Source organism: Pogona vitticeps, chromosome 2, assembly GCF_051106095.1.
Source record: "Pogona vitticeps strain Pit_001003342236 chromosome 2, PviZW2.1, whole genome shotgun sequence".
Lineage (NCBI taxonomy): Eukaryota > Metazoa > Chordata > Lepidosauria > Squamata > Agamidae > Pogona > Pogona vitticeps.
Window position 1 is genome coordinate 182,053,671 of NC_135784.1, and position 1,153,433 is coordinate 183,207,103.

A 1,153,433-nucleotide genomic window follows, 5' to 3' on the forward strand; every position below is an offset into this window, starting at 1 on the left:
TGAAAATTCTGGTCTTGTTGGATTGCAATGTAATCTTAAATAAATGCCAAATCAGACCTTGGAAATAGATGAAGAATCTTTCTTGGCCCTACAATCAAACTGAAATGGTGATCTTGCTGAACAGGAGGAGGCACTTCTTCCAAAGATCAGTGAGCCTTGGTTTAAACTTGTCACAAAAATTGGGGAAGAACTGGAGAACCAGGTCCTGCCACTGCTTTTTTTCCCCTTCAGGTGGGGAAGGAGGAAGGGATCAAAGGGACAAGTTGCAAAGCCATCGCTTTTCCCTCCTGGGCTCATCATTTTTTCCTTCCTCCTGATGACAACAGCATGTGAAATAGCTTCCATGCAGTGCATTTCATTCCGTTTTCAAAGTGATTCACTTCCCATGTATATTTTTTTATAACCTATATAAGGTACGACTAAACAACAACATATAAGGTACACCTGCTTAACCAATTATAGGGATTCCGTGGTAAAAGTAATAGATACTTATAGTTACTAAAGATGGAAGAGGAGTGAGCTATTGGTTAGAACTGAAAAGAGGCAGGATCCATCCAAGGTTGCAGAATGTGTGCCCTTCCAGGGGATGTTGACTGCCATGCCCATCAGCAGCAAATAGTGAGGGATTATGGGAGTAGCAGTCCAACAACGTCCATACTTTAACCCTCAACTGTTCTAACCCTTAGGTCAAAGGATGTGACAGGGCGTTAGCCATTATTTTTCAAACTGACCTACCTTACAGGTTGGTTGTTGCTGTGAGGACAAAATAGGAAGTACTTTATCTTGCACTTATTAGAGAAAAGGCAGGATAATGTAATAACTAAATAATACAATAAATATATTTTAAAGGTACATTTTCCAGCATAGAAAGGTGCTTCTTAAACTACAGCTTAGCCCCTCCAGAGCTGGCACAGACACCTGGAGGTAATGCATCTTCTGATAGCTGAGATTTCTCTCTTTATTAATAAATATTAATGATGATAATAGTTATGCTGTCAAGTCAATTCTGACTTATGGCAACCTTTTTCCAGGGTTTTCTAAGAAGAGGATACAGTACTCTGAAGTGGTTTGCCATTCCTTTTCTTCTGAGGGGTGCCTTGGGACTGTGCAGCTTGTCCAAGGCCACCCAGGCTGGCTCTTCTCCTACAAGGTTCAGTAAGAAATTCAATTCCCAACCTCTGGTTCCTCAGCCAGATACCGAAACCACTGAGCTATATTAGTTATTTATAGTGAGCTGATATCTACCCCCTATGCTTCCGCACTTTATCTTTACACCAACAGCTCTGTGAAGTAAATCAGGCTGAAAGACAGCAGTTGGGCCAGGATCACCCTATGCACTTACTGGTCTCTGAAAGGGCATTTAGAGACCAACCAAATGCATTATGGATAGCTATGCAAAACGTGTAGGATGCAGATAAATGCTCCCCCCCCACCCCGCCCCCAGTCTTTGAGGGTTCCCTTTTAGGAAGGCTTCCACTGGATCAGTCATTGTGGCCCTGGCCCACGCATCCTTATGTACCACATTCCACAGTGTTACATGAGACATACTGTGCCATGGCTGGATTCTGTGTCCTCACTGCTTGCCAGAAAAATGGCTGCTGAGGGGGGAGTGAGGGACTTGCAAGGTAGGGCAGATTCAAAAGTCTGCCCTCCACCCACTTTACATTTTTGAAAAACCGAGACATCACTGAGGAGTGTTTACTGGGAGCCTTCCTTAGCTGGCTCAAAGGGTGAAGAAGGTCTTCTTGGATGTGCGCGGGGGGGGGGGGGTCTGAGGCTGGGGGCGGCAATCCTAACCCGGGCCTGCTTGACCTAACTTCCACAGTTCAAAACCATCCCTACAAACAGACTTTGCCCATGCTTCGCTTCGGGAGAAACCAAGCTCCGAGAGTGCCCCAGCCCACGTGCAGAGAGCGTGCGGCTCTCCCCTCCCCCCTCCCCCAAAATCGACGAAGCTTTCCCTACACCTCCCAGGTTAGGCTTTTGAAAATGAAGTCGTCGCCGTCGGAGGAAAAATCGATGCTTAACTTGGAAGCTCCTCGGGGCAAGGACCTTTGTTTTATCCCGTTTCGTTTAGTCACGTCCAAGGAGGGGCAACGCAACAAACACACTCATTTTCCACGGGCAGACTTTGGACTTGGGCGTCTGCCCACTTCCCCATACTACTGGCTCGGGCCCAGGGCGGCCGGCCGCGGGGAAGAAGCCAGGGTGGCTTTGAGGGAAAGGAGCTCTCCGGCTCCGGTAGTTTCCCGGCGGCAGGGCCGCACCTCCCGCCGGGCTCTCGGCTCGCTCGTCTGGCTCGGGCCCAGCCCGCCTCTCCCTCCGCTCTCTCTCCCTCTCTCCCTCCCCTCCTCCCCCTCCCTCTTCCCTCCCCTCCCCTCGCTCTGTTTTGTGCGGCGACTCCGCGAGCGTGACGGAGGCGCTGCCAGAAGCGCTTATGCAATCGCCTGACCTACTAACACACATTCCCGGGCTAAGGAAGTAGGGCGGCGGCGGCAGCAGCAGCGGCGGCGGCGGCGGGATAGCGGGGCTGGAAGGAGGCGGAGAAGACGAGGACGCGCGGCGGTAGTAGGAGCCGCCACCGCCACCGGGTGAGAGCAATCCACGGCCGGTTCCCCGGACTGCCCCATCGGGCGAGGCTTCGTCTTGGAAAAGGAACCGGGCAGCGCCAGCAAACAAGGAGAAGGCAAGGAGCGGCTCTGGGGGAAGCGCGCCGCGGTCGCGACCCTCCCTGCCTGCCTGCGAGGGGGGACCGTGCGGAGCGAGAGGCTGAGGTGCTTCCCTCGCCCGCGGGAAAGTCCCCTTCCCGGATCGATGGTGGTGTTGCCTTGTCTGGATCTCTCTCTCTCTCTCTCTCTCTCTCTCTCTCTCTCTCTCTCTCTCTCTGTGTGACGCGTATGTGTATGTGTGTGGTGTGTGCGCGCGTTAGCTACTGTGCGCCCGGGTGCGCTTTGTTTGTGGGAAAGCGCTCTTCGCGGGCCGGGGTTCTCCTTTGCGTGGGTCCCGCTGGCGACCCGGCGGCGCTCCGGCCTCCTCCTCCTCCTCCCCCCCCCGGGGGCGCTCCGACAGGCACGCGCCAGCCACCCCGGGGAAGTTCTCCGGCGCTCGCGACCCCACGAGGAGCCCGCTCGGCCACGGAGCGTGGAGCAGGAGGGGCGGGGTGGCCGCTTGCGCAGGAGCTTTCTCCCGGCTGGCTCTTGCACACACCCCCTGCGCGGACGTACACATGACAACACAAACATGCCAGCCCTTCCTCTCCCTGCTCGCCTGACCTACTTCTCCCTTCCCTTCCCTTCCTCCCTTCCTTTCGGTGAGGCTTGCGTGTTTGGTGTGCTCGTGTGAAGCAGCCATGCCCAGGAGGTTTAGGAAGGAAAGGATGGGAGAGAGGGAAACCGAGAGAGAGCACGCTTCCAGATTTTATTTTTAATACAGTAGAGGGGCGGGGTTCGGTAATTCAGGGGGCAACATAGATGAAGAGCGACGGGATGGGGAAAATGAGATGTTGGCGTTTTTTTTAAAATCTGCCATGTTGACCAGAGGACCTGAATATCATGAGGCATAAGTTTTTAATTTGCGTTGAGCCCTAAACCTATTTTTGACTCTTAGCTTTGAGAGTGTGTTCCCGAGCATGTGCAGAGTTCTTCCTTAATAACAAAGAAGCACAGCCTGAGGGCCCCCATGACGAGGGAGGCAGGAAGCTGAACAAGGCAGGCTTCTCTCAGGACAGGGAGCCTCGCTGCAAAGGCCATCTTCCTGCAAAGGAAGGTGACCAGCTGACCACAGGAATGTCTACCGGGAAGTGTGTAATCTACTTGACCCCTTGACCCAGCAGTCAATATCCGCCCCCAACCACCTCCACACAAAGGTGCCTTTGCACTCATGGAAGCACCCCCCCCGCACATCCTTTATTTTTCAGGGGGTTGGGCAGAAGATAGAGCAGTTCTACCTGTCAGATCCAGGTGAAACCCTTGGGCTTGTGGGTTGGTGGGATTCGCACAAAGGGCGCTTGGTACTTGCTGGGACTTGCTCTGTTCCTGAAATGACCTATTTATGACCTTAATTGAGAGTGCAGACTCAGGAGGATTGCTCAGCACATAATTCCTTTTTTAAAAAAAATTATTAGGAAATCCCTAATATACTGTTTTGCTTTCTACCTTTGAAACAGAGGGATGGGCTCCTCCAGTGGTTCCAATTAAAAATGAAAGAAAGTAGAAGCCATGTAGGACTAAAATTGTCACAGAGTCTGTACTAAAATTAAACTATCTTGCCCAGGTAACCCAGATGCTGTGCCAAAATAAATATACATGCTGTTTAAAGTATTTCTGTAATCTGCATTTGTTTGATATCATTTGCATGCATTTACTGTAATTGAGAGTACTAATATTACCCACCAGCACTAAAGCACAAATGAAAATCTGGCCTCATTCCATCTCTTATTGCAGTTCAATCAGCGCTTGCAACTGTTTGAATTACACAGAAGTATGTCGTAGCTAACGGAAGTTTGTTTCCCCTTTCAGAGAAGGGTGGGGTGTGTGAAGGTGTTTCTGTTTATTGCCACTCTTGAGACATTCCATCTGAAATGTCTTAATAATACAATAAAAGGAAGAGTTCAGTGTAACTCCGAAGCTGGCAAACTGTGTTTGGAACACTGGTTGATGTAATCCTTAGATTTCAATACAAAGTATATCTCAGACCACTTTTGTGAGATAACAGGGCCATTTGATTTTAGAATTTGGGAAATCACTATAAAGAATATGTAAATTAAAGCCTCTACCCACACAGAACTTTAAATTACTACAAATATCGATCACAAATATAAATTACATTCTGCACATACATATCCATGCTCTGTACAAAAAAATCGGATAAATATACATGGTGAGGAAAGTATATCTTTCCCATGTATCCCATGCTGATTAAAGTGGAATAGCCACCATTTTGTAGACCTGTAGCAACAATCACTGAAGTGAATTATGAAATGTATCCTGCTAGGACATGAGATTCGACCTTTTGGCCGTGCTGCAATTATGTTGTCCCATTTATATGCTGTTTTTCCTCCAAGATGCTAAGAGCAGTTGATGTAGTGAGTCTCCCTCCATCCCATCCTGATTTTATCCTCAGGACTCACCTTGCCAGGTGAGCTGAGAATGGGTGGCTGACCTGATGTCACACAATGAATGTCACAGGGGAACAGGATTTGAACTCTGAACATGCACCATAGTATTATCACTTAAATAAACTGAGGCTCAATGCAGACAAGTCTGAAGTGCTGCTGGTAGGTGCCCCGCCAGATAGGTTAAAGGGCCATTTCCCTACCTTAGACGGGATTACACTCCCCCTAAAGGACAGGGCCTGCAGCCTGGGGGTGCTCCTTGACCCCGGTCTGACCTTGGAAGCCCAGGTGGACTCGGTGTAAAGGGATGCCTTCTTACAGCTGCGGAGAATATATCAACTTCGCCCTTACCTGGATGAGCGGAGCCTGGCAACAGTCACACACGCACTGGTAACAACCAGACTGGACTACTGCAATGCGCTATACGTGGGGCAGCCTTTGAAGACGGTCCGACGACTGCAACTGGCACAGAACTGGGCTGCGTGGCTGGTAAGTGGTGCCGCCGCACGGACTCATCACGCCGGTTCTGAAAAATTTACACTGGCTGCCGGTTGCTGCTTGGGACCAATTCAAAGTGCTTACTTTGACATATAAAGCCCTAAACGGCTTAGGACCTGGTTACCTAAAGGACCGCCTTCTTCCATATAAGCCTGCCCATCCTCTAAGATCAGGCCAAGAGGCCCTTCTGAATATGCCATCCCTGAAAGAGATGAGGGGGATGGCATGTCGAAGTAGGGCCTTCTCGGCTGTTGCCCCCCAACTTTGGAATGCCCTCCCTGTAGAGATCTGCCTGGCTCCGACACTCTTGGCTTTTCGGCGACAGGCAAAGATCTTTCTGTTCAGCCAGCATTTTAATTAAACAGTATTCCCTAGCTGGCCACATGAGCAGCAGGACTTATTAATTTTTAATGTTTTAAAATTGTTTTCATATACTGTATGACATTTTATATTGTCTTTTAAAATGTTTTTAATGTTTTTAAGTTTTAATGTTGTACACCGGCCAGAAGCCACTGGTAATGGTGCGGCTAAAAAATACTGTAAATAAAAAAAAAAAAGTAGGTCAGGGGGAAGGGAATTCAGATTAAGCGACCTCTTGGTCATGTATTCTGGGTCATGTGTGCTGGAATGGATTGTGGGCTTGGTAGGAGGGACAAGGAGCATCAGGGCTTCTGAGTGAAGCCTCTGATCCCATGGGTGAAAACGAAACATACAGCAAATAGTCTCTCTCTCTCTCTCTCTCTCTCTCTCTCTCTCTCTCTCTCTGTGTGTGTGTGTGTGTGTGTGTGTGTTTTCCATTCATAGCAATCACCGGGCCCCTCTCTTTTATGCTAAAGGTTGGACGCAGGGCTTGGAGAGGTCATTCACTATCAGAGCATTGGACTTACATACATTCCCTTGCTCCTTCATGTGTCCTGTCCCCACAAGGCCCAGCGTTCTAGACCTGGAACTACCTGGAACTCTCTTCCTGATTGGTCACCCTTTTCTTCCCTGACCTAAGAACAGGATAGAAGAATTCTTGGTCCCCGCCACCCCCACCTGTTCCCAGCCACCCCCACCCCTGGCCGCCACTTGGTGTGCTAAGCGTTGGAGACCTTGGTTGCTTTGCCAGGCCAAACTCAATTACATTATGGGTATCTTGAGTCATTTCAACAGGCGTGCAAAATACCCAGCCCTCATCATGTCCAAGAGTTCTTTTGGAGGCTGTTGGGGGAGATCAGTATGTTCTTTAGCAGTGGAAGGAAATAATTGCACAAAGTCTGAGAGGGAGAGAGAGAGAGAGAGAATGTATATGTGTATGTGTACGTGCCGTTGTGTAGCACAGAACAGCTTGCTTGCTGCCACATGTGTAGCCTCTCCCCGAGGTTGAGCAATCTTTGCTTTAGGAAGCCATTCTCTACACTGGGGAGAATGCGCTGGGGAGGCCAAGTGCTGGCAAAGACTACAGTGAGGGGGGGTCGGGTGGGTGGCTGAGCGGGCTGAAGGCATCCAGTGGGGAGGCGAGGGTGGCAGAGCCACTTGTGAGATGTGAGCAAGCAGGAGACCAACCAGCGATAAGAGGACAGCTTGCTTTATTCCTCGGCTGCCTGGCTCTTTGGGTTGCTGGCTGGTTTCTTCCGGGCCAGAGTTCTGGCAGCAGGCATAAGCTCCAGGCGACCAGTAAGGGATAAGAGTTTGTATTTCCATGATTGCAAAGCAGTCCTTGCTGATGATCACAGAGTAAATTGTTGCTGAAAAGCACTACTTTTTTTGGTCAGTTCGCAGCCTTACCCGCTCCTGCTTTTTAAAAAAGTGATGACAGGCAGAAGATAAGTGGCAAGATTTCTAAAGTGTTTTATCCAAGGGGAGAAAATTCTCCTGTTTATTTTCTGTGTCCCAGGGTGCTATTTAAGGCTTCTAAGGAGTTCGGGGGGTGGTGGAATAGCATGAATTTCTCACTGGTAGTCTGTGCATTTTGCATGCAGTTGTGATTTTTCCAGGTTCACTCTGTGGCATGCCTTAGGGGAGAATCCTCCCTGAAACCAAGGAGCGCTATTGCCCGTCCATTGGGCTAGGTGGCTGAATCATCTGACTGAGTATAAAGCATCTTCCTGTCTTCTCTTCCCATTCACTTGAACATTATTTGCATGTGTAGAATCAAAATGAAGCTTTACTGCATGCTTAGGATTTATTTTATTTTAATTTTGCTGATGTGCTGGGATGAGGGATGAGAAGGAATGGCAGATTTTGGTAAGATTGTAGAGTTGGATAATTCACTAGGACCAAAATGTGAGAGGCACCAGTTTTTGGAAGTCCCCTTCAGCCTATGAAACCTGTCAGGACTTGCCAAAGGATGGCTACAGGGTCCTTGGCTCTCGGCTGTTCTGGAAACCATTGGTAGCAAAGAGAGGTTGGAGGGTGCAGTCGGCCACTGATGCAGGAAAGCCTCCCCCATGGAGTAACACAATCCTTGTGTTGCTAGTTGAGGCTTAGAGACTCCAACCATGGCACTGGCTGGGTGTCTGCTTACTAAAACAACCGAGTCCCATGACATGGCAAAGTTCAGTAGTTTTATTATACCATTAGCATGCATGGTCTCTATAGCCCACTTTGTCAAATGCACAAAATATGTAAGTACATATAGATGTCATACACATAGTGGGCTTCTAAGCAGTTCAGTCAGAGGGAGACGATACACCAGAGTATTGTCAATGCTGGTCATTCACAAAACTTTGGCTGTAACAAGAGCACAAAATATCCTGGCACTAGGTGAGCCAGTTAACATGGGTTGTGTGATGGGAAGCCATTGGGTCTTCCTCTCCACAGTGGCTCATCCATTGGCTGTGCCGGGCATTATCCCCCTAGCTGGCCGAGAAATGCCGCCCTGTGAAGGCAGGCAGGAAGGCAGTTCAAAGAGAGAGAAAAAGGGGCCCTCCTTGCTTTCCTCTCCTTCCTCCTCTCTTGGTGAGTATTGCTGTACACGAGTGCTGCCCAGGTAAAGAAACACTCCCTGACTGTGAGCAGGAGGCTGGCCTTTGTCTTGATGATGGCATGGGTTTTGTTCTTGTCGTCATTTCTGCTGCCACAGAGTAACACAGCTGTCTCTTAGAAAATGATTGTTTGCTGAGTGGGAATGCTGAAGAAAGCACCCTTTGGGCTTCCTTTTTCTAAGACCTTTTTTCATTTATTTATCACCCATGTCTCTCAGTCTTCCTCCCAGGGTCTAGGATGTTGTATAGAAGCGCATCCCATTTTTCTCTTCATGATCCTATGAGGTAGATACATTTATAGCATTTGAAATAGTGACTCACTTGTTGTGTGTGTGTGTGTGTGGGGAAGACTACAACACCTTGAATCTCCTGGACAGCAGCCATTTTTCCATCCTCTGGTTTACAGCCAGAGATAATGTCTTACACACAAGGCCATCCAGTGGTTAGCGGGCGATTTTAAATCCAAATCTGTTCTTTCTTCCTTTGACTTTTGTCTGGGAATAAAAACGAGCCTGGCCATCTCTTATGCCTGGCCCACCTGCTTAACTCAGCCCATTTTGATGACTCTGTTTCTGTGCCTTTAAGAGGCAGCCTGTCCTGCACCTGTTTTGATTTTGGCATGTTGACCTATTCATGGAACTCCCTGCTACCTGCCAAGAGCAAAATGTCTAAGCGTTGCATCTTTGCTTAGTTTTCTCTTGAGTACTCCTAAGAATCCCTGTGTCTTTTTCAATTCTCCACAAGGTGTTTTCAGATGCTGTATGTTTTGTCCATCTTTCTTTCTTTTTAAAACATTTTTTTAATCCAGAGAGAAACGAGCTGCTTGACAGGCAGCAGTCCAACAGGCACAACATGTCCCCCATGGCCACACCGTTAAGTTACACTAGTTAAATCCCCCCCCCACACTGTGCAGGTTGTTGAAGGGTTTATGTTAAGAGGAAAATGGAAACTCTATGATGTGATTGCAGGGATTTTGATTACGTGGAGTGTTGTCTATGACAAAAACGGAAGAAGAAGAAGAAGTAGAAGAAGAAGGGGGGAAAGTGGTGGTGTCTGCTTGGAGGACAAAGACGAATTAGAGTGGCTGAGCTCCAGCACAGAGAGGAACAGAACATTCTTGCCTGAAAAGCACAGCCGCTGTCATAGCATAACGTTACATCATTAAGTGGTTGTGTGGGAAGCCCTGCAGGGAGGGAGCAGAAAGAGAGAGAGAGAGAGGAGGACGGGATCTCAGTTGGAAACGTGCAAGTCGTAGGGTTAGAAGAAGGACACCTCCCGAGCAAGCGAGAAGGGAACCCTTTTTTTGGGGGGGGGGCAACTTCTATGCTAGCAGCCTGGGGTTGCTCTGCAGAATAATTCCACCCTTGATGAGAAACGGTTGAAATCCCTGCCAGGAGGAACCAGATAGGATACATTCAACCCCTTGCCACCTTTGGGGTCGTGGTTTCTGGAGATAAAGTAGTGAGACGTTAAGCTGCCTTAACTTGTGTACGTAAGGCTGCTCTTAAAGGCCTGGGAACAGGATAGAGTGGAGAATGCAAGGCAGCTTCTCTGGAAGTGCTTGAAGAATCTTGGTGGTCCATCCCAGTTTCTTAGGCTCTGTCGAGTTCTGCAGTTTTCTCCTCCCACGTTACATCCCATGCTTGGAGAAAAGAGGCTTTTTGGGTTGCAGCTCTCAGGAGGTGGCAGGCAGCATGGCCACTAACTAGGCCACTTCAGGCTGTGAGCATGCATTGCGTAATACATCTACAGTATTTTGAGATGCAATAATACTCTTTATTTGCTTGGTTTTCAGTGAATCAGAGCTTTGAACACTTTAATTGATTGGACCACAACTCCAAGAATCCCTCCAACAGGCATGGCCAGTGGTTGGAATGGGTGGATTTTGTAATTTGTAGCCCCAAGGCCTTACCTTTTGCAGACGCTGAGACAAGGACCGTGCCTCTCTGCCCCAGAAGGTGGCTTTCTGTAAAACCAACAGGGACGTCCCTTTCTTGACCAGTGTTTCAGGAAAGCAGTTCACCTCTCGACCTCTGATGAAGGCTTCCAGGAGACTCAGAGCTTGGAAAACTTCCTCATTTTTTGGACTGCAGGTCCCAAAATCTCTTGACATTGTTGGTTGGGAGGTGGAGGTGGGAACCTGGGAGCGATTGTCCAAAAATGTGACTTTTCCAAGCTCTGCCAGGACTGCTGTGGAGGTGGGGGCATGGAGGAAGGGAATCCCACATCTGCCATTTGGTCTTTTTTGTTGGCATCTTTAAAGGAGAGAATCGATCTGCAGAAAAATCGGTAGTTGAAGGTACAGTATTGAGGGCACAAGGCCAAACTTGCTTGCTTGCTTGCTTGTTGCTGCAACTGTTTCAAAAGTTGGCAGCTTTTCCTTTGTTGTGATGAGCTAAAGACTCCATGCAAGAAAGCCTGTCTTAAGCCTTCCTGTATTTCCAAAACCTTTCCATCCCCAGCACCTGTTGATCACTGAGACTTTGTATTCCCTCCCTCAGGTTTCTCAAGCACTTGTTTCGTAGATGTCATGCACACTTTCCTCTGAGTTCTTGAAGATTTTTGCACAAAACAATTCTAAGTGGAATACAAACCTTCTTTAAGCATCTGCAGGCTTGTAGGTTTCAGTGATCAGTGACTCTTTTTGCTTGCTTTTTTATTTTATTTTATTTTCTTGCTTTGGAGAATGGAGAATCAGGAGCCTTTTTTTACCCATATTACCTGATCAGTTGCTTGATTTAGACTTAGAGCATCTCTCTCTCTCTCTCTCTCTCTCTCTCTCTCTCTCTCTCTCTCTCTCTCTCTCACACACACACACACACACACACACACACACACACTTACACACAGATCTACAAAGAAACACACATTCTTCCAGAGCAAAACAATCTCTATTTTCTTTTCTAACTGAATGTGAACGAGAACTTAATATGTAAAATTAAAGGCGTTTGTATCTTATATGAAGGTATAGTACCTTTTAATTTGGAAACCGTTTCCTCCTAACCCTCAAAATATACACATTGTCTGTGAGTCTGTTTGTGACTAAAAAGTAATCTGCACAGACACACTATTACATTTAGGATAGCTTTCATCCCAGCCTGTAAGTGGGCGGAGAGGGGGCTGAAAGGGTGGTGTGCGGTGCTCTCTTGGTATCTATCTACAAGCTGCCCAAAGGTTGCTTTATGTCTTCCAGGGCAGTGTTTGTCAACACAGGATGTGTTGATTTCTAAATGATACCAAAGAATTCTAAGATGCGGGCCCTCTTAAGCCAAGGGTACCGAGTGTGTTTGCAGCCCTTGTAGGTGACCTCCTTTGCAGACTATGTAAGCCCTACTGCCCCAGGGCTGTGATGCAGACTGGGAAGTAGGTCATGGTGCCCTTCATGCCCAAGCTCGCCACATCCTGGTTGCACACGCCCATCCCATCCTTGCTGGCAGCTCCACGTGTTCTCCAAGACACGAGGCTCAGGCCCTGCAGGCGGATCAGGGCGTGGGATTTGGGTTGTTTAGATGAAACATTATTTTCCTCCTTGACCCAGAATGAAAGAGAAATGTGTAGGGCAAAGAAGGAGCTGGGTAGAGAAGCCTGTTTCTTCCAGATCAGTAGCTCTGGTAAAACTACTGGGAAGAAATAAGAGCAGGGAATTCAGTAGATAAAGAAAATAAAAATAATATATAAACTGCTAGGATCTTTCTTCCAGGGTTAGACTGCTGTGACAGCAGCTCTTGCAGTATTATGGAGAAACGGAGACTAGTGTGGAATGAGAGGCAAAATAAAAATTAAAGCAAACCTGACAAAGTAGAATTTGAAAATCCTGGCTCTAGTCTTCATCCCATAAAAGCTAGCGCACCCTCTTTCTTTGGTGGAATAACCCGTGTCTGTGCAGTGAACAGGATGAAACCTTTTCAGATCTTGCATACATGTATAGAGAGGAGGGGGGGCTCATGATCACTAACAATTCATATCCTTCACTTGGACAGAATATCCCTGGAAACTGTTGATTTCAATTATTTCAATGGGTTTCAGTGGGAAGGCTTGTTTCTTTTCCAGTGCAGCACTGGGAATTGTTCAACAACATCTCCAGTGTATAGGCCAATAAATAAATAAATGAATAAAAATAAAAAAATGAAAATGAAAATAAAGACAGAAACATTGTGGCATCTTAACTGCTATACTTTAATGTGAGCTTTTGTAGACCAGTTTACTTCTTCAGACACATACACAGCTACCTCTTCTAAAACCTGAGTATATACAGTAGTTAGATTTCCTTCCACAGGGATTTCTGTCACATATACTGTACTGTATATCCTAGTCCATCCCACTGCCTGGCCTTTGCTTTCTAGAGAGTAATTTCCCGATGGTACTGCTTTCTGTATCTAGTTGGAGGAGAGCTTATGTGGGGGTGGCAGAGTGTTATGACTGTCTGCACAACATTGTTTCATATATGATATTCCAGTGGTCATCAGATTTCAGACTGTCTCATTTTCTCAACTGAGGACTCTTTTTTCCCATTTTGGTGTGTGTGTGTGTGTGAGAACAGCTTCTTAAAAAACATTTGATTTTTTAATATTTTTTAAAAATCATACTCTGGGGCATAAATTCCTTTTTTTCAAAAATGAAACGCAGACCATTTTCTTTCTTAGTGTGTTTTAATTCTCCCCAAAATATAACCATTTAAAAAAAAACTGCAATATGTTTGCACTTGTTCTGCATGGCACAAGTGACGGTGTGCTGGTGGCTTTCATCATAGAAACTATGTGTGTCAAGAAAGCAGATGTAGCCCATAGCAACCTCCAAACAAGCCGGGAGTCGGGTGGAATGCTCTGGCTCACTTCTGCTGTGGGCAAATGGACTGCCAACATGCCAGCCACCGAGAAAAAGGGATGAGGCCTCGAGTCCTTTGCAGCTTCCTTCTCTTACTGCCTCCACATCACCTCTTCCCTGCCTCTCAGCTCCTATTGTTTCTTTGTGCTGAGACAGTTTATAGGCCAGTAGGTTTGCTGGCATTGTGCCTGTGCTCCATTTTTTCCCTTTCTTTCTTTCTGGGGCTGTTGTGCAATCTGTAATCATCAGACCTGTTTTGACTGCCTCACTTGATAAATATTCAGTGTTTACTGACCTATATTCCTGCTGCTTGAGCCTGATGCGGGTAGATCACATGCAAAGGGAAAGGGAGGGGGGGTGTAACATCATCATGGGAGAGCGTGCTTCTTTGTACACATGGCCCTGCTTTCTTGACAAAGGGAAGCTTCAGCATTCCCTTGTATGTGTCATGGGAAGGGTGGTGGTTATATTGGCGTTTCTTATGCAACCGGCTTGCTCAGTGGCCTTATTCCTCCTCCTTAGTCAAATGGGACCAGGAGCGAGCTTGCCTTTCGATCTGTAGGTTTCAAGGTTAAAGTTCCCAGTTGGGCTTCAAGCACCGTATTTCCAGCATCACTGCGCTCCCCACCCCCAGCAAAGCCCTCCAAGGAGAAACAGAGATTGAGGATGTATGAAAGAAATCGGCCGGATTAGTCATCTGTGAGTAGGGAGGGGGAACAGTAGTGGAGCTAAGTCCATGCCGATATAACAAAGTGTTTCTGCGAGTGAAATTGTCCTTCGGTTTGTTGCAGGGGCATATAACATGATGGACAGATGTTGGAACTGATTTGAAGTGGGGAGGAGGTGAGATGGAGGATTGAGCCCTTGATTTGTGAGAGTAAAAACGAGTGTGAAACATGATGTGTATCCATGCATGCATGCAGGTGGTGAAGTAGAATGAGTTTTGTCCGTGTGCAGTAAAGCCATCTCTGTGCCATACAGATTTTATATACTCTTCTCTTTTTGATTGTTCTATACCATTTTATGTATGTCTCCATAGGACGTCACGGCATGCAGTCTATGCAACACAAAATATGGGTTATGTAGGAGGAGGTGGTGTACAGGATATGTGCATGTACTTTGGGCTAAACCTCCCGTTAGTCCCAGCTAGAGATTATTCATAGAATCAGTGAGACTTAACATAAATGTTGTCTTAACAAGGCCCATTTACTCAGTGGGTTTACTCTGTGCAAGGACATAGCCCTGTGTGCTTGCATGTTGACCAGAAGTCAGAACCAGATGGCATTAGATGTAAGGTTTTGTGGGGTGGGGTGACCCTATCCTTTGTGTGCAACTGCAGATCTCTTTCAGCATGAACTAGAATGCAGGGTGTGGCCCATACATGCCAGGATTCTCCACAACACTGTCTGAACCTGCTGGATTATGTAAGCAGTGCCTGGGGTGTGTGACAGCACTGGGCAGAGATGTTTAACACCTTCCTTTTGTGTCCTTCCTCCTTAGGCGTTTCTGGTACCTTCTGGGCCCGGCACAGCGGTTGACAGTGACTCCCTTCACTTCACATCACACTTGCCGCCCTGTCGCATCTCTGCTCTTGCCGTCCGTCTGTCCGTGGGAGTCTAGCTGCAAAGCCTCACCGTTTTCCAGGGAAGGAAAGGAGAAGAAGCCTCCCAGCCCTGTACAGAGACCGGCAGAATCCTGAACTGCCTCAGCCTCTGCGAGTCAGAAGGAAAGCACCGTCCCAGTGGGTCTCCTGGAAGATGATCTCCTTGCACGAGAGAGTTCCTTTCACATCGCTGGGAGCCCGTAGCCCGTTTGACTGGAGGACGGCTCAAGGCCAAACTGGAAACTGCACCCCCTGGTTCTAAGGCTTTGGTAACAGCTTTGGACACAGGGCAGGAAAGAACCATTTGATCCGGCAAAGGTTGCTGCCACCGCGGACGCTGCCAGAGGTGAAACGGAGCGAAGCACATTTGGGCGTTGGGTGTTCCTGCCCCTTCTCTCCACCCGATGGAGAGCCTCAGCTCACCTACTCTGTGCGTAGCAGGGAGCTTTCCTGGATTCCCTCACGAGGGCATGATCCAGCGAGCCCGGACACTGAAAAGCAAGCCCAATGCCAACTGTAGGCGAAAGCGAGAGTTTATTTCTGACGAGAAGAAGGACGCCAGCTACTGGGAAAAGCGTCGGAAGAACAACGAGGCTGCTAAACGCTCCCGGGAGAAGCGCCGTTTCAATGACCTGGTCCTGGAAAACCGAGTGCTGGCCCTCAATGAGGAGAATGTGCGGCTAAAGACTGAGTTGCTGCAACTCAAGCTGCGGTTCGGCCTCATCAGCACGGCAGCCTTTATGGAGAAGAGCCAGCAGCTGAGCACCGCCAGCACCAACGCCACTGCACACTTATACGGGAGCAACGACAGCAGCATGTACGCCGGCCCTCTCTCCCGGGCCCACCACTCAGAGGACTCTTCAGAAACTGAGCAGTCCAGCCGGGACAGCGGCAGCGTGTCTGTCTCCAAGTATTCCCCACGGGGCTCCCTCTCCGACATGTCGGATGGCTCGTCTCGGGACAGCCCGGTGCCCCAAACGCTTGGGGAGGCCCAGGCAGTAAGCCGAGCCTACGGGGAGGCCCCATTACAGCACCCTCTGGAGCCCAAGGGCCCAGTTCCTCGGGGTGTAATCCTCTTCAGTGCCAATGGCTTTACAGCAGTGGCAGCTCCCCAGCCCTTGCTTCTTGAACAGGAGGAGCAGGCAGAAGGCTGTACTGCTGAGGCACCAACAAGCCCCTGCATGGACCGTGAGGCCCAGTGCCAACAGGAAGAGCTACAGGGTCACCACAGCTACTGCTCCAAGTCCCAGAGCTATAGTGCGTCCTCCGGTTATTTGGAAGGGGGGGAGCTGTCCCAGACTGACCACATAAGGAAAGTTCCAGAGCCCAGATCCCCCTTCGAGGGCTACACCAGTGAGGACAGCGGCGAGGAGCCCAGTTGGGGATGTTCACCTACACCCTTTCCAGTACCGCTGGATACCCATCCCGACGTGAAGACAGCGGCTCTGCCTCACAAGCTCCGACTTAAGTGCCGGGCACATAGCAGCGGCATTCAGGAGCCATTCCCTGGCTCTAGCACTACCCCAACTGGCTGCTGTCAGGAGACTCCCACCACACCAGAATGGGATACCAGTCAGCACGAGGAGATGTCAGCCCTGGTGCGGCAAGCGTTGCTTCTCAATGAGCAGCCCCCCGCCTCAGGCAGTACGTTGGAGAGACTTTTGGGCCGCACCGCTGGGCTCCCCTTGGAGAACTCGGTTCCAAAGGACCACGTCAACCGGTGGGAGGATGGTTGCCACGGGGACGGCTCCAGGCCCACTTGAAGAGGACTCCGTTGTGGGTAACGATTTCGGGTTATTTTTTAATGTTTTTTTTTCTTAAAACTGACCTTGGGTGTTGTATAAGAAAAGAATTCAACCTGAAGACCAGGTGAGCCTTGGATTTGGGGAGGAGAGGAGCCGCCCTCGATTGGCTTAGACTCCAGCACTGTAGACTGCAGCATCTCGGGAGTCGGAACTGTGGAGCACGATGGGACTTAAGAAAGGGGTCCTGTGAGAAGCGAGACTGTGGAACTACAGAGTTCTGGGTGAGGCAACATCTTTATAGGATCACTGGAAGGATGCATGGGACGGTGAGATCCCCAGTTCATTAGGTCCCAGGATTGGGGAGTATGTAGGCAGAATACATTTCATGGAGCTCAAGTGCAAGATACTGCAAGATAACTGTTACTTGAGAGCAGATTTGATGTTTGTAATCAACCAAGAGCACTGAAAAGTGGGTACCTCGTCCATCCTGGCTGGCATGGGGGCCCCTGGATTCCTACACCCAGGACTGCTGGTGGATTGCCAGTGGACTACATTGTTTTTCTCTGTCAGGAACTGTTTGATTGAACAGCGATATTTGTGTTTTTGAATATTGAAATAAATGATTTTAAAAAAAACAAACCTTGGCTTAAGAAATCCTTAGATGTTGTTGAGTATTGCTTGGGAGTGGGAAGGGATTGGCACAGAGGGTAAGAGAGATGAAGCAGTGCATTGAAGCAAGGGAAAAAAAAAGGCAGGCAGGACTTCACTATACTTTGGTGTTTGCCTCTTTCCATGCACTTGCATCATGCCTTTTTGTCCAACAGGCCCACAGTATGGTTAACATGAAAATGTATACCAAAAGAGAGAGAGAGAAACGGGGGTGGGTGGGAGAAGAATGTGGAAGTAATAAGTTACCGGTATTTGAAATGTTTGAACTAAAAGATACATAGAAGAACATTGTAAAGCTCAGAATTTATTCCGAAAATGCCTGATAGCAATAAGGATGTCTTAATCTGTGGATGAAAAATTGAGGCAGGGACTAGCAATAAGATGAGTGTGATAGAAAAAAAAAAAACAACAAATCCCGTGTTGAGGAGCTGCAACAGCTGGGGCTCTTCTTGTGGAAGATTCTGATTTCACCCCACTTGGCATAACTCCAGCTGGACATGGTAAAGGATGTTTCCTGGTCCCAAGCCATGCAGGGCGTTAGAGGTCAGCGTTTAGTCCCGTACAGGATGAGTCAGCAGGGCAGTTCTCTCGGTGCTATTGGCACAACATGGTCTGTCCATCTGACATCACCTAGTAGCAGCATACTTGCTGCGTAGAGTTCAAAGTCGGACCTGCTTTTGTGGAGAGAGCTTGATCTGTGACTTTGTTCCCTGCGCTTTGGGTGCAAAATTTAATCTCCTGGTGTGCTGAGGATACAGAATGCTGAGAAAGCTTAGTGGTATTGGTGGTGCTACTGGCGTTAGAGAGGAGTATTTGAGAAGGTGATGGGGAAGAATGGGGTATGGATTCTTGTCTCCTGGACTCTGCTTCCAGCCACTTAAACCCAATGTAGGTTGATTTTATTTTTGAGACAAACTCTCTTAATCTCAGGAAAAGGTTTCTGATGGTATAGCATTCAGAAAATGTAGAGGGTAATCCGATTATATTTTAAATTACAAGGGAAAAGCCAAGCTCCACAGTTGGGTACAGAATTCTGGGTGGCTGCTTCTACGAGTTGCATAGACCACGAGAGCCGGGAGGAGTCCAGCTGGATCAAACACACTGCGTTCAGCCGGGTATCCTGTCTCCAGCAGCAGCTAGTCAAATGGCCACATGCCTGAGGTCACTCAGACTCCCTTTTTGTTCTTCCCATAACATTTGAGATGCAGAGGTGCCCTATATCTCAATATGGGCATTCTGTTTAGCTATGGCGTATGATTTCTACAGTTACTCCTTTCTTGCAGGTGGTGAATGGATGAAGGGTATTGTGATCTAATCCTGGAGGCACACAATATTTTGTAGACACTATGCACCAAGGGCCATTAACAGCTCATGCCTGAAATGAGGGGGTGCCTTCCCAATGTTAGGATAGACAATCCCCCCCCCAAAGGATATATGAATGTGGGACAAGTATGTCAAATGGCCTGTGGGCTTCATTGCCTGTGACTCCTTGGATGCTGAAGAGTCAGCTTTATATATCAAGAGCTGACCTCCATTGGAAGTCTTTGGTGTCCTTCTAAGGTGGCCACAGGTAGGGCAAGACACTTGCAACATGGTGGGAAGCTTGAACCATGGTCATGCTGGCCCCTCCCTTAAACTCTGCACTCGTCATCTGGCTTCTTGCAAGGCGACGGGCTTCTTGCTCAGAACTATATCCTCCTCATTCAGCTGTGTCTCTGGGTCAGGCTATGATTATCCATGATTAGCAGGGCTGAGAAGAAAGTGCCATCAAAAGTAGGTCATCCACTCCTCCTCCCCTCCCTGCCTGCACATAACACACAGGCATATGCGCGCACACAGCGCTTGAGGGTGCTGGGAAGCCAGCATAGTACCATGAAAGCTGGCCCATCGGAAAGCCTAGTCTACGTTGCCATGGTAGCAGCAGCAACAGCAGCAGCTGCTGCCTGGGGTAAAAGACTTGAGTGGCGAAGAGGATAACCAGGAAGAGGCAATGTAGGATTGGGAACCACGTGCTTTTTGTAGTGCTCAATATTGACAGCTTGATAGACCAGCAAGCTGTTGTTTTTTCTTTTCTTGTTTCTTTTTGGTGAGCTGCCTGATTCCAAGGGCATTGCTGGGCTGGCACTGTCTTTTTGCTTCTAAGAGGTGAGGCAACAAGGCCACTCAACTTGTTTCCTGTAACCTTTTATCAGCAGTCTATATGCAGGCAGTTCGGAAGCAGTCTTCCCCTTAACAGGGATAAAATTGTGTTGGAAAGCTACAGCCATTTAGCTTCTAGATGTTAGGAGCAGAGCTAATTCAGTTCTTCAAAAACGCACACTCTGGTTTATGAATGTGGGACATTGTGCTTCTGTATCAGGAAATGGCCCAGTATGGCTGCACAATATCATACCTGCACTGTCAGCTAAAAAAAAAAAAAGGATGCCGAACTTTACCTAGCAAAGGGGCAGCCTGAATGCTGATGACATCCATACTAGCAGTCAAGATGGTCTACAGGATACCCTCTTGTGCTCACCACCATTTCTTCTATGCATTTGACACCTAGGGAGCTTACTGAAAAAGAGCCCCTGACAATTGAATAGTGTTTGGGCAAGAAGTGGTTAACTGATGAAAATAGGAGACAGGTTCTGGGATTTTCTTGGTGTCTTTTTGTGAATGGCAATAAACATAAGAGCATCCTATAGTCCTTATTGAGTGCTGACATGGGTGTCATCAACATTCAGGCTGCCCTTTGTCCAAGCTGGCATCCTTTTCTCTGTTGACAATCTGAGCATGATATTGTGCAGCAATATTGAGCTATTTCCTGTCATTTTGAATCATGGATACAGAAGCACAATACCCCATATTTATAAACAGGAGGTGTTTTTCTGAAGCACTGAATTTCCTATCTTTTTAAAATGGAAATTTTACGTGTACATAAACTACATAAAATCCTAACAGAAACCAAAAACAGCTGGGAGGTTACTGTGGGCCCTTTGTGCCAAAATATTTTGAAGGAGTGTTTTGGACTTAATGAAAAGGTGGAACGAAAGTGTGAATGTTTACAACACATATGATGTGATCATAGAATAGTGAAGTTGAAAGGGGCCTATAAGGCCATCGAGTCCAACCCCCTGCTCGATGCAGGAATACAAAATCAAATCAAAGGATATCTGCCAGGTGGTTGTCTAAATTTCCCTTGAATGCTTCCAGTGCTGGAGTACTGATAAAGAAACATACACACCCTTTCTCATCTCAGGTAAACTCACGTTACCATGCCCACTCTGCATGAATCTAGTCAAGAAAAATATATTCCAGTTTCCAAACCATTGCTCTACAAACATGTTGCTTGTATGTTTTCCAAAATATGTTCCCTCGCCTTTTGAAATAAAAAGGAGGAGATGGGAGTTAGCAAAGACTGTTACTTGAAACCAAGGCTAAAATCATCTATACTACATAAAAGATACATAGCAAAGACAGAGGAAAGAAAACCAACTCATTTGAAATGTGGTGTTGGAGGAGAGCTGTACAGATGCGAAAGCCAGAGAAGCAGAAAAGTAGATGCTCAATCAAGTCAACTCTGAACTTTCACTAGAGCAAAAATTAATAAAAAATCTTTGCACTGATAATGAGAATATAGAACTGACTGGAAAAGACAATGTTGCTTGGGAAAGTGAAGGAGGCGGTAGGAAAAGAGGAAGACCTAACCTGGGGTAGGTTGACTTGACAAAAGAATCTATAGCTGTTAGTTTGCAAGATCTGAACAGAACTTACAGGAAAAGACAATATTGCTGGTGAAGAGGCAGTAGGAAGACAAAACAAAGTAACACAAGATGTTGGTTTGCAAGATCTAAGTAGAGCTGTGAATGATAGGAAATTTTGGAAGTCATTAAGTCATATGGTCACGACATATCAAAAGTTACTTGATGGGACATAACATCTTTGAAGTTTATCTTTAATTGTCACGCAATTGTATAGTGACAAGATGGATGGAATGGAGACTTTGACAGGAGACTACGACAGGATATAGGCACCAAAGCTCTGCTAACATCATGTAAGCCCATCCCCAGCCACAAAGCAAAAAGCATTAATTCCACAGCTTAAACAAGTGAGCTTCTGAATATTTGTTCTGGATTATTTTAAAATACATATTTAGAAATATTTGCATTATTTTTTAAAATAATCTTTTTGTATCTCCGTTTTCATAACGAGACACAGAACCCTCTTGGAAACATGATTCTGATAAGCCTGTTTGGCCAGGAAGGAGTTAAAAGAGTCAGCTACTTACATCCTGATTGACAGGGTCAAAAGTTCAGATTGCCCCAGATATATAGATCTGATCGCCCATTTGAAAACATATATGAGGAGATTGGTTTCAGAAATCTAGGGATTTACTGAAGATACACAGCAAAATACCATATCCCCCTTTCTAGAGGACTGTCACTCCATTACTTTCTATAAAGCAGAGTTTTTTAAAAAAACTTTTAAAATAAAATCTGTTTTTTCAGTTTGTTTCTGCAACCTTTCTTTCTACCGTATTTGCCGCCGTACAAGGCGACTGGGCATATTAGACGACCCCCCCCCCCACTTGGAGGCATGTTTTTGGGGCAAGGGCGAGAAGGGAAGGGAAGCAGGCGGCGGAGGAGGAAGAGGGGAAGGAGAAGCAGCTTTCCGGCAGCAAGTGGGCGAGCTGGCTCAGCGGCAATGGCGAGAAGGGAAGGGAAGTGGGCGGCAGAGGAGGAGGAGGGGAAGGAGAAGCAGCTCTCCGGCAGCGCGCAGGCGAGCAGAACAGCTCGCTCAGCTGCAACGGCGAGAAGGGAAGGGAAGCGGGTGGTGGAGGAGGAGGAGGGGAAGGAGAAGCAGCTCTCCAGCGGCGTGTGGTCGAGCGGGCTCAGTGGCGTGGGGCAGCGGGCTCTGGCTGCTCAGGCATGGCCGGCTTTGCTTCCCTTCCTCCCTCCGGACCGACCGCCTGCCTGCCCACCTGCCTTCCTCTCCGGCTGGCGCAGCCCCGCGTCACTTACTCAGTGATGGCGGCAGTGGCGGCACCTCCTTCCTGGCCCAAATGAAGTGCACCCAGCGTACAAGACGACCCTCCACTTGGAGGAACGTTTTTGGGGCCAAAAAAGTCATCTTGTACACTGGCATATACGGCAAATATCTCTCTCCCCCATCTCATGAATGTATACAATGATTCATATGGTGAAGCTCCTGCTGGCTAGCCTTTGGCAGACCTGCTCAGTCTTCTAACAAAGTAGCTGTTTTTCGTTTTTAAAGCCCCTTTTTGAGAATCAGTATTTCAGCCCCTGCAGCCTGAATTCTTTCTAAATTAAAAAAACCAGTGGGGCCAACTATTCTCTTTCAAAATAAGCAAGATTGGTCTTTTTCAATTTATGTGATCTGTTTGAAATCTGGGGATGTTTAGTGCCATCTATTTCTAAATAGGGGAAAGCTTTACTTTAAAAAATCCATACCTCAAAAACCCTTGGCCCAAACATATTCAAATTTGGCACAGAGCAAGGTGTTTGCTTACACCTGTGCCTAATTTGTTGCTGATCCAAAGTCTGGTTTTAAAGCTATAATTTTGGGGAGAGCTGTCCTCATTTTTAGAATTTCTGATAGAATGTTGATTTGCTCTACCAGCTCAATATCATTGTTGCACTCTTGTGCAGCAATATTTAATAAACATGGTGGCAGGCATCTAGGTAAATGGCATAGGAATGAGAGCTGGGATTTAACATGACCAAAGAAACAGAACTTCCTAGTCCTTTTGTAACCCAGCCTCTGAATTTTGTATTATAGCTACTGTAAAACTGTAGCATCAGTTGGCCATTTGTGCCTTGTGGTTCACACACTCTTAGAAAGAACTGTTTATTTAATTTCTGTTCAACTTCCTTTGTTCTCTGAAGTTCAGAGAGGAAGGCTGAAGATTGTCTTAAGCCCTCACCAATCATAGAATAAGTCAGTAAAACTGCCACACTGGGAAGATTAAGGAGCAGCTTCATGCCACATTAATTTAGGTAAAGAAGCTTTTGTGTTTTCATAGTGCAGATTTCATTCTTCATTTTTGTTAATTAAATCATATTGTACTAGGTTAAACAAATTCAGTTCGTACTCATCCCATTTCAGGCTTCGTTCAGATTAAATAACCCTGCTGCAAATGTTTTGAAATATTGCTTTCGAAACATCAGGTATATCTGGGATTGCCCCTACATTACCTTCTCTTTGTTTCTCAAAGAGGTGTGCCCCCTCAGTTCTTCCTGAATAGTCTGGGTGGACTGGTCTATCGTGTTAATTACCTAAGTGTTGTTTTGAAACATATCTTGCCTTTCAGCAGTGTATTCCTCTGGTAGGCATGCAACTCAAAATGACACAAGATTGAATAAAATATGCTGTGATGCATTCCCCAACCCACAGGTCACTTCCAGTCTTTCCTTGATGGTGATGACAATTGGCTTTAGATGTCTTTCAACAGTTAGTTCTGGATACTTTTGTCACAAGTTACACTGTAAGGCTGAGGATGACATGAGCTGAAGCAGTGTTTGGAAATTTTAAAATTTCTTATTCTCTCTCACCCACCCACAAAGGTTCTGAGGCTCCTTTGAGATCCCTTTCGTCATGGAGAAGCCATTGAGGACTGGGAGGTGGCGGAGTCTTCAATTTCTGAAAATTGGCACCACCAAGATGATTTTACTGGCAATGGCAATTTATGGAAATTGTAGATGGTCCTCCACCGCAGGGCCCCCCAATGGTTTCCTCATGATGACAGGGATTTCCAAGGGAGTCTTTCACACCGTTAGTGGGGACTGGGAATTTTTAATTTCTGAAAAATTAGCCTTATGTGGGGTAAGTTATGTAACAGAATTTCAGCTACTGAAAGCAATGCTATCTTCTCCATAATGAAACCTCCAACTACAGAAGTAGTTTACCCTTGACTGTAAGCTGCTGGGGACAGAAATTGAGAATTGCTGCCTTTTTGCCCTATTTCAGAGGAAACTGGTTGGAAATGTGATGCTACATGAGGTGGACATGTAGTCCATTTCTTCTCAGAACAGGGCAGCATATGACCTACAACCACTGGAGGAACTGATCAATTTTCCCCCATTGCTTATTTTACATATTCTGGGAATCAGACTCAAATATCTGGAGAGCCATAAATTACTCATTCCGGTCTTATGAGATTAGTAATGTAGGCAAGGTTCTGAACAAATTATACAAAGTATATATCGGATTATGTGTATTTAACCTATATGCTCACCTTGTGAATCTGGTGATCTGAGTAGTTCTGTGAAATGTTGCTGCAGTGGGAAAAGCTAGCAAAACACTAGTTTAAAACACTGGTCTGAGTGTGGACGTAGGTGTCCTTTGTAGATTTGCACAGAAAGCAGGATAGGTGCGGCAGGGAGGAGGATGTGTGTGCTTCCTGTCTATTTTTGAAAGTCAGAAACATTCACAATTAAGCTGATTCACATGAAAAGTTGACCATGCATGGTCTTTGCCTATGCTGTGCAGGTTATAGTGTTTTAGACAATCTTATTACCAGTGTGGTAGTGTTGTTCTTGTTCACTGCCTCTCTGAAACTTGTATTGAGAATCTGGGCCATGAGGCAGTAGTGAGCAGAAGCACCATGAACCAAGAGAAGATGAATGACCCAATAACAGGATGAAGTCACCCCCGCATGCTGCTAGGATCCAGGTGACTGCATGGTCACCTTTTCTCTTCAGAAGTGGCAGCCTTCCAGGCACTGCTGAGTCACCCTGGAAGTCAAGGAGCTGGTGACAGCTCAGTCTGCATTTTTCTGTAAGTACCGTACTTAATGGGTGTCTACAGAGAAGCCTTGGCAACTTAATCATTCCTGGTGGACTGCATCTTAACCAACACCCCTGTGGAAATGTTGCTATTATGAACTGCATCATGTGCTCAGGAATTCATACTTTCCAGAGTGTAGGGCTAGCTTAGGAAAGAGATCAAGGCGGAATGGGATTAGAGAATGCAGGTGAGAACAAGACCTTCTGTCTTATTGAAGATGACTGGAAATTTCAGAGTTGGCACAAAAAGTAAATTGAGACACCATATTATGTCCAGTAGTACTGCTTTCTTATATACAGAATTAATGAGTACCAAATCTTGCTCGTTTGTTGCAGGGTGAACTTTGCAATTTCAAGTGAAAGGCTGGCTTGTGCCAGATGATATACATCTGAATTTTGCTCTTAGGGCTCCCTATAAGTAATGATCATCTCCAACTACAAAACTGATTTTTCACTTTTCAATTCATTTATATCAGTGGTTCCCAACGTTAGATAACCCAGGTGTTCTTGGACTAAGACTTCCAGAAACCTTCACCACCAGGTGTGCAGCCAAGATTTCTGGATTTTGCAGTCTAAGGATACCTGGGTTACCTAAGGTTGATGGAAACCATTTGATCGATATGAACTGGGGATATATTGGAACCGGGGCAGGGCCCACACTATTAATATATTGTATCTTGTTAATTTTCCCTTTGGAGAGTAGAGTCCAAAAGAGGTATGTCCTCTTTACACACATATAATTTCAACAGTGCACTGAAGCTGTCTGGGAAAATCAGCTGGTAATGGCAATATCTGCAGTGGAGAAACCTGCATGCAAGGCCAGCTCAAGGCATTTTGGTCCTCTAGGTTGACATGTCCACTGATCAACACAGAGCACAATACACTAGGGAATTCTCTGAGAAGCAGGCAAAAATTGTGGGCTCTTGTACAATTTCAATTCTTTTGTCAGATCATTTCCAGGCATATTAGGTTCCACAGATCATATGGGTTCTTAGTACCCCAAGATGTACCACTGTAAACGGCTGACATTTCTCATTGTAGGGCTGTCCTTTAATTTGTTAAGAAGTTTGCTTAGGGCTAGTGGTGAGGTATTTATAAAACAAGTAAGTAGTCTTCTGTTTCTTAGAGATAATAGGAGTCCTTTAAAATGGGAGCACCAAGGCAAACCTTGGATAATGAGCCCGACCCTTTGGGAAGTTCTGCCTTGGTGTCTCCCCCACCCCACCCCCAGGATTGGGAATACAATGCACAATAAGGAGCAAAGGGCACACATTCCTTCTCCCCTCCTGATCAATTGCACACTGCCCTTATTCCTATGATGGCCCCATATGTTTTTGTTGTTTAGTCATTAAGCCGTGCCCGACTCTTTGTGACCCCATGGACCTGAGCACGCCAGGCCCCCCTGTCTTCCACTGCCTCCTGGAGTTTGGTCAGATTCATGTTGGTAGCTCCAATGACACTGTCCAACCATCTCACCCTCTGACATCCCCTTCTCCTCTTGCCTTCACACTTTCCCAACATCAGGGTCTTTTCCAGGGAGTCTTCTCATGAGATGGCCTTCCAGTGAGCACTCAGGGTTGTTTTCCTTCAGAATGGACAGGTTTGTTCTCTTTGCAGTCCAGGGGATTCTCAAGAGTCTTCTCCAGCACCACAATTCAAAAGCATCCATTCTTTGGCGGTCAGCCTTCTTTATGGTCCAGCTCTCACTTCCTTACATTGCTACTGGAAAAACCAGAGCGTTGACTATGCGGACCTTTGTTGGCAAGGTGATGTCTCTGCTTTTTAAGACACTGTCTAGGTTTGTCATGGCTTTTCTCCCAAGAAGCAGGCGTCTTTTAATTTCGTGGCTGTTGTCACCATCTGCAGTGATCATGGAGCCCAAGAAAGTAAAATCTGTCACTGCCTCCATATCCTCCCCTTCTATTTGCCAGGACGTGATGGGACCAGTGGCCATGATCTTTTTTTTTTTTTTTTTTTGAGCTTCAGACCATTTTTTGTGCTCTCCTCTTTCACCCTCAGTAAGAGATTCTTTAAGTCCTTGCTTTCTGCCATCAGAGTGGTATCGCATATCTGAGGTTGTTGACATTTCTTCCGGTAATCTTTATTCCGGCCTGGTCCTGGCCAAACATGGCAGTTGGAGACCAAGTGGCTAGAAAGGGGCTGGTGTGCATTAGGTAACTAAACACAGGGCTAGCCCAAGACATTTAGCTGACTAAAGAAAAAAAAATCCCACTAAGAATAACACCACCGCCTCCCAGTCCATATGCAAAGTAAATTGGTTCATCCGTCCAACCTTCCTTTAACACGGGCAGTGGGAGAGTGTCCTGCCATGTCATGGCGCCCTCAGGCTAATTCAAAGAGAACAGGACAAGTGTGGCAGAGGACTAGTGGAGTCCAGGCCAGGAGGTTGCCAGGTCGGCTGTTACCACCCCCACCCCCAGTGTGCTCTGCAGAGCAGTAGGGCTGACCTGGACGACGTCCTATAGAGTGCCATGGCATAGTTAAGAATGGGCAGAGATTGGACCTAATCAAGCCCCACTGCTTATCTAAGCAGGCAACTCCAGAGTCACCAGGCTGACTCAGCAGAGCTCGTTCTTTACCGCAAGAGGCCTCGATGAACCGTGCCAGATCATCTATGCTGCTGCTGAGGGAGTCCACTCACTCGCTCTGCTGTACGGGCAGCCCAGGCCTCAAACTGGGCCCCACAAAACAAAAAAGCTGTCAATGAGCTGGGCCTTGGCTGCTGCTGCATCGGTCATTCTGCCCCAGTTTCCTTGTTTTGGCTCTGAGGGCCGTGTGAGAGGAGTCTCACATGCACAATGGCTGCCTTGTTTGTATTACTAACGTCCTGGCACACCGCCCTCACTGTTATATAATCACTGGGCTGTAGGCTGCTGGATGGAAGCCAGACCCACACAAGAGGGAGGAGGCCTGAGGGCTGAAGAGGGGAAATTGTTAGGGAGCCATGTGACGAGGGCAGCACATGGGAGGGAGAAAGCAGCTTGGGGGGCATCAACCAACCCCCTGACTCCTAGGGCCCTTGGTCAGGCCGAACTGAGGCAACTTTTCTTTTGAGCCCAATTCCACACCCTTGAGGACAGAAGGGTGAAGACCCCCTCCACCCCAAACCAATGTGTCTGGTCTCTCCTGAATCTGCTTCTCCCATGTGGACTTTGGGGAGTAAGAGGATGGGAATTCTCTGATGCCCACTGATCCCTTTTTCCTCACCCATGCCACTCCCCATCCCACAGGCTCAGCAATTAGAGATGGTAAAAGGCCAGGCGTCCTGTACAGGTTGGTTTATTAACATAACAAGTTGTCTGCCTGAAGAAGCCTGGAAACACATATGACGGCCCAGAAGAGACTCTGCAGGCAGACTGCGGCTGTCCACTTTTTATGTTCTTGACCTGGGAAGTGGGATACATACCTTTATTCATATTACAGACAGATGCCAACATGGCTGGGTTCCTCCACCAAACATTCATGCATGTCCAATCTCGAGGAGCCAGCAATCATGTACACAGACTCCCTGCAAGGTAGCCCAACTTGGTGGAGAGTTTAGGCTGGAGTGGGGTTTTCCTCCTGCTCCCCAGGTGCTTTCTTCCCTTGTAATTATGGACCAGGAGCTCTGGATTAAGGGAGAAAATGAGTCTTGCCAATAAAATGCTTTCCACACTCGCCTGTGCCTACCTCAGCCATTTAAGGGTTGTGCCCCTCAGCTCCACAACACAACTCCTGCTCCGTCCCTACACTCAATTGGAGAAAACCCGTGGGGCCTACCCATTGCACTAGATCACAGTCACTTTGTAGAGAGAGGATGCCTATGGGCCAGGCATATGTCTTCATGCCCACAAAGCCCACCACAGCTCAGCTGCCATGTACTAAGGATCTTTTTAACTGGCTAATAAAGGAAAGGATGAAGCCCGTGTCTGGCTGCATTTGGCTTGACCGGATGACAATGGCAGCATGTAAGGTGTGAGGTTTCAAAGGAAGCAGATCTGACATACCACTGAATCTCCTGTTCTGATCCTATTATTTCTCAGTGGAAGATCTGATGAGCTGGAATCTGTCTCTCTTCAGGAAAACAAGCAAATTTTGTCATCAGGATGGGTGAGGCAGAACAGGTCAATCATGGCTGTTGTTGCAGGAGAACAGAAATGGAATTGGCAGGGAGAACAGAAGGGGGAGGGGAAAGACCAACTACCAGGTAGTGATTGCATAGAGTCCTTCTCCTTTCAGAGGGACTTCGATTGAGGAGAGCACCAGTGGGAAACAGGACAGGAGATAGGTTGAAGTCTGGACCCAGCAGAAGCTCCATCCGAGTAATGACAACTATCATCAAGACCACCCGTGCTATACTCCTACTAGTAACAATTCAGTCTTGCTACTTGTGGCAGGGTTGCCAAATCTCAGGATTTGATCCAAAGTTTCAGGGGTTTTAGTTTAGCTTCCTTCCCAAGTTGGCAAATCAAATTTCATGGTGAAGGTCCAGAAGCAACAGGATCATGACAATGTGGGGGGGGGGGGAATGTATTCTTCCCAAAGTTCCTCTGATTGATCCCATCCTTTCCCTATGTTTTCAAATTTTAAGCAAGACTTTCAAAGTAAACTGAGCACTAGAAGAGGTCTAGGGATATAAGATGTATTGGGAACGTTTTGCTGTTGGCTCTCTTGCCTTCTCTATCAGAATTCACTTCTGGGGCAACAGGCATACATGAAGGTGTGAGCCTCAGAAACTCTGAAAACCGTAGACTGTGGACAGAACTGCCTAACAGTAGCAAGCGTACTCTGGAGTCAGGATTGCACGTCTAGACATGATAGTGACATTGCAAATTTACAACACCATCATCATGTATGATGACATCACTGCCCACAAGCAACAATGACATAAATGCATGACCTGGGCATTACAGTAGGTCTCATGCATTTTGATCTCTTGGCAGCTCAAAGAGAAGGGTTTTCTCTTGTAGAAGCTGCTAACCCAAAGATGTAACAATGGCACTAGCCACAGCACTCTTTACTGCAGGCTGGTGTAGAGGAAGTGTAGCTTCAAACTCCTGGTGCCAGCTCTTACCACTGAAGCGCAAGAGCAAAGTAAGTCAAGGACCACCAGAGCTGTTTTATATAATAAGGGAGCACACAGCAAATGGCTGGGACAGGTCACCTGGTCTGTCAGCAAAAAGGCAAAGCTTGTGCTTTCCAACTTATTCACAATTATTTGACGAGGCCAACATCTGGAGATCACTGATTGTTCCAGCTACACTACTTCAATATTTCTATAGACTAGGAAGAGAAAATAGATTTTTTTTTTCATATTAACGTTTTTGGGAAATAGCTCTCTCTTCCTCTAAAATGTGTCAACAGTGCATATCTATGTAGGTATCTCCCCATGAGCTCTGACTGTAGTATTGCAATCGTCTATAAGCCTCAAAGACGGCTTTGAGCCATATGCAGAATCACAACAGGAGGACTATCTGTCTCCAAAGTACTACATGTTTCATCTCACCAGTACTTCATACCCACCAGTGTGCTAAAACTTTAGGTAAATGATGCAGCTTCGATTAGGAAGCTGCTTTATCCCAGGTCAGATTATCTGTTCATTTGGCCAAGGGCTGCCTAATCTAAGGGATAGAATCTGTCTGTGAATCAAGCACATACTGCGGCCCACCCAGGACACTTTGATATCCAAGGTGGAAAATCCATATTGTCTATTCCTTTCCATTACCAGACACAAGACACCCACCCTCCTGGGGAGTTCTCCAGCAAAAAAACCCATTTCAACTGAGCTTCTGCAGTGAGGTTCCCCAGGGGATGGTTCCCACCTTGGGTCAGCTCTCCTTACCTCCTCTCACTCTGCCACCTTTAACTGTGCCCCAGATGTACCACTTGAGGGGACCACCCGACCTGGACTTCCTGGCAAAGGCCACATCTGGATTCCCAAGAGATGGAAGCACGGTAGACCTTTTCACTTGCGCATAATCACATCTCAGCTCTTGCTTAATTTGAAAGAGACTGAAAGCACCCCCAAGAACTGACTGATGAGCCATTTGCTTTGCTAGATCGCTCAACCTGATAAATTGCTCACTTTAGGGAGATGTATTAAACCTAGTACTTGATATTGCATTCAAGGATTCAGTATCTCCCCTCCACACCTACTTCAGACAAAAAAAATAGCCTGCATGGATATGTGCTACAAGCAAGCTGACAGAGCTGGGGCAATCTTGGCAGTGAAGGACAGCTTCTCAATCCCAACTGATCAATGACCTATTTTCATGGACACCCCTTTCGCATGCATTTCTCACCTGTAAAGATCCAGGTGCAATGGCAATTATTACTGGGGTTTTGCACTGCGAATTAGGCAAAATCCTCTGTTTTCAAGGATTCTAGTTCTAACCTCATTTTCCTATACAATCATCCCCTCTTTTTTTGGGCTACAGACTTCAAGGAGGAGCCCGAAGCTTCGAAAGTAGGCTTTGAGTGGGAGGGACTGATCACAGTATTAACCTTTTCATGTATAGAGTAGTCTTGCTCATATATATATATATTTATATTTATATATTTATATAAATAATATAATATAATATATATAGTGAGAGATATGTATAGATACTTTACAAGGCCTAGCCACCAGACATGCCATTCATGGGAGAGGGGATGGCAGGGGAAGGGGGAGATGTCATTGCCTCTGCCCTTCATATTTACTGGGAGCTTCAGGACCAGCCCCCCTCCAGCTTTCATGATGGTTGGTAGGACTGGGTTACCCTACTGGCACCACCACAGCCATGGCGGCCACTGTCACCATGGAGGCTGGAAGGCAATGACAGGGAGGGTGTTCTAGGACTGTAGTCCTGGTGGCCAGCAGAGTGAGAAAGGCCATCCTCTCGTTGTTCAGTGTGCTGCCCCCTTTTTTTCTAGGGCAGGAGGTGGGGGCCGAGGGGTGTCTCCTGCACACTTGCTCCCAGACCCCAAAACAGGCACCTCTTCTTGTCCCCGTTTCCCCTTGGCCTCAGAAGAAGAGCCTCGCTTCAGTCCGTTCTTGGTTCCCTCTGGGCACAGGCAACTGGGGGTCTTAGCACAGGTTCCTAGTGTGGTGTGCTCTTCCACAACCTCCAGGATCCACTTCTCCTTGGGAGAGCCGGCCTTGTCCTGGGAACGCTCTACGGCGGGCTTCCCTGGGGGGTCAGGCTCTTGGGCTTCCTTCGGCTCTAGCACAATGGGAACAGGTCCTCGTGGGGTCACCTCTGCTTCCACACTGCCCTTTCGCCCTTGCTCGTGCTCTTGAACAGGGCTCAGGGCTTTTGCTAGGGCCCGATTTGCTCCCGAAAATGCCTCCTCGGTCTGAACTGCTTGGCTCCTTCGGCAATCCCCAACCAGAGATTCTGCCCCCCTTGTCTTGGTGCTTGCCTCGGCAGCGACCTCCCCATCTCCTACCCCAAAGCTAAGCGGGGACTCCTGCCTGCCCAGGCGCCGGGTGGCGAGGGGCTTTGGAGCTCCCGATTCGCTGGGGCTCTCGCCATCAGACTCGGCCAGACTGTGGAGGCCAGGCTCCCCATAGAAGTCTTTCCGATACTCAGAGTGCACCACCTCCAGGCTGTGTTTCCTCACCACGACCTTCTTCTCGGCACTGAGCGGCGAGCCCAGCTTCTCCGCTGACTGCACCCGCTTCAGCAAGGGTGAGCGAGGGGGTTCGGCACTCTTGGGACGGGGGCGCACCACAGGAGGCGAGGAGTGGAGCTTCGCTGGAAAGCTCTGCGTAGTGTTGGAGCTGCCCACCGTGTGGCCAGGCAGCGGCGGTGGCGAGGACTGGGTGGGAGAAGGGGTGTGCGCCAGAGGCGAAAGGGGGATGTTTCCGGCTGACTTGCAGCGGGCAGAGCGGTACTGACGGTGCAGTTTGGGTGACAGGCCGTGCAGAGTGCTGGGTCGCATGTGGTGGGAGGAGGTGGCAGGCGAATTAGGTGTGCTGGAGGCTGGGGAACTGCTTTGTGAAGAGGCACCTGCAAGGAGGCAGAGAAAAAAAGAGACGCATCCTGAGACCCATCAGAACCTCTCAACTGCTGACAGACCCAGGCAGGGAAGAGTGATATCGCCTCCCCCCCATCCTGCAGCCCCACTGGAGGAGCACCTATCAGAGACCCTGCCCACACTGCAGCTATTCACAGCAGAGAATTCTTCTGCACCGATTCAGCCCTGCCTTTCCCAACCTAAAGCCACAGCATATGGAAAGTTACTTTTTAAAAGCAATTTGTTCCTCTTATTTGTTACAATATTTAAGAAATGAGTCAGTAAGTAGTCACTACTTGCATGGGCTCATTACTTTTCCATTGCTAGACAAAGAAAGCCTTAAGACTGATGAAAATGGCACAAAACTTTAAAAATTCCTGCCAAGATGCCCCTAAACGTATTTTTAAATGCCCTTAAGAATTAACTTTTATTAAAAAAGGTTAGTCATCCTTACCCCAAAGAGTAACTTCACTTCCACTCATTAACCTTTGCAGTGTAACTTCATTATGCCCTACGTGTTATGAAAGGGTGTTATCTCAGCATAGATTCTTTCTTTCTTTCTTTCTTTCTTTCTTTCTTTCTTTCTTTCTTTCTTTCTTTCTTTCTTTCTTTCTTTCTTTCTTTCTTTCTTTCTTTCTTTCTTTCTTTCTTTCTTTCTCTCTCTCTCTCTCTCTTTCTTTCTCTCTCTCTCTCTCTCTCTCTCTCTCTCTCTCTCTCTCTCTCTCTTTCTTTCTCACCTTTCTTCTTGAAAAGAACCCAAGTTGCTTGCAATGTGTTCCTTCCAAGTTCTGCTTGTTATAATTCCCATAATTCCATGGCGAGCACAAGTCCAGGGAAGGCAATAGGAATGTGCAGATCTGTGTTTTTGGAGTAAAACCCCTGGGGTTCCCTACATAGCAATGCTGCCTAGGGAATCCTGTGAGTTGCGGCTCAAAAGCACAGATCTGTACACTCCTAGAAGGCAAAGCATGATGACAGTCACCCTTGCTTGCCTCCAGCCCTCATGGACTAGTGGTCTGCCACCTCCATATTTGGGGATCAGCAATACCGGAAGCCTTTTCACTCTGCTTCTAGACTTTTCTTGGGGATATTTATCAAGATACTATTGCAAGCAGAATGCTAGGCTAGAAGAGTGCTTGCCCTCATACAGTACAGGTAGTGCTTACTATGATCCAAAATCTGACATCTAGAAAGCAGACGTCTAAAAAAGAGTTGCTGAATTGCTTTGAGTGCGGTGCAACAATTCTACATCTAGACTCATCCTATGATCGTCAGAGGTCTGCTGAGTGGGGCCATAGGGCATGATCACCAGTCAATATGTGTTGCCTGCAGAGATGAGGTGCATAAACCCAGTTTCAAGGCCCTCCTTGCAAGGATTTCTCACAAGTCAATCCTGAAGAGGAATCAGTCGCCGTGCCATCCCTTTCTAGGGGAGCCAAGCCTGGTGAGACATGGAGCTACAGTGGGGTCTCTACTTAAGAACGTCTCTACTTAAGAACAATCCAACTTAAGAACAGCTCCATTTGCTAAATTTTGCTTCTACTTGAGAACAGAAATCCAAGATAAGAACAGGAAAAAAAACAACCTTTCCTGCTCTTTTTTTAACCTTAGGTCATCTTAGGTTAAAAAAAATTCTCCCCCTAGTGGTAGAGTACGTATTAACCAGCTTTGCATTAGTTCGGAACTAATGCTTCAACGTACGAATGCACCTCTACATAACAAAAAAACAGCCAAAACGGATTAATTGGTTTTCAGTCCATTCCTATGGGAAATTTTGCTTCAACTTAAGAACACCATTCCAAAATGGATTAAGTTCTTAAGTAGAGGTTCCACTGTAGTTTCTATGGACGGAAAAGAGCAGATACGGATTAAATGGTTTTCAATGCATTCCTATGGGAAATGCAGATTCAACATAAGAACTTTTCAACTTGAGAACCACCTTCCAATACGGATTAAGTTCTTAAGTAGAGACCCCACTGTAGTCCCTGTTATCCCAGCTCAGCTCCACCCCAAGAAGCAAGCATTCCCAGCATGCCAATGGTCGGTCAATCCATCTTTCCATGAAGGCCAACCAGGAGTGAACGTGCTATATCACCCTCCTCCCACAATTGCCCTAGGCCACCTACCTAAGTAGGCAGAGTCTGGTGTGGAGCGCAGGCTCTGGGTAGGTGAGCGGGCACCCAAGCCATGGGTGGGCGAGCCCGGCAAGCTGTCACTGGAGGAGAGTGAACGGTTCAGGGATGACAAGCTGCGGCTCGTGTGGAGCAGATTCGACTGCTTGGTGATCTTGCGGAAGAGGGAACTGCGCTTCTTACTGACAAGGAAGAAAGGAAGGAAGGAAGGAGGTTAACTTCTAGTGGCTTGTGGTCTGAGCAAGGAGGAGCCTCACCTCACCTTGCCATTTATGGGTGAGACATTCCCCTGCTTTGACCACAGGCTACCCCTGAGGTTAACCACAAAGGGGATTCAGTTGTATTTCACAGACCAAATCTCAATGCTCTCTTTCCTCCTCTTCTTTCCCCCTCTCTCCGTGTCTCACCTCTCCTGCCCTTCTTTGCTGGTGCTCCTCTTGTTCCTCCTGGCCATCTTGGACTTGTAGCTGCTTTTGCGGGCTGGCCCGATCCGGATGGAGGTATTCTCAAAAGGCGTGGTGGTCACCATCACCTTGTTTCCACTCTAATAGAAGAAAAGAGAAATTAGTGGCGACACCACAGCAGAAGCATATGGTTCTTCTTCCATCAGCATGCAGCACCTGTCGGGTGCCACTCCTGCTTACCTTCAGGATGAGCTCCACCACCTCAGTGTGCACCAGCCCATGCACAGGCTCTCCGTTGACATGGGTGATGAGGTCTCCTGCACACAAACCGGCTTCATGGGCTGGACCTCCTTCCTCCACGTGCTGCCAGGGGAAGACAGAGATTTAGGGAAAGAAGGAAATAGACAGAGAATCTCAAGGCGGTTGTGTGCCATGGAATCCCATGACTTGGCCCTTATCACCGCCACTTGCCTCCAGAAGCTCACCAACCACTGAAGAAAGAGAGGGCAGCTTTTTTTGTGCTGTGGCCGACCAAGCCTGGCCAACTGGGACGCCCAGCAAGGCACCCGGGCAGGCTTACCCAGACAATGTGGTGCACGCTGTAGACATCGCTGTCACCCATGTACACTCGGATGGCACGCAGCGTGAAGCCATACTTCTTCCCCGAACGCTGGATTGTAATGGGCGAGCGCAAGCTGGTGACAGCTGGCGAATAGTCCCGTGACGGAGAGGAATCCCGGGATGACGGGTTAGAGGAGAGAGAACGGGGAGACATGGGGCTGGCCAAAGGAGAGCTGCTGTGCTGTTCCACTGCAGGGAGAGAGAGGAAGAATGGAAGATAAGGAAAAGGTCCTCGGCAGATTTATGGGACATGCATACAAGAGCAGCCTCCCTTGCTCTAGCCCCACAGTTGTTGTTGGCAGCCTGTTTTGCTCTGGCCTCCTGTTACTTTTGCTCATTTCTCAGGACCTGCCGGCAGCAGGGAAACACTAAAGAACCTAGTACATGGGGAGTGGGGGTGGGTGGGTATTCTAGAGCACATTCAATTTTGCTGGAGCAGTATTTTAGGGATGTCACATGAGGATCCGTATCCAGCGGGACAGAGCTATGTGCTTCTGGTGGCCCCCCCAAAGGCAAATGAAGCCCAGTGTTGTATTCTTCCCACTGATAAAGGGATTATATATCCTAACAGTGGTGCGCCCTGGAACTCTTGTCCTCTCCCTCTCTCTTGAGCACCCAAGGTGGACCACGGTCACAGAAAGGCAAGGGCTGCGTGCATATTGCAATGTCCTCTTTCAGCCTTCTGAGAACTTCAGCTTTTATTTTACAATAAAAGCACATTTCTAGCTCTTGCTGCTCCTGAAATATGCTGATCGTATAAGGGCAAGGCCTGCTCCACGAGGGGACTCAACGAGATGCCCCAGGGGTCAGGAGAAGGCCTTCCACTTGCCTGTCCTCCTCAATAACCGAAGAAAGCATAAGCTATGTAAAATAGTTAAAAGCTGTGAGGTATAAATCATGCAAAGGACAAGGTATCATGCAAATTTGCTCCATTTGCATAGATAGCACAGGTTGCAGAATTCCACTTTTCCAGTGGGAGAAGTTTTTTTTTAAATTGCAGAATACACACAGCCCAGCAACTACGTGAAAGGGTGGGTAGGGCATGCAGGGCAGCAAGGCAGAGATCTGCTGAGGATGGGGAAGCTGTGCTTGCCACAATGTATGTTTAGTCTTGCTAGCATGGGGTCAGAGGACCTATGTGGTACTGGGCTTGATCAGGATGCAGCCTGCATAGGCAGGCCAGTCTCTGCTGGAGCAGTTCTGTGCAAGGGTCAGTGGAAGGCAGGAACAACAGAGGAGAGGAGAGGGTTTAGGGTGGAGGTCTGTGTGTGATGAACAAACAGCTAGTGCCATCAGAGGTGGGAAGGGTTGAGAGTGTGTAGGGGGTCAGGCTCAGAGTGGAAGGCCATTTGTACAGGAGGGTGCTATGCCTGCCAGTGTTGGGATGTGTGTGTGGGGGGGTGGAGGGGCAAGGAGAGGAGGGCCGTACCTGTGGGGATAATGACGGACAGCGCAGTAGCTGAGGCAGATTTGATGACCTTGCCCCCTGTGCGGGAGCTGCGCTTCTCAGCCGTAGAGTCCCCTGAGAGCTGTTGGTGCCGGGCCCGACGCAGCACCAAGTCATTGGTAGCTTTGGGGGCTGATGGGTCCAGCTCCTTTGGGGGCTGTAGGTCACCCGCTTTTGATTTATCGCCTAGTGGGGAGTGGAGAGAGAGGGAGGATGACTCAAGCCCTACATCACAGGACCAAGCTTCAGGACCCCCTGCCGTCAAACAAGGTCCAAAGGGCCAAGGGAGGGACTACCCACCCCCACCACATCCCAGAGGACTTGGTCAGGCGCACTGCCCACAGAATCATCTCTCCTCTTCATACGGCTGGTAGACACCCTTCCCTCAGGGCCATCTTGCCCATCCCTATCTTCTCATCTGGTGAGACTAGGGCCTCCAGTCGCGTCTTCTGGTGGAGCTCTGAGGAGTCCCTGGTCCAAGCCTCACTTTGGCCACCAGGGAGGGTGAGAAAAAGGAAGGAGAAGATGATTGTGAACGTCCAAGGATACTACTGTAGGCACCAGACATTGCTGCTGCCATGCTGCAAGGCTGCCGTCACTGGCCTCTGCCAAGCTGTGAGCTTGCTACCATTTTCATAGGCAACTCAATGGCATGGGCTAGATTAAGCTGCTACAGCACAACGGGGGGCATCACACCACGGATGTGAAGGCATGCCATTAGGTTCTGGGGTTACAAGAATCTGCTGTTCTGTCTAGGGAACCACAGACCCCCCCCCTTTCTCTCTGTATACATAACCCCTTAGAGATAGAGCTGTAAAAATGGACTTTTCTGGGCAAAAATATCCCAGGATCTCCAGCCCACATGGTCATTGGCGCATTGGCTGGAGCCTTTGGAAAACTGTAGCCCCCAAAATCAATTTTTCCAAATGTCGTCTTGGATGTCATCCAAAGGCATCCCTTATCCCATCCTCTTATTCTCTCCAAGTGCCTCATAAAGGGCCTGGGTGAAATCACCATGGGTCTGAAAGGGTGTTGGGCCTGGCAGCGGTCCCTGTACCCTATTTACTGCCTTGCTGTGTTATACGTCAGTAGCTGAAGAACATGCCCGACTGACCCCCAGCTCTTCCCAAGAATTCCATCTCAAAAGCCTGGGTTCTAAAGACATTCACAATTCTAAAATTTCCCAGATACCCAAAGCTGTAGAACCTCATACAATATTAGATAAGGCTTGGCATGCAAACTAGCCATTGGCCGACTTTCCTACATACACTCAAGTCACAATAAGAATAAATGCAGTATATGCTCTTCTGAACATTTTATGACTTCAAAGAGCCCTTGGATTACTTAACAATGACTGTCTCTGGCGGGGGGGGGGGGGGAGAGAACCAGGCCAACTGCCCAGCTGCAACTGAATGGCAGGTCCAACATACAAACATAGGCTTGCTGTTAGCAGGCTGCAAGTAGCTCAGATTGGCAGGTGTAGGTGTGCTTGTTAATCACTGTCTGGTCTTCACACCAAAGTGCTCCCCACCACCATCAAAGTGTGTTAGCACAGCACCATCATTAGAAGATTACAGCTACTAGTGCCAGTTGTATCAAATCAGAATCCTACATAATGCACAGGATGAAGAGAATGCTCTTGCGTTGAGAAAATGGGGGTGTCTACACTCTTGCTTTAGACTGGTGAAGTGCACAAACTTTCCAAAATTGCATTACAATAAGTTTATCAACTGTGTACCAAAAAAAGAAGAAGAAAAAGAAAAGGAAGGTGAATGGAAAGGAAAAGGAAAAAGAAAGGAAAGGAAAGAAAAACTTAACTTAAAAAAAAAAGCTTACTGAAATGTTGGGGCATTCGTGTAGGAAAGAGACAGTCACCATTGTCTGTTTGGTTCTTTGGAAAGGAAATGCATGCGTGTTGCCTCTTTTTGGTGGCACAATGGAGGCAGCACACAAGCTCTTGCACATAAACAAGTGGAAAAAAATGGAAATAAAGAAAGTGGAGGGGAACCTCAGCAGAGACAGTTGTGTCACTCATTGCCGCTTTGTTGGCGGCATTATGCAGTCAGAACCACCTCAACCATTAATCAAATGAAGCAGCAGTTTTGAGAAAGCAGATGATTTTCAAGTGCTAGTCAAGGGAGCAAAGTAAGACACACACACACACATATCTAATCCATGAGTCACAATCCAAAATGAAATGTTTTAAATCCAAACCCCACAGATATGATCAAAAGTTGTCCAACAGAGAAAACGCTGGCAGAGGAGGCAAGTGGGGGTGGCAGCGGTGTCATTCCTGCATAAGGTATCAAAATAATTTCCCCCGAGTTTTGTGTCAAATACAGTCAATCAGACACATTGCCTTGTTGCTCTCCTTACTGCAATAAATGTGCAAAAAGGGTAATGGAAGGTGGGAGAGAGTCTAGAATTTCTCAGGAACAAAACACGGCAACTTCATTTGGGAAACTGCAACCCCTGTAAAAGACATGTTTACTGGGAGAACAGAAGTGTGTCTCCCCTGTAAAAAGAAGGACCTGTAGACATAAATGGAGTTTCCCGCTGATTGCGCAACATCTACTGCAGAGCTTCTCAAACCCCAAATATCCATTTGTGGTTTACACGGAAACTGAACCAGAGTATCTGGAACTATTCAGTGGTTGAATGGGGCGAGCTACTGCCTCCTCCACAACACATTCAGGCCATCTGACATCTATTCATTAGAGGACGGGAGGGAGAATACATTTTGTCCTGGAAAACAGATGTGGAGGTGATGTGCCAAGACCCTAACAAGCGGACGAAGCTTCCAAGAGTGGCTTCTTTCCTTAACCTACCAGAGCAAGGGCTTCTTGGAAGAGACCACCTGGGCTCACCTTCATCCAAAACTCACCTGCCTCGGTCTCCGCAGGGGCAGGGCATGCTCCAGCATCTCCTGCTGCTGCTCCTTCCTTGCCTTCCTTGATTTCAGCTGGTGGGGCAGCTCCCACTGGCCCATTCTCTGCAGGAGCCTTGGTTCCCTTGCTGAGGTTCTCATTCTCACTTTCCAGTGGCACAGCAAAGCGGTTGGTGTCCATCAGGGCTGAAAAGCGCCGGCGCGCTCCCAGTGGGGGGCTCGAATCACTCTCAGTGTACGATGACTCTGAGGCTGAGAGACGCTTCCTACAAGACAGAAACAAGCACGCTGGCTGAGCCCCAAATATCTGGGGCCGGACCCATCACCCAGAAATTAGCTATATATATAAAAGAATCCTTTAGTTCATTGATATATATAGTTTTAATAAGTCATGGCAAATTTTAATCACTGAGGTTGAAACCTAAGATCCTGCTAGTGTTTATTTGGGGTTGTTTTGTGCCTAGCATGTTACTGTGCTAGGGAATGAAGACAGATATTCCATCCTTTGAAGAAAAGGTAACATTCATTTATTAAACTTTAAGTTATCTCCTACTTTTTTCACTATTCATTTTTTTTAAAAAAAATCATTGTGCAGCTATTCCATCTTTCCCTCCTTAACAGATTTTCTTTGGTAAGGAAAAAAGACAGCAGAAATTGTATGAAAACATGAAATGGTTACACACAGAAAATAAAATTGATGGATCCCCTTGTAGAATCCTCTGAGGCAGTGTGATTACACAATATGAAAATAATGCTTTACTAAGAAAATACAGTTTAATTTAGTAGGTGAATAGTATGAAAATACAGTTTAATTTAATAGCTGAATTAACCAATTGCGTTGCTTAGACAGATGATGAACTTACTAAATATCCCAGGTTCATCACTGATAAGGTGATCAAATTTAAAAGGGGATAGGATTACTGTACCTTTAATAATTGCTGAGAAGAGGAGATTTCAGTACAGTTTTAATACAATCTGTGCTTGTTGAAATTTCCTCCACCACAGTATTATTGTTCATCTAGTCACCCTAATAATTCACAGCTCCAGTTTTCTTTTCTAAGTCCTTAGGATATATTAAAAAAGCCAAACAAACCCAGGGCTTAGACCATTTAATTTGTTTTAGGACTACAGCTCCCAGAATTCCTCAGCTGTCCGTCATTCTGGCTGGAGGATTCTGGGAGCTGTAGTTCAAAAAAGTAGGCCCTCTTTGAAAGAACCCTGGTCTAGAGACTTCCTTTTACCCACTGCTGGTTAACAGCAGCAAAAATCGGAACATCGGATAGGCAGAAAGGGTGGGGCTGGAAGTCTGGAGATTCCGAAGGTCCCCTCTCTCAATGTTCTCTCTTGGAGATGGGAAGAGGATAGAAAAGGCCTATCCCTCCCCTACTCTTGTGGAAATCTCCTCCAGCCCCGAAGAAGAAACAGCCACTGTAAGTAAGGGCCAGAGTGGGGCTCACATTTCTGGGGAGTTGGTGCGCCAGCTCTTGTCTCGAAGGGTGAAACTGCCAAGGCTTTCGCGTTTGCCTAGCTTCTCATCCTTGTGCTTGTTGCTTTGGTCCCGCTTGGTGACTCCGGGCGTCTTCTGCTCATGCTGGGACAGGTGCTCCATGCTGCTGTACACCTGGAGATTGTGGTGGTGGTGGTGGTGGTGGGGGGACGTCAGGGAGGGTCACACATGCAAATGAAAAATGCATTAGGGACATATTTGCCATTAAGGCCCTACCTACAGAAACATGTCTCAGGGACAGAAATGGCATTATCAAACCACATGGCCACCCAAACATACATGCAGTGCCCCAGATGAAAATCAGAATGGCTCCTGACTCCCCACTTAAAAGAATTAACATGAGACACAACTAGTAATTATATTCCACCAACTTATTTCTCAGTTAGAGTGACCCTCAAAGGTTTTCTAGGTATAAAGTATTCAGAAGTGGTTTAGCACTCCCTCTTGGTGGTGCTCTGGGAACATACAGCTTGCCCAAAGCTGCACTGGTAGAACTGCACATAACCCCATAATGCTCAGGTGATGACACCCCAGGTGATCTTGGCTGTTTTCTCTCCCAGAAAGCAGAGAGGGATTCAAACTCCCAGTCCCAGCTTCACAGCCAACCCACCGAGTTCCAGTAGCTTTCCCTGCAGCGTCCTCATAGGATACTAGCTCTAAAGTTGTAAGATGATGATGATGATGATTGCACTCTTAACAATTTTCACATTCACTGTGTAGGAAAGGAAGTGAGATATACTGATTGAGCCAGCTGACTATAGGAGGTTTGGTTTTTAAGACTCAACTATGTGCATCAGATTGTAGACATTTTTTATGTGATGAGGCAGCAGGAATGTGGATAGCAGCAACTTTCTTTTGGGAATGACTAATTAGACTTCATGTCCACTATTTTTCTTGGATTGCCCCTCTTTAGTATGTACTTAGGAAACACTGCAATGGAGAAACAAAAAGGATATTTTATTTTAATGAAATGCAAATAGAAATGTTTTAAATGAAGTATCCCTCCCTCCAATCAAAATAAAAGCAGTTCTACCATTCACTTGTTCCCTCTTCTATCCAAAGTCAGTTAAAATAATGGTTATCTCCAAGTAGGGAAGAAATAGGAAGGAGTGTGTGTAAGGAACTGGCCAATGTGGAGTGATTTTGTCCTCTTTCTTCCTCCCGAGCGTCCCCTGAAAGCAGCCAACACCCCATACTGTTTCATCCAGCATGAAAGTACAAATATGTAGTCCTGCGGGGAGGCTGCTAACCTGTGAATAAATGTGCAGAGAGGGTTGGGCTGCTGATGACAGTGTCTCCCCATTTGTACTCCTGCGCCGATGGACAAGAGCTTTTGTCTCACGCTTCTGTGGCGTCATTTGGTTCAGCACTCATCTCCTGCAACATTTATACTCTGTTTCCACCTTACCCTGTGCTTCTGAATGCAAATAACCTTTCAGAGATGAAGAACCAATAATTTTGCAATATCAGCAGCTGCAGTACAGTCTGAATGTTGGTCGTATTTACTATAAAGTAGCTGGTTCCAAATATCCAGGCTTTGCTTATGCGCATGGACTTTAGGCACCCACATACAGTTGCTCTGCTTTTCTCTTCTTACAAGCAATGAAACAAGTAAAAAAAGCTGAAGCCACTTTGTTTTTCTGTTTTTAATCTTTTTAAATTTCTTCAAAGTTTTGTAATACTGTACTAAGTCATCTCGGGAGGTCTTTCCTGGCCCAAAAGGCGACATGCAAATAATTTAATAAATGAACAAATAAGATTATTTAGATTTGGCTTCTGTATCATCAGCTCTTGGAAATCATGAACCATAATTTCTGGATTGAACATAACAGGACACTGTGGTCCATTGTGATATCCTGGCTTGTTTTGTCATTTGCACAAAAGGAAGAGCACAGGAGCTGAGTGAGTACCTGAAGCTCATGGACATCTATCTTGGCTTCTTAAACCAAGATTTATTTATCCAAACATACCTGTTATTTCATTAATCTTTACAGCAGCCCCAAAAGGTAGACGAGAAACATCTTCCTATTTGCAGACAAGGAAGGCCAATTTTGAAATGCTTATCAAGGGCCACACTGCCAGTTTGTGGCTGAGGCAAATATTTCAAATAGGGACTTGCCCAATCATTCTCTTATTAGAAAATTGCACTGCACCCATTCTGAGATATAAAAAGGGAAAAATCAAATCAAAATGTAGTTAGTGTGAGGACCCTACCTTGCTGAATCTGGGGGAGCAAGATGAAAACTGCCGTATCTCCACCGGTTCATCTTCGGTTGTGTCATCATCATCATAAGAATTAATGTGATGGTAGCGATCGGAACGAGCTGGAAAGGGAAACATTGGCTCATGGAGGTCACTGAGGTGTGGGAGAAGCGTGACTTCTTTCAGACTGATGGGAGTTCTCTCTAATTCTGGCCAAACTTTCTGAAAAAGGAGACTGGGCATGGAGGTAGCTGCATTTCTGCACCCGATAGGGCCTCTGGGTCAGTCAATGGCAATACCCCTCAAGGTTTAAACTACAAATTTAGTTGCCAGCCCTGTCTAGATAATCTGGAATCTTGTAGATCCTAAGGATGTGCTCTCCTATAATGCCAAAAAGGTAAAGGTAAAGGTTCCCCTTGACAATTTTTTGTCCAGTCGTGTTCGACTCTAGGGGGCAGTGCTCATCCCCGTTTCCAAGCCATAGAGCCAGCGTTTTTGTCCGAAGACAATCTTCCGTGGTCACATGGCCAGTGCGACTTAGACACGGAACACTGTTACCTTCCCACCAAGGTGGTCCCTATTTATCTACTTGCACTTGCATGCTTTCGAACTGCTAGGTTGGTGGGAGCTGGGACAAGCGACGGGCGCTCACTCCGTCACGTGGATTCGATCTTACGACTGCTTGGTCTTCTGACCCTGCAGCACAGGCTTCTGCGGTTTAGCCCGCAGTGCCACCACGTCCCTTTTATAATGCCAAAGCCCTCTTCTAAAGTCACTGTTTGCACTGGGAGGACATACCCTGATGGAAAAACTGGGATATCCCTTAAGTATACAAGGAAGCAAAGAAATAGCATTTTGTAGGGTAAATAGACTCAACTTAGGTGTATGGGCATCTGGAAAGTAGAGCAGGCCTCATTCAGTGTATGACTACGACTGGAAAATACTTGATTCCAGAAATGGCATAGGTGAATTTGAATTATTTTTCAATGACCACACAGTGTAAAGGTCAAAGCAAATCAACCTCCTCTATTTTTCTCCCTGATGGCCTCTAAGCATTTCTTTAAAAAAAAAAAAAAGCAAACTACTGAGTCTAGTGTTAGATCACCTTGTCACTGCATTACTACATTCATTTAGCGGTATATCAGGTCCGCACATACAAAAAAAAATGATAAAAATGGATGCAAATTGAAACAACTGCCCTTAAACAGACCCAACAGCTTGATGACGGCCCATAAAAGATGAGCCAGGGATCAGCAGGAGGGCAGTATCAAAGGAACTGGAGCTGTGGACATGGATCAAGCCACACTGGATTGAGAGTACAGTGTGGACATTGGCACTGAAACAACCCAGGGTCTAAATCACCTAAATCAAATGCAGTTGCAGAAGAAACTGAGAATCAAGCCGATGCAAAACCAAATCACTTCAATTCAGCTTGCCTATGTCTGTTAAAGCAAAGTGCTCTGGAGCTGGGACAGAGAAATAAAAAACTTAACACTTGCTGTCAAAGTAGCTGGTGTCTTCCTCGGATTCCAGGTGGGGGATGAACTCAGCTTTCTGCCTCAGAAGTCCGTTCCAATCCAGATCTTTGAAAAATGCATGTTGTTTTACCTCATAGGCACCACCTGCAGAAACACAAAGGCTAAGGTGTTGCTCTCCTCGGCTGGAAGTTGCTACAGATCAGTGGGCGGGGGCAGGCGGGTGGCGCTCTGGCCTGGAAATAATGTGTGACAGAGATTTCAGGCAAAGAGGGGTGAGATGGCGGGGAAAGGCTTGTGCAACACAGGGAGCATCACCAGGGTCATGTCAAGGCCGCAGCAAGTCCACAGTTTCATGTTCCCAAATTGCAAAAATTTCACAATAACCGTTGGAGAACTCGGAAAGAGACAATGGAAATAAACCACACTGAAACACCACCTATGCCACATAGATCCCTACCTGCCCCTAGTCGGAGAAGGGGGTTGGTCTGCAGGAGGCAGGAGATAAGATGCTGAGCATCTGCTGGGAGAGCCTCCTCCCCTTCTGGCCACAAGATGTCATCTGAAAGCAACAGAGAAAGGAGGAGCCATGGCAACTTGACTAGAATGGCCGGAACGAGTGGGGGTGAGGAGAAGAGTGGCAGGAAAGAGTCTGCTCACCACAGGAATTAAGATTACAGCTTTAATCAGAAGGACTGCAACGTACATGATGAATAACTCTATCTATTTATTGACAAGAAAATAAAACGACAGTCCATGTTTCATTAATATAGTTCATGTACAATATTTAGTTGCAATGGGAAGGGTAGGATAGCAACCCAACATTTTTGAGCCCAAAGACTTTAGCTTCATCCCAAGGCCTTGCTCTCTGCTCTGCGATGTTCTATCTAATTCTTTCTTCACTCCTAGTCCAGTCCCTCTTTTTCAACCCTTGTGTTTGCCCACAGGACAGCAGGAGCCACCTCATCCCCTTAGGCAAACCTGGAGCAAATCATAAGGCCATTGAGTACTAAACTGAGTGGACCATAATCACCCACACTTGTCCTCCACGTACCAGTGATGACTTGACCAAAGAGCTCCTCAGGGGTGTCTCCAAAGAAAGGAACGCAGCCCACCAAGAACTCGTAGAGGATGATGCCCATGGCCCACCAGTCTACTGGTTTCCCGTAGCCTTGACGGAGGATCACTTCAGGTGCAATGTATTCCGGAGTCCCGCACACCTATGAAGGCATATGTCTTAATTCAGCTAGCACTGGCATTGTCTTTACTGAGTTCAGGTATCTCACCTAGCACACAATCCTTGCCACCTTTCAGTGGGCTAAATGGTCTAGAAAGAATGTGATGCTGCACTATAGCTGACGTTAAACAGGGTTGGACCTAATCAATATGTATGTAAACTGCTCTGAGGCTTCCAAAATAAAGAGCAAACAATATATGTTTGCAGTTTATAAAAACACTACTGTGCTTTTGCGATTGTTTTGTTTCCTTCAACTAATGATGTGAATTACAAAAAAAGTTGTTGATTTTTTAAAAGAGCTAAGTTGTTGATTTTTTAAAGAGCATAAAGTTTCAACTGGCGACCCTAAGGCTGCCCTATGCCTTTTCCAAGATTTACTATTTTATCTTTACTAGTGCTCTTTATTTCTACCTTAAGATCAGCATATAGAAATTGAAGGCTGGGACAAGGGAAGGTGGACTGTCTCCTGGCTCAAGGAACACAGGAAGCTGGGGATAACTCTGGTTTGGGCCTGTTTTGGGTTAATTTCCTTAGTTCCATTTTAATGGTCCTTGATCAGAGAACAAAAGAAAAATAACAGAAATAAAAGAAATTAATTTATCCCCACTGTAACTATAGCACACAGGGCAACTGTTTAGGTGATACATCTTTTTGCCACATAATATAAAAGTTTGTTTCTGAAAAAGCAGGTTCCTTATGGAGAAGACAGAAATATATTCATTATAGAGGTAACAAGAAAATAAAGAGAAAGTGTCTAAGATTTATGATTAGCTTCAAAGTACAGCATCAGTACAGAGTACAGAGTTTATGGAGGTCAAATGACGTGTCTACAGTTTGTTTGGCATCGTTACTTGCTTTTTTTTTAAAAAGGTGCTATTCCTTGTCTGTTTAAAACATTTGCAACTTCTTAGTTGACTAGGGGGAAAAAACCCAGGCAGGTGAGTTTCTAAAAGGGTATATGAAATTATCAGAACAAGTCAGGATTTGCAGCCTCAGGCAATTGTATTAATATTTTTAAAAAACAGTGACAAAATTAAAAACACCCCACAGAATACTAGGATACTAAATTAATTGGTGACAGTTTCTTCAAAATGCAGGAGAATGGGTATATGGCAACCATAGGACACTCACAAAAAAGACACAGTAGATCTCTTAAAGTCTGGATAACAATTGGGAAATCCACATCCCAGCTTACAGGAGCTAAGCAATGCCTGGCAGATCTAAGAGCCATTTCCCTGGAAGCACCCACCTGTTGATTGTAGAACTTCTAATAATATTGATGGTCTGATTTTTAAAAATATAAATAAGGAAAATTCTCTATAAATTCTCCTCCATATGGATAATATCAATCTGTATTGTGTTTTCTTACATTACTCTTTTAAGACATTGATTGGGTAGCAATGCGAAAAAGATCTTCCTGTTGATATAATGTTTAATGTGGTAATTAGTTCCAATTTCAAGTCCACAGTGGAGTTTAAGTCAACAAGACAAGAGTTTGGGCCCAGCTGCAGGGTCATTTTGTGGCATGTTTTACCTGGTTGTGTCGTTTGAAGACACTGAAGTATACTCTCTAGATGACAATGTGGCCTCATTCGGTGTGATGGTAAACTGAGATTTGAAACCATGTGCTGCCTGTTGCTATTGCTGTTTGGAAGGGGGGAAATGGTTCACTGGGTGGGAAGAGGTAAACAGTAATCTCTCTGCCTTTCCCCGGCCCTTTCTGAAGAGGAAGGAAAAAACAAGGGAGAGAAGGGACTCTTTTGCTAACAAACCCAGGATCCTTTATCCCTCCTTCCCCTGCACCTGTGGCACCTCCTACAAGCCCTGCCACTTCTGAAGGTGGCTTACAGGTAAGATAAAGCTCCTCTCTCTCTCTTATTCACCCTCCTGGGCACTGCAGTGTGTGTGTGTGGGGGGGCTGAGAACGGAGAGGGGAAGGTTGGATCAGGGAGGTTTCAACCTACTTGTGCAGGAGGAAGACCATGGTCCAGATGACCATCACTTCATATGAATTTGTCAACATTTGAAATGCTGTATTTAAGAGTGTTGAAATGATTATAAGGGGTGCAGGGGAAAAGTGCCCTGAAAGTGAAAGTTCTTTTTTAAAAAGTGCACCTTGGAAGAATAGTATCCATTAATTGTTTCAAAGCAGAATTAACAGTTTTCCAGTTAATTCTGAGAACAAGGTCATGCTGCTTTGAAGAATTTCATTCAGGTCTGCCAGTTTTAGCATGGAAGTGAATTGAAGTAACGGACGTTTGTCATAATAATAATAATAATAATAATAATAATAATAATAATAATAATAATAATAATAATAATAATAAAATTTATTGTCATCGTAGGTATATACACAGTATATCATACAACGAAATTCACAGACACCCAGAGACCAGACACATGCACACACATAACATTCCCCAAACACTCCCCACCCACTAGAAATCCCCCACTAAAAATACAAACATCTACACCTCAGGCCAAGTAACACAGTCCAACTAATTATTCACTACTGGTGGTCTTTAAGCTCATTATTAATTGCAATTATAGCTCTAGGATAAAAACTATTTAGAAAACGTGTGGTCCGAGTCTTAATTGTTCTATATCTTCTGCCAGACGGTAACAGTTCAAAAAAGTTATAAGCAGGATGGGAAGAGTCTCTCAGGATGCTGTGTGACTTCCTCAGACAGCGGGATGTGAAGATGTCATCCAGGGTTGGTAGCTGGAGCCCGATGATATTCTGGGCAATTTTAATGGTTCTCTGTAGAGCTTTTTTGTCCGCTACAGAGCTACTCCCAAACCATGCCAGAATGCCATAAGTTAGGACACTCTCAATGGTGCTACGGTAGTAGGACAGAAGTAAATGCTGTGATAAATTTAACTTCCCGAGCATTCTCAGGAAATACAGCCTCTTCTGTGCCTTCTTTATTAGCATGTTGGCATTTATAGTCCATGAGAGGTCCTCTGAGATGTAAGTGCCCAGAAATTTAAAACTACCAACTCTCTCCACTTCCTCACCGTTTATGTACAGTGGTAAATGTACATTTCTCTTCCTCCTAAAATCAATTATGAGTTCTTTAGTTTTTTTGATGTTAAGTGTGAGATGATTTTCTTTACACCATAGTATCAATCTTTGTACTTCCTTTCTATAAGCAGACTCATTGTTCTTATTTATGAGTCCCACCACTGTTGTATCATCCGCAAATTTAATAATTGCATTGGTGTTATATAGTGGGGTGCAATCATGTGTGTACAGGGAATAGAGGAAGGGACTTAGCACGCAGCCCTGGGGAGCTCCTGTACTTAGTACCAGGGTAGAAGAATGGTGGGATCCCATCCTTACTGACTGTGGCCTATCTGTCAGAAAATCCTTTATCCACATGCAGATCTCCTGAGGTAATCCCAGGTTGATCATTTTTAAAAACAACCTATTTGGTAGAATGGTGTTAAAAGCAGAGCTATAATCCACAAACAACAGCCTCGCATAAGTTCCCTGTTGTTCTAAGTGGCTCAATACAGTATGGAGTACGATGGACACAGCATCATCAGTAGATCTATTTCTCCTGTATGCAAATTGCCATGAATCCAAAGAAGGTGGAAGACTAGCCTTAATGTAATCCAGCACCAATCTCTCAAAACATTTCATAATAACAGATGTTAAAGCTACTGGTCTATAATCATTGGGAGATACCACAGCTGACTGCTTCGGGACTGGCACTATAATAGATGTCTTCAGGCAAGTGGGGACAGAACACTGCAACAAGGATAGATTGAAAATATCCGTAAAAACTCCAGCTAATTCTGCAGCACAGCCCCTAACAACTCGTCCCATGATTCCATCTGGTCCAGCTGCCTTTCGAATATTAATATTCTGGAAAGCGCGTCTCACATCTGAAATCTGCAGTACTAGTGGTTGTCTGTCGATGGTAGATTCTAGTGATGTATTATGGACAGTAGGTTCTGGAATAATGGTTGTTCCTGTTTCCACCTCAAAACGGCTGAAAAATTGATTTAACTGCTCAGCCAAAAAATCACTGCTGCTACACAGACTGTTTTTGTTACTCTGACCAGTGATTTGTCGTAGGCCGTGCCACACTCGGCGAGTGTCAGAACTTTCAAGGTGTTGTTCAATTCTCTGGCTGTACATAGCTTTGGCATCCCTAATGCCCCTTTTCAGTTTAGCTCTGGCCTCTCTATACTGTAGTTCATCACCAGAATGAAAAGCAGTATTTCTGGCTTTTAATAAAAGGCGCACTTCTCTATTTAGCCAAGGCTTGTTGTTAGAAAACACTCGTACTTGTCTTGTAGTAGCAATAACATCGATGCAGCTTTTGATATAAAACAGTACTGTCGAGGCATAAGTATCAACACTGTCCTCCTCAAACAGTGTCCAATCAGTGCTCCTAAAGCAATCTTGAAGTTGCTCAGTTGCATCCACTGGCCACACTTGTATTTCTCTAATTGATGGTCTGATTCTTTTAACAAGGGGTCTGTACGATGGAATCAAAAAAAGAGATATATGATCTGACTGTCCCAAGCTAGGCAATGGCTTCGTCTTATATCCATGCATGATGTTACAATATACCTGATCCAAGGTATTTTCCCCTCTAGTGGGACAGTCCACATACTGATAAAAGTTAGGGAGGACGGTCTTTAAATTGGCTTGATTGAAATCACCTGCTACCACCAGCACTCCATCTGGGTAGGCCTGCTGCTGTTTGCTGATAGCAGTTAACAAACAACTCAAAGCTGTGGTTGTGTTAGCATCAGGAGGTATATATATTGCTGTTATTATAACAACATTAAACTCACGAGGCAGGTAAAAGGGGCGGCATTTCACTGCCAAATACTCCAAATCAGGAGAACAGTGAATGTCCATTATTTTAACATCTGTGCTCCAATTATCGTTTGTGTAAACACAAACCCCTCCACCTCTGCTCTTCCCAGATTCAATAGACCTGTCTGCTCGATGTACTCTGCGTCCTTGTAGTTCAATTACCTCCCCTGGGATGGAAGAATCAAGCCATGTCTCTGTAAAGATCATAACGCAACAGTCTCGAATATTTTTCTGTAGGGAGATAGTAAGTTCCAACTCCTCAATCTTGTTGGGTAGAGATCTAACATTTGAGACAAAAAGACTTGGCAATGCAGGCTTGTGAGGATTTTTGCCTAACCTCACTCGTAGACCAGCCCTGCAACCTCTTTTCTGCTTGCGTTTTCTCCGTGTTCTTTTCTTCCTGACAGGGAGAGCAGGGGGAGTAACCCCCCGATATGCAGGCCGTCTTAAAAGCTCAGCTGGGATGTTGTAAGTTGAGACCCTCGATTCAAAGTTGCAACAGTCTCTGCCAATAGATAATAATTCTTGTCGACTGTAAGTTACTTGTGCCTGAGCACGTAGAGTCCATAATAAGGACCGATCTCTGGAATGCCTAGCCGCTGCAAATACTTGCGCCGCCATCTTGACCAACTGTCAATATCTTCAGATATCTGTCATCATGCCGTGGGGAGCTGAATTATGGTTTATCTTTCAATGAAATTGTTTATTATAAATTGACAATTGTAAGTCCAATAACACACTCTACCAGTGACCTTAATAATACAGTGGTGCCTCGCATAGCGACGATAATCCGTGCAGCAAAAATCACTGCACAGCGATTTCGTCACTATGCAATATTAAAAAGCCCATAGGAATGCATTGAAACCCCTTCAATGCGTTCCTATGGGCTTAAAACTCACCTTAAAGCGAAAATCCTCCATACGGTGGCCATTTTCGTTGCCCGGGAAGCGAGGAATCCGTCCCAGAAAACAGCAGGCGGCCATTTTAGAACCGCCAATCAGCTGTTAAAAAATCATCGCTTTGCGATGATCGGTAAGCGAAACAGGGTACCGATCATTGCAAAGCGATTTTTCCCCATAGGGAACATTGCAATGCGATTGCTTTTGCGATCGCAAAAAGTTCGTTGGTATGCGATTTCATCGTTAAACTGGGCGCCCGTTAACCGAGGCACCACTGTACTCTCACTTTACAAGAGTCTAATGTCCTAACCCAGTGGTGTCGAACTGTGGCCCTCCAGATGTTCTTGGCCTTCAACTCCCAGAAATCCTGGCCAGCAGAGGTGGTGGTGAAGGCTTCCGGGAGTTGAAGTCCAAGAACATCTGGACGGCCACAGTTCGACACCACTGTCCTAACCCATTGTTACCGTAATGTCTTATTCCTCGGCTTAGAATAATAGAATGCTAGAGTTCTGGAGACTTGCAAAAATCAAGAGCCACAACGAAAATGTTACCAGTAAGATGGCAAATTTTTCAGATTTCAGGTTAACAGATTTCTAGAGTCACAAAGAAATTTTCATAGAAAAAAAATGATGGTAGATAAATAAAGCATGTAGAAATTAGACATGCTGATGGTGCCCGGAATTACTGCAACAGTGAAAACTGTGCAACTTTGATACTCAGACAAATTTTAATATGATTATCAAAGATTATTAGTTTTCATTCTGGAGTTAACCCTTTACCGGGATAAATGCCAGCTGTGATGAACACAGGCTTCAGATTTTTCCCCAGGAGGTTTACAAATTTCCACGAAGGTATGTGTGTGACAAATATCAGTTCTCTGATCTGTCAACTTAGTAACAAAAAAAGAAAGTAAGGCTCAGCTGCACACTATGTATTACATGTAACCCATAGTTTAATCCTGCAAGGAATAGGGACAGAACTCCATTAGATCACATTATTTTGTACATAGTTCTACCCTGCATACTTCATATAACATTCCAACTTGGTTTTGACTTAGTTCCTTTTTTGGACTACAGCTCCCAGAATCCATCTTTTCATGCACCCTCTAACCCCTACAATCCGGATCCCACCTGCTTGTCCAGAAACTCCCGGGCATCCTTTTCAATATGACCTTCATACAGGTTGGTAGTGAGGCTCATGAGCCCCATCTTGGAGAGGCCAAAGTCTGTCAACTTGATGTGCCCCATGGAAGTGATGAGTAGGCTGGGGGGAAAAAACAGAGAGACAACCATCTGAAGAGAACAGATCACAGCCACTCCTACTCCAAGTCCTGGTACTGTAAGCTGTGAAAAGGTCAGGAGGATGGGCAAAAATCCACCCCAGCCTCCCTCTTGGCAATCTGACCCAAGGGACACCCAGCTTCGAGCTTCTTACTTGTCAGGCTTGAGATCCCTGTGGACAATGCCATAGTTGTGCAGATACTCCAGGGCAAGGACTGTCTCAGCAAAGTACATGCGGGCCATCTCCACCGGCAGGGCTCCAATGTTCTTCAACAGGGTGGCACAGTCCCCACCTGAAGGAAGCCAGGCATCAAGGTAGAGAGAGGGTTAGGGTGCTCTTTTACTCATATAGTGGGTTACAATTCTGTCCTGTTTTTTTTTTATCTGAAGTTTGTGATCTTAAGAACATTAGGTGCCTCAGATCAAAGGCTTCTCTTGACCAACTTTATGCTGCCACAGTGGCCCATCAGGCACTGGTTGGGGAAGGCAAAGAAAACACAAAGGCAACCCCCCCACACACACTCTACATCTGTGCCCCAGGAATTTAAAAGTGCATTTTCTCCCAAGGCAGCTTCTATCATTAAAAGTCAATATTTAAAGCTAAAAACAGTAAGTATACAAATACTAAAAAGAAAGTCAAACAAATACCACCCTGAGAAATGGGTAAACAAAAGCAATACTAAAAATACATTCAAAGTAGTAAGGTACAATAATCCATTTAAAGTTCCCACTCAAGCAGTCAGTTACTAAGAGAAAGCCTGCCTGAAGAGAAAAGTCTTTGCCTGCTTGCGGAAGGACAGCAAAGATGGGGTCAGTCTAGCCTCCTGTGGGAGGGAGTTCCAAAGTCTGGGAGCAGCAACGGACAACGCCTCTCCAGTGTACCCACTTGTGAAGGTGGTGGGACTGAGAGAAAGGCCTCCCCTGATGATCTTAACACCTAAGCAGACTCATATCGGCTATTGTAGTTGCTCTAGTCCCTTGATAATTTTGATTGTTTTTTTCTGCATTCACTTATTTAATAATAATAATAATAATAATAATAATAATAATAATAATAATAATAATAATAATAATAATAATAATAATAATAATAATAATAATAATAATAATAATAATAATAATGTGCCACTGAGTCAATTCCGACCCATGGCAACACTTTCTAAGGTTTTCTAGTTATAGAATACTTAGAAGCGGTTTACTGTGTGACTGTGCAGCTTGCCCAAGGCTACACAGGCTGGCTCCTAGTCTCAGATTCTGTGGCCAAATGCCAAATTCACTGAGCTACCCAGCTATTCACTTATTTATTTATTTTAATATAGAGTTCATTTATCCCACATCAGTGAGGTTTGCCTCAGGAGCCTCTGGAGAGTCAAAATACTTTTGGAAATCCAAGTAAATAAGGACTACTGTGTCCTTACTATCTACCTGCTTCCTGACAGTTTCAAAGGACTCTAAAAGAGAATTTAAAGGATGATGTACCTTCTTCAGCAAGGCCTTTCCCTCAATTTAATATAACATAATATAGATAAAAGTTAATATAATATTATATAAAATTTATATAATATAAAGTTCAATAAGTTTATATTTAAAAATGCTTTCCATCAGATACCTGGAACTGATATCGAAGTAACCTGTCAGGAGCTGTCCGGGGCTGAATCTGGAATCCTTTAAATGCCAAGTGTGTGGTTAGCTAATTTGAATGTGATGTAGTAGCAGACATGTGCACTATTGCATTTACTAGATCATTGATAAACTGTATGATCTTTACTAAATTACAACACTAACTGTATAAAACTATGCACTATAAGCTCTCTGGTCACGATCCCCTGGTCCAGTGAATGCCAATGCAACTGCTCTTTGTATACTATTAGCAAAGGTGCAATAGAGGTCAAAGCTTCCCCCCGAAATAATGTGCCACAGAGCTGCCAGCTCCTCCTCCTCCATCACCTGCGTACCTTCAACATACTCCATGACCATGCAGAGGTAACGTTTGGTCTCAAAGGAGCAGAACATGCTGACCACAAAAGGGTTCTCTGCAAACGTCAGGATGTCACGCTCCACAAAGGCCTGCTGGATCTGGTTGCGCAGAATGAGGTTTTGCTTGTTGATCTTCTTCATGGCAAAGCGCTGGCGGGTCTCTTTGTGCCGCACCAGATACACAGCTCTGAGAGAGAGGAAGGGAAGCAGCAAAGACATGGGGTCAGCGAGAGGACACTTCCTGGGTTCTGGCCTGTAGGCCTTCACGACTTTGCCAAGATCAGGAGAAGCAGAATACACAAATTCTTAGACTTTAACCCTTCTCTTATTCCTCTTTCTCTCCCACAAATCACTCCAAGATCACACTCTCCAACAACAAGGGAGAGAACTGGAAGATCTAGAGACATTCTAACGCTACCCTTCACTCCCTAATTATTCTTGAAAATGGGCTAGTGCTCAGAATCAGATCTGCTTACATTTGTTCTTCTATTCTATGATAGATATTTATAGATCTACTGTATTGGTGTGACTGCCTAGCTCCAAGATCAAACTGGAAACCCGACTGCAATAAATCCAGGTAGTCAGTATCAGCAAAGACCACCTTGAATTCAGAAGCCATAACCTCTTCCTGCATATTGATACAATGATAATTACAGAGTCAGATCTTTTTCAAGATTTGAACACATGGCGTATGTATGTCAACTGAGCACAGAGACCAACCTGGATCACTTTTCACTGAAGTTTATGCTTAGATATTTAGTTGGACAGTGTAACTTTTTAAATGAAACGGTTGCTTTTCTTTTTCTGTTCTTGTCCCTCATCTTGCCTTGCCCCCCCAACCCCATTATTAAAATTTGGATAATTTGTTTCTAGTTTTTTATTTGGGGTGATTTTCTTTTCTCCACTTGCATGCGTTCATACTCCCTTGTTCTTTAATGGGTTAAGCACGATAGATATGAATGTTTAAAGAGCAACGGTGCAAGACCATCAGCCCAGGAGTCCTCACCCCACCTCTGCCAGCTTAGACTGGGCGACTGTCCGATGGTGGATGGCTCTACACACCCGAAGGACCTGTCCCAAGTCTCCAGGGCCAGGTAAACACATCAAAACAATGAGACGATGGAGTGACATATCTGATTTTGGCAGTCCTTAGGTCCAAAGCCAAGAAAGAGTGTTCTTATGGGCTGGGGACCTGGGTAGCACCTACCCTCACATCAGGTGGCCCACATGCTTCAGCAGTCATCTGTCCAGGGAACTGTCTATCCTGAAGAACTATGTGTGTTTTTAAATTTAAATTTTTAGCGTGGGTGCCTGCAAAGACACTTGTCTTACAGTCACCTACTATCTCAATTTTCTTTCCCCAGAATATCTTTGGGCCCTGTGTGCGTGCAGAGATATTCTTAGGAGCAAAGAAGGTGGGGGGTAGCACGAGGTCAGGCCCTTTGCCTTCCTATCACACAGGGCTGCCTGCTCAACCTGCTTGTGTCAATTCCTTTTGGCTCTGAAGGGCGCATGTGCTATTGGCTTCGGGGGTTGAGGGATACATGCACATGCGCACATGTCTCCATATCTCTGCCACTGTCTCACTTTCTTGGGATGGTGACCCTTCTCCTCACTTTCTCTCCAGTCCTCTCACAATGTATCTCTGGAGGAGCCAAGAAAGAGCAGTCTTTGTTATCTAAGCCGGATGGCAGGAAACCAACTGGGATAAGGGTCAGGGCACCTTAAGGGCCACATCTACTGCCTTGAAGGCAAGATAAGCTCCCTCTACTCAGGTTCCTGAGAAAGTTGTCTTTTCAAGGGTTATCCTTCCTGGGGGATGTTTGCGATGTTTGAACTCTTATTATATTATGATTTTATTGTTAATTGTGCTTGTTCCCTGTAAACGTCTTACAAAGCAAAGCTGAAAGATTGTATACATTTAAAAATATATGCATAGATTTGTCATTTTAGAGCAGTGGTGTCGAACTGTGGCCCTCCAGATGTTCTTGGACTTCAATTCCCAGAAGCCTTCACCACCACCTCTGCTGGCCAGGATTTCTGGGAGTTGAAGGCCAAGAACATCTGGAGGGCCACAGTTTGACACCACAGTTTTAGAGTAATAGCTCCTGAATTTTTGAGCCTCGTTCAGATATTCCTCCATATTAAAGATCCTACTCACATCACAGAAATGAAAGGTCCCTGCACTGTCTCTTCTGCTGTAATGAGACACAGATGTTCAAGAGGGGGAGAGATTGAATGATTTGGAAGACTGTGCAGAGCGATTGTATTAGACATTTTCCTGGCAGTGGGGAGAAGATTGCATAGGTGTACTCCTCCATCATGCACACAAAATCTTTGGCTCAGGTAAGCATTTAAACCAGATTTGATTTGAAGCTACAGCCCTGAACCAGGAACAAAGGGATCCTTCTTTAGAGACAGACTCAGGGAGTGTGATATCTCGCTAAACTTACTACTCACCCATAAGCCCCATTGCTTATAAGTTTAATAGTTTCAAAGTCTCCTTCTCCTGGCGGCTTCTTTGGCTTTGGAGTAGTTCCACGACTCTGTAATAGTAAGCATATTAGGTGTGAAGGTATAAGTAGTTTACAAGGAAGTGGGTAATAGAAGGCCAACATCTTAAAAGGTTTTTTCCTGCAAAGGGCAGGACTACCGCCCAGAGTAGACCTTTCGTCTAGATGGGCGGGACAGAAATCCAATCAATCAATCAATCAAATAAATAAATACATGTCACTTCTGAACACTGTAAATTGTGGCACCAGAAAGTTGTAGAGAGCCATCCTGAAATGCTCTATGAACTCCTGGTCAATGCAGCTTTTTCTTTCGATTTATAGCTGTAGGAAGTGCAAAAACTGGAGACAAGCCAAGGCTGCAAATGGACAGTGAGGGAACCCCTGACTGTGTAGCAGCATTGGCAATATACAGCCTTGGTGGGGGAGCCAGTCCCTAATCCAGAAACTTATCAAGAATTTCAGGTTGGGTCCCTTTAATTCAAGAAAGAGTCCAAGCCATGCCTTGGCCAGACGGATGAGAACTTAGCAGCAAAGAACTGGAGGCATGTGATATTTCTAGCTTCCTTTTGCAATCAGCATTGCTTTGTTCTTCATGAAAATTACATTTGGGTCCACTTTTCCTTTAGGGAGCTCAAGAAAGAATATAGGAACCTCTCTCTCCTGCCCACCCATACTGTACACATTTCATCCTCACAACAACCATAGCAGACAGGGCTGGATTCTGAGGGAGTGACCGGCCCAAGGTCACCCAGGAAATTTCATGGCTGAGTGAGGAGGCTAGCCCAGGTGCCCTAAATCCCAGTCTGACATGGCAACCATTATATGTCCGACATGGCTCCACATTCTCTTACCCTCTGCCCAGCAATGGTGCAAATTATGCTCTATGAATGATATTTGCTGACTTTCTGGCAGCAAGCGAACTCACCAAAGGTAAAGAAATACCACAAAGACACACCTTCCTTCCTTTCTTGGGAATGCTTTGAGCACTCAGAGCTTGTCTACACTGGCATATAGTTATTATATATATGATTCTCTGCTAGCACTGTCTGGCATAGAAAAAACAGATTTCATCGGCTCGAACCTTCCCCTTTAAGAGTTGGCCCATACCTTTCTGGCACAGGGCTAGGGCATGAAATTATTTGGGGACAAATCATTGAGATGCAAAATCGCTCTTTCTTCTGCCTTCCCAGATTGGTACTTGAGTTAGAATAGATTGCACTGAAGATAAAGTCCTTTTAAGCCAGATCACACTATATTTCAGAGTGTGGATAGGCCTCACAAAGAATAGTTAGTTTCTTCTGCATTTCTGTATGTCGGCTCTGCTGAAAGCAAACATTTTGTCCCCTCACCTCCACCCCTGCTTGCTTCCTTCCCAATGGGAAAAAAAAGCTGCCAACATTTAGAGGAGCAGGAGAGGCATTCCTTCAGTTTCCTGCCTCTGCACCAATCAAATGTGGCTTCGCACTAGTGCTCCATTTATTGCCTTAGTTTAATTTTAATATGCTTGTACCATCCTTCCTACCCTAAAACTCACAATGGCGTAAAAATCAAGCAAAAAAAATTCCGTTCAAATTCAGCAGACCAATATGTACATAATTCATACTGAAAATACCAAACTCTTTCCAGCTTAAGACTGCTGCCCCAAGAATGCTTCAGGTGCCTTGTCATTTTTCTGAAAGAGCCCCACACTCTTTTAGTGTTATTTTTCAAAAAGGAGGAGGAATAGGCGGCACAAGAGATTCCTTCACTGTAGGACAACACCAAGAACGATCCCCTATGCATACCTCGCCACCAAATGCGACACATGGCTGCCATCACTGTATCATTATCAGATTGTGGTACGACAGGAGGGAACGGAGACCAGAGTGCCCCCAGCAAGTTTGAGAACCAGCTCTCCTTTCACTTTGTAAGAGCCGAATTGTCCTTTCTTGGACTTCCCCTCTCCCTTTCTTCTACCTGCACCCTTTGTCTGGGCCTTCCCACCTGCGTACCCAGGACCCTCCTCCAAGCCTCTTTCAACCCTCGCCTCTTCCATCTGCCCAGTGCCCTCCATGTGAAATCCTTCCCCTGCTGCTATTCTCCTTTTTTCTTATCTTCCTCTCTCACCCACCTACCATACTTCAAACCCTCCCCTTTTTTCTACCCTTGTGTGGGCTCCTTTCCCTTTCCACTGTATCCGTCCCATCTTCCACCTCTCACTAAACACTTTTCACATCAGGGATGAGGGAAGTGCAGCCCTCTGGATGTTGCTGAGCTGCTACTCCCAGAGGTCTAAGAAGCACAGCCAATGATGAAGGATGAGAGGAGATGTACTGTAACACCACTTAGAGGGTCCCAAGTTGCCCACACCTCATCTGTCCCTTTTCATATAACGTTTTGAATCCATCATAACAGAGGAAGGAGGAGTCAGGGAGGGCTATTCATAGCTTCATCCCCGTTACTCTCACATTTGCCTCACTCTTTCCCACTGGGCTTTCCCCATTAGTCTGTCACTGTGTTGAGCTGGCTCCAGAAGGACTGCTGGCCCCGGGAGTACTTGTGCCATCTAATCCAAACAACGCAACCAGCATAATCTACTGCACTGCAAAGAAGCTTGTGGTGTATCTCTGCAGCAGCACATAGCTTTGTTGGCACTGTTTACAGTGTTGTCATCTCTAGCAGCTACTGGGGAATGCCACCTTTGCCCCTGTTGCCACCTCTACTGAACTGAGGGCAGGCAGGCAGGCATCAGCTGCTTCTACAACCCCAGAGAAGCAACTGGTATGTGAGTTGTAATTGATTCCACCAGGAATTAATCAAGGTTTGCTTAACTAGTGAGGATCCAAGGTGAAGGGATGTATAGCTCAATGGCAGAGCACAGCTTTGGGGCTAGCAAAGGATACTACCTCAAAGACCTGGAGAGCTGCTGCCCGTCAGTGTGCAGGAATACTAACCCTTATGAACCAATGGTCTGATTCCATCTGCTGCAGTATATTCAATAGTCTCATTGCGTGTAAGGCAGTAACTGCTTCCTGGGTTCTTTTGGAAGGACTTGTTTCACTGTTTTGGACCCAACATATGGGGAATTAAAAAGCAGATATTCTTCTTCTATGTCTAAACATAATATTCTTAATTTTTCTAGGAGACATCTCAAGAAGCACGATGCAAAAAAGAACCCCCACATTAGGACCAAAAGCTTGCTTTTTCTATATGTTTGTGTGCATATATGTGCATGTATGTGTTTATGTGCATATATGAGACTATGAAGTTTATGGGGGGGGGCTGCTGCTATTTAAACATTATCAACAACAAAAGGCAGGACAATTGTCTTCCCACAATCAGTGTCTGATTTGGCCATTCAGTTCCAGTTGCTGCCAAAAGGAGCAGGTATACCCAATCTTAAATGCATAGCTTTGAAAACACATACAAAGCCATTCGCCTCTGCTGCCATTCTTCCTCTTGTTTGTTTTCCTCCACAAGCGCCTGCCATATTGGATATTACTTGGAAGGCCAGCAGCAGCAGCAGCAACAACAACTTGCCTTCTTTGATGGCAACCCAATGGCCTTGGCTGTGGCAGCTGGAGCAGAACCAGTGGGAAGACAAGGACACAGATCTGTGCACATGATGTGCGTGTGAGAACAGCTGGGGCAGATGCTGCACGTGGGATAGGCACAGCTGCTCCCCCATGTACTGACCTCGGTGAACTCCTCTGTCTCAGGTGTGTTGGATCCTCCGCTATCCTGCTCCTCCACATACAGCACATCTGACGACAACAGGGTTTGGAAAGAGCCAAAGGGAAAGCCAAGGGAACAAGGCTTTAGCAACCCCATTGTCATTCATGAAAGCACAGAAAGGGCAAAACCGAGACGTATACATAGCCATGCACCAGCACAAAGGCACACACATGGGTTACATAGATGAACACACAGCGACATGCGAAGGTATGTGTGTTTATGTAAGAATGCCACATGCATCTATCTAACAAATTAGGGGATACAACCATGCACTTGTTAACACTAATTACAGGCAAACGACATGTACATGCATCTTTCTACACACCTTTGCAAAAGATGTGCAAACAATTTTGTGCATGCAGGTGTGTTTATTCACTGGTATAGAAAGGCTGCTGTGAAGCCCAGTTCATATGTGTGCAAGCAAACACTGACATATACATAGATCCCCATTCAGATTCTTAACACAGATGCAGACAGAAGTACGTGCTAAGTTGCAGGCATGAAGATGACAAGCAAACTAAGAGGCATGTGAAACTTATGTTGATCATCTTTGCAAGAAACAAATTCTCTTGATTCAAAATGTCTGATGAGCCTTCTGGCATCTGGGACCTTAGAAACTATTCCGCTCAGCCACAAATTAGCATCTGGGCTCCATGCTTTCCTTACATGAGTAAGGAAAGGGCTCTGATCCCAGGGAGAATTTGTTTGACCAGCTATCCGCCCTGATGGGTCAAATGACACAGGACAAGCCCATGCAATTTCCCTAGACAAAAATAGCCTGGGTGTGTGTGTGTGTGGGGGGGAAATGAATTTTTATTAGAAAACCAGTTTGAGGGAAAGGGTTTAAATGCCCCTTCCTCCCACATTGCTGTACTCAAGTAAAGAGTACCCCCGACACCATCCCTGCAATAATCCCTAACTCCTTAACACTGGAACACGATCCATGTATCCCCTGCATCATGTTCTTTGTCAGTTTGCCTAGAGGGAAGGAGAACCCCAGGCTGACGATTGGTAACTGACATTGTTGGTAGCTCAGCATTCGTGACTTTATAGAATCAAGGCATAACATGTTAGCTACTTTTGTCTGTTTAAGATAAAACAACATAAAGATTGTTGAAGGAGATCAGCAGTATAGGAGTGAGGCTGGGACCAGAATAAGCAAAACCAGGAAAACACAGTTCTTCACCTGCAATTTAATCTATTTCCTACCCTTTAGCTTTTTTATCGTAAGAGAGATTCACACACACAGAGTGATCTGCCTTTTGCCCTGTAGGCGATCAGCTAACTGTAAGTGTGATCATGGAGCTCACTATTTGGTTCTCTTCTGGTGCAGTTGGGTTCGCCTTATTTTCCAGTGAACACATGTGTTTTCAATAAAAGTGATCCATCCTGCCCCTTTTATAAGCTGTCCTGTTTCTTTCTAGCACAGTGCTAAGGATGCAGTCTATTTGGTGTCATTGAGAGTGCTCCTGATTCTCCTGTTCTATAGCCTGTGCAGTTGGCAAATGTATACCCAAACTGTGGGCAATGTTAGTTGAGATGTCAACCCTGTGATATATTCAGCAGTTTGTGACATTAAAAGATAGGATGTAGAAATGCCCTCCTTCATTTTCATCTCCTTTTTAAATATTTCCCTAACTGATGCAACATGGGAGATGTCTTTCAGTACAATATATATAATATCATGCTAGGATAATGGATCGCTGCAGCGCTATGTCACTTTATTTAACAAAAAAAGGGGGGGGGAATCGCCATAGCCTGTGTAATGATGGCTGTGAAAAAAGGCAGGGAAGGGACAAGGATGGGGGCATAAAAAATCAATAGGAGGACAAATTGGAGTAACCAGAAGAGCTATCTGAATCTTTCTCATGGGGCGAGGAACATCTCCCAGGTGAATGGAAGGAGAGCTCACATGCAAGATAAAACAGAAGATAAGAAATTTTAAAGCATGAATTGGATCACTCCAGCTTCCCCTTTATGGTCAGGTCTTATGAGACACCAGGAGCTGCTGATGTGTGCAAAGTGCCAAGACCATACTAATTGCAAGTCAATGGGAGACTTGGGTGCTTCTGCCTGTGCACCCAGGAAGCAGGGCCTGGCTGTAAAATCAGCCTTCTGGTGCACTGGATGCTGCTCCAGGATGTCAGATTCAGGTGCGGATATCAATCTTGGTCCCCGGCCTAGTTCTCAGTGGGAAGCCTGTGTCTGGGTTATGCCACTTCACATTGCAGATGGGGTCTTACATAACTGAACCTCCCTCCATACAACAGTAATGTTTCCACAAAGAATGTTAGTGTGTCAAAGACGTGATATGCCTATCGCTGGGAATGATTAGGAGGAAACCCGAGCCCCTTCTTAGGGTAAACCTCCACTTGTTACTCTTTTTGGAGACTCTACAGGGGACGCCATTGTTTTGTTAAAAGAAGGGAAACTCAGGCTGTCTGCGCATTCCCTGGAGCCTCCCTCCCTCCCCCTCCCAATGCCTTTTGCTTTATAAATTCAAGCACTCACAGCTGACCTATGGAAAAAAAGGAACTTCTTCAGTGAGCCTCTCCTACATGTACTGAGCACACATGCTTTCTATGTGGAGGGAACTGGACCAGCTTTTTCTCACCTGGCACTCTTCGGATATGTGTTACTACAGCTCTCATCATTCCCAGCCATGGGAGTCTTAGTGCTACACATCTGCAGGCCTTTCTGCAGTTTTAGAAGAAAGGCTCTTATGTGGCTCTTTTGTAAGAAAGGCTCTTGTCCTGCTCTGGGCACAAGATTATTCTCTCTGTAAAAACTAGGCCTCAGGGTCAAGATGTCATGGGTTTGTTGGCTCAGAGATTAATACACTCTGTTCTCCATGAAAAGGATCCCAGTCCCTTAGAACAGCCCTTCTTCTACAGTAAAAGCAGAGAAGCTGATTCGAATCTTGCATGGTCCAATTCAGAGCTTTTATTTTTATTTTTTAAGTGGGGAGAAATAGAATCTCCACAGTCTATGGGCATGATTTTAAATTTACACAGTAAGTGGATGCTTGGGAAGCTAAATTTAAACGCTATTTTTTTTTCTGGACTGTGTTCAGGAATCCTGAAAGTACAGTCTTGCTTGTCATCAGCAGTACCTTGCTATGTCAGACTAATGTAGATGCAGGGAATATACAGTGGTTCCCCACTTGACGACTATAATCCGTTCCAGGAAAATCGCTGTTAAGCGAAATCGTCAAGCGGGAAAAAACCCATTGGAATGCAGTGAAAACAGGTTAATGCGTTCCAATGGGGAAATACCTCATCGTCCAGCAAAGATCGCCCATAGAGAACCGCTGATCAGCTGTTTAAAATTGCTGTCTTCCAAAGGAGGGGTCCGGAAAACAGCCATTTTGCGAAGGGAAGCCAGCCATTTTGCGGAGCCGGAAAAAACATTGTTTTGCGAACAAACGGTTCGCGAAGCAAGGACCTAATCAACGTAATGCGAAAAAAAACCCATAGGAACCATCGTTTTGTGATTGCAATAGCGATCACAAAAAAACTCATTGTTAAGCGATTTCATCGTCAGGCGGGGCACCACTGTTTAACCTTTCAAGTGTTGTTAGACTGCTGCTCTTAGAATCCTTCAGTGCTAGATATGGTGGGTCAGGGGTGATGGGAATTATAGTCTTGCAACATCTGGAAGGACACATATTCCCCACCCTGGACAAAAGTCTAACTACTCAGAAAGTGGCTCTAAGGATGCCTGCTTTCTCCCCCACTACTAGCCCATTAATGACTCGGAATTCTTTCCTAAGTTCTTGGAAGTTTTATGATCCTGCCAAAACTAGAAGCTGTCCTAGCCAGCCAACCACCCCACTCCCCTTAGTGATATCACACTGTCTGTATCTCCAGCTTAATAAGTTGACCTGCTTACACTATAGGAACTCTTCATATGAAGAGGTGAGCCTGAATGTTGCAGAGAAAACAAGGTTGTTCCAGTCATGAGGGATCCTCCCCTCAAAAAACCATTTAGCTCTGTGCTTTGCCAAACTCAGCAGCCCGTATGAAGGGTGATTTGCTACGTATTTACAGGAGTAACAAGATGAGCATGCTAAGACATGCATGAAGTCACACACACACACACACAGAGTCACGTAACGGAACAGGTATCATGGCTCAGGTGCAAATGTATACAGCTGCCTGGTTGCCGGCAGCTGCTTTTGCTACATTACCTGGGAAGGGGTCTCGGGTGAGTCCAAGCTGGCTGATGATGTAGCGGGGGATGTCTGTCTTCACCAGATGTCCCTCTTTGGCATGGTCCTCAGCTGCTTCTAACAGGTGGTAAAACTCCTCTGGATTGAACTCCTAGAAAGTAACATCCATAGGCCAGAATTAGGGCCTGGACTTGTCCCATCAACAGTTCTGCCTTGGAGCAAAAAAATTTCTTGGGATAGCTGGAGGCTGGCAATTATAAGCTGTTTTCACTTTCTCAGGGAAGTCACAAAAGAGAGACCTATTGTGGTGTAGTTGTACATTTGCTGGACTTGCACCAGAAGGGCTGGCCCTTCCATTTGGAAGCAAGAGGCAAAATGCTCTGTGATGTAAAGGGGACAGCAATGGCAATGACTGGCTCTTCCCTGACCTCGAACAGACGACATCAGGCAGTTGTCTCTGCATCCCCTAAACTAGGCTGATGCCCTTGGACAAGGTGGAACATTCCACTCAATTGCCAGTGTTGACAAGGCCTTTCTTGCCAGGCAAGCTTTCTCTCAGTGACTGGCTGCCTGAGTGGTGTTTTTAAATAGGCTGTTGTACCTTACTGCTGTGAATGTGTTTTGGTGTTGCTTTAGCTTACTGTTTCTTAGAGTGTTACTTGTCTGATCTTTTTTAACATTTGTATACTCACTGGTTTAGCTTTAAATGTTGTCTTTTAACGTTGTAAGCCACCTTGGGCCCTTTTAAAGGAGAAAGGTGGGTTAAAAATTGGATGGATGGATGGATGGATGGATGAATGGATGGATGGATGGATGGATGGATGGATGGATGGATGGATGGATGGATGGATGGATGGATGGATGGATGGATGGATGGATGGATGGATGGATGGATGGATGGATGGAGGTACCAATTGTGTCTTTTGCCACTAGAAGCAAAATGTTTTGGACTAGCTCATAGGGTTAGGCTGACCAAGGATAAAATCCTATCAACCTCAATCTCAGTCTCAACTTCAGATTCAATCTTTCCCTCTCCCTCTCTCTCAGTCTCTTTCTGCTGAACCTACCTCACAGGGTAACTGTGAAAAATAAGGACATTAAGGCCCTATGTACATTTGCCTGATATCCTTGTAGGAAGGTGAGAAAAGGATATAAATGGGATATCTAGAGATGGGATGGACAGTCTTTGGCCCCCTAGATAATCTGGTCTTCAACTTCGGGAATCATGGCCAAAGGGAAGGTATTGCTATGGACTGATGGTAGGCCACCAGCTGGTGCTACATGACTGGAGGCCCTTCTGTTTCACAGTTTCTCTCCTATATATCAAGCAAATAACAAGTTTGCAATGTTGCTACACTAAGTACTGGGAATTTCTAAGCTTGCAATATGGGGAATAAACGAAGAGTAATACATGTGAGAAGAATGCATCATTGCAGTTTTAATTTCAAGTACTCACATGAGCCTGTGAGTTAGACTGCAACCTCTCTAAATTTGACTTTTTACAACCACTTGATGAATCAAGAATCAAGATTGGAATGACTTCATGTAGATGACAGAATTAGTTGTGACTCTTAGGAGAGATATCACAAAACCAGACAAGAAGTGGGTGGGGTCTGAACTCACTTTTCCTCCAGCAGTTATTTACAAGACAACAGCTGCTGGAGAAAACCCCCTCCCCCAATAATTAACACAATTTAACAGCTCCCGCAATGCACATCCTTTAATAGACTGATTGAGGGGGAAAAGTACCCACAAACCAAATAACTTCAACAGCTAATTAAATATATCCAATTATTCAATCCATTTTTGTTGTTCTTTAATACATTTTAAAAGCACATTTTGTTTTTAAACACAATTCTTTCTATGCCAGAATAGTGTGGGCATGGAATGAGGGGCTTAGGCTTTCTCCCACCCCTCCACTGCCACTCTCATCCTTTAGACGCCTTCAATGCTTCTATGCGCAGCAACAGATACCACATTAAGGGCAGCACAAGCCTCTGCTTGTGGAGCCAGATGGCAATGGGCCAGGTTGACAAAGCGCTCCCTGCGATTGGCTGGTGTGTTGTCAGGGAAACGCACCAGGCACCTTCAAAGCTAACCAGCACAGGTGGAGAAAAGCTGATGATCCTGTGCTCTCCCAGATGACAAAGAGCAGAGCCAGAGTCGGGAGGCAGAAGGCAAAAGGCCTCATCTGAGTCAAGGTGCCATGGGATTCATCTCAGAGAAGCCATTTTCAGTGTGACAGCTTAGTCCTAGAATACACACATCAAAAACAAGCAGCTCTGAGCACCTCCACACAGGAACTCAGCTGGAAAAAACACAATTTTTTTAGCTCATCATAACCTTCACTGAGATGGGCTGGGCCGAAGATCTTTGGGGGCCACAGTTGAAAAACTGAAGCAGTCTCACCGTGAATCAGAACAGAATATAAACTCAGGCCTTCTTCTGCACATTTATTTAACTTAACAAATCCACAAATCTATTAATAGAAACTCTAGTTCATTAAGATACAGCATGCTAGAACATTTCACTTGTTTGAAAGTGGCATCAGATTTGTCTTGCCATCTTCAATTATCTCCCAAATCCTTTGCCCAACAAGCTGCTTCTTCCTCCCCTAAAGCTACCTGTTTCATTTGTCTCTCTTACATCAATGGGTCTAAAAGAGCCAGCTCCTGCTGGGTGCCACCCAGCTGTCTTGGACTCTATCCAGACTGCAAAAATGGTGCAAAACAATTAACACTGTTACTTGTCATGCATTGAAAGTACTTGTAATTACTTATCAGCCAATAACAGCAGAATGATGCTATTTTTAAGAAGTAATGTAATAGCTAACAACTTCGCTGTTTTACAAAATGTAATGAGTAACTGCTCTGAAAAGCTTTGGGGGCAGAATCTGGAGCCATTCTGTGCTAACTTTTATTCCCCCCCACCCCATTCGCCTGTAATCCTCTGGCTGGGCCATTCTTTGGAAATCTCCTGGCCTGAAAGCCCTTTCCCTTAATTTCTCATGTGGGCTCTGCTAAGGCCTATGGAGTGGAGAGTGCATGCCTACGCATCTTAATTTTCTCAATTTTTAAAGACATGACTGGTGTTGAAAACAAGTTTAATAACAGTGAGCCATGGCTGAATTAAGGCACCGACGGTGGACATTGGGGGTTGAGAAAAAACTCACATCCAAAAGTGGTGCTCACTGTGAGTTCCTAGGCTAGCTAGAATTGTTTCATTACTGTTGATGGCAATTAGTTTAAACAATTTTACGTATTTTCTGGCAGACTGCATGAGATGAAGATTAGAAGTGGGGGTCACAGCAGCAGACCTGCTGAAAGACTCTCCACAGGAAAGCTTCTTGTGTCAGCTGTCACCCATTAGCACTATCTCATCAGGCTGCATCGGAGGGAGTGGAGGTGGGAAGCAGGGCTACTTGCTTTTCTCTTTCCTGCCCCTCTCTTTCTTCCTTTTGCGTTATGTGTTTCTAGACTGTAAATACGAGGGCAGGGATTGTTATATTTAACAAGAACAAACAACAGTATAGTTCAATGGTTAGGCATCTGGCTGTAGAGTCAGAGGTTGGGAGTACAATTCTTCACTGGAATTGACAGGAGCTGGTGACTTGGTGATCCATAGGGGCCCTTCCAGTTTTGCAGTTCTAAGGATATTATATATATATAGTTATTAATAGACTGTATGCAAACCATTCTGAGGTCTTTTTCAGCTAAAGAAATGCTGGAGGGAGGGCGGAAGAAGGATGTGGTAAATGAATGAATGAATAAATAAATTAAAATGCGATGTTCCATCTGTCCCTAGCAGGGATTCTCAACATAGTGTATAGTAAAGCAGAATCAATCAGTCAACTATGTGAATGTCCAGTGTGCATGGCAGGTAAGTACAGCACAAAGCAGATCCTCTTAAAATATGAAGTTTTTGAAAGTGTATTTTGCTAGGAACAAAATAACCTCAGAGACCCCACTGGGAAGACAAATGAGCCTTGAACAAGGACAAAACGTTCCAATTGATATAGTTACTGAGTTAATGCAGTCAAGCCTGTTACACTTGACCCATGCATTTTAAAGGCCTCTCTTCAATTCAGGATTTTCTTAATTAAAATATATATTGCTTTTTCATAGTTCTCTGGAGAATTCAAATTACATTTCTCCTGCAAGGACACCATCTATTTTTAGCACAGTATTTTACATCTAGAGGAACTCTTTCCAATGGAACATTCAAAGCAACTGGGGTTATTGCTTGCAAGTCAGCTGGATTCTAAATCAGTTGCGATATTTGATGACAAAAGCTCACCACTTGCTACTCTCTGGATGTTCCACACGTATGCTTAGAGTTTTCTGGTGGCTCCACACAACTCTAACTGCACGACGCCTTCGCACACCATGCAGGGGTAGGCAAACCGGTATTCTCCATATACAGTGGTGCCTCGCATTACGATGTTAATTCGTCCCAGCGAAATCGCTGTAGAACTAAAACATCGTAAAGCGAAATTTAAAAGCCCATAGAAACGCATTAAAACCTGTTTAATGCGTTCCGATGGGCTTAAAACTCACCGTCCAGCGAAGATCCTCCATAGGGTGGCCATTTTCGCTGCCTGTCTTGTGAGGAATCTGTCCCTAAACACAGCGGGGAGCCATTTTATTTACCCAGTGGCCATTTTGAAACCGCCGATCAGTTGTTGGAAAATCGTTGTTTTGTGAAGAATCGGTTCCCGAAGCAGGGAACCAATCATCGCAAAGCAAAATTCCCCCATAGGAAACATCAGTTCATCGTTATGCGATTTCGTTGTTAAACAAAGCGATCGTAAAGCGAGGCACCACTGTATTGTGGATTACAGCATCCGTGGGCCTTAACCAACATCACCAATAGTCACACTACGGCAGTTCTAGACAAAAACATGTGGAGGACACGAGGATGCCTAGAACTGAAAATGAAGGAGAGGTGGAGGTGGAGAACAACACCTCTCCCTCTACCCAAATGCTGTACTCCCCTGTTCATCATATATCCATTTAGGGGAATCACTGCCATATATTGATGGCATGCTGGCTGTCAAGAAAATCAAGAAAGGACAGGGGCGTGCACTATGTGGGAGTGCAGGCACAAATATATGCTTAAACACTTCCCAGTATCTCACCAGGCATTCTAGTAGGCGGGCTGGGCGTGAGATGATAATCAGCAGCTTCTTCACCAACTGAGTGACAAAAGTTACCTCTTCACTTTCAGAGCGTTCATAAGCCTAGAAGCAATCAAAATTGTGGTTCATTTAAAAATGTGCTGCTTACATATTGCCCCATAGTGCTTAAAGCACTCTCTAGGCAAGTTTACAATTTTATTATGCAGGCTACCTATTTGCCCCCCCCCCCAAGCAAGCTGGGTACTCAATTTACCAACCTCAGAAGGATGGAAGGCCGAGTCAACAGTTTGTTTGTGATCGCCTCCATGGAATGTTATTGCACTCATGGGGCATGTTTACCTCTCCAGGGCCTCATTTCCAGACCCTGGATTCTCATGACTTACCTTGCCCAAAATGGATGCTTCCTTCTTAACTTCCCATCACTTACTTGTAAATCCAATTTCACCCAAAAATTATTCCAAGCCAACCCAGTTTCATGCACCCTTTTTGAATGCCATTCCCTGTATCTTTCATCCGTTTCCACAATGTTTGACTTCTTTATACCTCTGCCTAAATGCCACTGACTGATTGGGATGCTTACATCTTTCAGCAGCTTCTCCATGTTCTCCTGCAGCTCATAGAAGTAGACAGTGGTGATGAGACCTTCCTGGGACTTGGCTAGGCAGTCACGTGCTAGCTCAATGACCTGGTGATGGATAAAACTGAGTGCTCCATCAGCCAAGGGCAACACACTCTCTGGCTCATAACTCTTAATGAAATCTTTTAGCTTCTCTTCCATTTGTGCCGTAGCCTGTTGGTACAAGAAATGGAGGATACTATGTCAGAGCAGATAGCCTTGACTGGATGCTGCTCCTTTCCCAAAGCCAGGAGGAAAGTCAGCAAATCCTGAGTGCTAACAAATCCCCGCCATAACTCAACTCAGCACATTCTCTACACTCCTCCAATTAAAAAATGTTTCTGAGTTCTAGATCATGAGAACCCCCTCCTTTATCACTTTCCTATGTAAGGAGATTACTTGCTGTGTTTAGAGTTGAACCTCAGTCCACTGTAAAACTGGGAGAAGGGAAAAGGGATATCTATTAGTCTGGCTAAACTAGCTAGCTTGCTATCTGACCCTCTTTCTCTTTTTAGGCATCTAATAATATACATCCAGTCCCAGAGATCCCTTTCTTTCTCAGTCTTTCAAGGAGTAAAACCTTTCTATTTGTCATTCAATCCATTTATATATGAATAATAATTGTACATGCCATTCAGATATCAAAGTACATACTTGGTTCTAACCTTGGGTACAATCCTGGTTTTCTGTTGTTCTGCCACTGTCTCATTTTCAAGCTCTTGTTTTTTTTTACTGTACTTGTTTAAAATATTGAAACAATTGTGAGAATGAGACAATTAAGGCAATCAAGATACTACTGTGGGTTGAGTTTTAAAGTAGCTTCCCCAAGCATTTGGGTTTTAAAATGGCCTTTCCTAAGCTGGCACTTTTGACATGAGTTGAATGACAAATCCAGTCATCTTCAGCTTGCATAGATATTGACCATGCTATATGGGTATGATGGCAAGAGCAATCCAACACATTTCGAAAGCATTCTTACGTGGAAAACTGCTTTCAAGTATTAATTAATCTGTAATTGTCAAAATAGAAAAAGACTGTCTCTCTTCTTTGCCAGTAAAAGGTGATTCACTGAAACAGAGTGCTTGAACTCTAGTAATGTGGCTGGACATTTTTCAAGTTCTTAGACAAAGTGGCCACCATAGGAGGGTCTTTGATAAAAGTGATATCTTTAGGTTCCACCTTGGTCCTTACCTTGGGGAATCGCTCCTTGTAAACATGATTCATCATTACTATCTCATTGTCATAGGAGGATGGAGACCGGCCCGGGCTGCAAAGGAAGAACAATGCATCAGCTCCTGGGCGTGACCTCTTCCCTATCCAGGAGCCTTTTGGGGTTGGATTGGTTTACTCGCTCTTCCTGTCTCCCAGCCTGGAACATCTCAGTGCAAAAAATTAATATTGTAGCCCTAACCATGTCTTCTCAAGGCAAGCCCCCATGGGGATTCATCCATGCAGACTGTGTATAGGAGAACAGGTTTACAATTTTTTTATCAAATTAAAAATATAGCAGAAAATCTTATCTGTTGTGTCCCCTTTTTCCACAGGCCAATTTCAGTTTCTTAACACTATTGCTTTGCTTTGAGCTATTCAGGAGCCAGGCCTGAAACAAATGACATAAGCTTGGGACTCATTGACTTCACTGTTCTTTAGGCCAGAAGACAATAGGACTGGATTTTAACTATATCCTACTGCCCTGATCTATAGATGTGTAATCAAGATCAGCAGGCCCTATAATGAGGCTGAGGAGCAGGAGGGCCATTTGGCCTGGGCCTCATCTTATGCCATTCTTTGCATTAACATACTGTATTTTTACCCCTCTTCTCAAAAAATGAGGTGGTCTTAAAATGAAAAATGGCCTAGGCCTCATTTAAGTTCTTGGAGGACCTGGAATAAACTTATTGTGTCTTCAGTGGTAAAGGTTATTGCAGAGTTTGAGAAGTATGCTGGTTCAAACAACCCATGAGGACATGTAGGGTTTGAAGAGGATTATAGGAGAAAGAAGGAGTTTGTCACACAGAAAGGAGAAGTAAAATGCAGTATTAAAATGGAGGTCATAATGATGCAGCTACTGGTAACTTAGTTCTTTATAGCATTTAATAGATGCCTCTCTGAATCACACTGTAAAGCCTTCTAGTCAACCACTGTCAACCACTCTCTCACCAATTATGACAGCCAGCCCAACTTAGCTGCTGTACAGATAGTTTACAAGCAAAGATCACTGCACTAAGAAAACAGTTCTCAAAGTTTTTCCGTCTGATTATTTCAGCAGTCTTAGCCCCCAACCATATATCCAAAATGTTGCTAGCAAGGCCTAGCTCAGAATCAATTGAAATGCTGGACTTTTAGAAATAATAATCCCATTCTGTAGCTTAGTGTTCCCCAACTTACCACCTTCCATATATGTGGGACTACAACTCCCATGATCCCTAAATGAAATGTCCATAGTGCTGTTGGCTGGAGGTGATGGAAGTAGTAGTGCAATACATCTGGTGGGAGCTACCATAGTTTGGCAATACATTCATTGCAGATCCCATTTTTAATTATATTTCTAGGAAAGCTGAATATGTAATGCACACACTGGTCACAAAAGTGTGTTGGTTTTTAAAGGTATCTTTACTTCTATCTCCTTACCTGAGGCTCCGGGACCGGGGCCGCACTGCAGGGGACCGCCGCCCCCCATCATCATCAGTAATGCTCTCAGTGCTTCCAAAATGCTTGGAAAGGAAATGCAGTTCATCCACAGTGGGCTGATAAGGCAGCTGGTGAAGGCGCTCTTGGGAGGAGCAGGATGACTACAAGGAAAAGAAGGAACAGAACTGGCTACAGGCCCTGAGTGGATGCTGATATGCAGCAGGATCCAGAGAGGGGCACAGTTGCCATTTATTTACACATATCGGGCAGTGTAGTGCAGCCAATTTTGGGAAACAGACACATTCTTGTATATGTACTATACAGCCTTCTAAAACATGCAACTGTTTAGAAAGAGAAATAAAATATAATTAAACTGGCAATTAAACATGATCGCTTGCGAAACTCAACTTTGCCCCCCACAAAAAGTGGTAAGAAGCTGCCTTATTCTGCCAACTGATCAGGAATACTCTGTCTACATTGAGTGTCCCATGAGCCTTTCATAAAGACCTCTCTTTTCTGCCATGCTGGAAATGCCAGGGATCAAAGATAGAACATTTTGCATGCAAAGCTACCTCAACCCAGCATGCAAGAGCATCATGTTACTGGGAGCAAAGATGTCCATGTGTATAGGGTGAACTACACATATGCATCTCCATTTCCTAAAGCAGAGCACAAGAGAATATGTAGGAGACTGAGGTCAGCATGACACAGTTGCAGGGAAACATTCACAGCCAGTCCCAACATCTGCTTCCTGTGATGTGTCTTTTCACCTATAGACTCAGAGCATTTAACACTACATGGACTTCATTCAGGAAATCTCTACCATCTGGCAAAGTGAAGTGATTGCCGCAGGCAGCAGGCTCTTGGGGGCAGCAGTGCCAAACACCAACTGTTCTTCTGCAGCCCCTCAAGTACTCCCTACATTTGGAAGAAAAATCTGTCCAATGCAAAATATTGTCTCACCAACGCTTTAGACGTAATACTCACAGCCAGGTCAGTCAGCTTCTGTCCATGGAACTGAGAGAGGATACTGTACTTCTCTTCAAGCACAATCCTCTACCAGGGGTACCCCAGAGGAACCATAGCAACCCAGATTATCATTCACGGTCTCCTCCATCCCATATTTCCCATTCTTCATCCTCAACCTCACTAAGATCTCTGCAGTATATATGCTATATATTCGTATATATGAAGAGCAACAATATGGGGATTAGCTGGCCAATTGTAGCCATATTTTACTCTATGTACCACGTACAACTGCAGGAACGTGGCTGCTTTCAGTCACTCCAATCTGGCTTCCCAACCTTTGTCCAATAAAAAAGATTCCTTAAAATTGTCAGCTCTTGTTTGCCCCCAAAGTCTTCTTAGCAGCAAGAAGCTCTTACCGATACAGTGGAGCTGGGAGTGTTGGTTCCATACCCAGACGAAGGCAGGGAAGCCAAGGACCAACGACGGCCATCTGCCCTGAAAGCACCAAGAGGAATACGAATTGAGAGGGGCGCAGTGTCAGAACCAGAAAAGACTATTCTTGTCACAAAGATTAGAATTCAGTCAGCTGTGCCACAATTGTTGGTTTCTCTACAAATCTCACTAGAGATGTTCAAGGCATGACAGCACATATAAGGCCCAGATAAGCTTCTTGATTCTAACTCATCTCCTTATAGATGTCTCAAGCTATTTAGGAGTTTGCTATAAAAACCAGTTTACTAAGCCTAGTTACGATCATGCCTGACCAAGCAGAATGAAGCAGCCACCTCAGGTAGCAGATGTTGGATGGGTGGTGAAGGCCAGAGAGATGTTCAAGGGCAGAGCTTCATGCAGTAGGGCAGTGGTCCCAAACCTTGGGCCTCCAGATGTTCTTGGACGTTAACTCCCAGAAATCCTGGCCAGCAGAGGTGGTGATGAAGGCTTCTGGGAGTTGTAGTCCAAGAACATCTGGAAGCCCAAGGTTGGGGACCAATGCAGTAGGGTACACTGCTTTGCATCCTTTATGCTGGCCTTCTGCTCTCCGATGCAGTGAAGGACACACTCTCATCACCATCACAGAGAGTGATTATTTTGCACCTGTGTGCTGTCCCTAGGAGAGATCTATTTATTCCCTTTGGTACTGGAAAGTACCCTCCACAGGATATCTAGCATTTAGATAACAGTGATTGGGTTTCACTCTTGCAATAGAATCTGTACAGACCTGAAGCTATTTCTTTAATGCTTTATCTTATTCCTTTCGTCCCCAGTACCTGTTACTCCAAAGCACACGGCTTCTGAATGTGAAAGGTCCATGGCTCTGTCGGACCTGTTAGGCAGAAGTGGACAACATCTTTGTGACCGTGTGTCTGGGGAGGAAGTGCTTTCTTTTGTCTCGTCTGAACCTGCTGTCAATAAACTTTATGGGTAGCTTCAGCTTCAGCATCTGCCAGGAAGAAAAAGACTTCTCTTTCCTTTTTTTTTTTTTTACACTTATAATTTTGGACACCTTTTTGACAGTGAATTCCTCCATTCTAGGTGGAGTGAGACTGGGGCGGGGAGTGGAGGGACGACCTGGAATCTCCAGTGGGCTGGCTTCTGTTGCTCCCTGGCAGGATTAAGTTGAAAGGGAAGAGTGCCCCTCTCCCCTTTATATTATGTCCTGTGTCTTTCACTCTGCACTGAAACAATACAAAGACACAGGCCTTTTCTGGTAGGGGAGGTGGTCAAAATCATTTGTCACATGCAAAAGTTTATACAGGGCAAGCCTCCTCCACTCTTCCCTGTTTCCTTCCATAAGCTACATAACCACACTCAAGCATGTCATCCATGAAGGAGCCAACTGTACGAGCTCAGAAATGTGCACTGTGTGAACTTATCATATGTGTGCTTCACTGTAAGTGCATCTTGAATACAGACCAAAGAGAATAGACCGGTTACATACATGACAATTGTGGAAGCTTAGTGTCTCATGGAATGCTACGTATAAACAAACGAACAGGAGTTGTAAGGCTGTTGGATTTAGTGACAATTGATTTTTATTGTATTGAATAATGAATTAATCTTTCACATCATAATTACTGGTCCATTCCAGGCTATGTTGTTTGGAGCCATCCTAAAAAAGGACCAATTATTGTCATGCACTGTGCAGGAAGGAGTTCTTTTACCCTGCATAAAACAGGTCTCACTGTGTAATCTGTTTCAATGTGAAATTGTCTGGAACCAGAGGGACATTGTGCCAAGACCTACAGAAGAAGTGTGATGACACAGCATGTATTATACTTTTCCAAATGGTAATTCACACATGGCTTTTGTGCCTGTTTAAAGACCCGCTCAGAACCTTCTAGAGCTGAGTAGCTGCTTTAGCAAGAACCTCTCCCTTCTGAATACACATGTTGCAGGCAGTGCCCGACAGGCCCCTTTCCCTATCAAAACCACACCTCCAGAAAGAGACAGGAGAGTACGTATTGCTAAGAGCATCCACTGTTCCACCATTATAATAGCTGGACTTTCTGCAATAAGAGAACAAAAACAAAACCAACGGTGGTACAACAAGAGAAGTGCAGGAAAAGATTTGAAATGGATGAACATGTCCTCTGAATCTCTTGTAGAAATTTTACAGGAAAGGCTCATTTGGTAGCAGTTACTGTTTGTATATTTATCCAAAGAAGATCTGAAGCAATACTGTGGAGGGTGCTGAGTGTAACGGCTGTTGGTTTGACAATACTGGAAGGGACCATCTAACCTACATCTTTCAGAGGTAAAATTTCAAACCTACCACCTCTTACTCTGTAATCTCCATTTTGGAACTATAGTAAACACAGGAAAGTTCAGCGATAATTTTTGGAACTTCTATGTTTCTTCTGCACCACTTTCAGTTCCTCAATTCCCTGCCTGATGAAGACTCGGGAGCTGAAAGCTAGTTTCTATTTGAAAGATTTTAGTGGTCCAGTAAAGGTGTTCCCCCCCTGCCCCACCCCATCTTGTCTTCAGGTTACATACAAGGGCCACACAGCCTTTTTCTTTTTTTGTTTGAATACTTATGTTTCTCACATTGAAGCAAGGCACAATGGGCACAAGCAACTTTCCAGAGCTGGACATAATGGACCCATGAGACCATTTGGAACCATGGGCTCACAAAAATGGCTTTGGGAACTGCATGCAGCCTCAGGCCTCCTGGACCTGACTCCCATTCCTCACCAGATACAATCTTAGCCCCATCTTCAAATGGCATTGGTTTATCACCCTCTGGGCTATCTATTATACTTTCAGGTCAGTCTTGGGTCTTTTCTTTGGTCTTAGCTTTCCGAACTCTCTCATGTTATATGTACTTAGTCCCTGCAACCTACATCCAGTCTCTTTGGAAAGCTGCCTTATCTTTGATTCCACTTCCTGAATGACTATATTTTGAAATTCTCTCACAAAACTGGTCGTTGACCCTTCACCTGCAATATCTGGATTCTTCTGTCTGTTTACTGGCTGCAGACACTTTGTCACTCAACTCTGATGGTTATTCCATTTGTTATGAATCACCACTACAACCAGCAATCATCATGCAGGAGAGAGCAGATGCACTGGGAATGCAAAGTACATACATCTTGACTGTCTCACCTATTTCTTGGTCTATGAAGAATTTTGGGGAACCCAAATGTGCGCACAGTGTTTCATAATCTTTCTGAATGGGCCTTAAAAACTTGTTACTCTAATATGAATATTACCTCAATGCAGCCTTTATTTTTTGGGTTTCTTGCTGAAAGAACAGGAATCAGTCAGCCACAGATTAATCTCTATGTAGAAAATTGTAATGTATGATGTAACCCTTATGAGAGAACATTACATGTGGCTACAGTTAGACCACCAACTTTTTAATACCATGAATTAGGCAAACCTAGTCAATCACAGATTGTACTGAATGGGTTTGTTCCAATTCATCCCATGTAAGAATGCCCTTTTTATGATTACACATGTCTAACAGGAGAGTCTTTTGAAAATTCTACAGCATAAGGTAATTTCTAATCAAGCTCTTGTTATAAAACCACTCATGCTTTTTGGTCTAATGTTGAAGAGATGTAAACAGCCCAGAGTGGATTCACTCAACACTTTGTTGACAGCAAGATAGAACTTCACAATCTGTTCCTTCACTTTTGTGGGGTGGAGGTGGGAGGGAGAAGTGGTATGTGCATGACTATAAAAAGAGCAGAGAGCAGATGGGGTGTGGGGAGCAGCAGCTGTAGATTCTTCCCTTGCTGCAAACATTCTCTCTATGTTGCAGCCAGCCAGCATGGCCTGGTGGATCATACGCCACAGGGAGAGCAAAGAGCCCACAGTTCTCTTCCCAAGCCTATATGAGACACAGGGCTATCCTGGGGTAAGGTGGGGAGCTTAGAGGTGGAAGGGGAGAACTGAAGCAAGAAGAGAGTCCCAGTTATGAGTGGGCTGTTGTCCTGCTTTGGGCACAGCACAACTGATCTTTACCCCAGATGAGCTCCTTTCCTTCTGAAGACTCATGGCCTCTGCTCAGATGACCCTACTTGTGGAGACAGATATGGGAAGAAGGCAAATCAACCAAGCTGTTACACATTGCATGGATGTTTGCTCCATGTATTATCAATCCAGGAGAGTCTTGACCTGCGTCTGAGAAAGGTCATGCCCACAGGCTTGAAAAGATGATGCTGCCTCATGTGGAGAGGGCCAGGGTGAAAAAAAAGGAATATGTAGGACTGCTGGCTGTGCCACCAATGACAACCTGACTTGTACTTTAACTGGGCCAAGCCCCAAATACTTCCCTTTGACCACTGCCTGTTTAGGAGGCCTTTAAGAATAGGGTACCCATAGTGAAAAGAGAAGAATAAAGGGAGAGGAAAAAACTGCAGGCAGGTGACATTTCATAGTGCATTACAGCCAATGCCGATAATACAATTCTAGATTTCACACTTGTGGCATTTCTTCATAGAATAGCTTGGAGACCCTTGACCTGCTAAGATTGAACACAACTCTGAATTTGTGGTGTAAGTTAAGAGGACAATAACTAGTGATATGTTCCATTTTAAGTTGCTTGACCTGATAGCTTTATTGTCTTAATTGTGCAAATAAATCAATGGAATCTATTTGTTTCTTCCTAATACAAAACTTAGGATATCTTTGTCTTCTTCGAGTTCCCTCTTTTTTTTTGAAAAAAAAAAAAGGTTTATTACAGAATGCTCTATGCTTAAGGCTAGGATGATAGCTAGGTACTACTCCCCCACTTTCACTCTGGCATTAGTGTCTACTGGTTATTTGGGACTGCAGCCTTTGCAGATGGCCTCAACACCAGGTCAGTCAAGGAGTGAAAATGTGCCATGGAGCTTCTGCAAAACCAGTTTTTACACCTGGGTCCCAAAGAGTGCTCTTACCTGCGTGAAGAAGCGAAGGAGAAGTGGGCTGGTGTGTTAGGGGAGAAGTTCCGAGGGCTGTCAAGAGGGCTGCTACCTGTGGACATGGTGGGAGAAGAACACACAAAAGACATCAAGGCGTTGCTTAATGAGCTTGCTCAGACACCATAACTATGTAAAACACTTGACCCTATCTTGGGGAGCCAGCATATCCTACTGAGGGCCTGACGTATTGATAAACATTGTCGCAGAAACTCCAGTAGGCTTGTAAGAGGAGAGGAGAGACACAGAAGTATATTAAACAAGAAAACAAAAGATGGAAGGAGGTCTGGAAATAGAAAGGTGAATTGATAAACAAATAGACAGCAGAAGACAAAGAATCTAATAAACCAACCCAGCAGATGGACCAATGGATGATCAAGCATGAATGGCCTACTAGACTGTTAATCAGAGGAAAAGATGAACAGTTGGATAGATGGACAGAAAACACGTGTGGATAGTTAGTAAGAAGGACAGATGAGAAGGGTGACTCAACAGTCACACTCCTAAATATATGTACAGTATGCAGTAAAAGACAGATGGCCTGAATACACAGAGAGATGGGGTCAGGGGATAAGAAGACTGTGGGGAAAATTAGAGCTTGGACGTAATGAAGGACAGGAAAATGGATCAATCTCATGAGTCAAAAATTGGTTATCAATCAATCCAACAGGTCTCTTTTAGAGTCAATTTTTGTTTGCTGCTAAACACACATAAACCCACTGGGATGGATTCTGGGTGGGAGGACATGTAGTGGGATATGATTTATGCATGGGCTTTTGTGGACACCCTGCCACATTGCAGCAAATCGTTATATGCATAAGACTAGCCATGAAACAACCATATATATTTAAATAATGTTGCCCAGGAACTTCACATTTGAGAAGAATGGGGTATGTCAAGAGTGAAAGAATTACTTCAATAAGTCCCTGGTAAGGACCAAGGTTTCCTGAGAAATGACAGTAAAGTAAGTACAGGGATCCAAGATGTGCTTTCTCAGAGCAAGTCTGTGAGAGAACTAGCCCTGGTTTGAAGAATGGGCCATGGTTTGGGCAGGGTTTAGAAGACAGAGCCTAGGCTGATTGGTTAGTTTTGTGGATCATATCTTTATCCAGTGATGGATGAGACTGGCATTCTTGAAAGCAAGACGATGGGGCAGGTGGCCAAGGGCTTAACTCACCAATATGACCTGGGAGTGGAGAGTGAGGCCGTGGCAGCGTCGGCGAGGTACTTGTCAGGATCAGGCTTTTTCTGTTACTGGTTCGGCAGCTGTACAAAGGGCAGGAAAGAAGGAGAGGCAAATAAGACAGTCCCAGATTGTGATATGCAAGGATAAAGAAGGTCAGACTAAAGCACACCTCATTTCCCTAATTTGCTTTCCTTGAAAAGTCACCACTGGGAAGCTTGGCAAGTCTGTTCTCCTTCTTGATCAGTTTGTTTGACTATTCCAAACTGTTGAGCGTGTTTACTTTTTGTGGTCTCTCACAAGTCATTGGCCCCTTAGTGAAATAGGAAGCCATGTTTCGACTGAATCAGGCCCCTGATATATCTAGACTGCTGCTTCTTACTCGGGTTGGTAAGTTTCAAGCAGGTGTCCTTCCCAACCCTATTGCCTGAGATCCAATTAACGGCTGCTGCTGAAGACTAAACTTTAGATGTTTCACAGTCAAATTGTATGTTTTGTAGGCAAATCATGGAGATCTCCCCTTAGGACAGGCCAACTTAGTTGGCTGTTTTTTGTTTCACAAAGGGCTGGGGGGAAAGTAGGAAAGTGATCGATTCAGGACCGGTTAGGCTGTCCAAGTGGAGCAATGGGACTGGACTAAAGATGGGAGAGGAGTTATCTCTCATCTGAACATAGTCACACATACAACACAGTCTCTCCATCTCCCACATCTGCACACTTTCCAACACACAATGGCATACATCACTTCCCCTATCCTCCCTTTTCTCCCTCACCCTACAACAGTCCTAGTTCAGGATAGAGATTCTGGAGTGGAATGACCACTGGATACAGGTAGGGAGACAAATATAATCCCAAGGTTGCCATAGTTCAGATATGTTACCTTGACAATTAAGGCACAGGTAGCTGGACTGCACCCAGTTCATATGGCTGAGATTTGACTTTAATTTGCCAACAAATACTTGGCTGATGTGCAGAGACTAGGATGTAGATAACTAGCCATCCACACAGATGGACATCTGCCCACACATTTGTTGTACCAGATCTTCGGGCCCAAAAGTTGCCTGAGTGTTTGTTACCAACAATGGTTTGGTGTTGTGTGTCAACCTCTGTCTAATGCATGCCGTGAATCATAAGCCACCAAAGCAGGGAAGGAATGTCTCTCCACACTCTTTTGCCCTTTCTAAACATTGAAACGAAAGGCCCCCAGCACTACACATATACATTTGAAAGAAGGACCATGAGCATCAATTTCTTATAAAATAGTTCCCACTGGGGAAAAGAAAATCTAATGAGAGCAATGTGTTGGTAAAAGTTTTTTGGTTTTTTGGTGGGGTGCTGCTGGTGGTGATTGCCTCACTGCCTGAATGTCAGACATCTCCTGCATAAAAGCTCTGCAATAAAACCTATATTTAAAAGTCTGTTCTGCTGTCCCTGTTCTTCTCTTCTTGTTGATAAGATCTGAGGTTACAGGCAAAAATAAACTTTGCGATTATAGGCAAAAATAAGTGTCATTCAAGAATGCACAAGAACCTGGATGGCTCAAGTAGCAAGAGCAGAGGTAGAAGGTTACAATAATTACTTTGGCTACATATTGTGCTGTCCTCTTATAAATGAGTACAAATTAAAACAATCAGTGAGGACAAAAAAAAATCCATGATCTATCCATGATCAGGCAGGTGGAAACTGCAAGCGCACTGAAACAGCAGCAGTTCTATGCCACCCCAGGTGGAACGTAAGCAGGAACAGAGCCTGAGGGGGAGTGGAGGCACAAGATCAGTATAACTAGTGCCTCTGAATGGGTCCAGATGAGGCTTTTATCATGCCATTACTCCACCTCATTCACCCAGTTTTACTGTGTTTTCTCATTGCTAGCAGGAAGAGCTTTCTGTCTAGAAGTGCCCTTTCAGTATCACGAGGAGCAGCTTTGGTGTCTCCCCCCCTCCCCCTTTTGAGAACAACAAGGCATCTTATGGTACCTTAGACTGACAATTTGATGATGATGATGATAATGATGCGCCGTCAAGTCAATTCTGACTTAGGGCGACTCCTTTCAGGGTTTTCCTGGGTAGAAAATACTCAGCAGTGATTTACGATTCCCTTCTACTGGGGGTGCCCTGGGGACTGTGCAGCTTGCCCAAAGCCACACGGTCTGGCTCTTCTCCCTGGATTCGCACAGTGGCAAATCGAATGGCCAACTTCTGGCTCAACAGACAGATACTTAACTCATTGGTAATTAGTTTACCAATATCACGTTCCAGTCATTACTAGCATTCCTTTGTCAATAACTACAGCAATCTAAGGTTTAACATTACCTATGAATATCTATTTTAAAGTCTGTACTCTTCTCTTTGACTTTGCTATTTACAACTCCACCCCATTCGTTGCAGTAGATGCACCGTATACATCTGGCAACCTTGAATCACTGTTGGTGTATCTGTTGAAGTGGACTCTCAACCACATATGATTATACCTCCATCTATTTCTCAAGTCTTTTAAGGTGCCACAAGTGCCTTTGTTGCTCTTCAGTATCACGAGCGGCTTACCAAAACAGATCTAGAGCTTCCGGGTTTCAATCCTTACCATGCAGGCATGCGATCCAATCAAAAAGAAAGAAAACACACTTCATCTGAAGCTGCCTTTCAATGACTTAGACTATTAGTCCATATAAGCAGAAATGAGGACAGTTCAGCTCTCCAGATTTTGATGGACTACAAATCTCATCCCTATTAGATGTGCTTGCTAGGGATGATGAGGAGATGCTGTCCAACACTATCTGGAGGGCCAAGAGCCTGAAAAATGTGATGTTTTGGACTACAATCTTCATGCTGTCTAGGGAATTCTGGGAGCTATAGTATAAAAAGGTCATTTAAAAAAAGATCTGGGAGGGCCATGTATTCCCAGGCCTACTGTATAGTTCTGTCCATTGTGAGTGGTGAGACTTCCCTGAGACATTTTCAGTTGTGGATTTTCTTAGCCTTACTTATGTGATCTTTTAGCTGCCGTGGGCAAAATGATACCCTGGGGCCACATATAGGCCTTGAATGCTGTTTCTGTGAGCTCTCAGCCCTCCTTAGCCCCTTCTTTTTCTGGCAAAAAAGGGTGAGTTGCTGCTCTCAAAAATCTCCAGGTATGGTGGTTCACCTTTGAAGTGTACGAAGGCCTGCTTTTACCACTTAATTCCCCCCAAAACCTATTTTTCAAAACTGGAAGTGGATTTATAGCCATTCCAGATTTAACTTTTCAAAAGTTTTAAGGATTTTTGGTAGTCTGTATCATCCCAAGAAGTTTCAAGGGACAGAAAACTGATTCCCAGATCCACCAAATATTTTAATCTTGTAAAGATTTTAAATCTAGAATCCACTGTGCGCGCGCACACACACAAACACAAAAATGCTCTGCTAGTAACTCATGGGTCCTCCCTGTTTATTTTAAGTGGTCCACTAGCCCTCTTAAAGTTCTCAGACTTGGGAAATCTCTTCCACATTGTTATTTGAGATTCTTTGAAACAGAGGGGCCAGGAACTAACATGCAATATTGTGTATCTAGAGCATTTTTCTGCTACATGCTACAAGTCTTTCATTCACAGATGGCAGTATGTATAGGGCCAAAGGCAGAGTTTGTTTATAAATCACTGCCAAATATGGGGGAACTTTTGAAATGTAATTTCAGAGAATGGCGGTGATGGTGAGAATGCTGCATTCCAGTGGGGCCAGGGCCAAAGGCATAAGAGTTAGGCTTTAAATGCCAGCACATTTGAGGTTTAAAGTTCTGATAGCTCAGTAATTTATGTATATGGATGTGAAACAAAAGGTTGGGAGTTCAATTCCCCACTGTGCCTCTTGTAAGTAAAACCAGCCTGTGTAGCCTTGGCCAAGCTGCACAGCCCCAAGGCACCCCCAAAAGAAGAGAATGTCAAACCACTTCTGAGTATTCTCTTCCTGGAAAACCCTGGAAAAAGGCTACTGTAAGTCAGAATTAACTTGACAGCATATGATGATGGTGGTGGTGGTGATTAATGCCAGTAATGTTAGTCTTTTAAAATTGCCAGTAATCAATTTTACTTTTACAATTGCTGGTAACTTTTTAAGCATTTCAATCTTTTAAAATGAGGGGTAGGGAATCCATCCTGAGGGGAGAAACCACTCAGTAATGGTGTCATGAGGAAGACAGTGTTGCTGTCTTTTTTCTTTTTCATTAATTGACTGCCTATGAGGGGGCTTTAAAAACAGGGCTGTTGTGTCTTGTTCATTTTTCAATGTGCTTTAATAATGTTTTCAACCATACTGGTTATTTGCTTTTCAGTATTGTCATAACCTACTTAATTTTTAAGTGGTTACTTTGTTTTAATATTGCAAGTTGACTTGGGTCCTCTTGGGGAGGAAGACAAGGGTACAAACATTAAAAAATGAATGAATGGCCCTGAAAAGTCTCGATTAAGCCCCCAGAGGGAATGAATTGGGTCCCACTGCCTGAGTTCCCTTCAAGTGTGCCAAAGGTAGCCAAGAACCAGAACAAGCTACACTATTCAACTACAGATCATAGCCACCTCCTGCTCAATTAGGAGGTAAGCCCACTCTGAAGATGTGGGGTGAAGCATTGTGAACACCCTTCTCTCCCCCCCCCCCAGCAGTGGGACCGGGATTTAAACTGTCCCCAGTAACCAACTCCATGGGCTCCAAGCTGCTGGTGCAAATAGTCCTTATGTTTATTGACCGTTGGCTCCATGCTATCGAGGCAGAGGCATCAGTCTTCTCCCAGGTGAATGGTCCTATGAGGGGCTCAGCTGCTTTACCAGCTCCTCAGGTAAAGTCCCTTCTGTCTCTCCCCTCATTAAAATCCTTCCCGACCACCAAGTCCAAAAATCTCAGGTGCTCCAGCATCCCGCTGCTCTCAGAGATGTTTGGTCAAGGCAGCTGAGCAACATTCACAGGCGCTTCCTGCCTTCACCTAAAGCTGCCATGCTGGATTGTGGTCAGGACTGTGGGGTTTAGGCACCACTACCTCTACCAGGATGCCTCGCCAGGCCTCCTTCTAGCCACTGCTGTAGAAGATGGTCTCCAGATGTCGGGCAGCTCCCCCTCCCACATCCCCTCCTCTTCTGAGGTCCTTGTGCTGTTGTTTGCTGCCCCCAAGCAACTTGCCCCGCCCCTTTCTTCTCATTGGTCCCAGCTTCCTGTCTCCATTCTCCATTTATCTCCCCCTGATCCTCCCAGCCATTCTTTCTTACCAGGCCCCTCGGCAGCCACCGGCTCTGCTTCCACTTCACCTTCTGGGGGCTCACAAATTGCTCACATCTCTGAGGGGCCACCAGGGTAGGGTTGCCAGATGTCATGCAAAAGGAGGACATGTCCTCCTTTTTAGCCTAATGTCCTCCGTCAGGCAGGCAAAGATAAAAACCTTTAAAATGTCAGGCTTTTGTATATTTTATGTTATAATTTTGGATGGGAGGGGGAGAGGTGGAAGGACCCCCTTCACCCTGGCTTTCCCCGCCCCTACCTGCCCGCCCATCCCCAGTATTTTGAAAAACAGCCTCCATTGAATTTATTTTTAATTTTTAACATGACTGTTTCTTGGTCGGTTCACTAAGAGATATTTATTGGCAGCTATTGTAATAAAATTGTATTGATTGTGGGTTTAATCTGGAATAATTCAAATGAAACATTCAATAGGTCCTCCTTTATCCTCCTTTTTGTCTTTCTATGTCCTCCTTTTAGTACCCGTGTATCTGGCAACCCTACCCCAGGGGGTGTGAGGCAAGGGTAGGAAGCTTGACCCAGTTGCTGGCAGCAGCGCTCTCACAGGTACTAGTTGGCGCAAAGCTGCCCATGTTGTAGGTTCAACCTAGGGGAATTGGAGGCGGTAGCCATGGCACTCCTCTCTCCCAGTATGTGTTTCCCCAAGTTCCTGAACTGGACCCCTCTGCACAGAAGCCATCTAAGGACTCTTGGGTTTCCCTTTTTAATTCTATCTGAACACAGAACCGAGGGATGTGCTGTCTGGGCTTCTCATTGCTGCTGCTGCTTTTGAAGACATAGGGAGTATATTCATTGCTCTGAGCAGATTGGTCTGAGCATGGCATTTAGTAAGCTGCCTTGCCAGACTTGTCACCTGACTACCTGTCAGGTTTTCTCAAGCTTGGATTATGCAGTTTTGCTCCTTTCCCACCCCACCCCACCCGTCCACTGCATCTGCTCCGGCTTCACCTGCAACCTAAGCCTCATTCATACAGCAGATGCACTCCCTGTGTCAGCCCCAATTAGCTACAATTGCTGTTGTTCGGCCTGTGGCTGTTTCAAGACTGGTTTGGGAAGAAGGAGTCTGTAAATAGGATCGCTCATGCATCACAAAAAGGGGGAAAGTGGCAGGAGAAAGGGGAGCAGGCAGAGGAAAATGCATACAATGTGCATCAATTTATTTCAGTCTACGGATGCAAAATGTTGAAATAATTACCATAATTTAAAAATAAATTCAAGGAGAACACTGTCAGCTCTGTGTGCCTATGAAGACTGCTGCCCAGGTTTTAACCTGATGGGCACCTTCCAGATTCTCACAATGCTTTAACTTTAAAAAAGACTTGGCCAGGGCAAACCTTCAAACAGTGCCCTGTCTAAGTGAGGACTCCCTTGCCTGCACTTTGTAAATGTCCACCCTAGGTTCTGTCGCTTCATGTCAGATGATACTGCTGAAGGGACTGCTGTTGTTGTTTAGTCATTAATTCGGGTCCGACTCTTCGTGACCCCATGGACCAGAGCACGCCAGGCCCTCCTGTCTTCCACTGCCTCCCGGAGTTGGGTCAAATTCATGTTGGCAGCTTCAGTGACACTGTCCAACCATCTCGTCCGCTGTCGTCCCCTTCTCCTCTTGCCTTCACACTTTCCTAACATCAGGGTCTTTTCCAGGGAGTTCTCTCTTCTCATGAGATGGCCAAAGTATTGGAGCCACAGCTTCAGGATCTGTTCTTCCAGTGAGCACTCAGGGTTGATTTCCTTTTGAATGGATAGGTTTGTTCTCCTTGCAGTCCAGGGGACTCTCAAGAGTCTCCTCCAGCACCACAGTTCAAAAGTATAATTTCTTTGGCGGTCTGCCTTTTTTAGGGTCCAGCTCTCACTTCCATACATCACTACTGGAAAAACCATAGCTTTGACTATGCAGACCTTTGTAGGCAAGGTGATGTCTCTGCTTTTTAAGATGCTGCCTAGGTTTGTCATCGCTTTCCTCCCAAGAAGCAGCTGTCTTTTAATTTCATGGCTGCTGTCACCATCTGCGGTGATCATGGAGCCCAAGAAAATAAAATCTGTCACTGCCTCCATATCTTCCCCTTCTATTTGCCATGAGGTGATGCGACCAGTGGCCATGACCTTAGGGTTTTTTTGGATGTTGAACTTCAGACCATTTTTTGCGCTCTCCTCTTTCACCCTCATTAAGAAGTTCTTTAATTCCTCCTTGCTTTCTTCCATCAGAGTGGTATAATCTGCATATCTGAGGTTGTTGATATTTCTTCTGCCAATCTTAATTCCGGTTTGGGATTCCTCCAGTCCAGCCTTCCGCATGATGTATTCTGCATATAAGTTAAATAAGCTGGGGGACAATATACAGCCTTGTCATACTCCTTTCCCAGTTTTGAACCAATCAGCGTTTCCATATCCAGTTCTAACTGTTGCTTCCTGTCCCACATACAGGTTTCTCAGGAGGTAGATAAGGTGGTCAGGCACTCCCATTTCTTGAAGGACTTGCCATAGTTTTTTGTGGTTCACACGGTCAAAGGCTTTTGCATAGTCAATGAAGCAGAAGTCGATGTTTTTCTGGAACTCTCTGGCTTTCTCCATAATCCAGTGCATGTTAGCAATTTGGTCTCTAGTTCCTCTGCCCCTTCAAAATCCAGCTTGTACTTCTGGGAGTTCTCGGTCCACATACTGCTGAAGCCTACCTTGTAGGATTTTTCGCATAATCTTGCTAGAGTGTGAAATGAGTGCAATTGTATGGTAGTTGGAGCATTCTTTGGCACTGCCCTTCTTTGGGATTGGTATGTAGACTGATCTTTTCCAATCCTCTGGCCACTGATGAGTTTTCCAAACTTGCTGGCACATTGAGTGTAGCACCTTAACGGCGTCATCTTTTAAGATTTTAAGTAGTTCAACTGGAATGCCATTCCCTCCACTGGCCTTGTTGTTAGCCATGCTTTCAAAGGCCCACTTGACTTCACTCTCCAGGATGTCTGCCTCAAGGTCAGCAACCACACTATCTGGGTTGTCCAGGACATCCAGATCTTTTTGGTATAATTCCTCTGTGTATTCTGGCCACCTCTTCTTGATGTCTTCTGCTTCTGTGAGGTCCCTACCATTTTTGTCCTTTATCATGTCTATCTTTGCACAAAATGTTCCTTTAATAGCTCCAATTTTCTTGAACAGATCTCTGGTTTTTCCCTTTCTATTATTTTCTTCTATATCTTTGCACTGTTCATTTAAGAAGGCCCTCTTGTCTCTCCTTGCTATTCTCTGGAAATCTGCATTCAATTTTCTGTAACTTTCCCTATCTCCCTTGCATTTTGTTTCCCTTCTCTTATCTGCTATTTGTAAGGCTTCGTTGGACAGCCACTTTGCTTTCTTGCATTTCCTTTTCTTTGGGATGGTTTTTGTTGCTACTTCCTGTACAGTGTTACAAGTCTCCATACATAGAGACTGAGGTGCTATCTACAAGAATATGTCTTCGTTTACCACTACTACTAAACATGTGCTGTCAAGTCAGTTCTGACTTATTATGACCCTTTTCAGGGTTTTCCAGTAGAGAGTACTCAGAAGTGGTTTGTTATTCCCCTCTTCCATGGGGTGCCCTGGGACTGCGCAGCTTGCCCAAGGCCACACAGGCTGGCTCTACTCGCAGAAGGCACCATGGGGGAATCGAACTCCCCAACCTCTAGCTCCACAGCCAGATACTGAAACCACTGAGCTATCCAGCCAGCTGCTCTTGATATACTTTCCCGTCCTTATTTTTATCAGCTTCCATCTCCCTTCACCCTGGTATGGGTGGTTATGTGTTGCTGCTTCAAGCACTCTCTGGGCAGTTTACAAGTTAATTATGCAGGCTACACATTCCCCCCCCCCCCCCCGCGAGCTAGGTACTCATTTTACCGACCTCGGAAGGATAGAAGGCTGAGTCAACCTTGAGCTGGCTACCTGGGATTGAACCCAGAGTCGTGAACACAGTTTTAGCTGCAGTACAGCAGTCTAACCACTGTACCACCAGTGTTTGATGTGCAATGCCTCATTCACATGTGCAAGTCACCACAAGATGGTGTGCCTATCAGGTAGTGAACTCTGGAGTAGTGGTAAATTATTTCATAGCAGAGTATTGCCAAGTTGCTCTGGAGCAAGTACTATCCATATTACATCTCTTCAGTGGCTTCTCAAGCAGGGCTCAAAAATAGTAAAATCACATCCTTGTCCTTTGTATTATTTCATATAGAATCAAGACTGTTCCTTAGCAGCAAGCTCACATTTGCAGGCACAAATAATCACTCTCTCTCTCTTACACATGCACACAATGTGAAGTGTGGTTTGTCTCTTTCTCATCTGTGAGAACAAGAAATCACAAAATTTTCTGCTTGTCTGTGAGGCAGAGATAACGTCTAGCCATCTCAGCAAAATTTCTTTCATCTCTGAGAAGCTATGACAATTGCTGCCTTGTTGAATGGACTTCTAAAAGTCAGAAACAAAGGATGGGTTATTTATGTCTTTTGGATCAACACTCTTCTGTGCTTTTTTTTCCACAAAGAGAAAAGACAAGTTTTTAAATTTTAAAAAATATTTGAATAATTTACTGTTTTTAGCTGCTATTATGTTTTTGATTATATAAGCTGCCTTGAGTCCTTTTTAGGAGAACAGTGGGGTAATGATACAATTTAAAATAAGGCATACTGAAAAGCATGAATCAATGTTCTAGCGTAAATTAAAAATTCAGAGACAAATCCACTCTTCAGCTACTCTCATTGTAAATGTATCAAGGTGATTAAGGGGAAGGGAACAAATCTTTTATAAGTTTTATACTTCCTGAAATTCATTCTACCCTGCTCTCCCTACATATGCCATATTTAATGGAAAAGAAATTTCCAAACTCATAAAGATAACAAATGATATATAAAAGTATAGTCCAGGTATAGGTGCCGTACCAAGAGTTGAGATGCCATACCAGAATTAATTGTACAACCCTACATACTTTTATGTACTTTGAAGACATCTTCCTTTTGTTAGGAAGGATATATCAGAGGGATTCCTAAGATACCCTAGTGAGTTTTTTTACATTATTATACATAATTTTATTGCTTTTCTCAGTTATGCAACAGATTGCGTTGGACTGGATTTGCTATAAAATTCTATAAGCTGCCTTGGAAGTACTTGTTTGAAAAGGCAGGATACAAATATATAAGTAAATATATAAACACATAAACTGTTCTTCTGAAATGGAAGTCACCTTGTTTTTTAACAAATTATTTGAGATGAGGTTGTGTGCTGCAATTAAAGTTCACCACTTAGGGTGCATTTTATAAACTTTACAGTTAACACACCAAAGGACATCCAACTGTACTGTACGGATTATACAAAAAGGTTCATTAGCATGACAGCTTGAAACATGAGTTACCAAACAAAAAGGAACACAGATGTTCAAATAATATGAGCAACCTCCAGACCACCATGTAAATTTTCTAATAAGGATTGATGAGATGCATCCAGACAAGATCCGTCTCCACAGGGCTGGCCCAACAGTCCCACATCCTGATATTGAGTTGCTCAAACCCCCCACATCCTGATATTGAGTTGCTCAAAGCCACATCACAAAAAGCCAACTCAGGTGTTTTGAGACAAAAGGCAGAAAAATCACAGGATTTAATCCTCAATTAAAGAGTTTGCTGCCATTCTCTGACACCTAACCTACAATTTGAAATGGCTGCCTTGCCCTGCATAACTATAGGGCCAGCCCTCAGACGCCATGTTTCAGGCAAACCCTTTGACTTTTCTCCCAAGAAGTTTTAGGAAGATCAGGTGGAAAAAGCACAGAAGTCAAATCCTGATCTAGGGTCAGGGTCACACTGAACATGGAAGGAGAAGCTGTGGTCCCTCTTTCTTCTCTCAGGTCATCCTTGTACAAAGTGATGGTGGTGGAATCTGTTTGTCATATGAAAAGGGGGCATGTGCATTGCAAGAAACCAGCCCTTGTACCACCTCCCTTCCTTTACCTCAGTATCAGAATTGAGCAGAGAGAAAAAAGCTGAGGTGATGGCACATATGATGGAGCGAAGGGCTGCCTTCCTTTATGCATCCTTGCTTAGTTTAAAAAAATCTCACCCCAGCCTCTTCCAATGTACAATATATGAATACACAAATACACACAAACAAGAAACATGGCCAGTCTTATCATGTCTCAGGGAGTCCTCATTCTGCACCCTGAGTGGTTCTCTTTTTGCTCTACAATTTTTTTTAAAAAAAAACAAGCAAATATTCCACAAACCTGTCAGAAAAACCATGTCGCCTATCTGAACGGCAGCAGGATCTGTTTTCTAGCAATGGCAAAACTCTTTAAAAGGACAGATTTAGATTCCTGCTCATTTTGAAAGCCCTCTGGATGACCTTGGGACCAAATCTCTGTCAGCTCTACCTCACAAGAGTCTTGTAGAACAAAAGAGGATGATCCTCTTCTAGGCTGCTCAAAGCTCCTTAGACAAAGGGAAGGATAAAAATGTAGATTCACTGTTTCAGCGAACCTACAAATGTGAAATCTACTTCAGTGAGGTTATTCCTTAACTGAGAAGATGAGAACACAACTTTCCTATAGGTGGAGCAATAGGGCAGAATATGCCTCTCTGTCTCCCTCCTCTGCAGCTCAACCAATATAGTGCAAGTTTCCCAGGGATTTGTTGTTCAGAGAAAAGCCCTGGTAAAACGATACCTCTGAAAGTATCTTCTGAGTGCTGCAGTTCTGTGAAAGGAATCATCATAAACCACCTGCTTACTGGTCTGAATACACCACTGCATTCAGACCAGTACTAACCATTCACCGTTGTGTTCACTATGAATGCATCTGGATTCTGGAAGCTAAATAGGATCAGGCCCGTTGCATAATTGCATAGGGAAAAACCTGCAGGCAAAACCAGAAGCCTCCAGGGAGGAATAAGAACTAGTCCTGCCTGAAACCCTGGAGAGCTGCTGCCAATTAGAACTGACAATATTGGCCTAGAGTGACTAATGGTCTGGCTCAGTCTAAGACAGCTCCCTGTTTCTCTATTGTTCTGCTACCTAGACAGACTGACACACAATGACAACACACTATGCCTCTGTCCGAAGCACCCTCCCTTCCCTCCTGACACACTTCCCTCCATTAGTCCCCTATCTGTCATCTCTCCAACTCATCCCTCCTCTGAATGATCAATCTCACCATTTATCCCTCGAGTAACCAGCATTCAAAAGAGCAGCCCCAGATTACACATGCATTTATGCCATACATACAGAAACTGCTGATAGGAGCAGCTAAGTCTAACAAACATAATCTAGCTTCTTCTTTTTTCTTTTATTTATTTATTTCTTTTCTTCTTCTTCTTCTTCTTCTTCTTCTTCTTCTTCTTTTTTTTTTGGTTTTTTTTGGTAACTTCTCTAAATGGACATGACCTTTAGTGCTCTGGATGTATATATCTGAAAACGAAGCTCTGGAGCCCAGCAGTTTCGGAAGGTAGTGGGGATATAAAGAAGACAGCAGGTACTCCAGCATTATGATTAACAGTGGGCTTGGGTAGGAAAAACTGAACAAAAGGATGAATATTATAATTATATATTCAGTTGTCTACCACTACAACAGATGGGCGAGGAAAGATTTTCCCTGTCATCTTAGATCACATTTTCATGCAATTACCTCCAGGGTCTAGAATGTATTTCAAATTACTTGCTGGCAGCACTAAGTATTAAGTATGCAGGCGCTTTTAAAAAATTCACAGCCATGAGCATCATCAGGCAGAAGATGAAAGCAACACCAGAATCTAGCAGTCTGCCTCAGTGTGGATCTCCTTCTATTTTATTCTCCATTCATACCCCTTCCCACTTCCTCTACAAAATACATACCCATGTCCCTTTCATTCCAGAGTCCAGAATATGTTCTTCTACCCTAACCTCTGGCGCTGCATCTTCTTTCTACTGAGTCAGCTCCCTCCTATCCCTGTTTTCTTTGCTGCACCTAATACTCCCAGCCTTCATCTCGTCTCTCTCTCTCTCTCTCTCTCCCACAGATATATTCTCCATGTGCACCCTCTGGTCTGTCTGCCCAACAGCCACAAGCTTGTCAAGGATCAAGTGACCCAGAAGGAACGGCATCTCTAGAGCCTAAGTCAGTGAGCCCGACAGACAGCTGAGAGGACAGATGGGTGGACCAAAAGAGAGGACACATCCTTTACCCCAATGGCAGTCATGCCAATTCATATACAGTACATTCATGTCCCTGGCAGTTGCCATGGCATCCTAGTCTTCGTGAATCTTTCCCCTGCAACCCCAACTGCGCCACAACCTTACCAGCCACTGCAAGGCAGCTCTCTTCTTCCCCCCCCCCCCCCCCCGCCAGCAGCCACCTCCCAAGGCGTCTTTTAGGCTACTTGGCTCCCACAAAGGAGGGGAGGGGAGATGATCACACCCTTGCAATTCCCACAGGCACAAACGGCACAGAATTCTTGTTCCCCAAAGCCATTTCTGGGAAGAAGGTGGCAAAAGGGGGGGGGGGTGAGCAAGGGATACAGGAGATGGAGGAGAAATGAAGTGGGGGTGGATGGGAGAGAGGGGGAGCAGAGAGGCTAGAGAGAGGAAAGAGGAGGGAGAGAGAGAGAGAGATGGAGACAAGGAACAGAATGGAGAGATGGAGGAGGAAGTAACGATGGAGGAACAGAAGTAGAGAGGTGAATGGGGAGGGGCTAGAGAGGGATGGAGAAGGAAAGAAGATGGAAGGCGACAAAGCTTCCTTTCTTGGTACCTTTTAGTGCGGCGAAACATGCTGCTGTCAAGGAAATCGGGCATAGAGAAATTAGAGAGCGCTGTCCACAAGGACTCAGACATCATCCCCCAGGGGGGTCATGGTGGCAAGCGGGGAGGGGCAGTCTACCTATGCTGCTGAAGCACCTTCTCTCAGCCCCCACAGGAGGAAAAAGCAGAGGAGGGCAGGTCTGTGGTGAGGTTTCCCCTTTGAAGAAGAAAGGAGAACTGGAATGGAGGGGAAAGCGAGAAGCAGGGAGAGAGAGAGAGAGAGAGAGGGAGGGAGGGAGGGAGATGGAAAGCGAGGAGGAAGAGCAGGGAGAGGAGGGGGAGGCGTGAGGGGGCGGCGCTGTGTGAGTGCCAGTGTGTGCATGAGCGCACGCTGAAAGTGCCTCTGCTCTGCATAGGGGTGTGGACAGCGTGAACACACTTCTGCTGTGCACAAACACCTGCATGCTGGGTGGGCACACACTAGTGCATTAGTTCTCTCACAAGCATATAGGGCACAAATACACATGGTTTTGGACAAAAAGTATATGTATTTTTTGTCCTTCCTTCCTTCCTTCCTTCCTTCCTTCCTTCCTTCCTTCCTTCCTTCCTTCCTTCCTTCCTTCCTTCCTTCCTTCCTTCCTGTCTGTCTGTCTGTCTGTCTGTCTGTCTGTCTGTCTGTCTGTCTGTCTGTCTGTCTGTCTGTCTGTCTACCTGTTTATCCATCCACCCATCCATCCAAATGTGGCATGTAAATGTTTCTATAATTCTGAACTGTATGAATGATAAAGAATATCTCTTTGGGCATTTTTATAACAACATGCTCACCCTATTTCACTGTAGGCATCATCATCAGCTATAAAATGGCACATACCGATGCCTGAGCAGGCAGAAGCACACAGAGGGCGGCTCTACATTGGGGTGGGCAAAATTCAGCCTGTCAGTATTCCTCAGCATTGGGGATACTGGCTAGGGTTGATGAGAGTTACAGGTCAACATGGAGAGGGCTATACATCACCCACCACTGCGCTGCACTACAATTGTCAAAGTAGGCCAGGGCTGGGCTGAAGGCGATTTAAGTAGCCACCATCAGTTTTCCTACACATTAATGTGGAATCTAGAAAACAAGATCTGCATCACAGTGCATGATGTTTTTGCTGCAAGCAAGCTGCTCAGTTTTAGAGAGAATCAGATGACCTTAGCAACCTGTCAGAATATCATCTGGAGACAGGTGCATCAAGCCTATGCTCAAGACCACAGTTCGCAATGGGTCCAGTTTGTGATGGCTATTCTCATCTTCTGACTATAGCACCTTTCCACAAGCTGCTGATGGAGAGGAAGGTGAATTATAAACAGGGAAGCCTTGGCTCAAATTTTGCCTGGGCTATGCTATAAAATCCCTTTCAGCCTCAGAGTCCTATTTGCAAAGAGGGATTACAATATAGCTCTAATTGATAAGGTTACTGTATTTCTGATGTGCTTATGAATACTGAAAAATACTATATAAACAGTAAGTATGACTGTAATTGGCAACTCAGGCATATGACTCATCTCTTATCCAAAACAAACACCACAGTTCTCCACGGCATTGCAACCCTTCTGAACGTAATCTGAGCGCCGGCATGCAGCAACACGGCGGCTTCTGAGTGTAGCTGATGAATCAGATTTGTTTGCCACAAGAAACACACAGAGTGCACCAGCACCAGCTTTTGGCCACAACGGCTACCGTGCACTGGCTTAGCTGGCTAATCTTTGTACTTGACCTTCACCCTCCCCACCCAGCCCTTTCTGCCACCACCACAAACCGCCTTCTCCCTTTGTCAACAGGTGCAAAAGGTGAACAGGTGACAGGCAAGCCACCAAACTCATTTTCAATCTACTGGGTAGATTTTCTTCTGTCATTAGATTTCTGCATGCTTTGCTCTATTTTCTCTGGGTTTTTTTTTTTTTTGTCTGTACATATTTCTGACTTGCATATGATTTTCTTAAAAATACTGTGAAAGAAAAGCAATTCTTAGAAATGTGAAGGCCAGGAGATGAGAGGGAAACCAACGAACAAAGAAACAACAATACTGAAGCCTGAGGACTGCCTTTTTGTCAAGATAACCACAGTCCTGGCTGTTTCAAACATTCGGTAGAGTCATGCATGCAGCATCATCCTCCACACAGCCATGGCACTTTAGGATGCAAATGAAGGGAATGGGGTTTGCATGAGGAAGTCCCACCCCAAGCAGATTGTGTCCTGGTGAACATGTTCGACTAAAACCCTTCTCTTTTCTCATGCACTCCTACTCAGATAAAAAAAGCCCAAGTGAGCTCAATGGGGCTTATTCCCGGGTAAGAGGGTGCTGAAACTGGGGCTGTCTAGCCAGTTGTTCCAAGTGGCACAGTCAAATGATGAGGAATGTGCTGTGGGCTCCCTCACAATGACTCTTGCAATACATGCAAATGTTTGAATGAATTTTGACTGCTGTGTCAAAACTTGGTCCATAGGTAGTTTTCACCTATGATTGCTACACATTTCTGCTACTTAGGATGCAGTGAATGCAACCACTCACATGAATTTTGATTATTCCACATACACACACCCTGTAATGTTTTCATATTCTCTTGTTGTCTCCAGATGAATGCTTGCTTTAATGTAGCACATATAGAGTACACTGACAGCTGAAGAAACGCAGCCACATGTACCAATAACACACATACATATGAATGCTCGTATACACAGTTTTAAACATCTGAATTAACACACCCGCATTCTCAGAATGAATGAGGCCAGTCTTCTGAAACACATGATTCATAACCGGGAGTTTGGCTTGGCCTAGTCTACTTCTCTGTGTCATGTGTGTCCATCTTATGACATGCAAGTGTACCCTGGAGCATGGTAGAGCAATATCCCCCTTCATTTCAGTTTCTAGTCCTCATGGTAGCAAAGACAGGGAAATGAGCAAAAACATCCAGTTCAGTTCTCAGGAATGCAGCTCCACTTTTATAGCTTCTGTTGCATATACAGTGGTGCCTCGCACTGCGACATTAATTCGTTCCGCAAAAATCATTGTTGCACGAAAACGTCGCAATGCGAAATAAAAAGCCCATAGAAACGCATTAAAACACGATTAATGCGTTCCTATGGGCTTAAAGCTCACAGTTCAGTGAAGATCCTCCATAGCGTGGCCATTTCTGGTGCCTCTTAAGTAAGGAATCTGTCCCATAAAACAGGGACGGCCATGTTTTCTCCCGGCGGCCATTTTGAAACCACCAATCAGCTGTGCGAAAATACCCCACAGGGAACATCGCAAAGCGATCGCAAAAGCGATTGTAAAATCTTTGTCGCAAAACTATTTCATCACTAAACGGAGCGCTTGCTAAGCGAGGCACCACTGTAGTACCTATCAACCCCTAATTATCTGTGCTTTTCATGCCAGCTACACTCAGCACTGCTGCCCTTCCCTCAGCAACATTTCAAGGTAGAACTTTGCTGGAAGGTGCTTTTAAAAACTGGGGAGCCAAACTCAGCTCTAGGATCTGTTTTTGCAAATGTAAGGTGAAGTGAGCACTGGCTGTGTCTGTTGGGAAGAAATATCACCCTTTAGCCCCTCCTTTCCCTTAGTCTGATCCATAACTAAGGCACAGTTCTTCACCTCATATAAGTAAATTGCTAAACACTGCAAAAATCACTGCCCAGTAATTTCTTGTGACGGAGCAGATTCAGCAAAAGACATGGTGGTTCTGCCTGATCAAAGAGAAGGTCAACCCAAGGACAATTTGTTAAAGTCACCCATATAGAAGTTCATATTGGTCTAGGCTAACAATTTGGTAGCTCCAGTGGATGTACACACATCAATGAGAAAAGCACTCTTCTGCATAATAATGCGAACACTGATCTGGTCTGCCCACGTCTTCTCCTGAATGCAACTGTCAGTCTGGGAGGCACCATCATTCAGTTTTAATGTGCATATATGTAGGTTCTTATAACTCAGGGATGCTATCTGAAAATTGAGAGAGCAGGAAAGGTCACAGATATTATTAGAGAAAATTTATCAGCTTTCACTCATGAGACAGCCTGCTTTATTTCCCCCTTAGGAACTGACTGAGGAGGAACGGGAGGGTTTCCCCCTCTGTTAGAGAGCAATGAGTGATTGTGTCACATAAGCAGCCTTTATTTCAATCCCCAGCTTCCTTTCAGATGTATTTGCATTCCTAATTATTAACAAGAATGGCCAAAACCCTATTGCATATTTACACACTTGGACCAGCAATTATGGGAATTGACATGACCATCTTGTCTTTTGACTGGAGCAACATCCATGACCGTTTTTGTACGTGCATAAATATCCATAGGATATCAGCCAATGTGCTTAACAGATCCAGAAGAAAAAGTTGAAGGATGAGTTGTGGATGTGCAAAGACAAGCAAGAACTAATGCAGCTGTATTTTGCCCATCCTCTCTATTTGAGAGACATTTTGCTGGTCAAATATTACATTTATGGGGAGATCCATGAGCAGAGAACTCAGTCTTCTAGCAAGCCTTTCCTGCACAAATCATGTGAATCAGGAATTCCAGAAGAATGGATTCCCCTCCCCCACCCAATTAGGCATTTTCCCATACACTCTTCCATGGAGACCAAACATGGTGATGAACCCAATCATAATGTATAGGAATGCTGGGAAAAATTTACTTCTGTGGACTACAATTCCAACCCCTATCTTTCCCAGCCATGATGGACCAGGTGATGAGAACTGTAGTCAAACGCATCAGGAAGTATGACTGATATAAACTGTAAAAACAGGTTTTCAGGGTGAATTACAATACTGTGATATATTAAGACAATCCGCAAGTGGAGTCTCCTGACGTTCTCCTCCTGACAGTGGTGCTCTGCGTGATGGAGGTTCATGCCCGAAGTGTCCATGCTCTGGACATGGCCATTCCACTTATGTGCAACATCTGTATCCAAGTCCTACTGCCACCAAGAAGACGTTGCATGCAAAGAAGACCATGCACACAGTAAGGAGCTTTTAACATCGTTTGCCATGCCAAATATCACCTCAGGGAAGGGCTTGGAGCCTCCTGTAGATCAGGGTCATGATACTTCAGTCAGCCCTTCCACTGAGGAGACAGCCTATATCCGAGGAAAATCCCTCCCTTTTAAGCCTGACAAAGTGAATAAAAAGGGAGGAAAATTATCTCACCTTGGGGTTCTGCTGAACGTATACTACAGACATGAAAATACTGTGCCTACCTGCTGCTTTTCCTGGGCAAAGGAAGGTCTTTCTGCAAATTAAAAAAGAGAAGGAATCCCATTAGTTATAGTAAGGCAAAAAGTAGATTGGAATCTACTGGTAGATCTCTGTGCAACTCATTTATTTTTATTTATTTTATTTGAATGCCACCTTTATCTTGATGGGCAAGGATTTCAAACTTCCAAGTAATACAGTTGCAACTCAAAATACTTTTTCTTCTAAATCAGCTGGTTGGGAAAAACAAACAAACAAACAAGCAGAACAATCTGGAGTTGATTAGTATCTAAACAGGGTTCCGGTACCAATGAAAAATTCCTGAGCTATTTCCTTAACACCTGACAAATGTCCACTTGCCTGAGCTACAACTTTGCCCAGGACAACCATTGTTGGACCTCAGGGTTCTGGTTATTTATGAATGAATGAATGAATGAATGAATGAATGAATGAATGAATGAATGAATGAATGAATGAATGAATGAATAAGAGAGAAGCAAAGTAGATCTTGCAAGACTCCAGCTCCATACCCGAGTTACAGACCCAATTTGTGAATGAGGATAGGGAGCCTGTCCTTTGCTTGCACACCTCGCTCTTCATAAAGAAATCTTACTCTGAGGACACCAGCCTCAGCATTTCAAAAATACACTTCCCGTGTGAGATCCTTTCTGCCTTTCAGTTTTTAACAATACAGAGAAAAGGAATCATATGTATGGAATGCAGCTCCCCTGGAGGTGGTGCGTCATAGCAGTCGATCACCAATTCTTTATTTCAACAAGCACCACATTTACCTTTGAGAAATTTGCACAGGACTGGAAGTGTGAATGAGCAGGATATGCAGCGCAGCCTTGCCCAATCTGGCACCACCAGTTGTTGTTGTTGCTGCTTCTGTTGTTGCTATTATTATTAGCTACCAGATGTGGAGGGCTATCATTCCTATCATACTCAGCCAACATTTGTCCATGGTCAGAAGTGCAAAAGTTGAAGAGTGAGTCAGGCAGACTTGTGTCTGGAGAGAGCACAAAGCAGGTGTCTCAGAGGATCCCAGAAAACCTTTCCAGATTAAGCAATGGTCAGGATGTGCATTTCCAACGATTCCATAATGCCACAGGGGAGGGAGGGGTTAGGATGCAAAGATGTGCATAAAACTCTCATTGCTTAGAATGCAGCTTTCTTTTTAAAGAAATAAGAAAAGAAAAGGCCAAGGTTCCCAACCCCCCGGGGTGAGCGGTGCACTATTGTTTTGTTTTTGGTTATTTTGTATGTAAACAAATGAAATTTAATAAACATTAAAAAAAAAAAAACCAAGATTCTACGCTTTATGGCTACACAGATGATTTAAAATACAAATAGGCAAGCTTGGAAGATTCAGGGAACATTTTTTTTCCTCTTTAGATTTTTTTCCTTTTAGACCTGCATGGTTCCATCGGTGTGTGTCTCTGTGTCACCAGTTCTGGTTTTAGGAAAGAAAGATATTGGTCTAAAACAAGATCTCAGGGAGAACCCTACGGGAGGAGAATCACAGGCCTGGAAGCGCTCTCCTAATGTTTTGGAGGGAAGATGTAAACATGTGGGGCTTTGGAGGCCACAAAATACCCTTGAGGGGAGTACTGTACTTCATTTCTACCCCTGATTTAAAGTATGTGATCACTGAATGCTTAATGAAATCTCAAAAGCCATAAGTATTTTATATTAAGATTTCTGGTTGCCACAGGGAGTGGCTTCCATTCCTGCTACAGCTCCCTCCTTCCGGCCTGAATAAATTATGCATAATTTAAATAGTATAAATAACAAGCTAGAATAGGGTAAAATGAGGGAGGTAAGGCATATGTATTCAATTTACACAGTGTTCCCAAGCTGTAAAATTTAGTTTTTCCTGCTGCAGCGCTTTGAATATCTCAGATGCAGAAATTTAATTGTAGCAGACTGAGGAAAGCCCTGTTGAAGGAGTGATGGGCTGACAGACAAAGGGGAGGAAGACTTTTATTAGAACTGTCATGGTAGAAGTGGAGCCAAAGCATGGAGCAGAGAGGTGTAGGTGCTGTGAAGGGCAAAAGTCAGAGATAAGGGTAGTCGGAGAAGCTACAGAAAGATGACAGACAGTCACTCAAAATCTAAGCTGCTTTCCAGTAATAGATTGCTTGAAGGCCTGAAAGCATTTTGATTTTCCGAATGCAACAGACAGTGCTATATATGGTTCTCAATGAGTTGTTTTGACAGGCATATTGGATTTTTCCAAATTGTCCAAGTGCCAAGATACATACCTGTAAAACACTAGGTCAACTGTCAGAAAACTTATTTATGGCACCCTGCTTCAGTCTGGATCACTCAAGCATCGTAGGCAGCCCCAGGGGTTCCTGGTCCTAGTGGGGAGGGGGCCCTCATCCTGCCATGATGGGGTGAAGTGTTCCCCAGCTAGGACAACAGGATGTCCTTAATAGGTAGACTTGCAGTATCCAGCTCCATTGTACATACTCTTCTCTTTGAACACCACTGAAATATCTGCAATTTCCACGTTAAAGTAAACAGGTTCCCCCTGTTAAGCTGCTGGAGCACTTACACTGAATTTTCTAATAGCCCTGTGGCACCTTTAAGACACACACATTTTATTTGTCATGCACTTCTATGGACTGCAGTCGACATCTATCTATCTATCTATCTATCTATCTATCTATCTATCTATCTATCTATCTATCTATCTATCTATCTATCTATCTATCTATCTGTCTATCTGTCTGTCTGTCTGTCTGTCTGTCTGTCTGTCTGTCTATCTATCTATCTATCTATCTATCTATCTATCTATCTATCTATCTATCTATCTATCTATCTATCTAGTTAATTTGTACCCCACCCATTTAGTCACCTGACTACTCTGGGCGGCTAACAACATATAAAATAAACAATTTAAAATATAGGAACAAAGTACAGTAATACATCAATAGACAAGAACTCAAGATGGAAGAATAAAATAAATCAAGAAGGCAAATGTAGACAGACATTCATACAACTGCAGAGAAGGAATGGCAGATGAAGGTATACAAATTGCTGTCTACTCAGGTTATAGTCCATGGCTGAAATACCGATGTACGTTGCAACTAGAATAGGTTCCTTTAATCACTGGAGATGTGGCGAGTCAGCTCCTCTGTAAATTCCACTGATTCGATGGACCTACTCTGCTTGTGACCTAACTACTGGATTTTCAGCCTATGCATCCAAAGAGGTGGACAGCAGTGCATGGAAGCTTATTTCAAATCAACTTTCTTACCTTTAAAGGTCCCATATGACTTTTTGTTGCTTTTTTACCTCCCTGCAATCAATGTGTGTGTATATATGTGTGTGTTTTGGATTTCTGTTCTATGAAGAAGTGCATATTGTTGTGATAATTTAAGATTAAAAAAAGAAATGGACTGTTAGAATCTTCCCCTTGTTTACATTAAGAATTTATGTCAACTCCTCCTCCTATTTAAAATACTGTACCTCACAAAATGCAAAATAAAATGATAAAATCTATCTTAAAATTATTAAACATGCTATAACTAATAATTAACTGTGAAGCAGACAACTGGGAGGACAGGACCCCTGTTGGCGGCAGCTCAACCTCTTCTGTTGATTGGGGAGAATCTCTTAATTATCCGGGAGAAAGAAGCAGGGAAAGGATATGGAGGGGATAATGGGGGAAAGGAGGGGAGTAAAGATCAGCTCCCAGAGGAAGAGAAAGTGATGACAGATGAGGATATAAAAAGGGGAGGAAAAAGTGGGAGAAGAGGGACTGAACAGGAAGGTTGGTGAGAACCAAGGAAAGGTCTGGAAAGACACAGTTGAAGAGAGGTGGCAGACATAAAACTTGGTCAAGATAAGAGAGATGAAAGAAAGAAGAATGGGAACGGAGAGTGAAGGAAGACCCCTGGGCAGGGAACCCATGACCTTTGGAATCCCTGAAGTAGAGGCACAGAAACCCTCATACTGGGGAGAATGAGGCAAGCAGGGAAGAGTGGGGACAGGAGCATAGTTTGCTGGTGACATCTGAAGGGCAAATATACCCTGAGCCAAAACCCAGGAGAGGGGGTTGCCAATTACCCCTGGCTCAAGAAGGTTGAGCGAAGGAGGGAAAAGAGCTGACAACCTATATCTACTGGGGCTGTATAAGTTGCCCCTGCTGTTAGACCCTCTGCCTTGCTTATATGAAGCCCCTGCTACACCCCCAAAGGAAGCCGGAGACTTTACCACTGAGAGATTTTAAACTTTTTTTTTGGGGGGGGTAGGGAATGGACTAGTAAGTTACCTCGAAGAAGTCGTGTTGTAAATTCTTGTTGTTGGATGTTGCATATGTTAAAAGTTTAGACCATTGTACAATAAAAGTAGTTGTTTGGCAAATCACAGACTCCTGCAACATGGAAGTAAGCCTGGGTGAAGGAGGCCTGACAGGCATAGCAGTTAAAGGAGAGAACTAACCCGAAATGCAGGGAAAGAAGAAGAGACAGGGAGGGAGGGAAGTTTGCAATCTTTCTTTTTAAAATGTTGTATTAAATGTTCACTTCACACTTACAGCCATAAGTTCTGTCCAGAAGCCTGTTGGTGACTTACATATATTTTCATTTCTATCCAGCCTTGGCATTTTATTTGGATTTATTGCAGATGGAGTAACGGCTTCATCCTTTACACTTCATCCATATTTCAAGCTGCTGGATAGCTCAGTGGTTTAGAGGTTGGGAGTTCGATTCCCCAGTGTGCCTTCTTGACAGGGGCTGGACTTGATGATCCGTAGGGTCCCATCCAGCTCTGCAGTTCTAAGGTTTCCTATTGTTAAAAGCTACCAAATTCTCTCTGACTTGGCTCCTCTCAGGTCAATAATTTCTCTTCAGTTAACTCTTTTTATAGGACTGTCCTATAAAAGAATGGGGGTCATGGTGGCGCTGTGGGCTAAACTGCAGAAGCCTGTGCTGCAGGGTCAGAAGACCAAGCAGTCGTAAGATTGAATCCACACAACGGAGTGAGCGCCTGTCACTTGTCCCAGCTCCTGCCAACCTAGCGGTTCGAAAGCATGTAAATGCAAGTAGATAAATAGGGACCACCTTGGTGGGAAGGTAACAGCGTTCCGTGTCTGAGTGGCACTGGCCATGTGACCACGGAAGATTGTCTTCGGACAAAACGCTGGCTCTATGGCTTGGAAATGGGGATGAGCACCGCCCCCTAGAGTTGAACACGACTGGCCAAAAATTGTCAAGGGGAACCTTTACCTTATAAAAGAATATTCCTCACACCATCTACAAACACAAAGCTTTTCTTGGTACAGTATTTCTAGAAGGATCACCATGGGTTTGCCCAACCTTGTGGTAGAATTATTTCAAGAAATTCACAACATTTAACTTGATCTTATGGATAACAAGTTTCAGATATGCCCCAGTGCAGTTCACTGATAGGGGACAGGTTGACATTCCTACATAAAGGCTTGAATTCATGTGGTAAGTTAGGAGCCTCAGTTTAAATTGATCACTAGTTAGATGAAAAACATTTACACTGCTGGGCCAGCCCTACTATTAGGGAGAGTGAATTAGTCACAGCACAGAGGCAGCAGGAAGGTGTTGGAGGAGATAACTGCATGCCATACATCCTGCTCAACATCTCCTTAGCATCAAAGTACGAGTCCGCTGCCAGTCAACTTGTCTTTTAAAGATGGAATGGAAAGGGGAGCCATCTTGTCCATCACTTTCAGGTTTGTTACCCATGTGGCATTCCATGTTTAAGTTAAGGCTGAGTTGCCATGTGACAGCTACCATGTCAGGGACCTGTAGCTACAGTGGGAATGACACTGCTATACTGGCCTTTCAGATACAGCAGGTGAGGACCAACTCAACATAGAACTGGCAAGGTGGAAAAGTAAAGTGACTTTAAACTACCTGGCATCAGTTTTTTTTGATAAGTCTTGGACTAAGCAATATGGCATGATTACCCCATTTCGCAGAATGTGGTAGGAATCTAGAAGGTCTAATGTGGACAGTTTTATTTCAGATCAAACGTGAGGAGAGCCATTTGTGAACTGGGTGCTCTACCACATACAGTAATTCCTTGCTAGCAAACAACTAGCATGATCAGGGAAAAACCCACATGATCGCATGCCAGTTCACTGCTTGCAGAGAGTGCTGTTATGATGTTAACATAATGGAGAGTTCAAAATCCAGAAGTTTATTCCACTTCTCTACTCAGTATATCCTAGAGCCACCATTTACCACCTCATTCTGTCATTCCTCTCACAGGGTCCTGTAGTTTCACACAGATCTCCAGCACATTTGTTCCCTCTTCTCTGTGTGTTTCCCAAGACATCGCTTGTCTCTCTGAGGGTGACAGCAGATGCAGACAAATAAACAGCGAGTCCTAAATCCTCCTTCACTGGGACAGGTACAAGTAGACCCAGAAGGAAGGAAAGGCTCTAATGTGGCCCACGTTCATTTCAATGATGCTTGGAAATATAAGAGAATATCCCGGTGGGCATGACTCCTCTGAGATTAGGGGGAAGAATATGTCATTTGGCATTTCTGCCCAGACTGCCAGACTTTCTCATGCTTATTACATCACCTTTGCACAGCACATTAACCAAAGGGTGGCTATTGCAAAACAGCTGGACAAGATCACATTTCACTTTTGTTGATTTGGAACCTGCTGGGGAATCTGCAATCAGACTCTTGAAAGGCCACCATGATTTCCACCCAGCTGGCTCTTTGGAAGTATATACTGGAGAGGCACACAAGCATATTAGATTATGATGTAAAATCACTACATCACACTTATTTCTCTAGGCAGAGTGATTCGAGAAGAATGCAGTGTTGATTCATTTGTAAGGAGGCCATACTTCCTGCTCCTTTTATATCAGGGCACTGGGGAGGGTCGGGTCCAGGGGCCACAGTCAATCCATTTCCCACCCAATTCCCTGGAACCTCCATCGGTTGCACCAACACTATTTTCCAAAATGTGGCCAAATGAAAGGCTATTTTCTTGGGGATTGGGAGAAGTTACAGAAGACTTACAGTGAATTAAACTGGATAAAATCGCACGCCTTGGAGGCCTCTGGGGGTCAATTGGTCAAAATATTTTCTCAGCACTGGTATTATTGGTTCCAGACCAATAAAACTGAGAACAGGTCTTGCCTAGAAGCTTTTCTGCAGCTAGCCATGATCCACATAATGCTCATAATTCAAAAGAGTGCTCACCCACTTTCAGCCTTATGATGCAATTCAATTTTAGAGAATTTCTCTGGGGAGACATCTCTGTGGGGGTGTTGGGCCAAAGGCCAAAGGGGTAGTGATTTAAAAACGAACATTTATTAGCTTAATTTAAGTTCCTACTGCAGTAATCATGCTTTAAAGGCCATTTAATCTTTTGGAATGAGAAGACAACCCATACAAAACTGTGAAACTACCCAATATGGTGTCACACACAAGGATGTGGTATAGCCTGCTAGAGAACTTCCACAGACCTGGATTCAGTCCCACAGACAGTTCCTTGTCCTGTTCATACCCAGAGTTTAAGCTGGAGCTGCTTGTAGAAAGTAATGGAGAAAACATATTTTTTAGTGTAACTGATTGGGCAATCATATGTCCACCCAGAAACAAAGGATAGTAGCAGAGGCAGGAGTCAGGGAAATTTTTTAAAAAAAAAATTCTTTAAAAATATTTCTGAATTTGCTCTAGCTATGCTAATATAGAACATTTATTTCCATTTGACGGGGAAGAGGATTCTGTGGCTGAGAGTCAGTAACTTATGGCAAACCTGCTTTAGATTTCCAAACACTTCCTTCCCCATTTGAAACAAACATTAGATCACAGTATTCAATCTCCTTAAAAGAAGGCTCAAGTCTACTCCAAACTAAAATTCAATTATCAGTGGTATACAGGAGAATTATGCCCCAGTGTTTTGCATGCAGAAACATAATCAGAAATCAGAATGAGAGACTAGGTCTCAGGATGTAGAAAGATGAAAATAATTTTTATTCTGATTTAAAAATGCACACAGCCTTCCTCAGGAGCTGTGTATAAAAACAGAAATAAATTATTTATAAACAACAAGCTCAGGACAACCATAAACGTCTATAACTACTGCTCATTTTTGTATTCATACAGACAGTATTGTATCAATTAATATGCATTCTATTTTTATATGAATTCTTCACAGCACGATCTTTATGCTTCTAGTAATTTTGATTATAAAACCTTGGTATGTATCATGCATGTTGTTATAAATTGGCAAACTGCTTTCTGGTACCATTGGATGTACCAGTGTCTTGTGTTTTTGCTGCAAGCAGAAACATACTAAGGCTAATTCTGAATTTCTCTATTGTTCTCTATGAGCAGGGCCTACTTCGGATGTGGGAGAGACAATAAAGGGCAAGAAAAGTCAACCCAGATGATGGGCACTGTATGTGATGATGAACCCTCACCACATTTGGACCCAAAATGGTTGCAGCCCATGGAGAAGTCATAGTACATCAACTCCTCCTCAGAACTCAAACTACAGGTAACAGAGAAGGAAAAAATGTAAATGGAGAGTATTCAGATTTGTTCAATTCATAAAGCAGAATGAAGGCTGCAATCTCATATATCAGGGTGAGCAATGTATGGTCCTCCAGATGGTATCGGACAGCAATTCCCATTCAGCTCTTGCCAATGGTAAGGGATTTTGGGAGCTGTAGTTTTAAGGGCCACATAATCCCCATACTGATATTTATGAGGAAGTAGATTCTACTGAACTTAGGAGAACTTCCATATATAAGATTGCACTGTAAGTAATGCGGACCCAGAATAAATTAGTCACAGGGTAAAGTAACTAGATCCAGTGTGGTGTAGTAGATAGAATGGTGGACTACAGTAGGTCTTGAGAGACCTGGATTCAATTACCTGGCTCTGTCATGGGAATTCACTGGTGTGGAACTGGTAGAACCACTCTAAATATCTCACGTACCTGGAAAACCCTATTAGGGTTGCTATAAGTCCGTTCCAACTTGACAGGACATAACTAACTTAAGTAACTAGAAGCTAATCCATTTTAAGTTTCCTTTGGAGAGAAGAGATGGACAGCTCTAGTAACTTCCTGCATCACTGGGGGGGGGGAGAGGTATATTTATAAATAAAAAGCTTAAGACAGAATAGTAAATGAGCAACAGGAGTTCAAACACTCTGTCAGTTCAAAGCCTGGGCTATCAGCCTGCATATAAGAGACCAAACCTCTTAGTCTTTTCCTCTATCCCACCATCTCCACTGCTCTGGATGTTTATGCCTTCCAAACACTGGCTGAAATCTTGTTGCTTTGTGTAGTAGGTCACAGCTAGAGTAGGCCCATCCAAATCAACAGAACTTTTCAAGGGGCAGACTCCCTAAACCTCCACTGATTCAATGTGTTGACTCTAGTGTGAATTACTACCCTAAGCAACAGGATTTCAGCCAGCGTACGTGCCACTCATACTTTGCAAAGAAGCCTTCTTTCAACAAAAGGCTGCACATCTGACTTCAATGGGAGGGTGTGCTCAAGGGAGAAAGTCTTAGCCCAGTACTTCAGACCTCTATACTGCAGGTTAATGCTACAGAAATAAGAGGAAATAGAAATGCATGTCCTCTCCAAACCATGCCTGTGTCTCAGAGGATGCTGAGATACATTGTGAAACTGCCAGGAAGGTGAAGCCAATTTAACTTCCAAGAAGAGTCAATCAGAAGGACTAAGCAACAAAATGCCATTCTAGGAAACAGTGTCAGCCACAGCAACATAAGAGATTTTCTCCTAGGATTTCCTTTAGAAGCAACCAACAACTTAATGTTTAACTTAAACAGTAACTTAATCAATTGAACACTCTATGAACAAATGTTAATCTAAGTTAATTAGGTTTTTGGTCCCTCTAAAATCTTGACTAATTAGGTCTTTTGTACTAATATCCCAAGCTGCAACTTCAGATTACCACAAAGGACGGACTACTTTCAGCACTGGCAAACCAACCAACCAACCAACCACCAAAAAACAAATCAAATCAAAATCAAAATGAGAACATGGCTGAATGCAATTTTGCTTTTAAGGGCAGAGGCAGATGGTCTAGATAGCCCATGATAAGAGCAGTGTAGAATGTATGTTTTTCTTGTACTGTATATGTGATTCAGCCGGACATCCCTGTTTGAGAATTCAGACTTGAAACAGATGTTGTGCTTTAGTTCTGAACATTAATCACAAAACAAAGCAAGTCAATTTGCAAATTACACAAAGTAACAATAGTTCTTCCTGGGCATTCAGATGCTTTCAATAATTAAGGGATTTCTTCTTCTAGTGACCAATTGTGTATAATGTCTGTTTCTACCCTAAGTCTTCCTGACTACACTCCTGCATCATGACAGTTCTCTACGGTCAGGAGACTATGCTTCTTAGGATAAAACACACTGCTACTTACTGCTCTCCTACCAGAATCAGAATGATCATATAACCACTTGTTAAGCTAGTTGCCTTTTTCATTTGGCCATGTGGAGGAAGATAATTTTGGCCTATTTTCACTTCTCATTGGAAATACAAGGAAAACTTTTCCCTTTCATGTTTAAGCCTTTTCCTTGAAGTTTTTTTAAAGTTCTGCTTTGTGATAAAACTGTTGATAATTTATGTACAGCTGACAGAAATACAGGATTAAAGAATACCAGTTCCTTATCCTGATGTGCTCACTAACTTTAGCATCTCAAATTACAACAGGTCCAGATCAATTCAAATTCCACTTGCCATTCCTGTTAAATCAAGCTAGTCTTATTTGTAGTTGTTTGACCTGCAGGAAAACTATATAGCGATCTTATCTATCATATCCTGTCTAACTGCTAGTGCCGAAGCCAAGACAGCATTTCAGAAACAACTTGATAGCATTCATTTAATTGGGCTCTACAACAGTTTGCCACATTGATATGCTAAATAAGGTGCAGCAAAAATTGAAGTTCATTGCAATTCTGCATTGCCCGTCAATGTTGCTCTCCAATTAGAATAAAGATATTCCTATCCATTTCAAGCAGAGTTTGCAAATAATAATAATACTAATAAAATAAAACTTTTTTGTTCTGTTCCGCTCTAAATCTCCCAGCTAGCATGGTCAGATCCTGGCAGGTGTCATCCAAAAAAGAAACATTTGCAAGCTGCGATTGCAAACCCAAAAGCCAATCCAGAAAAAGAACACTACTAATAGTTTCTCAAATTACTGTTTGTGTGCAGGATTTCTCCCTAAATACATCCGTGACTTGGGCAGTGTTTTTGTTTGTGTACTTAGTGTCTTCCAGTTCTTCTCTCTCTCCCCAGTATGGCAGCACATGCGGCACCAAGCATAAAAGCAGCCCTAGGCAGGCCCCTGTGGCACACCGAGGTCTACTTGTAATGGCTTTCGGTACGCTGCTGAGTGAACACAGAAAGCCCTGCTTGGAGTGACATGCCAAAAGCCACCACATGCAGCCTCCTGCAGCTGCAGCTGGCTCACATGGCTGACTGACTCTGTATGTGAGCTACATAAAAGTTACTATGAAGAGCAGTTGCCTCTTGGGAGGCAGAATCAACTAATTCTGTATCTCTGGTACGAGATATATACGTTACTAACTCAGTTTGTTATTGATTCCGTCTTGCAGAGAGTGCCTATTGTATTCATAAAAAGCACGTGCATAATGCTGCAGTGGAAATTATTATTATGATTATTCAAAAACTCCAGGCACAGTCAAATTATAAAAAACATTGACTGGTATTATATAATAGATCCAAGTTTTAACCAAAATCCTAGGTAAAGGTAAAGGTTCCCCTTGAAAATTTTTGTCCAGTCGTGTTCGACTCTAGGGGGCGGTGCTCATTCCTGTTTCCAAGCCATAGAGACAGCGTTTTGTCCGAAGACAATCTTCCGTGGTCACGTGGCCAGTGTGACTTAGACACGGAACACTGTTACCTTCCCACCGAGGTGGTCCCTATTGATCTACTTGCATTTGCATGCTTTCGAACCGCTAGGTTGGCGGGAGATGGGACAAGCGACGGGCGCTCACTCCGTCACGTGGATTCGATCTTACGACTGCTTGGTCTTCTGACCCTGCAGCACAGGCTTCTGCGGTTTAGCCCACAGCGCCACCACGTCCCTCGACAGCGCCACCACTTCCCTCAAACCAAAATCCTACGTATCTGTTAAATATCGACGCAGTATGTATGCTGTTCCTAATATTGCCGTTTTTTGTAGCTCTGATGGTGGTGTGAGTTCTAAGATCTGCAACTGCTTATACTACTGTGTGAAATGGCTTGATATTGTTCCCAAAGCCCCAATGACTATGAGGATGACAAGTGTGTTTCTTCCAGAGGCAAGACGTTTTGATTGCCAGCTGTCTGTCCTTTGTTAGTCTTTCCAATTCTTTATTGCAGTGTCAATGATCTAGACATTTCTTTTGTTTTATTACTACTCTGTCTGGTGTGTTATGTTCTAGGTGTCTTTGTCCGTTTGGATTGATGTTGCAACTCCGTGAGATGCCAGAGCTGAAGATAAAGAATCGAAACATCTTGATTGTGGATGAAACCCGCTTCAGTGGCCCCTATAGTCACTGAAGCTTTAGGAACAATATCAAGAAATTTCACACAGTAGTATAAGCAGTTGTAGATCTTAGAAATAACACCATCAGAGCTGGGGGGAAAAAGGGCAATAGGAACAAAATATATAAAACCTATATCTGTTATATAATACCAGTCAATGTTTTTAAAATTTTGATCGACTGTGCCTGGTGTTTTTGAATCATCATCTGTCAAGTCAATCCTGACCTTTTTCAAGGCTTTCTAGGTACCAAGTACACTACTCAGAAGTGGCTTATTCTACCCTTCTTGTGTGGGCACTTCTGGGACTGTACAGCTTTCCCACGGCCGCACAGGCAAGCACCACTCCTAGGAAGCACGGTGGAAAGTTAATTTGCAAAAGAAATATCTCTAAGTGACCTCTCATTTCAGTAACTAGGAGGATGGAATGTGATATTTTAAAGAGAGCTATTATGGAGGCAGTACCAGATGAGTTTTGAAAAAAGTGACCCAATACAACCAGAAAGACAAAAGAAGCAGATTTAAAATGGGACAGAGGATGGCACTGTAACACATGTTTCACAATGACATGGCTTTCTAAAATTTCAGGTAACATTTATGTTCTTTTGAATTATATGGGTCACTCTATATATGTAGCACAAGAGAAAGATTTCAGATCTTAATGTTGGATAGGATGAATAAATAATAATGTGGGTCTTTTTCCTTATACTGTAATTCTTTACCTCTGTGCATTATGAGCACAAACTTACGTTGCAATCCTATACATGTGTACTTGGGGAAAAAATCCCACTGAGTTTAATGGGTTTATTCCCAGGTAAGTGGAGGTAGGGTTGCCGCCACTGTGACCCTTGCTATTTAGGCAATTTGCCAACACCAGCATCACCAATTAGGGAGGGCGGTGCAGTAGATATATCTCACCCACTACCTTCTAGAAAGCTGGAATTTATCAAATTGACAAATGCGACTTACCTAATAAAATACAAATATTAACTACTGTATTAATATCAAGGCTATGAAATTTTAAACATAATGAAGGAAATTTAGGCAATTATCAAGTAGCAGAAAGGGGTGTGTGTTAAATCTTACTATTATGATGACTGGGCTACCCGGTTCTACCAAGTAACTCAAAAAAGTGTGGCACTCCAAATAAAAAAATTTGAAGACAAAAACTAGGTGGCAGTCAACACCAAATTTTGCACACTGGGAGAAGGATGTTTGCTCTTGATCGGTGCTAAATTTGGGACTGTTTGGGCAAAAAAAATTTAGAGTTTTCACATTTTTAATAGCAACACTGTTTTACCCCCGTGCAGAAGCAAGCAACCTGGAGCTCTGGCTGACTGAAAAAAGATGAAATACATACTGGCGGTACCAGAACACAAAATTTTGGACAACATCTTTCAGTTTTTTCATGTATATGTGAAGTAGTGTGGAGAATATATTCGCAAAGGCTTTCCCGGCCTGAATCTAATGGTTGTTGTGGGTTTTTTGGGCTCTTTGGCCGTGTTCTGAAGGTTGTTCTTCCTAACGTTTCGCCAGTCTCTGAAGATGCCAGCACTCTGTGCTCTGGTGTAGTTGGCTTGGGAGTGCAGTATTTATGGCTGTGAGATAGGCTTTTGTCTTTTTCTGTAGATGGGTGATTAGTGTGTATTGTTGTGGGTGTATTGTTGTGCTAAGGAGAAGAGATTATCTGTTCCTGTGGTTGACGGGTGTCATTAGCTCGTCTTTCGTGTGTAGTGATCCCCTATCCTTGTGGCAGGGTAGAGTTCGTTGACCTTTTGCACGCTGTATTTTTGAGAGCTAGGAGCCAAGTTTTGTTGAGCTTCACACTTTCCTCTTTTTTGTTGAAACTGTGCTGGTGCTTGTGGATTTCAATGGCTTCCCTGTGCAGTCTGACGTAATGATTGCTGGTGTTGTCCAGTATTTCAGTATTTTGAAATAGAATTTCATGTCCAGCTTGGTTTAGGGCATGTTCAGCTCCTGCTGATTTTTCTGGTTGTTTTAGTCTGCACTGTCTCTCATGTTCTTTGATTCTGGTGTGGATGCTTCATTTTGTGGTTCCAATATATACCTGGCCACAACTGCAAGGTATCCAGTATACTCCTGCAGTGGTGAGGGGGTCTGTTCTGTCCTTTGCTGACCGTAACATTTGTTGTATTTTTGTGGTGGGTTTGAATACTGTTTGAAGGTTGTGTTTTTTCAAAAGTTTCCCCATGCAGTCCGTGACCCCTTTGATGTATGGCAGAAATACTTTATTTGTGGGTGGCTGTTTTTCTTCTTCAGTTCGTTGTTGTCTTCTTGGTTTGATGGCTCTTGTGATTTCATTTTTGGAGTAGCCATTTGCCTGTAGGGCCCAGTTCAGATGGTTGAGTTCAGTGCTGAGAAACTGAGCTTCACAGTTCCGATTTGCACGGTCTACCAGTGTTTTGATTATGCCTCTTTTTTGCTGTGGGTGGTGGTTGGAGTTTTTGTGTAGGTATCGGTCTGTGTGGGTGGGTTTTTGTAGACCTTGTGTCCCAGTCGGTCAGTTTTGCGTAGGACCATGACATCTAAGAACGGGAGTTGGCCCTCTATTTCTTTTTCCATTGTGAATTGTATATTTGGGTGGATGCTGTTGAGATGGTTGAGAAATTCTTCCATTTTTTCTTCACCATGACTCCAAATTGCAAAGGTGTCATCCACATATCGGAACCAGACTGTGGGTGCGAGGGGTGCCGAAGTCAAGGCAAGTTTTTCAAAATGCTCCATGTAGAAGTTTGCTATAACCAGGCTGAGGGGGCTGCCCATGGCCACTCCATCTGTCTGTTCATAGAATTCATTATCCCACTGGAAATAGCTGGTCATTAGGCAGTGTTGGAAGACGGCCTTGATGTCTTCTGGAAATATCTGCTGGATGAGTGTCAGGGTGTCCTTTATCAGTACCTTAGTGAACAGGGATACTACGTTAAAGCTGATCAGTCTGTCCCCGGGGTTGAGTTTTAGGGTGCTGATCTTGCTTATGAAATGTCCTGAGTCTCTGATGTAGGATGAGGTTTGTCCAATGTGGGTCTGTAGGAGGGTCGCTAGGTGTTTGGCTAATTCATATGTTGGGGGGCTGATGGCACTTGCAATGGGCCTGAGTGGGATTGAGTCCTTGTGGATTTTGGGGAGTCCGTATAGTCTTGGTGGGAGAGCTTCTATCTTGCAGATACGTTGAAGGACGTTGGGGTGCAGGGAGGAACTCCTGATCAGCATGTTTGTTTGTTTTGTGATTTTGTTGGTTGGGTCCCGTTTCAGTTTTCTGTAGGTGGTGGGGTCTAGAAGTTCTCTGATTTTGTCCTTGTATATTTCCGTTTCCATGATTACTGTGGCATTGCCTTTGTCTGCTGGCAAGATGAAGATGTCTGGGTCTGAGTTCAGGGACTTGATAGCATTTCTCTCCTTTCTTATTATGTTGCTTTTGGGGGGTTTTGCTTTCTGTAGGATCCTAGTCACTTCCCCTTTTATTTCCCCTGCTTTTTCTTCTGGAAGATGATATAATGCTGATTCCACGTTGGCAATTATGTCTTCCACAGGAATTTTACTGGGTGTGATAGCAAAATTTCCTCCTTTGCTTAAGACAAGGTTTCTTCTGGGGAGAGTTGGCGTCCCGATAAAAAAGTTGATGGTGATGCGTGTGGTGTCTAGTGTAGGTTTCTGTTGGCTTGTTTGGCATTTGTTGAATTTCTGTTTTTGTCTGGTTGCGTGGTTCATAAATTCTTTTTCCATCTTTTTGTAAGAGAGGGTATCAGTCTTGTCCCAATCTTGACTTCTCATTTTTTGGCTGGTAGTGATGTGTAGGCCTAGTAGTTCTTTGTCTGTGGAGTCCAGTTTTTTCCGGGTTGTGTGGATTCTTTCCCTTAGGAGGGCATGTTCCAGGCGGTCATAGATGCGTCTGGCCTGTGGGGAAATGATGGTCCTTTTTGTCCTGAGGAAGGCTGGTATGGTTTGTGTGTCTCTGCAGCGTAGTAGAAATGTTAAGCTGGCGCCCAGCTCTCAAAAATACAGCGTGCAAAAGGTCAACGAACTCTACCCCGCCACAAGGACAGGGATCACTAGAGGTAGCATATGCACGCCCCTCACGCACGTGCCTGACACACCCACCTGTTGGGCGAGCCCAGGGGAGGAGGCAGGCTCACAAGGGAGAGCGGACGGGCTGTCAGGGCCACGTGGAGCCCTCCTCGCCTTTGCCCCATCGCCCTGCGCTCCCGGCCAACAGAGCCCAGGAAATTCAAATGGCTTCCCCACCGGGCTCCTGCCTCCTGTCACAGGGTCTCTCCATGCTGCTGGCTTTCCAGCCAGGCTCCGGGAGGCTGCACCGCCATTTGCGTAGGTGTACGAGCAAGCACGCAGGCGCAAACAACCTTTGCGGGGGTGGGAAGTGCATGCGGGGGGGGGCGAGAGGTCTGTCTTGGCGGCCTGGTTGGGCTTAAGCCATGGACTGGCAATGGGCTGCGGACCAGGGGTTGATGACCTCTGTTTTAAAGGACAAACCACGCCAATAAATAAATAGTTTTCCTTTCACAGATAAACTGAACTGGTAAGAATAGAAGAGACAATGAACAAAGCATGCTTACAAGAAGTATCCATGCAAATCTCTTGCAGCAAAGTCGAGTATTGCAAGCACTTAAAAATTAACAGATCTAAGGTAGCATATGTTTATGTGGGCCCACTACATCCAACACATGAACTGTTGTCGTTAGCATCTACATACACAGTTAAGTACACAGCTACAAGAAAGGCGAAACATGGAAACATCGATTACCATATAATAATGCAGAGGTGACAGCATAAAGAAGCACCAGTATAACTTCTATATTCAGAAGAATGATATTTTCAACCAGCAAAGCAACCTGACATGACTTTTCTGGGCATGCTTGAAACATTTGCTCTGTTTTCTTTTTTCCCCCTCAGGGATCAGATGCTGTTGCCACTATGTGGGTAGACATTTTTTGCAAATCTGTTGTAAAGTGTGGTAACCATTGGATAATTTATCAAAAGGTGAGGAGGTGTAAAATAGACATGTTTTTTGTCTCAAAATGACCACGTGCAAGTATCAGAAAATTTCCCCCACAATCTGGCAAAACCATCTTCATCCGTTTGACAACACCGGAATTGTGTGTGCTCACGTATTTTTGTGCAGCTGGTTTACTTCAAATCCACAACTATGAGCAAGTGAGTAGCTGATGACACTTTCTGGATTCTACTTGGATATGTTTTAAGACATGAAAGCAGCTAAACGCATGTCCATTAATTGTTCTAGTATGACACAGGCATTTTATGGGCAACCCAGATCTTTTTCAGGGGCTTCAGATGCTTGTGGGGGGAGGGAGAGATTACTACAATATAATCCATAACAGCAGCACCTACTGAGCATGAGGAGAAGTGGAAACAACCAATGGGAGGTGCCACATTGGACTGGCACTTTCTTTGGAGTAGACAGTAAGGAAAAAGTCCAAACTACAGTATTTTCAACTTGTGATCAATTATTCAATTTGTATCTCTGAAGGAAATCATACCTTCCCTCTGTTTCCTGCTATTGATCTTTACTTTTCCCCCTCACTTATTCCTGGTACTCAGATGGGAGTGTGTCAATCGTGAGGGATTTTTATGGTCTTTTCATGGCTGTGTAGTTTCTTTGCTTTTTTTTTGGCATCAGTAAAAGCTGAGGACAAAACCCTACAAGCCATCTAAATGAGAATTATCACCAGAAGCCTTGTGGCATCACGAAATATCATTACGTATTTATTTACACACACTGGCAATGTATGGGTCCTCTCTTCCCCTTTCCCCCTGAAAGCAACAAGTTCTGACTGAGGTCTACGGATTTGCCCAAGGACACCCATTGAAGTTTGCAACTAAGCTGGGATTGGAACTTGGGTCTCCCTGTTCCAACCCATCAGGCTGTTCTTGGACATTTCAAACTAATCTAGTTTGAGATGCTTAGAACAGATATAACCTCCCCGATTGTCTGTTTTTTTCCCCCTTTTGTTTTGTTTTGCTTTCTTTTATTTTATTTTCTCGTTTCTTTCACCGTATTTATCAACTTCATCTTGAGTTAATATTTTATCTCAAAACTCTGGATGTTATATGTGGAGTGTAGGAAAATGTATTTTTTTATCCTTTATCTAGATTCATAGGTGACTGTTCTTCAGATCTTTTCTTCAGATTAGGTACACATAAAGGAACAATCAGATTAGGCGACTGTTCTTCAGATCTCTTATCTAGATTAGCTACAATTAAAGGTTTCTGTGTCTCCATTGAATTGTTAGCTTAAGTTAGTTTGAAACATTAGGACCCACATTTAACTGATCTGGAGTAGTAAGAGCTGAGATGGATTTTCTGATTTATTTCTCTCTCTCTCTCTCATAACCATCAGCAAAAAAGAAACTACACTTTTCTCTTCATGTTATAATTTCTCCATATTACAGTTACATAGCCCTATGGTTTATCGTAACAAGTTTATTTTTTCTGCTATTATGGCATTTTCCATTTTCTACTTCATCACGGAAAGTTTTTCCATATTCTTTCCTCTCCAGGAATCAGGTACATGTATTTCCTTTCGTTATTACTTGTGCATTATGTTCCCATTTTTTCACAAAATGAACTGCAGTCACAAATCTTTCATAGTTACTGCACCTGAAAAAAATAGTCTTGGTTGTCACTAGTTAAGACCCGATTTTCTACTGGAGCATCTTATTTACATTATGGCAATCCTGATTTAACCCAGGAAAGAGAGCCTGAAAAGGGATCCCAGTTAGATTCTTTTCTTCGTCAATGTCCATCTCAAGATTGCTCTAATTTTTAAAAAAACTATTACGACAATAACCTACCACTTTTTACAAAGATAAGTAAACACAAGAACAGCAGTGGGTCTGGACACACACACACACACAGAGCACAAGGAGACCTTGTGGACATTCCGGTTATTGCTCCTCCAGCAAGCCAGAGAAAGGAACCAGAGCTCCAACGGCGGCTGTGTTCGGATGCCATAATAAGCAAACTAAGAACTGGACATCTGTGGTTTGTTCAGCTCAGGGATGAGATCTGTGGCCCTCCGGATGCTGCTGGCCTATAATGACCATCGCCCCCCCCCAGCCAGCATATACAGTAGTGAGGAGCAATAGGTGTGGCATCCCAAAGCATCAAGGGAGGGTCATGGTTGCCCATCCTGGTTCAGTGGCTTGTGCTGCCAGTGGGATTGAGCCATATGTAGCAGCGCCCTGCCCTTGCTTCATAGGGCACTGTTCCCATGGGTCCTTGGTCCCAGATATCTGAATGCCACCCAAACGATTATGCCAGCCACTGATACGGAGCGATCGCCAAGTGTGCTGAGTTGGCTCTGCTTGGTCACTGCCGAGGTCCCATCCATCTCCTGTGAAGCACTGCCGTGTGACAGCAACGCTTGAATGCTGCACCGAAGGAGGAGGCTGGAGGCACCTCTATCCGTACGAGGAGGACAACTCATACAGTGCTGCCACTACAACCAAAAATATATGTTGTCTGTCTGTCTGTCTGTCTGTCTGTCTGTCTTCCTTCCTTCCAATAACCTTAGAACGGCAGAGGTAGACGCGACTGTGTCTATCAAAGACTGTATCTATCAGATTCCTAACAAGAATATGCCAACAAATATGGAAAACGAAACAATGGCCCACAGCACTCAAATGTTCAATATATATTTCACTTCCCAAGGAAAGCGACATCAAGGAGTACAGTAACTATAGCACCATTGCATTATTTTCCCATATATGTAAAGTGATGCTCAAGGTATTGCAACAAAGACTTTTACCATATATGGAGCAAGAAATCCCTGTTGTTCAAGCTGGATTCTGAAAAAGAAGAGTCCCGTGAGATTGTATCTCAAACATACTCTGGCTACTGGAACATGTCATTGTGTTTCAGAAAAAGATCAGTCTGTTTTATAAGCTACAATAAAGCCTTTGACTGTGTGGATAACGAGAAGCTATGGATTGTTTTAAAAGAAGTGCCCATGTCTCAACACTTGATTGTCCTGATGTGCAACTTATATTGTAGATGAGAAGCCAATATTAGGATATAAGATGAGGAAATAAGCAGAGGTGTTTGTTTTACAAGTGTGTACTTTATCTCCCCTTCTGTTCAATCTGGATGCAGAACATATCATATCGAAAGATGGATTAGATTCAGGTGAGGAAGGAATGAAGACTGGTGGAAAAACATCAATAATTTATGATGTGTTGTTGGTGAAATTTGTTCATGTGTATATATTTCATTTTGATTTTATAATTATTATGTTTATTGTTTTTAATTCTGGCTTGATGATATATTTGTTTAATCTGTAAACTGCCCAGAGTGGCCTTGGCAGCCAGATGGGCAGTACAAAAGCGAAACAAATAAATAAATATGCAGATAACAATGACCTGACATGACATCTAATGAAAGTCACAGAGGAAAATGCAAAAACAGCACTGAAGGTGAACAAGAGGACAAAAATCATGATTACAGAAGAACTACATTAATGTTGACAATAAAGAAATTGAAATAGTTAAAGATTTTGTATTCTTTGATGCCATCATCAAACCAACTAGATACTGCAGCCAAGACATCACTGAGACTTGAAAGGGCCGAAATGATGGCTCATGAAGTGTAAGGATATGTCACGGCAGAACATGGCCAAGATGACTCACAGTGATGTAGTCTCAATTTCTACGTACAGATGTGAAAACTGGACAGTGAGGAAAATTGACAAGAAAAAAAATCTATTCATTCAAAATACGATATTGGAGGACAACTTTGCGGATGCCATGGACTGCCAGACAAACATGTGAGTCCTAGATCAAATCAAGCATCAGCTCTCTGTCATACTTTCAGCACCTCTCAAGACAAGTTGGACTTGGAAAAAACAATAATGCTAGGAAAAGATGAAGGCAACAGGAAAAGAAGACTAAATATGAGATGGACTGATTTCATATACTGTATAATGACCTCTTCAACATTTCAGATGGCCTTGGGTTTGCAAGAACTGAGCAGGGCTGTTGATGACAGCACTTTTTAGAACTCATTAATCTATAGGTTTGCCATGCATTGGAAATGGCATGATGACAAACAATAACGAGAACATGTTATTTCCCTCCTCATGCAACACGACAGTGCAGGTTATCCTTGAAGCTGGGGCTTCTGTATGCCAAGCATGCGCTATTCTGTCCACAATCCCTCTCCCATTATACATAGTAGAATTAGCACAAGATATCACACTCTGTACCAATACTGCTTTGTGCCTCTCTAATTCTAGTCAGGAAGTGCATTCAGAAGAGTAAATCACACAGAAATAAAGAGAATAGGCACTAACTGTCTCTTGTACCCATTCTGAGATAAATTTGTTCAAGTTTAAAGAACAAAGAGTGCCTTAAATTTTAAATCAGGAAAAAGAACAGTTTTGGAAAAGCATCAACCTTCACTAAGCCAATGAGATAGGTCTCTAGGGTAAGTTAATAAACATATTTCCAAGAAGCAATGGCAAACACTTCAGGCTGTGTTAGCATACAGCGCACACAGAGTGGTACTACTACCGTGTTTCCCTGAAAATAAGACAGAATTTTATATTAATTTTTGCTCCAGAAAACGCATTAGGGCTTATTTTTAGTGGATTTTTTTTTCATGTACAACAATCTACATCTATTCAAATACAGTCATGCCATCATCTTCTGGTTGCTGCACAAGGGTGGAGGGCAGGGTTTCACTTAATGGGGGCTTGTTTTGGGGGTAGGTCTTATATTACGAACATCCTGAAAAATCATATTAGGGCTTATTTTCAGATTTTCAGGGAAACAGGGTACAAAGCATGGCCCATAGGTAGCAGCTGTTTTATTCAAGGTAAAAAAAAAGACAGCTATTTCAACATTCACTTGTTCTGCATTTTTAATAGGGGTATTAGGACATATTGCAAAGTGATGTGCAGGGCTCCATTTGCCACTATCTTTATTTATTCCAGAATGATTTCTACGAAACTGGTGTTCTGTTACAGGTGATAGTCCCAGTGCTGCATCATTTTTGTGAACAGGGGTGCTGTCCATGGCAGCCATTTTGTAACAATATCCAGATGACCTCTTCTATGCTCCAGATGGCACACAGACCCAAGAAGTTTGCGGACCTCAGCCTTAATGGATTCCAAGCACACGCACACACCCCAATTGACGGGGAAGACTCAAGAAATCAGTAGCCATAGGCTATGTCAGAGTGGTATGTTGCAGCACCACTGCCTTCATGAATGAACTGCAGGAACCCCCATCATGATACTGGAAGTAGAATACATAAACCTGCTCCTCATCCGGCACCTTCTCACCTTGTGGGAGAAGTGAAAATATCAAAACCCAAAGGCATCATCAGGGAGTCCCCTATGAAATGACAGAAGTGGGTAATCCATTTTTCTTCCAGCAAGTGTTTCAAAGTCACACACATTGTGTGCGTGCATGCATGTGCATGTGTGCGTGTGCATGCGTGCATGCGTGCATGAGCACATGCACACACCCTTCTCCACAAGTAGGCGCCGATGAAGTGATTTGTTTTTTCTCTCTGAATTAATCAGCATCCTCTTTTCTGTATGCAATCCAAAGTCCCTTATTTATTTCTTTTAAAAAAATTCTTTATTATTTATGTCTTTATCTATTAAATATTTTTTATTCACAGGTGAAACACAGAAGACTCTAATCTGGAGGGGGACCCCCTCTAAACAGGTAGGGGAAAGATTGCCGTTTCTTCCCGGGGCCTTTTTATGCTAAATTTTAACACACACACACACCCCTTCCAACATTAGGGTTAAGAAAGTGCCTGACCCCTGTTTTTGGCACCAACTGCAATTGGACAGTGACTTCTGTAACTTAATTTAGTCTTCTCCTGGAGGATTCTGGGAGCCCGCGTCCAACGCATCAGGAGGGGTAAACTCATGCTGCTTCTTTTGAAGCAACACTTTATTTTGTCTGTCCTGAATCTCCTGCCAGTCCGCCAAGAGCCCTGCATTCTCCTCCGGCACTGGCGATAGTCCCAGAAGAATCAGCCAAGTGGAGCTCCCCTCCTCCTCCTCCAGCAATCTCCAGCTACCCACTTCCTCATTTCTTCTCCCACCATGTCATCCCTCACCTACCGGGAACTTCCTGCTGCAGATGGTACTTACTTGGAAGAAGGACAATAGTTATTAGAGCAGAGAGGGCGAAGCACATGCGGCATTTGCATTCTATTCGGGCACCCTGGGCCTCCGAATGTCACCCGCTATTTACTCATCAGCTGCCAGCCCTGGAAGGTGGGTCAGGAGATACAACAGAGAGGGGGAGTTGCTGCTAGGGATAAACTAAAACCAACTGGACATGAGTTCAAGTCCCCACATCCAGCCACAAAGATTACTGGATGAATCTGATCTAGTTGTTACATATTTTTGTCCACCCTATGGTACCTCACATGAATATTGTGTGAGGAAACACTGGAAAAGCAAACATCTTGAACTCCTTGGAAGAAGGGCGATATAAAAATTTAACAAAGCATTTCTAGGCATCACTGAATATTGCTAAATATAGACTGAGCTGTGAACAAGAGGTCCCCAGTTTAAGTTTCAAATTTACTAGCCAGCTTTAATGAAGCCCTGTCCAAACAAATACTGGACGATAGTGCAGGTTGGTGCTGGAGCTCATGATTGTAACCTACCTCTTGTTAAGGTAATTGAGAAAAGATACATGAATTGCTATGACTGACCGATCACAAACACGTAACAAGAAATATTATTATGAAACCGTGTGTGTGTTTATAGATAATAAATGGTTGACGTTGAAAGGCACGAGGACTGCTGCGAAATTCAAGTTACATTTAGAACAGTGCTATGCAGACTATTTATATCTGCAGCTTCACAGATAATACTGAAAGCGCTGCATAATAGGGGGTGACATTTCGTCTGTAGCGTCCGAACATCCAGCACTCTAAATCTTTTGCTCTCCCAGGTTTTTGGGCTTCAGATCTCATTAGCCCCACTCAGCACGGCCAACAGTAAGCGACTGTGCAGGAGCAAACACATCACCTGGAGACCCAAATGTTCTTCGCCACATTTCTAACCACTTCAGTTTCTGCATCAACACCCAGCCACAGCTCCCCTGGAAATAAACATGCAGAAACGGTATACATCCTTCTACACAAGCCCAGCCACATGTAGCAGAGAGGTGTGTCAGCGCTACTTAAAAGACTGCTTTAAAAATATATGTAAAATAAGTCACTGGGTATTAAAACAGTGCCTGTGGCAACATACCAAAACAATCCTAGAGGTTCTCGCTGCTTGCTCAACCTCAGGCAGCACATGCCACTAAAGCATTTTTTCTTTTTCTTTCTTGTCCCTCTTCCCCCCACCCCTTCTCCCTCACTAGTGTCATCAGAAGGGAAGCTCAGTACTGTGCACCAATAGTGATGGTTTCCCCTCTCCCCTGACTAGTTCTTAGCATGAGTCACAGGTACGGCTGGGCTGTGGGTTCTGCAAAGCCACAGCTTCTCCCGGTGCTTGCAGAGAATCAGGGTGGATTCGATTTAAATCACAATTAAAATTTTAAAAAGTGGATTTCATTGAAAATTTCAATAGAAAATGATTTTTTTTAAAAAAAAATAAATTGTGATTTAAATTGTGCTTTAAATTAACTTGATTTTTTTAAAAAAATCATTAATTTTTATCTACCCTGCTCAGAATGTATCGTGCTCTTTTTCTCTCTACTGCTGATTACAACTTATACAGCTCTATAGGACTTAGCTGCAGTCTGGAAGACCTCCGTATCTCCCATATGAGCCTTCCCAGCTTTTAAGATCTTCTGAGGAGGGCCCTTCTCTCAGCTCCACCACCTTCCCAAGCTCAATTGGTGAGGACATACGACAGGGCCTTTTCAGTGGCTGCTCTCTGGCTTTAGAATGTACTGCCCTGAGAAGCCAGGTTGCCCCCCCCCCCCGTCCTTCCATCCTTAGGCAAAAACACTCCTCTTCAAGCAGGCTTTTAAGCAATACAGTGGGGTCTTGACTTGAGAACTTAATCCGTATTGGAAGGTGGTTCTCAAGTCAAAAAGTCTGTAAGTCAAGTCTCCATTGACCTACAGTGCATTGAAAACCCATTAATCCCGTAACAGGCCGTTTTTGTTCCATTTTGGTTTTTTTCTGGTCTGTAAGTCAATTCTCAGGCTGCAAGTCAAACCTAAATTTTGCGGCCAGAGAAGTCTGTAACTCAAAAAGTCTGTAAGTCAAGCCGTCTGTAAGTCAAGGGTCCACTGTACATTGTATCAGGAAGGCTGGTTTTTAACTTACAGATTTTTAAATTTTCAATGTTGTATTTCATCTTGGCTTTTAATCTTAATATAGGTTTAATTGTTTTTAATAAAATATTTATATAGTATTTTCAAACTGTGTTTGTTTTTATAGTTTCATTTGTTGTGATCCACCTTGGGTCCCCCCATGGGGGAAAAGGTGGCATATAAATATATATTATTTATAGTATTTATATTATTTATATTTATATGCCAAGGTAGGCTCTGCAGCCTGTCAAAGTCCAATGTGGTGAACATCAAGCACAATAACTTAGGTATGGAAAGGAGAGCATGAATATACCTACAATAATTAGGCAGAAAGGCTATTGTATTCTCACTCAGGTATAAGCTCAGCACCTATCTTGCTTGGATTCAGAGATGGAACACCATTAGAGTCCTTTGGATTTATCAGTGTGCAACCCATGTTACTATTTTTCACATACTTTTGAGCTTTGACCAATTATGGATATAAACTAAAGCTGGTGGATGATGGGAGTTGTGGTTCAACACACCTGAAGAAAGCCAGTTAGGAGAAGGCTGACACACTGAATTCCCTTTATTTCAATACTTGGCAACTTACAGAATCTCTCAGATAAACCAGGGTTCCAAATAAATCTGGGAGAGGAGGGTGAATGCTTGAGCTGTGCTTCTTAAAAAGCAAATACAAAGCTATGAGCTCCATTCTTCTTTCCTCTATGCCTCATATCAGATGGTGAAAGGGCAGCATGGCATTTCAAAGGAAGCAGAAGAAAGTTATGGCTTTGCCCTAGTACAAGGATGGTAGTCAAGGCATCAATTCAGATCCTTATTTACGTAGCCCTGTACTAACGTTATCTCCCAGAGATACAAAAATAAAATCTGGGAAAACAGTAAGAACGCAGCTGCAAGACACCATTTAGTATTCAGCACGTATTTTGCAGAATGAGTTGCAGAAATGATTTGCAACAGGAACATGAAAAAATATTGTTATCTTGGCCATAGGTACAACTTCAGGAAAGGTGGGACGCTGCCCCCCCCCATGAAAGGAAATCCCATGCCATCTTCTCCTTTCCTCATAGTCCACTGTTATGGAAATGCATGATGGGATGTCATCATCATAATATAATTCCCCCTATTCCACTGCAGATTTCTGTAAGTATGCATTGGAGAACTGCTGGATAGCTCAGTGGTTTAGGCATCTGGTGGTGAAACCAAAGGTTGGGAGTTCAGTTCCCCACTCGGCCTCCTTGACAGGTACTGGACTTCATGATCCATAGGGTCCCTTCTAGCTCTGCAGTTCTAAAGTAATAGAAAGAAAGAAAGACTACATATGTTTTTTGGTTGTAGTGGCAGCACCGTATGAGTTGTCCTCCTCGTACGCACAGAGGTGCCTCCAGCCTCCTCCTTCGGTGCAGCATGCAAGGGCTGTTGTCACACGGCAGTGCTTCACAGGAGATGGATGGGACCTCGGCAGTGACCAAGCAGAGCCAACTCAGCACACTTGGTGATCGCTCCGTATCAGTGCCTGGCATAATTGTTTGGGCGGCATCCAGATATCTGGGACCAAGGAACCATAGGAACAGTGCCCTCTGAAGCAAGGGCAGGGCGCTGCTACATACGGCTCAATCCTACTGGCAGCACAAGCCACTGAACCAGGGATGGGCAACCATGACCCCCCCCTGATGTTTTGGGATGCCACACCTATCGCCCCTCACTACTGTATATGCTGGCTGGGGGGGGGGTGATGGTCATTATAGGCCAGCAGCATCCGGAGGGCCACAGATCTCATCCCTGAGCTGAACAAACCACAGATGTCCAGTCCTTAGTTTGCTTATTATGGCATCCGAACGCAGCTGCCGTTGGAGCTTTGGTTCCTTTCTCTGGCTTGCTGGAGGAGCAGTAACCGGAATGCCCATCTTCTGTCAGGTTTGGACATCAGAGTAAACAAATCCGAGCTTGGAAGCAACAAGTTAATTTAACGCATTAGCCTCTAAAACCATGCCTTCCACATGAAGTAGGAGGAAAGATCAACGGATGCATCTGAAGAGTTGTGTTTTAACATTAACGAGATATGTTCAAACATTACTTTTTAAAGACCAGAATCATCGATTCTGCCTGATATGAAACTTATGTTAAAGAACTGTATTAAATCAATGTGTTACTCCCAAACTTGGAAAGAAACTGTGGACCACCTCCTGGTGTTTGTTTGGCCACTACGGTGGGGTCTTGACTTGAGAACTTAATCCGTATTGGAAGGCGGTTCTCAAATCAAAATGTCTGTAAGTCAAGTCTCCATTGACCTACAGTGCATTGAAAACCCATTAATCCCGTAACAGGCCGTTTTTGTTCCATTTTGGTTTTTTTCTGGTCTGTAAGTCAAATCTCAGTCTGCAAGTCAAACCTAAATTTTGCGGCCAGAGAAGTCTGTAACTCAAAAAGTCTGTAAGTCAAGCCGTCTGTAAGTCAAGGGTCCACTGTACTGTACAAACTAGGAGCAACTGGGCAGCATGATGTTCCTCACTCTTGAAAAGCCATGTTTCCCCCAGGCTCACTCTGATGTCAACGCAGCTCATTGTGAACGTGAGACTGTAACCCATAAGGCTACAATTTGATCTTTTCTTCAGCCTTCGTAAATCACAGAACCAGTGTGGCATAGTTGGTATCAGCGATGTCATATTAATTCCTCCTTACATTTCTTAGCCACCATTCAAGGCCATAGTGTTCTTCAACGAAAAATACCAAAAAATCAGTACTTTCGATTTCAGTCATTTTAAAATGCTAGCTACAATAACATACAAATATTTAAGAGCAAAACATTTCAACTTTAATCATTTCGACTGCAAACTAGAGAGGACAAAGAAATCTTGAAAGCCCACTTAAAAGCTCCCGCAGATAAATCCACATGGAATGAGCGGCATACAGTAGACGCCACCACTGTGAAGGCCTCTTTCTCCTGTGTTCAATTACCATACGGATCCTAGTGGATTAGACCTTTGGTCTAGATGGGCGGGATAGAAATCTAATAAATAAATAAATAAATAAATAAATAAATAAATAAATAAATAAATAAATAAATAAATAAATAAAAAAATAGCCATAAACAGGGTCTGAAAATATGTTCTGAAAGTACAAACAGGTTAATCCAGGTGTTGGAAGTCCTAGAGGACAATCCTGCCTCTCAGTGGGAACTGGGAGTTTGTTCCACAAACTGTATAGCTTCCCAAAATGATGGAACTCAGAAGTCCATTATATCTCGTAAAATTAATTCAGTAGGCACAGAGCAAACATTTCATGGCTAAGGCTCTACTTTCAGGAGACTATATTTCATTCATGAAGACCTAAACTGAAATTTGGTACCAGAGGTCCATGCAGAAAGGAAGTAAGCAGGAGAAATAATAACACCACATATCTAAGTATACTGTACTAGCATTGCTCCTTCTACTGGTTGTCACCAGCAAGTGAACTGAGAGGGAACTGGGTTCAAATCCCCTCTTCTCAATGATGTTCAGTGAGAAAGCAGAGGACAGATGACGCCTCCTTTAGGAGGACCTGTAACTCAGTTTCAGATCACCTGTTTTGTGTGCCAAGGTTTTCTGCTCAGCCCTTTGGTGCAAAACATCCAAGACCTAATCAAACGAACTGCTACCTTCAGTTTAAAGGATCTGACTGTCCCTTTCCTATATCCATCAGCTCAGGGATACAGAGGACAGGAAAATAATTTTATCTGCCAGAAAGCCTAGACAGCTGCTAACCCCTCAGGGTAATCATCGTTGAGCTAGCTGTACCAATGAATTAGTTAAGGACAAAGGAACTTGCTGCGAAAAGGATATATACACTCTGTGCCCAATTAGCCTTGAGGGGCACAAATGGGATCTTACCTACCCACCTGCCCGTACTATGCTACTAGCGGCCCATGGTCTAGGGGGCCAGTCACAAATCAAACAATCTGTGGGGGGCACTCCCGCATCTCTTCCAGCCTTGCACTGTGGCAAGAGATCCCAGGGCACAAGAGCTGGGCTGCGTCTTGCTCCACTGCTGCCTTCAGACATGTTACTGTTTGTGTAGTTGGGCCAGTTTAGGGACAGCATGGAATGGGAGGATTACCAAGCCAAGATTTTTTTTTTCTTGCTTCCGTGCAAGCTTCCTTGTAGGTCTTCTCTCAATTCACTCCACAAGAAATTGGCACCAGAGGGGGACAGCCAAGGAAGGTGTAGCAATTGGTGTGCTGGACTTGGGCCAGGGTTCAAATCAGCAACAAGGCTTGCTTTTTGCGGGGGGAGAGACCACTTTCACCCAAACAATACTGCTCGATAAGACTAGGGTGGAGAGGGGGGTGAGATACACTTTGCAAGAACACCTCCTATCCTGCCATGAGCTCCATGGAAGCAGGATAAGCAATACATAGTCATAACCACCATCTAAAGTCATCGGCTCAGGGGTGCATCTATTTAATAATGAGTGTTGGGTATTTATTTATTTATTTATTGAATTTATACCCGGCCCATCTAGTCAACTGACTATTCTGGGTGGCTAACAACATATAATACTGTATAAACAATTTAAAATATAGAAACACAGTAGTACATCAATAGACAGTGCACAGTGAAAAGAATCTTGGAACCAAGCAAAGCCAGTTATGTTGAAGGAAGATAAATTCTGAATTGCACATTGGAATTTGGCTAGAACCAGAATGATAACGTCATGATGATGCTTCCAAATAACTAGACCAGCCTCCAGACAGCAGGCTGAGAAAATGGAGAAAACACACACACACACACACGGCCATTGGCAGTCTTGTCAGAGCTGCTGATAGGTTGGCCTCCAGAGGTTTTCCTTAAGAGCTCTGGCAAGGGAGATTTCCACTGCAGGCTTTCATGCTGTGGAACATTTCCTAATAATGACGGGGTGGAAGCAGGGTGGGAATGAAATGTAATGCCCTAAAGCACAGCAGAGACCACAAAGGTGTGCAGTGGAGAGCACAACCACAACACACCCACTGTAGAGACTACTTAGTCCCCTCCTTTTATGAATACAACTCTCAGCAGCAGACACAGGGAAAGAAAGGATATCTCTGGCTCAAAAGATAAATAAGATAAAGAGTGTGGAAAGGGAGAGCAGTGTTTTAGATGCAGAGAACATATTGGCCAGAATCCTGTTACTCAAACACACTGACATGCGTGTAAATTGCAGCAGCAAATTGCTGCTAGCTAAGAAGTCAGTGTTAGTATTCCTCACTGCACATCATTTTCACATGACCGGCATAAGAGAAGGAACACAAACACTGACTCTTTACTAGTAGTAATTTACTCCTACATTCATGCTAGCATATGTAAGTACAGTAATAGGATTCTAACCAGTACACCCTTCTGAAACGGGGCAGAAAGCAGATAAAACCAATGAAGGCTTTGCACTATGCTTTCTTCATCATTAATCCCTGGAATTCATTGCCATGGGGTGCTCTGTTGATTTGTAATAGAAATGGCTCCATAGAAGAAACAGATGAATAGGGATGAGACACAGTTGCCTGATACTAACCAGAAATATAACTGCTATATTCAGATCCTCTGAGCATCAGATAATGGTGCATAACTAGACCCAGAGATTGAAGTCATGCCTGGTTTTCCCTCCCAGAATATCTGTATGATACTTTCTCTGGGCCTTCTCTGCTGTTTTTTTCTTAAAACTGGACTGTTCCATGAAGCTATTCCATGATTTCCTGTTCGACTTGCATTTACAAAAAGAGAAAGAACCAAGCTTGGGGGCATGCAAATGCACATGGTTTGAAGGCACACATCGGTGCCAGCCTGTTGAAGGTCTGCAGGTCTGGGAAACCAGTACAGTATTCCCTACTTTTGAGTCCTAGGAGAGAAAGTCTAGACACAAGGCTTTGTTTAAGGCCCTATCCAGAAAGGCTTGCCTGGAGCTCATTTCTGATACCTTTCCAGCATTACGCAAAACTCTTTTTTTTTCCTTCCAGGCTTTAAAACTTGGGTTGATACTTTTCTAGTTGCTGTGCTCCTTTTTTTCAGGTTGCTGGTTTTATATTATTTATGTGAAAGCTGTTGTAGGTTATTAAAGATTTTATTGCAAGCTGATCCTCTAATGCATCTGAAGAGCATTTAGAACACAAGACATAAATAAACAAAGCACATCCACTCTCACCCAATCTCCCTCACTATACATGCCCTTACTCACTTCCCAAGGCAGATCTTCCCCTGGAAGTATGTAAGCTCCTTGGAACAGAGATACATCTTTTGAAATTTTATTTTGCATGCCATAAAACCCAGTGCACATTGATAACTATGGTAAAACTTTCCCAGAAGGATAGCCATGTCAGTGGGTTACACCAAAACCACAAGCAGTCTTGCAGCACTTTGAAGCATTAAGCAGCTTTATTTGGCATACCTTTCTCATGGCCTGTAGCCCACTGCTTCAGATGCCTCTCTGCATTTTCTGATGAAGTGGGCTACCATCCACGGACCGGCTAATGCCAAATAACAGCTATTAATCCTAAACGTACATCATACTGCATGGCAAGCTAGGGAGACATCAGCCTCACACCCTGCATGGGAAATTCCTCCGTGCCTGCCCGGGGCCTTGCAGGAGAAAAGCCAGTAACCTGGCTGGGAAAGAGGAAAACTCCTCCTCCACTTCCCCCCCCCTCGCCGCCGCCCCCCCGGCTCTCTCTCTCTCCATTCACAGGGAGGAGAAGGTAGGAAAGAGTGAATGAATCTCTTCCTAGACCTGGCGACCGATCCGATTCCCAACTGCAAAGCGGTCGGGGCACGGGGCGCCTCTGATACCCTACTGGCAATGCCCAGGGACTTGATGGATCACCCTTGGCTCCCGTAGCGGGATCGGCGCAGGGCACCCACTCCTTTCCTCTTGCCCGCCTTGGCTCCCTGCCATGCCATCTCCCTCCTCCCCCCCCCTTGGGATTTCTCCCTCCTTCTCGCACGATACCCCCCCCCCCACCGCCCGAGAGAGCAGCGCAGGATTTGTTCGGGTCTGGCGCCCAAACGACTCCCCCGCCCTCCCCCTTCCGCACCTCCACGGACACCCTCCTCTCCCTTCTCCTCCTGGCAGGAAAAAGTGCTGGCCCGACTCAGTTGGCACAGAAACCTCCGTACCCACCTGTGCCCTGCAGGAAAAATAAACTCATTGTTGTCTCCCTGCCAGGAGGCTCCCAGAAGGGCGAGGGGAGCCGAGGAGGAGGAGGAGGAGGAAGAAGTGTCCCCCCCCCCTCGGCTGCCCCGCTCCCCCCGCCCTGCCCCCAGCTCCCCCCCCCGAGGAGAGCGCTTCAGGGCCCCCCCCCGGAGACGCGCGGACAGATGTTCAGGCTGGGCGCCCGGATGGGTCGCTGAGCGGGTGGGTGGGTGGGTGGCGGGGCCACCCCGGTGGCGAGAGCGACGGGGAAGGAGGCTGGGCACCGCGGGGCGGGCAGGGCGAGCGCGCCCAGATCCCCCCGCAGCCGTTTACCTGGAGTCGCCTCCGGCGGATGATCCCGGAGTCGTCCATCGCTTCCCGGCGCTAAGAGCGAGAGCAGCTGGCCCCATCGACCCGCCGCCGCGCCTCCCGCGAGCCGAAGCGTGGCTCCCGCGCAGCCCGCAAGGCCCCGGCGGCCGAGGGGCGGGCCGGCCGCAGAGGCGGGAGCGGCCGCGGCAGCGCAGGGCGGGGCGGGGCTGCCCAGGTGGGCTGCGCCGGTGGGTCGCCTCGCCTCTCTGCCTCTCTGCCTCTCGCGACTGCGGCGGAAGGGGAGGAAGGGAGGGAGGGAGCTCCAGCCCGCCCGCCCGCTCGCCGGCCCGTCTGCTGGCCGGCCACCCGGCCTCTTGCTGGCTCCTCTCGCCTCGCCCGTTCCTTCCCTAGGACCGGGCGGCAGGCTGGCTTCTCCGCGCCGGGGCCGCGCTGCGCCCTGCGGGCTCTCCGGCTGCCTGCATGGCCGAGGAGGCTGCAAGAGCTGGAGGGCGGCCCGCGAGGAGGAGGAGGAGGCGGCGGCCGCAGGCGCTTCTCCCCGGCTCCTCGCTTTCCGCGCCGCGGGCGGGGCTCGTACACCCTCCGGCGGCGCCCGACCCGACCTTGGGGATGGGTAGGTGGGGGATCGGCGGGCCGGGAAGGCTGTGTGGGCCCCCCTCCCCGTCGCTGGCCCAGCCCTGCCCCCCCCCCCTCGACCCTTCTCCTTCGGCCTGCTTGAAGCTCCAGCAGCTTTTCCGGCAGCAACAGCTGCACCCGCCTGGACTTCGCGCCTCCTCCAGTAGCTGGGCTTGGGGGGGGTGAGAGGGTGGGATGCGCAGGAATCCAGTAAACCGCCCCCACCCACCTACCGCACACACACACTTTTGGGCAAAAAGGATCCTTCCTGAGAACGATGATCTTTGCACCCCGCCTTTTTTGGGGGGGAGCAAGATCGTCGTTAAGGGAGGAGGCCCACCGCCTATTCTAGAGACCCTGCAAAAGTCGTCGGTAAGTAAGCCTGGCTTGCGGCGCTTCCTTCATGCAGTCGCCCGATCCTCTCACTTTTTACTGAAGTAAGCCCGGTGGAGTCCTATTTGCAAAGGAAATGGGGCATAGGGATGTTGTCAAACCGTGAGGAGCTTTGGAGGAGTATAGTCTGTTTCCCTCAGATTGGTAAATTAGATCTCTTAAGGCCTGTCCACACAACTAGGTATACACGAATACCCCCGTTTCAGGCATCAGAAAGTTGGTCCCCAGAGAGTAGCTGGAACCAACCCATGTAGAAGTAACGTTTGACCTGGAAAAACTACAGGTGGTGATGAAGGCAGTGACCCATATTGTTGCTCCTGCAACTCTTTAATGTGGCAAAGCAGTGCCTGTAAGCTGTGGGGAGGGCAGAACATGATTGCCTTGCGGTGCCTCCTCAGGTCCAGTCTGGTCACACTACCCTTGGTGGCTCCATCAAACCGCAAAGGATCATCAGATGTGATACAGAGGCGTCCTCTTTCCCTATTCATATCAGAGTGTTGCACAATTTAAAATGATGGATGTATATGAAATATACTGTACTGTTCTGAGTATAGACCACACCTGATTATAAGCTGCACCCATTAAGTTTGGTGCTATTTTTTTTAAAAAAAAAATTAAATTCGCAACATCCTGATTGTAGGCCGCACCGCTAAAGACTTACATTGGGGAGGGGGGAGTGTCTCCTATACTCGGGACAATATGGTACGTAAAATTAAAAAGAAATTGAAATGTTAAGATAATCGGAATGTATTTGGAAGGAAGGGGGCTACTTCAGTAGCATTATCTCAGCCATTTGCTAGATCTTCCTTTGTACACATGATGGGGCATAAATTGCATGCACATAAGTGCTGCGCTAATTGAATTTCTCCACAGTCACAGAAAATTTGTCCTGCATTCAAGTAGCCCCATTTTACTTGGTTGTTCTTTGAACATCCTACTTCACTTTAAAGTTTTAAGTGACTTCCAGATGGCCCACCTAGAGTCTTATCCTGGTGCGAGTGACTCTTAAGCATTCATCCATTTGGCAAGGTGTGTTAATTTTGTTCTCCATAAGTTTAGCCTCGCCTCTTCTGGTTTAATATTGAGATCTTGACATGCATGCAGAGAACTTTTCCTTGATTTTAGCTGCCATCTGGGAGATGGGTGTCCATGAAGTGGATGAGTTTGGCGTTGTATTACCAGTCATGTCCTGGACCTTGATGGCCGTGGCTTGAAATTCCCGGGGCTGTTGTTCTTAATGTTTATGAGTGGGCACCCCAGTCCAATCCAGCTAGTTCCCTAAGAATGTTGTTTCTGGCAGCAATTTTCTGTTTAGACATAGGAGGAATCTCCCTGAAGAGTGGGAAAGCATTGCAAGTACAGTTGGGAGTCCCTCAGGCAAAGGAGTGCAGCTGGCCAACCCTTCACTTCAGAAACGCTGCACTGTAGACTTGCTGATGAGCAAAATATAGACTTCATATGTCCTGGGACATCCAGCTATAACATCACAGTGCTGCGTTGTCAGCAAATGGGAGACAAACATAATGCCCCCACTATTTAGCAAGTACAATGACCTTTTTGTGTGTGGAGATACCCAAAATAACAGAGTGGTCCCTCTGTAACAACTCTTGTTACAGAGGGACAAGAGTGTTAAACACACACACACACACACACACAAATGCGTGTGTATGTTCTGTGGTGTCAAGTCAGAACCAGCTTACAAGAACCCTAATACAACTTTCAAAGTAAGTGAGATACAGTATTTAAGAAGTCATTTTACCAATTACGCATACCACCATGATTTTCTATGGCTCAGCAGGGATTCAAACCTAGTTCTCTTCTTAGTTCATCACTCTGTCTGGGTCATGCACACTTGTGGGGAAAATGTGCTATGCATCATCAGTTTCATCCTGATATTGACATTTTTGCTGCTCTGTCTGATTTACTTAAAGTTGCTTCATCTAACTCAAATAATTGCTCTAGTCCAGTTCTGTCCACTCTGACTGGTAGTAGTCCTCCAAAATCCTTCTCATTCCTTTAACGTAGAAGGGGCTCTGTTGTACAGTTTGGGTACAGTTAAAGGCAGAAGAGTAGATGGCAGGCAGTTTGTTCGTTTATTTACCACTTTTAAGGGTTTATTTCCAACTTCTTCCATCCCCAAGAAAGATTTGCCCAAAGTGGCTAGCAGAATATATGAAAAACAACAACAAATAGCAAAGAGAACACGAGAAGGCAACACACGTGTCAAGAGATGAAAACAACAGAAGTAAACACTTGTTCAAAGGGAATCATTTTGAATAGCCAGTTGAATTGCACTCAGAAAATAAATGGCACCCAATCCAGAAGATGTAATAAAGGTGTCTGATTGTTCCATTACTTTCCCCCCCCACCCCCCCGGTCAAAATTCTACCAATAGGATTCTGCATTAGTTGATGTTTCTGCATGGTTTTCATGAGCAGCCCCATGTGGAATGTGTTGAAGTAGGCCAGTCAAACTGCAACTAATGCTTGATATCATAGAGCTGTAGGATTTGTTCCGACTGTACCAAGAACACATGCGAGTGCAAGACAAGCTGAACCTGGGCAAAAAAACACAACTCTCTACAATTGATACCTGAACATCTAACAATTAAATTTGGTCCAGGAATACTCCTCAGTTGCAAATCTGGCTTTTTATGGGAATGCACTTCTTTTACGAATAGCTGGAACAGCAGGGTCCCTAACCTAAAACACTTCTTTCTCATCCAAATTGACAGTTCGGTGGCCAGAATCCTGTTGGCAATTTATGCTTGGGGAAGGAAAATCACATCAGCAAATTGTGGCTCAAATTCTTTTAAGCATGTTCATTGCAATAGACATGATCTGCAGAAAAACAGCTTTTCTTTTTCTTTTTTTTAAAAAAAGCCTGCAGGAGCCCCCCACAGTACCCATAATTGCTGGGAAGGGGCTGTCTTTTTGGATTTTACCATATAAAGTAAGAACGTCATCAGCCTGTTTTGTCCCATTTGCTCATGTGAAGAGTCAGAGGTCTGACTGACATAGATAGTTTTGGGTCTGCTATTTAATTCCCAGAATATCTCAGCTAGTGGTGTGTACTGAATTTATATCTGACATAAAAGGTTTTCCACCCACTCTGTAGCCAGCCAAGCTGCCCTGATATAGACTGTCTTGAAGATCAAACCTCACAGCTTTGCTAATGTATGTGGGTGGGGTTGAGATGGTAAAAATGTTCATATTGGTGGTAGATGATAACAGAAATGTCAATATTTGTTGACATTTAAAGATGAAGAACATTCTTTCTTGGCTGTCTATTTTCAAATATTTTGAACATGTTCTTCATCAAGGCATGCCATCAGACGCCATGGAGCAACCGGGTTATTTCCTCTGATAGCTCGTTGGCCATAGAATGAACCCCTACGTCATTTAAAACAACACGTAGAAACTGAGAACAAACAGCTGTTTAGCTGATACAGTGATTTTACTCCATCATAAAGAAGCACATCAGACAGTGGATTCCTTTTCATGCTGTTGGCCTAACAATATATAGTCAACAATATAAAATTTAACATTGTTAAGACTCTCCCTACAGAAAACCTGGGCAAAATGTATCTATCATATTTCTGGGACAAATCAGTCCAGGAGGCATGAACTGATCTAATAATAATCATCATATGCCGTCAAGTCAGTTCTGACTTATGGTGACCCTTTTCAGGGTTTTCTAGGTAGCAAATACTCAGAAGTGATTTACCATTCTTCTGGGGGCGCCGTGGGACTGTGCAGCTTGCTCGCAGCCATACAGGCTGCTGCTTCTCCCAGGAAGCACAGTGGGAAATCTAGCTCCTAACCTCTGGCTCCACAGCTAGATACCTAAACCACTGAGCCAGCCAGCTGCCCTCCGTTTACTAGCCTGTCCATTTGAGGTGCATGCCTGGCAAATCCATCTTTGATGAGCTTTTGGGACTCTTAAGTTCTTTGCAGTAATGACAAGACACCAGTGTGTGCCTGAAGAAGTGCACATTGATCTACGAAAGCTAGCAGACTGTATGATTTTTTTTAAGTGGTCTATAAAAGTATTGCCTGTTCCTCCATTGTCTTGTGTAAGGACTACATGGCTTTCTTTGATTCTACTGAATTCTGTATTTCATATGAATATGAGTGGGTCTGCCACCAGACTTAGAAGGCTGAGCAACTAATATTGGGATGGGTTGTTTTCAGTTTAATGCTCCATAGAAAGGGTCAGCAAACTGTTGCCTTCTAGGTTTTGTTGCATTACAGTTCCCATCAACCCTTGCCTACAGAAACTACAGTTGTAGTCCAACAACATCTGGAGGGGTTGCACTTTGTCTAGCCATACTTACGAAGTTGTTCTGCCACCATATGCTTCATATGAACAGATGTAACTGCTGCTTCGGCTTTTGGTCCAGAGGCAAAACGACCTTGAAGACCAATTAATGTATTATGTTATGGACATTTTCCACTTCCTTGTTGAGATGCTTTCCTCAGTGATCATCTCAGGGCAACTATAGAAGTGAGATATTGGCATGTGGAAAGCATGTGCTGTTTAACTAGGCTACAGTCCCTCTTTTAAGTAAAGGAGGGAATCATGGAGAAGTTTAAATTTAGCAAAAATCGTCAAGGTTTCCAGCTTCCTCCACTTCAGTGTTTAATTTCCTTTTCTTTGATTTTCTTCTTTCTTCACCAGAGTCTTTGCTGAACTTTCCCTTGAAACTATCCTTGTTTAACCATTTAAAAGAAATTGCTTTCTCAGTGGCACTCTCTGCTGAGGAAGGCTGGATGGCTCCCATCCGGTTGTCTTCCTGCCAGCAGGCAAACCCCTTTGTATTCAGGCAGACCTTTGGCAACTGACCTTATTTGCTGCAGATCAGCCTTCTAAGTAGGCGAGTGCTGCGTTTTCTTTTATAGGTAAATTTTAAAAACTCTTGCTAAATTTATAAGATGTTTTTAATTCATTTTATGCTTTAGCTGTGCTTGTTATTTAATTGTAAGCTGTCATGAGTCCTGTTCTTTTTAGAAAGACATGGGAGAAGCAAGCCAAAGTAAAAAAAAAAAAAAAAACAGAAAAGCATTCAGGTTTATAATATTGTAGGGAACAAACACACATTTTGAAATGTAGGCAAATATAACCATTTTTCTGTGCCTTCAATTATTTTCTGATTTACAGTGACCCTCCCATGGTTTTCTAGGTATCAAGTACTCAGAGGTAGTTCACTAGTCCCTCTTTTGGGTGGTGCTCTGAGATGGTGCGGCTTGCCCATGGTTGCACAGATGGCAGGGCGTTTATCCCCATCAGCCACACACCCTTCTCTAGATCTTAGCTGGTTCCTCACCTGGGAGGCACTGGGCATACCTGAACTCCCAGCCCCAGCTCTGCAGCTGGATGCCCCCAACGGACTGAGCTATATTAGTTCCCACAGTCAAAGACACTGTCTGAAAATACACCCATAGGCAAATATCCCGCAGAGAGAACAGATAGAGACTTTGGGAGAAGTTCTCACCATCAATCAGTCCAACAAGTAGTCCCCAGGAATGCCGCCAGCTGATGTGAGAAGGAATGTACTGTACCTGTGCATAATAAAGGTGTGTCTGCATCACCGTGCTCATAAGGGTCTGAGCAATGTGGCTATGGAGGGAGATGTGCAGAGGCAGCTCTGCTGTGGTGCCAAATGAGACACTGGCCTCACACTGCAGATTTTGAGTGCCATTAAAAGCAGCATAGCAGAAGACAGACATCTGACCTATATGGGGCCATTCTGCACAAAACCATCTCAACATTGACAGCTGCTGCTGTGTAAAGCTCATCTAGGAGAACAATCCATGGGACTGTGCTCCATTTTGGTCAACAAGAAGGTTGCCATTTTCTGCCTCTGGTGGCAGATATTGGGCACTATGGAGAAACTGCAGGGGTGGGATTGGCTACATGACATTAGAAAGTGTGGCTCATCTATTAACCTGGGAGCATGCATGTGCTGGGAAGAACAAATGGAGGAAATCATATGTTTGAAATGCCCACCGTCAACTGTGATTGCTAGGAAGAATTGGCCAGAAAGCATTTCAAAAGGGGCTGATCTATGGCTCCCTTATTTATTCACTGTATAGGTTAGTTCAAAGCAGGCTTTGACTTGGTGTACAGCTTGAAGAAGATAAATTATCGAAAGCTCACTGATTGGTTGTTATTTTTCTTAATGATCCAATAAAGGTACGTACCACCTGCTTCTGCATTTGTATTGTTTTGGGGACCACAACTCCTTTTCTTGATTTGATCTGATCTGATCTGATTTGATATGTCTTGTTAAATTTCACTGGGGAAGTTTCTCCCTTCCTGAGGGTGTGATAATTTGTACTGAGGGATGAAGCCCCATTACAGAAGCAATGCATTAGCCCCTGGATACTTGAAAGGGATTAACAACAATAACAGGCGATTAAAGCATCTACTGTATAACATCAACCATGCTCTGTATAAAGTGAGCCTTTGAATCAAGAGAAAACTTAGCATCCTTTGTAAGGGCTGACATTATCTCTCCAGAACAGGTTTGCATGCATTCAAGGAGATCAGGTTACAACGTGAGTTAGGAATAAATTACAGAGCTAGGTTAGCTAAAACTTTCTTCTTTTTCTAAGTGTGTACCTTATTTGAGATTATCCAAGATTGGTTTTGTAACTTCCTCTAGTCTATTTTACCAAGGATTTTTTTAAATTAACTTTCACATTTCTACTTTTCTGTAACCATTTTATCCCCTCTTTTTTTGCTTAATGTATTTTCTTTTTAATAAAATATATAAACCCCTATCCAGATGTTGGTTGGATTTTGAGTGCAGAGCAAATCTAGGTACTAACTGTTAGTGTCTTACCCTCACTTTGCTACCAGGACTTTGAGGCAAGGAGAACAATTGTAGGGATGATATCAGCTATTCTGTGTGCATTGAGCACTGTTGGGTAATGCTTTCCTATTGATTTCATTGACTCTCAAAGGGATTATTTCCTGAATAGTTGTCTCCCATCTTAATTGGAAGACAGGGACAGTAATCTAGATTATCCACTTTGGGTAGCAAAATGTCTCAGGCCAGACGTGGGATTGTCCATCTCATATAGAGCCAGAAGTATCATATTGCCAATGGATTGGGGCCAGAGGGGAAAACACAGCTCAGCCCAACAAGAGCAGCTGGGCTGAGCCAAGTATCAACTCATCCGGACACAGCGTTTCTTCCTCCTCTTTGTGCTAGTGGATGTTGGTTGGCGCTGAACAAATATGGATCTTGCTGGGATTTATGTCAAGACCTATTCCTAAAACACAGTATTTTGCTAAGAAATTGACATCTTTTGAAGATGGCTTGAAAATATTTCAGAAAAGCTTTGAAAAGGATCTTACATGGTCGTGGTTTGTTTGTTTTTTAAAAGAAAAGTAAGTTATTACTCTTATTGAAAGCTTCTGATCCGAGTCCTTTTCAACAGACACTCACATCATGCTAATACCTTGGAAATCAGCTGTGTTTCACAAACACTTTCAAAATGGCAAGAAACCACTTTAAATCCCTTAAAGAATGGTCTTCCATACTGATATTTCATTTTGTTTGTTTGTTTATACAGTAGTTAGTGCTAACGCTTTCATTCTAAAACACTTTTGCCACCTGAGTTCCCCGTGATACAAAGGAAAACAAACAAACAACCCAAAACCCTGCGCGGTAGGTGGTTTAAATAACCCCAGAAAATCGGAGTTTTTGTTACCTTGGTACCATTTCAAGCCTTCCATTGTTCCAACAGCAAGAATATATATATCCTGAGTGCCCAGTCATGTACCAAACAGGGGAACAAATGCACCATCTAGATGAGCCCTGTGTCCCATGATTTCTATCTTCATGGCTTTCTGTCTTCTGTTAAAGTTTAGCAGGAACAGGGAGATCTTACTTATTGTCTTTTAAAGTATTAAAAACATTTTCAGTGCAGTGCTGTTCACCAGGGCTGGGGGAACTTTTCTAACTACTAACTTTTGGCCCTCCACAGGTTTTGTACTAACACTCAGTGCTTCTGGGAGTTGGAAGTCCAGAGCCCCTGAAAGCTGAAGGGTTCCCATCCCTGTTTTCTGCACTCATGCTCAAATGGAATGCAAATGCCCTGTCGAAAGTCAAGTCTGGCTGAGAAACGACCTTTCATTTTAGTACTATGGGAAACTGTGGGAAAGAGTAGCCATATCTCTTTTCTCCACAACAGTGGTTCTTAACCTTTGTTACTCAGGTGTTTTTGAACTGCAACTCCCAAAAACCTCAGCCAGCAGAGTTGATGGTGAAGGCTTCTGGGAGTTGCAGTCCAAAAACATCTGAATAACAAAGGTTAAGAACCAGTGCTCCACAACATGCATAGTTTTAGAAAGTCTTATTGTGCTCCCTTTTGACAATATTCCTTCCCCTCCAGCAATATTTTGGCAATTTTCCTTCCCCAATATTCCTTCCCCCAACAAACACCTTTCCTCACAAAAGGTACTCCCGCAGGCCCCCTTAATAATTTCAGTCCTTCTTTTCTGTAATCCTTACAATCCCGTCCTTGTCATAACTGCAACTTGTCCTTCTGCTTGGCTTCTTCTGTTCAGAATCAACACAAGTACATCCAAGTTAGGGAATCTGCCGCCCTTGGTCATGGATTAGAAGAGCTGAAATCCAAGATCTCTGGAGGCCAGCATTGCCCCCCCCCCTTTCAATGCATTTGGCATCCTGAAAAGTGGGGCCCTGTGGTTGCTTGAGCATGGGCACCCCAAGACCTCTTGCCATGTTGAAGCTGAATCAGCTGTTGCTTGTCCCCCACCCCGATTTTTAATTGTATTGACTCCCCTGAAAATACTACGTGGAAAAGAGAGAAAAGAAAGAGTGGAGGTTGCAGCTGAACCAGTACAGGCGGGATTAGAAGTCAGGTAGATCTGTGACCTTATCATGCTCTCTGCTGCTGGTTACTGTAGGACATGAAAGTTATCATATATTGAGTCAGACCATTGGCTAGCCCCATGTTGTCAGCACTGACTGGCAGCAGTCACCACTGGGAGTTTTGTGCAGGATTCTTTCTTATTGCTACCTGGAGATCAAAACTTCCACATAGCAAACTAGTAACGGGTGGGTTTGATGTGGAGGAGATTAGAAGGGGTGTGGTCGGGCATCCCATTATTTCTTTAAGTCCACTCTTCCCAGTTCTTCTTTCAGCCTGAAGCACTGCAGCTCAGATATACATACCACCTCTGGTGAGAGCCAAATCTTTATGAAGGATATTCTTCTCTAGACACTAATTGCCTGGGGATTAAGGACAAGATGAATCATTAGCCCTTATACATTTCAATCTCCAAACTCTTGACTTCTCTCTCTCTCCACCCCCCTCTTTATTTATGTCTTTTATATCTCTCCTTTTTTTGGCTTTTTCCTTTATTTCCTGGGGAAACCACTGCCTATTATTTTCTTCAGGGTCACCCTATAAAAAGGGAAGGGCATGAGGGTGTCTGAAGCCTTAACGGATCTGACAAGAAAGATCTCAGAAGAGGAATTTAATAAAATGTTAATTTTTAAAAAGTCCTATCTATGCCCTGTCCCCTACGTCAGTATCCTGACATATGTGAAGAAGGGTGCTGCATTATTGAACAGTCTTTGCTTCCAAGTCTCAGGCGAAACAGAGGCTGAAAAGGTGGGGGGCCGGACTGCCAAACTGCCCATATTGCTTGCTCTCTATCTGCCAGGCAAGTCTGGGTGTGTGGGTGTGTAAGTATATGTAAGCGGTGTGGGAAAAGGAATGGTTCTTTCCCTCGTCCGGCATTATCAGATTCCCTCCCAGGCTTCTGGTTGGGGGAGAAAAATCATCGTCTCTGATGGTTCACACAGGCTTTAATAAAGGAAGGAGTTGAGGTTGCAGGATTGCTTGTAAGGGACTAACCGGTAGAAGTAAACTAGGGCAAGGCCGGATTGTAATGAGGACAGTGGCCACGAGCCAAGGATAGACTTTAGCAGCTCCTAAAAGCTTGAGTAACCTGGTGGGAGTTTTGACTAGACTAGCCAAAAGTGTATGGCCAGGGGTAGGAATAGGGGTTAGAGTAGCATCCTTTGGACAAAGAGGTAAAATACAGAAATCATCAGATGGTGGAACTTCTAATTGCATGGAGTAGCTCAGCAACGTTTCTTGCTAGCAGCCATAGTTCAGGCTGCTTTTATATAAAGAACAATTACCCTGTTTAGAAATTTGTGACTAGCCAAGTGGTTACTGTTTTTGGATTTTGGTGCAAGAAAGGAGTAGCAGTGGGGGGAGAAAGACTGAGGAGATGTAGTGATTGCAGGTATATGAAAATCACTGGAAAATATTCTTTAAAGTCTACTTATATCTCCCAGAGATCAGCAGTCACGTAGAGGCTGTCAAGCAGCTTATCAACGTGACTACTTACACACTATAGTAAGATGCTTTATGGTAAATGATTGTCTTTATTTATCTACTAGCTGCCTTAGGGAGATGTTCTAAGTGACAATAATAAGATCTCCATAATAAAAATGTTCCTATAATACAGACTTTAAGCCTTTGGTACAGCCGTATGCAACTAACATATAACAAATACAATGAATGGAAATATATTCACATTGTATATACAGAAGCAGACCGGGGAGTCTTCATCTTCATGGCAATGACATCTCTCAAGAAGAAGATGGGGATGCTGTCAAATGTGCAGCATATTGGATGAAATGCTGGCCATTTAACCATTACATCCCCATTCGTCTGTCATTCAGCCAGCACAGAATGATGTAATGTTGTTCTCTGCCATTCAGAGAGGCACAACAAATGCATGTGTGTGTGTATGTGCGTGCGGGCGCGAGCGCACACATGCACACATGCACACACACAATTGCAGAGACAGGACAATTTTGGAACATGCTGAAGTGAAGGAGCATAATTAAGAAAAAAGCACGTTTGTAACATTTTGAGGATTCAAAAGTAATTTAGAATAAAAACTCTGCAATACAGACTAGTAAAATTAACCTCCTAATGCAGGCAGAGGGTTGTTAGACTGTGGCCTGACAACGACCATTTACAGTAGTGACATGATGTTGGATTTGAATCTTAGATAACCTGGCTCAGGTCCTTCAGGAGCTACATTTTGCTACCCCAGCCCAATTGACATGATGTCTTAGATTAAAAGACAAGTTGATCGAACCTCCTGAGTATGGCAATGTCTTTAAAGTGAGTGAGTTCTGGACAGCAGTGAGAGTGATGGAAGTTGGCCATCACTTCCCTCTGCATTCTTCTACGCTTGGTGACTTGTTTGTGCCCCAGAAAAATCAAGACTTCTACGCCCCTAGCAAATGGAGTCATCTGTACAGTCCCAGCAAAATTAGCTTTGATGAAATATTCATGCAGGTGATTTATTATTAAAGTCAGAAGAGAAGGCAGAGCAGACTCTGTAGTGGAAGAAAGTGAGCTTGGCCTCTGACCCAGCATTACAGCAACAGGGGAGGGATGCAGACAAGGAGGTAGCCAGTCTGCTCTGCTCCCGTATGCTGAATAGTGTTCTTGGCTGACGGAGGCGGCATGGCCCCTTGTTGCAGCTGCTCCATTTGACAAAGGTTGCTCATACTTGCAATTCTGCAAGCACATCAGCTAGGCATTAATTTTTTAGCAGAAAGAATAAAATGTTGACAGCCCTTCCATTTTATCAAGAGGGGCTGGGCAAGTAGGAAGAAGAGATGTACTGTATGTGCTCACACACTACATTGTTATGTATGCACTGCACATTACATACATGCATCTGGGGATGTCTGCTCTTCTGTGCCTCTAGCGCCTCAAAGTAATTTGTTTTTTTATTGATTTAATACACAAAAATGTAACAAAAACAGAAGACCTCCGACCACACACCCTGTAACACAGAGAATAACCTCTTAGGCTGAGCTAACCCATTAATTCCTAATTTATGCATTGCAGTAACTTTGTTAAATAATTTTTCATATATTGATGAGGGAACACTGTTTTCATATAGTTTGTTCAGTGTTTAGTGCAAGCTGTAAAAGTCATTATTCAATGGAAGAAAAAGTCATTCTTCACCCATAAACTCAAACATAGGTTGTTGAGGAAAAAACAGAAATCCTCCCCCTCGTTATGATTGTTGTACTGTGATAATTAACTGTATAAAATAAAGAAATATATATTTCTTGGCCTTCAGACTTAGCTGACAGTGCCCCCCTCTTCTCTCTCTCTCCTCTCTCTCTCTCTCTCTCTCTGTGTGTGTGTGTGTGTGTGAGAGAGAGAGAGAGAGAGAGAGATGGAACATGCAATGGTCCTCATTTCTTCTCGTTTGCCTCTGCCTGGCATTCTAAAGAGGAGTGATCGGCTGGATAGTTCCTTGCTCTTCCTGTCTGGCCTCCTAGAACCACAGACCTTCTGTGGTGGAGATCCAATACTTGCACATCAATAAGTCATAATCTAAATGGCTCTCTGGGGGAAGATGTACTAGCTGGAATCTTCAGTCATTTTTTGTCTCCTACACAGAAGCTTCCATGCCGTTATCTAACGCCCAGGCATATCATATTAAATTGCCCTGCTGTGGAACATTACATGGTCATAGGATTCAATCCATTTCAGTGAAAGCAAGCTGTTTCTGCTTTAGCTTCCAAAAAGAAAAGAAAAACCAGCACTCAAGCCTTTTCAGACAGTGACAGTCCCTCCCCTGCGAAGCAAGTCAAAGACCAGGTCAGAATCAAAGCCACCAGCCAACTCTTTCTTTCAAAAAGAACAGCAACAAAGGCTCTGGTGAGGGACTGGGTGACATCATTTCTAGCCAATCCTGTATCTTCTTTCTGAGAGGATCTGAGTATTACATTTCCAAAGTGTAAACTGATTTCCGGTAGAAACTGGCACATGTATCAGGACTACACAGCTAACAAAGAAACTAGCTTGAAACTCTAGGCAGGTGGTTTAGCTAATGATACTTGCACAAAAGAGAAGTGTATTTGATGCACTGTATAAAACAGTTAACTCTTCCACTTAGGTGGTAGAATTAACTGTTACATGTGGCAAAGATCAGGGAAGAAGTATGTATGTTATTACTTGTGTGTTTATAGTCACCTACAGCAAGCAGTCCTTTCCTGTGAGTAAATCAGAACATGGCTGCCATCTTGCTATTACCATGCCAAAACAATAAAAACAACAAGGAGTCTTGTCTTGTGGAATTTTAACTGTCAACAAATTGATTATGGCATGAGCTTTTATGGACAGTCTACATTCTGTTGTTGTTAATGTGCCATTAAGCCAGATCTGACTTATGGTGACCCAAATAGGATTTCCAAGTGAGTTTGCAAATCTGAACCCCAGTCTCTTGAATCTTCATCTGACACTCTGTCCACTACATCACCGTAGCTCTCACAGTCCACATTTACTGCAGTATATATTCCTCTGCATATATTCCTGCTGTTCCACACAACACTCATGTATCTGATGAACTGCACAGTACTCTTCAAAAACTCACCACATTAAACATTTGTTGGCCTTTCAAGAGCCACAATCATCACTTTTCCTTTCATCAACAAATGCAGGTATCCCTCTGGAAATTGAGTCAATGAAATAATTTTATGATTATGTAGCTGAATTTTCTCTCCTTGTACCTTGGGTAAATCTAAGGTTATGCAATGTGAAACGTTAATGGTGCTTTCTAGAACATCTTGTTCCAAGTGGCCAGTTTTATTCTGGAAAAACAAGAGCCATGGGACACAATGTGAAATGTTTTTCCAGTCTGGATTAGGGTCTCCCGTGGCAGTTTGTTACTGAAAGATTCCACCTCATCCCACCTCCATTGGCTGCTATTGCTTTGCAAAAATATTTCATTGCGTCCTCAGTGGTATGCTGCTCTTTTGTTCAAAGCAGAAGTCTTATGAGGCTACAGGTCATCACCTGATTGAGAAGTTACAGACTATGGGTTGGCCTCACACACACACACACACACAAATATAAGCTTCCAGTCTGAGGGAAAGCTCTCAGAGACCACAGGTGTTGTTGTCCAGGAGCAAGATGTTAACTAAGCAGTAAGTTCCACTTCACATGTGTGAGCCATGAGGTTCTTGAAGAGGCAAAAGTAGAAATGTTTGCCTCAACATCTTTAAATGGCATCTAGGTACAACTTTGGTTACCTGGAGTGGGGGTACCAGTGTGTCTGAGTGGTTGGTATGCTGATGGGGAAGTATAATTAGATTTTTGTGGGAGATCAAATTTGCTAGCAGTGAAGGGAAATATTGCATCTGAGGCCAGCCTACGAGGTGTTGTCTTCCAGGTTGTTTCTTGGCTAAGCAGGAGATCTACAAAATGGGCTTCTTCCGCATCAGGATTACTTACCAACAACTGATCCCTGAGGACTTTTCTATCTAAATTTATACACCAGAGGTAGGACCTTGAAACTCAGGAGAGGGTACTCTTTGGTCATTTCCAAGCTGATTTTACCTGTTGTAGCCATTTTGATTTGCGCACACACATATATGGAGGGTTTACCCAGTGTGGTGTAGTAGCGAATAGAATGACAGACTAGGACTCTGGAGGACAGGGTTTGAATCCCCACTCAGCCATGGAAACTTGCTGGGAGTGCGCAACTGGTAAAGCCTTAAGTACCTCACTTACTTTGAAAACCCTATTAGGGTTGCTATAACTCTGTTCTGATTCAACAACACATAATATGTGTATCAAATTGATAATAGCAGCTGTGTGTTGGGGAAGGGGGTGAAAATACAGGGAAAGGGTGATAGGAACAAGAATGCAAGAGAATGGCATCTTTGCATTCCTGTTTTCCTGCATTGAGCAGGGGGTGGACTTGATGATCTCATAGGCGCCTTCCAACTTTTATGATTCTATGAGAATGAAATAGTCTGAAAGCTTGCTTGAAGAGTCTAGTTTCAGCCTTGATGTGCAGAGGCATACCATCTTCCCCTCAGCTAGTCTTTTTTCTTCCACAAAGCATGATTATGAGAGGGAGTGCTGCAACACCAGGATATTGCTATGCAGGCAAATAAAGCTTGTATCCTAATATTTGTGGCTATTATGGAACTTTCCACACATGTTTCTAAGAAATATTTAGACACAGCAAATCTAGTTGTCATAGAAATTAAAAACCATAGGTCTCTAGCTGAGGAGTAGATTTCAGAACATGGGTTTCTCATTGTCAAGGAGACAAGAGTGGATGTGTATCTGCTTGCCAGCAATCTCTTGTCCCTAGGGAAAATAGGAGTAATAGGCTTGCCAAAGACATCTGAGACCACAGATCTATTATCACTGTAGAGCCTCAAGCTTCTATTATGTTCCATATTAGCTACAGTCTTCAACCATTTACCCTGAGGTTGTATCACTGAAGTCACTGGGTGTAACCAATTTCACGGCAGCCCTAATGTGTCTGGGATCTGAGATATATTATTTGGAAAGGATTCCAGTCCAGGGCCGCAGAAAGGGCTGGCCCAATGTGTGGTGGCTGCTTCAGGTGACAGATCTGGAAGCGTGAGAAGAGGAGAGAGCAGTCTGTCATGCTTGGCCTGTCTTGAACTCCATCAGGTAACCAGGTGTGTCCTTTGCTCCATCTCAGTGTGCTTTCCCATCCTCAGTGTCTATGTAGTGTTCAACTGTGAGGTAGGCAGAGATGGGTGTTGCACACAAAATAGTGGAAGGTGACACCTTGTCCTTCACATTGGACAACAAATTGTCTTGGGGTGGGAGGGTGCCACTGTACTAAAGAAAATAAAAAAAGGCTTTGACTTGTATGGAAATATGTTCCATGTAAGTTCAGTTCTAACTTCATTTTCTTAGGAACATCAATGTTTCTGATGGAGAAGTGAAGGAAAGTCAAATGTTGATGTGGAAAGATGCGGTCAGAGGACATTTTCCTGTCTAAAATATATTCACATTCACAGGCCTCTAGATGTTACAGGTACAGAGGTGTTCCGCAAGATGATGCTAATTTGTTCAGCTAAAATCGCTGTTTAGCGAAAACATCGTCTTGCGAAATGTGGTTCCCCATTGGAATGCATTGAAATCTGTTTAATGCGTTCCAATGGGGAAAAATCATCATCGTTTTGCGAAAATCGCCCATAGAGAAACCGTTTTGCGAAGCGCGGATCAGCTGTAAAAATTGCTGTCTTGTGAAAAACGGTCCTGAAAACACCCATTTTGCGAGTCGCAGACTCAGCTGTCAAAATAATCCTCTTGCGAAAATCAGTCCCGGGAAAAACAAAACCATCTTGCGAAGCACAGTCCGAAACATCATCTAGCAAAAATCGCCCATAGGAAACACCGTTTTGTGAAGTGCTGTAGGGATCATCTAGCGAATTAACCATTTTGCGAGGTAATCGTCTAGTGGGGCACCACTGTACTAGCAACTAAGCCAGTAGCCTATTTTTAATTAAAGATGAGGAGATTGCAAAATAAATTTTTCATTAAAAAGGAGAATCTAGTCCTTGTGGCCACAAAGCTGATATTGTCTCATGAAATCACAGTTGTTGCTGAATAAGGTTTCCAATGGTACTAAGGTTATGGTTTCAATGACTATTGTTGTCCCTTTCTTTCTCTTTATTAGGAGCAGACGGAGGGTGTGATCAACCTCTGGCTGCAGTGTGCAGCTTGACTATGAGGAAACTCCAGCACAATCCCACTAATGCCATGGTCAAAATGGAGCTGGAATATGTGCAGGATGGGGGGGAGGGGCAGATTTATGCCAAACCTTCTTAAGATTGGAGTCCTACCTTGACAATTTGGAAGTAAATTGACAGGGGACAAAGACGGAATGGATGAGGAGGGCTGCTGAGAAGCTATTCAACCGGGCTGGCCTGTCATTCAGAATAGTGTGTTGGGAGTGAGGTGTGTCTGTGATTAGTCATATCCACTACCAGAATGAGAACAAATATTCATAAATTAACCAAAAAATAATGCATTCTCTCTGGTCAGAATTCCAAAATGCAAGCACACTTTAGGGCAGCAGTGTTTGTTCTATTCATCTTTCAGCCACAAGGTGGCAAAAGTCCTGAACCTGAGGGAGTATGTTGGATATACATACCTCAGGACCAGATGGGGCCTACACTGATGATGAGTGGAAGAGCCAAGTCTCAGAGCCCTTGATGAAGAGTCAAAGCACCACCATGCTTCTCTTGGTCTCCTGTGGAAAACAGGAAAAGAGTTACTAGAGACATCCTGAACAGATGATGCTACTCTCGACGTCTTGGTTTGTCTTCAGAAGCACAAGTCCTTCAGGATGGATCTGTTGTCTCTCGAAATGTCCAGGTGGGGGGACGAGTCTAAGGCTGACCGAAGAAGGAGGAGGAAGAAATCTGAACTCCTATAGGAGTTTTAAAGCCAAAGTGTCCATTGTTGCCCATTCTCAGTTGACTCTAGGACTGAAGCATGAAGGTCTTCCTGTGTATATTGTGTGCTACCTCAATATGGACACACCAAAAGCCAGATGTAGGGGAAGAAGACTGCGGAGAGACCTGGTGCGTGCATGTGGTTGGGCCCACGGTACCATTAGGAGTAAAGCAGCAGGTGGCATGTTAGTGTTGCGACTTGTAAGCCCGTGTATATTATGCAGGTCTGGCAACAACAGTATTACAGGCTAGGGATTTTCCCATAGTGTCATGTGTACTGTAGGTAAGGATGCACAAGATAGAAGCCCCAGAAGGAATGCCAGCACCGTTTGCCTTTGCTGTGTCATCTTGCTGCCTGCTTAGCTACAAGAAATCTGGATCTCTCCCCTGACTCAGGGTTTTCGTAAAACCTGTTTTTCTGGAATCTGTAATCAGCTGGCCCAGGAGCACTTTGGTAGCTACTTCCAACCCTTGCAACGATGACCATTTAAGAACCTGCTCCTGGTGACAGCTTTAAATAAAAAATAGATTTCTGACAGGTCTTAATGTTTTATTTTAAGGTGTAAACATTCATATAAAATTCCAAATAAATTCAGAGTGTGACTCTCCTTGGCAACTCGGCAACTTTTCTTTTGAATTTCACATGTGTCCTTGAAGCGAGGAAAATGGACGTTTGGGCTTTTGGTGCTCAGCCATTAGAGGAGGGCTGAAGTGGGTCACAGAAAGGTCCCTCAGCAAAAGCACACACCAAACAAAGCAGCACTACTGTATATCGGCAGCCTTGACACATCGGGCCAGAAGATGGCCGAGATCAATATATTGAATAGAATTAAAGGGGTGAGAAAAGCAAGACTAATGCAGGGCATTTAAGAAAATCAATTGGCATTGATGGGTCCAAGAAGCGCAGCCAGCTCTTGCGTAGCTACTGAGAACAATCCCCCAGCAATCTAATTTCATCAGGGATATAGGGAACAAGCCAAATCTTTGTGGTAGCGAGTTGTACAGCTACAAGGTTAGCATGCCCCTGTTGCTGTGGGTGCTTTCTGTCCCTTAACTCTTTGTTGCAAGAGATAAATTTCTAGGCAGGCTTTTGCCAGATGACTGGCTGTTGCCAAAGGGAGTTTTAATGTGGGTACTGTTGTATATTTTTTACTTACAACTTTTAAAATTGCTTTTTAATATAATTACACTACCATTTATTTAATTGTGTTTCAATACTATACCCTTTATGACTTTTTCTTACCTTTCAAAAATCTTGTTTTGTGCCACCTTGTGTGCATGTTCTGGGAGAAATGTGGGAGATAAATAAGAAAGATTACATTAATACCAAGTGCATCTGTGGAAATGTGGTTGTCTATGCTAGCTAGTTAACCTGTGCCTTGTGTGTTGGAGAACAAAGTTGTGGTAGCTGGCTTTTCCTCCATGGGTCAAGACTACATTTTGAAAGAGTGACATTTCAGAGATGGACTGCAAGGATTCCACCACCACCACCACCACCCCATTATTTCTGCAACAAATACACTCTCAGGTCACTTTGTCTCCTAAGCAGCACTGTTGCCTTGTGTTGAACCCTTGGCTATGCAAGTATGGAACACTTTAGTCCTCCACTGTCAATGAGCACTACAGAATCCACAAGGAAATCGATCTATATTCTAGGCATTCTGCAACATTGGCAGCTGAACAATTATAAAACAATTTCTCCAGGTTTTAGCCACTTGTCATATTTGATATTTTTAAAATGAGCAAAAACACCCAGGATGAAAAAACAAGAAAATAGTTTTCTTCTTCTTCTTCTTCTTCTTCTTCTTCTTCTTCTTCTTCTTCTTCTTCTTCTTCTTCTTCTTCTTCTTCTTCTTCTTCTTCTTCTTCTTCTTCTTCTTCTTCTTCCCCAGACAATATAAGATATAAGGAGAAGTGCCCCCATGCTGTATAATCATGCAGTAAAGCAGCAGTGATGTGTTTTTCCATTGGGAGTTGGGATGGGGGAGTCCAGAAATGTCCCACATTAAAAGAACTGTATACAATATTCTAACACCTGATTGTAACCCTCGGCTGAAGTTCTCATGGGGTTAAAAAAATGAACAAAACTCCACAATTCATTCAGTGCAGTGAAAACAAAACAAAAACCCACAGAAACAAAAACCAAGCCCATGAGCATTAAGCTGGGTCTACAAAGAGACAATAAACACCTATTTTTTAAAAATAAGTGACAGAGCATTATAAATAAAGGAAGCCAGGTGTGATTTTTTCCAAGTAAGATTACTGCTGGCTCCCAAATACATCTGCACACCAAGAAGAATTAGTAGGCAAGAGAAGATGTGTTTACAGTTCTTGATACACTGCAGTTGTTTTCCTTAACTTAACAGGGTTTCAAAACCTGTGTTCATATCTGTGGCGTGCAATCCAAGTACACAGACGTTTTTCCCAGATGGCATTTGCAATTATTCCCCCAAACCCTTCTGATGGTGTCGCCGTCATTCAGATGCAAATCCTATTTTATCTCAAATGTTCATTTATATTTTTTTTAAATGATCCCCACTTCTTACTCTGCAAGGACACCGTTCCTAAGTCTAAAGCAGAGAGCGTTTGTCACAGGATCTCTAGCGAAAATGCCTCAAGGCTCTGCTTCAGAGCCTTTTCAGTGAATTCGCTTAGACTAGAGCCAAGACAGGCTAGTAAGTGTCGCTTATTTCTGAGTCCTTATTTTGGCGAAGCAAAGCCAGAGGGGTTGAGAAAACCCCAGGAGGACGTCCTCCCAGCGAGGAAGGGAGAGAGGGAGAGAGACAGAGGCCCGACTGACTTCAGTCGCTGTCCATGGTGACGGAACCCGCTTTGCCCTCCCCCGAGGAGCTCTCCAGTCAGATGGAGCCCTTTCCTCACGTGGCTTTGCCTGCATCTCCCCCCCCCCCCCCCCAAGCGACGCGTGTTGTTGAGGGAACATAGCTAGGCTGTTCTTGTCTCTACATGAAAACATTAGAGGACGAGAAAGGACTTCTGCTGGGAAATCTGCATGAAGTCTGGTGTTAGCTGCCTCATTCAGGAAGGCTTGCAGGGGTAGAAATACATCGAGAGGAAAGCAGTGCTGTCTTCATAGGTTCAGTATATGTTTTTATGCTCTTTGATGCTGCACTGAGGGGATTTGAGGTCCGCAAATTGCCTTGTGTATCTGCCATGCATGCAGAGAAAACAGCAGGGGGCGGGATATTTACCCGTTAGCTCATTTAAAAGGAATTATCTAAAATGTAATATGCAGGTGCCAATCACAGTCTCACAAATAATAATGCACTGTTGATCTTTGTAAACCAAGAGAATACTGCTGGATTGCTCAGTGGCTTCAGTGTCTGGCTGTGGAGCCAGAGGCTGGGAGTTCAATTCCCTGCTGTGCCTCCCTAGTAGGGTCTGGACTCAGCGATCCATAGAGTCCCTTCCAGCTCTGAAGTTCTAAGATAGGGTTAGGGTTGGGGGTTGGTTTCCCCTCTTTCTTGGCAGGCCCTCCTTTATTTTCTTTTTATTCCATTCAGTCCACCACGTAACACTTTTCTCTGCATGGTTAATCATTATTTTTCAATACTCTCCCCCTTGATCAGTTTCTTCTATTCCCTCAGAATTTGAATTTTAGCCAGCTATTTTTTTGCTCCTGGTTCTTCTCTGTTGTTATCTGGAAATTTTAAACTGGGTATCCTTAATCCAAGAGCCAGGGCAGTGTTGTGGATAGCGTGTTGGCGTAGGATTCAGGGAGACCTGGACTCAGTTTCCCACTTGGCAATGGAAACTGCCTGGGAGGTGAGTGGGAATAGTAGACCTTGAACATCCCACATACCTCAAAAGCTTATTAAGGTCACTGTAAATCAGAAGGGGCTTAACAATATATAACAAACAATAACAACTCCAGATTCCACTTAACATGATCTTCTCTTCCTCCTTGTGAAGTGACTCTGACAAGGGAACCAGAAGAAATTCCCTCACAAAATTCCCAACACAGTTCCCCAGGGGAAATGCCCATTCCAATGACTTCAGCATGTTAATGCCATCTTGGGACAGCCTTGTGGTTGGCATGGTGGCAATGCCATCCTAAGCTGTCCTTGACAAAGCAGTCGAGGGCTGGGTGTTCAGGTTTCCCAAGACCTCAGTACTGAGACTATATCCATCCAATCTGAGAAAGTTCTAGCTTCCCTTTCTTTTCTGTCTTTCTATGCACACCCAACACTCTTTCCTTGCATCTTTCCTTGTTTTCCCAAGGGTAGGGGGAAAGCTCTTATATTTCCTCTTTCACGACGTATTCACTCCTTCTGCCAAAGCTGCTCTTTGATTCATTGACAGGGCTGTTTCTCCCATGAAGTCTCCTGCTTCTTCATTTTGTGCTACAGGGCAGTCCAATTGTTGAAGCTCAGTGAAAGAGAAGGATGTTATTATGGAGAACAGCCGGAAATCAGATAGGAAATCCTGGTATAGTGTAAATAGTGGTGAAGTCCAGTAGTGCTTAACCTTTGGCCCTGAAGTTGTGTTGGATTCCAAATCCCAACATCCCTGATCGTTGGCCATTTAGGATGGGGCCCGTGGGAGCTGAAGCCCAAAATTACCAGAGAACCAAAGGTAGCGATTCCACTAGCTTCGAGGATATCCTTTGTTCAAACCCTGTTTCTGCATAATATAACAAGATGTTAATCTGAATGAATAAGAAATGCCTGAAGAATCAGGATGTTATAAGATGTTGTTACTGAAAAGTCAACCTTCCTGAAGTGTAGCCTCCAAACATTTTAATAATAATCCTAATCTAGTGTAAATTAGAATTCTTTCTTTCATGTCTTTCCGTGGTTCTGCTGTATGGCATGGGATTGTGGATTTTAGTACAGACAGGTGCAAAAATAGCAGAAGCATTTGAAAGGTGATTTTACTGGAGGATGGCTAGAATACTTGAGGCAAGTGATGAGAAAAAAATAATACAGATGGCTACATCTGATTATTCAAGGTAAAATAAATCAGAAAATATGAACAGGTAGAAGGACAGTGTATCGGCTAAAGAACATGGGAGCCTGGTTTAGATTAAGCACAAGACTGATGTTTAGATCTAATGTATCCTAAGTCGGTATGGTCATGATACCATCCAGTGTCCAGTAAGAAGAAATCAAAAAAATACCTTTAAGTTTTCATGGAATAAAACTTCTTCACATGGGCAAAGTGCTTGTCAGCTTAAACTCCATGCACATCTACCTATAGTTGGATGAGAAGTCAATGTGGTGATGTGAATAGACTGTCAGATTAGGACTCAGTGTTCGAATCTTTGCTCAGCCATAGAAACTCACCAGGGGGTGAAACCGGTAAACTCACTTCTTAAATATCTTAATTACCTTGAAAATCCTATTAGGCTCACTGTTAAGTCGGAAGTGACTTGACAGTACATGGCATATACAGAGAAAGGTAAGAGATGAGTGTGGTCAGAAAGAAGTGACATCCAGAGAATAAAGGAAGTGATAACTATTTTATTAATAGTGGGCATTCACAAAGGAGTCATTGCTAATAACATAACTGCCCCATTCTGGGGCTAAGCTTATCATTACATATAGTATGTTAAGAACAAAACTTGGAAATAGCATGTTAAAAGCAACGATGCTACCATCGTTTTAACTTTTTTAATTTATATATATATATTTACTAACAAGGGCCAATAGTAAATTTTATCAGGAAAATGATGTCATTATAATTTTTTTGTAGTGATCTTTGGTTATTTTTTCAAAAATAATGTTGACAATAGCACATTAATAAGATGTTATTTTTTAAAAATGACAAATGTATCATTGTTTTAATAACATAATATCTTTTAGTAATATTTCCAAGAACATCTAGTTCTTGGAAATCTTAAAAACAGAAATTGATATTCTGTTATCTTATTAAAAGAAGATTAAGATAACAGAATATTAACTGTTTTCTTAACTGTTATTAAGATATCAGAAATTATCCCAGCTGGTTTGGAAACGTGTCTCCTGATCCAAGCTATGGCGATATAGCAAGTACAGGCCTAACCCAAGGCTCAAATATGGGGTTGTCATTGTGCTTCGTTGGCAAGATGTGGGTGGGGGAGAGCCAACAGCAGAGGCAAAGCACCATAAAAAGCAGAGACACTGGGCTCATGGACAGTGGGAGCCCACCCTGCTCATGGGATTTGTAGTCTCAAGTAGTGAGGAAAAGGCGCATTCCACACAAGCAAACACCATGTTTTCATGACAGAACATTTGAATCGGAGGAGAAATATAAGGGAGTTTCGTTTGAAATAGTCAAAACAGAAACATTTATTTCACAACTCCTTTGCATGGGATGAGGCTGTGGAATATGGATGGAAGGGCTCTGTTCCAAGAAGCCTGCGGCACACACACGCATACCCACCGTCCCGCCAGTAATTGTAATTACTAATGAGAAGTAATTGACAGCCTTTGACGTGGCTGGTGTCCTATAAGAGAAATGAAATGCACGTTTGCACGCGGGTCTGGGAATCACGGGTTGCCCTCCTTTTTCTGGGTGCCGCGTGTCCTCCTTTCAGGCCATCCCCAAAGACTGGACCCGTCGCAGGGGTTACAAGAGAAGCAGGTCCGTCCACGGGGCTAAGCGAAGCCGCTGCTACGCTTCGAGGCAGAGAAGCAAAGTGGCGCCCTCTGGCGCCCGTATGCGATGCGAGCAGCTGCTCCACTTCTCTAGAGGCGCCGGAGACTCTCTTGATCCATTCCAGAGGCTGCGTTTTCGTCAGGGCGCGGAGGAGGAGGGGCGCATGCGCATGTTCAGAAAAACGCGTGGGGTGGGGAGAGGAAGAGGCAGAAAACAATCGGGCTTAGTAACGGTCTGACGCATGCGTATTGAGCGATGAGGATGGCCGCTGGGGTGAGGTCGATCACAGACATAAGAAAAAACAGAGTGGGACAACTCAAGTTCCGGCACAAAGTGTCCGAATCCCTTCGAGTGGCGTCCTTTCACAGCTTGGTATCTTGTAGGTTGAAAAGATTCTACGCTATATACCCGAAAGGGAAGGCAAAAACCGGCTAGGTTTACGACTGAATTTGTCTCCTAGGGAAATGTATTTGTCTGCAAAGACTGCTGCGGAGGATGACTCTTCTCTTTCTATTTCTATACAGAGGAAAGATGGCGCGAGGCAGCGCCGGCTGGCTCGGGTGACGTACGTCATTATCTCAGGCGGCGGCCAGAGGCTGCAAATGGACCAATCAGCTCTTTGCGAGGCCTGGTGGCGCCCAATAAGGGCGCAATCGCCGCTTAGCTCCAGTGGCGCCGATTTGGAATCCCCTGTTAGAGGCGGCGGTGGGTAAGTGGCTGCGGGAGGCTTATCCTGGAGGGAGTGGGGGCGAGCAAGCCCTGAAGGGACATGGCGAGGGTTCGGGTGGGATGAGACTCCCTAACAGCCCGCTTGGGAAGGAAGGCGCAGAAGAGAGCGCCTGCAATGAGGACTGGGCTGGGGCACCTCCCTTATGAGGAAAGGCTACAGCGTTTGGGGCTCTTGAGTTTGGAGAAAAGGCGCCTGGGGGGGGACATGATTGAGAGGTATAAAATTATGCAGGGGGTGGATAAAGTGGAACGAGGGAGGCTCTTTTCTCTCCCAAGCAATACCAGAACCAGGGGACATCCACTCCAATTAAGTGTTGGGAGAGTGAGAACATATCAAAGAAAAGATTTCTTTACCCGGCAGGTTGTTAGTCTGTGGAACCCCTTGCCACAGGATGTGGTGATGGCATCTGGCCTAGATGCCTTCAAAAGGGGATTAGACAGATTTCTGGAGGAAAAGTCCATCACAGGTTACAAGCTGTGGTGGTGATGTATAATCTTCAGGCTTAAAAGGAAGGTACCTCAAAATGCCAGAGGCAGGGGGAGTGGTATCGGGAGACAGGGATCTAGTTGTCTCATGTGCTCCCCGAGGCCTCTGGTGTCCCTGTGAGATACAGGAAGCTGGATTAGAGGGGCCCTTGGCCTGATTCAGCAGGGCTCTTATGTTATTTCCTGAGACTACAGTTCCCAGAACCCCAGTGATCATGGCCATTGGCTTTTTTTTTTAAGTGTCTTTTCCCAGTTCTGCTTTATATTATCTGCAGAGTGCAACGGGCTGCCGTGTGATATATTTTAGACATGTATCTTGATCCATGCATGCATAAGATATCTAACAAAAAGGAGGGTAATCAGAACAATGAAATTCAAAGGACGCAGGGAAAAATAGGTGCAAAGAGGCACAAGCTGAGGGTGTGCATGTGTCCCAAAAAGAGCACATTTCAAATTTATGCCTTTGCTCTTTGTGTGTGTTTGTTTGTTTGTTTTAAAGTCATGAATAAAAACTTGCTTTGGATAACAGCAATTTGAAAAACGTATACAGACATGTTGTTGTTATAATATGCAACATTGGACTCCCGTCCTCCCATCTGTGCCTGTAAATTCCCGTGTAAGAAACTACTTGGGAGAAATGATGCAAGCAAGGTGGGCTGAAGGAGGGGGCATTAATCCGGGTTGGAGCAGGGAGTACTGTGCCAACTCCAACTTGACTGGCACGGTCAAGGACATAGAATGGTAGCTGGAGGAAGCAGGAGGGGGAAGGCTGCACCTAAACTTAACAAATCATTTTAAACAATAAAATTGATGTGGAACTAGCCAAACTTTGGCCTGTAGGCTGCTAGCGGCAGGGGACTGACCATTTGCAAAACTGACAGATGTGCCTGTATGACTGCATTATGGACTTTTCTATCTCTTTCTTTTCTAATTACAGTTAAGTTCTTTAATCAGTTGTTAGTTTGTAATGATAAGTGTATTCACTGTTTTGAAACAAAGCCTGTAGAAGAGTCTTCACAGCTAGTGAACAATTGCAATTTGAGGAGGGCCCGCGGTAATAGTAGAATGTTTGTGTTTAGTGATGGAATTTAGCAATTTCCCAGCTGTACAACCATCTTTGTCTATTCCACTTTCATGGGGCCTTAAACTAAGCTTGTTCTTTATTGAATGGAACAAGTTCTGAAACTAGAGTCCCCTAGTTTACAAACTAGATATCGCCCTGTAAAAAGAAAGGATCCTGCGCAGCTGATTCACTCATTATAAGGCAAGTTCCACCTGGCCACATGTTATTGGTGTCTCCAAATACTGTAAAGTCTAAAGGAAAGCCTATATATGAGACAGCAGGCCCACATGTTGTTTTGCTGTATAAAAATAAGGTTCTGGGTAGCAAAATAAAACAAGGTACTTGTGCTGCCCCCATTACTTACATATTCTGCTTCAGGTAAGATGTTAGCAGTACTGGGGTAAGGTGTAGGCAGGAGTTTACGCTCTCTCTCTGGCAACTACTTGGAAACCAAAAGTTCATCCCCCCCACACACTCAGATTTTTTTGTGTCTTTTCTACAGCTTGGCACATCAACCAGCAATGGCGGCCATCAGTGAACAGTTGCAAAATATGGAGAAGGTGAGCAAGGATTTGCTGAAACTAATGGCCGGAGGCAAGGCAACAGAGATGCTGAAGGACAACCTAGCTAAACAGGAGCAGATGATAGACAAGATGCTGGAGACTCAGAAAACCACAAAACAGCTGATCAGAGGTACTTTTACTGCCTTGCCTCTTACAGCTGTTGACAACTTGCATGGCATTGATCTTCTTTAGCACATTTGTTTCTCAGTTATGAAAGGAGAGTTATCACAAGATGTTGACTGGATTAATGCCCTTATGAGAGGAAATTCTGTATAAGTTACTAGCAGCTTAAAAAAATAGTGCATGTGCTCACAAACATGTGCATTCATGCTCACTAAAGATAACACCACTATCTTTTTCTCTCAGGTTGCATTAGTATATCCATAAGTAGATGTATGGCATATTTGTATGAATATCAGCACCAGAGATGCCTGGGAAAACCAGATCCCCTCCCTGAACAAGCAGGTCCATTTACTGCTCGCTGTGTGGTGTGCGTGGCCGGTGTAATTCTCATCGCATCAATCTGGGAAGCAGCCAGGCCATTGCTTCCCCGCCTCCCCATACAGCCGACCCCTCAACAGCTGAGTGGGGAGACTCGTCATCCCACCTCTTTGCTGGAGTGGTCAGCTGTCTGGGGAGGCGAGGAAGTGCTGGCCGGGCTGCTTCCTGGATTTGTGCACAGTGTGGGTAAGTGGTCCTGCTGGTTTGGGGGGAGGGGAGGATTTTCCCAGTCACCTCTGATGCTGGTATTCGTATCAAAAGGATAGTGTTGCTTGGGCCTTCAATATGACTGACGTGTTGCTTCTTTTTCTCCAGTTGGGGACATTCTTCATGAAAGAGCCTGTTAGCTGGTTGGGGATAATGGAGATAGGCGGATTCCAAATCAGCACCAGCGGGGGTGGGGACTGATGTGGGCTTTACCCGTCATCATAGGGCTAAGCTAAAAAACCTGAGCTACTCTGTCATTCTTTGCTTAGCAGGCACTTTGCTGTTGCTCTCTGCCTTTTGCACGTAGCCAGGTTTTGGACTGTGAATAAAGCTGTCATGTAGGCATAGTGCGGGCTGACAACAAGCAGGCCTCTTACACATCCAGCCAGAGTGTATGCATACGTGTGTCAAAAAGAATGAATGAAATAATGCTTGACTAGCAGTGCTGCAAAAAGTGTGTTGGCTTGGCTTGTTAGTCATTGTGCTGGTCACCAGCATCTTATCCCCTTCAGCCCTCTATGAATAAGAGAGGAAGTGGAAACTGCCTTGTGTTTCATTTTCAGTGCGGTTTTGCAGAAGCAGTGCCAGTCTGGCTTGCTGCAAAGGAAAAGTGAAGGGCTAAGGGCGTAAGAAGGGTGCTTGCTTCACTCTTCCAAATATAACAGTGTCTTTGGTTAAATTTCCCTGGTGACTTACAGATATAAAGAACACCACAAACTCAACATGCCATAGATATGAACAACAGCGTGTGTAATGGCACGAAGAAAGGGGAGAAATAAATAAAAGCACGTCGTAGGTATCAAAGAACAATCAGACTGTCCCTAGGTTCTTTTAGTAGAAGGAATGTTTTGGATCACTTTCCAAAGCAGAAGTGGACATCTCCAGGGAGATTATCATAGTTGCTGGCATCAAGTAAGATACTAGTGGTGCTTTAGATGGTGAGGGCACACAGAGGAGGCCTCTGAAGATATTAGCATCTGGATAGATCAATGTAGAAAGCTTTTTCCTTTTATTGGCCCTAAGGAATATGTGTGATAGTGGTGGTTTAAATGTGTGTCTGCAAGTGTGTGTATGAACATACATCTACACAAATAATTCAGACTAGTTTGGACATTGTCCACCAAGCAAAATATGGTCCCATTATGTCAATTCAGAAACATTTGGGCATAAAAAAATACACTTGGGTCTTTTTATGTATAAAGTTTTAAAATGCTGGGTTTTAACTGTACAGTGGTGCCTCGCATAGCGAGGTTAATTGGTTCCAAAAAAAACATCGCTATGGGAAAACATCGTTAAGTGAAACGTGTTTTCCCATAGAGATGCATTGAAAACCGGATAATCCGTTCCAATAGGAACGGATTATCCGGTTTTCTCCCCCACTATCGGGCGCAGCCCTTTGGGAGAAGCCTCGGGGGAGGGGGGAAGATAGCATCGGCTCCTGCCTTCTCCCCCACCACCTGGCTTCTCCCAAAGGGCTGCCCCGACTGTGCTTGCAGCAGCGGAGGAGGTGCCCGGTGGAGGAGAAGGCAGGAGCCGATCTGTCATTTCTCCTCCACCGGGCACCTCTTCCGCTGCTGCAAGCAACTTCGGGGCAGCCCTTTGGAAGGAGCCGGGCTGTGGAGAAGAAAGGGAGAAGCCGATCTGATCTCCCCTCCCAACCATCGGGAGCAGCGGGAGAAGCTGCCCGGTGTGGAGGGGGGGGGGAGATCGGATGGGCTTCTGCCTTTCTTCTCCACAGCCCGGCTTCTCCCAAAGGACTGCCCCGACTGTGCTTGCAGCAGCCGAAGAGGTGCCCGGTGGAGGAGAAATGACAGATCGGCTCCTGCCTTCTCCTCCACCAGGCACCTCTTCCGCTGCTGCAAGCAACTTCGGGGCAGCCCTTTGGAAGGAGCCGGGCTGTGGAGAAGGCAGAAGCCGATCTGATCTCCCCTCCCAACCATCGGGAGCAGCGGGAGAAGCTGCCCGGTGTGTGGGGGGGGAGATTGGATGGGCTTCTGCCTTTCTTCTCCACAGCCCGGCTTCTCCCAAAGGACTGCCCCGAAGGTGGGGGGGGGGGAGAGATCGGAAGTCCAGCCATGGCTGGGGTAACCGCAGCGGCTGGGATCCAAGCCGCGAGAGGAGGGTGGGAGGGTGGGGTGATCCGGATGCCTTTCAGGCATCCAAGCGCTTGGATCCCACCCGCCGCCGGTTACCCATGGCTTGGGTAACCGGCGGCGGGTGGGATCCAAGCGCTTGGATGCCTGAAAGGCATCCGGATCCCACCACCCTCCCCGCGCGGCTCGGATCCAAGCTGCGGGGGGAGGGTGGGAGGCATGGCCGGACTCTTTGGCAGCCACCGCGGCTCGGATCGGATCCGAGCCGCGGTGCCTGCCGAGGAGTCCGGCCATGCCTCCCACCCTTCTCAAGCCGCAGGTGGTGGGTGGGAGGCATAGCCGGACTCCTTGGCAGGCACCGCGGCTCGGATCGGATCCGAGCCGCGGTGCCTGCCGAGGAGTCAGGCCATGCCTCCCACCCTTCTCAAGCCGCAGGAGGTGGGTGGTGGGTGGGAGGCATAGCCGGACTCCTTGGCAGGCACCGCGGCTCGGATCGGATCCGAGCCGCGGTGGCTGCCGAGGAGTCCGGCCATGCCTCCCACCCTTCTCAAGCCACAGGAGGTGGGGGGTGGGAGGCATGGCCGGACTCTTCAGCAGCCGCCGCGGCTCGGATCCGAGCCGCGGTGGCTGCCAAAGAGTCCGGCCATGCCTCCCACCCTCCTCAGGCCGCGGGGGTCCGGCCATGGCTCCCACCCTCCTCAGGCCGTGGGGGGAGGGTGGTGGGATCCATCCGGATCCCCCCACCCTCTCCCCGCGGCTTGGATCTGACCCGCCGCAGGCTACCCCATGCATGGTCGGACTCCTGAGAGTCCGACCATGGCCGGGGAAGCCGGCCGCGGGGAAGGGGAATCCCAGCGGTGGCCTCGGAAGGACCCTTCGGAAGGGTCCTTCCGAGGCCACCACAGGCATTTTCCCCCAGCTGAGCTGCGGGAGCACTCCTTCGGAGGCTCCCGCCGCTCAGCTGGGGGAAAATGGTGCCTATGGGGAAAACATCGCAAAGCGATTTTTCCCCATAGGCAACATCGGTATACGATCGCAAAAGCGATGGCAAAAATGCCATCGCTATGCGAATTCATCGTTAAACGGGGCACTCGTTGTACGAGGCACCACTGTAGATGCTTAAAAGTTTAAATGTCGTTAAACTACTCATATCTCTAACCACTGACTGGAGATGGGATGTGTGGGGCTTTTTAGTTCTGCTTTTGCTGAGCTCCACAGAAAGCCTGCCTGCCCACCCACCTTGCTCCAGTCTCAATTTAGCTCCGTATAGCAGTGGCCTTCTCCCTGCAACCAGCTCATCTGCGCTTGACTGACTGGGCATGCTAGCTGGCGCTGGTGGGAGTTGTCTGGAGGGCCAGAGTTGTCCTAGTTGTCCTCTTCTGAGCTACACTGTTCATGGCTTTAAAGGCCACACCCAGCACTTCAAATGAAGCCCAGGTTTGCGAGGGGATTTGGGGAGCTTTCTTCATTCACCATGAGGAATGAGAAGGCGCCTGCATCACCCCTGCGGCACCCTAACATAAGTTCTGCCAGCAACCAAAAAACATCCAAAAAAACACATTTTAAATAGGGAATGAGGGAGTTCTGTTCTTTTCCCGTTTCAGAACTTATGACTACAGAGGAGAACGTGGCTCAGAAACTTTCTGACAGGGAAGAAGAGCTGAAGGCGAGCCTCCAGAAGCTACAGAAAATTGAAGCTGAATTGCATCAGGCAAGGGAAGATGAGGCCACACTGAAGACCAGAACGAAATATCCTTCCATGGCTGTATATGGGGCCAAATCCAGCATTCACTGGGGTGTGTTCATTCCCTACAAACGTGTCGGTCATTTAGTCAGTCTCGTAAGGGTGGTGGAATTCCAGCACAGGTCAGGCCAGTTTTTGTCACTATTGTATGGGAAGCTTCCCCCCCCCCCCCCCAAATCTCTGGTCAGCCAGACAAGTATGCTGCAGTTGGCCTCTAGCAGGCTGAGTGAATTAATTGGACAGGAAGCCTTTCCCTTGGCATGACTATACAACTGGGATTTAGAGGTTATCCTAGGGCTTTCTTTGGTAAATAAGGCAATCCAAAGTGTCTTTTGGTTGTATGCCTTTGCTAATGTAACGGAGCTTATTACTGATGCTTGTTTTCCAGAACTGGAAATTCCACCCAGCAAAGATAGGAACAAGTGTTTTCACAGTGGCCAGGACACTCTTTCCCTCTCCTTGCTGTGTGTTTAACTCATTGTGGAGCATATACTTTAAATACAGAAAGACCCATGTTCAGTGGCTGGGCTTTGTGTAGCTGGGCTGAGAAAAGATTTCCCACCTAAGATCCAGAGGAGGCACTGTCATTCAAAATAAGCTATTTTAGGCTTGATGGAGCAACTTCCATTTTTTAAAAAAGTTTTTTCACCCACCCACCCCCTTCTACATACACTATCATTGCTCCTGGACTAAACAAGAGTCAAGAGGACCTGCTGCTGAAGATTCTTGGTGCTTTCCGCTCATCTGGTTAGTTAAATGGTGGGCAACTGTGGCTTTCCAGATGTTCCTCGGCTGTTCCTGTCTGCCCCAGCAACACAGCAAGTAGTTGAGATTATAGTTATGGGAGTATCAACTCAACATCTGGAAGGCCACACACTTCCCACTCTAGATAAGTCTTTTGAGCAGCAACAGCTCAACCCACTTCCCGCTTGTCTAAACTGGCCGATGGAGAGTTTTCCCCAACTTAGTTGCCTACAGCACAAAGTAGAGGCCGTTCGCATCATTTAACTTAGTGGAAGATTCTTATCTGCGATACTGGAAGGAGAACAAGTAGGTCAGGCAGTTCAGGGTAGCCTGATGCCTGAACAGGCAAATGCAGAAGGTGGGAGTGAAGTGGCTACAGATCAATTTTGTTCTGGTATTGGACCACTAGCATCCACAACGGTCTGTCATATTAGTAAAACCAATCGTTTTTTGGTATAAGGGAGCAACTGGAAGCAAAATTCCTTCACTCACAGGGTATACTGAATTAAGGAAGGAGCTAGAGGCCCTCAAAGAAGAAATCAGGCAGCAAGAGAGGAATGAGGCTGAAGAAGCCGACTCGTCCACAACAGCAAAGTGAGTATAAAACCTCCCCCTGTTCCTTTGATTTTCAGGCTTACTCTGGAGAATACGGCGGGGTGGGGTGGGGTGAATAGCTTATGGCATGAAGTACGGTTTATCAACTTGAAGCTATCCAGCCAAGCCAGTGACAAAAGATTTTTGCCCATGTTTTATAGGGCTGAAGGTGGTTGTGGTTTAAAATCTTTTTAAAAAAGAGTAGGATACCTGTGTGTTTTATATATATATATATATATACACTCTCTCTCTCTCTCTCTCTCTCTCTCTCTCTCTCTCTCTCTCTCTCTCTCTCTGCTGAGAGATGGCACATCATACTTGGGAGGACATGGGATGTGGGGGATAAGCAGGAGGAAATTTAGTACATTTTATGAAAACCCTTTCTGTCAAATGTATTATATGGTAGAAAACAATTCCTCCATCTACGTCCTTGCTTTCTACACTCAAAAGGAAGTCAGGGAAAGGAGGGAAAGCAGAAGGGGATGGACTTTGACTAAAACATACAGCTTTCTGAGGTATGTGTTAGTGAGCCGTGTTCATGTAGGCTTTCAGTACATTGTTGGTCCATCAAAGTCCTCACAGCTCGAGGCCAGGTGCCCAAGAAAAAGTGACTATTTTGCTATTGCAAAGAGGGAGCTTTCTTTGCCATCCTTTTTTTCCTTTTACAATGGCACTCAGCACCATGGAGACTAACCTATGGATGGGGCAGCCCCTCTTTTCCCTCCACATCTCATCTAAGCTGTGAACATACTGGCTAGCTTGTGGCATACTATTCTCAGTCTGAGTTTCCCACAACTGCCATAGAGAAATATCAATTCATCTTACAAGGTTGCTATAACACTGTTGACAGCTTGCTCACTCCTATTGGGGTGAGACACACACACACACATGGATTGTGGGCCATGCCTCTGTTTTAAGGATTACAGAAACACATGAAACTTTTACATGCAAAAACCCTGACATCCTAGCCCCTGCATTTGAATCAAGCCCCTGGAAAGTTGTTACTAACCAGAATGGCCATTGCTAACAGTCTCAGTATAAGCTAGCATCATATGTTCAATTATCCCTTGCAGGTACCGTGTACATCTTTATTACCTGATCTGCCACATTGATTGGGACTACTCTTGTGAGCCAACAGTTATCAAAGGAAGTATCCTTTTATTATAAGCAAAAAGGCACGTTTTCTTGCTTGGGTTGAGGGATAGGGAAACATGAACTGATTTTTCCTTAACCTTTTTTTTTTGCCTTCAGCCCATTATGGACCTGACATTGCTCAAGCTATCAATCTTGACAGCAGCCAACACTCCCGTTGCTTTATCAGTGACTTCCTGTGGAGCCTGGTGAATACCTCCTGGTGAACAATTTGGCTCCTGGCAAAGGGAAGCATGTGTGCATTTGGACCATCCTTTCGGCAGCAAAATATTTAGGAAGCAGATTTTTCTTTCCTAGTTACTGTTTTTCTGTACTCTGGTATATCTAATTTGAATAAATACACAGGAGAAATTAATACTAACGAGAAAAGGTATTTTATTTGTGTGTGACGTGTAGTTCAAAAATCAGTTCTCTTCTGATTCCTCCCCCGCATGTCTGCTGGAAGGTTGCACCAATGTAAGAAAAAAAAACCCAATGCAGGTGAGCACTTTCCCGTGGGGCTAAGATAAAAAGCGGCTTAGGCTAGGGCTCACCTGAAGTGTTGTGTTTATGGTGATCCATGGTAACTTACCTGGAGATCCTTATTTAGAAGAGCAGCCATAACAAGCTCCCCTTCCCACAGCTGTCTCCGGTTCTGCACCTTGACAAATTTCCCAAGAATCTGCCAATGCGATCAGAGCACAGAAAGAGGACTTCAGAGCTAAGCTTGAAGTTCATTGTCAAAAATGTCTGTACAACAGATTTCAAAGGAGCAGGAATGGTTTATGTACAAGATCCCCATCCATGCAAAAGAGGCTCCCGGGTTCAAACTACTCCCTGCAGGCTCGTTAACTCCCAGGGAGCTTAAAAGAAGTGTGCAGTGAGCATCAAATCCTCGTCTTCTGCATCTCCTTGGTTGAAACATCAGTCCCAAGCCCAGAACCGGGCTGGGGCAACACGGAGAGGTGACAATGAATCCAGTCCAGCTATTATAAAAAAACACTGCAGGAGCTGTTTCCTCCCCCTTAAGATCACCTTACAGATAGTTTAAATTGGGTTATGACGTTTCACCCGTTCTTGGCACTTTTCCTTACTTCTGGCAGAACAGAACTTGGCATCTCATAACAGTGAATCCTCTCCGATTTGTCTCCTTTCTTCTGCGTTCAGGGCAACTCGGTTCCTGTTTGTTGCCCTTAACAATGGCACTTCTGCTCATCAGTCTGTTTGCAGCACGGCTCCATGGTGATCGCCACGCCCACCCCACTGCGGCCTGAAGTCATACGGGTCACCTCTGTCCAAGTGTCAGTGGTGGGATCGTAACATTCAACACTATCCAGGAAGGTCTGGCCACCGTAGCCGCCTGCAGGACAGAACGAGCAGTTTAGAAAAAGGAGGGGGCTGAGCCCATGCCATGCCAGGGCCAGCTCACCGACCCTCGGGAGTAATGCCTGTACAGAGACAAGGGTCTGGGATCTCATTTTTGCTGTGGGAATACAGGGATGCTAAAAGTTCACAAGTTGCCAGTTCCAGCCTTAAAAGGGCACGGTGACCCACAAATGGAGCCTCAGCAAAAAGGGGAAGAAGCATGGGAAGAACAGCCATGTGGAGCCTCATCTTCCTCAGCAGCTGAGGAATATACTGAGCAATACTGCACATGTACTGGTTTTCTGATACTGGAGACAATAGATAATCACCATGACTCAGAAATTATACATAGAGATCCTACTGACAGCCTTATCCCCTAAAAAGACTCATAGAAGTTATTTCCAGCTTGGCATGTGGGAAGCCTCTAGCTATGGCCTACAGGGATCCTTCTCTGGTTTAGTGATATCTCAACTCCAGTGGCTTGCACTTCTTGTCCAGAGTTAAGGTGTAAATATTTTTGGCACCACACAAGCCCACACTACATTTTATAGAGTATTGTAAGAAAAAGAAATAGGCCCCTACTCCAAAGGGTCTGCAGTCCAAAGTCAACCAAGGGTGATGTGCACAGGGAACGAGTGAATATGTATTAGTGTAATGTGACAGCCCTGAGCTGTTGCTCAACCAGATAAAACATTTCTGAAGCAGCTTTGGAAAGACCGGACCCACATTATGCAATGCAGGTATTTTTTTAACTCTCCAGGTGCCAGGCTGGGTAGGGATGAGGAAGATTTCAGTCCAAGACATCTGAGGGACAGGAAGGTGGGAAGAATGTTTGTCTCATAAGATGCAGACACCCTTCCCCAACATTCAGTTAGGTGTAACAGTAATGTACAGTGGTGCCTCGCACAACGAGTGCCTCACACAACGATGAATTCACACAACGATGCCTTTTTCTGTTAAATTTGCTGCCTCACACAGCGATGTTTCCTATGGGGGATTTTCACACAACGATCTCCCTTTTCGCTCCTGTAAAAGTGTCTTACAATGTTTGGACGCTGTTTTAAATGATTGCAATGGTTAGTCCACCTCCTGAAACCTACGCAAACTGATTTTGGTGTTGTTCTGACACTTTGTTAATTTATGATGATATTTTGTTTTTTTCCATTGGAAACCATTAGACAGACCATCCAATGGTTTCCAATGGAGAAAATTCAAAAAATCATCATAAATTAACGAAGTGTCAGAACAACACCAAAATCAGTTTGCATAGGTTTCAGGAGGTGGACTAACCATTGCAATCATTTAAAACAGCTTCCAAACATTGTAAGACACTTTTACAGGAGCAAAAAAGGACTTTGCAAAGGCATTGAAATGTATTGAGTCGGCTTCAATACATTCCAATATAGGAAACATTGTTTTACTCAGCAATGTTTCCTATGGGGATTTTCACTGAACGATGGCAATCCGTTCCAATTGGAATGGATTAACCGGTTTTCAATGCATTCCTATGAGAAATGGTGTTTCACAGAACGATGTTTCACACAACGTTGATTTTTTTGGAACCAATTAACATCGTTGTGTGAGGCACCACTGTACTAATAATCAACCTTTCTGCCACCTGGAAGGAGAGCAAGCTCTTCTTTCTGAACCTTCTGGCGTGCTAACTCCAATAATCCAGAGCTTGGGGGGGAAAATCTCTTTTTGACAATTCATAATTTTCCCAGTCAACAGGGAGACTGGGAAGCTGTCTGGACTATTCCAGGAACTACAGTCCAAAATGAAATTTCTGAAGTAAAAGGAATAAATGCATATACAGTGGTGCCTCGCTTAGCGATCGCTCCGTTGAGCGACGAAATCGCTTAGCGACGGGGTTAAAGCGATCGCAAAAGCGATCGCTTAGTGATGGTCCCTATGGGGAAAATTCGCTTTGTGATGATCACGGGGAAGCGATCATCGCAAAGCCCCCATTTTCGGCCAGCTGATTGGCGGTTTCAAAATGGCCACCGGGAAAAAAATGGCTGCCCGCTGTGTTGCCTCATTTTAGAGGCACCGAAAATGGCCGCCCCGTGGAGGATTTTCTCTTAAGGTTAGTTTTGAAGCCCATAGGAATGCATTAATGGTGTTTTAATGCGTTTCTATGGGCTTTTAAAATCTGTTTAGCGATGAAATCACTTAGCAACGTTTTTTCCTGCACGGATTAACATCGCTAAGTGAGGCACCACTGTAATTTTTTAAAGCCTAAAGCTTTTCTCTGATAATTGTATCAATATTTCTCAAGAATTAATTCCATACACAGTAGAACTAGGAGGCTGCACTCTGGATAATTCTTCACAAATTACAGCTCTTGTTTGCAACGAGGGTGAAGGTTCAGCACCTGAGACAACTCAGGCATTCATGCCTCTTCCTGTGGTCATAGGCATCGTGAACATATAGGGGACATGGACAATTCCAATCATTGCTCTGGGATGTGTATGGTAAGTGCTCCTATGTGACCCTTTGGCCCCGGCTTCACTCATTCAGAGTTTTATTGCATTTATGACCTGTTGGAATTATACAACCTGTTCAAGCACCATTGTTTCCCTTCTAGCCTGGGATCGAAATCTACACACTAAAAATGGAAACACAGTCTGGAACTGATGAATGGTGGTTCAAGTCAACAGAAAGATAAAGTGCAATTTTCCCCTTGCAGCTTAATAATTCCTTGTGATACATTCAGATGCACATTCATCTCTCCACATCACATGCACAAATCAAATCAGTGTTGGAACTGTACTTTAGTTAACCTGCTATTTTTGTTTTTATGTTCCTCAGGCATTTGATTTCATATTCCATAATATGGTTCGTGAACAAACAGTTTCCAAGACGTTTTTCCTAAAAAAAACCCACAAAAAATAAACAGCGGCTTTTCACTGCAAGCAAGCAGAATGAATATACTCTTATATATATATGGCGGGAGATGTGGGGTAAGATGGATGATGAAGTTGAGAAAGAACAGAGCACACTGGCTCTGCACAAATTCTGTATCTCTGTGAGCTAGCTCTTTCTACCTATGTAGAGCACTGGAGTAGGGAGAAAATATCGTGGACTAGGGCAGTAGTCCTCTGTTAACATGCCGGTGAAGAAGCCCAAGGAGTGCACTGAGACATACTTCCATGCAAATAGTACAAAGGAGCAAAGAGCTTAAGCCTCACCAGCTGAAGCCTCGTTAGTGAAAATACCAAAGCCCAAATACCTTGCTTAGGCCAGCCTAAAGGGGCACTAAAATGTGTAAAATTTCCAGAGACCATTGTCAGCCAGGATATTGCAAAGAGCGGGGGAGGATACCCCAACTTGATCATGGGTCATTCGCATTCTTTCTTATAAATGATACAATCTGCTCTGATCTTTAGCAAAAGGGACTGAAACCAGTTCTGCCCCAAGCAAACACAATGGCTGCTCCCCAGGCCTTGGCCATCTCTCACCTAACAGGGAGAGCTGCCGTTCAGTCTAGCAATACTTACCCAGCACATAGATCTTGCCCTGGTATACTGTAACCCCAAGTGCACTCCGGCGGTGTTTCATGGGCGTGACAAAGGACCAGGTGCCAGCTTCCACATCATAGCGCTCCACGCTGTTAAGCTGATCCGTGCCATCGTAGCCCCCCATGGCATAGATGCAGTTATTTAGAGCGCAGACGCCTGCATTAGAGATAGCCATGTTAAGACAGACCCACCGACTGACCCTGCCAGCTACCCCATCAGTACACCTTGTTTGGAGACCCCCACAAAGGTTACAAGCCTTAGCTTACGAATGTGGAATACGTGGCCCTCAAGATGCTGTTGGACCCCCACCTCTCATCATCCTTGACCACTGGCCACCCTGCTTAGGCTGAAGGGAGTTGGAAGGCCATACATTCCATATCCCTGTCTTAACTGCCTATAGAAGAGCCAGAGAGGTGTCATGATTAGGGGAAGGGGGGCCAATTACTTTCTCTCAGCCTGATCTACTTCACTTGGAAAGAAAGAGCCATCCATACTGAAGGAAAAGAGGGATACACATGTAATCGGCAAATAAATGAGTAAATGAATTGGTGCAACTTTTTCATAACATAACAGACTCTTGCCCTAGTCTCTTGTGCTACTTTTCAGGCATAGTGGTGATAGTAAGCAAGACCGACTGCTAAATGTACTGTTTATCGGGAGAAGGTGGCCAACTGGCCCACCAGCTAACAAATGGCAGAATGCCATGCCACTGGCAGGCCTTCTGTGGCCCTCATCAATGCCGCAGCTGAATTCCATTCTCCGACTTACCACCAACTTTACTTCAGTCCAAAAAAGCACTGGGATACTCTTTCCCCCTCACTGCTAATTATTATATAACTGTATTTTTTAAATAGTTAAGACATCCTTGCCAGGGCCAAGAGCCGACAAGAAAATTCAACACTTCCACTCATGCCTACAAAACATAGAGCCTAGCCTTGAGACAAGAGGGAGAGAAAGAAAAAGGCAAGGAGAGCCGGGTGCCCTTTGACGGCTGCAAAACCGACGGACACGGCAGCCACAGTGAAGGATCTTGGTCAAAGCCCCCCCCCGCCCCCCGCCCCGTTGGCCTCGCTACCCTCACCTGCTCCACTCCGGATGGTTTTCATCGGGGCAATCATCTCCCATTCATCCCGTTCAGGGTAGTAGCACTCCACCGAGTTGTGGCGGCAATTGCCATCGTAGCCTCCCACCGCGTACAAGAGGCGGTTCAGCACGGCCACCCCAACGCCAATCCGGGGCGTGAGCATGGGCGCCACTAGCTTCCATTCGTCCCGCTCTGGCTCGTACCTGGAGGGAAAGAAGCAGCCACCTAAGGGTTAATGGTTAGCAAAGACATGGGGGGGGGAGTGAGGCCACTTGCAGGGATGCAAACCACCACAAACAGGGAGAGAAAGTTGGTTCATCAACTCGAGAGGCCAGACTTGGGCAGCATGAAGAGAGAGATGGCTGTGAGAACAGGTGGGGTTTTTTTCGGGGGGGGGGGGAACCTACCACTCACTCAATGTCGGAGCCCCAGAGTTTAGAGCTATAGGGCTTCAATGAGAGCACAAGGAGCTCCAACGGCAGAAGAAGCAGACACGAAAAAGCCAGCACCTTCTCTGAGAAGAAACCCAGTCCTTTAACTAAGCAAGGCCAGTCGGCAGGCAGAGCCCTTTTGATGGACCCCCACGGCTCAAGGCAAGGTCACTAGGAGTCAGGATGGCACTACAACTTTTGGCTTTCATGGGGAGGGGAGTAGGACAGAAACAAACAAGAGAATATAGATGTTTGTAGCCTCCTGTTGTGAAGGAGCAACAACAAAAGAGTGCTTTACATCAGTGGTCCCCAACCTTGGGCCTCCAGCTGTTTTTGGACTACAACTCCCAGGAGCTTTCACCACCACCTCTGCTGGCCAGGATTTCTGGGAGTTGAAGTCCAAGAACATCTGGAGGCCCAAGGTTGGGGACCACTGCTTTACACAGAACGTGTTTGCTCTTCAGATTCAGAAAGCAGAACTGCCCCCCCAGCACTGCTGAGGGCCTCCCAGCCTCAAGGCTTCCAACCTTTGTCAACCTCACCCTGCATCCCTTTTTCTTTGAGCTGTAAGACAACACTGTCAGCTTGTTTCTTCAACTTAGAAATTGTACATTTTTAGACTGGAGAGAGAGAGAGAGAGAGAGAGAGAGAGAGAGAGAGGGAGGGAGGGAGGGAGAGGGGATGATCAGTATAGCCACTATTCTCTCAGTCTTGGCTTCTCACATTGCGTCCTTATAGCCTCTGATGGAAGGAAGCTGGGTAGTTTTGCCATAAGTTTAAGGAGAAGCCTGAGAATATGCCACAATGTGTTACAGTCAATGATTTACTTGTTATTAATTTCCCCTCACTTTTGTTTTACAGTAGCTAACTCATGTATTTTGCAATATGATTACTATGCTGTGAGAGATAACTTTACTCCTTTTGTGGTATAATTTTGAATTGTTAAGAGTTAAGACTGCTTGTGGTCTTGCTACTTAGATATGTTTTGTCCCATGCACTGAGTGGCCCCTAACATTCTGCTATGAAGAATTCCAAACTAAATAAAATCCTCATTATTTTAGTTACATTTTAATAACGAATAAAACTCTGTTTGAAAATGCAGTGGTGCCTTGCTTGACGTTAATCCGTTCCAGCCAAATTGCTATAGAACTAAATTGTCGTCAAGCAAAAGTAAAAAGCCCATTGAAACGCATTGAAAACCGCTCAATGTGTTCCAATGGGCGAAATACCTCAGCGTCCTGCGAAGATTCTCCATAGGGCGGCCATTTTCTGGTGCCTGTAATGCGAGGAATCCGTCCTAAAACACAGTGGGGAGCCATTTTGCACAGCGAGCGGCCATTTTGAAGACCCGATGATTAGCTGTAAAGATTGTCATTAAGCGAAAAATCGGTTCCTGAAGCAGGGGACCGACAGTCGGGAAGCAAAAAAAGCCCTTTGAAACGTCATTTTGCGATCACAATAGTGATCGCATAAACATCGTCGTGAAGCGATTTTGTCGTTAAATGCAGTAATCGTTAAGCGGGGCACAACTGCAGTGCAACTATAATGCCAGTTTAATTTGGTGGGGAGCATGGAAAGCCAACTACTTACCTTTTAAGGTAGCTTTCTAAACTCTGGGGAGACAGAAGCCTCTCCTTCCCTATTCTACCAATAACTCCTGAACCAATCTACTCCTCATTTCTTTTCTATATTTGGGACTATGATTCTTGTTGCTTTTTCTTAACTATGTGTAGTGTCCTGTTGTCTCTACAAGGAGGCTATCTTCCCACAACAAGCTTCTGATTGCCTCTGCCACTGGCACACACGGCAACAGCACAGAAAGCATCCGTCTGGGAACATCCATGGGTTTCCGCCGTGCTTTCAGGATCCCAGCGGGAGTGGGCTGAGCTGGCAGACACACCGTTTTTAAAAGGGGAATCACAGCTGGGCTTGAGTCACACACGTTCTCTGACTTGACTCTCACGGATTTCAAGAAAGGAGGAGAAAGTACCTTAAGGTGGCAGCTTCTAAGGAAGCCAGGATTGTGCCCAGTCTCCTGAAGTGCTTTGAAAAGTTTATGAGGGACAAATAAACAGGGCAATTTGAAGTTGCTCAGTTTCAACTGATAAAACGCTCCATCTGGTCACCTTCCAACTGATAACACACGAGAATCCCGTCTGCTGTTTCAACACATTTGATATCATCAGCTCTCTGTTACTCTTCTGTTCTGTTTGATAAAAGTATTGTGGACAGTCCAAAGGCTCTCCTCTAAAAACCTTAGCAAATTAAAATGTGCCAGCTGAGGGAGTTATGTAATTTCAGACAGTAAACTTCCCCGAGTTCATTCCTGAACCAGGCAGAGCAATCGAATCATCTATGCAGGTATCCCACACTTATTTTATCCCCCAGAACAAAGAGAAAAGTAAGTGAGCAGGCCCAATGGGTGACTCGTTTCCCAGAAGACCACATCGTAACTCTAGTATCTTTATGAAGCCAAACTCCCTGGGAATCTTCATGTAGTTATTCAATACTTGTGTAGACCAGAGCAAGGGTAGAATAGAATATCAAGAGGTCAGAAAGCCCATGTGACTAGAAAGTTTGTGTGGTGCAATGGTTAAACATTAGCCTCTCCCTTAGGAAATCCAAGTTCTAGACCACTGGTTCTTAACCTTTGTTACTCAGATGCTTTTGAACTGCAACTCCCAGAAACCCCAGTCAGGACAGCTGGTGGTGAAGGCTTCTGGGAGTTGCAGTCCAAAACTCCTGAGTAACCTAAGGTTAAGAACCAGTGTTCTAGATCACACTGAACAGTCAAACTCAGTGAGTGACTCTGGGCCAATTACCTTCTCCTGGCTTGACCTACCTTGTAGGGCTGTTGTGAGAATAAGGTGGGGAGAAGAGAAACATGTGTACCATCCTGTGCTAACGAAATAAATACAGTGGTGCCCCGCACAGTGAGGTTAATCCGTTCCGGATTAACCTTCGCTGTGGAAAACATCGCACTACGGAACACAAAAAGGCATTGGAACGCATTAAACAGCGTTTAATGCGTTCCAATGCCATAGAATACTCACCGTTGTGTGATGTTTCCCAGGGGCCAGCAGCCATTTTCGCGCCCTCCCCTCACACAACGAGGGGGCCAAAATGGCTGCCATCAGCTGTTCCGCGGCTTCAAAATGGCCGCCGGAACAGCCGAAAGGGGCCGGGGCGCAGCATTTTCGCGCCCTTGGTAAGCAAGGGGAGCGCGCGAAAACGCTGCCAGAAGCCCCAAAATCGTTGCGCGCAGCCATTTCAGGGCTTCCGCAGCATTTTCGCACGCTCCCCTTGCTTACCAAGGGTGCGAAAACGCTGCGCCCGGCCCCTTTCGGCTGTTCCGGTGGCCATTTTGAAGCCGCGGAACAGCTGATTGCCGGGTCACAAAGCGAAGGTCAGTAAGCGAGCAGGTTACCGACCTTCGTTCTGCGATTTCCCAACTATATGGGCACCGTTTTGCAATCGCATTTGCGATCGCAAAAACGGCCTCGTAGAGCGAATTCATCGCTCTACGAGGCGCCCGTTGTGCGAGGCACCACTGTATGTTTTCACAGGAGCAGCTGTCTATAGTCAGTTGTAGCAAACCTACAAAGAGCATTATGGAACTTCAAAGATCCATAAGATTTATTTGCCACTGTTTCTGATGCAGGTGAAGAATTGGGTTGCAATGTATAAAAGCTTAGGCCAAACAGAGTTCACTCGTCTTTAAAGAGCCAGTAGTCTCTGTTATTTATGCTGCAAGTGGGACATAAGTAATAACTGTGGAAGTGAGCAAACAAACGGAGAAACACACAACTCTCCTTTCCACCTTTGGAACAAGGTGCACTTACCACACACCCCTCCCCCCCTTCTCACCTCTCCACGCTGTTATGATGGGAGCTCCCAAAAGAGCCGCCCACGGCGTAGATCATGCCGTCAATCACACCAACACCAATCCGGTTCCGGGGCACACTCATCGAAGTACAAGGAGTCCAGCGGTTGGTCATGGGGTTATAGCAGTCAATAGCATCTGAGTCCATGTTGCCGTCAGGGGAATTGTTCCTCCCGCCCACGGCGTAGAAAAGCCCGCCCACCACGCAGCCGGCCAGGCCACTGCGGGGCACTTGCAGATCAGCGAGCCGGATCCAGGAACCATCACAGGGATTGTAGGCCTCCAGGTAACTGAGCGAGTGCCGGAAGTAGCCCCCGGCCGTGTAGATGAGCTGGCCCACTTTGGGGGTCCGGCAGGGCACATCCTTGGTGGGCTTGTGCAAAGTGAGGTCCTGGAAGATCTTGACCAAGTAGTCCTTGCAGCGGGAGTCCGACTTCAGGATCTCACACTTTTGCAGCTGCATCTGAAGGAAGTGCGGGGTGAGCGAGTGGCAGCGCACCGCCTTCAGCAGGGCCTGGATGTAGAGCCGCCGGTTCTCACAATCGTATTTCACCCAGTTGATGCAGGCGTGGAAAACCTCCGACTCGCAGCGCACGTTCAGCTCATCCCGGCTGATCAGGGTCACCAGCTGGCAGTGGGAGAGGTTGAAGAACTCGTCCTGTTTGGACACCTGCAAAGGGAGCAAGCGGAGCAGGGGGTGCCGTGAGCATGACCGTCTCACCTCCCAAGGCTTGGGGGTAAGGAGAGAAGACTCCTAAGGCCAGAACCATTCAAACAGTGCCGGGGGCCCCGAGGCACTCTCTCTCGCACGTCACTCGATGGCTGCTGCTCTATGCAGGAGGAAGTGACGTGGATGGTGATGCTCGTACAGTTCAGTGGCGTCAAGAAAACAAGGTTTAGGGCTGCATTTTTCGACCTTTCCTATCTTCACGCCACACCAGTCAGCCTTGTCAACAAACCAGGCTTACACCATGACCGAAACAAAAAAAGGACGTACTTTTTGTGAGAAGGATCTTTGAATGTTTTACAGCCATTCTCTTATTATATTCATCCCAGCCAGTTTTAAGGACATTTAAAAGTGCAGTGAATTTGTTGGAAGTAGAGCTAAACAAAAAGAATAATTTCTCCGCGCTCAGCAGAACATAGCTGTTGGAAGGTACCAGAGTGACCTGCACTACAAGGCTCTCTTTTTTTTTTTTTTTACAGTTTTTACTTTTAGGAGGGCCCTGGTTTATGAGTAAAAATCAAGAAAACCTATTTTCAAGCAGGTTAAGATGTTTTGGTAGGCCTAGCATCTGCTGGAGTCAATACGTTAACTCTTAGAATTTCAGTGCTTCTTATCAAAAACATGACCATTTTTAAAGGAGATATATAATAAAATATTCAGTTAAGAATAATGGCTGAGGGAGCAGCACTGAGCTAATGGGATCAGGCTTATAAGCAATGGTGTCATAACTGCATTTATGAAATGCTCACTCATATACAGTCAGGTAAAAACAAAAAGTACACCCTCTTAGAATTCTATGGTTTGACATATCAGGACATAACAAAAACTATCCAGTCCTCAGCAGGCCTGAAAATTAAGTCAATACAAGCTCAGATGAACAACAACACATGACATATTACACCACGTCAAAAATGTATTTAACAGAAATAAAGCCAAAATGGAGAAGCCACATGTGAAAAACTAAGTATGCCTTATGATTCAACAGCTTGTAAAACCATCTTTAGCAGCAATAACCTGAAGAAATAAGTTTTCTGTCATACATTTTTTTTTTGAGAGGCTGGCTGGCTGCCTCTGCACATGCGCCCTCATCTGAGAGGCAGGCGCATGCACAAAGGGAGGTTGCCGGAAGCCAGCCAGGCTGCCTCTCAAAAAATTATTATTTTTTTTTTTTAAGGCAGTCTTTTTTTAAAAAAAATCCTGGCTGCTTCAGCTAAGAGGTGGGATCAGCTGAGGCAGGCATTTTTTTTAAAAAAGAGGCTGGCACATGGACAGAAGCAGCTGCCATGCAGAAGCCAGCAGGGCTGTTTCTCAAGTTGGCGGCAGCAGCCCTGGTGGCAGAGGCAGCCAAAGGTAGGGAGGCGACGGGGACAGTGGGAAAGGCTGTGGAGGCAGGAGAAATGAACCCGGAAGTTCAGTAAATCACTTTAAAAAAATTGTGTTGGGGAATTTTGGGTTTTCAGGTTTGGACAAACCCAAAGCAACAGAAAGCAACAAACCAGTGATTTTCAATGGGTTGCAATCTATAAAAGCACAGACCAGAGCACAGAGCTCTAACTCCTGTCCTCTGAAGATGCCGGCCACAGAGACTGGTGAAACGTTAGGAAGAACAACCTTCAGAACACGGCCAAAGAGCCCGAAAAACCCACAAGAACCAACGATTTTCGATGAACTTCCTGGTTTGTTTTTCTGGTTCCTGCCCATCTCTGTAGTTAACCACTTCTCTCCAAATCACAAAGCAATTGTCATGGTTATTTTTAATTTTCAAATTGAAAAAAAAAGCAGGTGGAGCCAATCATTCTCTTTCAAGATAGGGTAGTCTTTTCAATTTATATGAGCTCAACATACCCTCTAATTTTCAGCCCTGCTGGGCGGGGCTCTGCCTCCCTCCCTCCCTCCCTCCACTTTGCCCCTCTGTGCGCGCGCGCATGTGTGAAGTTCTGTCACAACCAGAACCAAAGGGGCTGACCACAATCGCTGTGCAGAAGAGGAAAGCTGCGTGGAGGGAGACGGACTTGCACACACAGGTGCGCACCTTACAGGGAACCTTGCATGAGCTATTTTAAATCTGAGGATGTTTAGGGTCATCTATTTCTCAATGGGAGTGGAAGTTTTACTTTTAAAAAATACAAATTCAAAAATCCTTTACTCAAACTTCCCCAAATTTGGCACAGAACAAGAGCAGAGTCGGTCAGCTACACCTGTGCTATGTTTGGTGCTGATCTGAAGTCCAATTTCAAAATCATAATTGTTTCTTTGGGTTGCCCTCATGTTATTTTTTTTTTAAGGCCTTGTTGAATACTGCTTTGCTGTGCAATAACACATGATAACATATAATTCTCCTTGATTCCTTTTTCATTCTGTTCTCTTTAGTCAGACCCTGGCTCCTCAGTTTTCAGACACTATTGTTGTGGGTAATGATTACTTTCATGTTTTCCCTCAAGCCTAGAAAACAGGCAGAATGTGACAGTGGCCACCAATGTAAGCTCCCCAGATTTCCTTAGTCCCAACAAGTCTCTAGCCCCTGGCAAATGTAGAGATAAGGCATGGCAGTATGAAGGCACTGCCTTGTGAGTTTCGTAAACCAAATAAGATTTCCAGGGGCGCAATCAGACTTGAGTGCTTACCTTCTTCCCAAGGTGAGGAAAGAAAAGGTTTCCTGATGAGGAAAGCAGCAAAATAAATTAAGAATGACCATTAAATGACCCCCCCCAACTATGCTGAATTCTGGTCTTGGCACAATAATAACCACTCTCCAGCAAAGGCTGGGCAACATGGAAGTTATATATGCCTCGGTGCATTTTTGATGCCCTTGATGCTAAATTTTCCACCACATGACTGAATTTTGGTGATGCAAGAGTGGCAGAGCCTCCAGTCTAAATCATGGGGAAGAACAAGCAATGAGTATCTTGTTTTTAAAAACTGATTCATCCTCAAAGGAACACAAGCTGGATTAAAATAAGGTACATGTTCTTCATATGCCTTCCTTTAAAGTGAAGTGGAGGGGTTATCAACAATGCACCACCAGATCTGGCAATGTGGTGGCAAATTCTATTGTGCTTTAACTGTCGGGGGTGGGATGCTTGTCCCTGTTGGGTTAAGGAGGAAGAATCAGTCCCTTCCAACACTGGAAGTGCCCCACTTCTGTCCTAGTACAAGACTTCCCCTGACACATGACACAGTCCTTTCCCACCCCTGGTGCTCTCTTCCTGGTGCTCACCTCCCCAAAATGCATGTAGATGTATTCTCGTGCCCGTTGGTGCAGTTCGGCGCAGCCAATCTGCTCGGCAAAGTTGGCAATGCCAATGGCATTGCTGGGGTCCAGCTGCTGCACCAGGAAGTCACTGCAGGCTTTGACCACACTGTCAATCTGGTACATTACTGCCCCGTTCATGACGTGCAACACACAATGCTCCCCCACTGAGATGGAGGCCGTGTAGGCAAACTCAATGAGGCGCTCCATGACTTTAGGGTGGATGCCCTCGATGGGCACAATTTCCATGCCTTGCTCCCGAAGGCCCATGGTGAACATAGCCTTGAAGACAGGGCTGGAGGAAGCCAGCACCACCTTGTGGGCCTGGAATTCGGCTGGGGGAAGATCTTTGTATATGACCCGCAAAGTGACGTCGCAAAGCTGCTGGTTCAGGCGCAGCTGGTTCATGATGCTGAAGGCTTGCTTGGTGTGGTCTTCCAGCGTGTAGCTGAAAGTGCGATGGCCATCGTGTGAGGGAGTCACCTCCGCCTTGCACTCTGGGTCGTACATCACAAAAGCAGCCACACATTCATTGCATGAAGGAACCGGAGAAAAAAAGCAGGGGTGACGGCAGCAGCTGCAGAATCAGTTATGTGGGGAGCCTGGCTACAGAACTCTGACACACAGGAAAGACTCCACACCTGCAGAGGAGACAGACAACAGAAAGGTCTGGTTAGAGGCAAAACTACCACGATGCTTCCTTTTCAAAGTTACAGCATTGTTTTCACCCCAAGTTTGGCAAGAATCATGCAAGGCACCATGAACTTGAGCTACTAAGGTTCCCTAACCACTGCCTTAATTAAAAACATTCCCCTTAACTGTGATGGCTGGTGTTCAGGTATGTGTTCACGCATGCGTGTAAATGCATGCGCAGTCTGATATAATTATTTTATATTTGTTTTATAAGGCCAAGAAGCAATTGCTATGGAGAAGAAGACAGCCCTAGGGTGCAGGATCAGCTCTTTACTCCTCTGTTGCATCCGTGGTAGCCTGCCAGGCTCAGAATGTCCTTCAGAAGCACCCAGTCTTTTGATTCTTATGAATCCCTTTTTCCGCATCTAGCTCTGCTGGGTCGATCTTGGGCTTCTAGTGGAAAAACCACCTGAAAATATATACAAGAGGCCTCAAGTCTGCCCACCCTGGTTGATGCTATAAATCAAGGAAAGTAACTACTGTACTCAGGAGGACATCTTGCCTTGACGTTTCATGCATCTTGTTGGCTCACTTGCTAAACAAAATGGAAAAAGGAATCAAGGTGCCAAGGGCTACTGCTGTTATGGCTACGCTACCCAATAATACCACCCTCTTGCCGAGGGGGCCCTAGGATGAATTTAACCTCTTGAGCACTGGAGGCTAAGCCTGACTTTGCTTCAGAGGTTCTCTGGTCTCTTAGTCCTCCTGAAGCTCAGCTCATCCCCATTTCCCACAGACATCATGCTGATTCATTAGCAGTATTCATTTCCTGAGCTTGCAGCCATTCCACCACCTCATTCCCTCCAAGGCCACTCCAGCTAATCAAGAGGCCCTATTACGATAGGAGAAAAATGAGCAAACATATGACCAAGACAATTTGCTGAATTCTGAAATTTAAGCAAATAAAGGCTTGCTCTTGGGAGACAAGAACACGGTGTGTGTAACCTGGGGCAAAGTCAGCAATTTTGCTAAGGCAGTGTTTGTCATGCTGCTGAAGGGTATATCTCACTCCCTGAAGTGTACTTACGGAGATAACTCTGGAGCCATACATTTTTCTGTACCTAGCTAGGCCATCTAGCACAGATGGGGAAAGAATTCATTGGATTTGGCTCTTCCAAATAAATTTACCCATTTTATATTTCCTATGAGCAACGGTAGAGTGGAATCCCCCTGGTCTGGGAAATCTGAATGTCTCTGATGCATCTTATGGGGATGAGGATGCACACGTGTGCATTCTAGGAATGTATGAGGCTAAAAATGGGAACACTTCAAAAATAGGCACAAAGGCTTTCTGTCAATGCAATGAAGAGTACAACAATATATATTACAGAAAAAGTGTACGTTTTGAAAAAAGCTCACCAAAATATTCACAAACTCCTGTGCAGAAAAAGGAAGTCTGAACAACCCAAAATGCAAATTTATGCAAATAAGGATATATCTTTGGGAACAGAATTGTGGCCAGAAACATTTTGGAGAACAAGAGGAGGGGGCTTGAAAAGCCTACTGCATGCCACAATACTCTGGGGAGGGTGTATTTGCTTCCCCTTCCTCAAGCAGAAGGAAAACTCGCTTGGGAAACTAGCCAGCCCCAATGCAGAAATGTAGGGGAGGAGGTCCACAGCCCATGAAGCAACAAAATGAACTTCTTATGGTAGCTATAAAAGGGAATACTGTACTGTTACAGTACAGATATTTTCAAATGGGAGCAGGCAATATAAAATCAGAGTAACTGAACATCCAAAATTACAATAGTGTCCAAATGAACAAACACTGGGATTCTGAAATAAATGTCAGCATGCCTAATGTTATTTTGGTCATCTGGCTTCCACTGCAGACGAAGCAGCTGGCTCTACAAATTAAATGATACATTTATGAAAAGTCTAGCAAAGTAATGCATATTTAGATTTTTCTCCAGCCTCAAATATGGACAACACATTTGGCGGGAAGCCCAAAGCTTTTTGCTAGCGAACGTTTAGGGAGGCCAAAGAGCCGATGGCAAGGAATCAATGATTCCCCCCCACCAAGTCTCCAGAACAAGTTCCCGAGATACACTACACCAGGCTCCTTCCTTCCTTAATTTAGCAAATTGTTCAAAATAGAACTATTCAAAGCTGCCTTCAGCATCTCCATGATGCTGTAATTTCTCTCTCTCTCTCTTTGTATGAATTTTTGACTATACAGTTACGTATTGCCATGTTGTTTGAATGTATGTTCTTATCCGGGCTCTTGTGGAGCTTTAAGTTTCAACCTGTAAACTGCCCACAGTGCTTATGGGACAGTATATAAATCAAATAAATAAATATATAAATAAATTTCTTCAAGGGGACTCTTTGAGAATTAGCATCAACAAAAGACAACAAAACAAAACAAAAAGTTGACCAGCACATCACAGCTCCTGCTTTATCTGTACTGGATTCACAAAAAGCAAAACAAGAATGAAGTCTTTAAAAAGCTAGTAGTCAAATATAAGACAGGCTTTTCTGATGGAGCACACAGACACTAAGAAGTCATGTACAGTACACTGAACTTTGGATGCACCCCCGAACACAGCAGAACATATGCTTCTTTAACGGTATACCAACAGGGCTGCCCTGGGATATTTTGCTGATTTGTTGGGTATCAAGAAGCGATACAGTGGTGCCCCACTTGACAACGATAATCCGTCCAGCAAAATCGCTGTAGAACGAAATCGTCATCAAGCGAAAGTAAAAAGCCCATTGAAATGCATTGAAAACCGCTCAATGTGTTCCAATGGGCGAAATACCTCACCGTAAAGCGAAGATCCTCCATAGGGCGGCCATTTTCCGGTGCCTGTAAAGTGAGGAAACACAGCAGGGAGCCATTTTGAAACTGCAGGTGGCCATTTTGAAACCCAACGATCAGCTGTTTTGATCGTTGTAAAGAGAAAAATCGGTTCCCGAAGCAGGGAACCGATCGTCGTCAAGTGGATTTTCCCCATCTAAACACCGTTTTGCGATCGCAATAGTGATCGCAAAATACTCATTGTGAAGCGATTTCGTCATCTACTGGGATAAGCGTCTAGCAAGGCACCACTGTATAAATATTGGGAATGTAAAGAACAGGAAAAGGAATAACAGGATCTCAAAAATCAGCATGCATAGTTGATTAAAATCATTTTTTTAAAAAAAATTCTGAATGTTTTAAGTTTAAATCATAGTTTTAGATTTTTATTGTGAATGCCTCATTTCTTTTTTAAAGCACCATGTAATGGTAGCTTTAATTTAAAATGAATTAAAGCTCAAACAGCTCACTATGGAATGCACATTATAAATTCTAATTCTATATTATGGGACAATTTACTTTAGTCACCCATGATCCTGTGGGTGATTTACACCAACCACCTGTCACACCGAGTATACAGCTGAACTTACTGACATTAAATTGTCAACTGATCCTTGTCTCCCCAACTATCAATTCCTTCTGAATAACTTCCTACCTAGGAACCCCTGGAAGGAGTCACTATGACTCAAAATTGACTTGATGGCAGTGGAGAGGAGATAAAAAGCAAACCTTACGAATTTTTATCAAATTCATTTAAATCACATTTTTTTAAGACTGGGAATTTATCCACCCTTCTGCAGAGAGAGATCAGATACTCACTTCAGATAGGGTTGGGTTGTAATTCCTGTAAGCCCTCACCACTGGCTGTTCTGATGGGAGTTTTAGTCAAATAGCATCTGGAAGACAACATGTTCCTCATTCTTAATAAAATCGTAATTCAATGTATGCAGCTACAACTTTGGTTCTAAAATGGAAATGAATACACATACAGTAGTCAGAACTGGGCCAGAGGGGAATAAGTTATGACTACAACTAAGGACCATAGAATGGGAGACCCAAAAATCCGACATACACATCATTCTCTGTTTGCAAGATGTCCTGTTCAAGGCCTACCTAAATGAATTGGAGCTGTGCAACAGTGGGGAAAGAACAAGAATTTTTTTCCCAGTCTAGGTACCAACTCTTCACATAACGAAGAAGCCACTGAAAACTGTTTAAAGGTCAAGCATTGCAATTTTGGGGCCGAGGCCTTAAGACATTTATCTAGCTTCACACACAATTCTCTATAAAGGTTTAGAATGATAGGACTTTTGTAGACTACATAGGAAAAGGACATTGTGTTCTCTCCAGAGTTAATGTGCTGGACTGGGATTTGGAAGATCTCAATTCAAGACCCCAGTGGGCCATGAAAACTCTGCTTTAGCACAACCTCCATCATAGGTCTGTTCTGATAATTAAAGTGAAGTGGAGGAAATTCCTTCACTGGAGAAACGTTGGGATGTAAAGCTGGATTTAAAAAAAAAACACACCAATACGTTATGCACTTACCACATGTCTGTGTTTAAAGCTTGTATCTATTGTTGTGATACAAGCTTTATTTAAAAAATAAATCAAGGGTCCCCCCCCCCCAAATTGCTAGGATTGCAGTTTTAGAATTTTGTAGTCTGTGTTGTTTCAATTTAATCAATGATTTGAGCTATTATGTCTCTATCACAGTTCTAATATAATTTATTGCAACGTTTCCTTCCTCGCTTTGAGCTTTAGCACCACCTCCCAGGAAAAAATGCAGAAGTCACAACCCCTGATACAAGAACCATAAAACAGTGGAACCCAATGCAGGAAGCCAACGGCATCAATGGCATTTAGTTTTAAGCAAGCACGGCACGATGCTGAAAAGCCAGATCCCTGCTGCATTTATCAAGTCAAAGAGCATACCAGAGTCCCATTTTATCACCCCAGGTAAACAGCACCACCTTACCCCCATCACCATTATTTTTCACAAAAGATCAGGAAGGCTGACCGCCTTTGGAATTGGCACCCTGTCCTGGTGTTCTGTGCAACAAAGCCTTATTTTTCCACCACTTCTGGGTGCAAAGGGGTGCCAGGATTTCAACCGTCGACATGCCTGTTGAAAACAAATGCTCCCAGCCTGAACTTGGCCAGCTTGTTTCAGGAGAGGGCAGTGTGCAAATTCAGCCGGAAGAGGCAGAGGGTTGTTTAAAAACATGCCAGGGAACCTAGCCAACTACCACCTCTGTGCTACGCACAGTTGCTGCTGCTCTGCCACATGTTGCAATCCCGGTTGACACAGGAAGGTGGCTATCTCTTCCTCCTCCTCCTCCTTTCCATGTCCCACCTGCGACTGCAGAGCAGAGGAACTGCGAAACGGGCCTTTTTTTATCCAGAACCCCGATTGATGCTGTGCGTGGCCTGGGGTGCTGCTGAAGGGAACTGTCTATTCCATTCACATTCACAGGACATTGCTAGGAAGGGCCTGTTCTGCATCAAGCCAATCTTAACCACGCAGCCACCTCCCTTACGTTGCCCGGCTACAACCATCTCTTTGGACCTACCAGCCAAACTGACTTTCCAAACAGTAACCGGCTCCCCTTTTCTGGGCTCAGCCACTCTCCGTCGGCACTTTGGGATGATGGTTGGCCACACCGCCACGTCAAGCATGATTCCTCTCGCCAAAGGCAATACACAGAACACCTCGTTACCTCGAAGCAGCACTTCCCTCAGCCTGATTTCGTTTTTCTTTTTAATCAGTTAAATAGGAAAACACAAACACGGCTGCAAACTTGATCAGGGAGATCAACGAAAAGTTTCACTTGACCTATCAGCTCCTCAGGGCCAGTTCAAAAAACCGTGAGCTAGGAGATAGACCATGCATACATTTTTAAAAAAAAATCTACTGGCACAGTAATGAAAATGAAAGTATGAGTGATGTTTTCTCGAACATATGAGTGATGTTCTTTGCCCTCAAAGAGGAGTGGCTATTTGTCTTATTTATTTAGTAAAACAATACTTCCTTCATTCTTTCACAATGGGACAATAAGGAAGCCAAGTTAACTGTGGAATGATCTTTCCCCCAAAGTACAAAGTTCTGGAGTGCCTCTGTCAAGAACTGTGGCACATTCCTTCTCCAGCTGGCTTCCAGCCAGCCAGTTTTAAAAACAGTCTCTCCCAATCTAGACTGCACCAGATGTGTTAAAACTACAATTCCCATCAGCTCCAGCCTGAGGCACAGCGTCCCTGGAGTACACCGAGATGGGGCAAGTCTGAGCAAAATGCTGTGAACTAAAGTGGGTGAACTGGAAGACCGACAGTGTTGCTTGGTACAAATACTGCTCATTTTGCTTATAATTTGACGGTTGTATCCTTGGTTCCCACTGTTGTTTAAAAACTTAATAAACTAAAAGGGAAGGGCCCAAACCACTAAGAAGTATTTTCCTTTTGCCAACCAATGAAGGGAAACATCACTTCCTCTTTCAAGTTTTAATTGTCCCATAGGATCCAAGCCAGTGATCCCAGGATCCTTACAAGAATGCACCCTCTTGGGAGCGGCGCACGCAAGCCGACCTCCTGGTAACATTGCCCGCGAGATCCTGAGCCATTTTTATATTTTTCCGGGCAGCCTTACTCGCTCTATTCAAGGCCCCACCGCTCTTCCCAGTGGAATAGCTTTTCCCTTCCAATCTCCGAGGTACTTCTAACCCCCCCCAGCCCACCCCCTATTTACTTGCCTTATTAGGGTTATTCTTGAAAATCTCCGAGCGCAATCACAAAGGCGCTTCACCCAACCCAGCAAAGCTACCGTGCCTGCTGCACGAACAAAGGCAGCGGATACTCGGGCGGCGCGGGATCCGAACCCGGCCCTTGAGACGCAAACCCCCAAACCCAACCCAACCCAACCACCTGTCCGTCCCTGCCAAAGAATTCCAAGCAAGCAAGCAAGCGAGCAAGTCCTGCGAGAATCGGGCCGGGGCGCCGGAGCCAGAGGCGCAGGCCCTCGCTTCTCCTCCTCTTCAGGGCGTCTGGGGAGCCAAGAAGGGCGGCCTTCGCCAGGATTGCAGCGTCTGGCGTGCCTGCTGCCGACCCCGCCGAGAGAGGGGCTCCTCCGGGGAAAGAGCGGGCGCTCGGGGAGCCCACCCACTCCCACCCCCCGTCTTCCGACCGCGCCGTCTGGGCGCGGGTCTGCGCGCGCGCGCTGCCCGGGCAGAAGGCAGGGGCGCGAGGGAGGCGCGCAGGCCGCCTCTGTGCATGTGCAGAAAGCGGGAGCCGCGGCTCCCTCGGGGGGGCCCGGGAGGGCGGCTACTCACCCCTCCATGGCTGGCCCCTCGGCCCTTTCCTCCGTCTTCCCCCTCCGCCTCTTCCCCCCGCGCCCCGCCGAGCGCTCCTCCTCCTCCTCGGTGCCTCCATAGTGCAGGCAGCCACCGCGGCCACTGCTGCGGCGGGAGGTGGGGAAGCAGGCGGCCAGGCAGGGAGGGAGGGAGGAAAGGAGGGAGGAGAGGCTGATGGGTGTGTAAGTCACCATGACTAAGCAAGAGAAAGGAGGGGGAGGGAAGAAAAACCCGGCCGACCCACTTTCAGAATAAGAGTCCCCCCATGGCCAGCCATGGTGGGGAGGCTTGGCCCGGCCGGGGAGGGCCGGCGGCGGGAGAGGGCGCAGGCTGAGGCGGGCGCTGCTCGGGCAGAGTCAGGAGGAGCAGGGGGTGAAAGGAGGCTGGGGTGCTTTTGGGGGGGGGGAGGGGCGGGTGTCGGGAGACCAAAACCTCTTCGGGGGAGGGGGGTTAGACTGACTCGTGTGTGGCCCTTCCCGGGTCCTGACGTGCCAAGGCCACACGTAGCCAGAACTCCGAGGAGGGGAGGGGGGGAAATGGGGCAAAGGGCAGCGCCTGGGAACGTTGCTTTTTAGGACGACGACGACGACTCTCCGTATCTCGTGGCTCAAAGGGAGGCTCAGGAAGGAGCGCTCCCGAGTTGTGGTCGGAGGAGCACCGGCTCCGCCCGGGAAAGGAGCGAGGGGGTGTGTGTGTCCCCCGCTTCCCCAGCGCCCCTCCTCTGAAGTAACTGTGACACCCTCTATGGGGGCTCCTCCACGGATCGGGGTCTTCCAACGCCGCCCTGCGTACACGGGTTTCTAACTGGGCTCCAAGACATGGGTGGGGAATGTGCCGGACGCTGGCTGTGTTGGGACTGCAACTCCCATCAAGACTTGTCTTTAGCCGCTGGGGAGGAATGATGGGAGTTGCAGTCCAAGGAGGTCTGGTTGAGCTGGAGCCATCTAGCAGCACCCCATTAGTCTAGATGCCCACTAGCCAGCGAGGCCCGTCAGAGTCGGATGGGGCTTGTGGGGAGGGCTGCAGCCTTGGCCTGACCCCTCCCGCCCCGGTTTCTCTCTTTTCACTTCCTTTAAAAAGGATGGTAATAATAATATGCTAACAGTTACTTGATATTTTTAATTTTTCTTTTTCCAGCCAAACAGGCTCTCGTTTAAAAGCACTTAAAACTGGGGCAGTTTCAGTGGGGGGAGGGCTTGCCGCTCAGAGGAGTTGGAAGCAAATTTATGGGGGGGAGGGGAGCAGGGAGCGGGGAACTCTGTGTACCTTGGGTGATGATGCACAAGAGGAAAGTTCAGGGGTGGTTTGCACAACAAATGACGGAGGGCTGAAACTCCCATCTGTACACTCTCACAGAGCCCGGCCCTCTTTTTCATGTGGTGACTCTGTTCAGCCTGTAGCCCAAATTTGGGCTACCCTGCCCACCTCTGGAACCAGGTGCTCCTCCCATGTCATTTCCCAGCAAGGAAGAAGTTAGTGGACTTTGGCTGGAGCTCTTGGCTCTGCCCCCATTTCCAGCCACCCAAAGGGTGCCTTAAAAAGCTAGTGGCCCATCTCCTGGCTACATGGAATAAAGAAAAAAAAACATTGCATTCCATAGGGCTCACAATGAAGTGCTTGGAGAATAGCAACCTAACAGGCTTGGAAGCTTTAAAAAACGGCCCGCAGAATGTAATAAATGTTCATTTTGCACTCGGAAGAAATCCAGTGTAATGTCAAGATGAGCAGACATAAACTATTGAGTTAAATTGAGTTCTTTCTTGGCAAAGATCAATTTGGAATTTGATTTATGCATCACCCCTTACCAATTTAGCAATGCTAATTCTCTAAAAAAGAGCTACCAGAGACAATTGGAAACAAAAAATTTAAATAAATAATTTGGCCTCCCCTAAAAAAAAGAAAAAAAAAGATGAGCAGACATGAGGAGGGCATTGCAGAGCTGACGTGGAACACACAAAGAAGCCCTAAACGGTGCCCACCATGTATTCTCGAAGGTGCCCACCATGCTTTCAGAGGCAGGGTAGCTGCCACAAGGCCTCTGAGGATGCTTTTAATGTCTGGGGAGGTTCATGCAACGGGGGCCAGTTTTTGGCATTTAGGTCCTTGAGTTGCATAAATCATGTGGAAGCTTGAGCACTCCATTTAATGAAGATAGGCTATAAACACCCTAATGGAGAATGACCATGTATATTACCAGTTAAGAGCAAGTTAATATATGGCCTTCTAGATGTTATTGAATTATCACTTCTGTCATACCAGCCCACTGGCCATTCTTGACTAGGTGGTGGGAATTGGGAGCCCCACAAGTTCTGGAGAGCCAGAAGTTCTTCATTCTTGCAATGAGAACAGGGTTTGGAACGGGGACTCAAGCACCAGTGTAGTTGTTTAAAGCTGGCAAGACAGATTCCATTCATTTGGTCCCACCTGGCAAACTAGCTGCTGTCTGTTTTGCTAGTTGCCATCTTTAAAGGTCAATTCTTTTGATCTGATTTGTTGCAGTTACCTTTGCTCTAGAAAAGGTAATCCCAGTATCTGGATAATCCCAGCCAAGCACCCTCTCGTGTCTTCAGTAGGGGCTGCAGTTGTTGCATTGGTCTTAGCTGGTTGAATAATATGTGGATTTGAAAGGATGAATCATTATAATGAGCAGAACCCCTGGTACCCTCAACTAAAAAGTTTTTTTTTTTTTAACCAGACTGCAGTTCTGCCCAGAGGTGGTTTGTTGGGTACAACCTCCCCACATAAATGGGCAACTCACCAGCAGAATCTCCATCTTGTCTAAATTGAGCTTCAACTCAGTCTGGCTTCAGCTTGGTCCCTTTTGCCATCCTTTAATTGTCTCAGACGCTGATTCTGTCTTTCCGCTACAGCAGAACATGAATTTGATGGAAAGCAGAGGCAGAACTCTGCAGGCAGTTGATGTCTCACTCCAAAACTCTGTATAGCCTCACTTAGCTGTTTCATGTAGATTATAGATCTTAAAGGGGCAAAAGAGACCTGCCCCGCTTACCAAGATGTAGCAGTCGTACCGAATCGAAGGGGTCCCACAGCAAGGCCCTCCACATTTTATTATTGTTTCTGTTACTGTAATTGTATTAGTGGCTCTCTCTTAATCTCAGGGCCTAAACTGTAGTTGACGTGGCCATTGCACCATGGGCAAGGTTGAGCAACAATCCTTTGGCACCATTTTCTGGAAGCAGCCACTCCCACAGGAGTGGAATCACTGTTCGCCAGTCCTGTTCGTGGAGGGATGGCTATGGCTGATTACATCAGAAGGCTCTGAGATGTTCACGAGATAAGCAGAGTCGTACTCTGCCTATCCTGGTTCCTTCAAAGGTTATCAAGTCAGGACAATTAAAGCCATTTCAGCCCTGATCCAAGACAGGAAACCAAACTAGATCAGAGTACATAGATAATGTTGTCATTCATTGAGGTTCATGAGAGTTAACAAGGACTGATAATCACATTGTAATGGTGACCATTGGCCTGTCACTCTTGTAGAGCCTTCCAGAGGTGGTGTACTATAATTGGTTGTTCCGGGTAGGGGTTGTGGAAATTTTAGTCCAATAGATCTGAAGAGTGCCTGGTTAGAGAGAGTCAGTTTCACACTTGTTTCCTCTGTAAGGCCTTTAAACTCTGCTAATGCCTTGTGTTTTTTGCTTTTTGTTTTGTTAGCACAGAGAAGAACTAGTGAAACTGGCAGTGCCATATAACACATCCAGCAATGCCTGTCCTTTGGACCCACATCTTTCTGTAAATATATATTAACTAATAAACCCCATTCAGCAAGGGTCCCCTGCAGTTTCAATTAGATGCTTCCTCTTTGCCACTGCTGTCTCTTTAATAGCTTCCTTTTGGGGTAGCTGCAGGATTCATGATGAATTGCTTCTTAACTGCCAATTAATTAATTCCCCTCTTAATTCCTAGCTATTTCTCAGCAAACTGTATGTACGGATCAGGCTGTATATGTTGTAGATTTCCTTGGGAGTTATTTCAGTGTCAATGCACTCACTGTATTGTAGCCTTTATGTGAAACACAGCTGCTGGAGCCCAGCCAGAGACCTACTTGGCACACACACACATTGAGCTAGGAAGGAATGAGTAACCAAAGAACCTCTGGATCTATACAGAATGCATGTCTCATTGTCACTCAGCAGCAGTCGGAAGAGTTGGACTGTACATCTCTAGGATCAGATAGGGTTTCCGCCCAAGCAGTCCAGAGGCTGGACTATGCATCCTTGAATTGCAGCAGCTCTAGTTTCAAAATAATTATTGACTTGTTTCCAGAAGATTTAGAGAACTCGCAGTGAGGGAAAGGATGTCTCATTTTCTGTAGGAAGAAGCCCATCCTGCAGCTTCCTCCCGGCTGCTATATTGGCGATCGATGTTGCAGATCAGGGGAGGGGAACCTCTCAGCCTCTGGACCCCATCCCACCTGCAGAGTGTCTAGAGAAGCCCACTCCCAAATTCTGTCCCTCAATGGGGAGAGATTCTCAGAGCACCACCGATCTTCCCAGGGTGGTGGTGCTATGAGGAAGGCAATCCTGCTCTTATTTCTGGCCAGCGGTAACCATGGACTTCTCTTCTTAATTTTTACAGATTGGAAAATAATTACAGGAGAAGACTGCGTGGCTTATGCAGTCAAGACTTAATTCTTGCTAGGTTGCCCTCAATAGGAGAAGGCCTGGCGAGGGCAATGTTGGCTCCTAGCCCGTCAGTTGATGATGACCCCCTGAGGTTTGCTACCCTGCCCACCATGATTCTCTACTCCTGTCCTCTATGGTGATGGTGCAGAGACTATAACCGCTTCAGCCCATTCGGCCCCCTTGTTATCCTGGGACGGTGACACAAGCCAAAGGCAAGGTCAGGTCCTTGGTGGAGAGCCAGGTAGGGTGATGGAGTTGTCTTCCATTTTAGGAATTCATGGGAAGGATGGCCCAAACTCCCACAGCAGAAGAATCTGAAGAGTGCCCTGACCCATTATTTTGTTTCTATTTTCCCACTTCTAATATTTGGCAGGTCTCCCTCTTTCCGGGCAAAAAAAATTCTGTGCAGCGTGACCTTAACATCGGTGAGATGGCGCTGCTGTCTGGACCAGCTGGCAAGCTGAGCCAACAATTCACAGTCGAAAAGAGGGGCTCTTTTTCTCCCGACTCCGGACAGTCCTCTTGTGAAGGAAAGGAGGCGGCTTGAGCTTCCTCTCCCTTTAACCGACCTCCGCCTCTGCTCCCTTGCTGTAACCATTTACATTGAAATATCCACTGCATGCTCACTGTACTAGAAAATGCCTCTCTGTCCCCATTTGTTGGTTCTCTAGGAGTTGTTAATGTTTAATCGCATGGTGGGTCTAGTTGGGCACATGCTGTACATATCGAGACTTGGTAGGTAGCAATTTTCTTTGCAATAGATGCCTTGCTCCCAAATGTTTTAATGTATCAACAGCCGAAGGATGCATAATATACCTGTAGATTAGTCTGCTGAAAGGAAGAAAGCTTGAGGTGTCTGGGATTGGTGCGTTGAAGGACTGTGAGTTTCCATGTAGCTCTGGAACTTGACAGGGTACAACTTAACGGATCAGGGCTCGGAGGATGGGCCCTAGGGTTCAGGTTAGAAAACAAGAGTAGACATTTCCCAAGGCTGGTCCCTGCTGGTCTCTGCTATAAATAATTATAACTCAAAACACAGCAACATTTCACTGTCCTGAATCAAATTTGATCTGCTAGGCTGGCCTTGGGACCCAAATTTGGGAAAGTTACTCTTTTGCATGAGAGCTGCCAGGATCCACAGTCACTTTGCTCACTGGGGGAATTCTTGGGGGGGGGGGCTGTAATCTAAAAGAAGGTAACTTTTTCAGGAATAAATACCCTGTCTCCCATCAGCTCCCTATTCAGAAGGGAGAAGGAGGCAACAGCAGCAGTACTGTGACCTTGAGAACAAAGGTGAATGAGAAGGAACGAGGAAGACCACATCCGCCAGCTCCTCAAAGTGGGGGCTGGACTTTTTTTCCACTGTTTGCCTCCAGACAGAGCTTCGGACCAGGGGCCGGGTGATGTCAGGGAGTAGGGCATTATCCTGCAATTACATCTTCCCTGCAGGAGTGGGAATTTTGCACTCTGACTCTTCCAGACTTCCCTAACCTAAGCTCGGTTGTTACTGGACTATGTGGTAGGGCAGTTGTGCACATCATTTCCCACTTTTAGTCATCCTCTAAATTTTCCTCAAAGACTAGACGGACTGTAGGTTGAGTAACTTAATGAGACCATCCAGCCAGAAGAAAAAGTGAATAGGAGTCCGTCCTGTTGAGTCACCGTGGGGATTCTTCAAGGTTGCATGGCTGGGTTGGCCCGTTGTCATGCCTCTGCTGCCCTTTAGCGCAAGGAACCAGAAAGAGGCCTCACAGGTAGGGAGGGCTTGTGTTACAAAAACTTTCCCAGGAGTTGTGTGTGAAAAATACAGTTAGCCAAGAAAAAGGAAAATCTGTTTTGTTTTTGAAGGAGCAGTGCAAGCCTAACAGACCAAAAAACCAAAAAAAAAAAAAGAAAGAAAAAGAAAAACAAGATACCAAAATGTTCTGCTACCATAAAGACTAACAGCTAAATTTTAATGTGAGCATTCGTGGAAATGGACTTGATTCACAAAACCTTGCATTAAAATAGAGTCAATAGTCTTTAAAGTATCACAATGTCTTTGTCTTTATTTCCTTTTGTTGTTGTTGTCTGATAAGCCTGTTTGTGTGGCTGGGACCATCAAGATCTCCAGAGGACTCTTGGGGAGGAAGAGTTCCTTTCCTCCTTCCTTTCCCTAACATTCCTTTCCCTTCCCTTTCTTCCTCTTTCTTTTCTTTCAAAGTATGCTGTCAAGCCATTTGTTTTGGATAGAGCTGTACTGGAAAAAGGTGCAACATTCCAAAGTTCTTCTTAAAGTGAACAGAAATACCAGATAGCACAGGACGGTCTTTTATTTTGTTTGGGTTGTTGGTTGTTTCTCGTTTGTTTGTAATTTTTCTTTCCTCGTCTGAATGTGATGTAGCACTAAACTAGTGTACTCAAGGTTGGATCAGTATGTGCAGTTTTTTTCTTTCCTTTTTCTATCATGTTAATGTAATTGTATGATATTTGGGATATGTTTTGTTTATTGTCTTTGTGACTAATAAAAAAATTAGAATTTAAAAAATAAACTAGGATATTAATATTAATGTTAACTAAGGTGATCTAGTCTAGAGCGAATCTCATGTTAAAGAAAATTAATACCACTAGGGATGGGAAAAACATGAAGGTGTGTATTTTTTTCATAGTCCTGAACATCATGCTTCAACTGTCTATGTCGCCAAAAGAAACACAACACACACACACCTCCACTTTTACAAGAATGAACGATCACAGTTGGACTGATTCAAATTGGCCTTTGTGTCATGTGATCAGGGAGAAAACCCACTCTGAATCTATGCATCCTATAACCATGACAAATCTGACAGTATTTAATTGTGTAGTCACAGCCTTTGTCTGGCATTAACTAGGAAAGCCTGCTGCAAATGCTAACTGCTGTTAAATTTGACAATACCAACTTTGTGTGTGTGTGTGTGTGTGTGTGTGTGTGTGTGTGTGTGTGTGTGAGAGAGAGAGAGAGAGAGAGAGAGAGAGAGAGAGAGAGAGGATCGTGAACTTCTTACTGTTGTGGACTTCTATAACCCAGTCCAATTTTCCATTGTCCATTTGGTGTCTTAGACTGAGGATGGGACTGGGGCTTGGGAGATCTAGATTAGAACTATACAGAGGTCTGACACTCAACTCTCAGGGTTGCCAGAAGGATAAAATGGGGAGGAAGAGATCTGCGTCTGCCAGCTTCAACTTCTTGGAGGAGAATGAAGGTGTAAAGATAAATCACAACCAGCCCTTTGAACCTTTTCAGAATACAGAGCAACACTTTGTTAGGAGGAGGACCCGTCGTCTGATGATCCCTTAAGATGCTTGGCTGTGAAGCCATCTTCAGAGAGGTATGTTTGATGGGTGTGACAAGGGATGCTCCCTGTTCCTTAAGTCTCTCAAACCCTTGGTTATAAGAAACAGTTCAGAGGAGCTGCACTGAGAAAGCAACATGGTCCTCTTTGTGTCTGATGGGGAATAGAAATTTGGGACCAAAGGTATGTATGTACACATGTATGAACATTTTAGAACTCAGAATGGTTAGGTTACATCCAGTGACGATCTATTGAAGTTTGAGTCCCTTTTTTGAGGGTGGTGGTGACTTCTCCTATAAGCCTTAGTGCAGCCACTCTTTATACTAGAAATTGTAGTTCATAAATATTCTTTCCAAGATCACAGACCTGCTCATTATTTTACTCCTTTTACCCCCTTTTCTCACTCATGAAGAACAAGTCTCGCTTTGAAGCAAAGGACACAGCAGAGGCTGTTGGGGAATATCAGAGTAGATATTTCTGGGCTTAAGAGACTTAGTTGAAGGCATGTTTACACCTTGTTCCGTAGCAGGATCTCCTGCAGCTGTGTAGATTCTTATGCTACAGGTAGACTGCTCCTTATGCAATGCCACTTGTACAAGGTAACTTTGCAAGGACTCTTACAGAACTTTCTCCTTCTTACCTGCCCTTAATAGTGATCATGAGGTGAAGGAGGTGGTTTAATCCTTTTCCTTGCATTCTTTTCTCAGTCGACCCTTCCTTCCACCCCCAACCATGTGGCCTGCAGGCGATAATGCATTAAAGAGCAGTTTAGCACTTTCCGCTTCAGTTTTACATCCACCTCCGCTGTCCCATCTAAGGAGGGGAGTCCCTTTGTTGGAACACATCAGTTGACTACCACAGGGTGCCGACAGATCAAAGCTGGGGGCGAGGTGGAGGTGCAGAGATAAAACATTTTTCTACTGCCCTTCCCAGTGTCCCTAATCTGGCTAGTGGATTATGGGAGCCATAGTAAGAAAAACAACAAAAACACACCAAAGACCAATAACAAAAGGCTTTTCCAAGTTGTGCTTGTCACATTACAGTCAAAAGGTAGTGTGCAGCCATGCTGTTTCTCTATACCATGATTTTTGCATGGTGAGAAGTCTGAAGCAGAAATGGATATCATGCGGAAGGTTCTCAATAGAAGCTAAAGTCATGTGAACACCCCCCAATACATGAATTAAGGAGAGTTGGTTATGCAATAAAAGGCTCATCTACAAGCACACATAGTTATATCTGCACAGTTAATTTCAAGCTGCAACTTCAGAAAATAGAAGTCATATTTAAAAAAAGCTGAAATTTCAAAGAGTGTCCAGCAGGTGGTAAAATGAGCTTCCAGGTTGCATAGCCTGGTTTAATGAAACCCAGCACAATGCTCAGGAACCAGGGCGGTTGTTGCAGGAAATGTCAAGGAGGTGGCAGCAGAGACAATGCTGTTAAAACAAGAGAAGACCATGTGTTCCTTAAGATCACACAAGATGGTACCTTCTACTGGACCACTAAAACATTCAAAGAAACGGCAAGCTTTTGTGGAGAAAAAGCTTCAACAGGCTAAGCACCACCACTTTAAGGATAATGGAGAAAAACTGTAGATAGGCGTCCCAAAATGACAGATGCCTGTACCAAGTCTGTTTGGAGAGATGATTTCAGACTCAGGTCACAAATGTTATGGGGGGGGGGGGTTAACACCATCTCTTGCAAGCATGGTTAGAATTTTCCACCCCATTCTAAAGACAAAGAGGTTTGCTAATTACTCTGCGATTGCTTGCTCCCCTCTCCCATGTACCCATATTATCTGCTTCCAAAACACAGCATTTCACTTTGGCCGTAGGGCTGGGAAAAGGACAACACAGAGACATTGCAGCCTCTAGCAGAAGGTTGGGGTTAGGATCTGGTTTAATCACCAGGCAGGAGGAGCCAATTAGAGTCAGACTGAAGTCAAATTAATGGTTTTACCTGGTGAGCATAAGCAGTTTCAAGTTTGTTGTCCCTTCTGGCTGAGGTCAAGAGCGTTGAGACTAAACTAGATAGCAAGCAGAGAAACAAGATTTGGAAGTAGTATTTCTGAGCTTGGAAAATACTACCACTCCCAGAAGCCCCCAGCCAGCTTGGCCACTTGCTTCCAGTGTTTTTCACCGATTGCTGCTAAATTCAGATAGTTGTGTGAGTGTAGGTTACAGCATGCCCAGGAGAGACAAAAATTGCCCCCCCTCGACCCGTGTATTCCACCCCTCTAAAGCAACACTTGACTTCTGCTATCAAAATGTACGAATAAAAAGATCCTGAGCATAACTAATGTGGAGTAAGGTTGGCGTTGGCTTTCACCCGAGTGTTTATTAGAGACTGGACGATAGCCCAACAGGCGTTTTGCAGTTTGGACCTCGCGCCCTCTGGTGGGCGCCCACTCTGAACCTGGCTTCCCTGCCTTGCTTCCTCCGGGCCCTGCCTCCAGGTGAGCGCCTGCCAAAAAGAGTGGGGTGCTAAACCCATAGAACACCTGTTCGGCCATCGTCCGAACTGGCACAAACCACTGAACCGATGGCTCATGCCCATCTCTAGTGGCTATATCAGCGAAAGCCCTGCATTTTGACTGGAAGGACAGGATGCCATTTGGACTTGGGGGTTCTGGGAATTGTAATAGTAAAACAATAAACGCCCTTCTGTTTCACAGCCTGCCTTAACTTTGGAGACCTTTGGCTTCAGGAGAATGGATCAGCAGCGTGAACCCTGATCCAGGTCACTTTGGCTTAGTTTGCATTTTTCCAACTGAAAGATGGCCTGGTGATATTTTGCCTGGAGCATTCCGTGACATGACAGCTAAATTGCTCACTGAGCCTGGGAAAATATATATAATCCCAGCATTTGGAAACAGATACTGCAGTTTCCAGTTTGCTTCCAAGAAAGAGTGGGATTGTTCTTCTCTTTGGCAACCTTGGACAAGTCAGCTTTTTGTACTGCAGCTCCCAGAATCCACCAGCCAGTATAACCACTGGCCAGATAAAGGCTTCTGATCATTCATCTGACCAGGCTTGCCTCCAAATTGTGACAACACTGTAAATGAGCAAATACCAGAACGTCCTACCCTGCTCAACTATTGTAAACAAAAGCCTATGGCGCCCTTAAGAGTCAATCTGTCTCGTATTTGGCCTTCTACTTTTCCTGCTACCTTCAACCTTTCCCAACATTATTGTATTTTCTAGAGAATCTTGACTTCTCATGATGTGCACAAATAGGAAAGCCTTAAACATTTTTGTCTCCCGAAAGAGTTCAGGCTTGATTTTATCTAGGGCCCACTTGTTGGGTCTTTCTGGCAGTCCAGAGTATCTGCAAAGCTTTCCTCCAGCACCAAATTTCAAATGAATTTTTCCCCCTAAGTTTTCTAAACTCTCCAGCTTTCAGGTTTTTAATGAGTTTTAAGGGTGTGAAACCACTTTATCTTATTTGCATTCTGTTTAGATTCTGTGTAAACTCACTCTGGGAATTGTTTGGTTGAAGAATAAGCTAAGACATTTGCTAGAGAAAAGAATGAAGGCATACTGGGGAGCACAGATACCCACCTACAAGGGGAAGGCATGGAAATGCAGTTTAGATTTGCCAAATCCTTTGAAGCTCAGATGCTGAGATCCTGAGACTGGAGCCTGTGACCAAGAGGTGGTGCATCATACACAAGGGAGTGTGAATGAGACTACTAATAAAGCCAATCAAAAACTAGCCCAGCTCACATTATTTAGCCTTATTTTTGAGGCAACAAGAAGTAGTTTAAGGCAATTGCTTTGATTCTGCCTCCTCTGCCTCTCTTGAGATTTTGCTCCTCCTGGAGATCCTGCATAGGCTATAATTCCAGGTGTTCAAGTTAAATTCTGAGAACTGGGGAGAACTTTGGGTCAGTTACCCTTTTTAGGACCAAAACTCCCTCTACTAGGCAAGGGAGTTGGGAAACCTTTCTGGAGCCTCTGCCTTCAAAAGAGGCTAGCCACAAGCTCCAGGGAGTCCCCCGACTGGTTGCTACAGTCCAGTTTCATGGCCATTGCTGTTTGGTGCTTGCATCCAGCTGCTGGGTGGGAGTGGGGAAGTGTGGGAAAGTGTGGCTTTGGTGCTGGTCTTATCCCTGTGCTTCTGGCACTGGTATCGTGTGTTTCACTAACCACCACCAGCTGTTCCTGTTCAGATGTGGGGCTTCCACATGGAGCATTTATTGTGCAATTGCCCCACCTCCTTCACAGAATTTCAAGGGCAGTCTAGATTACAACGTCTTCACTGTCTAACTCTCTTGTGCTTCTTTCTGTCTCTCCCTCCCTGCCTACCTGTAGAAAACCCTGCTGCAGAGGGAAAGATAGACTTGAAGCACCATGCTTTGGCGGCACTAAAAGCAAGCCCTCAGTCTAGCAGGGAGCTGCCCGACCTGCCTCCCCCCGGGCATGGCAAAAAAAAAAAAAAAAAAAAAAAAGACTTCTCGTAGTCTTCCACTGAACAGACAAGGAGGTGGGGGTGATGTAAGGGTGGAGTCCAGTACAGTCGGTTGGTGCTCTCAGACCAAACAGGTGTCCATTGTGCACAGCGGTGCCCCGTTTGGGTGGTTCATGCCTTTTCATGCTAACCGCCATGAACTTTAATGTGGGGCTGCCTTCGATAAGAGCCTTCAAGGCAGACACAGAATGAGTGCTCCTCACCATATGAAGGCAGATGGGTGACCCTTTATTTTAGAAACTTTCCCACAGGGGACATGGTGGGGGTTAAACTGCAGAGGCATCTGTGCTGCAAGGTCAGAAGACCATTAGTCGTAAGATCGAATCCACGCGACGGAGTGAGCTCCCGTTGCTTGTCCCAGCTCCTCGCCAACCTAGCAGTTCGAAAGCTTGTAAAAATGTGAGTAGATAAATAGGGACCACCTTGGTGGGAAGGTAAACAGTGTCTAAGTTGCGCTGGCCACGTGACCACGGAAGATTGTCTTCGAACAAACGCTGGCTCTACGGCTTGGAAACAGGGATAAGCACCGCCCCCTAGAGTTGGACACGATTGCACTTCTTTAGCATCCAGGCATGAGTGAAGTTGTTGAGCCTTTAAGCCTTTTCCCTCTGGATTCCTAAGAAAGGATGAGACTGCTTCTTTCTCTCTCTTCACCAAACTTGGAAAAGTTTGATTTTTTTTTTTTTTTTTTTTTTTTTTGCGTCTGAATGATTCTTGAGATACAGAGTGCCCTCAGAAAAGGAAAGTCTCCAAGCATTAGACTAGCAATGGGCAATTTTCCAGAGGGCTGCATTATGCCCATTCCTCCACCTTGAAGGATTGCAGCAAACCCGCCCCCCCCCCCCCCAAATTATATAAAAGCCCTTTCAGGACTTCTGTTACCTAAATAAATACATTATTTCAATACTAAACAATTTTGGTTTGGGGAGGTCAGAAGTCACTCTCCCCAAAACATGGCAACATTGGGTAATATTTTAAGCTTTTTTTTTTTTTTTTTTTAAATGAGGGTGGGAGCCCTAAGGCTGGTGACCTACATTTTATTGACCACTGTGCTAAACCTTTGTTTGGAGGATTGCTTATGGTTGATATTTTTGTGAATTGGTCATGTTCTCTGCTCTCTGTTAGTTGTTCTGATTACAGTAGTGCTTTTTATTTATATCAATATTTTTGTGCTTTTAAATTCTCTCTCTCTCTCTCTCTCTCTCTCTCTCTCTCGTTTCCGACAGTAAAGACACAGGCTGGGGACAGAAACTTTTAAAAGTAGTTACAGTTTGTAACTGAGGTACCCTGAGAGAGAACTGCTGTGACTACACAGACAAACCAAGAGGGACATTTTTCCAATCAAAAGAAAAACAGAAATTGTGGATCAAGGTGTAGACTAAAAGGCAACATTCCTGAATATTGCCCACTCCTATGCTGGCTGTGGAGGTGGGGGGAGGGCTGTACAAGCTCTTGTCTGGTAGGAGGGAAGAATGGGCATTCTGTGGGTTAAATTAAAAGACAGCGTGCTGTAGAGGTGGGTGTGAACTGCAGGTTTGGCAGTGCAGTGCAGTTTGTTTCCTGGCCAAACACCTGATCCACGTCTTGGCACCCCAACCCCTCCAGTGGGCACCTGCTCAGTGGCAGTGCCTGGAGGTGGTGGGCAGGGTGCTGCCGCTGAGTGGGTGCCCACTGGAGGGGGAAGGACGCCAGTCCGCAGATCAGCTGTTCAGCAGGGAAACAAACTGCACAGCCCTGCCGAACCAGCAGTTTGTACCCATCTCTAGTGATTGATTTCTTTTTTTTAAAGCAGTGCTTCTAAGAAGAATCCAAAAATGCAATTATACCAGATCTAGAAGTTTAAATCCATGCCAAGAGCAGGACTTGTATAAAGTTAAAGAGTCTTAATTGCTTTTTCAAGATTAATCTTTCCCTCAAACACTCTGTGTTACAACCAGGATAGCGTGCAACACTAATTGTTGCTGTTGGGGGGGGGGGCGGGATCCTGTGTCCCAGTCCAGCTACTGTGAGGATTGCTGCTAACCTGAGAGAGAACAAGGATATATTAGGAAGGGTTTTTGTCTTGTATACCTCACCAAACTAAAAGTCATGGTGTTTTGACTCCCAGAGTCCTGGCTCCTCTGTGCTACTGCTCTTTGACTTTTTTTTTTTGGGTGCTCCTGTTCATGGCACCAAGAAAATGAAATTTGAGAGCACGTTTCACTCTACTTCTTCCCACCCACCCACCCAGCCTTGCAAAGAAGCCAGGTCAATGTCACAGCCACAGAGAATCCCTTCCTCCTGGTTTATTGTGAGCTCGGCTGCTGAACGGTTTTGGTAACATTCGAAAGAGAGAGAACATTGCAACAGCTGATTTAACGACACCGCAAGGAAAAAATGACAACTCTAACAATTTCCAGTGTGTCTATATTACACCATAAATACACAGACAGGAGAAACTGGGGAGGAGAGGGGAGGGCCTGCGTCCCAGAGCTCTCTCGAGGAGAGAAATGCAGCTAGAGAATCTCCCAGAGACCTCGTTGCTCTCCACGGAGGCTCTCACACAAAGGAAACCCGGCCCCTTACCCCCAGCAAAGAGTTTTGGCGGTGGGTGGAGAAGGGAAAGGGTGGGAGGGACAAGGGGATATTATTTGCAAGATTCTTTTACTCTTTTAGAATAATTTACAATCTTCTTATTCACAATTATGTACAGTCCAAACCCAACCCAGCAAACTTGTGGAACAGAACGGCATACAAAAATAAAAGCTATACAGAAATCTGAAAGAGGTTCTCTCTTTCTTACTTTTTTTTTCCTTTTTGTTTTACTTCATTTGAGGCTTAAGAGAAAGAAACGTGAAACAAAGTACAAAGAAAATGGCTACAGTACTGTGTTCAGAAATGGCCATGTTCTCCTCGGGTTGGAAAGGAGATTCCCTTACATTGGCTTTCAAGTGGAAACTGGTCATGTGGGGTGGGGGGTTGGCAGATGGCTTGTCACAGAGCTGCCATTTTGCCGAGGGTCTCCTCCACACAGCTGTCCTTCCAAGAGCGCAACACGGCATGCCACGGCTCCTAAGCTTTGGCACGGCAGCTCTGGGGCGAGATGAGGTCGAGCATCACTGGCCGCAGCAGTAGCAGCAGAAACACACCACCTTCTCTTCCCAGTTGGGTGCCTACAATCCACTCGAAAGAGCTCGGCTTGCGAATGGGTTCCTGGAAGGATCCGTCCACTCTCACATCACCCCCCACCCCACCGCCCCCTGCCTAGGTGGTGATGCTGGGAGAGAGATGGCCCAGAAACCAATGTAAAGTGGGGTGGTGGGTGGAATGGCAACATTGTAAAAGAGGATACAGTACTTGGCTTTGGTTCCAAAGCTCAGCATCACGATGGTCCGGGGGGGGGAGAATGGCAAAGGGGGATTGCACATGTTATTGCTTCACCTGGTGCATGGAGGGGAGGGAGCAGGGCCGGCACCTCCCAGTCTTGCCTGGCTGTGTCAGACAAGACGAAAGAGGTCCTGGCCTTGTCCTTTTCCCCACCCAGTTGGGACACGCCTGCTTCCTCAGCCTCACATGGTTCCCCTCTTCTAGACCTCAGCCTGCTCAAGACCCCCCCTGCTTTGCACTTGCCCCTCTCCAACACCCACCGAGAGGACAGCCCCTGTAGGCAATAGGGCAGAAAGGGTGAGTTGCCCAGAGGTATCCATTGGCCAGCTAGCCAAAGAGGAGGCCCTAGGACTCCACCACCCCCAGTGGGCAGAGGCACAACACACAAGGGGACATGGGTCTGCTGTGGTTCTGAAGACTGGGTTTCCTAGCGCTGCTTTGTCTGCGGGGGGGGGGGGGGAGGTGTCCTTGGACCAAAGGAGAAAGTCCATCCAGGGGGTTGGGGAGGAGAGCATTTTGGAGGGAGATTGCCCTTCTGGAGGTCAGAAGAACAACTCTGCAGCGTATTGCTCACAAGTCCATCATCCATCAGCTGGTTAAGGCAAAAAATAAAAGCCACCCCCCCTAAAAAAATATCTCCTTTGGAACTCCACACAGGAGGTCCGATAGGAGGCAGTATTTTTTTACTCACACCCACACTGATTTCTGTTAGGGCCCCCTTCTGCTGCAGACTTGCTTAGGAGACCAGCATTTGGCCTAGCAGCTGGGAGATCAAAGATTGGGCGTGCTGACCTTACCATACCCAGCTGGAGCCCCTTCGCCTATGAAACAGGTTCAAGGGACAAAGAGGGTTCCCTATGGGATATCAAGGCAAAATGACCTTCCATTTTACCACTTTGACTTCCTAGAGTTGGAGGTTCCCCAAAACTAGACTGAGGGTTTTAAAACAATTGGTTTTATATTATAATAAAGGGAGATTGCTGTGTGATTTCTGGGCAGATGAAACAATGTCCCCTACCTGTCAGTCCACTAGCGTTTTTTTTTTTGGGGGGGGAGCAGTTGGGAGGCTGAGGCGAATCCACACCTCTAGAACTGAGGCCGTGCCTCCTACGTTTGAACTAAGAAAAAAACTCTCACTCGCACCGTATCAACTTGATAAATCAATCTATGTGTTCCAGCCACATTATAACACATTGCACAGAAACAGAGACTTGGGGGGTTTGTTTGTACAGAATCTGCTTGTTTCAGTGGAAAAATTCCTGTGCGTGGACATGGCGTGTGTCTATGTGCACATGAATACACGTGCCTTGTCTAGTTGACAAAAACCTGTGACATGCAAGAGGAAATTATGAGCTACTGCAGTTCAAGTATTTGTCAACTAACAAGCCAGATGCATTGAGACACGGATGAAGAACGTAACTTGCAAATTAGTGCTAAAAAACAATTAGTGCCATTTTCATTGCCTTTTGGGCTGTGAAGGAGGCTGCAAGCCCACCCCGTTCTTTCCTCTCCTCATGTCTGCTGCTCCCTTTCCCATCCTTGGGAGAGAAATCCTGGCATCTGAGGACCTGCCCCCCCCCCCCCCGGCTGGAGCTGTCTCAGCAAGTTGTCCCCTTCTACCCATGCCATCGTGGCTGTATTGCCTTTTTGTGTGCAAAACGATGAGCGGAGGAAGACTTGGCTATTTGGAAACTCAGACAAAATGTTTTGCTTTTTTTTAAAAAAAATCTTGTTCCCTTTTGTTTTCTGTTTTGCTTGAAAGTAATGTCTTCTTCCACTTGCTTCTGGAAGAATTATATGGCATCATAGGCAAAAAGAAAAAAAGAAAAAAAAGGGGGGGGAAACCCACCTCCCCACCTGCGAACTGTATTAAAAAAATATTTCTGCTCCAGAAAGAAGGAACAAAACAGAATAAAAAGGCAAAGTCTTTTCTTCTCATCAGTCCATAATAAAATCAAATCTATGTAAACGCACAAAAATAAATTAGGGCTACCTTCGAAAAATAACTTTTAAAAAATCAAAATTAAACAACCTACCCACCATTTCCTAACTTTGAACGCCTTGTTTTCCATCCAGGAGGGCTATGCTGTGATAGGCAAAGGAATAAAGCAGAAGTGGGGGATCTGAGAACCTTCAAATGCAATGGGATTCTAACCCTCATCAGCCTCAGCTACTATAAGGAGTGTGGTCAAGGATGATGAGAGGCGCGATCTCACCAACACCTGGAGGACCAGTGATTCCAAACCAGTCACAAAGGCACCAGTCTACGAGCCAAAACTGGAGGGGTTATCTCCAGAACTAGGGAGCAGTATGAACACAGGGGTTTAAATTGTCACTAGCTTCTTGTGTTAAAGTCCAGCTGTTTCTGCTTTGCTTGACTACAAATGGCTTTAAATACTATTTATTTTTTTAAAAAATCCATCTGATTTTCTTCTGCCACTACAACACACATGCTTCATGCCGACACCCTCCTCCTCCTGTTTCTGGTTACACCAGTCTTTTAAAATTTAACAAAATAAAAAAATAAAAAAAACAGAACGACCACCCAGCCACACGAAAAGGGAGGGAGGGGGAGGGAGGGGGAGGGAAGCAAATTAATGGTAAAGATTATTTCTGGAGTGCTCGGGCTGGTCACGGCAGCAGCAGGCTTCTGCCCCCTGCTGGGCCAACCTGGTTCTACAGTTGCTGTGTGTATTTTCCCACCCCAACCCTCTTTTTTTGTTGTTGATTTTCTTTTTATAAAAAATACAATAAAAATAAAAAAATGAGTTTTTTCTTCTTTTCTTTTATCCCCACCCCTCCCTCGTGAAAACTTCCGCGTAAGTGTGTTGTACGTGTGGTTTTGCTTCTTTCCCCCCCCCCCCCGGTCCCTTTCCCCACAGTCATGACGCGCCAGGGGACGTGTCATTCACTGTGTCGTCTGCCAGTCTGTCTTGCCCTTCTGGGGACTCATGCGGGGGCTCCTCCACGGCTGTATAGTAGCTGTTGTCACCGGGGCTGCTGTGGTCCTTGTCAGACTGCTCCGAGTCCTCACCCTCCTCCTCCAAGGTCAGTTCAAACTGGAACTTCTCTAGGCAGGCTTCGTCATCCTTCTCTGCGTCGTCTGGAGGCGGGGAGGGGCTCTGGGGGATCATGCTGTGGTACCAGTCCCTGTTGTCCTCGAGGGTATCCAAAATTTCTTGTGCGTCAGGATGGACCAGGTCTGCCCATGTCTCCCACAGCGGGTGTACGATGTAGTCAATGAATCCCACCTGGAAAGCAGTGGGGCAGAAAGGAGGGAAAGAAGAGAGTTAGTAAGGGGGAAAAAAGACACTGCGGGATAGCTCTTATTACAACAACTGAAGATCACACAGCTAAATGCTTTCCTTGAAATCACCCTGCGGCTTTCACAGAGGGAGCCCTGCAGATAATATTGTTCAGATATTAGAGCTGGCTCTCTTGCAAAGCAGAGTCAGGTGGCTGCCTTGGATGGCAGATGTGCAGAAGCAGCAGCTAAACGTCGCGCACGCGTGTGTGTCTTGTTCGCACTAAACTAGCCCATTGCTTGTAAGTGTGGTGGTGGATGCTTGGTCTCCTGTTGATACTGTTCTTGGCCTTTTGTATATGGAATGGGTAAGGTCCTCAAGGGAGAAGACAGTGCATAAAAAGACAGGACGAGATCGGGCCAATCAGGAATACTGGCTGAATGTATTTCCCTATTGATGTCCATTAGAGCTTTAGTCTGTGTTTTCTATCCATTTCAGAGGTTTCCTGTATAAAAACCCTAAGAGTTAACCCTTAAAAAAAAAGATTTCCCTCATAATGACCGTATCATTTGTAAGCCAAATCTGAGGAATGGTTGTGGCAGAAAAAGGATTTTTCTAGGTGGCCCTGTGACCAACAAATCCCATAACCTGGAAGAATTGAAGCCAAATAACACAGAGGCTAGCTCTGGGCAAGGATAATGGGGGTTGTTAGTTTTCCAAGTTCTGCCCCCAAGTGTCATGTTTCCCAGAAGCACCCTAAGAGCTCCTGACTGGGATCAGCAGATGCTGATTCAAGGTGAGGGAGAAAAATAGTTTTTATGACCTGAAAAGAGGCACTCCGTGTTTTATGTTACTCTTTTCATTCTTCTAAGATAGGAACTGGCCTTAAGAAAGGATGAAAGGGGGAGGAGGAAATAAAGATTTTATTTACTGTAGTATGTCTGACTTGATTAGGTGTGGTTTATGAATAAATGTGGCACATTTCCTTTTCTATGATACTCCAGAGGGCTAGACAGGGAGACTCTTGTGGAGACTTTCAGGGTCCTTACCTTCCTTGCAACAACTGTTATCCCTTAGTGCTAAAACAAGCACAATTTTTTCCCCACTAACCAGCCTCCCTCAACCCAAAGAATGAAAGAGCTGTGCTCTCCAGTGCTGAGAATTAAATAAAAATCTATGGTAAAAGAAGCAATAATAAGGGGCAGTGGCCCAGTGCTGCCAGGGAGTCTGTGAAAGGATGGGCTGGGGTTGTAAAGGGAGAAGGCAGCCCTGCTGGCATTTACCACATAAATTCTCTCTCTCTCTCTCTTCTCCTTCAGACATACACAGACGTGCTTTAAAAAGGCTGCAACTCATACTCCCACCCGAACCGTAGGACAGACAGGTTCTAAAGCCAATACATATTTAGAACTGGTGGAGGCATAGTGTGCGATGTCAGGATTGCCAGCGGCGACTCTCATACAACCCAAGGAAACCCATAACCGGATCTGGCCTCATACCTGGAGGAAAGAGCACCTGGAGAGCTGCAAGAAGGGACACGGACCAGCCACTTAGGGGCAACTCAGCCCCTGTAATACAACTAAGAGCACCGGATTCCTTGCAAGATGAAATACTGGCCAGCAGAAAGCCTAACCATGGATAGAGCTCCCCATAATCTGCTGGCTTGTGTTCTTGGGGAATGCGTGAGCCTCCCCCTCTCCTACCAGTTCCAGGTCCCACACTTTATCTCGCAGCCATTGCAGGGGCCCTCCCTTCCCATCCCTTCTCTCCGGTTGTGCCTATTCCCTGTTTCTGCCTCCAACAATGCAGTACTTGTCCAGGTACGTTGAACTGCAACTCCCATCAGCCCCAGCTTGCAAGGCTGCTGGTTGAAATGGGTTCAGATTAGGGGAACTGGAGTCCGGCGCAACTGGAGCATGCTGGACCAGGGAAGGCTGCCCGAGTCCCTTGGGATGGAAGTCTTCTTCCCCCCCCCCTTCTGCTTCCAAAGCACCCTCCTCCTCCGCCTCCTCCTGCCGGAGGGAAGACCTTCCCTCGTCACCTGCAGGGCAACGGGATCCCACACCTGACCGTCACCCACCTGCGACTTCTCCACGGAGGCTGTGTGCTTGTCGCACATGGGGCTGATCTCCATGCCCCGCTCCCGTTCTTTGTCACCCTGCCTGAAGAATTCCTCCATGATCCGGTCTGTCCATTGCCGGTAGAGCTCCAGAGGCTTGGTGGGGTTACTCAAGTCCGCACAGTGGACCATGTTCCGCAGGACCTGGTGGGGGCGGGAAAGAAACAAGACCGTCCTCAGGTACTGCTGCTCTACCCAAGCAGGGTTTGCAAAGCTCTGTGCACAGAAGGAAAACTCCTAGAAAGGGAAGCAATGAGTAAGACTGGCCCTTCCATTAGGTGTCTGCCTTGGGGGGGGCAAACATTGGGAGGCAGGGTGTGCCCCCCCCCCCAGATGCTGGGTGACAGACTCGTGTATGGGTGTCCCCTAAGCTAGTCTGCTCTCAGGTCTGGAAGAAGGTGCCGCCTTCAGTAGGGTCAGTATTGTATCAACATTCATCTACTTTTCCCAGTTTGCTTCTATGGCTAAAATGGAATGGAATCGCTGGGGAGAAGAGTGGGCAGTTTTTGCCTCAGGCAGCAAAAAGGTCTTGCACTGGCCCATGGTGTGTGATCTCCTCTGGAGGGTGTGCAACATAGAAAATGGCTATAAAGTCGCATGGAGATGGGACTTAGCAGCTGTGAAAATGAATTTATTAAATGAAAGGGTATTGTCTTTACGCTAGGGATGCAAAAAAAGGGGGGGACCTGCTTACCCATCTGGTGAAAAGAGAAAAAAAAGGAGTAGTTACAATTTTTTTAAAGAGATAAATGGACGATTGGGCAAGGCTGTACAAATGTACTCAAGGATAGCCCTGTTGAATAAAGTAAGCAAGAACCAATTAAGTTGGGAAGAAAAATAACTTAATTGTTTTCAGGGTGACTGTGGCAAGCTTAATTATTGCAAAGAACTGGAAATATAGATGATTTAACATGGAAAATTAATATAAAGAAATGTGGGATACGGCCATCAATGAGCTTAAAATAGAAAAGGAAAGCACTCCTGACTTTAAAGATATACGGAAACCATTCTTGTATTTGAGAAAGGGTAAGGTTTCACCTCCTGTGAAGACTCATACTTCTGAAGAGAAATGGGGCAATAATACAAAAGGTAAGAACAAGCAAATTAATAATAATATAATTATTGAATAGAGAAATAGTCCCGGGTAGTGAAGGAACAAGGTTATATATATATGTGTGCATAGGTTTTTTTTTCCTCTTTTCTCCTTTAATTTTATTCCACTCTTTTCTTCTTCTTTCTTATTTCTACTGTATTGTGTTAATGTGATTGTATGATATTTTGGACATCTTGTTTATTTCATTTGTTATTAATATTATATTAATATATAATTTTTTTTATATAAAAGAGGAAATGCACAACATATTGTGAATAGGATGAAAAGGCTAGATCAGTGATTCTCAGTTTCGATCCTGCAGGTATTCTGGATGTGTTGGGCAGGCAACTCCGAGAAGCCACAGCCAGCATGAAGTCTAAAATGTCTGGAGGACCAAAGGTTGAGAACCTAGGACCTCGAGCTTCCACCAGCTGATTTCAGACAACAATAATGTCTTCCATCTGCAGAAGACAGGCGCCTCACCTGTATTCTGTCAGTATAGTTGTCCAGCAGTAGGACCCCTGAGCTGGTCACCTTCTTGGTTTCCACCATGGTCTTCAGGTCAGCCAACAGACTCATATGTTTGGACATGTCAGTAGCCAGGACCTGCAGGGAGACAGATACCATATACTGTAAACACAAGAATGGGCTGCTCCTTATTTGCAGAGGCTCCAAAGTTTCGCTCCTGCCCTTCCCAGACAAGTTCAACACTTTTGTGGATACACACTATTGCCAGTGTAGTATAGTTTTTCTTTTTTTTAACATCCACCAATGCAGTGAAAGCCAGCATTTAATCAGTGGCCTTTGGATGGATTATTTTAACCAGATAAATTTATATTTTATACTAAGTGTATATATATATTTGCATACTACCAGAATATCAGTGAAATAAAACTTCCATCCTGCCTGACTCCACTTGGTAAGCATCTCCTCTGAAATTGTAATGGAAGTGGCAAGCCTGGTACAGTATTTAAATAGATCATGCCCTGTTTTGAAGGCATTTGGAAGGAATTAGCTTTTCCTCCACTTGGCGATCTGTTTCAAACCTTACAGAGAGCCAGCTATGATGCCCGTTTCGGGCACAGTTTGGAAATATTACTTCACTGTACTACCTCTCGCACAATACCCCCGGCAGTGAGGCCATACTGATTGGGGGATTTGGGGAGCTTTAGTCTAAAAAAAGTAACTTTCCCAAGGTTAGGGGCAGGTGGGAGACACGGTCACGGATGTGCTGGACCTCTAGTCCCACTGCTCTCTCACTGTCTGCCAAGTGTTCTGCTTGCAAGGCTTGCACTAAGAGCTTTCCCCACGGTTCACTGGCCAAACCCACCCCACCCTTTTGGGGGCAGGGATTGTTCCAGGGGGACTACTATCCACTCACAGGCGAACCAACACAGTCTTCAGTGCCAATAACTCTTGGGGGAGATAGTACCGTAAGTGACTTCTGGTGCTATGCAGGTGGAATAGGCCCAGTGCTTTCTACCTGAGAACTGTTGTTTCTTATTTGAAGTGCAATGTGTTCTCCTAAACCAGAGTCACAGCCTGTGTCCCAAATTATATATCTCTCCTTTATAAAAAAACCACAGCAGAAAGTGTGGAAGCCAGTGGGAGAAAGACTGCTTTCCTACCAAGGCCAAAAAAAACAAAAATAAAATCAGCCTCCCATGCAGCCCACCTCTCTGCCTCAGGTAGCCTTCTTTCCTCCACTCTCCCTGTTATTCTCTTCTCTTGTTGGCTCTGTGCACAGCGACTGCTGAATCAAGGTCCGCATCACAGGCAGCAGAGAAACTAAACAATACAGTGGTACTCACAGCCAAGGTCCACTAGCTCGCCATTTCAGGAAGAAAAAAGAGACGTGTTTCTTCCTCAGGAGGGATCATTATGAGAAACTGGGGCAAAATTCAGACCTTGAGTCACCCAAAAAAAAAGCCCAGGGATGGAACCTCTTGACCCAGGAGGCACCTCCCGGCCCCTGCTACGGAGAGACGTGCCCTTGAAAGAAGGTTGACCGAGGCTCACCATGTCGATAACCATCTTGCGCAAGGTCTGTCGCTGCCGCTTGGTCAGGTTCTGGAAGATGTCGCAGTTCTCTTCCTGCAGCAGCTTGAACCCCACGGCCAGGTGATGGTTCTCCAGCACAGACTCATCGTTGTACATGAGCGCCAGCTCTGAATCTGCCAGCAGGGGGGAAGAATCATGTTGGAGTGCATCACACAGCAGCGGGCAAACAAAGGGTTGGGTTTTAAAAAACAGTTTTTGCTTCTAGAGACTATAAAGGGGGAGGTTATCGAAAGATAAACAACCTCTTATCACCTGTATTATAGCTAGCAGGAAGTTACTTACCCGCTCACTTGCTTTACATAAGATATTTCCTACACTGCTCTTCATTAAAAAGTAATAATAATCCCAAAGTAATTTACATATAACAAATACAATAAAGCTAGCAGCTAAAACACCAAAATACAGTAACGAAACAATAAAAAAAAGCTGATGGGAGTAAAAATTCTAACACACACCTGGTGCGGGGGGTTGAATGCATTACAGCCACCAGAAGAATATACAGTGGTGCCTCGCTTAACGAGTGCCTCGTTTAGCGATGAATTCGCATAACGATGTGTTTTTTTAGAAAATAATATGCACTGTATAATGATGTTTCGCTTAGCGAAGTTTGGGATCATGCTTCGCATAACGAATGCGATTTTAGGTCCCCTGCTTCACTTAACGATGTTTCTTTTTTCAATTTAAAAAGTGTCTTAGAAGGGTCAAAAACGGTTCTAAATGCTTGGATTCGTTAGAGGACCCCCTAAGTCATGTGCAAACCTGATTTGGCTTTGATCTGACTTTTCGTTAATTTATGGTGAATTTTTTTTCCAGCCCATAGGAACCAATGGACCTGTCGAAATCTGATAGCTCCATGCTTTCCTATGGGAGAGAAAACAATTCACCATAAATTAACGAAAGTTCAGATCAAAGCCAAATCAGGTTTGCACAAGACTTAGGGGGTCCTCTAACGAACCCAAGCATTTAGAACAGTTGCTGAGTCTTCGTTAATTTTTTGTGAATTTTTTCTTCCCCCATAGGAAACAATGGAGCTGTCAGATTTTGACAGCTGTCAAAAGTTGGGGGGAAAAAATTCACCATAAATCAACGAAAAGTCAGATCAAAGCCAAATTAACTTTTGCATCCGTTTTAGAGGGTGCAGAAGCTAATCCAAGCATTTAAAACCATTTTTGACCCTTTTATGACACACTTAAATTTGCAAAAATTGACTTCGCAAAGCCATTGAAATGTATTGAGTCGGCTTCAATATATTCCAATGGAGGAAACATTGTATCGTTTAACGATGTTTCCTATGGGTTTTTTCGCTTAAGGACGGCAATCCGTGCCTATTGGAACGGATTAACCGGTTTCCAATGCATTCCTATGGAAAATGGTGTTTCACATAACAATGTTTCACATAACATTTTTTTTTGAACCAATTAAAATCGTTATGCAAGGCACCACTATATATCACACCAGCTTTCTCCACATGTCCTCCACAGACATGTTGGCCTACAACTCCCACCCATTCAGCAAGCATTGGCTATACTTCCACATGATGGGAATGGTAGCCCAACACATCTTGCGGGCACTGGCACGAGGAAGGCTGCATTATACTGGATTATACTGTGGAAAGGAAATCATACGTTTTCCAAATTCAGATCATCAGGAGAGTCCTTTCTCTCAGTCCCACCACCCTCACTGCTGTGCTTGGTGGGGACATGGGAGAGGGGCCTTCTCTGTGGCGGCTCCCAGACTCTGAAACTCTCTCACATGGGAGGCCAGGCTGGCCCCATCTTTGCTGTCCTTCTGCAAGCAGGCAAAGACCTTTCTCTTCAGGCAAGCTGTCCCTTAGTGACTGGCTGCGACGGAGGAGTTTTTAAATGCAGTGTTATGCCTTATTGCTTTTAAATGTGTTTTTAGTATTGTTTTTATTTACTGTTCTTAATATAATATTTGTTTAATTCTTTAAAACATTTCTATACTTACTGTTTTTAGCTTTTAAATATTGCCTTTTTAATGATATAAGCTGCCTTGGGTCCATTTTAAGGAGAAAGGTGGGGAGTAGCAGTATTTTTAAAAAAATAAAAAAATAAAAAATTCCCTTCTCAGTACCCTCTGCATCTCAGGGGCATGCCTTCCTCATTGCCCTGCATTCATCATGGCCCCCTTATCACACCTTTTTGCACATTGTTTCAATGCCCTACTCACTAGTGTTGATCAAGAACTGGTTGGAGACACCAGGGTGGTCCACGTCGTGAATGGCAGCAGCAAATATTGCAGCCAGGATCTCCAGATCAGTAAAGACAGCCTGTAAAAGCAAGCAGGCAGGGATGAGAGAACCTGTCTCTGCTAGCTTTCAACGTTAATCTGCCTTCCTCAAGCTGTGTACCAAGATTGTGTGGATACTGCAGAAAAAAAATATATATAAGAGTCCCAAAATTTCATGGCAGATAATTGTGCCACCTCTGCTTCTTAAGGTGGGTTCAAATGCAAGTTGCAAATGCCATGGGGGGGGTCTGGTTTCAAACTCCCCCCCAGGTGGTAGTTGGTTGGATTCCCCCTCCCAACTCTCCAAACAAAGAACTGACATATAGTCTGCACACACACCCCAACATTCATTACTGGAGGTCTGTAGCCAAGATTTGGCTGCCTGTTCCAACACAATAGGCAAACACTGGATCTCCTCACATGTACAATTCTTGGCCGTGTGTACTTTGCCTCTCTGCTCATTTTCTCTCCCTATTTGCCTTTCAGACTCCTGGCTCTTGCCATCTCTCCTGTCCCAGCTGGGGAAGAAAACTGCTTTGTGGACTACAATCCCCAAAATCCTTCATTTTGGGGTTACGGGAATTGTAATCCAAAAAGATAACTTTTCCAAGTGCTGTCCATTCCATTCTCAAGGAAAAAGGGGACTTGTTTGTTTTTTTAAGGCCTCTGTTTTATTCTCACCCCAACCTCCACCTTTTTCTATAAGCATCCAAATTATCCAGCCTATCTAAAAATCTGAGCTGCTCAGCCAATGTGCAGAGGCCCTACTGATCATATATAAAAAGCCAGCAGCTCAGCCAGTCATGGCCAGTGGCATTACCTCCCCCACCACACCAGTTAGTGCATATACACATCTTTGGAAGCTACACAGGCCTGTGAGATAAATTAGGATGGGAGCTAGCTGCTCCACCATGGTGTCACGGGTTAGTGTGTTCTGGACTTGGAACAAGGAGATCCAGGTCCAAATCTCACCTTGGGCCAATAAGTAAGTAAATATATATCAGGTCTGTGCCTCAGCATGGATCCAAAGGCTGAACCTGTCAAGGGCAACCTCCAGCACGGATGCTTCAACCACAAATCTCCTATTGCACGCAGAGGCATCTCTGTCGAAAGGCATCCTCCCAGGGGAGCAGACAGAAAGCCAGAATCAGAATCCCTACCCCCTCTCCCACTCCTCATTGATCAACCTCAGGGGACAGAAACTTACATCCAGGGCTGGCGTGGACAGGAGGACATGGGTGGACTGTGTGACGTCAGCAGCGTGGAGGCTGTTGTGGTAGGCCACGTCGGCATGGTAGTGGTCTTCTAGCGTCATGATGTAAGTGACTAATGTGTCCACGGGGATCTTGAAAGTTTTCAGCAAGTCCCTTTCCTAAAGAGGGATCAAAGCATTCATTGAAAGTGAGCTCAGGAAGGAGGTCGCCCTGCTTCTTCTATGGGAGCTGGCGGGCTCCCTATATTAGGGCAGATTTTCTTTGCCTTCCTCGCCGTGACTGGCAGAGGAGCTTTGGCTTCATTTTGAAGAAGGGAACAAAAAAAGCCAGTTACTGACTATACTGTAAACTAGCGGAGGATAAATAAGAGGGATCTACCCAAGCCCACGGCACTCCCTTCCATCTGCCAGAGTCCTTTCTCAGACCCTGCTGTCATCTAATGTTTGGTGCATCTCCCACACAGCATGTGAGGTGCTATAATTCCCTAAGAGTAAAATATATACACAGTATATAAATAAATCCCTTCATGGTTTCCAACTCTTAGGGCAAAAATAAATCGCCTCATCATCACACAGAAACATCACCAGGCAAAGAGACCTGCCTTCTGCCCAGGTTGGACAGGCCATTCCATTCCACGGGGTAGCACCTGTGTTCCTCGGCTGCTGGAAACACCCAACCACCCAGGGCTGCCTGGCAGGTGGGTGGACGCGTGGCACTGGGATTTAAGGGTCTGGGAGTCTGACCAAGCCCACTTGGGTAGGGAACATGCAGCCTTCCACACGCTGTTGGGATGCAGCTCGCAGGAGTCCCAGCCACCAAAGCCACCGGGGGTTGATGCAATCCAAACAAAATCTGGACGGGATGCACTTCGCCCATCTCTGCTTTGGTCTGTGGCTAATAAATGTACTGATCTTGTAAGTTTTATTTATTTTATTTATTAATTATTGGATTTTTATCCTGCCCTTCTAGACAGGAGTCTACTCTGGGCGGCTCACAATATATTATACACCAACAGATTTTAAAACAATTAAAATCTACTATAATAATAATAATATAACCAAGACGGGAGAATAAACAACAACAACCTAAAAAAAGAAAGTAAAAATCAAGTATTGGCAGGAGGGAAGGCCTGCCTAAAGAGCCAAGTTTTTAATTGGCTCTTAAAGACACCCAGCGAGGGTGCCAGGCAGATCTCTGGTGGCAAGCTGTTCCAAAGTCAAGGGGCCACTGCCGAGAAGGCCCAGTTTCTTGTTCTTTCTTTCCAGACATCTCTCGGCGTCAGGCCCCTCAGCTGTCTTTCCTGGCTATGGCAAGTGACTCAGGTAGATCTAGGTGGGAAAAGGCATTCTGCCAGGTATCGAGGTCCTAAACCATTTAGGGTTTTGTATGTCATCATTAACACTTTGAAGTCAATGCGGAAACGAATGGGCAGTCAATGCAAAGCAGCCAGAATGGGAGAGATATGCTGGAATTTTCTCATTCCACTAAGTAATCTGGCTGGCGCATTCTGCACCACTTGAAGCTTCCGCATCAACCTCAAAGGTAGCCCCACATAGAGCGCATTACAGTGGTCTAATCTTGAGATTACAAGCACATGGACCAGAGTGGTGGTCCATTCATACGAAAGGAAGTTGCCATCAGACTTCTTGCTTTTTCCTCCTACATCCCATTTCCCTTCTTCAGACGGAATCTGCCACTCAGCCAGTTCTCCCTTTATATTCCTCCTCTCAAAACAGAGAATCAAGAAGTTTGATCTTCTGCTAAATAAGACCAACTTTTTTCAAACTTTTATGGCAATTAAATTATGCCTTATATCCAAAAACTAGCTAGGGAGATGGGGACTTGTCACCTAGAAAAAAGTATCTTCAAATCATACTCCATCCCCTTTTATTAGCTGTTATCAATACCTTTTGCAATAATGAAAATATAAGTACACATTATTTTAAAAAATCTGTAGAAATTAGATTTCAAGCTGCAACCCAACTTACACTGCTTTGTAGACTGACCCAGTGGTTTAAAGGTTCCTTAAGTCTAAGCCAGAAGAGGAGGACGAAGTGGCCAGGCAGTGCCAGGGTGGAGGTGAAGAGAGATGGGGGAATTCTGCAACTTGACAACACATACCTGGAATATCGTATACATGATGCAGCTGAGCGACCGATTGACAGAGTACTCAGCAACCCGGAAAATATTAAGGCCCCATTTGTTCAGGTATTCCAGTTCCTGGGAAACAAGTCAAGGGAAAAAGTTGGTGCACCTTTCCCACAATGGGTTTCAAGATGATAGAAGGAAGTGTCTTGTAAGGGAAGCTATCACTCTTTTTTTTTATATTTCAGAACATGCTTCAGTAAGACGGATATTACTGAAGCATTCCCTTTAGTTAACATCGCCATTATACAGAATGAGGATGTCACACAGATACATATCCTGGTATTTGGTGGAAATTTCATCCTGATTACTCATGGGCTGGCTTCATAAAATGAGATAGGAATAGAACGCTTTTTGTCTAAGTTGGGAAACAAGCCATGAAGTCTTTAATCAATCACAGTGTACCATTATAGGCACATAGGGAGATTAGCGCTAGAAGCTTCTAAAGAAAGCAGCGTTAAGCTAACTTTAAACAACGGTTATGCAGGATTGATTGAAAATTGTTAGCCACCGTTTCCTGGAGTGATTGATGAATAGGAAACTACTATGGAACATGTCTGGTTTCTTGACAGCCTGACATAAAAGGAGTAGTGAAACAGAATGAGTGCATAAGGCTTGTTTCTATCTCTACTCATTAAAGTGAGATACGAAGGCAGCCATGTGGTTTGAATCTTGGGCTCAGCCAGCATAGACTGCATATTTTCTTCTTGTTAATTCAGTCAGAGTGACTACTGAAAGGTGGCTTCTTATTATCTTACAATAGCAAAAGGGAATAAAGATTATTTCATGGACAAAGCTCTAATTTGTACAACTGATCTTAATTTTTCAATTTTAGAGTTAAATAGGCCAGGATCATAAACTGCCATGCATTAACAAGGTGCTGTAGTTTCTCTGCGTATGCATCTGACTAGCTGTGCAACGAACAATGAAACCAACACCTTGCTAATGAACAGTAATTTGCCATCAGGACTTGTGTGATTTCCCTAATGCAAGTATAATTCAGCAACAGGATTCTGGCCATAGTCTTTTCTGGATTAAAAATTCTTGTTTTGTTTTGTTTTGTAATGAGATTGATTGCCTTAAGAAGATCAGTCTGTGCAGTCTATCTGGAACAACGCCAAAGGTTTATGACTATGCTTAGTTTAGCACTTATTATTAATTCTTTGCAGTGCTCTGGCATATGGCCAAGACAAAATCATTACAGATGAGTCCACTTATGTATTCCTTATTTAATTTTTTTGGATTTATATCTTGCCTTTCTCCCATAGAATGGCACTCCAAATGGCTAACTATGGTAAAATCAAACAAAACAAACACAGTTAAAAGATAAAAACAGATTAGATATACAATGAAAAACCGTTGTTTAAAGTTAGCTTAACGCTGTTTTCTTTAGAAGCTTCTAGCGCTAATCTCCCTATGTGCCTATAATGGGACACTGTGATTGATTAAAGACTTCATGGCTTGTTTCCCAACTTAGACAAAAAGCGTTCTATTCCTATCTCATTTTATGAAGCCAGCCCATGATTAGAAGCCCCTTCTAGAGCAACCTAGCTTAAGGTGCAATTATAGAGTGGGGGAAATGCAAATCATTCCACTGTGAAGTTGCACTGAGGAAATCAGATTTTCCAAGATTATTTCGCTTCAGCGTCACACAGAAGTCATAAGACAGAGGGAAGGAAATCAGCCTTGTTTGCAGCTTGTTAACAATTTGATTCTTCTCTTCTACACAGCTGGGGGCTGAGTCCGCTTATTTCCCTCATCCCTTCCTGTTCCCTTTCTTTGTTCTTATTTTTTTAAAAGGCTTGCTGTTCTAGCACTAGGACAGCTAGGTAACTAAAGAAAGAATAAAAGCAAGAAATCAGCAGAGAGAGAGGCAAGGAAGTTTTAAGATGGCTCTGCTCTGGCTATCTAGATTTGTAGCAGACACAGAACAAAGCTACCCTAAAACTTCATCCTCTCTCTCTCTCTCTGTCCAGTCCTTGCTCCTCCCCTTCCCCTCCAGGCACCTAGCTGCCCTGATGCTAGATTACCAAGCCTCTAAAAGAAAGAAATGAAAGGGGAAAGGAAGGTGAAAGCAGACCCAGGCACCAAGTGCAGGGAGAAGAGGATTCAACAGGCAGTCAGTCTCCCTGCTGCCCTGCCATTCTCACTGTTGCTACAGCCATCAAGAATGGCTTCAAATACAATGGTTACAAACCCCTTTACATCAGCTCAACCAATGTGACAGCATTTAATTCCACAAAAGTAGAAGTCCCAGTGGTGGAGGGGAAAAAGAAACTATGGATTCTGGGAACTCTGGGCTAATTTACATAGACTTTTACATCACATAGTCAATGGAAAATAGAGTGAATCAGGCCATCCTAATCCTGGAGCATTCTCCACATTTTTTGTCAATGTGCTTTCATTCTGAATTGCCAAAGGCTTACCTAAGTTTTTTTAAAAAGGTATCTGTTTATTAGACAACCAGGTGTAGGGCTGTCCAGCCTTTCTTGGAAGGACATGCTACCACGTGGGCATGTGATCCCTGTGTGTTTGATGTCTAAGCATGGGACACAACAAATGTATGCTTCAATCCAACAAACATATAAACTTGTTACCAAAAAGGTATGTTTGGTGACATGGACTCCTGCTGCGAATGTGGTGCATGAACTGTTGCAGAGCTGCATGCGTCTGCAAAGAGTTATTGGGGCCAGTTCAGACACCACACAACAGACAGAACGCCTGCCTTCTTTTCCCCTAGTACACTGGCTTCAGCTGTTGGAAGCCTGTTCTTTTAAAATCAGAGATGTCTCCTGCATCTGAAACAGATGCTGATTCTGGAAGTCATGGAAAATTCTGATGAAAGAGGTCAGCACTGAAACACTTGAAGGCACTAAATGAGTGGATTGGTGAGGCTACGCTCTTTGTTCCTAGCTCAATAATGTATGATGTACTCAGACAAGAATGTTATTTTCAAACTGGCCCTTTATGCTGTTTCAAGGTGACTAGTTATGGCTTTGATTGGATGATGAAATACAAAATGAGATCTAAATAAAAACTGGCTACAAGTAAATCACCTTTCTGGCCAGGTGCACTACATGAATAAAACACAAAATGGGAGGAAGTGCTTACTCACTTCTGTTAGAATATTATCTATCTTTTTGCTAATTGCAAGGGCGACAGTAACTCTTTATGCATCTATCTCTTTTGGACCTTATTCCTATCTCTGCCGGACTGAGGCACTCAGAGAATATGTGAGGAGGAAGCGCCTTCTAGCCTTGGGCTTCTGCTCACTGTTCTCTTCATCCAAGAGTATACCTTGAAGAAGGATGCCTCTCCTACACATGGAGCCACTCTATGCAATGGAGAGCTCAAAGCATCAACCAACCAACCAACCAACCAGTAAAATTGATCTCTATGTAATAAAAGAATTGGAAATCAGCTCAAAACTGGATAGCAGGTACTGAGAAATAAAAACTTTGAAACGCATGTGTGGCTATATCAGCATATACGTCCCAGTCACAGAAAAGGAGAGTGCTGGCTCAAGCACAAATATATATATATTTTCTGAGATGAAGCTGCTCCTCTGTTTCAAAGCCAAAGGGCACTGTTGCTGCTGACATGTGAACTGGGTAAACCAGGGGAAATAAAAAGAAAGGCTGCCTCTCCCTGTCCGGAATCCTGCTGGAGACCCTTAGTGGTGACCTGTAACTTACTGTCCATCTGCTTCAAATTTAGACAGAAATGTTGCCCTGGTGGGGTCTACAGTCTCAAGTTTCTTTCAACAAAGAAGGAGAAACAGAACCCAGTCAGCATAAAAAAAAGAGGACGAAAAGCCTGGTGCCCGATGAACTAACTTGTATCCCTGCAGTACTTCCCTTTCTTTTTTTAAAGACTTTTTTAAAAATCACCAGGTAGCAGGAAAGTTTTACTTTAACTGTTGCTCAATCTCTCAGAAGTCTCCATTCATGAAAACAAGGTGTTTCACTATGGAACCCTTCAGCTGTTTATAAAGAGCCAGGACACTCCTCTCACTTGGCAACAAGACTTTTGTCGTCTCTCCTTCTCTTTCCCACCGGAGGGCGCCAGCTTCCTGCAGCTGCAAAACTCACCTTACTGAGCAGCTCTTCCTGGTCAGTTTTGACCCCAAAGCGGGGAATGCTGGAATTGGTCAGGCTGGAACTATGCATGAGTTTCTTGACCCCACTGATCTGGCACATGGGTTGCTGCCGCTTCTTCTTCTCCCGCTCTTTCTGTGTTGGGGATGGGATCTCCACATCATTCTGCTTGTCTGAGGATGAAAAGAGACTGCATTTGAGGAGGGGGGGCACAAGTTGCAGAAGGGGCCACGTCTGACACAAGCCACGCGCAGGTGTCTTCCCTACAAATAGAAAGCCGGACCCTACAGAGCTTCACTGTTAGCGCAGGAAGACCAGCTCAGTGCTTTTGGAAGGAAAGTGCCCCGTGAACCCACTGCTCACACCTACAGTGCCCTCTCAGAGGGATTGGCAAACGACAAGAACAGAGGGGAATCCAACATCTATCGGTGCTGTGCACGGATAACAACATTTTCAATATTCAGGATGATTCTAGAGGAACCTTTCATTGCTTCTTCGCACTCCTTGTTCGTGGAATTTTACATGGTTCCCAAGCAATGCCTCCTTGATGTCTACCAACCCAACAGTCTTTTCTCACTTCTTATTCAACTCTTTCCCTTTCTATAGAATTTTTGTTCAGGAGGGGAAGATGAAAGAGCTGCACAATGCTTTTAAGTGTCGAGTTCTCTGCCTAGCAGCACCCTTGCAGGTGGTGGTAAAGAGCCATCCGTCTCCATGGCACACACGTGGATTAGGTTTGTCCCACTCTGACCTCCAGCCTTCTCACTGCTGCTAGATTTAATGTTTTGTTTTTGCTTTTGCTGTGCTTTCAGTTCCTATCCAGGATAAGCAGAAGCAAAACTCCTGAACCACTGCAGTAAACATGCATAGGCTTTGGAATGTGAGTTGCCAGAACCCACTGGAGAGTACCGGGGGTTTTACAAATTATTATTGTGATTACTATTACTAACAGTAGCGCTAAAGAATAAGTGTTCATCTGCATAAACACTGATCTCTGTCAGTGTTTCTTTACAACATGGTGGTGCAAGGTTAAGGTAAAGATAAAGGTTCCCCTTGACAAATGTCCAGCCGTGTCCCACTCTAGGGCACGGTGCTCATCCCTGTTTCCAAGCCGTAGAGCTAGTGTTTGTCCAAAGACAGTTTCTGTGGTCACGTGGCCAGCATGACTAGACACAGAACGCCATTACCTTCCCACTGAGGTGGTACCTATTTATCTACTCGCATTTTACATGCTTTTGAACTGCTAGATTGGCAGGAGCTGGGACAAGCGACGGGTGCGTGGATTCGAACTGCTGGTCTTTCGACCTTGCAGCCCAGAGGCTTTTTGCGGTTTAACCCACAGCACCACCCACATCAAGGGTTAGTTGCTCCCAAATGCAATGTCATTCCAAAGTCTGACTGTGTTGGAGGGGTATTCAGGCATGGGTGCTTAAACAGTAAACAAACAAGTAAACAAATAAGGCTTGCTCACCTCTTTATTATGAATTAAGGCTGTCAAGCCACACAGACAGGACGACTAAGGTTTCTTCAGCCATTAGAGAAGTTTGTTTGAGATTACAATCCCCCAAAAGCCCAAAGCAAGGATGACTCCACATACTGGCTGTGTGATTCTGGGAGCTGGAGTCCACAAAAGTAACTTTTAAAAGTATCCGGGTTTTTTGCTACAGATTCCAGGATGACTGAGGCAAATTTAGGTTTCGCTAGAATCCTGTCCCTTAGCAATTCAGATGCCATTCAGCTCCCTAAAAGGGAGGGAGGGGAAGGAAGAAGTGAAATGAGGACAGCTCGATGGTTGGGAGCAAATCGTGCTCACCACTGGGGTGGGAACCTGAATCCTGCAGAAACCTGGAAATTGTATTTTTTAAAATTACACTTTCTAAAATCCTCTGGCCAAGATGATCATACCGGCTGACTATTTTGGGTTAGTTGTAAAACAATAACAAAAAAGCATTTCCACCCCTAAAGTTCTTCCTCTCCTGATGGACAGTCTACCTTTTCACATTTAATTTGACCTCCAGCACTCCCTCAATCTGATTATATGGCTTTTGGTCCTCAAAGAGGAAGGGGGAATTGCTTCCTAATTCGCAAAACAGAGTTCATTTCAGAAAGTGATGCTATCTTCTCTTAACTCTCTCTCTCTCTCTCTTATTCTGAAAGCATCTTCCATGGTCCTGAGGTACTTTTCAAAGAAAGGGGTTGGTGGCTGGAGACCACGATCAACTTGTGGGATGGAAGAACAGGTCAGGAGAAGCAGGCCTGGGTGTCTGGCTCTGCTTGAATGAAGCACGGGATGAATAGGAAGGAAGATGAGGAACTGGAGTGAGCATGGCAAGTCCAAATAAGAATGAGAAAGGATGGAAAGGTCCACTCCGGACAAGTACGACAGCCTTCAAGTAGTTAAAAATAATACTGTATTAAAAAGCAGAGAGCTGATGGTAGACACCAGTAGAAAGCCTCCCATAACAGCACCGTCTCATAGATTTAGTTCTCTTTATACTCCCTTTCCCAGTACAGAGGCTAAAATCCTGTTGTACAGCTGCACACGCACAACAGGGATGATGTCAGCAGCAGGAAATTGCTATTGATTAAAGGAAATTCACCACTGACTAAAGACAATTTCAAGGTGCATGAAACTTGTCCACAGTGTGATGCAAAAATGTTAAAGGAATCCTTTAAGTAACAGCAGTTTGGTGGTGCCAAAGATGTCATCTGCACTTTGCATCCTGAGCTACACAACAGGATTTCAGCCATTTTGGAGCACCACAGCTTCCTAACCCACTGAGACATGTGCATTCACATAGATACATATGATCACACAAGGACCATCCCTTGAAGGACCCAGTGTGGTGTAATAGCTAGAAGACAAGATATAGAACACATGGGCTCAATAGCCCCAATTAGCCATGAAACTTTCCGGCAGACCTTAGGCCAATCATAGTCTCTCAACCTGACCTTCTGTACAGGGTTGTTGTGAATGTGGACACAAGACCCATGTGTACAGCTTCAAACTCACTGGAGGAAAGGTAAGGTGTAAATGTAGCAAAAATGTAACAAATAAATAAAATAAAAATAAATAAAATCTATTACCTGTGAACAAGGTATCATGCAGCTGTATTCTGCCAACACTAGAGGGCTCCACTGAGTTTGAGGGGGGGAAGAGGGGGAATATGTACCCTCCTGCTTCATGTGTGTCCTGAGAGGGGCAGGCCATAGGGCTTCACACTGGAGGGCTCTGAGCACAGTGTCCAACAGTTGCGCAGAGAAGACTCACCCTCAGGAGTGCAGGGCCTTGTTCCCCCACCTTCTTCTAGAACCGTCTCCAAGGGCAGGAAGTCATGGGTGGGTGGCACCCACTGAGAGAAGAGAGGGGGTGGTGGAGACAGCCTGCCCAGGGGTAGGTGGTGGACACTGGGAGAGCCCAGTGGGGGTAGGAAATGGGGAGGACGCATGGTGATGGGGAATTGAGAGTGGGTCACATCATGACAGGACAAAGCTATGCCCCAGTGGTACCTGCGGGAGCAGCAGTGGCAGGGGGGCCTCATGGCAGAGTGTGGGGGTGGGCAAGAAGCTCCAGGAGGAAGCAGAAGTTGAGTCGTAGTTTGCATTCTAGAGTGCTGGGGCTCTGTGTTGCTAGGAAATCGGACTGTTGCATCACAAAACACCCAAACCAATCAATACGCCATTGGGCACTTTGAACAGATGACGTACAGAGCCTCTCTCTCCCTCCTTGCACCCCGAACATTTTCACAGCAAGAGGCAGTGCAAAGCATTGTGGAACCTCCCACATCTGGCTGGGTTCTCCTAACTATGACCATATCATCGGAGTTGATTTTCTACCACGCTTGGCAGAGCCCGAGGACATTCCTCGTGCAAGTGAGGTGGTGCTCAAGGACCACCAGGCAAAAGGAAACGCCTTCCTACAGAAAGACCCACGCCCCAGTTCAATCTGCAGCTTCCTTAACTAGCCAGTTCCTTGCATGACCCAAAGGATTCTGGACTTTATATGGGAACGGGACTTAGTTGAATGCCGTTTAAGAACCAATCTGGTGCTCTTTAGAAGTCAGGAGCAGTTGTACCACCCATCCCTTTATACCTCAGCACTAAGCATGTGGGCTGAGGCTCTCAGGAGTTGTTGTCCAAAACATCTGTAAGGTGCCAGGTTGAGGAAGTCACTCCTAGGCACACAAACAGCCTCCAGGATGGCACTAGTCCACATGTAGTTTACAATAGAGCTGGTTGAGGTGCGCACATGTGCTTATCTGAGGCACGTGCTATGCCAAGCAGGAAAGGCAAGGAGGCACTGGCAGAGGAGGAAAGAGAGCCAGGAGCTCTGGTTGCCTTCTCTATTCCCCACTGCAAGTTAACAAGTGTTGCCCTGCTTGTTTTCTGTGGTTATCCACACCTGCTCTGCAGCCAAGCATGGGATCCAGATGTGCAGCCTACGTTCCCCGTCTGGCTTGCTAGACAAAAACCTCCTCTGCCAACTTCAGAAACCATCTAGGAATGCCAGTGTCTGTGGCCGAGCTCCGTCGTGCTGGCAATGTATGACTCCGGATGACCCGCCAGGCACATTATCAGACAAGTTACTCTTCCTGCAGCAACTGGCTTTCCGCTAGGCTTCGCTGGGCTGGCTGTAGGCCCAACAGCTGAACACGAAGTGGTCTAAAGGGTGTGATGTCTTTCCTTTTCTCTCACCTTTTGCACCTCAAGGGCCGGGCCTGGCCTTGGCTCGGGCACACAACAGCTGGTCAGGATGATGAGGAGTGTGAATTCTGGCTCTTGCCTAAAGTTACGCTTGGCCCGAGTCTTCACAGCTTAAGTCCCATCGCTCTCGCACACAAGGCTCCCATTGAAGAGGCAGTTTGCATCAACATTTGCTTAAGGCTGGGTATTTGCATCTGCTGACGTCAACAGAGGCCTGGCTTCTGTCTGGAGAACTCAGCAGACAAAGGCATTTGCTTCGGATGTCTTCAGCCACCGCCTTTCCTTTCTGGTTGAAGGCTGTGCAGACAAGATTGGCAGGAGTGCCAGGCTACACAGAGAGGTCTCGAACTTGGCAAATAGCCACCTGGACATATGCCTCTCTGTACACAAAAGTGGAGGATGCACCGCTGTTTTCATGTTGTCACTGTGTGTGCAAGAAGAGTTTAGGTATCTGCACAGCATAGTCTGTAGACATTACAGTGCAGGGATACAGTATGGGATGAACAGGGAGATGTTTGCATATGATAGTCTTTTTATGAGATGTTGAAGCATCTGGCAATCCTATGGATGTTTACTTTGGAGCGAGTCCTACTGAGACTGGCTCACAAGTAAATGTGCACAGAACTGAAACTTTAGATTGCAGTCCTATAAACACTTAGGAATAAGTCCCATTGAACTCAACGGAAGCTTACTTCTGGGTGGACCTATACAGGACTGCCGTGCTAATCTGTAAAAGGGAAGAGGGTGAAATTAACTCGGCCAGCCTCTTGTGGCATGACTAAGCTGCCAAACCTAGGAGCCTGGATTCAGAATTCTCGAGAGCTGGTTCCAGATGTTACAGAGTGAAATGAAAATACAATAAAATTAGATTATTTGATACTAGATTTGAGATGAGTGAGAAGAAGGGACTGCCAAACATTTAACCTTTCTGCAAGGTAGGCTTAGCTGGCAGCACAGCTACATATTACCCATCCCTTCATGTACAGTACTTACTTTGACAGAAAGTTAAGATTACACCCCACTTGCAACTCACTAACTGAAGCAGATGCTTATGAAGCAAGATCATGACCCTCCCCGAAAGGCTGAAAGAACTGGTGAGTTAACATAATAGTGTGTGTGTGTGTGTGTGTGGAGGGGGAAATCGGCACTGAAATGTTGTGCTTTGAGTTTTAAGGAAAGAGAAACACATTTCCCACATCTCACTCATGTAAGCCGCCCCCGAGTAGACTTTATCTACAGGGGCGGGGTATAAGTCCAAATAAAGTAAAGTAAAGTAAAGATACCTGCAATCCTTAGGATGCCTATAGCCCTTGGAAGCGGTCAGTGCCCAAGCTTCCCTCACCCTTCCACCTCCCCCGCTCCACTCCAAAAACTACCACTGTTACGACAATGGTGTCAGAGCTGACAATGGATGAGGAGAGTCATCCTAGTGTCATGTCCTTCCCAGCAGAATCAATGGTGAGGCTGAGAGGAACGTGTCCTTAAGCTGGGAGGAAGGTGCATAGGGAGAGTGATCTGTACCTTGCAGTCTTGCCCACAGAAATGGCAGGACACCCTCGGCTGGCTGGCTGGCTGGCTGGGGTAGAGTGCGAACTGTCAGTTTATGGCTTAATCCTGCTCAAACCAGGAAGGAGGAAGTGTATGAGTGTGAGGCAGGAGCAAGAGAGAAGTGGTTTCCATGTGTGTCTATGGGCCTGCATCATTGACAGGAGCGATGAGATTGCTTGCTGGTGTCCTAACAATACCCTTTTTGTCTTTTGGCTCCCCTTTGCAGCAAATCACAGCTCTTGTTTTCATGCTCAGTTCTCATTCTCTCCCCAAGCAGGACTATTCATTTCCATTACTGATAACAGCCCATCAAAGTTCTCCCGATAACTCCAGTGATCCCAGCCAATTGAGGCTGATGACATAAGGGCAAACAGAGCCAGTGGGGCACTCTCCTCTGTTCTCAAGAAAACCATGGTCCTTGAACCAGGGCCCAGAAGGCTCTTTTTCTTTCCAGACAGCAGAACTGGATGCCAAAGCATTTTGGGGCCATACCTGCATCTGGATGGCCTCCACTAGACATGGGCTATTCATATCCATGGGAATTAGGGATGTGGTGGCGCTGCGGGTTAAACTGCAGAAGCCTCTGTGCTGCAAGGTCAGAAGACCAGCAGTCGAAAGATCGAATCCATGCAAGGAGTGAGCTCCTGTTGCTTGTCCCAGCTCCTGCCAACCTAGCCGTTTGAAAGCATGTAAAAATGCAAGCAGATAAATAGGTACCACCACGGTGGGAAGGTAACGGCATTCCGTGTCTAGTCGCACTGGCCACGTGACCACAGAAACTGTCTTCGGACAAACGCTGGCTCTACGGCTTGGAAACGGAGATGAGCACTGTAACGTTCAGCCCTGTCCTCACCTGTCCGTCACAGCTGGACAGTGAATCATCAGCCAATGGTGTGACGGAGGGTGGAACTGAAGGGGATGAGCTGGTATAAAAAGGGGGGTGAAGAGTGTGTGAGAGTAGATTGATTGAGTGAGAGAGTGAGATCTGGAGAGATCTGGTGTGAGAGAGAAAGAGGCCTGCGTGCCTGAGTGTCAGTGAGGGAATATCTATGTGGTTGATTTAAAATAAGAAAGTGATTTACGAAGTGATTATCTTTCTGTGATTCTCATATTTTATTTTTGTAATCAATAAACCAAGTTTTATTTTTTTTAAAAAAAGAAACCCTTGTCCTTTTTATTTAAAGGAAAGGTTGGTGGCAACAAGAGTGTTTAGTGGCGTGGTGGGCATTCCGAGAGGCCTGAGTAGGAGGTGACCTCAGAGTGGCTCAGCCACGTTACAAGCACCATGCCCTAGAATCAGACACGACTGGACTAAATGTCAAGGGGAACCTATACATGGAGATACGAATACAAACTGTGGCACCATAGTGCCATGGACGCCATTCCCTCCCCCCTGGAAGGCAAAGATTAAAAGTCTGGAAACATTTCAATCACACTCTGCAGCAATCAACTGAAGAAATTTATTCTATAGCCTTCAGAGTCAATTCCTGAAATATTTAACTACAAAGAAATTTCAAGATTAAAGAACTTCAGAGTTTTCATGATTTTTTAAAAAATGCAAAATAAGGAACTAATGGGATATCCTCTTAAGTTAATTATTTTCTCACACATGCCACACAAGCACATGTTTCCACCCTAGAAGAAGGTAATCTTTGGTTGTTTTTTTTAAAAGCCCTGATAAGCTGAAAATCAACAATTGATGCCAGTTACATTTTGTAAATCTTGTGGAGGAGTACTGTGTAAAAGAACATCATATCTGACACTGACATATTAGTAGATAGGTTTCTTTTGTATTTCTAATCTTCCTGATTCTACTGGACTGGAATGTCTTGTTCACAGATGCTGCCTCCAGTTTCCCGTCCCCTGCCATTTGGAGAACCAGTTTTATCTTACAACACTGCTTTATGTATCGTAATAAAAAAATGTAAGAGCATACACGGATATAGGAGCAGAGCCTTGGCAATCCGAAGTTATGGTTCCATTGTACTCACCTAAGAAGGTGTTGGAAATGTATTCAGAGACCTGGTTTCCAGAGCGGCTCATTTCAGAGAGGTGGGTTAGTTCACGGTTCAGCATTCTTTTGAACTATCAGACAGAGACCAAGAAAGAGAGGTTTAATATATATAGGTCTTCTCTCACACACCCATTGGTGTGAATGATTGTGTACAAATGTGCAGATGTATGTATACATTTTGGTACAGAGGCAATTCTGTATGGCTATATGCATTTTACAGTCTGTACAAGGACAGTCCCACAAATGGAGAGTGGATGCATATGTAGCCTCATGTGCGTATATGCAAATAAGAATAACTCCAAGAGCAAGAGTGAGTGAAAGTAGCTAAACCAACATGTATCTTACATCTTGAACATGTGTGTGCCACTTTAGTGCTACAGGGTTTTAAATGATAAATTAGCCGTTCCCAATCCCAACCATTAGCCTTCCCAGATGTGCAGGGCCATAGTATCCATCATCTCATGGCAGAACATTTCCATGGAATAGCCCTATTTGTTGAGGGTGATGAAACATTGCTGTTCAACACACCTGGAAGGTACCAAGTGGGAGAAGGCTGGTCTAAATTATGATGACATTTTTAAAAAAATAAAACACTCTTAAAACATACTCCTTTTCTGGCAGTCGAATCTTGGATTAGATATTAAAGAATATGGCTTTGAGCCTACTCAGAATTATGCCTCCCTTTTAGTGGAATGGTATCCCAGCTGCTAATAATACCAACGTTAGCAGTAATAATAATTTGAAATTGCTTTAAAATAGAGTTCCCATGGTCTTCCACCCAGTTGCATAACAGACAACATCTATATAAGCTCTCTGATGTTCTTGGTCCGGTTACAGAGCCCATGGCAGTCTAACCATGAAACCCCCTACCCTCCACTGCATATAAGCTCTGGTTTAGGAATGACGCATCTCCCCATAGCTCTGATTACTTCACGATTACCACCATGAGTTTCCCAGTATGCTTATAACATATAGACATTGGCCTGTTGAAGATGCAATGTGGCTTCAGTTGCACAGAAAATAGGGGTTGAGGTGAAGAGGGATGCCAGGCCTAAATCCAGTTTGTGTGCCACCTCTTTGTCCTGCCTGATGAGGAAGGGAAAGGGGCAGGGAAACCAGCCGCTCTGGTACAGAAGCCCCTTCAAACTAATTGACCAGGGTAGGTCAAGAGATACATCCTCACTCATAAACAGAGAGGCTTGTGGTTCAAGCTGACTTGCCTATCAACATTATGGTCCCAAATATCTAAGGGACAAAAGGTTTCGAACATCTCAGCGATGCCATGAAATTCTAACACATTCTTTCCGACCAAACTTCTACTCTGATGCCAGACCTGGGGGCATTTTGAGACTTCATCAGTTCCAATGCTTGCCCAAACCATGATTATACCTATAATGGCCAACTAGAACAAAATGGAAGCCTCATTTGTATGCCAGGCAAGGTGCCTTTGGAATCTAAAGTGCAGAAAATTTGCAGTGCAAGAACCTTCTGCAAAAACTGAAGACAGAGGAGGACTTGGATCAACAGAGGATGGGTGGGGGTCAGAAACAAGAAGTTATTTGCTCTTCCGTCTTCTTTCGCACACAAGGAGGGATGAGGAGGAAAGAAGTCAGGTTTCTGACCAAAGCAACAAGTAGAAGAGATGGAAGAAGTGGTGGTAGTGCTGACCTGAGGACCCAATAAGTACATTGGGTACATTCCCTAATGTCTTTGGGTTTACAGAGAACTACCTGAGAGGATCTGTTGACCCACATCTGTGGGTTGACCACTACTGCGGGAGAGGGCATGGTGATAGGCTTTTATCCTCTGGCTGAAAAAAAAGGTTATGCTCAAAGGGTATTGAAGTCTCTGAAGATTTTACGGGGGCGAGAGGAACAATGTTGATGTGATCAACTTCATTTCACCTCATCTTATTTAGAACCTGGGCTTCCTTTGGTTCTAAAAACCTAAATTTCCCCTTTTGTGGCCTAGTGGCAGAAAACTCAGTACCGTGTACTTGAAGTAAAAGGACAGGCTCGCTTTCCCCAGTTCTGCGTTTGACATTGCTCTCATTTAAAAACCCACTTTGTCCTTGAGAAAACTCCCGGATGTTGCTCCCCAGCAGAAGAGTTGAGGTGACTCATCGGCTTATCAGCCGAGATGGGAAATGCTAGAGACTGCCGCCACAATGCTGCAGCCTTGGGGAAAAACTAAAGGGAAAAGCCACTTTCTGGGGAGGAGGGAAGGGCTTCCACGAGGCTGCTTCAGCTGTTCCAGTGTCAGCTGGAAGCATGATCCAAGGTCCACACTTTTCCGTTCCAGAGCCACTGACTTCTTTTGCTGCAGGGACTCATCCAGCCATATAGCAATGCTGCAGGCTGGCGCTCTTGCCCTGGCCCTGACAATCCCAGAAGTAGACTGTTACAGTCCTCACTGAAAGGCTGTTCCTTACCCTGTGCCTTTTATACCTTGGCCCATCCTTGCAGTTCCCACTTGTCTCTTCCTTACAGCAGAAGAGGGAAATGTATGACCCCACACCATGGAGGACTTGAAGGTGACCACTCCTGGAGTCCCAGTTGAGAAGTGAGACCATTGGGGCAGGGGAATTTTTATCAACAACCAAGCAGTAGGGGCATTAGGAATCTGCCTTATACTAAGTCAGGCCATTGATTCATCTAGCCCAGGACTGTCAACACTACCAACTAGTAGTGGTTCTCCAGGGGTTCAAGTAGAATCCTTTCCTAGTCCTACCTGGAGATGCTGGGAATTTAACACAGGACCTTCTGCATCCAATGCATAGCCTCTAGCTCAAAGCCACAGTCTCTTACTTATTTTTATTCCATGAGTTAACATAGGGGTTATCTCCCTCTTGTTGTTCACACTCATAACTGGGAAAGCAAGTTCGTGTGGAATCAATCGCCTGGCTTTCCTCTCTTTGCACTGAAACACCCATAGTGTCTTAGGCACTGGGGTCTGGAAGGTGATCCAGTTCACCCCCGTACAATGGTTATTTCAATTTTGCCTTAAGAGTGAGGTCAAAATGATCCTCTGAGCTTTCTGGAGGAAGGGTAGAAAGCAAATTTAATAAAACAACTGGTGCATGAATAACTAAAATAATTCTTTATTTGACTATGGAGCTGTTAAGAAAATCAGCTTGTAAAGAAGTACAGAGAAGCAGAGAGACCATTTGGGGCTTGTCCAAAAGGCCCTTAAAGAGCAGGAAAGGTAAATTCTTTTGATATATCACAGGGATAAACAATGTATAACCCACCAGATATTGCTGGGCTATAACACTTGTCAGCATCCCTAGCAGCATCACCTATGATGGGAACTGCAGTCTAACAACATCTTGTTCCCCATTCCACATGTGTCTGATTCCCAGAAACCGTTTGCTACAAGTCAGACCACTCTTTCTCAAGTCCCAATGCTGATAGCTATTGCAGCTTGCCCAAGGTGGCTTCCCAAGGGGATTGTGGAGGCTAGAGGGAAAACAGTATCTAACTTTTTCCATTGAAATACTTCTCCCAAGATACTTTCCACATCACAGAAGAGTAATTAACTTGAAGAACAGGCAGCTGCCACTCAGGCACACGTCCTCAGCGTAAGAATTAAATAGCCGAAGACTGTCACATGTTTTTTCTGCGCAAGGGAAGCTAGATGATAGTAATACATAAATGCTGTGCCACAGTCAGCTGAATGTATATTTAACCAAGACTTGCTCTCTGCATCAGATATACTGTATGACAAAATCACCAGGGGGACAACACTCGTGAGCACTTTGGGAGACAAATTTTCTTGCAACCGGAATCTTGACCCTGGGTTCAAAACTTCCTGCACACAGAGTCTATCTGTGCAGCTTGCCAGATTCATTCCTGTCTATTCCTTTTCATTATCGACTAACTAGCCTCCCAGAGCACAGGCTGAGTGATCACCGTACAACATCACTACAAACTAAAAAGTACATCCCTTTTCCGATACTCCCCACTCCCTCCAAACATAGTTTTGCAGGTGGTCTCAACAAACAGGTTTCGTGTATGCCACATAAAGTGCTCACAACTAACTGAAGTGAGGGAAGATTTCCAAGTGATAATTGAAGTGCTTTAAAATATATGTTTAATTTCAGCCTTAGCGTCCTGAACAGCATGAATATTCTGTATGATTAAAACAAAAGGAACAAAACTCCATCACCATCAACAAGTGTCTGTTGCTGCCAGAAAAAAAAATTACAATGTGGACTAAAGGCTACTTTCCTTTGGGAACAATCTGTTAGGTCCTACAATGTCAATGACAGCCAGGGCCAGAAGTAAGAATCAATGAGGCCATTCCCTCCCTCCCTCCCTCCCTCCCTGTGTGTTATCCTCAATACTTTCTCCTTCCTGAACTTGCATGCTGCAACAGGGCCAGATCAATTTTACCAGAGATCTGGATTGACTGCTTGCAGAGACCTTTTGTAATTACATTGAGGGCTGCCTCAGGGCACTGGCCTGATCTACCACTTTACAGGGGGTTGAATTAGCAGAGCAGGGAGAAAGGCTTGGACTCCAATCCCAGATCTACTGTGGAAGCCACAACCAAATTGTGGCTGGGCCCTTTAACTAGGTGTTTCGTTCAACAGGAGGCCCCACTTCATGCAAAGTAAAGAGTGAGCATTGGTTCTCTAACCCTAACTCTATCTTTAGCCTGAATCAAATAAAGAATCCAGAGCTTGGAGAATTTATTTAACCAAAAAACCCTCTGACGTTGGCATTAGTTGTTATTTAACACACTTACTCATTACCTTAACAGTAAGTTAACAGTGAGTTTGCTATTTTTTGAAACGTTTTTACAAAACTTTTAAAGATAGAAAAGGAGCCCACTGGGCCAATATTCTCCTCAAATGATGTTTTAGAAGTATTTTATAAGGAAGTAACTTGCACCTTGAGGGGAACAAGGGCAGAAAAAGTATTATTTGCTTATCACACACTGTTACAAAACAGCATTAAAGGCCATTATCTCACTTTGCAACAGAGTTGCTTTTGTGCCCTCACAACCACACCTCCCCTCCAGAAGTAATTACAGGTGAATTGTAACAGGTTACTTCCAACTCTGGGCCTGACCTAACAGTACAGGCTTACAGTTGTTTCCTATCCCAATTTCCCTCAGAATTGGGGCCATACTTTCCTCACCCTCAGGCCTTGCTATATCCCAGATGCTGGTGAATGGCAGTTCACTGAGTGCTCACCTACCAAGGCAGGCTTCTGGCTGAAGAAGGGGGAACTCTCTGGCCCTTGGCCTAGTTTCAAAAGCCCTGCCCAAGCCATCAGGCAAGGCCCTGCAGGTGTGATCTGTCCTCTTCCAGCAGCCTGCTAGAGAGTGGTGGGTGGGTGAGAGAAAGTGCATGAGAAGGATGTGGGGAAAGAGAGACAGAAGAGAATGGCAAGAAAGAGAAGAAAGATGCAGATGGCAGAGAAAGGAAGAGAGAAAAAGAAGGCTCTGGACCCACCCACCATTGCCACGTGGTTCCTGTCGTATTGCCTCTGGTAGAATTGATTCTCAACAGAAAAACAGGTCCCCAACAGGTTCATCAGTATTTTCCTTACCACAGTAGAAAGGAGACTTTAAAAAAAGCCATAGAAGAGTTCCTGACTATAGGACTGCAGAAGCAGAGGCGAGCAGTATAGGATTTTGTTTTTTTGTTTTTGCCACTGGACAAGTCACTATAGACAACTGGCTTCCCATGTCATTGAATGTGCCTCGTTGAAATTACCATTCAGTAAAAAAAAATCAGCTGTAGCCTCTCATAATAGAAGAGGCAGTCAGACTTTGAGCTGTAACACTTCAAAATAAACACGAGAGGATACTTTGCTGTAAACAAAAGAACACAAAACAAAAAAAGAAACAGAAAACAAAAATCCAGGCATACAGAAAAGATGCATGGCAATGAAAAGCATTCTATCCTAGCCCTATTTTATTTTATTTACAGAGTTTCTATGCCCTCTTTATCTCATAAAGTGACTCAAGGCAGCTCACAATAGTTAAAATACAAGTAAAGTTAAAAGCACAATAACTTATTCAATTTCAAAATCAATTAGAAGGACAACAGAACAAAAACAGCCATCTCAAAATGGAAGATATACTTTAAAACATGCCTGAAAATACAGTAGTCAAAATCTCAGGGAGAGTTCAACTTTAATGCCTAATATACTGTGACGGCCTCCTCTCACGTCACAAAGGAGGTGTCACATCACTCTTACATACACACACTTTGTTCACGCTGCCACCAACCATTCCTTCATCTGAGACTCTTCAGGCAAATAAATGACTTTTAAAATAAAAACTTGTGTTTATTTAGAATAACAGAAGAAATGGTAAATCACTGTATCAACGAAATAATATGGCAATCAATATAAAGTATCACACACACACTCTCTTTCAGACCTTCTCTCAAAATATAGCACAGTACTACACGACGGGTATAAGCCCTAACTCCCTAAGTCCCTAACCAGACCCTAACCAAGTCCCTATCTAAACCCTATCTGACTCACACCTCATTCACTCCCCCCTTAAATACCATGGCTCCACCCTCTGAAGTCCCACCTCCCGTCATGCTATAGGCAGATGAACTCCAGCCACAGCAATGACAGGCGGATGACATCATCGCTACCATAACAATACCTATAGAAAGCCTGTTAAACAGAAACATCTTTTACCTCTTGCAGAAGGGAAGGAAAGGAGGGGTCAACCTAGCCCCTCACAGGAGGGCGTTCCAACCTGGGAGCAGACACAGAGAAGGCCCTTCCTCACATTCCCATGAAACATGCTGGTGAAGGCAGTGGGGCTGAGAGAAGGCCCTCCACTGAAAATCTCAGGAGCCTTCTTCCTGACATGCTAGGTTTTTCTTTTTGTATGCAGATTAATTTTCTCTATGGGGAAGCCTTCCATCATGTGTGCCCCTACCCACAGCCTGAAGCAGTACCATCCATGACACAGTTTACCATCCCAGCTGCTAACTGTGAGAACTTGGTCAGCATCTCACTCTCCTACTATAGTCCGGAACTGTCAGCACAATTTCTGTTCAAGCGGGAGCGGGCACTGGGGCAGAAATTGGGAGGGCAGTGTTTGTATATTTCCAGCACAACCTCACATTTTCACTATCAGAGATCAGGTTCCCAATGGGAGAGAGGAATCGGTAAAAGCAGTGCAACACGGAGGTCTCATCCTAATTCTCTGTCTTTTTATATTTGGGATTTCTCGGAATGATTTTGCCACCTGATACGGCTGTACCTTGAGATGCCTGATACGGCACAGTCCCTTGCCCAGCGACAGAACAACCCCAGTCTTTTCCACACTATGTTTACCCATCCCTTTCTTTTCTCACTGTTCAGCCATTCTAAACATTTTCCTCATTTCCTCTCATTTCACCTGTTTTTCCCTCAGGAAAGCTGCCTACCCCATTCCTGCCCCACCTCCAGCTTTCCACAGCCCATTTCCTGAAAAGCTGCATGTAGCAGAACCACTGTGGGGATGATGAGGTGGGGAGAGAACAAGCATTTGGGGGGGGGGAGAGAATAGATGTGGCATCTTCGTCATTCGCTGGCAGCCAATCAGCTATGCCTCAGAGCTGTCTCCATAGCAACAAAAGTCTCCTTAGCAACTGCCCTCCTCTTCAGAGGACTGGGACTCTGGGAAACCCTCCATAAGAGGACAGAGTCCCCTGGATTTAACCCGTTCTCTCCTGAGACCAAATGCATATATACTTTATGTAATCCAAAAACCAACTTTCACCCTGTAATTTGCTCTTTCCATTCAGACAGGATTAACTCTTCCCTCTACTTTACTTTTACCCTTAACAGTTTCCAGCGATCCACATCTGCACCAACCACATGATTTCTGAAGCCATTTTAGCCCCATTCAGCAACTCCTTCCCCTATTTCCATTCCCATCATTTCCCTCTCCAAGAGGGTTTGCTCTCACAGGACAACATTTGCAAATAAGCCCGGCAGCCCAGTCTGGACTGGCTCTGAATGTCAGAAGGCCCTCATCATAATGCCTTCCTGTCCGTGTTCCCCATTCCTTGCGACCCTAGGCCTATCTGGTACTGGCAGCAGTCGCAGCAGCAACTAGCAAAAGGCTACCAATTAGACGTCTCCATGGTACGTCCAATATATGGCTACCCAGGTGAGAAACATAAGCTGGATCCTTGTAGCTCCCTGGCTGGGGAAGCCCAGAACAGGCAGCAATGCCAGTAAGGCTCCAACAGTTTCCCTGGGGTATCATTTACCGACACCAGACTTCTTCCTAGTGTTGAAAGTGGTCGCACAGCTCAAAAACTGGCAAGTTTTTAAATACACTGAACCAGCTCATTGCCTAGGACAGACATCTCCAATCTAGTGTCTTCCAGATGTGAGAGTACAATACTCAGCATTCCAAATCGGCCATTTTAGCAGGGGTGCAAGTCAGTTGAAGTCACAAGCACCTGTAGGGCACCATGTTGAGGAAAGCTACTCTAAGGGCAGAACCAGCCCAAGATATTTTCCTGCTTGAGACAAGATGGCGTCATCCCATCACACCGTTCCTTGCTTGAAAGCTGAGTGAACTGGCAGCTTCAGTGGCAATGGGACCCTGTTCTCTATCACAGCTGAGGGGAGAGACTGGCTGAGGGTGTATGGGACAGCCAAGGGATCACCCAAATCAGCTCTTTCTTCCAAGAGAGAGGGATGGGTGGGATGGGGCTCAGAGAGAATGGCCAGGGGACCTGTGTTATCTGCAAGTTGCTCAGCCTGGAAGGGAAGCACTGACATAAGCTTCAAGTACTGCCTCATTTCTGATAAAGAAGGAAAGCAGTCACGCTTCTCAAGAAAGAAGAACATCTACAAAGCCAGGATAAAGGTGAAGGAATAATTGGACAACCTGAATTAATTGAAATCAACAGGACCAGGCAGCTATTCATACAAAGATCTGTAGAAGCCGTCAATTTTAAGCAATATTACATGCAGAAGAGTAGGAGTCAGACCTAAGTCATAATATCGCACTACAACATGGTGAACAAGAACACCACCAAAACCAGTAAGACACAGTCTGTTGAATACCCCACTCAGGCAGCCAGTCACTGAGGGAAAGCTTGCCTGAAGAGAAAGGTCTTCACCTGCTTGTGGAAGGACAGAAAAGACGGGGCCTGCTTTGCCTTTTGTGGGAGTTCCAATGTCTGGGAGCACCAACAGAGAAGGCCTTATCCTGTGTCTCCATCAAATGCACCTTTGGCAATAGTGGGATCACGAGAAAAGGTTCTCCTGATGATCTTAAAGGGAAATGCAGCCCTTTAGATAGTGTGGACCCAAGCTGTTTAGGGTTAGAACCAGCACTTTGAATTCAGCTCCGAAATGGATCAGCAGCCAGTACATGGGGCTGTACATGTTCTCCTGCACAAGCATATCTGAAAGGAACAGAAGCTGAACAGCAATGTCGTAAAGCTCCTGCACATCTCTTGCTCACATTGAAGAAATCTGCACAGTTAAACTTCTGGGCAGGTTGTACTCCATTTTAGTTAGTGCCACCAGATGAGGAGAGTATTTTGATTTTCTATGTCAAGCACCAAAACACAGTATCTTTGGATGAACTTAAGAGTTTATTGAGCAATTCTCAGAAATAATACCTGTTCTACTGAAAACCTAGGAAAAATATTTGTGACCTTAAAGTAATGGAAAAAACCAACTGCAGGATTTATCTTTTGAAAAGGAAAGGGGAATGCTGTATGAAATTACACGTTTGCAAACTTCAGCACTGGAAAAGTAGCCAGTATAATGGCTTAACTTCTGTTACTTAGCATAGTAAGTCACACTAGAGTAGAGCCACTGGGTCACTGGCAATTTGTTAAGTCAATTCCTTCTTGTTCCATTGATTCAAATTGGCATACTTTAGTTATAACTTACTACACTAAAGTAAGTCACAAACAGAGTAGGCCCATTAGCATCAATGGAATTTATGGAGGCACTGACTCACCAAACTTTCTCTAGTGTGACTTACTATGCTAAAGCAATACGATTTCAGCTAATGTTTAGAATGGAGCATTAGGAATCAATGTGATTTTTGAGACAGTTCCCAAAACTGACCTAGACATTTACTAAAGAATAAAAAAATAAGAATAAGAATAAAAATAATTTTGTATGTAAGATGAATATACTGTAGTTAATATTAAATCCTTGACCGAAGCTCTGGGGAGTTAGTTCATCATGATAGACTGGTTAAAAAAAAAAACTATGACTTTGTATTAGCGAAGGCTTTCACGGCCAGGATCTAATGGTTGTTGTGGGTTTTTCGGGCTCTTTGGCCATGTTCTGAAGGTTATTCTTCCTACCTTCACGTAGGAAGAACAACCTTCAAAACACGGCCAAAGAACCCAAAAAACTCACAACAACCAAACGATGAATTATCACCAGAAGTCTGTGGTCCAAGTATGGGAGGGGTCATTTTGCTGTGGGGCCCACAGGCTGCTAGTGGGGCATATGAACTAGGAAAAAAGTACAGTAATATGAAAATGAATGAAGAAATGACACATAGAAGAAGATCAGACTGGAACAAAGTTCAGGGCAGCATATACTGCCACCAGCCCTCACTCAAATGATTAAAAAGGTCTGTTCGAGGTGTCTGAAGACTGGTCGCTCTGGAATATACTAATCTAACTCCTTGCTCTAGGGCAGACTTCTCAAGGTAGCACCTTCCAGATATTTTGGGCTATAGCTCCCATTATATGCAACTGTTGACTAAATTGGCTGTGATTCATAGGATTTGACCTCCTAAGTAGGGCACCAGATCAGGTAAATCTGCCTTAGAGGTAAAATACAAGATGGAGTTTTTACAGTGCTATATCTGGAAGTACTACAGTCCAATCTGTTGATAAGAGTAATTTTATTTAAACTAAATTGGTTTAAATTACAATTTAAAATAAATTAGGACAAATTAGAAGTTGATTCACTATTAAAAACATTCAGTTTAATTATATGACCCCTCCCTCCACCCGTATACCTTGCTTGTTACAGCTTATTACATATATTTTTAACAATTTCTTGACCTAGATTGACTCTACCTTTAAATCATCCAGGAAATCTGCAGCTAGCTTCAAGGAGAGACAGAGAAAGAGATAAGGACTTGACTCTGTCTGCACAGATTGGCAGAGGAATGAGAGCTAGGGTTACTATTCTAAAAGAATCAGCATCTCTCAGGAAACTACTGAAAGCAATCCTAGAGATTGCAACAAGGCCCCCAGTGATTTCCAACGTTATGTCAGGCTGAGAGAAATATGAGGAGAAAAGTCTCCCTAAATAACTTCAGAGTTGGAAAATACGGCTGATCAGGTCTGGTTTTTGTTTGTTTTTTTGCACAGCTGTTAACAAGAATATATGGTTTCTCTCAAGGCACACCCCAAAATCCAAATTCTTCTGACAATGTCCAGTAAGTAGAGTGGAGTGACTGGAGACACTCAGGTCTAGTAGATTAACCCAAATAATATATATATAAAAATTCTCTCTGCCTATTGATCAGATAACATTGTGAAGGACTGCAAACAACTTAAGAGGTGACCAACTAGAAGTGATGAGTTGGGCACACAGTTACAAATGATATTGTCCAAGGACACCATAAAAAGCATTTCACATAGGACTGGGGGGGGGGGGGGAGAGTGACATTTTAAGAAGGGAATGCGGCTCCTGATAAGGCTTTAAGAGTTGGAGCTGATAACAAACTTAATGTGAGTTAGATGGGGAGAGTTTACACATTCATCAAAACTGAGTGGTAAAGCTTACCATATGCACAACACAATGTCAGGCAGAGAACAGGGTTCAGATTACCTTTCCCACTACGTGAAAGCTGTTTCTTATGAAGGGTATTCAAATAAAAAGCCCCTCCCACGGTACAGTGTAAAGTGACATTGCCTTGGAGTAATTTTACTATTTGATCCAGTTGGAAATCTAACCCCTTCAAAGATGCATGTACTCTTCTAGTTCTTTCAGTCCTTTATCGTAGGATTTATCTTCAAGTCCCTTCCAGCTGCTATGTAACCTGCTTGACTTACGCCCAGATACTACTGGGTTCTGACAATACCCAATTCATGCTTTTCACATTTTGGTAGTAATACTCCTATTTAATGGAACCTAAAATGGCATTGACACTTCATGTCCCACACTTATTAGAGCATAAGCCCCTTTGAACTCAATGGGACACCCGAGTAAATATTTTTCGGACTGTCCCCTTATGGAGCTAACCATGTGGCACATTCAAAGCACATCCTTACCCTATTTTAGCTTTGACAGAACACCAGTTCTGATTGAAAAGCAACCATAAAATACAGTATAGGATTTCCAAGTAATAGATAGGAGTTGAGGAAAGCTATGAGTTCACTACACCCTGGTTTTAAGGCTAGATTATTGATGCACCAGGACACAAAAAGAGAAATATTCAGAAGTACTCAAACTGGCAAGTCTGAACAACAAAATATAGGAAAATATCTTTTCCAGTTTAACTTCAGGAGGAAGCTCTTTTGAGGTCTTAAACCCAAGTCTGAATTCTATTGCTTTCTGGGCTTCTTCTGTGTAATGAGGCAATACACAGGCTTCTCTCTGCTGGTATCTTTTGCTTTACACTCAACGTAAGCCTCTCTTTACAGTTGAAGTGCTACTTAAGATCATGATACATCCATGGTGGGGAGGGGTTATGTCATAAATTACATCATCACTGAATAACAACACAGCCATCTATCAAGGATGCTTTAGCTGTGGATTCCTTGCACTGTCAGTGGGCCGGACTCAGTGACCTTTCCGGTCGCCATCCAGCTCTACCATACTATGATTCTATGATCCAAACACTTATGCAGCTACATTCCAGACAGCTCCAGAATGAATCACTATTTTTCCAGTAAATTATACTTGTCTGATATGCTCTCAGGCAAAGGGTAGATAAATCAGATCTCCCTGAAACAGAAGTTACTTCCTGAGAGATATTATATTCATCCCATGCAACTAACATATAGTGAGAATGTCTGGAAGTTGAGTCATGTCAACTGGACTTCTTTCTTATTAGACTGAAATGTTTCACTACTCATCCAAGTAGCTTCTTCAGTCTGAGGACAATTGGTAGGAGATCCCTGATATATCCTCCATATTGGTTTCACTTCCCCCTGGTCTGAATAGGCTTGTTAGATGGACAAAGGACTGGGAGTGAGTGAAAATCCCACTTTTGCAGTCCTTCTCCACCCATTATGGGCTGTTAACAGTTGTTAACCTTAACAGCGGTCTTTCTGGTAGGTGTGGTCCTGATCTTTCTGGGGATGGATGAAAAGGCATCCTTTTAGACACCATCTGTCTAAGGGCCTTAGACAGATTGTGTCTAAGGCCTCCACCCCTGTTGAGTGAGATTTTCTATATGCACATGTATGGCCTCCCTGACCCCTCTCTCAAACCACCTATCTTCTCATTCCAAAATGAGTACATCTTGGTTATCAAACGAGTGTGGTTTATCCTTCATAGGAGAAAGCAAACAGCCACTGAACAGGAGAATGGCCAAGACCACATTCAGCAGTGTTCCTTAAATTTGGGTGGAGAAGGTGAAACCAATGTGGAGGTTATATCAGGGATCTCCTACCAACTCTCCTCAGACTGAAGAAGCTACTTGGATGAGTGGTAAAATGTTTTAACCTAATAAGAAAGAAGTTCAGTTGCCATGACTCAACTTCCAGATAATCTGGATGACTGAGGATCTTCAAGGATTTATTTATTTATTTATTTATTTATTTATTTATTTATTTATTTATTTATTTATTTATTTATTTATTTATTTATTTATTTTTACTTTATTTTATTTTATTTTATTTTATTTTATTTTATTTTATTTTATTTATATCCCGCCTATCTGGTCGGTTAAGACCACTCTACGTGGCTAACAGCATAAAATAGTATAAAAATTTTTAAATAGAAAAAACTTTAGGAGAGGGAGGAAACAATAGGAAAGGGAGAGGAGAGGGCATCAGGAATTGTCTGGAGGGAAGGCCTGCCGAAACATCCATGCTTTTAGTTGATTTTTAAAGATACCCAGCGAGGGTGCCACGCGAATCTCAGGAGGTAGGTTGTTCCAAAGGTGAGGAGCCACCGCCGAGAAGGCGGTGAGAGTGGTTTTGTTACTCTGTAAAATGATAACCTGAAATGAAATAGTATGTAAACTAAACAGAAGGTACTATCTATAGGTGTGATTCAGCAAAGGAATATACTGATGCATACATATACGTATGCATACACCCCTTCTTTGGCGGCATGTTGTATTCAAGTCTTAAGAGACTAAAGTCACTAAAGTATTTTCTTTCCCTTGAGGAGCATTCCCATACCCACTGTAGAAAGACATCTGTAAGTACCAGTCCATTTACAGTGTCAGTGGTAGTGGGAGGTTTGTGAGAAGTATATTCCTTTTCTTGATGCTTTTCTTTACAGCCCGCGCAACCCCTTCTTGGGAGCTGAAATTCAAAATACCTGGAGGTGAAAATATTTCCTATTTCTGGTGTTAGATGCAAGGACCTAGTATTCTCCATGGACAAAAGCAAGCTGCATCACACAGAACATTTGGGTTGCAGGGAAAAGAGGGCTAGAATATATTTCTGACTCCTGAAATAAGGGTATCTTCCGGTTTTGGGAATAGCTTTCAATATATACCAATTTATTTGAGGGCAAACAGGCTTTTGATTTCTCCTTTTGGTATGCTGTAGCCAAGGTGGACCCTCTTGTGGTTTTCTGATGTACACTGGCTCTCAAAGAAAAGCACTATGTTTAAATATTTTTCAGTATGACGCAGAGAACCGGTGGCCTGAAAGAGACACAAAGTTGACATCAACAACCATCTATCAGATCCCAAAACTCTGGCTCGGCAGACAAAGCAAAACAAACTAAGGCAACCCGAGCACCTGGAGTGGTCTCGGAAGCAGTACAGTCTGTCATCAGAGAAGGGAATTACCTTCTGATCTTAAAAGGCAATCCTTTATCACACTTGGGTATCCTCCAGGATACATCCCTGAGCCTGGATGCCTATGTCTCAGCAGTGGCCAGAAGGATTTTGAGCTAGTTAAAACCAGCTGTACCTGTTCAAGTCTGATCGAGCCACAGTGACACATGCCTTTATTACATCCTGCTTGGACTACTATTAGTATTTCTATGTAAGGATGTCTTTGGATGGTATTCAGAAACTTTAGCATGTCCAAATGGTGCAGTAAGATGGCTAATAAAAATTGGTTACAAAGAGAACCAAAATCTCCTGTTATAACAGTTTCACTGACTACTCATCTGTTTCTAGGCCCAAATCGAAATGCTGGTTAATGTTATCAGATGTACAGACTTAGGTCTAGGGCTATATGAAGGACTGTCTCTCCCCATATAAGCCTCCCCAGGTTTTAAGATCTTCAGTATAGCTCCTGCCCCTGCAACACAATGTTTCCATCAGGTGCCCCTACCTTTCCGCCACTGGTGTTCATGGTGACTAAATGGCGCCAGTCCAGACTCAAATGCCCTGCAGTCTTCTAACAAAACATGCCCACTCTTGGGAGCAGACCCCTCATTTCATGAAACCCCATAAATGGGCCCATGGTTCAATGCACAAGGAGTCCAAAAGCTGCAACAAGAAGACAGACATCCCAAGCCATAGCAGCTTCCAGAAAGTACTAGACAACACATCGTCTGTGCTGTGAGAGGTTCTGCACACAGTAAATCAGGTCAAATTTTACAGTAGAAAACACAGCTCAGAAGAAGCACCTCACAGAAATAATGGGAGAGAGGGAGGGGGTGGAGCAGGAAGCTCAGTAAACATGCTACCTGCTGATCAATAGGAAAGGTCAGATTTGAGAGGTCAGCTTGATAAGAATTAGCCCAGATATGGCTCCTTTGATCCTGGGTAAGGGGATTCAGAGGGCAAACCCAACATGCCCTATAGTTTCAAGGCAATATAAGCAAGCTGACAAGAGAACCTCCTTCCATACCTCTGTATTGAGGGTGGAACAAGGCCTTTCCATAAACAATGAACCTAGCTGACAGTATAATACTGTATATTGACCTTGAGCCTCAGGTAGGCTAAAGGTCAATATACAGTATGACAGCTTTTTTTTCTTTTCCTTATAGTTAAGGGAGTTTCATGCCAAGAAGAAAGAAACAAAGAAAAGGCAGAAATGCAAAGATGGAAAATGAAATATCAACTCATTTCAAGCTAAATTTCCTGTGACTTCAGATTACTAAAGTGTGATTTGCATTGACTGGGCCCATGCAGTGATAATATCACAGTGGATCAACCCTTCCAGTCTCTTCAGGTGTCTCTAGCAAGCTTTGAGCGTGAAAGGTCTCATATGATGGGACAGAGAAAGGCCACAAACCAAGGTTAAACAAATGGGCAAGAGGAAACGTTTATCTTAAGTGGCAGATGTTGAGCATCAATTAAAAACAGCAAAATGAAAATACAACAGAACATGAGAAAAACTGAAAATCCGTGGGAAAATTCTGTAGTGCAAGCCTCACCAAAATGAAAAAGAAGCCTGTTAATTTCAATGGGGCTTGAACAGGAGAACATCTTGGTGATCTTTTCGGCCTCATATTAGGGAACGGGGTTGCCATCGCTATTTTTCTGCCTTAAACAGTTTTGGTCTGCCCTGTCCTAGACTAGTTCTTCAAATCTTGATAAAGTCGATGAACACCCTGCAAATCAGTGTCATCCTTCTCCCTTGACTGGCTACAAGAACCTTGGATTTCCAGGATTCTGTTCAGAACACTACTGGAAGAAGCAAGCCTTGCTGAAGTTTAACACATGGTGATTTTCAAAGTCCAGACTTTTAAGACTCAGGGGCATCACTGGAACTCAAGACTCAGCAGAACCGGGGGGGGGGGGATTTCTTGCCATTGTAGTACAAGTTTAGTAACAACAAAGACAAGGAAGATGCAGAGTGATGTTGGGGGTGGGGGCAGGGGGAGTGGCAGAGGGCTGAAGGCCAGGTAACTGACAAATACTGTAATATGTTATTGGGATAGGTCAGACACCTACACCTCACCCCAAAAGCACTGGATACCCAGATTTTGTTCAAAACCGGACTTACAACTTTTCATATCAGAGTTTTTGCAGTTAAAGAAGACCACTTCTCGTCATTATTGATCTTTTCTCTGGCACTTAAAGGTGGGAGAAGAGGGTCAGTATGGGTCCCAAAAAGAGGGGGGTCTAATACATCTTGGAAAACAAAGTCTTAGAGAAGAATGTGTGGTTTTCAACGCTGGCACAGACTTTGCTTTAGCATGGGTACTGACATTCCCAGAATTGGCCATTTTTGTGAAATGCTCTGTCTCCCTGGTTAGAGATGAACTGTGCTACAGCTGCCCAGCTTTTTGTTCAATGTTTGAACTAACATAAAATGTAAGAATACCCAACCCGTTATTGTATTTAAACATCAGAGAAAGTGTCAATTTTTCAAAACAATGGAACTCTTCCAAAAGTCTAAACCCACAACACTTGTACAATTTGATATTTATGTTGTTGTCACCACCATCTGAATGGAGGACTTGTTTCTTCTGAGAGCCTTGATTCACTAACAACTATGATCTAACAGTCAAGCAAGTCTGAGGCTGCTAAATGGGTGAGTCTAAAGCCATTAATGATATTCTTGGGACAGAAAGAGAACTGATACCAAATTTCTCAGATGGTGCTTTGGGGGTGCTTAGGGGCTGTTCACTCTAACTGCATTTCCTATGCTACTGTCGTGGGTTCACAAAAACTGTTGCTTTTCTCTGCTTTCTTGTGCTGTTCTTCAGTTATCATATAGTGTCAGGATGACAGAACAAGGGAATGTGGGACTATTGAAGGCCTAATGAAGGCCAGTATAATTCAGTGGATAGCCTTAAAGGCCCTGCACTGAAATCTACCCTTAAGCCATGAACTTCCTCTGTAGATTCAGGCTGAATAATGTGGCAACAATCTGTCTCAGAGGTTTGTTACGAAAGTAAGCCAAGAGCTATCCTTCTACTATTAGCTGTATAGCCACAAACAGAGCCTCCCCATCTCCCTAACACACAACTTGGAGAAATGTAATTTAGCAAACACGTCTCCCTCACCACACCCAATGCTACACACCCAAATATTCCTGGCACATGGCCCTCTCATGCAGACAAACCTTTCCATCTACACTGCTCCTGACTGCCCCGACAAATCACATGAAAGTACACAATGCCATTGATAACCCTGAACACCCACACAGTTCTGTGGAAGCACATGTGCAGGCACCGCAGCCACGTACCCTTCCTCTTAGACACAAACACCACTCTCACAGTGACCTCTATCTACACAATGACATTCAGACCCCCAAAGATCTACAGCTCCATCACTTGGGCAGATACCTTGCAAATGCTAAAGCAAGCTATAGGCAAACACATACACATACGTATGTGTGCGTACACCCAAGGCAAAAATGCAACAGTACCTTAACCAAGTTAAGGAAACAGAAGACATATGGACTTGTGTCTTCCATAAGCACAATTGGTCCATAGTCCTGAAAAACAACAATTCTTGGGGGGGGGGGGAGTAGGTAGTGTCTGCAAAAACTGCATAACCCCAAATAAAGAAAACTGATCCAGAGTTCTAAAGCATACAAAGAGACCACCATGTTCTGCAACCTTGTGGTTCAATTGACACAGACAAGCACAACAAATCACAGCCCTGGAGCTCATATCCCAGAGACAGGCAAGTTCTTCAGCCCTGTAGCAAAGAACCTGCCCAGTGCCATCACATTGGTCCATGCAACACAGATTATACAGCTATGATAAAGGACAGCAGCCACACTACATGTGACCCCTTCTCTAATGCCTATAGATCAGGAGAGTATCTGATACAGAAAGCTATCAAAGCTTTCCTGACTGTATAGCCACAAAGACAAGGGGCAATACAGAAGTGGCAACAGCTCCAATGTGACATTGCAGGCAGCCAGGAAGGACATAGGCCTCCTCCAGTCTCTCTTGGCAGGCAAAGCACTCCACATGCAGGGGGGCTTAGCTGTTGCAAGTACTGTAGTGCCCTCAACCAGCCATACCCATTTCTGATCTTGCCAGCACGCACACTACATGGGGGAGCCTGCAAAGACTAGGCATTGCTGTTCTTAGGCATGCAGTCAAAGTTAATGATTGCTGACTTGCCTCTTCATCCTCCTTAAACTGTCTCACAAAGTCACCAGATGTGCCAGTAAGGGTTAGGGTACTGCCCACCCAAAACCTCATCTACCTTCTCCACCGAATGGTTTCTTTACCCACCTACCCACATCTCCCACCACAGGTACATCTAGATTACCTGGTCCCACCAGCCAACCAGCCATGGTTTCGCACAGGTCTCGCAGAAAAAATCCACTAAGGGCATCTTCTGTTCTCCACCAGGGGGCGGCAGAGGTTCTGAGTTACCCACCAACGTGGTATTCCTTCTCTCTCTCGCTCTCTCGAGGAGAGCTTGCGTGGTTCCCTCTTCCTTTGATGTTGGTAGGAGAGGAAGGGGTTAAAATCTCAAAGTCGTTCTTTCCATGAGCGGGTTTGGGCCTGGCCTGGCTCTTGCTAGCCAACCCGCCCTGTGCGAGGCCCCTCACATCTCTGCTGCTTCCCTCGGGGACCCCCACGAGGGGGCCACGAATAGGGCGAAGAGAAGATGTGCAGGACAGGCCGAAGCCCGAGAAAGTCCCACGTCTCTGGCTGTACTGCAGATGAGGAGGGAAGTACCCACAGTGCAACGCTGCTCTCCGGCTACCAGCAAAACACAGCCCCCGCTCCTCAACTCCTTATACGTGCCTCTCCTCCTCCTCCTCCTTCTCCTCCTCAGGTCACATCTTCCGTGGATGGAAGGGAGAGAAGAAAAAAGTCCAGCAGCCGAGGAAGAAGAGAAGAGGGGCAGCCGGGGAAAGCAGTGCTGGCGGCAGCGGCGGCGGCAGCAGACGACGAAGACGACCACGACCCAGGAGCGGTTTCATCCAGGTGGAGCAGTCGGGAGATTCCCAGCCATTTCTGGGTACCACATGGCAGCTCTCCAGCTAAGCAGGCAGAAACTGCATTGCTAAGAGGCACGTCCTCTCTCTCTCTCTCTCTCTCTCTCTCTCTGGTATGTGTGTTTGAAGGCAGCGGTCACCACGGAGACGACAGAGACCAGGGTACTTCCTCAGATGGCCTCAGCTGCAGCTGCATCCCCAGCTTTGTCGTCTGTGTGTGTATGTGTGAGCGCATTTCTCTCACTGCAGTACTGGGTGGATGGGATATGATGTCAGGTAGTGGGGAGAGAGGGAGACACACACAGAGAGAGAGGGGGGGGAGAGGGAGTGGAAGTGGAAGTGAAGGGAGGGGAGGGAAGAGGAGTGGCCTGAAAGAGGAGGTGGCTACGAAAACACCTACAAGGAGAGCTGGCTAAAACAAACAGGTGAAAAGGGGTGGGGAGGGGAGGCAGAACAGGGAGGGGGAGGGCTGCCCCTGCAAGGGTCCCAATTAAATCCAGAGCTTGGGGGGGGGGCTTGGAGGGAAGGCTGTCTGAGCCCCCCCGGCCTGCCTGCCTCCCTCCTCCCATCTGCAGCAGCCCACAGAACACATGGTGAGGCTACAGAATGCTCTACAGATAGTGACCGGGTAACCCAGCTCCGCTTTGCGTGGTGGAAGAAACAGAGGAAAAAACGAGGCATCGAGAAATCCATTTGGCGTCTTGGAGAGCTGCCTCTCTGACAAGCCGCTGCCTTACATCCCCGGCAGCTCCCGGCTCCAACTCCCGGACAAGAGGTTGGGAGAAAGAACGGAGATGCTCTAACTCGGGATGGGGCCGACCAAACCCATCACAGCTGCCTTTGCTCAGCTCCGTGGTCTGCCAGGCGGGGGGGGGGAGGGGAGGAGGAGGGATGGCATGTATCTGAGAAGCAGGCGAGGGCCAGTCTACCGTTCTGTTCACTAGTTATGATCAGCAGCTACCTTATCCTCACACTTGTGGTTTGCAAATCTAATTTCCCGTTCTCCGAAGGACATACAATCTGGCAAAATGACACTGAAGGGAAGAGAGAGCGAGGAGGAGGAGGAGGAAGAGAAGGATGCAGGGAGAAGCTAAGAATCAAAGGACCAGGTTTTCGAGATGTGAGAAGGCAGCAGCGACAGCAGTTGCAGCAATGGCCTACTTCGCAAGCACGTCCTCCCTCCCTGGCTGTGTTCACACAAGCATGCCGACACCCAGATCTAGACAGGCTCTGATTATATGTGTCAAAAACTCTGCCTCATTGCTACCAGACTTCCAGTTATTATCAGACACTTCCTTTATTTTGCTTCCAAAAACATCACTATGGCACTTTATTTTTTTGTGACCGAGAAGAAGAAATTATCTTAGTAATCCCAAGGGCATTCCAGACTGCCCTTCCTTTGGAGGCACTGCTGGCAATTAATTAAAAATTAGACTTGGACAGTAGTAAGAGATTCTCACACAGGGAGTGGTTGTTAGAGGCAGTTATCTACAAAAGGGCCTGCCGTTTCTGGGCCATATGGGTTCTCCATCGTCTCCCTGTGGATACCTATGAACCATCTGCACCCCTGCGCATGCACACACAATTACCAATGGTGGGGACTTTGTTCTCTCTCTCTCTCCCCTCCCCAAAGGAAGTTGGGCATCAGGCATCTCACCTTCTGCTACGTACAGCCCTAAAACATCCTGCACTGGGGCTCCATGTTCCTGACCACAGCACCATGAAAGCCACAAAGCACAGAGGTAGGACAAGAGGTCCTTCAAAAGGACACTCTACTCTGCCATCTTACTCCTTGAGTGGGACTAAATGAACAGCTGACCAGAACATCGAACCCATTCCAGCCTACACAAATCCAGTGATTCACTTTTCACCTTGAGGACATAATCATTTGCTCACATCCACTGGGAGAAAGTGGGTAGGGGACCGACAGACTGAAAGGCAGGCAAGACAGAGACACAGACACACTTCTCATTTGCCAGAAGCTACACAGGATATCAAAAGACAGGCTCTCTTTCCCCATCTTCAAAAGAAACGTTACAGACTGTCTCCTCGCACTCTCCCCCACCCCCGCGCCAGCACTCTCACTTGCTGTACTCAGGAAGAAAACAACCTCTATTTCATGCAGCATCCAGAGCTTAAGGTGAGCTGCATGACCTACTTCAGTGCAAATATACCAACCAGGAAAAAAATAATTCTTCCTCTCAAACACAGGCATGAATTTCTGTGCAGGGAATCCGAAAGCTAAACTTACTTAAGATTTAACTTCTTAAACACAGCCCAGACAGAACATGTTGCTCCTTCAAGCAATTGCACCCTAAGATCTGGGAGGAGCATCCTAGCATCCGTTGTTATTTCACAAAGAATGCCAGAAATTAAGGGACAAAGCACAGAAATCAGTTCCCAGAAAGTACACTTCCCTGGTGAAAAATGTACAATTCTAGAAATATGTATGTGATCTAGAATATCTCTGAAATCTAAATGACATCTTCCTTTGCACATCTAGTCCTGGAGTCACACATAACACAGTGGATCATGTTATAGATGAGATGATGTGTTTGAGCAATCATTCCCAACCTTGGATGAGCCAGGTGTTCTTAGACCACAACTCCCAGAAACCCTGGCCAGCACAGCTAGTGGTGAAGGCTTCTGGGAATTGCAGTCCAAGAACTAGGTTAACCAAGGCTGGGGACCACTGTGTTAGAGCAAGAAACACACACTTATCACCTGTCTTTCAGACCTGGAAGCTATGCACTGGTATTCCCAGTGACAGTGCAAGGAAACACAGAGCACGTTCCTTGATCCAGGAGCATATCTTTGTTGGTTGTTTGGTTTGCTACTAGCACTGTGAAGATCCTGCAGTTAATGTGCCCTCTAGAATACAGCTGTTCACAACTTAAGACCAGCCAGCTATGGGGAAACGCTTTTTACTGAGAATAAAAGAATCACGAATTGAGATCATCTCTCTCTCTCTCTTGCTTGAAGTAAGGTGGGAACATCTCAGGGGCAAAAGGTTCTCCAACAATGGCTCAGAGAAGAATCACTATGAGAAGCCTGGTCTAGTATTCTTGAAGGCTTTCAAAGCTGGGATACAATGATTGTTGTAGGTTTTTTGGGCTGTTTGGCCGTGTTCTGGATGTTTTTCTTCCTAACGTTTCACCAGTCTCTGTGGCCGGCGTCTTCAGAGGACAGGAGCTAGAACACAGTCCTAGCTTCTAACTCCAGTCCTCTGAAGATGACGGCCACAGAGACTGGTGAAACGTTAGGAAGAAAAATCTTCAGAACACGGCCAAAGAGCCCGAAAAACCTACAAGAACCATCAGTCTGGTCTAGATTCAAAACCCAAAACAAAAATAGGCAGGGGCACCATTTATTTATTTCATTTACATTCTGCCTTTCTTCCAATAAGTCAGAATCAATTTGATGGCACATGGTTATTATTTCTTCAATGAAACTGAAGCCTTTGCTGAGTTTCATAGCCCAGTGAAAATTTGGACCCAGGTCCTCCACACCCTGGTCCAATTAACTAATCCCTGCATCTCACAGGCAGGGATTAGTTATCATAAAGCCCGAGGGAGCTGGGAGATGTACATAGCTTTTGCATAGGACTTCGCAACAACAGAAGTGGTAATATAGTAGACAGCTGACAACTAACACAGAGATCAGTGGCTTTGATCTCACACAGTTTGCATTGTCCCAATTAGCAGCTGTTTAAAGGTGGGAGCAGAGAAGTGGAAAGGAGTTGCAGGAATATTTTAATTTTGATCTCTCATGTTCTTCCTTCAACGTAAACCCATGCCTTCTTGTGCTAAAAGCTGTTAGTAGCTTCATGGAGTAGGGAAGAAAACTCAGAAATCCCACTATGATGTTTCTCATTTTCTATATGCAGCACAGCTGATCATGGATCTTCTATACAGTGTTGACTAGGGATGGGACTTTCAGGTTAACCTCATTGGGAAAAAAAACCTATGGAAGAGGAGCTTTCTTTCGTTTTCAGAGTCTTTCGTGGTTTCACGATAGAAAGCCTCTGGAAAACAAATGATTTAGGATTGCAAAAGAGATGGTAACAAAACTTGTCATATTTCATTCGTATTTCCTCACTTATATTACCCTTGTTTCACCCTTGTATGCAAAATTGCCTCATTGATATTCCAGATTTGATGACTGATGATGTGATAAAATAACATAGTTCTGCCCTAGTCTGGCGAAAGAGATGATGATGATCTGATGAATCTGCCTGATGCTTCTCTTTCTCATCTGTACGGTTTCCTAATGATGATGTAAAAGTGCTGCCTGCTGCCTAAGTCTGATGATGATTTGTCTTTCTCAGGCACCCTTGTGCTGCCTGCTTTTGGAGCAGATGATTGTCTGTTGCCCTTGAGCCTGCTTTCTTGGAATTGTTTTGAGTGTCCTGTCAGGCTTAACCTGGGCTAGTGGCAGAAAAACAAATGGGGGGAAAATGAAATGAAAGCATCACAAAAAGCTGGGTACTTTTGCTGTTACTGACAGAACCAGCAGTCTTAAAGACCTATAAATGAATGAGGACCCCTCCCCCAAAAAGAATTCAAAATGGTTTTTCCCTTCACATTCCTAGTATTTATTATGGCCCTCACATTCATTCATTCATTCAGTCAGTCAGTGCGGATCTACTGTTCATTTAAAACACAAACTTATTGGGACAAGAAGTGAAAGAAAGAAAAGACGAGGCATGGAAAAAGCGGGGGTGGCGGAAGAGAGTGAGGATCCCTGGGGATTGTATAGAGGCTCTCAGTACAGCAACTGTATGGATGACAGGCAGGCGAGTCTGGCATTTGGAATGGAAGACTTTGGCCCAGGATTATCCATACTCATCACTTTCAAAGACACGCACCATATGTAATCAGGGAGGGTGAGAGAGAGGCTTGGAGGTGCAGTCCAACAACAAGTGTGGCTACTTGCTTTAAAAAAAACAAATATGAAACTAAGCATCCGCATTGGATGCTGGCTACAGAAGATATTCCACAGGCCAAGCATCATACAAACCACTGAGGACCAGTCATCAGTAAATATGCAAGAACACTGAACTGCTCACCTAGGTATGGGGTCACTCACATGGAGCCATCCACTGCTGTACCCCTGCAAGGGTGCATCTTGTATAAAGCACTGCCCGTTCACATACTCTGCCACCTTAGCAGAACACTCCCAAGCAATGCGTTGCATCCCAGGTGCTCTTCCCACCCCACTAAGTGAGAGTCACCCACCTCCAGCTGCAAGACATTGTACGAGTGCTTTCAACCTAGTACTCTGCAACAATCCTAAAACAACACAGAAGGACCCCCCTCAGCAACAAAGCAAAAGGTGGGAGCAGAGCAAGAATCATACAGCCCCGGGGATAAGCACTGAGCCCTGCACCCGGTAACAGAGGCACTCTTCCCAGGTAAATCTCGGTTGTTGCTACTGCACCATCCATCGTAATAGCATTATGCTAGACGAAAAGAGAGACAGATAGATCAAACGTACACACACTCGTACATTGCGCGTGCACACAAAAACTTTACGTTTTCATATGCAGCAAAAATTTGATATGTTTTCATTGAGTAAGACTGACATTTACCACACTGTTGTTTAACAAGCAGACTGTACTCTTGTCCGGTGGGTTCACAGAATATATTTGTTCGTCGGGTTCAAAACACATGCCCTACAGTCTTCGGCTGAAAGTCTTCTAAACTTCCCTGGGGCAGAAGGTGGTGTGATTCTCCACTGGCAGCAGCTACCCTTTTCACCCAGAAGTTACCCCTTTTCTGTCCCACAAAAACCATTCCCCAGATGGTCAAAGAACGCAACATTAAACTCACTTAAATCCTCGACTAGGGGGCAGCTGCATCCAAAAGCATGGCGGGAGATGGCGGCCAAAGGCACTACCAATGTGTATAACCCACAGAGATGGATGCATCTGTGGGTGCTACTTTATCCTGTTTCCTTCATTTTCAAACATTTAGCCTATGAGGTTGTTTATGTAACCAAAATGTCACGACGTAACACACAAAAGGAAGAAATCACCAGACTCAGAGGAAACCCAGAGTTTATAGAACTACAAGAAATGTCCGAGGGGTAGGGGACAAACTACAAGGGTTAAAAAAGGCCCAGTATAGCCCAATGAAAACTGAGATTATTCAGTAGCTACTGAGTGGTAAAGGGGAAGAGAGTAGAATCCTGTGGAGTGAACATGCCATGTTTGTGGCATGTTTTATGTTTAGGTAACTTGGGGAAGCCCACAACCAGGGCAGTGGCTCAGCCTGAGATGATGATACCTTGGCCCTGCTCCGATCTCAGGCCTCCAGTACTTGTACTATAGGGGTGTTTAGGGATGGGGAACATTAAAAGTGGGCCAGTGTTTGCATGAATATATAATGGCAGACAGATATTGGCATCAGCCCGGAAGCCAGGGTGAGATTTCGGAATATGGTACATGTTTATCCCTACCTTGTTGGATGCCATCTCACTGACAGAGCGGTAGGTCTGGATGGTCTCCAGCTGATCAAGGCACCAGTCAAGCTCTTCCAAGGTCTCTCTGGCCATCTGCTGGTATGTCTCCTCTGTCAGAGTAGAGGGTGGAAAGGAGAAACCGTTTGCTTAAAAAGTGACCATTCAAGCATCCTATATCAAGACCGAAGTAGCTCCTGTTCCCTTGGCTTCTGCATACAAGTAACCGCCTGGCGAAACGGATATGAAAGCCACTTTTGTCAAAATTATTCATGTACAGAGTTGACAATAGTGGTTAAGAGGGAATTGCTAGACTGGAAAGTACACGTTAGCCTCTATGCGACCGGCAACTCTTGTAACCTACCAGTCTTCCATTTCAGCTCACCAGGGGCTCAATGAGATTTCTGGTTTTGGCACCACCCTGTGACCACAAAGGTAAAGAGTAGGGAAAGAAAGCGCCTATGAAGCTCCTGGCAAGCTACAGCACACACAAATATGTGGTTAGTAATAAGTTGCACAGAACTGGTTTAAAGGCAAAATAATGTCTGGCACCTGGAGTGTAGTCCTGTACCCAAGAATCTAGAGATGGGGCAAGTTTTCTGGACTACAGCTCTTGAGGATCCACAAGGCAGTTTTTCAGCCTGCAAAGGTACCTTTCAAAGCTCTGACTCTTTTCTCCTTCCCTGCCTTCTTGGCAGTGCAGTTTGCTCCAACCTGACTCACTTGGCACTACTAGGTCTTTTCATGTACTCAAAGCACAGAAAATGCTACAGTTTACTCCATACCACAGCTCAACACCCTCATGATGGGCCTCTAGTCCTTTTGGGAGCATAGGGTTTAATGGATAGATTTTGGGTCTCAATAACACAGCATTGCTACAAAGTGATTAATGGATTTAGCAACACAGGAACACAGCTCAGATACTTTACTTTTCTGCATTATAGTTCCCAGAATCCTCCCAGCCAACAGGGTCATGCTGGTTGGGGGGATTTTGGGCGATGTAGTCCATAAGAGCAACATTCCCTTTCTTTGCCACCCACACCGAGCTCCTCTTCTGCCTATGCTCCAGTACCTGAGTCGGCTGCCCTCATCTTGCCTTGTGGTAATGCCCACCTCTACACAGGTTGCCTCTGCTAACCCTAACCGTGATTTTCCCCATAGAAAGAAGGTGTGGGCTGTAGATGCCTCCTCCAAAGAATTCAGCTGGTCTGCATATGTACTCCATGGAAGTCTGAAGAAAGTGGGGAGGGAAGAGGAACTGACTGAACCTCTATTTGACTTCAGGAACCTCATGCCAGGCCTGTGAAGTTGACTTTGTGCTTCCCCACATTTTCCCTTCCGGAATTTGTCCTCCCTTGGGGCTAAACATCAAACTTCTATTACCTGAAAGGGTGGCTTTGCAAACGCTTGGCTGGCTGCCCATGGGTGACCTCCTAAGGAGAAAGAAAAGAGACACTAGATCAAATATGGGGATCTCGCTTCTGACATAAAAGACCTGTGGCTTTCCCCCAGGTGAGCCCACTCTCTCATGCACCAAAATATATCCTATCTGTGGGCTTGCAAGCAGCAACTTCCCTTGATGAGAGTGCGTGGACTCCAGAGCAAGGCAGAACTCCAGGAGGTTATAAGTGGAAAATGTGAATAGGAGCTTCGAAAACCTGCTTTTGTAAGTCCTTCATTACTTGCTACAACATTTGAAAAGTAATCCATTGTCTTTACTCACTTTAATATTGAACAAGTGATTCATTACATGAGTTTTTGCACTGCTCATCATTACTTCTTTTTTAAAATTCCATTACCATTTTAGAAAAACCATGCAGTCTACTGACTGCATTGCTTTTGAAATATAACTTTGTTACACATACATTTTCCAAAAATGTAACTGGTTAAAGGTAGCTACATGAGTTGTTACTTCCAAGCTTTGGAAATGAGAGAGAGAGAGAGAGAGAGAGAGAGAGAGAATGAATTCTTAAGACCATGGGATCCTGCCTCTTTACATCCGCACTCTAAAAATCTCAGAGTAAGAGTCCATCAAGTCCAGTCCTATGTTGGGCCACAGCAGGTACTTGCAAGAAGGCCACAAGCAGGCACAGATCACCCGGATTTAGAGTTATCAGCCTGCTACTGCAGCTGTGTGCACCACAGGATTTCCCCCTCTGATGACATCTGTGCTAGCATGATCACTGAGTAAACTCTGTGCTGTCTACACTTCCTCTCTTGCCTAACTGAAGAGGAAGAAGCAGAGGCAACACTTGCTGGACTACAACTCCCAGAATCCTACAGCAAGGAGCTACAGCCCATTGCTCCATCTTGGGAAATGTATGTGTGCAAAGATCAAGGAGGGTGCAGTACGTGCTAGGTGGTCTGCAGGATTCTGAACACCTTATTCTTCTGCCTCCCCAAATCTATTAACCTAAAAGGTCTGAACTGACTCTACCACAGTCCAAGAACAGGCAATAAAATTTAATTGTGTTGGGGGCCAGATACAGGTATTTCTTGAAATTACTTGTAATGGTTACTTACTTATTAGATGTTGGAGTGGGCACATTGGCCAGGATGGAGAAATTATTACGCACGCTCCTCAAGCTTGCCAGGACCTGCAGGAAGAAAATAGGCAGAGAGGGTTTCAGCTGGGCAATCAAACTTTGTATCCAGAAAAAAGTCATCAGAACAGTAAAAGTTGCACAAAACCAAATCCTATTCTCCCACTTTAAGAATCAAGGGTGAATAAAAGGTGTACTGGAATAATGGGCTGTGAAATAAGTTATTTCGAAGAAGAAGAAGAAGAAGAAAGAAGAAAGAAGAAAGAAGAAAGAAAGAAGAAGAAGAAGAAGAAGAAGAAGAAGAAGAAGAAGAAGAAGAAGAAGAAGAAGAAGAAGAAGAAGAAGAAGAAGAAGAAGAAGAAGAAGAAGAAACGTTTTATTTCTTAACAGGAATTCTTTCTTAACATACAGGTTGAATAGAAGAACTGAAAATCTTTGGAACTACTATTATTTTTTTTCTTTTAAAAATGATCCTAATACAGATACCATAGACAGGAACTTTTCAAAGCAAAGAACTCTGCTGAGGATAATTTTCTCCCTTAAAACACAGAGCAATCTGGGACATACCTGGGCAAATGGCGTGACTATCAGGTCTTCAGCGTGCCTGTAAAGGGAAAAAAAAAACCCACAAGTCTATGTATTGGCTGAGAGGAATGAGACACAGACCATAATGACATGATAAGCCCAAATTACAGCTCCCAAACTGAAAGAATCAGATAACATATATCAAATGACATTTTAAGGCTGGTGGATCATTTTGCTGAGTGGAAGAACCAATTGTTCCAATCCCCAAACCATTTATACTTGATAAGGATAGAATGGGAGGCCTGTTAATGATATTCCACTCTATATTCTGGATATTATCACTATGCTTTCACCTTTATATTAAACACTGGAAAGTGTAAAAACTTGACAGCTGCCAATCATAACTTTGCACAGGAGATGGGATTTTTCCCAAGCACCTGCAATTCAACTGGCTATTTCTGTGGGGAAGAATCTAATAAAAAAACCTGTCACTTCATTTAAACTGCTAAGCAAGCCTCCATGTGGCTACCAGTGACCTGCCATCCTGGTCCTGAACAGATCCAGTTATATTTCAAGATCACAGCCACTACTTCCAGACCATTTCCTTGGGGCAAACACTATCAGGGCCTTTAGACCTTCCCATTAGGTAGAATGAACCAGCTGCTTTAGGCTGCAGATGCCTAAAGTCTCGTCGCTGTCGTTGAGTCGTTTAGTCGTGTCCGACTCTTTGTGACCCCATGGACCAGAGCACGCCAGGCCCTCCTATCTTCCACTGCCTCCCGTAGTTGTGTCAATTTCATGTTGGTTGCTTCGCAGACACTGTCCAGCCATCTCATCCTCTGTCGTCCCCTTCTCCTCTTGCCATCACACTTTCCTAACATCAAGGTTTTTTCCAAGGAGTCTTCTCTTCTCATGAGATGGCCAAAGTATTGGAGCCTTAGCTTCAGGATCTGTCCTTCCAGTGAGCACTCAGGGTCGATTTCCTTCAAAATGGATAGGGTTGTTCTCCTTGCAGTCCAGGGGACTCTCAAGAGTCTAAAGAGCCTAAAGTCTACTAGTTCCCAAAGGTAGCTCATTCTGTGCCTTCCAAAGTGGCAGGCGGCCTTGGAGGACAGTAGAGAACACTGTTTCACCGCCCGTTATGAAGCCAGATTCCAATGCCAATCCAACTGGCTCCTGTATATATAACTGGAGGTAGAGGGCGCCATCATGTCCTTTGCCTCTGGCAGTGAAATGTCTTGGCCTGGCACTAATCACAATGCATTTATATCAGGCATCAGAAGGTCCAGACTGGGAGCATCATAGATCAGTCACTGGACTCCTCACAACATTCAAAGTTGATAGGCAAGGGAAGAAACAAAAGGCAGCTGCAGCTCAGTCATTCCCACGACAGCCCATAATCCTCATGGCCTGAAGAAGAGCATCCATTTTCCCACTATGTCACCAAATAACCACCTTCTTTCTGGCCTGTCATCCATGCCATTCACCCACCCTCAGGCTGACGACTGGTGTCCTTAAATAAGGGCCAAACTACATATTACAGGTAACCCATTCACTAGAAGTGAAATAAATTTGGCCTCTCAGAGACATGATTTAGGTCTTTAGTGGAAGAGAAGGTCTCAGACTTTTGTGCCCAAGAAATGAGACTTGGAAATAAACCCTGTATTAAGCTCATGAAGATCAAATGCAAAACAATGCCAGGTAATTTGAAAACTAAATCTGTAAGGTAAGAAAAGCTCCCGTTTTGACACTCAGTTGCCAGCAGCTAAGGAATTCCTTCTTCTAATGGTGAGTTATCTGTAATATATAGTAGGTCAGTCTAAGTGTACGGAAAGGTACCACATCAGCCCTGAACTGTGGCCCTTCCAGCATACACTATGGGTGTCCATGTACTTCTTCTGAGAAAGGACAGAAACTCACGCTTCACTGGCAATGGAGGAGTTGCGTGACATGGTCTTTGGTGACATGTCATAGTCACTGTCCGAACGGTATAGGAAGGACTCGCGCCTCTGGCTCTGTGGGAAGCTGGGGTGAAGCACCAGGCCTGGGCTGGCCTGGGAATCCAGTGGGCTGCGTCCAGGTGATGGGCCATTCTCCACCTCAAAGCTGCATGAGAAGAAAGAGGGAAATCGGTTAAGGAAGAACTTGCACTTTCCACGGATGGACAGAAACCATCTCTCATGGTTGCGGAAACATGTTTACCGCAGTAGTAAAATCTGAGAGTGGGGAAACAGCCAGTCCTCACTGTATCCAGTTGCTGTGTGCAGTGTCCCATCCTATTTGTGGAGCACAATCTGCCTAGACTTTTTGGTCATGATGCCTTTTATTTTGCTCAAACTGCCTCCCCATGAAAGCCAACCACCTAAATCCACTGCCTCCCTTCTTACACTAGCTTAAGGAACACTCAAAAGATTCCACACAGCATTTCACTGTCAGGCATTTCAGATTATTCTTTGGCTATGGATGTTTGGAACAATCCGTATTATCAGTATGCACATTTTGATTGCTTTTTGCTGTTGTTTTTCTTTCTTTCAATCTTGCTAAGCCACTTTAGGTTGCTTGCACCGGAAAGACGGCCAGTAAAACACTGCAAATAAATCAAGTCAAATACAGATCTGTGTACCTCATACAACTCTCTGTGAGCCAATCCTGCACTGAATTTGCTACTTGATCAATAGTGGGGTGGGGTGGGGGGAAGATATTCCCCATTCAATTGCTTGGCCCAGTCGTGCACAACCAAGGAAGCAGGTAGCTAACAACGAAAAATATGCCCCAAAGCCACTGTACTTCTTAAAATCTTTTCTTTCTCTTTTTTTTTTAAAAAGGAAGCAGCAAGCTTTTGTTTGCAAATGCAACTCTTCCACTATGCAAAGAACCCATATGCCTTAGCAGAAAGTGCCTCTCAGCCCTACACAACAGCCTCCTCACACACCCTTCTGTAATAATTCCAATACAACTCCTTCTTCCACCATCAAACAACGTCTTGTTCCAGCTCTCAAATTCTGGTCCAGCTCAAGTGCTGGATTTTGCATAAAAGCTGCAAACAGAGCGTGTTTATACAAGATATGCACATTTGCATCAATCTGATTAACCTGTTTTATTTATTTAAGGCACAATGAAGTAGACATTTCAATGCAGAACTTGGGATGAAAAATTTGAGGTTATTAAAGTACACAACATAAACACCGTCTTGACAACACACACACACACGCACACACACTCTCCCCCTCCTTTCCTCCTTTCTTAATCATGTCACCAACTCCCTCTACTGGTAAACATATTGCTATCTCTATCTATGTTTACAGTTTACTTTAGGTGAAACGTAAAATAACTTCCTCTCCTACCAGAGCCTTATTTGAAGGTACGCAGCCCTCTCCTTGTCACTATAGTTCAAAAATAAGACCGTACAGACATGATGATGACACCTTCAAGCCAGCTCCCCCACCAGACTTTGGTAAGATCTTGCCTGATGAAGAGACCTAGAGGCCTTGAAAAGCTTGCACATAATTTTGTGCCGTTTTGGCTAGCCTACTATTCTAATCTGGATTCTGGAATTCTTTTAACCAGGGGAAGGGCAACCTGTTGGGGGTAGGGGATCATAAGGCATCCTTCCAACCCATGTGGGTTGGCATTCTGTTCCACTGCTGAATGCAGGCATCACAGTGGTGGTTTCCTATTTGCTTGTTAAAGTTGCACCTTCTCATGGACAAGGTGAATAGGAGCACATGTATCTTGTTTTAATGCAGGCCTGCATTTCTGGGGGACTTGAAGAAGACTAATTCTGCTTGAAAACAAAGTGTACACTCCTTACTTATCTTGTTTTCAAAGAAAACTGCACCTTTTTGGGGGGTAACTGGTAACTGCTGCACAGCCGAAGTCCACTGAAGTGGCAAGTACAAAAATGGGCAGAAGGTGTCCACATGACTCTAGAGCAATGGCCTCAACCTTGAGTCTCCAGGTGTGCTTGGACAAAAAGTCCCAGAAGCCTTTAAAACTAGCTGTGCTGCTCAGCATTTCTGGGAGTTGCAGTCCAAGAACATCTGGAGACCCAAGGTTGGGAATCACTGCTCTAGAGGGATGTCCTCTAGTATTAGCACTCAAAATACATGGAGCTACCGGTACTATTCTCCCTTTTCCTCCAAAAACTATTTGTTGGAACAAAAGAAAAAGAAACAAGTGTTACAAGTGGAAAACAGTATTGTCCCCCCCACCCTATAAATGAGGTTAGACTGAACAATAAAAGTTTTGTTTGAAAGCACTGCTGGTCCTTAAGTGATTTAAGTGCAATTGCACGTGTCTTTACTCAGCAGTCAAGTCCCACCATTTCCAGTAGGTGTTACTTTTACGTAAGAATCTACAGGAACCAGCATCAATACATTTGTATCAGCAAACTGTCAACAGATGTGAACAACACTCTCATCTTGTCCAACAGTGAACAGCTGTGCAACTTGAAGGCTGTTCTAGAATAAACATCAATAAAGATAGAATCCTGCCTCTGTGGCCAGAAAGCAAAAATGCCACCTGCATCATTGCCTCAAAATGTTTCTTCTTTTATGGATACAACAGTGGCCGCACTGTCTAGGGAATTCAGGTAGTTGGGAGTTGCAGACTGGTAACTTTTCCAAACTGCGGTCACTGAGGGAACCTATGCAGAGCCTGAGATGACCCTTCAAAGTTTGAATAATCAAAGTACAACACACCATCGGGAAAAGGCTCCTCCAGCCTTAGCTTTTGTCCCTGCAAACTCCCGAATCTTGCAATTGAGAGGCGTTCAGCTTGGCTATCCAGCGCCCAGAGGATTGGACCTAGCACACAGATAATCACTCCTAGTTGTTACCCACAAACTCCTCCCCAACGTTTCAAAGCTCTTCCCAATGATGGGCTGCCCTTTCCAAAATGCTGTTCTACAAGTTTGTTTCCCTCCATTGCCAGCTCCCCATTGCCATCTAAAAGTAACAGAATAAACCAGTCATGAGAGAGAAAGAGAGAGAGAAAAAATATTCAATTGGACAGCCCCCCCTTCTCTCTCTCTCTCTCTCTCTCTCTCTCTCTCTCTCTCTCTCTCTCTCTCTCTCTCTCTCTCTCTCACACACACACACACACACACACACACACACACACACACACACACACACACACACACACACACACACACACACACACACACACACACACACACACACACACACACACACAGAGGGTTCCCTAGTGCCCTTCTAGATCTGACTGGAAGGAAGAGGCAAAGAGAATTTTTGCCCAGTGCAGCTCCCTGTGCCAACATGAGCAGTCACTTCTTGGCCAACTAACCTTCGGGTGGACAGATGGAGGGTGGGCAGAGCCATGACGCGATCGGACATGGCCTACAGCGCAGGCCATGTGGACGTGGGCCGTCCTCCCTGCTACCTCAGAGTCGGGAGGCCAACGTTTCAAACCCTCCGACCCAGATACCTGCAGAAGTCAAAGAGCTTTTTTCTACAGTTAGTCCCGCCCAGTGCCGTCCTGGGGGATGTTGGTGCAATCCAGTTGAGAAATGCAGCTTAAGAGAAAAGGGACTGACTCATCATCACTCAGCAACCAGGACTCAGAGTGGAGTGGTTGGAAGCACACTGGCAAGCCCCCTCCCCAGGATACCCAGAGAAAAGGGGAAGCCACATTAGGGGCTTGAGAGGGGAATAAACAGACCCATCAGCCTGTTCCTCAAGGAGGAGGCTGGATTTCTCATTTACTGTCGTTTCAGCATGTTATGGTTTCAACGGACGCTAAAAAATAGTTCTTCCTCTATTCTCTCTCTCTCTCTCACTCTCTCTCTCACTCTCACTCACACACACACACACACATTCACTCGCTCTCCTTTAGGGCTTTGCAATAGGATGTCCCCCTTCTGAGATAAAGGGATTGCCAAAGAGAGCTACTGAAATCAAACATGCATGGCATGTTTGATTTCAGTAGTTCACTTCAATATAAGCAAATTTTAAAGTGCTTAGTGTCTAGGAAACAGAAAAAAAATAAAATCATGAGACCAATGGTGGTAACACAGAGAAAAAAGTTTCATATCAGTCAAGCAAAAAGCTCATTTTGCAAAACCTTCTCTGCTCCAAAACATGGTGTGCAAGGCAATCTTGACTGGCACATGTCAATCAGACAACAGCTCAAACCCTTCCAAAAAAAGGAAAATCAATGATCAGACTATCCTGTCTCCTTAGAATTTTATAAGTCCCTCCAGCTCACCCATGGTCACTGTTAACGGTTGAACAGATGTGACCGTAGACCAGTTCCTTTCTACTAGCTTGCGTCAGAGGGGTGTTATAAGGAAGCAAAAGGGAATCCTTGAAATACGTTGCCTTGAGATCAATGGAGAAAGGACAAGATAGGAAAAATCTGTTGGGCTCTTTTATGAATCATGCTATTATTTTTTGCATTATGTTAACATTTCAGTTCACAAGCCACCATACACATGAAATAAAAATAATTGAATCCATTAATTTTCCCAAATGAAGCTCAGAAAATGACAATCCAAGCCTTTTATCCCCATGACAGATTTGCTAACTGGGAGATTCTAACAGATGTAGTCCAGAAAAAGTAACTTTTTCCTAATTCTGCCTAAACAGGATTTGGAATGGGACTTTGCACATCAGGGCAAAACTGATGTTAATTCTGAAATGGACAATAGTGGGGCTGCCTCCCTCCCCCGCATCTATATATATGGTGATTCCCAAGTAAAAACAGGTTTATAATTTTTAAGTACTCTTTACCAGATCTTAGGTAAAGGTAAAGGTTCCCCTTGACATTTTCAGTCCAGTTGTGTCCGACTTTAGGGGGTGCACTCATCCCGCTTTTCAAGCCATAGGGCCAGGCGCCTGTCCAAAGACAGTTTTCCGTTGTCACGTGGCCAGTGTGACTAGGGAATGCCGTTTTACCTTCCCACCGAGATGGTACCTATTTTATCTAACTCACATTTACATGCTTTAGAACTGCTAGGTTGGCAGGAGCTGGGACAAGTGACTGAGCTCACTCTGTCGCGTGGATTCGATCTTACGACTGCTGGTCTTCTGACCCTGCAGCACAGGCTTCTGCGGTTTAGCCCACAGCGCCACCACATACCTTCTTACCAGATCTTAACACAGTGTTAATACCTCTACCGCATTCCCTTGGGGTATGTATAGCACACACTTCATGCTAAGAAACGCCTTTAAAAGGTACACGGCCATTACAAAAGCAACCTAGAATCCACAGGGGCTACAAGCATCTCTCTCAGCTTAGTGTCTGGGATCACACAGGCCTAGATGTTGTGTGCTTCTCTTTATCAGCGGAGCCTTTTCCCTTTCGGCTGGGGATCACCGTTGTCACCTGCTGGGCAGCCCAGAGGAAGCCGCCCTCAACCTCTCGGGGGCAGCTGTGTCGCATCAGCGTGTGGTAACTCCGGAGACAGAGGGAACACCTCCTCCGTGTCCTTCTCCCTTCCTCCCCAATAGACAAAGCCGAGAAAGGGAGACACCGAAGCCACACAATTCAAAGGTTTAGCTCCCGGTTCACCAATCAGGAAGCCTTAAACCACACTTGGCATAAACTGAAAAGCAGTACAAGGCTAGCTTATTTCAAAAGCAAGGCAAAAGGGTATGTGGGGGTGGGGGATAATTAATTTATTCTTGCATCTCCTGTGAAATGTGAACCAGTGCTGTTTCTGTCCCCCTTCCCCTCAACACAGCAGGCAACTGCTCCTGTTTCAAGGAAGGTGGGGCTGCCCTGGGCTGTGGCAGGGGCTTGCAGGAGTAAAACACATTACGCAACATTTCTGCCTAAGCGGATTTGGGTCTCCCCACTGGATGGATGGAAACTCCTGCCAAAAAAGGTGGGGCAGTAGGGCTTAAAACAATCAACTGCTGGCCTGGCACACAGGGAGGGGGAGGATGGTATCTTGTGTATTTTCCTTTCTCACCACAACAGTGAATGATAAGCAACAACCTGAATTTTGCATATGAAAAAGAAATGCAACAATGCAGAGGGAGACTAGGAATTTAAATGGCCTTCTGAGTGGTGTGGGGATCAACAGATGTGGTCTACAGCTCAGCATGTCTGTCACTGACAGATAAAACACTCACACAAGAAGTCTGTGATTAAAGCAAGCCTTCTGTACCTCTCGGTTTGGAAAGTGTCAAAGCACAGTTCCTATGGACTTTCATATTCTATTAATTCTGCTTGGCTTCTCTCTGGGGGTAAGGAAGCGCTTTGCACACATATGTGTTGAACGGATGCAGGCCGCCAGGCCCAAGAATGAATGCCACATTCCAGCACCAGGTTGTATGTGTGTGGGGGGGGGTAGCCTTGGGCAAGCTTTCCTAAGTGGGCTCTCTCCTCCTCCTCCTCCTCCTCCCTGCTTGTGGCTACTGCCTATTTGCTTGCCTTCTTTCTTTGGGCTCAATCATGTGCAGCTCCACAGACAAAAAGGTTAGGGCAAGTATCAGAGGTTATCAGTGGCAATGAGAAAAATAAAAAGCCGGGCTACGAGGTTCCCAGGGCTGGCAACGGGTTTTCTGGTAGGGTGAGGCCGAAGCAAATGCTCACCACCTCATTCCACGCTTGAACAGGACTTTGGGATTTCTCTCTCTTCCCTGACTGGCTGGCTTACTGTTACTAAGCGTAGTACTGTACGTCACGCTAAAGCAGGCCCATTGAATCAACAGGGATTTGGTGAGTTAGCTCCTCCATAAGTCCTGTTGATTCAAATGGGTCTACTCCAGCGCGACTCACTAGCTAAGCAATAGGATTTCAGCACTGATTGACTGGTTAATTCCCCTTATTTATTTAGGCAACTTTTTTCTTCACACTAAATGCTTGCTTCACTGCAGAGCAGACCTTCCATTTCAAGCTATTTGCTACAACCATTTAGTGGCAGATGATCCAAGCACAGTATTTTAATTCCAGCCCATCTTGGCTATTGCTGCACAACTATACTGCTCAAGAGTTTTTGTTTGACATGCATGAAATGCTTCCCCCCCCCCCCCCGGTATTTATGCTTTTGTAGTTGACTTAGTTGGCAAACCATTTCTCAGGCAGTTCCAGGGTTCACACACTGAGAGTTGTCCATCTCATCATTCCCTAATAAGAAGGGGATCTGATAAAAATTAAGGAGACCAAACCTAGGGGCAAGGAAGGTCATAGGGGCCTTATCAGTGCCTGGACAGGCAAGGGATGAGAGTAAGGAACGCTTTGCACCGGCAAGCAAATGTCTAGGTCAGCGGGCACACCCACATGGTGGAGCGTCATGGCACTTCCTATCTTGGACCACCGAGTCCGTTCAACACCTTCTCCTTGGGAAGGAGAAAATTTTAAAATATTATCTTTCCTCTCCTTCCTTCTTTTTGCATCTCAGCAGTGGCAACTTGTAAACCAAGCTATGGGGAGAGGGCTCACCCCCACCAGCCACACAATCTAACATGACCCAGAAGTTTGTGACATATTGCTAGAATACACATATATTCATCTGTAAACCCCACCCCCTTTAGCTGGCTGGTTAGCTCAACGAAATGGAGCAGCAGCCTGCAAGCGAGAGGTCGGGAGTTCAATTCCCCAATATGCCTTGCAGGAGAAAAGCCATCCTGTGTGGCCCTGGACAAGCTGCACAGTCCCAGGGTACCCCCCCCCCCGGGGAGAAGGGGATGGTAAACTACTGTACTTCTGAGTGCTCTGTACTACTTAGGAAACCTTGAAGACCGTTCCCATAAGTTTGAAATGAACTTCACAGCCCATAATTATCACTGTTATAAGCCACCTTGTAAGTCCAAGTTTTCCCAAGGCAGCTTCTAATTGTATAATTAATTACACAGTGTAACATCAATAATAGATTTAACATTGTAAGTTAGGATAAGAACACCATTAATAACCAAACGTAAAACTAATCACAAGCAACAGTATAAAAAGTAGAACTGGATAACCTAACGAAACAACAACAGCAACAAAAGCTCTTCAATAAAATCTTCACCAAAGAGAAGGCAGATGTAGCTGGAAATGAATACTGCAGCTATGGGGCCAGTGCTGAGAAGGCCTTGTTCCTTGGGCCTCCCAGCCTGATTGCTCTTACAAGTAAACTCTGAAAGATGTTTTCTGAAGCTGATAGAAAAGGGCAGGAAGACTGGTATGAAAGTGATACGTCAGGTAAACTGGGATAAATCATGGTAAGTCAACTTGGTCTTGGAAACCTACTGTTACAATCTTGTAAACATAATCTCTTGGGAGTTACACTCCCTAAATTCAGAAGGAATTACTTTCCAGAAAACATATACAGGATTGCACTGTATCACTGCAAACAGACATGAACTAACCTGGGTATAAGTCCAAGTGGAACTACTACTGTGTTTCCCCAAGAATAAGACAGGGTCTTATATTAATTTTTGCTCCAAAAACGCATTAGGGCTTATTTTCAGGGGATTTTTTATTTTTTTCATGTATTACAATCTACATTTATTCAAACACAGTCATGTCATCTTCTTCTGGTTGCTGCACAATGGTGGAGGGCAGGGTTTCATTTAAGTGGGGCTTTTTTGGGGGGGGTAGGGCTTATATTACAGGCATCTTGAAAAATTATACTCGGGCTTATTTTCGGGGAAACAGGGTAGAATTAACTTTTGAATAAGCAGAGGATCAGGCAACATGGCTCCACTCTTACATACACTTATTTAAGACTTGGCTGCACTGCAATTACTGCTGAATAAATATTCATACGAACCAGCGACTGCTGGCCAGTGACCCTGCCCAGTTTACTACACCACCCCTATGTGATTATGTCTATGCCACTTCTAAGCAGTAATTCTGTTCAAAGTGGCTTACAAGCAATGGCAGGAGAAAGGTATCTGATCAAACTCAGCAATATTTCAAGATAATCAATTCAATAACAATTATGAGAGTTAACTAATTATACAAACAGGCTAAAATCCTTCATCAATAAATACCGATTATGATTAGGCAACCCAGTAATAATCCACGCGAAGGTCTAAAATGAACTTTGGTGAAACAGACACCCCCTTCATAATCCTAGTCAAAAAGCAACATTCTCCATAACACATTGGAATATGCAGATCTGTCTGCCCAGAATATAACACAACTTCATAAACTTTTTTTCTCTCTCTTTCTTAAATAGCCTAAGAGGCTAGAAGCCTGTACAGTGGTGCCTCGCTAGACAGTTACCCTGCATGACAGTTTTTTCGCTAGACATGGGCTTTTTGCAATCGCTATAGTGATTCGCAAAACAGTGGTCCCTATGGGGGAATTTCGCTGGACAATGTTTGGTCCCTGCTTCGCAAACCGATTTTCGCTAGACGACGATTTTGACAGCTCCCTCCGCGCTCGCAAACAGGTGTTTTCGGGACCTAAGCTTCGCAAGACAGCGATTTAAACAGCTGATCGGCAGTTCGCAAAGCGGCTTTCCTATGGCCGATCTTTGCTAGACAACGACAATTCTTCCCCATTGGAACGCATTAAACAGGTTTCAATGCATTCCAATGGGGAAATGCTTTTCACTAGACAATGATTTCAGTAAACAGCGATTTCAGTGGAATGGATTATCATCGTCTAGCGAGGCACCACTGTATTTCTCTCATGCAGCAGCAAAGGAAAGGACACCCCTTCCTCCTTAAGGGCTTAGCAAGGTAATGCAGGCTACAGTATTAGGTTCTTTTAAAGAGCTTTTTAAAAAGTCTGCAACAAAAGCATGCTGGTCACAGAGAAAGAGACTTCCCTTCCTTTGTGGCTAGAGGACCACCGCTGAAACAGAGATCTGTCCCTACCATGCCATTACTTGCCACCATAGAATTCCTGGTTGTTTATGGCTACCCAGTGATTTGTCAGAAATAAGGCTGATCTATAATACTACAAAGAGGAGGGACAGGACATTTCAACCTTTCTGATTTTTTCACCCATGCCTTCCACAACCCCATGTCAATGAGCTTTGCTAGGTAGGGAGGACTGGCCAAAATAACTGGACAGTGAAAGGATTCCCAGCTCTGAGCTAAGAGTTCTATGAGAAACTGCACTGTATGCTGTTCTCGGTACAGTGCTGCATTTTATGAAGAGATAAAAATGATAGGTATGAGATACTGGTCTGGAGTGCCTGGCCTCACAATCACACCAGCTATCCCCCTAGGTATCAGAGGGGCACTCCCTAACTTCTGGTACTTGTTGGTAAAACCGTTTTGTTGTACTGCATTTGGGATGCAAGGCCATTGGGGCTTACTCCAAAATAAGCGCCCAAGAACCTGCAGTCCTATGATTTTTTTAAAAAAGGACAAGGCAGCCCCGCTGGTGTTACAAACAGCTGCCTTCTGGTACAGATGGATGCCCAAGATCACACTGCAAGCCTGTACGCTACCCAAACACCCTTATGTTAGAAATGAATGCTACGGGCACCACTTTGCTAACACCCCCCCCCCCCGCTGTTGAACTCAGCAGAGAACAAAGGCAACCACACCGAAAAGAAACTCCGTGTGTGTTTGCCGAAAGAGAAAAAACCCCTCGGGGACTTGGAAAGAAGGCAAACCACAGAAAGCTCTTCGATTGGATTTAGTGATACTGTACTAGTAACAGCATCTAGGTGTCTCTCCCCCCCCCATTTTTTTTAAAATATGTAAAAAATAAATAGGTGGCTATGGATTATTTTCTAGATGAGTGATAGTGTCTGTTTGCATTTTGTTTAAATTATTCTGCCCGTTGGTTTCCAGTTATAGCATGTCGCTGTAGTATGCCAACAGGTGGGCACCAATGTACAGCAATCCTAACAGGGCTTTCAAGGCAAGTGCAATGTTTTGTGAACTGACTTTACTATTTCTACATTCCCAGTGAGTTTCCATGGCTGTGAGGGGATTTGAACCCAAGCCTTCAAAGTCCTAATCTGTACCTCTGTACACCACACTGGGTATCTTACAGCACTTTACCCTGTATTTTGACTGCTTTAATCCAGAGCTGTGTCAATATGGAACTACCTAATGTACACTGTATTAAGTGGTGGTATTAACTTATTTCAGGGCATTATTTTTGAGGGTAAAAATTGAAGAGCACAATTCTATGCATCTTTACTCAGAGGAAAATCTCACTGGGTCTAATAGCATGATTCTCAGTTGGGTGTGTTTAGGATTTTCTCATGTTTTCCTAGATTTACAGTATTTCTGTTGATTAAGAATGTTGCTGGTTACTCTTTTAGACATGTATGTGTTGAACAATAACTTAACTTTTTAATACTACATTTTATTGTGCATATATGTACTTGTATACCACCCTTGTAAATTCTTTTGCTAATGGATACAAATTTATCTCTAAATAAGAAAACAAACGTTGTGTCTACAGCAGAAACTAGAACACATTACTGTACATGCGTCAGTAGATAGGCACCTACCTATACTGCAGTTTAGGACACTGTGAAATACACACAAACCTAGTTGCAATTGCAGAAGAGTTCCCCCCCCCCCAGAAACCTATTCCTAAAAAGTCAAAGAACCAGATATTGGGAGTACTGTATTAGTTTTGAGGACTACGTTTCCCAGATTCCCCCGAGAGCACAGCCACGGGGCGTATTTGCTTGGAAGATTCTGGAAGTTATAACCCACAAGAAAGCCTCTTTTCCACACTCTGTTTTAGATGACACCCAGTCTAGGGCCTGCCTTCACAGGCAGAAGACCCCTGCCATCACTGAGCTAAGAGAATCCCAGCTAATGGGGCCAGGAAAGATCCTTGGAAGAGCTGCCCACAGTTGAAGGAGATGTCATTCAGCTAGGTGGACCAAGGGTACAGAGTAACTTCATATGTTTGAGAATGATACCCAAATGCCCTCCACGTTACTTACGGAAAAAGCCCATAGCTCCATGCTAGATGTTTACATAGACCTCTGTCCAAATGCCCTCAAGTTCTGCCCCTGTCCAAGACTGCCTTGGAGTGTTGATGGCAATCAGAAAAGAGAATACTGGGCTAGATGAACCTATTGTAGAAATTACATAAACAGTGGTCCGTACTGGAAAGCCTTCAAATGCAACTAGATTGCACAAAAGGGACTACTACACCCAGCGTATGCAACATTTGCACATCAGCAACCTTGGCACCTGAGAACGCTGCACAAGCAGAGAGAAGAGACTGGCTGAATGTACCATGTAAGAGCATCCCGTGTGAAGAGGCTCCTTTGAACATCACATTCCCTGTGTGCAAGTACAGTGTAAACAAGGGTTTTCTGGTGTCCTTTGTACTGGTCAAATTTTTTTTTGTTTTTTTTTTTGTTTTTTTTTTTGTTTTTTTTTTGTTTTTTGTATTTTTTATAAGGGATAACAAAAAGGAAAAGGGAATTGGGATTGATGAGGAAGAGGGGAGACAATAACATACTTTCATCCATTCTGTACCTATTGCCATATCAAGATTTTAAATTATTCTATTTACTCTTTTCTGCCTTCTAGATTCAGTTCTCTTTTCAATATGTACTGTTCACAAGCTGCCTGTTGATTCTGTCCACTTGTTAAATAGATCCCATCTTTCTGTTGCCTTTTGCAAGGGATAGTCCTTCATAACTTCTGATAAAATGTCCATTTCGGCTATTTCCCGTATCTTTTCAATAAGATCTTCTTGTTTCGGTACCGTTGATCTTTTCCAATTTTTAGCATATAAAATTCTAGCTGCCGTAACTATGTATATAACTATATAATTCTTTGACTTATCTATATTTTCAGGTATCATACTCAATAAAAACAGTTCTGGGGTTAATGGCACTTTACAGAGCAATATTTGTTCCAACATTACATGTACTCTTTTCCAATATTGTTTCGCTACTCGTACTGGTCAAATTTTTTGAGGCTTACTGTGGTTATATTCTTAAACAGAGAATTCTAGAGACACCAGCTTCTGCTGCCGTCTGCTTATGTGACCAAGTCTCTCTGAAACCCCAAAAAGTCTGCATGCATATAAAAACACAGAGTATGCGCACACGTGTGCGTGCGTGCATGCATGCATGCATAAACACATGCAGCTCCCCCGGAACTGTGTAAATGAGTAAAGCTGAGACTCATGTTGGTAAAATCCACAGTTACTTTTCTGTTTCCAAATAGGGCTGGGTGTGGCTCTTCCACTGGAAGGGTTGTGGTGTGCAAAATTCTTTGCCCAGAGTTCATTTAAGGTTAGGGCACACAAATGTGGGACATCACCTTGGCAGCTGGGCGACACAAGAAGTGTGGGTCCAGAGGAGCCTTCTAAACATTGAAGAGGGGGCAAAAACTTGGGGGGTGGTGTGGAAAAAGGAGACTTCTAGTCCAAATACAGCACCACTATGTAAACAGAGGTGGGAGAAAGATGCTTGAGAATTCATTGAAGGGAGAAATGTGTGCTATTCATTTGCAAGGAAGAACGTTAATATTGTAGATAACTATTTTCCTGCCTGAATCACTTGTCTCATTCTTAAAAAAACAAATTGGCTTCTCCACCCATTCAAATCTTTTCTGCGGAATTCAAGGAAGGATCCATGCTGTACCATCACAAGGCCAGGAACTGGGTTATCGCAGGAGCCAAAGTTCAGAGCTGTTTCACATTCAAAATGGCAGAAAATTTGATTTGAATACTTGACATGGTCTTATAGTAGACTGAGCTCCTCAGCAAGTGGGTCTGAACTTGAGTATGGAGAAGTTTGGGGTTTTTTTGGCCTCAGATTCCTTGAAAATTCAGTCATGGACTATGCTACTTGAGAGATTCTGGGAGTCCCAGTCCAATAAAGGAATGTCCAGGTTCTGGTGTGCACGACAAGAGAATTGTTCGCCAACATGCGTTTACTCTATTCCTCCTGCTCAGTTTTATACTGAAAACACTGCAAAAGAGCGGAGGACAAGTACAAGTAGCTCCAGAACTAATGAAGTAGTTGGGCCAAAGCCCAAAGGATGCTCAGCTGCGGATGCGTCTGGAAGTGAAAGGAAAGTCCAATGCTGCAAAGAAAAATACTGCATAGGAACCTGGAATGTAAGATCTAATGAACTTTGGTAAGCTGGATGTGGTCAAACAGGAGATGGCAAGAATAAACTTTGACATCCTGGGCGTCAGTGAACTAAAATGGACGGGAATGGGCAAATTCAATTCAGACGAATATCGTATCTACTATTGTGGGCAAGAATCCCATAGAAGAAATGGAGTAGCCCTCATAGTCAACAAAAGAGTGGGAAAAGCTGTACTGGGATACAATCTCAAAAATGATAGACTGATTTCAATACGAATCCAAGGCAGACCTTTCAACATCACAGTAATTCCAAGTTTATGCACAAACCACCGATGCTGAAGAGGCTGAAATTGACCAATTCTATGAGGACTTACAACACCTTCTAGAACTGACACCAAAGAAAGATGTTCTTCTCATTCTAGGGGGTTGGAATGCTAAAGTAGGGAGTCAAGAGATAAAAGGAACAACAGAGAAGTTTGGCCTTGGAGTTCAAAACGAAGCAGGGCAAAGGCTAATAGAGTTTTGTCAAGAGAACAAGCTGATCAACACAAACACTTTTCCAACAACACAAGAGGTGACTCTACACATGGACATCACCAGATGGGCAATACCGAAATCAGATTGATTACGTTCTCTGTAGCCATAGATGGAGAAGCTCTATGCAGTCAGCAAAAACAAGACCTGGAGCTGATTGTAGCTCTGATCATCAGCTTCTTATAGCAAAACACAAGCTTAAACTGAAGGAAGTAGGAAAAACTGCCGGGCTAGTCAGGTATAATCTAAACCAAATCCCTTATGAATGTACAGTGGAACTGAAGAACAGATTTGAGGAATTAGATTTGGTGGACAGAGTGCCGGAAGAACTATGGTTAGAGGCTCGTAACATTGTACAGGAGGCAGCAACAAAAACCATCCCAAAGAAAAGGAAATGCAAAAAAGCAAAGTGGCTGTCCAATGAGGCCTTAGAAATAGCAGAGAGGAGAAGGGAAACAAAATGCAAGGGAGATAGGGAAAGTTACAGAACATTGAATGCATACTTCCAAAGAACAGCAAGGAGAGACAAGAGGGCCTTCTTAAATGAACAGTGCAAAGATATAGAAGAAAATAATAGAAAGGGAAAAACCAGAGATCTGTGCAAGAAAATTGGAGATATTAAAGGAACATTCTGTACAAAGATGGATAAGATAAAGGACAAAAATAGTAGGGATATTTCAGAAGCAGAAGACATCAAGAAGAGGTGGCAAGAATACACAGAGGAATTATACCAGAAAGATCTGGAGGTCCTGGATAACCCAGATAGTGTGGTTGCTGACCTTGAGCCAGACATCCTGGAGAGTGAAGTCAAGTGGGCCTAAGAAAGCATGGCTAAAAACAAGGTCAGTGGAGGTGATGACATTCCAGCTGAACTATTTAAAATCTTAAAATATGACGCTGTTAAGGTACTACACTCAATATGCCAGCAAGTTTGGGAAACTCAGCAGTGGCCAGAGGATTGGGAAAGATCAGTCTACATCCCAATCCCAAAGAAGGGCAGTGCCAAAGAATGCTCCAACTACCATACAATTGCACTCATTTCACATGCTAGCAAGGTTAGCCTCAAAATCCTACAAGGTATGCTTCAGCAGTATGTGGACCAAGAACTCCCAGAAGTACAAGCTGGATTTCGAAGGGGCAGAGGAACTAGAGACCAAATTGCTAACATGCGCTTGTTTATGGAGAAAGCCAGAGAGTTCCAGAGAAACATCTGCTTCATTGACTGCCCAAAAGCCTTTGACTGTGTGGATCACAGCAAACTATGGCAAGTTCTTAAAGAAATGGGAGTGCCTGACCACCTTATCTATCTCCTGAGAAACCTATATGTGAGTCAGGAAACAACAGTTAGAACTGGATATGGAATACCTGATTGGTTCAAAATTGGGAAAAGCGTACAGTACGACAAGGCTGTATATTGTCCCCCTGTTTATTTAAGTTGTATGCCGAATACATGACATAAAAGGCTGGACTGGAGGAATCCCAAGCCGGAACTAAGATTGCCAGAAGAAATATCAACAACCTCAGATATGCAGATGATACCACTCTGATGGAAGAAAGCGAGGAGGAATTAAAGAACCTCTTAATGAGGGTGAAAGAGGAGTGCACCAAAAATGGTCTGAAGCTCAACATCAAAAAGACTAAGATAATTGCTACTGGTTCCATCACCTCCTGGCAAATTGAAGGGGAAGATATGGAGGCAGGGACAGTAACTTTCTTGGGCTCCATAATGACTGCAGATGGTGACAGCAGCCACAAAATTAAAAGACACCTGCTTCTTGGGAGGAAAGTGATGACAAACCTAGACAGCATCTTAAAAAGCAGAGACATCACCTTGCCGACAAAGGTCCACATAGTCAAAGCTATGGTTTTTCCAGTAGCGATGTATTGAAGTGAGAGCTGGACCATAAAGAAGGCTGACTGCCGAAGAATTGATGCTTTTGAATTGTGGTGCTGGTGGAGGCTCTTGAGAGTCCCCTGGACTGCAAGGGGAACAAACCTATCAATTCTGAAGGAAATCAACCCTGAGTGCTCACTGGAGGAACAGATCCTGAAGCTGAGGCTCCAATACTTTGGCCATCTTGTGAGAAGAGAAGACTCCCAGGAAAAGATCCTAATGTTGGGAAAGTGTGAGGGCAATTGGAGAAGGGGACAACAGAGGATGAGATGGTTGGAGAGTGTCATCGAAGGACCAGCATGAATTTGACCCAACTCTGGGAGGCAGTGGAAGACAGGAGGGCCTGGAGTGCTCTGGTCCATGGAGTCACGAAGAGTCGGACACAACTTAATGACTTAACACGAAGCAGGGTATCAGCCAAGGACTGCAGGGAGCAACATGTAAAGAGGGTGAGGTTTAGGACAACGGAGCTGTGGCAGACAAAATGGTCACAATTGCTAAGATCTACATGGGACTGGCCAAAGGTATTTGGCCATCTAAAGCAAAGGATCGAAACAGCACCTCTGCCAGTTCTGTGTTCAAGAGCCGACTGGATTGGCAGCTGAATCTTTTTTCAGTACTGAAGGGGGACTGCGACATCCATCACATCTGAGGACAACAGATTAGGGTATGCAGGAGAGTCAACCTGGCGTACAAGACCATGTCTTCCAGCATCTTCCTTCTGTTCCCTGGCCCTTGGTATATGCTGCCTGAGCTGCAGAGTAGGGAAGCAACTAATTTCAAGTGATATCATTACCTCTAGCTAGTTCTGCTTTGGCTAATAGGCAACGTAACTAGTTCTCACAAAATGTAACTAGTTACCGAAGGCACTGTCAAAAATGACTTTGTAAGGTTATTTGTAGGAGCATTCTGACAATAATTTTTCATGTTTTAAGTCATTCTGTTACCTATCCTATACGGCAAGAGAAGTACTATCACTTGTTTTTCCAAGGTGCAATAACAGAATTGACCACTTACATAAGAACATATGAAAAGCCCTGCTGGATCAGGCCAAGGGCCCACCTAGTCCAGCTTCCTGCATCTCACGGTGGCCCCGCCAGAGGCCTCGGGGACCACACAAGACAACTAGATCCTTGTCTCCTGATACCACTCACCCTGCATCTGGCATTTGGAGGTCCCTTCCTTTAAAGCTTGGAGATTATATATTTCCATCACAGCTTATAACCTCCAATCCCCTTTTAAAGGCATCTAGGCCAGACGCCATCATCACATCCTGTGGCAAGGAGTTCCACAGACTAACAACACACTGGGTAAAGAATTTTTTTCTTTTGTCTGTTCTCACTCTCCCAATACTCAATTTCAGTGGATGTCCCCTGGTTCTGGTATTGTAGTACAAGGAACTAGAGTATTTCCATGTTATTGTGGCCTATTGATAAAATAAAACACGATAAATTATGTGCACGGTCAGGTCACTGATAGTGGCAAGCTGACTGCTAAGATATAATGAGGAATGCAATAATGAGTAATGTAAAAAGTAACATCCTAAATTCTGATGAGGCACTTTCCTCACTTTGCCCAGCAGCAGAACTGGTCCTGGTTTTAAGCTTTGTTTTAGTTAAGAAGTGGTGCATAAAGCACAGTACCCGAGGACTCCTATGACCCTCTTCTGGTGTGGCCAGAAAAAACATGGTGAGGGGGAACCCTCTCTGATCAGTTGAGTTCCAATGAAAATGAAAGCAATTATAGTTCCCATAACAAACATTCACCTTCTGCATTTAAACCATGGCAATTGTGTACATTGAACACCCCTAATAGGGAACCATCAATTTAGACTGGTTAGCAGACAAGTTAAAAAAAAGGGACAATTGAGAGAAAGGGCAAGGTAAGGATCTTTCATTGTCTGTATCAAGCAGACTTGGTGGCTAGTGTGTTTCTTGCTGGGAAGGGACACGAGTGTGCATTTAAGTGTGCTATGGCTGGGCAAAGAATACTGTATAACAGTTTTGAGTTATGTAGTGGGTCAGCGTGGGCAACGTGCCCGGGGTGGAGAGTGAACACTAACTGGTCTGAACAAAAGGATATGCATGGAGAAGTGTGGAGAGAATTGCATGCCCATGTGAGTGAGCATCACCAATCCTGCACACACCCCTTACCTATAGAGTTAATCAGGTAATCAGGGCTACGTAGTGAATGTGCCAGATGTCCCCTGCAAACAAATAAACCCTCAGAAAGCTCCTCTCAATGGACTGCAATGTACCATACTCTCAGGCCTGCCTCCTGCTTCGAGTCAGATTAACACCCCAGTGGTTAATTAAAACGCAGTATAAACTTTTTGTTTTGAAGGTCGTTCTGCAAAACTGGAGATAAGACTGTTCCAAAGGTGTGACACCAGGATAAAGCGCCATTTGTGACTGTAGGTCAGAAGATACTGTGTCTGGGTGCAAATGCTGGATCCTAATGCAAGCAAACCCCATAATGTAACACCGGAAGGGTGGAAGGTCACGGAGAGGCATGCGTGCTGGACCAAAAAGCAAGGCAGACATTAGTTTTGTTAACCAGCTGCCAATATTGCAGCCCATTCAAACTGAGGAAGTGGTGCGATTAGGCCAGGATGATAGCTACCATGGTGTATTTCCATGTTTGGTTTAAGAAGGGAAGAATCCAGGGCTTTGCCCAGGAAATCTTATTTCCTTCTCTTTTCAGCTAAGAATTTTGTCTTCCAGTCTTAAACAGATGCAAACTGATACAAGCTTTATTTATCAAACACAAAGATGGAGAAGAAGCCAGCTCCACTCTACATCATTTAAAGCAGCGGTCCCCAACCTTGGGCCTCCAGATGTTCTTGGACTGCAACTCCCAAAAGCCTTTACCACCACCTCTGCTGGCCAGGATTTCTGGGAGTTAAAGTCCAAGAACATCTGGAGGCCCAAAGTTGGGGACTGCTGCTTTAAAGGACAGTAACTCAAAGACTTATTGGCTTCTGAATTATTTCACTGGTGGGCAAGCCACATATTTCACCACTTCCATCGTCCAGCTACTTTTTTAGGACACTGGAAGCTATCTTAATCTGGACAAAAAGACCAGCCTTCAAGTGGGCGTTGAGATCCACCATCACGGTGAAGCCTGACCTAAGGTGAGCAACAAACAGCACCACCACTACCACCACAAATGTATGATTGAAAAAACGAAAGCAAGACAGACAGAAAAGCATATATAAAAGTGTGTTTGGGTTAAAGATGGATCTTGCGTAGAGCTTGGAAAATTCAGAGGGTTTTAGATCAGTGGTTCCCAACCTTAGATAACCCAGCTGTTCTTAGATGGCAATTCCCAGAAGCCTTCACCGAAAGATGTGCTGGCTGGGGTTTCTGGAAACTGTAGTCCAAGAACGCCTGGGTTACCCAAGACTCTGGGAACCAAGGTTTTAGATCACAACTCCAAGTACTCCCCCGGGTCACCACTGCTAGTGACTCGTGCTTGCTGGGTGACTCTGATAGTTTTGTTCTCCCCAAACCCTAATTTCTCTAAGTTCTGATCTGGATCTAAAGAGGTTGTTTACTTTCAACAGCCCAATTATTTTTGTGCACCAATGGAGGTCTTTCCCTGCACTTTTCCAACCCAAACTGCTCCTCAAAATGCTCTGCTACAGACCGAAACAAGGAAACTGAACATACAAAACTGCCATACATGGAATTCGGCCACTGGCCCACCTAGTCCAGTCTTCCTGAATCTAAACAGGGCCATTAGAACTTCTCTGGGGGCAATCTTGTTCCCTTCGTTGCTGACTGGAATTAAAGCTGGCAATCTTTTGCATGTAAAGCGACTGCCTTTTTTGGGGTGGCATTGGAAGGGGGCAGATGAGGACAGAATCCCAGCTTGAAAACAGTGGATCAGCTTGTAGATAGAATGATCAAGGCCCTTCCTCCATGGCTGCAGTCACAAAGTGAGGGTGCAGGGAAGGGGAAATGCCACGCTGAGTAGTAGTTCAGGTCCTTTCCCTGAAACTTATTTTAAAAGGAAAGAGTCTTTTTATCTTTCTATGCAGAAGGAGAAAAACCTACAGGCAAGGGCTTCATCCAAATGCTCAGCCAGCCAGCGGGCCACTTGCCAGCGTTCCGGCCAATTAGCAGGAAGTCAATGGGGTTGGCTGTCTAGGGCTTGGTTGCTTACTTCTAATTGTGTTACCATTCCTTAATAAATCAAGGAGAGAAACGGGAGCAATTTCTCTTGTCTGTTGAAGGAGGTTTTGAAACAGGGACCTCTGCCGAGTATGTGCACTCATCCACTTTTGTCCCTGGTGGAGAAAGTACAGCGGGCGACTGGATTATTTCCCATACCAATCTGACCGGAGGCAGCAATGGGGCAAAATAAACATGTGCCTTTGTGCACTGTAGGAAGTGATGCCTTGCTCATACCACCGTCACCCCCTGTAAAAATAGCCAGTCGTCTCTGTTCTAGCTTTCACCTGTTTATTTTTTTTAGTATTGACTTTTGCTGCCCTGCCTCCTGCAATGCCCTCTTAAGCCTGACCTTCACAAGATTTCTGGCAACTGGCCTGTGTATTAACGGGACACCAGAGAGAGAGAGAACTCGGCAGCCGCGGATGAATGCGTCATGAATCCTCTTGGGCGTACTCAAAGCGGGATCTTGGTTCCATTCATGAGCTCAGCTGGGATGGCAAGATGTGCTCTTTTGCTTACTCTAGGGGTCAGGGAGGAGCAAACGGGGACAGTGGCCCTGAAACCTTTTCCCATGTCTGCAAGCCAAGCATTAACCACTTCTGATCCATGTGCATATACGGAATGAATAGCAATCCTACGCCGACCCCTCTCAAACTCCTAGGCACATCAGGCACAGAGATAAGGATACAGCAATACTACTTTGGTTCCACAGGAGGGTTTGCAGCCAGCCCAACTTCTGAAGAAACCGAGAAGCACTGAAAGTTGGGACGCAACGTTACCACACCAGGCTGCTTCCCCTGGAGCTTAAATATAGCTTGCTCTTCTCTGGTTTCTTAGCTGACATTTCTGCCCTGGCAGATTTTAAGCATGCCGGCAAGCAGTGACAACTCCCTCTGAACTGGTGTGTAGCTGGCAAGAAAAAAACGGTTGGAGAGGGAAAAGGGACTTGGGACCTGCTTCAGCAACTCCATCTAGATTTGGGGTACATTTATGCAGGAAAATCCTTCAGAAAAAAAACACCCCTCTTTTCCATCCTCATGTTGCACAGAGCAATCCCACGTATAATGAACCCAGTCCTAAGGAGTTAAAGGGGACTTTACTGACTAGCAAGGGTGCACTTGCCGTGGTCACCTTAAGAGAATGTTTCATAGCAGAACGAGAGCCTACATAGTATGTCATGTGAGTGAAACAATTAAATCTACTCCCTAACGACCTGCGGTAGAGGGACATCCCCTAGCCCGCAATGGCAGCATGAAGCTCCCTTCCCATTCAGTTCATGAATTGCCTACATTGACACAGAAAATGCGGGAAATCCTGTGCAAACACCTGCCCTTGCAATATAGTCCTGACTGAGGCTGAGTTTAATTAACTGGACTGCATCTTCCCATTAAGGCAAAAGGAGTTTTGTTTTCACCCATTTATTATCAATGTCTAGGAAGGGCTCTAGTGGTGGTGGCAGCAGCAGCCCTGAAGACCCTGGTCGTCCAATGAACTAGCCATCCAGTTAGGCTACCAAACTCCAGGGGTGCCTCCTCAGCTGCATAAGGGTCTTTGGGGGGGGGAAGCATTGTTGTTCGCCCTACGGGGTGGGGTGGGGTGGGAGCAGTGTGCAGAGGCAGCTGAAGAGCTTCTCAGAGGCGTGACTCCCCCTGTGCTCCAGGGGGTGCCATCATATACTTCTGGATTTCTACTCAACTGCCCACCCAACAGAGATTGTGATAAAAGAGAAGAGATGGATAAGAAATACTGTACAGTAGTCTGTTATTAATGGAAAATAAGGAAAAAGAATCTTTCTGAATCCTTGACTGCTTGAAGGGTGCTGTTGTAGGGTGCTCAATCTAAGATGAGTCCACAGGACAGCAAGCTCTGCCAGACAATGTCTCGTTATCATTAATCCATAAGGAAGACATCTGGAGATGAAAGACATACTGTATCATCTCCACTGCTCCCAGTTAACTTCTACTGACAAAAGTTCAGCTTTCCAGTTTAATGTTTAGGGCAGAGATTTAATCATGTTTCTTTGTCTGTTTATTTGTTTAACCAAATTGTACACTGTTGTTATTATGTGTCACTCAGTTACTTCTGACTCATGGTGACCCTATAAGTTAATGATCTCGAAAAATCTTATTAAGAAGAGTCCTGTTCATATCTTGCACTGATATTATTAGAGTGCTTTTTCTGCACACCCACCTTTCTGAAAGCAAGCGTGGCGTACTGTAGTGGGAGAGTGGCAGACTAGGATCCAGGGGATCTGGGTTCAAATCCTGCTGAGCCTTGGAAACACACTGGGAATGGCAATGGTAAACTACTCCTTGAACCATTTACATACCTTGAAAACCCTATGAGGGCTGCTGCAAATTGGAAATGACTGGATAATACACAACGACGACACCCAACCATGATGAACGATAAGAAATATGTAGCTCTCCAGATATAATTTGGATTGCATCTCCCAGCAGTTCTAACCCGTGTGGCAAACAGTGGGATATGAAGGATAATACTGGACTACAGTAATTCTCTATCTCTGTTCTGGATGGTCACTGAATAAGGAACGAGCCTTCTCTTTTATAAACTCGGCAACCTCACTGTGCATGTGCATAAATGACATAGGCTTATTAGTGCTGAATATTTGTAGCTGGTTTTAGATGCCCAAAACGCTTAACTTTTTTTCTCTCCTTACTCCACAAGAACACACAGAAGGTGGGCTCTGATATTTTGATTTGCGGATGGAGAGCTGCGGCTAAGAGGCGGATGGCACACCCAGGAAGACCACCCAGGGAGTTGCTGACTCTAGTGGGATTTTGGTCCTACTGTCTCGTCTACTGGACCACAATGAAAACCTGATGCTGTCATCATCTCCCCAACTGTTCAACTCTGAGCCCGGTTTGTGAGTGCTGCAGGAAGTCTCTCCGGACAGCTGCAACAACTCTGATCCTGTCTTTTGCCCTCATGTGACCCTGAAAATAAGGGCTGTTTATCATTATGTTCTGTTTCATGTTGCAAACCTCACCCAAAAAAAAAAAAAAGCTGCATACAGACCTAATGCCAGCTGTGACACATGGTTTGGAGGTCCAAACCAGTTTGTACAAAAAGCAGGGGCACTCCTGTGTGTCTGAAATGTGAAAATGGTAAACTAGAGAGGCAAAACACAGAATTTTTCCTTCACTCTGGCCCAAAAGTCATACAGAGAAAAAGCCGGGGGTTGGTGGTGTTTAAACCCTGCAGCCTGATTGCTCCCATGGCCCCACAGACTCTCTCGCTCAGGGCAGGTAGAGGCAGACAGACCTTCCCCTTTGCACTTGGCCTGGAGATTTCCTGCCCAACACCCATGCAGGAAAAGGGTGGCGCCTCACAGAGCCGAGATCAAAACCAGAAGCAGACACAGACAGATGCCCTGCCACCCCTCAGCCCCTGCTTCTGCCAGTTCTCATCCCTTTCTACTAAAGGGCAAAGGGAAAGCCACAGTGGGCTCTTGAGGGGAAGTATTTGACACAGCAGAGCAGGAATCTGCACCAAACAAATCCTGGAACAGCAAGATCAATATGGGAGGAGCAGCACCAAAATACGAGGACATCACCATGCATGCAACTCTTTGAACGGAGCAACATAGATTTACTACACACACACACACCTTGCCTTCAATACACTCCCTTTTCCAGGACAGCTAACAATGCTATTAAAAGCCATGTACAATAAACAACACCACAACAAACAAACTATCCACCCTAAGGCAAGGAGCACATCCCTGGTCTGATCACATGAGCCACACAGTGTCATCGGGACTGGCTGCATTATCCAGGGTGCCAGAGAGAGAGAGCTGTTCCCGACAGGGGCACAGGAGTTTTTCTAGGAGCCTCGGCTGGCCAACCTCCAAGAGGGTGCTGGGACCAACCAAACTTCAGGAAATTTTATGGGTGTCGAGAAACAGCCTGTTGTTGGAAAGGCGCGCGCGCAGGCACCAGTATCCCCCCCCAAAAGGCGACAGTGAGGGTGGGAGGTGTTGGAGTGAACTGGTTCACAGCTACAGAAGGTATTTTTTATGGGGAACAAGGAACAGTGCTCCACCCGGTTCGCACGTGCTGGGTCTTCCCTGTGCTTCCTTCTTCAGGATCGGGGCCACCGCAACTCTAGAGGAGTTCCAGGCTTCGGGGAAACCGGGAGAGACAGGAATCTGGGGGCATGGCTCTCCAACGGAGAGAAGCAACACTTGAGGTCTTCTTGAGTTCACTTCAGCTCTTCTCTTACTCCTCCAGCTGCCTGCAGACCGAGGTTGCCCCCACCCCACCGACCCACCCCCCGCATCTGCCCCATATCCCTTGGCAAGCCAGGCTCGGCGGCCACAGCCTTGCCCCCTCCCCTCCTCCTTCTCCTCTCTGCCCCCTTTCCCTTTCCCTCTCCCCCTCCCAAACCCTACCAGGACGCCGGAAAGGGTGAGGAGGGAGGGGTGGGGTGTGTGCAAGCGGCGCCCCCCCCCTCACCTGACCGTCTTGGCCAGCAGCCGGTGCCGCTTAATGTCCTCCTCGCTGAACGAGAAATGCATGTCCCCCTCGGCGGCAGGCGGGTGGCCCGGCGGGAGCCCAAGGAGGAACCGAGGCGCCGCGAAGGCCTGGGCTGGCATGAAAAGAGCCCGGGAGGGAGACCGCGCATGGAGGAAGAGCGGCGGGAAGAAAAAAAACCCCCTCGAAGTCGCTCTCCCAACTCCCGGCAAGTCGACGGCAAGCCCCGAGTCCGCGAGCGGGCGGGCGGGCAGGCGGCTCTTTCTGAGAAGAATCAGCAGCGGCGGCAGCAGCAGCAGCGCCCGGGAGCTCAGACGGGGCGGGAGGACGGGGGGGGGGGAAGAGGAGGAGGAGGAGCTGCGAGCTGCAAAGCCCGGCGCCGGATTTGGGGAGTGGGGTGTCCTGCCAAGCACGGTGGTTACCCGAAGGGGGGTGGTGAAGGGGAAAGGGGTTTCTACAAGGGCCGCTTCCCCCCACCCCCACCCCCGTGGGACAACCTGACCGGGCGCTTGTGCCTGCTCTCGCCCTCTGTAGGGAAACTTCAAAGGGAAAGCGATAGTCTGGAAAAGTTCCTTCCCCCCCCCCCCCGCTTCGACCGGAGCTCTACCGCTTCACAGCTCGCCTGGCCGGCTTGCGGGGGGGGGGGGGCGAGGGCACGCCTTTTGGGATCCATAGATGGAAAACCCCCAACTCCAACAAGAGGAGCCCGGCGCTTTCCTCCCTTGGCCTCTTCAGGGGGAGGAGGGGGAGGCAGGGCGAAATCCTCAGTCTGAAGCCCCAGAATAAGCCGGCAGTCAAGGGGTTGGGGATGGATGTAAGGCTGCTTCCTAAGTTTCTGTGTGGAAACATATCCTGTTCAAGTCTGTGGTGCACTTTTCCACATTGGGGCCCACAGGGGATGCCAGCCTTCTGCTGTGGTCAGTACTCCTGATCCACCGTCGTCACCTCAGCCGGACTGATTATTCTAGATCCAAGGATAATAATGCCTTAATAATATAATCAGCATCAAGGCCAGGCAAAGGAGTTCTTGGATCCTTCAGGAGAAGGCCTATTTCTCTCTCACATAACGTGGCGATAAACAAGTACCTGTACCACTGAGCATACACAGATGGCTCCGTCCTCACTGGCAGGTTGACACAAACATCCTTCTGCACTGGGGTTTTGCAAACAAGTTCTCGGCTCACGAGGAAGCGCAGGGTCAGCTCCAGGGCAGGTATCAAAAACACTCTGTGCTGAGCCCTCTCCAACAGCCCCCGCTAGAAAAGCCAATCACGTCAACTTGCCTACAATCCTCCTATAGTCCACAATCTTGCAGGTGTGTAACCACCAGCCCAGAGACCACCCTACTCTACGTCAGGTTGAGCCAGGGTGGTGTAGCTAAAAGAGCATCGAACTAGGACTGAGGAGTTCTAGGGTTGAATCCTTGCACATCCATGCCATGGATGAGGGTGTGGCACTGGCGAAACCTCTCCTTCTATATCTCAGACGCCTGCTGGGGTCACCTTAAGTTGGATATGCCTGGATAGCATAAAACATGTTACCCACTCATTGACATGCTGATTCCATTTAGACATTCCCCATTACCTGAGACCTTGAATTGTAGCTTCTTTATCTTATGGGCAAATCCAGCCTAGTCAAGAAAGCAATGGAAGGTCTCCATTAATGTTGGACTGCCCAGACTTGCTACAGGAAAACATGCCTGTCTTTTCAAATACGTGGGACTGAATGCAGATAACAATACAATAGTTTAAAACAAAAAAAGCGAAAGACTGTGCCATTTTTAAACACAGAAAAAATAATAATTTACCAAGGCATCCTGATCAGAGTACTTCAAGATCAGTAAGAGCATGGATTTTTTTTAAAAAAAAGTCCTTCACACAATGCCTCTCACCTGACCGACTTCGCAATGGTATATTGTAATTATAAATAAGCATACAAGAAATGCTTTGGTCTCAGTAAGCCAAAAAAACCACAAAAAAGGGGGCTTCGCACTAAGAGGCCGCCTCTGAATATTCAAAACAAACACTTCTAGTTTAACAGCAGTGATCAGCCATATTCCTCTGGGAACTTGGAAAGCAGGGCAGTCAAACCATATGCAGCCACCCTGGCAGGGTGAAGTGAAGTGGACGGCCATTGGGGGGGGGCAGCTGCTCCAAGCTATTCCTCTGAACTCCTGCCAAGCAGATCACATCAGTAATGTACAAGTAACTCCTCGTGAGTATAGACTGTAGTGTATAACAAAAGAGATGGATCGCCCAGGCGTAAACCAGTAAGATCTGTTCTATGTCACAGCACATTTGTTTATTTATTTTGTTAAGCCCATACTCCGCCTTTTTTAGTGGACTCAGGGCAGCATACATTGAGCTCCCCTTCCCACCTAATCCTCACAACCACCTGGTGGAGGAAGTGAGATCTCAACCCTTGATATTCAAAGGCTTTGGATGTTTCCCTTCTCCATCTTCGGCTCTATGGGAAGAGAGGGTAGCTGGGACAGCCACATGGATTAGGTTTGCTCTGTCTACAGGTCTAAAATGGGACATTTCTTGCAAGCCTACACTATGTCACTTGGAGGGCAGTACAGACCATGACAAAATGGGGGACAGGATGCTCTTTGATGGCCCATCTTAGGCAGGAAAATATCTTGGGTCAACCCTACCTTCTTGCTGACTGCAGCCCCCTGGATTCAGTGCCCAGCAGCTAATAGGAATTCGTCCAGTTCCCTGGTCAATGCCACAGAAGCAGAGATCCTTCACCAGATCTTTCAGTACCGAATTGCAGTACAAGTTATTTTACTGGCCCTTTTCTTTGGAGCAATGTTGCCATGATACTTCTCTAAACCACTAAAGCAAAGCTCAGAAAAGTTACTTTTTCAGTTACTACAGCTCCCAGAATCACACACCGGCCATGGCCACCTGATTGACTGGAGAGGAGGTGACACTACTGGAGACTGGGCACCATCAAGCCAAAGAGGTGGAGCTATTCAGGTTGGCTACCATGACCTTCTTCATCTAATCCACCTTTTAAAAATAACTCCACCATAGACAACGTAGAGACTGACTTGTGGCTTTCTGGTTTGCCACTGAGCTGTGCGACGGGGCAAAATGGATGCAGCGTTGAGGTCACAAGAAGGACTTTTATTGCCTACAAGGCAAGGGTAAATGTTTATAACTTTACAGCTCTATAGACTGTATAAGGCGGGATATCCAGCATCATTAACATCCCACCCAGCTCTTTGTCTGCAGGGACCCTCCTGCATTTGCACCTTGTAACACTGTGCAGACATGGGGGATTTAAGACACAACCTCCCCACCCCCATCTCTCTTTTCTCCCATCCTGCTCACTTTTAGCATCTCCCTGATCAAGAGAGCTGGCTCCTTCAAAAATTTGCATAGCTGCTTTCTACAGTCGTCTCTGAAACTTTTTTGCGCCTTTCTGACTGGCTTAATAAAGGTATTGCCTTAATATGCATTCTGGAATTTGTCTCTTACCTCTTGAGGGGAACTGCAGAGAACAGATCAAGCTACAATTCTCATCTATGACAAGTGCAGAGAACTTCCATGGACAGGCAGTGTATCTCTGAATACCAGCAGCCAGGACAATCGACATGGGTTGAAATTTTACATTTCTGCATTTTAATCTCCCAGAGGCACCTGGCTGGCTTTACTGCTACTAGAGACAGAGCAGGGGGGAGTGGGGTACATAGGACTACAACTGCCACTAGTGCTGGCCATATGCTGTCTGGGGATGATGGGGATTGTATTTTAGCAACATCAGAGGTCCACACATTCCCAAACAACATATCTGATGCACAAAAGGAAAGCTATTCCATGCTGTGGCACTGGCCAGGACTTCATCCCCTGGGCAACGCTGCCTTTCAGTGGTAACCTTGCTACTTAAATTCAGGTGCCAGGTGAAGTATTTTTGGCTTCCAGGCCTTCTTCCATGTATTTCCACTGAAAGCTGGGATATAAAGGAGGTAAATGAATACGGAGCTAAATGGCACCATGGCCTGGAAGACCAATGCAGTTCAAGAGCCTGGATTTCCCATCAGTAGTGCTTGCTTTCTGTTGCCCAAAGATTATAGGGGACATTCTCTACCACAGAGAAACTGCCTGAGGCGGCAGGCGGCTCTTTCATTCATCCTCTGCTTTCCCCTGAGCTGACTTGGCCCCTGTGAGTCCTTGCCTTTCCAGCAGCAGGAAACACCCCCACACCTCCACTCAGCTGTGACAAGTCCATGTGGGCGATCATGTGCTGGTGGCTTAAACTTTGTGTGAAGTCCTCTGCAGGGAGGGGGGACGTTCCAGAAACCATGCACGTCTTAAACATTTTTGAAGAGCTAGACTTATTGAAAGGAAGGTGCTCTGTCTATGCTCAGATGCACTCCTTCATCTTGGTTTCATATATACTGCAGAACCAAAACTTGGTATCACAAGAAGGAAAACTGATTCCTGAACTAACATTGTTTCCCAACTTCTAGAGACAAAAGCCCCAAGGGTAAAAAATCACATCCCAGAACATGATCATATGGGATAAATCTGAACATCCCTACTTGGCTAGACCTTGGATCTGGGGACATGGGGATCACATAACCCCTCTGTTACAGCAGCTCCGCTAGCTGTTGATTCGTTCCCTGGAGAATTCAAAGTGATGGTCCTAATCCATAAAGCCCCAAATGGCTTGGGCCCAAGCATCGCAAGGAACAGATCTCCCTTGATGAGCCTATTCAAGTGTAAAGATCACCAGGAGGGTCCTTTCTCTTGGTCCTGCCACCTTCAGAGCTGTGTTTGGTGCGGACACAGGAGAAGACCTTCTCGGTTGCTGCCCCCAGACTTTGGAACTCTCTTCCACTGGAGACTAGGCTGGCCCCATTTTTATTGTCCTTCCACAAGCAGGAGAAGACCTTTCTCTGCAGGCAAACGTTCCCTGAGTGAAAGCTACTGAGTGGGTTTTTAAAAATTAAGACTGTTGTACTTTACTGCACTGAATATATTTTGGTGTTGCTTCTGTTTTTTTTGTTTTGTATTCAGTGATCCTTGTAGTATTGTATATTCATTGTTAACTAACTTAAATACTGTCTTTTAATTGTGCTGTAAGCTGCCTTGGGTCCTTTTTGAAGGAGAAAAGTGGTGTAAAACTATCTGAATATATAAATGGGGGCAGGTATTAAGGATGGTTGAATTATTTCCTAGAACAACTGGAGAAAGAGGAGGAGCCTTAATTCCTGAATGAATTTCCTAGCCTGCCATTGAGTCACCCTGTGAATCTTTGCGAGTCACTTCCTTTGATTGTGCATCATAGTTTTGCCTTAAAAGCAAGCAAGCAAGCAAGAAAAAGAGAAAAAGCCCCACCGTTCCCTCTCTCTCCTTAATTCGACCCCACCCAACCTTCTTCCTGTTCTTTTATAAATGGTTCTCTTCATCCCAGAGCAGGAGGCAGCTGGGAAGGGAAGAAGGGACCAGAGGTGGAACTAAAGCCAAATCCAGCTTCTTGGTCTGCCAGAGTATTTAAGGAATCAAGAGAGGATCAAGTGGACGAAGGCTACAAGTTCTCTGGAATTGCTCAACCTTCTCCAAAATCGCTGCTCAGACAACATTTCATAAGTCAGAAGAAAAAAGGATGGCTTCAATCATGCATTTGATCTGGGACAAATTTCACTTAAAGTCTTGCTCAATTGTTTTTCACACACTGGGCACCAAGACACATTACACAACTGTGTCTGTGTAGGCATGTGAAACTTTAAAAGGAACTTTATAGATTCCTTTTACAAGGAGTTAGTATAATGCCATTCTAAAGCTACTCAAAACGGAGCTTTGGGAGGATGATGGCCTGGGATCCCAGAGCATCATTCTAATCCCTGCTTAGTTACAAGACGTCATATTGTTGTGGTCAACTCTTTGCTTTTTGGCCCATCATCACTCCCAAAGGGATCCAGAATAAAATATATTACAACATTCTTTGAAAAAAAACCCAAATTAAAAGCTATTTTAAAAAAAAAACATGTTTAAAATCCGCTATAAAGACCAAATGTGTTCCAGAAAGAACTAGTATATGGCTTTGGCAGCTGGCTAGAAGCCCAGGAGAGATGGAACACACACACAATGTAACACTGCTGCCCCCCCAGCCCCAAAAGGGAGTTCTACTTCTAAAACATAAATCTCTAAGCCCTGCAATTTTGGTACCTAATTCTGTCATTCATTTAAAAAAAAAAAAGGTCTGGGGTGAGCCCTAAAAACTATTATATAATTTCATGTGTGCATTCAGCTATGTCCCTAAAAAGAGGAAAGCTGGGGGACACATACTCGGTATTTAGACGTTTCTCCAGGCTCATTTCCAGTCCTATCTGTGTCTTTATAGACAGAATAAAGGGATAAGGTTTACTGTATTTTATTGTCATTTAAAAAAAATTATACAATGTTCTTAGTTATTTTTTTTTACCTGTGAACTGCCCTGAGAGTGACAACAGTAATGGGGCCATTTAGAAATGGAAATAGTAAGTAAGTAAGTAAGTAAGTAAGTAAGTAAGTAAGTAAGTAAGTAAGTAAGTAAGTAAGTAAAGGAATGCAAAGAGAAGACAGGCATAATCACATACTGGGAGCCTCAGTCCAGGAAAAGCACAGTGCTTCGCAGAAGATTTGCTTTACAGCCCCAATCTGCAAGCCATCTATCTTTTTCTGTATTTCAAGATAAAAGTGGAGGTTCAAAGAGGGCATTTTTTTGGGGGGGGGATAATTACGAGGCTCCTCCTCGTGCAATCCTGTGCAGAAAAATAAACAGGGTGCATCTGAGGCAGAGGGTTGGAGCAAACCTTTCCCCTTTTCTGTTCCTGCAAGCCCAGAGAAGGCAGACGAGAGCCTGGACAAGACCTGTGTGTTCCCAAAGAAATCCAGCTGCGAGACAGGGATGGAAGAAAGGAAGGAAGGAAAAGAGAAAGCCACAGGAGCAGCTGTTTGACTGAACATCTCGTAGGTCATGGGAGACGGGAGGAAGGCTCTGACCTTTCCCATACAGCTTTCTTTTCTGGTAGAACAGACCAAATGGACTGCTTCAATTTGAATGCACAGTCACAGCTCACTGAGAATGCAAGCATGAAAAGCAAGGTATTTTCTCATATAATACTCACAGGGGGAAGCACTGATAAAATAGGTCAACACTATGTTGACTCCTGAAGTGAGAAATCCACACAGCAAACCTGCCCCCCCGCCCCGCTCCCAGCAATCACCTCAGTCTTGCTAAGTCACACTGGGTATCGGATGCAGCCACCCTTCCTGCTCTCAGATCGATCCCCGTTCATTTCAGGAAAAAGAGGCCCAGGGACCATTGGGCTGGCCTTTAGCAGGCCGGACCACTACCCTATCCTTAAAGGTGTCTAAATATTTGCCACTCTGTCTTGCCTCAGCTAGGGCACATCTAGGGCACTGTATCATATACACTAGGACTGCAATATATGTGGGCGGTTCGGTTCCATGCCCCTCTGTGAGGGCTGAAAAATGTGGAAATCACAAATGCTATACATAGCATGGTCGCTGGCTCCCTCTAGCATCCGGTTCTGCTAAATATATCATGGATATGCACATGGGTACGTATTTCTAGGTGTTTTATTTAATATTTTCAGGCAGCAGGGTAAGTGAATCCATGGATACCGATTCTGTGGATCAGGAGTTCAAGGCCATGTGCTAATAATAAAGCTATCATCTTCCAGATCCCTTTTCACACTCATCCCATCCTCATGACCCTAAATCAAACCCTCACAATACTTTCACGTAACTCATACCTTGACTATTGTACTCCACGCGTCTGAAGTAGTGGAAAACGTGCTGTGAAATCTCAAGCTGAAACAAATCAGTTAGCCTTGATGGTGCCACAAGTCCCTTCTCCTCCCTACCCCCTTTTATTGGGTTGCATTCTCCCTGGAGCAGTGACAACATTTGTGAGAGTGAGAAAGGCACTACAATAAGTGCAGCTCAGAGTGGCTTTTTAAAAACAGATTTTCCAAATGAACAAGGATGTTGCCAGACCCCCTTCCTTCGACACTACTCTGAATGGTTGCTTTAGTCTCACTTACACTGCAATCAATCAGGCTTTTGGTTATTCTGTACTGCAGAAGGTGAGGAAGAGGAGACTCTGGCCAAAAACAAGAAATTACTTTAATATGACTTGGGCAGTTTAAGCATGAATGCCAAGTGAGCACTTCCTAACCTTTATATAAATTCTGTTACATGATAAAAGAGATACACGTGATCTGTTTAATTTGTTCTCTATTTCTCCAGCTGCATATCTATCAGTTGCCAACCACACATTTTTTTTCTTAACTGTATGCTAAAAAATCCACTCTGGTACTGCTGAATTTTTTTAAAAAAGTTAACAGACACATTAATTGATCAACAAGATTTTCGTCCTTGTGCAATAAGGGAGTAAAAAGTGTGTGTTAAGACCAAGATCATCCATACTCTTGTATGGGAGTGAAACTGAATAGCTAAGGAAGCCGAAAGAAAGAAAGAAAAAGATTTGGTCAAGGTGTGGTGACAGAGGAGAGCTTTGCAGATACCCTGGATTGCAGATAGATGAACAACTGGGTCCTAGATCAAACTAAGCCTGAAATATCTCTGGATGCAAAAATGTAGAAGCTGAGGCTGTCCTACTCTGAGCACATCATGAGAAGGCAGGATTCTTTGGAAAAGGCAATAATGCGGGAAAGGTTGAAGGTAATAAGGAAATAAGAAGACCAAATACAAGATGGTCTGACTTATTAAAGGAAGGCACAGGCTTTTGTTTACAAGAATTGAGAGGGCTGTTGAGGAGAAGACATTTTGGCGATCACCTATTCACAGGGTGGCCGTACGTCAGAGGCAACTTGATGGCAGGGAACAACAATAAAGCTATAGCAATTTCACTTTTCTTTGTAACCTATACTTTACCATCCATGAACAAAGTTAAAATAACAGGCAGCTTGAGAAAGATGCAAAAGTCTGTAGAAGCAAACTCTGCCAACAGCGTGGGTTAATGATGCTTCACTAAAGGAAGTTCAACAGGGACAGCACTTCCACACACCAGCAGAGGAGAGGTGCTCTTTCCCGCTGTCTCTCTTACTCTTACTCCACATTTCTTGTCCTCTGCCCTCTTCCATGTCCACAAGCAGCTTCCGGGGAGACCTCTGATAGATATTCCCCCCCCTTTATTTCTGAGGGTTAAACATACTTCTAAAGGGTGGGGCAACTGGATTAAGGTCACACAGCTCAGGGTCGTTTAGTTTGAGTTGGTTCCAAACCCTCCCCCTCCAGTTCTTCCCCACTCATCCCTCAAATGGCTGTGATAGGTTTTCTCCTTTGGGTGAAAACACGAATGACGATTTGGGGCACAGCGACGACAGCAGGGGTGGGAGCTCAAACCTGCTCCCCTGCCCCACCAACCTGAGCTGCTTGTTAATGTGAAACCAGTCACCCAAGGAGATCCCCCTCACAGAAAGATCTTTCCCTCACCCTCTCCTTCATTTGCAACCTTGCTGGTAACAGCATACATTCCCTCGCGGGGCTCCTAGGCAAGGCTTGGACAACGGGTCTGCAGCAATCCGCTGACCTCAGTCCAGTCTTTCCTCAGCCCCTCGTTCACCACCGCCCATGCTAGCCAAGGTTCAGTTTTATTCAGTGTCTGCCATCAGACGCAAGCGGAGCTCAGATTCCGGCTACAACCGATGCCCTTTGCAGGCAAGGGGAGTGCCGAGGCTCTCCCTTCCGCAGAGTGAAAACAGGGTGGGGCGAGGCACGCCATGCTCTCCTCTCCTCTTGTAGTTAGACCCTCCTCACCCCATGTGGATCAGAAGCACGCAAGGCAGAGGCAGGATGAAATCACTCCAGAACTTGGAACAAAAGGAGAGAACCAACAGAATGTGGCTGAGCTGTGAAATTATTTGCTTTGTACCTGCCACCAAACTGCCCAAATGGTGGTCCTGTTCAAAGAAGGGATCAAAGAACCCTCTCTCCCTTTGACAGCAGCCGCAGCCGCCGTGCAGACAGAGAAGATCCTAATGGAAGGGGCAGGTCCCTGGTTGAAGGTTTGCTCTTCTTCCTCCAGCAGCCAGCTGTTGTGCATCTTCCCCTCTGCACACCATCCTCCAGGCAGGCACCTGGGCCACATCCAAAGAACACACTCCTTTGCCTCTCCCTCCAACATGTGTTCCATATAACTAGGCCACCCTTGTTTTCCAAAACACACAAGAGAGGGGCTTGGCTTAACTTAGCAGCCACATGGAGGGGAAATTCTGGGGTGGATTTGTTCCCATGTAGATCACTCCCATAGCTGACCTCTCTTTTCAAAGGGTCGGATAGCAGAGCTGGTTGTGAGGCCTACACTAAGCTGCCTGATCTGACAATTCCAAAATCTTTTTTTATTCATATCAGAGTGTTGCACAATTAAAAAAGATAAGCGTATATGAAATATAGGTAAAATCAAAACAATTTAAAATGTTAAAATAATTAGACTATTTTTGACCAGAAACGGGAACTTCAATAGCATTATCTCAGACATTTGCTAAATCCTCCTTTGTACAACTTATGGGGCATAAATTCCATGCGTATAAGTGCTGCATCGATTTAATTTCTCCACAGTCACAGAAAATTTGTCCTGCATTCAAGTATCCCCATTTTACTTGATTATTCTTTGATCCCCCTACTTCTGGTCTAGCCAGAATCTTGTCCTGGAGAGAGACAATCTTCAGCATTCAACCATTTGGCAAGGAGTGCTGATTTTATTCTCCATAAGTTTAGCCTAGCCCCTTCTGATTTAATATTGAGAACTTGACATGTGTGCATAAAACATATCCTCAATTTTAGCTGTCATCTAGGGGATTGGTGTCAATGAAGTAAATGGGTTTGGTGATATATTGCTTTATTTTGTTCATTATTTACTAACACCTCTCAACATACCTCTGGAGGAGCAATGCCAAATAATAGATTTTTCCAATGGGGAAGGTTTCAGACAGTCAGTAATAATCCTGCATGATTCATTAACAACTACATCCACTTGTTTGGCATGTGCTGATTTATACCATTTGGCACTAGCATATTCTGCTGTGGCATAGCACAGGGACAAAACTGTTGTTCTTATTGATTGTGGGTGGATCCCCAGTTTGATCCAGCCAGTTTTCTAAGTATGTTATTTCTGGTGGCAACTTTCTGTTTGGTGTTCAGACAGTTTTTTGTAAGCCAGGGTTTGATCGTGATGCCCAAATACTTTGGGGTAGGGCAATGTTCCAAAATCTTGCCTTCCCAGGTAACTCAGAGCTTCCTCTGCTTCTCTGTTCTTTATGGGGAAGCATAGAGCTGTGTTTTTAAAGGGTTTGGCTCCAGCTGGTTCTTTTTATAATGCAGTATAAGGAAAGATCCTCTAAAGCAGAGTTTATCTGGTGGACAATGGCCTCAATGCTTTCCCCCTGGACTTTTAATGCAAGATCATCAGCATAGATGAAAACTCCTGGAATACGAGAATGTTGGTCAATCATTTCTATACATGTTAAAAATGGAGCCAGAATACTACACTGCGGGACACCATTTTTTGATTTCTCCAGCAACTGGGCCTCCCTTGAAATTCAACAAAGAATCTTCACTTTTGAAGTAGAACAGCATCCATTTCTTTTATCTAATGATCTTTTCTTTTATGCCATGAAGGAAGTAGAGGTTTTTGAGCAAATCCAAATGAACAGGTGGTCTAAGCCGAAGGAGAAACACTATCACATAAATCACTCAGGGCTTTTTAAGCCACAAAAACCTCAAATTATATCCTATATACTTCATTTTTTTTCATTTATTGCTTTCAAGAGTACAGTGGTGCCTCGCAAGACAATGTTAATTCGTTCCGTGAAAATCGCTATCTTGCGAAAACATCGTCTTGCGAAACACGGTTCCCCACTGGAATGCATTAAAATCTATTTAATGCATTCCAATGGGAAAAAATTGTCTTGTGAAAATCGTCCATAGAAAACATCGTCTTGCGAAACGCGGTTGCCCATTGGAATGCACTGAAATCTATTTAATGCGTTCCAATGGGGGGGGAACCGTCTTGCGAAGCATAGACCCAAACATCATCTTGCAAAAATTGTCCATAGGAAAAACTGTCTTGCGAAGCACAACAGCAATCGCAAAAACCCATCGTCTTGTGGATTAATCGTCCTGCGAGGCAATTGTCTTGCGAGGCACCACTGTAGTTTCTCTCCCTCATGGACTAGAAATAGGACATCACTGTCACGAGAGATGGCTATGAAAACTGTGCTTGGGAGAGAGAAAGACAACACTTAACATATTTTCCCATGTATAAGACACCCCCCCCACTTTTCTAACCCCGAATTAGAAAATTTGATTGCCGCTTTCCTCGCCACTTCCTAAACCCAGGGCTTAGCAAAAGGAAGAGGAAAACAGCCGTCAAAGGGCTGCACGATCACTGAGCCCGCTATCAGCGAGTAGCAGGAGGCGGAGACAAAGGAGCAGCAGCGCTCGGTTGCCTCACACGGCTGCCCATGGACTCCCATCGCTGCCACCCGATCGCCCCTCCAGCGGTCGTCTTCTTCAGGCAGAGGAGAAGGCAGCAACATGAGCTCGAGGTAACCCTCGGCCCTGGTGCTGAAGGGGGTGATTGGGCAGCCGTGAGAGGCAGCCGAGCACAGCTGCTTCTTTGCCTCCGTCTCTGCCTCCTGGCTGCTGCCTTCCATGTATAAAATGACCCTCAATTTTTCCTCTATTTTAGGAAAAAATGTCACTTTATACATGGAAAAATACGGTACTTTCTTATATCGCTCCACTTCCAGCCTCATGGACTAGAAACTTGTGACTCTGAAGAAGGGAAACTTACAAACACTGGTATCTCAGGGTGGTCCTTTTTGTTCCCAGTACAGAACTCGACATTTACATTTGAAGGTGTGCATACCTTAAAATTCCATGCTGGAGCCAATTCACCGTTAAAGATCATTGTGTGCCATCAGGTCAATTCTGACTTACGGCGACTCTTTTTAGGGTTTCCCAGGTAGAGAACACTCAGAAGTGATTTACCATTGCCTTCTTCTTGGGGGTGCCCTGGGATAGCGCAGTTTGCCCAAGGGCAGACAGGCTGGCTCTACTCACAGGAGGCACCATGGGGGGAATCGAACTCCCAACCTTTGGCTCTGCAGCCAGATTCACCCTCAGTTCCACAAAGTGTTCTAAAAGAAAATGCTCAGTGCTCTCTTCTAGGGGCTGTTCAAAGACCAGTCGTATAAGTTCATTTATTAACAAACAGACAACTGTTAAGTAAGGGGACAGCTGGATGTTATCATATACAGTACTGTACCATGGTTTGTAGTAATTGCGATGGTTACATTACATAGTAGGTAACTAAAGCAGAGCTTGCCCTCCCCATTTCTCATTTCTTTTTCTACGGTCTCTTTTGGCAGCTTTTGTTTCAAGGTGAGCAATAGGTGAAACAAGCCAGATACCTAAACCACTGGGCTTCCTGCTTCCGTACTGAGAAAGGTGGGCATTCAGTGTCATTGTTTAACCAGCTGCCAAATCCCCAAGGTAAGAAGAACAGAGAAATATATTTTTGTGGAAGTAACAGTGTCATAAATGCAATACATTTTACATGAACTAAGATTTTCTGGGCTTATTGCATCAGTTGCATATTAGCTGTGTTTTCACACATGACATTGTACTGCCCTCTTGTGGACAGTTTTGGGTACTATTAATTATCTAAGACTGAAAGTCAATGTTAATTAAGTTCTAGGGAATCCTGAAATTGCTTGGAACTTCCGCAGGGAGTTCCTTAATGAGAAGATCTGTAACAACATCCTTGAAAGACAGCTGGCACATTAGTGCCAGTCTCCCCCAGCAATATACTGCTGAAAGGCATGCTTTAAGCTGCACTCTGCTGTCATATGAGGGCCACGAAGGCTGGGCAGCCTATGTATCGTTGTTAGAAAAGTTACTTTTCTCAACTACAGCTCCCAGCACTGGATTTACTCCAGAGCCAGCATGACCTACTTTTGATATCTGCAAATAAATACTTCGTTTTTCAAAAAGTAACTTAAAGGTAATTGCAACTAATTACTTTTTTTAAAAATAATTTATGTTCCAAATTCAGAAACAGAGGCAGCTGTGTATTAAAACACATGAATCTGAGTGAACCCCTGTCCAGAAGAAGAGACTCTGTGCCCCTGGGAAACCAGCCTGTTCAACTATAGCACCAATTCCCAACCTTGGGTAACCCAGGTGTTCTTGGACTGCAATTCCCAGAAGCCTTCACCACCAGCTGTGCTGCACAGGATTTCTGGGAGTTGCAATCCAAGAACATCTGGGTCACTCAAGGGTGGGAATCACTGGACTACAGGCTGGAGGTCCCTCCCGCTGCCCTCAATGGCTAAGGGCCCCCACAGAAGAAAGAGCTTGTCAGAAGCGCCGTTCCTCTGGTACTCTCAAGGCGGGAATGGGACAGAAAGCTGCTTTTGTACCACCCCACGTTAGTAAAGTCCACCACCCCAATACAAGGATCACTCATCTACTATCACTATTACGCCACCCCACCCTCAATATGCCAAGCTGTCACAAGCAGGCCACAGGAAAGCACTCCAGGCCGAGCAGCTTACAGGGCCAGAACGCTAGATCATTTAACTAGTAAAGCAAGCCACACAGTATATGGAATTCAACACACACACAGAGAGACACACACACACCCCATGAGCACACAGAGGCTGTTCTATCTAGGAATAAATAACTTTTGGAAGGAGTAATTTGAGATTAGTGCTAAACCGCTCCTTGGCCAGTCTGCCTCTGGCATGGCTACCAACGGATGGTGGGGGGTGAGGAGCAGTGGGGAGAGAAGAGCCCCAGTTGCTGAGGCTACCGCCTCACTGTGTCCGGGTTTGAGAAAACCAAGGACACAGCTGTTTCCCCTAAGCCAGGACTGGGAAGGGGCCGCCCTCCCGAGCTAATCGACGGCAAGCATTATCATCCCCAGTCACTGGTTATACTGGCCAGGTTGCTTTGGATTGATGGGAATTCCAGCCCAACAACCTCCTGAGAGCAACATACATATTGCAGAGTTGTGCGCGTTATGCAGTGTCAACTTCAATTTGACCTACAGTAATCTTAATAGGGTTTTTCAAGGTATGTGAAATATTTTAGGAGTGGCGTTTCCAATCTCACCTCCCCCATCTATGACATTCCATAGCCAAGCGGGGATTTGAACCCAGGCCTCCTGAGTCTTAGTCCTTCACTCTATCCATTATGCCGCAGTGGCTCTCACTTTTTAAGCTCTGATTAAAATGGCTGAGTTCTGCTTCAGATCCAGAGGGCTCTCTCTGTTCAGGGCCCTGCCAAGGGAGAAGACCTTTATTTCAGGAGTTGGTAAAATCTCTTAGGACCAGAAGTTTCTCTTGTCCTGCCAGCAGAAACTCCTTTTTCTTGAGTTCTTCTTAACACTTGCCCTACAGCTTTCCAATAGGAGATGGGCAGGCCTCTCCAGATATTATTGGATGGTCACACCCATTAGCGGGTGCTGAAAGATGCCATCTAAGAACATCTGGGGAAGCACTAAGCTACACTGCCTTGGTCTAGGAAAAGCAGCAGTTAAGCATGCCTTACCCCAAGCACCTGGGAAGAAGGGAACCTAATGCCACTTGGTGCACATGGTAAGTAATTTACTGCTCACTTATTGCTAACTGAGGTGACTTCCACAGCAAGTGTCCTTTGGGCAAAGACTCCCCCCCCCCCGACTCTTAGATTTCATGACTTAGTAGAAAAGCTACTATTGCTAATGAACCTTTTGATGCTAAGTAGGAACAATGGCCAACAGCTGCACATGAAAAACCGAAGGCATTTTTGGAATGCCAGAACAGATTCCAATTTTAGATTACCGTATCAAGATGAGGAGATTCCCAACTGCAACATGCCACACTCAAAGAAATACTGTACTTTTTTTTTCTCGGACTGTCAAGAAAGGTTTAAAAAAAGAAAGAAGGAAAAAAGAGAAGAAAAATCCCTTTGCAAAAAGAAGTTTTAGAAAAATTAGCATTAGACTTTTGTCCCGTCTTCTATCCCGTCCCCCCCTTGATCAGGAAGGGAGAAAGCTGCCATAGATTCATGTAAGGCAACAGAGGGTTTGGAACACAATGCCGCCACTTGGGAATTCAAGAGATCCATTTGGTGTTTTGTTGTTGTTTTTGTTGTTAAAAGAATTCCCACCGCCAGCATGGCCAGTGGGCTCTGGGAGCTTCAGTCCAAAAGGCAAGCATCTCCCATCTCTGTTCCAGACCTGTAATGTTCCTAACCGCACAGGAGAGCAACTCCTTGCTCAGGCACAAATTACGAATAAAGCCAGAGGTGACCTTGGCTATGCTTGCCTTGGCTAGCCCCGATAAGATTACAGCAAAACTGCAGAGAACAAATTAAAAGAGCCATTTGAACAAAAAGGAAAAACGGGACCCATCGAGTTGAAGGGCCTTTCTAAAGCAACTTGGTTTCTGTGCAAAAGGTCTGCCTATACAAACAGTTTTTGTCTGCTGGTAAAAAAAAAAAATAGGGCAACGAGGGTGTGTTTGTGCCCCTTAGCCTCCCCTTCGTAAGCAGCCTATGACAGGCAATGGAGACAGCCCTGCAAGTGAATTGCTGCAGACTTCACCCAGCTGGTGCTCTCCACATGGCATGCATGCTGTCCGGGGATGATGGAAGCTACAGCCCAAAATATCTGGAAGGCAATGGGCTGGGGAAGTCCAAGGTATCAGGGGAAGTTTTATTTTTTAAGAAAATGACTGCTGAAGACAGGTGGGGGCAGATGGGCTTTAATGCTCACCTTTCCCTTGGTAGACACGATCCCAATCACTTCTTCTGCCATCTTCATGGCTGTTGCTGGCGTTGAGAGGAAAGCTGCCGGTGGCTCTGATGGGAGCCCTCCCTTCGGGGCAAAAGGCAAGGGCCCTGTGGAGGAGAGATTGAGACCAAGGCTCCAAGGGGAAAAATCTGTTTTTTTAAAAAATGGGCTGCCATTTAATAAGAATAAGTGCCGTCAAGTCAGTTCTGACTCATGGCGACTCTTTTCAGGCTCTTCTAGATTAAAAAGCACTCAGAAGTGGTTTCCCTTTTCCTCCCCCCCCCCCAAAAAAAACCTTGGGACTGTGCAGCTGGCTCAAGGCCACAAAGGCTGGCTCTACCCTTTAATGAAAAAAAAATAACCCACACCATGGCTAGGTGTGCAAGAAATGTCACATTCAGTTTGGCCCTGAGCTGCTTCCAGCCTCTGTTTACCAGCTTAACAACCTGCCTGTTTCCTGGTTCAGCTCCTGCCCAAGCAGAGACTCGTTTACTGGACTGCCAGCCTTGACAGATGGTAAAGCAGGGAAAACAGGTGCAACTTTACCGACAGACAGAATGAGATGTCTGCCTCAGGCAGCATGTGCCGTTGGGCAGTGACCACTGTCCTGCTTGTCCTTCCTTAGGATGCCTGGTTGTTCCCTCTGTAGGTAGCCTATATGGAGACTCTTTCAAGCCTACCAAGCTAGCCTGCTGCTGCTGCTCTAGCACCAGAACTGAGCTAAGACTGGCCAGCGAGCCTGCTCTCTGCAAAGAACAAGGAAGTCAGCAACAGGTCCCCTTAAAGACAGCCGCAGGCAAGGCAGCCTTCCAAAGACATAGACTCTTTATGGGCAAACAAGCAGAGAAACCTAGGACACGGGAGTGGATGGAACAACAGAGGACCTCTGGTCAACTTGGCCAATTCCCTGGTGGTGTCCTGGATACCTTTTAAACTGTTTTGAGGGTCCACGGCAATGCAGAGGTGGCAAAGCAGGCATCAGCACGGGTAGACTTCCCCATCCCTGATTTCTCTCCCTGTGGTTCCTCATCTTTAAATAAGGCTTCAACGGAACTGCCATGCACACGGAGGATATACTGTCAAAAGGAGGACTGTTCATTGGCAACCCTTCAAACAAAGAAATACTAATAGAACTTTTCAAGCCATGGAGAACGAATGTTCTCTGTGGCTTAAAAATCCTAACAAGGTTGGTTGTCGTGGGTTTTTCGGGCTCTTTGGCCATGTTCTGAAGGTTGTTCCTCCTGACTTTTCGCCAGTCTCTGTGGCCGGCATCTTCAGAGGACCAGAGTACAGAGTGCTGTCCTCTGAAGGTGCCGGCCACAGAGACTGGCGGAACGTTAGGAAGAACAACCTTAAGAACACGGCCAAAGAGCCCGAAAAACCCACAACAACCATTAGATCCCGACCGTGAAAGCCTTCGTGAATACACCTAACAAGGATGTCTGAAAATCCAAACAAGGGTATGTCAACAAATATGGAAAACAAAACAATGACCCACAGGCTGGAAATGCTCTATATGCATTCCAGTCCCTAAGAAAAGATATGCAAGGAGTGCAGTAGCTATAAGACCATTGCTTTAATATCTAATGCAAGCGAAGTGATGCTTAAGGTGTTGCAACATGGGCTTTTACCTTATATGGATTGAGAAATGCCTGACGTTCAAGCTGGATTTTGAAAAGGAAGAGGCACTTGTGATCATATTGCAAATATCCACTAGTTCCTGGAGTACACCAAAGAATTTATAGACAACAATAAACCCTTTGACTGTGTAGATCATGAGAAACCATGGCTTGTTCTGAAAGAAATGATCGTGCCTCAGCACTTGATTGTCCTGATGTGTAATCTGTATTATGGATAAGAAGCTACCATTAGGATAGAATATGGAGAGACAGAAAGGTTTCCTATAGGCAAAACTGACAGGCAAGAGTGCCTCTTATTCCCTTATCTGTTCTATTTGTACGCAGAACGTCTATGGAAAGTCGGATTAGATTCAGATGAAGGAGCAGTGAAAATTGGTAGAAGAAACACCAGTAATTTAAGATATACATATGACACCATCTTACTGGCTTAAAGTGGCAATGACTTGAAACAACTGTTAGGGAAAGTGAAAGAAGAAAATGCCAAAGTAAGACTGCAGTTGAATGTTAAGAAAACAAAAACCATGACTATGGAAGAACAACTTTAATGCAGACAAATAAGAAATTGAAATGGTTAAAGATAGTGTGTACCTTGGTTCAATCATCAACTGAAATGGAAACTGCAGGCAAGAAATCAGAAGAAAACAGACTAGAAAAGGGAGCAATGAAGGAATTAGAAAAGATCAAGTGTAAGGATGTGTCACTGGAGATCATCCACCCTCTTGTATTTCTGATCATCATGGGTAGATGTGAAAGCTGGACAGCTAAGCTGGCAGAAAAGAGATTGATATGTTTAAAATGTGGTGCTGGATGGGAGCTTCGCGGATACCCTGGACTGCCAGAAAGACAAACAAGTACTGTAAGTCCTAGATCAAATCAAGCTTGAACCATCTCTGGAGGCAAAAATGATGAAACTGTTCTGTTTGGGGCAGGAAAAAAAAGGCCCTTTAAGATTTTCAGACAGGCACGTGCGTTTGTTCTCATGAGATAAGTCAGCATATCCAGGTACAGATGCCAATACATACTTAGATGGATGTGGGAGGGGCTGTAAATAGTGACAACAGAGGGAAACAAAAGGCAAAAAGTACCAGCAGTTAAACATCTGTGATTAAGGGTAGCCATTCACAGAACAGTTGTTGGCAATAACAGAACTGACCTAGTGTTAGTGACCTCATTAACATATATTTTCCCCATGTGAGAGTAATTTCCTGATATACCACGGCTGGAAACAAATTTAATTTAAAGGAGTTGGAGACCAGATTAATGAAGATTTATTGGCTAAGCACAAGAACTAAATTGTTCATGGATGAGCAAACCCTTTTTCCTGTGGGAGCGACATGTGGGTACGGCTGACAGATCAGTGGCCACACGGTGCATGTGACTAGAGGCAATAGTGGGAAGTCAAAGGGGCTGGGGCCAGAATCCCATCAAGATCCTTTCTTTCTTTCTTTCTTTCTTTCTTCTCATCTTCTGAGAAAACCGACCACAGGACACTAACGTATAAATCAAAAGGACAACAAACACACAGAAAGTGGCTGGTCCAGTGTTGTGTGCAGGCAGAGTTAGGGACAAGAAGTCCTGTGGAGTCTGTGTCCTTAGAGTGCTTTCAAGCGCAGGACGCTGACAATCAGGCTGGATGATTATCTCTACTGATGCATCCCAAAATAACATCCCTCCAGAGATCTAGCAGTCCTGCAAGGGCCTGGGCACTGGGACATCTCTCTTCACACGTTGAATACGCGGCACCCAACCCATCGTCAATTTGTCTGCTCACTCACATGCCAAGTTTCCTATGACAGATTTTCCACAGAAGCCGTTTGCCAAACTCTGTTGAACCAGGAGGTGGTGCTAAGATTGTCTGAAGTTTTCCAGTTCTGTGTCATATGCTGCTTGACTGAAGGGACACAGTCCGGCAGGGTCTTTATGTGACAGAGTTCTGTTTTACTCAGTAAAGGACAGTAACACCAAGACACTTAATTTTTTTTTTGTCATGGCTGCTTTAACTGTGCATTTCCTGCACTGGCAGGAGGTTGGAGCATACGAGATCACTTCCACTGTTACAGTTCTGTCACCCTATATGTCCCTTTCACGCGTACAGAACTGCACAGGTGCACACAAGCTTCCCCCTTTATTCCCAAACAGCTGTGTGTATGCGCTCAAAGCCTTCCCTCCACACTCCTTCGTGTACACACATCCGTTTCCTCATGCAGAGACAGACATATCCAGGTAGGCCTCTCCTTTGTGTACAGTAATGGCAAGGTGTCAACTTTTCCTTTCTAGTGGGCTCAGACGTCACACATCTTTGTCTGCTGTCCAGCTGACTGATGCTGGGAACAGCTGGAAAGGGTGCTGTGCTGTTCAGATTCCTTGCCCCCCCCATCAGTCAGTCAGTGAGGGCGGAAAGAGGGGACACACTTGTACCAAGGAGTTTGACACATGGTGCTGGTGGCACTGCTTGCACATCCTCCTCCCCATCATATTTCTGCTCCAAGCAGACGGCTGAAACAAGCGGCAGTGACAGAGAGTTTAGCAGTGGCTTGGGGACCCAAGACAGCGGGCATGAAATGCCTCTGAAGACTATCTTTATGGCTCACAGCCTGCCCACATGATTTAAGCCCAAACACTCACTTCTTCAACACTTGAGCAAAATGTTAACGCGCACAGAGGAGTCCCATGAGCCTGTAACCAATTCTTACAACTGGGTAAAGTCCTATCTGTAGTGACAGAAACAAAAAAGTGCACTGGTATCTCATCAAGCATTACATCAGTCGCAACAAATGGGGAACTTCATTTAACCCTAAAAGCAGAATCCTATGCCTGACGAACAAGAACTAAGTCACTGAGTTCATAATTCCCAGTGCAGGCTTAAATTCAACTGAGCTCTTCTCAGCAACTTACTTATAAGGGCTGAGAAGTTTGTTTGTTTTGTTTGTTTTCTAAAACATAAGGCATAAGTACATGAAGTGTATACATTTCAGACTGTTATGAGAACACTCAGAAGCAACATGGTAAAAGCAATGTTGCTTTTTGGTAATCTTGTTGAGGGCGGGGGCTGCCAGTGAGGTGCCCCTCTGAAAAAAAACATCAAGTAACACTGAGAAACTTGAAAAACCTTTTCTCCCCTCCCCATGCAGGTAGGAAGTGAAAAAGACAAAGAAGGAGAAGGCATGATTACGATATTCTCTATTACTGTATTTTGGCTACTCTCAGACAGGAAACCAGGCTGGATTTATCTGAGAAGGATAAGGATTTATTTTATTACATTTACACCCTTCTCTTCCTGTATGGGGCTCAAGGCAGTACACCTTCTTCCTAACTCCCATTTATACTCAAACCAGCTGTATCAGGCAAGTGTGGTGGAGGGGCAATAGTGGCTGGCCCAATATCACTTAGAGGTGAGTTGGGCTTTGATTCTGGTTTTCTCCTATTTAACCCCCACCCACCCCCGTGTTTTAACCACTAGACCACACTGCCTCAAAGGACTGTGAGCTTAGCCCCTTTAAAAGGTAAACTGCTTAAGGATTTATATAGCTAACTTGCTTCTCAGGGCTGTCAGTGTGAGAAAAATAAGAAACTGCAATTACTGAAAGATGAGGGGAAAGCACTCTGCCTACGCTCAGAGGTACAGTAGTTTTCTTTTTGTACCCAGGACTCAACTTTGGTACTGAAAGACTCATAGCTTGATGGGGCACCTAGTTTTTAGCAGGACAATAAAGGGACGGAGGAGTTATAAAATCATCTGCCTGACTTGGTTGGAGAAGAGGCATCTAAACGGTAGTTGTCAGACAGAATCCTCTCGGTGTTTGCTTCAGGTTTGCAGAATTTGCCACAGGGAACTAACTGCGGCCAACGGACAGGTTGCCAGGGTGCATTTTGGCTGCACACCCAGGCTCGCCGCCAAGACATGCTCCGACACCTTGTAAATTAGCCGCTGCAAATTATGCAGACTGTATGTGAACACCAAGGGGATTCTGGCCATTAAAATGAAGGTGGCGGCAGCTGCACCACCGACATACAGCCACCCCCGCCCCCCAAGTAGAAGGACAAACGTCTCCAGCCAGGTTAGGTGGCAGACTGCAAACTGTGGCCAATTCTTCTTTTTGTCTTCTGAACTCCTGCTACAGGCTCAGCCTTGCCTCCCTTCCTCCCTCTTGTAGGAATTTCTGAGTTATAGCTCAGTCCTGGCCTGACCTGGCTCTTTCCTGGAGATAAAAAGCCCTGCCCCCTTCTTGCTCTGTAGGACTGTCTCCATGGAAAATCCTTCCCTTAGGAAAAGCCAGTTCAGTTAATCAGAATCCTTAACCTCACACAAAGCAGATGGGGTTGACGGCAGGGCAAGTAAACAAAAGGGCTAATCCAGGATCCCACCCTCTCAAAGTGTGTTGCTTGCCAATTCTCCTAACAAGGCATAAGAACCAAGGGACCTGGCACCTGGGTTGTGAGGTGTCTGAAGACCAAATGCTAGAAAGAGTGGCTAAAAGAACTAGGCCTGTTTACCCTGGAGAAGACAAAATGGAAGGCGAGACATGACAGTGGCCTTTACATTTCTGAATGCCTCTTAACACAGAAGGTGGGGCAGCCTTGTCCTCTGTCAGGAGACACTTCCTAACAGCAAAGCTGCTCAACCACGAAGCTGACTGTCTCAAGATAGGGCTTTCTCAGGGCTGTTGTTCTGAAAATGACATTTTCAAGGGTCTAGGCTGGACAATGGGTACAGGTGGCTTGCTGTTTTCTGCAGAGGGGGCAGCGTCCTTATTTGGGAGCTTCTCCCTTGTGTATATAAAGATGCCATCAGATGGTGGAAAAGGCATACATCCGATCACATCAGAAAAGGTCACTTTTTAGGGAACAACCGGCCTTAAAGCAGACCTTCCGTCTGCTGGGGAATGCCTCCAGCTTGGGCCCAAAGTTGCCATGCAGGTATATACTTTTCAGTGCCTCTGTTTTCCTGGAATACACTGTCTGTGTGTGTGTAGGGGGGTGGTGTGTGGGTTTTCCTGGAATACACAGTGCGTCCGTCCGTCCGTCCGTCCGTCCGTCCGTGTGTGCGTGCGTGCGTGTGTGTGTGTAGAGTTTGACTTTCAAGAATCCTTAGTTTAACTTCATACACATCTATATTGGACTTGCCATACCTTTTGTTGCTTTGTGTCATAAAGTGAGAACTGACTTTAGAGAGACCCTAACAGGGCTTTTAAGATCAGTAAGATATTTAAGGAGTGGCTTTTCCAATGCCAGACCTTCAGTGAGTTTCCATGGCTGAGGGGTGAATTTGTACCCAGGCCACCTGAATCCTAGTTCTTCTCTCTATCCAGTACACACCTTTGGCAAAGTTAACATTTCCTGAATTGGGAGTTGAGGAGGGAAAGAGGCAGGCTGATGGATTCAAATGTGCAGGACGCATGTCTGTGGCATGCACACTAACCCATCATAGAATGCTTAGACTCTTACTTCACACATTGTAGAATGAGACTCATTGTGAATAGTAAAGTATGATTTTATAAGAGTTAGGTAATACTACTACTAATAATTAGTAACAGTAATGGATTACTACAAAAGGGGGCCTTATGTTCATCTGTGACTTATTAGAGGATGTTTGAGAGTGGCAGGCTCTCCTAGTTTCTTATCTGTTCATTACACTCAGGGGAAATAGTAATAGGATTATTTCACGGGCAATGAAAAACTTTGTTCCTTTCTCACACTAACACAGAAATCCATCTAATTTTCTAAAATGGGATATAGGTCCCACTCCACCCACCCCCATCCCCACCAAACAACAGCAGATGGATAAATAGAGAGCTCTTTGTGTGTATCCAAGGTATGTATAATTTTGCTTCTGGCGAAATAGGCTTGGTAAGTTTGTGTTCCATTTTTAAAATCTGCAAAACCTCTTTGATCCAGTGTGTGGTGAGACAAAGGATGCACATGTCGAAGAACTTCCGAGCCTTAGAAAAACTCACAGTCTACCCCCATCTTACATTAGTGCAAGGTTTCCCAAATGGCAGGTAAGAACATAAGAAACAATAGGCCAGGTTCTTAGTTAAACCCCCAGATCTAAAACCCTCTCAATGGAAACACAAAGCTTTGGGTCTAAGGCTCAGTGCATTTTAAAAATATCAGGGTTGTTTTTCTTAATTCCTGGCCAAAAAAAGGTAAGAACAAAACAGTACTACTGGATAGAGTTGAAAGAACATACTCACTCATTGTCATCCTGGAGGCTAACATAATCAACACCATAAAATAAGCTTAAAAAAAATTAGACCAAACTTGCCTGTCAAAACCGGAAGTTCGCTCCCTTTCTTAGCACCCGATGCTTCTATCAGACACAGAAATGCAGCAGGCGAAGCGCTTTCCATCACTTTCTTTCCCTGGGCCAAGGAAAGCATCTTTGGTGAGATGGCCAAGTACCAGGCAGCTGATAAAAGGGCCAGAAAAGAAACTAGCAGCTGCTCCTGCAAGAGGAAGCACCGACTCTTTCTCAGATGCCTTCATTTGGCCACAGCTTTCAGTTTCCTCCCTTTTGGGGAAGAACATAGCATGCCTTGAGATTTATATTTAGACACTTGGATGATTCCCCCCCCTTCAGTTTGCCTTACTGCTAAAAACACAAGAGTAACCCTCTCATAGCCGAAAAACAACTTTCGGCTATATGTGGGGGATAACCTTTGGGGGAATTTTGTAGTCATATTGTGTCCTTTTTTTTTTTTTTTTTTTTAAATGCTAAATGTTGTTTAATTGATATTGTCAATATTTTTTGTTTTCTGTTAGATTACTTTTGTATATTTTATAATTGTATATGTAATTTATTTTGGGTTAACTTGATTGTTTGCACTTATCTGTCTTTTTTTTTTTTTTTTTTTTTGATATGGTTTGGAAGGCCTGCCTTCCCAGCGAGGGGCCCCAGAATATTTCTGTGATTACGGGTAGGGGGAGATATGGCGTTGGCTCCGTCCCTGCTCGTGTTAGAAGAACTAGGGACAGATGTTTAAAGGCTGTTCCTTGTTCTGAGACGGAGACCAGCCTCCAGTATCGAGGTAGCCAGACCAGCCTACCTTCCACTCTACGCCTGGTGTTGTTGAATGCCAGGTCTGTATCCAATAAGGCCCAGGTAATTCAAGACCTTATTCTGGAGGAGGATACAGACCTGGCTTGCATAACCAAAACTTGGATCGGCGGAGAGGGGGGTCCCCCTCTAGCTCTCATCTGTCCGCCCGGTTATGCTGTCCAACACCAGGGCAGACTGGAGGGTCGGGGGGGGGGAGTAGCCATTGTCCATAAGTCCAGCTTGGAGGTCACTAGGCGCTCCTCGGTGATAAAGCCGGGTCTTGAGGCCCTCCACGTGTCTGTCGGGGCCAGGGACGGTATTGGGATCTTGCTGGGCTACCGTGCTCCCCGCGACCCAGCCACCTCCCTACCGGAGCTGGTGGACTTCGTCTCCGCGACACTGTTGGGTTCCCCGAACCTATTGGTGCTGGGGGATTTCAACGTGCGCGCGGGGGCGGAGACATCTGGTCCAGCTCTTGAGTTCTTGGAGACCATGGCCTTCTTGAACATGTCCCAACATGTCAAAGGCCCCACTCACGTGGGGGGTCATACACTCGACCTGGTTTTTTCTACCAATGGGAGCGAGAGTGGTCCGATGGTGACTGACTTTGAGTCGGTACCCTTGTCATGGTCGGATCACCACCTAATAAAGTGTACCATTAAAATGGCTCTCCCCCCCTGCAGGGAGCAGGGATCTATTGTTATGGTCCGCCCTCGAAGGCTACTGGATCCTGTTGGATTCCAGGATGCCATGAGAGGTGTTACGGCTGACCTGGCTGGCGCTCCTGTCGAGGCTCTGGTGGATGGCTGGTTTGCTGCCGCGACTAGGGCTGCTGACATGATCGCACCTAAACGCCCTCTCCGGCGCAGAGACCGCCCGGCACCCTGGTTTAACCGGGACCTCCGGGCGAGGAAGCGGGTCAGGAGACGGCTAGAGCGCAGGTGGAGAAGGGCCCCGACGGATTTCAATAGGATAGCTGTCAGGGTCGCTACTAACCTTTATCTTGCTAAGGTAAAGGCTGCTAGTAGATCATACCTCGCTAACCGGATAAGCGAGGCGTCCAACCAGCAGGCGGAGTTATTCCGTATAGTATGCGACCTTTCCGGAGTTGGTCCGGGTGATGGGCCTCCCCCTAGTTTTTCGCCGGACCAATTTGCAGCATTTTTTAAATCAAAAGTGGAGGCCATCCGCCGGGACCTCTCTCCTTTTTTGAGTACAGTGAGTCGAGCTGAGATGTCCAGCGCTCCGTCTTGCCCGGTGATTTTGGACACCTTTCAGCCTGTTACGCCTGATACTGTCTCCAGGGCGCTTGATCGCTGTCGTGCCACCACCTCCTCTTTGGACCCTTGCCCGGCCTGGCTAATCAAAGCGGCCAGGCCGTTAACAACGGAGTGGGCCACGGCTATTATAAATGGGTCTCTCCTTGAGGGCAGATTTCCATCTGCCCTGAAGGACACACTCATTAGGCCCATTAGGAAGAAACCTAGTTTGGCGGCGGACGAAATTGGCAACTACAGGCCCGTCGCCAATGTTTCCTTCCTTAGCAAGGTAGTCGAGAGGGTGGTGGCCGATCAGCTTCAGGCGCTCTTGGAAGAAACAGATGCCCTGGATCCATTCCAGTCGGGCTTCAGGCCGCGCCACGGCACAGAAACGGCTTTGGTCGCCCTGTGTGATGACCTACTGAGGGAGGCCGACAGGGGTAAAGTGTCCCTGTTGGTCCTCCTCGACATCTCAGCGGCCTTTGATACCATTGACCACGGTATCCTCCTGGGGAGGCTCTCCGAGTTGGGAATAGGTGGCCTGGCATTGTCCTGGCTCCGTTCCTTCTTGGAGGACCGTCCCCAGAGAGTCCAGCTTGGGGAGAGGGTCTCGGCCCCGTGGAGCCTCAATTGTGGGGTTCCACAGGGGTCGATTATCTCCCCAATGCTATTTAACATATATATGAGGCCGCTGGGTGGGGTCATCAGGGGGTGTGGAGCTTCGTGCCACCAGTATGCGGACGACACGCAGCTCTACATCTCCTTTTTGCCAACCGCAGGAGAAGCCGTCCTGTGCCTCCAGCGCTGCCTGGGGACTATACTGGAATGGATGCAGGAGAACGGGCTCAGGCTGAACCCGGACAAGACGGAAGTGCTGAGGGCGGGCCCCCCCACAGTCGGGGATTTGGGTAACTCCCTCTCTTTTGGGGGGGTGACTCTCCCTGCTAGGGATGGGGTACGCAGCTTGGGGATCCATCTGGACCCGGTGCTCTCCATGGAGTCACAGGTGGCATCGGTGGTCCGCACCGCCTTTTTTCACCTTAGGCGGATAGCCCAGCTGCGGCCCTACCTGGAAGTGGGGGCGCTCACCACCTTAGTACACGCGCTCGTAATCTCAAGATTAGACCACTGTAATGCGCTCTACGTGGGGCTTCCTTTGAGGCTGCTGCGGAAATTATAGGTGGTGCAGAATGCGGCGGCCAGATTACTTAGTGGAGTGAAAAAATTCCAACATATTTCGCCCACTCTGGCCGCATTGCATTGGCTGCCCATCAGGTTCCGCATCGACTTCAAAGTGCTAATGCTTACGTATAAAGCCCTAAACGGTTTAGGGCCTCGATACCTGGCGGAACGCCTACTCCCACCAAGTTCTACCCGGATCACACGGGCGAGCCAGGAGGTGAGGCTGAGGAGCCTAACCCCGAGGGAGGCCCGGAAAGAGAAAACAAGAAATAGGGCCTTCTCGGCGGTGGCTCCTCGCCTGTGGAATAACTTACCTCCTGACATTCGCGGAGCTCCCTCGCTGGGCACTTTCAAGAATCTATTAAAGACCTGGATGTTTCGGCAGGCCTTCTCATAAAACTACTTTTTGATTCTCTTATCTCTTTATCGTCTTTTTTCTTTTACCTGTTTTTGTATTGGTTGTTTATTCTTATTGTATTTTAACATTGTTGTAAGCCGCCTAGAGTAGTCCTCGCGACTAGATAGGCGGGATATAAATAAAATAAATAAATAAATAAATAAATAAATAAATATCACCCCGAGGGTGGGGTGGGGGAAGCTGGTTCACAGATCCCACTGCCAGGTCCTTCCTTCTAGAGATGTAGACATAAGCCTTGGCCTCCAAATACACTCCTTTGCTTGGAAACATCTTGGGTTCTGTTGGAAGCGATGCCAGTTCTAGCGTTGCAAAAAGTCCTCAGGTTCTGACCTGGAGACTCAGGGCCCCATCACCTGATACTTCAGGAAAGGAGCCGGATGGGTATGCAGAGTGTGGAAGCAACACACTACAAGGAACAATGTTTTGTGCGGGATGCTATCTGTGGGAATGGGGGAGTACAACAATGGTTCCTTTTATGTAATAATGCAGTTACAAGCACAGCTGTTACTCTTCTCTGCATATCTAGTCGCAGTTACTTGTCCCTTTGGCGTAGGGTGGGTGAAAGCTTTTAGAGCAACATTCTGAGGGGCTCCCCCATGTTTTTGCCATATTCTTATTTTAAAAAGTAATGTTCTACATTGTTTTTGATTAACCACGAGTGAGGCAAACAAGGTCCCCCATGAGCCAATCAGAAACAGCCTTGGGTTCTAGCTCCCAGTTTTACACCACCCCATGGAGAACCTTAAAATGTAAGGTAACATCCAGAAAGTCTCAGCAAAATCTTGGGACATGGAAACCACGACACACAATTTCCCAAACCAATCAGAAACCTGGACATAGCATGGCTAGCTAAAAAAAAAAATGTCTGAAAAGTATACCTGCTCAGTCCTTGAAAAACTCTGGGGTCAACTTTCAATTGCATACAGCAAGATGTTTAACACTTGCTAATTTCTGCATGGCAAGCTCCTCTTAAAAGACACAGCTCTACAGACTGACCAAAATACAAAACAAAACACAAAACCCACAACCACAACAAAAGGAATTGGTATGTTAATTTTTTTTTTTAAAATCTGATTGTGAAAGAACTTAAGTCTCAGGATGTAAGAAAATAAGTCACATTTAATTTCAATTTAAAACTGCCCAACACATTTCAGCCTGAATTTATAGCCTTCTTCAAGGGCATTCATTTCTTCTTCCTCCTCTTCTTCTTTCGGTCTGTACCCAGCTTCAATAGAATCACCTACCCCATGTCAGGAAAAAATGAACACCCCTGACATTTAGGCTGCAATGCATTAGGCCGTTTTAAATTGAAACAAAATGTGAGAGAAATGCAACCAATCTGCTGTTTGATGAGAAAACAGAGTAAATGTGAGCACTGAGCATGGACGGACCAAGATACAGTATTTTACTGCTTAAGGTGGAAGAGCAAATGACACTTCCCACTTCCCTAGTCAAAGCACACAATACTCTGAGCTAGTGGTTCCTTGGCACCTCAGAGAATGTCCCAGAAGTACCTCTCAACCCTCCTGGCAGGAATAATCCAATAACGATAAATTAAGCAAATCATTACATGCTGCCCTTTCATTGTACCCCAAAGCATCCATCTCAGGCAGTTGCCTCTTTCTGTCTGAAGACAGGACTGGCCCTGACCAAGAAGAACACCGGTCTATCTCAGAGTGCTTCCTTTACTTTACAGAAAATAATGAATATCATCATCTATCAGCAGCTGAGAGATAAAACCGAGCAAACCATTCAGCAAATAGATAACATCCACAAGATGAAGGCTAAAGATAAGGCAGGGGAAGTGCAGCTCAATCTGCTGGCAAGAATGCTTAACCTCCCCTCCCCCCACAAGCATGCAATGCTCAGACCAGTAAGAACCCCTGTGTTATTTTGTTTGTTTGCAGAGTAAACAACTTTCGCTTAAGCTTCATGAGGTGGTTTATGCTGAAGCATTCCAGTTCTACATGCTTGCTTCTCATTCTCTTAAAGGTTCCCCTCAAGTACATGGACCTTCATGGGAGGGATAGGATTCCTAGCAGGACTGGCCCTGCTATGGAAGCAGAGTGAGGCAGCCGCCTTGGGCCGCGATGGGGAAAGGAGCACGAAACGCAGGGTAGGGTTCATTGTATGCGGCATACCCCCCCACCCCACCCCCACCTAGGCTACTGCCCTCAGGTGCCATGGAGGAGGCAATCCCATCGTGCATGGGCAACTGTCCCTCCAAATAACTACTGCAAGGAGAAAGGGAAGGGCACTACAGCATCTTGTCCTTCTTTTTCAAGCAGTGAAATGTCTTCTTGGACCAGCCCTAGTTTTAAGCATGACTTAAACCCCTTCTAAACCTTTCTAAAAGGGACGTGGTGGCGCTGCGGGCTAAGCCGCAGAAGCCTCTGTGATGCAGGGTCAGAAGACCAGCTGTCATAAGATCGAATCCACGTGACGGAGTGAGCTCCCATCGCTTTGTCCCAGCTCCTGCCAAACTAGCAGTTTGAAAGCATGTAAATGCGAGTAGATAAATAGGTACCACCTCGGTGGGAAGGTAAAACGGCGTTCCCTAGTCACACTGGCCACGTGACAATGGAAACTGTCTTCAGACAAGCACTGGCTCTACGGCTTGAAAACGGGATGAGCACCGCCGCCTAGAATTGGACACGACTGGACTAAAAACATCAAGGGGAACCTTTACCTTTACCTTAAACCCTTTCTGGTTTTCCTACTTTCCCATTTTTAGTCCTTTAATGAGTCACAGGCCTGGACATACAGAGTGTTCTGTGATGCCCCATCCATCCATTCATGCCTGTAGAAGCAAACAATATGTATAAATCTGACCAGTCTCTTCAGACCAGCGAGAGTTCCTGGTAAGAAAGGGAGACAAAGCGAAGCCTTTTTAAAATGGAGACTCTGGTTCGTAACACTTCATGGAGGAAAAATTAAAAGTTTCACTCACTGAAGCAGAGGGGAAATTATGGGGAAAACTACTAATGAAAGAGCTGATAAAATCTTTAGAAATCAGAAAAGGGCCACAAGCCACCCCTGGTGCATCACTGGATCCAGGAAGGAAGGCTCCTTTCCTCCTAGAGACCGTCTAACACCACTGACGGTTGAAAATAAGTCGTATTTAATGTGAAACAATGGCCAGCCGTTAACAGCATGCTTGAGCAACGTTCACAGCATAGCTCTGGGTCAAAACCATTTATAATTTGTGTAATTTGTATTAGACGGGAAGGAAAGAGAACAATCTAGGCTGGCAATTTAGCAGCCAGAAGCTCGGTTCAGTTAGGTGGCAACAGAAATACAGGGAACACGAAAAAGCACAGTTTTCCTGCAAAAGGAGAACCCAGAGGAGGAGAGAAGTGATTTGGCTGATGGGGAAGAAGCATAGACTGTTCCAGGCAGGGGGAGCTGGAAAGTCCAAGGCTTGGAAATCTGAGTGAAACAGGACCACGAAATGTATAGCAGGCAAGCTTCAGTGGAACGGATGGGGCGAGAAGTAAAGGGAGAAGAGGAGGTGACGTGCCTTACAAGTGGCCTAGAAGTGCAGGGACAAGACATTTGAACTTGGAATGACTAGAAACCTCTACAGAACCTGAGGAACAGAGATGGAACCAAGAGGAATTTTGCAGAGGTGTTTTTTAGAGAGACTCTAGTGTTGTAGTACAGATGGTATAGTGAAGAGACTGGACTAGGGTTGCCCTGGGGAACTTGGCCCAGGGATCACTCCCTGAAGACCCAGAGTGCCACCACAACAGAAACAAAAAGACCCACTTTTCCTAAGAGGGACACTGATATGCAATAGTGTCGTGTTAAATATGGAAGTGCAGAGGCTCATCATGGCAAGACCCGTAACGAGAGCCCTGCCTGGAAGGCTCCAAAATTGCAGGCAGCTGCATCCATCCACATAAAATGAAGAGCAGGCTGTTTGTCAAGATACTGGCTCTTCATTTCCCATTCAAGCAACAACATGCCTCAAATTAGGTTGCATTACAGCAGAGATGGCGAGAAACAACCCAGGGTTCCAGCTGCTCTCTCTTCTAAACTCTCGCTCTCTCTTCTAAACTCTCGTTCTCTCTTCTAAACTCTCGCTCTCTAGGAAGAAAGGAGGTGTGCTCGCTCTCGGAAACAAAAAAATGAACTAGAAAACAAGCAGGTGATTGTTGGCCACAGGAGCCTCTCTCCCTCTGGTGCCCTCCAGATTCCTCCCTCTTCTAGTCAGCAGCAACCCCCGCTGGGTAGGATGCTGACTTCCAAAATCTCACAGGCAGCACAGCAATGCACAGGAAGCTAAAGGAGGCAGAGAAAACCATTTGACGTATTTTGTACATTCATCTTCCCAGGCTCCTAGAAGTCTATTCTATGTTGTCACAACCCTACTCTAGAAATATACTCCCAGATAGATTTCTATCACTGAAAAATACTGCCATGTCCACCAAGGAAGTTCTGTTTTTGGCTCCCAGCCGTTCTGCCTCTGAGAAATGTTGTGTTAGATGATGTGATTGCACAACAATATTGTGTGGGTCACTCTGGCCTTAGAGAAATATATCTGTGTCCTGATCTTAGGCTCTCCTTTGAATCTCAGCTCAAACCTTTGTTTGATACAATGGAGGAAGAAAGGAGTTCCCAACCGCAGGGATTTTATAAGTTACTGCATTTTGGACAGTAAGGAAAAATGTCCTAAACTGTACTGTAAATGCTATAAAGAGGCAGTGATCTGTGCAAAATATATAGTCTTTCTTCTTCTAATAAAGGAGGACAGTCATGTCTTGGTGTGGAAGACCTATACACAGGGTCTGCTTTCCATCTTTTCTCAACCATGAAGGTTTTGGAAAATGACCGTAGAATTTTCAGGACCACGTACATCCCCCAGAAATTAAGCCCACCATACAGTGAAAAGGCAACGTTTGATATCCTGTACAGATTTAGGCCATCTTCATGCTCAGCCTTCACCTTCTAGAAACAAAATGCCTACCTTTTGTGGCTGGAAAGATATCGATCTGTGTCCAAGAGAACTGCAAGAGCCGGAACAGCTTCTTGCTGACCAGTACAGAACCTGTTCCAGGCCTAAGTGGCCCTGCTACCTTCTTCTGCAATGACTAGCTTATGTGGTGCAGTGGTTAAAGCATCGATCAGAAGACCCAGTAGATAACCCAGGCTCTTTCTTTCAGCTTTGCCTAAATTTACATCTCCATTGCGATAATAAAGTGGTGGTGGTGGTGGAAGGAGACATGTCTAACCTGGAACTCCATGAATGGGGGATATTATTTATTCAGTTGTAGCTTCCCCTTCCTCATGAGAACCCATGTGGCAAACAATTTGTATTAAAAAAAAAAACCTAGTTAAAATACACGAAACCCAAATATCTAAAGTTCAAATTCACAAAGAGCTGAAATCACAAATGCAGTCATACCTGAAACTACAAACACCTGAAATATCTGCTAAGAGAATCTGTTAAAAATAAACAGAATAAATGCAATACAAACAAGAAGTACCCAGAGCCCAACAGAACACTTGCTTATTACCTTCAAGCTTGCATAAATTGATTTTTTTTTTTAACTGGTCCCTAAAAGACAAAATATGCAGAAGCGGATCTCAAATGGAAGAGAGTTCTGTAACCGAGGTGCCACCACTGAGAAGTCCTTACCAGATGTGATAATCCCATATACAGGCTACCATGTAAAGGTAACAAATGTGAAAATAAGGTAAGGAAAAGTAGGGTGAAGTGAGATACCACCACCACCCCCACCACCCCCACTCCCATTCCCTATATCCCCAACCTTCACTGCCATCTTGTCCCAAGAAATTGAGCCAATTCCCTTCCAGCAACACTATTGCCACCTTTCTCCTTGATTCCATTTCAGGTTCTTCTTGGGAACAGCCAAATGAAAGAGAAGGTGGATCTGAAGGCCAAAAGGGCCACCTGTTGGAGGGGACACTTGTTTGGGCCTTGAGTGGTCTTGCTGCTAAACTGTTTTGACAGCTGTTTCAACCGGAGATGGGAAAAGTTAGACGACAACTTCCAGAATCCCGCTGGTACGCCAACAGGAGCCTTTGGGGAGTCGTAGTCTTAAGAGAGTCACTTTTCCCATTTCAAGTTGAAATGTGGCCCCTGCAATGGGATTTTCAAACCCCCTTGTGGGTTTAAAACAACTTCTTACCCTGAGTAACCCCTGGCTCTCCGAGCGAAATCCTGGATGCTCCTGTTGACCTTGAGCTTCATGAGGTAGGTTGGGGAGTGAACAGCAAACGAGACAGGAGAGTGGGGTGACCTGGAGCAGGAGGAAGAGGAGGAAGAGGAGGAGGAGAAATTCTGCCTGGCTGGCATCTGGGAACTACTGGAGTCATTGGGCAAGAAGGCCTCATCATCCTCGAGATTGTCAGCTGTGTCTATCTCAGGAATGCTAGGCAAGTGGGACGATTTTTCCACAGACATGGCCCTCGGTCTTCCACAAGGTTTCGTGAGATCCATTGCCCAGCCTCTCACTGAGAGTGAGGGAAAGGGCTCCAGTAGCAGGTCATAGTTTGGACTGATGCCGGGGGTGGGGGTTGTTGCAGTGGTTGTGGTGGTAATCGTGGGAATGCTACAGGAGTGCCGCTGGCTTTTTAGTAACCCAAAGAGGGCATCAACGCAGGTAAGTCTGTGTGGCAGAGGAGCCCTGCCAGCCTCCCTGATTCTCTTGTTCTGTCTGACTGTCCGGAGGAAAATTCAGACTCCTTCCCAGATCTTTTGAGAGCTGGCGCCTGTGGGAGCCGGAAGAGCGGGAGGCAACATCCTAGCCTGTTCGGTGCACGCCAGGTTGGTGGAAGGTGAGAGGCAGTGGTGGTGAGGCGGACGAGAGAGGGGCTCTGCAGGTTGTTGTACGCCTCAAAGGGAAGGGGCTCCCAGACGCCAAGCACCACACAAGATTCCGGCTGCCTCTCTGCCTGCAGAGCTCCCTCCTTCCCTGCGCCCAAATTCCAGGTTGTTAGCTGCAGCCCACACACGCCTCCTTCCTGCTGATGTCTCTGCGCAGTGTCCACTGATTCTCTGGCGATCTCACCAGGTTGGTTCTCTCCCCAAGGGAGTGGAGGGGGGAGTCCTGAAAGCACAGAGAGAGACCCTCTGCACCAACATCAAACAGTCCCAACCAGCTTACAAACGTCTCAACGGCGGGAGCAGCAGCCTAGAAGAGCCAAGGACAGAAAGAGCTAGCCTTCTAACGTTTGTGCCAGACGTCCCTTCCTCTGGTATGTCGTTTAAGGCTAATCATAAAACACTTATCTAGATCTCTAGGCACTCCCCGTCAGCACAGCTAGTCATGCAACTTGCAGGCAGTGTAAGCAAGGGAGAGGCTGGGTTTCCGGCGAGCGGCTTGACCAGCTGATGGCCCCCTCAGCAGATCCTCTTGTAAATGGTGGAAGAGTGAGCTTGGAAAAGTTACTTTTTCACCCTTGAGCTCCTAGAATCTCTCAGCGTCCATGCCGGCTGGAGGGTTTAGTTTTTTTTTCTTTCCTAAAAATGAAATTAAATGAAAACGTGTCCAAGTTCAAGGGTGGGGTAGGGTTGGAGGAACCAAATAAACTCAAAACTGTCCAACCAGAACGGGCAGGAGATTTATTTCTCCTTTTCTAACAGCACTACACAAAAGACCTGGCTTCAAGCCAAGGCGCTGCAAGAGGAACAGATCTCAATTTCCTATGAACAAAGATGGTGCCCTGTGAAAAAGCACCCCACGAACAAGAATGAGACGTAAGGTTGTCTAGTCTGTTGATGGGGTTATTTTCATGCATAGGCTTGAAACATCACCTCTGAAACAAAAACTTACAGGGGAAGGAATTTCTGCCTACATTTCTCTATAATTCAATAAGAGTCAAGAACAGAATTAAAACAACAACCTTTAAAAACCACCAGCATAAAGGCCATTATAATTAAAATCTAAAAAAAAAAATTCTACTGGTTTCCTGATTTGTTTCCAAGTTGGAAACAACACAACTTATTAGGGAGCCAAATTTTTCTCAGTCTCTCTCTTCTCCAACAACAGTAGGGGTGCAAAAATATTGATCCAATCTATAAGATTAAAGCCAGATAATATATGAAAAGGAGAATGAAGACTCAGCTCTACATAATACATATTTTGCAGGAGTTGGGGGTTCAAGAGGAAGACGAGTAAAGGTACAACCTTGAGGAAAGGCACCTTGAAGTTTGCGATTAAAGCATCTGCCTAGGTCCCACTGGCATAAAGTCCCTGGGATCACAGTCCTTTGGCAGGCAGGACTGAAGGTCAAAGCGTAGGGCCATGTTTTAATTTACATTACAATATATTTTACTGTGTGTAACTAGGCCTTATGCAAAGGTGCTTTAACTTTTGGGAATTGGGATGGAGGGGAACCTATTCAAAAGCTGGGAAACTCCTAAAGCAATGTTATCATGGGAGAAGGGGAAGTCCAGAAAGGCTCAGTTCAGCCCCAGGGCGCTTTCCTACTCATGGCTGATATAAAATGGCAAAGGATAGCCACCCATTCCCTCCTCTGCTCACCTGAGAGCTCTGCCCATCCCTAAAATGTCAGTTTCAACCTAGGGAAGGTTTTTTCGGGCGGGGTTTTTTAACCTGATCACGTGGGCGCAGCATCACTTCCAGTATGGAATAGACCATCTTTATGCTGGGATAGTGGACTGCCCTCGCATTTCTTGTGACATCATACTTTGCTATTGTGAGTCTATGGCGCTGTCACCCACTTTCACAGAAGCAGTTGAGCTGGGAAGCAGGCAGCTGTTTAAACAATCTTAATTATCAGAAGCAGCCTGGGAAAGGGGGGGGGGGACAGGAAGATGCCTGGAGAGAGCTTGGCAGGAGATCCGGGCGGGCGGGGGGAGCTCATGCTATAACAGAAGTCTCTCATGTGCTTATGAGCTCTGTCTATATCAAGAGCAAACTGGATACTCTCTGCCATCAGGTAAAATTCCTGGGCTAAGAACAAACACAACAACCTGGATTCTTCTGGCCGTTATGAAGCAGGCACCAGCATGTCAGCTTTTGAGTTACAGAGGACTCTTCATCAGATCAAAGGAAGAGTTCTATGCTACTCCAAAGCCTATACGTTCTTAAGCTTGTGTGTTTCATCTAATAATCACTTATCTCTTTACTGATTTCACGACCTGTAATCTCTGGGCGCAGCACAGCAATAACGGATCATTTATTGTTGCACAAGCTGCCTGAGTGATAAATGCAGGAAAAGTTGCAAAGTGCTGATTGCAGAATTTGCTGATCACTGTCTTCAAAGATAACAGCGGCAGAGAAAGATAAGTATGTAGGAAGTGCCTCTGCCCAGCAATTCCCATGACTTTTATTCTATAAAAAGTAGTTCACAGCTTACTTATTTATTCTAATATCCCAAAGCATGCCTTATTTTTACACAGTGAGCTATTCGGGGGAAAACCCCCAATAATAATAAACAACTCATCCTATGATAGTGTTAAACTCTAAAGCAGGGAGGAGCAAAATGCACCTCATTGTTGGACTGCAATTCCCATCGGCCCCAGCTAGCACAGCCAAAGAGGTTGTTAGAGCCCAACAGCATCTGGAAGGTAGCACACTGCCCAGCTATGCTCTAAACAGATAACACGCACAAATCCAGTGAGAGATGAAGTAGGAAGGAATAATGATAAGAATCGTGTGCTTGCAAATTAAATAATTCTGTGCCTTCAAGTCAATGGACGTAAGAAGCAATACTAATTAATGATTGTGCGCCATCAAATCAATTCTGACTTACGGCAGATCTTTTCAGAGTTTTCTAGGTAAGGCGCCCACAGGTTACCCTTCCCTTCAGAGGGGTGCCCTGGGACTGTGCAGCTTGCCCAAGGCCACACAGGCTGGCTCTTTTCTGGGGTGCACAGTGGGGAACTGAACTCCCAACCTCTGGCTCCATTGCCAGACGCCTAAGAACTCATGGAGCCAGCCAACCAGCCAGCCAGCCAGCCTCAGATTAAGCAAAGCCCAGGAAAATGGTACGGTGACAAGGAAGAAGATAGAGTGCTAGCAGACAGAATTCCTTAAGCCCAGGGAGTAGGGTTGCCACTCTGGGTTTTGTTTTCTGTTGGTTTTTGGGTGGCACACCTGCTGTGCCCAAAGAGCAGAAATCTAGCAAATGAAGCTTTACATATCACTGCATAGGATGCAAAGGTACCCATGAAACGTTTCACCCAAGAAGTTTCTGCCAGTTAAGCCTAGGGACACGGGATTTGTGTTGGCTATTTAGGATAGGTCAGGTAGTCAGTCAATTTATATTTATATATTGTTTGCATTTACTTTTTCTAGTTATATGTTTTGCGGTACACTGCCAAGAGGGTGCATTACAACAATAATAAATAAGCAGAAACAAATGGAAACAACCAATTAATCTCTGCTGCCACCTGCTGGAGTGGAAAAAGAGTGCTACCCTGTACAAGCACAAACTGAAATGCAGAAAAAAGAAGAAAAAAGCGGTACAGCAGGTCACTAAATAGACAGTCTTTAAGCAGATACGCCCATTTCATAAACACTGCTGGAAATATATTAACCTAGCCATGACGAGTGTGTTTTACTTTTAAAAAAAAACCAACAACAACAACAATGACCAAGGCAATTATTTCTATTGCACAGAGATAGCTACTCTTCCACTCTACCTGGGGAAAAAAACCCACACAGTTCCCAATGTTTTGGTGGTGGGTACTTGAGAGTTCCCATTGCTGCACCCATGCAATTATTCTGTCATTCCTCCTGAACAGGTTTCTTTTTCTAGTTATAAAATAATGTGGTGGGGGGGAGTGAATCCAAAAGGGAATATAAGGGGAAGGTTGCAAATGGAAGGCGAGAATGACATTTGCACCCCTGCGTGGTGCACGATTACGAGAGCTTGACTAGGGCAAGGGAGAGGCCGGGCACGGTCCCAACGGAGCCAGGAGACCCGTCGGGTGGCCTTGGGACTCTTATTCTCTCTCTCTCTCTCTCCCCAGGGCCTCCTTCTCAGGGTTTGTTGGGAAGTTCCAGTGAGGAAGAGTTGAGCTTCACAGACAAAGTGCCTTGGACTCAGTAGAGAAAAAGCAAGATAGAAACACTCACTAATTAGATAACTGATAAATCTGCCAACCGACGAGCTCCAGTTACACGGGCCGTGCCAGAGCCACAGTCAGTGTCACCTGGAAGCAGGCTCCCTTCTCGTAGCCATCCACGCGCTGCTTTCGCTTCTACCCACCCCTGTCCCCAATGAGAAAGGAAGGGGATGCGGGCACCTCCCGTCGCTCTCAAGAGCACACACCGGCAGGAGGCGCAGAGGCCGGCTGCACTCGCCAGCCACAGCTTGCCAGCGGTGAGCTGCGTGCCAGGCTTGAGAAGCGCACCTCGGCTTGTGCTGCCCCCTGACCACAGGGACCCTGACTGTAGATGCTGGCTCCCACAATCGGTCAAGGGCACGGCTGGTGGGAGTGACCGTATTCTTCCTCTCGACACACAGACGGAGTTTATTTCAACCCGTTTCTAACATCACCCTGATTCAAACCTCATCTCAGCCAGGAACTCGCTGGAAGCTCTTACGCCAAAAGCTTTGCCTTAGCCTCGGTTCTACCATCTGCCGAGCCTGCTGGCAGCACCAACTTTTTCTGGGTGACAAGAAGAGAGCCTCCATAGTGTTAGCAGAGAAAGAGTTGGGCTAGAAGACTCAGAAAACCTGAATTCAAATCCTGATCAGCCACAGAAACTCACTGGGCGAGACAGAAATAGAGAAGCACTTGCGGAACTGATCACCTACCTCAAAACCCCCATCAGGGCCACCAGAAGTTGGAAGTGACTTGACAGCCCAGAATATACACACAAGAACAGATGCCAAATGGTTCAGACTTAGATTTCAGAAACCCGAGTTCAAATCTCCACAAAGCCAAAGAATTCACTGGCCAGAGCCTCTCGTTCTTTCTTCCTCACTAGCTTGTTGGTAGGATAAAGTGGGAAGTAGGAAAGCCATGTACACAATCAGAACTCAGTGGAGGAAATGCAAGACAAAAATAAAATTGCAAATGTGGTTCAGGGTAAGTGGCTGCAGAGTGAGAAATTTTGAGACATGACATCCTTATATGACATAGGCAGGAATTGCACCTTTGCCATAATCCACAGCAAAGTTTTATATTATGGCAAACAGAACATGAACCCACTTGCAACACATGTCTCTTTTAATATGACTTGTCATATTGTGGCAGGGTGTGTAGCTCCATCCACCTGGCCATTGCTAGGATGCTTCCCAGCTATTAACAGCACCAGAGTCAGGGCAGTAGCTTGACACATGGTGAAAATGGAGTCATTGGACTGCCCTCCCCCCGTGGCAGTACAGCAGGACTGCCGTATCCACGGGATCAGTACCCGCAGTTTCACTGCTGCCTGAAAATAGTAAATAAAAACCCCCAGAAATATGCCTTTCCAAGTTGTAATACCAGAACTGGCCACTAGAGGGAACCAGAGACTATACACACACTCTCTCTGGTTTCTACTTACTGTATATGCCTTTCAGCATCTGCAGGGGGTAAGCTTGGAGGTGACACTGCAGTCCTCTTAACACTGTCACCACCTGCTCAGTGCCAAGATAGCTGGAAAGCCTCCCAGCACTGGCCAGGCAGTGATGGAAGCCCTAATGTAGTTTTTAAAAAGGCAGATTAATGTCACATTTAATCTGCAATAAGGCCTGTGTCATGTGCAGTGACAGTAGTTGCTGCAGATTCAATCTGATTTTTTCCCCCTGGCAATATAGTTTTGGCTATTGTTGCTCATAGAATCTGAACTGGTGGTGAGTAACCAAGAAAAACACCTTGGGTTCGTAGTGAATAAGGGGTTCATTAGGAAAGGAACTGAAAATAAAATTGCTGCCATCATAAAGGCATTGTATAAAACTACAGTGCAATGACCTGTGGAACACTGTGTATGGTTGTATTCTGTGCTCCTGTGAGAAAAAACAGCGCAGAGCTGGGAAAGGTACAAAAAAGGGTCATGGTGCACATCCCCCTTGTGAAGAGGTTTGATAGTGTTAAACTTGGGGGGAAATGGTGACTAACAGTGGGGTGAGGAGGACATATCAGAGATGAAGAAAATGCTGCACAGTGGGAAGAGTGGGGGGAAAAGGAGTTCTCTCTCTTTCATTAGACCCGATCTCCATGTGATGCAATGAATCCTGTGGGGGGGGGGATGAGGGTGGATAAAAGGAAGCATAATGCAGAGACGGACTAGGGGACTGGTTCCCGCAAGATGTGATGACAGCCGCCAACTTAAGTGGCTTTAAAAGAGGATCTGGCAAATTCAAAGAAGAAATGCATATCAATAAGAAACAAAATAAAACCAGGCCCACCCACCCCCAACAAAAGACAAAAAACATTGTGGCATCTATAATGACTGACTACTATATTTTAATGGGAGCTTTCATAGAATAAGTCCACTTCTTCAGACTAGCACGTCAACGGTTACTAGTCCTGTGACCTACAGAGAGCCACCAGTACCAGAGTGAATGTGCTTTTCTATACCAGTTCTTGGTGCGGGGAAGGGAACATGACGTGAGGGTGCTGCTGTCCCCAAGGTCCTGCTTTTGCCTTTTAATCTTTGCTTATTGTTTTGCCTGATAGGATGTGTCTGTGTGTGGGATCCCAAACTGCATTTTGACTTCGACATGTGGTGAAAGCAAATCCAACCCTTCTGTCCACACTTCTGCTTTTACCAGCAATGAGTCACAACTATTCTGTATAGGTCTAAGCATATTCTTGGGTACATTTCTGGAAATTCAGGGTGCATAAACACTGTACAGTATCTTCAAAACAACGCTTCTCTGAGTTGGGAGTTAAAGGGCAGCACAATAAGGAGGAGAGACCTTGGTTTTCTTATTTTTATTCCACTCATCAAGCCACAAGTAAGACGATGAAACTTCACTCAAAATCATTCTGACCGTCTTGAGGGTCGCTCTGCTTCGACAATCAGCACCAAGGAGGCTGAAATTCTACATGGACTGTATCACATCTGTTGACATTTTCAGATGCATGGGAAAATTGTCCATCACAGGTGTATTTATAATAGTCACATGAACACCTGCTGGTAGCTAGGGGCCTGCAGGTGGAAAGTAGCTTAGCGAAGGGCTGTTAAATCTGGGCTCTTCCTTTTTGAGGAGACTGGGGAAACATTTATGTTCCCAACTGCTAATGGCTGTTTAAAGTGACATATGATAATTGCAGCTGCCTTCTACCCTTCCCATCCTAACCAGGCCAGTCAGGATTAAGTTTAAAAAGAGACAGAGGCAGAAATTGGGGGTTTGCATGCATGGGGGTGCTAGGCTGCGGCTTGGAAAAATCAATTCTTGGACTTCCATTCCCAGAATCCTCAATCAGCCAGAGGATTTTAGGAGCCAAAGGCCAAAAAAGTAATTTTTCCAAGCTCAATACTTGGAATATTTGGTTCCTTATCCCATGACTGTCCTGCTACATTTACCTCTTATTTTACCACACACCATAAGTACCTCATCCCAGCCAACATGGTCAGCTTGAATGAGGCTGGAGGGGGGGGGGACTAGGTGGCTGCCATCTCATCTACAGTTTAGCTAAAAGCAGCAAGAGCGTCAAAGGTAAAAACATGAACACCAAACCCCTCCTGCTGATGGGCAGCTTTCCTGAGAGTTGGGATGGGGTGACAAAGAAAGCCAGGCTTAGCCCATCAAGGCAGCAGTTGGGGATGAACTGGCTCAGTGGCCAAGCTAGTTGCCAGTCACTGAGGCCTATGCCAAGAGCATGGCTGTGCTTCAGAGAATGAGGCAGTACAATGATCCCCAACCCGGCAACTTCCAGATGCTGTGGACTTAAGAGCTGCCCTCATTCTCAGTCACTACAGTTAATAGGAACGACTGATGCGTTGGTAGCAGAAGATGAGATGCTGCTCAGAAAAGGGCAAAAACAGGCAGGTGGAGTTCTTGCCAGAGATGCTTCATAGAGTTGCTAGCTGCCCATAAAATAACCAACCTGATCTGCTCTTGCACCTTGAACAGTATATTGATTTGTAGAACTTGGCTGAAACTTTTCACACGGTGGAAAATATACCATTGCTTGCTAATGTCTTTAGAGTCTCTGCTATTGGAGGTTCTAAGTACGTAGAGTAGATTCACTGAATCAATGGAACTTACATGAATGTTGCCCTACCAAGCCCTCTTTGATTCTGTGGGTCTAACTCTGGTTGTAAATAAAAATGAGATTTGGAGCTCTTTTTTTTTTTTTTAATTCTTTTCTAGCACGTACTGAAAAATGGAAAGAACTGAAGATTTAAAAAAACACATAGAAAACGGAAGCCTCATATGTAACCCTTAATTGAGGGCATAGGAGGCAAGAGTGCTCAAACGATAATGGTCGTTTGAGGGCAAATAAAGATATCAGTGCCCACATTACTATTACAAGAGGCTCCCAGGAGGCCCAGAAGTAATTCATCCGTCAAAGAAGGGGCTTTTGAAGGAGCAGAGAAATCAATGACCTCAGATCCTGGCATGTAGTCAAATCATCTGTGACTAATCTTGCTCATTACGGGTGTCTCCATGAGTTATTGTCACTGAGCAGGCCAGCTCACACTGCTTTGTGAAGGCGGTGGGAGGTGTAAAGGCTAGCTAATAGCCAGCATCTTAACCATCATGGAAATGCAGGAGAAAAGAGGTACTAGCTCCTGGCATTGCTTCTCCCCCTCAATCTAGCCTCTAAGTTGACACTCACCAACCCCATCATCTTCCCCAAGATGGGAACTGTTGGCTTTCCACAGGCCCAAAGCCATTGCCATTCTTGCCGTGGGGCTCCACGAGCTGAGCTGTAGTATATAAAAGGACTGTGTCCCATCTTTGGCGAAGGCATTCATAGGTTCCAAAGTTCCCAGACTCTCCAGCTTTTCCTGTTTGACTGCACTGGTACATTCAATGTGGTTGGCATAGCTATTTATGGGTGCTGCTGAAACCTACGATGCTCCTTGGAGAAAGAAGTAGGTGGCATACTGAGAAAAGAAGCAACCGAGCCAGCACTGCTAGCAAGCATGATTGAGACGAATACATGATGGCCTTTTCATCTCCCCCTACAATGGAAAGTCCTCCTCTTCTCTTGGTCTAGCATCATTGGCCCCATCTTGCCTGGAGCTGCAACCTCTTCCCACTGACTGAGCAACACCTCACCTGGTTTCCATTGTGGCATGTCCACTTTTGGACAAGAGCCCACCTTAGTGCTTGGTCCTGGACTGTCAGCAGCAAGCGGCCCTCATTTTTAACCCTCTACAGTGCCATGCCCAATGTGAAACTGATTTCCCTATTGCACACTGAGTTCTAGGCTTCTAAGGTGGGGACTGCTTGCTATGCTGTATGTGCTTGCTTGACTCTCAAACGGGAGGCAAGCAGCAGGCAGATGGCCGAGACCATGGCGGGTGAGCGCGTCAATGCTCGCCTGCTTGGGCTGCCTGAGGCAAGAGGCTCAGCCTGCTGCTGGGAGAGCTACTACAGGCCAACCAAGTGGAACAGCCTTGTGCTTAACGGCTGTTGCCTGATGACGTCCTCTCCTCCTACTCACTCTGCACGGGGAATAAACGGTTTGAAATGTTGCTGTCTTGAGCCTCTGCCACAAGTCAACATCTTCTTCATCCTTCTAGTGTTTTGCCAGCTCTTCTCTTTGGGTTCGGATGACAACAAGCATGTTTTTCAAGTTACATTCCTTTGTGTCACCTGATGATCAGATCCACAATAAAAGTCTGCCTTAGGTCCCCGCACCACCACCTTGTTTAGATGACAAGGGAGCGTAAAGAACATGAGATTACTTCAGTCAGGGACAAGGAACCCTGTAGAAATCTAGCAATGGGATATGCTTTGGGGGAATGTGTGCACATGGGCAACAAAGCAAGGAGCATGTTTCCCGCCAAGGTACTTCTGTGCTCTGCAATCAATACTCTTGACTCCCTCCCGTTACTTTCTTCATGGATGCTTATGAGAAACAGGCGTATCCCTTGTTTTGCTTTGTTCTCCCCTTCTAGTGACTCAGACAGGAGTGAGCTTTGTGATCTCTGTAACAAGGGAGAAGGTAGCTGAGAAATAACATGAGTCGGGTGCACAGCATCATCCTTGGGCTGCTGTAGTTAGCAGGCACCTGCAGTTGTGCCACAGAGTAGACAGCTGACACCATCTGAATTCCTTCTGGAATTTCCGTGACTTCTCTACTCCGGACAATGCTCAGTTCCTTCCCTTTGGCAAACTGAAGCTCTGCTTCCTCCATGCCTATTGAGCCTCATTCATCACCTCTTTCTCTTTACCCTGATCCTTTTACTTTATGGTGTGTAAAGGTACCACCTACTTTCCTAAGAAAGGCTTCGCGTGTTCCTAATAGCTGGAACAACAACAGGAAGAAAGGCAATAGATGCAGTAGCTGAAAGCAAAGAAGAAAGCATGAACACTCTTGCGAGCCACTCCAATCTACATTCAGATTGCTTGTGGGGCTGGACTAGCAGAGATGGTGGGTGGGGCTGGAGCCAGTAGAGGGCACAAGGAGAGTCTCTGGCTACCCACCACGCTTGCTCCCCAAACAAACAGAGGGGCATGCATATGGACGGTCTACAACTTAAAACCCTCTTCCTGGGAAGGAAATATGAAATAAAATAAAGAAGGAAAAGACAAAGAACATTTTAAAATTGCACTTATTGTGTTTGTGGCAGAGAAGGGAGTTGTGCTATGCCCTGCTGGTCATCAGAAACAATCGCTGGCCTCAACGTGTACACACCTGGCTGCATACATGGATAAAGGGTCTTAACACTCTGAGCAGGACATGCTCTTTATCCTATTTTCTTGAGCAAATGTTCGTCCCCAAAGCAAGTGTAATGAGTTCACTCTTCTCCTTTACCCCCAAGAGTAACAATGTGATCGATCGCAGTCATGCCCTATTTGCAGTCCCCCCCCCCACATGAGGTGGAAGTACCTTCGCTGGCGGTTCTGGGGAGAAGCTGTCCAGGGAGCAACAGACATCAAGGTACAGGTGTATATCTTCGCATTATCTCATGCTCCTAGGCAAGGAAGAGCCATTATAACTTGTCAAGGTCCTGTCCTGTCCTGTCTCCACCTGCCTTCTGCATATAAGAGGGCTTCCCCCTTTATTTTGCTATGATTTAACTTCTTCTACCTTGCCTGGAGGCGACACCCAACTAGAGTCAGACTCACTAAATGGATGAGGCTTCTTCAATCGATACTTAAACAGGAGCCCCACGGATTCAATGGGTCTACTCTACGTGGGTTTCATATTCACCTATAAAATTTGCACCTTGCCTTTTGCCTATTGCCAATTTCTCCAGCATGGCTTCCAACGTAATAAAACTTACAGAATATGCAATAAAATCATGGGCGGGGGGAGGAGTAGGAGAGAGCAAAAGCATTTTAAAAATCTAGAACTCAAACCAGCATTAACACCTCTGTTAGGAACGCGTCACATAACACAAACACCCGAGGAAGTGACATCTTAACTAGGAGTCAAAAGCAAATGTGGTGCAGCTATGGCCTTCTAAGTTGTTGGATTCTTGTTCCTGTCAGCTGCAGTAGTTGAGATGATAGCAGCTATTGTCCAACGCCCTCTTGAGGACTGCCAATCTCCCTACCCTGGCCTGAAGGGTGCTGCACACGAGTCAAGAAGCATGATGTATAATATCTGGCCAGTAGAGGGCACTGTTACCTCGTATCTGACATCCAAGCCCACACACGCACTCAGATAAGTCTCCCATTCTGCCTCAGCTGAGCACTGCTTAGGACCGTGAATTCTAAATGTTCCTGCCCAAGCTTCAACCAATTTCAGCTCTTTTAAGAGCCTGTCTATCTTTTTGCAAGGCAAGGTGATGGATACATCTCAGCAATGAAGAGTGGCCATATGCATGCGCCCATATCATTGGCAAAATTTTCCCTAGCAAACAAAATAGTCACACACTGATCAATATTCTCTTTTGAAGGTGAAGGTAATTAAAGAAAAGAGATCAGGAAGTAAGGGGGGAAATGATTATCTAAAGATGTTGACTGGGGGGGGGGTGTCCCCTCCAAAATAAATTTTTTGAATAGGACTTTTAATTTGTTCTGAAATGAACTGGAGTTAAGGTTGCAGATGCCAAGGGTGCAAATGATACCAAACTATTCAGGTTGCTTAAGACAAAGACAGATAGACAAAGAACTCTAAAAGGATCTCTCTGAAATGGGCAAAAGGGCAATAAATGTTTGTTATTTAGTAAGCACACAGAGATCAACAGGTTACCCACCGTAATTGTAGTTCTTCAAGTGGACCTCTGTGATTCACATCCTGGGTGATCTGCGCCTGCACAGATTGGAAAGTTCTAGAGCTTGTCCGGTAGCAAAAAGCACATTAGAATAATGCCCATCCCCCCCTTGTATAAGTGCCATGGTGCCAAGGCTCCCCTTTCAGTTGTGTCAGCCACTGCTACATTAAGCAGAAAGGCGTGACAGTGGGGAAGACGGGCGGGATGTGTGAATCACGGAGGTCCCCTCGAAGAACTACAATTACAGGTGGGTAATCTGTCATTCTTTTTCATGGCCTCTGTGAATCACACCCTGGGTGACTAAAAAGCTATCTTACCCAGAGGCAGGGTGTCATGGCAAGGTAGAGGCTAGAACAGCACATACAGTGGTGCCCTGCATAGTGACGATAATCCATTCTGGAAAAATCGTCGCTATCCAGAATTGTCTCTATCCAAAACAAAAAAGCCCATAGGAATGCATTGAAACCCCTCCTATGGGCTTAAAACTCACCGTTATGCGGAAATCCTCCATACGGCCGCCATTTTCGCTGCCCGGTAAGGAAGGAAAGGGCATGAAAACACAGCGGGCGGCCATTTTTTCCAGCGGCCATTTTGGAACCGCCGATCCGCTGTTTTTAAAACATCGCTATGTCAAAATCGGTAAGCGAAATGCTTACTGATCATCGCAAAGCGATTTTTTGCCATTAAAAACATCGCAATGCGATCGCTTTTGCGATCGCAAAAAACATCGCTATGCGGATTTGTCATTAAACGAATTGCTCATTATGCGGGGCGCCACTGTACAAAGGCCACATCAGACTTTTGCTGGAGATCAAGTCTATAATCAAGTCTATAATCCGGATGAAAGCGGATGGCTGTGCCCAGGTGGTGGAGGAGCAGACGTCTGGAAGAGATATGAGATAGACCTTTAAGAAAACGTTTAATGTTGGCTGTTTGAAGAAATCAGCTGCCAGAGCATTAGGGGGCTGATAAGAAACTATGGAGGAGATGTAAACTCTCAAGGAAGAGAGGGAAATGCCGCTAGACTTGAGATGAAGAAAAAAAGTAGGACATTAGCAAGTGATGGGTTGGTAGAAGGCAATGAAGAAGCTTCAGTGAAAGATTTGAATCTCTTCCATTTATACAGGTAAGCCTTTCTAGTCGAGGCCTCCTTTGATTGACGTAGAACGTTAACTAGCGAGGCAGAATCCTCCACGCTGCCAGGTGCAGAACAGGTAAGTCTGGGTGGAGTACTTGGGAGTTGTTCTGCATGAGGAGGTTGGGCGGGCAAGGGAGGTGGTGAATGTCTGACAAGAGATTGTGAAGGACTGGAAATGAGGGTTGTCTCAGCCACCAAGGAGCTATAATGATGGCATTGGGTTTGTCTTGTTGTAGGCGAACCACAACCTTGTGGAGAAGCAGGAATGGTGGAAAAAGGTAAGTGAGGGTCTTGGGCCATCGGCCGACGAACACATCTCCTTGGGAGTGTTTGCCAATGCCGGCTCGGGAGCAGTATTGTTTGCACTTCCGATTCACATGGGAGGCGAAGAGGTCGAGAATTGGTTTGCCCCATCGTTTGCATAGGCGGGGAAAAAAACTTATTGGTCTAACTCCCATTTGTGAGCTTGAGAGTTTGTGTGGCTGAGTAGATCGGCCAAGTCATTGTCGTGGCCAGCAATGTGTAAAGCTGTGAGGCAGATATGATGTGCTAGGCACCACTCACAGAGGTCGATCGCTAAATAGAGGAGACTTGGAGAGTGGGTGCCACCTTATTTCAGAATATAGTACATCGCTGTGGTGTTGTCGGTGGCAATTTGTACCATCTTGCCAGCGAGGAGATTTCTGAAAGCTCTGAAAGCTTTTATAACCACCAACAGCTCTAATTTGTTGATGTGAAGCAATTTCTCTCTGGAAGACCACTTGGCGTGGATTTTGAAAGATCTGCAGTGAGCTCCCCAGCCTGTGAGGCTGGCATCGGTGATGACCTATATTTGTGGTTGTGGTTGTGGTTGTTGAAACGGCCACCTGACAGATAGGATGGGAGGAAAACGCCACCATTGAAGTTGGGAGGCAAGTTCTGGGGTGACCCTTAAAAGAGTGTGAGGAGGATCTGTGAGTGGGTCGAAGAGGGTGAGAAACCATGACTGAAGAGATCTCATCTTGAGACGTATATACTGCACTACTGAAGTCATACAGGCCATGGTGCCTAGTACGCGTTGCACAGTTAAGGCGGGCACCATAGCACGAGGAGTGAAAACTTGAAGTAATTCAATGAGATTTTCTCTCTTGTCTGGAGGAAGAAAGGCATGAGCTTGTGTGGAATCTATGCATGTGCCTATACAGGGGTGCTCCGCGTAGCGATGATAATCCGTTCTGGAAAAATCATGTGGGACAAAGAAGCCCATAGAAATGCATTAAAACATGTTTAATGCGTTCCTATGGGCTGTAAACTCACCCTTCTGCGAAAATCCTCCATGCAGCCGCCATTTTCACTGGCCGGTAAGCGAGGAATCCAGGCAAAAACACAGCGGGCGGCCTTTTTGTTTTACCCGGCGGCCATTTTGGAACCGCCGATCAGCTGTTCTTAAAACATCGCTATGCGAAAATCGGTAAGCGAAACGCTTACCGATCATCGCAAGGCGGTTTTACCATCTAAAACATTGCAATGCGATCACTTTTGCGATTGCAAAAAACACATCGCTATGCGGATTCGTCGTTAAACAAAGCGCTCGTTATGCGGGGCACCACTGTATAATGAATAATCATTCTAGGTTTCAAATTTGACTTTTGTTCGTTGACAGCAAGACCGAGATCACAAAGGAGGGTAAGGGTGAAGTGAGAGTCTCATTGGGCCTTGCAATGGGAATGAGCTACAAGGAGCCAATCATCGATATATGGAAATATGAGATTTTTTTGCAACCTGAGGTAAGCAGCTACTAGTGCCATGCACTTGGTGAATACTCTTGGAGCTGCTGCAAGGCCGAAAGGGAGCCTTCTGAATTGGTAGGCTTGTGATTCTAGCTGAAATTGAAGGAATTTTCTGTGTGATGGATGTATGGAAATATGGAAGTATGAGTCTTTGAGATCTATGACAATGAGCCAGTCATTTTTGTGGACTAAAGGGAAAACTGATTTGAGGGTAACCATATGGAACTTTGGGCTAATGATGTATTTGTTTAACTCTCATAGGTCTAAGATAGGGCAAAGACCTCAGTCCTTTTTGGGTACGGTGAAATAGCGAGAGAGAAACCCTTTGTTGTGTTGTGAGATGGGTTTTAGGGCATCTTTGAGGAGTACATTTTTTATTTCCTCTTGTAGGGTTGGAAATGGTGGAGTGATGACATGTATTGTTGGAGGAAGTTGGAAGAAATGGATGTGGTAGCCGTCGCGGATGATGGACAGTACCCAGGCATCTGTAGTGATGGATTCCCAGACAGGTAGGTGTTTCCAGAGGGCAGGATGGGTGGAGTGGTGTCTGATCTTGGTCATGGGAGCTTCAAATGTGATGTTTGGGACTGCAGTCGTTGCGCCTAGTAATGGGTTGTTGACAGGGTTTATTTCTTTGATTTCTGAAATAGGGTGCATAAGATGTTTGTTTTGGAGGATCACGTGGGAATTTTTGATATGAGTTGTACAGTCGTCTCCACTGATTTTGTTGGGGGCATTGTTGGTAAGATGGATAAACTCCCCAACGTCTAGCTGCTGATCTTTTCTTCTGCACGTTTTCCAAAATATAATAAATTTCAGCATTAAAGAGTCCTGCCCCATCAAATGGAAGGTATTTGATACGTGTGCAGGCATCCTCAGCCAGGCTAGCTGTCCTTAGCCAAGAGAAACATCATAAGGCTACTGAAGTGGCCATTGACTTTGCTGTGGCATCTACCGTGTGCCTTGCAGAAATCATCTGTTGTTTGGCAACGGAAAGGCCTTCTTGTTGAAAGGTATGGACGAGTACTTTTTAATCTTCTGGTAAAGATTCAACAAAGGTTGACATATTGTCCCAAAGGAAACATTGTTATGCACCCATGGCTCCCTGGTAGTTAGCGACACGCATGGTGAACGCTGCTGACGAATAAAGCCATCTTCCCATTGAGTCAATCTTTCTACTGTCTTTATTTGGTGGCATGAGGGTCTGTCGATGTTGAGATCTGGATTATGAGGCTTCGACAAAAACAGAGTTTGGAGTTGTTTGTTTTTGAAGAAGGAGCTCCAGGATCATGGACTCGTGCTTTATTTTTTTTAATATTTTTTTTTACTCATTTTGCCATGCATGAAGGCCTGTGTTGAAATAAAGAGTGCCTGTGGGGGTCTACAGGGTTGGCTGAAACAGGTGCCAAGTACAAAGGGTTATAGACTGCTTGGCACCTTGCAGTCTGAATGCTGCTTTTATCCCCCTATCCGTTTCTGTTGTTTTGGTGCTTCGATCTAGCGCTATACCAGTTCAAAACCTGTATTAAAAATTAAATATTAAAAAGCACAAGCAGACTGGGGACGGGCGGCTGCTGCTGTCTCCCCCTGCAGATCCACTAAAACGTGCAATTCATTCTCCTCTGACCTCCTCCAGTGCACCACCAAAGGGAGACTGGAATCTGCCTCTCTCACAGAGTGTGGGTGGCTTTTTGTCTTGCTGGGAACCTGCTCTGCTCTCCTCCCTGGCTGATGCCACTTCCTGGAAATTCCCTCTTACTGGAAGGCAGGACTGTGTCCTCCCTCTTGCCTCTGCAGAGTTCCCAGTGGTTAGAGAAAGCCAGCTCCCACGGCAATGCACACACCGACACAAAACCACCTGACACAAAATATGGGTTTCTTAAAAACCTAAACCAACTCCTGATGTAATTCAACAGGGTAGCCGTGCCCTCACTGTGCTGCCCTCAATCAGGCAAAATATTTGTTCTCTGAAAATGTACCTGACCAGTCGCTGAAATTCTTCTCCTCCTCCCCCTGCACTGCCCCCAGCCAAGATGAGGAAGGTCTCTCTCAGGAAGAACAGCAACAGATCATGACAAAAACCTTGATTTTCTTGGAATGTTGGTACTAAAAGCACAAGCCAAGGCAACTATAACTTTCCCTTTCTCTCTTCCCACAACCTGATCCCTCTCCTCCTCCCCATCCTCCTCTCTTTCCCTCTTCTAGAGTCTAGGGCTAGTGGCACCCTGTCTGCCCGCCTCCAGAAAAGGGAGGGAGTCTGTGCTACAGTGGCTGGCACTCCCCCAATCAAATTAAAGCCGGGGGGGGGATTGAAGGGAAGGTGTATTTTATGCATTTTATCTGTGCATTTGGCAAAGGAAGCAGAATAGAGTAACAGCACTGATGTTCAGGGAGAAGCCTCCCTCCCACTCTTCCCATCATGGATGCTAAGATTTGTGTATGTTTTACGATTATAGCATAAACCTGCCTGCACAAAAAAAGGGAGGGGGAAGGGGGAATCAGAGAATCCCTTCCTGCTTTGCCTCCTCCTCCATTTTTCAGGATCCCTGTATGGACACAGATAATAATAAACCACATGTTTGGAAGGCAAGAGAAAACTCGAGGGACTGAAAAAAATAAGCTCTGAAAGATGGTGCAAACCAGCCTGAAACCAGAACCGCGCTTAGCTGCTCCAGCTGCTGCAAACATTAAGGTGGCTTTCCCTGGAAAGGCTCTTCTGCAGGCAAGTTGGTCTCCTTTGTTCTTTGGCAACCTGCAGAACCCGCTTTGCTACCCAAGAGCTGCTGATTTTTACTGAACGGGTGAAGTCACGTATGAAGAAGTCGGAATAACGCCTTCTAGCTCTCTTGCAGAAACCATGAAGATCATGACTATGTACTGTAAGTCCTGGTTTTGGAAAGAAATGAACTGCATAGGATGACATTAAAAGCTGTATTTTGGAAGATCTCTCTGGGCAAAACTAAATATAGGATACACAGTAATTCCTCCTTTTCTTATTTGTACCATATTTATCTTGACAGGTGTAATCAATTCTGCCCTTTAAAGATCTGAGAACTGCCTACTGCATGAGGTGTTGAATGAAATCTAGTAACTTCCCCGTGGTTGCGCTGCGGGCTAAACCGCAGAAGCCTCTGTGTGCTGGAAGGTCAGAAGACCTGCAGTCATAAGATTGAATCCATGCAACGGAGTGAGCTCCCGTCGCTTGTCCCAGCTCCTGCCAACCTAGCAGTTCGAAAGCATGTAAATGAGAGTAGATAAACAGGTATCACCACGGTGGGAAGGTAACGGTGTTTCGTGTCTAGTCGCGCTGGCCATGTGACCATGGAAACTTTCTACGGACAAATGCCGGCTCTACGGCTTGGAGATGGGGATGAACAGACACGACTGGACTAAATGTCAAGGGGAACCTTTACCTAACTTCCTTCTACACTCTGGCTAGCAAAAGAATGGCCAGCTCAACCCCGTATGATGCGAGCAAAAGAACCGCCCACTTGGACTGGGCCAAAGCTCCAGCTAGCCCTGTGATCTGTTCCCAACAGTCAGGTCAACCAGCTGCTCTAAAAGCTTACAAACACACTTCAACAACAACTATCCAACAAAGTGTACTGAGCTGTGCTTTGTTAGACATCATGGCTAATACCTGCTAACAGACTTGGTCACTGGTGAACATATTTAGTCCTTTAAAAATGCAATCATAGCAACTTGTGCCAGCTAGTTGGCAGGCCAGCCCGGCCCTTCTCCAGACACTCCATTCCCTAACTCCCAACCTCCAGCTTTGGGGAAGCAAAACAAAACAAAACTTCAAAATCCCAGACAGCCATGGAATGTCTTCAGCTTTCTTCTCCACTGGTGCATTTCCCTAAACTTCTGGGTTCCCTGAAGCCTGCTGATACCATTTCCCCTTCTAGGTGTGGTGGATGCCTTTTTTGGATTATTTTAAGGGCACACAGGAGAGAGGCTCAAAGGAGAGAGGAATTTCCATCCACTCTAATGGTGAAACCCATCCCATCCACTCAGTAGAAGGGGTTAACTGGAGTCCACCTCTTGTTATCTTTCTGCTCACTCCTGCCAATTAATTAATTAATTAATTAATTATCTCACCTATCTGGTCTTGCGGCCACTCTAGGTGGCTTCCAAACAAATAAAAAACAACATATAAGTATAACAAGATAAAGAAAACATTTCAAATCAATAAACAGATTCTTCAAGATGGGAAAAATAACAAAAGATAAATGAAGGAGGGAAAATTAAGTATTAACTGGAGGGAAGGCCTGCTTAAACATCCAAGTTTTAAATTGGTTCTTAAAAATACCCAGCGACGGGACCGCACGAATCTCTGGAGGGAGGTTGTTCCAGAGGCGAGGCAACTTTTATCCAAACCAGCCACAGAAGGGGAGCCCGGATTCTCAGTTCCCACCTCACTCGCCCACTTCAGGGACGCTGTGGTTTATTGGGGCGGAGATGTTTTGTAGGGACCGCCTTTTACAGGCAGTGCGTTTGTTTGATTTTTGTGACAAGCAGCTGCCACAGTCCAAGAGACTAGGCACAGGACAAGCGGTTCTTTCAAGGAGCCAACGCTTCACCAGGTGACAAAAGGGAGCGGGCATCCCCAAGTCAATCATCCAAGAATCCCAACTGAAATGCTTCCTGAGCTGGAGGTGGGAGAGCATGCAACGTCATGCCTGTCTGCGGAAAACCGCCACCAACAGTCTCTCACTATTGTGCTGGAGGCATTGTTACTTCGCAGAGGAGCAAGTCTCTTCAGGCACTATGCCCAACCATTTCAAGAGCTTCCTCATAAAGGCAGATGCTGCCAACTCAGTGAGCTGTCCAGCTCTTTGTTCTCATGCGCACACACACACAGAGAGAGAGAGAGGGGGGGGGCAGTGTTACATACAGCACTGATGTTACCTGTCTGTCATGGGTTTGGAGGGAAAGTTCCATCCTATGGGGAGTGGAAGGCGGGACATCAGGAGGAGGGGCTGTACTGTATAAATATGTGGAGCGTGTGTGGTGAAGAGAGACACTGTGAGAGACACTGGGTTGTGACGAAGCAGCAGCTGGGAAGAAGAAGCTGTTGTGGGAGTCTGTGTGTCAGACAGGGTACTACTGTGTGTCAGAGTACCAACCTGATAGGTTCAGGTGTCTGTTGGTTAGCCAGAACTGATAGGTTCAGGGTCTGTGCTTCAAGTTAAGGGTTCTGGGTGAACCAAACTGTATGCATGTATGAGTGAGAGTAAGCCACGTTACTTTATCTATTCACCTGATTGTTTTATTTTTCCCTGTGTGTATTTAAAATAAACCTTATTCTTTTATTGTTTAAAAATCCATCCCTGGTCTGTGTGACTTCTTACAGGGAATGGTTGGTGGCAGCTTAGTGTAACTGTGTGACATATCCCAGTAGGTCTGGGTTTGTCACATTGATTGGTGTCCAGCGTGTGGGATACGACTGGTCCAGTTGTCCAGCGGTCCAGCAAAGCCTTGGCAAGTGTGCCCAGAGCAAGGGGGGTCTAGTCAGGGACAATCTGAGGCGCGTAGGTAATCTTCTAGGTGTACCTCACGGGGAGGTGCGCTAGTGGAAGAACGTGCCAAGTGGGAAGACTAGATTAGGGTGCTCTGAGGCAACTTGTTTTGGCGGGAAAAAAGCTGAGGCAAAACTGTGTAAAGTAGCAGTGATTTAGCCTGCCTGCTGAGAGGCCTAGCAGAGGGGGGTAGACTCTGGCTCGCAACTGTTGCAAGATTAGTGCTGAAGAACAGCAGTAATCTATAGCAAGCTGGTTCTGAAGAAAAAAAAAAAAGTGGTCGTTTTATTTTGAGGCTTGACTTTTTAAAGCAGCTTGTTCTGAGGGGGGATTATGCCCTTGACTCGAAGCCAGATGGCCGAAATGAGTGAAGTGAAAGACCCCCAGATTGACCAAGGTTCTGAGGATGAATTTGGCTCAGTGCAGGGTGACAGCACAGGAGAGCAGAACCCAGAACTCAGAAAAATACTCCTAGCCCAACAGCATGAACTGAGGGTGAGGGAAATGGAGGAAAGATTAGAGAGGGAGAAAATGGCATTTGAATTAGAGAGAGAGAGAGAGAGAATGGAGAGGGAAGAAAGAATGGAGAGAGAGAAAATTGCTCTGGAAAAAGAAAGGATGGCGTATGAGTTAAGAAAATTGGAAATGATGAACCAGAACAATAATAACAATAGGGATTCTGAGGGAGGCCAACTGTCTAAAGCTGACCTGAAGAAATTCCCTGTGTACCACAAGGGAGATTGTCCTGAGGTGTTCTTTTCCTTAGTGGAAAGAGCGTTTGTGGACTTCTCAGTGAGGGAGACTGAGAAGATGACCATCATGCGATCTTTAATCAGTGGTAGCCTGGCTGAGGTCTATGCCGAGATGCCTGAGGAACTGATGAAAGATTTTGCAGAGTTTAAAAAACTGGTGTTTGCCAGACATGGGATAAATGCAGAGCAGCTGAGACAAAGATTCAGGTCCCTCACAAAAAAACCAGAACAGACTTTTACCCAAGTGGGGGCCCAATTGGTGAGGCTGCTTGAGAAATGGCTATCGCAGGAGGGAACAGAGACCTATGAGCAGCTTAAAGACTTGATAGCACTGGAACAGTTCTATTCAGTCCTGCATGGGGAATTGAAATTCCAGGTGAGGGAAAGGAAACCGAGGTCTGTGGCAGCAGCCGCAGAGATCGCAGATTTTATTTCCCAAATAAGAAAGCCCTTGGGTGAGGGGAAATCTGTAGGTAAACCCAAAGAAACCTACAGCAAGTACCCTCAGGGACCAGGGAAAAGCCAGCAAGGGGGAGGGGCCCATGGTGAAGGGAAGCCCTCAGACATGAAACTAAGACCTCAGATTTTGGAGGGAAAACCAAAACAAGATGAGAGAGAATCAAAATACACCAGAAAATGTTATTTCTGTCAGGGAAAGGGTCATCTAATCTCAGAGTGTGAGAAATTAAAGCAGCTAAAAGGAATGGTGCCTCAGGAGTCTAGTGAAACCAAGCCAAAAGCTGTGTTCTGTGTCCAGAAAGAGCAAGGCTCAGTGTCACTGAGGGAGCCTGTTGCCATGGCTACTCAGTCTGGAACAGCTACCTCTGCTGATCAGGCTGAGGAAAATGGTCCTCTTGTGGAGGTAAAGCGCTGCTTGCTGGTGAAAACAGATTCTCAGTTGTTTGAGACAGCTGGGGTGGACGTAGGAATACTTGACCGTCAGTATAGGGGGCTGCGGGACACTTGTTCCCAGGTAACCCTGTGCCATCCAGATATTATTCCTAGGGAGTTTATAATCCCAAATGAGAGCATGAAGGTGGCAGGGATTGAGGGGCAGGTAATCTCTCTGCCAGTAGCAGAGGTACCTGTCAACTTTCAAGGCTGGAGGGGAGCTTGGCGGCTAGCGATTTCATCGACTCTGCCAGCAGCCGTGCTCGTGGGAAATGACCTGGCTGAACATGTGAAACGGGTGCTAGTGATTACACGCTCACAAGCCACCACAGGGACAGTTCAGGGGGGTAATGATGAGCCAGAGACGGAAGCAGAGGGGAGTTCAGAAGCTGTGGTGGAAACCTTAACCACAGACAGCAGATTTGGACAGGAGCAAAAGGCAGATGCCACTCTCCAAAAGTGTTTTGAACAGGTGACTGACGCCCAGCTAACACCTGAAACCCCAGTGAGATTTCTGGAGAAAAAGGGGATTTTATATAGAGAAACCCTGAGGAATATCTCAAAAGGGGGAGATGGGATCAGAAGTCAGCTGGTGGTACCTGAAAAGTATCGCCCCATGATTTTACAAAGGGGTCACTCTGACATGTTTGCTGCACACTTAGGGGTGAACAAAACACAGCAGAGAATCACACAGAATTTCTACTGGCCTGACATAGGGAAGCAGATCAGGGAGTTCTGTAAACAATGCGATGTGTGTCAAAGGCAGGGGAATAACCGCGACAGGACCAAAGCAAAGTTGTGCCCTTTGCCTGTGATTGACACTCCGTTCAAATGCATAGGGGTGGATATTGTGGGACCTTTGCCCAAGGCCACAAAGAGGGGGAACAGGTTCATTCTAACAATTGTGGACCATGCCACAAGGTATCCTGAAGCCATACCCTTGACTAACATTGAAACTAACACAGTGGCCGATGCTTTGGTGGGGTATATATCCAGGATGGGATTTGCCTCAGAGATAATCACAGATTTGGGCGCATCGTTCACATCAAAGCTCATGAAACGCTTATGGCAAATCTGTGGAATTAAGCACAAGGAAACCACTGCCTATCATCCGGAAAGTAATGGGTTAACTGAGAAGTTCAATGGGACTCTAATGCGCATGATTAGGGCTTACTTGGCAGAGAATCCAAACAATTGGGACCAGAAGCTGCAATCCCTTTTGTTTGCTTATCGATCAGTGCCACAAGCCAGTACCGGGTTCAGTCCGTTTGAACTTTTATTTGGGAGAAGGGTGAAAGGGCCCCTTGATTTGATCAAACAAAATTGGGAGCAGATCACCCAGGATGACCCACAAGACGTTGTGACTTACATAGACACCTTGATGAATGACCTAAAGAGAAATCTAGAGCTGGCAGCAGAAAACCTGCAAGCTCAGAAGGTCAGACAGAAAACATGGTATGACCACAAAGCTAGAGAGAGGCACTTTGACCCAGGGGAGGAAGTGCTTTGGCTTAGGCCCTGCAGAGAGAATAAACTGCAGCTCAAATGGGCAGGACCATATAGGGTCATTTCCAAGATGTCAGACCTGAACTACCTAATAGAGCAGGAGGAGAACCAAGCAAGGAGGGTGGTTCATGTGAATGCCCTAAAACCCTACTACAGAGGGGAACAGAGGGTTTTATTCGCGATAAAAGCAGCTGAGAGTGAGGAAGCGGAATTACCCTTCTGGGAGGGTAGAGGGGAAGTAAAATACAACCCAGAGGAGGTAAAGATCAGTCCTGCACTCACCCAAGACCAGCAGCAAGAACTAAAAATGCTGCTTAGTAAATATCAACAGGTGTTTTCCAACAAGCCGGGGATAGTGAAGGGAGTGATGCATCGGATCCACACAGGGGATGCACCCCCGCAGGCAGTATCCCCATACCGAGTAACGGGACCCTATAGGGACAAGGTGCGGAAGGAGCTGGACGAGATGCTTAGGGAGAACATAATCGTCCCCTCTTCTAGTCCTTGGTCCTCTCCGATAGTCCTTGTGGACAAGCCTGATGGGAGCATTAGGTTTTGTGTCGATTACAGGAAATTAAACCGTGTAACCACTCCTGATGCCTACCCAATGCCCAGGCTAGACAACCTGATTGAAACCATAGGGGGTTGTCGGTTCATCTCATCATTGGACCTGGTAAAGGGATATTGGCAATTAAGAATTGATCCCAGGGATCAAGAAAAGACTGCCTTTTGCAGCCCTTTTGGTCTCTATGAGTTTCGAGTCCTGAGCTTTGGTCTCAGAAATGCACCAGCCACATTCCAAAGGCTGATGGACCAGACCTTGGCAGGGCTCAGTGACTTTACAGTGGCCTACATTGACGACATAGGGATCTTCAGTAATACCTGGGAAGATCACCTGATACACCTGGAGTTAGTGCTGCAGAGGTTAAGTGCAGCAGGGCTAACAGTAAAGGCCAGCAAGTGTCAGCTGGGTAGCCCAGAAATAAAATACTTGGGTCACATGGTAGGGGGAGGAATGATAAAACCCCTGGAGGCCAAAATAGAAGCTGTTCGTGATTGGCCTAGACCCAACACCAAGAAAAAAGTCAAATCATTTCTTGGGTTGGTGGGCTACTACAGAAAGTTCATCCCGAGGTTTAGCGAGATTGCGGCTCCGCTGACCGATCTGACGAGGAAGAAGGCTGATGACCGCATCCCGTGGACCAGCGACTGTGAGGCGGCGTTCCAGAGGTTGAAGGAGGCGTTAATCAACTATCCAGTCCTGCGTGCTCCAGACTTCGACCGGGAGTTCATCATCTACACCGATGCGTCTAACAGCGGGGTAGGAGCAGTTCTGTGCCAGGAGGATGAGAATGGTGACCAGCATCCAGTGTCCTACCTGAGTAGGAAACTTCAAAAAGGTGAGAGACATTTGGCAACCGTGGAGAAGGAGTGTTTGGCCATAGTCTACGCGATCCAGAAGGCCAAGCCTTACATCTGGGGAAGACATTTTGTTCTGTGTACTGACCATTCACCATTGCAATGGTTAAAGACAATGAAAACCCACAATAGCAAACTTATGAGGTGGGCTTTAAACTTACAGGACTATGACTTTGAAGTGAAGGTGGTCAGAGGGTCAGTGAACTGTGTTGCTGACGCCTTATCAAGAAGACCTGAAGAATGAAGACGGCGAAAGAAACATGGACTATGTGTATATAATGATGACAAAAAGTAAAATGTACCTGTTTTTTTTCGAATTTGGTTTGTATGAATAAAGGTAAATTGATGTAATGTTAATGGTAAATGTTTAAATGCATAATTGCTATGGTTAACTTAGAGTGTAAGTATGAGTAAGTATAATATGGTATGTATAACTGTTGTTGTGTATTTTATTCAGGTTGTTTTTTTGGTGAAAAGCACGTTAGCTTTCCCCCTACAAAACAACTTATAAAGAGGGGAGGTGTTACATACAGCACTGATGTTACCTGTCTGTCATGGGTTTGGAGGGAAAGTTCCATCCTATGGGGAGTGGAAGGCGGGACATCAGGAGGAGGGGCTGTACTGTATAAATATGTGGAGCGTGTGTGGTGAAGAGAGACACTGTGAGAGACACTGGGTTGTGACGAAGCAGCAGCTGGGAAGAAGAAGCTGTTGTGGGAGTCTGTGTGTCAGACAGGGTACTACTGTGTGTCAGAGTACCAACCTGATAGGTTCAGGTGTCTGTTGGTTAGCCAGAACTGATAGGTTCAGGGTCTGTGCTTCAAGTTAAGGGTTCTGGGTGAACCAAACTGTATGCATGTATGAGTGAGAGTAAGCCACGTTACTTTATCTATTCACCTGATTGTTTTATTTTTCCCTGTGTGTATTTAAAATAAACCTTATTCTTTTATTGTTTAAAAATCCATCCCTGGTCTGTGTGACTTCTTACAGGGAATGGTTGGTGGCAGCTTAGTGTAACTGTGTGACATATCCCAGTAGGTCTGGGTTTGTCACAGGCAGCTTTCCAGTCTGAACCAAGGGAACCTAGCCAGCACTGAGGAACAGTCACAGCAAGAACTTGTGGGGCCAGAGGGCTCTCCTGGAATGGCAAAGGGGGGGGGGAATCCTGACAGGAATCTTGGCAAGTCTGTGTGTCCAAGTCCTGAGTTCGAGCCTGAGTCTCGGGGTCTGAGTCCTGAGTCTCAAGTTGTTTGCCCTGTCTCCCTCCTCTGCCCCCAGGGAGGGCAAGTGCAGAGACAGCGGGCCTGGAAGAGAAGCCAGGTGGACACACGTGCATGTCCGGAGACATCAGACCACCTTCCTTTCCCGGAGCCAGCCCCTATTGGTGCCAGTCTATCACCTGGGCAGTGGGTTACCTGGGCAGAGGCAGCAGCCAGCTCCTGGAAGGGAAGCCAGGCCTGCTGCTGCCTCTGAGGAGGGGTGGCGGTGGCGGTGTCACTGATGGTGGTGGCAGGAGCAGGTAGGGAGGCTCCAAAATGCAGCTGGGAAAAATCAATTCAAGTCACAAGTCAAGTCCGAGTCTTTCCAAAATACACCCGAGTCAAGTCGCCACTGCGATGTCAGTTGGACTCCGCCGTGTCCCCCATCCCTGAAAGGAACCAATCGAGAGAGAGAGAGAGAGAGAGAGGTTCCCAAGCCATGGACGGCTACTCCGCAGGAATCCTGAGGACCCCCGAGAGCCCTCCTAGTTCAGCCAACCATCACCCACACTGGCTTTGCCATCACCCTCTCAAAGAGCTCGGAACAACTGCCGCCCCCTGCCCCCCCCCCCCGGGTCTTAGGACTACAGCTTGCCACTAGCCATGCAAGCGTTGGGATTCTTGGACCTGCCGTGCAAGGAAAGGAACGATTTCCAAACCCTGCTCTGAAAGGTACACAGTGATCCTTGGCTATATGGAGAAAAAGGCCGGCCGGCCGGCCAGCCTCCCGCCTCTACCGGCCCTTAATTAATATTTGGCAGTATGATGACGGAGAGGGCAGCTGTGCTCTTAATAGTTCTTGGGAAGAAGAGAGCAAGCAGCTTCTCATGCCATGATTGCAGGCAATGTGAGTAAAGATGCCCTTTTTACTACTCTGGCTAATGAAATTCTTCACTGCAGAAGAGACCATGAACACAAGAAGAGATCTGCAGGACCGACCACAGGGCTTACCTTTCCAGCACGAGGTTCCCACAGAGGACAACCGGTTTCCTTAAGGCCGATCACAAACAGGACGCGAGAGTCAAGATGCTCTTCCATTCACCTTCCCTACCATCCAGGACTCAGAAAGACGCTGCCTCTGAGCCTGTAAGGACTATGAAACTATCAAGATCAGGGCCGGCTGAGAACATACAAATTTGGCCCCTCTTCTTTGGAGGCCACCCACTTCCAAAGAAGAGGGATTTGGCAATCATCATTACATCTAGTGGTACCAAATCCGTGGCACTCGGAGACTCCCCCTCGTTGCAGATTTCAGGATGTAGCCATAGGTGATAGAATTTAGCAATTATATAAATGCACTAAATAGCAAATGTAATTTACCCTGTAGTACTCTATAGGATACCACAATTTCTTACAAAACATACCCTAACCCTGTAACAAAGAAGGTATCATGAAACAGTTAACTCAGACATCTTATCCTTTGAACAAACAAGCTAACCCTATCCATCACTGGGCCAGATGGGAAGGAAATGTTATCAAAACATCCTGTAAGGAAGGACCTTCAAAGAAAGATTCTGTGAAAAAGGAAGTGTGAAAGGCGTACTCATTCTAATTACCTTATTTATGGTGCTTTGCATAACCATCGATAAAAGCTGCTCTATGCATGCTAAAATCTGAACTTCTATACAGACATACCTTAGGGTATGTATGCATTGATTTTCCCTGCTAGCATTAATAAATGCTTTCCTCACTTTTTAATACGCCTCCTGGCAGTTTTCTAAAAAAAAGTCTTTCCTAAGAAAAGGCTCCACACCTGGTCTAATGAAGTGCTAGGGGAAGACAACAAGCTTAACTCCTTTTTCCTCCAGCCTGAAGGCCAATTAGGAGTGCAGCCTCTCCTACTTACTTATTTGATGTATATACCACCCATTAGTGCATGCACTACTCAGAGCCATTAACAAGTTTAAACTTACAAATCCTGGAGACCTCACATAGCAATACATAAAACAATATGGAGATTTTTTTAAAAAATCATTTAAAAAGAAAGGGAGAAAAACAAGAAAAGAGAAATAAAATATTAATTGCATTTAGGAGACTCCGTTGTTAAAGGTAGCTTTGAAAAGTTCTGTTCTTAATAATTTCCTGAACATAAGGAAGGAAGAAGCCTATCACATGTCCACTGGTGAACCATTACAGACACTGGGGGACACCACCAAAAAAGCCCAATTCCTTGTCTTCACCTTTCTAGCCTCCCTCAGTGTGTTCTGATGAGTTTCAAGGTCCTAAACTATCAAAGGCTTTATAGGCCATAACCAACACCTGGAACTGAGCACAGACACAGCCAGAGAAAGAGTGCTGAGAATGGGGATATGCGTTCCAACTTACTAATCTCCAAAATCAGTCTGGCTGCCACATTTTGGAGCTGCTGAAGTTTCTGTACTGTTTTCAAGGGCAGCCCTAGGTAGAGAGCATTACGGCGTTCTATTTTTGAGATTACTAATGTATGGACCACTGTTACTACACATTTCTTATCTAGGTAGGGAAGCAACTGGGTGATCAACCAGAATTGATAAAAGTCAATCTTGGCCACAGATAATGTTTGAGCCTCCATGGAGAGTGTCAGGTCTAAGAATACCCCAAGCTATGTACTGATCCTTCAGAGGAGTGTAACCCCGCCAAGGCCAGGTAGGTTTCCTCTAACTAGTCCCATGATCCTCCTAACATTAGGATCTCCACCTTATTTAGACTGAGTTTTACTCCAGTCCATTACTGATGCTAGGCAGTACACAAGTACCTGTACAGCATCACCTGCAGATCAAGCAAATGTGAGACAGAACTGTGTATCACCAGCATACTGGTGGCAGCATGCCCCAAATTTCTCCCAGTTGTTAAAACTGGGGAGGTGGTCGATCCTGATGGTAGCCCACATCAGAGGTCTCAAGGGGTATAGACAGCATCCCCAAGCTGTAACATCTGCGATCAGCCATCAAGGAAGGGATAGAATCAGCAGAGAACAGAGGCCCCAATCCTAAACTTGATCGCCTTCCCAGAAGGATAATGTGGTCAATGGTATCAAAGGCCACAGAAAGATCCAGGGGGACCAGTAAGGTCAAACTCCCCAGTCTGCCTCTCTTAGGGGATTGTTCTGCAGGCCAATCAGTGCTGTTTCATTACCATGCCACAGTCTAAGTCCCAACTGGAATAGATCCAGACTATCCATTTCTTCCAAGAACACCTACAACAGATCAACTACCACCCTCTCAATTAGCTTGACCCAAAACAGGAGATGTAAGAAGGGTCTATAATTGTTCAAATTACCCATTTGTCAATTTAGTTTTCTTAAGAATGGGCCTTATTATAGTTTCTTTTCAACAGGGAGGGACATAGCTTTCCTGAAGGGAGGCATTGATGACATGGGAGGCCCATTCTACCCTAGTGTCCTTGGCAGATTTCAACAGCCATGGTGGGCAAGGATCTAAGGCAGAGGTAGTAGCTTTACAGCATGCAAGAGCCTTGTCAACATCATCAGGCCTTACTAACTGAAACCGATCCCATGAAACCTGACAAGGCAGTGCATTAGGCTTCTCAATCTGATCTACTAAGATAAATGTCAAAATCACCTTGAATGAATGGATCATTCAATCTTTGATGTGAAATTGGCTGCCGGTTGATTGAAAGTCTCTATACTTGGTTGTAATGTTTGCATCTGTAACGCTGAGGACCACTTGGAAAAGTTCTGCCTGTTGGTTAGAGGCCACATTAATCAATTTAGTGTTATAACCTCTTTTTGCTGCCTTATATCAATTACAATTCTTGCCAGGCATCTCCTTGACTGCAGCCAGATTGCATTCCAAGAGACCTTTTCTCCATCTGCTCTCTAGCCGTCTTCCTAATTGCTTCATTGCCCTCAACTCTTCCATAAAATACAGTGAGGGTTGGGCTCTGCAATGAAAAGGATGTTTAGGAGCCTTCCTGTCTACTGCCTGGGTCACTTCTGAGTACCAATGAGTGATCTGGGCTTTGATAGGAGTACCCACCAGATGAGCCAGAAGACACCCCCCCAAAGGCATTCTGAAAGTCAATTGGATCCATCAATCTGTGGGGCAGGCCACTCTAAAAGGTCCATCCACTCTGCACAAGGGCACAGCTGTGCACAGTCTTGTTCTCAGCAGGTGATGATCTGACCATGACAAGGCCAAAGACTCAAGAGTTTATCACCTTCACATCATCTGTTCTCTGCCCAGACATGAAGACCAGGTCTAAGGTATGACCTGCCACATATGTAGGTCCTGTGACATGTTGGGACAGACCTATGGATGTCATAGTGTCCATGAAGTCCAAGGCCACCCTGACAAGCTGCATCTCAGCATGGGTGTTGAAGCCTCCCAGAAGTAAAAGTCTGGGGGATCTAAACAGGGCACCCAAGATGAATTCCATTCACCCTGGAGGGAAAGCACTGTGTTGTGTGTGTGGGGGGAGTACACCATCACGATTCCCACTCTATCCTGCTGGCCCAACATCAGGAGAAGGAATTCCAGACCTGGGCCCAAATGGGCAGAGATCCTGCAGACCTTAATAGATATCCTACGAACTATGAGAACACCCCCTTCCCACCCCTCTGTTCTGCCATGATGCTGGATGGAATATTCTGGGGACCGTATCTGAGAAAGGGTGGCCCCATCTTCCACACCCGTCCAGGTTTCAGTTACACAAACCAGTTCCCTTTTGAAGAGGATCTATCTCCAGAGCCGTAACTATAAGTCCAAGAAAACCGAAAGCGCAATTGCAACCACTGCTTCTAGCACAAAGATTACTGTGGGTGATTTGAAAATGCCAGACATGAGACTTGGCCACTCTTCAAGTTTCCCTCTTAAAGCCCTTCCACCCGTTCTACTTCCTGCCTGAACTAGAGAGGTGGATCTTGCCCACCCTCTCAGCCACAGTGTGGGCTATAGTGCCTCCTTGGGGGGAAAATGAGGTTGACTCCAAAGCATCACCACTGAGGAAAGGAAGGATATTGTGTAGGGTTTATTTACGATTTCTTCGTGGCCTGGCAGATAGCATTCTGTGTTATAGAGAACTGCATCCTTTGGAGGCAGTTTGACACACACACCCCACTACCACTTTTGCAAAAAATAAAAATAAAAACAAAAACAAGGGGAATGCTTGGGGGACTGCAAAAAATGGGGAGTTCTGGCAGGGCCAAATGCAGCTCATGGGCCACCGGACAGCCACCACGGCCCCTCCCCCCAAATCCATCTCCCATTGGATAGCAAAATTCAAAGCATTTTTTTTCTCCAAGTAATTGACAAAATGCAATGAACATAACACTGCAAAGGTATTCAAATAGCTAGCTGTTCATGGCAAAATATCATCAAGAAAAACCCATACTGCTAATTGTGCACAGTTTTCCTAGCATGTAGATTCTATAATTGCCTTTGCTAAATGGGCTCCAGCTGCAGAACTTGGTTCTGTGCCTGGCTGTCGCCTAATTTGAGATTTCAGAGCTGGGCTGCGTTTAGTGCTGGGTGGCAGCCCAATCTGGCCCATGTTTACTCAGAAGTAAGTCATGCTTACTTGTGCGGTCTTGGTCTTCCATATGTGCCAAACAGGCAGCCACCCAGTTTAATTTAGTCGTCTCAGAGCAAGGCTCGATTTTTAGTCTGTTCCCAGCAATTGTATGTGCTAAACCAGTGGTTCTTAACCTTTGTTACTCTGATGTTTTTGAACTGCAACTCCCAGAAACCCCAGGCAGCACAGCTGGTGGTGAAGGCTTCTGGGAGTTGCAGTCCAAAACTCCTGAGTAACCCAAGGTTAAGAACCAGTGTGCTAAACTAGAGCACACTAACTCTCTCTCACACACACAAAAAGGAGATGCCTCAGACAGGCACTCAGAACGGTCCAAACTGGGATGCCCTGGGGGCAAATCGGTCTGCTTGTTGCATGGGGGGGGGGAGAAAGAGAGAGCAAACCAATCCACCACCCCAACAAACTAAACAGCAGGACAAATGCCCATCTAAATGAGCCCAAACTTGTGTGTCATGCACTGGAAACCCATGTGGGGAGAGGCTTTTCCCAGCAAACCTTGTTTAAAAAGCAAAAAAGGAATGTGAAGGACAGGCAGAACCAAAAACGAAACAGTAAGAACGGTACTGTGCTATGGTCAAACGTAGCCAATTTAAGAATAACAGAGTTGTGAGCTTTCAAGGACTAATTCTTCAGACACCTATCTAGATGTCCAAGTAAGGACAAAGGTGAGGGCAGATGCCCTTGTCTGAAAGGTGCTACTTCATCCTTGTTGTTTTTAAACCCACTTTAGAAACCTCAGGGAAACATCACCGCACACACCAATTTCAAGTTGCAGTTTTATATCCTCCTGCCTCAGCGAATAAAATTTTGGCCCTATGAGCAGTGGAGACAAAGGGCACACAGGTTTTGTGCTGTTCCTTTTAACAGATCCCTTCTAATGCAGCACAGCCTAATCCAAGTATTTTTGCAAGGAATTTTCCTTAAATCACATAGTGTATGTTTATTTATTTCAAGTATTTTTACCTTGCTTTTCTCCTCAAAATGAACCCAAGGCAGGTTACATCACTGAAAAGACAATCTTTAAAAGCGGAAAACAGTAAGTATACAAATACTAAAGAAGAATTAAGCAAATATTATATTTAAAAAGTAAATAAAATCAAGACTAAAAAGAAATTTAAAAGCAACAAGGCCCAACAATCCATTAAAAACCCCCCACTCAGGCAGTCAGTCACTGAAGGACTGAAGAAGAAGGCCAGATTGCAGATGGATAGCAAAGATGGGGCCAGCCTGGCTTCCCATAGGAGGGCATTCCAGAGTCTGGGAGCAGGGATAGCAAAAAGTCCTCTCCTGCATCTCCACCTAGTGTACCTGTGAGGATTATCTTTAACACCCAGGCAGGCTCATAACGTGAGATGCAGTCCTAGAGATAGCTTGGACTCAAGCTATTTAGGGCTTTACAGGTTAAATCTTAAATGTTCTTTCTGGGAATGTAACCCTACTATTTTTGTGCACATTTTTCTTTCATAGTCATCCATTATAGATGGATTTTTTTTGTTAATCGGGAGGAATCCTATTATCAAATTTCAGAGAAGTGCAGATTTCAAAAAAAACACAATGGCATGCCATTTTACATATTGCTCATTCGTTTAGTCGTGTCCGACTCTTCGTGACCCCACGGACCAGAGCACGCCAGGCCTTCCTATCTTCCACGGAGTTGGGTCAGATTCATGTTGGTTGCTTCGGTGACACTGTCCAACCATCTCATCCTCTGTCGTCCCCTTCTCCTCTTGCCTTCACACTTCCCCAACATTCAGTTCTTTTCCACGGAGTCCTCTCTTCTCATGAGATGGCCAAAGTATTTGAGCCTCAGCTTCAGGATCTGTCCTTCCAGTGAGCACTCAGGGTTGATTTCCTTTAGAATTCATAGGTTTGTTCTCCTTGCAGTCCAGGGGATTCTCAAGAGCCTCCTCCAGCACCACAATTCAAAGGCATCAATTCTTCGGCGGTCAGCTTTCTTTATGGTCCAGCTCTCACTTCCATACATCACGACAGGAAAAACCATAGCTTTGACTATCTGGACTTTTGTTGTCAAGGTGATATCTCTGCTTTTTAAGATGCTGTCAAGGTTTGTCATCGCTTTCCTCCCAAGAAGCAGGCAGCTTTTAATTTCGTGGCTGCTGTCTCCATCTGCAGTGATTATGGAGCCCAAGAAAGTAAACTCTCTCACTGCCTCCATATCTTCCCCTTCTATTTGCCAGGACGTGATGGGACCAGTGGCCATGATCTTAGTCTTTTTGATGTTGAGCTTCAGACCATTTTTTGCACTCTCCCCTTTCACCCTCATTACAAGGTTCTTTAATTCCTCCTCACTTTCTGCCATCAGAGTGGTATCATCTGCATATCGGAGGTTGTTGATATTTCTTCTGGCAATCTTAATTCCGGCTTGGGATTCCTCCAGTCCAGCCTTCCGCATGATGTATTCTGCATATAAATTAAATAAGCCGGGGGACAACATACAGCCTTGTCGTACTCCTTGTCGTACATATTGCTCAGAAACACGCAAAATTAGGTAAATTCACATTCAGTTGCAAACTGAGCCAGAGTTTCCCCCATTATTCCTAGCTGGAAGTTCTCTCCGCTGACCCCGAATCCCTCTTCACTGCAGCTGAGACACGCAGAGGCAAACACACTCCTCTCTCCACTGCCATCAAGCGCTAGGCATGCCAACCCCATGAGGAGGATGCAGCTTGACAGGTAGAGTCAAGGCTACTGTTTCTCTTGTCACCACAAAGGTCATGTCATCGCCTTCCAAGGGTACTACTTGCTGCCATGATTTATTGAACAGACCCTGCGGCTGCTTCCTAAACTCCCAGTAGGCAGGGACTGACTCATCTCTCTCTCTCTCTCTCTCTCCCTCTCCTTTTCCCACACGGCCCCACAGCCCCATCACTTCTCCCCACCACATTCTTTTGCACAGTGATGCCTGTTCCAAGGAATTCTGGGTTTGTGCGCATAGAATGGTTCGTATATCGAGAGGCCTGCCTGAGTTTTTGCTCACAGCTGGAAGAACGGAGTCTTGTAACCACGCAACAAAAGCTACAAACGAGACAGCCTTTGGTGCTTCTGCGTCATTTCCTGGGCTGAGAGGAATGGATGTACAAAGACCAGAGTGGAGAACCGGATAAAGAGGCTAGAGGAGAGGAAATCCAGGGCATGGCAGTAGAGCTGCTTCCCCCAATATTGCTCCCTCCAGATGCGCTGCCTCCTACTATCCCCACCCTCCCCAGCCTCCAGGCTACTTCTGGCCCAGAGGTTTCCAAGTTGGAGAAGGCTGAAGTTGGGTTTGGCAGAAGGGTTGGGCAAAGAGTGGCCCTACCAGGTATTGTTGCCACTACATTTCCCAAAATGCCTTGCCTTGGTGCTGATGGCCAGGAGTTGCCACCTAAGAACAACTAGAAGGTCACCCTTTCCCCCACCCCACCCCACCCCTCTTGCTGGCTTTAAAGGGCTTTTTATGCCAGGGAAGGGGGCTGCAGAGAAAGACTAAATATCTCCACTATCAGTACAACAAAACTGATTGCTCCTCACCTCTCAACGCATAGCTAAGCAGTTGTCCCATCCCCCCCCCCCCCGGCTGCTTTATATGACAGGCATTCGGAAGCAGATCCCAAAGCATGGCAGAGCCAAGCTGTCTCAACTGCCACCATTATCGCCATCCAGAGGACAATAGCTGTGAACAGACAGGACAAAATGGGTGGAGACGTAGACGGTAGAGGCAGGGTTTTTTGTGCAATGTACCCACAGTCCCCCATGGGAGCAAAGCAGAGGTGTTGAATATTCCTTCTAGAACCCCAGACCACAAGAATAGGAGGTCCTGCTTACAACCAGGCCGTGCTGGTTGGGGGCTTCTGGGAGGTGTGATCCAGAACTATGAGGCTTCCAAGCTGTACACCCAAGCTAACAACTCTTTGTGGTTCAGGACAGGAGCTTAAAAAACATTATTATCTTTCTGACTGAGCTATTGCAATGGGCAAACAGTACCCCCCCTCTCTCTCTCTCTCACACACACACACACACACACACACACACACGAGTACAGCTTGCCCAGTGCAATAGCTTGGTCAGAAAAATAATAATGGAACGTAATACTGTAAAATAAAGTGATATACTGTACTGTATATACTCCAAGCTGTGCTCAGGACATCCTGTCAACCCTCATGCTTTAGAAACAGTCCAATTATACTAGTTAACACTATGCAAATCTTCTCAGGCAGATGAGGTGCAGGGCTATATGACAGGATGGCGCATAGGCTGACAAGTTATTAATAAAATTTCTCTGCCCTCATTAATCACTGATTTCTCACTTGGCTAGCAGGAGGAGAAAAGCCAAGCAAAGGAGTGTGCCACAGACAAATTCTAACAGCATTATTGTTACTACAAAACTACTACTTGTTCCTTTAACTGCTGTTGAGGTTACATTTTCACTGTCTGTGGTGGGGATGCAATACCCAGAGGAAGAACATTTCCCCCTAGCCCTGCTATATGCAAAAGATTCTATGATTCTTTGAACTTCTTTCTGCTGATTCAATGAGATCAATAAAAACAGGCTTATTTCATGCATATTACGGGCAATGCCCTTTTTGTTTTTCCCCCTTTAGTAATTTGCCACAAATAGTTTTTAGTGAATTGAGAGCCAAGAAGAGAGACCACAGCTTCACTTTTTCAACAAAAACAGGGATTATGATGACAAGCTTACTTGAGATAATTAGGCTTTTGATTGAAACGAAGTCTCTCTCCTATCCCTTATCTTTTCATAAGCAAGTCAGATTTTGTGGCTAGGAGATCTGTTGGACTGTCAGCTGATTTTCTTTAGTTTCTCCCTAAATATACCACAGAATCACATTTTAAAATCAATATCTTCATTTATTTTGATTTTTAAACGTGTGTGTATTGTGTGTGTGTATTTTGCTGTTATATGCTGCCTTGAGTCCCTTCAGTGGTAGAAAGGTGAATAAAACAAACAAATAAATACAAAAGTAAAATCAAAAGCATGGCGACTCAGAATATGAAACAGATGTCTCATCCGACCAGTTGCACTAAACTTTAGGGTTTTTATTTTTACTAAATGAATGGGGGGGAAATGATTGAAAAGTTCCCAAGATCAGTCCTGTTCATCCTTTCAGGACTCAGAAGTAACATATTTTTAATGGAGATAGAAACACATCATTATCCTGACTGACAAATAATGAGGGATATTGTCACTCCTTTTTAAGGTAAACTGTGGTCACACTGTTTAGCAGGTTCTAGAAGTTTTAGTTTTTTAAACACACACTCACACACACACACACACTTATAAACTCTGTGATAGATGAAAGGGACGTGGTGGCGCTGCAGGTTAAACCGCAGAAGCCTCTGTGTTGTAAGATCTGTAGATCTTCAGCTGTAAGATCGAATCCACGCGACGGAGAGAGCGCCCGTCGCTCATCCCAGCTCCCGCCAACCTAGCGGTTCGAAAGCATGCAAATGCAAGTAGATCAATAGGGACCACCTCGGTGGGAAGATTGTCTTCGGACAAAACACTGGCTCTATGGCTTGGAAACGGGGATGAGCACCGCCCCTTAGAGTCGAACACGACTGGACAAAAATTGTCAAGGGGAACCTTCACCTTGCTGCTGTAGGCAAAAAGGACAAGATGGCTCCCGTCAGTTCAACTGGATTGGCACTTGAATGTTTCCTCAAAGCGCGCAGCAAAGTTGACCAAGCTGAAGGCAACATGCTGATTGAGGGGGGGGCAGGGCAGGTTTCCTAGCATACAACATGCCGTCTGCCAAGAGAACAGAGTGGTGGGGCTGCTCCTGTCCCCCAACATGGGACAAACTAAGGCAGGTGCCTGACTCTTCCATAACAGTATGGCTGGCTATGGGTGACACCCGTGTCTTCATTGCCCGGTAACAAGCGAAACCTGTTAAGAAACAGCTCGTCGAGCCATGACTGTTCCAAATGTGCTGCTTTTGGTTTGGGAGGTGCCGACAGTGACCGGGGCAAATACCGCCTTTGTGCTTGCTTCGGCAGCTCCCTGTGAGCTTCTCAGCTGTGGATTTGGAGGCGATGATGAAGACGTAATTAAAAAATGGTACAAGTAAACCTTCTAAATTTGAATTTGCCCCTAAACATTCTCCATCTCCCATTGCTTTTTCTGTTTCTTTTGCTTGTTTGCGTTTTTCATTTATATCCCAGTACACACAGTGTAGCGTACCAGGCTCTCTTCTCTACTTTATTTTCACAAAACACCTGTAAAGGGAGGACAGACTGAGAGGGAGTGACCCACCCTTGATATGATCTGTGGCTCATGGGGGATGTGAACCTGTACTTCCCATACTCCAGTCCCAAAACTGGGGGGGGAAGAGATGTTTCTGGACAGCAAATCCTATAATCCTATGCCACTGGCTATGGCCTTCTGGCAGCTGCACCCCTGCCTACCCTTGCTGTAACCACTATACCATACTGTTTCTATGGTGGGCCTTCTGAATGATGCCTTGTTTTCCTGACAGAGTGATCTGCATTTTAATAAAGCAGCTTACCACTTGTCGATTAAGCACTCTTTACACAGAGCAGCATACAGGGAAAGGCGTTATATATGGACGGGCAGTAGTTTGTGAGGAGCTCACATAAAACCCCAAGAAGGACATTAGAAGTCTCTTTGAACAAGAGAGTCACCGGCTGTTTTGGAAACCCTGGAAGCCTTCGATCAAACAGGAGTCTTTCCTCCAAAACCTGCAAAGCAGGGGTTTCCCTGTTGCCCTAAGAGAATTCTCACTCTCCTCACACTCCTCAATTCAGAGCATGTTACCATAGTCTCTCGAGACTGAAGGATGCCTATGCTATGCACTTTCTCAAAATGATGGAGGTGTTGGATCTTGGCCACTTCATTACAGCAAATGACTCCAGTGTGGGAGTGGGGATGTGTGGGCATAACATGTGTAGATTGAGTTTAACAGCAGCTGCCCCCCTAAAGCATCATTCATACCACACACAAAAAGAAAAGAGATTTGTGCTTGTGTGTAAGAGCAGGCAATCAATATGCTTTCCTGATGCTGGATTAGTTGAGAGAGAGCTCAAGGCTGGAGCTATGCCCATACATCATTGGCCTTGCAGGAACGGAGGTAGCTTTCTGGTCTAACTTCTCTCTCTCTTTTTCTCTTTGTGCTGTGCGTGGGAAGAGGTGAATTTACTGCACAGTATTTCAAAATAGTTGATTGAATTGCAACGACCAGTTTGTATGTTGTAAGGTGATCACTTTAAAACTACACGTGTAGGATTGTGCAGGTTTAAGAGGCACACAGAAGTGCCAAGCAGGAAGGTTCTTTGTTCATTTTAAAGCTTCCATAGTTTAAACAAAAGTGGTCATAACTCAACGGTCACTTCTATATTTCCCCTCAAGGGACAAACAGCAGACGGGCAGCCCTGGCGTTGGGTGGGTGGAGGATTAGCTGGAATATCTCTGAAGGGGAGGACAGCTGAACCTCCCTCAACTCTACAGGAAAGGACATATACAACTGAAGAAGAACAATAAATGCTTATCAGAGTAACAGAAGTCAAAGCAATCAGGGAAAATCACAAAATAAAGCTAGCTAGGTAAAACCATGGAAGGCCTGGAAAATCAAAAGGATTTTTCTCCTGGTGACAACACAAAGCAAAACATGGTATCACGAGCAAGGATAACCCAAGACACTTTGCTGTTAAGCCACATTCCGAACAAAACCAAGCCTAAGCAGATGCGGCTCAATTGACCCATACACATCTCTTGTTATCTTTGCACTTCCCTCTGCCAGCTCCTCCAGAGGACATTTAAATTGTTAGTTTCTTGTGACAGTGGCATCTCCCTTTTTACTTACATTATAACAAAAATATATAATTTTGGAATAGCAGAGCTGGAAGGAATCCTATGGATCATCAAGGCCAGTCCCTATATCAAGGAGGCACAGTGTAGAATCAAGCTCCCAACATCTGGCTCAGATACCTAAACCACTGAGCTATCCAGCAGTTCATTACTCTCCATTAAGCACCATGTACAGTAACGAAACTGCAAAAATAAGTAAGACCATACTCCTCTTGTACTGTATTATGTACCTCCAGACTCCAAGTGTGTAGGATGGTTTCCCGCTCCTAGTGCTCCACAGATGTACTAGACCACTGGTTCTTAACCTTTGTTACTCGGATGCTTTTGAACTGCAACTCCCAGAAACCCCAGTCAGGACAGCTGGTGGTGAAGGCTTCTGGGAGTTGCAGTCCAAAACTCCTGAGTAACCCAAGGTTAAGAACCAGTGTACTAGACTACAACTCTCACAGTCCCAATGATTACCACTCTGGCTAGGAATGATTGGATTTGTAGCCTGTCCAGCACATTTGGGCAGCCCAAATGGACAGCCCCAGGTGGGGGAAGGCTAGTACAGAGTGCAGCGTCCCATCCTCTTCTCATGCAACCAATAGTCTGCAACTGTAAGATAGATCTAAAAACCTAGCTCCCACTTTTTGCCTAACCAACTACAGTATAAGTGTGTTAAACAGGGATATTCCAAGCAAAGGCTGTCAGCCTTAGTGCGGTGCTGTCATGGAATGTTTAGCTCAAGGGAACACCCAGAGCTCAGAAAGCCAGACAACAATGGCCTTGACTTGTGTTAACAAGGACCGCATGGCAGTAAGAAATGCCTGACTCTACCCAGGTATAACTAAGTTCACTGCCCCCACCACCCCCGGAGACTGAACTATATATAATAACACTGTCCACTCCTGTGCTAATTTGTATAAAAGTGACCTGCAAGAGAACAGCTCCTACTCTTTCTAGAAGAGGACAATAGCAGACAAAATGCTACTGTCTGCTTCTGGCCAAGAATCTGCTCTCCTTTCCTAGGTACAGGACCAAGAAATCCATTACTTCTAATGGTAAAAAAGAAAGTACCAGGAATCATATGCCAAGAGAAAAAAGAAGAAACGCTCTTACTAGCTTGCTATATACAGACAACATCACAGTGCTATGTTGTCATCAATGATGGGAGTGCTTGAACTTTAATCAGTTTAATTGCCTCAAATATCTATACTTCCCAGGAAAAGCTGCAACAGTCAAATGGAGAGAAAAGCAACAAATTCAGGGAAAAGCCAATGTTAAACACTCTTGCATTAATTCTATAAAGGCTTGGGCTACTTAAGACCCTGAAAAACACACACATATATCAAAACTTTGTATACTGATTTTGTCACAGCAGTTTTTCTAACTATTGAGGCAGGAGCCTGTTTCAGTTTGTCTTTTCAACAGTAAGAAATGCTGCAGTGAAAACAACAGAGAAAGGTCCAGCTGTGCATAGTTTCCTCCTCTTGAACATGGAATTTATCATTCATCTTAGAAATCTATAGGCAGGGTAGCTATTAAATATGCACATCACAAATCCATGCAGATGTTTATGAGCCACAAAAGATGCTCACATAATAACAGCCTTGCAGGCTTTGTTAGACTGGGTTGTAAAAAGAAGGAGCCTTTTAACACCTAAAAAGATTCTCTCCTTTCCATTAAACTATTGCTAAAGTTCTTTTTCTCCTGCTTCTGGCTTGCCCCTCCTCTCTTCCTGTTTGGTTTACTTTGCTTCCTTTTGTTAGTCTCCTGCTCCTGATCTTCAATAATGCAGCAAGCATGGAGGGTCTGTCTCCCACATGGTTGAGACTCACCTCTCATTTTTTTATCATTCTGATTGTAACTACAGACTGTAAGTAAAGCAACTGTAAGTAAAGATACCTTTTTTCTACTTTAAATGCTTCTAGAGAGATACAAGTTTCTAGTCTGTGTGGTGGGGGTAGAGATGAGACCGGGCTGATCTCTCCATATTTCTTACTCTGGTCACAAAGGCAAAAATATACAGTACTTTCAAATGATCACAGAATCATGATGTCTTTGAATTAAATAGCAATCATTTTCGGCAGCACATACATGGAAGTCCTTTTACAAACTGCTGATATGTGGACCTGAGATGACAGATACCAAAATGAGATACAGGTATTAGGTCTTATTATATTTTAGAATTTTGGTCAGATTTAAGAACACAGAGGCAATGATGACAACTCAGGACCAGAGGATAGGCCTCTCCCATTTTAGGCGCAACTCTTTTTGGTCTACAAACCACCTAAGATCATCTCCTATTTGCTATGCAAACTCTGAAAGAAAATAAAATTGACGAACCAATTACAATGAATTTCCAGGAGAAATTCTCATTTCCAGGAGACACCGATGACAAGAGTATACTGGAATATGAAACAAGTGCTGAATGACAGGAAACCTCTCTTCAAAATAGGACCAGAATAATGTAGTAAGCAGAGTCTTGGATAAACCAAGAGAAATACCAGTTTCAGATCTATGGAAAAGACAACAAATTCCTTTTTTTTAAATAAAAAATCCCAAAACAAAAAACAAAAAAACCCCTCCAAAAAACCCTCCAAACCTCAGCCTTCTGAAATTTTGGAAATGCTACCTGGGAGGGAACAATTCATTTGGCTCAGAATCTTTTATTTCTGCCAGCTTCTTCAGCTGTGAATAGCAGACTGATTAGGAAGGACGGGGACGTGGTGGCGCTGTGGGCTAAACCGCAGAAGCCTCTGTGTGCTGCAGGGTCAGAAGACCAGCAGTTGTAAGATCGACGGAGTGAGCTCCCGTCGCTTTGTCCTAGCTCCTTGCTAACCTAGCAGTTCGAAAGCATGTAAATGCGAGTAGATAAATAGGTACCATCTTGGTGGGAAGGTAAACAGTGTTCCAAATCTAAGTCGTGCTGGCCACGTGACAATGGAAACTGTCTTCGGACAAACGCTAGCTCTACGGCTTGGAAACGGGGATGAGCCGAACATGACTGACTAAAATGTCAAGGGGAACCTTCACCTTTTACACTAAATATCAAAAGGTGAACAGATGAGAATCTTTTTCCACTAGCCACTCACTCATTCCCTTTCTTATTTCCCCATCTTCCCATGCATTTAAAAGAGAAAATTGTTACCTTGCAGAACTAACGAGCTTTTAAGCAGCACGAAACATGCAAAAGGTTTTTCACATCCCAGCTCAGAGGGTCCAATTTGCCAGTGCAATGGTTCCCTCCGGCCCATTGCTGCAAACTGCAGCTGAGAAGATGCTAATGAAATGCAAAGAGGCAATGCTGGGGAGTTTTCTAAATAAATTATTAACACACCAGGCCTGAATTGGCCCCTCAAGGCCACCGCTTGCAATCTTTCCCTTAACAAAGTGGCACTAGGCTTCACAGTCAGATGGGGAGAACAAGCGCAGGGTCTGGCCACAGCAGAGATCCTTGTGCAGTTTGACAGCTGAAGGCAAGGATCTCTTCTGTACAAAATGATTTGGCACCTTGCCACACACCCTGTGGAGAAAACAAATAGATGAAAAAGCCCCCCCCCCCCCAGCTATCACAGCATAGTGGTTTGGAAAAGTTCTTTCTGGGAAACAGATCTCCTAGAATCCCTCCATGGTCACATCGGCTAGAGTCTCCCCAGAAGTAACCACTCTAATTTTGGCCAAGAGACTAAAAGAAATTAATCAATCAGGAATCGTCAGCTTTAAAGCCTGTGTCTCTGGGCCACAAAACATTTTCAGACTCAGTCCTTTATCTGCCAGATGGGAAGAAAAATATTGTTCTCACTCTCCAGAATGATTATAAGGATGATATACAAAGGATTTGAACAGCTAAGCGTGCTTTATACATGCTCAATGCTATTATTTAGTTACATTATGTATATATTTCGTCTAAGGATTGTGCACAATTGGTGTATATTGTCCTTCCTATTCTAGCTGATATTCGCAACTTTACTGTGAGGTAGGCCGTGCTGAAATATAATGAAGAACCCAAGGTTACCCAGTCAGTTCTGTGACTGACTGGGAATGTGAATTTAGGCCCCTCTCGGTCCTCCAATTACTAGGCCATGTTCTTTTCTTCTAAGAACAACTAGCAGTGCCGATTGTTCATGAGCTTCATTGACAACAATATATTATCAATATATATCGACGATGATGGTGATGGTCAATTTATGCAGAATGCCACTGAGTAAGAGTTATCAGCCAACAAATTAAGGGGACGAAGAGAAAGAGCACCTGATCTAGAAGGTACAACTTCCAAGGAGGTCTCAACACACACACACACCCCAGAGACTACTTTCACAGAGGTGTAACTGGAAAGGAGAAAGAGAATGTGCTGTTCCCCTGAGAGAATAAGAACGTTTACGCCTTCAAAATGGTTTTGTGGTTCATGTGGTTTGGGACCTCTGGGTCCCAAACACGACCGTAGGATGGTCGCCGTGTGAGTTAGAGATGCCAAACTCTCAACAAGTCTTCAGCTGACTCTCCTCCCCAATCCCTCCAAGTTTGGCAAAGATTGGGTTTGGGACATGCAAGTTATAGCTTCCCAAACAGCCCACCCCCCTTTTTATGCTGTCACCATACTTCATTGCAATGATTATTCTAACATTCACACAAGTTACTGAAAAATTGTCTGAAGTAGCCAGGCCTACTTGGTGCCCATGGTGTGCCGGGACCTATACCAAAAGCTGCTGAAAATCTGAATTCAGGGTTCGAATCCTATTTGTGCTACATTTTACTTTCACCTCTTGTCAGTTATAAACACATTTAAGGATTTGTTCAATCATCCATAGAGGTTTTTCTTTTCTTTCAGTGACAGGAATACTGTAATCTCTAAACATTGTTATCTGATAGCATCTCAGGTTTCAATCTGCAGTTGTTCTGGTTCATGATCAGCTGAGTTTACTGTGCTGTAAATGGTCTCTAAATTCTTCAGAAATATTATTAAAATTTCTCATTATGATTATCTGAGATTTTTTCTTCAGTTTTACTCTAATTTTGATATTCATAGTTTGTAACACAGTCCTTTATGAAAGCTATTTCTTTTGCAAGGAGAATACAGTTGCTCCATCTTCTGCTTCTAGTGATATACTGTAGTCTATTTGATTTCTGTAGTGGCTATTTGGAAATTTACTGTGAACTGGTACAAACATTCCTTCAATATCTCATTTACCTTGAGAGCCATGTTAGGGTTGCTTATAGGTCGGTTCCAACTTGACATAATACGTAAGAACAACAATAACAATATATGACATTTTCAGGAATTATTCCAGGGCTTCCATATTTCACACGCTCTTTTCCTGTTGCATTATTGTGAAGAATGCCAAGGGACTGTGTTTCGGTGGCACCTTTATGGAAGATACTGGCAGTGACCCCTGAAAATATAAGTTGTCATTGCTCTGTGTGTGTGTGTGTGAGAGAGAGAGAGTGAGAGAGACAGAGTGCGTGAGAGTGAGTTTGACCTAAGAGTTAGAAATGAAGTAGAACAGCAACTCAGAGAATTCTGTGACACTAAAAATTTGTTGATTCCCAGAAAAGTGTAGTACATAAATCTGTGAAGATTCTCAGTCATCTAGGTATGGTTATCTGGAGGCTGAGTCATGACAAGTGGACTTTTTTCTTATTAGGTTTGAGCGGTTCACTACTTATCCAAGTAGCTTCTTCAGTCTGAGGAGAGCTGGTAGAGCCCGTTATATATACTCCACATTGGTTTCACTCCCCCCTGATCTGAATAGGCTTGTTAGATGGACAAAGGATTGGGGGAGTGAGTGAAAATCCCACTTCTGCAATCCATACTACTTCTGTAGTAGATAAAGTGAGGATCTCTGTTGGACAGTATTCGAATCCCCACTTGGCCATGTAAACTCACTAGGTAGGAGAATGAAACTGGTAAAACCACTCATTATCTCACTTACATTGAAAGCCCTATTTGGGTCACTATAAGCTGGTTCTTGATGGCATGTGCGTGCATGCACACACCCCACAGATTTGTTTACCACAAATACATGATTGAAGATTTTTGGAAATTTTTACAGTAAAATTATTTGTATTACTTCTACTATGTTATTTCTGTAGTATATTCTTACATTAAGGTCTGGCAGCAACATATCCTATTTACTGATAATATAGATGCACTCATTTGGTTTAATTGCCACTGAGTGTACTGTCACACTAGACTTTCTATCTTAAATTTGACGGAAACATTAAAAAAAATTACTGATGACACAAATCCAGTTGGCCCTAATCTAATCTAGGGCAGTGGCTAGAATATCGGGTTGGGAAATGCATAGTCAAAAGCTATGAAGCTTGCCTGATGCTCTGGGAAAAGTCTTGGGCTGCAGGTACAGCAACCAGTTGAGTTCATGTGTGCAAAATTCTATCTGACACTGAGATATACACAGGCTACATCTGGATAATTCAGAACTACAGGATAGAAGAGAAAGAGGTCTGAAGTTGCTCGTTCCATTTCAGACTAGTATATCATATGCACCTTACACTGATTAAATTTAAATAAAATCAGAATAAGACAACTTCTCTGGCTATGGTTTGAAGGTGGTGACTTTCTGCAACCCACAGTGAACATTAAACACATTTCTTGGTTTGGAGACCAGGGCAAACTTCAGTTAACCAGAATTAATTGGAGTGTGGCAGACTGAACATGTGGGCTAAGATTATTTTCATTATATGGTTCTTTAAAATTACATCAAAGCAAACTGGATTCACCCAGAAGATACTCTGCCCTATAAGCAGAGTAATACAATAGCAAGTGAAAATATAACCTAAGATCAAATGAAAACGATAAAAATGTAAATTAGATGCAGCAGACCATCATGTTCCTTTCTGTAGTTAATACTTGATGACCGACAATGGGTGGGGAATACTAATTAGCAACATTCTTTACGACTGCATTGTTATGCTCTTGTTCTGAATAGTGTTTCCTTTCAGCACTGAACAGTATCTTTCCAGACAGATTCCTGGGGTATAATGAAGGTCCTAAGGTACACAAGGATGACTGCAAGACCTGTCATTGAGAGCTTCTCTATACAGCATTTCAGGAGTCTACTGTGCTCCTAAGAACCGCGTTTGCACTTCTTCTGTTCTGTGGAGCCCCACCACCACAAAGAACATGGAAAAGCCTAATAGTTACAGTATTTGATGTGCCTATTGTTACAAATAGTGTATATACCTTATTTTTCCATGCATATGGCCCCTCATTGTATACGACAACCCCCTAATTTTGTCCCTTGCTGAAGGTGAACGAGCAAGTCAATAGGCAGCCGCAAGGGGTGGCTCCGCCACCACCTCCTGCCGCCGCCTTGTCTCCTGCCCAAAGGGAGCCCATAAGCACCGGAGGAGGCAATCCGGCAGCAGAGGCAGCAGCAGGAGAAGACGGAAGCAAAGGAGCAACCGCGCTCGGCCACCTCTCACTGCTGCCCATTCACCACCGGGGCCAGATCGCCTCCTCCAGCACCAATCTCAGGCTCCCTTCAGGCAGGGGACAAGGTGGCGATGTGAACTAGAGGTAAGCCCTGGCTGGAGGAGGCAGTGATTGGATGGTGGCGGCAGCAGTCAATGGGCAGCTGGGAGAGGCAGCCAAGCACAGCTGCTCCTTTGACTCCGCCTCCTTCTGTGTACAAAAGGACCCTCAATTTTTCCTCTAATGATTTTAGGAAAAAGTGTTGTTTTATACACGGAAAAATACGGTATTCCTTGATAACCAAATGTGCATTTTTTTTCTTTCTAGGTGACTTTAAAAAAATCTCCCAATGAATTAAAAGACATCCACCACCCAATCATATACTGTAGCAAACACCAGATAATAGCACAGATCTGAATAAAGCATGGGGAAATGAGCATATATTGCTAAATTATTCGCTAGTTGAAATTCAGTCGTTGTAACTTTATGCTGCACAAGGGTTACATCCTCATCTAAATTAATTAAAAACTTCCTATCCCCCTCCCTTCAGGTCCAAGGTTCCACAGGGATGCCTTTGGCCCTATGGAAGACTTTGGGAACCTTGAAGTGGAAGGGGAGACTTTCATATTGCAAAATTAACATGGGCTTGCTGCTAGCATTCCCAATCTGGTGGCAGGACCACTTGCCATGATTTTCTGATGTTAAAGGCTACCTTCTCCTGTCTGAGGCTCCCAAAGTCTTCCTTAGAATCAAAGGAAACTTAGGACCTGAATCAGGGGATAGGAAGTTTTAAATTAAATTAAATCAAATTACAGTGGTGCCTCGCTTAACGATTGCCTCATTTAGCGATGAATTCGCATAACGATGTGTTTTTTAAGAAAATAATATGCCCCGTATAATGATGTTTCCTATGGGCGATTTTCGCTTAGCGAAGTTTGGGACCATGCTTCGCATAACGAATGCGATTTTAGGTCCCCTGCTTCACTTAACGATGTTTCTTTTTTCATTTAAAAAAGTGTCTTAGAAGGGTCAAAAACGGTTCTAAATGCTTGGATTCGTTAGTGGACCCCCTAAGTCATGTGCAAACCTGATTTGGCTTTGATCTGACTTTTCGTTAATTTATGGTAAAAAAAAATTTTCCAGCCCATAGGAACCAATGGACCTGTCAAAATCTGACAGCTCCATGCTTTCCTATGGGGGAAGAAAAAATTCACACAAAATTAACGAAAGTTCAGATCAAAGCCAAATCAGGTTTGCACACAACTTAGGGGGTCCTCTAACGAACCCAAGCATTTAGAACAGTTGCTGAGTCTTCGCTAATTTTATGTGAATTTTTTCTTCCCCCATAGGAAATAATGGAGCTGTCAGATTTTGACAGCTGTCAAAAGTTGGGGGGGGGAATTCACCATAAATTAACGAAAAGTCAGATCAAAGCCAAATTAACTTTTGCATCCGTTTTAGAGGGTGCAGAAGCTAATCCAAGCATTTAAAACCATTTTTGACCCTTTTATGACACACTTAATTTTGCAAAAATTGACTTCGCAAAGCCATTGAAATGTATTGAGTCAGCTTCAATACATTCCAATGGAGGAAACATTGTTTCGCTTAGCGATGTTTCCTATGGGTTTTTTCGCTTAACAACGGCAATCCGTTCCAATTGGAACGGATTAACCGGTTTCCAATGCATTCCTATGGGAAATGGTGTTTCGCATAGCGATGGTTTCACATAGCTATGTTTTTTTTGGAACGAATTAACATCGCTATGCGAGGCACCACTGTAATGATTTCTGTTGCCAATTGATAATGTCATTCTTCTTGTGTGACATAGAGTTGTGCAACAGGATTTCAACCACCAAGTTTGATCCTCTACTTTTTCCTTGCCTCGTGGTCTGGACTTGGAAGGAAGGGCAGCTTCAAGAAACCATTTCCTCACACCCTGCTGTAAAGTAAGTTTTGAAAAAGTTATTTTATTGGACTGCAACTCCCAGAATCTCAATGGAAAGCTCTGGACTTGCAGTCCAAAAAGTCCCAGAGGTTGGGAGTGATATTAAAGAAAAACAAATTTCCAAAATGTAACCAAAATTTAACACAAGCTGAATTTATAAGATCATCATACCACTCTCACTTTCAGAAGGACAGATCCAGTGTATCAATTATATTTAACAAGATTTCCTACCCCCTTAACTCTTTAAATCTCATATCGGCTGGTGGGCACCCCTTTTAGCAGAGTTGTTTACTTGCGTAAACAATGCAGGCTATATTCCAGCTGCATGGGAAGTTCTTATTATTGTCCCTATACATAAGAAGGGAGAAAAAGACAATCGAAATAACTGTAGGCCGAAAAGTCGTATTGGAATTGTGGCTAAAATGTAAGCTAAACATCTGCTGAGCAAAATACTGTAGAAGATTGGATTTTAGATAGAAATCTGCTAGTGGAAGAACAAGTGGGCTTCAGGCCTGAGAGATGCACAATAGATAATAGCTTTGTCTTATATCCTCTTATAACTAAGCAATTACCTAATGACAAGAAATTGCATACAGTACTGCTTTTATTGACCTCAGTGCGGCCTTTGACCCCATAAACAGAGACATACTATGGAGAAAATTGGCCACCTTAAGTATGGAATTCAGGCTCTTAACTCTGATCAATATTCTCTACTCAAATATCCATCTGAAAGTCTGTATAGGTGCAAACAGTTCACTTACCAAGAAAATACCCACTCATAAGGGTGTTAGACAGGGTTGTATTCTGGCCCCTATACTTTTCAATCTCTATGTTAATGATACGCCAAGATACCAGTTTGACACCAATACTCACATACGTAAAATACATGACAAACTTCTGAATATCTTGCTATATGCTGATGATATGGTGTTGATGGCACACTCACAAATCAGTCTAAGAAGATTGCTGCAAAAACTTAACTATTGCACTAACAAATGTCTAAACATCAATAAACCAAATCCAAAGTGTTGGTTTGCAACAAGCAAAATAGGATATATAATTGGCAAATAAATTGTGACCCTATCGAACAGGTAAGTACCTTTAATTATTTAGGAGTAGTTTTCAACTATACAGTGCCGTGGGTAACTATACAGTGTTGTGCTATGCGAGGCATCACTATTAAAAAATTGCCCTAAAGGCTGAACTAAGCATAAAACAGCTATACAAAGTATTTAAATTACCGTTATCTTGGTACTTTACTCCCAATAATGAAAGTATTCAAGGCCAAAATTATTCCAGTGCTGACCTAAACGGCAGAATTATGGGATCTAAGTAAAGCTACCCCTTTGGAACAAGTTCACACTCATTTTATGAGAAGTATCCTGGGGACTAATAAAAATACTGCCACTTGTGTGTTTAGGGCAGAAACAGGTTCTCACTCTCTCTGTAGTTACTCAGTGACTAAGATTATCACCTATTGGATGAGAATTCAGAAAATGGATTCATATAGATGTCCCAAGCTCTGCTTAGTAGAACAGATGGGTTTGACTTTGCCCAATTCTTGGCTTGGCCAACTTACCAAACTAATTGCTCAATAAGGATTCTCCAATGAATATTTATTTTCAAAAGGCCCTCAGGCAGAAGAAATATTCAAACAGAGAGTCCAGGATATTAGTGCTCGAACAGATATACAGTGGTGCCTCACTTAGCGACGTTAATCCGTGAAGCAAAAATCGCTGCTAAGCGATTTTGTCGCTAAGCGATTTAAAAAAGCCCATAGAAACGCATTGAAACTCCTTCAATGCGTTCCTATGGGCTCCAAAACTCACCTTAAGCAAAAATCCTCCATTGCGACGGCCATTTTCGGTGCCTCTAAAGCGAGGTAAAACAGCGGGTGGCCATTTTGGAACCACCGATCAGCTGTGCGTAAATGGGGGCTTTGCAATGATCGCAGGGAAACGATCATCGCAAAGCCCCCATTTTCGGCCAGCTGATCGGCGGGGCTTTGCGATGATCGCTTCCCCGCGATCATTTCAAAGCCCCGCCAATCAGCTGGCCGAAAATGGGAGCTTTGCAATGATTGCTTCCCTGCGATCATCGCAAAGCGAATTTTCCCCATAGGGGCCATCGCAAAGCGATCGCTTTTGTGATCGCAAAAACAGCGCCGCAAAGCGATTTCTTCGCTATGCGGAGCGATTGCTATGCGAGGCACCACTGTAGAACTGCTTTCTAAGAACAAGTCCTTCGGTTGGGAACAAAATTGTTTTTCAGACCAGGAAATATTTAGAAATAAACCTGTCTCAATCTCTTAGAAAGGCTATTACCAGACTCAGATTCAAACTGATGGACACCCTGACCAAACATGGTCACTTCCTTCAGTTGCCTTACCATGAAATAATTTGTATCAGCGGTGCCCCCACTATTGAAGATATTATTTGATTGTGAGCTATATTCCACTGCTAGGCAAAACTATTTATCCATCCTGTTGGGGAAAACAGTCCATTGGAATGTGAACTTCAGACTTTCATATTTTCTTCAGAGTGCCAATACGAAAATTGTCCACAATATAGTAAAATTCATATATAAGGTGGTGGGCATAAGACCTCACTACATTGATCAAATAGGGGTTCCATGCAAGGGTGACAACACTCAATTAAATTATGTACATGTGCCTGTGCTGCAGGGTCAGATCGTAAGATTCGTAAGATCGAATCCATGCGATGGAGTGAGAGCCTGTCGCTTGTCCCAGCTCCCGCCAACCTAGCGGTTCGAAAGCATGCAAATGCAAGTAGATCAATAGGGACCACCTTGGTGGGAAGGTAACAGTGTTCCGTGTCTAAGTCGCATTGGCCATGTGACTACGGAAGATTGTCTTTGGACAAAACACTGGCTCTATGGCTTCGAAAAGGGGATGAGCACCGCCCCCTAGAGTCGAACACAACTGGACAAAAATTGTCAAGGAGAACCTTTACCTTTACCTTTATATTTTACTATTGAAATGGATTTTATCTCTTTTCAGCTGCTTACTTTGGATCTGTGTGATTTGTACGCTTTTTGATATGTTCGAAATGACTAATCAAATAAATAAATAAATAAATAAATAAATAAATAAATAAATAAATAAATAAATAAATAAATAAATAAATAAATAAATAAATAAATAAATAAATAAATAAAATGTATTTAACAGCTCATTGATTTAATGCTATAAAAATTAACCCCTGCTTGTTGCTGCAGCTCCAGACAGGCAGCAAAGAAAACAAACAAACAAAACAAAACAAGAAAAACAAAACAAACAAAAAGAAAAAAGAGAGAAAAAAACCAACCCCCCCAAAACAAAAACCAAATGCCCTCCCCACAAACAGCAAACTAACCAGTAAAAATACAATTATCCTGCCCTTCAGTGGCCACCACATGTGGCTGGTGAGTTGGTAGCTCACATCTTTCACCACCAACTTACATACAGGGTGATACACAGATGGCTCCCATGTACAAAGCAGGAGAGGCCCACATGTGGTAGAATGTGGCATACGTGAGGAAAAAAAAATTAGTGTGAAGCAGCCTGTGCACAGACACATCCACAGGGACTCCCTGTGATCACACTAACACCCTTCAAGGTGACAACAGACATGCATTTGTAAAGGAAAGGGAATGGTGCCGAATTGACCTGAGAAAGCAAGAGTGCTATTTTCAGCACCTAGCAACACTTAACAGCACTGAGTATTACTGCAATATGCAGTAAACGCTAGATCATCACATTCACTTATCTCCCCAAACATCAGGGAGCATGAAATTCTGCCACTCAACAGAGTGGAGAGAATTAGCAGGACTGTAAGTTGAAACAGACTGAGCTGGGAAACAGAAAAACAACGGATGAGCATTTAGCAGGTCACAGAAATAGAATAATTATCTGCAAATGTTTCAGACACACACACACACACAAATGTACTCAGACTATAATTTATGTGATACAGCATTTTCAGAACCAACTCATGCGTTGAACCTGAAATAGTTTACAATGGTTAATTTTTCCCTGTTCTGCTCAGCACAGTAGCCTCCAGAGATAAAGTAGATCAACATTATCTAACCATAGCTAACTGATTTGCAAATCACACTCTAGTTACAGATTCTGGGTTTGTCAATCTATCAGGAACTACAACAGGGTATCAAGCCAGACACCGTTCCAAACCATTATCAAACATTGTAGACCATGATTGAGAGTGATTCCTGCATTGACCAATGGTGTATTGAGACAGTTTTAAGGGAATTTGACCAATGCCAGAAACTGATCACATTTTACAGAAATGACAAGGTTTTCTGACATGACACTGAGTAAAACTAGTACACAGTCTTCAGCCTCTTATGGTCACACTTTTAAAAAGAGCATTATTTCTAATACTCATGGGGAAGGAAGCATTAAGGAGCTGACGCAATGTCTGGGATTTTTAACATAGAGACACAACAGAAGTATATAAAACTAGGTCTGATGTGGAAAAAATGGCCAGTGAGAAGTTTACTTCCCCATTCTCAAATACTAAGACTCAAGAGGTCACTCACTGACGCTGAATGGTGTGAGAGTCAGGACAAACAGAAAGAAGCTCTTCGTCACACAGCACGCAGTTAAAACTATGAAGTTTCATTTTCACCTGAAGGAGTGACAACCACCTGCTTGCGCAGCTTTGAGAGGGGGCTGGACCCCATTCATTTAGATTAAGGCCATCAATGACCACCATTTATGACGGCCAGATCGTCCCTTCAGTATCAGAGAGAGGTATGGTTGTTGTGGGTTTTTCGGGCTCTTTGGCCGTGTTCTGAAGGTTGCTCTTCCTAACGTTTCGCCAGTCTTTGTGGCTGGCATCTTCAAAGGACAGCACTCTGTGCTCTGGTGCAGTTGGCTGGGGAGTTATTGTGCCTCTACATATCAGCTGCTGCAGCCCACTAATGGAAGGGTTCTGTTGCCCTCCTATCCTGCTTCTGTGGCTTTCCCATGGGCAACCGAATGCCCATTGCACAAGCTGGACTGGCTTTTGGTCTGATCCATTTGACCTTTCCCCCATGTTCTTACAGACATGTACTCCCCCCAGTACCAGATGCAGTGGGTCTCCGTAGGCCAGTTACAGGTGTGCATATAAACCAAGAGGTGCTACTGCATCCATGTCCTGTGGATGGACTCCCCCCAGGCATCTGGTTGGCCGCCTGGGGAACACCACACTGGACCAATTAGGCCTTTAGCCAAATCCAGCAGGGCTCTCCTTATGCTCTTAGTTCTTTCCAAAAACACACACCTTTCAATGTGTCTCCTATATGGCAGCCACGATGGAAGTTAATGTCTGAATCCAAAAGATCAGCCAAGCTAAGGTTCTACAACTCAACAAGGTTTAAGGCAGCAACCCAAATCTCCCTGGGGGACTCCAAAGCTCTGTCTGCAAGAACCCACTCTGTTTGCCTTTTCTGTTACAGCTGAACTCAATGTGCTCTCTAGACAAGAAATACCCCTTCACGCTCCATCTGTCCCCTGAAAGAAATGTCAATAAGTCAATATGATACTGTTTTAGCAAGGGAAAATAAGGATAAAAACACATATGCAGGGGTAACATAGGCTTAACTGTTTCAATTTTTTACAAGTATCTAAATATTGCCCTACCTATAGCCAGTTATCAAAAGTTCAATTATTTTGTTACATTTTTTTTCAAACAACTGTTTATAATCCACATTATATCAATGCTATAGCAAAGGGAGGGAGGTTTGTTAGAAGTTGTGGCGTATTTCCACATCTCCTTCATCTTATTTTTACAAGCTTCAAGGTGTAAGGAGCTTATAAACACTCTCCATAAAAACTTTCCACCAGAGTCTTGAGTTAGCAATGTTACCTGTGAACACTGTACTCCTGAGAAGAACATGGGCATGCAGCCATTTATTTACTGAAAGAACATCCTGATTAGCAGGTTTGGATGGGGCTGTGGGTATAATGAGTAATGCATATCCGTTGCTCCCCCAAAATTATTTTTTGCAGGATGCTTTGGGAGGAAGTTGACCATTTTTAAGAGTTTCAAAAGTAAATTAGAATTTATTTACATCCATGAGACATTGCCTGCAAAGTAACAAATATCAAGTTATCCTTTCAAAAGGCAACACAAACGCTAATGAGTTCACTTAAAAAAAATATTCCAAGTTTAGCCTTCTCTATCAAAGGACATACTGGCTTTTGGACCTGACACAAAAGTATGTGTATGTGAAGCAAATGGGACATATGTTGGGAGGGAAAATTCCTATTCATCTACATTGTTATGTAGAATCTATTAACACCAGGCATAATTTCTCCACAGTCTTCCCACTGATGTTTCTCTCTCTTGCATTCCTGGTGAAACAATAACCAATAATTTTATTTTGAACACACACAAAAATTATGTTGTGGCCAAGTCTGCGTTCACAGATAAGTACATCAAAAAGGTTAATGGGATTTCTATGTTGTTTTATTTGCTGCTCTTCTCTGCTTGTTGCTGTCATTCTATTTTACTGGTTCATATGAATATCTTTTATTGCTACACTATGTTAGGTGCCTTGAAGACAAGATAAATTGAAAAATAAGTATATTACACTAAATTTATAGGGTGTGACTAGTCTGGATGGCATTGCAGTTTTTATAATTACTAGTACACCACAACAAAAGGTTATTTAAAAAAAAACCACCATGAAGAATAGCCCAAAACATTTCAAGCAAATGGAATTCATCCTTTGTTGAACTAGAAACAAGAAAAAGTGGAAATGGAGAACTCTATGATATAACACTACACACAGGAAGCACTGCAGATGGCAAGCCATGAAAGTATTGCAAAGCAAATTAACTGGGAAGTACTGAGGGCTCTTCAGATCATAGCAGACGTGGAGAACCCTCCAGATCTTTCTGTATTGTAGATTCTACCTTCCCTTACCACTGGTCTTACTGGCTAGGACTGATGGGAAATGGTCCCATCTATACAGTATACTTTAGCTCAGTAGTGTAGTTGCAACCTAATTTCAGCATCACTACTGTGGCAGCATTTTCACAATGACTGTCACGCTAAGTATAAATGACACCACCCACAGGGTTTAATCTGAACAGAACCATCTTCAAACCACACCCTCAGCTCCTGAATGTGGAGCATCATAACAAAAAAAAAAATGACTTCCTTTGAGAATCTGCAGAATGTGCAACCATGCTTAGTCTTATTCACACATTTGAGGTGAGGGGATTGTCCACACTGGGCCATAAGCCGTACTTGCAAGGTCAGGTGACAATATTCCTTGGGAGATACAGAAGTTTCTTAATGGAAGACTAATACAGTACAGTATGCAAAAAGGATAGTTTCAAAAGCAAGGGACTGTGTTACGTGTGTGTATGTGTCACACTTGATGACTTTCCAAGAAGGATGGGAACAAACTACAGATAGAAATGGACAACATGGTACCAAATACAGCAAGGAGAGGGAGGAACCATGGGCTGGGCAGTGCCAAAGAGACCTACGTGGTGACTGTGATCCAGATCTATTCACATAAGGTCAGGAAGGAAGGAAGGGTATGGCCATGCAAGTACTAAGGAGAGGGGGAAATAGTGTCCCCTTCAATTTCTTTCACTTTACAACTGGAATTCAGTCCTGGATGTATTAACTGTACAGTACCTACTAGGAACTTCCTGATTCAGAGCCCAGGAAACTGGGGAGTGGGGGAGAGGGTGACTGCACAGTGATTTATCTCAAACAGCTCAGATTCTCTCCCGCTTCTCTTTTCTAGTTTGGGCAGATTAACTGTTGTTTCAGACCATTCGCTACTCAGGATTGCCCATCCTCCTCAGGCCATGTACAGCAGGCACATTCCCCGCCTCTTCGGCTGGGTCCGCTGATATCTGCTCTATCTGAAGCAGCGCTGTGCCAGGTAAGTGCTGTGTCAGATGTGTTAAGGTAAGTGCTGCGTTTTACAAATATGAAAGGAATTCAACACTTAACCGCAATGAACCAAGGGGGTGAAAGAAAGGGTGGGGAAAAGGTGAGGAAGAGGGAAAATGACTGAGGAAAATGTGAACAGTGGCAGCTTGAGGTCTCCTGCATGTGGTCTCTTGCCTCAAAACTACCAGGGATAAGTAAACACTTCCATGTGAACAAAAACATTGATCTAAATGTTAATTTGATTGGCCCTGTTGCTCCAACTGAGCTTGATTCAACTCAGCACAGCTCTTAGTTCCACCCTGACTCTGACAGGGTTATTGGGCAGGGCAAACCAAGCTTTCATGGCAGCTTCTACAGCAGATACCAAGCACTGCCAGGACATGCGATAAAAGAGACATCGTTCCTGTGTGCTTGTAGAACATATGAGTCCAATAATTCTTCTCCTTTCCTCATTATTCCCTATTCTTTCTGTGCCATTCTTCAAATCAGAATGTCAGCCTGCAGGCAGAGAACTGCCACCATGTTAGCTACTGTGGGAGCCATTTTGGATTAAAGAGCACAGTAAGGACAGGGCATATGTATTTTAGCTGTCTGGATAGCTCAGGGAATTGTCTACCTAGCTGCTGAATTAGATATTCAATGTGCCTCCCAAGACAAAAAACCCAGCTTGTGTAGCATTGAGCAAACTGTGCGGTCCCCAGAGCACCCACAGAAGAAGGGAATGGCAAACGGTTTCCGAGTATTCCATACCTTGAAAACTCTGGAAAGCGTCTCCATAACTCAGAATCAACTTGAGAGCATATTATTCTCATTCTTATACATATCTGAAATAGTCTAGAATTGAGTGGGACAACTTGTTGCCTTCAGATGTTGTTGGGACTGCAATTCCCATCAGCCCCAGCCAGCATAGTGAGTGTCAAAGGATCACGGGAGTTGCTGCCTAATAACATCAGGACGTCCACAGGTTGCCATCCACTCCAAGGGTGCCTGAGGAATTACTGGTGTCTCCCTATCTTCCCCTCCATTCCTGTTTTTTGCTTAGGTTCAACTGGGTAGGAGAGAAGAACGGCGTGCAGTCAGAGACACTTGGGAGCATCTCTCCCCTGAGCACAGCAAGAGGCAACTCAAGTGCCTTATTTTTTTTTCCGTACTGCACTAACATTGCCTGAAATTGCCAATTCATCCAGACAGGATGCTGAACTGTAGAGAAGTCACTCCAATGCAAACTGATTGCCACCAGCTCCTCTGTTTTGGTTACGCTAGGCTGCTAAAATGACCTCTCAGGGGAGTGAGGAGAACAGCAACTAGTCAGGTAGGTTATCAGGAGAGAGTCACAAAACATGACAACTTGATCTATTTCATCCGGCTTCTGAATTCTTCAGCACCGAGACATTAAAGCTGGCTCGGCCATCCAGCTACTGGATTAACAACCCTCTGGGGGGCCTGTGCGTGTGGCACTGGAAGCAGGACTTTAAGCTTTAAATGCAGCCATCTGTCGAAATGAAAACAACACAGCCAAGAGACAGAAAACAAGTCTGGCTTGATTTAATCCATCAGCTGGAGTCACTTTAACATGGGCCTGAGACTCTTCTGAAGCACAATGGAATATTATATAAATTAGGCCAACAAATTGCAAATTGTGGTTGTTGATATGGCTGGGCATTCAGATGGAGATAAAAATACTGGCTTAGGCCAAGAACAGTGAGTGGGAAAGTTGTGTTTTGGACTACAACTCCTGGAAACCCCCAGGTACTGTGGCCACCGCTGGCTGGGGGATTTTGCAAATTCCATTCCAAAAAAGTAACTTCACAGGCTCTTCAACAACCCTTTCTCCTGACTTCAAAGGCATAGCACATGAACTGAGCCTGGGAATCCATGCTTCACAGTTTTCAGTGAAACTTAGAAAGTTAAGGTGTTTGGTTATGCCTCAGAAGAAGCTTAAAACCAGGATTATGGTTGCTGTTATGGGCCATTAAATAGCCTCTGATTTATGGCAATCCTATGAATGAGCAATCTCCAAAATGTCCTGTTCTCAACAGGCCTGTCCAGCTCTTGTAAACTCAACCTTGTAGCTTCCTTTAGAGAGGCAGACATTTCCTGTTTAGTCTTCCTCATTACCCAGCATCATTGTCTTTTCCAGAGAACGCTGCCTTCTCATGATGTAACCAAAGTAGGGCAGCCTCAGTGTTGTCCTTTTGCCTCTAGAGATCATTCCAGCTTGATTTACTCTTAGACCCACTAGTTTGTCTTTCTTGCAGTCCATGGTATATACACAGCTGTCTTCCAGCACCAACTCTCAAACAGATCATTTTTGTCCTGTCAGTCTTCTTAGCTGTTCAGTTTTCCTACCCATAACAGCAGGACACAGTTGTTCTAACTGTACAAATGGTACCATTGGTCATTATGAGTGTAATCTTGCTTTTCCATATGTGTGGTAAGGCTTACTAACCTTCAGGCATGAGTAAGTATTAAAAGAATGTACAAATCAAATTGTGTTACAATTAAAGTATTAAAAACAATAAGTATGATATGTGATGCACTTATCCCCATATACAGTGGTGCCTACAGATGTTAATTTGTTCCAGTGAAATCACTGTAGAACGAAGTCGTAATGCGAAAATAAAAAGCCCACTGAAACACATTGAAACCCCTTCAATGCGTTCCAGTGGGCTAGAAACTAACCATCCAGCGAAGATCCTCCATAGGGCGGCCATTTTTGGTGCCTGTGCAGCGAGGAATCTATCCCAGTAAACAGCGGGGAGCCATTTTATTTACCCGGCGGCCATTTTGAAACTGCAGATCAGCTGGAGGAAAATCGTTGTTTTACAAAGAATCGGTTCCCGAAGCAGGGAACCGATCATCACGAAGCGAAATTCCCCCATTCAGACCATCGTTTTGCCATAGCAAAAAGATCATTGTAATGCGGGGCAATCGTAAAGCAAGGCACCACTGTAGAGATAAAACAGAGGCCTCTCCATATTTCAAGGAACATTTCTCCCCATATAAACCTGCCTGTGTTTTAAGATCACGTTCTTCTATCCTGCCACCCTCACAGGCATGTCTTGAGGAGGATGAGGAAGGGCCTTTTCAGTGGCTACTTCTGGGCTAATGAAGGTGTCTTTCTGTCAGAAAGAAGAATGTTTTTATTGAGGTAGGCCTTTGATCTCTTAATTGTGGATTAGCTAGTTGGTTATGTGCTTTCAAATCAGAACTGAGTTACAGCAACCCTAGTAGGGCTTTCAAGGCAAGCAAGACATTTAAGGAGTGATTTTACCAATCCCACTCCTCCAGTGAGTTTTTATGGTCAAGAGTTTTATGATCTCCAGAGTTTTAATCTGCAACTCTATGCACTACAGCACACTAGGTACTCAATTTATGGATTAGGAAGGGTGTTTTAATGATGGGTGTTGTACTTGGGCTCTCTCTGTGTCTAAATCATTTGAGTATTTTAAAATTCCATCATTAAAACAAGATGTTTTAAATGACTGTTGATCCAGTGCTTGTTATCACTGTATTTTTTTAAAATCATGTTGATTCAGTATTTGTTTTAATGTGATGATCTATTGAATAGTGCTTTAATGATGTGATTTATTGTTGTTCTTATCCTGTACTGTTTATTTTGAAATTCATGTTATAAGCCGTCTTGGGATCTACAAGGAGGAAAAGTGGGATACGGAAGGAAGGAAGGTCCTATGATAGCAAAGAGTTGGGCAGGGTCAAAGTGACATGTGTACAGTCCATAAGAGCATTCATAGTGCTTCACATAATTTCCTCCCTGTATCACATGGAAGGACAAGAGCTTTGTAAGCAGAAGGTGCTGTTTTCAACCCCTGACATTCTTCCCCTTTCTTTTTCCCTCTGAATCTCTTGTAATCAGATGGGTTGGATTCATAGGTGCTTATTTTGTAAATGAAAGAGATCCTTCTGTATGTGAACAGAAATTCAGGCCAGTGGGGAACTCCTGCTGAAGGAAGTGGTGTTTCCTCACTGGTAGTAGCACAGGGGTAGAATGGCCTCCTCACAGAGGCTTGCCTAGCAACATATTTATGATCTTTTCAACACCAGATTAAGACTTTTTTTTCTCACTCTGACTTTACTAATACTGCTTCCACTCAAGCTGATTTAGTACAGCTTTAATCTGATTTGCTACATCTTATGTGCAGTCTTTATTAGAAGGAAATCCGCTATGCTTTATTGTCATTTCTAGAATCATAGAATAATAATGGAATTGGAAGGAACCAATAATGGCAACGAGTCAGTGTTTTTTTAATCATGGAACTTTGAAATAATTTTGAACATTTTCCTTTATTTATCTTCACTTACAAGCAGCTTAACAAACACATGTTGAGGTACAGTCATACGGATGGTCCTCAATCTAATTAACATTATAGGGCTTTTAAAAACATTTATTATATATTTATTACTTTATTGTCAAATACCTTTCTGTTCTGAAGCTTCTAGGGCCTCTTCCTGTGCCCTTCTGGGGGGTCCTGCAACAATCTGAAGCCTCTTTTCAGGAGGTGAAAGGAGCTCGAGAAACTGGTAGCCTGGCCTCTCCTTCCTCCAACCACCCTACGCACAGTTCAGGATCTAGTCCGGTGTCTGTCTAGATCAAGGTGGCCAACTGGGCGTATCTGAGGGGCATTTATTGCCTTCAGATTACTCCAGGGATTTCACAGGCTGCCCAAAATGCCCCCCCCCCAAAAACCCAAATCAAACCAAAAACAACAACAAAGGCAAAAGTGGTAGAAAACCTGGTACTAGAAATATGGACCTGTTTTGGAGGGAATTCTGCTACAACCTATTTCTAAGGTGCACTGCCACTCATTCAAATCTCAAGGAGCAGCAATTCACCTATTTTTGCTGGGGATGGGATTTAGGGAGCAGGAGGTACAGGAGAGTACAGTGGGGGGTGCCTCCCCCCTGGGCTACAATTTGTCCGGACAGATTTAATTCAAGCCCGCTTCCATTGTTCCCAGTCATTCAAGTATTTTACATAGGAAACCAGAAATACCACCCCAACCTTCCACACTTGTGTATGTGTGTGACAAAGGTGAAATAATAGCTCTTGGCTGAGGCCAGTTCAAGAGTGGACCTCCTGGTTCGCTATTCTTAGCTACTGTCACCACACCAGTTCTTTTCTTCATTTTTATTAATAGCCTTCCAGGCACAATTCTAAAACGAGGCATCTTGGAGCAGCACAGCTCTCAATTTATTGGCAGCCTAAAACATTTTACTGGCCGAGAGCTTAACTATCATAAAACCAAGGTTGTATCATTTGGCAGGAGACCTTTAAAAAGGGCGTGGAGAATTAACGGACACAGGACTGAACAGGTAACTACTTACAAATACCTGGGGGTTATATGCTGCACTCAACTGGGGCACGGACAGTCCACCATGAACACGCAGCTTCAGTTGGTCATAAGTCGGCCCAAGCTGTTGCAAAGTTCCAACGAACTAAAGGCGGCCACCACATCCCTGCGGCAATCAAATTATATCAAGCCAAAGCCCTGCCCCAACTACTATATGGGACCTTACTGGGCCCTCCTTTCACTAGCTTTGCCCCATTAAAACGAGTTCAACCAAAATTCCTAAGGTCCATCTTCCAGGTCTCCAGTTATGCATCTAATGCTAGTCTACGACCAGAGACAGGGATGATAAAAGTTGAGGTCAGAGTTTCACTTTCCTCCATCAATCTGTGGCTCAAACTTAATCACACAACATCAGATCTAGCATCCCTGGTCCTATGTGACAACTTTCAATCTTCTTGGACCAAGATGGTACAAGCAAAGCTAAGATACCTGGGAATTTCCCCAGACGCTATTCTGACTATGGACATAATTCAAGCAAAAACTGCTGTGAGACAAAGAGTACTGTACATAGAGAGACAGAGTGATATTAATCAATGCCCTAATTTCTTAGCTGCAGAGGATAAGAACTATGCAGCTCAGCAAACTACACACCTCTCATTATTAGAAATCCCACAACATAGGAGGACCTTCTTCCTAGCCAGATGGGCCTCGGCCACACCTGGAGGCTGTTTTAAAAAGACACCTCATTCAGAACAGGTATGCCCATGTGGCTCGGGAGAGGTTGAGTCAATGGAGCACATTCTGCTCCAGTACCCATCCTATCAGGGCATACGGGGAAAATATATTACCCATAACCAGGAAAATGTCGGGCCCTACAGATGCAGAAAGGGCCAAGCTGCTGCTTATAGGATCCAACCCACAGACAACAAAGCAGTGTGCCAGTTTTCTGGCAGCAGCCTGTAAAATACTGTGGGTGTTCCGAACTCATCGGAGCATTTCCTTTTGAGGTGTGTGCCGTATTTCTGTATACTCTGTTAGGTTTTGTTGGTCTTTGACCACAATAAACTTTTTTACTTGCAAAGTGGAGGCTCTGTTTCTCCAGAGCCTTGTTTGCCTTCCTGAGTATATACCACTTGAGAAGGCTGCCTCGTGGTGGTAGGGTTGGACCTGCACACGCTATAGTTTGGGTTATATGGGCTTAATTAGGGTGAACCCATTTTTGGTATCTAAAGCAGAGGTCCACAGGTAGGGGAAAGACTATAAGAATCTTACTCCACCATTCAAACACCAGTTCCTGCTTGCTTTTGTCTCCATCAATGCCATCACAGTTCATTTTATCTGTGGTTAAACCACTGTACTGCAGCCAAAACTGTGCTCACGACCTGGGGTTCAATCCCAGGTAGCCGGCTCAAGGTTGACTCAGCCTTCTATCCTTCTGAGGTCGGTAAAATGAGTACCCAGCTTGCTGGGGGGTGGGGGCAATGTGTAGCCTGCATAATTAACTTGTAAACCGCCCACAGAGTATTTGAAGTGCTATAGGGCGGTATATAAGCAGCACTTTTTGCTTTTTTAATCCCCTACTGTTCAGCTCCAATGGAGAATCCTGGGTTCTGACATTAAAAAAAGAGATTCCCCCTATCCACTCGTTCTCTTTCACTGGGTATCATCTCAGTTGCTCAGGTTAGTTACCACTACAGCATATCTCCACCACTCTCTCACTGTGTGGATTTGTTGTTTTATATGAGATTCCAACCAGCCCATATTGTTATTCATCCAAGAAATCCATCTTATACCTCTTCCACATTTATCCTCAAACTTCCCTTCAGTGATGTATTGCACTATATTACATTTGTTATGATGAATTATGTGTTCAAGGTCTAGAAGCTTGTGTTTGTTAATAATCAACTCTGTTCCATTTTGTTTTCCTATCCAATTAAGTACCTCTTCATTCTTTATCCTGTCAGCTCATGGGACGTGAAGGACTCTTCTGTATGTCCACATTTTATTGAGCACCTCCTTTTTAATAGGGCAAACCTCACACATGAATAGGAGGCATAACCATATGTAATGCTTCAACATCTTCAGTCTCAAAGATTTATTAAGCTGTTTTATTACAGCATTTTATTCTGCTTCATAATCGTTGTAGTTATTTCAGTTCTTCACTTTATTTCTATATTGCAGTCTATGTGGTTGTTAATTAAATGACCCTCTGGGCAAATGTGAAGTACATGTGGGAAAGACAGGATTGAAGCCTCAGATTGATTGAAAGAAACAAACAACCAGGGAATAACTTATTACTTTGAATGAGTTCAAAATTCCAGGGCTGGGTGAACTGCATCCAAGAGTATTGAAGGAACTGGTTGAAGAACTCTGAGACACTGGTTAGGCCTCATCTTGAGTACTCTGTCCAGTTCTGGACACCACACTTTAAAAAGGACAAATCGGATCAAGTTCAGAGGAGGGCAATAAAGATGATTAAGGGGCTGGAAACCAAGTCTTATGAGGAAAGACTTCAAGAACTGGGAATATTTAGCTTTGTGAAAAGATGATTGAGGGGAGATATAATAGCATTTTTCAAATATCTGAAAGGCTGTCATACAGAGGAGGGGCGAGATTTGTTCTCTATCATCCCCAAGTGTAGGACACACTGCAATGGGTTCAAATTACAGGAAGCCAGATTTCGGTTGAGTATCAGGAAAAACTTCCTAACTGTTAGAGCGCTATGGCAACGGAACCAATGAGTGTACCTTGAGAGGTGGTGAGTGCTCCAACACTGGAGGCATTCAAGAGAAATTTAGACAAGCATCTGGCGGCAGATATGCTTTGATTTGTATTCCTGCATTAATATTGGGATTGGACTTGATAGCCTCCATTATTCTATGCTTCTATAATCTGGGTTGTACCCTTTCAGACTGTAGGTGAAGGGTCTTATTATGGAATACTCCTACAAACACACAAAAAAACTGGCCTATGAAGAAAAATATCCCATTGAATCTATCCTATGAATTCTAATCCATTAGTTTTCTGCTTGCAGACCATTCAGTCCCATACATTTTCATCTATAGTCCGAAGTGGTGTAGCGCAGATGTACCACCACAAGGAGCACAAGCCCTTGAATGTAGGAAGCTGATCAGGTTGGCCAGGAAAAGAGCTTTAAAGAATTATCCATTTCCATTACAGTTTAGTGATCGGATTGACTGGGAAATTCTGGAAGCTGTAATACAAAGAAGTAATTACTCCAAGACTCGGCCGTGGACAACAAGAACAAAACTGTTCATCAGCATTGTATATCTGCTGGAACTCGATAGGCTTTTTGCAACTTTTAGCTTTCTACCTCTCTCATACAAAGTCTGTACACGTCCATGGCAGAATCTTAACACCCTAGGTTAATTAAATTCTAGCCAGGTGTTAAGTTCTGAGGCATTCTGTGAATGGTTTCACTTCTAATTCCTATGATCTCCTAAGAGGAAGATGGCAAAGCGTCAGAGGTTTAAGCCTGCCCTTGAGCTTCCCTATATCATATGAAAACTCTGGGATGGACGTTGCATGGAGACATACTCTGGCTCATCCTTCCCCAGACCCAGGAAGTGTTAACTGCACCTCTTCAATCATTTTGAAATTGAATTACTTACAAACTTCACAGAAAACCCTGGTTCAGGGGAGCTGACAGAGGAATATACTGTATATCTAATCTGCCTCATCTGCAAAGCCAACAGTAATAATGATGGCTATATCAAGACATTTACTGTTGGCAGTCAACGCATTCATCACCCTTCAGAAGGTGAATAGATCCTTTGTAAGGGGAGGATGGGGTGACACTAAAAATGGACAAGATCTCAAGTGCTTCCCACACAGGAAATGAACCTATTCTTTCTCATCCTCTAAGTCTATTCCTGATTTGTTCCTGACTGAGATCCAAAGAGGGAATCCTTCATAAACAAAGGAAAAGGGATGCGATATCACCAAGGAGGTGATGCTGAGTTTCAAAATTTTCTGAGAGGATCGGAAGAAAGCTGCAGGAACCAAAGTATAACGGACTCCTTGGAAATGTCATTACTATGAGAGAACATAAGGAAATATCTACGTTCACTTTGATATCAGGAATCAGCGAGGTGAGCCTCATTTCAAATGCTTAGCTCAAATCAGGGATGAGCAATGTCTAGGTCTCCAAATGCTGCTGGACCATAATCCCATCAGCCCCAGCCACTGTACCCAGCAAGGGATGATGAGAGCTATAATCCAACAACATTAAGAAGGCCACAAGTCGTTTAGGTGAGAATCCCACATGCTGTCTGAAGAGCTCTTTCAGATGAATTAGGGAAATGACTCCATTTTTATAAACATTAAGGTTCATATTATTCACTACATTTGCTGCTAAATTCATGCTGCATGCCTGAGCACATAAAACAGTGAGAGTGGAGTTTTCAAGCTGTGATGACTTTGCGTCCCCCTCCCAACCTAATCTTCTGCAACCCTTAAGGCCCTAGCCTCCTACCTATGTTATCGTCTATGTCTCCTGCTCTACTGCTGGATGGAAAATTCAGTGCTGCTTGGGCAACACGATTAAAAATTTATCCGGGCACGCTCTGCCGCTTTGTGGCATGCTGGAAGGCAAGGAAGCAAATGTGGGTAGCTCTGCCGTGCCTTGGAGACCATGAAAATCCTCTTACCCTGGATCACTACACCTGCAGAGGACCTCCGACTGTTCCGTTCTGACTACACGGAGCAATTTTCTGCTCGCTGAATAAAAGCACAGTACAATTGTGGGAGCTGGATGTTTGGCTTGGAGGAGGAGGGAGGATGCATGGTCCTGTAGATGTTTTCTGATCTGAGACTCTCATCCGTCTGTCCAGCCTACCCAGTGACAAGTGATTATGGGAGCTACAGTCCAAGAAAATATGCAGGGCCAGAGAATCCCTCTTACTAGCCTAGTGTTAGAGGCTGACCCTATACCTGAACCTGTAGCAGGCACTGCAGACACAAGGGCTGGTCAAGGGCAAAAGAATAAAACCCTGCTTTCCCACGTGGTCAAAGTAGCTTATGAGGCTCACCTTCTTTTCCCACACATTTTACCTTGCACTGAAATATGTATGGCAAAATATTAATGAGTAAAGAGTCTGTAAGAAATCTAAACTAGGGGCATTTAGCCTACTAGAGCGGGACACTGATTTGACAAGCACACTAAAGTGATTTCTGGTGCCATCAACATGAAGTATGTTCTTGTTGTTATGTATTACTAAGTCTCTTCTGACTTATGGCAACCCTAATAGGATTCCTGAGCTATATGGGAGATCTACCATTACAACTCTCTAAGTAGTTCCATGGTTGAGCAGTGATTTGGATGCAGGTCTAGGTATTCTGGCCACTGCACTCCCCTGGCTTTCTTATACTATACCTGATCTTGGATATATATACTGTATATGCTTGCTTTTTTTGGTCCTACTTTCTTCTAATTTAAAAACATTATGTGGGTATTTTTAATTTACAACATGCAAAACTAGACACAACTATGCAGTGAGTGTAGCCTATAGGTGCAATGGTACTCTTTTCCAATACAGTACATTACAAATTCTGGACACAAAAACAAAACGGGGAAAAAAGTTATGAAAATCCTGGGATACCACCTCAGATAGTTTTGCTTTCTTGACAGTGGGGCTAACTCTCTCTAAATTGCATGTCTCTGCTTACTCAAGTGCCTCCTGAGCCATAATCATGATAGCTGTGTCTCAAATACGGAGGACAGCCACTGGCTTATGTCATGCCAAAACAGGCCCTTTCAGGCCCCTCTTTCAGCACCAGTTATTTTACAGTAAAATTAGGTGGTTTCCAGGGTCTTGTCTCTTAAAACTACCTCAACAACATTTTTACCTGAACTCTCTTCAGGTAAGGTAAAGGTTCCCCTTAACATTTAGTCCAGTTGTGTCTGACTCTCAGGCATGGTGCTCCTCCCCATTTTCAAGCTGTAGAGCCAGCGTTTGTCTGAAGACAATTTCCGTGGTCACGTGGCAAGCGCGACTAGACACGGAACGCCGTTACCTTCCCATTGAGATGGTACCTATTTATCTACTCTCATTTTTACATGCTTTCAAATGGCTAGGTTGGCAGGAGGAACTCTCTTCAGAGGCAAACAAAACAAAGGCATTTATCAGCTTGTCACCTAAACAAACAGCTTTTCTTAGGTAAATGTACACATTCTCATGACCAGCAGGGGCTTGCTGGTCAGTTATAAAGTTTGGACAAGAAGCGGTTTACAGAGGAGAGTCAGTGGGTAGGAAGCGCTTGCCCTGCTCCTCTCCTACAATCCCTCCTTACCACTCAATTTGTTAATTAATCTCCCAACTAGCTTGGGGACAGAGGTCAAATGCAGACAAAGTGTGCTGTTGGGGAAGTTGCCGAGCAGACAGACTGGCTAGAGAGGAGGGAAAGGTAAGCATCTGCTTCTCACCTGCTGATTTTCCACTGCAGCTTAATTCACCAAGTTGGGGGAATACCTGGGTAGAAATGTGATAAAGGCAGAGAAAGTTGAAAGGAAGCAGAAGGAAGAATTCAGTGACAGGTGTGGACTAAACACAATGCAAGTGTGCATAGTGTAAGCATGAATAGCCCTGGCTGACCCCCCCAACAAACAAACAAAGAAACAAACACTTGAAAGTCCAAATACAATAGAGACTTCTACGGGTGATTTTCACTCATAGCTAAGAGAACGGGTGATTTTTCCCTCATAGCCAAGAGATTAGTATTTGTAGGAATACAGTAATTATTAGATACAGGCAGACCACTGAACCAAAAGCACTGACAGAAGGAGTCCATGCCTAATGGTGTGGTGGAAAATATATTTCTATAAGCTGCAGCTTTTGTATGGAAATGATAGCATAAAGCTCTAGGCAATGAACCCTCATGGCCCACAAATCAAACAGGCAACCTCAATTTCTCTTTCCTATATTTACAGCCTAGTTGCTCTTAACAATTCTCAACAGCAAAGCACAATTTATAGGACCTGTCCAGTCAGTGCAGGAGAGATGTGGGCATGGGTCTGCGTTCTGTACAGCCCAAGTTTTGATAGAAACCTGGTAACTGGCAACAAAACAGATTTATTCATGGGTAGTTCCTTAATTTCAGCAGAATTTACTTCCAGTACTTATGGAGTTTGGCTGCCCCCACCCCCCACCCCATTTTTCTACACATGTCCATATCTATGCCATTTTTATCTGCGCTATGCAGCTGATGTAAATTTTCCCTGTTCCCACTGCAGCTTTGGGGCTGAAGCCAAGATGTGACTCACCAAGAGAAACATCCATAGGACTGTTAACGTTCAGTACAAGGCTGAGGGTGGGGGCAAGGAAAACAACAAAGAGGAAGTTTAAAACAAATCAAAGGCCTTCTCTATTCCATACAATGCTATATGTAGGCAAACTGTGGGAAAAAAGACAACACTCTTTACTTCCTCCTTTCTGCTTGTCAGAAGTTATATCTGCTAGGGGGCAGCCATATTTCTTGTTCATCTGATCCACAGGCACAGAAAAAGTGTGTGTGAGGGGGGTGTGGCAATCAGATTTTTACAACAAAGAATAGACAGTTGGTTTCTTCTAGTGGTTAGCGCATGGGCCTGACATATGAGAGGTCAGGATTCCAACCCCCTTTGCACCATGAAACTCACGAAGTGGTCTTGGGGTGGTGACTCCCTCACTTTGAGCCATCCCTGAGGTAGATGTGAAGATCGGGGGGGGGGGCACATCCCTGAAGTACACGAACCTTGAACTTAATAGAAGGAAGGCAGCATGCTAAGTTTAACCAATACATAATTAAACTTCCCTTTTTCATGCCCTCTCTTCTCGTGGTTCACAAAGCCCAGGCACTTTTCTCCCATTCCATCCTCCAATGCTAGAAGAGAACTGGGTAGAAAAGTGCTTGAATTAATGGAAGGTGGGGAGGAGGAGGAGGGCTCCCACATGCACTTTATTTAAAGTTTGCTTGATTTTTTGATGGTTCTAAAATCCAAGCCCTCTCAGAACAGCTTTCATTGTATAAATATAAAATCACTATGTTCAGTATACACAAAGCCACCTTTAATGCATGAAGTGACCATCTCTAAAAGATACAAGCAACAGCAATAGCAGGAAAACAAAAACAGCCAGAAATGTTCATAAATAAATACACAGTTGTGTGTTAAGAAGAGATCTCCAACTCTCGGCTCCCTGCTTTATACATGAATGGGGCAGGCTTATGAATAAAACAGCACGACTGCTCTCATCACATCTAGTCTGGCCCTTGGTTGCATGCTTAAATCCATCTACCACTGCCTATTTTCTCTTCACCTAGTCACTCCAGCTGTGGCTGCTTTTGCATCTGTAACTCCAGGAACAGTCATCCCAGACAAACAACTCATACTGACAATCCATTATTAATTAAGCCGTCTGGCAGCCTCTGATGGATGGCTTTAATACTTGGGCAAAGCGGGAAGATGCGGTAAGCACTCTAGGAAGATGCTGCTTTCATCTCAGTGGAGACCCTTTGCCCTACCAGGAGCCAAGGATCTGCGGTTTAGAGACCAAAGCCAGAAACAGAAGTTAAGAGACAAACTATGGTTAGTGGAGGAAAATCTTGGTCTATGAAAGTGTAGGAGTGTGACACCAAGACCATCTTTCACCTTTAGGAGTAAGCAAGTAAGCTTACTTTGTATAGTCATTTTCCTCGAGGACTCAGGTACAGTTCCTTTGAAGTTTTAATGGGATAAACCCAAAAGACAGTCTCAGACTGGCTCTCAGGAACACCAGTGTGCTTTCAGCTCTACGTCAGTTTCTCGCCTAGCTCGCAAAACACAGCTACACCTGGCATCCCCTAGGGGCACTGATGATGCTATCACCACGTCCACCTTGAAACTTTTAAAAACACCCTTTCACCCTTATGAAAACACATTTTCTTCAGTTGGGAATTTTAGCCAGTTCCCTCCGACCCCCTCTACTAGAAATCTGTTTGTTTCCTCACTTGCTCATTCATCTGCCCATTCTTTTGTCCGATTTATATCCTGCCTTTCTCCCCAATCTAAAGTCCAAGGCAGCTCACAATAAAATTAGGACAGATACAGATACTAGATCAAACCAGGTACAGTACGGCTAAAAACATGATTATTATGAAAACATGACTAAGCAAACTACAATATTACTGAATTAAAACACAATTCAAAATAACATCTATCTATCTATCTATCTATCTATCTATCTATCTATCTATCTATCTATCTATCTATCTTTGATGTTTTATATATATGTTATATACTGTATATATAAGCTAAGCACCGATCCATTAAAAGCCTTTTCCTCAATAGCCTGTCAACTGCTGAAAGCCTGCCAAGAGAACAAGGCCTTTGCTTGAGAGTGGAAGAACTGCCTGGCCTCCCTTGGCAGGGAGCTTCACAACCTGGGAATACTCACTCGAAAGGCCCCATGACAGATCTCCATTGGTTTGTGGGCAATCACTCCTCTCCAAACATGGTGGTCACCCTCCGATTCTGTGCCTTCATTTTGCCTCAAAGCAGCTATGATCCAAAGGGAAACTGCCCAAGGATTTGCCACAATTACATAAAAAGAAATGCTGGGGTACAAAACTGCCTGCAGACTCTGGAATATCACTAAGGGCCATGAGAAACAACTACAGTATCTGAAAGAAGGCCCCTTAGGCTCATATTCATGCGACTGCTAAGCTTGCCACTGTGCCCCACTCAGGCCCTCTTCAGTCATTAGCACAGTGTGCTTCATCAACACACAAGGAGCGGCTGCACAAGCTCCACCCCTCGGTTCCTCCTTTACTCACACAAAGTGAACAGGTCTGAAGAGGGAAAGATGTCTACCCTGTTTCACCAAAAATAAGACCTAACCTGAAAATAAGCCCTAGTATGATTTTTCAGGATGCTTGTGTTATGCCAAACAATTTACCTTAAACAAAAGACTGAGACACGAAGGCTTTTCTATTGAAGTTCATTTTATTTACATAAAAAGGAAAAACAAAAATAGAACGCCACTGCAGTTTGGCGGGAAGGAACACCATTTCACCTTAATTTGTGGGTGATTAGGGTTTCTTCAAAGAACAAAGGAATTGGTACAGTCTTATAGCTGTCCCCTCAGGGCGAGAGGGGTGGGCCTTTGAGGTCATTAAGTTAGTTAGCAACAATTCATTGGATTAGTGAAAACACATTTTAGACATGCGCAAAACAATCACTTTCCCTAAAGGGCCTCTTGTCTCAACATTCCATGCTTATCTGGCTTTTAGCCTTGAGTTATGAAGAAAGAAAGCAAGGAGAAGGGGGGTCGAGGAGCCTGTTTTTACAAGGCTGGATAATCTCTTCTGAATACACACACAAACAGCTTGTTTTTCTTTTTCAAGTAAGAACAATCTTTTATGAGGCAATTGCCTCATTTGAATAAGTCAAACCTTCACTTCTATCAATTCCCCCGTTTTCTTTTTATAATTTCATTTGACTTATTCACAATTATGAAAACTTCCCCCCCTCCCCCAGACCAACCTAAGGTGTCTTTCACTTGGACAATTTTCATAGGAGCCCCAGGTACAATCGAACTTTACAGGCACCTTCCTGAGGCTTGCAGGGCGTGGTAGATCAGGTGGCTAACTTCACACAGTTTCATACAGAAACAAACAGGTGAGTTTCTAACCTGCACTTGCTGCTATTCTCCATACCATGTTGTGCTGAACCCAGCCTATTCCACCACATTTAATTCTAGTCCAGCCTCCATTACCAATTACTGTAACACGGAATTCAATCCAAATTCTCTCGGGGATTTCTCTAGGGTCATAACAAGTTTGAGTTTCAAGGGAGTCCTGACAAATTTTGTACTCTACCTTGTCAAATGCACAGGAGGTAATATTATCAACACAATTGAAGATGGACTTATAGGTTAAGGTCTGCTGTTCCCTGCTTCCCTGCCTTGTCGTTATTACACAGGGGCAGGTGGATCCTGTAGCTTGTAGCACAAGGCTCAAGAAGAGCCCTAACACTATCCTTATTTTGCCATCAACCCGTGGTCTGCCAATAAACAATTGCCTGATATTTCTCCAAGACATTAGAGGGGTGGGCTTTACCTCCGCTTGTAGTGGGAATTCCATTCCTCGTCCTCTGAATCTAGACTGGGCATTGACCAGGGGCTTGCGTTCTTGCACTTCTAACACGTTTCGTGGTGCACCGAAGATGCGTAACGGAGCCATCCCTTGGGAATTGGTCTCTGCCTGCGCCGAGCTATCAGATTGAATTCTCCACGGACAGCTTGCAATTTGGCGTTTTTACAGCCTACAAGCTTCAGTCCACAACCCTTCAGGATATCTCACCTTAAGCACATACCACCTCAAAGCCGGGTTTTCGTCAAATTTAGTTATTCTGGCACTCCAATGGTGAGGGCAAAAATGGCAATACAAATAACAGTAAGGCTCAAAAGGATCCAATCCTATCAGGGGGTCTTTAAGTTTCAGATATTACCTGATACTCCGAGTAAACTGCCGGGAGGTGAAAGTATGAGAGTAGAAAGACCACTTTCTTCGGGGAATGACCTAGTCGGAGTCTGACTCTGATCCAGGGCTGATGTTGCTATCTCTGATTTTAATGAGGGGGCACTGCTTGCAATCTCGGTTATGCCAGAACTCTAGACTTGAAGCCAACTCAGTGCTGGTATACAAAGTTCCACGGCCCTTACCTCGTACCTCTTTGCGTACCATCAATTGGTTACCACAGGCCAACCCTTTGTATTCAGTGTCCCAATAGGAAGTGGTTTGTATCTGTACCTTCCACTCTTCCACCTCCCCTTTTGGTGTTCGACTAATTGAACAGGAAAACCAGGGACAAATTCTACCTGTTATATAGGGAGTTATAGACATTACTCTGACAGCAATTTCCCAAATAGTTCTTGATCTTTAAAGATTTTCCTTTCCTCCTCCCAATCAATGGTCCCCTCGTCCTCCAACACTACTTGATCACCAATTGAATATCCTTTAAAGAAATAGAGTCCCCTACCCGCTTCTGTCTACTTTTAAATTCACCTTCCGAGTTTGGACCAGATTATTAACTTTTCTTACTTCTATATACATACTAAAGAAGGGACAATATTTATACGCTAACCGACTAATGGACATTACATATGTCATTTAAAACAGTCTTTTAGTCCGTCCTTGGACACAGGCACAACTTTTCACCGTCCCTCAGGGTCGACTGTGCGCTTGGCTCTGGTATAATGAGTCCAACCAGCTTCCTCAGTTTGGATGACAGTCTCTGTTGTCAACAGTATCTGGAACAGACCAAGCCATCTTGGGGCGAGCGGTTCACTCTCCCATGCCTTGATATAAGCCCAATCCCCGGGGTGGAAGGAATGCACTGCTACCTCCAATGGCGTCTGTTGCACTGAGATGCCTCGCTCCCTGTTATCGGAGAGAATAGAGAATAGGGCCAGCAAATACTTTCTTATAAAGGCATCCTTGAACAAATCTAAATTAAGGCTCACTCTCTGTGTATCTCTGTGCATTAACATCCCAAATTTCCATTCTGCACAGGCTTCAAAGGGCGAGAGTCCTGTAATGCTATGCAGCTTATAAAGCTAGGGGCAAAACCCTTCGGTCAGGGCAACTGCGCTAGTTGCATCAACTTATTAATTTGCTCTTTCAAAGTCTGGTTCATCCTTTCAGTTTTTACCCCTGTTGCTAACCATTGATTGGATTAACCCATATCTACAAATAATTTGTTCCAATAAGATTTTACAAACTGTCCCTGCCGTTGCCCGAGCCGTAGGGTATGTCTCCACCCAGCCAGTGAGCTGATCAGTTATTATCAAACACTGATTCCAAAGTCCTGACTTTGGCATACCAATAAAATCACATTGCAAATGTTCAAAGGGGTGGATGGCCAGAAGTCGTCCTCCCATTTCTGTTTTTCTCGGGTTATTCTTATTTACTCTCTGGCAAGGAATGCAGTGGGCTAAAATGGTGTTGGCGTGTGACCACACTTTTCTTCCCTGTATATTTTTGCAGAAAGGCTGAGACCAGAGCCTTAACTCCCCAGTGTCCTCCCTCGTGCAATGCCTTGAGGACTTCCCTGACCACCCCCTCGGGCAGCCATTGTCTTCCATCTCTCAACTTTAGCGTGCCATTCACCATTGTAGCTCCCTGCTCCTCTGCTAATTCAAGCTCCTTTGTGAATACACCAAAGGGGCAGTGATCTCTTTACTGGTAGGAATAAGGGCTGCTAAGAGGGCGGGATTCAATTCTTTTCCTGCCACCTTTCTTGCCACTTCGTCAGCCAGCCGGTTTCCTACTACCTCCGGGGAGTTTCCCTTCTGGTGCCCTGGAATGTGGATAATAGCTACCTTGGACTGGAGGCTCAACGCTTCCAGGGTGTCCAGTATCAACTGATGGTGGGCCAGATTCTTTCCCTGGGATGTAAGTAGTCCTCTTTTACTCCAATTTTTTTTTCTAAAAACGTGGACTACTCCACATGCATACTTAGAGTCTGTCCAGATATTTACAGATTTTCCTGTGCTTTTTTTTTAAAGCTCCTTTAGGGCATATAATTCTGCTGTCTAAGCTGACATGGACGGGGGAAGGGGTCCAGATTCAACTTCGAACCCCTTATCCTGTCTACCACTGCATATCCCGTTATTCTTTTCCCATTCACTACTCTAGAGGAACCGTCAGTGTACAGGTTCCATATTCCCCCTATTGCCTCTTCCTGTAGGTCTTCCCTAAACTTTATCTGTAGACCAGTCAGGGCAATACCATCATGTTCATTACACAGTTCCTTCCTGACAGTTTCTGATAAACCCTCAGTATTAGATCGAGTTTTTCAAGGAGAATAGCCTCGATCTGTAGCAGCCTACTGACCATCATCCACCGCCAAGGATAGTCCTATGCTGGTGTGAAGAATGCAGGACAATCGCTTCCTATGTTGCATTTACTCCTGTTCTCAAATTCTTCACCTTAAAACTGGAATATATTTTCTCCTAACGATTTCCGGATTTAGGCTCGATGTAGTTGTTTGTTATAGGAATTAAACCATAACCCATAGTTTGCAAGGCATCCATGCCAATGATTAGATCCTCTGTGGCTTCTAGATAATTCACTCTCAATAAAAATACTACACATTTTAATCTCTTAAAACTGGTAGTGACCCCTGAATGCAAAAGTGACTTCTAAGGAATTCCCACAGAAAGTGCCTATGTAAAACAGGCAAACCATTCCTGGTGTGAAATCAACCCCCCTTGTCTCTCCAGCTCCCACTTTGTGCATCTGGAGAAGCAAGGAGGGGGATCTGAACATTCCCAGCAATTCTGCTTGCTATCTCTTATCTACTAACCTATTTCTTTCTCCTGTCTCCAAATTCTCTTCAATTCAGGCTTTTTAAACACGTACTTCTGCCAATCAATCCACATACTGCATCTGTCATTTTCCTGCATGTTTTTCTGTGGGATTCCATAGTCAACAATTCCCCTAGTGTCTTTTGTGTGTGTGTGTGATTTTCCCCATTTTCTAACTACAAATTTTACAGATCTGCATGTGTTTATACAGTCCTAAGCTGGCCGAGATCTCCCTCCCTCAACACCAGGCGATTTTTTTTTTTTTTTTCCTACTCTGTGCCTACTCTTAACCCTTTATACCCCAGTAAGTTTAACAAGCCAAAAGAGCTTTTTCTCACTCCCTGTTCTCCATTCGCTCCTATTTCTCTTAGGACTCCTCCTGAGGATTCCATTTCATATACACTTTTGGATAATATTCTCTGTGTTTTTCATGAACTTTGAGAAAGTTACGTTCCTTCTTCTCTTTTTAATCCTTTTTCCTGTCAGCTAACTGTAGTGCTCAGCTTAGAGCAAACAGTTCTGCTGTCCGAGCTGGCATGCACTATTAGTTTTGTTAAGGACTCCTTTCCTGAATCTCCTTTCTCCTCTAGCTGCATCGCTTGTTACACACTTATTTTTCCCTCCTTTATAGCCTTTCCTTTCCCATTTCCCCTCAAAACTCTTTACCTGATCTTGCAACAACTTTCCTTGCCTTCTTTACAACATACTCTCTCTCTCTTTGCCTAGCTTCACCTAAGCATTTCCTGAGCCACCTTAAAAGTGAACACAGTCAGGGCCCCTTGCCCCTCCTTTCTCTTCCCCCCCCCCCGCTTCTTCATTCCCTTCTCTTCTGAGCGGGTAGGGCAGAGAAAAACTCCTCCTGTTTTCTCTTCTTGCTACCACTTTTGAGCTTTTCGCTAGCAACTGTCCTATGGGTTTGGTTGTCATGTCATCCATTTTCTGTAACTTGGACTTTATATCTGGGTAACACCCTGACACAAATTCCAATCTCAGAATATTTTCATTTCTGCACTTTGCCCTCTGATATTTTCATCCTGGAAATCCCAATCTCCAGGGGTTACTTCTGGAAGTGCTTCCCCGGCCGCCTGTTCTGTTCGAGCGGCAATTGCCAGAGTCTCCTATGTGACTCCGGCCAGCTGCTTACAAATGTGCAGCAGCTCTGTGGGCTTGTAAATCATAATCCCTAAAGCATCTCTGAGACTTCTCTGAGTGGATACTGGGCACTAACTCCCTGCTCTTTTATCTGCCGTGCCTGAGAACGGGTCACTGGTCCCTTGGACAGCGTCCCGTCTTTATTTTCGCCATCCCCCTCCTTTTCTTTTACTGAGGTGGAGCAGTCCAATTTACAAACTCCAATTTTGTCATTTCCTCACCTTGTAACTTAGAACCTATCAAGTCTCTACTCACTGCCAGTTTTATTTCTTCTCCAAATTTGATTAGGTACCATATCCAAAATCTACATAGGGACACGGGGCGGATGGGCCAAATTTTGGCCCTTTAGAACGAATATCAAATTGTGTCTAAACTCCAGAGCACATGGACCATTCCCTTCTCTGTCTGAAACTCCTGTACCTTTTTACAGACTCCCAATGCAGCAACAGCTTGCCCACCGCACTGTTGCCAGGAATTCCTAACTCATTACCACCCCCCCACAAGGAGGCCTGGAGTCGGGGCGTCCCCCTCGAAATTCCTCCTGAGGTCCCCACCGGACCTTTTTCCCTTTTTGGAAGTCTGTATTCCCATCCCACGGGAGACAAAGACATAAGGATAGGGAGGTTGCGTAGAGAGTAAGGGGTCTCTCTGACGCAGACACAAGGAGGGTACAGACAACAGTCGCACACCTTGGCCCAGGGTCCCGGACTACTTCAACGGCCACCTCTGGGAACCGCAAGGTCACTCACTCTTCATTCACACAACAACAACCAACCCTTTCAGAGTTTCCCACTACGACTTACCAGGTCCGTTGATCTGCTGGCTCGTTGATTCGTTGGCCGGCCGGCTTAAAAAAAAAAACTCTCACATTCGTGCCTCTTTCCGAGTTCTTGATGCCAAGCAGCCAAAGCGTCGGCAAGGAAGCGGCTGCCTTAAAAGAAGGCAGAGGCGCCTTCCGATTCACTTCACCGCTGCCTGTTCTGCCTGACCTCAACTGGATAAAAATCCAGCCCCAATCGGGGCGTTTAGGGATCCCGGACGAGCCCCCAAATTGTTATGCCAAACAATTTACCTTAAACAAAAGACTGAGACACGAAGGCTTTTCTATTGAAGTTCATTTTATTTACATAAAAAGGAAAAACAAAAATAGAACGCCACTGCAGTTTGGCGGGAAGGAACACCATTTCACCTTAATTTGTGGGTGATTAGGGTTTCTTCAAAGAACAAAGGAATTGGTACAGTCTTATAGCTGTCCCCTCAGGGCGAGAGGGGTGGGCCTTTGAGGTCATTAAGTTAGTTAGCAACAATTCATTGGATTAGTGAAAACACATTTTAGACATGCGCAAAACAATCACTTTCCCTAAAGGGCCTCTTGTCTCAACATTCCATGCTTATCTGGCTTTTAGCCTTGAGTTATGAAGAAAGAAAGCAAGGAGAAGGGGGGTCGAGGAGCCTGTTTTTACAAGGCTGGATAATCTCTTCTGAATACACACACAAACAGCTTGTTTTTCTTTTTCAAGTAAGAACAATCTTTTATGAGGCAATTGCCTCATTTGAATAAGTCAAACCTTCACTTCTATCAATTGTAATAGAAGCCCTACCCCCCAAACATAAGCCCCCGTTAAGTGAAACCCCACCCTCCACCGTTGTGCAGCAACCAGAAGAAGCTGACATGACTGCATTTGAATAAATGTAGATTGTTGTACATTAAAACATCCCCTGAAAATAAGCCCCAATGCTTTTTTTGAACAAAAATTAATATAAGACCCTGTCTTATTTTGGGAGGAACACGGTACTTATAAATGCTCTCCATGCGAGCCAGATTCTTGATCCGAGTCCCTGCATTCTCCACTCCTGTGTGGAGAGCCAGATCCTGGCCAGATTGCTGGCTTTCATGCGTGCTGAGCAACAACGGAGGGGGCAAGTGTAGGGTGCTCCCCTTCTTCTGGGCTGAAGAGACGGGCTGCCCTAAGGACTGAACAGGACTTGGTTTAGTGATGATATTTTGTGTTAAGGTTGCAAATGGAACACAGAAGCGATACAAGCCTGATGGCAGAAGTGTATTAACAATGTTCCTAGCACACCTCCCCATTGGCTATGTTGGCTCGTGGGTGATGAGATTTATAGTCTAATAACATCTACAAGGTTCCACATAGCAGGGCTTTCATGTTAATAATGAGAATGATAACTGTGTTCCATCAAATTGATTCTGACTTGTGGCAATGCTTACCAGTGTATCTTGGCTATAAAGTACTTGGAGGTGGCCTACGATTCCTTTTTTTTCCTGAAGCTGCTCTGAGAGTGTGCAGCTTGTTCAAGGATACACAGGTTGGCTCTTGTCCTAGGAGGCTCAGTAGGAAATCAAACTCCTGACCCCTGGATCTTTAACCAGGTACTACATTTCACTAGGCTGTGCAGTGTATATGTTAATTGATATGTTTGTTTGTTATGTACTATCAAGTTGCATCTTATGGTGACCCTCATAAGGTTACAGAGTAGTTTTACTATGGCCATCCCTCTTTCCAGTGAGTTTAAATGGCTGAACAGGGTTTTGAACCCAGACTTCCTCTGTCCTTGTCCATCATCATACCACACTGGCTCTCAGCTTCTTGCTGCACAGTCCAAAACCAACTATGGCACCGTACTTTTTTAAAAAACTCTTCCTATGTTAACTCACTCTGCCCCATTTTGGTTTCCAAAGACAAGAGAAAGCAATGGTATTATGATATTTTATAATTCTTCTCTTCTATAACCCTTCCAACCACAGTGAGAGATAACTAAGGCACATACCCAAGATTCAATGTCCAATATCCAGCCATAAGCGTTTAGCTTCCAAAGCAAGAATCAGCACTAGAAACGTTACACTTCTCTTTCTGAGAGAAAAGCAATAATATACACTTCACTGAAGAAATGTGCCGACCCAATTCTTAGGAAAATTAGCATTTGGGGTTCTAGCTAGGAAAAATGTTCCACAGAATGTAGATGCAGATGTGCAGTCCTACAAGGAATTGCTCAGTCTGTATCTAGAAAGAGGTCTCCCTCACTCTTGTCTGTAACTCAAATCTGGTATTAACTCTGCCCAAGAGATCAAAAATACCTGGTTTTTGGACGACAACTTATCCCCTTCTTCAAGGGGGTGGGAGAAGGGGTAGAGTGAGAGGGAGCCGAGTTATGATTGATCCAAACCTCCTCTAGATCACAGATGCAGCCGTTAAACAGGCAAAGGTGTGGACAGTCCTAAACAATTTACAGCATCTCGAGGTGATGAGGAATTAGGATACAGCACACAATCAGCTGGCCTAATATCAGCTTTCTGCCATTTTGGCTACTTAGGATTGCTCTGTTAGTACAAAAAAGCCTCACTGCATCAAGTTTACTTTTTTGCAAAATACTCAAGATAGCCTTTGAAACATGTTGCCTACATCTATTGCTTATTTCAGCCACATCCCTACTTAATATCAACCATCAGGCAGGCAGCAGCAATCAAACACTTGCCCACTTCCTCTGGCCTGCCTCTCTCCCCAGTGCGCAAGAGTTACAGACAAATAGGGCTAAAACAGTGCCTGACTGGCAGGGTGAAATGGATATTCATTTCAATTTTTAAACACAACACTATTTTATACTAATATATATTGCCTTCCTCTTAGGAGGAGGAAGTGAAGGCAGTTTTTAATGCCTGCAAGGAAGATATGAAATGAAAATGGTTGGTGCTTTATTCCTTTGACAGCACAAAGTTGTTTTAACAGCTTCTCTCACTGCAGGCCCAGTTACAAGGGCGAGAGGGGGACTCTGGGCCTCAGGAGGAAATGGGGAGCCCTACCGACTAGTTAAGCAGAGTGGGGTGGCTGCTCAGAGTGCAGCAGGATGGGAGCAGGATCTGCATCTCATAAAACGGCAGCAAATTGTTATTTAATTGGTTGCAACTGTATTTTTAGCAGGGTAGGTGGGAGAGGTGCTTGCTACGGGGACCAAACAAGTTGCCTGGCTTTTGCTAATACGTACAGTACAATATGAAATGCAAACTTTGGTAGATGGGTGGAGCCACTGGATGCTCCAGAGTTGCTTCAACTTTGGAGCACCAAATGGCTCGACAAAGTGCTTGTATTCACCAGGAGACAGTACAAAGCTGGCTTCACACCAGTCTTGGACTAATACCACCACCACCATTAAAGAAGCTTATACTGTATAACTATCAGCATCACCTCATGGACTGCAGGTCTAGTTAAGGCATTCTCAAATTCAGATTCATTCATCCTTTTATAAACTATCTCCCTTGCCTTTTTTTTGTAGACACAACTGGAAGGTACCTCCGAAGTCATCTAGTCTAATGCAGGTGGTCTGCTTGTATACTACATATGACCAGATAAACAAATCCCATGGGTAGATTGTTGCAGCAAAAAGAATCTAATGGATTTATGCAGCAAAAGCTTTCAGTTAAGCAGATCTCATCAAATGCAAGGTGGTTAGTCCTCAGTTGAAAAAATTCTTTATATGCCAGCACATGAATGCATACCATGGATTCAGAAAAAACAAAGTAGAAACACTCATTTCAAAATGCCACAATATGAAAGCAAGACACAAGGTTTGTGATATTCTGTGCAAAACTCAAGGGAGTATACAATGAGAACATCTGATGAGCTCTAGCCCATAAAAGCTAATGGCACGATAAATCTGTCAATTTTCAACAACATGTTATTGTTTTTCTTGCAAAAGACTAATGTGATTGCTGTTCTGGAAACTGACCACAATAGTAGTACAGTAGCTGCTAAATATTATCCTCCTAGAATCCCAATGCTAACCTAACACCTATTGGAGAGGAGACTAGACCTTAGTTTAAAAGACATTCTGCACGTGACCTAACAGAATGTCTGTGAATATGTACAGAATGCCTTCCTTGAATAAAATGGGGCTTTATGGAATCTCATTCATCAAATGTCCATTCCCCATCCTCTGTTTTTCAATGTTAGTACTCAACCACTGTCAAGCATGATCGAAGCAACTACTCTATGAATGGGCTGTGATGTACAACACGGGCAAGATGCAGGACTCGATCATCACCAGCAGGGCCAGCTCTACCATTGGGCAGAGTGAGGCACATGCCTCAAGTGGCAGGTCCTGGGAGTGCGGACTAGAAGAGCTGCTGAAGAACAGAGCGGTACATGCACCACATGGCCAGCCTTGTGTCTCTTAAGGTCGCCTGCCACTCTCAATTGAAATAAGAGATGGCCAGCACTGAAGGCTGGCTTCTGCAAAAGGAATAGGGGCCACCCTTTGCCTCGTGAAGCAAAACATCTTGCACTAACAAGGCAACTAGGCTAGGAAACATTTCTACACCTAGGCAATTCTGAGGCACATATTTTGGTAACAGGATCCTATGGATGGCAGAAGAATGAGGCCGTCAGGCACGCAGTTAACAAGACACTGAGCTAGATCACAGTTTCATTTAGCTCCAGGGGTGCGGAATGTTTGTATTTCATGTGTTGGGTTTCAGTTTCCACAATCCTTTAGCACTTGCTATTTTGAGTGGGGCTTATGGGAGTAGAAGTCTAAACCATTTATAGGGCTGAAGACTCTCCAGTTCTGGTTGATACGCTGACTGACAGAAGACATCAAGGGTTTTAGACACACGTCCTTCCCAGCGCTATGGCAGGGATTGTACCCAGGAACTTGAGATACAAAATTCGTAGATAAGCATAGAATGACAACTGTCAAAGTATCCTCATTAAGGTCCTGGTTTCAGCATACAACCTCGGGCCCATCTCCTTTTTGCTTGGCTACAGGACCTTACCTGGATATGTCCCTGGTTCCAGGAGTGGTACTGAAGAAGACATTTAAGTGAGTCACAAAGGATTTCTGGCAGCAGCAGAAGTTTAATGGATCTAATGAGAAACTTCTCCACATCCTGATAAACTGAAACTGCCCTTTCATAAACATTCACATGAAGCAATAACTGGAATGGATGTTTCCGTTTCAAATGTTATTCTAATCTGTTCCAAAAGTGCTCATTGCCTATCTCCCACTCCATCTTCTTCTAGCTCCAACCGTCCATGATATTTCCTGCCATGGAAATGTGCTTCATTAATTTACTTTCATCCATAGAAGCAGCAAGGAGCTGCAAGATTAAGAAGATAAATGTGCTATCACCTTCAAACAGATTGAAAATTAAGCAAAAGCTGAAAATTAAATACATGGATGGTGGCAAAGTTTGGGAATATTGTTTAAGACCACAATTCTTACAATCTCTCTGCCACAGGATTATGAGATTTATAGTCCAAAAATGTAACTTCTCCAGGCTGCATGTAGTGGTAGTCGGAAGTTCATCATCATCCTGAAAAGTGGAGGCATTCAGAAGGGAGTATCAGGAAGGTGCAAAAATACACAGGGAAGCTACAGGATGACATGGAGGAGACCTAGGAGCTAGCCGAGATCATAATGCATTTTTAGAGCCACTTCATCTTTTGCCACAGCAAGGTCCCATTCTAGAAGGAGAAGAAAATCCACCACTGCCTTTCTCAACTTGATTATCCCCTACTTCTTCAAAAGACAGATCCCATAATCTCTAGCCAGCACACTTGTCTTTTTAGGTTTAATCAGGATTTCTGGGTGGTAGGGACCATATATATATGGTTGGGATGGGAGTTGCATTCCAGCAACATCTGAAGAATTGTATGTTCTCCCACACTGCTTAAGGGCAACCCACGATAATGGTACAGATATATATCTGTACCATTAACGTGGTTTGCCCTTAAGCAGTGTGGGAGAACATACAATTCTTCAGATGTTGCTGGAATGCAACTCCCATCCGCTCTAACCAGCAGAGCCAATGAACCCCATGCTTCCCACCCCTTCTGTAAAACCACCGTCAAACCCTGGGAATCATAACATGGAGGAGGACTTCAGAATTGTCTGTTTGGGTCATCAAAATCCGGAGTCCCAGAGTTGCTTGCCAAGAACAAACAATCACCAAACCAGCTTACGTGTGTGCTGTTTAAACATTTCAAAGCATACCGTCTTTGCCTTTGTGTGTACTCAGTAGCTTGCCCTGCTTTTAATTCTCTCTAGGATTATGTGCATATGTATTTTTGAAACAATAATCCTTTCACCTTCCCCACCACCACAGCTACATACACACAAACACACCCCACCATTTCATTTCCGAAGGCAAGCAAGAGGAATCGAACATGTTCCCCAAAAAGCAGGTTGGTGCAGAAGGCTGGGACTTTGTTTGTTTACTTCTGCCTCTATTTATCCTGAAACCTCAAAAAGAAACAGATTGAGAACAGAAATGATGCAGCTTACTAACAATAATATGCACCCTCCCTCTCTCACACGCACGCATACACACTGGGCATGCTTATTAACAATTCTCTGCCAGTCTGTCACTGACTGCTGAGCTAGATTTCAAAGTTGCCTGGTAATCGCTCATTCCAAACTTCTTCAGACCATCTGCTCTGAAAAGCTGCTAAGCAAGCAACAGCAGCAGCATGTTCCCCCCCTCCCAGGTATGTGCCAGTACCTTGTACCACCACCCCCCATATGCAATATTCATGGTTACACAGAGAAGATTACCAGGGGAAGGAAGTTGCAACTCTCTCTAGGACTACGCAAAGGTGTGCCTGCAGGAGCTAATCCTATCTTTATGTAAGTGTTTCAGGAAGCAGGTGCTGGGGGGGAGGGCAGCTGTTCCTCCTAATTCCCTGATGGATCCTTTTTGTCTCTGCAGACAGAGCTGCACATGCTACACATCCAGTCCTCAGTCCCAGAAAAAGCCTGCCAATCTCTCAGGTGCGCTTGGAGAAAACTATTCCCTCCATAGTACTGATGTCACATTATTTGGCCAGTTCACACAGGAGAGGTGGCGCTCTCTTGTCACCTGCCTCGAAAAGCAAAATGTTAAGCCCTTGGCACATGCATCTCCACAAGTAAAACCAGACTGGCAATGGGCATCCCCAGTTTTTGTTTTTTAAATGTTGGCTGGTGCCCATTGGGGCTGGCAGGAAGGATGGCAAGGGAGGCTTTAGTGGGTGGTGCCAAGGGGCCACAGTTGGTAAAGCAGAGGACTTTCTGCCCAGCTCTACCCCAGGAACTCAGTGCAGAGGCACACAAATTTGTTTCAGGATCATGAGTGCCAAGCAAATGTTTCAGGGTGTGGGGCAATGTCTCGAGACCCAGATTTTAATGTTATACAGCAGCACACGGTTGGACAGAAAGGACAAAGTGAGGAATGCAAATGAACTCATGAGATTTTTTTTTTTTTTACGAAGTCCTTTTCCTTTCTTTCCCCTCTTCCTCTCCTGTTTGGCTCTCTGTACTGTACAGCATCTTGTTGCTGGGGTCAGAAAGTCACTCCTCTCCTTTGGCTCTGCCCTTAAGATTTTCCAGGGAGGAGGAGGAGGAGGCATTTCTGACCCGGGCATCACATAGAAGAGTCAAAGAGACATCGCATAGAAGAGCCAAATGGCATATGTCTGTCTTCATGTGGAGAGATGGGAGAAATAAGGGGAAACATTTTTTAATTGGAGAAATTAAAACATTGGGGGGGGGGGGTTGGAATGACAAGGGAATAAATGTTCACAGGTTATTTTGTAGAAGCCCCCATGCACCCCAGGCCACTAGTTTAAGAATGGAAAGAACTGTTGAAATCAATGAAGAAAGGAAAGACTCCTATCCCCTGCTTACACAAACTGATTTCTGTACAGATATGAGTGTTTTCACACCAAAAACAACTGAAACAGCAAAGCAGGAAACTTGCTGCTGTTTCCCTCCAGTCTTTGGATTCTAGAGTCAATGCACCAGCTGCTACCCTCCCCCCACAACTTTCTTTCCCTCTTCCATCATATAACATTTACAGAAACAAGAAAATACACAGTTTGAGCATTACTAACCCACTCATAGAAGGTTCATACTCATTCTCTGCTGCATCTTCTCATAAGGTAAAGTGAGGTATGTGGTGATCAGTGAGAGGGTGTAAAATTACATTAACAGCTTTAGTTGTGATGTTCTGAAAGGGTATGGAAATTTACAATACAGTTAGTTGAGGCAGGCCTACGCAAGGTGAAAACACATCAACTGAGAAAGAGTTGCAACAATATTTTGGAGTGAGTGGATTAATAGCGATACTGACCTGAGCCAGAATTACAAGTATTTCATACCGTCAAAAATAGTGCCAAGTTTTTAGTATTGGGAGTAACGATATTATAGAACAGTAGCCCCAAATGGCATTTTCTCCTAGAAAGGAACTGGGTGGAAAAGGAGCATGTTAAAAATGGGCGTGATAACCCTCATCTCAGAACAATGTACAGAACTGGAATAAGTTGCTTTCTTGCTTACAAAGCAACAATAAAGTTTTATACTCGCCTACTCCAAAATAAGTCCCACTACATTTAATGGGACGGGCTTACTGTTGGGAAAGGGGATATGAGACAGTTGACAACTCAGAGCACAAGGTAACTCTCCTGCAAACCCCAAGCCCTTCCCTTCTCTCTCTCCCTCAACTCTTTAACCCTCTCGTCTTCTCGCTCTCTCTTTCACAATATTTTCTCTCATGCACTTAAAACTCTACCACCAACACTATCTGCAGGGGAAAATTATTATACAGTAATTTTGTTTTCACTATGAACAAATGAGAAGCCACCCCTCCCAAAAAAAGCCACACAGGTATATGTATGTGTGTGAAAAAACAGAAATCCTCATTTAAGAAGTTTAGAGAAATGGACAACAAGAAAATAACCTGGAATTGTGCAGAATAACAGATGTTTATAAAGCAATATGCAGGGCAAGGATACTGAGAAATGTTCCTGCATTTATTGTAATCACACTGATTAACAGCAGATTCAAAAGATGCATTTGTGCAGTGCACAACTAACTGGACAGCCAGGGCGATACACTGCTTAGACTAGGCTTGGGAGATACAGATTTCAATTAATCCCTGAAACTGACTAGGGCATCTCAGGCCAGCTACACTTCCACCTGCATCAATGCTGGGAAGATAACAGAGTGAGTAAAGTAATTAAATACCTTAACACTTTGGCTGCTGTTCTGGTTCTGTAGCACGTTTCTCTCTCTTTGTCCCTCATTCTCTGTCCTGCACACACAGTCACAAAAGTTAATAGTTGAATAAAGTTATAACTCAAGAGAGAAGAAAGTTTCCACTGGCTACAGTAGGTGGAGCTGGCTTAAGCAATGCAAATAAATAGTGGGCGTAATTTAAGGGAAGAAAATGCCCCAATATTTTAAAAAATCCACCTAAAAAAAATAAAAATCCTAGTGGTCCAAAGAACATCCTCTGTGACTCCTTCTGTGATTACCTTTGCCTCTGGAGTAGTGTTGATGATGAGCGGGAGGAAGAGAGAGCTCTCACAATGTTCTAAGACCTTCTGTCATTTACTTTTAATGAGTGAAGGATTTCTCACTAGTGGAACATATGTACCAGATAAATGCATACTGCCCTTTCTTCCTTGGCTTCAATACTGATGTCCTGAGCATGTGCAGGAATGGTGCTCAACATTTTCAGCATGCCCAGAATGTCAGAATGATGCCAAGGAAGGACAGTTGCCACAACAACATTCTAACTTCCATTTTGAAATGTACGACTACAGGGCATATACACTGAGTGCCCTTCCTACCTGAAATGATAAGCTACCAGTAGTTGCACACACTATCAGATAAAGGGATCAAAAGCACCACAGTAATAACTTACGGTAGGATCTTAGCAACAGCAAGTCAGCATTAAATGATCAGAATCAACAGGCACATGGAGGGTACCCCAACAGCATGGCTTTCTTTATAGGTGTATGAAAGTTCTAACTGCTGTGTGATGTTGCTATTTTACTACTCATCCTTTCTATCTGTCTGGCATAACAGCATGGGGACATGTAAGGTCCTCACATTGATACTGCTTGTTTGCTATACCAATTTAGCTGGTTGGCCCCCTGCAAAACCATTCCTCTTGGAAGCACATTTAAAATGCATGCTCAAATTCATGAAGGCTAATAGAAGTAAACCTTTTGGTTTCCCACGCCTCAATTCCCACAGCAAGCACAGGTGGTAGGGAGCATCTCATAGCACCGGAACAATTGATTGTCTCTAAACAGAAATATGCATGTCTATCATGGTAAACAAGCATTATCCATTCAATTCTAACTTTTTTTTTCTTCCATTCATTTCTTCTAAAACCAGCCCCCTCTCCTGACGAGTCACACAAAAAGCATGCTGACATATTTAATGCAGCATCTCTCCACTGGCAGCCCCAGGAAGGCAGAAGGACCATTGAGAGGCAAGCTCCCTTGCGGGCCTTCGTGTTCCATTTTTACAACCTCATGGCCTGTTATACTAAGCACATCCATCAATGTGTCAATGGCCTGTGTGCATTCCTTCCCAAAGCACTTGAGGCCAGCAAAGACCCCTTAAATAAGCATCCTACCTTGATTCTGTTCACATCCAGCCTACCTTCTGAAGGATGTGCATTTCCCTCTTCCCCAAGGCTGCTCTAGCCATCTGTTGATCGGCAAAACTTGCAGCTTTGAAAGCAGCAGGTTCAGCTAAACTATAACTACTACAACAACCACCACCCTCTGCAGAAAATCTTTGTATTACTCAACCCCAGGACTAAGGGGCACCTGAGGGTGAATAGATTTTTCTGCCTAACTATCCACCACACCTTGATACTCTGGGCATGTGGCAGGTGCTTACTGAAATCGGAGTGAAAATGTTGTGCCTCCACCAATTTCAAGAGGACCATCCAGGATTTATGTCCATTTTTTTCCATGCACTTGAAAAAGCCTTTTGAGTTTTAACAGGCACTTTGAAGGCCATGTTAAAACTTCCAGCCACTAGTGAGCCCAGCACAGGGTTCTGTGCAACCAAACCAAGGTCTGGAAGCATCATCATCATCATCTTGGAACAACGACAAGTCCCTGTACCCATGCTGACTGAAGGATTCTGGGCGTTACTGTCCCAACAAGCTACTTCTCCAGGCTCCAATTTCTTACTGGGTTTTGCTATGGCTAGATGAATAGATTTAGAACTTGCTGCCTACAGCACAAATTATTCAGTGTCAGACAAGTCAAGTTGATGCAATTGCTCTTCAATAAAGAAAACCCAAACAAGGAGCCTTGTTAATTTGCTGCAGCTGAAAACAAGGAACCCTATTGCACTTTCAGGTCAACCCCATTTGTTGAGCCACAGGAATCAGCCAGCATCAAAAATTGAGCTTTCCCTTCAGTGAGCCATATATGGTAATTTTTCTTTCAGGAGAGTGCCGTTCATCTTTTATTTTCCTCTTCTAAAATAGGCATGCCTGCTCTTTGTGTGCACGAACACAAGGCAATTACCTGCTTCATGCATCTGTGTGAGTAAAGGAACTCACAACCTGTTTAGCGCAGACAAACCTAGAATCCAGAGGGGGAGAGAGAGAGGATTGTCAGTAGTCAGAAAAAAAAAATCCCTATCTGGCTAAGGATTTGCACTGTGATAAATGTCCCTAAATGACAATGATTTTCTAGAGATCCTGATTGCTTCTCTTCGTGCAGGAACAATAAACTTAAAAAGATGCAGAAGTGCAAAGACTATAGAAGCAGATGGTTTTTGAAACTAGTTCTGGATATGTGCAGTTTATCTCGTTATTGGTAACCTAGGATAAATGTCACAACAAACATTTCCAGAATTATTTGTTAAGGACCAGCCCAGAACAAAGAAAGATATCTCACTAACAATCTGTGCTACATAATTATATAACTGCAAAGCCGGAAGGAACCTCAAGGGTCATCAATTCAACCTCTCACAAGGGGGAAAAATCTCCTTTAAAGCATCCTGAGTGATGAACATCCAACCTTTGATTAAAAACGGTCTATGAAGGAGAGTTCACCACCTTCTGAGGTAATCCATTCTTTTGCCAAGTAGGTCTTACTAGGTAGGACTTCCTAAATTTTTAGACAAATTCTTTACCTGCAATTTAAATCCATTGCTTCAGGTGCTATGTAACAAAACAGCAATAACAACCGCTTCCTTGCTGTGAGAACACCTCAAATACTTTGCAGATGGCTACCATGGCCCTTCTCAGCCTTCTCTTTTCCAGGCTAAATATATCAGACTCCCTTAAATGCTCCTCGCAGGGGTCATTTTCCAGACCTCTTACCAGCGTAGTCACCCTCCTCTGGACACATTTCAGCTTCTCAACATCCTTCTAAAATGGTGATGCCCAGAACTGGATGTAGTACTGCAGGTGAGGTCAGACCAAAGAGGAAGACATTGGTGCCAGGTGTTTCCATATGAATTTTTTTTTTTTGCCTATGACAGCAATCCCCTTAATGCCTCCTTTATACCACTTCCACTACACTGAATGCTTTCCTCCTTTCACAGAAGACAGAGGCCAGTAGGTATTCAACAGTTCTGCCTTCACTCTGAACAGAATGGTTGAGCAGAGGACGGCAAGTAACAGAGGTGTGCCACCTGTTTTTGTTCTACCCTAACTCCGAAAATTCTCCAGGTAAATTCTAGGAGTTCCAGCCCACAGACACCTACATTTCATTCACTTGGACTGAGACCTACCACAGGCTTTGATTCCTGTTCAAAACAGAAATGGCACCCTTGGTTCCTGGGAGGCCTATGTCTTCAGGGGAAGCGTTGACTCTGAGAATGGGATTTTTGGAATCCAAGGACTCCCATCCCCATAATTCTGTGGGAACTCCCCAGGCTGAATTATAGCACTGGGAGTGCTCAAACTGGCAAGAAGTAAAACAGCCCTCTCACCTCCGCGCTACACCTGTGGTGCGTCTTTGAACCATGAGAAAAGTGATTCACTGCATCATGTGAATTGTGAGGATTCTCTGTGACTCAGAGGTCACCTCCTTTGAATCCCCTGCAAGGGATCTTCATGATTTGCATGCTTTAGTGGAGTACTTTTCTAACATTGGAACAGCATGGAGGTGAGCAGGCTGCTCTACCTCCTGCCAGCTTGAGGGCTCCCATTCCCATAGTTTAGTTTTGGGGGTTCCCTCTGAATTGTGCAACTGGGAGTCCTTAAATTCCAAAAATCCCATCTGCAGTAGTTTTGCTACCAATCAGGTTCTACAGAAGACTAATCCCAAAGAACTACACCTCCCACAAAGAGCTAGGCATTCCAGGAACTATGGGGGCTATTTCCTTTTTGAACAGAAAGCAAGCCCTGAAGGAGGCCTCAGTCAGGTGAGTGCAACGTAGGTGTCCACTGCTGTCTTGTCTATGGACCGAACCTCAAGAATTCTTCTTGTCTCAGGTCTTCAAGAGTTCTGGGAGCTGGAGTTCAAAAAAGTAAAGCAAACATGGTCACAACTCTAACAATATAACAACATAGGCATCCATAATGCCTATTTTATCACAATTTGCCTTCTTGCATCATGAGTTCAAGATCATCAAGTTTTTTCCTCCCTGCTCTATGCATTGGAATAGAGACATGTGAAACAATGGGCCACTCCCTAGGTGTTTTCACAGACCGCTGAAATTACAAACTCTGCAGGAGCAACTGAGATTCCTATTGAATAATTTCTCTTAGAGCTAAAGGACCTGTAAAACAGATTGTTTACAAATTGGGAAGAAGTGTGACTATCTGTTAGAATTCTATATATATGGAGATAAGATATACACAAACACACATACACACAATACAGGCATTCATGAATTCAACGCATCATCACAACTCCATGCCACTTTTAGCGCCCGACACATCATCACAACTCTATGCCGTTTTGAGTGGCAGACATCACAGAACAAGTCATCATTGATTTCCCTCCATAGATGCAAACTGGCACACGGTACAAGGGTTGGCTTGGCGAGAACATAATTTAGTAATTTTCCAGTGTTCCTGCAGTTTCTCCATAGCTGTAAGCTTTTTAATGCTTATGGAACATAGAAGTACTGTAGATAAAGCTTGTAGGAATAGAAAAACTGATGTTTCCTGGAATTATTGTAACAATGAACTGACTAATGTATCTTGATTCTCAGATTAATTTTAATATGGCCATCAATGATTGTCTGGTTTCATTCTGGAATTAACTTTTAACTGGGATAAATGCCAGCTGTGATTAACATGGGCTTCTGATTTCTCCCTAGAGGTCTAATAAAGTTATGTAGGGCTCCTGAGGAGATGTTCAGGTGTCAAAATCCCTGACCTGATAGCTGTTTCAATCACAGCCTGCGGGGGGGGGGGGAACTTGATTAATGTCCCTCTTCCCATCTTCTCTTAATTTTTCTTTAAAAGACAAGCATTCCAGAAAAGGGAATGAAGTACCGGTATGTATAAGGAGGGAAATAGTTATACTCCCTGTTCTCCAAGCCATAAATCCCTTTCTCAAAAAACTTTTCCTAATTGTATCATCCATCAGAGCTGAAATGTATATGTTTGTATGTAGCCTGTAGCTTCACCTTAAATACTGCCCTTCCAGCCACATATACCTTCCAATCTTCCTTTTCTCTTTATGCAAAAAACACCTCAGAGATACACTAAGCATCTGTAATGCACAAAATGCATCTCAAAGGTTTGCTCTTTGTCTACCCCAGATTAAGCAAACGAAGATGAAAAATAAAGGGGGGGGGAGGGGAGTCACGAAAATGACAGCTCCTCATCACCAGACACACATTTCCACCGATGCATATGCTGTGTGCTGCATCCCATATGACTGTTTGAGCCATCATCTCTTCTTAACCTTTAAGTGGGATGTTGTAAAAAGGCAACTGTCCGTCAGTGGTGAGAAAAGAGGAGGGGGGGGGTGTCCTCTTGAAATGTCAAAGGCTCAGTGCAATTTGCATTGGGGAGCCATTAGCTGGTTGTGTTGCAAATAACAAACAATTCGTGTCCGGTGACCTTTACCATCAATGGGAAACAGCAGCACATCTTCATTTCAGTGCCAAGAACATGTGGTGAGTTCACTCAGACTCTTTGTGTGCATTTACTTCCTGCTCAAGAAATGCAATGATTAATTTATTTTTCTCTGCCCCTAAAACTTGTCTAGATGCTCTAGATCCAGGGGCTTATGTTTCCTATAAGCTCCTAGAGCAAATAGATAAGTTTCAGGAGCAGAGAAAAATAGAATAATGGATTAAGAGAGAATTTTTACCCAAAGAGTAATTTTGGTGAACCTCTCTGTGTGTCTTAATCCATTATTCTAACTAAAATAGATTCATCTTGATTTTTAGAAATCTTCATTTATTTTTAGTTCTTATTTGCAGACTATTTTTGCTCTATGGAGACTCTAAGGAAGGGGGGCATTAATAGTGTTCTTAGGTGATCTTCCTCCCTGGCATTAACCATACCCTTTCACAGAGATGGTGAGCATGTGACCCTCCAGATGTTTCTTGACTACAACACCCAGCATCCCGTTCCATTGGATCTGCCAGCGGGGCCAAATATTCTCCAGCCTCTTTCTCCAGTTGCTACTCTCAGGCCACAAACTATGGTATGTGGGCCCCTTATTAGGTGGGCAAATAAAGACAGCAGGCCTTAAGATGGGGATTAATTACCTTCAAATCACTATATTTTTTAAAAAAATAATACTGCCAAGAAAAATGCTCTATGGAACATCCAGGGATATTATTTCAGGTGTTAAGACAGCTTCATTGGTATTTCCCCACTTCTCTCTTTTTTTCAAAGGATTTGTGAATTATGAGGGAGAGAGGTGAGATAATTTTAATTAATCATCACAGGAGGGCCTGTGCCATGTTCAGAACTACATGTTGCTCAGCAGTCACAGAGCTAGAATGAAAGTAGACTCTAATCTTCCCCATGCCGAAATGTTGAAGAAACGGTATATCATACGAAAATAATTTAAGGTGCTAACAACAAATATCCATCAGCAAACAAGGCAAAACCAGCTGAAGAAGTGGAGTGTGGACAGGCTGTTCCTCTCTTAAACCAGGAACCACTGATAAATTCACTCAATTTAAGCATTAGCAAAGATGTGGCAGGCTTATCACCTTCAGTTTCCTCCTAATGGACTAATAACACGAGAGAACAACCTGCTGAAAGCAGTGCCAAACAGGCTCTCCTCCTTTGCTGCCTTATATCAGGTGCTAATCTCTCTCTCACTCCCTCTCTCTTCCCCTCCCCACAGATACCCATTACTGCACAGCCTCTGCTGTACAAAATGAAATGTGCTAAATTCCTGGACATGCCAAAACTGCTACAGCTGTGAGGCACAGTTTTAAGTGTCACAGGAGGTCTCGTCCAGAGATGGCAGATTGCTTACATCAACTTCAGCCCATTAAGCCAGGAAGAAATTCAAGGCAATCAAGCTTGCAGAACATTTGATATATACCAGATGTGCAGGTGTGGTGAGCAGCTAGAAAGCAGAAAAGCCCCTGGAAGCCACATCATACCCATCTCTTGGCCAGCATCTTTGTGCCAGCCTCTGGACTACCTTGCTCCACCTCAGAAACACACAGCGTTATTCCAGTTGAGAATTTAACAAATGGTGGGTGACTAAATGCAGAGTGACAAAACAACGTTCTGTGAAATCTGGCACAGGAGGAAGGTGAGGCCAGAAAAGGTTCAAAACTAGCAAAGAGAACTGAAAAGTACCCCATTATTTCTGAGCCCCACATAGCAATACGTTTCACCTTCTCAGCCTTCAGTCTTTGCTTATACATTTGCACCCGTGATGATCTTCATTTTCACTTTAACCCAAGCTAAGGAATTCTAAACTTGACCAATGCTAACCTTATAGATTTGGAATAAATACAGACTACTAAATCCACTCTAGTTGGGATTAACAATAGGATTTAGTCCAAAAACTACAGTGACTCACTCAATCAACTACTGTATTAATCTGGAGCAATGTTGTTTGTTGCTGCATGTTTAGATTTTCATTCTACAGGAACCTCACATTTGTCTGGAATAGACCACAGAAGCTCGTGATATAATTCTGATTTGCAAAGTTTTCATTACATGGATGTGATGTGATAACAGAGAAGTCTTTTTGGAATCCCTATCTCTTCCAAATGTTTGTGCTAGTTTAAGAAATACCAGGTCCCTCTCAAAATTGGATGCTTCTGTTTTATATTCTTGTTTCTCTCCAAAACAACAGGCTCTTCTCCAGATGCATATGTAAACTGACAAGGGAATTTCCCAGCCCAAGGGAAGAGTTGTCAGGTATGTGAAAATGTCACTTGTTAAAGGACCACAGAATAGATTCAATATACTTCTGCTATGTGACACATCCCAGCAGCTCTAGGGAACATCTACATCCAAAGCAGCATAGCATCTAACAATAAGCTGGAAAACAAACAAGAGATTTTTTTTACATCAATATGAAGATCAAAACCTAAAAGGGCCCAGACTGAGCCAAAACAGAACTGGAGGAAGCAAAAACATGACAACCTACTTCACACTGACACAATAAACTTGTATCTGAGCGACTTTGTCTCAGACTGCAAAGTGGGAATGGCGGTTTGTGTATGGGAAAATTACATACATAGAAAACTAACAATGTTTGGATGCTGCCTAGATTTTCTCCTTACCATATGTTAGCTTTCTGTGTGGATGGAAATTCAAATTTATGGACTAATACTAATCTCTCTCACATACACACACACTCCCCCGTAATCTGAAATAATTCACAGATACTCAACTTCAGGAAAAGTGAGCCAGTGCTCACCAAAGATAAAGAATGGAGTTTGTGCCTTGTGTGGTCATACTTCAGAAAAAGAGGCCTAGTGTTCCAATAACTAATTAAGAACATGATCTACCACAAGGAATTCAGAATGCAGCACCACAAACCCAGAGGACGATGAAATCAAAAGCAGGTGGAACTTCAACAGCTTTCCTCCTCAGAACACTTTGCAATGGGCTGTGGGAAGCACCCGAATTCTCTCTAGACTTGAAATGAGATGTTAGCAGTCCAAATAACCACCTCCAAGGGGATCCTGGAGTGGGGTGAGCATGGGGAATGGCTACTCCTAGGTGGTGAGCCTAGTTTCGGGAAAGAGCTGGGGTCTAGGATCGCTGAGGCGCATTGATAGCTTCAGGAGAGCAGTAATCAAAGGGATGGAGATATGTGGCTTGTGTTTCTCTGTCAGAGTTTTGTCTCCAAAAAGTAATGATCCCTCGGCTTGGGGAAAAGACAGAAAATGCTTCTTCTACCTTGCATTGTAGAGTTTGTAAAGTACCTTTTGAAAGAATGATATAACCACATGCTGAAGCCACCCTTAACTGGGCAATGCTAGGATGAGGCCTAAAGCATTATCCTACCATGGCTCAGTTATGGATTATCTCAATACAAGTAGACCCTCTACTTAAGGAATTAATCCGTATTGGAATGGTGGCTGCAAGTCGAAAAGTCTGTAAATCGAATCTCCATTGACCTACAATGCACTGAAAACCGATTAATCCCATAACCAGTGGTTTTTATTCTATTTTTATTCCATTTTGGTTTTTTTTCTGGTCTGTAAGTCGATTCTCTGGCTGCAAGTCAAAACTAAATTTTGCAGCCAGAGAAGTCTGTAACTCGAAAAGTCTGTAAGTCGAGCCGTCTGTAAGTCGAGGGTCCACTGTATGCCTTTACAGTGGGGTCTCTACTTAAGAACTTAATCCGTTTTGGAAGGTGGTTCTCAAGTTGAAAAGTTCTTATGTTGAATCTGCATTTCCCATAGGAATGCATTGAAAACCATTTAATCCGTATCTGCTCTTTTCCGTCCATAGAAACTACTGTGGAACCTCTACTTAAGAACTTAATCCATTTTGGAATGGTGTTCTTAAGTTGAAACGTTCTTAAGTTGAAGCAAAATTTCCCATAGGAATGGACTGAAAACCAATTAATTCGTTCTGGCTGTTTTTTTGTTATGTAGAGGTGCGTTCGTACATTGAAGCATTAATTCCCATAGGAACTACGTAATGCAAAGCTGGTTAATACGTACTCTACCACTAGGGGGAGAATTTTTTTTTAACCTAAGATGACCTAAGGTTAAAAAAAGAGCAGGAAAGGTTTTTTTTCCTGTTCTTATCTTGGATTTCTGTTCTCAAGTAGAAGCAAAATTTAGCAAATGGAGCTGTTCTTAAGTTGAATTGTTCTTAAGTAGGGACGTTCTTAAGTAGAGACCCCACTGTATATTTATTCTTCTTGGAAGAGACTTCGCATGCACTGATCCAGTCCCAATGAAGCAGACATAGGCCGGGAACAGTTACCAGACCATGAACCAAGGAATATCTACACAAGGGGAAGGCGTAACAAAAAGCATCTGCTTTGAATTTTGCATGAAATGTTTCCAGGAACAGGGTTGTTTAACATCTATTTCCTACCCACACAAAGAGGAATAGGGAGACTCCTGTTTTTTTCTCCATTTCCCCTCATATGAGTTGATATTACTATATCAAATTCTGTCTGGTTCTGAGATACAGTCCCACTATATCTCACAACTATATTGAATTAGCTGCATACAAGGCAAGAATCTTTTGACAGGTAGGAAGAGCTAGAGTCAAACAACAATGCATTTAGCATATTTTTATTATTCCTCCACAATATGGAATATGTTTGTCATAGTATGAGATTTTCCTCAACTACATTATCTCACATTTAGCGTGCTTTTGTCTTGTGACTGCTCGCCGAAAAGGAAATACTGTATGGCAGCATGCATCCCTGAGAAAAATCACTTTGTGGAAGGAAAATAAACTAATCACAGGAAACACACTTCCCTCTTAAAGTCTAGCTAGCTACTGCAGGGAATCAACCAGACAAGTTACAAATCCCTGGGGTCTTCTCCCTCAGAAGCTTCTTTGAAATGAATAGGATTTCTGCAAGGGTGTTCATACATTTGAACAAGGTTGCTAATTAGTGGGTGGTTGACATTTGGATTTTCATTTCTGGTATTAAAAAAATGATTTGTTATAGCCCTGCTGTGCATAGCTCTTGTACTCTACGCAGGCAAGGACTTATTGTTATCGCATCCAAAGCTGGAACACAGATGTTCAAGAAGTGCTTTGTTTGAGGAAGGGAGGCACAAATGCCACTGGAGGGAAGCCAAGGAGTTAAAAATTAGCAAAGCATGCATTTAAATGATCAGCACATTTTATAATTTCAAAGGGAAGTGCTTCAACCAGGCTTTCCCCCTGCAAAATCCAATTCCTATTGTGCAGTTAGTTCATAATGTTGCTTTTGCAGGGTTTTACACCAACAGTGAATATTTACATTCCAATAGCCCTTTATAATTCACGTAATTCTTTGCAGCTTTTAGCACTTGTCTTCATAAGAGCTCTGGCAGAAAGGTTACCACTGATCCCATTTTACCCATAGAAAACAGAGGCCAAAAGGCGATAATTTAACCAAAGCCAACCCTCCAGCCACTGATCTATTTCTGTTCTGTTGGCAACTCGCCTGGTAGTAACTGCCACTGTTGTTTGCTCCAACCAACTGCTATTATTAAATCAAATGCTATCTTTAACCTTTGGGTATCCAAAGGTTTAAACCTATTGGAGTTTTATTTACAACCTTGCATGCTGTCTGTAGTTTGAGTGACTGGGAGGGACTGGGGTGAGATGACTTTATGTCTATTCAGCACTAGCCAATCATGCCTTCCAGCTTTTGAAATTCAAAGAGAGCTCCACCTCTGCTGAGCATTCTATCCCTCTCTTTCGTCAATTGATGGCAACCGTTTGTTGCAGTTGATTTGTTCAGTTGGTTGCTTGTATGTATGTGTGCAGTAAAGAAAAGAGTATACACAAGTCTGACTTCAAGCAACTGTTAAATAAAGAAACTTTTAAATTCTTTCCCCTACAAATGTGTCGGAGCAAGTTGTTGAGACTTTAAGTGCCAGTTAATAAGAAAGGGGTGGCCTCTGGGGAACTATGTAGCTATTCTCCTCTGTGGACCTCTGTACTTCGACTGTGTAGCAAAAAGAAAAATTTTACCAGAAATTCAAAATTCTGCAACAAAACCTATGTCATGTAGGTTGAGCAAGAAATCTCCATTTCCCTCCTCTTACTCCTAAGAGAGCTTGTGTTGACTTGATCCAGTCTGAGCACAATGCACAAGGCTAAGTCAGGCTTTCATCTTCCCTACTCTCCACGATCATAAAAAAAAATGCCAAGTTCATGGCAAGGAATTCCCCTCCTCCTTTTTAAGATAAAGGTGAAGTTAGTAGGACACAGCAGGGTCTCACTTTGATACAAACTGAGAGTAGGAAAGAATCTGGAGTTTCCCTACTTACAGTATTTTTAATGTACCATCTGGTTCTACTTTAGGCTAACCTATGAGCAAGATCAAAGCACTTTTGTCACAGTCACCACTTATTCGTTCTTAGTTCTTCAAGAAAATGTGTTTTGCACATCATGGTGTGTTGCACATACATTGCATGAGCCCTGATGACAGATTTGGGGCACAATTAAGGCCAAGACAGAAGGCAGCATGAACAGATTTGACCCGTGGGCATAACATATTGGGAAATCAGCCCAATCAGAATCTTCTAAACAGAATGGGAGGGAAGTACCCCTAGGTATTCTTACACGCCTTTGGGATTTATTCACAGACAGCAAGAAACTGTTCCTTTCTGCATATGGTGTATATCCACTGAACATCAATTTCAACCAAAAAAAGGTGTTAGGGTTGCATCAGTGTGTACCTCAGATCCATATAAAACTATACCTTGGGCTACTCAGGAGTTTTGGACTGCAACTCCCAGAAGCCTTCGCCACCAACTATGCTGGCTGGGGTTTCTGGGAGTTGCAGTTCAAAAACATCCGAGTAACAAAGGTTAAGAACCACTGAACTATACATTAAGCCACCACCGCAGAAAAAGCTACAGATGGGAAGCCCTGGAAAAAAAATGGGGGGGGGGAACATTTGGAAAAAAGGTTTTTTTCCAAAGCCCTTTTTTTGGTTTTTTTCCCCAGAACAATGGGGGAAAATGGAGCATGGAATATGGTATTTTACAATGGTAAATAATATGTCTATGACATGGTATTCAAACTATGTAGCAGGAAGACCTTAATGAAAGCCTTCTGAGACTTAAGTTCTCTCTAAAGTAGTAATATTTCCAGAAAAAAACTGGTGAAAAAAACATTTTTTTCCTGAAATTTTTTCCCCCAGAAAGTTTACATTACTAGACAAGGCTGAAAGTTTCAGGAGGCTGAAAGTCCATATTCTCACTCTGACATTTATCACACAGAATAATTCTCTACCCAGCTTTAGACCTCCAATCACATGCAAGAGTAAACATTGCGCAATGCTATGTGATTAGAGATGTACTTCAGCCCTCACATAGATTCTTTAAGTGATAATACCAGAATAAATGAAGAGTACAGGCATTGGTTTATATTTCCTGATTTGGTCACATCATGACATTGTTTAGCCTACAGTTTTCTCACAGTTTCTCAAAACTACCACTCTGAACACCTAACTCCTGTCTTTCTCCATAAGCAAAGGCAGGGTGAGGCCTAGCTAGCATTTGCATGGGAGGCGACTAGAAATACCAGCAATGGGCCACTGGGCAAGTTTAGAAAAGAATCCTCTCTACATCCTTGGAGAGCTGCTGCCAGTCAGAACTGCCAATACTGGGCAAGATGGACCCACAGTCTGCATCAGCTAACCTCACATGTTCCTCATTTCAGACAACTTGGCCACCAAGTGGTAGATAATGGCGTGTTCTGTCCCATCCTTTCAGCCCTAACCAGCAATCCAAAGGGTTTCCACCAATGCTGATCCAGAGAAGAAACTCGCCTCTTTAATTGTGGATTTCCTGCACTGGAAGGGGGTGGATTCAACAAATTCCATTCCCTTCCATTTCTACAAGTTCACGATTATAGTGGTGCCTCGAAAGACTATTTTAATTCGTTCTGCAAGAATTGTCATCTTGTGAAAAAATCATCTTGTGAGGTTCCCTATGGAAACCTTGCAAGACAAATGAAATTTACTTATCTTGCGAAGCACTGGTCTCGGGGGGGAAAAGTCTTGCAAAGCACGGCCACAGAAAAAAACATCTTGCGAGGCACCATAGGGATCGCAAAAACTAATCGTCTTGCGGGTTTTTCGTCCCACGAGACAATCGTCTTGCAAGGCACCACTGTATATGTTCTGAAGTTCAGTCAAAACTCAACTGAAAGAAATATTCAAGAATGAAGCAAACAAAGACTGAGGCCCTGCAGTAAGCCGCCGGGAAATCAAATGCTCAAAATTCTTCACTCTTTTGTCAGCTTGTGAATGCCATGATACACAGTTACAACAGGGGCCACAGCTGGACATTTTTCATTGTGGTCTGTGGCCTCCCTTTAGCACTGTGTGCAATCAAGCATCTTCTCTGGTGCCTTGGAGAAATCTCTCGTACTTCAGATCCTGCTTCCTACCTCAGCTCTCCTACTCATCTGCTACTCCAGTGGGTCTCAAGCTTTAATCCTCTGGGTCAGTGGTTCCCAACACCTTGAGTCTTTAGACATTCTGGACTAAAACTACCAGAACCTGTCACCACTAGCTGTGCTGGCCAAGATTTCTGGGACTTGTAGTCCAAGAACATCAGGGGACCCAAGGTTGGGAACCACTACTTTATATGATTTGGACTTCAGCTCTCCTGAGCCCCAAGAAACATAGACAAAGATTCTGAGAGACATTGTTCCAGGTCTCCAAATGAGAATTACTCTGTTCCCTGTTCTTTCAGTGAATCACCATTACGTTGCTGCCACTCAGGCTCTTCAAGGCTGTGTTTAACATCTTGTGGGCCTGTGCCACCTTGATCCCTCAGAAAGAAAAGCTGTTTATCTCATAGAACTGTCTCATTGTCCTAGACCTGAGGGTCAGCCAATAAAAATCAGTTCACACTAGCTTCAGTAAAAACAACATACTGTGTAATCTGTTTACAGAATTTACTCCCACAAAACTTAGTCATCATGACCACTCAGATGCTTTGGGAGATGGGGAAAATTTGTGGAGAACAGGTCTATCAGTCCCCTGGGTCAGGAGAAACATTTTTCATCACTGTTAAGACACTGTCTAGAATAGCAGCAGTTCCATTAGACATGTAAACAAAACCAAACAAGAAAATGGCCGTTCATTTCATACTTCAATCAAAATATTGGACAATATTGATCAATCCCACATCCATGGTGTGCCTTGTTAATTCCATAGGAAATCCAAAAGATTTTTTTTAATCTGTTTTAGGGATAGTATATTTTCAGATATTTTTGGACTCCCATTCCCAGAATTATCCCAGAATCCCCTAGACCTACTGTAATTCTGCAAGTAGAAACCCAAACACATACCTTCAAGGGAGTTTTCTGTATTTCCATTACTGTCCTTGCATTTTGCCTTTAAAAATAAAAGAAACTACCCCGGTGATCCCTGGGAGTCACAAGACTCCCCAGGAGTTGCCAGCCTCCATGGGTGGTGTGGTATCGGCACCCATTAGGCTCTACAGAGGAAGCCTCCCACAGAACTACAGGGTCCAGGTTTCCGGGAAGGCCTGTTGTTACCTTTGTGTTCAGTCTGTAAATTTCCCAGAAGCGGCTTGGCCATTGTTACAAATAATTTAGATCAGATCCAGGGTGGGCAAAAAAAAATGTGGGAGCATTTGTGCCTCCCTCAGGTTCTCATCGCTGTGGTTTCTGCCGCTGTCAAAACCCTGAGTAACTCTGTGGAGAAACACAGAGTCCCGAATCTTGTTTTTCCGCAGAACTGCTGCATTCTTTTGGCAGTGATGGACATTTTCACAGCAGCAGTGGGGTTTCAGTAGAACGACTGGGAGGGTGTCGCCCTGATTGGCTCAGGGAAATACAGGTCCTCAGCCTCAGGTAGTCATCCCCCCCCCCCCCGGACTGGATGGACCTTTGGTCTTGTTCTTAAGTCATTCCATGAGAACAAAGAGAAAGGCTGTATCTTTACCTGTTCTTCCCCCTCCCCTACACAGGTACTTTATTAGGGTTTCTATCTGGACAGAGCACATGTAAACAGGGGAAGAGATTCTAAAGAAGCTGTACTGGCCCACAGCACCTCTTGGGAATTTACTGACCTACAGGTGTGGTATTCTTGAACAATGCAAATGAATTCAACTCCAAGGGTGAATACAGGAAGCAAGGCAAGGGGGTGACTGGATGAGTATTTCAAATCACATGAATGTGGATCCTTCTCACATTTCTTAACTCTGGGAAAGAAATACCTGACCCCAGGAAACACAAGAACATTTTTAGCCTGTTACTTCCCCCCTGAGAGTCCATTTTGCCATAAGCTACTGGGCGCTATTCTGCTAACCATGAAAAATAAAAAAAAAGCTGTTAATCTCCTCACTCTCAGCATGGTGCAGCATGAGTCACTGCTGTTTAGGGCTTTGATCGCATGCTGTTCTTCTCCCCACATCCCCCACATCTTCCAAGGTTCGGTTCCTCTGACAAATCTTTTTTTAGCAGCATCTCAAGCATCCTCTGATCCAATTTAAAATTTTGCTCTACAGACTAGCGCTACATTCATTCTTTCATTTAAAAATGCATCCTTTTTGTACTGATGTACTGGTACAGACTGCTTTGCAGGTATTCTGTCCAGAGAACACTGAATTCTCAAGAAGCCACCGTTGGAAAACGACAGGAATTGCCTGAAACAGTCATACAGTTGTTTTTTTTTAAAAAAAGAAGCATCAATTCTGTACAAGCTTTTGGGTGACTGGCTATCACGATGCAGCTGCTGTCCAAGTAGCAGGCATCCCTAGAAGGCAGACCTATTACTAAGGCTAAAAGATGATTTAATTTCTATATATTATTTACCATATTTTACCCAAAAACAAATGTTTTCATACTTAACATTTTTTTAAAAAAATGTAGATATGGGAAAATTGAGGTGCATTGCTTTGGACGTTCCCTCTTAAGAAATCAGAGTTGCCATCTTACACCCACCCACTCAAATGCCTGGAACCTTTCAGTCCCGTGTGGGAATTTGTTTCTGTATGTGGAACAAGACCCTCTCCGTGAGAGGGATAACTGGACCTGCCAAATTTGGCAGAGGGGATGGGGCAGAGTTTCTGGGCTCCTTGCTTAGGTGTAAAAATTATGTGCAAATGTGTGTTTCTGTTCTTCCAACAAATGGAGAGTGCTTGGGGAGGGGGGATCTTCCAGCTTTGCACACTTAATGGAGGTACTGGAGGCAAGCAAGTCTACTAAGCCTGCCACTTCGTATCCCATGGCTTCTGAAAATGGTCTGCTCCCCTGAAGGAGGAGAGGAAGGCAAATACATTTTGAAAACCAGTTCTCAAGGTTCTGCTCCTCCTCCTTGTCTCATCAAAGTGGGGCAACTTTTTAATCTCTTCTACCATCCCTGCTATGATGTTACCAAAAAAGAAAAAAGAACATCCTCCCAAATAATACCAGCTCTCCATTCCTCTCTCCAGACTAAAAAGGACCCGTGTACGTCAGGTGCCATCTCTTCATTTCTTATGCTCCTTCATGCCAAGTGCAAATATATATTTCTTTCTAATGGGGCTATTGTTTTCACCTGCCACTTTAAAAACACATTAAAAATGACTAATGTTTTATTATTAATGGCTGAGAGCTGGCTGCCTTTTCCTTTTTGCCTTGATGGAGTATCCGGAGGATTGTTTGTATCCACCTTTCTGACTGAAATCCTTAAACTGACTCACTATGTTAATAAAATACAGATAACATGTTCGAAGTTCTACACTTAGAACAAAAACAAGACACTATCGTTCCTAGAGCAGAAACAAAATACCTCTGTGCAGGCTGAAACGCTGGTCCTGGTCACTGAGAGAGAAAATCAGATTCCAACCTTGTGCCATGTTATACCAAGGGAGTGAGGTATCAGAGAGAGAGAAATATGGGTGCACGAGGGTGCATTCACACAAATGTCTCAGAATATTTTTGTTTTCTGGGGGAAAATATCCTAGCATGGGAGAGCGAAATGCAGGCTGGAGTCCTCCTGCTTCACTTGGCAATTTTTTATGTAAATGTACAGATTTTGCATGGAGGAGCACTCTATCATGCAAACCCTGCACCTGCCATCAAAATTCAACACTATGGATTTACTTCTACTATAAGAACTAGGGGTGGAATAATATTTTAAAAATAGCCCATCCCCATAAGAAGGTATTCCTTAAATGCAGAAATTGTGTGATGTTACACACAATTTCTTCTTGCCTTCCACAATTTACAAATTAGCTTGCTTTGTTTTGTACTCATTTAAACATATTTGTTTGCAAACTATAAGTGTGGGGTTTTTTCGGGGACAGGAAATTTTATGTGGATCACACCAATGTGATTTCAGATCACATGACAGATTAACAATGACACACATTCTGACCCTAGGTCATCTGAGGGACGTGGTGGCGCTGTGGGCTAAACCGCAGAAGCCTGTGCTGCAGGGTCAGAAGACCAGCGACAGAGTGAGCACCCGTCACTTGTCCCTGCTCCCGCCAACCTAGCGGTTCGAAAGCATGCAAATGCAAGTAGATAAATAGGGACCACCTCAGTGGGAAGGTAACAGTGTTCTGTGTCTAAGTCTCACTGGCCATGTGAACACGGAAGATTGTCTTTGGACAAAAACGCTGGCTCTATGGCTTGGAAACGGGGATGAGCACCGCCCCCTAGAGTCGAACACGACTGGACAAACTGTCAAGGGGAACCTTTACCTTTACCATCTGGATTCAAGGGACCCTTGTCTCAAGCCAAGACAGTGATATAGGCCCAAACTGTATATTACAAATGACCTGTCATGCAATCCGAATCATTTTAGGTGTGCAGAGACTGGCACATTTCACTAAAGTCACACTTTTGCATACCAACAGCCCAATTCCTGGGTTAAAGAAAAGCCAAAGGTGCGACACTATTGCAATTGTAGCTGTTACTGACATATATAACAGAAGGAAAAAACATGCACCAGTCAGCCTAAGAAAGACTGCATGTGCACATATTGACTTATGTGATTACCCATATATATATATATATATATATATATATATATATATATGCGCACGCATACACACTTAAAGATCTCTAAACAATAAAGTAGGCAGCTGAGAGATAAATGGATAGAGTTGAACATTTCTTCTATTTCCCTCACATGCATCACAGCTCTTGGATCAGACTATTTTGAATGCAGACACTTACATCCCCATGTCTCTGGAATATTTGCCTTAGATTCCAAGGCACCATCAGACTTTGGATTACTAAATTGTGAACCCTGCCCTGCAGGAAGCTAAGCTTTGTTTTTGCTTCGCTGGAAACTAAACTCTTGCTGAAACCCCATTGTTTGCTAAAACCAAGATCTGAGAGGGAAAGGTCTGAAGTTTTAAATGTAAGCCCTCTCCTGGCTCTCTTTGAAAATTAGTATTGAACTGAGAAGCAAACTCCACAGATCCATCTATAGTGAAGAATAGCCACTGCATCAAAGTGAACTAAGATCAATTCGAATATTAATTGAAGAACCCAGCTTTGTGGCTGGAAGTTTCTAGCGGTACCTCTGATAAATGTTACACAAGTGGCAAATAGGAGCATGATGCTGACAGATAGGAGCATGCACAGGGATGCTGTGCTCCATCCTGTGAGTGACAGCGACCAGCAGCTGACATTTCAGAGGTGCTTATACGAATGAACTTTTCTATTTCTGTCATGTCTTTCATTTCAAGAAAAACTCAGTAGGTGGTGAGAGCCCTCCTCACGTTGTCACTAATTTAAGAAAGCAAATGGCAACAGTCAAAGGAAATGTAAGAAAGAACCAGGGTTACAGCCCATGTTTGCCCATTTCGGTGGTGAGATCTTTAAAAAAAGGTACTCAGACAGGAGAACAAATTTTCCCAGAAATCACCAAAACCTGCAAATATTTCTCTTTACCTGTGCACATGGTTTGCTATTGGGGTTGATGGATTTTCATCAAATTCGGACAGTATTTTTAGTGTGCTGTTACTTAAAACACAGACTATGTGATACACACAAAAATCTCCTAGGGGGGCCCTTGGGGAGCCCTCAATTATATCTGATTGCCTACAGTTCCGTGACACATCATGTTCGAGATGTTGCCAACTTGAGTTAAGAAATTTACATGTTTTAAATGATGCCATAACTTTCTGGATAAGGTCGGGAGCTCCAAAAGTTAATTAAGGTGTGCTGACTAGAGGATTCTGGGAGAGTTTTATTCTTTCATAAGCTGAAGCAGCACCATCATGATGATGAAAGAGGTGGGGGAGATAGAGAAAATGAGACCAGTGAAAGAGAAGGTGGAGGATCCACAGAAAAGAAACAGGAAACAATAAACTTGAAATCTCCTGCCTGCAAAGCATATATTCCACAGCAGAGTATCAATCAGAGATGTCCTCCCAATGGAAAGAACAGCTTCAGAGGAAGGGTTTTACTTGGGATTGGATAAAGAGAGGTTAAGGTTAAAATCCCACTTCCCTGTCTGCTTCAGTTACCGCCTCCACTCAGTTGACATTATCTGCATTTTAATAACATAACATGCACACATTTAAATATTATGTCTAGATCGTGCCAGATCTTCCCACTGAGATCATCAGCCATTAGTGGATGGGGAAGTTGTTGTTTTCAAGATGTGACAGGTCTGCAAGTACCATCAGCTCTAGCTGGCAAAACTATCAGTGAGAGATGGGAGCTACAGCATCCGGAGTGTCACCTGCCCCCTACCTTTAACATAGGAGGTGGCTGTGTGAGGCTTCCGCACAGATCTCCCTACTCAGCATTAGTTTCTGCCCCACCAAGTGTCGCTTCAGTCCAGCAAAAAACAAACATCTCCAAATAAAGTCCCACTTGCAAACTGGCTACAACCACAGATACAGTATGTATTTATTTACTCTCAAATTTCCCTTCGCACATAAATCCAGTCTTGACTTTTCTCCTCAAGACTTGTTACCAGGATGGTATGTTTGGGAGAGTTTTAACTATTGCTTCCAGCAGTCTAGAAAACAGCAATAGCCATTACTGGAACCTTCCAAAAATGTTCTGTTCAGTGAGTTTGCATGAGAGAGTGAGTCAGCCAGCCAGCCAGCCAGCATGGGGGCAGGAACTGAGCCTATGATGACAACCAGCCTGCCTTTATTCTGCTTCTTTGTGAAGCACAGATGAATTAAGGAGGCATTACTCACTGCAGAGAAAGGAAGGCCTTTGCACACGGCTTACCTAAAAGAAACACTGTCAGTGTTGCACCTCTGCTCCATTCCTATTGGCATTCTTTTACCAAGGTCCTTAAAAATAAAGGAAGGAAAGCAGTGGGAGTAAGCCTTGGATCAGATATGCGGGGGTGGGCAAAAGGGAACTTCCCAGAGGCTGGCAGGCTGAGACTTCCATCAGCCCAAGCAAGGACAGCAAAAGATGAGGTACGCAGGATCAGGAAGACTGGGCTTTCGTTCCACCGTGGAAAGAGGGATGGAATGAGATGGTCCAGGGCAGAGCAAGCATGCATTACTGCATCAAAAGAGAATCAATTCTTCAAATGTTCCAAAGGAAAAACAGAAGTTTTCCTTCGGAACAAAGGAAGCCTGGCTCCCAGCACTGAAAATGACGCCATGCAAATAAATAAATAAATAAATAATAAAAAAATCAATGAATTCAACCCAGACACAAGGACCAGTGATCACTGCATACTAAACACTAGCCAACGACATCCATCAGCCACAGTGACAGGTCATCCCCCCTTATCACAACAAAACACCCATAACAAAAACACAAACAAACAAAAAACCCTGACCACAAGAAAGACCAAATATCCTAAAAGAACAAAAAACCTTGATCCCACAGCTACAAATACTCAACAATCCCACACACTACACCAGAACCCAGACAGAGTTCTAACTCCTGTCCTCTGAAGATGCCAGCCACAGAGACTGGCAAAACGTTCGGAAGAAAAACCTCCAGAACACAACCAAAGAGCCCAAAAAAACCTCCACCATCAAAAGCTAAAGCCACCGCCTCTCCCTCACAAGCACAAAAGTAACACAGTGAGAAAGAAGACTTTGCCATAATTTTTCCTACTCATTTGCTTGCATTCATACATCTGTATTCAACCCGCCTCCTTCTTCTCTCTCCCCCCCCCCACCCGGGGCAAAGGACACACAAGTAAGGCAGCTCTTTCCCATACAGTTGGAAGCTTTCCAGACCACTTCAACACCTGAGCATTCTTTTGCCACTTCATTCTGTTGCATATGGGAGATCAGGGATATTCTACCCCGGTTAAGTGCAGTGGCTGAATTTGTCAGGCAGCTCCGCTCTCCATTCTAAATGCCAAACAACCAGTTCCAATCAATAAATAAGAATAGCCAAGCAGAGACAAAAAGCCTCTGCCTGATAATTCTTACTCAGTGTTTCGACAACTGTTCTGGGAACAAACATGTTGGAAATTATTTTCAATATATTCTGTTTAGGGGAGGGAGTGGATTAGTTGCTGCAATTTAAATTCCGGCACACAGAAAAAGAAGAAGAAAGACAAAATGGCGATAGATGCCTGCAGCTGAATATACAGCATGACATTCTTCTACTTCTTTTTTAAATGGGATTTGACCCAAGTAGACTTTCCATCTTTTCACTGTTTCACATACGGCAGTGATGGCTCTCAGAATGGTTTATAACTGTTCTAGCTGCTCACAGAAGGAAGTGGTGAGAACATTCACAATCCAGCTTCTAACAAGAGAAAAGAACATTGTCCACTGCTACTTAAACTTCTATTCCCTCTATCTGCACCTCTTTTTTGCTTTCAAAAACCAGGGCCTCCCCTGCCTCTCTTTTACAGGGATTAAGGAGAAGAAATCAATCTCACCCACCACAGCCACCATTTCAAGGTACACAATCAAACTGGTCCACAAGTGGCACTTGACTTGGATCCAACTGGCCACGCCACCAATTTGTGCTTCCCTAACTGTTGGAAGAGCTGTATGACCTACACACATTCTCCATCCTCCCACCCCAAACCCAGTTGGTAGCTGTGCACTGCAAGGACCACTTCTTGGTCTTCACTTGAAACTGAAAACAAGGCTATTATGAATCAGACCTTTATCCTGATATCCACAGTGGCATCCTTATCAAGCATCCTCAATGGTAACTGAAAATATATCAATGACAAGGGCCTTATTATTTTGCTATTAGAGGCAGAAAGGTTAGAAGTCACCAAAAGATGGAAATACCCAGGAGCTGTATCAACTAGGCAAAGCTACCCAGCTTGGCTCACATGGACGTGCTCTATCTGATCCAGCATCTAAAATAATCTCCAGCCTTGATAGTACAGAAATGGCTGAAGCCCCCGATTTGTTCCTATAAAGACAAGATTGGTTCTGCACTGGAAAGAGACAGCTCTGAATTGCACAGGAGTTCTTTTACCGGCAAAATGGAGATTCAAAGTTTATTCCTTTTGGTGGCATTTCTTGTTCCCAGCAAAGGCAGAGACCAGTCAGGGCCCCCCCTCCTGAACAGCCCACTGTCACAGTTAAAGATATCACAGGCAGCCTCTCACCAGGGGCAAGGGCACCAGGACCCAGCCCACCAGACTAGAGTATTGAGAAAGAAACTCACTGCACAGTTGGTTATGACCAGGTGGAGGCGGAAGCAGAGGTCTGGGAGGAACAACCCAGAATCGGGCACCGAGATGCAGGAGGCCAGCAGAAAGAAGCAGGGAGCAAGGCAGGGGCAACAGGTGCAGGAACACTGGAGTCCAGATGTAGAGGTACAGGAGGCAAGAGACAAGGCAGGAACACTGACATACAGGGGCTCCGGAGCAGCCAGGCACTAAGACTAGTCAGCACAACCAAAAATCTTTGTTACTGAGGCAAGCTCTGGGAGGGAGAACCACTCCTTAAATAGGCCTTTCCTCTGGGTTTCCAGGTGAGCCTCATGAGTGGCCCAGCAGCTGCTACACAGGCCAGGGCCTCAGTCTGCAAACACCAGGCCACTCCTGGCTCAGGTTGGCCCTGATCCTGCAGCTACCAAGGTGGTGTGGGCAAGATCCTGACACCTGCCATCTGCACGTTTTTCTTCAAGTATCTACTGCAGGGTAATTGAACATTTTTCCAAGGAGATCAATTGAAAGGCAAGTGATCAAATGTTCACGGATTCAGATTTTTGCACTGAGGCTGCACTGAATTCAGATCACGGTGGCAGAGCTTGGGCAATGCTTGATGGTTGCTGTCCTTGCTAATGTCATGGTGCGTTACAGGTTACTGGTGTATACTGGTCAGAGGATGATTTTTAACCTTTTTTTACAAAACATGCTATGCAGCTATGTATCTGTGCATTCATGGATATCAAAGGCAAAAAATATATTAAAAATTAAACATTGGCTTGTAAATAGGAGCATCCTGAGTGGAAGAGACAGGCCATGGAAATGGAAATGAAAACAAATGAGTCCAGAATGACTTGAATAGGAAAGAACATAAAGGAAAGAGGTGGCTAGAGTGGGTGTTGTGACCCTTAGGGTGGGAAACACTGGATCACCCACTGATCCAATAATCCAAGGCAATTTTGGTCCCTCTCCTGGATCTGTTGCAAACTGAAGTATCCCTGAAAGTGAGTCTATACATGGCAGGAAGAAAACAGGGCATAGAGGATTTTCTGCCAGGTTCTTTTTGTGTGTGTTGTCGGGAAGCACTAATGGCAGACATTGCATAGACTCTGTCCATACTGGCTGAGTAGAGGTGTTTGGTTTTTTTTTTTAACTCAAAATATTGTGTTTTTTAGGGGGATGAGATCATCACAACATGTATTTTGGAATTTGTTACATGGCCAATTCAGCTTCCCCTGAACTTTTAATCAATAAACGCCTAGTTCAAAAAGGTCTGGAAGAGGACTCTCACTACACCACTCACTTGGTGAACACTCAACAGTGTGTTTCCATTCACTGGTTGCTTGCATTTTTGTTGTGCAAGAACCTTTCTGGTTATTAATTTTTATACTTCCTATTTTTTTTCCTTTCAGTTCTTTAATCCTTGCATCATGGTTGTTAAAATCTAACCTTTCGAATAAATTAATTAAAAGCAAGCCAACAAATGAACAACGAGTCCATTGCTGCCACTGCTACTTTGGGCATTCACCAAAGACAAGGGAATCTGTAGTTCTCAGATGTTACTGGATTGCACCTCCCATCTTCTCGTGGCCTCCTGGGCGGATGATGGGAATGGTAGTCCAACAACATCTGCCTCTGTGGCATCACACAGTGAGGCCTCCAGTTGACTTCTCTGCTTCATCCAGGACACAGACAGAACCCTTCTTCAGTGAACAGACTCAGAAGAAAGCCACAGGGGGGGGGGCATGCAGAGTGGCTCAAAAGACTCTTCAGGCAGCCTCTCCAGCTGGAAGCACCAAGCCTCTCTAGAACATATTGTGTGGGAAGGGGTGAGGCAAAGAAAGCAGCCTATTTGCCATACATTCAAAAGCCACATATTCACAGCTAAATCTTGCTTCCCCTCCTTACAGCCCTAGACACCAATTAATGATGTATTGATTATGCCTCCAGCAGCTTAAGAGTGGGAGAGAAACGGAAATACTGGAACTGAGCATAGATCTTGACCCCAGGCATCTTTAACTGACAGTTGTGAAAAGGCAGCTTGAAGTGCGAAATGGAAGAGTAAGATGTGTGGGGTGCTATCTTAATCACACTGTTATTGTACCACAGTTCTGCTGTATCCGCTGAATTCTGAGGGGTCCAAGAATCGTATAACCTGCCCCCAAGGAAGAACAGGAGAGAGGGAGAGTGGGGGGGGGGGAGAGAGAAAGAGAGGGAGAGAGAATGAGAATGGTGGATGCAGCCAACCAGCATTCCTAAATGTTTATGGGTTTTCCAATTGTTTCTTCGGCACAGTGCCTCTTCATCAGCAGTACTATCAGCGGCCTACCTAGAAGCACTTGTAATCATTTTACGTGTTGTTAGAGATGGGATCTGCAACCCAAAAATTCTTATTTTTTAACCACAAAAAAATCATGACAACACACAGTCAAAATGACTGGTTATTTGTATATGCTGTATGCATAGATGGCACTATGTTTATTTTGCTGCCCAGCTTGATGTCATGGATAGAGTGGCAGACTACAGCTCAGGAAACGTGGGGTCAAACCCCCACTTGGCTGTGGAAACTCGTGGGAGTGGTGCTGGTTGGCACTGGTAAAGCCCCTCGTCAAATATCTCACTTACCTTAAAGTCACTGTAAGTTCGTTCTGACTTGATGGCACATAACATATTTATGTTATTTTTATTAGGATATTTTTATCCTTTATTCTATCTGCAGATCTATATTAAAATATTAGTCATAATGGCACAATAAACCAATTCATCGGATGACTTCAGGCCAGTTACTTTCTCTTATTCTGCTGTAAAAGGATTGTTGTGAGGATAAAAGATGGGAAAGGGGAGCTAGGCAGGCAACGTTAAAACTTGCTGGAGGGAAGGCAAGACAGAAATGTAACTAATGTGACTAATAAAATAAAATAAGAAATGAAAAGGTTATACTCTGAAGTATTAGGAGCTCTTATCACCCTAATCTAATGTGTGTATCTGTCTATCTAAGAATATGACAAATGCCGAGAAAAAAGGAGTCCAGTGTTTCAGCCCAGACTCAAGGAGCAGAGCAGGCCCTGGCTTTGCAATAGCCATCTGCACCACCACCCCAATCGGGGTGTAGAGCAGTGGTTCCCACCCTTGGGTAACTCAGGTGTTCTTGGACTACAACTCCCAGAAATCCTGGCCAATACTGCTAGTGGTGAAAGATTCTGGGAGTTGTAATCCAAGAACAGCTGGAGACCCAAGGTTGAGAACCACTGTTGTAAAGGAATATATAGAAAAGAAGCCTAGTTTGCCCCCAATACAAGTAGGACGGAAGGTTGGAGCAGCTGACAGGAAGAATAATTTGGCTGAGATCATGGTGCAGGAGGATGCTGCTGTGTTAATGTCATGGGTGCTTCCGAAGACCTGGACCCAGAAGGGTTAACTGTGGCTGAGGAGAATGTGGAGAGATCAGAAACACCTGAACCGCCTCCAGATTCTCCCTCCACAGCAGACAGGCTTCGGGGCAGGCTTCGGGAAAGACTTAGGACAAGAAGATCAGAGGATTGCTCAAAGGCTTTCCACAGAGACCTACGTTCATCTAGTCCTGAGTACTAGCAGGATAGAAAGCTTTCTAGCAGCTCAAGGAGCTGTTTCATTATAAAACAAGCTTCCAGTGGAAGCAAGGAGTCAAAACCTTGGCTTGAATCCATGTTTCTTGCATCTTGTTTCTGAACTCTGGACTTTGGCCCTGGACTACGCTGGTATTGGACTCTGACCCTGAACTACACTGTGTATTGGACCCTGGACTTTGACATTGGACTTCATTCTGTAAGTTGGTTTCTGGACTTTGGCTTTGCATTCTTGATATCTCTGACCTTGGACTGGTTTATCGGACTTCGGCTATTGTGATCTCCGGGAATGTGACAGTTAAGGATTCTAATAACCTGAAATCTGGGTGTCATAATAAACTCTCTTGTTGGAGACTTAAATATACATGGCAACTCTCTTGTTGGAGACTTAAATATACATGGCAACTCTGGAGGTATAAGGGACAATTTTGCTCCATTGAGATCTATATTCTACTTCCAACAAAACCAAAAGAGATTAGAAGTCTACTTTTGGATGAAAAAATTCCCAGGTGATTTGACAAAGAGTGAAAGAAAGGTTAAATGAAAGAGGGAAACACAAAAGGGTACAACACTTTCATGTTCCCCTCTTTTGTTAATACTAAAGAATATAAAAATGAAAATAAATAATTAGCCTCTTTCATTTCCTTCCCTCCCCCCTTTTTGTTAAATACTGTACAAAAGTTCCATCTTTATTCTTGGTTGCTTTTGTGCCACCATTAAAAGAGCAGAAGCAGCAGGACTGGTGGCTAGGGTAGTCAAAGGTGGAAGAGGTCCTCCTCCTTTCAAATAAGTCGCCATCATGACTTTAGCTAATAAATAATACATTAGTTCCATTAGCAGTACAGAAGCAGCGCCTTCTTCGTTGTCTGGAGAAGGAAAAGGCTCCTCACCACTTGAGTGATCCCAAACATTATAAACTGCTGCCATTAAAAATGAGTTGCTTTTATACAGAACCTTTTGTTTAAAAGTTTTTAAAAAAAACAGTTTTTAGAGTCTTTAACTGCTGCCCTTTATAATACCGTGGAATATTTTTTAAGAGAAAACCTGGAAATTTTACCATTTGGTACTACAATTCCCAGAATCCCCCGTGCTCTTTAGGGATTCTGGCAACTGGAATAAAAGAAAACTTTTTCCAAATTCTCCTTCAAGGTTTGTTTGGAAAGGGTGTGAGTCGTGCAACTGCAGCATCCTACACAGTTGGTTTCCTGCTCTGCCCAGGCAGGTCATAAATTCCTGAAAAGGGAATTTATTCCCTCCCAGACCTGATCCTGAACTGCTGCCGGCAGAGAACTTTTTTCTTCTTCTGTGTGTTCCAGTCTAAACTGTAGTGATCTCCCTTCCTACACGCCTCCACATCATGCCCAATTTCCCATTTGCTTAATTGACAATTAGTCTCAGATGAAGACTGGGAAGTGAGTTCTCAGCAGGGAACAGCTTGTTCTGATACAGAAACTTATAGTCCAATAGCATCTGTTGTGAACCAGCTTTCAGCTGCTTTCTGTAAGCCTTGCCCAACTCCTGGGTATCATCTCAAGGCTTGATTGTACTGTGAATCTCTAATGGGTCAGTACTAGATTGGCCTTTGCAACAGCTGACTTTTGGTAACCATGCTGGAAAGATGTGCAGATGTCAGCAGAAGATGCTTCCAAACAACAGGTTCTATTCTCCCAAGAAGAATTTCTGCCAAGGTATCAAATAGCATAAAAGTGGCCTTCCGCAAGCTGGACAATCCCAAGAAGGCTGTTGAAAAAGGGAATGATAAAGCACTTCAGAGTATTCTCTATCTGGGAAACCCTGAAAAGGGTCACCGTTAAATCAGAACTGACTTGATAACACACAATTATTACTATTTAGCATTAATGACTGGAGATACAGATTCATTTAAGAAATCATGATTAAAGAAGCTTCAGTTTGGATTAAGGTACAAGGTCCAAACTGACAAACTATATTTTACAGTTGTAAGATCAAAACAAAACAAACTATGGTGCGAGGAAGGTTTGCAAACCATAGACTATACTGCACATGGTTTCGTATGATCTATGGACAGTCAAAGCACAGCTGAGATGGTTTCTATGCACCAGAGGCTCCAGCAGCTAAGAGTGGAAGAGCTGACCAGAAAAAAAAGGAAAGCAAGCCAACAGCACTAAACCATGATTTGCCCACATTAACAGAAGCTTAAATCACAGTTATGGTTAGTACAAACCATGGCTTGAAGACTCCTCTAGGAAAGGCAAGCCCAACACTCAGGAATGCATTTTTCATGGGTAGAGTATATGTAGCCCTCCAGATGCTGCTAGACCACCATTCACATCAGCCCGAGCCACCACTGCCAACAGTGAGGGATGTTGGAAGTTGGATTCCAGCAACACCTGGAGGACTGCACATTTCCCACCACTGGCATACTTTTTTCTCTGCCCACAGCAACCTTCTCTCTCTCCTCCTTTGAGAGTGTTAAGCATGGTATAAGCCAAATCTCCTCCCAACATGCAAGGAAGTAAAAGCAGAGACCACTGAAACCTGCACCCACATGGTTGCCTAACTCCCCTGTGTTCTTCTGCAACATGGCACCATAGCATAGGGAAGCTGTTCCCATGTAGTTGTGGATGTATGCGGTTGAAAGGGACCTTTTGGCTTCCAAAGAGGTAGAAGCAACTGCAGAGGGGAGTCAGGGGGAGGAAAAACAATTCCCAGATCAAACTGCACCTGCACCTCTTTGCTGCAGACCAGGAACTGACTATGACTGCATTCTGAAGGGTAAACAGAAAGAAAGAGAGAGACAGAGAGGGAGAGGGAGGGAGACTCCCTCACCTTAAAAAAAAAATAAAGCCAAAGAAATCCTGCCTGTCATTAGTTCTTTTAACATGCTTAGCTAGTTCGGGGGTGAGGGGGAAGGTATGTGCCTTCAGCTAGGGCTTGAGAAGAAAAACATGCTACAACTGATTTGAGGACAGACCAGGTTGCTTGGCAGCCACGTGGGCACTGGGAGACGGTTACCTTGGTCTCCTGACTGGCAATTAATCTTGAGGGAGGTTCTGCATCACAAGTCCAAGCTCAAGTGATCTGCCAGAAGGGGTGTGCCCCATTGATCAGGGTGATGGATGGCAAACGTACAGCCTCGCTCTGCTGCAAAAATCAATCGAGTCCAAGGAAACCCCTGTGCTTGTTCAACGGCTGGTTTTCTCCTGCCTCACTGCAACCCTCCCTCTGCCACGCTTGGCATTTATCTTTCAGAAGCTCTTCTACTCACTGACAGACAACAAGCACACATCCACGCCACTGTACGGACTGGGAGGCGGTTTATGTGTGATTATCTACATACCAAGGATAGAACTACTGTAACTCAGGATGCAATAGGCAAGGCACTATACGTATAAGCCAGCCTTCCCCAAAGGCGGGGGGTGGGGGAGAGTTGATTCATATGAAATTGTATGAGAGGGTTTTTTTCAAATCGGATTGTTTTGCTCCGTTGCTTTTAAATGAGTTTTTAATATCAATTTTATTTACCATTTTTAATATGATGCATTTAAAAAATTCTTTTTAAAACATTTGTACACTTACTGTTTTTAGCTTTTAAATATTGTCCTTTTAATGACGTCAGCCACCTTGGGTCCTTTTGCGGAGGAAGGTGGGGTAAAAATATTTTAAATAAATAAACGGACACCTGGCTACAGCCTGTGTTGTCCCTGGTCTCTGCTGCCCGAGAGACTATTTCCTGGATATCCTCCTGCCATTTGTCAAAATGACAGCGTTCTCCACATCGGTCAAGAGAAGTAATGTAGAACATGATTGCCAAATGGAATTCTAATAGCGTGGGAAGCTGTATCTGGCTTGCGTACAACTTCCTAGCTTAAAGTAATTAAAATCTGGGGAGGTAATACAAAGAAGCCCAGATTGTGAAAGCCGTGTTTTAATTTATAACACTTAATTTTTACATTCATGCCCATGAACTGGCTGCCAAGGTGTGAACATTTTTATCACCTGCGTCTGAACTGAGTTACTCATAGATAATTTCGGGATTAAAATGCCATTAAGCGTTCCTTCTCAAGTGTGATTATGACCTCCTACAAAATGCAGCGCATGCTTCAAGGTGCACAACACTTGGCCTTGCGAATCAAAAGGCATCACTCAGCTATCCTGCTTTCCCCCTCTTTGACAGATTCTCTGGGGGAAGGGGGTGAAGAAACATGGGGAGGGCGACACATAGATAACAGCAATTTTCAGACCTACGGTAAAATTCCATATTTCAGGCAGAACAATTGTGTAAGAAAGTCCTCCAAGACTCAGGCAGCATACTGTGTGTGTTTAGTCATTTAGTCGTGTCCGACTCTTCGTGACCCCATGGACCAGAGCACGCCAGGCCCTCCTATCTTCCACTACCTCCCGGAGTTGTGTCAAATTTATGTTGGTTGCTTCGCAGATACTACCAGGAGCAAACTCTGATAGTGGACCCTCCCAGTAAACCCTGGGTATATTTTTGATTTCTTTTGGCTGTTGCCATCATGCCTCTCCGTCACCATTTTGTCCTCTCTCCTCACTGTCTGCTCCTAACCAATCAAGGATCACACAAAGACAGGATCTCTGAAGACAACTATTGGCCTCAAAGGACTCAGGGTGGGCAGGAGAGTGGTCAAGAGCTACAGCACCTAAACAGATCGCCCTTCCTCTCACAGCCAAAGCTTAACAGAGTTATGTCTTTGTGCTACACTTCCCCAAAGATAGACCAAAAGTAACTTCCCCAAGCTCTGTTCAAGGCACAGCCCAGCCAGAAAGGAGGACACTGGCCCTGGGTAGTGCAGGCAAGATTCCCCCCTATGTTTTTTCTGCCTGCAAAATTCCCCCTACGTTGGTGTGCCTGCAAAGTGGAAGGCAAAGTTTGGGGTAGAAAGGCAGCGGCAATGACTCAGTGGCTTACATGGCCTAAGGACACGATTCCCTTCCCCTGTCTCCATGCAATAGGCAAGCATTTAGCCTAGTTTTCTAGCCCTCTACTCCCATCTCAAAGCCCAAAGAAAGGTGGGCTGTTTGTTGCAGCCTTTGAACCAGAGGGGAGAGTAAAGCAGGCTTGTCAAGCCCTGCTCATGACATGTGGAATCTGCCACATATAGCAACCCTAGTGGCAGATACCTCTAAGTTCATGTGGTTACCACCCAAGGTAGTTAATACATCACCACAGAGGTTAACAATTTGTGGTTAACCTCTGTAGTGGCCTGTTTGTTGCAGAATTAACATGCCAAATCAAAATCACATTTCCTATTAATATCCACAATCTGACATTCAGATTACTCATCGGGATTCTTGTGTGTGTTACGTATGTGTGTTAATTTAAATCTCCAAAATAAGAAAATCCGAGATTTCAAATGCTTTGAATAAACTCCTACACATTTCAAACGTATAATTTTAATTCACTTTAACTGCAATACAAGTCCTGCTTTGCAACGGATCTCCTTGGCCTGGCTGCGTGCTCCTATCCAAAGTTCAAGTCTGCCAGAAGCGCCCATGTGGAGGGAACTGAGAGATAACAAAGGCAGGAAAGGCAAGCACCTTTTCTGTCCCTAATTCTTATGGGGCAATGTTTTCCATGTGTACAACAGAGGTGAGGACACATTAACAAGAAGGAGTTTGTTTATCTGAAGTCTCTTTGGAGTTCTCCCTTTCTCTCTCCTCCCTGCCTCAACACACCCACATCCACATAAAATGGGTGAGGAGGGATAATTTTTTTGGACTACAACTATTCTGGGATACTTTCTTAGTATTATTCTGTGAGCTGTGCCAAAAACATGTGGCTTTTTTCATCTCTCTGCAGACATGTGTGGACAGAGAGAGAGAAAGAGAGAGAGAGAGAGGGAGAGAGGTATTATTTGATCAACCTCATACAGTACTATTTTATTCCAATGCACCAGGTTCACCAGCCTGAAAGTGTGATGTCAAGTAAGGGACACTGATGTGTGATTTCTTCCTGGAAAGATCCAGCCAGCCAGCTGTCCCCAGGTGACTGTGAGGGAAGAGCCAGAATTAAGAAGGGGCCAGTGCTTCTGAGCCCCAAGACTTTAAAAAGGTAGCATAATCACTCTTCCACAAAAGGTGCCCAATGCAATGGACTAGCTTGCACATGTGCAGTGAAACTTAGGAGATTCCAAGCAGCTAGAATTTCGGTATGGCCTTGATCAAGAGGCATCTTCCTGTGTATTCTGACTGCTCATATTTGTTTGAGTGCTAAAGAGGAGCTACAGGTTTGCCCATGAACAATTTAAATGATTCCCCCTTACAGGAACATCCAGCCTAATGCAAAGGGATGACCATGGAGGCAAATGGAAGGTTGCCTTGTTGTTTCTCCTTGCCAACAGCCAGAACTAGGAAGGGTTACTTTCTCTGGAAAGAAATTGCCAACATCGTCCAGTCAGCACGGCCACTCAGCTGGAGATAATAGGACTTGCAGTTCAAAAACTAACATTTTCAGAAAACAAAATGGTACCTGGAGAGGTTATTTCCATCCCAGAGGGGCAGGGAGGTGAATGGAATGGCTCTCTTAACAATTTCCAGGCATCACCAATTGGAAGAGCCAACGGTCCCCCTTCCCATCATTTCCTCGCCTCTCCTCGCCTCTCCTCGCCTCTGCTTAATGCTGCATATTTCTTTTTAGTCTGAGACTGTCTCAGGATGACTTTACAGGACAAAACTGCCCCCACCCCAAAAAATAAGCCTATATATTTTTTGATAAATGGCAGAGAGGAAAAAATTGCAGACAACCAAATAGCCATTTTGAAGGGTTAATTTGCTCAGCTCTGTCTTGAGCGGCAAAGCCGAAAAACAAAACGAAATTGATAATGTGCTATATAAATAGAAAATCAGCACAAGGTACAGAACAAATTGCCTAGGCAGGGCTGAAGTGGCAAACTACCAACCTCTCCCAGGCTGTCACACAGAGGGCAATAATTGGCTCCTATTTCCCAGTGGCTTTATTACAGCTCCTGCCTTTCAACACGGCTTCCCTCGCATCTGCTCAAGTGGGGGAAGAAAAGAAAGCCGGATTTATAGGTCAGATTTTACATTTTAAACTATGTTTTTATTCTTAAAAAGGGATTTTTGTTACTTGTTTTCTCCCTGATTTATACATATGCCAAGTGGCATACTTTCTGCCTGCAGTTTGCAGCCATGACAAACCCTCTATAGACAAAAGGGGCCTTTAGAAGTACTGTAGCTAGTTCAGTTCCTAGATAACAGTGACAAGAGAGCTATTCCTCACTTCCTATAGATTCCACATGATTCTTTTTAAAAAAAGGATGTCTCTAGAATTGAACCATGAGCAAAGCAACAAACAAACACAATGAAACACACCAAAACAAGTTCCTCAATGCATCTGAGTTAAAGACTGTCGTGCTTCTGAAAACACGATAGTTTCTCTTTTATACAGATTCTGGGCAGGTGAGGTCACAGCCATTACTTGTAGAAAAACAGAACGAAACCTGTCTTCCATGCCCAATAAAAGAAAGGGGTAATGGAAGGCACTCAGCTCCATTCTGAGGGAGAGCAACTGAAAAAGGTCTTCCCTAATTTTACTTAGTGGGGATGAAACTAACACTGGGGTGGGTGGGTTAGGGAAACAGAGTAAACAACAGTTCAAAGCAAAGCAGCTCCCCCTGCATGGATTTTAGAAGGGGAGACACTTGTCCTGCATGGTAGGGAACCCCGGGGGGGGGGGGGTAACTGTAATGCAGGAGAGGCTTACTTGCATGCAACCAGGAATCATTCTAGAGGCAGAAAAAGAGGGTCAAAGAGTGATGACAGTGAAATAGGTTCTGCTCTAGTCAGCCCTTACCCCAAATCCTAGCACCAAATTAGAAGTTGACACAGAGATTTCTGCACCCTTTGTATCTCTTCCTTTTTAATGCCAATAAGCCTGTTTTTTTAACCAGGATGAGCAGGAGGAAGGGAGAAGTTGGCCACTCCTTAACCCTGCTACAGTGGATCCTCGACTTACAGACGGCTCGACTTACAGACTTTTCGAGGTACAGACTTCTCTGGCTGCAAAATTTAGATTCGACTTGCAGCCAGAGAATCGACTTACAGACCAGAAAAAAACCAAAATGGAATAAAAATAGAATAAAAACCACTGGTTATGGGATTAATTGGTTTTCAGTGCATTGTAGGTGAATGGAGATTCGACTTACAGACTTTTCGACTTGCAGCCACCATTCCAATATGGATTAATTCCTTAAGTAGAGGGTCCACTGTACATGGTAAAGCAGGGTTAGTGAGATCACACTCGGGGCTGAAGAAGTTGGCTGTCCCTGACCTTGCCACTTTGAACTATGCCATTATGCACGCTTCCTACATAACCAAAGGGAACAAATGCACAGCTCGGAGCCAACGCAGGCATCCCCTCCTCTCCATGCCATATAAAAGTTAGCTAATGAAAAAATGGGCAGTAATACAATGTATTTGCCTTTATTCATTAGCTGGTTATAATTACCTGCCACTTGCTGCCTGGATAGCTGAGTGAGTTGGAGCACTTGGCCGGGAGTTTGGTTCCCCTCTGTGCCTCCTAGGAAAAAGGCCAGTTCGTGCAGCTGTAGGCAAACGGCACAGTGCTGGGGTGCCCCCAGAAGAAGGGAACGCTAAACCATTTCTGAGACCACTGTACCCCTCAGAAGGGTCACCCTAAGTCAAAACTGACTTGAAGCCATATTGTTGCTGTTGTTTCCTCCACTGAACTCAAGGCTACATACGCGAACCTCGTCCACCCCATATTATCCTGATCTACTTCATAACAATGTCGTGATGTAGGTCAGGTGAGACAGCATGATAGGGCCAAGGTTACCCAGGGAACATCAGGGCCAACTGGGCATTTGAACCTTACTCTCCTGGAGTTCCAGTCCAGCACTCTAGCTATAACATTACAATGGCTCTGAGCTCATATTTTACCGTCTGCCTTTCCCTCTACATTGCCACCAAACGTACAAGACCACAATGAAAATCCGAGCCAGTGCCTTTTTTTCCTAACCATCGGTGAGGTTTTGCAGTAAGATGTCGTAACACCTGCAACACTACTGAAAACAATCGAGGTTCCAGCTGCACTTAGGAAGGAACCACGTGATCACTACAAAGATCACACACACGCAGAGATGCTCGTACCAGGGAACAATCTACAAATGGCGTTGCATTATTGCTAGGAAAGGCAGGTTCAAGCTATCCTTGGTTCATGCAAGGGTCCTAGCAGCTAGGGCTGGAGGTACTGCAATGAAGTCCCTTGGTACTGTCCATCAAATTATGAGGCAGGTGACAAATAGCTGTCAACAGTACCATGCATAAAAAAGTAGAGACCATCACTGAGTCAAGGTACAAAAAAGGGTGGGAAAGAAGAAACTGGGCCAGGAAGAAATTTCATCTTTTACTCATATTATTCACAGACATGGATGAATGGCTGACCAAATCTCTTGTTAGCTGGATATTTCATTCATTCATTCATTCATTCATTCATTCATTCATTCATTCATTCATTCATTCATTCTCTCTTTCTCTCTTCCTTTCAGTTGTCAGGAGGATGGCAGAGAATTCCTGCTGTCTTAACACTCCGTCCCTGTTGTAGCAGAAACACAGAAGCGTTGATGTACGGTATATGCCATTTTATTATAAATTTCATCAGTGGGCCAGAGGAAAATTGAACTACCTGATTTTGATATCCCTTCCAGCTGTCCTGTTGAGCTGACTTTTAATATATACAGCAGGACATAATATAAAAATTGCTGATAAGATTGCTGTGTTTTTAATTTCAATTTTGAAAACCAGGCCAAAATACGCAAACTTTCTCAACCTGAGTGTTATTGTTGTTACGATTAGCTATTACTGAGGTGATTTATTGTTTTCGTGACCTGATGTTATTATGCAGCTCTTCAGAATAGTTTCTATCTCCTCTGTAGAAACCAAATGGTCTGTGGACTAAATAAACTGAGTACAGTACAGCTTAATGATATTCAATAATGTATAGCCATTAGCGTGCACAGTACTTGATAGAGCAAAAGAGGTCCCAGCACCAAAGGAGCTCAGAGTCTAGAATTTAACAGTGGAAGGGAGGGAGACAGAGTGCACAGATGAACTGCTGCAGAAAGATAAATACATCTGTACTAAATGTATATGTTTTCTTTGCTCTAAAAATTGTTCTCAGGGCAGCTAATGATTAAAAAAATGCAGATAAAAAAAACTATGAAAGCATAAAGATGCATAATTAAAAACAGATCAATTAAAAAATACATTGTTTCATTTACATATAACATAATCTAGTTAAATGCTTTCTAGCTGGCAGGCATGGGAAGCAGGGTGGTGGGGATGGTTAGAGCCACAGGATCCATAGAGAAAGTGAGTGAATGTGGGGGAATCCAGAAACTGTTTTCAGCATAGCTACCTGCCTTCGCCTGGGTTTTCTTCATTTTACCGGTGACTTCCAAATGCAGAGAAATGTCACGTTCTGGTCATTCCTCCTCTTTGTGCAATGGCTGGGCGTTTCCTAGCCAGGCCTGCCTTCTTCCTCCCACACCTGCCTTTCCTCCACCTTGTCTGACACCCCCTGCTCTCTCACTCTCTCTCTCTCTCTCTCCTTGCCACCCACTATTAGGAGAAGAGGAGGGAATAATGAGAGAAAGAAGGATAGACTGGAGAGAGATGGTTGAGCTGATTACTCTGCAGTCCAAATTCATCCCATTTATTTTCTTTTCAAGTTGCCATTCCAGTTTACCCCAAACAGTGTAGGGCAAGGCAAGGAGATCGGACTTCCAACACACCTATTTTTAGCTCACCACTGCTCAGGTTCCTCTTTCTATTACTCAGTATTTGCAGGAAGGAGGCCTTTGTGTCAACAGCACTATCACTTCGATGTCTTCCACATTTTTCGTAACCACATTTTATTTTCTGTCTGCATGGTTTTTACATATCAGACGGTCAGCTGTCCAATGCAGCAGTGACTCCACAGCTTTACAAACACTCTTCTTTATTACATATCCTGAGGTGGCCGGTGCTCCAAATGTCTCTCTGCCTTTCAGTGGAGACACAAACTTGCGGCAGATAGAGTAGTTTTTCACTTGCAGAGGAGTGGCCACACAACGTGTCACCGTTATGCAGCAATCAGGAGGAGCTTAAGTGACCCTTATTTCTTTAGAAACATTTCCATCCTGCTAATCCATTAGCTGTCCATTCCTCTGCTAGCATATGAGCACATTCAACAGCCTCATCTTTCTGCTTTTAGAACTTCTTATATGCTGCAGTGATGAAGGCTTGATGAAAGTTTGTGTCTGCAAGGTAATCTAATGATCAAAATGGCACTTGGACCTGCTAGTTTCTGGTCTCCCTGTCTTTACTGCCATGGATCCGCTGTCATTATCTGTATCAATGAGATGTGACCTTGCAGCTGTTGATTGTAATGACTGACATAGCGGCAGCCCACTGCCAGGCATCTCTGCACAGTCAGCACTGACGTCGCAAGAAGATACAGACAACCATATTGATGCTCTGTAAGCACATTAGCAGGAGGAGATGGGCAATGTTTTGCAATACTCTTGCACGGGGCATATACTCTTAATGAATGACAGTTCAATGCTAGGCATCTGAAACTCTGTAAAGATGCGCAAACAGGGCTGGGCTTATTGATGGGCAGGGAGTTGTGTCTTAATGAAGTTCTTTGTTTTTGCAAGGACAATGTGTGGTTAGCCAGCTTCCAAATCAACATTTTGAGATTGCTGAAATGTTGCACTCTCATTCAGAGTGGCAAAATACCACTACCTAGGAACCTATCTCTGTGAATGAATATTGGGCAATTAGAATTAAGTGGCTTTGTAGCAAATGACTGCTACCATTAGGTGAGTGATCTGTTTGCTTTAAGGAAATCTATCTTTTGCGAAATTATGGTGACGGGTGATGGTGGTGGTGTATTTAGCTGTTTTATATAGATATATCTTGCTATGAAGGATGTTCACACTGGATTACTACAAGAAGGTATCTGAAAGCATATTGATTGGACATGGCCTTTTCTGTGGTGGGCTTCATATGCAGACACACTACTGACCAGCAATAACTGTGAAGATAGCTGATTTAAGCAACTCACTCCTCCTGTTATGGTGGGATACATTTTTCAAGATACATGTCCAAGTATTATCCTTCATACCAATACAAGGTATAGTCATCACCCATGTACTACCACATGCAGCATATACTGTACACTATTACAGTTGTGGGTCTGGGACAAACAAGTACAGTACATTGCTCTAGTTTCCTATCACATAATTATCTGTCCATACCTATGTTCACCTTCTGCAAATGTCCTAGTGGAAAATTAACAGGCATGATATGGGTGGGCTGGGATGGGAGAGATCATCCGTTGACGACTGAGAAAAGTCTGAGGGTTCCCTAGACCGGTGGTGGGACACTGTGTGCCACCTCTGTATATGTTTGTATTATTCTATGAATAATGATAGAATGCCTGATGGGTGGTTCTATATTAAAAACAAACTCTCCGTTCTGCTTTCATCATCAAGAGTGCCAGGTTGTCTGCAGGTCAGGATGCCCCAAGAGTAGGGAAGAAACCTTTTCTGCAGACTAGCCCTGTTGTAAGGAAGAAGGCAACGTGTGGGAGGCACAGGAGCAATAAGATTCTAGAAGGGGGCACCTTCAGTAGAACTGAAAAGGCTGTCGACATTCATCACAGCAAGAATTCCCTCACCTCATCACAAATGGGGAAGTCGTGCATGAAGAAAGTGCATAATCAATAAGGAGACCAAAATGCATGGCTAGCTGTCACAAGGAATCTGTCAAGAGTCAGGCAGAAAAGGTACACACTATCTGTAGCCCTCAGCAAATGAATTCTGGGGAGGATGTGGTTCACACAGATACCTCAACACCACCATTCTTTCTTGAATCAAGCATAATAAAACAGAACCATCATGTCTTCCATTTTCTAATACAGAAACCAGGAATGCACTAGCTCTCCAGATGTTATTTGTCTGCAGCTTCAACCCTCCTTTTTCTCCCCACTGACTATGCTGAGCAGGGCAACTGAACAACATCTGGACAACCACATATATTCCCCACCCTTTCAGCATGGATGTTCTAAGTGGCAGGATTGAACACAATTAACAAAGACATAATAGGTCTCCATTCACATAGATTATATCATGATCTCCTGTTGGGTTAAATGAATGGGCCAGTCCAGCAAGATGGCAGGAAAAGTAGAAGATGAGCTTTCTGGCACAGTGGGAGCCCAGCTGTATTGCACCAAAAGCTGGCATTAAAAAAAGTTTAGCTATAATGCATGCTACTCGTCGTGCAAAGCAATCCCATGTGTTTACTCACTAATCCTATTAGATTCAATCAGGTTTACCCCCTGATATGTTCAGGATCAAAGTGCTGATGATTTAGTCACTGGCACACCCACCCCACCTCAGCCCAAGATGCACTTCTCACTGCCAGCTTGCAATCTCATGCATTTTGGTTTTCAACAGTGTCTAGAGAAGCGGCAATATTTTGGTCCTTCTAGCAGAATACCAGGTCTCGTTAATTCCTCCAAGGGTTTTAGAAGAAAAGAAGTAGGCCAGCACTCTTAAAAATACAAGGATTAGTAAAGTCTTCACTAGGAAACAAAGCTGTCTTTATGTTACAGATCAGGAGTCTGGATTCCCAGAAGTTTGCTAGGGAATGAGAAATGTGGACACCCAAGTAGAATATACTTAATAGGTAAGGAAATCACACAAGACATTGGCTCAATGCACACGCAATGCTAAATCATAGTTAATCCTTATATGCACAAGCAAAGAGAACCCCACAAGAAAACCAGGTTTAGATACTCTCCTTCCTTCCTTCCTTCCCTCCCTCCCTCCCTCCCTCCCTGATGGGAAAATAAGCCAGAATTCAGTTTCATTTTATCCACTTCCTGGCTTCTTGTCCATTGTAAATCAGGTTTCAAGGATAAAATAACACTTCACTCCTAAACAATCTAGCTAAGCAACCAAGTTGCCTTATTTAGTAATTGACTAACACTTCAATTACTAAATAAGGCAACTCGGTTGCTTAGTTAGATTGTATAGGAAAGAAGTGTTATTTTAAACCATGATTTATGATTTCCAATTGACAAAAAGCCAGGAAGTGGATAAAATGCAAAGAAAACCAAATTTTAGTTTATTTGTTCTTCTGACTGCACAGAAAGATGAAAGAATGGGGTAAGGGAAGCAAATGACCCAAGGGGCCACCATGAGAAAATGTGTTCCTACAGATGTTTCTGGACTGCAGATTCAGTAATCCCTCATCATTAGCTACAATGGCCAAGGTTAATGGGAGCTGTAGGCCAACAACATCTGGAAGACCACTATCTGCCCCTGTCCCAAGGTTTTGCTTGGGCCTTTTTCTGCTTATGCATGGAGCTTAACTACAACTTAGCATTATGTGTACATCAGCCCCCCCACCCAGCTAATGAGCCCCAGATCCTCAGCTGATGATGTCCTGACCCCGTTTCTGGCATTAACAAAACTGAATCATTTTACTGCCTATGGGTCTTGAGTAACACACTGAATTACATGTTCACTGCTGATTATTTTATTATTTATTTGTTTATTTAAATTATTTTTAATTCACCTTTCTCCTTAAAAAGGACCCAAGGTGGCTTACATCATTAAAAAGACAAAATATGAAAGGTAAAAACAATAAGTATACAAACATACAAGGAGAATTAAACAAATTTAAAATAGTGTATCAAAACAATTGTAAAAACACATTTAAAAACAAGGCTCAATGATCCATTAAAAAAACTCCACACACATTTCAGACAGCCAGTCACTAAGGGAAAGCTTGCTTGAAGAGACAGGTCTTTGTCTGCTTGCAGAGAGACAACAAAGATGGGACCAGCCTGGCCTCCCATGGGACTGAGCTCCAGAATCTGGAAGCACTGGCAGAAAAGGTCCTGTCTCCTGTCTCATTGTCCCCACTATCACTGAGGAAAAGGCACAGCTGAAGCTGTTGGTAGAAGATTTCAGTAAAAGGTTTACTGCCTGATAATTAATGATAACCCTAAGTTACTAGCTGGACAGCTCAGTGAGTTGGATTATTGCCTGAGAAGCCAAAGGTTGGGAGTTTGATTCTGCACTGTGCCTCTAGGGAGAACAGCCAGCCTATGTAGCCTTGGGGAACTGCACAGTCCTAAAAAAAGAAGAAGGGACTGGTGAACCACTTTACACCTAGGAAACCCTGGCAAGGGTCACCACAAGTCAAGGTTCAGTTGATGGCACAAAACGAAATTAAATTTAAAATGTTCGAAACTTGTCTCAGAATCAGCTCAGAAATCAAAACAATTGGAAAAGGAGTATTTGTTTTCCAGTAATTGTCTCCCACCTCACAATGCTGATGCATGCATGTTACTCCTGCACACGTGTACACCAATTATCATACAGCTTTCTAGGAGCTGCATATTATTTCCAACTCCCTTTCACCCATTTCACAACATAGTTTACCAGCATGTTTTTTTTTAAATCAAGCATTTTAAATTGGCTTTAATTTTTTAAACGGATTAAGGTTTGTTTGGTTTTTTTGCATTCTCTTCGTTTAATCCTATTTTCACGTTAACATCCTAATTCATTGTGATTTTATACATGCATTTTTTAAATTGTTGTACACTGCCTTGTGTCCTTTATTGGAAGTGTGATATCAATAAAGTAAGTAAAATAAGTAAAATAAACACTAGCCATGGCAGAGAGCCATCTAAGAACTTCAGCTAATTCTCCCACCTGTTCCTTAGATCTGCATGTGGGACCATCATTTGCAGCATCTAACAGAGTTCCCTTAAACAAACAGGAGCAAAACAACTAAAAATTCAGGCATTCAGAGACCAAGAACAAATATTCATGAATGTACGGAGCAGAGGAGGCAAATGCCCTCTGCCCACACCCCAGTGACGAGATCAGAAGGCATCACAGATCGCAGAGACTTCCTTCCAAAGGTGGAGAAGCATCGCCTCATTCCTCCCTAGGCCTGATCCGGCTCCTTAATGGGCCAGATTTGGGTTTGCAGGCAAGAGGTGCCCCTACTTGGATCTCCCACAAGAGTGAAAGAACGCCTGCATGTTCTGCTACAAAGCAACAGGATTTGAAAGCCGAGTGTTATAAAAGGATGCCTTCATAGGCTACGTTTTGAAGAATTTATGATGAAACTAACCTTTTGTAATACGCTCCATATCGGAAGCTAGACCGATTCTTGGGCAGAACCAGATAATGAGCAAATTTTGGTGGTAGGTATGTGTATTGAAAATATAAGGTTGGACAGCATTCAATGACTAAACTCTCAAAGAGAGGGAGGCAAGGTTTTTGAGTCCTGTAAGATTTTAATCAGTCTGGGCTTTTCAGTCTTTGTTGTTGTTTGTTTGTTTGTTTTCTTTTTGTTTTGACTATTGACACTAGCTTCCTTACTCACAGGAGCTGTGTCAGAATTTAATAAAGGGATGATTTTCAAAGTTCAGGACATAAACATTTTTAGTACATATGTAACAGTTAATGTCTACGGAGAGTTCTCAACTAATGGCAACTCACTTCCAAAGTTCACACTTTGTGTGTAACTATACAAGAGGATTTCAGCTAATATACTGTATCTGAATAAGTGCTTTTCTGTACAAACTTATATACAGTTGAAACCTTGCTGAAATCCTGTTGCGTAGCATAATAAAGTTAGACTAAAGCGGGGATATGTGGTGAGTCAACTCCACTGTACATTTGATTGATTCAAATGGGCCTACTCTAGCTGTGACTTACTATGCTAAAGTAGAGTAGGCCCATTTGAATCAACAGGTCCATTTGAATCAATGGGACATACAGAAGAGTTGACACATCACATCCCCATAGATTTGACAAGCCTGCTCTACTATGCTAAGCAACAGGATTTTGGCCATGGTTTTTTTTCTGACAAAACTCTGGCCTCAGTGTTAGCATTTCTGGAAAGCAACAACTATTTGCATATTCACTTCAAAACAGCAGCCTAATCATTGTCTTCTAGATACAGTTTAGTAGCTGACAGACAAGCCAATTACTTTACCCACTGCCAGAATGTAATCAACACTCTGAATATTAATTGCCTGTATTAATAATGCTATTGTCACTATGGAAATATTAAAATCCAGTTATCAGCTTCTGTATCCTATTTCATTTGATCCCCACGTCTGCAACTGTGGCTTTTGTACATAAAACTGTGGTTTTGTTTCCAGTGTACATACCTATTCCAGAGAAAAACAGAACACCCTTGCAATAGTAGGTTGTGTTAATTGGCTGATGCCCATCTGCAGAGCTCCCAGAATCCCTGGTCATTATGGCTAGCATAGGGATTCTGGGAACTATATTCCCCTAGAAAATAACTTTTCAAAGTTATGTCATGTATCTATAAGAGACTTACAGAGAGTGTCAACATGGACGCTGCAGGCTGAGTGAATTCACGTCTACTAGATGCTGCAGGAATCAGGTTATTCCTCAGCATCCTAGAATCGGGATACAATAGCTGACCCCACCCTCACCCCACTCCACTTCCAAAAACACAAAGACCGGCTGATACACAGATATGTCTCCAGCCTCAACAAAAACAGGCAAACCTTTGGTTGGCAAAGAGCAGAAATCAAGAGAAAGATGACGATCTTTATTTATTAAATTTTCGTTTCAAACGGGCTGCCACCGAAAATTAATCTCCAGCATTGCCAATATATATATATAAGTTGGGTCAGACCAAAGGCCTATCTGCAGTAGAGTTCTGTTTTCAGACAATAGTCAGCCATTGCCTGTAGGAAGTCAACAAGCAAGGCAGGAAGGCAACCACCCTCTCCGGTTGTTTTTCCACAGGAACAGGCACACAGAGACATATGGTCTGTGAGATTGGAGGTAACACATTGCAGTTATGACTTGTAGCCATTGATAGCTTTATCCCTTTTGAATCTGTCAAATCCCCTTTTAAAGCTGCTCAAGCTAGCAGCCAGCACCACATATCTGTGGGGAGTTTGCTGCCACAGTAAATTCTTTCTGTTTGTCCTGAATCTCCCACTATTCAGCTTCAGTTCATGGCCCAGGGTTTAGCATTATGAGACGAGAGGAGGAGACAAATCCCTCCCCTCCCCTCGCTCTGCTCTGTGTATAACTGCTTATACCTCCATAATGTCTTCTTTCATTTGCCTTCAAAATAAGCTAAGAAGGCTCAAACACGGTAATCTTCACAGGGAAAACGAATCACTTTGGCTGCCCTTTTCTACCTGTATAATATCTATTTTCAGGTGGAACTGTACATTCGAGCATCGTAGCAGTCCATGTGTCGAAACCGTGGACCTATACAAAACCACTATGATACTGGCAGATTAATTTTCTACTCACTTCCTTACAATCCCTAAGATGGAATTTATCTTTCCCAGCGTTCGTGTACACAGGACCACCTTTTTCATTAAGCTAACCACAGCAGCCGCAAGAACCCTTCACCTGCTCATTACCAGTTCAGAACCCCATCAGAAAATATGTGAGCGTGAGGTTTCTGACACAGCATACATCACTTCACACCTGCTTATACTGAACCACACTTGTCATTTCAGTGCCTGTTTTCCCTCCAGGCAGAGGCTTCCTGCTCTGTCTGTCACGCAAACTATGAAGATGGGAAAAAAGATCAGACTCATATCAGGAACCAGAACTTCGAAGGTTATGTTAATGGACTATCTTGTGGGAGACAGGATGAAAAGTAACTTAAGCTCTACAACAAAGTGGTAACATGCTTTTCCTCCAGGACCACGTGTGGCAATGGACAGCAGGTCAAGCACTGCCTGTTGGCAGAGATGGGCTTCCTCTCCTGCCTTTCATGCACATAACAGCCTCCCCCAACCCCAATTTTTTTCACTTTCTTTCCCTCTCTCACACACACACATACACATCCTTGCAGGTGGGTGCAACTCAACTTATACTGAGGAGGATGTATATCTTTGCATGAGAAGGAGCAGATAAGAGAGGAAAGGACCCATTGATTTCCTATGTCTCCTCAGGCAGAGAATGAAATAGATCGGTATCCTTCTATCACGGATTCTGCCGCCTGACTTGTCTCCTATAGCCACTCCGTCATGCTACCTGGGCCCTTGTTCTGGGTGGGAGCATTCACAGGCAGCAGGAGGAAACAGCACTATGAGCTCTGGGTTGGATCCAGTTAGGCCCCAATATGTTTTCCACCTGCAACAGCCGTGTCCTCCAGGGTTCACTTCAAATTTTGGTAGGCTGCCACCAGTTCCCATTGATTTCAATAATACCAGGGTTCAGGACTGGAAAGTTAGTGCTAGGACTGCGCATCCATCTTCATACACAAGGACTGAAAGGGTTTATAAAGTTTATTTTAAAAGAAAAGGAAAAGCAAGAGAAGAAAAGAATAACTCAAAACATTAAAAATTAGTTCTAGATACAAAACAATGGTAGACATAGGATTACAGGATACAAACAACAACCAAAAATAATAAAATATAAGGCTATCCTTCTCTTTCCAAGGCACTTCAGGGGAAGCCTTGCCTGGATTCACCCTCTGAAGGACCAAGGATGAGACAAAGGAATCGCTTTCCCAGAGTTCCCTTTATACTAGTTGAGGGGGATATTTTCTTAATAGCTCTTAATCCATTTTGTTCACCCTGCAGAACAAAAGGCATCCTGCTACAAGAGTGTGACAATCGACAGTTTCTTTGGCTGACTGCCTTAATCTGCATACCCTCTGGTGAGCAGCACAGCAACCTCCTGATTCACAGATAGAGATAAACAAAATATAAAGTTGGAGGGTGACATTTCTCTTTGGAAGTCTTCTTAATCTCAGAAGTAATATAGATTGGGATCCAGGAAAGAGTGATCATGGAGAGAGGTGTGAACTAGTTGCCTTCCAGGCAGTCATAAAATTTTATACAATATATTTCATGTTCTGAATTTCTTCACACCTAGCTATATAAGTTTGTACCAGAATGAGTCAGTCACTTTCTAACGACACTCCCTCCCACTTGCTGTGGCACTGCAACTCCCAGTACCCCCAAGCTGGGGATGCTTGATGCTGTAGGGTGCCAGAACGGGGAAGGATGGACTAAACTATAAAAGGCAGACTTTTTTTTTTTTTTTGGTTTTAATAGCAAAGGTTTTGGCAACAAGCAAGTAAATACACTTATTACATGACTGAGGCTTTGAAATGCCCAACCATTCACTCCCTGCGTCTTTTTTGAAGTTTTCAACTGACTGATTGGTCTTGGTCTTATACAGCTAAGGCTGTAACGAGCTGCTGATGAGAAGGATTCCTTCCGCCCCCCCCTTTTTTTCCAGACCGGAAGGCTCAGCTCTGCACTTGCCATGAAGAATTTCTTTGGCCACTGTGCAATCAATCAATCAATCACTTCAGCGAACCCTTTTAACACATGGTACAATTTGTAAGAGTGAATCGTTTTTAAAAATAAAAAAAGTTAGGAGGCAGCACCTTCTCCTTCCGGCATTTTTGACACGCAGGCAAAAAAGAAAGAAAGAAAGAAAAAGAAAAAAAGAGCCGGGGGCTTGAGGGGAAATATCAGCGCCTGGCCGCCGCCTCCTCAGCTGCTATTTTTGGAAGGCAGGGAGTGTGCATCATGCCGGCTGGCGTGGGATTTTCTAGTAAACTGGATATTATCCGGGTGGTTTTAAAACAAATGTGAATCACTTTTAATGGATGTAGGTGACTCATCAAGCATTTGGAAGAAAAGGAGAGAGAAAAGGAGAGAGAGGGAGAGGGAGAGAAAAGAGAAGAAAAGAAAGAGATTAAGTCACTTTATAACTGTGCCAAAATTATCTCTTCAACATCCATCAAGAGCAAGGGAAGACAGTTAATCTTTATGGAGCTCCATTTGTGGCAATGACTGACTCAAAGCTGTGCAGCCACGGTAGACTACAAAAAGATGGCACATTTTGCTTAAATGCAAAGGGAAATCATCAGTCATGTAAATCTATTAAAGTTAATGATATTTTAATGCAATGTGGGCCTCAGAAGCACTGATTACCCAAGAGGAGCAATTACCAAGAACAGGGGGAAGGAGCTAGCAAAGCAGAACCAAAAAAGTACAGTGGCACCTTTGATGGTGTAAAGCTCCCCTCCTTAACTTTGTCTCATTCAGCTTTTAGGATCCCCAACATTTCCCAACAGAGTCCACCGACTCCATGGGGATCAGGCCACTGGCTGGAATACAGGTGCAGGGGAAAAGTTTTGTTGCGTTGTGTTATGTGTGTGTGTGTTTTGAGAAGCTTCAGGGGTTGTGTTTGTTTATATCCTGCCTTTTATCCCCCCAAATCAAAACCTGTTGTTGGCACTATGTCATCCACTCAAGAGCTATGTGAAGCAGTTGAGGCTCAAAGATAGAGCACAATGTCACTCAATGAGTTTAAAGCCTGGGCACGGGTTTGAGCCTCGCTCTCCACAATCTTGGTGAAAACCATAACCTTTGTTCGTTTGTTCCTTCGTTCCTTCCTTTTCTTACTGACTGTCTGACTTGCTTGCTTAAAATACTTCTATACCACCTTTCTTCCCAAAAGAACCCAAGTCAGCTTATTTATACCACCCATCTAACCAAAGGTCACTTGGGGCAGTTTATAACCAAGTCAACAATAAACCAGTTTACAACTATAAACAAAACACCAACCCTAACCAATAATCAAAACATCCACACTAATATAAAACAAATGCAGTGTAATAGAACATAATCATATAATACATCATTTACACATTTAAGCATTTAAAACAGCGGTATTGTGGTCTTATGAATAATGAAATTATTAATCAGTTCTGTTCAATGTCTGGCTGATTCTGACTCCCATTAGCCTGTACGAAATTATTGGCTTAACCGACAAAAGGGATCCACCATGACCTAACTGAAAACAAAGGCAAGACTTGCTAGGTGCAGTAGTAAAACGGCAGGGCCAAGGCCCTCCAACAGCAACATGGCCACAATCCGCAGTGCTGTTCTGAGCACTACAGACGTCAGGCTGTCCTGAAGCCAAAGTTTGCAACACTTTGCTTTCCACAGCCCCTGCAGCGTTTTTCAGCAGGAAATCATCTCTGTTTGTTCAGCTTGCAGGGGTTGGTTCATTTTGCTCTGGTTTAACTGGGATCACTTTTTCTCTGCCTTCTGCCACAAGGGATCGCCTGATCCCATGCAAAGGGGCTGTCACAGGAGTCTCCATTCCTCTCAACTGTTGTCTCCAAACAAGGTTTCTTTTCTTTTCTTTTTTAAAACTGCTTTCCAAAGCTACAGGGCTTCATCGGAGTACTGCTATATCACTTGGAAAAACAAAATAAAAAAAAACCTGAAGTGAAACAGTGGTTCAGGAAGAAACCGGCAAGCTCACCGCACAGCTTTCTGCCTCTGCTCTTACTGGATTCTGCAACATAACTACCTGTGATCATCTGGGCGGCGACAGTGATTTCACGGGCAGAAACCCGGCAGGGACCTGTTTTGGAAAACTTCAAATCCAACTGGATTTTTCCTGCTGTGTAGTCGCACCCTGAGATGGTTCGGAGTGTAGCTTATGAGATATTGTACGGCAATGGTGGGGGAGAGGGAGGACGGTGTGGTCTTCAAGAGTGTCACTCCTAGCTTTCCTCACTCCTGTCTCAAAACAGATATGCTAGCTGGGCAGGAGGGAGTGAGATTCCCAGAACCTTCGGAGAGCTCTACCCATACTCTCCATCCAACTGGAGCCTCTACAGACAGGGCCTTAACCAAGTGCCCCACTCCCTCTGCCCATCTGCAGTTGGCCTACCTATTACATGTATATCTATAGTTTATCCCAAGTGCTCAAAGTGACAGCACACAGCCATGCCCGCTCAAACTTCAGCACAGTCTTGCCAGGCAGGTTGGGGTCAGACATAGTGATTGGGCCAATATTACTGAATGGCTTTTAGCATTAGTCCAGCCCCTCTGACCACTGGACACACTGGCTCTTGCCTGTGGGAATGAGAGGCCTATTCTTTACCGGCTGCAACACTAACTCTGTACATCAGTGGTCCTCAACCTTGGGCCTCCAGATGTTCTTGGACTACAACTCCCAGAAGCTTTCACCACCACATCTGCTGGCCCAGATTTCTGGGAGTTGAAGTCCAAGAACATCTGGAGGCCCAAGGTTGGGGACCACTGCTGTACATGACTAGGAAGCTCTTCATTTTGATCTCACAACACCTTGCCAGTTAGGCCAGACTGAGAGCAAGGCAGCTGGAACAAGATCAGCGGAGTCCCATTCTGACTTGCTAACTATTACCTGTTCTCTAGTATATTCCAGAATATTTAAATTTGAAAATGACATTTTAAAAGAGAAGAGAAGACACTGATAACAATGCATCTCTTTTGAAAATACAGACAAATACAAGAATATGAAAACAGCACCATTGATAGGGAGCATATGTCTCAAATGTATAATTATCTTGTTGAAATAGACAAGACTTGAGTAATGATTCTGTGTTAGGAAAAACAAGGTATCAACATAATGTTCATGCCCTTTTATAACAACATGAAGTAATTGTAGAGTAATGACAACTTTCATATCATGGAAAAATCATTTTCTGTGTTCTGAGTGTCCTCTGAATCAACACTTATGAGGCTGAAAAGGCACTGAATGTTTTTATACATTTTATAGGACTAATTTTCTTTTTGACTATTTTGGAATTTTGACTTTTCTGTCACTGTTATTAAAGCCTTGCTCTCACGGAGACTGTAAAACTGTGTCGGGACTAGAACTTGGAAGTCGCTAGTTACAAATAATACTGTAATCGGTAAGACATTCCTTTTGTGTAACATAATGGCATGCATAGTTACAAAGTCACCTTTTAAATGTAACAAGTAACACATACTTACATTCAGAAATTACTTATAAAGGGCATTTTGACACTTTCAGAGGCATTTTGGCACAGGAACTTTCCACATTTTATGTCAGTCTCCTATCAGTCCTAAATGGCCATGGAAAAACTCTTTGATTTTGTCTCTTGTATTTTTAAAAATATTTCCAAGGTACAATTGCAGAATCTGTTACCAGAAGGAAACAGAGATCCTATCCCTGTAATATTCTGGCCTGTTGGTAAGGCTGCTGCAACAAATTAATTATATGCAATGTAATGAATTACTTAAGGAATTGGAGCAATAATAATAAAAGTAATTAGAGTGATAATAATAAAAAACAATTAGAACAATATTGATAGCTGCCACCTGTTTCCTGAGAACTAATGAGTAACATGATGAATTTCTTCTAAACTATAACATATGGAGCTCTGTTTAAGACTATTCTGTTTAAGATGAACTCTCAGTAAAGCTATGTTTCCTACTGTTGTGTTCCTGTCAGCCAGCAAAAACACTTTTATTCTCTCTCTCTCTCTCTTTTGGTAACTGACTCAGTTGCTGAGGAAGAGGCTTTTTGCATCTCCTAATCTCCTTTGGAAATCATCTGGTTTGTATACCTCCTTTTTAAAAAAAAAAAAAAAAAGAAAATAAGATCTAACCAGGGGGCCCTTTTGAAAGCGCCGTCCCTTAAGGAGATAAGAGGAAGGGCTTGTAGAGAAAGGGCCTTTTCGGCAGCTGCCCCCAAACTATGAAATGCCCTCCCGACTGAGATTCGTCTGGCGCCGACACTGATGACATTTCGGCACCAGGTCAAAACTTTCCTATTCCAGAAGGCTTTAAACTGAAATAATATCAGCTGTGGGTCTGATGGCAATTTTTAGAATATATATTTTAATTGAATTTTAATTATTTTGCCCTTTTATTTTGCCTTTTTATTGTATTTTAAATGATGTAAGCCGCCCAGAGACCTTCGGGTAGTGTGGGCGGCATATAAGTTAAATAAATAAATGAAATAAAATACAATAAAATATTGAGAAAATCTTTGAAATCCTTCTATTTGTTATTATTACTTATTCAAATTGTTTATACCTTGCTTTTATCCTCAAGATAACCCAATATTAAAGCAAACAGTATTAAAGGCTAAAAACAATCATTTATTACACGATTCAAAAAGATTCAAACAAGCCTCAGATTAAGAACTAGTGAACAAAAACAGTTTAAAACCATTCTCAAAATGCATTAAAACAACAAACAAAAATAATATAAACACAGACACTCCATTTTTAAGGACCCCTGTTAGAAACCAAGTCTGCCTGCTAGTGAAAAGAGAATAAAGAAGGGGTCAACACGTATATACCCCGATTCCCCAAAAAATACGACAGTGTATATTAATTTTTGCTCCACAAATGCATTAGGGCTTATTTTCAGGGGAGATTTTATTTTTTTTCCTGTACAACAATCTACATTTATTCAAATACAGTCATGTCATCTTCTTCTGGTTGCTGCCCAATGGTGGAGGGTGGGGTTTCACTTAATGGGGGCTTATTTTGGGGGGGGGGGTAGGGCTTATATTACGAGCATCCTGAACAATCATACCAGGTCTTATTTTTCAGGTTAGGTCTTATTTTCAGGGAAACAATTAGTGTTAATGTTGACTCAATAAGCAACCTCTACCTGAATTCTGTGCTGGTACAAAGTGGGGGGGGGGGAGAACAAACAAGCAAAGACACAGCACCTTCTGGAGGGTTTTATTTTTAAATGCAGAAAACCAGGGTTTTCCTCACTCTTTGTCACTGTTGTTACTGACTTGAGGCTTGCTGGATGACAGGGAAAAATAGTGTTATCATAAAAATACAACCAGGTACATACATACAGGGGAACATACTCTCCATCTGGGTAAGTCTTCAGTAAAAACTTGACAACGCCTGCCTACTTCCAGCTGCTGCCAGGGTAACCACATTCTTGGCTTCAAGAGTCAGGTGTGGTTCAGACCCACGGTCTTTAGCCCGCTCTGATCTTTATCCATAGTTTACTCACAATGTGGACAAGCTTCCCTCCCTCACCCCAATCTATAGATTCCCACCGCCTCAATGCATTGATGACTAACACAATAGCCCTGATGGTGGTCGGAAGACCAGATGGGCAGGGTATAAATTAAATAAATAAATAAAAATAAATAAATACTGTCCGGCTATTTCAGGGAAAAAGTCAGCTTGGTCCTATATTAGTTACTGAATGTTCGCGACACACCTGAACCTAGAAAGGCTGAAGAACTTTCAGACACACACATCTATATGTTTAGGAGCACTGCAATATATTTCTTTATTCTTTACAGATTTACAAAGCATTTAATATATGCAGATGCAGAAACCCCAAAAGGTAGATAGTCCATCTTTACAGGTCTACATACTGCAGTTTATGTAACAGGGCTTTTAAAAGTAGTGTAACTGCATCTTAGGATTCCTTCTTCAGCCCGTGAAGCTACAAGAACAAGTTTGTGAAGTTCCACACAGTCTGTTCTGCCTTGTCCCATTACTGCTGCCCATCACAGAATCTGAAGGGTGTAGAAGTAGACTAGAGCAGTGGTCCCCAACCTTGGGCCTCCAGATGTTCTTGGACTTCAACTCCCAGAAATCCTGGCCAGCAGAGGTGGTGGTGAAGGCTTCTGGGAGTTGTAGTCTAAGAGCAACTGGAGGCCCAAGGTTGGGGACCAATGGACTAGAGGGCTCAGCGACAACATCCCTGGAGCACTGTCAGGTTGGCCAAGGTGTGCCTTTCTGTGGGAGTCAGTGATAGCAAGGCAGGCCTGCAGGATCAATTCCCAACAGGACAAGGACCCAACAGAAGCAAAATGTAAGAGGCCACACATCTGCCCTGCACAAGAAAGATGGTATGGCTAGCAACCAAAGCTCTGATTATAGCTGCCAAACTGCAGCAGCCAAACAAGAAGGAAATTAGCTCCTCGGGATCCTAATAAATCTAATTATATTTCTGCCTGCTCAGAATGCTTGCTTTCATTAATTTCCTAGAGAACGAAGAAGGGGTCAGGGATGCATATGGACCTACCAGGCATCCTTTCAGCTCACAGAGAAAGAAGAAGCAATGCCTTCAACCCAGTCCTCATGTTGCTTTGTGTCAGCCCAGAGGCAGTTCAAAGTATTTTGCTGCAGCATCTGGACTATGTACGCAGGATTCCGTGATGCTACACTGGTCAACAAATTCATCCTCCTACGCATCTCACTTCTAAGAAACCGAAGGGACAACTGTTTCATTTTTGCAACAACAACAAAAAAAAGGCTAAGGAGGAACCACTGGAAGGCAGGATAACTGAATAAGACGACCAGTAGTCAGCGAGTGGGTATTCATGACTCTGTGTAATACTGGTACACCTTCATAAATAGCGTGAAGTGAAGAAAATATGCAAAGAATAGAAAGCATGTACAGTGGTGCCTAGCGACGTTAATCCGTGCAGGAAAAAACATCGCTAAACGATTTAATCGCTAAGCGATTTTAAAAAGCCCATAAGAACACATTAAAATGTGTTTAATGCGTTCCTATGGGCTAAAAACTTACCTGTAAGCGAAAATCCTCCATAGCGGCGGCCATTTTGGGTGCCTCTAAAGTGAGGCAAAACAGCGGTTGCCATTTTGTTTTTCCGGCGGCCATTTTGGAACCGCCGATCAGCTGTTAAAAATGGGCGCTTTGCCATAATCGCGTCCCTGCGATGATCGCAAAGCGATTTTTACTCATAGGGGCCACCGCTAAGCAATCACTCTGGTGATGGCAAAAAGTCCATCGCTAAGCAATTTCGCCGTAAAATGGAGCGATCGCTAAGCGAGGCACCACTGTAGATTGTTGATCTGCAAAATGTTCCAGCTTATAGACTTCAGCTTGGTTTAAATCATCTGATTCATATTCTAATTTCATTTTTTCAAACAATAGATTGCACCTAGTCCCGGTTATGTTTTGTGATTAAAGAACACTCAAATTTCTGTTTTCAGCACCTTCCTTTTCATAATCACAGGCTTTCTGCCCCATCATTAAAAATGCCCCTGTGGGTAACAAACAGTTGAGTCCTTGGCACACACCATGCTAGAATGTAGCTTATATAGGTCTGAACGTATCCATTACCTCTACCCAATAATGTATAAATGTATTAGTATACCTCCCACAGACTACCTGAAGTTTCTGCTGTCCAGAGAGAACCAATTAATAACGCAGTCGGTGACTAGGTTTTTATTCTCAGTTTTAAGAATTTGTAAAATGTTATATTAAGACAACCACATGACTCAAGTTTTATACTGCTGATATGTTCTTACAACTTACTTATTCTGTATATCTTATATAATGTTTTTATCTTTGTATTTTCGGGTCTATGACCATATAATAATAATAATATAATTAACCCATTATTAAAATAATCTAGAAACAACTAGATAACAAATTTATTTTCACTCAAATAAAACTTCAGAGCCAATAATTCACAGTTGATAAATAGCTAACGGGACTACTGGCAACCTGATCCTGTAGCCCACATGCCACCAGCAAATTCAATACTTGATTGTTCTTTTCTGGTGGTATGCAAAGCTGCAGACTGTGAGAATGACACAAGACTCCACAAAAACATTCTGAGCCCAGGTTGGACAGATGGGAATTCCATGATGACCATTAGTGCCCCAGTGACGTTAAATCTCAGGCCAAGAGTATCTGAGAATAGCTGTGGCACATTGCTCTTGAGATCAATGAAGGACCCCAATGGTGTGTTGCTCAACAGCAGGGCACACACACTCTCCCTGCCACAGGTCACAAGTTCCATCCCTAGAATCCTCAATTGGGGTACAGCACATTCCCCTCTGAAAACCTCAGAGGGGAGCTGGAGTGAGTGTAAACAATGCCAAGCCAGATAAGCCAATGGGTCTGATTAACTATAACATATCCCTGCCTACACTCTTAACAAGAGTGTTTCCTATGAGTTAGTAAATTAGCATGCCTCCTCACAAACTGAAGATACTTCCCTCCCCTTTGTGCCCACCAGCATTTGACTCTGCAAAATGCAGTGATCTGGAGAGGCATGTGCTGTTCACCCAAGGCAGTGGCTCCTTCCAAAATCATGCACCCCCAGACATTGCAGGGTTACAGCTGCCAGAATCTCTGGCCACTGGGGCTGCTGAAAGTTGTAGTCCAAGAACATATGGGACCCCAGTTAGGGAACCACTATTAATTAGTGACCCAAGGCATCCTTTTCAGTTATAAATTTGTAGCAAGGACAGGAATATGCTTCGTCTGTACATAAATATTGAAACCACCTTGGCTGTAACATACTGTACTTACAGGGAGGAGACACAGAATTAAAGAGCTAACCTTCTAGAAACTGCTGTTCTTTGGGCTTGAAAAGTAATACTTCACCCCCATTGATGATCCCCATTGAATCTGCTCTTAGCTGACAGATACCTTTCTAGAGGCACTGGCATTAGTGAGATTTCTAGCATGCAATTTCCTTTCTCAGATGCAGGCTCAGCATTTAATAAGTTCCTTATTACTTCAAATGTCAAATGATTGGAGATAGCACATTAACTCCATACAGAACTGCCATGTCACACACAACATTGAAGAACTATTTTCTTCAATTAAGAGGCACGATCTTCTAAGCCATGATCAAATGACTGCCTTGGCTTACACCAAGACAAGAACCTGGCTGCAATTACAATTATCTTAGCTGAGATGGGGCTTCCCACACTTAGCATTGCATCACATAAGGACCCGTTTTTAAGTCTGGTTTCACATGTGCCAAATCCAACACAAAGTGTGGGGTTGATGGCCAATGTTGTACCTTCTCTAACTCTAAATAAATATTGCTGGCTTCATCTCTCTGCCCTCACTGTGGTCCCAATCTGGAGTCCAGTTTTCTGGAACTGTTATTTCTGGTTTCTGGGACAGTAATTGTTCAGTTTCAGGCCATACCAATCACAGGCATAGCCATTCCAATCAGAGCATTTACACCAAGATTATTATTTTTAAAAAGTTTAAATACTGTACTTTCTTTCCCACAAGCTGGGGTCATCATCCTGACTGGGTGTACTGCACATAGTTTTTTTTAAAAAAATCTGTTAGCTATGTCTTTAAAACGAACTAGTAGCTTGATGCCATTTAAGCTGCTATTCTAAACGCACTTGCTAGGGAATAAGATCTACTCAGCTGGGTGGCTTACTCCTAGATAAACCGGCACAGAACGACACTGCTTTTTCCTCAACTTGCTCAACATCAGTTTCATCCTAGCATTTGGTAAACTGCTTGAACAATGTCACTTCTGATATAAATTATCGGAAGGGGGGTGGAATATACACTGGGATCCCATTTTCCAAAACAAACTCCCTCCCAGACACACAGGGACCATTAAGGTATTCAGGTTGTAGCTTTGATGTTGTTGATGAAGCTGAAGAGGCCTGCTCTCTTACATGTCTTTAAGGCTCTAAGAAGATATTCCTCTGTCCATAGGTTTCTTGCGATGGGGAGTTTTATGTTTCTGTGGATAGCTTTTATTATCGTATTATTTCAAGAAGACCGGGGTGGGGTGGGGTTTGGCCTCACCTACTCTGGTTTCATTTTTGTTGCTGCTGCCACTCCACTGCTAGAGTGTGTGTGTGTGTGTGTGTGTGTGTGTGTGTGTGTGTGTCTGTGTGTGTGTGTGTGTGTGTGTTTTATAAATATATATTACTGCAGTAACCCACTATGATGGCATGGATGAGGTTTCTGGTGGGAATAAACATTTCAAAGTACTGTAAAATGTTAAGACAAGCCATAAATTTGAGGGTGGAGATCAAGAATCACATGAGTTGACATTATAAAAATGTGCACAGACCTACTAATGAAAAAATAATGGAGGGAGAAAGAGTGACTCAGGTCTTAGTCACACAAGGGAAATATTCTATAGTTTTTCTAATACTTTCCATATCTCTGTTGTACTGAGTTGAGGTCAAAATGATATATCTATACCGGTATCAATGTCCTAAGCTCTTTTAGTGGCAGTGGTCTATTTTCTCCTGTTTGAATCTATATGTTACCAGCTTATTTTCTCTCTATCTTCAGTGGTCCATTTATGCCTTCAATTTTTAAAAAAATATTATTCACTTTATCAATATATCAATATAAATCTAAGGGGTGTTCTGTTTTGAGAAGTATCCTCTGTTGCACTGGTTGATCCTGCAGAAACACCTTGTGCACAATGGACACAGGACCAGCATAGGTGGGGACAAGCCTGCAAGAGGCAAGGTGCAGAGATGGAACACACAAGTCAGGCCACATGGGTCTCATCTAATTTAGAAACCGAGGCATGGGTTCACCCGATTATCAAGCTATGGGGCAATGAATTAAAAAAAAAAGCAGGAAGGGCAGCAGGCTGTGCCTAGGCATAGGAACATGGAGGCTGTTAGCAGGGGGTGACTATAAAACTCTTTTCTTTCTGTGTGGCTGATAAGGGTGACCACCCTCAGCTCAATGAATCATTGATATTGATTTCAAAAAAACAAACAAATCCTGGCTGTAATGTACATTTAGCAACGGACAGGACAGGGGAAAAATTATATACAAGCTGCAATAATGGCCACAATGTTACAGCCTTCACCTCAGAAAAGAAGTGAGGCGTGTCGTGCCCACAGGCAAACCTGGCAAAGAAGGCACTGGTACAACAGATGTAAAAAATAACACAAGCCTCTCAAGGAGTGGGAAATAAACTGCAGTTACACCGCTGGCAGGAAAAATTTTTCAATCTTGACTGTGCATCATGTGACCTGAAAAACAATAACAACAACATAACTGGTGGATAACTAGAGAACATTTCCCTTGTGTGAACACGGCCTTACATGGAACCAAAACAGCAGAAAACAAAAGTCTGTTGTAAACTATTGTAGTAAAATAAGTAACAACCAACGTTCCCTCTAATTTTCTGTCCTGCTGCTTGGGAGCCTTCCTCCCTGTGCGAGGGGGGTGGGGCTACATTCAAAACAAGAAGCAAACAAACTGGCTGCCCCAATGGAGTTCTGGGCAGACACATACACACACACACACACACACACACACACACACAGAGAGAGAGAGAGAGAGAGAGAGAGAGTGATTAAAGGGAAGATTGGTAATAACCTTTGTTTCCCCCTCGAAAATATTCAGTGCACTTGGCGTGCAATATCAGTACAGTATCCAGTAGTACCACCACCACTACAAGATCACAATGATCTGTGTAAATATTTTTTTTGGAGGGGGAATGGAGTGGGGAGGGTCAGAGGATGATAAGTAGAATATATAATATATATTCATAGTTATTTGAAGAGCCAGAGATTCAGGCTCCTTTAATCCAACCTTTCATATAATTATATACTGCAGTGACTGGATCCTTGACAGTGATGTCAATGACAAAGGTAAGCTGCTGTTCTTGGGGGCTCTTTTTTCTTCTCTTTTTCTGCTTCATAAATGTGCCATTACTATCTGTGGCTCGTAATCCAGTTGGCTTCCCTCGTGGAGCTGCCATCACTGTAGTGATAACACATTTCCCAAGCATTCAACACCACATTTTGTAGCCTGGAAAATTAGACTCCATGCTCAACCACTCTTACTGCTATTATGTGACTGAGGTAGACAGCTGCTAGCAGTATTGCCTGTAACATGAAAGTAATAAGTGGTACCACACTTTCTCCTCGCTCATCTGCATCAGTCGAACTATTTCTCTACCTCCCCAACCACCCACCCACATGGCCTCCTGATTTTCCTCCCTTCCTACAGCTTCGCAGACTATTCATTGAGGCCTCTTTTTAAAATTAGCAGTGATAAATCTGCTCCATCAGGAATCAATCACACAGCAAAAATGAAGACATCATTGTTACACAACCTATCAGGTTTGGCTTTGTAATAACATCACTGTGTACAAAATAAACAGCAGACAAGAAAACATCCAGGAAAGGGAAGCCTCTTTTGGCACTGCTGAAAAACGATTGCAAAACACAAACAGGGCCAGCCAGAACAGATGGAAATTAGGCAATGGTTTTCATTGCCAATATTTCTTTGGATGTCCCAGGGAATGTTCAGCTAAGGAAAAGTTAAGAAAGGAATGGCAAGACTGAAAGAAAGAATGACTGCCTGCCCTACTGTGTGTAGGAACCGCATATTAGCAGGGCTGGCCTGATACCGCTGGCATTCTGGGTCTATAGTCTTTTCATTACCAAGCACATTGTTTTAATAAATGTTTTCATTCTTTATTTGATATCATTGATGTGAGCTGCCCCAGGCTTTTAATAAACAGAAGGGAGTCATGCAAATTTTATAAAAAGACAATGTATTCTTCCAAGTGTTCCCCAAAGCATTGCTCCCGCTCTCACATACTTAAGGAGATGGACAACAGAAACAAGAGGGATTTCTTTCCCTTTGTTGCATTAATCACCCCTTTAAGCCAGGTACCCAACTCATATAAGTGGTGCAAACTGGTGTAAGGCTGCATTCTACAACCACTCTTTATCTTTCCTTCCTTGGTGGTACCATTTCACATGTGTCTGAATCCACAGGAATGGAAAGAAATGGTCTGGGCACATGTTCACTGATTGGTTGGATGCATTCTTAGAATCCGCTGCTTTCTTCTTCAGTGAGCACTGTTACATACAGCACTGATGTTACCTGTCTGTCATGGGTTTGGAGGGAAAGTTCCATCCTATGGGGAGTGGAAGGCGGGACATCAGGAGGAGGGGCTGTACTGTATATAAATGTGAAGCCTGTGTGGTGAAGTGGAGACGCTGGGATGTGACGAAGCAGCAGCTGGGAAGAAGAAGCTGGTGTGGGAGTCTGTGTGTCAGACAGGGTACTACTGTGTGTCAGAGTACCAACCTGATAGGTTCAGGTGTCTGTTGGTTAGCCAGAACTGATAGGTTCAGGGTCTGTGCTTCAAGTTAAGGGTTCTGTGTGAACCAAACTGTGTGTATGTATGAGTGAGAATAAGCCACGTTACTTTATCTTATTCACCTGATCGTTTTATTTTTCCCTGTGTGTATTTAAATAAACCTTATTCTTTTTATTTGTTGAAAATCCATCCCTGGTCTGTGTGACTTCTTACAGGGAATGGTTGGTGGCAGCTTAGTTAACGTGTGGCAGATCCCAGTAGGTCTGGGTTTGTCACATTGATTGGTGTCCAGCGTGTGGGATACGACTGGTCCAGTTGTCCAGTGGTCCAGCAAAGCCTTGGCAAGTGTGCCCAGAGCAAGGGGGGTCTAGTCAGGGACAATCTGAGGCGCGTAGGTAATCTTCTAGGTGTACCTCACGGGGAGGTGCGCTAGTGGAAGAACGTGCCAACTGGGGAGACTAGATTAGGGTGCTCTGAGGCAGCCTGTTTTTGGCGGGAAAAAAGCTGAGGCAAAACTGTGTAGTAGAAGTGAGCTAGCTTGCCTGCTGAGAGGCCCAGCAGAGGGGGGTAGACTCCAACTTGCTACAGTTGCAAGTTAAGTGCTGAAGGACAGCAGCATTCTAGGGAAAGCTGCTTCTGAGGCAAAAGAAAAGAAAAAAAAAAGTGGTCGTTTTATTTTGAGGCTTGACTTTTGAAAGCAGCCTGTTCTGGGGGGGGGATTATGCCCTTGACTCGAAGCCAGATAGCAGAAATGGGTGAAGTGAAAGACCCCCAGGCTGACCAAGGTTCTGAGGATGAATTTGGCTCAGTGCAAGGTGACAGCACGGGAGAACAGAACCCAGAACTCAGAAAATTGCTCATAGCCCAACAGCATGAACTGAGGATGAGGCAATTTGAAATGGAGGAAAGATTAGAGAGGGAAAAAATGGAGGAAAGGGAAAGAGAGAAACAACGGCAATTTGAATTAGAGAGAGAGAGAGAGAGAATGGAGAGGGAAGAAAGAATGGAGAGAGAGAAAATTGCTCTGGAAAAAGAAAGGATGGCGTTTGAATTAAGGAAATTGGAAATGATGAACCAGAACAATAATAACAATAGGGATTCTGAGGGAGGCCAATTGTCTAAAGCTGACCTGAAGAAATTCCCTGTGTACCACAAGGGAGATTGTCCTGAGGTGTTCTTTTCCTTAGTGGAAAGAGCGTTTGTGGACTTCTCAGTGAGGGAAACTGAGAAGATGACCATCATGCGATCTTTAATCAGTGGTAGCCTGGCTGAGGTTTATTCAGAGATGCCACAGGAACTGATGAGAGATTTTGCAGAGTTTAAAAAACTGGTGTTTGCAAGACATGGGATAAATGCGGAACAGCTGAGGCAAAGATTCAGGTCCCTCACAAAGAAACCAGAGCAGACTTTTACCCAGGTGGGGGCTCAATTGGTGAGGCTGCTTGAGAAATGGCTATCTCAGGAGGGGACAGAGACCTTTCAGCAGCTTAAAGATTTGATAGCGCTGGAACAGTTCTATTCAGTCCTGCATGGGGAACTGAAATTCCAGGTGAGGGAAAGGAACCCAAAATCTGTGGCAGAAGCAGCCGAGATCGCAGATTTTATTTCCCAAATAAGAAAGCCCTTGGGTGAGGGGAAAGCGATGGGAAAACCTAAAGAAACCTACAGCAAGTACTCTCAGGGACCAGGGAAAAACCAGCAAGGGGGAGGGGCCCATGGTGCAGGGAAGCCCTCAGAAATGAAACCAAGACCTCAGATTTTGGAGGGAAAACCAAAACAAGATGAGAGAGAATCAAAATACACCAGAAAATGTTATTTCTGTCAGGGAAAGGGCCATCTAATCTCAGAGTGTGAGAAATTAAAGCAGCTAAAAGGAATTGTGCCTCAGGATTCTAGTGGAACCAAGCCAAAAGCTGTGTTCTGTGTCCAGAAAGAGCAAGGCTCATTGTCACTGAGGGAGCCTGTTGCCATGGCTACTCAATCTGGAACAGCTACATCTGCTGATCAGGCTGAGGAAAATGGTCCTCTTGTAGAGGTCAGGCGCTGCCTGCTGGTGAGGACAGATTCTCAGTTGTTTGAGACAGCAGGGGTGGACGTAGGAATACTTGACCGTCAGTATCGGGGGCTGCGGGACACTTGTTCTCAGGTGACCCTGTGCCATCCAGATATTATTCCTAGGGAATATCTAATCCCAAATGAGAGCATGAAGGTGGCAGGGATTGAGGGGCAGGTGATCTCTCTGCCAGTCGCAGAGGTACCTGTCAACTTTCAAGGCTGGAGGGGAGTTTGGCGGCTAGCAATTTCATCGACTCTGCCAGCAGCCGTGCTCGTGGGAAATGACCTGGCTGAACATGTGAAACGGGTGCTAGTGATTACACGTTCACAAGCCACCACGGGGACAGTTCAGGGGGGTGATGATGAGCCAGAGACGGAAGCAGGTGGGGGGAGTTCAGAAGCTGTGGTGGAAACCTTAACCACAGACAGCAGGTTTGGACAAGAGCAAAAGGCAGACGCCACTCTCCAAAAGTGTTTTGAACAGGTGACTGACGCCCAGCTAACACCTGAAACCCCAGTGAGATTTCTAGAGAAAAAGGGGATTTTGTATAGAGAGACCCTGAGGAATATCTCAAAAGGGGGAGATGGGATCAGAAGTCAGCTGGTGGTACCTGAAAAGTATCGCCCCATGATCTTACAAAGGGGGCACTCTGACATGTTTGCTGCACACTTAGGGGTGAACAAAACACAGCAGAGAATCACACAGAATTTTTACTGGCCTGACATAGGGAAGCAGATCAGGGAGTTCGGTAAACAATGTGATGTGTGTCAAAGGCAGGGGAATAGCCGTGACAGGACCAAAGCAAAGTTGTGCCCTTTGCCTGTGATTGACACTCCGTTCAAATGCATAGGGGTGGATATTGTGGGACCTTTGCCCAAGGCCACAAAGAGGGGGAACAGGTTCATTCTCACCATTGTGGACCATGCCACGAGGTACCCTGAAGCCATACCCTTGACTAACATTGAAACTAACACAGTGGCAGATGCCTTGGTGGGGTATATGTCCAGGATGGGATTTGCCTCAGAAATAATCACAGATTTGGGCGCATCGTTCACATCAAAGCTCATGAAACGCTTATGGCAAATCTGTGGAATTAAGCACAAGGAAACCACTGCTTATCACCCTGAAAGTAATGGGTTAACTGAGAAGTTCAATGGGACTCTAATGCGCATGATTAGGGCTTACTTGGCAGAGAATCCAGACAATTGGGACCAGAAGCTGCAATCCCTTTTGTTTGCTTATCGATCAGTGCCACAAGCCAGTACCGGGTTCAGTCCATTTGAACTTTTATTTGGGAGAAGGGTGAAAGGGCCCCTTGATTTGATCAAACAAAATTGGGAGCAGATCACCCAGGATGACCCACAAGACGTTGTGACAGATAGAGACTCTTTAAGGAAAGACCTAAAGAGAAACCTAGAGCTAGCAACAGAGACCCTGCAAGCTCAAAAGGTCAGAAAGAAAGTTTGGGATGACCAGAAAGCCGGGGAGAGGCACTTTAACCCAGGGGAGGGAGTGCTTTGGCCTAGGCTCTGCAAAGAGAACAAACTGCAGCTGGGTAGCCCAGAAGTAAAGTGCTTGGGTCACATGGTAGGGGGAGGAGTGATAAAACCCCTGGAGGCCAAAATAGAAGCTGTTCGTGATTGGCCCAGACCCAACACCAAGAAAAAAGTCAAATCATTTCTTGGGTTGGTGGGCTACTACAGAAAGTTCATCCCGAGGTTTAGCGAGATTGCGGCTCCGCTGACCGATCTGACGAGGAAGAAGACTGATGACAGCATCCCGTGGACCAGCGACTGTGAGGCGGCGTTCCAGAGGTTGAAGGAGGCGCTCGTCCAGTATCCAGTGCTGCGTGCTCCAGACTTCGACCGGGAGTTCATCATCTACACCGATGCGTCTAACAGCGGGGTAGGAGCAGTTCTTTGCCAGGAGGATGAGAATGGTGACCAGCATCCAGTGTCCTACCTGAGTAGGAAACTTCAAAAAGGTGAGAGACATTTGGCAACCGTGGAGAAGGAGTGTTTGGCCATAGTCTACGCGATCCAGAAGGCCAAGCCTTACATCTGGGGAAGACATTTTGTTCTGTGCACTGACCATTCACCATTGCAATGGTTAAAGACAATGAAAACCCACAATAGCAAACTTATGAGGTGGGCTTTAAACCTACAGGACTATGACTTTGAAGTGAAGGTGGTCAGAGGGTCAGTGAACTGTGTTGCTGACGCCTTGTCAAGAAGACCTAAAGAATGAAGACGGCGAAAGAAACATGGACTATGTATATATATTGATGACAAAAAGTTAAATGTACCTATTTTTTGAACTTGGTTTGTATGAATAAAGGTAAATTGATGTAATGTATATGGTAAATGTTTAAATGCATAATTGATATGGTTAACTTGGAATGTAAGTATAAGTAAGTATGATATTGTATGTATAACTGTTGTTGTGTGTTTTATCCAGGTTGTTTTTTGGTGAAAAGCACCTTAGCTTTCCCCCTACAAAACAACTTATAAAGAGGGGAGGTGTTACATACAGCACTGATGTTACCTGTCTGTCATGGGTTTGGAGGGAAAGTTCCATCCTATGGGGAGTGGAAGGCGGGACATCAGGAGGAGGGGCTGTACTGTATATAAATGTGAAGCCTGTGTGGTGAAGTGGAGACGCTGGGATGTGACGAAGCAGCAGCTGGGAAGAAGAAGCTGGTGTGGGAGTCTGTGTGTCAGACAGGGTACTACTGTGTGTCAGAGTACCAACCTGATAGGTTCAGGTGTCTGTTGGTTAGCCAGAACTGATAGGTTCAGGGTCTGTGCTTCAAGTTAAGGGTTCTGTGTGAACCAAACTGTGTGTATGTATGAGTGAGAATAAGCCACGTTACTTTATCTTATTCACCTGATCGTTTTATTTTTCCCTGTGTGTATTTAAATAAACCTTATTCTTTTTATTTGTTGAAAATCCATCCCTGGTCTGTGTGACTTCTTACAGGGAATGGTTGGTGGCAGCTTAGTTAACGTGTGGCAGATCCCAGTAGGTCTGGGTTTGTCACAAGCACAAAATCTGTTTTCAGCAGCAGCAACAACAAATGGGAGATCAAGCCGCTAGCAAAAAGGTTATTCAATTATTTACTCATGGGTCAGCCCTTGAATGCCATCGCTCCCTTGTGCTTTGGAATTCTATAAATTATGTGCCTGTTTTGATGGATGGTCAAGGTCTGGATGAGTGCTACACTGCAGCATCTGCTAAAAGAGTCATTCATAGCTACAGTTTGGATGACTCGGGGCTCAAAAGCCTTGGCTTCTCTTAGGAAGCAAGCCAACATGGGACAGAAGAGAAGAACAATCTGTCCTGAGTCTATCAAACATATACAGTATTCTGCAGCACAGCAGATGACTTGACAGACTTTTCACCAAATCCAGAATTAGTATCAAGTACCAAGCCTACTTGGGTGGAAAAGCCAGTGGATCTCCCTTTTCATTCAAAGGGGAAAAAAAATCCCTTCACCCCACATATACTTGAGTCAATGCCTAGCATCTGTAAAGGATCTTCTCCAGAGAATATTTGAATGTTAAATGCTACCTTACATCTTTTGCAAGTTGGAACTCTTGAGTTAAGGAAAACAGCTTGCCAAGCAAAAGCAAAACTGGTCCAATGTTCCAATATAAGTGGAAATAGGTGGTGGTTCTACCACTACTAACCAGTTATACTCACAAAATCATTGGTGATATTATGATACCCTTATTACTTCTCCCACAGAGTTTTGTATAAAATTGACAACTAGGTGTATTTGCTAATTTGAGAGAGGCTTTCTTCCAAGACTTCCCCTTTCCCTTTGTCTGATTGACATTGATGAATATAGAAGGCTACTTTTCATGGAGTCAACCCATTGGTACATCTAACCCAGCACTGGCGGGTCTGACCACCAGCATCCCTCTATCATTTCAGGCAAAGGTATTTGCTAGTCACTTATGGAGATCCTTAGTGCACCCTCACAATCTCCAGTCTGAGTACTATACAGGCCAACTCGATTGAACTTCTGAAATCAGACCAGCTAGATGGACTTCTAAGCAGCAATTCAAAGTAACAAATCACTTGCTTTTCCACCCACCCCTTCCTTTCCTTGGAGCAGGTCTTCACTGACGAGAGCTTCCATTCATGGAAATGAGAGCGCTGAGCCATACAATAACAGCACTATGATACTGTGGGAGAAGCGGTTCTTAAAACCATCCTTACCCAGTAGTCATACTGTGAGGTTTAATCCACCTTTCAATTTCATTTTGGAGACAATATGAGCAAAATCAGCTAGGGATTAGTAACATTTAAATCTTTCCCAGCACAAGATTGGCCATTACATTAATTGAATATACTGCTCTTACACACATACAGGCTGGTTCAAAGGGTGAAACATCAGTTCTACCCACCCCCCTTCAAATTTGTGTCTCTGGAGCAGTCTCAGTTGAAAATAAAACACGTTTATTGGGGCTCTAAGTGAGACCTGTATTTTTCAGGGGCTACAGTGACTGTCCTAGCAGGGCTTTGTTGTTCTTCTTGTTGCTATGTGCTGTCAAATCACTCCTGACTTATGCCAACCTTATGAATGAACAATCTCAAAAATGTTCTGTTCACAACAGCCCTGCTAAGACCTTGAAAACTCGGGCCTGTAGCTTTCTTAAGGGAGTTAATCCACCTCGTATTTGGTCTTCCTCTTTTCCTGCTGCCTTCAAGCTTTCCCAGCATCATTGTTTTTTCCAACAGACAATATTGCCTTTTCATTATGTACCCAAGGTAGGGCAGCCTCAGTTTCAATATTTTTGCCCCCAGATTTTGGGCTTGATTTGATCTAGGACCCAATAGTTCGTCTTTCTGACAGTCCAGGGTATCCTCAAAGCTCTCCTTCAGCACCATATTTCAAACAAATCATTTTTTTTTCCTGCCAGCTTTCTTAATTGTTCAGCTTTCACATTTAATACATATTGATTTAATATGATAGCGTGGATGATGTCGGCCTTCATTTCCAGTGACACATCCTTAATACTTGATGATATTTTCTAGTTCCTTCCAGCCCTTTGGAGTCTCTTCCTTCTTCTGATTTCTTGAGCGCAGTCTCCCTTTGGACTGAGGGCTGAATGGAGGTATACAAAATCTCTATTTCAATTTCTTCATTACCAATGCCAAAGGCCTTAGTACAACATAAACTCAATTTACCAGTACCAGTCCTGCTGTAAGATGATAAGAAGAAAGTAGAGGTTAATTACAATGCAGGGGAAGAAGCTGTTATGAAGATTAGGAGAAAATGCTCTTTCTATAAATCCACTTCAAAGAACAACAGATTTGTAATTAGAGGGGGGGAGGTGGGGAACAATATCCAGCACAACTAGGAATTCTCCTATTTTATTTGTGAATAAATTAATCTGCTGCGTCTTATCAATGTTCACTAAAACAATAGGGTATATAAATAGATTCCACTCTGTGCATTTACCCCCTTATTAAATAATACAACAATTCCTACGGTTGATTAAAGTAATTGTTATAAAAAAAGGTACCTATATAAACAAAATACAACATGTTAGTTCTTAAACAAAGCAAATCTTTTACACACAAAGACTTCTTAGCTCCTTGTCAGCACTATCCAGGGAAACACCCTGACCAGCCTTCATGCAATAACAGGTAGTTTACTTGTCAACAGCTCCTGTGGTTGATTAGAAGCGGTGCCTCGACCCAACCAGGCGCTTACAGGCTCCAAGGCATTTACAACGGATAGCAGAGCCCTCACAGCAGACCAACCCCCCCTGCTCTGTTATCAGTAACTGTCAAATATCCATACCTTTCTGCATTTGTCAGATAACAACAGACAATCTTGTTTTGCACGAGGGAAATGAACAGCTCTTGACTTTAAGATACATGGGTGGGAGGCACTGCCGACTCCCTTAGCGTGCTGTAGGACTAGCTCAGCCTCATAGGAATGTAGAGCGATTCTTTTAGCGGGGGGGGGGAGAAGCAGGGTAATAAGGTGAGCGTTAGGCTCTGAATTAGGAGCAATCACTTTGGATGTTCATTGCAGGGTGAGATGTAAAAAGTCTGTTTATTATTCCAAGAAATTCACCCAGGATAAAAAGAGGATGAAACCCAGATTTGAGTAGAGAATCCCCTACAGCTGGCTGCTGTGTGCGCTCAAGTGTGCCAAAAGCCGGTGTGGATAGAGATGTCCTCCCAAACAGCCTTCCACTACAGATGAGGAAGAATGAAGGAATTAATTATTTCCTTGAAGAAAAGGGAAGTCTTCTAGGGGGAAGAGCCCAAATGGCAGCCATCTACCGGGAGTCACTTATGGAAAACCATGGGAACTCAAAGAATGCAGTTCCACCTCACTATCTGTCTATTTCCCCCCAACCCCACTAGTTAATTTAAATGGGGTGGACCTATGAGCTGCCCACAGACCCATCTCTCTCTCTCTCTCTCTCTCTCTCTCTCTCTCTGTGTGTGTGTGTACAAATACATCCTCCCCAGCAACCCCCCCAAGTTTTTTTTTAAGAAATTTTGTTTAAAACAAACTAGGGCTTTAAAAGTTCCCTTGTGCCCTCTAGTGGGTGCAGGGGGCAAGTCTGCCCCTCAGCCCCCAAATTATTATTCTTTTTATTGACATAAGTGAGCTTAGGAAAAATGAAGCATTTTGGCAGACAAAAAACAAAAAACAAAAACCCGGGGTGGATGATCATGGGGGAGGTTAGCCATCCAAAGTCTAGGAATGGTGTGTGTCTGTGTGGAGTGGAACTCTGATGATTGCCCAGCTCTACTTTAAATACAATATTGAAGCCTTATTTTAACAAATCTAGTGTCTGCCAGGTATGGTGGACTACAATTTCTTTATGCTGAGACAGCATGATGGATGGGATGATGGGAGCTGTAGTCAAACACATATGGGGTGTGTGCGTGTGTGTGTGCCAGATTAAGGAAGGCTGGCACAAGAACACAGCAGGGTCCCTTATACCATGCGAGGCTAATCTGTCCACTTACCCTAACTCTGCCAACTCTGACAGGCAACAGTTCCGCAAGCCTTTGGAGGAGGCCGTTCACATCACTCCACTCCCTCATCTCTTTAGAAACAAACTGGAGATTGACAGGGCTTGAACCAGGAACCTTTGCCACACGAGGAGGGGTCCAATCTATATTTAAGCCATAAACCCTTTCCTACTTTAATGAAACTGCCACCTTGCCTGCTACTTCTGTTTCCATTTCAAAGCTCAGGAAAAGAGCTTTTCCATTTCAAAGCATCATGAAAAGAGCCACACAAAAGATTTTTGAAATGTTACAAGTTCATCAGATTTGCAAACACTCTTAAGGCCAGTACTTGTGGCTACAACACCTGGGAAGGATGTGGGAGGAAAGGCTTGTCACCTTTGCTACTCTCACCACATTTCTCTTTTTCTCTTGTTAATCTCCTTGGGGAGATGGAGGAGGAAGCCCTCCCAAGGAACACCCAGCCAGCTGAAGAGATGTTGCCTTTGCTGTGAGCCACTGTACTGAAGCCAGACTCCTTGGGTCCCTCTGAGGGTGAAAGAGGAGAGTGCAAAAAATGGTCTGAAACTCAACATCAAAAAAACTAAGATGATGGCCACTGGTCCCATCACCTCCTGGCAAATATAAGGGAAGATATGGAGGCAGTGACAGATTTTACTTTCTTGGGATCCGTGATCACTGCAGATGGAGACAGCAGCCACAAAATTAAAAGACGCCTGCTCCTTGGGAGGAAAGCCATGGCAAACCTTGACAGCATCTTAAAAAGCAGAGACATCACCTTGCCAACCAAAGTCCCAATAGTCAAAGCTATGCTTTTTCCTGTAGCGATGTAGGGAAGTGAGAGATGGACGATAAAGAAAGCTGACCGCCAAAGAATTGATGGTTTTGAATTGTGGTGCTGGAGGAGGCTCTTGAGAGTCCCCTGGACTGCAAGGAGAACAAACCTATCAATTCTAAAGGAAATCAACCCTGAGTGCTCACTGGAAGGACAGATCCTGAAGCTGAGGCTCCAGTACTTTGGCCATCTCATGAGAAGAGAAGACTCCTTGGAAAAGACCTTGATGTTAGGAAAGTGTGAAAGCAAGAGGAGAAGGGGACGACAGAGGACGAGATGGTTGGACAGTGTCATTGAAGCAACCAACATGAATTTGACACAACTCCGGGAGGCAGTGGAAGATAGGAAGGCCTGGCGTGCTCTGGTCCGTGGGGTCACGAAGAGTCGGACACAACTAACTGACGGCGATCAGTAAGTCTGTGTGGATTCGGTTTGTTTGATTTGTTTCACTTGCTACAAAATTTGTTCATAATATTCTATCATAGTATGAAATTTAATCTACATTTGTTCAGTGGTTTGTATTTTATTTGAATGTACTCATATGCTTTTAACAGATTGGTTTCCACACAGCTCGTTTATTTTAAGTTCATTGTTTATTAACAGCTGCTTTGGGCTCTCTCCACTGTGGAAAAGCAATAGATAAACTTAAATTTTTCTGTTTGGTCCATTTAGCTTACTGATCCATACCTAGCTCCCAAAGACTAAAGCTTCCAGAATTTCAAGAGTGTTCTGTCTTAGTACAAGATGTTTGATATGGAAGCAACACAAAGAAGCTGAGCACTGGAACGACGGATAGGAAAAAACCTGGCCATTTCACTTTCTTCTGCATTTGGATTTCCCCCCCTAAACAACACATTCTTTCTGCCCTCGATATGAAGACATTTGCAACTATTTATAAATGCTTCAATTAATAAATTGAACTGAAACAATTCTGTTTGTTTTGAATTCTTGAGGATACCTAGAAAAAAGTGTGCCAGCAACACCGAGGGAAGTACATGGACTGATGGAGTTTAGACATCATCACACTGGGGAATAACATCATCAACTGAAAATAACATCTACTTGCAAAACTCACCAAGCAACACAATAATTTGGAATTTATTTGGCTGTGATTAGCTATTTACTATATGGTAAGTTAACCAAAATTTATCCCAGCTTTAGAATGAGGATGGCTGAGCCTCTGTGTGGCCTCCCGCCCCCCCCCCCCGGCCAATAAAGAAACTTGATTTCCAAATGGGCAATATGGAGAAGAAGGTATCTGCATGCCTCCATTCTTGCCTGGAGGCTCAGTGGAGGCTTTTAAACACACACACACACCTAACTGGCTGAAACCAGCTATCAAGTCAACTTGAGCAACAAGCCTGGCGGATCATCTCTGCCATGACCATCTTGGGTCCTTCATTCATATATTTTTTTTTTACTCTAAGCTTGAGGACGTGAGTTTTATTCACTAAAGCTTGCATTTAATGTTTGATTTTTAGTGATCTAAATAAAGATGTCACCTCTTCTACTTTTAAAATAAACTTGTTCCTCTTTTACATTGGCCATTTACAGAGTGCCTAGAGTGGTCCTCACCCGACCAGATAGGCGGGATATTAATTAATTAATTAATTAATTAATTAATTAATTAAATATTTGCATTGGCAAATGATCAAACTGAAATGGCAAGTTATAGAATGCAAAGACCATGCTTTACTTGCATGCAAGTATATTAAAACCAGAGACTCCATTAACAAGGAGGCTATTTTAATTCTGTGTTAAGATGGAGCGGCACCACAACCAACATTTAATCAAATATGTATTTCTGGATGAGGAACCAAACAGGAATGGGGAACCCTTGGCCCTCTAGGTCAGCGGTTCCCACCCTTGGGTCCTGAGATGTTCCTGGATAAAACTCCCAGAAGCCTTCACAACCAGCTGTGCTGGCCAGGGTTTTGGGGAGTTAAAGTTGAAGAAAATCTGGGGACCCAAGGTAGGGAACCACTGCTCTAGGTCAAAGCCAGCCCAACTATAAGGATGCATAAGGCAGTTAGCTTAGATGGCAGACATGGCAAACATCGCGCACACGCACGCACACATGCACACACACACCACATAAATGCTGCTCTGGAAGGTCCTGACAAGACTTGAATGTGAAGAGAAGGGTGAAGTACTGTTGTGCCTCCTCTGATAAAGACAGAGAGGTGGAACAGGAGAAAGTGGCTTACTCCAGAGCAGTCGTTCCCAACCTTAGGTCCCTAGATGTTCTTGGACTAAAACTCCCCAAAGACCTTTCCACTAGGCTGTGTTGCCCAGGATTTCTGGGAGTTACAGTCCAAGAACATCTGGGGGTCTGAGGTTGGGAACTACTACTCTTGAGGAAAGATAAATGGTAGGCAGCTTTTGGCAGGAGGCATGCAGCCATCCAAGGTTCCCCATTCTCCTCTGGCAGCAGGAGTGGGCAACATACGCCTGTGGTCACAGCCCGCCTGTCATCACTGCTGTGGCTTGTTTTTTCTTCAACTTATTCTGCTACCCCTCCTTCTCTCTGTCCTGAGGGAAGCGGTACTGGTCCCTTCTGCCCTTCGTTAACCTACAATAAGGAAGGGGTACCACTTCACTCTTCCTGCTACTGGCTGTGGAAGGAGGCAGGGAAATACTGCAAAGCCTGCAGGGCACATGGCTAGTTGTGGAGAGCAGCGCATGGCTTCCCACTTCAAGGAATGAGACAGCCTAGCTATTCATCCTTGAAGTGTTTCAGCTTACAATGCCCAGAAGCCCCCTTCCCCAGCACGGCCATTAGTAAGGAGATATGGGAGATATCCACAACATCTAGAGGGCAAAAAGGTGCTGACCCTGTGGTACAGGTTTTGGTGAAGAACCACGATGAAATACCAAAATCATCAAGGTAGCAAGCTGTTATGTCTAAGCAGTCATCCTGGAAGAGCTTTGCCAATTCTGATGTAGAGACTTGATTAAAAACACCGCTTTGTACTTGCTTTGCTCCCTGTTGATTCTTAGCACTGAATTACAATCCAGTGCTTTGGAAGATAAAAACTAATTAAGATCATGGCCTGTTGGGCTTTGAGCGCCTGCAGTTAAAGAAGTGTCAACTCTAACATGATAAGTACAAGCATTACATCCAGTGACAGTCTCTCGTTTCCCTGGATCTCCTAGCACCTTACAAAACATAAAACTAATTAGTGATTGTTTGCACAGCAGTTACAAGATGCTCAGGCATGCACCAGTGAGCTCAATGTACATTCATTAGCCTTTAAGGACCACAAAACAGCAGGGTGAGGAGGAGGTGAAGCAGAGGGATGGAAGCCACCCAGAGACTGTGCCAGCGCAATGGCAGTATGACACAGGGAGACCCGTGAAGCTATTCTCCTGTAGCTCCCAAGGTACAGGCCAACATTTGATGGGTCACCCTTTGCTCACTGCCATTGTCATGATCTCAGCAGAGGAGTACTCCAGTGAGAGCGAGCCTGGAGACTCCAAAGCATAGTGGGGTGGAGAACCTCCTTGACCCCAGAGATCCTGCACCCTGAAGGAACCAAGAACTTAAACCAGCAGATCCTGGACCTTCAGAGAACCAGGAGCCTGAGGGTAATGGGGGCTGAGGAGTCTAAGAAGAAGCTGGGATGTTCTCCCAGCCCTCAGGAGCAAAAAAGGCTGAAGGCACAAGCCTGCCTAAAGCCCCAAGATGGAGTGTGTGTCTGCAAAGATGGTCTCCTGTTGAGTAGGGTTCTCCTCATGATTGTTCTCCGTCTTCCAGAGAGACTCAGGGGCCAAGCTCTGCATCTGGGGTCTTCCCTTCCTGCCTGAATACCTGCAGCTGTGTGCTGGGTGGGGCTCCAGCAGCCCAGCCTTCGGTGGATACTGGAAACGACTTGTCTGAGAGCCCCCACTCTCAGTTGCTGGATCCCTTGCTCTGGATTGCATCGACCTTGTCAGACTAATTGGACTGCTTCTCAGACTTTGACTTTGGATTGCCACACCTGTTTGTCTGCTACAATGAACTTCACAGTCCCTGTTCCTCCTGCTTCATCTTTTCTGCGGTCTGGGGCTTTACCAGCCAGCAGTTTTGCTTGCCTCACCAAGCGGGGAACGGGAGAGTAATTTGACTATCTCAGCTTGGTGGGACCAATAGTCCAATGGTGGCATTTAAAGAGTTAAGAAATTTATTGTGCAAAAGGTTTTGCACAGGAGAGTCCACTTCATCAGTTGCAATTCTTCCCACCTGAGAAACAGGACAGCAAGATTGGCCTTCTTGAATTTGTCCCATTCCTCTCTATTTAAAGTTCATTCTGGCTTGGACAGATGCACCTCTGGATGTTCTGTTCAAGCAACTGGTATCATTACTAAATTGGTATTATTACTATAATCCCAGTGTGCAGAAATCAAGATAATCAGTTGAGCATAATGAAGGCAATTTGAGAGGCTTCTTTCAAGGCCAGCCAACATTTTCCACAATAGTAAAAGCTTTTAAATGAAGGATTTCACTGTTCACTGTTGAAGATGGGGAAAGTGCTTTTTCAGGATGGGGGCGGTGGTCTTTATTTGAAGAAGTAACCTTCAGTCATGAGGCAGCACTGTAATAATGAATAAATACCTTTACGTCTGCAAACCCTTTTGTTTTCTTCTCTCATTTTAAAACAGGACATGTGATTATGTGCATTGTACTCGAACACTTACCTTTAAATTGGAAGACACTTCAAATCCATTCTGCAAACAGTAGGAAAGCTGTTCTGGGATCATGGAGAGCATGAGACCCCATTCATTGGCCATACATAGCTTCCCAGGGCCCCAAAGACAGCTTTCCATCTTCTCCTAATTTTTTATTGTTACTTCAGAAGCACGGGAGGCAATTCTATCAAGGTTGTGGGACTCCCCAACATCACCCCCACATATGTTGACTTTAAAAAAAATTGTGGCCACTAGGACAGTTTCCCACATTAAAAACCCTTTAAAAAAAGAAAAATATTTTGGAGGTCACTGGAGTATTTGGGGGGGAGGGGAAGGGGGAGGGGAACATACAGGCCTCCAAGGTGCAGAGGTGAAATTTTATGGCTTCAGACCTCTGGAGAGGGCTCCCTCCAACACAGAAGGAAATGTTTGTGGCGGCAGAAGAGAAAGCCAACAGGAGCACCCCACAACTGTGAGACAACCAGTGTTTAGTTTCCTTTCAGAAGACACTGAGCTTTTTATTCTGCCCCCAGCAGAACCCCACCTCAAAACCTGCTGACATTTTTTTTATTCTAAACCCTCTCTGGAAGAGAAGTAGGTGAGAGCAACCACCTCAACCTTCACTCAGGACTGGAAGTGGACCCAACAGGCTGCCATCTCTGTCACTCCCTTCCTATAGCCTTGAAGAGCTCCTGGCTTAGTCATCATCCCCCTTCTCCAACACTACGTGAAAAAGTGCCCATGAACCTTGCTTTTCAGACTGAGCATGCTTCTGCCATGCTTCTGCAACGTTGACACTTTACCCTGCCATGTTCTCCATGGTAGCGCTGCCCTTGAAAATCAAGAGCAGTTTGTGGGGGATTGCTAGTTTGTGGGTATCTACTGTTGCTTTAAATTTTTTTTAAAAATTATGTTCTTAAAAACCTAGTTGTGGATTTAAAATGTTTTCTAGCCAGAAATGGCAACGAACAAACAGATTAAAAATCCGAGCTAATACTCTTGAAGTCCAGCTTAAAATACAGAGCAGCTGCAGCATAATATTCAAGAAGCAACCTCATGTAAAGGACTGGCACAATACTCGCAGGTCTGTGTTATTCTACATCTAAACTTCAATGCATGGATGGAGCCAACAGGGATTTCTTTTAATAAGACTGGCATCACCGTTACCAGCCTGACCAATGGAAAGGGGTGACTGGAGAACTGGCTCATTGACACCTAGTGGGTAGACCAATGAACTCCCCACCCACCCAGCCCCAGATTCAAGTGTTCTTCTGTGCAAACCCATTTCAGGGATGCTTTCCTTTCAGCAGAAGTTCTCCACGGGCTCTAATTCCAGCTGAGATATGTACCGTTCCCCTTGTGGCACATGTGCAGTGCCACCTAAACCATAGAATTGCCTCCAGTCGTTGCTTCCCCCTTGCCTCCCAGCAGGGCTGCTACAGCTAAAGAGGCAGAACCGCCCAGCAGAGAAAAGACCACAGAGAACTCACAAGAACATGGTGCTCTCTCTCTGTCAGCAAAGAGGGACTGTGCAGCTCTCCCTCCTTCAGCTTGGGCTTGATTCCTGCTATATTTAGACTTTTATTCTTGCAAGCTCAAAAGCTGTCACTAGCGTATGTGGGAGGCAAGGCCACTGGCTGGCAAAGCCTTGAAAACACTTCCCATCTAATTTCCCAAGGATCACTTGTGCAAGGATGAAGATGTTTCCTGCCACGTGTTTGCAGGGGAAGGGATCTGGCAGTAATCCTTGAAACTGATGATGCTTCTCCTTGTCCAACTTAAAGTTCCCTTTTTTATAAATGGTTAAAAACAAACCCACACGAAAATGTCTTCCTAGTTTTGAAAACAGCTGGAGGATGCTGAACACGCTCGTCCTGAACCACACTGTAGCAAGATAACTTTTGGCTATTTCCCATTCTCCTGGCAAGGCACTAGAGGCAGAACTCAGCTCCAGTTCTTAAACAAACCAGATTATCTAGATTAATTTCTCTTTGGCTTCAAGCCTGGTTACAGAACAGTGGTGGCTTTAGTTACTTTGGTAGCTGATCTTGCAATGGGAACAGGGCAGAAGGATTGAGTCCTTGTTGGTTCTGCTGAGCCTCTTGGCCGCATTTGATACCATCAACCCTGGTATCCTTCTGGGCTGCCTGTGTCTGATGAGACTTGGAGGCACAGTTTTGCACTGGCTTCAGTTCTTCCTGGAAGGCAGAAGCTCAGAGACACCTTTCACAGGGTGATTTGATTCACAGCCTGTATTATATTTGAAACTGCAGTCAGTGCTCACCACACAGGGGCTGTGGACTCATTCGGGGGTTCACTGTTCATTCTGGATGCAATGCATTCCAGTCCAAAACCTCTTCCTTCCTTCCTTCCTTCCTTCCTTCCTTCCTCCCTCCCTCCCTCCCTCCCTCCCTCCCTCCCTCCCTCTGGTCTCACCTCTGCTGATCTGATAGGGGAGGTTAATACAGGAAATAATAATAACGATGACTAAGATGACTGGGTGATCTAGTGCTAATCTCATGTATGTAAGAAATTGTTTAATTTTGTTTTTTAAAAAATCAGACAATCAGGGGAGAAGCAAGATAGGTGGACGTGTTCCCCTGGTCCTGAACATCACATTCCAACTGCCTATGTCATCAAAACATCACCTACAGACATACCCTTCATATTTACAACAACGTATCACAACTAACCGCATGGAAAAGCCCATCTGTGTCGCTCTGGTGTGAATACGTAGGAGCCCCCCAGTGACAGAGGGGGGAAAAGCCATTTTAGAGCAAAAAGACCTGGAGTAGTGTTGGAGTGTTGGGAGTTGAGAGGCCTAGGTTCAAATCCCCACTTGGCCACAAAGTTAACTGGATGACCTCAGGACACACGTGGCCTCTGAGGAGAAGGAGTGGAGAAGCGGAGAAGAGAAGAGGCAAGTATGCCCCATTCAAAACACTTGAGGAAAAGGTGTGATAGAAAAATAACACTTTTTGAAAAACATTATTTGTCCCCTGAAGGATATGGAATTCGTTCTTGAAGACGGAGGAGAGACTAAAGCTACACTGAAATGTCTGAGGTCTCAAGGCATTTTTATGCCTGCTCTTTATTTATTTACATGGAATCTTCATCATCCATGGTATTTTTCAGAGAAAAGGTATGACTGACAGAGTCAGCCCCAAGGGATTTACAGTCAAAAATAGACATAGGGAAACAACACGGGAAAGGGAAAGTAGCTAAGTAGGAGGCAGAATATAGGATTATTTCAGCTGCAAATACTTTGGCTTGAAGCATCCTTTCCCAATTCAGAGAAAACCGGCTATACTCACATAAGAGCAGAAACACTTGATTTGTGATTATTACTTGAGGCAATAAATGTGTGACACATTTACTTGTCTTAAACATTAAAACAAATAAGGAGGTGACTTTAATCAGGACATCTTATGATGGCACAAAGGCAACTAGATCTAGCAAGGAAGAACCATCCCTAAAAATGAAGAAAAGTTGCCTGTTGTCAGTTCTTTTTGTGTCCTGGTTACATCCCATTTCCTGTATTCACTCATTTACCACAGATCAGTTACCACTTTTCTAATTAGCGATGTGAGGAAGATAAATTTCTGGAATTTTTTGTAGTATTTTATTTTTCCATGGAACTTTTCAGCTTAAAAATAGTCCACATACAGGATGAAATCCTCTTGTGCAGTTATGCAAAAGAAAGAAAGCTGCTATAAGTTAAGAAATCTCAGCAGGCATTGTCTGTTGCATATCAAGTTTCCAATTATTCAGTGTACACCAAATAATGCCTACGGAGATCTCATTAAACCCAATAGTAACAATGAGAAGATGAAAAAATTATATTAGATAAGCTTAGTGATTTCAAAGTTGTCTGAACCTGAAAACACACACACACACACACACACACACACACACACACACACACACACACACACACACACACACACACACACACACACACACACACACACACACACACACCTCTCAAACTGATTGGCTCTGAGCTCGAATTAAGAAATATACTTGTTAGACTTTTGCCATGAAAATTTTGGGACATTCATGTATAATTTTTTCTATATTCTTCACAAGATAGTGGTTATGCCTGAGGAAGTGAATTTATTCCTGAAAGCTTGCACTGTTTGATTTTTATTGGTCTGAATGAATGTATCACTTCTCCTACATTTTTATTATATGTTTAAGTAACAATTAAATTACAACCCAGATTAATTGCTCACTAGCTATTATGAAATCAATATTCTTCAGGTGGATATCCTTGGAAATGTATGTGATAGTACAATAATGTTTTACTGGTTTGTAAATAAGGGATAACAATCCCCTTCACAGATTGCTGCCTTGTCGTGGTGAAGGGGCTTGAGTAATTCAGAGAAGCTATGGGCTATGCTGTGCAGGGACACCCAAGACGGACAGGTCATAGTGGAGAGTTCTGACTAAACGCGATCCAACTGGAGCAGGAACTGGCAAGCCACTCCAGTATCTTTGCCAAGAACGCCCCATGATCAGAAACAAAAGGCTAAAAGATATGACGCTGGAAGATGAGCCCCTCAGGTCGGAAGGCGTCCAACATGCTACTGAGTAAGAGCGGAGGACAAATACAAGTAGCTCCAGAGCTAATGAAGTGGTTGAGCCAAAGCTGAAAGGACACTCAGCTGCGGACGTGCCTGGAAGTGAAAGGAAAGTCCGATGCTGCAAATAAAAATACTGCATAGGAACTTGGAATGTAAGATTTATAAACCATGGTAAGCTGAATGTGGTCAAACAAGAGATGACAAGAATAAACATTGACATCCTGGGCATTAGTGAGCTAAAGTGGACGGGAATGGGCAAATTCATTTCAGACGATTATCATATCTACTATTGTAGGCAAGAATCCCGTAAAAGAAATGGATTAGCCCTCATAGTCAACAAAAGAGTGGAAAAAGCTGTACTGGGATACAATCTCAAAAATGATAGAATGATTTCAATACAAATCCAGAGTAGACCTTTCAACAGAGTTTTGTCAAGAGAACAAGCTTGTCATCACAAACACTCTTATCCAACAACACAAGAGACGACTCTACACATGGACATCACCAGATGGGCAGTACCAAAATCAGATTGATTATGTTCTCTGCAGCCATAGATGGAGAAGCTCTTTACAGTCAGCAAAAACAAGACCTGGAACTGATTGTGGCTCTGATCATCAGTTTCTCATAGCAAAATTCAAGTTTAAACTGAAGAAAGTAGGAAAAAAACACTGGGCTTGTTGTTTAGTTGTTTAGTCGTGTCCGACTCTTCGTGACCCCATGGGCCAGCCAGAGCACCCCAGGCCCTCCTGTCTTCCACTGCCTCCCGGAGTTGGGTCAAATTCATTTTGGTTGCTTTGATGACACTGTCCAACCATCTTATCTTCTGTCGTCCCCTTCTCCTCTTCCCTTCACACTTTCCCAATGTCAGGGTCTTTTTCAGGGAGTCTTCTCTTTTCATGAAATGGCCAAAGTATTGCAGCCTCAGCTTCAGGATCTGTCCTTCCAGTGAGCACTCAGTGTTGATTTTCTTCAGAATGGATAGGTTTGTTCTCCTTGCAGTCCAGGGAACTCTCAAGAGCCTCCTCCTGCATCACAATTCAAAAGCATCAATTCTTCGGCGATCAGCTTTCTTTATGGTCCAGCTCTCACTTCCATACATCACGACAGGAAAAACCATAGCTTTGACTATGTGTACTTTGGTTGGCAAGGTTATGTCTCTGCTTTTTAAGAGGCTATCAAGGTTTCTCATCGTGTTCCTCCCAAGAAGCAGGCGTCTTTTAATTTCGTGGCTGCTGTCACCATCTGCAATGATCATGGAGCCCAAGAAGGTAAAATCTGTCACTGCCTCCATATCTTCCCCTTCTATTTGCCAGGAGACGATGGGACCGGTGGTCTGCTTCTTGAGAGGAAAGCGATGACAATCCTAGACAGTATCTTAAAAAGCAGAGACATCACCTTACCGATAAAGATCTGCATAGTCAAAGCATAGTCAAAGATCCTTGTGAGCAAGGTGAACTTAACAGAGAATCAAGCCTGAGATCATAGAATGAGCTTCACAGCTACCATATTTTTCTGTATATAAGATACTTTTGTCTAAAATATTTAGACTAAAAATTGAGTGTCATCTTATACTGTACATAGAAGTAAGCTGAGGAGAAAACAAAATGGCACATACCTTGCCTCTGCAAACAGGCTGCCTCCAATCAGAAAGCTTAGCTTCCTACAGTCAGTAGACTTAGCTTCCTCCAATCACAAGCATTATGGAACTGATGTCAGCTGATGCTGTACAAACCAACTGGAACACACCTCATTGGAAGAGAAGCCTGTAGGCAGTGCTCAGATTCAACAGGGACTCGTAATGTCCCAGCATTCTGAGCCCTGAGGCTGAATACTCAAGGCTACGTTTTGGGGTTAGAAGGGGGGGGAGATCTTATACACGGGGGTGTCTTATAGATGGAAAAATACGGTAAGTCAGCATTTCAGCTCTTCTAGTTGCTTCACAGCTGTCCAGTCAAGTCCACATCTTCTGTTTTCTTGCTACAGTCTACATCTGGATTAATCATTGGCCAAGGTATAGTTTTTTATGGTCTTTTTAAGAACTTCAGATTTTTTCATTTTCAATATTTTTGTTTTTACAGGTCTTGAGAGCTTTTTTGGACTTGCAGTAGAAAACACAGTGATATAAAGAAATGGTCCCTTTCACATGAAATAAGAGGACTGGTGCATAAAGAACACACATAAAAAAAGAGTCACCCTCTGAAACACCCAAAACAACACAAAAATGCTTTTGAATGCAAAATCACTAAACTATGGCAAACCATTCTGTTTCTTCATATCCCGTTGCAAGGGTAATTTCTTGTCCTGAATATATGTTATGTATTAGGACAACCATATATTATGGCACATCCATTCCTTTTAGAATGAGCCATAGCTTTTTATTTATGTATTTATTTGATTTATATACCACCCAATTAGTGCAATGCACTATTTTGAGCAGTTTATACAGGAGCCAAAAAATCCAAGGCTTTCCTGTAATCTATAAAGCAGAGAGGGATTTTCTTCTGAAATTCTGTGGCACTATTGTTACTGCACTCTTTGGCACCTCATTTCTTAGGGACTAGAAAATATATTTAACGTTTCCAGTCTGTAGGCCATAGGCTTTCCCCCAGATTTGTTGGTATATTCTTCTGAGGATTTTGATAGTCTCAGCATCTTAAAATAGTTCTATGGCTCACCAATCTAATTCTACTTATTTCTTCCAAGTGTTTCGAGAGCAGTGTTCACCTTCTAAAATTGCAGCTCTTAATCAGTGGACAGTTCTTCAAAGTAATCTGTTATCCTTGTATTTCTTCAGTACAGTTCTTCAGGATATTGTCTCTAATTTCTCTTTGTTTTATCTTGGTAAGATAATTCATTCCCCTTTTGATTTTTCAGCATCCAGAATTTAGTTTTAAATTTCCCTTTGATTTTCTGTATCTCATGGAAGAATACTCTTGTTTTTTCTCTTATTATTCTTTGTTTGTATTGATTATTGTAATAGCACCACTCATCCTCTCTGCCATTCTTCTGCTTCATTTATGACTCTTATGTTAAATTCTCCAACAATATTGGGTTCTGCTTTACGTCCTACTTTTGCATTCTAGTTACCTATGATCATCCGTACATTCTTTTTTAGTATGCTTTTAGTTTCTTTTTTTCCCCCTCAGGCTTCTGTAGTTGGAGTATAGACTTCAATGAGAGTTACACCGGTAAGTTTTCCAAGAAGTGTGATTGATATTATGTGGTCAGACTTTTCTTTATAACCTTTAACTGCCTGTGCTACGTATATCTTAACTCATAATTATAAGCCACACCACTTATTCTGAGTTTGTCATTGGCAGGGTAAAACATTTTGCAACTGTTTGATCAAAAATGTCTTATTCTAATCCATTTTGTTCATTTACACCAAGTACTACAATGTTTAAACACACCATTCCTCACTCTGCATTTTGAATTTTAACCTGATTCATATTTATGTTCCATGTTCCAATTTTATGTGTCATACAGTATCAGACTTTCCTTTGCCTCTGTGCACATCAGCAGCTATATTTCGGCTTTAATCAAGTTGCTTTGTTAGTGACAAAGCTACTTGTCCTTCTCCTTTTCCTTTCTCCTTGGCAGTAGTTGACTAAGAGCATTTTGACATGGCAGTTTCATATTCCAGCACTAACTCTTGTTGGATTATTTACCATAAGCTTTCCATGATATTAAATATTGAGTAGTTTACCATAGAATTTTTCTGTACAGTACTAATAAAACTTAGCTTGAATGTCACTGTCACCTTTTTCTAGTGCTACTATCCAGTAGCTGAGTTTCAGGAATTTTTCCATCCCTATCATGACTGGATAGGGGTTGAAATTTTTCTTCTGACAGCATTATTATTAATTTGAAGAGAATGGAAGCCTTCTTCCTCTGGTTTTTCATAATTGACCATTCTGCCTTGTGTGACCCTGCTATGAGTCCAGACTCACAATGGAGCCTAGCCTCCTGATGTCATTGATCTCCATTTCCCTGATACACTCAACTCCCTCACTATTTTGTGTATCCAAGAGGGAGTTGTTTTGTTTTATTTCCCAGTTTTCCATTCTGGGACGTAGTGGTGCTGTGGGCTAAATAAACCACAGAAGCCTGTGCTGCAGGGTCAGAAGACCAGCAGTCATAAGATCGAATCCACATGACGGAGTGAGCTCCCATCGCTTTGTCCCAGCTCCTCGCCAACCTAGCAGTTCGAAAGCATGCAAATGTGAGTAGATAAATAGGTACCCCTTCGGTGGGAAGGTAAAACAGCGCTCCCTAGTCATGCTGGCCACGTGACAACAGAAACTGTTTTCGGACAAGCGCTGGCTCTACGGCTTGAAAACGGGATGAGCACCGCCCCCTAGAGTCAGACACGACTGGACTAAAAATGTCAAGGTGAACCTTTACCTTTGCATTCTAGTCAGTGGTGATTCTCAACTCATCATGTTCTGGTGTATGAGCAACATCCTCTCTATACTCCATTTAGGACAGTAGAATTTTTTTTCACCTGAAATATTTCCAGTTACTTGTCCCGACTTTGTGGAACATGCTACCGCAAAATATACCCCTAGTTCCCTTCTGCAGTGTTTCTAAAGCAAGGCTTAAAATTCTGGATGCTGTGGCCTATTTTTAAATGAATCGATATCTATTTGTGTTTCTTTCTTCTTTCCTTGCAGTTGCTGTTATTTCAAATATTTTATGCTACTTTTTTTAGTTAGCGGAATTAAATATTCAGTTGTTTCAAAATTCTATCTCGTGTAAAGTACCCTAAAAAAGATTCTTCCGGAGAGAAAACACAGTAATATTTTAAATAAAATACATAAAACTTGCATTTGTACAAGACTCAACATCCTAGTTAAGAGCAACACTTGTCCACATTGTTCTGAAACCCCCTAGCTTTGCTTTTGCTACCACTTTTTCCACGGCAGAAAAAAAGAGAGGGATTTAGATAACTTCCTCTTTTCCCATGTACTGCAAGGTAAACTGAGATGTGAGCTATCAAAATTTATAACCACGAAATTATTTTACTAGAGGTAGCGTGGGGAAAGAGAGCTCTGATGTTTCTTTCAAGCACCATCATCATAGAGAAAAGAATTACTGTAATCGCAACACATACAGCAGGTTGGATATGATTTAAATCAACAGCTCACGATTTAAATAAAAAATTGGGATTTTTTTTTATCCACCCGACATACAGCTAATGAGGCTCCAGTGAGTTTTCAATTCAAGCCATAAAAAATTTACCCTAAAGCAACTAAACACCATGGGAGCAGCAATATTCAGACACATACAGTATGCAAGGCAGTTAGAGTTAAACAACAGCGCATCTGACAACCTTTAAAAGAAATTTCAGCAAGATAAAAACCTGCAGATAGGAGCACAAAATACACCAAGAAAAAAAGGGGGTAAACCTTACTACTTGCCTGGTAATTAATAGGAAGATAGCACTAATATTACAAAAAGCACATTCGGTGGGAAAGGATCATAGTCCAGCAGCAGAACAAGAGATTGGACATATTATTTTGGGGAGCAGCAGCTGTCATAACCCTCCAGTTGTGATAATTAGCAATTTCAGGAGTTGAAGCTAAGACTTTTTTTTTTCTGATTTCTGGACACAAGACAGTCTTGGTATGGTAGGGCTGGAGACCCCTGTGTCAGCCCTACTTTTATATAGCTTGGGTCCCAGCTATCTCAAGGACTGCATCTCCCTTTATGGGCCTGCCTGGGTGTTAAGATAAGAGGCCTTTCTCTCAGTCGCACTACCTTCCCAGGTGTGCTTGGTGGGGACACGGGAGAGGGGCCTTCTCTGTCGCTGCTCCCAGACTCTGGAACTCCCTCCCACGGGAAGCCAGGCTGGCCCCATCTTTGCTGTCCTTCCGCAAGCAGGCAGCTGTTCTTTTCAGGAAGGCTTTCCCTTAGTGACTGGCTATCTGAGAGAGGTTTTTAAAGGGACTGTTGTCCCTTGTTGCTTGGTATGTGGTTTTAGTGTTGATTTTGTTTACAGTTTTAGTGTGGCCTTTGCTTGGCTCTTTTTAAACATCTCTGTATGTCCTGCTTTTAGCTTTTAAATATTGTCTTTTATTGATGTAAGCCTCCTTTGGTCCTTTTAAAGGAGAAAAGTGAGGTAAAAATATTTCAAATAAATCCATCCATCCATCTCTAAGCCCTGCCTGAGATGCTATGCTGCAACGCTGCCACTACATCAATATGGAACACGGAGCGAGTGAGGACAAAGGGCTGATTTGGCATAAGGCAGCCTCCTAGGTTCCCCTCTTTCCTGCTAGGATACTCTCAGAATCAGCATCCCTCAACTCTCCCTAGTGACAGAAGGCTAGCTATCCACTTCTTCCATATGATCTGGGATCATTGCTGGCTTTCTTTTTAAAAGAAGGTCCAAGGTTGTTCTTGTTTTTTAATTGTCGTTTTATTTGTCTTTCAACAAAAACTAGAAGTTGGAGTAAAAACTGGGGAATTGAGGACAAACAAAAACTTAAAGTGTTCTGACCACATAAGAAGAATCAAACAGATACTGGATTCCCAACTACGATGCACAAGTTTCAAGAAAAGCTAACCCAACATTCTCATACTTCTCTACTTTGGCCTCAAACTGACACATGGCAAGCTCCTTTAAAAAATAATAATAATGGGTGCACATTGTTTATCTCTTGTAGCATTAGCTGATGCTATTCCACCTTTCATTGTCAAAGTCCCATGACTCTGGCTGACCCTAGATGGCCTGGTAACAGGTTCAACAACAACAACAAAAGATCAGAAAAAAGCTGTGTGGTCTCCAAAACAACACAAGTGCAGGAGCAGGTGATACCTTTATTAAATCACTTTTAAAAAAATCAAACAACAAACAGCAAGCTTTCAATGATAATTCATCTTCTGGTTGTGCACCAAATTCTTATGGGTAGTTCCAAAAATCATATGCTTTTAGTAAAGTCCCAAATTTCATGGCCATTGTTGGAGTCAGGTTAGCTTCTCTAAATGGATACAGATGCAGTCTGCAAAATGCTTGCAGAGGGGAGGGTGTGGTTTCAAACTTCTCATCGACCAGCAGTTTGGAATTTTATCACTCAATTCTTTAAATGAAAGGCCACCAAGCACTCTGCATCTTCTTACTCTCCTCCTGTGCCTTCTTTTTGAAACCCAAAGAATTTCAATCATGCATATAGTTGGTGAGGTTGTCTAGATTAGTAAATTGTCTAGATTGGAAAATATCCTGAACTAAAATTATTTACTAGGAAAACTATGTGCCAAAGAGTCAAACCTGTGAATCTTCACATTAGTATCGTCAGGCATATAATTTCTACCTCACTGTTACCAGCACTGCAGAGACAGAAATAAAGGCCTGAATCCAATTTATTGTCCCAGTACAGCAGACCCACTGAATCTGTGGGATTTATGTAAGTGCTGACTCACCACTTAGTAACTGATTCAGAGTTTGATTTAATCAGTCTACTCTGTTTGGGAAAAACAATTGTGTTTGGGCCAATAATTTACATCATTAAAAGCACGTGCTGCAAGTTTCTTGCTTTCTCCCCTTCCTCACCATCTCCTTTTCTCTGGGTGAAGATGAATTATCATTGAAAGTCAGCTGCCTGCATTTTTTTTAGTGGTCTAATAAAGGTATCTTGCATTTGTATTATTCTTTTTAGAATGTAATTTAAGGTCTGTCTTGTTTTTGTCAGTATGTAAGGCATCCTGAGAGCTCTTTTTCCTATAAAGCAGAGAAGAATATTAAAACCAAACATTTACACTGAAGTCCCTTTGTGACATCCAGAACATTAGATGCATGCTAAAGTCAAGGGAGGGATGCCTTACATCTTCAGAGGTGAATCAATGTTATTTTGTGAATATACGCTGCCAACTAATTTTGTAGAGTCTACACAGTTAATCATACGTGCTATAAATATTCTATTATTGACTTCAAATTAATGTACTGTACTGTGTTCTATCACTTTGGTATCTGTTTCATACAGTGGCTAAATGTCTGTTGTTTGCTTAGCAAGTCACAGTACAGTGGACCCTCTACTTACGGAATTAATCCGTATTGGAACGGTGGCTGCAAGTCGAAAAGTCTGTAGGTCGAATCTCCATTGAAAACCGATTAATCCCATAGTTGGCAGTTTTTATTCTATTTTTGTTCCATTTTGTTTTTTTTTCTGGTCTGTAAGTTGATTCTCTGGCTGCAAGTCGAATCCAAATTTTGCGGCCAGAGAAGTCTGTAACTTGAAAAGTCTGTAAGTCGAGCCGTCTGTAAATCGAGGGTCCACTGTAGAGTTGGCCCAATGAGACAGTGAGGATTTGGTGAGTCGATTCCTCTGTACATTCTACTGATTCAAATGGGCTTGCTCTAGATGTGCCTTATTTCACTAAGCAACAGGATTTCAGCCACTCTATACACTCCAGGAAGCCAAATGCTGAGCAGCCCTCCAGCCTTCACTTCCTGTAACATAGAGCCTCATATTTGCTAACAGAAAGTTCCTCATGAAAAACAACCTTCTCAGATCAGGATGAAGCAGCTGACAAATAAACCAGCCATATAAACCACTACACAAATTGCACTGGGTGATGAGGGGGGAAAATCAACTTTTCCAGTTCATCAAACATAAGCCTAACACTGATGTTTTGCAGTAACACAATAAGGCATTAAATCTAGTAGACAAAAAGGCTGACCTAAATCTTACTACTGTCAAATTTAACAAATAATATAGTGCACAGTGCCTGAGTGGGCTTTTTTTTTAAATAACTCTATCCTGGACATAGCAGATAGATCAGGGATAGGGTTCCTTACTTGTCCATGCATGGGCAACCTGCAGCCCTGCCTCTTTTTATAATCCAGAGGATTAAATGTTAGCTAACAGTGAGGTTTCCCTGACATTTTCAATGTATGATAATGGACAGTCCTGAAATAGGAGCCTGATCGGCCTGACGGCTTATGTATTTAAAGAGAGAGAATAAAATTTGAATCAAGTGAAAAAGTGTAAACTGAGTATTTTATCTGACACTGTTAAATCTTATGAGCAGAGGTTGGGGAAAAAAGTGAGTTACAAGCAATGTAGCCACCTATGACTAGTCACCTCCCACCCCTTTCCTTTGCAACAAAGGTAGAACCAAGTTATATTTCAAAAGTAATGTGATTAGTACTTTTAGTTCTTCCATAACTGCATTTTTAGAGGCTTTTTTTCCAATTTGTGAGTCCCCCAGCCTTATGAATTGCTTTATTTGTTACTTTTCTATTATTTAAAAAAAGGAAAATAATGAGCAATGGTACAGTCCAGATTTATAAAACTATCCTCAAGTTATTAATGGTGACAAATTACCTGTGGGGCTTGTAGTTAAGTTATTCTGAACAAATAAATTTCTGAGCTCTGCCTAAGAAGTGTTGTTGTTTTCTTCAGCCTACTTGATAGCTGTAAGGTCAGAGCAATGGCAGAGGCTGTGGGGAATCTAAGAGCAGCCTCCTAAATCCAAGCAAAACATTCAAACAGGGAACTAATGGTGGTCTCCGTTTCCATGTAGCCCAGAAAAGCTCAAAAACATGACACCAATTGAAACTTTCCACTTCAAGGAAACACCTACCTATGCAGCAAAACAACTGTTAGCATTCATGCCATCTGTTAATCAGGAGATACAGCTTGTGCCATGCTTATTTTCCTGCCAGTGTTATAAAAATGGGAAGCTGGAAGGAAGCCTTTATTCTGTTGCTAACTGCACAGTAATCTTGGGGCTCCTTAATGTGTGTCTTTCATCAAACCCTCCAATTAGTGCCTAATCAGGTATTTAATATGTATCTGGCTCCTTAGCAAGACACGAAGCTCCTGCAATAAGGATATGAAATTATAGCAGAAATGTTACCAACCTTCACTGTTGATTGCAAAACAGACAAACACAAACAAAATCACCCAGTTCATGAGAAGAACATCCACACTGTTACCCACTGCTTCTCTTTTGTTTTCATAATTCCAAAATGGAATTCAGCAAGAGGCCCATTCAACTGGCCTACCAGACAGGAATGATACCCTTTTAGACAGCAACTGACAGCACAGGTCAAAAGACCGTAAAATATATTCTGGTTGCCCATAACATCTGGAACTGACAACCCTTTCAAGATATCACATTTTTCTTACTGGTGCTGGCTTCCCAAAGGTAAGGAAAATCTGCTCTTCTCAGTTCCTGATGACCCTTATTCTGGGTGCTTCAAAGGGCAGAAGCACAAATTAGTTGAAGTGGAACATTTTCAATCAAGAGCAGCATCACAGGGAATCAACAGAACTCATAACTGCTACCAGACACAATGTTCGTTCCCACACAGGATTTGTGACAATTTGCAAAGCAAAGTGTGCCACTTATATACTGCCCCATGGTGCTTACAGCACTCTCTGGATGGTTTACAATATACTGTAATTATGAAGGTTACACACTGGCCCCCTCCCCCAGTAAGCTGGGTACCCAATTTTCCTGGAGCTGGCTACCTAGGATTGAACCCAGGTTATAAGCAGAGTTTCCCCAACTGTACCACAAAGCTCATTAGATAGAATTAAAGTGTTCAGCTGCCTAGCAGAATGCTTTGATGGACCCAATCCCTATTTTTTAAAAAGTTAGAATGGTAAAACAGGCAGGCCAGGATTTGGCCAACTCACTGATGCTCAGTGATGTAGAAGGGATGGGATATTGTGTAACGAGGGAATCTGAAACATGCCTTGGCATTCTATTGGGCACATCCACCATTCTGCGCCCACCACAACAGGGAAATGTAGCACTAATGCCTCCCCTGCAATGTCATGATCTTGACAATGCAACAGGAACCCCTGGTGTAGACTTTGCTAAAGCTGAAGAGAAAAAGAGAATCCGAAATGGGTCATCATAGGTGGCCCACTGGGGCAACTGGGGCATTTGTCCAACCTTGGAACTGGATACAAGAGGAAGCAGCCATTGGTAGGAACATTTCTAACTTGTGGCATGACGTGTTTTGGACTACTGTGCCTTCTTTCTGCCTTGCCCACCACAGAAAGGACCAGCTGCCATCCCTGGAACTGACTGATTGGGAAGGGCTTAGGTATGATAGAGAGGAAGGCAAGATTCTGGAGACAGCATCATGGAGCTACTCCTGCTGTTATAAGAAAAAGGCCTGCTCATTGATTTGGAAGCTGTTACACACAAGGTAGTCTCATATAAATCTTCTCCTTGTATTTTCTGTTATGTGAAATGGTTTTATATGTATATAATTGTATTATTGTTATGTTTTTAGCCGCCTAGAGTGGTCCTAACAAGACTAGATAGGCGGGATATAAATTAAATAAATAAATAAATAAATAAATAAATAAATAAATAAATAAATAAATAAATAAATAAATAATCAGCCACCCAATGTTCACATTGCGCCCCAGAACAGCATAGGGCTTGTGCTGTCCTAAACTAGGCCTTGGGAGAGCTTCCTGCCACCTTGCAACCCTATCTGTTGTACTTCCATTTCATTCGCATCATACATTAATACTGACTTGACCCACTATAACTAGATCATGCCACTGGTAACACAGAACCCTAGTTGGCATTCTGTGACATCAGAGCAGCGCAGCCAATAGCACAGGCAGAAATGGTTATGATATAAGAGGAAAACATGTTTACAAGCAGTCTTCTGGCATATCCTGCCAGCAGCTCAGAAGCGTTACCTCAAACTCTCTGATCTCTTTCTGCCTCTTCTCACCTCTACATGGATACCCTCCTTTCAAAAATCCATTATAGCTTGAAACTGATCATTATTTTTCTCACAGAGAGACTGTTTCAGTCACTGAAAATCTTCATTTGCCCAGACAGAAACTGCCAGGATCACATTCCTTCCTAGCTAGTTTGGCCTAAATGACTCACTAGAATGGTAACAAATCTCCCCTAATGGACAGAAGCAACACTGGCTTATTTTACCTGCATGCTACTCCCTAGCAGGATCGGATTTTGCTTTTTAAAGATTACACATTTTGTCTTGCTTATTGCTTGGCCATCGCCTAGGCACAGAAAATTGCCTGAGCTCGGCAATAATTTTTTTTTAGAGAGAGTCATTTTTAAAAGGAGAAATAAATCATGTTCTCCAACATCGAAGCTTAAAAACACTATAAATCCATTAATTACCTAGAATGATCTGAGAGAGACATGTACACACATGCAAACAACTCAGGTATCATAAACCTACAGGGACAGTCGGCCACCATTGTTCAAAACTACAATTTCAAAATTACATTTTATTTACCTAGTGCTACATTGTTATTTTTCAAGCATGTGCAATATATTCAGTGCCTCATCAGAGACATACAGTATTATGTTCTAATGGGGTGAAGCATGTATCATTTCTAATAAAAAAATCACACAGAGACTTCTAAATTGATTTCCCCAACTTTTTTTAAAAAAGTATTGTGTCAGAACATTTTTTGCTTACATTAGCAAACAATTATATTTGCTTACATTTAGGTTTGCAGCACCCCCACTCTCTGTCCGTGCTTAGCTATCTAAACATTCCCACCTAAGAGTTGGCAGCCACATGTTTCAGCCTTTTACTTCTTTAGACAACCTCTGGACCGGAGAAATAAGTGACATTACTGCTTCCTTGGAAACAGCCACGGTATAGAAAAGAACTAGCACTGAACTGACTTGTTCAGTTCCTTGTTCCGATACAAGAGGAGAAGGGGAGGAACAGGAATGAATGAATGAATGAATGAATGAATGAATGAATAGAACGAATGAATGAATTTCCAAAATCTTCCCAATACTGGCCATGCTGGCTGAGGCATTCTGGGAACTGTAACCCAAAGCAGTACTTTATTTAGCCTTTATCTCTACTCCTCTCTTGTATTCACACCCACCCACCCGCAAACAGAAGGGAAGCAGCATTGCTCCATCCACAGGATGCTCGTTATTTACACCAGCAATAGCCCAGGTGTAAACACTGGGCCAAATTGGGCATTTGTTGTTGTTTTTCTTGGGCTTTCTTGCATTTGCCTTCACCTCTTAATCACCTCTCTGCTTCCAGAGACTTGGCTTTGTATAGTTCAGCTACAGTCTTCCCTTCCCGTATGGCCCCATGAAATTTTACCTACATTTCTGAAGCTTTGAGTATCAGGCCCTAACACTGAAGACATGTCGGCAAAACTTCTTCTGGGTTCCCCCACTTGAGACCACAGACAGGGGCTCCACTACACAAGAATGTTCCCCACGCAACAAAAACATAGCAAGCCGGGGAGGAGGTTAGGCTAGAACTCTTCTCTTTTTTTATGATTTCATGAGTGCTGAAAACTATATTTGAGTGTTCCTCTATTAAAAGGCAATAAAAGCTCAATTCACCTAGGAAATTAGTAACATGTTTGCTTCGCCATGGAGTCTGGGAAGATGAAAGCCTTTGGGCCATTGCCATAGACATATTTCACTAAATTGGATTTTTAAAACAAAATATCCCAGAGGCTTAGAGCAGCTTATAATAGAAAGACAAAACTTGCAAGAAAAACACGATACAATATTTCCATTGTTCTGAGGCTCCCCACCACCACCACCCAAAGAATAAAGGCAAAAACCTTCCACCGGTAAAAGCTTTCTTCTACTGGACAAAAGAACAACAGCAGACATGGAGTACCAAAGGCGTGTTAGGTGCGTGGAGAGCACTCTTCCCCCTAGGCTTACAGAGTTCAAACTGACATAGCGGTAACAGAGGACAGGTTTTAATAAAGGGATTTGTGGGTGGGTGGAGAGTAGAGGAAAAGGCAGAGAATCATATTTCTACAGCAGGTCAGGAAAATGCTTTATGAGAGCAAAAGACTTTTGAAAGAAGGATTTCAGTCAGAAGAGGGAATTGGTTTGGCAGAAAGGAAGCAAAGGATTCAGAGCTAAGCACCGCAAGCAGCAACACAGAACACACAAAGCCAAGAAGAGGACGAAACAGGTCAAGAGAACCCCAAAGAAGATGAGAATCCGTGTACAGACGAGTACAGAAGATGAGTACCGGGGGAGGGGGAAATGGAGGAGAGGCTCTGGGGAACAGTGATCACGTTTGCAATTTCAAGAGGATACAGTAAGTGTGCTGACAAAATGGCTGCATTTTACAACAAAATATGAATGCACAATTTTAAACAAAAAAAAAAGAAAAGCCTCACCCCAACTTCCCATATGACAAGCATACAAACACTGATCCCAAGATGGTGGCAACAATAACATGCATTCAACAATAAAAAGCTCAGATGATTAGATTAGATTAGATTTAACTGGGAAAATTTCCAAAAGTCTGCTTGAAGAGCAATGCTTTTATTTGCCTTCTAAATATTAGGGGGGTGGGGATTGCCACACTTCTACTGATAGGATATTCCCTAATGAGGTGGCCACCACGGAGAAGGCCCGGTTCCTAGTTGTAGACTAAGATCAGGAGGTATGGGTGGGATGGGTGGTTGATCTGAAGGAGAGGTGCTATGCCAAGTAGCCAACTCCCAAATCATTCAGGGCACTGTATGTCCTTGAACACCTTGAAGCATATGGGCAGTCAGTGCAAAAAGAGCAGGACAGGGAAGACACAATCATATTTCGATATCGCCAATACAAGCCTGGATGCCAGATTTTGCACCCGCTGCAGCTTCCATTACCACAGTGTTTATTTCTCCCATCACTGGGCAAAAAGGTTTGGGAGATGTTTAGAAAACTGTAAAATGGCACTGCGCCCATCACAAACTTGTTAAGCATAGGAATGTATCATTCAACAGCATGAGAAAATTGCTATATGTGAACACCAGGATCAGTTACCGTAGCAAACAAACACAGTGAATGCGGAGGAATGCCAGGGCAGGCTGAGGGTGAGCAGGAGGAGGAGGAGGAGGAGGAGGAGGAAATAGACTGCCACTACCTTGCGTCCCACATTACTTTTGTCTGGCTGTGGCAGAGGAAGAGATTCCATCTGGTCCTTCCCGTGGGTGCCCATCCCAACCCCACTTTGATGGTATGTTCAGCTGAGAACAAAGACTGGAGAGGGTGTGCACACCTCTGAGAATTTACACAATCACTCTTGTATTTGCAGGAAATCTGTTCTGTTTACATGCACAAGGAAGGAAATATGCAAATACGTCGAAGAGCATGCCTGAGTCAAACAGATTGCAGACAAATCTACAGAGGTACCACGTAACCCAAAGGCCCAGAACAATTTCCCCAGCCCCCGCACATTGTTTGGGAACAAGGAGCCCTGAACGGAATTGATTCTCTGATGCCTATGAACAACTGCAGCAGCTGGCTGTTAATTTGGGAAAGAGATGCAGGAGAGGCACACACTTCCTTCTCCCTGGGGCTCTCTCTCGTCTCTCCACCCCACTGCACCCCACAGGTTGCAGATTAATTCAATTCCAGCCCTGGGCTCGCAGAAGTCAGATAATAGTGTGGCAGCTGCCACCATACTGAGATCAGAGACAGCAATGCAAAGCTGTGAAGTCAGAGAAGTGATTGAGATGTCTGGTCAGAATAGGAAACATGGAAAGCAGGAAGCACAACTTCAAGGTGCGTGAGAGAGGTGGTGATGGCAGGAGAAGAGACATAGCTGGAATGGAGGGAAGCAAATATACCTCTTCAATACAGAAGAAGCTCCTGAGTTTGTAAAAATTCATATATATTTTTTGGAGTACAAATCCCAGATCCCCCAGACAGCACTCATGCAGATGTACTAGCTAAGGGATTCTGAAAGTTACAGTATAAAAACTGAACTCTTCCAGACTCTGGGGAAAAAATCCAGAATGAAACTGAATGCGGTGGTTTGCAGCCTTAGCTGTAAGTTGACCTTCTAGCCCTTTGCTGGTGTTTGCCACCTGACTTGCTATCTCCATAAGGGCTACGAAAGAAAAGAAAACATGATTTGAACCAAACATTTGGTAAGCAGCCATTAATGGCTGGGATGCCTCTGTGCAACTGCATGAAAGCTTACTTAACCAAACTTCTAATAAATATACAGTCAGAAAGTGGTTGTGTGTCTTACTGTGCTATGCCATCCCCCCCCCCCTTGCACTAGCTGCAAGACCAGTTTTGTGACTCGTCCTGTGATGGAGGAGGGGAAAGTTTATATTATTTCCTTTCACTCTGAATATCTCTAGCTGAAGTAATCAAGGCACCTGATGGGCATTCAGTCATGAATCCTTACCCCAAAACAAAACAGAACAGAACGGAGCCAACCTTGTCAACCCTGTAAGGTAGACCATCAGAATTATCAGGCATCGTCTCTACACACTGGGGTGGAGAATTGGGACAGAAAGAGCAGTGGTTTGTCTAATACCACCTATTGAGTCTGTGGCTCACGACCAATTTCAAGGGGCAACATTTCTGGGAGACGTTACATGACGTGTTACTGGACTTTGACAGGGAAAACAGAGTTCTCAGCCTTGGAATTCTTCTCATGCGCAGCCCAAAATGGCCACTGTCAGTCCCAACTCAAACGAAAGATTCCCAAGCCATCACAACTTCCAACTTTCCTCTCTTTACAGAGAGACCTGAATTCTCCCTCACTCTCAACTCCGTTCTCTTTGTCCACATGTTTAACCTTTCTGGAAGGCCAAACCCAGCTTTCAGTGTGTTATGGACCAGCTTGTTTTAACCTTAGGCAACACACTTGCTCCTGCCTGATGTATTTTTACATTTGAAAGGAAAGCATCTACAGAGTACCAAGGCAAAGGAGATCAAACTCCAGTTTTCTTTTCTAATCTAAATGAATGGGTGTACTTATAATTAGCATCTTTTCACCAACACTCCCAGTAAGGTTCCCCTTGACATTTAGTCCAGTCCTGTCCGACTCTAGGGTGCGGTGCTCATCCCCGTTTCCAAGCCACAGAGCCAGTGTTTGTCCGAAAGTTTCTGTGGTCACGTGGCCAGCGCGACTAGACATGGAATGCCGTCACCTTCCCACTTTGGTGGTATCTATTTATCTACTTGCATTTTTATATGCTTTCGAACTGCTAGGTTGGCAGGAGCTGGGACAAGCGATGGGAGCTCACTCTGTCGCATGGATTCAATCTTACGACTGCTTGGCCTTCTGACCTTGCAGCACAGAGGCTTCTGCGGTTTAACCTGCAGTGCCACAACTCCCAGTAAAGAAGTACAGTATCAGATTCGAAATGATGCTTTGAAGTCCCCTGTGGAAGCCTTTTGTGAGAAAGCTTTTGCCTCTAGCAGCTTGTAGGAGAGCAGTATTTGCCACAAGTCTGGTGTGCCCAATGTTACCAATGCTCCCACAGAGAAAAATGCAAGGTCAGCTTTCTTATTTAAGTACTGTATCTTAATTAATCTTGCAAGAAAACTTTAAAATAGCTCATTGCCTAAGGGCAAATCTGGATACAACACAAAATGTAGTCAGATAGCTCTCCCTATATCAGAGCTCTGATTGCAGTTGCAGAGGGAGACCACAGCTGCGTTACAAGGACATCTGCAAGCGGGATCTGAAGTCCTTAGGAATGGACCTCAACAGATGGGAAACCTTGACGTCTGAGCATTCAGCCTGGAGGCAGGCGGTGCATCATGGCCTCTCCCAATTTGAAGAGACACTTGTTCAGCAGGCCGAGGCAAAGAGGCAGTCCCGAAACAAGCAAAACCAGGGAGCTGGACAGGTGACAGATTGTATTTGTCTTCAATGTGGAGGAGATTGTCACTCTCGAATTGGCCTTCTCAGCCACACAAGACACTGTTCCAAGACCTCCATGCAGAGCACGTTACCATAATCTCTCGAGACTGAAGGATGCTTACACGACTGCAGTTGCCCATTGAAAGGGCACTGAGCTCCCTGCCATATTTCACTGGGCTGTGCTAATTTCATCCAGGAACTCCCCTTGCCCGGCCACTTGCCAGATCCATGTCTCCAACCTCAGGAGGAGGTAGCCACCTGTTCCATGAGGTTAAAACCCCGGCCTCTGGAGAAATTGTTAGGTGCTTTCAAAGGCTCACAGCACAGACCTTCAGGACAACAGGTTGCATTACATTGAGATACTCTATTTTATATCTAAACATGCAAATTTGGAAATAATCACTAAGCAATTATATCACAGAATGCAAAGCTAGTCAATTTTCCGCTGAAATCACCGGTAAAGAAAGTTCTTCATTTGCTCCCACTCCCTGATCATCCCAAATCAGTAGCTCTTCTCCACACATAATTGATCTGTAATGGCTGTGAAGAGGTATGAAATGCACCAAAATGAAAAATGGAAAAAAAGGAAGGGAGGAGAACAACATGACTTTTCAGCAGTAAGAGAACTTTTCTGAGGGAAGTTGCATTCTCTGTGAAGGAACAGGTATGTACTTGGGGGTTAACTCCGGCTTTGTCACTGGAGGCTCACATGAGCTCAGTGGCTCAGAGCACCTGGGGTCAGCTTTGACTGGTCCACCAGCTATGACCATTCCTGGACAGGAGTAACCTAGCCACAGTAATCCATGTTCTGGCAACTTCCCAGTTAGAAAATGACCGGTGTAGTATGCAGCATACCACACCAAAATCCAAAGTCCAGCTGAAATGCATGCAAGACTTCCTCTTCGCTGATGATGCAGCTATTGTTACCCATTGTGCTGAAGACCTCCAACAACTTATGAATCATTTTAGTAAGGCATGCCAAGATTTTGGATTAACAATCAGCCTGAAGAAAACACAAGTCATGAGCCAGGGCGTGGACTCACCTCCCTCTATAACCATATCTTCACAAGAATCGGAGCTTGTTCATGATTTCGTGTACCTTGGCTCAACAATCTCTGACACTCTTTCTCTAGATGTTGAGTTAGATAAACACAAAGCAGCTACCATGTTCTCTAGACTCCTGTATGAAGGATTAGTGTAGAGAAAGCGCCCCAGAGGGAGACCATAGCTGCGATGCAAGGATATCTGCAAGCGGGATCTGCAGGCCTTAGGAATGGACCTCAACAGATGGGAAACCTTGACATCTGAGCATTCAGCCTGGAGGCAAGCGGTACAGCATGGCCTCTCCCAATTTGAAGAGACACTTGTTCAGTAGACCGAAGCAAAGAGGCAGTCCCGAAACCAGCAAATATCAGGGAGCTGGACAGGGGACAGATTGTATTTATCTTCAGTGTGGAAGGGATTGTCCGTCTCGAATTGGCCTTCTCAATCACACTAGACGCTGTTCCAAGACCTCTATTCAGAGCACATTACAGTCGCGCCCCACTTAATGATTACCCCGCATTATGACAAATACGATTCACGACTATGTTTTTTTAGCAATCGCTTTTGTGATCGCAAAATGATGGTCTAAATGGGGTTTTTTTGCTTTGCGAAGATCGGTTCCCTGCTTCAGGAACCGATTCCTCGCATTACGACGATCAAAACAGCTGATCGTCAGGTTTTCAAAATGGTTGCTGGGTGCTCAAAATGGCTCCCCTCTGTGCTTAGGGATGGATTCCTCGCTATACAGGCACCGAAAATAGCTGCTGTATGGAGGATCTTCGCTGGACAGTGAGATTTTAGCCCATTGGAATGCATTAACTGGGTTTTAATGCGTTTCAATGGTTTACGACGTTTTCACTCTACAGTGATTTTGCTGGACCGAATTAACATTGTTAAGCAAGGCACCACTGTACCATAGTCTCTTGAGACTGAAGGATGCCTACTACTACAAGTATGCCGCAGCTAGCCTGTTACAGGAACATCCTTCAGAACCCACATGACACCAGTTCTGAAGGATTTGCACTGGCTGCCAATTTACTTCCTGTCTGGCTTAAGGTCTAAACAATGACGTACAGTGGACCCTCGACTTACAGACGGCTCGACTTACAGACTTTTCGAGTTACAGACTTCTCTGGCTGCAAAATTTAGATTCGACTTGCAGCCGGAGAATCGACTTACAGACCAGAAAAAACCAAAATGGAACAAAAATAGAATAAAACCCGCTGGTTATGGGATTAATCGGTTTTCAATGCATTGTAGGTCAATGGAGATTCAACCTAAAGACTTTTCGACTTGCAGCCACCGTTCCAATACAGATTAATTCCGTAAGTAGAGGGTCCACTGTATACATTCCTAGACAGCTTGGGACCTGGATAGTTGAAAGAGCATCTCTCCCTATATAAACCTGCCTGATCACTAAGATCTATTGGGGAGAACCTCCACTGTGTTGCACCATTGAGAACAGTTCATTATGTGGAGACATGAGGGAGAGCTTTTCCTGCTGTAAGCATGTGGAATGCTCTCCTCTTAGGGACTTGATTGGTGTCAATGCTGGCACCAAGTCAAGGCTTATTTATTGGAGCCTCTACGGATTGAGGATCATGGCCTGCATAAGTTTCAGTGCACTGGTTTGAATGTTGTTGATGTTTGACTATTTTAATTTTGTACTGTTTGGTTTCAAATTGTTTTAAATAAATTATGTTATAAAATTGTTTTATACAGCTTTGTAACCTGCCCTGAGATCCTGTGATACAGAGCAAGCTATCAATATTTAGGTAAATTAAAATAAAATGGTTGGTACGTAGGGAAAGTCATGGGAAGTAGCAGGGGGAGAGGGGAAACATTTGGCACATTTGGTATTAAAAGGGAAACGTTCAGATTTGAGTCCCTCAAAGCCACATATATCAACATCCCAGCTCACATTTACAATTGATAGACAATTCTGATATGCACAAACTCCAGTAGAAACTATGGCTACTACAACGCCAGTCATTCCACCTCTGTTATCCAGAACACCTTTGGATACTTAAAGCAATACCTATTAAAGGTGGCTTTGATTTCAATACAGAAAAGCTTTCTTCAAGAACTAACTTTCAAGGAGCAGCTCACAGGCACAAAAAGCAAAATACTAAAACAGTTTTCATATTATACAATGTACTGAATTTCATTAAATGTGCATCATTTTTGTCTCATTGGCTTTACAGAATAACCTTAATTCCCTCCCCCCCCCGAAAGTGCAAGAGAATCACCTGCTCAGCCCAAATGCAAAATAAATAAATAATAATCTCGTGATCGAACCACCTTTTGAAAATCCCATCCCAAGGAATTATGGCATGTCAGTGTTACATACAGCACTGATGTTACCTGTCTGTCATGGGTTTGGAGGGAAAATTCCATCCTATGGGGAGTGGAAGGCGGGACATCAGGAGGAGGGGCTGTACTGTATAAATATGTGGAGCGTGGGTGATGTAAGGAGATGCTGAGAGACACTGGGAGGTGACGAAGCAGCAGCTGGGAAGAAGAAGCTGTTGTGGGAGTCTGTGTGTCCGACAGGGTACTACTGTGTGTCAGAGTACCAACCTGATAGGTTCAGGTGTCTGTTGGTTAGCCAGAACTGATAGGTTCAGGGTCTGTGCTTTAAGTTAAGGTTCTGGGTGAACCAAACTGTATGCTTGTATGAGTGAGAATAAGCCACGTTACTTTACCCTATTCACCTGATTGTTTTATTTACCCTGTTTGTATTTAAATAAACCTTATTCTTTTTATTGTTTAAAAATCCATCCCTGGTCTGTGTGACTTCTTGAAGGGAATGGTTGGTGGCAGCTTAGTGTAACTGTGTGACATATCCCAGTAGGTCTGGGTTTGTCACATTGATTGGTGGCAGCAGAAAACCTGCAAGCTCAGAAGCCATACCCTTGACTAATATTGAAACTAACACAGTGGCCGATGCTTTGGTGGGGTATATGTCCAGGATGGGATTTGCCTCAGAGATAATCACAGATTTGGGAGCATCGTTCACATCAAGGCTCATGAAACGCTTATGGCAAATCTGTGGAATAAAGCACAAGGAAACCACTGCCTATCATCCGGAAAGTAATGGGTTAACTGAGAAGTTCAATGGGACTCTAATGCGCATGATTAGGGCTTACTTGGCAGAGAATCCAAACAATTGGGACCAGAAGCTGCAATCCCTTTTGTTTGCTTATCGATCAGTGCCACAAGCCAGTACCGGGTTCAGTCCATTTGAACTTTTATTTGGGAGAAGGGTGAAAGGGCCCCTTGATTTGATCAAACAAAATTGGGAGCAAATCACCCAGGATGACCCACAAGACGTTGTGACTTACATAGACACCTTGATGAATGACCTAAGGAGAAATCTAGAGCTGGCAGCAGAAAACCTGCAAGCTCAGAAGGTCAGACAGAAAACATGGTATGACCACAAAGCTAGAGAGAGGCACTTTGACCCAGGGGAGGAAGTGCTTTGGCTTAGGCCCTGCAGAGAGAATAAACTGCAGCTCAAATGGGCAGGACCATATAGGGTCATTTCCAAGATGTCAGACCTGAACTACCTAATAGAGCAGGAGGAGAACCAAGCAAGGAGGGTGGTTCATGTGAATGCCCTAAAACCCTACTACAGAGGGGAACAGAGGGTTTTATTCGCGATAAAAGCAGCTGAGAGTGAGGAAGCTGAATTACCCTTCTGGGAGGGTAGAGGGGAAGTAAAATACAACCCAGAGGAGGTAAAGATCAGTCCTGCACTCACCCAAGACCAGCAGCAAGAACTAAAAATGCTGCTTAGTAAATATCAACAGGTGTTTTCCAACAAGCCGGGGATAGTGAAGGGAGTGATGCATCGGATCCACACAGGGGATGCACCCCCGCAGGCAGTATCCCCATACCGAGTAACGGGACCCTATAGGGACAAGGTGCGGAAGGAGCTGGACGAGATGCTGAGGGAGAACATAATCGTCCCCTCTTCTAGTCCTTGGTCCTCTCCGATAGTCCTTGTGGACAAGCCTGATGGGAGCATTAGGTTTTGTGTTGATTACAGGAAATTAAACCGTGTAACCACTCCTGATGCTTACCCAATGCCCAGGCTAGACAACCTGATTGAAACCATAGGGGGTTGTCGGTTCATTTCATCATTAGACCTGGTAAAGGGATATTGGCAATTAAGAATTGATCCCAGGGATCAAGAAAAGACTGCCTTTTGCAGCCCTTTTGGTCTCTATGAGTTTCGAGTCCTGAGCTTTGGTCTCAGAAATGCACCAGCCACATTCCAAAGGCTGATGGACCAGACCTTGGCAGGGCTCAGTGACTTTACAGTGGCCTACATTGACGACATAGGGATCTTCAGTAATACCTGGGAAGATCACCTGATACACCTGGAGTTAGTGCTGCAGAGGTTAAGTGCAGCAGGGCTAACAGTAAAGGCCAGCAAGTGTCAGCTGGGTAGCCCAGAAATAAAATACTTGGGTCACATGGTAGGGGGAGGAATGATAAAACCCCTGGAGGCCAAAATAGAAGCTGTTCGTGATTGGCCCAGACCCAACACCAAGAAAAAAGTCAAATCATTTCTTGGGTTGGTGGGCTACTACAGAAAGTTCATCCCGAGGTTTAGCGAGATTGCGGCTCCGCTGACCGATCTGACGAGGAAGAAGGCTGATGACCGCATCCCGTGGACCAGCGACTGTGAGGCGGCGTTCCAGAGGTTGAAGGAGGCGTTAATCAACTATCCTGTCCTGCGTGCTCCAGACTTCGACCGGGAGTTCATCATCTACACCGATGCGTCTAACAGCGGGGTAGGAGCAGTTCTGTGCCAGGAGGATGAGAATGGTGACCAGCATCCAGTGTCCTACCTGAGTAGGAAACTTCAAAAAGGTGAGAGACATTTGGCAACCGTGGAGAAGGAGTGTTTGGCCATAGTCTACGCGATCCAGAAGGCCAAGCCTTACATCTGGGGAAGACATTTTATTCTGTGTACTGACCATTCACCATTGCAATGGTTAAAGACAATGAAAACCCACAATAGCAAACTTATGAGGTGGGCTTTAAACCTACAGGACTATGACTTTGAAGTGAAGGTGGTCAGAGGGTCAGTGAACTGTGTTGCTGACGCCTTGTCAAGAAGACCTGAAGAATGAAGACGGCGAAAGAAACATGGACTATGTATATATATTGTTGACAAAAAGTTAAATGTACCTGTTTTTTGAATTTGGTTTGTATGAATAAAGGTAAATGGATGTAATGTATATGGTAAATGTTTAAATGCATAATTGCTATGGTTAACTTAGAGTATAAGGATAAGTAAGTATTATATGGTATGTATAACTGTTGTTGTATGTTTTATTCAGGTTGTTTTTTTTGGTGAAAAGCACTTTTAGCTTTCCCCCTACAAAACAACTTTTAAAGAGGGGAGGTGTTACATACAGCACTGATGTTACCTGTCTGTCATGGGTTTGGAGGGAAAATTCCATCCTATGGGGAGTGGAAGGCGGGACATCAGGAGGAGGGGCTGTACTGTATAAATATGTGGAGCGTGGGTGATGTAAGGAGATGCTGAGAGACACTGGGAGGTGACGAAGCAGCAGCTGGGAAGAAGAAGCTGTTGTGGGAGTCTGTGTGTCCGACAGGGTACTACTGTGTGTCAGAGTACCAACCTGATAGGTTCAGGTGTCTGTTGGTTAGCCAGAACTGATAGGTTCAGGGTCTGTGCTTTAAGTTAAGGTTCTGGGTGAACCAAACTGTATGCTTGTATGAGTGAGAATAAGCCACGTTACTTTACCCTATTCACCTGATTGTTTTATTTACCCTGTTTGTATTTAAATAAACCTTATTCTTTTTATTGTTTAAAAATCCATCCCTGGTCTGTGTGACTTCTTGAAGGGAATGGTTGGTGGCAGCTTAGTGTAACTGTGTGACATATCCCAGTAGGTCTGGGTTTGTCACAGTCAGTACCAAGGTTATTGCTTTTTTGACAAAAGATAGACATGCAGAGCAGGGAAAGGAATGAAGGAGGTGAAGAGTAGACACCTACAGGGGGCACAGCATCATTTGTACACAAGGGGAAAGAATAAGAAGATACAGAAAAGAATGCAAAAAGGGCAAGAGAACTCCATGCTTCATCCAACACTTAATGTCTCTCTCCTGGTTTAGCTTCATATTTATTAGGATGAGTGTCTTGAAGGTGTTCTAGAAAAAGTTTTACACCTGGCGCATCCCAACCTCATGTACACATCACAATGCCTCATGCCCGTGAAGCCACAATCCATCCCAAACCATGTAGTATAGTAATCACACATCTTTAATCAACCGCACATGCCTAAGTTACTTAAACACTACAAGCTGAGCCCCAGTTTTCTCCTAAATAATTGGCTCCTGTACCAAACCCAATCCTGAATGTTACTGCTACCATCTTTTCAGTTGGACTCTTACTCCACTGCCTAAGTTGTCTCATCATGCAATCTTATTAACCCAGCCTATGCTAGTGCTGTGCTCCTCTTTTCCCTATAGTATGGGTATAAATAACTATTATGCTCCATAACCAAATCCAAAGGCCAGGGTGGAGAATGTGTGGCCTTCCAGATGTTAGCGGACTGTAACTTTCATCAGTTCTAGCCATTACAGATGACAGTGACAACTGATAGTGTTTGTGGTACCACCATATCTAGAAAGCCATATTTACCCCTATCCTTTCTGCAGATTAATGTTGTATTTTACTGCAATTGGCTTAACAAGCTGATGCAATATTTCCTTTTGAAGTTTATTTTGTGCAGTTGATGGGAGACTGTACCAAGATTATTCACTGGAGAATCTTCCGTGGATTGGATTGCAAGGAAGAGGCACATCAAGGTTTATATTCCATGTATTAAACTCTATTTCATTTTGCCCTTTCAGAGGGGAAAAGGGAGGAAAAACATAAACATCTGACAAGTGTTCTGAAAAAGTCTCTAAAGCTGGGTATGGAATACCTGTAATGCATTATTGAACCGACATCCCACGTTACATAATGCAGAGATTAATTTGAGGGTAGGTACAGCTATTGATATTCTTTTGTGCATCCAACATGACTTGCAAACTCATTAATGACTAGCACTGTGTATCTCACATAACATTCACCTATTTTGCTATCTTGACTACAGGGCTAGGATTAGAGTTCTTTCTCTTCTGCCTAATCTCAGCTCCTTGCATTTCATGTTTATTTATCATAGAAAGTAATATAGGAAGCAGAAGCCCAGCATGTTTTTAGTCTTAGGGTTTTGTTGATTGAAATGTAGTGTTCCAATAAATTACTCTAGCTAGAACTATATGGTGCCAGAACTGTCTGTGCCTCCCTTGCCTCTTGAGTCCATTCAGCTTCACATTCCCATTCCTTATGACTGAACAGATACCCAGTGTAATGCAGGGATCAGAGCGATATACTAGGACTCAGGATACTTGAGTTCAAATCCCCAGTCAGCTACGAAACTCACTAGAGAATGTGGAAGTGGTAAAAACACTCCTTAAACATCTCATTCATCTTGAAAGCCCAATTAGTTGGTTCTCATTTGATGGCACACAACTACTGTACTAGATAACCAACAGGCAGCATAAAGTCCAACAGTGTCATAAGAATTAGAATTAGGAATGCTTTTGAATCATCCAAAGCATTAGACAAACAAATAAACCTGTGACTGAAATCCTGTTGCTTTTCATAGTAATTTGCACTACAATAGGCCCACTGAATTATCAGAGATTTGGCAAATCAACTCCTTCGTAAGTGTGGCAGAGTTTTGAATTTCTGGTAAAATTCATTTTTGCTACACAGAGATCCACAGAAGAGAACAGCTAAAAATTCCTCAGATAGTCAACCCCTTTCTCATTAACTGACACTTAACGTCTCAATAACTCATTCAGACATTTGTAGGAGACTAAAGAATATTTCTTTACTAACAGTTACTTGAAATTACAAACTTGTGAATGCTATTTTCTTTACTGCACATATACTTAACAATCCACTGAACATCATCAACAACAAAAAACACAACTGAGCAAAAACCCACAACTGTTTCCAACAGACTAAAGAAAGGGGGAAATCACTCAGCAGCGAGGTGCGTCTGTCTGAAATCAAAGGCTGGAAGAAACAATTGATTAGTGCTGGATAAACAGACCATCTATCCAGAAAGCCCAGAAAAGCTCCTTCCAATCACACAAACTATACACAGCCGGTGAGGTTACAAACTCCAATGGTAAGTTCTGTTGATTCAAATGGGCCTATGCTAGTTGCAACTTACTATGAGAAGCAACAGAATTTCAGCCTATATTTGTTAAAGAAAGAAACAGGCAACACCGAATTAGGTACGGTACATAAAAATATTTACAGACAACCAGTAGCAGACTAAATATTTACAGACAACTAGTAGCAGGGCATAGAATATGGTTAAGAGAGGAACACTAATCACTCAAGTCCCAAGGAAAGGCATCCTGACATTCAGGCTGTGTTCCAAGCTCTTTCGCTCAGGAAAAAAGTGAGAAAGCGAGAGACATGACAGAGGCCTATGCAATTATGAAGAAATTTCTCTCCCCCTCTCATCATGCTAAAGAACTCAGAAATCATCTACTGAAGTTGTATGGTAGGAGATAAGATGAAGCACACTTCTTTATGCAGGGCATGGAATTCACTGCAAGAAGCAGCAATGCCCCACCCCAATCCTGAATAGCCGGAAAAGGGATAGGAATGAAAGAACTTCTTGGAGATCAGATTGCCAATGACTCCGAGTCGCCATGGCTACACGTTACCCGCGCTAACTGAAGCAATCCGATTCAAAAGTACGAGATGGTCAGGAATGCCAGAGAGAGGGGGGGCAGTGGATCCTGCTTTTGGGCTTCCATAGACAGATGTTGGTCACTATGAGAACCAGGGGTTTGGGAAGGCAGGCGTTTACAGATGGCTTCAACATTACTCTTCTCACAGTTTAAAGTAAGGGGACTTGCTTCTTTTACAAAGATGACAAAGAAACAAAACATGTCAACAATTTTGACCCATTTGCTTCTAATGTGGTCTCCTGATCGTCCCATTACTCTCAGGGTTGTGGGACTTTTTTTTTTTACAAGAATTCACCCACCCACCCCTCGCCATCAACAGTAATAATTTAGTTGCACTGGTGGGCAGCTTTAACTATGGGATATATCTGAAGCCTTTGAATAGATAGTTTCTACCAAAAGGACATGGCTGTCAGAATCCACAGATCAGAGGATGGGCTTTGATGGTTCAGCTTCTGAGGGCTTAATTGGGCAATCAGAGTCAGGAAGAACCACTGAGGTGTGAAGAATACATCATCCTGGAAGACCTTTGAAGTGCTATCAATTTGCATGCGACAGGCAAAGCAAGAACAAAGACTTCAATGGAAGCCTAGACTGGGTTTCCGACCCAGACTTTTGGGAAAGTTCCAGTATGAAGATAAGAGGAATGCAAAAAGATAAGAGGAATGCAAAAGCAGCATGCAGAATCATTTTATTTCTCATACAAAATATATATTTCTTCACAACTAAACAAAAAGTTGCTACAGTAAAACACGGGTGTAAATCTAATTGCTAATTCCCAGCTTGTTGTTGGTTTTGCTACAAGAGACTACAGACTAACACAGCTACCCTCATCAAATGCCGCAAGGCTTCAGCTAAGTGGAATTTTGAAGTAACTTCATTTCTCATATTCAAAGCCATGACTTCGGCTTTCCTTCTCATCCCACTCACTTCTTTGAAAAGCTGATTTTGGGCACACACATCCTAATCCCATCTCCATATCCCCTTTTTTAATTTGATCAAGGTTTTATATATTTAGACAGTACCTGCTTCATTGTCTCTTTTTTTTATAGTGAACTATTTTAAAAGTTTTTGCTTGGAACTGAATCATCTTTAATCACTAGTGTTACCCTTGCATTTTACTGTCTCTTGGTTAAAGATGAGCAACAAGAAAGGCAGATATTGCGTCAGTAATAGATATAATGGATTTAGAGTTATTTTTAAATGAAGCCAAATACCTACTTATTCCCTACTTCCCCCAAAGCATGAAGAAACTGTCAGTCCTTGCCACCTGTTTTAGAGATCCAGTAAAAATAATTGTAGATAGGTCTCTCAAGTCACACCCGAAACGAAAGGCTAGGAAACAAGGAGAACGCGACTGATTTTCTGTTGCCAACAACCAGAGGTTTGGAAATTCAACATCAACAACCAAGGGTTTTGGGGAACTGAACAGATCTGCCTTGAGTGACCGTCCCATGGGAGAGAAAACGGAACAATGGCCTTAGAGAAAGAGGCATCACACAAAAAGAGTTAATCTCCTTATTTTTGAGAAGCTCAGCTATTAAGTGCCATGGTCTCTGTTTCTTGGAACAATTATACCATTGGAAAATGGAAGACTGAATTAACTGGGATGTAAATTTCCTATAACAGACATTGAAAGGAGGGAAGAAGGCTCAAACTGTAGGGGAAGATGCTCCTAAACAGCCTACAGCTCCTAAACTTAGAAGATGCTACTAAACAGCCTTCACCACCACCTCTGCAGGCCAGGATTTCTGGGAGAACATCTGGAGGTCCAAGGTTGGGGACCACTGGCGCCCTTTTTTTTTTAAAGGTTCCCCTTGACAATTTTTGTCCAGTCGTGTCCGACTCTAGGGGGCGGCGCTCATCCCGCTCTTCAAGCCATAGAGCCAGCGTTTTGTCCGAAGACAATCTTTCCGTGGTCACATGGCCAGTGTGATTTAGACACGGAACGCTGTTTACCTTCCCACCGAGATGGTACCTATTTATCTACTCGCATTTGCATGCTTTCGAACCGCTAGGTTGGCGGGAGCTGGGACAAGCAACGGGCGCTCACTCCGTTGCGTGGATTCGATCTTATGACTGCTTGGTCTTCTGACCCTGCAGCACAGGCTTCTGCGGTTTAGCCCACAGCGCCACCACGTCCTACACCACCATTAATTAAAACCAAATATGCATCTGTGCAGGGTAATGAGGCGCTTCCAGATGCTCCCAGCACGAATGAATCAACATACCCTACATAGCCATTCTGCCTTCCCTATACTGATGGGCTCTTTTTCTTTGTTTGTTTTTTTGGGGGGGAAGATGAGAAAAATGGTAAGAAAACACAGGAAGGATATGAATCGAAAGCAAGGGCATTCCTGCCCTTTCACCACAACTGCCCAAATAAAATGAGGCAGGACAATGGCAGAATAAAAGCCCTGAGTAAAACAACTATGTCTAGGGATGACTATTTTTACAAAATGATGAACTGCACTTCGTTTTAATTAGAGCCACCCATAGAATTCTGGTTAAAATCACTTTAATTACAGACCCTGCTGTTTGACAGAGCAGCTTCAGCCAAGGACTAGAGTGAAAGAGAGAAAAAGGAGGAAAAAATGTAAATGCAGGTCGGAAACTTTCCTTTGATCTATTATTTCCTATCTTTGATAAGGAGATCATCCCATCCACCCAAGTCCAAAGGCCTTTTCACGTGCACAAAAACAAGTCTTTTTCACTTTTATTGGGAGAGCCACCTGTTTGGCAGGACAGCACACACCACAAGGTGGCACTGTCTTATAATTAGTCTGATCTATAATCTGATTTTTATAATTGGCCCAACAATTACTCTTTGCTTTTAAGGTAAGTATTCGCTCCTAGTTAATATCTTTGCTTGTTTTCCCATGGATAATGCCCATCCACATCGTTCCCAGCTAGTAATATCTGCTCAAAGAACACAGCAAAAATGGGAGGTGATGCCAATTCCAAAGTCAAGGCCACTGTACTCCAGTCTCACTTAGCCAACTACAGAGTCAAGAAATTAGAAGCATTATTTAATATCCTAGAGCAACAACCTATTTCCTAACTTATCTCAATTTCACAGGCCTAACGGTTAGGATCACTGGTTAATGAACAGAGTTCCAAGAAATTTGGGAGTGATGAGAAGATTTTTCAACGAGAAGCTTCCCAGCTCATTGAGTTGCGCAAGCTTTCCCTGCTAAAGTAGGCCCAACAACCCAGCCTTTCTCTACCTGTGTGGCCACAGAGGCTGGACCTAATGGGAGCTGTAGTCGAAAAGAACCAGAGGGCAGCAGGCTGGGGCAGGCCTACAAAAAGTCTGTCTTCTCTACGTAACTGAAGAGCAGCTGAGGAGAGGAGACCTTCTGGTCTTTAGAACTGCCGAGGCCTATGCTTTTTCCTTGGTCCACCAACCAGACCCAAACAACTCCAAAATGGTGGCACCAGGCCAGAGCTTAAACAAGTTACTCTTCCAGATGACAGTTCTTGGGATCTTCTAACGTCTAACCAACAGAGTTACTGGCCAAATGATATATTTTTTAAAACCAATGTACATAGATGTTACTACCAGAGAAAAAGAGAGAGAGAGAGAGAGAGAGAGAGAGAGAGAGAGAGAGAGAGAGAGCGAGCACCGAGCACAAAAGCCAGGCAGCAGGGTTGCAGAAAAGCTTTGCGAAAGGAAGCCAATTAGTGGTCCTTGCCCATGGCCAGGAACAACAATACTAAAGAAACACTATTAGCAAACAGCCACCCATACCAAAGATTATTTGTTTTATTTTCTTTTTAAATTTTCTTCTGTATCTTTCAAGTTCTGGGAGTTTGGGTTCTACTCTGATCTGGGATGTATTACAAATCAACCAGAACTCTGCAAGTAGACCTACATTTAGTCTATCCCCACCAGAGAACAGACCCTCAAATCTGCTAAAGCTTAAAGGGCTTTTTTTTTTTTTTGACACACATACAGATGGGGGGACAGTTTGCTGCAAATGGAAAGTGCGTAAGATGTTGCTGCACTTAGTAAAGCAAATCCAATTCTGCAGGATGTTTCAAAAGGGACTGTGAAATTCCGGCTGTCAAGCTCAATTCCTCCTAGCAAGGAAGATCATGCTATTTTCTCTTTTCATTCCTAGGATCACTTTTCTACATTCACTGGTCACTAGAACCAGGGGGGTCTGTATGTTTCTATCCCTATGCCCATATCTGTCTGGCTATCCATGTATGTGTGTGTGTCTCTCTGTGTGCATGTGGGGGGGTTTCAACCTACTACTGGCAACAGAGACACCAGTCTGCATTCTTTGTAGCTGGAAAGCATCTCCCAAACACACACACACACAACTTGGCATTCATTTATTCTGGCTGCATAATAGCAGGAAGGTAATCGCTTTGGCATTTAGGAGAGCAGGAGGCTGGGCTGGGAGGGGGGGTGTAGGCAGGCGGCATTGTTGTTAGCATCCTCCACAGTTTTTCTTAGAAAGCTGTGGACTCCAAGGGACACTGAACGCCTTGGAAAAAGTAATTCTGCCATGGAGAGAGGCATCAGGTTTTCTGCCCTAGTCAAGACCCCATTTACCAAGCAACCCTATCCCTGTGCAGCAGAGGCTCTCTGTCTTTCTTGGGCCACACTGGAGAGGCAGGGCTTCCCCCCAACCGCCTTTTGCATTTCTAAAAGTACAGCTGTTACTCTGACCTGGCCCAAGACACTTCAGGGGGAAGGGAGGGGATTTGGGAGGAGGGGTAGGGAGAAAATGCTAGGCTACTGCATCCTACCCTTCCCAAGATGCACACTTTCCTCTCTCAGCCAACAAAGAGAAACATCCAGGAAGTGTGCTGCTCCTATTCCTTGGACTGGAGCTTTCCCAGATTTTTCAGCGCTCCCTTGCTTAGATTGTGGGCCTCTCATCTTACCCCTGTTAATGGCAGCCCGTCTGGCAGAGAAAAGGGTCTTCCATTCCCTCTTGATTTGGCAGCGTCTGTATGTTTCGATGCCTTCACTGGGGTCATCTTTGAAAGGAACCCACCCGCAACATCATGTAATGATAGGAAGGAAGGCTGGATGTCAGGTATGATCCTGCACCAGCAGGACACGGCACAGGCAGTCCTGCTGAGCAGAGCCATCCAGGGTGTACAAACGTTCAGCTTCAAGGAGCTGAAGACAGTCCCTCTTCCAAACTACAGGGTGTTATGAGAAGGTAAGAAAGGGGCTTCAGCCCTTCCAGGGAAGCCCCTTGTGAGCAGGGCAGGAGTGCAAAGAACACGGACAAGACACTACAGGTTCTGTAGCTCTAAGGCCTTAGTAATAATGCTACAGTGACGTTAATTCCTTCCCAGCCTCCATTCTCTTCATGCATTAAATAATTTCTGGACGTCACACATCACCAAAGGGAAACCTAAATTGCCAGTAAAACATTTTGTGACCTTTGCAAGAAAACCACCAGAGAAGCACAAACTGTAATTAGCAATCGAAAAGGAGTACCAAAGGCCAGCTCTTGAAACAATTAGCCAACCTTTCTTTCCTCTTGTGCAGGAATCAAGGACCAATTTGTTTTTTGAACGTCAAGATTTTTATTGTTTAATCTGTCACTCTTTCCTTCTGCAGTCCAAGGTTCACCCACGACCACCTCCAAAAGGTCTGGGAAATGCGGAAGACTTCAACCTATAATAGGCATAGAGTGTCATGCACTGCCATAAGAAAAAATGGCAAAATCCATACTGTGATGATACTTTTATTGGGCCTTGTACTCCCACACTATGGATTTTTTTTCAGGGGACAGCAGAACAGCAAAAAGTCCTGTTTCATTAACAAGGTTTATTTGACACAGGCTTTCAGGGACTTCCGCCCAGGGCAGAAAAGGTGGGCTTTCGTTAACAAAAGCTTGTGTCCAATGAATGCTAAGGCTCCATAGACAACAAAGTAGATGAGAAGGATCATCTACTTCTGCAGGGCCGGCAGCAAAAACCCGCTTTCTTTTGTTGTGACTCAGCGGGTTTCTTGAAAGGTGTTCTGTTCAAGGGAGAGCTGAAGTTCCTCCGAAACCTATTTAAAGAACCATTTTAGTGTGAATAACAATGATGCCAGGCAAACGCCCTAAAAGGATTGGTTTCCCCCTCATTATCCACCTTTACAACCTGCGCACATCCACAGGGCAAGGGTGGGCTGGTTTTAATTAATTAATCAATTAATTAATTAATTTCATTTATACCCCGCCTATCTGGTCAATTGTGACCACTCTAGGCGGCTTACAAGGCAGGGTTGGGTAAACAGGAGCCTGTGGGTAAGATTCTAGATGAATCTAAGGTCTGGAACAGAATGTGACTAGTTCATACTCCCCAACAATATAATCCAGTGTGGTGCAGTGGACAGAGGACTCAGGAGGCCTGGGTTCAAATCCCCCACTCAGCCACTCACTTACCTTGAAAGCCTTATTAGGGTTGCTATACTTGATGGTATATAACAACTGTTTATTCAGTACTGTACATAGGTAACTAAAAAAGTAACCCCTTTTTAGTAACAAAGCCACAGTTCTTATTCAGTTCTTATTCATCCTCTGAAAGCTCTATCCTTTTCTGATTTAGCCCATCAAGTGATGGAACTGAAACATAAAAACCTCCATGAACTTATTTCTTTGGTTTCTTAAATTAAACAGAACTGGACACTTGGCCACTTCTTTCTCTTACGCAAAATGATTTCTACGTACATAAAATCAAGCACAGCTGACCTGTGACAACAAAGGACTTTTGAGGTGCCTAGTTACAACTCCTGGGCTCCCTCTACCATTCCCAACTTTGCTCCATGGCATTTACTTTTAAACATGAACTGGGGGAAGGAAGGTGGATGTGATGGAGGGAATGTCTGTAAACTTGCCAGAACGTCAAATCTCAGATTTCCCAACAACGATGAGGACTGACAAACTGAATGGGTCTTCTTGTTCCAGATTAAAATCTCCCTACCTTAGTGATGGCTGTTTCAACACTTCAGCAAACACTCAGGGCAGAATGTAAAGAGCATAGAAAACTCCCAGATTGTGCCAGGACATCTACAGAACTCTGCCAAAGGCAACCAGTGGCTGCTTTTATTCCTGTGTCAGAAGAACAATGCACTTGTTTCACTATGGTGAGCGGCAGCAGCATCAACAGTGCCACCATGTTGGGGAATGACAATGACAGCCTATTGCTGTAAATGTGGTGGTGTGCTCGCAACTTGAAAAAGGTTGGGAACCACTGCACCAGAACGTCCTAGCCTCCCAAGAAGCAAACCCCTATGTCTCATAGCAAATCATGACAAGTTCAAATGCAGACAGACAAATCTTGGGTGTCAATAAACTATTGCATTGGAGACAATTTAGTCTGAGAAAACTCCTATCTGCAAGTCAAAATTGTTGGTGAATGACAACAATCAAGCAGACATCGAGGAAGATTCCATTTAAGAAGTACAGGAAACCAATCAACATGGGCAGCAGTTAGAATTTCCATCGAAAGGCTGCCTCAAAAATGCCATCCGCTTTTTGATCTTCTGACGCTTCAATTTTGGAGAAAACAAAAAAAGACTGGGTGCAGGCAATGGGGTGTGTCAGCTGATAGAAAATGGGACAAATGCACCTCCAGACCTCCTGCAGTTGCCCACCCTGAGTCATCTCAAGCTCTTTCAATCCTGCTGGAACAGCCTGTAGCAGGGACAACTTAGCAGTCAACATGTTTTGGTTTTTTTGGAATGAGAACAGCATGTGCATTTTGCCACATTAAAGAAATAAAACTTATTAAATTGGTACCTGTTAATATTTACATGTATCATTTCCACGAACAAGTGAGAAACTGATGCTGAATCGCAGTCCCTTCCATAACTTCAGTTGTGCAACAATTCTCACATAATACTCACTTGCCCCTTCATACTTTCCTTTAAGAACCTTGCCACTTTTAGAATTTATTTCAAAAGAATGACAATTCTCCGAGTTGAATTAGATTAAATGTTTAAGACATTTAAGACAGTATGAAAAAATAAGTAGGAAACACAGGGTTACAAGTTAATGATTATTAAAATAAATAGGAAAACAGTATTATCCAACTTTTACTGATTATTTTTAAAGTACAGCATGAAATCTGAACAAGTAAAATACTGTAATGATTAAACAGATACAGAATATAAATAAGCATTTTAAAGGAAATAGGGGGAAATCGTTGCAGAAAAAGTCACAATTTCTCTTGCAGTATAGCAGCATAGTACAATTATAAAGTAGGATATTTAACACCAGCAAAGATTAGTTAAAATAAATAAAAATTACCCATCTACTTGTTTGAAAACGTGGGGATAAAATAAGGAAGATAACTGCTCCCATTTTAATTACTAACTAAAAACACACTGAATGAAATGAAGTGGATGTAAGGGGGAAATCTTAACATATAAAAGTTGCACCAGAATGTATCATCCTTCTTCCATACTGCATTGTGGGATCCACCCATGGATGTGACATAGTGCTGATAATAACAGTCCGAGGTTGACTGTTGTCTGCGGTGCCTCAGATCCAACCGGCTGGTATTTTCGTTCCTCCATGAGGCTTGCTTCTCTTGAGGGAGAACGTTCGGTGACAAGGCCACATGGATGATTTAGGAAATTAACAGCCCAGAAATACCAACGGTGGAGGCAAACTGGCTTGAAGGCAGGCTTAAATAGCTTCTGCCAATCAACAATAATAGAAATTCACAGGCAAGTACTGTATTTAACTGTCACTTCCCTCCTTGAGTGGAAATGGCCAAATGGGCTGTAGATGTTGAAAGCGGTAAAACCCTGAACAGGCCATCCCTCTCTCAAGCCTGGAGGTAACTTCTTATGTAGAACTAGTTATTTCTAATGAATTACATTAATCAAAGCACAACTAAGTTACATGATGATTAAAACTTAACAGAACATCAGTTCACTCGTTTAGCAACATAACTGTGAAGTGTTTTTATATAGTTCTGTGGGTGAAGCTTCACTAAATAGAGGAGGGAGAATATCAACACTTCATACGTGTATATGACACATAATATCAGCATTTCACACCCCTGCCATGGGCTATGCCATGGTGCTGAGGTGACAACAAAGCAGCAAGGTAGAAAGCGTGCTTTGTACCACACCCCAATATCTTGCTGCATTCAGACTCTCAAAGAAATGAAAAAATTATTAAGTTACTTTTGAGATGAAGGGAAGCAAATAGTTACTTTCTTTAAAATCGTGGCTACATCAGCAACTAATTTTGGAAAGGTAAGCAACAGACGTGCTGGCTGTGCAGGGAAAGAGCTGTCATCTAATACAGTGGTCTAATACCTTGGGCCTACAGATGTTCTTGGACTTCAACTCCCAGAAATCCTGGCAGCAGAGGTGGTGGTGAAGGCTTCTGGGAGCTGTAGTCCAATAACATCTGGAGTCCCAAGGTTGGGGACCCCTGATCTAATACATATGAAAGGGCTCCAGGCAAGTGAAAACCACGCCAAACCAGTGTTGTACTCCAGCCCCTGAGGGCCTGGGTTTTGGGATACGACATGCAGAAAGACTGCATGGTCATTAATCAGACTATTACGCTGAAATCATAAAATCACACTGTGGCACAATAACGTCAGTCACCTCTTAACTGTTTGTTAAACAACATGTATTAAGATTGTTTTATATGGGATACAATCTCAAAAATGATAGAATGATGTCAATGCGAATCCAAGGCAGACCATTCAACATCACAATAATCCAAGTTTATGCACCAACCAGCATTGCTGAGGAGACTGAAATTGAACAATTCTATGAAGATTTACAACACCTTCTAGAACTGACACCAAAGAAAGATGTTCTTCTCATTCTAGGGGACTGGAATGCTAAAGTAGGGAGCCAAGAGATAAAAGGAACAACAGGGAAGTTTGGCCTTGGAGTTCAGAATGAAGCAGGACAAAGGCTAATAGAGTTTTGTCAAGAGAATAAGCTGGTCATCACAAACACTCTTTTCCAACAACACAAGAGGCGACTCTATACATGGAAATCACCAGATGGGCAACATCGAAATCAGATTGATTATATTCTCTGCAGCCAAAGATGGAGAAGCTCTATACAGTCAGCAAAAACAAGACCTGGAGCTGACTGCGGTTCTGATCATCAGCTTCTCATAGCAAAATTCAAGCTTAGACTGAAGAGATTAGGAAAAACCACTGGGCCACTCAGGTATAATCTAAACCAAATCCCTTATGAATACACAGTGGAAGTAAAGAACAGATTTAAGGAACTAGATTTGGTGGACAGAGTGCCTGAAGAACTCTGGATAGAGGCTCGTAACATTGTCCAGGAGGCAGCAACGAAAACCATCCCAAAGAAAAGGAAATGCAAGAAAGCAAAGTGGCTGTCCAACGAGGCCTTAGAAACAGCAGAGAGGAGAAGGGAAGCAAAATGCAAGGGAGATAGGGAAAGTTACAGAAACTTGAATGCAGACTTCCAAAGAATAGCAAGGAGAGACAAGAGGGCCTTCTTAAATGAACAATGCAAAGAAATAGAGGAAGATAACAGAAAAGGAAAGACCAGAGATCTGTTCAGGAAAATTGGACATATTAGAGGAACATTTTGCGCAAAGATGAACATGATAAAAGACAAAAATGGGAAGGACCTAACAGAAGCAGAAGACGTCAAGACGAGGTGGCAAGAATACACAGAGGAATTATATCAGAAAGATTTGGATATCCCGGACAACCCAGACAATGTAGTTGCTGACCTTGAGCCAGACATCCTGGAGAGTGAAGTCAAGTGGGCCTTAGAAAGCCTGGCTAACAACAAGGCCAGTGGAGGTGATGGCATTCCAGTTGAACTATTTAAAATCTTGAAAGATGATGCTGTTAAGGTGCTACATTCAATATGCCAGCAAGTTTGGAAAACTCAACAGTGGCCAGAGGATTGGAAAAGATCAGTCTACATCCCAATCCCAAAGAAAGGCAGTGCCAAAGAATGCTCCAACTACCGTACAATTGCACTCATTTCGCATGCTAGCAAGGTTATGCTCAAAATCCTCCAAGGTAGGCTTCAGCAGTATGTGGACCGAGAACTCCCAGAAGTACAAGCTGGATTCCAAAGAGGCAGAGGAACTCGAGACCAAATTGCTAACTTGCACTGGATTATGGAGAAAGCCAGAGAGTTCCAGAAAAATATCTACTTCTGCTTCATTGACTATGCGAAAGCCTTTGACTGTGTGGACCACAGCAAACTATGGCAAGTTCTTAAAGAAATGGGAGTGCCTGACCACTTTATCTGTCTCCTGAGAAACCTATATGTGGGACAGGAAGCAACAGTTAGAACTGGTCATGGAACAACTGAGTGGTTCAAAATTGGGAAAGGAGTACGACAAGGCTGTATATTGTCCCCCTGCTTAATTAACTTATATGCAGAATACATCATGCGGAAGGCTGGACTGGAAGAAACCCAAGCCGGAATTAAGATTGCCGGAAGAAATATCAACAACCTCCGATATGCAGATGATACCACTCTGATGGCAGAAAGTGAGGAGGAATTAAAGAACCTTGTAATGAGAGTGAAAGAGGAGAGTGCAAAAAACGGTCTGAAACTCAACATCAAAAAAACTAAGATCATGGCCACTGGTCCCATCACCTCCTGGGAAATAGAAGGGGAAGATATGGAGGCAGTGTCAAATTTTATCTTCCTGGGCTCCATGATCACTGCAGATGGAGACAGCAGCCCTGAAATTAAAAGGCGCCTTCTTCTTGGGAGGAAAGCGATGACAAATCTTGACAGCATCTTGAAAAGCAGAGACATCACCTTGCCAACAAAAGTCCGAATAGTCAAAGCTATGGTTTTTCCTGTCATGATGTATGGAAGTGAGAGCTGGACCATAAAGAAAGCAGACCGCCGAAGAATTGATGCCTTTGAATTGTGGTGCTGGAGGAGGCTCTTGAGAATCCCCTGGACTGCAAGGAGAACAAACCTATCAGTTCTAAAGGAAATCAACCCTGAATGCTCACTTGAAGGACAGATCCTGAAGCTGAGGCTCCAGTACTTTGGCCATCTCATGAGAAGAAAAGAGTCCTTGGAAAAAACCTTGATGTTAGGAAGGTGTGATGGCAAGAGGAGAAGGGGACGACCGAGGATGAGATGGCTGGACAGTGTCTGCGAAGCAACCAACATGAACCTGACACAACTCCGGGAGGCAGTAGAAGACAGGAGGGCCTGGCGTGCTCTGGTCCATGGGGTCACGAAGAGTCGGACACGACTAAACGACTAAACACACACACACATTAAGATAAAGATAAATGTTTATACTTTCTGCAAATCTATTGGCTTTCACCTCTCCCAACCCATCATATGATAAATATCTGGTTAACTCGGGTTAACTAGTGACGTGGGTTGAAGTCTATAAAAACTTATGCCCAAATAAAGCTTGTTAGTCTTTCAACTGTAGCAGACTAACAGGGCTCCCGCCTAGCCTGTGAAGAAAATTCTGGATATAAGAAATAAAATTCTCTATTACTCTGGCCACCATAGGATGGCAAAATATTTTTTAAAACAATCATGGAAACCTCCCCCCAAATGACAGGGCTGTTGCTACCAACTAGTCTTAACCTACTTATACAGTGGCACGGTTTGCCATGGCAGCCAAGAAATTCCACTTGCTAATGCATTTTGCTAATTGTTTTAACAGAATTGTTTTATATGGAGACAGATTTTAATTCTGACAAGTTTTTATGTATGCCATTAGTGCACACTTTGTTTTTCAGTTAATTTATGACAAATTAATTAAGTTGTGACCAAAAAATGGATGTACAGTATGTATGTATGGTTTGCAGAAGCCTTTTTGCTACAGGCAGAACACATGGACAAAATGTTAAGAAGAATGAACACATTAAAACAGTAAGAGGACACCCTTGACACTTGCCCTCAGAGCAGAAGAGGTTCAGTCACTTAAATCTGGGCAGGATGTTAGACTGGAGCACACTCTCTTGTGGCCCTGCGTGGTTACCTATCAGAGGACTTGTTACACATTATGTTAGGCCAAGAGGATGTTCTTCAACTTTCCACTTGATGAAAAGTTGCCTTGTCAACCCTATGGGCCTTCCAAAGGTGGTGGTTGTTTTGCCTACAACTCCATGCAGCTTGAGCCAGAACAGCAAATGACAGAGATCTAGAAGATACATGATCCAGAAACATCTGGAGGCCAACGATTGCCCACCACAGGTCAGACCTAGCTCTTTATGCAGAAGTGTTCAGAAGAGGACCTAGACTCTCTCACGTCCCTCCTACCTGCAGAACTCTCTGTGAGGAGAAGATCAAACAATCCACAATGCTGCCTATGGTGAGCGCTGTCCCTATAGCAGCTCTGAGGGAAGCACTTGCCTCTGTGGCTGGAAGGGAAGGAGTCCCTTGAACCTCTGCTCCCGGCACCAGCATTGACTACACTGTGGTGGTAGTAGTGGAAGGAGTTTCCTTTAGACCTAAGGAACTTCTGGTGGAGGTGGCTTCCTCTCCCAATGGACGAGAATATTTCAACCACTCCCTCAGGACATATTTTCCGTCATGAAGGAGACTCCCTGCCACACGTAAAATGTGGCAGGGGTGGGCCTCCATAGCAGGACTGTTGTGTGTGTGTGGGGGGGGAAGACTGGTAGGCAGGTCATAGTGACCCCTTTAATTGGTGTGTTTTACACCTGCTTATTCAAGCTGGCTGGATAGCTCAGTGATTTAGGGATCTGTCTGCAGAGCCAGAGGTTGGAAGTTTGATTCCCCACTGAGCCTCCTGTGAGTACAGCCAGCCTGTGTGGCCTTGGGCGAGCTGCAAAGCTCCAGGGCACCCACACACAAATGCAGAAAAAGGGAAGGGTAAATGACTTCTGAGTACTCTTTACCTGGAAAACCCTGAAAACGGTCACCACAAGTCAGCATTCACTTGACGGCACATGATTATTATTTAAGGGTTTAAACAAATAAATAATCTGCCGGATTTAATTAATTAATTAATTAAATAATTAAATAATTAATTAATTAATTAATTAATATTGTTGAAATGAGTATCATATATATACTACTGATTAAAGAACACTAAGTGAATCAGTTACAAATTGACCATCATGAGGCAGTACTACAGGGGATATGATTTCCTTTAGGTGAAAAAAGCAGCAGAAACCAATGCCAGCCTTGTCTTATTTCTTGTATTTACAAATACAGAAAAAGAACTTACTGGAACTTAGTAGCAATAAATTGCTGTCTGTTATCAGCCTTCTTAGGTGATTGCCCATCTTATCCTATCTAGGCTATGCCAAACACCTACACGTGCTACCCAATATATTCCAAGCAGAGATAAATTTGTCTTTAATTCAGCAAGGCCATGTGACTATGGCAATACTTTGTAACTGCTTTAGTTAATTGCTACATATCAGAAGACTAACGAAGGCTATTATTCTGACATGTCCACGCAAACTCCCAGCCTCATCTTAGAGAAAGCTTGAGCTCCAAATCCCTTTTGAAAGCAATGCAATTATTTTTGGGAAATGTGGTTTCGTATCATCCGATTATTTATTAATGCTGTGGTCTGGCACACATATATAAAGGTGTTGGATCCAACAGAAAATATACAGACAACCATAGTCATGAATTTTTTACTGGAACTGACATTAATGTTGCTAGAAATGGAAAATGAGCATGAACTTTGATATACCATTCTCTATTAAACTGCACATATCCAACAGTCATCAGCTAAACTTGACATCACCAGGATAAGCAAAAATTCTAGGATTGCTGTGTTTCTCTTCCTGTTTTATCTTCTAGTTTAAATATTATATTTGTTTAATTCCCTTTTAATTCTGTAATAATTTCTTGTTCTTAGCTTTTAATATTGGGGTTTCCCCCCCCCCCAAAATACTGTAAGTTGCCTTGGGTCCTTTTTAGGAGAAAGGTGAGACACAAATATTAAAACAAACATATGAGGAGTGGATACATTTAATATGGCCAACATGCTACCGTACTCATGGTATCAGACACAAGTGTTATTCTGCATAGGTTTTCAAAGCCTACAGACTACAAATCTGTGGACAGGGGAGAGTGAAAAGTGGGGGCAGGGGAGTTGTATACCCAAAGATTTTAACTGCAGACTAGATTGTGAGAAGTAGTGATGGAGACAGGAAGGAACTCAATGACAGAGCAACTCTAAGTAGCCCAAAAAGTCTCAGAAGGACCAGGAGAGAATTCTGTCTGCAACCTTGGAGAGCTCCAGCCACTCACTGTAAGCAATTCTGGTCTAGAACAGTGGTTCTTAACCTTTGTTACTCGGATGTTTTTGAACTGCAACTCCCAGAAACCCCAGCCAGCACAGTTGGTGGTGAAGGCTTCTGGGAGTTGCAGTCCAAAACTCCTGAGTAACCCAAGGTTAAGAACCAGTGGTCTAGAACAGTGGTTCTTAACCTTTGTTACTCGGATGCTTTTGAACTGCAACTCCCAGAAACCCCAGTCAGGACAGCTGGTGGTGAAGGCTTCTGGGAGTTGCAGTCCAAAACTCCTAAGTAACCCAAGGTTAAGAACCAGTGGTCTAGAACACTGGTTCTTAACCTTGGGTTACTCAGGAGTTTTGGACTGCAACTCCCAGAAGCCTTCACCATCAGCTGTCCTGACTGGGGTTTCTGGGAGTTGCAGTTCAAAAGCATCCGAGTAACAAAGGTTAAGAACCACTGGTCTAGAAGATGGATGAATGACTGAACTTAATCATAAACACAAATTCCAACATTCTCATATACTCTCCTCACCCTGATTTTCTGGCACCCATTTCTGATCACCCATCAAATTACCATCCTGGAAAGGAAAACAATGGACAAGTTACCAGAATTTAAAAGCAAAACAGGGAATTCCATACGAGGATTTGCGACTAGAAACGTGCAAAGGGATTATTCTGTTTTTAAAAATTTGTAACTTATCTTTCTGCCACTCAAGACAGCCAACAATAATAAAATGCTGAAAGAACAACTAGAAATACAATTAAAAGTTAACAGTCATAAACAGACTTAAAAACCTGTCCATATAGAGAAGAAGCAGGTATTTTCCTTTGGACCCAATGAGCAATGATGACTCACAACTATCCCCATCACATTATTTAACCCAAGTACACAATTGTTCAAATAAAGAGCCATTTCTTTGGAATCTCAATGTTCTTTCTTCTTGCCCTCCTATTATTCACCTTTAATGGCCAGCCCTAAGCCAGTCCTCTATTACTTAGTCAATTTTCTAAGATGAAGTAGGTTCCAAAACATGTATGAATAAGAAAAATGATGCAAAACTGCACCCTCCAAAGAACAATTGGAAGGGTTTCATTTAAAAGCAACTTTATGTATATTTGGTTTCTGAACCACCAGAAACAGATTTTTTACTCTTCCCAGAAGTCCACTGTGATCTTTGCATACTTGGCTTTTGCAGCTGTTCCTATTTGTTTAAACATCATCCACATGTCACTCACGAGTAGGGCACTCATGCAGTGAGGCAGGGCGGCACGCTTGGCTATGACATCTCATCCCGAGGCTAGCACAGATGTCTTCAGAGGGGTTTTTACATATAACTTATAAGCACTATTCTGGTGCATACGAGTCTCCTCATCTTTGAAATATTTGTGCATTCAGGTGCTCTGATTGTGTAGTCTTTCTCTGCAGATGTTTGAGATATTAGTAGACAGAACTATTCTGGGAATGAGACACACACAAGTGGGCAGCAGAGCCCACAGTCTGGTGCAGCTCCACCATAGAAATGCTGGACAGTAAATAACAAATAAACAGAGATTTAGTAGCTAAGACAGAGCTGGGGGAAACATTCAGCTATCTTGATGTTAACAAACAATGATGTCCATCATCCCCCATCAAAGCCAGGACAGAGAATCCTTTTCCCCCCTAAATGGTTAATTGCTTCATCTCCCTCTGACCCCATTTCCTCTTTAAGGTCAACCAGTAAAAGAAAGTGCTTCCTAAAATCAGGTTGCTCCTTCTTTCCTTGGAATTAATCCTTAGTGGCAATGACAGGATACAATGATATCTGCTATATCTGGGACCAACACTCACTGAAAAAGCAGCATTACTCAGGGCTAGCCCAAAACATTTTCTTGTCCAAGGTGGAAATCAAAAAGAACTTTCCATTAATTATCATGGGACACAACTCACTAGATTTATCATTCACTAAATCTCCTGCTCCGGTTGAAAGGCATAAATCCTACAAAAAGTACTCTATTTGTTTAATTAAAGCATTTACATTCTGCTTCAATGGAGATGCTCTTTGAGAAGCTTACACTTTGATTCTTACTGAAAGAAAGAAAAATAGCCCCTGCTCTTAGACTTACAGTCTAGAAAGACACAATACAAAAGAGAAAATGAACAGAGAAGGAAAAAAAAGAAAACTCGGGCACAGGCTCTGCATGTTATGAGGTTCCTTAGTCTAGTGGAATCATTGTTGGATTACAGCTACAGACAGGCAAGGCCAAAGGGACTACACCCCTTGAACACTGCCTGTTGATTTCAAGCAGAGAGACCTTTGTATGAGAACCTCCTGGTAGATTATGCTGCATGGGCCAAATCTTCTTTTCTCACACACAAAGAGGGCTGATATCCACAGTGCTGGAGCAGCTTCCTTGCAGCCTTGCACGATGGGGCCATCTCTGCCTCTACTGTGTGGGTCTCTCTCAAAGTGGATGTTTAGTATCATCAGAATGGAGTTTAGAATTGGCCTTTAAGCGTACAAGTTATGCTCTGGTCGGATTCCAAAAGATCTCCTGTATGGAGAATTAGTGCAGAGAAATCGCCCCAGAGGGAGACCACAGCTGCGATACAAGGACATCTGCAAGTGGGATCTGAAGGCCTCAGGAATGGACCTCAACAGATGGGAAACTTTGACATCTGAATGTTCAGCCTGGAGGCAGGCGATGAATTATGGAGTCTCCCAATTTGAAGAGATCCTTGTCCAGCAGGCTGAGGCAAAGAGGCAGTCCCCAAAGCAGCAAAATCAGGGAGCTAGACAGGGTACAGATTGTATTTGTCTTCAGTGTGGAAGGGACTGTCACTCTCGAATTGGCCTTTTCAGCCACACCACACGCTGTTCCAAGTCCTCAATACAGAGCACGTTACCATAGTCTCTCGAGACTGAAGGATGCCTAAGGTCCATTCTCTCCTTCACAAAGAGAAACTGTGTTTTAAAAAAAAGTCTAGATGGTTCTTCTCATGGTTTCCAGTCTGACCAAGTCTGAGTTCCTATTAAAATCAAGTTTTTTTCCTCCAGAAAAAAAGGGAGGGGTGAGCAAGTTCTGAGGGGTGAGCAAGTTCTGAGCTCTCCAACTCTGAGTTGAGTGACTAGTCTGATTTAAGTTCAACTTGACAGCAAATTGCAGGACTCGAGTCTCCATCCCTGGTTAAAAGTTGTCTAACCAGTACTGTAGTTCTCAAACTGAGGTCCCCAGATGGTCTTGGACTGCAATTCCCAGAAGCCTTCACCACTTGCTCTGCTAGCCAGGATTTCTGGGAGTTGCAGTCCAAGAATATCCAGGGACCCAAGCCCGAGAACCACTGGTCTAAGCTGCCTTGTAACTAAAATCCAGTAGTACTGTACGTCACAACCAGAGTAAGCCCACTAACTCAGTAGGGATTTTGTGAGCCAGCACCACACAAGTTTTATTATGCCAATGGGCCTACTCTATTTGCAACTCACTCCTGAATTTTAGCCACTGTGTGTTGTGTTGATGTCAAGTTGCATCAAACTTATCATGATCCTAACAGGGTTTTCAAAGTATGTGAGATATTTAAGGAGTTATTTTGCCAATTACCCCTGACCCAAGAGGCTTGTGTTGCTGAAATGGACAGAGCAATGCTGGAGTGTGTGTATGTGACACAAAATAGGTGGCAGAGGAACCACCATTCCCTAAACCAGGGCAGATTTTTGCCCCCTTTTTCATGTCTAGTTTTTCTTTTTTTAGTTTTCCCCCTCCTTATTGTTCTTAATGGGGAAAAACAGAAACCCCACATCAGCTCCAGGGTTGCCATATTTGTTTCTCCTAAATCAGGAAGTGTATCCAAGGAAACAGAACTTTGGGATCTGACAGAATCATGGCCTCCTTATATCTGTCCCTACCATTCAAAAACTCCACTGCTTTCTGACACAGGAACAAGAAGGCCGATGAGGGGAGCAAGTCCTCCTCCTCCAGCAGCAATAAATTAGGACTCCAACACCCCCTCACTCTTTACCATGGCAAAGTTATTGTTTGGACTTAAATTCCTAGAATCCTACTTGGGAGTTTCTGTAAAGTCTGGTTCGAACAGTAACTTTCCCATATTGTGCTTCAGCCACCCTTCCACGGGAGTGTTGAATCATTATCATAGTTAACAGATACAGGAAACAAATACATGAATTTCCAGTTTTTAAAAAAGGTGTTGCTTGTAGTTCAGGCTCCAAAATGTCTTACGAGAGCAGCAGCTCATCTCCTTGAGCTATTTTGGAAGTTTCATAAATAAAAATGTACACTAAAAGCAGTGCCACTGGAATCCCTGTCTTCTCGCTCTTCTCTTATCAGAGTTTGGATATCATCACAGCTCCTCCAGCTTTGAATGCAGCAGCTCTAAACAGTGATACTGAATGACACACAGATATCACCAATACAGCAATATGTATTAGAGACTAAAAGCAAAACGAAGCAAAGTGTACTGCATATATACCGGCCCCATCATGCTTAAAGCACTCTCTGGGTGGTTTACAATTTAGTTACGCAGGCTACACATTGCCCTCCCCCCCAGCGAGCTGGGTAGTCCATTTACCATTCTTGGAAGGATGGAAGACTAAATCAACCTTGAGCCGGCTACCTGAGCTTCTTGGGATCAAACTAAGGTTGTGAGCAGAGTCTGAACTACAGTACTGCAGGTCAGCCACTGTGCTTCGAGGCTCCTTTAGTCAGGCTAGTCAGTAACCAGACTACACATAATTTTTCTCAAACAGATCTGCAGGCTGCACGTATTCCTTAGGAGCACCATAAAGAATGCTTTGCTACAAGCATCCATCACCTAGGCCTACAAGAGACCACTCTTTCCCCATAGGCCCAGTAAATGGAAACAGACTTCACTCAGGCATGAATCATCCTTCACATAACAATGCAAGGAAAAGCCATGGCCTCACAGGGCTCAGTAGCAATAAATCAGGACGGTGGCATAAAACACAGAGATTGGCATTTGACTAAACAAGCCTATCTAGTGATCCTCACCAGAATGATTCCCATGTGGCGCTTGGGCTTTTCAGAGAACTTGGGCAGCAAAGTAGGTGATTTGGGAAGTCCCAATCTCTCTGACCACCCCCAGACATGAACTTAATAAGGCTGCCTCAAGCACACTACTCTTTGCTCTCTGCCCCTCGCGGTCCAATATAGGGGGCGGGATCCCACAGAACAGCTGTTTCATTCTCATCCACAAGGATGAGGAATCAGAAGAATTATTTTCCTCCCATCCACCTCGCCTCTGAAACAACAGTGTATTTTGTGGCACTCGTGAGGACAGAAGAAAATTAAGCATGAGCATGAATCCGTTTTTTTGGGGGGGGTGCAGATCAAGCAGAATTGTGCAAGTAAGACTTTTAGCACAAAGAATCTAAAAGGACAGTGGCCGTTCCTTCATTTCACAAGGCCCTTTCTAAGGACAAGAAGCAATGGAGGGATTGTTTGGGTCTCTCTAAAAAAGGACAAAACCATCCCATCATTCGATGCTTGTGTTATGTGGAAGCTTTGCTTCTAGAAAGAAGAAACTGATCTTGTGCAAAGGCATGTGGCTCAAATTACAGAGGCCTAAACAACCACCATCCCTAGACCTGAGATGGGAACTTCTGTGGGGTTTCAAAAGTCCTATCAAGCTGCCTCATTGATACACATTAAGAACTCAGGTGAGTATGTACCTGATACTGACCTACTTTAATGGGTGGTTGCAATTATTTGCAAACTTTTTTTTTTACAGTCAGTCAGGATTCAGTTAGTATGCAACATTTGCAGAAAATATGATGTTTGCTTTTCTATAAGAACAACTGTGAGTAAAATGAAACCTCTTATTCATGTAGGTGCCAGTTGAAGTAAACTAACAAATAAAGGGTGATTTACTAAAGGAGACTCTAGTTCATTATGCTCCAAAGGTTCCTGCCTGAACCATTTTTATCTGATGCATTATAAGAAGTTTATTATTAATAATAAGTAAAGCCACACTCAAATTTCCTCACAGCAAACTCTGCCAACAAACCACACAACCAAAAATTTCCAAGGGCGCTACATGAAAGTTAAGAATCGACAACTGCTCTACAAATCAATGGCAGAGCATGTTTTGCATATGGAAGGTCCCCAGTTCAAGCCACAGAATTTTGAGGTAGGTTTGGGGAAAAAATTAGGGGCAGCTTCTGTTGGAATTGATTAATAAGTCAACATGCAAATTAGTGCATGGTCACTTGAAAGGAAGTGCTTGATTAGAAACATGCTGGGCAGTTTGTCGGATGCCCCCCCAATTGACCACTTAACTTACACTCTTTCTTGGTGGGCAAAAGTGACCTCACTTTTCTTCAATTGCTTTACTATCTTTGTTTTAGTATTAAAGGTTTTTGGGACAAAATAGAGGGAGGATGCTCTGTGGAGCCCATGCCTTAAGTCCACAATTTTTCTTCCCCTTTCAACCATGCAGTCTGAGAAAATCCACTTTTGTATTTTAACTTTTTTATTCATTCTTCTTGTTGCCCTCTTAGAGAGCTTATTATGTCTTTTATTGCAATTTGAGCCAAGCTTGTGCCTGCAACTTGCAAATTTTCAGGGAGTAAAGATCTGTTTTCTTTTTGCCCTAAAAGCAGTGCCTGAGTAACTTCTAAAGCTGGCTAAATTCTGTGAGGTGTGTGTATATTTTATTTGGGACTTGTTAATCAATCTTAACTCCAAATGTTGCTAGCCTTTTCGTTGTGCAATTAAGGGAATTAAAGTTGGGACTACAATGCCCAAAAACCCACAACTCCAAAAGCTTCCTGGGTTCTTTTTATCTTATTGTTATTTCCATCTGGCTGAAGATACCCAGGGAGGTAATAATTGCCCTGTGAGGGTTAACAATTGTCCTGTGTCAATCCGGCCATTGATCTGGTCCTTTTAGACTAGAGGAGTTGTAAAAAGATTGTTATATCCTCATTAGTAAATACATTTGTACTTCTGCCACTTTTGGTGTAATTAATTCTTTATAAAGGAAGTTAAGTGTATCATGAACTAAAGTTATTCTGCTTACTAACTGTATATTCCTTTAATATTCCACAGAGTTAGTTGAAGATATTTCTATATTATTAGAGTGCAACACTAAGTTATGTAGTCTGTTTTCACACATTATCTATTATGCATGCATTTCTAGAGTTTGTCTAATTACTCACATTTACAAATCAGCTTATCCCAGAGAAAATTATCATAAATTATCCTATGTATTGGAATTCTGACTCTCAACTTTTCAACATTAGAGAAAGAACAGAGTGAACACAATTTAGGGGCACTGCACTCCCTTTATATTGTCTTTAAGATTTTGGAGCCATTAAGGAAAGAAGCAGTAATCATAGGCAGAATTATTAATAAAGGAGTGTTGCAGTTAAATTCACATGCCCTGTTCCACTGACTCTTTGGTTCACTGCCAGAATCGCAGACAAACTTTGATTCAGAATAAACGTTGAGGCATTTTAATTTCTTTCTACTCACTCCCAGCGACACACTTGAAATCCCAGTGGTGTTCTATTAAGGCTAATAACTATCTGCAGGCAGTAGATGCCTGATACCAGACAGCCCAAAGGCAGCCTTTAAAAGAACAGAAATTTAAATACTGAAAGACAAGAGCAGCAGTGTGTGTGTGTGTGTGTGTGTGTGTGTGTGTGTGTGTGTGTGTGTGTGTGTGTGTGTGTGTGTGTGTGTGTGTGTGTGTGTGAGAGAGAGAGAGAGAGAGAGAGAGAGAGAGAGAGAGAGAGAGAGAGAGAGAGAGAGAGAGAGAGAGAGAGAGAGAGAGAGAGAGAGAGAGAGAGTGTTCCCTACTCAGGAAGATGATGGATGTATCAGAGAAATCAAATAGCTTTTAAACACATTGAAAGGATATGGGAGAAGCAAAAAATCAACCAAAGGAATGAAGGGCTATCTGGTAGGAAGAGGGAGAGAATCACAGTGAAGAATCAGTTTTTAAAATTCAGTGCTTTCAAACTTGCAAAGTCTAGCAAAATACTGGAAGCAATTCAATGCACGATCTAAGCAACTGCACCTCACTAATGTCATGCTGTTATACCTGAGCTACAGGTACGCATACTAAAACAAATATGTTATGTGACCAGGCAAACTAAGTTTAGTGCAAAAACAAAACACAAAAAAGGCAGAAGTGTTGTCATCTGTATGCAAATTTATTTGACTTCCTTTGGTAGAGCTGACTCTGCCTACGTGTTTTCAGAGATGCCCATGCAACCATGAGCGCTAGAAACATCTTTGAAGAAAGGCAGGCGAGAAGAAAACAGTTGGAAAAACCTAAATGCAGTGGCACGTTGCCATTTCAGTTTTTTCCCTTAGGCATTCTGCAAATGTGAAGCATACGTATAATCCTACACAATCTTTTTGTCACACTGGAGAAGAAGGGAAGCATACCCTGGTTTCTGCTCTCCCCCCCCCCCCGCTTCCCAGGAATAATAGTGAAACAAAGAGAAGGCCAACCTATCAAACCCATCAGACAGGGAAAGGAACAGCTTGTCCACCCCCTGCAGAAAACACACTTGGCTTCGCTGACACTTGCCCAAGTGTTGCAGAAACGCTGGTCCACTAATTGTTTCTTCAAGTCAGAACATCAGCAAGGGATGACCAGCTGGCTCAAACAATGTACAAACAGCAGCTTTTAGCTCCCCCCCCCTTTGTTCTGGGGTTGATTTTCCGTTGCTACCTTTCCCCTCCATGTCCCTTTTTCTTGCACGTCTTGTCTTCTGAGTTTGCCAGTCTGAGGCCCGGGTCTGTCCTTTGCCTCTCTCTTCTGTACTGATGTGAGCTGCTTTAGGAGCATGACAGATCCACATGTGTTTGCAGTAGCTGCCTATCTCAAAGCTGGTAAGCACACCGCCGGTGCCCACTGTGTGGGGGTTTTGCTACGGAATAAGCAGAGGGTGGCTCTGCAATCAGGGTAAGGGGGTTGAAGGACTTCTCCCAGACAACAACCACCAGTCCAGAATTCATGGCTGGATATGATCCCACACCACCACACCACCTCCCATGGCCATATGGCAACTCTGTCAACTTGCTCTGTCAACTCCCTCCCTCGTCCTTTACTCCCAACTCTTTCCTCAGCTACAGAGAGACATATGTCACTATCCTTTGCCAGCTGGAGCTGTCCATCACAGAGAGAAGTGCAAGGCAATGGAGCCCGGCAGCCAGAATTAAGCTGTGGGAGATGGCAAAGGAAGCTACCTCCAAAGAAAGGCTATTCTGCTAGGGTGTTTGTGCGTGTGAAAGTGAACGGGGAACACCCCTCAGGAGAGCAGGTAAGGTAGCTGTAGGCGAGCCTTCACACTGTAAAAAGAGCCGGCTAGCACGTTATGCAGAATGATGCCTTCCTCCTCTAAAACACAGCCAGTGCAAGGTAAGAGTTCTTTCAGAGACTCGCCTACCCTTGATGTATAAAGCAATGAGGAGAAACCAACATTGTAGATGAAGGGGGTTCACCCTGATACTTAAGAGGCAGGTTGAATTTCTGAACTACAGGAACTGCTTAGCAAGGAAACCATGTAATCACTTTTAAGCGCTCAGCTTTAAGGAAGCCGAGGCTGAAGCATGTTTACGACAGAGCTGGAACGGGCAAGCCTGAAACCCCATTGCAGGTGTTCCTCCTGTTACTGAAAGCACATACTACGGATGATGAAAACTAGGTAAGCAATCAGATTAGATCACAGCAAGTCGGGTTTTGCCCCAAGCTGCCAAAATTTAGAAGTGAATGTGAAGGTATACGTTAGGAAAATAAACAGCTTTACTTCCCAGCACTCTTCACTTTCTCTCTCTCTCTCTCTCTTTTTTGAAAGCATAACTTTTCCTTCTGAAGGAAAACCACATTTTCCAATTCCTTTTTCTGGGGGTGGAGGTTTTTTGCCCATGCCTCAGGGCAAAGGAAGTGGCAGACCTACTTGCCCTGGGTGCCAAAACTGCTAATTAAAGTTCAGAATTAAACAGAAGCAGACCAACTGGGAGCAGAAACCCAATTCCTTCTCCTTCGTTTTTTTTTATCACTTATGCTAGCTGTGGCCAATGTTCCCCTGGAACCAAAAACCCAAGGTTACCACCTCTGACAAGCCCTGAGGGACTCATGGAGGTAGTAGCAGCTCATCTACGTGTCATGTTTCTCTCAGTCTCGAAATCAAGGAAATGCCAACCTAGAGCTGAGCAACTTTTGGACCTTCAGATGCTCTTGGACTGTGACTCCCATCATCCTTCACTACAGGCTATGTTGGCAAGGGCTGATGGGAGATGCAGAGCAGCAACACCTGGAAGGTCATCCGTTGACCATTCATGAATGCTACATACAGGAATGCTGCTCTATTATCAGTGAGCCGATGTGCTATTTCAGCGACCCAACCATCCCAGCACACCTTCAAATGCATGCTTCGTCCTTATCAGTTTGTGATTAATAGGAACCACTGCAATACCAGGCAAAAGGTCTCTTACACTTTCTACCTGCGGGGAGTTCTTTCCAGACAATTCCACCTGCCCCCCCAACCCCTCCGAAAAATATGGCCAAACATCTGCCAAGGATACTAGTGGGCTGCAGGGGGGCCTGAAGACAGGCCACAAGGGTACTCTGTGACCAAAGGCAATTGCAATTCAGGGGGCCAACTTCTAAGGCAGCAACTGCGGCTGTGTTTCTTTCTATTTGATGTGCTAAGATTGAACAGGTGAGCTTGTTCGCCTTCAGGCTTACCCTGCTACAGATGTGAGACATACAAGTGGATCGTGCTGTCTCCCCATCCCACCCGCCAACCCACAGATGAAAACTCAAACCGAGGTAGATCCTGACATTCAATTTATTAGAGACTGGGAATTTGTATGGATTTGGAAGATACACAAAGACATAATTAGATGACTTGGTCCTCCAGATTTCAATTTCCTTGAGAGCTTTCTCCTCACCTTCCTGTTCCCATGTTGCAAAATGTTAATTGGGTATTGAAGGAAGACAAACATGGTTGTGGGAGAAGGCAATTACTGAACAAAACACGCAATAATCTTGTTTTATATATACACAAGCTCCCCAAGAAAAAAATTATTCTATTTTTTTCCTTTAAAATACACGAAGGTCCACAACTTGAAGCCAGTTTAAACCTTCCTTTGCCTGATATTACCAAATAGACTTTTTTTTTTAATTGACAAAGCCTATGATTTTAGGTCAATAACTCCAGATCCTCTCTAGTTTTCCTCTAAGCTTGTTGGTCTGCTTTTGGCTCACGTTGTCCCTCCTCCCCACTGACCTTACAGTGCAGCTAAACTCACCTCCTATGGACATCATGGGCTTAGAGATGGAAAGGAAAAGTATTATCATTTGCTGGCTAGTCTTAACAGAGGCTTTGACACCAGGCAAACCATTATTTGACTGATCGTGAGAAAATGTCCTCCTTCTGAGCTCTGATTCTTCCCCAAATAAGAAGTCAACAGAAGGCAAAACTACGGAATACTATCCCCATGAACTGTCTGAACTGGAACGGGTGAAGAAGTGAGCACACAGCGGTGGTTATTGAGGCAACCAACACACTTCACTGCTTAGAAGCCACCTCGTACAACTTGGTGCGATCGTGGTTCTTGACCACCTGCAGTTTACTGATGAATGCCACCACTAAGCAAACCTCATACTGAGGGAGGGAGGCTGTGGGTGCCGCGAGCCCTCAGGTAACAAGAGTGTTTCTGACCATGTACAGACTATCTCTTCTACTGAGCAACCGGGGGAGGTCGTGAGGGGAAAGCTCCCGGCGCTTTCCTTGCAAGCAGCTGAGGAACCATCACGGAAACCATCTCCAGCCCCGCCGGTCCCCAGGACACCCAGGGGCGTGAAAGGAGGCTCCCGGCAGGTCACTGAGAGCCGGACGCGTTCCCTCTCCGGGCGCAATTCACCTGGCAGAGCAGTCGCCCCGCCCCACTCGCCTACCCCCTCCGCCCCGGGCGGCGCCCACCGGCCCTTCCCTTCCCTCTCTCCCCCCCCCCGCACGTGGCCCGGCGCCCCTGCCCTCGGCGCCCCTACCGCTTGCCGCTCTGGCCGCCGGTGCTGGTGGTGCCGTGGAAAGACGACGGCCACGACATGCGGGACTTCTTCAAGCCGGGCCGGTCGCTGGTGTCCATGGCGTCCGCCCTCTCGATGGGCCGGTGGGGGGGCCTCTCCGTGTCCGAGTAGCCGCGGTGCTTGATCTTGATGGGGGTCCGCGGCTGCCTCCAGAGGTGCTGCGGCGGCTTGAGGGTGGCCTGGCCCTCGCGCGGCATGGGCAGCGAGAGCGAGAGGCTCTTCTTCGAGCAAGGCGGCGCCGGCGCCTCCATCCTCGCCCTCCGCTTCGCCGGCGTCCGAGCGAGCGAGCGAGCGAACCAGGGGCAGCCGGCCGAGGGGCGCCCGGCGTCAGGCAGGCAGGCGAGCGGTCCGGCGCCCGCGGCTCCGCGCTCTGGCCCAAGGGTTGGTTACCCGAGCTAGGGCGAGCGGCCGCCCCCTGCTTCCCGGGTCACCAACTCCGCCGAGAAGCCGCCGCCGCCGCCGCCTCCTCCATACCCAGCCGGGCTCAGTGTCGGCGCGGCAGCGAACCCCGCCGCGGCCCCTTCGCGCCGCTCCGGGACGCCCCTTCCATGGTCGGCACCTCCGAGCCCGCTCGGGAGACTTCTGGCCCCGGGAGCGCTGCTGGCCGTGGCTGCCGGCGGAGCTGCCGCGACCGCCGCCGCCGCCGCCGCCTCCGGGGCTCCCGAAGCAGGAGGGCGGGCAAACCGCGCGCCTAAAGCCGACGGAGCGTCCCCGCCGCCAGCCTCCCGAGCGGGGCGAGAGGGCGCCGCCGGTGGGGCTGGGAGGAGACCGGAGGGAAGCGGAGCAGGCGGGGCGGCCCTCGGGGGTCGTCCGAGCGCGGAGCGGGGGCGCCTCCTGCCTGGCCTCGCCCGCCTGGAAAAGGCGGAGAGCGGCGCAACGAGACAGGCGGGGGCGGAGGCGGGATGAGAGCCGCCCGCCGCTCCCCCGGGGAAGACTCCGCCTGCCGCCGTTTCCTGCGCTCGGCTTCTCGGCTGGCCGGCTGGCCCGCAGAAGCGAGACGACGGTGCGGGAAGAGGACCTCCGCCCGCACCGCCTAAGACGGGCCCGGTGGGGGGGGCAGTGGCCGGCACCTGCGCCGGGGCGCCGAGAGGCACCTGGCCGGCCGTGGCCCGGCGGGAGGGGGGGGCGTCAGGGATCCCCAAAGGGCGTTCGCGGCAACCCTTGGAACCACTTCTCGACCTCGGCTCCCCTTTAGGGTTCACGTCCAAGGCCGGATCAACAACAAAAGGTCAATTCAGAACACGGTCAGAAATCTAACCTAACGGTTTGAGAGGAACTTGCTGCAGATTGGTAGGCTCTCTTGGGGGGGGGGGGGGGTCGGTTAAACAGGTTGTGATGGGACATATTGATCAGGCTCCCGCCCTTTCTATTAGGCAGAGTCACTGGGGGGGACAGAGGGAGGAGCGGCCCGTTCCCATCCTTCCCCTTGCACAGTTAGCAGCAGGCGAACTTTCGGGGCCAGCGACCTTCCTGGGCCAGGCCTTCTGAAAATCCAGGTGATGTGAAGGATCCCTGCATACAGAAAAAGGGCACAGTAGGGAGAAGGCCAGGCTGGACCTTTCAACTTCATGCTCCCTCCATGAGGTTTTTTTTTTAAAAAAAAAAATTAATGGCAGACCATTAAGCCCCAGGACTGCCTCTGCTATCAAGGACAGGGAAACAGCTGTCTCAAGCAGCTGGATCAGGAAAGGGCAGTGCATTGTGACTCATTTGTTGCTTTTACTGCCAGGAGGGCGAGAGGTGCTTGTGGGATTATCTGCTACAGAAATGATAATGATAACGATAATGATAATAATAATGATAATAATAATAATTATCATCATTATCATTATCATCATTAATATAATAATAATAATAATAATAATAATAATAATAATAATAATAATAATAATAATAATAATAATAATAATAATAATAATAATAATAATTTCTTCTTACTTAACCAGAATCAGCTGTGTTCAGCTCCCCCCACGCCACCTGCAAAAGTCCAGTCTAGGCAGGGGAAAATGCTAACCACTTGATTCTGCACATAATGCCATAAACTAACCTTCACAATACAAGAAGGAACACTCTTAGCTTCCTGGCTCTGTTTCCTACTTCTCCTTCCAGAAGGATCCCCCTTTTTTTTCGGGGGGGGCTGGTTGTGATTTTGAAAACAGTCGACAGTGTCAGGTTGTTTGGGTGCTCTGTTGCTTTCTTTTTCTTGGCGTGAAGCTGTACACAGGGGGAAAGGTCTGCCAGCCAGTCTGCGACGTAGGACAGTGGCAAGGGGCCAGAGGCAGCCTTTGGCACAGAAGCTGTGCAAATCCATTAAAGACATCATTAACAGAGCAATAAAATGCCTCTTAATGGCATAACAGCATCTCTTTCCCCCACGCTCCCTCTAAACTGTTTGTATTTGTTAACAGTCAGCGGGGCCTCCTGCAGGATGAAAAAGGAGAAAAGGAAAAAGAACGCTGGTGTCTTGGAGCCCAAAATTGTCCTGGGGTCAGAAACATGTTTTGGCAGACAACTCACAGTGAGTGTTGCCTCTGTCCCTTGTCAACATATCTTCTAAGGATTGATGGTTCATGACTGGAGCACCATCAGGTGCCTCCCCCCAAAATTCTGTGGAAAAATGACCCATCCCTGAGCCAAAGGTATACTGCTTCTGAATAGGGAGGTTCTGTTTAATCACACTTAACTATTATTGCGCTGTCCCCATTTCAGCCATGCTGAAAATGTAAAACTGATTTGGCCACCAAGTTCCTGCCTCTCACTGATGGGCTGTCCTCCCTGGAAGCATAAGCCAAAAAGGAAACCATGTAGGTAATTCTTGAATTATGCAGCGTGACTGTGCAGGGGTGGGGAATTTCCCTGGTCTAGCTCTGTATGATTCCCAGGTTTGGAAGCAGTGGATGCATTCCCAACACAACAGGTTTCCTGCTAACACTCCCACAGACATGGTACTGGAAAGTCAGCTTCCCCCCCTTCTGTCTCTCACATACATACACATGCACACTCAATCTCTTGTTGTTGTTATTGTAATTCGGGAGGATCCCATGCATCGTTTAAGTACTGTGCAGTAAGGTGATAGCCGATATTGTTCCAGTATATGATTTACCTATTTCTCTCCATCCAGATAAAAATAGGTGTCTAGAGCAGCCATTTTCTACCTTTTTCTTTCTTTTTCTTTTTTGCCACAGCCGTAAAGACAGTATGAAAAAATACAGGCTGAATCAGGATTGTGTAAGTCACATAACGAACCTTTTAAGGTGGTGTGTGAAGAACTGTTTCCTGTCTGTGGCTCCCTTCAAATGTGCCAGGGTCCCTGTAGAGAATGGCTGGTCTAGAGTAAAGATGGGCATAAAGCTAAAAATGAATCAGGAGACTTGTCAAAAAAATTCAAATTCATTGGTTCACATTGGTTTGGGTTTGTCCAAACTGGAGAACTGGAATGTTCCAAAACCAACAAATTTTGGGGTGATTTATGAACCTCCTGGTTTGTCCCCCCCCAGCCTGCCTCACCCCCCCTTCCCACTGCTCCCATGACATCCCTATCTTTTCCTGTGGCTGCCTCCTCTTCCTTGTCTCCCACCACCATCTTAAGAGCTCCACCGCAAACTGGAGGCCATCTCCACATGTCCCTGCCTCTCCACTGAGGGGGGGGAGGGGACATGCACAGGCTGGTTGTTGGAGGTTGGCTAACTAAAAACAAAGGAGAGACCAGCTGTCCTGCCAGAGCAGTGGCCTCTCAAGATAGCCATTGATGCTGCAGTAGAGGAGGATGCAGTGGCAGGAAAAAGTAAGGAGACAACAGGGGCAGTGGGAATGGGGTAGGAGGCAGACTGTGGGGGTGGAGAGCAAGCAAGCAAGCAATGACTCAATTCATGATCCATTTGGGGCAAAAAGGTAACTGGTTCATGATTCGTGGACTTCCATGAACCACAATGGACTGCTATTTTGGCGGTTCGTGCTCGAGAGTATAATTTTGTCTTTCATATTCATGAGAGTCTCTGCATGTTATACGAGATACTACACCTGTCTTGGAAGTGGATGTGTTTAATGAATAAGGAAACAAATAAGCTAAAAGTGGACTGAGGAGGGGGGTTAATGGAGGAAACAAGGGGCAAGGAAAGAGGAGGAGGAAGAGATGGTACAGAACAGAATGCAGAAATAAAAACACTTCTTGCATGGGCAACATGCTGGTCTCTCTGCCTGGTTTTTCCCAAGACCTCCTCCTGTATTAAAGCCTCTCTTGTGGAATCACAGACTCCCTTTGGTCCATGACTCAACTATTTGCCCAATTCTCCCTGGCCTCATCCAATGCCAACCCTGGAATTTTGCTCTGAGACTTTTCATCCCTCAAATGACACCTCTGAGCAATGTCTCTCAGACACGGAGGTTAGACATAAAAAAACAACAGAGCCTGCTTGGAATCTGGTCCCCAAAGAGTAGGAGCTTCATGTCCGATTTCTCGGGAATAGCTATGGGCTGTTTTTATTTCTAGATGTATGCAAAATAAGAGCAGGGGAGGTGGGAAATAAACGAAAAATGGACATGACTGTGAGGGAATCACCGCACACATTCTCCTGCCCATTGTTACAGCTCTGATATTCAAAAAGGGGCAAAAATCAATGAAGGAGGGAGGGAGTTCCCTAATCCAGGCCCTTCTGTGAAAAGCCATGGTTCTGTGCAAACAGAATCTAGATCTTCCAGAGCACAGGCCCACATAGAAACACATCCCCACCTCCCAGCGCGTGAGAACAAACCCCTCCCTATTTGGCTTTGTGTGTGAGTCAAGAGATGAAGAAGGGGATGGGACTAGTAGCGTCCCTTCAGTCGGTGCTGATTCAGTGTCTTCTTGAAAAAGATGTGCTTGGTGGGGGCACAGGAGAGGGGCCTTCTCTGTGGCTGCTCCCAGGCTCTGGAACTCCCTCCCATGAGAGGCTAGACTGGCCCCATCCTGGATGTCCTTCCACGAGCAGGCAGACCTTTCTCTTCAGGTGGGCTTTCCCTTAGTGTTTGGCTGTCTTGAGTTTTTTTTTAATGGTGTATTGTGTTCTGTTGTTTTAAATGTGTTTTTAAATGTTGATTTTATTTAATGTTTTTAATATAATACTTGTTTAATTCTTTTTTAAATATTTGTACACGTACTGTTTTTAGCTTTTAAATGTTGTCTTTTAATGATGCCAGTCCCACACTGGGTTCTTTTCAAGGAGAAAGGCAGAGTAGAAAAATATTTTAAATAAATAAATAATAATAAAATGAACACATAAGTGGTGCATTTAAGATACATTTCCCTTTCCCATTGAGCCACAAAATTCATTCTGATCTCTCTCTCTCTCTCTCTCTCTGAACTACTTCACAAGGTTGTTGTGAAGCTACAATGGGCAGGGGAAGAGCCTCTATATACACTGCCTTGAACTCACTGGAGGAAAAGTAGGGCATGAATGTAACTGACTGGATTTAAGGGGGTCCTCTGGGATCCCTTCTCTTTAGCATCTTCATGTTTAGAGAGTAATTTGCACATCTTCATTTCCTTCAGAATGTAGGAAACATAGCCCTGCTGTGAAGGGCCCGCCTGCTCATTCCGCTGAACAGAACCCCCACAAATCTACCCCCAAAGTCACTGCAATGGAACCCCATGATTTCTAGTCTGAAGAATTGGAACTTGTCCATGTAAGCTCACCTTAAAATATAGTAGTTAGTCTTCAAGGTGCCATGACGTTTTTGTCTTTGTTACCTTTTTTTTAAAATAAAATTTTTTTGGTTTATTTTCCTGCCATTATTTTCAAATACTCTTGAATGCCTGGTAGTTGCTGTCAGTTTCCCCCTGATAACAAGACATTTTTCTTTATGACAGCAGTATGTGGAATAATAAAACAGTAGGTGAAGAATTGATAAAAAGATGGCCAGAAATCAATCTCCCCACTCCACCCCTTCCCCCCCCCCAATATGCTCTTCTGCCTTCTCTATTGTGGATCGCATCAATCTGTTGCCCCTGTAAGCAGCACCTCCCTTTTCCTGGTGCTGGAACGCAGCAGGGGCTCCTCCGTGAGTCATCCTTGGCTGCCTGTTCTGAACAAAAGATGGTCCTCCTAAGCAGCAGGATTAGATGCCAGGATTTCCGACTAACAGAGGCAATGTCTCGGTTGAGCAGGGAGAAGACACAGAGGACAAGCGCTGAAGGCAGCCCTCCTTTGGAATGGACCCCAAGGACAAGCCTGCAACCTGTGAGAAATCTTCACCCAAGCAGAGAGCAGGCGGTACTTCTTGGGCTATTTGCCAGCCAAGGAAAGCATCTGCATCGTTTACTGCTCTGTAGGAGGCTAATTTTAAACGGAGTGATTTCTTCTCAGTGAAGAAAAATGGAATGCCCACCCTTTGATCAATCAGGCACTTTGGCAACGAGCTGTCCAAAAGCAACTGAGTTTACACACACACACATACACACTTCTTGCTGTACTTATCTGCTATTGTCAGAGAAGGTGCCTGGAGAGGAAAAGAAGGGATGGTGGTGCTTGGAAGACTCGGAGAAACTTCCAGTTCAGCCTGAAATGTGTGTGCTGAACTGTGTCAGGGAAAAGGAAGACACCGAGAACAAGCGCTGAACTCAAAAGGAACAGGTTCGGCTGGCAACAGAGAAACGTCTTCATTTGTTACACCAGCTGCAGTACCCTGGAGACAAGTTTGCAGTTTAAGGCTAAAAGGTCACAATTTTGATTGCCCTACATGCCAGGAATGCCCCTTCATCTGATAATGCTCTTTATGCATCCTTAGTGGTTGGAATGCTTGACTGGGGAGTTCAAATCCCCAGTGAGTAGCCCACGAAAGCGACCACCCAGTGTCACACACAAGAGGGTGTGTGTAGCCGATACGGTGACATGACCTGCCACTTGTGTAGCCTTGGGCAAGCTGCACCATCCCACAGCACGACAAGAAGGAGGTAAAGCGTTTTTGCATACTAGAAGACCCTGATAGGGCCCGTAATTCAGAATCAAATTGAAGGCATATGCCACCAACAATATGTTGATCATTATTTATTGCCAACTATTAATGATTGTATCCTAATACACACAATTTTTTTTTACAAGGCAATCCTGTGCATAGCTGCTCAGAACAAAGCCCCATGGAGTTCAAGGAGAGGGAACTGGGGACAGTAGCAGCAGCTAACATGCAGCCCAAGAAGTGGATGCAACACCTCTTCATATTTTGGTGTCCACCAAATTTGTTGCTCTGTAGTACAAAATTCACTAGGCAGTAGGAAACCAAACAAGGATGGGATCCAGCCCTTCCTCCCAATGGGTTGAGTGGCAGTGCATCACCCTGCCTGAAGCTGCTCACTCCTGGGGGTTGAGTTTGTCAACCTTCATATGAGTTTGCCCTACAAGTGCCAGCTCAGGCCACCCACTCGGGTTGAGGCAGAATGACTGAGTATCCAGAAATACTCAGAAATGCATTACGCAATCCAAATCTGAACCTACATCCAAGCCCAACATTTGTTGCCAGAATACAAATTCTTATTATTCTTGGCTATTTGTGTTCTTAGTTGTTTCCAGTTTTCATAAGTGTAAACAACCTAGGGGCATTTCCCAGTTGGACGACATATAAATACTGCTCTTTAAATGATACCAATATGCAGGCTCATAGACGAAGAAGCAATATTTCCCAAAGAGAAAAGACTGTCGGCTTAAAGTAAAAAAGGGTTATGGTTATAAACGAACCACAAAAAGTAAGGAAAAAATTAGACTACAAATCAACTTTCCTTCATTCCAAACATAGTCACATGGATGCACTCCTCTTGCACCTTAATGTTCATCCCAAGCAAAGGCAAGAGATGAGCTTCTGTTTTTGATTCCCTAAAGGAGAACAAAAAACAAAACTTTGCTTTTATAGGATTAACCTCACTAAATACAACAAGACCTCCTTCCTTCACATAAAGGTCAAAGGGAATGGACTAGTAAATATTATTTAAGTTCAGCACAGGACTACACTGCCAATCTGCTGTTTGCAGATGTTAACCTTATCAAGCATTGTATTTCATTCCAGCTCTTCCCTACCATTAACAATGTGCTGTATAGGAAGTGGGATGGCTGGTGGGATTAAGCTGTCGTGTTTACTTGGGATGGGAGGTAAAGTACAAGAAGGAGGCATTGATATCTCCCATGTTTTGAGCGGGTGTGTGTGTGTTGCCTAGTGGTTTGAATTTTTTTTTTTCCTTTTGGGGTTGCAGCTTCAACACAAAGCTGTTGTTTTAGATGAATTTTCTCTCTCACACACACTCTTTGGGTAATATCAGTGCTTTTAGAAGTGTAAGGACAAACAGACCTCAGTATAAGATTTTAAAAAGTCTGTCTTAACAGAAGAACCTAAAGAAAGAATATTTTTTTTTCTAAAAGACTACTTAGTTTTGCCCAAAGCACCTTGGAATTACCGTTCTCCCAAAGAACTGCATCTCTAAAGGAACTCCACCCATCCACAGAGGAGAAAACACTGCTGCTGAAGTCTCCCTCTTAAAGAAATAGGTCCTGCACATAACCAGTACACAGCTTTCCTGTAGCCTAACATTTGCTATGTTCCACCAAAGGCGAATCATGCCTCAAAGAGTGCAGGGTTTAGTAAACCACTATTTCTGCTGTTCAAGCTTTCAGAAACTGGCAGGACAGAAAAGCAGAACTGCAGCATCAGTGAGTAACAGACGTAGTAAAAAGGCTACAGAAAGAAAAGTCACCACCCTCATAGATTCTATGAGAAAGATAACATGGAAAAGCCTGTCAACGACCATCATTATACAGTGGTTGGAGGTGCTATATATAGTACTTCAATGCCTAATGAGGGGGTCTGTGAATCCACATCAGACACCTCTCCTCTTTCTGATGAGGACCACCACCAGCCTTCCAACAAAAGAGCACTTTGTGGGTAAGAAATCAGTCAGCTCTTTGGTGGATTATGAGTTGATTGCAGGTGGCTGTAATAGGCCCCTTTACCCTGCTTTGCCATTAAAACACCAGAAGAAGAAAAAGCACTCTTCCTGAGATGTTCTCCCCGGGTGGATTCTTTCCTTTGTACAGTAAGTGGCCAGTGGTACAGCAACAAAGTTTGGGCTTTCTTGCATAGAAAATGGAGAGAGAGAGGAAAAAAAAGAAGTCCGGTGAGGATTCTCCATTTCTGAGCTTTTGCTGGATGAGATGCTGCTTTCAGCCTCAGGACAAGTCCAGAACAAGAGCATAATCTCCCCTTTTAAATGTTCTCTGCCTGTGCCAAAGGCTCAATGCAAAGGAATGAATGATAGTGAAGCAGTTGGCATGTTAGCCAACTCAAACTTTGACACTCCTTGCGCATAGTATTTTCTGGTTCCTACTGGAAATATTTAACCAAAGCACAGCTTTATATGAGAGAGTCCCATTGTAGGGCAGTATATATGCTCCATAACAGAAAAACTGAAATTCAGCTTAACCCCCACCCCAGAATATGAAGTGGGTAGGTGCGGTTACCCACTCTTACTGTGAATGATTTATTCTGGACTTTATTCTCAACCAGAGTATGGATAAATTAATTTTCCAAGGCTTGTGACCAACCATAGACTTTCAGACCTACAGAGATTATACAGAATAATCTTGGCACCCATTCTTTTATTATTACTATTATTTATTATCTATTACACAAACAGTAACAGTCATTAGAAGACACAACAGCACATATTGTGGAACTCTTTGGCTCCTACAAGACACATCCATCATTTCTTTGATACTTTATTTGTGTTTGGTAGAAAAGCGAGCAGCAGCTGCTCACTACGTGAAGTTGTGTATTCAGCCTTTGAAAATTGGAATGCTTAGTGGAAACGCGTTTCACCCACATTGGAAAAGAGTCACATCCACACTTCTTATCTGAGAAAATAAGAAAGCAAGTGATTGTTAGAGAAATAAACTAAGAAAGGTAATAAGAATCCTCATTCCAGCTAATTAAGGGGGAGATGCTGGGAGCTATGGCTGCCCCCTCCCACTTGAGAACAAAGGAATGATGTTTACACTGTGAGAAGGAAGGAAGTGACATCAACAAAGCTAAGAATATCGGTTTAGGTGGAAGGAAGGTAGGAACAAGCAAAGGACAATCTAGGAAACTCAAGGAGGTCCCCACGTCCTCGTCATGCAAAGGCACACATCTTCTTCACTGCAAGCTGAGTTGCACTCAGTCACCTCCATATACACTACAATACTCTATTATACCCTAAATATTACAGAGTATAACAATTAAGTGCAAACACTTTTCAATACATTCACAGTATATTGCGACCTACAGGGATGTGATACTGCTTCTAAAAAGAAGGAAGACAGCCAAGGCTGAATTCTACACGGCCTGCCGCTTCCCACTAGAGTGGCCAGATGCAAAAGAGGTCTTGCAGCTTCAGCGGCTATGCGGAAGGGAGATTCTAGCAGGTGCCACCATAGTCACCATATTCTGTCCCAGTGCTAAAGGGTGCTGCCCTCTTTTGCATTATGTCCCTTTCCTATGCATACAAACCCTTCACCATGCAACCTTTTTGCAGTGACCCAAAGCGTTCCAGAGAGTTTCAGTGTTAAAACTTGCGTTCTAAAGTATCCTCTGGCTCCACTCCAAGACTTTAGACATGTTGTTGCTTGCTGCCTCTGTGTTTCAGTTTTCCACGGGAAAAGATGACTCTTGGCTAATCTGCATCAAGGCTTTCGTGCTTGGAAGATGTTCACTATGAACCATCTCCCCATGGATTATTTGCAATAACCAAGTATCCCAGTGCAGCACTTAGAGCTCAAACAGCTGGTGGGGACAGAGCAGCTTATGGCAAGTGGCTTGCTTAGTGACTGAGTAACTTTTTCTTCCTGGAAAAAAAAAGGTAGAGGGAGGTCTCTTTGACACATCACAGATGATGGAATAAGTTGCAGCTGGTGAGGAGTGAAGCCAAGTCAAGAGGGGAAAAGCAGCATGAAGAGCAAATATTATTTTAAGAAAAGGAATTACTCATCCAGGCAATTCTCCAAAACCAAAAAAGCACAGCCCACAAGCTTTGAGACCATTTCTAAAACAAAGGGCAGAGATCTATTCTCTTAGAATGTTTTATACCTGAGACTGAAACAGGAAGAAGGATGAAAGTCCCCACAGTGGATTCATGTTCACCATAGAACTCTTATTCCCACAATGGACAGCTTTTTTGGGGGGGGGGGGTGGAGAACAGGAGTGAGGCTTACATTCGCCATCAATTCATTCCTGGCAAATACCTTTTACTGTAACGGCATCTGACTCTAGAGCATCCTTTGTCAGTGGGGGCCATATGGTCCCCTGGGGGAGCCCTGGCACATTTGAAGGGGGCCACATGACTGGAAACAATTCTTCACACACCACCTTATAAGGTTCAGTATGTGACTTGTACAATCCTGATTCTGTCTTCTCCACAATTGTTGAAGGTGCAGGAGGCCCTGTTCACGCCTACATCTGGCCAACCTGCTGTGGTGGTCTTCTGCTCCCGAGCCATGCAGACCCCCATGAAGCTGAAGAATTCAGCAAGGTCCCTTTACAAATTGCAGACAGTGCCCCACCAACATCAGAATGGAGCTGAAAGATTCAAAGGGCAAGCCCAGAAGATCTTTAAAAAAAAAAAAAAAGTTTCGGAAGCTTCCTTTGTTAAGACAACATCTTCTCCAAAAATGAGGGTGTAGCGGGCCACTCTCAAGCCTCTGCTAACTCAGGCCTCAAAGAGTGGTCACTACTTCACTTCAAAAACTTGCTGCCACCAACTTATCCTTAAAATAAAAAAAAAAGGACAAGTGTATCTTTTCAAACAAATAATGGGTTTATTGATTACAAGAAATAAAAGTAGTAAATCACAGGTGTAAAATAAATTAATCAATCACTGTTTCTCAGACACTAGCTCTTACAGACTTTTCCTCACTGACAGGCTCTCTCTCTCACTCTTACTAACAATCACTTTTAAACTCTCATCTCAATCTGCCCCCACACACTCTTCACCCCCCCTTTTTATACCAGCTCCTCCCCTTCAGTTCCACCCTCCGTCACACCATTGGCTGATGATTCACTGCCCAGCTGTGATGGACAGGTGAGGTCATGGCTGCCCGTTACAGAGGGAAATTTACTTTTTTGACTACTTCTCCCCAGACACTCCAGATGGTATGACCAAAAGTCATAGGGACTGGGGTGGACATGTGCATGCTCTGGGAACTGTAATCTAAAAAAGTAACTTTTCACATCCAATTTGTTCTATAACATCATCTGGATGTTTATTCACCAGAAGCTGCTGTGTCTACACTCATGTAAACTAACTTACTTTGACCTGACTTGTCCTTTCATGATCTACTTTAGTCTGGCTCATTTGGATCTGATCTATTTGACTAGAGCTGACTGGAACTTAAGTTGTCCTCTCCTGGCCAGCTTGGATATAAAAAATGACCACTGCCAACCTTACGCTGGTTGGGCTTAAAATGTAACAGCATGAATTATTTGCCTCTTTCTTGCAGACCCAAGCTCTAATGAAAACGTTTGGGGGCTGAACAACCTAACCCCAACTCCCTGCCCTCTCACATCTAGCAGTGATACCTCATCTCTGAGTTTGGAGGTCTCATTTAACATCAAGCAATGTGTATTTTCAAAGCCAATTTGAAGTTTGTGTTGCATATTACAATACATTTTTTTTTTATTTCAAGAAAGCTATTCCAGGCCATTTCTATTCTGATTTTTTGGGAGGGGGGACATATTCATCATCCCTTATTTGTTCACAGAACTTACAGCCATGCATGGACAATCTCTTTCTCGATGGGGAATCCCCCCAAAATCTACTTTGGAGAAATGCTGAGGGTAGAACATTGAGTCTAGCAAGCATAAATGCTGAACAAGCCTGGGATGTTCTAGGAGTCGTTAATTAGGCTGCAAATGACCCATATATTGGCAACACACCATTTGCAATAGAGGAGCAGGTTCTGTTTGCTAGAGAAAACAGCTCTTGTTTCTCAATAGTCTCTGGGACAATACTCTAAATACTTGTTGTTGTCCAAGCATTAGAATGCAGTCAAGTGGAATGTCAATGGATCTAATTTTATGCTGGACCAAAAATGACCACTCGCTAGTATGGGAATCCATTAACACAAAATGTGCATAACCAGGATGCTTGGCTAAAAAGTGAAAAGACAGTCAGAATTTTATAGTCTGGGTCTATGTTCTAGTTTCCAACTTATTCCAGATTCCAGGTACCTGGCTACGTATTCTACACGGTTGGGAACACCCAAATTGTGACTCAGAAAAGTGACTTGTACTTTCTCTACAGCAAGATTATATGCACTCATACAAATGGGAATACCTATCCATTTTGCAGGAAATCAACCCTGAGTGCTCACTGGAAGGACAGATCTTGAAGCTGAGGCTCTAATACTTTGGCCATCTCATGAGAAGAAAAGACTCCCTGGAAAAGACCCTGATGGCGGGAAAGTGTGAGGGCAAGAGGAGAAGGGGACGACAGAAGATGAGATGGTTGGACAGTGTCACTGAAGCTGCCAACATGAATTTGACCCATCTCTGGGAGGCAGTGGAAGACAGGAGGGCCTGGTGTGCTCTGGTCCATGGGGTCACGAAGAGTCGGACATGACTAAACGACTAAACAACAACAAAGCTGGGCCATATACTTAGCTTTAAATTTGTGGATGGCCCAAGACAGATGATGTCCACCACTGATATAAGAAAAGTGAGCAACAACTGACATACTACAGTTAGCCAGATTAAGTGTATACTGTACATATTTGCTATAGGGAGTCCAGCTAGAATTGTACTTGAAATTTAACCCCAGATATGTAAACTCTTTAACTTGTTCTAGAACATTATTCTGTACTGTGAACTGAAATTTCTTCCAAAACTTGGAGAAAATTATAATTTTAGATTTTACAAACTGATAGACAACAATTTGGCAATAGGCTGTGAAAGCCATCAATGGGTAGTTTAGGCCCAGCTGGGTTAAGGATAAAACTACACCATCATCTGCGTATAGTAATAATGGAATTTGTTGAGAACCAGGTTTTTCAAAATGACCCTCAAACATCCTCAAGGCAGGGGCCAAAACATTCATAAACAAATTAAAAAGATAAGGAGCCCGGATGCACCCCTGTTTAACTCCCTTATCACTCATGATCATATCAAACAATTCACCCTGTGAGCCATACTGAACCAAACATCTGGTATGAGTATATAACTTTTGGATAAAGAACAGCAATTTCCTATCCAAAGAAGTCTTATCCAGTTTATCCCACAGCAATTTCCTCAGGAATGAATCAAAAGTCCTTTTAAAATCAAAGAAAGCTGGAAACAGTTTCCTCCCATCTGAGTTATTGTTTTTCTTTGCCAAATAATCTAGAATCACACAGTGATCCAATGTGGATCTATTAGCACAGAAACCAATCTGTTCCATCTCTAAGACTCTTTGGGGTTTCCATCCAAGCTAGCAATTTATCAGCTACATGCCTAAGCTTGCCAACAATGGATAAAAAGCTAACTGGGCAATAATTCCCTGATAAATGTGGGTCTTTTTAAAAAAAGACTGGTACTATTACTGCCTTAGTTCATGCCAAGGGCGCTCTCCCAGTTTGATCTATCAAAGTAAAGAGGGTGGCTAAAGGCTAAGAACCACCATTCCAAATGCTTTTTTAATAATTCAGGGGGAAGCCCATCAGGGCCAGGGACCTTCCCAAACTTTAGTCCATCAATCAGATTTTTAATTCCCTTTTGTTTCGCTGGAAACCATTCTGGCAAGTTAGGCAATATGAAGTCTGTGAGATCATTCTCTGAGTATAGTAGATCATAGAATGTGTTTGAAAATGTTCCTTCCAGGCAGTTCAAAGAACCAGACCTAGTGGATAGGGCACCTGTAAGCAGGGCCCAAAATTGTTTATTATTATTGGATAGTGAGGCATTACTCAGTAAGTCCCATCTATCTTTTTGCCACTTACCTTTCTTATTGGCAACAGTAATTTTATACTGCTTTTTAAGCTCATAGTATTTTTATGGGAGACCATGTACTTCGTTTTTGTGATAAGATCGGTATATAGCACATATTCGGTTTTTCAATAATTGGTATTTTCTGTCGAGCCACAAGTTAGATTTATTACTAGATTTATCACAATAGCCCATTGGAATCTGCTGTTGTAAAACAGTGTTAATATTAGAGGGTAAGCTTATCATAATGACAAAGGGCATCAGTCATATTGTGTGTTTTGGATATGTACTGTTTTGGATCCATGAAGAAGCCAGAGTGCAAGATCTTGGCGAGGCTGTCATCCACCCTTTCGATCCACTTGACACTTTTGCAGAAGGGTGCTTCCCCCATGGTTGCAACAAAACGAGTTGGAGGAAAGCAGAACAACTCATTACACTAAGCTGTGATGATTAGAGGGAACCTGCCTTAGTAAAAACGCTATTTCTAAATTCTGCCACACCAAGAAGAGTTCTTCTTTGGTCACTTGCAACTCAAAATAAGGCTCACTTTGAACTACATTCTGAACTCTTGCAGGGCTTCTAGCCATCTTCCCTTTGCTTGCTTGGTGAAGAAATGAAAATGGAATTCCCTTTGCTACTCTGCTTATTCTGAAGCACCCTCAAGACTGGTAGCCTTCAATGTAAAGAAGCCATTCCCTGCAGAGCTTGGAGTGTGACTTTTAAAAAGGAACCTTGGCACACAGGTTGCTACTTTAAGACAATCAGCCTGACATTACTAACTGTTGTCCTTATAGGTAAACTTTAAAAAATACTGTGCTGTACAGGAAAGTGCTCTGTAGTCCCCCCAGTGGCCAGTTCTGATAGTGCACTTAGAAAACAACAAAAATACAAAAAAATGGGGGGGGGGACCAATAGCTTCCATTGCCACGAGCATTGATAAGAGAATGGCATAATCCTTTCAAAAATTCCTGTCCAAATGCCTCTAAAATCCCTCAAAATGCTCTTTAAAAGTAACTTTTGGATGTAACTTTAGAATATTTAGACTATACAAAAAAGTAACTTTTAACTGCTCATGATATTGCTTCTAAAATGTAACTTAGGCACTCAAAAAGTAACCAGTTACAGATAACTACATTACTTATAATCAGTAACTTCCACATGCTGATTTCTTATTCACTCTGGCAATACTAGATGCTGAAATAAATAACAAAAAGTGCACCACAGAATGCTGGTCACTTCCAATGCCACATGACCTATAAATCACTGATAAGACTGTATGAATGCATTCGTTATGACTGTGCCATCTCTTCTCCCTTGGTACCAGGTTAAATTCAGTATGGTATGTATAAACGTTGGTAAGCTACTGAGTAACACATTAATAGGCAATTAATAAATATTTCTCCATTACACAAAGATTCCATGGATACCTATCAGTCCAGCGCAGTTGGTCCAAGACATTTAGCTGCCTGAGAGGAAAAGAAACAAGATAGTATCCTCCTTCCAGTTCATTTATAGAAACTGATCAGGCTGACAACTGACTCTTGCTTCCTCCCTGGCAACGGAACCGAATCTTCCCCCAACTCTGAGAGAAGCAGAGCCCATTGCGAATCCCATGAAGACTGTGTGGCATACATACCTTTGTCCTCCAAGAGAGAGGGATGGCCCAGGGGCCCAGGGGGAATGGCTGGAGGCTGCCACTACTGTCCCCCCAACATCTGCTGCCTGAGGTTTCCTCAGTCTGCCTCATGGCCAGATCCACCCTGCCATTCATGCATGTAAGTGGGCATCAATCCACAGGCTGTTTAACTCATTGGACCTATTTGTTAAACAGAGACCATCCAGGGGGATTATAGAGTTCCAGGGTCAGTAACTAGTTTTCTGTGTGAATTCACTCACAATATCTCCAACAGTTACCCTGAGACATGACAGGACAAATGGCATATCTTAATTTCCAAGCATATGGACCACATACTCTGGACTGAGATCTAGACTGATTATCATTGGTGCTACAATATCCTATTTCTCCATCTATGCAATAGGGACATTGAGGGGTGCTATTAATGATTTTTAATTGTATTTTTATATCATTTCTTCCATATTTTGTTTTTAATTTTTATTTTATTGTTGATAGAGGCCTTGATCCCCTCTTTTAGGTGGTAAAGTGTCAGTGAATGTATGTCTGTTGTAAGGAACTAATGCGAAATGCTCCAAACTTTATGAAGTATTGTACAAATGCTACCAACATTATTATATGTGGAGACTTGCATAAATTTTATGATGGTTTTGTGTAATACTTCTGAACCCACTTCATATCCATTCATGCTGCTCATATACAAAAAACAGATTTACTAATGTATTGTGTATTATTACACTACCCACATATTACTCTAAAGCAGGGGTGTCCAACCTTTCATCTTCCCTGGGCCACATAAGAAGATGAAAATTTGGTTTGGGCCGCACATACATTTGGTTTGGGCCACATGGGGGGGCAGCCCTAGCCGTCCTCCACAGCCCCGCTCCAAGCGCGCTTACCGGCAGCTGCGATCTCAGACAGCAGAGGCTGCCAGCTTCAACTCTGTTGGCTTTATGGGGCCGGGAGGGGGACCACCTATTGATGGGGATGGCGCAATGCAGTCACGCAGCCCCCCTGTCCCCTCCCCTCCCACTCCTTCCTTCCTTCCCTCTCTCCCCCTCTACTGTTGTGACATGCTCCGGGCACATTCCAGCCACAAGCGGCGGCAGTGTAACTTGAAAGTTTGGAATTTCTTTAAAAATAAAAAATTGCACTGGGCCGCATTATGAGCTGACCTGGGCCGCATGCGGCCCTCGGGCCGCAGGTTGGACAAGCCTACTCTAAAGCAAGCTCCAGGTTCACACACAGTCTAAACACAAAAAAATTATTCATTGTCTCCTTTCCTGCACCCCCTTTATCCATGACACACAGTAGTAGTCCATCTATTCTGAGTGCTGATTGTTGCATAAACCTCTAAGATGTTGGAGAGTTCATACATATTCCACAGGCTCACAGCTATGGAATGCCTCATAGCATTTCAGCTAAGGAAAAGCAACTTTTCCCATACCAAACCCAAAACCAATACAGTAACTGCAAGGATATAAAAAACTATCATCTTGCCTTTATCTCATTTTTTCCCTCCTGTCAACTTTATCTGATTTTGCCATCTCACCTGGTAAGTGACCATGACACTCAGCTCTCAGAGATAATTCAAACTTAAAATATCTGATATGCAGATGTCAGCCTGTCTTGTCACTATTCCTAGATCAGAGTCTACTTCCTCCATCAGACAGAATTGATGCTGTGCATCTGATTGTCAATTTAGGAAAGAAGATGGGTGTCCTTAAAAATTCAAGGGAGGGCCATCAAAGAGTAGCTGAGCACACATGCTCTGCAGGCAGAAAGAAGGTCCCAGTTTCTGAGCCTGGCTTCCCACTTAAAATGGGGGATGAGAGCAGTGTGGGAGACAACCTGTGGCCCTCCAGGTGTCACAGGACTGCAACTCACACCATCTCGCAGCTCACCACATTCTTTGCTGGCTAAAGCTGATGAGAAGGCTAGTCTTGCATCATCAGAGGGAGCACATGTTCCCCTGACACAGAAGACCAGATGATGTGAAAGATTTCTGCCAGAAAAACCTGGAGAACTGCAGTCAGCTGAAGTAGACAACAGTTGTCTAAATGGACAAACAGTTTGATGAGGTCTGACCTGGCAGGCTACTTGATGTGTCTTCAGAAATAAGAAACAGCTATTTCTAGGATACCCACTGGCCAGGGAGGTATGTCAGGGGATGCAACCTTGGCAAGCAAATATTAAATGGTCTGAAAACAAAAAACCTTTAAAAGTAGGGGTCTCCCTTGAAATGATTATGTATGAATTTGCTTCGCCATAAACTAAGGCAGAGGATGACATGTTTCTAAAAGAACAAGCACAGAGCACCCAGATCTTAATATAGCATGGGCAGCTTGATGCATACGTCACAGCCCAGAGGCATCTGCTTATGTGCTCACTCCACTCCCCCAGCCTCGGTCAATCTGGCCTTCCTGTGCTGCCACCAAGGCCAGTTGCAGGAGGCTGATTTTTAGAATCATGGAAAAGTGAAGTTGGAAGGGGCCTACAAGGCCATCAAGTCCAACCCCCTGCTCAATTCAGACAAACTTTAAAACGTGTGACTGCCATTTGGTTGAGATAGCACAGTTTGGGGAGAAGGAAGGAAGGAAGGAAGGAAGGAAGGAAGGAAGGAAGGAAGGAAGGAAGGAAGGAAGGAAGGAAGGAAGGAAGGAAGGAAGGAAGGAAGGAAGGAAGGAAGGAAGGAAGGAAGGATGGATGGATGGATGGATGGATGGATGGATGGATGGATGGATGGATGGATGGATGGGGGCAATGTAGTAGAACTTTGGCTCTAAACACCCTCAGCTTCAGTATCTGGAAAAGAGACATCTCTGCTGAATGCCTCTAATATCTGCACAATTTAATGGAACTTCTCTTCTTTGTCCCCTTAAGTTCAGAAATCATCTTCCTGTGAATGAATGAATGAACAATACAACTTAATAATTATATCATGCTCCCATCAAGAAGGAGGACAAATGAATGGAGTGACTTGATGTTTGACTATATTACAGCAGGGCTTGAAGTTATCCACACACTTTTTTTCAGGGCTAGCTCTGGAATGTACAGCAATGAGAATGCCTCTGTGCATGCATAGAGTGCCATTTTAATTGAAATAATATCAACTGTGGGTCCTGATGGCAATTTTTAGAGTATCTATTTTAATTGTATTTTAATTGTTTTATTTTTATTGTATTTTAATTGTTGTAAGCTGCCCAGAGACCTCTGGGTAGAGTGGGAGGCATATAAGTTAAATAAATAAATAAATAACTATATCAAAGAAGACATTACTGGGCTTGGACTCCTTCCAAAGGGAAATGGACTCCAGGCAGGTTTAAGCTCAGAAAGTAGCTCTTTATTATGATCTGTTTCTGTTGTGCAATGATGCCAAGGTAATAGAAAAGGACTGTGAAGAGAAAACTGGCGCCTCTGAAATATTCTAAGTTTGAGCCCCAGTTTGTCAGCTTGAATTTTTCTGTAATGAAATCACAGTCTTTCAGATAAAGGCCTAAAGGAGGAGTGTGCAAGCCCCCAAATAAAGACTGCATAAGGCACAAGACGGTGCCACTGAACATCAGGAATGAGATAATAATACACATTCAACATACTTGGGTACCTGGTAATGTCCTTAAGGAAAGAAAAAAGGGCTGGGACAGGCAGTGAGGCCACTTTAAATAAGCAACCCATTCTGCTTATGGATTGCTTATTTAAACTGCCCTCACTGCCAGTATGGCGGAAGAAAAAGAGGTGGTCTTCAGCATCACTGAACTTATTTACAACACAAATCAAAGCTTAGAAAATTACTTTTGGGGATGACAACTCATAGAATCTGTTTGCTGTGCTGATTTGAGAGTTTGGAGAAATGTAGTCCCAGAAAAGTGACTTTTCAGGCTCTGAGAAGAGAGAGAGAGAGAGAGAGAGAGAGAGAGAGAGAGAGAGAGAGAAGGAAACAGGGTAGTCCTGCCAAGGACGTATAACATATCTGTATGAATGCTCCTAATTCAGTGCTATAGCTGAAAACTGAGCTTGTAAGATGCAGTTCCAATCTGAATTCTTGGTTTTTATGCAGTGACATTATTCCTATGGATGTGCTGTTGCTCCCTACCTTTTTTGTGTACTTAGAAACAATTCCAGCATAAACTAATCTGGCTTGACAAGAATATCAAGGACATGTCCTGAAGCAGGAAGAGAGTTCCAGATATTAAAAGTATTTCTAAACGTTGGATTTCCAAGACAGGAAGGTTAAAAAAAACACACACACAACCCCCCCCCCCAACAACATAAGAACTGGAAACTGGAATGTATAACCAGATCACAGCTTTGCCGACTGTAAGTCCTGGACAGGTCCTAAATCCATTTTTTAAATATCTTGGGGTGGTTAATGGGAACACAAGTCAAGAGTCTTGACTGGAGAAAAGATTATGTGCCTTGCTCATTCAGAAGGAAGAGCTGCCAGGAGAAATAACATAGTACTAAACGATATTGGCAGCCTCAAGGGCAGAAGTGGAAGAATCTTTGCCCAATCTAAGTATGTGGAGTTTTTTTCTCAGGAAAAATTCTTCCATGCCAAAACTGCTAGCACTGGGATTATTAAAACATCCATTTCTCATGTTATCGCTTCAGCTGCAGCTGGAGCACAATAGCCCTAAGTCATTTCATTAATCACCATTTCCTACATAGAAATTACTTTCCATGTAGGATAGAGTATATAAAACACAACACCAATCCTCTTTCTCAATACAAGGTGGCAGTTGAACTCCTTCCTTGTTGTCTTACATGGCAATGAAATGGTACATCAGAAAAGGTAAAGCATTAAACATCATATGCCATGTTCGTCCTGAACAACAGACCAGTTCTGGACCACCAGGGGCATTCTGCAGGAAAACCATTAATGCTCCAAGTACCACCACCTAGCACTAATATCCATGTTGAAGTTTTACAAAGCCTTCTTTCACATCTCCAACATAGAGTGCAACTACATGGGCAAATAATGTAGGAAATTCCTCTGGGATTGGAATAGTTTGATTCATATTATTTTCCAGTGACTACATGGCATCAATGTGAATCAGTTTGGAGTCCCCACCCCACCATAAATCTGTTCAGTTTTTTTTTTTAAGCTCCACTGCCTGGGCTTCTTCTTCTTCTAATTAAATGTGTTTACATCAGTTCAGGCAGTGTGACTGCTTGAAATGATGTAGAGGGGCTGTAGCCTTTCTATATAAAGTCTCCCAAGTCAGCTCCAGCAGCAGTAAGAGAGACGGGGCAGCAGGGAAACTGGCTGCTGTTTGAATCCTGGTGCCTGGGTCTGCTTATATTTTCCTTTTCCTTCCCCTTCCCCTTGTCTGTCTTTTAAAAGCTTGCTGTCCTAGTGCTAGAGTAGCTGGCCAACACCCCACCCCCAAAAGAGCAAGGAACTGCAAAGAGTGGAGGGAGTTTTAAGGTAGCTGAAGTGAATTAACCTGTGGAAACCTGACTTTCTGGGTGGAACATCACAGGAGGTCCATTTGTATTTTTTCTGCTGTGTAGCTGCACCTTTACTAGGAAAATCATCCAGCATAAAGAAGGAAAGAACTGGCAGGTAACCCATGAATTCACTAAACCCTTCCAAGCTGCCCCGAAATTTAGCCAAGATCAACTATTCATTAACAGCAAACTTTTATTCAGAGGGAGGTATTCAGCCTTTCTAAATCGCTTAAATCCTCTTTTCCTGCCATATGCATCATCAGGCAGACAAAAGAGCCAGTAAATAGTTTGAGGAAAATCAATACTCGTTCTGTAAGCCAATGGTTTTGTGAGGATGTTAAGGTGGTGGAAGGTGTGACAAATTTATTCATCCTTCTCTGCCGGCAGTGAACCACCTCTTGACACCCCCATTCTGGATGGTTTAGGAGGAACCCTTAAAATGGCTTTGACCTTCTCAGAGATAGAGATTTTGGACACCGCACTTCCAGAAGGATGCCAACAAATTGGAACTAGTTCAGAGAAGGACAACAAGGATAATCAGGGGACTGGAAGCCAAGCCCTATGAGAAAAGGCATGCTTAGCCTTGAGAAAAGAAGACCAAGGGGAGATGTGACAGCACTTTTCAAATACTTGAAAGGCTGTCATACAGAGGAGTGGCAGGATCTGTTCTCAAACCTGCCTGAGTACAGGACACACAACAATGGGCTCAATTTTCAGTTGAATATCAGGAAAAATATCCTAACTGTTAGAGCAGTACCGCATTGGAATCAATTACCTCAAGAAATGGTGAGTGCTCCAACATTGGAGGCATTCAAGAGAAATTTAGAAATGCGTCTGGCAGATATCCTTTGATTTGTATTCCTGCATTGAGCAGAGGGTTGGACTCGATGGCCTTATAGGCCCCTTTCAACTTAATGATCCTATGAGCTGGAAGATTGAGACCAGCAGTGAATGGTAATAGATGAGGTTGGGCAAAGAGCAAAGGGGGGGCAGTCTTGCTTATTGCAAAGAGTGGGGTGGGGAAATAGGAAGGACAGGTCAGCACAGAAAAAGGTAATTTCTCTACCTTTGCTGCCACTTCATCCTCTTCATCCTAATTTAAGAAGCCTAGCAGATTGAAAAACAAGGTAATTTGACTGTTATTCCCCCCCCCCCCCGGGCCAGCTCTACTGTTAGACAGAAGGTGGCAGGCACTCCAAATGGGGGAATCAGGCAGGAGAGAAAGAAACAGAAAGAGAGAGAGAGAGAGAGAGAGAGAGAGAGAGACTGGTCCAGCTCAGGCAGCAAAATGTTCTGGAGTGGTTCTGGAGCCATATCTAAAAGCCCTGGTCCTCAAAGTCATTCACGAAAAGTAGAGCCTTAATGTCACTTTTTAAATTGTATCTTTCCCGTTCAACTAGAAATACAGGTAGGCTCTACAACAGCTCAGGACATTTGAATGCCTGGGAAGGACTATCTAAAGCACCAATATATGTTCCGATGGAGTTGTGTGCTGCTCCTACAGTAATTCTTATGTAGGAGAGCTTCCTGGTGAACTCTGCCTGGTAGGTCACATGTACCTTCTGTTCTGTAGCACTGAAGGGCACATAAAAATGTTAGTCTGAGACATCCTGAGGTGAAATATTTAGCCTAAAGCCTTGTTATGTTTCCAGGGTCAGTCCTACCATTAGGCAGAGTAAGGGAACAGCTGCACGTTGCAGATGCTGGGGGGGGGCAGCAGTGGGAAGGTTATCTACTTCTCTTCTACCCTCTTCGTTATTCCCTTCGTTGACAGACATTTTAATGACTGAAACCATCTTGGGTCCTTTTTTTAAAGGAGAAAGACAGGGTAAAAATAATTTAAATAAATAAAATAAAATAAAGGACACACTGTCCTATAGCCAGCGCTGAAGTAAAATTCAGGCATCAGCCTTGTTCGTGTGAAGACCTACAAGTGTTTAGTAGAGATAATCTCTTTCCCACGTGTAGCATTTTCTCCTCTTTAAAATTCCATTTACAGTTCTGCTTTGTCTGCAAACACTCCACCCAAATTGAAGGAGTGCATCCCAATGATCAGCCTTGTAGGATCTCTGAGGGGGAAAAATATACCCACAGCAGACTTTGGAAACTTACTTTTTGAAAGCCATCCATTCCTATTATCCATTACAGTGTTCACAAAGTAAATTGTTATCACTAGACTTTATAAAAAGAATTTGTGGCATTGTTCATTGCTTTATTGCTTTATTCATTGCTTTCCCCTTATTTTCCTTCTTTTGTTTTTAAGGCAAAAACACTTTAGGAATGAGAAAGGAAATGTCACAATATGTAAAAACAAATCTTGTCAAAATGTTTCTAGAAATGTCTTAAAATTCTCTGAAACTTTGGAAAGTAACTAGAAAATAGAGATGTGCGCTGCATTCAGACAAAAGCAGAAATATGGACCAGCTCAGGGCGGTTTGTGCATTTCCAAGGCAACCACCAAGAGTCCAAGGTAAACTATGGGATGGAAAGATGCCTCCCACCAATTTATCTGAATCTGGACAAGGATCACGTTGGAGTTCCTCCAAAAGAGCCCAGGGAGAGAAGCCAAAATCTGGGTGCCTTTATTTGGACATGAACCAGGTTGGGGTCTCTACTAAATATATATACTGTATAAACCATGAAAAAGTAGCTTCATTCCTACTCCTTATGTCGCTTTTGAAATGCAAACAAAAACTTAGATATGAGATTGCTCTGACCCAAAGCAGCAGGCTGAGAGGAAATGCAAACTGAAACAGACCCGCCCTTCTTTCTATGGCTTCTTCCTTTCAGTTGGTGCTGAGTAACATGCACACAAAGCACAAACGCACTCCATACTCCAGGCAGAAGGAAACCTTGTCCAGCAGTCCAGGCCGACATGGCTGATCCCTCCCCAAGCTGATCTTTGAAGAACGAAGGACACTGGAGTTCTCTCTCTCTCTCTCCCTTCCCTGCAGTCATTCATTTTATACATCTGTCTGTAACATTAGTTTTAAGATGAATTAATGTTTGCCTCATTTGAAGCATTAGCAGAACATAAGGCACAGCGAGGAAAGTTATTAGTGCATTAAAATGGCCTCCTGGATTTAAGACACCTTTCACTTCATTGCTGCAATTTACACTGGGACAAAAAAAAATGGTGGGGAAAACGAATAGCACGAGGGCTCTGGGATAGCTATTACAACTGTCATGTGTGGGTGGCACTGTTTATTGCTCTGCAGCCCTCGTCTATACAAATGTCAATGTGCAGTCATATCCAGGCGTGATTCTATTTCTCTCTCCTCCAGTACAGAGAGATTCTTTGTATTCTGTGTTTCACAATAGTACATGCACATGCGCTTAACAGAAATGTCTGGCTGCAGCCATCAGAATGCTATGTCATTTTGGACAATGTCTCATTGGGGGTTCACATGGGAAGTTGATCCGGAAAAACCCTGTATAAACCCTGATGACTACCCATACAACATTACTTTAAAGGAGTTCTATGTGCACAAAGCTCCTCCATTTAATCAGGAATCTTGGCCAACCAGACTTTGCAGTTAGTTAGTTTTCTAATATGTACATGATTTCCCAACTTTCCTCCAATGAGGTTAAGGTGGCACACACAGCCTTCTTTCTCCACAACCTCCTCCCCATTTGACAACTGTACTCCAATTAAGATATAACACACACAGCTGTATGCATGCAAGGAGACTTTTTAAAAATGCCAAATCTGTAAGCTTTGGGAGAAATATAGCTACACTGCATAAAGGGCATAGCCAGCAGGAAGGAAATTTAAGGAGTTTGGGGCCCAGATAACCTTCTCAACCATCCTACCAGTACTCAAAAAAGGAACAGAAAGGGAAAGGAAAATAATCTGGGTGGCTACAAAGGCGGGGCCATCATGAAGGATTTGGATTTTGAGACTGTTGGCTACAATTCCTGGATGATGGACTGCTGGCAAGGGATGGGCTGCATTTACTGTAGATAAGAACTGGGAACAATATGTTTGGCCACAACATGAAGAATTCCATCAGGAGGGCTTTCAACTGAATTGGAAGGGGAAGGAAGATGCAAACTCAGAGGCAAAGATTGATGAAGGCTTCTGTACAGTAAGAGGAGCAGAGCAGGCAACTCTAATGGGGCCCAATAAAAGTCTCCATAAAATGCATGAAGGAAAGCAGGCCACAAATTATACAATCTCCAGTGTCTATCGGAAACGGGAAATGAATAACTGAGAGTCTTCGTTCAGGAGGGCAAATAAGACTTGATCACAATGGCTGGGATGGAACCCAAGACTAGCAACAGAAGGGAACAAATTGTTCAAAAACAATGTCAAAGATACATATCCCTGCACAGAAATACAAGAGGATAGATTGGCTTGCCACTATCAAAAGTATCTGGATAAATAACACTGGGGTGAAAAATAAAAGGAATCTGGTAGTTAGAGTTATGAAAGACTTCAACTCTCCGACTATTTGTTCAGAGACAAATTCTGACAAATTTGGCCCTCCTAAGAAATTCTTGGCTTGTGTTACTGATCATTTTCTTGTACAAAAAGTGGAGGAAGCAGCTAGAGGATTAGTTACGCTTAACTTGATTCTAACCAATAGATCTGGCACTAACTCCAGGGGAAAGTGACCATGTTTTACTTGAGCTCTTGATTTCAAAGGAAATAAAAGCGGACTGCACGTGTCCTAGATAGGTGGGGAGCATCTTAAAAAGTAAATTCTAAAGACACAGCTATGAACAATTCCAGCAAGAAAAGAAAAAAAGGTGGAAGACAGCCAAAAAGGACCAATGTGGCTTCATAAAAAGCTCAGAGGTGACCTGAAAACAAAAAAGAATACATGTAGGAAGTGAAAAGAAGGCCAGGCTACAAAGGAAAAGTACAGATGAGGCAGCAAAGAACTGCAGGGATGGCATTAGGAAGGCAAGTGCTGAGAATGAGCTGAGGATAGCAAGAGATGGTAAACTCAACAAAAAAAGGGGTATTTTTGGTACATGCATAACAAAAGACAAAGAAAAAAAAGACAGAGAAAAGAAATGGTGGCTCAGCAGAGAGTTGGACTTGATGGCCTTATAGGCTCTTTTCAGTTCTTTTATTGTATGATTCTACAATAGTTATTAATTTTTTGAATTTTAAATTAAACTTTCCTTCCTCTAAAGATTTAATGGCAGCATTCACAATCCCATGACTATTCCTTTTCCTTTTCCTTTCAAAAATGCTGTGACATAGGCTAGGCTGAAAGGCTGTGACTGACTGCAGGTCACTCAGTTAGGTCCGAATAAGGATTTGAATCCAGGTTTCAGTCTTATCTTCTTGAAATATACTGAACTAACACTCTAACCACATTATCAAAATAATTCTCGGAACACAGTCGTTCTTTAGAAAAAAAAGAGGAATGTGGGCGTTCTTCTAAACATGAGAGATAAAAGTGAAATTAAGTTCAAGATACCTATTCGTGGTACTAAATGACAGTTCAGAAGAAATAACAGAAAACTACTAGAATGCAGTTTGAAGTTTACTGAGGAAATGCTTCTCCATAAGAAAAAGAAAGGAGCAGAAGGGGAGATCCAGAAAACTGTAACTAGGAAGTGAGAAATATTCTCCCACCAGATGGTCTGGTTTTCCACATGCAAGGATATATATCTCTATCCTGATATATGTATATATGTGTACAAGTGTATACACACAAATAAACATACAAATATACCACCACATTTAACTCCCAGCTGCAGTCGATGCTTTAAAAAAGTTATTGTTTTCCTGAAAAGGTCCTCCTCTGAGTCATCTCTAAAACATCCATAAGGATCCTATGGAAGCATCAGCAACTGCAGACCCGACAGCTCAAAAGTCCCCACGACCAGGTGGTACCGAAACCCTGTCCCTTCTGTGAGCTTCGTTCTACAGGGTCCTTCAGTAAGATCTTGAGCAGACTGACCTCAGGAATTTCAGATTTTTAGCTGTAGAAGGAGCATGGCTTTATCAGCATTCTCCTGCTTTCCTACCTCTTCTGTTCTGTCCACAAACCACTAATTGTCTTTAATCGCTCAGACAAGGACAGTGCATTCTCCCAGCAACTTTCCCTGGATACAGGTGCTTCTGCTGTGAGATTATTCACTAAACCCTACTGCAACAACAAGGCATGAACCTGAGTATGGAAGACCACGGGCATACAGAAGCACATGTGTTTAGGGGACAAATCGGATTTCCTTTTCTTTTTAAAAAAGTTATAACGCAGGGGATTGGTGTTGAAAGTATTCCCAACTTGACGAAGAATGCTATATAGAACAATAGATCCTTACTGTTTGGAGGAGGGAACCAGGGGCATTTGGATCTGGGACAGCAGCACCAAAGACTGTTAAGTCTCTTAGGCATGAGGTCTGGTGATCCTAGAAAGCTACTTCATGCAATATAAAGCTCTCAGATCATTGGCAGTCCTTCACTCCCCCTGCTGCACTTCCTCTTTCTGTGGGAGGCTGCCAGGCAGACAAACGGATTCCTCTAGATACTTGCCAGCCCTCAGACCTTGGCATGTGATAGGTGCTCCATAGTCACACCAGGAGATATACTCCATGAGAGGAAGAAGTGCTGTATGGGTGCAAGACAACTAGACTGAAAACCCTAAGTAAAGGCAAGTAGTCACACAAGACATAAAATCCCCATGCCACTGACGTTTGAGCCTCTTACTCTTTCTGTTTCCTGATACCTTTCTGTGTCCCTGTGGACCAGAATGGCTGTCGTGAAACGAAAATCAAATCCAAAGAGGAGCCGGTTGCTTACCTGAAAATGCTGTTCTTTGAGTGATTATCTGTGCATGCACACGTATGGTTAGTTCTGCTCATGTGCAGACTTCTCAGAATCTTCTAGAGCAGTGATTCCTAACCTTAGGTGACCCAGGTGTTCTTGGAGTGTAACTCCCTGAAACCCTGGCCTAGAAATCTGGTGATATTCAAACAGGGGAATGAAACCTCATCGGGGGTGACGGGGAGGTGAAAAAGCTGGCACAACTACATCTTGTCCCCAGTGAAAGTGATTTGCTGAGTCCCCCAGATGGTGAGTCCTGGAGTTAAAAATAAGAGCTGTCGTCCAGCAGTTGTCCTCCAGAAGCTTACCAAGAATTGTTACTACTTTCACCTTGAGGTAGAAGGCCACGACCATTCACCCAAGCAGGTTTGCATCAGCGTGAATGTCATCAGCCAGAGAGATTAGGTTCTGGTCACTCATAAGGGTGTCAGGGGACGGGCAGGAGGGTGGTTGAGTGCCAGGGAAGAAGGCAAGATGCAGCCCTCTACCTCAGAGGATGCTGGAGCATCTGGAGCAGCATCCTGTGGTGCTGGAGAGAAAGGAAGGTTATGGTGGGCTGTCTGCATATATGCTGTTTGCAGCAACTTGGCCTGTGAGATCAAAGGGGCAATCAGCGCAGGTTGTGGCACTATGAGCTGTGCCTACTGAGAGCCAGTTAATGGAAGAGGAGCTTAAGCCTGGAAAAGAAGCAACTCCTACAGTTGTGAGTGACAACTCAAAGGGGAAATGAGTGCAACAGCATCAAGGGCCAATGTACAAATTCGGGTACAGGTATGGTGCATAAGTAATCAGATGTCCATACCAAGCATATAGGTCGTTAAATTCGTACTCTTATAATGAGTGGTAGTAAGAAGACAGCCGCAAACAAGATGAGGCTGGAGACTGAGGGTGAGCTTGGTGCTGAGGTGATTGGAATCAGGATCCAGTTTGCAGTTCTTAGGGTAGAAACTGGGGTACGCTTTTGGATGGCAATCGAGATTGATACCAAGGCAAGGACTGACGCTGAGATTTAAAACACGGATACCACAGAGGTGTAAGAGACCAAGGAGTAGGGGAGTGGGAATACAGTGGGTTGCTGGCAAGGAAAATATACGTATGAAGACTGCTTCAGTCCCAAGAGGTTGGTAAGCGACATGAAGCTCGCGAGACTAGTGTGGAGCAGGCGAACGAGCCTGCAATCAATGTTGAGTAAAAGTGGGATGTAGCTCATTTACGGCTAGGTCAGTGTCGTGCCTTCATTGCTGGTTTCAGTGGTGTCAGCGGAAAGAAAGAAGGCTGCTGATGTTAACAGCTGCAAAGTGCCAAGGAAACAGCACACAAACGGACGGTTGACTATGATGGTCTGGAGTAGATGGGAGCTGGAGCGTTCAGTGTTGGGCAACTTGCTCTGATGCCTGTAAGAGCTTTCTCCCTAGAGGAAACCCAGAGATGTAACTGCTGGCTTTGAACAGGTGATATAAAGAGGTTTTGACAATGACAACACCTCTCCATGAGGTGGCTTCTCCGAAGCAGAACAAGCACTTAGAATGGCAGCTGGTAGGCAGAGTCTTACCGCACTTTTGTTAGACCACCAAAATCTCAAAAATGAAGTCGCTTTTGAATCTTGCTGGGAATTGTGAGGGGTGAGGGAGAAACAGAAACTCCCTTGAATCATACTACAGTAGCTAGATAGTTAGACAAGAGTCAAGTAAAGTCCAAAAATGGATGCTGTAACCTTGTAGAATCAGCTTTGAGTGCCAGGGTTATGTAGATATCATTGATTTCCCCCACCTCCATAACCAAAAGACTGCTAGTCATTTAGCATTTTTCCCACTGTGTTATATTACAACACACAGCTTCTGTTTAGACAGGAACAGGAGTACCCTGAAACATGGACACCTTCCTATCTGAAAAGTTAAAGATTAAATTTAGTTTAGACAAGAGGCAAAGAAACAATCAATAGGAGCTAAGTTAAAAGTAAACAGAATTGTAAACTGTGATTACAGAAACAATGGTAGCTATGCAGGTCCACAAGCAAAAGGGGGGGAAAAGATGAAAATCAAAGTGTATTGCAACCAATCCAAGTACCCAAAATATATGCAAGCTTTCAAGTTCAGCTTCCCAATCATTCATCCAACTACATAGTACAAAAACTGGCTGGATGTTGCAGACAGGAGATTTGTGATTAAACTCAGCCCCAAAATGGAGAAGACAAACTGAGTGAATTACTGGTTGGGGAACAGCTATCATATAACATCTGGTCATGCCTGTTGGCAAGAGAAGGCAACGGTGGGTCCCTGTTCCTGAAAGTATAAGGCAGGTTGTAGCTCACGGGGCTGACATTTGCCACAAGCAGAACCCAATGGTTCCCAAGTCAGCATAGAGCCAAATGATGAACATTTTTACCCTGCTGGACCCACCTACTGTGTGGGGGATACAATGACCAAAATCCTGTCCTTTAGCACAGTAAGTCACACTGAAGCAGGCCTATTTAATCAGCAGGGATTTAGAGAGTTGACTCCTTCACAAGTGCCATTTATTCAACTAGACCTACTCTTGCAGTTACTTGTATTAGCATAAGAAGTCACATTTAAAATAGGCCTATTTGGATCAGTGGAACCTATAGAGAAGTTATTTCACTAATCCCTATTGATTCAATGTGCCTACTGTAGTATGACTTTCTATGCTAAGCAACAGAATTTTGGCCAGTATTTATACTGAATGGGTGGCCTTCCCAAGTTCAATGACATGTTATGTGCTTGATGTTTCAGTTCTGAATTTCTGGAAAAATTCCCTTTTGCTACACAGTAGAAATACAAAGACCCACAGAGAAGACTAGCTACAAGTTCCTCTGAGTCCACTCCTTTCCTCATTAACTGGCACTTAAAGTCTTGAAAACCTACTCTGAGACATTTGTAGGAGAGAGAATAAAAGCATTTCTTTATTTACAGTTGCTTGAGTATACTCCTTTTTTTTTCTGTGCACATACTTAGCAACCAACTGAATCGACAGCAAACAAATAATTGCCTCCAACAGACAAAAGAGAGGGAAAGAATCTCAGCAGAGAGGCAGGGCTCTCTTTGAATTCAAAGATTGGAAGGAATGATTGCTTAGTGATGGATAAATAGATAATCAATAGCATGCTAGGTTGCAAATAAAACCCGAACACTTGGCTGTTGTAACATCCCATCTTCCGGCCCCAGTTGTAAAAATATCAGGTGGCAACACTGGGAAAGACAGCTGCCTAAGATGATAGAAAGATGTGAGCAAGAAAAGCGCAGTTCTGAGAGCCCAATTTCTCAAAATTCTTACAACAATGAGAAGCCACAAGCAAAAGTACATTCAGAAATGAAACTTAAGTTGTAGGCAGAACTTAATTCGTGTTATAATTATGTTTCAAAACTGCAAGAGCATATATGCTAAAAAGGCAGGAGTTTATAGCCTAAAAAGGCACATTGAAAAACAGAGAATATTTCTCCATAACAGCAGTCCTTAAAAGTAAGAATATATAAAGTAAAATTCATTTCTTAGTCTTTTAGTATACCTAGACAATCTAACATTCTGACTCAGTGTAAGAAGAACAAGTCCACCCCCTGAATGAATATAAATGAACTGAAAAGAAAAAGAAAACGAATTATAGTCACTCACAATACATATACAAACATTATGCTGTATTGAAACAATGCTTGAAGTCATGCATGACAACAATGGAATGAAACATAAAAATATATACAGTATATCTCACAGGACACTTTGAGCATAAAGGTAGGTAAACATGAAATCAAGACAGGTTTTCAAAGGGCAGGACAATGTTTGTGTGTTTGGGGTTACACTGCTCCATGCAAAATAGCCAAAACAACCTAGTCAACTTACCGGCAACTTATGATAGATGAAAAATAGTAAAACCTTGCTATTAAATAAACCCTAGCTTCAGAGCTACCCTAAGAATTAAAAATGACTCACAAACTCTTTATGTAATTTATCTGCAGTCACCCAGAAAAATACATATTCGAACTGCATGTGACACTTTGCAATTCAATCCTATACAAGTCTACTAAGAAATAGCGCTCCCCCCCCCCCCGACTTTAACAGCTCCTCTCCTCTACCTAGAGGCCTTTCACATGCGATAGACTACAAATCTCATTATCTCCATGATGGCGTGGAAATTGTCATCCTACACATCTATGGAGCATAAGTCGGGTGGGGTGGAGGAGTCAAACTTCGCCTTTACTGACATAGTGCAATACACCTTGTCCCAATGAAAGCCAAGCTAAATCAACCGCCCCCCTCTCATTATATAAAAAAGTCCATCATATCTTTACACATAGACAGTGTGTTGTTGCAGTTCGTGTGCTATCTCTTCAGAGATACAGGATCAATTCCTCACAGAGTCATGAAATTTACTGTGTGACCCTGGATTCAGTGAGAAGACTACAATCCTTCAAAACTAGGGCAAAACCAGGCACTTTTCCAGCCAAATTTACCTCACAGAATTATTGTTGTAAGAATAAAGTGAAGGATAGCCATGTATGCTGTCCTGAAACCATCAGAGAAAAGGTAGGATATAAATGGTAATGACAAACAACAAACATTGGTTCCTCCATCCTCCTTTGTTTGGATATGTCGTCGTCGTCGTCATCGTCGTCGTCATCGTCGTCGTCGTCGTCATCATCATCATCATCATCATTTTAGAATCGCAGAGCTGGAAGGGACCCTGTGGATCATTGAGTCCAGCCCCTGTCAAGGTGGTGGATGACTCCATATAAAGCAGTTTAATATCTAGATGGATCATAGGAGATGAATTCTGGTTGACTGGCTATGGTGCCAATTATCGGTCAGAGGGAATGAGCAAGATTCAGATCCTGCCTCTTGTCCTTGCCAACTTTTTTGAGGTTGGTTAATATCTGGCCCACTCTGATTAACTGTGCCGGCACCAATGGGAATCTTATTAACCCTTAGCTGATCCAGCTCTGCAGCCTCTCTCCACAAGAGAGTGAGAAAAAAAAGAAACAACCGCCCACAAATGAACGCATCACTCTCTCAGTATTCAGCGAAGACTTGACACAAAAGATCCATGCCAAAGTCATCAAGATTCCATTTTAGAAAATAAACAAACGTTTTCGCAGGTACACAAAGAATAAGTTGTTGTTGTTGCTGTAGTCATTGTCATCATCGAACCATGATCACCATCATCAATAATTAAAAGCATCCTTCAAATTGTCCAGGCAAAATGACTCATAGTGTACATCTGGTACCCTTGATGCATTACTCCTGCTTCAATATGGTTTTCATTTTATTGCTGTGCATCCAGCACGGTACCAAACACTCTCAGCAAGCCAGAGTGATGGCTCATTGCTATGCTGCTGCTGGGCACAATAAAACCTTAATGGTAAATAGTTCTTTTTAATGAAGTTAATCATATTTTGGGAGGATCAAGCTGCTTGAGAATTATTCAGATCAAATAATATACAGAAATACTTGGAAGGAATGAAAACAATTGGATGCAAAGCAGAAGGCAAGCCGGTAGGTATTGGCATGGGTAAGGGTTATTCTAGTGAAGAGAACTGAGTTCCAAACCTCGCTTAGCTAATGAAGCCCACTGCATCATTTTGGGCCAGCTGCAATCTCACAGACCAAAACACAACAGTAACACAACGAGGGGAGGGGAGGAGACCATGTGTGCTATCTTGAAGTCCTTAAAGGAAAAGCATGGAAACCGTGGCCTGCAAGATATTAGACTATTGCTCCCATCACTCCTGAGTATTAGACATGCTGGGTGAGCCTGGGTAAAGAGTTGGAGTCCAACAACATTTGAAAAACCTTATGCTCTGCAGCCCTGCACTAAAACAAGTGAGATGATGATGATGATGATGATGATGATGATGATGATGATGATGATGATGATTACTACAAGATGAGTGGGAATGTGATTAAAGGAATAGCTATAACATCCTACAATACATATATATTAGGACAATTGGCACCAAATGATTCACAGGTGTGTCTTAGAAAAATGGGGGTGAAAACCAATTGCCCTCAAGATGTTTGTGGAGTGCCGTTTCTACCAGCTCTAGCCTGAACAGCCAATGATGAGGAATAACGGGAAAATGCAGTCCAACAGCAACTGAAGAATCACATGTTCTCCATCCCTGATTTAGAACTGTGGAATGTGGCAGAGAGTTAAGCAGAAAAAGAGCCCAGTTCCTCAGAGATTCAGAAAATGGGAGACTGATATGACACTGTCTTGAAATAAAGTTGGGAAACATTTCATACTAGCTTGACAGCTAGAAACTCATAATAGTGCTTCAGTTTAGTGTCTCAAATAAGTGTGCTTCATGGGATTTACTCTATAACCACAGCACGAATTTCAGCACAGAGCACCTTAAGTGAAACATGAAGCCAAATGCTGGTTTTGCATCAAAGCTGCATTGCACGAGCAGCACTGAAGGCTGCTGTTTATTTACATCACCACCTTCATCAACAACATATTCTTACTTCACAAAGAACCACTTGAAAGGACCTGCAGTGTAGAACAAATGCATGGAAGCAACAAAGGAAATCCCAGAATGTGGCATTCAGAAGATTAGTTGTCCGCTGACTATTGAGTTTTTGTGTCTTGCTGTTATGACTAGTACAGCAATGTGTGTAATCTTCGTTTTAAAGCCATCTAAGCCTCGCCCAGGTACCCAGTGTGGTGTGCTGGACAGAGTGACAGAGTAAGACTCTGGAGACCAGGGTTTGAATCCTGAAGGAAACTCTCTAAAGGAGTGGACTGGGTAAAACCACTCCTTATGTACTTCACTTGCCTTAAAAACCCTATTAGGGTCACTACAAGTCCATTCTGACTTTACGGCACGTAACTAACTAAGCCACATCCAGCCTCACATCTTGTGGCAATGAATTATGCCTTGTGTGAAGAAGTACTTCCATGTGTCCCAAGTCTACTGCCCATCAGCTTCATTAGAAGGTCTCTTGCAGAGACATTAGGATGGCCACTGTTGGAAACAGAGTGCTGGTTAGATGGGACCAAGGTCTAGCCGAGTTAAGCCATTCTAGTAAAGCCGTTCCTTGCCTCTGTTCTAAGGGATCTACACATATTGTGGTGCACAGCCCCATACAGTCCTGTCGTGCAACATCTAATTCTGTATGGCTGAACCCAAGAGAAATGACCACTATGTGCTCTCGGTCATGTTAGTATGAGTCTTAGCAGAACCATATGAGGTGTGCAGTTCTCGCTTACACCAGAAGCACCTCCTTATGTGGTCTGTTCTTCTGCAGCTTTACTTGCTATTATTCATCTACAATGGCTTTGTTATTGTTGTATTTGCTAGGAATTTGTAGCTACTAAGAAACGGCCTGCTGCTCTGCCTCATCTCTTACACTGGTGGAACATGGTGCAGTTACACAGGCCATAGTCCCACCTCATCCAGCACCGAAGTCTCAGGCACAGGAATTGTTGGAGCATTCTGGTTGTGACAGCAGCTGCCTTTGGAGGTGCAGCGGGTCTTCCTTGCTGTACTCACTTTTCCATGCACAGATCCCATTTACTTCTCTACAGCATCAGGCATGAATGGAGATTGCAGAAAGGTTGCTCCACACTCCTTCAGCATCCTGATCATGGTTCTCTTTGCCTTGCTTACTCTTCCAGAGAGGGAGAATGGTGCAGGAGACGCGAGCCACCTTTTCTGTCTTCTCTCCCCATTTCTGTACACAAACCAAAATTCACTACGATGCTTCAAATCTAAGCATTATAATGCCGCAATTTTAACAGAGAGTAGGGATGGAATTAGATGAGCATTTGTTAAGCAGTTTGGTCCAGGTTGAGGATGGTCTGGTCTCCTGCTTTTTCCAGCAAACACATGACACATGCTATTGTGATCCTGCCTGCCTGCCTGCCAGCCCCGATTGATACCCACCTGTACTTTTTGGGATCTCTACCAGTCTATACTTCCCCCCCCTTTTGGGGGGGGGGGTTGGGGTGCGGGCAGGATTGCTGCATTTTGGTTTGGTCCCAACATTTGTGAGATCACTAGGATTAAACCTGTTTGACTTTTTTCTAAAGCTCTTTCAAAGCACTGCTGGTGCGCTGTGGCAGTTAGCAACAATTAAAAAGAAATGGGAAACTTCCCCTCTCTTTCTCTCAGCAGGCAAGTGGAAAAGAAAGTTCCCATTTCTCAAGATCATTTAGCAGCTTAGACCAAGCACGGAGAAAGAGACAAGAAGGGGGATTTTTTTTCTGTTTTCTGTTTTTTCCCCTTGAAAGGGAAAAAGAAGACTGTTTTACATTGTGCTAAACAGGGTCACTTGATGTACAGTGTGGTCAATCCTTGCCCCAAATTGTACCTCAGAGCAACCCCGTTTAGCATGTTCTAGAGCAGTGGTGTCGAACTGTGGCCCTCCAGATGTTTTTGGACTACAACTCCCAGAAGCTTTCACCACCATCTCTCCTAGCCAGGATTTCTGGAAGTTGAAGTCCAAGAACATCTTGAGGCCCAAGGTTGGGGACCACTGTTCTAGAGAAATCTTGGCCAGTCTAGTATAATTGAGCCATCTAGCTGCCCCTTAAATTCTGCTGAATTTACTCAGTTCTTAACAAAAATGTTTAGCACTGTGATGATGGCTGGCAAAGTGTCAGGATCCCCCCTACCTAATACACGCTTCTCCCCTCAAAATGCCAGGATTTCCTTAGTGATTGATGAAATGCATCCTGTGCCAAAGTACGCTGGAAACCCCAGCAGCCAATCCGGGGAGGTTAGGAGGGGAAGATCAGAAACCTTGGAAGATACCCCTCAACTCTAGTGAGCACCTGGATAGCAGACTCAGCAGGGACACAGGTCACCTGGCCACAGTCATCTCCTCTCACATCAGATGTATTTTAATTCTGCTCAAACTGCAAAAACCATGTATCAATGGGCATCTGTACATTTAAGTAAGCCTATGCCATTCTATGCAAATAAAGCAGTGTCTTTTATCCTCCTTTTTTGGTGATGGATGTTATCTTGAGGAAACCCCCAGTCAGACAGAGGCTTTCATCAGGCAGCAGGCATACTCAAATCCAGACTGAAGATAGCACTGTCCAACCCACAGATCTGGAAGACAGTTGTATTGGGGCTGGTTGATAGAGGAAGCCGACACTACTGCTCTCTTAACAAGGCAAGGGATGAAAGTCAAGACTCCTAGTAACTATTCCAGACGTTGTTAATCCAGACATCAAGCAGTCACAAAGGCGGAACCCATACCATACTGCTCAAACTCATACTACCTTCTGGGCCTGAAAACAGTGCTGGGGCTTGAATACACGTTGTCCTTAGGTAGCTCACTAGGCTGGGTGGCTCCCAAAACCAAGCTGAAAAGACTTAGTCCAGATTTGGAGCAAGCCATTGACAACACAGGCTCTCCCCACACCAAGTTGCTTATACTTTTTCAGGAAAGAGCCCCATTCTCCCAGGCTTCTGGCAGCTGCAGGCCTTTCAAGAACTTCAGGAGGTTTTAAAAAGCTCCTTATCCCTTACCTTGTGGGACAGAGGTTATGGAACAGCAGTCAAGCCTCTGCTCATGAGCGGAGTTTAATCCTGAGAGGTTCAGATAACTGGCTCAAGGTTGACTGAGCCTTCCATCCTTCCGAGGTCCATAAAATCAGTACCCAGCTTGCTATGGGGCAAAGTGTTCCTTGCTAATTATGTTATAAACTGCCCAGGGAGTGCTTTAGCACTATGGTTGGTATATAACTCAAAACAACAACAATTCTGATTCTACTGAAGATACTGCTAAAAGAAGCTTGCAAGGCCAGACAGAGAACTCAAACAAGCAACATCGGTCCCATAGATCAGAGATTGCCTGTCCTGGTTTGGAGGTACTATAGTTTTCTGTTGTTGTTCTTGTTAACCACACAGATATCTCCCAATACAATAACTTTATGGTCTTATACTCTGGGAATACTCATTATACTCAGGGAAGGAGGATGAGAAATGCATCCTTAGCTGTGGCTGCTGCTTGGGCACAAAAGAGCATAGAGTCTGTAAAAGGTTTACATCTGTGGTTCAACAAAAAGCTATTTGTCATGTTCAAAGAGTCTTGTCACATTGTTCAAGAAGGTCAAGAAGCAGAGAACTTATTATCGGGACTTGAAGATATATTAATCACTGCTCTCTAGGGCAGCCTCTGAGGAAAACAATCCAGGTTTGCCCCACTTTCTTGTCTCCATTCAGTAAAGATAGTTGCACCCCAAACAGAACTAAGAGCTGAAGTGAGACTCAGACTCCTACAAAAGCAAGCAATTTTTTTTATAAAAAAAGTATAGTTCCATCATATCTTAAAACATCCCTGCTGCACTGTTCTGTTCTCCTGGCCCAGTTGAGAGAACCAACACCCTCAAGCTGCCTGAGCTGGCTTTCGTATTTAATTAAGACCCCTTGTCTGCCCTGTTTTGGGGGCAGCTTTGGGCAACATGACCTCTGTGATCTCACTTCTTTGCCACAGCATGGCTGACTGTTCACCTCTCCTCTCCCTTAGAGACCAATCTACACCCCTAACTAAACAGGAAGGCCACTGCTATTGCTTCGTGCTCTTTTTTTTTTTTTACTGCTCCCATCTTAGGAGACAGAGAGAAACAGACAGCAAGACTGTGGAAGAAAAGGAGAGTCAAAGGGCCCTAGAGATCTGGGTCCCCCTCCTTCAGTATGGGCGTTGATAGTTGCCCAAACATCCCAACAGCTGGTTTCAATGACGCTAGGGTTTTTTAGCTGGGGCACTGTAGTTCTGCAGCCATGTGAAAATGGAATTACAAGTATCACTCTATACAACACTTATTCCTATAATACTGTATTTCAGAGCCCAGAAAAGTTACTTTGCTGGATCACAATTTCCAGAGTAATTTTTGCAAGCTCTACTATACACTTCATTGAAAGCTTTCAATACCCACCACATGGCAAAAGCAAGCTACCATAATGGAGAAATGCATAATTCTGAGCATTTTTAGGAACACACTGATGCTGTCTCTGGATTGACTCCCCCGTGCTACCTCAATAGGGTTGGTTCCATTTCCTAAACTCTGCTTACAACCATCTTGAATTTTGCTGACATAATCAAAACGTACTCCTTTGAAACAATGCTGACAAGGGCACAGCTGATTAATACCTACTAAAGGCCTCTTGCCCTAATGAGCCTGTACTTCATGCATATTCATAGTGTTACTCCAGTTTCCAAACCCAATTTTTGTCCTCTAGAACAGCCAATCTCATCCCCCCCCCTTTTTTTGGCCACAGCCTTTGTAGGAGCTCTTCCAGGGCCCCCTGTCAAACAAGGATTCAACATGAACAAATACAAAAGCAGAATAGAAAAGGTTTCGCTCTGTGATCCCCTTCAAATGTACCTGGGGTGAAGATATGGCCCCTGTTAAGAAGGGCTGTTCTAGGAGAGAGATCCAAATCCCAGTAGGATTCACTTCTTCATATAAAGCTGTGATTAAATTGCCTTTTTGCTCACAGTAATTGCAAACCATCCTCAGAAGACTAAATGGGTGTTACAAGCTACAGCAACATTTTGTAATGCAGTTTAGAAAAAAAAGGTGCTTCCAAAAAGCCCCAGTTGCCTCCTCCAAACAATTGAAACAAACCACTGCTCACAACAATTGCTGACAAGATGGATGCACCTCAAATGTGTCTTCTTTGTATGACATTTTCACTGTCTGCTTCTGTTTTCTGAGCAGCACCTTGGGCCTCATTACCACAATTGCAGTTATCATAATGTTAACTTTGCTTAATGAGCCTGCAGCTTAAGTACAACAGTAAATGGTACTTGGCCAACAAACGTGCACTGAATTGCACCAGTGGGCAAATGAAGGAGCTTGTCTGTAATAGATTGTCTCAGAATAAGGCAGTACCTGGAACAGATCAGCCCTTCCTCTAGGGCTGTTGTCCACTTCTGACATTTTCATGTGCCTGCCAGGGCTCACTGGCATTGACACCTGCCCTGAGCTTCAGTTCACTCCTCTGCTTCTGCATTTGGATTTACTTAGCATTAGTGACAGGCAGCTGTGAGCCATACATCACTTTTAAGTTTTCTGTAAGGCCATAGAATGATGCTATGACTGAGAGTTGTTGATAAATACGTATAGGGGTGAGGGAATCTTAGCCCATCACCAATCATGGTGTAGTTTCTCCTGCTCACTCTTGACAATAAGCCCACTGAGGCCCCACATTGTCATCAGAGAATCTGCAGATACTAGAGGTAGCCCATTAGGGCCATTCCTGACCATTAGTCAAAGACAAGCAACTGCCTCAGATGCGAGGGGACATTGGTGGCAAACCATTGCTCCTCAGCCTTAGGATGCTAGAAGACAGAGTTGTATTCGACATACACCCTGTCCTCCATCCTATGTTCTAGCCTACTTGCTGCCTGTAAGGACTATGGAAAAAAGCACCCCATTGTCAGTGTTGACATAGTTTTAACTACCAGTTTGTCTGCTTCTGTACCTTCACTGGAGGTGAGGCATCACCTCAGGCAGAAACATTTCTTGACCCACTTCTGAGACCTTAAGGCAGCCTTTTACCCAACAGGCTCTCAAGCCTAGAGTCGGTTATGTCCTTGATACTTACCTTGTCAAAGGAAGGGTGTCAAACCTTCTGAATGTGCAAGGTACTGACTGGATCCTGTATCTGAATGAAGACCCTGTCTATTATGAAGACTCTGTCTTAAAGTTCACTACTTAGTCGGAACTCTACAGATTCCACATATTGGCTACTGTCGCTCTTCTCTGCATCTTGTCCAGGATCTGGCTTAGCAATAACCCAACAGCAGCACATCCAACACAGAGATGAAGATAAGTTTACTTTGTATTTAGTTATATGTGCAATAAATGGAAAAGCGTGAGAAAATAAGAAGCCATGGATATTGGCTTCCTTGGGCTTTCATCTGAGATGCTTTATTTAATCCACCACATAACAATTACACTAAATACAAAGCTCCTCTAAGGTGTGAGGAGGTGCAGGACAGTTGGTAGCAGGCAAAAGTGAAGGAGATGAAGTTCTGAGATGTAGTAGAAGTCTATGAGAGGGTGGAAAGTACGAAGGACAAAGCTCAGGGTATCTGAAGAGATGACAGTGGTGATTACTGTGACATGACAGCAATTATTAACATTTTATCCAACCCTTATTTCAAGGAGCTCTGATAATTTTTTTATCCTCACTACCACTATGCAAAATAGGTTAAGTTGAGAGATAATAACTAACCCCTGCAGTCATGCAGCAATCATAATGGCTGGATGGGGATTTGAACCCAGATCTCATGGAATCTCATGGGATCCAAGCATTCTTAGCACTATAGCCACATTGAGTGAAGCCATTTTAGTTGTAGAGGACACTGCTCCCAGCTAGAGCAGAGTTTGACTAGAGCATTGACAGGTTTACTGTGACAAAAGGATACCACACCAAACCATGGTTAAGAAAATGTAACTCTAGCTTGGTCAGATGTCTACATTTCCAACCCAAGCTTTGTGATTAGCCAGCATGAGAAATAAGAAACAAAATGAGAACCTGTGGTTAGAAGTGAGTTGGCAAGTCACAGTTTGCAACAGCTGAACAAACAATAACTATACTGTTACTTGTCTTTTCTTGTTCTTAGAAAAGCACTGAGCAGATAGAAAATGATTGCAGAGGACTAGGTTGTCTGAGTGTTGGAAAATTCAATGAATAGGAGTTTAAACCAATGTTTAAAACTAACCATGGTTTGGCACTATGTGCAGCTTGGTCTATGGTACAGAGCAGAGGTTCACAGCCTTTGGCCCTCCAAAAGTTTGGGATTTCAATTCCCAGAATCCCTGATCATTTGTCATAGTTTTCTAGGAATTGACTATAAATGTCTGCAAGAGAAAAGGTTGGGAATCACCGCTGGATTACATAATTATCTTTTGCAGAGTTAAATACTTAAGATGCCCTATAAAATAAATTTTAGTGGCCATCACAGCACAAAATAATGCAGCACACAAGTATGTGTATGCCTGCTAAAAGAATGATTTTTGATAGATAAACTGAGCAGAGAGCTATTTAGTTGCTGATCTTGCTACATTCCACAACATTTTATGAGGGAAGACAGATGGTCAAGATAATTGCCAGTGCATAAATGAAGCATTGGAATGAATATTTTTTATTCAGTGAACCTCATGCATTTGTAACTGTGGGTTTTCTGCAGATTCCGGAAGCTTTTTATCAGATAAATACATATTCCTGGGTTGCAACCTCTTCCAATGTTAGCTATCTACAAGAAAACTACAGTAATAGAACTCTGCTTATATGCCACTCCACAGACAGAACTTGAGTTCTCAAATACTACGGATATATCCATCAACCAAATCCATCACAGTTCTTCCCAGATTTTTGCAGATGCAAACAACTAAATTTGAGGCACAATCCCAAAAGTCCCTTTCCTTATTTGCTGCAATATTTCAACTCATGGTTTTGGGGTTTGTTTGTTTTTTGTCACCTTCCCAAAACTAGCACCTGCCCATCATAACAGAGATTTCATCTGTGTCATTAGGCAGCAAAATAAGTCAGAAATCATAATGCATATGTTATAGGCTTGCAACAGGCATATATAGAAAGACTGGATAGGGTTAACACCCCAAGACAGCAGTTTGTGATGTCAGTGGTGATGCCTCTAACAGCTTCCAGGTATCAGGTTGATTGAGGAACTTTTAAATTACCAGCAAGAGTATCCTTTGTCTCTCTCTCTTGGACCTTCCCCTCTCTGGTGAGCCTGAGACAGAGCTGGCTCCAGGACAATGAGAGGTGAGATAATACAAGATGCAGTGCAAACCTCATCAAGGTTGTGATGAGTTGGTCACCTCAGGGATTACGATTCCGTTTGGCTGTGTTGATTCTCCAGAAATGCCTACATGGGTTTGCTTCCTCCTTTTACCCTTTTTTTGCTTTGCTCACGTTTGTGCGCTCTTCTATTCTACCATGCCGTAAATTTGTTTGAATGTGTTGCACTCTTGCCTTTAAGATGGAATAAAGTTTAGCTGCTTCTTAGAAATATTCCATCCTGTCAACCGCCTTCTACTTGATTCATGTACCAGAGAATACCCTGTTCCTCTTGAATAGATGAAGGAGGGGCAAGTGGTGGCAGCTACTGTTTAAGGTGAGCCCCCTTATCAGTTTTGGATGGAGGATGGACAGGGAATAAGCTTTACACTGCCCAAGATGCATGAAAGCACTTTCCAAATCTGAAGTTTAGAGACAAAGTAGGCAGAGGAGAGGGGAAAGCAGGGAGGCTTTGTCCATGCAAGCTCGAAAAGGAGTGGGACTAATAATCAACTCAGATAAGTCTGACCTGTGGCTTCATCAGATAGAATCGGACTTTCCTTGTTAGAATAGTTACAGGATCATGAAGCCCCACATCAGGGCCTGAGAAAATGTCCTGCAGATAGGACTAGAGCTCCATAATGCACCACGATCAGCTCTCCTGGCTAGGACTAATGGGTATTGTGATTTAATACCCATTAGAAAGGCATATGTTTTCTAGACTTGATTTAAATAAAGTTTCTGGTACACAAGGCCAAATGTGTTGACATTTATGACTCACTCCAGTCTTTCTCACTAGCTTCTGTGCTTGTTCCTCTTTGCTACTGAGCATAAAACACTCACTTGCGCTAATAGTTTAGCTAAAAGACTGACAGCCAAACCTCCATGTTAGATTAATGACATAGCTAACAACTATCTTGTTAAAAGAAAAAAAATCCAGGTGTCTCCAACTTTTAAAGGTATATATAGATGTGGGGAAAACAAATGTAGTATTTTATATTTATTTATTTATATAACTTATATGCCACCCACACTACCCAAAGGTCTCTGGGCGGCTTACAACAATTTGAATTAAATAAAAAGATAAAAAGATAAAAACAATTAAAATAGAATTAAAAATACAGTGCTCTAAAAATTGCCATCAGCGCCCGCAGCTGATATTATTTCAATTAAAAACCTTCTGGAACAGGAAGGTTTTGACTTGGTGCAGAAACGCGTGTCGAAGCCAGACGAAACTCAATTGGGATGGCGTTCCATAGTCTGGAGGCAGCTGCCAAAAAGATCCTTTGTCTACAAACCATCCCTCCTACCTCCTTGAGGGACGGCTCTTTCAAAAGGGCCCCCTGGCTAGATCTTAACTGCCGGGTAGGTTCATATAGAAGGAGGCGGTCCTTCAGGTATCCAGGGCCCAAGCCGTTTAGGGCTTTATATGTCAAAACAAGCACTTTGAATTGGGCCCGGGCAGCAAATGGTAGCCAATGTAATTTAAACAGAATCTGCTTGATGTGTCCCCTAGCGGCCCCATCACTCACCAGTCACGCAGGTCGATTCTGAACCAGTTGCAGTCACCGGACCATCTTCAAAGACAGCTCCACCTACAGCGCATTGTAGTAATCTATACGGGATATTACCAGTGCATGCGTAACTGTCATGAGACTCTGCTCATCCAGGTAGGGCCGTAGCTGGTATAATTTCTGCAGCTGAAGGAAGGTGCTCCTGGCCACCAGGTCCACCTGGGCTTCCAGAGTTAGACCAGGGTCCAGGAGCACCACTAGGTTGCAGACCCTGTCCCTTAGGGGGAGTGTAACCCCATTCAGAGCAGGGAAATGGCCCTCTAGCCTGTCCAGCAAACCACCCACTAACAGCACTTCTGTCTTGTCTGGATTGAGTTTCAGTTTATTAACCCTCATCCAGTCCATTATCAGGTCCAGACATGAGTTCAGCACAGAAACTGCCTCACCTGGATAGGTGGAAAATGAGAGGCACAGCTGAGTGTCATCAGCATATTGCTGACTCCTCAGTCCAAACCTCCTGATGACCTCTCCCAGCGGTTTCATGTAGATGTTAAACAGCATGGGGGACAGTATTGAGCCCTGAGGAACCCCATGACATAAACACCATGGGGCAGAGCAGCTGTCCCCCAGCATCACCTTCTGGACATGGTCAGTCAGGAAGGAGCTGAACCACCGTAAAGTGATGCCCCCCAACTCCCAACCCAGCCAGCCTATCCAGAAGGACCCTATGGTCGATGATGTTGAAAGCTGCTGAGACGTCCAGGAGTATCAAAAGGATTACATTTCCCCTGTCTCTCTCTTAGCAAAAGTCACTGTACAGGGCGACCAAGGCAGTCTCCGAACCAAAGCCCAGCCTGAAACCCGAATGAAATGGATCCAGAAAATCCATTTCATCCAGCAGTGCCTGGAGGTGTCCGGCCACAGCCCACTTCAACACGTTGCCCAAATAAGGGAGGTTCGCCACTGGTCGCTAGTTAACCACCAGCCCTGGGTCCAGGTTGGGCTTTTTTAAGGAGTGGTCAAATCACCGCCTCTATCAAGGTGGTAGAGACCACTCCGTCTCTCAAAGAGGCATTCACAGCCAGGTGTGAACCCCCCCTGGCAGATCTTCCAATTAGCCAAGATGGGCTGTAATTGTGGCTTAGTATGATTTTAAAACAAGCAAAAAACAGAATATGCTGTACTCTTTTTCTACTTCAATAAAGCTTAAATCCTTCTTTAGATAATATCCAGCTGATCTGGTCTCTAATTTGCTTTTCAGGTAAAGCAGAGATCTCCCTGGCTACAAATAAGAAGGGAGGCTTTATGACTTGAGGTATTTATAGTCTCCCAAGCACAGGGAGGGAAAAAGATTTCCCGCAAAAGGAGTAGCCTCTTCTGGGGAAAGAGACAGAATAAAATATTTAAAAGTAGGGAAATGGGAATGATCATTGAATGAGTGGGGCCCTCCATTCCCTCGCAAAGAAAGGAAAACCCTTTAGTAAGACATCATTGGTTCAAAGTCTGAGAGCTTTCACTGAAATGCAGCAATTACCAGGAAAGTGAAATCAGAGAAACTCAGGTAGATTGAACCGAAGGAGCATGAGTCGGTATCAGGTGCTATAGTTAGAGAAGAACACCAAAACTGTATCTAACCCATCAGCCACCAACGAAAATAGCCCCTAGCAATTTAAGGGTCACTATTTCAGCAACAGGTAAGAAAATATCCAGTGTTAAGAATTGCATACACCTAAGTCACAATGAAATAGGAACAACCCATCCTGACTGTATTTGGGCTGGAAATCCTGCTCTGTTTCAACTATGGTTCAATTTGACTACCTGCGCATCCTTCTTGGTTTGTGATAAGTGCACTCTGATCAACCTAAGGTTTTTCTCTTTGCTGTACCGTAATCTACAAACAATGTAAACATCTTGGGATTCAACTGGCTTTGATTCTGGTTCTGGCTCTGGATTTTTCTTTTCTCCCCAAAGTCACATCATACGGTCTCATTAACATCAGTATACTCCTTGGCCTCTGTTTCTGATCTGTAGTATTGTGACAAGAATGCTGCCCTACATTACAGAGTTGTAAGCCTCTCCCACTTTGAAGAGACCCTTGTCCAGCAGGCTGAGGCAAAGAGGCAGTCCTGAAACCAGTAAAATCAGGGAGCTAGACAGTGGACAGATTGTATTTGTCTTCAGTGTGGAAGGGATTGTCAGTCTCAATTTGGCCTTCTCAGCCACACTAGACACTGTTCCAAGTCCTCTGTTCAGAGCACGTTACCATAATCTCTTGAGACTGAAGGATGCCTGCACCTTTCAGAATTGACACTGGACATAATATGATGGAATTTGTTGTAATGCATTTGTAAAAGAAATTCCAGCTCGCCTGTGCTTGCCTTTTCAAGAAAGCAGTTTACCTTGGATGGCTGGGTTCTGGGTAGAAACCAGAAACACAATATTCTCCATTATTTGAACCCAACATTGGGAAAGCCTTCATTCATGTGACCCTCCCTCTACTGCAGCGAACAACAGTGGATCTTGTGGTCCTTTAGAGATTAAACCTTTTTATTTGACATAAGATTTTGTGAATTAGAGATAATTCTTCAGATGTGCTATGCCCACAAATGCTTAGGGTAAATAAAAAATCATTAGTCCTAAGACTCCTTGTTTTTGCTATCACAGACTGCAGACTAATACAGTTACCCTTCTGAAAATTGGCCCATTAGAGTGACTAGCATTGGCTACAAGGCACCAAGCATGGAAGCTTTTAGCAGATGACAGAGCAATTCTCTATTTCTTACAGTGGAGCGCTCCGTTTTATGACAAAATCGCTTTACGTTTAAGGTTTTGCAATCGCAAAACTATGTTTCCTATGGGGGAATTTTGCTTTGCGATGACTGGTTCCCTGCTTCAGGAACCAATCATCGCAAAACGATGATTTTCAGCCAGCTGATCAGCGGTTTCAAAATGGCTGCCGGGTAAAAACATGGCTCCCCACTCTTTTCTGGGACGGATTCCTCGCTGCACAGGCAGCGAAAATGGCCACGCTATGGAGGAACTTCGCTGGACTGTGAATTTCAAGCCCCTAGGAACGCCTTAATCGGGTTTTAATGCGTTTCTATGGGCTTTTTAATTTTGCATTACGACGTTTTCATTCTACAGCGATTTTGCTGGAACGAATTCACGTCGTAATGTGAGGCACCACTGTATTTTTCTCTACCCCACAGCAGCCATGACTGTCCTGAATACGTGTCTCTAGGCAAAATAAGTAACAATTGACAAGTGTTAGTCATGACAAAGCAGCGGTGGTTAACTTCGGTGAGTATGAAAGCCGATTTTGCATCTCCAAGACCCTTGGGGGACCCCACATAGACAGCAATAGCACACACCAGGCACACACATGCATATAAATAAAACCAGAACTGGTGAGAATTCCAGTTCCAGTTTTGAAAAATGGGTATTTTGTTAAACGGTGTGGTGGGGCTGTGACCTCTTTAAAATGTCACTTGCCAGGAAAAGGAACTGCAGTTCCACTCCACCCCACTCTATTCAATCCCCTCCACCTTTTGAAAGCACAAACTTTCCCCTCCTTTTGGTGGGATACTAATCATCTTCATCCTTTTTCATGGGGGGGGGCTGCCCATGTCTCACTGTGGAATGGCTGGAGTTGATGCTGCTTGCCCAAGGTGCCAAAATTGCTAATCACAGCTAGACACTGTAGGGTTAACTTCAGCAAGGCTTTTTTTTCTGTACTGATGCCTGGCTGTTACTGAGTTGTTAAAGATGTGAAGAATTCTGCCCATAACACGGTGGCAGCTCTACTGGGACAGCGTTTTTGACAGTTTTGCTGAACAGGGCCTGATAAAGAAGTCTGTATTAAATCTCCTATGCTTTGCTTAAAGGGAAAAGGCCCTTGAAGGTGAGGGCATGAAATGCGCTAGCTAAAACCACAGATATGAACTTGTAAAACAGGTTCCTTCTCCCATTACTGAATCGAGCATTTTGGCTTTAAAAGGAATAGAACAAAGATCTTCTTTTCTCCTCTTTAATGGGGGGGGGTGTTCAAGCTTTGCAGCTCCAAGGGGAGCACAGAAGCCGCTGCAGCCAGCGACAAAATATTCAGAACAAAGGATCGACAAAATATTCAGAACAAAGGATCGTGAAACTTGAATAGCAGCTCGGAAAGGGGTGGGTTACCCAAGGTCATTTCTTTGTTGGAGGGAGGAGCTAACATTGAGAAGATTGTGTACCATTTTAGTTACACACACACACACACACACACACACACACACACACACACACACACACACACACACACACACACACACACACACACACACACACCTCAAAATCTAATATTGTGAGGCTGGGACAGCTGCAAAGAAAGCAACTAAAATTATTAAGGCATTAGAAGATCTTATCTACCAGGGAAGGCAAAAGGATTTGCTGTTTTTTGGTTTGGAAGAAGACGACAAATGGGGAGAGGTTAATAATAACATTACATACTGTATGCTGTAGTTTCGAGAGTCCCTTCTCCAATGGCGAAGCCCAGCTTTTGAGACAGAAGGCAAGCTGAGACATTGCCAGGTAGATTCATGCCTGAAACCCTGAACAGCACCGTTAGTGGCTGGGATAGATGAACCAATTATGTGATGGTCTATAAGATCACTTTGTATGTTTTCCTGTTCCTATGAGACGGTGGACAAACTTTCTCCCTTGTGCCTCACACTTGAACATTCTACTTTTTATGTTAGCCGTAGAGAAGGGGGTAGTCATATACGAATGCCCCCACACAGGTGGACATCACGAGGGTCCTGGGGCTGGACCGTCCACTCACCTTCTGCTGTTGCCATGAGCTCCAGGCTCCCTTCCCTATTGCTCTGGCGCTCACGGTCTGGGAAGGGAGCACGGAGCCCGCAGCAACAGCGGAAGGGGAGCGGACGGCCCAGCCCCAGACACTGCGCCATGAGGCTCAAGAGAAAGGAGGTATGTCTATTTGAACAATGCATGATTAGGTTGTAAAATTATTCACATTTCTCTCTGTGCGTCTTGGGTGAGGAACCTTCAGCCTCATCTTAATTAACAAAAACCTTTCCACGCAGCTCAATACTCTGTGCCAACGGTGATACGTTCCTCTTTCAGCTTGTGGCTGGGAAGTGGGGCTGGGAAGAGGAAGAGAGGATGGAGGAGGTGTCAGAGAGACAAAGAGAGTGAGAAGCCAATGCGAGCTGCACTGTCAGTTTGTGAAGATGGGAGCCTGAAAAATTGTTTTTCCAATCTCTGGAACTTGTGACGGCTCTCAGTGGAAGACGACGTCACCATTTTCCTTATGCATTTCGGTTCAGATGTATTAGGAAATTATTATTCTCTTTTTTAAAAACAAATCACTGAGATTTAATTAAACTAAATTAAGTAGCTTAAGATTTGAGCTTGCCTTCTCAAATAAAAGCACATGGCTGGCATAGGAGTAGCTGCAGGTGTGACCTAGGAAACTGCTAGTTTGAGTCTCCCCTCTGCTGCGAACTGATCAGGTGATCTTAGTCTCAGCAGGGAATAATAATACTTTACAGGGTTGTTGTAAGAATTATGAAGACAGTGTGCGTGAAGCAGTAATAGGAATTGTATGAATTATAATTGTGGACAGGAATTATAATTGTGATTACTGCAAGATCATGTTAAAAGGTCTTCAGCTCAATTCTGTGAATGCATGTACAAGTGTCCAAGAATCTGTCTACACATTTTCACAATTTGATCCTATTTTTGACTGACTATACTATGATGCCTTCTTTGATGACCACTGGAAGAAAAGCGTAACAAGGCCATTTTCCTTTGAAGCTCTTTGCACAGGTCAAAGGCGCATCTCCCTTTATGAGCCTTTGTGGGTGTTAAGATCATCAGGCTTTCTCTGGATCCCACCATCGTCATAGGTGCATTTGATGGGGACAGGAGAGAAGGCCTTCTCTGTTGCTGCTCCCAGACTTTGGAACTCCCACAAGACGCCAGGCTGAATGAAGGGGAATTAGTACTTCATTGTACGTGGAGACTATACTTATGTTAATACTGCCTAAAATAACATTTGCCTTCTTTGCAGCCACATCACACTTTTGGCTCATGTTCAACTTGTGATCTACAACAATTCCAAAATCCTTCTCACTCCTGGTATTACTGAGTCAAGTATCTCCTATCTTGTAACTGTGTCTTTGGCATTATTTCCCTAGGCATGGAACTTTTGCATTTATACCTATTAAATTTCACTCTGTTGTTTACAGCCCAGAACTCAAGCTTATCATGATCTGAAAAAATAAATAAATTCTGTCTCCCAGGGTATTAGTCTTTTTGAATTTCATTCCTATCTTCCAAGGTATTTGCTATTCCACCCAATTTTTTGTCATCCCCAGATCTGATAATCATTCCATGCACCCCCTCATTCAAGTCATTAATAAAAATGTTGAAGAGCACTGGGTCCAGGACTGAGCCTTGTGGTACCCCACTTGTTACCTCCTCCCAGTTTGAGAAGGAACCACTGATAAGCACTTACTGAGCATGACTCTGTAACCAGCTGTATAGCCACGTGACAGTTGTTCTATCCAGCCCATACTAGTTAGCTTGCTCATCAAAATATAATTGGGAACTTTGTAAAACATTTTGCTAAAGTCAAGATATATTATGTCTACAGCATTCCCATAGTCTAACAGGGAGGTTACCCAATCAAAACATGAGATAAGATTAATCTGGTAGGCTTTCTTCTTGACAAATGGCTTTTAGTTATTTCCGCATTGTTTTCAAGGTGCTCACATTTTATAATCTGCTCCAGAATTTTCCCTAGGATTGATATCAGACTGACTAGTCTTTAGTTCCTAAGTTCTTTCTTTTTCTCCTTTTTGAAGATGGATATGTTAGCCCTCCTCCAGTCATCCAGCGTTTCATCCAACATCCATGACCTGAAGAAAATAACAGACAGTGACTGTGACAATTCTTCAGCAAGTTTTTTTTCAATATTCTTGGATGAACTTCATCTGGCCTTGGAGATCTGAACCTATTAAAATAGTAAATTATTCCCAGAATATTTATTTACTAGTCTCAAGCTACAATCCTGTACCCTCCACTTGTACTTCACATTTGCCTGGAGGCATCATAAACCGTATTTTGGGAAAAGGCCAAGCGAAAGTAGAAAATGAGCACTTCTGCCTTTTCTTTGTTATCTGTTATCATTTCCTGTCCTCACTGTGTATCTGAGCCAATATTTATTATCACTGTCTTTTGCTATGCATGTACCTGAATGGTTGTTGTGGGTTTTTTGGGCTCTTTGGCCGTGTTCTGAAGATTGTTTTTCCTAACGTTTTGCCAGTCTCTGTGGCCGGCATCTTCAGAGCACAGGGTGCTGTCCTCTGAAGATGCCGGCCACAGAGACTGACGAAACGTTAGGAAGAACAACCTTCAGAACACGGCCAAAGAGCCCAAAAAACTCACAACAACCATTAGATCCCGGCCGTGTAACCTGAATATTGTGTTTTGTTGCTTTCACTATCTCTTGCTAACCTCAACTCATTCTCAGATTTTCCCTTCCTAATGCCATCTCTGCAAATTTTTGCTACCTGTCTGTAGCCTTTTTTTTTGTTTTTGTTTTTAGGTCATTTACGAGTTTTTTTCTGAAGCCACAGTGGTCTTTCATCTTTATTTTATTTTTGTTGGAGTTATTTGCGGTTGTGCCTTTAGAATTTCCTTTTAAAGAAATTCTCACCCTTCTTGAACTCCTTCTCCTGTTAGGATCTATTGCCATGGGATACCTATCATTGTTCTGAATGTATTAAAATTGGCTTTCCTAAATGCCAACATACCTGTGGTGGCAAAACTCTTGTTTTTGTTTCCTTTGAGATCAAGAACTTAAGAAGAAAACGGTCAGCTTCCTCCAGAGTTCTTACGGTCACTTCTTCCACCAACAGTCATTTTAGAAGAGGTAGCCATGTTTGTCTATGCTAGCATATCAGGTAAAATCAAAAGCAAAATAAACAAGGCAAAAACACTGTGGCACTTTAAAGACTTACTGCTATATTTTAATAGGAACTTTCATGGAGGAAGGCTGAGGATGTGGGCTTGTCCATGAAAGCTCACATTAAAATATAGCAGTGCCACAGTGTTTCTGCCTGCTTCATTTTTTAATTTTTTGTTTGTTTTATTCTACCGAGTCATCTCTATTGGTTAGAATCAAGTCAAGGATAGCTCATCCTCTAATTTTCCCACATCTTTTTGTAGAAGAAAATTATCAGCCACAGAAGGCAGGAATTTCTTGGAAGAGGCTTATTTTTCAGAATTTGCCTGCCAGCAGATATCAAAATAATGAAATCTTGCATTACTACTATATTGTATCTCTTTGAAATTCTTGCAATTTGTTTTTCAGAGGTTTCACTCACATTGTCTCCTTGATTAGGTGGCCAGTAGAAGACTCCAACTACCAGATTCCTTTTGGGATTTTGGGTTTTGTTTTGGGATGGGGGTTGCCCCAGTTGTATTAATTCAGATGCTCTCTCAATAGGACAGCCAAGTTCATCCTCCTTTATTCCTCCTGTGCAGGATTTTATATCTTGAGGGAAACCACATTATAAGGAGGAAAGGAAAGGCAATTTTGATTTAATTTAGTGCGCTTTAAGTGTAAGAGGGGGAAAATTACAGGGTTCCTGGAAGAGTTAGTTGCACTGACATAGTTCCAGCAGAGTCTCTCCAGCAATGCTTCCTTTGAATAGACACCTTGATTACAAAGCTGTCAAGCCTGATGGTGCCTAATGTTCCTGAGAGATGAGAGACTGATAACACTGCTTTTCTTGCCTGGCAGACTATTTTTCCCCCCTCTGAGGACTGGCTTAAAAAAAAAAAGCAACAAACGGCTGCAGTCTGGCTTCAAAGAGTCACAAATAGCGTACAAGCTATAACTGTGGGAAGAATTCAGGTTTGCAAGATCTAATTTGATTTCTTATTAGGACCCCGAGTGTCCCCCCGCCCCGCCCCGCTGTCATCCAGGTACAAAACTCAGGAAGGCCAGGGCTGACCCTCCCATTAATCAGAGAGAGACTGTTGCCTCAGGAGGCAGATTTGGGGGAAGCAAATTAACCTTGTTTGTAACTCTTTGATGATCCAATAAATTAGTCAACCCAGAACTCTGGTTCTACACATCAGTCACCTGGGTTCCCCCTCCTTACTTTCGGCTAGCTTTGGGTACTATTTCCCTGGTTTTAACAGGATACGGGATGGCACCATTTGCTGCTTTGTGTCAGGCAGCAGAGTCTGAGGAAGGCTATTTCTAAGATGTTTCTGTTCAGTCAAGGAATATGTTTTCAAGTTTCCAGAACTACAATTTGCCTGTAAATCCTTGCACAAGTCTGCTCGCCTGCTTCATTTCCAAACTTTCTTAATTTTATTGATGATGAAAGGCATTTCAGGCTATTGTTGAATGGTTGGAATTAAGACAGTTTCCCCAATCTACCACAAATTGTCTACATGTCTACGAGTCATCCTCCATCTACTTCATAGCAGGACTAGCAGAAAGCACAGGTAAATACAGATGGATAGTTTTCCTTGCAACATTTGGTGTGTCATCATGGGAAGGAGGGGGAAGTCAGCTGCTAAATGCTCTCCTTCTGAGCGTTTGAGCATGTGCAAATGTTGACTGAGGACCTGGGGACCTTTCTAATGGACCAGCATGCCCCCCTTTGCTTTCTAAGCACAGGAAGCTCCATATGTCTCACTGAGCCAGGCCACTGGTTTCTCGGCTCCCGTATTTTCTAGTCTGATTGCTAATGGCCATCCAGAGCCCCATGCAGAGCAGGGATGGATAATCTGCCACCTTCCAGATGTTGCTGAATTTCTGTTCAAATCAGTCCTAGGCAACCTGGCCTGTATGATTGGAGCAGTACTTCTTCAATGCCTGGAGGGCCCATTCTTGATATATTTGCCAGTCCTGCCTCCGCCTGCGATCTCTTCAGCAGCAAATATTAGGGTTTGAGTTTCAGGCTATATGCATGTGCTGTACCCACTAAGCTATGGTCACTCCTTTAAAATGAAACCACCACAAACCTTTCAAGACTTCTACCTGGAGACACAGTAAGTTATTCTACCTATGTTCTGTCTTGTGAATTAGGTGTTCATGTATAGTCTGAGTTGTATTGGCTCTTGCCTTTCCATTGGACTATTTCAGTGATGTGGAGAGGGGGAATTTGCTCCTTGGGTAACAGCCTATCCTCCATATTATTTTATCCAGGCTTTGTGCTCTGGAGAAGATACTCCAGCTTTGCATACAGCGTCGAAGTCCTCCATACAGAGCACATTACCATAGTTTCTCGAGACTGAAGGATGCCTAGTCTGAGATTTCTTAGGACTGTTTTATTCATCATGTTGCTCAAGCAGAGCTAAAAGCCTTTTCATGCACCACAGAGGTTGAACTGGAACTCATCATCCAGAGATATACTTCATACCAAACCATAGCTCATCCAGCAATGAGCATCCATCTGCGATAAGACCAGCTAATCTTCTTGGGGAAGAATGATTGTTTAGATCTGTTCTATTCTTTCGAACTCATTAGGGCCAGGTACCAAGCTGATTCTGGTGGATGCTCCACGTTAGGAAATGAAAAATAAGAATTGCAACTCTGCTGGCTCTCCTGGGCTTTTATTGGCTTTTGAGACATTGGTATTCCTTGGGGATGCTTCTTTGGACAGGGTGACGGGTATTACAGTGATCCTGATCCATCAGATACAACAAATTGCACTCAAAAGGATTTCTGTTCCATTTGTTAGCGATTGACATTCGGGAGGGGAAGAGGGCTCCAGAGTCCCATCATCTCCATCTACCCAGCCATCAATTTTTATAAGCCTGTTTCTTGTTAATCTTAAATTGTCTTACTGATCTACAGGCTCCGTGGCATTCCTAGGCTGTAACTATCGGTGGAATGCCTGGTGTCCCTGTGTATTGTATTATACTTATTTCATTCTCTGTTGCTATTTTTATACTCAGTATTTAAATTTTGTTGCTTTATCTTTTATGCATTGATATTTCTTCATTGTGAACTGACCAAAGAAGATTTCTTTTTGGGCAGCACAGAAGCACTGGAAAATAAACAAGAAATTTTTAAACACTTCATGGGAAACCCAGGAGAGGTCATCTGGTTATCGTGGCAACAGTTATCATCAGCCTGGGGGTGACTGCTTCTCATTTCCAGCTGTTAATTCTAGGGAGACACAGGAAATGTAGAAAAGGTATCTGATGGCAATTCAGTGATGGATGAGAGTTAACAGTCTAAAATGTAACTGAAAGACAAAATATAGTTTTGCTACCAATCGGGACAAGGATTTTGGATTGGCCAGTACTTTCTGTAAAAAGCCAAGAAGGACGTTCTTAGACCTGGCAGTATCCACAAAGGTAAAGATGTCTTTGGTGACCAGCGGAGCCCTTTATTATTTTAGTTCCCCAATCATACTATAAAGTAAAAGAGGCTTCAGTATCCTGGCTATATCCAGAGCTGTGATATGATTAATTAAAAATTAATCTATTACTCCTTAGGTCTATAGTTCATTTTTAAATGATTTTAAAATATGTTATTCCAATGCAGAATAGCAATAAGATGTTCAGTAATGATTCATAGCTCATGTTTGTAACTTTTAGGGAATACCGTATTTTTCGCACCATAAGACGCACTTTTCCCCCACAAAACAGGGGGGTGGAAAGTCTGTGCGTCTTATGGAGCAAAGAAAACAGATTATATTTTCCTGTTTTCTTCTCCTAAAAATTGGTGCGTCTTATGGAAAGGTGCGTCTTATGGAACAAAAAATACGGTAATTTTCTTTCTTTCTTTCCTTCTTTCTTTCCTTCTTTCTTTTTCTTTCTTCATTTTTCTTTCTTTCGGTGATTTACCTGTCCAGTCATTGCACTTTACCCTTCTCTCTGGCCTACAATTAAAAGATCAGGTTGGGAAACACAAAGGACAGGGTCTTTTTGGCAGCAGCCACTCAAATATGGAATTCTCTCCCTTTGAATCTGCACGTAGTCCTCTCTTTGGTTTCCTTCTCGTGAACTATAAGAAGCCATCTAACTCTGCCCTGCTTCTTAGTTAGGATTTCACTGCATTGTTAGGTTAGCTCCTGTTGTTTTTAACTTGTTCTCAGTTTCAAATTTCTTGATTCAAAATTATACTTATTCATTTTTTCCTTTAATCATTAAAGGTGGGATATAAATTCAGTGAATGGATAGAAAAATATTTCCAAATATTTGAATATTTCTTTCAAATAATTCATTCACATTTTACATTTTTGGATGCATATTTTCAAAATGTATATTTCTCCATGCATCTACAAGGGTTTAACTATTTCGAGGCACATGTCTCAATGTAATATGTGAAGAAACCCTCCAGCACTTATGCCCAGGAGGTTTACTCAGAAATTAAGTCCTGGTTTGATGTATTCGCGGAGTCCTGGTTTGTTTGTTTGTTTTTAATTAGATTCACTTGCAGGGAAATGTTCATAGGATTGCGGCCTTAATTTCCTGGGAATACACTTTTCTAAATTCATAAAGGCTTAAGTTTGAGCAGACTTATAGGATTGTACTATGAAAGAAGCTGGTACCCAGAAAACATTTCTCTAGTGCTGCAAATATGAACCTCTATCCCAGATCTTTTTTTCCCCAAGGATCATGATTAACACTAATCTCCTTAGGATACATCATGCTGCTTCAACTAATAGGGTTCCTGGGGACTAAAGAACTATTTATGAGTGCGCGCAAACACATACACATATAAAGGTCCTGCTAAAAATAAGGATGCTTTTAGCTAATACCCTTTTTTTGAGCACACCAGGAAGTGCTAATGGCATGATGTCATATTCTACATGCTGTAATTGCACAAAATTAAAGATACAAACTCTGTTGCCTTGCAGCTGGCTGGAATCCAAATGCACCCCACTATTCCCCTTGGCAATCTTCTCTGTGATGCCTCTACACTTCACAGCAAGAAATGACCCAAGAGACTTGAACTCTACTACAGTTTTACTGGCTAAACTGGAACAGTTTCATCTTGACAGATCAACCAAACTGGAAGGAGCAATGCTGGAAACAATGGGAGGGAAGCTGTCTTCCCTGCAGGAATGCCTCTCTGTACATTAAGGTAGTACACAGGACTTAACAGAACAGGGTACATCTCTAGTGCACCAGTGCACAGACATATGTTTGAGAATTCAGTTCTGTGTGGATTATAGACCTCCTCATGGAACTTTAGACTTTTAATAAAGGGGATAGCAGGTGGGAATGAGTGTGGGAAAGCTGCAGAAGCCTAGAAAAGGGGAGGGTCATCTTATTACACTCAGAACAAAATACAGGGCACTGACACACTTCCCAAATGACTGAACCAAAAGCTAAACATATTCCAAACTGTGACAGTCTGAAGCAAAGTCAAAGGTTCAAACTGTGCCTTTCTCATGATCTCACTAGTTGACGTTAGCCTGTTGGTTGTCTTCTCAGGGGCCACAGTCTCTCCATGTGCAGTTTACAACCTTTCAAAGTTCTTGCATGGTTACCTGTAACCATGTATATGAATTATTCCAAATGTTTTAAAATGCTGTTTAAATGCTAAATGTCATTGTTAAACTTTTCATAGGGAAAAAAAGGTTACCATGTGCTGCTCATTTCTCATAATAATAGAACAAATTGTCAAGATTTCTACAGAAGTTGGATGTAAATGGCATAACAATCAAAAGTCTGTTGACATCGTTAAGATTTATTTTAGCCTGGGTTTTTGTAAAAAGGTCTCCAAAACCAAGCAAACTTCAAAACTTCACAGATTTACTAACTACACTGCATACGAAGTAACGCCATTCCTGGAAGTCAAACTTGATTGTGTAAAAAAAACCAAAAAACCACATGAATTGTAATGCTGCAGTAACATGTGAAGCCCTTTGAACTGATCACAAGCCTTTGGTTGTGAATTGCTGTTGTTGTTGTTAAAATCATTGGGTGTCTCTGAGCTCAGAGTTCCCATAAGGCATGGCAAACAGGAGGAGATTATCTTCTAGAAGATCAATGTATGGGATTATGCTAGCCCCTCTGGCTTGGTTGTTTGAGAGGGAGTGAGGTTAAGGAGATAAAGGAGGTTTTAAAGGATATTTCTGCCACAAGGAAATGTATATCTCTGATCTGAAGAAGCTAGTTAACACAGATGGTATATGCTTGGGAAGTTCAGAGCCTGCTTTAATGATAAATCCCTTCGGATTAATCATAATAGTCTGGTTGTTTGCAGCAATGTAAACAGAAGCAGATGCAGAAAAGGCAAATATTCTAGTCAACCTCATTCTGTTAAGGGCACCCCATATATGAGTCTTTACAAATGCTTGCAGAAAGCATAGTTAATTATCCAGTAAAAACTGTGTCCAGTCCAGGTCCCATGTCTTCACCCAATCAGCCCCATTGGAGTGAGCACAGCATCCTTTTGTTGCCCTAAACGTGCTCTCAAAACAGTACCGGGCTCCTTTTAGGGCAGCTGCTCTTTGGAATTCCAAAAATTCCAGCACAATCTCCATCGACTCTTATGGGTAAAGATTAACACAATCATGTCTAGGCTTGCCAACTAATGAAACTAAAACCAGATACTACAAAAAGCCTAGAAACAAAATCCATTTGGTATGAATGGTGACCCTGTAGTAGGGAACAAAGATGGAAAAAAATCTTTCATTTTTACTTGCAGTTTCTGCATTCTGACTTTAAAAAACAACATTTCAAGCTCTTTTCATCCCAAATACAAAACAAAAAACAAAAAACAAAACCTGGCAGAATGTGGTAAATGTGCCGTACGTACTTGATCAGACATTTACACCAGCCACACCATTATGGAAAGTATTATGTTCTAGCAACCAGTCATACTAGTGGTTCAAGATGAGCCTCCCTGAGGGAGAAAAAAAAACTGGCAAAATTCAGCACCATGGACATGACTAACTATATACAGATTCAGATTTTTAAGAGGGAAGCCCTGGACCTAGATAGACAATTCTGGAGTGCAATTATACAGTGAGGGAAAAGCTGTTTTTTAAAAAAAGGTCTTGGGAGAGAAGTAAGTGATGGCGCTGCCTGTGTGTGTGTACAGGCATACACCTTGTTATGCCTTGTAAGGTGAAAGGCACTTTGTGTGTGCTCAGTTGCTCTTTTCTTTCTGCACTGGTTCCAGTGGTCACATACGTTAACCGAAATGACAGGATCTGTCTTTTTTAAAATCAGAAGGTGATAGGGAGGAAAAACTATGGATTGGGGCTATGGGACTCCTGGCTAATTTACATTTCCTGTTGCATCATGTGATCAACAGGGAAAAAGAAGAGAGGATCAGCCTGACAGTTTTAGACAGAGCCCAGGGAAGAAACAGGTTACTCCTCCAAGATTTTTACTGCAACGTTCTTCCTTGACCTGACACCCTTCAGCTGTACTATTGGTTTATAGCTTAAACAAACCAACAACAATAACAATGGCCTTATTATGAACTTTTCTGGTAGGCAAAAAAAAGGCAGGTCGCTTTTTTTTTCAGATCACTTGACAACTTTGCTAATGTCTCTCTTTTCTATTCAGGAGATTCTGGCAATACTCTAGTAATATGCAATGAATAAGTCCTTTAGAAACTCTACATAAAGATGTAGGTGCAATCTCTTATGTGCTAGGGCAAGAGACATTAAAAACAAATCATTAACTGAAAAGGACCGAACTAGTTTTCTAACAAGGGGAGGGGAAGAGAAAACCAAATACATTAGGCCCCATACTAAATAAGGAACATAATGCCGCCCCGAGTAGACATAGTCTAGAGGGGCAGGGTATTTATTTATTTATTTATTTATTTATTTATTTATTTATTTATTTATTTATTTATTTATTTAATAAATAAATAAATAAATAAATAAATAAATAAATAAATAAATAAATAAATAAATAAATAAATAAATAAATAAATAAATAAATAAATAAATAAATAAAATATAGGGTACATTTTTTGCCTGAATACAGACCTGTAGAATTCTGCTTTCCATCTCAAAGCTCCTCTTCCTGACAGATCAGATACCAGGGTCTGGACTTGAGAAACCCAAGTGCTTCTCATGTTTACAAGCATAGCACTAGAAGGGCCTCCAAGATCATCTTGTCCAATCTATCGTTATTGGACTATGCATTCCTGATACCTGGCCATCTAGGCTCCCTTGCACAGCCCTTTCAACAAAGAAGAGGCTGTTACTTTCTCAGGCAACCTCTCCCATTGCTGAATAGGCTGCAGACTCAGCACGTTAATCTTCATATTTAGTTGAGTATCTGCTTCTTGTCCTTCAAAGGTTTTGGTTTGGTGCTTCTCATGCTTGAGTCACTATTTACAACTTCCAGAATCCCTGAACATTGGTGATGCTGGCTAGGGATTATTGGAGCTAAAGCACAACATCTGGTGATCCAAAGTTTTGGGAATACTGCCTTGGAACAACTGAAAATAAAGATGCTTTATCCCATACATAACAACCTTTTCGATATCTGAAGGGCCTCCCTAGATGAGATGTCAATTCTGTAATTACAGGAAGTGCGCGTTTAGAGGAAAACACTGTATTCTAACAAGAGGTTGCTTCAGCCCACATGTGGCAACCTAACTGGCTTTTGTTTTGTATTTCATCAGTAACTAGAAGATAGCATGGCTTCTGCTGCAGTTCTGATTTTTCAGGCACTAAGTGCAGAAAGACTCTCATTGCCTAGAGATCTGAATTTGCAGCAGAAGAAAATACACTTCTACTGTAAGTGAGACCAGACTCTCATCCTGCCTCTTAACCATCTGATGTCCAGTCCTTCAGTTTGGTCTTCAGACCCTGCACTATATTTTGTCAGCCTCCTACAGACTGTCGCAGTTTGCTGGTATTCTTAAACTGGCATTTAATGTAGTATTTTAAGTGCAATCTGACCAAACCAGAGTAGAGGATTAGCACTGCTTCCTGGTGTTCTGGTCACAATAGTTCTGTTTCAGGAATGGGTACTTCCAATCTGCTCTTTGATATGCGCTGCCATAGAAGAAAAGGGCTCTTTTAACATGTCCAGTGCCAGAAGGGTAGCCTTGCCAATTGCAGTAAAATAAAGAGTCTTGCAGTATTTAAAAAACAAAACAGTTTTAGGGTGTTTTCACAGACTAGAATTCACTTTCTTTGAATGCACTGACTACCATCCTCAGCTGGCCAACATTACAGATGTAAACTATTTTTCTCTATATCGGGGCCAAACAATATGTAGATTCCTGAGCTATTGAAGGACTCCAACTCCCACCATCGTTTACTAATGATGAGGGATGATGGGAGTTGCAATTGAAGAAAAGTTCAAAAATTCTCCAGCATGCCTCTATTTGTCTGTACAGACAAAAAGTATGGATACACGTGTGTATATGCACAACAGCACTGGGGGGGAGCACAGTCAACATTAACTGGGTAAGAATCGTTTTGAATTCTGATTATTTACACTATCTATTTGCACCTACACATTGCCATGCAGCTTCCATTCCTCATCACATACAAAAGGATTACCGTGCAGAACAGAAGCAACAACTTGTTAGCTATCGGAGATCCACTGTTCCGATTCATGCCACTGCACTTACGCAGGAATAAATAAGCACCAGGATTCTGTCTACGATATGTACTTAAACACTTTTTACTGCTCCCTGGTCATTCTGTCACAGGGATAACGAGATTAACGTCTTCAGGCTTCCAGTAAACCTGTTATATGTCGGGTGATTTCAGTTCTCCTGGTGTTCTTAAAGTCTGGGCAGGCTTATAAAGAGAGATGTGGCTTGATTATTGTAAAGCACCCTATGTGGGGCTGCCTTTGGAAGGTGTTTGGAAATTCCAGGCGGTCCAAAATGTTGCAGCCAGACTGTTAACCAGGGCTGGCTACAGCGATCATATAACCCACCCACGCACCCCTACCCCCATTATAAGCTGCCAGTCCATTTCTAGACACAATTCAAAGTGCTGGTTTTAACCTATAAAGCTCTTAAATGGCTTGGGCCCAAACTATCTCAAGGACTGCATCTCCCTTTATGAGCCTACCCAGGTGTTAAGATCAAGAGGGGAGGCCTTTATCTTGGTCCAGCCACCCTTACATCTGTGTTTGGTGGGGAAACAGGAGAGGGCCTTCCCTCTTGCTGATCCCAGACTCTGGAACTCCCTCCCACTGAGTTGTTTGTTATCCTTCTGCAGGCAGGTGAAAGACTTTCTCTTCAGGCAGGCTTTCCCTGACTGGTTCTTTAAGAGTTTTTTTGTTTGTTTGTTTTAAATGGGACCATTGGGGTTTTGTTGCTTTTAATGTGTTTTAATTCTGTTTCTTTTTTAACACTGTCTTACATCCTATTTAGGGTTAAGGTTATTTAGGGTTAGGCTATTTACATACATACATACATACATACATACATACATACATACATACATACATACATACATACATACATACATACATACATACATACATACATACATACATACATACATACATACATACATAGTCCTCTATTAACTCATGTGGACTTGATATTAAAGGAAATCTCTTGTACTAAATTGAAGTGGGAAATGCTGGATTTTCTAAAGAGTTGCAAGCTTATAGTCTGGGTATAAATCAGCCTATTTTTTTCTTCTAGCATACGGATAAAGTAACAGTTTGTAACCTGAAACCTTTGAATACAATAAGCAGACAACTTACAGAATGTGTTTCAAGAATATTTTCTCATACCCCTCTAATTTTTTTACCACCTAGCCATACGAGTTGTTTTGAAGAAGTACAAAGCTTAAATACTTCTGTAGCATTGTTTCTTGGTCTTTTTTTTAAAAAAAAACCTACTAGGAATAGGGTAGGGAATACAAAAGGTAAAAGGGAGTGTAAGGGATGGAAAAAGGGTTTTGAGGATAGGAGAACACAGAGTATATAATCATCCAATCTATTCATATTATACATGCCTCTGAACTATTCATTTTTCAATACAAAAAAGAGCTTTGTATTTTCTTTTATATATCTATATACTGTTTGGTTATCCTCTAAATATCAGCTTATATCCATATTTTAATTTAAATCTAAGTTATTCCAACTCTATTAAGAAATCGAGACCAATTATAAAATACATCCCCTCTTTCAGTTTCCTTCTGCCTTGGACGTACATTCAGCCTGTCTGGAAAAATATCCATTGTTTTTTGGTCTTAATGCCTTGTCAAACAGCATTTGTTTTTTCTTTCTCATGGACTGTCATGGTTACCTTGGTTTTTAGAGCAAGTTTCCAAAAACCCTCCTTGGGATGGACCCTTTCACCTTCTCCAACAAACAGCTCATAACCAGAGCGGGGTGTGTGTGTGTGTCTCTTTTGAAATTCTGAGACCACAAGCTGGCCCTGGTCTCATCTCTCCTTCTCACTGGCTACAGAACAAACTCACCTTGCAGAAGCTTTTGGGCCAGCCTGCAGTTCATGGGAGACCCTCAGTAGGTCTCCGCAGCAACACAGAAACCAGAAATGCCTCCCATGTGGTACCCAGATGGGATGCCACAGACTACATACAGTGATGCTGGCAACAGAACCAGGTCTCGCAGATTATAGTGAGGATCTTTGGGAAGAATACTGTCCCAATGTCCTAATGAAGGGGGATACCACCACGGCAACAGGGAAATGGCCGCCTTTATCACAGCAATGAAGAACTACTCTTACATTGCCACACACCTCCGAAGTGAGACGTGGAGAAACTGCAGGGACTAACTTCAAGCTAGGAGGTGACTGGCCAGGAAATATCATTTTGAGAGGGCAGGCAAAGAGTGCGAGGGACAAAAGAAGAAAGCCAAGAGCCTCCCACTGCTGGCCCTGCCATTAAGCACTATCAGGTGGTCACTTCAGGCAGAAGATTTTAGGCCTCCTAAAAGGGCAGTTTGATATTACTGGGGTTTTTATTTTTCCCCCTGTCAATCTACAAAAGAGGCGCTTGTTTTGTTTTGATATTTTTTGTCTGCCTTGTCACATTAATTTCTGTGGCTTTAGACAACATGTGCCTTGAATTTGGGAGAATTTGGTGCTGTAGCTGAGGAAGCAAAATATCTTGAGCTGTCTCTCATTACAGCTTAAAACAGGGACTCCAGCAGCCTCCAAAGCAACCCTTATCAAACCCCTAATTTTCTGGCAAGAAAAAAAAGAGGGGGGGGCACCTCCAAAAGAAAAACTGCTGGTAGCATCCAGGGGCTGTGACTCTCCTTATGAGTAGAGAAATTGGCCATTGCTTTAGAACCACAGCTAGCACACAACATTTCATTTTAGTTTTCTGCTTATATTATTACAGTTGCTTTCCATCCTTATAGGAGTGCTTTTCACTGGAAACATCTACATGCTGTGGGCAACGGGGAGCTGGAAGGCTAACACCTGTCCTAACCCTATGCTAATTTCTTGCCAGAATATGAATACTGGAAATTAATTATGGCATAAGAATTAAAGCTTAGCACGAGGGAGCAGCTATGTTAAAATATATTTAGATAAAACAGGAATGACTGTGTCTTATCTAATTTCTATAGTAATAGCAAGAGATGTTCAAAGTTGGAGTCTGCTATAAGTCACCTTTCTTCCCACCGAATGCCAAAATTCTCTTGGCAGAAGGTCCAAGATCACACAATAATTGGTATTAAATAATAACCCAAGGAAATGATAATTATAAAATGCAAGCATTTTTTTCCCAGACAAAAATGTTGCACAACAAGAGGCTAGAAGAACCCCTTGTGTATGTGGGAGACAGATGATGCCCAACACATGTAAATGACCTTGGACTTGACCAGACAGCACCTTGAGCAAACAAGAAAACATCTTTATTATTATAATAACTCTCACTGCAGCAGGGGTCACCCAAGAAGCATATAAATCTATATACAATTCCTGTCAGAATAAATCAAATAAGCGCATTTCAGCAAAAACTATCTTTTCTCACTAAAATTTTCTGCAGTGGTCAACACCCCCCCCCCAGCCTGAAGGAAGAGCAGGAAGAACAAATTCTGGGTTGAGGGCTCAGCTTGGCCTCAGGGACAGAAAGGCAATAGAAGAGGATACTGTTCCAAAGCCTTCCTGATTGTTTCTAGAAAACACCCTCTGAACACTCCTGGTGGCTCTCTCTCTCTCTCTCTCTCTCTCTCTCTCTCTCTCTCTCTCTCTCTCTCTCTGGCTGGCTGAAAGGGAGGAAGCTCCTCCAGAAGGTGGTTATCCTGCCCTTGGCCAACATGAGTGTCAGCTGATATCTGAAGTCAAGGAGGCCTGAGTCTTGGCATCCTTTTGCTCTTTCTTAGCTGCAAACAGATACTTTTTTTTCTGATCTCCAGATGGTGGTATTTTGGCATAGCCAAGCCGGATATTACTGCTGCTGCCAACCATGCAATTGTCAAGCAATCTCGTACACTGACATTTCTATCATAATGTGGAGTTTCATTTCTAACCAGTATGAGCCTCTTCTATCTATTTGGAGACCCAAGGTTTTCTTATAAATTATAGTGTAAATCATAGTTGCTTGTGTGAACACTGAGTAATCAGAAACATGAATGAGACACCGGTCAAGGAGGGTGGATCAGTTTCCCAGCTCTGCAGCTTGACACTTGCCGTCTCCCTGAAGAGTCACTCCCATATATCTATGGTGTACACAATAGAGACAACACAACAAATAGCCAGAGCCTTGGAACATGAAATTTTTTTTGGACTACAACTCCCAGTGTCCCCCAGCCACTGCAACCAGAGGTCTGCTGGTTAGTGGAGTCAGGCACTGCAGCCCAAAAGTATATTTTCCAGGCTGTTCCACCCTCAAATCCCTCCCAGGGCCACAACTATGTGCTACCATCCCTTGTAGAACCACTCAAACCATCTCCTTCCCATCTGCCTGCTGATCAGCCCACTGCATTCCTTTGCCTTACCTGTTTGGGTCTGCGTGGGTGATAGAAATTCGAGGAGGGATTCTCAGGGGCAGAGTGGTTGGCCTTTGGACATTGTCTGGCTCCGGTGAGCGTGCTCTGTCTACGGGCTTCCATGGAGGGACCTGCAGACTGGAGGAGAGGCGCCTTCGTCCACGTCGCAGGTCAGCACCAAGCATGCTGGAGGAATTGTAAGAGCGGCTGCACCAGTTAGGATCCAAGGTGTCCTTGGGCTTCTGCAGAGCAAAAGAAAGAAAGATGGAGGGAATTAGGTTATTCTGTCCCACACAGTCTCAAATGCTCAAAGGAGTAAATGAGTGAACTTGAGATCTGGACAGTACTTAGAAATTTGATTCCTGAGCCCAGTTCTGTTCATGCTTCACTTGGGAAATAGTAAGATGTCCCTACTATGAGCAAGCAAAATCTGGGCACCATTAAACATGAGTGGACATTGCTAAGGAGACTTTAATGTCTTCTTTATTTATTCTTTTGTTTCATTTTCATCTAGCCCTTCTTGAAATGCAGCTCCAAAATCAATAGCAACAGCCTTTTGCCTATTGTAATGCCAAATTGTTAATGCATTCCAGAGAATGGTACCCTGTAGCAGCAAAACAATTAAGAGCCTTGTAAAAATCAGGAAAAGGCCACATGATTCCCAAAACAATACAAATGCAGGAATCGGTGACACCTTTATGGGACCACTAAAAAAATTAACAAAACAAAAAGTGACCTCGCAATGATAATTCATCTTCCTCAGGCTGTGCACCAAATTCTCATGGGTAGCTCCAAAATTATACAGTATGTTTTTGTTAAAGTCCCAACGTTTCATGGCCACTGTTGAGGACTAGGTATAGCACCTTAAAGACCAGCAATGTCTATTTCACTGGTTCTTAACCTTGGGTTACTCAGGAGTTTTGGACTGCAACTCCCAGAAGCCTTCACCACCAACTGTGCTGGCTGGGGTTTCTGGGAGTTGCAGTTCAAAAACATCCAAGTAACAAAGGTTAAGAACCACTGGTCTATTTGATATAAACGTTCATGGACTAGAGGGCACCAGCTCAGATGCATGAAATGTTATTCTTATCCTGAATAGGAAGGTTTGTGGGGCTTTGACAGCATTGCGGTACTACCAGGATGCACCAGGTGGCACTAACCAAAAGAACTTCCCTGAGAGATGAAGACGCCAAGCAATAAAGCAGTGTTGATAGCAGAATAGTTGTATTATTTACAGTATATATACATATATGTACAGCTTAGTCCTTGTTTCCAGTCCCGAAGTCATACACAGCAGTTTCCACAGAGTTCAATGCATAAATCAGAGTCAAAGTCCTTGTAAATTAGTTCAACAGTCAAATACCATATGGTCAGTCCAGTAGCCAGAGTTCTTCCTCCAATATACAGTACGAAGACACAGCTTCTTCTAGGATACTCCAGCACAGCAACACGACGACACCAACCCACAACACCACAAAGTGTGTGTGCTAGGTCTGCTAGCTTTATTCCAGGGTTAGCCAATCCTGGGATTGCTCTCTCAGCTGTTACTATTTAATCAGCTGGATAAATTCTAGCTTTGCTTGATTCTTTAACACTGATTCTTACAAATACTTATTTCATTGTACAAAACTGCATTTAACAATTCCTCCAGGATTATCTTAAACATGTCAGAGTTTATATACATATATAAGCACATGGGCACACAGAGTGAGTATAGAGAAGAAAACTGGAGGAAAAATGTGAACTTTGGCAATTAAATGCAAAAACTGAAGATGAAAACAGTCATTTTGGAATTGAAATGCGTGCAAAATAAGCACAGCCACCTCTCAAAGCAGCACTGCTCTACCAGGCAACTTTAGGATTGATCTTTGGATATACAGTTAATTTTTTATATTTATTCACTCATTCAAATAGATTTCGGCATAAAGATAGAAAATATTTATACCCCAATCCCTATGCATTTTTATTCAAAAGTAAGTTCCACCATTCTCAGTGAAGCTACACCCAAATAAATGCTGACAGGAACCTTCAGCCACCAAAAAAACCAAATAGGGATTCCGCTACAGTACTATTGTTTGACCCTGATGTAGGATATGTGCACGAGATGAGTTTTCTTAAGTAGGACTTTCCTCATCTTTTATATACCAGTACTGATCAAATGTTGAAGCGAGAGCTAATTACTAAATGGCATTACCATGGATTCTGACATTCTCAGAACAAAACAGTTACACAGAGTGCCTTCAAAAATTGTAAATGCCCATTTATAACTCCATGGTCTTGCCAGAGGATTAAAAAAAAACCCACACCACAAGATTCCAGTTTGAATAATCCTCAAAGGAAAAGAAACATTTGAAGGTGTCTAGTGAAGAACTTTGTTTATTTCAGCTCTGTGACTGGAAATATCTTGAATGTCTGAGCAACAATCTTCCTCCTTCTTGTGACACTTGAAAAGAAAGCATGTCTTTATATTTAACCTTAACCTTTACACAGGCTGGCTCCCTTTGCGGCTTCAGAAGAGGCTTTGTGTTTTTCTGTTTCCCTCCATTGGATTTTACTTAGGAGGGTTGCCTGAGGGACTGTCTATATCCAACACAGAGACATTTGCCCCTTTCCCCAGTGCAGCTGCCTGCCCTCCAGTGGTACTTTTTCATTATCTAGATTTTTAAATAAGAGGGGTAGTCATCTGCTCATATTTATGTACATTTGCTGATATGTTTCTCCAGCTAAAGGAGGCAGCAATGCCTCCACTGAACGGTGGTCAGAAGTAGGAACTGCAGAGAGGTCAGCCTGACTTAAAGGACAGTGGAAACATAAACATCTAGCAGGCCATAGCAAGTCATCCTACATGGTTAGAGGTGCCTATAAGAACCTGCAGGCTACAGTATGCTTGTGTAGGGTTACCAGACGTCAGGCAAAGATAAAAACCTTTAACATGTCAGGCTTTTGTATATTTTATGTTATAATTTTGGATGGGAGGGGGCGAAGTGGAAGGACCCCCCCCCCTCCCTCTGTCTTTCCCCGTGCCTGGTCGCCCGGCCGCACCCGTTACCTGCCGCCAGTGTCAGAGTGCAGTCCTTGTCCCCTCCTACTACGGCGCAGCTGCTCGGCAATCCGCCATGCCCGCTCAGCCCACGTGGAGCCCAGAAAGTCAGAGCGAGCAGAGCGCCACCCGCCAAGCCAGGAGCAAGCAGCACCCGAGCGCACTGATGGGAAGGTGAGCACCTGGACTCTGTGTGTGTTTCCAAGTCCCTTTCAGGGACTCCAAGTCCCACAGCCCACAGCCTTGAACTTATGACCCTCGGGGGGAGGGGAGGCTGCCCTGTTCGGCTTTGCCTGGCGTTGCTTTCCCCCTGCCTGTGCCGGAGCCTTGTTTGGATGTCCAGATTGGCAAGGTTGCCTCTAAGCCTGTGCAGAGTGTGAGCAGCCGGGGGATCCCGCAGCCGGGCCGGGGTGGATTTGGGTACAATTGGCTGTTTAAATAATGTCTTTTGGTATTTTGAAAAAAAAAAGCCTCCATTGAATTTATTTTTATTTTTTAACATGACTGTTTCTTATTCGGTTCACTAAGAGACATTTATTGGCAGCAATTGTATTGATTGCGGGTTTAATCCTGAACTATTCAAATGGAATATTCAATATGTCCTCCTCTGTCCTCTTTTTTTGTATTACTATGTCCTCCTTTTGATACCCATGAATCTGGCAACCCTATGCTTATCTTAGCAACACATTTTAAAGACAGAGAGAGACTTAGCACCCATCCACAACCTTCTCCACTCTCTGACTCATTGTTTAGCAAACCCTCATTCAAAACAGTGGCGTTCACACAGAGGAACATGCAGTAGGTTGTGATCAAGGCACTCTGCTATAGCTACTAGGACTATATAGGGGTGTACTAGGGCTATATAGGGGTGTGTCTTTAAAAAAAGAAATCCGACTCTCAGAATTCTCCAAGAATTCCCCAAGCAGAATTCTGGGAGTTCCTGCCCACAGACACTTTATACACATCCACATTTCACACTTGAAACAGGCCTTTGATCCAGACTGTTTCAGAATACTTCCTGTACAAAAAGGAACCTGCCCCAGTGCTTTCTGAGAGGACTAGGTTTTTGTGGGAAGTGTAGTCTCATTGTCCATTAGGCACTCTATGGGGCATCCCCAGACAACTGCACTTCCCACAAAGACCCGGGACTCCCAGGAAGCACTGGGACACTTTCCTTTTTGACACACACCTAAAAGCACATAGGTGTGTGCAGCGGTTTGGGGGCAAGAAGTACCAGAATTCCGACTGAGAAATCTCTAGAGAATTTTAGCAATGGGAGTCTTAAAAAACCGATTGGCACATCCATAGAATATACTTTCTTGGAGAAGGAAATCAATAGATATGTGCAGATTCGTGCGTTTGAGCTGCAGCTTCCAGAATTCCCCAGGCAGTATATCATCAACTCAGATGAACAATGGCTCTCCAGAAAGGATTTCAAAAATAATTATTTTCCCCCCAACATTTCAAGAAGTGAAATGTTTTGCAGCAATACCTAGTGATCTCTGGTCCTTCATCATGATCTGGCCATCCAGGTACTAATAAGCTTCAAAGTCAGATGAGAAATGGGCTCATGGCGCTATGGCGGAAACTACAGATTAGATCACTACATTTTAAAAGTAATTTGTTCTGGTTACTTATTGCAGTGTTTGAAACACAGCCCAATGCCATTACTTCTTGAAATGTTTTTGGGGGGGATCTCATTACATTGCTTGTTTCTTTGTTCATTACCAGTTACAGTGGTGCCTCGCTTAACAATGATAATCCGTTCCAGGAAAATCGCCGTTAAACGAAAACATCGTGAAACAAAATTAAAAACCCCACTGAAACGCATTGAAACCTGTTCAATGCATTCCAATGGGGTAAAAACTCACCGTCCAGCGAAGATCCTCCATATGGCGGCCATTTCTGCTACCTGTATAGCGAGGAATCCGTCCCTAAACACAGCGGGGAGCCATTTTAAGCACCCGGTGGCCATTTTGAAACCCATTTAGACCATCATTTTGCAATCGCAAAAGATTGTCGTATAGCGATTTCGTCGTAATGTGGGGCAATCGTTAAGCGAGGCACAACTGTATTACAAAAATACTATTTGTATTGTTTTACCTATGTTGTATTTTGTTAGTTACTTTGAGGGGGAGTGGAGACTTTTGAGTGATAAGGAAATGGTGTAAAACTTGAAAATCTCCTCAAAATGCTTCTAAAATGTTTTTTAAAGCATCTAAAAATGCTGTGTGTTGCACCAAAGTAGTAACAGTGATCTTGCTAGTTATACTACAGTACTACTGATATTGCTTTTACTAAGATAGAAGGTAATAACAGTACTGTGTGCAGTGAAGGCTGACCAGGATGGTAAAAGGCTTGGAGACCAAGCCTTACAAGGAACGTTTGAAGGAGCTAGGTATGTTTAGCCCAGAGAAGACATGAGGGAGAGCCAATATGATAGCTATCTTTGCCGATCACATGGAAGATGAACCAAGCTTGCTTTCTGTAGCTCCAGAGGGTAGAACTTGAAGTAATAGTTTCAAATTACAAGAAAGAAGATTTTGTCTAAACATGAGGAAGAATGTGGTGGAAAGAGTTATTTGACAGTGGAAGGGGCCTCAGGGGGAGGTGATCTCTCCTCTGCTGGAGGTTTTAAAACAGAGGTCAAATTGCCACTTGTTAAGTTTGCTTTAGCTATGCATTTCGAGAGAAGACTGAACTCAATGACTCTTGTGAACCTTATTCTAAGATTCTGCGATTCTGCTTCATAACCTAGCTGTGAAAAGTTACTGTTAGTATTTACTGGGAACTATGTTACTTGTAGTTTCCTCTGCTTTTTTATTAGATCTATTTCCAACATAACAGTGGTAGAGTGGTTATTACATGAGCAAGCTGCCGAAGATGCTACTTCTCTCCCCTTGGCAATTACTGTATAACACTTAACATGCTCTTAGATATCCTCCTTGCAAAATAGCTTCAGGAAAGAGGCTTCATTCTCCTTTCCCAGCAGAAGATTCTAAAGGTGTCCTTCATTTTGTGTTGGAGAAAGGCACCTGCCAGGTTGCAGTTGGCATATTGGCTGTTGCTCTGAAAATAGCACTGCCAGAGTTGACAGCTGTGTGAAAGAAACCACAGCTGAATCAGCTGTCTCCCATCCTGTTACGCCCTCCAGGTCTCTGGATGGTTTCAAATCTCCTGCATTGTTTTCTCCTTCTGAGCTGGGAGGAGTACCTGAAGAGCAGAGTCCTCCTCAGTGGAGCCGTGTGTTCCAGGAAATAATTTCCAAACAATAAATTGTACTACAGAGTAAAACAGTGTTAACTTCATTAAATGTCCCCGATATGATGCCATTTTAATTGGCCAATTAAAACTGATCAGTGCATGACAGCTAATCCAGTATAAAGACTTCGTGTAATTGGCAGGCTTGCTGCTCTGGATCCTGGCCCAGTTTTCTAACAGAAAAGTCATGTCATTATAGAATGAGATTCTTCTCCAAGATCAGCTTCTTTTATTTTAAGTAAACTTCCAGTGGTTTCCAGTAGGAAAGCCGGAATCTACAAGTCTCTCATACCTCAATCTAAGTTGGCTCACACCACTTTCACTAATTTTTGTATTGTAAAAAAGTGATTTGGGGCTTCATTTTTCCAGGTGAAGTTGAAGGCTGATGTTGAAGGTTCTGAAAAGGTTGAAAACTGACACCTGTGTTCTACTATTTACTCATTTTTATTTATTATAAAATTTCATAACAATGATATTTTGATGATTATGACTTTCTCAGTTTACAGACAAGAAAACTGAGGCAAAGAGATTGTGGCTCGCTTCAAACTATAACATGCCTTTGTGGAAGAAAAGTGGTTGTTCTCAGGGAGAAATGCCTTCTCCCAAACACTAGGATTCTGTAGACTAAAAGAGAAGGGAAGGACCTTGTAGGAGGTCTGGCTTCATTATAACATTACGACTACCTAGCTGTGGGGGGGCGTTGTCAAAATCACTTCTCCCTAAAGAGATAACTATCTCGGGGGAGGAGTCACTTTGGACGCAAAACCACCACTTTTATTACCTGAGGTAGGTCCTTTAGGCCTCAGAGGTTCATAGTTCCTGCTCCATGGACAAGCTTGACCTTAAAAGAAACCTTTGGATACTCTCAAAGCAAAACACCGTTGACTGTGTGCTTCCTTAGACAGCACAACAGACTGGCCAGGTGGGACCTTTCTATATTACAGTAGCAATTAGTGACCTTCTCAGATCTCCACTGGATTTAAATGCAAGTCCTGCTGTTCAAGATACAAGTCTTTCAATTAAGAATAATTGTTTTATTAAGAAAATAAAGTAGTTTCATTAGAATACAGTTGTAGCATTAAAAGGCATAAAACAATAAGCATACCCAGCAGTTACCATCATTAAATAAGCTTACTATTTCTAGGTAAAATAAGAACAACTAGAATTAAGTAATCATCTTTGCTCTCTCTCTACATATCAGCATCTAGAGAAGCTATTTATCCTCCCTCTTCTCCTGCAAAAGACAAACCTCTCACATTCCACAACATCCACTATTGCCATCATCTGTCACATTCATCAACAACCATTTTTCTACATGTCTCTGTACCACCTTCTTCATGACATTTCCAAGCTGCTAACCAATTAAGATCAAGTGGGTATAACACAGTCCACTCCCTTATTTCACATGAGAAGATCCAGGTGCTTTATCTCGAGCCAATTAACTGGCATGTGTTGTTTCGGCTTCCCCCGGTCTCCTCCTCCTTGCTTATTATCTCTGTGTCCGGCAGAGCAAACTCTGAATAACAATCTCATGAGAACATTTCAGTGCTTTTAAATCCATCTTACACAGAGCCTTACAGACTCTATTTTTGTATGACTACAAGTCCCAGTTTCCTCTTATTTCCTCACAGGCATGATCTCCAGAAGTAGGAGATTATTGATTTGGGCTGGGGATTGAGGAACAAACGACTGAAAGATTTCCTCAACATGCTGACTGCCAGTTGTCTTCTGCCTGTCCACTATATGCATCAGGCAGATGAATCATGCATATATACGAATCTTCTGTATGAAACATTTATACTGGGGCTAGTATGATGCAGTAGTTAGAAGGAAACAACTATCACTGGGGAGGTACGGGTTAAAATCCCTCCTCAATCATGAAACTCAACAGGTAAATCTAATCCAGGCATTCTCAGTGTAACCTATCTGATGGGCAGAACTTGGGAAATTATTTTTTAAAAAGAATTAATGACACCGACTTGTTACAGTGTTTAAAAAACAAATTGCTGTGTTGCTCATGGCACGGCTTATTCCTCTCTATTTCTTAAAAATATAAGATGTTAAAAAGTGAAAAAAGAATGACTTATACCTTGAAAAAATTCCTGTCAAAATGCAAAAAAGAGAGTCCTTTATAAGTAGCTTTGAAAGTAAACATGAAAATATTATACATTATACCAATAAAGTTACATCATTCCCATGAACTGGCTAAAATCCTGTTCGTGTAAGTTATACCATGTAAGGATGACGATGTCATTTGATGGATAAGTTTTTTTTTAATTAAACATTTCCTATTTCTGTCCCAAGGCACCCCCAGATCTTATGTAAACCCTGTGGAGCTCACGGGATGGCCACAGAAAGTCTTCCATTACCAAATATAGAGCAGATTTCAGCCATTATGTTACTTTTGAAATGTGATTTCCTTATGCCCCTGTTTGACAATAAGAAGAAAATAAGTAACTCATTACAAGTAATTGTATATTATTTATAGCTCATTCCTTCCAAGCCATATTAACACGATCACCATGAGGATAAATACAGATGGAGAAAGGGCAGTGTACATTGTGTGCTGCCTGGACGCTATGCTGGGGTGGATGAGGAATAATAGAGTGAGGCGGAACCCATACAAGATAGAGGTCCTGCAGGTGGGCACTCCTAGTGTCTGTAATTTGAGAGCTTCCTTCTCCTTTAGAGAGGGGTTCTCTCTCTGCTAAGGATAAGGTGCACAATTTGGGTGTACTTCTGGGCCCAGTACTGTCAACGGACACCCAGATAGCATCTGCAGTCTGTTCTGCCTATTTCCATCTCAGACAGATTGTCCAGCTGCATTCCTACCTTGACACTAGGTGTCTCACAATGCTGGTTCATGCACTGGTAGTCTTGAGATTAGACTACTGCAATGCTCTCTATGTGGAGCTGCCCATGAGGCTGCTATGGAAACTCCAGCAGGTCCAAAATATGGCAACCATACTGTTGCATGGGGTAAATAAATACCAGCACATCTCCCCTATCCTGGCTGCCTTATGTTGGTTATCTGTACATTTCCATATCAGCTTCAAGGTGATGGCGTTAACATAGAAGACCCCTGGATGGTATGGGATCTTAATACCTGGCAGAACACCTCTTCTCAATGGGAACTGTCTGTTCCACTCATTTGTCCCAAGCTGGGCAGTTGAGGACCCTGAGGCCAAGTGAGGCCCAGAAAGAGAAGACCAAGAATCAGGGCTTCTCAGCAGTTGTATCACATCTCTGGAATCAACTCCCACCCGATATCTGCCTGGCCCCTTCACTGACACCCTTTAAGAGACTTTTGAAAACACGGCTGTTCAGACAGGCCTTCCAAAATATCCCATCTACAGAACACAAAGGTCCTTCCAGAATTTAAGTCAATGATTCCTCCATCTTAAAGATTTTATTAAAGGTTTCTTACTGTGTATTTGTAAAGTATATGTTAAGTTTTAATTTCAATGTTTAGTATATGTTTATTGCTTATTTTCATAATATTGTGATGTCTATGTACTTATTGTTTAAGGTTGTTATTATTGTGTATTATTAGTCTTGGTGGGAACTGCCCAGAGTGGCCTTGTAGCCAGATGGGCAGTACAATTAATTAACTCTCACAGCACCCTTGTATAGGGCAAAATCAGCAAGATGTATGACTAATCACAAATCTTCGAAGCTGACATGACAACATCTGCCAATCCTTCTTGTTGCAGGATGGACAGCATAGAAAGTTGTTACGAGCCACAGTCCAACAGATGGGCCACATTTCCATTTCCTTCAAAGTCACCATGGTTCCAGCTGCCTGAAATTAAAGAGTATTTTTCCATTGATTATATTAAAGCATCAAAGAGTTTTGGAGCAACTTAAAGACCCACACATTTTATTTGGCACCATCTGTTATGAATTGTTGGGAACTGCAAAGAAACAACCTACAAATCAGTACTTCCCAAATTTGGGCAACCCAGATGTTCTTGGACTACAGTTCCCAGAAACATCAGCCAGCACAGCTGGTGGTGAAGGCTTCTGGGGAGTACAGTCCAAGAACACCTGAGTTATCCAAGGCTGGGAATCACTGGTCTAGATTAATCAATTCTTTATTTACAGTCCTTCGATCTAACCACTGGTCTAGATGTTGATGCCCCATATAAATCTTTAAGGTACTGCAGGGCCCTGTCATTTTTGCTGCAAACAGACTAAAACTCACAGGAAGTTTATTAAATCTTTGGCCAACTCAAATAACTCTGTGTTCGACATTTGAACCTCTGCCTTCCTGGTCTGCAAAGTTATTTGCATAACACCTATTTTAAATCAGACTACTAGTGCATCTAGTTGCTTGCACTCTGGAGCAGCACCTCATTTTCTAAGTCAGGAGCCCCCAGGGGTTGATTCCAACACCTTCTGAACATGTGTGCTGTAGCACCAAGCTATGGCCCATCCTTCATGATTTTAGGGTGTGTGTTGGGGAGGTGCAAGGAAGTAGGAGTGGTGGGCCTCTATAAGTTGTTCACCCTTCATTAGGAGCTACATTCCATTGATCTCAGTTCAGAATAAGGAAGTTTGTTTCATCCATTCTAGTCAACCTAACAGATTTCCAAGTAATTAATTTTTTAAAAACAAAATCTTTCCCCTTCTCCAGAACTGAGATTAACAAAGGTGAAGAAATGATAAAATATATAATCAGTATAGCCACAAATGCAATGTGAAGCTATCCATAAACATAAGCCATATGTTACAATGCACACTTGCTCTTAAGAGTTCCCATTATATACCCAGAAGAATACTGTAAATGCCATAAAGGCTTTGAGGGTTTTTAAAAAGTCTAATAATTATACTTTACCGTACACACCTGCTACGAATGTTTTGCTTGCTGTGTTATCAATTCTGAAACTGTAGAAAAATAATGAAGAAGGCTTTTGGATAATATGCTGACTTGCCTAAGCTATACAGAAACAAATTAAACTTGCAAAAAAAAAAATCATGGCTGATGATTAGGAGGAAAAGACTGGAGCAACACCTCCAGTAAAGGAGGCTGCCATAACCCCCATCCTTGTAAGAACCTTCATAATTTGTCTGCAGCAGTCTGAATCCACTTCAACTGCTATGGCTCCATCCTATGAAAAGTTGGGATGTGTTGTTTGGTAAGGAACCCAACATACATGCAATGTAAACATGCAATGTATCTACACTATATAGAGAGCATCTACTATATACATATAGTGTAGATACATTGCATGTTTTCCCGAACCCCCAGTGGGATGCAAACAGACTACAGATATTTTAAAGGGATAATGATTATTTCAGACATTTCTGGTATCTAGCAGGACATCACCTCTCTTAAAGGTGTTAGGCTAGGAAATGCAGTGAGGGCTGGTTCTACTAAGAGACAGAATGAACTGTGTATGTGGTCTGAGGGCTTTGCACAGTGCTGTCTCCAAAACTGTGGGGTCAGGCTCGGCTGAGAGGACATCAACATCTGGCTTTCTCCTTCCTACTTGGAATTTATCTTGAATGATTAAAACCTACAGGCATGTATAGCACTTAAAATTTCATAACAGTGTTTTTCAGTGTTTTTCAGAGGAAGAGATTTAATACAGGAGCATCTACCAGCAAACCATACTCTAGGGAAATGTAAACTGTGAAAGGCCCTCTGTGGCTCGTAGACCCCCTTGGTAAAGAAACTGCTTAGCCATTAATTGATGTTTTTAGAGGAAACAAGGGGGAAAATGACATTTATTCCCAAATACAGTGGCTCAGTATTGTGGTTCTTCTAGACTGTCTCCCTTGCTCCTAGTACATTTGACAAGGCCAATAAACATAGTCAGAGAGTGCTGGATTACAGGATAAAAGACATTTGAAAGGTAAATGGAAATGGTTTTGACAGCACATTTTTTTCAACTTTCAATTCAGGATGGAGTTCTTAACCCCGCTCTTATTCTAAACCTTTGCCATGGCCTTTTGCTCCTTCCTCTTAAGAATGTCAAGTAAGACTAATGAGGAGGTAGCCATACTGTTTCTCACAAGCAAAGCAAGGCAAGGTGGGAGGGGGGAGCCCACCTGTCTTTGCTGCCTGCTGAGTGATCACTGTTTCGTTTTCCTTGCATGACCTCCTCTTCACATTTACAGACAGGGAAAGTCAGGTTCTGACAGGCAGCTGTAAGACTCGACATGGTTTTGCACCACCCCTTTGGTCCCACCCAGACTCCGAAAACAGACTGAGCTGTCAAGAAAACACCTTTACCCCTGATACTTTAAATGCCCTTTGCTGATGGGCTGTTCTCTCTCCAGAAGGTTAAGCATCAAAGGGCAGCTGTCAATAGAGATTTCTGTCTTTAGTAACACAGCCGGGACAGATATGACTACATGGTTGGACCACACCAGAAGGAATCAACACCATGGTGGGCCCAGTATGGATTTTCCCAGTGCACAATGCTTTCCTTGCTCAGCACAAATCTCAGCAATTAAATACAAGGAAAATCAATGCACCACTGCCAGAGTTCTGTTCTAACCCACCACCTCCCTTGTACATCTCCGGTGTTACACAAGCACCATGGAGGTAACACAGCAACAGCAGGGCTATGCTTCCGTGTAGGGCTAAGACAACCACTCCCATGGAGTCGAGGCAAACTGACTCTAAGGAACAAACTGTCAGAGATGGCAACTCTAGTTTACAGAGAAAAGATATGCACTGTTTCAGGCAATATTGTCACTGTAACTTATTTATTTATTTTAAATATTTTCACTGTACTTTTCTTCTTAAAAAGGACGCAAGGCAGCTAATACCATTTAAAGTCAGTATTTAAAAGCTACAAACATTGTGCATACAAATATTTTAAAAGAGCTAAACACCAAATTAACAATTGTAAACAAAGTCAACAGCAAAAACAGATTCAAAGCAACAAGGCACAACACTCCATTTAAAAAAACCCCTCTCAAACAGCTGATCACAATGGGAAAGTCTGTCTGAAGAGAAAGGTTTGGGCCTGACTGCAGAAGGACAGCAAAAACGGGGCCAGCCTGGACTCCTCTGGGAGGAAATTCTGGAGTCTGGGTGCAACACCAGAGAAGGCCCTCTCCCGTGTGACCACTGAACAAACATCCCTGTGGATGGTGGTGGAACCTGCCCTCCTTTTTCCTCTTGAGGGCTGGTCAGAGGAAGTCTGCATCACAATGTACAAAGAGATTTTCTGGTAGCTGCTAGTTAAACGATGGCACTGATTGGCTGACATATTTGCGAGTCCGTATCTGCCTTTCCTCCAGTGAACTCAGAGCACTGCAGATAGCTCTTTATCCTCTCCCTCACATCAACCATCTTATGGAGCAGGTTGGGCTCAGAAAGAGGGACTAGTCAAGGTCATCCACAGAGCTACGTTCAGTGCTACCTGTATCTCCCCATCCATAGATCAGCATTACAACTACGATACAACACTGGAGACGAACATTTAGTTTTGAATAATGAGCTAAATCAGCAAGTGTGGGGCATTACATATTTGGATGCTTTCCTTCATTCCTAATGAATCCGGAAGCTATCTTTCTTAGCCTGTGTGTAGCAATCCCTTGCATGTCTCACCAAGTGGACTAGAGCAGTGGTTCTCAGACTCGGCTCCCCAGGCGTTCTTGGACTGCCAGTCCTAGAAATCCTGGCCAGCACAGCAACTGGTGAAAGCTTCTGGGAACTGCAGTCTAAGAACATCTGGGGGTTCTCAAACACCTGGTTTGAGAACCACTGACCTAAAGTCCATCTAAAGCTTTTGACTTCATAAACCCTGTTCATCTTTATGGCTTTTGTAGTAGTTTGCATTTAAAGCAGGAAACTGTACAGGGTAAAATAAAACCCTGCAGCCCAGGAGAACATGCAGATGTTAGTCCTTACCTTCCAGAACTCTGCAGCCAGGGATTTTGGGAATTGTAGTATTTTTAAAGTACTTTTTCTAAGCATTACCCAAGAGCAACTAACTTCTAGTGTCATTAATCCCAGATGCATTTAGGCATACATTCTTAAAACCCATACAACCTCTTCTCTATGTGACCCAGCTACGGAGTGATCACAAACACAAAGGACCCTAAAGAGTACAACACAGGGGGAAGAACAAATTAAATTTCCTTTTTAAAAAATGCATAATTTCTCATTGGTGAGGGAACATAAGGTGGCTCCACTATCTATCATGATCAGCTTCTAGGAAAGTGGTATATTAGTGGGGGGGGGGATTTCCAAAAAAGGCATCTGTAAAAAGACAGAGAGAGAGAAAGAAAATACAAAACCTGTATATATTTAAAGCATGCATCAGACTGTTTCTTTACACATATACCAACTCAATCTTTACTGGGTTGTTAGTTTACCAAAGAATTGTGATGGGCAGTGCAATGAAAGCTGAGACAAGATACAAGACCAATTTTTTTTTTAAAAAAAGGAAAATTCCATGCTAGGAATAACTGAGAATGAGACTGAAACCAGGACTACAAATACTGTTCTACAATGATACCATTGCTGGAATATTGTGCAGTTGTGGTTGTCACATCTCAGAAAGCACATTATTGAGTTGCGAAAGTGGGAAAAAACAGCAAGCAAATTGATTCATGGGCTGGATCAGTTCTGCCATGAAGAAAAGCTAAAAATGTTTGAAATTTTTGAAGTTGACGGTAGAGAAAGCTGCTAAGGAGATATATTATAGTTTATAAAATTATTCACATTGTGGATAAAGAGGACAGAGAAACATTTCACTTCCTTTTTTATAACACCTGAACTCCAGGTCATCCAATTAAATTGATTGGCATGAGACAGAGAAAAGGAACTATTCTTCACACAATGAGTAATTAATTTATGGAATTCTCTACCATAAGATGTGATGAGCTTAGGTGAGCACAAAATTGGATTATGGAAATTCACAGAGGATAACCTTATCAATGGGTATTAACAATAAAGTTGGTACATAACCTTCAGGTTTAGAGGCACCATGCCTCTGAAGATGAGTTGCAGGGAAACAAGATCACATTAACAGTTTTGCATCCCACATGCAGGCTTCCCAAAAGCACACAATTTTATTTTATTTTATTTATACCCCGTCCATCTGGCCTAAAAGACCGCTCTGGTTGCTTTGAGAAATAAGACAGACCATGTTCATAGAGTTCATATGTTCTAAATGTATTCTTGTTGTTGTCCTTCTTGTTAAGCTATACTTTAAATTTCTGCTAGGAAAAAATCAGGCTAAAAATCACAATCTTTCTGCAATATAAACAGATTAGTATTTTTCCAGAGCCTGGGAAAATGTCTTTTGCATAAAAAAGAGAGATAATTTTTCCAAGCTCTGACCTAAAACCTGGTTATCTTCATAAGCAAAAATGGGAGGTCTGAAGTTTCTGGCTCATTTGAGGGAATATTCTCCCCCCTTCCCACCCCGCCATGAAAAATATCTCTACATATGGAAACCGTGTATCCAGGGGTGATTTTGCTGCTTGAGGAAGAGTTGCAAATAATATCCTCATCTATCGAATCACAAGGTGCATGGTGCCTAAAGTCAGCCAGTTATATTGGCTTCAGGCAAATATGCAACCGGTTTCTCCCTCAATAGCTTGCAGGAAATAACAGCTATTGGGAAAGGTAGTATCAGTAGATACCACAAGGAGAGGCACATCTAAAGTGTTAATCTGATCTTCATACATTCTTCTAAGAGGTCTGCAACCCATGTACGAGCAGAGACCATCAAGCTTGCACAGCTAATTAAGTCCAGGTTATAAATCCGGGGTGCTAATATTTTTCAGGAATTAAACAGGCCTAGGTGGTTTCCTTTGACTTCTTTCCTGTGTATAAAGTAAGTGGGGCATAGCTGTATATCTTCTGCATCTTCGTATTCTGTTTTTGCAAAGTTTTCTCTGTGGACTCAGTAATGTAGATGCTCTCGCTAACAAGAGTAATAGGTTGAAGATCCAGGACTATCCCCCTGTATGATACCCAAAACCTTCCACCCTGACAGGACTGACTCATTTCACCTAAGGATAGGGTCAGCACTGAGGGCATCTTAGAAAGAAGTGTTATCTTCCTCTCTCATAGTTTGGTTTCTACAAGCTTGTATATTGGGGTTTGGGGTTTTTTGTTTTAAATGAGAAAGCATTCAATCATATATGTCCTCACTTGTAGTTTGCAGTAATTTACCCACACTTACTTCCTAATTTACTTTTTTGTGAGCAGGACGCCCATGTTCTTATGCCGTGTGTCACTATCAACATACAGTAATTAAGAGTACATTCTTACAATAGGTTCTGCTTATTTAACCATTGCCCCAAAAGACACGTTTGTATTATCCTTTGAGGAACAAGAGATATAAACAGCCAACATTTCTGCGTAAATTCATTTAGGATAAAGGTGGAAGTTTCACAACAAAGTCCAGTCAGCTTCCCTCCTGCTAAGCAACTTACATAAACTTATGACAATGAAAATATTAATGAGTTCTACTGCACTAGAACATGTTCCTTTATGCAAAGATTAGCAAATAATCAGAAGTTCAATCCACAAACTCTGCTTCTAATATTTTATATAGGAACCACGGTTTCCAATAAATCTTTTTTTGTGTACTTTTGCAGAACAAATACAGGTTTGGAGGTGTAGAGAGGGAGAAATGAAGCAAAGTTGCTCAGTGTTACTGTGGCAGCCACAGAGCTTGCAACTCAACATTTTAAAAGGAATTCCTTGTGTCAGTCTTTATTTCCTAGCAGAAACATTGCTATTATGTTGTTCTAACTGCACAAGCAATTCATGACATTGTGTATTAGTAACACATTGTGCTGTGATAACCAACAGGATTAAACAAAGCCAAAACCAAAATCACCCCAACAACTTCAAGTTCAGTCTAGTGTCCATTCTGATATCACACCTTGGGTATATTCATAAATTAAAACGAAAGATATTTCTTCCTCTGCCATTTGAGAGTGAGAAAGAGAATAGCATAAAACTTGAAATTCATGTCAAAGCCTCTAAAATGCCCTTAGGTGTAACTTTTGAAATTTGTTACTTGTTACACTAAGAAAATTAAGTGTTATTCCTCAAAAGTAATTATAATTACTAGCTACAGTTCCCCAAAAGTAATTAATTGCAATTAACCATATTATTTTAAAGTAGTTCCTTCTAAACTCTGGGAAGGCAGGTGAGTGAAAGCACTTCTTGCTTTTTTTCCCTCTGCATATGGCCTTTTCTTAATGTTGCTTCACAAGAAGTAGTCCAGGAATTTGTATTTGGCTCATTAGTTGCACCAGACTGAGTAAAGTACCAGAGCAGGACTATGGCTACCCAGGTTCAAATCTATAAAAAGGTAAAGGTAAGGTTCCCCTTGACATTTTTAGTCCAGTCATGTCCGACTCTAGGGGCGGTGCTCATCCCGCTTTTCAAGCCGTAGAGCCAGCGCTTGTCCGAAGACAAGTTTTTGCTGTCACGTGGCCAGCATGACTAGGGAAAGCCATTTTACTTTCCCACCGAGATGGTACCCATTTATCTACTCGCATTTACATGCTTTCGAACTGCTAGGTTGTCAAGGAGCTGGGACAAAGTGACAGGAGCTCTATATTCAGCCATAAAACTCACTGAGAGACCCTTGGGCTACCTCATACCTCTCAGCCTGACTTCGCTCACATGTCTGACTAAGCTAAATCTTTGCAAATCAAATCCTGAGCACTCTTCAGTTGTGTTGACATATGACATTCATATGTTACTCAACCAGCATTACTATTGTAGTTTAACACATCTGTTCAACCATTGTCATCTAGCACATCTGGAGGATCTCAGAATGATGCCCCCCTCTCTCTCAAACTCAGTACCCCATCTGCAAAAGCAGACAATACAGTATTGTCCCAGGGCCTGAAATGCCTAGAGGGATGTAGCAGAGAGGGGAGAGGGAGGCAGCAGACTCTAAGGTAAGTGAAAAGCTGGAGTGAGAGAAATACAGCTAATAGATATAGAAGAAATTCTTCAAGGGGTCTGAAGGAAGTCACAGACAGCTGGCAAAGAACAGTACAGTGAAAGCTACAGATATATAAATAATAGAGAGAATTTATTTCTGTTAATAGAAGAACTATTTGTTCCTAAAGAACCAGAGATCTGTGTGTAGGTCAGGCTGATGTGTGCATTAAACTAAGAGAGTGACTTAGGGATTAAGGACTTTACTGGAAGAGAGTTGGGGACTGGAAATGGATTGTAATCCTAATAATATGTAATAGGGATCAATGGTTTTCACCCTTTGGCCCTTTAGACATTTCAGGCAAAAACTCCCAGAATCCCCAGCCAGCATGAGGATTCCTGGGAAGTAAAATCCAACATCTGGAGAGATGAAGGCCAAGAACCAGTGGCATTGGTATTGCTTTTATTTAAATTATATTTCTCTACAGGCTGGAATGTGTTGCTGATTTTGCTAGCACGGATATACATACTGACTTCCAATTACTTATTATTTAAATTCTGTCCTGAGGTATGCATTCTGTTACTTACAATAAAAGGCTTTTACAAATGATAAAGAAAAATCAGTGTTTGTGCTTCCCGGCTTTCCCATTTAAGCTCTTGCCTAAGCCCTTGAAAATAAAACAGCAGTTTTAAAAAATGAAGAAAATACACCCGGATACAATGTATTTGCGAAGGCTTTCACGGCCAGGATGTAATGGTTGTTGTGGGTTTTTTGGGCTCTTTGGCCGTGTTCTGAAGGTTGTTCTTCCTTAAGTTTTACCAGTCTCTGTGGCCAGCATCTTCAGAGGACAGGAGTAGCACTCTGTGCTCTGGTGCAGTTTGTTTGGGAGTTCAGTATTTACAGCTGTGAGATCAGTTTTTGTCCTTTTCAGGAGATGGGTGATTATGGTGATCAGTGTGTTTCTGTTGTGGGTGTATTGTTGTGATAAGGAGGAGAGATTATCTGTCACTGTGAATGGCACAGGGAAGCCATTGAAATCCACAAACATCAGCAGAACTTCAACAAAAAAGAAGGAAGTTTGAAACTCAACAAAACTTGGCTCCCAGCACTGAAAAATACAGCGTGCAAAAGGTCAACGAACTCAACCAAGCCACAAGGACTGGTGATCACTACACACAAAAGACTAGCTAACAACACCCATCAATCACAGGGACAGATAATCTCTCCCCTAAGCATGTTTTACCAGAACTGACCACTAAAGGGAGCCTGCTGTCACTGCGGGAGGTAGGTGGAGGGGTGTGGAGCTGGCCCAGGCCATGTCTTTTGAGGGCAGCAACAACAGCGGGGGTGTTTACTAATATCCATGGTTTTCAGGATCCACTGGGAGCTTGGAATAAATCCCCTGCAGATATGTGGGTCCTAGTGTACATTCTTTAATATATTTTTAAAATTTTCTCCATTTTTGTTATATTTTCATTACGATTTATTCTGTTTTGCTATTCTTGCACAGGTAAGATGGAAAGAAAAGAGAAGAGTATTCTCATTTTTCAAGGGATCACAAAGCTAACATTTTATCTTCATTAGCAAGACATCATTATCTCCATAATAATTTGTGACACTGTTAATGCAAGTTCAGAGTTACTGTAATGATAGCACAGCAAGAGATTTTCCAAGTGTCATTGCTTTAAAAAAAAGTGCATTAAAAAGCCCAATAAAACTGTATAGTATTGGAATACAGCATTTAGCCATATGTTTCTTCTCATTATTTGCCAGCTGAGAGCCACTCTAGATTGCTGAAATTGGTTCTCAAATCATAATTGTATTTAGGCCAGTCTGGGGCTTGGACAGGAGAGGGTTCATCAGACCAGAAAGACAACAAAAGGACTTAAGAGTGAAGAAAAACCAAACTGCTACCATGACACCTTTTTTTAAAATAGGAAAATTATAGGTAAACAACTCAGAAAAATTAGAATATTGTTGAAGACAATGACTCATCCATATTCCGCCCCCAGCCTGAAGGAGAGGGCAGAGTTGGCATAGAAGAGGGGAAAGGAGGCGAGTTTTTAAGCATATCAGGCAAAAACAGAAGACAAATAATAAATGTTGTGGCACCTTAAAGACTAACTGCTATATTTAATGTGAGCTTGCATGGACCAGGCCACTTATACAGCAAAATTCAAAGTGGCTGGTGAGCCTGCATCAACTTGAGGCCTTCTCCCTGTTTTTTCAGTTGGCAAATAAGAACTCATCTCTTCACTGAAGACCTCAAAATCAGTGTGAAAACCCCATTTTGTGCTGGCAGCCACCCTGCTTGTGACAGATGTTCTCTTCTGCTGACAAGCCACCCAAGTAGCACATCATATCCCCAATCCCCTTTTCCTGAGTTGCACCATAGAAACAGCCACCCACCCACATCCTCCAGGGCATCTGTTGTTCTGTGAGAGGCAGAGTTCTCCGCCTCTTGCCTCTCCTGTGGGAAGGCCGGTTGCTTAGCAGAGTCTCCCTGGCAATGACAGTCTGGCTTTCAGGGGGCCTCTAAGGGCAAAACCTCCCTTTGTCTACAAGCAGGTGGGACCAAGGTGCTCTCACATGCCCTTTTGTGCGCCATGTGCCCTGTTAGTAGCCTAGCATTGACTGTGTACTGCAGTGTTTACATCCCTCAATGCCATTTGGAGGGAACAAATTACTTCTGGGATGGAGAACACATGGTCCTTCAGATAATGGATTGTAAACATTTACCACTGCTGACAACAGGAATTGTTGCAACCCAACGGACGTAGGCTAGCTTTTAAAGATGGATCTCTGCCATTACACCAGCTACATTTTGACTGAAGGTATCATGGAAGCATGTGCATCAGGGAAAGATTATTGTTTCCAGCTCCCTGTTAACTACATATGGAAAAGAAAAGATGCAGTGGGGAGCACATTCACTCAACATGCAGGCACACGGTTACTTTTATGGCAAAATTATAGAGGAGTCCATTATACAGTTGAATTCAATCATTCATCTGTCATTCTGGATATTATGTAATGTACTGCCCAGTCAGTTCTGACTTATGGTGACCCTCCCAGTGTTTTCTAGGTATAAAGTATTCAGAAGTGGTTTATCAGTCCCTTTTGGTGGTACTCTGGAACTATACAACTTGCCCAAGCTAGCACAAGTGTGAGGGCATATAATCCCACCAAGCCATACATACACCAGGTACATTTGGTTAGGGAATTTTTTTCTGCACAAACCTCACTGACATGCAAGCTAGTTAAGGAAGAACAGCACTGTGATCTGAAACAAAAAAAGATTTCAGGAAGAGCACTTGTTTGCTTCAGTTTCATTTCATTGGGATTTATGCAAAAGAATAGCATCATATATTGTATCCGTTGCTGATTGGCACAAGTGTCCTGATACCATGTATATTATCTACCTTGTGTATCAAAATGTCATGGTCCAATCCTAGTGGGGTGTGTCTGCATTTCTGGACCAATCTTGAAGGGGCATACTATGGGGATTGTCATGATTAGCACTTGCACTTCCAAATTTTGCACAATATTAATAGAGGTTAGTGTTGGGCTTGGATTGGAGAAGATGGAGTTTCCAGTGGCCACCAAGGGTTGAAATTCATAGGGTGATCGTAAGCCGGTCCTTTTCTTAGGCTGATCTACTGGACTGGGTAATTTTGAAGAGACCAATGTCTGCTGAGCTCATAGGGGAAAAGTGGGATATAAGGAATGAGTCTGCCTACATGTGGGTTTTTTTTACTGCTTTATAAAGCAATCCCTCCTACATTTGACCTGGAGGATGTTTTACATTTTCTTTTCTGCTTTCTCGACCCCTTCCCCAAACTGAAAAAGAAATGCAACAGAAACAAACATATTGGATATAGATATTGAAAGAGAAAGAGGTAAGCACAAAACATCCTTTCTAATTCCCTGTGCTTTACAGATTTCAAGCGATTTCAAACTAATAAAATACTCATCAGAGCCAGAATTAACTGTCCCAATTTAAACAGAGTCTGCAACTGAAGATGATCAGGGAACAACTTAATACCTGAAGCAAACTTTCATTTGGTTTCATTAGGAACTTGGTGACATCCTGGGGAGATCCCAGTTCCAGCAACAAATCCTGAGCCTAGCACCAAATAATGGTAGGCAGGCTTTGTATCATCAGCAAAGATTGTGTACTGTTTAAATTCACCTCATTTAATGGGCATGATTCCAGCAGCACAACAGCACAGCTTTGATGTTGGATAAAGTCTTGCCATTTGATCCCAGGCAAACAAAAACTCAGGGCAGAGATGCTGTTAAGTGAGTGGGGAGTTGGCTCTGTGGCAGGAAACTGTTTACCCTGCAAATATTCATAATAGACCAGGTTGAGTTATACACAGTATAGGCTCCATCTCACTGCTTCCAGGACCTTTGAATTCAAGTGCAAACCAGTTTGAAATCCATATGAAAAATTATACTCCCTCCCTTTTCTGGTAACTAATTAAAATGTAAAGGGCAATAGAAAGGTCTAATTAAGCCTTCCAGAGCCACTCCAAACCACTGCCTTTGAATCAGATAAAAAAACACTGCTCACAAATAAATGTCACAGAGTTCTGAGAAATCAACAAATACTTAAATCATTCATTTTGTGGGGTAGGACCAAAAACCTGCATACAGTATAGTCTTCTCTTTTTCCTCAGTGTGCCTATATTGGGCATTCTGGCTGCTACTGCTGTCAGCGTAGGTTTTAGTGCATAGGGCTGCTGAAGAAGCAGGTCTCTTTCTGCCTTTAAAACAGAGTGAGGTGACCACCTTCAGAAGCATATCCTAGGAGGCAGTGCAGGAAGTCTTCTGGCTTTTAATCTCAACAAAGATGATGTCCTGTCGTGGGTGCACGATTCCAAACGTTCAGCCCAAGCCACACCTTTGATATATGAACTCCCCAGCTGCTCCCCTCTGTGGAAAGCAAAGGCAGGAAACCACCTCAGACACAGGAGGGGGGGGGCAGAGGGAGTCTCCCAGTTCTACCTCTTGAACCTTGAGAATGCCCTCCTCTGATGGAGGACAGAGTTGTGTCACACAACTTGTCTAGGGTCCCCGATGTCGCTTCCTGACTCTGATGGGACAGGCTTAGAGGATGTTACTCCTCTGCCAGGGGTTAATCAAGCTCCATCGGTCAATCCAGTTGGCCGTAGAAAATGTCCTGGACCGAAGAAGACATGCTGGTGCAAAATATCCCCACCTTCCTCACAAGTGATTATGACAAGGCATAACCCATCAGGAAGGTTGTCTTGCACACCTTGAAAGCAACAGAAAATGAGGAGGGACAGAACAGTCCTTCTGTTCTGCACTTGTTTATTTCAACAGGACTGGCTCAGGAAAGTTTCCCACTGGATTGTGGCCTGTAGGATGCTTGCTGCCCTTAACAGGGCCCAGGATCAGCCACGACAGGCAGACGCAGCTAAAATCCCCTAGTCCAGGAGGCGACGGACACGGCTGAGGAACTAGAATGAAAACAATTCCCTTCCCGCAGCTGCCTCTGCCCCTCAGGAGCCTTGCAGTTAGAACAATCATCACAACGCTCCTGGCTCCAGCTTTATTTTTCAGGCCTGACTACTTTAAATTAGAAAATGTAATTAAATGGCAGCAGAACCTGGAGAGGCAAATTAAGCGAAAAGTTAAATCATTAAAATGGGATGCGGAAGCGAGGAGGTGAGAGGATGTCGGTGGGGAGCACTGCCCTCTGCTGAAACAAAGCAGAACCGTGAAGATCTGGGGAGGTGGGAGAGGGAGGCTGACAACACGAGCTTCAGACCTAGAAAGAATCAATGTGGTTCTATTAACGTCTGTATTATTTGGCCATAATAATATTGGAATGGCAGATGCGAGTGCAAAGCTTTGAAATAAATGGTCACAAATAGCAAGTCACTTGTAATGAAGATTCCCCCCCCCCCAAGAAATGAAGTGTATCACAACTGAGGGATAGCTTCACTCCTTCTGTGGTGCAACTAGCTTCTTAGTTTACTATCACAGTTAGGAAGAGATGGCCTCATTCAATGGAGGAAGAAGATGACCATATGGTTCAAGGGATGCCTCTACTACGCATCCTATAAGGCAGTGGTTCCCAGCCTGAGGTAACCCAGGTGTTCTCGGACTACAATTCTGTGAAATTTTGGCCAGCACAGCTCAGAGAGGTCTGTCTGTCTGTAAAATATTTTACCACACCTTAAGAAGGGCCTAAGGTGGCGTACATGGTTAAAAGACAGTATTTAAAGCTAAAAACAGTAAGTATACAAAGACTAAAAAAGGAACAAATGAATACCACTCTGAGAAATGGTAAACATGGTAAAAACACATTCAAAGCAGTAATGTGTAACAATCCATTTAAAAATTCCACTCAGGTAGCCAGTCACTCAGGAAAAGCTTGCCTGAAGAGAAAAGTCTTTGCCTGCTTGTGGAAGGACAGCAAAGATGGGGTCAGTCTGGCCTTCTGTGGGAAGGAGTTCCAAAGTCTGGGAGCAGCAACACAGAAAACCCTTTCTGTGCCTCAACCACACGTACGTATGAAGATAGTGGGACTGAGAGGAAGGCTTCTTGTTCCCCACTGGACAGGCTCATAAAGGGAGATGCAGTCCTTGAGACAGCTTGGTCCCAAGCCATTTCGGGCTTTATGGGTTACAACCAGCACTTTGAATTTTGCAGTCCAAGAACATCAGGGCTACCCAAGGTCGGGAACCTCTGATGCAGGTTGACCACATGTCTTCTTTTAGGGGTGACAGTCCTCCATTTGAAAAGATGCAAGAAGACAATCCTTCTTTTAAAAGGACTCTCTGTGTGAATAGCTGCCCTGTCCCTTCAAAACAACAAACTGTAACCAGGGAGATCAGGAGCTGTGAATTTATTCAACCACATTTAGCAGCACCTGGACAGCTGACCCAGAAGACATACAAGCCGCTTAGCTGTTGCCATCCATCCCCATGAGAGCAGGGCTCTTTGTGTTTCTTCTTAAACAATAGAAATCATTTCTAATTTCAGATTTGTACATACATATTCAATAGTATGCAAGTCACTATCTCTTTTTGTTCTCTTTTCGTTGATTTGCAAGAAGCTATCCTAGCTGTCTGCTGTGTTATGGATGTACAAGTGACAAGAAGGAGAATGGGAGGAAAGCACATATATCCTACCATGGGCAACTGGCTGGCTTTGTAAAAGCACTCAGACATTGTTGTTTTAAGTAATCCCATAGCAATTATTTTAGTTACTTTTGGGAAAAAGAAAATGGACACAAAGAAATTCATTCCATTATGGCTGGAAAATGATTTTGGGGTGGCAGGATAGATCCTTCCTTACCCAACTGATGCTTGGCTAGCCTGATGATGGACGGGTCATGGTTTGTTTTTGTTTTTTATTTGCCCATTCACCTGTAGTTGCTTGGAGTTTTGCATTCACTAGGCAATTTCCACCCTACTGCTCGGGACAAATGAGTAGAAGGGGTTATGCCAGGTTTTATCTGTGGGAACTTTAGACCACAAACCAACAAAGTGTTGGCAGGGGGATTGTAAGAACACGCAGTTACCTCACAGCCCAAACAAGCAATAGGTTCATGCTACTGATACCAATCTCTTCCATTTTCATCATTAGAGTTGTCCTACTCTCATCATTTCTCTGATGGAATGTTTATGTAAAATTTCTCAAGGAACACGCACTTCTCCCAAAGGAATTCTGTCCTTTCCATCATTAGCTGTAGACAGTTTTGCCCCCTCTTGACCGGAGGGAGGTCTCAATCCCTGGGAAGATGTAAACGAAAGTGTTGTTTTGAGAGATTTGTATCCATGGGCTAAGTTACTTGCTTCTTGAAAGCTCTTTATTCTGACCTCCACTCTGGAGTGCCCCAAGGATAACTTGGAAAAGTTAGCTTTTGGATCAGATCTCCCAGAATTGTCCTCTAAAGACAGACAGACAGGTTTCCAAGGTCTGATCATGTAAATGTATATATATATAAGCCCTGATGGCTGTGCAGATTCAGACAGGGTGCATTGGAGTGTGAAGATTACTAAACCTTTTAGTGGCTTCTTCACTTCTTATTTCTCTCAAGCATTTTCCCTGTAGACTTCTAGACACTAGCCTCTGAAGCCTAACAAGCACTCTGCACCTGCAGGATGAAACCACCTTGCAGACAGCCACCTGAAACAGAAAAGTAGGACAGATATAGGACTGAGCATCCCCTTCTGCCCATTCTCTGCTGCAAAACACCTACCTATGGATGCTTTTCCATAGATTTGGCTATGTCCCCCCCATGAATATATAAGTTTATTTATTTATACATTTATTTCTTATATTTATGCCCTACTTTTTCTCCACTGATCTCAAGGTGAAGCAAAGGTTCTTTTCACCTCTTTAGCTTTTGTAACACCCCTGTGAGGTGTTAAGATTGACAGAGGATGACTGACCCAAGTTCACCCAGCAAATTTCCATAGCTCAGTTGAACCCAACCTGGGCTTGACTTCAACCTGGATTCCCAATCCAGCACTTAAACCATTAGGCACTAACCCCAATTTATCATGTACTGAGTGAAATTAACATTATCTGGATGTTGCTACTTGAAAGACCACCAGCATCACTTTTGGACTGTGTCCTGAAATTGATCAAAAGAAACACAGAGGCAGTTTTGGTCCTAGGCTTGCATTATACACCCTCAAAACCAGCCACTAACACCCTCATTCTCTTGATCACTGTGAAAGGATGATCAGGAGCCCAGAGGAAGGGTCAACCTTGACATTTTCTAAGACTCCTCAGAGCACCTGTCAAGGAAAGGGCTGCCCTTGGCATCTACCATCAGGCGCTACCCATGGAGAGCCCAGCCCAAGCTGGGAAGTATTTCAATGGCTATGCGGGAACAAAGAACCTTTAGGAAAGGAAGTGAAGGAAGCTATAAAAGGAGACGAATCTGGGAAAGTGGTTGTGGGGAAAGAGATTAGTGAAGAGGAGAAGACTGAGAACATATTAGGGTGGCCTGTGGTGCCCAGAGATCCTTTATTTTTGGCTACATAAGCCTTGTTGTAGAACACATCCAGGACCCAGGACCCAAAGAGTCTGTCAAGGCTGGGCAAGAGGACTCTTAGACTTTCCTGAAACTGAACAAATGGTTCTAGGTATTCTTCAACAGAGCACCACCCAACCCCACCTGCATCCACTCCAACCCCAAACCAGCCGTGTTTTCCCACCAAACCAGTGATGGGGGAAATTAAGTTAGACCAGAACCTCTGCGCCGAAGAAGAGTGAGAGAAAGGGCCTGGACATTTGTAAGTGGCCCCAGCTGCTGTATCCATGATGAGGCAGGAAGTACTGGTGATCTGTTAAGCTTTATTGGACTCAGCATACAAAGAAAAACAATGTCTCCGTAGTCCTTTGCAGGGTGGGGCCTCTAGCTCCCAAGCAGCAGGGATGGAATTGGTAGCTTCCTATCCTTCCAAAGCTGAGAGAATATTCTGTCCCAGCCTCCATCTCTGAAGGAGTTACTTCACTCCCGTGGCAGCTCGTCTTGGCTGAAAGGTCCAGGCTGTTAAAAAGTCTTTGCCAGCCGAGTCCCCCAGCACGGCGTCCAGCAAGCAGAGGAGGCTGTGCAGCACCAGCTGACCCTGGGAGATTCTGTCTTTCAGCTTTCAACTTGCCTTCAGATAAGCTAGCCATCCTCTGGAGATGCAATCCTCTTAGAAGGTCCTTTCAGCGTCTCCCCTGGCAGACTATATTCTCTCTTCTCCAAAGGTGACAAAAACTCTCAGGCATCCTCCCAAATGTCCAGTTCCTCCTCGTTCTCTCCTTGCTCACTCACCTCTCTATCTACCTCAGCTACAGCTGATTCTCTGGGGGTGGGCTTAGGGCCTCTACCCTCGTCTGCCTCAGGTGTTTCCTTCAAGGCCAACAACCCTTCTGCCATTGCTGAGGGGGCCTGCCCTCACTGGCACTTAGCTCCTTCCCCCCCCCCCCGGCTGTTGTTGGCTCATAATATTAAAGGTCTGGGGAGGCCTAAATCCATCCAGTAGATTTTGGACAGGGCTCTGAGGGGGTGAATGTGAACTGCCCTGGCAGGTAAGAAAGCACTGGGGGAGATAGAGATTCCTAAAAGATGAACATTCTGGCAAAGCCCAGTGGGTTGTCTGTATATTATTCTGCAATGAAATTTCTGTTGATTGCACTGGCAGCTCTCCTATTTAGTGATGACCAATCCCTCCCTCAGCATGGGGACCTCCATATGTATAACATACATACATACATACATACATACATACATACATACATACATACATACATACATACATACATACATACATACATACATACATACATACATACATCTTTCTCTTTATATATAAAGAGAAAGAGAGAGAGCAATTTAATGCAGGCAAAATGCCACATTGACCAGCCCTTATCTCCCACAGGGGATAAATGTAATGTAATTATAAAAAGCTAGAGACACACAGAGAGGCATATGTAATTAATGAGTGTTATTACTCCGGTCCCTCAAGAATTAGAAGCCCCTTTTCACTCTCCAGAGATTAGTTTTATCTACTGATGTGATGAATACAAAACCTGCCCTGACAACCCTCTGGGGAAGGATATTAGCACCTTATTAATGCCCTCCTACCTAGACATAATAGAATTAGCAGCAGGTAGCAGGAAGAGATCACACTCGCACTGCAGCCACACACTCTCGCTCGCTTGTTCATCAGTACACACATGCATAAAAGTCGAGAGAGCCAGCAGCATAGAAAAACAGAGTCTGGCAACTTGGGCTGCAACCCATCTGCTAAGCATTGCTGATGGTTGCAAAGGTGTCTTTACACATCTGGCACTGTGAATTGGAGACCGTATGACCTAAGGCTGTACCAAGGGAGAGAGGCAGGAGTGTAAAGTAAGGCCATCTTCCATTTCTTTACGCACACATTACACATGCATGCATGCATGTACACACACATTCTCAAAGTTTCTACCAGTCTGTGAGGGTCTGAGATACATGGAAAAACAGACCTTCCTTCTTACAACTAGAGGTCTCCTGGGGCCCTCGCATGTAACAGCTCTCAGAGGCTGATGCTCAGTTTGCAAGAGGGAGGAACTCTGTGTGAGCCCCTTCCCTCTGCCATGATAAAGCACCTTGCATGATTTTTTAAAAAATCCATGATAACACCTAATGAAGTGGCTACTGAAGTCATACAACCTGTCCATTTTGAAATGAAGCAAAGCAAACCAAAAACAGTACTGTACCTCCAGAAAAGCAGCTATGACAGTCTGTTTCAATAAAACCAGCAAAAAGAGTATTGTGGAATGTTAAAAACTGATAAATTTGAATTGGCACAAGCTTTTGCAGACTGCAGCACACTGAATCTGCAAAAGGCTACAGACTACACAAAAAATATATGCCAAATAAAGCATGTCAGTCTTAAAAGTGCCACAAGACTCTTTGCTTTAAAAACAAAACAAAACAAAAAACCCCAAACAGGGTACACGTTGCATGACGAGGAATTCCAACGGAGCATACCACTGGTATGGACAGAGACCTTTCCCACCAAGAAAAAGTACCAGAGGCCTCTCAGTACTGGAGAGAAAAGGGAAAACCAGAGAGCAATCTAAGGGGTTGTGAGGGAAGATTCTGGTGGTGGATATGCTACCACGCCTTACGGCCCACAGGATTTCTCCCAGGAGGACCAACAGCAAGAGGGAGCTACATTTCTCTTTCTCTCTTTCAACTCTACAGCAGCTACCCTTAACCTTTCACTTCCCATTTCTCTTAAAAGGAGGGAAAGTAACCACATAAAACTTTAATATGGCTATGTGGGCTGTGGGATTCTGGGTAGTACAAAAAAGTAGTTTTCTAATCTCTGATTACATTCCAAGAAAAGTAATTCACTATGTTGAGAGAGTTCCACTTTCTCCTATAGTCCTAACATTAGCCTGAATGAGAAAGCTGCCTAAGGTAGATTTTGGATAACATGAAAAGGAAGTAACTTTTTAGTTATTAATTCATTACTGCTGTTCTTTTCCTGCCAGGAAAGTAGAGAGGTGTTTGTGGGATCTTGTGCCTCAAGTGTCAAGATAATATTATCAGGCTGGGACACTATCCACCATGACTTTGCAGGGAGGGGCGCCATTTGCTGTTCTGCCTCAGGCAACAGAACATTTAAGGCTTCCTCAGTATGAGATGACTTCACACAAGCCGTACATTAATTAATGGGATTTGCTGCCATGAAAAAAGCTCTGCTAATTGCTGGCTTCACTCCAGCCAAAACCCTGGTGAGCTTCTATTCTCTGAGCGCTGATGAAGACAGAAAGCCATCGGTGCCTTAGCAGGCTTATTGTATAAATGATTGACGCAGATGGAGCAGCATGATGCAGCATAGCAAAAGGCACAGGAAGCTGCTCTGGGTCCAGCTGGATGAGTTCCACAAGGCCTGACATCACATGGGTGACTAGGTGATCAGGATCATAACAGAGGGGCTACTGTGAGCTGGACACCCCAAAGGGGTTTTATACTCTACCCTCTATATGTTGTAATTGGCAGGGAGGGCTGGAAGATGCTCTCTGTTACTACATGTTGAATGGCACAAACTCTTTCACTGACCAGGTCAGTATGTTATCGTCTTGAGAAGATAAGCTGCTCATAGAAGAAGAGGCGTGAAGATCAGAATGTGATGTGTGGCTTCTTTCTGTGTTCATGCCTCTCACTAAGCTGGTGGCATGACATTCATGAAGTAGCATAAAAATGTATTTTACATAGCAGATTTCAAACCCAGTCAAAAACAAGGATGATCACACGGTGAAAGGGATGGAAAGGGGAATTAAGTGCATTCACAGAGGAAGATAGGCCTAAGTGGCTGCAAGACATGAGGGCTGGCCAGATAGGACTTGCATCTTCAGATACACCCAAGAGCAGATGCCCCATAGCAATGGCAGGAAACAGCTCCTACTTTTATGACACAGCCTATGGACAGAACAGCCCTGTATTAGATAGACCTTTGGAATGACACAGAAGGGTACATGTTCTTACGTTTAGTGGCGAGGAGAGGCTTCACACAAAACCCTAAGGACTGAGAGAGTGTATGAAGCAGGACAGCCTTTCCCAAACTGGGTACAATTCCCAGAATCTACTGGATGGGGAATTCTGTGTGTTGCTGACCATCACCTTGGGAAAGGTAAGGCAAAGAAGAGTAGATTCCATCAAGGACAAAACCTGGAAGATGCTACTGAAGTAACCCTACAAAGTCAACCCTTACTGATAGAAAGACAGAGGTAACTGCCTAAAAATAGTAGATGTTGCTGCAGGGGACACAAGCAACAGTCTTCCCAGCTGCTCCTCCTGAGCCCACCCCCTCTAGCCCTTCTAGAAACAGAGCTTGGTGTACTACACAGCTTAGCCCGTGCCCCTGGAATTGTCGGATGTCCTCAGGTTTAATGGAGGTTGATAAATGTTCCCAGGGTCTGTCTGGGTTGATCTTCCTTTTTGTCCCAGCGCTGAAGCAAAATTTAACTGCCATGCCTCTTAGCTCCTAAACGTGGAATGGTGGGTGCCATCATGTTGTCTTTTGCTTCAGCTAACTGAGCACCCTGTGACAGGGAAGAGGTGAGAAGTGTCTCTTTCATCCATCATAGGCTCCATGAACTCCAGAGGGTCCGACAGAGCCTGCAGCAGGGAAGCAGGGTTCATAGGCATCCTGAGTGTCCCAATCCTGCATGGGCCCAGAGTTATCCTCAGACCCCAGTAAGTTCCATGCCCTCCATTACCCTTATTTGTCTGTTCACAGGAGGACTCAGTTCCATGCACTAGTCCCTCTGTTGTCCAATGTCTGTAGCTCGTTCCCAACAATGCCTCTCAGTAAGGGCCAGTAATGTCTGGCTGCTGTGGGTCTTCCCGATGAAGCAGCTCCTCTCCTTCCTGGGCCAAGCAGATGAGATATTGGTGTGGCTGATGGCACCTCTGATACCTCTTTTGCGTCAGTGTTGATTTTCTTACAAGACCTTCATGAGATGGTCACCATCATGATGGCAAAGGTGAGGGAAAGATGGGTGCTTCCCTTGCTCTGGCTCATCCTCGGGGCAAAACTGACCCACACTCCAGTTCAGGGGACTTAGAGAAGGAGTCGCCGGTTCTCCCCCAGGATGCAGAAGACCAGGTGTTGCTCAACCCCTTGCCTCTGATCACCCTTCTGACTCCAATGTCACCAAGTCTCCCTTCCTCTTCTTCTCCTGTCCCGTCTTTCTGCTGCTCAGCTCCACCTGTATCTGCTCCCTGTAGCTGGAGTTTCTGCTCCTTCTTGATCCTGTCCAAGTGTCCTGTCTTGCCATCTGTGCCTTCAGACACCCTTAGTGCCAGGGTCTCAGGGGAATCCTCCGCGGAGTGCAGGGAAGAGGTGAATAGCTTGCCATGGATGGCAGAGGCACCCCCTTTACAGTAATAATATGTTTTGGAGCAGTCCTGATAAAGGCCAGATAGGATTTGGGCAGGATCATCGAAGAGCAGAAGGGCAATGAACAGGCAAATAGAAACAGATAGGTTCTGTGTTCCTGGATGATCTGTGCAGTGCTAATCCTAGAAAAACAGGCAGGTACTAGTGGTCTACTCACTCTTCTTTTTACAGCAGCAAATATAAGGTAGGAGCCCAAGAACCAGAAAGATACAAATAGCTTTACGGAAGCTTGTAGTCAAGGGGCCGATGGCTCTAAGGAGGCAGTCCAAACATGTCCCCAGACCTCATGTAGCATAGGAGGAGGAAGGGAAGCTTCTAAGTCAATCACTTGGTTATCATTGTTTCACTAACCTTCTTTTTTAAAAAATAGAGCTCCAAGCACTCTCTTTGATTGCTTGTACTGACCTAAATATAATGGTTAATCCCATGCAGAGGAGACCCACTGAATTCATGGAATTTATGTAAGTGTGGATTTACAAAGCTCACCTTGATTCAATGGGGCTGTTCTATTAGAGAGACATAAGTGGATTTAGGCAACAGCTTAGCCATAGCTGGCCAGGTTTCCTATTTTATTTGCTTTTGAAAGATTCCCAGCTAAAGGTTTCCTTGGTGCATCATTTAAAAAAAAAAAAGGGGGGGGGACAATTTTAAACAAATGATTAAAAACATAACTATAAAATGTAAGTAAGAGGGCATAAAGAGAATAATAAAAGTAACATTTGAAAAAGCAATTAAAAAATAGAGCCAGAATCTAAAAGAATATAAGCCAGGAAGAAAATGAATATCTGTCTGGTGCAAAAAAAGCATTACAGTGAAGCATTACATTGCGAATGAAGCATCACGGAGAAGCACAAACTAATAAAAAACAAATGCAGACAATATTTTAAAAATGAATTAATATACCCTTAATTTTTTAGTTTGATGCCCCATTGTGCCTCATGTGAGTAGAGCCAGCCTATGTGGCCTTGGGCAAGCTGCATAGTCCCCAGGGTACACCCTCGGGAAGAAGGAAATGGTAAACCCCTTCTGAGTATTCTCTACCCAGAGAACTCTGAAAAGGGTTGTCATAAGTCAGTATTGACTTGATGGCACATCATCATCATCATCATGATTACCAGACACAGTCAATCAAAATTATAAAAACATTGACTAGTATTATATAACAGATTCAAGATTCAATCAAAAACCTAAATATCTGTTAAACATCATTGCAGTATGTATGCTGTTCCTAACATTCCCGTGTTTTTAGCTCTGTTGGTGTTATCTCTGAGATCTGCAACTGCTTATAATACCGCGTGAGATTTCTTGATATCGTTCCCAAAGCTCCGATGAGTACTGGGACTTCAAGGTGTTTATCAGAGACTTGGAAATCAAAATCTCACTTGTGGATGAAACACTCTTCGGTGGTCCCCGTAGTCATTGGGGCTTTGGGACAATGCCAAGACAGTTCACACAATATTATAAGCTGTTGCAGATCTCAGAAAAAACACCATTATTAGAAAATAAAACTATTACTAGGAATACAGTATTAGGAACAGCATAAATACTGCACCAATAGTTAAAGATACTTAAGTTTTTAGTTAAAATGTATATCTGTTTTATATAATGCCTGTCAATGTTTTTTATAATTTTGATTGACTGTGCCTGGTGTTTTTGAAGAAGAAGACGAATACCAAAACACATCCAAAGTACTGTAATAAGGCACAACCATCCATTTCAAACTTCACTCAGGTAGCCCAGTCACTAAGGAAAAGCTTGCTTGAAGAGAAAGGTCTTCACCTGCTTGCAGAAGGATAGCAAAGATGGGGCCACAACCTGGGAGCAACAACAGAGCAGGCCCTCTCCCATTAACCCTCCAAATTCACCTGTGATGGTGGCAGAACCAAGAGAAAGGCCTCTCCTGATGATCTTAATACTAAAGCAGATTCATAAAGGGAGATGCAGTCCTTGAGATAGCTTGGGTCCAAGCTGTTTAGAGCTTTATAGCTTGTTGTTGTTGTCATCATTGATGTTGTTGTTTTATTGGTTCTTGACCCCTCAAACTATGGTACTCAAAATTGATGCACGTTTATATCCTGCCTTTCTTCTGAGGATAAGGTGGTCACAAGGTTCTCCCTACTTACTGGACCACTCACCTTTTTTTATCATGACATACATCCTTAAACTGGAAGACACTTACTGGTGCAAGAATATCCAGCAAGCTTCATGAGAGAGAGGAGATTTGAACCTGGTCTGGCCCAGTCGTTGCCCAGCTGCCCAACCACTGCATGACACTGCTTCACTCAGAAGCAAGTCAACAGGATGTTCAACTGGACTTGTTCCCAGATACACATTAACTGGCTTGCAGCCTTCCTTATGAAAAGTTAATTAGGATTTTCTGATTGTCTTTTACAATATATTTCAACTTCTGCCTAAAAAAACAACCTGAAGTTGTTGATGCCTAAAAAAACAACCTGAACAGCTTTGAAGTCTTGTTAGCTACTGCCATCCTTCTGTTACAGCAGCAGAGGGCAGTCTTGGCTCATCTCCCTCTTTCTCCTCGCCACAAAAACCACGATTTAGGAGGAAAGTGACTGGCCTGTGAAAGAAAACTGCACAAAGAGACCATTTGGGTTTCAACTAGAGAGGTAGATTACTGCTTTTGTGCTGAGTAATACTATAAACACTATCTTTCCTCCACAGTATAGCCCTGAAGAAGAATTAACATTATGAGGAGAAAAATACCATCATGTAGATAATTTTGAAGTGGAAAAATGTAGGGAAATATTCTGAAAATCTTATCTTGAATAATACTACCAGAAACTGGTATCTGGATACCTGGAGGCGTGTGCGGGCAAAAATGCTCAAGAATAAGTGAAATGCTATCCCTAAGTGGTGGTGGTATCCTTTTTGCATTGTTTTTGTACACTGAGCACAATCACTGGTTGACCTTTAAACTTCTATGTTATGTTTTCACATATGTACTAATATAATATTTATTCCTTCCCTCTTGGAAACACATTCAGAAGCAGAGGCAACCTCTCATTCAAGTAGGTAGAAGCAACATTTGGAGTGAGCATTCCCAGCCATTTAGACAACAAGCTAATGATATTCAAAAGGAAACACCTTCTTCACTGCATCTCCAGAATGCCCAACATCCTATCTTTGGCTGGAGTCAGTTCTTGGCACCCTGAGGGAACCAACAGGAAAAAGCCTGGTTCAGTTCCCAAGCTCTGGTTCACACCTTTCATATATACTTGAACTGTAGAGCAATGAAGCTGCTCTGGATTCACCCCCTAAATTCAATTCAAATATTTTTATCTCTGCAAGTGAAAGGGTTGATTTCTATAGGTGGTATGTTCAGCAAGTTCACAGAGAAACCAGCTGTACTGACTATAGTGATGTAACATGAAATGCATCTCTTTCCAGTCCACAGAACAGGATCTTTTTAAAACTCCGAGTGGAAGCGAGCGAGCGAGAGTCTACTTGAAAAATATTAGTTAGATGACAACAGTTTTAAATGCAGAGCATTCTCTGAATTATTTTGTTCAAGGTCCACATGAACCAGGGTGAGCAGTCAGCCACACAGTCATCTGTCATTTCTGATAGAATACCGTTCTCACACTGGCACTGAAATAAATGATGCAAACTTTCTTTTTTCCTTTTAAGCCTGTTTTCACTCTAATTTCTACAAGAAGGCAATGTCTCACACTGAAGATCAAAATCCATTTGGGTAAGGAACAAGCACAGACACCCAACTCACCTCATCCGGAGTCACCGCAAGGACACTGCGGCTTTTTTTCATATTTCCCTCCAGCTTGTCTGTGTTTGGAGTCCTCTCCTCTAGGATCTTTTAGAGTTCACCAGGCAGCAGCCATGAAGGCTGGAGACCCTCTGGGTTGGGCTAAGGGACAGAGTAAAGAATGTCCCACTATCCAAGAGCTGAAAGAGAGAAAACCAGTGCAGGCTTGATTGACTGATTGGTTGGTTGGTTGGTTGATTGATCTGCCATCTTTCTCCTAAAGGACCCAAGGCAGCTTACAGTATTAAAAGAAACAAAGTTAAAAGCTAATTTTTTTAAAAAAACCAACAACCAATATTTTAAAAAGAATTAAACAGCTATATTAAAACTCATAAATAAGAGCAATATGAAAAGCACAAGTAAAATAACACAATACCACAATCCCTTAGTTTAAAGAATCCTCTTGGTCAATCACTCAAATAGGCCAGTTCATACATGCACAGCCATCACCTGATGGCTTTTTTAAAACATACAGGAGTGAATTCAAAGATAATCTTAACTTGCCTCAAAGCACATGTCTTTTCACTAGAGTCAATTCATGCATTCAGTTGTGAGTCATCAAGTGTTAGGAAATAATTAATGAAGTGCTGCCTGAATGAATATTCTCTTAAGAAAGGGTGCTTTCATGTGTGAAAACACTCTCCTCCTTCCAATTCATTCTGGTTTTTCACACTTTAATGTAATTAATTTCTCCTGCTGCCTGGAGGGACTGCTCCTCCTCTTTTATTCAAATTTTTCTTCTAGGAAAGAGATTTTCATGATTCTTAAGTGTACTTTGTGTCATCTTGCTTGAAATATATTTTGTGCCCTCTTGCTAGGGATCTCTCCTTCTTCCACGTCCCTACCCTGTCCTGCCTCAATAGCACATCTTTAACTAATTAACATATGGCACCTCTGTTGGTGTAAGATTTAGTGCACCTTCATCACAGAACATCTGTGAAGAGTGGTAGCAATGCTAAGGATCCCCTGTCTTTCCAAAGATGTTTTGTCTGCCTCAACAGGGGAAAACTGGGTGAAGTTACTTTTATACATGGCAGGCAGCATCTCACGACTGGCATCTCATGTTAGATGGGGTGATTCTGGCAGTTGTATTCCAAAAAGGTAGCTTTCCCAAGCTCTGGGAAAACAATTCCAGCTGACGATTTTATCCAAAGAATAATCCTCACCCTGGGCAACACCAGCAACCATTACATTAGACTGCACGGGGAAGCCATTGAAATCCACAAGCACCAGCAAAACTTCAACAGAAAAGAGGAAAGTGCGAAGCTCAACAAAACTTGGCACCCAGCAACAAGGACAGGGGATCACTACACACAAAAGACCAGCTAATGACACCCATCAACCACAGGAACAGATAATCTCTTCTTCTTAGCACAACAATACACCCAAAAGAGTACACACTAATCACCCATCTACAGGAAAAGACAAAGGCCTATCTCACAGCCATAAATAATGCACTCCCAAAGCCAACTACACCAGAGCATAGAGTGCTGTCCTCTGAAGATGCCGGCCACAGAGACTGGCGAAACGTTAGGAAGTACAACCTTCAGAACACGGTCAAAGAGTCCAAAAAACCCACAACAACCATTAGATCCCGGTCGTGAAAGCCTTCGCGAATATATCTCACCATTAGTCTTACAATTATTAGTATTAGTATTAGTATTAGTGTTAGTATTAGTATTAGTAGCATTAGCAGCATTAGCAGCAGCAGCAGCAGCAGCAGTAGTAGTACTGTAGTAGTATAAAACAACAGGTACAGTCAAAATTATAGAAACATTGACTGGTATTATATATCAGATACAAGTTTTAACCAAAAACCTAAGTATCTGTTAAATATCGACGCAGTATGTATGCTGTTGCTAATATTGCCATTTTTGTAGCTCTGATGGTGGTGTGATTTCTGAGATCTGCAACTGCTTATACTACTGTGTGAAAATTTCTTGATATTGTTCCCAAAGCCCCGATGACTACGGGGACCACTGAAGTGTGCTTCATCCACAAGCGAGATGTTCTGATTGCCAGGTTTCTGTACTTTGTTAGTTTTTCCAATTCTTTATTTTCAACACTGGCATCGCCTGGAATTGCAATGTCAGTGACCCAGACATTTCTTCATTCTAATGCTACCATGTTATATTTATTTATTTATTTATTTATTTATTTATTTATTTATTTATTTATTTATTTATTTATTTATTTATTTATTTATTTATTTATTTATTTATTTATTTATTTATTTAACTTTTAGGCCGCCCATTCTACCCAAAGGTCTCTGGGTGGCTTACAACAATTAAAATACAATAAAAATACAATAAAAATAAAACAAGGTGTCTATCCATTTGGATCCAGAAATCCCACAGGATCTTGATTTCCTCATTTTCTGACACCTACTCTACCTGATGTTCCCTTGGATTTTCGGAGGGTAGCAAGTTATATTTTTTTTGCATAATGACCACTGCACTGATTTTGCCACTCTGTCATATCTAATTTTGGAATCTGTTTGCACAATTTTTGGACACTCACAGATGAAGTGTGACATGGTTTCATGGCTCTTGTGATTTCATTCCTGGAATAGCCATTTGCCTGTAGGACCCAATCCAGATGGTTGAATTTGGTGCTGAAAAATTGAGCTTCATAGTTTCAATTTGCACAGTCTACCAGTATTTTGATTATGTCTCCAGAAAATACCTACCTATTGTGTAGGTACCGGTCTGTGTGGCTGGGTTTTCTGTAAAACAACACTGAACTGAAGAGAAAAAACAGCCACCCACAAATAAACTATTTCTGCCATACATCAAAGGGGTCATGGACCGCATAGGGAAACTGTTGGAAAAAACACAACCTACAAACAATATTCAGGCCCACCACAAAAATACAACAAATGTTATGATCAGCAAAGAACAAAAGAGATCCCCTCACCACTGCAGGAGTATACCGGATACCTTGCAGTTGTGACCAGGTATATATTGGGAACAGAAAACACAGCATCCAGACCAGAATCAAAGAACATGAAAGACACGCCAGACAAAAATAACAGGAAAAATAGGCAGTAGCTGAACATGCCCTGAAACAAGCTGGACATTAAATCCTATTTCAAAACACAGAAGTATTGGACAACAGCAGCAATCATTATGTTAGACTGCACATGGAAGCCACTGAAATCGACAAACACCAGGACAGCTTCAACAAAAAGAAGAAAGTCTAAAACTCAACAAAGCCTGGCTCCCAACAGTGAAAAATAAAGCCTGCAAAAAGATCAATGAACTCTACCCAGCCAATCATAGTGACAGATCATCTCCCTCCTTATCGCAACATCGATGTTGTTTAGTCATTAAGTCATGTCCAACTCTTCGTGACCCCATGGACCAGAGCATGCCAGGCCCTCCTATCTTCCACTGCCTCCCAGAGTTGGGTCAAATTCATGTTGGTTGCTTCGATGACACTGTCCACCCATCTCGTACCATGTCATCTACTTCTCTTGCCTTCACACTTTCCCAACATCAGGGTCTTTTCCAGGGAATCTTCTCTTCTCATGAGATGGCCAAAGTACTGGAGCCTCAGCTTCAGGATCTGTCCTTCCAGTGAACACTCAGGCTTGATTTCCTTCAAAATGGATAGGTTTGTTCTCTTTGCAGTCCAGGGAACTCTCAAGAGCCTCCACCACCACCACAATTCAAAAACATCAATTCTTCAGCAGTCAGCCTTCTTTATGGTCCAGCTATCACTTCCGTACATTGCTGATGGAAAAACCATAGCGTTGACTATGCGGTCTGTCTCTGGTGGTGTCTCTGCTTTTTAAGATGCTGTCTAGGTTTGTCATCGCTTTCCTCCCAAGAAGCAGGTGTCTTTTAATTTTGTGGCTGCTGTCTCCATCTGCAGTGATCATGTAGCTCAAGAAAGTATAATCTGTCAGTTCCTCCATATCTTCCCCTTCTATTTGCCAGGAGGTGATGGGACCAGTGGCCATGATCTTAGTTTTTTTGATGTTGAGCTTCAGACCATTTTTGGCGCTCTCCTCTTTCACCCTCATTAAGAGGTTCTTTAATTCCTCCTCACTTTCTGCTATCAGAGTGGTATCATCTGCATATCGGAGGTTGTTGATATTTCCAGCTTGGGATTCCTCCAGTCCGGCCTTTTGCATGATGTATTCTGCATACAAGTTAAAAAAACAGTGAGACAATATACAGCCTTGTCATACTCCTTTCCCCAATTTTGAACCAACCAGTTGTTCCATATCCAGTTCTAACTATTGCTTCCTGTCCCACATATAGATTTCTCAGGAGGTAGATAAGCTGGTCAGGCACTCCCATTTCTTTAAGAACTTGCCATATTTTGCTGTGGTCCACACAGTCAAAGGCTTTTGCATAGTCAATAAAGCAGAAGTAGATGTTTTTCTCGAACTCTCTGGCTTTCTCCTTAATCCAGCGCATTTTAGCAATTGGGTCTCAAGTTCCTCTGCCCCTTCGAAATCCAGCTTGTACTTCTGGGAGTTCTCGGTCCACATACTGCTGAAGCCTACCTTGTGGGATTTTGAGCATAACCTTGCTAGCGTGTGAAATGAGTGCAATTGTACGGTAGTTGGAGCATTCTTTGGCACTGCCTTTCTTTGGGATTGGGATGTAGACTGATCTTTTCCAATCCTCTGGCCACTGTTGAGTTTTCCAAACTTGCTGGCATATTGAATGTAGCACCTTAACAGCATCATCTTTTAAGATTTTAAATAGTTCAACTGGAATGCCATCACCTCCACTGGCCTTGTTGTTAGCCAGGCTTTCTAAGGCCCACTTGACTTCGCTCTCCAGGATGTCTGGCTCAAGGTCAGCAACTGTATTGTCTGGGTTGTCCGGGATATCCAACTCTTTCTGATATAATTCCTCTGTGTATTCTTGCCACCTCTTCTTGATGTTTTCTGCTTCTGTTAGGTCCCTCTCATTTTTGTCCTTTATCATGTTCATCTTTGCACAAAATGTTCCTCTAATATCTCCAATTTTCCTGAACAGATCTCTGGTTTTTCCTTTCTGTTATTATCCTCTATTTCTTTGCATTGTTCATTTAAGAAGGCCCTCTTGTCTCTCCTTGCTGTTCTTTGGAAGTCTGCATTCAATTTTCTGTAACTTTCCCTATCTCCTCTGCATACAAACCTCCATCCATAGTTCTTCAGGCACTCTGTCCACCAAATCAAGTTCCTTAAATCTGTTCTTCACTTCCAATGTGTATTCATAAGGGATTTGGTTTAGAACACTGGTTCTTAACCTTGGGTTACTCAGGAGTTTTGGACTGCAACTCCCAGAAGCCTTCACCACCAGCTGTCCTGACTGGGGTTTCTGGGAGTTGCAGTTCAAAAGCATCCGAGTAACAAAGGTTAAGAACCACTGGTTTAGAAGATTATACCTGACTAGCCCAGTGGTTTTTCCTACTTTCTTCTGTTTAAGCTTGAGTTTTGCTATAAGAAGCTGATGATCAGAGCCACAATCAGCTCCAGGTATTGTTTTTGATGACTGTATAGAGCTTCTCCATCTTTGGCTGCAGACAACATAATCAACTGATTTCGGTATTGCTCATCGATTTCCATGTGTAGAGTCGCCTCTTGTGTTGTTGGAAAAGAGTGTTTGTGATGACCAGCTTGTTCTCTTGACAAAACTCTATTAGCTTTTGCCCTGCTTCGTTTTGAACTCCAAGGCCAAACTTCCCTGTTGTTCCTTTTATCTCTTGACTCCCTAACTTTAGCATTCAAGTCCCCTATAATGAGAAGGACATTTTTCATTGGTGTCAGCTCTAGAAGGTGTTGTAAGTCTTCATAGAATTGGTCAGTTTCAGTCTCCTCAGCATTGGTGGTTGGTGCATAAACTTGGATTACTGTGATGCTGAAAGGTCTGCCTTGGATTCGTACTGAAATCATTCTATCATTTTTGAGATTGTATCCCATTACAGCTTTTCCCACTGTTTTGTTGACTATGAGAGCTACTCCATTTCTTCTACGGAATTCTTGCCCACAATAGTAGATATGATAATCAACTGAATTGAGTTCACTGATTCCCGTACATTTTAGTTCACTGATGCCCAGGATGTCGATGTTTATTCTTCCCATCTCCTGTCTGACCACCTACAACTTACCAAGGTTCATAGATCGTACATTCCAGGTTCCTATGCAGTATTTTTGTTTGCAGCATCGGAGTTTCCTTTCAATTCCATGCACATCTGCAGCTGAGCGTCCTTTTGACTTTGGCTCATCCACCTCATTAGCTCTGGAGCTACTTGTCCTTGTCCTCCACTTTTCCTCAGTAGCATGTTGGATGCCTTCCGACCTGAGGGTCCCATATTCCAGCATCATATCTTTTAGCCTTTGGTTTCTGTACATGGAGTTTTCTTGGCAGGGATACTGGAGTGGCCTGCCAGTTCCTGCTCCAGGTGGATCGTGCTTAGTTAGAACTCTCCACTATGACCTGTCCATCTTGGGTGGTCCTGCACGGCATAACCCATAGCTTCACTGAATTACTCAAGCCACTTAGCCACAACAATCACTGATCCACAAATGTGATCCACTATGTTGATCACAACATAACCCATGACAAAAAACACCCTGATCACCATAATCACCCAATCTCCTGAAAAGAACAAAACCTGACCCACAGCTACAAATACTCAACAATCCCACACACTACACCAGAACACAGAGTTCTAGCTCCTGTCCTCTGAAGATGCCGGCCACAGAGACTGGCAAAACACTGGGAAGAAAAACCTCCAGAACACAGCTAAACAGCCCAATAACCCTACAACAACCACCAGATGCCAGCCATGAAAGCCTTTGAGAATACACTGAAATAATAAGTGTTATTAGCTTTGTGAGGTGTGTTCCCAAATTCACTGTATGAATCATAGTAGATGTGGTTAGCCATTTGAATTTATGTCAAATCGAAGAGAAAACCAAACAATCTGCTAACTCCCATGTTGTTCAGCCACTGCCTCTTCATGGCCCATCCTACCATGAATAACACTTGAAGTGCCCATTTAGGTGGGCCTTCCTTCAGCACTCTTGAGTGGGACAGAAGGAACACAGAAATGGGAGAAAGTAGAAATAAGCATGAAGTTTTCCCTACCAGGTCACCAGAAATGTCTGCTGGCCCAAAGGATATTTTTAAAAGGAGCTAATTATCATTACAGTAAGCCTGTTTACTAAGCTATTTCTCAAAACTAAGTACAATAGTTCATTTCAGTTGCATTTTTAAAATACACCTGAATGCTTCAAATGACCAGCGACACACCACATCTTGTGTTTGCCTAATTTATTTATTTGTTATGAGTTACTTTCAGTCTCTGGTTTGGTTGTATCATTAGGCAGAAGGAGGCAGATATTTCAGGCAGCAGATAAGGGATAACACACAAAAAAGCAACCGACTGTTATCAATTAATTTTGTTATAACTGTATTTTTACTGCCAGGAAGACATTTTGAGATTTTCTCCCTCATATGCCAAAGTAACTTTGTCATCTTTGGGTGCTATGTACCTTGACTTGGCTGGGTAGAGGAGAAAGTTTGCTGCAATGCCTCAGGTCTTGGGTCAGCTCTGAGAAGAGGTGACCCTGCAAGCTCCCTGAATGCAATGCAGAATACCTCTGTGTGTTCTTTTTACCTACCTTCAGAATTGCTGAGGAGTGTTATCATGACCCCAGTATCCAAGGTACAACATCACTCCAGAGCAAATAAAGCACCCCTTCATGGATCCTCCAGGCCACAGACTAGGCCTTTCTTCCCACTTTTACTCTACAATTGATCCTTCCTAGTCTTTCCTTCCCCTTCAGCCATGAAAAACCTAAAACCACATAAAGGATGGTGGACCTTTTAACAGAGCAGGAGCAGAGCTTCTGAGGGGTCTGAACTAACCAGTTCTCTTAAGCCCTCAATTACTTGACACTTCTTCCTGGGACAACAGCTCATTTCCAGAAGACTCTGTATGCTCTAGCCACACAGAGGCCTGTGAAACTCTGTCCAGGGTACTGAAAAGTTGCATTGCTGTGCTTTAAGAGGTTCTCGGCTAGCCAGTCAATCACTTGTTGGGTCGACCGTGCCTTATCTCATCAAATCTGACTTACTTCCTCATCCAGCTATTGCACAGTCCTGTCAAAACAGAGGTGAGTGCCCAAGGAACCTATGGCTCCCTTGGGGGTCTCTCTTGAGCTCACATGAAGGTACATCTAGCCTGGTGTTGTCTTCTTTACTGGGCATTGCTCTCCATGGCCTCCAGAAGGTTCCCTCCTGCTTTGCCTCTTGAGTTGTTGTTGTTGTTGTTTAAAAAAAAAACTCAGAATGCCAGGGTTTGAACCTTGATGCACAATATATTTCCATCATGGTCTCAGATTCATTCTCTTTTAATTAGCTCTGGACAGGACTCTAAATTAATTCTGGGTAGAGATAATGGGGCAGGATTTTAAAAGGAATGTCAGACAATCTGCTGCAATGGGAGACATAAAACCTTTTCAGACTCCAGATATTTCTGTTTATGTCATGATGGGGCCAGAAGGTGGAGTTCCAGCCTGCCTCCTCATCAGTTCAGTGCTGTGTTGAAAGGAATTTAAGTTTTGTTCCTAGCAGGCCAGAACATTAATATTCCCTGCAGAACAGCAGTCAGAATTTGCAAAGCTTCTGCAGCTGGCAAGGGCAAGAAAAGGCACCAGCAGATCATAAAAAACTGGAGGGCAATACAGATTCAGGGGAAAGAGACAGCAGGTTCACAAAAAATGAGGCAAATTAAGCAGACCAGTATCATCCTGAGAGCTATAAAGCAGCACAATTGGGTAGAGCACAAAAGGAGGCTGAAGAGGAATGGTATAGCACACGGAAGTAATTAGAAACTTACCAAATACTATCAGACTTATGTCTACAGCCAGAGAGCAACAGAGCCCCATTAGAGATTCTACCAGGTGCCCTTCCTTGAACTGCCAACCTCTCAAAGGAGCCAGGGATCTCAGCAGAAAAGAGATGGCAAAGAGAGAGTGAAACACATTCAATTGAACTGGCTGAGCGCTGACTTCAGGATTCAGCCAGCTGTCAAAGCACTTAACAAGAGGATCTAGAGTCATTCTTTCTTCCCTTCCCCATCTGAGAGGAGCAAATCTAGCAACCCAGTCAAAGTGTCAGCTAGAAAAATCTTCATTTAGAGAGCCAGCAGAGTTAAGGGGGATGGCAAGACCCCCCCAATACACAGGCTTGCAAGGGGGTACAGCCTGCTTCCCCCCACAACTGATTGTCTACTCCTCTTCTACAGTCCGTAACAGAACAGAAGATTCACCCCTGGGTGGATATGTGAGAGGCAGCCACCAACAGAATGTAAGGATGTGTCTAGCCCTGCTGGGTCTGGCAAAAGGGAAACAAAGAATGAGAGACATGACATGAAGGGAAGAGACATAGCTTGTGCCACTAGAAACAAGTGTTAGAAAAAGAAGGTGAAAGTTTTCTTTCTTTGTGCTACAACTCCCAAAGGCCATGCTAGCTGGTGGATTTTTAAAAAAAACATTTTATTGGCTTTTCATTCTATCAACATTCAGTTCATGCTTATTGAACATCGTGTTACATGGGTTGCTTATAATTATTTGGGGGGTTGTATTGCATCTTGGTGTCTTCTTAGTTGTCCCTTCAAAATCTTTACATTTTTTAAGCATTTGAACCAATCATATGTGTATTTTAGTGTACAATATTGGTATTATCATAATATTACTCTCTTCTTATACAATGTTTCTCAAAATCCTCTAATAGGATACCTCATAAAAGCAATTCTGGTTTCAAATCTATATAATTTCAAGGTAATTTAACCAACCAACTTTGTATTTTTTTAATTAATGATAACTAAATAGATTCCTAACACATAATAAATGATTTACCCATTTCTATCTCCACTATTACTATGTATTACCATGGATGACACTGAGTTCAAGTGCTATGAGTTAGCAGGAAGACTTTTACTCATTCTGTACCACAACATGCATAACTTTGCAGTTTTCTATCCCATCTATCCCAATTTCTAATTACTTCCATGTGCTATACCATTCCTCTTCAGTGGAATAGAAAGTGAGGAAAGTGAGGAGGAATTAAAGAACCTTATAATGAGGGTGAAAGAGGAGAGTGCAAAAAATGGTCTGAAGCTCAACATCAAAAAAACTAAGATCATGGCCACTGGTCCCATCACGTCCTGGGAAATAGAAGGGGAAGATATGGAGGCAGTGAGAGAGTTTACTTTCTTGGGCTCCATGATCACTGCAGATGGTGACAGCAGCCACGAAATTAAAAGACACCTGCTTCTTGGGAGGAAAGCGATGACAAACCTAGACAACATCTTTAAAAGAAGAGACATCACCTTGCCAACAAAAGTCAGCATAGTCAAAACTATGGTTTTTCCAATCGCGATGTATGGAAGTGAGAGCTCGACCATAAAGAAGGGTAACCACCAAAGAATTGATGCTTTTGAATTGTGGTGCTGGAGGGGACTCTTGAGAGTCCCCTGGACTTCAAAGAGAACAAACCTGTCCATTCTGAAGGAAAACGACCCTGAGTGCTCACTGGAAGGACAGATCCTGAAGCTGAGGCTCCAATAATTTGGCCATCTCATGAGAAGACTCCCTGGAAAAGACCCTGATGTTGGGAAAGTGTGAGGGCAAGAGGAGAAGGGGACAACAGAGGACGAGATGGTTGGACAGTGTTACCGAAGCTACCAACATGAATTTGACTCAACTCTGGGAGGCAGTGGAAATCAGGAGGGCCTGGTGTGCTCTGGTCCATGGGGTCATGAAAAGTCGGACACGACTTAAGGACTAAACAAGAACAAAATCCCATCTTATAATATTTTAGTCATTCTTTTCTAAACTAAAAAGTTCCAATACCCATTAACTTTTTCTAATTTCAAACATCATCATTTGAGGCTGTAATCCTATACAGCCATATTTTTTTCAGTAGAAATTAGTTCTCTGCAGATAATATAAGCTTGCCCAGAGTGTATTGTACTACATTGTCATAGCAATTTAATATTGCTTTAACTGCCCTGGTTCCATCTTCAGGATTTCTGGCATTTGCAGTTTTGGTGAAGGAATCAGAATTCTCTGCTGTAGTTGAGGGAAGCATACGAGAGTTCTCTAACAGAGATTTAAAGTCCCTCACCAAACTATAAATTCCAGCATTAATAATGATGGAACCTCAGTAGTAAAAGTGCTATTGAACTGATATACCTGTGTAGATATCATCTTAATTGTCCTTTCAGTGAGCAGTTAGAATATGCTTTACTGAACCAAAGTGGGCTGTGCGTTCATGACAGCTCATGCCATAATAATTTTTTTAAAAAAATTTAAAGTCACATGTTTTTGTTATTTTAATTTTAAGTCAGGAGCCATGGTTTAGTTCAAGCTTGCTTTCACTCATACCTAGCACTTTAATGAGCAATACATGGTCACCATGCACACGCACACAAGGTTTTGAATCCCCACCCCCACCTGTTCACCCCTCCATTGTCCTGTTCCAAAATTGCTGCCAATGTGGTTGTAAGACAAGTTTCTCTTTAAAACAAGATGTGCTGTTAATTTACGTTGTTTTCAAGCTTCCTAATAGCAACAGCCTGGCTTATAAGCAAGTTGTGCTCTGTCCACCTCAAAAAAGGGGTTTCTATATGTCATCACTGCAAACTGAGTACTGTAGTATTGTGGCAATGGGGTACCATGTGATCCTGAAGGATTCAAAAGGAACAGCTGCCTCCATTCTCTACTCCACAAGTGATCTGAATAAAGAAAGACTCTTATAGTAGGACAGGATTTTAATTCCTTTAAGAGCATAAGGTTTAAGAATTTAGGTGCAATAATGCTCACTGGGGGCAGAGGTTGTTGCTGATGCAATATGAGGAAGTATCCATATTTGATGAAGCTCCTGAGGACCAGAAAAATAAGAATCTCAGGGACCAGATGTGGCTGATGGGATAGTAGCTGGCCATCCCTACTTGACACAAAGATTATAACACCTGCAACTATGAATCTACATCAAATTCTTCACTAGAATGTTGCAGGAACAAAGTAATGAAAACTTAAGAGAGGTATGATAGCATCCAAAATGAAACATTAGGAGAGCAGAAACTAAGCCTTTTACACTTTGGTATTTATGAAAATTATTATGGGTTGATACAACAAGGATTTAATTCCAATTAATGGACTCCACTGGCTAGACAGCACAGTTAATTTAGTATCTGGCTTCAGAGCTAGAGATCAGGGGTTTGATTCCCCGCTGTGCCTCTTGGGGGAAGAGACAGCATGTGTAGTCCTGGGCAAGCTGCCCAGTCCCATAACGTCACCACTCTAAAACTTGACTGTGTGCTGCTATTATGATTATGATTATAAAGACTTTCCAGCCTCCCTTTTTAGGCATTCTCTTCCTAATTGTGTGACACAATCTTTTCCCCCCACAAGATGCGTTTACGTCTGAAGGCAAAATCTGGCTTAGGTCTTGGTCCAGTAGGGTGAGGTTTCTCATATCTCAGTGTGCCTGATAGTAGTAGTAGTAGTATCAATGAAGGCCAGTTCTATCTTCCCACTCAACAAGGAGAATGACTTTTTGTCTGCGACCCACCTCCTAAACCATGAATGTGGCCATTGTGCTGTTATGGAAAAGCAAACACAGGGACTTAACAGCCATACTACTAAACTGCATAGGCAACTTGCTGTTCATTACCCAGAGCCAGGTACTGTAACTGGTCATCCCAATCTGAGGACATGACACCATTGGTAACTTCCCCCTTTTGGTCAGATGTTGCCTGTGGTTTTCTTGTTAAGGTTTTCCTTGCTTTAGCCTTTGCAGAATTTGTCACCAAGGCAGCATGAGCAGCACTCAGCCAGCAGCAGTGCTTTCACACCACCCCTAGTGCCATCACTGGGGCAATTTGGCTTTTAAAGGCTACATTCTTTCCAAGGACTACACTTCTAGCACTGCCATCTCTGTTCGGGACAGCTTAACAATTCCATATATTGTTGCTGTTGGCCTTCCTATCTGACCCTGTTCCCCTTATCCTTCACCCACGGGCCTGTCCTGTAGCTGAGGCCTGTTCTAGGTTGCTGCTGTTGTTTTTGTTGTCGTTAATTCCAGAAGAGGTGAAAAGGATGGTTCTCTCTACAGTTGCATCCAGAATGCATGCCTATTACAGAACAGACCACTGCAAAATTCACTTCAGATCAAGGAGTCAGCTGCAAGTCAGCTGAAATCTGCAGCAACCGTTTTCAGCTGTATCTCAATATATAGGAAGCTTCTACTTCATTCCATACATGCATCTTTCTGAACTTGCTTTCCATCCTGAATTTGCAGGTCCAACAAACATTCTTATTTAAAGAAAGTAAGTGAAAAGACATTGAACTGCTATAACAGATAAGACACCTGTGTCTTAGATTAATAACAAGTGTGATGCATAGTGGTTTGGACTAGAACGAAATGTGTACAGTACTCAGATTTCCAGTTGGCCATAAAAATCATGGCACACCCTCTCAGCCTAACCTATGTCACAGGGTTATTGTGAGGAGGAACTGTAGGGAAAAGGAGTATTATGTGTAGTACCTTGAACTCAACTGAGGAAAAATAACAAAGAATAAAATAAGCATCACACATGAAACAGAAAAGCAAAAGCCCTCATCAATTCACTGGTAACAAAAAAGAACTGAATGGAACCTTAAAAGCAAAACTAGATTTGATATCAATTGCATGACAGCAATTAACATGCCCTTTTTTCTTATATGAGCATCATCCCTGAAGAAGCCTAGCCAGCATCTTCTTTTTGCCATGCATTTTACAATTGTACAGACTACATTCCAACTCAGCATAGAATCATATCCATATGTAAATTAAATGTGTATGTTGCTTTTCTAGCAAAAATTGCACTCAAGTCAGCTAATAATATTATCCAAAAGAAAGGTAAATACAATAAAATACTGCAGGAGGTTAAAAACAGAGCTAAGAGCAGATGGATACAAACACCACAGTAGGGAGACCATATGCTGTTCCATCAGGGCTGTGACTTTGCCACTTGTATTGTTCCTTTGTTGCTAGGACTTGGTGACTAATGTCAGAACTGAGCTACGGCTGGCAGGATAGGACAAGTTAAAAGGGAAGAGGAATCAGGATAGAAGGACCAAGCAGAAAACAGACAAGATGAGGTAATGGGTGATGGGTCCGAAGAGAAGAGCACCAGGAGAAAAAACAAAGACATATCACAGTTCGCGTAAACCATGTTCAAGTAAGGCACGGTTCCAACAGGAAGCTGCCCTTTATTCTTCCTCCTGCCTAGAATAATGCAGTGGAAAGCCTGTGTGAGCAAAGACAGCAGGGAAGGCCAAATATATTTTGTTCCCTTAGCTAACAGACAAGATCTTGGAAGACCTTTCCCATCTTGGAAGATGTACAGGAGATAAGCTGTGCAAGCAACTGGATCTTACTTCAACAGGACAAGTAGGACCCCATCCACAGCACACTCTAAGGGTAGCAGGGCCATTTAGGACAGGGTAATTTATCACCTCCAACACAGGGGGGACAGCTGAAGGCTGTATGAAGAAATAGCTAGAAAGCTGCCATCACCACCCATGGCATTACCTGCCGAAAGTGGACTTATCACAGTGCATTCTCTTAACTCAACTGTATTTAAAGACAATCATTTGTTTAACATATTATCTATATCCATATCCATATCCAGAAACAGACACACAAACACACCTTTCCACATTTTTCTCCACAATCCTTATCCTGGGCTTTTCTTTATACTTTTCCTAAAAATACAAGTGAAAGCCAACATTCCCCAAAATACACTAAATAAAAAGATTCCATACAGAACTTTCCCACACATGAAGTGAAAACTGATGCCCTTCAGGTGAGCTGACTAGATAAGACCTGCCGTGTCAAGAGACAAAATGGAAGGGAATGTGAAAGTGAAGGTAATATTGCACTAATGCCCTTTTTTGTGGATTTCTTATAGGCATCTGGTTGGTCAGTGTGAAAATGGAGAGTTTGGAAAAGTTATAGACCCTAGTTCCCAGAACCTTGTAGCTAGCATAATGTGAACCAGCCTTCCTATTTAGAAATCCTGTAGGCATCTTTCAGTCTCGAGAGACTATGGTAATGAGGTTTTGGAACAGCATCTAGTGTCGCTGAGAAGGCCAATTCGAGAGTGACAATCCCTTCCGCACTGAAGACAAATATAATCTGTCCCCTGTCCAGCTCCCTGATTTTGCAGGTTTTGGGACTATCCCTTTGGCTTGGTCTGCTGAACAAGGGTCTCTTCAAATTGGGAGAGACCATGCTGCACTGCCTGCCTCCAGGCTGAATGCTCAGCTGTCAAAGTTTCCCATCTGCTGAGGTCCATTCCTAAAGCCTTCAGATCCTGCTTGCAGATATCCTTGTATCGCAGCTGTGGTCTCCCTCTGGGGTGCTTTCCCTGTACTAATTCTCCATACAGAAGATCTTTTGGAATCTGATCGTCAGCCATTCTCGCAACATGCCGAAGCCAGCATAGACATCGCTGTTTCAGTAATGTATACATGCTAAAATTCCAGCTCATTCTTGGACTACTCTATTTGGAACTTTGTCCTGCCTAGTGATACCAAAAATGCGTTGGAGACAGCGCATATGGAACGTGTTCAGCTTGCTCTCCTGCCGTGCACAAAGGGTCCAGGACTCACTGCAGTACAGGAGTGTGCTCAGGATACAGGCTCTATAGACCTGGATCTTGGTATATGTCGGCAGTTTCTTATTGAGCCATACTCTCTTTGTGATTCTAGAGAACATGGTAGCTGCTTTTCCAATGCGTTTATCCAGCTTGACATCTAGAGAGTGTCAGAGATCGTTGAGCCAAGGTACACAATTTTGTGTACCTTAGAAATCCAGACAAACAAGGTTTCCATGCTCTGCCTCTTGTCTGATCCATCAGGGCTATTTCTATATTCTGACCCACCCTTTGCATTGCCTCTGTAGGACAGCCTGCTCTGAAAACCAGATTCCTCTTGCTTCCTTTTGGCAGTACATTTTTCCCCCAGCAGCATTGGATTATCATGCTCTGACACTTTTTATCTACCTTCCAGGCATAGCAAATCTCTCTCTCTCTCCCTCTCTCTCTCTCTCTCACACACACACACACATTTTCTTTTCACATTCTGAAGTAGTACTTTTCAAAATTTTGTCTGTGGGTGTTGAATGAAGAGTGGAGGAGATCTGCATTGGTGGGCAGTTCCCTGCATTAGCTTCTTAGGCACAGCCTGGTAACAACATTCAGCTTCTTATAGACCAGCATCCAAGTGAATGAACTCTCTTCCATGGGGGTGTAGAATACTGGAATTCATTGGGGTCGGCAAATATTAGTGTTCATAGTCACGGATAAGGTGAACTATGAAGCCTCCCTCCTAATCACATATATCTCCTCCAAACTTATGTCAAAATCATGTGCTAGTATGGTGCTATTTGCGACAGCAAAACCCAGGTTATGTTTCACCAAAGAAACAGTCACTGCTGATGTGTGGTTGCTGACCAATGCCAAAACTCAGCTGCACCTTCTTGTTATAAGTGGCTCCTGGTCAGAGAAACGGGGTATCCCCTCAAATGTTGGGATGAAGTGCCCCCTCTGTCCCAGTCCACAAGCCATCCCTGCCACTTGCTGCTTACCAATTGCAACAGGCTACAGTATCAATGCAGCATTGATTGCCCCAAACAACAGAGAACTAAGGGTTTTGACACAATTTTGTTAGGAATATGAGACAGGATGGGGTGAGACTGTAGCTAATGCACCCATTTAGGTCTCCACAGCTTTTGCTGTTAAAGTACCTGTAATGGGAGCTAGTATGTAATGTGGAGGGTGGAGTGTGTCAGGAGATCTTTGTATTCACTTAAGACAGCCATATATTTCCTGAACCTATTAATTTGATAATTTAATAAGTTTTCTAATATTTCTTTTATTATTTGGTCATTATCATCATGGTAATGCTATTACAAGAGCTCTGGCCGACATACTTTAGTCATCCTTATTATTATTATTCAAGGGAACATATGACTGAAATAATATATCTGGAAGTAGGTAAAATTCATCTTGGCCTATATATCTGGCCCCAAACCTAGGTCGATGCCAACTTCTGTTCTAGGCGTCTCTGATCAAACTGCATTTTTATTCCAAGTCACAGAGGCTGTTTGTGGTCACACAGGTAGAGGCTTTTCAACCAGCCTTCCTATCTCGTATTTTGGGCCCATCTGTATGCAAAATATATGCTGAACTGTTGAGTTATGACTCAGGAAAGGGGGAGCCAACCCACCGCTACGGAAACCACCTCTCTACCATCTTTGAGCAGACCTCTGACCATGCAGGAGCACAGAGAAGCTTTAAAATTCAGAGCTTGTCACTGATTCAAATTTCCTGAGAACATCAGCATTTTAAAAACAATTGCTTGTTCCCAACAGTTGCAAAAATATACGGTACTTCTCATAACACAGTTCTCAAAATTAATTTTCATAATGTATGAAGTAAATAGAATTCCTTCTTTTTTTCTTTTTCTTTTTTTATTAGGCCCAACAACCTCCCCTCCCATTTAGCAATGTACAACGGAAGCAATGCACTTTTTTAAAAAAAGCATGTGTTCAAGGACCAGGCCTTGAGGAGAATCACACTTCCTGGAGATTTCACTAGGAGAGAAGCCAGTTGCTAGCCACCATTCTGTTTGGGGTCAAAAATACATTTCACACACAGCAAAATTGGGGTTTGGCCAATTTATTTATTTTATGGAGTTTTGCTTCCACCCCTGTATAAAATGATGCGGCCGGGGGGGTTGGGTTGGGTTGGTGAATCCCACAAAATCAGTACACCTGCTCGCAGCCAATCTGCTGGCCACATTTAGTCTATACTTGCAAATGCCACCTTTGTGGCCTCAAACAGCACAGAATGAGTACAATATTATGACTTGGTTTCAGAGGGGATAGAAGACTAGGGGTTTATAACTAATGCACTTACTAGGGCTCCCTAGCTTTTCCTTTTGAAGTGGTTAAGATGAAAGGGAGGGTTTATTAGGATATCTTAATGCCATCTTTGGATTCACTTAATAGGGTTTTACATACTAAACAAAGGGGCCAACTGATTATTTATACGCTTTAATCATATAACTAATACTCTGCATACTTTGCAATATCTTCATTTATTATTTTCCCATTGCTTTCAAAGGAGTCACACTATGCAATGGCTTCAACTGGCACACTTTAAGCACCAATAATTATTCAATTATTCCACTGTTATTCCTCTGTATTTTATATAATATTTATTTTAATAATATTGGGTGGACATAGCCAATTATTTATTAAGCTCCTTCATTCTTCCTGACTTGCCAGCCAGTCCTGAACAGGGTTGCAGAGTTCCTGGACCCCAGATCTGCTGAAGTGAACAAGTCCAGGGCCCAACATCCATCTTAGACGCAGCAGGGTTTAAAGAGGATGCACAGGTCAGTTATGACCACTGCCACCAGCAGTCTGCAAATGGGGAGTGAGGGGGCAGAAAACATGAATGAAAGCTAAGCTGGTGCTGGAGTTACAAGGGCTGTTTCTAAAATGAAGAAATCAGTTCTGCCTTTTGATGGCTTTTTATCAGGCCATCACCCTGTCTCATTCACTGCATTTTATGGGGAGGGTCACATGATCTTGTCCTCCACCCATAATCTCCCCTTGTTTTTCAAAGGCTCCTTCCACCTTTTTATCTAATAAGGAAACACAATTAAGAAAAGGGAGGGAACCATAATAGCTGCCAAATGCTTTTTTATGGTAAGTATGAGGAATCCTTCATCCAGAAATTGCTTAAATCATGGGCAGACAAAATGTGGCCCTCTGGGGGCCCTAGTCAGTGTAGTCTATGATAGGGGATGCTGGGAGGTGAAATCCAACAACATTTGGCAGGCTACACTGTCTATGCCCCACTCTAAATATAACACACTATAGACAATAATTTAAGATGGAACTGGTGTCTACGAGAGATGGCACCCATACAGACTCATTTCATACAGCTTCATCTTTAATTCATGCAGAGAAGCTTCCTCCGTGTCACTTTCCTGACTAGGCTGCACAAGAGATGAGAGACTACAGCCACATACCAAAACACTTCCTAGCATCCTGTGCCAGGGGAGAAACAAAATCATTAAAATTTATGAAACAAAACCAAATGCTTTCATGTGTACAAGCCAATGCCATGTGTACCAGTCATAAGCATGCCATCAATTTTTAAAAAGAAAAGAAAATCAACTCTTTAAAAAAAAAAAACCCAAACACCGTAATCTGCTTTAGGCTGAAACCTTATGTTTCTTGGATTGCCATCCCAGATGCTAACAGAGAGACTAGAAGTCCCATTCCACTCATGGGTGATGAGTGGGATGTCCTCTCATTACAGGAGGACTTGTACCCACCTGGGAGTTCCATCCAGCGCCAGAGCAGATTGGAAGGAGGGGGAGGGGGGATCGCTGTGACTTATAAGAATGACATCAGCATCAGCAGGTCCTCCGCACTGGTGAGCCCAGGTCTAGAGCAGTGGTTCTTAACGTGGGCAATAATGCCCCCCAGGGGGCGATTTCATTTTTCAGGGGGGCGTTAGAACGAAAAGGGGCGGCGTGGGGGCGCTGGAGCAGAAGGGGGCGGTAGGGGGGCGCTAGAGCAAGCCAAACCTGTGAAGATGGCTGCAGCCTTTTTACAATGTGCATGAATATATATTTTCCTCTAATCTTAATTTAGTTTCAGAGTATTCGTTTTGAAATTTTCAGTTTCTGCACTGCGGTTTGTTTTTATGCCCTTTTTATATTTCTTTTTGCGTCTTAAAATTCGCTTGCAACTAAATCATTAAATGTTACTTTTGGGGGGCATTTCATTTTCTTGGAATTGAATTTTGTTTTCAGGGGTCATTGGATTTAAGTGTCATAAATAAATAAATAAATAAATAAATAAATAAATAAGATATCATCACCGCGGGGAGGGGGGCGATAATAACTTCCTCAATGGCTCAAGGGGGCGTTTCTTTCAAAAAGGTTAAGAACCACTGGTCTAGAGTGCCTTCATTTGACAGTGCGGCAGAGGATAGATTTGGGTTAGCAATGGTGTTAGAACTGCTTTCTCTACAGCTCTAACCCTACAGTTTCCCAATGATTTCCCTACCAGGGCTGTCAGAATTTCCGCAGTGATGTCGAGGTCTCCTCCACTATTGTTGTTGAGGGACTTTAACGGCCATGCCAAGACTGAGCTCTGTGGGGCGGCCTTAGAGTTCATGGACTCCATGACATCCACGGATCTATCTCAATATGTGACTGTCGTTTCCCCCCCACACACACACACACAGGCAAATTGAGATCTGAGAGTGATTGACATGTGTTCCTCTCCATTGTCAGAGTTGGATAATTTCCTGCTGGAATTCAACCTAGCCTTAAGCCACCCCCCAAACTCCATGGGGAAATTGGACCTATGAAAATGGTCTGCCTTCAGAGGCTTTTCAAGCTGAATGGTTTTCAGGAGGCCTTGGGAGAGTGTCCAATGGATCGGGCCGGCGAGCTTGTCGAAACCCATGTCAGTAGGTGGTACACCGAAGTGGCCCAGGCAGTGGACACAAATATCTCTCCCAAATGACCTCTCTGCTCCACAGAGGAACTGCGGGCTATGAAGTTGGTTACAAGACAGCTAAAGAGAAGACGAAAGAAAGAGCAGCTGAAAAATCATCTAGTTGCAGGAAGGAATCTGACCAGGAGATATGCCAATGCAATAAATTTGGCAAAAAAAAAGGCATTTAATATCAAGCTAATCAGTGAGGCAAATGAACCAGTTAGTAAAACTATGTTGGGTGGTCTGCAGCCTCACTGACCCTGGTCAGCAAAAAAGGCCTCAGTCTGGCAAGTTTAACAGCAAACATTTTGCAGCTTATTTTAGATCTAAAATTGAGGCTATCCGGTAGAATCTGGATTCTGTGGGTCAGGTTGAGAGTACCAGTGCACTGTCTTCTCTGACCCATTTGGATCTTAGAACCTAGAACTTCAGAGATGGAGGGAACCCCATGGATCATCAAGTCCAGCCTCTGTCAAGGAGGCATAGTGGGGAATCAAACTCCCAACCTCTGGCTCCTCAACCAGTTGCCTAAACCTGTAACATCAGAGGATATCACCAGGAGGCATGTACATGGTAAATCCACCACCAGGGGGCTTGACCCTTGCCCCCTCCTGGCTGCTGAAAGCGGCCAATGGGGTGACAGTAGATTGGGCATAAATATTATAAATGCTTTCCTGAGGGCTGTGTGTTTGTATGCCCCTCAGGGTAAAAGAAACCATCATCCTAAAACAATCTAATTTAGTAACAGACAATCTGAACAACTATAGGCCTGTAACTAATATTCCCTTCATAGGCACATTGATTGAGCAGGTGGTGGTTAAGCAACACCAGGTGTTCCTGGAGTATGAAAATTGCCTGGATGCATTCCTCCCAGGTTGTTGTATAGTATGTGAGTTGGGTTAATGTTCTTTTTTCTTCCTCTGATTGCCTGGCACTAAGTCAGGCAGTATATGAGCATTTTAAACAAACAAACAAACAAACAAATTGCAGCTTCAACTGCTTGTCCCCTTTACAAAGACACATCTTAGGCCAAAGGCCAATGGTGGGGAAAGCATATCTCAGAATCTCCCAACTAGCATGGCCACAGGAAGTATTCAGAGAAAGCAAGGGTTCCAAACTCTAGTTCAGTGTTCATTCTTTATAAATGGACCACATTTACATGGGCAGACCATGTCACTCCCTATGCCAAACGAGACACTACTACCTTGGTATAAACTGGCTGTCCAGAATTCTAAAAGTCTTAATGTATTCTGGCCTGATCCACGGTACCATTTACTATGTGTTTGTTTTTAATACCTGTGTCATGTTGGGTACTTTAAAAAAAGACTCCTTGAGGGATATTTTGTACTCCTAAATAGGCCTTACTCAGGCTAGACTGTTTTATTTGTTCTAGGTAGTTCAAAGCTTTGAGATAATGGTTCAAAATTCTGTTTCTCTAAACAAGGCAAGTTAAAAATTATGAAAAACCATGGGGATAAAATAAAGAGAAATGTATCTGCTTTATTCATGAGTGGGTGTATTCCTGGGACCAATTAATTATGACAAACAAGGTTGATGCTATCATTTAGCAAACTGAGTCAACTGCCTTTGGCTGCATTTGCACTGTTATTCCTCCCAGGTTTCAGTTGCCTTTCACTTGCCTCTCTTTGGGGACCAATTTTCCTCTGTTAACTGTAGTAAGGGTTCAATCAGATGGGCATCTGTCCCACTGTCTGGTTCACTGTGGGGGTGAATTGGTTTGCTCTTTTTTCTGGTGATCACACAACATAATTGCTGAGATGAACCAAACCATCTTCAAAGCAGCTCTGTCATGGGCGTCTACGTTTTGTAGATAAGTTCACTCTGGTTTAGTCTATTTCCAGCATGTGGTCCAAAAAAGAGGCTTCCTGGCTATCAAGGCTCCTTCCGGGTTGAATTTCTGATACTGTACAGTATTGTGAAGTGGCTTAATAAGCAAGCCACATCAGGATATTGGCAAACTGAACACTTCCTCTGCTCTTCAGCAGAGGGGCAGGGGAAATTCATGTTTTGTAAAAGATACCTCAGTAGACTATCACTGAGGTGCTGCATCATTTAAAAAAGTAGTTTCTTTGGTTTCTCTTAAAGGACTGGTGAAGAAATCCCCTTCAGACAAATCAAAGAAAATATATGTGTGTGTTTTTTTTTTAACTGATGCAGCACCTCAATGATAGTCTGCCAGAGTTTTTTTAAAAAATTTTTATTTCCCCTGCTCCTCTGCCAAGGAGCAGAGGAAGCATTCAATTTGCCAGTATCCTGAAGTGGATCACTTCTTAAGCCACTTCACGATATTAGAAGGAGCTGGACCAAACAGGATCAGTTGATTTCCAATATGTTATTTGGATACAATGATCACACAAATAGCATACTATACCTCCACCTAGCCCCAAGCAACCCTGTTTAGCCCATACCAGCCCACTCCAAAATTGATTGATGGATTGGATTTGATTTGATTTGATTTGATTTGTACCCTGCCCATCTAGTCTATAAGACCACTCTAGGCGGCTTCCGATATTACATAGAACAGTAAAATACAGGTAACACAAAAAATTACATAAATCATACAATAACAAATACAATACAAAGATAGAATAAGAAATGAATAAAAGAAAAATGAAAAGAAAAATCAGAAAAGAAAAGAAAAATGAAAAGAGCCAGTGTAGATGTGCTTTGTTTCCTTTTACTTATCCCCAGCTCTCCCGAGCTCTGAACCACGCTGTCACATTCTTCAACATTAAATATGTCAACCAAAACCAAACTGAACTTCTCTGTGTACATAAGAGCATTACAGGAAGTGCCTGCCACAATTTCTGGATCACCAGTGGCACAGCCAGTAACATAAACAATTTCTTAACCAGAGCATGCTATGTGGTATGGGATGGGCAGTCAAAAAAACTGATCACATCACTTATGTGATTGCTGTTTAATTCCATAAAGGAACACCTGTTTATCCATTATATATAGTAATGGAACCAGCACATTCTTCCATAAAAGCTTCTTGTCTGCCAGGCCCTGATCTGTTTTCCATGACAGATTTGTGACTGTTTGGCAGTATGCCTAGTACACTACAGCTAAAGAAAATGGTCAATAGGGATAATGGACAGGGCAGGGAAAGAAACAAATGAAAATAGTAATTTAACAAATTATGTGTGTTCAGTTCACATACACCAGTTACATTTATTACCACTTTCTGAAATAGCAGTGACTTGCTGCTAATGTGCCATCAAATCATTTCAACTCATGGTGACCTTTATGAAGTTATAAAGCCTCCAAAGGCCTTCTCCTTAATGGCCTTGCAAACTCAAGGCCTCGGCTTTCTTTCTTGAATCAGTGCATTTTATGGTAAGTATTCCCTCTTTCTCACTACCTTCCACCTTCCCGTCATTATTTTCTTTTCCAGTGATTCTTCTCTTCTCTTGGTATGTCCAAAGTACAATAGACACAGATCAGTCATTTTTGCTTCTTGTTGTAGTTTATACTGCCACTGTGAAGATACAGGAGATAGTTCACCCACCAAGATCACATTCAGCTAGTTTTCACCAAGCTGGTAAAATTTACTGTGTCCCTAAAGCCTGGTGATATAAATCCTCACTTGTTTCATCCTTGTACGTGAACTGCAAAATCATTCTCCTGTGAGCTATTTTGTGATCTCAACAAGAGAACGGTATTTTGTCTAAATTAACCAAATTTGTGCAAATAATGCAAAATAGCTACTGCTTTGTTGTATGGACATTTAAAAGTTGAGAAACATCAAAGGGATTGATTTTGTCGTTAAAAACACCAATTACTAAATCAGGATGAGACTACAGTGGTGCCTCGACTTATGACCATAATCCGTTCCAGAAGATGGACATAACTTGAAATGGTCTTAAGTTGAGGCACCATTTCCCATAGGAATACACTGAAATGCAATTAATTCATTCCAGCCAAAGAAAAAATCATTAAAAAAATATAAATCAAATGCAAGACTCATTGGAAACGCGATTAATCCCTTCCGGCCGAAGGGGGGGGAAGCAATCAAGCATGGAAGACCCATTGGAAATGCACAGAAAACAAATGGAGCAGATCGGAAACGCACAGAGAACAAAGGGGGCAGGTCAGAAATGCAAAGAAAACAAAGGAAAAAGCAAGGGAAGCATGCAGGACCCATCGGAAATGGGGGGGAACACCAAAAGCAACTAAACCTCCCAAGACCCATCAGAAATGGGGAACCCCTCAAAAGCAACCAAACCCCCAAGACCCATCGGAAATGGAGGAAAAACCCCAAAAAGCAACCAAACCTCCCAAGACCCATCAGAAATGGGAAAAAAACAAAAAACAAACCCCCCCAAGACCCATCACAGCACAGAAACATAACCTCCCCAGATCTAAACCACGCTGCAAAAACACCCAGAACAGTTATTTAAAAGCAGAAAACAGCACCTTGCCATACAAGGCAGCCTGAAGCCTCCCTGCAAACACACACACACACTCACTCAAAAGCAGAAGGAGGCATTCCCAAGCCTCCTCTGATGCACACTCTCTAACTGCTGAAAGGGGTGAAAGAGCTGCAAAGAAGCAGCCTCATCGCCACCTACAGCTAGAAATCTGAATTTCCTGCCTTTCCCCCCTGCCTTTTTCTGTTCGTAAGTGGAAGCTCCGGTCGCAAATAGAAGCAAAATTTTGCAGCTGGAGCTGGTCGTAACTTGAAATTGTTGTAAGTAGGGACGTTCGTAAGTCGAGGCACCACTGTACACAGCAAGGGAAATGCAAATAAATTCACATTCTCTCACCGTGAAGTTGCACTGGAGAATTTGGTACTCTTCAATTTCAGTGGCTACACAAGCAGGGGAGAAAAAAAGTCTTCTAATTGCAGTTTCCCTTGAAGAGTCTGTAGGTGGTGTAGTTCAAAAGAACTGTTTAAGGGCAAATGAGAAAATGATCCCTTGTTTCCTCCTCTTGCTGCCAGCAGAATTCCTTAAACTGTAAAAAATAATAAGCAAACAGAAGCTGTACCCAAGAGAAGGTTTTAAAAAGAAGTGTATTGGGAGAGAGGCTTTGCAGAGAGTGGTGAGTACTAGCACTGCTTGTGGGGGGGGGGGCACAGGGGAAGATGCTTTGCCAAAGCACCACTTTGTGTATGTGTGTGTGCATATGCTGGTTGGTCTTTCCTTTCTGCATTAGTTCCAAGTGATCATCACACACTTTCAATTGAAGTGGAAAGGATTCAAGTTGTAAAAAGCAGAAGGTTCTCTAGTGGGGATGAAAAACTATGGATTGGGGCTCTGAAACTCCAGGTTGGTTCACATTCTCTCTTACATCATGTGGTCAATTTGAAAAATATTAATCAGCCCACCCCAAACTCAAAGAATTTCCCATTTCTTTCTTTCTTTTTGCTGCATGATCAGGCTCTCATTTTGTTCTTACTGCACATATTTGCTTTATTCCTCAAATAGAAAGTATCCTAGTTTTATGCAGAGACACCTGCATATATTTAAATGTAATTGATAAGGAAAAATAGTATTCCTTGTGTCATTCTCAGCTGGGCTGAACATTTCTTATTAAAGTCTTGAGACACCTTCACACATGAGAACCAGTACTGCATACTGAAGGTAGAAAATGCTCATATTGTTTTTAAGGTGTGTTTACATGTGTGTGAGAGAGTTTTTGTGTGTGTACTTTACAAGACTCAAGGAGACTTGCAACTTAAACCACGAAGTTGTCCAGAAACTTAAATTTTAAAACAGATAAAGCTCCCAAACAGGGTATATTACAGTATTAAAGCACTATTGACTGGATAATCACATTAAAATATATCTGAAGTCCCGTTTACTCCAATAAGTTAAAAAGCAAAGGGATGGACTTCTGCTTGTTAGAGGAAGAAGGAAAAGTGTAACCTCTTTCTCAGGCATCCTGGAGTGATTTCTTGAGAAATGAAGCTTAAAGACACTCTGCCACCAAGGGTAGTGGGGGCAGAACACTCCGTGTTTCCTGATTGGGGTTTCCCTGGGTTTCCTAAGGAAGAGGGCTGGGAAGAGAGCAAAACCAGTAAATGACAACTGTCTGTACCAATGAAAGCTAGAAGGAGCTGCAAATACCAGAAGATATTTTTTCATATTGTTCTTTTCAGTTGGAAGGTGGGCACGGCTGTTTATAAATTCCCTGAGCATTTGCTGTTAGAATACGCTCTGGTGCAAGCCTGCTCTGCAACAGTTTTCTCTGTTCTTTTCTGAACCCTTCATTTACATTTATATTCTCTACAGCTCATGATATACCATCTGTTTAATATAGTTTGGAATAAGATTTAGGATTAATACGTTCATAGATTAATACTTTATATTATCGTCGTCGTCCTAGAGCTACAGGGTTGGAAGAAAAGTAAAAGATCACTCAATCCAGCCCCTGTCAGGGAGGCACAGTGGGGAATCAGACTTATAACCTCATACTTAAACCACTAAGTTATCCAGAAGTTTTAAATCAACAGGGAAATGTTATATTAGATTTTATACCCCTTTGGGTTATATCAGGCAAGAAAATAAAATTTTGTTATATATTGACTATGTTAATTGATGTGTTGTCCCTGTGTGTGAATGTGTGGTTTTCATTGAAGGTTTTGTGTTCTCCTGTAGCAAAACCAGATACTGTTCTTCTTTGGGCAGTCTGCAGGCAGTGTGAAATGTGGGTGTGGTAAAAGAAGGGAGCATTTGAGGAAGGCTGCAGGAAAGCTGCTTGCACCCACTACAGCTGCTCTAGTGAGTACAGTGGGAGAGGGAGAGGATGAGATAGCCTACAACTCCTACTATGAGCCTCCCAAACAAATACTGTCCCCCAGATGCATTGTTCAACACTGACACTATAAAAGAGCAGCAGGCAGCATCACAGCATATATGTGTCTCTGCCAAGGAGGTGGCAAAGAATTGTGGGACAGATATGAATGAACCTCAGGCAAGTTGCAGCTATATCTTTGTGCAATCCAGCCAAGGCAGTAAGGAAAGGGGCCAAAACAGGTTGGTGAAGAAGGCACTTTTCTCCCCAAGAGCCAATGTGTCAGAGAAGGACACAGATGGCATCAGCACTCAAACTGACCCAAGTCTGGGACTCCCAATTTAAATTGTTTAAACACTGGGAAAACATTTAATTTTTTCCCCCTCTTTATAATTTTTTAAGGTGGAAATAATGATTATGTGGTATTCATATTGACTGTAGCAGAGTTCTGGATATCTAGAAATTCCAATTTTTTAACATTCCAAATTATGAATCTAAAGGGTTGTAAGTCCAAATTCTGAATCTGAACTTTGGTGGTAGTGCACATCTATAACAGATAGTGTCACCAGTAGTGAGCCTCTCCAGCAAGCAGAATCTCACCCTCTATTACGGATCCTGTTTGCTTTACAAGGCACACCACTCTGTAGTTCCCTGAACCAAACAAGCAATTTAATTAGTAGATGACCTTGGAGAGAGCAGAGTGACAAGAGGGTTCAGGTCTTAATTGTCACCAGCAGCATTTTTATGAAGCTGTGCATGTGTCTCTCAGGAAAGCCTCACATGCAGAAGGCACCCGCTGGTTCTGGAATAATACACAGCTCGAAGGGTGATTAACACTTTCATTTCCAAGGCACAAGCCAAAGAATTAGCAGCAAGACAAATGTTCAAGGAAAACCAACAGACTTGTATCTTATGCCAGCTGTGCCTGATTAAAATAAATCTGTAAATATTTTAAAATTTAAATACTTCCAGATTGCCTGTGTTGTTCCTCCACCCTTAGCTGCAGGGATCTTAGAGGTTTAGCAAGTAGCTACTGTGTTTTGTCAGCACAGATATAGTTTGAAGTAATCTCATCATCACAAACTCAAGCTTGCAAAAACTACTTCAGATCATGATCTTGTATTCTGTTTTCCTAATGTGAATGGTCTGCACAAACAGACAGGCAATACATTTGGTGCCTGTTTCTGAGGACTGCATGTGCCAATGTGCATCTGAGTTATAGCAAGGCTATTTCATTACAAAACTGTTCCAGAACTGTCAGATAGATAGGCTTTGCATCCCTAGGTACTTTCCACACACAAAGGAGGGAGGGAGGGGAAAAAAGGAAGAAAGACTTAGCTAGCAAATGAGAATACTAGGCAACAAAATTCAATCTGGCATTTTGTATGTGGACTTGCACAGAAGCAATCTATGATACTGATGGTTGTTTTGGGTTTTTCGGGCTCTTTGGCCGTGTTCTGAAGGTTGTTCTTCCTGACATTTTGCCAGTCTCTGTGGCCGGCACCTTCAGAGGACTGGAGTAGGAACTCTGTCCATGCTGAATCTGGCATGGACAGAGTTCCTACTCCAGTCCTCTGAAGATGCTGGCCACAGAGACTGGCGAAACGTCAGGAAGAACAACCTTTAGAACACTGCCAAAGAGCCCGAAAAACCCACAACAACCATTAGATCCCGGCCATGAAAGCCTTCGCGAATACAATCTAGGATACTCATAGAATAATGGAGTTGGAAATGACCTCTAAAGCCATTGGGTTGAACCTCCTGCTCAGTGCAGGAATCCAAACCAAAATATATCTGACAGATGGCTGTCTAACTCTCTCTTGAATGCCTCCAGTGTCAGAGAACTCCCCACCTCCCAAGATACAGTGGTGCCTCGCTTAACAGGCGCTCCGTTTAGTGACGAAACCACATAGCGATGAAGATCTTGCGATCGCAAAAGCGATCGCATTGCGATGTTTTAAATGGGGTTTTTTCACTTTGCTTACCGATCATCGCAAAGCGATGATTTTTTAACAGCTGATCGGCAGTTCCAAAATGGCTGCTGGGTAAAAAAATGGCCACCTGCTGTGTCTAGGGATGGATTCCTTGCTTAAGAGGCAGCGAAAATGGCCGCCGTATGGAGGATCTTCGCTTTAAGGTCAGTTTTTTGCCCAGAGGAACGCATTAAACAGGTTTTAATGCGTTTCTATGGGCTTTTTAAAATCGCATAGAGACGAAATCGCTTAGCAGCGATTTTTGCTGCACGGATTAATGTCACTATGCAAGGCACCACTGTAATTGGTTCCATTGTCATACTGATCTAACAGTTAAGAAGTTTTTCCTGACTTTCAGCTGAAATCTTGTTTCAGGTACCTTCAGCCTACATCTCCTGTACTCTGGAATGACTGAGAACAGATCCTTTCCCTCCTCTGTATGACAATCTTTCAAGCGGGAGTCCCAAGCATAGGAGGCTAAAATGGTACAGTAAAATGGTACAAGGGAAGTTCTTAGTTCTTACAGATCACTTGTTTTTGTAAGATATAGCTGAAAAAAAGATAATGAAAGGTGAAAGATATTTGTAGAGTGTGTACTACAGCAGTGGCTTTGAAACAGTGGTGCTACTGGTGGGACACAGAAGCAATCTAGGTGAGAGGCAGGGTTTTCAAAGGCACTACTAAAATTTACTCTCCCTCAACCCCAGGTCCTCCTGCAATTATGGCATTTTTTGCCGTTGTTCATATGCCCCATCAACTTTGTTCCAAATTATGGTAAGGTGGTAACTTAACAGACTTCTGAGGCACATAATATGACAGCGATAGGAGACTTGTTTGAGAATATAGTACATTGTGGTGGTATTGTCTATGGCTATTTGGACCATCTTGCTTTTATTACTGTTAAGAGTTCTAGCTCACTGATATAGAGCATCCTTTCTCTTTGCAACCACTGGGCATGGATTTGTAGGGATCGGCAGTGGGCACTGGTGAGGTTGGCATCTGTGGTAACCTGGATTTGTGGATGGGGTTGTTGAAAAGGTTGTCCCATCATCAAGTTCTGAGTGGAGCACCACCATGAAAGCTGGGAGGCAAGTTCTGGGGTGGCTCGCAGCAGAGTACGTGGCGGGTCTGTCAGTGGCTTGAACAAGGCCAGGAACCACACTTGAAGTGATCTCATTTTGAGGTGGACATGCTGGACCGCGGAGGTCATCGAGGCCATAGTGCCTAAGACACAATGGACTAACAAAGACACAAGTACGTGAGGAGTGAAGGCATGGAGCAAAGAAATTGAATTGAGACGTTTGTCTGTTGGAAGAAACACTCAAGCATGTTTGGAGTTTATAACTGCTCCTATATAATGAATTAGTCTTGTAGGCGTTAACTTGGATTTTTGCAGATTTACTGCAAGGCCGAGACCTTGGAGGAGAGACAAAGTGAACTGAATATCTCACTGTGCTTTGCGATGGGAGTGCACTACAAGAAGCCAGTCGTCAGTCTATGGAAAGATGTGAATCTTGTGAAGTCTGAGGTATGCTGCCACCAGGGCCATGCACTTGGTGAATACCCGGGGAACCGTTGCGAGTTCATACAGAAACTTTTTGAATTGGTAGGCCTGGGTTCCGAGTTGGAAGCACAGGCAAGGCTTGTGAGATGGATGGATAGAGACATGGAAGTAAGTGTGAACCAGTCTCTCTCTCTCTCTCTCTCTCTCTCTCTCTCTCTCTCTCTCTCTCTCTCTTTTTGCAGCATAGTGGGAGGATGGACTCGAGGGGAGCCATGCAGAATTTGGTGGTAGTGATCTAGTATTGGTTTAGTTCTCTGAGATCGAGGATAGGGCAGAGGCCTCTGTCTTTTTTGGGAACGGTGAAATAACAAGAGAGAAAAACTTTGACTGTATGATATAGTGGCATTGGTTCTATGGCGTCTTTAAGTAACGACGACTGTATTTCGTCCTGCAGGGTTTGCAATGGAGGTGTGTCTGTGTGTGATGGTGGAGGAAGCTGGTGGAATTCTATGCGGTACCTCTGTCGTATGATGGAGAGGCCCCGGGCATCTGTGGTGATGTCGTTCCATGCAGGTAAGTGCTTCCAGAGGACAGGAGGAGATGTGAGAGGTTGTGTTGGGATCTTGGCAGGTTGGACGTCAAACCTGATGTTTAGGTTTGCGGTCATTGTGCCTGGTTGTGGTTTGCTGTTGAGGTTTGGCTCAGTAAGGCTGTTGTTTATAGTAAGACGCATAGGATGTTTGCCTCTGAGGTTCTTGTTGGAACTTTTGATAAGAGGTGTAAGGGCGGTGCCATTGAGTGCGCTGAGGGCATTGTTGGGGAGACGCCCCAATGCCTGCCAGCTGTTCTCTTTTTTTGGACATTCTCGAGAATGTCATCTGTCTCAGCATTGAAGAGGCCAACTCCATCAAAGGGATGGTCTTCGATCCACGCACGGGCATCCTCTGCGAGACTAGCAGTTCGAAGCCAAGAAAATCAACAAAGTGCTACAGAGGTAGCCATAGATTTTGATGTGGCATCAACGGTCTGTCCAGCAGATAGCATCTACTGTTTAGCTACCGAGAGACCTTCTTGTTGGAAGGTTTAGGCTAAGACCCTTTTGTCTTCAGGAAGTGCATCAATAAAGGTAGACATGTTGTCCCAAAGAAAGCATTGGTAGGTGCCCATAGCTCCTTGATAGTTGGCGACCCTCATAATAAAAGCAGAAGAATATAGCCATCTGTCCATAGAGTCAATGCGCCTGCTATCTTTATTGGGTGGTATTAGAACCTGTTGATGTTGACAGTGGGACTGTGAAGCTTTGACAAAGATGGAATTAGGAGCAGGCTTTTTTTGCAAAAAGACAGCATCAGGGTCATGCACTCAATAGAGGTTGTCAATGTGCTTCGACACTGAGTATGATGAGGCTGGTTTGGTCCAGGAACCTCTAGCTGTGCTAAGGAGAGATGGGAGCATGCAGATATGAACTGGTGTAGTAGTGTCCTTACAGAATGGATCATAAAGATGATCTGCTGGCTCAGTAGTAGGCCTGTGGATTTGCAGGTCGAGGGATTTAGCCATACGAACCATTAGCTGAGCATAGGTTTGAAAATCTTCTGCCATTGATGGAGGGTCTGTGTCTGCTAGGTTGGAGTCTAGTGATGTTAAAGGTACCAATGGTGTTTGAGGTCTGGAACCGTGGTCAGATGGTTCAGTGTTGTGCCATCAGTCAATCGACTATCAATTGACATCGATGTCGAAAGGCTGGTCTTCAAGGTATTGCTGTCGATGTCAAGCTGTTGATGTCAAAGGTGCATCGGTTGACAGCAGTTGATATCGAGAGTCGTCAACTGCTGTTGACATCGAAGGTGTGTCAGACAATAGCGGTCGATATCGAGGGTCATTAACATCGATGGAATCATTATGGAGCTGGTGTCAATACATGCTATTTTGCAGGCTGTCCATCGCATGATCAGTGATGCTCTAGTTGCACAATAGATCACATGTGCAGCTACATAACAGAGAGCTCAAAAGATACTAAAACTATTTGCACAATTGCCTTTGTATGTACAGGAACTATGAACTGGATTCGTGTTGTTCCTAATTCCCCATCCATGCCATCCTTCACCTTACTATAAATTAAAAAATATTACAGGTGTGCAGAGTTGAGTTTTTGGACAAAATTACAGTACCAAAATTGCACATTTTTAATAAATAATGTAACTGTACACCTTCACAAAATTGGCTTATACACTTCAGAATCATCCTGTGTGGTTTCCTCTCTAGTATTGGGTCTTTCCAGGCAGATCTTGGCTCCTGTTGTACCTCAGCAGCATGTCTGTTCAATGCTCGAGTCACACTTCATGTAGGTATAGTAGCAGAATTACCAGCCCTCGCACAGGCTGTCCATTATGTACCTGCATGAGTTGCTGAGTCATTCCTTTCAATCAGGAGAAACATCCCAAACAGTGACTCATGCAGAAAGATAGCAGATGGAGTTTGGAAGCATGCCTTGTGACAAGTCAGACCATGTTAGTTCACAGCTGTCTATCCTGATCTGGCAGGGGGATCTTCAGCTTTCTTTTGCAACCTCTGTTCCAGGCGTTGACATTATAAATCTTCTGCATGTGAAGCATGGTACTACAGCCTATCCTTTGAAAGCACATAAATCTTGCATGCCAAGAAGCCAGCTATTTATGGTACATGGTAAGGTAAAGGTAAAGGTTCCCCTTGACAATTTGTCCAGTCGTGTCTGACTCTAAGCGGCAGTGCTCATCTTCGTTTCCAACCCATAGAGTTTGTCAAAAGACAATCCTATAATCCTCCGTGGCCACGTGACCAGTGTGACTAGACACAAACACCATTTACCTTGCTACCAAGGTGGTACCTATTTATGTACTCACATTTTTGCATTTTGAATGCTTTCGAACCACTAGGTTGGCAGGAGCTGGGACAAGCGACGGGGGCTCAGTCCGTTGAGTGGATCGATCTTACGATTGCAGGTCTTCTGACCTTGCAGCACAGAGGCTTCTCCATTTTAACCCGCAGTGCCACCACTGTTGTGGCTATGGTACATGACTGATGTATAATTCTGTTCTTCTGCAAAACAGCAGTGAGCAGCTATGGGCTTCCAGATGTTTTCTGGCTTACAACTCCAGTGATCCGTCATCATTGGTCAGATTGGTTAGGGCAGCAGGACATTGCAGTCTAACAGCTAGAGGTAGGTAGTTACTCATCTCTGTTCTAAGAGCAGTGTGGTGTATATACTAGAAATCTAGGAAACAAGGGGTGGGGCAAACTTTTCCTAGCTCATCTGTCTTCCTAGGAAATGAGAGACAGACCTAGATGGGTCTCTAAATGCTAGGACAGAACCTGACATCTTAAAATATTGCCATTTCTGGAACACATTTTTCTAAGTCTACAAATGACTATGCCTCCAAGCACATGCAAAGTTTCTGCTTGTTATACAATCAAGACTCAGTGTCTTTTACCCTGCCACATCTATACAAACAACCAAAGACTGTGAGCACATTTCAGCTGCACCAGAAACCTAGCTACAATACATCATGCAGTGACCATGACATTTGTGCTTTGGAATGAAGAACCATTCAACAACGAAGCACACTTTATTACTGCGGCGTTAAACCCAGGTCCAATTCACGGCACCTCCAAGTAAAACATTCTCAGGAAGCAGAGCTAGGAAAAAATTTGATGTTTGAGAGCCACTATCAGCAGTATAGAGTGAAATGGATAAATGGTCTGACTCAGATAAATATTTCATATGCATATATCGCTTCATCCAGCAACAAACTCAGAAGTGGTACAGTACTAAACCAAGACTGATAAGTAAGGAAGAGATATCTGCCAAATTCTGAGGAACCCCTAGGTGCACAGAGCACAAAAAACCTGAGCAGCTAGAGATGCAAGTAGCAATTTTGGTGCCCAGAGATTTGCTGCCATATTGATTAAGCCCAGGTACATGAGGAAATGTGATTTCCAGTGTGGTGTAGTAGACAGATTGATGGATTAGGACTCCGGAGAACAGGGTTCAAATCCCCACTTGGCCATGGAAACTCACTGGGGGGATGGAACTGGTAATAACACTCCTTAAACATCTCGCTTATCACGAAAGCCCTGTGAAGGTCACTATTAAGTCAGTTGTGACTTAACAGTACAGAACAAGAAACACATGAGGGAATGCTGGAACAATAAGAAGGCACACCTGGTTATAAGTATGCAACAACTGTATTGGCTCTATACCAAGGTTGCTTGTTTGGTTTCCTTCTGCCAAGGGAGACGTGGCTGGGGATGTTTGGGAGAACAGCTCCATCTGCCAGGAAAAAAAAAAGTTTTCTAATATGACTTCCTACTTCAACCCTGCTGTTATATCACCTCCTACCTGGTACCCAGTGTGGTATAGTGGGCAGGATGACAGACTTGGCCCTGGAAACTCGCTGGGAGATGGAACTGGTAAAACCATTTCTTAAATATCTCACTTACCTTGAAAACCCTGTTAGGGTTGCTGTGAGTCGGTTCCAACTTGACAGCACACACCAACACCACCTAGCTTGAACAAAAAAAAACTCAGGGGAAGAGCACCTAAACTTGGCAGGGATCACTGGCATCCCCTCCTTTTTTAACAACTTCAACCGGATTCCTCTCTTTAATGTGCCAACCGACCAAAAGGGTTAGGGAGAGTTCAGTGTTGCTGCCGCTGAATAACTGAGCACCCAGTGGCCTTGAACATTCTTAGAATTCATTTTAGTTTTGTTTGTTTTTTTAATTCAGAAAGCAAAAGAGAGAATGAGAAAGCACCAGGACAACACGAGCAGCTCCTTGGGGAACCTCTCAGAATAGTACAGCAATTAAAAGCAGTACAGGCTGCAGCCTTCAGACCTGGCTGCCAGGAGACGCACCGTCCATTCACGTCAGAGCACTCAAGTGAATGTCTTTCTCTTCTGCAGCCTACAGACTGGTTGGTAGTAGGAAAGGGTTGCTTTAAAAATCATACTGCCAGCCACCTGTAGGAAGATATCATCTCAAGCAACCTAAAAAGAAAAAGCAGAATGAGGCAAGGGGAAAAGAAAGAGAGAATCATAACCAGGATGGCAAGTGTTTAGGTGGCAGCCACCCCTGAAGCCGTGGGAAGCTGCCTTCTACTACCAATTAAGACAGGAGATAATCCTGCCACTCCATCTGGCCCTTACCACTCTCTCCTCTACCCGGGTCGAAACAGAAGGCAGGCAAGCTGTGTGAATATCAGTGTTAGCCACAAAAACCCTTTGGTGCTGCCTTTCATAGAGCCAGGCAGGCAGAAATGCCCTTAAAGCAGTGGCTCCCAACCTTGGATCCCCAGATGATCTTGGACTAAAACTCCCAGAAGCCACAACCACTAGCTGTGCAGGCCAGGATTTCTGGGAGTCCAAGAACATCTGGGGACCCATGGTTGGGAAACACTCCCTTTAGGGCCAGGCATTTGGGACATGGATGGTTTCTGAGAACCCTATGTTGGCCATTTCAGTCAGCATGATGAGCGTTCTCCCAAGAGCAGGGTGCAATTCACTAGCCCCTCATTCTGCCACCTTGCCTAGTGGGAGGGACAGCCTTTTCTTGAATTGGGCAAACAATTTAGCAGATACTGTACAACTAAGGCCACTGAGACGTAGCCCCTCGCCTTGAAATGCTAATCATTGGAGCAGCTTAAGAAATTTTAAGGCCTAAGGAAGAACACCTAAGCAACCCACTGGTAACCCATACATGTGTACACAGGTTAGAGATAGAAAACAGGTTGCCTCCCCTCTCCACACTTCTCTTCAAAAAGCTGGGGGGGGGGGGCTGAATGGAAGTGGTATCACTGGCCAGCATCTGTAGCTCATCACCTGCCTGTAGTAAACTTGCAAATCCTATTTATCAAGGATGAAAGGGTGTGTGCCAGGGTTTGCAAGATCTACTTTGTTTCTAACAAGAACCCAAGGTCTATCCATCACAGCCTGGTGCACAACAGTTATTGTGGCAGACATCTGGTTAAGATGCAAGAGCAGGTGCCACCTTAGTATAAGCTCAGACAAAGGATTTATCTTCTGTGACAAAACTGTGTCCATAATCTTTTCAAACATGAATCCTTTCCTGCTTGCTCCCCTTAGCAGTTTTGACCTATGAAAAGAACACAGAAAGAGGTGGTGTCAGGTATGAACAATGGTGAATTCTGGATTAAATTGCGGAACAGCAGCATGTAAGAAATCGTTACTGATCTATGCAGTCACCCACAGATCTATCAGCAGGTTTCCATCTGCCCATTTCCAGGTGGAGACAATAAGAAGGCAAGCTGTTTTATTTACTGGGCACATTTATATCCTTATTTTCTTCCAATGAATTCAAGGCTTCAGGGGGCACATAACTGGAGCAAAGTGGCATCAACCTTTGGAAATGTTGGGATGAGCCTCCCCTGGTCAATTGGCCATCCTTGCTCAAGGTAGCCCCCTGTTCTCTTCCTTCATCTTTTATCCTCCCTCTCTATTTGAACTTCCTAACATCCCTCTAAAGAAAATCCAAGTGAAATAATGATTTCCTGTGACTGCCCAGGCTGCGACTACATAGCAGAGAAAATACAGTATGATCCACTGTCTATTTGCAGTTTATCATGTTGGGACTTCCCTGGATGAAATTGCTGTCACTGTCCAGATGACAGTTTTCAAGAGTCAGCAGGGCAGAGGCAGAGAGCTCTGTTCGAATTGAAGTCCAAGAGCATAAACTGCCTTAAGGTGCTAATTGGCAATTTCTATTTTTTTTTATTTAGTTAGTTCTCCTAAGTGCCCAAGCAAAGTTCTGCCCAAGTGCTGAGCTGAAATCTTTTAATTCATCTGTGCCCAGTCTGACATAAATTGCAGACTAAATGGCCAACCCTGAGTGAGTTTCTTGGCTATGTCAGAACTAGGACAGGTTGCTTTCTTGTGGTCTCCACCAGAGATGGGTGGGCAAATCATAGATGGAGATCTGCTGCTGGATCTGTGGATGATAGTGTAGATCTAATATTATATTACACTAGCTCTACCAACCCACTATCAAATTGTTATTCCTCTACATCTCTAAAGCTAATCTACATGCAGCATGACTTACTAGAAAAATATTCTAATGTAAGCTTTATATCAAAACAGATATAAAAGGAAACATGTGTTTCCTCTGAAATCACCTATTCTCCTGTGTACTGTATGATTTCCCCAAAGATATGTGCCTTGGCAATTGAACTTGCAAATTAAATCTGTGTCTACCTTCCAGTGACCTTTCACATAACAAAGCACACAAAATGTGAGATACAGTATATGGTTGGAAAAAAAATAATGTAGTATGTCAAACAGACTGTTGGATAGCTTAGTGGTTTAGGTATCCGGCTGTGGAGCCTGGGGTGAGGGGTTTGATTTCCCCCTCTCTATGCGTCCTCCCCCCTCTCTATGTGTCCTTGATAGGGGCTGCATTTGATAAACCAAGGGGTCCCTTCCAGCTCTGCAGTTCTAAGAGAACAGATTATAAATGTCTTCCACCACCTGAGAGAGCACCTCTTCCAAATACTGTAGATTCTAAGTATATTGTCCAGTTGGCTCTACACCTAACATTGCATCCTCCTAATGATAAATGAGCTGGCAATGACATCCACATTTCTAAGCAGCCTTTATTGAGAGATTCCATTTCTCTGTCTGTATATGATCAAAAATGTCTTGAGCTCTAACTCTGTTAACTATCTGTTCCAAAATTTGATAACCTCTCAAAAGATGTAATATTTCAGTGAAAGCTGTTGAGGTCACAAAGATATTCACATGTGAATGTTCCAAAATCGAATGCTTTGTTTTGTTTTTGGCTTCTCCTCATTGTTTTAAATCAGAATAGTAAACATAAAATATATTAAGCTGTCAAACATTATACTGACCATCAGAGATGAGTGTAGTTACCCCTTTTAAAGGCCTACCTCAGACATTTCTGAGACATATGCTGTTGTTAACATACAGAAAGGGAAGCTGCCTCAGTGCTTCCTGGGACATCTAGGTCTTCATGGGAGGTGTTCTTTCACTGCCTGTTAGGTCTATATAGGGCAACTCCCAAAAGACTACAACTATCAAAAAGACCCAGGGATCCCAGGAAGCACAAGGAAGGTTTCATTTTTTGACATTAATAAAAGAAAACACAGGCCTGGGAGCCAGAATTTTAAAAAACACCCCACAAAATAACCCCTAAAAACAAACTAAAAACATGGTTGTTGTGGGTTTGGCCGTGTTCTGGAGGTTTTTCTTCATAACATTTCACCAGTCTATGTGGCCAGCATCTTCGGAGGACAGGAGCTAGAACTCTGTCTGTGTTCTGGTGTAATGTGGGGGATGTTGAGTATTCCACAGCTACAAATACTCAACAACGCCAGATGCTACACCAGAACACAGACAGAGTTCTAGCTCCTGTCCTCTGAGGATGCCAGACACAGAGACTGGTGAAACATTAAGAAGAAAAACTTCCAGAACATCGCCAAACAGCCCGAAAAACCCACAACAACCATCGGATCCCAGCCGTGAAAGCCTTCGAGAATACAAATCATTAAAACAGTTATCCAAACGGCACATCCCTATATGGATCATATTTCAACTGGCCATGCAGGCTGGGGGAGTCTGCCCTAGAGCTGAAAACACAAAAGCTTCCACAAAGATTTGTGATTTCCCTGACTGACTGACTGGATATATCTCGATTGGCCATGCTGGCTGGGAGATTCTGGGAACTGTAGTTCAAAATTAACATTTTTAAAAAAAATTCCTTAGATACTGAGTTGAGTAGTGAAGGAAATAAAAGAAGACCAGTATGGGAGGGGGAGCTATATTAAGGGGACGGTAGAAAAGAGACCACCAGGCTGGGAAAAAATGCTTCTGGATTACTAACTCTGGAAAAGCCAGGTTTATTTTCTGGTATTAAATATTCCACACATAAAAAAATTCATAAATGAGCACTCCAAGAATTTTTTTAAAAAAACCCCAAATCATCCGTGTACTGTGCTACCTCAGGGAAGACGTGTCATTTTTCTAACACAGTGCTGGCTTGGGGTTTGATTTTAACTCAGGCTTATGATGTAAGCTGCTGACACACAGTCCTGAGGCTGGACCCTTGCCACAATCAGCATCATCTCCCTGGAGGGACAGGCCTGTCAGATGTACCATTACACCAGAATGATGGCAGGTGTGCGGAGCCAGATTTGACTGACAACTGCTCATTGTTTAGGGACCTTTACAGACCTGGCAAAACCTTTCATTTGAAAGAAGGCCACGGCTGAGCCCTGCAATCTGCTTGAATTCCCTCAGGTTGTGCACAGGAGGCAAAACTGTGCTTACCCTGCCATCACCCTTTGACAACTGGCACTGAAGTCCTGCTGTCTGGGGTGATGGTGTATGCATCAGAGGCTGGGTGTCGGAACAATGCCTCCAGCGGGTTGATGAGGCATGATGGAACAGAGTGCCTTTTCATTTATGACTCACATAAGAAGAAATAGGAGAACTGAATGGTCAAGAGTTCGAAAAGCTCAACCCTTAGAGCCTGGTGGTCAGCATGAAATGGGGGGAAGGCAGTGGTGGAAAGGATCAGGCTCCCGAGGACATAACTGCCCATGCCTTAGGAGCCCAGGAGGCTGGGAAAGGGGGGGGGGGAGGATGACTCTCATTCTATAGTTAATTACATGCTATCTAGCAGCTTATTCTGACTTATGGAGAGTCTATTCAGGTACAGAATATCTGTACTTTCTCGGTACAGAGTATCATTCCTTTCTTCTAGGGATACCTCGGGACTGTGCAGCTCGCCAAAGGTTACACATCAAACTCCTAAATGTGCCATCTTTTTTTTCTTTTTCTTTTGATTCCAAAACCCAGAATTAGCTATTCTTGAGGGAGTTCCGTCTGAACTCATACCTAAATTGTGCTCACTTGAAGAAAGGTTGGATTGGAAGGCTTCAAAGCCTAAGAAAGGTTGAACTGCTTGTCCTGGTGTTTTCTGGGAGTTCCATGACAACTTCCTTCTCAAACAGGAAGACAACAAGACTTAAGTCCTTGGTTCCCCACTGCCAGAGACTCTGAGCTTTGAACCAAGGGTTTGAGAGCCTCTCAGCATAAAGCCAAGCCAAATGAGCTACATGCAACAGTTTGTGCCCAGGCCTCAGAGTTATCTTCAAGCAGAGAAGGAAGCAAAGGCCGGCAGCATCTCCAGGTGTGAAAGGCAAACACTATAGAGCCTCTGGACATGTCACAGCTGTCAGGCTTTGCCTCAAAAGATATCCTCTGTGAGTAGAATGGTGCTAAATTTGGAAGTACAGGTGGGTAGGTAGCTTGATCAGTACATAGCCACAAATGAGGAGCAGGTCTTTTGCAAAAAAATGATAGCCTCCGATTGCCATTCCATACAAAACACCCCAAGCGACTTCATATTATAACAGGGATAGCTTGCAACTGTCAAGATCTGGGCGGCAGCAGAGCTTCCTCTGCACAAGTGGCCTGCCAGCTGCAGGGTTGGGGCCAGCTTGGTTCCCAGGAAGAGCCCAGCATTTGCAAGATCAAGCTCTGCCAGGGCAGCAGGTGACAGGGCTTTCATGAGGTTCATCTGGGAGTCATGAGGGAAGGCCTACTTAAGGAATGACTTTCCCTCCCAAAAGCTGCCTCAGCAACATAGGCTTTCAGTTGTGCTGTGGTGCCGTGCTCCGGCTCTAAACTCTAGTATTCCTGGCCCTGCATTCCTGTTCTGGTTCAGTGTTCCCACTCCTGTGGCCCTGTTCTAGTCCCGGCGCTCCGGTTTCTGCTCCTGTGCTCCTATCCTGGCTAGTTGGTCCATGCGTAAGTTTGGGCTTGGTCCTATGTGCTGTGGACTGGGTCCTGGTGCCCTTGCCTCCACTCTTGAAGGCAACTGTGCACAACCCAGACCCTGACAGTAACAATATACTGTATTTTTTTGTTGTTTATAAGGCACCCCGATGTATAAGACGACCCCCACTTTTCTAATCCCAAATTAGAAAATTTGACTGCTGCTTTCCCTGCCACTTCCTAAACCCAGGGCTTAGCAAAAGGAGGGGGAAAGCAGCAAGCAAAGGGCTGCAGGATCGCTTTGATCCATTCCCCCCTCCACTTGTTTTTGTTCTCTCCTCAGCTCACTTCCGTGTATAAGACAACCCTCAATTTTTAGTCTAAAGATTTTAGACAAAAGTATCGTCTTACACATGGAAAAATGCGATAGTTGTTCCTGCACCACTACTGTGGAGATTGCAACTAAACTGAAAAGGAAATTTTGAGAGTGGTGGCAGATTACATCACAGTCCCTGTTATTAAAAAAAAAAAGCCCCAAGGCTTCAACCCTATGAGCCTTAGATCCACTACACCACTGCTCTCCACTCTATTCTATGTACAGCAACCTCTTTCTTGCAAGCGCTGAAATAAAAGTTGAATCTTACTTCAATATTGGCAAAGGGACAGGATTCTCTACCGCACTTCAGGGAAGCAGGTTCAGTTAGAGGGTACAGCAAGACACACACCCAGTGGGGCCTCTACCATTCCATCCTCTAATGGAGGAGAATGGATCTGAGAGCAGCCCCTGTTTGCCCCTAGAATCTGCTACTTAAGGCAGTTATCTCATGTTGTCTAATGGTAGAACCGTTCCTCCTGACGGCTTCTTAAAAGCTGTTGCTCACCGGCAGCAATGACAAGGAACAAAGAGCGGCTTTGATCTTAGAAACTGAGCCTGTGAAGAGAGGCGAAATGCTTTCTCTGAGCCATGGAGACAGACAGCAAAGGAATCAGGAAGGAGGAACTCAGCCTCCCCTTCCAACTACCCACACAATAAGCTCAAAGAAGGGGCATTTTAATTAAGAGGAAATCTACTACAAGATTTACAGCAAGCTGCAGAAATTGCAAACTCTCCGCCTAAAGCATGCTTTCCTGGAAGGCAGCCAAGCCAGGGGACTCCCCGAATGACGCACATATGCCAGAGCTAAGGAAGATGGGCAGGGCTGGGCGTGGGGGAAGGAGAGAGGAAGACGAAAAGGAGCTCTTCAGCAGCTTCCAAGAGACTTGACAGGCAAAAAAAAAATGCTCTTACTACAGCCACCAGCGGCAGCAACCTTTCCCTGCCAGATTAGCAAATCCAAGATGTTTTAGCACTGCCCCAGAAATTAAGACAGTTTACATATAGAAATAATGTGGTCTTCTCCTCCTCCAGGGCAGACAATCTAGGTATAGGCAATTAGTAGAAAATGAGTATGGTGATCGAGCTGTCCTCTGAAAGCAAGAATGCAGCCAACCACCTACCTCTATTTTCACTCCTAATTCAAAAACAAACAGGAGCTGAAAGCAGCAATTGCAGGAATCGGGTGCAGACAGCAGATGAGACAGAAATTCAAAGGCACTCAGCAAGTTCATTCATATGTTCACCATGGTCAATGCCCCACACCAAACAAAATAGATACTGGACCTTCACTGGTAGTTAGGGGTGAACCATCAGAAGGCAGCTACCCCTGAAAATGGGTAGGTCCTACTTGAGCAGCGCCGCTGAACACTGTAATGGACTTCACAGGACTCTCCGCTCAGAGACGAAGCAAGCACTACAGTACATGCAAAGAAGTCAAAGGTCACATCCCTGGCATTTCCACAGACTGCTGAGAAACAGTCTTATTCAGGCCCCCTCAAAAGGCACTGTCCATACTGAGTTGCATGCAGTGACAGATGGCAGTTTCACGTATTCCACCTACCCATGATTCAAATTCCTCCTCTTCCTCTTTTTCCCAGCATCAAGGATAGTACGTGATAATGGTGGTGTGGTGACTACTTTGGGGCAAGGGAGTCCTGCCTGGACTACTGTTTACTCCTCACATGCGTGTCATGGTAAACTGAAGGATATCCCTTGGCAAGTCTTCTTCTGCCTATATTCATAGGGGGCAAGGGGCGAATGACTTCCCTGCACCTCCAGAAATAAAATATCCAGGGATGATGGGATTTGTAATTCATCACCTTTGCTCTCAAGCAGAATGAAAAACGACAACCTCAAGAAACTGCAAGTCTCTGCTTCAGTTGTCAAATGTCTGTCCCCATTTTATCCAAACCAGGAACCTGATCTCAGAAAATTTGTGTTTTTGAACTACCAGAATCCTCTAGGTAGACATTCCAGCACTTGATGACTTTTTTTTATCTCCCAACAATCTAATGTTATGGTTGTAAACCACTGCTTATGTGTTGTGGTGCATTCTAGTCATCTGGCTTCATTCTTCTCTCTGCTGGAAATTATTAAACCACAAATTGTTGTTTTTATCACACTGTATTCTATTGTAATTCATCATTTTATGTGTGTGAACCACCCAGAAAATATTATTATGAGGACTTAGCTGCACATAGTAAATAAATAAGCAAGGGAACAGAATGTAGATTGGGTTGTTTTATTGCTCTGTATGTTGCTTGGAGCAACCATTTCAGAAAGCATAAAGTGACTTACACGTTTTATAAATAATCCTCAACCCTCTGCCAGTTCAGTGTATAATTTTGTTCAACAAGTTTGTTTGCCATCCCCCACTGGAGTAAAGAGCAGTTTGGTATATAAAAGTCAATCACCATACTTGTGAATATTTATTCTGAAGTGCCATTTCACTGCAATTAAAATAAAAATAAAAGTAAAGTATTTTAAAGCATTTTCTAACAAAACAAAGCTTTTAAAATGAATACAAAGCAACTTTTGGAACATTCTCAGGACAGTACTGAAAGACCTTTGCAAAAATAAAGAGAAACGTATACTGCTGTTTATGTTTCTACTGTTTAATAATCATTTTCAGCATTTAAGTGCTGTAAGGCAAGGATTACAGAAATAATGCCAATGACCCTTTAAGATAGATCAAAATTAGTACCTTCAGTTGTAAGACAAGTTTGACACCGAAGCAGTGGCTGCCTGAGGAGTGGCACATGGTGCACTCCATGACCAAGGGAAACAATGACATTTCTACCCCTTTTCCAGTCACCAGTTATAAAGTCACAGTGGCTGCACTCATTTACAAAGCACTCACTTACATCCACCCACACACCATGTACAAGGGAACTCCAGACTTCCCATGTACATGGCAGCCATGATCACATCCTATTGCCCTACCCTTCACTGGTCTTCTATATGAGAAGATCTAAAGCTTTGAGGCAATTCTTAAGTATGTCTACAACTGATCAGAGTAACTGCTGAAGCACATATTTGTGGGACCCATCTTTCCAACTTCCCATGGTACATGCAATCCTTTCACTAACATCTCAAGAAAGAGAGCTAACATCCTGGGGAATTTAAAAGCTTAGCTTTTATTCATTGTTATTTGTATTTCTCTCCCCATGGGAGTTCAGCTTCAGAGGCATGTTTACAAGTGATGACTTTGCTCCTTCTCAGCCATCCCTGCCTTTGTGACATGCATCGTCCACAGGGCAGCACGGAACGCTTTTATCCACTCTGCCATCCTTCTTCTCTGTCCATGTTATCATGGCCTTCTCCTTTCCGGCACAAGTCCCAGTTTGTTTGTGCCTCAAACCACAGATCAAAGGACTTTGTCTTCTTCCCCAACCCACCCAGCCACTCTGGGTAAGAATCTTTTCCCTCCAGCAACTGCAAGGAAGCAGGTGAAGCAAGAGAGCTTTCAAAAACAAGGCAATGTTTCACCTTTTTGAAATATCTGAGGTTCAAAGAAACAAGGAGAAAGGAATAGAGGGCAGTTAGGTTTATGTTAGAAAATGAATGTTCAAGAGAAACCATCTCCCACCCCCCCAATACACACACCCACATATCTCCAACCCATGCAACTATAGATAGATTTGTACCTTGGGCAAGAGATGGCAGTGAGCTATCCTTCTCCAAATCAGTTTCCCATGCATTATGCAAAGGATTAAGAAGTTATTTTGTGAATAATTAATTGTTTAAGTTGCAGGAGGAAAGCAAAAAAAAAAAAAAATACCAAAACTAAAACAAAACATTTTCATAATGGTGCTTTGCTGAACAAGCTTGTTTTCCACAAGGCAAAAGAGTCAACCTGTGAAAGGTGAGAGATAATTTTTGTCTCGGTCCTGCACACATCTCAGCCATGCCAGAGTTCAGCTGTTGCTTTTACTGCCCATGTAAATGTACAAGAGATGGCTACCTTCACACCATAACCAGGAGAGGGCCCAAGATGGTAAGAGGTCTGAAACTTAATGCACACACCTAGCCTTAATAGGAGATGGCTGGGAGGTAACATGATAGCCATCTTCAAATATCTGAAGGCTTATGACAGAGGAGATGGAGCAAGCTTGCTTTCTATAACTCCAGGGAGGAAAACTTAAACCAATGGATTAAAATTACAAGAAAGCAGATCCTGACTAAACACTAGGAAAATAGACAAACAGCCTCTTTCTTCCCTCCTCCTATTAACCCCTCTCTCCTCCTCCTCCTCGTTCTGCTGTTCTAGAACAAGTAGACTGCACCTGCCAGAAGTAACTGCTTCCAGAGGCTTTTGCAATTAGACCACAGGCAGTATATGACCTTAGGGCACAGGTTATTCTTCTCTGCCATAAAGAAATGGTTAAGAGGAGACATAATTCATGATGGGATTAGGAGATCAGAGCATCCCACAGGCTCCAGCATTCCTTGCTCCTTATCAGGGTTTGCTTTAATGCGGTTTGAGCTCTAGGAACCTCAAGAGGAAGGGCATTCTGCAGACAAGCAGCAAAGAGTATCAGAACATAAATGAGCAACAGAAGAAACATGCTGAAAGTATATACCTTTGTAATCGGGGTTTGCAGTCCACTACAAACTCTGACTAAGAGGGGAAACCTGCTGCTCATTGTTAGCTGTGGTTCACTCCAAAGCTGAAAACTAGACAAGCCATCACATTAAATATAGGACATAGGAAAAGCCCACAATATGTCCCTAGATTACCGTTCTGCTTTTCTTACATTCTTCTTTCTCTCACATGTCCAATTTATACAATTTGGGTGTCTACGCTCCTATCTGTTATTTTTCCTTTGTACTGACTTAGATTAGCCTTCCCCAATCTAGTATGTTGGACCACCACTCCTATTCTTCAGGCTAGGAATAATGTGGGTTGTAATTTAAAGATTATAATAATCTAAGGGATGTGGTGGCGCTGCGGGTTAAACCACAGAAGCCTCTGTGCTGCAAGGTCAGAAGACCAGCAGTCGTCAGATCAATCCATGCAACAGAGTGAGTCCCAGTTGCCTGTCCCAGCTCCTGCAAACCTAGCGGTTCAAAAGCATGTGAAAATGCGAGTAGATCAATAGGGACCACCACGGTGGGAAGGTAACAGCGTTCTGTGTCTAGTCGCACTGGCCACGTGACCATGGAAACTGTCTATGGACAAACACTGGCTCTATGGCTTGGAAACTGGGATGAGCACCACCCCCTAGAGTCAGACACGACTGAAATAAATGTCAAGGGGAACCTTTATCTAATAACTACATGCCACCAAGTCAACTCTGCAGAACATGACAGAGTGTGCACATGCCGTCATGCAAGCCAAGTATTCAAAGCTATTTATCGGCTTTGCAAATATTTGTGCCACATTTCTTTTAATGCTACATCAATTTTTAACCTTATTGTTCTCAGTTACATCATAAAACTTGCCTTTTTTTAAAAAAGTACCTTTTCTGTTTGGGTCAAACTCACTTATATGATGGCTTCCTCCACAACTGAACCCAAAGTCCTCTTGAATGCCTAGGTAGCTTATTGTCCAACCTGGGAGGAGGGTAGGAAATACTTCGTTCTGAAATTTTGGGGTGAGGCCTTTCTCAGACCATAAGCCATCTCTGCAGGAATGTTTTGTTTGGAGAGTGTAGTGGTGCTGAATTTCTTGGCAACTAACTATCATAACTGGGGCCAAGAACTGAAATTCCCAGTGGTCAATACTGCTACACACCTACTACCCTTACATGCCTAAATATGGCATCAGTGGTTCTTATCTGACAGAAATGCTCCAAAAACCTTCTGCAGCTAATCTCACTGACTCACTAAAATACTGGGGGAAGGAGGCATTGGCCGTGGCAAGGGCTGTGATTTGAATCTAAGTTATACTTAATCCCCACTGAAATCAATGGAACTTCCATCTTCAGCAATGTGCCTAACTAGCCTAAATACAAGTAACTTGTCTTGGAGTCAGTCCAACATGCTAAAATGAACTGGATGCATTCCAGTAAAGCTGTACAGTGGACCCTTGACTTACAGACGGCTTGACTTACAGACTTTTTGAGTTACAGACTTCTCTGGCCGCAAAATTTAGGTTTGACTTGCAAATTGAGATTTGACTTACAGACCAGAAAAAACCCAAAATGGAACAAAAACGGCCTGTTATGGGATTCATCGGTTTTCAATGCACTGTAGGTCAATGGAGACTTGACTTACAGACTTTTTGACTTGAGAACCGCCTTCCAATACGGATTAAGTTCTCAAGTTAAGACCCCACTGTATTCTATTTCTGAGCACTACTTTTCAGACATCCTTTGCAGATGTGTGTTCTCTTCTGTTCTTCCTCTCTCTCCCTGTGTTCCCCACTTGCCAATGCCTGGGGCAAATGGAATCCAACTACCTCCACCCTCGATAAAGACCATTTGCTGATCCTAACTGCATTCATGGCAGTAAATGCACTGTAGCAACCTGCTCCATCACTGTAATGTCTTTAACGAAGGCAGAAGTTTTTTTTTAAAAAAAGCTTCTACTTCTTCACTCTTGCTTGTCTCTGCAGATGAGTTTGGGAGGCAAGATGAGAAATCTTGTATAATTTCTCTGCACTCTCGTACAGTCCTTCCAAGAGAGGAGGCAGGCATAACACTGTAATAGAGAATGTGCCTCAAGCTGAAACCATATGGTGGAAAATGAGGAAACAACAACAAAACCTTCTGATCACCACACCAGAAAGCCACTGCCCTTTAGAATTGTCAGTGCAGTGTAAAACAGACAGTCTGGCTCAGCATACAATATTTACCTGTTCATCTTCTAAAGACAGGGACGTGGTGGCGCTGTGGGCTAAACTGCAGAAGCCTGTGCTGCAGGGTCAGAAGACCAAGCAGTCGTAAGATCGAATCCACGCGACGGAGTGAGCGCCCGTCGCTTGTCCCAGCTCCTGCCAACCTAGCGGTTCGAAAGCATGCAAATGCAAGTAGATAAATAGGGACCACTTCGGTGGGAAGGTAACAGCATTACGTGTCTAAGTCGCACTGGCCATATGACCACGGAAGATTGTCTTCGGACAAAACGCTGGCTCTATGGCTTGGAAACGGGGATGAGCACCGCCCCCTAGAGTCGAACACGACTGGACAAAAATTGTCAAGGGGAACCTTTACCTTTACCTTTTAAAGACAGATTTACTGCCTGTTCAACTCCACCTAGCACCTACATAGCACCCATCTGGGGGCTCCATCGCAGTGGAAAAAAAACCCTGCTGTTGTACAGGGTTCACCTATTGAAAAACAGTTACAACTTTAGCATACACACAAGGGTACATGCATGGGCACAGCACTGTGGAAGGGGAGGACATTTTTCTGCTCCCTTGTCAGAGGTCCATTTATTTGGGGGCAGATGTAGAATTGATTCATAGGAATTGATATATGTGAACGTCTTATCCATTTAAAAAAAATTCCTGCTAGCAGATAGCTGGAATTAAAACAAAAAAAAGTGCTGGGCTTGCCAAAAAAGCTAATGCTTGGCCACTCCTCATCGCTTCCTGGCGTCCCCACCTGCCCAATGCCCCCTGCCCACCCAGTCACTCCCCCTCTCACCTGCCCCTCCCCGCCCCTCAATCACCCAGTCATCCATCCCTTTCCATTCTTTCTGCACCCTCCCACCTTCACCTCTTGCCTCTTTTCCTCCTACAGTTTCATTTCTGTTCTCCCAGTTGCACCCACTTGATAGGAGATGAAGGGGCCAGTGGATAGCAAGGAACCTGAGGTGGCAGCAGCAGCAGAGTGAGGCACACACTGCCACAAAAGTTTTGGATTCAGGCTAAAGTCCATGTGACTTTAGCCTGGATCAAAAAACTTCAATTCTTCTGCCAGATTATTTTGGTAGCTAGACCAGGCCCTATATCCACAGAACTGCACTGAAGAATCTCTGCACATTTACTTTGGAATAGGCAGTAAGTGCAAGGTTGAAGGTGTAAACAGCATAAATTTAGAAGATAGAAGAGGTGAAATATAGAAAGCTTCAGAATTATTGCACTAAGGGAAAGGACGACTATGACCATTTGTTGGCAGTATTCATTGCTGGCTGTCAGCACGAACAGCTGTAAACAGCACCGCATATGATTTGTAGAAGGCTGCAGACAAAAGGGGGGGGAATTAAATATCCTCAGATGACACAGAGGGCACACAGTATTCACAAAATTCCCCTAATTACCAAATCAGGAGGAAACCTATCTGATAGTCCAGGGTATTTCTTAGAACATATTATGAAGCATAATAAGTTGGCACAGTTGCCTCTGTTTGAACTCCAGCTGGGTTTAGAATAATAGAATAATGGAGTTGGAAGCAGTCTATAAGGCCATAGAGTCCAAACCCCTGCTTAATGCAGGAATCCAATCAAAGCAGATCTGACAGATGGTTGTCCAATTTTCTCTTGAATGCCTCCAGCACTAGAGCACCCTCCACCTCCCAAGGTAATTGGTTCCATTGTTGTACTGTTCTAACAGGATTTTTTTTGGATATTCATCCAAAATCTGACTTCCTGTAACTTGAGCCCATTATTATGTGTCCTGCACTCTGAGATGATTGAGAACAGATTCTGCTGCTCCTCTATAGGACAATCTTTCAAGTATTTGAAGAGTGCTACCCTATCACCCCTCAGTCTCCTTTTCTCAAGGCTAAACATGTCCAGTTCTTTCAGTATTTCATCACAGGGCTTGGTTTCCTGTCCTCGGATCATCCTTATTGCAAGTTCTGAACTTGTTCCAGTTTATTAACATCATTCTTAAAATGTGGAGTCCAGAATTGGACACAGTACTCAAGATGAGGCCTAACCAGTGCTGAATAGAGGAGAACTAGTATTTCATGAGATTTGGAGACTATATTTATCATAATGCAGCCTAAAATAGCATTTCCTTTTTTTGCAACCACATCATACTGTTGCCTCATATTCAGCTTGTGATCTACAACAATTCCAGGATCCTTGTCACTCATAGTATTATTAAGCCAAGTATCCACCATTCTGTAACTGTGCATTTAGTTCTTTTCCCTAGGTGTAGAACTACGCACTTATTCCTTATTTGTTCTTTTATTTTGTTTTGACCTCTAATTTTTCCACCACATTACCCCTATTAGTAGTAATCAAATCAAAGATAGCTAATCCTCTAGTTTCTTTCTCCACTTATTGTAGGAGAAAATTTTCAGCAACACAAGACAGGAATTTCTTGAAAGGGCAATATTTGGCAGAATTTCCCTCCCAACAGCTATCCGGATAACTGGAATTTTGCATTACTACATTGTGTCTCTTTGAAATGCTTGCAGTTTGGTTTTCAAAGGTTTCATCCGCATCCCTGCAGGCACATAACTAGGTACAACTTCCCTAGTTAGTTAACTGCATGGCTTGCCCGGCTGGGTAAGAACTGATCCCCTTGCCCTGTATGAGTTCTGAAAAGAAACAGACCAAACAAACCAGCAGAGAACACAAGCTACATACCACTCTTTTCAGTTCTGAGCTGTTTCTCTTGCAAACAAACCCATATTTCTTCCATTCCTTTGCCACAAAATGAAATCAGTTTCTAGTTCTTCAGGCTGCTTGAAACAACACATCTCCTCTTTGCCAACGTCTGCAGGATTCAAATTACAGAAGAAAAGGTAGCAAATGGCTCGACATTGATAAGCCCCCACACCTAACTCCATCTAGATTTAGCCAAATGATAACACACACCCCACATGGTCTCTACTACAGTCTAAAATTGTTAGTAAACAAAAAAAATAGTGAGAGAATTGTCTCTAAATCTATCAACACAGTGTTCCTCTTATGGAGTTTTGCTCTTTAAGAAGTCTGATCTCATTTTTTTTCTCTTTCTTTTCCAGAAGGCGGCATGAAATTATGCTGAGGCCACAAGACATTATTAGGATGAGGCAAGGCAAGGGCAGCAGATGCAAAGTCCACGTTAAGTGTGACCCAGCAGTTTCTTTCTCAGGGTGCTATGGCTTGTAAGAGAGGAAAAATTAAAACACATTCAGCTCCCTTCATCTTACCTGTACTCTGGCTGCTTTGCCATCTTTGGCAGTAAGCCATGCCAATAGTGTGGAGTGGGGGATTCACCCAGACAATCAACAAACACCAGGTACCCATTCTGAAGTGTGCTGTCACCCCTCAACTGATCCAGTTGCATTCCCTCTCCATCCTTCCAACCAACAAGACAGAGAGCCATTACTGCTTCCCTGTAAATCTAGCACATATCTAAATATTTATACTGCAAAAGAAGTTATGAATTGCTGGCTTGTGAAGTGCAGCCAATCTTCATTCTAGCACAGACGTGGGGGGGAGGAGGACAAAGAAGCCTGTTTGTGCACAAGCCTCTAAAGTGTGCTGCTGTTGTCCTTGACACAGCTCCACATCTCAATGCAGATACTGTATGATAAATGCATATGCCTGCAGGTAGTGGGGGAGGCACTATTACATTTACCACCATAATCATGCCTTCCGAGCTTCTAATACCCACATGTTAATGATTCCCCAGGGACCTATGTGTGTCTATCCCAACTCAAATTATGCAAGTCACATGCTAATACTTTTGCTGTAGAAAGATTTTCAGATTCTGACATAGAGATCAGACCTTGGAAATGTTACCATTTTTGGACAGCAATTTTCAAAATTCCCCATTTAGCATGACAGCTAGCCCAGTTGGCTGGGAACACTATGGGGAGAGGTAGTCCAAAGAAGCAACCTCTTCTGAACTCTGATTGAGATGGAGATAATAAGAGGAGAGAGGAGAGATTCACTGCCCGGGATGCAACTCAGTTTTTTAATCAGTCAGTTTTTTAATCTAGACTAAGCAAGAGACAGGGGCATTCCATGCATATATTGGTCACAACTGTGCTGCATAGTGCAGAACAAATGGTAACTTTCCATTAATTTCTTCCACTGAACAAATCACTCCTGCAGCAAATTTAAGAAGGACATGTGCACACTGGCTTGGTCCATCTGTGTACGTGCCCTGAGAATTGTAGTGGGGATATTTTGTTTATTAGGCAGGAACAGAGTGGAAGTTATGATTTACCTTATGCTAAGCAATAAGATTTTAGTCAGTGTGTTGCAATTTCCTCAACCACATCAGATCCAAAAGGGTCTTGCATGTTCCCCCATCTCAAACAAATCCAGAGCTGTGTCCCTTAATTCATGCCCACTACAGTCTCATTATTCTTCAGTCAGATTTGTCTTTGAGACGCCCACAGGCTCAAGAAGAACAGCAGCAGAGTTGGCACCACCCCAACATTAACAGAGACAAAATGAAGTTTATACTGCTCAGATGTCTAGAGTGTTTCATCTAAAGAACATAACCGGGAAGGAACTCTACGTCAATGGCTTTCAAATTCTATTCCAGCAGAACTCTAGGGTTCCTTGGAAGTTTATCCTTGCATTGCTAAGAATGAGAACACCAGCAGTGACAGGCAGGTTTTTCTGAAAAAGGCTGCTTCGCCAATATCCACCATTATGTTCCCCACATCACTCAACCTCTGGAAGATTGGTGGGGGGAAATACCCAAGAAGCACAGGCTGGTATATTGTACCCTTTAATAGTGGTTCTTCAATTCTGGCCCTCCATGCAGTCAGAATTTCAGTTCCTAGGATCCTTCTCTCATATGATATACTGGTGTCAAAAAATCCCTTTGTCTTGTCACTTGACTATTTAGGAATGGTCTCTTTAAATAACCATAGGAATAAATGTGTTTTCTTTAATCATCTTCACTCTCTTCCTGTTTTGCTACCACAAACCTTTCATTGCCCCCCATACGTGTATACTTTCCTCTTCACTTAGTCCTTCATAACATTGTCCACATACCCATCCCGCAGATACTGAACTCCACACCATTCTGCTTGTATTAGTTTAATGACTGTACTGTATTAAAATAGCAGTGTTTTAAATTCATTCAATGCAGTTCTACATTCTCTCCTTCACCTCTCACCCCCTCAAATTCCCATCTCTTTCAATAAAAACCACCTTCAACTTGACCATATGGCTCTAAAAACCTAACCTCTCCCCCTCACATACTTAAAAAAACCAAAGCATTTCAAAACTATACACTTACCATTACCAACAATGCACTGAAACATAACCAGACACCACATGAGAGGAAAAGAAAGCCTTTCTCTTAGCTATAGTTTCCTACGATAAAGTGTCTTTCCTCAACCCACATACTTTGCCTAGCCAAAGAGACTCACAGCTATCCATTACACACCAGCTTGGTCTCTCCATACATCGTGGATGTAAGACAGCAAGTGACTTAACCCAAACATCCTCCTACCGTGGAGGAGACAGTCATCCTAACAACATGAGATGCTCCTTGCAGCAAGCCACTTCTTCTTAAGAATGAATTACTCTCCAAAAAGAGAAAGAGATAGCTTGGTTTGAAAGGTGGCTTCATGGTCCAGGAAAGCATTCCCAAAGCTGAGATAGCCCACAGAGTAGGCATGAGAAGACTTTAATTGAAATCACATACCTCGACAGGAAGGCCTAAATGACATGCTACTCAAACATGCACAACCAAACATTGGCAGCCATTTGACATTTGTGGGGATGGTGTCACATTCTCGGGGGTTACAACAGCAGAGTCCAATAAGCCAGTCCTATATCAGAAATTCAGAGAATGCAGAGCTGATATCCAAATACCAATGCCAACTTACACAACATAGTCCAGGGTCAGAGTCCAAAGCCAAGGGTCCAGAGAACAAGGTAAAAGATAGGAGTGTGGATGGAAGCCAGAGGTTTGATTTGTTGCTTCCATGGGCCTTTCAGTCCTCTGAGAGTTGTTTATATAGTAAAACAGCCCCTTGAACTGCTGGAAGCCTTTTCATCCTGTCAGAACTCAGGGCTAGTTGATTGGATGTTTCTGCGGGCAGCCTTCAAGCGATCCTCTGACCTTTTCGTCATAAGTCTTCCCCTCAGCCTATCTACTGTGGGAGGAGAATCTGGAGGCAATTCAGCTGTCTGTGTTTCTAATCACTCAGCATTCTCCTCAGCTACAGTTAACCTTTCAGGTTCTGGATCTTCAGCGGCACTCATGACAGGTGGGGAGTGGGGAACCACTTTTGAGAAAAGCACTTCTTGCAGGCTTAGAGATGGATGTGGGATTTTCCTTGAGCCTTGGACTTGGGAACTCAGAAGAAGGCAGTTTAAACCAGAGAAGTAGTGAGGGAAAGAAAATGTGTTCAACCTTTTCCTTGTGTTTCTCACGTGATCTGCTTCTTCCTCCCGCTTTGACTGTCTCTTTTTCTGCTTCCAGACAGCATACATTTGTGTGTGTATGTGTGTGCATGCACATGCATGCAGACCTTGCCAGGTAGTGATCTGAGGAGGTGTTTGAGCAGACCATATGATCCAGTTATTGGTGCTTGGACTGGTAATCAGGCACTGCATTTGAAGAAGGCCTAAGAATTTTGGGAGTGGACTTAATATCCAGGCAATGTCTGCATCTGCCCCCAATCGTATCTGATCTCAAGGCCAAGAACATCATGTGGGATCTCAGAAATACTTAGAAATAGTGTCACTACTGCTTTTGGGTGTCTACAAATCCATTTCCAAGAGCCTCCACCCTTCTCATGGGCTTAGAGAAGGGTGTGGGCTTTTCCTTGAGACTTGAGTTTGGGGACCTAGAAAAGCTGTTTTCTGGGTGCCACAAAAATCCAGACTGATGTCAGATGGGAAAACCCACACTTATTTCACCACACCAAAAATATGTGCTAGACAGACCACTGTGCCTTCTTTCCTTCCTTCCTTTCCCCCTCCCTGCACCCCCAAAGAACAGGCAATAAAAAAAGCAGCTAGTAGTTGCCTAGCAACAAATATAAACATACAGGCCGCCTTTTCCTTTACTAAAGAACTGTTAAGTGTTTTGTTGGCCTACTCAAAGCTGGCCAAAAAATGGGAAGGGGGGGATGAGAGCGGCAGCAAAAACCACTATGAGAGCATTTGGGATCAGAGGCTCACACTTTTTTTTCTAATAGGAATCTTGTGCCAGAAAAGCTTCAGGGTAGGGCTGAAACAACAGAAGCATCCTCTTTTCCAGGGAAAGCTGCACCTGTTGAATTTCTATCCAGCATTCAGCTGCTTAAGATGGGAGAGCTTCACCAACCCAGAAAAGCAAGTGGGAACTATCTTGGATCTTTTGCCACTTGCTAGCCCATGTGTCAGATTATCTGAGAATTGAGGAAAAGTTGACAGGAGAAAACGTAATTTCGTAACTGAAGCAAAATGGGCACAGAAGCGATAACATCCATCCTCCTCCTGTGGGTGGCCTGGTTGTCTCCGGCTTTTCTTCTTTGTGACTAAAGATTCAGTAACAAATCCCAAAGGAACTGCTGTCGGCACACGGATATCATATACAACACACAGCAGGGCTTCTCAGCCGAGGATAATTTGACTTTAAAAATCATAAGCCATCACACAGCACCCTGAGCATGATGCAAATGTGTACTGTGACAAACTCAATCATAGTATACAGTAGGGATAATTATAGCAGGATCCTTTAACATCTCTAGCAGACCCAAGGAAATGTAATTGCCTTATAAAGGCTTTGGCAGCCCTGTCCTTTTGGGGGCTCCTTGCAAGGGGGCTGGCTGGCTGGCTGCTCTGCCAGGTTCTTGATTCTTGACTATGGAACTGCAAGGATTAGTGTAAAAATCACTCCCAATATCTGATCTTTCCCAGTTCAGACAGAGGAACGGGCCAGAGGAAGAAATGTTCCTGTTCTGAATGCTTGAAGGAGAGGGACAAGCCTTTCCCTGGCCATTCTAGTTTACTGCTGTCACGGTGCCAGTGGACGAAAATGCATTCCCACTATTGATCCAGAGAAGTTAACTAGAACTATTTATCCATCTGCTCCTTTTAAAACATCTTACTCTTTTATTGTATTTTTATTGTCACTACTAGCTGTCTTGGGTGCTATATGCAGAGTTGCAGAATGGAAAGTGGAAACAACATAAAAAAATTGAGAAATCAAAAAAGAGATGCGAGCTGTTCCTTGTTTTTCATCTTCCTACCCTTCCATATCTCCAAATGGACATCATCTTAGAAATTCATCCACCAAACTATGGAAATCCTCACCATGTACAAGTGTCAGAGCAATTTTATAAAACTGCTATGGGGTAAGTTCTTCGTCAAAACATGTAGCTACATTTATGTAAACTTGTAGATCCATCCCCTTCATGTTAATTCAGTGGTCCCATTGGATTTGTGAGAACTTTCCTCCGGGTAAAATGTTGCTAAATCTGCATCTTAATTAATTTTATAGAACTCTCTTTGTTATGAATCAAGAGTTTCATAAGAAAAGATAGTCAAATCTTTTTGTCAACATCAATGTCAACATCAATCTTGAGAAGGTGGAACAGAGTAAGGTCAGGGTCAAACAGTAAAGTTAACACAAGATACAAAGCAGCTATACAGAACAAGTATTTGCTTCAGATTAGGAAAAAGAAGGGATTTGGCCAAAGAAAGCTTAACAGACTACAGTACCTGAAACAGAAAAGGCAGGTCAACCAGTGATGTACATTCTCCGTATCACATTCACCACAACAAAAAAACTCTCTGCAAAAGAGAATTGCTACAGAAAGCAACTACATGGGTAGATAGGGTCTGCACAGTCCCCTAGTGACAGCCTGATGTAAAATAAGTTTTTATTGTTTAAGAGTCACCAGTGATGTAAAGCATCCCCAAGTGTAAAAGGGATCTAGATTAGAAAGTAGCAATTCCTATCTTCCTGTACAAGGATCATTGACCTGGATCCTTACAAACTGTTTACATACACAAAGAGAAAGAAAGAGAGAGAGAGGCACACAAGTAAATATCAAATTAGGCATATAACAAATTCATTGGCATTATTCCTTGAACATCCCTGGACATGATGTCAGCTGCGGTGGGGAGACACTGTAATATAATCAGAGAAGGCATGCTCACTGCTCAGTCCACAAAATGAGAACAGACCATCTACTGTTCTATATATCTCACATGAGAAAAAGGTACTGCCCATCTCATTCATAAACTTTTTCTTCGGCCTTTGAAGTCAGATCTTGCCACATATCACATGTTACTTTTATTAGTCAGAAAGTGCATTTCTGGTAATCAGCAAGTTATGGTTCAAATGCTTTTCAGTCTAGCCACATGCTCCTGGAAGCTGTTGTGTATATATCTGACCTTTTATTCCTGCACCCAATGCAAGAAATAGTAACACTGAAAGCAGCTCCAACCAGTTCTTCATAATTATACAATGAGTTGGACCTAAGGGAGAGGATAGCTGGCTGAGCATTTGGGCTGACCTACCAAAGACTCTGAAAGGCTTGTGCGTTCAGTTCTGGAAACTCACACTTAACAGCTGCACTGGTATATCAGTGGAATGGAATACTTGATTTTTGCAGAACCACTTCTCCTGTGCATAACCTCCTGCATCTATAACACAGAACAGGATTGCACAAGGGTATTAGACAGAGCCACGTCCCACACCAGTACCTATAGATTATTTCTCTGCTTGCGCCAGAAGTGCTTGTGCCAGGTCAACAGCTTCCTAGTCCATGAGATTCCAAGACAAAAGCTGCAGCCATGGAGTGAGGCATTGTCACAGAAGCTGGGCTTCTGGATAACAACTGCAAAATTTTATGTGTCCCTCTGTGCATGATAACATTAGATAGATAATGCACTACTTTATCAACAAATATAAGCATCAAAAACTTTTCTGCTGAAACACTGGATCCTGGCACCATTGGGCATGGGACAGAGATGAGTACCAAGGCACTGAAGCCAGGTCCCCCTTGTTTGTCTTTCTGGCAGTCCAGGGTATCCACAAAGCTCTCTTCCAGCACCACTGCACTTTACCAGCATTACTGAGAACTTCCCAGTGAATAAAACCAAATGGAATGAAACTGAGGAAGTATGATGGCAATATGAATTTCATGTCAGTCAAGAGCCAAACATTTGCTATAATAACCCAAGGCCAAGGAACTTATTGGCCTCCAGATGTTTTGAAGTCTGATTCTCAGAAGTCCCAGGCAGTTTGGTTAATGGTAGAAGATTGAAGGGATGTGGTGGCGCTGTGGGCTAAACCGCAGAAGCCTTTGTGTGCTGCAGGGTCAGAAGATCAGCAGTCGTAAGATCGAATCCATGTGATGGAGTGAGCTCCCGTCACTTTGTCCCAGCTCCTCGCCAACCTAGCAGTACGAAAGGATGTAAATGCGGGTAGATAAATAGGTACCACCTTGGTGGGAAGGTAAACAGTGTTCCATGTATAGCCGCGCTGGCCACGTGACAACGGAAACTGTCTTCGGACAAACGCTGGCTCTATGGCTTGGAAACGGGGATGAGCACCGCCCCCTAGAGTCAAACACGACTGACTAAAATGTCAAGGGGAACCTTTACCTTTACTAGAAGATTATACGAACCATTGACCAAAGTATTTGGAGGACCAGAAGTTCACCTACACTGGCGTTAACTGGAGATAACATGTAACTTGTCATATTCCTGTGTCTGGGTGTATCGGAAATATTTTCCCTCATATCTATCAAAGAGATCCAGGGGGAAAATATCAACTCCCAAACATTGTTTATACTGATGCACAGTGCCACCTTGGGTCCCTGAACTGGAAGAGAGGTAGGGTATAAAATAAATAAAATGACTAAATATTAAATCATTTTAAACTGTGGACATTAACGTGTTTATGCATAATATTAAGATTTGCACTAATTCTTAGAATCTTAATCTGATGTTTAGAATATAATGCAAACATATTAATAATGAAAAGAAAAGTTGGGGAATAGGGTGGAGGAGAAGAAGGAAGCAAAGAGCAATCCTTTGGGAAAGGGGACAGAAAATCAGTCTTTCTTTTATCTGAAACCAATGTTTAGCAAAAAAATGAATGAACTCGTTCCTTTTCTTCTTCCAAACAGGGTACAGTACTTGGAACAATGAGATATCTCATCCCCCCCCCCAGTAAATTCCCCAAAGGTCCACAGTTCACAGAAAAGGTGAACTTTATCCGTCTGCTCTTACCACACAGATTACCAGAAGGAAAACTGAGGAACAACAGGGGCAAGCAGCTAAGTTTGCATTGATGCATCAGTTCAGACAGCTGTTATTTTTTCTATCAATTTTGGCAGTAAATATTCGTGGCAGCCTGTTAACTTTCCCCTCCTTTGACTTGAAATGACTCCTATTATGTTCGGAGTAATTACTGTTTCCACAAAGCTCAGTGCATGAGCCACAAGACAATGCGTTTTGAATTCTAGTAAGGAGGAAAGAGCTCTCTCTCCCCATTCTGTTTCTTTAGCTGCCAAGATCTCTGGCCAAGGTGAGGGCACTCAGGAAAAAATGAGCAGCTCCAAAGTGAGCAGGTGGGAAGTTGGAGGCTGATCTCCTGGCAGTGACAGTCTAGTCCCAAGTTCCCACTTGGCCAGGAAGTCTGTATTGGTTTGTGTGACAACAACACTGCTGAACATCCCATTCCCTTACTAATATGTGATATTTCTGCCTTTTTTCACTTTGCTAAGTAAAGTTTCCAAGCTAGCTTCTGAAATACATATCCCAGCAAAGGCAACACATGTGTGTGCGCATGTGCATGCACGCACACAAACACACACACACATACACAAACACATGGGGGATGATAGGAAAGGGAGAATAGCTTTGAATTTGCATCACTAAAATAGGAAAACATAATGAGAAGCTAGTGCTGGAGGAGCTGCTTTCCCTCCTCGGGCTTGTTGTGCAAAAGCCTCCACTTGGGCTTCCAGTGTTTGCAATGCAGCACACGCTCTCCCCTCTCTCATTTTCTGGGAAAGCAGGGTAGTCCTGCTTTGCAGATGATGTTCCTCCCATCTCCGGCCGCCTGCTCTCAACTGCTAGGGAGAAAAACAAGTGGATTTCCTCCACTCAGACGCAATAAGCAATTCTACCACACTGGCACTGAGCAAGTGGAAAGCAGAGTTGGCTCAAAACACTGATATCCCTAAGATTAACAACCCTAGCCACAGATCTCTTTGGGGGGTGGTGGTGTCAGGATCTCCCTCCCTCCAAAACATGGCATGAATGGGAGCTATATTCTCAACTTGTTTTGCTGAGGGTTACATAAAGAAACATTCCCATAGGTCTCCTCGTCTCTCAGTCTTGTATCATTAGTAGCACCCCACCTGAAGCAACCTTCCTGTTAAGGCTGCGTCTGCAAGGAAGCATGTTTGAGGATTTTAGAAGAAGACAAAAGTTCATGAACCCATACCAGCTCTGAGAGCACGGGGAAACAGAATGAATCCAACAGCAATGAGTGAATAAACAAAAAAGGCAACTTGTGACTCTTCCAGATGAAAGGCTCCTACAAATCACATGAAATTGTGTGACTATTCTGTATTTTTCCTCTCAAGGCATGAATGGGGAATGTGTGGCCCTCCAGATATAGCTGGAGTGCAACTTCCATCATTGCTCACCAATGGCTATGGTGATGATAGGCCACAAAGTGCCCAGCCATACCTCCCTCCCTCCCTTCTTCCTCTTTTCCTTTGGAGGAAGAACATAACTGAAGAAGCCATGAGGAAACATGAAGGGTTACCAGTAGAACATTACAACATTTAGACCTATGTCAAGTTTAATGAATAAGCGAGATGATTCACAATGAAAGTCATCTGGCTTAAAACCTTGCTCAGAAGAACGGGAGTGAACTCAGAAGCAAGGAAGGGAAGGGAAGTCCTTGTCAAAGCCCAGACCATAACGCCAGGAGTCTGTAGGAGTCCATAGGAAGGGCAGTGGCAGTCCATGTGCCTCTTCTTGTTGGTGGGCTGTAAGGCCCAGCAGCCAACAGGAATAAGTAGATCTTGAAGCAAATGTGGGTATTTACGCATGCACACTCATGCAGACAAGTGAGCAAGAGAGCTTCATACATACACATATCTAAAGAAGCAGCAAGGCATTCACTCAAGACATTGCTTTACCCTTATCCGCAATAATAAGGGTACCCAGTGTGGTGTAGTGGGCAGAGGCACAGACTAGAACTCAAGAAGCCTCAGGTTCAAATCCCCATTTGGCCATGGAAACTCACTGGGGGTGTGGAACTGATAAAACCACTCCTTAAATATTTGACTTGCCTTGAAGGCCCTATTAGGATCCCATCACCTCCTGGGAAATAGAAGGGGAAGATATGGAGGCAGTGACAGATTTTACCTTCTTGGGCTCCATAATCACTGCAGATGGAGACAGCAGCCACGAAATTAAAAGACGCCTTCTTCTTGGGAGGAAAGCAATGACAAACCTTGACAGCATCTTAAAAAGCAGAGACATCACATTGCCAACAAAAGTCCGAATAGTCAAAGCTATGGTTTTTCCTGTTATGATGTATGGAAGTGAGAGCTGGACCATAAAGAAAGCTGACCGCCAAAGAATTGATGCCTTTGAATTGTGGTGCTGGAGGAGGCTCTTGAGAGTCCCCTGGACTGCAAGGAGAACAAACCTATCAATTCTAAAGGAAATCAACCCTGAGTGCTCCCTGGAAGGACAGATCCTGAAGCTGAGGCTCCAGTACTTTGGCCATCTCATGAGAAGAGAAGACTCCCTGGAAAAGACCTTAATGTTGGGAAAGTGTGAAGGCAAGAGGAGAAGGGGACGACAGAGGATGAGATGGTTGGACAGTGTCACCGAAGCAACCAACATGAATCTGACCCAACTCCGGGAGGCAGTGGAAGACAGGAGGGTCTGGCGTGCTCTGGTCCATGGGGTCACGAAGAGTCAGACACGACTAAACGACTAAACGAAAAACGAAAGTCAGTTCTGACTTGATGGCATGTAATAACAAACCCCAATAATCAACCACTGAACAGCTCAAGAAGAGAAAAATGCCCCACCCCAATTAGAAATGTTCTTAATATTTTGGGGGGGGGAGTCTGAGGTGGGGCAGGCAGGACCTCCTTTGTCTTAAAGGACTACTCCAAAGGATGGACTTATCACCTAGCTGCCTGGATGGTTGGGAACATTGGCCTGAGTGCCCCCACTCCAGCCTGACTAAAATATCTGTGGCCAGATTTTTCCACAGGGTACATCTAGGAAACCTGACTTGCTAGAAACCACATGTCCCAAAAATATGCACTTGGGGTGTTTTAGATACCCACACACCCCACAACTAGGTGCCTCTCTACTGGGTGCAGCAACCAGCCCAGAGAGCATCTGCCTGGCTTCCTTAGAGCAGTATCCAGACTCCACTCCACATGTGTGACAAACAGGGAAGCCACAAGGTCTCTAGGTGCCGCTCTGCATACTCAAGCAGCCCCGGATTCCTCACCAATGTTTTCTGGCATTCCCACACAAAACTCCACTTAGGCAGGCCGTCAAATGCTCAAACAGGCACCCTGAGGAGGAGGAGGAAATCCCCGTCTCTTCTATCCAACAGATTTGTGAGATTCCAGAAAACAAATAATCCACATCGCCTAGATTTGACTCGAGGCACCACGACCTGACACGTGTGTGTGGGGGAGATTTTTTACAGACGTCCGAGGTACACGCACGCACAAACCAAGAGGCCGATCCTTTCCGGCCTCCCAGCTTGCGAACACCTCAGCCAAGGGATCGCGCTTCAAAGCGCGGGGAAAGTCCGGTCCGCGCTGAAATGTTCAGAGAAGGGTGCTCAGTCCTCGGCCACGGCGCTGCAACGCCTGTACACTGTCAACGGAACAGCCCTGGACGCGAATAGTCACTCATGTACATTCACACGCTCGCAGGGGGGCGGCGGCGGAGAACATCGCTCGCGTACACACATCCACACGCGAACGCGTGGTGAGGACAGCAGGCAGCGCCAGCCCAGCAATCCCGCAGAGGCCAGAGTCCCTGCAGCAATATTCGCCTGGCGGGAAAAAAAAAGGCAGCATACTCCCTTGGAAAACCCCATAAAGACAGGGGTAAACAAATCATGATCGATCGCGTTTCCACGAGCTGGCGTTTTGGTGCAGGAACGGTACGGGCACCGAACCATCGGATCCATTTCCCACTCACCCCCACCCATCCCCATCCACTTTCCGGGTGCGGGTCGTGGAGTCCTGGAGCAAATGAGAGTGTGGGGAGGGACAAGAGAGCCGGCGGGCAGGCGGAGGCGGGGGAAGCCACCCAGAGAGTCAAGCTTCCCAAACACATCGCGGCAGATGCTCTCTGCAGCAAGCCCGCGTCCCAGCGAGGCTGCTTCGCCTCTGCAGCCAGAGGGGGTGGGGGTGGGGGACATGGGCAGCGAGCGAGCGAGCGAGAGACGCCTTGCGGTGCCTTACCTTGCGGGACGCCCGAGGATCCCCCGCGACGCTGGGCGCAAACCAGGGCTGTCCGGGTCCCTCTTCCGCCGAGCGTGCCTTTGGAGCGCGCCAGCCAGAGGCCCCCATTCGTTGGCGAGGCCGACGCCTTTTGTTGTTGTTGTTTTTTTCTGGCGTCGTGTGGACGCGACTCGAGGCGGCAGCGGCGGCTCTGACGGCTCTCCCGCGGGCGTAAGAAGTGGGGGAGCCCCGCCCCGCCCCCGCCGAGTGGCTTCGCGGACGGGCGTGACGGGGAGGGGAGCGAAAGAAGCGGCGGCGGCGATGGGGGGGGAGAGAGAGAGAAGTCTGGCGGTCGCCGCGTGTGCGCGCCTTTGTGGTTCTCTCACGCTGCAGTCAAAAGGCTGAGCTTCGGGGTAGCAGGGGTGCTCGCAGCTCCGGGGAGGCGACGCGGGAGTAAGTGCCGGGCTCGGTTTCACTTTCCGGCGCCTCCAAGGGAGAAGCGCAATCCCGGTCGAAGGTGGCAGGGCTGGCCGGCGCGGAAGAACGCCTGGCCGCGCACCTGGAGCGGAGGTTCGCGCGAGGAAGGCGCACGGATTGGTCTGCGGGCAAAGGGAGAGAGCCTTTCGTCCCGCTTTTCCTGAGGGCGATTCATTCGGGGATTTCAGCTCACAGGGAGAACGCCTCAGCCTCTGGGCATGTGGAAAGTGACTTCCTCTGAGGGAAGGAGCTGTATTTCGACATGTATCTACACGCGTGTTTTTAATACGCCTCATCCAGACGTTCAAGAAGGGAAGCCAGCAGTGCCCCCACAGTTACAGCGGCCTTGAACAGGGCCAGCGTTACCATTAGGCCACCGCCTCAGGCAGCACATGCTTCGGGGCAGCAGGGGAAACCCCCTGGCAGAGTGTGTGCCACGTGACTTGACTCCCCCCCCCCCCCCGCCTGGCTTTCCTTTCTCCCCAAGGGAGGATCCGATCCATGTTGCAAGTCCTGAGGGAAGGTTTCCCCCTTTACTCTAATGCATTTTTTAATTTCCAAAACAAATAGGAGAATACAAAATGCTTACTAATGCAATCTAAAATACAGTGCACCCACAGGACTCTTTGAAGCAATACTTTTATGACGAACCTCCCTTCCAAAATTGTATTGATTGTTGCTTAGAGGCTTTCCCCTTTCCTTTCACTAATACAAATTCAATAAATCTACCCCAAATAGCATAAAAATATTAAAACTTAATTCCCCTTTTTTCATCTTAAGTTCAGTAGTCAATTTATCATTTATCATACTCTAGTTTCTCTTCAGTTCATATAAATCTTTTGCCTTTTATTCCAATGCATTTTGTGTGGGATAAGGGCGAGGGAGCCTCAGGGTTCCAGCACTTGGTGAACCAGGATGGACAAAACAGATACATGCTCTCTAACTCAATTCTAAAAATGGGCACCTTTCTCCCCTCATAACCACACTACAGACTGTGCTCCTGACAGACCATAAGCAGTTCAAAATGGGGTGGCTCTGCCTGCAGTGACTGTGTGTACTTAATTAGGTCACTGTGTATCACTAGCAAAGGGGCCATAAGTGCTGTGTGAATGGGCTCACTGGGTTTTGAGGGGAGCAACAGAAGATGCGTGTTGAAAGGGGGTGGAAATAGTATTGGAGGCAAATGCAGTGCCACAAAGCACATCTGTCTGTGGAATTTGTCACCACCATAGCATATTTTCAATAAACCGAGGAGCTGGTCCTTTGAACCTGGCACATAGCGGCTGGATGTTAGTACTAAACACTTCCAGGTCAGGGCCAGCAAAGCCATAGGTGGGGATGCAGGATCTGGTAGGAGCCTGGACATCAAGGAGATTCTAGGCTCCTTCCCTGAGTTAGCAACTTCACAATTTTTGTGTTTTTTTCAAGTCAGAAATCCATTGTACGTCGTTTGGAGATGTACAGAAATTGGTGCAGGCAATATTTAATCCCTCAGAGTTAAACTAGACATGACATTAAGCATGTGATTGGCCCTGAGTGCTTGTTTTGTTTACTTACCGGGTTGTGATGTAATGAATGGACAGTCTTTGGGACAAGGATGGCTTGGGGCAAGCCACTTTAATGTTGACGTTCAAGGATTTTTTTTTTGGACGATCACATTGCCTGAGTCAGGGACTTCGTCTCTCTTTTGTAGGTCTTGTGATTGACCAAGTACAGTACAGTATGATGCTGAAGTTGTGATTTGAGCCAGGCTGTCTGGGCACTGATACAATATAAATACTGTGCTGATGTAATAATGCTCTATTTCAAAAAGTGAACTGGTAAAAGGGAAAGTCCAACCACAGGACAAGTGTATGATTCCTGTACTTCTAACCCCCCCCCGCAAACAAATTACACTCAGTATGCGCAGGCTCAAGACCACATTAAAAAAACATGCACTCACTTTCTTAACCCCACATTGATGGGCAGCAGTGATAGCATGCTCACACGTGGTCCCTGCCTTGGGGCTCTCGTTGTTGTTGTTGTTATGGCAAATATAAGTGGATCCCATGAATATAAAAATTCCCACTTTCTGTTCCCTCCTGAGCATGTCTCTCCTTGTCGACTTCTTGCCTGATTCCACTCCCGACACCAACACTCTTCTTATTGACTTCCACCTACATTTAAGAAGCCCTGCTATCCACTAACCTTCCACTGTTCTCACAATTCAGCTCTGTTCCAATGCGATGACCACCAACTATCACACCAACTGGCCGAATTTGATGGTGCCCCACTTTCTTTGGTTTGGGGTTCTCCACCACACCTGCAAGGATCAACCAATGCAGAGAAAGAACAGAGCTGTAGAACACTCCTCTCACTAGGGTCCACCCAATCCATAACCTTGTGCAGCTTCAAAATTGCCACTCCCCCACTCTGGGATGTTCTGACTGGTTGCTAAAAGCAGCCTTCACAAGACTATTGTATTAAAGGTTCCCTGGGTGATTTGACAGACAAAGGGTGAAAGAGTAAAGAAATGCCAAATAAAAGAGGAAAATAAAAGATAACATGAAATGTCCACATTTCCCTCCTCCATTAACACAAACCCTTCATGTTTCAGAGGCTACCAGGAATGGATGAAAGAAAGCCAAAATGAAATTTGATTGATTGATTAATTATTTCAGTTTGTATACCACTCCATAGTGCACTTACTTTCGGAGTGGTTCACAATGCATTAGAACGCATTAAAAGCACATTATAATAAATGAAACCAAGTACCTAGCAATAAATAACCATCAAATAGAATAAAACTGTGTCCCTAGCTAAAATCTGTCTGAAATAAATTAAACAAATTAAACAGACTTGAGCATATCAGGTAATAAATCGCTAATAAAATCACTATTTTGTGGTTTTTCTTATTTGTGTTAACATGAAAGCCGTATCCCTACCCAGAATTTCTTCAGCCAACATGCCCAGAGGCTATGCTGTTTGAGGGCCTCTGAGAACTACCGGTATGTGAAAAAAATAAACTATTCCAAGATTTGCTCTATACAAAACTTCCTGGGGGAAAATAAAATGTGGTGGCAATTGTATGCACTGTCCAGAGCACTCTACCTATGCAGGAATGCAGACCTCTTCCCATGCACACAGAGAGAATTGTGACAACTCCCTGGGTGGAAGAGGTTTAGGTCGGATTAAGGGATCGGATAACGTATGTTAATAGGGAGCTCTTGTTATGACACATGCGTGGAGAAGATAATGCAGAATTTAAGTACAGACAACATGTAAGGAAACAAGACAAAAGTAGCTCCTATTTTGCAAAATTGCTGGTGAGGAAACATACAAAATAAAAAAATATATCCATTATCTACATGCCTGCTCATGCTTTCAGATTACTCCAAGGTGTTGCTGAATTCCCTTTGCAGACTCCATGCCCTGCTGAATTTTCATGAGCAAGGCTGGTTGCTCAGTGGACTAAGTCTGATTGATCTTCAGTCAGTATTTTACCATTTTAGTTGGAACAGAGCAATACATTTGGCAATGTAATTTCCTGGATCACTATTACATCAGCTATTTTCTAATCTTTTGGCAAGAAGGCCAATTTCCTTCTTCCAAATATAGACAAATTCCATATTTTTGTTAGAAGATAAACAATTACACATATGGGTCCTTTAAAAACTCCTGGACATGTGTAATCAAGGTGCTATGGTTCTTTCTTTAATCTGGTAAGTCATAGAACTTCCGCCAGGTTTGACTGACTCTCTCTCTCTCTCTCTCTCTCTTTTCCCATGTCTTCTCTTTACACATTGATCCAGTAGCATCTTCTGCCTGGAAGGAATCCAGGCAGCTTCTCCGTCATCTGCCTGCAAGCAGTCCTTTCAGTCTCTTGTTGCCAAATAGTACAACTGCCCCTTGGCCACTTTCTTGCTTCTGCTATGCTTAAAAAAGGTTTCATTGTTGACCTTCGTACTTGAAGCAATTCATATTATTTACTGTTGCTCTGTTTTTCTTACAATAAACTCACACTTGTTTTTCCCAGAGTTTGTGCTTTTATTTTTGTTCTTATTTAACTTCCATTTTCTGAAGGAAGTTCCTCCTTCCAATACCTTCCTTGATTCTTCTCATTAAACATGCTGACATCATGCTAGACATTTTGGCACTTGTTCTAGTCAACCCAGCTGAGATTCTATTCTTGTCGTTTTAAATAACTTCAAAATGCCTTGGGAGACTTGACCTTTTGGTCTCTCCCTTTGAACTTCCTTTTAATGAATCAGAGTCGAGGAAGAAGAGCAGAGAGTTATTTGGGTAGAATTATTAGGGGGGGAGGTCTAAACTGTTGTTAGGTAACATAAGTTGTAGTATTGTGTAACATGAGCTTGTGTCTTCAGACAGTATATTATTGTGGCAGGTAGTTTCAGTAGCATTGATGGCTTCTGACCAAAACTGGTAGCACTCCACCTGCAGTATCAGAGAGGTGCCCATTTACTCAGATCACAAACTGCCACAGTCCAGGTGTGTGCATGCAATTATTGTCTAATGTGCAGTGATGGACAGAGGATGTGCATTTGTGTACAAATGATAAGTGGCTGAAAGTTAGGATGGAGTTGGAGGGACATAAAGCTTGTGTTAGAGGGACCCGGCTCTGTGCCCAGTCTGGACCTTTTTGATCCAATGGTAGGATCAAAGCAGGTAAAGCTGATCTGTTTTGGAGCTGAACTGGAACAATTCCTGTAAGCCCAGGAGAGTCGTTTTAAGAGAGATCACTCCCAGCAAAGCGACCCTTTCCAGTGTGACCAGATGCAGTCCTTCATTGATGTCTGATCACACCCTTAGAAAGAGAGGCACTATTTGGTATCTGATTGAGTAGGGTGGAAAAGGTGGGGGCTGGAATGTTTGGGACGAGAGACCTGTGAGGAGTATTGGGGAAATAAAGGGATATTTCCTTGGGAGATAAATCTGTAGTATAGTATTATCGACAAAACTCTGTTTAAATGATTAGTAACTGTAATGTGATGAGGGTCTGCATATAAATATGTAATACCCCAGATCTTTAATTAACACAATGATCTTGGTTGCCATTGATAATATCACCTACTGGTTCATTATTGTCATAAGAAATATTCAAGTAAAGAATCATAGAATCACAGAGCTGGAAGAGACCACAAGAGCCATCGAGTCCAACCCCCTTGCATGCAGGAACTTCATCAAAGCACTCCCGACAGGTGGCTATCCAGCCTCTGCTTAAAAACCTCCAAAGAAGGAGACTCCACCATAAGTAGAGCTTATGCACCATATGTTGTTGTTGCTTTGTCATTGTGTCCGACTCTTCGTGACCCCATGGACCAGAGCACGCCAGGCCCTCCTACAGTATCTTCCACTGCCTCCCAGAGTTGGGTCAAATTCACGTTGGTAGCTTCGGTGATGGTGCCCAACCATCTCGTCCTCTGTCGTCCCCTTCTCCTCTTGCCTTCACACTTTCCCAGCCTCAGGGTCTTTTCCAGGGAGTCTTCTCTTCTCATGAGATGGCCAAAGTATTGGAGCCTCAACTTCAGGATCTGTCCTTCCAGTGAGCACTCAGGGTTGATTTCCTTCAAAATGGATATGTTTGTTCTCTTTGCAGTCCAGGGGACTCTCAAGAGTCTCCTCCAGCACCACAATTCAAAAGCATCAATTCTTTGGCAGTCTGCTTTCTTTATGGTCGAGCTCTCACTTCCATACATCACTACCGGAAAAAACCATATCTTTGACTATGCGGACCTTCATCGGCAAGGTGATGATGCACCATATACACTGGTAATAATGAGAATTAGGTTTTTTTAAGATCCTGGTGGCAGGATAAGTCAGGCTGAAAACAGACATTAGAGATAGCCTATCGTTAAAAGATGAAAAATGTTACTTAACTAAAGCATCTGAGTGCCATGATAGCAACTCTCTCTCCTCTTGGATTATGGAAATTAGCTAACTTTACTTGATTATTGGTATTCAGATCTCAAGCAAATATTTCTTTGAAGTTTGATTTTGCAGTCCTGAAAACTGCTTCAACCACCTTTTTTCAATTTTTTGTTCATGATTTTTTTGTCCTGAACAGTGATACTTGGTAAAATCACCACGAGGAAATGCTATGGTGGTCTTTTGGTGATTTGCTGTATGGGAGTGCCTGTATCTTCCACAAGGTCTTACTTGTATAGTTCTGTAGGAGTCCAATATTAGGAAGATGCTCTAAATCTGGAATGCACTCATTCAAAGGATACCAGGGCTGCAATTCTATATACAGTTGCTAGCCATATGTCCCATTAAACTCACTAGGGCCTACTTTTGCATAGACATTTGTAGGATTTCACTTTCAGTATTGTAGCATTGTCACTTCTCACTTGACTGACCAGATGCCAAGGAGGACAGGTATTTCTGTATCTTTAATACTGTATGAAATAGGGACCTGCGTCGGGTATAGCTTGTATCACACCTAGTGAAAAGTCCTGTTTTATGTAAGCATTAACTGATGTGGAAGCCTTCTCTTATTTTACATCTTTCTGGCTATTGAAAAAGGAGAGTCCTAATTCAGAAATCCTGGCCAGAACAGTTGATGGTGAAGGCTTCTGGGAGTTGTAGTCCAAGAACATCTGGAGGCCCAAGGTTGGGGACCACTGCTTTAGGCAACATAGTCACTGGCCATATTGGCCATATTGGATTCTGTTCTGAGAACTACCATCCAGTGAGAGGATTTTGCTTGGCTTTAAGTTTCTGTCTGATTGCCATGGTCTCCTGAGTCTCCTCTTTTTTACTTCTCACTTGGCTTACTGCTCTCCTGCTGTCAATCTCTTTTCCTCTGTCCTGAGTCACAGAAGTCTTGATAGTGCATTCTTTCCACCTTTGGGTGCCTCCAGTTCCTGCATAGCCATTGAAGTACTTCCCAGCAAAAGCTTGTCCTTCCACAGGGAGAGCCCTGATGATAGATGCCAATCATAGCCCTCTCTGACAGATACTCTGAGGGGCTGTGGAAGACTTTGAGGTCAACTCATTGGTCACCCTCTCATAAAGAGCTTCCTTGATGTGCACTCTTGAGTTTCTTCTTCTTTGACTAACCAGCATCGTTTAGTCATGGCCGACTCTTCGTGACCCCATGGACCAGAGCACGCCAGGCCCTCCCGTCTTCCACTGCCTCTCGGAGTTGTGTCAAATTCATTCTGGTAGCTTCGATGACACTGTCCAACCATCTCGTCCTCTGTCGTCCCCTTCTCCTCTTGCCTTCACACTTTCCCAACATTAAGGTCTTTTCCAGGGAGTCCTCTCTTCTCATGAGATGGCCAAAGTATTGGAGCCTCAGCTTCAGGATCTGTCCTTCCAGTGAGCACTCACAGCTGATTTCCTTCAGAATTGATAGGTTTGTTCTCCTTGCAGTCCAGGGGACTCTCAAGAGTCTCCTCCAACACCACAATTCAAAGGCATCAATTTTTTGGCAGTCAGCTTTCTTTATGGTCCAGCTCTCACGTCCATACATCACTACAGAGAAAACCATAGCTTTGACTATGCAGATTTTAGTTGGCAAGGTGATGTCTCTGCTTTTTAGGATGCTGTCAAGGTTTGTCATCACTTTCCTCCCAAGAAGCAGGCATCTTTCAATTTCGTGGCTGTTGTCTCATCTGCAGTGATCATGGAGCCCAAGAAAGTAAAATCTGTCACTGCCTCCATATCTTCCCCTTCTATTTGCCAGGAGGTGATGGGACCAGTGGCCATGATCTTAGTTTTTTTAATGTTGAGCTTCAGACCGTTTTTTGCACTCTCCTCTTTCGGCCTCATTACAAGGTTCCTTAATTCCTCCTCACTTTCTGCCATCAGAGTGGTATCATCTGCATATCGGAGGTTGTTGATGTTTCTTCCAGCAATCTTAATTCCAGCTTGGGATTCCTCCAGTCCAGCCTTTTGCATGATGTATTCTGCATATAAGTTGAAGAAGCAGGGGGACAATATACAGCCTTGTCATACTCCTTTCCCAATTTTGAACCAATCAGTTGTTCCATATCCAGTTCTAACTGTTGCTTCCTGTCCCATATATAGATTTCCAGGAGACAGACAAGGTGGTCAGGCACTCCCATTTCTTTAAGGACTAGCCATAGTTTGCTGTGGTCCACACAGTCAAAGATTTTTGCATAGTCAATGAAGCAGAAGTAGATGTTTTTCTGCAACTCTCTCGCTTTCTCTATAATCCAGTGCATGTTAGCAATTTGGTCTCGAGTTCCTCTGCCCCTTCGGAATCCCGCTTGTACTTCTGGGAGTTCTCGGTCCACATACTGCTGAAGCTGACCTTGGAGGATTTTGAGCATAATCTTGCTAGCGTGTGAAATGAGTGCAATTGTATGATAGTTGGAGCATTCTTTGGCACTGCCTTTCTTTGGGATTGGGATGTAGACGTATCTTTTCCAGTCCTCTGGCCACTTTTGAGTTTTCCAAACTTGCTGGCATATTGAATGTAGCACCTTAACAGCAGCGTCATCTTTTAAGATCTTAAATAGTTCAACTGGAATGCCATCACCTCCACTGGCCTTGTTGTTAGCCAACCTTTCTAAGGCCCACTTGACTTCACTCTCCAGAATGTCTGGTTCAAGGTCAGCAACCACACTATCTGGGTTATCCAGGACCTCCAGATCTTTCTGGTATAATTCCTCTGTGTATTCTTGCCACCTCTTCTTGATGTCTTCTGCTTCTGAAATATCCCTACTATTTTTGTCCTTTATCTTATCCATCTTTGTACAGAATGTTCCTTTAATATCTCCAATTTTCTTGCACAGATCTCTGGTTTTTCCCTTTCTATTATTTTCTTCTATATCTTTGCACTGTTCATTTAAGAAGGCCCTCTTGTCTCTCCTTGCTGTTCTTTGGAAGTATGCATTCAATGTTCTGTAACTTTCCCTATCTCCCTTGCATTTTGTTTCCCTTCTCCTCTCTGCTATTTCTAAGGCCTCATTGGACAGCCACTTTGCTTTTTTGCATTTCCTTTTCTTTGGGATGGTTTTTGTTGCTGTTTCCTGTACAATGTTACGAGCCTCTAACCATAGTTCTTCCGGCACTCTGTCCACCAAATCTAATTCCTCAAATCTGTTCTTCAGTTCCACTGTACATTCATAAGGGATTTGGTTTAGATTATATCTGACTAGCCCGGCAGTTTTTCCTACTTCCTTCAGTTTAAGCTTGTGTTTTGCTATAAGAAGCTGATGATCAGAGCTACAATCAGCTCCAGGTCTTGTTTTTGCTGACTGCATAGAGCTTCTCCATCTATGGCTACAGAGAACATAATCAATCTGATTTCGGTATTGCCCATCTGGTGATGTCCATGTGTAGAGTCACCTCTTGTTTTGTTGGAAAAGACTATTTGTGATGACCAGCTTGTTCTCTTGACAAAACTCCATTAGCCTTTGCCCTGCTTCGTTTTGAACTCCAAAGTCAAACTTCCCTGTTGTTCCTTTTATCTCTTGACTCCCTACTTTAGCATTCCAGTCCCCTAGAATGAGAAGAACATCTTTCTTTGGTGTCAGTTCTAGAAGGTGTTGTAAGTCTTCATAGAACTGGTCAATTTCAGTCTCCTCGGCATTGGTGGTTGGTGCATAAACTTGGATTATTGTGATGTTGAAAGGTCTGCCTTGGATTCGTATTGACATCATTCTATCATTTTTGAGATTGTATCCCATTACAGCTTTTCCCACTCTTTTGTTGACTATGAGAGCTACTCCATTCCTTCTACGGGATTCTTGCCCACAATAGTAGATATGATAATCATCTGAGCTTAATTCGCCCATTCCTGTCCATTTTAGTTCGCCGATGCCCAGGTTGTCGATGTTTATTCTTGCTATCTCCTGTTTGACCACTTCCAGCTTCCCAACGTTCATAGATCTTACATTCCAGGTTCCTATGCAGTATTTTTCTTTGCAGCATTGGACTTTGGCCATCTTATGAGAAGAGAAGACTCCTTGGAAAAGACCTTGATGTTAGGAAAGTGTGATGGCAAGAGGAGAAGGGGACGACAGAGGATGAGATGGTTGGACAGTGTCTGTGAAGCAACGAACATGAAATTGACAGAACTCCGGGAGGCAGTGGAAGATAGGAGGGCCTGGCGTGCTCTGGTCCATGGGGTCATGAAGAGTCAGACACGACTAAACAACGAACAATGCAGCAAGGATGGGAGTGAGAGGAAGAGAACAAGAGGTGCTTGCTCCCTTTGTATGAGATATATAAAACCTTGTGACTTACATGTACTTCCGCCAATCTCATTCTAAGGTTCAGTAAGTGGCAACTGAGGGGATGATGCAATCAACGTGTAGAGTTCCATGAGGAAATTTCTCAGTGTCAGCAGGGATGGAACAACATACATTTGATCTTAAGTCAGGAGTGACTTGTTTGCTGTGCATCTGCGAAGCTTGTCCTGCCCCAACACATGATGCTAAATGTGAGAAGGGTTTTTACTACAGAGTGGACTATGTCTAGATGGGCGGCATATAAATGCAATAAATAAATAAATAGATAAATAGATAAATAGATAAAAGATAAATAGATAAATAAACAAATAAACAAACAAGCAAACAAACAAACAAACAAACAAACTTCTCAGTTGATGGAGGATCGTCCTTCGTAGGGGGTGTGGAAACACCCCTTTCCTTGAGCCCTCCTTTGTGAATGATTATGTAACTGGCACCATCCAATCATGTGGATTAAGACAATGCTCAACATGTAAATCAGGCATTAATGAAGGGATATTTCATGGATACTCAAAGTGGAATGACTCCAGTCAGAGTACATATATGCTCACACCAGAACAGTCTGCATGGTAACAAAGGTATATCATAGCAATATGTGGTTGCAGGGAAAATCCAGCTCTGCTGTACATACTATGATGGCTGCAGTGAAGGTTAAAAGGAGTGATTTCAGGAGGATGGGTGGCAGGTGCCGTTATTGTCTTTGCCAATGAAAAAAATTAAGAATCTTGATAAGTGCAAGTTCACACTCCATCATACTCAATATATCCTGGATCTTCATCCTTTGGACATCTGGCTCCACTGTAACCCAGAAGTCCCAGTTTGTCATCCTTGTGAGCCCTGTATCCAGTACATGGGGGGTGCGTGGGTCCGGGGACTTGTTTGCCATCCTTTTGTGCTCTGATACAGGGCCTGAAACCCAGCTTGCTTAATTATCAGCACTGATATCACACACACTCCTAAATACAAAATATGACAAGCAGCATGATATGAAAAGAAACTTAAGAAAGAGCAATTACATGATGAAACAAGACATGGAAAGTGTTTGGACTACAGCACCCAGATTCGGGCAGCCCATTCTCTGCACTCCAAGAAACAAACATGTCCCAATTCTGAGTGAAAGCAACTGTGCTTGTTCCAGGCCACTGCTGGAAGAAGAGGATGTTCTTCACTGGATTTGCTTGTTTGCACAATCTCTGTACATCATTCCCTGGACTCCTTTGGAAGCAAAATCAAGTTGAAGCCCAGCAGGTGGAACTTTCAGTAATTGCATTTCTGCTCAGTGGTGAACAAACTCATAAACTGTTTCCTAAAGGCAGGAAGGTGCAACTGGAGCCATTTAATAGCTATGGAAACAACAAATGAGTTAAAGGAAATTAAAAGTAGGCAGGGAGCTGCCTCCTGTTGCAAATGGTACAAAGACTGGAGGATGCTACTAAGGGGAGCATGTTTCATTGAGGAACCGAAGAAACTGTTTCAGGAAAAATTCAGAGACAAACTGAAAGAGCTACCTCAAGGGTCTTGTGGTTAGACTGAGAGTGGGCTATGCATTAAAAATACATATTATTAATTATTATAATGGATCGCTGTAGTTAAAAGGCAAGCCACAGAGATTGCCACTCATTGAAGCTTCTGAACTGTCTTCAAGAGAACTGTACGTGAATCTTGCAAATAATTCCCACCCTGGCTGAATTGTGGTGCCTCTCAACTTCTGTGCTCTTGTGCGTCCACTGTTTATTTCAGTGGGGTTTGTGCTGCAGAATGATCTGGGTCATTTCTCCTTGTGCACAGCATCTGTTTGTTTTCCAGTGTGCCAGACATTATGGTGTCCCAAAGCCAAGGCTAGTCTGAGACATGTTGCAGCCTGAGGCAGAGCAGTAAATGGTTCCTTTGATCTACACATCAAGGTATACATTACCATAAAGATAGAAATGGTTTGTAAAATGCAGACAGCAAATCCCACAAACAGTAAGAATAAAATAAATGTTTGTTCCTCTTTAATGCCTCACTCTGCCTAGTGGTAAGGCTCGGCCTATCCATATCCTCTTTTGCCTTCTGGCTACCTTGAACCATGGTCAGGATGGTTCATGCTCTCCTTCTTTCATTCAGCATTCATGATTCATTCACTCACTCATTCATTCATTCATTCAATGTGCATCCCACTTTTCTTCCATTAAAGAGATTCAATGCAGATTGCAACATATTTAAGAGAAAATGCAGCTAGAATAATAATAAATTACAGTGTTTAAAAAAAGCAATTAAACAATAATTGAACTTTAAAATACTGAGCATGATTTAAAAGCACACCTTTTAAAGGGAAAAATCCAACATTTGTCCATTACTTTCCTTCTGTGTGATACAAAATGCCAAGCTTGTGTGTGCCCTTAGAGATGCTCCACTCTTTCTCTGCATGCAGCAGCAACTTAGCAGCAACCCACAAAGATTACAGAGTGAATGAAACAAACATCTGGGGATGGATAGGAGGCACAACTGAGGGTGAACCTGTATGACCAGCCTCCCAAACATGTCTTGCAAGCAGAAGTGAAGGAACCTTGGCCCTCCAACTCTCATCAGTCTCACTGATTTATTTATTTATTTATTTATTTATTTATTTATTTATTTATTTATTTATTTATTTATTTATATGCCGCCCACTCTACCCAGAGGTCTCTGGGCGGCTTACAATAATTAAAATTCAATACAATAAAAATAAAATGATTAAAATACAATTAAAATACAATTAAAATTGCCATAATCAGGACCCACAGTTGATGTTATTTCAGTTAAAAGCCTTCTGGAACAGGAAGGTTTTGACCTGGCACGGAAATGTCATCAGCGTCGGTGCCACACGAATTTCAGTCGTGAGGGCGTTCCATAGTCTGGGGGCATCTGCCGAGGCGGCCCTTTGTCTACAAGCCCTCCCTCTTACCTCCTTGAGGGATGGCTCTTTCAAAAGGCCCACCTGGCTAGATCTTAACTGCCGGGTAGGCTCATATGGAAGGAGGCGGTCCTTCAGGTACCCAGTGCCCAAGCCGTTTAGGGCTTTATATGTCAAAACAATAATAAGGAATAGTTCAAATGGTAGCTCAAAGCCTCCAGAGAGCCAAAGGTCCCTCCACTCCTCAGCTTTAAAAGCTTAAAAGGTCTACAATTAGGATGTATATAGATATCTTCCAGCTTTTTATCCCTTGAGTCCTGGGAGAGATCAGGAGAGGTGGTCTATTGGGGAAAGTAAAGCAGAGGTTTGTGGCCTACCTTTTCCTTCCAGCGCCCCCAAAGACAATTTGAACGAATCCCCTCTGGATCAACTACGGTTACCACTGGTTGTCAAACAGAAATGGTAAAGATTAGCTCTAGCTAAAACACTGAGTTTTTGTGAGCACTTTATAGACTAACAACGTGTGCTTGGCACAAGCTCTTGTTGACTGTAGCCTTCTTCTTTAGATATGCATTCTTACGTGATTTCATTACGTTCCTTAGATGTAATGAAACATGAATCTAGGGCTAGACTTACAGGCAGTAGAGGTCCTGACAGCAGCACATCAGATTTGGAGGGAGAGACATGACAGTTCACCAAGCCCCAGGTCATTGGGTGGGTTATCTTTCAAACAGCATTGACAGAGAAAAATGGGTCCCCTGTAGCAAAGGCTACCAGCACCTTGGACAGCTCCACAGGGTTGCCCTCTCTCCAGAGCCCTTGACGTTACTGAAAGGAAAAAGCCATCTGAATCAGAAATCATTTTATCTCTTAGCAGAACCTTATTTCTCTCAAAGCCCTTTGGAGAAGCTACCCATAGTTTAAAAGAAGCATGTTCTTTGGCTTATGGGCTGGTCTCAAAACGGAGTCCCTTCCCGTGACAGGGTGGACCTTCTAGAGCAGGAAGTGCCAGCTTTTTCAGAAAACAGCATTCACTTTCAGACCCAAATTTTGGTGTGGAGCCAGTATCCTTTAACCAAACCAAGCCAGTATGTTGCAGTGTCTCTCCTCCTCCTTTTTTTAAAAAAAAACAGTGAGCAGATGCAAAGGAAGGCAGAGCGTTTTCATTGCTTCACAGAAGATTAAAACAATTTCTTCTATAGAACGGCTTCGTCTGGTTTCATCCAATGCTTTCTCATCAGTCTGATTCTCTTGGTCCTTCTCCCAATGTCTTACCTTTTCTTGATTGGTGACATTTACTAGTTGCACTTCTATCCCACCTTTCCTGCAAGGAGCATACACGGCTTTTCTCCCTCCACCCACCCATTTTATCTTCACAACAACGCTGTGAGGTGAGTCAGGCAGAGAGAGAGACAGCGGCGAACCCAACGGCTAAGCAGGGACCTGAACCCAGAGCTCCCAAATCTGAGTGCAACTCTTTAACCACCACACCTCCCTGCCTGTCCTGAACAAATAAATGAATTAAAAAAAATTAGTGGTGATACAGCTGGCACAGCCTTTGATCAGGGCACACTGATTCATAGTAGACTGATCTTATAGAGCAATAATTCCCAACATCCTGAAGTTCAGGACTTCAACTCCCAAGAGAAAAACCAGCACAGCAAATAGTCAGCGATTCTGGCAGATGAGGTCCAAAGCCTCTGGAGGCTCAAAGGTCAAGAACCACTGCTCTAAAATAGGGATGGGCACACTACTGGGTTGTAGTGTTGTTGTTTTTGAAACAGAAACCCAGGAGCCCATCAGCTGGAACCAGGTATAAACCAGTCATCTTCTTTCTGGTTTGTGTGCATTGAAAAGTGTTCCCTTGAAAGGTGGTTCTATTTTTGTTTTAAGTAAACTGATAGTATGCACGGATAAACAATTTAATAGTTGTAAAAGGAACGGCCCATCAGAGGACTTCTCCAAGACCAAGTATCCAGAGCAGTCCAAAGGAAAAGACGATCAACACTTCCTAGAGGTCATGGAGAGGGATGCGGAGGAATGGCAGTCCCAAGAGAAGGGCATCAGGATAGCTGGCGATTGGAAAGAGCAGATAGGACCAGTTGAGAGGGGGAAAGAAAGGAGGAAAAGGAGGAGGACTGCCTAGTGGCACTGAGGGAGTAACTGCCAGAGTTCTGTGCCTTGGTGGAAGAGAAGGTGGATGAACCCTTTGTATCCAAGGACCCCTGGACTTGTGCATGCATGACCTTTACTTGAGACTGGGAGCTAGGGAGCTAGGCGATGCACCTTGCTATGCTGGGACTAGCCAATAAGACAGTCAGGATGCTTCTCCACACCGCGACAGGGGCATCCCAACCCCAGCCAAATGTAACGATGGAGGTGACTCCGCCAGTACCAGTGCTTGGAACAGCCAGCTCTGGAGAGGGAGGAGAAGCTGCAGTTGAAAAGGGCCAGTTTCCATCTGTGTGTATCAGATGTTAAGAAAGGTCTGGCCACTGGGGCTAGTGGCTTCAGCTCAGCCCCAGCTGTGGACTGTTAAGGACTTGGGTCTGTTGAATCTAAGAGTGCAATTTTCTTCCAAGAGAAAGTGAATCGAGAAGGCAGCTCAAGTAAAGGGGAGTGAACCAAAGTGGACCAGGGTGGGGGTGGGGGCAGGCAGGAATGTAATTGATCAAGTTGTTAAGGCAAGAAAGCCCAATCTTACTTCCCACAAAAGGAGTCTTTAATCAGCCGGCTTACTGCCTAAACTAGCAATCGATAATACAATTAAACCATTAATAACACCATTACAGGGGCTTTCTGAAGCGTGCAGGGAGCCAAAGGACTGAGTTGCTCCAACCGTTCCCTGTGGATATTAATTAAAATGTACAGCTCACTTATGTTTCACTTAACTTTACTCCCTTCTGTTATTCATACCTTCAGTAACTCTGTGATATATGCTGTCAGACACCCTTATCTGAGCCATGGCAAAGACCCAATTTTACAGGCTTGTTTAAAAGCCAAAAGACAATTGCAAAATACTATATGTGTAAGGGAGATTGTGCAAGTGATTTTTTCACAATTTTTTTTCTGGCTGTCTTGTCATGCATTTGAGCCACCTGACCTGATATGCAACTGAGAACATGACTGGAGTGTGTCAGAGCACGTGAGAGAAAGCCAGTATGATTGCACATATTGGTTACATTATTTTCTGGCTTACACTGGACAACTACAATAGGATTATTTTTCTTCCTCAGTGGGTTTAGTACCCCTAGGCCCAAGCATTACTGTTGACATTACTTAAGGGATGCTAATGAGTACAGACCTTTGGGTAGTGTGGGCGGCATATAAATTAAATAAATAAATAAATTTCCAGTGCAAACAAAGTGAAAAAGTGTCAAATCAGGATTGCAGTTGATTATGAAGAACACAACAATCATTACTACAGAAGAAGTATATAACTGTAATGTCCACAATTTTGAAGTTGTTGAAGACTTTGTATAGCTTGGTTCAATCGTCAATCTAAAGGGAGACTGCAGCCAAGAAATCAAAAGAAAGCTGAGACTCAGGACAGCAGCAATGAAGGAATTAGAAAAGATATTGTATTGTATTCCTGATCACTATACATGAGTGTGAAAACTGGACAGTGAAGAAGGCTGACAGGATAAAAATTGATTCGTTTAAAATATGGTGCTGGATGAGAGCTTTGTGGATACCTTAGAGTGCCAGAATAACAAACAAGTGGGTTCTACATGAAATTAAGCCTGAACAATCTCTGGAGGCAAACATGATGAAACTAAGGTTGTCCTGTTTTGGGCACATAATGAGAACGCATGGCTCTCTTAAAAAGACAACAATGCTAGTAAAATTTGAAGGCAGCAGGAAAAGAGGAAGACCAGATACAAAATGGATTGAGTTCAGACTTGAGTTTACAAGAGCTGAGCAGGGCTCAGGACATTTGAGGACAGGACATTCTGGAGATCACTCATTCGTGAGGTAACCATAAGTCATAGGCAACTTGATGGTATGTAACAACTAGAAACATAGAGATGGGATTTTCAACATTCTAGGACTTCTAGTCCCAAAAGTCACTCAGAATCTCCTAGACAGGCTTCCATGACTTGGGAGAGGAGAAAGCAGAAGGCAAAAGTGGTATCTTTCTACTGCCATAGTCTGAATCATTCCACATGCATCAGCTGGGAAGTAGTAAGAACACCCAGTCAGTCCCACTGCTTGCTGGGAATTGCCCTAGTGCACCATGGGGAGGATTCGGTGAGAGGCTCCCCCTATAATGGATAGAGAGACTAACCTCTCCATAATGAATTAGAGTGATTCCCAGCAAGCACTGGGAGTGAGGGGGTGTTTCTTTCCCCCAGTCAATGCCTGTGGAATGAAGCAGGCAATTGCAACAAAATGGCCTCTCTTTTACCTTCTTCTTTCTATTTTCCTTGTCCCCAAAGTCTGCCAGGATGATTCTAGGTGACCTTCAGGACTGGAAGTCCAGGAATTCCAAAATTCTGATCCCTGCCTGGGTGGTCTAGACACAGACAGAGCCCGAGAAAACAATGGAAGAGGCCCTGGCCCAAATCCCAACCCTAAATGGCAAGTCCTTAGCTGACCAGGCCTCCATTCCCCATAACACTCTTTGTGCTTCTTAGGCCTGATCCCGTCCTGGGATAGTCTGCCCTACTCCAGGAGCCCCATGTCACTGGGAGTTTTTGTGCCGGTGCCAGCGGTGTGCCTGCCAAGAGCTCCTGGATAGGTAACAAAAGGGCCAGGCCTGAGGAGACAGTACTCTCCTTTTCAGGCTCCCTGCTGGGTGGGAGGGGGTGGCGCTTGAAGGAAGTAGTCCCAGGCTGGGCATATTGACAACAAGTATCGTTCCGCTCCAGCCCTTGTTGGACCCAGGCATTCAGCAGGAGTGATTCTTGGACTTGTAATTTCTTGTTGCCTGGCAGTCTGTTGTCTGAGAGGAACATTGGTGCATGCTCTGTATAGGCCTCCTCCGGAGGGATTTTCATAAATTATGCTGTGTAGGCACTCCTTGTTTCCTTCCCTGTGTTGTGCTCAGAAGTGGCCCTCGTGAGCACCACAAAGGAATTTAGTTAAATTGAAGTTGTCCCCTAGGGTAAAAAAAGAGTTTCTTCATCTTGGTCTGAAGGAAAGGCTGGGGACCTACAGTAATGGGGTTGCTATGTGATTATCACAAACCAAATTTGAAAATGCCTCTCACACCCTGCTTTTCTGTCATTATTACAATGGCCATAGACAGGCTCTTCCTTCTTTTCTCCTAAATTCCTTGCCGATAGATCACCTCAGTGACTGACAACCTAATTTCTCAAAGACAAAGATTCCTCTATCATTAAAACAATGGTCATGATCTTCTCATGTTGGCAAGTCCATAAAATGGGGTGAAGGAAGGAAGGAAGGAAGGAAGGAAGGAAGGAAGGAAGGAAGGAAGGAAGGAAGGAAGGAAGGAAGGAAGCCCAATGTTATTCGAGCAATAGTCTGACATGATATAGGGTTTTCTTGTAAACTGATGTTGTTACGTGTTGCAACATCACCTCCAACCCATGGCAACCGCATGACTGAGTGACCTCCAAAATGTCCTGTCATCAAGAATCCTGATCTGCTTGACTTGAACTTGATTATACCAGTATTCTTCAGTATACATACATTTTAATAATAATAATAATAATAATAATAATAATAATAATAATAATAATAATAATAATAATAATAATAATTTATTGTCATTGTAAGTATATACACATACAACGAAATTCACAGACACCCAGAGACCAGACACATTGTAATGGAATCATATTTATACCCTAATATATGTTGTCCTGGATTGCTTATCTGGTTTATGCACAGTGATAAATTCTTGGTTGACTGACTGTGGTCTATGCCATGGGATCTCATAAAGTAGGGAGCTTTCCTGGGGCCATGGGACCTGAAATCTTGCTCAGTTTGTACATGGGTGGCATATGGATGAGATTGCTGGCACAGTCTTAATTTGGCAAATAACTGGTCCATCTAATTCAGTGCTCAAATCTGATTAGAAGCAGGTCTCCAGGCAGGATACAGTACTTTCCTAGCCCTACCTGGAGATCACTAACATTCCCCATGTAGTCTCCAATCCAGATGCTTATCATCTGAAGTCAGGCAAGATCTAGTGTGTTCAGAATGGCACGGTGATGGTCCTAATATAATTCTTCTCTTCCTCTCTTGAGTCTGAGTGGGTATGGAATATAACTGATGTGGTGGCTATGGATAGACTTTTTCAGCCAGTGCTGCATTTAAAGCAAAGAAAAGCCCAAGGCTTCATTTATACAGTATAACTTCCATCTCCTACCTGAAGGATCTCCAGCTGAGCTTCTATCTACTTGTCTAGTGAAAGCTTTCAGGATCTTTACGCTAATAAGATATTTTTCTTTCGACAAGTCTTTTGCCTTGCGGCATGCTTTTACAGTGCTTAGCAGGAGTCAAAATGAACTGGCCTATATAAACACTTCTCTGCGGATCTATGTATTCAAAAATCAGCTGGGTATTCCATACCTGATACTCCATTTGCAGTCCAATTCAGAAATAAGCAGACTGAGAACCCACTGAGATAAAATGGATTCAGAGTGCTTTAACTCACTTGGTTGCTTTTTCTCTATATTTGATATCCAGCAGAATTAGATATTTGACAGGCAACATGTTCAATTTCTGACATGAGTAGCAGGTGGGGATCCACTTTGAACAACAAATATTCTGGTCCAGCATTGATATGTCTGTGGACAGCAAGTCTGTGAGTGACTCTGACTGTTGGTCTGACTTCAGCAGTGAATGGCCTCATATTACTTATCGTTGAAATGGGATGGTTGATAAGCATTGCTGAATTTTGTGAAACCCGAAAATTTATATTTTCCCACTTTTAAGACATGCATAAGTGAATGATAGCAATTATATTTCAATGACTGTAATTATTAATTTGTATTACATGTTTGTGAATGTTGACATATTTCCAATGGCTGTGAACAATAACTGGTGATATCTCAGAAATTTTGAACATTCACACATTTTTCTGTTTCACAGTCTGTAGATTTTGGACATTTACTGCAACACACATAGAAACTAATTCTCAGCTGATCCAATTTGAACATTTCTCGGGAAATCTGATAAGACAAACCTATTGTCAGGATCTGGCCTGTACTGCCCTGGGAACTGCAGGATCAGGGCCAACCTGAGCCAGGAGTGGCCTGGTGTTTGCAGACTCAGGCCCTGGCCTGTGTTGCAGCTGCTGAGCCACTCATGAGGCTCACCTGGAAACCTGGAGGAAAAGCCTATTTAAGGAGTGGTTCTCCCTCTCAGAGCTTGGCTCAGCAACAAAGGTCTTTTGGCTACTTTGTTGTTTCAGAGGTCTGGTGTTGTTTGCCCCCTACATCTTGGCATCTGGTTCCTTCTCTGTGTGCTCAGCATTGTGCCCCTGCCTCCATTTAGTCACAACCAACTGCACAGTGAGTGCCATTGGACTTGATACTCTGTGTGGAGAACTAGGTGCTGGTGTCCTTGCTCCTGGTTTGGGGCTGCCTGGGATACTCTGGACTGGGACACCTGTGTTGTTAACCATCAGTTTCCCTTTAGTGCTGCTCCTAGTCTGATTTCTAGGTACTGTAGTATGTTTTACTGCTGTTTCTAAATATTGCTTTTTTTAAGGCTAACACTAAGGAGTGCAATACCATCAACTCATAAGCAATTATAATAGAGGGCACAAAAGAAAGGGAATGTGTTTAGCTTCCAAATGATACACACCAATTTACCCCTTTGTCTCCTCTTGCATAAATGCCAGTTATTCACTCCTGTGGGGAAAAATAATTAAAATGGGGTCATGCTAATTGACAAAGTCTAAGAGTTGTAGTCCAAAACAGTAATGTTTTAAACTTGTTGATAGGAAATAAATCGCAGAAGCATGAAGCTGGAAAGGACACCAAGGGTCATCAAGTCTAACTGTATCAATTTTGAGCCTTGCTATTAGATGTGAGTAGTGTCCAATTTGATTCATATCCAAATATTTGCTGTAGAGATTGGGTTCATCCCAATTGTCCCTGGTTTGGAGGCAGCATGAGGGACAGTGAACAGGGAAGACAAAGGGCTGTGATCTTGGACGAGGGGGGGCATGCTCATCAGCTTTGGAAATGTGGTAAATCTTCAGAATATAGGCAAAGATCCTACCAGCTTCCTTCCTTCCATTCCCCAGGTAGCTGGCACCCTATTTCGTGAATCTGACCTTCAATCCCTTAGCCTTCCACAAATCTACCCTGCATCAGCACCATTAAACATTAGGAGATACAAGAAAGTAGGAGACAATGGTGATTGTTGTTGTAGAGCAGTCCATTACTTTGAGTTATCCAGTCAAAGCCTGCATGAGGAAGTCATTCATTCAGGGAATGACAGGGGCATAAAGGAGACATTTTCTGTGCCAGGCTAGCATCTCTGCAATGAGTGAGATTAGCAAAAGGGCCTGTGAAAAATGGGTCTGTGGGTTCTTAAAACAAGATGTCATTCTGTAAACTGAGATGAACATTTTGTTGTTGTTGTGTCACAGGTTTAAAAGGTCAAAAGGTTTAAAAGACAAGGGCTATAAAGGGGTCATGGGTTTTAAAAGGCAGAGAAGCACTCCTTTAGATCCTTAGTAACTGGTGCCAAATATAAATGCTATCTGGCCACTATTAAATGAAGACAGAGGAGCAGGGAATAGAAATGCCTCTGAAATGGGATTTTTAAAATAATTTCCATTTTTCACAAGCAAATCCTGCGAAGAGTCTCCTGGTAGATTGATATGATTTACAACAGGATTCTTTGTATTGCTGTTCCTCATGTCTGATTCATGTCCATTAATTCTTTAACGTACAGATGGGCCTGTTTGTCCTATGAGGGGCATTGTTGGCAAAAGAAGGCATAGATCACATTAGCAGAAGAACTAGTAAAAGTGCCCTTGATGTTTTATGTGCCATTGTTGTGTCTTGTTATGTTGCTGGAGTAAATGTGAGGCAGATCTAGCATCTGGGTTTGTACCAAGGTACTGTATACTCCCCATCCCTGTATCCATGTTCTGTAACTCGTTGTGTGTCAATAGTTGCCTATGATTGTGGGGTTGTCTGTACAGGCCTGCCACCAAGTGCTTGGGAGAGTGAATTATCCTTCTCAAGGATGGATTGGAGATCATTTATGATGCCTATGAATGGTCTCAGTTGTGAGCCAAAGCAACAACCAGTAGTGCTTGGCTGTTTTCTGGGTCTGTCTTGGAGAAGCTTGCTTCTTGGTATTCATCTTGTTCTATTAATTTGTTCTTCAACCATATTGGATGGATCTTGTAGTCTGAGAAATGTGTTTTGAAGATCCTTGAGTTTGGAGTCTTTATCTTGTGGATCTGAGCAGATGCAATTGTACCTGAGGGCTTGGTTGTAAACAATGTATTTTGTCATGGGTTTGGGATAAAATCCTGGAGGCATGCAGGTAGGTATATTGATCAGTGGGTGTTTGATACAATGTGGTGCTAAGATGTCCATGTTGTAGCTTCACACTGGTGTTGAAAAGTGCACCTCTTGTGTTAATTGGTCTAGGATGATATTGATGTTCAGATGAAAGTTGTTGAAATCCTGGTGGAATTTCTTTAGGATTTCTCTTTCTGTGGGACACTTTTTAATGTGGCAGATTCGATTTCTGTTGTTTTTTTTTCAAGGTGAGTTCCAAAAACAAAATCAGTTAAGGGAAGATGAAAAGCAGTCTTAGCTTAAATCCTTAATGTAGGAACCAAAATAAATGTAAATACTCTCAGGTTTATTTATTTGGCAGAACAGATTCTTTACTTCGGTGGTAAATGCCACAGCTTTACTAGAACACAACGTTGAAAAATTCTCTCCCAGTTTCCTACAAAATCAAGAGGACTCTCCCTCCAACACCCCCACCCCTTTTACAGGAATGATTCTAAGGAATATCAAAATGCAGTTGGTGCCCCTTCCAAGTATTTCTTATTTTTGCAGCTTTCACTCCTGGTTATTCAGTCTACATATAGTAAAACCTTTGATTGTTTAATAATGGTCTTTACTGTTATTTTGCCTTTTCTATTTTTTCCCATCCTTTTCACATTATTTTGACTTTACCTTTCACGTCCACAAAATAGATTTCCCACTTTGGAACTGCCTTTTGAGAAAATAATACCTTGTGTATCTAAATAAAATTCCTCCTATTCAGAATTTTGGGGACAAGTTTTTCCCCCTGAAATGGTTGATTGAGGATTGCTATTTGGTCCACAGAACCTTGCTTAACCTGGATAATTTTGAGTAAGAACAAATTTGCTGTAGGAATTAGTTAAGTCCGGATTTTGAGCTACAAAGTAAGATATTATTCTCTCAGCCTTAGTGCCTTCATATATGCATGAGGGCAAGGACATAGGCCTACCTCACAGAATTCTCACAAGGGACACTGTACCCATTTTTTTTTCATACAGTTGTTCAACACAACTTTCTGAGTACCTCCTTATAGAGAGGGGCTCAGAGTAGTACAAGAGAAGAGGGTCTTTGTATTTGTGGCTTCCAGTCAATGAATGCTATCCCTAGCAAGTTCTGCTTGGTCTTGAAATTACCATATTTTTCTGCCAGGTAGACATTCCCTTTAATTATTGGCATTTGATGAGAGGCTAGTGGTCAACTTTAAAATATTGGCCTTAAACAAAATAAAGATTATGCCTGATGTTTTATATAATTTTGGGGGGACACATCTAATTTTATGAGATAATAGAGCTAAATTTGAAGGCAGCGTGTTAGCTGAGGTGGCATAGGGCAGGTGGTTTATGTGGCTTTGTCTTCTATTTATTTTATTTATTTATTTATTCGATTTTTACCCCGCCCCTCTAGACAACGTCTACTCGGGGCGGCTTACATCAGTTAAAGCAAGTTAAAAAACATATAAAATGCATTTATACCCTGGTGTCTCCTCACACCTTCTGCCACTTGATTCTCAATTTACTTAATTGTAGAACTGACTCAAACAGCTTTCTTTTGGAGTCATTACATCTGTATAGAAACCTACCTTCTACAGAATGCAATAGTCAATAGCTGTTAGTTGACCTGAGAACCATTAACTTGTTTGACAATGTTGCTTTGTGTTTTTTTTTTAATTTTATTTTTTAATGCTATTTAAAGTGGTAGCCATTGTGACATCTTATGGTAGTGGGTTCCAGAAATTAGAGGAGGTATGGGATATTTTCTTCACCTGGTGCCTGCCAGTTTCCTCACAGTGCATGCAGTGTTCCAAAATCACTAGATCATGGTCAGGTGACCGCCTGTCTGTGTGAAATTGCTATTCCTTGATGAATCAGATCATGGCATGATCTTCTAGCCCCATGCTCCTACCAGCTTAGCTCTATTATGAGAACAGTGAGGTAGTACCTTCAGATTTGCCAAAAAGGCTTCTCGGGTCTGAAACAAAGCACTAGTTTGTAGTACTTATGAGGAGAATTGTGCCCTTAACATTTTGATCAATATGTTATGAGGGAGGAGCCCTGGGCAACTCCCAGAGCTGTACAGAAGGCCTTGGTAGTTCACAGGCAGCTTTTAGGCGCCACAGTTTCCACTCTTTCTGTCTATACAGTATGCTGATCTGTGAGGGAAGCAAGGTGAATTGTTTGGAGGGTTGCTTTTTAATTGCTTGCTTCTATACTGTGTTTTAGTTCACATTTGATTTTTTAGTTCTCTATGCCATTATTGCTAACTGCATTGAAAGCCTTTTGTGTGTGTGTGTGTTTCTGGCAGGAATGTAAAGGCATTAATTACTTATTAAATAAAATATGAAATGACCCAATCATTTGACTTCACAGAGCTGTTGCTAGAACGTTGTTTTCCCAAATTGTGTGTGTGTTAACTTCTCTCTGAGGCTGTAAAAAATTCCAGCAGGGCATTAGATTATGTGAAATTGGATTTGAATTAAAATGCTCACTGTCCACTTTTCCAAATGGCGCATTTGTTCTCAGAAAAGCACGCAGTTTGTCAGTTACTACTGTATTAGGATTTTTTCCAGCCTTCTAAATAACATAAGTTATGACTCAATATTTTCAGTGACAAAACCCATGACTTTGAGAGTTATTTTGTTCCCTCGTGAAGGCATGGTTTGTTATGAGGTGTTCCAGATGGCAGGGGATTGTCTTTTAAACGTAACTGTAAAGCTAAATGAGAAGTTCTTCCTCATTTCTCACACATACCCAGGCAGCCTACTCACCCTGTTTCTATGCATTTCTCCCTCACTATGATAGTGAAGGTTGATACCTGGCTGAAGAAACTGCAGCTGTTGCTCCTGCTGCTACAACCATCTGCTTTCCCTTAGCCTTAGCTCTTAGCTGCTCTCATATTCTAGAAGAACATCTCTAAACATCATAGGCATTGTGAAGGCTCTGAAGCAGGATCCTTTAGGTGTTCATTTGAACAACCTTTGGATCTCCAGCATGATCAGGAAAGCCAGCTGTTCAAGATTCCAATCATTCACAGGATTTTAAGTGGATATTTATTTATTTACTTACTTATTATATTTGCCTTTCTAGCAATACCACATTTACTAAAATATTATGAGGCTTTCTAAATGGTTAAAGATAAATATGCACAATTTAAGCAATGGAAAGAGAGAGGAATATATAGAATAAGAGACTTGTTTATACGTACAAGGAAAACCTATTACAATCGGACAGCTCTAGGAGAAAACTAGGCATATAGTAACTAATTAGTTACTATAATTAGTTAATAGTAATAATCCAAATTAGAAATTTGGCAACTCGGCTACATAAAACACCAGATTCAAATAGACCATTAACATAAATAAATATTGTATAGAGATAGGGAATAAAAGGAAAACTGGGTTAATTTCAGTAATTTTTAAAAGTATTATAGATAAGCAACTTGGAGACAATATGAGATCCAAGATAGTTTGGGAGACAAATTTAAAAACTGAGATACAGTATTAGAAAACACATGGAAAAGAATATGGACCTCCCAACCTTATAAATCAGTATCATCTCAAGCTAAAGAAACAGTGTTAAAAGTAACAAAAAAAAAATCAAAACTCTGCAACAATTTGTTCATACAACATCTCTGGACTACAATGTCACAGTCCCTGATTGTTGGATGTAAAAGGTGGGATTGCTACAAGATGTAAACCCAAAGACCTGGAGAAGCAGTGCCCTATGTTTTTTCTTACGATCACTGCAATTCCATAGTGGTGCTCTGCGTCACTCCTGCCTAAACAAATATAGGCCATCTGTAGCATACTCACTATCTAACTGTATTAAGTTGGATTCTAGCCAATAAACTTCACTTACTCCAAGGAGCTGAATGTTTATTCTTTTCTTTCAATGTTTCACACCTACTCTGCAACCCCCTAATACCTCACCCGAGAGATTATTGGCATAATTTCCCCCCCTTAGTGTTTTCAGAAGCCAGCTTTCATATCTAATCACAGGGAACAAGAATACCGTTTTATGGAATGGATGATCATAGTATGGATGCTAAGGGTGTACCTTATTAAATAAAACTCATACATTTCATTCTACTTTCGTAAGGTGCATTGTCTCATATGTTGATTGTTTGTTAAAACAACACTACAAGGTATTATTTCCACTGTACAAACAAGGAATTGTGATGAGCTGTGAAATGTCTAAGGTTACCAAGAGAGTCTAATGTTGAGGTGAAATTTAAATCCTGCTCTGTAAAACACACCCCTAGAATGGAGGAGAAAGGTAAAGAGTCCAGAGACCATGTTTTGAGCTTAGCTAGCCTCGGTAGCACTACATGAAGCAAAACCTTCTCATGTAGCATTGTTGCATGCTCCATTTCAGGGTTCTTAGGATGCATTTCTAAGTAACATGCTCCTTGGAATACTGTACATTGGTCTGCATGAACCCTGCTTGTACATTTCAGCAAGACAAATGCCATTCCCAGCCTGTTGATGGGGGTTGGCTACAAGTATCCCCAAACCTCCTTGTTACAACAGCTTCACTGGCTACCAGTTGTGACAGGGTTCTTGTTTTACTCCCTTTTTTTTTTTTTACAAATGAGGCATCAAACAACACATGCAAGGAACTTTATTAAACGGAGGTTTCTACACAACAACTTCAGTGCTCTCACAGGTCCATCAACTTGGGTAAACACAACTAATCATCTATTATCAACCCTTCTATAGCTTCTCCTAATACCACGGGGTCCCATCCAATCTCTCTCAATCTCTAGGTTTGTGGAGTGGTGTACTTCTGCTGGCACGTGGTGTCCCACAACATGAGTGCTGAGCTCACTCTCCCTTGACCAGCTTCTCAGGACCCAGGGTCTTGGTGGTGGTGGGTATGCCATTCTTCCAGGGACCGCCCTTCTTGGGGTACACTAACACTGACCAATCTATTCCCTCCAGTTCTGCCAGCTGAATGGTAACTCATTCCTCACTCCCTCACGCCAGTAAGAGGGCTTAGGGGGTGGTTTTGCTCCTCTGTCTCCTTTCTATCCCTTCTAGAGGAAGCTTCATGCAGACCCTTTCCTTAGTCCATGGATCCTCCAACTCTATCCATCCCCACCCAAAAAAAGTAATTCATCTGACTTGTTCTCCTCTCTTCGTACTCCTCCACCTTCTCTGCATCTTCTCTCCAGTCAACACCTTCTTTTACCTCCTTCTCTTTTTCCACCATGAAGAAACCCCCTATGCTTGGCATTCCACCCCATCTTCACTTCTTTTCTGCTCACCATCATTGCTCTTATCATATCACTTCTCTTTGGTCCTCCCTCTCTCCCATCCATGCCCCCTGTATGTGTTGTGTCAGTTGCATCTCCTGCATGGGAACAGGACACTAAACAGGTCCATATCCTTCCTCCACAGCGGCTTGAGGTGTTGGCACACTCTTGGAGCTAGCTGCCTCTGGCGCCACGTTCTCATACCAGTACAATTAAAAGTGCAGGTTAAGACCAAATAACTTCAATCTCAGCTATCCAAAGGAACCACAGGCTTTGCGATCTTCAAAGGAAGCCCTTCTCTGAGTTTGGCCATCTTCCTAGTCCTGGCTCCAGGTCCGAAGTCCGAGTCCAAATCTTTCATATGAAGTATCAAATCTTTGGTACCAGGTTCTGAGTCCCAAGCCCCACGTCCAAGTCCCTATTAAAAACATTTATTTTCCCCCAGAAAAAAGGGAAGGGTGACTGTATTCCGAATTGCAAGTCTGAGTCATTAAAAAACAAACCCAAGTCCAGGTTGAGTGACAGGTGCGGCTTAAATGTGACTTGACAATGAGTCTCATAACTGAGGTCCCAGTCCCTGCTAGGAGGTTTTTTCAGTGGCTGCTGCAAGGCTGTTGAATGTCCTGCCCAGGGAGGCTAGGCTACCCGCTCCCTAGTCTCTTTCTGCTGGTGGGCTTTTAGCAATTGGCTGACTGATTTTAAAAGAGAATGGTGGACTCCCCCCACCTCTAAAAAGCAATCTGCCTTTCAAAGTGCATTTAATTCAACTTGGTTTTAGTGTTATAATTTAATTTAACTGTGTTCTAACATTATAACTTACTGGTCAGAATCCAGTTGAATATTTATGTTGGTCTAAATGCAGTGGTGTAACTTGGAGCAGTAAATAGCCACTAATCAATGAGTCCTTGATTGAATTCTGCTTATTTGCCAGTAATGTGACTTGGTGGACAGCTAGAAATTCTGGCAGTGACTTGTTAATTGGCAACTATTAGCTGCTGAGAGTATGTCCTCCCGGATTGTTGTGGACTGCCCTAAGTTATAACAATGGGGAAAAGCTGTGATATAAACCAAATCAATAAATAGATACTGTATGTTATTTATATTGCTGTTGAAACTGCAATAAACAAACCTGTGTGCTATGTGCCATGAAATTGCTTCCAACTTAAGGTGAACCTAAAGGGGTTTTCAAGACAAATAATATGTTTAAGGAGTAGTTTAGCATTGCCATGCTTCAATGAGTTTCCTTAGCTGAGGAAGGGATTACAACCCAGGCTTACTGAGTCCTAATTCAGAAAAATTGTGATTTGTTTTGATTCATGATGCATCAAGGTTGATGAATCATGAATTATACATTTATATTTTTTTTCCTAATGCATGGCTTGTTTGGTGTGGAAGAAACTACCATTAGAACAGAATATGGAAAGACAGAATGATTTCCTATAGGCAAAGGTGTCAGATAAGGGTGCATTTATCACTTTGTCTGTTAAATCTGTATGCAGAACATATCATATGGAAAGCCCCACTAGATTCAGATGGAGAAGTGAATATTGGTGGAAGAAAATCACTAATTTAAGATATAAAGATGACACCATCTTACTCATAGGAAGCAATGACTTGGAATAATTTTTAGTGAAAGTGAAAAAAGAAAAATTGGTCCTGCTCAATGGAACTATTGGCATGGTAGACTTTTCAGGTTTTACTTTATGCATGGGATTTTTAAAAAGACACTTTACTGAGTCCGAAATTTCTAGCATTTTAATGCTGCATATAAATAGCCAGTTGCCGACCCAAATAAAAATGGAACAAGTATCACAGTGAGTAATGTAGAGATAAACTTTTGGAACATGTAGCATTAGCTCCAACAATTATGTCTAGGATGGATGGCTTTGTAACAGGTTACATAGTGAAGCAACATTTCCAAAGTTCTGGTGGTTGGTTACTTAAAGTCCTCTTCAGATGTTTTTCTCTTGCATGAATGTGCATGTGCATACACACACACACACAAACACACACACACCTCCTTGAAGCTGAAGGTCTACCAGGAGAGTTGTCACACAATGGTCAGAATGGTAAGATCACCACCACCACCATCATCATATTAGAACTGCAGGGCCTCTTTAGATTATCGAGTCCAGCCACTATCAAGAAGGCTGCACAGTGGGGGAATCAAACTCCCAACCTCTGTCTCTGCAGCCAAATACCTAAACCACTGAGCTATCTATCCAGTGGTTCACTCATCAGGAGAGGTCCTTTTCTCGGTCCCACCACCTCCACAGGTTGATCTGGTGAGGACATAAGAAAGGGCTTTTTCAGTGTCCACTCCTAGTCTATGGAAGGCCCTTCTTGTGAGGTTTGTTTGGCCCTCGTTTTTGCTATTCATAAATGTTTATTTATATTATTTATATACTGTACTGCCTTTCTCCCTATGTAGCACTTGGGAGTGCTAACCACATACCGTGTTTCCCCGAAAATAAGACAGGGTCTTAATTAGTTTTTGCTCCAAAAATGCATCAGTGCTAATTTTCAGGGGATGTTTTATTTTTTTCAGGTACAACCATCTACCTTTATTCAAATAGTCATGTCATCTTCTTGCTGCACAATGGTGGTGGGGTTTTGCTTAAGTGGGGCTTATTTTGGGGGTACGGCTTATATTACAAGCATCCTGAAAAGCATATTAGGACTTATTTTCGGGAAAACAGGGTATCTTCCAGAGTTCTTCATATTCTTACACTTGCTCCAATACATGTCTGATATTCCTTTATTTATTCTATTTAATTTTACCAGGTATAAGTACCCTCTGTGCACTAGCTGTGCAGGAATTCAAAGAGAGAAACAACTTCAACTTTTCTGGAGTAGACAACCCCTTTTCTTATTAACTGGCACTTAGTCTAAATAACTCACTTTTAGATATTAATAGAAAGAATAAGAACGGATCAACAGCAAAACCAACAAACATAACTGCCTGCAGCAACATACTCCAACAGACTCTAGAGAGAGAGAAAGCTCAAAAGCAGAGAATTGGGGCTCTCTTTGAATTCAGAGGCAGGGAAGGAATGACTGTTTAGTAGTCCAAGGTAGATACACCCCAGCCCGGAAAGGTCCCTCCCAGCAAAATCCACTAAAGGCAGCCTGCGGGCTTGCAAAAACCCGGAAACAAATGTTCCCCTCCCCTGAATTACCTACAAAAATCTGGGAAACTAAGAGTGTGGTGTAAGCAACGTGTAATAGTTACAAAGTTATGCCAGGCATGTGATACTGAGAAAAAAAAGGTTCCCAGCATCTTATTGTAAATCCATCTAATTTTAAAATAAAATTAATTAAATGCTTTTAACCATTCCCTTATTTGTTTTCAGGTTTCTCGCGCTCACTGCCAGCTGCTGAACTCCTCTGTTAAACAACCAAACAAAAAAAACCCCGCAAACCCTCTTTCTGCAACCAACGAGACCGCAAAAACAAACTACACGCGTATAAAACAATCACGAAGGTGACGCCGTTGCATTCCATGGAAAACTCGCTGTTCTTTCTCCTCGCGCATGGAACGTTCCAGGAAGAGTGAACCGGAAGTAGCGGCTCTGTGGACCTCTTCTGTTTTCGTAGCTCTTCTCCCGATCAGGCGGCGTTTCAGAGATAGGAAGCTTTCCCGAAGCGGGCAAGCGAAGGTGGCGACGACGGAAGTGACGTCTGAGAAGGAAAGCGGATGTACTAGAGGGCGAAGAGGGGGTGGAACCGACGGGTTCGTGAGGCAGCAACGTCATCGCCATGGTGGATTACAGCGTCTGGGACCACATCGAGGTGTCGGACGATGAAGATGAGACTCACCCCAACATTGACACGCCCAGCCTCTTCCGATGGCGGCACCAGGTGAGGACAGAGCGGTTCGAGCCCCTTCCCCGGAAGGAAGCGAGGCCCCCGCGCCCCCTCCTCCCATAAAGCGGGTGAGCCTCCCGGATCTCCCCACTTCTGTGGGAGCTCCATCGTGGGTTGGGTGAAAACAGGGAGACTTTGCTGGGAGGCAGCTTCCTGGCACAGCCCCCTGGGAAGGCTGGGCGTGGGTGCGCTCCTCTACTCGCCTGTGTGGTGGTCATTTCCAGCCTTAGCGATGGGGAACGTGTGGGCCTCCGGATGGCCTTGGACTACACATTCCATCATCCCCAGCCACCAGAGTGAGTGGTGAGGGATCGTAGATGTTGTAGTCCTTTTGGAAAAGTAGGGGTAGTTCACCCAAATCAAAAGTTGCTTTCTCAGTCTTGCAAATTCCTCCTCCTGAAATTTACTTCTTCCCAGCATCCGGCTTTGGAAGGACCTTTTTACTCTTTACGAAAAATCAGTCGGGGTGCTCTAAACATGCGAACACCTATTTATTTATTTATTTATTTATTTATTTATTTATTTATTTATTTATTTATTTATTTATTTATTTATTTGATTCGTATCCCGCCCATCTAGACTACGTCTACTCTAGGCGGCTTAAATCAAAAATATGAAAAACAACATGTAAACAATTAAAATGACAATTTACATCAATCATATTAATATTATTAGTGGCGTTCAAGATGGAAAAGCAAAATGGGAGTTAGGATAGACAAGAAAATCAAATAATAACTGGAGGGAAGGCCTGCCTAAAGAGCCAGGTCTTAAGTTGGCTCTTAAAAACACCCAGCGAGGATGCCAGGTGAATTTCCGATGGGAGTTTGTTCCAAAGTTGAGGGGCCACTGCCGAGAAGGCCTGGTTTCTTATTTTTTCTTCCAGTCCTCCCTATGTTTTATAAATGAATTATAACTGAGTAGTATTTCTCTTCAACTATTGAAACATAGTTAAAAGGCAAGGTTTTGAGTCCTTTAGAAGCACTTCATCAGGCACGTTGATGCACTTGCTTTTTTGGAGTCATTGGCAATGGCAACACCACAAATTTGCTATCACCAAAGGATGAAGACTAAACATCTATATTTGACTGGCCAAGAAAAGGCATGTATCTGAAATCCTGGAGAGCTCTAGCTGTTCAGAGTAAACAGTAGCAAAGTAGTTTAGACCACTGGGCTAATTTAGTACAAAACCCATTCATGAGTTTGTGAATATTCAGCTGAATAAGGTTTTTAATATTTAATTTCTGTTCAGATTTTAGATCTTAAAATAGCAGCTGGAGAACCAAAGATCTGAAGAAAAATGGTTGCAGATGGCTTAAGATTTGTTCTGTCCTGTATATGTATGGTGTTGATCAATAATGCCAAAGTGTATTTAAATCTAGGGAAGTTACTGCGTTTATTAGTATGACTAGTAATTTTCCATAATGCACATCTGTCAAGAACATAACTTTAAAGGATATGGTAAATGTTGCCACACTTCCTTTAGAGTGGTAGGACAATGAACCAATTACCTCTGGAGGAGGTGAGTGTTCTGACACTGGAGCCATTCAAGAGAAAGTTAGACAGCTGTCTGTCAGATATGCTCTGATTTGAATTCCTGCATTGAGGAGAGGATTGGATTTGATGGACTTAGAGCTCCCTTCCGACACCCTTATTCTGTGATTTGATAGTTTGTACTGGGAAAATTTGAGGCCGAGATAAGGAAGGACAGCTGCTAAAAGCTAGTCTACATATTGTGTAGTAGCAGGATGTGAAGTAAAGTTGTCTGTATAACAAAGTTCTGACTATTTTTAACTCTCTGAGATTTGTGTGAAACATGTCCCCCAAAACATTATTGAAAGTTTCCATGGATATGTGATGCTCTGTGCTAAACTTAGAAAAGTAGATTTGGAAAGTCCAAATATAGATTTAAGCATCTGTTATTTTTTTAAGTGGAGGCAATAGTTTTGTGTGGAGGGTAGGATAACCATGAGTTTATCTCTTTGGGGGAAATTGAGCCTGTGGCTCATTTGCATATCTTTATTTTCAGCTTTGAACTTAAGTGTGCATCCCCCCAAAATTAACATGTGAATAGAGCATGAGTCCTTAAAGTGTTTTATGCAGTGGATCAGCCTTCCTCAACTTGGCAATCTTTAGTCATTTTGGACTTGAGTTCCCACAGTCTGTTTAGCGTTTGAAAGGAGATGCAATATAAAATGGACACCTAGATGCAAAAGTCTGCAATGGATGACTCTTGAGAAATTAGGTTCTGCTACATTTGAGGAACAGTTAGTTTGCATTTAAGATCTGAACTACTGTATATGCAGAGTTGTCAGTTCCAAGTAAAAACTTTATCTATTCAGTATATTCCCAAACACTTTGCCCCCCTTGTTTCTCTCCTTTGGACACATTCCTAGCTTCTCAGTGCTCTTCTTGAAGTATGATGCCCCAAACTGGACACATTATTCCAGGTGATATTTGACCAATGAGTAACAGCTTCCAGTTCCCATATGCTATTCAGTATGATGTTTCTGATACTGATATAAGACATAGGCAAGCAGAAACTTAGAGGCATTTTAATAAAACTGGTTTGACATGACTGGTCTTTTGCCAGCTTTCAAATACTGTATTGGATAAGAAAACAAAACAAAACACACTTCATCAGAAGCCCTGTGCAGAAGGCATTCTGCTTCCTTTCCTTTATGAACAACATGGATGGCTTCTAGCCAAGTAAGGGATTGAAAACCAACTTGTCCTACATTCATTGGCATCTATCCCAAATCTTATGGATTTTTGGTCATCCTATTCTGAATTTTTTTAAAAAAAGTTACATGTTTTGGTTTTGCACTTTGGGGAGGTGGGGCGATGAATGAATCAGTGTATTTCCTAAAAATGCCATTTGTTAAACAATGGTCTGTGCTTTCTAGTAGATACATGCAGACACAAATACAAAACACCAAGAAAGAACATTCCTCATATGTTTAGTCACTTGATCTCTGCTCTAGTTTTTTCTCGCAGCTTTAGAAGAAGAGCAGCCTTGCCTATATTATGATTCATATTTGTTTGCCAGTTACTAAAAATTAATCTGAGGAAGTTAAAAAACAAAAGTGAAACACAGTTGAAAAGGCAATGTCGTGCCGGACATGCTTAGATTCTCTCTTAAACTAGTCATAGCTCATGAGGTCACAAGATATGATAGTCCCTCTTACCTCATGGTATGTAGGCTGGGGAATTGAGCTTAATGGGATTAAAACATATTGCCTGCTGGACACAGGAGCTTCCATCTAAAGAGTTGCTAATGTGGACTTAATATAAAAAGCAGACATTGTGGAAGGACACATCAAGGCAAGATGACTTATAGTAAACTCTCTGATGAATATTTTATACCTCTTTGCTACACCTACAGCTATTTGCTCAAAATTTAATTATTTCAGCTTTAGTTTAGAAAATATTTCTTTTGTAAATACCCTACATTATTCCTTCTTTTGAATGCTTATCAGAATGTACATCTTGTGTTTCATCATGATAGTCGTTCAATGAATGTTTATGGTTTTGTTACTATAGTGTTTGATATGTTTTGTTTCTTTTACTTTTCTTCTTTGGAAAAAGGCAAGTTTAAAAACACACACTCTTCCTTACCCCATTGGAAGGTACCAGATAGTTGTATCTTTATATAGGCAACTTGGTGTGACTCTTTATGAGTCTTTCTATGATGTGACATAGAAAGGCTGATATGATTTCTGCTATTCAAGAGCCGTTGTTGGGCTATATTGATTTAATGGACTCTGTTTTCAAGGCCCGAGTTGAGAGGATGGAACAGTTCAACAAGGAGAAAGAAGATGTAGACAAAGGATGCCGGGAATGCAAGCGGAAGTTAGCTGAGTGCCAGAAGAAGATGAAGGAACTAGAACTAGCCAACACAGAGGACAGTAGAAGTGAGTTGCAGAGGCTGCAGGCTGAGGCCCAGCAGCTGAAGAAAGAAGAGAAGACCTGGGTGGAGAAGATGGAGGAGCTTAAGAAAAAGGAAAAGAACATGCCATGGAATGTGGACACTCTTAGCAAGGATGGTTTCAGTAAGGTGGGTTGAATTGTTTACATTAGACTGATTCATTTTATATCTTGCTTGATGGCTGTGCTATTTACAGCTTTATTTTATTTTTTTATTCTGCCTTTCTCACATAGTGAGGAGAACCTGAACATGGTTGATGGAAAGTAGATAGCTATATGAGCACCACATTTGGCAGCAAGGAAATACAGTAATCCATGATATTTGGGAAGAGTGGGAAGGAAGCAGTGGCATCAGTAGGTGTCCTAGAAAAGGAATTTGGAACTTGGCCCTCCAACTTTTAGGGGTAATGAAGCTGGTGCTCTGGATGTTTTAGAGTACAGTTCCAACAACCTCCACTTTCAGTGAGGAGCATGAAGTGGCTTTCCCCTGCTCTAAGGCTTTAGTGAAGGCAACTATTATCTTCAGTTTGACTCCCTCACTATCTGGTGGATGGCAATGGAATTTGCCAATGTGCAACCCACAGATTTGCTACCTATTATGTTCTGAGATAATATCTCAATTCTTAGGTCTCATTTCCTGATAGCTAACATGATGGAAGCAAAGATGAAGGATGGGTTCTGTTTTGGAATGAATGGAGAAGGAAGACTGAAAAGGTTTCTTTAGAGTTGTTCAGGTTCATAACATTTTTGGGTGATAAAACTATAGCTAGAGTGGGCAACATTTGCATTTCAAGCCTCAAGATATTTTATTTTTATTATTATACTTTTTTTGATGTACAGTTAAAAAAATTCCTTATGCCCTCTAGCGGTGTTGTCCCCCTCAGCACCTATGGTCTCCCTTCACCCATGCAGTTTTAAAAAAACATTTTCAGCCCTTGGAGGGCAAAAGAGTTCTTTTCCAGTTTAAGAAAACCCTTCTAGCACAAGAAAGTGTGTGTGCGTGCACGCTGCTAGTCTCCTCGCCAGTAGAGCTGGAGTTCTCTGTTGGGCTCCAGTTCAGCTTCTTGACTCAAATCAGTTTTTATTAGAGTTACAGCAGCAGTTCCCTCTGCCTTTTATTCCATAGTCCCAGAGGGTCAAGTTACAATTTCCAAACTACTTGTCAGCTTGGGGGTCCAATTAGTTTCACTGGAATTCTCCCAGAGCCCAGGTTCTGGAAGGAAGGGAGAGCTTAGAGTCAGGACACACCGCATTGAGAGAAGGCCTGTAAATGAGCACAAGGACTTGGTCTCTGCAGCTCATATTTCATCGTCCCTTCCCTCGCCTCTCCAGAACTGCTGCATCATCCAGGATAATGTAGCCTTGTCCAAGCGCATACCTGGCTCTTGTTGCAAGCCATTAAACCTGGCAAAGGTGGACAGCTTCTGCCATTCTTCCACATATCCTGCTCTTCCAAGATCGGTGATGTCCCCTTGCCTTCCCAATTCTGCTCTTTTATTCTCCTTTACCTGGCTTCCTTCAGTTGCCTCTCTTCTATTCACTGCCTCTCCTTCAACTGCAAGGACTCCCTTCAACCAGCCTCATACTGAGGCAACTCTCCCTCCTCCTGGCTACTTGCTACCTATGGGCTGGAGCCAGGCAGCTTGCTCTTGCATCCTCTCACAGGGAGTCATGGGTGCAGGATCAGCCTCTGCTGTCCAGGGATAGAGGTGATCTACAGAAGCAGCTTTACTGGCGTCATTATATGAAATTACTGTAGCCTCCTGTCCGATAGCTATCTCGAGGAGAAGCATTTGTTCAGTTATTGATTGTTTTGTCGCTGCTTTAACTCTTCCTCCTTTTGCTGGAGCGATTCTTTCTTGTTTGTTTGGTCTTGAAATAAATCAGCCGCTCCTGAGTGTTCTCTTGCCAACTTAACTTACAGGGAGGTAATAGGAGAGGTGTTTAACCAGAGCTTCCTTTACTACTATAGAGTGTCTTCAATGTCCGACCTGAGCAGCCAGAGGAAGAATCTGAAGAACAGAAAGAAAAGAAGCACAAAACATTTGTGGAGAAGTATGAAAAGCAAATCAAACACTTTGGTAAGCTATACACTTCCGCATGTGTTTTTTTTTCTGATCCCATTACGGTTTCAAAAATGTATTAGGCTTCTGTTACAAAGGAAACTTGCAAGTGAAAAAAAATGCTATTGATCAGAGTTTATTATGCATTAGCACAAATTTTGTGTCTCTGGCCAAGAGCACTTGGGTTCCTTGACCTCCAGTTGCATATACAGCTTTTATGGATGATGTTAATTTATAAATGAATAGACTTGGTGTGACTGACCCCCTCCCCATGGTGTCTATTTGTGCAGGCATAACACTTCGTGTATATATTTTCAGGCAGCATTCATTGCACTAGGGCAGTGGTTGCCAGCCTTGGGAAATTAGGTGTTTTTGGACTGCAACTCCAAAAAACCCTGTCTAGCATAGCTCTTGGTAAAGGCTTCTGGGAGTTGTAGTCCAAGAACACCTGGGTTACCCAAGGGGATATTTGTTGACAGCTTTTACACATTAAAGAAATATATCTAGAAGAACAAATATGGGGGAACATAACGTTCCATGAGTTTTAGAGCTTCATGAAGTTATAACAATAATAATCTTAGAACTGTAGAGCTGGAAGGGGCTCTGCGGATTGAGTCCAGTCCCTGTCAAGGAGGCACAGTGGGGAATCGAACTCCCAACTTCTGGCTCCACAGCCAGATACCTATACTACTGAGCTAACCAATCTGCTAAAAGATGTTAGGATATTAAAGGCTTAATCTCCTAACAATATATTGGATACACTTGTGAGAGAGCATCTGAATTGTCCTTTCACAAGTTCTTCTGGATCTGGTGAAAATGAGGTGTGGGCAACTTCTGTAGTATTTACTAGCCCAGTGGTTACCTTCCATCATGAGTTACAAAGTCCAAAAGAGAGCTGTTTTGATAGACTGCAAAGGGCTTTGTTTGAGAGGCTGTTCTTGAGTAAATGAATTACAACATCTGTTTGTAGTGGCCTGAGTCATATATCACCTCCATCTCAATACCTTGTTTGACTCCCTGGTGCTTGTCTTTAACAGGATCTCCATACAGAACCTGGCAGGGGTGGGTGACTAGAGTCCTTCAGATTTCATTGGCTTGCCCTAGGTAGCATTTCTTGCGATGGAACATGATTGCTGTTGAGTACTATCTGAAAGGCCACAAATACTCATTCCATCCTTAAACTTTCTCCAGCCCTGGTCCTTGTCAATGTTTTGAGTTACAACTTGCATCAGTCCAGGCAGCATAATCAGAGGCTGGGAACTGTGGGAGTTAAACTCAGACTCCTGGAGAGAACCTGGTTGAAGATACTGCCCTAAATCCTACATTTATCTGGTTTCATACATATGGAAATTCAGTTACAGTGGTGCCTCGCTTAGCGAATGCTTCGTTTAACGATGAATTCGCATAGCGAGGGGGTTTCTGGGGGAAACTACTGCCTCGTATAGTGAGGCAGTCTATGGAGGAAACTCGCATAGCGATGTTTCCCCCATAGGCCCCCGGCGGGCGCTTCGGAGCGGCCGCGGGGAGACCTCTCCCACGGCCGCTCCAAAGCGCCTGCCCTGAGAATGCCGGCTGGCTGGCCGGCGCTTTGGAGCAGCCGCGGGAGAGGTCTCCCCGCAGCCGCTCTGAATCGCCGGCCAGCCTGCAGGCATTCTCCGGGCGGGCGCTTTGGAGCGGCCGCAGGGAGACCTCTCCCGCGGCCGCTCCGAAGCGCCTGCCCTGAGAATGCCGGCTGGCTGGCCGGCGCTTCGTAGCAGCCGCGGGAGAGGTCTCCCCGCAGCCGCTCTGAATCGCCGGCCAGCCTGCAGGCATTCTCCGGGCGGGCGATTCAGAGCGGCTGCGGGGAGACCTCTCCCGCGGCTGCTACGAAGCGCCGGCCAGCCAGCCGGCATTCTCAGGGCAGGCGCTTCGGAGCGGCCGCGGGAGAGGTCTCCCCGCAGCCGCTCTGAATCGCCCGCCCGGAGAATGCCTGCAGGCTGGCCGGCGATTCAGAGCGGCTGCGGGGAGACCTCTCCCGCGGCTGCTACGAAGCGCCGGCCAGCCAGCCGGCATTCTCAGGGCAGGCGCTTCGGAGCGGCCGCGGGAGAGGTCTCCCCGCAGCCGCTCTGAATCGCCGGCCAGCCTGCAGGCATTCTCCGGGCGGGCGCTTTGGAGCGGCTGCGGGGAGACCTCTCCCGCGGCTGCTCCGAAGCGCCTGCCCTGAGAATGCCGGCTGGCTGGCCGGCGCTTTGGAGCAGCTGCGGGAGAGGTCTCCCCGCAGCCGCTCTGAATCGCCGGCCAGCCTGCAGGCATTCTCCGGGCGGGCGCTTTGGAGCGGCCGCGGGGAGACCTCTCCCGCGGCTGCTCCGAAGCGCCTGCCCCGAGAATGCCGGCCGGTTGGCCGGCGCTTCGGAGGGGCCGCGGGGAGGCCTCTCCCCGCGGCTCCTCCGAAGCGTCAGCCAGCCCCAGCTGGTAGCCTGCCCGGGCCGCCTACCCGAGCCGTTCTCGGACGCCTGGACGTCCGAGAACGGCTGGGGTAGGCGGCCCGGGCAGGCTACCAGCAGCGGGGACAGAGGGGGGGGTATCCGGAAGGTTTCCAGGTGAAAGCCTGGAAACCTTCCGGACACACCCCCCCCCACCCTGCAGCCGCCGCTTGAAGCCTGCCCGGGCCGCCTACCCGAGCCGTTCTCGGACGCCTGGACGTCCGAGAATGGCTGGGGAAAGCAGCGCGGGGAGGCTTCAAGCGGCGGCTGCAGGGTGGGGGGGTGTCCGCTCCCAGCGACCCCCCACGGCTTGGATCCAAGCTGTGGGGGCAGGCTGAGAGGGTGGTGGGATTGGGATGCCTTTCAGGCATCCCGGGTTTGGATCCCACCCGCCGCCGGTTACCCTAACCGGCGGCGGGTGGGATCCAAGCCCGGGATGCCTGAAAGGCATTCCAATCCCACCACCCTCCCCCCGCGGCTTGGATCCGAGCCACGGCGGCTACCCCAGCCATGGCCGGACTCTAGGGAGTCAAGCCATGGCTGAGTTAGCCGCCGTGGGTCAGATCCAAGCCACGGGGGGAGGGAAAAAACCGGATAATCCATTCCTATTGGAACGGATTAACCGGTTTCCAATGCATTCCTATGGGAAATGGTGCTTCACATAACGATGTTTTCACATAACGATGTTTTGTTTGGAACCAATTAACATCGTTATGTGAGGCACCACTGTATTTTAGAATTAAAGTCACTGGGCAGGGAAGTTGGGGAGGAGGGGACTATGTGACCATGATGTGTAGCCAGCTTGCTAAATGCAGTGCTAAACTACAAACTAGTATTGCATCTGAGCTTGTTTTCTGTTTGGCAAGCAACAAACCATACCATCCTTCCACCAAGGACTGTGATCACACAAAGGCACACCATTCTGTAAATTGTCTGGTTTCTACTGTCGTGGAGTAAATTTTGTACATATTAGAACAGAAAACCAATCCTGTTGCATCAAAAGCACGTTGAGGCCCCTTTGCCTGCAGCCCTCTTTGTAAGCTGAAGGTTCAGATTACGTAAATCCATCTTTAGAAACCAGAGACCTTGGCCTATTTGTCATTAGCAATCAGGGTTGTCTTCTGCTTAATTATTTTAATGCTCTCATCACTGTATGGCTTGACCTTTGATATTTCAAGCCCCTTCATCACTACCCTGGTTGTCTTAATTGCCTCTCCTGCTGAATTCACATTACTGTCTTACAGGTTACACTGCCGCAAAATGCCAGCAGTTCCTTACAGTACTGTCAGTAGTGTATCAAATTCTGGGTCCAAAAGCCTGGTAGGGAAAATTGCCCTTTGTAGCCTGCAGGAACAGTCTGATTTGATGCTGCTCCTCTCCTGTTCCAAAGGAATGCTGCGGCGCTGGGATGACAGCCAGAAATATCTGTCTGATAACCCACATCTTGTGTGTGAGGAGACAGCCAATTACTTAGTCATCTGGTGCATCGATCTGGAAGTAGAAGAGGTGAGTGTGGCTGATGCCGTTTCTTCAGAAAAGCCAGGATACTAGTCTATTATCAGTTTGCAGGGCAACAGTGGGTGCTGTGCTGGAGATTCCTTGTGTTGGGGGTACAGTGGTGCCCCGCATAGCGACATTAATCCGTTCCAGGATTAACGTTGCTATCCGGATTCGTCGCTATGCGGGGGGAAACCCCATAGGAACCCCATGCGTTCCTATTGGGGAAAAACTCACCAGTAAGCGAAGATTCCCACATCCGGCCGCCATTTTCGCTGCCCGGTAAACGAGGGCAGGGCGCGAAAACGCTGTGGGCGGCCATTATGCTGATCTGGCGGCCATTTTGGAACCGCCAATCAGCTGTTTTCTAAACATCGCGATGCGAAGATCGGTAAGCGAAACGCTTACCGATCATTGCAATGCGATGTTTAGCCTATCTAAACATTGCAATGCGATCGCATTAGCGATCGCAAAAAACGCGTCGCTATGCGGATTCATTGTTAAACGGTGCGCTGGTTAAGCGAGGCACCACTGTATTTGTGATTGACAGTGTTGGACAACTGTGTGTCTTGAAAAAGTTTAGTAGGGTTGACTTATGGCTGCCTTATCCCAAAATGTCATGGGTGGGCCTACTTGCCTATGAACTAACTATGGTGGCAAGGCAGGTTCTTAAGAGGATTCCCTGCATTTATTTGCAATATTATGATTAAAGCGCCAGGTAATGGTGTTTGAACATTTAACTTGGGCTGGCATTGCTTGGATACAAGTAGTTGTTAGCAGCTTATTTCACTGAAATTGCAACAGTCTCTTTTACAGTGTGATAATTGGCTGCCTCTCCTAAACAACCAGTGTGATGTTTCTGTGATGAATGAAGTGCCTGGTTCTGCTTTAACTGGATGATTTCTCCTGTTTAAAACTACCTCAGCTGTCCTTCTGTGTCTGATACTGTAGTGATTAGTCTTGCTGAGTCAGTCACTGCTGTCTTGTGGCCAGCTGCATGTTCAAAAGCAGACTCTGGCATTGGAAATGGTCTCGCTAGAGATCTGCTGAAAGGCAATGCTGAAACATGATTCCAAATGGTGGGAAGTGAAAGGGGGACAGGATGGTGAAGAAAACAGCATTCCGTAAACCTGATAGGCATAACTTTGGGCCAGCTGATAACCCTGTGGAGTAAAAGGCAGGACACAACAATAACAAAAACAGTTACTATCGTTCTCATAATCATTATTAACTACTAACTGTAATTAACTAGGAGAATGTTTGGCCAAGTTCAACATGGCAAGCTGATTGAGCTCGTAAACAAAGAGGTTGATTGAAAAGTTTGTGGTGATTAGTAAAAAGCAACCAAGCAGTGCAGTTTAAACCCCAGAAGAAAAGTGTAGAGCATGTTGGCAAATTGAAATTTGGATTAAGGTTTAAAAAACAATATGATCTTAGCCATGCAAATAAATAAATAAATAAATAAATAAATAAATAAATAAATAAATAAATAAATAAATAAATAAATAAATAAATAAATAAATAAATAAATAAATAAATAAATAAATAAATAAATAAATGGAATACTTTAAAAAATCTAATTGTCTTTGAGAATGTGCATTATATGACACTGTATTCTTCGTTATGCTGTATGGTTGAGAACTGGATTTGTGCTACCGTGAGAAGCATAGATGCAGTTTAAATATGGATTTATTTTATTATGCTAAGAATTTCTTGGATCAGAAGGGTGGTCAACAAGAACTACTAGAACAGGTGAAAAAATACTGAAAGATCAAACACACAAAATACAGAAAGCTAGACTAAAATTGAGAAACCTTGAGTCATGAGAAATAGAAAGTACTGATTGTTACAGCTGATTATTCAAGATAAAATTTAGTCGGGGAAACTCAGGAAGAACTTCTCAGCTGAAAAAAACCTGGAGCAACAACAGTATTTAGAACTGTAAATCCCGAGTCGGTGATATCCAGTCTTTCATGGGAGAAAAACAAGATAAATTAAAAATATTTAATCTCAATTTTGATCAAAACAGGTATCCAAAACAGTGTACAAAGAGAAACAAACATTAAACTAGAGAAGGTAAGTAAGGTAGTGTTCAGCACTTCCCTGGCCCACCACTTCTGGGTGCTGCCTTTGAGTAGGTGGGGCTGGGAAGCACCGAACACCTGTTCATCCAAAGGGCAAACCAACACAAACTGCCAAATTGGCAGTTCATTCCATCTCTAAAATAAAATGAAAGCAATGAACGAAATTAACAGCAGAGTAGTCTTTAAAACCACAGATCAGAATCACCCATATTAAGAACACTGGCAGAAATCCAGTACTAAGTTGCAAACAGAGTAAACGCTTTTAATTAGTGGTACTTGGAGGTGTTGACTCACCAAATCTTCACTGATTCAGTTGGCCTAGTCTAGTTACAACCTATTACTGCATTTCAACCAGTAACAGCCAGAGGGAACAAAAAAATATTTACCCCGTCAAACTGAGTAAAGCAGGGGGCAGGAGCCTCAGTATTGTACTTTGAGAGTGTTAGTTGTACAGCAGGGACGCTACCAGAGAGGAAGCTCTGCCCCACATTTTCAGCAACCTAGTTCACCAGCTTCTTACAGGTATAATAAAGTGCGAACAAATATGGTTCTCTTGCCTGACTTGGACAAAGGTGGTGTGGGAAAAGGATGTGCATTTGAGACCACTTCTGTATCTTTTCTTAGAAACATGCCCTGATGGAGCAGGTGGCCCACCAGACTATTGTGATGCAGTTCATTCTGGAGTTGGCTAAGAGCCTGAAGGTTGATCCTCGAGCTTGTTTCCGGCAGTTCTTTGCCAAGATCAAGGTAAACCTACTGCTTAGATAATGGGAGGAAAGCCTTTCCTTGAATGTACCTTAGTGGTTTTTTGTTTTTCACTCTGCAGAGTGAAACTAGGCTTCTCTTTCGTCACAGGAACAGTGGTCTCCCCACTGATGATTTCCTGTGGTGGAAGTCCACAATGCTAGTTCTTCATGTTGTCCAGATTTGCTAAACAACGCAGCATAGTCTGTGGCTGCGACTAAGAAATCTAGTTCCTGTTTGTTCAGTTCTTTTTACTCCCACTATGACATTTGTTCTGTCCCATTTCTGTGTTAATGTGTGGAGTTTGTAAAGTTTGCAATCGAAATAATGGATTTCTTCATCTAGGACACTTTGCATGCAGTTTTCCAAAATGCACGCATGAGGTTAAGTGTAAACATTTGTCTCTATATGATAAAAATGATCTCCTGCACACATCCTCTAATGTGTGTGCGTTGGGCATGCCTTTTTTACACATGCCCTTTCTGTGCCTTTTTTTAAAAAAGACTGAACATGGCATTCAAGAAAGTCCTCCTGATTTCAGGTTACAACCATGTTACACTGGATGCTTTGGTTTGGGGAGTCTGAAAAGGGCTTTCCATATGAAAATGGAAATAAAATAGAATCTCCCTTTTCTCTAGCAGTGTCCTAAGTCTCAACAGTTAACAGTCCTGGTTGTGGATCTCCATGGCTTTAAAGGGATGGGCAACTTCCATAGATTGGGGCCACTTTTCCAGTGGACCTACTGTTCAAGGCTGCACACTCAAAAGATGTGCATGGCTTATGTAGAAGGGAAGGAACACTGTGGATTTTTTATTATATTTAATAAAAAATACTACCCATATACACACATGCATATATGCTTTAAAATTTAATTTAAATCAAGATTACATTGAACTTACAAAATACATTTATTAATAGTTGAATGATTTACAATCAGTTGAGGGAACCATAGATTTTAATTTTGCTTAACATCAACTGCCTGCTTGAGTAACAACAGTTTTTAAAAGGCTGTCAAATAACTAAGACAGGTTTTAAGTAATTAAAAGATGGCTGTTAAGGCTTATAATTAAAAGTATTATGTGACTTAATTGTTTTGCCCCCATATAGTTCTTTCCCTTCTCCCACGTCTCTCTTGTCTGACGCATTCGTAAATTCCATCTAGACTGCTGATCAACAGTACATGGAGGGTTTCAACGATGAGCTGGAATCTTTCAAAGAGCGGGTACGAGGCCGTGCCAAGGATCGCATTGAGAGAGCCATGAAAGAATATGAAGAAGAAGAGCGACAGAAAAGGCTGGGTCCTGGTGGCCTTGATCCTGTGGAAGTGTATGAATCACTCCCATCTGTGAGTAACTTTGCTGAGCTGCTGATAACATCTAATAATAGCAACAACACAAAACTTGTTGCATACAACTGATCTGTATGTACATTGTGGGTGTGGTTGACTTCTATACCTCTGAAAGTAGGGGAGGCATATGTTATGTAATGTTCTCCTTCAAGAGGTTAGGTTGGCCCTCTGCTTTATCATCACCATCATAATTAAACTGCAGAGCTAGAAGGGACTGGCAGTTGAAGACCCACCTCTTCAGGCAGGCTTTTAACAATCTTAACTGAGTCCCTGAATGCTGTTTTTTAAGATCAGTTTAACATGTTTTTAATCATTCAATGTATTTTAATTAGTTTAATTGTCTTTAATAGAGAATTTGTTGTGTTTTTAAATCAACATTTTTAACACTGTAAGCCACCCTGAGTCCTCTTGTCGGGATAAGGCACTCTGTGTGTGTGTGTGTGTGTGTGTGTGTGTGTCCCCTGGCTCTTCAATGGATTTATGTAAGTAAACCATTAGCATTGAGCCTCCTGACTTCCTTGCCATTCTACTGCAAAACCCTTTACTCTAAGCAGTCCCATCCAGTGCACTTGATTCTTGTTGGCCATTCTTTGGTGAAGCTTTAAAGTTTCCAGGCACTGGGATCTGTATATGCTTGCAAACCATAGGGTTGCTTGTTGGGCTTTGGTCAGCCTCTGCTGCTTACGCAGTGCAAGGCGGTGGTGGTACAAGGTTGTTTTTTTCCCCCTTTCTTCCTTTCCTTGCTCTTTTCATAGCATTGTGCAGATCCCTACACAATTCACGTCCTCTGAATAACTCTCCTTGACTTCACTTTCATACCATCCTGAATTTGTAGCTGAGTGAAGAAGTAGCATTTGGAGTGAATAGCTCATTTAAGATTTCCCCACCTGCTAACCATATATGATTTGTTTTTCACAGGAACTCCAGAAATGTTTTGATGTGAAGGATGTGCAGATGCTTCAAGATACTATCAGCAAAATGGATCCTACAGTGAGTATCCTTAGAGCTGGATTACAACTGAATCATGGAACTGTGTTTCCAGATATAGTGGAACCTCTACTTAAGAACGCCCCTACTTAAGAACGATCCAATTTAAGAACAGCTCCATTCGCTAAATTTTGCTTCTACTTGAGAACAGAGCTCCAAGATAAGAACAGGAAAAAAAATTCCTGCCCCCTTTTTTAACCTTAGGTCATCTTAGGTTTTTAAAAAAATCTCCTAGTGGTAGAATACGGATTAACTGTCTTTGCATTAGTTCCTATGGGAACTAATCCTTCAACGTACGAATGCGCCTCTACATAAGAACAAAAAACAGCCGGAACGGATTAATCTGTTTTCAGTGCATTCCTATGGGAAATTTTGCTTCAACTTAAGAACGTTTCAACTTAAGAACACCATTCCAATACGGATTAAGTTCTTGTAGCTTCAAGATATGTTATTTCCTGTTTTTGTGGATGTACATGCATACACATTCTTGTCTGCTCTCTCCACCCATTGGTCTCCTCAGTCTAGTGGTTGGAGACCTTGGACACATTGAGCAAAATCCCACTGGTGTGAAGCTACACTGGGCAAATTGAATCCAGTACTAGTGATATTTAATTTAAATTAATTGAAAGCTTCTCAAACGCCCCTTTCCAGGTTCCAGTGGGCTCCCTTTTGCCCTTTTGGGGGTCTCAAGACTGAGGTGGGGCGGATGGGGAATCTTTAATAGTAAAAAACCACAACCAAATTCCTGCGGTTCAGATCAGAGCCACTGATAGCGATCCAGTGCTGATATTTAACTATTAACCCCTCACCCCTCCCAAGGCTCCCAAAGACTTTTTGGGCAGAAAAGGCGCTCTACGGAGCCTTGGAATCTGAAAGAGTGGGGTGGATTAATTCATTTAAACAAAGTACTTCTGACAGTGGATGTGATTTTCATGGCAAATTTTTATTCAAAAAGATTTTGCTCATTGTCATAGCCATTAGTTATGTAGCTCCCTTTTTGCCTGGGAATTAAGAATATGCAAGTTTCTTTTCTTGCCAGCTGTCCTGTCCCCACCTACCCACAGTGAGAAATTCCACTATGGACCCAAACCAGTACCCTGTAGTATTCTGGCCTGCAGAGATTCTATAGCCATGAATCATCCTCTCTGTGGGCATTCAAAAAAGATTGTTGACTTCGGAGCAGTTCAGTCTCAGTTTATATTAGCTCGTGCCTGCTTGGCATCATCAGAACATAAGCTGTATTGAATTGCTTCCTTGGAATGGCTACTCAGTAAGGCTGAAATACACCCCCAGTTGTTTCTCTCTCCAGCATTATATTTTGTGAGTAGAAGACACATTTCCATACAGTACTTCATGATGCAGCTTGGTGTGCTTTAAGAATTCTTTGGAGCTTTTTGTTTATTATATAATTTAATTGTCATGGTTTAAAACTACAAAGTAGGAAATTAAAAGTATCATCTAAAATGCAGTAAGGTCACAGCCCTGAAGTAGTCTGTGTCTTGTGTTCCTTTCTAGGAAGCAAAATACCACATGCAGCGATGTATCGATTCTGGCCTTTGGGTGCCAAATGCACGATCAGGTGATGGAACAGAGAAAGGTGACAAACCAGAAGGTGTATATGAGGAGCTTAAGAAACAGAATGGCAAGGAGGGCAAAGGAACCGCCTGAAACCTGGGCCAGAGGTTTTCAAAGCAGATTACACCTCTCAACCTTTGTCTTTTCTTTCTTTCTTACCAAACTGTTCAGCAATGATGTGCTTTATACACTTAGACACTTCATGAATTGTATGAGATGCTTCTTACTGGCTCTCTTGCTCACCATAATAGCTCCCTGCCCCAAATTTTGCAACCTTGCCACCTGTTGGAAGCCAGTTTTTTTAAGGGAAGTCATGAAACACAGTGCAGCGTTTACAGGGGCTTGGCATAGCGATTCTGCCTTCTGTCTTGCTGTGGTAATGCCAGTCAGTGTCCTAGATATAATTGTGCTGTTATATCTATCTGTTTGTTGGCAACCAGTTAAGCCTACTTGAGCAAATAAAAAGATTAAAATAGCTGTAGCTGGAACAGTGTCCATCCTTGCAAGCTGTCTCTTCGTTGGGCAAGCAATCTATTAATTCTGTTGTCTAGTTCTTGTTCTTCTGTGGAAACATGTGTAGTCCCTTGGGAAAGAACATGTGGGTTCTGCTACAGTTTTTGGCAACAGATAAAAATATTTTGATTTGGAAGGATGATAAAAGACCACTTCTTGCAACCTTGTGAGGTGGAGTTCTGCCTGCTGCCTCCTCTAACCTGATGTTAATATTTATAGAAGAGGACCAATGAATTCCTGCTCAGCATAACTGATGGAAATGGCCAAGGAGAAGGGCCAAGATTCATGTGGTGTATGAGCACTTCCTTTGAATGCAGAAGGCCCCTTTGTTTAGTCCCTGTCACTGCTGAGTAGAGTTGGAAAAACAAACTACTGCTGGTCAGTAGAGAATAAAACCTTGGACCTACATCAGGGGTGCAAATGTGATGGTCACCTCTAAAATGCTGTTTTGTCTAGTTGTCTCACACTGGCTGTTGTGAGATAGATGGGAGCTGGAGACGGCACTGGCTATAGTTTCTGTTAACTGAGATTGCCTCTAAATCAGGCTGAGGTCCTGCAGATGTTGCTGAACTACAATGTATATTAGTAGTCTATGAAGCCAGTGACCAAGAATAGATTAGATTAGGCATCCTTCAGTCTCAAGAGACTGTGGTAACATGCTCTGAATAGAGGACTTGGAACAGCATCTAGTGTGGCTGAGAAGGCCAATTCGAGAGTGACAATCCCTTCCATGCTGAAGACAAATACAATCTGTCCCCTGTCCAGCTCCCTGATATTGCTGGTTTCGGGACTGCCTCTGCCTCTGCCTGCTGAACAAGTGTCTGTTCAAATTGGGAGAGGCCGTGATGCACCGCCTGCCTCCAGGCTGACACTCAGGTGTCAAGGTTTCCCATCTGTTGAGGTCCATTCCTAAGGCCTTCGAATCCCGTTTGCAGAAATCCTTGTATCATAGTTGTGGTCTCCCTCTGGGGCGTTTTCCCTGCCCTAATTTTCCATACAGGAAATCTTTTGGAATCTGACCATTAGCTATTCTGATGACATGCCCAAGCCAACATAGACATCGCTGTTTTAGTAATGTAGACATGCTAAAAATTCCAGCTCATTCTAGGATTACTCTATTTGGAACTTTGTCCTACCAGGTGATATCAAAAATGTGTCTGAGACAACACATATGGAACGTGTTCAGCTTCCTCTCCTGCCATGCACAAAGGGTCCAGGACTCACTGCAGTACAGAAGTGTACTTGGGACACAGGCTCTATAGACCTGGATCTTGGCATATACCGTCAGCTTCTTAAGTCCTACTCTCTTTGTGAGTCTAGAGACCATGGTAGCTGCTTTGCCAATGCATTTATCCAGCTCATCATCTAAAGAGTGAGTGTCAGAGATTGTTGAGCCAAGGTTCACAAAATCATGAACAACCTCCAATTCTTGTGTAGATACGGTAACAGAGGGAAGTGAGTCCACGCCTGGCCCATGACTTGTGTTGTCTTCAGGCTGTTTGTTAATCCAAGGTCTTGGCAGGCCTTGCTAAAACAATTCATGAGTTGTTGGAGGTCTTCAGCAGAATGGGCAACAACAGCTGCATCATCAGTGAAGAGGAAGTCCCGCATGCATTTCAGATGGACTTTGGTCTTCACTCTCAGTCTAGAAAGATTAAAGAGCTTTCCGTCTGATTTAATCTGGAGATAAACACCTGCTGCTGCAGATCCAAAGGCATGCTTCAGCATGACAGCAAAAAAGATCCCAAAAAGGGTTGGCGTGAGGACACAGCCCTGTTTCACTCTGCTTCAGATGTCAAAGGGATCTGATGGTGAGCCATCAAAAACTACAGTTCCCGTCATTTCTTTATGAAAGGACCTGATGATATTGAGGAGTCGAGGTGGACATTTATTTATTTATTCATTCATTCATTAATTCATTCCATTCATTCATTCATTCATTCATTCATTCGATTTTTACCCCGCCCCTCTAGACAATGTCTACTCTGGGCGGCTTACCTAGGTTAAAACACAAGAAGATAACATATAAAATACCATTATTACAATTAATTTTAAATTTTTAAACAATACATTTCCAAGATGGCAAGACTCAAAAAAGGAAGAAAAAAGAAAACACTTAATTGACTGGAGGGAAGGCCTGTTTAAATAACCAAGTTTTCAACTGGTTTTTGAAAACATCTAGCGAGGGTGCTAGCCGAATTTCAGTAGGGAGAGTGTTCCACAGCCGAGGGGCCACCGCCGAGAAGGCCCAGTTTCTTGTTTTTTCCTTCCGGGCCTCTCTCGGCATCAGGCCCTCAGCTGTCCCTGCTGGCTGTGTCAGGTGATTTGGGTAGATCTGGGTGGGAGAAGACGATCTGCCAAATATTGAGGTCCCAAACCGTTTAGGGATTTATATGTAATCATTAACACTTTGAAGTCAATGCGGAAACGGATGGGCAACCAGTGCAAGGCAGCCAGAGTGGGGGAGATGTGCTGGTATTTTCTCACCCCACTAAGAAGCCTGGCTGCCACATTCTGGACCACCTGAAGTTTCCGCATCAGCCTCAAAGGCAGCCCGACATAGAGTGCATTACAGTGGTCTAAAATCAAGATTACAAGCGCATGGACTAGAGTAGTGAGGGCCCCCCCCCCCATCAAGATACGGTTGCAGCTGGGCAATCCGCCATAGATGAAAATAGGCAGAGTGGACCATGGATGCCACCTGGGTTTCTATGGTCCAGATGTATCCCCAAGCTGCGAACCTCTTTCTTTGCGGCAAGGGTCGTCCCCCCAAAAGAGAGGGAGTTACCTATGCTGCTAATGGAAGGTCCGCCCACCCTCAAGACCTCCGTCTTGTCCGGGTTCAGCCCCAACCCATTCAGCTGCAACCGTTGCAGTACAGTCTCCAGGCAGCGCTGAAGGGACAGAGCAGCATCCACTGAACCATACAACTCCTAGATGTATGTATGTGTCTCCTGAGAGACACTCTGTATGCCAATTTGAGAATCTTTTATAAACTATTAGTACTAAAATTGCCAGTGTTATTTACCTCGGCAGAATGTAACGTGCCCAGACGACCCCACGATAAAACATGTGCTGCTTATGGACTCTCCCATAGCACCTAAGCAGTTTACAATTTGATTATGTAGGCTACAAATCCTTTCCCCCATAAGCTTGGATACTCAATTTACTGACCTCAGAAGGATGGGAGGCCGAGTCAACCCTGAGCAGGAGACCTGAATCCATCGGGATCAGACTTGGGTCATGAATGGAGTCTTGACTGAAGTTTAACCACTTGTGTTCTCTATATCAGTGGACCTCAACCTTGGGCCTCCAGATGTTCTTGGACTTCAACTCCCAGAAATCCTGGCCAGCAGAGGTGGTGGTGAAGGCTTCTGGGAGTTGTAGTCCAAGAACATCTGGAGGCCCAAGGTTGAGGACCACTGCTCTATATAATATATAGTAACAACTCTTGCTTCCCTTATCTTTGGAATTCCTTGCAGTTTGGCCGTATGCTTAATGGCCCTCTCTTGGAGCAGTGTCCTCCTCTTAGTCTGGCCAGGCAACAAGTTCTCATTTAGGCTGTAGTAAGATGATTCAGCTGTGTGGGTTTGTAGTCCTTTTCCTGAGTTTTCTTTGTTTCAGTTTTGAGTCTTTTGGTTTACTGTCGTCTTAGTTAAGTGCTCACTCACTTCAATATGTAGTTTTGACAAAGGTTGTCATGCAAATACCCTACTACGCTATTCTCCCAAGGCTCCTTTACCACCCACGTGCATTGTGAGACACAGATGTTTCAGGAGCCATCTGACAAATGAAAAAAAAATAGAATTTTATGTAATTATAACAAATACTCATTGGAACAATTGGCAAATTCTTTGTGAAAAGAAGAAGACAATGTATTCGCAAAGGCTTTCACGGCCTGGATCTAATGGTTATTGTAGGTTTTTTGGGCTCTTTGGCCATGTTTTGAAGGTTGTTCTTCCTGACGTTTTGCCAGTCTCTGTGGCCAGCATCTTCAGAGGACAACCACAAGAGTAAGACAGATCAAAACATGGTTCCACAGCACTTGATCAGGCTAAAAACCTCAGATACATGTTGGGATCTGTCCTTCCAGTGAGCACTGGAAGGACAGATCCTGAAGCTGAGGCTCCAGTACTTTGGCCATCTCATGAGAAGAAAAGAGTCCTTGGAAAAAACCTTGATGTTAGGAAGATGTGATGGCAAGAGGAGAAGGGGACGACCGAGGATGAGATGGCTGGACAGTGTCTGCGAAGCAACCAACATGAACCTGACACAACTCCGGGAGGCAGTAGAAGACAGGAGGGCCTGGCGTGCTCTGGTCCATGGGGTCACGAAGAGTCGGACACGACTAAACGACTAAACACACACGTGTTGGGGGCTCATGTAGTAGGAGCATGAGCTGTAAGCAAAAAAACATTTCAAGTTCACTCTTGCTCCTACTAGAACTAGATCTTAAGTAGGCCAATATCTATTATCCACAATTTTGTTTTTTAAAAATATTTTGAGGGGGGTTTATTTTCATAGTTTTTGCAAAGCTGTCCCAGGGCTTCTGTTTATTTTCATAAGTTGTATTTTTCCCAACTTAGATTGGAATTCCTAGATTGAAATAAAAGGTGTGTAGCAGGGATGAGGACAAATAAAAGAGAGAGCTATCAATGCTCTTCTTAATTGTGATAACTACAACTCTCATCAGCCCTAGCCAGCACAGCCCATGGTAAAGGATGGAGTGTAAATTGTAGTCCCTCTGGAGAGCTACAAGTTGCCAACCCTTCTACACCAAGCAACACTCTGTAAGTTTATAGGAATAGTTGTAGCACTTTGTGTGAACCTGTGTTAAAACTTACTACAGTACTGTGTTTCCCCGAAAATAAGACAGGGTTTTATATTAATTTTTGCTCCAAAAAACACATTAGGGCTTATTTTCAGGGGATGTTTTATTTTTTATTTTTCATGTACAACAATCTACATTTATTCAAATACAGTCATGTCATCTTCTTTGCTGCACAATGGTGGAGGGCAGGGTTTCACTGAACCGGTGCTTATTTTTGGGGTAGGTCTTATATGACGAACATCCTGAAAAATCATAAGGGCTTATTTTCGGGGAAACAAGGTATGTTTTAATACATTAATTGAATAAGGCTTAAAACGTAGCAATAATGCTATGCCTATATGTACATGTGTGTAGACAATAGATACAGTGAAAGTAAGTAATCATAAACCAGAAGTTCTCATGCAAATTACTTTGGGTAACCCACGTGTTCTTGGACCGCAACTCCTAGAAACCCCGGACAGCAGAGCTGATGGTGAAGGCTTCTGGTACAGTATTGCAGTTCAAGAACACATGGGTTACCCTAGGTAGGGAATCAGTGGTGGTGTAAACTATAGTGTGACGCTTTGCTCAATCAAGCACAGTTCTTGTGTGAAGAAATGCACTTTGATCGACAGACGCTCGCACTGAAATAAATCTGTTAGGTCTTCAAAGTGCTACAATATTCTGTCCCCCTCCCCTTCCTCCCTTCGCCAACATGCGGAGTCAGACTTTTACATGGCTAATGAAGTGGAAAATGTTCTTGTCCAAACGTGAGTCTAGGTCTTGCTGGGCTGTGACTGAAGATTGCATTCCATGTAGGCATCCTTCAGTCTCAAGAAACTATGGTAACATGCTCTGAATAGAGGAATTGGAACAGCGTCTAGTGTGTCTGAGAAGGCCAATTCGAGAGTGACAATCCCTTCTGCATTGAAGACAAATACAATCTGTCCCCTGTCCAGCTCCCTGATTTTGCTGGTTTCAGGACTGCCTCTTTGCCTCAGCCTGCTAAACAAGGGTCTCTTCAAACTGGGAGAAATGGCGCTGGACTGCCTGCTTCCTGGCTGAATGGTCAGATGTCAGGGTTTCCCATCTGTTGAGGTCCATTCCTAAGGCCTTCAGATCCTGCTTGCAGATGTCCTTGTATCGCAGCTGTGGTCTCCCTCTGGGGCGATTTCCCTGCACTAATTGTTCATACAGGAGATCCTTTGGAATCCGACCATCAGCCATTCTCACGACATGCCCAAGCCAACGTAGACGTCGCTGTTTCAGTAATGTATACATGCTAACAATTCCAGCTCCTTCCAGGACTACTCTACAGTGGACCCTTGACTTACAGACAGCTTGACTTACAGACGTTTTGAGTTAGACTTCTCTGGCCACAAAATTTAGGTTTGACTTGCAGCCTGAGAATTGACTTACAGACCAGAAAAAAACCAAAATGGAACAAAAACGGCCTGTTACGGGATTAATCGGTTTTCAATGCACTGTAGGTCAATGGAGACTTGACCTACAGACTTTTTGACTTGAGGACCGCCTTCCAATACGGATTAAGTTCTCAAGTCAAGACCCCACTGTATTTGGAACTTTGTCCTGCCAGGTGATACGGAAAATGTGTTGGAGACAACACATATGGAACGTGTTCGTCTTCCTCTCCTGCCATGCACAAAGGGTCCAGGACTCACTGCAGTACAGGAGTGTGCTCAGGACACAGGCTCTATAGACCTGGATCTTGCTATATGCCCTCAGCTTCTTGTTAAACCCTAGTCTCTTTGTAAGCCTAGACAACATGGTAGCTGCTTTGCAAATGCGTCTATCCAGCTCGACATCTAAGGAGAGAGTGAGAGATCGTTGAGCCAAGGTTGCATCAAAGACAATCCATTTATTCTAAGACAAAGCCCAGGGGCGCTTGTGCCATAGTAGCCGAAGAGCGCCGGGCAGAAGACGTCAACAGTAAGCAACAGCCCTACGTGCCAAGACCGGAGCACAACCACCAAGCGCCCCGTCGCTCTTCCAGGCTGTGGTTGAGCACAGCAGCCAGAGGCCAGGTTTTTTTTTTTCTCGTGCCCAATGAGAAGCCGCGCGCTCCTTCAGCCAGTAAGGTAGAAGAAAAAGTGGAGCAAGGAGTTTGAAGGGCGGGGAGGTCTGAAAGCGCAAGAAGAAGAGCAGCGTGAACCAATAGGAGGAGGCGTCTCATAGAGCCAATAGCGAGCGGTGTATCAGCCTGCTCGTTGAGGAGAAGGACCGGGGAGGTGGGGGAGGCCTCCCGGGAAATCAGGCGCTTCGCTTCGTGTCACCTGAAGGCGTTCTGCCAGCGGCGCGCGGGGGGGGGGGCGCAGGCTTCGAGGGGGGGAGGGTCGTCCCTCCCCTCGTCTCTGAGGTGAGACATTGTGGAAGGGGGGGGCGACGCCATAGGTAGAAAGGCGGGAAGTGAGGAGGAAATGTCCGGCGGCTGCGGCGGAAATGGCGCCCCGAAGGCGAGGGAAGAGAGAAACTGAGGGAGCTGAGGCTTTAAAAGAGTAAGGAGCCGCGGCGCGGGTGGTGGAAAATTTGGGTAACGTGGGTGAAAAAAAGAGATTTTTTAAACCGAACTTGTGGAGGAAACGGGGGAGGGGGAGGGAAGAGTCTGCTGGGTTTGCCATTTGCCCTCAGAACCTCCATGTACAGATGCAGTGATCCTCTGGAGTCAGAAAGACAGATGGCGGGGGCAAAGAGCAGAGAAGCATCCCCAGATAAATGGCTAAAGGGGTGGTGGTGGTAAGACGTGGTAGAAAATATGACCACTTCAAATATTTCTATCAGGTGCGGTGGTGACCTGGATGGTTTTGCTTGGCATTATGGTGCATCTCAGGGAATAATATTGGCGAAGAAAGTCCTTGAAATTATACATTGATGCTATAAACTGCACTCATTACTTAATGCTTTGTATCTCTTATCTGTATGGTAGTCTAGCTAAGAGAACTGTAAAGTGTAATGTGACTTGCTCTTTGACAAAATACTAAGAATATCAAAAATAGATTGCACACATTTGTTCTTTTAAGCAAAGAGAGGAGTTGTATGTGGAAAAATACTAAGGTGAGTAATGTGAACAGTGGACGATGAGATAGTTGGTTTGTGATCCTGGTGTTTGAAAGTAGAGGACACTCAACCTATGTATGTAACAGCAAACCTAATTCCCTTCAACTTCCAGGATAGGGGCTTGGTTGTGCAGTTAAAATGGGATATTCTGGTAGAGCGTTTGTGCCAGTGGCACAGTAGTGTACACATGCTTTCCTGTACCTATGTGGAGGTGGATATGATGGACGAATTTTATCTTATACGTAGTATAGCGTGATGGCTAAAGTGGAGGCCTAGGACCTGGGAGAGAGTTGGGCTGAAATTTGCACACAGTGATGAAACTCACAGGGTAGCCTTAGGCTAGTCACTCACTTTCTTAGCTTACCCTGGGAGAAGAAAGAAAGGGAGAGGAGAACCATGTATGCATCCTTAAGTTCATTGGAGGAAAGGTAGGATTAATGTAGCCAATAATTAAATAAATGCTGAGTTCCTTGGAGAATCAGACTGAAGGTACAACTCCCAAAATATTTTTGAGCCAGCTATCTCCTATTCAGGTCTTCATCTAGCCAAAGATGTGACTTGTGCCACTGGAAGGAGCAACAAACAGCTCTTTGAAATTGCTGGGAGATCTGGGGTCCTGTGTTTGTGCAGTACAACACTTGCAAAGGAACAGATCTAGGTTGTCTGCATCCAGGTGACCCCTATCCCCTGCATTTTGATAAACAACAATTCTGCTTGGATTGGTACACTGGTGCTGAATAGATATTTTAGCTGACAGGTACTGTTCATTCTCTCTCTCTGGCCTCTGTACTATGCAGATTTATCTGAAATATAGAATTGCCGGAGGTTGAGACTAAGACAGAGGGGTGAGAATATGGTAGCTCGGTTTTAAGCCTGTGAGCATCAGGCTCAGTGTTGCAGCAAGAAAGGAGTTAGAAACTTTATCCAGGGCACTTTTGTTGGTTGGTAAGAATGGCATGGTAAGAATGAGGTGGTGAGGTGTCTGATCTCCTAGTTTCATGGTTATCCATGTTACAGAGTACTTGAAGCTGTTGCTTTAGCTGCAGATAAGTGAAATTGGTTTGTCAGTAGTAGCTTTTATTGCCAAACTGTATTGTTGGGGATTTAGGTAGATTAATAATGTCTGAATGTTGTCAATATCTGGGACATTTAATTTAACTCATCTACTCAATAATTCAGCTAAGATTTTTATGCTACCTGATTTGTTGTGCAGATTTGAAAGAATGGTTATTTTTTGAAGTAGGTTTTGCCTGACCTCAGATTTCCTGTTTTTTTTTTTTGTTTTGTTTACTAATGAGGCTTCTTGGATAAAAAGGATGTTAAGAACAAATTTTGATCTATCCTATAGAAACATGACAGAGGTGCATAAGTGGGCATTCTCATAAAAACTATAAATATATTGTGCAGTCATGTTTGTGAAAAGCTGTTCAAAGAACAGCATTGATTTGAACTTCCACATGAGTGCCTGTAGGAGCAAAGAGCTGACTTTCGAAATCTCAGTGGCAGGGACATGTTCTGAAAGGGTGATCTGCTCAGTGGTTATATTGCTAATCTGACTATTGAAGCTTTTTGAGACTAAGAGATGTAGTTGAGCCTATGCTAAGAGGCAAATCTGGCAAAACATGTCATTCACTTTGGAAATAGTGGAACCTATTGTAAATGGTCTAGGGCAGTGGTTGGCAACCTTTTTCGAATCATGGCTGTTATAAATATTAAAATAAAATTAATTTAGATTCTTTGTTTCCCTGGCAAGGTCCTGGAAGAGAAGAGAATTGGAGAGAACCCACATAATTCATTTGCAAATATTTATTTTTATTTATTTATTTATTTATTGTATTTATACCCCGCCTATCTAGTCATTTCGACCACTCTAGGCGGTCTATCTATCTATCTCTATCCCCAAATAGGAGATAAGGGTTATTTAAAAGAGCGAGGCTTGCAAGATGGATCGCTTTGGTCAAAGACCACAAATAAAAGCACCTCAGTTTGATACAGAAAAGCATACCTTCTATATAGGGTTCTCCCCAAAACAAAGCTGATCATGTAATGCAGGTGATAGCAGAACAAGTCCCAATTTTCTGTAAGCAATTCTGACCTAGAGTTACATATGTTCTCTGATGTTGTTACTGTTTTTACATTTGAGGCCCCGGGAATATGACCTTGTAACACCTCTTACTGACATACTGTGAGTGTGATAACCCCATATTCACATATTACATTTGATGTAATTTATTAAAATGCTGACACTGCCTGTTATCTTAGAATTGGTACTGCCCCTGGTCCTTCACTATGTTATCTCCCCTCGCGTGGGTGAAGGAGACAATTTCCCCAGCTATAATGAACTTTCAGAGAACGCTGATTCTGAGTTTCTGAAGCTAAAAGGGCCTTTTAGAGAAATTCAGTATTGAAAAAGAAAAGGGGGTCAATATTTTCTAATTTCCATAACATGACCCCCTTTTGTAATAGCCATGTAACTTGCAACTCCCCACTGCATTTGCATAAAAAGGCATTTTTAATAGGGCAACGTCATCCTTTCTCAGAAAGCAAAGGCTTCTTTCTTACCCAAAGTTCCTGTTTCTCATACTTATGCATACATGCTAAATGTAATATTGCTCTCCAAAAGGTCAAGCAAGGAATTAACAGGGACTACAACACATATAAGCCAACCCCTAGAAAACACTTTGTGACCCTCTTGGGAGATCACAATCCCCAGGTGTAAGGGTTGAGAAGATCTTGGGTGGTTATGGTACAGAGCAGAATTCCTATTCATATTATGCAGTGCCTCATCAAGGCAGATTTCCCCCTCAGTTGATACAGCACTGTAGTAATCAACTACATTTGGGAATGGTTGAGGTAAAATAGGAACCTAAAGTAAGTGGCTTATATTTTAACTTCCTGTTGATAAACTTGAACAGCCTGTAAGGGTCTTTCAGAATGTCTTCCATCATCAACAGGCATGATTTGGGGAATGTTGTTGCTATTCTTTTGCTTTGTCAGGATCCACCAGCATGATAATCTTCCAAAGCAGGTGCAACAGTCTGACCTGTTTCCACAGTTATGTCTCTTGGAGGAAGAGAATGCCTGGAGCATAAGACTGCTCAGTGTTTAAAGGTGCCTTTTTAAGCCAAACCTCTCCGGTTGTGGTGCTGTTTTCCACCAACCTGGATCCATTACCAGCCATACTTGCATCTTGCAGAAAAAGTAAATGTGACAAGAAAGTCAGTTGCGGGTTTGTTTGATTTGAAAAACGGGTGGCATCCTTGGTCCTTGCTTTGAATATGCAGTTAGGTACTGAAATAATTGGACACTGACAGAATTTTCACAATTCTGGCTTTGTGTGCCACTATAATGGATTTGAACTGAAACATATGAGATGCAATTGAAGTGCAGACTTTAAATCTTTAATTCAAGGGGCTGAACAAAAATACTGTATGAAACATTTAGGAATTGCAACTATTTTCATTCACCGTCCTCTCATTTCATTCACCGTCCTCTCATTTCAAGGGCTCAAATGTAAGTGGACAAATTAACACAATCCTAAATAAAATGTTTATCTTTAATACTCTTTTGAGAATCCTTGGCGGGCAATGATTGTTTAAAGTCTGGAACGCATGGACATTACCAAACGCTGGATTTTCTCCTTTGTGATACTTTGACAGGCCTTTACTGCAGCTGGCTTCAGTTGTTTGTTTGTGGCGCAGTGGTTAAAACACTGTACTGCAGTTAAAACGGTGCTCACGACCTGGGGTTCAAATCCCAGGTGGCCGGCTCAAGGTTGACTCAGCCTTCCATCCTTCCGAGGTCGGTAAAATGAGTACCCAGCTTGCTGGGGGGTCAATGTGTAGCCTGTATAATTAAAAATTGTAAACCGCCCGGCGAGTGCTTGTAGTGCTATGGGGCGGTATATAAGTCCAATAAATAAATAAATAAATAAATAAATAAATAAATAAATAAATAAATAAATAAATAAATAAATAAATAAATAAATAAATAAATAAATTCCTTAAGTTTTGTCTTCAGCAAGTGAAGTGCTTGCTTGATCTGGTTGAATTGACTCAGCCATTGCATAATATTCAACTTCTTTGCCTGAAAAACTCATGGGTTGTTTTTTCAGTATGTTTTGGGTCATTGTCCATCTGTAAAGTGAAGTGCCATCCAATCAGCTTCACTGAATTTGGCTGAATCTGCGCAGACAGTATATCCCTCCCTAAACACTTCGGAATTTATCTGGCTGCTTCTGTCATATCATCAATAAACACTAGTGAACCATTCGAAGCCATGCATGCCAGTGTCTACACACTGTCTCTATCATGTTTTACAAATGATGTGGTATGCTTCGGATCATGAGCCATTCCAAGCTTTCTTCGTACTTTCTTCTTCCCATCATTCTGGTACAGGTTGATCTTCATTTCATCTGTCCAAAGAATGCTGTTCCAGAACTGGGCTGGCTTTTAAATATTTTTTTTGGCAAAATCTAATCTTGCCTTTCTATTCTTGAGGCTTATGAATGGTTTGCACCTTGTGGTGAACCCTCTGTATTTGCTCTCGTGAAGTCTTCTTCTCTTCATGGTAGACTTGGATAATTATATGCCTATCAGAGAGTGTTCTTCACTTGACTAGATGTTGTGAAGCGGTTTTTCTTTACTGTGGAAAGGATGCTACAATCATCCACCACTGTTGTCTTCCATGGATGTCCAGACCTTTCTGTCTTACAAAGTTCACCAGTGTGTTCTTTTTTTCTGAGAATATACCAGTCTGTTGATTTGGCCACTCCCAATGTTCCTGCTATCTCTTCAATGGATGGATTCCTTTCTTTTTCAAGCCTAAGGACAGCCTGTTTCATTTGCACTGAGAGCTCCTTTGAACGCATGTTGTGGATTCACAGCAACAGCTTCCAAATGCAAATGCCACACCTGGAATCAACTTTTTACCTGCTTAACTGATGATCAAGTAACACAGGAATATCACATCTCGATCCATGAAACAACTTTTGAGTCAATTACTGTATCCAATTACTTTTGGTCCCTTGAAAAAGAAGGGGTTACATCAGACCTGGGCAAAGTGTGGCCCCAGGGCCACGTATGGCCCACGAGCCACTTCTGTCCGGCCCACGTACAGTTTTGAACATCAAAACCATTTATAGTTTTTTGTCTAAAGTTGATCAGTTGCTTATCTTTAACATACCGCAAAAAAAAACCCTCTTTAGTATTTGTGAAGATTAACAAGTTTAAAATAAAAACAATCATAACATCACTGTTTCATTTTATTTTTAAGTAAAGTTGGTTCGGCCCCCGAACACAGTTCAGATTTTTCATGTGGCCCCCCTATAGAAATTAATTGCCCACCCCGGGCTACATATTAAAGAGTGTTAATTCCTAAACCGTTCCTCCGATTTGCACGTGAATACCCTCAAAATAAAACTGACAGATTACACTTGAAGCCCATATTCACTATTTAACTATAACTTGAATTTTTTTGGTAAACAGACAAAATAACAAAACTTGTACCTATGTCCAATTATTTCCAGACCTAACTGGTAATATACATTTGTGCTGTATTGTATTGACACTATGCTGCATTATACTAACCAGTACTGCTCAAGGGAGGGAGAATTTTAGCTTAGACCTTATAGGCAGAGCTTTTAGCTCAGACCAGTTGGCTAGACCTTGAGGAAGCCAGGACCTGATCTCTGCAGGGTCTCAGATTGCTAACTCCTGTGTCCTTCAACTTCTTACCTTCTCAGAAGCTGGGAAACCCAAGACTAGTGAAGATTTTGTTTTGACTAAGAGAATGAAGAAAGAAACATGCTTTGTTTTTGTGGAGTGCTGCAAAACAATGGAACTGATGGCAGGCGAACGTCTTTAGGATAGCAGAAAGATAAAGTGTGGCACTGGTGGCCAGCAGTGGATTTAACATAAAGCTGGGTGAGAAAATGTTTTTTTTTGCATGTGCTCATGTCATGCATAGAGCTAAATCATGCTTTTACTTTGTATATTTTTTACTTTTAAACTTTAAACACTTTTTAGGCCTGTCGCTGAAAGTTATAAGGCTTTTGCTTTTTACAGTTTTATTTCTAAGGACTTTGAATTGTTCTAGAGGTGTGTTCTCTGCCGTTGTGGTCTATGAGCTCCTGTGTTTTAATGTTTCTGTATTTTATATTCAAACATGGTTTAAATTTTGCCTATAATGTAAGCTTCGATACCTGTATCTTGTTACAAGTTGCAAGGATATATTTTAAGTAAGCCTACAGTTTTGCGTAATGGTATGAATTTTGAATTTAAGCATATGCCCTACATTTTTTCCCTCACAACTATAATACTGAATTTTTTTGGATTTGCTATTTTTAAGTATGGAACCTAGAAATGATGTAAATAAATTAAACTTTTAGTGGTAAGTTTTGGAATTGCCTAGAATTATTGCAAAAAAGGAAAGTTTTATAATCAGATACCCAGATGAGTTTGGAAAAGCTTGTAAGTGATTGCCTGGATGCAATCTGGGTTAACTCTTTACTAGGATAATGTCAGCTATGATAAATCCTAGACTTCTGTTCTTTGTCTGGGGGAGTCAAGTATCTTTATCAGGTTCTGACATCACCTTAGCAACTGCTGTCATTGTGGGATATTACATTTGTGCTGGAACAAGATATTGTGCTGTATGTGATGCTGAAGGATTTCATAAACCACAATGGGCTTGATTTAAATCAGATCAGTTTAAATCATAATTTAATTCATAATTTAAATTTTTTTTAAATTGCTTTTTTGGCGATTTCCATTTTTAAAATTGTTTTTTAAATTTAATTTTAAAAATCAATTTTTAAAATTTAAGTCAAGATTTAAAAAAAACATTGAATTTTATTCACTCTGTAAAGAAGACATTGTCCTGGAGACCTGGCTATAAGATTTGCAGGTGTATAGAGCTTATTGTACTTGCAGGGACATAAATACAATTCTTTTTGCAGGCTGCTTTTGCAGCTGTGTTGCATGAAAAGAGCTGAGGACTAGTTACCAATGCATGGTTAGTGGCTGGAAGGCTGCGGTATTTCTCCCCACGATCTGTTATCTGTTTAAGGAACAATTGTTGCTCCTCCTGGCTCCAGCTTTCTTCCAAGGTGAACTTGATTTATGTAAAATTGATTAAAATCACAATTTAAATTTTTAAAAAAATCCAATTTCTTTGATGATTCAAATCAACAATGACTTTCTTAAAATTTAAATAATTATTTAAATCAATCTGATTTTTTAAAAATAGATTTTTAAAATCCACTTTGCTTTCTTCCCATCATTTTCCACAGATGTAGGTAGGAATAGAGGCTGAAAATTGGCATGCTATGGAGTAGGGTGGACGTCTCCAGATGTTATTGGCCCACAACTCCTGTAGAGCCAGTCAGCATGTTACTATGGAGAAAAATCTTGTTTCCCAAGTTTATGCCAGTCTTTCCCTTCCTAAAAAGAAGGAAGGATGTACTGTACAAGCAAGCAGTAGAGCTCACCCCTTTCTGTTAGGGCCTAGAGTGGTGAACGATTCCTCTTAGTTATTGTTAGGTCAATTCTATGTGCCCTTATATATCAGCTTGCAATGAGTATAGACAGGTTTGCAGCTGTGTATCCTAGTAGTTCCTGGTTGCTGATCTCTAGTGCAGACTGGCTGAAAGTGTAACAGATTTTCCTGTACTTGGTTTGAAGGAAACCAGGTTTTCCAGAGAAAAAGTGACTGCTATCTCTCTTGTCTCTTGTGCTTTATAAAACCTTAAGGGAAGATGAGAAGGTTAAGAATTGGGGATTTGCTAAGGCTGACCTTCAGATGTGTGCTGGAAATCAATGAAGTGAAGACAGTGTTCTCCAAATACGCCTCACAACCCAATACCCGCCTCTACGCAGCCTTCTTAGACCTAAAAGGGGCCTTCGACTCCATCAATAGAGATATCTTATGGCTAAAGCTCGCTAGGCTGGGTATGGATAGGAGGCTCCTATTTCTAATTCAAAAATTGCATGCAGGCTCCACATGCCGTATAAAATTTTCGTCGAAAGGGGCTCTTTCCAACCCCATTCTCGCCAACAGAGGAGTGAAGCAAGGCTGCGTCCTGGCCCCCACCCTGTTCAATTTATTCATCAATGACCTCGCCCCACTTCTATGCAATATCATCGGACACAGCCCCAAACTAGGCCATCTACAGATACCGATCCTACTGTACGCGGACGACATGGTCCTTCTTTCCCGTACAAGGGTCGGCCTAAAGCGGCTCATTACCTGCTGCCTTGACTACTTATCACACAATAACCTTCAATTAAACTTCGAGAAAACCAAATCATAGTCTTCGGCAAGGCTTGGAAATCTTTCCCATGGTCCTTCCATGGGAAATCTATCCAGCAGGTCAGAGAGTTCAAGTATTTGGGCGTTTTCTTTCACTACCGTCACTCCTGGACAACTCACCAACGGGCAGCAACTAAGTCTGCCAAGCTCTCGGCACAAGCCATCCTACGTTTCCACCACACCTGGGGCCATGGCTACATCCCCGCTGCCCTGCAGATCTTCAACTCGAAATCAGTCTCACAGCTCTTATACGGCGTCCCCATCTGGATGTCCTCACTACACAGCTCTGTGGAGAGAGTCCAATCTGTATTTCTATACAAAATCTTAGGCCTTCCCCACTGTGTTCCATATGCTGCCCTATGTCTTGAATGCGGTCAACAGAGAATTGAAACTAGGGCCTGGCTCAGTTTCCTAAAATACTGGGTCAAAATCTGTTTTCTCTCTCCTAAGGACACCCTGCTTCAAGCCCTGCTTGCTGACAGTTTGTTACCCAAAGGCCTGGCCCTATTCTTAAAGAAAATCAAGACCCTAGGGCTGTCACCAGACCTAATGGGCTCAATACCCCCCTCTAGGGTCTTCCAAACCATCAAAAACAGGGTCTTGGACATAGAAGGACAAACGCTGTTTAGCGCGGCCCTGAAAGTCTGCTCTCCGCTATACTTCCAGCTACCTCTCACCCTCGGACGCAGACCCAACTACCTTCATCTTCTAGAACAGCCACAAGACCGCTGGGCATTCACCCTCGCTAGATGTAACATATTACCATCAAGTCTAGCGCAGGGCAGGTATAGGGGCTTACCAACAGAATTGAGAATCTGCCCATGCGGGCAGGGAAAGACTGAATCCCTGCAGCACATGCTATTTTATTGTACACTCTACAAGGATATCCGCCTGTCACATCAGATGGTCTTTCTCCCCCTTCATTCCGGATGGGCAGACCTGAGGAAAATACAATACCTTCTAGGTGACCTTAGCAAGGAAGTCACTCTATCAACCGCCAAATACGTCCAGGCCATTATCCAGAGACGCCGCAACATGTTCCCCCAAAACGAGGGGCCCCAACTTTGATGTTCTGGTTCCTCCTCCCCCCAGTAATGAATCTTTCCCCGGTATTTTATTGTTTTATCGTTTTATTTATGCAGCATGCCAATAAAGGTTTCTGTACTGTACTGTACTATAAAACCTTAAGGGAAGATGAGAAGGTTAAGAATTGGGGATTTGCTAAGGCTGACCTTCAGATGTGTGCTGGAAATCAATGAAGTGAAGACAGTGTTGTACATCTTGTTGTGCTTGGGGTTTTTTTTTAAGCAGTTAGTCATAGGATGGATTATTTCTTGTTCTCTCCCTGGTTGTTTGGACTGAAAGCATTTCTTGTTTTATACTTCTCCTCCCCTTAAAGCAAATAGAACTTGATTTGCCCACAGGCCATAGGGCAGCTATTTTTTTGAGTCAATAAGGAGAAGAGTTTGATCTAAATCATCTTTTTGTTTAACTATTCTCCCAAGTGAATATCCAGATGTTATTTAGTACAGCAGCCAGACATGTGGAAGGTGATCTGTTACTGTAGTGCTTGTAGTTCAGTCTGTGCTCAAAGGGCATAGAGAGTGATGACAAATATGCTTGCGATCCTCTGTTCCACAACAAATAATTTGTGTTTCTGACATTAGCAAGTAGCACATGATGGCTGAGATCCTGTTGGTGTAACTGCGCCCACATAAGGCTAATGACATTTTCAACAGGGGGGCATTTTCAGAAATTAAACGCTGTCTACTTCTGTGCCTTAGCATCCATGGCTCCTGTGTAATCTCTTTCCTTGTATAGAAACCAGGAGTCTTTAACTAGTGAAAATCATTGCTGCTGGTAGTGTCCAGTGTTTCCTAATTTTGACCAGGTTATCTAGATTCACTTACGGATGTTTCTTTGGTTTGTTTTCTAAACAGAAGTGTGAGTGTTTATCTCACAGGAGTGTCTCCTCTTGAGGGCATGGGCAGTGAGTAGCTCTCAAGATGTTGTTACAGTAGATTGCAACTGTTACCATCCCTCTCCTCTAGCTGTTCTTGTTAGGGTTCATGAGAGTTTCAGGTCTGCTACATGTGGAGGACTAATCCATGCTGGATTAAATTTTTGTTGTGGTTTAGAATGGCTTATGCAAGGCAGTCCTTTGTGTTTTAAGGCAGTCTTTTGTAAGTCCTTATGTAAGGCTGTCCTTTATGGTTAAGACACAATGAGTAAAGGTGGACTGGGTGTTTCAATATGTACATAAACAGAATCTAACAATTTTCGCATAATGTCAGGATTGGCATTTTGTGTACCTCATCCTCTAAGCCATGTATTTCCATTGTCCATCATTTGTGCATATCTCTTCTCTTTTGACACCACCAAAAGAGTGGTGGCTTTTTGATCAATGAAGTGTTAAATATAGAATTCTAGATTTACAAAACAAGTAAGATTTACTCCAATTTACAAGTACTAATGTGTAATTGTGAGTGCAGAACTTATTGAACTGTATTGGGGTTGAACTCCCTTTGCTTCAGTACAAAACTGTGTGCAGGCAGCATAATGCTCCTCTTGTTACATTATGAGTTCTACAAAGGGTTCTTTATAATGCCTTTAATGTGTAAACATCATCCAGTAATGTTATTAATATTCATGATTTTACCTGGTTCTAAAGTCTAAAGTGGTTTGGCATCTTGTGAAGCTTTTGTGAAACAGGACAAGGTCTTCTGAAGCTCTACTTTCTTTCCTTGCAAATCAGAGGAATGCTCCTGCAGTCATTACGTTTTTGCTTTGTCTTTCTTCCTGGAAAGCCAAAGGAGAAGTAAAGGGAGCTGGCTGAAGGAATGTTCATCCAACCTGTGCTGCAGGTGGTTTCACCCACTTTTGTCTTCCCTGACCAGAAGAGGCTAGAATGGAATGAAACAGAGATACCAGCTGGAAAATCAGACCTGCAATCAGTGATACTAGTTCTGTTGTCTTTCCTTTGCTCTCCCCCTTCTCAGATGGACCAGTGCTGCCTGGCAGATCAATACCCCCATAGGAGATTAGATGGGGAGATCTGACAGAGGAAGATGGTTTGCAGACTGAAGGTTCTCTAAAGCATCATGAAAGCTAGTGGGAACATTGCTTTTTTGGTCAATAAATGGCCAAGGAATTTCTGGAAGTTGTAATCTCAATGATACCTTTCTAAGCTCTGTTACACACAGGAAAGTTCTCAAACTCAGCCTCAAGAGACAGTGGTTAACTATCAGTCAAAATGTATAGATTCTGGCTTTGAGCTTCCTTTCTTCTAAAAGCAGAACTGTGAGCTTTTTTCCTCTTGTTGATTTCAGGTGCTTGGAGGGGGTTTCTCTTGATAGCTTCAAAAGACAATAAGTGTACATGTAAGAGTCTCCAAAACATGCACTTGCTGAAGGTCATATTTTACCCCTGTTTTTCTCTTTCCTTCCAGCGAGAGCCTTGGGATCATTGGCATAATGCCACTGTGCCACTGTGCAGTGAAACACAGTGAATCAGACATGGAAGGGTGCCGCTTTTCACCTGCTGGAGGCCTGAGGGTGTATCTCTACTGGAAGAGGGAAGAAGGAGAACCATGCCAAACTTACATGGAAGGGACCATTTGTGCTGAAGAAATCTGCATTGACATTGCACAGAAGATTGGTCAGTAGCTTGTATGGTCCTTGTTTGCCTAGATTTTGCACATTTATTTCATACGTGTTTTAAGCCACTCATGTACAATTTGTTAAAAATATGAAATATCTTTTTTAAAAAAACCCACAATAGTAATATAGTAAAACAGTGTAATGAAACATGAGGAAATCTTGTTATGATCTTCCACAGCGATTAGTCCAGTGTCTCCTTTCCAGACTGAAATGGGCAGACCAGATCTGTACTTTTGGTGAGCTGGATTAGGCCTGCACCTGGAGGTCTCTCTACCCAGCCAAAAGAGCTTGTCCTTCCTTACCCCAAAGGAGCAGTGGCCACAAGATATTGTCTGAAGCACAGTTCTGTTTCTACAAATCCTTCTTAAATTCCACAGCACTAGGGAAAGCTGGGTGTCACTGATGCACAGAGTTCAATGGATAATGAATTTGACTGTTTTGTGGGACTTGTATAAATCAGCGAGATGCTTTATTGTGAACTGAGAATTGCTTTCCTTTCTTCTTCCATGCTGTGCCTAGTACAGGAAGAGTCCTGCAGGCAGTGGCTTCTTATCATTTTTTTGGTGTGTGTGTTTGTGTAAAAATCAGGAAATTTTAAAATGTTTTATATAAAAAAATCACAGTGCTCAATTTTTGCTGACATCTCACTGAGAAGTTTCATATTATTTGCTTCTATTTCTTCAGTGAGTTCCAGAGCAGTAGGCATTTGCTACTAAAAATAAAAATAAAAAGTGTAAGAGACAGACATGGGGAATTCTGGGCACTAGAATAGATGCAGTGGATTCAACAGAGAACTTGTGTGTTTCTTCAGCTGATATTCCAGATCATTGCTAGCATAGTCTCTCTCTCTCTCTCTCTCTCTCTGTCAGATTACATTGATGAAATAAAAAGAGCACGTTGTCATATATGTACCTTATAAGGTGCGTGCATATATTAACACATTTGCCACGGTTGCTGCCTTAATTTGTGGGTTCAGATGACTTGAGTAATTAGGAAACTTCTTAAAAAGGGAAGTTAAAGGGGAAGTCATGTTAAGGGGGTTGAATCTCTCCAGAATGTCTGGGAGTTATTAAAAAGCACAATAATGTAAGCTTAACTACAATGGATAACATGGAGTAGGAGAGGCACTGTACATTGCAAGTGGGTTTTGTTGATGAGCAATGTCAATTAATCTTAGAAAAAAGTTGTCCTTCAGGAAATGGAAACATTTTCTAACTCAGAAGAAAGAGAAACAGATGAGGATGAGGAAGAAGTAATAAAGGATGCGAAATGAACATTTCAGAAGTATCTGTTAAATACAATTAGAAGCAGAGAATTGGCTACTGAGGCCCTTTGACTGTTGGATGACAAGATTATTAAAGTTGTGCTCAAATATGGACAGTATGGAGAAGGGGAATAGAGCCTTTGTTGCCTTTCTCATAGCAGTTGTTAAATGGTGGCATTTGCTATCACTAATACAGTATGTAGTGATGACTGCGAACTGTAGCAATTGGAAAAAGAAGATTAAACAAACTAATAGAGAACAAGGCTATCAGTGGCAGATTAGTCATGATAGTTACATTTTAGAACGGTTGGATAGCTCAGTGGCTTAGATCTCTAGCTGCAGAACCAGAGGTTGGGAGTTTGATTCCCTGGTGTGACTTCTTGATAGAGGCTGGACTCAGTGATCCACAAGGTGCCTTCCAATTCTTCTGTTCCAGTACCTTTAAGAGAAATTAATTTACTTGCGTAGGTTGATATATCTGAATAGGATAGACCTGAGCTTTAAAATAATGGATGGAAGGAAAGAAGAACACATTAGAAAGTGATATTGCTTCTTACATTTATCCCCAGACCAAAAAAAATCATTTATAAAGGCTTAAATAATGATTTTTCATTCAGATTAAATACACTGACCGCTAATTGCCAATATCTCACTTACTTGAAAAGATTAATTAGGCAGATCCTAGTCAGTTAAACAGATCAAACTTACTGCATAGTTAGATATTATTGAGACAAAGTTGCAGACTTCAATAGATGAAAAGTAATTACACAGTGTAAAAGTAATTACACAGGGCTCAGATATGTAAATTAAGACCAATTGCACAAACCACTGTTTATTGCACTCAAACATCAATTGATTTTACAATTTTAAAGATTAATAGCAGCTATATCTTGAATGACTGATCTTGCTCCGTATTGTCCCTCCATTCAGTTCATTCAATTCAACAATTCTTATACAAAAGAAAGATCTACAGTATATATTACTTTCAGGACCAGAAGCTGTCTTACTGTATCTGTCTTTGCACAAGCCGGCAAACACCTTTCTTGTCAGGCAAGAAAGTAACTGGCTGCCTAAAAGAAGGATCTCAGAAACTGGGTGCAGTGTTTTTTTTGTTGTAATATTTTTGTGTTAGTTTTGTAAGATGCTTTGAAGCCTCTTGAGGAAAAAAGTGGGAATGCATGAATGCCTACCTTGGAGTTGCAACATGCCCTGTTTGGGCTTCTCTGGGCCTCTGGTTGGCTAATGTGGGAAACAGAACACTGGAATAGGTAAATTTCTGCTCAGAACCACCACAGCTATTTTTACATTCTGAGGAAATTATTTTTCAGGATCTGTCTGATATTATTTTAAATAGGTATGAACAAGAAAAATCTAATCTTTCACATTTTTGTGTAACCTTGTTTGCTACAGGGATCACACCAATATGCTACAGCTTGTTTGCACTGTATGATCCACAGGCCAAAATATGGTTCCCTCCCAACCATGTGTTTGAGGTTGATAGTGGGATGAAGTTGACCCTGCATTTTCGCATGAGGTAAGAACATCCCATGGCAGTCTAAAGGTTCCCCTGTTTCTCTTCTTTCAGTTTTGAGGTTACTCGAAAGAGAGGTGTTAGTACATGAGTATTGGGAAATCTGTGTCATCAGAATGTCCTGGCTATGAACTGACTTGATAATCAGTAGATCTTAAGTGGATGGTACCTACTCCTAACTAAGCAGCAACAGCAGGGTGACTCTTCCTGCTCTGTGGTTTTGTTTCTGTGGTGAGTTCAGACAGCATATTAGTATGCACATTAGTACACATTCTTTTGTATGTAAAACACACACACCAACAACCAGCTGGTGCCTGACACAGAGTTCAGTGTCATCCTCTGTTATGTCTCTACCTGTATTAGCTGCAGTGTTTCTGTTTGCAGGGGTCACATTACTTGCCTTTTCATTCTCAGCTGGAAAAAAACTATGCCAGCTACAGGACCTTTGCTACCTTTCCGCTTAGTTTGGGAGTGGAATGCTGGAATAGGGAGGCTCAGTGTCCTACAGATTCACTCACAGCCTCTTTTAGAAAGTGAAGTAACCATATCCCATTTTGCCTTTACAAACACCATCAAATGTATGGCATCAGATATAAGTGCTTCAGAGGCTCCTGTAGGGGTTGTGTTTGGGTGTCTCTCTCCATTGAGTGACCTCATCTTGCTGTCCTTGGAATTAGAGATCATAAGATTGCATCCAAAATTGTGCATGTATTTTATATCAGTTCTTGGTTTCCAAACTATAATCCAAACATTTATTATTTTCTTCATTTCTAAACTTGTAGTATTTTAGAACGGTTGGATAGGTCAGTGGCTTAGATCTCTAGCTGCAGAACCAGAGGTTGGGAGTTTGATTCCCCGGTGTGACTCCTTGATAGAGGCTGGACTCAATGATCCACAGGGTCCCTTCCAGTTCTTCTGTTCCAATATCATTAAGAGAAATTAATTTACTTGCGTAGGTTGATATAACTGAATAGGATAGAACTGAGCTTTAAAATAATGGATGGAAGGAAAAAAGAACACATTAGAAAGTGATGTTGCTTCTTGCATTTATCCCCAGACCAAAAAAAAATCATTTATAAAGGCTTAAATAAAGATTTTTCATTCAGATTAAATACACTGACCGCTAATTGCCAATATCTCACTTGCTTGAAAAGATTAATTAGGCAGATCCTAGTCAGTTAAACAGATCAAACTTACTGCATAGACCTCATTTAGTTAGATATTATTGAGACAAAGCTGCAGACTTCAGTAGGTGAAAAATAATTACACAGTGTAAATAATTACATAGGGCTCAGATATGTAAATTAAGACCAATTGCACAAACCACTGTTGATTGCACTCAAATATCAATTATATTTACAATTTTAAAGATTAATAGCAGCTATATTTCTTGAATGACTGATCTTGCTTCGTATTGTCCCTCCATTCAGTTCATTCAATTCAACAATTCTTATACAAAAGAAAGATCTATATTCCAAATTGAGCAGTGTTTCTTGCCTTTACTTTGCTGGTTGTTATATTGTTTGTTCTCTGTAGTAAGTGTTGTAAATGTCCAGAGTAGTGCCTTGGCCTTAATGGGAGTGGGATAGAAATTAAATATATAAGTAAATAAATAAAATGCAGTGGTGCCCCGCATAGCGAGGTTAATCCGTTCCGGATTAACCTTCGCTATGGGAAAACATCGTAAAACGTATCAAAAACCCCAATTGGGGTTCCAAATGGGCCCAAAACTCACCGTTCTCCAATGTTTTCCCTTGTTCCGGCGGCCATCTTGGGTGTACGGGCAGCCATTTTGAGCGTCCCGGCAGCCATTTTGGGTGTACCGGTGCCCATTTTTTGTGTTCTGGTGGCCATCTTGGGTGTACCAGTGGCCATTTTTTTGTTCTGGTGGCCATCTTGGGTGTACCGGTGGCCATTTTTTGTTCCGGTGGCCATCTTGGGTGTTCCGGTGGCCATTTTTTTGTTCTGGCGGCCATCTTGGGTGTACCGGCACCTATTTTTTGTGTTCCGGCAGCCATTTTGGAGCCGCAGAGCAGCTGTTCCCCCATCGTAATGCGAGCGTGCCCTCGCATTAGCGATGGGGAAATCCGCATCACAATGCGGATTCATCGTTCAGTGGTGCACTCGTTATACGAGGCACCACTGTATGTGTGCTTCAGAAGTGATGCTGCGTTCTCAAAATGTGGCCTGGGTGATTTGACGCATTCTTGCATTGATATATCACCCAAACTGATCCTGCCAGAAACTCATAAATGAGGCATGCTACCTGGCCACACTTGGGGAAGGGGTGAAAGAAAACTCACGAGGAGTCCAACAACATGCCCCAAAGACTGCCCTCTCTGTTCTCTCATCTCTGCCACAACTACTCCCTTTGTCCTATGAGAGGTTAGGTTCCATTTGCAAATTGCCCCGTGTGTGGTTTAGTCTGATAGGGGTGTGGTGGCATTTTCAGCATGCCGTGCTGTTTGAGACAACTGTTAATTCTGTTAGGATAATGATTAAATGGGAGTCTTGGATAAGAAAACCAGGCTTCTGCATTTCCTTGTATTTTAAGTCTAATTCCCAGACATGTTTTTCCAGTAATAATACAGCAAGATGGTTGTTATATTTCTTTCAGTTTGGGTTCAGCAGCAAGGGCTGTGCTCTCTGAATTGCACACTGTGCTGTTTATCTAGGAGACTGAGAGGGGCTTTGATCTTGATTGTCCCTTTTTATGGCTCTCCTGTGACCAAGTCTACTATACAAACATTGTCATTTGTTTAGAGCACGTTTTAAGTTCGAAACAGTTTTATTTATAGGACTATAACTTCACATACTTTTTGCATGTTAAGTAATGGGAAACTTAATCTAGCAAAGTTAATCTGAAACTGAAGCTGGTAATGGCCAAGATGAAAAATAAACAGGGCCCTGGGCACACCCTCCCTTTCTTTGCATCGCATGCATACACACATTCACGAGCTGTTTCCCATACATGCACAGAGAGACCATGCCACTTTTTCTCTTTTTATGCCACACTGCATAAAATTAGGTTGAAGGTCACAGGTTCCCCATTCCAGTGTTAAACAATAGATACTGCTTGACAGATAAGTGCATTCTGATAGGGGGATTTTTAAAACTAGTAACAATGGCTTTTTATATTAGCCACTTTTAAAAGACAGTAACAAAAATAATGATGACATGAATAAACTGCAGACATTACAGTGATGCATTAGTTCTGCATTAAGAGCATACATTTGAAGACTGATGTGTCAAGTTTGTAAACCAGCAACCTGCATGAATCTCTGAAGTGAAGAAGCAATATTCCTGAGTGTTCAGAACTGAGATATATTAATAATTTTGTCATTCTGTAGGCAATGATAATGAAACTACAGATTTACAGATAGCACATGGTTAGTCCTACTGGTAAAGATACAGTAATCGGAACTCCATTGAGTTCAGATTGGAGTTAAAAGTTCTCAAAGGGATCTTGACCATTTGTCTTTGCTATTGTCCTCTAAATGCTGGGGATCCCTGCGTTGAGCTTTGTGGATTTGATTTGGTCTGACTTGTATGTATTCTGTATCTGAAGTCTGAAGGCCTCCCTTTGACTGTATCGTGATATTGAAAGTTAAGGTTTGTGTAAGGCAGAGGCATGAGAAATGGTTTGATCCTGAGTAGCAAATTGAATCCTGTAAAGACTCTGAGAAATAAAAGTGCATTTTAATTTGAATTTATGGTAGGGTGTCTTTAAGCTGAAATACTTGAAACCTGATGTAACATCATTAATTATACTCAAATGAAACCTGAGATTACATTTTTGCCTTTCAATGTAACTGCTCTTATGGTTATACTATCCAATGATTAAACAGAGGCCCCGTAGGTTTTTAAAAAAAGCCAGGAAGCTGGTTTAGTTTCATAGGGTTTAGGTGTGGTGAGTCAGACATTTCCTCTTGAGATGAAAGCGAGATCATTGTTTCTCCAGGGAAATGGTGTTTAGTGAAGCAAATTAACTTTGAGCACTTAGTCAAAGTTAATTTAATACCAAGAGAATAAAGGTATGACATGTACATGTTTTGCTCTGCTCAGGTTCTGATCACCTGGGATTTGGAGCTGTGAGGTCAGAGATTTGTCATGGTGAGATCATCATCACATTATGATGATGGGAGTGGACTGAGCCATGATGATGATTTGCTCTTGGACACTTAGGGTTTCTGGTGTGCTTTCCAAGAGATCCAGACAAACTTTGTCAAGGCCTTATTTCACAGCGAATTGTGTGGTTAATGAGAATGATTTAGACTCTTGTCCTCTTGGAGGATCATGGGGCAGCAGACCATGAAACGAGAAAAGAGACCCCAATCACAGGTGGTGGGAGATGTTTGCCCAGATTAGCAAGGCATGAAATACAGCTCCTTTGCCAGCTTAGGAAGTGGTACTGGTGCTGGATGCAACAGAGATTCTTTTTCTCTTTGCCACTGCTGTTACCAGTTGTATCATGTTGAGTTTTTTCAGGCTAACAGGGCCGCCCACCAAATGTAGTGTCTGCTACTGTTGTACCTACAGGGAAACCCATCCCTATCTTTTGCTCAGCAGGATTTATGTGGAATGCCTTGTGTTCTGTCACTGTGTTATGTCAGGTTGCTCTACACAGAAAGAGCTTGGTGTTGTTGGCTCTCTAGAATGGTCTGCTGGAGGAACTTCACTGACCATTCATGTGGTGCATTTAGAAAGGATTGGAGGGCTTTCATATTCAAAAAGTCTTTGGAAAGTCAAGTACCTGATCAGCCGTGGAAACTCACTGGGTGAGTGGAACTGGTAAAGCCACACTTATCTTGAAAGCCCTTTTAGGGTTGATATACAGTGGTGCCTCGCACAACGAGTGCCTCACACAACGATGAATTCACACAACGATGCCTTTTTCTGTCAAATTTGCTGCCTCACAGCGATGTTTCCTATGGGGGATTTTCACACAACGATCTCCCTTTTCGCTCCTGTAAAAGTGTCTTACAATGTTTGGAAGCTGTTTTAAATGATTGCAATGGTTAGTCCACCTCCTGAAACCTATGCAAACTGATTTTGGTGTTGTTCTGACACTTCGTTAATTTATGATGATTTTTTGAATGTTCTCCATTGGAAACCATTGGATGGTCTGCCTAATGGTTTCCAATGGAAAAAACAAAAAATCATCATAAATTAACGAAGTGTCAGAACAACACCAAAATCAGTTTGCATAGGTTTCAGGAGGTGGACTAACCATTGCAATCATTTAAAACAGCTTCCAAACATTGTAAGACACTTTTACAGGAGCGAAAAGGGAGATCGGGAAGAACTTTAAAAGGCAAACGGAGATCAAAGAGCCCTTTCCCAAAAAAAGTTTATGAAGTCTTTTAGATAACTTGCAGTAGGTTAAGCTAGTGTTGCTTTATTTACCATTTTATTAGCTAAATGAGTATAATATTGTTCTTAGTATTAAGTTTGCATTTGTACAACACCACGTGTATTCACAGTATTAGATGGTTTGCGTGTTTTGTGCGGCAAGTTATGGTATATAAGCAATTGGACTGAATCAATAGCATTTCCTTGTTCCAGAGTGCATTTAGTGTGTGCTTCTTTGTCAGTATAATGTCTCCCACTTTGAATTATGTCTAAAAATGATATTTTAAATGAAGTTAAGGCATGTATTGGCACAGGACCAACATTTCCTTTTAAGCTGCACAGGTGCGTGGGTGCATGATGCTGCATCAGGAACACACAGCTGACCCAGTGTTTCAACCCATTTGCTTCCGATTGTAGCCATAACTTGTTGCACCGTTTTGGAAAATTAGAGAGAACGTTGTATAGGGCAGAATATATTAGTTTTTATGAAGGAAAATACTTAGCAAAAGTGCTCTTGTTGCTGGTCCTCTTATCAGGAAAAATAATAGTTTTTATTATAAAAATTATTAAATCATTAATTTTTAAATTATAATAATTTTATTATAAAATAATAAATAAAAATAAATAAGAAGATAGTATTTCTTTGCCTCTGAGCAGATTTTTCCCCCCTGTTAGTTGTATGCATAGATATGGCTCTGTCAGGCCATATGTTTAGACAGAGTTGGCTGCTTCTGTGCTGGAAATCATTGCATAGATACAGAAATAACATTCTACCAGGTATTCTAAAGCAGAGCTGTGGTGGTTGCAAATACAGAGACAGAGACTGCACACTGGCCTTACTTTGACATGCCCCATACCTGATTTTCATGATACAGTGGACCCTGTACTTAAGGAATTAATCCGTATTGGAATGGTGGCTGCAAGTCGAAAAGTCTGTAAGTCGAATCTCCATTGACCTACAATGCACTGAAAACCGATTAATCCCATAACCAGTGGTTTTTATTCTATTTTTATTCCATTTTGGTTTTTTTCTGGTCTGTAAGTCGATTCTCTGGCTGCAAGTCGAATCTAAATTTTGCAGCCAGAGAAGTCTGTAACTCGAAAAGTCTGTAAGTCGAGCCGTATGTAAGTCGAGGGTCCACTGTATTCTGGTGTGGCTGAGGACCCTTTGGGTTGCAGAAACAGTTACAGTATAGTAAAGTATAGGACAGATGCTAACATAGCATCCATTTCTTCTCCCTTCTCATGCTATCAACACTATAATCCTGAATGTGTTTAATCACAATAAGTATCATTAAGTTCAAATTACCATGAATTCTTTGGACACTTACTTGTGACTAAGCCAATAGTCAAAGCTCAGCCCAGAATTTATGACCAAGTGCCAAACTGAAATGAGTTTTCTCCTTTGATTATGAAATAATTAGGTCAGGTTTTTGGAATTACAGGGAACCTGTTTCAGTCTAGTGTTTGGTAATGCATTCTGGACTGAGCTTTGACCATTGGCTTAGTTATATCACAGCCAAATTACGAATAAACTCATCTAGCTTGGAACATATCATTTCTGACTGGCTATTTCTGTACTGTGTGGGATCATTTTGATGAAGTCTGGAAAATAAGTTTTCTAAATAAAGTATTTATTAATTTCCATTCTTCTTTATTTGTGTTTGGTTGCTGTACCTTTAGCTCTGCTACTATCAGGGACAGTTAATTAGACTTACTGTTTAAACATGGGGTGACAGTACAATTAGGATTTGAGACATTGCAAGTGCTGCAGAGAATATAGAAAACTGAGTCATTGTACCACAGCAGGGCTTCCTATATCAGATTGAGGCCCCCAGAGTGACTTTTCAGGCAAGGATGTAATGGTGCACTTGATGGATCACTCAGCGTCATTAACTCCTCTTGCCTTTGGCAGCTACTGCTGAGCAGCCATGGGAAGGAGATGCTACAGCCTCCTACTAACCTCTTAAGTGTCATTGGCCAGCTATAAATTTCTCAAAAGGAACAGATATTTGGCAGTCTTTCCTGCTAATGAGGTGCTAATAAGTACTTATTTCATGATGTTGCCTTCTGTTATATGGAAATGTGGCTTTAGGCCAAAAAGAAATTTTCATCTTACCTACAGACCACAGCTCGAGACTTTTGTCAGAGGGAATATCATTCTCCCTGTGCCCATTGGGATCATACATCAAGGCAGGCCACTGCAGTTGCTACAGAATCAGGGAAACCAACTGACAGGTGGGCTCCTTCTGATGAAGGGAATCAGCTAGGCAAAAATCAATAGTTGGCGTTTTGCCCTCTATTCCACAGTTATTGCTGAATCCAAAAAAAGAATGATGGCTATGTAGAAAGCTTGTTTCTCAGGACCTGTTAGCTGACCAACATGCATCTGCACATATTTGTAAAGTCAGCATGGATATTTTTCTTTTGGACACTCCTGCTTGGTGCCTTAGGGATTGTTCAAATAGACAAAAGTGCTACTGCAAGTGAGCACAGTTTTTCCCAAAGAGGGTGGGGGCTTACTGATGTTGTTGTCTGTAAAAGCCAGGTGGTCCAAAATTATTTCTCCAGGCTTCCCAGGAAGAATTATTTACAGTGGTGCCTCGCTTAGCGATTGCCTCGTTTAACGATGTATTCGCTTAGCGATGAGGTTTTAGGAGCGATCTTGCGCTCTGTTTAGCGATGTTTCCAATGGGGGAATTTTGCATAGCGATGTTCGGGACCATGCCTCGCATAGCGATGACAGTTTGGGTCCCCCTGTTTCGCTTAGCGATGTCCGTTTTCGCTATTTTTAAAGTGTCTTAAAATGTTCAAAAACTGTTTAAAATGCTTGGAATTGTTAGTGCACCCTGTAAAACCTTTGCAAACTTAATTTGGCTTTGTTCTGAGTCTTCGTTAATTTTTGGTGAATTTTTCCCCCCATTGGAATGCATTGAACTGTAGGTTCAATGCAGGAAAGGGAAGGAAAAAGACACTGATCTCAGCAAATTCAACATTGTTTCATTTGATGAGCAGGAAAAATAACTGAAAGCAAGAACAAGGTACTTTTGCTTCCATGTGGACAAGTACTTGTTTAATCTCTTGGAAATACATCCCTATGTTTCTATAGGGCATGTGCAACTTGACTTGTGTGTTCTGATAAGCATAGCTTTGATCAGAACTGTGGGTCTTAATGTCAGCTAAACTGATCTGGCTGAGGCTTAATGCTGTTTATTGCAAGTAGTTAAAACAATGTTATATCTGTAACAGTTTTTAAAAAAAAATCAAAGTAGCAGTGTTATCTGTGAGGAAATGTTCTGGGTTACGTAAATCCTTTATTGGATGATGACATAACAAACAAAGTGAATTTAGGAATCCTTCAGAACTTTTCAGGTAGATTTTATAAAACAGGAGAAAGAGGAAGAAGCAGGCACCTTCCCACATCCTAGCTAAATTTTACGGCTGTTCTTGGAGGCAGATTGCAAGATGAGGTTGCAAAGTCAGTTTGAAACAATGGTTTCAGGTTATCAGTTTACAGCCTTTCTGCTTTCGTAGACAAATGCCTGGCTGTCCTCTGTAAATCCATCAGTAATAGCACTTTAAACAGCATCACTTTCCAAATACGTCACTGGCGTTATCTCCATAATCCTTACAACAGCTGTGTCATGTAGGCCTCCCATTATTGGAGGTGTGGTTGTAACTCTGAGAAGGACCTGCCTAAAGTTTCCCAGTGAGTTCATGGCCATGTTAACCCCTCTTTTTTATACAGTGGACCCTCGACTTACATACGGCTCGACTTACAGACTTTTCGAGTTACAGACTTCTCTGGCCACAAAATTTAGATTCAACTTGCAGCCGGAGAATCGACCTACAGACCAGAAATTAACCAAAATGGAACAAAAATAGAATACAAACTGCAAGTTATGGGATTAATTGGTTTTCAATGCATTGTAGGTCAATGGAGATTTGACCTACAGACTTTTCGACTTGCAGCCACTGTTCCAATACGGATTAATTCCGTAAGTAGAGGGTCCACTGTATCACTCATTTGAATCAACTGTCCTGAGATTCTTTTAAAGTCATTACGTACAGAGTATTAGCCATAGATGATAGGTTTAAATGGTAAAAGCCTTTTCGTACTTAGTGCCTGCATCTTCCAAAACTGGAAGAGAATGTTGCTCCTGTGCATTTCAAGAGTTGTCTGGAGAGACTAGACAGCTTGGAAGAGTGTTTCCTCTCAGTCCCAGCTACTGTTCCAGGGTGGGCTTGTGCACACTCAACATGTCTGCTTTCTGTTCCTTGTATTCAATTTAGTTTACTTTAGTTTAATAAATGTATGTCCTGCCTTTCAGCCAAAAACGGCACATGAGACAGCTAACAGTAATTAATGTACAAACAAATGCAATTAAAATGCAAAAACAGATCAGTCAAAAACACATCAACAAACAGATGGTAGCACCTAACTGATGGACTTCCTCTTTCCAGGTGCAGTCGAGCATAAATGGCAGAGGTCTGTCTGAAGAGAAACTTTTTGCCTTTTGCTGGCAAGCAAACAGAGTAGCCTCCTTTGACAGGTTATTCTAGAGTTCCACTAAGTTTAAAGTCTGCCAAGTACTGATCTGTCCATGACAATGGAACTGCAGATTGCTCCCCTGTCCCTGGGTCACAATCACACAGCTCTTCTTCAGCATCCTTCAGTCTCAAAAGACCATGGTAACGCGCTCTGTATGAGTGTCCTCTCCAGAGCACTAAGCCTGGGTAGAATAATATAGAGGACAGACTGTTACCCAAGCAACAAATCCCCCCTCTCCACGTCACTGAACTAGTCCAATGGAAAGGCAAGAGCCAATACAACTGGTTCCAGCGACGTCGCAGGAGTTGTCAGAACAACACAAACTGCCTTCAGGACTCCGGCTCCGGATTTTGCCTTGAGGTTAACTCCTGAAGCCTTTTCCATCAGTGGATATAGCCACAAAGCAGTGGAGGTTTGAAATCAGAGTTTTCCTTCTCCTAGATGGGCTGCCTTCCATGGCTGACAAGCCCCACCTACCCGGTCCAGGTGGATCGCGCTTACTCAGAACTCTCCACTATGACCTGTCCATCTTGGGTGTCCCTTGTGACACATTTCAGTTTTAATTTCTTTGAGAGCATGTTCAGAGAATACACATCCACAGTTCCAAAGAAAGCAAAACCGATGCCTTCCGTTCATTTCCAACCCAACTACAGGGCAAATAAAATGGGCACTCTGGATGTCATCATATTTGTCCCCTTTTGTATTCCCCCTTGTGAGATTCAATTAAATGACATTCTTAATACTCTTGGTGTGGGATGCAGCCTCCACAAGGACTTTATCAGAAGATTTATCGAGCAAAAATTCAATGACTGCATCTTTGTTATATAACATGAATAGGCACTCAGTAGGTTTCAGGTTGATACAAAAGGAAAAATAGTAAAAATAAGGTTTGTCTCCTTCAGCCCACATGGCTGGGAGGATCTCTGGGGTTCAGAGATCCTGCCTGGAAGTCTAGCATCTTGCAAGGCGAAAACAAATGACAATACAGCAATTTTTTAAAACCTTAAAACATAACTGCTTAGTCTTACAAAGCAAGTGTCACCTTAGTTAAGAACAGTGCTTACAAAGCAAATAAGTATGTAGAAGTTACTAGTCCTCACATTTTTTGTTAGTCCACCTGAGCACATGCCTCTCTTAGGCTTCTGACTATATGCTATAAAAAGGGCCTGTGATCCATCTGGAATCTATAAAGACAAATTTGTATGAAAAAAAACCTTGTGGTGTACTCTCCTGATCAACAATACACAACAGGAATTGGATGTTCTGGTCTCACTGCAACTGGAAACTTTGGCTTCCTGTTACATGAACAAACTTACAGTAAAAGTCTAAATAATAAATAAATAAATAAATAAATAATATTTGGATGCATTTCTCTCCTTTATATTGCATGTTGTGCCTCCAGTCAACATTCTTTGTTTCAAAAAGACAAATAACTGGGTTCTAAATCAAATCCAGGTCACTAGAAGTTCACATGATTAAGGTAAGGGTACTATATTTTAGACATATGAGAAGACTTTGTAGAACAGACAGTAGCATGTTAACTCAAAAAGGAAGCCAGGGTTCTTCATTTGTGAGACCCAAGTGGGGCTGCTAATGATAGGACCTTTTGGAGTAATTAATTTTCTAGGATTGCTAAACTGAAAGGACTAGATGGCCATAACACATACAAATGCTGCTCTAAAGTATTATTCTTTTGCATTTCAACATCTGTTTCAGTGATTCAAAATCAGTTTGTTACACACACACACACACAGACACACACACACACACGGATCTGGAGTGGACTTTGAGAGATGAATGGAGTTTGGTATCATTCACAACAGACCCATGATAGCTGTGGAATTCTGATTCACTTCCAGTATGTTGGCTTCAGTGTTTATGTTAAAGTTTCCCAGCCAAATAAACCAGCAGGAGCTCTAACATCACCCCTGAGGCCAACCTAGCTAGCCCAGGAGGGAAGCCTGTTGGGAAATAGGGTGGACAGTACAGGACCACCTTCTGTCCTGGTTACCTGCCTTCAGATATATACATTCAAACAAGAAGACTGGGATAGTGAGGTGATATCATGATGACAGACCACTGCAATTCTGCGTCGTCATTCCCTCAATCTCACCTGCCATTGCATAGAGAAACCAGGTGGGCAAAGCTGGATGGGTTTCCCATCTAGTAACTTACGAAGCCAGGTCTGTGTCACACAGTCCAGGTCAGTATAATTAGCCAGGTCTGAGTCCTAAATGGTAGTTTCTTCATGCTATATATTTACCTCTGTTTCAAGTCAATACTAGTGACGGGTCACACAGTACTTTTCTCAGGTTTACCTTTTCACTGAATCAGTCACCCTTTTGTGCTCATTGTTTGCACCAGCAATCTAGCTATCTATCCGGCTTCTCAGTGTTGGAACCCTGAAAAATTATTTTACCCCAGCTCTTGTGTATTCATTTCCGTCAATTAAAAACAAAGCTCTAGCAGTTGTTAAGAGGGAACATTTTCTGTTCTGGAAAATGTATCAGAGAGGTTTTTGTCCCTTGATGACTTTTTTCCCCATAAAGCAGCTTTCTTCCTGAACCCAGGATGTGTCGCTACATTTTAATGGTTGTCAGTCCTGCTCGAAAACAGCAGTATTCTGTCAGCGTATCTCACGTATGCAGTTTCAATGCTATAAATGCATTTCAAGTTAGAGAATTTTGTCACAGTCCTTGAATCTGCTGCTGTCTAAAATCTCTTCCCTTAAGAGTTGTCTGTGACATTTGCAGGCAATTGTTAGCTTGCAACAACAATTACTTTCTTGATGAATTAGAAGCCAGTTGCTTTGGGCTTCTCAAAGAACCACTTTATTAATTCTATTATTACAGGTTTTATTTCCGAAACTGGCATGGGATGAATGACAAGGAGCCAGCAGTCTGTCGCAACATCCCTCGCTTGAATGATTCAGAGGACAAATCACAGAGGGGAGAGCAAGGCAGTGCCTTGCTGGATAAATCATCATTTGAGTATCTCTTTGAGCAAGTATGAAGTTTTGTTGATCTTTGTTGAGATTAAACCAGCTGGTACCCCATATTCCTTGGCCTTTATCTCTGTCTCTGAACTAAGTATCTTTAGGATCCTGTAGCTATGTGTACCAAACTTAAAATAGCTCTTGGACTGAGATCTCAATCCTCAGAGGCCCAACTTCACATTGTAAAGCACTGCAGTTTGTCTCAGCTCTCCTTCCACCAGCTTGATCACAATATGTTGCAAGCATATGGAAGATGTATGCTGTTGTGAAGGGTCCTCAGAAGAAATAGGTGCAGCTGTCAAGCGCTAGGAGCCTAAGTACCAAATCAGACTGGGTCATAAACAGTAGATCAGGAGGGTGAAAGTGACAGACAGGCACTTAGAGATGTGGGAAGCAGGAATAGATAATTGTGGAGCTGATGAGTTCCAAAGAAAATAAGCCAGAAGAATGAAAGTATTGAAGCAATGTAGCATAGCCAGAGAGAGCTGGAGGATGGTTCAATTATAATAATCAGCTACTCGTAAGTTATAGGTCAGGTTGCCTTCCCTGACTAAGACCATGTGGAACATATAGCCAGATTCCTGCATCCTGTATCTCTGTCTCCCAAGAGCTCTGTGTCAAGTGGTCCTTCTGAGCAACATTCTACAGGGGAAGTAGAAGTCCTTTCTCTAAGTTAGTAGGCCACTTAATCATCCCCTTCCTTGCCTGCTTTCCTCAGATGTCATATTCATTCACACTTTGAACCCTAAATGAGAACAAAAGAAAAAGAGACTCTCTATTTTGGAAAAGTACTTTCTTTAAAGCTACCTATTCTTGCTGTTTTTCCAGGGGAAATATGACTTCATTAATGATGTGGCCTCTCTAAAAGATATACGGACTGAGCAGGAGATACACCAGTTTAAAAATGAGAGTCTGGGGATGGCTGTCCTCCACCTCTGTCACATTGCCCTCAAGAAAGGCATCTCTCTTGAAGAAGCAGCAGAGAGAACCAGGTGATTGCTGTAACTGTGGGAGTTAAAATGGTTTTACCGGAATGCTTCCCAGCCCTGTAAGCCCAAACTCCTTTTAGGAAGGTTGCAACTGTTAACTGTTGAACCCATTGCTGAAGCACCATTGCAAGCACTGGGCTCTTTCACACCCCTTCCCTTAATTTCCCACTGTGTGCCCTAGGGGAAGAGCCAGTCTCTGCTGCTTTGAGCAAGGTGTATAGTCCCAGGGTCAGGAAAATGGTAAACCATGTCTTAGTATTCTATAGCTAGAATACTCTGAAGAGGACCACCATAGGTCAGAACTGACTTGACAGTGCGTAATTATTATTGTTAGTGGCCAAAGGGAGGAGCAGAGCACAAATTCTGCGTGCAAAAAATCTTATTCTGATTTGAATTCCTGGCATGAAATAAAGTATCTTGGATAATCAAGAGAATAGGTCTCCATCTGTAACCTGGGTGAGATATTGCTACTACTGCTATTCAGGGATGTATGTACAGACCCTGGGCAGGGGAATGCCACTCAGATGGTAGATTAAAAGAGGGGTTGCTCAATGACTATTTCCATTCATTGCAGCTTTAAGGAGTGCATCCCTTGCTCCTTCTGCCGTCAGATTCAGCAGAATAATTACCTGACAAAGTTCCGCATGAGGCATGTTTTCAGGAAGTTCTTGCAGCGCTTCCAGCGGCATACAATGAGCACTGGCAAACTGACAGAGCAGGACATTATGCACAAGTACCTGTCCACTTTGGAGAACCTAGCCCCACGCTTCGGGAGTGAACTGTTCACAGTCCTTTCACTGGAAACCATTTCGGAGGGCGAGAAGGTGCCTCTTTACATCAATGGGGGGAATACTCATCTGGAAAACTCCCACGCCTCTCCTCCCAGCGACAGTTCTGCCACCCATGAGGTTCTAGTCACAGGCACGGACGGCATTCGGTGGCGGCCCATCTCTGCTGAGGTAGGATTATGTTTGCATTCATCACCAACTTTTTCTGGGAGTCATTACAAAAACTTTCAGCCTCTTGGCATGGGGACTTTATTTATTTGTTCGTTCATTCATTTATTTATTAATTCATACGTTACCTTTCTCCTGAAGGCTCCAAGGCAGCTTACAGTATGAAAAGAAAGTCAAAAGCTAAAATAATAAATTATTACAATATAAAATTTTTTAAAAAGAAACATCTGATTAAAGCTTATAAATAAAAGCAATATTTTTTAAAAAATGAATAAAACAGCAGTATATAATAATCCCTTTAAAAAAATCCCCTTGGTCAACCAATCATTTTTTAAAAATCTGTCTGGAGAGAAAGGTCTTCATCTGCTTGCAAAATGACAGTAAAGATGGGGCCAGCCTGACTTCCTGTGGGAAGGAGTTCCAAAGTCTGGGAACAGTGTGAGACGGGGCCTTCTCTTCTGTCCCCACCAAAGGCACCTGTGAAGGTGGCGGGACCGAGAGAAAGGCCATCCTGATGACCTTAACACTCAAGCAGGCTTGTAAAGGGAGCCTGCAGTCCTTGAGATAGCTTTGGGCCAAGGCTGCTCAGGGCTTCAAAGGTTAGAACCAGCACTTTGAATTTTGCCTGGAAACGGATTGGTAGCCAGGGGAGCTGCTATAACAAGGGAATTATATTTTCTTTTTTAGGAGAATTGCCTAGCAGTGCATTGTAGGAATGTTGTCCTAACCTGGATTGGGAATCTATAATGGGTGCATAATATTGTTCTGCACAAGATATTTATTTTGTTTGTTTTTGTCTATAAATTTATATCAGACAATAATATACCCGGTATGGTGTAGTGGATAGAGTGATGGACCAGGACTCGGCAGGGCTGGGTTCAAATCCCTGCTCAGCCAATGGGAATTAGTTGGGAGTGTGGAACTTTTAAAACCATGCCTTAAATATCTCACTTACCTTGAAAACTTTATTAGGGTCAATATAAGTTGGTTCCAACTTGACAGTACTTTACATCAAATAATATATTGACTTAATTACTGTTTTGAATGATTAAAACAATAAGGCAAGGGGCTAGACAAACCCTATTTGAATCCTTTTCCTGAATTAGAATAGAATTATTTAAAAATATGTAGGTTATCTCTGAAAAATGGGGAGTACACTGAAGAAAATGTAACATGGAAATACATGCAGTGGCTGTAGAGGTAGCATATTTTTGTTTGTTTTTATTAACCTGTCTTTTGGGGCTTGAAGTTGATAGATCTTGAAGGTCTTTAGTGTGGATATACAGTTTTGATTGGCACTGCTAATGAGGCAAAAAAATTTTTTTTTGGTCATCAACTGTGCCCTTCTTGATTTTGGCAGGGAAGACTGCCTCATCCGTGGCCTGGCATTGAACTTCAGTGATGCTTGGAAAACAGCCTGATGACTTCATACTGAGTTTCTGGGCTCATATTTAAAAATGATCTGGTCTGTGGCAAGGCCGTACCTTGTACTTGACTTTAGAGAAAAATGGCTTGATGATGTGACTGTGGTCGACTGCTCTGGGATAATAATCAGAAGCTTGAGTCTTCCTATTTTGAATCTGTTTCTATCTATCTGGCAGGAGTAATCCTGGTTTCTTGGAGCAGTGAGAAAAAATGTCTTAGCAAGAAAATCGTCCAGTGATGGGCGGGCAGTCAGTGGTATTAACCTGGCATGCCATTCTGGTTGCCTTTGTAATTGTGACAGCACACAATAAATCTCAAGGCACTCCAGGTCATCTGAGAGAGAGTATTTAAATACAAAGATAGAGGCATGTCTCTTGAGTATGCTGGCCTAAGTTACTTAGGTTGCCAGTAATTGCTAACATTGTATTGAGAATAGTAAGCAGTCAAGAGCCACTGAAGATGCTGAAGTACTACTGCAGTTCTCCACTCATAACAGAGGTCAGAGAGGACAATACAATTTATAGCCGGTGAAACGTTGTCATCAAGGGCAGTCAGAGATAAAGCTCATTTCAACTAGGAGTAGCTAGTGATAGGAAAGTGTTTCCAGCTATTGCATCTACTATGTAAAGGTCCTAGAAAAGTCACTGGGGGACACTGGAGTGTTTGACTAGGAGGCTGGCTAAACATGGGTAAACACCTTACCCTAGTGCAGGTTCCAGAGTCCTCACTCAGAGATGTTGGAGTCTTCCCCACTGTTGTCAGTTGAATCTTCGGATGAAACCAGTGTAGATCAGTTGATTTTGTTAGTCTTCTGTCATTAGCCTGTGAACTGAAGGAGAACCTGTAGCAAAATCTTTTGGGCTTCTATCCTGCTGAAGAATTGGGGATGAGGGCCAGTCTGAGTGGCCCTAACTGGCCTCCTCCCACCATGAGAGCAGGAAATCACAGGTGAGAAGGAATTCCTGTCCCTCCATGCAACAGCTAGTGCTCTCTTTTACACCACTGCTATATCTTTGCCAGAGCTAAGATTTCACACTGCCCTTGAAAAGTAAGAATGTTCTTGGTGAAACACAGCAAATTTTGACCTACTTTAACGAGATTACAAAAACCTTGTGTTAGAGCATGGAGCAGTAGTATATATGGATATAATACTGTATATTGTGACTGATATATATACAGTATATAATATATCAAATAATAAGCAGGGTTTGTAAACCAGAAAGAGTGTATACTCCTTCTCTCTTGAGCCGCACTTAACAGCTCTGCTGGAATGGGCATGGTGGAGCCTTCACTCCTGGTTGCTACTTGTCTCTTGGCACATCTTTTAAGGAAGTCCAGTGTCAAGATTTCTTCCCCGGCAGGATCCCCAGGAATCAGGGAGACTGGAGATGTCATTATCTGGAAAGCCCTCCCCCCCCCGCACTTTTCCCACTGTTGGAGTTCCAGCCAGGCTGCTCTGTTCCTTCTGCCAGCTTACTGTCATTCGTGGTGTTATCACTGGAGCTTGTTCCATTTGGCCACTTGGAAGGGGAGTTTGGAAAGGAATGTGCTTGCTGCAAGGCTGGGGCTGCTGCACTGTAAAGAACCCTTTGTGGGATCTTTATTGGGTGCCAAAGGTGGGCAGCTGCCCGGGTGCTGGCAGTTCTGCAGAACTGGTGATGGTCCAAGACTTTATTTAAATGTATGGAGATCCTGAGGAACTATTGGGGTGGTCCTGTGGACTGCTGGCTGTTGTGGTCTTTGGTGCATTGTTGTGCAAGAACAGGAGACAGAAAAAGAGAATGATGGCCCTGAATGGGTTTGGTGCAGAGCACCAGTGGCTCCTCTGCTCTTTGTCTGGGGTGAGATTCTAGGTGTGAGCTGTGGGCTGCCTGTTTCTTTTTGCTTTCTTCTTTTTCCTAGATTTTTCTCCTCGATCTCCTGCCTCCTCCAGTGGGAGACTCTGGAGCTTGTCTTGAACCCCAGAGTGGTAACTTCCCCCACATTCAGCCAGCCTCTTGCCCCACTCCATAGAGAACTAGATTCAAATTCTTGCTCAGTCATGAAGTTCACTGAATAATTGGCATGAGGTCACACTCTTTCTAATCTACTTCAGAGTGTTATTGCGAGAAGAGAAAAAACAAGGCACATTGCCCTGAATGTTAAAATAAAAGGTGTATATTTTAAAACACAATCTGTGCTACATATCAGTGTGATACAGAGTTACATTAGTGGGCACATGAAGTACAAGTGGTGCCTCGCTTAACGATTGCCTTGTTTAGCGATTAATTCGCATAACGATGTGTTTTTTTAGAAAATAATATGCACTGTATAACGATGTTTCCTATGGGCGATTTTCGCTTAGCGAAGTTTGGGACCATGCTTCGCATAACGAATGCGATTTTAGGTCCCCTGCTTCACTTAACGATGTTTTTTTTTCAATTAAAAAAGTGTCTTAGAAGGGTCAAAAACGGTTCTAAATGCTTGGATTTGTTAGAGGACCCCCTAAGTCATGTGCAAACCTGATTTGGCTTTGATCTAACTTTTCGTTAATTTATGGTTAATTTTTTTTCCGGCCCATAGGAACCAATGGACCTGTCAAAATCTGACAGCTCCATGCTTTCCTATGGGGGAGAAAACAATTCGCCATAAATTAACGAAAGTTCAGATCAAAGCCAAATCAGGTTTGCACACGACTTAGGGGGTCCTCTAACGAACCCAAGAATTTAGAACAGTTGCTGAGTCTTCATTAATTTTTTGTGAATTTTTTCTTCCCCCATAGGAAATAATGGAGCTGTCAGATTTTGACAGCTGTCAAAAGTTGGGGGAAAAAATCACCATTAATTAACGAAAAGTCAGATCAAAGCCAAATTAACTTTTGCATCCGTTTTAGAGGGTGCAGAAGCTAATCCAAGCATTTAAAACCATTTTTGACCCTTTTATGACACACTTAATTTTGCAAAAATTGACTTCGCAAAGCCATTGAAATGTATTGAGTCAGCTACAATACATTCCAATGGAGGAAACATTGTATCGTTTAACGATGTTTCCTATGGGTTTTTTCGCTTAAGGACGGCAATCCGTGCCTATTGGAACGGATTAACCGGTTTCCAATGCATTCCTATGGAAAATGGTGTTTCGCATAACGATGTTTCACATAACGTTTTTTTTTGAACCAATTAAAATCATTATGCGAGGCACCACTGTATCTTTAGCGCTGCCAGCTTTCGAAAAGAGGGGGGAAATCCTGAAGAAACATGATAGAGAGTATTACAAGCTGGAGAGAATAGATATTATAGAAAAAACAATTATTGATAAAAATGTCCATACAATTTGCTTGTTTGTGTTTATTTATTTAAAATATTTTTAATCTGCCTTTCTCCTTAAAAAGAATCCAAAGCCTTTTACAGATTTTTGGAGCAGGAGGGTTTTCATCATACCCAGAAATACCTTTCTTTCCTTTTTCTGGTTTCCTGGCTCTTTTGGTTAATATGTACCTTGAAGAATATTGGCACACTCTAAGATTAGTTCACTGGCACTTCTCAGTTGATCTTAAAAGGTTGCTATTTTTGCTTTGGTCTTCCACAGTTCCAGTGGACCCACGTGGCTACCTACCTTTTGGATGTTTATCTCGTAAGGGCAGAATCTTTCGTATTGGTCCACTTGACTCAAAGACTCAGAAAAAAAATCTGCTTCTGGAGAAAGCAGGTCATGCACACTTTGGGTCTTTGTACCCAAACTAATCCTGAAATTCTGAAAGTGAAAAGTCCTCCGTCACTTTCACTCAAACTTATAAATGGTATCATTCAGGGTTGTTTTTTTTCTCTCACGAATCCTGAAGCTGTTCTTGGAGGATAGAAAGTTATCTGTCTCTTGACCGATGGGGAGGATGGCTCAAGGACATGCTCTTATTACAGCTAGGTTGTAGTAGTGGAGTCCCTACTGCTGTGAAAACTCCAAAATTCAGGCACTGCCTTTTTATCTTTTCCTTGCAGAGATTGCAGAGCTATCCTCATAGAAGTTATCTGGGAAGGAAAATGAAGACTAAAGACTACAAGTCCAAGCGGACCTATTTGTCAGGGGAACAGTGTGAACTCAAATGGGTGCACTTCTGTGACTTCCAGGAGATCACGCACATTGTTGTCAAGGACTACAAAGTCAGCATCCACCGTCAAGATAATAAGTGCCTGGTAGGCGGGAGTCATTCTTCACCAAATGTAGCGATATCAGTGTACATGGTGAGGGATGGAGATGGGTTTAAGAGCAATACATGCAGACACATTAAGGTTAGTTTTGTGTGAAAGAGTATAGTATTAATGTGGTAACAAAAGAAGCATCTGTGAGGAACTGCAAGAAGACCTGGTAGATGGATATAAGAGCAGTACAGATCTTCAGAATGTATTTTCTCAGGGGTCTTCAATCCAGCACTGTGGTTCAGGCCTAACAGCTATGTGTTTACATTTTTCTATGCAGGAGCTGACTCTTACCTCCCATAAAGTTGCATTATCATTAGTTTCACTGGTAGATGGTTATTTCAGATTGACAGCTGACTCTAGCCATTACCTGTGTCATGAAGTAGCCCCACCACGACTGGTCATGAGCATCCAGAATGGTATCCATGGACCCATGCAGTAAGTAGCTTCTACTTAAGCAAGCCAGGGCTTTCTGTGTAGCAGGATCTCAGTTGGAGAACCCTTTTCCTGGGGAAGTCAAGCTAGCGCTATCCCAGCTGAGCATCTAGAAAGCAGGCCAAAATGTATTTTTGTGAAAGACCTTTGGTCTTCTGGATTAATTTGAACATTGGCCTTTAGAGAATGTTTTAAATTTGCTTTTAAGTCTTTTGAATTTGTTTCTAATCCTTCTAATCTGTTGTACATCATTTCTAAAAACCTGGTGGACAGGAAACTGATCATGACATGAAAATGTAAGAAAATAAAAATGCTGCCAGATATTCTCTTCTTACATCTGACTTGGAACCCAGAATCCTCACAGGTTGTATCTGAAAACTTTTTTTCCCCAGGGAGGAGTTCATTTTGGTTAAACTGAGGCGGGAGGAACAGGAGGATGGGCTGTACGTCCTCCGCTGGAGTGTCCTTGACTTCAATAGGTTGATCTTGTCAGTACAGAGGAAAAGCCAGGTGAGATTTGGTGGTGTGGCAATGGTTATACTGATTCTGTAGATTCTTCTCCAAGCATGTTTTGCTCCTGTTGCTGTACAGGGGAGCCTCTGTACTGAGAGCCTCTTCCCAGTGTGAGCATGCAACTTTTGATTTTAGGCAATGTGGCTAAAGGCTGCATGGACCTTTTCTTTTAAATTTGTGCCGGCCTTTTGTCACCACGTTGTCCAACTCATTTCCCATAGAGATAAAGAGAATGGAAAACTGACCTCAACCCTTGGGAAGAAGGGTTGAGGTCTGGAGTGCATCTGTCGGTATGCATCAACATTGCCTTAACAATGAGCTAAAATAGAGCACTAGTCCTGCCTAGAGTAGACCCAGTGAAATCAATATGATTTAAGCTATTTATGACAAAGAACTTTTTAATATCTTAAAGGTAGGACTCTAATTGAACTTAGTCCTATGTTTACACTGTAAAGGGCACAATTTTAGAAAATGAGAAAGGAATGGGGGTGGATGAGAAGCAGATTGACATGCCAGTTTGTACAATTGCTACATTCTGAAATGGCTAGCTGGGACAGAAATAATTCAGGGAGGGGAGGAACGAACAAGAGTCAATGTCTCAGTAGAGTTGAGGGAGTGTTTGTTTCCTGCTTCCTTTATTCCTTCAGCCTGGCAAAATGGCTGCTGTTCAGTGACAGTGTGGAAGGGGAAAAAGCAAAAGGCAGCTGATCTCTCAGAGGAGTCACTGAAATGGCCCTGCTCCCCCATCTCTCCTTCTTCTGGGGAGCATCATTATACGCCATGATTCTACTGTGAAGACAGTTGTGGCATTGAAACCTGAGTGTTAAGCATATGGAAAACAAAAGCAAACAAGCAGTTCTTAACATGGCTTTTTTGTTGTATAGCTGGTAGACCAAACTGCCATTTGGTGTAATGTCTGAACTGACTCTGAGAATTCACTGTAGAATTGTGTTAATAAATTACTATAATTAAAATTACTAGCCCACTTTCCCATATGGTCTGTTCCTGTGTCCAGCATACAGGCCATAGAAGGTTAGACATGGTCATCGTGGTGTGTGGCATCACATTTCAAGTAGGGTTTAAGAATCTTGAATTAAGCAAACATGGCAATCCATGATAAACAGTGTTCTTTCTCACTAAAATGAGACCTGTTCATTATCTGTGATAGAATCCTGTTTTCTGCTTTAAAAATAAATAAAGCCAGTTGGTAAATGAATCCATACTTCCTTGTTTTGTTATTAGATCAGAGGTGGGGAACCTTAGGCCCTGAGGCTCAATGATTCTTTGGTCTCCTGCCCGAAGCCCCTGAACTTCTCTGGAAATGAGCATGACCTTCTATTGAAGGATCTAGTAAACCAGGCATTACCAGCGCAGAAACCACTACCAGAATATAGCATGTTATACCTCTTCCTCAGATGCTGTATAAAGGACCAGTTCTCTAAGAAGCAACACCACAACACTTGAAATATACACTTCCTGCTCTTGGCTGGGTCATGGCTGGAAATAAGATGCTAGATGGAGCTCTGGTCTGATCTAGCAAGGTTCATTTTTGTCATGAAAAGGGAAGAAGAAAGCATGAACGTGTTGTCTTTTGACTTGCTTGTGATCAGCAGGACAAATAAGAAAACTATTTGGAATGCCTCTTGCAGCTTAGTTTAGTGGCAGGCCTGTCCCTCTAGTGTGCAATTTGCAGGCAATGCTTTTGACTGCCTTTGCAGGCAGGTGTCCATTTCTTACTCTTGCTAAATCTATTCCTTCCTGCTTGTGTTCACCAGAGCTCTCAGGTCCAAGACGCCACAAGCTACAAGCAATTCCGGATCCAGAAGAAAGGAAATTCCTTTGTGCTGGAAGGTTGGCAGCAGGAGTTCCCTAGTGTCCAAGAACTCATCAATGCTCTCAAAGGCTGCACTCTGAGATCTGGAAATGAGATTTTCATTTTGAAGAGGTGCTGTCTCCCAAAGCCAGGAGGTACATACATATCAGATCACAATTTAAAGAAACAGACTGTTCTTATGATGTATGTTGATAGGAATTTTTTCCCAGGGAAGGAGGAAGTGGGCAGGCAACAGATACACAATGTAAGGAGGGAAGATTTTCGTCTGCCACACAAAACATGGGCTCTGTTCCAGCCACAAAGCTGGTAACTATTTAGCATGGAGTGCTGTATATCCAAAGACCATGGATTCAAATCAGAGATTGATGGATCTGAAACTATAACTTACTACATTCAGAAGCCCTGTTCAGGCATTGTAAACCTCACACAAATTGTGTTAATTGTCCCCACCGCCTCCATTGCATGACTTTGTAGCTGTGTTAGAAGCAAGGGGTCTGCCCCTGCACAGTCAGCTTACATATGTTGTGTAGAAGAGGTTCCCTAGTGCAAATATTTGTCCATATGAAGGTAGGGTAGCAGGTACAGTAAGTGGTGAAGGGATGAGGCCAGCAAAGGTAACTCTGTTTTCTTAGCTGACAGATAGCTAGAATACCTGGACTGAGATAATGATTGGGCTGGTCATATTATAAGACCAGGGATGGGCAAAATGTAGTGTGGCCTCCAAAACCTTGTATGGCACCCTTGAAAATTGCACCCCATGAATTTTCATTTAGGAGGATATTCTTTTTCCCAGGCATTTTGGGTTTCAAAGATGCAGCCTTGCAAGATCTGTGAAAGTCTCCCAAACCATTGAAAGTTACACACCTCTACACTGGGCAGAGTGATCTAACAAAGAGCTTCAGAGAGCAGTTGTTTGGTGCTTTGATTTAGAAGCAGATTTTTTGTTCAGTTTTTATTTTACTGCAGAGAGAAAGGAAGGGTGTTGGCAAAATTTTCCATCAAAATACTTTGGCTGGCTCCACTTTAGGCAGGAGAATACTAGGTGCTGGACCTGGCTAGTATCAGACTTAGTCTGAATACAGTATATATTAGCTGCAAACATGATGGAGTCTGCTTAATGGTTTGCAATTGAACAAATCTATAAATGCACTTTTTGAGAAACAGTAGCGACCCTTTTCCCCCCAAAATAAGACCTAACCTGAAAATAAGCCCCAATATGATTTTTCAGGATGGTCGTAATATAAGCCCTACCCCTAAAATAAGCCCCAGTGAAACGAAATCCCACCCTCCAACATTGTGCAGCATTGTGCAGCAACCAGACAATGATATGATTGTTTGAATATATGTAGATTGTTGTACATGGAAAAAAATAAGACATCCCCTGAAAATAAGCCCTAATGTGGTTTTTGGAGCAAAAATTAATATGACCCTGTCTTATTTTCGGGCAAACATGGTATGGACTGCTGTCGTCATCGTCGTTTAGTTGTGTCCGACTCTTCATGACCCCATGAACCAGAGCACGCCAGGCCCTCCTATCCTCCACTGCCTCCCGTAGTTGTGTCAATTTCATGTTGGTTGCTTCGCAGACACTGTCCAGCCATCTCATTCTCTGTCGTCCCCTTCTCCTCTTGCCGTCACACTTTCTTACATCAAGGTCTTTTCCAAGGAGTCTTCTCTTCTCATGAGATGGCCAAAGTACTGGAGCCTCAGCTTCAGGATCTGTCCTTCCAGTGAGCACTCAGGGTTGATTTCCTTTAGAATTGATAGGTTTGTTCTCCTTGCAGTCCAGGGGACTCTCAAGAGCCTCCTCCAGCACCACAATTCAAAGACATCAATTCTTCGGCGGTCTGCTTTCTTTATGGTCCAGCTCTTACTTCCATATGTCACTACAGGAAAAACCATAGCTTTGACTATTCGGACTTTTGTTGGCAAGGGGATATCTCTGTTCTTTAAGATGCTATCAAGGTTTGCCATCGCTTTCCTCCCAAGAAGTAGGCGTCTTTTAATTTCGTGGCTGCTGTCTCCATCTGCAGTGATCATGGAGCCCAAAAAAGTAAAATCTGTCACTGCCTCCATATCTTCCCCTTCTATTTCCCAGGAGGTGATGGGACCAGTGGCCATGATCTTAGTTTTTTTGATGTTGAGCTTCAGACCATTTTTTGCACTCTCCTCTTTCACCCTCATTACAAGGTTCCTTAATTCCTCCTCACTTTCTGCCAGCAGAGTGGTATCATCTGCATATCGGAGGTTGTTGATATTTCTTCCTGCAATCTTAATTCCGACTTGGGATTCCTCCAGCCCAGCCTTCCACATGATGTATTCTGCATATAAGTTAAATAAGCCGGGGGACAATATACAGTCTTGTCGTGCTCCTTTCCCTATTTTGAACCAATCAGTTGTTCCATATCCAGTTCTAACTGTTGCTTCCTGTCCCACATATAGGTTTCTCAGGAGATAGACAAGGTGGTCAGGCACTCCCATTTCTTTAAGGACTTGCCATAGTTTGTTGTGGTCCACACAGTCAAAGGCTTTTGCATAGTCAATGAAGCAGAAGTAGATATTTTTCTGGAACTCTCTGGCTTTTTCCATAATCCAGCGCACGTTAGCAATTTGGTCTCTAGTTCCTCTGCCCCTTCGGAATCCAGTTTGTACTTCTGGGAGTTCTCGGTCCACATACTGCTGAAGCCTACCTTGGAGGATTTTGAGCATAACCTTGCTAGCGTGTGAAATGAGTGCAATTGTACGGTAGTTGGAGCATTCTTTGGCACTGCCTTTCTTTGGGATTGGGATGTATACTGATCTTTTCCAGTCCTCTGGCCACTGTTGAGTTTTCCAAACTTGCTGGCATATTGAATGTAGCACCTTAACAGCATCATATTTTAAGATTTTAAATAGTTCAACTGGAATGTCATCACCCCCACTGGCCTTGTTGTTAGCCAGGCTTTCTAAGGCCCACTTGACTTCACTCTCCAGGATGTCTGGCTCAAGGTCAGCAACTATATTGTCTGGGTTGTCCGGGATATCCAAATCTTTCTGGTATAATTTCTCTGTGTATTCTTGCCACCTCGTCTTGATGTCTTCTGCTTCTGTTAGGTCCCTCCCATTTTTGTCCTTTATCATGTTCATCTTTGCACAAAATGTTCTTCTAATATCTCCAATTTTCCTGAACAGATCTCTGGTTTTTCCTTTTCTGTTATTTTCCTCTATTTACAGTGGTGCCTCGCATAGCGAGGTTAATCCGTTCCGGATTAACCTTCGCTATAGCGAAACATCGCTAAACGGAATAAAAAAAAAGCCATAGAAACGCATTGAACTTTGTTCAATGCGTTCCTATGGCTTGAAAACTTACCGTTAAGCGAGGTTCTGCCATAGCGACGCCATTTTCGCGCCCTCAGTAAGCGAGGGCAGGGCGCGAAAATGCGGCGCGGACCTTCCGGCGGCCATTTTGGAACCGCCAATCAGCTGTTCTCCCCCGCTTCGTTATGCGATATTCGCTAAGCGAATCGCTTAGTGAATATCGCAAAGCGAAAAATCCCCATAGGGGCCATCGCTGAGCGAATGCTCCAGCGATGACCCAGAGCGCCTCGTTAAGCGATTTCATCGCTCAGCGAGGCGCTCGTTAAGCGAGGCACCACTGTACTTACATTGTTCATTTAAGAAGGCCCTCTTGTCTCTCCTTGCTATTCTTTGGAAGTCTGCATTCAGTTTTCTGTAGCTTTTCCTATCTCCCTTGCATTTTGTTTCCCTTCTCCTCTCTGCTATTTCTAAGGCCTGGTTGGACAGCCACTTTGCTTTCTTGCATTTCCTTTTCTTTGGGATGTTTTTTGTTGCTGCCTCCTGTACAATTTTACGAGCCTCTATCCAAAGTTCTTCAGGCACTCTGTCCACCAAATTGAGTTCCTTAAATCTGTTCTTTACTTCCACTGTGTATTCATAAGGGATCTGGTTTAGATTATACCTGAGTAGCCCAGTGGTTTTTCCTACTCTCCTCAATTTAAGCTTGAATTTTGCTATGAGAAGCTGATGATCAGAGCCGCAGTCAGCTCCAGGTCTTGTTTTTGCTGACTGTATAGAGCTTCACCATCTTTGGCTGCAGAGAATATAATCAATCTGATTTCGATATTCGATATTATGGTGATTTCCATGTGTAGAGTCGCCTCTTGTGTTGTTGGAAAAGAGTGTTTGTGATGACCAGCTTGTTCTCTTGACAAAACTCTGTTAGCCTTTGCCCTGCTTCGTTCTGAACGCCAAGGCCAAACTTCCCTGTTGTTCCTTTTATCTCTTGGCTCCCTACTTTAGCATTCCAGTCCCCTAGAATGAGAAGAACATCTTTCTTTGGTGTCAGTTCTAGAAGGTGTTGTAAATCTTCATAAAATTGTTCAGTTTCAGTCTCCTCAGCAATGGTGGTTGGTGCATAAACTTGGATTACTGTGATGTTGAAAGGTCTGCCTTGGATTCGTATTGACATCATTCTATCATTTTTGAGATTGTATCCCATTACAGCTTTTCCCACTCTTTTCTTGACTATGAAGGCTACTCCATTCCTTCTATGGGATTCTTGCCCACAATAATAGATATGATAATCATCTGAGCTGAATTCGCCCATTCCTGTCCATTTTAGTACACTGATGCCCAGGATATTGATGTTTATTCTTGCCATTTCCTGTTTGACCACCTCCAGCTTCCCAAGGTTCATAGATCTTACATTCCAGGTTCCTATGCAGTATTTTTCTTTGCAGCATCGGACTTTCCTTTCGCTTCCAGGCACGTCCACAGCTGAGCGTCCTTTCGGCTTTGGCCCAACCACTTCATTAGCTCTGGAGCTACTTGTACTTGTCCTCCGCTCTTCCTCAGTCGCATGTTGGACGCCTTTCGACCTGAGGGGCCCATCTTCCAGCATCATATCTTTTAGCCTTTTGTTTCTGATCATGGGGCGTTCTTGGCAAAGATACTGCAGTGGCATTGCCATTTCCTACTCCAGGTGGTTTGCGTTTAGTCGGAACTCTCCACTACAGTGGGGTCTCGACTTACGAACTTAATCCGTATTGGAAGGCAGTTCTCAGGTCGAAAAGTTCTTAAGTTGAATCTGCATTTCCCATAGGAATGCATTGAAAACCATTTAATCCGTATCTGCTCTTTTTGTCCATATAAACTAATGGGAAGCTGCTATTCCGCCTTCTGCCACTAGAGGGGGATATTTTTTTCCTTTTTTCCTTTTAACCTAAGATGACTTAGCTTTAAAAAAAGAAAAAAAGAGTTCGTAACTGGAATCTAAGTTCATAAGTCGAGTCCATATATTCCTATGAGAGCGTTCGTAAGTCGACACCCCACTGTATGTCCTGTCCGTCTTGGGTGTCCCTGCACGGCATAGCCCATAGCTTCTCTGAGTTACTCAAGCCCCTTCGCCACGACAAGGCAGCAATCCATGAAGGGGTAAAAATTAATATAAGACCCTGTCTTATTTTCGGGCAAACATGGTATGGGCTGCTGACCTTATGGTAAATTAGGTATAAATCAAAACCATTAGTTTCTCCACATACTGTCTAAAATTGTCTTCCACATTATTCTGACATAATGCCAGTAGTCTTAAGTTTTAGAGGAAAATTAACCATAGACATAATCTGTTGCATACTGAATTGCATGACTTGGAGCATAGTTGATGTCTGTGGTGATTTCTTAATTTAGCATAATTTGCTTCCAAAATTTTCACAGTTAGAGGTATGTTGGTAAAATTATACAAGATTATTTTGGCCAGCGATAGACCATGACTTGTCATTATTTTCTATGTGAGTGGAAGAGATCTAAAGTTTGTTTAAAATGCACTTTCTCTTCTTACCCCAATACAGGGTAATAGTGAGTTGTACAGACTACAGTTAAGAAACTAGGATATCAAACCATGGTTTCTTAACTATAGTTTGCATAAGCCATAGTACTGTTACATTGAGATGAAACCATGTTTTCTTGCCTCTGAATTGAGAGTACAGTGAAAATTGCCTTTATTCATGGAAATAAAACAACTGTGTCTTTGTCTTAGCATCTCTTCCAAGGTGTTGTGTCTTTGCTAGAAGAATTTTTAAGCATTTCATTTTCTGCATCAATAACTAATCTCCCTTCCCCCCCCCACCCTTAAGAAATACACATGCCTTTCATTTCTTTAAAAATGTGTGCTTCTGCTGAGGTCTATGAAACAAACAGCTAGCCAAAGGGTGGTCCCAGGTGGTGTGCTACATGGAAATGCAGGTTCCTCAGCCAAAGAAGTGTCTTGGAACAAGATGTAGATGGAGAAACTGTCTTCAGTGAAGACTGCTGTTGCATTCTTTTGTGGAACACTTTTAAAAAGTTTATTTAATAAGCTTTTAAACTTCATCAGCTTGCTTAATCAAATGCAGTTTCCGTGTCTAAACAAAATATTTTCTTACAAATAGTATCTTTAGTGCTATCTTTATAGTATGATTTCCTAGACTGATGTTTTGGGCTAATCTGTGTTCTGCAGAGATTTCTGACCTGTTGATCACAAAAAAAGTGAAGGACAGTACTCGCCAAATTCTGAACATGACCCAACTGAGCTTCCATCAAATCCGAAAGGATGAGATCACCCAGGTCAGCATAGTTATTTTTTACCTATTAGGAGATGAAATTAGCATTCAAAAGGCATATTTGGCCTTATAATGATGTAATAATCTCTTTCCATGTGATTTAATTTTAATTTTTTAAAATTAAATTCTATTTTAATAATATAATAAGTTCCATTTTGTTTTTACATTTATAACTTTATAGTACTTTAATTTTATGCATTACTCCATGTGACGTTTCCCCCATGGCCCTGCTTGTTTCTCCAACAACAGAGCTTACCCTACCCTTTATCATGCTGCCATCAATTCCTCTCTTAACAGCTATTTTTCCTATGAAAGACTGAGGTCCATTCGGTACTTAACTTTGAAATAAGAACAGGTTTATTGGTTACAAGTTGTTTCAGGAATAGTTCTTAAGCACATTCTTAAAGTTACACAAAGCTTCAGTATTTTCCTTTAACCTCTTTTATCTGAACTAATACAGATAACACTCTGACTATTCACTCTTTAAACACTCCCTCTGCCTCAATACCCAAACTATCTACCTTTCCCTTCAAACCTTTCTTCCCTATCTGCTCTCAAAACTCTCTTTCTCACACACATTCTGCTGCAGCCCCCCTTCTATCTAACTGGCTCCATCTCCCAACAACTCCCTATTGATTCATGCAAATACACTGCTGAATATGCATAACAGGGTGATCACTACATTTCATTTTAAACTTCTGTGGGTACCAGTACTGGGAGAAAGATGGCATTAAAATGAAATGAAATAAAATAAGCAAGACTAGATCTTAGAATCCCATATACCGTATTTTTCGCACCATAAGACGCACCTTTTCCCCACAAAACAGGGGGGTGGAAAGTCTGTGCATCTTATGGAGCGAAGAAAACAGATTATATTTTCCTGTTTTCTTCTCCTAAAAAATTGGTGCGTCTTATGGAAATGTGCGTCTTATGGAGCCAGTTTCAGATACAGTGGTACCTCGCAAAACAACGAATCTGCATGACGATGAGGTTTTGTGATCGCCATTGCGCTTCAAAACACAGTGTTTTCTATGGATGATTTTCACTGGACGATGTTTCAGTTCGTGGTTCGCAAGACGGTTCCCCCCCCCGGGACCAATGCTTCGGAAGATGACGATTTTAACAGCTGATCAGCAGCTTCGCAAAATGGCTTCCTATGGGCAGTCTTCGCAAAATGGGTGTTTTCGGGACCGATGCTTCACAAGACAGCGATTTAAACAGCTCATTGGCATTTCGCAAAATGGCTTCCCTATGGGACGACTATTTTCCCCATTGGAACGCATTAAACGGATTTCAATGCATTCTGATGGGGAAACATTTTTCACAAGATGATGTTTTCGCTAAACAGCAATTTCAGTGGAACAGATTAACATTGTCTTGTGGGGCACCACTGTATAATGTGACAATATGGCTTAGAAGCTACTGTTATGCATGGTTACCCAGTTTGAGTTCTGTGCATCTCAAAGACCTAGAAGTAGAATTCATTGGATAAAAATAAGTGCCTGGCAAGGAGGATTACTATTATCTTTTTCCAATTTTATTGCACAAAAATAAGATTTATTCATAGAAGAGCAACAAACCTCCTATTCTTACTTCTGAGTGGAACTAAAAATATACAGGGGAACCAAACTGTGTGTGCTTGTGGTGAGGGCATGATTTCAAAGAAACAAATGCTGTAGCTGACTTGGTGCCTGCCTTATGTCTTCCAGAAAGCACATTTGGGACAAGGGACACGTACAAACATTTACGATGGTGTGTTGCGTTTGTGTGGAACAAGTAATGCTGATGATGAGACTGAGTACTTCTCTACCGAGCAAAACAACAACTGCCGTGAAATACATGTGGTGCTCAAGATGCTGGACCCTAGCCACAGAGACATTGCTCTGGTAAGCAAGCCTGTAGAACAGCAGAAAGTGGGATCAGTAAGGGTTCTGCTTTTGGAGATTGCTCATTCATAGGGTCGCCATAAGTCAAAGGTGAGTCAACAGTATGTAACAACAGTAACGTCTAGAGAGAGAGAGAGAATTACTTTGAAGGCTTTCCTTAAGGTTGCTTCACCCAAAACATTTTCTTGGATCCACAATCTCCATGAAAGGGAAAACACATAGAAGATACTTTTTGGGGGGTTATATTTGTGTTAAAATAGACACTGACTTGTTCTTTGAATATGCCAATATATTTCATTTTTGGCCATAATCCACAGATGACAATTTTGGGGGGGAAATATGTCTTCCATAAATGTGCTAAGTCATTGCTTTCCTTTTATTATTTGATCATAAAACAAAAGTATTATTTTCCACCCTGTCTTGCCTAAATGAATAGATACTGTACATGCATATATGCATCCATACTCAGAGTAGAACAAGATGCTTCACTAATTATGTTAGAAAAGTGAAAATGAACAAGAATATATACTCAGCTGTTAAAAATATTTGTAAAGCTCACTTATCTAAAATCATTTGAACGCTTATCCACCTAAAATGTGGAAGGAAAGGTAAAGGTAGATGAGAAATTTGGTGTTTTTTTGTTGTTGTTGTTGTTCTTATAATGTGCCACCAAGTCACCCATGATTTATGGTGGCCCTGTGAATCTCCAAAATGTCCTGTCCTCAAAAGCCCTGCTCAGCTCTTGTAGACTCAAGCCTGTGGCTTTTGGTTTTATAAAATGTATATAGAAGGTAGCAACAGCCTTACAGTAGAATTCCTATTCCATTATCACTGGAAAGATAAGCTTGATTTAAGTTTATGAAGCTGTGCCACTCTGGATAATTGCCCTTGAATGATTATTTTTCCTCTTTTCTCTTCAGGCATTCTTTGAAACAGCCAGCCTGATGAGCCAGGTCTCCCACATCCATTTGGCCTTTGTTCATGGGGTTTGTGTACGGGGTTCAGAGAGTGAGTATTAGCCACATCTGTTGAATAACTCTGCAGTATAATTGTCCTCCCTTTTTAGTTGCTCCACAAGCTTTTATAGCATATCATTACAATTCTGTAATATTTTATTCTATGATCAGTGCCATTTGTCTCATTTTATAGCTTGCACAATAGTAAAAATGGTACCCTAACATAATATTTAATCAGGTCTCCACTGATTTCAGTGATGGGGGATTCCTTTCCAATCCCAGTCAGCGTGGTTGTCTTGGATTGGGATGAGCAACTTGTGGATTTCAAGACACTGCTGCACTTCAGTTCCTGTAAACCCTCATCACTGGTATACTGTTTAGGATTGATGGGAATTGTGGTAATATTATCTAGAGGAACATAAGTTGCTTGCCCTATCTTGGATCTATTAGAGAAGCCAGTCTGCTTCTCTGCTCCTGTAGAGGAAAGAAGCTATGCCTCTTATGCCTTCAGGATTCTCACCTCTCTTCCTCCTCCTCCTTTGTCCTAAGATATAATGGTGGAAGAGTATATTGAACATGGCCCCCTGGACGTCTTCTTGAGAAAAAACAAAGGACGAATAACAGTGGGCTGGAAATTCACGGTTGCTGCACAGTTAGCCAGTGCCTTGAGCTACTTGGTAAGTGTCCTTGGACAAGCTTGGAGCAGAGCTCTTAGAAGCATTTGGATGTCATTTAGGTCTAGATCTTCTCCTTTTTAAATATATTTTTTTTCATTCCACTTTTATTGCACAACTTCCCTCAAACACCCTCTTTGGAATGGTAGTTTGTGGCTATTGACCAGAGGCCCTTCATTGTTTCATGGAATTACATCTCTCAAGGATAAGTAGTCAGGGAAGCCATTCAAATAATTTCTTTTAAATTCGGCAAGGGGGTGGGGTGGGGTAGAGTCATGCCATGGCACCACTGAGTCCAATAACCAGATAGATGAGAATCACAAAAATAAAGATGGTTCTTCATCCTGAAGGAACAAAGACTCATAGAATAGTGAAGTTGGAAGGGGCCTATAAGGCCATCAGGTCCAACCCCCTGCTTGATGCAGTAATACAAATCAAAGGATGGGACATGATGACCCTGCTTTGAAGTGCAGAATTAAACTTCTGTGTCTTTTGAACTTCTCTGAGGCCATTATCCTTAGGGTTGCCTCTTATTGAATAGGGTTGCTTTCCCTGATACTGTACTATATAAAAGTGGAGCTGAGTTATGAACAGTAAACTGTTGTTATGTACTGTCAAGGCACTTCCAACTTAGGGCAATCTATTAATTAGGTAAAGGTAAAGGTTCCCCTTGACAATTTTTGTCCAGTCGTGTCCGACTCTAGGGGGCGGTGCACATCCCCGTTTCCAAGCCATAGAGCCAGCGTTTGTCTGAAGACAATCTTCCGTGGTCACATGGCCAGTGCGACTTAGACACGGAACGCTGTTACCTTCCCACTGAGGTGGTCCCTATTGATCTACTCGCATTTGCAGGCTTTCGAACCGCTAGGTTGGCGGGAGCTGGGACAGGCGACGGGCGCTCACTCCGTTGCGTGGATTCGATCTTACGACTGCTGGTCTTCTGACCCTGCAGCACAGGCTTCTGCGGTTTAGCCCGCAGCGCCACCACGTCCCACTAATCTATTAATTAGTGACCTCCAAAAGGTCTTGTCATTAACAGCACTGCTTAGGTCTTGCAATCTAAAGGTTGTGGCTTCCTTTACTGGGTCAATCCATCTCATGTGAGGTCTTCCTCTTTTCCGAGCATCATTGCTCTTCTCCCAATGTGTCCAAAATACAGTAGCCTCAGTTCAGTGATTTTAGCTTCTAGTGGGAGTTTGGGCTTGGCTTGATCTTCTTTATTATATATTTTTCTAGTGGTTCTAAGATGGAAAAGTCATAGGGAATGTGTAGAATGGTAAGGAGTTCCCATTGTGTTCTTTAATTTCTGAACCAGTAAACTTTCTCCTGGGTGCTTAACTATCCCCATGAAGAAAACAGAAACACAATGGAACAATTACGGAGTTTGTCATACAGAACGGGAGAGGGAAGCTCTTTCTGTTTCCTGCTGTTGAATAGACATTTTCCTTCTGGCAGGTGTTAGACCAAAAGAGATGGCATTTTCACAGCCTGCTTCTATGTGTTTCTTTAAATAGGAAGGAAAAAACCTGGTGCATGGTAATGTATGTGCCAAGAACATCCTGTTGGCCAGGAAAGGCTTAGACGATGGATTGCTTCCCTTCATCAAGCTCAGTGATCCTGGAGTCAGCTTTACTGTGCTTTCTTGTGAAGGTAAGCTGTTCCTGTCAATATCGGAGGCTTTCCCTGTATATATTTCTTTTTGTTGAAGTTAACAGGAGAAGATTCATTTGAATACAATATATCAATCTGTTAAGTGTAGATAGATTTTGTTCCGTTTCAAGATTCCCCAAGAGATCTTGGAAATCCCTGAAGAAATATTTTTCTGCATTGGACGCTACTCCTGAAATGTGACACGTGTGTGTGTTTGTGGGAACAAGGGGGCTTCATTGCACAGGTGTTTTTAATGGAGAATCTTGCCCTGTACCTCTATTGTGCAGTCATGCCACAAACAAAGCTGAGCATTGACAGGATGCATCCTTTGTTCTATAGCATCTTTAGAGAAATAGGAAACCTTGGGTTCTTTCATAGGACTGATGCCATATCCTGTTACTGTTGTAAAGCTGGGCAACAGTGGTCACAGCTGCACACAGAACATCTGCTTTGTTATACCGGATCAAAAGTATGCTTATTTCTAACAGCGAATGAACAAGGAGAGAACAAAGAAACCTCAGAATGCCAGAATTGGTTTTTTTATTCTGTTGGGCTAAATGCATTTTGGTCCTCTATTGATTTGGGGGCCTATCTCAGGGGAGTTATAGAAGTTCAACAAAACATCAGAAATTAATGACTGAGGAAATTTGATATATAAATTTTGTTGGACTTTTTACACTCCTCTGAGGAAGGCCCTTAAAATTAATAAATGTGTTGGGCTCAATAAAATAAAATAGATTTAGTCTATTGTTCTGAGATACATTTTTCCTCTGTTTTCTTTTTGGCTTGTGGGGGTGAATGCTTGCCATTTCTGATTTTTCTCAAACAGTGACTGGCCAGGTTCCCCTGAGAAGCACGCAAACTGGGCGTGGTGAAGAAGCCCTGTCCCCTATGGCCCCCAATGTTCAGAAGTATTTCCCCCAGAAATGATGTTAACAGGAGATGAATGAGGATTTATCTGCCCTGTTTCTATATAAAATGGGCATGAGTAGAGAAGAGGATCTAATTTTTATGATAAAATACATGCAAGAATGGAGCTGAACTCTTTCGAGTCCCACCTGTAGTTCCTATTATGTTTGCTGCTTCAGGCACTTCCTTCCCCAGCCGAGCCTGCCTGCAATATCGAACTGAACTGTTGGTTAGGGCACTGGTTCTTAACCTTTATTACTCAGATGTTTTTGGACTGCAACTCCCAGAGGCCTTCACCTTCAGCTCTGCTGGCTGAGGTTTCTGGGAGTTGCAGTTCAAAAAACACCTGAGTAACAAAAGAACCACTGGGTTAGGGGACTGCCTGGGAAGTGAATTCATGTACTGATTGCTTTGCAGAAAATGGTTGTGGCTGTGAAGTAGCTATTGCTATTCACAACCAGTCCAGCAGACATAGAGAAATTGCAGCCTCCCGACGTTGTCAGATGATAACACCCAGCAGCCCAAGCCCGTATAACTAATACTGTAGTGGGGAATGCTGGACGTTCAGCAAGATCTACGGAGCTGTACTTTGCCCACTTCCACAGAGTGACTCGGCATCCCCTCTCCAGAATCCTTAAAGGAACCTGAGTTTGCTGGATGATGTAAAAGAGCGAGCAGCTGATCACTTGTGGCTTGCTTCATTTGGAAGCACTTTGAGGGTTAAGCAGCAATAGATAAACTGTTTGGGCCCATTCATTTGATGTATAAAACCTCTATGTCGTTTTAATTAAAAGACCCTTAAGTGATAATTCAAATGGAATGACAACATATACCACATAAAAGCCACCAGCTGCACAACTTTCTTTAAACCCAGTTCACTCTAATTAGCAAGGCTACTTATATATGAATGCTCCATGTGTTCTGTTTTAATTATTTGATTTTACAGCTCCTTCCTCTGCAGTTTCCTGAGGAACAGCTTTCAACCCCATGTCTTCTGTGGGAAAAGCTTCACTGTGATTTTTATAGGAATTGCATGCCCAGCTTTGTTAAATCTAAGATCTTACAACAACCATCCTGTGTATTCATCTAAGAGTCTTACTTGGGCAGCTGTCATGATTGCAAGGTGAAAGAGCAAGTGTGTCTCCTACTGTCAGATGAAGAAGCTCCAAGCACTAGTGGCTGGCCCGTGCAGGCAATGGCCTAACTGAAGTATGACTTGATTTGTGCAGTTCCTCATATTTTTGAGCACAAAGAACTTTATGGCTCAAGTACCTGCATGGACAGGTATTTACATGTAGTGTTCTCCATTTGGGGATTATCTTTACCTAGCTAAGTTTTGAACTTCCCATTTCATTCATTTTCCGGTGAAACCTATATTCTACATGCCAGGTGCCACTTGCAGTTTTATATTCATCTGTATGTTCTCTGCCAAACAGCCACTAATTCTTGATTTCTTTTTCTCCTTTACCAAGAACGGGTAGATCGGATCCCATGGATTGCTCCAGAGTGTGTCAAAGATGTAAGCAACCTCAGCACAGCAGCTGACAAGTGGAGCTTTGGCACCACCCTACTGGAGATATGCTTTGATGCAAATGTTCCATTAAAAGAACGCACTCCCTCTGAGGTAACATCAGACTCTTCTCTCTCCCCGCCCCCCGCCTCCAATTTTTAGCTGATGTACTTTTTGCTACATATTTTGTTGCAGGGCTTATAACAGGCAGGAAACAGTTGATGTTACTGGTAACCTAGTCAAGTTTTGGGATGTATCTTCAAGAAGGAGGCAGTTGGCTTAATATACCAGGACAATGAACTAGGAAGGTCTCCAAGGTGGAAGTGGCTAGGAGGCCTTAGACAAGTTCTTCTTTATGGTCTCTGCGAATTCACACATACGGGTTCTTTTTGCACTGGCATGAATAACCTCAGAACCTTCCAGAGCCTAAGGAAAGTGTTGAGGCATGCCCTCTCCACTACACATGCTCCCCATCCCACATCAGGCCCTCAGTTCCCTTTTTGCCACCACTCAGAGAATACCTAGGAGCTTTCTCAGCCTTCATGTTTTTCCTCAGTTTGCTATGTTTGTATATAGTTCTTAACTTTCAATCCCTTGCACTCTCCTTGTTCTTAAAAAAAGGGGGGTAGAGACTTTTTCTTGCATTTGGTTAGTAGTTGTGGTCTCTGGATGTCTCCATGGCATAAGTCTTTTACGTGACCAGAACAAGGGACTTCAGGAAGTTCTCCAGACTTTTTGTTAGCTACCAGGGGTCAAAGAAGGGTGAACCTATTGCACCTCGAAGACTGTCTAAATTGATAGCATACTCAGCTTGCGTTACCAGCTAGCAAAGAGTCCACTGCCCAATCCTTTGAAGGGGCACTCTACTAGAGCAGTTGCTGCATCTACAGTGCTTCTTAGAGGAGTTAAACTGAGAGACATTTGCAAGGCAGAGACCTGGTGACAGCCCTCAATGTTCATCAGACATTACATATCAGATGTCAGGACCAAGCTTGATGCTGCATTTGGTAGAGCTGTGATCTCCTAGCATGATGTCCCACCAGTTGGTAAGTGAACTTGCCAGTCATCCGTATGTGGGATTTCACAGAGACTATGAAGAAGGAGGAAAGGTTGCTTACCTGTAACTCTTAGAGTGGTCATCTGTAAATTTATGCAAACCACCCAACTTCCCCTCAGTCTGCCACGTAACTCCTGCACGTAACCAGGGGAAAACTAGGGGAACTGAAGCCCCCTGCCAGTGTGAGGGAATATACTTAGTGGAGAGAGCATGTCTTAACAGTTGCCTTAGGCTCTGAGGTAGTTTGTGCAGGAACCCATATGTGTGAGTTCACTCAATAGCGAATGACCACTCAAAGAAGTATAGTTAGAGGTAAGCAACCTGTCCTTTCTATTGATTATTTCAAGCTCATCTATGGTAGTGGGTGGATTGATTATACTACTCACCCTTACAATATTATTGTAAGGATTGGTGAAGCTGAATCATTTCGTGGGTCTATTCTTGTACTGTCACTCTAATAATGTGAGAAGAGACATGTCTGTTCAGAAGCAGTTCCCACTGAACTCAGTGGAATACATTCCCAGGTGAGTAAGTACAGGATAGCAATGTAATGAACTTTTAAATGCTTAATAATTAATTGGTCACAAGTACAGTGGGGTCTTGACTTGAGAACTTAATCCGTATTGGAAGGCGGTTCTCAAGTCAAAAAGTTTTCAGATCCCATAGGAATGCATTGAAAACCATTTGATCCGTATCTGCTCTTTTCCGTCCATAGAAACTAATGGGAAGCTGCTATTCTGCCTTCGACCACTAGAGGGGGATATTTTGTTTCTTTTTTTCTTAGGTCAATAAAGGTTCAGGGAAGGCAGGGAAAATACAGTCCAGGCAGTATAGTACCAGGCAGTCTGAAGACTGTCTCCCAATCCACTCTCTAAACACTGGGAGGAGTGAGGAAGCAGACAGGCACCCTTTTCACTGGCCAACAGTTAACTGAAAGTTCACATTTTGCACTTTCCCTGCCTCCCACGTGGTTTTTTTTCAGTTCTTAACTCAAATCTAAGTATGTAAGTCAAGTCAATATTTTCCTGTGAGAGTGGTTCTTAAGTCAAAATGTTTTTAACTCGAGCCGTTCTTAAGTCAAGACCCCACTGTATAAAATTGCTTAACGTGAATCCTGATTTTAATTGGAATTTTAATTTAGACCCTTTTTTAAACAGTGCATTACGATTTTTTCATAGTACAGTGGTGCCTCGCTTAACGATTTTAATTGGTTCAAAAAAATTCATCGCTATGGGAAAACATCGCTAAGTGAAACGTGTTTTCCCATAGAGATGCATTGAAAACCGGATAATCCGTTCCAATGGGAACGGATTGCCGTCCTTAAGCGAAAATCGCCATAGGAAACATTGCTAAGTGAAACGCGGTTCCCCCATTGGAATGCATTGAAACCTTTTCAATGCATTTCAATGGGGGGAGAAAAAAAATCACCAAAAATTCAAAAAGAGTCAGAACGAAGCCAAATTTAGTTAACAAAGGGTTTATTAAGTGCACTAACAATTTCAAGCACTCTAAACCCTTTTTAAACAGTTTAACACCTTTAAAAAATATCAAAAACGGAGCTGTCAAAAACATCGCTAAGCGAAACGGGGACCTAAACTTTCATTGCTAAGCGAAGCAAGGTCCTGAACATCGCTATGTGAAATTCCCCCATTGGAAACATTGCTAAACGGAGCGCAAGATCGCTCCTAAAACCTCATCGCTAAGCGAATGCATCGTTAAACGAGGCAATCACTAAGCGAGGCACCACTGTATGGGGATTTTGGCTGGGGCCTAGAATGAGGGAGAGGGAAGGAGGACTTAGGATGACTGAAATGGGCAAGAGGGAGATTTTTGTGGTCCCAGAAGGCCAGTCTTTGAGACTTAGCAGTGACCTTGAGTGTTGGATCTATGTGTCCCATTTTAGAGCTTGGTGATATATTGGAGAAGGTGAGTGAAAATTAATAAAATCCATGCCTGCAAATTCTCCACTTTTGCCTGACTTCAGTTGGCAGTGTACACCTTTGCCCACTTCTTTCTTTTTCCTGCAGAAAGAGCGTTTCTATGAGAAAAAACATCGCCTTCCAGAGCCATCCTTCAAAGAACTTGCTACCTTAATCAGCCAGTGCATGAACTATGCTCCTGGAGAACGACCTTCTTTCCGAACCATTTTACGGGATCTTACTCAGCTGCAGCCACATAGTAAGAATCTCAGAGAGCTGCAGGGCACTGATAGAAGCACAACCTATGAAATGGTGCCCTTGCTCCCTTTTTCTCCCTCGCCTCTCCACTCCCAGTTGTACAAGTTTATCCAGGGAGTAGACTCGAAACCAGACCTAGATAAGGCATGAGAAAGATGAACAGCACTCAGCTGGTAGTGTATCAAAGTTCTATCAGTTAGGATGCTAATGAAAAGTGGAACTGTAAAAAAATCACCATGTAAAACATTAATACAATTTAAGTAATAAGAGGTTGAATATACAGTATTTTAATTCAAGATAAGGAAAAGTAAGAATTAAAAACTATATGGAACAACACTGACTGACCAAGAAATGCAATGTAAGGTAGTACACAGAAAGTTAAAAGGAGTATAGAAAAGTTGTGAGGCTACCAAAATGCAGTCTTGCTCCAATATTAGATCTCAGTAAGAATTAACACATGGCCTGGATGGTACTGTACAATGCCATTATCTTTTCCTTCTGCCATCTATTTTTAGGCCTCCTGAGGTTATGTACTGTGGTTTGCTGTTCGAGTCTGTTCTTCTCTAGCTCTTACACATATTGTTGAATGTTTCTTAACTCTTAACTTTGTCTTCTTTCCTAGATCCTCTTGACATTACCTCTGTGAACCCTGAATTCCCTGTATCTGACCCAACTGTCTTTCAGAAGCGCTACTTGAAGAAGATCCGAGATCTGGGTGAGGTAAATTGCCTTTTTTCAGAGTGAAGCACTACTCATTTTCTTCCTGCCATCCATGCCAAGTAAGAGTTGGAACAACAGGTTTTCATTATTTATCTGTTCCTGTGTGGTATCATTTCCTTCTGCAAGTTGAGGATAAAATCTCTACAATTTTCTCCATCTTTGTACTTCTAAAATTGGGATGTTAGGGGAAAACTAATATACAGTGGTGCCTTGCAAGACGATGTTAATTTGTTCCGTGAAAATCGCTATCTTATGAAAACATTGTCTTGCAGCCACTCATTTGCATTTTGGCTTGCATCGGCACTCTGAAATCCTGTTCCCCTCTCACCCTGTCACTGCATAGTGTGTGTACATGTGTGCCTAAATACCTCTGTAATGAAAGGGAAAATCAACATTTTGCAATACTGGTGCTTATTTCAGACATCACACTAAACCATGGTCTTAGAATCAAACTATGGTTTTAAGTTCTCAGCAAGCAGTCATACCATGGGTTAGAGCTACTCAGATGCCTGGATTTTCTGTCTAGCTCATTATTCTCACCTGTTGAGTCAGTAGTCTGCAGAGGCAGTGCAGCAAGTGAGCATATAGTTTGACTATATTTTATGCCAAACCATGATTCACTGTCCCTGATTTTTCCTGCCTGCTGGCATATTTCAAATCACAATTTTGTCAGTTTGGACATCACACAAAACCCTGATCTACAACCATTATTTAACGTAAGTGAAATGTTATTTCATTTCTTTCTGTTTTAACATCAGAAACAGCCTTGCAAATAATAGGTGCACAACATTCCCTTCCAGGTGTTTTTCCTGTCTCTCAGTCTAGCCTCTGTAGTGTCATTTATTTGGTAAACTAAGCTCATCTGGTTTGATTAGCCCATTGGTTGCATGGGCTATGTATTAAAATAAGCTAAGTGAGTTATGAAATGAAATCATAAAGTCAATTTTATCTGTAAAATCTGTAGATACAGTTCCTAAAAATTTTTGAGGAATGATTTTAGCAAAATAAATGTATATAAAAACAGTACACTCAGTGCTAATATTGTAATTATTGTTTTATATGATTTATCTAATCATAATAAAATTATGTATTCAAATTCTTTATGTATCCAGATTCCTTAAAGCAATTTACTCAGTAATTTGGTAAATTCTATCTGCTTGTGCAGTAGTCTCTTTTTGTTCTTGTTCTCGCCATGAATAGATCTTGGAAGTATTCCCAGCTCAGACTCAGTAGGAAATCCAATATTTGGCTTACGCTGATATGTCTGCAGAGTTGACTGGGATCCTAGACAGTGGTGATCTTGTCTTGAGATTAATTTCTTTAGATTAATTCCTGTACGGCTCGGGGACATGAAATTGTTCTCCTGTGACAATTCTTGAGATCAGGTTTCCCTTTATAAAACTACAGACACTGAGCAAGTTTAGACACTTGTCACAAAAGAGATAATGATGGGATGTATGTCTTTTGAAACATCTAATTCCTGCTCAGTCTCTTTCTTTTTCCTCCCGTTAGGGTCACTTTGGCAAAGTGAGCCTATACTGCTATGACCCTACCAATGATGGAACGGGTGAGATGGTAGCAGTGAAGTCACTGAAGTCAGGCTGCAGTCAGCAGCTGCTAACCAGCTGGAAAAAGGAAATTGAGATTTTGAAGACACTCTACCATGAGAACATTGTCAAATACAAGGGCTGCTGCAGTGAACAAGGTAGGAAGCCTGTTGGGTTGGTATGGCTGGATGTCACATTGGGGCATGTTGGGGATGGGTGTAATATCTAGGAAACTATGAAGGGGTCACATTCTCTCTGGCACTCCTTTTGCACAGTTATTTCCAGGAGTCACATAGCTGAGACAACATCTCCTTTCCCCCAGACCCTCAATAGCTTTTTTTCTTCCGAATGATCTGCTTTGATATTCAGGACTTGAGAAACAACTGTTCAAGAAGTCTCTAGGAAGTGTGCAAAATGATTTGGAGAATTAGGATGACAAAGTTCCTTTATTCTTGCCTACCTAAGGAGGGAAGATGTGGAGTCACCCTCAGGAGGGTGACTAGAAGAACCATTTCCTGTTAAACTAATCAGGATGGATTGATTATAATGGAGCCATTTTTGCCTGGAGTTTCAGGTGGTTGAGGATGCAAAGCCTCTCAAAGCTGTATTTCCTCACCCTTGTTGCCCGTTGTATTTTATCATGCAGCTGCCTCTGCCATTTCTGTGTGATCTACTTAACAAGCTGGAATGAGAGCCTTTGTTAAGGGCAAGTGAAGACATCTACTGTATAGTAGTAGACATAAATGTTTGAATTTTTCCATTGTAGGAGACAAGATTGTGCAGCTTATCATGGAATATGTGCCTTTGGGGAGCCTGAGGGATTATCTACCCAAGCACAATGTCAGCTTGGCCCACATTCTCCTCTTTGCCCAGCAGATTTGTGAGGTAATGTCAGTATGCTTTGGATGTAAAAGAAGAAACTAGAAGGGTATATCCAGGGACAATAGTTCCTGTTGGCTTTCTGAGCACTCCTCTCACCAATGGAATATATGACTTGCATGACACAGTAAACCCTGTATTTATTCTTTGCAGGGAATGGCTTATCTCCACTCCTTACACTATGTCCATAGGGATTTGGCAGCCAGGAATGTTCTCCTGGAGAATGAGAATGTTGTGAAGATTGGGGACTTCGGACTCGCCAAAGCCATCCCCGAAGGACATGAATATTACCGTGTGTGTGAAGATGGAGATAGCCCTGTCTTTTGGTGAGCAAGCAATCACAGAATGTCAGATGTTTGAAAAATATGATGCCTGCATTGTAACCCTTTCCTGTAGACAATGCACTATTTGAGGCATAGTGTGATAATAGATTCTACTTTTGGGAAGGATCAGGATGAAGAGGCAAAATGTTGCCTTAGATAACATCTCAATCTACAACACTAATGCGTGAAACATACTGTAGGTTACAAAATCAGGTGCTCTTCTATTCTGTTATTGCTTCTTCTGACTGAATGTTGCCAACTTTTGCTGAAATAATAGATCTTCTGGAGCGAGTGACAACAGTTACTTACATCTGCAGCTTATTTAAAGGAATACCAACAGAGGGCCCTGGAAAAAATTTTATCTCAAATTTAATATCATACCATAGTAGTTCAGATTCATCTGCCTTGTTCGTGAGTTTTCGATGACATCTGGCTTGGCTGTTTTCAGGAGACTAAAGGCCAGGCTAGGTGGGATTTAGTCCAGCTCAATAAGACAACCTTTATGTTTTATTAGCTGTGATATCTCTGTGGACTGTTTCTGTTCAAGGCATGGTATACTCTACTGGTGTATCTCGCTGGGGACAAATAAAAAGCCATCAAAACCACACCCTGCTTGTAAGACTTTTTAGAAGCTTTTTACTCAATATTGTTTGGATGCTGGATTAGAAGGCCTTTGCTCACCAGGCAGCTTTTGTTGCTTTTTATTTGCTATTCAAATATTTATTTACCAGTTCTTGTTTTCTTGTCTTTCTGTGTGCTGCAGGTATGCTGTGGAGTGCCTAAAGGACTGTAAATTCTACTATGCCTCTGATGTCTGGTCTTTTGGGGTCACTTTATATGAACTGTTGACACGCTGTGATTCTAGTCAGAGTCCTCCAGCGGTGAGTATAAACACAACCGGTTCAAGATAAGTCGCAACAGTAATCTTCATTGTGTCTAAAAGGTTTTCTTGAGTATCTGCTAGGTTTTTGGACCCCTTCAGATGGCTTTCTGCCAGAGGATGGCTGCATTGGTTTAGTTGTTATTTAATTGTCTGGTGGTAGTTGGCTAACACTGGCACTGTGCTGTGACAGGTACAGAAAGAATGCATGGGCTGTACAACCCCCACAATGTGCTCAGGGTTGTTCAAGGATTAGGAAAAAAATGCCTGCCTGATCTTCAGATGTCTCCACTCCTGACTTGAATACTCCAGTGCTGCAGCACAAATATGAACAGGTGCTGGTAATTGTGCACCTAGAGGTTTTCTTTAGGTCAGCTGCTGCCTATGAAAAGGAAGGCACTTGTCCTATACATTTTGAAGTCTTTTGAAGAGCACATAACGTGTGGTTCCTTCCTGCTTCCCTGCCAAACCATTTACAATAATTTCTCCATCTTGCTGTAGAAATTCATTGAGATGATTGGAACAATTCATGGTCAGATGACAGTGCTGAGGCTTATAGAGCTGCTGGACAGAGGGAAGAGGCTGCCTAGCCCAAAGGACTGTCCTTGTGAGGTGAGTAGGATTTTTACTAGCCTCTTTGCTGGTTTATTTCTGAACTCTTAATTCGGAGATCTAGACCTTTGGTTGCTTTCATGCTGCAGCTTTTGTGGAAGTAGGATGGATTGGGTCTTGGGTATCTTTTAAAGAGTGTGTTTTGAACCTTCATGGATTTTCCTAAAATTACAGAAAATAAAAGGGCTTATAGAAATGGTTAGGAGATGATGTCTATACAAAAGTACTCCTAGTGTGTCCCTGTAACCTCAATACAGTGGTGCCCCGCATAGCGACGATAATCCGTTCCAAAAAAATTGTCGCTATACGGATTCATCGCTATGCGGGGCAAAAAAGCCCATAGGAACGAATTGAAACCCCTTCAATGTGTTCCTGTGGTCAAAAAACTCACCGTTCTGTGGAAATCCTCCATGCGGCCGCCATTTTCGCTTCCCGGTATGCAAGGAAAGGGCGCGAAAACACTGCGGGTGCCCATTTTCCCCCCCCCGGCGGCCAGTTTGGAACCGCCGATCAGCTGTTTTAAAAACATCATTATGCAATAATCGGTAAGCGAAACGATTACCAATCATCACAAAGCAATGTTTTCCCATTGAAAACATTGTTATGCAATCGCTTTTGCGATCGCAAAACCTCATCACTATGCAGATTCGTCATTAAACGAATTGCTTGTTATGCGGGGCACACTGTACCTCTGTTTTCAATTTCATCAGCTGTTTGCTTAGTTTTACAAGACAAACTATAAAGAAAATTGCTACCAGCGCTTCTGCTTGAAATGTTTGCAAAGGCGAATGGATTAATTCAACTTTTCAGCATTTCATTCCATGTAATTTTATATTTATCTACCTTGTAGACTGACTATAATCTTCACCCTTTCCTAAAAAGCAAGTGAATGTGACTGAAATGCCAACCAACATGCTTTTTAAATGGAATCTCAATTCCTGGACTACCGTACATTCTACTTACAGTCAGAATTAATAAACATTTCATTTAAACATTGCTGAAACATTAACTTGTGTCTTGCGGCAATTTATTCTCTGGGTAGGGAAGCAGGATTAGAGGGGCAGGATTCTCCATCCCTAACAGCAGAGGAGGCTAGTAAAAGAGGGATGGATGCACGTAACTAGTGCCTTCACAGGATGGGTTGAACAGGGCAAACAAAGTAAGATTCTTGCCAAACGGTTCTTCTACCCTAGTTCAGCAGACCTGCTTGTATAGTGCCATCAAGCATCTAAAGATCCTGGAATGCTTAGAATTAGGCTACTCTTTCTCCTTTTCCCAAGGGCAAAGATAGAGGACTATAACTCTCCTAAAATTTTGTCTCAGTGTGAAAGCTCTTTGCACCTTTCCTGTGATGGTTGCTCCTGAAAGGCATACATTTGGAATCTGCAGCAGCAAATAAAAGCTGTGTGGTGTCTTGGAAGGTCCATCTGTGTTGCAGAGTCCACATAGGCAAGGCAAGAGGCTACTTTATCTGAAGTAATGGCTTTTGCCCTTGACTGCTCTTGTCAGAACCTCTTTATTCTCAAGGAACCTGCAACACTATCATACTGCAATCTTAATGCATCCTATTAAAAAACGAATCAGCTGCGCCCGTTCCTTGAGATGTCAGATCTGGCTACAGTGACACATGCCTTAGTTACATCTCGTTTGGATTACTGTAACACACTCTATGTGAGGCTGCCTTTGAAGACGATTTGGAAATGTCAGCTGGTGCAAAACTCTGCAGCCAGACTACTGACTGGGGCCAGCTACAGGGAGCCTATAACATACCTGTTTCAAGAACTGCACTGGCTACCAGTCTGCTTTCAGGCCCAGTTCAAAGTGCTGGTCATTACCTATAAAGCCCTACGCAGCTTGGGTCCAGGCTACCCGAAGGACTGTATCTCCCTATATGCACCTTCTTGGCGATTAAGATCAGCAGAGGAGATTCTCCTCTCGGTCCCATTGCCAGCACAAACACAGCTGATGGGGACACGGAAGAGGGCCTTCTCTGTGGCAGCTCCCAGGCTATGATATGCTCTCCCTCGGGAGATCAGGATGGCCCCTTCCCTTTTATCCTTCTGAAAGAAGCTCAAGACCCATCTCTTCAGCAAGGCTTTTAACAACTACAACTGAATCCCTGAACCCCATTTCAGCTGATATTTTAATCTTTTTTATGTTTTCAAGTTTTAATCTTTTAATTGTATTTTAAATCATATATTGTTTAATTTATCTTTTAATATTTAACTTATTGTGTTTTTAAATTGTGTGAATTTTAATGTTGTGAGCCACTTTGGGTCTCTTGTTGAGAGAAATGTGGCATATAAATAAAACTGCTACTACTACTACTACTACTAACCTTCTGAGTAGAGATTGGCATGAACCACGGTTTGGCCCAGCACCTGTACAGTTGTTCCATGGGCACTGCATGCTTCCTTCCCCTGTTTCCTCTGCTCAATCGCCTACTCACCTGCAGCAGTGCAAGCTTTCCACCTCCTCTGGCAGGTTCCGATTTAGATGAGGCGGGGCAGGGAGGCCTCCGCCACTGCCAGTCAGAGCACGATCACACAGAAAAGGCAAAGGAGGGAAATGCCCAGCACCCATGGACTTATTCATATTTCTGAACAAACTAGAAGAGAGTATAACTCTTTAGGCTTTCAGTGCATTAAAATGTTGGAATAGCCATATTATGTTAGCATGTGTATGATTCATGTCATGCATTCTAGCCTGTTCTATAGGCATGAACAAAAAGTGCTAAAAATGACAGCTAGATAAGAACCAGGGCCTGGATATTAATCATATATTCTCTAGTTTGCTGTGATAGTAATTTGACTGCACAAGGTAATCACTAGCCATAAGGAGTTTTATGTCCTGAAATAATTAACACTATGGAGGTCCTGAACCTCTGAGCGATTCTGATGAGGTTATGATAAGAGAATTACTGCAGCTTCCAATTGCTGTTCTGTTCCATATGATGGGCCTTAGGATAAGAGTCAGGGAACCTATGGCATGTCCTGTTGGCCTTTATTCACCTCCTACATATTTCAATTTTACTAACTTGGATGTGCAGCTCTCCATCCTTCCTGTAGCTGTGAATGACAGGATGAGAGTGGCTCAGCTTTTCAGCAGCAGAATTGTGTCATGGGCATTCAGACCATCCTCTCTGTGCTAACTTTCTTTTATTTTATCCTGTATACTCGTCTGTTCTAAATCTGTGCTTTCTCCCCACAGATCTATCGCTTGATGAAAAACTGCTGGGAATCAGAATCTTCATTTCGCCCTACTTTCACTAATCTTGTGCCCATTCTCAAAGCCTTCCATGACAAATACAGGGCCCAGGCACCCTCAGTTTTCAGCATGTGTTGAATAAGATACAGAGATCCTCAGCCAAAAATGACACTCTAATCTGCCGTCTGTGCCCTGATGCTGTCCCTGTGTGCCTAGAAAGCCACAGTGCCACGGAAGCTGCTTCCATGTCTTGCCATGCCTTCAGACTACGACATCTGCCATTTTGTTGCTCAAAACTAGCACAGAGTGCTCCTGCCTTGTCAAGCCCCCATATACCAAATGCGATGCCGCTGGTGGCAAAAGTCACATAGAGTCTCTGTGCTGAAAAGAGGTAGCAGCGGCTTATGAAAGTTTCTGTTACTGTGCCCATCCATGGCCTGAATAGCCTGCAAAGCTATGCAACTTGGTCTGAGAATGGAACTCATAGGTACAGGAAAGTAAGTGAACGGGTTGACTTCTTCAGTATTTATTTCTGCCCTAGTGCAGACAGTGTTATGTGGCTTGGATTAAAAAGCCATTGGGACTGAAGCCTGGACATTTTAAGTGCAATGCTCAGGCTTTCCATTGGAAATGCCAGACTTGGACTGTGGCTGTAGCATGTTACATCTGCTCTACAAAGGGGAGCCACCTGGCCCTTTACTTGCAGTACATTTTGAAGGAAATGTGATTTTTCTGAGACTTGTCTTTGGCCTTTTCTTCACAACAAACACTTTGGATTCCCAAAGATATATGCACTGGCTTTTGTTCCCATTTACTTAATTCTGGGGTATTTCCAAACTGATGGGGCTCTCGTTTTTCTTGGAAGCTACTATCCTGCACGATACCATAGCCATCTTTGCATTTCTCCTTTGGAGCACACCCTCATCTCTCCATTAGATGTCTGTTACGAAGCCAGATGCACCCTCAGTTGATTGGATACTACAAAGGTGAATATCTGTAACTTTTACTTCCATCTGGTTTGCTTGTGCTCCTAAAGAGGTGCCCTTCATGTCTCCCCAAAAGGACGAAAAAATATTCTAATTTGTCCAGAAATACAGTTCGACTGATAAGAATTCAGTGCACGCAGCAGTCCATAAACTTCCTCAGAACCCATTTAGGTACTACGTAGACCTGGCTTTTTTGTAGTACCAAAATATTCTCAAAAGCTGTTGTTGGTTTGGAACCACCAAACCAAAACCTCTCCAGCACCCTCTCATATTCTGCTATTGTCACTTACAAACTTGCTAGATATGTGTCTTTTGAGTCTGAAGGGAATGAATTATCACATATGTTCCAAACTATATTGAAACTGAAGAAATTAGTTACTAATTTGCCTGCTGTTGCCTAATAACCAAACTTTATGTAGCAAAATGACTGATTCCTACTTGCAAGACCACATCCTAAGAAAAATCAGCTGACAATATACACTCAGAGGGAGCACAATGTCTGTGCACTGTTCTGCTTCTTACATAAATATCTTCAATGGGCCTCATGGCACAGTGTTTAAACTGTTGTCCTGCAGCCAAAACTGCTCACGACCTGGGGTTCAATCCCAGGTAGCCAGCTCAAGGTTGACTCAGCCTTCCATCCTTTCGAGATTGGTAAAATTGAGTACCCAGCTCGCTGGGGTGGGGAAGGCAATGTGTAGCCTGCATAATTAACTTGTCAACTGTCCAGAGACTGCTTTAGTGTTATGGGGCGGTATATAAGCAGCACACTTTGCTTTTTGGTTCATAAGTCAAATGAGCTATTATTTCCATTCCAAGTTTTTAGGTTCATTCCCTGTCCTAACCAGATCTTCTCTGAGTACAACCAGCTCCATTTTTATAAGAGGGATCTCAAATCCCACTGGAGAATTGTGATAGGCTTTATGTTACATTTATTTTCCTGTGGACTGTGTCACAAAACCAGTAGGCTAGGTCCCTTGAGCTCTGATCACTGCCTTGCTAGCCTACATGCTTGTATGCCTGGGTTTTCTTAGTATCTGTGGACAGATGTTGACTTCTTTTTGCAGAGTTGAGCCTATCCGAGCCATTTCTCCATAGAGAAACAAAAAGAATGGGTATAGCAGCTATTGCCAAATCTGCATTGTGTGGTTCTTTTTATCAATAAAGAATGCTTTAAGAATTACAGTGGTGCCCCGCATAGCGACGATAATCCGTGCAGCCAAAATCGTCGCTATACGGATTCGTCGCTATGCGAAAAAAAAGCCCATAGGAATGCATAAAAACCCGTTTAATGCGTTCCTATGGGCAAAAAACTCACCGTTATGTGAAAATCCTCCATACGGCCGCCAGTTTCGCTGCCCAGTAAGCGAGGAATGGGCGTGAAAACACAGCGGGCGGCCAATTTTTTTACCCGGCAGCCATTTTGGAACCACCGATCAGCTGTTGGGAAAACATTGTTATGCGAAAATCGGTAAGCGAAACAGCTTACCGATCATCGCAAAGCAATTTTTCCCATTCAAAACATCATTCTGCGATCGCAAAAACGATCACAAAAAATTCTTTGCTATGCGGATTCGCGTTAAACGGGGCGCCCGTTATGCGAGGCACCACTGTAATTGTTTCAGGAGTTTTTCTGTTTGTATTTTTCTGGGATGGTGGAAATGTATGAGGCCAGTATAAAAGCATGCCAAATGCAGGTAGTTAAAACTTATTTATGCACAAACACTGCTGTGGAAGCCAGTCAGATGCTTGGAGCTGTAAGAGGGGTAACAGCCTATCTTGCAGTATTTCCCTATTATTCCAGTTTTCGAGTTGCCAGAAACAATCCCTGCCTTGTTTCTAAATGGCCACCTGATTGGAGGGACACAACATGAGGATACTGATAAAGAGTATCCAGAAGCCTCCTTGGGCTTCCATTTTTAAAATAAGCACTTTAAGCCCTTGAACTCTTTGGTTGGTTTCTATGTTAATACACAGCTCTGGGTCTAAAACTTCTAAAATTGGAGGTGCAGTATTTGTCTTTATTTTCTGGGGCTTTAACCAGTGCATTGCCTACTACCAATGAACACGAGAACACATGTGCATAAATGAGTACTATTTGCATTGAGGCGGACAGATGGCAACTGTAAAGCCATCAGAAATGCTGATTAACCGGGGAGGGGAGGGAACACCTCAAACTGGCTTCTGCTAGATTTCTTGACTCTTCTTTCCAACTGCTTAGGCTGAAGGGTCAAACTACTCGTAACTACTTGTTAGAGTTGTTAAGAGACTAGTCCAGACTATTTTGAATACTTAGCAAAGGGTGCCTTTTTGGCCAGGGCTTTTTTTAATTTTCAATTTTAGACCTAAGTAATGGAACAGTTGTACCCATCTCCCACAATAAAACTAAGAATGGTTCTAATTCTGTACTGTCCTATTCCTGGCAGACATGAATCAGAATCCAGGGTGTTGTGAAAACCAGTTCTATCAAGCCAAGGAGCTCTCTTTATTTTGACTCAATTTTAAATGTAGCATGAAGAGGTGCGATATAGAATTGCAGTCCAAGTGCAAAGTAAAAAAAGCTGCATTTTAATTGTGAAGTCTATGGGACAAGTTAGTATTTTACAAAAGCTAGAGTGTTTGCTTACTTCATAGTATTAATCACTTTTATTCTTTTGGAGGACTGCATGCATAACTGTTGGTAATGTTATGTTGCTGGCCTTAAAACTAGTCTTATCTCCCTCTTCCCTGTACATTTTCTTTTCGGGTACAGAATTGCATCATGAGCCTGCACTACCAATCTGTGGAGTGTGGACCAGTGCCACCTGTCTCAGCTGGCAAGTTATCTCTACAGAGTTAAGCTGGAAAACTCCACTGCATTGTGCCTTTTTGCATCTGGATCTGCACTGAAGATTTGAAGCAAGAATTCCTCCTCTACAGAAGCATGGGCAAGCTTTAGCTCAGCCTCCCTTGCTTGTTCTGTGTCCAAAGCTGCTCTGTGTGTGTACAGAAAGTGAGCGTGTATGTGACAGAAAGATTGATAGAAACTATGTGAGAAGCAATCATGTATTAAAAACTTTGCTGTAATGTGAATGTACTCTGCCCTCATCTAGCAGCAGCTGGAATCATTGACTACATGTAATATGGTAGTATCTTGTAAATTTTCTTCAAATAAACATCACTTGACTTTTTATGGCTCTATTGAATCGGGGATATACGTACACTGTTTTTATCAAATATCCTGGAGCTAGGAAATTGCTAGCTGGGAGGCTCAGCCAAGCATGGATTTCAAGAGCTTGTGACTGCTTTTGATGTCAAACTGCATAAACATTTTTGAGGCTCATTAAAGTCAAGAAAATTTATTATGTAATAAGTGGTAAAGAACTAGATTTTCATTTCAAAAGGCCCAAGTGAGGTGGACTATAGTCTGTGAAATCTTATGCTATAATAGAACTGCCACTCTTTAAAATGTTGGAAGATTTGGTTGATTAGGTAGGCTTGATCAACTGTCTGAGCCTTTCTGTGCAATCAGTGCCCTTGACATAAATATACTAAGAATTCTGCAGTTTTCTTGTACAACATCTCTTATTCTTAGCTGCAGTAATGTTTCTTAGCATCCTGCTAAATAGCAAACGTTGTAGATGAAACAGAGATGGATTTCCAGATGTTGGACTGCTGCTATTATTTATTTCCACTGGCTGTGTTGGCTAGGGCTTATTAAAGCTGGAGTCAAACAGCTGGAAGGCATGCCTTCCAGTACAGAATGAAAAATGGGCTGGGAAGAGAGCACAACAAGGAGAAAATCATGCAAGGATTAAAAAATGATAGAAATGATAAGAGAACAACAACAGGATGGGAAGGGAAGGTTGTTATGGACAGTGCATCAGCTGAGGATGAGAAGAAAGGGGGAAATGACTTAAATTTTGAAGCATGGGAAGATTTGGCTGTTTTGTTTCTCTTGAGCATTCGTGTTATGGGATAGAAGGGGACTTTAATCGAAAACATGAGCATGATGAATCAATAAGGAACAGCAAGCATCCTAATAAAGGAAGCATATGTTAAATTAAAGTTACACGGGCTTGGTAAATGATTTTTATAACATCCTAAAACAACAACCCTGCTGAACAATGTTTAAATAAAGAAAAAGAGGCATATGGCTTCCATCCTGTAAGCACTCCTTGGAGAGGAAAAGTCATTCAGTTCAAGTCACTACAGACAGAGCAGGCATTGTATGGGATTGCGATATCCCCGTCTCTTGTCACGCATGCGGGGGGGGGGGCATTAAAGGGTCCAAAAGGCTTTCAAACGCAGGAGGCGGCAGAGGGCTGAGCCCATCACTCTCTCTCAACAAGAGCCCAAGTACATACACACAATGCCTGCAACGTCTTCCTAAGGCACCTGTAGGTACCCTTTCTAGTTAGAATGAATGATCTTGTGGCACTGTTGAAACGAACAAGCTTTATTGGGCATCGCTCTCTTGGGTGCAGAATTTGCCACATCCTCTTTCCTTCCGTTGCCCGTTTGTAACCCAAACAAAAAGCCCATGTACGCGGAAGCCTTTCTCTTCAACACTGCACTCCCTCCAGCTCAAGAAGCGGGCTTTGCCCCTACAGGATTTCAGGCCAAATAAACCTCGTACGTAAGCGATCCCTTCGGGCCCCTTAACCGCTCGGCTCTTCAGGAAGTGATGTTAATTATAAGCTGGACATGAAAGAGGCCAGAGTGGAACCGCCAGCTTGCTTGCTTACTTGAAAGTTCACTCCTCCACCAACCGACCCAACAGGGCTGACTCGACGCCACGACTGCCGCCCGAGCCCGACCGTCGGCCTTCTCGACCACCGCCTCCCCTCCTCCCTCTTGCTAAGATTTGAAGCGGCGTCTAAGCAGCGGCGGAGAAAGAGTTAATTCGTGCCCACGAGAGTCTCATTGGACGATGCAACTAACGGCCGTCCGGGAGGTGGGCGGGGCCCTTCGGCACCAATGAGTCGCCGAAGTGGCTCCCCCGCCGCTCTTTCCCGCCTCTCCCTCTCGCTGGTTTAGCTTGAGGGGGGGGGGAGGGGGAGGGCAGCTGGTCCCAAGATGGCGGCAGGAGCGGCTGTTGCTGGCCTCTCGGTGGGGGCGGCCGCTGCTGCCGGGTCAGTCCCCAGCCCGGAGCCAGGCTTGGTCCAAGCCCCTGAAGAGGAATTGCTTCCCTTGGAGCCGGCGGAGGTGAGGAGCCGTTTGGAGAGGAGCGTCCGGCAGTTCCGTAACCGACGCAAGGTGCTCATTCGGGGACTCCCCGCCGACGTCGCCAACCAGGTAGGTAACTGGAGGGGAAGGGGATGGTGGGCTGGGCATTGGGCGTGATGGCCTCGCTGGCGGGCGCGGAGGTTGCCGAGGCAGATTAGAAGCCCCATTTATAGACGGTGGGGTCGCTTAGCCTGTGTGGCAGCGAACACGGCTGGGCAGGTCGGTCTGCCCGCAGAAGGATCCGGGAGAGGAGACTTCGCCTCCTCTCTTTGCCCATTAGTTTTGGGGTTCCCCCCCCCTCTGCCTGTCGGACAGTTGCCATGAACTTTGGAGCGAACAAGCTACACGTGGCCAAGCGAGCTTTGGCTCTCGAAAGATTATTGCACGATATGTCCGTACTTTTTAAGGCATCCCAAGGATCCCTTTACGTTTCGCGTACGGTTATTGAGGGTTCCCCCCCATATGTCGTGAAAGTATGGTTTCGTAGTACTCTGAAGAGCCTTACAGTTGAAAATAAATAATTTCTGTGGTAATCTTGGAGATCAATAGGTTCTTTGGAGCTGTTTTCCTTTAAATTGTATATCTACTCATGCACAGATGCTTACGTACAGAAAAGGTGGAGAATTATAAATAGTGTGCCCAGAAGGCCATGATGTCATGCTTTTCTGCAGAGTCCAAATGTCTGCAGGATAAGTGATATGATTACAATAGCAGGTGCAGGTGTTAATGCCTGCTATCACCAGTCAGTGCTGTTGTAAATATCTGCTGTCACCTTGGAGTTGGACTCTGTGCAGAACTATGGCATACACAGTGCTTTTTCCGTGTACAGTATGTGGCAGTATTTTGGCTGCACATTTCTTCCCCACTACATGCCGGAAGAGCCTTTTAGCAGAGAAAGTTTTTGCAGTAGTACATCTATTGACCTAGTGTTTCTCGCTATAAAAGGCTAACTTTCACACTTCTATGGGATGTACGGTTTGTGTTCATTGCACAGCCCTTTCTCCTAATGTATTAACATCAGGCTGTCTCTCACTACTGGTGTTAAAAAAAGAAGAAAAGAGAATGAATAGTTGTTTCTTACAAATACCTGAATGAGTTGGGATGGTACTCATAATGAGGAGCATTATTCCATTCAAGAACCCCTACAAACAGGGATGGTATGACTTGCCATGTTTATTGATTGATTTGATTTAGATACTACGTTGTTAATGTATGTATTACTCTGGGTGGTTTGCAAGTTTAAGTTTAAAAACTCTACAGACTCCACAGAACAATACATAGGACAATATGGTGATAAAAAGAATTGAGAGAACGAAAATTTTTAAAAAATATTAATATTAAGAGCATTCAGGAGACTCAGTTGTTGAAAGCAGCTTTGAATAGTTCTGATTTCAACAATTTCCTGAACATAAGGAGGGCAGAAACCTGTTGTTTGTCTGCTAGTAACCTGTTGCAGAGACTGGGGGCCACCTTTCTGGCTTCTCAATGTGGCCACTTTTAGCAAAATTGATTGAGACAAGTGTGTGGAACAGGTAGCTGATTTCTGTTACCTTAAGAATGGGCCTTATTATAGTTTCTTTTCAACAGGAAGGTACATGGCTTTACTGAGGGAAGGCACTGATTACATGGGAGGCCCATTCTACCCTAGTGTCCTTGGCAGATTTCAGTAGCCATGGTGGGCAAGGATCTAAGGCTGAAGTAGTAGCTTTACAGCATGCAAGTACCTTGTCAACATCATCAGGCCTTTCTAACTATAAACACACTAAAGATAGGCACATACCTTCCTTCCCCTGCCTCCCTGGCCAATGACCCACTCACCAGTTGGAGTATGCTCCTCTCCTCCTCCTCTTCTTCTGTTTGACCAGTCCCCAGCAGAAGCATGGGTTTCCCTGTCCTGCCTCCTTGTTTGAGGGGGTGATCAGCCAAGGAGGCAGGGCAGGGAAGTACCCAGAATTATGTTCAGAAACATAAAGCTCGTGGTGCTGGTTGAAGACCACTGACTGTAAAATGCACATCAGAGAACACTCTGGGTACAGTATTTGCCCTAGCTTTTGCTTCTGAATACTTTTTGGGACACCAAATTTTCATTATTTTAACAGCCTTATAAGGCAGGCCAGTGTTATGTGCCATTGATAAGAGAATAGTGCTTGACACAAAGGCCATTTTTGGCTTGCATCTCTCAAAGAAAATCTTTTATCCCAGATATAAGGATGGCCTAGGGCAGGCCTGAAAAAGCCATTCAGTTTCTCTGCAACTCAAATACCCACAGTCCTGGCAAGTCTGATTAATATTGTGGAAGTATGGGAGTTTCATTCAAGAATATATGACAGGACACAGCTTCCCCACCCCTGATTAAGGATTATGGAAACTTTGAGGTGTGCAATGGAACCTTCAATTACTTGGTGATTTGGTGGGGGAGATGTGGGAAGGTGTAGAATCCTGTAACAGGAAAAGCCCAGAAAGCCAGAGCTAGTGCTTTCTGAGGAAAAATCTTACAGAGTATCCATGATGCAAAGATCAAATGCAAATCTTTATTATGTAATAACATGATATTCTCTAAATTAGAGAAAGGAAGAGGGAAGGATAATGTTTTGGTATTTGTTCCATTGTGCACAATTCGCACTTCAGGTGGGCGAAGTTGTCATGTGCTTGTGGATGTTGACCTCCCATCTGAAGAACATGCAGCTAGTTACTGGGTAGTGACTGAAGATCTTTGCAAGCCAATAGGATCCCTAGTTAAAAGTTGAGTGAGAGATCTGGGTTTGTATCCATTTTACCTGTATGACCAACGATGGATGCAGTCAAAGCATGGTGGATTGTTCTTTTCTCTCCATTTTTTATTCAGTGAGAAAGCTTATCAGCCTGGGCTCTTGGTGCAGGTGCAGTAGTTAAGTACACGCTGAAGTATGTTGCAAATTCAGTAGTGAATTGCTGTTTTTTTGCCACTTGGCATTTGTGCTGGCTTTGAGTGAGCACCCAGCCTTATCTCTTTTAAATTACCTGTCATATTGCAACTACGTTGAGTTATGTATTCACCATGGCAACAAACTTACCCCTAACCTCCTGACAAAGTCCATTTATATTAGTTTTTCACAATACAGTACTGTTAACTATGTAACGTCACATGCATGCATGTGAACTGGCTATTTTAGTTTGATGTATAACCAGAGACTTCCATGGTTTGAGGAGAGTTAGTGGGCTCTTTGTGCTGCAGAGAAAGGAAGTTGCTTTTAGAAATGTTACTTGATAAGGGACAAGCTAGGCAGCTGGAATTTGAACTGAAAACAGCTGTTGGGTACGGCCCCATAAGACTTTTCTAGGCTGTTGTGACAACTCGTGTCCAAAGTGAGATTTAAGCTGATATCATATACTATATATATTTGGCTGATATAAGGATTCTACAATTTCAGTTGTGTGCCTGAAAAAGAAACATTAGTGTGAGGAAAGACAAGACAAATCATAAAGGAGAGAGCGGGAAGAAAATTTGAGCGAGCCAGTGCTGTGTTGTGGGTAGTGTTGGACTAGAACTCAAGAGCTCTTGAGTTCAGATCTCCATTCAGCCATAAAAAATCACTTGGAATGGCAGGAGTAAATCATGTTTTGAACATCTCACATACCTAGAAAACCCTGTTATGGTTGCCATAAGGTAGAAAGCAACTTGACAACACCACCAACTAACAGGAGAGGATATGTGAAAATTAGATGAATGGTCATGGCCCAATCAGATGGCAGGTAATAGAAGTTGCTAAGGCTGGAATGCAACCAAGACAGTGAACTGAGTGCTGACAGTATAGTTTTCTCCCTGTACCAGTTGCTTGAGAAATGAAACAATAAGGATCTGAATTCCCAGGTGTTTATTTAAGAAAGAGAATGTTGAAAGGGGGAAAGCATGTCGCTCAATTAACTTTGAGAATGTTACTGGTCAAGACTCTTGTGTTATGTGAATGTTGATGTATGAATATGCATATGTCAGCTTTAAATTTCGGGGAACAGTAAGTTAAACCAGGAACTATAGATCATCATGAATGAAATTTTGGGCTAGATACAAAATAAGTGAATATGCAAACATGCAGATTCAATTTGCATACTTTGTAGAGGTTGTTTAGATTCTCTTCTTTTTACACAGGGTGTTACCTTGAGACAAAATCCATTTGAAGTAACGATTTTGGCTTCTTGTTGTCAATAAATCATTCAATGAATAGGAATGATGCAAATGCTCCTGTTGTACATGCTGAGTTTTTACATTGTATTCTACAGAAGATTTGCATGGTAAAAAGTAAAGTTTCACTAAGTGGCAAAGATCTGTGGCTGAAAGGACGAGGAAAGTGACCATGCAGACTTTAGAAATCTGCTGTTTCAAATTTTGTTGGCTTTTACCAATGCTGTGTGTGAATTTTCTCTCCATCAATTATGTCTAGAAAATATCTCATTTTACTGTTTCTCTGTCTTTCCCGATGTTCTAATATCTTTTTTTCTAAGTTCCAACTTCATGTACCAAGAAGAAGCATACACCACAGAAAAGTGTGTACACAATACATAGTGTTAGGAACAAAATGCTGTTGATCACCTGTGTTGTTTAGTATCACAGTATGGCTATTCAGATTTTCCTTATGTGAACTGGCTAGTTCAAATATATTAAATGCTTGAGGCAAAATCCTTTTTATTCCTTCAACTCACACAATAGTCTATTGCATGCACAGTTCGGACATTGTCTGGGCTTGCTCAGATAAGTCACCAATAGCACTTGTGAAAGCTCAGAAAGTGTCCAGTCATTTATACAGCTGACTAGTGGCAAAGATCAGAGTGAAACCTGAATAGCTTCAGTCACTGCTTTGAACTTAAATTGGAAGTCGGAGCCATACTGAACAAATGTAAAAATTTGAGCCCTTATTGCAATTGCTTTGCAGGAAGAACTGATGACATAGGTAGTGGATCTAATATTGTCTGTTAGTATGCCATAATTGTACATTTCAGCTGCACTGAAACTTCGAAAGAAGTAAACAAAATTTCTTTAAAGTAGCGTGTAGTATAAAGTCACCAGATGTTCTGCTGTATAAACAGCTTGTTCTAATTTCCTTTTCATTGTAAGACTTGGATTTATTTTTTGTACCCAGTAATGATGCAAACTGTCTAATCAGAAAGAACTATGGAACTCCCTTAGGAACTCATGAAAAACTCTTACGCAGCAAAACCCCAGAATATTTAAATAGTATGAAGCTATTATCTTGGAGGACTGGATAACAGCAACAAGTTTAGCAATTGCTACAGAGAAAAAAAATGATTGTTAGCTTCTAATTGTGACAGGACATGGTCTTCAGAAAAGAGTATTTCCAATGAATCAAATCAAGGTTTAATAAAATCTCTCATGGTTGCATAAAAAAACACAGAATATGTGGAAAAAATATCCAGCCTAGCACTGTCATGTGGTCAAACTCTCTCAGAATAAAGCTGTCCTGACAATTTTCCTTGTATTTCCCTAGAAGGGACAGTGTTCAGTCTTGCATCTAAAAAGGGCTTGCAGTACTATGGAATATTATAGTTAGATGGAACAAATATGATGGGACTAACTTGAGAATATGGAAACGAAAGAAGGGAGAACGTACTTATTGAGCTCTCATCTGGATACTAGCAAGATCTGTTTGGTGAACCTGCTTTCTTACCTTGATCCTCTTTCACACTCTCTAGCTTTCTGAACCAAGGATTAATTGAACCAGGACTTCTAGTAAGGGGAGTGCTTTAAGTGCTTTCCCACCTAATGGCCAGCTAGATTAACATGAGTGATTTTTCTTACAGAAAACTAAAATCTTTTATTTCTGATAGTTTATCTCTAGTGTAGGTTATTTAGTTTACAATAATTAAAGAATGCCTTCAAAGATTCTTTGAGATCAATTCTAGACCAGGACAAAAGTGCTGCATCATCTGCAAAAAAGAAGAATTGCTGTACTCCATAGGGCTAAATGTGGTTGATGACACCAGTAATCAAAGTAGAGGGCGATATCATTGAGAAAAAAAATTAAACAACAAAGGAAAAGCTAAAAACCCCTGCCGTAGTCCTTTGTTTAATTCAAATGGGCCTGTTGTTTCTCCCTTTAAGCTGCAGTGGACTTGACCTATGCAACCAATATATAGCTTTTGAATCAGCTCTAACAAGTGTTTATTGACTGTAGAGTTCTCTAATTTCTGCCATAGCTTATCACAGTTAATTGAATCAAACACCCCCCTTCGGGTCCATAAAGGCCATGAAAAGGCATCCATCTGTTGCTATTGCCAATTCTGATGTTGAAATCGCCTTCCAGAAGAAGTGCGGATGGGAAGTTCAATCTGAACTCATCAGTAGTTTCCCCTATGATTAACTAGTTCTGAATCATTTGATTATACTTAGTTGGGAGGACATAAATAAAGTATTCCTAAAGGAAACCTTTTAAATTTTGTTTGGTTTTTAACCTCAGGGAACGGAAGTCGAGTAAAGGTCCTACTTTTGTACCCCCACCACCACCAGTGTCCCTAGTTTTTCTCTTCAAACCCAAGTCCGCCTTTGGACACAACTTGCTTATTTCTCCTTTCACCTGCTGCCACCAGTGGATCTTTATCCACACTTTACCAATAATGTTGCATAGACACGTGTTGTCAAATATAACTGATTACTGTATTTATTATTTGGTGGTTGAATCACACAAGTAGGTTCATAGATGTTTTATTATGTTGCATTCATTAAACTGGGATATTAAACATGTTTCTTTCTTTGTATTCCTTCACGTCAATCACTGGAATAAGATCTGATGACTATCTATTTTATTATACTTCTATCCTTTAGCTATTCTTTAACACATCAAGCAACTACACCAACTTTCCAATCTCTCTCATAAACCTTCAAAACCTCCTCTCTCCTTCTCTCTCAGACTCCCAACTGTCTCTCTCTCTCTCTCCTGACTCCGCCCTCCTGTCCTCCCATAGGCTCCAGCTCTAGAGCTCCACATGATTGACAGGTGGGACATGGGCATTCTGCCACAGTCCTGTTGGTATGTTTTTAAAGCATCTCTTGGTAAAGATATTGAAAGATTTTAGCCACTCTGTGTTTGCTAATATTTCCCCAGGGATTTTGGCAGAATAAAATATTAAATTAACACAATTTTCTCTCAGATTCCCTGAGAGCCTCTTAAAATATTTCAAATACAGTGGTGCCCTGCATAGCGAGATTAATCCGTTCCGGATTAACCCTCGCTATGCGGAATCGTCGCTAAACGGGTAGGGAAAATGTATTGAAACGCATTAAACTTAGTTTAATGCGTTCCAATACCTTGCTTACTTACCCGTTCAGCGAGGATTCCCCTTGCCGGCAGCCATTTTCGCGCCCTCGCTAAGCGAGGGCAGGGCGTGAAAACTGCTGCCGGCAGCCATTTCCAGGCTTCCGGCGGCCATTTTGGAGCCGCCGAACAGCTGTTCGGCGGCTCCAAAATGGCCGCCGCAATACCCGATCTTCGCAATGCGGGTTTTCCCCATTGCGAAGATCGGGTATGTTTCCATATAGCGATCCCGAAAAAGGGATCGCTATACGGAAACATCGCTATACGGTGCACTCGCTAAGCGAGGCACCACTGTAAGTATCTCTAGGATGGTAGTTTAGGAGAAAACTCAAATGTTTCCTAATACACCATTTTGTATCCATTGAATTGCTATATGGTGATAGGGTAAAAATATGAAATTCTGGAACAGTCTAAAACTATAATGAACTGTTTCTAACTGTAAAAAAGATTTACATTTTTTTTTGGATTACCCATAAATAATGTTAATTGGGATCCAAAGGAATACATTTTCTACTAGATCTTTTACAACGTTTTGACAACTAAAAAATTTGTGGAGCCAATAGCTGGAGGACATCTGCTTGATCTAATTCATTAGTTTATAACAGGCAGGCTTAGAGCTGAACTAGTCTTTCAAGCTGCCGTCTTCTACGGCGGCAGACCTCGCCCCATTGCTTCTTGGCCTTTTGGCTAAGATCAAGTGTAGTGTCTGTTTTACTTTGTTTACTTGATAGTAAGTCAGCTCTTTCAAAAAGACAGCCTCTTTTTTTGCTCATTTTATCTTCAATTCCCCCCCCCAAGACTATACAAGTTTAAAATTTATAATGTGTTTACTAATTTGATATGTTCCGATAGATACCAAGATGATAATGATTAATAATTCAATAATTACTACCAGTTCTCTGCTGTGATTTATGCTGTTGCATGAACACACGTGCAATATAATATATTATATAGGAACTAATGACTGACGGGGCAGATTTAGCCTAATCTGATATATAATATAATGAACAAATAGCCTAAATAAATAGACAACAGGAACCAATGCATTCAGGCTGGGATAAATGATCTAAATGGTAGAGACCAGTACAAGCAGGGTGATGAAAACAGCTTAAATTATTAAGCAAGCACTAAAGAGCTATTTTTGAAAATCAAGGGCCCTTATCTTGTTTAATAAGTAATAGAAGCGTATAGGAGCAACTATGAGATTAATATTCAAGCTGCCTTCGTCTTAATTAATTAAAATTAACCATTTAAATGACTAAAATATCTGATTAGATATTTATTAAAATCAAAATCAATTCAAAATAAAACAATGAAATTCATTCAAGCTAATTAAAATATAAATATTGAAACAATTTATGTAGGACGATGGGGTCTAATTAGCAGGGTAACCACTATTCCGCTTTGTTGTTGTTTAGTCGTTTAGTTGTGTCTGACTCTTCATGATCCCATGGACCAGAGCACGCCAGGCCCTCCTGTCTTCCACTGCCTCCCGGAGTGGAAGACAGTGGAAGACAGGAGGGCCTGGTGTGCTCTGGTCCATGGGGTCACTATTCCGCTAGTCCCTGCCTATATCAGCAACACACTAATAATAAAGCAGAAATGGAAAGCTAAGAAGGTGAGGAGGAATATAAATAGGGGGAAAGGGTGTGAAGAAAAATTTGGGAGCTTCTCCTCCAGGATCTTTGCCCAAGGGTGTCACTAAAGTACTGCCTGACGGGATGGAGCTTACTTCTAATAGATGCACTGCTGGGGCTTTACTGCCTAAGGCTCCATGTGTCTTGCCTGCCCAAAACTCACAACTCCTTCCCTCAGCAAAAGTTAAAAACAAATAGGAATTGCTGTGCAGAATGCTCACTCAGGCACAAAGATAGTCATTTCCACTTAATTTCCAATCTCTTGTGTCTCCTTGGTAAAATGCTGTGCTACAGGCAGACTTCTACAATTGTCTTTAATTAATACGGTATATATACCATTTCAAGCACATAGATAATACCTCTCTCCAAGCCTTAGATAGATTCCTACTGAAGGAGAAAACTGCAGTTGGCATGTTTCCAGCAGCACTTGGGAGGCCGATTTCAGAAGATGATTGTGCTTGTCCCGTTTATGCACAAGGCTTCCTTTTGAGGCATTTGATCTCATGGCCAAACATGGAGTGGGGCCAGCTGGCCTGCTGCTGCATGACCTTGAGCAAGTTTGACTCCTTGATCTGAAAAAAAAAATGTTTACCTCGTTGGGGAGGGTGTGATGTATGTTAGGAGTCAATAAATCTTTTCATCACTTGTCGTGAAAGTTGTTTTGAGTAGTAAGGGAAAGTGGTGCCTCCAGCAACAGCAAAACATGCTAAAAGCAGAACTGCCGTTGATCATCAGAAAGAAGTCTATGGCATATAGGCCTTGTTTCTTAAGAGTTCTGGGCTGATCCTGTAATTCATGGACTAAATGAAGATTGCAATGCCCTTTTTGAAAGGAGGCTTCATTCCTTCTTACTCTTGTTATGTAAGGGGTCCTGTAGCAATTGAAGAGTCTTGTTTTCATCAAAAGAAACTTATTTTGAAATAGAGCCTAACACCTAATGGATTGTTGTTCTCTGTCATTTTAAATGTGGTTTGGTATTGATTTTTTTACCATTTTAAATACGGTTTAATTTTTCTTTAATATTTATATATTTACTGTTTTTATCTTTTAAATGTTTTCTTTTAGATATCCCGGTAGGTAGGTAGGTAGGTAGGTAGGTAGGTAGGTAGGTAGATAGGTAGATAGGTAGATAGGTAGATAGGTAGATAGGTAGATAGATGGTGTGGTGTGGTGTGGTGTGGTGGATATTTTCTTGATATGTAGCAAGATTTGTGTACAAGAATTTTTCAAGAAGCTTTTTGAGATCTCCTTAGAGTCCCCATAAAAACTTCCTGTGCTGAAAAAATATTTTTGAGAAAAAATAGTTGTTGTTAGCTTCTGGACACTCTAGCCATACAATCTTTTGCATTCCACAGCCTATAGAAACTCCTCTAAATTAAAGACAGAAGTGGTTTCTAGTTTTGCTTTTCTTTCAGTTTTGGGCCATTTTGGCTATTTTTGAACCTGGTCTGTACCCTGTGATAAGTGCAGGTTGAAGATCTTACCAACGTTGCCTATCCTTGTTGTAACCCTTTTCCATTTGATAAATAAGAGTCTTCCATGGTAACTATGCTGTCTACAAGGTTGAATATATGCAGGTCTTAATAAACAATGTCATTTCCTCTGAATCTTGAAAGTCAAGTGAAATCTGGGCTGGCCCTGCTGTTGGCAAGAGCAATCTTCAAGCAGCAGGTTGCATGTTAGATCAGGGCAATAGGTTGTCAGCTGTTTAATTAGTTTGTGTTGTATTTTGACTGCCAAAGGTGGGGAATGTGTTCGCAATTTTCTGTCTGATGTGCCCAGATACCTTGGCGGAGTGTAGGTGTGTGATAGGCCTTGATTAGGAGGAGGAAGCGGTATATTTGTTGTTCCTGTTCAAAGAGCAAAACATATTCAGGTTGGCTTGAGAGCAGTCTGCATCAGTTTAAAATGCTGTGGTACATTCCCACTGACTTCATGGCTTGTGATTTACAGTTCTCAAGAATAGTATAATATAATGCATCTGGGGAAGGTATTGTAGATGGGCCTCTTTCTCTTCACAGAGTATGCTTTTACTGTAGAGTAGGAGAAAATGAAATAGTTAACTTGCAGTAAAAGTGCTCCTGCAGGTATACAGGTGCAGTTGTTTATGTGGTAAGAGAGAAGTGCAGCAAAATGTTCTGCTGTTGGCAACTGAATACTTGTCTTTTAGACATAACTGACTTTGTTGTTGTGTAATATTATTGAATGATTGATAGTTAGCCCTTTATTCCTTTTGTGTTTGATGTTTTGACCTTGATGGCTGATTATTTTTTAATGGCTTTTGTTATCTTATAAAGCAGTGTGAGTGATTCTTTTTGGAAGGCAAAAGAGTCACATTTGTTACATAGAATTTTCTAGACAGGTTTCTAGAAGTATTTATTTTTAAGTAATGCACAGATTTATAAAGATTACTGTTGGAAAATGATTTTCCAACTCTGATTATAATTATTTTTTTGACCCCCCCCCTTTCCTGACCATGTTGGAAACTCTTGGAAGCTTTAAATCAAGAACTGCTTTTTGTTTGTTTTTTGACTGATTCTTTTAGAGTAGTAATCCTGGCTTTTGTTCCTCTATACATAGTGTAAACTTAATTTCTCTTGTGAAATGCATTGTGAAAATATGTTTTAAAGATATAGCAATCAAAAGGAAATATGTTTTTAAAATGTAGCAGAGAATGTAGAGAAGAACACCATCATGAAATTTTTTTCTGAACTGAGATTTAAATGGTGAGTTAAAATACTTGCCCCCAGTGTGCTGATGACACATCTCTATTTCTCCTATGCATCATCTGCAGAGGATGATGTTCAGGTCCTTGAGCACTTGTTGGCTTTGGTTGTGGACAGGATGAGGGCTAACAGATTAAAATGAATCCAGACAAGAGCAAGATCATGCTGTTGGTAGAGATGTTGGACTGGTTAAAAGGAGAACTACCTGCCTTAAATGCAGTTATACTTCCCCTGAAACATCAGTTTTGCAGCTGGGGGTGTTTACTCCTAGATCCAAAGCTTTGTATTGAGGCTCAAATGTCAGCTGTGATGAGTGCCTTCTGCCAACTTCGGTTGACTGCCCAGCTGCAACCCTACCTGGATAAGAAGTGCGTAATAACAGTAGTGCATGTATTGGTATGGTAATTAGACATGGAATATTCATATCCCTGGAAATACAAATACTGTATGAATATCATTGCCATAGGTGCCTGGGAAAACTGGACCCTATCCCCCAAACTAGCAGGTCCACTCACCATAATGCACATGGGACCAGTGTCATTTTTGTCACACCAATTGTGGAAGTTGCCCCGCTGGCTGTTCACTGTCTCCCTGTGCAGCCAGCTAACCACTCTGGCGAGGAAACAAGAAACCTCAGGTTTCTGTAGATTAACACACTTGTCAGTTATTTTGCCATTTTTGATTATGTTACTGTGTTTTTATGGGAACAAAGCTTTACTTTTTGAACAAGTATCTCTTACTTCTTTTTCTATTCCCCACTCATTTGGTCTACACTGTACTGAATGAGATACTCAGGGCTTCCTTGTCCATCTCTCTCAATTGGCATATGCTGGCTGTTTCTGGTCTTAGAAAAATTTGCAGGTATACTGTTGCTTATATCACTCCGGGTCTACAGTAGAGGTTAGCAGACCTTTACATTCTATGCCTCTGTAATAAGTCTGTTCCAACTTCATGACACATTAACAGATATACCTTGGGCATTTGGTTGGAGTTCCTGCATGCAATTTATTTGGATGCTTGGTGGCAATGCTAACTCCCTTCCCTAGTGAAACAAGAAGGAAATTAGCTTTCTTCCATTTCTGATTTGGGAGGTTATAAATTTCTTAAGCTGTGTGTGAAAGTATTCCGTGGTTGTTAGAACTTGCAAAATTACACATGCTATGTGTTATATTACTTTAAAGTATTCCATACTTGTTAAGACTTCTGAAGTTGCACATGCCTTTGGCTTTCAAATTCCCAGAGTCCGTTTGCATGTCAGCATGATGATTTTAATGTTGAGGGGAAATGGAGTGATCATAGTATTATGTATACACTTGAATCCAGTAGGGGGGCTCTTAAGAACAAGGCTAGTTTTCTGCTGAGCTTTGTAAATTCTATTAACCTGAACACTGCCCAATTTTTAATCTTCTGTTCAGGAACAGGGAGTTGTTCAAGTCAGGTCTGTAACAACTCAATAGGATGTGGCATGTTCAGTCAGTGTTTGTTCAAGCATGCAAGTTTGATCTACAGGTAAAAATTCCAGAAGATGGAAATGTTCAAAGCATTAGTTATGCTTTCTTGGAATTGTTGTGGGTACATGTTATATTTTCATTATAAAGGAGGTATTTGTTTGCCAGTGTGGGCTTGACCAATTCTTGCAGGATTTTTGTCCTTTGGTCAGGTTGTGAACTAGAGTGATGAAGGTAGAAATTGTGCTGGAAGTTTTTTTTTTTTTTTTGGTAGAAAAATATATATATATCACCATTTTGCATTGGCTTGATTTCTTCTGTTGACTTTATGCAGGAAGTTCATGATCTGCTGAGCGACTACGAACTTAAATACTGTTTTGTGGACAAATACAAGGGGACTGGTGAGTAAACTTGGTTTACAGAGTTACTTGTTGTCATATGGGTGGGCTCTGTTTATTTTAATGCTTGATGGGTAGAAAGCAGTCTGCTGAAACCAGCTGAACAGACCACTCCTCAGCCTGAAGTAATCCATAAAACTTAGTGGCATTTCAGTTTCAAGATGGGTTGATATCCTCATGGTGATTCGCTGAAGGGGCATTTTCGGCTTGCTCATGCTGGTGGGTTCGTGTTAGCCATAGAGTGTTTGCTCTTACTGTCCTGTGTGTGATCTTTCTCCAGTGTGCACACTGGACCCTATTTGAGGTGGCTAGTGACTTCGGTTGGAAAATTAGGAGCCAAGGGGTGAAAGCGCTGTGGCGTTTTGTATGTGCCACATGGAAGTGACAGTCTTTGTGGCAGAAACAAAGCCATTGGCCATTCCTGTTCATTGCTGAATATCCCTAACTGTATTTACTGCATTACTTAAACAAATCAGTATCCATATATGTTAATAAATTTTGCTGAACAGGAAGAGCTTCTGGCCTGCATGAAAGTTGGTTGCTCTAATGCAGAATCATCTGCATGCCATGCATTATATAGTTTGGCAAAATACTTGTCCCATCCTTAATAAATAAATGAATAAATAAATACAGTAGCTTTTTGTAGAAAATCACCACAAAGATTTGGCTGCCTTTGTAGGAAATACTGATTATAGGGTGTTTCAAAGCAATTATTTTTCATTTCTCAAAAGGACGTTGCCAATTGTGCTGTACTTGGCCTGCCCAGAAATGGAGGTCATGGCAGAAGTTAAGGCATTCTGCAACTCTGCATGATACTGTATCACTGAATGTGGAAGGCACTATAAACGCTGGTTGTCTAAATATATGAAATCAAGTTGACGTAACACATACATACATCAGTTCACTCAGCACAAGGAAAGCATGAATGCATGCAATGCTGTGTAAGATTGTTCTGCTTGGCTGGTCAATGCTCTTTGGGGTCTAGACTATGGACAGTGTGTTGATCAAGAGGAAGGTCAGGTGCGCTTCATCTTCAGAAGCCGTTCCACAGGTGAAAGTTCTGGGACCTGCACACATCCATTCTTGCACCTTGGAGGACCACTCCTACAACTGCGCACTCGATTTTTCCTTAGGAAAATTGAGGGGGAGTACAGAAGAAGCTCCTTTGTACCTTCTAGTAACAAAAAACATTTTAAGTAGAGAGTTAAGGGGAAGGTGAGGGGGCCTTAGGGCACAGTTGCCCACCCAAAGAGCACAAGGGGATATTTTAAAACATTTGGGAAAGTACTTGGAGAGCCACATTACACCCCACACTGTGTTCTGAAGGGAAACTCTTTTCTGAAGGGCACATTTTCTGCCTTCTAATAGGCAACTTTTAAGCTGCTTGATTTTTTTTATCAATAACTGAGAATTGCTCCAGAATGGCTTTCTAAAATGTAAGGAAGTAGCCACTCATTACAAAACTGAAAACTGGACACATTGGAGGCAGAATCCTTTGAAAATAGGATTCTGTGTGAGAGCTGTATGCCTTGCGTATAGAGTTGTCAGAAGGATCTTGGAAGCGTTGGTATGATTCCAGTTTTTAAATTTATTTTGTATACTAATATGTTGCCTATGTTCCATCATGGAACTTAAAATGACATACATGGAATTCCCATCCGCCTCCCATCCAGGCACTGACCAGCCCCAGACCTACTTAGCATCAGCAAGGAGGGTGTATTGTGTGCCTTCAGACTAACCCCAGAATGGGTCTTTGGACCAACTGAATAGAGAAGGAAATACTATTTTTGTAGTGGAAAGCAAGCTTGAAAGAGCTGCGAGGATTTCAGTATGTGGATAAGGTGGTGGAGCGTTTATTTATTTATTTAAACATTTATATCTCACTCTATATCACAGGACCTCAGAGTGGGTTACAAAACTGTATAAAATGATTTTAAAACCTAAGATACTTAAAACAATTTAAAATCAAACAACACAAAATTAAAATGTTAAAAAAACATTAAAACCATTGCCCTAAAACCCGTATTTATTACAGTATGAAGAAAGTGTTTCTTTCTTTGAAATGTTTGTAGCCATGTCTGTAAGTGAGTGTTCCTTGAGTTGGAAATGAAATCACGCCAAAATGATTTCTGGAAAAAATTCATGGTTGGTGTGAAATACCTGTTTCAAGGCTAGTCTTCCCACTGGGTGACAAATCTGAGAGCTGTTGACAAGCAGGAAAACTAAATATTTATCTAAAATGTCATGAAAAACATTCTGCATGCAAATATAGAGATCAGTGACTAGTCTTAGAAACTCCCAGCTGAAAATTAATGGTCTATTCTAGTTCATAATTTATAAGTTTATCAGTCAGGTAGCTGATCATCATATCATGAAAAGTGCATTTAAAATCCAACAGTGGAGTAGGCATAAGAGCTTCAATAGATACTTGAACCAAAAAGTATCATAAAAACATTTTCAACAGTCTTTTGACAAAAGTCTCCTAAGAATTTAGCAATGAGGATTTAAGAAAAGAGGTCTTCTTAAGGGTCAATTAATAATGTAATCATCTGTCCTCAAGTTGACTGCAACTTTCAGAAGCTCTTAGCAGCATCTTCTAGATATGGAATGCTCAGAAGCAGTTTACCAATTGCTTCTTCTGGTGGCACTCTAGGACTGTGTAGCGTATCCAAGACTAAACAGTCTGGTTCTCTCCTAGGAGGCATAGTAGAAAATCAGACTCCTGACCCATAGCTCTGCAGCCAGGTTCTCCAACTGACTGAGCCTACCTTTTAAACCTCATGAATACAGATAAAGGACTGCTTTCATTTTGGAGGAAACCGGATGATGAAACCCTTCCAGTGATTGGTATTTAGACTGATACAGTGGTGCCTCGCTAGACAGTTACCCCACATGACAGTTTTTTCGCTAGACATTGGCTTTTTGTGATCGCTATAGTGATTCGCAAAACAGTGATTCCTATGGGGGAATTTCGCTGGACAGTGTTTAGTCCCTGCTTCGCAAACCGATTTTCGCTAGATGACGATTTTGACAGCTCCCTCTGCACTCGCAAACAGGTGTTTTCGGGACCTAAGCTTCACAAGACATTATTTAAACAGCTAATTGGCGGTTTGCAAAGCGGCTTTCTTATGGCCGATCTTGGCCAGACAACAACGATTCTTCCCCATTGGAACGCATTAAACAGGTTTCAATGCATTCCAATGGGGAAATGCTTTCTGCTAGACAATGATTTCGCTAAACACCGATTTCAGTGGAACGGATTATCATCGTCTAGCGAGGCACCACTGTAGTAAATTAAAAAGTGATCTCTATAGTGCCAATGGTGTGCATGAGGATTTGTGGAGTAATAAGAAAAGACAAGTTCCTACTCTCAAGAGTTTACAGTCTTAGACCTACAGTGAGGAAGATGGCAGATCAAAGGCACATGATGCTACAGCCATGCTGAACCTAAGCATATCAGCATCTGGGTGCAACAGTTCTTGGGAATCTCATGGACACTGCCTTGTGTTCATCATGGAGGAAAGGTGGGGTAGGTTATGAACAAATGAAAAAGAGAAAAATAAAGGTAACTGTGGATGGACATGTGCGAATCCACAGAATTACTCTATTCAGGACTAAAAAGAAAGGTCATCAAGCTTGTAGTGGAAGATGGCAAATTTATTTCAGACGGAATACATGTATTTAATTTTATTTTTATTGAATTTGTAGCCTCTCGCCATACATAAAAAGAATGCATTGATAGATTTTTATCCCTGGCTATCAAAAGCCAGTTTGGTTAACCATATTGTGTCTTTAAGTACTGAGTGTTATCGATAACTAGAGAATGGCTGTCTCCATCATGCTGAGCTTAGAGTGTACTGAGTACATTTCTGGTTTGGGTGCTGCTATAGATAGAATGCTACACTACATGAACTTCCTGCTGGGTTCCACAGTGTATTATATTTATTTCTAATACATTTTCATCCTGCTTTATTTTAAGGAGCACTCTGGCATATATAGTGTTCCTTCCCATTTTTACTCTCACAGTTGTCCTGTAGAATTGGTTATGATAAGAGATACTGACTGGCTCAAGATTAACCATCACCTACTCATGGCCAGGTGGAAATTTAACCAAATGTTTTGTTCAGAATCTGTAGACAGTGTTGCAAATATATTTGTGATTCTGTTTCTTGTCAAAAGTCTTTACATCCCTTCCTTCCTTGCAGCTTTTGTCACCTTACTGAATGGGGAACAGGCTGAATCAGCTATTAAGAAATTCCACTTGAGCAAGCTGCGAGACAAGGAGATCACAGTGCAGCTACAACCTACGGATGCCCTCCTGTGTATTGCCAATCTGCCCCAGCTTTATACACAGCAGCAATTTGAGGACCTAGTTCGACCTTTTGGGAACCTGGAGCGCTGCTTTTTGGTGTACAGTGAGAAAACAGGACACTCCAAAGGCTATGGCTTTGTGGAGTACATGAAAAAGGATTCTGCAGCCAGAGCAAAATCAGATCTGTTGGGCAAACAGCTGGGAACACGGACTCTCTATGTTCACTGGACAGATGTCAACCAGTTGACCTTAGACCTCATTCATTCAAAATGCTTGTGTGTAGATAAACTGCCCCACAATTACACTGATGTCGAAGAACTGAGGGAGACTTTCTCTGCCATCTGTCCCCCAACGTTCTGTCAGGTGAGCACATAGGCAACAAGGAAGCGAGCTTACCATTTACTTTATGTGCTCAGCATAGCATTTGGCAACCAGAAATGAAGGGCTCACTGCAAGACTGTGACTGCCCTTAGAAACCATTTGCCAGGATGTCTGTGAAGCAGCAAAAGGTTGGATTACTTCCCTTTCTTGAGTTGTAAGCAGGTATGGTTTGCTGTGACTAAAATGCCAGGTGGTGTTATTGAAGGAGAGATTTTAGAAAAGTGGTGTTTTCTTTTGCTAAGATTTAAAAACCAAAAGCTTTTTCCACCTGGAAGAAAACATTGCTTTGATCATTTATTTCCACAGTAAGGTTTTATTAATCAGTGTTCATAGTCCTGACTGGAGTTTACTTCTGGCACAAACAGAGGTGGGAACTATGTGACCTGTGTGCTGTCTGGTTCCCGAGGCTGTTTTTCTTTAGACATTTCTATAGATAAAGGGTGAGAAATCTTTATGAATGAAAAATGAATTATAAATTTGATCTAAAATGGGGCAGTAAAATCATTGTAGGTATCTGGCAATGTTGATGGCTGCTATGTATCCTGGGAAATTTGGGGAATTCTTTGCTGACACTGAAGCATGGAAGAGAACCAATGGCTTTGATTGCTCCGAAGCGTATGAAACAACCCCCCTCTTCTCCTTTTGTGCTACACCAACTTCTTACAACCTTTCTTCTTTCCTTTTGCATAGTTGGCATATGGTCAGGATGGACAACTGAAGGGCTTCGCAGTCTTGGAGTACGAGTCAGCTGAGATAGCGGAGATGGTCCAGCAGGCCACCAATGGCTTGCCACTTGCTGGGAACCATATCAGAGTCTCCTTTTGTGCCCCAGGCCCTCCCGGACGAAGCATGCTAGCTGCTCTCGTTGCTGCCCAAGCAACAGTAAGGCTCAGCTTACAGTAATGCCTCTTTAACTGTTCCTGGGTTGAAAGGGCTCCTTCGCCAGTTCCTTGTTCATTTATCTGTCCTCATGCCATGTCAGTATCTTTCAAAGGCTTGTATTCTGGGTTAGAATAGTTGAGTGCTGCTTAGGGTCTCACCCAGTGGTTCCTTGCTTCCTGGGAGCCCCTTTCCTGGAGCAATATCTGCTCCTTTTGACCTGTATCTTGACACATACAGTATAGTGACAGAATCTTTAAGTGGAACTTGATTAGATCCCCTCCCCCCATTGGGCAGCAGCCTTTAAATCAAGATAAAATGCAGCTTACAGAAACCAGAAGTTTTTCCTTGCCATGGCCTGCCTAATGCTCTTGTTACTGCAGTGTTGTGTGATTTGCAGAAACCTGTAAGCTGGAATCCTGACTATACATATTCCCTTCCTGCATTATATGCACCATGATTTTGATACAGGTTGTTTCACTGCCAGAGAACCCAGATACCTTTTGATGGTGTTATTATTTGTTTTACAGGCACTTAACCGTGGGAAAGGGCTGCTGCCTGAACCCAATCTTCTTCAGATTCTGAACAGTTTAGGGAATCCTACATCAATCCAGCTCTTGCTCAACCCCCTTCTTCATGGAGCCATTGGAGGAAAGCAAGGTAACTAGAGGGTATATCTGAAAGGTCCTGTTGGACTCGAGCTGCCTGACCTTTTGCAGCTTTCCTTCTTTACTGTGGTTCCATTTAGCCTGGGGATTCCCTGAATGCAGAGGCAGCTGTTAATGGCTTGGTGTGTAGCTGCTGACATCTAGAGCTGCAGTAGAGCAGGGGTGGTTCATACTTGTAAGCTAGACCTTGTGGTCTCTGCTTTTGGATACCATCCAGGAGACCACGTTTTGGAAAAAAAAATCAAAAGATGCTAACTCTTCAGAGCTGATTATGATATACGTTCATTTGTGAAGGAAATTTTCCTCAGTTTGTGAATGGCTCACATTTTTCACAAATGTTTGTGCTGGATATAAAATGGATGAGCTGATACCTTCTATACCAGTAATATATATTTCTCATAGTTCTACAGAGGTCTGAATCTGGCATATTTAATTAATGCTAATTTTAGCTCTTAACTCAATGCAGCATGAAAACTTTACCTTACAGTCAAGTGTAGTCAAGTGAGATAAGATGAAAATACCGTAGCCTGAAACATTAAAAACTAAACTGAAGAAGATACTTTGACACCTATAAAGACTGAGATTTACACAATCCGGGCTGTTCTTTGTGTCTTGCTTCCCGTGTTGTAGTATTTCGTAGATTGCCTTAGAGCAGTGGTTCCCATCCTTGGGTAACCCAGGTGTTCTGGGACTGCAGCACCTAGAAATCCTTGCTAGTACAGCTAATGGTGATGGCTTCTGGGAACTGCAGTACAAGAACACCGGGGTCACCCAAGGTTGGGAACCACTGCCTTAGAGCAGTCGTCCCCAACCTTGGCCCTCCAGATGTTCTTGGGCTACAACTCCTAGAAGCCTTCACCACCACCTCTGCTGGCCAGGATTTCTGGGAGTTGAAGTCCAAGAACATCTGGAGGCCCAAGGTTGGGGACCACTGCCTTAGAGGGTTTTTCGTCCAAATAGGAAGAGTTAAAAGAAACTCTGCATCTTGATGTCTTTTCAGGAATACTGGGAGCCCCACCATCAGTGCCTCTCCTAACCAATCCAGCCTTGTCTGCAGCTCTGCTTCAGATAGCACTCCAGAATCAAACACAAGCACAGCAGGTAATTATCCTCCATAGCCATGGGACAGTAGGGAAGAAATTCTTTACCTTACCAAGGGATAGGTTGTTGTAAATGTATCTTGGTGCTTCTGATCTTCTCAGTATTACCTGTCTTCTCCCTTTCCTGCTCAAAAATCTGCCAGACACTATATCGCCTCTCTGCCCCTTAGAGATGCATGTCCCAGCTCTTCAGGAGCACATTTGCTATTGAAAATGACTAGATTTGGACTATATACTGTATGAATGTCATTGCTCCTGGGTTTGAGCTTTAAACTTCCCATTGCTGGCTTAATTCCTTCCAGCCTTTAGTCAACGTAGTTCTGTTGCACATGTTCTTTAATTGTTTGCTACAGCCTCTTTGTATACAATTGCAGTGCTGAGTGGCCAAAAAGTTCAGCAGCTGTTGCCGACAATTCCCTGTTCCTGCAATACAAGAGTCCACTGTGCTTCAGGAGATTCCATAACTTTTAGGGTGGTAGAAATATCCTTGGAGAGCTTGCATTTATGTACAACAAGAGTCTGAAGTTGTCTCCTGCTCTCCTATATCTTCTTTAAATTAAAAAAAAAAACCCTCTCAGCTTTTAGTGACCTTCTTTCTGGTCTCTCTTTGCTTTCTGCTCCAGAAGGCATTTCTTGGAAACTTGCTCTTAGTCCAAAACCAGGTCTGGAGCCAACTCCTGCAGAACAAAGAAAACCAGGCCATATTCCATGTGAGTGATAGGCCTGGCCTATGTTTGGAAATCCTGCTGCTTATGTGTGGGTTTGTCTTGTATGTATGCTATATGAAGGATGCACTGCAGTAACCATCAGCTATATTCCTGTCTTGGTGTGATGGTTATGCTCTTTAGTACAACTCCATGGTTTTAGAACTGTTTAAAACTTTAAACTGTATAATTTCATAGGGCACACTGGGGTTTTAATGTGTGGGGTTGGCTTAAGGTACTTGGCCAGTACATAGTAGCAGCTTTTATTAAGATTCAGGCACAAGGGCCAAACAGACTTAAAGGTGAAAGGAGAGTACTGATTGATGGGGAGCTGCATCATCATTATCTTGGGTTCATTTCCATTCCTGTGTGTCCCCTTCTGGTGCTGCTGCTTCTTGTGAAGGCTGGATTGGACCATCTTCCAATTCCAGACAGAGTCGTGTGATTGTGTGTCATTTACAAGGACATACTGTCTCAAATTCTGCACAGTGAAGTGGACCACTTTGCCAATATTTTGATCCTTTACTCCAGATTCAATTATCTGAGGTTGTTGTTTTAAAAAATCTAGCACTCTTTTGTTAAAGAGCCATTTGACAGCAAGACCGATTATGAGAATTACCATCAGTATCACAACATTGAAGAAAGCCAGTTCCATTTTACAAAACACTCCTGGAAATATTGTATCCTATAGGGTTGATCCAAGCCTATTGGATTTGTCCAGGGCAGACTTCCTCCTGATGTTTCCCTGGACACTTGTCCCTCCTATACAGTTAGACTGCTATTCCTTCCTTAGTAAACTGTCCTGGAATCACTGCTTACCTGGCTTTACTCTTTTGTGCTCACCGCCCTCATTTTTAAGATCTCACTTTCTAGCCCTTTGCTCTTTTTCATCATCTCCAGCTATAGATGAAGATTGTTTGGAGCAAATGACTGTTAAAATGTGCAGTGGTTGGGATGGAATACAGTGGTGCCTCACATTACGAGCGCTCCATTTGACGATGAAATCGCTTTACGTCGATGTTTTTGCGATCGCAAAACAATGTTCCCTATGGGGGAATTTTGCTTTGGGATGATCGGTCCCCTCTTTCGGTAACCGATCATCGCAAAGCAATGATTTTCGCACAGCTGATCGGTGGTTTCAAAATGGCTGCCGGGTTTAAAAAAAAAAGCCGCCCGCTGTTTTCTGGGAAGGATTCCTCGCTGCACGGACAGCGAAAATGGTCGCGGTATGGAGGATCTTCGCTGGACGGTGAGTTTGAAGCCTCTAGGAATGCATTAATCGGGTTTTAATGCATTTCTATGGGCTTTTAAAAATCGCATGACGTTTTCGTTTTACAGCGATTTTCGCGGAACGAATTAACATCATGTGAGGCACCACTGTATATTAAAATTAGCTAGCCTTGAATGTTGTGCTACTGTTCATGTGCAGTTGAGGAGCAAAATCTATCTTGTGCATGATCTAGTCAAAGCTTCACAATTTTCAGCTAATTCTCAGGTAGAAATAACTTCTGTCGTAACAGGCCTGGAGAGGAAATGGTGTCAGCCAGGGCTTTCCTTACTAGATGTTTTCAGGGTTGGTGTTAAAATGCTAACATTTCCATGAAAGAATTTATAGCAGCTGCAGTTCATCCCTTCATAGGAGTGGGGAACATAGGTGTGTGCTAGAGCTTTAACTAACAGTTTGTGCTGTGGTATCCTGTTTGTGTTGTGGTGTTTGGGGGCCTTTTGTGTTGGCTAAACTCTTCCTAGGCTACTCCCTTGAAAGGTATGGTCACATCTTCAGATGATCTGAAAGCTATTGGGGCACTTCTCTCCCCCTCTTCTCCCGTCTAACTGTAAAGCCTTAACTCATCATTATCATATGTCATCAAGTCAGTTATGACATAGTGACCCTTTTCCTGGGTTTCCCAGGTGGAGAATACTCAGAAGTGGTTTACCATTCCCTTTTTCGGGGGGCATCCTGCGACTGTGCAGCTTGCTCAATACCACACAGGCTAGCTCTACTCACAGAAGGTAAAGTGGGGATGTATATTCTGTCCCTGAACTTAGCTTGCCAAGAAGACCCAGTTTTTCTGTATTTCTTAGAGCATTTTGGTCACTTCTGCAGTGTGGTTGTAGTTGATAACTTGTGGGTTAGTGCCTTATGCTGATCAGATCAGTTCCCCTCTCCCCCAGCACGTTCATTGTAATGGCTTGAGAATAGCTGCTTATAGTGGGCTCATACCTGGGTTTTGTTTGGTTTGCTTAGCACACCAAGTATTAGCTTGCATTTTAGTTGTTGAAACCTGTTAATGTTTTAAAAAATATTTGTTTTATTTATTTGCAGAAACCAGGAATCTTGGGAGAGTCTCCATTGGGCTCCTTGCAGCATGGAGCCATGGGGATCCCAAACACTCCAAGTTCTCAGACAGGAAATCAGTTGGTGGGTGAGATGTCCTCTGGTAAGTTCTGGTGCGTGGTCATGCATTCAGACCTTTTCTGCTCTTTGAACAAAGCTTCCTACAAGAAGTTAGAGAATTTCTGTTCTATAAAGCAGTGGTCCCCAACCTTGAGCCTCCAGAGGTTCTTGGACTACAACTCCCAGAAGCCTTCACCACCACCACTGCTGTCCAGGATATCTGGGAGCTGAGGTTCAAGAACATCTGAAGACCCAAGGTTGGGGACCACCACTATAAAGTGAATACCGATTGCAGTAAAGAAGGAGAAACGTGGGGAATGAAGAGAAAACCCAAAGTGAATTCTAGCTCATTATAAGGGACCAACAACATCAGGTAACCTATGTATTAGAGGGGTTCATTTTCTTATATCCTTTTAGAATGTTTACCTTGCTCATTCAAATCCCAAGAACGCATTTATCTACTTCAGTGGAGGAATGGCACTGATAGGCTTTGTCTTAAAATTAAGGGTAGCTTGGCAGAAGTTCCTTCCTTCATTCCTTCCTTCCCTCCCTCCCTTTGCAGAATTGTACAAGGAATCTTTTAGGCAGAAGTATCATTTGTTTTTCCCATTTTTTCAGTCAGTGCATCTAGAACAGTGGTTCTTAACCTTTGTTACTCAGATGCTTTTGAACTGCAACTCCCAGAAACCCCAGTCAGCACAGCTGGTGGTGAAGGCTTCTGGGAGTTGCAGTCCAAAACTCCTGAGTAACCCAAGGTTAAGAACCAGTGATCTAGAAGGTGTATAGCTCATTCTGATGCAAAGCACAGACTGGATTATATAAATCCAAACCAAAATGGATGGCTCTCTAAAACAGCTTAGAGTTTAAAATATGTTACAGGAAATACATGTAAAGATTTTGAGTAATGCACAAGGTAGTGTTGATGGGCATCCACATGCTACTTCCTGACAACAGAAGCACTGTGTGAAATTTTCTTGCCTTGTAGAGCTGTTTTTTTAAATCTCATATATTGGTCACAAATTTTAACAGATTGGGTGTCAAAGCAGACACAGGAAGGGCATTGGAGTCGACTCTTCTACTAAAGGAATAATTTTCTCTTTTTGCCTAGAAGGCAAATAGCAAAACAAAAAACCCTGGGCTTTCTAAGCCAACCTGTCCTCCTCCCAAATATCAGTAAAAGACAAGGGCTGCACATGTCTGCCGCAGAGAGCAGAATGCAGTGGTTGGAGTTAAAAGTTATGTTGAAAGGCTACAAGCCATCTGTTTGTTCCACTTCAGCTTTTGGTTGAGAGGAAGGAAAGGGCATGGGTCTGCAGCCTAGTGCCTTCTTAAAGTGTAAAGGGTGGCGGAGTGGTAAAGCTGCCTTGAGAGGGAGATAACAACTGAGCCACTTTCCTTTCTTCACCGCCTCTTGCCAAACCGGGCACCAGTTCTCACCTTCACTGCATGGGAAAGGGCAGTGGGAAGAACCCCCTGCTCCCCAGAGCTCTTGTCCTTAGAAAATGCAGGAGCAGTCCCTGGCTGCTTGCTCTTTTGTCTCCTGAAAGCGGTTGCTGCGGTCGCTTCAGTTTCATCCTGACATGTCATGTAAGGCATTTGCCTATTGGAGCAAAAGATTTGTCCTGTCTGTCCTTGAGAACCATTTCTATGGAACCACCTAGGGAGCTCTCTGCAAGGGGGAAAAAAGAGACCTCTGAGCAAAGCTATCCCTGGTTAAGTTAGGAGTAGGGGTACATCTCAGTGTTAGTGACTTGTCATAATGGATTGCTTTCGGTGGAATAAATCTTCCACCTCTCATTGTTATATTCATACTTTCCAGTGAAATCAGTCTAGTAGAACAAACCCACCTGAGTGTGGTTGCATATTTGGATGCACATCCAAATGTATGCCTGCTTCTTCTGATCAGCTAAAGAGATCTGTACCGAAGAGCTTGCTTGCCTATGTGAGTGTCCATAATTAGATCGGGTGGGGGCGGCGGAAGGTATGGATGAGGAGAAGTAAAAACAGGGAACATCTGGCACTTGCTCAGACTTCCTTCGCCCCCATGTGTGAAATGTTCTCATGGCACTGTGTCTGTCATTTCTGAGTAACAGCATGTTTTGCCTTAGAGGGACTGTCAGCGCTAGAGGTCCTCTAAGGTAGCAATATACATGTTTTATTTGTCTGATGTAGTAAACTAATTACCCACCCAACCTGAGTAGTTGTCAGGGTCAGGTGACGCAGGTAGTTGGTTATTTTTGTGCAGGCAGAAAGAGCAGGCTGGCAAAGAGAAACTGCTTTTAGACTCGCTGTGCTGAACTTCTTGAAGTAAAGCAACATTTGTATGATTGTTTTCCAACTAGAATTGAGCAGCTGTTCTGGTTTTATTATGAAACATGTAAGTGCTGATGACTGCAAGTTGAAAATAAATAAACAAATCATCATCATCATCTTGGAACTGCAGAGCTAGAAGGGACACTATATAAATCATCAGGTCCAGCCCCCTTTTCTTCACTTGACTTTCCAAATAAGAGGGGTCGTAACTGGTGAGGATTCTGTCCTTCCAAGAAAGTGACTGTTGTAGCAGCAGTTGTTTGCAGCTTTTTTTAAAAGCAGAGGTGCTAGAGAACAGGCAGGCACAAGTGTAGATTTGTGGGTCTGTTTTTCAGACCATAACCAGAGAGGAGCATGGTTCAGTTGCAGCATCAGGCCTCAGATCTTGCAGCTTCAGGCCTGAAACCATGGAGCTTTGTTCATAGACAGAATTGCTGACCTGTGAAAATCTGTTCTCAACTTGTAAGAAGATGTGGAAGTGAATTTTCCTTTGCTTCAGCTGTGTGAAAGCAGACAGCTGAAAGAAATTGGTGAGCCTGATAAGCCGCTTGCTGGCAAAGGAGAGAGGGAATGCCATCTGCACCCTCTGAATCCCTGCTTGGTCTTTGCCTGGAGTGTTCCAAAAGTCTCTGCCTCCTCCGTGGCCACAGATAGTGGTTGTGGAGGAGATAGTGATCCATTACCACGGCATCAGTCCGCTCAACTGCTGTGTTATATTTAGAGAAAGAGGCTTTGCTTCCTGTGGCTAACCACTGGCGAACCAGAGAAAACATGGACGGATTGCTTCTTTGCCAGTCTGGTTCAGTCAATCAGGCAGTTTATTCTTCCAGTCTTTAGACCAGCCATACAGAAAAGAAATATATCTTTACAAATTTCCAAAATTCCAGATACTTTGTAGAAACATTTGACATTAAAAGACAATTTGATATCTAGTATCTATTTCCCATAGCATTTCCAATACTTGAGTATCGCCATACAAAAGCTGACTACTTGGTAAGTGATCTTGGGGTCAATATCAGGAAGAAGAAACTCAAGTCTGTTCTTTTTTGAACTGTGAGGTTTTTGTTTGTTTGTTTTTTATCAGTGGGGTGATGATCTCCATACGGGCTGCTTTGTAGTCCAGGCAAGTGAAGAACATGTGCTCTGTAGTCTCAGCCTCCCTTCAGGGACAGGGACAAAGCCTTTCAGCGAAAGGGATATTGTTCTAACTTCCCTTCAAGTACAGCGGAAGGGAGGGCCGAGCTCTGTGCCAAGGTAAAGCCAGCCTGATTCATTGCAGCCAGAAGAAAAGGCGCTTCACTTTCGTTGTGTGCAAGCGAACGAAGGATGAACTGAGCAGTCATTTCAGAGGTTCTGTTGTTGTATGTCTGCCTTGCCATCATTTGAGTTCCAGGACAGGGATCAAGCCATTGCTTCTCTTTTCCAACATTAACTTTGTTCATGATTTTTAAATTTACCCACAAATCCACTCTGTTTGTCCTCTTTCTCTTCTATAAAATAGGCTTCTCTAACTAGGTTTACTTATTTATTTATTTACATTTTTCTCCTGCTCAACTAGTAGCGGAGCCACTACTCTGGGCAGTGAACAGAAGATCAAAATAAAATAAAATAATAGAAACACAGATAGAAATACATACACAGCATGGTCCCTACTAATACAATAACTTGGAAATAACACTTTACAAGTGTTTTGTTGCAGGTGCAGTGTGGTTGTTCTTACTGATGCACATGGCTTTTTTGTGGTGAGGAAACTAAATTGGGAAACAAAGAATGTGTTTATGAGCAACCCACCCTGAGCCAGCAAGAGAATGCAGCATGGAGGAAAAACAGGAGGAATGATCTCTGGGTCACCTTCATTGTGGATCTGCTACTGCCAAAACAGCTTTGAGGCTGCTATGAGATGTTTGTAAACAAAAATGGTTTGATACCTTTTTTTCCCAGTAGATGCAAGGTGCAAAGTTCTGCCTCTGCAGCCTACATTGTAGCTGGATGGAGGTCTAGTTAAGCATGGCAGTGGCTCTAAAACGATCCCCAGAGACAAGGTGGTTGGCATACTCTGCCCCTCCTCAAGCTTTGCCACTGTCCTTTCAGTTCCTCTCTGGGACTTTGAAACTTCCCCGTAGTGCCAAGCTCCCATGCAGGTAGATCTCATAGTCACAAGGCCACTGGAGGACCTTCCCACACTACAACTGGTTAGTTAGTTTAGTTAGTTAGTTAGTTAGTTAGTTAGTTAGTTAGTTAGTTAGTTAGTTGATTTGATTTGATTTGATTTGATTTGATTTGATTTGATTTGTACCCCGCCTATCTGGACTACCAGACCACTCTAGGCAGCTCAGTACTCCCCCAGATGCCAGCTACAGTCACATGAGAATGGTTGTGGCCGTATTGCTCGCTCTTCTGTGCCCTGTGGGTAGCATAGAAATCAGGTGAGCTGGCAAGCTGGAACAAACCAATCTGTGCCTCCTCTGCCAGCCATCTCACTTATGAATGAAATTCCATGTGCCCTTCTAGAATTTTTGGTCACCTGTGGCAACCACACAAGTACTGTACTTAAATGCAAGGCTAATTTAAATACAAGGCTAATATGCTGTTTCTTGTTATTGGTTTGTCCGGAGACCCCATTTCTTAAACAGTAAAGACCTAACCTAGATAGTCATGGGAACATAAATCTTATGCAGAACTCTGTAATTTTTAAGAAGTGACAGTGTTTCTAAACGTTGTGAATGGGAAGTAAAAACTCTGCACATGAACCGTCTTGCTAAAGGCTTAGGGAGAAACTGTTCTAGTTGTCTTGCCTGTATACCACTGTAGATCTGTTCTGCTCTTCACACAAAAGTTGCAACTCAGATTCAAAATTTTCCAAACTGCTGCAGGATTTGAAACTGGAATAAAATGTTAAACATGCACATTCCTTTCCCTAACAGGGAGCCTTGTAGCTCAGCCATCCTCGAACTTGTGCCCTGTGACCCCTATTTACCCCCAGCTAGTGTTGGCAAAGGTGGCACTGGAGAGTGCCATATCTAGGTTTTCTAGCAGTGCCATTCTAGATTTTACAGCGCAGAGTTTCTCTGCCTACCCCCAAAACTTGTAACTTCACCGCTCCATAACCATATGCCTCCTGATTATCTAGGTTGGTTGTCCTGATTTATCTAGGATAGCCGTTGCTTTAAGCAAACCTGATAGGTTATCTGTTTAGACCACTTAGGTTTGGATGTTTTGTTGTCCTTTTGCTGAGAGCTTGTCATTAGGAATCACAGCTCTCCTCCCCTGTCTTGGCAACAGCCTGAGCAGTGATACCTGCCCTGAGAGGGAATCTGTTCTCCTTTTAGCTTCCACCAGCTAGGACTGAAATTTGCATGCCAGTTCAACTGGAATTGTAAAAAATAAAAATAAAAAAATGTTTCTTTTTAAAAAGAAGACATGGCATTAAATTAAAGGAAAAATATTGTTTAGCTACTTTTTATCAGAGGGTTTACTTAAATAGATAGGATCATCAAAGTGTCTCTTTTCTACATCAGCTAAAGATGATCTAAAAAGTACTCTATTCAGAGTTAATTTCATTTCACCTATACTGCCTTCTTGTTGTCAGAGGGGTTTTCCCCCTTTTAAAAATTTCAGTAAGTTTTTATACTTGTAATTCATTTTCTAATACATACAATACAGATTGATGCAATATAGATTAATGATAAACAATTATTATTTCTTCCTTCCGCACACACTGTCCTTTGCAGTGAAGGTATATAATAAACTTCAGAATGTGCAATTATCATATTAAGACAGTATGTTCCAGAACAACTTCATTTTTAGGAACTGGTTCTTACCTGGTTGTGTGTTTTCTGCCTAGGTGGTTCTCTCCCTGCTGAGATCTCTCCGGGACCTGTACAGTCTCCAGTTTTGCCTTCTGGGAACTTGCCTTTACCATCCTTTCTGGGACCATTAGGAATGGAGCGGGAGAATTCTGTGATGGGTTCACAGACCCCCCAGCTGACCCCACCTGGCCTGCAAGGCCTCACCACCTCCATCCTGGGCTCTGTAATTAGTGGACTTCAGAAGCCCAAGCAGCCAGATAATGGGCCTCCTCCTTCTGGGGTGAGTGTGGGACAGTCACAGTACTTGGTTGAAAAATCCAGCACCAGGCACAAGTTTATATTGCTGGAAAGTCTTTTCCATTGCTGTCACAGAAACAACATATTGCAACGTTTATGTTGTCTTCAGAAGTCTGCAGTACTCTTGTTTTCCTTATGTTACATTTCTAGCATTTATTCAATCAACAAAGTTGATTATTGTGGGTTTTTCGGGTTCTTTGGCTGTGTTCTGAAGGTTGTTCTTCCTGATGTTTCATTAGTCTCTGTGGCCGGCATCTTCAGAGGACTGGAGTAGGAACTCTGTCCATGCTCTGTTGCTGTTTGTTGGATAGTTAAGTATTTATAGGTGTGGGAACAGCTTTTGTCTTTTTTTCAGGAGATAGGGTGATCAGTGTTTTTTTTGTTGTGATAAGGAGGGAGAGATTATCTGTTACTGTGATTGATGGGTGTCGTTAGCTGGTCTTTTTTGTGCAATGATCCCTGGTCCTTGTGGCTGGGTAGAGTTTATTGACCTTTTACAGGCTGTGTTTTTCAATATTATACTGTATTTCATGATTTCATTGCTGGTTCTTTTGCCATAATCTGCCTGTCTTTATTGTTTGTTAACCACCCAGAACAGTGTATAGAGCTAATGGGGTGGTATATAAATCAATGAAATAAATAAATACATTTGTTACAGTACTAATGCATTTAGAAATTAGAATCTTCTTCAGTGTGGTCTTCTGTGAATGCACACAAAAAGGGTTAAGTCAGCGCCAGTGTCGGTCCCTTCGGAATGTTCTCGAGCTCTGTAGGAAAAGAAACATAGTTTAAGGCTGCCTATACTGCGCATGCTCCGCCTGCCCAAGCCTCAGTTCCATTTCTCCGCCGTGCGAAGTGGTTCTTCTCGGCTTGAGCTCTACCAGACTCCCTTTTTTGCTAGTCTTTTTCTGGTTCTGAACTTGGCGTGTTTTTACCGACTATTCTCTTGGCTATTCGGACTCTGTTTTGGCATTTCCGTTCCTTTTTCTGCTGCCCCCTTGGGGTCCCCCCCGCTCTTTTTACTGGCTGCCTCCCGGTCTTGCTTATGCCCCCCCTTCGGGCCCCTTCAGTCAGTGCGTTGTCTGTTCCGCTAAAATCCCATACCACGACAGGCATGATACTTGCCTTTTTTACATTGGTGAAACCCATTCCTTGCAAAACTGCCAACATTGCAAGGCGTTTACCAAGGCTGCCCTAAAAGCGCGACAACAGCGGCTAAAATTACATTTGTGGGATTCTGCCTTGTCAGCCTCAAACCCATCTGCTATGGAACTTCCATCTCCCTCCACTACCCCCCGTGCTGAAGGAAATTCCACTCAATTACCCACGTCTAAACCCACGGAGGTATCTGCTGGAAAACCTCCTAAGAAGCCATCCACATCAAAGAAAACGTCTGCTGCCAAGACTGGAGCCGCCACCAAACCTGGAAAGCAAACGAAAACCTAAGGGTTAACTAAGACCAAGGACCCTGATCCGCAAATACTACCTATACCTTCGTCTCTCCCCTCCCCCATTTTGGAGGATTCGTTGAGGGATAGAGATTCAGTATCGGAGGCTGCCGCTTCGCTCCCTCCTACGCAGGCCGAGCCGATTTTACCCCTTGGTGTTCCCTCGCCGACACCAAGTCAGCTTGCTCACGCTACTGCAAGCTTGGGTTCTGCCCCGTTAAGCCCTGTTTCCACCGGGCGGGTATCACCGGCTCATTCCGTGTCTCCTCTGCCTTTGCGTCCCGAGTCACCTCCTCAGAAAAAGGCTGAGAAATGGAGACACGGTTCTCGCAATCGACGTCAATCCCCTCACAGGAGCAGTGAACGGAAACACCGCCGTTCTCGTCGTCGTCGTAGATCGTCTTCAGACAATTCAGCAAGTTCGGGATCGAGACACAGGCGGCGCCACACCTGTTCTTCCACCTCGGCGTCATCGACGTCGTCTGATTGCCGTTGATGCTGCCGCTGTGTTAAGTACATATATGTTTTGTCCTCTTCCTCGGCGTCGAACCCCCCACAGAACCATCGACGTCGGCACCTTCTAGAGGCTGAGACGGTTCCCCAAGCAGCTCCACCTGTAATCAAGCCTATGGAAACTCCCAATGCGCCTCCCTCGGCGTCGACCGCGCCTCCACCCCTCAGCGCGCTGCCACTGCAGTGCTTGACATCGAGTCTCGCCACCGAAAGAGAGGTCATGAATTATCATCTGATGATGAGGTCCCATTCTCTTCTCAGTTCTCTGATTCTGAGGGTGAACCCCCTCAACAACCTAAGCCAGACGAGTTGCCGGTGGTAGAGACAGTGGAATCTGACACTGGTGATCCGCATGACTCTTCACCTTCAGAAGACTTTTCCTCCTATTCCCAGATGTTGTCTCGGTTGGCAAAGACGCTTAAGCTCTGCGTTAATGAGCCGGCTCCTCCAGAGGAGGATCTTATCTTTGGGGATATTAGCAAGGAGCGATCCCCGCCCCCTAGTTTGTCGTTCTTGCCGGCATTGTTGGGTATTATTAAAGAACTTTGGGACCATCCTTCAGCTTCGGTCCCATTGCCGCGACGTAATGAAAACATGTACAAGATCAACGGTGATGATGCTAAGTTCTTGTTAAAGCATCCTATCCCTAATTCCTTAATAGTAGAGACCAGTTATACAAAGCCATCAGGAAAGGTGCATGTCATTCCAACGAATAAGGAAGGCAAGAAGTTGGAAATGATAGGCAGACGTATTTACTCCCTCATTTCCTTCATGCTGCAAGTAGCTAATTATCAGACTGCTTTAGGAGCCTACCAAAAGCAATTGTGGTTGAAGGTCTTGCCAGGTTTGAAGATGCTACCTGAGGATGTTAGACAGGGTTACCTCAACACCTTTGAAGAGGCACAGACCGTTTCTAAATATCAGAGAATCTCTACTAAGCATTCGGTTGAAGCTGCTGCCAGGGTGTTGGTATCTTCTGTGACTCTTCGCAGGCATGCCTGGCTTCGTTCCGCAAACATTCTGGATGACGTAAAGACCAAGGTGGAGGACTTGCCATTTGATGCCTCTGGTCTTTTTAATGAGAAAACTGATGGTCATCTTGAGGAACTACACAAGGCCAAAAAGACAGCCAAATCCTACTACATTCAGCCTCAGCCTAGATTTAGCAGGTATCAATGGAAAAAGTCTCCAGCCCAATATAACCCAACCCCTCAACAATACAGACAATACAAGGGGCAGTCTCAGTCCAGATCATCACAGGGTACTTCTACAACCCCCACTTACAGTGCTCATTCTTCTCAGCGCCGACAATCGTACAAACCATCTGCCAAGAAACAGAAACATTATCTTTGACTCGGCAGCAGTATTGTCGCTCTCCAGTCCCGCCACAAGACTCAAACCATTTATTCACAATTGGTCCACCATCACAAAGGATTCCTGGGTTCTAGACATCGTCTCCTATGGCTATCGGCTGGAATTTAGAGAATATCCACCTCTAGGTCAGGTAGAACATACATCATTTGATCCTGTCCTAGAAGAGGAGGTTCACTCTTTGCTACAAAAGAACGCTATCCAAAAGGTACCAAGGAGAGACATCATAAATGTCTTTTATTCAAGGTACTTCACCGTTCCCAAAAAAGGTGGGGGAATATGGCCCATTCTAGACCTAGGGGGACGTGGTGGCACTGTGGGCTAAGCCGCAGAAGCCTGTGCTGCAGGGTCAGAAGACCAAGCAGTCGTAAGATCGAATCCACGCGACGGAGTGAGCGCCCGTCGCTTGTCCCAGCTCCCGCCAACCTAGCGGTTCAAAAGCATGCAAATGCAAGTAGATAAATAGGGACCACTTCGGTGGGAAGGTGTCTAAGTCGCACTGGCCATGTGACCATGGAAGATTGTCTTTGGACAAACGCTGGCTCTATGGCTTGGAAACGGGGATGAGCACCGCCCCCTAAAGTCGAACACAACTGGACAAAAATTGTCAAGGGGGACCTTTACCTTTACCTTTATAGACCTCAGAACTCTAAACACTTACCTGCATCCACGTCGATTCCAGATGGTGACGTTGGAGTCCATCATGCATCTGCTAAAACGAAAAAAATGGTTTGTGGTCATAGATCTGAAAGACGCATACTTTCACATAACTATCCATTCCACTCATCGGCAGTTTCTCAGGTTTATCTTTCAGGATGTTATTTACCAATTTCTGGCTCTCCTGTTTGGGCTCGCCACAGCCCCCAGAACATTCACGAAGTGCATGGCACCTGTTGCGGCTTACCTGAGGCTAAACAGTGTCCATCTGTTTCCATACATCGACGATTGGCTGGTCATCTCACCGTCCAGACGCAGAGCCCTGAAAGACACAAGGTTCATCCTCCATGTACTTTGGAATCTAGGACTCACAGTAAATTACAAGAAATCTCATCTCATACCCTCCAGAGTTGTGAACTACATTGGTGCCACGATAGATACGTCCAAGGGTCATATTTTTCTTCCACAAGAACGGATCCAAGAAATCCGCAAGGCAGTAAAAAAATTCTGACCAGGAGCCACAGTATCAGCCAGACATGCTCAGCATCTTCTGGGCCTGATGGCATCAACAACTTCCAGTTTTACTCATGCGCGGTTGAAACTAAGATCTCTTCAGGTGTGGTTCCTCTCCCTTTTCAACCCTCTCCAGGACCACCAGAAGAAGCGTCTTCGAGTTACTCCGGAACTGGCACAACAGCGGAGTTTTGTTCCGCACTTGCAAGTGGGACGTCCGTTCCAACCTCTGAGGTTAACCGTGCAAGTCACCACAGATGCGAGTCCTACCGGATGGGGGGCTCACTGCGGGCGTCATCATGTGCACGCTCTGTAGTCGACCCAGGAGCAAAAGTTTCACATCAACCACCTGGAGATTTTAGCAGTCATGAAAGCTCTCAAAGCTTTCTTCCCCCTAGTACATGGTCGTGGTGTTCAGATAGTCACGGACAACACTACGGCCATGTACTACATCAACAAACATGGGGGCACACACTCTTACTCCCTACTGTTTCTGCCTGTGACACTTTGGGAATGGTGCTACCGTCATCACATTTTTCTGGTGGCAGTTCATGTGTCGACGGAGGACAATGTGCTAGCCGACAAACTCAGTTATCGCACAAGTCAAATGCATGAATGGGAACTGGATGTCTTGGTCTTCCACGACCTGTGTCGCCATTGGGGCACACCCATCATAGATGTTTTTGCTACGCAGCAAAATAAGAAGTGTCCACGTTATGCCTCCAGAGAAGGTCGAGGACAAGGAATGATGGGGGATGCGTTCATGATATCATGGAAGGTGGGCCTGCTTTACCTATTCCCTCCGTTTCCTCTTGTACAGAAGACGTTAGTGAAGCTTCGACAGGAGTCTGCAGAGGCGATCCTGGTGGCACCCTTTTGGCCTCGTCAGTCGTGGTTTCCGACCTTAGTGTCAATGGCAACAGACTCTGTGAGGCTTCCGCGTTCTCCCGCTCTACTCACTCAGGATGCGGGCAGGGTCTTCCACCCGGACCTGAACACAATACATCTCACTGCATGGAGAATGTCCCCGAGATCAAGGAGATCTTAGACAGATCCAAAAAAGCGTCAACTGCTTTGTTATATGGTTACAAATGGAAAAGTTTTCTTAAGTTCACTGAAGCTAGAGGCCTTTCTCCTTCTCCGGTCTCACTTTCTACATTGTTACTGTTTTTACGTTACCTGTTCAATTTCAACTTATCGGTTTCCACCTTGAAAGTTTACATTGTGGCCATTGTATCCTTCCAACCTCGAGATTCACCTGCTTCTCGGTTGTTTTCTCATCCTATGGTTAAAGCTTTCCTAAAAGGACTCATCCATTTGAGACCCCCGGTTAAACCACCAGTACCGCAATGGTCACTTCACTTGGTGCTGCACTCCCTGATATGTCCGCCTTTTGAACCACTTGCTTCCTGTGATCTGAAGATGTTGTCACTCAAGGTGTTATTTTTGGTGGCTATCACGTCTGCTCGCAGAGCTGGCGGGCTTGCTGCTCTTCGAGCTGATCAACCCTTCTTACAATTTTTTCATGATAAAGTGGTACTGCACACTGACTTCTCGTTTCTTCCAAAAGTAGTCTCTAATTTTCACTTGAACCAACCTCTCATACTTCCTACCTTGTTTGCTAAACCTGCCAGTGACACGGAGTACATGCTCCACACCTTGGATGTTAAAGGGGCACTTTCATTTTATGTTTCATGGACTACAGACGTTAGGTTGTCTCCGAAACTTTTTCTGTGCTATTTCGGGCAGAAGAAAGGTCTCCTGGCTTCGCCCTCCTCGCTCTCGAGATGGCTTGTTTCCACAATTGCTTTGGCCTATGAACTCCAACAGAAGACACCGCCGGACAGCTTGCGTGCTCACTCCACCAGAGCGGTTGCCTCTTCTACAGCTCTCTTATGTGGTGTTGACTTGCCTGATATCTGCAGGACTGCCACTTGGTCCCAGGTGTCCACCCTTATCACTCATTACAGACTGGACTTGAGGGCCAAAAAGGAAACGTGGTTCGGGAGAGCTGTGCTGGCATCTGCACTTCAGTGACGGCCCTCCTTCCGGTGAGTAAGCGTGCTAGTCACCCTTTTTGTGTGCATTCACAGAAGACCATGCTGAAGAAAGACATGTTACTTACCTGTAACCATGGTTCTTCAAGTGGTCATTTTGTGAATTCATACAATCCCGCCCGACCTCCCCACTATCTGTCACTGGATACGTATAGCTCATGCTTGGGTATCTATGGCGGATAAATGGAACTGAGGCTTGGGTCGGCGGAGCATGCATAGTATAGGCAGCCTTAAACTATGTTTCTTTTCCTACAGAGCTGGAGAACATTCCGAAGGGACCGACGCTGGCGCTGACTTAACTCTTTTTGTGTGAACTCACAGAATGACCACTTGAAGAACCATGGTTACAGGTAAGTAACCTGCCTATTTCTGTTCTGGGATGAAGCTGTCCTGCTGTGCATTGCATCTGGGCCTCCATAATCATGTTCCTCTGTCTCATACAGATCTTCTCATTCACATTGCTTTTCCTCCCAAAATCTTTAGTGCCCTAAGATACCTAAGCAGATTCAAACTTGAGCAAGCAAGTAAAAAAAAACCAATTCTAGGTGGACATCTTAAGGAGTAAAATGGGCTGTTACATACAGCACTGATGTTACCTGTCTGTCATGGGTTTGAAGGGAAAGTTCCATCCTATGGGGAGTGGAAGGCGGGACATCAGGAGGAGGGGCTGTACTGTATATATATGTGAAGCCTGTGTGGTGAAGTTCAGAAGAAGAAGCAGCAGCTGGGAAGAAGAAGCTGGTGTGGGAGTCTGTGTGTCAGACAGGGTACTACTGTGTGTCAGTCAGTACCAACCTGATAGGTTCAGGTGTCTGTATGGTTAGCCAGAACTGATAGGTTCAGGGTCTGTGCTTCAAGTTGAGTGTTCTGTGTGAACCAAACTGTGTGCATGTATGAATGAGACTAAGCCACGTTACTATATCTTATTCACCTGATTATTTTATTTTCCCTGTGTGTTGTTTTAAATAAACCTTATTCTTTTATTTGTTGAAAATCCATCCCTGGTCTGTGTGACTTCTTAAAGGGAATGGTTGGTGGCAGCTTAGTTAACGTGTGGCAGATCCCAGTAGGTCTGGGTTTGTCACATTGATTGGTGTCCAGCGTGTGGGATACGACTGGTCCAGTTGTCCAGTGGTACAGCAAAGCCTTGGCAAGTGTGCCCAGAGCAAGGGGGGTCTAGTCAGGGACAATCTGAGAGCGCGTAGGTAATCTTCTAGGTGTGCCTCACGGGGGGGTGCACTAGTAGAAGAACGTGTAACCTCAGATTGGGGGCTAGATTAGGGAGCTCTGAGGCAGCCTGTTTTGGTGGGAAAAAGCTGAGGCAAAACTGTGAAATAGCAGTGAGCTAGCTTGTCTGCTGAGAGGCCTAGCAGAGGGGGGTAGACTCTAGCTCGCAACTGTTGCAAGTTAGTGCTGAAGGACAGCAGCAATCTATAGAGAAAGCTGGTTCTGAGGCAAAAGAAAAAAAAAAGTGGTCGCTTTATTTTGAGGCTTGACTTTTGAAAGCAGCCTGTGCTGGGGGGGGGGATTATGCCCTTGACTCGAAGCCAAATGGCAGAAATGGGTGAAGTGAAAGACCCCCAGGTTGACCAAGGTTCTGAGGATGAATTTGGCTCAGTGCAGGGTGACAGCACAGGAGAACAGAACCCAGAACTCAGGAAAATACTCCTAGCCCAACAGCATGAACTGAGGATGAGGCAATTTGAAATAGAGGCCAGAGAAACAGCTGAAATCTGTCAGGCAGAGGCAGATGCCAAGAAAAGGGGAATGGCCATGAGGATAAAAGAGATGGAACTGAAACACCAAATTAGAATGGTACAATTGGAATTGGATTTCCTAAATAAGTTTATTAACAATTTATCAGTTGAAGAAATGTCAAAGAAGGAAAAGTATGAGGCTCAGGTCAGACAAAGTGAGCAAGATCTTGAAAAATATACTCAGCAAAAAGACATTAAATTAAAAGAAATCAGAGATAAGACTGAAGAAAAAGTAAAAGGGATAAAAGCTAGGGCTGAGGAAGAAATTTTACAGATCAGGGCTGAGTTTGAGGCTAAGCGAAAGGAGCTGGATTTGAGAATAAAAGGGAAGAAATTGCAGGAAGGGGGAGGGGCCCATGGTGAAGGGAAGCCCTCAGACATGAAACCAAGACCTCAGATTTTGGAGGGAAAACCAAGACAAGATGAGAAAGACTCAAAATATAGCAGAAAATGTTATTTCTGTCAGGGAAAGGGCCATCTAATCTCAGAGTGTGAGAAATTAAAGCAGCTAAAAGGAATTGTGCCTCAGGATTCGAGTGGAACCAAGCCAAAAGCTGTGTTCTGTGTCCAGAAAGAGCAAGGCTCATTGTCACTGAGGGAGCCTGTTGCCATGGCTACTCAATCTGGAACAGCTACATCTGCTGATCAGGCTGAGGAAAATGGTCCTCTTGTAGAGGTCAGGCGCTGCCTACTGGTGAGAACAGATTCTCAGTTGTTTGAAACAGCAGGGGTGGACGTAGGAATACTTGACCATCAGTATCGGGGGCTGCGGGACACTTGTTCCCAGGTGACCCTGTGCCATCCAGATATTATTCCTAGGGAGTATGTAATCCCAAATGAGAGCATGAAGGTGGCAGGGATTGAGGGGCAGGTGATCTCACTGCCAGTAGCGGAGGTACCTGTGAACTTTCAAGGCTGGAGGGGAGTTTGGCGGCTAGCAATTTCATCGACTCTGCCAGCAGCCGTGCTCGTGGGAAATGACCTGGCTGAACATGTGAAACGGGTGCTGGTGATTACACGTTCACAAGCCACCACGGGGACAGTTCAGGGGGGTAATGATGAGCCCGAGACGGAAGCAGGTGGGGGGAGTTCAGAAGCTGTGGTGGAAACCTTAACCACAGACAGCCGATTTGGCCAAGAGCAAAAGGCAGACGCCACTCTCCAAAAGTGTTTTGAACAGGTGACTGACGCCCAGCTAACACCTGAAACCCCAGTGAGATTTCTAGAGAAAAAGGGGATTTTGTATAGAGAGACCCTGAGGAATATCTCAAAAGGGGGAGATGGGATCCGAAGTCAGCTAGTGGTACCTGAAAAGTATCGCCCCATGATCTTACAAAGGGGGCACTCTGACATGTTTGCTGCGCACTTAGGGGTGAACAAAACACAGCAGAGAATCACACAGAATTTTTACTGGCCTGAAATAGGGAAGCAGATCAAAGAATTCTGTAAATGATGTGATGTGTGTCAAAGGCAGGGGAATAACCGCGACAGGACCAAAGCAAAGTTGTGCCCTTTGCCTGTGATTGACACTCCGTTCAAATGCATAGGGGTGGATATTGTGGGACCCTTGCCCAAGGCCACAAAGAGGGGGAACAGGTTCATTCTCACCATTGTGGACCATGCCACGAGGTACCCTGAAGCCATACCCTTGACTAACATTGAAACTAACACAGTGGCAGATGCCTTGGTGGGGTATATGTCCAGGATGGGATTTGCCTCAGAAATAATCACAGATTTGGGCGCATCGTTTACATCGAAGCTCATGAAATGGTTATGGCAAATCTGTGGAATTAAACACAAGGAAACCACTGCCTATCACCCTGAAAGTAATGGGTTAACTGAGAAGTTCAATGGGACTCTAATGCGCATGATTAGGGCTTACTTGGCAGAGAATCCAAACAATTGGGACCAGAAACTGCAATCCCTTTTGTTTGCTTATCGATCAGTGCCACAAGCCAGTACCGGGTTCAGTCCATTTGAACTTTTTTTTGGGAGAAGGGTGAAAGGGCCCCTTGATTTAATCAAACAAAATTGGGAGCAGATCACCCAGGATGACCCACAAGACGTAGTGACATACATAGACACCTTGATGAAGGACCTAAAGAAAAACCTAGAGCTAGCAGCAGAGACCCTGCAAGCTCAAAAGGTCAGAAAGAAAGCTTGGGATGACCAGAAAGCCAGAGAGAGGCACTTTGACCCAGGGGAGGAAGTGCTTTGGCCTAGGTCATGCAAAGAGAACAAACTGCAGCTGGGTAGCCCAGAAATAAAATACTTGGGTCACATGGTAGGGGGAGGAGTGATAAAACCCCTGGAGGCCAAAATAGAAGCCGTTCGTGATTGGCCCAGACCCAACACCAAGAAAAAAGTCAAATCATTTCTTGGGTTGGTGGGCTACTACAGAAAGTTCATCCAGAGGTTTAGTGAGATTGCGGCTCCGCTGACCGATCTGACGAGGAAGAAGACTGATGACCGCATCCCGTGGACCAGCGACTGTGAGGAGGCGTTCCAGAGGTTGAAGGGGGCCCTCATCAATTATCCAGTGCTGCGTGCTCCAGACTTCGACCAGGAGTTCATCATATACACCGATGCGTCTAACAGCGGGGTAGGAGCAGTTCTTTGCCAGGAGGATGAAAATGGTGACCAGCATCCAGTGTCCTACCTGAGTAGGAAACTCCAGAAAGGTGAGAGACATTTGGCAACCGTGGAGAAGGAGTGCCTGGCCATAGTCTACGCGATCCAGAAGGCCAAGCCTTACATCTGGGGAAGACATTTTACTTTGTGCACTGACCATTCACCACTGCAATGGTTAAAGACAATGAAAACCCACAATAGTAAACTTATGAGGTGGCCTTTAAACCTGCAAGACTATGACTTTGAAGTGAAGGTGGTTAGAGGGTCAGTGAACTGTGTTGCTGACGCCTTGTCAAGAAGACCTGAAGAATGAAGACGGCGAAAGAAACATGGACTATGTATATATATTGATGACAAAAGGTTAAATGTACCTGTTTTTTTTGAACTTGGTTTGTATGAATAAAGGTAACTTGATGTAATGGATATGGTAAATGTTTAAATGCCAAATTGATATGGTTAACTTAGAATGTAAGTATAAGTAAGTATGATATTGTATTATATATCTGGTTTTGTGTGTTTTAACCAGGTTGTTTTTTGGTGAAAAGCACGTTAGCTTTCCCCCTACAAAACAACTTATAAAGAGGGGAGGTGTTACATACAGCACTGATGTTACCTGTCTGTCATGGGTTTGGAGGGAAAGTTCCATCCTATGGGGAGTGGAAGGCGGGACATCAGGAGGAGAGGCTGTACTGTATATATATGTGAAGCCTGTGTGGTGAAGTTCAGAAGAAGAAGCAGCAGCTGGGAAGAAGAAGCTGGTGTGGGAGTCTGTGTGTCAGACAGGGTACTACTGTGTGTCAGTCAGTACCAACCTGATAGGTTCAGGTGTCTGTATGGTTAGCCAGAACTGATAGGTTCAGGGTCTGTGCTTCAAGTTGAGTGTTCTGTGTGAACCAAACTGTGTGCATGTATGAATGAGACTAAGCCACGTTACTATATCTTATTCACCTGATTATTTTATTTTCCCTGTGTGTTGTTTTAAATAAACCTTATTCTTTTATTTGTTGAAAATCCATCCCTGGTCTGTGTGACTTCTTAAAGGGAATGGTTGGTGGCAGCTTAGTTAACGTGTGGCAGATCCCAGTAGGTCTGGGTTTGTCACATGGGCATGGAGACTTTTTCCCTCTTTTGATTACAAGCGATCAATACCTGTGTAAAACTAGTGCTGTTGTCTTGCCTGCCTTACAGTATCTCCTGTAATCGAATCAGTGTCTCACACATATGTAGTCTCCAGATTTTTTAAAATATATCTGTGGTATTAATTTCTGACTTGATTCAGTGGTGTGCACTGAGTCTGGTTTTTACCATTTCTCTCTGAAATAGGTTTTTTCTTAATGTCACAGCTGGTGTGACTTGCCTTATTTGGGAAATAACCCATTAGTTGATGATCACCGTCAAGAACTGGTGCCTACTCTTTATTTCTCTTACAGGTCTCTCTGCTAGGAGAACCACCAAAGGACTTCAAGATTCCCTTGAATCCTTACTTAAACTTGCACAGCCTTCTTCCTACAGGCAAGCTTGGAGGTGAGGAGGCCATGGCTTGGGAACTGCTGGCGCAAGTTGTTTGTTATGCCCCCCCCCCAAAAAAAGGAGAGGCATAGTCATGTCAGCCTTTACTTGTTAGAAAATAGTGAGTGGTATCTGTGGTAAGTTTAAGAGGCATAGTTAATAACCAGGTTATATTCTTTGTTGTAAGATATTATAAACACCAGTTAATATAGTATTTTGGATTTTGACTCTGTTCTTGGGTTTGTTCTTTTGGTATTTATTCTCCACTGTTGGAAAGTTTCAGTCTGTTATTTTCACTGTCATTAAAAGACAATATTTAAAGTTAAGAACAATGAGCATAAAAAGGCAACTTACATAATTAAAAGACAATATTAACACTAAAAACAGTAAATGCACAAATATTGAAAAGGGACTAACAAATATCACTATGAGAAATGGTAAACACAAGTAAAAATCCACTCAAAATAGTGATGCATCACAATCGTCTAAAAATCACACTCAGGTAGCCAGTCACTGAGGGGAAGCTTGCCTAAAGAGAAAGGTCTTTGCCTGCCCCATGGTTTCCTCTCCCCTCCTTTTCTCATTGCCGTCAGTGCCAAAACATAATGACCTGAAAAAAGCATCCCCTTTCAGATTCACGTAACGGTCTGGCTCTGAAAGGGCCAGAAACAAATACAGGCCAAAAGCTTTCGACCCCTTCTTGCTCCTACTAAATAGTGCTTTAAGATAGATCATTTTAACTGCAAAGGAATTGCTTTCAAGAAAAACTCTTGAGTGAGGTGCACATTTACTAGCTAGCAACCATCTGTAGCAGTGAAAATCTGATTTTGTGCATACACACTTGGCAGCAACATGCCAAGGATCTTCTGTCCATCGAGTGTGTATAGAGTTGCAGCTTTAAGGTAGACATTCCTTCCCATGCTGCTGCAGAGGAGAGCACACATCTGACCAGCATCATAAATTAATACCAATAATGTAAGATTTGCTGTTTCATGAAGGGAATTGCGTGATTTGCATGAAGTGAGAAATGGTGTAAATTGTGAGCAGTTGCGCGAAATTTGTTTTTAAGTTTTTATAAAGCAGTGACACGTCTACTTGAACATGCTAAGACTCCAGACTTAAGCATCGCCCTTACAAAGTAAATCCTTTAGAGCAGTGGTCTCCAACCTTGGGCCTCCAGATGTTCTTGGACTTCAATTCCCAGAAATCCTGGCCAGCAGAGGTGGTGTTGAAGGCTTCTGGGAGTTATAGTCCAAGAACATCTGGAGGCCCAAGGTTGAGGACCACTGCTTTAGAGGTTGTCATTGGCAGATGCATTTTTAAAACAGAATGTAAATGGTCCTGTAATGTAAATGGGGTACAAATCGTGCAGTTATTCCTGGCACAGAAGCAAGTCTGTGGCATCTCCACCAGGTGTCTTTAACCTTGCATCAGTGCCATGTTTTGGGTGCTGTTCTCTTTTGGTGCTGCGATAAACAGTCAAAAAGCAGTTATATGTCTTGTATGGTTAGATAAAGGTGTCTTCTGGTAGGCCTAGTCGAATGTGAAAGGAGGCCTATCGTACCCTTAATTCTCTAACCCTGTTCCTGCGTGCAAGTGACCACCTCTGTCTTCACAGGTGGAGTCAATAAGTCCTTTAGTGTGAAGACTGGTGTACTTGGCAATGTTTCTAATCCAAGAATTCCTCAGAACTCCATACCTCAGAACTCCATAGCTGACCCTGTGCTTCCCTCACCTGGGTTGACAGGAGACAACATCGCCTTTGACTATCAGCCCGTGAGTATTGTAGAATCTGTTGTTACTGTGGCTTTCTGGCTGTAAAGCACAAGGGATAGAGTGCTTGTGGTGCTTGTATTTATCCCCAAATCCAGGAAGTCCACACTCACTTGGGAGGTACAGTGTTCCAGTTTCTTGTATGTAGATGTTTCTAGTTCTCATTGTTAACCATGTAGGCTCAGATTGCATGAACAGTTTAGGAATCATAATGATCAAAACTGTATTTGACTGATTTTAGAGTTCCTCTCTTTCTGTTTTCTATCATAGGATTTGGGATCACGAATGTATCCCCAGACCAGAGAGACTGGGCCCCAGCTAGGTGGATTTGGACACAGCAAACAGAAGGTAAAATACTCATTATGTTAAATGTCTTTATGCAAGTTATACAGACCAAATTCTAGAGTGCAGTTGAATAGTTGTCCCCTTCCATCTCCATTAGTGTCACTCCATGTTTAGTTTGAGAGTCCCATCATTTATGTAGGGGGGAAACCCACCATTCATGCTCAAAAGGAAGATGTATGCAGAACTGGGGAACTATCTAGATTTTTTAAAAGAACTTAGAGCGGGTAGATGAGGACTTCTCTTCAGAGGAACCCAAGATGATAATCCAGTGAAAACTTCACAGGTTGCCAGCTGTAGGCTGGGGAAAACTGAATGGGAAAGTGAATGGATTATCCTGCAGAAGAGCACCAAACATGAAAGTTGTGTCAGCTAATTCAGTGCTTCTTAACTGTTTTGAAAGAAACGCCCCCTTGAGCCATTGAGGAAGTTGTCATCGCCCCCCTCCCCGCGGTGATGATATTTATTTATTTATTTATTTATTTATTTATTTATTTATTTATTTATTTATTTATTTATTTATTTATTTATTTATTTATTTATTAACTAACTAACTAACTAACTAACTAACTAACTAACTAACTAACTAACTAACTAACTAACTAACTAACTAACTAACTTACTTACTTACTTACTTACTTACTTACTTACTTACTTACTTACTTACTTACTTACTTACTTACTTACTTATTTATTTAAGACACTTAAATCCAATGACCCCTGAAAACAAAATTCAATTCCAAGAAAATTTCAAGACGAAAACTCTGAAACTATATTAAGATTGGAGGAAGATATATATTCATGCACATTGTATAAAGGCTGCAGCCATCTTCACAGGTTTGGCTTGCTCCAGTGCCCCCCTACCGCCCCCCTTCTGCTCCAGCGCCCCCACGCCGCCCCTTTTTGTTCTAACGCCCCCCTGAAAAATGAAATCGCCCCCTGGGGGGCATTATCACCCACGTTAAGAACCACTGAGCTAATTGACATCCCAGTCTGATGTATACCTGTAACATTTTTAACAGTCCCCACTGTAACTTTTTTGTTACACTTCTTTATATTCTGAAACAAGGACATCCTGAATTGATAGTATGATGCTCCATATCATCAGTTCCAATATTGTTTGTGACTGGAATCCTGTTGCACAGTTTTACGCTGTACAACTGTGAGGCCATCAGTCGTGGAATTAAACATTTTCAGTGGAATTTCAGTGGAATTAAACATTTCCTACCCCTAGGCTCCAGGGATCCTGAGGAATCCCTTTCATCCCATGGAAGCCTTTGGGAACCACCGAATGGAAGAAGTAACTCCTTAATGCTTGAAAATCCCTGCTGTCGGTCCTATTCTACTCTTGATCATGGTGGCAGCAATTTTTGGGCAATAAAGAGCCCCCCCCCAAGCAATTCTGCAATTCTCAAATGCTTCAGCAGGACAAAGGGGATTTCTAGGGATCCCCAGAACCAGGTGGGGAGAAAAGTATTTTGGCCATTATGACATATACTCACCAAAGCATCTTCCAAAGTGCGTGGTCAGTTAACGAACATTTCCAGATCTGTTGTTTCAAAGCATAGTGTGAGGGTCCCCCGAACCAAATAAAACAGGAGACGTTTTTTAAACCAAACAACTTTTCTTCATTTATTAACTTGGGCAAGGGAATAGAAATGTCCACCAATTTGGGAATAAACTTCTCCTGTGTGAGCAACGGCTCATACAGGGGCACCCAATCTTCATCAAACGGATTGCTTGACCTCGACGCCCATGGGCCAGCCTGAACCTGGGTGGGTTCTTCGGGTTCGAAGTCATCTGGGTCCATGGTCAATAATGGTGTTGTCTCCTCATACCCTGTATATCCCCAGGGTATGTGGTTCTCTGCCCCGGCGGCATCCCAGGGTCCTGGTAATAACCCAGTTTCTTCAACTCCTCTAGATGCCATAACTTCTTTTCCTCCCTCTCTTTCTCTATTCGCTTCTTCTCTTCAACCAACTTTCGTCGCCACTCTCTAGTCTCCCTTTCTCCCCAATAAGAGGGCTGAACTGTCATTTCCCTCCTTCTCTTCTCCTCCGCCTCCCTCTTAGTGAACTGCACCTGCTCCCACTTGCCCGTCCAAGGGTCTTGGATGGACACCCATTCCCATCCTTCCTCTTCGACGTCTCTCCTGTGACTGACTTCCCCCACAGCTCCCTCCTCCGGATCTTTCCATCCTCTTCCCGCCCAAACCTGAGGAGTCTGGGTCGATATAGTTAACCCCTTCATGCCCCGCTCTAAATCCATAGTGTCCACTGCCTGATGTAACATCCGGGGTGGGAAAGGCATGGGAGGTGTCTGGGTGCCCACGGAGGCTCTAGGGCAAGACGGCACTCCCAACATCACCTCACGACCCGGGGTACGGGTGTCACACATAGTCACTGACATCACACCCTACTTAAAATTGTTGAAAGATTGTTGACCTTCTGGAACAGAACATATCTTGCAAGCTTTTTCGCATTCTGTTATCCTTCCTCTCCAGTACCAATACTAAGTACAGGCTCCTACTCTCCATGCCTTGCAGCAGTAGCCTAAGGAAGCCCTGATCACTTTCAGTGGCTCCTTCCTGCCCTGAAGTGTGTGTGGGGGGGAGTGCCTTAGAGTCACCAGGAGCTTCTCTTTCAGGCATCATCGCCTGGGTTTGACAGGAGCAACCTGGGAGCACCTCTGCCTCCATTCTACTCAGGATCCCCAACTTCCTATTTCACTAGTGGTCTTCAAGCTGGTCTCAGACAGAGCCACCTGAACAAAGTAAGATTGCCTTATTAATTTTATTGCAGTGCTAATTTGTTCTTTGTATCAGGAATGTATTTGGTACACCTTTATATGTTACATTGTAGTCACTTGCAGGACCTCCTCCTCTTTAGTTCAGCATATTGGCTGCAGCAACCTGGATTTGCACCCTGATGTGGTCCACCCTCGATGGTTCTGTGGATTGTTTGCTTCCCACATGCCATGCTTCCATCTCTATGGCCACTAATTTTCTGGTCGGACAATAGCCCGCTTCTTTATGTGCCCAGCTAGAGACAGATGTGGCCAAATTTCAGTAGAATGAGATTAAGGGGAATTTTTAAAATGCTTCAGGATACAATGAATAAAGGATATAAACTGCAGTCTTTGCAGAAGAAAAGTGAACACATAATGGAATTGCATTGTTTATAGGAATTTGGAAAATAACAACCTGTCCTGAGCTTGTTCCTGTGCCCTCATGCGTAGTGATCTAAGAGCAGTATAACTGGTGTTGTATATTTGTTCATGGAACGAACCACCAGAAACTCCTTCTCCTTGCAAATTTACCCTGCATGGTAAATCCTTTTTGAACCACAAAAGCATTGTCCTGTGGTAATAAGGGAAGGACACTGTTCAGAGAGTCCTGAAAATCTCTGCTGTCGGTCCCCGCAAACTCCAGCTCCTACAGCCAGGATATATGTCCTCATGTTAAGGACATGCAGCTGTTGACCTTTCTATTGATTTCTGGGATTGGCCAAAATTATGTAAAGAAAAGTAACTTAATTCACACTGTAGCTTCCTCTTGTACGATGAAAAAAAATGTTTTTATTTCTGACATACAGTATTTAGAAATCTCTTTTTAAGTCATGTCAACTGAGAAGAGAATACCTAAGCAGTAGCAGGAAGTCTGGGGAATGTTTGCAGTAGAATTGGGGAATGCCTGGCCTACCAGATGATGGATATCTACTTCTATCTTCCTTGACCATTATACACTAGTTAGAACTAGTAGGAGCTGAAATCCAACAACATTTGGATGTTGATATGTGTTTCCCACCAGTGCCCTACAGCCATGCTAAGCATGTAAGTCCAAAACAGACCAAGCCTGTTGCGTTCACTAAGTCTTGGTAGAAAATGCAGATTTGCTTGTGTAGCCTAACTTTCCCTCTGGATCTGGACAAGAATCTAGAGAGGCTGCATCTTTATCAATGTAGAATCTTTTCCAGAGTCACTCTTGATAATGGAGTGGTGTGTCAGGAAGCCTTGCACTCAAATATAATGCTGGCTCTGCTCTATCCTTGTCTTCAAGGCAGTCGGAATGCCACCCGTGGGCACAGCGGACAGTATCTTGGGGCTAGGACCAACCAGTCACTCACAGGGATCCTACTCAAAGGTGAGATGCTGAACTTGGGACGGAACTTTTGAAACATCAGGCTACTCTTTGTCTTGTGAGCCTTCTGTTAATGTTGCCTCTCTTCCCCCTCACCCTGTCCTTTCTTCATTTTTCAGACGCCGGGTGGTGGCCAGAAGAGGGCCTTTTCCCACTTGCTCCCATCTCCAGAACCCAGCCCAGAAGGCAGCTATGTTGGTCAGCATTCTCAAGGCCTGGGAGGGCACTATGCAGACTCCTATTTGAAGCGAAAGAGAATATTTTAACCAGTTTCCTACTGAAGACATTATCTTCTCTCTCTCACCCCTGTGCCCAATGTGTACATTTTTGTAAAAATGTTTTTAATCTTTTGCTTTAGGATATTTTATTTTTTTATCTTGCGTGTGAAGGACCTGGCTTCTGAGCTTGGGGTCAAATAACAGCACAATGTAGACTTTGACCTCTGGTGCTTTTCTGGAGCAAATGTCTTGCTTTCCTGGAGGAAGGCTGTTTGGCATTCACGAGAAGCAACACCAGGCTGCAGACAGCCCCCTGCAGCCTATCAGGTCAGGTGGGCCAAAATGAAATGGAATGCCTTTTGCTCTGATGGGTTCCTTCCTGTACTGTTTTGTGTTTTTCAGTATATACAATCTGCAAGGACCCTGTCTTCTAAAGAGAGATTAGTCCCTGCCTTAAAACTGCTTCTAAAAAATGAATGTACCTAAATTCTGTAGGTGCCTCTGGATGTGCCATCTTCTGGCAGATGAACAGATGAAAGGAAGGCGATGGCATGAGAAGCTCGTACAGGATTCTAAACACCGGCAGGCCTCTCATCACCATCATCTTGTTCCTGGAGCCCCTCGGCTGATTTTAAGGCTCTGCCTCCCTTGCAACTTACCATTATTTTTGTTCTTGTTTTTAAAAAATGTTAGTCTGTTTTACTTTTTTGATAATTATAACTTGTAAATTACCTTTTAAAATTTTTTTCATGCTTTTAGTCACTTTTAACTAGTTTAGGAGAATGAACTTGGATCATGTGTGTGTTTTAATCATCTGCCCTCCTAGGTGTGATGTGTATTTAAAAACTTTTTTAAAAAAAATCTAGATCAGTTCTTTCCTTGGGTGCAAATGATTTATTTTTCTGAGTGTGTGTTCCCATTTTGGACAATTGTCTTAATGCTGATCCTGCAATCTTGATAGCTTTCAAGCCAGACTTCCATGGCTGGGACAATCCTTGGACATTTCTTTGTAGAGTAACTTAGCATCTTGCACAGCAGTTCCTTGTCTTGGTGGAAAAAAGGATCCTTTGGCTTTTTGAGACTACTCACCTCTCAGGCTGTGCCAGCATTTGAGCGCAACTAAGTTGTTAAAGTTGGTTCCACGTGAACTGCCAGTTTTGATCTGTAATCCTAATTTAATGACTTTTGATTGTTCCTTGTTCTCCTTCTGCTGGCTGAGGGGGAATAGGTAGAGAACACAACTTCATTGCACCAGGGTACCTCCGGACCAAAGACCAGGTTCAGCCTGCTGTGGAAGTGGATAGCTCAGCCAGCTGCTTCAACAAACCTAGGTTTAGGACGGGCAATATTTCCGCATTGCCTTTTCTCAGTGACGGACTGTGGGGTTTATTTCAAGATGGAATGGGGTGGTAGACATCTTATTGGGGATTCATAGTTCTGCCTGTATATAATACACTTTTTTCCTCTCTTTTATAAATATAGTATGATGTTTCTATTGTAGATACCAGCTAGTTTGCTGTATTTGCCATGGGATTTGAAATCCTTTGGCAGCTAGATACCACCTTTCCAAAGTAAAGCTATATTTATATCAAACCTTTGTCTTGCCTTTTCAGTTTTCCTCAAAAATGTACTGGGGATAGAAGTACCGTATTTTTCCATGTATAAGATGATACTTTTGTCTAAAATCTTTATAGACTAAAAATTGAGGTCGTCTTATACATAAAAGTAAGCTGAGGAGATAACAAAATGGCCCATACCTTGCCTCTGCAAACAGGCTTCCTTCAATCATGAGGCTTAGCTTCCTGCAGTCAGGATTCTGCAGTGCTTTGATCCCTTCCCCCCCCTTTTGCTAAACCCCATGGGGCTTAGCATAAAGGGAGAAAACAGGGATCAAAGCGATTGGAATACACCTCCTTGGATGTGGAGCCTGTAGGCATTGCTCAGATTCAACAGGGACCCGTAATGTCTGAGTGTATACTGATATTCCACTCAAACAGCATGGCTCGTGTTATAACTGCATGTTATGTTCATCACATGAGAAGAACTTACATGTAAAAGTTGGTCACCTACAGTTAAGAATCACTAAGCTGCCTGCTTCCTGAGAAGCAAAGAAAACTTGGAATGGATTGTGAAGCACAAACACACAGAAGCAGGCGTTGCTTGCCCACCTTTCTCCTCTGTTGCCTTTGTCTGGAATTTAAAGAACTCAAAGCTTTTTGAATACAAATGCACGAGATCCAAAGATGGACAGCCTTCAGGAGATGGCTTTGGCTGGGGAGAGAAATGTGGGGGAACCTAAAGCTTGGGATGAGCATATTTTCTTTAACAGTTCTATTCAGAGATCTTTTGGAATGGAACACAATCCTCCCTTGAATTGCATGGGTCTGAACTGCACAGTTTTAGTGCACTGGGGAGGGGAAGGGCATGCAGACATTTTTATCACTCAGCATGGTCAATTGAAAAAATATACTGTATTCCCAAAAAGCAGGGCAAGGGCAAAAGTCTTCCCCTGTGTTTCCTTGGAATCTTCTGTTCAAAGGTATAGTCCTAATGTGAATGTAAGTTTCAAACCTAATTCTGCTGAGTAAATATACAGTGGTGCCTCGCTAGACAGTTACCCTGCATGACAGTTTTTTCGCTAGACATTGGCTTTTTGCGATTGCTATAGCGATTCGCAAAACTGATTCCTATGGGGGAATTTCGCTGGACAATGTTTGGTCACTGCTTCACAAACTGATTTTCGCTAGACGACGATTTTGACGGCTCCCTCCACACTCACAAACAGGTGTTTTCCGGACCTAAGCTTCACAAGACAGCAATTTAAACAGCTGATCGGCAGTTCGCAAAGTGGCTTTCCTATGGTCGATCTTCGCTAGACAACGACGATTCTTTCCCATTGGAACACATTAAACAGGTTTCAATGCATTCCAATGGGGAAATGCTTTTCGCTAGACAATGATTTTGCTAAACAGCGATTTCAGTGGAACGGATTATCATTGTCTAGCGAGGCATCACTATAAGAATGCTATAAGTCAGCCCCAGACCCATCTAATCCAATAGCACTGTCCCCAATAACAGCTGAGAAAAGGCAGGTAACCTTCATTCCAAGTGTTTCTGTAGAACTGTAAACCTTTTTTTTTTAAGCAGGCTTTATTTGTAATAGAAAACCCATTTTGGATGTTCTCAGACCTAGTGAGGCCAAGGTGGCTGTATTTTTAAAATCTTTTTCTTACGTGCCATCAAGTTGCCTATGACCTGTGGCAGCCCTACAAATGAGTGACCTCCAAAATACTCTAGCCTTAACAGCCCTGCTCAGCTTTTGTTAAAATAACAAAGCAACAAAAATGCAAATATATGTGCAGAGAAACATATACAATATGTATGTTCTTATAAATGTTATAGTTTCAGTATATAACAGCACTCTCACTCACTCACTCTCTCTCTCCCTCACACACACACACACACACCCAGTTGCACGTTCAGAGTTTTGTGACAATTTATATACATATATACAGTACTAACAACTGTAAGCACAAGCTGACATCCATGGAAGCAATTTCTTTTTTTAGAAAGGAGAAAAAGGCATTTGCACACAGGATTGTCCATCAGCAAATGATGCATGAATGGTCCCAGTACCTGGACTGTTTCCACATCTGATGTATTTCATCTTTTAATTCAAACCATTGCCACTAGTTTCATTTTATCCTGTGACTCTCCTCCCAACATTGCCCATTCAGAAGAGGGCTGCAAAGCAGACCTCAAAACACTAGTTTAAATTATTTTTCTTTTTACCCCCCCAAACCTTCTTTTGTGCTCTTATGCGAGAGCTACAAAGCCTATCACTCGTTGACCATACTAAATCTGGGATTATGAGAATTGTAACCCAGAACAACTGGAGATCATCAAGGCTAATTCATGCGTATTTTAAAAGGCAAGAAAAAATAACTTTATGCATGAGTCAGTGGGTAGACGCCCAGCACACCTTCACTCCCCTTCCTTCCCCGCCCTGTCCCACAGTTCTTGTCGCCTTGGAAACGGCTGCTCCCCTTTCATCCCGCCCAGCAGTCACGTGGAGCGTGTCATGGCGGCCTCCACGGCTGCGAGGGGCGGCGCGAGCGCGAGCCAAGGCGGGGGTCTCCGGCTGCTCTTCGGGACTGCTGGGCGCCTTCTGGCCCGGGGCTTTCGCACTGCAGGTGGGCAGGCAAGGGCGCCCGGGGGGGGGGGCTTCAGGAGCTTCTCCGCCACCCTGCGGAGTCTCTTTTCTCCTTGGAGCCAGGACGTTTAGTCCGGCTTTTCCCTTCCGGCAGGGGGTGGGTGCCCCTCCGGATCAAAGGGACCGAGTTATGGCTCCTTCGCTGCTTTTCTTATCAAAACGTGTCTCCTTCGGAATTAAAACTCTCCTCCCTTTGCTTTCGTTCCTCCAGTCAACCCTCCTCTTTGACGTTACCTCCGTTTCTAGAATTAGGCCGCTGGTGGCCAGAGCGAGTGGGAGAGGAGGTGCCCCAACCGGCTGGGTGGTGGTTGGGAGCCCGTGTCGCCTTCTCGCTTCCCTCTCTCCTCCCTCTCCCTCTGTATCACTTCCTTCTTGCTGAAACCCTGTCAAGACGGTAAGGCGGAAAAAGCGACCTTTATTCAAGGTCACCTAATAGCCCTTTGTGGCTGATTTGGGCCCTCCCACCCATGTGGTTCCCTTCCAAATGTACTGCCCCCCCCTCCGGTCAGGGCTAAAGAATGTGTGGCCTTCCAGATTCTGTTGACTACAACCTCCCATTAGCCCTTGCCAATGGTGCAGGATGATAGGAATTGTCTTTGGACATCTTTGAGACTAACAAATATATTGTTACATACATATTTGCTAAGTAGAGTGTTAAATTTTAACATGGATGTTGTGGAGTGTGGCTTTGTAATTGGCTTTTGTCTTTTATTCCACTGCTTCAAAGTGTTCATTAATAAGAAGTCTTCCTTGGCAGCTTTGTGTATTTCTTTGCCTCTTCTTGTTCTGCAGGGCATAGGTTTTTGCGAAGAATTAAAAATTAAAAGGTTGGCATTAGAATTCAGAGTAGGTTAATTCTAGACTTTGAAGCTTGCTTTAAAGTAAACAATAAATTTTTCAGACTCTTTCTCACAAATTCCTCAAGGCAGAAACCAGTTGCTCACAGAAAAGTATAATTTTTATGTTTTATTTTCTGAATAGATATTTGTAATGAATGCTCAGATATATCCTATAAAGACCTTCTAAGTAATGCACCCCTTTTATAATTGGCAAACATGCCTTTTTCTAAATGTAGTAACTTAGGATCCTTCTACACGGTAAAGTTGGATTTTGTATCCTCTTTTGATGCCAAGGTATCACATGAATGAGCACTATAAGCTGCATGTGAGATATTGCCCTCAAAGGGGGGAGGAACATTTTGTGATGGCTGCTACCCAGCAGACCAAGCCATACACCCTCCTATAGTACTTAGGTTGGAGAACCGGTGCAATGCGTATCATGGGACAAGTAAGAGCAAAGAAGCCTATGCCACATTACAGATTAATATTGACAATGCTGTTTTTCCCTCCCAGTGGCCATTCAAGCAGAAGATGAGAGTCAGGCAGCAGAAATGTGAGTATCAGGAAATTCAGTTTTCTGGGAACAAAGTAACCTTGATTCTCTTTTTGTCGACTGGGGAGGTGGGGAGAGCGGAATCTCCTTTGCTATTTATGGATAGTATAGATCCAGTGAGAAATTGTGGCCCAGCTGAACTGGCTGATACCTTCATAATTTAGCTAGAATAATTGGTTTCAAGAATACCATCAGGCAAATTTTTGCAAATTTTGCACTGGTCTCCTGGACTCCTCAATTCATATATTTTTATGTAAACCATAAATACAGGAAATGGGACAAAATGTGCCCTGTTTTTTTGCTTATCTCAGTGTGCAATTCATATTGTGTAAGCTGTCATGTTGACATTATTACCACTTGCTGCACTGGCAGGACCATGTCTGGAAAGTGGTGCATGTGTACTTATTGAATGTATGCAAAGCCCATCTGTCTCTCCCAATATGTGTGTAGTGCACTGCTGTTCTAAAGCCTGTATACATAAATAGAAACAAATGTGAGCAATCTATTATCTGAAGATTTCAAACTCTGGAATTTACAGTGGTGCCTCGCATTGTGATCGCTGGGTTTTACGGTGAAATCACTTAGCGATGCTGTTTTTGCGATTGCAAAAGCGATCACTTTGCAATGGCCCCTATGGGGAAAATTCGCTTTGCGATGATCGCAGCGAAGCGATCATCGCAAAGCCCCCATTTTCAGCCAGCTGATCGGCGGTTCCAAAATGGCTGCCGGGTAAACAAAATGGCCGCCCGCTGTGTTGCCTCGCTTTAGAGGCACCAAAAATGTCCGCCGCAATGGAGGATTTTCGCTTGAGGTTAGTTTTTAAGCCCATAGGAATGCATTAATGGCGTTTTGATGTGTTTCTATGGGCTTTTAAAATCCGTTTAGCGGTGAAATCGCTTAGCAACGTTTTTTCCTGGATTAACGTCGCTGAGCGAGGCACCACTGTATTTGGTTAGAGACTCTAATCAGTTGGGAGTTAAAGACACAGTTTCTTTATAAATGTGTTTGTGTGTTCATTATTTGTTACATATGTATCCTAGCTTTCTTCCAGTAAATTTCTCCTCTTCTCTGTCTTATCCTCATAGCAGCCCTGGGGGGGTGGAAGTTAGGGCTTGGTTAGATGGTCAAATAGGAGGCGGCGGGATTGGGCTAAATGCGGTTGCTTAGAGGTTCAGTATGCCAGTTGATGCAACCCTTGCATCCACATGCAAGGGGTGGGTAGTTATGGATCAGGAACCACACCTCAAGCAACCCTGTTTAGCCCACCTCTCTTTAATTAAAAGGAAAGGGAGAAAGAAAGAAAACAAAGAGAGAGAGATCCCCTTCTCCTTCTGGGAGGAAACTTTCAGGGTTTTTTCTTTTCTAAACATTGTAGTGCCTCAGCACTGCTCTGTTATGCTTTTGAAAAAAACAACACACCTTTGTTTCCTCTCTCTCTCTCCTCCTCCATGGTCTGCTTAAGTCACTTAACAATAATGAGAAACAGGAAGTTTAAGCCATCTGCATTGGTTCATTCCCAGCTATGGTCTGTGCTGAACCAAAGCAAAATGAAGTAATTCTACCTGCACCTGAAGAACTAAAGCCCTCACAGGGAGTGAAAAAGGTGTGGGTAGGGACACTCTGAGGACAGCCTGGTTCAACTGGCATTTACCTCTTGTGGTTGCCAGGAGAAGGAGTAAACCAGTCCATCACAAGAAGGGACCAAATGGTAGAACAAATCCCTATCTAGTTGCACCCTCTGATGGACAGGGAGAGGAGCACCTGGAGCCAGGTCACCTTCTTGTTTCAGTCGGGGTGGTGGTGGCGGTGGCTCGGAATCTTGATATCCAAAGTCTTGGTCTAACCATCCGAGTACTACCTTACTCTAAGGCTAAAGTGAAAATGAAATGTGGAATTCAGAAATCTGTGCCAGGCTGTTTTAGATGGCAATTGGCAAACTGTGCCTTCATGTAGGACTTGAGAAGGCATTCAGTCCATTGTGCTTGTAGGTATTCAGCATTTGACCATTATGACTGGACTGTATCTTGAGGTTATTCCAGTGTTTCTCCCCCTTCTGTCTCAGAGTGAATGTGGTTTTCATGGATCGTTCTGGAAAAAGGATCCCAGTGCAAGGCAGAGTTGGGGACGACGTGTTGCACTTGGCCCAGAGACATGGCATTGACTTAGAAGGTATGTTAGAAGAACATCCTAGAACAAGTCAAGAACGATCTAGTCCAGCATTCTGTTTCTGGTGGTGATCAGCCAGATTCCTTACACAAAGTCTACAGGCAGAGCTTGAAGGCAGTAGTCCTCCAGCAAGCAGTACCTTGAGACAAACTGTCTCTGACCATAAAGGCGTATTTTAAAAGGCAAGAAAAAATAAGTTTATGCATGAGTCAGTGGGTAGACGCCCAGCAGACCTTCTCTCTCCTTCCTTCCCCGTCCCCTCCCACAGTTCTTGTCGCTTTGGAAACGGCTGCTCCCCTTTCATCCCACCCACCAGTCACGTGGAGCCTGTCATGGCGGCCTCCACGGCTGCGAGGGGCGGCGCGAGCGTGAGCCAAGGCGGGGGCATTGTCAATGATGTCATTGTAGATTAGTGAAAGACATCACTTGAATTCCTTTGAACGTTTTCAGAAGAGAAAGTCCATAGCATTACAACTAGTGTTTAGCTGATTAATAAGAATAGATGTGTAATGATCCAGTCACCAATTTTTTTATTTTTTTTTTTTGCTTCACGGCTTGTTCTGTGTTAGGCAAATTTAAGGGCAGCAGGTCAAATCTGACATACGTTTCTGCAGCTAGTCACAGTGGGCTGCGGAAGTATCCTTCTGTGAGTCAGCCGTATCAAGTGACACTCTGTTCCACTGGTATAAGAGAAGGATAAACATTTATCACAATTCATAACATTATATAAAATTCTCTGTTAAGTCCCATCTTTCTAAGTTCATGGGTGAAAAATATCTCAAGTCTATGTACTTTTCAAAAGGCAGAGTGATGGCAAAAGACAACTCTCTCTCCCTTTTTTTGTCTTCCTAGGTGCCTGTGAAGCTTCCCTGGCCTGCTCTACTTGTCACGTCTACGTCAGCCATGACTTTCTGGATAAGCTTCCCACTCCTGATGAACGGTAGGGCCCACCTTTGGCTGTCTTCTTAAAGCCTCAGTGGACCTCCCTGGGCCAGAGTCTTCAAGGGACCCATTTCTTGCTTAAGAAACAGTGGGCTTACTCTGAAGGGTAAAAGGCAGAGGTCTCCTAGGCATCCTTCCTTTTTGTACTGGAGAGGAGCCTAGAGCAGCTTCAGAGTGGTTCCTCCTTGTGCTCCTGTTGCCCTGAGCCATTTGGTAAATGGCGACCACTAGAGTTAATGGCAGCCAGTCTCGGGGAGACAGTGATGTTGCATGTATCCCTCCTCTTGCCATGGGAGATCATAGTGATGCTGCCTAGGATGGTTTTGTTTCTCTCCAACCCTTACCTCTCAATGACACTCCATTTAGCTCTGACCCTGCAACCACATCTTTGCGGGGGTGGGGGGTGGGGAATACTTTTCTGGACTGCAACTGTGAGAATTCTGGAATTTGTGGTTCAGAAAAGTCGTTCTTCCAATAACGGGTTGCTATACAAATTTTTCATTTTTCTGTCATTCGCTCCCAGGTACAGTACGTGTCACATGTTTCTCTTAAGCTGCTTTATGCTCACCATATATTAGCTCACCTTCTATATGATTAATTTAATGTGTTCTTGCTAGTTTCGCTTTCACTGCCACCCGCATAACTTTTTAGTTTCACTGAAATCACTTGGATTTCCCACCTTTTTGCTGTTTACAATTATATATCACTTCTGAATTTTGCAAGTGTAGCCAATGGACAGGACCCAAGAACTGGGGATGGGAATTTTTCACTTCTGCACTTCCAGGCATCTGCTATTGCAGAAAGCTATTGCAACTGCAAAATCTTCCCTTTAATTCTGTGCCCCCCCCCCAGCATCTTTGCTTGCGGCAAAACTCAGGCAAATAGAGAGGCTGGAAGCCACTGTACAGTTGCTTTCTTTTCTTCTTGTGTTGGTGGGTGACCACTGTGATAAGTCACTAGGACAACCTTCCCCCTCCATCTCTTCCACCATCCAGTGGTAGGGAAGAGAGCAGAGGTACAAGCAACATTCCTGCCTCTACCTCCAGTAAGCACAGCCAGGGAAGTTGGGGATGAGGGTGCCAGTTGGATGGGCACACTCCAAGGCACACACGTGCAAGTGTTGTAGGGGGCATTGTCAATGATGTCATTGTAGATTGGTGAAAGACATCACTTGAATTCCTTTGAACATTTTCAGAAGAGAAAGTCCATAGCATTACAACTAGTGTTTAGCTGATTAATAAGAATAGATGTGTAATGATCCAGTCACTATTCAAGATGCAATTTTGGGCAGGCACAAGAAGCCCTTCTTAGAACTGTGCCCAAGCTTTGAAACTTCCTCTGGAGGGAGGTCTGTTCAACTCATCTCTGATATTCTTTAGCTGTCCACAAATACGTTTTGCAGACAGCTGCAGGTTTTTAACATGTTCAACTGACTATACATTTTGGTCTTGGTATTTTAATGTGCCCACTGTTTGGTGTTTCTTCTCCATTTCATCTTAGAATTAGAGTTTTCTACTGATGTTACTGTTTATTTATTTTATGTGTTGCATTTCTATTCTGCTTTTCTACTAAGAAAAAAATTAGAACTCAAGGCAGCTAACAGACATGCCTAAAATAAACAAGAAAACCATTAGAATCACAATCAATGGACATCAAAACGTTTCAAAAGCCAATTTTAAAGGATGTCCTCACATCCTTCCTAAAACTAGTGAGAGTATAAATTGACTGCAGCTTTGGAGAAGATTTGTTCTACAGTCTGTGAAGAGCATAGGAGAAAGCCCTTTCTTGTGTGCCCATCAAGCTGACTTTCACTGACAGTAGTTCTCTCAGGTTATGTATTGAAATATTTCCAGCCCACTCTATGCAAACAAATATCAGGACATGGTATAATCAATAAAATTACATTAGAAGGATCTATTCCAACTTAAATACTTTAATTAAACAGTCAAATCAGTCTGATAATCAAAACAGTTAAGACAAGAATAACAAACTGAAGAGTTGTAGACCAAGCTATGATTTCCACAAGTACCAGATGCTCAGGCGTACAGTCAAGTTTTAACTTCATGCCAAAATAAAGACAGTGTTGCCACTAGTTGGACCAGGGAACCTATATCATGTTTCATCCAGTGTTGGGACACAGAGGAGCCCCCCTCTAGCAAAATCTAATGATTGGGTAGGTATAAATGGGAGGAGTGCTAGCTCCCAAGCCATTTAGGGCTTTGAAAGTCATTGTCAACATCTTTGACTTAGAAGCCTGTTGACATACAGTGCATTTTTTTTCTGAACTGGTGTCACATAGATTCTGAAAGGTATGCCAGGTAGCACTCTAGGTGATGCATATAATATTTTCTCCAGTGTTCATATTGTCCAGAGGTAGCCCCATATCAATAGCACTGCAGCAATCTAAACTGAACCTAAACTATAATAATTATAAAGGATGTACCATTCATTCTTTTTTTTTTCTGGACCCCAAATCCCAGACTTCTCTCTGGGAGTTCTTCCTGCTAGACCCACATCTACAATGTGCTCACCTGGAGAAAGGCTTCAGACTGGAAGGCTTCATGACTTAGGACAGGCTGAATCCAAGACTGTTTTTCTGTTAGAGAAGGCATTTGCGAGCTTGCTCGTAGCTGTTAAACTAAAAGAGTTTAACTTCCAACAGCAGGTTGTGCCAGAGCTCAGCCTATTCTAGGCTGTGAAGCCTTCCAGTCTGAAGCCTTTCTCCAGGTGAGCACGTTGTAGATGTGGGTCTAGCAGGCAGAACTCCCAGAATGAAGAATTCTGGGATTTAAGAATCTAAAGAAGTCACAAATTAGATCTCTCTAGACATGAGCAACTGTAGCTCAGTTGTCCTTATCCAGGAATGGTTAGAGCTAATAGGCTAACCCAAACTGACCCCTGACATCAAATCTACTTGGTCTCCAATAACAGAGAGAGATCCAGGAATAGCCCGAAGCTACAGCCCTGTTCTTTGAGAGGGCTTTTCTTGGTGACCTTTGACAAATTAATCATAAGGCATTTTAATAATATTTAAAGTGTTTTAAATATTAAAACTAACAGGTTGAATTGGGTCTAGAAGGCAGTTTGCAGCCATTTTGTCATAAGTTCTGTAAGCAGACAGTCAGCATATAAATTGGTATAATAAATAATGTCTGGCTTGTCTTGCGTCTTTTCTAGGGAGGATGATATGTTGGACATGGCACCGCTGCTTCAGGAGAACTCACGCCTGGGATGCCAGATCATCCTCAGCAAAGAACTGGAAGGAGCCGAGTTCACCCTCCCAAAGATCACAAGGAACTTTTATGTGGACGGACATGTCCCCAAACCCCATTGAGGGCAGCAGAGGCCGAAGGTGAATCAGTCTCTGGAGTGAGGCTGATCAGAATCTGTGAAGCAGGTTTCACAGAGCAAAGCAGCTGAAGCCCGCTTCCAAGAGAAAAGGGGGAAGGATTTGATTCCTGAGCAAAAAGAGGAAGGAATTTCTATTCAAGCCAAAGAGGACCACTCCTAAGGAGTACAGCTGAAGCTTCCTGCAAGTGTCTGTCCCTCTTTCTGTTACAAGTCTCTACATTGGCCTTTATTTGTGATGCAAAGAGGAGAGAGAGGGAAAGACTCCTTCCTACTTATCCAGTGGCTGTCCACTCTACAACCACTTCACTTGGAAAATGTTTCACAAGAAGCTGAGTGGTTCCTTCGCAATAGCTGCAGTCTTTTCCTAGAGGAATGTAAGGCCATATACACAATACATTTTGGCCACATGTAGAGAAAGATGAGAACATGTGAGTTATTCTCACAAGCACTAGGGATTCATTCTTTCCAGTTCCACCTTTGTGACTTCGCTTGTTGGAAATGTGCATTATTCTACACTGGGGCCTTTTTGTCTCATCTGCCATTTCACTGTGGAGTATTGAAAATTACTCTGTTGTAGTTCATATCACTTAATAAACAGAAGGAAGAAATGCCCCTTATCCTATCCCTTTTGTATCAGCAAAGATGTGAAAATCGGGCTACTGCTGCTATTTTGCCTTCATAATTGGTATGGTGCCTGGAAATGAGTCTTCAGAGAGGGAGTTTACAACTTAGTACTGACCAGGAGTCTTTATTACTATCAAGGAAAGGTCTGACGAGGAACCTGTGGCCCTCCAGATGTTACAGCTCCCTCCCATCATGCCTGACCATGCTGATGAAGGCTAATGGGAGATAGAATCTTAATTATCTGAGGAACCACAGATTCCCCACCCTTGCTCTAGCTCTTACAGTCCAGAGGCTTTGCAGGCATATCTGCTAAATCAACTTTCCATTTCCCATACAGCAGCTGGGCAGATTTTGAGCACCTGTGTTTTCTCTTTCATCTCAGCAGGTAAAGTTTCCATGATATCACAGCAGTTCTGGCAAGGTTTCAGAGAAAGAAGGGATGCATAGACATTGGCAGCTTAGCAGACTATACTCATATACTGTTTCTTAAGGAACAATCAAGCCTTACACTCTGATCCATAGTGTAACCATAAATTGTAAGTCACTCGATAGAACGTAACAATCCCATTCTGAGCAGTGCAGGCCCCAAGGTTTTCAGCTACCTGAAGGAGAGCCTAAATGGCGACCTACCTCTATCACCTAGAGCCAGTAATTCCAAAATCCTTTGTGGTAGCTGTCCTAGAGCAATTACTGTTTTCAGCTGTTTCTGCTGCTCTTTGGGGTGCTACCTGAATCGAGTCACTCTATCCAATTTTATTAAATGTTTAGAATCATCTCTAAAACTGCACGTGATGACCTTGGCACAGTCACTTAACTCATGAGAGTGATGTAAGGATAAACCTGAGAAGTCTAACTCTCAACCCCTTGGAGAAAATGTGGGGAATGGATTAATATGGCCAGCTTCGTTAATACAGAGTCATTCTACTTTTTCCTCTACGATTAAGGAGCCTCTGAGCAGCTTGTAAAGGTGGAAAACATTTGAGCAATAATGGGATTATGTAGTTTTTGAAAATGGGGATCAACCGTTTTGTTTCTTCCAAGCAAGCCTTAGCAATTCTAAAGCTGTTCGTTAACCAGAAATGCCCAATTTTGTCCTTAAGACTGTAACATGCTGACTCTGTAACTATTATTAAGCATATTTTTGCTCCAATTCCCAGTTTTCTTTCTTTTTTGTTTTGCTTCCTGGTGAAGAACTATGGAGATTTTCAAAACTAGCTCCCTATCCCCGAAAACATTTATGCCAGCAAAACACTATACTGTAGTTTTTAAAGTTCCAGAAGAGTTATTGCTACAACAGACTAATACATCTATCCTCTTGGAAATCAACTTAATAAAGCTATCAACCTCATGGTGAAAAATAAATATTGATGGTTATTAGATTTAATAGTCCTTACTTTGGGGGACTATTGATCCCATAATCCCCCAGCCAGCATGAACAGCAGCTATGTTAGTTCGGAGATTTTGAGAGCTGCAAACCAAAGAGGTAACTTTTCTGAACTCTTTCGCTCATAATTTTTCACCCAGCTCTGGATGGTAGATCTCAGGTTCTTGCGTTTTAAGAACGTAATAGATTCCTTTAAGTGATAAGTCTTACCTATATCTACATATCAGGCCCCACTTGACTCAGAAGAAAAACTGCCATGTACGAAATACCCAGGAGTTCCTCAAGGCAGATACAAAGTGCCCTTCCAACCCCCCATGGAGAAAATGTCAATCCCCACATAACCAGAGTATCACTTACAAACAGGCGTATATTCTAGCCCCTCTTTTTAAAGGTAAGCACAACATGTACTGGCTGCGTGGTTAAATGTAAGTAATCACAATCATTGAGTTAAATGGGATTGAGCATAGGGAAAAAACCCCACAAGTTTTAGTGACTAGAATAGTTCAGATACCAAGTTTTAAAACACAGCTTTGCTGAGTCAGACCTTCCTCCATCTAGTCTTGTGAGTAACAACTAGACAAATGCCCCATGCTTGAGACAGCATCCTCAGAGAACTGACATCAACCCTCACAGACACTTGCCATCATTCTTTGGACTCTTTATCTACCATTTTTCTGCACTATGGGTTGTGTGAAGCCCAAAAAAGTGGAATTTTCTCCAGCAAAGCTTGCAATTTGTTATATATACAAATTAAGGCCACATAGCCACCATACTGTATATATAAAGTGGGTACAAGAACCTGGTGGAAGAAAGGGAAAAGCATCATTTCCATAAAGAACAAGGAAAAGGCCACATAGTTACCATATATATATATGGTGACTATGTGGCCTTTTCCTTGTTCTTTATGGAAATAATGCTTTTTCTTGCCTTTCTCCCACCAGTTCCTTGTATCCACTTTATAGAAGTACAGTGGCCCTTAAAGTAGGCTGTTTTTTGGACTACAACTCCCAGAATCCTCCAGCCAGCACAGCCACAGTACCATAGCCCAAAGGAGTAAGTGGGCTCTGAAACATGGAAGTGCCAACCCCAGAGAGCGGACCGCCTTTCGCTCACCTACCTGGCTGTTCTGGAGGCCTTTCCTGCCTGGGTCCAAAACATGGAAGAACCTCGGGAGGCCTCACCTCCCAGTCCACAAAACCAGGCCCAGGAGTTCACAGAACTCCCTTAGAAGACCCAGGGTGCCTTCTTCTCCGCAAAGGGCGAATCACCCAAGGGCTTCCACCAGCCTTTAACCCTTCATCCCCCAAACTCCGATATTTCCAGCACCGTTGACTCCCGCACAGGAGAGACCCTCTGGCTGGCCAGCTCCGTTTCTCCTCCGAGTCGCGGCCCAGCCTTCTTCCAGCACCAAAGGCCGAGGGGTTGCGCTGACTCCTCCCTTTAAGGCTACCGGTCCTGGGGGCCCAGGTGTGTCCCATTAAGGGCCCTCGCTCGCCCACTGGGCAAGCTGCCTTCGGACCTCCCCCCACCCCCTGCAACTGCAAGGGATATCTGCCGGCCCTGATCGCCGCCGCCGCCGCCGCCCTCGTTCCTTGAGATCGGTCAGGATGGAAGGGGAGCTTTTCGTGGACGGGCAACCCCCGGATTTTTCCGTGCTGCAGGAGCTGCTCTGCCCGCCCTGCCTGGAATCCGAGCCCAGCAGGAGCCCCATCCCCAATCCGAAGGGGGTCGGGCCGGAAGCCGCCGCCACCCGAGAATCCAGGTTAGGACTTGACGTTTGCTCGTGAGATCCGGGGGCGAGGGGTGGACCCCGATCAGTCTTCCCACCCTAGAGGAGGAGAGATCTGAAGCAGCCCATCTGTCTAGAATGTGGATTGACCCCCATCGCCAATAGACGGGAGAATCCGAATTAACTCTGCGTGCGCATGTTGGAAACAAATGAGGGACAGACACGAATTTAGAAGCAAGCCCCGCTAAAGCCAGTGAGGCTCACTTCCGAGTAAATATCTACAAGGTTGTGCTGCTCTTGGTCGATCTGGCGCTACCCCAAACGGATTTGCTTTAAACTACTTACTTCGGAGTAAGTCCCGTTAATCGCAGCAGGACTGACTTCTGAATCAAATTCGTTTGGGGATCGTCCCACGAGGCCTGTTTACTCAGAAATAAGTCTCAGGCTGTTTGTCTTAGACGGCCTACCCCCGAGTAAAAGATGGTTCAGGATCGTATCCTTACATAAGAACTTACCATTATAGTTTGCAATTATCCAAGGGGATAATTTCCAGGTAAGACAGCGACAGCCCGTCTCCATGCTCTAGTAGTGGATTTCAGTGCGGGTTCTGGTTCCCACCCCCAACAAAGGCCGCAAGCGGGGCGGTCCAAATGGACACCCGACCTTTTCCTGCTCTCTGATCCGATCCTCTACAGCCGGTTTGCGCGCCCTCCTTCCCAATCCGTCTTGGGCCGCCCGGCAAAAGGCGCGAGCCCTGCGCGCGCCCGGCTACTAAAGGGCCCCGCACTTCCTAGCGGGAGCCCCCGGCGGCGCGCGACGGGGGAGTGGGAGTGAGCGGGGGGGGGCGCTGAGGGCGCGGGAAAGCTCTCGGTTGCCGGCGCCTCTGCCGCGCGCGCTTGAGGGAGAAGCGCGAGGCCCAAGTGGGGGGGGGGTGTCTCGCGTTTGGGGCGGGGTCGGGCTGGCTGACCCTGGGCTGTGGAGGGACCAAGAGGGAGCAGGGCTGCCTCCGAAGCAGGAGGAGGTCGGTGGGGAGCGGAGGAAAGGACCGCCTTGGGTCTTTTTGGGGAGAGCATTTTAAATAAAATAAAGGCGGGTCAATAGCGCACGCAGTAGTGGTGAAGGCTGCCTCAGGGCACAGAGGCGCGAAAAGGAGGTGTTTTTTTTTTTTTTTTTTTTTTTTTTTTTTTTTTTTTTTTGCAGGGCCGGGGAAGAAAGCAAGCAGACTTATTCTTGGGTTGCTTCCTTAGTAGGACTGAAAGAATGCCATCCTTTGAGGATATTTTCGCCTCATTTGACGGATGCCGTAAAAGTGACTGGGAGAAAAAGGTGTTACTAGGCAGAGGCTGGCCTTCCCATTAGGCAGGGTGAGGTAGCTGATTTGGGGGTACAGCTGAAGAGCAACAGGGGATACCTGTGTGATTTGTTATTTTTACTGACAGGAATCCTGAGAAGCTCTTGTGATGGTGGTGCTTTGCTTTGCGCCTCTGGTGCCAAAGCAAGTCTCTTGACCTTGGGCTTTCCTAGAGGCGCACATCATCTGTCCCACCTCAGGGAGCGAAATGTTTGGGGGCGACCCTGCTAGAAGGCTTGCTTTGCCCCAGGTGGGTCAAGCCGAGGCAGAGATGCCCTTGATTTTAGGAGTTACTGCTAGAGGTAGAGCGGGACGGGCCCGCTAGGCTGCTCCATACGGGTGGGTTCCGTGCTGGCTTCAACAATCTAAACATTATTCTGGAAACCAGCCCTGTAAAGCTGTGAGAAGTCGGTTTCCAAAGAAAGAATGAAATTCTACCTTTTAAATAAGAACGCATTCTGCTTAAAAACAAAAGCAGAGGCTGCAGTCTCACCCCACGCCAGCCAGCGTTGCACGTTTTCACCTGTCACATTTCACCACTGACATGAGCTCAGAGTAGATTTCTCAAAATCGGGATCACCCTTCCAAGGAAACATCCACAAGGTTGTGCTATGGGCTGATCTGCGGCTGTTATCGGGATTTAGTTGAATATCGACATCCCCCACGAGTTGCTGTGACTGCGAGCATAGGATAGTTAAAGGGAGTCAGATCCACTGATTCTGTATATGCTGCATACATGCCAGATTGTGTGTCGACGTTGCTCGGTCCTTCAAGCGCCAAATTGCTTGATGTGTTCTTGTTCCCGGGATCTAAAAATCTCTGGTTCTTTATGCCGGTATTCTAAGGTGTAAAGTGTTTCTACAGAAATCAAAGGAGAAATTAAGCTTCAATATGAGCAAGGCAATTTATGAAGGGGGTGGGGTGGGGTAAATAGGTAGAAGAAGAGAGCTGAGCCCCGGCTTCGTAGGGAGTGATATCGCCGGGGGGGGGGATCCTTCTAAGCTGCCTCGACTGAAGGGCCCGATGGGTGGGGGAGGCGCGGACCCCTTCCTGCAAGCGCACCTCTCCCGATCGGACTGAAGCGCTGCCTTCTGCTTCCTTTCTCTCCCCACAGGTTTGAGTCCTTCGTTGGCATGGCTTGCTGCCTCCCGACCCCGGACAGCAAAGCCCTCAGCTTCTTGCAAGAGTCCGCCCAGCTGCTCTCGCAGCCGCGGGCCACCAGCGTGAACGCCGGGCGGCCGCCGTCGTGGCAAGCCGGCGGGGCGGCCCAGCGCCCTAAGCACAACACTGCCACAGCGCCCCGAAGCGGCAGCTCGCCCGGCGTTGCCGTGGCCTCTTTCGCCCCCCTGGACGCCCTGAGCCTCATCAGCCTCCACTGCTCCAGCCTCGAGTTAGATCCCGCCGCGCGGATCGCGCCTGCAGAGGTCGGGGGGCCCGCGCCGGCTCCCGAGGGACCCCGCCTGGCCCTCTCCAAAGACTGCGGGGGGGATCTTCCGCTGAGAGCGCCTGGCCGAAAGCCCGTGGAGGCGCCGGCGCCCTTGCCGCCCGGGACTGGCGCTCCGCGCAAGCAGGAGCCTCGGAAGTGCGGCGGGAGAGTTTCCCGAAAGCAGCCGAGACCCAGGCGGAGCTGTGAGTCCCGCGACCCGGCCTTCCAAGGCGTCACCTTCCAACTGCAGCTGAGTCTCTGCCACAGCAGCGTCCCGGGCTGCCGGCTCCTCATTCGCCACCGGTACAGCAGGTATATTAGCGGCAGGAGGCAGCAGTGGGCGCTTCAAGAAAGCCATGCCCATGCCCAGCGGGTTCCCAACCGCTCCGCCAGCAAAATCTGTTCTAGGGGATTAACGCAGCGTCTCTCTTTCCCTCTGCTCTGCCAACTTGCCTGGCACATATGTTGCCCGCTTGTTTTGTACCCTGGAGGTGGGTCAAGGCGCAACTCCGGGAGAGGGTTGGAAGCCCCTGACTCTGATCGGGGATTAAACTCTTATTTATTTATACCCCGCCCATCTAGACCAAAGTCTACTCTAGGCAGCTAACAACAATCCATAAAATAATAATAAAAAATAAAGCAATATTAATATAATTCAAGATAGCAAAAAATAGATTAGGTGATGACCGGAGGGAAGGCCTTGCCTAAAAGCTAGGTCTTAAGTTTGCTCTTAAAAGCACCCAGCCAGGGAGCCTAACAAATTTCTGAAGGCAGACTGTTCCAGAGGCGAGGGGCCACTGCAGAGAAGGCCCAGTTTCTTGTTCATTCTCTCCAGGCCTCCCTTGACGTTAAGCTCCTCAGCCACCCTTCCTGGCTAGAACAAGTGATTTGGGCAGATCTAGGTGGGAGGAGGCGTTCTGCTAGATATCGAGGTCCTAAACCCTTTAGGGTTTTATATGTCATAGTTAGTACTTTGAAATCAATGCAGAAACAAATGGGCAGCCCATCCTTGTTCCCGTCTTGGTGTCCCAGAACCCAGAAACTGCATTTAATCCTTTTTTTTAAAAAAATGTGAGGGATTACACAGAAAATGGATTATTTCAGGGCCAGCTCAAGACATTTAGCCGTCTGAAGGGAAAGACAAGAGGGTGCCCCTCTCATTACTGTGAACCAAAGTGGGCCAGCCTTGCAGCTGATCTTTCCTCAACTCCCAATGATGGGATGACCTTTTCTTGAGGGGTTGCAGGGTATGCAGAGCACCTGGTTGGCTGGAGTTGCCCGAATTGGTTTTAAGGGGGCAAGGCCCTCAAGAATGGCAGGCAGGGGCATAGAGCGCGTTGCCTACTGTGTTTTTACATCAGTTTATTTACCAGGCCAAACAAATAAATAATGTGCCATATTTTATTTATTTATTCATTTTTGTTAAATTTGGGATTTATATTCCAAAATTAATTAAAGCACAAAATAAAGGAAAGGGAAACATGTATTAATCTGTATTGAGTGAGTGACTGTAAGGTCTCTTTAAACACCTTCTCGTCTAGCACAACTATCTTAAGAGGAAAAAAAATATATGGTGCTCTTGTGGGTATGTTGGCAACAAACCCTGGTCTGGTCATTTCTTCCATACCTGTGTCAAAGATTTGCATAGTATTTGCAGTGTTTTGGGCCAGATGCTGTATTTGCAAAAGGCAGCCTGAATGTTGCTATAGGTTATGAAAAAGAAGTGCAGGTGGTCTGGAACATTCACAGACTCTCTCCTCTCTTCTTTATATGTCATTTTCACACTTGAGGAAGCAAATCTTAGGGATTTGGCAAAAATCTAGAGATTTGACATAGGAGTCGTTGTCTTCTTCTTTTTTTATCCTATGAAACCACCTGCATGTTTTAGTACACACCTAGTCTGGTGGCATAAATCTGTGGTTTGTGGCCCCAAATAAAGCCACCCTGGCACCATCCTAAGTCCTGGAATGTTTTAACCATGACAGCAGCATTTTCCGCCCCTAGTCAGAATGAGAAAGGATTATTTTTAGGACACATTTGAGACAACATTTCTGGGAGGATTCAGGTACACAGGCATTTTATTGTAATATTGCCAGATCATTTGAAAAGAGTGGGGGATTTGAGCTCCTCTGTTTTGGGGTCTGTGCACATGCAATCTAGGTTGCAGCTTCCTGCCTCTTAGCATTTTCACTCTGCTAATGGTAGGACCAAGCTAGCTGGCTCTCTCAATGGTTTAGGTATCTGGCTGTGGAGCCAGAGGTTGGGAGTTGGATTCCCCACATTGTCTCCTGGAAGAAAAGCCAGCCTGTGTGGCCTTGGGCAAGCTGCACAGTCCCAGATGTTCCTCCAGAAAAAGGGAAGAGTAAACCACTTCTGTGTATTCTCTACTTAGGAAACCGTTAAAAGGGTTGCCATAAGTCAGAATCGACTTGACGGCACATTATTATTGTTATTATTAATGGTAGGACCAGCCCTGGATTTCCTGTCACTTTGCCTAGGGGGCAACTATGCAGTCCAGCCATTTCAGGCCTACAATTCCAACCAGTCTGAGCCACCATAGCAAATGATGAAGAATAATGGGTGCTGTGGTGTGTTTTTTTTTAAACATCTAGAGGGCCTCAGTTACCCACTGCTGTTCTAGGCTTATAATGTACAAGGAAACAGTCCACAAGCCAATAGCATTAAATCAGTACAGTTCTAATTTCTGCAGATACTATTTATTTTCCTGTCTAATTTCCATCTTCCATCCTCACAAAACATGTAGCAAACAATGAAATGTTCATTTGATCTTTAACATTTTAAAATTGTTCTTATTCTGTTCTTCTTGCGGCATCTTTTGAACCAGAGGAAGTGAGGTAGGCTTGTAGAGAATGGGATATGTGCTGTAAAAGTGACTTAGAAGTGGACTGCCTTCTACTATGTTATCTTCACACCAGCACATTCCCAGCTCCATTGATTTCCTTCCAGAGACTTTGAGCCTTTTAAAAAAAATGTAAATGATTCAGGGCTTGGGTATGTTTGGCCACCCGATGTTTCGGGCTTCAATTCTCAGTAATAATGACAACTACGTATGCTTCAGCATGTCATGAAGGCCAAAGATTCCCCAGCCCTGGAGGTATGAAAAGACAGTGGAAGCAACCCCCAGATGTTCTTATTACTTGGAGGGCAGAACTTTTATTTCAAGGCAAACCATCCCGCACACCCTAAGCTTCTCTCAGGTAAGGTGAATGATGATGTTGCATCAGCAGTGATAAAGTAAGTTTCCATTATGTACTTTTTTTTAAGTTCAGAAAGTGGAACTGGAAGAGCGTCTGATGCCGCAGAATAAAGAAACTGATTGGACTAGCTATTTCACTGCTAGAGGGAGAGTGTTCACCATCCCTGAGGCTAGTTTATGGAAGGCAGAACAAATTGTGTGGCATATACACTCTGTCCCTAAAACACAGGCAAAAGTGCCAGGGAGAGGGCTCATGAGAGGCCATCAGGAGGTTGCCCCTGCTGCCCCTTTTCCAATGTCTCTCCCCTGAAGCCATTGCCTCACTCTCATTAATAGTAGGTCCAGTCCTGTCTAGGACACTTTTCTTATTTTCATGAATTGGCTAGGGTATAAAATGTAATAAAAATAGTTGGGAAATCAGATTTTTTAAAAAAATCTAAAATACTGCACATCTAATCTGTATCCAGTGGAAAACTTAGGAAAAGAAGCCGAACTCCTTCAGTAAAAGAAGAGGACAAACCGGGCACTTCTGAGGAGGAAGATGGATGTCCCTCTGCCCACAGTATGTTCAGTTTTATTAGACACTTGTAACAGTAACCAGTAAAATGTGAGTTTCTAAAGTCACAAATTTATGATGTGATCAACTCAGTTTCTCCCCCCCCCCCCGATAAGAAGGGATCCATTAGCTGCAAGAACAAAGTAAAACCATTCAATCCAAGGATCAAAACCAATAAGGCTGAGGAATATTTGATTCCAGATATTTAGCATGACTCTTACCATTGGTCATGCTGGCCGTAGCTTCACAGAGCTGATACTGCAAACATAAGGACGGTCCAAGGTTCCCCCATCCTCCTAGAACTGATTAGGCAAGGAGGTGTTCGATTGCTCTGCAGCCACCTGTACTGTCATCAACTCATGATATTGCGCTATCTATGTGATGATTTTTGAAAGCCAAGCCTGAATGTTGCCGAGATAGAGTAGGGGAAGCTCAGATATATGATTACACATTGATTAGGTAGTCATTGCCGGCTCTAGCACCGAAGAAAACTGGTGACACAGATGTTAGTGGCATGGGATTAGGATGGAAAGGCTCAGCTGCACAATATCCTGAAGTTAGTCACTGAATAACTCGTTCTTCCGCTCACTTGTTCTGGCATTTATTTTCAAAGCTACTAAATTCAACCCATTTTATTATCAAAAGTAAATGAAATGTTTGTGACAACAAGATATCTCCTAAATATCCAAACGTGCCTTCAAAAAACTAGTTGGTGGGATGAAAAGTAAGTACTGTACTTTACATTTTAGTTTAGAGATGGAAATGCAACAGACACCGGGAAGAAGCTAGAAGAGAGCGGAGGTGGGGTTGAAGATGTAATGCTTTCAGCAAATCTAATTCTTCTCAATTGTTCAGGCGTATTGTTTGACCCTATTGCCTTTTGCATTCAAGGGAATAAGCGCTGTGCTTCTTGCAAGACAAGGAAAACTCCACTGTGGAGAGATGCTGAAGATGGAACTCCCCTTTGTAACGCCTGTGGCATTCGGTATCTAGCATTATGTCACTGTTGAAATACTGTAGAATGGCTGACAAAGCAAGGCCTGAACTGAGTTTCAGGCATGATGGGGGGGGGGGGGCGCGGCGGCAGGGGAAGGATTCCAAAGGATTTGGGTAGGGCCAAAGGCAAAAGAGTAGGGCCTACTATAATAGCCGATTAAAGCCTCTGTTGTGAGAAACTAAAGCTTTAAGGGAGTCATTTCCCTCTTTTGAATGGGGTGCAAATTGGTACAAGAACTAGAAAACCACAGCAGGCTGATGGTGTTCTGGGGAAAGGAGTGTGGACTTCTGGGTCCTTCACCCCCTATGTGCATGGAGTATCCTAGGATTCATATCCTGAGAGCTCACAGTGTACACCCCATGATAGAGGTCTGTCCATCCTAAAGCATCCAAAGGGTTATGGGGAACCAGATGTAATGAGCTACTTAATTGTGGGTTACCACTGCATAGCACAAACTGCTAGAACCTCCCTGCCTTTGTATGTTGGTACCCAACATCAAAGCAAAATTGATTATAATATGTGTCACCACCACCACTAATTCTTCAGCTTTTTGTTTTTGTTGCTGGGATACTCAGCCTGCTGTGCAGAGCAAGGGGAAAATCCCTTCCTTTTCCCCCACCTGACATTCCATGCTCCTGGACAGAAAATATTGAGAGAGACTATGTCCCACTTAAATGCTACTTGGAATGAGTTATTGGATTAGCAGGCTGCTGCTACTAACACAGAGACCAGAGCAGGAGTGGGAGGTTACTTCTACTTAACATGCATCATATTATAGTGACCCAATGAATGGAACTATCAACCATATGACTTAACCAACTAAGAAGAACTCTTTTTCCCCAGGTATAAAAAGTACAGAATTCGGTGTTTTCGGTGCTGGAATATTCCAAAGCATGGTGGGAAACCCTACTCACATTGTTCCAATTGTGGAGGAAGATTGCACGTAGTCACCACCCAGCAAAAATCTGGAAAAAGGTAACTATGGATGGAACGGGGATTCTGACTTCATCCTGAGAATGTTTGCTGTGGTGGGAGAAATATTTGCTCTCAGATGAAGCTAATTTGTTGAGCCGTATCAAAGGAAGCCACCAGAGCTGGCCCAGAGTGGCAGGAGGGCAACGGGTATAATTTGTTCTGGACCAACACAAAGCAATAGCCCCCTTCTTCATCCATTTGTATACCATTTGCCCCTGCTCCATTTCTGCCCCACTGTTCACCAGCTATCCCCTACATGAAGGGGGTGCCCTTCTAGGTAGCCAAAACGGCTCCTCCTATCCTGTCAGTGCCAGGTCCCGTAAACTCTCTCAGCTGCCCCCAGAAATCGTACAATTGTAAGTACTCTACTGTATATTGTGAAAGGAATGATAAACTGTTTTATCTGAGTAGACTTTGTTCTGCCTCATGACTAAAAACAGGCGGGTAGGCAGGTGGGAGGCAAACACCTGTGGGATAAAAGTATGGCCTCTACAGCCTACATTGCCCACCTTTTTTATGTTTTCAAAACGTTTCCCACAGTACCATGTCATCTTGTTAGCCCTTTATAGCCCATAATGGCCATAATGAATCAGACCAGTCTATTCTATGATCCTCTTGTAGTTTCCCACCAGTTTAATCCTCAAGGTTTCTCCAGAGCATCCTGGAAGTTATAGGGCAGAAAAGTTCCACAAGCTGCCAATTAGATTTTTTTTTTTTTTTGCAGTAGAAGGGTGGGGGTAGGTGGCTGAAGAGAGAAGACTCTCATTTGGGTCATACCTTTATTTGGTCACTGAAAAGTTCTAAATAAGGCCAGCTTTTGAGTATTCCAGAGCTCTCTTTGAGGCACAGATATTAAAAAAAAACTCAGTGGACCAGAAAAGAAGCAATGGCTGTTGCTCTTGAAGGCAGACTGGCAGGAGAGAGAATTACAGATTCAGTGTAAAATGAAAGTCTCAGGGTTATACTGGTTTTCATTCTTTTCTCTCCCTGTAGACAATGGGAGGGCAACGTGCAGTCCTTGAACTCTGTGCAGCTGCCCCAGGTGCATTTTGTATTGCCTAGCATTATATATATATGCCTAGCATTATATATATATATATATATATAGGCCACTAAAAGGTCCAAAAGGGCTTCTTCTGGGAGGAAAAAGAGACTTATTTCTCAGTTAAGAACCTCCCGCTGTATCACTCTCTTTGGTCAAACCTTTAGCCTTGCCCCTTGAGCTACCTGCAAATGTGAAGACTTGCCCAGCTGAAATAGCCAGTCCCCCCCCCCCAGACCAAAGCTTGGCAAGGCACACAGCCTCATTCTGATTGGCCATTGGGAAATAAGCAAGGGACTCATGTGCAAGTTGATGGCATAGACATAAAGGCTTTGAATCAAGGCACACATTGAGGAACAACGCTTTATCACCTAGCTGCAAAAGCTGGTGTTTGTTTCTGTCTGTAGTTAGGTGACAGTATTGGTAATTCTCTGACAAGAGTGCCTTGTTCTTTTCATGAAACCATTGTTTCTTGGTTCATCAGAGGGAAAGAAAAGAAATACTGAATTATTCTAAGAGACTGTAGTTATGTGTGAAATGCACCAGTCACTACCAAGAGACGTCATCAATTGAAGAAAAGCCAGTGCTGGAGCAGTGCCAATGTAAGAGGTTCTTTTCTTTTCTAGATGTGCAACATCCTAAAGTTTTGCAATGAACTGGATGCCAAAACAGCTCTTGGCAAATCTGACCAACACGCCTGACTGAAGGGTCCTCAAGGACAGCAAGGTGGAGGGTTGATTTGTTTACTGACCAAGATTCATTGGATGCAGGGTTTGTCTTTTTGTTTGTTTCTTTGTGTAGCTGTTTGTTCCTTGCTGACTGCTCATCTTGTTTGAATTTGCAGTTATGCCATATGTTGGGTGTTTGTTCTTTGTGTGTGTGTGTGTGTGTGTGTGTGTGTGTGTTGAGGAGGATGAAAGAATGGAAATTGCCTGTTGTGAGAAAAAAGGTGTTTCAGTTAACATTTTTTGCCATCTGAGCAACTGGAGAGCAGACACTCTGAAATGACTTTCAAGCAAACACTCCTGCCAAAGACAGAGAAAGTCTATCAGGTTCAGTTTGACATGCATCCCGTCCCATTCTACCTTGTGCCATTCGGAGGTGCAGCCACCGTGCTAAATATGATACTTGCACTTTCCAGAAGGGAACTGAAAAAGCTAAACCAGCATTGCCCCATCTTTCCAAACTTGTGGGAGCTTGGTGCATGCGGACAAAGTTTCCTTAGCCCAGATAATCCCATCCTTTCATTTTGTTTCAAGTGGAGGAAGGGATTTATGTGATCAAGGATTTTTAAAAAGCAATTAATTATAATAACTATGTATAATTAAGCATTTTCTTGAATTCCTGACGATGTTTGTCTGTTTCTTTGCTTATCTATAAAACAGGCCAAACACAGCTCCAAATCCCATTGTTGCTGCATAATGTAAGTAAGCTGTAAGTGTGCAAGCACTGCATGCTGGCTATTGTTGTCCTCCACTTCCCCAAGTCAGGGAAGCAGTCATGTCCTTACTCCTGATGGTGCAGTCAGTGGCAAGTGATGAGGGGGAAACAACTGCTTGACTCGCCCAAATCTATGTTTTTAGCCCCAAACAGATTTTGGGTGTAATGTTTAAGCTCTGAAATATTTGGAGATTTAGTGAAAAGATTTGTTCAGGATCCTGATGAATTTGTTCAGTTAATAATAATTCTAAAAAGGCCAGAAAGGCATATATGGCAGTTAGAGTGAGTTTCGGTGCTTTCGTTAGCCTATGATTTATTTCAGAACTGCTCTCCAGCCTGAGATTCTGTTGCATACCAATGTGTGGGTTTCCTTTTGAAGTATATTTATTTTTGCAGATATTTATTTTTCAAAGGGCGGGTAGCTGTTTTCTTACTTGACAGAGAACAGCCAAAAAGAAAAGAAAATCTTCTGTCTTGTGAAACTAAATGCAACTATTTTGATTTTCTGTAACCTTTTTCCCAATTAATATACTGAATCAAGATTTTGTTCAAGATGAATGTTTTTTAAATGGTTATTTTCATAATAAAATGAGGCTATCTGACCTGCCACCTGTGCAGCCCTGGGCAAGCTGCAAGTCCTCAAAGAAGCACCAAAACAAAGTATTGATAAATCATTTTGGAGTACTTTATATCTAATTATATGAGCATTGGACGTGACTTAACAGCACATAAGGAGTGGTAGCCTAATGTCATAAAATGTCAGGAGGCCTGGGTTCAGAATCCCCATCTGAATCTGAACATCTCATGTGCCCTAACTTGCCTATTAGGGTTGCTGTCAGTCAGAAGCAACTTGAAAAGCATATAATGGCAGCAACAACAAAAAAAGTTTTAGCTCATGAAATTTCTCAGGCTTGAAAAAAAATACTTAGGAAGGAAAAGTGTCCTAGCACCATACAGATTTGTGAAGTAAAAGGAGATGTCACTTCTGGAACACCTTACACTTTTCTCGTCCATATAATATGAAAGGAATCGTGCAGAGGCCCATGATATCCTTCTGAATCTGACAGTGGAAGGAAGATTGAGAGGAAACCATTATCTCGTTCTTCCAATTTAGTATTATGCATGTTTGCTGAGAGAAACGTCCCACACAGTTCAATAGCATGTGTTTCCAGATAGATTTGCATAGGGTCATAGCTGGACAGGACCAGGGGGTTGGCTTTCATACATTGACACGACAACCTTGCCAAGACTGCACAACGTCCCTACCAAGGCTTGCTTGAGTACAAGTTGAACACTGATTCAGCTTGGAAACATGAAAAAGGGACAGGCAACATGGGCTTCTTAGTCTCTGAGATGAATGCAGTAGATGCAGGATAAAAAAAGGCAAATCATACCAGGATCCAGTTAGCCATTACTGCTGATATGCTGCCTCCTGGGAATTCAGAAGACCCATTGATCAGACTTGAGGTGTGAAGGTATTTAGGTCAAGAACATATTTCCCCAGGATATCCTACAATTGGCCATAGCAAATGCCCTGCTAGAGAGGGAATAGTCCCAAGCAGGGTGATTATCACCATCTGCCTCGCTGTTGCTCCTTTGACTGTGGAAAAGCCTGAATGGGTACTAGCCTCAGGAGTCTAACCTGACCAAATACCCCTTCTGCATTTTCCCATTCAAGACCAAATCAGGAAAGTTACTCAGTGTCCATTCATCTTAGCCGGAATAGGTTTAGACAAAATTGGAAATGTCCCCATTAAGATTCCCATTAAAAGTCTTAGACAATACTATACACTTTTTTTTTTACATTCAAACCTTTCTTGGGCTGAACATGGTGCACTCCTGCTCATTGCTGAGTATCAGCCACTTTGCTGTGCCTGAACTACAGCCTTGCTGAAATTGTAGCTAAGATGCAAAGGAAATGCTGCACATTCTCCCTAATTGATGTTCCGCAGTGAGTTTGCCCCCCTTCTCACAGGACTACATCCTACGCAAGTTATAGAACTGTGCACTCATACTCACTTCTGAAATGAAAACAGGTGCTTCATAGATTCAGAACAGTTCCACTGGTGGCTGGTGCCCCTTGTGGTTGCTGGGGTGGAAGGCTCAGCAGCCAATGGAGGGTGGAACCAGGCATTACAGGTGGAGAGCCAGCCTGAAATAATGCTAGTCTTCTGTCACCCTTTCATTCATTTGTTCATTCACTCACATAACAGGAGAGGAAGACAGGCAGAGTTCTGACATTCTGCCTGTACCAAACAGGAAGGCAACAGTGGGCTGGCTGTGGGGGTAGCCTGTGCCTGAGGAGGGGTAGCAGTGGCTCCTTTGCCATAATGGACGAGCCACCAGTGGGAAATCCTATCTTCAAAGTTGGTCTTCACCCAAAGCATGAATAATTTATATCAAATTTCTTTGCAAAAGTGATGATTGCCTCCTTCCTTTAATATATATATTAAAAGAAAAAGAAAATGGTTCTGCCATGATAAGCTTCAAAATTCAGTTACAGGTAACAATTACATTTGTTGCACTAATCTTTTGAACCCTGGGAGGCATGATTGACATGATGCGGTCTAGGAATGTGCTAACTCTGAAACTGATCTAGTAGAACTGCCAACACTTCATTAAGTCACAGAAATGAAATAAATAAGTCAATGAAACAGTACTTGAAACGGATACATGGACTCATGCAAATCTATTCCAGTTCTTTTTTCTTTTAGTTGTCCAAGGTGCTGAACCTACTTTGAAGATAGGATTCAGAACCTGAGACAGCTCCTGTGAATTCAGGCTTTGCCCTCCCTTTGGCCATGGTTATATCCTGTAAACCAGTGCTATGTTCCATTTCTTTGAAGAGTGAATTGCGTGATTGCTCCCAGCAATGCCTTCTGCATGTGACAGTAGAAGCTTAGGAGAAAAGATATATTGTTGGGTCTCTGTAGTTCTGTACTTGGGAATTACTTGCCTAAGATCATAACCAGTCCATCACCTTCTGCTCTGACCCTCTTGTTGCTGAATGCGAGATCAGTCCATAATAAGTCCCAATTGATTGCCAATCTGATTCTGGATGAAAGGGTTGACCTGGCATGCATAACAGACTGGACTGGTTGCCAATGCATAACAGAGACCTGGGTGGTACCGAGGGAGGGGGAGTTCTCCCTCAGATTTGCCCATCATGCTATTTCATCCAACATCAGGGCAGATAAGAAGGATGGGGAGGGAGTGTTTCCATTGTATTGAAAGATTTCATCAAAGTTAGCAGAATTACCACCTTGAACTATCCTGGGTTTGAGTGCCTTCGCCTGTCATTGAATTGCGGGAACAGATTCTTTCTACAACCCAGTGCTGTCCCTGCAGAGGCTTGTGGACTTTGTCTCCATTGTGATATTGACACCTGGGTGACTTCAACATACATGTGGAGACTTTGTTCGCTCATCCAGCATCAGATTTCATGGATTCTGTGATATCCATGGGGCTTGTCCCAACAGGTGAGTGGTCTCACACATGTCCAGGGTCATACACTCAATCTATTATTTCTGGCTGGTTCAGCAAGGAAGATCTCAGGGTGATTAGGTTCTTTTCACTCACCCTGTCATGGTCGGATCACCATCTGCTGAAATTTGGCCTGGCAATGCCAACCCCCCACCTCATGGGGAGATGGGGCCAATTAGAATGGTCCATCCACAGAGGCTGTTAGATCCAGTTCAATTCCAAGATGATTTGGGTGGGTTTCCAGAGAAGTTGGTTGGTGACGGTGTTGAAGCCCAAGTTGCTGAATGGGACTTGGTGGAGACTTGGACATTTGACTCCATTACACATAAAGGTCTTCTCCATCTCACTGCTCACTCCTCTTTTTGTTTTATGCAAGACCTGCAAGCCATGAAACAAGCTAGGAGAAGATTAGAGAGCATTTGGAGAAAAAGCTCCCTTGGTTACTAACAGGGCTGCAGTAAAGAAGATGTCCAGCAGGTATTGTAATACCATTCAGGCTGAGAAGAAAGCATACAACACCAGGAATATCGATGAGGTGGAGATCTGTAGGGTCTTTCCATGACCTCACCAATGCTGGACAGCATCCAGGGCCTCAACTGGATGTCATTACCTGAGGACAGTTCAAACTCCACTTTTGTATGAAGAGTGAGGCTATCCATAGGGACATTGACTCTATTGGGGCAATGAGTCACGTTGAGATGTCCAACACACCATCTTGTCTGGTTATACTGGATCAGTTTTGATCCTGATGATGCTGACAAGGTGGTTTAAGGCCACCACTCCTGGTCACATCCATGACCTTCCTTACTTCTAAAATTGACCAGGAAGGCGATGGTTGAATGGGCCATCCAGATCATGAACTCCTTTTTGAAGGAGGGACGTATGTCCTACTCCATGAAAGAGAGCACGATATGGCTCATTCTCAAAAAAGTTTTCTGACAGATGATTTAAACAACCATTGTCCTCTTGCTAACATACTGTTCATGGATAAACTGATTGAGAGAATGTTGGCATTCTTAAAGAACACTGATAGTCTGGATCCATTTCAATCAGGTTCAGGCTGTGCCATGGGACTGACAGCCCTGGTTGCCCTGCTAGATAATCTGTTATGGGAAGCTGATGGGGGAGTGTGACCCTGTTAGTACTCCTTGACCTCTAGGTGGCCTTTGAGACCATTGACCATCGTATCCTCCTGGACTGGTTGCCAAGCCTGGGATTGGGGCACAGCATTACACTGGCTTCGTTCCTATCCTTTTCCTTGCAGTTTTGACCTGGATGAGGTCTTACAGGATGAAGCTGAATCCCATCAAGATGGAGCTCATACTGTTAGTAGAGGTCTCTGATCAGTCAGGGGGACTTATGTCTGGTCTAGATGGGACCATCCTTCCCCTGAAGACGCAGATTCATAATCTGAGTGTGCTTCTGGACCTGGTCCTCTCAATGGAGAATCAGATCTCATCCATATCCAGGTCAATCTTTTTTTTTCCAGCTTAGGCAGATTGTACCCCTCCCTCCCCATCTCAACAGGAAGTCCCTAATAACACTTGGTCCATCCATTGGTAATCTTGAGGATTGACTATTACAATCCTCTGTACCAGGTTAGTCGCAGATGCATTGAACTTTGGCTATGTTTTCCCTGTGCTGGCCCATTTGCGCTGCCTTCCGGGCCAAATTCAAGATGCTGATGTTAACTTACAAAGCCCTATACGATTTAGGACCTTGCTACTTAACAGAGTGCCCCTCCCTCAGGTTGACCTCCCATTCTACCTACACACTCCGATCCTTGATGTTGTGTATGGCCACTTCAAAGAGAGGTCTGGAAATGGCCAACCAGAAACTGGGCTTTCTCTGTACTGCCCACCTGGCCATGGAACTGTCTTCTGGTGGAAGTGTGATAAGCCCCTACCCTCATTCACTTTAGGAAACAAATTAAAACTAGGCTTTTTACGTAGGCCTTTTGAAAGTGTCACTCCAACTTAATTTCATTTTTTTTTGTTTCTCCATGACAGCTGTATGTTAATTGTTACTGTTTAGTTGTTTAATCAGTTGCGTTTATTTCCATCATCCTGAGAGTTAGGTCATGTTTGCTAGATAACAGGTTTTCAATGGGCTTTATTTTTTTTTCTTATGCTTTTTGTTTCAATGTTGTTTCTATAACTGTTATTTTTGTGTAACTGCCCAAAGTACTGTAGTAGCTTGCCACTAGCTGGGTGGGGGTATACGTTTAGTAAAGAAACAAACAAATTTTGATCTCTGATTCTATATTGGGAACAATCCATAGAATGAATGGAAGGGGGCAGAGTTGCAACAAAACTAATACCATGCAATGCAGGGTAAATGCTCTTTGCAGTTTAATAATATCTTAGCATTTAAGGTGCCACGGACTATATTGTTTTTGCTGCAACAGAGTTGACATGACAGCGTTATATAAAATTCACTTTGAAAAAAACCACAGCTTCCATACTGGCTAGGAAATTAAGGAACTTAAATAAAACAGGAACTTTTCTGGACTCTCATATTAAGCAGTTACCCTGCATGACAGTTTTTTCGCTAGACATTGGCTTTTTGCGATCACTATAGTGCTTCGCAAAACAGTGATTCCTATGGGGGAATTTTGCTGGACAATGTTTGGTCCCTGCTTAGCAAACCGATTTTTGCTGAATGACGATTTTGACAGCTCCCTCCGTGCTCGCAAACAGGTGTTTTCGGGACCTAAGCTTCACAAGACAGCGATTTAAACAGCTGATCGGCGGTTCGCAAAGTGGCTTTCCTATGGCCGACCTTCGCTAGACAACGACGATTCTTCCCCATTGGAACACATTAAACAGGTTTCAATGCATTCCAATGGGGAAATGATTTTCTCTAGACAATGATTTCGCTAAACAGCGATTTCAGTGGAATTGATTATCATCATCTAGCGAGGCACCACTGTACAGATTTTGGTTATTATTTAACTAAGCCATTAATAAACAGTAACAGAGTGGTAGCATTGAGATCTTAATATAGAAGAGCTGATTAACACCTGTGATGAAAAGCCAATGCGACACAAGAAAGTTAATTTGGAATATGTTCTAGTTAAAATAAAACATTTGCTTCATTCATATGAACCCAACCTTGTTTTTTGCCCTGGGATTCCTGCAGTTTGCCTTACGATCCTCTACATTTCTCCCTCTAAATCAGATCACACCAGTGGTGTACTCATGAATCTGTAAGGTTTTTCTCTGACAAAAAAGGGAGAGTCACCCAACAAGAATTTTGCCGGAATCCCCTGTGCATGACAAAATGTCACTATTCGTTTACTTAAAGGCATAAGCAACATACATGGCTGCTTCCTAGACCCTCTGCCAACACAATTCCTAGCAAAAAAGTCTGTGCTTCTGTGTGTGTCATGTAGCATGGATTTTTAAAACTGATTTTATTTAAGCAAAACCAGATTCAACAGTAGTTCGTATTGCCAGTGTGACTGAGTCCTGACTCCAGACTAAAGACAGACCCTTAGTCCGTGTCAATCAGTGAGGTATATGTGCATTGTTAGATACATGTAGAGGAAGGCGCACCGTAACATTCATCCTGCCATCACTGTGTTCCAGACATTCTTTGTTCGAATTCTGCAGAAACTACAGTCATCTTCTGACACACGGCCTACCACATTTATACTAAAATCAAGGCATGCATTATTACAATGGAATGTAGAACTCAACATTTTGACATATGACTTAGTTTGGGGTCATGGGATGCTACAACAAAGCATGCATCCTATGTTTGTGTGCTTTTTATGATGAAAGAAGAGAGTCGTTGCTAGAGGCAACAGAGTGGTCAGTCACCAGGAAAGATATCACTCATAATCCCGTTCAGCTTTTCTTTGTTGCAGATCCAACAAGACCGGGTTACCTCATTGCTCACTGACATACTCTAGAGTCAGAAAAATTCAAATCATTCGACCATTTGAAATGAAAAACCTTTTCTTTACATGCAGCAAGGAAAAGAGTTGTCTCATCCCCATTGCCTGTGGTTCCTGCAGCAGGCTTGATACAGGAAATCTTTAGTCAGGCAGTAGCACAGAAGACAGCCTGTCATCACAGTTACCACTGTCCCAGAAATATACTTGTACAAAATTAGCTTTAAGACACAACTTGGGTGGGGGTGTGTGAGGATACAAGAAAGGGCTGATGTCTAAATCAGTTGAGTGCTGCTTCTTTAGATGTCAAGAATTCTTCTTATCATACACAGTGCTTTTTGTGCATATAGGCAAGAGTTTCATAGGAAAAAAATGGTAGATCCCTGCCCTGAAGAAGCAAGCAATCACAAGTTGCAATTAGTTTAGCTTTTCTTTAAACAAACCCAACTGTCTCATTGCTGTTTCATTATTTACTGTTTAAAAAAAATGTCCCCCTCCAAAAAAAATTCTCTGCAGACCATATGAGCCCCCAAATGAGCACAGACTATTCTATTAACATGGAAAATAGGGAAGTAATCCTGAAAAGTAGGGAATGACCACCAATACATTATTGCTTATGTTACGCAAACTGGAATCTCACTTTCCACTTCCATGTTTCTCCTGATATGTAAAACAGAACATGGGTAGATGTTGCTGGACAACATCTCCCATCATGCTTGACTATTGGCCATGCTACCTAGAGCTGATGGAAAGACTACAGATTTGCCACTTCTGTACAGAAATCAAGATTTGCTGGGAAGTAATTTCTACATTCTGTGACATTCTTTCACCGAAGCGACCAATATGAATTTGACCCAACTCCGGGAGGCAGTGGAAGACAGGAGGGCCTGGTGTGCTTTGGTCCATGGGGTCATGAAGAGTCCGAAACAACTTAATAACTAAACAAGAACAACAAACTTCTACATAAATGTTGCTTTCCCTGGAAAGAGATTAGATTTTCAGAGAATTAGTTTTAGAAATAAAGATTCAGTTTTCCATTTATGTCATTTTGATACAATGAAATGGGCAAAATATGTCTTTTGGATACAGAGAACCTTTGACTGAAAGATAAGAAGCAGAAGCAGGACTAGGGGATTCTGGAAGTTGTAATTTTTTTCCAAGCTGTGATCAGCAGAACTTCTCCTCACTTCTCCTTGCTCATGAAACCTTGGTTGACAGGTGTCTAGAATTTAATACAGGTATAGAGAGGGAAAGTGTCTTGAAATTAATTACTCATGAACAACCCTTGCCTTGTATTTGTCAGTTACTATAGGAAATGGACTGAACAGAAGATAGCAAATAACAAATAGCAGTGATATTTCCATTTAGGTTGTTAAAAAGATATGCCCCTTCCCAAGAGTTCCTAGGCTGCCAGCTACACCAAAGGAGGGCCATCAGAAAAAGGTAGAGAGGATGTATGTGATCCTTTCCCCCTTGACTGGCCCCCAACAGTGCACCAGATTAAAAGGATACAAATGTCCTATATTGCCAGATGTGCCCCATACGCCTCTATATTGGCCATCTATAAAACAGCTGCTAGCTTACTTCAATCCTTGTGGCTCAAGGTTGAGGCCTTGGCTAAATGAATGTAAAGGTCTTCTAAAAGTGTAATAACAGTGAGGTCTGTAGAAACTGAAAAAAGGGATTCAAAGATGTCTATGAGAAGCGAATATGTTCTATGAGGCAAGGAAGATAACCCAGGAAATCTTATCACCCACCCGTCAGTAGCCAATGGGATGGCAAAGGGTGGGCAGAGACCAGTCATGGAATTGTGTGCCTCTCTTTCTATGGAGAAAGTGCAAGTGGATGTCAACGGGGTGGTGGTGGTATCCAGTGCTCTGCATTTTTCTTGGGAGGGCTGAGGACCAATCTGGCTCCTGGAACCATTAAAGTGCCCTGCCCTGGCCTAGGACTTTGTTCCTCACCAGGAATTTTTCATTAAGTGTTCCAGAAGCCTTCTTTGTTATAAGAGGATAAGCAGATGATGAGGAGAGTACTGTATCCAATTTCTGTGTTTCTGGATCATCCTCCAGCTTTCACCCTAGGGACTAGAAGTTGCCATCTGCCTGGCTGGTTTTACGCTGGTGTTCTGCTGCAGAACCCTTGCCAAACACGACATCTTTTTGGTATGAAACTGCCACTCATCCTATAAAATTTATGAGCCCCTGCCTAGCTATCGCTTTGGAGAGAACAACAGCAACCACCACCATATGCATTTGTTGCTGGTTTGCAACATGTGACTGCAAGAGTGCTCTTTTCGACAAGGCCGATGCATTTTTAATAATAATGTGAACATTAAAAATTGCCTTCCTGGCTCAGAGCAGGTTCTAGCTCGTCTAGGGATGTGTACCTCTATCAAGTCCAACTTCACCCTTTTCATCTTTACAATTTCATGCTTTCTGTTTGGATTTTTTAAAATATAGACAATAATCTATTCTTTTTTGCACATGTTGTACACATTGTTTCCAAGCATTCCTCCATTAATTGATGTCTTCTCACTTGCATATTTGATGTGCATGTATTTTTCAATGTGCACTTTTAAAAATGGACACATTTTATAAGGAGCATTTGTCAAAGTCCTGAAACCTTGGATTTCCAAATTGAAGGTCTATCTATTCTGCATCTGTTTCTTAGTGGTGAAGATTTATCAAAAACAAGGTGAAATACAATCAGATCATGTGATTCCTCCCGTATTCTCAGTCTAGTCCTCTACATTCTTTCTTCTCTCCAACAGCAACTAGCCAAGAACCTTAGTGATGCATAAACATGAATGGCAGATTCCACCCCAGTGCTTGGTAGTCAGTCAGTCACATCCTACTGTTGTGCACAGTGGAGCCAATTGACTACTACAGTTATGAGTAGACGGAGGATACCTAGGACATGTCATATTTTTTCCTGCAACCTATGCTTGAGCTTATGGGTGGATTTGGACATGTTTATGAGTAATTTGGTGAGAAAGGCCAGATTACTCATAAAAATGTTTGAACTTGCTTATGAGTTCAAATGTAGGTTGCAGAGAAAATGTGAAATGTCATAGAAATCCTCCCCCTACTTAGGCGTTATGGACAGACTTGTCCTTTGCAGATCTGACTAGCACTTCAGCAGCACCTAGGGAAGAAGACAGATGGAACATGCTTGGAGATTAGTGGGAGTGATCTCAAAGCATCCCATTGTGTTCTGCCCACAGGCAAAAAAGATGATTCTGTCAGTCTCCAGTGCTGGAGGCTGGCTGAGTGCCACATTGCCTGCCACCTTCTGAATCATCCTGTCCCTGATTCCATTCAGTTGAGCACCCACTTTCTTTCATTAGAGATTTCCCTATTTAGTAATGCCTACTTATTTTGAAAGCCTTCCCTCTTGCCTTTGTTAAATCTGTAATTCCTTTCTTATGCTAACCCTAAAGGAAAGCAGGGCAGGTGACTTTGGCAGGCCTGAGACCCCATTTTTTGATAGCAGCACTAGTCCCTGAAATGTCCACTCTCTCTCTCTCTCTCTCTCTCTCTCTCTCTCTCTCTCCATCCATCCATCCATCCATCCATCCATCCATCCATCCATCCATCCATCTATCTATCTATCTATCTATCTATCTATCTATCTATCTATCTATCTATCTATCTATCTATCTATCTATCTATCTATCTATCTATCTATCTATCTATCTATCTATCTATCTATCTATCTATCTATCTATCTATCTAGGACATTTCTGGGACTACTGCTGCCATAAAAATGGGGTCTTATAATAAAATGTTTTCTAAATAAATAAAATAAAAGAACATAGAATGTCCAGATGTACGCTTCACTTTTCTATTTTATTAAAGGGATGGGGGAAGAACTCCCCCACCCTGTTTAAAAAGAAAACCGCTGCTTCTGGAATGTCCAGAAGGAAAAAAATGAATATGTTACTGCCATTTTTTTTTTAAAAAGGACATTTAATCTGGATGTATGGATGGACTCTGTGAGGTCCACAAAGGTGCGTGCCACTGGGGCTGCATGCTTTGCCCACAGCTGACAAAATGTATGGGCATTCCCTTGTTCATGCTTAGGTATTGGGAAAAAATGTTACAATGATGAATTCAGAGCACTACTCTGCTCTTGAATCTAATAGGCAAACCCATCAGCTTAGAATAAAGAAAGGTGTTGATTTTTAAATTAATTTGATTTGACTTGATTCCCCCAATGTATCTTACTTAAGAAGGTGACAGGTTTGATTTAGTTTAGTGCAATTCAATCAGCATCATAGTTAAACTTAGATGGAGCAAAATTACATTAAACCAGTTTAAGCATGTTTCCATTACTCTCTTAATCCAAGTAGACTAATTCAGATAGTAACCCTCTGTGTCACTATCCACTCGTAACTGCATTAATTCAATGTCCTGTTAAGGTACCTCACTGCCATATTATTTCTTTTCTTAAAAAAAAAAGAAATTACAATCTTCATCTTGTCCCACGAATCATTAAGCCCTGCTCCAAATATGAGCATTACTGGCACAAAACTGATATTTTCCATTTTTTATCAAGGCACCAATCAACAAGAATGTTCCAAAGGAAAGGTGACTGAAGCTGCCAAAATTCTAACGGGTGTTAATAGGTAGAAACCTATCCCTGATTAGAACAGCAGCAAGTGGCTCAAATGCAACATTTCCAAGAGAGAGGCTGACCCCACATTGTCAGCTGAGGAAGCAACTAAGAGCCTCGATAAAAATGCCATAGATAGGATGGCTGGTTTTAGATTCTTCTGCACAAGCTCTGTGTAAGTCTGGCTTATAGCCAGAGGCTTGGGCAACAAAACTGGCCCTCCATCTAGAAAACATTTTGCTGTCTATCAATTGGATTATAATAAATTCCACAGTGAAACGGAGGCCTGTGAGTTCCAGATGTCTTCCTTCAGGAAGGCAGAAATACTGACAGCCTTGGGACAGTTGTCCAGAGCAATTTCATTCACCCATCCTTCTCTGTCTGGGGAGGCAAGCCCTGGCTGTGCTAGCCCACATGTGTTCAGGTCCTGGTGAGCTGTATGCCATAGATGTCAATGTCGCAAGGCCTCTCACGGTTTAGACAAGTGGCTTCGGTAGAGTTTTCTGCATCACGCACATTGTATTCTCCCTTCTTACAGGCTGTGGACTTGAGATAGTAAATAACCCCAGCCATTCCTCCCAGAACCAACATGGTGGCACCAGCGATTGCTATGACGACAACAATATATAGCCAGTGATCTGCAAGGGGGAGGAAAAGCAGAGTATTGTTAGGAAAAAGAATTCTTAACATCAGAATGGGGAAAGTCTTCAGAAAGTCTTATTAGATCCTAGGCCTGCTCCCCAGGTACCAAAGGAGCCCTGACTCCCCCCTCCCACTGCCGCACACCTCCAAAAAGCATTTGGCCTCAAATTGCACTCTCCTCTGAGGGCACAGTTGGCCATTTCACGCTAATTTGTAAGGGGTGTGATGCTTACTAAGGCCTGTAGAGGACTTGGTTTGAAACCTGTTGACCTCCCAGTCATTTGTAGCATGGAAAATAAGGCTGGGGCCCGGGGGGGGGCAGATTGTATCTCGGATACTGTCCATGGACCTCTGGAAATTGCGAACCCCAGGCAGCAGTGCAACACTTAAGAGTCATGGAGGTGCAGCTGCTCTACAGGGCAGTTCCCATTTGCAGCCATATTAGATACAGCAATTCTTCCCACCCACCACCTGAAGGTATAATACCATTTTAATAAAAGAATGTAATAAAACCCTGACTTAACCAGATGAAGGGTCCTTGAAGCCCAGTATCCTCTTTCCAATGAAGGTCAACCAGAAGCTCACAAACTGGTCAACAGGAAGAGGATTTTCTTCTTTTGTTTGCCCCCCCCCCCAGCAAACAGCCTCTGAGCTTTCTTTGTGGTCATCATTCCTATCTTGTCTTTCAACTCTTATTTTGCCTCCCATTGCATTTCACACATATATAACGTCATGATGGTGAGAAAATATTCGAAAATAATAAAGCAGTGTTTTTGAATACATGTTCTTGCCTCTCTTGAAGCTAGTCATGATCTACCTTTCCCCATGTGGGTGAAAACAAAATAAAACATCAAAAATGTGGTGGCACCTTAAAGACTAACTTCTAAATTTTTTTAATGTGAGCTTTTGTGGACAAGTCCACTTCAACAGACACGTCATGATAAAGTGGACTTGTCCAAGAAAGCTCACATTAATAAATATAAAAGTGAGTCTTTAAGGTGCCGCTATGTTTTTGCCTTTTTTAACTTTTACTTTTTATTTTGTTTCCACCAATAATGCTTGCACAGACTAACACAGCTATCCCTTCTACAGCTTTCCTCATACATATATCAACTGTCCCTTTATTATTTCGTCTCCTACAAAAGATCCAGCACCGGCTTCAGAACAGGGCAGGATCAAATTTGCAATAATAATAGAGATGTCATCGGCCTGTTCTATCAGAATAATTTTATGCAGAATGTTTAAGTCAAGTTTACTTAGGACCAAACTAAAAGTTACATGGTGGACAAATATAAAGGGTACTACCAGACAGGGCCTTTTCTCTGTAATTGCCCCAAACCTTATTTCTGTATGGGGAGCTTGAAAAAGTTACATATTAAAACAACGGTTCCTGAGTTCCCTCAGGCAGCACATCAGCTTCCATTTGTAAGCTTCCTTTATATGCCTATTGCTTCTTCCATTTCACTTCTTTCAATAAAACATCCATTAAGAAAGGAATGAGTCAATATATTTGGTTTGGTAGAGTTGGAAGTCCCATGTTTGAAAGCACACATGGTCTCTTCTTTTATAGAACTGTAAACAGCCCCTTTCAGCAACCTCTACCCCCCCCCCTTTTTTTCATTTCAAGATGCAATTGCAGGGGTTTCTGTATATCATATTTTCTACTTTGTGGCCTTACCTTCCACATGGATATCCACCTGACTCTGTTGTTTCCCATGTTTATTGCTGGCTGTGCACTCATATACACCACTGTTGTGTCCATCTGCACCCACAATGGCCACTGTGCTGTTGTTGCCAAGGTAGTTGAGGTTGGAGGCCGGAGGCACCCTCCAGCTGAAGCTGGCTGCTGGGGACCCATCTGCATGACAGGTGATGGAGAAGTTTTCTCCCCTTCTGATGGGTAAAGACGCACTGACTTCCAGAATGGAAATAACAGGCCTGTCTGAAAACAAAAGCAGAAAAGGAGGAAGCTGCATTTCATTCTGCAAACCTAAGGAGAAGCCTCTTCTTTACTCTCTATTGCTACAGATTTTTGACTTCTGCTAGCTAGTAATGAATTCAAGAATTAACAGGTATCCAGGATATATGTGGACTCTGACATACAGTGGGGTCTCGACTTACGAACTTAATCCGTATTGGAAGGCAGTTCTCAGGTCAAAAAGTTCTTAAGTCGAATCTGCATTTCCCATAGGAATGCATTGAAAACCATTTAATCCGTATCTGCTCTTTTCGTCCATAGAAACTAATGGGAAGCTGCTATTCCGCCTTCTGCCACTAGAGGGGGATAATTTTTTCTTTTTTCCTTTTGACCTAAGATGACTTAGCTTTAAAAAAAGGGGAAAAAAGAGTTTGTAACTCGAATCTAAGTTCGTAAGTCGAGTCCATATATTCCTATGAGAGCGGTTCGTAAGTCGAAACGTTCATGTGTTGAGCCGTTCGTAAGTCGGGACCCCACTGTACTCTAAATCTAAAACACTTCCCCAGTCGGTCTGGAAAGCTGTCAGTGGAAACTGCCCTAGGTTTAATCTACCTATGACTGTATGGAAGTCACCCCAAGCCTATTCCCCATTAGAACTACAGAACAGAGGAAGAGGACAACAATACTTGCTTTGTGATCTCAGGAGCTCTTGCCCCAATCTTCTCCTGTGCCTCACACCAGTTTGCATGGGTTCAAGCCCCAGGATCTACTGACATGTCACTAAATCAAAATGCTGCCCAGCAACCAGCTTAAAACCACACTAGTCTCATATCTGAGGGCCTCCATCCTTTGGGGGATAGTTTAACAATGGCATTAGTTAAAAAAGGAGAGCCACAGAAAGGGACACAGAAAAGAGTTGTTCTCTTTTGCTAGTAGGGAAACCATAAGGGGTCACCAGGTTCAATTTTTTGTAGCATGACTATGCCCCATAACACATACACAGTTTACAAATAGTGAAAGGATGGAGTGTGTGTTTCAGGGAGAATCATAGAATCACAGAATAATGGAGTTGGAAGGGGCCTATAAGGCCATAGAGTCCAACCACCTCTCAGTGCAGGAATCCAAATCAAAGCAGATCTGACAGATGGTCGTCCGATTTTCTTTTGAATGCCTCCAGCGCTGGAGTGCTCACCACCTCCCAAGGTAATTGGTTCCATTGTCGTACTGCTCTAACAGTTAGGAAGTTTTTCCTAATATTCAGCTGAAATCTGGCTTCCTCTAACTTGAGCCTATTATTGTGTACTCTGGGATGATTGAGAACAGATGTTGCCCATCCTCTGTATGACTACCTTTCAAGTATTTGAAAAGTGCTATCATATCTCCCCTCAATTTTCTTTTCTTAAAACTGAACATGCCCAGTTCTTTCAGTCTTTCCTCATGGGGGCTTATAAGAAGTCCACTTACCGATAGGCTGCTTGATACCTAGGCTTGCTTTTCTTCATCTCCCCCTCATTCACTAACCACCAGCCAAGTAGTTGTCAGTGGGATTGAGAATGGTTTACAGAGACAATTAGGGATGAATAGAGACACAGTCTTCTCTCAATCACAAAAGTAAAATCAACATTCTGAAGAAAGGCAACATTGAAAATGAGGACTTACATTCTATTTGCACATTCACCATCCACTTCTTGGTCCCATGGCTGTTGGTGGCTTTGCACTCATAGATGCCAGAGTCATTCCTGCTGACATTCTGTCCCCCATAAAACTCCACAGTGGTTCCCTCTTTGGCACATGAGACCACTGGGGTGGGAATTCCATTTGCTTTGCAGGTCAGCAACTGCAAGGTCCCTTCCAGCCAAATCTGGTTGCTTGGGCAGGTGGACTCATCTATCTTAGGTTTGGCTGAAACACATGTATAGAACAAAACTCAGTCGGCCTAACTAGGAAGATGTTCCACAAGATTTTAATGTATTTGTTGCATTTATATTTCAACTGACCTCAAAAGAATTCAGGACAGCATACTGTATATGGTTCTTCACCTCTCTACTTTATCTTCACAACATCATGATGGGTTCAAGGACATGCAGCCAAGTGAGGATTCCAGGTCTACTTCAAGTTCTACTTCAACCATTTAACTATCCCACTATACTGGCTTGCATGTTTGGGTGGTGGTGACTACAAATAATTACCAAATACTATCATAGCAGGCTAGTATATTCATCAAGCAATGTATCATTCACTGAGGTCAGAAACTGTGGTCCTCCAAAGGCTTCTCATCTACAGCTTCCATCAGCTCTAGCCAGAATAATGAACTGTGAGGGATTACCAGAGTTTTAATTAAAAAGCATCTAGGTGGCCACAGTTTTCCATTTCTGCTCTACAGGTAACATCCTTGGCATCATGGCACAGATTATATGTGCTGGCTTAAAATAAATTTCAGTTGGCCAAAGCTGTATAATCTTCTCCTTCTATTATTAATTTCACTTCAACATTTAATGAAAAATTATGAAAACATTGTAGATACAAGAGTTTATTTTGGCAAGGAGTTGCCTCGAGCCCTCCTTGGTTCTGAGGTCAAATCTGAAGTGATTTCCAGAGAGCTAACTATGTCAATCTGTCTCAGCCTGTTGGCAAAAGAAAACACAGGAACAACAAAATATTGGGAAAAACACAAAATAATAAAGATTAAAAAAATTTTTTGTGTGAGCTTTCATGGTTGAAAGTCCATTTCTTCAGACACTGGAGGGCAAATATATGACCACTATATTAATACATGCCCCCATGGCCAGGTGAGGATATAGATCATGTGAAAATGGACTGTTAACATAGGAATCGGACTATCAAAATGTAAATTACTGAATTAGCAGGTTCTGGCTAGGGCAATAGCTGTCGGCCAGGTGGGTTGGCTGTCATGGAATTGCTAAGAGAGTTTTTTTTCTGGGACAGTAGTTATAACCTGTGAAAGAAGGCAACTGTTTTATAACAACAACAACAACAACAACAACAACAACAACAACAACAACAACAACAACAACAACAATAATAGCAGCATGCCATTGAATCAATTCTTATGGCAACACTTTGCAGGGTTTTAATGGTAAAGAATACTCAGAAGTGGTTTACCATTCCCTTCTTATAGTTCTAGGACTATGCAGTTTGTCCATGGCTATCCAGATTGGCTCTTCCCATAAGAGGCAGAGTGGGGAATTGAACATCCAACCTCTGGCTCCACAAACAGATACTTAAACCATTAAACTATCTAGCCAGCTAACTGTTTTATATCCCTAAGTTATTACAGAAAAAAATGTTATTAATACATGTAATGTGTTAAGAAGCTTTGATCTCTCTTGAGGAACTTGTTTATGTAGCCACACACAGAGACAACAAAGAGAATCCAGTTTCAAAATATTTGGACCTCCTAGGACATTCTGTTAAGGATCTCGAAGTGTCTGTTGTAGAAAAACAGAATTACAAAGGGAAACTCAAGAGGGAGAAAGCAGAAATGAGCTATATAAACACAAAACTGTTAATCTTTAAAAAGCTATCATATCTGGTCTTTCTTTTTCTTTTCTTTTGTCCACATGTCTGAAGTGTATTCTTTGGATACAGACCAGGTTTTGATTGAGAAAAATGAAAAAAAAATTAAATGACTTAAATGAATAAATTTCCCTCAGATAGCTTCAGATTTTGGGGAGTTGCTCAGACTACAGTTTTCTTCTTGTCTCCATCCCTGACATGGAGACTTGTGCGAAGCATGGACTCCCAGAACATCAACTGAGTTATCTGGGGACTCAAGCACCAATCTTCCTACAGGGTTAGAGAGAGAGGTTGAAGAATTTGATGTGCTCTTGCTCTGAACCACAATCAACACTTACTTTCTACTACAACCGTGACCAACTTGGCCACAGTTCCATGACTGTTGGTAGCATTACACCAGAAGGTCCCATTTTCAACTGCAATCTCTTGTCTTTGGCTAAAGTGGTCCAATCTGCCATCCTTGGTGCATACAACATCTGGAGGTGGAAGCCCCTCAGCTTTACAGGCAAAGGTGGATGATGCCTCTTCTACCAAGGTCCAGAGACTTGGACAGCTAGAGTCATTCATTTCTGGTTTATCTGAAATATTAAAGGGGGGGGAATGACATTTTGTGACGAACTAGGTCAGCACTTGGCAAAATGTGGTCCTCAGAGATGCTGACCAAGGGGTTCCGCAACAGAAAGAACAAACAAGGTGGGCTGCCTGTCCTTTCTTTGCCCCTAATGCAGCAGAGAAGTGCAGCAGTTCTCTTTAAGTACAACACTTAATTCAAGCAAGAGCAGCCATGTGGGTTGAGAGGTTTGGCAACCACCCCTTGGTAGCCAAGTACATGTCTTATACAGCACCTCCCAAATCCCCTACAGTGTGCAGAAGCTGAAAGATTTCCCTAGGCTTAGAGGTTTAGAACTACTGGGATAGCAATACAGTCTACACATTAAAGCCATCTGTTTATTAAGTAGAGCTTGGAGGTAGCACATTAAGAAGTAACACTGTTACCATCATTCACTGCTTTTTAAAAGTAGTAGAATGATCCATTAATTTTTTTTCCCCAGGATGAACACTGTTGTCATTACTTTACCTCTGAGTGCTTATCTTTAATTTAAGGATGCTGCCAGTAGGGGTGGAGTGGGTGGTTCTGCTGTTTTGCTCTTGAAAATAAAGACCCTACACTCTCTTTTTTTCCTTCTCCGACAACTACAGAGTCCAGGAGTGGTCAAGAGTACCTCCTTGTATGTCCTGGAGGAAGTGGCCAGGGCACCCTGTCATTCTGTTCATAGGAGGTTCTAAGCTGGAGTGGACAGAATGTGACCCTGTGCCATATGCAGCCACCGAAGCCTCCACAGAGGCCCTAATGGGTGAAAATACCTTTTAGAAAACAAATGACACATGAATCATGTTTTTTTCTGAAGGCTTCTCAGAGCAGCTGTTTCTACCAACAAATCCAAGCTAAACCAAACTGAGGGAACTGTCACAGTTTTTAAAAAGCCAAGAAGTGGACATTGAGGAACTTCCAACTTTTATTGTTGAAAACATTTGATCATGTGCTTGGGAAAGCTGGCTGTGTCTTGTCTCAGGTGCTGGGGGCCAAAATGTGTGTCCCAGTCAATTTTCCCTCTAATTTCCCAACAGAACCAAGCAGAAACCCCTCATGGTATGTGCAAAGTTCTGGCCACGACCAGAACCAAATGAGGAGCAACACTCATTATGGGTGCGTGGCACCAATAGAGCACCGCACAGCCGTGCACCCACACAGAGGGAATGTTGGTCCCAGTTTTAACCAAGTTGCCCATCCCTCTGCTTCAGTCACTCCAAGACACAGAGCCATAACTATAAATTTCTTTGGGGGACACAGGTATGTCCCAAAATGTTACTGCCGCTGCCACCATCTTCTTTTCCTTCTTGGGAGACTGGTTTGGGGTGCCACACAACATCATTGTGTAGAGTTGCTGCATCTAAATTTAAAATAGCCACCATGCCATCTAGGCTTAAGACTAAGTAGGATAAAAAGGAAAATAATGGTCTAGATCAGTGGTTCCTAACCTTGGGTCCCCAGATGTTCTTGGGCTACAACTCCCTGAAATCATGGCCAGCACAGCTAGTGGAGAAGGCTTCCGGGATCTTTAGTCCAAGAACCCAAGGTTGGCAACCACTGGCCTAGATAGCCCAATACATAAGACCACTTCCTACGACACTGTACGATTCCCAGTTCTACTCACACTCCACTTGGATGCTCACAGTCCTGGTACTGGAGCCGTGCCTGTTTGTGGCTGTGCAGAGATATGGTCCGGCATATTCTCTGGTGACAGTGTGAAGAATCCCAGGGCTGCTATAAGAGATGTTGTCTTTGGTGCACTCAACAGTTGGCGCTGGGTTTCCCCAGGCAAAGCAAGCGAACATCTGCTCTGCTCCTACTGTCCACGTCCAGTTATAAGGGCAGCTGGAATCGTCCATGTCAGGTTTGTCTACAACAGAAACAACATTAGAAGCTGATTTTACAATGACAAGGTGAGGGGGGGGGAAATCTTCTTCCCCATGACTCATACACTCATCCGAGAGCTGCAGCAGTGAGGCAGACTACTTAGCAATTTTCACTGAAGATATGTATTTCCAAACACCTCCACCCTCTGATGCAAAAGAACAAACAAACAAAAAACAAAGAAAAACAAACAAACCATTTCCTATATTTTCTCCTGGGAAGAAGCTGAATTGGTTTTCGATGCTCCGTGCATTGGCTGTAGGTTTTGTGGCGAGCGGCATGCCTTTAAGGCTGACAGAATTAAAGGAGATGCACATGTCCAGCTGCAAGGACATGGCCTGCCTCCACATTTGTCACTATCCACCCATACATCCTGCAGGTCAGTAGTAAGACACACTTACATTCCACTTGGACTGTGACCATCTTGCTCCTGGACCCATGTGCATTGCTGGCATTGCAAAGGTAGACCCCAGCATGGCTTTGTGTGACATTTTGCATCCTTCTGGTGTCCCACACTTTACCATCTTTCATACAGGAGACGTCTGGGATTGGGAGGCCTTCAGCTTGGCAACTGAGCTTCTGAAGGGTCCGTTCCAGCCATGTTTGGTTACTTGGGCAGCCAGCTTCATCCAGCTCAGGCCCATCTGCAACGGAAGAGGGCATGGTCAACGTATTTAGCAGTAACTGGGAAACATTCACACAGTTTTTGCCACAAGACATTTTGGGCTATTCAATGTTGGTGAGAATGAAGGATGTCACATGAGGGAATCCTTGGAGGAGGACAGGTGGTACAGAAGCAGGACACTGTTTAAGAAGCCATAGGAGGAGGAGCTCGTAATGAGTGCAGGAGAGTTAATTTGAAGCCAAGAGCTGGTAAAGCTCCAGTAAGGGTTAAATTACTGACTACAATGAATTCAGACTCTATTCTTTATTCTAAGGAACTTTTATGGATATTAAGCACATGCATGGGTGAGGTTTAAAACCTGTGTGCATGAGCACTCATTCATTCATTCATTCATTCATTCATTCATTCATTCATTCATTCATTCATTCATTCATTCATTCTCTCTCTCTCTCTCTCTCTCTCTCTCTCTCTCTCTCTCTCTCACACACACACACACACACACACACACACACACACACACACACACACACACACTTCTGAAATCAATTAAAGCAGACATTTCCAAGAGAGTTTTTTTAAAAACCTCTGTGTGGAGAAGGAAAATTTAGCCGGGAAGAAGCTGGATTGAGGTTTAAAGCCCCTCTACTGCTAAACAATGGGGCCCATTGATTGAGATCAGTCTCTACACACTTATTTCATAGTGGAAAGAAAACAAATTTAGCTTAGGATGTAGCAACTCTGTCCTTTCAGATGTTGTTGGACTGACATTCTCACCAGCTCTGTCCAGTATAGCCAATGGTGAGGAATGCTAAGAGTTGCCATCCCATAAAAACTGGAAGGCTGCAGATGGCGAGCCCTGATTTAGCTGGACACTAGGCATTTAATAAGTGCATGGTTTAACCACAAAGCCAGGACCCTGCAGGGCTCCTTGATTACAGAAGGGGAATCACACAACTACTGCTAGGTCTTTTAGTGGCTGTCTGCCACATGCCCAGCCATGCCCCAGTGAAGTAACAGATTAGGTAACTGGGCACACGCCTGGGCATGCCCTGGGTAGCTGGCAAACAAGGTGCTTGATTGGCGCTTTTAAAGCTGCTTCTCCACTCTGTCTTCTGGGCTTCTGTCTGAGGTCAGGGTGTAACGGACCGGAATCTGACATGTCTCATTCTTTGCTTAGGGCCATGATCTCAGGGTAACATCAGGTTAATAAGCAGTGGGTCCATTCTTGCCTGCCTCATTTATAACGATATGGTGGCGTCACTTACATTCCACATAGATGGCAACTGTTCTAGAACTGGACCCGAACTTGTTCACGGCAGTGCAATTATAGACGCCAGCAAGGCTCCGGGTCACTTGCTCCTCCTTTTCCAGATCACGATGAGGCACACCTTCTTTGCTGCAGGTCATGGTTGGCTTGGGGTTCCCCTTAGCGACGCACCGGAGTGCTTGCCGTGTTCCCTCGACCCACGTATGGTTGCTGGGGCAAACAGAGTCATCCATTTCTGGCACATCTGCAATGCGCAGAGGGAACACACACATTGATTGAGGCTCTTCTGTCTTTGGGTGAGAAATAAAGGGGGAGGTTTAATGTCGGACAGTGTTGGTCAGGAAGAGTGGGGTGTGGGTGTGACTGGGCAGGTTGCTGCTTAAGACCTGTTGACATAGAGATGGATGCCCAAGGTTCTTTTAGGAAGAGGTGGGCAGCAGGCTCTGAGCATCATTATAAGGTGTTAAATTCCCAGCCTTGCTAAAATCGCTTTGGCTCACTTTTTTTTTTAACTGGCTGTTTCTCCTGTAAGACACCTTGAGTGTTTTAGTGAGAAAGTGAGGTACAAATATTTCTAATCAATAAGTTATCAAACAAAATAATAGATTGATATTTCCTGCCCTATAACTGTGAATTCAGAGCTACTCTCTTGCAAAGCAAGGATAACTTCCAATATTTTTTTTTGATCAACCCTTTATTTTGCTCCTCAGCTTATTCTTGGACAATTTGATTATAGGGCAAGTTCTGAATCTCATCCAGTTCTGAATGCCAGGAATAGCTGTGATATTTTTCACAGCAGGCACGAGTTGATCTCAGCCTTTTGTAGCCTGTACTTTAAAAACCAAACTCTCACTGGTTCATGAGTGTGCTTTAAATGTAGGAAGCTTAAATCTATGTAGTGCACACACAGAGTTTAGAGCATTGCTAACTGCAACTGAAAAAAATAAAACTCACTTCATCAATGGACCAACAAACAGATAAACAGTTAACTTAAGACATAGCTAGTTAAGCCACAGCTTATCTGTAGAAAGGGATCCCAATCACATACTCCACCTGAGCAGAACTCCAATCTCACGAGCAGAGGGAATGGCAATCAGGTCATTCATTGTCAAACAACTTGGGAGGGAAATCTCACAGTGTGTGGAGCCATTCTCCTTTGGGCTAAGACATGTGGCATCTTTCCCCACCAATTTTATTTATAAAGAGATCTTTATCGTTGTGACATAGAATGTGATAAGTACTCAAAAAATTGACAGGTACTAAATAAATTTCAAAAGGCTTCTTAACAATGGCCCACAAACTGGAAATGTTCTATATATATATACACACTCTTGTAGTGACTGCAACCTATATATAAAGGTTGCAGTCACTACAAGACTACTGCATTCAATTCCCATTCATGCAAGTGATTCTAGAATATAGATGGAGCACAAAATGCCAGATTTTGAAGTTAGTTTCAAAAGGAAGAGGCACTAGAAGTCTTATGGGCTACTGGAACAACCCAAGATTTTCTTTCCCCACACTGTATTATTGGCAGAAAACAGCAATGAGTTGAAATGACTACCGATAAGGAATAAAAAAAGGAAGTTTTAAAAAAAAGGATTACAGTTGAGATTAAGAAAACAACATTAATGAATAGAGATGGACATGAACCGGTATGTGCCCAGTCTGTCCAAGTTCATACAGACAGCAGCCCAGGTGGTGCTGCTCCCCTGTCTGATTGATCTGGCTCAATCAGTCAGTGTTATTATGTTTCTGGTTCCTATAGTCATTAAGGGGAACCACGGGTCCCCACAGACCTGATGGGGCTTCAGCATCCCAGGTTAACATGGGTGGAAGAGATCCCTCCCTTCTCAGTGCCCTGCTGGGGGAAGTAATTTCAAGGCAGAAGGAAGATGAAGGGATAGGGTGGTCGGGTGGCCTTCTTTACAGCTGACAGTCCTCCATTGGAAAGGCAGCCCAAAGATTTTTTTCAAAGGTGTCCTCCACTTGAAGTCCTGTTCAGCTCAAGACCAATTTAAAGGTAAAGAACCACAAGGGAAGAGAACAAACTCTGCAGGCATGTAGGTGATCCGGCCACAGTCTCCCCTGATTTTGTTTAGAACATTAAATCAAATTCTGATTTTGCTCCTATATGTATAAATCAGAGTACATGATTTTATGCGAATCAGTATCCACTTTTCTCCTTGGTTTTGGGGGGAAATTATGCCTTCCTTTTTCAGGTTGCATGTCTTCTTTATGTACAGAAGGGGGCTGTGGATGGGAGAAGCATTTAGCACCTGCCACTCATGCACTCCTTTTGTCCTAAAAATCAGATCTGTCCTTCCTTCTGCATAGACATCCATCTGTGGTCGGGCCCACTGCCAAAGGGTGTCTGCAGAAATAATTCTGGATGAAGGAAAAGTCTATGAATGATGAAACCCTATGGGTTGTTGACCTGACTGAAGTTTTTGTCTATGTGCAGTAGATCTAAAAAAGTACCAAGTTTGGGATTTTGGAAGGTGGGGGCAAACACCTCACCTTGCTCCTCTGCACACATTCATACCCACTACTACAACTTTCACATGAAAATATCTAGTGTGATCCTGAACTACCTTCTTCCTTTAAATCCAAACACATGAACAATCCCTAGCCCACATCTCTCTCTCTGTGACTGTATCCAGTAGATACTGATATGCGTCCATGGGTGTCTGTGAGTTGGGGCGTACACTCCAAAAATCCTCACATTTTTCATTCATAATTTTAACTTACATAAACATACACATCATGTTGCAGTGATGCATGCCTATTAGGAGCATCTACAGCAATGCAGCTTTGACTCTCCCCCACCATAGAAAATCCAGTGGATGTTTTTGAGTGGGTTATCGGATGACCCCCCTTGCTTCTCCTTCAGTTCCTTCCAGTGTGCTTCCCTTTCTCTGCTCCTAAGACAAAAATTGGACTGAGAGATGGGTGGGGGCCTCTCCCACCCATTTCTTCTCTCCAGTCCCCACTGGTGCTAATTTCAGGACTTCTCAGCACAGCTGCAGTGCGTCTTCCTCAGGCCGGCTTGGTTCTTCCTGACAGACACAAAGCTGTGAATGAATTAGTCTGCTATCCCCCCTTCCTTCACTTCCTGGGGGCTCTTCCATTCTGCTTCTGACAGGAGAAGCAGTTGTGTTGGACGTAGTAGGATTTCTGCTTTTACAGAGACCTGAAAGCATCCACTGGATCCAGAGAACGAACTGCTGATAAAAGCAGGCAAGGAAGCTGGGGGCCACGGTGAGGTGGGAGGTGGTAGAAGGAGGGCCACCGATATTGTAAAGGCTTAGGAGGGCTGGGGATCGGGATGTCAATCTTGTCTTGGGGCCTGACCCCACGAGCCACTCAAGCTGTTTCAATGAAGCAGAGAAGCAAACGGGCCATCGCCAGTTCTCTTGCAACATCACAGAACATTTGAGTGAGACGGGATGCACTTCTCAGCTGCTTGGAATGACCGGAAAAGTTACTTTTGGGGGGCTACAGCTCTTAGAATCTGGGAGCCGTAGTCTTTTTTTCCAAGCTAGGGAGGTGACAAAATCCTTTGGGTTGACCTTGATTTCGGGGAGGAGTGGAGGTCTGCAAAGACCTGATCTCCCATGGAGCTGTAAAGGTAGACACTATGCCATATAGCAGTGAGCAACCTCTTCTCCTTGAACTTGATCATGCACAGTCATGCTACTCTGATCCAGTGGGGGGGGGGGGGAATCTCTACTCTGCAGATTGTACTCCCATCTCACAGAGTTCTTCCCTGTCACTTTCCGCAGAAGTGGTGAGAATTCAGATTTGTTTCCATCACCACCCATGCTTTGTTGTTGCCAGGTTACAGAGTCTGACCCGAAGTGCCAGAACTTAGCCTCTTTGACAGAGAACTTCTTGAAAGGGGGTCCATTATCAGTCAGGGCTGGCCCAAGACACTTTGCTACCTGAAGCTAAAGGCAAGATGATGTTCATTCCACTAATATATCCCCTGTTCTAATTCTGGTAGCAAGACTGTGTTTGCAACATTCCTGAAGGCAGTAGGCAGCACATATCAGGAACCAGAACAGGCTGTATGGCGTATACAACGCTGTCCTCCAAGAAGTGGGACTGGTTGAGAGGCTCAAAAGAAGAACCAGCGGACTGTTATCCACCCCTGACATTTGCCACTTGAGGCAATTGCTCCAGTCTGCCTAATGGAAAAGCCAGCTCAAATCAGAACAAATGAGCTGCTACCTAGCTTGATAGGACCTTCAACTATTCACTCTGCCTTCCCCACCAACACCCCTCACCCAATCAGGATCCATCCTAAATCCTCAAGTGCCTCTAGACTCCGCCTCTTTCCTGCCAAGCTCCACCTCCTTCCACAAATCATCCCTCAGCACCCAGGCCATGCTGGAGCTTCAAAAAATAAGGCCCACATCCGGCCAGCCTCTGAACAGAGGAAAGCTCAGAAGAGATGACTATGCAGACCAGGGTGGATGATTTCCAGAGTTCTAGGGACATGACCATCCCTAGACTGTAGGCAATCACTTGCAACCCCAATGCAAAAACATTTTCCGCCCCCCACAAAAATATTGTTCTTAACTGTAAAGGTTTCCTTAGACCCTCTACTGGTCAAGTTTCAAAAAAAATTACACTGAAGATGTGGAGAACCCCAAGGATAGCGGGTAGCTTTCAAAACATGCCATGAGCACCCCCACATCCCACATAAGACACCAGGAGACTTTTTGAGACCATTTTTTGTCAGTCTTTTAAACATGATGTGGCAGGGAGTTCTGAAAGCTCCTAGAGTCCATATTTGGACTCTGGGGGCATATGCAGCTGAAGGAGCACCTTTTGACCCACCCATGTTGTAGAGTGTCCCTAATAAAAGCCAAACAAGCCAAACAGGGGCAAATGTACACAGAGCAGAAATGGGAAACATAGCCATACTTTCAGAGGTGTTCTGGGATTCAATTGGGTTCTGAATGTGTAGCCCCCCTTCCTCCAAAGCAAGGTTTTCCATTTCATTTCCCAAAGTTGCTCAATTCACATCATCAGTACAGGTTTCCCAGTTTAGCAGTCCTTTCGGACAGTGCTTCCCAACCTTGGGTAACCCAGGTGTTCTTGGACTAAAACTCCCAGAAGCCTTCACCACCAGCTGCGCTGCGCAGGGTTTCTGGGGGCTGTAGTACAAGAACATCTGGGTTACCCAAGGTTAGGAACCACTGCAGTTTAGGAGACAATTTAAGAGAGTTTAGGATGACATTCTGATGTGCTGCAGATTATCTTCAGGATCTTAATCTCGTTCACATAATCATTTTTTAAAAAAATGCATTTTGGGAATCAATCCCAGAATGGTATTGGTATTTTTGTTCCCTAATTGCTGGCTTTATAAGATTTTATCATGCTATATTAAAGGACTTGGTGCCGGGGGGGGAATATGCACATCTCTAATGGAAAATGAGCAAATTCCATGCTGTTACTGGAAGGGAAGCTGCATACTCACAGAAGACAGTCAGATTGGCAGACGATCGCTTGATGATCACATCTTCACCAGTTGCCATTTCCACTTGACATACAAATTCCCTCCCATCATATTCCTCCAGAGCTGTCAGATTGAGCTTTAGAGGGAGTCGGTCACTGGAGGCCAAGACCTTCCCAGAATTGTTTTTTATTTGAAGAGAAACGCTGAGTGGCAGAGTCGCTGAAGAATCACATATAATGGTCACAGGATTATTTGCAAGGGTCTGTGATGGATAGATCACCAGAGAAGGCTCGGGAAAACCTGCAATTATCATAAGGAAGAAGGTTATTCCTTTAATCACTCAGAAAATTGCATTTGTGTCTACTGGGAAAGCACGGGAATTGATAATCCTATTCTGAGAAGAAAGGGTTAGGTCCAAACTCAGCAGAGTGACTTAAATGACGTATAACTTGAAAAAGGGTGAGTGCTCTTCTTGTTCAGACTATGAGTTGCCCTGACATGGTGGTAAGAAAAATGACAACAACAACAACAACAACAAAGTTCCTATATATTTCTGTATACCCCCTCCTGCTGATCTCATCTAGACCTTGTAAAGGCTACTATTTGGACTACAGTTCCCAGAATTCCCCAGCTAGTGGATGTAGTGGCTTGGGGAATTTGGGGAGCTGTCATCCAAAAATGTGACCTTCACTCAAGATCTTAGGTGATCTCATGTTGTGGTATTGTCAAGGCCAGATTTAGATAATTTGCTATATGGGGCCAAAGACAATATTACTTCTCTCACTTCCAAGTACAGAAGCTGATTGGACCGGCAGGTTAATCTCACAAAAATTAGTAATAGGATAGCATTTTGCACTACGAGTGAGCAATGGGTTAATAAATTTTAGGAAACTGTGGAATGGCCAAGTAGTATTCATACCTCCAGCAAAGGATATGGGCTGGGGACATTTGAAAGCAACCACTTGGGGGGGGGGTGTTGCTGCGACTCCATGGACCTGCCGCCTGCGAGAATCAGTTTACTTTGCCTAATGGTAGGGCTAGCTCTAAACATCATAGCATCCTGCATTTCTGATCCTGATTTCATGTCATTGGCTAACAAGCTTCTCAGAGGTAGAGATAAATATGAGATATTGTAACACTATAATGTGACGTATGTTCTGTTATTGGGTGCTAAACCTGTGAACACCTCACACATGGCACTTTTTTTTGGCATCAGAAATACAAAATCTGATCCACTGAGAGGTCCCAAACCAGCATACTATCAGGATAAAATTGGAAGAGAAACAGATTAATAATAGGGATCCAGGGGAAAAGGCAGATCAGAAAGTAATGATAATAATTTAAAAAAGCCAAATATGAAAACTTGGTCCAGGGTCTGTTGTAGTAGTTTGGAGATGGGTTTTAATCAGAACAACTGATGCTGATTAAGCAATATTATAGCTGGTTTTAGGGGTGGGTGAGCTGGGTAATTTCCCAGGATGGTGAGTTTTGTTGAAAGGGGTGCCTGGATACACCAAAGGGGCTATTTCTATTAATTAATAGGAAAAAATGTACTGTCTGATGAAAGCTAGATTGGCAAACAGCAAGTGCCTGTAACCTCTTTTTTTCAAGCTTCTAGGGTAGCTTTGGTCATACCATTTGCTCCATGTAAAAAAAATCAATGGAAAGCAGCTTTGTACCCACATGGATACAGGCTCATAAACTCTCTGGGTGGTCCCGCATAGCCGGCCGCAAGGGAGGTGACCGAAGTACTAAGGCAGGAGGCTATCCATCCTACACCTGGCTCTGGTTACAAACGACATTTATAAGACATGCCCCACTTTCATTTCAAACACAGTTTGTTACGAGGCATAAGGGACCCACGACTGGAGAAACACGCACAAACACATTGATAAACTCTGGTATGCGGAAAGAGCTACGTGGGCCTTTGGATTCCTGCTCAGTGGCTTCTAACGAGATAGAAGACTGCTCCACCAACAGTGGGACGTGGTGGCATAGCATCGGGGGGAGGGGGGCAGCACAAGGGCAATTGCTCTAGGCAGAGGTGTCTTGTGGGATGCTATGCCACTGCCTTGGAAGACTGCACTGCCATTGCTGCCAAGCCTGTCCTTATCCTCTCCCCTCCCCGATTCCCCTCAACACGTTTCCCTGCCTGACAGCAAAAGTGACGGCATCCACCGTCATGGGTGTGAAGAAGCAACCAAGCTGGAGCTATGGATGGAGGTGATGGGATGGCTGGAAGGTGGTGGGAGGGAGCAGGGAGCAAGTCTGATCTGGAGAAGGAGGCCGAAGAGGAAGCCCCTCCATTGAGATGTGATTCTGGTTCCCTCCCTCCTGTGCCCACTCGGCCACAGACACACAGAGCCGCCGGAGGGACATTGAGAGAGAGAGAGAGAGAGAGAGAGAGAAAGAGAGCACCAAGGGGGAGACAAGGTGGGAAGATGGCTCTGCTCAAGGTCTACTTGGTCCTGGAAGGTAGGCGAGGAGGAGCCAGGGGAAGACGGGGGAAGAGAGGATGATGATGATGATGATGGAGGAGGAGGGTGCCTCAGAGGCGCTCCTGTTGGGAACAGGGGGAGGAGGGCGGGGAAATGTGGAAAGCAGCAGTGGCAGCAGGTCCACAGGTCTGGGGGTGCAATCTTTGCCTTGACCTCCATGCTGGCAACCCAAGCTACACCTCTGGTGGGACAAACCATTCTAACATCAGTCCTGTCATTAAACACACAAGAGACTGGCTCCTTGGTGCTCTTTTGTTTCGTTTGTTGTGTTTTTCTGGTATTCATTCCAAAGTAGCCCCAAGAACCCATTTTTAAAAGGCCTACAGTGGACCCTCTACTTATGGAATTAATCCGTATTGGAACGGTGGCTGCAAGTCGAAAAGTCTGTAGGTTGAGTCTCCATTGACCTACAATGCATTGAAAACTGATTAATGCCATAATCGGCCATTTTTGTTCCGTTTTTTTTTTCCATTTTGTTTTTTTTCTGGTCGGTAGGTCAACTCTCCGGCTGCAAGTCAAACCTAAATTTTGCGGCCAGAGAAGTCTGTAACTCAAAAAGTCTGTAAGTCGAGCTGTCTGTAAGTCGAGGGTCCACTGTACTGTATATAGAACACATTTCTACTGGATCAGAATAGCACTGTGGACTCTTGTGTAGGCAATCAGTATGGTGAAAGATTGAAATAGGTAAAAGAGACCATTCTACCTCCTCTCTGAGTTCCCCATATTCAGTGGTGGGATTCAAATAAATTAACAACAGGTTCTATGTCCTAATGACGGATAAATAAATAAATAAATAAATAAATAAATAAATAAATAAATAAATAAATAAATAAATAAATAAATAAATAAATAAATAAATAAATAAAACAAACAAACAAACAAATAAATAAATAAATAAATAAATAAATAAATAAATAAATAAATAAATAAATAAATAAATGCCCAGGACAGTGGGATCCGATGAGGGTTTCTTCCACAGTGGTCTCCCTACTGCCTGTCATCACAACTACTTCTCACATGATTAAGACATCTGGATAAGTGTATCTGTTTGGACATACCGCTGCTGTTACCCTCACCGTGGGCATGCGCCAAACACACACACACAAACACACACCTCACAGTGGGTGCTTATGACCAAGTTTGACAGAAAACTGACACATCTCTCCTTCCCCTTTACCTCCTATTTCACCCTATAGCTCACCAGCAAAAATTGCTTCCCTCCCCTTTCCTGCTCCTGAAATGACTGATAGCCCTGCTTGTTGTTACCTGGAGGCCGCCTTTGCATACCTAATGTGGTTTCTAGGCAGAGCAACAGTCTTATGTGGTACCTTTAACTTGAAAAAAATCATAGTAAAACGAGGACGGTTGGGTGTTTGACTGAAGTGGTCTCACCCCAAAACTTTTTCCCTCTGTATCCTGCCCTCATGCCTTGTCAATCACCCCCCCCCGCCTCAAGGCCATAGGCTTTCCTCCAGTGAAGTCAAGGACTCATCCTCCCCCCCTTTCCCCCAGTGATGCCTCTGCTCTTTCCAGGGCTTTATCTCTCTCACCCACACCCCACCTCAGATGGCTCAGTGTGGTACAGGAAGGGAGGCAGCTAATTGTGCCCCCCTCCCCCCACTCGTCGCTGGTCACCTGGCCCCTCCTCCTTCATTCATCTCAGGCCAGCAAACGGTTCTACGAACCAATAGTACATTTAGGAACCGGTTCTATAGAATAGGTGCGAACCTGCTGAATCCCACCTCTGCCCATATTCATACCTCCTGAAGGCACAATAGCAAAAGTATAAAAAAATAATTAAAAGAAAAGGCAGAGACTGCTCAACTCCTCCCTCCTTTTTTCTTGGCTTCTGAAGGTTTTTGCTGTGCACATTCCGACCACAAAGCAGCACAAATTGTGCTGGTGCAGCAAAGAATGAGCTGCACTCTTTCTCACTAGTTTCAAACCAATCCAGGATGTTTACGCTTTCAACAATCCAGCTTCCTCCACTCCTGGATGTTTTCACTGGCTGCTGACAACAGCCCTTGCAATTGCCTGAAGGATTTTCTGGGTGATTTGACAGACAAAGGATGAAGGAAAATTTTAACAAAAGAGGGAAACATGAAGAGGCACAAAAATATCTATATACCCCTCTTTCATTTTTTTTTATTATTAAACTTTCTATCAGGAAGCCATGAAAGAATTGAAATGCAAAAGTAGCTGCCTCTTTTGTGTGTTTTTCCTGTTCAGTTTTAAACAAAAGTTCCATCTCTAATGTTGACATTGGCATCTATATGTCAGTAGCACTGGTGCTCATATTGGGTCTTGCACTAATAGGGTGGTGATGAGATCCCTTTAGAGGATGTGCTGTCATCCAGATGTGAAGGAAGGAATTGTAGGAGAATCAGCCCCATCAGGTAATGAGGCTGCATTGTATCCAATAGGCCAGTGGTCCCCAACCTTGGGCCTCCAGATGTTCTTGGACTACAACTCCCAGAAACCTTCACCACCACTTCTGCTGGCCAGGATTTCTGGGAGTTGAAGTCCAAGAACATCTGGAGGCCCAAGGTTGGGGACCACAGCAATAGGCCAAACAGGTATATCTCCCTCATCTCTATAAAAGCTTCTCTGTTAGGATTACTGGTCATATTGAGCTCTAAGGGACTTCTTGTTGCTGAATCGTGGAGTATTAGGGAGCCAGGGTAACCTTGGGCTGCATAAAGAGAAGGGCGGGGCTTAGGGTGTGGGAAGTAATAGTTCCACTCTCTTCTGTATTACTCAAACGAATAAGATCCGTTAAGTCAATACTTCTGTGAGTCCCATTGAGACTACCCTATCTGGGAGTAAAAACTGTTTTTTAGACCACTGTGTTCAGCTTTGGTTGCCATATTTTATGAAGGACATTGACAAGTCAGAGTGCATCCAGAGAAGAACAATCAGGGTGGTGAGGAAAGGGTCTAAAGTCCTATGTGAAACAGCTGGAGTGGCTGGGTATATTTACGCTGGAGAAAGAAAGGTTAAAGGAGGGCATGGCAGTGGTCTATAGCAGTGGTTCTTAACCTTTCTTACTTGGATGCTTTTGAACTGCAACTCCCAGAAACCCCAGTCAGGACAGCTGGTGGTGAAGGCTTCTGGGAGTTGCAGTCCAAAACTCCTGAGTAACCCAAGGTTAAGAACCAGTGGTCTATAGCAATGGTCCTTTGGGCCTCCAGATGTTTTCGGACTTCTACTCCCAGAAATCCTGGCCAGCAGAGGTGGTGGTGAAGGCTTCTGGGATTTGTAGTCCAAGAACATCTGGAGGCCCAAGGTTGGGGACCATTGGTCTATAGGTATCTGAAAGGCTATCATAGAGAAGATAAGGTATAATAGTTTTCTGTTGCTCTGTAGGATAGGAGTTCATCCACTGGGTAAAATTTTCAAGGAAGCATTTTTTCACTGAATATTAGGAGGAGCTTCCTAACAGCAAGAGCCCTTTAGCAGTAGAACAGATTGCTTTGAGAGCCTAGCTAGTCCTTCTTAACTGGAGATGCTTAAGCAGAGAGTGAGTCACTGATTGGTGATGCTATACTCGTACCCTGCACTAAGCAAGACGTTGACCTATGCTTTGTCTTGAGCTGTTGTGAGACTGCACAAGAGCCCTGTCTGACCCTACCTGAGATTCATCATTATAAACGAACAGAGGTAAATCCCCACTTGTCACCTGCATTGCACACAAGCGAATGACCCTCTCTCTCCCCACTCCTGGTACCCAATGGTGACAATAATGCACTTTTCTTCCTAAGCATTACTCAGTCTCATAGAGGAGAGGATTCTAAGAAGTCCATTTTTTAAAAAAAGAACCACAATCCTCTTAAAATGTAAGCAGGCACTCACTGTAAACATGCACTGTTTCCACTGAAGATCTGGTGACTGGTCCCAGAACCACTGTACAGTTCAAAATGTGGTTTCCTGTTGAAAAGGAGGACAGATGAACCTGGGCTCTCATGGTGTCATCCAACACACTGATGCTGAAGTTCAGTTTCTCCTCTGCAAAGGTCAGGTCAAATTGGGCCTCCTTGGCTGGGAAAACCCCAACGACATCACACTGCGCAGTCGTGCTGCTGTTGGCTTCTATGTAACGCAAAGTATGAAGCTGGGGATCCATTGGAAAATCTGTAAGACAAAAACTACAGGGTGTTCATGGAGCATCGGTCACACTGGTGAGCAGAGACTGGAAATGCTACCTTTGGAGGAAAGGTGACAACTTCCAGATTCTCTGAACCACACTGGCAAAAAAAGAGAGTATCTTTTCTAAACTTTGATCTAGCCACAGAGTTTTTGAAACTATTTCTATACCAAACAAGTCTCTGGAGACTCAAGTTCTTTGTAAGTTCCCTTCCTTGAGGATGGAGGGGGGAAAAGCGGAAGTACTGTCTAACCGTTAATAAACAATAATCTTAGAAGTGCAGAGCTGGCAAGGATCCTATGGATCATTAAGTCCAGCCCCTGTCCGGGAGGCACAGTGAGGAATAGAACTCCCAACCACTGGCTCCACAATTAGAGACCTACAGTAAACCACTGAGCTATCCATGAGTTCTTTTCTAGTTATCCATTTACCAATAGTAGTTATCTGGTCAATGTTTTATTGATTCAGCAAAATTGGGCCAAGACTTTCCGTTGCATGAGCTCTTGCATGCACCCCCACCCTTGTCTTCCAACCAATGCAAAGATATGTAGTGTCCAAGACTGGGCAAGTTATTTTGCCATCTGAGAAGAAAATATTCCACAAGCAACCCTTCCCACTCCTTCACAGCAATCTGTTGAATCAGTCGTTTCACGCTATTCCAGATCAGTTCCCAGAGCCAACCAGCACACTCTGTCTAATGGCAGAGTTGGCTCCGTTCAACCTCAAGGGCAACATTGCTGCTCCTGTTCATGCAGGAGATAGTCTTGGCCTGATTCTGCTGTTTCCTGGGAAAGCAGGCATTGATGGAAATGCTGCTGGATGATGCAAACATACCCTCTATATATTCATCAATAAGATCTGAAAAAGCCCCAACATTTCAGTCTTCTAGGATTTCACTATTGCTCTGCATGTAGAGCAGTGGTTCCCAACCTTGGGTATTCCAGTTGTTCTTGGACTTTAGCTCCCAGAGACCTCACCCAGCACAGCTAGTTGGTGAAGGCTTCTGGGAACTGCAGTCCAGGAACATCTGGGTTACCCGAGGTTGGGAGCTACTGTTCTATATTCAGTCAAAAGAAGATATCTGTGCAAGGAACCAAACATCCAGTGTGGTGTGGTGATTTTATTGTTGGATTGGAACTCAGGAAACTGTGTTCTAATCCCTGCTGAACCATTCAGCTCACTGGATAACCATGGTCCAGTCATCCTCTCTCAGCTTGACCCAACTTGTGTAAGGTGGGGAAGAAGGGATCTCACTGGAGGAATAATAAGTTATAAACCAAACATGAAACCATCTTTCATTCATGGATCTCTTTCTTTGGATTGGGAACTAGAGATGTAAACTCAATGTGCATGTCATGTTGTTTCACCACACTGCATTGCTTTCATTGGGATTCATATTTGTTAATGCACACCTCCATTCATACCTGGTACAATGAATCATTTGGTGTCTACATGTATCTAGAGCGGAATCTGGGCATGGACACTTTCAGGACAGAAAAAAGAAACACCACTATGCGTAACATCCAAAGTCAGTGTGGGATAGTTGCTTTTCAGACCAGTAGAATATGCTTTTTTATAATGTCTTTTTAATAATGGTTGTTGTAGGTTTTTCAGACTGTTTGGCCGTGTTCTGAAGGTTTTTTTGTACTAAAAAAAAGATGGCGCCGACGGCAGGCGGCTAGCGTGTTTCTCTCCGCCGCCTCGGTTTGCCTCTTGTTTATACTACTTCTCTCTTTTCTTTTTTCCCCTCTTCTTTATTTAATTTACTTATTTAATTTTCCCTCTTCTCCCTTCCCGTCTCCTCTTCCTTTTCTCTCTTTAAATTCCCCCATTCTGCTTTCCCTCCTCCCGTTGATACCTGGTTTCCCGGAGCGAAGCCAGGGCTGTGTGCCTGGAGCGGAGTTCGCAAGCGGGGGTCGGAGTGGGAGCAAGAGTTTGGGAGTGGGCTCCTCCGGCTTCCCGGCGGAACTCGAAGGCTCGAGTGCTTCCTGTTTGTCATCGGAGGAGGGGGCGACCGTCGGAGGGGTGTGGAGGTGACCATCGGAGGAGCGAGAACCCGCGGAACGGCGCCGGACACCCCCCTCCCTGGAAAGCGAGCCCGACTGTGGAGGCGCAGGGGGAGCTCAGAAAGCCTGTCCCGGGCTTGGAATAGAGGTTCCGGTGAGGACGGGGCTGCCTGGAGCTGGAGTTGGAGCTCGGGACCCCAGGATCACTAGCAACCTGCACAAGCGGGGCTTGATCTCGGAGACGCAGAGATTCCTGCCGGCTGAGAGGGTCTGTTGGCGTTTCTTTGGAGGGGACCTGGCGGCGGATGATTAAAGGCTTGTGGAACTTTAAAGATCAGGCGGAGAATCGGGGACTGGTCTTAACGTGGTCTGGGAAGGATAAGCATTAGAGCCGTGCAGGGCCGGACTGGCCATCTGGCACTTCTGGCAAATGCCAGAAGGGCCGATGGTCAGAAGGGCTGGTTCCTGCCTCGGCTACCCGCTTTCCCCCCTCCCGCGAGGGGCTGCGGCGGGGCTGAGGGAGCCCGAGCCTCTTTGCGCGTGGCTGCGAGGAAGTCTCTCCCCCCCTCCTCTCTCTTTTCCTTCCTCGCCTCCTCAGGCTAAAGCTCTCGCTATGCTCGCTGCTCGTCGCCCAGGCGCTGAGTTGGCTGTCGAGCTGCGGGGCGGGTTTGGCGTTAAAGGCTCCAGAGTTTGAGGCTGGCTTTTTTCCCCGCCCGACACACACACACACACACACACACACACACACACACACACACTCGGCGGGCGGGCGGGCAGCTCCTCCCTCTCCGCCTTCCCCTCGCTGCGTCTTTCCAGCTCAGGGCTGACTGTCCTGCTGCACTACAGCTTTCTGGCTCCAGGAGTTGCTGCTCTGCCTGCTCTGCCCGCCTCCTTTTTTTTTTTTTTGCTTCCTCGCTCACCCACTCACACGCTTTCCTCTTCACCAGGGGAGCAGAACTGGAACGCTAGCACAGCATTGTGGGAGGTGTGGGACCTTTTAAAGCCGCAGTCCAGACAAACCTCGTTCACACATGCTCGTAACACACGTGCTCGTAACATCGGGTGGCCTTGGTCGCTTGAAGGGCTCGTTCACGCGTGTACGTAATGTGATCTCGGGCTCGTTTCCAAGAGCATGTTGCTCCCTCGAAGGCTGCCTCTCTGGCACGGTTCTGACTGCATCTATGAACGGGTTGTCACAGATGCAAGCTATACCTGGATATACTTTCATGTAGCGTTGCCTCTCTCTCTCTCTCAGTCTCTCTCTCTCTCTCTCAACATATATTTCTGCTGATTCACAAATTGATTAACATGATATGAATTACCATCACAGCGACCCAATGTCAGACACGTTTGGTTCAATAGAAATACCCTTCATGTAATGAGGACTAGAACCTCAGCAGGAAGCAGTTTAGGCGGCAGCATGCAAACTGAGCATACCATGTGCATGTGGTTTGTGCAGTGTGCCCAGGTCTTCCTTCTACCAAAAGGTAATTAATTGCACACCTGTAGCCTGAATAAGAACTGCCTGCATCACATCGGGCTTTTATGGTAAATTGCAGTCCTTGATTCTACATTGACCCTACATTCAAGTGGTGGTGAAAGTGAAGAGTGCTTTCACACAGCTCCATTTCATGTGCCAGCTACATCTTTCCCTGAGTAGCCCTGCCTGGAGTACAATCATCCATATTTTACCTACCTCATATCTAGGCTACTGCAATACGCTCTATACAGAGATACCCTTGAAGAATGTCTAGCAGCAGCTTTGGTTGATGCAATCCGAAAAAGCTAGGGTTCATGTCCATTGTGCCAATATGACACCAGTATTGAAAGACCCAAGCTGCTTGCAAAGTTTATTTCCACACCAAGTTTGCAGTGTTGGTTTTGAGATTTAAAGCCATAAATAGCTCTGGATTTGTTTAGCTATGGAACTGCCTGTCTCATTCATTGAAGGAATGACAGACAGGAGACATATTCATCAAAGAATTGAAGAACATGAAAAAAGTGCAATGCACAGACCAAGTGCTGAAGCTTATTTTTTGAATGCCAACAGTGCAGATATCAATCACTTACTTCATAGTAATCAAATGTCTGTACACAGAGAACAAGTCAGAAAAAGACGTCAGATATTGGAGCGTGTGATTGGGAAACGTGGACTTAGCTATCGAGGCAACAAATTTGAGGCTGCATACACATTGGAGGACCATTTACTTGATCATGGAAATTTTTTAGAGTTGGTCTTACTTCTTAGCAAGTATGATGTCTGCCTTAAAGAACATGTCAACAATTGCATAGCAAAAAGCAAGAAGTCACATTCAAGTGGAAAGGGCAGAGGATCATTAGTAACTTTGCTCTCCAAAACAACAATAAATAAAGTTGTCGAAACAATACGACAGTTAATTCTAGAGGCAGTGGCAAGCGGTGTTAGAGAAGCTGGGATGTTCTCAGTGCAAATTGACACAACTCAGGATATTACTTCAAGAGACCAATGCTCAGTAATTGTTTGTTATGTGACAGACTGTATTCATGAGAAGTTCCTGGCAGTGGTCGATTGTGAGTCTTCATCAGGTGAATACTTTCTTACCTTACTAAGGCAAGTTCTGCAGTCATGTAAAATTGACATAAAAAATTGCACTGGTAGTTCTACCGATGGAGCAGCTAACATGCAAGGACAGTATAGAGGCTTCTCTACATGGTTGTCCACAGAATCTCCAGGCCAAATTCATGTTTGGTGTTATGCACATGTACTCAATTTAGTACTGGCTGACACCACAAAGGTTGTAATTCCAAGTGCATCGTTATTTAATCTAATAAATGATGTTGGAGTTTTTATTCGTGAGTCTTATCAACGAATGAATGTATGGCTAAATGTCAGTCAGGACCCACACCATCGAAGACTCTCTGTGATTGGGGAAACACGCTGGTGGTCCAAAGATGCAGCACTTAGAAAAATATTTGGATCATTTTCCCAACCTGATTCGGCTTTATATGTTGACCTTATTGTAACATTGGCAAAGATTGAAGAAAACTCAAGATCTAAGCCAGAAGTACGAATAAAGGCAAAAACGTACGTAAAATCACTGCTTAAATATGAGACCGTTCTCACAGCACATATATTTCTTCGGATTTTTGAGCTGACATCCCCGTTGTCAAAATATCTACAAACAAGTGGCTTAGATGTATTACAAGCTCATCACATGGTCACAGGGACACAGGAAAATCTCAAAAAGCTTGCCAGAGATTTTGAAGGGGTCAAGAACAGTGCAGATGATTTTATGAGATGGGCAAATGACAAACTACAAGAACTTCAAGATTGTGAACTTGAAGTACAGGCCACCTTGCCTCATAAAAGGTTAAGAAAGAGGAAAAGCATGGCTGGTGAATGTTCTCAAGATGAAGTAATATCTGATGCCATCATGGCATATAAGATACAAGTACACAATGTGATCCTTGATGTAATCACGGAGAGCATAACTCGACGTTTTCTTGCTAGTGAAACACTGTATGCCGACTATGCATGCCTAGACCCTAGGAACTTTTCAAACATAAGAGAACAAGGGCTTCATATATCTGCAATGGAAGATTTAAGTAAAGTCTTGATCAAATTTAATGAGAATGCCACAGCTGAAAATTTGCGGTGTGAATTAACTAGTCTAGCTTTGCATTGGGACAAATTGAAGACATCAGCGCTAGAAGAATACACTGTAAGGGTGTCAAGAGAAACGCCCATGGAAGATCTAAGTCAACAATTTGATGAAATGGAGCTGTTAAATAAGCCATGTGCAACATGTAAGAACTGTGCCATTTGTTGCTATCAAATTCTACGGTGCTACAATTTATTAACAGATGCCTATAATGTGATAGGTCTAGCCTACAAATTCCTACTGACTCTATCGTTTACTCAAGTTGCTTGTGAGAGAAGCTTCTCCACCTTGAGGTTCATCAAGAATCGACTGAGGAATACTGTATCCCAGGACCATTTGGATTCATTCATGTTAATGGCTATAGAAAAAGAAATCCTTATGAGTCTTGATGTGGATGCCATCATCAACAGAGTTGCAGAGAGTAGTGAAGCCCTGCAAAGTCTTCTTATTCCTTGATAACGTATCATTCCTAAGTCTTTCCAGTATTAGTAGGGTTCAAATTTAAAATGTTCAAATCATAAACGAGGTGGAAAGTTCTTGAGCCGAGCCTTTTGTTCCTGGTGGAAGTGTTGATGTAGGAGGATCTGCTACTTATGGCTTGTTCACATTGAACGTTTTGTTGCAGTTATGTTTAATGATCTAATGTTTCAATACATTAAAATAGCTATAAGATCTCACATTGTACTGTTGGTGTTTTTTGTTTAGAGAGCACTAGCATTGACAAATTTAAACATTAAATTTTAATTACACTTTTTGTTAAACGTGATGATTTTATAGGTTTAGATTTCCTGATGCTCCTTGTTATTTATACAACCAGGGCAATGATTGGGATAGGGAGAACTCGTAAGCATGTACCAATACCACTATACCAGCAACGCCCTTTCAGCGCGCCACAATATCGTGAATGGAGCCCACAACAGGTGGACCTGTGTCCCCACAGCCGGTGGGCCTGTGTGCTCTAAATGCCAGGGCCGATTTTTGGTCCCAGTCCAGCCCTGGAGCCGTGGCAGGAGTTGGCGGGTGCTACAAGACAGCGAGCCACGAGATCGGCGGAACGCCGGAGGGTTAGCGCACCAACGCCATGTTGGTGTTTCTTTCCCCAGCCCTTTTCTTCCCCACTTCCCCCGCTTGTTGTCCCCCAGCCTATAAGGACATCACTCTAACTGTTACACTAGGGCTGAGAATGGTGGAATCTGTGCCTTTTTCAATCTGGCCCTCCGTGACTCTGATACTGTTTGTGCATAATACTGGGAACTCTGAACTAAGAACTGTGGTCTGGGAGTTATACCCCTTGAACGATTGTAAATCAGTGCTGCCTCCGATAACATCAAGGACAAGGACACACGGGGGAGAAAGTCAGACCTGGGATGCAGGTGGGGGGATAGTTATTATAGACACTTAATTAGTTGTTCTTTTATAATTATTGTTATTATTTCATTATTACTATTGTTATTATTTTATTATTATTTTATTATTATATTTTACTGCATTGGGTTCATGCATATGTACTTAATGCACATTATTTTTATTTTGATGCACTTTATATTTTATTGTTTTGATTATTTACTTCAATTATTATTAAGTTTGACACTGTTACTTTATATTTTTATTGCTTGTATTTAATTTAGTCCTTGTATAGTATAATTTTTTGTTATTCTTTGGTTTATCTGTATTAGTTTTTTTTTTTTTTTGTCTTTTGCTTTTCTTTTCTTCTCTATCTCTCCTTTTCGTCATGGAATGGGGGGCCCGCTTTCCCAGCGAGGGGCCACAAAACATCTCTGTGACCATTGGTAGAGGGCGATATGGCGTTGGCTCCGTCCCTACTCGTGTCAGAAGAACTTTGAACAGATGTTTAAAGGCTGTTCCTTGTTCTGAGTCGGAGACCAACCTTCAATATCGAGGTAACCAGACCAGCCAGCCCTCTACTCTACGCCTGGTGTTGTTGAATGCCAGGTCTGTATCTAACAAAACCCAACTAATTTATGACCTTATCTTGGAGGAAGATGCAGACCTGGCTTGCATAACCGAAACATGGATTGGCGGTGAGGGGGGTCCCCCCCTAGCTCTCATCTGTCCGCCCGGTTATGCTGTCCAACACCAGGGTAGACTGGAGGGACGGGGGGGGGGAGTTGCCATCGTCTACAAATCCACCTTGGAGGTAGCTAGGCGCTCCTCGGTGGTAAAGCCGGGTCTTGAGGCCCTCCACGTGTGGATTGGGGCCAGGGACGGTATTGGGATCTTGCTGGGCTACCGTGCTCCCCGCGACCCAGCCATTTCCCTACCGGAGCTGGTGGACTTTGTCTCCGCGGCACTGTTGGGTTCCCCGAGGCTATTGGTCCTGGGGGACTTTAACGTGCATGCGGGGGCAGGGACCTCCGGTCCAGCTCTTGAGTTCCTGGAGACCATGGCCTTCTTGAACATGTCCCAACATGTTAACGGCCCTACACACGTGGGTGGCCATACATTAGACCTGGTCTTTTCCACCAATGGGAGTGAGAGTGGTCCGATGGTGACTGACCTTGAGTCGGCTCCCTTGTCATGGTCGGATCACCACCTAATAAAATGCACCCTCAAGATGGCTCTCCCCCCTCGCAGGGAGCAAGGACCTATTGTCATGGTCCGCCCTCGAAGGCTACTGGATCCGACTGGATTCCAGGATGCCATGAGAGGGGTTACGGCTGACCTGGTTGGCGCTCCTGTCGAGGCTGTGGTCGACGGCTGGTTCACCGCCGTGGCTAGTGCCGTAGACACGATCGCGCCTAAACGCCCTCTCCGCCGCAGAGATCGCCCGGCGCCCTGGTTTAACCAGGATCTCCGGACGTCGAAGCGGGTCAGGAGACGGCTAGAGCGCAAATGGAGAAAGGACCCGACGGTTTTTAATCGTATAGCTGTTAAGGTCGCTACTAACCTTTACCAAGCTAAGGTAAAGGCTGCCAGTCGAACCTACCTCACTAACCGGATAAGTGAGGCATCCAACCAGCAGGCGGAATTATTCCGTATAGTACGTGACCTATCCGGAATTGGCCCGGGTGATAGGCCTCCCCCTAGTTTTACACCGGACCAATTTGCAGCATTTTTTAAATCTAAAGTGGAGGCCATCCGCCGGGACCTCTCCCCTTTTTTGAATACAGTGAGTCGAGCTGAGATGTCCAGCGCTCCGTCTTGCCCGGTGACTTTTGACTCCTTTCAGCCCGTCTCGCCCGACACTGTGGCCAGGACGCTTGATCGCTGTCGTGCCACCACCTCCTCCTTGGACCCTTGCCCGGCCTGGCTAATCAAGGCAGCCAGGCCTTCAACAACAGAATGGGCTACTGTAATAATTAATGGGTCTTTCCTTGAGGGCAGAGTTCCTTCTGCCCTCAAGGAAACACTCATTAGGCCCATCAGAAAGAAACCTAGTTTGGCGGCGGACGAAATTGGCAATTATAGGCCCGTCGCCAATGTTTCTTTCTTGAGCAAGGTAGTCGAGAGGGTGGTGGCCGATCAGCTTCAGGCGCTCCTGGATGAAACAGATGCCCTGGATCCATTCCAGTCGGGCTTCAGGCCGCGCCATGGAACAGAAACGGCATTGGTCGCCCTGTGTGATGACCTATTGAGGGAGGCCGACAGGGGCAAAGTGTCTCTGCTGGTCCTCCTCGATATCTCAGCGGCCTTTGATACCATTGACCACGGTATCCTCCTGGGGAGGCTCTCTGAGTTGGGAATTGGTGGCCTCGCATTGGCCTGGCTCCGTTCCTTCTTGGTGGACCGCCCCCAGAGAGTACAGCTTGGGGAGGCTGTCTCGGCCCCGTGGAGCCTCAATTGTGGGGTCCCACAGGGGTCGATCATCTCCCCAATGCTGTTCAACATCTATATGAGGCCGCTGGGTGGGGTCATCAGGAGGTGTGGGGCACTGTGCCACCAATATGCGGATGACACACAGCTCTACATCTCCTTTTTTCCAACTGCAGGAGATGCCGTTCTGTCCCTTCAGCGTTGCCTGGAGTCCGTACTGGAATGGATGCAGGAGAACGGGCTGAGGCTGAACCCGGACAAGACGGAGGTACTGAGGGTGGGTGCCCCCACACTTGGGGATATGGGAAACTCCCTCACTTTTGGGGGGGTGACTCTGTCCGCCAGGGATGGGGTCCGCAGCTTGGGGATCCATCTGGACCCGGCGCTCACCATGGAATCCCAGGTGGCGTCCGTGGTCCGCACCGCTTTCTTTCATCTTAGGCGGATAGCACAGCTGCGGCCCTACCTCGATGTTGGGGCTCTCACCACTTTGGTGCATGCGCTTGTAATCTCAAGATTAGACCACTGTAATGCGCTCTACGTGGGGCTACCTTTGAGGCTGCTGCGGAAACTACAGGTGGTGCAGAATGCTGCGGCCAGATTACTCAGTGGAGTGAGAAGATACCAACATATCTCCCCCACCCTGGCCGCGTTGCATTGGCTGCCCATCCGATTCCGCATCGACTTCAAAGTCTTGATGCTTACTTACAAAGCCCTAAACGGTTTAGGACCTCGATACTTGATGGAGCGCCTTCTCCCACCAAGATCTACCCGTGTCACTCGTGCTAGCCAGGAGGTGAGGCTGAGGAGCCTAACGCCGAGAGAGGCCCGGAAGGAAAAGACCAGAAATAGGGCCTTCTCGGCGGTGGCTCCTCGCCTCTGGAACAACTTACCTCCTGAGATTCGCGCGGCTCCCTCGCTGGGCATGTTCAAGAAACAATTAAAAACGCTGTTGTATAAGCGGGCCTTTCCAACAGAAAACTCCTGACGATTTTCTTTCTATATCTTTTTAATTTCTATCTTTCTTAAATTGTAATGTTTTAAAATTTTGTTGTTGCTGTTTGTTGTGAGCCGCCTAGAGTGGTCTAGTACGACCAGATAGGCGGGATAGAAATAAAATAAATAAAAATAAATAAATAAATAATAAATAACGTTTCACCAGTCTCTGTGGCCGGCATCTTCAGAGGACAGGAGTTAGAACTCTGTGTTCTGGTGTAGTGTGTGGGATAGTTGAGTATTTGTAGCTATGGGATCAGCTTTTTGTCTTTTTCAGGAGATTCAGCAAACCTGACCTCCTATGGGGACACAAAGTCTACAGAAAACCCACCCACACAGGCCGATACCTACACAAAAACTCCAACCACCACCCACAACAAGAGGCATAATCAAAACACTGGTAGACCATGCAAATTGGAACTGTGAAGCTCAGTTTCTCAGCACCAAACTTCACCATCTGAATTGGGCCCTTTAGGCAAATGGCTATTCCAAGAATGAAATCACAAGAGCCATCAAACCGAAAAAACAACACTGAACTGAAGAAGAAAAACAGCCACCCACAAATAAAGTATTTCTGCCGCAAATCAAATGGGTCATGGACTGCATGGGGAAACTTTTTTTAAAAAAACACAACCTATAAACAGTATTTAGGCCCACCAAAAAATACAACAAATGTTATGGTCAGCAAAGGGCAAAAGGGACTCCCTTTTCACTGCAGAAGTATACCGGATACCTTGCAATTGTGGACAGGTATATATTGGAACCACAAAATGTAGCATTCACACCAGAATCAAAGAACATGAGAGACACTGCAGACGAAAAGAACTGGAAAAATCAGCAGTAGCTGAACATGCCCTAAAACAAGCTGGACATGAAATTCTATTTCAGAAGATAGAAGTACTTAACAACAACAGCAGTCATTATGGTAGACTGCACAGGGAAGCCATTGAAATCCACAAACACCAGCAGAGTTTCAACAAAAAAGAAGAAAGTCTAAAACTCAACAAAGCCTGGCTCCCAGCACTGAAAAATACAGCCTGCAAAAGGTGAACAAACTCTACCCAGCCACAAGGATCCGTGATCACTGCACACAAAAGACCAGCTAAAGACACCCATCAATCATAGTGACAGATCATCTCCCCACTTATCACAATACACCCATAACAAAAAACACCCTGATCACCAGAATCACCCAATCTTCTAAAAAGGACAGAAAGCTGATCCCACAGCTACAAAAACTCCACTATCCCACACACTACACCAGAACACAGAGTTCTAACTCCTGTCCTCTGAAGATGCCGGCCACGGAGATGGGTGAAACGTTAGGAAGAAAAAACTTCAGAACATGGCCAAACAGCCCGAAAAACCTACAACAGCCATCAGATCCCAGCCATGAAAGCCTTCGAGAATACATTGAACATCTTTTAAATAATGTTTTTCTGTGGTCCAGCCTGATTTTGGATTTAGACTATAATAAATTCATGCACAATTCTGTTCTTATAGTAGCTTTCATTGTTCTTCTCAGCTAATATTTTGGGAGAATTTCACGGGTGTTTTTCTTTTAAATTTACATATTTACTTCTAACTTAGAAATTCTAAGGCAAGGCAACAAACAAACATCAAAAGTATTTGCAACTATACATCTGTGTATGTGCACATGTACACATGTGCTGCTAACTTTTCAAACTCCAATTGAACTGCTAATGCATTCAGGGTATGTTCTTAATGCCCAGGTGAGGTTGGGGGCAGCTCGTCTCTGGGCACCAGAACAAAGGCTCTGAGTCAACCAGCCACCACAGCTTTATTAAAGCATGGAGCTCAGAGACAAAAAAGATTGAGAGGAACAAGCAGCGTCTTTGTCACAGAGTTATTAATAGACTCTCACTTACGGGATTATAATAATTACATCTTTCCTGCATGCCCACCAGCGGTAGTATGCCTTTCCTGAGCATAGAAGTGGGAATTGGTGTTGACGGAGGAGCAGGGGGAGCAAAGAACAGAGATGCTTTTTCGGGCAAATGATGAAAGACTTCAGTAGCTGGCTCACACTGATAACTCATTAAATCCAGCATCCTGGAACTAATTAGGATTGCTCAGATGAAGGTGTCTGAGGAACAATGGCATGAAAAGGGGAGAAAGGAATTCTTATGTGGTCCGGCTTCCTGCATCCAAACCCAGTGTCAGAAGATGGGCCTGTTTTACCACCACCAGCAGCCCTCCTGCATTCATAGCCTTGGAGTGACTTTAAACCAAAAGACTGCAGCTTGCAACCCTTACAGCGACTGGCAGCCCTAATTGATTGCTGCCCTTGGCCCAATTTCAAAAGCCCTCCCCTGGAGCCTAATGAGCAGAGAGGAGAAGATGGATGGTGACCGAAGGACACACAGAGAAAGAAGGCGACCACCCTTGCTTTGGTTTCGACCCTACTTCCAAAAGCTTCAGCCCTGCCCACAACCAGCATGCGGCTTTTATAAGATCATTCCTGATGCTGTGAAACTGAACTGGCCTCTCACACCTCATTGAAAAGGAGGAGAAAAGAGGGCAGTCGTTTGCATAAAACTGTGTGTGCTGGTTTGAACACACCCTTCAACTGGGGGACTTGTCCCCTGGCAGCTCTTCAAATAGAGGACTCTCCTCCCTAAAAGAGGAAAAGTGGCCACCCTAAACACAGCCCTGAACAATTAAAAAATAAAAATAAATTAGCCTCTCCCTATATCACGGTGCGGTTTTTGAATATGAGTACTCAAAAGCAAGTTTCACCAAATTCAGTTATTCTCAGGCAAGTCAGAGGACTGTAGCCTTAAAAATGGATTTGCAAACATGATCAAAAAGCCCCATGAAAGACCAAAAACCTGGTTGGAGTCAGGGAAAGAGCTTCGGGATGCTTAGGTAGCATTAATCCCTTTCTTTTTCATTCCAAGATGTCCAAACAGTAGAAACAAAATGAGAGCCAGAGGGTACATTTTTAAAGTGATCAGCTGATGGCATTGTGATTACTGCACTTATTTTAATGTAGGCTACCTTATTTATTTATTTTTAAAGACAGATACCTGCTGGTTCATTCTCCACCTTTCAAAATAGCTTCCCCTCCCCCTTAATTCCATTTAGAGAGGAAAACAAAAGAGTTCAGGAACATCCTTTCTCTCGGACTGCAACTCCCAGCATCACCCTGCTCTCCTGAAGCTGTAATCCCCAGAAAGTGACTCACCATAGACTTTGAGGACCATGCCAAGGGATGCCTTTTCAAAGAGGTGACCTTCAGGCCTCAAATCCAGAGCTGCATGGCAAGTGAGTTCCTCCCCATGGTCTTCTTTCTCAGCTGTTATTGTATGCATCACCACAACATCGGTGGCTTCAGGAGTGCTTTGGCTTTCAAAGGTCTCCACATGGAGGTCTTCTGTCCCTTGACGCAGGGTCACTGTGAGATTCCTGATGGGGGCAACGTTGGCCACCCGACATGCCAGGTTGTACGCCTTGCCTGTCTCCATCATTGGCACTGGAGCCCAAGCTACCAGCTCTGGAATTTCTGGAATGTTAAGGGGAAGAAAACAGGGATGGGATTCCAATTTTGAGGTGGCGGCTGCTCCATGCTGCAGAAGGGGGAAAGTGAATCCTCTGAAGTCTAGAGTCTAAACAGTTCAAGAGGCAGCTTTCTGTTCAGGCCAACTTTGTGATGGCGCTCATAGCATGAACAGGGTAAAAGTAATGGTGGTTTCAACATGGATGGGAAGTTTGCCAACTGTCCACACGATGAGTAAATGCCACCTGGGCTGACCCAAGATATTTAGCTGCTTGAGCCACAGCAGTAATGTGTACCCAAGTGACAGCACCTATTTAGTGCCTAAAGCAAACCAGGTTATTTTGACTCCCGAGACAGAAGATTACCCAAGCAACTTCCTATCCGTTTTTTAAAAGGACATTATTCATAAAATTCATAACAAACAATTTGCTGCCTTATCAGGACATCAAAGATCTGCTGGGTCTCTTCTAGTGAGGATTAAGCACTGGATTTATTTATTTATTTATTTATTTATTTATTTATTTATTTATTTATTTATTTATTTATATGCCGCCCACTCTACCCAGAGGTCTCTGGGCGGCTTACAATAATTAAAATTCAATACAATAAAAATAAAATGATTAAAATACAATTAAAATACAATTAAAATTGCCATCATCAGGACCCACAATTGATGTTATTTCAATTAAAAGCCTTCTGGAACAGCAATAGCCACTTCGCTTGGCCTAAGGGCATGGCCAGCCCTGAGTATCCCTCCAACTTGGTAGATATACAGCCTTTGGCCACTCAGTGTGGGTTTCCTTGTAGCCACTGTAAGCCTGTTGGCTTGGTGGTAGAGCCAGGTGCCCCAGCCCTTCAGAAAAGCGTGCCACATATTTTTCCTTGATGGCAGCTCACATGTCAGCCCTTCTTGGCTTTACATTTCTCAGCCCTTCTACTTAGGTCACCAAATCTCGGGGTGTGAACTCAAGCTTCAGAGTCTCCAAGACGAGGAGGCAGATGAGGTGATTTAAGCCCAGCTTATTGAGGACTCGCACTACTCATTCAGCTCCCATAGTCCTTAGGCTCTTTGACTGTGCCACCACACACAGCCAGGCTCAGTTCTCTGGATGCTCTAGTATCAGTCAATCACTACTCAATTATGGATGGCTTCATTGACGCAGGGTCACTTGCTTTCCCTTGGATGGCTTCATTGTACTTGTTTGCCTGCAGAGTGAATGTCCATGCTCTGCTCCTGATCTCACATATATTTTGGGTGGTATCTGCCTAAGGAACTGTATCCTGCATCCTCTGTAATATTACAAGGGATTCTGAGCCACATCCACCACCACCACCACCACCACCACCACCATCATCATCATCATCATCATCATCATCATCATCATCATCATCATCATCATCATCATCATCATCATCATCATGTGCTGTCAAGTAAATTCTGATCTATGACAAACCTTTCTGGGGTTTACCAGGCGGAGACTACTCAGCAGTGGTTTGCCATTCTCTTCTTCTGGGGGGGGGGTTGCCCTGGGACTGTGCAGCTCGCCCAAGGCCACACAGGCTGGCTCTACTCACAGGAGACTGAGTGGGGAATCAAACTCCCAACCTCTGGCTCTGCAGCCAGGTACCTAAACCACTGAGCTATCCAGCCAAACTTTAGCACTTGCACCCTGGACAGCAAAATACCTTGGCCTCACCCTGTTCGTGTAGTTCCAACTAGTTGAGATGGTCTGGAGAAGACAAAAATCTAGGTACAATAGCCAGGCATTAACCTAGATGCAACAACCTAAATGAAGATAGGTGAAAAGTTGGTGCAGGCAAGAGCTAGAGGCCATAATGGAGGTGCATACGAGTGGGCTGTCCTGTGTTCCATGGAGAAAGAGAGGGAGAGAGACAAATGCAACAAATAGATTAAAAAATGGTCACTTCTTAGCCACTTACGATACACCAGGATGTTTGCACGCACAGATTTATGTTCTCCGTAACAGCTGAAGGAGCACTCCACAGCAGACGCCCACTCCGTGATGTTCACAAGCTGGAAGCGTGCCCAGCCGGTCCCATTGTCTTTCCTCGCCTTGATCAGCGACGTCTCCAAGCCTCCCTTGGCATCTGCCTCCTGGCAGCTGGTGCTGCAGTTCAGCTCGAGGGACCCTCCGTGCTCCACCATGGGGTTCTCTGGCCAAACTGACACATCAAACGCGGGCTGTTCGGCTCCTGCAAGAGTGGATCCACAAGCATTTTGCCAAAGGGTTGGCAAACAAGAGATTTGCTGGGGGGTGGGCGTCCAGAGGTAGAGAGATCAGAGACCTCACAGACTATGGCGGAAATCCCAGCACAGCCTTCCTCTCTCCTTCACAGTCCCCACTTTAAAAAACAAGTACTGCCATGCCTTCAGAATTACTGAAAGTACCCGGACTTCATTATCCCTGAGCCAGCTAGTGTAGGTTGCCCAGAGAGAGAGGCATTTATATTGCAGTCACTGGGCCACATTCACAGACATTAAGAAGGAAGGAGGGTTTCCAGACATCCCTGGCTTCCATCTGTAACCTCCTTATGTTTTCTTACCACATTTCCCCATCCTCTTTCGCTTTTTAATTACAGAAACTACATTAAGAGGGGGAAAGATGGAATAGTGGCACAATGACTATTATCTGGTCATGCTCAAAGTCCTCCACCTGGAAGCCTCCATACATTCAGAGAGCGCATCCCACTCGAGGTAATTCAACAGGGGTCGGACTGGGAAAGGGGGAGTGGCTGTGTTTTTCAGCAGCTCGTACAAAGAGGGGTCATTCCGTCCCTCTTTGCAAGAGCAGAGCCCAGCCCCTGCTTTCATTAAACAGGGCGATCTCTGTTTGCACCATGGTGAAATACAAACCACCTGGGAGTTCCCCTGGCCATTACGCTCTGCGCACTCCCTCACACAAGAATACTGCCCATGCATCTGAAGCGCTGTCTGGTCTTTAGATTTTGAATGAGAGTTTCAACAACGAGCAGACATCGACACAAACACAGGCACAAGCAGTCTCCTTAACACAAAATTGAACACAATAGAGGGAGACAAACTTCTCCCTGATATGCTAGCTTTCTGTGTTTGAGGGATGATATGCAACGAGGGCTCATTCCATTATACAAATACAAGCTTTTCACCATCTTAGTGGGAACCAAGCCTCCGTTTCACACCGTTTGTGATTTGGGTTTTTTGCTGCTGACCTGCTTGACAGATTATTGGCAGGCTCAGCGGGTTTGCTCTGTCACAATGGTAAGAAAAAAAAAGTTTTATTGCTTGTTCTTATTGCATTACTGTTTTATTGCACCGTATTGTATTTTATTTCTGGTTTTTAGAACAGTGGCTTCATGGTTCTTTAAAAAGTATGCTCTGGGCTGCTTTTAAGAAGGGCAAGATAAAAGCCAAATAAAAGTTGAATTCTGTGATCTTCATATATGTTGCAATTTAAACAAGAATACAGCACCGCCACCACCCAGTTCATAGGAATTCATATTTTTTCACCATCTAAAATAATCTGGTGAGCAGTTTGCTTGCCACATTGTGATGACATGAACTGTAACAAAAAAGGAGCCGTAATACACTTCTCGATCTTAAACGCCTCTGTGTGATGCAGTGCTTATATAGGTAGAAAGGTACCAAAGTCAGCCAAGCAGTTTTTCAGGTGACTGCACTGGAAAGAGCTTTGGGAAAGGCTGTAATTTAGCAGTAGAGAGCAGGTCTTGCACAAAAAAGGTCTCATTTCAAGCCTCGGCATCTCCAGGTTAGGGGTGGGAAAGAATCCTGTCTCAAATGCTGGCCACGGCCAAATCACTGTAGATAGCCATGAACTGGATCGATGGATGGCTTGAACCAGAAACTGAATCAGAGTCGGGAATTAGGAAAGAACCTTTCTTGGTCTGCAAAGATGTCCCAAAAAGTGGCCACACTGGATGTGGGATTCTGGATATGTAGTTGAAAAAGCAAAGCAACAACAACAGCAACAGAACTGCAGAGCAGAGTAAAGCCAACACAATTTTTTTTAAAGCCACATTTCTAACCTTTGCTCCATTTGAAGCGTGTTCCTGTATTTTCAGGGTGCTTCCAGGCTACAGAGTTCTAGGCTGTGTGTCCTATGTGCCATCATGTTGGAGCTGATGGACAGCCACCCAGCAAAGGTTTTCAAATTAAGTGAGATACTTGAAGTATGGTTTTATTAGTTCCATCCCTCCTATGAGTTTCCATGGCTGAGCAGGGATTCGAATCCAGGTCTCTCGAGTCCTAGTTCCTCACCCTATCCATTATACCACATTAGGTATGCACTCTACAGTATTCTAGTGTTAGCAATTAATCGGCATAGCTTTTCCATCTTGCCCTCTGCAACAGCTTGTTTTCATGGAAAGGATTTTTTTTTAAGAAAAGGAATAAATGGTGACAAAAATGTGGATGGGACACAAGTGGAAGGCAATATTGCCTGGATCCCTGTAAGCTTGTGTGAATGAGATGGTTCAATTGCTTGAAGAAAGCATCACTTGGAAGCACTCTGGACTAGAGATCAAGAAAGCAGAGAAGTGACCTAATTTGTCTATGGCTGGGTGTCCTACAGGTACCTGGGCCCTGAAGTCTTCCCTCTTCATATAAGTCCTTGTTCTGTCACCCTTTTCTTCTGTTATCCTATGGCCACCTCTGGCTGGGCTGTTGTCCAAGCAGAGGCAATAATCTCACCTGGACTTTTTGGAGTGTGTTGTCTTCCCCCTTAGATCATGCCCTTTGGTGTGCCTAATACTGTACACAGTTACAAAATGAGACATCTAGTCCTCTACCAGAACTGAAAATTATATACTACTGGTCCTAAAATTGCTCTGGCTGAAATCCTAACTTAAATCACGACTGAAGAGCCTATTGTGATGGATCCCCCTTGGACCTGGCCATTCCGCTTCTGGTTAAAAAAAAACCAAAAACCCAGCAACACAACCTCTTCAAGACAAAAGAGAGCCCAACATTGTCCAGAGTTTTTTGCTCCACTGTCAAACATCTCTGCCACCAGGATAGTTTTCCTCATCCTTCATTGAGCACTCCTTGAAGTTTCAGAAAACGAATCACTCCACCATCTGTGTGATAGCCCTAGGGATGTTTGCAATGATCCTCATATGGACTTGCAACGCTCTCCTATCCAAATTGAATACATTTAGCTCTTCACCCCTTTCCTCACAGATGTTGGTCTCCAGATTCCACATCACCATTCCTTTAGACATACTATGGTTGGTCCATATCCTTCTTAGATTGTGTTGTCCACTACTCCAGAGGTACTACTGCTGAAATCCTTTCTTCCACACGGCTATCACAAGTACCTTTGTACTGCTGGGTCATCCTAGCTGATCAATGAAAGGGGTGGCATAGAGGTGGGCTGATTAATGAAAATTGTCCATATTGGAGACTGAGGATTCTTATGGAAGAAGTAAAATGAACAAACAAACAAACAAACAAACAAAAAACAACCTCAGAAGCAAATGATAAGTCATTTCGGCCTTAAAAAGGTAAAGGTAAAGGTTCCCCTTGACAATTTTTGTCCAGTCGTGTTCGACTCTAGGGGGCGGTGCTCATCCCCGTTTCCAAGCCATAGAGCCAGCGTTTTGTCCGAAGACAATCTTCCGTGGTCACATGGCCAGTGTGACTTAGACACGGAACACTGTTACCTTCCCACCGAGGTGGTCCCTATTTATCTACTCGCATTTGCATGCTTTCGAACCGCTAGGTTGGCGGGAGCTGGGACAAGCGACGGGAGCTCACTCCGACGCATGGATTCTATCTTACGACTGCTGGTCTTCTGACCCTGCAGCACAGGCTTCTGCAGTTTAGCCCACAGCACCCCCACGTCTCATCAAATCGCTTCTGACTCAGGATGACCTTAATAGGGGTTTCAAGGTGTGTGAGATGGTCAAGAAGTTGTTTATCATTGCCACCCCTCAATGCATTTTCATGCCTGAGTGGAGAACTGAATCCAGGACTCCTGAATCCTAATCTACTCACTGCACCACAATAGCTCTCAGTGGCACAAAAAAGTATACGGGATACAGAATGGCAAGAACAAATGGTTCCCTGCCCTAAGGTGCTTACAAATCTCAACCTCATTAAGATGATAAGAAAGATGGAGAAGAAGGGGGACAGGAAGAATATCCAATTTGTTCAGTTATACCTATATCAGCATTGGATGAGAAATATGGGACTGTCCCCAAGTGGATATATAAAGGATCAGATGTGACAGAAGACCCTTGTTATAGCTGTAATGGCTGTGTGAAAAGGAGATGCACAGGTGCAGCCATTATCACACCTGCATGACAAGCTGCAACCTGACCCAACCCCCAACCCCCTTTTAATGCCTTATTGTACCGTTCTTCACCCCCTTCATACCTGACTGATTGTCCTCGCTGTGGGAATGCAGCAAGACAGTTGGACTTTAAAATATTTCATGCTGCCAGAGCCTAGAGTATAAAGCCATGATGACACCATGAATATTTCTCCACAATCCAGTCTCCCCTGAATCCTGGCTCGGAACCCTAGATCCCTGGCTTTCATCTGTGGGCAGCTTGTGGACGAGGAAAGAGGGATTCCTCGCCCCCACCCTCCAAATTTCAGTCACCCTTGCCCTTTTCTGGAGCCCTGCAGACATGGCTTGAATTGAGGTGCAAGTGCCCTACTTTCCACACTGGAATCAATGCAAACCACCTGCCACTGGCCAGATGCCGAAATGTTTTTCTCGCACTGCTGGGTAACCAGAACCAGCTCTGCACATGGCTGAGATCGGAAGAAGAGTTTGCTCGAAATCTGTATCAATGGTTCTTGGCCAAAGTTGCATCTCCTATAAGTGGGACGTGACAGTAATATTGGTGGGACAACTGGGGTTTTGCAGCAATTACTGAGATTCACTCTCCCCCACTACCCACCCTTCTCACGGATCCTACCTGTGACTTTTCAGCAAGCTGGTTGTAACTTTGGGCGGGCATTTTTTCTCCTAGCCTTCTGTTCCCCCTGATCACTAATTTATCCTAAATGGTAACTACCACAACAGAATACTGTACATGTAAACCTATGCAGAGATGTGGACCTTTGTTTTCTCCCATGGTGGGGCTTGGGTTCTTTTGAAACTGTGACTGATGAGCTATATGAGAGCCACTGATCCATACATCTTGCTTTAAAAGAAGGAAACATCAGGATTAGGCTTCAGAAGGAATTCTATCTCCTGGATCAAGTAAAAGGTTACCTCCAGGTGTTTTCCAGGCTTCCCAGACCCCAGTCCCAGATTTTATGTGGAAGCAACCCCAAGAAATGTCCACTAATGCATAAAACTTTCCCACACCAACACGAGGATTCCACTGTCATAAGAAGAGTTTGGAATAAGAACATCCACCACTACTTTGACATTTTTCATTGTGACAGCAGGCACCGGGCCAACGTGAACTAATGAAAAGAGTGTTGGACTCAGAGGCGTGGGTTCAAATCCCTGCTTGGCCATGGAAAACTCATTGGGCAGTGACAGCAGCAACAGTAAGCCACTACTTGAACAGCTTTCATCTCTGGAAGCCCCACTTAAGGTCACCCTAAGTGAAAAAAGCAACTGGACAGCAAATAGGACACAATAACAATAATCTACCTGTGCCAAAAGAACTGGTTATTAACTGTCCCCTTTCCCACAACCAAATGGAGGAAAGACAACACATAATAATAATAATAATAATAATAATAATAATAATAATAATAATAATAATAATAATAATAATAATAATAATAATAATAATAATAATAATAATAATAATAATAATAATAATAATAATAATAAATAATAAATAATAAACAATAAATAATAAATAATAAATAATAATAATAGAAGCAGGGAAGGGAGGCACAAGCTGTCTGGTTTCAGACACGTGCTGGATTCCTGCAAGACCCAGACAGAGATGCTTGTACAGTGTACAGGAATCAGAGAGAAAGAGAGAGAGAGAGAGAATGCCCCCCTTGTCTGGATCTTGCATACTTGCATTTCCCCAGCTGCAGCCATCCAGCAAATCCCATTGTAACAAGGAGAGAGGCGAGCCTCCGATGCTCCCCCACCCCACATCCCACCCTGCTTTTGTCACCAGCTACCCCACTCCCCGCGAAGCCCACCGCTATAGCCTGGGAAGGGGGAAATGGATGGAGAGCGGCCGGTAGGTTAAAGGGGGGGGGCGGCAGACGAGGATCCCTGGACTACTTACCGGCGAGCAGGCTCAGCAGGAGCAAGGCGCCGGAGCCAGAAAAGGGATGCCTCGGGAGCTTCATGGCCGAGGAAGCAAAGTGGATTGAGAGAGAAGGGAAGGTGCGGGCGGGAGAGGATAGAGATTAGCGAGAGAGTGGAAGGGAGGGGATGTGGGGCTCTCGATTGGTTTCACGTTGGTAACTAAGGAAGAGGAAGGAGCAGAGACGACTCAGAAAGCGCAGCGGCAGCGGCAGCAGCGGGAGACCGGCACTCTTCACCAGGGCCAGGAAGAGCCTCGTTGACGGCTTGCTGTTTCTCTCCCCCTACCTTCCCTGCCACCCACCACTCTCCAGTAACTCCGAAGGAACAGAAAGCCGACCCCGTGGCAGCATCGCCGGACTGGTCCATCCATTCCTGCATCCCGCCCCCAGCCGCAGCGGGAGTTCGGAGGAGGAAGCGAGGGTTGCGGGTGGCGGGCAAAGAGCTGCCGCCTCCGGGGTCGCTCTCCGCTCTGCTGGGGGGGGGGCAAGCATGGGCGGAATATCACGGAGGGAAGGGGCGCAAGGCCGACCTCTGGGCTCGGCAACCTTCCCAGTGTGGGGGTCGAGGGAGGTGCGCCTTGATGGCCTCCTGGTGAAGGAAGCAGGCCACTTGTTGTTACGACGGGGGGAGGGCAGCATTCAAGCAAACGGGACAAGTGGTTGGCTATAGGTCCAACCGTGCACCGTGCTCTTTCCTCTGCATTGATAGTGGAGATGATTAAGCCTGTAAGCATCTGCTGAGACTAGGTGGTTGTTGCAACAATGCACAGAGGATCTCACCAAATAAATAAGCTGAAACACTTGGATGAAAACAAATGTTCAGGGGGAAAAATCCTATTCTTACAATGTTTTCCCTACAGGAATGTGTTTTGGGGGTTGTCTATTTCAAGAAACAGACATTTCTGATGCAAAGTTAGCTGGTGTTCATATTCTAGTGATCAGACTTCTTTCATTGCTTGAGGAAACACTGATTCTAGATTTGAGACCAGCACCCCATATAACATTTGGGTCCACTGATTCTGCCCCCAGGTGACTTCCTATAAGCAGAACAGGAGATTAATGTGAGCTCTCAGTTTGTCAGGACTGCACTTTGAAGGCTACATGGCACAGGTTTTGATGCAATTCGCTGTCTGCCATTTCATTTCAGGGCACAATTAAAAAAACCTGATTATAACTTGCAAAGAACTAGGATATGCTGCAAGGATATATGGAGGAGCTCTACCCCCCCCCCCAATGAATTGGCTTATAACATGCAGTCATAATTGTCTCTGTTATATTGAGATGAGTGAGTGGCATTTTTTATTGCCACTTCTCCAAAAATGTACAATGGTGGGTGTTTGAATCAGGGCCTCTTTGATAGCAGCACCTTGATTGTAGAACTTCCTGTGATGGGATATGTAATTAGCTCCATTCTTCTTTGTTTTGCTTCACAGACAGTGAACTCTGCTTTCTTTGATCTGACTTTTAGTCTTCCAACATTCTTCTGTTGCTCTTTAATCTTATGTCCCCAATTTCATTTTGTGTATGATGCATATGTTTATTCTCCTGGCTCATCGCTGTTGTGGTTTTAATCTTTTAATGCTTTAATTCTGCATTATTACCTCAGGCACCCAATAGGCAGTGTTGCGGGATAAAGTACTAAAGTACTAATGCATGTTACAAGTGACCTGAATCAATGTAGGAAGGAATAAACAGATAATCAGATGAACTCGGCCGCCTTTTCTTCCCCTGCCTTTACTAAGCGATCGCTTGCTGATATGCAGAGTGCTACACTTCTCTTTCCCCTTGGAAGTCTGCATAGTTTTATCTTCCTAGAGGGAGAAAAGCAGCCTCAACAGACTGCACTGGTCGTCATTTATGTTTTCTACTCTCACGATTCAATTAAATTCAGTTCAATTCCTTTATATGCCACCTTTCTCCACCATAAGGACCCAAGGCAGCTCACGGCAGCCAAAAGAATAAAACAATCAATAGTTTAAACGCCACATTAAAAAAAAAAAAACAATTAAACACATATCAAGATTAAAAAGATTAAGAACAATTTTAAACATTTTGGAAGCATTTAAAAATCTCTAGGTTTTTTTTTAAACCAAAGCATTCCTGAGACACTTACTGCTTAAAAACCTGCCTGAAAAGGCATGTCTTTGCCTGACAACAGAAGGAAGGGACTAACCTTGCTTCTCGGGGCAATGTATTCCAAACCTACCACTGAGAATGCTCTCTCTCTCTCATGTCCTTGCTTAGAGAAAGGACTCCCCAGAAGATCTTAAAAGCTAAGAAGGCTCATATGGGATGATGGGATCCTTCAGATAGCCTGGACCCAAGCTGAATAGGGCTTATAGGTAATAGCCAGCACTTTGGATTGGGACTAGAAACGCACTGGCAGCCAGTAAAGCTGTTGCAATTAGAGCTGAGCACAAGCTGCTTGTTTGTTTATTGGCCAAACAGGTGTTCAGAGCTTCAAAACCCCACCTTTGCTGGCAGATATCCAGCTGGAGAGAACGGCGTGTCTTCTTTGCTCTACCTCCTCTAGATCACTGGCTCTTAACCTTGGGTTACTCAGGAGTTTTGGACTGCAACTCCCAGAAGCCTTCACCACCAACTGTCCTGACTGGGGTTTCTGGGAGTTGCAGTTCAAAAGCATCCGAGTAACAAAGGTTAAGAACCACTGCTCTAGATCAGTGGTCCCCAACCTTGGGCCTCCAGATGTTCTTGGACTATAACTCCCCAAAGCTTTCACCACCACCTCTGCTGGCCAGGATTTCCGGGAGTTGAAGTCCAAGAACATCTGGACGCTCAAGGTTGGGGAACACTGATCTAGAGGAGGTACAGCAAGAAAGACAGGCCGCTGGCTCCATTTGGATATCTGCCAGAGAAGGTGGGGTTTTGAAGCTCTGAACACCTGTTTGGTCAATAAACAAACAAGCAGCTTGTGTTCTAGAAGCTGCAAACCTGACTTTTCAGGGGGAGTGTAACCCCATCCAGTAAAGGCTGAATCTGATTTGATTTGCCTTTTGATTGACCAGGAGCATCTCTATCTTGTTTGAATTAAGTTTCTTTTTGTTAGCTCTCATCCAGTCCATTACTGACAATGGACACTGGTCTAAGCTCAGAACAGCTTCCTTGGAATCGGATGGAAAGGAGAGAAAGAATTGGGTGTCATCAGAATATTGATGGCACTGAACAGCAAAACTCTGGACAACCTCTCCTAGTGGTTTCATATTGATGTTCAATAGCATCGAAGACAGAACCAATCTCTGGGGGACACCATAGACCAATGACTATGGCGTTCAACATGATTCCTCCAACACCACCTTCAGACATCCAGGAAGGATCAGAACCACTGTAAGACAGTATCTCCAAAACCCATCTCAGAAAGATGCCTAAGAAGGACACCATGGTTAATGGTATCAAAAGCCACTGAGAGGTCCCACAGGACCAACAGAGATACACTTCACTTGTCCAGTTCCTGGCCTAGGTCATCCATCAAGGTGACGAAAGCCATCTCTGTTCCATCATGAGGTCTGAAGCCAGACTGAAATGGATTTAGATCATTCGCTTCATCCATGAATCTCTTGAGCTGAGGTGCCACAATGCACTCCTAGCCCAAAATGGGAGTACTGTATAGTATTGGAGTTTGGCCAATAATTGTGTTATAATTATTGGCCAGTTGGATTCAAGGAGGGTTTTTTTAAAAAACACAAAGGTCTTACTACTGTGTCCCTTAGGCATTCTGGTACCCTTTCTTGTGGCAAGGAGACATCCACTGCTCCCTTCACCCACTCAGCTAGTTCCCCCTCTGTCTGCTTTATAAGCCAAGAAGGGCAAGGATCACGATTACACCACCACCACCCCAATTTATATCTTCCTTCTCATCCCACTAAAACACATCTAGAAACCAGCATCTTGGAATGATGAAAATACATGATTCTTTGGCTGTCCACCACATCACCCTTGTATGTCTTCTTTTTGATACATTTTTATGACATAAAGGACTCAGTGTTCCATTGGGACCCTTCCAGCTCTGCAGTTCTAAAGTTGTCATTGTCATTTTCATTCTCGTTGCTGTTGGGATTGGGATTTCTCACATTCACACAATGCCTTGCTACAACAAACATATCACCTGTACAGAGACCATACAAACACGTTCAAAGTATGTGCCATTTTGAATTGGCTGAGCTGATCTCAGGTGTGGTGTTACAATCCCCTTGGCTTGTTGTGCTGAGGGATGTCAACCTGCATGAGGAGACCAGTTTATCAGGAGTGGCTCAGGACTTCATGTCCACCATGAAGCCCATAGGGCTATCAGGGCTATCCCAAGTGGTATCAGGCCTCGCTCATGTTGCAGGGCATGCCCTTGACTTGGTTTTCTATACTGGGAAGGATGGTGATGATCTGGGTGTGGCAGCTTGGTTGTCATTGAGAGATCGTTACCTGGTAGGGTTTAGGCTTATTGGAACTCTCTGAGCCACTGCAGTTGGGATCTAATTAACATAGTCTGCTCTAGGAGACTGATGGATCCTAATACTTTTGAGGAATTTCCTATTGCCTTGGCAGGTGATCCTGTGGAGGTCTTGGCTGATGTCTGCAATGGGAAAATGGCCAGGACTATTGACAGGACTGCTCCTAAGTGTCACCTCCCATGAAGTGCAGCCAAATTAGTTGCTTGGTTGGCTAGGGAGCTGGGGGCAGTGAGACAAGCGTGATGAAGGCTAGAGTAACGATGGTGAAAAACTCTGAGCAAATCAGAACAAACACAGGCTAGAGCTCATTGGAAAACCTAGTCTGTGGCAGTCAAGAAGCATTTCTTCTCGGCCCCCATTGTATTTGCACTGAGCCATCCAGCAGAGCTCTTTTGAATGGTCAAGGACCTGTTGCACAGATGACCACAAGAGAAGGACAATGATCACCCAATGGTCCTCTGTGGATAGTTTGCATGGCTCTTTTCAGAGGAAGTCACTCAGATTTTCTCTGACTTAGATGCTATAATTGACGGAGGTCCTGTTGATGTAACATCGGCCCTGCTTGCCCTGTTATAAGGCATATGTTTCAGGGGATGCAGTCTGAGGATGGGGACAGGATACTTGGAGAGGCACATACTTTGAACGTGTTTGTATGGTCTCTGTACAGGTGATATGTTTGTTGTAGCAAGGCATTGTGTGAATGTGAGAAATCCCAATCCCAACAGCAACGAGAATGAAAATGACAATGACAACTTTAGAACTGCAGAGCTGGAAGGGTCCCAATGGAACACTGAGTCCTTTATGTCATAAAAATGTATCAAAAAGAAGACATACAAGGGTGATGTGGTGGACAGCCAAAGAATCATGTATTTTCATCATTCCAAGATGCTGGTTTCTAGATGTGTTTTAGTGGGATGAGAAGGAAGATATAAATTGGGGTGGTGGTGGTGTAATCGTGATCATTTAAAACATGAGGATAGGATGTTTTGGGGAAAGCACACAGAAAATGTTGTGGAGTCACTACGAAGTGGTGGGGGAAGTAACAGAAGTGACATCATTAGCGTGACAGATGGCTCCCCATCCCAATTTAGGTATGAAAGCAAGGAACCATATTGGATGGTGAACATCCTGGGGAGATTCTAGTCCTGTGAGTGAGCCTCTGAGCTGTGCCAACTCCTGGAGGGGATATCTTGGCATGGCCTTCGGTATGAAGGATGCTCCAGAGATGGAACAGAGTTGCCAGAATCTGTTGTGTTTTCCTGTCTTTCCGCTTCTTTGCAATAGCTGTAGGGCAAATTTTCAGAAGTGCAGAATTCTTCTGAGCACCCAGACCCCTTCCCTGACTTCCTAGGCTGCTGTTTTAATTGTTGTTAACTGACACAAGAGCAACCACAATTGTTGGAAAGGACTCTTTCAAAAGCCCTTTCTAAGCATCACTGATGCCTTAGCAACAATTAAAAGGAAATGGATGGTGTCCATTTTGAGAAATGAGAAGCTTTTCTTCTCTTTAAAGGGAAAGAAGAGTAGTCTTGATTGTGCTAAACAGGGTTGCTTGAGATGGAGTGTGGTTGATCTTTGCATATGGATACAGGTATTGCCCGAAATGGCATACCTCATCTCAAAGCAGCCCAGTTGAGCATGATCTAAACCAATCCAAGCTTGTATCATTCGGCTATATGGTCACATCCAAAGTCTCATCTTCTGCAGAACTGTTGTTACCAGTATAACGGTGCTGTATGTGTGTGTGTGTGTGTGTGTGTGTGTGTGCTTAGCAAATTAGTAGCAAATTCTTTACAACAGCATGCATGTAGAATCTATAGATGTTAGATGCAAACTGGAAGCCATGTATCTGAACCCTAGTTTGTTTGTAAACATGACTTAGTCCTCAAATCTAGCTAGAGATTCAAAATTATGGGACCCCAGCTGGATCAAAGGGAAAGCATTTCGAAACAGTCACCTTGTGGAGGCAGGCATAGCACCACACCCCAAAGTATTTGGACTGAGGAGCACCTCCCATGTTCAGACCACAAGGTGAACTCTGGGAGAATATAACTCCTGGATTCTGGTAGTCAAGATAGCCACTGGCCATGCTGGCTAGGAGATGCTTGGAGTTAATAATCTGAAAAAGTGCCATATTTTCTAAGTGGAAAACAGGATAGGACTTCTGTATATTCAACAGGCATGCTGATGAGGAGATTTCAGCCAATGCAGCTTGTCTCACAAAGTGTCCATTCCTACAAATAGGAATGACTAAAGGTACTCATGGTTGTGTTTTCATGCAGCAGTAGCAATGGTGAGGGTTGGTGGAAAGTGAAGAAATAAGAAGAGAACGAGAGTGAGAGGGAAATGGAAAAATGCAGGGGTGATGTCTTCATTGTTGTGTAGAGGTAGCAGATGTGGGCTGGTAACAAGGCGGATATGAACGCTTTACTTGCAGGCATCTGAGCAGAAGCCATTTCTGCACAAGGCAGCAAAGGGCAACTTAGTCCCAGGGCTACTCCAGATGGAGGATGAACAGCTGCTCTGGGTGAGTCCTTGGTCCCTTCCGGCAAGAACTCCCACAGGAAAAGGGAAGCAGAGTTTAACCCCAGAGAAGCAGCTTCCCCTATCCCCTCATGTTAAGAATTCTAAACAGGATTCCAGCAAGCATTTGCCCTGTGGCTACCAAAGTAAAGAAAGAGGTCGCCCAGCTGAATGTCTTGCCAGAGAAAGGACAACTGCTGGGAGGTTGGCAGCTTCTGTCCTTCGAAGAGTCTGCGACAGAAGGGCCAGATGTTCTGTGATCGACTGGCTAGCTTGTTGGCAGATAGCCAAAAAAGTTATAGAAATATTTATGGAGAATTATTTCCTTGGCCTTTATAAACTACATTTCCTGCAGGCTGCTCACAGAAGCAGTTACATCCTCCTGTTTAATATGAAGATATCTGGGTAGCTCAATCAGTTGGGTACCCAGACATGGAGCCAGAGTTGGGAGTTTGATTCCCAACTGCTTCTCCCAAGAAAAGAGCCAGTGGTTGTCGTAGATTTTTCGGGCTCTTTGTCTGTGTTCTGAAGATTTTTCTTCCTAACGTTTCACCAGTCTCTGTGGCCGGCATCTTCAGAGGACAGGAGTCAGATAGTTGAGTATTTTATGGGATAGTTGAGTATTTATAGCTGTGGCATCAGCTTTTCGTCCTATTCAGGAGATTGGGTGATTATGGTGATTGGCTTGTTTTTTGTTGTGTGTGTATTGTTGTGATAAGGGGGAGAGATGATCTGTCACTGTGATTGATGGGTGTCGTTAGCTGGTCTTTTGTGTGCAGTGATCACCAGTCCTTGTGGCTGGATCCCGACTGTGAAAGCCTTCAAGAAAACAAAAAGAGCCAGTCTTTGTAGCCTTGGGCAAGCTCTACAGTTCCAGAAGCAACCCTAGAAGAAGGGGATAGTAAGCCATTTCCAAGTTAAAGGTAAAGGTTCCCATTGGCAATTAAGTCCAGTCATGTCCGACTCAGCTGAATAAAAGTGGAGACAGGGAGTCACCGGGAGTGGGTATGGCAGTGGAGATTTGGTGGGTGAAGAGGAGCTTCTGTGCAAACGTCTCACAATTTTGTATTTGCACTGAAAATACAACCCCCCACTAACCTTGCTTTTGCTTTTCAATGTCCATTTCTGTTTTGATTCCTATTTCCTTCCTTCCTTCCTTCATGAGACATGAAAGGTCATTCAGTCACACTTTGGAGTCACCGAGGACCTGTGGTCCTCCTTCATAGATCCATCAAAAAGGGAATTGTAAAATATAATAATTATTGGCCACTAGGGGCATGAATGGGCTTTTAATTATTTATTTTAAAAACAACAATTTTGGGAGTATGGCCTTCCATGTTCTGGGGCAGGCTTGCAAAGCCGATGGACGAGAGAGAGATAACATGAGTGGGCATTGGATGAATGGAATCCCAATAGAAAAGAAGTCCTAAAATGCTGTCACACAAGACTTTCATATGGAATACTGGTGGCAGTGAGGGATCCAGTTGTTATCTGTGTCTCTCCCCTTTGCTCTGTGCTTCTTTTGTCTTGCCATATAAAATCCATTAAGGAAGAGAAAATGGAACAGCTTTGTTAGGAGTAGACCTTTGGTCTAGATGGGCGGGGTAGAAATACAAACAAACAAACAAACAAACAAACAAACAAACAAACAAACAAACAAACAAACAAACAAACAGGATCTATCCACCTAGAAATGCCTTTCAGGGGTGATGGTGCCACGAGTCAAGGTTTGGATACCACATTACTTTGTAGCAAACAACCCTACAGATGTAGCGTTTCCATGTTCAAGCCCTGTGTCTTGGCACCGAAAGCCCATTCTTGGGTTTAACTTGGGCTTACCTGAAGCCTTGTTTCTGTACCAGAGCTGGCTGTCACTGTTTGCTGACAACATCAGTGTCTGCTCTTGTGCATGTAAACACACAGGAATGCTGGGATGTATTTATTTAACTGCTTACCTATGTGCAACATTTCCTCTAAGCAGCGCTCCATTGATCCCACACAGCCAGATTGATGTTGCTACTTGTTTGCTTCTGGTTGTGGCTGGAACCCCAAGAGTTGGGGGGGGGGGAATGGAGCTCCACGCAGCGCTAGCAGAAATTGGCAGGGATGTTGCCTACAATATGTGTGAGCCCTGAATTTGATCCATGGGGCACATCTCCTCTTGAATTATTTCCCCATACAAGCCCTATAGAAATGTAGGCTGTGCAAGAGTGTGGCAGTTGTTCTCCATGCTCATTTCCCAGAGATCAAGTGCCTTTTTGATGGTCTCCAAATGTTTTGGATTGATCCTGGTAGGCACATGCGTGAATGATGTACGAATGCACAGGATATTCGCTGCACTTCTCTGCCCTTCAACTAGCTTCTGTCCATTACCTGTGAACTCACAACAACTCTGCTTTTCTGTTTCCCTGGCACATAAATCTTCATTTTCTGTTTCCCTCCCACAGAACTCTCACCCCCCCGCCAGGAAGCTGGATTTTCTTTGTGCGGATGCCCCACTGTGCCACTCTGCCAGGTCCTGGCGGAGGAGGCCCACAGCCTCTTCATGGAAGCACAAGAGCATGACTCACAAGCACAGTGACTCAAAGCAAGCACCAGAAAATTACCTTCACAATGAAAAGATTAAAGGGCTCAGTGCAGCAACAACCTCCACCATTTCATGCCTTTACATCTAATTTCCCATCAGCACACCTTAGTTTCCATGCAACCCACTCCCCTCCCACACAAAAGGATTCATACTTGGCTACTGGGTGTGTATGTGGAGACCTTCCTTTTAAGCATCAGCCTGGTAGTCTCAGCTGATTGTCATTGAGAGGCAGAACATCAGAACCAAGCATGCCCAGGCTAAGCATCTTTTGGCTGTAATCCACCTCTCTTCCTTCCCTATGGATCCCTATACAGTGGTGCCCCGTATAGCGAGGTTAATCCGTTCCGGATTAACCTTCGCTATACGAAAACATCGCTGTGCGGGTAAGCAAAGCCTATTGGAACGCATTAAACTTAGTTTAATGCGTTCCAATAAGCGTGGAAACTTACCCCTCCAGTGATGTTTTCGCTCTGGCGGCCATTTTGGAGCCGCCGATCAGCTCTTCGGCGGCTCCAAAATGGCCGCCGGAGGCCCCAATCGTCGCAAAGCGAGTGCGGCGATTGGGGCTGATCCGTATAGCGATCCCCAAAAAGGGATCGCTATACGGATTCTTCGTTAAACGGTGCGCTCGTTAAGCGAGGCACCACTGTATATTTTAATAAGAATATGCCATAAACTGCAAATTTCTTCAGATTTAGTATGGAATAAGCTTGGGATTTTTGACAAAATCAGATGTGGGAGAAACCCAAACGAAGAGATTTAGGATGTGACTAGTTTGGAAAGCTGACTAAAAGAATTTCATTCATAGCCTGTTTTTCATCTGAAATTGCAGTCACTATTCACACAGGAAATGGAGATTGAGAGCTTGTTTTTCACATTGGATTCAATGTGAGTTGCATTCCAGCCCACAGTCAGTCAGTCAGTCAGTCAGTCAGTCAGTCAGTCAGTCAGTCCTTCCTTCCTTCCTTCCTTCCTTCCTTCCTTCCTTCCTTCCTTCCTTCCTTCCTTCCTTCCTTCCTTCCTTCCTTCCTTCCTTCCTTCCTTCCTTCCTTCCTTCCTTCCTTCCTTCCTTCCTTCCTTCCTTCCTTCCTTCCTTCCTTCCTTCCTTCCTTCCTTCCTTCAGTCCACTTCTGCTCATCTTTGTGAAACCACTTTCTCATTTAAAGCTTCAGTCTACTACATTTCTCAATCACTTTTCTATAGAAAAACAACATAGGAAGGTATGTAACAGTCTAAGAATATAGAATAGTTTGAAAAGTAATTTTTCAAAATACATTAGAATGATTCCATAACAGAGATCACCACCTTCCCTTTCCCATCCATTATGCTTTTCCATTAATATCAAGTCCCACACGTAGAAATGTACCTTAAGTAGCTATATGGGGAAAAGCCTGTTTGAATTGTTCTGACTTGAAAAAGTAGAAGCCCCCGCACTAGTGACAGGGAGAAAAAAAGCCTCTTTGGGATCAAAAAGGGCTGGACCAATTTGAATCATGTGGTCATTTAAAAAACACTTTGAATTTACCCATTTTGTAAGTAGTCAAATCTCATGATATTTGACCACGTACTGTAGTCACATTCTTAGTCTTCCAAGTAGAAAGTTTTGGGTACTTAGTTTTTAAAAAATCTGACTTAGAATCCCAGTATATTCATCCATCTCCATGGTACTAAATTAGGTTTCTTACTTTCCCCCACCCCCTTCATTTCCCCACAATCGCCAAGAGGTTCCTCATTTTTCATAATTATATGACTAGTAGGTAAAACATGATCCTCCATGCTGGGAATAAATGTACATACTGAATTTAGCTTTTTCAAATTGGAGGGAGGGAGGGGGATTCTGTTTCAGTTTGCTTGAGAATTTTTTTTCCACAATCTGTTCACATTTAGAACTGTTCACAGAAAGAACTTGAGGTGTTTTTTTTTTAAATCAGATGTGGAGAGAAAGTGAAAGGAACACACTTTTTCCTCTTTGTCATTTGACTGCTCCCACACGCCTTCCAGGCCCATGCTGTGAATTTCAAGATGTTCCTGTTTCCTCTTCCTGAGATTGTGCCAGTCTCAGTATGAGACTATCCGTGTCTTAAGCTTTTTCATTCAAAAGAAAGAAATAAGAACAAGTAGCAGGGCAGCAGATAGGCAGCAAATAGCATCAGAATGGTTCTCCTCTGACATTTTTTAACAGCCAAGAAAGATCTAAAGATGTTGCCCTCATTGAGGCAAACCAAGACATTATACTGCTTGAGGTAGAATAAGAAAGGTTCCCCCCCCCTCACTGAAGACAGGATGCATAGTAACCCTAACCAGCCATGTTATTTTCACCCAGGAAATCCCACAAACTCATTGCCTCATCCCTACTGGTAACACACACACACACACACACACACACACACACACACACATTCTTCTTGAATAATGAATTAAATGACTGGCACTATCTGCCCTTTCATAATGTCTAAACCTGCTGCTTGAGGTGGCCAGCTCATTCTGCCTAAAGATGAGGCTGGCCCTCATTCTGACCTGGACCCTGGGCTGCAGTCCATTGGCACACACAGCACTGCACAGTTGTCGAGGGTGGATTGGAAAAGTGAAAACCCTCCTCAGGGTGTAAGCAAGGAGGAGAATGTGTCCTTTCATTTCTTTTCAGATGAATGCGGGCAGAATGTGACCTTCCAGATATTGTCAGGCTCTTAACTCCCATCAATCCCTGAAGAATGTTGTGAATTGGTGATTAACATCTGGAAGGCTCCCCTCTGCTTTAAGAGAATGCTTTCAGTTAGCCTTTTACTGCTGCCGTGTGGCATATTACAAAATGGCTACACAGAATGCCCCATGATACAGAGATGAAACCCAAGTATTAATCGTAAGCTAAGGGCAGGGATTCGCTGCATGTTCAGAGGCACCTGGTGCACAAGGCACTCTAGCCAATCTGTGCCTTCCTGCCCAATATATGTGCCGTGAAAAAAACCACTGTCAGATGCATGACGCGTTTGTGGATTTCATGCTAATGCATGCCCTGAAGCAGTTTCTAACCCAGAATATTGTAATATGCAAATACAAATGACCTTTCTAGCTTTCCCTTCAAATTTAATCAGAGTGCGAACAGAGCTTTCTATTTCAGCTCTGGCAATAAAGCCTTTGTTTCCCATTCCTTCAGAGATTCATTTACTTCATATACCTGCAGATAGAGTCGAGTGTATTTAATGTGTTGCATCCCTTCATCATGGCCAGCATCGGAGGGCAAAGAGATATCTATAGTCTGGGTCCAGATGTAATCTCAAAGAGAAAGTCTATGGACATGAATCAATGCTTCTATGTGGTCTTTATTTCCTTATGAGTTTTATCATATATTGTTATTAAAAGCAATGAATTTGCTCTGTAGCCACAATTTCTAAGTTCTGAAAGTCACTGCTTTTCAGGGGGAATTTGCCCAAGGTTTGGGTTGCTTCTGTAAGCCATGTGGCAGAGACATGCTCAGACAAGGTCCCGGGATGGTTCATATGCTGTATGGATCGCTTCCTGGCAGTGATATTGTAGTAAATTTAGAAGCATGGATACTCATTATAGTAATTTCCATAGACAACCCCACATGGGGGGGTCTAAACAGCTGGATTGGTCTATATTAATAAATAAGGAGCAGGTATTTTGTAAAGCTAATAGCTCCTCATTCAAGCCCAAACTACTCTCAAATACTTTGCGCTACAACTGGAATAGCTTGCAACAATATACTATTCCTAGGAAAATCCATTTATCTTGGGCCTATTATGGAGATTGCTCCTAAGCTCTAAAACAGAGGTCGCCAACCCCCGGTCCGTGGCCCAGTGGTGGTCCATGGCCTGAGCCGAACCAAGCCGTGGAGACAGACTTCCTGCCCTCCCACGCACGCACTCACCCCCGCACAGCTGATTTGCGCATGCTGTGCATGCCCATGTGAGCGCCACACCGCCGTTTGCACATGTGCACAAGTGCACGCACACACCGTTTGAGCGCCACACCGCCATTTGTGCATGTGCATGACTGAGCGAGCAGGCATAAGCACCGTGCCACCGTTCGTGCAGGTACACGCGCTCATTTGCACTCACTTGTTCGCACATGCCCACAAGCTTGGGGGGGGTGCCCCGCCTTCCACAGCCGGTTTGTGGGGTTGAAAAGGTTGGGGACCCTCTATCCATAGGGGATTGGTTTTATGATCCAAATAGGTTTGGCTCCTGTGTGAAATCAGTGCATTAAGCAATTGTTGGTTTTGGATGCTATTGTTTGGGGACTGCTTTGGGAAACCTTCTGGAGGTCTCTTAGCCATTGGACCGGACCTTGATGGAAGTCATTCATGACCATTGTTGTTGAAGAGTACATAGCATGGTCTCTGGGTCCCTCGGTTGACCGGTTCTGGTGATGCAGGTGAAAATACATATTCTTGGATTTGATTTGATTTTTTGACCATGCTAGGTATAGTGTTTACAATTATCCAGAGTTTTCAGCATCTGCGAGGGGGGCTTGTAACCCTTCACCTGCAGATACAGGGGACCTACTGTGCTTTCTGATTCCGAAACTTTACTTCTATAGTGTGTTATGCATACCCATAAAATTGCTTCCTTGTCAAAATGCTGATATAAAGTCACAGCCAGATGAATTCACACACCTACTCACACAAGTAGGAGAATACACTATAAGGAGCTGAAATTCCCAAAGGCTCCCAATATAATAATATAGACATATTCAGAGTTAACACCTCTGGAGTCAAACATTAATGATGTACTACCTGTCACCTCAAAAGATGATGCACGTGATTGTGGAATTCATAGAATCATAAAACAATTGAGTTGGAAGGAGTGTATAAGGCCATAGAGTCCAACCCCCTGCTCAATGGTGTAATCCTAATCAAAGCAGATCTGACACACGGCTGTCCAATTTTCTCTTGAATGCCTCCAATATGGGAGCACTCACCACCTGTCAAGGTAATTGGTTCCATTGTTGTACTGCTATAACAGTTAAGAGGTTTTTCTTTATATTCAGCCTAAATCCAGCTTCATGTAGTTTGAGCCTATGATTACGTGTCCTGCACTCTGCGATGACCAAGAACAGATCATGCCTCTCCTCTGCATGACTGATTTTCAAGTACTGTATTTGAAAAGTTCTATCACATCTCCCCTCTATCCTCTTTTCTCAATGCTAAACATGTTCAGCTTCTTCAACATTTCCTCATAGGGCTTCGTTTCCAGTCCCCTGATCATCCTCAGAGGAGTAGAAACCATCATCCTGGACATGACTGCAACAGAACTCTTCAAAATGTTGGAGAGAAAATGCCTTGCGTTGTGGGAGAAGAGTGAGCAGAGTGAAAGTCTGAATTAGCCCCAGAATAGACCTGCAAGGGAAAAAAAACGAGGTGGGAGAGAAAAGAAACAGAAGAGAAAGGGGAATTTTTGGGCATTCTAGAAGAGGAAAAAAAAAATCATGACAGCTGATTGGAGAAAAAGACTGGGTCCCTGGATGGCTCCATGGGTAGACCTCCAGTGTTTGCGGATTCTTTGCCAGCAGAATTCACTATGCCACAATGATAATTACGTTACATTTGCTACATTCATAGACACCTGAACCACTAGGTGCTCAGAGGCAGCCACTTCCCTCAGGCAGCAGATTTTGCAGTACCAGTGTATTTTTGCAGTCTATCCAAGGCATGGATCCACATCAATTTTAATGTACGGTCATCTCCAAATTATTGCCCATCTTCATTTCCTCAGTTGTGGTACTGGTGTGGGAGTTTGGACTGTAAACTTCATTGAAGTGGCATATTTTCTCCCCACTTGTACTCTGCAGGGAGCTGTCCATGGAGTGCTCATAGTGTTGATTATGAAGATGTGGCTTGCCAGGTCTCAGAGAATGAGCTGCAGTGCCAGGAAGTGGCTGTGCTTCCCTGAATCTCCAGGCCAGGCAGACAAATGTCAGGAGAAGTGGTGGAAGGGAAGGAACGAGTCTCGTTTATTATGGGGTGGTCCTAGTGTTTGAGTACACAACTCCAACCCTCTCTGAATGGCACCAGGGCTCACTGGCTTCCTGCATGTGTTGGACACATAATATACAGTATTTAGGAAGTTGTATAGGGGACCAATGGTGCCTCTCCCACTCCTTCACGCCTACATTACGTTCCCACTGTTGAAGAGGCTCCCGCCTCTTGTGACATCACAAGGCCCCACACCATGACCTCACAGAGCCCCATCCCACGGCATTGGGCCCCAGATATAATGAGGGGATGGGGAAGATGCTCCCATGAAAGCCCCTGACAAACAAGACAACACTTCAAAACCATTTCAGAAAAATACTTTTATTGGCTTTTGAAAAGAGCCTACATGGGTATCCTGGTCCTCAGTGGTGACAGCCCAGCTTAGCTCCAGCAGGACGCCTGCCTTCTGGTCCCTCGCATCACCCTGGGGAAGAGGAAACTTCTGGCCCTGCAAGAGAAAGAGAGAGAAAAACAAACCTAAGGGGCGAGCTCATCCACTGCCGTCATCAGTCTTCAACCCAGGCGTATCCACTGACCAATGTTCTGGCAACTTCATCCCGAAGTCCCACCTGCCAACATCCACTGGCTTCCACCAGGAATATCCACCTGTTCATCTCTTCCACTCCGCTTTTAAAGCCAGCCTCTACCAACTCCTGAATGCTTGGGTCACACACACACCCCAGCAACATCCCCAAGGAATGCCAGCCAGCCCATTCACACACACATTCACACACATGCACACACCATCCAGCCCCCCCAACACACACACACATTCACTCCCCCTCCAACACACGCCTAGGCTTCCATCCTCCAATATCCACCAAGCTTCCACCAGCTGGTTTCAGGAGGCTAACATCCACTGCTTTCATCCACCAACCTCTGCCGACCTCCATCAGCTTTCACTGGTAGGTTCCGCCAGCTTCTGTCTGTCAGCGTCCACCAGCTTCCCCCCTGGTCCAACACCGACATCAGCCAGCTTCAAGCCACAAATCTCCACCAGCCTCGAGCTGTTAACTTGCAAGCCCACTTAGAAAGTTCAGAACTTGCCTTGGGCAGAAGGTCTGGGTCCCCTGCAGCCGCTGCTGCTCTCTCTGCCAGACTGCCCTCTGACTACTGGCCTCCCTTCTGGTCTCCTGCCCTGTCCAGCAAGCCCCTTTTATCTGCCAGCAGAGAGGTGGGGCCCCTGTGAGGTCACAAAGACCCAGGAGGATGCATTTGGGTTCCCAAGGCAGCAGCAGCAGCACCCTCAGGATTGGCTGAGTCCTGAAGATGATGTCAAGAGTCCCTCTGATCATGTGATTTACCCACAGAAGCTTGCATTTTATATGATTTTAAATATATATTTTTATTAGTGGCCTATAAATGTATCACCTGTCACCAACCCCTCTGATTGTTAAATCTCCCCGTGGTGACCTTCTGACAGGATTCTAGGCTGGCACTCCAAAAAGTTATCTTCCAGCATCTTCATGAAAAGGAACTTTCCTAAGCTCTGAGCTAGGGGGAAAAATGAAAGTAATAATTGAATAAGGATGGGCACAGTAACACAATGCAGCCTTTGACCCTTTGGGGTCTCTCTCTCTCTCTCTCTCTGCCTCTTTTTGGACCTTTTTTCTTGTTCTTGCCACGAAAAAGATAGTATAAGTAGCCAATTAAAAAAGACCTACAGTAAGTGTTTGAAACACATACCAGTATTTTAACACCATCTCTGCGCTATCAAACATGCAGGTGTGTTTCAAAGATGGTCCTGGCCTTTGGAACTCCCTCCCACTGGAAGCCAGACTTGCTCCATCTTTGCTGTCCTTTCATAAGCAGGCAAAGACCAGCTTCTTCAGGCAAGCTTTCCCTTATTGACTGGCTGCCTGGGTTGGAATTTTGAATGGAATGTTGTGACTTATTGCTTTGAATGTGTTTTTGGTGTTGGTTTCGTTTACTGTTTTTAGTGGGGTATTTGTTCCTAAAAACTCCTTTTTCAAGCAGCTTTTTAAGTGTGGCTGTCAGGAACTGAACCTACAACTTCCTGTATGCCAGACTTGCTGCCAGCCTCTGAACTCAGTTGCTCCTGTCATGTTCTCCATTGCTGATGCCATCATTGGCTTTAGGTGGCCTTAGGTTATGGATTCCAGCCAATACATTTAACTATTATTGATGCTTGCATACTCTGGTGTTTGCATAAGGCTTGAGTAACTTACCCTGGCTAATTGAAAGGTGTCAAGGAATGTCTGGGTCACATGCCTGGTAAAGTGCCTGATTTATTCAACCAGAATGTACCCCGGCACTTCATCAATCAGCTGCAGGTAGCCATGGCAAGTTACTCAAATCTTATGCAAGTGCCAATAGGATTTCAATTAAAATGTCTTTAAATAGAAAGTACTTCCTTTCTGTCTCCCTTTCAGCGTTGAACATGTTGCTACAAAAGTACTGGAGACAGTTGGATAGACATCCGTTTCTCTCAGGCTGGAAATACAGTAGGATCCCTGTATCTGCTGGATGAGTACCCATGTTTTCACTTATCTATGGTCTGAAATTTTGAAAACAATTGAAAGGAAAAAAAAACCTAGAAATAAGTATTTTCACAATGTATTTACCTGAACTGGCTGTGACAAACCCAGACCTACTGGGATATGCCACAGTTTCACCAAGCTGCCACCAACCATTCCCTATAAGAAGTCACACAGACCAGGGATGGATTTTTAACAAATAAAGGAATAAGGTTTATTAAACAACACACAGGGAAAAATAAAAGGATCAAGTGAATAAGATACAGTAACGTGGCTTAGTCTCAATCATACATACACACAGTTTGGTTCACACAGAACACTTAACTTGAAGCACAGACCCTGAACCTATCAGTTCTGGCTAACCATACAGACACCTGAACCTATCAGGTTGGTACTGACTGACACACAGTAGTACCCTGTCTGACACACAGACTCCCACTCAAGCTTCTTCTCTCAGCTCTTTTCCAGCTTCTTTTGCTTCACATATATATACAGTACAGCCCCTCCTCCTGATGTCCCGCCTTCCACTCCCCATAGGATGGAACTTTCCCTCCAAACCCATGACAGACAGGTAACATCAGTGCTGTATGTAACACCTCCCCTCTTTATAAGTTGTTTTGTAGGGGGAAAGCTAAGGTGCTTTTCACCAAAAAACAACCTGGATCCAAAACATACAAAACAGTTATACATACAATATCATACTTACTTATACTTACACTCTATTAGGCATTTAAACATTTACCATTAACAATACATCAAGTTACCTTTATTCATACAAACCAACATGTTTAATAAACAGACACATTTGACTTTTTGTCATCAAAATATATACATAGTCCATGTTTCTTTCGCCGTCTTCATTCTTCAGGTCTTCTTGACAAGGCGTCAGCAACACAGTTCACTGACCCTCTGACCACCTTCACTTCAAAGTCATAGTCTTGCAGGTTTAAAGCCCACCTCATAAGTTTACTATTGTGGGTTTTCATTGTCTTTAACCATTGCAGTGGTGAATGGTCAGTGCACAGAATAAAATGTCTTCCCCAGATGTAAGGCTTGGCCTTCTGGATCGCGTAGACTATGGCCAGGCACTCCTTCTCCACGGTTGCCAAATGTCTCTCACCTTTCTGGAGTTTCCTACTCAGGTAGGACACTGGATGCTGGTCACCATTTTCATCCTCCTGGCAAAGAACTGCTCCTACCCCGCTGTTAGACGCATCGGTGTAGATGATGAACTCCCGGTCGAAGTCTGGAGCACGCAGCACTGGATAGTTGATGAGGGCCTCCTTCAACCTCCGGAACGCCTCCTCACAGTCGCTGGTCCACGGGATGCGGTCATCAGTCTTCTTCCTCGTCAGATCGGTCAGCGGAGTCGCTATCTCGCTAAACCTCGGGATGAACTTTCTGTAGTAGCCCACCAACCCAAGAAATGATTTGACTTTTTTCTTGGTGTTGGGTCTGGGCCAATCACGAACTGCTTCTATCTTGGCCTCGAGGGGTTTTATCACTCCTCCCCCTACTATGTGACCCAAATATTTTATTTCTGGGCTACCCAGCTGACACTTGCTCGCCTTTACTGTTAGCCCTGCTGCACTTAACCTCTGCAGCACTAACTCCAGGTGTTTCAGGTGATCTTCCCAGGTATTACTGAAGATCCCTATGTCGTCAATGTAGGCCACAGTAAAGTCACTGAGCCCTGCCAAGGTCTGGTCCATCAGCCTTTGGAATGTGGCTGGTGCATTTCTGAGACCAAAGCTCAGGACTCGAAACTCATAGAGACCAAAAGGGCTGCAAAAGGCAGTCTTTTCTTGATCCCTGGGATCAATTCTTAATTGCCAATATCCCTTTACCAGGTCCAATGATGAGATGAACCGACAACCCCCTATGGTTTCAATCAGGTTGTCTAGCCTGGGCATTGGGTAGGCATCAGGAGTAGTTACGCGGTTTAATTTCCTGTAATCTACACAAAACCTAATGCTCCCATCAGGCTTGTCCACTAGGACTATCGGAGAGGACCAAGGACTAGAAGAGGGGACGATTATGTTCTCCCTAAGCATCTCGTCCAGCTCCTTCCGCACCTTGTCCCTATAGGGTCCCGTTACTCGGTATGGGGATACTGCCTGCGGGGGTGCATCCCCTGTGTGGATCCGATGCATCACTCCCTTCACTATCCCCGGCTTGTTGGAAAACACCTGTTGATATTTAATGAGCAGCATTTTTAGTTCTTGCTGCTGGTCTTGGGTGAGTGCAGGACTGATCTTTACCTCCTCTGGGTTGTATTTTACTTCCCCTCTACCCTCCCAGAAGGGTAATTCAGCTTCCTCACTCTCAGCTGCTTTTATCGCAAATAAAACCCTCTGTTCCCCTCTGTAGTAGGGTTTTAGGGCATTCACATGAACCACCCTCCTTGCTTGGTTCTCCTCCTGCTCTATAAGGTAGTTCAGGTCTGACATCTTGGAAATGACCCTATATGGTCCTGCCCATTTGAGCTGCAGTTTGTTCTCTCTGCAGGGCCTAAGCCAAAGCACTTCCTCCCCTGGGTCAAAGTGCCTCTCTCTAGCTTTGTGGTCATACCATGCTTTCTTTCTGACCTTTTGAGCTTGCAGGGTCTCTGCTGCTAGCTCTAGGTTTCTTTTTAGGTCATTCCTTAAGGTGTCTATGTATGTCACAACGTCTTGTGGGTCATCCTGGGTGATCTGCTCCCAATTTTGTTTGATCAGATCAAGGGGCCCTTTCACCCTTCTCCCAAATAAAAGTTCAAACGGACTGAACCCGGTACTGGCTTGTGGCACTGATCGATAAGCAAACAAAAGGGATTGCAGCTTCTGGTCCCAATTGTTTGGATTCTCTGCCAAGTAAGCCCTAATCATGCGCATTAGAGTCCCATTGAACTTCTCAGTTAACCCATTACTTTCAGGGTGATAGGCAGTGGTTTCCTTGTGCTTAATTCCACAGATTTGCCATAACCGTTTCATGAGCTTCAATGTGAACGATGCGCCCAAATCTGTGATTATTTCTGAGGCAAATCCCATCCTGGACATATACCCCACCAAGGCATCTGCCACTGTGTTAGTTTCAATGTTAGTCAAGGGTATGGCTTCAGGGTACCTCGTGGCATGGTCCACAATGGTGAGAATGAACCTGTTCCCCCTCTTTGTGGCCTTGGGCAAAGGTCCCACAATATCCACCCCTATGCATTTGAACGGAGTGTCAATCACAGGCAAAGGGCACAACTTTGCTTTGGTCCTGTCGCGGCTATTCCCCTGCCTTTGACACACATCACATTGTTTACAGAACTCCCTAATCTGCTTCCCTATGTCAGGCCAGTAAAAATTCTGTGTGATTCTCTGCTGTGTTTTGTTCACCCCTAAGTGTGCAGCAAACATGTCAGAGTGCCCCCTTTGTAAGATCATGGGGCGATACTTTTCAGGTACCACTAGCTGACTTCGGATCCCATCTCCCCCTTTTAAGATATTCCTCAGGGTCTCTCTATACAAAATCCCCTTTTTCTCTAGAAATCTCACTGGGGTTTCAGGTGTTAGCTGGGCGTCAGTCACCTGTTCAAAACACTTTTGGAGAGTGGCGTCTGCCTTTTGCTCTTGGCCAAATCGGCTGTCTGTGGTTAAGGTTTCCACCACAGCTTCGGAACTCCCCCCACCTGCTTCCGTCTCGGGCTCATCATTACCCCCCTGAACTGTCCCCGTGGTGGCTTGTGAACGTGTAATCACTAGCACCCGTTTCACATGTTCAGCCAGGTCATTTCCCACGAGCACGGCTGCTGGCAGAGTCGATGAAATCGCTAGCCGCCAAACTCCCCTCCAGCCTTGAAAGTTCACAGGTACCTCCGCTACTGGCAGTGAGATCACCTGCCCCTCAATCCCTGCCACCTTCATGCTCTCATTTGGGATTATATATTCCCTAGGAATAATATCTGGATGGCACAGGGTCACCTGGGAACAAGTGTCCCTCAGCCCCCTATACTGATGGTCAAGTATTCCTACGTCCACCCCTGCGGTTTCAAACAACTGAGAATCTGTTCTCACGAGCAAGCAGCGCTTGACCTCCACAAGAGGACCATTTTCCTCAGCCTGATCAGCAGATGTAATTGTTCCAGATTGAGTAGCCATGGCAACAGGCTCCCTCAGTGACAAGGAGCTTTGCTCTTTCTGGACACAGAACACAGCTTTTGGCTTGGTTCCACTCGAATCATGAGGCACAATTCCTTTTAGCTGCTTTAATTTCTCACACTCTGAGATTAGATGGCCCTTTCCCTGACAGAAATAACATTTTCTGCTATATTTTGAGTCTTTCTCATCTTGTTTTGGTTTTCCCTCCAAAATCTGAGGTCTTGGTTTCATGTCTGAGGGCTTCCCTTCACCATGGGCCCCTCCCCCTTGCTGGCTTTTTCCTGGTCCCTGAGAGTACTTGCTGTAGGTTTCTTTAGGTTTCCCCATCGATTTCCCCTCACCCAAGGGCTTTCTTATTTGGGAAATAAAATCTGCGATCTCGGCTGCTTCTGCCACAGATTTCGGTTTCCTTTCCCTCACCTGGAATTTCAGTTCCCCATGCAGGACTGAATAGAACTGTTCCAGCGCTATCAAGTCTTTGAGCTGCTGAAAGGTCTCTGTCCCCTCCTGAGATAGCCATTTCTCTAGCAGCCTCACCAATTGGGCCCCCACTTGGGTAAAAGTCTGCTCTGGTTTCTTGGTGATTGACCTGAATCTTTGCCTCAGCTGTTCCGCATTTATCCCATGTCTGGCAAACACCAGTTTTTTAAACTCTGCAAAATCTTTCATCAGTTCCTGTGGCATCTCTGCATAGACTTCTGCAAGGCTGCCACTGATTAAAGATCGCATGATGGTCATCTTCTCAGTTTCCCTTACTGAGAAGTCCACAAACGCTCTTTCCACTAGGGAAAAGAACACTTCAGGACAATCTCCCTTGTGGTACACAGGGAATTTCTTCAGGTCAGTTTTAGACAATTGGCCTCCCTCAGAATCCCTATTGTTATTATTGTTCTGATTCATCAGTTCCAATTTTCTTAACTCAAACGCCATTCTTTCTTTTTCCAGAGCAATTTTCTCTCTCTCCCTCTCCATTCTTTCTTCTCTTTCCATTTTCTCTATTTCAAATTGCCTTTGTTTCTCTCTTTCCCTTTCCTCCATTTCCCTCACCCTCAGTTCATGCTGTTGGGCTATGAGCATTTTCCTGAGTTCTGGGTTCTGTTCTCCCGTGCTGTCACCCTGCACTGAGCCAAATTCATCCTCAGAACCTTGGTCTACCTGTGGGTCTTTCACTTCACCCATTTCTGCCATTTGGCTTCGAGTCAAGGGCATAATCCCCCCCCAGAACAGGCTGCTTTCAAAAGTCAAGCCTCAAAATAAAGCGACCACTTTTTTTTTTCTTTTGCCTCAGAACCAGCTTTCTATAGATTACTGCTGTTCTTCAGCACTAACTTGCAACAGTTGCGAGCCAGAGTCTACCCCCCTCTGCTAGGCCTCTCAGCAGGCAGGCTAGATCACTGCTACTACACAGTTTTGCCTCAGCTTTTTTCCCGCCAAAACAAGTTGCCTCAGAGCTCCCTAATCTAGTCCCCAATCTGAGGTTACACGTTCTTCTACTAGCGCACCTCCCCGTGAGGTACACCTAGAAGATTACCTACGTGCTCTCAGATTGTCCCTGACTAGACCCCCCTTGCTCTGGGCACACTTGCCAAGGCTTTGCTGTACCACTGGGCAACTGGACCAGTCGTATCCCACACGCTGGACACCAATCAATGTGACAAACCCAGACCTACTGGGATATGCCACAGTTTCACCAAGCTGCCACCAACCATTCCCTATAAGAAGTCACACAGACCAGGGATGGATTTTTAACAAATAAAGGAATAAGGTTTATTAAACAACACACAGGGAAAAATAAAAGGATCAAGTGAATAAGATACAGTAACGTGGCTTAGTCTCAATCATACATACACACAGTTTGGTTCACACAGAACACTTAACTTGAAGCACAGACCCTGAACCTATCAGTTCTGGCTAACCATACAGACACCTGAACCTATCAGGTTGGTACTGACTGACACACAGTAGTACCCTGTCTGACACACAGACTCCCACTCAAGCTTCTTCTCTCAGCTCTTTTCCAGCTTCTTTTGCTTCACATATATATACAGTACAGCCCCTCCTCCTGATGTCCCGCCTTCCACTCCCCATAGGATGGAACTTTCCCTCCAAACCCATGACAGACAGGTAACATCAGTGCTGTATGTAACACTGGCCACTACAGGGAGCCAGAGACCATGCTATGTATTGTTGTGGTGGTTCAGTTGAGGGCTTAACTGAGACCAGGCTGTAAGTGTTGAAGGGAATCAGCCAGGGAGTGCATCTGGAAGCGATGACTAATCTACAGAATAAAATCAATAGAAATTGCAGATACACAACGGTGCCATTCCTTTTTTAAAAAAAACCTGTCTGGTTCTAGAAACTATGACAATGCAGTCAGCACTCCTGCTTTGCAGATTTTTTTTACCAGCAGAATTCACTGTGCCACAATCATAGTTGCGTTACATTTGATATGAACTTTTGGAAAACGGGATGCCTCCAAGGCTCACATCTTTGTCACTACACGGGAGGACCCTCTATCCATAGGGCAGAGATCCCCAACCCCCAATCCGCGGCCCAGTGCTGGTCCGTGGCCTGAGCCGAACTGGACCGTGGAGAAGACTTCCCGCACCCCGCGCATGCACTCACTCCACACAGCTGATTTGCGCATGCTGCGTGCACCACGTGCGAGAACTGCCCTGCCATTTGTGCATGTGCATGAGTGAACGAGCGTGTGTAAGCACCATGCCACCGTTTGTGCACATATGCGTGCTCATTTGCACTCATTTTTTTGCACATACCCACAAGTTTGGGGGCTGCCCCACCTTCTGCAGCTGGTCCATGGGGTGAAAAAGGTTGGGGACCCCTACTCTAAAGGAAAAGGAAAGGTTGAGGGTGGTGGCAGATTACATTGTAGTTCCTGCTACTCAGAAAGTCCCCAAGCTTTAACCCTGTGGTCTAATCCATTGCTCTGAGAAATAATTGTGTTTAAACATATACAGAGTAGGAAGAATCCAGCTGCTTCACTCACACTGTCAAAAGGAGGGCTGCCATGTCAGAACCAACTAATCTGCCCAGAGACAGAGATGCTGAACTCCTGTTGGTGTTTCTGTTTTCAAAGCAAAAGCAGTCAGAGCCCCTTCATCACAGCATGCTTTGCTTCAATCTGAAAGCTTTCACACACCAGCCCATGGTCTGAATTCGCTAGTAGTAATGGGTGGAGATGGGGAATATTTGATTTTTTTAAAAAAACGGTATCTCGCAGAATGCCACAGCTGGTATGACAATGACCATGTTAGCAGGTGGATTGTGGGAGGTGTCATCCTAAAACTAAGCATAACACTAGTAAACAGAGCTGGGGGCAGGGGTTCCCATCTGTTATGATGACTTTGCGGGGGCACAGAACGCCAGTCCAGAGTCAAGCGTACATTTAAAAAAGATCTCCATACCATATTTTCCTTCAAATTTTGACCCTTTAGTTGGTTCTAACAGACCTTGTGTCCCTGCTTGTGTTCAATACAAGACAAGGCTGAACTCCTGTGGAATTGTGCCCTGTTTAAAATGAGGTTCTTTCCAAAGTCAGGCGTTGCATGCTTTCCATAATGAACTAAATTACTGCAGCTTCCTTCTCACGCTTCGAGATGTTTTCTAAACATTTCTGTTCTGGAACCTTCTTATCTCTTGTTTTATACTATAACAGGATACCTACAGATCATCCTGAAGGGCATGGCAATCTGGAATTTTAACATCTCACTAAATATGAAATGGCCCTTTGTTGCTAAATTATACCTGGACATTTGTTGTGAGTGAGAAGAGCTGGCAGGGATGTGCTTCTGCTGGTGGATGAAGGGCCACCACCTGATGTGGGAGAGGGCATGAAAGCGGGAATAAGACGGCAAGAGTTACAGACCACAGGGTGATCATCATTGAGCACCTCAGATGAAGGGGAGATATGGGAGGAGCCAGCTGAGCACTGGGACTCCATCTCCTGTGCTTCCACAGAAGTGCAAGCAGGGATAAAGGATAAGAGGAGCCACCACCGTCCACCTGACCGTCACAGCTGGACAGGGGAACCTCAGCCAATGAGGAGACGGAGGGTGGTGCAGAAATGGGAGGAGCTGGGTTATATAAGGTGTGTGTATGGTGTGAGAGATCAGATCAGAGTTTGAGAGATGAGTGATAAAAGAGATTGATTGAGAGTGAGAACGAGCCTGTCAGTGAGGGAAAAGTCTGTGTGAGCTAGTGTCTGAGAAACAGTGATTGTCAACTTAATTTTATAACAGTGATTTACTCCTTTTATTTCTTGTAATCAATAAACCTTTTATTTGTTTGAAAAGAAACACTTGTCCTTTTGATTTAAAGGATAGGTTGGTGGCAGCAAGTTTTTGAAGAGAAGTAGTGGGCACTCTTACAGGCCTGGATGGGTAGAGGCTTGAGAGTGGCCTGCTACGGAGACGTTGAGGGTTAAGCATTTAGATCAGCTTTTCCAGACTGGTGAAACAAGTTTTGGATAGGTTTAATATAAGTAATTACAAGGAGTCAGGTCAACACCGACTGAGGGTAACACTTTCCAGAGTTTACAGGCATAGAGTACTCAGAAATGCTCTATGGCAGAGGCCCCCCTTGGGCCTCCAGATGTTCTTGGACTACAACTCCCAGAAGCTTTCACCATCACCTCTGCTGGCCAGGATTTCTGGGAGTTGAAGTTCAAGAAAATCTGGAGGCCCAAGGTTGGGGACCACTGCTCTACGGGACTGTGCAGCTCACCCAAGGCCACACAGGCTGGCTCTTCTCTTGGGAAGCACAATGGAGAACTGAATTCATGGGCTTCAGCTCCACAGCCAGGTAGCCAACTCAGTGGGATTTGCAGGTTTAGGCACCTTAAATTTATAAATCTATTACTATGCTCAACAACAGAGACTACCAATCTCAATCATTAACACCTTAAGAGGAGTACCCTGGATTAATCTGGAACTTGACCCAGGAAAAAAAAAACACAAAACACTATTCTGAATGATCCTTCTTAAAAGGCAATGCATTTTGGAGTAATTTGATAATCAAAGAGTGATGAACCACGAACATTTAAAAAAGAGATCTGCTCCTGATGAAGTGAATGGCTGCTATTGTTACTCTGATTGTTCATTCCTGTAAGTACAGCTATATCAATGTAGACTGTGCTTCGGGCAGCTGTGGCGACTGTCGCAATGAATGCCTGCACCTCAAAACTGATCATACGCTGGATATGCCCTTGGATTCTGGAACACTTGAGTGAAAAGCAGGTTCTGGTAGAGATAGCTATTTCCTCATCTGGCCTGCTGGCTAAATATAGGCTGCCTGTGCTTCAGCATGGCCAGTTATGCACAACCGTTCACAGCATCACTGCAGGAAAGACCAACAGGACGCTACGGAGCTTGCTGCCTTTTCATTGTCTTTTTCTCCCAATGCGACGTGCCAGGATTCCAAAGTAAATAATAATTTTAAAAAGCCCTTGGCCATAGACATAGCCTCTGTCACTGTGTAGAGGCCTCCCGATCAGAGATCAAAGTCATGGATCTTTCAGATGGAACATTTGTTACCCCCATACCAGCTCCTTCTGTGGCTGAGCTCTAAAAGAGCACGGGACTTCCTGGATTTTGCACCCAAACTTCTCATCTCTTTTCAGAAAGTGCCTTCTCTTTAAGATAACTGTAAAAAATCTCTTGAAAACAATCTTAAGAAAACCATTTCCCTGCTAGAGTGTTGGCACTGGATTCTTCCCCCACACATGCTTGCTGAATGCTGATTAAAACTTTTGACCCATGCCTCTCTCTAGGGGAAGTGCTGAAGATTTCCCAGTTAAAAAAATAAAAATAAAGCATCCTTTCAGGAGGAATGAAGGGTAGTTGGAAGTCACCAGAAGAAGAAGAAGAAGAAGAAGAAGAAGAAGAAGAAGAAGAAGAAGAAGAAGAAGAAGAAGAAGAAGAAGAAGAAGAAGAAGAAGAAGAAACAAAACAAGAGAAATGTCATATAGAGAGTGGGAAAAATACCAATAACATTAGTGCAGAACAACTGGTCCATCTGGGAGAGCCTCAGCTGATAACACACTTTGCTTCAGGTTGCAGTCCTGTATATACTCACCCAGGACATAGTCCCACAGAATCAGGAAGGAGTTACTTCTGAGTAGATAAGAACACGATCAGTTCCTCAAAAGACTGAATACTCTACATCATATCTGTGATTTGTTATTCCTCTAAAATTTATTGTTGCCTCTCAAGGCCGTGATTCCTATTAAAAGCCCTGCTAAATACACCATAATTTAGGACTTCTGTCTGCCCATTGGAAAGACATTGGACTGATGCGCTTCAAGCAGAAGGAAGAATTTTGAGGGAGAAGTGGAATGGTATGGAGGGAGAGCAAAAAATGTCTCTCCTTTTCCAGAGATATTAGGTTCCAAGATCAGCCAGACTACGATTTCAATCATCATCATCATCATCACCATCTTCTTCTTCTTCTTCTACACCATCATCATTTTTAAATATATGATATTTTTTTCCCACCTACAAATTGATTCGCAACAGCTTTGACTCGCAGTTCCTTATTTGCTTATGCAATGTCTGTGAAAAACAGGAGTTCATGACAGTCTGTGTTATGCCAAGCTTCTGCAGCTCGTAAGTAGTTTGCTTCTGACCATCTTGGCTTTAGTTATCTAAGAGTCAGACAATATGTGAAAATGACCAACAGCCATGCACCTAGCACGACTATAGAAGAAACAGCCACAACTACAGCCCTGTAGAGTTCTGAAACTGAAAAGAAAGAGAGAAAGAGAGAGAAGATCAGCAAGGGAGGAAAAAAAATTCAGGTAACGTTAACTGCAACGTTCTAGCGAGAACCACAAAGAGAACTGGACAGATCACCTGATTAGGTCAAGGTTCTCCTGAAGCTCAGGGATCAGAGTGTGTGGCTTTCAGCGGGGACAGTACAGCTGATAGCATGTGTAGTCATATGCTATTGAAATTCCATTTTGGCCATTTTGGGGTTTGGGTTTGGCGATTGTGCCGATGACTGTTCCAAGATCAATGAATTGTTGCTGGCTAACGAAGTTGCCATTGGTGAATGGGTTGGTAGATGAAATCAAAAAAAAGTCAGGGGGACCCCCTGCTTCACTGGGAATGCATTCCCCACACTAACATCATCCTTCCCAACCACCAGTCTGGGCTGAAACAAAGGCAAGCCAGGTTGACAACACAAACAAGGCCTATTCTGAACATGCCGCGGCTTCAGTGCCCTGTTAGAGCTAATGTGCAACTTTAAAATTCTATATTCGGAAAAGCTGCACATCAGCTCTAACAGGGGCTCTATCTGGCTAATCAACTGAGTGTTATTCCTGGTATTATTTCCTCCCCAGAAACCCTGATCTAGTATAATAGCAAGTACGATAATGGGAGCTAGATTAGTAATTGTGAAAAATTGGAAACTGAAATATAGATGTCAAATAATTGAATGGTATAACAAAGTTTTGGAAATACAGTAGCTGTTAATGATAAATTAACGTCGGATATAAAATATAGTAAGGATGTGGTATAAGAAAACCAGTTTGTTGAAATTTGGCAAGACGTCCTGAATTTTGTACTAGTGAAAGGTGAAGATTTTTACCCAAACCAGAAATAATGATATTTTGGAAAGAAACTTCTGTCTGAGACCTGGGAAAATCAGGCAGCTTGTGATGGAATCGGGGAGGTGCTACAAACTCACCTGCTGTCTTGAGGTCCAGCCTAAGGGACTTAGCAATGATGGACTGCTCATCTGGTTTGAGGTCGAAGGTCATTTGACAACTAGCTTCCTGCCCATGGTCCCACGGCTTAGGATTTAAGGGATGCGTGATTGTACGGTTTACAAGCCCAACACTGGTATTGTCCTGAAATTTCCATGAATGCAGTCTCTCTGTCCCTTTAAGCAAGGTCAGACTGAGACTTCTGAGGGCTGTTATCTCTGTCACATGGCATGTCAGGTTGTAGGCTTGGTGAAGATTTTGGCTTGGTGATGACTTCTCAAGCTTTAGTAATATCTCCTCTAAAATGACAGTAAAAAGACAAAGTTCATTGGGGTGACTGCTGGCTTTTACTCCAGAGAAATATGGAACATCATCACATTAAAAAGTGTCTTCCTTGTGTCACTTCCCTTCCTTGCTAACATCTGGATGGTTTGCAAACAACCTCTGGAAGCATGGGTGTCCAGGAGACTGAGGAAGGGAATCTTAAATGGGTATCTCTTCACATTTATTCATGTAAATGTCAAAGACCCATAGGGATCATGAATCAACTTTGCTCCCTCACCCCTCTCAAAGTATTTCTGTGGATGCCCTTGGTTGGAAGTGCTTCCATTGTGCCATAGGGCTGGCCAGGATTGATATCATTCCCCCACTGGGTCCAGCGTCAGGCTTGGAGAGGTAACTCTAGCAAGTCCTACAGGTCCCAAAGATATATTTGACACCATTACCAGAAGACAAGCCCCTATATCCAGGGCTGGCTTATGCAATTTTTCTGAGGCTCAGCAACAAATGATGTGCCTCCTCTAAGTCAAGGTACAATGCACCCTATGATACCCGAGTCATTTTAGTACCTGAGGCAGAAAATAATGCATTAAATAGCTAATATTTTGCTGCTGTTTCTTGATAGCAAAAATCTGCTGCTTGCGGTGGCTGCCTCATCTTATCCAATGGTAGGGCCAACCTTCCATCCATATGAGCTGCATGGGCTGCAAAGCTGCCAGCAGTCTTGTGGTAGCATCTGTAACCCTGCCACAGTCTCAGGGCCTTCACATTTGCCTGAACAGACCACTGTGTCATGCCTCTGTCAGAAAACTACAGTTGTGAATGTTTCCCTTTTAGCACCAGGTGTCTGAACAGCTAGGTAAGGTTTCCTCCAATCTCAGCTGGTTTACTCTCTATCTGTGCAACTTTGGGACTGCTGTACTCAAGAGCGCCATGTCCCCAACCCTCCCTGTCTTATATTCCATCCACAAGAGGCAACCCTTTCCAGGAATCACTTACTGTAAGTTAAGATGGTGGCGTTTGCTTTCTTTGTTGTCCCATTGCATGTAATATCGCACGAAACATGTGACATCTCTTCTGTGAAATTGAGGAACTGAGCAGACTTCCAGCCAGGCTCATGAAGTCCTTTCATGCTTTTTTGGCGTGCCTCTAGGCTCAAGCTGGAGGTGGTCTTACAGGTGGAGCTGCAGTTTAGCCAGACAGAATCTCCTCTTCTGACTGCAGTCATCGGAAGAGAAATGGTGACTTCAAATTCCTCTTCAGCAGTCCCTGGAATGACAAAGACCACACACGCAGTTAAGAGCATCAAACAGACTTATAAACAGCAATTCACCTTCGACAAGTAAGAATGGCTTTCTATCCAACCAACTTCGGAAGCATTTGTAATTTCGTAGAAGAAGTTGGGTTCTGATTCTTTCAGGGACCTCATGCCCCACAAACTGCTAATGAGGAAATGTGCTGGGAATTGGGCAGATTTTGCGGTTGGTAACATTTGTGTAACTAATTGGAGCTGGTGTTGATATTTAAGAGTATTCCGTGTCTTTTCTGAATTGTGCCAAATGGAAATATAGTATGAATGAAAGCATTCAAACAAAACCCAAACAGGATTATAATCAGCTGTAGTAGATCCCTGGAGATCCAACAGATAAGTTGCCATTCTGCTAAAATTCATTTAATTAAAAAGAAATAGAAACACCAGGGACCTTGTGGGGAGATGGGCAAGAGGAACTGAACATTGGTAAGCACCAACCCCAAGCAGTAACAAACATTTTAAGCTGAGATGGATTTTGGCCACAAACAAAACAATAGGTGGATTTATACCCAATGGAAAGCAAAGTCAGGACCAAGTAATTCTGGGTTTGCTATCCCCATTTTCTTCCCAATTATAATAAAAATGCTTAAGTACTGCGCTGGAATTGCTTAACCTCTAACTCAGTGGTTTCCAGACTGTTCAGCAGTGTGCTCCCTTTTTTGACTTTTGAGAAACCTTCATGCCTTCCCACCTTCTCTTACCCTCATCCAGACCTCTTTTAACAAAAGGTCAATTCATCATTTAAAAGTGAAAACAGTAACAACAACAACAACAACAACAACAACAACAACAACAACAACAACAACAACAACACAGAAAATGTAGTAAAAAGTCAAACTAAAAAGAAACACCCTGAATCATTTCTTCACTCAAAAACATTCCAATCAACCAACATTTTGCTGTTGGGCATAATCCCACTGGCCATTTCAATCAATTTCTCTTCACGCTTTGTATAAATCAGGTTCAAGTCATGTATTTAAATCGCTTGTCTTGGTCACATCCACTGAATGGAAATGCATTTATTTCTCATGATTTAAACTGGTTTCGGCATCTACAATGATGAAATCAACTCATTTCCTTTCCTTTTTAGGAACCCGGCATTATCACTTGTCTTTTTAAAAAGTGACATAGCAACAAATCAATGGTCCCATTCAGCTGAAAACGTCAAAAGGTAGTAACAGACACATCGCTAAACAGTGCTATAACAAATTTAAAAAGAGAAAGAGTAGAAGCCCCGGAGGCAGTGCCATTGACACAGAACTGGGCCACAAATTAAACTGAAAGCACCATCCACATCTGCCAAAACGAATCAGTTTAAATTGATTTACAAACAAGTTATTTTTAAAAGCCCCTGTTGGTCGGTTGAAAAAAAAAATCACTTTGAAACCCAAATAAATTGATTTCACTAGTATATTGTGTGCATGAGAAATTATGATTCAATTTAAATAATGCTTAAATTTGTTTAACTGAGGTTCTCTTTGCCCATGTGACCATGTCCTATAGTTTTACCCCCTGACAAGATTTTTATGAAACTGGAAATGTGGTTGCAGTCACTTCTAGTTTAATTTTTGGGAACTTCACGTATGGTCTCTGGACTGCCAGAATGGCGTTACTGATATGGGCCAAACTTGGTGCAATCAGAAATATTTGTTTGAGTGGAAGGACAGTGAACTCAATCCATTCTGATACAGAAAGCAAATTTCTGGGCTCACACAATTCAATCTGCTTTTCTGATTTTTGAACCAGGCAAAAGTAGATCCCAGGAGTCTGAAAAACTTTTATTTAAATAATTAAAAATGAGGGTTATCATTGCACAGTAACAACACTTAAAAGTGAGTTTTAAGAGGAGTTGTCTAACATTAGATTAGGCAGCAGGCCTAATCTCTCTGGGGAATATATTCCTTTATCATGATGCAATTTCAGAGGAGTCCCTTTCTCTAAGAGACATCCACCATATTTCACAAGACAGTCAAAGAAGAGTTAGACAGAACTTGGAAAACATTATTTTTTTTAGAACGTAATTCATGCTAGGGGAGGGATCCTGATCAACTCTACCCTATTCCAAAAATCTCTGTGTGATGCTGTGGATAAAATGATGGAATAAGATTCAGGACACCTGGGCTCAAATCCCTGTTATGCTCATGGAAACTGACTGGGTGGGAATGGGACTGGTAAAAAGCACTCCTGAAAGATTTACCTTGGAAGCCCTATTAGGGTTGCTGTCAATCAGTTCCAGCTTGATGACACACTACACACACACAATCCCAGATGACTGTGAAAATTGGAGTTGAAGTGACTCACCAGGTTTTGCATTTCCCAACTGTTTCAATGCAGCTCAAAACAATATTTATTAAACTAGTTGGAGAATGTGTCTATCCAGGAAGAAAATATGTTCAGTGTGACTCAGTGTTTGACGCTGTCTTTTGCACATTTGCTCTGCAAATGCCTTTTGGCAACATGCTTGCTGCCGACTGTACATCTGTTACTCACCTGAATTATGTTCATTGGCTGCCCTGCCTGCGTGAAGCACCACTAAAGGGAATGGTGAACCACTGCGGAAAACATCCTGTGTCCAACTCAAGTGGGGGAAACACTGGTAAAACTACTCCTGAAATATGTTACATATTTTGAAAATCTTTGATCCCCACACGGGATGTTGAGACACACTGTGACGTTGCTCCCTCTTGCCAGTGATAACAGTTGAAATCTCAGCCTGTCAAGTCCCTAACAGGATGCATCCTTTCCCTTTTTCTCCTGAATTTTAAATGAATCTCCAGTCTCCAACCCCCACCCCTCCTCTCAATTCTCTCTCCCCCATCTTTGCCCAGACCTGGTGTCTGTTTTTTGTCTTCTGATAAACGTTTACAACAGAGCCCTAAAACAACATAAGCCACAAATTACTGCATGTAAATGTAACATACATCCAAAACCCAGGGAATATTTAGTATGAAACTGATATTTCATTCAACATTTCATTCTTTTTCCATCTGTCTGACAAAGTAGACGTGTCCTCAAAAGTTTACATTAAAATATAATAGTCCTAGGGCGCCACATGTTTTTGCTTTGCTTTGCTTTGCTTCTATGGATATGCCTGCACAGAATAACTTGGCTTCCTCTTCCAAAATGACATCCTCCATTCTGAAATGGAAAGCTGCCCAATCATTTGTTTCATTCTATGATACTGTTTTTTCATTTAGTTTGTCTGGACTTCATGCCTGATGCCCTGTTGTGACCCCAGAGGGAAGGTGGAATGATCTGTTCTGCTTGTGGCTCCTCTCTGGTTGCCATCTACAGTACAAGAGGGAACCTACCAACACCAGCTCGCATATACAATACTTACAAGGACTGGCTGGAAGCAACAAGGTGCTTTCCAGCTTGCACAATGCACAACTTCACACTGCAGATTGTGAGGGAGGAGAGTGGATCACCCCAGCTGTGGAACCACTGCACTTTATGAAAAGAAACACAGTATTTGCCAGTTATTTAATCTGTTACAGCACTAATTAATCAGTGAAACTGGTAGCCACCAGAGCATTAGGCTCATTTATTTTTTTCTGGTGCCTTTGAATCAGGGACATACAGTGGTGCCTCGCTTAACGAGCGCACCGTTTAACGACAAATCCGCATAGCAATGTCGCTTTTGCGATCGCAAAAGCGATCGCATTGTGATGTTTAGATAGGCAAAAACTCGCATTGCGATGATTGGTAAGCGTTTCGCTTACCGATCTTTGCATTGCGATGTTTTTACAACAGCTGATCGGCGGTTCCAAAATGGCTTCCGAGTGCCCAAAATGGCCACTGCGAGTGTTTTCGCGCCCTGCCCTCGCTTACCGAGGGCGCGAAAATGGCAGCACTATGGAAGAACTTCGCTGAACGGTGAGTTTGGGCCCCGTAGGAATGCATTAAACTAAGTTTAATGCGTTCCTATGGGGTTTTTCGATCTGTTTAGCGATGTTTTTGCATAGTGACGATTAATCCGGAATGGATTAACGTTGCTATGCGGGGCACCACTGTGACTAGCATTTTTGGTGCCTGAGGCCTTGCTGCCTTATTGGTTAAGCTTGGATCACAAGAGATTGGCTTATGCAGGTTGAGGACAGAGGAATCAGGAGGAATACTCTGTGTGAGGGTGCAATGGTTAGGTTGGTTCCTGGGCCTGCAGGTCTCCTCCTGCCCAGAGAGAAGAGACAGGAGGCTGTACATGTGCCCAGCGGGAGTGGCTCCATGCCCTTCCATTACTAACCTAACTACAATGTGTTGGTTTATGTTCTTTCAGCACCACAATCTTGTGCTGACTACACCCCAGTGGCTCCACCCTAGGGATAGTTCTGCTTTCAGGGCAGGGGAAAATAACTTGCTTACATGGTCAGCATTTTGTTATCTGCATCCAGCATAGCCACGGGTAGGACTTAGTGCCAAACCTATCTGGGAGGCACCAGAATGGAGAAAGTCGGTACAGCCACATGTGGCTGTTAGGAACAGGTTTCCCATGCTAGGTAAAGGTAAAGGTTCCCCTTGACCATTTTTGTCCCGTCGTGTTCGACTCTAGGGGGTGGTGCTCATCCCCGTTTCCAAGCCATAGAGCCAGCGTTTGTCCGAAGACAATCTTCCATGGTCACATGGCCAGTGCGACTTAGACACGGAATGCTGTTACCTTCCCACCGAGGTGGTCCCTATTTATCTACTTGCATTTGCAAGCTTTCGAACCGCTAGGTTGGCGGGAGCTGGGACAAGCTATGGGAGCTCACTCCGTCACATGGATTCTATCTTACGACTGCTGGTCTTCTGACCCTGCAGCACAGGCTTCTGCTGTTTAGCCCGCAACGCCACCATGTCCCATGCTAGTGCACAACAATTTTTGCCTTGAAAGTAACCAGGAGAGAATACGAGACCACGAAGAATCCAGGACGTTTGAGTATCTTGCCCATGGTGACCTTTGTCTCTCATTGCTTCTCCTTTGAGTCCCTTCCACTTCTTGAAGGAAATAACTTGGTTTGTTTGCTTGCTTTGCTGCTGTTCTTTTGCAATGGAGAGCAAGCCATGAGGATACATCCATCTTGTTCTTTTGTGTGTATGCATACATGGAATCCAGCTTTACAGGCTTCAGTACTCAAGTCTAGTGTGTCCCCCCCCTCCCTTGTTTTATCTTGAATGGATATATTGGACCATAAACACAAACATACATTTTTCTTTGTACCTGATCATGAGCATTCTGAGCGATTACATGTAATTCATAGCCATAAACTCACTCTTACTAGACTGTTGCACTATGTTAACATAATTATAAATTCCTACATTTATTTATTTATTTATTTATTTATTTATTTATTTATTTATTTATTTATTTATTTATTTGTTTGTTTGTTTGTTTGTTTATTTATTTATTTATTTATTTATTTATTTATGCCTCACTTTTCTCTGAAACCTAATGGGGCTCTGCATAATTTAAAAAGACACTGTTGAAAGCTGAAAACAGTAAGTGATTCAAATATTTAAAAAAGACATATTACAAATGTTAGATTATTAAAATATTATTATTAAAACAAATTTAAAAGCAACAAAATATAAACCATCCCATTTTAATGTTGATAATTTGTTAATGTTTCTGGATGTAAACCTCTCCTAGATAGCCAGTCACTAAGGGAAAGCCTGCCCGAAGAGAAAGATCTTCACCGGCCTGCAGAAGGACAGCAAAGATAGGGTGACCCTCATCTATTGTGGGAGGGAGTTCCAGAGTCTGGGAGCAGTGACAGCAAAGGGCCCTCCCCCATGTCCCCACCAAATGCAGCTGTGAAGGTGGTGGGGCTGAGAAAAAGGCCTTCCTTGAAGATCTCAACACCCTGGCAGGCTCATCAAAGGAAATACATTTTTGAGAGGTCCATTTTAGGGCTTTGGAAGTTAAAACCAGCACTTTGAATTGCACCTGGAAACAGGTTGGCAGCCTGAATGAATTTTGGCTGTCACTTTATTGATGCTATTTGCAGGCCTTCCCCTAACAAAAAGATGTCTTTGTGGCTCACCGAATAAAATAATTAAAAATTGCAACAAATGCTACACCAAAAATAACACTGAAGAGCAGAGAAATTGGCAAAGGTTAAAGAGGGTTAACATGGTACAGGAAACAACATTTAAAAGTGAGTCTACGGAAGGATAAAGAGGGGTGGTCTGACATTAAGTTAGGCAGCAAGCAGATCTGTCTGGGGAAGGAGACACTCATTAGGCCCATAAGAAAGAAACCTAGTTTGGCGGCGGATGAAATTGGCAATTATAGGCCCATCGCCATTGTTTCTTTCATAAGTAAAGTGGTGGAGAGGGTGGTGGCCGACCAGCTTCAGGCTCTCTTGGAGGAAACGGATGCCCTGGATCCATTTCAGTTGGGCTTCAGGCCGCGCCACGGTACAGAGACGGCATTGGTCGCCCTGTACGATGACCTGTTGAGGGAGGCTGACAGGGGAAAAACATCTCTGTTGGTCCTCCTCGACATCTTGGCGGCCTTTGATACCATCGACCACAGTATCCTCCTGGGGAGGCTCTCCGAGTTGGGAATTGGTGGCCCAGCACTTGCCTGGCTCCGTTCCTTCTTGGAGGACTGTCCCCAGAGAGTACAGCTTGGGGAGAGTGTCTCGGCCCCGTGGAGTCTCAATTGTGGGGTTCCACAGGGGTCGATTATCTCCCCAATGCTGTTTAACATCTATATGAGGCTGCTGGGTGTGGAGCGTTGTGTCATCAGTACGCGGATGACACGCAGCTCTACATCTCCTTTCTTCCAACTGCAGGTGATGCCGTCCTGTCCCTTCAGTGCTGCCTGGGGACCGTACTGGAATGGATGCAGGAGAATGGGCTGAGGCTGAACCTGGACAAGACGGAGGTTCTGAGGGTAGGTGCCCCCACCATTGGTGGCGTGGGTGACTCTCTCTCATTTGGGGGGTGTGTGGCCCTTGCCGCCAAGAATGGGGTTCACAGCCTGGGGGTACATCTGGACCCGACGCTCACCATGGAAACACAGGTGGCGTCGGTGGTCCGTACCGCCTTTTTCCACCTTTGGCAGATAGCCTGGCTGTGGCCCTATCTTGATGTGGGGGCCCTCACTACTTTGGTGCATGCACTCGTAATATCGAGATTAGACCACTGTAACGCGCTCTACGTGGGGCTACTTTTGAAGTTGATGCGGAAACTCCAGGTGGTGCAGAACGCGGCAGCCAGACTCCTTAGTAGAGTGAGAAAATACCATCACATCTCCCCTATTCTGGCCGCGCTGCATTGGCTGCCCATCCGGTTCTGTGTCAACTTCAAAGTTCTGATGCTTACGTATAAAGCCCTAAACGGTTTAGGGCCTCGATACTTGGCGGAACGCCTACTCCCACCGAGATCTACCCGTGTCACCCGTGCGAGTCAGGAGGTGAGGCTGAGGAGCCTGACGCCGAGGGAGGCCTGGAAGGAAAAAACAAGAAACCAGGCCTTCTCGGCGGTGGCTCCTCACCTCTGGAACAACCTGCCTCCAGAGATTTGCGCGGCTCCCTCGCTGGGTATTTTTAAGAAACAACTGAAAACATGGATGTTTAGGCAGGCCTTCCCTCCCAGTTAATCCCTGACCTCTCCCTTGCTTTCTTTATTATGTTTTCCCTTTTCCATCTTAGAGAATTTTTAATTGTGTACAAATTCCTTTTTAATTATATATTGGTTTTGTATTTTGTGTTTTATGTTGTAAGCCGCCTAGAGTGGTCAATATGACCAGATAGGCGGGGTATAAATAGAATAAATAAATAAATAAGATATTCCTTCATCAAGATGCCATTTCTGAGAAAGCTCCTTCTCTTAAGAGTCACCTGTTGTACCTCACCAGAGATCAAGTCAAAGAAGGGCCAGACAGAACTTAGGCAGGTCCTTTTTTCACAATGTAACCCATGCTTGGGGAGGGATCCTGGAACATGGAATAAATCTTAAGGTTTAGTTTGTTCCATAAAGGAAGAAACAGTCTATCAAGTGTAACATTGCAGAAAGCAAAATATTTCTCAGGTTAAAACCAATACAGTACCTTGAGTAGGAATTAAGCTCCATATACAGTCCAGACTTCAAGGCACTTACCTGCGAGTATTGACAGGGCACATGGCAGGATAAGAAGGTGCCAGGGTCTCACCATGGCTGAGAAGAAGAAGGAAGAAGAAGGGATTTAAGCTTAAAAACAACAACAACAACAGCCTCATCACTGCATATCTTTCCCATGCTACTAAACCTTCCCAAGTCTTTCAAGAGCCTGTAACATGAAGTACAATTACATACTTCTTCCTTATCTTGGCACATAAGGCCACTCAAGGTGACTCTTGTTAGTCGTGTACAGAAGGAAGCAATGACAAACACATCCGAATGTTTCTGGTTTGAAAACACTTTGATGAGACAATCCAAAATGAAACATGAGAGAGTGTTAGCAGACGAGACACTCTCAGGCCAGAAGGCTCTTAGGGCCTGTCTACACAGTGCAGAAGGAGCCGACTGGGATGGGGCTAAACAGGGTTGCTAGGAAAACAGACAGAAAGGCCCTTTGGTATGAACAATGCCTCTCCGTGGCATACGCACCTCAAGCAGCCATGTTTGGTCACAGCCTTTGCCAGTGGAGACACTTTATGGTATTGGCAAAGTTGTGACTTCTTTGGCTCCATAGACGGGCTGAGGAAGTGAACACATGCACATATATAAAGTGTGTAATTAGGTCAGGGAATATTCGCTGCACCAATTTTTTTTAAAAAAGGCAAATAGAAAGCTTCTTCCTAGAAGCTTTTATTGCCTTTTCTCTTAGAGGGCTTTTGAGGCCCAGTTTGAGGGCCTGACCACAAAGCAGCACACTGTAGAGGTCCGAATGAGGGCCTGCCCACAACGGAACAAGGGCAGTCTCTCGAGTGGACCTTTAAGGGGGGGAAAAAGGCAAACCAAAGCTTCTAGGAAGAAGGTTTCCATTCGTCTTTTTTTTTTTTTTAAATGGTGCAGCTAATCTTTGTTGCTCTAATGAACACTTACTTTTTACAGACTTCCTCAGCATCTCCATGGAGCTGAGAATGAATTTGCCAATATTCTGTATTGGGTGTCTTATTAAACCACTTCACAATTGGGCAAATTAGAGGAAGGGTCACTTTTGTTCCATTTGCCGCTATCAGTCATACTGGAAACAGAGCAAAAGAAGAGTGATCTTACCTGCACCAAAGAGGTAGAAGCCCCTGACAGGGGCTCAAAAAGGTGTAGGCAGGACTGCTCTGAGGGCAGGCTGGTCCACTCCAGGAAAAAAAAAAAACATCATCTGATTGCTGTCTTTAGGAGTGAATCATCCCATCCCTGCAGGGGAACAAACAGTGGCCTTGAATGCCCATGTCGTCAAGCCTGTTAATAACCTACTGGGGAAAAGCAAAGTATGTGACCAACGAAGCTGCTCGTTCAAAGCAGAAAGCCCATCTAGTTGCTGACATACACATAGGCAAAATAAAAGTCCGGTGCTGCACAAACGATAACATAGTAATTTGGAATGTGAAAAGTTTCAGTCAAGCTTGGAGTCCTCAGAAGAGAAATGGGACAGGTACGTAAGTATTGTCATATTTGGTGTGAACAAGCTGAAGTGGATGAGAATAGGACATTTCCAATAAGACGATCAGAAAGTGAGTGATGAGACACAGAACAAGCCATTAGGAGCAACCATGCAAAGTCTGTACAAATAATCTCATCCACTCCATGGGAAGGCTATCTATATAATCATCACAGCATTCTTGCCACTTAAAAGCGAACTGGCTTCAAGCACAAGGTTCAAGTCCTTCTCCCAGACTTTGACGGCAAAGTCTCTGATGCAGCGAGAGCTGTGTCACTTACCTTCAGGAATAATGGGGTTATTGAGTAGTAGGAGAAAGAACACCCACACAAGACAACTGGGGTTTGGAGTCACTTCTTGCTATGGATCTTCTAACAGACAGAAGACGAGAAGGATTCTAGGGCTGGCACAGCGTGGGCAGTTTAATTGCTCTGCTGGAGGAAGATAAGCAAGCAGGCGAAGTTCCTAGAAAGAAAACTGTAAGGGTTGGTTTATAATGTACAACAAAATCGTTAGGCATCACCCAGCCAAAATAAAGCGTCCCTCGCTATCATTTCTTCCAGTGCAGAAACCTAATGTTGCAGTCCTAGGCATACGTTCTTAGATGTGCACCTCAATGCAAAATTACTTTTGCTGATCCAAATCTCTTCCAGTGTGACTTTTTTTTAAAGGAAAAGCATTCAAGAAAAACTTAATCACCTGGCAGATATGCTTTGATTGTATTCCTGCATTGAGCAGGGGTTTGGACTTGATGGCCTTGTAGGCCCCTTCCAACTTCACTTTTCTGTGATTCTATGATAATTTGAACAGATATCATTCCAGGAAAAAATTCCTTAAAGAAAACTTTAAAGATGCCAGGTACACAAATGCCTGAAGCTAACTGAAATCTGGCAGATTCTTTGCTCTCTTAGAATCTATTGTGTCTCCAAATTTCTTGTACATCAATATGAAAGGGAAAAAATGTAACTGTGGTTTTGGCTTTCTAGTGCAAGTCAGTGAGAGGCTTCATACATCAGTTTGGATCTGTGTAACAGATCAAGTGAAATAGATGGGGGGAAAGACTCTAGACTGAATTCAGATCTGTTCCAAAGCACCACACTGGCCTCCAGATTAGTGTGTGTGTGTTTGTGAATGTGAAACTAGTGTACTGCTATAATACTCTGTACAAAAGATGACCAAGATCTCAGCTGATTTGAATCAGCTTCTGTAGTGGTAAATTTACAAGTATGATTGGAAAGATCTTCATATTTTGTTGTAAATGCCTTGATAGGATTGGACTTTTATGTAGGCTATTTAGCAGTTTTAATCATGTATATTAAATATGTTTAAATTAATTTTAATTAGTGATGTTTTAAACATCATTTAGGTTTAGTTGCATTTTAATATTGATGTATTCATTTATTGTGATTTTAAACAGAGAGAGAAAGAGAGAGAGATAGGGAGATAAGCATAAGGAAGATCCAAATATACATGTACAGTGGTGCCTCGCTAGGCAGCTACCCCACATGACAGTTTTTTCGCTAGACATTCACTTTTTGCGATCGAAATAGTGATTCGCAAAACAGTGATTCCTATGGGGGAATTTCGCTGGACAATGTTTGGTCCCTGCTTCGCAAACCGATTTTCGCTAGATGACAATTTTGACAGCTCCCTCCGCACTCGCAAAACAGGTGTTTTCGGGACCTAAGACAGCAATTTAAACAGCTGATCGGCGGTTCGCAAAGTGGCTTTCCTAGACAACAACGATTCTTCCCCATTGGAACGCATTAAATTAGGTTTCAATGCATTCCAGTGGGGAAATTCTTTTCGCTAGACAATGATTTCTCTAAACAGCGATTTCAGTGGAACAGATTATCATCATCTAGTGAGGCACCACTGTAGTTAGAGCAATCTGTATCCACAAACAAGGAGCAGGTCTTTTGTGAAGTTAATGGTTCTTGATTATCCATTGAAAATGTTGCACTACAGCAGGAGTATCAATTTCTCCCCCAGCTATGGTGGGAATTGCAGCTGAGCTCAGAATAAGGAAGCCTGACACTGAAGCGTGAAGCCTTTGACCCATAAACCCTGGCTCCACTCCACAATTGTTTGGATCTCATTTTCACATCTCCTCTCTACCAGAGTGCAGCAGCAGGGGTTGGATAAGAGGCTCAGAACAGACCATGTTAGGGTCTTCATTCTACACACCTCGGTATCTGAGATGTCAGTCTCGCTCTGCCTAATGTTGTGACTGGCCTTAAACTTAGAAAGTCAGACACGCTTAAAAAAAGCAGAAAGAATGAGCTGGCACATAATGAGAGATCGGGGAAAAGGAAAAAAGATGCTAGTCTGTAAGATGCAACTGGAAAGCTACAAGGAACTTTAGAATTTGTCCTCATCAAGACGACCGGACCTCTGGACTCTTCTTCACAAGGCTGGCCTTACTAATGAACAAACTGGGGCAACTGATTGTGAAATACGGCCTTTTGTATGCACAAGTTAGCAGGACTGGCCAATGCATCTGACTTCACCAAGGGCAGTGGGGTTTGTGTTCATGGGCAGCAAACTGGTTTCAGGGAGGTGCTGGATGGGTTTACACAACACTCTCCTCCAGCAGGGAGCGGGAAATGGCCCAGAGTGAAGCAGGTGAAATAAAGGGTTGGGCCTTGCAGGGTTGCCACAGCTGCCTCCCAGGACCTACCACCTGAGGCTCAGCCTGCCTCCTGCTAAGGTCAGCCCTAGAGAGACTACGGAGAGCCCCCCCCAAAAAAAGAGAGAGGAGAGGACCGAAGAACTGAAAATGAAACAGAAACAGCTCCAGTCACATTAGCTCCAATTTTATTGATACTGGAATGACAAGTGCAGCTTCACTGTTCAGCAGCAGAGGGCGACGACACACCGATTCTCAAATGGGATGGCTGTGAGAGGAAGCTGTGGGGAGCTTTGTTTAAAACAAGCAGGTTTTAGGCTCTAACATGATGCTGAATTCTTTCAAGTGGGACGAAATTTAGCCAGGGCTTTCGACCTTTCCACCTCTATTCTATAAAACGTTAGGAAGGGTTCTCTCTGTACTTTACTGGGTATTAATAGCATCTTCATAAGCCAGTCAAGTTCGTTGTGTGCAGACAAGCGATGCGGAAAGACCGTGAATACAGAAGCAAGGACTTTATCATGTACATAAAACCGTGAGTGACAACTTAGCGAGAAGACTATTTTAGGGAAAGTGCTTGCTCCCAGCTGGAGGCATTCTTGAGCTCTTTAAAAAACTGGTTCATACACGACTCCCCCTCTCTTATGTGCAGATAGGTCCACATTGGGGAATTTAAATGTGGGGGACTCGGTACATAGGAGTCCCCCCCCCAACCATTTCTCTGCATGAGTAGTTTTTTCTGTTACATAAGGTGTGGTTTTACCTTGAATGGATACAATGAGGTTGTGGCTTTTGCCACATTTGCTTTCTCACACAACTCACATGTTTTTCAGTTCCTTTCTTGCTTTTAAATGTGTCACCGTTCCACTTATAAATAACATTGGCGGCAATGCTATGAAAGGAAGCAAAATTTAGCACGCTAAATGTCATGCTTAAATTTTGTGTTTTCCATTTCTTGCTTGTACAATGTTTTTTTCTGATTTATCCTGTGAGACATTTGGGGTTTATTCCTTGACATAATTTTAAAAAGTGCAATAAAGATAATACCATGAAAATTTGCATCATCACCATGAAAGGTATTGCATTTGGTTACATCAGAAACCACTGTATACTGATTTTCCACTTTCAGGTTCTAAAAATAGTTTGTACAGCATAAGATGTGTCTAGACTTCAGACAATTGGCATGGCGGATCAAAAGGTGCCAGGTCAAACTTTGCCCTTTATTACTTGACAGAGTTATTTTTCGTAATAAGAAAAAATGATGGAAGAATATATTGCTGTAAAATTATTTTGTAAAGAAGGCAGAGTGATTTCATAATAAAAGCCTCATCTGAAAGCCCCCATGATCTTAAGGTACAAGGTAGTTAGCATTACTGAACCGGAAAAACAGCTGGTCTTGACAATTAGATATGAAATATCTTACATTAGTTGTCTTGAATGCCATTATGGAAAAAATACAGTGTTTTGATGTACAGTACGTCCTCGTCAGGGATCCAGATACAAGAAGGCAACCCATTAGCTTGGCTTGGCTTGGCTTGAGGGGTTTGGCTATTTCCTTTCACCTTTCTAACTCCCACTCTGTCGACTTTAAGAAGTCCCATTTGTTGTTATATGCCATCAAGTCATTTAAGACTTATGGAAACCTTCCAAATTAGTGACTTCCAAAAGGTCCAGTCATTAATAGTCCTGCTCAGATCTTGCAGATTCAGGGCCCTGGCTTCCCTTATTGAGTCAAATCATCTCTCACTTGATCTTGATCTCCCTCTTTCTTGCTGTCTTCAGCTTTTTCCAGCCTTATTGTTTTTTCCAGTGAACTTTTACTTCCCATGAAATGCCCGAAGTACACTTACCTTAATTTAGTCATTTTTGCTTCTAGAGATTGCCAGGCTTGATTTCATCAATGCATTTGAATGGAGGTCTCAAAAATTATGAAAAACATGCCCTCCTCCCAAAGTGGAATATTCCAAAAGTTTTTGCAAAAATTAGTATTGTGGGGACCAACGTTGTGTACTTGTTGTCCATGAAGTGCCACCCCTTAGCTCCTCTGATCCATATTTCACAGTCCAAGAAGAAAAGGCCTTGACAACCCTTCTTGAGGTGCATTGACATGGAGTGGAAGGCTTGCCCCCCCCCCCAAGTGGGGGTCCTTTGAACATGCAAGTGATTATGGGTAGAGGGAGGTATGGCGATGGCACAGTTCCTACTCATTTCAGAACGGTGAACAGATGCTTGAAGGCTGTTCACTGTTTTGGCACTGTGACCAACCGTCAGTCTTGAGCTAGTCAGATCAGCTGTCCCTCCACTCTAAATCTGGTGCTGTTGAATGCCAGGTCTGTATCCAACAAATCACAGATTATCCAAAACCTTATTCTGGAGGAGGATGCAGACCTGGCATGCATAACCGAAACTTGGATGGGCAGGGAAGAGGGTGTTCCCTTGACCCTTACCTGTCCTCCTGGTTAAGGAGTCCAACACCAGGGTAGACTGGAGGGGTGGGGTGGGGGAGTAGCCATTGTTTATAGAAACACTCTGGAGGTTATTAGGTGCTCTGTGGTGGTGAAGCCAGGCCTGGAGGCCCTCCACGTGTCGATTAAGCCAGGGATGGTATTGGGATCTTGCTGGGTTACCGTGCTCCCCGTGACCCAGCCATTTCCTTACCGGAGCTGGCGGACTTTGTCTCCGCGGCACTGTTGGAATCCCCGAGGGAAATGAGAAAATATTAGCATATTTCCCCCACTCTGGACACCTTGCATTGGCTGCCTGCTTATTTCCGTATTGATTTCAAAGTGTTAATGATGACATATAAAGCCTAAACGGTTTAGTACCTTGATATCTAGAAAAACGCCTCCTCCCACCTAGATTTACCGGAATCACTCGTTCTAGCCAGGAAGGGTGGTTGAGGGGCCTAACACTGAGGGAGGCTCAGAAAGAAAGAACAAGAAACCAGGCCTTCTCGGCAATGCCCCCTTGCCTTTGGAACAGACTGCCCTCAGAGATCTGTCTGGTTCCCTTGCTGGGTTTTTTTAAAAGCCAGCTTAAGATCTGGCTCTTTAGACAGGTTTTCCCTCCTGTCATCACTTGATTATTTTTACTTTTCCCCCATCTTGAACCATATTACTATTGTTGCTTTTTGTTTTATTATACTGTTTTTATTTCATTTTTATTGTTAGCCACCCAGAGCAGACTTGTGTCTAGAATGGAAGGGTAAGAATGAATGAATGAATGAATGAATGAATGAATGAATGAATGAATGAATGAATGAATGAATGAATGAATGAATGGAAAGAACTATCAGAGTCAGCTCAGCAATAATATGGGCTTCACGGGGCTTTCTCTCCTTCCCCACCAAGCTGCAGTTAATGATAGAAGCATCATTCTTTCCCCAATATCTCCCATCCTCTCGCTTCTTAACCAGTGTTATCACATTAGTGCAAGATTTCATTTTGATCACTTTTTGCACACACATCTGTCCTTCTGACTCATGTATGGGTATGTGGCATGCTTTATTGGGTTTCCTCCTAATTTCTTACAAAAAGGTTGTGGGGAGGAGAAACTGCGTAACGAACATCATCTTTCTTGTTCTACCATGGCAGCAACATTTATTTTTCTTCTCCTCTTCAGTGTTGCCGGAGAAATGTTATCAAGGATTGAGGGTCTTATTGTTTGCTGGGTTGTGATGATGTTTCCCATCTTCAGAATTGTCCTCAGTCCTCTGCGCAGGTTTCAGGTTGGAGACGCTCCTTTCATGTACAAGTCTACCTGTGCCAGGTCTCTTGAGGATCATGGCCTGAAGATGAGTGGGCAGAGCCTGATGGCTGAAAGGTGGAACCTATTGGAGCCATACACCATGTTTTTAAGTTAACCATTTGTTTTAAAGCCAAGGAGGATCCCAGACCTTTTCTTCTACCTGGCTGCCTTTTCCACCAGCTTTCAAAATGGATTTTTCTTAGAAGCAGGACTAACAAGACGTGGCATGTCCCTAACTCTGCACCTGTTCCAGGATTCCAGCCAGCCACGTCCACCTCCAGGACGTTCCAGTCCCGTCCCCACTCCTTTGTTCTTTTTCAGCCGACACTTGGAATTCTGTGTCTACTAAGCATGTTCCATCTTTGGGTTTTTTTCATCTGTGATTGTTTTTATTTGCTCCACTAGGGCTTAAAAAATTACTAATGGGAAATTTGCTGCTTTCACAACTGTGCAGATTATTTTTTTGATGGCCTTGGGGTGACCTCCCTTAATCTGAAGATGGCTTTCCTGACTTAGGAGACAATACTGATTCAGCACCTGGCTGTGGAGCCAGGGGCCAGGAGTCTGAATCCCCACTGTGCTTCCAGCAAAAGGGACCAGCCTAGATGACCCTGAGCATGTGTGCCACATGGATAGCCTTGGCCAAGATGCACAAGCCCCAGCAGTCCCACACAAGGAAGGATTGGTAAATCACTTTTGAGTACTCTATGTCAGAAAAACTGGATTGTCATAAGTCACAAGTGACTTGACAGCATATTCATTATTATTAATATATTTAAAGTATTTATCTTAGGAAGATGAACAGACTGCCAGATATGTTCAATACAGAAATCTTAAACTTATAGGGCAATGGTTTGGCTTCTGTCTTCTTCATCTGAAATCAGCCAAAGCATGCTGTAGCTTTACATGTGTGTTTGTGTGTGTGTGAGTGCCTGTGCACACACACAACATTTGTTCAATAAAGAGGATCCATAGAACTCAAAAGCTTACACATTTTTGTAATCTCTAAATTAGCATAATAAAGTCATCCCCTCTAATATACATGGTGGATCATTTTCACTGTATCCATACAAACTTAATTACATAAAATGTGTAGCTTTTGGTGGTGAGCTGACTGAGGTTAAGAAATCTCTGTAGACATTATGTTGCATACTGAGTTGCATGACTCGATACGCAATAGATAATGTCTACAAAGACTTCTTATCTTCAGGCAATCAGCCTTCAAAAGTTATGTCTTTTACACAACTAAGCAACTGGATTTTGGCCACCAATATTTTGGCCCATGAATTCTTTAATATTGTGGAATGTCCTACTGTTTTTTTCAATGTAAAACAACTACTTATAATTTACTATTTAGACTGTTTCCATTCTTATATATGACTAGATAATAACCGTGACAAAGCAACTAAGAAAATATAATCATTGCAGCTTTTATATCCTTTGGAAGATAACTGTTACAACGTATTGCCAGCAACCTGCAGTATTTCCCTGTGACACAGAACCCCAACATATGGCGAAGAACATTGCATTTGTTTCACGAAACTTTAAAAAGAAAAAAAATCACATTGCCAGTATTTTTTAAACTCCATCATTCACTCTGCTTTTAGTTATTTATTTCCTATAGTTTCTAGCCAGTGACATGAACAATATTAATAAATATATGTTGTTCTTCCTGCAATAGAATATTTCTGTAAAACCAAATACAAGGATGAATTGGAGTGATTTGTTGAGAGTTTGAAGGGAAAAGTTGCACTACATCCAAACTGTTGTTGCATGATGATCATCTGAAACATATACAGTACTCAGAGACTGAAAAAAAATCATATACAGTATATATAATTTTGGGTTTCAGTCAAGGTGTCCTTTTACAAGTCCAAAGGCACAGGATGATAATAAGCTTAAGGATCAGCAAGAGAGCAGCTGCTTCCTGTTCTTTCTGCATGAGGACCATTTCATATGCCAGGTGTGCCCCTAAGATAAAGAGGGCCTAGGCATCCCTGCATGAGCTTGCCACACACAATTGTGTTTTTGAGGCTCAGTTGCACCAGTTTTGCTACATATCGCCGTTAGTCACAAGAGACAGAATATGTAAGACAAACCAAGCACACATCTGGGGCAGGGTTTTTTTCCTTCCCCCTCTCCATTCCTACCACTGTGCAGTTAAACTTACGAGTTTTATGGTATCTTTATACCAGAAATTGTGTGAAAACAATGGGATTGTGTGAACACATGAGCAAGACTCTCACAGCAGTTGTTTCAAGACCTGCTCTTCCTGTTAAAGAGGGTATTGTTGTCAGTTTTGATAAGTGACGGAGCTCTGCTCCACGTCCCCTCCTCTATAGCCATTTCCAACTCTATCCAGGTTGACCTACAGAATTTTTTCGACAAGATAATCCTGAGTTCACGTATCAGGAGACCAAAATTAAAATCAACCAACCAACCAACCAACCAACCAACCGTGGTGGCCTTCCCATTTTTTCAGTGCAGAAGACCTTTCTTGAAGTCCCCAAATGGGCTATGGACAGCTTGCCAGCAAACCCCCCTAGAGAGGGGCCCGCTGCCTGCTGACAGTCCCAGTAAGGCTGCTAGTACAGAAAGGATCAAGGCAGACACTTCATCCCACAGTCACTAAAAGCTTCGTCCTCTGTGCTCCATCACGGCGCACAGAGCCCAGGCCTGCTGCAGGGCTTCCGTTCCTCTGTGGCATCCAGACACCTACCAAGTCCCTTAGTGTTGCTTGCAAATGGGTGCAGCTACGCCCTTTTCACACCATCTACTGCTGTCTATAACTCCGGATGGAGAAGAATCGTTGGATGGAAAAGGAAAGCTTGAAGCGAAAGATAAGAGAGAAACATGTCTTGGGACACCTTCTCTCTAGATGGGACTCCTTGCAGTGAAAGCAACCAACCATAGTTTGAAAGTGGAGAAACCATCCGCCACTCTTTCCAATTCCAGTCAAAACACCGCCTGTTAGTAGTTCAGCACCAGATGAAATGTTTTCTCCTCACAGCAAAGATGAACCCCGACAGCACCTACTGTCTCGCCAGACCGGGGGCCAGATCCTCTTGAGTTTCTTAACCGTCCCCTGTCCATTTAGACACTTGCACCGCCGTTCAGACACTTCTGCTCCATGGGGTTTCCTGCTGCTTGCTGCTTTAGGCGATATTTCCTCACCTTATGGCTTCGGTAGTACATATAGTAGCCCACTGTCACCATAGAAATAATAATCGCCGCACCGAGAACTGACAGGGCAATGGCAACGATGTTTAGCTGGAAAACTGGGAAAGGAAAAGACAAACCAGTTTAATTCAGGTGCCTCAGAATTCCAGAGGGTCACATCTATTTTAAAAAGCAAACAAACTCTACTTTTGCTCAGAAAAGGAGAAGATTCTAGCCTTTAAGGTTAAAGGAATATATAGGCCAGTTGCTCAATGTCAAATGGATGAACTGGGACATGACATTTTCCAGGTGCTACAGCATCAGAGTGTTGCATAGCTTTGCCATCCCTCTCCTTGACTTCCAGATCTCTGCTCAACTGTACTACCAATGAACACATGCCTAATTCTTCACAACTGTATGCTTAACGGAACGTGCAGTATTCTCAAAATTCTTTCCCCTTAAGGCAGTGAAAGTAATTTCTGTGGGCAATTTGAAAAGCAAGTTTTTGGATGTTTTCATATGCACTGTTCCCTTATTATTCCAGGCCAGTGGTTCCCAACCTTGAGTAATCCAGGTATTTTGGACTGACGTTCCCAGAAGCTTTCATCACCCAGCTGTGCTGGCCAGGGTTTCTAGGAATCGTAGTCCAAGAACATCTGGGTTATCCAAGGTTGGGAACCACTGATCTAGGCTATGTATCAGTATCTCTGTGTCAAAGAAGACATGGCATTGGAGCGTTGGCTTTCCAGATGTTTTAGACCATAACTCCCACAATCCCTTGCCACTCTGTATTCTGAATGGGGATGATGGGAGTTCAAAGTCCAATGTATCTGCAGGTCTGAAGTTTACCCACTCTGATGAAGAGTGAGGAGTTTACTGATGTGAGAGACGACCTTTGTTTTTCCTTTAAGAAGGCAATCCCACAGAAACATTGTTATTTATGTTCACACTGATTTGGTTTGGCCAACGAATGTCTCTGGTTTTCTTTTTGAAGCTATTATACTGTAAACCGCCACCCCCACCCCCCCAAGGCTGACCAAGGCTACACTGTGAACCAATAGGTCAGACAAGCCTGGAATACCTATCGGGTCCAAGTTCGAAAAGACCCTCTTTGTGGTTCACAAATCATGCTTGCTGGCTGTTAGAGACCATCTCCATCTTTCCAAGTTCCACTGCAGATGGAGACAGTGCCCTGGGCTGAATGAACAAGATTTCCATCCCTTTGCCTCTTTTGTTAAAATCTGGTTGTGTATTATAGCATAGGAAACAGTGGAGGTTTTCCCAGCTGATGGTTTTTAAGACTTACATTCCACAACTATGGTCACATCTTTAGCATCTGAGCCATAAGCGTTGCTGGCATTGCAGTGATATACCCCCTTGTGCTCTCTCATGATCTGCTGTTGCACCCCAATGTGGTAGACCATATTATCTCTCCTGCATTCAACAGTTGGTGGCGGGTTTCCACGTGCAGAACAGATAAAGGCTTCCATGCTGCCTTCCTTCCATGTTAACACACTGGGGCAACTTGTATTAGTTATTCGGGGCGCATCTACAATGGGAAAACATAGTGTGGTTATTTTTGTTGGTAACGTGGATACAGTACAGTCTGCATTTTCATGAAAAACTGCAGCACAATTAGACACAAATATACACAATTTAAGCACCGTATATTGGGTGCACAAAGATTCTGAAATCTGTACCATGCTGCAGAGTATAGGGTGTGGACTTCACTGTAGAAGCTAGAACCTCACATAGGGAAGCTAGAACCTCACAAAGACTTTATTTCAACTGTTGTGCCTGAAATTGGGTTGGGCTTGAAATGTGGTGACAATGTAGGGATGCAGGTAAGTCTCACCGCTCATGTCTCCACCTCCATCAGAAATCTGGCAGACCTTTGCTTGTTCACAGGCTCACAGTCAAGCTCTGCAATGGTGCAGGTTGGCTGAAGGTTTGCTGAACAAGACAATGTTTTCGTCACCAGGGCTGCTTGTGACAAAAACACTGTGGGTCCCTTTAGCCCAAAGTAAGAGAGAAGTGTCGCTGTAGCTTTTCACAGCTGGGCATCTCAGGACTGGTTCACTCATCCCCACCATTTCTCTTTGTTTTTTAAAGATATGGAAACACCAGATCACGGCTTTCACAACAAAGTGTCAAATATAAATAATCAAGTGGTTGTGATAATACTAAGTAAGGGGAAAAGGAAAGCATGCAACTGCCTGTAAAATTTGGGGTTGGGGGAAAAGATCAGGAAACATGTTAGCAGCTTTTGCCAACAAACTGAAGAGAAATGGTTTGGATACAAAAGTTACTTCTCTCTACTATTAACTTCCATAGCATGGTGTTTGTAGTCCAAGAAAGTAACTATCTTAACCTCTAGTTTGGGCAACAAGGGTTAGGTCTGCTTATGGCTTTCAAACTCTTCTTCTACATGATAGTTTCTCAATCAGTCTCCCCTCATCCTCCTCTGCCCCTCGTCCTTCTTTCCTTGTTCAAGCAAACCAATCATTGTCCCACAGAATGTATACAGATGGCCTTGATCTCATGAAAGTGGGCTCAATAATCTGGGTTTCTACCACTTCATAAACCAGATACGGGACTAATATGACTGCCTACAACCACACTAAGAAAACACCCTGCACACAGAGATTTCCTATTATAAAAGTGTAAGATTAGATGCTCTAAAGCCATATAAAATTATCTTCTAAAGTTGATATTATTGTCTTACTCTGTTTGTGTGTGTGTGTGTGTGCATGCGTGTGTATGTACACACACACACACACACACACACACGGGAAACAGTCCAGTAAACCACCTTGGTAAAATTATGGAAGGTGGTAAAAAAGTATTTTCAACAAATAAGAAATAAATAAATCTTTCATGCCAGACAGAGGCAAAGTATACTTTTGAATGCATAGGTATTTTTTGATGATGGATGTATACAATAACAAAGCCACACCCTCATTTTTTGAGGTGACATAGCTTTTACTCTCATCAGCTCAGTAAGAATCAGACTAAAATAACTGTACGCAAAGCTGCTCCGTTTGCATAGCATATTCAACATTTAAGTAAAACTTACGTAAGCAAATCTCAATAATACAACAATTACTTGTCTTGCTCTGAGTAAGGAACTTTCATAGAATAGTGAAGTTGGAAGGGGCCTATAAGGTCATCTAGTCCAACCCCCAGCTCGATGCCAGAATACAAATCAATTCAAGCCCCAGGAATGAAATATTGCGCATACTGTGCCCTACTATACTCACAGAAGACGGTAAGCTTTACAGATGCGTTTTTCGTGACTTCAGTCCCATTAACCTGCAGTTGCGCTATGCACAGAAATTCTCTCCCATCATCCTCTTCACACGTTGTCACTTCATAGTTTATGACAAAACTGTCTTCACTGGATGCTAAGGTCTGATTCTTATCTTTGATCTGCATAACAACACCAGGGGACTTAACACCATCCAACTTGCACATGACATTTACTGTTGTGTTGACAACGACCTTAATATGATCATCTTCTGGGACGGGTTTTGGTAACGCTGGAGGGGAATAATTAAAAAAAAAAACCCACCATTACACACAAAAATTGGTTGACTGATTACACATATTACTGTACGTGATAACTGGTAAATCATCTCTGTATATTTGTAACAAACTGGATAGCAGATGCTCCACATCAGTTGATCCTCACTGCCACAAGATCCTCCTCTCGAGTCCAATGCTTTATTCCTTCCCAGCCGAACAAATGGGAGAAAATCATTTATAATCATCTGCATGCAGCCTTCAGTTCCTTTGGGCAGGGAAGTGACGTTTACATGAGAGTTAGGTAAGGAATTCTATATTGTTGTGGATTTCTATTCAAACTAACCTAAACACAGAGCACAGTGAGGGACCTTTTGGCCATCCAGCATTGATGAAGTACTCCTCCCAGCAAGCTTCATGACTGAACATGCTGGAAAGAGCTGATGGCAGGTAGATTTCACCAATATCTGGAGGAACCTAATTTGCTCAACTCTACTCTATTCTGAAGATCCTCCGTGTGATGCTGTGGATAGAGTGATGGACTAAGATTCAGGACACCTGGGCTCAAATCCCTGTTTTGCTCATGGAAATTGACTGGGTGGGGATGGGACTGGTAAAAAGTACTCCTGAAAGATTTACCTTGGAAGCCCTATTAGGGTTGCTGTCAATCAGTTCCAGCTTGATGACACACTACACACACACAATCCCAGATGACGGTGAAAATTGGAGTTGAAGTGACTCACCAAGTTTTGCATTTCCCAACTGTTTCAATGCTGCTCCAAACAATATTTATCAAACGAATCAAAGAATGTGTCTATCCAGGAAGAAAATATGTTCGGTGTGACTCAGTGTTTGGCGCTGTCTTTTGCACATTTGCTCTGCAAGTGCCTTTTGGCAACATGCTTGCTACCTAGATTTGTGACTCACCTGAATTATGTTCATTGGCTGCCCTGCCTGGGTGAAGCACCACTAAAGGGAATGGAAAACCACTGCACAAGGTATCCTGACTGTGTCTGTATGGAATAACAAGCGATGGTGTGGTTTGTTGAAACCTTGCTTGCTGCAAAACACAAGCTAAACTCTGCTAACAGGGTTTGGTTTACTAACCAACCAAACTGGCCCTTGTTTGAAAGGCAAATGGACCAGCCAGGCTATGTCCTAGTGTGACATCCAAAGCCACAAATATGGTTCATTCCCTCAGCTTCCCATTCCGAAACAGGAGTTGACAAAAGAAGAATAGAAACAAGACTGAAGTCAAGCCATGGAGTTTTTCATCATCTATCCTGCAATTCAGGCTTAAACAGCCAACTCTGATTACCTCCAACGGTGGCTTATGGTGGGATGCAGTTAGGCACAAAGAGTCCCAAACAGAGTCTGTGTGTCAGCAGGAGAACAAAATGTCCTTGTTTGACATTCCACTCAGTCTCAAATGAAGAGGAGAAGCCTCAGATCAACAACGTGAGTTGGGAATAGCAAAAGCCTTGCCCTGTGCAGGCCACCTCCTATGCATTTACTCCTCCCTCTAGTGTTCTTTTGGATTATGGGTATTGGGTGGCAGCCACCAGGATCAGAATGCTGGGTTGGATCAAAACATTTGTATTCCACTTCTCTCCACATTCTCTTACTCAGTGGACCTTCTGTCAAATCTGTATTCTCTGTATGTGTCAATTTTTAAAAAAAGGTTGTCTCCAAAGTAAGTTAGCTATCCACAAGGTCCTTCGATCTTGGATCATCATTCTGAACCAAATCCATCTCTTAATTCCAATTTCAGAGGAACTAAGATGAACCTGGCTGTAACCCTTTAACTTTTGCTTTCCAAATGAACAGTTTTAAGGCTGAACTCATTCTGGTTTGATTGAAGCATGGTAAGAAAATCCAGAAGCTCAGACATGTTTCTTACAGATACCATACTCACCAAACACAGTGACAGTTTTATTTACACTTCTCTTCACTGGCCCCAGAGAAACTGTGCAGATCAACTCGTGATTTCCTATTGAAGGAAGGTGAACCAGAGCCTGGGCACTTGCTGTTTCCTCCAACACATGGATACTGAGGTCCAGATTCTCTCCAGCAAAGGACAGCTCAAACATGGCCTCTTCAGCTGGAAAAACTCCTGATACATCACACGTCACAGTCATCTGAGTACCAATTTCTGCAGACAATGGACTTTCGAGAAGGGGATCCATTGGAAAAGCTGTCAAGAGAGTGAGAGAAATCATTTCTAATTGAAAAGCGCAACTGTGGTCAAGGAAATAACTCTCTTTAAATGGCAAACTCTTATGAGTGATTGCTGATGCCTACAGATGCAGAATTAAAACAAGAAACATGAGAAAGATATCAAAGCATGGCTGAAGGAACCCTGAAATCTGCAGATGTCACCCCCCAAAAAACAATCCTTTGAAAATAAACAATCCTTTGAAAACCCAACTGGGGAAAACTGTAAGTGGAAGGCGAATTCCTGTTGTGTGACTGGCTGAAGAGAAAAAAATAAGTATGCCCAGAAACATCTCAGTAAAGAGTGGAAATACTCAGCAGCCACTGCGTCATCTAGAATGGAACAAATGGGAATAACTGAAGAAGCAAAGGCCTCTTTCTCTTTCTCTCTTTCTCTCTCTCTCTCTCTCTCTGTCTCTCCCTCTCACACACACACACACACACAGCCTGATCTACCTCCTAGAGTTGTTGTTAGGATGATGTGGACAGAAGGACACCTCTGTGTATACTCTTGACCTCATGGACAGAAAGTCAGGAAATAAATGGAACTAACCACTAAACAAGTCTTTCCCTCATGGACAGAAAACAAACTCTTCCTGAAGATACCCAAATGGACAAGAACTACCATGAGACCTGGGTGTCAAATCTCCACTCGACCCTAGAAACGTACTGGGTGTGGCATTAGTGAAACCACTCCTTACGTATGTTACGTACTTTGAAAATCCTATCAGGGTTACCATAATATGACTTGATAGCCTATAACAATCACCACTCATATGGTTGATAGCAGTGTGTGTGTGTGTGGGGGGGGGAACAGAGAAGTTTTCAGCTCCAGAATTTGAAAACATTCACGCCAGCACAACCTGTGATTAGGCCGTTGCTTGTCGTCAGCAATTCAAGACATGTGTGCTTTCTGCCTTCTTGACATCTGAAGAGAAAGGAAAGAGCAGCAGAGGGGAACTCACCCACAGGCTCTAGCAATTGACTGGCGGATGGCTTTTCAAGGAGTGGACCTTCTGGCCTCAGATCCAGAGCTGCGTGGCAGGTGATACTTTCATTATGGTCTTGTTGCTCGACAGTTATAGGGTAGGTCACTGTAATATTACCAGGTTGAGGTTTGGTATGATTCTCAAACGTCTTCTCCAGGAGGGGTTTCCCTCCTTTGAAAATGGTCACAGTGAGGTTCCGGATGGGGGCAACATCAAAAACCTGGCAGTTCAAGTTGTACTCCTTGCCCACCTCCATCTTTTGTGGCAGATCCAGCTCCACACGCTCGGGAGCCCCTGGAATAGAATAAAACCCCATACAGTTCCACTGATCTATATTAAAGCATTGTCTTCCTTTCTACAGCAGCTCTGCAAATGAATATTGTTGTGCATTCTAGGCTTATATCCTATTGTTGAGTTCTGCCTGCACACCACCAGAACGACATTACTGCCAACTTCTGACTGTTATCAATTAAAGAGCTCCTTTTTTCTATTATAGGGTGTGTATGACTTGCCTGCAATAATATTAGGGATACTGGTCATTATGTCCAAAGAGCCTGGGTCACTACCAGTCTTTATCACTCCCTACTAAGGTATGTAGGTTGTTGTTCCTTTTTTCTTTCCACTATCAGGCAAACAAGATTTTACTCAGAGAGGCCTTTGGCATGTCAGTTGAAGGTTTCTTTCTGAAGACAAATTAAGTGGCTCAGTACTGCCTATGTATTTTATTGTTGCATTTTTTAAAAAAAATTGAGTGTTCAATTTATTTGTTTTCAAACTTACGCATTCCATCAAGATTTGATTTTATTCTGGTTATATGCCATATTACCATTCTGTGGCAGAAAGGAATGGTAGAAATAAAATATGCAAAATAATGCCACTTAGAAACCAAAAGGCTGAAAGAGAGGGCAGACTGGTGTAGAGTTGACAAGGGCTTTGATGCAAAAAGTTATAAAAACATGTTACTTGCAATTAATTATTTTTAAAGTAACAAAGATGTAGCTAAGTCACACGATGACTGCAACGTAAGTAGAGAGAACTCCCCCTTTGCAGTGCAATTCAGCTGTAATTGGCTTTTTGTTACTTTTTTCAGTGTTCTGTGGCAGGTAGCCTTTCTACCAAAGCCTAGTAGCTTCTAGCATTTTGATGTTTTTTTTTTTTTTAAAGTAAAGAAAAGTAACTATTTCATTCCCTTTTAGATATGGAGAAGATCATGAGTTAATTTTAAATGTGTAACTACGGTGGGGATTCACTATAGTATACTGTTACTTCTTAAATGAAGTTTTTAAAACTCTTTGTAATGTACACATTCTTGCCTTCAGGAGGAGCCCGAGGACTTGAATAAAGACGTGTTGGAGAAAAATATACAGTACTCTCCAACATTTTTGATTGCACACATCCTGACAGACTCCTCCTGCCCTGGGTCCACCATTTCCGTGCCAACACAGACAGGATTGGACAAGTTAAGGGATGTTTTCTCAGGGATGCCCCTCAAGTGTGGAACACTTCCCCTCTCCAAAGCCAGAACATGACTGTCAACTCAGAGTCATTCTATTGTCCTGGGCTGATCTTTCTTGAAACTCCACATTGGGCTGGCAGAAGTCACGCCATTATTTATTTCATTTTAAGGGGCATAGTTGGTGGGTGGGAATCTTTTATACAAGCACTCAGCTGAGTGGCCCTTTACTGCAATTCTTCTTTGACGACATGCAGTTATTTTATTATATTGGTTTATAGAAAATCTACAACGGCTTCCAAAATAAATCAGTCAAGGCAAAAGGAATTCATAAATGAAACACAGTGACTAGAACAGCAAAAAAAAAAAAAAAAAAAAAAAAAAAAAAAAAAAAAGGGAACAGGAAATCGAACATCAACCACAAGGACAGCAGATTAAAGAAGAAATGATGGCCTTTAAAGGCGCTGGAAATATTAGAATAAGGTATTCTGCAGGTGCTGAAAAGGCAAAAGGAGCAGCCGTTCTTCTGAAGAGACAGCCCCATAGATGGGACATTACACTGTGAAGCCATCCTGGGGGGGGGGGGGGACCCTTGATCAATGCCCTGGGGAGCCACTGGGCCAGATGGACCAAGCAGTAGAAAAGGCTGCCTCAAATATGCAACAGTTTTCCATGAGGTTTCCTAAGCCAGCCTCCTTCTTTCCAGATCTCTTGCTGGAATTGAACCAGTGGCTGCAACGGTTGAGGCAAGGTGGCTCATGGAGCAAAAAAAAAGGTCCCTCCCCCAAATTCATGGACTGAGCTGGTCAGGAGCTGCCTCAGCCTAAAGGCTTTCCCCCCACTTCCTACAAAGTATTTTTCGCTTCCCTTAAAGCTCAGCCTTGCCTGAATGATGGCTCTGACAAAGCTTAACAGGTGACTTACGATAAACTGTGAAGTTTGCACGGCGATCCAGCGGAGTTCTTTCACAATTAACATAGCATAATGGGGCGACTGACCACTGGTCAACCTCAGTGAAGTTGAAGCTCTTCCATGTGGAGCCAGTTCCGGCCTCAGCCCATTTTAGGGAAGTCTCCAGATTAATCGGTGCGCAACTGGAGCTACAGTTCAAGACAACGGAGGCGCCATATTCCACTACAGGCTTTTCTGGATGAATGTGTAAGAAGTCTTCAGCTGCAGCTCCTGAAAATGGAACAGATGCAACTTGTATAAAAAATACAGTAAAATGGGGTGGATTTCAAATGTTAAGTGTGAAATCAAGATGGGTATTCAGAAATAGGAAAGGGAGGAAGAAAATACACAGAACACAGGGCATTGTAGGAAGTATTACAAACTAAGGGGGCAAAATATGTTTCAAAGGAAAACAACCAGTCTGGTAATATTTATCATTTTTCGCTTGTTAATCCTGTTTTAAATGGTCATTACACATTAATATGTAGGCGAGTCAGTTCCCCGTTTGGCAGAGGGGCACAGTTCCTCAGCTAGATCAGTATGTCTGTTTTTGAGCATCTTTGCAGATGAAAGGAGGATTATTTTGTGAACAAAGATGAAATAACCAGGGAAGACTGTTGCATATAGTGGCATTTGAATCCTTGCCTGACACCCCACCACCCCCAAATACACAAAATTAACATTTTTCATTCAGAAAAAGTGGAATACATTCTACCAATGAAAGAAAACTACAATTTCTCTCGCTTACAAATTATATTTTTTGTATTTTACAATTATGTGTACTTCTTTTGGGTTTTGTTTACAAGAACATAGGGCACTGAATCACTATTTCCAAAATGAACAAAACTGTTCATCAGTTGTTCCTGGCTTCTGAGGAAGAACAGGCCATATACCTTTCAAGCATATTTTTATCTGTATCTTCTCTGTGATCTTATCAAATCACGGAAAACACATAGTGCTGCTTAGGTATCATATGTTGTTGATTATGTCACAAGTGAGGATTGTAACAAATGCAGTTGTTGTTACTGTTCCCCCTTGGTACTTGCTGAGCACCTTCTGGATCTGGAAATCATGAGCCAAAGGAGAGATATTGCTTCTTCAAAGAGTTGATGATGTTTCCTGCACATTTCTAGGAGAAGTCTGTTTATCACAGCATGTGATTTTTCTCATTATGCATCTTGCATTTATTGAACTTTGATTTCTATCTGGACAGTGAACATGGATTTCCATTACAAGACTGATTTCTGCAGAAATCCCATTATGCAAAAAGAAAAGATTCTAAGATGGTGCCAGTTGCCCCCACTTTTTGTATACTTTCCTGTCTTAGGGGCTATTATATGGTCTTTAGGAGGTCCCATAGGCCATAGGATGGAGCAGCCTTCTTTCTCTTTGCTAGGAGGGAAACAAGACTCCTTACACTGGCATGGGCACCTCCACTCCCCTTGCTTCTGTGCCAACGGTAATGTTAAAAAGAGGACACAATGGGTGTTGATGAGGGAGGCTTTGGGCCTGCTGGATCCTAAGCTCTCTGGTTCCTCCAACACACCCTTAAATCAGGAAAAACAAAACACTGTGCCATGCCTGGAGCTGCTTGTATATTAATCACTGTACTGTACTGGCAAGCTTCTACCCTGCCAGTAAGAGCCTTCTAGGAGCACCTCTCCTTCAAAGTCTCCCTGTGCAGTGTTCATAGGCAGCTTGCCACAAATATTTTTCACAAATTAATCTGATTAGTTAAGATGAAATTATGGTTCCTTCCTTCCCTCCTTCCTTCGGTAGCCTTCTCCCCCATGCCCCCTTCCCCACAGCCCTGATGTTTGAAGATTAAGCCCACACCTAAGCACAGAAATCCATGTGCTTAGGTGTGACTTGGGTTCATTCTCGGGAATTTCTGTATTTCCTTTGCAATGGTGACTCATTGTTTGCTTTGCCCTTCAGGCTGTCAGATGATCTGACAGAGGAATATTTCTGCCACTCCTTTGCTCAAGATTTAAAGGAAATGGTCCCTTTCCAGGAATAGCTCATGAGATAAGGTGAATAATAGGGAATTACCTCCCCCCCTCCCTTTAAACCAGCTTTTGGATTACATAGAAGCTGTAAACCTTCCTGGGGAGAGGAAGCCCACTGAATGAAGTGGGACTTTCTTCTGAGTTAACATGCACATGATTGCATGGAAAGATACCATACATGCGATTATCTCCTGAACAAAGGGTTAACCTCAGTTTGCCATCCCCTCTTCCCCAAAGGAAACAGAATGCTAAACATCAAAATACAACTGAAATGTATAGTGTGCCATAGTATGGTCCTCAATATGGTCCGATTTCACTAGGGGGATCCACTAAGTCACTAGCTGTTGGGCAGTAACAGATAAGGATGGGAGCTCTAAAATTATTTTTCACTAAAAAAACCTGTTAAAGCAGGGAGGTGGCTGATTCCAGAAAGCAACCCTGGCAAAGAGGCTGTTCATCCTCTTTTCCACTTTGCCCCTCTCTCATACATGCCATTTCCCATATTTTAACCCACCCCCCAACTGCTACTTGCTTCACAGGGGAAAACATTCTGGAGCCACAGGGAGTTAAATCAAATGGACTCTTTTGTGATGATGTGCATTTACAACCCCCCTAACATCCTGCATGTCCAGTCATATTAACACATGATGCAACTATGATAGTGTAAATGGAATTTACTACATGGATTTCTACAGCTGCTACTGAGAACTCTTCTCGGAATCCTTGTATCACAAAAAGAAAAAAGAAAGGCATTCAAAGAAAAATGAAAGGAACTGTACTGACTAAAAGTACCATGGCGACTTTATATTCGTGTTACATGCTGGAGCCGACTGAAACCACTACCTCTTTGAAAACCCTCATGCTTCCCCTGCTGCTTTATGAGGATTTGGCTTCATCCTTGACTCTGTCTAATAACTTACAGGTCAGAAAGTTAGCATTGAAGCCATCTACATGGGAGGAAGGTGGTACCTTACAGTTCAGGCAGCTGACGGGCTAACCTGCCATTTCACATCTCTATTTGCAATCCAGATGATGTACCCTCCCTCCCATCCAGTGTAGGAACTAGGAACTCCTGGGGACTAAGGTGCCATTTTCCATACCAGCATTAACCGCACATTGTACTGCTCCCCAAATCCACTCGAGGATCCCATGGTATGCCATGTATCTGCATCCCTGTTTGCTGGGCAGCAGGGCAACCATACAGTCACCTGTTTCAACCAAGTGGCAGGTCTTCCCTTACCCGTAGCCATTCACATGGTGTGCCATTGCCCACATGGGTGAGATGCAAGAACAAGCACAAGATTCTAACAGAAGAATGCAACAACGGTCCTACAATCTAACGTGGTTCCCCACCCCACCCTGCCACCGTATAACCCACTGCGCTGGTTTTTGAGCAAGGGGAGGCAGGGCTGAGCTTGAAAGGCCACACCAGGTGGGAATCCACCACGCGCTATAGTTAACGGAGGAAGAAATGCACAGTGCCTCATAGTACAGTTGGTGGTGGTGCAGAAGCAGTGGGTAACCACACCAGCTGAACGCTTCCCTATATTCTGCGCTTCTGTTTGTATATGTTTGTATGCTGCACTTCCGTGAAGCGACTGTGGGAAAGAGGGTGCCCCTGTCCTGAGTAACACACCAAAAGCCCAAACCAGAACCAACAAATTAGAAAGGAAGCCACATTGATCTTAACAACCAATAACAGGTATGCTGAATATTACAGAAACAGGGAAGGTGAGAGAGAGAGTAACCACCAAGTGTGTGTGTGTGTGCATGCATGTGTGCGTGTCTGTGTATCTGTGTTGAACTGGAATTCCCCTTCATCCTCACCCAGTGCAACAGGGTCGTCAGTGGAACACAGGTTTTATCCACCTTTGCTGGTGGATAGTTTGCTGGGGGCAAACTACACGTGATACAAGATTGTAGTATTTTTATTGGGAAATAACTTCTGATTTTAAATAAAAACAGCAGAGCTGGGGGGAAAGGAATAGACTTCTCCTTTCAGTGCTACTTTCCTAACTTTAATCACTCACTCCATAAATTTATTTTAGCCCATGGAGTTAGAGACACAACTGCATTGTCCTTAAATGTTTCCCCAGTTTAGCAAATGGCAGCTTGGGGAGATATGCATAGCCAGAGGTGGACAATATCTCATCTGGAGAAACATAAAATGAAAAAGCCCCCCCCCCCCCCAGTTACATCAATACATATTACAAGGTAGAAAACTTAGGTTTGCCAATCAACTTTAAATGCAACTGATAGCAGATCCTGACCTTGTAATACACACATCTGATATCTGCGTTTGTCTCATTTGCAGATGATTTCCATATTATGGAACCCCTTTGGCAACAATCTAGCTCCTCTAGACTCCCATATACTAACATCGGGGAGAGTGAATGTTTCTGTGATTGGAGAGAAACTTGTGTATGGAATTCAACAATTCAAACAAAAGATTAAACAACTTTAAGATGAGTGTTTGTGTATAGTGAGTTAGTTTATTTTTCAGGTCAGTTTTCATGTAAAACTACTCTTTCATCGCCAAGGACTGTTATTCACCCGTTGCTTTATTTTCTGAATCAGTGAACAAGAACAAACTCTTTCTCTATTATTAGAAAAACACAACTGTTATCTACTGTCAGCAGGCACGTCAATGAAATGCTGACCGAGAAGTTCTTTTCATTCTGTTTCATGGACATAAATCTGGCATCAGAAATGGCCACACACAAAAAACCTCTTTTAGAATATTTCATTTTACCTGGACACTCTTGAGAGTGAGTGAGTAACTTTGGGGGGGAAACCACTGCAGAACTATATTAGACTTGATAGAGAAACAGCTGAGATAAGGTATTTATGCTGGAGACCCGCTCAAAAGGCTTCAATACCAATCAAGGGTATGTAACTCAGTTACTGTTACATGCTGTCAAGTCATCTCAGAGTTGTTAGCCATCTCCTAAATGTCATGTCCTCAACAATCCTGCTGAGCTCTTGTAAACTGAAGCCTGTAGTTCCTTTAAAGAGCCAATCCATCTTCTACTTGGCCTTCTTCTTTTCCCGTTGCCTTCAACCTTTCCCAGCATTATTGTCTTTTCCACTGAATCTTGCCTTCTCATGATCTGCCCCAAATAAGACAAGCCCATTTTTGTCATTTTTGCCTCCAGAGATAGTTTATGCCTCATTTGCTCTAGGACCCACTTGTTCATTTTTCTGGTGGTCCAGGGTAACTGCAAAGCTCCCCTCCAGCACCATATTTCCTAATTACTATACCACCTAACTTATTACCAAGTATGAAATCCTGTATTGATTCCCACAGTTCGCAACTTTAATCTGCAATGCCATTGTTACCTTGCAGAATCATGCCCTGAGAACTGAATTCGTTTATAGTCCTATTTCTTTAGTAACAAACCGCTGTCACTTTGCCCATTACAGTATCTGTATTTCCACCTAGCCCTGGACCCATCTATAAATATGACAGCCATAGAGTCTCACTCTAAAGTTTAAGGAACTGGCCTCGATCCACCAAAGCTTATGTTATAATATACAGCAGTTAGTCTTTAAGGCACCTCTATACTGTATTCCTTTCCCCCCGATTTGCTTGTACAGGGTAACATGGCTACATCTTTGAAGGCTAATTTTAAAAAACTGTGCATTACAAACTCCATCCCACACCACTTCAATTCTTTGGAAAAACACTGCCTGGATGATAACTCAAGTGTCTATCAGCCAGGCAGTGTTTTTCCCAAGAATTGAAGTGGTGTGGGATGGAGTTTAGTTCCGAGGAATATTAGGGTAAGACCTTTTCATCTTTGTTGATTGGGGAAATGCCCATGGACATCCTGGGCATTTCCCCGCTATTTTGATTTGTTTCGTTTCAGCTGCAAGGCATTGACATCACATTTCTAAGCTTTCTTTAAGACTGGGGGTGGGGTGGGGTTGGGGAAATAATAAAATCTTTTTGCAGAAAGAAAAGATTTTTTTCCCCTTAAAAAAAGTAAATTGCAATTTTAAGGTAGCACATAAGCCAGCGTTTGAGGGAGGGCTTATTTTGTGTCAGGACTTGACAGCTTTTTGTGAAGCAGAAGTAAATATGATACCTTTGGGCAAAAGCAGAGTGCATTTCTCAAGTCCTAGAGATTAGGGACAGGGCTGACAAGATCGCCCAGGGAAACATTAGGTCTTCCCCATAAAAACTCCCTGCTGGGATCACTTTTGCTCTAGGAAGACCCGGTCGAGGCGTTTTGTTTCGTGCTGAGGGGGCGAACTGGCTACTCATGGAGGGCCTTGTATACACGCTCCACGTTCTCACGGTTCGGAAAAGAGCGGGGCGACTCCCCATCAGCTACCCACCCCGGGAAACTGGGCATATTAAGATTTCGAAGCGGAAAACGAAGTCAAGCCTCTTTCAGTGGTGAAATCGCCGAAGGCGATGAGAAGAAGAGGTCGGCTCTGAAAACACATTTAAGGACCACGTTTCCCGCCCTTACCTTTCACCACACCCCCGGCACTCCAGGCGACGAGGAAGAAAAGACACGGGTGCATGATCCGAGAGAGTAGTACCATCCGCCGCTCGGATAAAATCCCTTGACACGGGCAGGCCAATCCGGGTCAGAGTCCCGTAGAAGAAGATAGCACGTTAAGGGATGCGATTCGGGGAAGCCCAACCGAGCGCCCTCGTCCCTCTGCCGGGCTTCGTCTCTTGGGCTCTTCCTTTTTATAAGAGCGAGGCAGTTCCGGGAAACCGGGCTCCCTTTCTCAGCGCTCACAAGGGTCTACGAGGGAAACTCCCGCCTCGCAGACTTCATCCCCGGGCCTGCCCCCCCTCACCTCCCCTGGTTCGTTTTGCAATGAAGCCTTATGGGGGCGTGTGGGGAAACTTCCACCCGTTGACGCGCCTGCGATGTTCCCCCGAGCCTCCAGAGAGTGGGCTCTCTCGCCCAGAGACCGCCGCTACGCCGCCGCTGGCAAAGCGGTAGGCGGTGGCGGTGCCGGACTGGGGGGGCTGCGGCTGGCTGGCGCAGCTACTCGGTCTTCGCGCCTTTTCGCCTTCCCCCTCCGCCCTCCGCCCTTTTCCCCGCAGAGGGAGAAGTTCCAGAAAGGAGAAAAGCAGCTGCGTCCCTCGGGGAGAGTTTCGGACCGGACCCGACGACAACGACACGACTCCTAAGGGCGGGAGAGGGCAGCGACGTTGCCTATTTATCTGTTTTAAAATTATTGTTTTATGTGTGGTGTAGTGGTGGACTGAGTGATAATAGGCAAGGAGACCTGAGTTCCAGTCTCTACTCAGCTATGGAAACTCACTATAGTTAAAAAAAAAAAAAAGGAATAATGAGCCATCAAATTAATTCGGACTTATGGCGACCCTTTTCAGGGTATGGCAGGTTGAGAGTACTCAGAAGTGGCTTACGCTTCCCTGCTTCTTTGGTCTGCTCTGGGGACCCTGCAGCTTGCTCAAGGCCCCTTAAATATCTCACCTTGAACACCCTGTCAGGGTCACTATAAATTGGATGGGATGGGACCAACACACACAAACACAGGCAGGCCTCTCTGCTCATGACCTGAGTTTGATCTTGATAGATCCAGGTAGCTGGCTCAGGTGGGACTCAGCCTTTCATCCTTCGGAGGTCCCTAAACTGAGTAACCTTCTGGGGGGGGCAAAGTGCATACTTGTGTTGTAAACCTCCCAGAGAGTGCTTTAACATTTTGGGGCGGTGTGTAAGTCAAAACAACAAACTTACTTTGTCTCCAGGAAAGAGGTTTATCTCAAAAACATGGCCACCAGCCGCAGCAAAGATGACCACAGAGAACTGCGCTCCCCAGGAGGCAGAAAAGACTCTTTCCTACCTTAGTTTGGTCATGCAAATGAAAATGACTGCTTGCTTCTGGCCACAGGCATCATTCCTCACAGACACAAGGCTGAGAGGGGATGATGGTGGGAGGAGCCCTCCACTTGAGCAGACCACAGGCCTACCTGGTCCAGTGTTTGATTCACCGCAACACATATAATGTTACAGTATACTGTTCCATTGCATTCCTCTTTCCTTGCCTGTGCTGCTTTGTGTGAAAAACTGGGAGTTACACCCGATCCACAGAGTCCACCCCTTTTTCATTAACTGGCCTCAGCTGTAAGCATAAAACATCAACCACACTATTTCCTGACTTATATCGGAGAGAGATGTTCCGGCAAAATCCATCTTGCCAAGAACTTTTGGACTTTCTTCACACTGGTACAAAGCTGATGAAGTGGTGCTTTAATCCACGAAACCTTGTGTATTGTGTGATGATTTTTAGTGGTCTATAAAGCTATCACTTATTTTCGCATTTGTATTTTCTAGGTTGATGTCAGTTGTTTGTTGTTGTTGATCTGTTTGCAACTGTAAGTAATTAAGCATTTTTATTCTTTTTCCTACAAAAATCTCAGAGTTATTGAGAGTTTAAGTGCCAGTTAATGAAAAAGGGGTGGACTCTGGGGAACTTGTAGCTATTCTCCTCTGTGAGTCTGTATATTTCTACTGCATAACAAAAGGAATTTTGCCAGCAATTCAAAATTCTGCAACTTTATTTTAGTTAGAGTGCTCAGGGTTAACAGAGAAAATGGCAGGGATCACAATCTATCTTAAGCACAAGAGGCTGCTCTTGAAGCACAATGGCAGAGGCCTCATCTCCTGTCATAATGGTAAAAAGAGATCAGGTCTCCAGCTTCATAATCACCTTGGGCTGTGAATGGCCATTTTGAGAAAACAGAGCTAGAAATGGATATTTGGGAGGATAGCCCATAGTCAGGGCTGAAAGCATGTTCATGGGGTAGAGAGGTAACTGACATTCAGTGCTGGTGACATAAAAAAGAATCCTGCGCTTACATCCTGAAGACGAATCTCTGAACTAATTTGATGTGCGTAATCTCAAAAGTGAGAGAAGTTTGTGCTGTAACACTCAGATGCTCATATTGGTTAAGAATTTTCCTCTTCCAGTCATAGGCTATCACTAAATTTGTTTGAACATCTACTTAGATATTAGATGAGATGGAGCAGGTTGCCACTGCATGTATGTACAGTATATGTAAAAACTGATTGAATAACACCAAAGTATGTATACTTGGGAGGAAAGAGATGACAAACCTTGACAGCATCTTAAAAAGCAGAAACATCACCTTGCCAACAAAAGTCCGAATAGTCAAAGCTATGGTTTTTCCTGTAGTGATGTATGGAAGTGAGAGCTGGACCATAAAGAAAACTGACTGCCGAAGAATTGATTCTTTTGAATTGTGGTGCTGGAGGAGACTTTTGAGAGTCTCCTGGACTGCAAAGAGAACAAACCTATCCATTTTGAAGGAAATCAACCCTGAGTGCTCACTGGAAGGACAGATCCTGAAACTGAGGCTCCAATACTTTGGCCATCTCATGAGAAAAGAAGACTCCCTGGAAAAGACCTTGATGTTGGGAAAGTGTGAAGGCAAGAGGAGAAGGGGACGACAGAGGATGAGATGGTTGGACAGTGTCATCGAAGCTACCAACATGAATTTGATCCAACTCCGAGAGGCAGTGGAAGACAGGAGGGCCTGGCGTGCTCTGGCCAATGGGGTCATGAAGAGTCGGACATGACTAAATGACTAAACAACAAACAATTTATACTTACCTTTGACAGCAATTTCAAAAAATTAAAATATGTGCAAAATACTTTTTATGTTTTTAAAGTTGTAACATATACTTTTTGATGAACAAATATATATATTGTTAGTTAGGCATCCTTCAGTGTCGAAAGACTATGGTAACGTGCTCTGTATGGAGGACTTGGAGCAGCGTCTAGTGTGGCTGAGGAGGCAATCCCTTCCACACTGAAGACAAATCCAATCTGTCCCGTCCAGCTCCCTGATTTTGCTGCTTTTGTGACTTCCTCTTTGCCTCGGCCTGCTGGACAAGGGTCTCTGCATCCATTCCATTTCTCTGTCTTCTCCTGGCTTTAAAACTACCAGGTATTAAATATTATTAATCAGTCATGTTCTGGCCATCAGATACCAGAGGGATCTGTTTTGTTTTATACAGTAAAAGTGTGTGTGTGTGTGTGTGTGTGTGTGTGTGTGTGTGTGTGTGTTTGTGTTTGTGTTTGTGTTTGTGTGTGTGTGTGTAAACCTTCAAATGTGGCTTCAGTGCATTATCAGAGGAGGAAGGGAGACATGGCTTGCACAACATATATAACTGTGTGGAGTCTGAAGGCCAAACCAAATGAGACCTTCAGCATGTTTTCAGAGGAACGGTAGATAATTGCAAGGGAACAAGGGAGAAAGAGTTCAGTTTGCTGTCGTGCCACACCAAACCAGCAATAGTGCCACACCAAATCTGCAAACAGATGAAGACTTTTCTCTTCAGGCAGGCTTTCCTTTAAATTACTGGTTTGACCAAGGGGATTTTTAAAAGAGAGCATTAAGCGTTTTGAGTATGATACTTGTTTAATGCTTTAAAATATTGCAACACATTATTATTGGATTTTAACTTTGTTTCTATTAGTACTGTAAGCCAGTGGTTCTTAACCTTGGGTTAGTCAGGTATTTTTGAACTGCAAATCCCAGAAACCCCAGCCAGCACAGCTGGTGGTGAAGGCTTCTGGGAGTTGCAGTCCAAAAAGACCTGAGTAACCCAAGGTTAAGAATCACTGCTGTAAGCCACCTGGGATCCTTTGGGAGAAAGGTGGCATATAAACAGAAAGAAAAATAAACAATCTGGATCCCTTTTAAACTTCACTGACAACCTGATCCAGCTCTATTCAGAACCGTTCTCTAAGCCAAGTGTGGGCCAACATTTTCTTAGCCTGCTTGCTCAGGTGACATCCCTGTGTGCCTATTTACTGAGAAACTTAACGTTTCCGTATTCAGGCCCTGCTGGAGTCTACATGACCAATTTTGCTCTAGTATCAAGGGATCCCTTTCCCCTCTAAGGACTGGAATCCATCTTGAGGGTGTACAAGCTGTTTTCAGTCCAGCAGAATTGCTCCACAAACTACTGTAGTATATTTGCCAAAATAAATGGAAGCACAGTTTACATACCTGTAGAAATTTAGTTTAGAATCTTTAGACTCTAGATGGTAGAATGCCCTTGTAAGGTAACCCAGGAGTATGTTACAGAGATGAGGCCAAAGCTTTCCAAGTAAAAGGAAATTATAATGTAATAAAATCAAATGAATGTGTCACTGAACTAAGCAGCTGTGAAGCTCTAGATATGAAGGTGGAGGGCTTAGTTGCACATTTGTTTGTTCTTTCATCACTCCTTTCTGTCAAAGGTCATGGCTAGAAATGGGAATGCACCAGCAAAATAGTGTTTCATCTTGTTTCATGGTTCATTAACAAACCATGAATATCTGAATGTTTTCCTGACGAACCACAAATTGGTTCATTGGCCCAATTTTTTTTTAAGACAGCTTGATGGCTGTCTTAAAAAAAAAGCTTGGCTGCCTCAACTTTGCCCTCTTAGACTGCTCCCACTGTCCCTGTCACCTCCCTACCTTGTCCTGCTGCCTCTGCCACCCCCACCGCTATCTTCGGAGACTGCCGCCTGGCTTCCTCTGCAGGAGCTAGGCCTGCCGCGCCCGCCTATCAGCTGAGATTATTTGTTAATTTTTTTTTAAGAAACAGGCTGGCTGGCTCCCCACTGTCTTCCTCTGCATATGTGTCCACCTCTCAGCTGAGAGGTGGATGTATGTTCAGCCCCAGACAAACTCTCAATTTTTTAAAAAAAAAAATTAAAAATTTTTATTACATTTTTTTTGAGAGGCAGCCCGGCTGGCTCTAAAATTCTATTATTTTTTAATTCAAATGGTAGGTGAACTACTTTGGTTTTGCCCTAAAAGAGAGAGCGAGTGCGAGCGACGTGGGGGGGGGCAGGGGAGAGAAAAATAAGAAAGCAGTGAATCCAAAGCAAACACACAGTGAGGCTTCAGTACTGAAAGGGAGCCACGGAGGAATGCAACTGTTCACACTTGTACAGTATGTAGAGGAAAGGAAAGAGGGTAGAAATTGCAAAATAACATGCTAAGTGGAGAAGAAACAAAGGCCTTTTTAATGTCAAGCTGAATTCAAAGGAAGGAAATAGAAGCAAATATTCTCAATCTGCAACAATTTGCTCAAAAATCTTCCAGGGAAGGAAACACCATGCCAATTTACTTGTTCCATCAGTTAACAGCTCTTGCGGATTGGAAGTTGTGGAGTGTGTGATGGTTTTTGTTTTTTTTTTTTTTTTTGTTTTGTTTTGCTTTTAGAAATGTTTTTTTTTAAGTCAGATAAATTATATGAATGATTATTCCAGTTTTATTTAACCTGGCAAATAATTTTGTGAAAAGGAAAAAAGATGTGGTACTGTATTTCTATCAGTACAACTTGATTGTATTTTATATTCATTTAAAGTCCATCTGGTAAAAAAAGATCTGAGATATCATGCTCCTTCCTTCCCTTCCCTAGGAGATTGGTCCTAAGGTTTAGATCAAATCTCTTGCCCATCATCAACTATTTTAACCTTTCCTAAACGTGATTAGTCCATGACCCTTCCCCAATTTTGTTTAATTTACCTTCTTTGCACATAATAAACAACATAAACAAAAACAGAAGGGTAGTGCTGTTTTAGAAATTTATTCGAGCTAGTTGTTACAGGTTGCTTTAGAAATCACATTCCATATGAACAAACCCCGTACTCTGGACGTTGTAACATGCATTGAAATATTACCAGTGTTTACATGTGGCATCAAAATCTTTGTATCAGAAGGAAAGCTCTGCTTGATGAAATCAAAGGTCTGTCTAGTGCAGAATTTTGCTTCCACAGTGCCCAACCAGATGCTTCTGGGAAATGCGTGTGATAGCATTTTCTGGTTTTGTTCTTGTCATGAGTGCTTCCGAAGACCTGGACCCAGAAGGGTTAACTGTGGCTGAAGAGAATGTGGAGAGATCAGAAACACCTGAACCGCCTCCAGATTCTCCCTCCACAGCAGACACGCTTCGGGGCAGGCTTCAGGAAAGACTTAGAACAAGAAGATCGGAGGATCGCTCAAAGGCTTTCCACAGAGACCTATGTTCATCTAGTCCTGAGTACTAGCAGGATAGAAAGCTTTCCAGCAGCTCAAGGAGCTGTTTCATTATAAAACAAGCTTCCAGTGAAGCCAGAAACTTCGTGGAAGCAAGGAGTCAAAACCTTGGCTTGCATCCATGGTTCCTGCATCTTGTTCCTGTCTCTGAACTCTGAACTTTGACCCTGGACTGCGTTGGTATTGGACTCTGGACTTTGGCCCTGGACTTTGACATTGGATTTCATTCTGTAAGTTGGTTTCTGGGCTTTGGCTTTGCATTCTTGATACCTCTGACCCTGGACTGGTTTATCGGACTTCAGCTATTGTAACCCCTGGGAACGTGACAGTTCTCTAGGCCAGCGGTCCCCAACCTTTTTGGAACTGTGGACCGATTGGGAGGGCGGCCTCCATGTGTGTGGGGGCGGGAGCTCCCCTGTGCTTGGGGGGCATGTCAAAAAAACCCCCACCGCAAGCTGACATGCCTGCCGTGCATGTGGAGGGGCCCGACATCCGTCTCCATGGTCCAGTCCTGGAAAGCCCACAGACTGGCACCGGGCCACAGGCCAGGGATTGGGGACCCGTGCTCTAGGCTATTGTGACTGTGAGTAGTATTATAGGTCACATTTTCTACAAACTGCTCTTGCTTTTCAATTTTTGCAAATTGGATTTGGCAATTACACTGATGATTCACTTTGTGATGGGCTGGCTCTAATTTGTCCAGGTGTTTGTTCCTTTGCACAGTAAAACTGAGGCTGAGTAGTGCATATGTGTGTGTATATACAGAAGAAGTACCTTATTCCTTTGAATTATCAATAGTTAAGATCATACAACCTAAAAGTGCCAATAGATCAATAAAATACGGTGAAAAAATTATCATTTGGAGAAAAAAATCAATTGGTGAATTTGCACACACACTCATGACTAGTATCCGGTGACAACTTTACTCTCCCTGCATTTTCCTAATCCCTCTTAGTTACCCAACTTGTACTGGATGATAATGCTGACAATCAACAGAATGATTGTTATTCATCTATTTCTCCTAATATATTGATCAGGGACTATTTTAGCCTGAGAAACAACACTGTTATACCTTTATTAACACTATTATGCGTTTGTAAACCTGTTTATACAAGCGCTCCTCACTTACTTGCCGAGTTTTGTTCTTACAACTAGGTCGTTAAGGGAACTGGTTGATAAGAGAGGAGCAATAATATTGTATTAAGGAGTAATAAGTCACGTGCCATTGAGAAGGGGCATGGCGAAGATGCAAGTATGGATTTACGAGGGTCATAAAGGGTTGTAAATCCAAGTGGTCCTTAAACAGGTTGCTAATTTATTAGTGCCTTTCTTAACTCTGTGCTGTGTGTCATGCTCCTCTCATGTTGTTGTTGTTGTTGTTGTTGTTGTTGGTGGTGGTCCCCATGTGCCGCTAAAGAAGTTGTGGTCTTGCTCCTGTGCTGTGTGTTCATTCCCTAGATTCCTGCTACCTTCTTCAAAAAGATCTGACCGTGAAGGGCCCCCACAGCAAGAGAGTGGTCAAAAATATTGCCTGCAAGACTCCTTGCAATCCAGTCATACTGAGGATGCCACACAATCTTTGGAGATGAACAGAACAGTGTGGAATATGGGGGAGCAAGTCCAGGGTTTCTTTGGGTGGCATGTAGGGGAAGAGTAGAAGCTGTGTTGTGGTGGCCTTGTCACCCCTGCTAGTTCACTGCCTGAGGTGACTGCCTTGGTTTGACCAGTGCTAGGACTGGTCCTGGCAGGACAGTATGCTTTGAATTGTATTTCTATATTGAACAGGAGGTTGGAGTTGATGGCCTTATTGGCCCCTTCCAACTTCATGATTCTGTATTTCTTGAGTCTATGTTCTGTAAATCAGTGGTTCTTAACCTTTGTTACTCAGGTGTTTTTGAACTGCAACTCCCAGAAACCCCAGCCAGCAGAGCTGATGGTGAAGGCTTCTGGGAGTTGCAGTCCAAAAACATCTGAGTAACAAAGGTTAAGAACCAGTGGTCTATATCATTGCTGAATCCCTGTCTGGCATCACCATTGGCCGTATTTCAGTGCCATATTAAAACTGGTCGTTTAACCCAAACTTCAGAGATTTTGTGATGACAGCTTGTTTCTGTTTTAATTATTGGATTGTGTGTTCGATTTTGTTTAGCTGGTATTTTTTTCACATCAAGTGCTTTAACATTACTGTACTTTTAATTCAGTTGTGTCACATGACCACTTGTGTGACTCAGCATGTGACTCTCTCTGATCAGGAACTTGTTAAATAGCAGTTATGTAACAGTACTTCTAGGATGCTTAGGCAGATATAAATATTCACTTGGGTTCTGGCTTTTGTTGTTTTGTGCTTACCCAGTTTTTAATCTCGTGAGCCATGGTGAGTTCATTTTAGGAGAAGTAAGGTGAAAATAAAATAAATGAATAGCTTGAAGTTTGTTTTAATGTCTGTACCCAGCACAGAGACCTTCAAATATAGGTTGAGATACAAATGTCTCAATAAACAAACAAACAAACACAACCATAAATAAAGTTCATAAATATCTTCAGTTTCCACAAAGCACACTGACAGGAAAGATCAAAGGCTACTAACCTTTTGAAATATATACATAATCATTCAGATCTTTCTGCGGCATGGCCTTCTCCAACCCGGCACCCTTTTAGAGTGTACGGGAATACGTACAACTCTCAATTTGTGCTGGGTGTAAATGATGGGAGATACTGTCTTACATGTATGCTGGGCACCATGCAGCAGAAAGCTGTTCTGCGGTTAAACAGAATACAGTTATAAGATATGTATGGCTTTGTATGTTATATGTTCTGCTTTCTAATGTCTTTTTTTAAAATCTATTTTAGTGCTTTTTGGATCCTGTGTACAAAATCTAAAGCCCTAGACTGTGTTTTTTGTGGACAATCTAACAAACCTGCATTATTGGGTGGTGCAGAAATATAATGAATCGATCAATCATGGTTAGATAGGGAGTGGGTGTAAAGGAAAATGCGGTCATGTTTATATTAATAAAACTGAAAAGCAGTTATGGAGGCTGCTGTAAACCAAAAGAAGCCACACTGAGTGGTGTAACCCACTGGTTCTTAACCTTGGGTTACTCAGGAGTTTTGGACTGCAACTCCCAGAAGCCTTCACCACCAACTGTGCTGGCTGGGGTTTCTGGGAGTTGCAGTTCAAAAACATCCGAGTAACAAAGGTTAAGAACCACTGGTGTAACCGACGAGTTGGAGGGCAGATTATTTCCCTCAAACTCAAATTGTTTATTAGACCTGAGTTACAAGCGTCCACTTTCAGACTTCAGATAAGTAATAGGCTCTAACAGTGGACCTTCTGCCACTGCCGCTATGGATAGCCATACTTTGAGCCTTCTGTTAGGCAACTTATAGATCCATTTTGTTCCATTAATGGGAATAAAGATCAGCTGCTTGAATTGGTTTTGTAGACTGCAAACCAGTGGTGAGCCTGAAGAGACACTGTGCTATTATTCCAGCACCTAGAATGATGGAGGGTGCTAGATTAATGCTAGGCTGGACAGGAGAGAAACGCAGAGTAGTGTTCAAAAAGCAAGTGCTACGGGCACCATTGTTTCCTTGTTCGCACCCCGATTCCACAAGGCTGGCACTGCCATCAAGCAGAGTAAGTTCATCACTTCATGCTCTGTGCTGGAAAGCATCAAGGTGTTGGGAAGAAAGCTTTGTACCACACAGCTGGCCATGTACCTCCCCAAAGCTAGCTTGCTTGCCTTACTCTCATGAGATATTGTCATGTATGTTGCCTATGTAGATGTTCAGATGCAACTAGCAATAGGAAAGAGGAGCCATTTTATTCATTACCTCCTATGGCAAAATCTCCAGCCCTGACACTTGATGTGTAACAGGACATGGGGATATTCACTTTTGTTTTCTTCTTTTAGCAAGGTTCTTCCTTTCTGGGCTCCAACAGGTTGAAAAATTAATCCTAAGTAACTTACTGACCTGAATGTGGCAAATAAGCAAAACAAGCTGGTAAGTGGTTGTTGTGGGTTTTTTCGGTCTATTGGTTGGTCAACAAGATGCCTCCATGGGATGCCCCTAAATGGGACATGAGCACAACAGCATCATGAGGATCCCAGATCCCTTCATGGTGGGAGGCTAGAAACAGTTTCTGAAGTGCTTTGTATGAATTGCACCTTTAGGAGAGGGCCACAAAAGGCAAACTGACAGGAACATGGATGCTGTGAACGGTGAAGAACTGCAGGTAGGAGAAGGCCCTCCATTTTGAGCCCAAAGGTGAATCTCTGAGGAAAAGGAGGAAGCAGCCGTCTCCTGTGAAATGTGGTGTGGGAACAAGCAAGTCTGACACAGCCAAGGGGAAGGCTGGGATGCCTTCCTGAGTAGTCAGCACGATCCACATGAGCCGTTTCTCTCTCTCTCCCCGCACTGATGTGCACAAGCCTAGGATGCTAATTTCTTAATTCAGCGAGGGGAGAACTAGGTGGACTCTCGGGTTGAGGGGCTCTTTTCATCCCTGTCTGTCACTGATGCATATTTTTGGCCTTCTTATGGCCATAAAAATCAAATAACATCAAACCAAATCATGCACACTTTATTCCTCACATCCTGACTATTTGGGGGGACGATGGTGTCCAACAACTCAGGGGTACCAAATCACATTATTGTCTTTAATTCTAACTTGCACCGATTTTAAAATTCCTTTTCTCCATATACTATACATGTTGGTACTTATTTCCTTACTGAAATTGACTTCCCATGTTACCTTGAGAATGTTTTTCAGCATTTTCTATCCCTAACAATAAATTATAAATCATTACTACCTGTTTGTTTGATTTTTTAAAAAATAAAGGCATTGCCTGCTCTTGTATTTGTCTTGTTTTGCCAATTCATGGATGGCATACAGTCAACAGCTGGAAGCTATGAACGATGTAGGGTTAGAAACAGTTACAGTACAACATCACATCCAATAGCATAGAAGTTCAACAATACAATTCTGTCCTTTTATTACATCACATTGTAAGTATGGATCTTCTCTCAAAATATTCGCTAGAGGATCAGATGCGAGAGCAGCCCAGATAGGCCAATGCTGTCCTGTAAACAGGTGAGCGTCCTCAAGTGTTTGTCTTAGAGCCTGATGTGTGTTGAGCTAGAGTTAAAATAAACACAAAAGAAGCCCCTATGTACATTTCCCCACATTTTCCCTTGTGAAACACCCTCCAGGATTAGATCCAGCAAACTTGTCCTACGTAAGGGAGGAAGTTAGAAAACCACAGTTCCATCCCAGATTTTCTAGTGTGCATTCTCAATTCAGATAAAAGATGCAAGTAGAGACCATCTGATTTTAGAAGGAGAAGGACAAAGTGACAGAGTTGAAGCATCCACAAATACTGATGGGCTGGGCAGAGGGCTAAATCCACCACCATTTGTTTCTGGGAGGAGAAGACTATTGAAACCAGACATAGACCATTCTTCTCTGCAGTTAGATCTACTTTGGGAGGTCAGAATGAGAAAACCCATGGTCTGGACAGGGATAGGAATGAACCTGTGGCTAAATGACCTTTCAACATGCAGGTTTCCAATTCATGGCACCTCTGTGACAGCATACCAGTTCTCCAAAGGGTACCATCCATCTTCAGGCATGGCAGAAATTGAAAGATGCAAAGGACTGCAGGCTCCTTGACCTTGCCAGGCCTCATACCTCTTCTTCAATTTCACCTCCATGATGTTTTGGAAAGCATGCTCAACTGGAACAAATGGCTTCCACCTGGGACACGGGAACATTCTAGTTTAAGGCACTTCCTTGCCTGCACACTGTCACGCCAATGGCTCCATCAAGTGGCTGTAACTTCATGAACCAAAAGACAGAAAGAATATCAGCAAGAAGACTAGATCATGCAGTAGCCCGTAGCTGTCATTCACACACATCATCATGGCTTTTAGGAAAGTAGAAAGCATGCTGTGTTGGTCTCCCTTCGAAAGAAATCACAATGAGAATTTATCATGATCACCTATGTTTGATGAAGGTAGCCATCTAATGCTAAGTCTCCTTTGCAAAGTCAAGGCCAAGATTATGGGGAATGGATGGATTGATGGATGGAGAATTAGACTAATAGAGATAAGGAACTTGTGAAGATGGCTTGTCCATCAGAAACATGAATGGGTCCATGTCTTGGCTTCCTGCCTTAACTCTTCCTGGTTGCCCTGACTGATCTTGGATAATGACATCATCTGATATCATCATATTCTATGGCAGTTATGCTCCCTGCCCCTGCCCCCAGGTTACCATAGGAACAGCCATAAACAATTCTGCATCATCACCATTCCACTGCCTACTCCGTACCGGACGCTTCTTCGGTTAGGAGTGTTGGAAGTGGTCTCCTGTGATTAGGAAAATACACTTCCCCAATCAGCTTCTTCACCATGGCAGGTAGGCCATTATGTCATTTCAAGGTTCAAATGGATCTTTTCTTTTCTTTTTTGGTTTTCTCAAGACGCTCCCAGAAAAGCCAACCAAGAAGCTATGGATGCTTAGCTGGAAAAAGCAAAGGGCCTTAGGTTACATTAGACTAGGTAGAACACATGAAAGTGGAGGTGGAAACAGAGGGGGATGACATTGCAGGAAAGGAAAAGACTTTACGGCTGCACAGGCACAAGGCACAAGCCAGTCACTTCAGTTACATGGGGACTTCCCAGCCATGCTAATGGGGTTTAGGCGGGCCAAGCCTAAGGCCTGTTACCTGACCCTCCATGGGACTTGTGTTTGAGCCAGAAGGCCCTGGGCAAGGGACTGAAAGAAAGTAACACCTCTGAAAAGGGGGAGGGGAAGGAGAGGCATCGCTTTCCGGTCAGGCCTGCCTACAGGAAGGTCTACATGCTTTGTGCAGGTCCCTGAGCTTCGTTCTGGGAGAGGGAAGGGGACGAAGAGGCCTCTGAAGGTCCTAAGGGGAGTCCTGACCCCCTTAAAGGGTCTGACTGATGGCTTGGGGCTCCGTCAGGCCAGTACTTGCCCCTCCACCAAACCTTCGGAATAATCTTGACTTTGGAGGACTCTTCACCTGGCAGACAATCGACAAGGGCTTATTTTGGTTTGCTTGTTTCGGTTGGACTTAGGCGTTGGCTCTTAACGGACACTCAGCCTCCCAGCTCAAGCCAACTGCCCTCCATTCTAGAATCCCAAACACTCTGAGAATTCCGGGGTTCCCGAGGCAACAGCAGCAAGCCTGCTTCTACGCTTCTGGTCCCAAAGATTCCCATTCCCTGCAGCTTGGCAACTTTAAGCCAACCCCTCAGAACTAGTTCCCCCAAAAAGCTGTGTTTGGCAGTGCAAATACTCTGTAGGCTGATCTGGGACTCGGCAGCTTCAAGCACCATTGAGGGCTAGCCTGGTCTGTTGGTCCTTGAGGCCATGTGTTTGCTTTCAGAAGCAAACCCCTCCCACACCCCCACCTGGAGGTCTGGAGCTCAATGGGAGAGCTCTGTGGGGAAAAGAAGGTCCCAACTCCAGGGTCTGGCACGTCTTGTTAAAGGGACACATGAGCACAAGGAGATCAGTCTAGGGAGAAGAGCGAGGGGATTGGGTGCAAGGACTGACAGCCAGCAATGGTGGCTTTGGACATAAAGGAGGGAGGCATCAGCCCCAGGAGAGGCAGCTTTGAAATTACACACAAGAGGGATGCCCTGGGGGACCTTTCTTTCTTTTATTAAATGGGATGGGGCAGAAGATTGTTAAACTTCAGATAATCAAGAGTTAGGAAACAAAAAACACACAAAGTAACCAAGGAGACACAGATAAGATTGGCACTGGGTGGCTGACCTGCAAAAGGGGCCTGGCTTACATCCATTGGGGGTGCAGGCAGGACTCAGAAATGCATGCTGAGATCCACAGGCGTCTGTTCTGGGCGTCTCTCGGTGAGTGCAGAAGGGAAACAAGTTCACACGGAACCCGTAGAGGTGAATTGGTTTTGTTCTGTCTTCCCAAGGAAGCTGTCCTGGGAGCTGGAAAGTCTTTATTAGACGGGGGGGCAATCCACCTTCACTTTCTCGCTTTGCCTGTTCAGCCCAAAAAGGAGAGAGCCAGTCACTTACATACAGCATGTCCCACATCCTTCCCTGGAAACACGAAGGACTAGCATTTCCCAAGTGCCTCCAAGGCAGACTAGCAGATGTTCCGGGCAAACCTCAGACCCGGCTAACCCCAGGTTGCAGCAGAGGGCGGGTGGTGTACCACAGTTTCTCTGGAGAAACGCAAGGAAGTGGCTCGAAAGGGGGACTACTGCTTTTCTCTTTCTGTTAAGCGGGCGAGGGGAGGCAGCTCCACTGGTTTTTTTGGGGGGGGGGATGAAGGAGCTCCACTCTCAGGGCTGGAACCAGACAGCTGCTAAGGCTTTGTCCTGGCAATCAAGGGAAGAATCCATGCCTTTTGATTGAGGGTCCTGGTTCCTCTTCCAGGAGGGAATCATCAAATAAACCCGATGTTGGAGTCTCAGCTGCTGCCTCCTGCCCAAGAGAGAAGTCTCCTTATGAGCTCCAGAGATGATATCCAGCTGCTGGAGAATCTCCTCACCGAGTCCCCAGATTTTGAGGACCTCGTCTCTTCCATGGAGCCCCTCCTTCCAGACAGCATCTTTCCCTCTCTGGATCCAACAGAGCCCAGGGACTCCGGGCAGACCCAGGAACTGTTGGCAACCCCTCCTCGGCCCTGTGACGACATTGGAGGCCAGTCTCAGGAGCCCCAAGTCATGACAGACGTGCCCATCCCAAGACCCTCCCAAGGGAAACCAACCGAGGCACCCGACGAGCCTAAACTCAATACCAAGGCAAAGAGGGGTAAAAGCCGAGCAAGTGAAGGGGAACCAAGCAGGAAAGTGAGGAAGACAAAGAAAAGCTCAGATCCCACCACAGCTCCAAATGCTTCTGGGGAGGGAATGGCTTTGGAGGCACATAAGAAGCCTTGCAGTTCCCTCGCCAGTGGCAAAAATGGAGGCAGAGGTGCAAAAAAGTCAGCAAAGGGTGCTGCAAACCAAGAGTTCAGTCTCACGAAGCAGAGTGATGAGTCTGGAAAAGATCTTGCCCCGAGCAAGGCATCGAAAGCCACGAAAAAGAAGACGACAACCTCAGCGACAGCAGGGGTGGGACCTAAGCAAGTGGCCACTCAGGATCCCCCTAAGCCACTTCCTAGGAGCCATCTGGCCATGCAGATGAGTGAGTCCCTGAACGTCTTCTACCCACGGAGGAAGGGCAAACCCCAGCTGGCGCCAGTGAAGAAACAACGCCCTCTGGCTCCCTCCGCTCCAGAATACCCATTCCCACTGCCAGAAACATGGGCAAGACCTCTGCCTTCCCTGCCAAGGATCCCCAAAATTTCGGCATCCCATTCAGGCCCTCAGCCACCCTCACAGCCACCATCAAAATCTGTGGCATCCTCTATTCCAGTTGTCGCCTACAGAGCCTGCAATCTTATCCCACCCCTGCAAACCAAAGGCCTCCCCATCCGAGCTCTACAAGGCCCCTGGGTGAAGACGGCCGGCCAGCACCTCCATGAAGACCAGCGCTCCCCTTCCTCATCCCCCCATGTCTGGCCAAAGTCACTGGAGGGTGGCCACCAACACCCAGACACCCTTGATCATTGTGTGACGGCTTTGGGGGCACATAAGAAGCCTTGCAGTTCCGTTGTCAGTGGCAAAAAAGGTGGCGGAGGTGCCACATCTTTTGACGACATTGGAGGCCCATCTCAGGAGCCCCAAGCCAAGACAGACGTGCCCATCCCAAGACCCTCCCAAGGGAAACCAACCGAGGCACCCAACGAGCCTAAACTCAATACCAAGGCAAAGAGGGGAAAAAGCCGAGCAAGTGAAGGGGAACCAAGCAGGAAAGTGAGGAAGACAAAGAAAAACTCCGATCCCACCACAGCTCCAAATGCTTCTGGGGAGGGAACGGCTTTGGGGGCACATAAGCCGTGAAAAAGAAGACAACAACCTCAGTGACCAACACCCCGACACCCTTGGTCGTTGTACGGCGTCCCTCGGATCCCCCTGCATCTTCCACATTCAAAGGGGACACTTTCATCCCGTGGAGAACACCCCCTCCTGACGTGGAAGTCTCAAAGCCCATCACGAAAGAGCAACGACCCATTAGGGAAATGAAACTTCGGGTCCAACTCAATAGGAGTTCTAGGTGTTTTCCCATTGTGTCAGAGGGCTGCTCTGAAAATGAGTCAGCAGTGTACACAGCAGAAGTGAATGAAAATGTTGCTTTCACTGCATGGTCTGCTCAAGAGCGTGCTTTGCCCATAGAAGAAACAACTCTCACTTTCTGCCTGTGGGGCAGGGAGCACTTTATGATGGGGCACCTGAGAGGGGAAGTGCTGGCAGGAAGTGCTTAACCCTTTCCCCCTCTCCCTCTTCTGATCCAAACTGTCTCCCTTAAGCCCTTTCTAAGTATGGGATCCAACACCTGCCTGAAACTCTGCCTAGGAAAAAGAAGAAGGAAACTCTAGGAGCTGATTTATTGGGTGGGGTGGGGTTAATGTTCAAACTCTCCCACTATTGCTTGAATTTCAGGTTACTGCTCCAAAATCACCCCCCCATCTGTTTTTAAACTGAAGGAGAAAGAAGAAGAAAGACAAAGAAATTCAAAAGAAACAAGATGGCTCCGGTCATAAGGCACCAATCAAACACATTTTCCCTCAGTTGCACATTTTGTGCCCATCTGCATGCTAAAACAAAAACAACAAAATTAGAGATATTGGGCTGGATTTAAACTTGCAGTGAAAACTTAAATATTTTGCATGTGGTGTGTATTGAGTTCTCAGAAAGGGGAATCTCTCCTGTGACAAAAGGTTCCCAAACTTTTTTGCCCCGTAGACCACTTGCCAACTTGTTTGTTTTCCGTAGACCCCCTGCCCCCTCCAAAGCTTTGATACAAGTCTAAACTTGCACCCCCAATTTTTTCTCTCTGACATGGACCCCCTACAAGTTGAAATCAACCCCTGGAGGTCCATATAGACCACTTTGGGAACCTACCGATCTAGTAGCCTTCTGTTGTTTTCAGCAGCATAATTGACACAAAGTAAAATTTACAGCCAGGTTTATTCTCCTGATAAAGACTGCAAATCAGTTTAAAATGATAGTTGACATTCCAGGATAGCTACAGTGAAAAAAATTGATGGGCCAAGGATGCCACAGAACTGAACTCAACAACAACAACAACATTTATACCTCATCTTTCCACTGAAAGAGAGTGTTCAAGGCAGTTTATAAACTTCTTAAAATGATAAAAATCAATAGTAAATTCTACATAACAGGTTCCCTTCCAGCTCTGTGGTTCTGAGATTATAATGATGATCCTGTTATACATGTGGTGATTGTTTATCATCAAAGAGGAGGAGTCAAGATTACAGATGAGAGATGCCATTATGCACGATGGAAAATGCTAATAGGCCAGATGTTAAGCATCTAACATGTACTACCTGCTGTTGTGGATTGAAACAAGAGCAAAACAGAACAGAATCAAACAAAGAACTATCAGATCAAGGGGAAAGGAAATTTAAGTATCACTAAGAAGGTTACAGAGATGGTCACAATGATAACTTCTACACAGATTCAAAATTAAGACAGTCCCTGGCTGCACACTTAAGATCTAAAGAGATGATACAAAACCAAAAAAAGGAAAGGAAGTTGGTGTATGGTGAGACACAATATGTAATTATGATGTAGTGGGGCATCTCCCCTGCCACAATGAAGTAAATAGATATTGTGTGTGAAGCAGAACAAAAGTGAATTTGAGGCTTAAGTGAGAGTTTTAAACATTGGTGTGCATTCACTCAGGTGAGCAGCAGATTGCATGTACTGTACTTACAGTCATTGTAAAACTGTATCCTTGGGAGGCCAGCAGTGAGGGAAGGCTCTCCTTTTTACACTATTTAGCTAGATTTCCAAACCATATAAATGATTCCAAGCCAGCCATGGTCAGGTAAAATCTTTCCTTGTGCTGGTAAGCAACAGAAGTACAATTGATGAGACAGGTTTACGGCAGCCCCAGGCCAGCAGCCCTAGTTACAGAGTTGGTGATAAGAAGGAAAAAGAACTGGGAAGACTTGAAAGACGAATCCTGTGGCAGTGCAAGTAAAAAAAATTTGTCACAGAAAAAAGAACACTCCAGATGTGCCAGGAAAATAGCTCCAGTGGGGAGTAAGTGAAAATAGTTTGAACGTGTACCTAAGATTTCTGGACAAGGCACCTTCAGTAACACTGATGTTAGGGGTGCCAGATGCCTGTGTAGTAGAAAATCTGTGTATAACTCTTATGCTCCCCAAACATAACTACAAAGCACACGCACGCACGCACGCACACACACACACACACACAGAGCTCCCCTGAACTGCATCAGCCTCCCGGCATGCCATACCATGTGAAGCTGCCATGACAGAAAAGGGGGTCAGCCAGGCTGCTGTGATCAGATCAGGAGCCACCACTGCCAAGAACAGGGCCCGAGGTAAGCCTGAAACCTACCTTTCTCAGGCCACTTCCTGGAGACGAAGAGCAGTACAGGGTGGGTTGGTTGGTTAGGGGGAAAAGTGTATAAACAAAACTATGTTGCTCAGATCCATTCAATTCAAGGGAGAAGTGTAGTAGGTAAATTTTGCAGCAGGCCACAACCTGAAAATCTTTGAGATGAGCCTGGTAGTGGAAAGAAGCTCTATTGAAAAGGCTTTGGAATTTGGAGGAGACACTCAGGAGAAGAACAAACCTAACTGGTATTCTTCTGTGTAATGAATAAACAAACAAATAAAGCGCACCTATTATTCTGCTTGATCCAAGGGCAAGGAAGAGCTGTAGGTGAGATGTCCCACATTGTACTCCATATATACACAATGATTCTCACACATGGCTCCCAAATTTGTAAAGTCCCTGCAGCAGCACAGCCCCCCAGCACTATGCCTGTCCCAGGCCCCATAAAACCCTGGGGCGGCTTTGCAAAGCTGACCATTGGAATAGGGAACAGAGAGAAAATGATCAGCATAGATTGAGGCTAGTTCCTTCTTCCTACATCATAATCTTGGCATTCAAGATTCACAGATATTCTGACAAAGTTTTCCATTGTTTTTAATCTGGGAGGGGCACACATTTGATTTAGATATTTCGAGTCATTTAGCTGCTACCTCTCCATCGTATGTCACTGGGCATAATGCCTGCTTGATCATGGATTCTATCAATAGGATATGCTTCAGGCATCCAGGGATGGCTCTACAGCTTTCATTGGCCCTGTAGCGTCCACCCCTCTCATGAATATTTAGGCTGAAATTTGCATGCACCAATAGAAGTCGGTGGGGGCGGAGTAAAGTGGGAGAAAAGAAAAGGAGAGAGAGTGAGAGAGAGAGTAGGTGGTTGAGAGTGGAGAAAGAAGGTTGTTTAGTTGAGAGTTAATGACATTAACCAGACTTTTATCACTTGTAACAATAAACAATTTCTACTTGGTTCTTAAATGATACGTTGCCTGGACCTCTGTCATTTTATTTATTTATTTATTTATTGGATTTCTATCCCACCCAACTACTCTGGGCGGTTTACAAATTTAAAAACCACTAAAACCAAAAACATATATTATAGGTCCAAGATGGCGAAGAATAAAAAATTAATAGTGAACAAAGTTGATGTAATCAACTGGTGGCAGCTGAACGACACGTAGCGTGAGCCTTTGCTTGGTGAAACAACCAAGGGCCATGCGAGAACATGACAGGCCCAAATCCTGTTGCTTAGCACAGTAAATCACAATAGAGTAGGCTTACTAAATCAATGGGGATTTGATGAGTAAACTCCCTATATGTTTGATTGATTAAAATAGGCCTACTCTGACTTACTTTAGCATAGTAACTCAGAGTTAGAATAGGCCCATTTGAATCACCAAATCACCACTGGGCCTACTCTAATGCAAATTATCACAACAGGGTTTTGGACAAAAAGTGCTGTGTTTACCAGTTTTGCATAGGCTGAAGTAACCCCACACTGCGCTGAGTTATTCAACTATGGAATAGCATAGAGCAAATAGTATACAGTATAGTATTAGGGTTTGTTGCTGAATGCCCCAAAGGGTCCCTGATCACTTTTGAAGAATATTGTCCCTTGAACAGACTGTTTGCTTTGTATTTTGGCAGTGCTTTATATATAGATCCATATACAATATGATCGAAAGTAACAGCTGGGTATTAGAGGGCAAAGTATGATCTATTCAGATGACCTTCCACGTAACTCAAAGTTTCCAAGATGCCTGCTTATTAGAAGATAAAAGGCACATATTTGAGATTTAGCAGTGTAGGCTTAAATTGGCTTCTATCATAAATATGTGCCGAGTTCTTCTAATGCAAGTATACTCGGGTTGGGATAATTTTAGTTTTTGCTGATTCAGGACCTTCCCCTGCTCTGTCAGTGCCATTCCCTTGACCTCCTCTTCTCCTCTAAAAAAAGCTAAAAACGGTAAGTATTTTTAATTTTTATTAGAACATGTCTACTCTGGGCGGTTTACACAAAATACAAAAAAATGAAGCCCAATTTTACTACAAGAGTTCAAGATGAGGAAAAAAGAAAAAAAAAGAAAAAAAGCTAAGTAATGTGAAATGTGAAGTATAAAAATACAAAAAATAATGTATTTGAGGGGTGATGTGTGAAGTATAGAAATACTAAGAAGGATCAAACAAATACCACTCTAAAAAACAGTACCCCCCCTCAAACACACATTCAAAGCAATGAGATACAACAGTCCACTTAAAACTCCCCATTCAGGCAGCTAGTCACAGAGAGAAAACGTGCTTGAAGAGAAAAGTTATTTGCCTGCTTGCAGAAGGACAGCAAAAATGGGGCCAGCCTGGCCTCCTGTGGGAGTTCCAAAGTCTGAGAGCCACGATTGAGAATGCCTTCTTCCATGTCCTCATTGAATGTCTTCTTCTTCTGAGACTTCAAGACTTGGAGTGGGACTTCTAGCCTACTCTATAGCCTCTATGACAGTGTCCTGGAACCATAGAATTTCACTGTAAGTTTATTTCATATGAAGGCCCATTCAGCAAATTCAGCCATTTCTCACTGCAGCTGGCTGTCTAACAAGCAGTTTCCTTTTCAACCATGTTTAAATGAGTTTTGGCTTCTTAGTTTCCACATCTTCCTCCTTGGTTAGGTATTTCCTGTTTACTGGTGTGATCATCTAGTTCCTGAACTGTGGCATAATGAAATAGTTGCTGCTCCTTCCCAAGGCAGTGTCAATAAGGCCAATTATTCATTATTATGACCTCTGTTTCTTGCACATCTTCAGTGGTCCAGTGGAAAGCGGCCAGGCGAAAACAGTGCGGCTTCAGTTCTGTTGGCAGTTTGGTTTGTTTTCAATAAAACATAAGAAGGAAACCATCCTTCCTAGTAATTGTCTGTTCAAGGTTTTCCTGTTATTGTTTTAATGAAGCAGCAACAGCAGCATTACTTTCTTTTAGATATTAGTTGAATGTTTGCATTTCAATCTTTTGAACGATGCAAGTGCTTTTATCTTTACATTTTGTCAGCTTTCCAAAGTACAGGGAAATATACAGTAAATGGGAATGAATTCCATGCCTGCAAAGCATATGTATCTTCTATTGTTGTTGAACGAGGAGAAAAACTATTGTACCATTACATTTTCAGAGAGTGATTTCATTTTTTTTTCTTCTGAAAGAGGCCAACAATATTCTCATGATCCCATTTTCCTGGAACTATCAATCATCTACAGTTGTGAAATGACTCAATAATTCATAGGAAATTAAAAGAATGATGACTTTGATGAACAGGTTTTTGTGTTGCGTCATTCTGCCTTCCTTTGTTTTACCCTTTTTTCTGAAAAAATCATTGGATCTACCCAATCTGGTTGGATTCTTATGCCCTGGCTGCATTCCTCCATTGTTAGAACCATGGAAACCAAAGAGGAGGTAACCGGTTTGACTGGGAAGACATGAACCCCCTTCATTTCATTCTAATTTGTAGTGCTCGAGATGATTCAGTCTGAACAGAGCACCATTTATTTCACAAAAGTCTTCTCACAAGAAAGCATGGACCTGTTAAAAGATGCTCCCAGTAGATGCCAGCGCTGTGCCACCTTGTCTTCTGCCTGCTGACACCTTCACCACCTTCAGTTTCCCTTGCCTTTAAAAAAATCTTTTTCTTTTTCTTTTCTTTTTCAAGACTGGGGAACTCTCATAGGGCAAAGCCACCACCCCTGCTTTTGGATGCAGAGATTAGGAAAGGCAAAAAAGAGACAAAGTTTGGATTGGGAAAGGAAGCAGTGCAAAGCAGCCCAAAATGAACCAAGGATTTTGTGAGGGACAAAAGTGTGTAGGAACTCACAGAAGAGAACTCAAAGTGAAATAAGAAACATGCCTTCTGGACGTTGGGAAAGGGACTCCTATTAAGACTAGAACTTGAGGAAATGTAAAGATATACAAAAGCCTTATTGGAAGAGACAGGGCAAACCATGCCAAAACGTTCCCAGTTTAGACATCCTCAGCCAATGTTCATGTCAGTTCAAGCTATCTTCTGTTTGATGCAATTAAGTACTAAACACTGACTAGCTAAGATACAATGCCATAGAAGGTTTAGTAGTTGCTCAACCAGCCAGCCAGCCAGCTAGCCAGCCAGCCAGTGAACACATGAACATAAGCATAATTCAATCTACATTCCAACTACAGAGGCTGAAGAAGATCAGATTGGAAGCTTTTTACAAAAACATCCAAGAGGAAATTGATCAGGTACCAAAACAAGACATAATAATAGGTGACTGGAAGGGAAAAGTAGGGAACCAAACCAAATGTTGTTGGAAAATTTGGTCCGTAGGTCAGAAATTAGGCAAGAGAATGACTTGTAGCAATCTGTGAAGCTGAATCCGTTTATCAGAAATACATGTTTCAAGCAACTGAACAGATAATGTGGACATCACTGGATGACCAATATAAAAATCAAACAGACCATGTAATTGGAAGCAGGAGATGCAGAAGCTGTATTCTATCTGCAAAATGAGGTGAGAAGCAGATTGTGTTAAGTACTTCACTGTTCTAAGCAGAAGACAGCTCCTCATTATTATTATCCAACATTACAGTAAATGTTGAGCCTTATTCTTATTATCCAACATTACAGTAAAGCTGAAAATGAACACTAAAAGAATCTTAGTGCCAAAATATAATTTAAACAACATTCCTGATTAATTTAAAGTCCATGTAAAGAACAGATTTGCACTATTAAGCTCAAGTGACTGAGAAGTAGAAGAACTGTGGAAATACTATTGGGGAAGAACCCAATTATTAGGGAAGAATGCAAAAGACCCTGCAAGAAAGAGAGAGAGAGAGAGAGAGACCTATGGATAGAAAGAAAGACCTAGATGGATAACTGAAGTAGCATTTAAAATTATAAAGGACGGGCAACAAGCAAAAGTAAGAGTTGGCAGAAGTAGAGTCAGAATCCTGAATGCCACTTTTCAGTGACTGTCACATAGAGATAGAAGAAAACAGTGGAAGATGAAAAACAAGAGATCTCTTCCAGAAGATAAAAGAAATCAAAGGGAAATTTAAGCCTAGATTAGGGGTGCTTAAAGATCAAGAGGGAAGCACTCTATCTGACTAGAAGAAAATAAAGAAAAGGTGGAAGCAGTATACTGAAGACATACAGAAGAGATAAAAAGACAACAAATTCCTTTGTGGAAGAATCCTTGGATGAAAAATCTATAATTCTAAAAAGTGAAGTAAAAGCTGCTCTGAAAGCACTGGGAAGAAATAGATCACCAGGGGTAGATGGAGTATCAATAGAATTGTTTCAGCTCAGAGAGACTAAATTTGTCAACTCTTAACAAGAATATGTGAACAAATACGGAACACAACACAACGGTCCACAGATTGGAAAAGTTCAATATACGTTCCAATCTGTAAGAAAGGAGATGCCAAGGCGTGCAGTAACTCTAGGACCATTGCTTTAATTTCCCATACAAGCAAAGGGATGACCAAGGTGTTGCAAATAAGACTTTCACCTTTATATGGTGTGAGAAATGCTTCATGTTCAAGCTGGATTACAAAAAAGAAGAGGTACTCGAGATCCTATTGCACATATGAACTTTAATGTTGACAACAAAGAGATGGAAATGGTTAAAGATTTTGTATACCTTGGTTCAGCCATCAATACGAATAGATAGTGCAAACCAGAAGAAGACTGAGACTTGGAAAGGCAGCAATTGGGGAATTAGAAAATATAGATACAGTATAAGGAAACAGAAAATATAAGTATAAGGATGTGTCACTGGACACCACTGGAGACTATCAAGATAATCCACACTCTTCTATCCCTAGTTATTATGTACAATGAAGATGGCTGACAGGGAAAAATGATTTGTTGGAAATATGCTGCTGGAAGAGAGCTTTGGAGATACCCTGGACTGCCAGAAAGATGAACAAGTGGGTCCGAAAGCAAAGCAAATCTGAACTGTCTCTGGAGGAGAAAAATTAAAAAACTGGTCAAGATTCTCCAGAAATGGAAAATAATCTATGAACAGTTTTAGGCAACAGGAAAGGAGGAAAACCAAATGTGAGATGGATTAACTGCTTAATTTTTATGTTAACTCACTAATAAGCTGACTTGAGCAACAACAACAATTATATGCCCCCTATAAAGAAGACCATAAAGAAGGCTGACTGCCGAAGAATTGGTGCTTTTGAATTGTGATGCTGGAGGAGACTCTTGAGATTCCCCTGGATTGCAAGGAGAACAAACCTATCCATTTTGAAGGAAATCAGCCCTAAGTGCTCACTGGAAGGACAGATCCTGAAGCTGAGCCTCCAATACTTTGGCCATCTCATGAGAAGAGAAGACTCCCTGGAAAAGACTCTGATGTTGTGAAAGTGTGAAGGCAAGAGGAGAAGGGGACAACAGAGGATAAGATGGTTGGACAGTGTCATCGAAGCTACCAACATGAATTTGACCCAACTCCAGGAGGCAGTGGAAATCAGAAGGGCCCGATGTGCTCTGGTCCATGAGGTCACAAAGAGTCGGACACAAATAAACAACAACAATGCTGGGCGCTAAGAAACTGTCAATACGTATGCTGATGATACCATCCTTCTGTCACAAACACAACAAGGGTTATGAAGAAAGCTTTTAATCATTTGGCAACTCAAGAAAAGCTTAAAATTAATTACAAAAAGATTACAATATTAGTATTCTCTAATAGATTTTTTTTAAAAAAACATTATTGGCAAATTGATGAACATTCTATAGATCAAGTTAAATCCTTCAAATATCTAGGCCTAGATTTTTCTTCGTCTGGCTCCTGGAAAATTCATAATGAAAGTACCAAAACAATTGTCACTAACACAGCCAACTACCTGTGAAGGTTTTATTGGGGTAGAGGTGGCAGACAGTTCTCTCTAGTTCTCTTTTTCCTCCATCTTGAACTTCTAAATTTGTTGATTTAATCATGTGATTTCATGACATATTTTGATAGTTATAATGACGATTGTATATGATTATATTTTATGAAGTTTTATAACTGTTTGTAAGCCGCCTCGAGTAGACTCTCTCTAGAGGGGCGGGGTAGAAGTCAAAAAATTTAAACTGCTAGTAACTTCTATTTCCTCACAAAATTTGAAGCTTCTGCTTGTAGAGACAGTGGACACATTACAAATTCAACTCAGACATGAGAAGTTGTCCAAATCTGATGGAAATCCTTGTTTAATAGCATGGGGAGGGTAAGGCACTCAAAATATCTAAGGCCCTGCAGTAGTCCTCCAACTCAGTCTGATGGATTTTACCTGACACAGACCAGAAATGCACTCCAAAACAGTGCTCTCATGGCTCACTCCTGCTGGGCCATTCAGAAAGACACCATGGTTGATGGTGCTGGAAGCTTCTGTGATGCTCAGGGGATCAAATAAGTCTTTACTTCCCTATCCAGTTTCTAGCACAGGCCATCCACCGTGATGATCAAAGGAGTTTCAACATGATATCTTGGTAGAAAGGCCAACTGAAGTTGGTCCAGATAGTCAGCATTGCTGTATTCCAGTATGTATCTGGAATCCCAAAAGGTGGGGCACCATCCATTTGATCACTCTGGCCATATTTGAGACTGGCCCATAGCTTCCCAGATCTGTTAGGTTAAATGAAGATTTATTTAATAAAAGTCTTGCTACTGCCTTTTAAGCAAAAGAAAGTGTGGCCCACCCACAAGGAGGTTTTTAATCATTTAAGCACATGCCTAATCCCAGCTTGGGTGGGTTTTAATCATCCAGAAAGGGTGGGAATTGAACAGGTAAGTGTTATCCAACATCTATCCACACACCCTGTTCACCCTCCTGAACTCTACAAGCTGAACAATGTAAAAACTAGAGGTATGCAGAGCTGTGTTATTTTAAATACAACTCCCGTAATTCCTTAGGCCTGAAGACGTTATAGTTCAAAAACGCAGATCTGTGTATCTATAGTAGAAACCCATTGAAGAAGACACGCTGTTGCCCGTGTTACACCCATTTAGCCTCCAGTAGTGTTGATGTCCAAATAAAAGCGCATCTGAAGGACTTCATCTGCAACGAACGGAGCTAACTGGAATTGGTTCTCTTTCTTCAGTGATGTGTGAAGGAAGTCTCACAAAATTCAAGAAAAGCATAGCCAGGTTATTCTGTGCTAATTTGATAGGAGAGGGGAACACAGTAAGATTCCTCTGTTGCCACCATCACCACCACCAAGTAGGTCTCCAATAAGATTCGAAAGTGTGTAGTGTATTTGTCTGGATTCGCCTCACATTTTCTTCCAATGGTGCTCAAGCCTGTACTGTTTTCTGTCCTGTTTCACTGCTATTTTGTACTAGGTCCTGCATTTTACAACATCTAAACCAACGGTCAGCCAGTTCCTCAAAGCACCAAAAGGTTTACAGTGGTGCCTCGCTAGACAGTTACCCCGCATGACAGTTTTTTTGCTAGACATTGGCTTTTTGCGATCGCTATAGCAATTTGCAAAACAGTGATTCTTATGGGGGAATTTTGCTGGACAATGTTTGATCCCTGCTTCACAAAGCGATTTTTGCTAGATGACAATTTTGACAGCTCCCTCCACACCCGCAAACAGGTGTTTTCAGGTCCTAAGCTTCACAAGACAGCGATTTAAATAGCTGATCAGCGGTTTGCAAAGCGGCTTTCCTATGGCCGATCTTCGCTAGACAACGACGATTCTTCCCCATTGGAATGCATTAAACAGGTTTCAATGTATTCCAGTGGGGAAATGCTTTTTGCTAGACAATGATTTCGCCAAACAGCAATTTCAGTGGAACGGATTATCATCGTCTAGTGAGGCACCACTGTATTTATGCTGATGTTCTTGCACTTGCTGCTCAGACAAGACAGCTTTCAGGTAGTAGAGTGTCTGCTAATAGACACATTAAAAAACCCTGCTGGACATTATGATAGAAATCAACTTAAACCCAACCTTACTAGGACTCAAATAAGAGCAAAAGTAAAAATGTTTCCATTACTTACACTGAATAGATAACAGCTAGCTAACAACATGAATCCCGTTCAGCAGCAGGCCTCTTTCGACTTACCAAGGAGGGGAAAAGACCTCAGGAGAAAGCCCTTTGCAAGAATGGGCATTAAAAAGAATGGGCAACATCACACCTGTGTCAGTGTACTCTGTGCCCCCCAACACGTACCAAGGAAGGTCTGATGTTAGTTGCCCCAGATGCTCTTGTTGCTGCCTGCTATTGGGCAAAATTTATCTGATATATTATTAATTTATTAATTACACTCTACTGCCTCTGACATGAACAAAGAAAGAAAGGCTGCTATTTACTAACTGCATGGCTCCACCAGGAGCCATGAACTCTGGAAATGGTTCCCATGGGAACCAGAAAACACTTGGAAACTCTAACTTACGATCTTATAATTCTGAGCTAGTAAAACAGGAACAGGGGAGTGTTCGGGAACAAGATAAGCAGTATGATGGCAACGGACAATGAGAGCACCGTGGAGTCCTATTTGAACTAGGGAAGGGTGAGATCTATGAAGGCCCCTGAACCTAGGAATTCGCTTTTACTCCAGGGAAGGCTTGCAGGTTTTTTCAGTAAAGTTTTGGCTTGGCTTATTAGGACTGTTGGGCACTTGACACCTGTTGCCCCATAAATGAGTGAGATACGTAGTTGGCAAGACTGCTTGGCAACCTGAGATCCTGGTGGTGGTGATGAGATGTCCTCTGAAACGAATGAAACTTAAGTTTCAGGTCTCCTAATCCTGGAGGACTCCCAGAAGAAGCTTTAGTCTACATTTAAAATAAAAATCTGTTCTGGAACAATCCCATTGTTGTGGAACAGCTCCACTGAAGAAGATAACAGTGGTTACCCAGATCTCACTCCTGGTTGCAACGGGGCTCCCATAACAGCTTAAGGGCCCAGAAAAGGTAGATCCACCACTGTGTGGCCCACTGTAATGTGGATGGACTTCTTTTCCTATCAGCCGTGGTGGCGGGCGGTGGCGGGGGTGTTTTATTTATAACCCCTCCCCATGAATCAATAAATAACTTTATTATTCGTTCTTCATGGGGGCAACTTTGTGCTTTGTGAGTCTTCAACTTTTGATGACTCACAAAGCGCGACGACTTGCCAAAATGATGAGTTATCCTCATCTCTAATCATAACTAATATGAGCCTCGTGATGCAGTGGTTAAACTGCTGGACTGCAACCAAAACTGTGCTGACAACCCAGGGTTCAATCCCAGGCTCAAAATTGACTCAGCCTTCTATTCTTCAGAAGTCGGTAAAATGAGTACCCAGCTCATGAGGGGGGGGGCAATGTTCAGCCTGTATAATTAACTTCTAAACCACCCAGAGAGTGCTTGAAGTGCTATGGGGTGGTATATAAGCAGCACACACTTTTAAAATAACAATTAGGATAATCAGAAAGGCTAGTTAACATGTGTGCTATTCAGGTAATGCTTTGTCCCTGGTTTCAACACTTTAGCAATGCTATCAAATGTCAGCAGGCCCAGCCCACAATATTATAAAACCAAATATCTGCAAGAGGTATTGGAGTAATTTGAGTTGTAGGGGTTAATTATGAGTCAAATAAGTCAACAATTTAAACGGGCAGTATGCCAACCTGTTTCGGTGCTTAGTAAGAGGGGATTCTGAAGAGTGGTAATCTGCGAACAAAAAATGGTAGCTATAAAGACAATAGTAACTTTTCGCTAAACAGCGATTTCAATGGAATGAATTAACATCGTCTTGCGAGGCACCACTGTACTTTGGACTGACAAAAAGAGAAACAAGTGGCTCTTAGGTCAAATTGAGCCTGTACTTTTTCTGGAAGCAAAGAATGATGAAAGTAAGGCTCTTGCACTTTTGGAACATCATGAGAAGACAAGATTTGCTGAAAAAAAGACAATAATGCTAGGAAAAGTTGAAGGCAGCAGGAAAAAAAGATGAAATGTGAACTGGATTAACTGCATAAAGGAAGCACTAGTCTTGAGTTTTTAAGATCATCAGGGGAGACATTTATTTTGGTCCCACTACCCTCACAGTTGTGTTTGGTGGGAATATAGGAGAGGCCCTTCTCTGTTGCTGCTCCCAGACTCTAGAACTCCCTTCTACAGGAAGCCAGGCTAGCCCCATTTTTGATGTCCTTCCTTAGTGACTGGCTGTCTAAGAGGGTTTAAAAAATAAAACCCTGAACTGTTGTGTTCCTGTTGTTTTTCAATGCATTTCTAGTACTGTTTTTATCAACAAGTTGTTAATATAGTATTTGTTTAATTCTTTTTTTGTTTAAAACATTTTTACTCTTGCTCTTATTTGAGTCGTAGTAAGGTTGGGTTTAAGTTGATTTCTATCATAATGTCCAGCAGAATTTTTTTTAAATGTGTCTGTTAGCAGACATTCTGTTACCTGAAAGCTGTCTTGTCTGAGCAGCAAGTGCAAGAACATCAGCATAAATAAAACTTTTGGTGCTTTGAGGAACTGGTTGACCATTGGTTTAGATGGTTTAGAGTGTAATAATTTTTTTTGTTCTCAATACAGTGGGGTCTTGACTTGAGAACTTAATCCGTATTGGAAGGCGGTTCTCAAGTCAAAAAGTTCTCAGGTCAAATCTGCATTTCCCATAGGAATGCATTGAAAACCATTTGATCCGTATCTGCTCTTTTCTGTCCATAGAAACTAATGGGAAGCTGCTGTTCTGCCTTCGACTACTAGAGGGGAAATTTTGTTTCTTTTTTTCTTAGGTCAAGAAAGGTTCAGGGAAGGCAGGGAAAATACAGTCCAGGCAGTACCAGGCAGTCTGAAGACTGTCTCCCAATCCACTCTCTAAACGCTGGGAGGAGTGAGGAAGCAGACAGGCACCCTTTTCACCGGCCAACAGTTAACTGAAAGTTCAAATTTTGCACTTTCCCTGCCTCCCACGTGGTTTTTTTAAGTTCCTAACTCAAATCTAAGTATGTAAGTCAAGTCAATATTCTCCTGTGAGAGTGGTTCTTAAGTCAAAATGTTCTTAACTCGAGCCGTTCTTAGGTCAAGACCCCACTGTACTTTATTTTTTAATACTGGGTTCTCTTTAGGAGACAGGCAAGACATAACTATTTTTAACAAGCAAGCAAGCATGAAGTAACATAAATGCAAGAGATATGGCTTATGGTAAACAACAAGTTATACCTACCAGGATTAACAGCATGGGCCAAGCCAGCACACAGAACGCACAGTAGGGGCAGAGTGATAGGAAATAACGCCATTTTAGTTAAGGAGGAGTTGGGATAGGGTGGTGAACTGATAGTTCAGTTTCATTTTCTAACTACTGGGTGGTAAGGCTTGATACCAATAGCACAATAGTAAATACAGTATGATGTTAATTATACCCCTAAGGTCTCCCAGTATTATAACATAGACAAATGGCTGCAGCTGGAACAATTATTGAGGAGTCGGGTTCAAAGTTTCCAAGTGCCCTGATCATTGTGTTGGATGATTTTAATGACAAAATGGGCTCATCATTTTCAAAAGTTGCTGAGCAATGTGGTTTTATGAAAGATAGCTTCCTAGATTTAAATTATTGAAAATCCAGAGATTAAAAAAAAATGAATAATGCTAGTTTAATCCTGTTTAGGATAAAATATACTGTATGTTTGATCTCAGGATTAAAGGCTTCAATGAGCTTTCCACAATACTTTTACGTACTCTTCTGCATAATATTCTCCACCATGTCTGTCTTGGAGGGTTTATATATTCTGTGGTGTAACAGTGAACACTGGGGAAGATTGTGATTACCAGCCCATAATGAGTTAGCAATGGAATCAGATCTGAGGCCAGTATCATGCTCAGACAAATAGCCAGGACAGAAGCCAGAACTACATCAGCAAAGGAGATTAAAATGGCAGAAAGTAATTGTGAGCAAATTAAATGCTTTGTAGAACTCGATTATGGGTGAATCATTATGTATTGTCATTTTAAGGCCTGACTCAGTGTGGACTCAGTTCTGCAAGCATATCACTGTTTCAAAGCACAAAACATAAAGAGTGCAGAGTAGTTAGAAGGAAGCTGAGAAGACAGTTTCACAGAACACATCTCATCTGGTCCTATATATATATATTTAAAGAGCTTTTAAACACACACACACACACACACACACACACACACACACACACACACACACACACACACACACACACACACACACACGTGTATATAAAAGTTAACAACAGTTAAGGAATCTCAGTTTCAATATAAATTCTAGTTTGATCATAAGATGGGAGCAACAAGAACAGATTCAGCCTATTTCTGGCACTTAGATTCTGCTAGACTCAGATAAATAAAATTCTCAGTTGACATCCCTATACTAACTTCATCATGGGAAAATGTTTATCCAAATGTATTTAACGATGATGAAGCTCCCTGGGGGCAGACATCAACTCAAATCTCTTCCATCATGGTTTCTAGTGTTTGTTTCTGAGAATAAATTGCTCATATGGTCATTACGAATGATAAGGTACCAGGGGATGACTTCCTGCCATTCAAATTATTTAAGACTAATGTGGACTTGTGGGCTTCATTTATATAAACAGCACAGAAGGTGCCCCAAAACTGGATCCTGAGGATAATAATTAGTTGTATACCGACTCATAGTGCACACACTCTCTGGGTGGTCTACAACACATTAAAACACATATAAATACAACAAATAAGTAACAATTAGTACTTGAATAGATAAAACCCTGTCCCAGAAGAAGGAAATATTAAATCACTTCCGAATACTCTTATACCTGGAAAAAGAAAAGGTTGATATAAGTCAGAATTGACATGATGCACATAGTTATTACATTTATTACAAAGGAAGGACATTCCTCGTGTGAGTTTCCTCCATGCTTTCCCACTTTCAACATCTGTTACCAAGAGAGGTAAGATGAATTTCACTTCTAATGGCCTTCTTGCACTGCACAATTCATTGGCTCCTTTTCTGTTGTCCTACTTTCTTACCTCTGCAAAATTGTAACTGAAAGTTCCTTGAGGCATGAATCTTGTCAGTCTGCATGATCCCACACCTTAATGCCACACCTTTTTATCTTGAGATAACAGCTGTTCCTGCTTTCAGTCTTAACATAATTGTGATTTTTTAGAATATTAGAACTTATGTGCAAAAGTGTTTTTTTAATCATAGTGCCAAATAGTCCACCTTTGAAAGGAAACATTGTTTAAAGGCTATAGTATAAAAGTGAAATTTTAAAAAGGATTTAAACAATGATAACAAATTTATATATATAAAAAGCTAGGTGAAAACAAGGTTTTGAGCATCATCAGTGAGTAAAACAAGAAGGGAAGCAAGGAGACAGTGAAGGTAGCAGAGAGAGGGCAGAAAAATAGGCAGAGAGGGAGAGTTATATCTGCTGTGCTAGGTGTGAGATGTTAAAAAGCAATTCCAGATGTGTGGACACGCAGGAATGGCATAATTCAGTGCATCCCAGAACATCCAACAGTGAATGTCCTCCCCATCTGTGGACGCAAATACTAGGATAATCTATTCAAATCTGCTACAAAAAAATACCCAGAATGATCAAGAACAATTCCAGAATGACTGGTGATGACATCACCATGTGGATGAGCCCAGAGATATGTCTCTTTCTCTGTGTGTCTTTAGACACACAGCAGCTGTTTCCCTCAGTGTGATATTTAGTTGACCCCTGAACTTCTACTGACTTCCATACAAAATACTTTCTGGAATGTGGATTTTGAAATAAAGCTGAAATCCTGTGGATTTTGAAATAAAGCTGAGTAAACAGTTCTTATCCCTGTTTACTCAGGCACTATATTGCATATGATTCAAGAGGACGCCCTTCCCAGTTTCTCTGCATATGTGGGCTAAGCTAGAAATCCTAAGTGCACTTATATTTGGTAAATACATTTAGGATTAGACTACCAAGCCTGTAACTCTGGCAGTGTGTCCTACTCCAAATATCCAGCTAGCCCAAATGTTTAAAATGGAACTTTTCAAGAAGGACTCTAAGGACATCTTCCCCTTCAGTTAGTTTGGTTTGTGACTGATGTGTTTGTCACCATTACTTAGGTTTGTTTTAGTTTCTTTATTTATTTGTCTGTATTTTATTGGTTTGTTGGTTGGCTTCATTTATTATTTTTGTTTTTTGGGGGGAAGTGGGGTGGGGTAAGTTGGGTAAGGTTTATGTTATATTGCAAAACCATCCAGAGTAGTGGTCTCCACTAAGTGGGGTGGTATATAAATGAACAAACAAATGAACAAACAAACAAACAAACAAACTTGTTAAGCTAAAGTGTAAAGCTAAAATGTATGCTGCCTTCAGCTCATAGGAGAAAAGTAGAATAAAAATGTTACTAATAAGCCATAAAGATCAGATTCTAACAATAGGGGGGGAAACACTTTTTTTTTTAAAAAAAAGTCATGCTCTGGGCTATCATATAGAGACAGAACATACTGCTACGTGTCTAATCATCCTAATGAGACACACCTAACCCCACCATTAACTTCTGTAACATTCTATGAGGAAGAGGTGGGTTTCCATGGTACAACTCCCTACCCCAGTGACCAATAAGAGCAGGCATTTCTCTTCAATTTTGCAGTCGGATCTCCCTTTGAATATTTACATTCGTATTTCTGCTTTCCACTGCAACTCAAAGGGAAGTAAGGAGAAGTGTTGATCAGTTTTGAAGGAAAACACAAATAAAATACAACAGGAATCATGATGACCAGGAAGAAATTCAACAGACTACAAGTTGAAGAATTCTGTCTGGGTTTCCTCAGTGCAGTGGCACGCGTGTATGGGTCTACTCTAGACCATCAGGGTCTCAGAATGCAGATCTATGGGTTTGTCATAGATGAAACTATCTGGGCCAGGCCAGGCATTGTTTCCAAAACCAAAACTATCTACTTTTGAGAGTTCAGAAGCAGGATGCAAAGAGGGTGGCTGCTCCCTCCCATTCCACCTAGTTGTTTGTCTTCAACATGTGGTATTCAATTGTCAGAATTTGGAAAAGTTCCTTTTTTTGAATTCCAGAGTTCCAAATCTACCAGTCACCAGGAATTATAGTATTCCACCAAGAATTAAGGACTGAAAAAGTAACTTTGCCAAGTGCTATAAGTGGTTTACTGTCTATGCGGGTAATAGCTATGTGGGTAACAGCTCCAGCTAAACTATCTTTTTCATGGACTTGTGTGATTCTTTTTAAATTATCTTAGCCAATGGCTATGACTACATCAGAAGTTCTTTCACTGTTCCTCTCCATGGGTCAGCTGACAATTACTGGGGTTCTGGGCAGAATGCTTAAACTTTTGTTGGCTCTATTTACACATTAAAGCAGATACAACACTCATATTTCATTAGCTTCTTTTTTCCCAGCACCAAGAATCATAATCAAAACCAGCCCTGTATTATGAAAACTGTGGGCTCTAAGCCAGGTCAAGCCATTGAGAAGGTTTCTGTAGGAGGAAATCAGCAATCTGAACTAGCACTATACTGTGAAACACACATCCTGTGGTCCACTTTAGATCACCAGGTCTTGATCAATATGATCTTGTCAGAAATAAACAAATAAAGTGTACCGCCAAGCATAGATCATTGTACCATCATTGTACCAGTTGCCTATAGTTGTGGGGGTGGGTAGGTGAAAGCTTATCCTCCCTGGTCCTTGTGGCTGGGTAGAGAAGCTGGACATGAAATTCTATTTCAAAATACTGAAGTACTGGACAACATCAGCAAGCATTATGTTAGACTGTGCAGGGAAGCCATTGAAATCCATAAACACCAGCAGAGCTTCAACAAAAAAGAGGAAAGTCTAAAACTTAATAAGGTCTGGCTCCCAGCACTGAACAATACAGTTTGCAAAAGGTCAACAAACTCTACCCAGCCACAAGGACCAGGGATCATTGCATAAAAAAGACCAGCTAAAACCCATCAATCACAGTGACAGATGATCTCTCCCCCTTATCCCAACAATGCATCCACAACAAAAGACGCTGATCACCATCTTCACCCTATCTCCTGAAAAGGACAAAAGCAGTTCCTAAAGCTATAAATACTCAACTATCCAACAAATAGCAACAGAGCATGGACTGAATTCCTACTCCAGTACTCTGAAGATGCTGGCCACAGAGACTGGTGAAAAGTCAGGAAGAACAACCTTCAGAACACGGCAAAAGAGCCCGAAAAACCCACAACAACCATGAAATCAAAAGTTTTTATGCAAGCATTCAGGAGGAAATTGATTACACACGAAAACAAGACATGCTCATAATCATAGATAACTGGATCACAAAAGTAGGGAACAAAACAGAACCAAATGCCATTCAGAAATTTAACCTGTGGGACAGAAATAAAGCAGAAGAATGACTCATAGAGTTCCATGAAGCCAACAATCTGTTCATTGCAAATACATGCTTCAAGCAATGAAACAGGTGGCTGTACATGTGGACATCACCAAATGGTCAATATAGACTACATAACTGAAGGGAGGAGATGGAGAAGCTTTATTGTGTCTTCCAAAACAAGATCAGGAGAAGACTGCAGTAATGATCATGAACTGTTAAATCCAACATTAGAGTAAAGCTTTAAAAGAGCACTAAAAGAATTCTGGTGCCAACATATAATTTAAACAACATCCCTAATTTAAAATCCACATGAGGAACGTATTTGCATTACTAGTTGACCGTAAACTAGAAGAACTGTGGGTTGGAATCAGAGATACTTTAAGGGAAGAATGCAGTAACAATAGGATCATTGCTTTAATTTGCCTTGCAAGCAAAGTGATGCTTCAGATGTTGCAAGAAAGGCTTTTATCTTACATGCAGCAAGAAATGTTTGATGTTCAAGCTGCATTTGAAAAGGAGAGGCACTTGAGATCATATTGCAAATATCTGTTGGCTATTGGAGCACACCAAAGAATTTTAGAAGATGATCAATCTATGCTTTATAGACTATAACAAAGCTTTTGACATGCGGCTCATGAGTAACTATGAGTTGTTCTGAAAGAAATGGGTGTGCCTCAGCACTTGATTGTCCTTATATGTAACCTGTATTGCAGATAAGAAGCTTCCATTAGGATAGAATATGAAGAGTCAGAATGGTTTGCTATAGGAAAACATGTCAGACAAGGGTGCATTTTATCTCCTTATCTGTTCGTTCTGTATGCAAAATATATGATATGGAAAAGCAGACTAGATTCAAATGAAGGAGGATTCAGTGGGTCAAGATATGCAGATGACACCTTCCTGATGGAAAGCAGCAATGACTTGAAACAACTGTTATGGAAAATGAAAGAAGAAAGTGCCAAAGCAAGACTGCAGCTGAATAATAAAATGTACAAAAATTATAACTATAAAAGAATGACACAATTTTAACATTGACAATGAAGAAATTGAAAAAGCTGAAGCTTTTGTATACCTTGGTTCAATCACAATCTAAATGGATATTGCAGCCAAGAAATAAGAAATCTGAGATTTGTAAGGGCATAAATGAAGGAATTAGGAACAATCCTAAAGTGTAAAGATATGTCAGTGGATACCATGGCCAAGGTCATCCACACTCTTGTATTCTTGATCACCATGTATAGGTGTAAAAGCTGGGCAATAAAGAAAGCTGATAGGGAACATATGGGTTTATTGGTAGAATATACCAGAGTGGTAGAATATACCAGATGGGCAGGAAATAAATAAATAAATAAATAAATAAATAAATAAATAAATAAATAAATAAATGAATGAATGAATGAATGAATGAATGAATGAATGAATGAATGAATGAATGAATGAATAAATAAATAAATAAATAAATAAATAAATAAATAAATAAATAAATAAATAAATAAATAAATAAATAAATAAATAAATAAATAAATAAATAAATATGAAATGTGATACCAGAAGAGAGATTTGAGGATACCCTGGACCCCCAGAGAGATGAACAAGTCAGTCCTACAGCAAATCAAGCTTGAAGTATCTCTGAAGGGAAAAATCTTGAAACAGAGGCTGTCCTATTTTGGGCGCATCATGAGAAAGCAGGATTCTCTGGAAAAGACAATAACGCTGGGAAAGGTGGAAGTTGGCGGGAAATGAGGCATACCAAATATGAGATGGATTGACTCCCTAAAGGAAGCCATAGGTTTGAGATTACAAGAGCTGAGCAGGGCTGTTGAGGACAGTACGGTTTGGAGATCCCTCATTCATAGTGTCGCCATAAATTGGAGGTGACTTGATCATAGGTAACAACAACAAGTATTATTAGAATAGGAAGTGGGTTGTGTGTATCTGGTTAAAACAGAAAGACTGACTATTTAAGAAACACACACACACACACACACACACCTGGACATAATTCTATGGGCTAGAAAGTAATGGACAAAAGCATTCAATGTGTTACATTCCATATGGGTGGTAATCTCTGACCCTTCAGGTTCAAATTGCAACAAATGCTTACTACTGCAGGGGAATTCACAGGGAGGTCAGAGTTATTTTGGCACAGGCATGAAGTTCCTGTTGACAGGATGAATCCTTAATTTTTGTCTGTGTGTGTGATCATCATGCCCAGTTGCTCAAAAGCAGAGGAGTCATTAGCACATGATTTCATTTAGCCTTTGGTGTATGAAACAATAGGTGTCCTTGAGTAACAGATGCCCCCCTCCCACCAGCATTGAACTGGCAAAGCAAAGACCTGTTTTGTTACAAATAAGATGATGGGGCTGCTGGATTAGAGCATGAAGCAACACTTAGCCACAGCCACTGAGTGAACACAGGGGATGGCCCAAGGCCTTCTGCGACATGGACAAGATGGTACCCTTTCCCCGGTCCATGTACAAAAGCCGCACACCCAAAGGCAGCAGACTAGTTTAAGCAGTGCATACCCAGCCATGTAGGCTGGAGAGGGAAATAGCTGTGAGTGTTTGTGGGTGGGTGGGTGGTACCGAGAAGAGACGGTGGAGGCCTCTCCCTACTGCCTCCAATATTTCCTGCCTGAGGTAGGGCAGGTTCTGACTGAACAGTACTCAGATAGGAAGGTCCCGTGCCTCAGAATTGGGAGTATCATGCTAGCAACCCTCCCTGTTCCCCTAGTGCTACCTCTCTGATGGGTGCTTTCTCTGATAGGTGTGCACTCTCCACACTCACGGACTCTGCCTGCATTGATTAACTCAAGGGGACTATGGGTGTCTGGATTACTAATGTGACAAATGAGTACCAAACTGTATTGCAGCCTTTGGGCATTGAAACCTCAACTTCCTTTTCAGTGGCTATAAATAAAAGAAATGTTGCAAGTCTGAGGATTGGTTATTAGACAGAAGTGCCCTCTTTCTCTTGGCCTCTGTGTCCTCTGCTCACTCTCTAGGTTTCTAGAGGCTGATAGCTGAAGGCAGAGTTTGGAAAATTATTTTTTGGGCTTCAGTTCTGAAGATTTCCCAGTGAGCCTGGCGGCTGTAGCCCACAAAGAACTTTTCTAGCCTTTAGCTCAAAGAGGTTGCTTCATGATCTTTGACTGCTTTGGTTCAGTGGAATTTGTACCATATCTCACTCGCCAGGATGGGGGATGATAAAGGAGACAGTTTGGAAGAGTTCAGAAACTGCCCACCCCCACCCTTAGAATAGGTAAATTTCTGGTATTTATAGCTGGGAAGATCAGGGATATCCTCCCACATTCAAGGCACGTAAATCTTCTTGCATCCCTCTGCCCATCGTGATTGTCTGTAAACAAGGCCACATGCAAGTGTACATCTTTCAAGTGGTCAGTGCTCTGGGACTCCATGCTTGTCCTTTGGGCAAGTCAGAAAAATAACCGCATGGGATCTAGTTTAGCAGGATCCACTTCTTTGTGTTTCTGGACAAGTAGTTCAATATCCAGTCTAACCGATTTGAACCCATTTACCACCTTTGTGTCAAGTCCAGAAAAATGATAATCAGCGGGCACTTGTTACAATCACAAACTCACTGCTAATGGATTGGCTTAAGTGTGTGTGTGTGTGTGTGTGTGTGTGTGTGTGTGTGTGTACATACATACACTCTAAATAAATATTTCAGAAAATAAAACAACTTGAGAGCCACTTCTTTCTTTCTTTCTTTCTTTCTTTCTTTCTTTCTTTCTTTCTTTCTTTCTTTCTTTCTTTCTTTCTTTCTTTCTTTCTTTCTTTCTTTCTTTCTTTCTTTCTATCTGCTTATGAAAAATTGCACAAAGCACAGTGGAAGGAACAAAAATTCTCACCAGAATCAGAGTAAGCTAGATGTGTCCATAAAAGAACAACCGTGGAATGAGATAAGGACTTTCTGCTGCAGAAAACCTGTTCTTACAGCCCCCCAAAAGTGCACCTGTTCCTGGACTGAGCTACATCTGTATGGGGTAAATGCTGATATAGCAAAGAAGCAGAGCTTTGATGCTTTGCAGAGTGAGGTGGTGGTGGTAGCTCCATCCCCCCCCCCCGCCCAGACTTCTTCCATGCAATTTATACAACACTGTAAGGCACAGCATACTCCCTAGCGATAAACTGACTCACCTTGTAAAAAGCTGCTATGAATATTTCTCCCACTTGCAGTAGTGAAGAGTGCAATAACAACCACATTCCATGCACTCAACACCTCATGACTTAATACTTGATGACTGTAAATGAAGCCCAGTGGAAAATATTGGTTTTGTCTCTTTCATAGGGCTTGTAATCAGGTAGTCATAAAAAGGGAGGCTTGTTCTTTCTTCACCTATTTAACTTTTCTTTCTTTCTTTCTTTCTTTCTTTCTTTCTTTCTTTCTTTCTTTCTTTCTTTCTTTCTTTCTTTCTTTCTTTCTTTCTTTCTTTCTTTCTTTCTTTCTTGTCCAAGAATGCATACATCATAATTAAACTAAACATTAAAACATACAAAAGTCTAAAATGATGCAAATTCCACATATAAGCCATTATTTAAAAGTCCACCTCAACACAAATGAAATCATGATCACTCAAAGTCCTGCCCAAAATATAACTTACATCTCCTACTGAATGCCTGCAGTAATATTACATTATAGGTAAAAACAAAATATGTAAAAATAAAAGAACAAAAAGACAAAAATGTGGTGGCACCTTAAAGACTGTTGTATTTTAATATGAGCTTTTGTGGGAAAGTCCACTTCCTCAGATATAAGAGAGAGATATAACATGGCAAATATTTACACATGGCAACAAAATACAGAGATTGTGGTTGGTTGGTAAGAAAGATTAACAGTGGGGTGATAGCCTCTTTGATATATAGGTATATTCCATTGTGCTGTAAAGCAGTGGTTCTTAACCTTTTTGAAAGAAACGCCCCCTTGAGCCATTGAGGAAGTTATCATCGCCCCCCTCTTATTTCTTATTATGTCTTATTTATTTATTTATTTATTTGTTTGTTTGTTTGTTTATTTAAGACACTTAAATCCAATGACCCCTGAAAACAAAATTCAATTCCAAGAAAATGAAATGCCCCCCAAAAGTAACATTTAATGATTTAGTTGCAAGCGAATTTTAAGACTCAAAAAGAAATATAAAAAGGGCATAAAATGGAGGAACTAGAAATTTCAAGATGAAAACTCTGAAACTAAATTAAGATAGGAGGAAAATATATATTCATGCACATTGTAAAAAGTCTGCAGCCATCTTCACAGGTTTGGCTTGCTCCAGCGCCCCCTACCGCCCCCCTTCTGCTCCAGCGCCCCCACGCTGCCCCTTTTCGTTCTACCGCCCCCCTGAAAAATGAAATCGCCCCCTGGGGGGCATTATCGCCCAGGTTAAGAACCACTGCTGTAAAGGATGTAAGAACCTCTGCCATAGAATAACAAGGGGAGAATAACATGAATGTTAATTACATAGAGGAGACTGGCATTTTACAGTTGCTAACGACCTTTTCTTTACAGTAGGTTTTGTGAGCAGCTACAATTATGTGTGAATTAGTCCAGGCAATGGATGAACACAAGAGCAAACATGGGAATGAATTGTTATGATTCTCTTGTTTACCTTTGAAGTTTTGAGGTGGATCTGTAAAAGAAGGAAATATATCTGAGATATATAAAATAATACAATCATTGTAGTGTTTATATTTGGTAGTGCCCTAAAAACCTGTGTCATATGTTGTGAAGGGTGCCTAGCATGTGTATATATTTTATCTCAGCGGTCTCTTTGGATTCTTGTCCCGTAATTTCCTTTTCTCAGGAGAGTCAGTTTTAGATCATGTGTAGAATGTCCTGGTAAACTGAATGATATGAAACGTGTTTCTGTGTGTTGCCATTCCTGATGTCTGATTTGTGTCCATGAATTCTTTTGTGCAGTGATTGTCCCAGTTGTCCTATGTAGAGTTCAGATTAGCATTGTTGTGAAAGATAGCATAAATAATATTGGTAGAGGAGTGGGTAAAAGGACCTTTGGTGTTGTGTGTGATATTGCAAGAGTGTTAGAGAGCCTGGCGGCAACAACACAAAAGGATCTTTTCCTGATATTTGAGCTGAAAACCTTTTACAACCGGCAACATTAAAAGGGTAGTTCCAGACAACAGTGGTCCCAAACCTTGGGCCTCCAGATGTTCTTGGGCTACAACTCCCAGAAGCCTCCACCACCAACTCTGATGGCCAGGATTTCTGGGAGTTGAAGTCCAAGAACATCTGGAGGCCCAAGGTTAGGGACCACTGCCATACAACATCACTTGGCTCAGGGACTTATACACAGAGAAGTAGTCCAATAGATATGTGGATCTCAAAGCATGTAATAACCTGAGTTGCACCTGGAAAAGCATTGGCCACTGGATCAGTTAGCACAAAATATACGCTGTCAAGTTGGATCTGGCTTTTAGGGTGGCCTAATAGAGTTTCTGAAGTTAAGGAGGTATTTAAGAAGTTGTTTTGCCAGTGCCTCATGAGTTTCCAAGACCACGGAAGAATTTTAACCCAGGTCCCCTGGGTTAGTCTATCACCGTCTCCATTAAATCACACTGGATATTCAGGCGTACTATAATAATTTGGATCAGAGTGGCCAATAACTGCTCTCTTCGGATAGAAAGTTAGTTTTTAGACCAGAGGCAGGTAGTAAAATGCTGATTTGGCCACACCTCCTGCTTGTTTCACCAGGAGGACCATTGGGTCTAATAAGACATCGAAGCTCATTATGTTGTTCACAAAGGGAATCTTCAATCCAAAAACCATTAGAGTGATGGCAGCTGGATTTGTCAGGTGACAAACGGACAACATCATATCAATCTTGACTGGATTTAACTTTACTCTGTTGACCTGGGTCTACAGCCTCCACACAATGACTAAGGACTGTTACATCTGCTCCGGTTGCTTGGTTAATGAGCAACAACATCACTTGAATATCTGCTTGCCATGTGGCTTTTATATACACTGTATCTCTGTCAAAAGGAAGGGATAGTATATCTAACTTTAGGGGGTGCTTGCAGACATGGCTTTATTATGCAGTTCTGTCCCACTCACAAACTTGTACTGGGGCAGGATTTTGATTCTAGTGTTCAGTTGTTACCCTCTTCTGTTTTCTCAACATTTTTCCCCAGCTTTCTCCCACTCATGATCACTCAAAATCCTCTGGAATGAGATAAGGATTTCTGGCTGGTATGCCAAGAGCTTCGTGCTCTGAGGCACTTTACAAGAAGTCCTTATTTCCAGCTTCTACCCTCGTGGTTCCACTTCACCACACCATATAAGGGAAAACAATGTTTTTTTCCCTCTGAAGCTGGATGTGCTGTGAGAATCCTTTGGAAAATGACCCCATTAACGTTTGCCAGAGAGAAGGAATCTCTTTAAAGACTTCCAAAAGACTTAGCAAAGCTGAGATGTTTGCACGGCTGATTGGAATACTGATGCGTTCTAGAACATGTTGACGTGAGAGGTTGAAGCATGCCATTCTGGGTCTGGGTGAATATGATTCTGAGCTTGTAGGTTAGTCCACATACACAGGCAGCAGATCAAGTAGGGACTGATCACGTGTGCCTGGAATTTACCCCCTTCATGGAGAGTGGGAATCTGACCCTTAGACACACTCTCTCGTGACTGAATGTGTTTTTCAAATCAGCTCTCATCCTCTACAAGCTGTCAACAGATTAAAAAGGGGGAGCAACAACTCTGTTTTATTATCACACTTCTTTTTCATGTGTCTATTTTGTGTTAGTGAACTGGCCGTAACAGTTGGTGGAGGGTACAAAGCTTAATAAAAGGAATGTCACTTGGATATTGTGGCAGATTGGCACACAGGCAGAGAGACCCTAAACAGGAAGAAATTGCTGGATCTTCATGAACTCTTTAGTCTGCAGAATTGTAAAGATATAGCATCTTAAAGGTGCAACACCTTTATTATATCATGACTTTTCAGAACTGAAGTCTGCTTCCTAGCCAGCTAAGTCTGCTTCATCAATTTTTCTCTTGAATTCATAAGGCTGATAGACTTGTACTCCAACCAGCTAAATCTCATGGACTCAGGGTTATTTAGCTGGTTGTATCTTATGAACTGAGTGGGCTCCAGTTATGTCTGTCAATGTTGGTTAAGGTGCATTATGACATCATTAATGAATCACAATTTTATTTACCCAGCCTACAACTTGTATTGGCTTACACAATGACATACAGTACATCCAAAAAAGAGCTATATTCTGGCAATGACACGTCAGGACTGGTTTTAGCTAATTTGCTGCCAAATTAGCTCAAGACCAAGGTGGTGCCCTGCCTTGGATTTTCCATGTATTGAAACTAGCAGGACTAGTATGTGAGTCTTATTTCATCAGTAGTGATGAGACAGTGGCCTCCAGCAGTTTAAAGGCACTAGGTTTTCTTAGGTGAAGGTCCAAGAAAGACAGTATGGTATATACACAGTTCTGTCCTCAAATATTTTGCTGCTGCCTACCCTCTAGCATCTTCTGCTTGAAATAGCCAGCTCAGTCTGCCTAATGGTAGGACCAACAGATCAAGACCCATCCAATCAGAACATGTAGGTATTTCATATACTTCCCCTAACTTCTGTGATTGATGTGAAAGCAGAACAGAATCTTCAGCCTCCTAATGGCCTAATGTGAGACTTCCTTCCCCTCTCCAAAGATGACTGGCTGTTCATTGTGGTGGCACCAGTCAGCTGTCCTACAGGCGCCTCACAGGAAGTATTTTTGTTCTCGTTTAGGTATTAAGTCATGTCCGACTCTTCGTGACTCCATGGACCAGAGCACGCCAGGCCCTCCTGTCCTCCACTGCCTCACAGAGTTTGATCAAATTTATGTTGGTAGCTTCCATGATACTGTCCATCCATCTTGTCCTCTGTCATCCCCTTCTCCTCTTGCCCTCACACTTTCCCAACATCAGGGTCTTTTCCAGGGAGTCTTCTCTTCTCATGAGATGGCCAAAGTATTGGAGCCTCCGCTTCAGGACCTGTCCTTCCAGTGAGCACTCAGGGTTGATTCCCCTTAAAATGGATAGGTTTGTCCTCTTTGCAGTCCAGGGGATTCTCAAGAGTCTCCTCCAGCACCACAATTCAAAACCATAAATTCTTCAGTGGTCTGCCTTCTTTATGGTCCATCTCTCACTTCCATACATCGCTACTGGAAAAACCATAGCTTTGACTATGCAGATTTTTTTGGGCAAGGTGAGGTCTCTGCTTTTTAAGATGTTGTCAAGGTTTGTCATCGCTTTCCTCCCAAGAAGCAGGCATCTTTTAATTTTGTGGCTGCTTTTACCATCTGCAGTGATCATGGAGCCCAAGAAAGTAAAATCTGTCACTGCCTCCATATCTTCCCCTTCTACGTATTTCCCAGGAGGTGATGGGACCAGTGGCCATGATCTTAGGGGTTTTTTATGTTGAGCTTCAGATCTCTTTTGGCACTCTTTTACCCTCATTAAGAGGTTCCTTAATTCCTCCTCAATTTCTGCCACCAGAATGGTATCATCTGCATATTGGAGGTTGTTGATATTTCTTCTGGCAATCTTAATTCCGGTTTGGGATTCATCCAGTCCAGCCTTTCACATGAGGTATTCTGCATATACCAGTAAGTTAAATAAGCAAGAAGACAATATACAGCCTTGTCGTATTCATTTCCCAATTTTGAACCAATCAGTTGTTCCATATCCAGTTCTAACTATTGCTTCCTGTCCCACGTATAGGTTTCTCAGGAGATAGATAAGGTGGTCAGGCACGCCCATTTCTTTAAGGACTTGCCATAGTTTGTTGTGGTCCACACAGTCAAAGGCTTTTGCATAGTCAATGAAGTAGAAGTAGATGTTTTCCTGGAACTCTCTGGTTTTCTCCATAATCCAGCACATATTAGCAATTTGGTGTTTATTTCCTCTGACCCTTCGAAATCCAGCCTATACTTGTGGGAAGTATACAATTATAGAAGTCACCAAAAAGCCACTCGGTTTAGATTCTCTTCCCCTGTTTCAGCCGCTTATAAAGCAGGGCCGTTAATTCTTCAGCTTTCCCTGACTCTTCTGTGTAGTCAACCGCAGGATGTGTGACTAAGAAAAGGTACAGCAAAGAAACATATCTCAGAGCCTGTGCAGAGTATCTTTGCCTCAGTTCTAGGCAATGACAGCCCTTTTACTCATCCACATAGAGTAATAGAGGATCTCCAGGATAGATGGCAATGGCTGCTTCCCTGCAGATCTAAGAACATCTTTAGTACAGAGGGCCAGTCCGACTCTTAGGCGAAATGAAGCAGCTGCATCAGGTGGCATAGGCTGGGAGTGGAACTGGCATTGAGATGCTGGAGGGCACCTATGGATACTCTGCACTTCTTAAGGTAGCTTGTTGTCTTCAAGAGTGGCAAACAGCACCGTACTTCTAACAGTACTGAAGATTCGATTACCTCCTATATGGAGTGGTGGAGGAGTGGAATTTTATCTGTCACTTTAGGCAGCAAAAAGTGCTAGGGCAGTCTTGTGTGTGTGTGTGCGTTGTACATTAGAAATAATATGATGTCTTCAACTTCCAGGCAAGCATGCTGTGCAGCCAGATCACAAGCTTTTTCCTTCCACAGGAAAAAAAAAATAGTTTTCCTGTTTTAACTGGTGCTACTCCAGAGACAGTCACAAGGATTGCTCGCAGCCCATTTGCTGAGATTTCAGGGCCAAAGCTTGAGATGAGGTATCGGGTCTTTGGGATGACACAGAGGTAGGGCGGGCAAGGTTTGGGAAGGAAGCAAAAACACAGTGCCATGTTGAGCCACCAAGCCCTGACATTACCTGGGAATAGGTGAAGGTGGTTGTTCAAAAGGCATCACCCACAAATTGAACTTTCTTCTCCTCCAGAACTGTTCACCCTGTGGTTTGTCCCCCAGCTTGGAGGACCAGACAACCGCGGCATTTCTTTGAGACTTCAGTCAGATGTTAGCATATAGCTGACATTTGGCAATACTAACAGCTGTTCTTTATTTTGAATGAGCATGCACACTGAAGAAGGACATGTTGGATTTCAGTACTGTGACCTCCAGATGAATTTGAGTTCCAGGACCTCTTCTGACAGAAGCCAAGAAATGTTTGGAAGCCCTTATGAGCTTGGAAATACATTCATTTCTGAAGAGAAATAACAGTTACTTCCCTTTAATACCACAATCTGAGCATTAAAAACTAAAAGATAGAAGGGTGATTTTCCTGAAATTGAAACAGTTCCCCAAACAACTGGAATCTGCAGCTCAGGTGGCATTGTAATTTTCCAGCAGTACCTGTGGTGTACACATTGCAGGTATTGTACTCTGGGGATATTTTAAAATGGCTTCCCTGACACCAGATCTATTCATGTTGTCCCATGGATCTAGTCAGCACCAGGCCAACAAAAATATGAGGAGGCTGAATAGGTATTGTGGCGTTCACCCTCGTGCCCCTTGCTTGACCGTCAAAACTCAGAGCACACAAAGGCAAACAATCCCCTCTTTTACACTGCTGCTACCAGGTGATCACTAAATCACCATTACTTCAGGAAGATAAAGATTCAGGTTCACACTTCAAAGTCTTTTAAATAGAACTTTTGTTTATTGATTACAGAAATTGATATTGATTCATGAATATCTTCTTTAAGTACATTTATAATTAACAAAAATCTTCTATTTGATAATACACTCCTAACTTTAATCACACCTCAGAATTCCCCAAACCAACTCCTTCTCTCTCTGACACACTTGACTGACTCTCTGACTCTTACTCTTATAGCATCTCTCTTGGCTCCGCCTCTCAGCAACATGAATATGCATGAGCAATTATTACAAAACATGAGCCATTGACCTAATAAAGGGGAGTTACAGGTATCAACAGTAATGGTGGACTCCTCCATTATTTGGAATGCTAGCCTCTTCCAGTATTTATTTGAGCATGTTGGTGCTTGAACTGAGTAGCATCTATGTAATGTTTTAGGGTTCAAAGTCCTTCCCATCATTTTCTTCCCCGCTATGATATTTCCATCAGCCCTGTAAGGTATGTTCCCCACCCCAGATCATGATGGAGTGAAATTCCCACAATGCTTTTCCACTGGCTATGATAGCTCCGGCTGATGGGAATTGTACTCTAATAACATCCAGAGAGTTTGCTTTCCAAATTTTGAAACTCCCCGCAGCCCTTGCGCCAATTCCTCACTAAAATGTCAACCCCCCCACTCGTGGTATTTCCCGCAGATTATGCCAGAGTCTCTTAGCTACCACCCTGCAACTGCTCACTGTGAAGAAAAGCTTGCATCAGCCTTAATACAATTCCCTCCCACTCAGGAATCCTTGGAATAAACTAGAATGAGCTGCTGGGTCAGGATGGCCCATCTCCCTAAACAACAACATCGCATCCATCATCTCAGCAGACCCCACTCCTGGAAGTTTGGCTCACACAATCAAACCGTCAGCATTCCAGGCCATTCATGATTCTGGAACCCTTACAGTGTTACTGAACCACTGCTGGGTGCATCTTTATTTCCCAAGTTGTTTGTGCCTTAGGAATCTATGGAATGAGGCCCTCCTTCATCTCCATGTATGCTGGACGTAAAAGAGCCAAAGCCTCACATTACCCATTCCCAGCTGTGTCTCATCATGGCCTGGTCTGACCGTAGCTGACATCTTTTTCTGCCTTTATTTCATCTTTCTATTCATTCCGTACTAGGAGGCATTGTCAACAATGCTCAGTGCCCTCTGGCTCTTCTGTTGTGGGACTTCTTTATTATTATTATTTTTGAGGGGGAGAGAAAGAGTGAAAAACGGCTTTCACTCTCCACTGTGGTTCTTGGACCTGGAGAGGTCTTGCTTATTGTTGAATAGGGTAGGGAAAGTCCAAAGACAAACCCTGTGTTTCTCACATGCTGGAGGGGTGGGTGGTGGGAAGAGGAAGTAGAGTGTGGAGGGGAGTTTTGGGGTAGCAGAACACTGCCTTTTGAAGAGAGTTATATTTATGCTTTTTAAAGGAGAACACTGGCTTTTCAGGGGTTGGGTCTGGGAAGAAAGTTCTCAGGCTACAAAAGTTAGCAAAATTATAGGGGAACAAGAAAAGCAGAGAGAAAGGGAAAGACATCATGTATCAGTTTAAGGACGAACACATTTTATTTCATTTCAGCAAAATAACAGCCAAAAAAAGAGTAGCACTTTAAAGACTACATTTTAATGTAAGCTTTCGTGGAACATTGTCCTCTTCCTCAGACATGAGCCAGAATACAGAGACTACATGGTTAAACATTCGTGCAAGGCGCTGAGATAAAGAGACAGTGTTATTTGATTGTATTTCACACCTAATAATGATTTAAGACTCCAGTTTGTGAAGAAACCTGTCAACATCCTCAGAAGTATACACAGTTCCCATGTTTATTTAGGGGAAGCCATGACAATCATAAAACCAGAATGTAAGTAGTATACATACGCTGCTAGATGCAGGAAGCCCTAATACTCTCTCATCTATCACTGTCACCAGGTGCTATTGCTTACCCCTAAGTTACTCCAAGGAATTTCAAGCTAATCATATGGGAAACCACCTTTTCTGCTTTCACCTTAAATCTCTTGAAGGCAGGCTTGACATATAAATTTTATAAATGCCAGTGGAATTTTCTGGTCTCTTCTAAAAAGCAAGACAAAAATATAAGTAGAGAGAAGACGGATGAGGGAGAGAGAGAGAGAGAGAGAGAGAAAAAGCTCACCAGAGTCAAGAAGATTCTTGACAAAAGTATCAATTCTGCATTTGCTAGAACCTGTGACGCAAAGCTTACTTTTCCTCAGAAATCTTCACTTCCACTAGGCACAGGCAGCGGACATTTCAGAGTAGCACAATGTGCACAAACCTGTGTGAATGTTTTTTTGAAAAACAGCTTCTATATAGATAGATAGATAGATAGATAGATAGATAGATAGATAGATAGATAGATAGATAGATAGATAGATAGATAGATAGATAGATAGATAGATAGATAGATAGATAGATAGATAGATAGATAGATAGATAGATAGATGATATACATACAATAATCCACGAGAAATCTACATGCAAACTTGAGCTTGTTAAGAACAATGCATGCAAAAAATATGCACACAGAATGAGGGTGTTCACATTTCCACTTAGATGTTAAAACAGATGCTTCCATCCAGAAGGAGAGAGAGAGATGTACTATTAGGCAGAGAGAGCTAACTGCCTTAGGTGGTACAGTAGATGTTGGAGCAGTGTTAAGAACCACCTAAGAGCACATCTGAAGCCCCTAACCATCCCCATCTCTTGACAGATACAGCTGTGCACACCATACAGCCTGTCTCGCAGCCCCTTAATTGGATAGGCGCTCTCATGGGCAACAGAGAATACCATCCCACACCATTGCCAGTGCTGAAGTAAGCACTTATGGCTAGTCTGGTCAGCTTCTGTATGTGGACAGGGCACCATCTTGCCCTTTATCTCATGCAGCCAAGTAAACTGGGTCTCCTGAAGCTAGGGACTGGTGGATGTGGATTCAGTCTGTGCTGTGTAAAACTACTAAATCCCATCCAGACTGTTGAACTGAAAGGCAAGCAGTCAATCAAAGAAGCCAGAGAATCGCTTGGACAACTTTGGGCCAAAGTTGCTCTTGTGGTTAAGTCTAATTCTATCCCTAAAAACTTATAGATCTGGTTTTCTCTCTGGTATGAGAAGCTGTCTTCATCTTTCATTCTTTTTGTCCTTCTTACAGTCCTATTTGCCTCACCACATCGAGGGTTGCCTTGCCTTGCCCTCGGTCTTGGCAGGTGCTGGATCTTACTAACAGGCTCCCAGCTTTTGCCTGTAGGTCTGCTCCAAGAGTGTGCAGGAAATCGGTTGACACCATGAAGCTGCTAAGTGCAAAGTGTGGCATGCTGAAATACAGAGAAAACCGCCTTATATCGAATGTTGGGCCCTTTAGCAGGGCCGGTCCTGCCATTAAACAAAGTGAAGCAGCCACCTTGGCAGCAAATGGCGCAGGAAAGTGGTGGCATCTTCTGTTACTCTTCCACTTTGTAGGAAGATGGGGTGATGTGGACTGCCGAATCTGGCCTTGCCTCTGGATTCCTCTCCTGATTCCAGGTTGGTGAAGGGTGCTGTGCTATGACCAGTGTCAAAGATTCAGTTATTGGTCTGGTTAAGGCCTCTAGGTGAAGGGGGCGGGGAGGAAAGGGACACCATTTTGTCTTTTACTTAAAGAAGCAACATGTTTTGATGTATTCTCGAAGGCTTTCACGGCCAGGATCTGATGGTTGTTGTGGGTTTTTCAGGCTCTTTGGTCGTGTTCTGAAGGTTGTTCTTCCTGATGTTTTGCCAGTCTCTGTGGCCGGCATCTTCAGAGGCCTGGAGTAGGAACTCTGTCCCAAAGAGTCTGAAAAACCCACAACAACCAACATGTTTCAGATTGGTCTTGACATTTAATTTAGCACTGCAGCAGCTTTCCAGAGTTTCAGAGGGGGATTTCCCCCAGCTCTACCTGGAGGTACCTATGACTGAATATGGGCCCTTCTTCATGCAAAGCATGGGCCCTGTCAGTGAGCTTTACCCTTCCCCACACAGAGTTCAGAAATAACATGTTACATTAATTAAAGGCTGATTAAAGGGTTCCCTTTGCAGTTCTGGAGTGCATGCAACCTCAATGTATTATGTTTTGTACAACCTGAAGTTGCAGAGATATTTTTAAAAGCCTTTAATCAGCGATAATTTCCCACTACCAGTGATATCATTCCTATTTCACTGGTAGAGCTGTGCAATAATATTTCAGGCAATTATTAGTCATTTTATGGGCTTCATTAGGCATTTGTGGAGTATTCTGAGCATACGTTTTCAAGACTGATATAAAATCCTAATTCTTCCTCTCAAAAATTAAAATTAAAACAAGTTAATGTTAGCAAACTCCTTTTGGGGGCTTGCACCAAGCTGAATTATTATTTGCTTTGAAGATGGAATGCAGCAAACTCTGTCCTCATCTTGCTATGCTGTAAATGAACATTTGGAAATAGATAAACAGACACAATTCCATTGATAGCACTGCAATGTTTAAACAGACTTCCTTGTCCAAGGAGAGGTTATCTTTATCAATGACAGGAGACATGTCAGCAGGATGACTGGGAAACTGCACTTCAAGCATGACCACATAGAAGTTTGCCCTGGGTTGATGCAAATTTTTCTCTATCACACTCTGGCATTTTCATTGCACATGAATGTTAAATTTTTCTTGGAAGATGTGTTTCAAGTGTCCATAAACACACAACCCCCTTCTCTCACACTCTTCTCTGCTATTATTACCATGTTCCTATCCATCCCTTTTAATGGCATTCTCTTCCCCACCCAGCCCTTTTTAGCACATAACAAGTGAAATAGCACTGAACTGACAAGCCGTGGTTTGCGTTTGAATTAATGCAGCAGCAGTTTGGTGCTATGGCTCACAATTAACGTTGTAGCTTTTGAAGTGGTAGCCGTCTTAGCCTGTGCCAAGCATATCACAGGCTTCAGGCCGTGCCACGGTACAGAGACGGCATTGGTCGTCCTGTATGATGACTTGTTGAGGGAGGCCGACAGGGGTAAAATATCTTTGTTGGTCCTCCTTGACATCTCGGCGGCCTTCAATACCGCTGACCACGGTATCCTCCTGGGGAGGCTCTCTGAGTTAGATATCGGTGGCTTGGCTTTGGCCTGGTTCTGTTCCTTCTTGGAGGACCGCCCCCAGAGAGTGCAGCTTGGGGAGAGTATTTTGGCTCCGTGGAGTCTCAAATCTGGGGTTCCACAGGGGTCGACTATTTCCCCAATGCTGTTTAACATCTATAATGAGGCCGCTGGGTGGGGTCATCAGGGGATGTGGAGCTTCGTGTCATCAATATGCTGATGACACCCAGCTCTACATCTCCTTTTCACCAACTGCAGGTGATGCAGTCCTGTCCCTCTAGCGCTGCCTGGGGGCCATACTGCAATGGATCCAGGAGAACAGGCTGAGGCTGAACCTGGACAAGACGGAAGTTCTGAGGGTGGGTGGCCCTGTGGATGGTGGCTTGGGAAACTCCCTCATATTTGGGGGGGGTGGCCCTGGCCACGAAGAGTGGGGTCCGCAGCCTGGGGGTACACCTGGACCCGATGATCACCATGGAAATGCAGGTGGTGTCGATAGTCCGCACTGCCTTTTTCCACCTTTGGCGGATTGCCCGGCTGCGACCTTACCTAGACACAGGGGCGCTCACTACCTTAGTACATCGTACTAAGTGCTCGTAATCTCTAGATTAGACTACTGTAACACGCTCTACATGGGGCTCCCTTTGAAGCTGATGCGTAAACTTCAGGTGGTGCAGAATGTGGCGGCCAGACTCCTTACTGGAGTGAGAAAATACCAACATATCTCTCCTACTCTAGCCATGCTGCACTGGCTACCCATCCGTTTCCGCATTGACTTCAAAGTGTTAATGCTTACATATAAGGCCCTAAACGGTTTAGGACCCCGATACTTGGCGGAAAGCCTGCTCCCACCTAGATCTACTTGGATCACCCGCACGAACCAGGAGGTGAGGCTGAGGAGCCTAACGCCCAGGGAGGCCCGGAAGGAAAGGACACGAAACTGGGCCTTCTCGGCGGTGGCTCCTCGCCTCTGGAATAACCTTCCTCGGGTTACTCGTGCGGCCCCTACGCTGGACACTTTTAAGAGTCAACTAAAAACATGGTTGTATGTTCAGGCCTTTCCTCCTGTCAATATTTAATTCTTTCTTTATTTTTCTTTCATTTATTATTTGTTTCATTATTGTATGTGTTATGGACTGTTTGTAAAATTCTTATGTTTTATCGTATGCACCTTATTGGAAGCCGCCCAGAGTGGTCGACCAGACCAGATGGGCAGGATATCAATCAATCAATCAATCAATCAATCAATCAATCAATCAATCAATCAATCAATCAATCAATCAATCAATCAATCAATCAATCAAACAAACAAACAAACAAACAAACAAACAAACAAACAAACATCAGACAATAAAAAAACAAAAACAAAAATAACGTCGGTCCAGAGGTGGGACGACGAGTCTCTCTGTTCAGCCGATGAGCTGTTAGCTGTGTGGGGAGGTGGGGAAGGGCTGGTCAGGCTCCTGTCAGGATTAGCATTATGATGATGATGAAGGACCCCAGCACCATGTGGACCCTGGTGAGTTGCCCGGCTGGTTCTGGGGGGGGGAATCGGGCTCCCTACAGCATCTGTGGTGCCACAAGTCATATTCATATCTCCAAGATATGAACACGAAGGGCCTGTCTCTACTTGGTACATTCAAACTGCCAAACAGTTGCCTCTCAAGCCATTCAAGCAGGAGGGGGAGTAGTTTTAACAGTCACCATCCATGAAAGCTGTCGAAAGTGGTTAAATCTTTCTGAACTCAATGTGGGAGTCGGACTGAATTAGTGCAGGGCCAACAGGAGGTTTTAGCCTTGATATTGTTAATCTGATCTGGCGCTCCCTCTGCTTGGACTCCTTCCAGTGGAACAAGCTGGGACAAATCACTCTGCCAGAGAGTCTTAAGTTCATATCTGAGCCTCTTTAGCTCCCATGGAGTTTGGGAATGGTTTCGTTGGGAACCATAGCAACGTCTACTCCAGTATGCTGTTCTAGCCAGCCATTTAGCTTCCTTTTTGTCTCCTTTCTCAACCCAGTGCGGTTAAAAAAAAAAACCACATAGCCTTCCACCTGGAAAACCATAGTACAAAACTGGAACCATCTTATCAATGTAGAGGAACTCTCATTTTCAACACCTATGCCAGCAAACAACTTGACTAAAAATATTTTAATAGGATGACAAACAATGGAGCCTTGGGAGTGTTCTCATTACAGCATAGGAAACTCCACCATGAAGATAGATCTAACAGTTGTTTCCGGAAATGGTGTTTAAAGTGCCACTTAAAGGAGAAAAGTGGGAGACAGGCAAACTGACCCTGAGGACACAGAATACCTAGATGTTTTTGGTATATGTGAGCATGCATTAAAAGCAGAGATCTGAGCTCTAAGGTCTGTTCGCAAAACCCAAAACTGGACAGGGTAGATTCAGAACTGAGTGCTTCCTAAAAGCCATAATCCAGCTATATTCCCTCATAGCCAGATGAGGCCCATTAGTGCCTGAAAGAAAATGAGACCAATGGCATTGACAATTGACCTGGCCCTGAGACACATTATTTAGATGACTATTTTACCAAGTATGCAGTGGGCAGACCAATCTTGAGTCTTTATCCTGAACAAATTAGGTAGCAAAAGGAGCAGATGTAGCTATCTGATATTTCTTTCCTTGAGTCAATATGTTTTCAAGGGCAGATAATCTTCTGAATCAGTTTTCATGACTTCACAAATCCCCTTTTGTCTCACCTCCACCATTCTATGGAACAAGCTTTATTGCTCAAAACCATAGGGCACCACAATATGTCAACATAGACACAGAACGTATATGACACTGACATCATATGTTTAAACATAAATATAAAATAACATAGTGATTGGGTTCTTGTTCTAGATTACCGTAAGCAGTTCCACCTCTTTAGTAGAAATCATCACAGGAGACAGATTAACCTTAAACAACGGTTTATTCTCTTTTAGCGGTTCAGAATGGACAACTACTTCTATGGATCCAACGGGACCAGCAACCATCGATGCCTCAGGCCACTGTTCTGGTAACCTTGGTATAACTAACGAGTCTTTTAGCGTACTTGCTGAGAAGGGATGACTTGACACTATTTAAAATGTCTTTTTATGCAAATGTGTGTTTGGGGTGTCACTGGTTACTTAAGCTGTTATAAAAGGGGGCCACGTGACCTGAAAAAGCTTAGGAACGACTGGCCTATACAGAATGAATCACACAATATAATTAGAGCCAGAAGATGGAAAACCTCTGTTCTTTCTAAAGCACACTGTGGTTAAACCATTAACTGCTAATGTCTAAGATTTGAGTGAAGCTGTAAAAGGACCACAGAACAATCATAGTGCTGAAATATAAGTTTAATAAAATTCCTGTACAGTTTAAAGACCATGTAAAGCATGGATTGACAAATGACAACCAGAAGTAAAAGGTGACAGAAACAGGGTAAGAACCATAAATGGAACTTTTCAGCAACTTGCATGTAGAGACTTAAACATATGCCTATGGTGAAGCTAACAGGTTACAGTGGGGTCTTGACTTAAGAACGACTTGAGTTAAGAACATTTTGACTTAAGAACCACTCTCATAGGAAAATATTGACTTGACTTACATACTTAGATTTGAGTTAAGAACTGAAAAAAACCACGTGGGAGGCAGGGAAAGTGCAAAATTGGAACTTTCAGTTAACTGTTGGCCAGTGAAAAGGGTGCCTGTCTGCTTCCTCACTCCTCCCAGCGTTTAGAGAGTGGATTGGGAGACAGTCTTCGGACTGCCTGGTACTGAACTGCCTGGACTGTATTTTCCCTGCCTTCCCTGAACCTTTCTTGACCTAAGAAAAAAAGAAAAAATATCCCCCTCTAGTGGTCGAAGGCAGAATAGCAGCTTCCCATTGGTTTGTATGGACGGAAAGGAGCAGATACGGATCAAATGGTTTTCAATACATTCCTATGGGAAATGCAGATTTGACCTGAGAACTTTTTGACTTGAGAACCGCCTTCCAATACGGATTAAGTTCTCAAGTCAAGACCCCACTGTATTAGTTGCTTCACTTTCTCAGCAAGAGTTAGAGGCACTGAGTTGGTTTCCTAGAGAGGAAGGGAGCTGTGGGGGGGCAGGATGAGGTGTGCAGTCAAAACATCCCTTCCCATATCTCTCTCTTTCTTCTTCTGGATTAAAACAGGGCCTCTCCTCACCTGCCTCTCCCTTCCGGGATCTGGGGGTGATGTTGGTGAGTGTGTCCCAGCTGGGCTGGAGGAGTGGCTAGGAAAAGTTGGGGGGGGAATGGAAGCAGGCGGAATCCAATTGCAAGCCCAGCCAAATGGAGGGGGGAGGACCCATCCAAGCAGGCAGTAGACATTTGGCGGTGGTGGTGTTATGGGTTTTCGAATTACTGCTGCTTTTGGGGGCCCAACAAATTAATGCTTCCCCATCTCCAAAAAAATCTCACCCATAGTCAGAAACTCTGCTGCAGTCTTGTAAATCAAAGGCTGTGGTTTCTCTATTGAGTCAATCCACCCCAAGCTGTGTCTTCCTCTTTTCCTAGCATTATTGTCTATTCCAGGGAAGTTTATCTTCTCAAAATAGTTTAACCTATTAAAAATGCCTTTTTATGCAAATGTGTGTGTCACAGATTTCTTGGTTATTATAAAAGAGGGTTGCAACTTGAAAAAAGGTTGGTCTACACCTTCCATCTGCCAAGGCTGAGATGACACTGCCCAGAGCAGAGAAAGAGAGAGGCTGATTTTGGTGGCCTCTTTGAGGTGCTACTCAAGAGCTCTAGCTTTGGCCTGCTGCTCACTCCCAACCAGGTCTATCAAGATTGTTTTGCAGCCCTTACATGTTCTTGGCATCTCTTGTCTCCAAAGGAAGAAAGCCCCAGGATCAGCTGAATACTTGAAAGACAATTTTTAAACACTTAGGTTCTCTCTGACTAAGTACAATATAAGTCGTATTAAAAAAAAAAATCAGAAGGACACTCAGTTGGGGACAGGCACTACAAGAATTCTCAGATTATGGAGATGGGGAGAGTCATGGCCCCTTGCCTTTTATGTGCTGTGCATTCCATGTCCCTGTTTTTAAGAAATCTTCGGTAAGGTGCTGATTCTGCTAGAACTGGCAAATCACTGTAGGCTTTGAAGGGGAATACTATTATGATTCTACTCCCCCCTCCCCCAATAATCTAAGCATGGCATCATGACAAACTATGGCTACCAGAAACTGGGAAATGGTGGTGAAGATCAGCACAACCCACAAAAGGTGACGAGGCATGTCAGTCCACAGCACATTCACAATACCCCAACCATAGTTTAGCTGTAACATCAGAACTAGGCCAGTGTTTAAAGGACAGATCCTGAAGCTGAGGCTCCAATACTTTGGCCATCTCATGAGAAGAGAAGACTCCCTGGAAAAGACCCTGATGTTGGGAAAGTGTGAAGGCAAGAGGAGAAGGGGAGGACAGAGGATGAGATGGTTGGACAGTGTCATTGAAGCGACCAACATGAATTTGACCCAACTCTGGGAGGCAGTGGAGGACAGGAGGGCCTGGCGTGCTCTGGTCCATGGGGTCATGAAGAGTCAGACACGACTTAACGACTAAACAACAACAATGTGGAGCTGGAGCTAGATTTATAAGGAAGAGTCCCCTCTCATTTAAACTCATTAACATATCCAGTATTAACTCAATGAAGAGAGATAGTGTATTAAGGTACAGAAAATGCCTTATTGAAAACCTTCTAAGCCCAGTGCATGAAAAGGCAAAATGTGTCATCATGAATATGGTGTCTGCATTTTTTTCTGCTGTAAGAAAATAAAAGTAATTAACACCGTCATGTTTTGTTCTGTTCTGGGACAAGGATCTTCCTGGTCCTGGGAACAGATCTTTGGCTCTGGGCAGAGAGCCAAATGTCTGAGAAATGTATTAGTCTAACCTGTATTCTAACCTGTGCTTACCTGAAAGAATTATGTCTTTATTCTACCTTTATTATCAGTCTTTGTTTTCTGTTAAATGTTGTACAGTAACCTCTTTGAGTTTGGATTCTATACTTACATGTAGGTTTCTCTGCTAAACAATTAAGATCCTTTGCACATTTTCCATCAGTTGCATACAGCATGCTTTCAAATAAGTGGTCAAAGGGCTGTGCAAATGATTTTTTTGTTTTGGAAGATGGATCCACAGTCCCTCACATAATAAAGAATTTCCCACTGCTTGTCTGCCCATAAAGATGGCACCAATACAGCATTTAACACCCTATAAAATAAGTAAAACAATCAGAATGGTGATGGCAATCATCTTATATATGCTTTCAGCTCAGCAGCTATTGGGTAGACTCTACCTATCCCAACAGATTTTATTTCTCAAGAAACTAACCAAAAATACCCAGACTGAAATCTCCAGCTCCTATTCCGATCTACTTGCACCCTTCATCAGGAGAAGTGTTCTGGCTGCAATTCCCCAAGTGATGTGAAGCTTCAAGGGTGCCTTGCTTACCTGGGCTTCATTTCTTGTGGAGGGGGATCATGGGAAGCCAAAGGTGTTTCATAATGTATTCGCGAAGGCTTTCACAGCCAGGATCTAATGGTTGTTGTGGTTTTTTTGGGCTCTTTGGCCGTGTTCTGAAGGTTGTTCTTCCTAACGTTTCGCCAGTCTCTGTGGCCAGCATCTTCAGAGGACAGCACTGTGTGCTCTGGTGTAGTTGGCTTGGGAGTGGAGTATTTATGGCTGTGAGATGGGCTTTTGTCTTTTTCTGTAGATGGGTGATTAGTGTGTCTTGTTGTGAGTGTATTGTTTCATAATATTTGTGCTTATTTACATACATACAGGCTGAGGCAAAAGGTAAACAATATATGGGCAATCTGTGGCCCTCCGGAAATGTTGAGCTACAACTCACACAATTTCCCATTGGCTGGGACTAGAGATGGGTATGACTCTAGTTGTGCCCCTTTGTACGAAGCTCCTTGTGCAGCATCAGAGCTGTTGTGTGTTCCCTTCCCCCAGGTGGTTGCCCCACTCACAAGCCTCTGTGCACCACCTGGGTCATTCTCCATTGCTGACTGCCCAGTCCAGGCAGCAGCCAGCCACTCAATGGCTGCACAGGGAAAATCCCCATCCTGGCTCCTCATCTGAGTGGCTGGGTGCCAGAGGAGGCGGGGAAGGGAAGCCCAGGTTCCTGCTTGGACTGGGCAGCCAGCAACAGTGGATGGGCCATGTGGTGTGCAGAGGCTTGCGAGTGGGGCAGCTGCCTGAGGGGTTGGGAACACACGCAAGAAAACTTCATACAAAGGGGCATGATTTAAGCCGGGACATTTGGGAATTGAAGTCCAAACATCTGCAGCCCTGTCTCAAGCATTTCAGCATTCTCTGATGCTATTATAAACGCTTCCATCCCAGACCAGAGCCCTTGGTGATTTAAAAATTAGTGAGTAAGTAACCACCTTGTAATACCTTTAGTCTAGACAAGTAAAATGCCTTACACAGTTACTGCTCCAATTACTGTGAAAGTTATGATGCTGGTTTGGGGATGATCTCCAATGCTTGCAGTCAGTTCCGCTCCTCTCTATTAGCGTGTAAGCAATTTCATTGCAGATCTGTTCCGTGGTTTGGCTCGTATATTATGAAATATTTAGATGGGTCATCTGTGGCAGCAGGATTCTGGATGAAGCACTAGTGGACCATGGCTACTGTTCCTGTTGACCACTACCTTGAAGCCAAGTTGTTTTTCTCATTTGTTGAGAGGATAGCAAAACATAGTTACTTTGACTGTTTCTTGGGCCATGGTCAAAACCCATGTACTTGGACCTGGAGAACTGGGTAGCAGTGTATGTGCATGTGTGTGTGTGTGTGTGTGGGGAAGAAACAGGAGTAAGACAAGATTTCCAGCATAGTATATTCAGCTTCTGTTCACTTAAGCAGGGTGTTGGGAACAAGAGGACAGAAAAACTAGGGGGAGGAGAAGCTGTGAAAGACCACCATAGACCTAAAATAACTAGAGTGTTATTTATTTATTTATTTATTTATTTATTTATTTATTTATTTATTTATTTATTTATTTATTTATTTATTTATTTAATTTATATGCCGCCCACTCTACCCAAAGGTCTCTGGGCAGCTTACAACAATTAAAATTCAATGCAATAAAATAAAATGATTAAAATACAATTAAAATACAATTAAAATACAATTAAAATTGCCATCATTAAGACCCACAGTTAATGTTATTTCAATTAAAAGCCTTCTGGAACAGGAAGGTTTTGACCTGGCGCCGAAATATCATCAGTGTCGGCGCCAGGCGAATTTCAGTTGGGAGGGCGTTCCATAGTCTGGGGGCAGCTGCCGAGAAGGCCCTTTGTCTACAAGCCATCCCTCTTATCTCCTAGAGGGATGGCTCTTTCAAAAGAGCCCCCTGGCTAGATCTTAACAGCCGGATAGGCTCATATGGAAAGAGGCGGTCCTTCAAGTATCCAGGGCCCAAGCTGTTTAGGGCTTTATATGTCAAAACAAGCACTTTGAATTGGGCCCGGACAGCAACTGGTAACCAGTGTAAATTATACAGAATCTGGCGGCCCCACCACTCACCAGCCGCGCAGCTCGATTCTGAACCAGTTGCAGTCGCCGGACCGTCTTCAAAGGCAGCCCCACGTAGAGCGCATTGCAATAATCAATACGAGATGTTACCAGTGCATGTGTAACTGTCATGAGACTCCACTCGTCCAGGTAGGGCCGTAGCTGGTATAATTTCCGCAGCTGAAGGAAGGCACCCCTGGCCACCGAGTCCACCTGAGCTTCCAAAGTTAGACTGGGATCCAGGAGCACCCCCAGGCTGCGGACCCTGTCCCTTAGGGGGAGTGTAACCCCATTCAGGACAGGGAAGTGGCCCTCCAACCTGTCCGGCGAAGCACCCACTAACAGCACTTCCGTCTTGTCTGGATTGAGTTTCAATTTATTAACCCTCATCCAGTCCATTATCAGGTCCAGACACGAGTTCAGCACAGAAACCGCCTCACTTGGATTGGTGGAAAACGAGAGGTAGAGCTGAGTGTCGTCAGCATATTGCTGACTCCTCAGCCCAAACCTCCTGATGACCTCTCCCAGCGGTTTCATGTAGATGTTAAACAGCATGGGGGACAGTATCGAGCCCTGAGGAACCCCATGACATAAATGCCATGGGGCAGAGCAACTGTCCCCCAGCACCACCCTCTGGACACGGTCAGCCAGGAAGGAGCGGAACCACCGTAAAGCAGTGCCCCCAACTCCTAACCCAGCCAGCCTATCCAGAAGTACACCATGGTCGATGGTGTCGAAAGCCGCTGAGAGGTCCAGGAGTATCAACAGGGTCACACTCCCCCGTCTCTCTCCCGGCAAAGGTCATCATACAGGGTGACCAAGGCTGTCTCTGTACCAAAACCCGGCCTGAAACCCGATTGAAATGGATCCAGAAAATCCGTTTCATCCAGCTGCGCCTGGAGTTGCCCGGCCACAACCCGCTCCAACACCTTGCCCAAATAAGGGAGGTTCGCCACTGGTCGGTAGTTGACCACCAGCCTTGGGTCCAGGTTAGGCTTTTTAAGGAGTGGTCGAATTACCACCTCTTTCAAGGCGGTAGGGACCACTCCCTCTCTCAGAGAGGCGTTCACGGCCTCCTGGACCCAAGTGCGAACCCCCCTGGCAGATCTTCCAATTAGCCAAGATGGGCAAGGGCCGAGCGGCGTGGTGGTAGAACGGACAGATCCAAGCACCCTGTCCACATCCTCGGGTCTCAACAATTGAAACTCATCCATTAAAGTTTGACCTAAGCACGGCACACTGGACACATCTTCCGATTTTGCAGTAACAGTGGAGTCCAGCCCACTGCGAATCTGAGCGATTTTTTCCTCAAAATGAATAGCAAACTCATCACAGCGAGCTGATGAGCAGTCCGGGACCTCCACCGGGTTTCCCGGTTGAAGAAGATCCCGGACCACCCAAAACAGCTCTGCTGGACGACATTCTGAGGAAGCAATGCGGCTGGAGAAATATTGCCGTTTTGCCAGCCGTATTGCCACGAAATAGGCCCGATAATGGGCTCTAAGTCGTGTTCGATCGGATTCCCAGCGGGACTTCCTCCACCTGCGCTCTAGCCGTCTCCCCTTTCGCTTCATCGCCCGCAGTTCAGAAGTATACCAAGGAGCTGTCTGGGCTCGGCGAGCAGGGAGAGGGCGCTTAGGCGCAATCGTGTCAATCGCCCAGGTCATCTCCCTATTCCATAGGGTGACCTGAACTTCGACAGGAGCGCCAACCATATCAGACGGATACTCCCCCAGAGCATTCAGGAAACCATCCGGATCCATTAGTCTCCGGGGGCGGATCATCTTAATCGATCCCCCACCCTTGCAGAGGGAAGAAGAAGCTAATAGACTGAACTTGACCAGGAAGTGGTCTGACCATGACAATGGGGTCACGACCAGCCCCTCCACATCCAAACCACCACCTTCCAGTCCCGTTGTGAAAACCAGGTCCAAGGTGTGGCCCTTCTCATGTGTCGGGCCGATGACACATTGAGACAGCCCCATGGTTGTCATGGCGGCCATGAAGTCCTGAGCCGCCCCAGTCAAGGCAGCCTCAGCATGGATGTTGAGGTCCCCCAGCACCAGCAGCCTGGGAGTCTTCAACACCAGGTCCGAGACTGCCTCCGTCAGCTCAGGTAGGGAGACTGTTGGTACGCAGCAGGGTGGGCGGTACACCAACAGAATCCCTAATCTGTCTCGTGAGCCCAACACACAATACAGGCACTCAAGACCTCCTCTCAAAGGGATAGGAAGCCTGGTCAAGGAGATAGAACTCCTATAGACTATAGCAACTCCCCCTCCCCGACCCTCCGAGCGACACTGGTGCTGGACTGAGTACCCAGGAGGACACAGCTGGGAGAGGGGGACACCACCTTCCTCTCCCACCAAGGTCTCAGTAATGCACGCCAGGTCAGCACCCTCATCCAGAATTACATCATGGATGAGGGCAGTTTTATTTTGTACTGACCTGCTTATAGTACTCCGTAGTTTGTTCAAGTGTCATACATTTGTCATTAACGATTGGACTGGAGTGTGGTGCTAGTTGTCAGGGAAATTTTCTAAGAATCCAAGACATATCTGGAATCCAGCTGTGACCTCATAAAAGAGACTATGGAGGTCCACAATGGTGAAAAGATGACCATAAGGATTACCACTTACTTCATCAAACAGTTGAGGGCAGTGGCAGTGAAGGGGATCTCTCTCTCTCTCTCTCTCTCTCTCTCTCTTTTTGTTACACAGAGATGCTGTGCAAGGCCCTATTACTGCCCACATCAGAAATGATCTAGAAAGGGGCTGTCAAGCACAGATATGATGTAGCTACAATCCCTGCAGAGAGAGGCCTAAAAAGTACAGAAGAAACAGAGCCATGCCCAAGGAATCAAGTGGGTGTGCTGGATTGTGGCAAGAAATAATGAGGTTTCCAGTCAAGTTGGCGGACAAACTGAGTCATCTGCTCCAGATCTAGGACTGTTAAGGGCTAGAAAACAAAGATGGGAGGAAGTATTCAATAAGCCACAGAACTCAAGTTAAGCCAGGCACAATAGGCCCAGATTCTGCATCACTGCCCTTCAGCAGTTTGTAACAACAAGCTGTCAAGGTAGTGAAAGGAACAGAAGGGTCATTTTACATGCCAAGAGAGGTTGACTCAGCTTGTAGGGCCAGAATGTGAGTGGGTAGGCCATTGTCTTCACACCAACCTTATGTTCAGAAGTGCCAAAAATGGCATGAGGCAGCAGGGAAGGGGGAGGAGGGATCAGGACTCAGGAATGTCCCAATAGCAGGAAATTCCAATACCTGGAAATAAACCTGTGTCCTGTAGCATGTGACCTTGGGGACAGGATTGCTGGGTAAAAGCAAGATGCAATAGCCTGAAGGAACCTGGACCCGTGTAGCATGGGACAAAAACTGAAGCTCCTTCCTCTTTTGATGCAACACAAACTGGGACACAGGGATGGTCCAGCAAGGTGAGGAGAGAAAGAGATTCCCACTTTTTCATACCAACTTGTGGCTTTGGCTTCCTGCCCAGAGCAACCAAGGTACGTTGGCTAGGTTCTGTGACGGGCAATGGAGTAGGAAGCATTGTGCAAGTAGTCTGCTCGCCGTCAAGAGCAAGCCACAACCCAATCGACCTCAACACAAATATTCCCATAAACATTTTGGAAAATATGTTATTTTGTTAAAAGAGCAACAAAAGAACAACAAAAACTATAAATACATGTTCATAGACATGGATTAAAAAAACACATTATACAAATATATTCATTCCTATATGCTTTGTTGTTGTTGTTTAGTTGTTCAGTTGTGTCCAACTCTTCGTGACCCCATAGATCAGAGCACGCCAGGCCCTCCTGTCTTCCACTGCCTCCCGGAGTTTGGTCAAATTCATGTTGGTAGCTTCGATGACACTGTCCAACCATCTTGTCCTATATGCTTTAATATAACATTAATATATAATGTTTTAATGCATTAAAGCATCTCTTATTCTCTCTCTCTCATCACACACACACACACACACACACTCATATATCCAAATACACATATAGTACTGTCACGACTTAAATACTAACAATTGTAAATAAATGTTGCATAGGAAAGACTGTGCCCATCTGTGTAGTCACACCTATCGTTTCTTCTGCACCTGCGTAGCACAATTTCAGACTTCCTAGCTCAGCCCTTGAGTTTTAGCAGAAGTCCACCCTTCCCATTGCACAATATCATGTGATTCCCCTCTCACATCTCAGCTGCTTACGTCCACCAGTTCCCTATTGAGCCAAAATCTAAGAGAGGCCGTGGAAGGCAAGTTTTGGGAACCCCACAGAGAACCTCTTGAAGAAACACAGGCGGGAGCTATGATCAGATGATGCTTGGAGGGAAATCCCATGGCAAGACCCACGTCGCTCCATGAGAATGTTAGTCACGTTTATAATTTCTTTTCTGAGAAGTCACAGCATAAAAAAAGGAAATATTGTAAGTGCCAAACATGCCCATCAGGTGCCTTTGGGATGCGCAGCATTTCCTTTTCCGTTGAACATGCTATTCTTGTTGCACATGGTAGACACACACTCTTTGATGAATGTCTGCCTCTGCCATTAGAGGGCTGCCAGTAACAGTAATTTTGTTCCTACTCAACCCTTCTCTCTCCTGTCCTAGTTTATTATTAGCAGCCCTACGGAACTAAAAAGAAAAGAAAAGTTAATTCAGCCCACCCCCTGGGAATCCAATGATGGAGTCAACAAAGATCCTTCTTTTGCTTTCTTTCATGATCTTCATTCTCAGCTTCTTGTCTAATGCCTTATTTAAAAACAAAACAAAACAGTAGAACTGATGTCTTCAACTGATATTACTCCCATAAGAGACAAATGGAAGGAAAACAATACTTATGTGGAAAAAAATATGTTATGTTTAAAGCTATATCCCTAAAAGCAAGGAAACTGCCATCCATCCCCACCACAATGATTTCAGCCACTTGTAGACGGAGAGATGATAAATTAGCAGAGAGTGAATTTGTCTTCCTGTCCAGTAATTGGGCTTCTCACATAGCACAGGACCTGGAAAAATCTTGCAGTAGCTGGAAAGCTTGGCTATTTTGAGATCTTGTGATGGAGATTCCAGGGCAAAATATCACAGGGTCTAGGAGCCACCTATTGTTTACGCCGGGATAGGGAGGCCTAGGGCTTGCAAGACTAATTAAGCCTATCTATAAACCTGCCAAAGGGAGGACTGAATATTTTGACAGTCACATACTGTATGGTGCAAGTTATGGTTTTCTTGAGCTTTCCTAGTTATCAGTTGCCTCATGGCCTTCTGTATAGGAAGCAAGGAGGTTCAGATCTCACCTGTGCTACCCTCAGTCAAAACATGGTCACCCTGGCATGATTTTTGTGTTTCTTTCTTAATGATTATTAGTATGAAATTTGTCTTTTTCACAGCTTCTATCCACTGTGGTCTCCACCATCATAATCCCGTAATTTATTTCCTGGTCATTAACATCCAAACACATCTATCAATGTGTTTCTGGAATCTAGTTGCTTTTTAAAAAATACCTATACCAATGTACAACACACATTTTTGCCATTTTATTGCCAATTTTATGGCAGTTCAGAGATAACCCTTTTTGAGGTCTTTGCCATCCTTTTCAGATTTCACCATGCTTACTATCTGTGTGGCATCCTCAAACTTAGCCATTTCAACACCTATTGCTATTTCTGGATCATATTCTAAAATCACCCCTCTCATTTCTGAGATCTTTGAAGTACTCAATGGCATAGTGTGTGTGCCGGGGGGGGGCACAGAGGCAGATGCCCTAGGTGCAAAATTCTTAAGGGGTGCAAAATTTCAAAAGCACACTCGATGGTGTCAGTGGCAGCAAAAGGCCCAGCAGGCCAAGGCCACGTTGGGTGAGTCCAGGCCCAGCACAAAGCTGAAAATCTGAACCAGCTGTTCTGGTGGCAGCTCCAGCAGCAAAAGTTGGGCCGGGCCCTGGACAGGCGCCCCCACTACCACTGCTTCCTTGCCTCTGCTGCATCATCTTCCTCCTCTGGCTTCCTTCCACCCTTCTTCTTCTTCTGCCCCTTCCTCCTGCTCTGGCTCCTGCTGCTGTTTCGGCACCTCCCATTCTCCTCCAGGTCAGTGTCCAGCTTTCTTCTGTCCCTGGCAGAGGTGGCCCTCCCTTTCCACTGTGCTTCCCACCAGCAGTAGGTGCTGGTTGCACCCACCCTGCAGAGCTGCACACAAATTGCCATGGCTCCAGAGCCTCCTCTGCGGAGGGCCGCCCATCCAGACGAAGCCACCAGCATGCGCAGTTCCACCCCAGCCAATTGCTGGTAAGCCTCGTTCCATCACCACACCCACTATACTTGCCTTGCCCCGGGTGCTGGCAACTCAACAGTACTTCACCGGAAGCACTTGTTTCTTACTTCCGAGCATGATAAGAATTGTCCATTTACTAATGAAGACGTACGTGGTTGGAGAACATAAGAGAGCTACAAAGATATGGGTCAATACAGACCAGAATTCTCCTAGCACAGTGGTGGGGTAACTTTGCCCTTCCAAATATTTTGGATAGAAATGGGCACAAATTGATTTGTGCTGCTTTGTATGAAGCAGCATGAATCAATTCATGCCCATCTCTAAGTCTGGATAACAACATGCGCAACCCTCTGTCACTAACTGGGCTAGCTGGGATGTCTGTGACATCTGGAACTAAAATTATCTTCCTCTTTCTAACAATACAGCAAAGCTCAGATTCTTCATAAATCAATAAAGGAGACAAGACAAAGTATGTCTATTTTGTCTGGTCCATGTCACTCCATCTGCTCATCTGGATTTGGACCTGAAAGACAATGTCAAAATATGAATGTATGGAGGGCAAGTTCTAAACAAGCACATAATAATTATTTACCATATTTAAGCCCCCAAAAAGGATTGGCAAAGGAAAGACCAGAGGTAAGAAAGCAAGAGGGGAGGCTGTGGGCTGGAATTTAAATCACACTGCTTCCCATATGAATGATGAACACCTGAGTCAATTTGCAACCACTTTGTGAGCACTGACTGCAATTTCATAACATAATACAGGCTGTGAATCAAGTTGGAGCAAAGCCTAGTTGCTCTGATTCAGATTTCAAGTGTAGTCGCACCCTAAGACTTGAGGCTTAATAGCTGCCTGGCCAGGAATAGTGGCAAAACAAACAAAGTGTTGCTTTGTCTTTATTACCTTTTCAGTTTACAACTACCAAAAGTAGAAATTACTTTGCTTAACAAAAGAGGGTCTGATGGTTGTTGTGGGTTTTTTGGGCTGTCTGGCCGTGTTCTTGAGGTTTTTCTTCCTAATGTTTCGCCAGTCTCTGTGGCCGCCATCTTCAGAGGACAGGAGTCAGAACTCTGACTGTGCTCTGGTGCAGTTTGTGGGATAGTTGAGTATAGCTGTGGATCAACTTTTGTCATTTTCAGGAGATTGGGTGATTATGGTGATCAGTATTATTATTATTATTATTATTATTATTATTATTATTATTATTATTATTATTATTATTATTATTATTATTATTATTATTATTATTATTATTATTATTATTATTTTTGCTTTTCAGTGCTGGGAGCCAGGCTTTGTTGAGTTTTAGACTTTTTTCTTTTTTTTGTTGAAGCTCTGCTGGTGTTTGTGGATTTCAATGGCTTTCCTGTGCAGTCTAACATAATGATTGCTGGTGTTGTCCAGTAATTCTGTCTTTTGAAATAGAATTTCATGTCCAGCTTGTTTCAGGGCATGTTCAGCTACTGCCAAATTTTCCGGTTGTTTTAGTCTGCAGTGTCTCTCATGTTCTTTAATTCTGATGTGGATGCTACTTTTTGTGGTTCCAATATATACAGTGGTGCCCCGCATAGCGAAGTTAATCCGTTCCAGGATTAACGTCGCTATCCGGATTCGTCGCTATGCGGGGGGGGAAACCCCACAGGAACGCATTAAACTCCGTTTAATGAGTTCCTATGGGGAAAAAACTCACCGGTAAGTGAAGATTCCCCCTTCTGGCCACCATTTTCGCTGCCCAGCCATTTTGGAACCGCCGATCACCTGTTTTCTAAACATCACAATGCGAAGATCGGTAAGTGAAACGCTTACCGATCATCGCAATGCGATGTTTAGCCTATCTAAACATCGCAATGCAATCGCATTAGCGATTGCAAAAAACACATTGCTATGTGGATTTGTCGTTAAACGGTGCACTCGTTAAGCGAGGCACCACTGTACCTGGCCACAACTGCAAGGTATCCGGTATACTCCTGCAGTGATGAGGGGGTCCCTTTTGTCCTTTGCTGACCGTAACATGTGGTCCTTGCCCCCTTTAATGTATGGCAGAAATACTTTATTTGCAGGTGGCTGTTTTTCCTCTTCAGTTTGGTGTTGTTTTTTTGGTTTGATGGCTCTTGTGATTTCATTTTTGGAATAGCCATTTGCCTGTAGGGCCCAATTGAGATGTCTGAGTTCGGTGCTGAGAAACTGAGCTTCACAATTCCGATTTGCATGCTCTACCAGTGTTTTGATTATGCCTCTTTTTTGTTGTGGGTGGTGGTTGGAGTTTTTGTGTAGGTACCAGTCTGTGTGGGTGGGTTTTCTGAAGACCTTTTGTCCCAATAGGAGGTCAGGTTTGTGTATGACCATGACATCTAAGAAAGGGAGTTAGCCCTGTATTTCTTTTCCCATGGTGAACTGTATATTTGGGTGCACTCCACTACGTTCCTGCCCCTAGTCATACAGTAGCTGAAGTGCGATTTACTGTGTGGTTTCATTAGAGCCCTTCATATGGGATGTATTCTACTGGTGACAATCAATGGAGGAATTTGCAAGATCCCAGTGGTGACAGCTAAGTTTCTAAGAACAAAGGCACTAGCATCCATTGGTTCATTAGGTGCAGGGTTCTTGAACATCATGGAGCAAACATTGAAGGGAGCAAACACACTTGGTTTGCATCCCAAAGATTAATGGTATGCCCTGGTATCGCCAAGAGAAAAAACCCACCATATACTCCATTGCTAGAAAGACTTTGTTTACTATTTCAGCAGTGGCGGATCTGCTCACCCTAAACTGTTGACCTGCTTATATGGCTTCCCTCATAAGGGTGCGTGCTTTGTGCAGTATAGGGTAACAGTTGCAAAAGAGAGAGAGGTGGGAGAGAGAGAGAGAGAGAGAGAGAGAGAGAGAGAGAGAGAGAGAGAGAGAGAGAGAGAGAGAGAGAGTCTTTTTTGACTCATCCTCATATGTGAGTGCTTCCTTTCATTATATATATCAGCCCACACATCTGCTCCACTCATTGAATGTTATAGGAAGCACACAACAATGTGAATCCTTGGGACATAATGTGCAATACATTTCCTTATCATTGTTTTGTAAGGAAAGAGAAAGTGCAGTGGTCAAACAATTGTCACTTTTGATACCCAGACACAACTATCCACATGTTGGATTCATTGATCAGTACATGCATGTAGTGTGCCTGGTACGTTTCAAGAATATGAATGATCAGTGGAACTTTGAGTATGTGCTATAATGTTACATCCAGTTTTTGGCAACAGTAGTACAGTTTTCAAGATATACGTGATATTTTAAGGAATGGTTTTACCAGTGCCATCCCCAATGAGTTTTCATGGCTAAACAAGGATTAAATCCAGGTCTCCTGAATCCTAATACTGTATTACATTTCATCCACTACATTGGCTCTATGTACTTGGGCAGGGAACCAAATAAAATGCATTCTCTGCCGGACTCATGTTGAAATTGGGCAACTGCACTCCTAGTCTCATTAGAGACGTCATATAGATCAAGTAACTATATGTTCAAGTAGGGAGGTTACTTTTCCAGTCCAACACCCGGATCAGGATCGCATAACCTCACACACAACCTTATCATGCCTGGAAGTATGGAATACTTAAAGGGCTTTAATACTTCCTTCATAGAATAGCTACATTGAAAGAGGAAGTGTGGAGGCAGGCTTTTGGAAAATTATTCATTGTGTCTGCTTTGCAATTCAAGTGTGCTGCCATTGAACAGTTCCTCAGCAAGGGGAAGGAAACAGCATAACCTTATGTTTTTTCCTGATTGGTGGAAGGATACATTTTTAAATGGGCAATTGTAATCACAGTCTCACCACAGAGGAGAAGGCTCCAGAACAGATAACCTACTGTTCAGGTGGTTACACATTTTCCAATAATTGCACCAATATCACATAACCTCTACAATGGGCTTCTGGAGCCACCCTGTTTGGAAAATTATGCTGTGTTTTTTGGGATAGGTCTCTTTGTTCAAGATGGTTCTTAACAGTGTTTGCAGCGCTGAGCTCGTGCACAATAACTTGCCAATATTAAATAACTTTCACTTTCTGTCTTCTGTGTGTATTTCCACAGGTGCCTATTTTAAAATTAACATTTAATTGTATACCTTTCCGCTTCCTTTAAGCACATAAGGTCCAGAAAAACATGACTTCATGGGACTATCCCACCCTTTTGTTGCATGGCTGTGGGAACAAGTGTGAGCTGAAAATGAAACAGGAAGAACTAACAATGGTTTTTATGGAGACTAAATCTATAACACTACACTTATCATCTGTCATTGAGACCTGGAGTGCATCAAGACAACGGCAAAGATAACAACAACACACACAGACACAAAAAGCCAGATAAAGGCACTTGGAATTTTCTGAGGAAGTTAGGACATTACTGTGTCTCTATGCATGTTGTGTAGCCTGTTGTGTATCAATAGATGTTTAAGACTGTAGGGCTGTTTGTTTACAAAGAGCTCCCCACCTCCACCCCTTTTTGGCTTACATACACCTTGTAATTGTACTCAGAGACAGCCTCCCAACCCCAAGCAACTATTGACACCTAACATGGACAAGGAGATCAGAACAAGGCCTGCTACAAACCTAAATGGCATGACCTCATGTCTACTCTGCAGCACTATTACAGGTCCCACCAGTGTCACTGATCAAGACCAGGGCCTTGTTGACTTGTTCATCAGCCAATGTGATTTATACCATCTTTTATCAGCAGTGCCCACCAGTATTCTTCATAAGGCACACAGGAGAAGCCCAGTGCAAGAGAATAAATGGATATAAATCTGATATCAGAAATGGCACCACAGAAAAGCCATTGTCAGAGCACTTCAGACTTCCAGGATACTCTGTTGATGAACTAACAGGGTCTGTTGTGGGGGGGGGATGAATTAGAAAGAGGGATTTGGGAGGGAGACAGCTGAGGTAGGTGTCATTTCTAAGTTCTAGACCAGTGGTATTTAACCCTAGTTACTCGGATGTTTTTGAACTGCAACTCCCAGAAATCCCAGCCAGCACAGTTGGTGGTGAAGGCTTCTGGGAGTTGCAGTCCAAAACTCCTGAGTAACCCAAGGTTAAGAACCAGTGTTCTAGACCACAGCTTAAATAAAAAACACTATATGTATATGCTAATAGTAATAATTGTGTGCCATCATATAATTAATAATACTGTTTTCTTTACACTATAGGGAATATTATTGATTCTGGTCACTGAATGAGAGGTCGATTCAGATAAATGCAAGACACTTCCTGGCTGAACATTTTTGTACCTCAGTGACAGCCTGTGACAGCCAGCTAACAACTTCACCTATGGCAGATTGTTTATACAATCTACACCGTCAAATACATGGCTGATATCAGTGATGCTACTACCACTTTGTAGAGGAGGTACACCAAGAAACACAACACAGCTGTAGGGCTGCAGTGATTCCTGATTTGGAACTTTCCCTTTCCGTCTTGTTAGGATATATTCCAAAAAATCTGTCCCATATATCATAAACATTTTTTTTATCTCTCCTTTCTTAACCTTTAAATTACAAGTTAACTTATCATTTATAACAATGTTCCATATTTCATTATCCCATTCTTCCATTTGAAATTCCAATTTTGATTTCCAATTCCTAGCTATTATTAATCTGGCTGCATGCTCTATCTGTGTTATGCTATTTGCTCAACAGCTGAGTGTGGTATCCTGCACATTGTCCCCACTTGTTGACACATAACAATATCTGGTGGAAATTGGTCATTTGCAAAAACAGCAGCTGCCCTTTGTACATTGCATTTGGCTCCAGATTACAATTTTCCATTCTCTTATTGGAGCTGAATTCCTTCTACCCACCCCTGGTTTCTGCATCTCTGGGGACAATTTAATAATGCAATTAGCCTGGCTGCTTTGATTACTGTAGATTAACCAGGAAACTACTGGATGGCCAAGGTCTTGACCTGAATATTCCTTATTAACTAGACATCTCTCTTCTCTGCCCGTGGAAGGTGACACCCTTCAGTTAAAAAGGACAGAAAAACAGTCACATATGTAATCTGGGCAAACAAACAGGAAGAGAACGGTAATCTGTAGTCTACTTTGCCAGAGGGTAGCCCTGTTAATCTATTTCAGCAAAAACAACAGAATCCAGTGGCACCTTAAGGGCTGATTGGTTTTATTATGGCATATGTTTGTTCCATGAAAGCTTCTGCTATAATGAATTTGTTTGATGTTGTGGTGCCACAAGCCACAAACTCATTAATTCCTGCCATGTGAGAAATCTTCTTTGTTCTTTCACAATAAAGGCAAGAAGTACTGCTGCTGCTCTTTTTTCTGTGACCCTGCATCCTGACAGCTGAAACAGAGAACTTCCTTTTTGCTTTTGCTGCTTGATAAGATCTAATTTACTTTTTCTTTCTCTGAAACCTCTACAGGAAGGGCATAGCATGTCTGATAGTCCCGCCCTGGTGCCAGACTATTAGGTACTGACTTAGGATAGTTTATGTTTCTCTTTCCTCCAGTGACCCGAGGTTCCAACATGACTACCCTCCCCTACCATTTATTTTCACAACAACCCTATAAGTTAGATGTGGTTCAGGGAGACTCTCTGGCCCAAGCTGACCCAGAGAATGTCCTTGCCTGGTCTTGCATTTGTTTGAATAATCTACCCAGAGTTCTAGAGAATGTTCAGCCATCAGAGCTGCTGAGTAGCGAGATGTGTTGAAATGTGGATCATTTAGGAGGAAAACATGCTTAGAACAGTCTCCTCTTCCATGCTGAACTGCTGCTATTGCTGACACCACAAGACCGAGTAATTTTTGAATCAAATGAGCTGTAACTGATGTATTCGTTGCCACTTTTTTGTGTGTGCTGCTGATACAATCCTTTGAATCCATTGTGGAAGGAGAGACACCCTTGCTTTATTGGAATCAAGAAGGGCATCCAATGAAACTTTTCTCTGTTTATTCTGAGGATGAAAAAACAAATCATGAATTGAAGGTTCTTCCAAAGCATGTCCAGAGCGTCTGCTAGTAGTAACCAGTCATCTATATACGGGAGAGGGTAATTCCCCATGAATGAAGGTAAGCTACAACTAGTGCTGTACACTTCACAACTACTCTAGGGACAGACAGAATGGTACCACTTTGAACTCATAAGTTTCTTCTCCCATAGAGAATTAGAGGAAATTATGATGATCTGGTCTCATAGAGATGTAGAAATATGCATCCTTCAAGTCTATCTCTGTAAACCAATTCCCTTCTTTCAATAGAAGAATAGTGGTAAGTATCACCATCCAAAGTTTTCTTGAAAATCTTCATTGATTTTCCTGAAGTGTAGAATAGGGCACAGTCCACCTTTTTTGGGGCGGGGGAGGGAAACATAAAGTAGTGGGAATAGAAATTGCTTCCCATCTATGGTAGTGGTACTGGAACTATATCAACTTTGTTGAATAGAGTTATTGACTCTTTGGGTATATATTTTCTTTTTGTCTTCTTATATCTCTCTCCCTTCACCAAGAGTGCTTTCTTTTCTTAGGTTGGCTTTGGTAAAGCTTTGATATTGATGGTATCTCTGATGTCATTGCTGTTCAAGGTGGTGTCAAGGCATCATCTGAGATAGGTGTCAAAAAACAACGGGGTTGCTTTAGATTGTACAGTATTGGTGGTTGAAACCGAAGACTAAGCGTGATTGGGTTCATTCGAAATCTGAAGCAGTTCCTCCTTTTTGGCAGGAAATGACAACTGAGCCTCTTTTGAAACATCAACAGATTTATTTGCTTTAAAATTTGGAGATTCCACAATGACTTCTATAGGATCAAAACAACTAAGGTTAGGCAACTGTCCATAATGTGACAATGAAAACTCAATCTGTAAATTGAGAAAGTTTATTGAGGGGCTGGTCCAAACTGCTCCTGGTCTGTCATTGTTGTTGTTTAATCGTTTAGTCGTATACGACTCTTTGTGACCCCATGGACCAGAGCACGTCAGGCCCTCCTGTCTTCCACTGCCTCCCGAAGTTGTGTCAAATTCATGTTGGTCCTGGTCTGTAGGTTTCCTCAATGGAGCGCTCTGCACCGTGCATATTGTTCCACAGCAAGGATGTCTGGCCCAGTCTCCTTCATGTGGTGGTTGGTTGAAGGATTGATCCAGTCTGATTACCTTCCTCCAGTGACCTTGCCCTTGTGGAAAGACTACAACTGTCCATTCTAGCGTCTCCATCACCGATCCCTTTTCCTTTCTTAGCTCAGGATCTGGTAGTAATTCTTAGCTCAAGGTCTAGTAGTAATAACTTTCAGGTTAGGGAAATCATATAATAACCATGTGTTTTCTCATATCTCTATTCTTCCTTTCTCATCTCTGTCTCCCTTTCTTCCTCTCTTGCTGTATCTTTCCTTGGTATACTAAAAACTCTCCTCCCCCTTTGATCTTTTATACCTCTTCCCACACTGGTAGAATTAACTCCTGCTCTTTTCCCCCTTCTCCCTCCTCTATGAAACATATTTCAACCTTTTCTATTCTCCCCTTTGATTCCTTTCCTTCTTTTTCTTCTACACTCAATTCTTCCCTCTCTATTATCTCTCTCTCTCTTGTTCCGGACGTCTCTATTCAAGGGGACAGCTCACTCTGTTCCTTCTCTCTTTTTTCTATCTCTCCTTCACACTAAAAAACCAAAGAGAAACCAAAGTCTTTGAATTAAAATTTAAAGAAGAGGATTTTAATTGACTTTTTTTTTAAAAAAGTGGTTTATTTATTACAGTATCTTCTTGCTTTTGTTCTTTTGAGAGTGACTCTGCAGCTTTTATGAAATGCTCCCACAAGTAGAGCTTTAAGCAAGATTGAGTTTTTGATGGCCATTCTAGTAAAATTCTTAGTACAGTGGTGCCTTGCATTACGATGTTAATTCGTTCCAGCGAAATCGCTGTAGAACGAAAACATCATAAAGCGATTTTAAAAAGCCCATAGAAACGCATTAAAACCCGATTAATGCATTCCTATGGGCTTGAAACTCACCATCCAGCGAAGATCCTCCATAGCACGGCCATTTTCACTGCCTGTGTAGCGAGGAATCTGTCCCAGAAAACAGCAGGTGGCCATTTTTTTACCCGCCAGCCATTTTGAAACTGCCTATCAGCTGTAGGAAAACTGTCATTTTGTGAGAATCGGTTCCCAAGGCAGGGAACCAACCATCGCAAAGTGGAAAAAAAACCCGTAGGAAACATCATTTTGTGATCACTTTTGCGATCTCAAAAACTTCGTCGTTATGCGATTTCATTGTAAAACGGAGCACTTGTCTTGCGAGGCACCACTGTAATTTGTCCTTTCCTTAAACAATGAATACATTTATTGTGGCCATCAGCTTATGGAATTTTAGCTGAACAAACTGAATATTTTTTATCAATGCTAATGAGGCCACTGGGTAGGTGGGGCTTGTCAGCCTTGGAAGGCAGCCCATCTAGGAGAAGGAAAACTCCAATTTCAAACTTCCACTGCCATGTTGCTATATCCATTGATGGAAAAGGCTTCAGGAGTTAACCTCGAGGCAAAATCCAGATCCGGAGTCCCGGAGGCAGTTGTTGCCATTCTGGCAACTCCTGTGACATCGCTGGAGCCAGTTGTATCTCTTGCCTTTCCATTGGACTATTTCATTGACATGGAGAGGGGGGATTTGCTGCTTGGGTAACAGCCTATCCTCCATATTATTTTACCCAGACTTTGTACTCTGGAGAGGACACTCCAGTTTCCCATACAGTGTCGAAATAACACAGGAGGTAGCAGTTACCGGTTATATGTCTGTCATGGGTTGATTTATGTGGTTTAGATCATGTATTGAAGATGAGATATGTAGTCGTGAACAATGTAAAATGGATTTCATATTGGTTCTCTGTATAACTGATTTTGCATGCTGGGAGTGTATTTCCAGAGGCTGTGGGAATGTTTTTCCTTTAGGCCAGAACAAGCCATTACACTATAAGAAGACCAGACACTTGTTGTGGCATGGAAGGAGATGGACTGAGAAAAACGACACCTGTTTCTCATGAGAAGAGAAGGAGGGACTGTTTCCATGACCTCATGCCTCATGATTGGACAAGAGCTTGAGAGACAGAGGAGAAGGGGGGTTCCAAGAAGCTTGAAAAAGGAACTTTTACTATGTGCAGAGATTCTTTCTTTTGTTCTACAATTTTTGGTCTACTTTTTCCATCATTGTTTTTCTAGGTCTGTTTGCCTGCTGCTCAGTGCAGGTAAAAGTCTGAGGGAAATGTAGGGAGACCAGGAAGAAAGGAAAAGGGGGGCTTTATGCCTTTTGCCTACCCTAGGAAAGCTTTTAGAGATTTTTAGGGATTGTATTTAAAGATCTATTGTATTTAAAAGGAATTATTGCTTCATTTCTATTTTGTAACAAGCCTTGAAAATGGTAATATGCTTTGCTTTTGCATCAAACTGAATTTATTCTATAAATCTATATTTTTTCAATAAAATAATAATTATAAAATCTTTTGGTCTCTTGAACAGTCAAGCCGTCTTAGCAATATCCTGGGGGAGAAGCAAGGCCACATTAAGCTACAGAGTCCTACCTTATTGAGCAAAGTGGGTCTAAGGACTACAAAGCTCACGTGTAATTTTTTTCTTGTTTTTTCTTAAGGTTGAGCAAGTATCTTTTTAGGGCAGACTTCTAAGAAGAAGTTTGTTGTATGCCTTGGCTGAGGTCATCTAGGACTCAACCCAGCTGCATGAAGGTGCACAGACTTCCAATTACTCTCTGTCCAACTGGTCAAGCATTCCTTTAGAGGAGGCTGATCGTGACAATGTCGTTGCTGGATTGGCATAGAGCACGACGCCAGGGGCTACTTCCGACCATGGGAGAGGTCATTGCACCTCACTAGGTAGCTACCGTCCACCTTAAGCTGGGCAGTCCCCAGCCAGAATGGTGTTGCCTTGCCACGGTCTGTTAACCTCATGGCATGCGTGGGGTTTAGGGTCAAAGCCGACAAGCAGATCGATAACCCTGCATCATGCAACAATCATAAGAAAACTTCTGCCATAAAGTTGGGCACCTGGACTGTTTGGACAATGACCCCTGGCTTTTCTAACGACCTGCAGGAAACAGGTGACACACACAAGAGAGCTGTCATTGACATGGAACTGAGTAGACTGCAGATGGACATTGTTGCCCTGCACGAGATGAGATTGCCAGACATGGGAACTGTCAAATAAAAAAAAGAACTTCTCATTTTTCTGGCAGGGAAAACCATTCAATGAGACCAGGGAATATGGTGTTGTCCTTGCAGTCAGAAATAGTCTGCTGAGATGCATTGTTCCACCTACTATGGGGAGTGAAAGAATCCTGTCTCTGCAGCTCCACTCAACAGCAGGACCGGTCACCCTCATTACACTGAACCACTTCAATAAACCCATTTCTAGTAGCTCTTTTCTACAGAGCAGTAGATCTTCATAGCCATTTCACACCAAGCCACCCACAAATACACTGCATGACAACAGAGATTGCTCCTAACGAAATACATACCATTTTGTTGCTGGGAAAATCCTTGCTCCTCCTATCCCCAGTTACTCTAAAGATTACAACATACAATGCAGTCAGACAGCTGGAAAGGTGTGTGTGTTTGCACTGGAAAAGGTTACTTTGTAGGGAGCACCCTCCCTTAATACAATTCTTCCAACCATCGGGGAGTTGCTCCAGCCTGGTCCCCCAAAGTAGTAGCTCTTTTTGGATCAAAAAGGTCCAACATAGGTGTGCATTGGGGTTGGGCTGGAGTCCAATTTTGTGCATGTGGTTGCCAGGAAATTGATTGCACTGGACCTCTCCGTAAGCAGTCGAAAATGCAATCTCTTTCCCCATGTGGTCACACCATGCGTTTGGAGGAAACAGGAAAGGTGGAAGGTTAGGTGAAATCATTTACTCTGGGAGTAAAAGTCCCAGGAATGTAATCCTGTGAACCCAGATTCCACTACTAGACAGGTAATAGTATATCTGTAATTCCAAGAGTCTTTGAGGGTTGGCTTGGTGTTTTTTCTCTTTCTCAATTTTTCTATTTCTCCCCCCCCCCCACTTCCTGACTTGTTCCCAAAAGCATTATGGGCCCAAATGCATGCAGCCACAGGCTTTACTCCTGGGGTTTGGCTGTGAGTAACTGCCCTAGTGTAGTGCAAGTGTAATGCATGGACAAGTAAGTACCTTTACACGGGGCCAGGGAACCCTGGTGCCAGCTGGGAATAGGCAGAGATGGGTAGCCAGGTGTTAAATCCACCCCAGAGACCACAAACAAACAAACAAACAAACAAAATTACAATTTCTCCTCTTCTTCTACATACCTGAAGATTTGTTTCCCCACACCTGGGGAATTACAGGAATTCTCTGAGACTTCAGTCAGCACCTTGTTGCTAAGTTTTGAATTTCTGGTTAAAATTCCTTTTAGCTAGACAGTAGAATTACAGAGATGGACAGAGGAGAATAGCTACACGCTTCCCAGATAGTCTACTCCTTTCTCATTAAGTGGCACTTCAAGTCTCAATAACTTATTCTGAGACATTCGTAGGAGCAAGAATAAAAAACGTTGCACTACTTACAGTTAAACTCAACCATCTTCAACAGACTAAAGAGAGAGAAAGACACTCAGCAGAGAGGTGGGGCTCTTTGAATTCGGAGATGGGAGGGAATGATTGGTTAGTGCTGGATAGATTTTCTGGAGTCCATAAAAAGTCCCTCCAAGTCACTCAAACCACAGGCAGCATGCCACGCTATAATGACTCCAACAATCCTGATACCTGGTGACCTTCTTCACAAGAATCACAGGATTTTTCTTCTCTGTCTCTCTCTTTCCAAGAGTCAGCCGTGGCTGGGTAAATGAAGGCCAGCTCCATGACTAGGCAAAGCCAACAATATCTGAAGAGCTGTGCCAGATCAGACTAAAGACCTGCCTCGTCCAACAATCTGTTTATTCAGCGGCCAAACACTCGTTGGCGCTGCTGAGTTTGTCAGTAAGGTTTGCTTCCTGTGGACTTTTTATCTGCATCTGCAGAAAAATAAAATCAGCTGCTTATTCTGGAAATGTTTGCTTACTTTGTAAATCTGATAGAAACCTGATTCTCCATTCACATGAAGCAAGTTAGGGCATTTAAAAAAATGCAGGAGGTGAACAGTGATTTGGTGCTGTTCTTGAACAAGTCACTGTTAAACAGGGAAATTCCAGAGAAATGAAATAGAGGTACCACCCTCTGATAAAAGGTACTTGGTTAATTCTATTTCATTAGTCAGCTTTCTCTCCATCTGGAAGAATGTTCAGGAAATAATGTGTCATGGATACAGGCAGCACAGTGCTTGGATGCTTCCTTGTGGAATTCTGTTATAGATAGAAGGCTCCTGTTCAATGAAAAGAAAGTTGACTTCTCTAGTAATCTAAATTTAGTAAACATAAGAAGTTGAGCAAATTGCAAAATTCCTTAAAAGGTCAGTCTACAGGCATTTATCTTGCTAGATCATAACCAATGAATGACATGTTGCCTTTTTTCCTTAGTATTCCATTGTGCAGTGACAAAATATTTTCCAAGCATTTGGCTTGTGGTGCTTCTAGAAAAAACAATGTGCCAGAACAGGGGTTTCCAGGTGAAGATGGAATGAGACACCACCGCGTTTGTGGAGTTTTATAGGGGACCAGGTCTGGTCTTACCATTACAGAGAATAAGGCAGTTGCCTCAAGAAGCAGATTTTAGGTAGCATAAAAGGTTTTTTAAATTGTTAATTTGTTCTCAGTGGTGGGGAGAAGCACTTGAAAGATGTTTTGCGTCTTGTGTGTCAAAAGAACATTAAGTGGCTGAGTACAATGCACCATTTCCTGCTCCACTTATGTCAGCAAAATGTTTCAGATCGGCTCTGTGGTGGGTCAGCATGACCGCTGAACAATTGTTTCACCTCTGGCTTAAAAAAAAAACCCACCACAAACAAACAACCCCTAATTTGGCCAGGTATTGCAGACTTCCCTAATTAATGTGTTGGTGTGTGATGTTTGTTGTGTTATGTGCTGTCAAGTCAGAACTGATTTACAGTGACCCTAATAGGGTTCTCAAGGTAAATGAGGTATTTAAGGAGTAGTTTGAGCCATCTCACACCTCCAATTATTTTCCATGGCAGTGCTGAGTAATTGAACCCAGATGTCCTGAGTCCTAGTCAGTTATCCTATCTACTATACACACTGGTTATCTAATTTGGCATGGAATTGTGGACTTGTCTAATTATTGTGTTGATGTTTGATGGAATCTACTTACATTGGGTATGTGATATACCGATATATTAAAAAGGAATCTGATATTGTGGGTTTCCTGAGGTATTCACCTGTTTTAGCAGAATCTAGATTAGACTCCATGCAGACTCCATGTAAAATAAGGTGTTGGTTTCTCTTGTGAGATGAACAGTTCACTTCACTATCACCTGATTACACCAGAGGAAGGGTGCACTTTCCCAGTTGATCCAAGAGTCTAAAGCTGTAACACTGTCACAGTCACCTTGTGGTCCTTGAGATAGGCTGTGAAACAGTAAAGCAGAGTGTAGCGTTCTCCTTTTATTTGATCTATGGTTCTTGTTGTATTATGTAATGGTTTATGAATATTCATATTGCTGGGAGGCGGAATCAAGAGAGATGCTATAAGAGGCGGAGTGAGAGAGAGTCAGGGAGGTTTAGTTTAAGAGAGTTAGAGAAATGTAAGAGTCAGGCAGGAGAGAAAAGCCATGCAGAGTAATAGAGTGTGTAGTTTGGGAAATTTAGGTGTGATTAACTACTGAAGATATTTATTAATCTCTGTAATCAGTAAACTTTTATTTAAAAGAACTTGAAGTGTGGACCTGAATCTTTCTGAAGTAATGGTGATTTAGAGATCACCTGGTGGCAGCAAGTGTAAAAGAAGAGAGTGTTTGCCTTTGTGTGCTCTGAGGCTTGAAGGTCAAGCAAAGGGGCACGAGGGTGGACGCCACACAGAGTAACTAAAACCATGTTATAAGAACATGGCTATGCTTATTCTATGCCGTTTAGGCAGGGCTGCAAATGGTGCTTCCTAGAGGCTTCTGAGAGAATGGATTCTAAATGCTCAGAAATGTCCAGCATTTGCTGATGTCATCTCATCATTTCAGTTGGTGTAGCTCAGTGGGTGGGATCACCTGGACTGAGGGGCCAAGAGTTTAAATCCTCTCCAGATGAAGAGCCAGACAAGCTAACCCAGAACGCATGTGGCCGATGGGTTTACATGCCTTGGACAGGTTATATTGTTCAAGGTTGCTATCAGCAGGAAGGACTGCTAAACCCCATCCAAATCCTTAGTACCCTGGATGGTCCTCTCTAATTCAGAATTAACTTGACAGCACATGCTTAACTATTAGTTACTAAAATCTAGCAGTAGGAACTTGCAGGGAGCTCTAAGGGGCTGCTGAAGAGGATGAGGGTGAATGTGGCTTATGCCTATTGCTGTCCCCTGGTGTAAAGGGAGCAGAGCCCAGGCATTTTGTGGAGGCGCACCTGTGTTAAGAGGCACATTAGAGAGAAGCCCAATGCCTTAGGATAGTAACCTGCAGTCACATTTTATTTTATTTTTATTTATTTTATTAGATTTATACCCCACCCATCTAGACCAAAGATCTACTCTGGGCGGCAAATCCTGTTTCCAAGGGAACAGTGGGGGCCACAGCCATCTACCTGATGCCATAGTTCTATCTGTAAATGAATTATATGCTGCAAAAACATTCATCTTCAGAGCAGCTAACTCTGAGTGAGCACTGCTGCTTGGACCACCTTGCTGCTTGTACAACAACACATTGTGCAACCATGTTTGTAGAAAGAGGAATGGGAAGTCTGGCTCTCTGGAAACTGTCAGCACCCGGCCTGGTGTCTACTTCTTGTTTCCTCATGCCGGTTCCTGTGCTGAAAGAAAATCCCCTCTTCTCCTGCAAAATTTTCCCCAGCAAAGGAAATTCCCCGCAGTCCATGAACAGAGAACAGTCATCAGGGAAGTATAGGAACTGATGCAATCCGGGAGATGAAAGCGGGGATCCATTTCACAGGGATTTACCTTAACTATATTGTTATGTGCCGTTATGTCGTAACAGACTTAAGGTGATCCTAATAGGGCTGTCAAAGCAAGTGAGGCATTTGAGCGGTTTTATCAGTTCCACACACTCTTATGACTTTTCACAGCTGAACAGGGAATTGAACCGAGATTTCCTGAGTCCTAGTCCTTCACACTATCCACAGCACCACAGTGGGTACGACTGCACACACAGGCAAAATTAGTGCAACACACAAATTGAGTCATATTGAATATTCTCTAATGCAAGAGCTCCATCGTGTGGCAATGGGGGGGAAAACATAAAAGTAAGAGTAGTGGTAGAGGTAGCCCTGTCAGTCTGTGCAAGCGTATCAGGCAAAATCCAAAGCAACAAAACAAAAGAAAGAAAGACAAAAACGTGGCATATTCAAGATTAACTATTATATTTTAATGTAAACTTTCATGGACCCATCCACTTCAGCAGACATATGGAAACAGAATGTCTGACAAAGTGGATGTGTCCACAAAAGCTCACTTTAAAGTACAGTATAATGGTATTTAAGGTGCCACATGCTTTTGTTTGGTTTGGTTTCTTTGGACTTTGCCTTATGTAAAAATAAGAGAACATTTTTAACTGCTTTATTTATTTACTTATTTTGCCTGTCTCCATAGCATTACAATTCAAACACCTTCGCAGGTTGGAAAAGTTGCTTTGGTTACTATAACTCCCAGAATCCCACAACCAGCAGAGCCATGTTGGCTGGGAGATTTGCAGTGTTATGACTTGAAAAGGTAACTTTTCCAAGCTCTGATTGCATTCTTTGTGAAGATGCCATTCACATACGTAACAAAGACCATGAACACAAATCCACATTTTTCTTCTTCTATTCAAGCCTGATTTTGTGGCCGGCCTGCTTTCTGCCGTATTGTAGCCAAGACAAAACTGATACTGGGAGTGAGGAGTGCTAATCACAATCTTGTATGTTAATATTATTGCTTTCTTAGCTTCACCTTCTTGTCCTCTTTTCACAGTTCTCTTTAGCAGGAATGTGGTCCACTCTCCTCCATGTCTTGTGCCCATGTGCCACTTCCTCCATCCTTGTTGAAAATGTAACACTACCTTATTTTTGATGCATCTAGCATTGGAAAGGGAGATGTATAACCCTCAAGATATGGTTGGACTGCAGTTCCCATCAGTCTTCAACACAGGCTAAGACAACCAAGGATTTGCAGTCTGCCGGCATCTGGAAGACCTCCCCCCCAAGCTCTTATCTCACCACTGCTTACTCTGAAAGTTTAGGACGTTTAACAAAAATAAAAATAGTTATGTGCTTTTAAGTAATTTGTGAGGTATGGTGATCAGGTTTTTAAAAAGTATTTTAAAAAGTATGACCTGTCTGTCTTGGGTGTCCCTGGACAGCATAGCCCATAGCTTCTCTGAATTACTCAGGCCCCTTTGCCACGACAAGGCAGCAATCCATGAAGGAGGTGAGGATCTTAGGCAGAAAGAAAAACTGAATCCTGACTACCCTACTACAGCAAGTGGTACACCAGTATGTAGTCTCCAACAGGATCCTGGTTGAAAGTAAAAAAAGAAGTGTGTGTGTGTTTAGTCATTTAGTCGTGTCCGACTCTTCGTGACCCCATGGACCAGAGCACGCCAGGCCCTCCTGTCTTCTACTGCCTCCCGGAGTTGTGTCAGGTTCATGTTGGTTGCTTCGCAGACACTGTCCATCCTTGGTCGTCCCCTTCTCCTCTTGCCATCACACCTTCCTAACATCAAGGTTTTTTCCAAGGACTCTTTTCTTCTCATGAGATGGCCAAAGTACTGGAGCCTCAGCTTCAGGATCTGTCCTTCAAGTGAGCATTCAGGGTTGATTTCCTTTAGAACTGATAGGTTTGTTCTCCTTGCAGTCCAGGGGATTCTCAAGAGCCTCCTCCAGCACCACAATTCAAAGGCATCAATTCTTCGGCGGTCTGCTTTCTTTATGGTCCAGCTCTCACTTCCATACATCACGACAGGAAAAACCATAGCTTTGACTATTCGGACTTTTGTTGGCAAGGTGATGTCTCTACTTTTCAAGATGCTGTCAAGATTTGTCATCGCTTTCCTCCCAAGAAGAAGGTGCCTTTTAATTTCAGGGCTGCTGTCTCCATCTGAAGTAATCATGGAGCCCAGGAAGATAAAATTTGACACTGCCTCCATATCTTCCCCTTCTATTTCCCAGGAGGTGATGGGACCAGTGGCCACGATCTTAGTTTTTTTGATGTTGAGTTTCAGACCGTTTTTTGCACTCTCCTCTTTCACTCTCATTACAAGGTTCTTTAATTCCTCCTCACTTTCTGCCATCAGAGTGGTATCATCTGCATATCGGAGGTTGTTGATATTTCTTCCGGCAATCTTAATTCCAGCTTGGGTTTCTTCCAGTCCAGCCTTCCGCATGATGTATTCTGCATATAAGTTAAATAAGCTGGAGGACAATATACAGCCTTGCCGTACTCCTTTCCCAATTTTGAACCACTCAGTTGTTCCATGACCAGTTCTAACTGTTGCTTCCTGTCCCACATATAGGTTTCTCAGGAGACAGATAAAGTGGTCAGGCACTCCCATTTCTTTAAGAACTTGCCATAGTTTGCTGTGGTCCACACAGTCAAAGGCTTTCGCATAGTCAATGAAGCAGAAGTAGATATTTTTCTGGAACTCTCTGGCTTTCTCCATAATCCAGCGCAAGTTAGCAATTTGGTCTCGAGTTCCTCTGCCTCTTCGGAATCCAGCTTGTACTTCTGGGAGTTCTCGGTCCACATACTGCTGAAGCCTACCTTGGAGGATTTTGAGCATAACCTTGCTAGCGTGCGAAATGAGTGCAATTGTACGGTAGTTGGAGCATTCTTTGGCACTGCCTTTAACAACATAATTTACAAAATCATACATGCAGAAATGCAGATATGGAAGGGCACAGCAGCCAAGATACACTAACTATGATGGTACCATGATCAGTGGTTAGGGAACAGAAACCATTACTACAAACATTCAGGTATATAGGCCAGTCATGCATCTTTTATCTGAAATGGCAGAAACCGAGATACGAGACAGTTTTAATAAAAGAAAATTAGGAAAAAATACTTTGTACTTATCAACCTCATGTAGGTCTCAGTCAGGGAAAAACCCTTCGTTTCAACTGGCATTCTGAAAAATGGCCATGCAGATGAAAATGAAACCAGTTTCAGTGGAGAAAAAATTGGCTCTATTAGAGAACACATGATCCTCTGATTCATTTCTTCAAGCCTTCTGTGTGGTACACTAAGGCAGCGAAAAGTACAAGCAGTTTGTTATCCAGAATAGTATATTTACGATTGGCAACATAGCTACAGACATGGTGAGGAAGTATGTGTCTGCTGAACCATGTAAAATGTGGGTGATTGCTTTCTCTTTGGTTCCTGTATTCAAAAAAGGAAATATTGTTACAAGTCATTGTAAAAATAAGCTGTGAGACATCAGTGACAACCTTTCAATGTTTCTGAAAGTTTTCCCTAGTGTGATTGAATGTAGCAAGTGTTAGAATGTCCTGGGCAGAAGCAGAAGCCAAAGCAAGCAAAGCTCAAGGTTCATAGGTCAGAACAAGACTTGGCTGGACTAGACAGAGATGCAGCTCTCGGCAGTCAGAGAAGAGAAAAACAGCAAGGGGAATTGAAAGAAAAAAAAAACTTTGACGAAAAGGCCATCATGTTGCAAAAGTAACAGAACACGAACCACCACCATGAGTGGAACCTATCTCTGTGCTGAGGTGGTCCAGCCCCGTGTCAGTAACCTATTACAGTGTCTGATGAAGACTGGAAGCATATCAACCCAATTAAGTCTTTGTGGAGTGACTGAGATATTGAGTTCCCAGGCAGAAAATCTGAAAGCAGCAATGCCACTGGACATTATGTCGCACATTGCCAGAGACCTAATGGCACCTGGGAAGATTATAATGAAATAATCTGAGGAACAAACAAAATTCTCAAATCCAGACAAAGGGAGAACTTGCCACCTGCTGATTTAACCATTTGTAGAAAAAATATATAGAATATATAGAATATAGCACATTGAATAGCAGATAGATAGATAGATAGATAGATAGATAGATAGATAGATAGATAGATAGATAGATAGATAGATAGATAGATAGAAAGAAAGAAAGAAAGAAAGAAAGAAAGAAAGAAAGAAAGAAAGAAAGAAAGAAAGAAAGAAAGAAAGAAAGAAAGAAAGAAAGAAAGAACTTCCACATGGAAATTAATTTACTGCACCTTCCTGTTGTGTAGGGGTACAAAACCTAGATTTGCAGAATAAAATGGTACAAAAGTAGAACAAAACTTTGGCAGAGGTTTGGGGGAGAGAGGAGATTTGAGGTTACAGTGTTAAGTACACCCTATCCACCTGTGTATGCACTGTTGTCTATTAGTAGTCTAAATCTGAAAATCCCACTGCATTCCTGACCAGTAAGACCCCTCTGATGAGAGATCAGAGAGTAGTTTGCTTTAAATCATGTTAGACTATAAAGGTAGGTTGCTGGTGGTTTCTTAGTGTGACTTCTACCTATAGCCATCTCTGCTTGGGAGGTATGCAGGTGCAATGTCCTACCAATTAATATCTAGAGCCTAACAGTTCTTCAGTTTTATATTTCCTGTAATTTTGTCTTTAGAGACTGATTTGATACTCTGACCAGCAAGCATATTCAGACTTTTAAAGAAATGAAATAAAAATCAAAAGCTTTGTGGCATGCTAAAGACTGCTATATTTCAACGTATGTGAATATACTTCTTCAGATAGCAGATGGTGCTCAAATGTAGTCACCCACCCATATTTTCAATCCACATTTGTACCCAGCTTAATTCTGCCAAGCAAATCCATTGACACATGGCTGCTGCTGCAGAACAAGGAAGGCTTTGTTTTTCAATTTTCCAAGTTTACACTGCCCTGGTCCAGGACTGTAGCAGAACCTACCAGGTACCATGTGCAGTGCTTTTTTTTAATGTGCAACAAGCCAATTAAGTTTACTGTTCTTCCCCTATGTTGCTGCACCATAAACTGAATAAACAGGTGGGAGTTCAGCTAAGGTGCAGAAGGGTGTAGATTGACCAGCAGAAGTACACCCATAAAGTAATGTTGTCTAATAACATGGATGGATTTTGGCCTCTGCAAGGAAGATTATGACAACTGTATGATCAATGTTGGGGTGGGTGGGTAGGGGCTACAAACCTCTTTATCCAGCAGAACCTTGAATCTGCAATATAGCTGATGCCTTCGACTGGAGATAGGCACGAACTGGGAAAATGATGGTTCATAATGGTTTGTTGCTATTAACCACAAACCACGAACTTTCTGACAAAATGAAGTGTTTCGTGGTTCATGCAACTTGGGCTTCCCAGGAGCAGTAGAATGCCCCCTGTACAAGTTAGTGGCAAATTGCTACAAGTTAAGGAGCCAGCATTTGTTTTTAAGTATGAAGATTTGATGCACAACAGCAAATGCCTACCTTGGCCTCCTAAGGATGTGCTGCCTCCCTCACTGTGGTTCTGAGTTACTTACAGCCTTTTTCACTAGCATAATTGGTGGGTTTGAGCCAGTCTCAATCCCCCCCTTCACAGAGAATACACACACACACACACACACACACACACACACACACACACACACACACACACACACACACACACACACACACACACACACACACACACACACACACACACACGAGTGTTGTTATGAGCAAAATCCGGAAAACAGGTAGAAATACATTTTTTCCCAGATCATTAGAACAGTGCTTAAAATACAAGCTTTCCAGAGCTCTAATGCAGAGTTTGGGATGAAGGTAGGAAGAAATAGACATTAGCAAAGATGAAACAACAGGAGGTGATAAAGTTAAGTTAGGATAAATGCGTTCTCCAGCTTTTCTGATACAGATCTTCCCATACTGCTGGGGACAGCCAGCACAAGAGCAGTCCCTTAAGTTCAGTGGTGGGATTCAAATAAATTAACAACAGGTTCTATGTCCTAATGATAAATAAATAAATAAATAAATAAATAAATAAATAAATAAATAAATAAATAAATAAATAAATAAATAAATAAATAAATAAATAAATAAATAAATAAATAAATAAATAAATAAATGCCCAGGACATTTTTTAAAAAAGGTACCACATAAGCAACAGTCTTATGTGGTACCTTTAACTTGAAAAAAATCATAGTAAAATTAGGACGGTTGGGTGTTTGACTGAAGCGGTCTCACCCCAAAACTTTTCCCCTCCGTGTCCTGCCCTCATGACTTGTCAATCAGCCCCCCCTCTCTGCCTCGAGGCCATGAGCTTTCCTCCAGTGACGTCAAGGACTCATCCTCCCCCCCCCTTTCCCCCATTGATGCCTCTGCTCTTTCCAGGGCTTTATTTCTCTCACCCACACCCCACCTCAGACGGCTCAGTGTGGCGCAGGAAGGGAGGCAGCTAATTGCACCCCCTCCCCCCGCTCGTCGCTGGTCACCTGGCCCCTCCTCCTTCATTCATCTCAGGCCAGCAAACGGTTCTAAGAACCAATAGTACATTTAGGAAGCGGTTCTATAGAATAGGTGCGAACCTGCTGAATCCCACCTCTGCTTAAGTTCCTTTTGTCTGTGGAAATTGAAGGAGGACAAGACAACTGATTTCAGATCTCCGAAAAGAAACCCTTACACCACACCATCACAGTTTGATTCTTCAAGCTTGCAGTATTCCTTTTAGAAATATAAACAAACCCCTTCAGCATCCAGCTGAGAAGATTTTGTCTTTTCTGTTTCTCCTCACATCCCAAGCTCTAACTGGCCTGCCTTAAGGTCAGCCAAAGTGTGTGTGTGTGTGTGTGTGTGTGTGTGTGTGTGTGTGTGTGTGTGTGTGTGTGTGTGTGTGTGTGTGTGTGTGTGTGTGTGTGTGTGTGTGTGTGTGTGTGTGTGTGTGTGTGTGTGTGTGTGTGTGTGAGAGAGAGAGAGAGAGAGAGAGAGAGAGAGAGAGAGAGAATTGGGGGGGGCTAATGATATAGTAAAGAAGGGTGAAAGGAAAGCAAGAAAAAAAGGGGGGGTGATGGTATGAGTGAGATATGGGGTTTACCAAAATTTATTTCCTCCAAGCTTAAAACAAAGTTTTGAGAAAGGCTGGGGAGGAAATTCATGGATGAGTTTTCCTTCCTTATTTCTGGCAAGATTTTTAGTGCGGTAGAGTACCATAACTTTCAACAACCATTTAAAATTAACATAAAGTTTAAAAACATCCCTTTTGCAATGTGTTTAGCCCACTGTCTGATTCACTGCAGGAATCAGCTGGTTCACTCCTAAAGATGGCAATCAGATGACATCTTCCTTTGAGTGAACCAACCCACCTCCAGAGTGATCCTGTCTGCACATTTCTGAGCTGCTGTCAGGAGTTTCTGCTTTTTTGGTCAGGGTAGGATCACTCCATTTTCATCTGTTTCCTGTGTGTAAATAAAATACAGTCCCACAGACTTGCAACATTCCATACATTCCAATCCACAAGAAAGGGAATGCCAAGGAATGCAGTAACTACAGGACCATTGCTTTAATTTCCCATGAAAGCAAAGTGATGCTCAAGGTCTTGCAGCAAAGGCTTTTACCATACATGTATATGGACTGAGAAGTATCTAATGTTCAAGCTGGATTCTGAAAGGGAAGAGGCACTCATATCGCAAATATCGGCTGGCTACTGGAGTGCACCCAAGAATTTCAGAAGAAGATCAGTCTGTGCTTTATAGATTACAGCAAAGCCTTTGACTGTATGGATCATGAGAAACTATGGGATGTTCTTTAAGAAATAGATGTGCCTCAACATTTGATTGTCCTGATATATAACCTGTATTATGAACAAGAAGCTAGTTAGGAATATGGAGATACAGAATGGGTACCAATATTCAAAGGTGCATTTTATCCCCTTATCTGTTTGATCTGCACAGAGAACATGTCATACAGAAAGCCAGACTAGATTCAAATGAAGGAGGAGTGAAAACTGGTGGAAGAATCATCAGTGATTTAAGATATGGAGACGACACCATCTTACTGACAGAAAGCAGCAATGACTTGAAACAGCTATTAGGGAAAGTGAAAGAAGAAAATGCCAAAGCAGGACTACAGATGAACATTAAGAAGATAAACATCATAACTACATTAGAACTACACAACTTCAGTGTTGGCAATGAAGAAACTGAAGTACTGATAGATTTTTTATCATTATTCCAAATGGAAACTGAGATTTGGAAGGGTAGCATTGGAGAAATTGGGAAAAATAATAACGTGTAAGGATGTGTCATTGGAGATTAAGACCAAGATTATCCACACACTTTTCGCCATGTATGGATGTGAAAGTGGGACAATAAAGAAAGCTGTTGAGAAAAAAGTTGATTTGCTTGACATATGGTGCTGGAAGAGAGCATTGTGGATACTCTGGTTCACCTGAAAGATGAACAAGTGGGCCCTAGAGGAAATCAAGCTTGAACTATCTCTGGAGACAAAAATGTTGAAGCTAAGGCTGCTCTACGTTGAGTGCACAATGAGGAGGCAATAATGTCTGTTGGAAAAGACAATAATGCTGGGAAAGGCTGAAGACCATGGGGAAAAAAGGAAGACCAAATATGAGATAGATCAACTCCATATTTGCCAATATCCTGAAGTGGCTGCAAGCCACTTTACAATACTGGCAAAGGCTACAGACCAAATAGGGTTGTTTGAAATCCATATACCATTTGGATCTGAGGATCACACTGAAATGGCATACTGGACCATCAAGTGTCTATATTTAGCCTGATCCAATCCACTTCTTTCACACCATGTAGATAAACTCTAAGTTGATTAATTTTGTTTTTTTAAAAAGTTTATCAATGATGTTGCTGGGACAGTTTCTGTGACTTCACCAGACATTTTGTCCACGATGAGCAGGTCTCAAGATGGCTGCAGAAAGAGCAGGCCTCAATGATTCAATTAGCATGTGACCCTTTTCCACGAACCTCCTCCTCTCTAATGACAGAACCATGCCCCTAGAAGCTTATCTGGGGAGAAGAATTGACAGTGTGGAGGCTATAGGGGAACTCCACTAGTCTGAAAGAAGAAGATTGAGAGATTTGAAGAGGTTGTGAGAAGCCAGGTGTGAGAAGGGAAATTTCTTCTGAATATCTGGCTAATAACTTGGTGCTTAGATATTTGACAGTAGTTACTGTGTTTGCTCTTTAATTAGGTAGTTAGGATGCAAGGCTATTTCACATTTGACAGCTACTGGTTTTTAAAAGTTCTGGCTTTTAAAAGTTGACAGGACACATGATTATTTGTTTGACATTCACCAATGCTCAAAGGTGGAAAGATGTTTGCAGTTTGCAAAGGTCCCCATAGCTACTTCTCTTATGATACCTATGTGAGTAGTGTGACTCGATTTCAACTGTTCTAGGGTAACCTGCTCTTTCCCACCACAGCACTGGTCCTTTTGAAATTTGAAGAGCAAACAGAAATTCATATAGGAAAGCTTTCTTTATCACTGCGTACTCATGTTAATTCACCCGTAGCTGTCATGCACCTATTACAAGCACAAGAAAGCTTGCAAGGAAATGGGCAGCAACTTCCTTAGCCTCTGGTACTTTAAACTCAGATTTGGGAAACATGCTGTCTTTAATAGTGCTTATCAGAATACGAAGCAAGCATGGCCCATGACCACAGTGCTAGAGGGATTCTGGGTGTTGTACCCCCAAAATATAGCATTTTTGAATTCTTTCTTTCTTTTTAAATACTTGATCATTGACATTCTTTGAAAGGCAGCAATCCCCACTGAACATCTTAGTTTTTAGGTCTGAGTTAATAGGCATAGGTTTTCACCTTTCATCATTTAGAAATGTTCATTAATATTTTTATCCCACACCTCAGCTGAAAGAGCTCCTGGAGCAGTTCATGAAACAAGGCACCCTTTCCCTCCAGCTCATAAATCTAAAAAAGGCATGACACAAAAGGAAAAAAAGGAAAGGATAGAAGATAAAAGGAAACAAGCTTTCAGTGGGGCTGGTGGAATGGGCCTGCTTCCCACCCTTGCTCCCTGCTGTCATGGCTGCTAGTAGTGACAGTTGAAGAAGCAACCTTCAGGGAGGACATCTTTCAGCAAGGCTGGTGGATTAGCCCTCTTCTTGACCACATCTCCCTTATCCACAAGCTGCTGGAGGAAATTTCTTTCTTTGTGATATGTTTTGGATTTAGCTTAAAACTGTCCAGTTTTATTGGAGTGTGTGTGTGTGTGGGGGGGGGGGTAAACAGCCTCAGACCCCTGATCTGGATACCGTGTGAGTTTCCTCTTGAAAATGGCTCCTTCTTTGACTGCTCTTCATTCCCCCCCCCCCAGAATGGAAAGGATCACATTAGAGTTGCTCTTTAAAATCAAACATCAATAATGTAAGACATAGGACCTATCCAAAGGGGTATATAGATTGCTGTTTGGATTGCTGTTAGTATGGTATGGTGAAAACCAAATTATGGCATTCATATGTGTTTCTACTTAGATTGATACACCTTGTCCCCTTTAAGAGCCGTCCTGCTCTGCTTGTGCACAGAGTTAGGGGGGCATGATTTGGTGTGATCTGAATTATTGCGTAGCCTATGCACATGGCTATTTTGCACCCAAATGGAGCTGTGGGTGGCATTATCTGAAGTGACAAACTTGTGACATAATAGGTGGGTTGAGACATTAAAAGCAAAGATAGAGAAACCTCCTGTTCTCTTTTCATATTGTTTTTTTTTTAAAAAAAAAACACATTTCCCTAATTGTTGCAGCACCATTCTAATTAATACCATGCTAGGTTGATGCATTGCTGCCACAATATGCCACTTATTTTAGCTTATTTTTTAAAAAGAAAGTCACTGCAGCTACCTGAATGATGGTTGTGAGAAAAGGTGGTTGAGGGGCCTACATTGACTCCATAGGCCCCATTCCTACAAAGCAGCGTAGCCCCAGCAGAGCTTCGGCTGAAGGGAAGGGGGGAGGAATTACCTGCCTTCGTCTCCCCAACCTTCACCTCAGTGTTTTCCCCTCTTGCCGCCACTGTTCTTTACTTGCAAGTAAACCAGCTGAATATACATGCAAGTAAACCAGGTGACCCTTGCTTGCGTATAAACTAGCAACCCAAAGATTTGTGTGGAACTTTTTCATGAGAGAACAAACATCTCCAGTGTGAACAGAAGGATTGCTCGTGAGAGAAAAACAGATCACACTGTAGAAAAAAAATTTTTAAGTGTGAATCACTCCGATTTCTCCTATTTGAACAGGCCCATAATTTACCTTGAGAGAATGATTAGGGGCTTTAATGGTTCCTCTGATTTGGACAGAAAACCACAAAAGACATTTCTTAGAAGGATGGAAATACAGCCATGGTGTCATAAGGCTGTGAGTACAGGCATTCGTGAACATAACATGACATTAGAAGTTCAAGGCACCAACATGTGAATCAAGGAATCAGAACTATAGGAGTCTCCCTGTGTCTTGAGGCCTTTCAAGATTGGTTTTGAAGGCTTCCCAGGAACATTTGATGACAATACGAAACAGGGTCTCACCCCCTGCCATTGAACTCTTTTCCAAGGGAGGCTAAGCTGGCCCCTCCTTGCCATCCTCCTGCTAGCTGGCCAAAACATTTTTCTCAGTGTGATTAGGCTCTTGTTTAAAGTTTAGCAGTTCCTCTTCTTTGACACCATTAACCGCAGGAAACATAACGTTATAAACAGAACTTTTACTATCAGAAGAAGGGGATGGGTGTACAATAACTTCCATGGCTCCAACAAAACTGTTTAACCTAGGTGAACAAGTCCACCACATGGATTATTCCCTTTGATTAGGTACTGTACTTCTCTTAACATGGTGACATCCCAAATTGTTCCCTGTTGTTCGGTCTCCTCAGCGGAGTGCTCCTTGCCATGCATATAGTCCCACAACATGGGTGGGCAAGCCCAATCTCCTTCTCGGGGTGTCTCTCCAGGTGGAATAGGTTTCGGTTCCTCCACGGACCCTTCCCCCTTTGGTAGACATAGACTCTCCATTCGAGTGGGTCCAGTTCCCTCCATTGTATCTCTAGACCTGTTGTCCCACAACCACGTATGGGCCTGCCCTGTCCTTGTCTCTTTTCTCCCTTTTTGGGAAAGAGAATACATAAAGTTCATCTTCTTTCGGTCTTTCACTTCTTCTCTTTTCGCCCTCCTCCTTCAGGTCTATCCACTCCTGTGACCCCCAACTCTTCTTTCCCGCCTTTCCCTCCCACTCTGTTGTGATTAGCAAACCTTCTACTACTGGCTGTTCTTTTCCCGCCCTTTCTTTAACTGGCTCACCCTCAAGAGATACCTCCTGCACCCCCTGAGCTAATCCACTTAAAGCGGTGTCGCCTTCACTTGCCCGAAACGATGGAGGGGACGGTTCACTTCTAACAACACCTGCTTTAATTAGCTCCTCTTCACACTCAGGCAGGCCTTTGGCCTGTGATTGACTGATGAGGAAGGGCCTGTTAATGGTGTGTGCTGGTGCTAAGTTTTATACCAGTGCCCTTGCTGACTTTCACAATATAGAGGCTAATCACTGCTCATCCTGGGAGCCTCAGCAACCCATCTGGAAATGGCCAACTCTAAACAGAGATTTGGGTGTATTCAAACTCTACCTCAGCAGCCACTGCTTTGTCCTTTTGCCATGATATGAGTCAAGTATTGACGATCTTGCAATCTCCCAGTAAAGACTTCCTTAGGACTTAAAGAAGACTCAAACTGTGGGGTTGAGCACTGTTTCAACTTGTTGCATGACGTTAATAAGGGTTTTCCCGAAATTTCTGGACCACTTTGTGTCAAATGTGCTTTGTTACATGTAGCCATCTGGTGAGTAACTGGAAGCTTTCAAGACTCTTCTCTCTGTGACAATCAATCTTACTACTTTGTCCTTTCCCATTTCCGTCATTTTGGGAAAATATTGCATGTACACACTTTTCCTGACTGCCTCAGAGAGGCCATTCCCATCCATGTTAGGAAATGTCTGAATGCAGGTGGGAGGTATTGGGTTGAGACTGATATCTTCCATTCCTCATAGGCTAATTGAAAAGGTAAAAAATCAACCATCAAGTGAATTACATTTCCCTGAATGCATCATGAGTCTGGCTCCAATCCTCTGTTTACAGTGGATGGAAAGTGCAACAGGCAACTCAAGGGCAGCTGACTAAGTTTTGCTGCTTGAGAAGAAATGCAAGATGGTGTCTCCTCTGCCAAGGGGCCTAGCAGTAGCCAAGTGTGGAACTGTTAGAGCAACATTTCCTATCAGCAAACACACCATAATGACCCCAAGTACTGTAAAATAATGATTTGCTCTCCTTCCATGACACCTAAAATCAGCTGCCTGAGGGAGCCATCACTCTGCCACCCGTGACTAAGGACCACTAGGGAAACTGAGGCAGCAGAGAAAACCACTTTTTGCATGAGTTGCCATTCAAAAAAATAAAGAATCTTCATTTATTTAGGTCAGGAACTGAGCATAGGGGTGCTTACCCAACATTTCAAGAGACTGGCTGCTTCATTTGGCCATGAACCACCATTTTTTTAAAATACAGAGAGCCGTCTTAAAGGCATCTGGAAAGGAAGACTGATTAGGGCAGAAGGTGGCAGGTAGTTTCTCAAAGGCGTTTCAGCCAAGTGGATCTGTATATTTTGTGCTCCCTTGCTGTGACAGAAATGAGTTGGTTGGGTTTATCAGTGCAGGGGCTGTGGGCCTAGCAGGTCCAAAGCCTGCTACGACTAAGAGAAGGTCCAGTTTTCAACCCATGTTCCAGTGGCAACTGCTCAGCTGCCAAGCCCCACTGGGGCTAGTGGTGTGAATCTCTCAACTTCTCTCTCCCTGTGAGAAACCAAGCAGGGAGAGGACCCTCTTTTCTTCATCAAAACAAGATATCTCTGCAGAAGATTCTGCTGCTCTACACCTCCCCCGCCCCACAAGAAATGTCACAGGATTTTTAAAAAGTGTTTCCTTGTCAGTCTTTTTGTGGAAGAAACACCATATATGCAGAATTATTACAATTTCTGCACAAAGTGGTATCTTTCATTTACAAGACTCCCTGTCAGGAGGTTATTAGTACTTGAGAGGGCACCAATATATTGTGCTGACAGGAAGATCCATTCAAGATGGTCTATGGGATACCCTCTTTTCCTCACTGCTATTTGCACTTGTTGAAAAACAGCCCTGAAAATTGCTTTGTCTTTGGGTGAGAAGTGGTGAACCAATGAAAAAATGAGTCATCTTTTGGGATTTTCTCTTGCGTGGTGTGACTTTGTGAATGGTAGTAAGCAGAAGAGGGTATCCTGCATAGACTATTTTGAACGAATCCTGCTGTCAGCACAAATGAACTAACATGAACAACAAGCTTGGTGGCTTGTTTTTGCAGGAAACTAAGAAAAATAATGGGTGCAGGATGACGAAGAGCTTCTTTGAAAAGTCTTGCAGACTTGGAAAATTGTTAGAACGAGAAACATTCCTAATATTCACATTTCTTCCAGAGGCCTGTGTTGAAACGTAGCTCCTCTCAGAGCATTAGTGCTCCTCTCTGCCACCAGAGGGCAGTACTGTAGAAGTGAGAAAACCAACTCCCTGAAGCTGTCACAATGTTAGGACTGCTCTTTTTATATTTTCTTTTTAATAATTTTGTTTTTCATAAACACAGGTTCCCTTAGGTCCCTCTTTCCTGCTCACCACTTGCTAAACTACCTTGTTCTACTCTGAACACATCATGAGAAGATAGGATTCTCTGAAAAAGACAGTGATGCTAGGAAGGGTAGGAGGGCAGCAGGAAAAGAGGGAGACCAAATACGAGATGGATTGAGTCCCTAAAAGGAACCACAGGCTTGAGTTTGCAAGAACTGAGCAGGGTTGTTGAGGACGTTTTGGAGATTTCTCATTCATAGGGTCACCATAAGTCGGAGGCAACTTGATGTCACGTAACAACAAACTATATAAAATAATATAAGACATCTAATATCTAGTGCGCGCAGTGTTTTTTTTTTTTTTCAAAGGTAGAGATAGGAGATGGAAAGACTGAAGGTAAATCTAGCAGATGATTCATACGAAAACTTGAAACTACCTTGGGGAAGAAAGAAATGTCTGTAAACAAGGTCACCTTATGTTAATCAAATTGGAGATAAGGTTTATCAGACTGCAGTGTGGCTAACTCAGTTTGCACACCTCGTGGAAGTTATGGTTACCAGAAAAGCAGTCTTATATGTTAGGAAACTCAGATGAGCTGAAGCCATGGGCTCAAATGACAGCTTTGTCAACTGGGTCACAATAGCTGACAAGCTGGATGAATATTATTCAACCAATTAGAAGTCTTTTAACTATTGAACTTTGAAAAAGTTTTGATGAATTAGAACCCTTTGGTTGGTATGATATGGGAGCAGACAAATAAACCTTAATAGAAGATTGTGAAAGACCTTTCGCTTCAAGGCTCAATAAAAAGCACAGGGCACCATGCCAAATTGCTGGTAAATTTGGCTCGTTGATAGATTTTGCAAATTCCTCAAACGTCCTCTGTTTATAATAATAGCAGTTTCTAGTGCATTTCTTTCTAGTTTTTGCACTGTCCATGTTAACATCTCCATGTCCGGGTAAGAAATCTGCCCATTGTGGCATGTCAGAGTATCTGAAGTGAGGGGCAGTCTTAGACTGTCCTCCAGCATTAGAAGCAAGGTTGTGAACCACAGCTGTCATGGCCACTAACGAGTCAGTCCTGTTTGGTTTTCACAATTATCCCATGAACCAATGGGATAGCAGGGAACATGTACATCTGACCAAATTTGTGCAAATACATCCCTCATGGATTTGTGTCCCTTCCCAATCTAAAAACAGCACATTTAGCATTTTTTTTGTTCTCTTGGGTAGCAAAATGGTCTTTTGGGGGCAAGTCCCATTTTAGTTTTATGCGTCTAAATTTCATCTAACAGCTCCCATTCATAAGTCTGCATTTGATTTCTGCTTAAACCATCTGCAATGCAATTGTCTACATCAGAAGTAAGTATCGAAACATAAGTATATGTGCCCCTCAATACACCACTCCCACAGATAGGTTGTTAGTAGTAAAAGGGTCATAGAATCATATAATAATGTGCCATCAAGTCAATTCCGACATGGCAACGCTTTTCCAGAATTTTCTAGGTAGAGAACTTTCAGAAGGGGTTTATCATTCCCTTCTTCTGGGGACACCCTGTGCAGCTTTCCCAAAACCACACAAGCTGGCTCTGTTTGCAGGAGACACCGTGTATAATTGAACTCCCAAGCTCTGGCTCCACAGTCAGATATCTACAGTAAATGGCTGAGCTTTCCAGCCAGTTTATAAAACAATGGAAAATTTGAATTGGAAGGGGCCTATAAGGCCATCTGCAGGGGATGTGGTGGTGCTGCAGGCCAAATCGCAGAAGCCTCTGTGCTGCAAGGTCAGAAGACCAGCAGTCCTAAGATTGAATCCATGTGACGGAGTGAGCTCCCGTTGCTTTGTCCCAGCTCCTCGCCAACCTAGCGGTTTGAAAGCATGTAAATGTGAGTAGATAAATAGGTACCACCTTGGTGAGAAGGTAAAATGGCGCTCCCTAGTCATGCTGGCCACATGGCAACGGAAACTGTCTTCGGACAAGCGCTGGCTCTACGGCTTGAAAAACGGGATGAGCACCGCCCCCTAGAGTCAGATACGACTGGACTAAAAATGTCAAGGGGTACCTTTACCTTTTATAAGGCCATCAAGTCCACTCCCCTGCTCAATGCAGGAATCCAAAGCAAAGTAGATCTGATGGTTGGTTGTCCAATTTTTTCTTGAATGCTTCCAACATTGGAAGTGCTCACCACCTCCCGAAGTAATTGATTCCTTTGTTGTACTGTTCAGCCCATCAGCCTGTTCATTGCCTGAACCCAACAGAGGCCTTCAGTCACCAGTAACCACAAGTAACACATGATTTCCAGCTCCAGGAGGCAATCCTGAGAGGAAACTTGGCCCAGGAGAAGCCTAGGACTTCTGCCTTTCACAGGAGCAATCAGATCTTCCCGGGAAGCAAAGGGCAGACTTTGGACGACGTGAGCTAGTTTACTGAGCCTTTTGCTGTCTCAGCTGATAGACTCCAGACTGTGGCTGCCTTGCAGTTCTATGTAGCAGAAGAGTAAAGGATGACAGGAAGCTGATCCCGGACCCAGCAGGCTTCACTCTTCTGGATAACAGCTACAGCCAGAAGTTGCACGCCTTTTTAATTCAAAGCTGGAAAATGCTGCTTAATTTATTGGCAGTGATAGCTGACCTTACAGTTTGTATTCAGCAATTGCTCTAGAGACCTTTCTAGGAAATGGAGCGTGAATCATGTACTATTGTGGGCTACTGTGACTGAAGTCTTTCCCCATACTATATAACCAGATGGGTGGGCTATAAATGTAATAAATAAATATTAATTCAATGAGGCTTATTCTCATGTAAGTGTGTTTACTATGGGCTGTATATCAAACTCTTTAAGGACAGGCCTTGCAGAACCAAAGTTAAGCAAGATTAACTTAATATTTTTTTTTTTTAAATGTAGGGTTGTTGTATAGGCCCCCAACCTGTGGGACCTGGGCTGTCTCTCAAAATGGCAGCTGTGGGGGCAGCAAGAGGTATTTATTTATTTATTGAATTTGTACCCTGCCCATTTGGTTGACTACTCTGGGCGGTTATATAAAATAAATCATTAAAATATAGATCAAGCAATACAACAATATACTGTACAAGGCAGGGAGGCAACGGGGGCAGTGGGAAGGGGTGGAGGCTAGTGGTGCTTGGGAGGCCTCTTATATTTAAGAAAAACTTTAACAATTTTTGAGACTACTCAACAACTCAAAAATTGCCAAAAAATCATGAATTCATATTTGTCAGGGGACCTCCCTTCAGATGAATATGAATCAATGAATTAGTGATTTTTTAAATGAATTTTTTTAACTTTGTGTCCATCCCTAGCGTAAGCATCAGTTTGCTTAGAATTTTGAAGGAAGAGAAATAATTTTGTTTATTCTCTCTTGAGGAAGACAAGCTTTGCCTTTATTTGTGTCTAGAATGGCATGAAGGTATTGTCTTGTCTTTGTATGTTTGACTTTTAAAATTTTATTTTCAGTCCAAGATGTGATAGCAGATGTAAGATGTTTCACAGTTTTTCCTTCAAATTCACCGCAATCAACCAGTTGTCTATATAAGGGAAATATTTATTCCTATCACTCTGAAATATGCTGCAATAAGGGTCATACTCGTGGTACAGTAAAAGCTCTTAGCATTATTGACCGCCCAGAAGGAAGCAACCACAATTTGTAAATTTGATGATCCATAGCAAAGTGGCATCTTTGAGATATACTGCCGCAAACCTATCTCCTTGTTTCAATTGTGTTACCACAGACAGAGTCAACATTTTTAATTTTTTGGTTGTGGTGCAAGAGTCTGTGTCTTGTAAGTCCAAATTCTGATGTGAACCTCCATCTTTTTTTGGTACAGTGAAGCAGTGAGAGTAGAAACGATTGTTTGCCTATTTCCATGGAACTTCCATTGAACTGCTGGATAGCTCAGTGACATAGGTCTCTAACTGTGGAGCCAGAGGTTGGGAGTTCAATTCCCCACAATGCCTCCTTGAGAGGGGCTGTGCTCAATGATCCATAGGGTCCCTTCCAGCTCTGCAGTTCAAAGATTATTGTTATTATTATAACTAGTATGATTGTGTTGTTTTCCAGAGGAGTTATGATTTCCTCCTTAAGAACCTTCAATGGCTTTGTTGATTGGAATTGGTGGTATCATTTTGGATTCAAATGAATAGCCATGGGCTATGATGGTGAATACCCAATGGTTATTGATGGTTGAGTACCACTTATTATAATAAGGCACTAAAGAAGAATTGAAAACATTGGATGTTTTAAAATTTTAAAATCTTTTGATGTATGCTGTCAGTCTCACGTATGTTCCAATCAAAATCTACTCTTTGCATTTTTGTCACTTTTCTCCCTGAGGAAGATGTTGCTGACTTAAACTGCTGTTATGATTGTTGTTTGTAGAAGCTGGAAGACTGCTATGAAGAAAACCTCTCTTTTTCCACAGGAGATTTCCCTCTTTGGTAAGTGCATTATCTTTTTCAGGATGTTCTGTACTACCGTATTTTTCGCTCCATAAGACGCACCTTTCCATAAGACGCACCAATTTTTTAGGAGAAGAAAACAGGAAAATATAATCTGTTTTCTTAGCTCCATAAGACGCATAGACTTTCCACACCCCTGTTTTGTGAGAAAAAAGTGAGTCTTATGGTGCAAAAAATACAGTACTTTTGTGAGTATTGCTGGGTAAAACTCATGCATTTTGCCATATTTCACTTTTTATATAGGTCTTCCATGAAGTCATCAGTTTCAGTGTTAAAAACACCTTGTCTATCAAATGGTAGGTCTTCCATATGGCTCTTGGATTCATCTGGTATGCCTGAAGATCTCAGCCAGGCATATTTGCCTAGCACAACCACTGCAGATATATTCGTTGCAGCAAAAATCTGTGGAGCATCTTACAGAGTGGATTTGTTGATTGGCAAATGCGAGAACCTCTGGTTGAACTGTCATGGCTGGTGTCCATTTATCTTAAAGCAAAGCAAGCTGCACCACAGTGCTTAAATCATTCTCTGGGTGGCTTACAAGTTAATCATGCAGGCTACACATTGCCCCACCCCCAACAAACTGGGTACTCATTTTACCTCAGAAGGACGGAAGGCTGAGTGAACCTTGAACCAGCTACCTGGAATTGAACCCTGCACTGTGAGCACAGTTTTGGCTGCTTACAGGAGTTTAACCACCATGCCACAAGGCTCTTATGGCAAACTTTGTATGAATGGTTGCATTTTATCCCAAATAAAGTGATGGTAGACTCCTACTGTGACTTATTAATTTGCTACCTTTATTCCCTTGTATCTTTAATACAAGCTGGATTTTGAAGGGGCAGGGAAACTAGAGACCAAATTGCTAACATGCGCTGGATTATGGAGAAAGCCAGAGAGTTCCAGAAAAACATCTACTTCTGCTTCACTGACTTTGCAAAAGCCTTTGACTGTGTGGACCACAGCAAACTATGGCAAGTCCTTAAAGAAATGGGAGTGCCTGGCCACCTTATCGATCTTCTGTCTCCGGAGAAATCTGTATGTGGGACAGGAAACAACAGTTAGAACTGGATATGGAACACGTCACTGGTTCAAAATTGGGAAAGGAGTATGACAAGGTTGTATACTGTCTCCCTGCTTATTTAACTTATATGCAGAATACATCATGCAGAAGACTGGACTGGAGGAATCCCAAAATGGAATTAAGATTGCCGGAAGAAATATCAACAACCTCCGATATGCAGATGATACCACTCTGATGGCAGAAAGTGAGGAGGAATTAAAGAACCTTGTAATGAGGGTGAAAGAGGAGAGTGCAAAAAACAGCCTGAAACTCAACATCAAAAAAACTAAGATCATGGCCACTGGTCCCATCACCTCCTGGGAAATTGAAGGGGAAGATATGGAGGCAGTGAGAGAGTTTACTTTCTTGGGCTCCATGATCACTGCAGATGGTGACAGCAGCCACAAAATTAAAATACAGTGGTGCCTCGCTTAACGATGTGGATTTCGTGATCGTTTTTACGATCGCATTGCGATGTTTTATATGGCAAAACATCGCATTGTGATGATCGGTAAGCGTTGCAACGTTTTGGAAACAGCTGATCGGTGGTTCCAAAATGGCCACCGCATCAAGAAAATGGTCGCCCACAGCGTTTTCGCGCCCTGCCCTCGCTTACCGAGGTAGCAAAAATGGTGGCCGGATGGGGAATCTTCACTTACCAGTGAGTTTTCCTCACATAGGAAGGTATTAAACGGAGTTTAATGCGTTCCTATGGGGTTTTACGTTCCGGATAGCGATGTTTCTGGATAGTGATGTTAATCCTGGAATGGATTAACATCGGTATGTGGGGCACCACTGTACTCCTGCTTCTTGGGAGGAAAACGATGACAAACCTCAACAGCATCTTAAAAAGTAGAGACATCACCTTTTGACAAAGATCCGCATAGCCAAAGCTATGGCTTTTCTTATAGTGATGTAATGGAAGTGAGAGCTGGACCATAAAGAAGGCTGACCGCCGAAGAATTGATGCTTTTGAATTGTGGTGCTGTAGGAGACTCTTGAGAGTCCCCTGGACTGCAAGGAGAACAACCCTATCCATTTTGAAAGAAATCGACCTGGAGTGCTCACTGGAAGGACAGATTCTGAAGCCGAGGCTCCAATACTTTGGCCATCTCATGAGAAGAGAAGACTCCCTGGAAAAGACGCTGATGACCACTTTAATCTTGAGTGATTTCAAGAATCCTTAACATCATATCTGAGTGTCTGTGTGTTCTGTCTAAAGGAAGCAGAGCACTGGTATCTCCTGTACCTGACTCAGGAGAGGGTAAATAGATTTAGAGGACTCTCAACCAGCCTGTATCAGTGGATACAGTCACTTAAGTCTATATCAGCTTGCATTCGGGTTAAAGTCTATGTGACTTAAGCACACATCCAAAAGATACTATCGCTCTGTGGGTTTAGTCTTGCTTTCTAGGTGGCTTGAGATAGACTTGGATTTAATATATATGGATATGCCATTATCACTTTGGCCATCAATGCAGCACTAATCTGGGCACTGTGATAACATGATAAGATTATGAGCGATCAAGGAAGGATACATGGGGAAGGGATAGGAGCAAGCAAATATGTTAGATAAATGATGAGTTGAATTTTGTTTGTGACTATTGACCTCACTTTCTGGAAAAAAGAAAAAATGAAAAGGAGTCGTAAGATCTGTAAATGTATTTTTTTCAATATATGTCATACACATTCAGGAAAAGAAAGGGGTGTTTGTCAAAATCATTCAAGCAAAAGAAAGAAGCAGCACGAAATGTGAATGGGTGGGTGTATTTCTGAAAGGGAGTTGCACATATATTGGATGTGTGGGCAGTGTGAACAGATGTGTTTGAGTGGAAGTAAACGGAGAAACGGAAATGAACAATAGCAACTTATCATTAATAACAACACTAGTAGCAGACAACTTGTTTCAGTTTTTTTCATAACATTGACTATCAGTTTTCTCTCTCTTTTCATTTCTCCACTTTCTATTTTCTTACTTATCAGAAGAATAGCTTTTTGTGTGTTCAGAAATGCATGATGCACCTTGCAATATGAATGGGGTTATACTGATTTTATTTAACAGTAGTGTTTTATAAAAGAAAATCAGGGAAATATCTTGGGAAAAAGACTTTATTTCAAAGTTTGAATTATTTACCTGCACTTTCAACTTTATTCAGAATATTGCATTTTCTCTTGTTGCTACATGTCATAAGGATCTGAATCCTTGACCAAAGTATCTTCTCTTTTTTTAAGGGACAGAAAACTTGAGGCAACCTCATAATTTCACCATCCTGTGTTTAAACATAAAATTTCCCTGTGTGGAACAAAGGAAATATTTAAAGTCTGGGGATGTATCTACACTACAGAGTTATACAGTATAAATTTTTAACACTTTAAACATCATAAGTCCATTGTAAATTTTTATGAGATATTTGGAAGTTTCTGGTACAGTAGTCTAATGCAGTCCCCTGAACTACAGCAGAGAACTTTCAATCGTGATCAAACTACAAGTCTTAGGATTCTACAGGAGGGAGTCATGGGAGTTAGATGTGATATCAAACACTGCAGTGTAATCTGAGACTGAGGGACTGAGCCACATGCTGTACAAGTAAAGAATAGTGCCATAGAATATATCAGCATTCTAGTACCATTATAAACTAAGTCACCAAAACAGATGTTGGTGGCTGCTGGAAGTCAGTGTGAGACATAATTTATAAGAATCACCCCTCACATCATGGTGCCTGCAGAGGCTGGTTGATCAGGCTAGTTCACAGTGGCTGAAATCTACCAGCCTAACTTGCTCTGCCTAAGTCTGACAATGACATCGCCATGGTGGTCTTTCAGAAATTAAACATTTTGTCCCAGGGAAGCTATTGGGGTGTGTGGGATGGGGGGGTGTCCTTGATTTCCGAAAAACACTGTTGCTGAGATGATTTTACACATTACTTATTATACTAAGACAAAGTAACAATATTACCAGTAACTATGGCATTTTGAAAAATTATGTTGTTTTTCCCTCATTATGCCCTCCCCCAATATGTGTTACAGTTAACATTGTTATTTCCAAGTTCTGGAGGCTTATGCAAGAGAAATTCCCAGTGGACTCACACTGGGCAGTTCAAATCTTAAAAACAACGTTTTATATCACTTTAATTGCCTTTAGCCATAGGCCACCACAGTGAAACATGTAAAAAAAAAAAGAAGAAAGAAATAGAACTACAATATTTAAAAGTTTAAACAAAGCTCTAAAACCATACGCAATAACAGATAAAAGAAGAGCTAAAAAGAAAAGATTAAAAATAGTTTGGGCTGAAAACAAGATTCTGAGTTACACTGAACATTTCTTTTTCACAAAAGAATGGAGCGATTTCTTCGCTGGACAAATCTATCATATAGGTGAGAAAAGGGTGATAATCATGTAGAAGGTCTTACTACTATGCCCTGGGATGATCTGTTAACATATTTGGTAATAATATCAGAGAAAAATTTTATCCTTGGTTCCATATATAAGGAACAGTATAGCATGTACTCTAACAATATCCTCAGCCTGGACACAATGGAAAACAAATTTATTGTCAGAAATGAACACTTGTAGAGAAGCAGTTGGCATAACCTGGAATCTCAGCTCAGAAGCAGCCCTGCAAATCTGGGAAGAAGTGAATGTCTGGAGAGAATTCACTTGCAATTGTGTCTTCTTCTGATTTTTAAAGAAAAATGCAACATGGCAGACATGGATCCCATCTTCACTGCATCATGGAGAGGCCATCTATAAATAGGTTATATCTAGAGGTCCACTTCTGAGTATTCATTAACTAGAAAATCCTGATTCGCCACCATAGGTCAAGATGGACGTGATGGCACATGATAATATTATGATGGTTTATGTGCTTAGAGGTGTTATGATTTAGATGGGCACATCAAGCAAGCTGATAGGCCTCTAGTTCTTCAGATCAGTTAGATCTCCTTTTGGAAAGATAGGAACAACAACATTTGTTGCCCAGTCATGAAGGAAAGTCCCAAACAATTGCTTTTGCAATGATCTTACTGGAAATTTCCCCAGCATCCAGATGGTGCTATATCTGTCTTTCTGATATTCGTTATGAAAGCAATTCCACATACATTTTTTGCTTGTCCCGAACATCTTGGTTTAATTTTTTTGTACCACTTTGTATTAAGATGAAGTTTAGTGCTAACGACACATCCTCTGTTGTCCACAGTGGGGACTTCTCAGTCTGATGGTTTTACAAAAATCGTTACAGATTAAATTGTTAAACTAGGCACCTTTTCTCTGCACGATAAGAATGAAGATAGTGGTATATTGTGACTTAAATACAAAAAGGTCCAGCATTGCAGTGCTGTCTAATTGCTTCTTTTTGCAATCATTTGGATATGGGCCCGAAATTCTTTCTATAGTTTCCCGTGTTCACTACTGGTTTATTTGTCATTATTCTCATCTTGAATGGCAATCTCTTTCCCTGGCCCTCTTTTTAAGGCAAGATTGACCGGTTCTTCTTGATCCAGGAAAATAGTTTCACAGATCTGCCAGACAGCGTTGTCTGGAAGTGAATTTGCAGTCAATGGACCTGCTGTAACAGGGATTTATGTGATCCCTATAACCAGCCCCAGTTAACAATCTGGCTGCTGCATTTCTGATCTGCTGAAGTTTCCAAACTTTCCAAAGGTAGCCCCACAAAGAGTGTGTAATCGAGCCAGGATGAAACTAAGGCATGTGTCACTGTGGCCAGATCAGACCTCTCCAGGAATGTCCATAAGTGGCACACTAGTTTTAATTGTGCAAATGCGCTCCCATTCTGCAATCTGCATGGTTGCTTAATTCACTCCCAAATACAGCTGTAGGTTGTGTTCTTTTCAGGGACAACCTTGTGATGTGAGCTGTGACAGTATAAAGCATGGTGGAGAAATTTTGTCCTCATTTTCTTCTCCTTGCAATATTTTTAAATATTCTCCTAAGTCGTGCAGTGCTATTTCAGATATAAATGAGTATCCAAGGTTGATGTATTACTGTAACAGTATGCCACTTACTAAATTAAACAACAAAAAAGGGAAGTCACCATTCCCATGGAATGACAGCTGGTGGGGGCATCAGTCATTGAAAGTGGGAGACAGTGGAGCAATCTGAAATGTTGTCTGGATCCTTTTCACAGGATCACTCAAGTGCAAGATAAAGTAGATTATACAGAAGATAAGACCCTTTTAAATGTGATCACTCCAGATTGTCCTTCTCATCACACCCATTGACTCCCCATTAACTAATTTGTTCAATGGGTCTGTTCTGTCTGATCAAGCAAGTTTATGGCAAAGTATTTTGGTTAAGTTTTACAAGGAAGCTACTTTGAAATCATCATATGACATTGGGGCCTTGAACTTTAAGGCCAGCATTATACATTGATGAAAGTTGGAACAAACTGACAATCTGGCTAGACAAGGATGATGTAATTTGTTCAGCATCTCTCTCTCACGTCTACAGTCTGGCTGGAGGTAAACAAGAATGTACTGAATCTTCCAGTCATTCTGCAGAAACATTGTTGAACAACGATGGTCACGAGGATGAAAATAAAACATGCTTTGGCGTGTTATTCTGAGATATAGTTTCTCATTGTCGTGCTTGCAGGTGGGCCTTCCAAACCCACAAAGCAGACAAATGGAATCACATAGCTCTTCCTAATCTATCCGGGAAACTGTGCATCTTATCTGTTACATAATGAAGGCAAGAAGCAAGAGCTTGTGGCATTTGCGGAAACAACGTTCTTGATCACCCAACCAGTGGAGATCACGGTATTAGAGGAAGCAACAGAAAGAAGATGAAAAACTGGCCAGCTTACCAGAAGTTCCTCACCAGTTATTTTATTTAGAATGGAGGCAGAAGACCCTACAGCTAGTGGACCCAAGAGGAACAGTAGCTATGAATGTGGCTGCAGATAGTTTCTTGATCAGTCCTTTAAGACAGAACAAAGAAAAAAATATTTTTTTTTCATTTTTTAAATAAGTGAAGCCACACATTAGCAATGGCCTACTACAGTCTTTTAAAAAATCATTTCTTGTTTGTCGATATCCTGAAGTGGCTATCTTATTAAGCCACTTCATGATATCGGGGATTCGAACCAGAAGGAGCTGGACCAAATAGGGTCACTTGAACTCCAAGGTGCCATTTGGAGGCAAGGATCACACCAAATGGCTAATCACACCTCTAACTGCTGGTACACTTGCATTGCTCATTATATTCTGCCTTTGAGGACTCTGCAAATGGGTTGCATTCGCAAATGGGTTGCGAATGATTTCTTAAATCAAATCCCACTAAAACTAGTAAAGGGAATATAAAATGCATTGTGAGTTGACCTAGATTGTCTGTTCATTGGTAAATTACAGGTAATAAATGCATCCAGGTTGTTTCTTTTCAATCTCTCCCCCCCCCGCCACTTCTCCACTTTTCATGGTTATCCTCCACTGCCAGTTTTTGAAACTGCCTTCCCAAACAGAGCTATCCCACTCAGAAATAATGTTAATAGCCTTTGCATATACCTTGAAATCTGGAGGCCATTTGTACCCCCATATCTACATTGGCAACACCATCACGGGTCCCAAAAATGTCAGCCACTACATCAGGGTTCATTTACTTGCTTAGCCTCTAATGTGATTTATGGCACCTTCTACTGGCAATGCCCCTCTGCATTCTTCAAAGAACAAAGAGAACAATTTCTACATTAAAGAA

The 1,153,433-nt window shown here is 43.7% G+C and overlaps 13 protein-coding genes, 4 long non-coding RNA genes and 1 pseudogene across 43 annotated transcripts; 11 read left to right on the top strand and 7 right to left on the bottom strand.

Annotated features, from left to right (window-relative positions):
• The first annotated feature begins 2,164 nt into the window (after positions 1 to 2,164).
• Positions 2,165 to 30,604, top strand: LOC110081765 (uncharacterized). Of its 3 annotated transcripts, none has more exons than XM_072991531.2 (2): positions 2,165 to 2,686; positions 14,905 to 30,604. In XM_072991531.2, the coding sequence occupies exon 2, from the start codon at positions 15,412 to 15,414 to the stop codon at positions 16,768 to 16,770; it is 1,359 nt and encodes a 452-aa protein (XP_072847632.2). In that variant the 5' UTR covers positions 2,165 to 2,686; positions 14,905 to 15,411; the 3' UTR covers positions 16,771 to 30,604. The 3 variants fall into 3 exon arrangements, with proteins under 3 accessions (XP_072847632.2, XP_078242723.1, XP_078242724.1); XM_078386597.1 differs by lacking the exon at positions 2,165 to 2,686 and adding an exon at positions 2,752 to 2,774; XM_078386598.1 differs by lacking the exon at positions 2,165 to 2,686 and adding an exon at positions 5,386 to 14,247.
• Positions 28,490 to 135,234, bottom strand: MAST1 (microtubule associated serine/threonine kinase 1). 4 transcript variants are annotated; one of them, XM_072991534.2, is made up of 27 exons: positions 134,991 to 135,233; positions 101,679 to 101,710; positions 82,448 to 82,536; positions 81,250 to 81,325; positions 76,279 to 76,357; positions 74,894 to 75,054; positions 73,454 to 73,529; positions 72,227 to 72,436; positions 71,647 to 71,748; positions 66,528 to 66,660; positions 62,300 to 62,367; positions 58,572 to 58,657; positions 56,090 to 56,298; positions 54,289 to 54,427; positions 53,985 to 54,117; positions 46,936 to 47,101; positions 46,342 to 46,443; positions 45,906 to 46,028; positions 44,419 to 44,528; positions 42,155 to 42,318; positions 40,695 to 40,963; positions 37,793 to 37,996; positions 36,323 to 36,552; positions 35,983 to 36,105; positions 35,746 to 35,882; positions 35,333 to 35,520; positions 28,490 to 33,199 (listed from the first exon to the last, which is right to left on the bottom strand). In XM_072991534.2, exons 1-27 carry the CDS (start codon positions 135,027 to 135,029, stop codon positions 32,094 to 32,096), a joined length of 4,554 nt encoding a protein of 1,517 aa, XP_072847635.2. In that variant the 5' UTR covers positions 135,030 to 135,233; the 3' UTR covers positions 28,490 to 32,093. The 4 variants fall into 4 exon arrangements, with proteins under 4 accessions (XP_072847635.2, XP_078242722.1, XP_072847633.2 ...); XM_078386596.1 differs by lacking the exon at positions 37,793 to 37,996 and having other exon boundaries at positions 134,991 to 135,234; XM_072991532.2 differs by lacking the exon at positions 101,679 to 101,710.
• Positions 135,235 to 135,387: 153 nt separating this feature from the next.
• On the top strand, positions 135,388 to 153,934 carry LOC140704732 (uncharacterized). Its single transcript, XR_012084121.2, has 2 exons — positions 135,388 to 135,971; positions 152,538 to 153,934. It is a non-coding gene; the product is annotated as an uncharacterized LOC140704732 (long non-coding RNA).
• A 6,533-nt stretch (positions 153,935 to 160,467) lies between these two features.
• SPC24 (SPC24 component of NDC80 kinetochore complex) lies at positions 160,468 to 170,146 on the top strand. 2 transcript variants are annotated; one of them, XM_020798694.3, is made up of 6 exons: positions 160,468 to 160,624; positions 162,696 to 162,886; positions 167,162 to 167,306; positions 168,547 to 168,639; positions 169,713 to 169,789; positions 169,891 to 170,146. In XM_020798694.3, the coding sequence occupies exons 1-6, from the start codon at positions 160,518 to 160,520 to the stop codon at positions 169,995 to 169,997; spliced, it is 720 nt and encodes a 239-aa protein (XP_020654353.3). In that variant the 5' UTR covers positions 160,468 to 160,517; the 3' UTR covers positions 169,998 to 170,146. The 2 variants fall into 2 exon arrangements, with proteins under 2 accessions (XP_020654353.3, XP_078242726.1); XM_078386600.1 differs by lacking the exon at positions 160,468 to 160,624 and adding an exon at positions 160,694 to 160,860 and having other exon boundaries at positions 167,162 to 167,353; positions 168,540 to 168,639.
• KEAP1 (kelch like ECH associated protein 1) lies at positions 170,147 to 192,013 on the bottom strand. Of its 5 annotated transcripts, none has more exons than XM_072991537.2 (7): positions 191,849 to 192,013; positions 188,346 to 188,422; positions 183,999 to 184,672; positions 180,039 to 180,724; positions 175,738 to 175,943; positions 174,636 to 174,812; positions 170,147 to 171,130 (listed from the first exon to the last, which is right to left on the bottom strand). In XM_072991537.2, the coding sequence occupies exons 3-7, from the start codon at positions 184,539 to 184,541 to the stop codon at positions 170,964 to 170,966; spliced, it is 1,779 nt and encodes a 592-aa protein (XP_072847638.1). In that variant the 5' UTR covers positions 184,542 to 184,672; positions 188,346 to 188,422; positions 191,849 to 192,013; the 3' UTR covers positions 170,147 to 170,963. The 5 variants fall into 5 exon arrangements, with proteins under 5 accessions (XP_072847638.1, XP_020654350.1, XP_072847639.1 ...); XM_020798691.3 differs by lacking the exon at positions 191,849 to 192,013 and adding an exon at positions 190,100 to 191,418; XM_072991538.2 differs by lacking the exon at positions 188,346 to 188,422.
• Positions 192,014 to 206,563: 14,550 nt separating this feature from the next.
• PDE4A (phosphodiesterase 4A) lies at positions 206,564 to 716,803 on the bottom strand. Of its 7 annotated transcripts, XM_020798676.3 has the most exons (17): positions 716,396 to 716,537; positions 652,084 to 652,262; positions 615,730 to 615,962; positions 265,569 to 265,754; positions 263,691 to 263,727; positions 263,104 to 263,177; positions 261,964 to 262,013; positions 260,581 to 260,693; positions 234,127 to 234,220; positions 225,878 to 226,056; positions 221,763 to 221,861; positions 219,635 to 219,799; positions 218,368 to 218,467; positions 216,136 to 216,290; positions 214,600 to 214,722; positions 212,985 to 213,167; positions 206,564 to 210,910 (listed from the first exon to the last, which is right to left on the bottom strand). In XM_020798676.3, the coding sequence occupies exons 2-17, from the start codon at positions 652,123 to 652,125 to the stop codon at positions 210,542 to 210,544; spliced, it is 2,202 nt and encodes a 733-aa protein (XP_020654335.3). In that variant the 5' UTR covers positions 652,126 to 652,262; positions 716,396 to 716,537; the 3' UTR covers positions 206,564 to 210,541. The 7 variants fall into 7 exon arrangements, with proteins under 7 accessions (XP_020654335.3, XP_078242727.1, XP_020654336.3 ...); XM_078386601.1 differs by lacking the exon at positions 652,084 to 652,262 and having other exon boundaries at positions 716,396 to 716,803; XM_020798677.3 differs by lacking the exons at positions 652,084 to 652,262; positions 716,396 to 716,537 and adding an exon at positions 617,084 to 617,186.
• Positions 326,144 to 344,543, top strand: LOC140704734 (uncharacterized). 2 transcript variants are annotated; one of them, XR_013542319.1, is made up of 3 exons: positions 326,144 to 326,282; positions 330,028 to 341,242; positions 341,636 to 344,543. It is a non-coding gene; the product is annotated as an uncharacterized LOC140704734 (long non-coding RNA). The 2 variants fall into 2 exon arrangements; XR_013542318.1 differs by having other exon boundaries at positions 330,028 to 344,543.
• Positions 398,520 to 437,507, bottom strand: LOC144587126 (uncharacterized). The gene is made up of 2 exons (XR_013542317.1): positions 404,860 to 437,507; positions 398,520 to 400,976 (listed from the first exon to the last, which is right to left on the bottom strand). It is a non-coding gene; the product is annotated as an uncharacterized LOC144587126 (long non-coding RNA).
• LOC140704735 (uncharacterized) lies at positions 549,805 to 562,806 on the top strand. Of its 2 annotated transcripts, none has more exons than XR_012084126.2 (3): positions 549,805 to 549,937; positions 551,118 to 551,227; positions 554,237 to 562,806. It is a non-coding gene; the product is annotated as an uncharacterized LOC140704735 (long non-coding RNA). The 2 variants fall into 2 exon arrangements; XR_012084125.2 differs by having other exon boundaries at positions 549,840 to 549,999.
• A 31,493-nt stretch (positions 716,804 to 748,296) lies between the features above and the next one.
• On the top strand, positions 748,297 to 765,706 carry CDC37 (cell division cycle 37, HSP90 cochaperone). Its single transcript, XM_020798714.3, has 8 exons — positions 748,297 to 748,539; positions 752,318 to 752,599; positions 754,442 to 754,550; positions 758,385 to 758,500; positions 761,200 to 761,322; positions 762,482 to 762,664; positions 763,586 to 763,657; positions 765,170 to 765,706. Exons 1-8 carry the CDS (start codon positions 748,438 to 748,440, stop codon positions 765,320 to 765,322), a joined length of 1,140 nt encoding a protein of 379 aa, XP_020654373.1. The 5' UTR covers positions 748,297 to 748,437; the 3' UTR covers positions 765,323 to 765,706.
• Positions 765,707 to 772,793: 7,087 nt separating this feature from the next.
• TYK2 (tyrosine kinase 2) lies at positions 772,794 to 841,353 on the top strand. 4 transcript variants are annotated; one of them, XM_078386604.1, is made up of 26 exons: positions 772,949 to 773,068; positions 785,386 to 785,594; positions 788,271 to 788,394; positions 799,698 to 799,775; positions 801,148 to 801,301; positions 802,119 to 802,282; positions 802,854 to 803,238; positions 808,635 to 808,829; positions 809,113 to 809,270; positions 809,660 to 809,777; positions 811,556 to 811,748; positions 818,108 to 818,214; positions 819,920 to 820,096; positions 821,017 to 821,104; positions 821,602 to 821,729; positions 823,241 to 823,376; positions 825,758 to 825,909; positions 828,880 to 829,030; positions 829,652 to 829,749; positions 831,262 to 831,454; positions 832,063 to 832,181; positions 832,329 to 832,501; positions 833,262 to 833,379; positions 833,880 to 833,990; positions 837,201 to 838,183; positions 840,936 to 841,353. In XM_078386604.1, exons 5-25 carry the CDS (start codon positions 801,173 to 801,175, stop codon positions 837,333 to 837,335), a joined length of 3,228 nt encoding a protein of 1,075 aa, XP_078242730.1. In that variant the 5' UTR covers positions 772,949 to 773,068; positions 785,386 to 785,594; positions 788,271 to 788,394; positions 799,698 to 799,775; positions 801,148 to 801,172; the 3' UTR covers positions 837,336 to 838,183; positions 840,936 to 841,353. The 4 variants fall into 4 exon arrangements, with proteins under 4 accessions (XP_020654346.2, XP_020654344.2, XP_078242730.1 ...); XM_020798687.3 differs by lacking the exons at positions 772,949 to 773,068; positions 799,698 to 799,775 and adding an exon at positions 772,794 to 772,929; XM_020798685.3 differs by lacking the exon at positions 799,698 to 799,775 and having other exon boundaries at positions 772,911 to 773,068.
• A 1,846-nt stretch (positions 841,354 to 843,199) lies between these two features.
• RAVER1 (ribonucleoprotein, PTB binding 1) lies at positions 843,200 to 894,285 on the top strand. Of its 4 annotated transcripts, none has more exons than XM_072991542.2 (15): positions 843,202 to 843,460; positions 856,841 to 856,907; positions 861,110 to 861,579; positions 862,288 to 862,479; positions 863,007 to 863,136; positions 864,145 to 864,245; positions 864,871 to 864,954; positions 867,275 to 867,389; positions 873,504 to 873,748; positions 886,143 to 886,236; positions 887,840 to 887,997; positions 888,265 to 888,342; positions 890,983 to 891,108; positions 892,394 to 892,477; positions 892,594 to 894,285. In XM_072991542.2, the coding sequence occupies exons 1-15, from the start codon at positions 843,242 to 843,244 to the stop codon at positions 892,738 to 892,740; spliced, it is 2,310 nt and encodes a 769-aa protein (XP_072847643.2). In that variant the 5' UTR covers positions 843,202 to 843,241; the 3' UTR covers positions 892,741 to 894,285. The 4 variants fall into 4 exon arrangements, with proteins under 4 accessions (XP_020654372.3, XP_072847643.2, XP_072847642.2 ...); XM_072991541.2 differs by having other exon boundaries at positions 843,203 to 843,460; positions 864,868 to 864,954; XM_072991543.2 differs by lacking the exon at positions 864,871 to 864,954 and having other exon boundaries at positions 843,203 to 843,460.
• LOC140705251 (U2 spliceosomal RNA) lies at positions 851,363 to 851,485 on the top strand (annotated as a pseudogene).
• A 1,996-nt stretch (positions 894,286 to 896,281) lies between the features above and the next one.
• Positions 896,282 to 905,364, top strand: FDX2 (ferredoxin 2). Of its 3 annotated transcripts, none has more exons than XM_078386605.1 (5): positions 896,282 to 896,885; positions 898,258 to 898,297; positions 900,380 to 900,466; positions 901,316 to 901,403; positions 904,583 to 905,364. In XM_078386605.1, the coding sequence occupies exons 1-5, from the start codon at positions 896,511 to 896,513 to the stop codon at positions 904,737 to 904,739; spliced, it is 747 nt and encodes a 248-aa protein (XP_078242731.1). In that variant the 5' UTR covers positions 896,282 to 896,510; the 3' UTR covers positions 904,740 to 905,364. The 3 variants fall into 3 exon arrangements, with proteins under 3 accessions (XP_078242731.1, XP_078242732.1, XP_020654419.2); XM_020798760.3 differs by having other exon boundaries at positions 896,731 to 896,885; positions 900,360 to 900,466; XM_078386606.1 differs by lacking the exon at positions 900,380 to 900,466.
• A 2,927-nt stretch (positions 905,365 to 908,291) lies between these two features.
• Positions 908,292 to 920,049, top strand: ZGLP1 (zinc finger GATA like protein 1). The gene is made up of 6 exons (XM_072991545.2): positions 908,292 to 908,526; positions 910,959 to 911,582; positions 914,955 to 915,049; positions 915,935 to 916,028; positions 916,884 to 917,015; positions 918,684 to 920,049. Exons 1-6 carry the CDS (start codon positions 908,372 to 908,374, stop codon positions 918,697 to 918,699), a joined length of 1,116 nt encoding a protein of 371 aa, XP_072847646.2. The 5' UTR covers positions 908,292 to 908,371; the 3' UTR covers positions 918,700 to 920,049.
• A 10,578-nt stretch (positions 920,050 to 930,627) lies between these two features.
• On the bottom strand, positions 930,628 to 976,402 carry ICAM5 (intercellular adhesion molecule 5). The gene is made up of 12 exons (XM_020798672.3): positions 976,242 to 976,402; positions 969,948 to 970,220; positions 967,695 to 968,012; positions 953,778 to 954,056; positions 947,449 to 947,727; positions 941,959 to 942,204; positions 940,470 to 940,712; positions 939,809 to 940,054; positions 937,931 to 938,170; positions 935,715 to 935,957; positions 933,816 to 934,079; positions 930,628 to 932,133 (listed from the first exon to the last, which is right to left on the bottom strand). The coding sequence occupies exons 1-12, from the start codon at positions 976,303 to 976,305 to the stop codon at positions 931,916 to 931,918; spliced, it is 2,913 nt and encodes a 970-aa protein (XP_020654331.3). The 5' UTR covers positions 976,306 to 976,402; the 3' UTR covers positions 930,628 to 931,915.
• A 28,593-nt stretch (positions 976,403 to 1,004,995) lies between these two features.
• Positions 1,004,996 to 1,017,693, bottom strand: ICAM4 (intercellular adhesion molecule 4 (Landsteiner-Wiener blood group)). The gene is made up of 5 exons (XM_078386607.1): positions 1,017,620 to 1,017,693; positions 1,015,856 to 1,015,912; positions 1,007,458 to 1,007,727; positions 1,006,161 to 1,006,478; positions 1,004,996 to 1,005,211 (listed from the first exon to the last, which is right to left on the bottom strand). Exons 2-5 carry the CDS (start codon positions 1,015,908 to 1,015,910, stop codon positions 1,005,111 to 1,005,113), a joined length of 744 nt encoding a protein of 247 aa, XP_078242733.1. The 5' UTR covers positions 1,015,911 to 1,015,912; positions 1,017,620 to 1,017,693; the 3' UTR covers positions 1,004,996 to 1,005,110.
• A 7,435-nt stretch (positions 1,017,694 to 1,025,128) lies between these two features.
• Positions 1,025,129 to 1,042,941, bottom strand: LOC110070610 (intercellular adhesion molecule 1). Its single transcript, XM_020778304.3, has 7 exons — positions 1,042,490 to 1,042,941; positions 1,035,976 to 1,036,233; positions 1,033,575 to 1,033,892; positions 1,032,311 to 1,032,589; positions 1,030,134 to 1,030,412; positions 1,028,180 to 1,028,422; positions 1,025,129 to 1,026,992 (listed from the first exon to the last, which is right to left on the bottom strand). The coding sequence occupies exons 1-7, from the start codon at positions 1,042,563 to 1,042,565 to the stop codon at positions 1,026,808 to 1,026,810; spliced, it is 1,638 nt and encodes a 545-aa protein (XP_020633963.3). The 5' UTR covers positions 1,042,566 to 1,042,941; the 3' UTR covers positions 1,025,129 to 1,026,807.
• Positions 1,042,942 to 1,153,433: the final 110,492 nt, after the last annotated feature.

Excerpts from the sequence above, each read along its gene's own strand:
- SPC24 (XM_078386600.1), top strand. The coding sequence starts at position 160,760 with ATGAGGACTGGGCTGGGGCACCTCCCTTATGAGGAAAGGCTACAGCGT. Across the intron at positions 162,887-167,161 it reads CACAAAACAGCTGATCAGAG|AACTTATGACTACAGAGGAG; the intron begins GTACTTTTACTG and ends TTCCCGTTTCAG. Across the intron at positions 169,790-169,890 it reads GCCAACAGTTATCAAAGGAA|CCCATTATGGACCTGACATT; the intron begins GTATCCTTTTAT and ends TTTTGCCTTCAG.
- ICAM5 (XM_020798672.3), bottom strand. The coding sequence starts at position 976,305 with ATGAAGCTCCCGAGGCATCCCTTTTCTGGCTCCGGCGCCTTGCTCCTG. Across the intron at positions 940,055-940,469 it reads GGTCACAGTCCAAGTGGAAT|ACAAACCTGACATGGACGAT; the intron begins GTAAGTGTGTCT and ends TTTCTGTTGTAG. Across the intron at positions 935,958-937,930 it reads GGTCACGGTTGTAGTAGAAA|CCAAACCTAAGATAGATGAG; the intron begins GTAAGTGTTGAT and ends CATGTGTTTCAG.
- ZGLP1 (XM_072991545.2), top strand. The coding sequence starts at position 908,372 with ATGGAAGGGGAGCTTTTCGTGGACGGGCAACCCCCGGATTTTTCCGTG. Across the intron at positions 908,527-910,958 it reads GCCGCCACCCGAGAATCCAG|GTTTGAGTCCTTCGTTGGCA; the intron begins GTTAGGACTTGA and ends CTCTCCCCACAG. Across the intron at positions 916,029-916,883 it reads TGTAACGCCTGTGGCATTCG|GTATAAAAAGTACAGAATTC; the intron begins GTATCTAGCATT and ends CTTTTTCCCCAG.
- KEAP1 (XM_072991538.2), bottom strand. The coding sequence starts at position 184,541 with ATGTACGACCCAGAGTGCAAGGCGGAGGTGACTCCCTCACACGATGGC. Across the intron at positions 175,944-180,038 it reads CATCATAACAGCGTGGAGAG|GTACGAGCCAGAGCGGGACG; the intron begins GTGAGAAGGGGG and ends CTTTCCCTCCAG. Across the intron at positions 171,131-174,635 it reads GGGCAAGATCTATGTGCTGG|GCGGCTACGGTGGCCAGACC; the intron begins GTAAGTATTGCT and ends TCTGTCCTGCAG.
- LOC110070610 (XM_020778304.3), bottom strand. The coding sequence starts at position 1,042,565 with ATGGTACTACTCTCTCGGATCATGCACCCGTGTCTTTTCTTCCTCGTC. Across the intron at positions 1,033,893-1,035,975 it reads TGCAAACTTCACAGTTTATC|GGGCTCCCGAGCGTGTGGAG; the intron begins GTAAGTCACCTG and ends ATTCTATTCCAG. Across the intron at positions 1,028,423-1,030,133 it reads TGTAAAGCTTACCGTCTTCT|ATGCGCCCCGAATAACTAAT; the intron begins GTGAGTATAGTA and ends TTCCCATTGTAG.
- RAVER1 (XM_072991541.2), top strand. The coding sequence starts at position 843,242 with ATGGCGGCAGGAGCGGCTGTTGCTGGCCTCTCGGTGGGGGCGGCCGCT. Across the intron at positions 862,480-863,006 it reads TCGTTGCTGCCCAAGCAACA|GCACTTAACCGTGGGAAAGG; the intron begins GTAAGGCTCAGC and ends TTTGTTTTACAG. Across the intron at positions 888,343-890,982 it reads TTGGACACAGCAAACAGAAG|GCATCATCGCCTGGGTTTGA; the intron begins GTAAAATACTCA and ends CTTCTCTTTCAG.
- FDX2 (XM_078386605.1), top strand. The coding sequence starts at position 896,511 with ATGCGAGAGCTACAAAGCCTATCACTCGTTGACCATACTAAATCTGGG. Across the intron at positions 900,467-901,315 it reads ACATGGCATTGACTTAGAAG|GTGCCTGTGAAGCTTCCCTG; the intron begins GTATGTTAGAAG and ends TTGTCTTCCTAG. Across the intron at positions 901,404-904,582 it reads CTTCCCACTCCTGATGAACG|GGAGGATGATATGTTGGACA; the intron begins GTAGGGCCCACC and ends CGTCTTTTCTAG.
- CDC37 (XM_020798714.3), top strand. The coding sequence starts at position 748,438 with ATGGTGGATTACAGCGTCTGGGACCACATCGAGGTGTCGGACGATGAA. Across the intron at positions 748,540-752,317 it reads TCTTCCGATGGCGGCACCAG|GCCCGAGTTGAGAGGATGGA; the intron begins GTGAGGACAGAG and ends TCTGTTTTCAAG. Across the intron at positions 754,551-758,384 it reads AAAGCAAATCAAACACTTTG|GAATGCTGCGGCGCTGGGAT; the intron begins GTAAGCTATACA and ends CCTGTTCCAAAG.
- MAST1 (XM_072991532.2), bottom strand. The coding sequence starts at position 135,067 with ATGGGGCCAGCTGCTCTCGCTCTTAGCGCCGGGAAGCGATGGACGACT. Across the intron at positions 76,358-81,249 it reads TCCTTCGCTTCTTCACGCAG|GGCAGATGGCCGTCGTTGGT; the intron begins GTAAGAGCACTC and ends TGGTGCTTTCAG. Across the intron at positions 37,997-40,694 it reads CCCTGCGGAGACCGAGGCAG|GCGATAAATCAAAAGCGGGT; the intron begins GTGAGTTTTGGA and ends ACTCCCCACTAG.
- LOC110081765 (XM_072991531.2), top strand. The coding sequence starts at position 15,412 with ATGGAGAGCCTCAGCTCACCTACTCTGTGCGTAGCAGGGAGCTTTCCT.
- ICAM4 (XM_078386607.1), bottom strand. The coding sequence starts at position 1,015,910 with ATGGTGAGACCCTGGCACCTTCTTATCCTGCCATGTGCCCTGTCAATA. Across the intron at positions 1,006,479-1,007,457 it reads CGCCACCATCTTAACTTACA|AGGAGATATTACTAAAGCTT; the intron begins GTAAGTGATTCC and ends CTGTCATTTTAG. Across the intron at positions 1,005,212-1,006,160 it reads GCTGGACCTCAAGACAGCAG|TTTCAGAACTCTACAGGGCT; the intron begins GTGAGTTTGTAG and ends CTTTCTTTTCAG.
- PDE4A (XM_078386601.1), bottom strand. The coding sequence starts at position 716,503 with ATGGGGGCCTCTGGCTGGCGCGCTCCAAAGGCACGCTCGGCGGAAGAG. Across the intron at positions 263,728-265,568 it reads TCCTCCATTGCCAGTGAAGC|GCACGCTGAAGACCTGATAG; the intron begins GTGAGTTTCTGT and ends TTCCCTTTACAG. Across the intron at positions 218,468-219,634 it reads TGTCCACGCCAGCCCTGGAT|GCTGTCTTTACTGATCTGGA; the intron begins GTAAGTTTCTGT and ends TTGCTTTTACAG.
- TYK2 (XM_020798685.3), top strand. The coding sequence starts at position 773,013 with ATGGCGCCCCGAAGGCGAGGGAAGAGAGAAACTGAGGGAGCTGAGGCT. Across the intron at positions 829,031-829,651 it reads TACTCAGCTGCAGCCACATA|ATCCTCTTGACATTACCTCT; the intron begins GTAAGAATCTCA and ends CTTCTTTCCTAG. Across the intron at positions 829,750-831,261 it reads AGATCCGAGATCTGGGTGAG|GGTCACTTTGGCAAAGTGAG; the intron begins GTAAATTGCCTT and ends TCCTCCCGTTAG.